Here is a 1,153,433-nt window from a genome sequence, read left to right as displayed (position 1 = left end):
TTCATTACAAGGGCTGTGTTGTCCTAGTCTCACAAATCGTTGCTTCCTGACCACTGTGCAAGGTACCAAGCTGCCCCACTCCAGAAACCTGCCTTTGCCTCCATGGCTCTCCTTTCCATGGCCCTCACTGGCTGCAGAAGTGCCTCATTTCTGTGTTCTACCCACTGAGCTTCAGAGCCAAATCGGGTATTCTTTTTGATCCATTGACTCTTTTTTCAGGGCAATGAAAAGGGGCCTTGCTCAAGGCCAAGTCAAAAGATAATTGGGAATTCTGTGACACCCTAATGAGCACAGGCTGAAGGTCCTGGCTGTGTTCTCACCTCGTACAGCTACCTCATGTCAACATGTCACACCAGCAACCCTTATTCCCTTATCCAGGGGCCCTCTAGCCCAGGCAGGATCTCCATTCCCCTTCTGCAATTGCCTCACACCCTGATCTAACTGTTAATTAGATGCCTCATTTCTTGGCCTGTGTATGAGCTGAAGCCATCTAATTATTGATCACATCCTTCAGAATATATTGGATTTTATGGAACCCAGCCACAAAAGCAGGTGATGTTGCAGGTAGCTTATTGAAAAGGTTTCTCCAGAGCAAACTTGAGATTACCCAATGTGTGGTGACCTGTAGCCACACACATGAATCAACAAACCTGATAGATTATCATCATTATAAAGCTATGTGATAATAAAATTCAGAATTTCCACCTGAAATCCTTTTACTGTAGTTGGTATTGTGGAAAAGAAGAAAGAATGAAGTGGGCCAACAAGCTACACCGTTACTGAGATCATTATCCAATTATTAAAGTGCTGATTGCCTGGTTTGGAGGTAAACCTGAAGCTTGCTTCTCCAGTCCAGGTTGTGCTTCTAAATTCTCCATAAGACCATAAAGCTTTAAGGGCAAGACTCACCTGTCCATCTCTGTATCTCCAGCATCTCTAAATAGCTTATAGGCACATGTGTGGCTCTCAGCACTGCTCTTTAAACTCAACAGAATCTAATTGCTTTGGATTATTTTTAATTCACTTCTAAATAAGAGTGTCTGATATCCCTGGCATTCATCCCACATACAACATCAGCCACTGGGAAGATTTGTTATTTTTACCACCTGACTCCCTGTTCCATTCCTCCCTTTAATTCAGTTATTTGTGGGACAGCGATGACATGTTCCCAGGCTAAGGTAAAATGCCAGAACAAAGAAAGCAGCATAAATCTTCCCTAGCGCACCAGACATTGTTTGGGACTGTTCTTCATTTCCTGTGATAGAGCTTTATTGCAGAGACTACAGCAGGGTGCAATGCTGCAAGAACAGAGTGAGCCATGGGAAACAAGCCTGAAATAAGAAGGGCCTGGGGTCAGGGACACTGGCAGGTGTGACAGTCAGACCACGTGGGTGACCGAGGACCTTTGCTCCTTAGTTTGTGACCCACCAGATAGAAAAACCAAACCCTGACTTAGGTAAGGAGGGACTTTGTTCCAAAAGACCATAGCATTAGGAAGAAAGCATTAACTGTAAGATCATCCCAAACTGGGTGGGTAGGTGGGGGTGGATGGCATGATCGGATAGTTGACTAGGAAATGTCTTTCCCTGGAAATAGCCAATTCTTCAGATGGGCCATAAGGAACAGTTGTTCTACATTTAGATGCTGGCTCAGGCTTAGGGAGGGTCAAAGTTCAGGAGCCTGGAGGAAGAAGAGAAGTGTGACCAACCTTTGACCACGTCAAGTTAGCAGGTATTTTGTGTCAATTGGTCAAAGAGTTCAGCTAATCACTTGTGTGGCAAAGAATGGGAATTGAGGGTCTGTGTCTGGCCTTGACACAGGGAAACAAGGAGGTCATCAGTGAGTCAAATCTAAATCACAGGGGAAGGGCACTTCTTTGCAGGAAGCCATTTCCCGTAACAAGAGAGTTGAGGGATTTCTTGACCACCGCTGTTTTCCAGGAGCACAGGGCAGGTCTCCCAGGAGCACAAGTCACTTCACCTGTCAGGGCTTCTCTTTTCTGTAAAGTGAGATTAGAATGATACCCGCTTTACCTGACTCTCACTGAGATTGTGAGAATCAAATAAGATGTGTTTGTGAGCTTATTTTACAGCCTGTAAAGCACAGGTGAATAATACCTGCTATTATTATCTCTGATAATGGCTATTCAGCTCTATGTTCACAAAGTGTTTCATTCACCCTCGCTGTCATTACATTCATAAAATCTCCATTATTCACAGCCAGAGGTAATGAGTTGGCTGTATGGGATGCAGTAATGGGACATCCTCAGGGCACCTCAGTATACCTCAAGATGGAGTGCGATTTCTCCTCTGAGCCTATTCCCAGTCTGCAGAGAATTATGAAGAGCTGTAGAATCTCACAAAAGGCACTGTCTAACACACAGTGATAGATAAAGCAAGCACCCATGAGAGCCTTTATATCCTCAGAGATCAGAGTTCTTAAATCACTTTTCTTCAAAGGTTTTCCATGGCTCCCTTCAGAAATTCAGACTACTGTGTAGAGGTCCTAGCAGCAGGTGTAACATCTGCATGGCCCACAGGAGAAGTGTGAATAATACTTCCTAGCCAGATGAAGGTGCCTGGGGAGCAAAGCTTTCTCAGAAACCCAAGGAAGAAAATCAATGCCCCTGGAAAGGAGAGAGGGGGGAAAATCTATAGGAAAGGGAAATGAGTGATATGTAATGTAATTTGAAGATTTTTCACTCCCTTCAAGCAATTGACTCAACAGAAAGTGAAACCTAAAAACCTCTGGTTGGAAATGTGAAGACTGAACAAGGAAGAACCAGCTGGTTCTTGTATTGACTGGTCGCTCATGGGCCACAGCTGGTATCAGGGCCTGATTATTGTTTGTTTCTGTTTTTTTCCCATTTATAAGAGTAGAGCTGACATCGATTTTCCAAAATGGGGCATCAAGGATAGATTTGGAATAAATGCCATGTCAATTTATTAATTCTTTTCCTTGGTATAAATAAATCCCACATGATTATGACCATTTTTGCATTTGAATTAAAGAATGAGTGTCAGAACCTGTTTTTCAATGGTTCTTAAGCACCAATTTGCAACCTACAGAAGCCATTTCATCAGAAACATTCTAGAGAGAATATCCACGTTATGCGTTTGTTTAAATGATTGTGATGGAGGTATATTATGGCCTTCCCTAAATGAGCAAATCTAGAGTGTTAATTCTAGAATATTAATCCATTGTTATTATATTACTGATGGAGGCAATGGTATCTTAATTATCTTTGCCTGCCCACAACTAAGCATGGATACATTCATTTTGAGATCATGACATCAACGGTGCCATTTGTCACATAGACTACTGACCACTCTGGCCCATCTTCTATTTCTTCATCACCATCCACATTGTTCTGATACCCAATTCTCCTTCAAATACATGGTTGGGAAAGACCATATGCTCTCAAACCAATATGAAAAGCACAGAACGATCCACTTAGCCCTCCAGCTTGTTTTTATATTCACCTTGTTTTTCTGCCTGTGAGACCACAGTCGTCTATGGAAATGATAGACAAATGGTGCTTTCTGTCAAATACACTAGAAATATTAATTTAAGAAAGATAGTGCTGTAAATTATAGAGTGGGTATTTACTGTTGTTACCAGCATATACTATTAAAACAACACACCTCATGAAAAATAGAGGGATATATTTCCCAGCTAAATGGATGTAATGATAGAATTCCATGTTTATAACCTGTTCATATTTATCCTTTCAGTTCTCTTCAAATCAACTGAATGTAGCAATGTCAGAAGTTGTCCAAGGAAGTAATGTGGTTTTCCTTTGACGTGTTTGTTCACCAACCAGGAACCCATGGGGCTAACCTTTCTCTTGCGTTCATTCATCCTCCAAGGTCTGAAGGTTCTTAACACAATAACCTGACTAAGGTCTAATTCTTTTCATAATTTGTTTAAATCATAGACTGTATCCCAGATTGAAATAGATCTTACATCTAAAAAAGATGACATGGAAACAGACCCAAGATACTATTGAATATCTAACCTTTATTTATTTGAACAAATGATTGACCATTCTTTAAATATAAAATAACTTCTGAACTGGCAGTGTAGGGATAGTTTCTCACTAGATACAACTTTTGCCCCATGAAGAGAGAAAAAATGATTCAATTATCTGGCGGCTCAGGTGAGAGATGCTCTGTATGCCGGCTTCCTAATTGGCCATGCCAGGAAAACCCTAACAAATGGAAATCATTCTGACCTCTAAAAGAATCTTAACTATTTGATTGTAGGTACAGCATTTCAGGCCAATTTGTTTTCTTTGCATTAGAAACGAGAGAATGAATGGGAAGAGAGTCCTTGGCAGTAGGATGTTTCTATGATCTCTTTTAAGCTTTTTTCTGTGGAGGGCTAACTCCCCAATCCCAAACTTCAGATGTTTCCCCACTGTTTGCAAAAATCCTGTCTGATCACTGCACTGTACACCTGAAGCTGAATAATAATGAATGTCAACTATAATTTTGTATATATAGTTGTTTTTCTGCCTGTTTTTATATGTATATATATGTATATATACATATACATATATATGTGTGTATATATATATATATATATATATATATAGTCAGTCACAAGAAGCGGAGTACAGCATAAGGAATAGAGACAGTGGAAATGTAATGGCTGTGTGATGTCAGAGGGGTATTAGACTGGGGGAGGGGGTTATCACTTTGCGAGGGCTATAAATGATAAATGTATAACTATTACAGTGTTTTGTACACATGAAACTAATTAAAAAAATTTTTAATGTAGCTTTTTATTAAAAATATGTTATGTCAAAAAATATATATATCCTGTCATTTCTCAAAACTAATTACTTGATTGACCTGCAATGTCAGTAAAAAGTTTTCACTTCATGAATTGGTTGTTTTCTAAATTATGTTTAAAAATTCATTGACTATTTTATTTAAGAACAATAATTTTTATGTCTTGCATGGAATATTTCTTTGCATTTGGGCAGAATCCATCTCACGATTAACGTAACAGGTGGGCCCCTTTTCCTGCACAGGGCCCACTGTGGCATGCAGACGTTTGCATCCAATCTGTAATTGCTGTGCTAGTTTCTTTATTCTATCCCAGTAAATTTGTTTCCCAATTAGATAATAACAATGTTATAAGCAAGACATTAGGGAATCGTGATGATGTAAAGGGAAAAGCATGGGATTTAGAATCAGGAAAGCTGTTCTTCACTCCTTAATTTGCTATTTTCTGCCTATAGCATCCTGAACAAGTAATTAAGCATTCTCAATCCCCAGTCTCATCATTCATATAAAGGGATAATCATACCTCATATGGAGTTTATTATGAGGCCAAACAATATAATAAATGGGAAAGCTTGTTGAGAACTATAACGTTCGCTATGACACGTACCTTTCTACCACTGAGAGACAAGTTAGGAAATAGTGTTACTATGAGCTTTGGGGTCAGACAAACCTGGTTCAAAATCTGGTTCTATGACTTACTTGTAAACTGTGTGGTCTAGGCATATGAATAGCAAATTTTTATTTTTTTTTACATTTTCTTTTTAAATTTATTTTTTTTCAGTTACAGTTGACATTCAATGTTATTTTATATTAGTCTCAGGTGTACAGTGTAGTGGTTAGACATTTATATAACTTATGCAGTGATCTGCCCAATTAGTCTACTACCCACCTGGCACTATACATAATTGTTGCAACATTATTGACTATATTCCCTATGCTGTACTTTAAATATCCCCATGACAGTTTTGTAACTACTGATTTGTATTTCTTAATCCTTTCAACTTTTTCATCCGGCTCCCTAACCTTCCTCCCCGACCAGCAACCATCAGTGTTACCTCCATATCTATGAGTCTGTTTCCATTTTGTTTGTTAATTTCTTTTCTCCTTTAGATTCCACATATAAGTGAGATCATATGGTATTTGTCTTAAATGACCCCTGATCTGCAGCCCTAATCCCTGGAACTGTAACCATGGCAAAAGGGATTCAGGAGATGTTGTTAAAGTTACTAATCAGTTGACTTAGAGTTGGTAAAGATAGAGATTATGTTGACAACCTTAATCTAATCATGTAAGCTCTTTAAAAGCAAGGAGTTTACAGTAGCCAATAATACAGGCAAAAGCCTCAGTGTAGCTATTGCTTACCAAGGGTTGTCACCATTCCTCTTCTCACCAGCAATGGGGCCCTAATTGCTCTCTGACTCGAATAATCCAGCTCATCCCAGATTGACTCTCTCTTTTTTTTTTTAATTTATTGGGGTGACAATTGTTAGTAAAATTACATGGATTTCAGGTGTACAATTCTGTATTACATCATCTATAAATCCCATTGTGTGTTCACCACCCAGAGTCAGTTCTCCTTTCACCATATATTTGATCCCCCTTACCCTCATCTCCCACCCCCCATCCCCCTTACCCTCTGGTAACCACTAAACTATTGTCTGTGTCTATGAGTTTCTGTTTCTCATTTGTTTGTCTTGTTCTTTTGTTGTTTTTGGTTTATATACCACATATCAGTGAAATCACATGGTTCTCTGCTTTTTCTGTCTGACTTATTTCTCTCAGCATTACACTCTCAAGATCCATCCATGTTGTCACAAATGTTCCTATATCATCTTTTCTTACCGCCGAATAGTATTCCATTGTGTATATATACCACAACTTCTTTATCCATTCATCTATCGAAGGACATTTTGGTTGTTTCCATGTCTTGGCCACCGTAAACAAAGCTGCAATGAACATTGGAGCACACGTGTCTTTATGGATAAATGTTTTCAGATTTTTTGGGTAGATACCCAGGAGAGGGATTGCTGGGTCATATGGTAATTCTATTCGTAATTCTTTGAGGAACCTCCACACTGCCTTCCATAACGGCTGCACCAGTCTGCATTCCCACCAACAGTGTATGAGGGCTCCTTTTTCTCCACAGCCTCTCCAACACTTGTTACTATTTGTCTTGTTGATGATAGCCATTCTGACTGGGGTGAGCTGATATCTCATTGTGGTTTTTATTTGCATTTCTCTGATGATTAGTGATGTTAAGCATTTTTTTATATGTCTATTTGCCATTTGCATGTCCTCTTTGGAGAAATGTCTCTTCAGGTCCTCTGCCCATTTTTCAATTGGGTTGTTTGTTTTTTTGTTGTTGAGTTTCATGAGTTCCTTGTATATTTTGGATATTAGCCCCTTATGGGAGGCACTGTTTGCAAAAATCTTCTCTCATTCAGTTGGTTGCCTCTTTATTTTGTCGATGGTTTCTTTTGCTGTGCAGAAGCTTTTAAGTTTCATATAGTCCCATTCGTTTATTTTAGCTTTTACTTCCATTGCCTTTGGAGTCAAATTCATAAAATGCTCTTTGAAACCAAGATCCATAAGTTTAGTACCTATGTTTTGTTCTAGGCAGTTTATTGTGTCAGGTCTTATGCTTAAGTCTTTGATCCATTTTGAATTAATTTTGGTACATGGTGACAGCAGTCCAGTTTCATTCTTTTGCACATGGCTATCCAATTCTCCCAGCACCATTTATTAAAGAGGCTGTCTTTCCTCCATTGTATGTTTTTAGTTTCTTTGTCAAAAACTATCTGTCCATATTTATGTGGTTTTATTTCTGGGTTCTCAATTCTATTCCATTGGTCTATGTGTCTGTTTTTCTGCCAATAACATGCTGTTTTGATTATTGTAGCCCTGTAGTACAAGCTAAAGTCAGGGAGTGTGATACCTCCAGTATTGTTCTTTTTTTCTTAAGATTGCTTTGACTATTCAGGGTCTTTTGTGGTTCCAAACAAATCTGATGATTTTTTTGTTGTATTTCTTTAAAAATTGCCATTGGGATTTTGATGGGGATTGCATTAAAGCTGTATATGGCTTTGGGTAATATGGCCATTTTAACTATGTTGATTCTTCCAATCCATGAGCACAGAATGTCTTTCCATTTCTTTGTGTCTTCTTCAATTTCTTTCAAAAATGTCTTATAATTCTTTGAAAAGATTAACAAAATTGACAAACCCTTGGCTAGACTCACTATGATAAAAAGAGAGAAGACACTAATTAACAAAATCAGAAATGAAAAAGGGGAAGTTATCACGGACACCACAGAAATACAAAGGATCATCCAAGAATACTATGAAGGACTATATGCCACCAAATTCAATAACCTAAAAGAAATGGACAAGTTCTTAGAAACATATAGCCTTCCAAGGCTGAACCATGAAGAACTGGAAAATCTAAACAGACTGATCACCAGTAATGAAATTGAATCAGTCATCCAAAACCTTCCCAAAAGCAAAAGTCCAGGACCAGATGGTTTCACTAGTGAATTCTACCAAACCTTCAAAGAGGATCTAATACAAATCCTGCTCAAACTCCCAAAAAATTGAAGAAGAGACAGTACTCCCTAATGCATTTTATGAGGCCAACATTACCCTGATACCAAAACCTGGTCAGGACAACACAAAAAAAGAAAACTACAGACCAATATCTCTGATGAATACAGATGCAAAAATCCTAAACAAAATTCTAGCAAATCGAATACAACAATGCATTAAAAAGATTATTCATTACGACGAAGTGGGGTTCATCCCCGGGGCACAAGGATGGTTCAACGTCCGCAAATCCATCAATGTGTTACATCACATAAACAAAATAAAGGACAAAAATCATATGATTATATCAATTGATGCAGAAAAACATTTGACAAGATACAACATCCATTTATGATTAAAACACTTAATAAAATAGGTATAGAAGGAAAATACCTTAACATAATAAAGGCCATATATGACAAGCCCTCAGCTAATCTCATAATTAATGGTAAAAAACTGAAGCCCTTTGCTCTATGTTCAGGAACACGACAGGGCTGTCCCCTATCACCTGTGCTTTTCAACATAATGTTGGAAGTCCTCATCAGAGCAATCAGGCAAGAGAAAGAAATAAAAGGCATCCAAATTGGGAATGAAGAAGTTAAATTATCACTCTTTGCAGATGACATGATGCTATAGAAAACCCTAAAGACGCCACCAAAAAGCTATTAGAATCAACGAATACAGTAAAGTTGCCGGCTACAAAATCAACATACAAAAGTCCATTGCATTCCTATATTCTAACAATGAAATCTCAGAAAAAGAAATACAGATTGACTCTCTTAACTTCAATTCCCCCCAGAGCTGAGTGCAAGAACTTTACTGGGGAGGAGATCCAAGGAGCAAGAAGAGAGGAAGCAAAGCAGAGAAAGGGCAAGTTGACATAAAGATGTGTTTATCAAGTTGGAGGTGGCCACCACTATAGACAACCTACTGCTTAATTCTGCAGGAACTTTGTCCCAGGAGGAGAAAAGAGGAAGCACCGAGCACTGGCTGCTGTGCCCCTCTGATCACAGGCTGCTCTAGGAGGAATCACTCCCGTGCACTGAGTTAACTCAACGAGTGCTGAGCAGGTCCTCGGGGCTCCTCGTGGGCTGGGACAACAACAGAGAAGTCCAAGGCACAAAGCGAGAGCCATGTGCAGGAGCCTGAGGTGAATGCTACCAGGCTGCACCTGCAGGAAGCTGGCTGGAACTGGTTCACAACAGGTCACCCCACAGTAGCCAAAATAAGAGATGGGGCCTGGGGCGTTGAAGTGGTGCTCAAGAGATGACCAATGCATCTCCCAACTCCATCATTCCCCATGAGCCAACTATTAAATAAAAGCAGCCAGGGAAAGCTTCTCCCCCCATCCTTACCCCCCCAGGTAGGACCCCTAGGAAAGTCCTTGAGAGTGAATGCAGAGAAAGGTAGAGGGAGCCTTCCAGAAATCCTCACCTAGTCCTACCTATTTAGGAATTACAGGCTGCTCAGCAGCCCCCGTTACTTTTGGCCATGCACTTCTTGAAATGCTTGTTCTACCCTGCACCTCCAAGATTCCACCCATTCCTGGCTTGTCTCTCCCTTTTCTGGCTTCTGCTTTCCTGTTTTGCAGGTTCCTTTTCTGAATCTGAAATGTTGGTGTTCCCCAGGTGTCTTTCATAGGTTCTTTTTACTTCTCATTCCAAATGTTCTCCCTGGGGAAATTGATATGCACATTCATGCTTTAACTACCACCTATGGACAGACAACTCTAAAATGTATGTCCTCATTTGTCAGAATGACCATTAGGCACCTGCCCATCACCTCCTCTCGCACATCAACAGAGTAGTGGAGTCATAATGGTATGTATCTGCAAGAGTAGGCCTGAAATGACACCCAAGAAACCAGATCAGCCAGTAAATGTTTTCCTCTAATTAATGCAGCCCCAGAGGAAGGAGAAACACATGTATCTTGTACTGAAGAGTCACTTGGCTCTTTCAGCAACCTGTGACCTGGCCATCTCTGCCACAGCCTCCTCTAGGGTTTCTCCTCTGTGAAATGTTCTGAGGTATCAAAAGAGATTTTTCATGGAACTTACTGGATTTTGCTTAATTCAGGCATGACCAAATAGAGTTTTGTTGGCCTCCTTTGAGAAATAGGTAGGAAGTTGTATATGAAAGAAGAATGCATTTTTGCTTTTAATAATGAGAAAATGGTTTGGAGGTAGGAAAGACTGCACGTGCGAGCGTGTATGAGAGAGAGAGAGAGAGAGAGAGAGAGAGAGAGAGAGCCGCCAATTTAAATTACTATCTCATCTGACACAGGAAATACAGAGATGGTGAAAAAGGAAAAAGGAGTAAGAGGGAAAGCGTCTGTAATTTATTGGAAAATAAAATACACGTCTCTTATGGGCTAAATCATGTCCCGCAAAATTCATATGTTGAAGGTTCAACCCCAATACCTCCAATACCTCAGAATGTGACTCTCTTTGGAGATAGGGTCTTTAAAGAGGTCATTAAAGTCAAATGAGGTCATGAAAGGGGACCTTAATTCAATATGACTGGTTTTGTTTTAAGATTAAGACAGACACACACACCAAGAAAAGACCACGGGAAGACACAGGGAAAAGACAGCAATCTACAAGCCCAGGAGAGAGACCTCGGAAGAAATGAACCTTGCAATACCTTGATCTTTGACTTCCAGCCTCCAGAACTGTGAGAAAATAAGTTTCTGTTATTTAAGCACCCAGTCTGTGGTACATTGTTATGGCAGCCCTCACAAAGTAATACAACACTTTACCTCAGGGTTCTTCAAATTCAGAGATGACCTTACTGGAGAGGACATTTCTTTTCTAGTTTGTTCATGTACAGAAAGGATTTAGTTCCCTGTTGAAATGTAGGCTGAATAGAGTCCCCAGAAAATCTAATACTGAAAAATTCCAATTAAAACTTCCTTCCCCAGTTCATGACTCCACAGCTTCAGGTGAGCTGGAGGGTACCCTTGTCTCCCACACAGCCCTGGGGGCCAGAGCGTCACCCCAGCAACAACCAGGCAGACTGGGAGGCTGCAACCTCCTGGGAACCTCTCTGGGTATAGCTGAGACTTATTACGTCTCTTTCTCTTAAATAACACTGTACTGCCAGGGTCTTCTATAATCTGAAAACCTAACTCTTTCAATGGGATGGATTAGGAAGTCAATGTGGAAAACGTGACAACCAATTACTGCAAAAAACTCCCCCCTCTTTTCCCCTTTTGACTTCCCTCATTAAATCAGACAGTTTATACACAGAATCTTCCAATGTTTGAAATTAATTGTAACTGCCTGAAGGAATTGAAGCCCTTAACATTTATAAGGCTGCACAACCAGAACAAAACAGAAGGACTGTTGACTTCCAAACCAAGGCAACTTAATTTCCCATTATCGTCCTTAGGCAAATTGTAGATCTAGATATAACATATTGTAATCTCTGCCATTTTTCCTCAGGGCTGATGCGTCAATGCCTTGATCTCTTGTTTTCTCTCTTCTGCTCAAAAAAGCAAGGGTGAGTAAGGTGATCTAGATGCTTGTCAAATAAGACATTGCTAAATTAGAAGGGAAACTTGTAAGACGTTACCCAGCCAGCAGCAATGAAGAGAAATGGTAGGGTTTGAGCTCAACACGCCCTGGATGCTGGGAAGGAATTAATTAATGGTTCTGAATTTAGATCCTTTGGGCAGCATCTCTGAGTGGAGTGACGATGGCTGACTCACAAGAAGCCCAGTGTATTATTTCAGGGTGACACTGATTGATAGACAATGGGCCCCAATAAGCATAATGTGGATGGTAGCTGAGGACAGTCCATGGAGCAAGCTGGGATCTGTGCACTTCCTGAGAAAGACCCCCACACTGTTGGGGGTGGGAGTGAGATCCAGTAATGACTGAGTGTGACTGACTACTAATTCTGTGCTCCAGGGAGGACACTCCCTCTCAGCTGAAACCTCTGACCTCCAACAGCTTCCTGCAAATCTCCCACTGAAGTCCTGAAGACATCTTTCTCTTAACATAATCCAGAACCATCTAACCTGACTCCCCAAATGTTCTATGTTCAAATAGCTCTTGACCCATTACTATCAAGGAAAACTTTTAGGGTCTGTCAAACCCCTCCACATAGCGCTCTAGCTGCTAAACTCCTCTGGTAACCTCCCTCTTTCCCACTAACCCACCTTCTCAGCTTTCCTGATACTGCATTTTGGTTTTAAACCGGTTTTGCCAATGTGGTTTGAATTTACATTCTAGGCTTTGGTCTCATGTTATGGCTGAATTGTGCCTCCTATGCCACATTCATATGTTGAAGTCTTAATCGCCAGTACTTCAGAGAGTGACTCTATTTGGAAATAGCATCTTTATAGAGTTAATTAAGACTAAATGATGTCATTGAGGTGGGCCCCTGTGGGGACAGAACCCCAGAAAGCAGTTTCCAGGCTCTTGGCCTCACATAGAAAGGTGCTGGCTCAGGTAGTAAATGGCCATCAACTGTGATTACATGGCCATCAGCTGTAGCTAGTTGGCCCTCAGCTGTAACCAGTGAGCCAATGGCCACTAATATAACTGCTGTGGATACGCTAGCAGAAAGTGGGGGCTAGCAAGAAGATGGTGGCTGGGCCTGCAAGCGGCGGCGCAGTGAGGGTTGCGAACAGTGTGGCTCCTGCTTCCTGTGTCTCCAACCCAGCCACCAGCGAGAATATAATAGTACGACTCCCCTACCTATGGCTCCGTGGGTGTTCCTTTTTGGCTTCACCATGTCCTGCGTTCTTATGTGGGGAGCAGGAACAGAGATCCCGCATGACACCCCGCAGGCCACCCTGCATGACAAATGGTGCAGCGAGCAGGGTACGGTGCCGGCCAAAGCTCCCCAAAGGGCGGTGGAGCAGTTTGTGCGAATGAACACCAAATCTCAGGAAGGCCAGGAGGAGCAGCTGCCGGAGAGCTGGACGCCCGTGGAGGGGTAGGAAGACGTGGACGGTTCCCCAATCAGCATAGGCCGGAGAAAGAAAAGGTAGTTGCGACCTTGTGGGCTGGGAATTGCTTGCTGAGGCCCTCACCCCCAGACTGGGGAGGACTTGGAGCCCTCGCCCTGCGGAGAGGGCACACATTGTGAGGCTAATGCACAGCCCTGGCGAATGACTGTGGACTATGGGGAATGGGTTCCATCCCTAATTTAATGGACCACTTGACTGTTTGGGAACATACTACCATGTAGTGGAACTGGCGGATGTTTGCTTTTGTGTCTTGACCGGCCACCATTGAGAATATGTAAGCCCCTTGACTGTGAGCCACTGTTGTTCCAGCACTGTACCCTGGAGGCCCAGAGAGAGTGGCCATGCCCTGAGAGCCCTGGCTGTGTCCAGGAAGTCTGGTTGAGACCAGAGAGTGTGGTAGTGCCCTGAGAGACCCTGGCTGTGCCCAGGGAGACTGGTAGTACCCTAAGAATCCCAGGAAGTCTGGCTGTGCCCAGAAGCACTGGGGGTGCCCTGAGAAACCCTGGCTGTGCCCAGAGACCCTGGCTATGTCCAGGATATTGCATTCACCTCCAGGCTCCTCGCACAGGGCCCCTCGCGGAAGATGCTTGTCGTGTAGATTGTGAGGCGAGAGCCTGTTGGGGTGGAATGTGGGGACAGAGTCCCAGAAAGCAGTTTCCAGGCTCTTGGCCTCACATAGAAAGGTGCTGGCTCAGGTAGTAAATGGCCATCAACTGTGATTACATGGCCGTCAGCTGTAACCAGTGAGCCATTAGCCACTAATATAACTGCTGTGGCTACGCTAGCAGAAAATGGGGGCTAACAAGAAGATGGTGGCTGGGCCTGCAAGCGGCGGCGCAGTGAGGGTTGTGAACAGTGTGGCTCCTGCTTCCTGTGTCTCCAACCCAGCCACCAGCGAGATTATAATGGTACGACTCCCCTACCTGTGACTCCGTGGGTGTTCCTTTTTGGCCTCACCATGTCCTGCATTCTTATGTGGGGAGCAGGAGCAGAGATCCCGCATGACACCCCACAGGCCGCCCTGCATGACAAATGGCGCAGCGAGCAGGGTTCGGTGCCGGCCAAAGCTCCCCAAAGGGCGGTGGAGCAGTTTGTGCGTATGAACACTTGTCTCAGGAAGACCAGGAGGAGCAGCTGCCAGAGAGCTGGACCCCTGTGGAGGGGTGGGAAGACGTGGACGGTTCCCCAACCAGCATAGGCTGGAGAAAGAGAAGGTCCTTGCAACGCTGTGGGCTGGGAATTGCTTGCTGAGGCCCTCACCCCCAGATTGGGGAGGACTTGGAGCCCTCGCCCTGAGGAGAGGGCACACATTGTGAGGCTAACACACAGCCTTGGTGAATGACTGTGGACTATGGGGAATGGGTTCCATCCCTAATTTAATGGACTGCTTGACTGTTTGGGAACATACCACCATGTAGTGGAACTGGCAGATGTTTGCTTTAGTGTCTTGACCAGCCACCATTGAAAATATGTAAGCCCCTTGACTGTGAGCCACTGTTGTTCCAGCACTGTACCCTGGAGGCCCAGAGAGAGTGGCCGTGCCCTGAGAGCCCTGGTTATGTCCAGGAAGTTGGGCTGTGCCCTGAGAGTGTGGCTATGCCCTGAGAGCCCTGGCTGAGCCCAGGAAATCTGGCTGAGCCCAAAGAGAGTGGCAGTGCCCTGATAGCCCTGGCTGAGCTCAGGAAGTCTGGTGGTGCCCAGAAGGACTGGTGGTGCCCTGAAAAACCCTGGCTGTGTCCGGGAAAACTGGTGGTACCCTAAGAAGCCCAGGAAGTCTGGCTGTGCCCAGAAGGACTGGTGGTGCCCTGAAAAACCCTGGCTGTGTCCGGGAAAACTGGTGGTACCCTAAGAAGCCCAGGAAGTCTGGCTGTGCCCAGAAGCGCTGGGGGTGTCCTGAGAAACCCTGGCTGTGTCAGGGGAGACTGGTGGTACCCTAAGAAGCCCAGGAAGTCTGGCTGAGCACAAAGGGAGTGGCAGTGCCCTGAGAGCCCTGGCTGTGTCCAGGAAATCTGGCTGTGCCCAGAGAGAGTGGCACTGCCCTGAGAGTCCTGGCTGAGTCCACTAAGTCTGGTTGAGCCCAGAGAGAGTGGTAGTGCCCTCAGAGACCCTGACTGTACCCAGGGAGACTGGTGGTACCCTAAGAGGCCAGGAAGTCTGGCTATGCCCAGAAGTACTGGTGGTGCCCTGAGGATCCCTGGCTGTGCCCAGGGAGACTGGTGGTACCCTAAGAAGCCCAGGAAGTCTGACTGTGCCCAGAAGTACTGGTGGTGCCCTGAGAAACCTGGCTGTGCCAGGGAAGACTGGTGGTACCCTAAGAAGCCCAGAAAGTCTGGCTGTGCCCAGAAGCACTGGGGGTGCCCTGAGAAACCCTGGCTGTGCCCAGAGAGCCTGGCTGTGTCCAGGATATTGCATTCATCTCCAGGCTCCTCGCACAGGGCCCCTCGCGGAGGACGCTTGTCGTGTAGATTGTGAGGCGAGAGCCTGTGGGGGTGGAGTGTGGGGATAGAGCCCCAGAAAGCAGTTTCCAGGCTCTTGGCCTCACATAGAAAGGTGCTGGCTCAGGTAGTAAATGGCCATCAACTGTGATTACATGGCCGTCAGCTGTAACCAGTGAGCCATTAGCCACTAATATAACTGCTGTGGCTACGCTAGCAGAAAATGGGGGCTAACAAGAAGATGGTGGCTGGGCCTGCAAGCGGCGGCGCAGTGAGGGTTGTGAACAGTGTGGCTCCTGCTTCCTGTGTCTCCAACCCAGCCACCAGCGAGATTATAATGGTACGACTCCCCTACCTATGGCTCCGTGGGTGTTCCTTTTTGGCCTCACCATGTCCTGCGTTCTTATGTGGGGAGCAGGAGCAGAGATCTCGCGTGACACCCCACAGGCTGCCCTGCATGACAAATGGTGCAGCGAGCAGGGTTCGGTGCCGGCCAAAGCTCCCCAAAGGGTGGTGGAGCAGTTTGTGCGTATGAACACTCAGTCTCAGGAAGACCAGGAAGAGCAGCTGCCGGAGAGCTGGACCCCTGTGGAGGGGTGGGAAGACGTGGACGGTTCCCCAACCAGCATAGGCTGGAGAAAGAGAAGGTCCTTGCAACGCTGTGGGCTGGGAATTGCTTGCTGAGGCCCTCACCCCCAGATTGGGGAGGTCTTGGAGCCCTCGGCCTGCAGAGAGGGCACACATTGTGAGGCTAACACACAGCCCTGGCGAATGACTGTGGACTATGGGGAATGGGTTCTATCCCTAATTTAATGGACTGCTTGACTGTTTGGGAACATACCACCATGTAGTGGAACTGGCAGATGTTTGCTTTTGTGTCTTGACCAGCCACCATTGAGAATATGTAAGCCCCTTGACTGTGAGCCACATTTGTTCCAGCACCTTACCCTGGAGGCACAGAGAGAGTGGCCGTGCCCCGAGAGTCCTGACTGTATCCAGGAAGTTGGGCTGTGCCCAGAGAGTGTGGCAGTGCCCTGAGAGCCCTGGCTGTGTCCAGGAAGTCTAGTGGTGCCCTAAGAAGCCCAGGAAGTCTGGCTGTGCCCAGAAGGAATGGTGGTGCCCTGAGAAACCCTGGCTGAGTCCTGGGAGGCTGGTGGTACTGTAAGAAGCCAGGAAGTCTGGCTATGCCCAGAAGTACTGGTGGTGTCCTGAGAAACCCTGGCTGTGTCCGGGGAGACTGGTGGTACCCTAAGAAGCCCAGGAAATCTGGCTATGCCTAGATGTACTGGTGGTGCCCTGAGAAACCCTGGCTGAGTCCAGGGAGGCTGGTGGTACCCTAAGAAGCCCAGGAAATCTGGCTGTGCCCAGATGTACTGGTGCTGTCCTGAGAAACCCTGGCTGAGTCCAGGGAGGTTGGTGGTACCGTAAGAAGCCAAGGAAGTGTGGCTGTGCCCAGAAGCACTGGGGGTGCCCTAAGAAACCCTGGCTGTGCCCAGAAAGCCTGGCTATGTCCAGGATATTGCATTCACTTCCAGGCTCCTCGCACAGGGCCCCTCGCGGAAGACACTTGTGGCATAGATTGTGAGGCGAGAGCCTGTAGGGGTGGAGTTTCTGGACTGAGTCCCAGAAAGCAGTTTCCAGGCTCTTGGCCTCACATAGAAAGGTGCTGGCTCAGGTAGTAAATGACCATCAACTGTGATTACATGGCCATCAGCTGTAACCAGTGAGCCAATGGCCACTAATATAACTGCTGTGGCTACGCTAGCAGAAAATTGGGGCTAGCAAGAAGATGGTGGCTGGGCCTGCAAGCGGTGGCGCAGTGAGGGTTGCGAACGGTGTGGCTCCTGCCTCCTGTGTCTCCAACCCAGCCACCAGCGAGAATATAATGGTACGACTTCCCTGCATATGGTTCCATGGGTGTTCCTTTTTGGCCTCACCATGTCCTGCGTTCTTATGTGGGGAGCAGGAGCAGAGGTCGCATGTGACATCCCGCAGGCCGCCCTGCATGACAAATGGTACAGTGAGCAGGGTGCCCCACATGACAGCCCCCATCCAAAAAGATTTCTCTCTTTATAACAAGAGGAGACAAGGACACAGACACAGACAAAGGGAAGACCATTTAAAGGCACAGAGACAAGGCAGCCATCTATAGGCCAAGGAGAGAGGCCTCAGAAGTAACCAACTCTGTTGGCACCTTGATCTTGGACTTCTAGCCATCAGAACTGTGAGAAAGTAAAATTCTGTTGCTTAATCCCCCTGTCTGTAGGACTTTGTTTTGGCAACCCCAGCAAACTTATACACTTCAATACCCTTCTGAATTAATTTCTCATCCCTGGAACTAGGGGTGATATTCAAAATATTTAAAAACTGTTTTGGCATGGGCACTGCCCAACCAGCACAGATTCCAGTTATAGCAATGGAGCCACCACTACCCACTTATTAATAAATTGTGAGTAGATCAAGTGATCCCAAAGGAGGCAATGGTGGCTGGTTGACTTATAATAGCATGGGACTTGTGATAGAAGCTATTTACCATGCAAGTATTTTAGTATTTACATAACCTGTCCTCAGAAGAGACAAAACATTGCCATACCTGCATTCTGAACCAATCTTCTGGCCTCAGTGGGACGTATGTACTGGAAGAGGATACGACTGGAGGGCATGTGGGAAAATATGATGAGTTCAGCGTTGGACATGTTGAGTGTGAGGTGGAAATGTCCAGTAGGCAGGCAGAGGTAGGGATCTGAAGCTGGAGAGAAAGATGTGAGCTGCATACATAATTTTAAGAGTCATCAGTGTACAGCCGTTCTCTTTAGCCTGTCGCCTACTACACCTTCCTAATACCCTGCACTCCAGCCACACCAGCCCACTCACATGTCCCCCAAACACACTGGGCACCTCCTTGCTGTTCTTCCTTTACCTGTAACAGTTCTTCTGCCAAGTATCACCCTCCCCATTTCCTCTCTCCTTCAGTCTTCATTTGTCAAAATTCTACTCATCCTTCAAGACTCATCTTCAATGTTGTCTTCTCTATGAAGCTTTATGAGATTCCACGAATCATCATCAATTGCTTCCAGATTTTTTCTTTACACCAAAAACTATACCATTTTTCCTCACTGAAATATTTGTTCCTTGAAGTTGCTGATTTATTTCTCTACCTCTTCCTATCACAATGTCCAAAAGAGAGTAGGGGAACAATAAATTTAGTGGAAGGCCAAGATCAGCCTGTGAAAAACAAGGACTGGCAATTGAGTCAGGGTTTAGTTAGAAAAACAAGAACCACCCTAGGTCATTGCAATACCGCAGGGAATTGGTTAAACAGGTAAAGGAAAATTTGAGACGCCAAAAGAGATGGGCAATGGCAAGGGAACCTAGAAATTATCTATAGCCGAAACCTCTTCTATTCCTCAGCCTCAGGAATAAAAGCAGTATTATCACATATCCCAGGAACTGGGCTCACCTGTTAGATGAGCCATAGCAGAAACTGCATCCTACCAGGAGCTAGAGCCACAGATAAGACACAGCTGCTATTGGAGAGGCCACCCAACATAAAAAGAGGCGGGGATGTTCCCTGGCTTCTCCCTCTCGCCCACCCTCCTAGCTCCCACTAATGTGTCCCATTGGCCAAACCAGACAGAAGCCAGTTGACATGGGAGCTTAGGAAACACACCCTGTGGGATCTGCCATCTGTGAGAGGATGAAGAACAGAGTAGAGGAAAAGTGAAGAATGGATCTGAGAGCAAACAGAAATATGGCAAGCCAGGCTAGTAACAAAATGGCAGTTCATTCCGCAAGTTGAAGAAGTTTAAGGAGCTTATTGTCTAATAAGGAGAAGAGACAAATGCACAAACAACAACCTCAAAAATGTTTGCTAGCTAAGGCAATGAGCTGGGGCCTGGAATACAAAAGGAGACACACCTCACTGCTTAGCAACTAAAGCTTTATCACAAGGCACATGGACATGGAATGGAAACATAAGAGAGTCAGTAAAGGCCTAATAGTGAGAGGATATTTGAGATGGGTTTTTAAGAATACCCAGGAGTCCTCAGATAGATAGACCATCATAAGAGCCATTAGAAAGATATAAACAAAATGTTATAGAAGTTGAGAAAAAAGAGGAAATATTTCTAGCTGAAGTGCTAAAAAAAAAATCTCCATAGAGAAGTTAGAATTTTGATCTAGCCTATTTAAGAGGTGGAAAGTGAGGTACAGAGGAAGAAAAAAAAAACTAAGAAATGAGCAAAAGAACATACCTTCAGAGAAATGCTCAATTGTTTATAGAGAACTGGGACCTTTGAATCAAGCAAGTGACTCTCCCTCTTTTCCCTTCCAGAAATAAATGCTATTTGCACTCACTGGCATGCTTTGCTGAGAAAGTGGTCCCAACTCCTGTGATTTGATCAAACCTCTAATATGAAATACCCAGTTAACCTTAACAGAGGTCTCCTTTTCCAGGGCTATGCATGAGCCAGTGAGTCTAGATTGCCCAGCAAGACAGATACCAAAGCACACCAACATCTTCACGGAGCTGTGGTGTGAGGCAAAAAACGCCCCCACACTGGGGCTTCCCAGCCACTGTCACTCCATGACAAAGCACCACACACCTACATGTCTTCCTGAAGGATACCTGTGCACTTATAGCATGGATACTTTTCTATACGGTGCTATGCTTTGATTAAAAATTAATTTTCAAAAAGAATGCACGCTGACTATGTTTTCATATTTAAAACAAAGAAGGTAGATTCCAGCAACTGCAGACTAAAGATACTTGCATTGATTTCAGGGATGAAAATAGTAAATAGAAGTGGAAATCACTTGTATATTATAAATGTCTTTAATCAAAACTACTTTCTGATGGACCCTGTTTCTATAGACAATTCCACTTTGAGCAGTATTACAAAACTGAAAACTAGTCAGCTTTAAGAAAAAGAATTAATTTAATTTATATAACATGGTGCAATTAACTCTAAACGCCTATATCTTATCGCCCCAGAAGTGAACACTAGGAGTGACCCAGACTTTCTGAGATGTGTTCAGAGCACAGAAAGTGAAGTTACAGCCTCCTTTCTGCCTGTCAAGTCTGTTTCATTGCAAACTAAAGTCAAACAGTTACTTTGAATATCTGTTGTATTTTCCTCTACATTTCTTTCTTTTTATTAGTTGCAGAATGAAGGTTGGTTGTCTTAGGTTGGTGATAAGGGGGTCCCACAATCTCACTCATCTGTTTCTTACAAACAAAAAGATAAATAACTAACAGAAAATTGGACAAAAGACTTAAATAGGCAGTTCACCAAAGACAGAGAGGATAATGATAATGGCTGGAGAGTTCAGATATTCCTAGGAGGTGGGCATGAAAAAACAGGTGTCCGCTCAGGAGGAGTGGGCCCCAGCAAAAGGTCAGGCCAAGAATACTGAAGGAAACTGCATGTAGGAATATGGTGTATGGACTTCAGATGCAGTGACATGATGTTGAGAGCTTCCTTTTCCATTTTTAATGTCCTTATACTACCCTCCAGTTTCCCTTGGGGAAGTGGTGGTGGAAAACTGCTGTGATCAGAGAGAACCGGGAGCAGCAGTTGACAGGAGCTGAACTACTTGGATGTTGGTAGCTAGCAGAATGCAAGCTAGTCCTGAGGACCCTTAGAGGAGCATAGTGAGGGAGGGGAACCCCAATCATGTGGGACAGGCGCTCACACTTGACTGCCACATAATAAATGGAAGGGGTCAGGAACACGAGACTTTTATATATAAAGAATCCTGCACATAGTAGCTACCAAAAGCAGGGAGCTATTCTTATCATCTAGTTCATGCTGCAAGAGTGTCATGAAAGCCTTTATAACGCTGTTCAAAATGGAACAGTCTATCGGAACTATAGGTATACATGCAAACCCTGTCACAAAATAGCTTCGATTAGTGATATCTTACAATGTAGAAGTTGCGATATAACTGAGGCAAGTCACTGTTTGAAAAATAAGACATTTAGTGCAAAAATAATGGCTTTCAAGAAAAGTGTGGAGGATTACGCCAACAAGGAAAATGCAAGTGGAACCTGGGAAGAATTTCAGAGGGAGCTATACCCACAAACTGTCAGTGTTGTGGAAAATTACACGTCACCATAGCGATGCAGCTCTGTGAGTGTTTCTTTCTTGCTAGTCCTCCTTTAATAGGGAGGATGCAAGAGTGACACATGACACATCTGACACCTTTTGCAATATGACACTGCCAGGAAGGAAAATTTAAGATGTTATCAAAGAGCATAAAATTCAAGTTTTCAGTAGACTAAATTACAAAATTTCCTTCATACAAACACAAATACCTTACTCCACACATGTTTATTGTTCAGTGTTACGGGGGTGAAACTGATTCCTTAAGTGAGACAAGGCCATGGGCACAAGATGAGTAGCAGGTACATACAATACACTGGTTGGTGCTTAAGAGATGAGCCCTACATAACGTACAACATGAGTAGAGTGTGCTTGTGGCTGGTGGACTGTACTCAGCTGTAGTTACATGAGCTCTACAAGACAGCAGAGACAATGAGAGGTTACTGGCCCACTGACACGGGGCAAAACTAGTAAGTGTGTCTATGATGGTGATACACTTAGAACTTGGAAGCATGTGCATGCAAGCGTAAAAGATCTGGGTTGGGGCCATCTTAATAAGTGTAGGGGAGCTGACTGGAGGTAACATCCAAATGAGAAACATAGCACTGGAGTTAAGCTCAGTTCCCATCTTCCATTACCAGATCCATGGTAGCAACGTGGAATTTCAAAACAAAACCAACCCAGAAAAACTATTTGCTTGGCCTTGAGCTTGTCTTTTCAAGTATTCTGTGTGATGTCTGGTGCCTCTGAAAGCATCATCTTGGGAGGGGGGTTATATTCTTCTATCATGGCATAGGGGATGGGCATGCCAGGGAGGTCGGCTCTAATGAGAAGGCCAGTGAGATGCTGAGCTGCATGAGATGCCCATGTCTGTACCACAGGGTCCAACATACAGCCTGGCACATGCATGAGCCTTCTATATGTGAAGGTGCTGCACGGCTTGCCTACTGAGATACCCCCTGTCAATCAACACTTCCTTTACTAAACAGCTTGGAAGCCCTGTTTCATAATTTAACTGTTTTATGAATTTAACACATTCATAATGTAACTCACCACATCCTTAATGGAAGGACTACTATAGCTCATAAAATCTCGGATCAGTTTTCTATGAAGAAATAACTTTGGATTAACAGACATCTTGAAAGTCTTCTTTAGCAGTGATTTGTCCAAGTGCCTTCTAAAATAATTCCAAAAGATTCCTTGGAACGTGTTTCCTTATTAATCAGCTAAGATAGGTCCCTTGCTAACTCTTATTATTAATGCAATAGTAATTATTATTGCAATTGCTATTTTTATGGCTTTAGATCATTTTAGTTGCTGTAGTTCTACAATATTGATTATTAATAACAACTAACCACAATCATTCATTATTGTGAACTTCATTGCACACACACAAGAAATAACACACAGACTTCTAAGTCCAGAGTTTAGAAAGGTGTTAAATTAATTAATCAAGAAATCAATTAGACTGAGGTGACTTGAATACCTTAGTAAGCTATATAAGCAAACCAAAACCAAAGTCTGAAATGCCTCATGGTTAAGAAATCAAAACCTAAGGATAACCAATCACAAAAAGCCAACTAGGCTTTCCCCAATAATGCAACTGCGTAAGCTATAGCTAATCAAATAACTTCCGCACTTTGCTTTCTCCTCTTCTCTCTAAAAGCCTTTTCCCCGGCTCATGTTGGTAGAGATCTCTTAATCATATTTAGTTTGGTGTTTCCTGATTAGAATTGATTTTTGCTCAAATAAACTCTTAAAATTTTTAATGTGCCTCAGTTAATATTTTAACAGAGGCAAACTATAGTGGCTTTCCAAATGATTTTTAAATTTTTATCACCTTTTTGTGGTTATGTGAGCTTTTTCTGCTGCCATCTTAATTTACACATCTACAATACCCAGTCTTAACCGTCTGATGCTATGGTATAATGCAAGAAGCTTGCTAAACTTAAATATGCAAATCACATGGTAGGGGAAAAAATGCAAGGGATCCCAGGCTCTGACACTTCAGAGCAATGTGTTTTATAATACCTCCCTAAATACCCCTGAATGGGCAGAAGATAAATGTCAGATCTGAGGATTGTTTTGTGTGTTCAATAAGCTAGTAGATGTGAAATACTTTGTAAAGTAAAAAGTGCTAAACATTTATGCTTGTATGGTTAATATGTCATATGCCACTGATCAATAGTGCATTGCACAAGGCTTCATAAATTCTATACATTTTACTCTTCCCTAACTCTTTACACTAACTGTTGGTGAAGGTGTGCTGTTCAAGTAAAATGCAATTACCTTGAACTTTGATTCAAGTATAACAGGTGGCTGGTTCAATCAGTCACTTTATGATGCTTCAAATACAATTTCATCCTATTTCAGGTTCAGGTAAGCATAGTTTCTATAATGAATTTTTCACTGTCAAAGGAAACAATTTAAAGGACTTGACCCTTATTCGATGTAAAATTATTCTTGTGAAAATGACTTTACTTTTATCATATAACTTGGATGTTGGCATTTATGACATGATATTTAGACATATTTGAAATTTAAAGGAAATTATATCAATCACCATGAAACTTCTCTATAAATATATTTTATGAGAGGCTCCCTACAGTCTGAATGCATGTGTGAAAAGAATAATTCATCCTTCTAACACCCTACCCATTCATGATATCAGCTCACTGATAAAAACAAGCTCTTACTAGCTTGCAATCATTTAATCTTTGGCTTAGCTGACAACAAGCCTTTTGACTACCTATGCTTACAAGAAAACAAGAAAGATGGTCTCATATTTTCCCTAAAACTTTATTATGGTGCTAACATTTCAGCAAAAAATGGTTATTTCAGAAATGCCACATGCATTTTAACTCTTGTTCTAGTTACTAACAGCAAAGATGACCTATCAAGAAAAGACAGGGAGAAAAGAGCGTCATAACCCAAGTAATAACCTCAGTCCTTCAGGATCATTACGGCCCCATTTTGCATTCAGACCAATGTCATTTTATTTGTCAATTCACTCCAAGAAATATTATTTTCTATCACTCTTAGATAATTAATGTATCTTGGAAGACTAAATTATAAAGTCCTATAAAAGTTCTCACTTTTGGAATCTTCCTGTATCTCTTTTCCTAAACTTTCTCTTGTCAGGTTGATCAACAAGAATTGCTTCCGATCATCAATTTCTGAGCCCAAATTCACATACCAGAGAATTAAGGATGAAGGGGTTTATTTCTCCTTATCCATGAATATTTCTTCAAAACATTTTCAGAGATTCTAAAAAGACAGCAAACTTTCTTGTCTGTTCTAGTCTAAAGAACTATCTATAGGCAAGATAATCCATCCTATTGCACCATTCAGATTTGGGAAGCACATAACTAGCGTAGTGAATAAAACAGCCTCTTGCTGAGTCATGCATATCAGCCAAATCAGCCCTGACCACTAACTGGATGATAGTTGAAGCTTTTGATGTGGTCAAAATTTGGAACTACCAAGGGTTCATATTCAAGGTCCTCATTTTAATAAATATTCAAACAAATGCATTCAGGTTTTTTTCATTCATCAGATACCAATTGAGACATAAGTATTTATGTCAACCACCAATATAGGTAGTAGGAATAAGAGTAACCAAAAAGCCAAGTCCTTGCCTTTACGGCCCTCCCATTCCTGATGGGGCTTAGAGAGAAAGAAAGTCGAGTGAGGGGGCTTTGGAGTACTTGGTGTTAGGGGATGCTGCCATTTTATATTTGGTGGTTAGAGAAGTCCTCTCTGATAAAAAATGACTGTCTCAGTCCTATTTGGGCTAGTATAACAAAAATATCATAGACTGGGTAGCTTAAACAACAAATTGTTCTTCCTCACAGTTCTGGAAGCTGAAAGTCCAAGATCAAGGCAGACTCAGTGTCTAGTGAAGAAGCTCTTCCTTGTGCATAGACAATTGTCTCCTCCTTGTGTCCTCCCATGAATGAAAGCGGGGTAAGAAAACTCTCTGGGGTCTCTTTTATAAGGGCACTAATCCCAATCCCACGGATTCTCCCCTCATGACCTAATCACCTCCCAAAAGCCCCACCTCCTAACACCATTACCTTGGGGATTAGGGTTTCAACATGTGAATTTTAGGGGGACACAAATATTCAGTCTTCTGCTGGAGTGGATAGCACGTTTATTAAATGCCTATGACATTTAATGCCAGGAACCCTGGTAGGTGCTTAACATACATTTCTCAATCAACACTCTCAATAGTATGTGATATAACTGTTTATGTCTTTATTTCATGAGGGAAATATGTCTCAGAGATGATGAGCAAGGTGGCACACTGTGGGGAGCCATGGTTGCAGTTAACTTTAAAGCCTTAATGGCTCAGTTTATACTTAACCTATTTCCTCCCACTGAAGCAATTGTCTCTGCCTGCATCTGGAGAGTGCTTGCATGCTGCTCAGGAATGTGGTGGGAGTGGCCAGTTCCCAGAACAGAAGGCTGATGCCTATCAGGGCTATTGATAAGATAATTACATTTGGGAGTTTCAGTAAATTTTGTGTCTCCTGTGTTAAAGTTAAAGATTCACTGTTAACTAGGTAATGCATTTTTGTACTTGTTAAACTGCACGTCCACAGAAGGTATAAATTCTGGGGACAGAATAAACTCAGGGTCTCCAGGAACACTGGGGTCCGCGATCGCCATCATCAAAGTGTGAGTGCCTTTTTTCATTCCCACTCCCCTTGTCAGGAACCGTTCGACTCGTGGCGGCTGGCCCGCTACAGCACACCTACTAAATGACAGCCCTAATTCGGACTTAAGATTGAGGGACTCCAAAATCTGTCTTCATCACAGTTTTTTTCTCTAATGACTGAAGAAGACGACTCTGCCATAGTAACCATAAGTGAACACACCCCTTACTGGTCATAGTGGTTCCACTACTGACCCCCCTGCCAGATATCCACAGAGCCGCCAAAGTGATCTTTTTAAAGCATTACACATTCATTCACATCAATTCCCTGCTCATCATCCTCCAACCCCCTTCTACAATATGGAAATAAAGTCTCAGCTCTTCTCCACAGCCTGCAGGCCCTGCGAGTCTGGTTCCTCTACTCACCTCCTCTCATTCTCCCCTTGCTAACTTCTCTCTTGTCACACTGGGCTTCCTGCTCTTCCTGGAGGGAAAAAAAAATAGGCTTTCCTGTCTCCAGACTGCATCACTTTCTGGAACACCTGCCCCTATGCTTTTGTGTGACTCATTCCCTCACTTTATTTGGATTTCTATTCAGAGCCACCTTCTTAGAAAGGTCTTCCCAAGGACCCTGCCTTCACACTCTGTAACACCTTCTTCTGCTATAGCTCTCTTCATGGCACTTGTCGTCATCTGATATCAAATTATATATGTATTTGTTCTTTTATTTATCTTCTGTCTCATTCAAAAGCATGAGCCCCATGAAGGCAAAACTTTCTTTCTCTCCTTCACAGCTGTCATCCAGATCCCAGCGTAATAAACAAATGGTTGAAGGGTGGAGGGAGGAACATACCTCCTAGCCAAGGAAATTCAAGGATTCACTTCTGGACTTACACTTTTACCTCAGAGGTGTATTTGGTATTCTTCCAGGTCTGTTGTGAATTCTTTCACATGTAACTAGTTCTTTGAGCATTGGGAGAAAGCTGGCAAGCATCTGATTCATGTCTACTCTTTTCCCTGGCACTGTCATCGTCCACAGAGGCCACCTCCATGTGTATTTTGAACTTTCACTAAAGCATCACTCTAGCATTCTTTTTCAAGTTCAGCAAGCACTCACAGAAACTTGCTATGTTTGAATCAAAGGGGGAGACATTTTTTTTTCTGGTACTATATTATATTTAGATTTTAAATAGTATTTATTTCACAATTAACCTCTTTGAAAAACCAAATAGTAATCATTCTCGGATTAGTTACTCCTAAAGTTTTTCAGAATGGCATATAAGATCTGAGGAAACCAAAAAAATGATCACCTTGTCGTTAAATTATCATTGTTCTAGTGGTAGAAAATATACGGAAACTGGATTAAAAAAAAATAGTTGGGAACATGAGCTCAGGAACCAGAGAGCCCAGGAAAGGCTTCTCAACTGTGGCACTATTGACATTTGTGCTGGATAATTCCTTGCTCTGGGGTCTGTCCTGTGCATTGTAGGATGTTTAGCAGCTCCACTGGCCTCTACCCACTAGATGCAGTAGCCCCTCCCTGAGTTGTGACAAGGAAATTGTGGCCACATGTCCCCTGGGGAGGGTGGAGGTAAAGAACACCTGAAGTTGAGAACCACTGGCCTGGAGTTTAAATTCCCATTCCATCACTTACCAGCTGACTGATTTCAGACAAGATGACCTCACTGTGCCTCAGTTCCTCATTTCTAACATTGGAAAAATAATATTCCTTTCTTACATAGTTCCTGTAAGGACTTAGTGAAATAATACATGCAAAGTACTTAAGACAATGCCTGGCTCATCCTAAGTGCTCAGCAAGTCAGCTATTCTTTGGGAAGAGAATTCCAAAATATAGTGCAAGGCTGACTGGGCTTGTCTAATGAAGAAGTGACTGTCAGAGTGGAGATTTAAATGCAGAGCTTTAGGTACAGAGGGTATTATACAAAAGAACTTAGCAAATATTAAGTACAAAAAGATTCTACAAAAAGAATCATAATAGGTGAACATACTTTCCGAGTGCTTACTAGTACGTAGTTGTCAAGTACTAGGCTAAGAGCATTACGTATTTTTCTCATTTTTGTCCTGAAAACAAAGTAGGAAACAGATCATCTTAGTCCCATTTTATAATAGGAGGATTTGGGGCTCATGCGGATCAAGCCGCTTATCCAAGCTCACCCAGATTGAAAGTGGCAGAGCCAAAACTTGAACCCAAGTCTGTCTGATGCCAAAGCCTGTGCTCTTATATGCTCTTTTATGTCATTTTAAAGTGAGATGGAACAAGTTTTGGGAAATGAAATCCGAGATGTAGAGAAATGAGTGACTTGTTTGAGTTTCATAGCTAGTCAGAGGGCCAGACGTCAATGGCTGTACTCCAATGATTTATCACCGTTGTCATGCTATTTTATTCATAGATTTTGTTCTTGTATGTCCATAGCCCAGTAAATGTGCCAGGGCCCTCTCTTAATTTGCCACCTAAGGTCTGTCCTTTCTAGAACGTGTCATAGTTGTAGGGCCACAGAATCTAGTGTCCTGTTCATATGCAGACAACGCCGATGGGCAGAGACCCTGACTTCTCTCTAGCCACTCACAGTGTAAGAGCAAGGCTAACTGCTCCCTCTCTTGTGGGTTAGTCAGTGTCTGCAAACATTTCCTAAATCGGCTACTTCTGTGGACTGTGCACAAACACTAACGACGAAACAGAATTACCTCAATTCCCAATTTTCAATCCATTTCAAGGGAACCTGTTAAAGTTAAGGATTCAAAGTAGGAAAGAACTACGAAGTACTGCCGTAAGCATTTGAGTTGCTACTTTTGTGAAATTAGCCATAACAAACTATCTAAGGCAAGACTCATTCTGCACATACTAGCTAGTGCTACATTTGTATTTTAAATGTGCTCACATCAACTTGATCCTGGTGACATATCTATGCATTGAAAACTTGTAGGGTAATAAAAATCACTGGTCACATTTCTGAAACCCTTGCTCATGAAATTTCTGGAGCTCACCAATGTGCCCTGATATAACATGAATTACCACTGGAACATGGAGCAGTAATATTTTGCATAATCAGGCCTCAGGAGATCTATGCTATTATAGGAAATAGGCATTTGGATCTTGCCTCTGGATCACATACAAGCAAGTAAAGCAAGAATTCAGCTCTGGCATATTCTGCTATTTGCCATTCTAACATCCATTCTTGTTCCTCTTTCTTACTAACAGAACCTCAGATTTGATCAGCTCTGCAGCGTGCCCAGGCAAAATTTAAGGATCTGATCTAGGTGTCACTCCTTCTTCCTTGCCCTCCCCCTTTATTTTTCCCTGGAATGCAGACACAATGACTGGCGCAGTAGCAGTCAACATGTGTCCATGAAAACCAAACTACGCACTAAGAATGTGAGTGTAGAAAGGTAGAAAGAGATAAATATGAAGGTCAGCAAATCCAACCTGCTGCCTGTTTCTATACAACCTGCAAGGAAAATGGTTTTTACATTTTTAAGTGGTTGGGAGGAAAGCAAAAGAATATTTTATGCCACATACAATTATATGAAAATTCAAATTTCATATAAATGTCCATAAATAGAGTTTTATTAATAGACAGCCAGCTCATTTGTTGCCCATGGTGGCAATTTATTTGCCTTTTATTATTTGCCTATTGTCTATGGCTGCTTTTGCATTACAAGGGCAGAGTCGAGTGTTTGTAACAGAGTCTGCATGACCTTCACAGCCTACAATACTCTCAGATTTTTCACAAGGTTTTCCAAACCCTGCTTGAATAACATCTTTGACCACCTAACTCCAGACTTTTTATTACGTGAGAAAAATAAATCCTGTGTTATATAATACACTGTTTTCTCAGCTATTATGTCACTTGCAGCCAAAGGCAATCTAACTGGTGCCCAGCTAAATGAGACATGATGCACTGGAAGAACCAAGGTTGGGTAATGCGGACAAGTGGCTGGAGGCCATTCTGCTCTTAACCTATTTTCCTATAATTTTCCAAGAACTTTCAATCTTTCCTCGCAATGGACTGTGGCTATAAAACTAGAGAGGCAGTAAGAGGTGAAAACTCTAAAGAAAGATAAATCGCTACAGGACTCAGCAGCCAGGTGGATGTACAGAGTCAAGGAGAAAGGAGATCGGTGCAGTGAAATACTAATACTTCAACATGTCAGTTATCTCTTGCTGCAGACACCACCGCATCTATTATCTCACATTCCCTGTAGTTCAGGAACCTGAGCATGGTTTCGCTTGGCCCTCTCCTTCAGAGCTTGAAGGAGAAATCAAGGGGACAGTGGGCCATCGTCCTCTCAAGGCTTGCCAGAAAAAGGATCCACCTCCAAGCTTACGCACACCCTTACTGTCAGGATTCGGTTCTTTGCAGGTTGTTGGACTCCTTACTGGCCTTTAGCAGGACGCTGCCTTGCTACGTGGGCCTCTCCACAGGGCAGCTCGCAACAGAACAGCTGGCCTCGTGAAGCAGGCAAGTCAGAGGACAAAAGAGAAGTGGGAACAGGAGTCATAGTCTTTTATAACCCTACCCAGAAGTGACATCCCAGCACTTCCGTTGTTTTCTGTTCATTAGAAGTGTCATTGAGTGCAGCCCACATTCACGGTGAGGGGACTAAGCAGAGGTGTGAATACCAGGCCGTGGGGATCCCTGGGAGCCTGCTGGGAGCTGCCAGCCACACTCAGCAGAGTTAGCATTCAGGGCATCCAGGGCTTATGTTCACTTGGATCACCTTTGCTGTGGGTGAAAAGCCAAGGAAGTGGACCCAGGACCATAATGGAATACATTCCGATGGCAGCTATGCCTCACAGAGGGCAGCCTGTGCCCAGCTCCTCCAACACATAGGTAACCCACCCCATTCCCGCCCCATTCCCACCATTAGAGTTCCTGGAGAAAAATCTAACCCTGTCACCTACACTGTAGATAATTTTTGAAAAGTTTCTCCCTGTGAGTAGCAGACTTTTTACCTTTTGTCTTAAAAATATTTGTTGGTTTTCCCATGATCTGCAGACTGTTATTCTTCTGAGTACCTACTGCCAATAAAAGCAAACCAAGAGTCCTTAGCTTATGTCTCTTCCCAGACTTGACTGCGGGCTTTCCCACTCTCCCTCACTTTCATCTTTAGCCCTCCTTGTCCAAAAGAGGGCTCCCTCACTTCACGTTCCCTCCTCCCAGTGAGAGGCACTTTCTGAAATAAAGAAGCCTTTGCCCAACCCTAAGATTGCTCAAGTGGCCACTTATGACCAAATAGTCTTCACGTTAGTGCTACAAATATCCAAGGGCCTACGAATTAGACTCTTTAAAATGTGCAACGCTTCTTTGATCTTGGCAGACAGCAGCCCTCATTTGAATGCCCCCTACCTCTTCTTGTAAGCAGACACTTCAGCTTCTCATTGCTGAGCTGAACCAAAGAGTTAATCAAACTCCTGAAATGAGCCCCAGGGAGAGAGAAACATGGCATAATGTCCTGCCTGCCTATTTTGCAAATTTAAAGACACTGGGCTTCCAAAGAGCTGAAATTTGAGGGTCTTTTAAACATCCAGAATACTAAATGAGTTAAGGGGTTTTCTGTCATTAGCCTTGACCAGCTAAAAGAGGAACATAAGAAAGAAATGTAAAATATTTTAGATTCTTCTTTTGGCCCAGTCCATTTCTGATTTAAAAACAGAATTAGCCAATAGGTTCAAAAAGAAAATTACACACAAAATTATATCCAATAGTCATATCCAATTTTTTGCAGAGCTTTTTCACCTTAATTCATCTTTTTCTTTTGCTTTTCTTTCTTTCTTTCTTTCTTTCTTTCTTTTTTTTTAATGTGTCATAATGGGAGACCTATTTTTCCTGGCCACCCAGGGGCAGTTCACAGGAGGCAGCCACCAGTAGACAAGCTTCCATGAGAACGTTATGGCCCTCAGGAAAAACAGAAATAGGAAAAAGGTTTTGAGGACTGATGAGATTAAGACTTTATGGGGAAACCTGTAGAGATAATTTTACCCCCAAGTCTCTACAGGAAAGGTGTCCCAAGAGAACAAGGGGACTTGCTCCCAGGTAGGAAGGACACCCATGAGTGAAGGTACCATCCTCAGGAACAGATTAATGATCAGTAGGGAGGGAGGTATTTCATGTGACTGTGGAGGGGGCTACTATTCTGTCTTCTTCCTTGAAGAAGGGGTCTGTTTAGGAAAAGTGCTCCTAAAAATAAATAAGCAAACAATAAAAGGAGAGACTGAATATGCAAATGGACAATGACCAGACCATATGTACAAATAGGACTCTGAGCCTTAACCTGCAGCAGCCTGGCCAGGAAACCAGCCCTCTGTCTACACTGAACAGCCCGGGAAGCCAGCCTGCTATCAGTCAGACTGGTAGGAAGCCAGACCACTCTCTCTTAGTGACAATCCAGGAAGCTAAACAATGACTTCCTTACAATTGGCCCTAAATGGCCAAGATTTAATTAATCACTGACAGCTTCCCAGATTTTTGATCTCATGTCCAAGTTGGGACCAAGCAGAGAAAGGTAAATATGCACCCCTAACCAAGCACATAGGACACCCTGATACTAGTTAGCTGCCCCTAGCTTCCGCAGGCCAACAGCCTCGGATCAAGGCACACCGGGAGCCTTCCTTTTTATCCTCTGCGCCCCACTCTTCTGCCTGCCTTTGAGTCTCTGCCAATTTGCAAGTAACAGTGGCTGACTCTCTTGCTATAACAAGCTCTGAATAAATTGCCTTTGTTTTTCTTATGTGGGTGGTTTTTATTTTCATGCAAATCTGTAAGGGCTAAGGTATATCTGGGGAGCCTAATAGAAAGAGCTCTAGTAAAAGTGCAAGAGAACCTCCTGGGCGGGACCTTGGGTGAAAAACACTGTCACTCTCACTATAACTGTAAATCATATCTCTGTCTCTGTCCCCAGGCCTAAGGCAGCCTCAGAAGGAAACCGAAATTAATTCAGCTCCATGAGTTCAATACTGGTTCCTCACCTTGGTTTAGCTCCTGGATCTTAGTGTATCTTTGGCAAGTCTCAAAACTCCCCAGCACCTCTTGTAACAATACTTTTTAGAATTCTGAACATTAACTTACACAGTGTGTGTACTTAAATTATTTATTTTTGTTTTTTATATGTTCCTTTAGTATTGTATTATTAAACATTTATTTTCCCTCCTCAATTAGAGACCCCATTAATCTTAGCCTACGACCACCATCCCTAACCAATATTTTCAAGAGTAATTTGCACACTGAGACATTCTGAACACTCATATTAACTGACTTTTAGAAAAAAACTTGTCTTAAGAAGGATTTGGACTACATGACTCTTGCAAATGTATAGAACTTTGTTTTAACAAAGGTGAATCAAAATTGCTTGCCATGGTGAGTAAAATGATGTCAATATGTATTAAATTCAGGCATGTGCTGGTTTAGAGTTTTTGTTAAGGAAGAACTAAGGATGCAACAAAAAAACCTAAATCTCAGTGGCTTCAGAGAATAGATGTTTATTTTGCTCACATAAAGCTTGTTTTCAGTCATGGGCAGATCACCTCTAAGCAGGGATTCAGGGACCCAGGCTCATTCAATCTATGGCTCCAATTATCTTCAATACCAGGTTCTCCAAGTTACCATGTTTGTCTGTGTCAAGCCAGAAAGGAAAGACCACGGAGGCAAACCTAGAAGTATGCGCCTGCCTTCTAGCACATTCAATCCATCAGATCTCAGTCATGTGGCCACACCCAGACAGGGGGGCTGGAAAATATGATCTAACTCTGGGCTCAGCAAGAAGAAGTATATCTGGCTAAGAGCTAACCAGTTTCTGCCATATTTATCAGGGTAAAAAAATCTTCTCTTCTATGAAGACTTTCTTGAAAATATCAGTTGCCAGTTCCAAATACCTGGCTTCGTCTCTCATATATCAAAGGATACAGTCAAGCTCCTGATACCTTGGGCTTTTCAAACATGAAGGACAGTTAATGGTGGCAAGAGCAACAACAGAAATTCCCACCAATTCTCCCTGCCTCTTAAAAGGAGACCACGCTTTAATTTTACTGCTTCTAGAAGCATTACAGCTTTCATGAACCAGTGAACTAGTTAATTGGCTGTAGTAATAACTAGGTCTTGGAAGGTGACACTTAACCAAACAAATAATAAGAAACCGACTCTGGAATATGAGCTTTCAAGGATGAAGAGTGTGTCATGGTTCAATATGATACCATAGGTGACAGTTAAAAATAAGGGAGGAAAGGACATTTTAAAAAGGGAAAAACTGGCAACACTTAGATTTGTCTCACATTCGAAGTCATTAAAACCATAAGGTCCTATATGGCTGACTTTTTGCTACAGTTAAAATATATAAAAAGAGGTGGTTTCTTGGCTTGACATTCTGTTTGCCCTTTTTGTCCCACTTGTATGTACAACCCAAGCAAATCCAATGAAAACAAGTAATCAAGAATTTGGTTCTAATGCAGATCTTGATTTATTTTGACTTATTCACAGAGTCTAGCAAAATAATCCATGCCTTTTTATACAAATAAGATGTCAGGATACAAAGAAAGCTGTGTCCTATCCATAGACACCCACAGCCTGTCTCCCAGCCATTTCCTTGAAGGACAGTCAGGATCGGTTCCCCTTTATCAGGATGACATGTGCCAAATAAGTTTCACATCCAGTTCTGCAGGAGTCAAAGTTGAGAGCCATACTGAATTTTACATTTCCCCTGGAGTTCACCGAAAAGTAAGGTCTATTTTTCAGGTAATTCAGAGAAAAATCAGTCACAGAAAAAAAGTAGTATGGCAATTTTTTAAATGAGAAAATGAACATGATACACAGACATGGATCAAATATACCACCAGCCTGTTTTCCACTGTAGTTGGCCATAAATCAGCTCTCAATTTTCTGCTTGTTTTATTCTCTAACACAGCTCTCCCTGCCTGTGCCAATGTCCAAAATGTATACTATCCCTGGATAATCTTGCTTCACCATCTTCCCCGTCCTAGGCCACAGACCACTCCAGTTGAATTGTAAAGTTATTAGGGCAGATATTCATAATATTTACAGTATCTAAAAGACATGTATGCATACGCTGTCTTTTTCCTACACTCATCTCTTATTATTCACTATCTTATGTTACCAGTGCCTCTTCTCCCCTCCATTAGCACTGGTAAATTGCATTTGATTACAGTTCACTTCCTTTTCTAGTGGGTTAAGTGCAGTAAAATGAACAGAAAAGTAGCAAAGACGGCCTCGGGATGACATCAACAGCCTATAATAGCTTATTTTTACCTCCTATATTTTCACAGACAATTCTGTCTGAAATTCTCTAATTTGGGGTAATGATGCTGAAAGTGTGTAATATGAGAAACTGGGATAGAAGCAACAGATGATGATGATGGTGACAGAAGGGTTATGTGTAGATTAAAAACCCAGTGTTGTGTGAAAGGCTTGTCAGGGGCTAATAACCCAAGTGTTAAAATGAGTCTTGATTCTATGGTTCCATTAGTAAGAAGAATGTTTTCAGGTTTACTTTAAAAATGTACAAAGCATATATCTGACAATATATGTAGAAATGAGGGACCTGGCTTCTGAGTTAAGAAAACCATTCTAGCTATAGCTTTCCAGTGGCACAGGATTCTTTCATTGGAATCACCACCTTTTTAGGACCCCTCTTGTTGTGCATTAGAATATTGGACTAAATGTCATGGGCCTCTTAGGGCTGATGGGATCACCAGATGTGAGTCCGTATTTATACAACCATAAGGACAACTGCTAAAGAACATGAAGGACTTGTCTTTTTATTAAAATATACATATATATATGTTTATCCCAAGTTTTCATTTCATAAGGAGTTTTATGTGGAGAAAGTGTGGTCACAATAAAATATTCACTCTGGGGTGAGGGGAGTGAGAGAGTTGAAATTTAGGAAGGACCTGAAATCTGCACCAGGGGCTACAGAAAGCGTGGCCTGGTATGTCTCCCATTCCCTGCATGGACCAAACATGCTCCCTGCCGACCCCAACCCCTAATCCCTTGGACCCTCTCTAGTCTCCAATTTTACATGTCCCACTCGACTTCAACTAATTCCTGCCAAATAACTGGAGAATGCGTAGGGCTATGTGTAAAAGTCCTCTACAACATCCTGGAATTGCTCACCTTTTAGATTTTTACTTATTTTACATTGTCTAGGCAAGCCTTCTCACCACTTTCTCTCCATTTCACCCTAGACTCCAAGCACTGTATCATAATACCACGGTAGCATGCCATTGGGGCCCCCCACAGATTCATGCAAAACTTTTATTCTCTTTTTTTTTTTTAGATTGTTTTTTATTGGGAAAGGGGAACAGGACTTCATTGGGGAACAGTGTGTACTTCCAGGACTTTTTCCCAAGTCAAGTTGTAGTCCTTTCAATCCCAGTTGTGGAGGGTGCCTTTCAGCTTCAAGTTGTTGTCCTTTCAGTCTTAGTTGTGGAGGGCACAGCTCAGCGCCAGGTCCAGTTGCCATTTTTTTCTAGTTGCAGGGGGCGTAGCCCACCATCCCTTGCTGGAGTCGAAACCAGCAACCTTGTCGTTGAGAGGATGCACTCCAACCAACTGAGCCATCCGGGAGCTCAGCGGCAGCTCAGCAGCAGCTCAGCTCAAGGTGCCGTGTTCAATCTTAGTTACAGGGGGTGGAGCCCACCATCCCTTGCGGGACTCGAGGAGTTGAACTGTCAACCTTGTGGTTGAGAGCCCACTGGCCCATGTGGGAATGAACCGGCAGCCTTCGGAGTTAGGAGCATGGAGCTCTAACCGCCTGAGCCACCGGGCCGGCCCCACATCAGTGATTTTTAATTTACTAAATCCAATAGCCTCATCTTCCTTCAATATTCAACATTGTTAATTCCCTTCCTTACTTACATCATAAACTCAGTATTTCAGATTCAGTATATACTGATCTTCATTATCATCTTTTCAGTGACCCATCTCTCTTTCATCCCTCCAAATTTGCAGCATTTTTCTTTTTTTCTCTACAGCCCCCCCCACATCACCTGCTTTACTACAGCTTCAACTATCAACCCTTTGAATATCTTTTATTTTCTTAAGTTCTAATTCCTTCAATCCTTGACAATCAGAGGAGTCTTCTTTCATTTTATTCATTTACTCATCCATTTGTTATTTGATCCTTTCATAAGTATTTGTTGATTACTTACTGAGTACCAAGCACTTGAATAGAAGACAGAGATATAAATTCTGATAAGAAATGGTCCTTGCCCTCTGTTATAGACTGAATTGTGTTCCCTTCCAAAATTGATATGTTAGCGCCATAACCCACAATGTGACTGTATTTGGAGATAGGACCTATAAAAAGTTAATTAAGATTCAATGTGGACATAGGGATGGGGTCCTAATCCAACATGACTGGTATCCTTATAAGAAAAGGAAGAGACACCAGGGACTCTTTTGTGAATAAAGACCATGTGAGGACAGGGCAAAAAGGCCGCCATCTACAAGCCAAACTAAAAGGACTCAAAGGAAGCCAACCCTGCCAACAGCTTGATATTGGACTTCCAGCCTCCAGAACTGTGAGAAAATAAATGTCTGTTGTTTAAGCCACCCACGTGGTATTTTGTTATGGCAGGCCTAGCAAACTAATACACCCTCAAACAGCTCACTATCTTGGGAAGACAATAAGAAGCAAGTCAATATTTATAATATAATGTGAAATATACTGCAATCAAGTTTTACAGGGATAACATGGAGGCACAGAGAAAGAACCAAGACAAAATGATAAGTATAAGAGGTGATATAAGACATCTTCCCCTGGGAGATGATGTCTACATAGAGTCTAGGGGAATTAGCAGAGGTAATCTGGGCAGAGTGCAAGGAAGAGTATTCCATAGAAAGGAACCTACACGTGCAAAAATAAGGGGAGCACGGCATATATTCATACGCCAAAACTAAGTAGTTTAAAATGGGTTGAGGATTGGCTGTGAGAGCATGTAGAATCAAAAGATGAGTCGAGAAACATGCAATGAAAAGATTCTACACCTTGATAGGAAGTAACTGAATCAATAAATCAAGGAATCCATGACTGTATTGAAGTAATGCTGTTTACTTTACTGAAAAGATCATAACTGAGTAAGAGATCCTGTTTTAGTACCAAAACTAAGGCAGCCATATGTCCTGGGTTTTTCGGGACTCTACTGATTTAAAATATTTTGCCTTATCAGACCATGTGTCAGAACACAGCCCGATTTAGGGTTAGGAAAATTTTGTTACCATAACTTCGTTCCATCCCACACACCATATTGTTTTCTCTAAATAAATTGTAACATTGTTTCTGGTTGGTAACATACAGAAAATAATCCTGATTTTTGAGTTTGCAATTCATACTTATGAATATTCAAATACACAACACTAGTTAAAGCCAGATCTAAAAGCCTGTACTACAGGCAACAAAAATAGTCTTCCCATAGCTACGTTTATTTTATTAAAAGTTTGTAACCTAGAGTCCTAAGAAAAAAGAATTAATGTTTTATTATAATCTTGGAATTTTGCATCTAATTGAGTGGTTTTTCTCATTCCTTTTTTCATTTACTAAAGTATTAGGGATTTGCTACTATAATAGCAGAAACTAGCTACGATGGCAAATTCAGGTGTATCTCTCATATATTTAGGGGCTTCGTGTGACTCAGTCTCCACAGAGAATCAAATGCCTTGAAATCAAATCCAACAATCAAAATAAATTTAGGTGGAATTCCAAACCTTAGGTTTATCCAAGGGCAAGTAACAGTTCCAATTCACAACGCACAGCGGCAACACTTCTAAGAAGCTTCCTTCCTCCACACCTTGCATCCCACAACTGCTCCAGGGCCTCTCCATTGCCAGGCCCTTGATATTCACCTCCTCTCTCCTACCTTAGCTTTTTATTATGGAGATCCTTAGTTCTTAGCTTTACTTGCACTTTGCCTGTTACCTGAATTCTCCAACACAAAAGGATACCTAGTGCTTAGCCATGCCAGCAGGAAACCTTTTCATTGTCTTCCCACCGTTTGGTTCTCTCTGTCCGTTCTCCTACTTCTACTTCATAATCAGCCTGGGAGTTGAGAAGGCCAAGGTCAAGCACTCCTTAGGAGATGAGGAAAAGGTGAGCAAAAATAAATCAATGAATTAATTAAATAAGAAGAATGGGATATGTTCTGGCAATTCCACTTCTAGGAATATACCCCACAGAATTGAAAGCAGGAGCTTGTACACATATTTGCACACCGAGATTCATAGCAGCATCAGTCCTAATAGCCAAAACTACTCAGGCAGGGTTAGTGTTAAGGTTAGAGTTAAGGTTAGGGTTAGCTATTTTGGTGGAAGCAACCCAAGTGTCTATTAACAGATGAATGGATAAACAAATGTAGTTTTACATACAATGGAATATTATTCAGCCATTAAAACAAATACAATTCTGATACAGGCTACACCATGGATAAAGCATAAAGCCATTATACTAAATAAAATAAGCCAGACACTAAAGGACAAATATGTATAATTCCACTTGAATGAGGTAGCTAAAATAGGCAAATTCATAAAGACAGAAAGTAGAATAGTGGTTACCAGGGGCTAGGGGAAGAGCAGAATGGGGAGTTCTTGATTAACGGGTACAGATTTCAGTTTTGAATGATGAAAATGCTGGGTTATTATTTATATTTATAATATGTGTTTCCCAAGTATAACATTTTTAAAGAAGTTAGAGAGGCAACATGAGCAGAATATTTTGTTTCCATCTCTGTCCACAATTACAGAAATTCCAGCCAGTCTAAAAACATACCTTGAAAAACAGTTCTAGGAATCCCCAACACTCACTTCAGCTGTGCTCACTAGTATCCAAGGCCACCATTTTCCTCCTTTTTTATTTTTACTATTGGGATGATGTCTCCTATTGCTATGGAAGCTATTGTCTCTGAGTCCACAAACTTTACGTGTTCAAGGTGTCCTTTCCTGCTTTCTTCTCTCACATGAAAATGGTCTAGCAAGTTACTCTTACACAGTATGTACTCAGCATAATAATTTTAAGATTTACCCACGTTTTTGCATGTATGGATTGTTTGATCCTTTTTATTTCTGACTCGTATCCCCTTGTACAGACATATCACATTTTGTTTACCCCTTAACCTGTCAATGGACATATATAGGTTGTTTCCAGTTTAGAGCTATTACAAATAAAACTGCTATGAACATTCATATAAAAGTCTTTGTGTTGATGTAATTTTCATTTCTTTTGGGTAAATATCAAGTAGTATGGGGTTGAGTTATATATTAGTGTATGTTTAACTTTTTAAGAAACTGCCATACTATTTCTAACTTGGCTGTATCATTTTACATTCCCATAAACAGTGTGGGAGCATTCCAGTTACCTCACATCCTCGCCAACACTGGGTATTGTCAACCTTTTTAATAATATCCCTTTTATTAAGTATACAGGGGTATCTCCTGTGGTTTTAATTTGGACTTCTCTGATGGTTAACAATGTTGAACATCTTTTTATGTGCTTATTGGTCACTCCTACATCTTCATTTGTAAAGTATCTGTTCAAACCTTTTGCCTACTTTGCTTGTTGGGCTGTTGTCTCATTTTGTAGTTATGAGATTTTTGTTTTTTGTATTCTAGATACAAGCCTTTTGTTTGATGTATGTATTGCAAATATTTTCTCCCAGACTGTAGCTTGACCATCACCACTGTGCTTACTAAAACTTTGCCCTTTGTCCTGAAGTCATTCAACCACAGGAACACTTAATCATTGAAAGAATGCAAAGAGAGCCTGGAACATGTTACCAAATTTGGAAGGAGCTCCTCCAGGTTTAAACAGCATTTCTTGTGGGGTTTTTTTGTTTTTGTTTTTTTTAATTAAAGCTTATTGGGGTGACAATTCTTAGTCAAGTTACATCGATTTCAGGTGTACAATTCTGTAATACATCATCTATTTATCACAGTGTGTGTTTTTATGGATCAACATATGAAGAACACTTTCTGAAGTTTCAGTAGAGGTGTTATTGGAAAGTACATTTTCCATGCAGCTATAATAATATCTCCTCTTTTATCAGATAATGGAGATAATATTATGCTATTGAATATGTGGGTAGACATGAAAACTCTAGCAGATGGTTTTGATTCAGGTGTTGTCACTGTGGGGGGACACTGAAAAGACGTGGTAGGTAGAAGGTCAAGGTGTGTTATGGGTTTATGAGGGAGAGAGTTTTCAAAGGCAAATATGCCAGAAATTTATCTCTTCCCAGAAAGAAAAGAAACAAAATAGCAACTATGATAGAAGTCACAATTGGGGGAGGGAGTCAATCTGCCAGTGACACACACACACACACATGCACACACACTCACACACAGAGAAAAGGAGTGAGAATACAAGGAAAAATGAACTGCAATCTGCTTTCCTTTTTTCTACTAAAATCATGCATGTCCTCCTACTGGGAGATTTCAGTATATTCTAGATATTAGAATACACGGCTGACTATTACACTACTTTTGAATCCTAAAAATGTTAGAGAAAATGTCCAAGATGAAGACCGTGGGGATGACAAAATAAACAAAGCCAGAGGTCAGAGAGAAACCCAGGAAATCTCACCACATGTGCAGCCAATGTCAACGAAGACGAAAACATTTTTTTTCCATCGGTGACTTAGGCATAACTAAACATTTTGTAGACTCCCTGATCCCTTATTCACTTAGTGCTCTGGGATAGGTGAGGTAGGTGAATGTTGGCATTGAAAGACCATGGGCTTTGGCATGAACAGACCTGGATTCAAATTCTAGACGTAAATGTTTAAATGACTGTGAATTTAGTTAAATTTCTTAAATTTAATTTATTCATCCATAAATGAAAGATGCTAGCACATTGGCACATTGACATAAATAACATCTATCTGATAGAATTATTGAGAGTACAATGAAATCAGATATGCTCATTTCCTAAAACAGGTGTCAGTGCAAAGTAGGCACTCATGAAATTTAATCAATACTCCCACCCTGGCTTCTACTGGCTCTTAATAAAAATGCTATTTAAGAATTCCATGCCTTTTTTAAACTTAAAGAATTATTGGGGTTGTACTGTGACAAGCAGGAGAGGCTTGGCCAGCAAAAGTCATATTCCATAGAACTACAGGGATTATCTCATTTAATGCATCCTTATTTTAACCTGGCTTTCCAAGAAACTATAATTAAACAGTAAAATCATAGGAACTAGTGAAGCCTGAGATTTTGGTACATTTATTTGTTTTTCTAGCCACATGATAATAATAACTTCTATTTTTAAATTTGTGCCAGTGTGCTAGCATCAAGCTAAGTACTTTGTTACAATAACCCAAGATGCAAGTATGATTGTTATTTCCAGTTTACATAAAAAGGACCAAGACTAAGAAAGGTTAGTTTTCCTAAGACATCTGGCTTCAAAGCCTGTTGTTTGTAATATTGCTGCTACTACATACCTTCTAATTTTGACTACTACTTTTAAAGTGTTATTATCACTTTATCTGATACTGTGTGCTGCTCAAATCTTTTTGGAAAGTGGGAGTGATGTCAATTATCAATAAATATTTCCAAGACAGACAAACTATCTGAAGCCCAAAACTCAAAGCTGGAAGAAAGCAAACTAAGCAAGCAGTGAACTGGACCTGGACACTAAAAGCACTAATCTGAAAATACAAACCATAGGTCCAATTCTCAACCAAATGCCTAATGTTCACAGCTACGAGCTGCATTATTAATGGAAAACAATTCAGGACCTATTTTTTCCTAGCCAAAATAGCATGTAAGGAATAAAATCATAAAAAAGATCAAACCTGAGATGTGAAATCAATACACAAAGTCTAGAAAGACTGGAAATATTTCTGATTCTGTCCCCTAGATGTCACAGTGTTTGGAAAGGCCATTTGCTTTATTTGTCTTTCTTGGCTGGTACCAAAAATGGCATTACCTCATTTCTTCAGCTTAAGACCCTGATTTCTGCAAAAATGCAAATAGTCGTGGGAGGGCTAACAATGTTCTATCATTGAGAACTTCATGATAATAACATTTCCTCCCTCAGAACAGAGGGTTTCAGAACAGAGGAGCATGAGACATTGCATGACTCTGGTACCTACATATAGGGAAGAACTATTTCTCAATTTTGTCTGGAGTAATCTCAGGTACACCTTTGCTTGTTTGAGCTGACATTGTCCAGCCCTCAAGCCTTCCAGGAAAATAAGCCATTTGATCGAGGGCTAAAGGATTCTTATTTACACAGCAAAATGCTGCCAATAACTTTATATGCAGGTAGGATGGAAAACACTGATTTAGGTTTTCTCGTTTTGTGATACTTTTGTTAGAATATTTGAAGATTGACTAGAAATAGCAATTCTGCAATAGTGGCCACAGACGTTATTCTGTCCAGTAATTCTGCTACATTTGGTTCAGAAACAAGGTCACAAAATGGCAACCTAAATATACTTCAGTACATTTATTTTAAATTAGTTTTAAATGAATTTTCTGCAAAATATGATTGCAGAAAAAAAGGACAAAAGGAACATTTGAAAAAGGGCACCTTAAAATATGTTAAAGGAATAAAATAATTGAAACATAGTTTGAGGAACTTCCACAACTAAACAGGGGATCCATGAGTGAGGGGGGAAAAAAAGTTTGTTTTATGTCACTGAGAAATAGTATGGTTATTTGTTACACAGCATTATTGAAGCAAGAATTGATTAATAGAACCCACAACATAAAATTATTATGGGAGGAGATTGGTCATTTGACAGGAAATTTCAATAAGTCCTGTCTGGATGTAGGCTGATGAACCAAGGTAAAGGAAACCATTGCCCAGAACACAGACGGAGGAGTGACAGACTCACCTGAAGATCTCTAGAGATTCTCTACAGGTAGAGATACTAGGGACAGCAATCACAGAGATGAGACATGGGCTAAGACGTGGGACTCCAAACAGGGACAATTCAATTGCAAGTTGTAGATAAACTCCTTCACTCACAAGTTGCAGAACTAGGTGTCTACTCTCCATGGAGAAAGAAAGAAGAGGAATAAGATAGAAAATGGAAGTGGGAACAGAAAAAGGAAAGAAAAAGAAGAAAAGATAAAATCACAGACTTCTTCTTTTTAAAAAATTGAATCTTGGAAAAGCCAGGGCAAACTATGGGTATAGATGGCTGAAAGCAAAGCCCTCCACTTTCTGTATTAATATATGAATGTTGCCCTTAATATATTGGCATGTCTACCACCATGAACTGAAGCCTAATAGCTGACATGACCCAAATATCTTAAGACAAACTTGAACATGGCAGATTTCCTTTTTTAAATTTTTATCAAAAGAAAATGTCACTGGTAAATATAAAAGCTAGTATTATCATATTTTTACTTTGTAACTCCTCTTCTGCTTTCATTGTGATTTAAAACACCATGTATAAAACAATAATTACAAATGTATGCTAAGGGACACACAGTGTATAAAGATGAAATTTGTGACAATAACAGCATAAAGGGAGATAGAGAGTTGGATAGGAGTAGAGTTAATGTTTGTTGTTGAAGCTAAGTTGGTATCATTCAAACTAGATTGGTATTAATTTAAGATATTAACTGTAATTTCATTCCCATGGTAACAATTAAGAAAATAGATTTTAAAAATATACAGTAAATGAAATGAAAAGAGAACCAAAATTGTTCACTAAGAAAAAAAAATCAAAAACAAAAGAAGGCAGTATTGGAGGAAATGAGCAAAAATATAGAACCTATAAAAACAAAGGCAAAATGGTAGAAGTAACTCCTGCAACATCAGTAGTCACTTTAAATGTAAATGAATGAAGCTCACCAATTAAAAGTCAGAGATGCCAAGATAGGTTTTAATAAAATGAGCTAACTATATGCTGTTTACAAGAGACTTTCTTTAGACTCAGAGACACAAATAGGCTGAACATAAGAGGATAGAAAAGATGTTCTATGCAAATAGTAACCAAAATAGAGCTGGGTTGGCTATATGAATAGCCAATATAATACATTTTAAGTTAAAGATGACAAAGAAAGACATTATATATTGATTAAAAGTGTCAATTCATCAAAAATATATAACAATTATACACATCTACACACCAAGCAAAAGAGTCCCAAAATATACAAAGCAAACATTAACCAAATCAAAGAAGAAATAGTTCCACAATAATAGATGGAGATTTTGATACCTTCCATTTTCAATAATAGATAGAATATATAGACAAAAGGTTAATAAGGAATTAGAGAACTTGAACAACACTATAAACCAACTAGACTTAGTCGCCATATGCAGAACACTGACCAACAGCAGCATAACACACATTCTTCTCACGTGCACATAGAGCATTCCCCAGGATATACATGTTATGTCCTAAACCAATGAATTAAAAAAGATTGAAATCATCAAAGTATCTTCTCTAACCACAATGAAATAAAGCTAGAAATAATAACAGAAGGAAAACTGAAAAATCACAAATACAGAGGGTGCCAAAAAAAATGTATATACATTTTAAGAAAGGAAAAAACTGTATTAAAATTGTGCTGATGGTAACCACTTTGAGCACCTTTTGTAATTGCAGAAGTCAAACATGACTTGTATTCATCTTTTGGTATTGATATAGATTGAGTATTACAATTTTAATAGCTTTTTCCTTTCTTAAAATTTGTATACATTTTTGACACCCTCTGTATATAAAAATTAAACAATACACTCTTAAACAACAAATGGGTCGAAAAGAAATCACTAAGGAAATTAGAAAATACCTTGAGACAAATTCAAATGAAGTACAACATACTAACACTTATAGGATGTAATAAAAGGACTCAGAGAAAATTTATGACTGTAAACACCTACATTAAAAAAGAATTAAGAGCTCTAATCAACAATCTAATTTTACATATTAAGGAACTAAGATAAGAGGAACAAAATGAACCTAAAGCCAGAAGGAAAAAAATAATAAAAATTAGAGTAGAGGTAAACAAAAAAGAACATAAAGAAAAATAGAATCAAGAAAATCAAAAGTTGGTTGGTTCTTTGCAAAGATCAACAAAATTGACAAACATTTAACTAGACTAAGTAAAAGGGAGAGAGAATGAAAGTAACTAAAATCATAAATGAAAGTGGGGACATTATTACTGACCTTACAGAAATTAAAAGGATTATAAGAGAAAAAAATGAACAATTATACACCAAGAAATTAAAATCATCTAGATAAAATTCTTAGAAACACACAAATTACCAAAACTGACTCAGGAAGGAATAGAAAATCTCAACAGATCTAAGGATCTGTTCTTAGGGAACAGAGGATAATGAGCCCTGTTCAGACACACATAGGAGAATAACCACTCTCCAGAAACCGCCACAGAAGTAAAATCTGAGGTGGGCAGGTGGAAGCAGGGGTACACAAAGGCCACATTGTGAACTGGACATCAAGGAGTTGAGGAAATCAGACTTCTGAGGCCTGTGTCACGTGGGACCACTGAGCTCTGGAGGCTGAATTCATCATTATCAGTCTGAGTCTGGACCCATTACTGATGTTGCCTCGGATGTCTTCATTTAGTTTCCTTTGACTCTGCTCCAAAAATCATCTCAACACTTTCTGGAGAAAGCATAAACTACACATCTGGTCCACCCACTGACAAGACTCTCCTGAAATCTGTGTCCAATGGGTTCTCTTTTCCCCATTTTCACAGCCCAAAACCACGCCCACCCCCACCAAAAACATTATTTCTGTCTAGACTAGTGCAGAAGGTCATAAGTGCTGCCACCCATCCCCACCCCACCTCCAGTTCGGTCTCCACTCACCATCCAGAGCAATCTTTTAAAAAGAATAAAATCCAATCAAGTCATTCTCCTCCTGCTGGACACCTTTCAAAGGATTCCTCTTACTTCTGAAATTATTCAGAAGTATAGACCTGCATGGTCTAGCCACTCTCCCTTCTCCCCCACACCCCCCAGGTTTATTGGCCTTCTCCTTTTTGCTATGAAGCTCCAGGTCTGTTGCTCTTCTTTTCATTCCTGTTCACCCCAGGATCTTCACACATGTCCTCCCATTCATCTAAACGTTTGTCCCTCACACAAGCCCCACCTCTGTCATTACCTGGCCTACTCCTTCAGGTCCTGAGTGAAAGGGCACCTGCCTTGGAAGGGTTATTGCAGCCTCTTTCCTCACCAGCCTGTCTCCTGCTGTCCAGTGTCCTGCTTTTCCTTTGCAACATTAGCAGAATTATAACTCAATTGTGTGTATTTGTTTGATTTCTCTCTCTCCTGCTAAACTGTCTACTCCAGGAAAAAGGGTAGGGACTAGAGGATTTGCAGGCTACTGTTTCTTCATCGTTTAATACAGGATTTTACACATAGTAAATGCCTTATCGATAGTTATTGAATGAATAAATAAATGAGTAAAAATCATTTCTCTCCTCTCTAGAAAAAGCCTTCTATTTATGGCTGAATACTACTTTGGCAAGTAAAACTTTTTACTATATATGTAAGCTGCTTAAAAATCTTAATTAGGGTTAATAAAGGCACACAGCACAATGCATAAAGGTAGAAAACTCATTTAAAATGAAGAAGAACCCTTTAAAATAGGATTCTTGAAATTGTAAAGCATCCGTGAATCTGCTCTAATTACAAATCATTCATTTGAGGAAATGGTGATTCTGCTGCAAATACTTTTACTAAAGAACTTATTTTAAAAATTTTAAACCACAGGTAACAATATTTTTGAACTTCAGAGCACAATCACATCAACACACGGTTGGATCACAAAGCCCATAAAAATATGACGTGTGGTTTTCAATATTGCAAGGATCTAGCTGTCTCGTTCTGGCAGCCACTCTCACAATGTGGAAAGTTTCAATAGCAATGACTTTTCACCAAGAGTATGTAAACATTGAAGCTACCTTGTCCTTCCATGGTCCAAACTTTTCCTGGTTCAGTCAGACTGCACCTACACATTAGCCCAAAGCTAGAATTTAATAAGACTTTGTAAGGATAATTTTTTCGAGGAGCAATACTGAAAGTGTGGTCTGATAGGCAGGGCAGCTCCAGGCCTGAGCAAAAGCCCACTGTGCCATCCACGACCTCTGCAGCATTTGCCCTTTTACCACATTATATCATAGTGAGGTCTAGTTTTTGGAATGTTTTCATGAAAATCTCAGAGTTACCCTGAGATCATGAAGTACGAATTTCAGAACCTAGTCTCTCCCTATGTGAAAAAGACAGACTTTAGGAGACAGAAATGTCTTGCCCAAAGTCCTACAATGTCAAATCCTATTCTGGAACCAGGATTTTCTAGCTTATTCACTCATTAAACTAATATGCAATGAGTAGCTACTATTGCCAGGCACTGTTCTAAGTTTCTGGAATACGTAGTTTCTTTAAAAAAACACAAAGACATCTATTTTCATGGAGGTCACATTCTAGTAGAAAACTATGCAGGGTATAATTTTAAATAGGGTGGTCAACACAGCACTTCTTGAGAAGGAGACATTTGAGTAAAGACTTGAAAGAGGTGAGGAACTAGCCATGTGAATATCTCTGGGAAGCACATCCAGGCAGAAAGACAAGACAATACAGAGCTTCAAGGCACTAGTCCACACGTAAACAATTTTTGATGGTGGTGATTGGCGGTGGGGGACGGGATTATTGGCAGTGAAGATGATGAAGAGAGGACCTATTAGACACATATTTTAGAAATAGAACTGATTTGTTTCATTGATTGACTGGATGGATGGGTTATGTTTTCTCCAGGTGTTGTGATGATTTTTCAAACATACTCAAAAGACACGATATGAAGACACTTGATGGAACACCAGTGACGAATCCAGACCCAGACCAATGCTGAGTAGTTTTGGTGGTGGAGATGAAAAACAAAGAAGCCACTGCAGCTAGAGTGGAGGAACGGAGGAGCATGGTTGTCACAAAGACCATAGAGGGAACAGAAGTAAGACAGTGGAGCCGGACAGGTCATTGGAAGGACTGTGGCTTTTACTCTGAGGGAGACGAGGAGCCAGTAGTTTTAAAAGAGGAGGAACATGATCTGCCCTTGGTTTTAACAAGGCTGCTAGATTGATAATAGTTTGTCCAAGACAAGGATGGAAGAGGAAAGACAGTCGGAGGCTATTGTAGCCATCCAGCCTTCAGATGATGGTGGCTTAGACCAAAGTGTTAGCAGTGGAGGTGCTGAGAAGTGACCAGCATCTGGACGTATTGTGGAGACAAAGCCAACAAAATATATTGAGGAATTGGGTATGAGGTTTGAGTGAAAGAGAGGAATTAGGGAAAGCCCTCAAGTTTTTGGCCTGAGCAACTGGAAGCATGGTATTACCAAGCACTGAAGACATAAAACTATGTGGACACATCTGGGAGGGAGAAACAGAGGGTCAGTTCCAGACAAGCAGAGTGTAAGAAGTCCACCAAGGAGGACATGTTGAGCAGGGTGTTGGGTGTACAAGTCTGGACTTCAGCAGACATTCACTGGCTGAGATATGACCTTCTGGCATGGTATTCATCCCAGCTTGACATACTTCCTACAGCCAAAGCTTGGATTTTTCTAGAACGTGAAACATGGTGGTCAAGTTAAATCCTCAGCACCCTCTTGCTGCCCACAAATCTGCACTGATCTTATTTCCAAGAAAAATAACCAGTCACCCTGCATTTTACCCAAAAGGACCCTCAATCAAGGAGCTCCTTGCCCAACTTCATATGGTAGAAACTCTATTACAGAACTTCAGACGCACTGTAAGATGAAACTTTATTACTGACATTGCAATTGATTGAATATGTTACCATTTCTCCAATCTCTATAGTATATTTAATCATTTTTTCCCACTTTACAGAAGGATGCAGTTTTGTTTTTTATATCCTTGTAGAAGAAATTGTTTTAAAGCCTGGAGAAAATCACAAGTAGCTGAGTGATCCAAACGAGCCACATTCGATGCATCTAAATAACCTTGTCTTTGGTTAACAACAAATGGATGCCAGTGGAATTATCATATTCTAAACTTTTCCTATAAATGTGACATCTCCATGTGTCAGCATAATCTGTGCTGAAAACATTTCAATGAATGACAAGTTGATTGGCCCCAATTTGAAAAGCATAGTGTATAAAAACATAATTCTGGGGTGGCCCACATTATGACAGATTCTATATTCTGCTCTCACACAGAACTGATTTGAACTGTTTGGGGAATTTTGATAGTCTGTGAGTGCTTTCTGCAAAGAAAATTGGCTGGATAGGAGAGGAAGGGGAAGGAAGAAATGAAATTAAAAACTGTTGGGTAACTATTATCAGCCAGACTTTATTTGAGAGAAAATGGTGGGGTAAGGGGCTGATTGATAATCATTGTCTTTACAACCCAATGAACAGCATGATACAGATGAAAAGAATGTCGCTTCGGAAGTAGAAAACCTTAGTGCACATCCCAGCTTTGTCACTTACTGTGAGATGTCAAAACAATATTCTCATTTCTCTGACTTTTGTGCTTTGCATTAATAAAAGAGGGATAACAATAGATACTTTCTAGGTAGTTGTAAAAATTAAAGTAGGTTTTATTTGTGTACACACACAGACACATTCCCTATTTGTGTACACACACAGACACATCCCCTGGCTTAGTTCTCATTTCACTCTACTAGAAATAGTGTATTAGGGAGAATCCAATATAGGCGAAAGGTTTCCAAACCACTCAGAAAGGTAGAAACCACAGTTTAGATGACCAAGAAGAAAGCACGGGTCATTTCCACTAAGATGCCAGCCATGGTCTTATTGAGTCAACAGCTTACAGACTTGAAAGAATAAACAGAACCCAGCATAGGTCCCTCTGTTCTGTCCATTATATAATATCAGTGACTTAGGACTTTCTCCTGTGGTCTCCTCATTCATTTTAATGAGTTTATGTCAAAAGCTGTGGTCTTGTTGGTTAAAAGCCACCAGAAGAAATTCTGATAGAAAATAAGATACAGCAGCGAAAACATATCTTAATTATTTGGGGAATAGAAAGCATAAAGAACCTTTCACATAATTTTTCAACAGTTTTCTATCAATATACATCTTGCTCCATACTAAAGAGAAGTAAGAGGTCTGCTCTGCAAATTGCTGACCTGTAGGAATTCAAACCCCTTTATTACTTTCATTTCCTTTAACCTGCTGTGAATAACAGTGAGGACGAGCGCCAATTCCAGATCCTAGATCCCAAAATAAAAAGTCCAGAAAAATGGATGGCATATGGAGACTGGGGATTAAGCAGGAAGATGAGATGGCAACAAGAATAAAAACCCTGGAGAGAGAGAAAGGAGATGGGCCAAAAAAGAAGGAATCTTGGCTTTCCAATTTAATCCCACAGAGACCTTAACTTTAAATGAGAATGGTGCCTCTAATTTGCTCTTGATTATTGATAGGGTTTTTCAGGCTGGCTCTAATATGAGAAATTCCATGGCTCTGCTAAAAGGGAAAGTGGATAGACCAGCTCCTTTTCTTTCGAATTTGCCATCAGAGCCAGATGAAGACATAAAAAGTAACATGTGAGGGGTTTGGGGGGAGTAAGTGCTTCAAATGTTTTGTTTTGTAGTACTCTTCTCTTACCTAGCAAAATCATCTCAAGAAATATTAGCATCTATATTTGGGGAACTGAAGAAAGAAAACGGAAGTACAAAGTTTTTTGTTTGTTGGTTTAAATTCTGAGCTACATAAGGTGAACCTCACTGGGGAAAATGAAACAACTCCCGCAGGACAAAGAGAACGTCGACATGACCTGTACAGTGGCACAGGCTAGGAGTAGCTAAGAGCTGAAGGCCACAAGCAGGCACATCTGAGGAGAGGTGTCATACAATAGGGTCAAGGTCAAGGACAAAGAGCTATGGTGCTGGTACCGTAGCTTATGTGTGATCAGAGATGTCCAAAATCTGGTCTCCATGTGGACAGGCCTCTACTTCTGGAGCATAGCCTCAAGCAGCCTCCTGCTTGGAAAATGAAAAGATGGGCCAGCTCTGCTGTGAGTCTTAGAGGGCAATTTTTGCCCTTGGTGCACTTTTCCTTGTGCCCTCTTCTCCCATCTCTTTTTGTCCTAAGAGGACTAAGTCAAAGGTAAGGTCACATATAAAGTGAGAGGGAAGGAGCCATATTTAGCAGAGATCCCATGCCAGAGAGACAAAAATCATCCTTATAACTTGCATGTACTCTAGACCAGCTCCCGGGGGCTGTCTCTACACCTGGAGCAACCCATGAGAGATGTGGAGAGGCAATCAGAATCACCTGGGGGGATATCTCTTAGCAAGGAAAGGGACGTGTTCTTTTCACCTACCAAACTGACCACACACACATTTCTGGGCTTTCCATATTGTCTACCACAATCATATTATTTTGACATCACAAAGCTACAGTAAGTGCCATAAAATGAAGAAGAGCTAAGACACTTAAAACCTAAAGTATAGGTTCTTACTCAGCTAATCTCACTCCACAATTTTTCAGATTAGCATCTCTCCCACTGCTTCTGAGGTTTGAATCAGTCAACAAATAAATGCCATTCATAGTTCATTGTGAAATATTCCTTTATTACCTTTGGATTCTGAAGCAGATACAACCTATCTTAATATTAGCACGTCTCAGACTATGAATCAGTTGGAACTCACTATATGGTTGCTTTTGTTGTTTCCTCTTTAACCAAATCTTGAAAACAATATTTTTCAGTTTAAATATGTACAAATAGATATATACCCCAAAGAATTGAAAGCAAGTTCTCAAAGAGATATTTGTTCACCCATGTTCATAGCAACACTATCTGCAATAGTCAAAGAGTAAAAGCAACTCAATTTCCAGCAGCAGATGATTGAATAAACGAAATGTGGTATATACATACAATGTAATATTATTCAATCTTAAAAAGGAGGAATATTTTGACACATGCTACAACAAGGATAAAATCTTGAGGACATTATGTTACGTCACGAATAAGCCAGTCACAAAAAGACAAATACAGTGTGATTCCAGTCTTATGAGGTATCTAGAGTAGTCAAATTTATAGAAACAGAAAGTAGAATAGTAGTTTCCAGGAGCTGGGGGGAGGTGAGGATGGAGAATTATTGTTTCATTTCCAAAATAAGTCACAGTATTTACCCAGTCCTACAATACAATGGCTCAGTGTTTTACAGTAAGAAGTCTCTAAGGAAACCCCAAATATTGAAGTCCCAGATGCAAAAGGAAAATATTAAAGAAAGAAAACCTTAAAAGAGAAAAAAAGGAGGGAAAATATGAAGACTAATGAGAAGACTATTTCAGTTTTGCAAGATGAAAAGACTTCTGGAGATTCATTGCACAGCAATGTGAATTTACTTAACACTAGTGAACTGTACACTTAAAAATGGTTAAGATTATAAATTTTATGTGTATTTCACCACAATTAAAAATAAAAAATAAATAAAATGTACAGAGTATAAACTATTGATCTATTAGATGAAAATGACTTTGAGGTAGAAGTGAAATTTCAGCAGGTAATCCTTGACAAAGAGTGGAATTAGGGGTTGGAAATCTTGGGAAGGGATTTAGAGGTAAAGGAAGCAGCATTCAGAAATCTGTTAGGAATCCATTGGCATGCTCACAATGGATTCCTGACATATTGAGGAATGACACTAAAAATAATGTGTACACATTTACAATAGAATGTTGGATAGGTCCAGAAGGTGGGAGACTATATATAGAGAGGGAGACTATATATATATATACAAACACACACACACACACACACACACACACACACACACACATATGAGGGTCTTGAAGCTAAGGGGATGGAGTTGAGCATGGATGGACACGAAGGGTAATAGCGAGCCACCATAGGGGTTTGATGAGCGAGGTGACACTGTCAGAGCAGCAGGTGAGAAAAATGAATTTGGCAGCTGCATGAAGGATTGACTGCAGGGGAGCCATGCTAGAAGCGGGGAAGCCAGTGAGGAATGGGTTGTGATTATTGGTCTTGGAACATAAACATTTCCTTGCCATTAAATTGATCTCACCACAATAATTTACCCTGCCCTACAATACAATGGCTCAATATTTTACAGTAAGAAGTCTCCAAGGAAACCCCAATATTGAAGTTACAGATGCAAAAGGAAAATATTAAAGAAAGAAAGCCTTAAAAGAGAATAAAAAATAACAGGAAAAATATGAAGACCAACAACATATCAGGGAAAGGACTCACTAAACAGTGATTTGTATGAGAGAACTAGCTTTCTTTTCTTCAAAAATAGCTGGACTATTTAACTCTAGCAAAAGGCAGTTTATCAACATTTCACACATTGATGGGCATTTCTTCCTAAGACTGTTAAATAACCAAAAACTCCAATAAGACAGAATAGTATGCACATACACGCAAACAAAGCACAAAAGAAAGGACCAAACATCTTATGGAACAGAAAGGATCCCATTCCCAGGAAAGCATAGAGCATGAGTGAGTTAGAAGACGAGGAAAATATGTGTGTGTGTACGCATGCATGTGTGTGCATGTCTGAGCACGCACAGGGCCTGTAAGTGTATAGGGGGGGAAACACCGGATAGTGCCAAACACACCCAAGGAGAATGTGGCAATATTGACTTACACAGAGACTTTATTGTCAAAAATATTTGCAGGCAAAAATAAGCTCATGAAAGGGCATGAATGTGGCTAAAAATAAACCTATATTTGAACCCCAGCTCAGAACATTCTTTGTGCCTTGGACAGTTAACTGAACCTCATGAAATTTCAATAAATACATGTCTGAAACAAGATGACCACACTTAATGAAAGTGTGGAGAGGCTTAGAAATAATAGTGCCTGGAATAATGCCTGACATGTAACAGGTACTGAAAATAATAACGTCATAATGAAAATAGGACTGCATTACTTATATATGTATACATAAAATATGATTGTTTCAAGCAAATTTACCTCCTCACATACCTTTAAAATGACATACATTTACTGAGCATCTATTATATGCCAAATGATAGGTACTAAATGGCTATGGCTGGGTCTGCCCATAAGAGCAAACGTAGCCCAATATATCTGTGTATTAACTCTCCTATATAGAGCCTCCTATATTGATATGAAGAAGGCCAAGTGCACAGGGGAAAATCTCAGTTGATGGAGGATGGGAGACGGCTGGTAACCGTCCACCACAGCGCCCAGGTCAACGTGCTGGCCAGCCTGTGGAAGTGCAGCATTGCCCTCTATTGGAAAGAGCACTGGATGACCAAGGGGTCTTACATTTCCCGTCAGAGATGGGCCCCCCAGCGTGCTCAGCCGTGGTACTTCAGAAAGTGAGAAAGGAGAGGAAGAGCAGAATGAATATGTGTGTCATTGATAAGGTCAGGAGTGGCCAGCTGACCCAGGGAGGAAGGACATCTGGTGGTTGTCCCTTTGTAAACACTAGCATCCCAAACCCATAGGTCATTCTAGCAAAAGGGTGCTATTGCCAGAACAAGAGGCCCAATGTGAAGAATGAGTGAGTCTCCTCACCCCCACAGGCCAGCCCACATCACTACTTGACTCAAACAGAGAGTCAGCAACCTCTAGTGCCTTCCGATACGGACCATTTCCATTCAGCCAGCCAGCTATGTTCATGTCCCCTACACTTGATCACCCCACCATGTCAGATGCCCCCACCTCCATCACGGAAGGTAGAAGACAGACATTGAATAACATAAAATGTCACATGGTACTGTCCAGGGGACATTAACATTAGGTGGTTCATTAAGAGAAGCCACAGAAGGGTGGTGAGGCTTTAACTAGGCCTCTAAAGAAAAGTACACATGAACGAGGGAGAGAAATGGAAGGCTAGTGAGTTTATGGGGAAGAGGGAACAGAAGAGTACGTAAGGAGCCAGTTCGCAAAGCTATATAATGCCATGCTCACTCTGTAGACAGTGGGGTTCTTTTTTTTTAATTAAAATTTATTGGGGTGACAGTGGTTAGTAAAGTTACATAGGTTTCAAGTGTACAATTCTGTGATACATCATGTATATCTCACATTGTGTGTTCACCACCCAGAGTTAGTTCTCCTTCCATCACCATATATTTGACCCCATTTACCCTCATCTACCAGTGGGGTTCTTTTCTGAGCTGAGTATTATCATGCAGAAAATGGAATTTGAGGAACATTTATTGGTCAATATCAACTCGAGTTACCCCAATTAAATTTTTCTTCTTGTCCATCCCATTTATTATCTTCTGCTGAATTCATATCTCCCTTAATAACCCCACCACTTCCTCGTACCAGTTACCCCACATAGACACTTGGAAGTCATCCTGAACTCTTCCTTGGTCCTGATATTAATATGTATGCAGACACTAAGTCCTGTCCGTACTGCCTTCTCTAAATATGTCTCCAAATCTTCTCTTCTCCATCTCTGCTAGCACCTCTATAATTCAGACCCTCATTATCTTTTGATCATCTTTGCCTCAAATTTAATGCCCTTCATTTTATCCTTTGCATTGCCACCAAGCTGATTGCTCTCAAATTAGACTATAACCATGCTACCACCTACTCACACTAATTTATCATCTCCCCGTTGCTTTCATAAGAAAGTCCTTGGCTTGTCACATACGATCCTTCATGAGCTAGTACTTACTTACATTCCCTATCTTACCTACAATTCCCCTTTCTAAACAACTTTTTCTCTAGCCTTATCAAACTACCTGCTGTCCCTTGTCCCTAGAATGGGCCAGGCTATTTCACACCTCAGGGTCTTTACATGTGCTGTTTTAGCCTCAATGGCCCGGACTGTTTTTTTTTTACCTCAGGACCTTTGCATGTGCTGCTACATCTTCTTGGCCACCGTTCTATTCTCTGCATGTCCCTCATCCACCTAGTACTTACTTTTTCCTGGAGACAGGAATCTAAGCGCAAGCATTACCTCTTATAGGAAGCTCCCCTGGCAGCTCAGGCTGATTTTAGAATTTTTCTCTTTTCTCTCCATGGTGCACTCTACTACCTTCATTATAACACACCCCATACTGGGTAAACTGTGGACTTTCTGGTTTTCCCCCACTGGGCCTTTTTATCCAGCGCTGTGTCCCCAGTGCCTATCAGAGTGCTGGCTTCATGGTAGATGTTTAATAATTGTGTTGCATTTAATATAAGAGGAACATTAATAAGTGATAAAAATCTGTTCCACACAGAAAGAAAGCTTGGAACTCTCAAGAGTTTATAACCTGAGCATCCCTCTAAATGGAAACTTCCAAAAGCAAAATGAAGCCACAAGCTGGAGAGAAGTTTCACTGAGGCCCAGGTGATTTGGACCATTGTATACAACCACTTGTAGGGTTAGATTGTAAAGGTAGAAATATTTATGTGCCCACATATATGTGAGTTCACTTTATTCTGATTTTACTCTGTCTTATTGGGATTAGCATGGCTCCCAAGTATTTTAGTTGCAGATATGAAGGAATTGAAGTTATCTTGAAGATACCCCAAGGTGTCTGCTCAGAATCTTTCATCTAGCCAAATTAGTGCCCCATTGAGCCCTCATTCCCACCTCTGCCACCAAATGTCCTTCCCATCCTTGGACATGGAAGTATACCAGAATGTCAGGATAGATCTCCTCCTACCAGGCAGGGCTCTGAACCATCCCGCTATTTTACAGAGCCAAAGGGCTCCCTGCGTTGCCTCAGGTAGTTCAAATGAACCCAGAAAGACAAGTGGAGGGCAAACATAACACAAATATGCACCTGTAAAAATAGCCCCGTGATAACAGCCGCCCATGAGCTAGGTGGGAGCAGTAACAGATGGCTATGTCTGTCTAATTTTCCAATCCCTGAGGATGTACCTCTCTGCTTCCCTTCCATCTCTTTTCCTGGAACACGGTTTTGGCAGGCAGTGGGTCCCTTGGAATCAACAGTATCCTTCAAAGTCATTCCAGAATGGTACAGCAATCAAGGCCAACCCACATGCTACCCAGAATCAGAAACCCAGAGTAATAAACATGAGTCATGCCCAAAATACATCAGTAACCTTGTCAGGGCATTCCTGCATTTTAACAAAGCACTTTTGTTGATCAATGTTCCTTTTTTAAAGTAAAGACAGAGAAAACTGTGCTCAGATGAAAGTCAAGAGATATTTAGGCAATGTGATTGCTGATTGCTAGCCAGGTTCCTGGGCGCAGACGGGACATGCTGTCCTGATCCCTGCTGTCTGCCCTCCTCTAGGGCACCACCTGTGGCCAGTTTCCTCAGTTAGAAAAGAGTCTGGAACTTTAGATAAATATTCACTAATACTGATCATCCTAATAGACATTCCCCAGAACAGACTACCAGTGTCCTGGAAGTTAATAAATGCTTGAAATATTTTACAGTGACTTAAAAAATGTAAAACACAATGTTTTCAAAATGACGAAAACTTATTTTTGAATTCTATTTTGATCGCATCCTCTGTAAACTTCCTGAGCCCAGTAATTGAAGGAGATTATAACTTAAAGTTTTATACAAGTAAAATATTTAATGTATTTCTCAATATTTAATCGTCCTTACCATATAAGGAAAGAAAATGCACTTCATTTTTTCACCAAACCCCATGTTGATGCCCCCCAAATGCCCTTCAGGTGACCCTAGTATTCCATACAAACATCACCACTTTCTGTAAGTACCAGGAGTGAACAAATTTGGGGGTAACATGCTGAGAAAAATGGGCTTAACCTATCAAACATTTTTTGAGCATGAGCGCTTTCTAAACATTGTACTAAGCCCCCTGGGGGACATTATATTGACAAGGGTGTCATCTTTGCCCTCACATTTCTTTTCTTCTAATGAGAGAGAAAAACAACTAACTCTGATGCCTATCAGGATGCAAGAAGTAAGGGTGTATTTACAGAGCACTGAGCGTATGCTGGTCGCATCCCAGCCTCCATTTCACTGAATCTGCATCCACAGCCCTCTGATTTGGATATTATCAACTTTCCAAAGTGGAAAAATTGAGGCTCAGAGAAGTTAAGTGACTTACCCAAGGTCATGCAGAGTAAATCACTGACTCTTCATCAGCCCAGGTCTGCCTGATTCCATGTAGCCCATGTTCTTTCTCTAAGCCAAACCATGTTTATTCTCAGTAAAAGTAGTAACATGCTGGACTGACTAAGCAAGAAGAAGTTCATTCCAATGGTGTTGCTGGAGCGGGCATAGGTATCACAGAGGGCTTTGTGGAGGAGGTGGCATTTGAGCTGAGACTTGAAGGAGTATGAATTCAATAGGAAATTCATGGGGAAGAAAATGTCAGACTAACGACACTGAAGGCTTGTGAGCTTCTTCATTCATTCACTCAATACAAATTATTTAGCACATATGATGTGCTGAACTCAGCTCCGGGTGCTGAGAAAACAGATGTGAGCAAGATGAGCAAATACCTTCCTTCAAGTCACTGAGGTTCTAATGGAGGAAAGAGGACTAAACAAACACTATAAAAATTATGGACACTATAATTGTGGCTATCAAGTTTGCACAGAGTCATGCTGAGAGTGATGTTGGAAGCAGGGAGAGGAAGGGACTATTCTAGATAAAGTGATAAGGGAGGGCTCTCTGGATCATTGACATTTGAACAGAATGCTGAATGGAATGAGGAACAATGGAATGTGTGGATATCTGCAAGGGGAGATCTCCAGGCAGAGGCCATGAGAAGGGAATGAGCTTAGTATAATACAAGGATTCCAGTATGGTGCAAACAGTCTGACCAAGGGCGACATGGTAGGAGATAAGGCAGGGATATGGGCAGGGGCTGACCCCAAAAGGCTTTGGATTTGTCTCAGAATAATGAAAAGCTCCAACAGGGTTTTGAGTAGGAGCACGACATACTGTGATACATTTTAGGGAGATTCCTTTCGTAGCTGAATGGAAAATTGACTATGGGGGCAAGAGGAGAACAGGAAGCTGATTTACAAGGCTATAGCAGCCCAGGTAAAAGATTATGGTAGCCTGGGAAAGGTGCAAGCAGAGAAGTGGGAAGCTTTGAAATATATTTGGATGGTAAGTCCTATCAAGTTCCTGGTCTGTTGAGGAAGAAAAGTTGCTAAGAACCTAGGACAAAAGATGGATTCTACATATCTGAGATGAAAAGATTGACAGTGAGCTCAGGGGCTCCCTGAAAGAGAGGAGTGATCAGATGGTACTGTGGAGGAGTAAAGATCTGCAAGTTACTTGGGGAGCAAGAAGGACCCCAACCCAAATTAGAGTGTCCACTTGAGAGGGAAGGTTTCATTGAGAGCCAGGAAATGAATGAAGCATCTGTGACTAGGTTAAGGGGGTATATGAAGTCATTTGCAATGAAGTAGAGGATCTGAAGTGTATAGTGGGAAACATTAGGAGGGGAACGATTACATCTGGTTTAGGTAAAAAGAAACACAGATCCACAAGGGGTTGGGACTTCGGAAAGGATGGTGACTGGAGGAGCGTTTTTCAGTTTGAACAAAAAACATGGATAAGTTATAGGGAAAATAACTGGCCTGGAAATTTCCACAGAACTAGACCTGGAAGTCTCTGATGGATTGAGGTTGCTGATGGATTGAAGGACGTGGATCTCTCTGGAACAAGCAAGCTGCTTCTGGAAATTCTAGACCAGGTGGGCTGGCAACAGGATTGTTTGGTTCCCAGGAGTCTCACCAAGTGCTAGAAATAGCATTAGCTCCAGATGGATGGGAGGCCTTTCTGGATGGAATCCTTCACAGCTTGTCTTAACTGTGACTCCAAGGGAATAAATGGGAAAGTGGCATCATTGATCTTTAAAGTAACTCTAGGTGAGATATTTGCCTGTACTTTCTGTTTCCCTTTACTCAGCTCTTACTCACTTCTCAATCCACAGAGATCTAATTTCTACCCATTTGAGTTCATCCAAAAAGCTCTGCTCAAGTTCACTAGTGGCCTCCATGTTGTCTGATCCCACAGGCATTTTTCAGCCCTCATCCCACCCCACATCTCAGTCCTCCTGACCGACCCTTCTTCATGAAACACTTTCTTCCTTTGGATTTCCACAGTAACACAGTTGATTGTGCTCCTACCCATCTGGCCACTCATTTGTTATGTTTCTAAAATCCTCTTTTACTTACTTAACCTTTAAAATGTGGAGGTTCCTTAACCCTTGACTATAAGCCCTCTGCCCTTCTCATCTGTTGGCCATCTCGTTCAGATCCAAGGTTCCAACTGCCTGATGTAATGGAGGCCGGTGAAAACTGCTATGGCAGGGTACAGACGTATGCATGACCAAGGTATGTGGGAGGTTGTTTGAATTGGGTCATTGCTACTCAGGTGGAAAATGTAGCCTTAGGGTGAATAATGAAGCCCAAGGAGAGTATTATGTAGAGGGAGAAAAGAGAATCCAAGCTAGAATGCTGGGGAAAAGATACTTTACTGGAATGGAAGATGAATAGGCACCAATAAATAAAAGTAATTGCTGTTGTCATTCATCATGATTACCTTATTCTACAAGTTAAGTGCTTGTCTGTACATTTCAAGACCCGCATTTATTACCTATGCATTAAATGTATTTCCTGCATTCCACCCATCTCCTTTATCCAAAATATTCATGGCTACCTTTCTCACTCAGCATACCACCAGCATTTGGTTCATCAATTAAATCCATCAACAGTAATTCTTATTGATTGCCTTTAGGGCGTATGGTGATGTTTAAAGCACTGTAATCCATCTTTATCCTCAGAGATTTTGATGGAGTATTGTAATAATCCTACTGTTGTCAGCTTTTCCATCAGCATCAATTAGAAAAGACACAAAGAAACTATATGTTTAATCAATTATTTTATCAAGGTAACAAGTATAGAAGCATCACTTGCAAGCAATCAACAATCATTATTGTATGCAACTAACAGGAGTATGTTCTACTTTTTAAAAATCCACAGTATAGCCAACTCACAAGGAAGTTATCTATAGCATACTCATGGCAACCCTGCTGTTAAGCTTATTGATCTACTCTAATAAATTACCTGCTTTGTGAACACCTGTACTCTTCAATTCCAAAGTTAACCACATATTTCCTTGATAGTCCACCTCTCCATTTCCATTTATTTGCAGACTCTTTGAAGAGACAATCCACTGTTAAGGGCGTAACACTCACCTTGGGGCCAGAAAGTCTTGGTCCAAGCTTTGATTTGTAATTCATTCAATCATGCAAAAATCTCATTTTCCTTATCTCTGTATCTATGTGAATAATTTTGTAAACCTTCCTCACCTCCCCAGAAAAGACAGGTGGTAAGAGTATTACCATTACAAAAAGTTTGGAAACCCAAACACAGCTTTTCCGTTGCTCAGTGGAAAGTTTGAGAGTCATCTGTTCTCAGTAGCTTTATGGCATGGACAGTAGGAAACTGCTTCATGGAAGCCACCAATAATTTATTACAAGTGTATTTGCAGAATGTTAGACACACCTAGCTTCAGGTCTAAACCTGTAGACATGTTCCATCCAATTGGATCCTCATAATTGCCCTGAGAGATAAGGAGGAAAGCAGCTACTGTTCTCACTTTGCAAATGAGTAAAGAGAGGCTCCAGGCTTAGCACACTGACCAAGATCACGCAGCTAGAAAAGGGTCCAACCAGAACCTAGTTTTTCAAATTTTCTAGTTCTGAGTTGCACACCTTTCAACACCTTTAACAAGAAGGAAGAAAGCAGTGCATAAATCCCTCCTCAGTGCAAGGAATGACGATTTAATAACCTGACAGAGTTAATGTACCTCCAAAAAGATTCATTCTCCCCTACCTACACTGAGTCAGGTTTATTCAAAATTCTCACAAATTGATTTAAAACAATGATGAGAAGGCTCGTGAAGCTTTACCTATACAACAAAAATAATAATACTTAGCATTCATGTGTAACGTCATATTTTGTTTATATTGACAATAGTAATTAAGAACTTATTTCATAGATGGCTATTATAATTATTTCACAACACAAAACACCTAGACAGGCTTCCTTTTTATTGGACAGAAATGTTTTAAAGATTAATTTAACAATACCATTTTAAATGTGCAGAGCTCTGAGCGTCTTTCTTGTGGGACACGTTCTCACAGTCTTGTGCATTTAATTTACAATGAGCTTTGATACAGTATTCTCTTTGGCTGTCTCATGTGATAGAAAGCACATGCTGAAACTTAGCTATAGACAAAACACTATACAGTGCATTCTAGTAATTTCCAGCTTGGGACATAGAAATTCCAAACCCATGATAATTAAATGTTGACAATCTCTTTGACCCAGTGAAATGAAATGCTATTGATCCAGTTCAAATTCAGGGACAGAGAGTGATTGCAAAGCAGCTCTTATAGGTATTTGTCTGCATGAGTAAGACATTACATAACTGTGATGCTTGCAAGGTGAAGGATAGGTTTGAGGCAAGAGGATTTGTACGTGCAAAGTGGTATGGACCAAGAAAGCCACATGCATAAGCTCTGTACATGTGACCTTGCCAAATCTTGGCTTGGCTGCACAAGCTGGTTTTTACAGGTGTTCAGATCATTGACAAATGAGATAGAAGACCCAAGCCCATCTTTTTAATTACAAAATGCTTCTCCCTCCTCCACAATCAGACTTCTACTTATTTCAGCACTGAAAAAAAAAAATTCATGACAATTCCTAGTAGCTTGCTTCTGTTTCCGCTTCAGTAGATATCCTGTAGATGGGAAGTCACAGAACAGCTTTGCATCCCATCAAGTTGCCGCCACCCAAAAACAGCTGCAATGCTTATCTAATTAAACCCCAGCGCCAAACTGTGAGCTTCTGCATCTATCATTAATATTGTATTTTGGATCACTTTAAATTCTGACTGAGGGTACGTGGCTCCCTGCACACTGGTCTCCAAAGGAGATTTTTCAAATAATCTTTAAGCGGCATTGAAAAAAATAAAACAAGCTGCCTGCTGTTTGACGAGAGTTCCACTACCCTGCTTCACCCTGATTAGCTGTTAATGCTAATTGAGAGATGAATATTGCTTATTCCAAAATGCTAAAGATTTGTTTTATTATTATGGAAAGGAAAATGCAGTTCTCCTTGCCTCAAAAATGTGGCTTCTTTCCCACATTTTAAATGGCACTAAAGAATGGTGGTTTCTGGGTCTCTCGTCTACAGTTTGCAGAGTCATTATACGGAATCACTTCTTTTCTCTGGGGGGCCATCCACAAGCTAGTGAACTGTGATCTCCACGTGGGATTTGCACATTCATACCCTACATCTGGAACGTGTAAATGCTGTTCACAGAGATCTGATGGCCCAGAAATATTTATGTAAATGTCTGTCCTGCTAAGGCACATGTTGATGCATTTGGGTTCAAGCTCATAAACCAAGAGGAACAGTTTCCTACATCGCTATTCTAACAGACTAAAGCCAGCAGTCCAAGCCAAATGGGACAATTTAGACAAAGAGAGACTGGCAGAAACCAAATGAATGTCTGCTTCCTCCTAGCATTCTAGGAAAACTACCAAGCAGCTGTGCCAAGGCACACTGCTCTTCTTTGTTTGGAAAAATACTGACCTACTGGAAATCAGGGGATGCAGTCAGCACCAGGTTCAGTAACTATGTATGCGAGAGAGACATTCTAACAAAGAACAGTCGACTGCAGAAACACAACATGCACCGAGCTCATCATAAATACTGCTCAAAAATCATAGGGACATAGGATACTGTGGGAACCCTCAGGTTCTCATTCCCTAAGCCGAGAATGACTGGGCCTTTGCCAGGTTATTGTTGGCACTCAGCCACATCAACTACAGAGTGATAGGGAGTCTCAGAGAACACAAGGAAGAGAAAGAGGATGATTCAAGAGTGGCAAACATATAAGGAAAAAGACATCTTAGGATGGCATACTGCAGAGAAGAGCAGGCTCAAAGATTTAGGAACCGTCTGAAAGCTCATATGAAAGAGCCTCATGAAGGGAGTAATCAGAGGTGTCTCCCAAGCCTAATGAACAAGTCAAAACAGATCAGGGGGTGGGGATCAGGACTGTGCCCATTTAGATAAGCTGAAACTACATTTCCCAGAATTCATGTGTGGTGTGTGTGTGTGTGTGTGTGTGTGTGTGTGTGTGTAATTCTAAAGGGAGGGCAAGAAACAGCTTGCAGGTGATTTGGAAGAAGGAAGTGAAATAGCAGTCATGTTGGTTTTTAATCTTTGAAGGTCAGAACAGGGCTGCAAGCTCTGTTGCAGCCCCTGACATTTCTAATCTGCTTGTTGGCCCACAGCAACTCTAGGTCCTGCTGAATCCCCACCTTCAACTTCTGTGACTCTGAGGCCAGGAGAGTAGTTAGCTCATTGACAAAGTGTGTCAGCTGCTCCCGGTCGAGGTTAAAGGCTATGAGAGACCAACACAGATTCCAGTCCATCCTCCTGGAATCCAGCTAGGATCCATAGCTCCTGGTTCATCCTTGCTTTTCCCAGTTCACATCCATCTTCCCTCCGAGCCACTAATTCCACACACACTCCTATCAGTGGGGCCTCCTTGATCACACTCAGAAGGAAAAGTAATTTTCTTTGACCTATAATGGTTTAACTACAACATTTTATTTTTTTATTTCTTTTTAGCTACAACATTTTAGATAACTCACCATGCAGCTCTGTAGGGATTGGAGCTCAGGTATAGGTACTACACTGCTTTGTAATAAACCGTCTCTGATCTATAGACCTCATGTATTTTTCCTGTCAGCATATATATGAATGTGCCAGATTCTCTGCTTTTACCAAAATGAACTGTTCAGGGATGTCTGGAAAATGGAAAACTCCCATCAGTGTTTGACCTTTCCTCTGTACCATTTCTATAATCCACATGAGGAAAGAACACTCTGTGTCCTTCTTCAAGAAAGTTCTTCTGCAGTACCCTACCAGAGTAACATTGCTCCTCACTAAGCATTCTGCATTAAGGCAGAGAGCGCCCAAAGTGAGAATCAATGGACTCCAAACCCAGCTTCATCACCTACCAGCCCAGTAATGTTGAGCAAGTCATGTCACATTTCTGAGCTCCAGCTTCCTCACGTGAAAATTTGAGATGATGCTGCTTGCTCTGCCTACCTTACAGGGTTTGGGCATCAAGTGAAGTGATGTATGTACTAACATTTCATAAATATGAAAGTCTACAGGACCCAACACATTCCAGCTACTGAAAAAAGTTTTGATTTAGTTGAGCAATAAGTAGGGAATCTCCACCAAGCTATCATTGGTACAGCTGGTGCCTGTACGCCAGCAATGAGCTTCTCAACTGTGACAGGCCCTGCCCTTTTGCCTCCTCATTTCAAGAGTCCACTTATTTCCCTGTATAGTACTTGTTTTCCCCTGCTATAGGACAGAACCTAACCTTAAACCTCAACTAGCATAATTAGGGCCTTCAGATTCTGCTAGTTCTCATCAGTCCTTTCTGTAGAAGACCAGATTCCACATTTAGTGTACCCTAGCTGCTTGATGAGTTATTTTCCATGCAAAGACAAATTGCCCTAGATCATACTATTTTACTTTCATTTGCTGTCTGACCTATCTCCATTATAATCATGGTTCCCTACTGCTGAGTTAGATTCCTACCTTCTCTTCTGATATCAAAAAGACTTTCTAATAAAGAACCATGGACTGCAGAAACACAACACGTACCTAGCTCAGCATAAATACTGCTTAAAAATCATAAGGAAATAGGACATATTGTGGGAACCATGAGGTTCTCATTCCCATAAGCCAAGACTGACTGGGCCTTTGCCAGGTTATGGCCTGGCACTCAGCCACATCAGCCACAAACTAGAATCTGTTTTGGTCTCTTGATTATCTCTTCTAATTTGGAAAGTTGTGCTTGATTCTTAGTTGAACACTGGATCTTGGATTACCCAACTGTCTGTCCTTCATGGGCCAGTGTTAGAGGTAATATCCTTTCCAACTTTCCATCTGCATATCAATGACACGAATGTCCCAAATCCTTTACCTATCCCTATATTCTCACTTGTTAGTGAGCAGGGTATTATTCCTCACCCCTGGACTTGACCGTGGAACTTACTGTGGCCAATGGAATGCTTGCCATTATGACACAGAGTCTTGAAAAGCACTTGCATGTTGGAACTTGCTTGCTCTTGAGCACTGCCATGACCGTGAGAGTTTAGCCAGGCTACCCTGCTGGTAGACAGGAGACCTGTGGGACAGGACTAAGTTGTTCAGTGATCCCAGCCATGGCTGTCCTAGAACAATGGACAGCCAACCAATCTCCAAATATACAGGCCCACCCAGGAAACTAAATGCATAAGTAATAAACACGTTATTTAAGCCACAGAGTTTGGGGCTGGTGGTTATGTAGCACCACTGTGGCAATAAATAACTGACTCAGAAATCAATACACAGAGTGAGGTGTTTCTATGACAAAATCCTAAAGTACATATGTGGCATTGACTTTATGACTAGGTGGTAGGTAGATCTAGAAAAATGGAAATGAAACTGTTGAAGAAACCTAGAAAATGTGGTAAGAAAACTGTCCTCTTATGGATGGAAAAATTGGTGATTCATGCTCTTGTAGTAGTAAACTGTACAATGGAAGAGAGAAGATATTGCTGATGAAATTCTGGACTTCAGCAAAGAAATTTCAAAGCAGAATATTGAAAGTATCAGCTGGCTCTAACTAATAGTGCATAATAGAATATTACAAGAAAAAAGATGAACTCAGAAAATAACTGCACAACTTGCGAGTTGAACTTAGAATATAGAGATGCTATACTCTGCTAATTTAGAAAATAAAACTGCTTTTAATCTCCAGCCTTTTAAGCCAGTAAAATATTCTCAGATTAAGACATCACCATGGGTAAAGACCAAATTCAGTTTGCCTGCAAGATCTTTCGTTAAGGCTTCTTGGCTCATTAAGGTGGTGTGTTGTAGACTAAGTTCAACAAAAGGACCTTCAAGATACTTAAGGACATTGTCCCATGGTAACACAAAAGGCACCAAACATTGGGATTAAATATGTAGAGAGAATTATGTCTGCAAAGAATTGTGGATTTGGTTTTTGACACTGAAGTACCCTGGAGGAAAAGGAACCAAATTCAAAATGAAAAAAGGTTACTGCTTCCTGAACTTTCTATGAGCAAGAAGCAGGCTGAGAAAGTTGTCCAAAGGGTACATTTTCCAACCCCTCTTCAGAAGCGGGCAAGGAGTAAAAATAAGGACATCTCAGGAAAGAAATAAGAGTTGTGGAGAACAATGGACTTGGGAGCCACTCATGGAAAATCGAATCTAGGTTTAATCAAGGCACATTTCCCATTCCCAAAGTGGGTTTGGCCTTGCGACTTGCTTTGACCAATGGTATTAACAGGTATGTTGCAAATAAAGTCCTAAAAGCACTTGTGCATTGGTGCTTGCTCATTCTTGCCCTCTGCCATCATCATGAGAATATGCCTGGTCTGTCTGATGGAAGGTGAGAGACATATGGAGCAGATCAGAGCCATCCCAGTCATCCGAGCTGAACCCATTCCAGATCTCCTGATAGTTAGTCATTCACCCCAGAAACAAAAGCAGTAAATTCTTACAATTTTAAGCCGTTGAGTTTTGGAGTGGTTTCTTGTTCAGCGTAATTCTGAAATAAATAACAAATGCACCGTTCCTCCTGGTTCTATTTGCTTTCCAAGCAGCCAAAGTCATAATGTGTCTCTTACCTGTAGTCACTTTCTTCATGACTATTATTCTTATCAGCTATTATTATCACTATTACTATTATCACTTCTAGTCTCAGAAATTTTGTTACAGATTTACACATGCTTAATATATAGGCCTACCTCTGCCACCTTTCTATGTTTAATCGAGGTACACCCCTCCCCATGGTTCCTACCTGTATAATCGAGGTACACCCCTCCCCATGGTTCCTACCTCTGCCACCACATCCCAAGCTTGTGTCAAGTCCTAGGTAGCTGTAGGACCTTGAGAATGTTGGTGAAACTCTCTAGGTCTCATTGTCCTCATCTGTAAAGTAAGAATAATGGAGTACACTTAGATACAATTTATATTTATTTAGCACTCCCTACGTAATCATGTTAAATGTGTTTTTATGTCATTTATTGTCTTAAAACAACATGTGGTAGATGTTGTTATTTCCATTTTACAGATGAGGAAATATGGGGCATAAAAACTTTTCCCAAACTTTCCCAATTTTCATTGCTAGTCATCTAGCAAACAAGTGGTAGAATTCAAATTTTCTTAGCCCTGCAAAAGAGAGAGAGAGAGAGAGAGAGAGAGAGAGAGAGAGAGAGAGAGAGAAGAAAGAAAAGAAAGAAACTAAAGTGGAACAATAACAACCAAAAAGAAGGAAGGAAGGAAAGAAGGAAGGGAGGGAGGGAAAGAGGGAGGGAGGGAGGGAGGGAGGGAGGGAGGGAGGGAGGGAGGGAGGGAAGAAAGAACTGGCAAGTGCTTCAATAGGAAGAAGCCTAAGCTTAATTTATTCATCTCATAATTAAAGACAATTTGTAATCTTTGGCAGTAAGAACTATAATATGCTTGAAATTTAATAGACTTGGAAGATGTAATAGCAACAGCCTTGCTTGCAAGTGAGCATTTTCTGTGAGTCAGGAATTTTTCCTCTGGGCACTTTTTCCCCACTACAAATAATAGAAAGTTAGAAGTTGGCAAACAAGTCCATTATACCAAGCATTGCTCTTTCACTCGATTGTTCATTAAACACAAATATTTATTGATTATTATCTATGTGCCAGGTATTGTGCACTCACTCTCCCAAGCATGCAGTTTAGAGCCAGACAGTCTGGTATCTGAGCTTTTAAGGCCAAGAATCAAACATTTGTGTCTGGCATTTTCTAATTAAGTCAGTCATTTTTGTGCAATAATTGAAGGGTCTCAAAATACAGGGCAATTGGTGACAAGCTGACTGAACTCAAAGAGAAGTTGCTGTGAGATTCCCCTAAGACCAGGCTCTATGAGGAGATGATTTCCAAGACTAATTTTTTCACTCCTGTGAGGCTGGGCACCAAGCACAATGCCTGACCTACAGCTGGCAGCTGTTTCTCCCCACTTACTGTGCATTTGAATCTCCTAGGGAACTCTTTCAAAACAGAAGTGCCCAAGAGATGTCATCCAGTGGACGAGAGGCTGGGGAGAGTTCTCTGTAGTGTTTGAAGTCCTGCAGGTGATGCTCACACACAACCAGGAATGAGAACCACTCAGTGTGCGCTCTATACAGACATATCTTCAATGTATAAAAAAATGAATAAAAATATTATTATAGCAAATGGACACTGTACATTTTAAAACCATTTGGTACACTACTGGGTATAAATTCTAAAGGCAAGAGAGGAACAGGAATAGCAGTATGTATAGGGACAACATATACTATAGTAGGGAAAAATCTTACAGTTAGAGGGAAGTAACATGGAGTCTCTTAGATTAAAAATGAGAGTCTCTTTAACATTTTAACCCTTAAAACATTTCTTAGGTCCTTGTAAAATAGTATTTATACTTTTATAACTTTTTTTTTTTTACCAAGAAAATACAATCAAAGCAAACCTCTATGGATTTAGTAATGCTTTCAAATAATTTGAATTTTATTCATTTTAAATGTCTACTTACATTTGAAAAATGCTAATCCATACATATGCGTGACATTTTTTATTCAGCTTGCAGACAATGATTAGTGGATATGTGGACTCAGGAACTAACTCAGTGATGCACTAAAATTCATGGCCTGCAAATCATGAACGTCAGACATAGACCACTTAACCAGCAATAAGAGTAGAAGGAAATATTTACTCAAAAGAGAAAGAGGCAAAATGAGACTACTTAGTGGTAAGGTAGAATTCTACCTAGTGGCAAAATAATTTACTAGGACCAAGTGAAAAATTGGGGGCTTTTTTGATGAGATAAGTTACCATTCCATAGAATAATTACAGTGTGCCAAAGGAAGAAACAAATTAGACCAGCCTCTGAGCAATAAAAAGTGACTCAGAGAATATCTGAGGTAGAACAAGCATAGGATCAAATTCAATATATGAATATCTGGAGGGACACGACTAGAGGGAGAAAAACCATGTGATTACTCAGTTTTGGAAAAGACACTATTATAAAATAATAGCATTGATTGAGGAAACAAATGCATGACTGAGAAAAGTAAAAAAACAAATATTCCATAAGAAGTCAAAGATATTTTTTTAAATGTGTCAAAGTACAGGCGAAAAATGTATGTGCAAGATGAAGATCAAAAAGTGGTTCTTAAATAGAAACCATCTGTGATTAAAATGCAAAGTAAAAGGGGCTGTCGTAGAGAAAGAACAAGGCATCTTACTATTGAATGAATAAGCTGCTGAGACATGGAAGTCACAGAAGGTCATGATGTAAAAACAGAGCTGCTGCTCTCACTTCTCTTGTCTTCATGCTTTGCTGCATGGCCCTGAGCTGTTCTCAGGAAACTAGGAAGCTAAAGAAATGAGCAAGGTGGTAAGATTAGGACTCAACAACACCCAAGGCTCATGAATCATAACCCCACCTTTCTGCCACACACACTTCACAATATTAGTGGCAATCATTTCAGGGACTATATCTAATCTCCTGTAATATATTTCTATTTATACGGAATCCAAACCACCAATAATCCCAAGCAACCAAAAGGTCTTCATTTTCTATTCAGCAATATTTCCCAATATTGCTCTGAATGTCAGTCAAGATACTCCACAAGGAAAAAAAAAAAAAAGAGGGTTCTGTGAGGAAATAATTAGCATTGTAAAGATTCTGAGAAATCTTACATTTACAACATCTGTTTAGCTGTGTTCATCCCATCATTTCTCAAATATTTTTGACCTCAGATTCCCTTTATCACGTAATAGTTATTAAAATTCCATAGAAATAATCTTCCATGACACACAGTTTGGAAAACCTTATTGCTCATGACCCTAAGATTTTGAAATTTGCCCCTTCGGTAAACAAATGCACTGAGGTTGACTACATGCCAGGAACTAGTCTAGCTGCTGGGGACACTGCAGAAAATAAGACAGACACAGTGCCCGGGTTCTCACAGAACTCTCTTTCTAGAGAGAAGAGGCAATAAGGATGTAATGCCATAATACTCCTGATCATGTCAGGTTGTGTTAAGTGCTATGGGGGGAAAAAAATCCAGACTGGGAGTAGAGAATGATTAGAAAGAGGGTGGGATGTGAAAGGAGATAGGATGGTCAGCAAAGGCTTTCCCCAGAGCTGATGTTTGAGATCAGATCGTAATGACGTTCACTCATTTTAATATGAAATACATTTTTAATTTTCTTTTAATAAAATAAAACTAGATTAAACAGAGTGCTCATTCCCCATCCATCCCAGTTAAACAAGCGTATATTGCATGTGGATTAAAAACTTGTATCTATCGGGCATTTCACATCCAGTTCTCAGAGCAGGTGCAGTGAGAACATCTCTGAGTTGAAGCTTTAGGTGGCAAACCAGGGTTTGTCACATGACCCAGAAGTCTGTCCCTTCTATGGGCACTGCAACAATTCTCCCTCTTACCCTTCTCGGAACCAGATGCATACACACAATCAGACTCTCGAAAACCTCCGTATGGCAAACTGACCCAGGATAATCATTTTAGTGGCTGATAATTAAGGAGAATGGTAATGTTGGGAAGGCAAGTTTGATGGTACTTAAACTACCAACCACTTTTCACTAGCCTCGATTCCTGCTGATTGCTCGTCATAACGACTCCAAACATTCTTGGGAAAGCAGCGCGGAAGGTTGCGCAAATGCCTCTGTATTGTTAAGGCACTGTTTAATGAAATACTTCTTTCCCATAGCAACAGATCTTTTCAATCCAGGAAAATGTTTTCAATAAATGTTATTGATAAATAATCTTCAGAATGATCAGTGTGTTCTTCGTTAAAATGGTGTTGAATAACAAAATTCCCTCCCCCAAAAGATGCTCTATACAATAAAAAGGCACTAATTCAAAAGGAGGCTGCTGTTGTTTTTAATTCCAATGTGTTTCTGAAATAATCCACTTAGACATTTGCAATAACAGTGGAAAATCTTTAAGCAGACAAATGAAAATTTTCATCTCATTGTGTTTTGAGTAGTCAAATTGCACTCAGTATTGTAAAATAAAAGTGCTTTGTTGCTAGGCAATTCCATGAATCATCCCAAATCGGGTTTTAGCCAGATTGATGAAAGTGTTCCCCCTTAATTTATTTTTTTCACTAGAACAGTTTTTGCTTGCACAACAAAATCTGTGAACTGATCATATGGGAATAGAATTTTGTGTAGCAATAAATAAAGCTTACCCCAACACTAATGTCTAATGATATGCATACTTTTTGTAATGCATGGATATCAGATATAAGGAATATAAAGCTCAGGCATTACGTTAACATTGCAGATAAAAGTAGCTCTAGGATCAGCCCAGAAGAAGAAAGAATAGGAAGAATTTGCTCTGAACTGCCTCCAGAAACACCTAGATTAGTGGTCCAAGCTGTTAAGTCTCCCTGATATGAGAAACATCATTATAATTGGCCTATCTCCGCAAGGAGAACTTAAAGGAGGCAACATGCCATTGGTTTGTAAGTTTTAATATATTTGTTAAAGGTTAATCATGTACTTGATAGCTATATCTGATAATAAGAAACTCACACCTTTCATGTTATTTAATAACAAAGTAAACAGATATTTAATCACAATTCAAAGAGAATAAAGGTGATTCTGAAGGAAATATTACTGGTATGAGTACTTATGGAGCCTTAGTATTCTTCACTATCTATCTGCAAAGTTTATGTATTTGAGGATGTAGACATGGGGATTCACACAAACAGAGATTTGCATCAAGGGCAGACTTCAATCTTTAAATTAAGTATGAAGCTCTTATAAATTTATAGTGGAATAGAGTTCCTACTATTTATAAATTAATGTAAATATCTTCAACAAGTAGTTAATGGGTCAGAGATCTGCTTTTGTGGAGATTTTGCTTGGTGACAATACAAATAAAACAGTGTGGATCATTTTGCCATTCTCCTAAAAACACAGTGAAGCTTTCAGGCAGGTTCTCTCACTGGCTTTTAGTTAGATTTGGGTTTAGCTCCTAGTGTCTCTGAGCAATAAAGGAAAACTAGAGCAGAACATTTCTGAGGATATTAGGGGACTTAATGAACAAGAATAGCATTTAAATGAAGAGGGGGGCAAAGAGGAGCAAAAATGAACTTTCCCATGCTTTTCCCTGTGAGAGGTACCCTTGTAATTATGCATGTATCTTAATTAAAATCGCATATTCATGCTTTGCATTTTCAGTTGGTCTTGTATAATTAAAACTGCATCACATCTGATGTATTTATAATTATAGCCAAATGGTTATGTTAATGTTCATCTATTCCATGCTTAAAACAACAAAAACATGAAGAACAGTTCTTTAGTTTTTACCAGAAATTCAATCTCCAGATAGAAAAACTCAATGACTATGTGTCCTGAAAAGAAAATATCTTTCAGATCAATAGTCACAGCTTTAAGTGCAAGATCCAATAATCCTGATGCTTGCAACAGCACAAATGCAAACTGCTTTTAAGAGATAATCTATAGAGGGGAAAAAATAAAATGAATCATAGAAGGTCTAATTAAGGTCATGTAGGATATTTCTCTCTAACCAAAAGGAATTATAGTAGCCCCCCCCATCCATGGTTTTGCTTTCTAAGATTATAGTTACCCAAGGTCATCTGCAGTCCAAAAATATTAATGGAAAATTCCAGAAATAAACAATTCATAAATTTAATATTGTGTGCAGTTCTGAATAGCATATGACATCTCGCCCTGCCCGGAATATGAATCATCCCCTTGTAAAATGTACCTACACTACCGTATATATGCTCCCCCCCAGTTAGTCACTTAGCAACCGTCTTGGTTATCAGATCAACTGTTGCAGTATCACCATACTTGTGTTCAAGTAACCCTTATTTCTCTTACTGTGCCTAATTTATTAGGTTGGTGCAAAAGTAATTGCGGTTATTTTGCAATTATTTTTAACCTTTTAACTGCAAATACTTTTTCACCAACCTAATATAAATTAAATTTTATCATAGGTATGTATATATAGGGGGGGAAAAACAGTCTGTGTAGAGTTTGGTACTATCTGTGGATTCAGGTATCTACTGGTCTCAACAAGCATCCCCTGCAGATAACCAGAGGACCACTGTAACAGGAGACAATCTTATCTCTTGTGTTACAAGATGTGCTTTCTTTCTGAATGTAGAAACCATGACCAAATTAAATGTCTCTTATTAAATCTTTACTGAGAAATCCTTTCCTAACTTTTCCCAATAAAAGAATCACAAAAATGAAAGCACTGTAGAATACAAAAGTTTAAGTTGAAAATAATAACACGTGACTTTAGACCTAAGTCTTGGTTGTTTGGGGATACTTCAGGTAGGAGATCTCCTGGACAAACACTCAGTGCTTAGATATTCTAGTGGGTTGAACTGTGTCCCCCAAAAATGATATGTGAAAGTCCTAACCTCTGGAATCTCAGAACGTGAACTTACTTGGAAATAGGGTCATCAAATGTAATTAGTTAAATTAAGGTGAAGTCATACTGGAGTAGGATGGGCCCCTAATCCAATATCACTGGGGTCTTTATAAGAACAGGGAAGTTTGGACACAGACAGAAGGCCATGTGAAGACAGAGGCAGAGATTTGAGTGAGGAGTCCACAAGCCAAGGATCTCGAACTGTTGCCAGCTGCCACCAGAAGCCAAGAGAGAAGCACAGACCAGATTCTCCCTCACAGCCCCCGTATAAGCCAAGCCTGTTGAGTCCTTGATTTTGGACTTCCACCCTCCAAAACTGTGGGAGAATAAATTTCTGTTGTGTTAAGCCACCCAGTTGTGGGGTACTTTGTTACAACAACCGCAGGAAACTAATACAGATGTCTGTGGAACTTAGAAGCTTATGGCCCCAGAATTTCAATTTGTTTCCATATTCTACAAGATGCATTAACCAATATTTTGATTTTTTTTATAAATTCAAGCAAAAGGCTTGGGTTCTGGAATCCTTAGAAGTCACCTTTCTTTCCTTCATTCTCAAATAAATGGGTGAGAGAAAAATGTTCTCCCTACAGAGTTTATCTTCTGGTGCTAAAATCGCCGGTGACAGCTGCCTGAAAGGTCTCTAGGTTTGAACCACAGGAGCCAGGACCTGGAGTTTGAGACCACAGTGGAGCTTGTGTTTACTCTTCCTCACACTGGAGGCCATAAGGTATAGCCACGCAACAGGTAATGAATCTAAGTGCTAGCTGTCTTTTCAGGCTCACACGTCAAGTCTGGGGGAAATTGTCTTGTGAAATGACAGAAAATAAAGAAACAAAAATTGTTCAAATGAGTACTGGTTCACAGACACTGATGCAGACACAAGCAGACTAAACATGATCTGGAAACAAAACCAAAAGAACCACACGCCTTGGACTTGATTACTATACACAGATCAACATGCCACTCACATAGCTGGCCATCAGCACCTCTTGTTAATAAATGTTGTGCTGGGGGTACACAGAGGGGCTGAATGCACAAGTCTATATTCCAACACAACCCTAAACAAGGATGTAGATAAACAAAGGTCTAAGGAGAAGATGGTAAGAATCATAAATTAATTTCTATAGTACGTTTTATTTTATGAAGCATTTTTGCATACATTCCTTAGTTTAGTTCTCATAACAGCTCTGTTACTTTCACTGTTTTAGAGATGTAGATAGTCAGAAAAGTTAAATGACTTGCCCAAAACCACACGGAAAGTGTAACTGACATCAGGTCTTTCAATTCCACATCTCCTGCTATAAATATGCAGGTCAGAGATTGTCATTGACCAAATGTGTACTCCAATCCAGTTGCCTGGAGCAGACTCTGTAGGCACAAGCATGGTTAGGGCAAACAAAGTGGCAGGCACCCTTGCCACCAGCTCAACCACTTTTCTTAAAATTGTTATGTGTTCCTGTTACTGTAACTCCACTTTTTTTTAACTTACTAAATCACAAGTTGGTTATAAAAGGATATAACTCAGGAACAGCCACTTGGAAGAGATGCATAGTACAAGGTATGTGGGAAGAGGTATGGAGCTTCCATGATCTCTCCAGGCAGGCCACTCTCCCCAGATCTCCAGGTGTGCACTAATCCAGTAGCTTTGTACCATCACTACTGATCGCGTTTTTATGCAGGGAAATTTTACATCATCACCATCATCAAAAGTGTTTTTTCTTGCTCAAATGAGGAAGTTTTATATTAAATCGTTTTCTTTTCAAATTAAGTTCTAGAAATCATCTCACAGAACAGTTTCTAAAGGAGAGGAATTGGGGTATGGATGACCCCTGTCCTGTCATGATGCCAGATGCCACCTGAGTCACCAGAAACATCAGAGGTCCACATGCTTGTATCTGATTGTCCTATAAACCAAGACCATCCTATAAACCAAGAGTCTCCAACTTGATTCCTCACATACCCTCTAAAATTATTTTTGAAAAATTTTGTACGTCCTTGCTCAATTTAAAGTTGACATTGACATTTAAACTTCTCTTCATAAACCTACATAGTTGTAAAGAATGTGACTTATAGTACATAGTAAATGCTGAGATTTAAAAATGAAAGCTATTGCATCCTTTTAAGCATATACAATGGAATCTAAGTTGCATAATGGTTTGAAAGCCACCTGTTAGGAGACAGTTGCTTTTTCTTGTTGCTTCTGATCCTGGTGACAAAGAGATCCTGCAGAAACTGGGCCCTTCATCACATAGGTGAACACATAAACCCGGTCCAGGAGTCAGAGAAGCTAGAAGAAGATCCCAGGGAAGGTGGAATACCTGCTGCCTCACACCAACAAGGTGAACTAGATCAGGAAAGTCGTGTGAGCCACAAAATGGTGGCTACTTCCCTTAGGCCCTGCAACTCTCCCACCCAGGATAGATAATTCTGGGAAACATAGTGCAGCCTAGGCAAATAGACACATCACAAAGCCATCACACCCTTGCCAGCTATGGGTGGGCCAGCCCAGACATGAAGTGCATACTTCCTGCCATACCCTGAATAATAAAGTCTTTGGTCTCTGACCCAGGAGTCTCATGTCTTCTACCAGCCTCCATGAAGCTGTGCCAGGCTAACTTGCTAGCTTGCCAGGAGACTAAAATCTCAGACTCTACAGCTTTGACACCACCATTTTCAATTTAATAGTAGATAAACAAGCTTTCTAAACTTTCAAAAATGTTTACATTTCCTTTCTTTTATTTGTATTTCCATTACTCTTCCTTTGGATTTGTACTTTATGTAATAAAGTTTAATGCTTGAAAGTCTTATATTAATCATGCCATCATTCTTTATTCAATAAGTATATGTTTATAGAAATTAAGTTTTTAAAATTTGTTTCATTTCCTGTGATTATAATGTTCTAAGTATTAAAAATTCTTCCATATAGTGTAATCATTACTTTTAGTAAACATCAGATCAAAAATGTCAATATATTTCAAATTTGAATAATTAATAATCATTAAAAGAAAACTTTTATTGGAAATTAATCATCTATTAATATAATACTGCTACAAATTAACCCATTTGGCAGCTATCAGATATAATTTTAGGCTAACAAGAAGTTGAAAATATTAAATATTTTATAACATGAACTAAGTTTAAGACTGACTATACCTACAATAAATAATTTATAATATATGATAAAATAACTTTTAATTATCTAATTAAACTGAATGTAAAAGAAATTACACAAAAGTTTTACCTAAGGGTTATATGTAATGTATTCTAAAAACTTTGGTAGTTCTAGAAGCTTTCCACTTACATTTAAAAGATTCTGTGACACTAACCTACTGTCAGGCTGTTCAAAGTTCTCTCCTTTCCAACTAATAAAACAGACTAAGGATGAGTTCTAAGAATAGCTGAAAAGAATTGCTTACAGTTAAATATGTGAAAAAAAGATCATTTTTGGCATTCAATGTTTCTTAAAGAGCACTTTGCCTTGCTCTCACAGAATCTTATGGTCTTTGGCAGAAAGAAAGGAATGGAAGAGATGAAGTCTCTTTTTCATTAAAGAGAAACTGTCATAACTCTCACTATTCCTATATCGGAACCAGAACATTCCAACCTAGGTCTAAAACACCTAATTTCACCCTCGATAAAATAGTGATTAAGAGAAATATAGGAATCCGCATGGGTTTGTTGAACTTTCATTAATATTTAGAAGAAGCCTCCTTTTGTTGAAAGCTCAAGAAGTTTTCACACTTCCAATCCATGGGGAAGACCTGGGATGGGTTAGTCTGCTCTTGGTTTAGCAATTGGGAAAAGGATTGTTATGAACTCAGGCAAGTTCTCCAGAAATGAGTTGTAGGAAAAAAGACCTGAGAATCTAAGGATGTAATCACAGATTCCTTGAAAACTTTCCACGTTCATATACCTTTTGAAAAGTATATTTCAGTTGAAACCACTGCTATAAACCACCTCAACTTTTCACCAAGAAGCTGCACTATTAGGTGACCCATCCACTATTAGGAGGAGAAGGAGAATAGTGATATAGAACAGAAGAATAGATCTAATCAAGAATGCAACCCTCTGAAGGGACTAGGGGGTGGCTCTCTGTTGACCTTGGGCAACTGTAAGCTATGAGCGCCAAAGCTCTCAGCAGCTGGTGGACTGGTGCACCAGCTTGGTAAAGGGGTCTTGTGGAGTCCCAGTGGTGGGGGCCCGCTGCACACCCATGAACTTGGGCTGAGGATACAGTAGACCCAGCCCATGCGTTCCAGATGTACTCACACAAAGGATATAGACATGTAGGTAAATAATTCCTCTTAGACTTTTTTTTTCCTTTTGTAAAATAGTGCTCTTTCTGCCATGTTCTCTGAGAACAGGGAGCATATCTTTTATTTTATTCAATATACATTTGTTAGCCAGGCTAACTCTACTCAGAGCTGGGAAAAGATCACGAGGGAAAAAAGGTATAAGAAAGAATTATGGCAGCATTCCTATCCCAAGGAATCTTTACCACTCCCCTTACAATACGTGGTATGGTGTTCATGCCTAATAACCTTTATTAACCCTTATTTACTTGCTTCCTCATTTTTTCTATGTATTTTTTATTGTGAAAAAATATACATAACATAACATTTACTATTGTCACCATTTTTAGGTGTACAATTCTGCTTACTCCTTCTAGAAGCAGTGCTCTCTTTTACCAAGAGTTGGACACATAGCAAGTAATGGCAATAGATGAACCTTCCTTTAATCTTTGGGGGGGAAAAATCCCTTTGGCTCTTGAGTCCTTACTACAGAACTCGTTTTCTGCAATGCTATCAGTTATGATATTTGGTACAAATATCTCAGGCATTTAGCATGTCCATGTTCAGAAGGGACAACATCCAATTGCCCTTCTCCGGGCTAACAAGCTCGTCACTGCATTTTGATCCTCCCCCCTCCACACCTACTATCCTCACAATGGATGGGGGTTCTGTTTGCTGGAAGAATATAACTAATCAAAGTCCTGCAGGGAGCAGATTTTTATTTACAGGGCTCCATTGTCATGCTTGTACCTGGTGGGAGGACGGCAGAATTACATGAGCTTATTAAAAAACCAAAATTGATGGTTCCAACTCCGTTCCTCTCCCCCATGGAATGAGATCAAATAGCAGCTGCATAGAAGCAAGATCTGTCAGTACATAAAGAGCTATCATTGGAATGAGGAGGGGAGCTAACTAACATTTGGTGGAATGAGTTCTCAGATGCACGAGCTCCCCATTGTGCCCAGGGTTTCCTGGACACCACACATCTCGGAGTTCAGATGTTCACACTATGAAATGTTGCCAAGCCCAACCTTAGCCCTTGCTGGATGTTCTGTTTCATCATTCCCTTTTTAGTTATGATCCCCCCACATTTCTTAAGATAAAAGCTTACATTGCAGAAACAGTCTAAAGCATACCCCCTACATACAAACTGATCTCCAGATTACCAGTGAAATTGCTGCCTTTGTATACTTATGGACTGACGTGATAACTGAAAATAACTTCCATTAGCACTATAAAAACTCCAGCTGATACCAAATGAATTTCATTTGATACCAGCAGAGAAAAATATTGGCTACTGAGATATTCTTTGTTCGTGGTTATTTACAGTTAGCTAGAATCCATGTACAATTCATCCAGCCATAAGGCGCCATATGATTTCCCTCACTCGAGGACCTTGTATGGAAAGTCTTCCACAAAAGACAGGCTCACCCTCATTTGTTGAAATACAGGAACCACTGTTGTCACACCTGGTCCAGCACAATACATGGAAATGTCTAGTAATTAAATTATTTGCAGTAAGAAAGATGTAAACCGACATTTCAGAGATGAGTGGTACCTGAACTCTGACAGTTTCCCTTCCCTCCCCACCTCCACCCCATCACTATCCTATTTTGTAAATTTTGGATATAATCAACTAGATGATCAGAACATCCCCCAAAATTCTGCATTTTAAAAGTGTAACTATTTCACATGTACAAGTATCACCACTAAGACTTAAGGGTCAACATTTTGTTGTTTCCTACAGAACTTTTTTAAAGAAATATCAGATACAATTAAAGCCCCCACTTTTTGCTCCCTTTCTGGTGAAATCATTATCTTGACGTTGGTGCATATTCTATCTATTCATGTTGTTATACTTTGAATACATACGTATGTGTCATAAACAATTTTACATGTCTTTAAATAAGTGCATGTAGCTATCCTTCTATAAATTGTTTCTTCATTCAACATTATGGATTTCTACATTTTTTTATTGTGAACATACATGCAGTTTACTATTTTAACCATGTTAAGTGTACAACTCAGTGGCATTAAGTGCATTTACAGGTTGTGTAACCATCACCACCATCTGGTTCCAGAACTCTTTCATCATCCCAAAGAGAAACTGTACCCATTAAACAATAACTCCCCATTTCCCACTCCATCCAGCCCTTCGTAACCACGGTCCTACTTCCTGTCTCTGTCAATTTGCCTGTTCTACGTAGGTAGCTTATACAAGTGGGATCATACAATATTTGTCCTTTAGTCTGGCTTATTTCACTTAGCACATCAACACTGTTTTTTATGTCAACACATATTGATCCATACTGATCTAGGTTATTCATCTTAAATATTTCACCATGTTCCAGGATATCCATCCCTCTATACATGAACATTTAAGTTTCTGATTTTTTGTTATAACAAACGCAGTGTTGCAGTGAACATGGAGGTAATTCACCTGGAAGTGGGAATGCTGGGTGTGTGCAGCTTCAGCAGTTTGTGTGCCAAATTGCTCTCTAAAGTCATTGAACCGATGTATGTTCCTACCAGCGGTGGATGGAGTTCCTGCTTCCCTACATCCTTACTTGCACTGACAGATTTTCATTTAATTTTTGACAATCTGATGGGTGTGAAATGGTATGTCAAATTTTTAATTGACATTCTCCTAATTAGTAGTGAGGCTGAGCATCTTTTCATGTTTGTTAACTATTTCATATGTTTCCTTTCATATGAAATGCCTGCTCATAACCTTTGTGTTCTTTTATATATTTTTTTTTGCTTTTTTATTGATTTCTGGAGAAGATACATACACACATGCATACATACATATATATTCTGTATAATATACCATTTGACTGCTCTATACATTTTAGATAACTTTGTTAGTCATTTCTGTTTTCCAGTTCATTAATTTCTGATTCTATCTTTATTATATATCCCCTACTACTTTTGATTACTCTGTTTTTCTTTGTCCATTTTCTTGATTTGCATACTTTTTTCCCCAAATTGTTTGTTTGTTTGTTTTCTAATTCATGCATATAACGCTATAAATTTCTCCCTAAGTAAATGCTTTAGCTCATCCCCAAGCATTGATAGGTAGGGCTTTCATTTAGTTTAAAAGACTGTGTAATGTACCTTCTGCTGACATCCTTCTTTGTTAGTTCCTGCAGCAGAGCCAAGAGACGGTACCTTTCCTTTCCTGTGTAGATCTAAACATGTCTAGATTTTGCCTTGACTCTTAAATGATCAGGATGATGCATGTTCTCTCTCAGTCTCCTGAAGACAGTTTCAGGCACTGTTTGTTGCTGAGGGAAAGCAGATGTCAATCTAGGCGCCATGGTTTCCAAATCATCAGTCTTCCCTCTCAGGGAGAGTGTAAGATGTTCTCTTTGTCTTTAATTCTTTTTTCTAACAGTTTAATTTTGATGTATCTAGGGTAACTTTTTGTGGGGACAGAGCCCCAAAGAACAGTTTCCAGGCTCTCGGCCTCACATAGAAGGGTGCTGGCTCAGGTAGTAAATGGCCATCAACTGTGATTGGATGGCCATCAACTGTGGCTAGTTGGCCGTCAGCTGTAACCAGTGAGCCATTGGCCACTAATATAACTGCTGTGGCTACGCTAGCAGGAAATGGGGGCTAGCAAGAAGATGGTGGCTGAGCCTGCAAGCGGAGCAGTGAGGGTTGCGAACAGTGTGGCTCCTGTTTCCTGTGTCTCCAACCCAGCCGCCAGCGAGAATATAGTGGTATGACTCCCCTACCTATGGCTCCGTGGGTGTTCCTTTTTGGCCTCACCATGTCCTGCGTTCTTATGTGGGGAGCGGGAGCAGAGACCCCGCATGACGCCCCGCACGACACTTTTCCAAAATTATTATTCTTTTAGGACTTGTATATTCCTTCGATTTGATAATTTGTATCTTTCCTCAATATAGAATGTTCCCCAATACCCTGTCTCTCCTCCATTCTTTCTATTCAGGAATGTCTATTAGGAATATGTTGGAGCTTGTTACATCCAAGTTCTCTTTCAAGTCTTATACATTCTCTTTCAAATTTTCAATTGCTTGGTCTTTCTCCATGTGCTTTCTAGAATTTTTATTTGTTTTTGTTTTTTTTCCAAATCTGCTTGTTCTTTGTTACAATATCAAGTTTCTACTCTGATTTCTATTTCTTCCTTTAAATCTTTGATCTTTAAAGTACATTTATTTTTAAATTCTCTTTTATATTGTTCTTTTTTCTTTTGTTTGGACATGAAAATATTCCCTTTACTTTATGTCTGCTGACCTGCCCTCCTTTCCTCATGTAATTTTAATTTTGGCTGTGAACTCATTCAGAGAGGATTCATTTCCATGGAAGGCCCAGCCCCTGGTTAGGGAAGCAGTTGAAGCCCAATCCAATTAAATCACAATCTCTGGGGGTGGGGTTTGGGAATCAGTATTTTATTAAGCTCTCCAGGTGATTTCAATGTGCAACTAAGGTTGAAACCACTGCTTAAGCATGTATCAGCTAATATCTGCTTTCACTACTTTTGTAAGGCATTTCCTTTCAGCATCTGCTCCCTGCTCCTAAATCTGCCCTTGATTTGGGCACATGCAGATTTCCCTTTCTTGCTTTCAGTTTGGATACATGGGCGGGAGTGGGGAGGCGGGTATTTTTATCACAATAAGATATACATAAAATGTTTCATTTTAATGATTTTAAGCACATAGTTCAATAATTGAGTACATTCTCATTTTGTATAAACATCATCACAATCCAACTCCAGAACTTTTTCATTATCCCAAACAGAAGCTCTGTATCAACTAAACCAAAAAAATCTCCCATCCCCTGATAATCTCTATTCCACTTTCCGTCTCTATAAATGTGAGTGTTCTAGTTACCTCATATTAAGTGGAATCATAGAATATTTGTCCTTTTATGTCTGGCTTATTTCAATCAGCACAATGTTTTCAAGATCCATCCATATTACAGTATTTATCAGAATTTCATTTCTTATTATGGCTGAATAACATTCCATTGTACGAACATACCACGTTTTATTTATCTGTTCATTTGTTGATAAATACTTGAGTTGTTTCCACCATTTGGCTATTGTGAATAATATTACTATGAACACAGGTACACATTTTCTTTGAGTCTCTGCTCTCAATTCTTTTGGTATATACCTAGAAATGGAATTGCTGTGTTACATGGCAATTCTTTGTTTAACCTCTTGAGGAACTGCCATACTGTTTTCCATAGCAATTGTATCATATTACATTTCCACCATTAATACACAAGGGTTCCCATCATCATCAACACTTGTTATATCCCATTTTCTGATGATTGCCATCATGATGGGTGTGAAATGGTTGGGCACATTTTTAATTATTGTGAGTTTATTTGCATCTTTTTTAAAAATGGTAAATAGAATGTAATTTTATACTGTGAAATATCAGCTCTGGTACTAACAAGATGGCACACTCATAACAAGATCATTTGAGGTTTATCGAAAGGGTCTGTTTACAAAGGCCAGGGCCAGAAGGAAGGGAACCACGGGAATAAGACGATAACCTGGTATTAATAGCCAGAACTATTACCACACCTAGGCCAAGGGGATGAGTGGAAAAAGCAGTTATCTGCACCTGGAAGATGAGAGATGTGTTAAGAAGCCACCTTGATATGAGGAATGACATTCAATTAAGAGACACAGCCAGACTGGAAGTGACCTCACAGGCAGGAAGCCAGGGGCTTTAAAAAATGACATCATATTCCTGTTCCCTCCAATGTCTTGTCAGCGTCTCCACTGGTCAACCCTAAGTGAAAGCCAGAGGACAAGGAAGCCCTTGATATTGTTCCAATAGGTCAGTTATCCAGGGCAGAGAGCATGTGCTAAGTGGAAAACAGATTTAGAGAACAGGTGAAAAATATGCATTAGTATAGTTATTTTATCTCCTGAAAGTAGATTAAGGTCCCAATGTATATTTGAAAAGTAACCTGTAATCAGGTCACTGATATCTATGGAAATTAAAAGCAAATTGCCACATTTATTTTTTGCATCCCTGAGCACATGCAAACCTACTTTTTCACTTTAAAAAGACATAGGAAATGTGGTGCTTGGTTGGACCAATTCTCCACTGTTCTCAGCAAGCTGTTTCTGAGAGGACATTGAGAGACATTTAGACATTTTGTCAGATAGCATAGTTGCTTTCTATTAAATTATCTCCAAATTTTAGGGCTATGCTCCCCAATCATCCAAAGCATGAATAGACTCTTCAGCTCTTATCTTTTCAAGAGCATGTAATCAATGTCTTTTCAGTGGTATGTAATCAAGCAATTTTTGTTAAATAAATTAACAGTAGATAGTTGAAAACTTCCTGACATGCTTTTCACTCTTTCTTCCAATGGATCATCTATGATACCCTAGAATTCCCAATGTGGCCATGTAGAAAGAGATACCCAAGGAACCACAGAAATATATTACTATGAAAATTTCCAAAGAAGGGGGTAGCATTTTGCAGTACTCTTAGATTTTTCCATTCTCCTAAAAAGCAGTAACATTATCCTCAAAATCTTATTGTCTGGTTAACTGATGTAGGTGTCAATATGACCTCTAAGAACCCGACTTAGCACCCTTAGACACCTTACGTTCATAACTAAAAGAGGAGTAAGAAGTTATTTTTTTTCTTCTCATTATTTACCCCAAATTTATTATAGTGATATTCTGGAAACTCTGATTTTGAGAGTATGCAATTTGTTCAATTCTCTCAATCCTGAATATAATGTATAATGTCTCATAAAAGGTCATCGGTATTTCAAAATCTGCACCTATTTCATGAACAATTTGGAACTATGTGATAAAAAGACATCATGAGTTGGTAGAGAAACTGCACAAATGTACAAAACTGACTCAATAGCTCATCTAAAATAAGGGAAGAAATTGCAAATAGTCAACTGTATTGGGCTAAGAAACTGAATGAGGATCTTCTCCAAAGCCTCCTGTTCGAAGGATCTACTCAGAACTACTTGCATGTATAGGGTTCCAAGTACATTTGCACAGCACTGCTTTGGATGTAGTAGGAAAAAATAAGAAGCATGCCCTGTCATCAAGGAGCTAGCATCCAGGGGGAGAGACAAAACACACTGATATAGAGCACTAACATAAACAAGCTGTCTGATGGTATGGAAAGATGAGTGCTATAAACAACAAATGCCACAGCCACTCAGGGAAGAGAGAACCCTGAGGTGGAAGGGATGGCAGCCAGGTGTCCAAACAGGGGCAGAGCTGAGGTGAAGCCATAGAGTTGAGAATGAGTATGGCACTTTTGGAAGCTGAGAAGTAAACCAATTTCATGGGCGCAAGAGATGTTAGAGAGTGGCAGAAAAATGTCTACAGACAGTGGAGCACGGCAGGAAGTTTTTGAACAGAAGAATAAGCAAACCACAGACTGAAAGGAAATATTTGCAACACATATATCAGACAAAGACTTATATCTCACATATGTAATGAACTCCGACTACTCAATAACAAAAAGACAAACAATTCAACTTATTTTGAAGGGAAAAAGACTTGAACAGGCTCACCCCACCTTTATGACCTCATTTAACCTTTATCATCTCCTCACAGGCCCTGTCTCCAAGTATAGTCACATTGGGAATTAGGACTTAAACATATGAATTTGGGCAGCGGACACAACCATTTGATCCATTACAAAGGGTAAACAGTGAACTATTTGGGGGATATGTCCCATCTCAAATGAACACATGGTCCTGGATATCAGGGAGCGACCCAAAACTGAACATCTAATTCTGTTGAGAGAAAAACCATGACAGCAGCACTTGAGTCGACAGGCTCAGTCTGAGAGATGGCTCTGTTTGTTTCAAAGGCTTGGAATGCTCATCTCTGCATTAACCAGCCTGCTATACGCTACCACAGCAGAGCTCGGCTGCCTGGAGCAGATGCATTGTTTACAAACAAAATACATCGGCTGACATATAGCAGCTGTGATTAAGTTAATGACTAAGTGCTGTTCTAAGATGGCAAATATCTGAAACCCACATATCTTGCATGCTATTATTTGGTTCCGTAAATGTTTAGACAGCTGGTAGAAGTTTGCCCTGACACAGGCATTAACATGCATACTCGTAAAGTGCATCATGCATTTCCAGCAACTAAGATTCTTTCTTCTCTTTCATGTAGGAGAGACTCAGATCTGCTGTTCTGAGGAAAAGCCATCATAGCTCAACCCTCTGTGCTTCATGAGCCATAGTTTACATTCCATATAATGAAAAGATTATAACAACTTCCACTTTATCATGGCCTCCTCAGAAAGAACATGGGCACATTTTAGCTTTAATAATCTTCTAGGCCAGTGGTATTCAAACTCCCTTAAGTAGCAGAACCCTGTTTTCAAGTGAAATATTCCACAAAGCCCCAGTAATTAAAAGACATAAAAGTAGTGCTGCTTGGCTAAGACATGGATGCAGGCAATTCTCTCAACCCCGCAGGAGGCCCGAAGTGCCATCGCAATGCCCTAGATCACAAAAGACCCTGGTTTGCAAAGTATGTTTCTAGTCTGTTTTTGAGATTTCTTGAGCCCCTTTCACTCCTTATGCATTTGGGGAAATAGAATCAGGTCTTTCCTGTCAATCTTCAGAATCAGGACCATCGTAGGGAAGACAAGGCAAAGAGAATTAAGATGGAAAATTTCCCGTTACATCTTTGCTGAAATAAGTTGTGAGCTCTGTGCACTAAAATAGTTGAAGGGAAAAGTAGAACCCATTTCTGCCAGGAAGAAGATGAACATTTAGAAAAATAGAATAAAATAGGTAAGGATGGATAACTGGCTTAGATGGGGTAAGTGTGAGGCCAGGTTTGAATCCAGGGGGTACCCTGGTTGAAAAGCGGTAGGAGTAAGAGGCCTGGGACCTAATTCACTGGCCATGTGCCCATCCCCACCCAGTAAGAGTGGGAGTCTCTAAGCACCTCTACAGAAAGCTAAGGTTCCACAGAACATATTTTGAAACCCATCCTGCAATGCTAATGCCCATAATAACAATGGGTGCAACAAATGACTAGTAAGAAATAATGCTGCTAAGCAGGGCTAGCCAATAGAGACCATGGCTTAAGTCACATGGCCTTCAGCATTCTTCACACCTTCCTTCTGTCCCCCTGCCGTTCCCCAAACATAAGATAATCTCTCTTGCTGGAGAGAAAAGCTGCCAGATGAACTTATTCACACTAAAGCATGGGGAAATCATGGCTCACCCCTTCATGACAATTCTAGAGAGACCAGAAGAAAGAGAACAAATCTGAAAACAACCAAATGAAGCACCTCAATAGATACTGAAAACACTATGAGGTGGGGAAAGTCACAACTCCCCTCAAATCACAACCTAGAGAAGAAACCTCCTTCACTTATCAGATAAAGTAGAGTTTGAGCAACTGGTATGAAACAACCTTGGAGAGACTCCTTTCAAATAGATCTCCATGCACTTATACTAGTTTAATCAATAACAGTTCAATAAACATTTATTGAGTACCTAGTATATGCAAAGCACTTCTACCAACATTGGGGAGAGAGAATTTAAGGACACTTGTCCTTCCTTAAATGAATTCATAAATCCAATAAAAGAAATAAACCAAAAATTGAAGGGAAAAGAATGTGAAGATACATTTTAAAAAGGAGACACTAACTCAGTTAGGGAGGGAGAAGGGTGAGACATGGCTTCAAAAGGGGTAATGTTTAAAGAAAGTTTTGAATGATAAATGAAAGTTTGCCCATTGACTATAAAAGAAATTTTATACTAGGACCAAAGACATGTGCAACTGGGAAACTTTTGAAAGCATAAGTGACATGCTATAATTTATTTAGACATATTATCCCAGTGGAATGTGACACATGTATTCGGGGCTGTAGAAGCAAACAAGTGCAAGGAGGCTGGTAGAAAGCTAATGTAATAGTACAGGTAACTTATGATAGAAGTTTGAACAAAGGCAGTAGCAGAAAAGTTAGCTTTCAGATATATTTAAGACATAAAATGGGAAGAAAAAAAAAGATGACCAAGAAGGTATGAGTGGAATAGAAATTGAAAATACCCCATGGGCATCTCCTCCATCTTTCAATCACACCCAATTGCTTTTTCCTCTTTGCCACTGTCTTCATTTGTACATGACCACTCATCCAGTCCCCAGCCAGAAACTTGGAAAACATTCTTAATTCTTCTCTTTTCTTTATCCTGACATCTAATCTATCAGCTAACCCTATGAAGTCAACCTCTGATTATTAAACATGTTTACTTCTTTCGACCCACTTGACTATGCTGAATTTTACTGGAGTCCTGTGCTCAAGTAAATCACTGATGAGTAAGAAATCCCATTATCATCTTATGTTCCTGAAAACAGCTTATTGCAAAGAACCCCCTTCCTCATATGACATAGATAAGACTCATGGATGTCCCCTTGTGTATCTATGACAAGGCCAGACACAGACCCTCCAAATTCCCACTTTGCCTCATAAATGATTAAATGAATTATTTGTCCCCACTGATCATTCAGAATAAAATGTCCATTAATCTGACTTGATCAACCTCAATTAAGCTTCTCTCCTTCCTCCAGGTCCCTGAACTTAGACTTGCCCTCAGCCTGAATCAGCATACAGCCCCTCCTAAAAGCCCCCTCCCCAAAATAGGCTGACCTGAGGGTAAAACATTCTCTGATATGCTGTCCTTTCATGCCATTCTCATTTATTCCACTTGTCCACACTCAGTTCTTTCCAGCCTTGTTCGCTCCTCTCTCTATTAAAAAAAAAAAAAAGCCTTTATCTGCCTGACCTTAGAAATGTTTACAGGTCTTATGGCCAGAAAGTTCACCCTATTTTAATAGTTCCTCTTTCCGCCAGTTGCAATAATCCTTTCCAATAAAATCTCTCCTTCCCTAGTTTGAATTTGTTTTATTTAGCACAGTGCATCATCCTTGCCCAAATCATTCTCTCTCTCCTGGCATACCACAATGGACTCCAGACTCTGAACTCTGGCCCCTTCTCTTCTGGCCAGATTCCAATTCATTTTCCACACTGTGCTCACAAGACTGCACCCAACATGACCCCTGCCTATCTCTCCGTCTCTCAGTGCTCTTCCTCTTGCTAAAGAAGCCATCAAGGGCTTCTTTCAACTATGTAAACACAACAAACTCTCTTGTCTTTTGACTTTAAAACATGCTGATTTCCATGCCTGGCTACTCAGTACATAGAGCTCAATCAATATTTGTTAAGATAGAGAGAGAAGAATGGGAGAATGGCTATAGAATAAGGAAAAGCCATTCAGAGGGGAAAGAATGATTTCCATAGGATGAAATGGCCGTGGAGATAGGAGGAAAACTCGGAAGCAAAGGTGTATGAGAGTTTCAAGGAGGAAGAGTCATTCAACATCATCCAATGATGAGAGGCCAAGTAGGATGAGAATTGGAAGGAGATAAATTTGAATGGACAAAGAAATTATTGATCAACTAGGTGAAAGCTGTTTCAGTGGAGTGGTATGTGATAGAAGATTGCATGTATCTCAAGTAGGCATTCAATACACTGTGACATATCAAAAACTTCGAATGATTTTGTACTTCGTTCTCAAGTCAGAGAATGTCTGACTCTCACGAAGAGTCTCGCCTCTTCCTCTGCGGACATAGTCTGACTGCAAGTGGCTGAATCAAATGATGCCGTTCAGCTGCCAGGATGCCAATATCCTCACACAGTGTGTTCTGTCCTTATAGAGCTGGTGATGAGGCTGTGAAGGATTGGCCCCCACCACCTTATTCCTGTCCCATCATGTCCTTGCCAGATTGAGAGGATGCCCATTTCTCTTTGTGTCTCACATTCTTTTGTAGTCATTATACCAACCTGTCTACCTTCTGAAGAAACAAAAACATCTCGACCATTAAGGGCCAGACATTGTGTGCTTATTAGATACAAAGATGTCTCAAAGATAAATTACACACATTAGATTTTTTTTTCTATGTCTAGTTTACTGAGTCTAGGTGAGCAATAGTGACAACACAATAGACCGGTTTTTTCAATGAATCACTGACTTGCTGAACATCTGCTTACTTTTAGTCGTAATTCATCATTTGATTCCGTAGTGTAGTCTATAATCCTTCTTCATGTTTTCATTGGAACTTGTTGACATGTTTCAACTAGAGAGTTCCAAGGGTTGTTTATTTTCCCCCATGAAATAAAAAGCTATTCTCCTTCCAGAAAGAATTAATGCATTTTACTAAGTGTTTTAACGTTTTGATTCTTTATGAAAACCTTCCATGGGTTCCTGGCTGGGGTTATTTAGGAATCCTATTTAGAAAGTGGTGCTAGGTATCTAAGTTCTTTTCAGCAGTAATTAGTTATTAGCATAGTAATAATAACAATAGTAATGTCTAACATTTGCTGTGTATTTACTACGTATCAGCTAATTTACATACCTCGTCTCATTTAATCCTTACAACAATCCTGAAAATGTAGGCTCCTTATCAACATCTGAGGGTAAAGAAATGTGGGCTAAAGAGACTGGGTGATCGGCTCAAGGAGACAAAGCTGAGTTGGGATTTGGACCCAAGTGTATCTGACCCAAAGTTTACTACCTTCCACTACATTCAGGCTGCTGTCATGATGTTCCAGCTAAAGAAACACAACTGCGTTTTCCTTTTTACCAGTCACTAGGACATTCTCAAGAATGAGGCATGCTAGGACTTCTGAAGTAAGAATTAGAGAGAATGGGGAGGAGACTGGGTCCATACTGGATGGAGGTGAGCAAGCTGCCCTGGTACGAGGAAGACTATCTCTTGTCCAGGGTCTGACGGATGAAGTGGTAAGACCAAACTCAAGCTGGAAGAGACAGGGATCAATAGGTGAAATCCCAAAGAGCCACTATGTGTTGTTAGCATCACAAGGCCAGCAGCACACAATGCTTTAAGTCAGATAGTGGCACTGGGGCTCAGGACTGTAGCCAGCCGCTGGGAGGCGTGAGAGACAGGAGCCAGCCCCGCACAGGTGCCAACAAGAAACTGGAGAACTAGCAGAGAAAGGGAAGGATGCTGGTGTCATGAATGGATCTGGCCAAGCAGAAGCTTTCAGTGGTACCGGGCTATAACTGGTGAGCTGAGGCTTATGATCACTTTTAGTGGCCAGACCTGGCTCGAGAAGTATGGAACTAACATCACAGATGAAAGATACCTGACAATTGAGCTTGGAGGATGAGGAAGACTACCAATCAGCCTTTGATGGGGGTGGACAGGGCAATTGTTCCAAGTTTTTGAAACAGTGCCTCAAAAAACATATTAGACGGCAATGGAGATGGCTTTAACTTCCTCCCTCCCAAGAACAGGAAGTAATGAAGACCTCTTCCAACTCCCGCCCAGGCCCCAGCAGCCTACAGATTGGGAGAACATTACCTCCATTCCAACGTAACTCTCTAAATTATTTTTAATCCACAGAAATGCTCATAACAATGTAAGTCTCTATTGACTTCCTTAATCTTTCCTATCTCCTCCTGCCACACCACCCCAAAATTTGCAAGAATTAATGAAAATAAGTTTCCACACTTTGATGTTATATAAGTTTTAATTCTGGAAAGATATAAATATTATTATGTTATAAATATTAATACATCGAAAGACCACCCCAAACACTATCTGGAGGATGCCCCTTGGATGCTTTGATAATAACAACTACTGAGAATTGCATCACACATAAAAGATTTAATTACCACATATTATGAACAAGCTTCCATTTACCAATCCATCTTCGGGGTAGGTTTAACTTTCGTTCCTTGTTTGCAGGTAAGGAAACCCATCTCCAGAGATATTAATTGACTTGCCCAAGGTCATACAACCAGGAAGATCGACACTGAGTCTAAATACAAGTTCTCTGCTTCTGTAGCTCATGCCTTGTTTCTCTCCACCACACCATGCTACCTCCTCCCTTCAAGAATCTCTCTTCCAAAGAAATAGAAGCCAGGCTTTGTGCCCACTGCAAGTCTACTCTCCAAGATGGACCTTTCTGAGATACATCAAGAAAACACTGGCAAAGCCCTATAATGTGATTAAGACAGTAATATCATTTGTAAGCCATAGGGATTTCTGTGGAGCCTCAGAAAGAAACAAGCATCCTTGATTTCAATTGTGGCACATTCGTTCTGTGCTCAGGCTTTTCTGGTCTAGTGTGTCATTCCTTTCTAATCTCCACATAAATCAGAATGTCACAAGCCACAGAAGCTGTGAAATTCTGAGCCTGCCATGGAAATACAACTCCTGACGCATGTCAAAAGAAACTGGCCTAATCCAGCAGAACTTCTTCCAAGGGAAGCTTTGCATTTTCAGCCAATTGTTTTCATCTCCATAACAACTCTGTTGACATAACATTATGGGTTAAATGGCTACTTTTACTTGTATTCATTAAAGAAGCACCATTTATCCATCTGTGCATAATTTGTGGTAAAAGAAATTATTCAAGACTTTCTATCCAAGAGTCTCTTTCCATTACATGAGATAAACTGTAAAATTTGTCATTTTGCCATGACCATACCATAAAAATCTTTCTCCATGGTTTCCATCTTTCCTTCCAACTTTATAAATAAGATAGACGTTTCCTAAAAATATCAACTGAGTAAAGTCAGGAGCACAATTTCTAGTTTCATACTTCTGGCTGAGGAGAAAGGCTAACATGGGCAGATGAGGGTATTTCCCCTCTTGTTAGACTAAGTTGTTGGCTCAAGGTGAGGGAAAGAGATCATTGACTTATAAGATATATACACAGATTCAACCTCAGAGGTCCCCAGGAAATGCTGGGAGCCACTGGCCAGTGAAAAGCAAATGGTTCAGAGCATCAGCCTCTATGTCATCTGAGAATAGTTTCTCTTCTGTTACATTCAAGATTACAATTATGCATATCTCAGTTCCTTATAGGGGTTTACTCACATGATGCTTTTGCCTCATCAGGAGCAGTTCTATCATGACAGACATGGCTTGAAAAGCAACCTCACAGCATCAAAAGGTATTGATTTTGAGATGAGAATTTAGGTCTCTGTAAATATTGTGATAAATGCTGAGGGTAAATAGCCATATCTGCCATGTCTTGTTTACAAAATAGTTAAAACCAATTAGAATCTTTATTTCCATCACCATAAGCATGAGATGTTTACTTTTATTTGCAGAGAAAGGAGACTTCCTTTAAATGTCACAGGAAAAGGAAAAGGAGGAGCCAATAGGATAAAGTGGTTTTCAGAGTCAGAATTTGAGTTTGGATCAGGAACAGTTGCTCATCTATACAATCATTTGTTGACTGATACTCCAGTTACTCACTGTACCCAGGAGACCCTCAAAATTACATAGATCTCCAGAGTGGTGGAAAATGTAATGGGTTCAATTCTCAGGTGAAAGAGAGACATTGTCTCACTCCCTACTGATTCCACAAACAAGGTAGCTATGGCCCAAACTGGAGGAGGAGGGTCCTCTCTGTGTCTTCTCTGGCCCAGGATTCCTAGGTCTTCCCCAAACCAGAGGATTCTGGAGTCATTGCAGGGCTGTCTCAGGTCCTTGGACACCTTGAGGGAGTTTAGGAAACTAGGATGACTATATATCCCAGTTTCCTAGAAGACCTTAGTATACACCTATTGGCCTTGCTTAGTCATTAATAGCACACTCTTTCACTCTCAAAAGTGAATATTGGCAAAATATTTGTACGACATATTTATAGCCACCCTACTAATGACAGAACACTGATTTTATCTGGGTTTACTCTGTAAAAGCTTCAAATTCTTTAAACCATTATAAGAAACAGAAAGATCAATCACTGTAACTAAGAAAAAATATGAAATGATCTGCTTCATGCATTCAACAAACATTTATAAGGCATAGCACTTACTGAATCGATGGTGAATATGAAGCTACATGAACTATGGCTTTTGTCCTTTTCATGAGTTGAACAAAATTTATCCGAGCTCATAAGATCTCATTGTCTCATGTCTGTCCTTCCTGGCTATCTGTTCTGAAACCCAAACACCTATGAGTTTGCTTTTCATTACTAGTCTTTCGATTCTCCATATTTCTGCTCATGTGACCTGATCTCTGCTATTCTTCGATTGTTCTGCCTTGATATGGTGGGAATCCTCTAAGATGGCCCCTGACAATCCTCTGACCTGGTAGACACAACTTTGGGCATTCCTCTGCCCTAATGAGTCTTGGCTAGACTTACCAACTCACTTATAAGAAAACAATGTGGCAGAAGTTATAGGATATCCTTTGTGAGATTAAGTGACAAAAACACTGGCTTCCATTTTGGACATCCTCTCTTGATCTCTCATTTGCTCATTCTGAGCCAGCCAACCACTCTATGGACAGGCCCATGTGGCAAGAAACTAAAAGAAATGTTTGGCCAGTGGCCAGCAAGAAACTTAGGCCATTGGTTTAACAGCCCATGAGATAGTGAGAATTCCTGACAACGATCCCATAACTGGGCTAGGAAGCAGATCCCCCTCAGCCAAGCCTTCACATGAGACCGCAGGCCCAGCTGACACCTGGATTGCAACGTATGGAGAGACCTGCAGGCAGAGATACCCAGCTAAGCTACACCCAGATTTCTGACCCACAGAAACTATAAGATAGTAAATGTTTGCTGTTTTAAGACACTAACTTTTGGGGTAACTTTTTACATACATAGCAATAGAGAACTAATACTCTTGATCCGTATCTCATCCTATACCAAAGATACAAGCTTCTCAAGCTCTCAGCTAGGCTAGTAAACAGGCAGCCCCAGTTCTACTCTGTCCTTCAAAAAGACCAGAGATAACCAAAGGAAACCTTCCACTGCACAGCAGACAAGTGACCATAGCCTTCCTTGTTTTCTGTAGACCCACGGTCCTCTAGGGCAGCTGAAACCATATAGTAAGTACCTAGACCATCTCTTAGGGTCCTTTTCTTTTCCTATTTTACTCTCATAAGAAGTTAGATATTAAACCCATCTTCTCTGTTCTTTTTAGCATTTCTAAGGTAGCTGGATGGCAAATTATCTTGCAAGATCTGTCCATGGAGTTTCAAATGCAATTCCCAGCATCTTTTTAATACGTTTTAATACCTTTTCATACAGGTGACTAGTTGAGATGCTTGTACAGTTCTATGGTATCCTGATAAATACAAAACCAGGTATGTTAGAAAGGTACCATTTTTCCACTCAGGAGTTAATGATCTTTTAAAAATAAATAAACAAATAAATAAACAAACACACAAACCCAAGGGCATACATAACAAGGAGAAAACAGTGAACTGTAAAGAGCACCTCAGGGAGGAGGCAAGCTAGAAAGGTGCAGGTATTTACACTGTGCAAAGCTTTAATGTTGGCAGGTTTCATCCTAAAGACTAGACTGACTCCTATGAGGATCATTACATCTGATCTTCCTACAAGAACAATTTGCCAACCACGTAAAAGTGTTTCTGCATCCATTAACACTTCTTTCTGAAAAGCCTGACTGTAACAGAGGAAAAAGCTGAAATCTCATCTCACCCTGAACTCAGCTGCGTTAGAGATTAGAAAACAGAGATTTCTGTTCATGAACGAGGGCACAAGGACTGTACCTTTTGTACTCCTGGGTAAGAGCAGAATTGCACGGAGGCAGAATAAGATTTCTTTTGGGGAAATGAATGTCTTTTACCTAATGATCATAAACAATTCTAAATACTCTTTCAGTTTCCTTATCCCATGTAAGGCTCAGACACGGAGCCATGGTGAGCCATCAACAAGAACAAGATTTATACTCTAAAACTAGGACAAAACAGAATTTTCCTCCCTTTGCACTGTGTCCCCATGGGATAATTAAGGCTGTTCTGTCCTCAACAAAGAACTGTGATTACTATGTGACCTTTACCAGACACAATGTGTTTGTGTTTTGAGAACGCACGAGGTGATTGAGTGAGCTGCATATCACTCAGCTTGACTTCTCTAGAGCTCCAGTCCTGGGGGCAGAGCAAAGCTGAGACAGCCACGATTGGGATGTGTGTCCCTTTCTAAAACAGATATAGATGAGCCCCTTGTCACACACAATGTTTTGCAAGATCTGACACCAGAAAGAAGCAGTGGCAAAACAGAACTGAGACTCAGAATGTTCCAAAGTTCTGTCTTTAGGAAAATGAGGAAAGAAGCCAACTTGAAACTTCCATCCTCTGAGAGCCTGTCACTGCTCTCAGAGATTTAGATTTAGGTCTCTGTGTCTGAAAAGGTCAGCAGGGCCAACAAAGATCATCTTTGATGTTCTTTTCATGGATTTTCTTCTCCCTCGTGGCAAACTAATGTTTGCTATTTCTGTTAGGTGATGCATTACTTCTGTGTTCTTAACTTGCCCATATCAAACATACCTCTCCACACACACACACACACACACACACACACACACACACACACTCACACACAAACCCCAAAGCCTGTTCCAGATCCTTTATTTTTTCCATTCAAATCTAATCAAAATAAAATATGCCCTCCACATAAAGACACAAGGCATCAACGTACCAACCTTTACTTAAAATTTATACCAGGTACTGGGAAGAATATGTGTTAATGCCTCCAATTCCCAACCACCCAATCATGTTGCAATTTTTAGTCAATTGATCTCTAAATAGTCCTTTGAGACAAGAAGGAATGATGGCTCAGACAGTGGATGAACTAAAATACCCTAAGTCTATCTTTTTCACGTATCCCTTTGCACAAGGTAGCCAGGGTTCCATGCCACGGTTACCACTATTAGGTGGCACTTCCAAGTTCAGCCTTAAAGAGGATAAATACAAATCAGACACAACTCAAACTCTGATTTGGCTACTGAAAATTCCAGTCAGAAGGATTCAAATAAAGGTCACATTCCTAAAGTAAACGGTGGTGCAATTTCTTAGAAAAATAAATTGACTACATATATTTATGGGCTGAATTGTGTCCCCTCTAGAATTCATGCATTGAACTCCTAACCTCCACACCTCAGAATGTGGTGTGTTTGGAGTTAAGATCTTTATAGGCGTCATCAGGGCCCTAAGCAATATGGTATCCTTATGATAAGAGAAATTTTGCATATAGACATTTTACAGAGGAAAGATGATGTGAAGACACAGAGAGAAGATGGCCACCTATAAGCCAAGGAGAGAGGCCTGGAACAGATCCTTCCTTTACAGTCAGAAGGAACCAACCCTGCCAAGACCTTGATTTTGGGCTTCTGGCTTCCAGAACTGTGAGACAATAAATTTCTATTATTTAAACCACCCAGTCCATGATCCTTGTACTGGCAGCCCTAGCAAACTAATACAATATCCATTTTCACATTAGGACCAGCATGGTTCCCTGGGTAGAAGCATGAGTTGGGGAGCAAATAAAGCTTGGTTTGAGTTGCAACGCTACCACTTCCTCCTGATATAAACTTGGGCAAGGTATATCCACTTTCTAAGACCAGTTTCTTCGTCTGTAAAATATGGATACTAATGCCTGTCTCAGAAAGCCATTACGAAGATTAAAGGAGATAATACACATGAAAGGCTGGGCACATGCTCAATAACAGTGCTCAACAACAGTGACTCAGCATTGCTGGCTTTACAAGTCTTTGAACTTGATAGAATATAAATATAAACAATGACATTTAGAAAACAATCTCTCTGGATGCTGGAAATGTCAATCTTTGTAGTTTGTAAGCGGTTCTACATCAAAGGGACACTAGTCATCATGACTTGAAGGTAACTTGGATGAATTATGAATGGTTCTGCTGACGGCCTCATAAGTTAAATATGATACTTCCAGAAATAAATGGATGCAATGGACTCAATACATTTTTATAACTTTTCCAAGAGATGTTGAAAATCAGGAGATAGTTAGCCTTTCATTGCAAAACCATTTACGTCCTAAACCCCTACCACCTAATCCAGCCATTATGATTTATTGGATTGTGGTTTACAGTTTATTAGATGAAATCAGATTTATCTTTAGCTTCCTCTACCAAAAATTGAGAATTCTGCTCACCAGAGGGAAAGTTCTTGGTCAAGACTTTTTTTTTTTACCTTACGTATTTTCTGATACTGCCCTCTTTTTACACTTCATCCAGTGCAGTCCAACAAACAAGATAACCAAAATACAGGAATAAATGTTGCCAGGAAAAGGAAAAGGAAATGTCAGGGCATAAATTTTCTTCAAGTGGGATTATCAGCGGTAAGTGCCAGTGTCATGGTGCTTTTACCCCGGATTGCTTGATTACGTCCGGCAGGGAACACAGCATCAGGCCTGGTACAGTCTGTAATCACACCAATATTTCTAGGTTTAGGTTGTCTTAGTTAGTTGTTCCCAACTCCCCCTGTTCTTTGGTCCTTATTCTTCTGGAGGAATACAGTTCTTCTTCTCTCTTTATGTCCCTTCACTTATCTACCCATTCACCAAAATCTGTGGTCACTCCATTAGTCAGACGAGGCTAGGCTCTGCTGTCCATGGAATGGACCCCAATTCCTAATGACTCCAAGACTAAAGATCTAAATCAGATCTGGGATGAATGTTTTCAGTGATGCCTCCTACTTCCCTTTCCCTGAGGTCATATCCAACTCTGGTTTTCACCTGCACGTGACTCTACAGTAATGATGATTTCTTACTATGGATAGGTTTGTTGTTGTTGTTGTTGTTGTTGTTTTTACTTTTTCAAAACATTCTTTATTATCATTTTCTCTTATTCAATGCGAGATGGGTGGGGCAGAGAAATCAGAGGAAACTAATCTGCAGAGAGGTTGCTTGTCTTACTCAGGGTCATATGAGCAGGACCTAGGCCTTCCAACAAGACTCTCTGGTTCTTCCCTGCAAACACACAGCACCTGTCCAAGGCAGGAACACAGGACACTGTTGTATTCCCATTGCCAGCTCGTATCTTGCTCATGGGTCCTCCTACCCCCAAGGAAAGATTCTCTGTTCTCATGACCTGATCACCTTGTTTCCCAGGGAGCCTGGAATAAGTTTTCCTCACAACCTCTTAATGATACAGTGGGATTGGGGAGGGACATTTGCAGCCAAAGGAAAGTGTCGTTTATAGCAATCTGCACAAAACCACTTTGGAGTTAACTGAAATGACTTCCTTCTGGCACAAGATAAGTACCAAGCTAATTGTCACCGGACCCTTTAAACAGCACAGTACGTATACTAGATAGGCTCCATGTTTGCCCATCTCTCTACCCGGGACATAATCTGTTCTTTAGCCTCTCTCAAATAGATTGCATTTCATACAACCTCAGAGGGTTCTCTTTCCAATATTGTTTAAACCAATATTGTATATCCTTAGCAAAGATGACTATGAGGAAAATGAAAGTTTTGCAGTATTTCCACCAGTGTATGCTCTCTATATGTTTGCTTTATCATTTGAACCTCCCCCTAGAGTTTCTATCTCCCTCCCTTTCACAGACTTCCAATGTGATGTGTTTGATATACATCTTTGGATAGTTTTATGAATAAATATGTCTTAGTCAGCTCAGGCTACCATAACAAAATGGCATAGACTGGATGGCTTAAACAACAGAAATGTATTTTCTCACAGTTCTGAAGGTTGGAAACCCAAGATCATGGTGCCAGCATGGTTGGTTTCTGATGAGAGCTCTCTTCCTGGCTTGCAGATGGTCATCTTCTTGCAATATGGCAAATCGCAGAGAGAGAGAGAGAGAGAGAGAGAGAGAGAGAGAGAGAGAGAGAGAGAAACTCTCTGGTGTTTCTTCCTATAAGGGTACTAATCCCATCATAAGGGACCCACCCTCGTGACTTCATCTAACCATAAAGACCTCCCAAAGGCTCCATCTCCAAATACCATTAAACATTCACCATATACTTTGATCACACCTCATATTTCTTCTTTTTAAAATTTCTGCACTTCTAATATTCACAGCATGAGAGCCACTTATTAGTTTGCCTCTTTTTACTTAAGTAAAATCCAATTATAAAAGGTCAGGTTATAATTACTCAGGAGACTGTGTCAGAGTGACCTAAAACCTGGATTCCTGGACCAGAGCTTTACTATGAAGCAGGCCGTCACTGAAATAATGGAACAGAAATGTAAACAATGTGTAAGGATTTATTTTTCTATTGCCTTAAAGAACTACAAACCAAGGAAGGCAGTCAAGTTTCTGAGGTTAGATCCGTGCCACAGGTTCTCACACTTGAGCTGGTATCAGAAGCCCCTGGCGGGTATGTTAAATTTGGGTTCATCTCCTGAGTTGCTGATTCAAACGTCTGGAGCTGGGGCCCAAGGATCTGCATTTCTAACTAATTCCAATATAATGCTGATGCTGCTGACCCTGGATTCTCACTTTGAGAACTGCCTTTCTATGCAATGTCAGGGTCCAGATGTGTTGAAAGATTAGAAAGTGGACTGGGGTTCTCAATTGACTCTTTATGTTTAGACAATACGTATACAACATATAATTATTTTTATCATCCGCACATATGTCTCCTTGTTTTTTCAAAACCTTATGCTCTTCTAGATAGATATTTGCAGTACAATTTTCACCCAGTGCCCCCCAAAATCTTATAAATACTTTGTGTCCTCATTTTTTGTCTACTTGATCTGCCAATTTGTGAGAAAGGAGTGTTAAAATCTTTCACTATGAATGTAGATTTTCAAGTTATTCTTTTACTTTATTTATATTTCAAAGCTATGATGAAAATTCTAAATTGCTTCGTGATTCTTCTATCTTCTTGGTAGGTGTTTTATTAATGTAATGCATCTTTCCTTTTTCCTTCTCAATGCTTTTACCTTTGAGTTATATTTTGTCATTTTTAGCATTGTTACTCCTGTTTTATTTTATTAACATTTGCCTGGCATATAATTTTCCTTCCCTTTATTTTCAAACTTTCTGCATCATTTGGTTTTATATTTGCCTCTTGTATAAACAGCTCATAAATGGAGGTTTAAATTCAATTCTGAGAGTCTGTGTCATTCACGTAGATTGTGATTTCTGACATGTTTTCCCTTTCCACTATCCTGTTTTAGTTTTCTGTTTAATGTGCATTATTGCTTGGCTATAAACTCCCACTTTTCCTCATTGTATTCAGAGTTGAGCCCAATCTCTCTCCCCTACTGCAAACTCCATTGTAGTAGTTACCCTGAGTAAAGTCTGCTTTACTATTTTTAACAAATGTCTGAATCTTTTTTCAAAACAAAAGCAACACCAAGATGTTTCATCTGAATGACTAGAGTTGCCATTAACAGCAGGAATAACTGGTTATTGCAGAGCAGGTTGGGAAATAACAAGTCAAGTTCAGAACATGTTAATTTTGAGATGCCTACTACACATCTAAGTGAGATGGCAAGTATGCAGCCATAGAGACGGGTCTTCAAGTTATGGGAGGCAGCAGTGCTAGATAAGCATTCAGGGATGCTCAGCAGAGGGATAGAATTTAATGACACAAATTTGGATTAACTCATCGAGGCAAGCAGTATAGAGAGAAAAGAGAAGGTCAGCTCTCCTACTGGAGTACAGTGGGTTGGAAGAGGCAGAACATGTCTACTCACGTGAGACCCTCTTCTGCCACACCAGAAGCAAGGGCTGCACCAGTTAACATGGGGCCTTGGGTCTGAACGACTCTGGGGTGAAGAATTAGTAGACAAGCATAGTCTTCTGTTCAAAGTGAGCTTTTGAACACCTCCACTTGTTTATAGCATTGAGTTGGAATGAGTTCCAAATATTATTTCTTGAAATAAATAGAAGGCATATTTTCCATATAAAGTTATTGTCATGACAAGAGATTAATTTCCATAGAGAGAAAACATAGTAGAGTCCAATTTTGCATTTTGAGAGTTTTTACAGACATAATATGATTAAATCCTAATGGCCAACTCCTGATAAGAAAGCTAAAGCTCTGAATGGTCAGGAAAGGTCATTATCACAGAGATAATAAGTGGGATTCTCTCCATATAATGTTCTCTTCTTTGGCTATTGAGATAATGGTACTGACCACAGATACCAATAGCGTCTAGAGTTTATTTGCCAGAAGTGCAGATGCATTCGTGCTCAGTCATTCATTTTCTCTCAAACATTCCATTTCCTTAATGATTAAGAGGATGTGTTCTCCAGATAACTGTGCAGAGCCAGAGACACAAGCTGTGGTTACTGAACTAAGCAAAATTAACTGGTCTGTGGGAGGGTCAGAACGCAGCCTCTGCAGGGTACTCTCCCTTACTGAGGTAACCAGCCTGGGGAAGCTTCTAATTCTAATTAAAATGAAAGAAAGGGTATTTTTCTTGCTTGTTGTCCACTCCACACAGAATGTAGAAAGCATTTTACCATATATCATATCTTCACTGATTGGAGATTGTATTGGTTCTGTTGAAACACAGCTTTGGGGTTTATTAGAACAGTAATGAAACAGAAGAGTCAAGCATGTCAAAAGGGAGAGACAACTGAACAGGAACATTTCTGTGCAGACACAGAGACCTTTTTTAGGACTGTGGGTTTCTTGTCTTCCTATAGTAATTGCTAATATACAATCAGAAGTTAAGTTATTTTTGCACTCTCATCTTAAGAAGCAGAAAATTCATAAATATTTACCAGATTGTTGCATGTGACATATAATTTCTTCTCTCCCCATAAATTATGAAGTGTGTTCATATTTTACATCACTATCAGGGAAAAGTGTAAGAAAACAATGAACAAAATAGATAAGTGAGATGGCTGGCCCCACTTTGGTGGCCTGCCAGATTCTTTTCCCCCATAAAACCCCACTTTGGGGAAAGAAAGAACCTCTCAAATCTCTCTAAAAGGCAGTAGCTTAAATGAAATAGCTACATTCCAAGATAAAGCTGATTGATCCAGGTGACTTTCTAACTTGGAAGTCACACACTTACAGAGGTTCAAATAATTAACCATTAAATACTAATCCCTAATATAAGCTTGTAAACTGAACATTAAAGTCATATTTTCCAGGTTTTCTTCTAATACTGAAGTTTTCACATTGATTTTCCTTTCCTCTTCGGTTCTATCTCCCACATCTCAACTCATTTTGATTTTCTCAAATAATCAAAATAATCTCAAATGATAAATAATAACTAAGATCGTAGGCTATTTAGATTGAATTGCCTAAATATTGTAAAGATTTTATAGGGTATCTGATGGACACTTGTCTTGTTAGGGAGACCACTTCATGGATGGTGTAGATGCCTGACCACTGCAGTGTATACCTGAAGCTGAAGCTGAATGTCAACTATAATTATATATATGTGTGTGTGTGTGTGTGTGTGTGTGTGTATGATCACAGAATGTGAAGTACAGCATAGAGAATAGAGTGAGTGGAATTGTAACAGCTATATACGATGTCAGAGGGGTAGTAGGTTGGGGGAGGAGGGTTAAAACCTTGTGAGGAGTATAAATATCTAACTATTACATTGTTTTGTATACCTGAAACTAATTTAAGAAAAAAAAAGAAGGCATTGCCTAGATTCCACACCATAAAAGAAAAGAAAAAAAGATTAAAAGTATGGCACCAAATGGGGATCACTTTGTAGCTCATACCAGGTAGCTCCAGGCCAGTTACAGGCAGCAGCTGATCTGGACCTGCATTGGAGACCCTACCAAGAGGCCCCAGAATCTACATACCTGGAGCCGGGCTTCAAACCGCAACAAAGCACCACTCAATTAGCCCCACAAAAGATACACACAAAGGGCAGTCTCAGCAGGCACCAGAGTCCACTGGGACAAATCCTGCTCCATGGGGGTATGTCTCCTGAATAACAGCCCATAAGCTGTGGACATGGCCAAATCCCACAGCCAGCCAGCCTGGGAGTCAATCCCACCCACTGGCATGCCAACAGCAATTAAGGCTCAGGCAGCCAAAATGAAGAAACAAAGAAATATGTACCAAATGAAAGAACAGAACAAAACTCCAGAAAAAGAATTAAATGAATGGAGGCAGGCAACCTACCAGATACAGAGTTCAAAACAATGGTTATAAGGATGCTTAAAGAATTTAGTGAGAACTTCAACAAAGAGTTAGCAAGCATAGAAAAGGACATAGAAACCATAAAAAATAACCATTCAGAAATGAAGAATACAATAATTGAAATGAAGAATGCACTAGAAAGAATTACCAACAGACTAGATGAAGCAGAGAATTGAATCAGTGATTTAGAAAACAAGGTAGTAGAAAGCACCCAATCAGAACGGAAAAAAGAAAAAATCCAAAGCAATGAGGATAGCTTAAGGGACCTCTGGGAACATGAAATGTACCAAAATTCACGTCATAAAGATACCAGAAGTAGAAGAGAGAAAGGAAGGAAATAAAACTTATTTGAGGAAATAATGACTGAAAACTTCCCTAACCCAGCAAAGGAAATAGACATACAAGTCCAAGAAGTGCAGAGAGTCCAAAACAAGAGAGCCCAAAGATGACCATACCAAGACACATCATAATTTAAATGGCAAAGGTTAAAGACAAAGAGATAGTCCTAAAAACATCCAGAGAAAGGCAACTAGCAACTTATAAGGTAGCTCCCATAAGATTGTTAGCTCTTTTCTCAACAGAAACTTTGCAGGCAAGAAAGGATTGGCATGAAATATCCAAAGTAATGAAAAGCAAGGACCTACAATCAAGACTACCTAGCAAGGCTATCATTTAGAATCAAAGGACAGATAAAGAGGTTCCCAGACAAGAAAAAGTGGAAGGAGTTCATCACCATCAAAGCAGTATTACAAGGAATGTTAGAAAGATTTCTTTAAGAAAATTTTTAAAAAAGATAAAAAAGATAAAAAATAAAAATGGTAATAACTATATACCTATCAACAATTACTTTAAATGTAAATGGATTAAATGCTCCAATGAAAAGATAGGGTGGCTGATGGGTGGCCAGTTAGCTCAGTTGGTTAGAGCATGGTGCTAATAACACCAAGGTTGTCCATTCAGTCTCTGCATGGGCCACTGTGAGCTGTGCCTTCCTTAAAAAAAAAAGAAAAAGAAAAAAATTTAAAACTATAAAAAATAGGGTGGCTGAATGGATAAGAAAACAAGACCCTTACTTATGCTGCCTACAAGAGACTCACTTCAGAGTGAAAGACACACACAGACTGAAAGTAAAGGGATTAGAAAAGATATTTCAAGAAAAAAAAGTGGGGTAGCAATACTTATACCAGACAAAATAGACTTTAAAACAAAGGCTATAATGAGAGACAAAGAGGGACATTACATAATGATAAAAAGATCAATCCAATGAGAGGATATAATCCTTGTAAACACTTAGGTACATAACATAGGAGCACCTCAATATGTAAAGCAAATACTGTCCAACATAAAGGGAGAGATTAGCAGTAACACAATCATAGTAGGGAAATTTAACACCCCATTGACACCAATGGACAGGTCTTCCAGACAGAAAATCAACGAGGAAATAGTTGCCTTAAATGACACACTACACTAGACGAATTTAATTGATAGTTTTAGAGCATTTCACCCCAAAGCAGCAGAATATACATTCGTTTCAAGTGCACATGGAACATTTTCCAAAATAGACCACTTGTTAGGCCATAAAGCAAGTCTCAGCTAACTTAAGAAGATGGAAATCACATCAAGCATCTTCTCTGACCACAATGATATGAAACTAGAAATCAACAAAAAGAAAAGAACTACAATCTACACAAATACATGGAGGCTAAATAACATGTTACTAAACAATGAATGGGTTAACAACAAGATCAAAGAAGAAATCAAGAGACACCCTGAGACAAATAAAAATGAAAACACAATGACCCAAAATCTATGGGACACAGTGAAAGAAGTCCTAAGAGAGAAACTCATAGAAATACAGGCCTACCTCAAGAAATAAGAAAATCTCAAATAAACAATCTAACCTTACACTTAAAGGAACTAAAAAAAGAACAGCAAACAAAGCCTATGGGTGCGTACAAGAAAGGAAATAATAAAGATCAGAGCGGAAGTAAATAAAATAGAGTTTTTAAAAAATACAAAACATCAATGAAACCAAGAGCTGGTTCTTTGAAATGATAAACAAAATTGATAAACTTTTAAACAGACTCATCAAGAAAGAAAGAGAGTGAACCCAAATAAATAAAATCAGAAATGAAAAAGGAGATGTGACCACTGACACCACAAAAATATGAAGGATTATGAGGAAATACAATGAACAATTATATGCTAACAAATTGGACAATTTCCTAGAAAAATATGGTCTTCCAGTCTTCCAAGACTGAATAAAGAAGGAACAGAAAATCTAAACTGACCAATTACTACTAATCCAATCAAATCGGTAATCAAAAAATCACAACAAAGTCCTAGACCAGATGGCTTCACAGGTGAATTTTACCATATATGCAAAGAAGAATTAACACCTATCCTTCTCAAAGTATTTCAAAAAAATTCAAGAGGAGAGAAATCTCCCAAACTCATTTTATGAGGCCACCATTACCCTGATTCCAAAACCAGACAAAGACATTCATTACAAAAAAAAGAAAATTATAGGCCAATATCCCTGATGAACATAAATGCAAAAATCCTCAGCGAAATATTAGCAAACCAAATTCAGCAATACATTAAAAAGATCATACACCACGATCAAGTGGGATTTATTCCTGGGATGCAGGTTTGGTTCAGTATCCACAAATCAATTAACATGATGCACCACATAAACAAAATAAAGGATAAAAATCATACAATCATATCAATTGATGCTGAAAAAGCATTTGGCAAAATCTAGCATTGATTAATGAAAAAAATTCTCAGTAAAGTCAGAATACAGGGAACATACCTCAACATAATAAAGGCCATATATGACAAATCGACAGCAAACATCATACTCAGTGGGGAAAGCTAAAAGTATTTTCCTCAAGTACAAGAGCAAGACAAAGATGCCTACTTTCACCATTTTTATGCAACATATATTGGAAGTCTTAGCCACAGCAGTTAAGACAACAAAAAGAAATAAAAGGCATTCAAAGTGGAAAGGAAGAAGTAAAATTGTCATTATTTGCAGATGACATAATACTATATAGAAAGAACACTAAAGATTCCACCAAAAAAAAAAAAAAGAAAAAACTATTAGAACTGCTTAATGAATTCAGGAAAGTAGCAGGATACAAAATTAATATTCAGAAATCAATTGCATTTTTCTATACCAATAATGAACTATCAGATATAGAAATTAAGAACCCAATCCCATTTACAAGCGCATCAAAAAAAAACAAAACAAAACAAAAAAAAAAAAAAACACCTAGGAATAAATTTAATCAAGGAGGTAGAAAACCTGTACTCAGAAAACTCTAAGACACTGAAGAAAGAAATTGAGGGCCGGCCCGCTGGCTCAGGCGGTTAGAGCTCCATGCTCCTAACTCCGAAGGCTGCCGGTTCGATTCCCACATGGGCCAGTGGGCTCCCAACCACAAGGTTGCCAGTTCAATTCCTCGAGTCCCACAAGGGATGGTGGGCTCTGCCCCCTGCAACTAAGATTGAACACGGCACCTTGAGCTGAGCTGCCTCCCGGATGGCTCAGTTGTTGGTTGGAGCGCGGGCTCTCAACCACAAGGTTGCCGGTTCGACTCCCGCAAGGGATGGTGGGCTGTGCCCCCTGCAACTAGCAACGGCAACTGGACCTGGAGCTGAGCTGCGCCTCCACATCTAAGACAGAACAACAACATGAAGCTGAACAGAACCCTCCACAACTAAGATTGAAAGGACAACAACTTGACTTGGAGAAAAGTCCTGAAAGTGCACACTGTTCCCCAATAAAGTCCTGTTCCCCCTCCCCAATAAAAAAAAAAAATCTTTAAAAAAAAAAAATTGAAGAAAATACAAATAAATGAAAGCATACATACTGTGCTCATGGATAGGAAGAATTAACATTGCTAAAATGTTAATTCTACCCAAAGCAATCTATAGATTCAATGCATTCCTTATCAAAATACTAATGGCATTTTTCACAGAACTAGAAAAATAATCTTAAATTTTACGTGGAATCACAAAAGACTGCAAATAGCCTCAGCAATCTTGAGAAAGAAGAACAAAGTTGGAGGTATCATGCTATTTGATATCAAACTATACTACAAGATTATAGTAATCAAAACAATATGGTATTGTGTAGTGCTGGGTGGGCAAGGGCACCAGACTAAGTGAGGGAATCACTGCACAAATTATGCAGATGTCTAACTACTATGCATATACACCTGAAACTAATATAATATTGACTGTCAAAAGGTTTATTTTTATTTTAAATGTTATTTAAAATAAAAATAAACCTTTGAGGATACTATTTTGTACATATAATACAACGGCTAACCTCGAAAAACTGACAACACCAAATGCTGACGAGGATATCCAGCAACGGAAACTCTCACTCATTCCTGGCAGAAATTCTAAATGGTATAGTCACTTTGGAAGACAGTTTGGCAGTTTCTTTGTGTCCCCTCAACATCTGTGCATTAAAACCCTGTCCTCCTCGGTGTGATAGTATTAGTAGGTGGGGAGTTAGGGAGGCAATTAAGATTAGGTGAAGTCGTGTGGATGGAATCCTCATGAATGGCATTAGTCCCTAATAAGAGTCACAGAAAGCCTGCTACCCACTCTTGCTTGCTGCCATGTGAGAATACATGAGAAGTCAGCAGTGCAGTTCAAAAAAGGATCCTCACCACAACCTGACCATGCTGGTTCCCTGATCTTAAACTTCTAGGCTCCAGATGGTGATACATAAATTTCTGTTGTTTACAGGCCACCCCATCAATGATACTTTGTTATAGCGGCCTGAACTAAGATATGTGCAATTGTTTGTAGCAGCTTTATTCATAATTACCATAATCTAGAAGTAGCCTAAATGTCCTTCAATGTGCAAGTGGAAAAACAAAATGTGTTACATGCATAAAATGGAATATTACTCTGACTAAAAAGGAACAAGCTATTAATTCACACAACATAAATGAATCTTAAATGCATTTTGCTTTACGGAAAAAAAAAAAACTACCCTAAGAGTTTATGTATGACATTCTAGAAAAGGAAAATCTCTAAAGACAGAAAACAGATCAATGGTTACCAGGGGCTTAAAAAGAGTGGAGTGTTTGACTAGTGGAAGCACAGGGCACTTTTTTAGGGTCATATAACTAATCTGCATGGTACACTAGTGGCAGATACATGATGCTATGCAATTGTAAAGCCCGTAAACTTTATAGGCCAAAGAATAAATCTTAGTGTAAGCAAATTTAAAAAATGATTTAGGAGGTCAGGATGTCCCAAGATGGAATGGACAAAAAAATATGTATCTCATTACAAATGTATGAAATAACCTCACTCAAAGGTACTAGGAAAAAAGGTACTGAACTAAACAACTTTGGAAATGAGTGGAGGTTGCAAGACTAAAGGTAAAAGGAAATGTACATAAATATGGTATTCTAATTGATCAAGTTTTTCCCACAGGGGAACAGGTTAACTATTCTGAAACCATGATACATGTATACTGGAATTGAACAATTAAATAAATGGACAACAGAGACTGGAAGCCAGGTTTGTCACTATTGGAGTGGGAGGTTATGGACAAGCAAAAAAAGGCTGGAATAGCCATGTAGTAATGGATTACAGTTAGAGACATCAGTAGGGACTCATATTTAGCTTAATATAGATACAGATGGCTACATGTAGAAATATTTATAGATGTATGTATATATATATACAGGTTAGCATACACACATATGTTTTCTTGCTCTCTCAGCTGAGAGGGCCCAAAAGTAGTGACACCTCAGTAGCAATGAGTACACCTAGTGCCACATATTAGTTTCTAATAGCATTCTCCAACAAAAGAAATCAGGACTCCTTGGAGAAATGGCTAGTTCTAGGGCATCTTATAGTGCCAGAAAGTCAGGAAATGTTAAAAAAAAAAAAAGATGGGAGCACGTGAAATGGACACAGGAGCCAACCTGAAGCAGTTCCCAATGACCAAAGCTGGAACAATTTGAGCAACAAAATAACATAGCATTGGCTGATAATCCAATGTATAAAATAAATATTAATGAATCTGTAGTGATATAAATGATCACCTAAATAAATGGAGAAGAGACACATCTCCCATACAAAAGAATTCCAAATAATTTATGTAGATACTCCCCATGCAAGGAGTTGAGCATAGGCTGCACTTAGTGACTTGCTTCCAACATGTAAAGAATAGAAAGCAGAGGTGATGGGGCGGGGGGCTGTGAGCACAGTGAAGAAGCCTGGCAAATACTGCTGGAGCCCGGTGATGAAAGCTGTGATCAGTCATGTAGATAGCATGTGCCGTGTCCCCTTGACATCATGTGATGAGAATGAAACTTCACCTCTGTTGTCTTTCTCCCCCAAAATCAATAACCCTAGTTTAACCACAAGTAAAACATGAGACAAAGACAAAATGAGGGACATTCTATAAAATACTTGACTGCCAAGGTCCTAAAACCACAAGGCAAGTCAAAAACTCACTAACCAGGAAAGGCTCAGGAGACATGATGACTAAATGCAATGTCGTGCCCTGGCCTGGAGCCGGGAACAGAACCCAAACATTAAGGGAAGACTGGTGCTCTCTGAAAAATGTCTGGAGTTTTAGTAATAACACGTGCCCATGTTGATTCCTTATTTGTGACAAATGTACCCTAGGAGGAAGATAATAAGATTATCTTATTGAAACTGAATGAGGGGTACACGAGAATTCTCCGTACTATCTTTGCAAATCTATCCTGTGCTATCCATAAATCTAAAACTATTCTAAAATGAAGTTTATTTGAAAGCAAACAAACACAAGACATCTTGAGGAGCTTCCCAGCCTTGAAGGGGACATATTCCCTCCACTTAAAACACTACACCCCTGGTGAACTGTAATTCTTCCTTCAGATCTCAGCTTAAATGTGACTTCTTCAAATCCCTAATATGGGTCTTTCCTTTGTTACTTCTCCTAGCAAACTTCCCTTATTATTCCCATCAATTACGTCACTATGTTTTTATTTGGTAAACACTTTTAAATCTGTTTTCCTGACCATACTCTAAGCTCCATGAGGAGAGATACCATGTCTGTATTGCTCTCCACTAAATTCCCAGTACCTAGCAGAGAACAAGGCACATTGTTGATGCACAATAAATAGTCTTGGGAAGAAAGGAGGAAGAGAGGGATGGAGGGAGAGAGAGGGAAGGAGGGAAAGAGGGAGGTTACAAGGGAAGGAGGAGGTGATGGAGGAAAATGGAGGGTGAAGAAGAGGAGAGAGAAGGAAGAAGGGATGGATAAGCATTATAATAGAGCATGGATCATGGGATGAGGACAGTCAGACTGTGCAAGTTGGGAGTGAGTAATGAGTAGATAGAACACAGAGGATATTTAGGGCACTAAAAATACTCCGTAGGATACTATAATGGTGGATACACATTATTATACATTTGTCAAAACACATAGAATATGCAACATCAAGAGTAGTCCTAGTATAAACTATGGTCTTTGGGTAATAACAGGGTGGCAAGTAGGCTCTTTGAGTATAACACACATACCACTCTGGTGGGGGTTGCTGATGAAGGCGGGGGGCTGTGTGTATGTGAAGACAGAGGGTATACAAGAACTCTCTGTATTTTTCTCTCAGTTTTGCTGTAAACCTAAAACTGCTCCAGAAAATAAAGTCTGTTAAAAAAATATATAGTCACCTTTCCAAAATATGAAGTATATGTTTCATCACGTTTATACAAATAAACATATGCATTTAACATTTGTACACATGTACATTTTCATATACACAAAATACACTTTATACACAAATGGAAAACGTGTATAAAATCTCCTTTCCAAAAGACCAGCACTGGACAAGACTGATTTTGCTTCTTGTTTTCATTTTCTTTTGTTTACTTTTTACCCTCTAAAAAGAACACTGCAAACTCCAGGTCCAATGCTCTGATGGAATCCATACTTTGCCTGAAATGCAATCTTTTATTTCAAAGCATGCTCATTTTCCAATATGTTGCCAATCACTTTACATTTTTCCTATGTCTCTCTAAATCCATATTTTATACACCTTGCTTGCAATTAAACCTTCAACAGATACAGTTCAACAACATCCGAGGGCGGGAAGGGATGCACTGACTCGTAGGTGATAAAAATTCACAGTAAAGCCACAGATGTAACAGAGTGAGAATTACCACACCAGCAGGAACTGGAGATAAAAGAGGATTACACATGATGAAATCTAGTAATTGACTAGAAGTCACCGAAAATACCAGATGGATGTCACTGTTCTATATAACTCTAAATGCGCCTGTAGACTTTATTGAGTATCACTCGAGGTTCACTTTTAATATTTTCTTGAGTGTGATTGAAGTTTATTGACACACTATTATTGCCCAGCTTAGATGTGACCATAAAAAATAGTTTCACATACTTGTGTCTCCATAGAAATCTTGGGCTTTGCCACTTAAAATAAAAGCTCATAGTAATAATTGTCATAATGTTTATTCCTCTCCCTCCATTAGACCTTTCCATAGAATATGGACAGTCACTGCTCCAGACAGCATTGAAATTGCAGGGACATTTTCAGGAGTGATTGGAGCGTAAAAGATCAGACATGCAATTTTGGATACTACCAAGGGAGACTTACAAAGGATTTTTATGTCGAAGGTAAAAGAAAACAAATTTATATGCTGAAATGAGTTGCCATAGGTGGTGCAGTTCCCTATTAGTTATCATAGATTTACTTCCCATTTACTTTTCAACATAGGAAGGGGACAAAAATAACTGTCTGTCCGAGCTGGAATATTCATTCTGTAAACACAGAAGTCTCAGATCACAACAAAAGACCTCCCAGTATAATAAGCAAAAGCCATTTCCCTCCACCGCAAATATTTTAAACTAAGCTGGAAATAATGGGTATGAAAACGATTGCTTCTCAGAGCAGCAAAGAAAACTCTGTGGGAATTCACAGCTCACATCTTATCACTGACGGAGAAGAAGCTGCTCTAAGGCCCAAGTCAAAGGGCCACGCAATTTAATTACATTTTCACTGAAAATCAAATTCCATTAGAACATTTTAACTCTAAACTCTGATGAGCTGCATGAAGTAAAGTAAAACCAAGAAAGGAATGTGTGGCCTGGCCATTGGAACTAGAGACTTTTCAGAGGAAACAGACAGGGAAGGTAAATCCAGGCTGAGGGAGGCCCCTTTCATTTTCCCTACCCCTCACCTCTCTCCAGCCTACAGACATATACTCCATCCCCATGGGCCCACCCTACAGGTCCCACCCAGACACACTTTTTCCCATGGGCTGCCAACTTCAAGGGAGCAAGATGCTAATGTGGCTAAAGTCAGGACAGCACCATCGTCGACTTGTAGTTCCAGCCCCAGAGCAGTGTTTCTCAAAGGGCATTCATCCATGGACCACCTCGTATGGGAATCTCTTGGAGTATTTGTTAAAACTTCAGAGTCCTAGGCCCCTCACCAGATCCATTGAATCACAATCTTAGGAATCTCTGCATTTTTAATATGCTCCCAGGGGCATATCATTCACAGAAAAGTATAAGAAGCATTGACTTAGAGTTTACAAAGACCTACTTCTATACAGAAAGGAAACCAACGTTATAAGGAAATAATTTCATAGACATATAGTGCCTAACTCTGTCTTTGGCAGGTAAGTAGACTCTTGCTATGTCAAATGCATACATGAATAAATGAATTAAAAAATTCAAATGAATAAAAGATTCACTTCTTTCCTGTAATTATGAAGGTATTTTCATAAATTATATTATACATATCTGCACCTACTTCTTCTCTATTTGGGGGAAAATGAATTCAAATTTGCAAGCAGTTTGCTATTCTAAGAATGGGATAACCACAGTTTGGCCGAGAAATTCTGCAGAGCTGGCTGGATTGGAACAACCAGCAAGAGGGTGGTCAGAAGAAAGCAAGAGACAAGTGCTGGAGCCTTGAGCGACTCAGCAGGCCTGGGGCTGTTTGGACACAGCGAGAATGACAACTCCTGGGAGGGCACATGTCTTCTCTCTGTTTTCTATCACCTGATGGAAACAAGACTTGATTATGAAGTAAGACTCACAATCCATCCATGGGCATATTTCCATTTTACAACTATCATACAGTTAAGAGCATTATACTGAGAACAATAAGCCATATGCTATTACTATTATTGCTATGCACCAGCATACCTTTCCCATCTGGTATGCCTCTCTCTTTTCCCTGTTTACCCTCCTCTTCCCAGAGGTACATTTTCAACATGTTATCCAGATTTCAGTTTGGGGCCAGGGGATATGTACAGCGAGCACAGAGGAAAACACCAGATTTGCTTTTGTTTTCCCTTTGAGAATCAAAGCTCATTCATTCAACAAAAGGGTTGAGCATTGACGTGGGACTTGTTCTGTGTTAGGCTCTGGAGGTATGAAATTGAGTGAAACACAGTCCATGCTCTCAAGGGGTCCTTCCTAGTCTAGGGAACTGTTAGAGGCTGAATTGTGTCCCCCTAAAATTCATTTCTTAAGGTCCTAACACCCAGTACCTTACACTACAATTGGAGATAGGGTATTTAAAGAGATTATCAAGTTAAAATGAGGCCATGGGGGTGGGCTCTAATCCAATCTGACCTTATAAGAAAAGGAAATATGCACATAGACCTGCGCAGAGGGATGACCATGTGAGACACTGGGAGAACGCAGCCTTCTGCAAGCCAAGGAGAGAGACCTCTGAAGAAACAACCCCGAGGACATCTTGATCTCAGACTTTCAGCCTCCAGAACTGTGAGAATATAAATTTCTGTTGTTTAAGCCACCTGGTCTATGGCACCTTGTTATAGCAGCCATCACAAACTGATACTCCAGGGAAAAGCACAAACACAAAAAACAGCCAGCTTTTCCTTCTATTCCCACCTCTGACTAGCTTTGCTCTGAATAAGAAATTGTGCCTTCTCCTTCCTGTGGCTCATGCTGAAAACGTTCTATTCAACACCACAGCATCCAAGGGGATGGCTCACTGTCTTAACCAAACCAAACCAAACCACACCTCTGTAAAGTGGGTATCAGAAGCACTGGAAAACTACCCGACTTGCTCCTTGGATCCTTCTGGAGACAGGCACTGCTCTTTTCAAAGAAGGTTCAGTTAGGGAACAAAAGACAAAATCTTAGCAGCCCTAGAGCCTGAGGCTTTTTCCTGCAACAGCTGGTGTCCCCACTGCAGATGGTGAAACATGGCATTCCTAGTCCTGACCAGTGTGAATACCTTGACATCACATAGCACAACGATTACAGAAGCAAACTTGAAGCTACGACTCACTAATGGGGTACTTTGGAGGAAGGACACCACATGTGTGAGCTTCAAACATCCACTAAAGACATGATGCTATAAAGACTCTAATTTTTCTCCTCAGAGGGTTTCCCAAGGGCTAAACAGGGGGAAAAGGAAGGTGCACACCCATCTGGGTTCAGACATTAACCTATGTCTTCCAGTCCTATACCCTAACCTCCATTAGTAGCAGGGTAATATTTCCATTCTTGACTCTTTTCATCATATTTCCAGTTGGAAATCCAAAATGTAGATGGAGAAGAGAGTGCAATGTAATAGGTTCACTCAAAGGTACCCACAGAATCTGAAGAGGAGACCAAAGAAAGAAAAAGTAAGCCAATACCTAATTATATACATTTCACCCTTAAACAACCTGGATTTGAACTGCAACAGGTCCATTTATATGCAGATTTTTTTTTCAATAAATACTGTCAGCCCTTTGTATCAAGGTTTTCACAGTTGCAAATTCAACCAGTCATGAATGGAAGAGTATTTTTCCCATCTCCAAAGCAGATGCCCAACTGCAAGTGGAAAATACTGTTTTCCATCTGCAGTTAGTTGAATCTGTGGATGCAAAGGACAGACTGTAGAGTTAAAAGTTATATGCAGATTTTTGACTACTGAGGGGAGTCACGATTCCTAACCCCACACTGTTCAAGGGTCGACTGTAGTTACAAATTATATACTTTAACACATACCCTGCCTTCAAGGATCTTACAATCTATTTAAAAAAGAAGATATGAGTGCACATGATTTTAATATGTAATAGATTGTGTCACTATGGAGATAGAAAGTGCTATGGGACTGACTGTGAGACAGAAAGAAAGCCAGACATGAACTTATACTTTAAACCAAATTACATGATTAGCCCCCGTTTGGTGTATTTCCTTGGTGATACCTCTGAACCTTCTGTGATATCACTCAGGATTTATAAAGATGAAGGTGACAGAATAATTCCAAGTTCCCTAATGAATCCTGGCAACATCGTGGTTTCTTATTTTATTTGGTTTATTGGGTTAGACAGAAATTTATGTTTTGATTATTCCCTGAAAATTCATGTCAAAATAGCAATAATTAAAACTTCACAGTTGCAGGTTTTCCCTCCTTTAGCTTTTAATTTCATGGCTTGAAAAAAAATGTTTGCAACTTTTGAGAATTGCAGGAAAATATGGTGCAAAAGCCATAAAATATCTGACTTCATTGAAACCAATTGGGGCACTGAAAAAGAGAGAGAAGGGAGCTTGAAGTTATAGGACAAAGCAGAAACTAAAATGTAGGAGATTACAGGGAGTCACAGATAAAATCTGTAACTCTACTTTCAAAATTTTGATCTTTACTATAATAAAGACTGTCTTTATATGGACCACTCAGTGCATGATGGGTCTAATTTCAGAGTGTTCTCTGACCAAATTCTTCTTTTGTGGAGGGGGAAATGCTGTGTTGGTGTTGCCCTAGCTCTCAGAAGCATCTTGGACTCTGCCTGAGAGATCACAACCCAGTTCAGCTCCCTCCTAGCTTGTAAATTCTGGGTGCCAGACTGGGGTTACGTTGATGCTCTCCAAAGTGACTCGTTTATAGAGCATGTAATATATTTAGAGCTCCCTTACCTTTTAAAAAAAATATGTTGCACCAAGACCAAACCATCATAGTCCTGCTTTTTATGATCTTCTGCCTTATTAGGAAAATCCCTAGATGGAGTCAATGAGAGTGTCACACTAAAAGGAAGTAGAGGCAGAGATAAAGGTACCTGGTATGGGTGCCATCAACTGTCCCGACAGTCCACAGCCATATTTCTCAGCCTGGCCTGCTCCCACAGGCAGATAGACCCTCCTACTTCATCACACTCCCCCTGCCCCAGGGCACAGCTGATTGGATTAGGGGCAGATAATTGAACCAAGTTGGGCCAGGGTCCCTCCTCTGGGAATTTGGAATTGAGGGAGCCAAAGAGTGACAGAGACAGAGACATGCTTTCAGGCTGGGTCAGCAACTGGAAGGTCACAGTGGTCTCTGGCTCTGTTTACCCTGTAGACAGAGGAGCAGAGAGAGCCAGTCTGCCAAGAGAAAAGAATAAAGAACAAACAACACAGAAACAGGGACCAAGAGATGAGCAGAACATTCCCTGGGTTTTGGCCAAATTCCTTGTTCCTGTAATGATTGTTTCTGAATGCCTGCCCCATCCCTGCCCTTACATTGTATGAAGCATACCTACTGTTGTTAAAAGAAAAACTGAGGCATATTAAAAATTTTAAGAGTTTATTTGATCAAAAATCTATTTAAATCAGATAGCACCAAACCAGACGTGGTTAGGAGCACTCCATCAACAGGAGCTGGGGAGAGACTTTTATAGAGATAAGGCGGGAGCAAAGCAAGAGATTACTGATTGGCTAGAGCTTAAAGCCTAATAGGCTGTTTGTGATTGGGTATCCTTAAGTTTCAATTTAGTAACCTTAAGGCATTTCAAGCTTAGATTTTTATTTTCTTTAGTAGCTACGAAGGCACTAGAGCCACCTCAGTCTAATGGCCTCCTTGTTTAATTAATTTAACACTGTGCTCTCTTAAAATAAACTCCCTCTTTAAAAGTTGTCTGTGTTACATGAAACCAAGAGACCAATATAGTGCAGAGCTGTTGTTAAAAGTCTCTGGGCGTGCAAGTTGCAGCACAAGTCATAGTGAACAATAAAACCTTGCACATATATATATGACGTCACTGTCCCTGTGGATTCCCTTGGACACTTGAACAGTGCCTGCGTGCTACTCATTTTATATCAACAGACATTCTCCAACCCCAACTCGAGTGCCCTTGAGCTCCTCCTGGAAAACATGCCTGGTTGTCATTGGCTTGGATGTGTCTTCTGTTGCCATTAACATAACGGATTGGGACAGCACAACTCGGGTAAAAAATAAGAAGCTCAGGAGTATCCAGCCCAGAACATCAAAACACAATGCCAGTCGTTTACATCAATCACAAGTGGCTCCACTTAACAGCCTTTTTGAAGAAAAAAGAGGAGAAAAGAGCATTCTTGTTGCTGCATGGAAATGTGTGAAAATAATCGTTTGTATAGCACAGCGTCTGCCTTAGACACTGATATGCCCATGTTGTAGATGCAGATCAAAATAGCTAGCACTGACAAACAAATAATGCAGAAGTGTCTCAAGAAGAACACCCAGGGTTTCATTTCTGCTTTATTTAAAAGCCTCACAGATTGCAAGCCTCCTTTCTTTCTCATTTCCAAAGCCGGGGCTTTGTCATGCGTGTCCCATGCCGCTGTGACTGAGCTGGGTCTCCAGTGCCCTCCTTTAAAGAGTGCATAAAGCAGAGGTGCCCAGAGCTTGCCCAGAGCACCAGAGCCAGCTGCCACAGTCCTGGAATGCGGGCCACGGTGGGCCTCAGAGCAATGAATGCCCGGGATCAAGCATCTCCAAAGCTTTGATTTGCAAGAACAGCTTGACACCAATAGCAACGTGGCTAACGTGAAAAACACAAGATAAAAACATTCTGTTTAATTAAAAGCCCACAGTTCAATAGTAGTATAATTATTACAAGTGCATTTTATGGCTGTCTGCATTCATTTTGGGTACATAAATTAATATGCAAATTACCAGCCCCTCTCCTGTTCTTAAGAAGTTCCCCTATCAATCTTTTCTCCAACGTGCCAATTGCATAAAGCTGGCTTTTTAAATGCAAAATAAAATTCACATTTATGGTTGTTCTGAAATCTGCCTGTGCTGGCAAGCTTTGTTTTAGATGAAGAGTGTTTAATTAACAGAGCTCACCTTTCTGTGAGGAACTTCAGACCACAGAGAGCAGGCCAAGACACTCCATGGCCTTCTAGCTAATCAGGCTTAGAGACTATTTTTCATCTTAAGGACCACCGATCAAGGTATTTGTTTCTCCATTCATCCCCTCAAGAACTTTATTATGAGAAAATATTGTTCTGAGTTACAAAAATGCAAATTCTCCAACCGTAGATAGACAAACTTAATATTATTCATTGCGAAATTCTATAATGAGTTACTTAACAGATGGTTTGTAGGTATTTAGAAAATACTTTGCACACAGGCAGCAGATCCTAAGAAGTGGTGTGGGTTCTCAAAAAACAAGATATGCCCAAATGACCTCTTCTTTCTTTGAGAGAGTTTTAAAACTGGCTTCACAGGAGAAGTTCATAAATATCATATATCTCACTGTCATTAAGGCTTTGGAGAAAATCTTTTGAGACTTCCTAGTAGATGAACCAGCTGTTTGAACAGTCACACCCAGAATTTATTAGAGTACCAGGGACTCGAAGATATAAACTTATAGGTAAGCGCTACCTCCATACTTGGGACCATTCCATCAATATCTGTAGTGTTGGCCTGGATAAAGTAAAGGAAACCTGAATATGTCTCCCCAAAACATGTCTCTTTCACATAAGAATTGTTTTGAGCTGAAGACAATTAAGTAGCAAATGCAGGGAAATCTTGCTACCTTCCTCCTATTTGCTGAAAACAGGACATAAATTTAGAAAGGCGTCCCTCTTCCCCTCTCTACCAAGGAAAAAAGTTAATCACTGGAGATGACATTAGGCCCTCATCAGCCTGGAGGTGGCACCAGAGGAATCTACATAAACTTTTCTAATAGCCTTAATCCACCTTTAATTTCCCATGTATTTTCTTTACACCATTTGCCACCCCTAGGGACACAAGTCTCTTTTAGTCTTATCATTTCTCTAAAAATGTATTGTTCCTCTGCTAAGATGCTATATAAATGCAAGTTCTAATCAAACCTTTCATTTGGGTGCTCCCACATGTTACATGCATGGTGCACATGTTAATAAGCCTATGTTCATTTGTCTCTTGTTCATCTGTCTTATGTCAGTCTAACTTAAAGGGCCGCCAGTAAGAGAACCGAAGGTAGGGGAAGAGATATTTCCTTCCCTATAAAAGTCAGAGAAAGTATGTTTGACTAATGTGTAAATGTCTTGACACTAGAAGGAACAACTAATATACTCTGTCAGAATTAAAACTCCTGAAATAAAAACATATCAAGATACCGAGCCTATCTGATGAAAAAAAAAAATCAACTTTCCAAGAACAAAAATGACCTAACAGTTTATTTAAAAAAAAACAAAACTACAGTTTTGGTGTCCTGTGAATCCAATAATGCCTATTAGCTTGATATGGATGCCTAAATAATGATAACAGATTTCATCAAAATAAGAATTATAGACTATAAGCTAAGTAAGGGAGAGGACTTGATCTTATACATTGCCAGTGCCAAGAACATAATAGGTGCTCAATAAATATTAATTGAGCGAGTAACAACATATTTTCAACCCATCTTTTTAAATTGTAAATAAAATTTACATTGATTGTAGAAAATTTGGAAAGCACAGAAAAGCACAAAGAAGAAATAAAAATTACCCTTAGTCCTGAGATAATCTCTATTAGTATATTTCCTTCAAATCTTTTTTCTAGACACTTTTTGCATAGTCTAAATAAACAATTTTGTGTCATAGTTTATTTACATTATAAGAATCATTTTCTATATCAATAAAGTCATTATAAATGCAATTTACATAACTATTGTTGAATTAATTAAACAAGGAAGCCATTAGATTGAGGTGGCTATAATGCCTTGGTGGCCTATGTAAGCAAACCTAAGCCTATAAATGCTTCAAGGTTATGAAATCAAAATGCTAAGGACAACTAATCACAAACAGCCAACTAGGTCTTAAGCTATAGTGAGTCAATAATTTCCTTTCTTTGCTTCTACTTTTTCTCTATGAAATTCTTTCCCCAAGCTACTCTTGGTGGAGCGCTCCTAACCACTTTTGGTTTATTGCTGCTCAATTCAAATCAATTTTTGCTCAAATAAACTTTTTTAAAAATTAATATGCCTTAATTTATCTTCTAACACTATAGCAGCCCATTTTGGGATGCACCACCACATACTGTTGGCTATTGAGACTGCTTCAAAACATTTTATATATTTAAACACTGCTGCAAGAAGTATCCCTGTGTATGAAATTTTTCTGTATTTCAGAACAAGTAAGAACTTTCTTGCAGTTGAAGATGTCCAAAAGTAAAGCAAATTCCCTTATGAAAACAGAGAAGAAAGCAGCTATCCCTCCTAAGCTACTATGCCTGCCAGGGAAGTGACAGGGAAGACAGTTAATATTGATAAAGCATAGCTTTGGAGTCACAAATTTCTGTCTGGTTTTGGCTCTGCTGTGTACCAGCTCTGAGACAGTATGGGCAAGTTTTCTTGCAGCCAAGACTCAGCTTCCTGTTCTATAAAATAGGAGCAATAACATGGACTTGGCTGGGTTGCTGCTCAGGAAAAAGGGCAATATTGCCTAACAGTGCCTGACGTAATAACTTAGGACATAGCGACTATTGTAATTGCTGTTTCTACTGTCCTTATGACATGATTTTCAGGACTATGCTTGCTTTTCTTTTTTTTAAATTAATTTGGATAGGCTTGATCACACAGAGATAACACAGATACTGGATGAGGTTGTACAGGCAGGAGCAGTTAAATAATTCACAGGACCAGGTACAAAATGAAAATGCAGGCTCCTTTGTTCTCAAATGATTAAGATTTTCAAGACGGCAAGAGCAGAGTATTAAAGGGAACACAGGACCCTTCTAAGAGTGGGGCCTTGTGTGATCACTCAGATTGCGTATATGTGAAGCTGGCTCTGAGCAAGCTGCACACAGCCTGCACTAGTGCAGCATTCCTGGCAGGAGCCTTACTCTGGGAGGTTGCTATGCACAGCGAAGGAGGGCATCAGCGACCCTACCCCACCGTGTTATTGTAAACATGGACGTGACTACCCAAGCCTCAACAGAATCTTAACAGAGTTTTGTAACTTTGCTCCCTGCAACACATAACCAGTCACTGTCAGCCAACAAGCTCATTTTTTTGAAGGGCGCTAAAAAATGGCCAGCTATGACTCACGGCCTTCAAAAACTTCTAAATCCATATCATACTGTGTCTCTCTAACTTGTCTCCCACTACCTTCCATGGTATACTGTTCCCACTTCATCTAACATTTTCCAGAACATTCTAAAACATTTGTTAGCAATCTATACCAGTAGCTAATAATTTCATTCAGTCAAAAAAACAGTGGAGCTTTCTTCCTTTCTCTGGAAACTGAACAAATATTGCTCTTGTTTATGTGAACAGTAGGGTAGGAAAAATAATTTCCTCTCTACTCTTCTGAGTTCTTGGCTAAAACCCCCAACAATAAAAGACAGATTAACAAGGCAAAAACAAACATAAGTTTATTAACATGCATACTTCATGTATACATGGCAGAGACCCAAGAACACTGAGTAACTACCTGAGATGGCCCAAGCCATCACCTTAAATACTATTTTCAGCAAAAGACAAAATAAAAAAAGGGGGAGAGGGATTGAGTTATGGGAGATTACCAGGAAAAGCACAGTAAACAATAGTAAGGTTGGTTACAAAGATTTAAGTCTAAACCGTCTCCATTGATAATATTCTCTGGTGATTTAGAGCCGTCCTTCCCTTCCTGGAACACAGAACTATTCTTCTTACAATTGAAGATTTCGTTTGTAAACATAAATTTCCCTTGTCAAAGGGTAACTTCTACCCTATCTTCAGATCTTCTCCTATATCTGTTGTTTCTCAAAAATAATCAGCTCAAAATAATCCTTATGCCAGAGAATCATATTTTTGGTTGACATATTCTGCTATCTTTAAAATAATAGGTGGTTACTAACATCCAGTATTTGTTGATAAGAAGAATGGCTGATTACTAACATTCATATCTCTTTCTACATTTCAAAAAAAACACAATTACAATACCCTTATATTTTCTTCTCCCAAAATTTTATTTTCCCAATATTTCTTTATGTTCAATACTTCTTTCTAAAGAGACAAGTATTGCTTCATCCATCCCGTCAAATGATTAAGTTAATATTGGATACATTATTCCATGAAGAATCTACCTCTCCTGCCCAACACTGTTGCACATTTCTTCTTCTAACCTGGGTATTAATATAACTATCCCTGAAAGCTGAATAATGGTCCCCAAAGATGTCCACATCGTAATCCCTGGAACCTTTGAGCATTACCTTTTGTCACAGAATGGACTGTGCAGATGTGATGAGGGTAAGGATCTTGAGATGGGAGATTATCTTGGATTATCCAGGTGGGTCCTAAATGTAATCACACAGGTCCTTTAAGAGGGAGGTAAGACTGTCACAAGAGGAAGTGGAGATGTGACAACAGAACATGAGGAGCAGTGGGAGGAAAGGGTCATGCACCAAGGAATGCAGCTGGCCTCCAGAAGCTGAAAATGGTGAGGAAACAGATTTTCCTCTAGGGCCTCCAGAAGGAACTAGCCATGCTCACACATAGACCTTAAATCCATGTGACTGATTTTGGACATCTGACCTCCAAAACTGTGAGAGAATACATTTGTGTTTCTTTCCAACACGAAGTTTATGGTGATTTTTATAGCAGCAATAGGAAACTAATATATCCTCTTTGACTATCCATTATCCTCCTTCTAGAAAAATCTTTACTTCCTTACCTATCTCCTATCATCTCCTTCTTTCATCAACCTTATGAACAAATTACTTTTCTATATAGAAAAGAAATTTTCAAATACTACTGGTATTTATTTAAATAATTTTATTGTAATGTTTTAAAAACATGAAACATTAAACACTTATTGTTGGCTTGGTTCTTTTGACTTTAAGCAAGATGGATCACCATTGAAGCTTTCACTGTTACTGCTATTGTTATTTTTCCTTTCTAGCACTGAACTAAAATGTAACCCTGATCCATTTTATCAATGGGTCTGATAATTTCATAGTGCATCCAAAAACACAATACTGGAATCCTTTACAATGTCTTTTTTTTTTTAATTATAATTTCACATTTAATTCTATAATTGCTGCTAATAAATTATTACAAAGAGGTATGTACACATTCAGGATCAGACAGACATCAATACTTTAATATGTTTGTTTTTTCCATGTTGAGAAGCTACATGTCACGTGTTACTTAATCCAACCTCCACATTTTTCATATTTGTACTGCTATGAATCACTTTTTCATCCAATGTCTTAACACATTTTGAGGGGCTTTTGTTTAGCACAAATATAATGGTAAATATAAAAGCAAATGCAGGCCTGAAATTTCCAGGCAGTATTCAGTTAAAAGATAGTCATGCGGGTCACCCAGCTTGCCATCAAATATAGAGAAGTGAAAATATAAAGATCGAAAAGTTTAATAAAACTCCTGGACCCTGGAGAATATAACCATAAGCCCCAAGGGCCAGAAAAGTCATTCTAAAAAAATTTTAATCTAGCCTTTTCTCATATCCCTGCCTTTGTTTTTCTTTTCTATTTCAGTTATTGTAATTATTTTGTTCCTTTCCTTCCCTAAGGTGGCCCAATCTGTTTTACTTCTGTCTCTTTTGTCGAATAGCAAATCCCACAGACATTAATCTCCCACCTAGCAATCCTTCCCTCTTTATCTCTGGGGGAGCCCATGCCCCCTGGATGAGCTGGGGTGTATACTGCAAGATATCTACCTACTAGGTAACTACAAGAGGCGCCGTTCCAATTTTCTCTCTCAGCAAATGCACGGATGATACTTCCGTTTTTCACAGTGTTCCTTCCACTTCAGTTGCTTACAGGGTATTTAAATGACTCACACCACGTTATTAACTAATCATGATGTTCTAAATAGACTGACCCCTTGTCGGGGGGCATCCATTTTGAAAGGTTTTCACAGTCATGACAATGAACATCTGTTGGTCCCCAAACATCAGATGGAGTGCCTTCTGAGATACTCCATGGCTGTAAGCAGCAGTTACGTGTGCATCAGAACCTGGGACATCAGCCTCATTGCTCTCTATCTAGATAGATGCTGTTCTATGTACTGAGTGAAACAACTGAATATGAGCTTTTGATCATTTTCACTCATCTAATACAACTGCGAATGTAATTGTTTCAGAAAAGAATTTTGAAACTACCCAAATAGTGCGCACATATTAGCACCCATTTTAGAACCTGAACAAAACTACTCAATGTTAAATACTCAGAAGCAAAATAAATATTCAGTTTTCTTCAGGTAGAGAAAACTTCAGACTGAATTAATGCATTCCACTTTTGGGATAGACTGCATTAGTTTCCAGGTCTTCACACCTCCCTGTGTCTTCACACTTTGTCTTGTGATTCTGCAGTTCCTTCTACTGGAGGTAAAGTTTATTCCCCATCCCATTAAAGTTAGATTTGCCTATAGAATTTATTTCAACCACTAGAATATGGGTGAGAGTAATAGTGTGCAAGTCCTGAGCCAAGGCCCTAAGAGGCATTGAATGTTTCTGCTCATCCTTCTGGAAGGTTCCAAGTTGTGCCTTGAGACAAATATGCCCCAGCTAACCCACTTCTCCAGGAGACTGAGAGACATGACATCTACCAAGCCAATCTGAGCCCAGTTTAGATTAACTAAACCCCATCTGCTATGGGCTGAATTGTGTTCCCCCGAAATTCATATGTGGAAGTCCTAACACCTCATACTTCAGAATGTGACTATGTTTGGAGATAGTGCCTTGAAAGAGGTATTAAAATTAAATGAGGTTATATGGGTGGACCCTAATACTATGACGGATATCCTTATAAAAAGAGGAAATTAGGACACATGCATGTGCACACACAGAGGAAAGATTACTTGAATACAGAGAAAGAAGGTGGCCACCTGTAAGCCAAGGAGAAACACCTCAGAAGAAACCAAACCTGCTAACACATTGATCTTGGACTTCTGGCCTCCAGAACTGTAAGAAAATAAATTTGTTGTTTAAGCCACCCTACCTGTGGTATTGTTATGGTAGCCCTAGAAAATGGACACATACCATCCAACCCGTAGATACATTAGTGAAAGTCAACAATTGTTTTTCAGAGCCATTGCATTTGGGAGTGGTGTGTTACCCAGCATCATTGTGGTAATTTCTAACCATTATATAGATTTCCATTTTTCACCTACATTATGATGTCTCATGATCACAATATAGATGTTGTGACTATATAACATAGTCAAAGTTCCTGAAGGGCAGAGATCATCTTCATTTGGCTTTGTGCCCTATGTCTAGGACGATGTCTAGCATAGAGCAGGCACTCAACAAATGATGGGGGAATAAATAAATGAGTGAAGAACAAGGCAGTGTACAAACAAGTGAAAGAAGGCTGCCCCAGGCTAAAAAACAACTATCAAGAAAATATGAGAGATGAACGATGCTCCCAGTTTTAAAAATTTAAAGGCAAAGATTAGAATGTATTTTAGAGTCTATGTGCAAAAAATAGAGTGGGGTTTTGTTTATTTGGTTGGTTGGTTGGTATTTCCCCCTTCTGTTCATGAAATTGCATGCTCAAATTTTGTTTCTGTATAGACCATTTAAACAGAATACTGCAAATGCTACATTTTTGGAACAAAAGATTACCTAAGAAGCAATTAATGATTTATCAGGCAGCAAAAGGGTTTGCTTCAGAGGCAGCAGTCTGTGAATGCAAGCATGTGACCTCCTGAGACCTGAGTCTGCAGCACACATCACAAAGGGTCTGAGGGCCAGAGATCGAGAGCGGCTATCCATCACCAAGGACTGCACCGTGCCGAGAACATATTTCTGTGAGAAAGGAAAAGTAACTGATGACAGTGAATGTTCACTGAGGCAATGCATATGGCTGCTGTCTTTTAATAATCAAAACTGAGTCCTGAGTTCAACAGTTTCATAATGGTTTCCTCAGATTCATAGTATTCCTCTCAGATATGGTTTTGTAGAAGTAATTGACTCATTGTTACACGCGATGGACTGAACATTCATGTCTCTCCAAATTCCTATGCTGAAACCCTAACCCCAAATATCACGATATTTGGAGGTGACGTCTTTGGGTGATAATTGGGTTTAGATGAGGTCATGAGGGTGGAGTCCCCCTCAATTAAATTAATGTCCTTATGAAAAGAGGATGTGGCAAGGAGAGCCCATGTGAGAACGTAACCAGGAAGAGGGTCCTCACCAAGAACATGACCTTGCTGTCACCCTGATCTCAGCCTTCTAGCCTCCCAACTATGAGACATCAATTGTTGTTTAACCTAGTTAATACCCAGTCTGTTAATATTATTAATACCCAATCTATGGTATTCTCTTAGAGTAACCCAAATTGAATAAGATACCAGCATTATGTGTGCTAATGATTGATGAGAACAAACTAATAGATAATACAATTGTAGTTTATATTTGTCCTTATAGTGGGCAGTTTGGCAGAGCAGAAGATACACAAAATTAAAACAGGTCTGTGCCATTCATTATTATTCAGCTTCAGCTTCAGGTGTATACTGCAGTGGTCAGGCATCTACAATGAATGTCAACTATAATTTCATATATATATATAGAGAGAGATATATATACACATACATATAGTCACGGGATGTGGAGTCAGCATAAGGAATAGAGTCAGTGGAATGGTAACAGCTATATACGATGTCAGAGGGGTAGTAGATTGGAGGAGGAGGTTATCACTCTGTGAGGGGTGTAAATGTCTAATCATTCAATTGTTTTGTACACCTAAAACATAAAAAAAAATAATAATAAAAATAAAAAAACAGGTCTGTTATCTGACCTCTGCTACCACTTACTGGCTATCTGACTTTAAAAGTTATTTTGCCTCTCTGAATTTTTTTTTTCATATTTCAAAATGAGTGCAGCAATACCTGTGTTATCTAGTATTGTGCATGACCTTGTAAGTACCTAATAAATCAAATGTTTTATTATTATTATTATTGTTATCATTGTTTGGCCTTGCTATAGAACAGAAATATGTAGCTCAAAACATTTAAATGTCTATTTCCCTACCAGACTAAAGACTCCTCAAAGTTAGGGACCACTACTCATTCAGTAAATTTTTACTGGACATACGAGTATGCTCACACGTACATTTCCCATAGAAAAGAAGCTGCTATCACTACAAATAATGGACAATTCAAAGAATCTATTCATAGAAAAAATGTCTTCAAATGGTGGGGACAAAAATTTAAAACGCTAATTTTAAAGACTGCATCCAAGAAGGATATTTTGCAACCATTGGGTAACTAATTCATTTGCGATGAAAAATGTGTTATGTATTAATTTTAGCTCAATAGCTTAGTGACACGTTTCTGAAATTTTTTTGCCTGGCCACATTCTTATTCTGGCTAGATGACTGTATTTTCACTGGCTTTGCCATGTTCTCAGATTAAAACTGAAAGCTGTGATTAAACTTAAATTTTTTCCATTTTCTTTATGGCAGAAAACATCAACAGATTTTCCATCCTTACCGAGGTTGTTTTGCAAGACTCTTAATATAGTGTGGATTCTAAAAACTGTATTTAACATAAGCAATAGCAATGATTAGATGTTTGGAAAGAGTATTGAGAATTTAATCAGACCATTCCCTGCCTCCAAATTTGCACTTAATAACTTTCTAAGACATGGAGGGGGAAAAATCCTGCTAACCCTTTCAATGTCAAGATGTTATCCTAAATCTACCATTTGAAAAATAAATTGAGTTCTTTTTATTTGCTACTCCCAAATTCAGGCATAATATAAATACTTAGCATTTAGCAATCTTTTGTATAATAACACTGTTTTTTCTTGTGTTTGTTTCTTGGGAATGTTTATGGAGTTTTTAATAGTTTTATGCTTTTTAGAACTATGTTCATTGCCTTCCCCAAATGAGAAAATATAGAAATTTTAAAGAAAAAAATAAGGATCACCACAATCTACAACCAAGAGTTAACCACAGTTGATATTTGTTTGTAGCCTTTTAGATTTTGTATGTACATATGTACATTACATACACAAAAATTGATATTTACAAAAATATCATACTGTACATGCTGCTTTGTAGGTACTCACATATACACATGCTATAGTAGATATTCATATTACACATGTCCTTTTCCTCTTAATAATTTATCATAGGCATCTTTCCATGTCATTATTTTCCATAATTTTATAGTATTCTACTGTATAGACCAGAAATTGGCAAACTAAGGCCTATAGGCCAAACCTGGCCCACTGCCTGTTTTTGTATGACCCACAAGCTAAAGATGATTTCTATATTTTTGAATAGTTACACTTTAAATTATTATATTAGTGCCTACATAATACTCTCAATTTTGTCTTTTGACTCTGAAGCCTAAAATATTTTTAGCTGTCCCTTTAACAATAATTACTGACCAGTGGTATAGGTGTATCATAATTCGCTTAGTTCATCCCAGATTGATGGATATGTTCAGCATTTCCAACATCCCTCTAAGGTGAGCACCACTGCAATGAACAACCTAAAGCTATACTTTGAACACTGGTCCGAGCTTTCCTTTAGGATAAATTCCTATTACTGGAATTACTGGAAAAAGTAGGCTCTGTGGGGACAGTGCCCCAGAAAGCAGTTTCCAGGCTCTCAGCCTCACATAGAAAGGTGTTGGCTCAGGTAGTAAATGGCCATCAACTGTGATTGGATGGCCATCAGCTGTGGCTAGTTGGCCGTCAGCTGTAACCAGTGAGCCATTGGCCACTAATATAACTGCTGGGGCTACGCTAGCAAGAAGATGGTGGCTGAGCTAACAAGAGCGGATTGCAGAGAGGCGGATGCCGCCAGAGAGAATATAGTGATATGACTCCCCTACTTATGGCTCCGTGGGTGTTCCTTTTTGGCCTCACCATATCCTGCGTTCTCTTGTGGGGAGTGGGAGCAGAGACCCTGCCTGGCACCCCACACAACAGCTCTTTGTTAAAGCTTTGCTATATATTGCCTAATTGTCCTCCAAAGTTGGCTAATTTAAGCTCTGTTATGAACTTCATGTTTGTTTCCCCCAAAATTCATATGCTGAAGCTCAACCCTCAAAGTAATGGTATTAAGAGATAGAACATTTGGGAGGTGATTAGGTCATAAAACTGGGTCCCTTGTCTGATGGGATTCATGCCCTTAGAAAAAGAGGGAGGGAATGAGAGAGACAGATTGAGAGAGAGAGAGAGAGAGAGAGAGAGAGAGAATCTTTGCCATGTGAGGACATAGCAAGAAGGTAGCTACCATATCTGCTAGCCAGAAAGAGAGCTCTCACACCCGGAACCCAATTGGCCAGCACCTTGATCTCGAACTTCCCAGCCTCCAGAGAAAAATAATTTCTGTTGCTTAAGACCCCCAGTCTATTGTATTTTGTTATGGCAGTTGGAGAAGACTAAGACAAACTCTCACCAACCTTTGCAAGACATGGGAGTGAGGGTGTGGGGACAGAGCCCCAGAAAGCAGTTTCCAGGCTCTTGGCCTCACATAGAAAGGTGCTGGCTCAGGTAGTAAATGGCCATCAACTGTGATTGGATGGCCATCAGCTGTGGCTAGTTGGCCATCAGCTGTAACCAGTGAGCCATTGGCCACTAATATAATTGCTGTGGCTACGCTAGCAAAAAAAAAAAGTGGGGGCTAGCAAGAAGATGGTGGCTGAGCCTGCAAGCGGCCCAATGAGGGTTGAGAATTGTGTGGCTCCTGTTTCCTGTTTCTCCAACCCAGCCGCCAGCGAGAATATAGTGGTATGACTCCCCTATCTATGGCTCCGTGGGTGTTCCTTTTTGGCCTCACCATGTCCTGCATTCTCTTGTGGGGAGCGGGAGCAGAGACCCCGCCGGACGCCCCCCCCCCCCCCCACGACAAAGGGAATCCCCTTCTCCCTCACCCTAGCCTGCTGGGTGAGAGCAGATATTTTCAATCTTTGCCAGTGTGACACATGAAAAACAATTCCACACTTTCTCTTTAATTTTCAACTTCTGTTACTGTCACGTTGACCATCTTTTAATAAGGTAGAGTAACCATTAGTTCTTTTGAGAAAAATCGCCTCCTGTCCTTTGCCATCTATCACGTGTGCAAAACCACTCTTCGTATACTTTAGGAGCATTATTTCATCTCCTTAGTCTTGTCTTGTGAATAATTAGTCTTGTATTGTGAATAATTAGAAATTCTTACTAATAAGCCCTCTTTTCCAAGATTCTCATCATTTTGTGATTTTTCTCTGAGCCCTTTCCATCTAATCTCTCTCCACTCATAAGTTTGTAGACAGATGTTTTTAAAATAGCTTTTATCACGCTAATTATTCCTAGCTGAGGGTAAACCCTGCCAGGCAGTTCTTGGCACTAGAGGCACAGAACCACATAGAGAGAACAGGATAAGTTTATTTCTCTATAATTCCCATCTGAAACCAAGTCCAACAACTTAAACAGCCCACTCCTCCTACTATGTAGATGAAGTAAAATTCCCTTCCTATATCAGACTTAGAAAACTTATCCAGAAGAAAAATCAAAGAAGTTTAGTTGGTATCAGCTATTTTTTATCCTTAGGAATGAGGGTGATTATTTTCAGTTTTCTGAATGCCCGAAGATATAAAGTGCTTATTCTCTCTAGCTAGTGAGGATCAGTATATTTTCCAAATCTCAGAGTTCATTTGAAAACAAATCTCCACATCAAACTACAGTATGTGACTATCTAGCCAGCTGGATGACGATGGTGTGTGTCGGATGGGGGATTCAGCAGCAATAATAATTCCCAGATTCTGTAGGGAACTGTCAGTTACACCCCTCAAGGGTCATGTAGTCACAGGAATATTTCCACACTAAATATCTAATCCTGTATAGATTATAAATAGTAGCAACAAAGCAAATTTCCAATTAAACATACCTATAATATAAAAATGTTGAATCCTAAAAGATCTTGAAAGAAAGCTTATGGAAATCAAAGTAAGCATCACTGAGAATTTCATTTACCCACACTGAGAAAGCAAACCCCCCAAAAATCAATAGCTAACTAATTAGTAGTCATTACCTGTCTGCTGTGCTTGAAAGACCAACCAGAATTTGGAAGAGATTTCACACTGGTACTTTATTTTCAAATGAGGCCATATTAAAGACTGAGCTATTTTCAGAGTATTTGAAAGGAAGCTGCGCCAGGTCATTTGTTTTTTTGTTTGTTTAGTTGATTGGTTTGTTTTGTTTTTATTCAAGATATATGTTATTCATTTATTAATCCATTCAACAGACATTTTTATTTTTTTTCGTAACAAGATAAGAATAAAAGCTTCTGTCTGCTTGCTTATAAGCCCCCTGGAACATTTGTAATTGGTCCCTCCTGCTTCAGCAGCCACCTGCCCACATTTGTCTCTAGAAACTCTGTAGCAAAAGTGTGACTTATCTGAAAGACAACTCAACAAATGATTGAAAATGTAGAAGCAGCAAGTAAAAGAAAAGGCTGAAAAACTGAGAGCTTTCAGTTTCCCTATCTGTAAAATGGGAATGTCAGTACCTATATCTCAGATGTACCAAGAAGACAAAATGAATTCATACGTGGAGTAATTAGAACAGTGTGACACTTGCTAAGTAATCAATAAATCTGGACCCAATGCCCACACATGCTCTCTTAACACCATACTCTGCTTCTCTGAGCAAGTACAGTGGGTGAGCAGAGTACTGAGGTCATGCAGCTGTGGGTCCAAATAAGAGAATGGGGAGAGGAGCCAATGGGCCGAGACACCATCATGGGGAGCCCAGGAAGTGGAATTGCTATCTTGCTCTGAGTTCAATTCACTAATTGGCACTGGACAGTTGAAAAATGTTCCTAAAGATTTCCTTGAAGTTTAAATAGATAACCCCTCCATCTGTAAAATGATTTTGTGAGCATGATGTGGTGCAGGGATTCTTGGCCAAAGAGTCAGGAGAACAGAATTCTCACCCTGGCTTATCCCCTACTTTGCTCTGTGAACTCTAGCACTTATGTCTCTTTGAGCCTGGATGTATCATCTGAGAAATGAAAAGCCTGGACTAGATGATTCCTAGAATTTCTTCCAGCTCCGACATTCTCTGGCCTCTATTTAATGGTCCTGTGTGGGCAGGATGTGTGTTCGATCAATTACCCTTCTGAGTCTAGACAATTCTCTTACCTAAGTTGTCTATTAAGATGCCGTGCATACTCACACTCCCAATTCTTTGAGTCATTTCATTGGCCATTTCTTTTCTTACTTTGGTCCTTGTATTAGTTTCCTACTGCTGCTGTAACTATCACAAACTCTGTGACCTTAAACAACACACATTTATTCTCTCTCAATTCTGCATTTCAGAAGTTGAAATGGGTCTCACTGGCTGAAGCCAAGGTGTCGCCCCTTTCTGGAGGCTCTAGGGGAGGAACCATTTCCTTGCCCTTTCCAGGTTCTAGCAGCCACCCACACACCTTAGTTTTTGGTCTTTTTCCTCCATCCTCAATGCCAGCAACGGCAGGTCAAGTTTTTCTCTCACTGCCATCTCTCTGATTCTCTTCTGCCTTCCTCTTCTCATTCTAAGGACCTTGTGATTACATTGAGCCCATCTGGCAAATCCAGAATATTCCTAGTTTAAGGTTAGCTGATTAACAAACTTAACTCCAAATGTAACATTAATTCTTTCCCCCATGGAACAGCTTCCAGGGATAGGGACGAAGCCATCTCTGAAACCAGCATTATGCCTGCCACGGCCCCCTTTATCCTTCAGACAGAATCTCTGTGGTACTTTCAGCCTGTAGTTTGGACAGCACAATAGTAGCTGTGCAAGCAGCCGCTGCCAGGGCCGTGCTGCCTGTACATCTGAGGTAAGCTGCCATGTCCCTCATCCCCTGTCCCTGAGGTATAATCCTGCCCTTTGATGAGGGAAAACGAAAGACTTGCCATATTATAAGAAGATTGGGTATGGAAACTAAGAGTCATCCAAGGAACAGGCCCAATCCCAGGTGCTAACACTCTTTGCACTTCTCTTTTTCTATCACACCCCAAATAGCTCCAGCACTTTGCTAGGGCCTCAGTTCCACAATGCCTTGCTCTCAACTAGGTGTCATGAAAGCCATTATTTGCCTATATCTGATTGAAGCTTAAACTGATAAGAAAGGCCCTAGAAAACCAAAAAACCTCTTTAAGAACCACAGGAATGAATCTAAAATAGATCTTTTAGATAAGGTGCCATACATACCTATAGGGTTACAAGACAAAATGCTCAGTTAAATTTGAACCTCGGATAAGCAACAAATAATATTTTAGTATGAGTATGTTCCACATATTGAATGAACTATACTTAAACTAAAAAAGATATTACTTGTTGCCTATCTGAAATTGATATTTAACTGGGTGTCCTGCACTTTTATTAGCTACATCTGGCAGCCCTATGTACCTGAATGTCTTCAAATGATGGCATCTTTACAGCTCCTTATTCCTCCTCTCCAAAGGCCAGACCTATTTCCAAGACCCATTGCTGACTCGTCTAATAGAGATTTAATAATAATTTTTACCAGTAATTTTAAAAGCTACTGTGTGACAATCAGTGATCACCCATTGTCACCACATAGATATATTATAATCCTCCAATCAGTCCCACAAGGAGGAAATTCAGGTCACCCAGCTACTAAAATACAGCTGAGAAGGTAAATCCAGGTCTGTCTGCCTCCAGGTACCAATGTCATCTCTCATGGGAGCCACAGCCTCTGCTAATTTATAAATTGCCTTGGTTTTGCCATCCACAATTCTCTTTACCAGGGCTTTCTTTCTCTGGCATTAATATATGACAGTTGTCAAACTTGAAATAAATGTACACATGGGCCCTAGACACAAAAAGATGAAAAGCACAACTGAACTATAGGACTAAAGCAAATATTTTCTGCTGTCATACAGCCTGGTAGCTTAGCTATTCCTGGGTTAGTAGAAATTCCCTAAGCTGTTTTCAGAGTCTGAAGCAGATCACTTACTAGGCCACCTTTGACTCGGTTGACAGGATCAACTTGTATTTAATTCCATTCAGTATTGGATCTGCTCCAAAGGCTACATCCGATTAACTGGGCTAAAGGAAGGGATTGCAAAATGCAAGATAAGGCAAAAATTACATTTCCCTTCAAAATCTATTTGTGCACTTACATTCGTCTAACACTGTGAAACAGTGAGTCAGAGGCTTCCCTTCCTGAATTTTGTCTGGCTCTGCCCCCGAGCCCCTTCTGCTCTCCTTTCTGTGAATCCAATCTCAGACTAAGGACAGCTACGGACCTGTCATGGTCTGCCATGGTCTCCCCCTCAAGACACAGGGATGGATTAAGCATTTGGTCTCCAGAAGGCTATCCTATTAAGACATAGCAGGAAATGACAGCTTTATCTTTCAGGACTGTAGATCCAGGTCAACTGGCAAGTTCACATGCCTCCAAATGATGAATGAGCTATAATTCCTTGCCTATCAGTTGAATTATCAATAGAAACCATTCATTCTTTCCTTCAACCCCACTAGGTGCTAGGAATACAAAGATATATTATGTATTATCTATGCCCTCCAGAGACTCACAGCCTAGAAGAGAATTAGAACAAAAATAGAATGAAATGTGAACGGATAAAAATAAATGTGGGATATGCATACAATGAAATATTTATTTTGCCTTAAAGAATGAAATTCTAACATATGCTACAACATAGATGAACCTTGAAAACATTATATTAAATGAAATAAGGCACACACAAAAGGACAAATGTTGTATGATTCCAGTTATATGAGGAATTAAAATAGTCAAAGTAATTAGAATAGTCACATTTATAAAGACAGAAATTAAAAGGAGGAGGGGGAAATGGGGAGTTATTGTTTAATGGGACTTTTTCGGGATAATGAAAAAGTCCTGGAAAAGAATAATGGTGATGATTGCACAACACTGGGAATGCACTTAATGCCACTGAGTTGTACACTTAAAATGATTAAATTAGTAAATTTTATGTAATGTATATTTTGCTGCCATAAAACAAAACTCTCATCAAAGTGAAAATTCCCTCAAGGTAACCAGGAGGGTTGTAAGAAAAATTGAAGGTTGATTTCCTTGCCAAAATAAAAGTAGTAAGTGCTGTAGCAGATTCATTCTTTAACTACAAAAAAAAATAATAATAATCACTTGAATATATAAAACCAAGATGGCTGCTTAATTCACTAAAAGGCCGGTATAATTTTGCTTTACAACATTCAAAGTATAGGAAAGAATATCTTTCTTTTATCTGGGAAATTAGATAGAATATGACTTGGCTGTAAGTGGGATGGAAATCAAGTCTCAATTATTTTGTGAGTGTTGGGAGGGAGGAGCTTTCTTAAGATATTAGAGGAGTCTCAGGGATTTAGTTATGTCTCCCAAAGAAATCTGTCTGTCGGAGGTCAGAGCTCAGCTGTTTTGCCCTAGGACATGCACTCCCTTCACACTTATCTTGGCCACTGGTGTTCAATCCCTAGTAATCCACATAGAGACCCCTCTCCCCAACACTTGCCATCACTGATCAGGGCTTTTCAAGAAAAAATTATACATAATATTGTGATATCGGTAATCTATATATTTCTAAAATGTTCCATCTTAGATTTCATTGTCATACATCACGTAAAACAATAAACATGAATGTGTAGCTTTCCTCGTGAAAACTAGATGTGAAATATAAGAAGAAAAACTCTATATTGTTACTTACTACCAGTTTGTATTCAAAATGTATTGAGCTCTAATAAAGGAATTGCCTGTATAAGAGTATTCCCCTTTTACTATATTCCTTCACATATCATATGCAAGATATGGGCTATGCTACACATCATCAAAACACAGGGCTCAGTTCTCAATATATATGAAAATGACATTTGCAAATGATAAGGCAGAATTAGGATTTATTCCTTTAAAATATTCTGAGCATGTTATTAAGAATAAGAAGTACAACTAAACTAAAATACTGTTTTAAATACCACACAAATAAATACAAATTCTACTCAATACTGAATTCTTGCAAAGCTTGGTCAATGTCCCTAGGACATTCGATAGTTGGACAAGACTAACCTTGGCCTCAGTAATTTGAAAACAAAGAAAAGATGATTGGAGATAAAAACAGGGCCTCATGGCAAATGCTGCCCACCTTTTCAGGAATCCACAATATTATGCATCTCCTTTGTCAATTTACCTAATATCATTTTCTTATTTGTAACGTGTTAAAAATATTGTGCTATTAGGGTTGATTTTATTAATATCAAAGAGAAGGACACAAAGTGATTAATAAAACTGATTATAAAATACTTTGCAAAGTGTCATAGATTTTTCCAAGTGATTAATTCAAAATATTGTACTAAATGCTCAATGGCATGGAAGAAGCAGCATTTTACTAATCAATAGATATATACCTTAATCTGAGTTTCGCTGAGAGCATTCAGTTTCCCACGTAAGACATGTATGTTCAGGTCCCTGGAATTACATCAATCTCAAAATGATTTGATCATTTTTCAGGAGCAGGCATCATAATCTGATTTCAATTCTGCAAGCATGCTTGACGTGTACTCTAAAAGGAGACTTCCACCCCAACAGTAAGTCATAATAATACTTTGCTGCTGATCATCCTCATATTATCAGTATCAAGTAATCAAGATTATTTATTGCAGACAAATATTTGTTGCAGAAATTACCCCTGATTTAAGTAACAACATTACTGAAAAAAATATTGAGAAAATCAAAGAACTACTGGAAGGCCATAGAATAGCATTATTCAACAGAATTATCTGCCGTGATGGGACATGTTCTATATCTGTATTGTCCAGTACACACCTAGCTATTGAGCACTTGAAATATGGCTAGTGCACATTAAACAAATATTAAATGTATGAATTTAAATAGTCATGTGGCTTGTGTCTATCATATTGGACCATGCAGCTGCAAAACCAGGAACCAAGGTGGGTAGGCAGTAACCACCACAGCTAAATCCCTCCCTAAAAACCAATGCAGTAAGGACCCACTTCTCCACAACATGATGCCGCACAAGACATGGAATGCAGCCACTGTGAGCTGCAGAAACTGACATTGCTTCCTCTAGGACAACCCATCACATTGGAACCTCTGTGATCCCAGTATCTTTGTACAGGATGGAGGCATCAGGTTGGTTAAGGGCACACTTCCTTGTTCCCATAGAAAAAAGAAAGCAAGTATCTGGCATTTTAAGCATCTATAATGGGAGGCAATTTGGCAATCCACCAAGATTCATAAGATGGGGGACTCCTCACACATAGAAATGGTAACATTTGTTGAGTGCTTATCAAATCTCAAGTTCTAAAAGCTTTACAAGAATGAACAAATATAGTTTTCATAACAATCTTACGAGGTAATGCAGTAGGTTGAATAATGGCCACCCAAAGATATCATTTCTAATCCCTGGAATATGTAAATGTTACCTTATAAGGAAAAACAATCTTTGTAGATGTGATTAAGCTAAGATCTTGGCATGGGAAGATTATCATGGATTATCCTAAAGCCAACCGTACGTATCTACATAAGATCAAGGCAGAGAGTGTTAGCATACACAGAAGAGGAGAGAGGGCAGGATTAAAGTGATGAGAACCCAAGCACAGGAACTCGAGCAGCCCCCAGAAACTGGTAGAGGCAGAAAGGATTCTCCCTGAGAGCCTCTAGGGGGAGCACAGCCCTGCTGATACTGTGATTTCAGACTTCAGGATCTGAATTACAACGCAAGGATCAGTCACGTGGAAGCAAGGAAAAGACAAGATTGACTCTACTAGCGATGCCTAGGTTTTGTATCACATGATCCCACCCCTTGCTCCAGCCATGTCAGCTCAGAGGCAGGCACCTGGCCTAAGGGGAGCCAACCCAGAGATTGGGGAAGGGCCAAGACAGAGTCTGAAGTCAAATAATGAGCTGAGACCCTCGAATTCCCCCTCTTTGATGCGTAGTTAAGAAACATGGAGAATTTGGGTCAGTTTAGAGAGAGCTCAAACTACAAGGTAATGAGAGTGGGGACAAAACAGCCATGATGAGCACCATTCAAGCTGGAGTTAAGAGAAAGCAGAAGTGATAACTAAGCAGAGACAGCCACGTAGTGGGAAAAAGGATGAAGCTGACAGATGGTAGAACAGAAATGCCTGGAGAAAGAGAGTTATATGGTCACGAAAGTCATAAGACAGCTGGTCCTTCAAGCTGCCTTTAGTTTCAAATGTGTCCTTTTAAGAAAAATCCCTTTTCATGAGTTAACTCAAGGGAATCTGTTTCTTGGAACCCAACTTCCCAACTGAAACAGTGGATCCTAAAGCCAGAAACTTTCTGACCAAAACCTCTTCCTGCCGCCCTGTTACTCTATTTAGGATATGTCTGGAGTGGGGATGGGGGGAATTTCCAGCTAAAGATTGAGCGGTCCTAATTTGAAGGTCAGAGTGTTCAAGAAGTTGAGAATGAAGCAGGTACAGTTGTATTTACAAATTCACCTACTCATTAAAATGTAGGTGTAAGCCCAAAATTAATTCTTGGGGCACTTTTATGACCATTTATGGACATACTCAGAGAAGCCAAATTTGAGTCACCCAACATGCACATTCCCAGCTAGGAGAGCACAAGGTGATGTTCTCCCTTCTAGTTTCAACTCTCAATCTGTAAACAGTTGTCTTTTTCACAATATACTCAGTACCACATTTTTCACATCTTGTGCTTTTCCTTGATGGTTTTGCCATTTAAAATGGCCCCCAAACATAGCACTAAAGTGCTGCCTAGTGAAAGTGCTGCCTATAGAGAAAATACATGTGTTCAGTAAGCTTTGTTCAGGCATGAGTTATAGTCTTTAAACTGAAACACACATAAAACAAGGTTGTGTATTAATCAGTTGACGAACAGAGGCCCACAGGAATCTAACCCTGTATTTTCCCCTAGGCACAATGGTTCAATATTCACTAATTCAGTGTGTACAGTGACTAGAGAGCAAAACTACTCTATATATCGAGAACTAACTGCACATTTACTTACTATCTGATTGGGAAATGACCACACTGGTCACATGCATGTGGGTGTCCTCAGTGCCAAGCACACCAACTGTACAGTAAGTATGCAGTAAAGATTTGTTGAACAAAGGAATTTATTCACTAAAGATCAAAGCAACCAGCAGCTTGTGTCAGAAGTTTTCTTTGCTCTAGAGAATTATTTTCAAAGCAATGGTAATTAGAGTCGCCTGCATAAGAGGGTGATAGCACGGGGGTTTTAAAGTGACTTCCTATTAATTGCTACTACTGCAGCAAAAATTCCTATTCTGTACTCAGTGCTTTCATTTCTAGAGTTGTCTGACAATGTTTCACAGTCAATGCAATGCATACGCTCATAGCATGGCTTGTTGGTGAATATTGTGGCCTCTAGAGGGAGAAACAGACATGGTGGGTCTAATTTGCATGTCTGAGGTCAGCAGTAGCACCAGGGAGAGGATTGGAAGCCCCTGATGTGTGTGTTATAACCCTTAGCCAGTATTCATTTCCTCAAAGTGAAATCATTTTCCAAAGGGTATTACTTCACATTCCAGTAATTGGAGGTGTCACTATAACCAGAATTGCAATTTTAGCACTTCCATGTCGGGGCAATTTGGGACTTAAATTTTACTTTGTTATGTTTCCTTATAAATATTTCCACTTTCAAAACAGTTCAGTTGGCAGTCTTTGCCCAGAAGCACCTCAGAACTAATTTAGCATGAGGAATTTAAAGCTGCTTTCCTCCAGCCTTGTTTTCTAGGTCGCCCCGGAAGCACAGGGAACAGGATGAAGAGGCACTGCATTCACAGCTCGCAGCCTGTACTTTAATCTTCTCCCCAATGCAATTTTCTTAGTAGGCATTGAAAAATCTATTACCCCAATTTATGGCAGCTCTGGAGTCATAAAAAAAAAGCACAAATTGTTCCCACTTTGATTGGAAAAGATAAACTGCAATCGCTTCATAAAGAAGCTCCACATTGCAAGCCCTTGTCAACCAGAGTGACTTCAGGAAAGAAAGAGCTGGTCCCAGAGGACAGCTGAGGAAGGCACACTGTTTCTAAGGTATTATGGTTCCTATCACAAGTGAGGCAGTGTGTATTCACTGTGCAGGCTGCCTCCAGGAACATTTAACCAAATGTAAATTGAGAGAGATTAATGAATGACTCACATATAGCATGTCATGTTCGTTTTAGTCATAATGAAATAGATTGGCAAACACTGAGTAAAGTGATCTGGCACAATATTTGCCATGCCCAGAAAAAGCCAGAAATAATATTATCATTCTCTCCTCAATTTTAAATTTCAGCATTAAGTCAGAGTGTATGCTAAAATATTAAGCACACATTAACCTCTTCCAGAGCCTATGGTTTGGGGGAAGGGGAAAAAATTACTAGAGAAGTGTTAAGTGCCTACAATCTTACAGGAAGACACATTTAGAGGCTGCATAGAACAATAGAAGGAAAAATAAATAAATAAAATGTAAAACAAAAAAAAAGAACAGTAGAAAGAGCACTGAATTAAGAGCATAAAGACCTACACGTGGGTACCGGTATTACTTGTCTGTCATAAATGACTATGCCATTTGAAACAAGCCACTTAGCTTTTCTGGATCTAAATTTTGTCATCAATGGAGTGAGAACAATTAAAAACTTCACTCTCTATAAAACAAAGTTGTTAGAAAATGTTACAAAACCACGTGCAAAGTTTTCAGAAATCTGTATATTAGCTGTATATGACATTTAAGGGTTGGGGGAAGTTATCTGATGTAAATTTAGATTTTTATAAGTGTAAATGTTCATAAAGAGCTTATTGACTCTGAGGCACTTGTGCGGGCAGAATACACAGCGGAAAGAACCAGATTCAGAGTCAAGACACTCCAATTACCTTCCCAGTCCTGCCACTAACTAGCAATGAAGTTTGAGTTGTCATAACCATTTTGGATATGGATTCATTCATCTATAAAACAGAAGAACTGGATCTAGTGGTTTCTAAGGCTCTTTCCAGTTCTAAGATTTTATGGAGCATTTTTTTCCATCTGCTGTTCTGAGTTGCTAATACTTCCAACCCCTTCCCATGTTCAGGATCCATTCCAACTTTATTGGAAATGGCACTGCCAGAGAGGATCACTGAAAGCAAAAGAATAAATATCTTTTTTAATTCTTTTCTGAGGCCTCATAATTCATAGGAACTGGAAATGGGGAAAATTAAGTGCAGGATTCCCAATTTCTTGATAAAAAAAGAGTATTTGGAAGCAAAGTTGACTTTGCCAAGGGTCACAAACTCCTGAAAGTGATCATATTTGAGCTCAGTATTTATATGAACCTTTGTTCAATAAAAGCATATCGATTGGGCAAAGCAGTCTTCTACAGCTGAGAAAAGAGGATGCAGCGATCAGAGAACGAAAGTGCCCCAGCCTTCAGTAATGTATTGTTAACTGGTGTAATCTTCTGAGAAAGTGCAAGACCTCAAATTAACAGCAATGAACTGAGCCTAATGACTACATTGCACAACATCATATCTACTCCCTCAATCAATACTTAATTTTCTCACACAGCCCTCAGCCTCCTGCAAGCTTTTATTGTGTTCTGCAAGGAACAGCATTGACCTTGAGAAATGTCAGTCACCTTCAACCTTAATATCTCCAAACAGCCAAATGTGTCTTCAAATACTCCCAAAACAAATAGAGGCCAAAATTCATACCCGGGGAAAAAAAAATCTATGATATTCACTTCATACTGTATCAGATTTGTCAGTTCTTCACTGTATGGTAAGCCTAGAGAAATTAATATTTGGAAATCAATCTATGCTTTCAGGAAAAGCAAATTTCAGAGATTTTGCTCGAGGCCACACAAGTCAAATCAGAAAATTCATCTTCTGAGACTGCATTTTGCTGCCTTAATTTCATATTCCACAGTCCTGGAGCTTTGGTCACTGAAACTTAGCAAGTGTAAAGGGAAAGTAAATTTTTTCCATTTCAATGAACAAAGATTACTCTGGAGTGTGATGATGGGGTTAATTTTGAATCTTTGGGGATTATTAATATTTTGTTCCAGCACTTCAATGCTGTATATTACATAGTAGAGCTAATTTTTAAGGTAGAAGGAGAATTTCCCCAAATAAACCATCTTTTCTCTATTCACTGATTTATTTCAGAAATGAAGTGCTGAGTTGACATTTCTTTTAAAGCCAAATAATCTTAAAGAGGTAGCTCAAGTCTCATCGAGTCTGCCAAAATGTTCTTTGATTAACTCTATTTTTAAAAAAACCTCAATTAAAAAAAGAAAGAAAGAAAGAAACCATAAAAGAGAACCAGTCAGAAAAAAAGGATACAATAACTGAAATGAAGAATAAACTAGAAGGAATCAATAGCAGATTACATGAAGCTGAGGTTACAAAAAAATAAAAAATAAAAGATAGTTTAAGGGACCTCTGGGACAACATCAAGCATAACAACATTCGCATCATAAAAGAACCAGAAGGAGAAGAGAGGTAGCAAGGATCAAGAACCTATTTGAAGAAATAATGACTGAAAACATTCCTAACCTGGTGAAGGAAATAGACATACAAGCCCAGGAAGTGCAGAGAGTCCCAAACAAGACAAACCCAAACAGGCCCACACCAAGACACATTATAATTAAAATGGCAAAAGTTAAAGACAAACAGAGAATCCTAAAAGCCGGAAGAGAAAGACAACTAGTTACTTACAGGGGAGCTCCCAAAAGATCATCAGCTGATTTCTCAACAGAAACTTTTCAGGCCAGAAGAGAGTGGCAAAGTGATGAAAAGCAAGGACCTAAAACTAAGACTACTCTATCCAGCAAGGCTATTGTTAAAAATTGAAGGAGAAATAAAAAGCTTCCCAGACAAGAAAAAGCTAAAGGAATTCATGATCACCAAGCCAGTATTACAACAAATGTTAAAGGGACTTCTTTAAGAAGAAGAAGGGGAAAACAAACAAACAGAATAAGATCAATAATATGAATAATAAAATGGCAAAAACTATGTACTTATCAATAATCACTTTAAATGTAAATGGATTAATGTTCCAATCAAGAGACATAGGGTTGAAAACAAGATCCATACACATGCTGTCTACAAGAGACCTACCTCAGACTGAAAGACACGTATAGACAAAAACTAAAGGGGTAGAAAAAGATATTTCGTGCAAATGGAAACAAACAAACAAAATACTGTTTCCATTTAGCAATACTATACCAGACAAAATAGACTTTAAAACAAAGACTACTTATATAATAAAAGACAAAGACAGACGTGACATAATGATAAAAGGATCAATCCAACAAAAGGACATAACAGTAGTAAACTTTATGCACCCAACATAGGAACACCTAAATATATAAAACAAATATTGACCAACATAAAGGGAGAGATCAGCAGTAACACAATCATAACAGGGGAATTTAACACCCCATTGACACCAATGAACAGATCTTCCAGACAGAAAATCAACAAGAAAAGAGCAGGCTTAAATGATACACTTAGACCAGATGGATTTAAGAGATATTTTTAGAGCATTTCACTGCAAAGCAGCATACATTCTTTTAAGTGCACATGGAACATTTTCCACGATAGACCACGTTAGGCCAATAAAGTCTTAATAAATTTAAGAAGATTGAAATCATATCAAGTGTCTTCTCTGACCACAATGGTATGAAACTAGAAATCAATTACAAAAAAAAGAAAAAGAAAAAAGAAAGAACTGAAAAACACACAGACACATGGAAGCTAAATAACATGCTACTAAACAATGAATAGGTTAACAATGAAATCAAGGGGAAAAAAATCTAAAGATATCCTGAGACAAATGAAAATGAAAACACATTGACCCAAAACCTATGGGACACAGAAAAAGCAGTCCTAAAAGGGAAATTCGTAGCATTGCAGGCCTACCTCAAGAAACAAGAAAAATTGGGGCACTGGTTAGCTCAGTTGGTTAGAGCACTTGCTATTAACAACAAGGTTGCCATTTCAATGCCTGCATGGGCCACTGTGAGCTGTGCCCTCCATAACTAGATTGAAACAACTATTTGACTTGGAGCTGATAGGTCCTGGGAGAAAACACTTAAAAAAAAAAAAAAAAAAGAAAGAAACAAGAAAAATCTAAAATAAACAATCTAATCTTATACATAAAGGAACTGGAAAAAGATCAGCAAACAAAACTCAAAGTGTGTAGAAGGAAGGAAATAATAAAGATCAAAGGGGAAATAAATGAAATGGAGTCTTAAAAAAATACAAACTATCAATGAAACCAAGAGCTGGTTCTATGAAAAGATAAAAAAATTGATAAACCATTAACCAGACTCATCAAGAAAAAAAGAGAGAGAACCCAAATAAACAAAATCAGAAATGAAAGAGATGTGAAAACAGACACCACAGAAATACAAAAAAAATTAAGAAAATACTACAAGCAATTATATGCCAAAAAATTGGACCTTCTAGAGAAAATGGATAAATTCCTAGAAGCATACAATCTTCCAAGGCTGAATCAAGAAGAAACAGAAAATCTGAAACCGATTACTACTAATAAAATAAAATCAATAATCAACAAGCTCCCAACAAACAAATCCTGGACCTGATGGCTTCACAGGTGAATTCTACCAAACATTTAAAAAAGAATTAACATCATTCTTCTCAAACTATTCCATAAAATTCAAGAGGAGGGGAAGCTCCCAAGCTTATTCTATTATTCCAAAACCAAAGATATTGCAAAGAAAATTATAGATCAATATCCCTGATGAACATAGATGCAAAAATCCTCAAAAAAAAATTAGCAAACCAAATTCAGCAGTACATGAAAAAGATCTGACCATGATCTTACTCCATGATCATAAATTCCACGATCAAGTGGAATTTATTTCTGGGATGCAAGTTTGGTTCAATATCTGCAAATCAATTAACATGATACAACCACATAAACAAAGTGAAAAATAAAAATCATATGATCATATCAATAGATGCAGAAAAAATGTTTGACAAAATCCAGCATCCATTTATGATTTAGAACTTATCAGGAAAGTGGAAATAGAGTGAACATATCTCAACATAATAAAGGTCATATATGACAAACCCACAGCTAACATAATACTCAATGGGGAAAAACTAAAAATATTCCCTTAAGATCAGGAACAAGTCAAGGATGTCCACTTTCACCACTTTTATTTAACACAATACTGGAAGTCCTAGCCACAGATACCAGGCAACAAAAACAAATAAAAGGCATTCAAAGTGAAAAGGAAGAAATAAAACTGTCATTATTTGCAGATGACATAATGCTATATAGAGAGAACCTGAAAGGTTTAAAAAACTATTAGAACTGATAAATTAATTTGGTAAAGTTGCAAGGTACAAAATTAATATTCAGAAATTGGTTGCATTTTTATACACCAATAACAAACTATCAGAAAGAGAAATTAAGAAAAGAATAAATAAAAAAATCCCATGTACAATTGCATCACAAAATATACATACCTAGGAATAAATTTAACCAAGGAAGTATTATAGAAGACCTGTACTCAGGAAATTATGACACTGAAGAGAGAAATTAAAGAAGATACAAATAAATGGAAGCATATACCATGCTCACGGATAGGAAGAATTAATATAGTTAAAATATTCATACTATTCAAAGCAACACACTGATTCACTGCAACCCCCATCAAAACAGCAATGGCATTTTTCACAGAAAGAAGAAATAATCCTAAAGTGTATACAGAACCGTTAAAGACCCCAATACCCATGCACTACCGAGAAAGAAGAACAAAGCTGGAGATATCATGCTACTTGATATCGAACTATATTACAAAGCTATAGTAATCAAAGCAGCACGGTATTGGCATAAAAACAGAAACATAGATTAATGGAACAGAATAGAGAGCCCAGAAATAAATCCATGCTTATGCGGTCACTTAATCTATGATGACAAAGGAAGCAAGAATATACATTGGGGTAAAGACAGTCTGTTCAATAAATGGTGCTGGGAAAACTGGAGAGCTACATGCAGAAAAAAAAAAATGAAACTGGTCCATCTTCTTACACGCATACAAGAGTAAACTCAAAATGGATTAAAGACTTAAATGTAAGACCTAAAACCATAAAACTCCTAGAAGAAAACATAGGCAGTAAACGATCAGATATTACCCTCAGTAATATTTTTACTGATATATCTCCTCAGGCAAGGGAAACAAAAGAAAAAATAAATAAATGGGACTACATCAAACAAAAAAGTTTTTGCACAGAAAACTATCGACAAAATGGAAAACAATCATACTGATTGGGAGAAGATATTTGCCAATGGTACATCTGATAAGGGGTTAATTTCCAAAATCTATAAAATAAACCAACAAACAAAAAACCTTATACAGCTCAACACCAAAAAAACAAACAATCCAATTAAAAATGGGCAGAGGACCTGAATAGATATTTCTCCAAAGAGGACGCACAGGTGGCCAATAGGTATATGAAAGAATGCTCAACGTCACTAATTATTAGAGAAATGCTAATTAAAATCACAATGGTATATCACCTCACACCTGTCAGAATGGCCATCATCAATAAATCAACAAACAACAAATGTTGGTGAAGATGTGGAGGAAAGGGAACCCTTATGCACTATTAGAGGGTTTGCAAATTGGAGCAGCCACTATGCAAAATAGTATGGAGGTTCCTCAAAAAATTAAAAATAGAGTTACCTTATAACCCAGCAATTCCGCTCCTCGGTATTCAACCAAAGAAATCCAAAACACAAATTCAAAAAGTGATATGCACCCCTATGTTACTACAGTGCTATTTACAATAGCCAAGATAAGGAAACAACCAAAATGCCCATCAACAGACAATTGGATAAAGAAATTGTGGTACATACATACAATAGAATATTGCTCTACCATAAAAAAGAATGAGATATTACAATTTGCAACAACATGGATGGACGTAGGGGGTTTTATGCTTAGTGAATTAAATCAGACTGAAAAAGACAAATACCATATGATCTCACTTATATGTGGAATCTAAAAACAAATAAATGAACAAACAAAACAGAAACAGAGAACATACTGATGGTTACTGGATGGGAGCAGTGTGGTGGGGGTGGCTAAGTGAGAAGGTGAAGGAATTAAGAAGTGCAAATTGATAATTACAGGAGAGTCATGGGGATGTAAAGTGCAGTATGGGGAATATAGTCAATGGCATTGTAAAAACTATGTATGTTTTTACATACGGGTGTCATACGGGTAGTAGACTTATTAGGGGGATCATTTCATAAATTATATAAATGTCTAACCCCTATGCTATATACCTGAAACTAATATAAAATATTATAATATTGAATGTTAGCTATAATTTTAAAAAATAGTCAAGATATGCACTACAGGGATGTGTAGTGTGGCATGGGGAAATATACCGTGTTTCCCTGAAAATAAGACCTAGCCGGACAATCAGCTCTAATGCGTCTTTTGGAGCAAAAATTAATATAAGACCCAGTCTTATTTTAATATAATATGAGACCTGGTCTTAATATAATATAATATAATATAATACTGGGTCTTATAATAATTTTTGCTCCAAAAGATGCATTAGAGCTGATTGTCAGGCTAGGTCTTATTTTGGGGGAAACACGGTAGTCTATAATGTTCTAATAATTACGTAGTGTCAGGTGGGTAGTAGACCTGTTGGGGTTATCACTTTGTGAGTTATGTAAATGTCTGATCACTATGTTGTTCTGTATACCTGAAACTAATAAAATTAATTAATTTGTTTAAAAATTAGGATGGTAAGCATTAATCTCATGTAATTCCTTTCTCTGCTTATCATTCTATTTACAGTTGAAGAATTCCCTTTTGGACATATCAGCTGATTATAGATAGCCTCAATCACAGAATTGCATCAATCCTTTACATGACCCTTTCCCATATAAAATATGGTTTTTTTTTTCTTTTTTAGAATAAGAACAGTATCTTGTACATCTTTGTATATCTAGCACAGTGTCTGGCACCAAAAAAAGATATAAAGTAAACAATTATTGAATCAATGACAGGTAGTAATGGACAGACAGAAGAGAGTGGCAAGAAAATCGATATTGTAAGGAGCAAATCTGAATTTAACCTCTCTGAGTGAGCATCATTTCATTATGTAACATGAAGTCAATGCTTGCCATCATATCTTATTCACAGTATTATTTTAAAGATTGTAGTGAGTGTACCAAAGTGTATATGACTATCAGATGGTATAATAAGTAATAAAATTAAAATATTCTTTAGGATTTTATGAAGCACTGACTCTGTCACCCTTAATTAGAAGCCTGTCCCAATGTCTTATCACCTTCATAGACCTCAATAATATGGGTGAGGGGAAAAAAAGGACAGATGGGAAAATAAAAAGTATATAGAAGCAAACTAATCAATCTATCTATGAGATTCATCCAAAATCCATTTATTAGGTGCTCATACTTACTACAGACAGACAGTGTTCTGGGGCTTCTAAGATGGACTCCAATTATCTGGTATAGAAAGCAAATGCAGAATTGCAATGGGCAGTGCTGCTGGAAGCCATCAGCCCAACATGCTGTTGGGGTTGAGATGGCCAAGAGAATGTTTACACTATCAGGAGCAGAATTGCACAGAAAATAGAACCCATAATAATCATCAATACAGCCAATACATTAATGGTGTCTCCCACCTCACAAAAGAGAAAATTGGAAGAGAAGCAGGAAACAGCAAGTAGGTGATAATATGCATAGGAACAGAGAAACGTCTGAGGCCAAAATAGATTTATTTAGGAAGATGAATTGGCTGAATGTCTCTATCACACACCCCTACCTATCTATAGGCTTAGTTGCCAACTGAGGCAGCAGAGCATTATGTGGAAGAATGAATTTGCAGATTATGCTTATTGTTGCTGACTGATGGCTTTTTGGCCCTTCAGCTGGCACTAAAGAGAGGCTGTATTCACAGCTTCTGGAAAAGAGAGGCTGGTTTTGACAGCCGCTGTCACTTTTCATAAGCCGCTCAAGGAGAGCTGCCTAAATGGGGCTGCCTGGTTCCCCCAGCAAGGAGGGCCTAGAGCTTGTAGATGTTACCGACGAGTGAGGAGGATTAATTAGACCATGTCTCCAAAGCACTTTGAGCTCCTTGGAAGGAGGCTTTTAATTACAGCGATATTGGCCAGGAGCAAGTGGGAAAAGAGACAGGGATATAATATCAATTTTGTCAGGGATAGAAAAGAATTGTATCCGTTTGGATTATTTTCTTGCCTCCAGTAATGCATCTGTGTTTTCCCACCTCCTTATTCTAGAACCTAGATATTGCTTGAATAAAACACAATAATCTTAGGTCCCCATTTGCTTATGGAGTATGCTTTGGCTATTTTTATAATTGATGTTATTATTCGTCAAAGTCACAAATATTCAACTCAATTCATTTTTGAAAATCACCTGTTAAGAGAAAGATACATATTTTCTCTGCCTATTTTGAACTGATTATGAAATGTATGTGTGAGGACAGAGCCCCAGAAAGCAGTTTCCAGGATCTCGGCCTCACATAGAAAGGTGCTGGCTCAGGTAGTAAATGACCATCAACTGTGATTGGATGGCCATCAGCTGTAGCTAGTTGGCCGTCAGCTGTAACCAGTGAGCCATTGGCCACTAATATAACTGCCGTGGCTACGCTAGCAGAGAAAGATGGGGGCTAGCAAGAAGATGGTGGCTGAACCTGCAAGCGGCGCAATGAGGGTTGAGAATTGTGTGGCTCCTGTTTCCTGTGTCTCCAACCCAACTGCCAGCGAGAATATAGTGATATGACTCCCCTACCTATGGCTCCATGGGTGTTCCTTTTTGGCCTCACCATGTCCTGCGTTCTTATGTGGGGAGCGGGAGCAGAGACCCCGCAGGCCGCCCCGCACAACAGTATGTCAAGAGCATTTTTACCCTAATTTGGTTAGAGATGTAATTTGTTTGTAAATTATTCCATATCGAGAGGTAAATACCAGCCACTAGCCACCTGAAAAAGGCACACAACAGAGTTTAGATTTCTAGGAAATTTAGCTGTACTTCAAAAGTCAGATAAGAAAGCCAGACAGGGCTTCCAAGTTGGGATACCTTAAGCAGGTCCAATTCCATCTGCACAAAAAGTTGGTTTAAGGAGGTCATGTTTATGCACCATCCACAAAAGATTGAAATAATCAGCATTTGGTCTCACGTAGCAGTTTGCCACATTTAAGCATTTTCATTTGGGAAGTGGGAGGTTTGGCTTTGTTTCTATTCTAATTTGGAAGTTAATCATTTTGGATGTATCAGTTCATTAATGATTTGAAGGAATTAGATTCAGTGAACTAGGAATAGATGAAAGATTCTATATCATCCACAGACTTGTGCTCTAAATTTAGTAAGTTGAAAAATAAGGTGGGTTGGTGAGTCCTATCCTGGCATTACGGGGCCTCAGATTGTTGGAAAGCAGCATAGAATTTCTCCAGGTCGCTGTACTAAGAAGCTTGGGGTTAAATGACAGGTGATCACTGGACTTACAGGTTTGCACAGTGCTTGGCATAGACATGCCCTCATTCCTTGCATATTGTTAAGGCAGGCAAACCAATGTGGGCGTCTCCTTCCCTGTCCTTCTGCAGGGTATGTAGGAGCTGAAAGTGGAGAAATAAAAGTGGGGTTTGGAAGAAGAGAGAAGCCCAGGCTACAGTCACTTCCTTTAGCTCACCAGTTCAAAGGGATTTCAGCTGTGAGCCTGAACACTTGAGTGGAAGATGACCTTCATGGTAATAAAATTGCAGCCAGCTGCCTCCAGGCATCAAATACCCTTTCCCGTGCTGCCCAGAAGGCCCTGTCTACATATAATATATAATAAACTACAGATGCCTACTTGGGGCTTACACTCCAGCAGGCATCCCCAAAACCAGGTAAGGATATCCTACCAACATGGTATTCCAACATAAGATCTGCTTCATGGGCAATTTTCCCAGCACTACACGATGTGACATAGAAATGATCTTATCCTTAATAGAGAAGAAGCAATCCGAGCTAGGAAATTTAAACTGTTTGACCAGTCAAAAACGAGAACTGATTTGCATTTCCCTTATAACTAATGATGTTGAGCATCTTTTCATATATCTGTTAGCCATCTGTATCTCTTACTTGGAAAAGTATCTATTCAGGTTCTCTACCCATTCTTTAATCAGATTGTTAGGTATTTTGTTGTTGACTTGCATGAGTTTTTTATATATTTTAGATATTAGCCCCTTATCAGAGGTATAGATAGGGAATATCTTCTCCCATTCAGTTGATTGCCTTTTTGTTTTGTTGATGGTTTCATTTGCTGTGCAGAAGCTTTTTAGTTTGATGTAGTCCCATTCATTTCTTTTGCTTTTACTTCCCTTTCCTTTGGGGACAAGTTCACAAAAACTCCTCTGAGAATAAGGTCCATAGGTTTAGTGCCTCTGTTTTCTTCTATGTATTTTATTGTTTCAGGTCTTACATTATATACCAGAGGGGAAGTGGGTGAAGGGAGGATGAAGAGGGCAAAGTGGGTGTGGGGACAGAGCCCCAGAAAGCAGTTTCCAGGCTCTCGGCCTCACATAGAAAGGTGTTGGCTCAGGTAGTAAATGGCCATCAACTGTGATTGGATGGCCATCAGCTGTGGCTAGTTGGCCGTCAGCTGTAACCAGTAAGCCATTGGCCACTAATATAACTGCTGTGGCTACGCTAGCAGAAAAATGGGGGCTAGCAAGAAGATGGTGGCTGAGCTAGCAAGAGCGGATTACAGAGAGGCGGTTGCCGCCAGCGAGAATATAGTGATATGACTCCCCTACTTATGGCTCCGTGGGTGTTCCTTTTTGGCCTCACCATGTCCTGTGTTCTTATGTGGGGAGCGGGAGCAGAGACCTCGCATGACACCCCATGTGACAAATGGCACAGCGAGCAGGGTCTCCCGCACGACAGGGGTCAAATATATGGAGACGGGAAATTAGACTTCAGGTGGTGGGCACACAGTAGAGTATACAGATGTAATATTATAATGTTGTACACCTGAAATGTATATAATGTTATTAACCAATGGTACCCCAGTAAATTTAATTTTAAATAAGGAAAAAAAAGAGATCTAAAATCTCCATAGGTCAAAGATTTGGTTGCTTCTGCCTTAATTGTTTCAGTATCAATGCTTCTCGGGAGCTTCCCAGAGCCATTGTCAGGCCTTCACAGTCATACCCGCTACCTGGTTCCCTGGGTCAAGGGCATATAAGATTGGACTGGATGATTCCCAACTATGGATCATCATTTTCATTTGCATTATGATTTCCTCTTTGATCCACTGGCATATTTATACATGTGGTTTAATTTCTAAATGTATGGGGATTTTTTTTTCAATTTAATCTTCTTACTATTGATTTCTAACTTAATTGCATTGTGGAAAGAGAATGTGATCTGAATATTACCAGTTCTTTGAAAGTACTTGATACTTGCCTTAGGCCTACTATACTGTCAATTTTTGTAAATGTCCCAAGTGTGCTGGCAAAGAATACACACTGAAGCAAAGTTCTACATATGTTCAATAAATTAAGCATGGTAATTTTTATGCAAATGTTCTTTACCATTTTTAAGTCTGCTTAGTATACCAATAATTGAGAGAGACTTACTGAAATTTCCCGCTATGATGGTGCATTTGTCAATTAGTTCTTCAATTTAGTTCTATTCATCTTTGTTGTATATATCTCAAAGATATTTTATTATGTGCATATACATTTATAATATTAAATCTTCCTGGTGAATTGAATCTTTCTCATTAAGAACTGACCCTCTCATTCCCTAATAATGCTTTTTTGTCTTAAAGTCTACTTTTCCTTCATAATAATCTGGCTGTCCTGGGATTCTTTTTAATTGTATTTTGACAGGTATACAGTTTTCCATCTTCTTTCAATCTTTCTGTTCTTATAAGTGTATTCTGTGGAAATATCATAGTACTAGATGTTTTGTTCACCCTCCTCCTCCTGCCAGCTGACATTTTCTGACAATTTCTTTTACGCTATAAATCTAATTGGCTTATTGTTTGGGGGATTAATTATATATTTGAATTTGCTTCTACCATCTTACTTTTTAATTTATATTTGGCTTTCTCTTTCCTTTATTCTCCTTTATTAACCTTCAATGCCTCTTTTTTCTTCTTCGTTGGTCTTTTTTTTTGAATTGACTGAGGGTTTCTGTTTTCATACTACTTTTTCATTTATTCCCTTTACTGGCTTGGAAATTAAAGCACCCTAAACCTGTACTTTTAGTATTCCTTTGAAGTTATACTATGCATATATTTAATTTATATTTATTTAACTTAACAAAGTCAAATAATAGATTATATCTTAACATCTTCACCATAGTATAAGGATTTCAGGGCATCTTGATATAACCACTATCCTTTCCCTAATATAGTTGACAAGCTTAAAGTTGACATGTCCTTTCATTCTTTTTTAAAACTTAAAATTAATTATTATTCTTTTATCTGGAAACTCTTTGTTTTTTTACATGTTTATCATTTTATTGGTTTGCCGTTCCTTTTTGTCTCTTAGACCTTCCTTCTGTGATCACTTTTCTTCTTCCTGAAATACTCTCTTCAGAGGGTGGTTTGATGATACTTTGGTAGTGGTAAATCCTACCCACTTTTTTATCTGAAAATATCTTTATTTCTCTCTCATTTTTTTTTCCTTTATTGAGGAACAGTGTGTACTTCCAGGACTTTTTTCCAAGTCAATTTGTTGTTCTTTCAATCTTAGTTGTGGAGGGTGCCATTCAGCTTCAAGTTGTTGTCCTTTCAGTCTTAGTTGTGGAGGGCGCAGCTCAGCTCCAGGTCCAGTTGTTGTTGCTAGTTGCAGGGGGCACAGCCCACCATCCCTTGCAGGAGTCGAAACCGGCAACCTTGTGGTTGAGAGGACTCGCTCCAACCAACTGAGACATCCGGGAGCTCAGCGGCAGCTCAGCTCAAGGTGCCATGTTCAATTTTAGTTGCAGGGGGCGCTGCCCACCATCTCTTGCGGGAGTCAAGGAATTGAACTGGCAACCTTGTGGTTGAGAGCCCACTGGCCCATGTGGGAATTGAACCGGCAGCCTTCAGAGTTAGGAGCATGCAGCTCTAACCACCTGAGCCACCGGGCTGGCCCTCTCTCTCATTTTTTAAAAATAATTTTCCTAGGTACAGAATTCTAAGATAACATTTATTTTCCTCTCATGAAGTAATTCTTCTGCTGTCTTCCATCCTACATTGTGGCTACTAATAAGTCTACTCTCTAATTGTCTTTCTTCATTGGTGATCTTTTTCTTTGACAACTTTAAAATGTTCTCTTTGGCTTTAGTATTCCAAAGTTTCACTATGCTCTATTTAGATACAGAATCTACGTATTTATCTGTTTCAACATTCTGGAAAATTCTTAGCAATTATCTCTTCAAATATTGCTTCACTTGACTTACTCTATCCTCTCTTTCTAGAATCACTTAGATTTTTCATATAACTTCTGATTCTACTTGTATGCTCCCCCTTAAATTTTCTACCATATTTCCTCCTTTATCTATTTGTTCTCTGGGTAATTTCTTCTAACGTATCTTCCAGTGATTCTCTCTTTAGGGGTATCTAATTCACTGTTTCTGTACCCCACTGAGGTTTTTTCCTCTTTTTATTTCAACAATTATAGTTTTCATTTTTTGAAGTTCTATCTTGTTCTTTTTTGAATCTTCTTGATTGTTCCTGACATCTCCTGTTGCTTGCTCAACCTCTGTGACTCTATCCTCCTTGAGTGGTGAGGGTTAACTTGTCCAAGACAGGTTCCCTAAAGATTGGCCTCCTAGAAAAGGACTTGGCTACCTGCAAAACGCCATGGAATCCAGCCACAATTCGGAGCTTGAGAAAATCAATCCTAGTCAAACTCAAAGCTTGGCCTGCAGCCCTCTGACCATGCCAGGGGATGAGCTGTACTTCCTCATCCAAGAACACTGAGTTGACAGACCAGTGCTGGAGCCAAAATTCTGTCACATCCTATTGCTATTGTATCGTTCCCAAACCATGAGGCTTACAGCCCCCCAGCTCAAGGTCAGGGTCTTCCTTGTGATGTCTAGCTCTGTGCTACCCTAAATCTGTGCATTTTAGCCAGTAAGCACTTCCCCAGTCAATCAATGCCAAGTCACCAGGCCTGCTGCCCTCCAGCTGGTGGCTTTCAGTTTAGTACTCAATCATAGAACAAGATGGAGTTGTTGGCATTTGCTCCCAGAATAACGCTTTTCTTGTGCTTGCTTACTACTCAGAGTCACTCACAGCTTGCTCTTTTGGGGAAGGCAGGGAGGGAAAATCCCCTCCATCCTTCAAAGTAAACAATTCATCAAAAAGTAGGTTTGATTTACACTCTAGTTGTTTTTCAGTGGAAGGGTTCCCCAGAGTATGTTTGCCCCATGCTTCCAGAACAGAAATCTAATCTAGGGAATATCTTAAAATGCATTCTAATTATGAGAGCTAAAATGCAATGGTGTCCCAATATGGCACTCATATGATTTTAGGTCTCTAGTTATCATACTGACCTTCTCTCCCACATGAACTGACTTTACAGCAAAACCAAAGCCAGAGGTTGGTTTCACATCCTTTCCTCCATCACTGACAGTCCTTGAGAGAAAGTTTCCCAAGAGCTTGGAAGAATGCTAGGAAAATACTGGGATCTAAAATATTGTTAATCTCTATAAAGTGATAAAGGGAGTAAGGTCAGGAACAGACTCACAGAGGAGGGAGGGGATGCCTGTACTGTTTCTTGAAGATAAAAGGAGTTTGGCTAGGTGGGAAGGATTCTAGGCAGGGGGAACAGCAAGTGCAAATCTCAGCAACATGAGAGAGTGTAATGCCTTCAGGGAGCATCAAGCATTTCAATATGGCTAGAAAATGTTGTATGTGTTGGAAAGCCTCATAGAAAGATATGATCAAAGAGCTTAGACTTTGTCCAGAAGGCAATGGAGACATATTGATGGGTCATAAACAGTAGTTGACTTGATTGCATTTGCATTTTAGGAAGATGTAAGAAAATAATGCCTCTGCTACTGTTCATGCTGCTCCTGTCCTGAGGTGAGACTAACATTTTTGGATGTGGTTTTTATGTTGAGACTGCAGGTCTAGGTCACACCCTTTTAGGTGATGGGTGCAGTTGCCCCAAAGGGAATGGAGTCCCAATATCAGCCTTCTTGGGAAGACTGAGATTCTAGGGCAGGAAATGAGGGATTTGTTGTGAGATCAAAGGGAAAGAAGATCCCTGACTGAAGGGAAAACATGGTCTCTGCCCTCGTTGAGAAGCACAGACACCAACAGGAAGCATCTCAGGTCTCATGAGGTTACTGAACATCTCCCGTTAACAAGTACATTACTGCTCCTTGTACTGTCATTTCTATTTTCCCATAGAGAGAAAGGCTTTTAAGGTGCTTCCATGTCAGTCCTGGTCTCATCTATAAGATCCAAAATTAAATGAATGGTCCATGTCCTGAAATGGCAATGGGAAAATAGAGCTAGGAAAGCCAGGAAAGGTAGCAGCTATGACTTATGGTATATCCAAGGAAAAGCTAAATCTCCAGGATGCAAGTGGGGGAACATGAGGTCCAGATATCCCTCTCCTTCCTACCAAGAACCACCCCACCATCTTCAAGGTGAATCAGATGTCTTTTTATTAAGCGAGCCTGGGGATTTTCAAAGTACAGGAGACAAGCCTGGACACAGGAAACACCATTAGGATGACTCACGCCCAGTTAAGAAATGATGACGACCTAAGACAGTGGATGTGGAGAGGAAGGCGGAGAGACATTTTGGACGTAGACTCTAGAGGGTATAATGAAGTGGGCCAGATGCTCAGAGAAGGGGGAGAGTAATGATCTTGCAAACTAGGATAAAGGAAGCATGCATGGAAAGCAGCAGGAAAAGTTCCTAAAGAGAGGGGAAGGAAATGATTGATGCTAGCTGGGATGCAGCCTTTCCTGGTCCATATACAAACCTTAAAAACTGTGAGGGTGCAGACTTGGCAGGAAATATAGGAGACTACTCCTCTGGACAATGAGGATGAAAGTCACACCCATCTTTATATCTGCCAGGGCCCAACTGCTGCTAAATATGTTTAATAAATTGAAGAAGAAAAGGAAACTTTATATTTGTTACCTAATGAAAACATAGTCCAGCAACAGTGAGCCTACTGCCGTGAAGAGCCAGGATTTGAACCCAAATCAGTCTTGCTCCAAATCCCATATGTGGTGATTAGAATACCCATCAATTAGAAAGACAATGTCAGCCCACAGGCCACAGGTTCTGTTTAGTTCAACCCATACACTGGGGTGACTTTTTGTTTTTAATTAGTTGCCAAAGTTAAAAATTGGATGATTTCATATAAAACTCCAGGCAAGCTGTCAGCACAGTCTCACATTCCCACACAGCAAAAGAAAGTTGGAGAGCAAAGGCTCCCCTTTGTAGGGACTTAACACTCAGTGCCCACCTGGCCCACCTGGACATCTACATTGCCCCGGAGGCTTGAGTGGTTAGCATCCATGTCGGGAAGCGATGGAACTGGTGAAGGGTGGCTGAAAGCCCAGTCGTGGGGTGTTTCAATCACCCACTGAGTGGTCAGGAGCCACCAGTATTGCCTCCTTCTCCCCATGACCTTTAATAATATGGAGTTGAAAATAAATAAACAGGAGTGGTGGGGAGTATAGGAGAGCTCTCCACTCTGTAAGTGGCTAAGAGGCAGTAAAGGCCTTTGGAAAAAGCAGGACCCAGTTGACTTGTAGGAGGCTGAGCTGACCCAGCTCCTCTCCTTCTGTTCCAGGCTAGAAGGGCCCTAAAAGAGGTTTCTGTTCAGTAAAAGAACCAACCCATCCTCCAGCACATACATACATAGCACAGGCTGTTATGAGTTGAAATATGTCCCCCAAAATTCTTATGTGGAAGTCCTAAGCCACAGTACCTCAGAATGTGACCTTATTGGAGTTAGGGTTTTCAACAAAAGTAATCAAGTTACCGTGAGGTCATTAGGGCAGGCTCTAGTCCAATATGACCAATGTCCTTTAAAAAGTGAGAAATTTGGAGACAGACAGACTCAAGGAGAATGCCATGTGAACATGAAGACGGTCATCTGCAAGCCAAGAAGAGAAGCCTGAACAGAGTCTCCCTCACAGCCCTCAAAAGGAACCAACCTTGCTGACTCCTTGATTTCCAAGTTCTAGCCTCCAGAGCCATTAGACAATAAATTTTTATGACTTAAGCCCCCAAGTTTGGGGCACTTTGTTATGGCAGCCCTAGCAGACTGCTACACACACACACACACACATACACACACACACACACACACACACACACACACACACGAGCACATACACAGAGGCTCCCATATCTGCTCTCTGACTGCAGAGAGCTTTGGGCTTCTGAGAATGGCAACAATTTAAGAACAAATTTGTGAAGAAAATATATGCCATTGGCTCAGGACACTGCTTTCTTTCTCTCTCCATAAATCAATCTGTGTGGTCAACCTGCCTGTGAGCAATGATTCCAAAGTGAAGAGCTGGTGACGCTAGCAGGTAAAGTGGACATGACTCAGCCTGCATAGGTCCCTCTGTATGTGAAGTGTGCCACTTCTCTTTCTTTAAGTGAAGTAAAGGTTGGCTCTAAGCCCTCTTCCATTGGGCTAATGGTAAATTTGCCCTAGTTGTCATTGGGTCTCTCTCTCTCTCATCCCCTGAGCCCTCAGGTCTTGGATAGAGCAAAGTATCTGGGGAGATCACAGAGGGACCACTACTCAATGTGAATGGTCTTAATGCCACTGACGGTAATACTTAAAAATGGTTAGGATAATAAATTTCATTTTATGTGTATTTTGCCACAATTTAAAAAAAAAATAAGGAAGGATCTCTGTCATTCTGTGTCCCTGTGTGACTACAATCAACAAAGCCCCCTGGACATGTACCACGAGCTAAAAATACACTTCTGTTGTGTTTAACCACTGAGATTTTGGGGTGCTTATAATCTTGTTGCATTTTATTGAACATGGGATAGATTCAGCTTTCATAATCCTTTGTGAAAACTCTATTTAACCACAGTTAAAACTCTTACTGTTTAACTCTACTATTTATTAGGTTATTAGAAATGACTTAATAAAGAATGAGCATAGCAGTCTTTGGCAGACTTTTAAAACACTCCAACAATAAAAAGTGAAACTAGAACACTACACTAACATCAAGGCCTAAACCTACATTGCAACTAATGTTCAAAAGAGTTTTTTACCTGCATTTTTCATGTGCCCCAGTAAACAACCCTGAGCTAGGAATCTTTCCTTATTATCCCCAACCAAGAGCTGAGAACACGGAGGTCCAGTGGGACTGAGAAGTGACAGAAGTAGGACTAGAACCCAAGTTCAAGGAGCCCAGAGTACCCTCCTCTGTGCCTCACTAATAATGAATACTGCAGAGACTATGTTTTCATCTCATTTATAAACACTAGTGTCCTATAGTTAAGATAATATCACCAGTGTAAAAACTAAAAGTGCTTTACACCAAGTTATAGCAATATATTGCAAAGCTTAGCATAGCATTACAAATAGCTCATTGAACCAAGGCAGTTTGTTTGCAGAGTAAGCAAGCAGATTTTCTGAATAATGTAGCAGTGCAGCTGGTAATAGCAGCCGCCAAAATAAAGGATGGGTGGGGGGGAGCCTCATTTATGGACAAGTAGTAGACCCTAATGAAATTGCATTTTGGCCCTATTATCATCCTCCTGAGAAAATGGCCCTCAAGGTTTTCCATTTGAATCCTGGGCATATTTATGAAGATCAAGGCAATGGCTTTTTTAAATTAATTACATGAATTTGAATTTGTAGCTCAACAACACTGAGTGAAAGGCAGGTGTTGTACCCCATGCCTTGTTACAGCTGTACATCACCCACATCAAAAGCCCAGGATGCTAGCTAGAGCATTTTCCCTGCTACACCAACCCCCATGCAGCCGGGACAGACGTGGAAAGAGTACAAAAGATCAGTCCCCAAAGTTGTTGTGACAGCTTAATTGTATTATAGTGCTCAGATAATTCCCATTTATTTGCCTTTTTCCTTAGAGCAAATGCTGGACCCCCAAGCATAGCTATTACCAAGAGAATTAAGATTCACAACTTTGATGGTTCCTCTCGCTCCCTGTAATACCAGCCCTGCTCAAAAGTCCTGGTAATTGTTCCACTGAGATCAGATTTTCCCCCAGCCTTCAGCATGCTGAGACCCAACAGCAGCTAACTAATTGCAATTAAAATCTGCCATGTGAGTGGAAGAGAATAACATAAATTAATCAGTACATTAGCAGAATTACATTTAAATGTTCAAATGTGCATTCAACATAGTGGGACATTTTAAATTATAAAGCAAAGTACTTCATTATGGATGCTGATATTTTAATGAGGAAATGTGATGTTTGGTTAAATAGGAGTACAATATAGAGACTTCCTTAAAATTAGCATTAATGATGCATTTTAATTCAAAAACCAAGTTGTGGTCTGTGTAATTCCTGCATATGAATGTGGAAAATTTGCCTGGAGCTGTGGAAACAGTTGAACACCTCATTCTCTGAAGAATTAATAATTTCATCTGTACTAACTAGCACTTTGTGTAAACTGTCAGATAAATCACAACAATAAATACAGGTTTTAGAAGAATAGAACAGTATGCTTAGCCTTAATTTATTCAATCATCAATTCATGTATACTGAAGCTAAAGGATATGAAAGATTAAACGTACCAGGCCAAAAAATAAAAATAAATAAAACAAAAAGGAGAAGAGGAGAAAATGTCTTTGATAGCAGCACAGAAATAGATTTCAAAATAAAGGTCCCACGCAATTTTACAAAAATTGTGCACAGAAAAATTTCTCTATGATGCATGTAAATACAAAAGATGGGCTACAATTTTATAAAGTTTGTTTTCAAGTACACACAGTCAAAGCTTAGTAATCAACAGAGTAATAACTATGTATACACTGGTGTTTTAAAATTCTTCCTTATAAAATGATTATCTTATTTAATTGTGTAAAACATAGAATCTGTGTAATACACGTATATTTAAAGGACTGTGTGTCAGGTTGTCTTTATAATTTGTATGTAACACTTGAAGCTTATGATGTTGGAAGCACAAATCTTGTTAAAACAGATGATAGAAGATGACATAAACTTGGTTTGCTATTCCTGTCACCGGTTAGAATGGGACAAGCCCAAAACAGGGATTTTATCTTCTTCTGGGCTATGCTCTGATTTTATTCGTTGTCAGATGAATTCTTGCTGGTTTCTACGATATATCAAAGCCAGGACATGGCAGGTTTTAACCACTAAGAATACATGCAGAACGGCCACATTTACTACACATATGAAATACTGAGTATTTATTTACAAGTGCTCAAGCAAATGCAACACAGAAATGAACATCATAAATAAGCATTAGCAAACATAGACCACACTAAAAGGAAAATAAAACCTATCTTCCACGATACCCATTCTCAACTTTGGAATAATCACCTACTCTCCATCTAAGCCCCTCTCGTAATTCCATTAAAATTGCCTTGTGAAGCACGTCTTTGCTCTTCTTTAGCAAAGAATCGAAGGTCTTGGTCTGTTCCTTCCTTAGGTTTCAGGAGAGTTTTTCTCTTTCCAAAGCAATATTTTCCCCTAAACAAAAGTCTTTCCTTGAGTGCAAGCATGCCTGTAGGTGATATTCCTTATGACCCACCTTTTCCCAGGTAAGTTAGTACATGACTTGGCATCTGGCATTTATAGAAATACCAGTTCACTTATAAGCATGACCACTGACAATGTTGGATTTTATCTGAGCCCAGTGAGCCCCTAAAACAGTGAAGGTTAAGGAATCCCTTCACTTTTTGTGGCTTACTACAAAGCTCTCCTGTCCTACTATGGCTTAGATAAGACTCAAGAATGACCTCTTGTTAGCCTACGACAAGGCCAGACACAGACTCTTCAATTCCCATTCTTGGCATCATAAAAGACTAGCTGAACTGCTTGCACCCAAGGATGAATCAGTACAAAATGCGTTTAAACCAAACTTTGGTTAAGCTTCTATCCTTCCTCCCGGCCCCTGAACTTTGGCCCATTCACAGCCTGAGCAGCAGCAGACTGAGAATAGCTGACCTCAGGATCAAATATACTCTGATCCCATATATCCCATTACTTCCCCACACCCAGTCTTTCTAGCCTTGTTTACCACTCCCGATAAAAGAAAAATCCTTTTTGCCTCTCACTCTTGAGACACTTACAGACTTTACATTACAGCATTCTCCCCCACACATACCACATTCTCCCCCTGCAATAATCCTTTGGAATCAAGTCCCTCTTTATTAAGTGCAGATTTGTGTTTTATTTGATACCACTTATCCTGTGGCAGCTAAGTGCTATAGCTCTAAGCATTATCAAAAATCTATGCAAAGACATTTCATTATATCCCATGTGAATTAAGAGTACTAAGTCCCAGAATGAACTGAGGCTGCTGGAACTTACTACAGACAACAGGATTGTTTTAGGAACTATCAGAGTTAAAAAGTTTATCATTTTTTTGGCCTGCAAGCACAGCAGCCAACTAATTACACCTAAGCCAGTTTCAACTCACAACAGACTGGGTCTAGTCTGAACAAAGAATTAGAGAGGAGTTAATGCATCTGTCCCTCCACAGCTCCTGTCAGGGTAATAATGAATCTTGAATGGTTGAAAGGAAAGTAGATACAATGGGCCTTTGTATATTAATATGGCAAAGCTCCAAAGCAGGTATAGGAATAGTAATAGTTACAAAAGCTATCATTTCTTTATGGTCTTAGGTTTACTAATGAAGTGCTAGTTATTAGGTTGGTGCAAAAGAAATAGCAGTTTAAAAGGTTAAAAATAATTGCATTCTACTAAACTTTCGTTCATGTCTGCATTCATGAATATGTCTATAAATTATATTTATGTTTATTATATTTTTATGTTCCACAAAGATACATAAAAATATTCTCAAGAAAAAAATATAACTGTATTAGTTACACAATTTTCTCAGTCTACTAATTAGAATGGAATATTCCATCTCCTCCAGAAATATCCAGAAGTGAAACCAAAAGGCAATGGAAACCAAAGCTAGAAATGTTTTTCGTGTAGTAACCTGGAAGTTGGCTGCATCTGCTGCTTTGGGCATAATAATGTTATATCATTTTCCCTTGAGACTATTTTTACTATGAGCTCTATTTCTCACCAAGAGCAAGAAATGATATTGAACAAAGATAAAATAAGTCACAGCAAAATTGAAAGCCGGTAAGTCCTGGTGTAGTTTATCTTTCTTCATATTTCCAGTGGAAATGTTCTACCGCATACACCATTTTAATAATTCAAAACAAAGCCCTGTGTGGTAAAATAGACAAAGACACAAAGGGGAAAAGACCACTGGATTCCATTTTCACAGCCCTTGGTAATGGCAAAAGAGATGTGACTGAAAGCTTCATAACAGTGATAAATTGGTTACTGAGAGTGAAAACTAGGCAAATCATAAATGAGAAACATATATATATATAAATAAAGAGCCTTTTGTTTTGTGGTGCTGAGAAAAGTGGAAAGACTCTGCTTTGTATTCAAATAGAAATTGGCAAAAGCAAGCACTTGAGTTAAGAGTGCTCTGGAAGTAAAACAGAAGAGCCACTGCCAATTACTTTCTATCAGCAAAAGTGAAATACATATACATTTCATTTGTTTGGATTCTGTTCAAAACTGAAATATTCTAATGTCCATCAGAGCATGAGATTTTGGTAAATTTAAAACCTAAAGAAAGAGATTCAGAGGAATTAGTTGATATAATACAAAATTCTTATAAATGGAGGCAGAAAATAAGACCCTGAGGAGTTGGGGCTCATAAAAGCTCATAGAAGCAGATGGACACAGCAGGGTAGCCTCCCACTCCAAGTTCAATGCTATTCTTAATACATGAAGAGAGGACTCAGGAAAGTGACATAAATAAGATGGGAGAATAAGGTATTCCAACCTTCATACCTCCACAGAAGTATTAATTTTGACAACCATCCATGGATATACCTTTGTGGGAAGATGGGAGTCCAGTGGAGAGTTCCCAGAGACCCATGCAAGCAAAAAAATTACAGAAATAAAACAAACAGTCCTAAAATTCATATGGAGCCACAAAAGATCCTGAATAGCCAAAACAACCTTGAAAAAGAACAAAGCTGGAGCCATCACACTTACTGATTTCAAAGTATATTACAAAACTATAGTAATCAAAACACTGTGGTACTGGCATAAAAACAGAATCATAGACCTATAGAACAGTAAGCCTATGTGTGTGTGTGTGTGTGTGTGTGTGTGTGTGTGTGTGTGTGTGTATACACACACACATACAGTCAACTAATCTTTCACAAGGGAACTAAGAATACACAATGGGGAAGAGGTAGTCTCTTCAGTACTTGCTGTTGGCAAGGCTTGACAGCCACATGTAAAAGAATGAAATTGAACCCTTATATTGCACCATACACAAAAATCAACACAAAATTTATTTTGGACTTAACATAAGACCTTAAACCATAAAACTCCTAGGAGAAAACTCCTTGACATTGGTCTTGGCAATGATATTTTGGATAGGACACCAAGAGCACAGGAAAAAAAAGCAAGAATAGGATCCAAGATGGTAGAGTAAATGAATGTTATGCCTGCTCCCTTCTGTGAACATATTAAAATTACAACTAAATTACAGAGCAATCAATGTGGAGAACCATCTAAGGTCTGGATGAACAGAGGTTTTACCACTATGGATATGGAGAAAAAGCCACACCAAGACTGGTAGCAGAGGCAAAGATGCAGAATGGGTCCCACACCTGCAGATGAGAGTAGGGAGGAAGGTCTTGGCTGAGGAGGTACCCCAGAGAAGCAAAGGACCCCAGTCCTAGACTGCCCTCTCCAGCCCAGAGTACTGGTGCTGGGAAGAGGAACCCCCACAACATCTGTCTGTGAAAAACAGTGGGGATTCCAACCATCTGGGTGGGATGGACGGCATCTTCTTAAAGGACTCATGCACAGACTCTCTCTCTCCCATGTACTCACCTTATATTCCAGCAGAGGAACAGTAACTCGGGGGTGTCAGACATATATAGGATACACACTGAATCATGTGGCTTCAGGACAAGGGCTGAAGGACAGTCGCCATTTTTCCCATGTGGAGTCCTTCTCCTGTGCAACCAGCAGGTGGGTGCTGTCTCTCCTGTGTTGAGCCTTCTTCCCACCCTTACAGCCAAATCTGAATCTGATTGGTCTGGTGAGCTCTACAGCTCTCTCCTGATGATTCACTGGGACCCTGACATACCCAACTCCCCCAATGCCAGAGGCACTTTATGCAAGAGCATCCATTCTGTCTTGGAAAACTATTAGAGCCTGACAGAACCCAAGTGGGCGGTGACTGGCCTTGGTGTGCTGAGGCTTTTGCTGAGTAGCTTCAGGATCAGCACTGGCACCAAACTGGAATCTACACTAACCTGGTGACCACAACTCTTCCCACTCTAGTGATTCCCTGAGACGCTGCTTCATGCAACTTATGTACCACATGATGCTTTATCAGTGGCTGAACGTTAAGCCAGCTGGCAGGTGGCAGTCGGCCTTGGGTTGTCTTGGCATTTTTTAGAGCTACCCCAGGCCTGGTACTGGTGGCAGATGTCCTTGGTTCACATCATAACCTCTCCCATGTGCCTACAGGTAAGGGTGGATGGCCTTCTAGCTCTTACCAGGTAGTCCCCAGCTAGCCACAGGGAGTGGGTGACCTGAGCCTGTACCAGAGCCCCCTTCCGAAGAGGCCCATAAACCAACATACTTGGAGATTGGCTTCAGGCCACAGCAGAGCACCACCCACTTAGCCACACAAGCAGCATACCCAAAGAATGGTCTCAACAGGAACCAGAGCCCACTGGGGCGAACCCCTCTTAGTGGAGTAAGCCTCCCACACAGCAGTCTTTAAGCTATGGACATAGCCAAACCCTACAGCCAATCAATGTGAGGATAAATCCCACCCACTGATGTGCCAATAGCATTCAAGGCTCAACTATAACAGAAGGACACACAAAACCCACACAGGGACACTTCTGGAGCAACTAAAGCAGCTGACCAGGGAGACTGTGCCAGGGCCCCACGGGGCACTTACTGCATAAAACAACCCAGCCAAGACTGGGAGACATAGCAGATCTACCTCATACATAGAAGCAAACACAGGGAAGCAGCCAAAATGTGGAGACAAAGAAGTATGTCCCAAATGAAAAAACAGGAAAAAGCTCCAGAAAAACAATTAAATGAAAAACAATGAGGATAATTTAAGAGACCTCTGGCACAATATCAAGAATGCCAACATTTTCATCATAGGAGTACCAGAAGGAGAAGAAAACAAGAGATTGAGAACTATTTAAAGAAACAATAATTGAAAACTTTCCTAACCTGGCGAAGACATACAGCCCCAGGAAGTGCAGAATCCCAAACAAGATGAACCCAAACAGGGCCATAGCAAGATACATTATAATTAAAGTGGGAAAGGTTAAAAACAAAAAGAGAATTCTAAAAGCAGCAAGAAAATGGTAACTAATAACTTATGAGGAAGCTCCCATGAGATTGTCAGTTGATTTCTCTACAGAAACTTTGCAGGCCAGAAGGATTGGCACAAAATATTCAATGTGATGGAAAGCAAGGACCTACAACCAAGATTACTCTACCCAGCAAGGCTATTATTTATAATCAAAAGACAGATAAAGCACTTCCCAGACAAGAAAAATCTAAAGGAGTCATCATCACCAAACCAGTATTACAGAAAGAAAAGACAAAAAAGGAATCAAAATTATGAATAATAAAATGGCTATAGTTACATATCTATCAACAATTGCTTTCAATGCAACTAGACTAAATGCTTCAATAAAAAGACATAGTGGGGGGAATGGATTAAAAAAACAAAACACTTACATATGCTTCTTACAAGATAATCATTTCAGATTGAAAGACACACAGAGATAGAAAGCAAAGGGATGGAAAAAGATATTTCATGAAAATGGAAATGAAAAAAAAAATCTGGGGTAACAATACTTATACCAGACAAAATAGACTTTAAAACAAAAGCTAACAAGAGACAAAGAGGACCCAAAAATCCCATTTCTGGGTATTTATCCAAAGAAATCCAAAATGCTACTTTGAGAGGACATGTGCATCCTATATTCATTACAGCGCTGTTTATAATAGCTAAGATGTAGAGGCAGCCTGGGTGTCCATCAAAGGAAGAATGTCAAAAGAGGAGGTGGTACATATATACAGTGGAGTATTGCTCGGCTTTGTAAGGGATGGGTTCTTGTCATTGATGGCGACATGGATGGACCTGGAGGGTATTGTGCTGAGTGGAGTGTCAGAGAAAGACAGATGCAATGAGGTTTCACTTATATGTGGAATCTAAGGAAAAAAATAAACAAATAAAACATAAACAAACTTATAAATATAGAAAATATTTTGATGGTTGCCAGATGGGAGGGGGATTGGGGATGTAAGTGAAAAAATAGGAAGGGATTAAGAAGTACAAACTGGTTGTTACAAAGTAGTTATGGGGATGTAGGGTATAGCATAAGAAATATAGTTAACAATATTGTAATAACTATATATGGTGTCATATGGGTACTAGATTTATCAGGGGGATAGATGGGAGGGGGTTCGGCGCAGGGTAAAAAAAGGTAAAGTGATTAAGAAGTACAAATTGGTAGTTACAAAATAGTCATGGGGATGTAAAGTAAAGCATAGAGAATATAGTGAATGATATGGCAATAACTATGGATAGTGCCAGGTGGGTACTAGATGAGTCAGGGGAATCATTTTTTAAATAATATAAATGTCTAACCACTATGTTGTATACCTGAAATTAGTATAAAATAATACTGATTGTCAAAATAAAAAAAAGAAATGAGACACTATATCAAACTAAAAAGCTTTTGCATAGCAAAGAGAACATTCAACAAAATGAAAAGACAACCTATAGAATTGAAGAAAATATTTACAAATCATATATCTGCTAAAGGGTTGATAGCTAACATATATAAAAAATTCATATATTCAATAGCAAAAACAAAAACTAATACTCTACTTTGAAAATGGGCAAAGAACCTGAATAGACATTTTTCCAAAGAAGACACAAATGGTCATCAGGTGCTCATATCATTAATCATCAGGGAAATCCAAATCAAAACCAAAATGAGATATCACCTATCACCTCACACTTGTTAGGATGACTCTTATTAAAAAAAAAAAAAAAAGAAAGAAAAAAGAAAAAAAAAGGTAGTATGAGTATTGGTGAGAATGTGGAAAAAAGGAACCCTGATACACTGTTGGTGAGAGTGTAAACTGGTACAGTCATTATGGAAAACAGTATGGAGTGTCCTCAAGAAACTGAAAATAAAAGTACCATATGACCCAGCAATCTATTTTCTGGGTGTTTTTCCAAAGAAATTGAAATCAGGATCTCGAAGAGATACCTGCACTTCTATGTTTACTACAGCGTTATTCGTAGTAGCCAAGATAAGGAAACAACTTAAATGTCCATCAGTGGATGAACAGATAAAGAAAATATAGTATGTATATACAGTGTAATATTATTCAGCCTTAAAATAAGTTCTGCTCTTTGTAACAACATGGATGGACCTAGAGGACATCATGCTAAGTGAAATAAGCCAGATACTTAAAGATAAATACCATATGATATCACTTATATGCTTATCTAAAAGTCAAATTCATAAAAGCAGAGAGTAGAATGTGGTTACCAGGAGCTGGGGGGAGGGGAAAATGGAGAGATGTTGATCAAGGTGTACAAAGTTTTAGTTATACAAAATGAATAAGTTCAGGAGATTTAATATACATCATAGTGACTATGAGTAACAATACTATACTTGTATTACTGTATTTGAAGTTTACTAAAAGGATAGATCCTAAGTGTTTGCACCACAAAATGAAAAAATTGATAACGAAGTGAGACGATGAATGTTCATTAGCTTGACTGAAGTGATTATTTCACAATTTATAGATGCATCAAATCATCAAGTCACACACCTTAAATATATACAATAAAAACAAGAAGAGGAAGAGAATTTAAAAATAGAAATGGGGGCTGGCCCAGTGGCTCAGGTGGTTGGAGCACTGTGCTCCTAACAAGAGGTCTTCCGTTGGATTCCCACATGGGCCAGTAAGCTGCACCCTCTACAGCTAAGATTGTGAACAACAGCTCTCCCTGGAGCTGGGCTGCCATGATGGGCCAGGGAGCTGTGTCCTACACAGTTAGACTGAGAAACAATGACTTGAACCGGAGTGGCGGGGGGAGGGGGGCAGAAGAAGGGGAAAAAAATAGAAATGCATCAAGGTAGACCACCAAATCTTATCTGGTAGAATGAAATTCCTACAACTTCCTTGCTCTAACAGAAAGTCCATCCTTACCGTCCTTGGGTGGACTAACTGAAGAAGAAAGAGTGAGAAGTATTTTTCTTCCTTTGAGATGGGTGGAGGAGGCTGATTGCCATCTATTTGCAGGGGAGGTAGTAACACCTTGTGTTTCTATCATTATTTTAAAATGGAGGTTTTATTATTATTCACATATGGTGAGGTCAACAGGTCATTGAAAAGATAGTTTGTTATACTCACAGAACTGGAGAGGAGGGGGCACATCCCATGATGCAGGGCCACACAGGGAGAGCTAGGGTTGGTGCAGAGGCAAAGGGAATGAGGGGGAAATATGGGTAAGAGCCTTTATTGTGGTTTCTGTGGGAAGGAATACATGAGGTAAAAAGGCTTAGGACTGGTTGGTTTGAATAGTTCCGGCAAGCTCTGGGGTGTAGAGGCTCTCCCTAATTTTCTCACACTGCACCCTGGGTGATTAGGGCAGGTAAATAGTGGCTCAAATATAAGAGCTCAGTAAAGGAGGTGGCTGGGGCTATGGACTCTGGATTGGTTGCTTTGCATGTGGAAGACATACTCACTGGTAAGTCATTTGTTATCTCTAGGAATTGGCCAACCCGGGAAAGGGCAGTCCCTCCAGTGCCAGCAAGGCCTCCAGATGTCAAAGCATCAAAAATACAGGAAATAAAAAGACAGGAATAATACAAATGTCTAAGCCCTTCCTGATGGGCCCTCAGGAAACAACTATTTGGTTGGCTTACCTGAAAATAAAAGGGCAGAACTCTAAGGCAAGGGGTGAGAAGTGAGTCGGGAAAAGAATAAGGGTCCTTGAATCTTTGGAAACTGTAGATATTTCAGCCATATCTTGAGAACACTCCAGGAACCAGTAAAATCCAGGAACCTTGGACAAGGAAAGGTGTTGCAGGGCAGGGCAGGAAATTTTGTAGGTGATCAGAATCCATCCCAGCATCATTGAGAATAAGGAAGGTATCAAAACAATCAGGGTTGGGGCCGGCCCGGTGGCTCAGGCGGTTAGAGCTCCATGCTCCTAACTCTGAAGGCTGCCAGTTTGATTCCCACATGGGCCACTGGGCTCTCAACCACAAGGTTGCCAGTTCAATTCCTCGAGTCCCGCAAGGGATGGTAGACTCTGCCCCCTGCAACTAAGATTGAACACGGCACTGGAGCTGAGCTGCCGCTGAGCTCCCGGATGGCTCAGTTGGTTGGAATGTGTCCTCTCAACCACAAGGTTGCTGGTTGGACTCCCGCAAGGGATGGTGGGCTGCACCCCTGCAACTAGCAACAACAACTGGACCTGGAGCTGAGCTGCGCCCTCCACAACTAAGACTGAAAGGACAACAATTTGACTTGGAAAAAAGTCCTGGAATTACACATTGTTCCCCAATAACAATAAAGTCCTGTTCCCCTTCCCCAATAAAATCTTTTTTAAAAAAAATCAGGGTTGGCTTCATCCAAATTTTCAAATAACACAGCACTATTGCGAGTGAGATAGAACCTGTTTACCAAGTCAATAGTATGAGGACTATGAAGTCAAAAACAGATTCAATTCCCTATATCACTAGGTACAGGTAAAATTATACCTAGGTTGTTAATATGAATTGTTTCATCATCATACACCAACAGAGCAATCACACATTGAAATGTAAAGATTGGCTTATTAAATATTAACAAATTCATTTTTTAACAAATTGATTTTTAGGATTTTTTCCCCTCAATTTAAAATAGGCTTGTTTTTAAAATATTCTTTGCTAGTTGGATTAAAGTCCTGAAGAATTGTCAGTGTCCTTAATGGCATAATGTTTTTACACTCAGGAGAATCAGTCCTTACAAAAGAGTTGTATACTATACTCCAATAGGGAATTCTGCTCACTTCTATTCTTGCTGGTTACTGGGAACTCCCACAAGACACACAGAACTGTCGGAACACTGTACTAAGGAAACTGACCAAATTTCATACCTGTACTACACCATGTCCCTAAAAGTGAACTCAGCCCTTCATGCTGAGTTTTTGCCCAAAAAAACACAATGTTGCCAAACCATAAAATGTACATTGTCCCAACCTACATTGCTAAACCATTTTCAGTAATTCTCCACTTACTCCCCTTCTGCAGCTTTCTATTTCCCTGTATCCCCCCTAGTATCTTTTTTGTTCCCCCTCTTTTCACTTCCCTATAGCCCCCTTTCATTCCCTCTCTGTTCTCCCTTTAAAAACCTCAGCTACCTTTGTCTTACTTGGAGTTGAGCTCAGGTGATACTGGAATCTCTCTCCCCTACTCCAGTCATCTGAATAAAAGCTTGCCATCATCAGCAAGGGTCCAATGCTGGTTTTTTGACATTACTGTAATAAATTAACTGGAATCATTCAGTCTTATCACCAAAATGTGGTTCCCCCTTTTTCCTTACGCCTTTTTCCTGCTACAAGCTACAGATCAGGAACTGAAACTTCTGAAAGAAATATCAAAAGAATGATAATCTAGAAATATTAAGAGTTATAGCCTCAGGAAAGCAGTCTTCAGATATTGATGATGCCACTGTGGGTGACATCCCTACCTGTCAGACTGTCCCAGGAACCAAGATCAGATTCCAGGACTTCTATAGCCCAGAAGCAGATGACCTTGTGATAACAAACTGCTGACCCAAGATCCAACAGAACAGGAATCAACTTTGCAGGACTAAATGGAACTGAAAAGGATAATTGTAGTTTGTTTGTGTTCTTTTTCTTAAAGCTGTGGATTGGGGGAGGAGGAGGGCAAAAAACCCTTTTATTTTTTCTTTCTTGTCAGGTTAATCTTATGTAAACTGCAAGAAAACACTCACTGAATGGTATATTTCTCCAAATCTCTCTTCAGAATTCAGGGAAAATACCCTATGAAAAATCTTAGTATGTTATATAAGCTAATGAACGGAGAAGGGAACTTAAGAATGATGAGTCTGGAGTAAACATTGTACTGTATATAAACTCAGTATGATCAAAACTATGGTGAATGTTTAGATAAAAAATAATTTATTACAGTAAAAAGACACATTGCCATTAATCCCCCTCAAAATACTCCCCCTTGCTTTGAACACAATTATCCCATCATTCTCGCCACTTTCTGAAGCAGTTCTGGAAGTCCTCTTTCGCAAATGTCTTTAGTTGAGCTGTCGTGGCTGCCTCAATGTCCTGAATCAACTCAAAACATTTATCTTTCATGGTCATTTTTATCTTAGAGAAGAGCCAGAAGTCACACAATGCCAGATTCAGTGAATAAGGTGGATGAGGACACACCGTAATATTTTTATTTGACAGAAATTGAAACAAAATTTCATGTTAATGCATTGTTCATGATCCATTATTACAGCACACTTTAAAACACGCCTTCTTTCAACCATAGCTCACACCTGACTGACAGCACCAAACAGGTTGAAACTTGTCACACCCTGTTACTGAGGTTCGATGCATCACTTCCCGTATTGAAGATCCCTGCCTTTCTGTTGGATGGCATTCAGCAGCGGCATTCACCATATTTTCTGATCACACTTCATACATTGGCTTTGTCTGCAAACCTAATCCAAGCAATTAAAGCGTCTTCACTAAGTCCCTTTACTTCTCATGAAAACATAGTTATTTGCATAAGTTCAATAAAAATCTGTCTTTGTAATGATATAATTGGATAAACCAAATTTATAACCATTCTAGAATTGCCTCATTTAAACCCCACTTAATTGAGTATGACCAGCCCATTATTAAGGAACAAGGACTATATACTTCATGTGTGGCAATGATGCCTACGAAAACCTCTGGGGAAACGACCCTAATGCCTGCTCCGTGTCTTACGGAGTCCTACCTTTACAAGAAGCCAAGACTTGCACTTACTGGCAGGCCAGGACAGGCAAACATGCTGTTATGGACTGAATGTTTGTGTCCTCCTCAAATTTATATGTTGAAATCCTAACTCCCATGGTGATAGTATTAACAGATGGGGTCTTGGGGAAGTGATTAAGTCACAAAGGTGGAGCCCCCATGAATAGGATTACAGGATTAGTGCCCTTATAAAAGGGACTCCAGAGAGCTCTCTCTCCCCTTCCACCATGTGAGGATGCCGAAAAGACAGCCATCTTTGAACCAGGAAGTAGGCTCTCACCAAGCACTCAGTTTGCAGGCTCATTGATCTTGGATTTCCCAGCCTCCAGAACTGTGAGAAATTTCTGTTGTTTATAAGCCATCCAGTCCACTATACTCTAAGACACACAGGGATCTTAGAGAATGAAGATAAACCTTACAGTTACAAGTACTGCAAGGGGAAACCTGGTAAGCATATTTGGTTCCTGGACTGAAAATAGATGAATAAAGGCCATGCAGAATATTTCTGGCATAATAGAAATAATCAAAAATATGACTCCATGGGCTTTGTAAAGGAGCTACAGACACAAGTTTATTCCTTAACTCTAACATCTTATGACTACGCTCCAGACAAGCAGATCTTTATGTAATTGAGCAAGCAGATTTTTATGTAATTGCAGATTTTTATGTAATTGTCATCACTATTTTTTATACCTATATCAATAAACTATCCAAATAGAACAGAATACCAAGTTAATTATACTAGATCAGAAAACCTAGAACAGATATATTTGGTCAAATCCATGTCCTCAGGGTAGAATTTGCTCATAAGAAAACCTGAAAAAATAAAACTGACATTCTTCTTAGCTTAGCCCTGTCTAATACAAAAAGATGTCAACCTACCACAGCTCAGAAAAGATTTACATGTTTTAAAGTCATATATTCCCAGAGATAAGCCTTGAATTACAGGGCCATTCGAAAGCCTTACAGCCAGAGATAAGCTGTGATCCTATTTCCTATTATTAGAGACAAGACTTTAAATCAAAACAGAACTGGCGACTGCTATATAATAATTTGAACTACAATACAGCCTTGTCGCTTTATTCTGGGAGGCCAGTTGCTCTGAAAGCTTGCTTTAGGCATGCAAAACTCAACTAGGTGATCAAAAATTGTCTGAGTGGGATTTTGTTATTGGGGAGAGAAAGGATAGCTATCATTAGAAAAGAAATACTAAAAAATTGAGTTGAGAGGAATAAAACCAATTCAAAGAAAGGTAACTGCCTAGCCATCATCATCAACAACTAAAGCATGGTTTGTAGAGCCTTTATTGTAGTTGCTAAAAAAAAAAAAAAAAGTTGGAAAGTAAAGCACTAAAAACAGATTTTATTCAGCAACAATTGCAAAAGGAAAAGAAACCAGTATAAAACCAGCTCAATTCTACTTACAGCATGGGCAAGCAGGGATGTATAGTCGAAGGGGGGGGGGGGAGGGTGTCAGTGGATGGGAAATTACTAAGAGGAAATATCAGGGACGGCAGGTAGATTCTGTAGACTCTGGTTAAACTGACCTAACAGGACTCTTGCTGAATGCAGGCCAGGGTGATCACACATGACCTGAGGGATGGTAGAGGATGAAAAAATTAGATCAGATATCCTGGGTGATCATATATGGAGGATGGGAGATTCTCACTAGACTGACTTAACCAGATTCTTGTTATAACTGGGCTCCTATAAGGAGAAGACCTAAGGATGGGGCCTAGTTGCAAAAGGGCTCAGAGGAACCTGTCTATGGAGTTTGGTCAAGAAAAGAGTTTGTCAGTCATGAAGGAACTTGCTGAACCTTAAGAATTTTATAGTCTAGACATGAGTTGCCCTGACAATAAAATCTCCCCCACTTGGAAATTTCTGCTCCCTTGCAAATGAAAAGTCATAAAGATGTTTGCAATTGTTCGTGGCTCCCTCTGTCTATGTAGTGTAGACAGGTAGGCTCCGTCAAAGGAAGGTGATATTTATGGGAAGGGTTGCCAAGCCAGGAGAAACTGGTGCAGGAGTTAAGCCATCAGGAGGGATAAAAGGAGCCTACTGGGGCTCTCCTACTCATTCGCCTTCTCTGCTCTTAGAACTGATCTCAGCGACCCTTAAACTTGAAAGACTGCCTTCTGCCAAATTTCTGAGCAGAATTCTCCTTCTTCTAATTCAGCAAAACAATTCCAGGAAGAAGGATAACCACAGGAGTCCAAACCACAGACTGGCTTTCTGCCTCCTGTCTGATCTAATTTTGACCTTGAGGGCCAGCTGACCAACACAGAAATGAATGGTGCTGCCTTGAGCCTAGCAAGAGGTAGACACGCTCGCTGGGTGGCTTGTCTGCCCAGCTCCTCAAAGGGCCGGCCTCTGACCTGCAGTGACTCACCATCAATACCCTGCAGACACCTCAGATGGTCCCAGCCTGGGCAGTGCATGCCCAGAGTGTCCCTAAAACAGAACTCAAGAGGAACTCATTTTCTTCCTTGAGCGAAGCAGGGACCTGACTGTTCAGACATAAAAGAGTGAAGGACTACATATCATCTCTTTTCAGTTGCTTGGAAAACGAAATGTAGCAACTGAAGTCCAGGTGTTTTGGAAAGGTACTCAGACCTGAAAACTCAGCCTTAAGCAATTTCTGAGTGTGGCCACACAGCAGCCTACCAGTCTGTCTCCTTGTGCCTGCCCCTAAAGAAAGGAGAGTCTGTGAGACGGATCCTTTCAAGGACTTTGCTTCACCTTTGTGTTTGCACCCCATGTCTCCCTATTTGGCCCCAAAAAGATGGCTGGTCAGCCAATGACGAGTAAGATTCCCCACGGTGTGGGTGGGTGGGACAACTCAAGCCAGGTGCAGTTGAGTGGGGACCAACAGGAGAACCCATGGGGTTCATAGAGGTGGGCACAGCCCCCCACCTTCCCCAGGCTAAGGAAAGCCTCTGCCTCAATGGCTGCATTCCTTCCCACAACCTGCAAGGGAAGAGACCCAATGAGGTGTTCTCCATCTATTCATATGCATATAGGTTTTGTCCCTTGGGGAAGTACAAACATCCTGAGACTTAGGGTTAAGGTGCCTCCATCAAGAGTAATTGGCTTGAATCAGTTTCCTGTTATGATGTATGGAATTCACAGATCTTGAGATTGACAAGCTTTATCTCCTTTACTTCCCCCACCTAACTAATAAAAGCTAATGCAAGGCCTAGGCGCCCAGTCCTTGAGGCTACACTCCCTTGGCCTTAAACTCTATTTATGGCTACTGTCTTTTCTTAACCCTGCGCTGCCCTCCTCTCTCCCCACAACCCTTGTTGTTGCTCAGGACAAGACATCTGAGTGCAGTGGATACTTTCAAATAGAAGCTGGTTGGCCCCAGGCTGCCTTGCTTTCTCTCATTGAATCTGGATGCTGGTTACAGCAGGCAAACTGATCGAAAATACCATTGATATTTACTGGCTAATGTTTCCTAAGTGCTGTCAAAGGCAAAACTGATCAGGACTTAGTAAGGAGAGATTTTTATTCAAAAAGATTATTGCAAGAGAGGGAAAGGAACTATTGCAATAGAGGGAAGGGGATTGTTGCTGTGACCAAAGGGTTTTCTTTTATAGGGTAAAGGAGACCGGCAGAGATAAGCAGTCTTTGGAGAACAACCTGAGCAAGCAAGGGGAAAGACCAGTGGGTCTGACCGGAAACCTTTGGCTGTAGCCAGCTGTTTCCCAGGAGAAACTGAGAAGATGGACAAAGCCTACGTCTCCGGCATGGGCGTAAAGAGTTCAGGGGACTGTAGGAAAGAGAAGGCTGACTAAAATTTGGTGATGACAAAGCAGAGGGTAACAAGCGGGCAATTGTGAGCAACTGGTCGATGCTCACTAAGTGGTGAGCACTAAACTAAAACCCCCATGAAGAAGGTGCTATTATTTTCCCCATTTGCAGATTCTGAAAGTTCAAGCAATTTTCCCAGAGTCACACAACTAGTAAAATCTATGTAATTCTTCTTACCTAAAGGGAAATAATCAGAAATATGATATTTGAACCTGAGTACACCTCTACTCATCTCAGTGGAATAATTACAAACCTTTCTGTAGGAGCTGGCTACAAAGAAATTTGATTGGAGGTCTATAGATACACAAAACCTCGCTCCAGTTCATGAAAGTTCAGCACCCAGAGAGGGACAACACCCTTCATTGACTAAATCAAAATTATCAAATCTTATCTTTTGGGTCCTTTCAAAAATAATCCTACATTCAAAGGGAATGTTTCCCAATGGTCTGCACACAGCTTCCAGTACTTTCTGAGTTCCTCCTTGCACAAATGCCCTGTGGAGGCAGCCTTGAGTTATGCTTCCTTCCCAACCATCTCACCTCCACAAGACCAGGCAGTTGTATTTAATGAGGTCTCAGAGACTCTGCCTTACCGATGGATGCAAATCTACCTGAACTCTGCTTTGGCTGAAAAACAGGAATGTTAGGAATACCTGCTCATACTTGACTGTAAATTCCATGAGGTTGGGACCAGATCCACCTCGTTCACCATTGTATCAATAGCAACTCACAATGTGCCAGCACTTCATAGCCATTAATGTGCATTTGTTGAATTGATAAAAGAATAAAGGAATAAAGGCATCCTGCCTCATTAAGTTTTTGTGAATATCAATTAAGATCACGTATAATTTGTAAATGAAATTTCTCTGCAAATAACAATTAAAAATAAATTAGCTGTTATTGTTACTTGCAGAGGTCTCTACTGTAGATGTTGCAAAAAAATGGCAAGGACCGAGAAACTCAAGCAGCACACAGAGATCAGGGAGAACACAGCTTTATTACACCGGTGGGCTCAGCGGGATCCTTCCCAAAAGACTGAGCCCCTAGCAAGGTTTTGAGCAGGTTTTTATGGGTTGCGGACTTCCTTGAGTCAGGGAAGGAGTAGGTGTTGTCTGGTGATTGGCTCAAGGTGTGGCTTGGAGAGGGTTATGCGGAAGTGGGCTGGGGCTTAGGCTGGGGACTTTTCTCTCTGCTGGGGCCACCATTTTAGCTCAGTTCCACATGGCAGGGAACCATTTTAAGGTCAGTTTCCCCAACATAGACACGTTTTATTTCACAAATTAAAATAAACCATATTTATTGCAGAAATCATTCCCCAAAAAGAGCACATTTTTCTCAAATGTTAAAAATGGAAGAAATTCCTTATTTTGAAAGGGTCAATATTGAAACCACTTGCATATAATAAATAAATACATTTTATATTAAAGACATAAATACCATATGCAAAGAATTAACATTGAAATTAAAAGTATTTTCAATCTTTAGAATCAGTACAGAGAAAGAAAAATAATAAATGTCTTACAAATAAGAATCTGGTCATGTTTCTTCTCTGAACAAATGTACATGAACATACCCCACATACAAGTAATTAAAGAGTCTGTAAGCCATTGTTAGATGCTACAAGCTGGGAAACTAAATTGCTATTCCAGAATGGAAGGAGAAATTACTAAAAGCAAGAAATGATGGCTAGAATTAGCCATCTCCCAGGACATTCCCAGAAACAAGCCATCCTACTGTGTGATGCGGAGAAAATTTACTGATGACTTGGGGTGTCCAGAAGCAGCCATCACAAAATGTAACTAAAGTAAATTCAGCTGTCATCCTAATTATGACACACAGGGAGGGAGAGAGCCTGAAACAGCAAGTTTCTCTAACTCAGAAGAAATGTTGCCGTTAAAAAGGAGTATTGGGGCTTAGAATTTGTCAGCATTTGTGCTGCACAGTCCCAGGAAGGAAAACACTGCACCCAATGAACATTAGGAAAGTGACTCTATAATTGAGAAAGAAAGCTTCATGCAGTCAACAGAATTCTCCCCTTCAACTTGTACTGATTCTGTGCTCAGCAAGCAGCTGTGGAGAATGGTTTTCTTCACCAGAGGCCTCAGCCCTGGGAGAGTTCTCTAGATTTTTCCTTATTCATGTTATCAAGGGTTTCTCTTACTTCATGTGTGGTAGGGGACATTATTGCATCCATGCTCTTTTCCCTAGAAAGACCACGTGGCTATCGCCTCTGAGCCAAGGAGGAGAGGTGACTTGCTGGCAGACAGCCATAGCCACTCAAAGAGTGGCTCATTCCTCTTTCTATACCTTCTGGAAAGAGACTGTCTCCTCTTCACAATCCTTCCTGCCCCAGCTGGTTTAGGAAGTCAGATTTGGAGTTGTTCACAGATCAAAGGGGTTGCTTGTGGCCTTAGGAGTGAGGGGAGTTTGTGTACGTTTTCCTCCATTCCTTGTCACTTGCCAGAGTGCTGACAAATGCGCCATTCAGCTGCCTTCTTGGCAGCTCAGCTTTGCTGAGATCACAGCCCAAGGACAGCCTCTATTCATCGCACAAGTAGATTTCTCTCTGCTAAGACATTTATATGAGAGATATTTTTCTTTAATTATAATAATTTCTTATTTCCAGCATATATTCCTCAAACCATAGCAGTAGGCATTTTCAACTTGTAGGAAGTCTCAATTAAACAGATTGGGTTCTCAAAATTGAGAGTCAGTTATTTTAAATTCCTCAGATGAATTTAATATAAACACATAAATGGAAGGTACATGAGGACAGAAGTATCTTCTAACTTTGGAGCTGTTTGACCAGGGAATGGGCTGCATTAATGTGGATTTTTTTGATGGATTCTTTTGGTCAACAGAAGAATGGGCCACCACTCGACAAGATAAGCTCCCAAATTCTTTTTAAAAGGTATTTAAATTACTATGTTTACAGCTACTTTATACATATATTTAGAAGAAAAACATTAAAACTCAGTGGCAATTTCATTCTTCAAGCAAACAAATACATAAAATGGTAATAGAAACCGTTCTTGACTTACCTGGACTACTAGTACTTGAAGGAAAACTGTTTATTTAAAGGCAGGTATGGGAGCACGGAAACCTTTGTGGACCTTCCAATGAGACTTAGAGAACTGTTATCGGACTTTAGTAGACAAAATCCTGGCCATTGGCCACACATTCCACTCCCCTTAGTGCTGATGTCTCAACATTCTTAGTTTAGCATCATGATTGGGGGTGTTTCACCTCATAAATGGAATGAAAAAGGAGACCACCATGAGGTTGTATTTACCAGAGGCATCTGAGCAAAAGTCCAGCAATGATCATTGAGAACAGAAGTAAGCACATGTAAGAACACTTATCTGAGGTGGCACTAGCAGAACTTGAAGCAAGGCAAGACAGAAGAGAGGGCACAAACCCACAAGGAAAAAAAGTTTTAAGTCCTTCTTTCTGTTCAAATTCCTAAAGCATCAGCATTTATTCCTCTCTAGTCTTCTAAGGAAATCACTTGTCTTATTAACACAAAAGCCAAACATTCACAGGGAGTATGCAGAAGAAAAATTTAAACTCTCCATGGGCGGGAGGGTAACTAACCTGTGGGACTGACCCTACCTGGTCTGTGCATTTTTCCTTTTGTTGAAAGTAGGACAACAAAGAGATCCAAGATTGCAGGGTACAAAAACACCCTGCCTGCTTCCTTTCATGAACACATTAAAATTACATCTAAATTATAGAACAATCAGCCAGGAGAACCATCTGAAGTCTGGCTGAACAGAAGTTTTGTAACTAAGAATATAAAGAAGCCACGTCCAGACTGGTAGGAGAGGTGGTGATGCAAAAAAAAAAAAGCGGCTGGCGGTTGAGAACCAGGAGGGATACCTCAGCCATGGAGGATCCCTCAGAGGAGCAAGAGACCCCAGCCCCACACCAGGCTCCCTAGTCCAGAGCACTGGTGCTGGGAAGAGGAGCCCCACAACATTTGGCTGTAAAAAAAACAGTAGGGATTGTGAGGAATGAAAAAGAAATTTATGCTAGTTTTGCTGTCACACCTCAAACCGCTAAAATTATGGCCAAAGTGCATGATAGTGCTTAACTAAGATGGAAAAGACATTAAATTTGTGTGTGGAAGACATGAAGAGAAAAAGTTTCAATTGAAAGCAATGTGTTGAGACAGAAAACATTGACCAAGCCTATACAAAGACTTCAGAAACAGATTTCCTAAAATGAGTGACACTAAGCCATTTACTACAAGTAAAAGGTGGTTGCACAGATTCAGGAATAGGTTTGGCATTTTATCATCTCGTCATCACAAGAAGGGTGAGTACAGTACAATAAGATATTTTGAGAGAGATAGAGACCACATTCACATAATTTTTAGTATGGTATATTGTTATAATTGTTCTATTTTATTATTGGTTATTGTTAATCTCTTACTGTGCCTAACTTATGACTTAAACTATATCTTAGGTATGTATGTATAGGAAAAAAACATAGTATACATATGTAGGGTTTTATGCAATCAACAGTTTCAGGTATCTACTGGGGGTCTTGGAAAGTATCCCCCACAGATGAGGAGGGACTACTGTATAGCTATTCTAGTAAGTGTGAAATGGTATCTCTGGTTTTAATTTACATTTCCTTATGACTAATGATGTTGAGCATCTTTTTGTTTGCTTATTGGCCATTTGTTTATCTTCTTTGGAAACATATCTAATCAAATCCTTTGTAACCCAAGGAGACAAAAGTTTACTTCTGTATTTTCTTCTAAGGGCCTTATAGTTTTAGCTTTTACAGCTAGTTCTATGTATGATCCATAAGACATTCTCTTATAATCATGGTACAATTGTCAACTTGAGGAAATTTAATAACTTGATAAATTGATACAACACTTTAATCTCCTAGTCATATTTCAGCTTTATCAAATCACCTAATAAAGGTACTTTATATAATTTTTTTCCTTCAGTACAAGCCAGTGCAACGTTACACATGGCATGTAGAGGTCATGTCTCTTTAAAATCCTTTAAAGCAGACAGTCTCTCAGCCTTACTTTCGCTTTCATTATATTGATAACTTTGAAGAATACAGGCTACCCTCACCCTGTTAAAATGTTCCTTATTTTGTGTTTGCTATTTTCTCATGATTAGATTATAGTGGCTGATGTACTCTCTCAGCTGAATCCTTTTACCTAGACCTGGTACAGAAGTCTCTTTTTTCCTCTTGTGCTATTCTCTGTGGACCAGCTGTGGTTTTTCTTTATAGTTAATAATACGATTTATTTCCATCAGATTTGAGGTTTGAGTCATTGGACAATATGAATTTAAGTCAGTCTATAGCATTACTTTGATAATTTCAATGTCTTTCAAGCTTTCTTTTTCTTGGGAACAGAATTTTTTTTCCCCAAATGAAACATTAGGCATATCTGAATAATTAAGACAGATAAAAACGTAACTATTTAGTTGAATCAGGCCTGACTCCAACCCTCTAAAGAGGTTCCTCTGTGGAATCCTTGTGTTTAAAAGAATGTAGTTTGGAAAGCATATCCCCAACCCGCCTTTGGGACTTCCCAAGTCTCTTTTGGCCTATCTATCTTTAGAAAAAGTTTTGTTCTGTCAGTCTTCAGACATAGGATTCTGGTAGGAATGAGGGGAACATGCAAAGAAAATTAAATTGGAAAATTTCTCATTGCATGTTGGCTGAAATACGTCATGAAATATGTTAACAATGTCAAAGGACAAAATTGAATCTACATCAAATTTTCAGTTTGCACTTTTCTTTCTGGAGAGGGGATGAGCCTTAAAACAATAACCTCTACAATAGCAATAACAAAACGGGACATCAAACAACAATTGTTTAGGATGGGGTATGAATGCAAGACATGGACTGGATGATGCCTGAGCTTTGTTTCATGGCCATGATTCTGTGATAAGTCTGTCTTGTCCATAACATGTCAATATTTTCCTCTCAAAAATTTCCATCTTAATAACTGGGGCTAGACAGTTATTAAGGTTATCAGTAGTAAGTTGAGTATTAAAGGTAATATTCCATTCACATTGCAGCTTTTGATTTCCACCATTAAAATGCATTCTCAGTTTATATTTTTAATTGGAAGGGGTTTGTGTTTATGTAGCTTATTTGGTTAGTCAGTCATTTTAGGGAAAAGAGGAACTCGTTTTCCTGCTGACTTCAATATATGATCCTTATCTTATGAAGTTATGGCCCTTAGAGGTTAAGGCCCTCTGCACAGGGCATAGCCATTTACTGGAAAAATGATTTGTGTCCTAGCCCAGTGACCAGATAGTAGACTTCAAAAGGAAAGGGCTCTCTCTTGGTCTCCGATGTGAATGTGTCAAGATGCCCAGGGTGGGGCTTCTGGATTCAGTATTGTTATGAGCTGAATTGCGTCTTCCCCCAAAATTAAATGTTGAAATCCTAACTCCCAGTACTTCAGAATGTGACTGTATTGGGAGATAAGGTCCTTAAAGAGGTGATTAAGTTAAAATGTGGTCATTAGGGTGGGCCCTAATCCAATATGGCTGAAGTTTTTACAAGAAAAGGAAACTTGGATACAGATACTCACAGAGGGAAGATGACATGAAACACAGACAGAAACTTTAATTTTAAAAGCCTTTAGACAAAAGCACTTCAGGAGGAGGGAACAAGAGAGGGTTTCAGATGTTCTTAGGAGGTAAGGAGTTCATGCAGCCACACTGGGATGTTAGCCATGTTTATACCTTAGACATTTATGCTTAACTCTTCATCAGGTGAGAGCCTCTCAAAAGTTGCTGACCAGCCACAAAACAAATACAGACCCAAGAATAAGTGCCTGGGAAAGTTAACCTTTTGGGAACTCTTATTTGCATGCTGATTAACAACTTTGCCTGGAACCTCTTCTCACTATGGCTGGATGATTATACAAAAAAGGAAATGTTTCAATGACATGTTTTTTGGATGATACGATTTCAATGCTTATTTTGTCATTCTTTCCTAACTTATAATGAATAATGTAATTCTCAGAAATCAGAAAGCAAATGTTCTATTCTTTTCTTGTTTCCAAAGTAATAGAATCTTTGTGAATATTTCTTTCCAAATCCTATCTGACTGATGTGACATATACACAGTTTAGCTTTGTATCAATCTATGTAGACAAGGTGACTTAATGATATCACTAGGACGATGATAAAGGTCAACTATCAACTACTATAGTGTGGCTATAGTCTTTTCTGATCTGAACACTGAAGAGTAAGAATAAAATGATGATTTCAACTTCCCCAAGTCAGGGGTTTGGAGCATGAGAAATGGAAATAGAGAAGGAAAGTGGAGCTACAGCAAGAATCAACAAAGTATTCCCTGGAAGGCCAAATCCTGAAATAGGCCTGTACAGCCTACAAACTAAGAATGTTTCTTTTTTTACCTTTTTAGACAGTTGTAAGATAAACAAAGAAAGATATGAGATAGAGACAATATGTGGACAGCAAAGCCTAAAATAATTACTATCTGGCCCTTTACAGAAAAAGTTTGCCAATGCCTGAACTAGAGCATCATAGAATAAAGATGCGACCAAAACTCCCTGTACTATAAATAAACTTGATACCATTCATATTTCCAAAGTGAAAAATTGAAACAACCCACTTAAACAGATTAAACAAAAGTAATAGGAGTACGTTTATACAATAATTATTAGCCATCTACTTGTTCTTGTCATATCAATGGTTGGCAAATTGCACATGAAAGATGCTTTTCTGTAACAGAGGGCGGGGGGAGTCTCCTGCATCCCACCCTACCAACAGTCAGCATATATTCCTCTGTTCATTCTAGTGGTAATGATTCTGTTGTCACTACTGTACTTACAGACGACAGCCCCATCACCTGGTTGATGCCTTTTCCACACGCAAGCATCCCAGATGGAAAGAACAATTCCAGTTCTAGGAAAGCGCCAGCTTTCGGGCACTTTCCATATACCATGACAGCCAGATCTGTAGCCACTTGTTCAGAAAAGTTAATTAAACTTTTTTTTATCTCCCCAAAGTTCAAACCATTGCACCCCAGAATAGACACAAAAATTATATCCAAAGGGGTTGGGGGAGACTGGAGGCTTATCTTTTGGGGCTGGACTAAGGAGCGAGCCACACAGGGCTGCCTAGCTCCTGGGGGATTTTATATACGCACCAAAAGGCTTGAGGTGAGGATTAAGGGCAGCTGTCTCTTTCTCCTTTAAAAGCAGAGATAAAACATTTTTCCTCCCCCCCAGCACATAGAGCATCCACTACTTATGTAGGAAAAAATCTCCATTGGCTCCTATTGTCGCCCAGGATAAGCAATGGTAAAAGCAGTTGACACATTTATTATTATTTACTGAGTGGTTATAAGAAATCTCTCTGATCCAGAACACCTCAAGTGTTTTACTCCGAGTTTTACTCCTTGGTGGGTAAGCTGAAAGCAAAGGTTGTGAAACATAATAGATTTATAAAGATTCTTAACTATATTGTTTCAAAAGAATAGTCATTTACATAGATGTTCTATTATAAAGCAGTGATCATTAGAGGAAAGCCCTCAGTACATATTCGCTGAATTCATTTGAATTAAAAAGTTTATGCTTAGGGAAAATAATTCTTTTAGGAATGATAAACTATTAAAAAGAAAAATCTCAATATCGAATTATTATGTTGTACACCTGAAACCAATATTATGTTATATGTCAAGTATACCTCAAAAAATAAAACAAAAGGGAAATATCTCCCTTTGTTTCTTTCACCTTAATCATTGTGATTTACCAAATAACATAATAAACATGCATTTAAAAAAATAAACTCCAAGCACTTATTTGTGTTGATATAGCTAAAAAGGCCAAACATGAGACTTTTCAATAAAATCTTATGGTATTTCAGTAGTTCTCTATTCAGATGCCTAACTACGTGAGAATTAGAGATATTTTGAAGAACAATAGCAATTCCAACTCGTTTGGTACATTTTATTTATTTACTTATTTTTATTATTAGTTTCAGGTGTACAAAACAATGTAATAGTTGGACATTACACCCCTCACAAAGTGATAACCCCTCTCCCCCAATCTATTGCCTCTCTGGCATTGTATATAGCTGCTACAATTCCATTGACTCTATACCCTATGCTATATCCCGTGACTATATATATATTAAATTATAGTTAGCATACAGTATTATTCAGCTTCAGTGTACACAGCAGTGGTCAAGCATCTACACTGCCCATGAAATGGTCTCCCTAATAAGACATGTGCCCATCTGACACCCTATAAAATCTTTACAACATTATTGATTATATTCCCCAAACTGTCTTTCATATCCCTGTGGCAATATTGTAGTTACCAATTTATGCTTTCTAATCCCCTCCCTTTCTCCCTCATCTCCACCTCCCTCCCATCTATCAACCATTAGGTTTTCCTCTATATCTCTAAGATGATTTCTGTTTACTTTGATCATTTATTCAGTTCTTTAGATTCCATATATAAGTGAGATCATACGTTATTGTTCTTTCTCAAGCTGACTTACTTCACTTAAAAAATAAAAGCTGAATTTAGAACATTAACAAAAGCAAACTTTTCCTAGGCAGTTTAAAGAAGAGAAGAAAAAGAACATTCAGGAAACAAATAAACTTGAAAAACATCCTGAGGAAAATACTTAGGAGCTTCAGTTTTGTTTATGTGTCAAGAACTGTGGTGGACCATGGTTATAAAGCTTTTTAAACTGAAAGTTAAAATTTTCAACACTTTCACCTTAAAAAAAAAAAAAGAACTTTGGTGGGTCTAAGATTTTACCCTGTTGGGAAGCTAACAAATTAGCCTGTCACAATTTTATGGATGCTGGTAGAAGACAAAAAAACATCTGGGTGGGAGACAAAGGATCGTTGATTACTCACCGCAATAGCAGCAGCCAATTTATTGGTATTTCCAAGCCACTTCCCCAAGCCCCAAATTCTACAGGATGATGTGAAAAGGGCCAGGTAACACCTACACATGCAATTGGTTATGATACTTGAGATGAAACTTAAGTTTAGGGAAACCAAATTTTTTAAATGGGCAATAAACCCACCTGCCTTTTGTTCTACAGGGAGACAGTATCTCTACTTTCTAAGGCTGTTTGTTCACTCTACAAATGTAGGTAAGATATGTTGAAAAGATAAAATGTTGAAAAGATAATCTGAAACAAAGAGCAATCATTGACTGAGCTCGCAAGGACAGAAACATGAGACTCATGGAGAATTATCTCCCAACACTATGCTGACTTAGAAATGTGACTTATAAGGTAGAAATATCTATCCTGTGCTCTTTAATATAGTAGTTTCTAGCTAATTAAATGTATATTCATTAAAGCCAAATAAAATTTAAAATTCAGTTTGTCAATTGCACTAGCCATATTTCAAGTGCTCAGTAGACTCGTGTGGTTATTGGTTACCCTGCTAGACAACGCAGATACAGATCTCTTCCACCATCACAAAAAGTTCTTCTGGACAGCCCTGACTGCAATTCAGTCAGTCATTTGACCACAACAGTAGGAAAAACATATGCAATTCAGTTAGTCAACCATATTTATTTAACAGCTCCAGGTATTAAAAAACATGTCAATTTTGTCCCCTATAGTCTTAAAGCCTGTAATGAAGCAAGGAAGATAAACATTATTAAATAAGTAAATTCAAATAGTTAAACAGATGATTGTGATTGAAGATATATAAGGTGGTGTGGGAACATATAATAGAAGAACTGATTTCATTGGGAGGGTCTGGCAAAGCTCCTGGGATAAGAGATGTTTAGGTTGAGACTAATTAGTTAAAGAGAAGGAAATACTTTTCTAGGCAACCAAAACATTTGTAGACCTCATGGTGGCAGAAACAATGGTATATTTCAGAAATTAAGAAAAGTAATTTAGCTGGAGAGATCAGGGGGGGAAATAGCATTAGATGAAGTAAGGAAAGGCCATGCTGAGAATGTTGGACTTAGTTCTCAGGCACCAGGAAAATTTCGAAATGCTTTAAGGAGAGTATAATCAACTTAACGTTCTATGAAGATCACTTGAGGATGATGAATGGATTAGGCAGAAGGGGACAGGAGTGGATTCTTGAAGACTACTTCAGAGGATTAAATCAAGAAAGATGAAAAAAAAAAAAAGAAGGATGTTTGAGCATCTACTATAAAAAGAAATTTTAAAATAAATTCCCGAAATGTAAATAGGATAAATTTTACAGGGAAAATCAGAGCCCAGAAGAGAGCAAGAGAAACTTTAAGCTCTGAGCCAAGGATCAGAAAAGTGGGAAGAGCCCTGAGCAACTTTCAGGATAATTGCTACAGAACTGCAGCTACTCCTGCCCCTTCCAAACTTGGGCAGCTACAGAAACTGTTTGCTTTGTTCACTGGCTGGGTCTCTCAAATCTAAGAATATCTGGCAAATAGTTGTTGCCCATTGAGTATTGATGAATTCATGAGCATGAGCATGAGACTGGAAAGGCTGGCTACCAACTCCAGTGGGACAGGAATCCCCCCAAAAGAAATGACAAGTTATCCAAATAATACCCGCCACCGCTATTACAATCACCTAAGGCAAGCTAAGCTAAACAGAGCAGGCAGCAGGATAGTCTCCAAAAGACTAACAGACACAGGAGGAAAACCAAGCCAGTGAGAAAGAGGGCCCTTGCTCATTAAAGGGAAAAAATATTCTAGAGTCAGAGTTCATAGATCAAATGAAAGCCTTTAAAATAAGTGTAATTGATAACCTCAAAGATTTTTGAGATGACATTAAGACCATTATCCAAAACAAGATGATAGAGGCCTGGTCTAACATGATGGCATTAGGGATAGAGGGAGAAGTTGGAAAGTTTTTAACTATCTCAGAGGCGGAATTGATAGAACTTGGTGGTTAATTGAAGTAGAAAATGACAAAAAAAAAAAGGAGGGCTTTACTAACTACCGTAGGTTTCTACTGGAGAAATTTGGTAGAATGTGGTATGTTTATTGAAACTAGAGGCACCAGTGCTATAAACGGAATGTTTGTGTCCCCCCTCAAATTCCTATGTTGAATCCTAACTCCCAATGTGATGGTATTAGGAGGTGGGGCCAATCGGAGGTGATTAGGTCACGAAGTTAGAGCCCTCATAAAGAAGATCAGCGTCCTTATAAAAGAGATCTTAGATAGCTCCTTTGCCCCTTCCACCATGTGAGGACACAATGAAAAGATTGCCATCTGTGAACGAGGAAGCAGGCTCTCACCAGACTGCTGGTGACTCGATCTTGGATTTCCAGCCTCCAGAAATGTAAGAAATAAATTTCTGTTGTTTATAAACCACCTTTTCTATGGTATTTGTTATAGAAGCCCAAACAAACTAAAACAACTAGAATAACAGACTCTGGAGACAATCTCAGAAATTCAGTTTGGAGAATGTTCAGTTGGTCGGCAGTGTCCATTAGACATCGAATGGAAAAGCTAATGAGCTGTTGGCTGTGTGAGTTTGGCACTCAGAAGAGAGAGATCAGCTAGCTATAAATTTGGGAATATAAATCTACCTAGAGCATAACTATATCCATGAGCATGAATGAGGTTTTTTGGGGAGGGAACGAGTGAGAATGGCAAAGGTCATAGAACAAAAATCCTGTTTCTAAGGAAACCATGATGAGGGAAAGTTGTACACAGAAAACAGAGGCTCTATGAAAACCCAAATTGTCTGTAAAACTTTCAGTTCTCCATTTTTCTTTTGTCTTTGATGGAGGCCATTGGTTCACATAAAACAAACTGTTAAGTGGGATCAGATAGCATCAGTCCCAAAGGGTTTGATATGGAGATTAAGAGAGATGATGCACAACAACCACGTAGCTCAGCAGCTGAGACATAGTAACTGTTCACTTAACGAGATGGAATAGAATCAAACACAATTGACATAGACAACAACAGTTTCTTTCCTCAGGTTCTCCCAGGCTGCATAATATGACTGAAAACTGCTTGTCTCGACACTAGGTTCATTAATACTAGGTTCATTAATATTAGGTTTATTAGGTTTTACAAAATAAAAACATAACAATGCAGAGGTTTTTGTTTATTTGTTTATGTAATGGAAATCTTGTACGCATATTATGTATTGTATAGCTTTCGCTTTAAGAACAAAACAACTTTAAATTAGTCTTGTATGAAATATGATAAACAGAATATCTGTTACAGTGAACATTCACTTGCTTGTCACAACAATAATTGGTGCAAACTGTGTTTTACATTACCTCTCTTTCACGCCGCTATGAGTGTCGATTTTATTCTAGACGCACTCAATAAATGCTTCTCTCACTAACTCAGTTACAAAGCCTGTGTCACAAAATCAAAAGCAGCTTAGGATTTTTTTGTTTTCCTGAGAACTGTTGAGCAGAATCATCTGATATACGCAGACTATATGTTTTTATTTGCCGTCAAGATAAACAGAAAACTGAATCTGGATTCAGGCTCTGAGAACAAAACAGGAAGATGTCTGCACTGCTGTGAACAATTACATGAGCAGCATGATGAAGCCATTTTTTTCCATGCCATTTCCATACCACAAATCCAACAGAAAACATTCAAAGGAAAATCAAGAATTCGTTTCAAAGAATGCACGAACTTACACTGTTTTGTCTACCAAGCCCTCATTCTCCCTAAGTCTGTGTCAGAATGAAAGTGAAGAGAAAAAGGAAATGCCGGGGGGAATTGAAACATTTCTCTGTGTCAGGGGTCATCTTAGCTGAACTCAGAAGGACACAGGAAGAAACAGCCAAAAGCAAATGGGGTTTTGTTGCTGACACTAGCACGCTGTGGTGCATCCTGGAGCATCCATGCCTTCTGGTTTCTCCTCCTTTATTCAGTTTGTGAACAGAACCACATTGCTCAAACACTGCTATCTTTCTCATAGACTAGAAGACGTCCCATTTGCCTTTTTAATCTAATTGAAATGTAAATCAAGTCAAACTTCCCATTAATACATATTATCGCATTAATGAAAGTAAAGCCTAGCCGTCCGGGTCTCCGGTAATTGCGCCTTTCTTCCAGCTCTGGCAGAACAAGCTCCCAGCCTATCAACAGGACCTCTTCCCTTCTCTTCTTTTGCTCTACATCCATGTGATCATATCTCTACCTTTCAAATGACTCATGTCGTCCCCATAGGACTTCAAAATACTACTTTTGTTTAGTGAATAGCAAGTTGCAGAACATTATGTGTGCTAGGATCCCATTTTCATAAAAAAAATTTGTTTGCAATAATGTATAATCAGATATGTATTAAAAAGTTTTAGGACTCTGCTCAATACTATTGTGTGAGGTGGTAATATTGAGGACTTTCACTTTTATCTGTAATATTTAAACATCATATCGATTTATACTCCTTGAAAATAATGACCAATTATTCTAAAACTGTCTCCTCTGTGAAATTTAATCAGATTACTTCTTTTTAACTCCATTTATTCTCATCACTTCTGTAATGTGTTTGACAGCTGGATATTTTGTCCACTGTTTATATGTATATATTTATACTTTTAAATATGTGTTCCTCCTTTCTTATTTTTTTCTATTTGTTATTGTCCTCTCTTCCCCCTTGTATGAAAATCTCTTTAAGATTAAGGTAACTTTTATATCAGATAATAGGTAAGACTGTCTACAATCAAAAGACACAGATGTCTAGTTTAACATTCCTTAGAACACAGCCCGTGGTAGACACTCTTGAATAAATAAGGAGTGGCCATGGTAATGAATGAATCCCATTAGCCCTTGGACCTACACTTCAATATTCATTTGTACTTCAGTAGTTGTATGTTTTCTCTGAAACATATAAAAATAAGTGATACTGGTCCCAGTCATTCCTGGAAAGCCTCCTTTCCTTTGTTTACAGCCACCAACAAAGTTACCAAAGCCAGATTTTCTTACCAACAATTTCAGTCATTCCTGATAACTAGTTGAAAACCCAGGAACTTTTTCAAAAGATCAAAGATGCAGTCTAGGAATTGCCATGCTAATGGAAGCTCCATAGTGACATATCCTGCTTAGCTTTCTCAGACTGGATGAAATAAGGTTTTATATAGATTTTTATTAATGTCTGCTTTTAGAGCCTTGTAAGTGTCTATCAACATGTAATTGCACTTCCAACGATTAGAAACCAACTATCTTTCTTCTTTCCAAATGAGGATTTGTAGGGGTTTTCTGGTCTCATTTGCCACCAAGAGCACATCAGAAGATGAATATCCTAGCGGGAGGTCAATGATAGCTAAGAAAGAGCGAGCCTACTACCTTCTGCTGGGCCCAGAGATGGAGCCAGCAGAAGGGCCTCACCCAACTCGAGTTGCCATGGCAAATCGTCTTATGAAAAATGCTTCCGTCTGAATTTCATCACTAGAGGGTGATTAGAATGTAAATAATGGTGAGTTATGCAGGTGATAACATTTTTCTCTTAAAAGAAATGTGGTGACAAGCTCATCCCAGTTGGACAGTCACTTGCAATAGGTGTGGTTACTGTTTATCACACACCAAAGCCCTGAAGCCTTTTACAAAACCTACTGTTTTCCATTGGATATTTCTGTAAAGTTCAATTATACTGCATAAAAAATATGCAACAATTAAGGCAATTTAAATTTTAAATGGATTTTGGGCAAGTAGAGCGAAGTCTGTCATTTTTCTCACTGTAGGGTATATGTAATGTACGGGTTAGCATCTGTTCTCAGAAATTCCTCCAATTCAATTACAGCACATTTGGAAACTGCAGAGATATGCACGGCATTATTTGAACCACAATTTATTTTTATTTTATTTAATTCATTTGTTTGTTTGTTTTAGCTGAAATCCAGGATATAAATTCCTAACTAAAAGTGGGAATTTTATGTTTTCCATTCCCATCTATAAAATGCCCCCAGCATTGAAAACCATATGGCCTATTGCTGTAGCATAGCCCTCTTGTTAAAGCTTTTGCCTTCTGAACTATTCAAACGCCTACCACAGGAACCTTTCTCACACATTGAAAAATGTGATACTATAATTTTACTTTGGCACTGAAATTCGGTGAGCAGAGTGGACAGAGGCATCAGCACACTTAATATTCCAAAGAGAAAGAGTTCAGGATTTTTCAACACTCATTTATGTCTCGGTGCATGTAGGCATTCAGTAAGTATTAACTGAGCACTTACTATTATTGTGATCTCTACATGGATAGAAATGTGCATGGCACAAACTTCGAGGTTACTTTCTTAAAGTCTATCACCATTCTCTTTGTCCAAGACCACATAACATGTAATACATCTCATTACATAACTACCTACGTACTGCATTTGATGCAGCAAAATAACTTTCAGTTCTATGATTTAATTCTATCCAAGATTCCAGCAGTCATCTTTAGCATTCTGTCACATTGGTGAGAATTAAGAAATGGTACCCTTTGAGTGAATAAATTACAAAACAACCCCTTTCTCAGAATTTTAGTGCCCGCCTGCCCCCTCTACCAGGCTCCTTTGAGCATGTGTCGTCTGTACACCACAGAGGGATGATGGCTCTCTCTCAATGTCACCCAGTAGTCCAGACCTGGTCCCAGGTCACCCAGCAGCAGCCATTTCCTGCATATCCTGTATCTCTGGGGACTGATGCTACTTAGACCGCTCTACCCCAACTGCCTTGGTCCAAAAATGTCCCTGGCTTCCTTGGTGTTTTATGAAAGGCATCTTGGTTGATTCTTTTAACTATTCTCAGTGAACGACTCCTTGTTCAGAGACACTCTATACCTAAAAATGCCTTAAGGTTTAATAATGCAAGTGACCTCAATTTTTTGCACAGCTTTCAGGACTTCTGCCTCACCCCAATCCTGTACTCATATTTCTCCTAACTCTATTGATAGAGAGTAGAGCATGCCATCTCCACACCTGACAGAAGTGTGATGCAAAACATACTAACACAGAAATTAACCTCTGACAACAGAATACTCATTATGCTACGAGCATGGGCTTGGGAAAGTGGTAGTTTGAGTGCATGTTTCAGATTCCCTCTCTACCTTAATACCCTGGAGCAAAAGATACCAGTCAAGCTGGAAGAGTCTAGAGGGTGCTTTGAGGCCATGGCCTTTCCCAGCATCTCTGAAAGGAAGAATAGTATGGACTCTTCTCCTCAGTGCCCAGGGAGACCAAAGAAGCCCACGGCTGAACAGAGAGGTGTGCAGCAACTTGAGGTGGGGGCAGTCCCTCAGCTGTCAGAGCCTGGGATTATTTTCAGGAAAGTTCTTTATCTGCCCACTTACAGCAGAGATTCTGGAGGATCTGCTCATTCTTCTTGACCCCAGGAAAGCTGAGTTCAATTGTATTATGTTCTTGACTGAAATATCCCTGGCATCACTGTCAAAGACACAGTTTTTTCACTGTGGGTTCACCAGCTTGATGCTGCTCAGGAGGCCTCAACATCCTGACCATTGCAAGGGTTAAAGAAAAAACCCAAGTGAGCAGGTAAAGACTATATAAAGTCGTAACTATTTAAGAAGACTCAGTAACCTGGGAAAGGGAGAGCGAGAAGCAAGGAGGAAGACCAGGTGTGGAACATCTGGCTATCAGGCCTCCCATTGAAGAAGCACTAGTAGAAGACCCAAAAGATAACTTTTAACAGATAGCTAATATGAACGCCTAAGAATATGTATGTAGAATACTGAAAATACATTCTGGAAGTTTAAAAGAGAAAAAACAAAAAATCCTTAATGATATCTACTGAGTTGTGTCCCCTGCAAAACTCATATGTTGAAGCCTTACCATGAATAGAGAAGACAGCCAACTACAAGCCAGGAGAAGAGCTCTCACCAGAAACAGTTATGCTAGCACTTTGCTCCTAGACTTCTGGCCTCCAGTACTGTGAGAAAATAAGTTCCTGTTGTTTAAACTACCTAGTCTATGGTATTTAGTTGTGGCAGCCCAAGCTGATTCAGACACTTGACATCTTTATTTAAAAATTCATTACATATATTGAAAGAAGATGCTTATGACTGAGAACCAATTTAATGGCCCAAAAGATCAAGACCTTGTAAGATGGCGGAGTAGGTAAACGCTGTACTCGCCTCCTCCCATGACAACATCAAAATTACAGCTAAACTACAGAAGAACCATAATTGAGAATTGCCTGAAGTCTAGGTGAACAGAAGTCCTATAACTAAGGACATACAGAAGAGGCCACATGGAGACTGGTGAGGGGTGGAGATGAGGAACAGGCTGTTCATTGTGGGTGATGCATTTTAGTCACTTCCAGGTATAGTGAGTAAAGGTACAAATGTCCATTGTCCTGTGTGTAGGGAATTTCCCACTCTTCCATGAATTCTCACGGCTAGTGGCTTTGACAATAAAACTCACCAATTTCTTTAGATGAATTCTTCCATTCTTGGAAGAAGGGACCCCTTGATCATGTCTGTCAAAGGTGCTATAAGTTATGACATGTATAATGACAGATTAGGAAAGCACTTGGAAAACACACTGTGCAAATTAAGTGTCCATGGTATGTATTTGTGTTCAATGCAATCCAACATATTTACTGAGTTTACAGTGTTCTTGGCATATTACCACAGAGAAAACTGTCCTTCTGCCGTAGCATTCCCAGAACTGCTTAATTCAAGCTAGCAAGAAAAAATTATTTCTGGTTCTAACAGTGAATATGAAATTCTGAAATACATGTACAAAAAAGGCAGGCGTGTTGAGGACCTGTGTGGTGGTATCAGGACCACCATCTAGCCTGCAGAGCTGCAGAATGGAAAAGAAAGAAAATCTGCGATTGTGGCTTCCATTCCCAGGGAAGGGGGAAGATGGAGACGCTGATTCTCTCACTCTTATATTTGACTGCAGTTTTGAAGCAGCTCAGTTTCCAACCAAATAACAGGATCATAAGCTCTATTTACATATAATTCCTCACCTGCAGTGGACTGAATTTTATGTCTCCCCCAAATTCAAGTGCTGAAATTCTAATTGTCAAGGTGATAGTATTCTAATGGTATTCTAATTTTTAGGGGTTGAGACCCTTGGAAAGTGATGAGGTCATAAGGGTGGAGCCCGCATGATGGAATTAGTGCTCTTATAATAGAGACTCCAGATAGCATTCTTGCCCCTTCCACTATCTGAACACAGCAAGAAGATGGTCGTCTAGGAAGTGGGCTTTCTCACCAGACACCAAATATGCCATAGCCTCGATTTTGGGCCTCTCAGCCTCCAGAACTGTGTGATATAAACAGTTTTGTTGTTGTTGTTGTTTATAAGCCAGCAGTCTATGGGATTCTGTTACAGAAGCCCAGATGGACTCAGATACGACTAAAGACAATGCTCACATTGCCAGCCACTCAAATGCCAAAGGCCAGCAGCAAGGCTTTACAAAGCACACATTCACAACTCTCAGGGAGAAAAATCAAATGTGAAGTGCAATTTAATTTTTGATAGAACACATATGCATGCATCCATATTTCTAGAATACAATATATTGAAGCCTAGATGTGTAGAAGAATTGGAGAGAGTAGTGGACAAGCTGAAGCCATATCTCTTAGGGGAAATGCCCCTGGAAACAGATTTGTTCTGAAAATATGGTCCGTATCTCCAAATGCCAAATAAACTGAGAACATGAGGCATATAATTGGGAACCATAAAATGCTCCCAATTACTTTCACTAGAAAGAAATATCCTGCTGATTGGGCAAAAGTGTTTTCTGTGAGTTGAATAATGTGGGTAATTTCCTCAATTCTCTCTTGGATTTTGACTATATCAATGCCATCCAGTCAGCAATGTGTGAACTAACTAAAGCTTTAAATACTCAAACAATGTAAAGGTTGTCTTCTTTCCATACCAATCAATTCTGAATTCTTCATGAGTATCTCATCCGCTGCTGCAGGGAATGCTGCATTACTGGAAAACAGCCAGCAGCTGTCATGGATGCTCCAATAGCTCGCAGTTCTCTCTGCAATGTGTGTCCTACAGGCTCCTAACTTTGGGGACGTGCCATTCACCTCAGCACTGGCTGGCACATGACAGTTCTGTCTGGAGGGGTCCTTGCTAGTGCTGTCCTCTTCGGCAGGGTTTTAAATGATGCGATTCTTTGGGTACTCATCTTTCACTTCAGGGCATGTCGTTCTGCTAAGTGGAGAAGCCGGACAGCCTTTGGGGTTCCCTAAGTCTCCAGTGCGGAGGAGCACATGCATTCTCACCTTACACAACTTTGCTGGCCATCTGAACAGCTGCTGTCCCTCAGCAGGAACAGCCTGAATGCCTGGCAAGCCCCAGTGGCAGGGGACGCAGATGTCGTTGCCCCCATGCACCCACTGAAAGGTTTTATGACCTCTGCAGCTTGAGACAACCAGCAGTGGCAGCAAAGATGAGCACCCAGCGAGGAGACAAAGGGCAGAGCGCTGACTTGGAAGACCGCAGAGGAAAATGAAAAACGATGTTTCACTGACCTTAGTCCTACCCTCTGTCCATTGTCTTGGAGAAGGTCCAAGCTTCCAGTGAAGCTCTGGCAGAACACAAATGTGCTCCGTGTGCTCAGAAGTTCATCAAAGTCTCTCTCTCTTTGCAGCCCCAGGACCCATGGAGGAGGGATGGGGCTGCAGGGAGGCTCAAGGGTGATGGATGGGATGCCAGGGAGAGACTGAGAGGAAAGAATGGAAAATGGAGTAACAGGCTGAGCCAAAGGAGCGTTGCACCATTCTACACCTTCAGCCAGCTAAAGGAAAATAAGAAAATGCGATTTGTGTCATTTATTTTACCCAAGTTCCAGTTGGGTAGCAGCCAAGAAGCTCGGGGAAGGCTGCAGACATACATCAGAACCCAGTAGGAGAGTTCGATTTACAATTGAAAAGGTAGCAAAAGAAAGGGTTTGTTTAAAAAAAAAAAAAAAAGGTTTTCTAAATCTCTGTTCAAAGCAACGAGCCTGAGGCAGGGAATGAGGGATACATTGATCTGAAATCAAGCCACCACGATTGCCATCTTTGTGGCAGGTGTGTGTGTGTGTAGCAGAAGACTGCAGGTAAGGGGCAGGATGTTATTTGTGTTAAGTAAGGTAATTTTCAATATACTTTCCAGAGGTAGGAGGGAACTTTCGTTCCATATTTGGGTGACTTTCTTGCTTTCATAATTGTGAAATGCCAGCAGCTTGCTACCCAAGTCCCATACAGTTGACCATGCCTCATTGACACAGCCCATGAGGACAGCTGCTCCCCTCGGCTCCCACCCCAACCTACCCAAGTCCTGACAATACTGTGTTCAAAGGAACAAGCATTAGGACAAAAACATAAAAAGAAACACAGGTCAATATTCATAACACTGTGAGAGGTGGGGGTGATTAGCCCAAAGTCCTGGTCCTTACATAGGTATATTCACTAAAGTTTAGAAGTGGGTCTAAAAATTGTACTCTGCACCTTTTAGTAAAAATAATAATGGAGTAGTCTGTCAGGCATTGTGCTGGATTCAAGACCTATAAGAGTAAACGAAAGTGACCAGTTGTCTCCCCTACTATAGTCTGCGGTCTCGTTGAAGAGAAAGACTTTGTACAAATGTTTTATCATTTAAAATGTGGAGAAAAGCTATGAAGGAAAAGTGCAAAAGAGTCTTATGAGGACCTAGATTAGGATGTGGGGCCCAGAAAGCCTGTGGCCTAAATGATGAGAAGGAGCCACCCAGGCAAAGGGGGTGGGAAAGGAGGTCCTGGAAGAGGGCTCAGCATGACCCAAGGCCATGAGGTGGGAAAGAAGTTGGTGCGTCTGAGGAGCTGAAAGAAAGAAGAGTGACAGTAGATAGAGATGTCTTTTGATCATGGTACCGGTTTTGTATTTTGAAAATAATAGTTTTACAGTAAAAAGAAAGGAAGAAAAAAATCCTAGCAGACACCAGCTTAACTAATCAAGGTTAACACAAACATATAATGACATATATATAGTCATTCTATGCCTCTGATAGGGAGAGAGCACTGAGAAAGATACAGTACCTAGTATTGTGGCCAAACATGTTTAATCTGAATTAATCATTAAAAAGCATCAGGCAAATGCAAAATGAGGGGCGTTCTACAAAACAAGTGGCTTGTAATTTTCAAACATGTCAAGATCTTGAGAAACAGAGAAAGATTGAGGAACTCTTCCAGATGGAAGGAGACTAAAGAGACAAGACAACTAAACATGTGATCTTAGATCCAAAAAATGTTAGCGGGACAACTGGTGACATTTGACGACAGTCTGCATATTTGAGAATACTATTGCACTGATGTTAATTTTCTGATTTTGATAGTTGGACTACAGTTTTCTAAGATGTTAACATTTGGGGAAGCTAGGTGAAGAGGACATAAGAATTATTTGTACTATCTTTACAACTATTTTTAAAATCCAAAATTATTTCAAAATGAGAAGTTAAAATAAATTTTTAATTAAAAATTTTTTTTAAGTTTTAGGTTTTATCCTACATACAATGGAAAGCCCTTGATGGGTTTTAAACAAGGGAATGTTTTGATCTAGTTCATGGTTTTAAACATCTCTCTGACCACTGTGTGGGAAATGGATTGGAGTAGCACCATGGGGAGGTGGCCAGGGTGACAGAAGATTTGAGCAAATGACATCATCTCTCTGATCCTATTTCCACAGCTGTCAAATGAGAGGGTTGAACTATCTGTATTTGCCAAGACAGGTTCATGATTTACCTGCTTTGGAGTCACCACAGGAACTTCAAACATTCAAATCTCTGAGCCCCACCCCCTCATGCCAATCTGCAAAAACAATAAATGGTGATGCCTCAGTCAGCTCCAGCTGCCTTAACAAATACCACAGACTGGGAGGTTTAAATAACAGTCATTTATGTATTTCTCAGAGCTCTGAGGCTGGGAATTAATAGCCTGCATGCTGAGGTGTCCCTTCCTCTTCTTATAAGGGCACCGGTCCTATCAGATGAGGGTCCCACCCTATGTCCTCATTTTATCTTAGTTACCTCCTTAAAGGCCTTATCTCCAAATATAGTCACCCTGAGAGTGAGGACTTTGACGTATAAATTGGGGTGGGGGGGGTCACAATTCAGTTGATAAGACGTGGAGTCCAGAAACCTGTTATTTCACATTAGAAACTCTCCCACATGATTCTGATGTCATCCAGGTTTGGCACCTGGTGGGCCTGGGGTGGGACTTGTGTAACACTCCACCTTCATCCCCTCTGTGAGTACCACAGGCCCCTGGTGGGCTGCTCTGCCTCGTAACCCATCTTTCTCACTAGCCCACAGTGTGACTCCAGGCTCTCACTGACCTACTTCTTACCAGCATGTGAACCTAAGCAGGTCACTTCCCTTCTCTTATCCTCAGCTTCCTCATGTGAGTAGTGAAGGGATTGCACAGAGGTTTTCTGAAAGATCCCTAAGCTCTATAAAACGGATTCTCGTCAGGCTAGGGGCTTCAGTTCAGAGATTTCAGTTCAGTCCAATTCAAGGTCTAGAATAGAATGTTAAAAAACACTCAGAATCCCTTAGCCCATGCCAACCAAGCATGGTCTATCTGCCATGCAAAATTCCCAACAAAAATTGCACCTGGCATATTACCATCTTGTGAAATCTAGGTATTAAAGAAACCCCAAAACAGAAGTTTCCTCTTGCTTTGAAGTTCTACATGTCAGCTGTCCTTACCATGAGTCAAAGATCCCTCTCTGTATTCAGGGCACGCCCCACGTTTCTCTCTGGCTTCCTAGGGTCATGAATTTGCTGCCCTGAGCAACGAATGGTGCCGCTCCACAACTAGCCATAGCCTACTGTGATGGAGATGAAATGTTGGGAAGGATATTTAACCATTTTAACAGAGGGAATAAGTGATACCTAAGACATACAGCACCCATGTCAGAATGCCAAGAGGAGTTGTGGAGGGAGAGGTTCATCTCTGCTTTGGCCACTCTAGTTAGCTTTGTCCAGCTCAAGCATTTCCTCTTCCAAGAAAGCCTTCTCTGAACTACTCCAGTCTGCATGCTCTTCCCCTTCTGTAAATTATTATAGCATTCAAGATCACTGACCATTGTCCATTCCCTGTTCTAAGCCCAGAGAGGCAAAGATCATATGGGTTTTGCACCATACTGAATCCCTAGTGTCTTAAAGATTTCCTGGCTCAGGGGCGGCTGGTTAGCTCAGTTGTTTAGAGTGTGGTGCTCTTAACAACAAGGTTGCCGGTTCTATCCCCACATGGGCCACTGTGAGCTGCACCCGCCACAACTAGATTGAAACCACTACTTGACTTGGGGCTGATGGGTTCTGGAAAAACATGCTTAAAATAAATAAAAGTTAAAATAAAATAAAAAAAGATTGTCTGGCTCAGAGGGAGTGCTCAGTAAATATTTGTGAGATAAGTGAGTGAGACATTTTTATCTCATGCACCCTGCCTCCCATTGTGGTCTGTTTCAGGGACATGTCTTGATGTCTTGATTCTAAGAAAGACATAGTCCTTTCTCTTTTTATCCCCAGCACCAGTAAAGAGCCTGGTCTGTTGTAAGCACTTAACAAATGAGTGAATGAATGAATGAATCAATCAATGAATCAATGAATCAATGATCATGAGTGAACTGGCATTTAGCAGTGAATGAGAAAACTTCAGGGGGAGGTTTAAGGTGACAATGAGAAGAGGTGACAGAATGAGGAGAGTGGGCACAAATCTATATGTAGCCACCCAGGTGTCCTGGGATGGTGAGGGATTGGTGCAATGGCTAAGATGGAACTTCTTCCCATTTATTAGAAGATAGAGGTAGCAGTTCCCTCACGTGCCCTCCTCAGCTCAGATTTCTGCTGCAGCTGTGGACAGCAGTTCCAAGTTACTTTCACTCAACTGACTGTTTGTCCAGGGTCTTTACTTTCACCCACCTCTCTGAGCCTGGGAAGGAGCCCACTCCGTCCACCTCCGTGCATAGATTGGGAGTCCTGGGAGAAGTTCCTACCCCTGAGGCAACCCAGGATGGGAGCCACAGGATAGCTGCTTCTGTGAGACCATCCTTATATGGACAGCTCTGCTGCCGCTCCTCAGAAGAACCAGTGGGACTGAGTCCAGCTGCCCAGAGCAGTGACCAGCCCAGCAACCCTCCTTCTACTGGCTTTTCCTCTCTTCCTTCTTTCATTCTCCTCAGTCCCTCATTTCCACTCTTTGACTTTGAAAAAGGAGTGCATTTCAGCAGACAGAGAGAAGAGAGTGCATTCTAAGCTGAAAGAAAAGCAGAGTGGAGGCAAAGAGGAAGGGAGACGCAGAAAGACAAAAGGAAGGAGATCATTGTTCGCTGCAGTTACACGTGCAATTCAGGGTGGAGCTTGTAACCCAAATGGGTCAACAGACCGTGGAACAAGTGAACACAGCTACCAAACCCACACTGGTTATCAGATGCTGTAAATATAGCAGGAGGGAAAAGGGAGATCACAAAATAGCCTGGGCACATGTGTGTATGCAGCAGCAACCCTGGCAGAGAAAGTCATCTATGTGGGTTATGTCCTGTTTACTAACGTGGAGCTGCGTTGCCAAAGCCATCCACAGCAAAGTCATAACTCGTAGCTTCCCAGTCAGTTCTAAATTGACTTGATCAGTCCTAAATAAGAGGGCCATTGTGCCACCTTCATGATGCACTTCCTGAGACATAAATATGTAAGCAGTTTTATATTCGCATTAATTAGCAGCAGTAGCCTGGAAATGCTTAGCATAATGCTGGGAAGCTCTAATGGAATTGTGTATCTTTTTCCTCCAGTAGAAGCAGCCGAGAATCATGCATAATGTAAAAGCGTAGAGTGCAGCTGGTAGCAGCAGGCTGGATCACAGGAGATGATTTCAACTTCTTTTTATGATCATGAAGGACTGCCTTTCAATCAGGCCCCAGAAGTAAATACTATCCTACAGCCCTGGTGAGGGAGGGGGGGAGGGGGAAACAGAGTCACAATACGTAACAGTAAATAACGATCCCACTTAGAGGCCCCAAAACTGGGCTCTTTATTGATGTGAAATCCAAATTTATAGAGTCTAAAGGGGTGCATGTAGCAGTGACATAAAGCAGGTGCCACCTGGTCATATGTGAGGCTGACTCAGTCACGTGAGATGAGCCTAAGCCATGAACAGGAAGTTGTGCTCCCGCTGGAGCAGCCCAGGAAAGCCATCGCTAGACATGCCACTTCCAATCTCAAAATTGTTCAGGCTCAGGAAAGAAAGGCCACAACAGAAGGAAATGTGTAATGGTCTCAGCTCATCTCCTGGTCATAGAGCTTCATCAGTGGATTAGAGCAAGTCAGAGAAAAGATAAGGAAAGTCTCAGTGGGCTCCTCAATTTAGCCTGCCGTTCTCTGCTGCCTTCCTTTTCTCAACCACTACAGGTTTGGAAGGGTTTTTACCAACAGTTTTATTGAGATATAATTCACATACCATACAATTCACCCATATAAAGCATATAATGGGTTTTGGTATGTTACATTATTAATTTTTAATTATATATATATATATATATATATATATATATATATATATATGGGCATATATATCATAAAATCTGCCATTTTAGCCATTTTGGGTAGAATAATTTTTTTACACAACAAAATTTACTATTTTAGCTATATTTTATTGTACACTTCTATGCCATTAAGTATATTCAAATTGTGCGACCATCAGCACTATCCATCTCCAGAAATTTTTGTCACCCCAAGCATAAGCTCTCTACTCATTAAGCAATAACTCTCCATTCTCTCCTGTCCTCCTCAGCTCCTGGTAACCTCTCATCTATTTTCTGTCTCTATGAATTTGCTTATTCTAGATATTTTGTGTAAGTGGAATCATACAATATTTGTCTTTCAGTGTGTGGTGTATTTGACTTAGCATAATATCTTCAAGGTTCATCCATGTAGTAGCATGTGTTAAAATTCTATTCCTTTTTGTGGCTGAATAATATTCCATAGTATGTATATACCATATTTTATTTATCCATTCATCTGTTAATGAATACTTTAGTGGTTCCCTCCTTTCAGCTATTGTGACTAATGCTGCTATGAACACTGTTTGAGTCCCTTTTCAGTTCTTTTGGGTATATATCTAAAAGTACAATTGCTGGAGCATATGTTAATTTAGCTTTTTGAGGAAATGCCAAACTCTTTTCCATAGGAGCTGCACCATTTTATATTCCCATCAGCAGTGTATGAGGGTTTCATATTTTCCTTTTTTTAATTTTAGCTATCCTATTAAGTGTGAAGGGGTATGTCATTATGGTTCTGACTTGCATTTCCCTGACAACTAGTGACATTGAGCATCTTTTCATGCACGTATTGGCCATTTGTATATCTTCTTTAGAGAAATGTTGTATTAGTTTGCTAGCACTGCCATAACAAGGTAACACAGACTGGGTATCTTCAACAGAGATTTATTTACTCATAGTTCTGGATGCTAGAAGTCTGAGTTCAAAGTGTCAGCAGAGGGGTGGCCAGTTAGCTCAGTTGGTTAGAGCATGGTGCTAACTATACCAAGGTTGCTGGTTTGATCCCCTCATGGGTCACTGTGAGCTGCGCCCTCCTTTAAAAAAAAAAAAAAATTGTCAGCAGATTTGGTTTCTTCTGAGGCCTCTCTCCTTGGCTTGCAGATGGCAATCTTATCCCTGTGTCTTCACATGGTGTTTCTTCTGTGCCTGTCTGTGTCCTAATCTCTTCTTACAAGGACACCAGTTCTATTGCATTAGGGCCCACAACCCACTGACCTCATTCAACATTAATAACCTTCTTAAAGACCTTATCTCCCAGTACTGCCACATTCTGAGGTACTGGGGGTTAGCATGTCAACATATTAATTTTGTGAGAACACAATTCAGCCCATTAACAAATGTCTTTTTAAATCCTTTGCCCGTTTTTTTCTAATTGGGTTGTAACTACTATGATTTTTAATGTTGAGTGTTTTGTTTTTTCTTTGAGGGGTGAAGGTAGGAGCAGAATAAGAGAGAGGAAGGTTATTACTAGGTTTTTAATCTCAAAATGTTTCATTTGATCAGGTCTAAGTGCACGTGCACCCCGTCCCAAAGGACATACGAGTATGTCTCCATTCTTCTCCCTGTAGAGCTCCAACCATACTATCTCTCACTAAAATAATGCAATAATATCAATTAGAGGTAAGCAAGACATCATATATTATGACTAAATCATAGTAAATCTGTTCTCAAATGCCTGCTAGATTGTAAATTAGTTGAAGACAAGGGTCATTTCTTACTCAACTTTGAGTCTGGCTTAATGTTTGTTGTGTAAGTCATAGTCCCAGGCCATAAAAATATTTTCTCATGTAATAAACACAATAAACACAAATAGTATTATTTTCCCCATTCCAGAGATGAGGAAATAGGAGCTCAGAGAAACAAAAGTGTCTTGCCAAATTTACACAGTAAGTGGCAAAAGGAAAATGTACACCTGGATCTAGCCAACTCTTTTTTCTACTTTACTACGTATGTATGATTCCTTTCTCCATAATGATGGAAATGAAATGTAAGTGCTCTGTAAGTGAGGAGCATTAAGTCCAGGGAGACTTCTGAGTGAGCCGGGTTCATCTCCATCAGGTAAATATTTATTATTTACCGGTCTTCATTGTCTGTCTCCATAAAAGTTGTGTTCTCCCTTTCTCTACTCCCTTTTAATCTACGATCAAGGGAGATTGGACCTCTGGGTTAGACTCTGCCCACCAAAAGCTTAACAAAGTAATGTGTCCTGAATGAAGTTGTGCGGTGTATTAGAAAACAATCTCCTATCTTCAATGGTAGGGAAAACAACGGTGTAATGAGGGCAGATTTCTCCATATTGCTTCAATTTTACACATTCACTAACAGGAATGCTCTTAGTAGTGATGGTATAAGCTAAAAATTATTGTCTGAATGAAGGTTTTTCTAATATCAATCAGCAAGGAATAAAGAGTATTGATTTATTAAGTACATATGCATTAAATAGATATTACATTAATATATAAGAATGCAAATCATTACACTCCATTCATGGTAATTCTAATAAAAACATGGGATTTTTGTTTTTAATGGGATGAGAGCAAAAGGTTATGAGATGAAAGTTTCAATAGACCAAGAAATTGAAAACAGTTAACAATTCTTTTTTTTTTTTCCTCAACCTTAGACAGTGATAACAACATTCACAAATTATCCACACTGGATAAAGCTCTTTGTTGGTGAGATGAATTTCTTCTTTTGCAATCATCCAAGTAGGCTTGGGCTCTTCTTGGTAATAGACAAAGAAGTTTATGCAGACAAGTGACAGCCCGGTTCCATGGGCACTGTTAGACAGCTGCTTCACAAACAGAAGGTGCTGACCCCTTTATTCTCCTATGGTGGTATGTGGGCTATGGTGAATCCATCATCTCTCTGTTACCTCATTTAATGAGGCTTAATGGGCAGTCTTTCTTCAATGGCTCCATTAAACATCAGTCACCAAAATAGTTAGACAAAGAAGAGATTTATCTAAGGAATTTTGCAAATATTAGATGTTCTTCTCTTGCTGAAACATTTCTCTTTTGAAGAAGGATATATAGAACTCTGTGGTAACTTATTTAATAGAGTTTGTTCAGTCCATCTTTACTTCCCCAAAAGGAAAAAAATATTCACATATAGCGAAAGTGTCAGTGAAGTTTTGGCTCATAAAAGAGAATCTGACCAAGGATGTTTCAGGACACCTTTTTATGTCTGTGTTTTTATTTTGTGCTTTATGTTCTCAACATGCTTGTTGCTCCGTGGGCACAGCCCACTACAGCACATGTGGGGTATATTAGAAAGACACATTACACCCTGAGCACCAGAATGCCTTCATGTTCCCAACTCTGAAAGATTGGGGTCATATACTCTGAACAGTTTCATAGTCCAAATCACATATGCTATATCAAAATCTGGTTCATAATTTCTATAGTTCTGGTAGGGGACTATTTAGGTGGGTTCAGTAACCAGTGGGGTGAATTAATTTCTCCGGTCAGGTTGAACAATTGCTCACACTGCTAGTTTCAAGCCTGGTTTCATGTATGGGCTTCTAAGAACAGGGATTCTAGAGCAATATTTCAGAATGGCTTGGGCTGCTCAGTCAGGCAATCCCCCTTGTTACTCATTTTCTTACTTTACTTCCCCTTTTGTCCCACCCAACTGGTATTCTGGTAAATGTTTAAGAGCTGGTTCTCCAAAAAAATTATTGCAAATACATATGTACATATGATGTCTGACAATTAAGTTCGTGAACTTGTTGCAACGATGTTGCTGAAATTTTTTGGCTATCAGAGGGATTATTCATCAGGAATTTTTACCAACTGGACAAACAGTTAACCAAGTTTACTATTTGGAAATGCTGAAAAGGCTGCGTGAAAAAGTTAGACAAAAACGATCTAAACTTTTTGCCAACAATTCACGACTCTTGCATCACGACAATGCATCAGCTCACACGGCACTGTCTGTGAGGGAGCTTTTAGCCAGTAAACAAATCCTTGTATTGGAACATCCTCCCTATTCACCAGATCTGGCCCCCAATTACTTCTTTCTTTACCAGAAGATAAAGGAAATATCGAAAGGAAGACATTTTGATGACATTCAGAACATCAAGGGTAATACGACGACAGCTCTGATGGCCATTCCAGAAAAAGAGTTCCAAAATTGCTTTGAAGGGAGGACTAGGCACTGGCATCGGTGCATAGCTTCCTAAGGGGTGTACTTCAGAGGTGACCATAGTGATATTCAGCAATGAGGTATGTAGCCCTTTTTCTAGGATGAGTTCGCGAACTTAATTGTCAGACATTCATGTCTCAAGGCTTCACTTGAGGTGACGTTATAGGAATAGTGGCAGCGAGGTGGTCTTCTTGAGTTCTCCTCCAGAGCTTACCACAAATTGAATATCTATAACCCATCAAAGGACTTTCTGCTCATTACACAGAACAGCTAAGAGACTCGTACCAGGATTACTTGAAGGAACCAGCCCAAGAGGCACAAGATTCAACATACCCAGAGGCCAACTCCAGACCAAACCAGAGTACTACCAGGTTTGACCTACAAGTGGCACACCCAGAGGGAATTCTCTACAGGCACCGGAGCCCATAGGGGCCAAGCCTCATCTGAGCAGTCAACCCTCATGCAGCAGCTCATCCACTGTGGGCAAAGCCAGTTCTCACAACTAGTCAGCCTAAGAGTCAATCCCATCTACTAACAAGCCAAAAGCCATGAAAGCTCAGCTTGAACAGGAGAATACACACAACACCAGCGTCACGTTTGGAGCACACACACAGGAGAATAGGGCAGTGGTGCAAGTCAAGGTTTCACTTGATCCTCGGTGACATGATCAACTCCTTGGCTGAGTCAGATAATACTTTTCTAATGCTGGGAGAATATTTTCTCAATTTCTGTGCTAGTCACACATGTATTGGCTACATATATGACAATCTTAAAGTTTAATCTGCTTTATTAATATTTTCTCCATCTCTGAAGCCTAGACTGTCACTAAACCAATAAATCAAGCCTTAATTTGTAGCAATTGTCAACTTCTATGGCACAAATTCTTCCAACATGGCAGATTTCAAGCTCCCAAAGTGACATTGAATGTGGACTTGGGAAGAGATGCACAGTAGCACACTATTCTATCCTGTTTGTATCATATAAATACATGATAAATGTAACTGACCTCTAAGGATAATAAAAGTAGGAAGTAATAATTTTGTTTAGTATAATTAATATAAGTATACATATATACAACTTTTAATGATGGCTGTGTTTAACAACTCATTCTCAAAATTTCTGAAAATTTAACAATCAGCCCTTACAAGCTGGTAAGAGCCAGCTCTAGCACATCACTGCGGCACCCAACCTGCATTTGGAGATGCTTCAGACTCCAGGTGACAGTATCTGACTAAGGGTAGCTAGAATCTAGCTCCACAAGGGCAAGGATCTTTGTTCTTTGATGTCTTTAAAGTACCCAGAACAGTGCTGAACACATTATAGCTGCTCAGTAAAGATTGCTGAATTGAATTTATAGAAATTTAGTTAGCACACATAGTGAGAAGTCTACATGTAGGTGGTTCCAGAGCTGATCCATCCAGGACACTGGGTCAAAAACTCTGTGAGATTTTGGCTTTTTCCTTATGACTGGAAAAGTAGCTGCCACAGCCCCAAACATCGTACTCTCACAGCTAAATGTGGAAGGAAGGAAGAAGCAGAAACCAGGCTATGAGAAATATCTCCTCAAGTATTTTCCTGTTTTCTCAAGTACGTAGAACATGATCAGCTGCAAGGAGACTGGGAAAGCCAGTGACCCTCTTTTTTAGACTCTGTAACGGGAGATGGATAAAGAAAAAAGAAGATGTCATTATGACAGCCAAATGACTTCCTGGTTGCTTACCAGGACAATTCAATGCTAGGAATCAAGTAATACAAATATTTATTTTGATTCAAGTGTCTTCTTCTGAATGAGGTATAATCATTGCTCTGGAATTTTGTTCCTATTGAGCTCCTTGAAGTAGTTTTAAAATCAAATCTATTACGATTTTTCCTAATTACCAAATAATTACCTTTAGAAGGAAATCTAGAAAGACTAAGTATTTATGTACAATTTGACTGAACTATATCAATTTATAACAAATCAGATACCTAGTGTACTAAACATAATTACAAAGAAAAACAAAAATTCCTTGTTAAAATCCCCCAGTCCATAAAACACTCAAATAAAATACAATAAAATTCCACAGGGAATGTGAATGGTTCTTAGGAGTATATTTTTGTGGGTTTTGATCTGCATTAATATTAACAAGGAAAATAATTGAAAACCATTCACATACAAAATGTACTCAAGCAAAGCTCAATTATTTTGAGGAGCCTTCTTCCACCCAATACTCAGAGAGCCCAAGGAAATAAACACAGCTTCCTTTGGGCTCCCAAGGCTGTCAGCACAGATTCTGGTCACTGAAGAAGATTGTTTCCAATCTGTCACTGTCCAGACACATCTATGGCAAAGAAAATCCCAGAGTGCATAAAAAGGCAGCAAATAAGTGTCAGGAACAATAATGTCTGGGGTTGACTCTTTTCAGACTCAGAAAAGAATCATAGGATTTAAAACCACAATGAACCCTAGAGATTATCTCCTTCACTTACATCCAAAACTATGTTCTCCATGGTCAGTTTATTCTAGGAAATGGTGTCATACAGAGTAAATTCAGGTTTTTGCAACGCGAGACTTCTCAGGGACCTTGTGTACTATGAAATCGCAAAACAAAAACAGCGCAACTATAATACTTAGCTTTTCTTAACACGATCTAACCATGGAACTCCCTGCCCCTTTTGTTTTTGAAATGGAACACTTATTTTTCAATTTTTTTATTTTTAATTATGGTTAGATATATATAACATAAAATTTATCATTTTAACCATTTTTCAGTATAAAGTTTAGTAGTGTTAAGTGTATTCACATTGTTAGGTAACCAATCTCCAGAACTTTTTTATCTTGCAAAACTGAAACCCTATGGCCGTTAAACAACAACTTTCTATTTCTGCCTCCCTTCAGTCCTGATTGCCTCCATTCTACTTTATTTCTATGATTTGACTATTCTAGGTACCTCATGTAAGTGGAATCACACAGTCTTTGTTTTTCTGTGACTGTCTTATTCCACTTAGCATATTCTCAAGATTTACCCATGTTGTAGCATGTGTCAGAACTTCCTTCCTTAACAAGGCCTAATAATATTATATGTATATGCCACATTTTGTTTATCTATTCACCTGCTAATGAACATTTGGTCAGCTTCCACCTCTTGGGCATTATGATTAATGCTACTATGAACATGAGTGTGCAAATATCTGAGACCCTGCTTTCAATTCTTTTGGACATATACCTAGAAATAGAAATTCTGAATCATATGGTAACTCTATTTTTAATTTTTTGAGGAGTTATCATAGTCTTTTCCATAGCAGCTGCACCATTTTCCATTCCCATTTTACATTCTTATCAGCAGTGCATAAAGATGGAACCTCTTTTTTTAAAGAACAATTAACATGGAACCAAATTTGAGAAACACAGTTTGGTCCAAATACATCATTTTGCAAATGAAGCAATGGAAGCCCAAGAAGTAAAGGATTTGTGCAATATGGCAGAGCTCTTCAATGGTGAGTCAGACAGCAGCTCAGCAGGAAATGTGGACCATGCAGCTGAAATAATAGAGAGAATTTAATGTATAATAGAGAGAATTATAATAATAGAGAGAATTACTTACAGAAGTGTGGGCAGCATTAAGGGAAACTAGAGGATAGGAAGACACCAGGAAGAACAGTGAGAAGTAATTACCACCCCTGGCCTGCAAAGGAAGAGAGGAAATGGTGTGATTCAGCCCAGTGAAACCGAGCATCAAGAGGAGCTGCACTCGTAGGGGATGCAGTCACGGTACAGACTGAACAGGGAAAGAACACTCCAACCACTCTTTGCTTTGGTCACTGATCCCCTGCCAGTTCCTCCCATTGGCCAGACCCAACCAGAAGCCAGATGGCAGGAGGACCAAGTATATAGGGGTCAGTCCCCCAAGCAAGGAGGGGAGCAGAAAAGGGAAGGAAGTAAAAGGGAAAAGACGAGAGGATGAGTATTGGGTAGAAATACAGGGGGTCAGACACAGAGGGTGTCCTAGGTGGTTTTATATACTCTTTATTGTAGAAAACTGAAAATTTCGAATGTTTAGGACATTTGAAAAAATTAATAATCTCACCACCCACAGATATCTAAGTCAACATTTTTGTTTCTGATGAATAATGTATGGCAAGACAATTTGATATATTAAGTTTTTGTTTTCACTGCTGTGTAGCAGCAGCTCCAGAATGTCTCCCCAGGAGGAACAACTTGGCTGCACTGGCAGGCTGGGCACAGACCTTGACATCATGCTTGCACACAAGCACGCTGGTTTTAATCAGATTGCATGCTTATTTGGGGGCCTTTCTGGGGCTACTGATAGAAGGTTTATCTTTTTTCTAGTGCCCTGAAGACATTTCTAGTATCTGCAGAGGTGCTCACTGTTTTTGCTTATGGCATGTTTATCTTGACTGGGTTTCTGGAGGAAGATGATGATTTACGTGGTAGGGAAAATCTCCCCTACTCAAGCCACCCTTTAACAATGCTATGGAAGAGCTAATATCATGGTTCCTGGGGAGGCAAAAAATACTTTACATGTGGAAGGAAGATGCATTATTGTTGCCAAAGGGTGGCCTCTGGCAGATTGTGTTTTCCAAACATTGCCACCTCAGTATGTCCCATCCCACATGTTTTTTGTTACCTAGAACACTTTTCCCAGGGTGGAAGAGTCTCTATCCCCTCCCCTTGAACTTGTGTAGATCTTTGACTGCCTTCACCAATATAGTAACTGGGGGTGACCCTTTGTGACTGCCAAGGCTAGATCTTAGCAATGCCACAAGCTCCTTCCTTGCTGTCTTAGGAAGCTAGTGCTTGGAACCCAGCCATCATCCTGTGAGGAAGCCCATGTGGAGAGATGTCATGAAAAGGACACATATAGGTGTTTGAGATAATAACCTAGCTGAGATCCTAGCTGATGGTCAGCACCAAAACACCAAACATGTAACTGAAGATGCTTCCAGATGATTCAAGCCCCTAGCCTTGGATTAGTGCCAGCCTTCCAGTATTCCCTGCTAAGGATCTGGATATCCGCAGCAAAAACAAGCCATCCCTGTTTTTCCTTATCCAAATTCCTGATCCACAGTGTCTGTGAACATGATAGAATGTTGTTGTTGTTTTAATTATCACTGAGTTGTGTGGTTAATTATGGTGTAATAGTAACTGGAACAAATAAGAATGAAAGCTATGTGTTTTATTTGGTGGATTTTTTCCTTGCCCGTTATAGGAAAGGTTCTGTGTTTCCTTTCCTTAGAAGTAGGCTTCTACCTCTCTTCTGCAGATTACATCCTGAGAATGGAAAGGAGGAAATGGGTGTCTAGGAAAGAGTGGGGGAGGATGAAGAAGAAATGGAAATAAATACAAAAAAAAAGGTTGAGTCCCCTAAACTAGAAAACTAGAACAGGGGCAGAGACAGGAACTCAGAAACCACCACCATGTCCCTCATAATGGCAAACAAAGGTGGCTAGACCTTGGGGTCTAGACCTTGCTGCTGTACATAGAGATACTGGACTCCAGGCATAGGGCACAGAACTGGCAAAGACTTCTGAAGCCGTGGTGGTACAGCAGTAACAGATAAGCAATGGGCCTTGGCAATGGTGACCGAGGCAGACTAAAGGTCAGCTCCCAGGATAACTAGCTCTACATATGATGCCTCCAGGACTTTGCTATAAAATGAGGCTACCCCAAAATAGCTGAATGAATTTTTTGCCAACCAGATAAAGTGGTGGCTTAGACTGTAATTTAATTTGATATAAAGAAATAAGTGTTCCACGACAGATTGCCAATCTCTCCTACGTGAAATGCATAGAAATTAGATAGACATAAAGTAAAGAAATACATAATTATGGTTGAAAAGAAGGAAACTCTGGATCACCCAGAAACTGTAAAGAATCTCCTAAAGTTAGAAACTAGGCAAGAATAAATTAAAGAGGAAAAACTGCAGCCCAAGATGAGGGTGGGAGAATTCAGCTATAAGCCTCAAGGATACACCAGACCAAGAGGAAAGGGGATTCAGGAGGAGGAGACCGCTCAGAGGCACCAAGGTGAGAGCAGCAGACAGGGCAGCCGTTGGGCCTCCACACCTCTTCCCTAGGCATGGCAGCAGAGAGCATCAGTGCACAGCCTTCCACAAAGCAGTAGGCACAGGAAGTCTGGGAGCGAGAGAGAGGGCAGTGTCCTGGTATGCCTCGGAGACCATCTGTGAGATATCCTGACGTCACAGAAGCCTCTGCCATGCTCATTAGAGACAGTGTTCTTACACCTCCTCAACTAGTCTGCATAGACTGTTACAGCAGATCTGGTAACAGGGAATCTTAACATTAAGGTACATAATCAAGAATCAAATATTTGAGGAGCGCCAACACCATAAGATAGAGGGGTAAAAATGAGTAAGGAAGAGAAAACTTAAAAAAAAGCAGATTGAATGGTGCCTTCATCAAATGGTTTTTTAAAAAGACATAGCTATATCAAAGATTTAAAAAAATAATACAGGCAGTCAAAAGAATAGAAAGAACCAATAAAAGCTATTGGGCATGAAAATTATAATTACTGAAATCAAAATCTTAATATGGTGGATAAAACAGAATGGGCACAGTTGAGGACCGAGTCAATTGGAAAATGGAGCCACGGAGTTTGCTCAAAAGACAAAATTAAGAGAATAATTTAGAGACTAAATCTAATTTCATCATCCATATAATAGGAATTATAAAAGAAGAACCTAGAGAAAATTAAAAGTAAATAAACGTTAAAGAAATAACTGATTAGAAATTTATAGAACTGAAGTAAGACATGAAGTCTCTAAACTCATTACCCAGTACGGTAAAAATTTTAAATTATTCAGACACAAAAATAGAGAACAATTGTGGCCACCTAGCTTACATATTGGGACCAAGAACTATGACCACTTGTTTCAATTTGACTTAATTGTTCCAGGAAATCCTTGCCCAGAAAGATAGAGCTGTAAATCAATAAATAATTGCTGTTTATCTCAGGAAATTCATGAAAACCAATTTGTCAGGGCAAATGATTTGCCCATCTAGGCAAACAATTGTCCTCTCTGGACAATAGTGTTTTCATCTGAGCAAACAGCTCATTTATCAAACAACAGTGTACATATCGATATTTTCTTTAAGCTTCACTGTGTCCACCAATTCTAAACTATTACTTAGGAACTGTGCCCAATCCCAATCTCTTCCCCACCTTGAAAGACCGGCCTTAAATCCTATGAGCCCTGACTTCCAAATCCTATAAATATCCTCCTTGTGATTTTCTCCTTCTGAGACATTGCCCACACCATCTCAAGGTGATGGTCTCCCTTACCAAAAACCCCCCAAAAAACAAACACACACACACACACACACACACACACTTTGCAGGGCCCGTCTCTCCTTCAATATACACATGTCTGTCAACTTATCTTGTAAGAAAATAAGAATTTTATACCCTGTTGGGATGTGCTGAATTTAGATTTAGAGTGGAGAAGCATGGTGGGAGTAAAATTTTTTTTATCTGTGTTGCCTATAACATCCCAGACCATTGTCAAAGGATGTCTCAGTCCTGAAGGAAATTTCTTAGAAGAACAAAGCAAAAAGCTTTTGTAAGAAATATTGAATGCAACAAAATGGCTTTTTTCATATTTTTTAACATAAGCAATGTTTTTCAGCTGCTCTCAATACTTGTGCCTAGGATATTTTAGTAACTAGAAAGAAAAACATTCAAATAGTGAAAGGTATAAGTGATGTGACTTTTTTTTATCATAACTGGAATTTTCTCAAATATTATAGTTTAAGATACTTCTGACAAAACCCACAGATAAAATTAACATGATTTCTTGCAGATCAAGGAAGTTACAGGATTATTTCATTACATCATACTATGAAATTTTTATTATAGTCACTCTTCATGCCAGTTTATCTTATAAAATATTTAAACTTTTCTACTTATGTTAAAAGAATTAAACATAAAATTGATGCTGCACCCAATCTCATTTTAGCAATAGATTGTATTCAACTAGTAGCTTCCTATTGCTGCTGTAACAAATTACCACAAATTTAGTGGCTTAAGACAAATTAAATTTATCATCTTACAGTTTTGGAGGTCAGAAGTCTGAACTGGGTCTCACGGGGATAAAATCTAGGTGTCTGCAGAGCTGAGTTCCTTCTGGGGGCTCTAGGGGAACATCCAGTCCCTTGTGTTTTCCAGCTTCTAAGCACTGTTCATATTCCAAGCACGCCCAGTTCCTTTATATCCAAAGCCAGTGGCATCAGGTAGAGTCCTTCTAGTGCTGCTATGTCTCCAGTCCTCTCTCTCTTCTGCCTCCTTCTTCCAATTATAAAGACTTTGGTGATTATGTTCGGCCTGGGTAATCAGGATAATCTCCCCATCCCAAAGTCAGCTGACTACAAATTTAATTCCTTCTGAAACCTTAATTCCCCTTTGCCGTGTAACCTCATGTATTCACAGGTTCTGGAGATTAAGATGTAGCCATTATTCTGCCTATCACAACCACAAGAAACAACTCCAATGAAATATAGTTTTATGTTTTACAAAATTTGTAATATATTGTTACTTTGATCAACTATGTTCTAATTTAAATTGTAACTATAGAATAAACTTATCTCTAACAGTCTGATTCTCACAGGAAATAAGATTTGCAATCAATAGACATAATTTTTCTGCAAAAAAGTATAACAAGGTGAGCAATAAAGATTTTCCAGCATAAAACTGTATCATAGTAGGATAAAATTCAGTGGGAGAAGTGGAATGGAAATTCAAGTCAAGGAGAAAGTGGAAATATAAATTTTTCCAATGTTTAGGGAAGGTGTGTTGTGTATGTATTTGTAAAAAATGATGGTATATGTCAAATCATTATGATACTTAAGTTCCATTGGATGAATTTAAAACTGTGACTAACAAACAGGTTTACTTTAAAATGTTGGTACAATTGAATCTCACAAACTAATGCCAAACAAAAGAAGCCAGGCTACATGATTCCATTCATATAAAGTTCAGAAACAAGCCAACTCGACAGTGGTGTGAGAAGTCAGGAGAGCCATTCCTGGGGCAGAGCAGACAGTGACTGGAAGGGGGTCCCGGGGGCTCTGGAGTCTGATGATGCTCTTTTCTTGATCTGGGCGCAGGTTACACAGGTGTGTTCACTTTGTAGAAACTCATGAACTGTACAATTATGCTTTGTTCCCTTTTCTGTGTTTCAGTTATAATTTAGTAACATCGTTATTAGCAATATCAATATAGGTACCCCCTAGCCAAACGCACACCATCTGAGCTCAGAACCAAAGGGATTCAGATTTTGGATTAATCCCTCATTCTCTGAATTCTCACTGCTCCGCAGCCAAATCTCGAGAATTATATAGATTTGGATAGTGAGAGGCACTTATGTTTACTTTTAGTCAGAAATGACATTCTTTGGAACTATTCAAACTTATCGTGAATATTTTTAAACGCCATCTTTAAAATGTGCAGCGGGAGAGGCAATTTTCTGAAAGTTCTTTTAGAGCAAAAAACTTTGAAGAGGTCTTAACGTACCTCTTTTGAAGTATATTCTTCAAGCAGACCACAAATTAAAAAAAGTAACCAAACAAGAATACATAGGGGTTTAATTACCCAATTAACAAGATTTTAAAAATTGTTTTTTAAACAATTTAACCTTAACCTTTAAACCTTCAAAGCAGAAAATGTACATTCTTTTAAACAGCCACTTCATAGTTTGAAAAATTAGCTCTACAACAAACCACACAAAGTTCAGTACATTTCTGAACAATTGGTATCATACAGTCCCCATTCAATGCCTACCATATAATTTTTACCCCAAAATATTTTTACCTGAAAATTTAAAAACATACACCTGATATAAAGTATATAAATGTTGAATCACTGTGTTGTAACCTGAAACTAAGATAATATTGTATGTCAACTATAATTAAAAACAAATTTTAAAAAATAAAACCAAAAACATACATGTGAGTAGCTCTTGAGTTAGAGGACATCAAAATAGGTAGAAAATAACGTGGCATTTCTTATACTTTCCAAGTGATTTGGGGGTTCCCTTAGGACTGCCCATGTCTATCCTAGCTGCCTTATCTACGGCATACTCTACCCTACACTGAGACTGCCTTCCCTCTGCCAGAAAGTTCACAGTTCATTGTGTTCGTGGTTTTCATATTTTCCTCATGAAAAATCCCTCAGTGCAAATTTCTGGTAAGAAATCACCTCCTCTTCTTCATTTTTCTGTTATAAGGCTTTTGGATTTTGGATTTTGGCTCTTGGAAGTACATAGCATATACAAACAAACAAGTAAATAAATAAATTAATGAATCATAGAATAGAATTTTCAGGATAGGTTGAAGATCATCAGAGGTGATATTTTTTAGGGAGATCAGATCTTGACACATGCTAGAATCTTATACTGACGTCTCCTTCCACCCTTTCTCTTAGATTCCAGCCGGAGAAAGTTTTCTGCTTTAAGGGCTCGTTCAACCACATTGGTTCTCCCACTTCTTACCCACCGTGATCCAGAATAATCTCCTTATCTTCATGTCAGCTGCTTATCAAGCACAAATCTTAACTACTTCAAAGTCCTTTTTGCCATGTAACGTAATATACTTACAGGCTCCAGGAATGAGGATGTGGACATCTATGGGGGGTCCTTCCATCTACCACTACCACCCAAGAGTCCTTTGCTGCCAAGCAAATGCAGAATCTATTGTGCTCAGGGCCAGCTCTCTGCACCCAAAAACTCCTTCCTCTACGAGACCAAGCAATGGAAATCACCTCCCGCACCCCTTTGATTCCTTAATCTGATCTTTGTCTTGCCAGGAGCTCAGATCTCCCACTTATGACATGAAGAGCTATCTGAGAATCTGGTCCTCGGACCTAGAGTCTGTTGGCTCCCTCTCCAGGTGCTTGCCCACAGGCTGGTGTGGTGCCATAATTATACAATGCTCCAGGAATTGACTACCTCTCTCCCGCAAAAAAATCCTCCATCCTGGTGAATTGGTCTCCACCATACCCTGCCCTGCCCCCAGCATATGGTACCAACAATTGCCAGAATCATACCTCAGCTTCCAGTCTGTCCCCTCTAGGGCCCCAAAGAGACTCTCCCTTGCTACAGCTGGTGGAAGAGCATGAACAATAACGGGCTGCAAAGTCGCGGTCACCTATGCATGGTGTAAGTAGGACCAGTTAGTCCCGCTGTTGGAAATACAGTAAATATTTTTAATAAAATCACATTTGGTAATTTGTAGATGTAGGCAAAATGTTTTCCTAAATCATGTTTGTTTTGAAACATTGCTTCTCCAAAAGAAGTATGTTCTAGCTCTCTTTTCTATAAACCCAGATAACACAAACAGCATCAACAGTTTATATAATAAAGATTTCATATTTCCCAACTAACTCACAATTTCTACTCTGCTTCCAAGTCCTTTTCAATGCATGTCCCTCAGGGAGTCTAACTTCCTACCCAATTCACTAAGAGAATCCTGACACAAAGAACAGCGGCAAAAGCAGTAAGAAGGAAAAGGAACAGGAAGGACAAAGAAATCTGTGCACATGTGTAAACAAACGTGCTCGTTGACACCACCTAGTGGGTGGCTAGATAACTGATCTATCCCCCTACTTCGTCTCATCCCTGCAAGTCATGAGTGTTTCCACACATACAGACACCTCGAACTTATACACACACACAAGCAACGCGAGATAATTTCTAAGTATTTATTCCATCGTCCCTTTATTTTTGTTAACTTCATATAAATATCCATGAATCACAGTACACAAACTCAGGTGCAAGAAACACCCCCTCTCTTTATAGAAATCAATCTGACTTCTGATTCCAATGCTGGCAATGCAAGGCTGGTAGAAAAGGTAACCTCAATCACTTTGAGAGTTTCCAGATGGTTCCCTGAAGGTTCCCAAGGTTACGGAGGTTTGTCATGATTCTGCGATCAGTCTCTGCTGTTGCCATCCACATGCAGAATCTCATCTGCTTCAATGAACTGTGTCGCCACTACCACCGCTCCCTTGAATCCTTCAGTGTCTCCAGGTATTTCTGAGAAGTCAGAACCAAGACCTCCTCCTCCAAGATCCCCAGACTTCTCTCTCCTCTTACCTCAATTCTTTCTAATCTGCGGTGGACAGTGGCTCGGATGGACAGGGAGAAACTCCATCACACCTCCCCCCTCTCTCCACTGCCTCAGCTCTTCAAGCAGAATGCTCTTTTTGGAGGTTCCCCTCAGAGATCTACAGCCGTCTCTTCTCAATGACGTTAGGTTTTGGAAACAAGTCAGTCAGCCACAAGCCTCCTCTGAACAAGGAACCTCAGCGTCTATTATCTGTGTGAAAAAAGGGAGAAAATCGAGCTGAAAAAATCATAAATACCTTAAAAAGCCATTTAGCAAATAGTAATTAAAATATAGCCCTTCTCACTCAAACATGAGTGTTTTGGTTTATGCTCATATCTAAAAGAGAATTCCTGAAATCTAGATAAGACGCTGCCAGTTTCAGTGATTCAAGTTTTATTAATACTTCCAGCCTCCAGCAAGGAGGAGGGTCAAGCAGTAGCCACCAGGACTGCTCTTCCTTTTGGGGGTCAAACAGCATCTCTCAGGTCATGGAAAGTCTACAGGTTGTTTTAACATTAGTGTACAAGAATTTAAAAGAGAAATTATTTAGGAGTGGGTGCTTTTCAGCTAGTCACTGCAAGGTTGCCTTCCCTACCACCTCCAACAGAATGATTTACTCTTTCCTTTATTACCACACAGTGTGAAATGTGTAGGTATTTTTAGCACTTACTTTATTTGGCCTTCTCTACCTGGAAATAAACTAAGATCTGCCAAGTAAGAATGGGCAAAAGTTATTCAGAGTTTGCTGCGGGAAGGGAGGCCATCACCATCACTTGCATTTGGCAGACACTCAAAGGCAGGCAGAGGAGTGGGAGCGCTTTATAGAGGAAAAAGGGAAGGCTCCTGGTGTGCCCTGATCAGAGGCTGTTGGCCTAAGGAAGCTGGAGGTGGGTTAATACCGTAGGAGCAGGGCCTTCTGTGTGATGGGTTAGGGGAGCATATTCAGCTTTCTCTGGTTGGTGCTAAGTGGAAGCAGAGAAAAAAAATTAGGAAAGCTGTCAGATGTGAATCAAGTCTTGGCCATTTGAGGCCAGCCATTCTAGGGGTTATAATGATGGTTCCTAGAGAGAGTGGGCTGACTTCCTGCAAGTCTGACTTACAGATAGTAGGCTGGCTTTCTGAGCTCATTACTGTGGATAATGATTTGGTTTCCTGAGCTGGTGGTCACAGATTTGGAGTTGGAATTTCATTTTTATAAATGAATGTTATCTCATAGGTCTGGCCATTGTCCATTTTATATTCACTCTCTCATCTATTATAGTTGGATGTTTATGGGTATGTTTATAAATTTCTTGAGGACGGAAACCAAATCTCTGTTATTTGTGCTTCCAATGCCCAAAGTCTAAGACAAACACATTTTGAATATGAAATTGAATCACTTCACATACATGTCTGTAGAAGTAAATTGAATATATTTCATTTTCATTCATTGGGTTTATTTTTCCTCTTTGCACAAAATTCTAAATGGACAGTATGTGTACTCTTCCATTTTAAGCAAAGTTTCCCTCCACATGCTAACAACTCTCCAAACTAAACTCATGATCAATTTGCCCTCAGTTATATCTCTATCCTTTCACCATCTTCTTATATCTTCACTTGCCTGAATTCTGTCTGAATGAAGGTGGCGGGCCATGAGGTGCTGAGTATAACCAGACTGTATTCATCAATCAGCATTTATTGTTGTTATAAAATGGAACTGTGTCTACCTTTCCCAAATCGGCTTAAAAACAAGATGCATTTGTATTGAAGCAACAGTTTCCTGGTATAATTTTGTTCTGTAGCATGTTTTTATGGAAATGCACATTTTTGTGGCTTGATTTTGATTGTCTATGTGGGACTACTATGCCTTCTCTAAGCAAAATAAGGTAGAATGGTTTCCAGAACAGAAGAGATCCTTCAACCTTTTACAATTATTTTTTCTTTGTTTTTCCACACAGATATCCATGTTAGAAACCTGGGCGTAATTCTAGTCTCTCTCCCTTCCCTCATTGCTTGCATCCAGGCATCAAATTCTAATTTTTACCTGAATATTTCAAACAATTCCCTTCTTTTTCTTCCCACTGATGCCACCTGAGCATGGCAGGCACCCCTCATCTCCATCCTGCATAGCTGTAAATGCATCCTCGCTGGTGTCCTGACTCCTACTTCCTACTTCCCACACTGGCAAAGAGGATTTTTCAACAGTGAAAATCTAGACACATCACTACTCTGCTTACTTCCTATAGTGGTTCCCCACCACCTGCCAAATAAGTCAAAATTGTGGCCATGATCTTGGTAATTGGCACCCGCCTGACCACTGTTTAATCTCTTCTCCACCTTCCCAGAAGCACCCAACTTCAGCCACGTGGGACTAAGTGCCATTCCCTAAAAGGACCCAGATTTTCTTGCACGTAACCTCTATTCTACTTCATGATTCAGATTAATGGCTACTCTTCCTGACGTTCTTTCCCCAAAACTGACTTCTATTGTTTTTGGTCCCTACTGCTTAGCAAAGTACCTGAGGCAGAAGAGGGAATCCCTACATATTTCTTTGATACATTAGTAAATGAGTCCACAATTTGCTACCATCTTATCTCCCAAACCAGGAACTCATTAGACATCTTTTCTCTCACTACCCTAACTTCCTGCTCCCCATCCAATCACACCTTGGGAACTACACCTTCCGGTGGCTTCCCTCCAGACAGTGGTGTGTGCTGACCAGTGTTTGACAACTGGTTCTTCTGGAGGGGAATGCCCTGAGGTGTAGCATTTGCCAATTTCTATAGTGTATACTTGCCCATCCAGGACCAGCTACATAATTTGTAGGGCCCAGTGCAAAATGAAAATGGAGGGTCAATTGTTAAAAAATGATTCAGAATTTCAAGACAGCAATAAGAAAGCACTAAGCCAAACCTGGGGCCCTGTTTAAATACAGTTTACATACCCATGGAGCCCTCACTTTGGACAATTTTGATCTACCAAGGTGACATCACTGGGCTCGGAGTTGAGAGATGTGCAGAATCAGCCGGAACACAGACAAGCCGTTTCAGAGCACCATTCCTTCTAGAGTACCTTTGCATCTCACAGAAGGCCTTCCCTTTTGACTTGTACAACCCCATCTTCTGACCTGTCTCACCTTCCCATACAGTAATAATGACCTCCTTGTAGTTCTTCCAAATATACCATACTTTTTCATGCAACATTATTTTGTGCACACTGTTTCCTCCAACTGCAATACCTTCTATGCTTCCTCCTTCCCAAATTCTTCATCTAAGTAGCTCCAGTTCATCCCTTAATGCTCTATTCAGACAGAAACTTTCTTCTCTGGAAAGCTTCCTCTGAAATCCTACTGACTAAGAGATTCGACTAGAGTTGAAGGAAAGGTAAGAAATGGAGAACAAGAGGTCACCTGTTACACATCGCTCCCCCTGGAAAAGGAGCGGTAAGAAACAAACTACTTTTGTTCATATTTCAAAGAGTGAGTATATTGTGGCATAAAACTTACCACAAACCAAGGTTAACTTTGAAAAGTTCTTTTCTCCCCTATTTAATGAATTTTCCCAAGTGAGAGAATTAAGAATGCCTAATTGCTGTCCCTTTAGCTTTGGTCTGGACACTCAAATAAATAGGTCTCTTTCTCTTCTCTCTTTTCACATACATAAAATGCACCATTACGAAGTGCACAATTCAGTGACATTTAGTACATATACAATGTTGTGCAACATCACCTCTGTCTAGTACCAAGACGTTTTCTTCACCCCCAAAGGAAACTCCAGGCCCTTTAAGAAGTCACTCCCTTTTCCCCTCCCCCCAGTCCCAGGCAGCACAAATCTGTTTTTTGTCTCTATGGATTTATCTGTTCTGGATACTTCAAATGAATTGAACCATACAGCACGTGATCTTTTGTGTCTGGCTTCTTTCACTTAACATAATATTTTCAAGATTCATCCATGTTGTAGCACGTGTCAGTACGCCTTTTGGCTCAGCAATATTCCCTTGTGTGGATAGACCACACTGGGCTTATCCGTTCTTCAGCTGATGGACATTTGAGTTGTTTCCACCTTTTGGCTACTGTGAGTAATGCTGCTACAGGTCTCTGTGTGGACGTGTGTTTTCATTTCTCTTGGGTGTGTACTTAAGAGTAGAATTACTGGGTTATAGAGTAATTCTATCTTTAAATTTTTGAGGAATATTCTCCCATCTTAAGCTGCCAGATGTAAGGCATACTCAACCCAGTTGAAACATGCAGGTTGGGAGGGAGAACTGGAATGGGTTTTCTGTAACCTCCAGCAGCATCCCCTCCTCTCTGCAGCCTGATGTGGCTGGCCCCCATGTACCACTCCCCACTGCGCTGGAATTATCCATTTCTGATGCCTTTAACCCCGACTGGCCTAAAAGTTTTTCCGCAGCAGGGAACACGCTTCATTATTCATCTGTGTATCTCCAGTGTTTAGTGTGTAGCATTATGCCTAGCACATAGTAGGTACTCAAAAATGTTCATGGGTCTAAATCAACTCACGAATGATTCAACTAATTCAGGCATCATCCTTCAGTGGTTTGGTCCTTGTTTTCTAAATACAAGGTTTTTCCTTAAGATCCCCACAGAGAGCTGCTGATATGGTACAGCACACTCCTCTAGCACAAAGAACATGTAAATTTGGAAAGCAATAAACCCCAGATGCGCTAACAACAATGGTGATGTCTCCACTCTGGGATGATACATTTAACTTGTGTTTAAATTAAAAGTAAGCGTCTTTGAGTATTTCCTAGTTCTTGGTACAAAGGCTTATTATCCTAAGCAAAATACAATCTCAGATAACACTGACAATAAAGCTAAGTAATGTGTCTGTAAGAAAAATGGTTTCAGTAATGCACTGGTCATATTGTGTCTTTATTGTTCAGAGTTTCTAGGCCTGAAAGCTCACCCATTCTGCTTCTGTAGAATGATTAGTATATCATAGGATCATGAAGAAGGACATCGTTAATTTTCAAAATGCGCAGTAAACTCAGCCCTACTGTTAAATGTAGCCATTTAACAGCTCAATTCTCACAGCTCACTGCTTGGTTGGCATTAGGTGTTATCTCAATGCAATGCATGCCATCCAAGAACCTGTAAAAGAAGAAGACACAGAGCTCCGTGAAAATTGCTGTCATCACAATGAAATTTTTTTCCCTGTGAACTCTCCCTTGATGTTAAAAAGCTGAGGCTAAAAATGATCAAACAACAATTAAGCCATAATGACCTAAGAATTATCAAAGATGATGACTTGGAAAACACTATCGGCTCCTGAAAGATAAATCATGAAACATGCAAGGCAAAGAAATATTAATTCTGGGTTAAAATATTTCAACGCGGCAGATCTTAAACAGAGACAAATTCACCGTTTCCTTCTAAACCAGCCCTTTTTTCTGTGTTTCTGATTTCTGTATACAGTTCCCCATCTCCCCGCACACCAAGACTCAGGACTTGGCATCAGCCTGTAGCCTTCTCTCTCACCCCCAGTATTAGTTCCCACATTGTTCTAATACAGCCTCCAAAATTCCTCTCTCATGTGCTCCCATCCTTCACCTCCTGCTGCCACATCCTACAAATCTATTTTAAGCCTTCAGTAACTCAAGATTATTAAAAGAGCATTCTAGCCAGCTTATTGCCTCCAGATTCCCTCCACTCTAATTCATTTATTAATCCTCTTCATACACAGGCCGATTCACAGTTGAAAAACTACTAGTGACATGCTATTCCCTGTAGAATAAATCACTGACGCCTTGCCTGATGTTCAAAGACCCCTATAACTCTGCTCTGACTTACTTTTTTTCACTGCAGTTAAAGTGAGTTATTTCTGTTCCTCACACACATTCTTACTATTTTAGGTGGGGTTCCCCAGAGGCTGTGTGCAGATGACTTAATGAGGAAACTAGACAGGGAAAGGAAAAGCCACGAAGGGGTATGATTTCCAACACAGACCCACAGAGGGGAGTCAAGGGACCATGGGCCTGATCTAGCAGGAAAGTCTTAAGTTTAAATTAAGCCTCAGAGGCAAAGTTTGTTGAGCCTTCCTACTCCCACACCAGCCAGTCATTGGCTAAGGGCTGGCTGTGTGCGGGCGGAAAAGATGAGATATAAACTCCAGGCATTTCTGGATCTTTGTGAGGAGGCAAAGCTTTCTCCAGTAATTCAAAGGCAGTCCTCCAAGAGTCAACGATGCAGAGCTGTTGGAAGCAAAATACACCAGAGTTTGTGTAGAGGTCAGGTGGGTGGGGGTAGAAGAAAATAAAAGGTAAAAGGATCTAGACGATTTGGGTGGAGGAGTGACAGTGCCTGCCATACCTGCTTTCCTACCTGGTGACTTACTCAGGTCAAGAGGAAAGACCTTCTCATCTTCACTTGCCCAAATCCTGACCATCGTTCATAGCCCAGCTCAGAAGCTTCAACAAGCCCTCCCTAACCAACGAGAGAGAGAGAGAGAGAGAGAGAGAGAGAGAGAGAGAGAGAGAGAGAAGTGGGCCCAGCCAATAGTGATACGTCAGCTGAATAGACAAGGCCCGATGCACAAGGCACAGATGTCTCCAATCCCAGGCTTAGACGATGGGGAGCATCTGAGGCATAAGGGGGAGCAGGCAGCTCAGCAGGGCGGGGAGCTCAGTGACCCTGGGTTCCTGTGTGGGTGACACTTGGAAGTCCAGGTGGTTAGACAATAAGACCCAGGCTTCTTCATAAGTAGCGCGATTCCACTAAGGTTAGGGCAGTCCCTACCAGTCTACCTGGAGGATAGCAAAGCTCTGGAAGGCAGGAATAAAGCTGGGAATGGAAATCAAACACAGAAGTAACATTCTATAACTGGGACCAGCAGTAGGGATAAAAAGACAAAAGAGGAAAAGGTGCAACTTGGAAAGAGACCACAGCCAAACAAGGTACCACACCCCAGATCAGGCTGGCCAAGAGGGGTGCCAGTTGCTGACTTCCACCCATGGTCAAGACTGCAGAAGAAGCTGCTTGAACTCAAAACCAGGCCTCTCGGGGGTCAAAGAGGTTGCTTTGGAAGTTCTGGAGATGAAATGTCAAAAGAAAGGACAGTATCTGCCTGCTAATTTTCAACATTAAGTCCCTCTACAGTGGAAGTGGGCAAACACAATACTTACATTCCCAGCCTCCTCTGCAACTAGAGTGGTTGCATGCCACAAACCTGGCCACCAAAGTATAGGTAAAAGTCTTTGGTTAGGCTCCTCTCTGCTCTTCCCTAGTCCCCTTTTATCTGCCTGGAATGCAGATATTGGTTGCTGGTGATGTAGCAGCCATCATATGACCATGAACATGAAAGCCACAAGCTCAAGGGTAAACAAGGAAGATAGAAAAATTCTGGTCTCTTGACACAATGTTCATCAGTGAAGTACCCAATCAAGGCTCAGCATGGTGGGGATAAAGACAGGAAAAAGGAAATAAAGCCACATTAGAAGGCATAGACGTCTTCCAAAACCAACCAGTCTTGGCAAACTCAGTTGTTATGGGCCGAATTGTGTTCCCTCAAAATTCATATGTTGAAGCCATAACTTCTAGCACCTCAGAATGTGACTACATAGGGCCTTTAAAGAGGTAATTAAGTTTAAATAAGGCTGTTACAGTGGGCCCTAATCTAATCATATTGGTTTCTGCATAAGAAAGGAAATTTGGACACAGAAATAGCCACCAGAGATGTACACAGAAAAAAGATCATGTGAGAATACTGTGAGAAGGCAGCCATCAGAAGCCAAGGAGAGAGGTCTGCGAAGAAAGCAAATTAGACGACACCTTGACACCTTGATCTTGGACTTAGCCTCCAGAACTGTGAGAAAACAAATGTCTGTTGTTTAAGTCCTCTTACCCCTTACCCTGCCACACACCCCAGCCTGTGGTATTTTGCTATGGCAGCCCTAGCAAACTAATAAACCAGCCCTTCTTACCTGCCTCAAAGTTGGCTCACAGCCTGCAGGAGTTGGTTTGAAATGTGTTACCACAAGACAGCTGTCTTCATTTTCCCACCTAAGATGCTAGAAATCAGGATGGTGAAATCCACTCCTGTCCCTTTATGTGGGAGAGAGAGACGCTGGAGAATAGATCATCAATAGTGGAGATAATACACTTGCGTCCATTAATATGTGACCATCTCTTGTGTGATTGAGGGAAGAGAGTAGACACAAGAGGCATTAACTCTTCGATATCAGAAGCTAGTTCTGCTTGATAAAGTACCGTATATTCATCAGCACGTATATGCATCAGCTCTCATGGTTGCTCTAATTGGAATCACTCAAGGATTAGGCACCAACAGCAAACCCCAGTCGATAAAGGCAGGACCCACTGGAGGAAATATAAAATAGGTGAGGTGGAGTTGAAGGCTTTATTAACAGTTTTATTACCAAAGTTAAGAGCCGTAATCTTTTTCCACTTACTTAGAAATATATTGCTGTACTTCATGGAAATCCAATAACATTTTGGCAGGTATTATGAAGTAGTTGAATAGTATCACTTAATTAGATTAATTGCCTGCTATAATTATGTAAAGAATTTCTTCATCTTTATCTCCTTTCTTTTTTCTCAGCTCTTTCCTTCCAGGGTGTTTACCAGTGGGTGGTATATTCGAGATGCAGGACACTGAGAGAATGGCAGAGAGAAAGCAATTGCTGAGACATTTGTCATGCTAAAGACATTGGGCAAAGCTCCTCTGCCTTCTTTGTATACCTCTGAGTCCCTATGACCCACCTCCAAGGGAGCCAGTGTCACCATGGGAGAGACATTGGGTTTGCTATGCACCTGCAAACCAAAGAAAGGCTGATCTGGGTTGGAAGTGCATGAGGATGGAGGGTACAGATGTGTGGGAAAAAGGGGCAAAAGTTATGGAATGGGGAGTAGAAAGAGAGGAGAAGCTTAATCAGAGTGGAAGAGCAAAAGAAAAGAGGAGTGTTGTGGGTTGAATTGTGTTTCCCCCCCAAAAAAAAAAAAAAAAACGTTGAAGTCCTAACCCCCAGTACTCATGAATATGACTTTTTTTAGAGATATGGTCTTTGATAATATAATCAAGTTAAGATGAGTTCTTACTGGAGTAGGATGGGCCCTAATCCAATATGACTGGTGTCCTTATAAAAAGAGGAACATTTATATACAGACAGACACAGAGGCAGTCATGTGAAAACAGGCAGAGATTGGAGTGATGCTGCCCCAAGTCAAGGAATGCCTGGGGCTGCCAGAAGTAGGACGAGGCAAGGAAGGATCCTCCACTAGAGGCTTTAGAAGGAAAAATGCTCTTGCCAACACGTTGATTTCAGGTTTCTGGCTTTCATAACTTCAAGAGAATAAGTGTCTATTATTTTAAGCCACCTAGTAGTACATTGTTCCAGCAACCCTAGGAAACTAATACAAGGAAAGAGTGTAAAGAGCAGAAGGAAGCATCCTAAAGGTGCGTAATGCTATGGTGCCAGGCACGTTGGAAGCACTCAGTAAATATGTTTGAATTAATAGACTAGAATGAGAGTTACTACAATGTACACACAGTGCTGAGAACAATGGGAAAGGAAATAAAGTAGGAAGTGATGTCATATATCTTTCATTTCTTCCCCATTGGGTAGCTCAGTGCCTTGCGGAAAACAAATGCTTAACAAATGTGTTGATTAACTCACTGATTAATTAATTTCCATCATCATCTAATGCTTATTTATCAACTCTGGGTTCACAGTTCTGCAGTGAGGTAATTTGTTTTTTGGAATTAGAGTGGTGAGTGGTCTGAAAGAGCAACAGGGCATCTCATCATTGACAGTTTTATCTCCTCGTAGCACACAAAGGAATGTGCGGGAGAAAAACAAGGAAGCAGAAAAAGAGGAAGAAGAAGAGGAGGAACGAGAAGAGGAGACAGAAAAGGAGGATAAGAAGTGGTTTCAGCTGTCAATACAGGAGAAGCAACGAGTGTAGCTTATGTGTGGTTCATTGGCAGAGAACGTTTCACTCACCACTATTCTCCTGCAAGAGAGAAATGACTTTGTTTGAAAGAATGCCTTGGTAAGTTCCTGCCCACTGAGAACCTGGTTCAGCATGCATAAAGTTTTCAGGTTGGGGAAAGGTATTTTAAATGAAACCAAAGGAAGAAGTTAGCCAGTTTGCCTCTTGAAAGAAAGAGAAATGATGGTGGTGGCACAAAGGAGAGCCAGAGATGGGGAGGGGGTGGCTGAGGGGCCAGCAAAAGAGAGCGCTGCTGGAAAGAGATGAAGGATAAATCCAGTGGTTGGGCAGCTGCTTCAGGTATGTATTGCTCTCTAACACTCCACCCAAGTCTGGACTCGACTCACCCGAGTGGTTTTTTTTGTTTGATTTTTTTTTTTTGCCCCACATAATGTGAGCTGAGTCTGAAGACATCTAGGAGCTCATTTGAAATCTCCTTAACCAGATCCATAAGTTTATTAGATATATTTTTCATTTCCACATTATCACAGGCAGCTAGAACTGCAAACATCTGGGTACGCAAGTAGACTGGGATATTCAAGATGCCTCATTCACATGGCTGGCAGAGGATGCTGACAGTTGGCTGGAAGTTTGGGTGGGCACATGTCGTCTGGAGCTTCTTACATCATGGTGGCCAAGTTAAAGAGGGGATATCCCAAGGGCAAGCATTCCAAGAGAGAGGAAGCAGAAGCTGTCAGTCATCAAAGAAACTGACACCGGTTAATTTCCACCGACTTCTATTGGTTAAACAGTCATCAGGCCAGCCCAGAGTCAAAGAGAGGGGAAATAAAGTCCGTCTTCTAACAGAGCGAATGACAAAGAATTGGTTGCCCTCTTTAGTTAAACACAGGAAGCTAAGGGAGGTTTTGAAAATGGGAATGTCTTATGTACCCATTAATATCATTCGCTTTGCTTCAGTATAAACTAATCAATCTCTTTTGGGAATGCATGTTGTTTATAAAAGCTTTGTATGAGTGGATTATTATTTTTTTTTTTAAATCCAAATAAATATTGACTTTTACCTCTAGATTCATGTGGAATAAAATAGATACAGCAGGAGTAGATGCAAAAAAGCAGAGGCAGAAAGGGCCATGAAAACACATATCCTTGATAATTCAATGGAAGTCAATATGATCTCTAACACTGATAAATAAATACATACATATAACAGTATTATCTTCAGTTACAGAAATAGTCATTATGAATAATAAAAATAGAAATATTTAAAATAGGGAATCTTAGGGAGTAGAACTGAATACTGGGGTGGTACAGAAAACATAAATTTAAATTTTTAAATATTTCATTTATAACATTTTTGAAACAAAATTAAACTTTTCCTGTCTATCACATTAGCAAAGATTAAATATAGTGACAAAACCTGTTTTGGCAGGTATTGAGTAATAGGCTCTTACGACTATTGCAGGAAACATAAATGGGTATAACTTTTCTAGAAATGTTTTTGCAAAATGTTTGCCTGTTGTTACTACTAATCCCACTTCAAAGAATTTACCTTAAGATAATAATTACCAAAATTTGAAAAAAGGAGGCACAAAGATACTCAGCATTGTTTATAATGATGAAAAAATCAAAAGCAAAACTAAATGGTCCTCAATAGGGAACTAATTAAGTAAATTATGGTGTAGACAATGTAATAATCTCCACTCATCAGAAGTGATTTCTAGATCTAGATTTATGGATTTGGAAAGGTGTCCATGACAAATCATTGAGGAATGACAATAGTGTCAGAACATGTGTAATATATATTTACATTATTAAAGAAAAAAATTCAACTGAGTAAATTTAAAGATCTAATTGGTTTTCTTAAATTGGGCAGCATCTCATCTAACACATAAAGGGATCTCTGAGGAGCTGTACAAAATGGAAGGTTTTTAGAGGCACAAGAACAAGGAAGTTACAGGAGTGGATTATTTCAAGGTCACCTTCCTTTAGGTGAAGGCAGAGGGTTTTATCAGGCAAACAACCTCATTAAAGTTGATCAAAAAATTCCAAAATGATTGGTTTAAAATTCTATTCCTGGGAGAGACTGAAACTACGGTTAGGTTAGGTATTCAGTCTTAGTGGGGCTTACCACAAGTGACTCCATCGTTGGTCTTTTTTTTTTTTTTTTTTTAACACTATGAAGCTATGTACATATACTTACATTTTGTCTATATGCTCCAATGTGGCTATCATAGTGAGGCAGAATTTCTAGTGTTTTCTCTCTTTGTTTTTCTGCTTTATAATAAGTAGCATTTTAAATATATGTAGCATTTTATAATATAAAGCTAATTTTGAAAAGAGCTACCAAAACAATAATAATAACAGCATTTGCAACAATTCAAGATTATACCTAAGCCTTTTGGATATCAACTACTTGGGAAAGAGGACAGCATCTCTGCATTTTGTAAAACAAACACTATAAAGCATAGCACAAAGTGCACTTTGGAAAATGCCAAAAGAAAATAAACCAAATGTGTGTCTTGAATAAGATTCATGTGTTTTGGATAAGATTATTCTATCTAATTTTCATGAATGTGTTTCCAGAAATAAGAATAACAGAATTCTAGGCCAAAAGCCAGAGTTTTCATATCAGGAAGAGAAAAAAGGAAAGATTCACTTACCTTGGGGTGACTTGTAGCAAGAAAATCAGGCAAAAATGTCACTGGATGCTTTGTAATCAGTTGAGCCATTTTATCAACTTGGGAGAAAACTGAGGTTATCACTTTTAGTTTTCTAATTTCTTGCTTGAGCCCTTACCTGCCTTATTTATCAGAAATTTCATTTGTGATAAAAATGAAATTTTGAAATCTTCCTTATACCCCCCATCTCAGTGCCAAGAATTCAAAGTTCAATTGCTCAGCCCCACAGAATCAGGCAGAGGAAATTTGAGTTTTCCAGATCAAGCCCAGTATCATCTTTCTCGAAGGATGCCCAGTGGTAGTTAGGGCTTCTTGGTTTCAGACACAGCTGTGCTCTTATACTTGGACCTTAAGATTATATCACCTTTAGTTCAACCACATGCTCAGCCATTTTTCTCAGCATTATGCTCTGCCAGACCAGTTAGATTTAGGAAAGCTGCAAATATTTAAAGGCTGTGCTGAGCCTAGTTCACCAGCCCAGATACTTCCCCACCTAAATACATAAGACAGATAGACAGACAGATGATAGATAGATAGATAGATAGATAGATAGATAGATAGATAGATAGATAGATAGATAGATAGACAGATAGATATTCTCATTTGAGTCCTCGGTGACCTTTCAACTGACTTCAGCTGGGTCCCGGCCATCTTGATTCAGAAAAAGCCTCAAGAACATGGAATCTCAGTAGTGAAAGAGTGAGAGGAGAGTCTCAGTCTCTTTCCTCTCAAATCTACCAGCATCCTAATTCAGTAACCATCGCTGCCAACCAGGGCTTTTGGAACAAAGTTTAGCCAAAAAGTTCTTGTTAAATTACCATGGAAACTTCCCCCAGAGTAATGGATCCCTACTCATCTAACATTTGTATCACTAAGAGAGCCCATTGAAGGGACATCTTTCTCCACCACGCCCCCAAAAGTATCTACTCTAAAGAGACTCACTGAAGAGGCTAAGCTAGATAAATGCTGGTAACTTCTCTATTATAAAATCCTAAATTCTTCCTAACTGGACATCTTATTAAAAAGCTTTCATTTAAATAAAAAAAGGAGGGCAGGAAGCTGCCTGTATAATTTACAATTCCCTTCTCTGTTCTTTGTGTCAAGACCTAGTCTCCTGAATCAGGCTTCATAATTTCATATACATGTTACATACCAAAACAGCTCATGAAAACGATTTCTCCCAAAACAGTACTTGAGTAACCTGAGACCTGCACTGGAAATTAAGCCTTTTGTATCATTACATTTAAGCATTCCTATGTGACTACACCTTACTTTTTTATTAGACACATACTTAGTATCTCCCTTTGTATTACAGCAATAAATACAAAGATAGCCTCAGCTAAATGACTAACACTGACATACATGCAACATCAGTGAGACTGGGAAAGTAAATGACTGCGACTATTAAAAAAAGTCTTTAAAAATTGGAAATAGGGCCTGTCTAGTGGCTCCAACGGTTGGAGCTCCATGCTCCTAACACCGAAGGCTGCCGGTCCCATTCCCACATGGGCCAGTGGGCTCTCAACCACAAGGTTGCCGGTTCGATTCCTCAACTCCCCACAAGGGATGGTGGGCTCTGCCCCCTGCAACTAAGATTGAACATGGCACCTTGAGCTGAGCTGCCGCTGAGCTCCCGAATGGCTCAGTTGGTTGGAGCACGTCCTCTCAACCACAAGGTTGCTGCTTCCACTCCCGCAAGGGATGGTGGGCTGTGCTCCCTGCAACTAGCAACGGCAACTGGACCTGAAGCTGAGCTGCGTCCTCTGCAGTTAAGACTGAAAGGATAACAACTTGAAGCTGAACAGCACCCTCCACAAATAAGATTGAAAGGACAACAACTTGACTTGGAAAAAGCCCTGGAAATACACACTGTCCCCCATAAAGTCCTGTTCCCCTTCCCCAATAAAATCTTTTTTTTTTTAAATTGTAAATAAAAAAGCATAAAAGTAGGTGGCATGTTCTTTTACTGTCTTACTGGTATACTAGGTTGAATAGTGCTCCTCCACAACCCCACTCCCAATTCCTGTCCTTCCCAGAATCTCAGATGTGACCTTATTTGGAAATAGGTCCTTTGCAAATGTAATTAGTTAAAGAGGAGGTTGTACTGGGGTAAGGTGAGCCCTAAATCCAATATGACTGGAAACCTTATAAGAGAGGAAAAACAGGGAAATGGGCAGACACACAGGGACTAAACGCCATGTAATGACAGAGGCAGAGATTGGAGTGTGGGTTTACAGGCCAAGGAACACCAAGGATTGCCAGCAACCACCAAAAGCTGGGAGAGAAGCCCGGGACAGATCCTATTTCACAGCCTCCAGAAGGAACCAACACTGGAGACACCTTGATTTCAGACTCTGGCCTCTTGAACTGTGAGAGAATACATGTCTGTTGTTTTAAGCCACCCAGTTTAGGGTAATTTATTATAGCCGCTCTCGGAAGTTAATACCCTGGGTCAGTGTTTCACTGACTCATCCAAGTATTATTAATTTTTTTAGAGGACTGACACTGTATTTGCTTTATCTACTTACTATCAGGTAAGAGCTTCATCTCTATGAAGTTATGGGTTAGCTTGTAGACCTTATTCAGTAGAGACACAAATAATTTCTATCTGGTAATGAGGATAACCCTAAAGGCTACAATTTTATTGCCCTGGAGGACATTAATATCCAACCTTGTGTTGGAGAAAACACAATGAACACCCTGGACCACCAGAAAGGTGAACGAGTGGGTCCAAAAGTAAATTAAGCCTGAAACATCACTGGAGGCAAAAATGACAAAACTGAAGCAGTTCTACTTTGGGCACATCATGAGAAGTCAGGGTTCTTTGGAAAAGACAAGACTGCTGGGAAAAACAGAAGACAGTAGGAAAAGAGGAAGACCAAATATGAGATGGATGGACACCACAAAAAAAAAACCACAGACATGAGTCTGCAGGAGCTGAGCAGGGCTGGTGAGGACAGGACATGGTGACGTCACTCATTCATAGGGTCACCAGGAGTGGGACTGACTCAATGACATGTAACACACACTGGGCATTAACCAGTTTTATCTCAAATTCAGCAATTATATCAGAATGTCTTTTCTAGTGGAGATAATTCCTATTCCTCTAATTCTTATTGATCTGGTTTTACCATCTCTCTAGGTCTCTTATTAGAAAGTTGAATAAAATCTTTAACACGTCTTTATTCTATACGTGTAGGAGTCATATTTTCAATTTTTTGAAAATTATTCTTTAACAACACCAGAATTGTCAAGGTCATGGTGTCCTTTTGAGGTCATCTGATTCAGTGTCCCTCTGAATGCCGAAAAGAATTGCTTCCTCAGTATACTTGTCATAGGCTTGTTCAGCCTGTGTTTGAAGACTTTCCTTGTTGGGGAACTCAAGACGGTTTACAAAGTAACCTGTCCATTTAAGATATTTACTATTAGAAAATTGTTTCTTAAACTGAGGCAAAATCTCCTTCCAACTCTTACCCATTAGTTTTCATTGTGCTTAATTGAGAATCTGACAAGACTTGGGATATTTAAGACCATACGCCCCTTGGTATTTATCCCCCAGGCTAAACATACTTAGGTCTCTATGCACACGAAAGTATTCCTCACGGGCAGTACGACTGAATTTGCAAGTTGAATTCACCAAACACTTTTTTTGAGTTTCTACTGTGTTAAGCTCTGAGGACATAGAAAGTGAATCAGATACTATCCAAATCATAGAGAAAATACTATATTTATAAACAAATCTCTGCAAGAGCAATTAACAAGCTGGAGAGAGTCTTACAGTTTTGTGGGATCCACTGAGGATCCAAGGAAGGGCACACTTAATTCTACCTGGAGGTTTGAGAAAGGCTGGCTTTACGAAGAAAGTGGTCCTTGAACTAGGTCCTGAAGGTAAGTGGGAAAGTCTTCAGGAGGTCAAGGTAGAAAAAAAGAAGGTATGAACAAAAAAGCCAGGCAAAGGTAGAAAAAAATATGAACAAAAAGACCAAAGGAAAATTCTGCAATAATCACAAGGTACTGGAGTGCCCTCCAAATTCCGTGAGAGTTTCCATATAAATGTAATTCGTAAATAATAAAGGATAATTACGGAAATGTAGTCAGTTACTAAAAATGTAGGCAGGAGGGTGGGGTTTGCACTAAGACCATAAAACTTGGGCTAGAGCAAAAATTTGTCAATTCAAGGAAAGGGAATATATTGGGAAGATTCTAGTATTTTGGAGGAGAAAAACAAAAATTTGAAGAAACAGTAATCAAAGAGGAGGCAATCTTGAGTAATTATTCAAAACACTGGGATCTGGTGTTATGCTGCCCAGTGAAAATTCCAGCTCTGTCCCCGGGTTTCTGCATGACCTTGAGCAAGCTACTTAACATCCCTAAGATGTAACTTCCTCATCTACGCGTAACAATAGCACACTCCAAGCAGTTAGTAGGTTCACATAAAATAATCCAGGAAAGTATGTATCATGTACTTGACACATACTAAGCTATCAATGAAGATGAACGAGTATTGTTGTTAATTACTACATTATAATATTTATTTTAAATAGAGACAGCTGGGATAAGGAGAAGAGAACAAGACACCGGGGGAAGGGCAATAGAAGACTTAGAAAGGTGAAAGGGGGACGAGAAAAAGATGCAGGTTTTGAGGAGTTTCTGTAACTCTTGATTTACACCCAGGCTATGCAGGGGCAGAAGAGTGAACTGGTTAAATCACGATCCTTTCCCAGCTAGGCTGCCTGGCCTTGAATCCCACCCAGCTCTACCACATACGCTGTTCTATAGTCTCTTTGTGTCTCAGTGTCCACATCTATAAAAGGGGGGACAATAACAGTAGATCTACCTTACAAGGTGTTGTATAAACCAAATGAATTAATATGCATAACGTATGCATACTTAGGGCAGCACTGATACAGAGTAAGTTCTGTGTGTTACTTTTTTAATTCCTCTTCTGACATCACACTGTTTTCTCCAGTTATTTCAGGACTTAAAGATTATATTCCAATATAACTACATAGGCTACACAAATTTGTTTGCTTAATTTATTATTGCATTCCTAGTGTTGAAAATGCATATGACAATGAAAATGTATGGAAATACTATGTAAAATATGATGCTTTAAGATTAAGCAAATAAAAAACTGCTTAGCATTTCACTTCAAAGCCTTTTTTATATTTATATCAAAAAATATTTACACTTGGCAAATATTGATTGACCTACAAACATTCTCACCAACTCTTGGGAAATCTGGGAATCCTAAAAGTAGAGATGAGCACGGGTCTCTTAAAAAAAGGAAAAGTTAGAAGAAATAAAAGAAAGTAGGTAACTCATTTAAGGATAGAGTAGATAGCTAACTTGTTGAGCTTGAGTGAACAGATGAAAATATAAGCTGTTTCCCAAAAAATTAAGCAATACGCAAATGGGAGGTTTATATTCTTTAGTACAATTCACTTTAGTTCAAGGAGGGAAAAGGGATCGATTCCAACCTGTACTCCGGAACTCTGGATTACACTTTCTTCTTAGCTATTCATTCTCTTCTGGTTCTTACTTCTCAGCGTACAAACACACTAAAATCTTTTGTATGTTCAAAATAAATGTATCCCTTGATATTTTATCTGATTCTAAGTGCCATCGGGCAAAACACACTGGTGGCTACCTATCCAACAAACACTCCTCCCAGTAGAACTTCCACATGGCCATCCACTCAGCACCCCCCACCCCATGTGATTTAGGGAAAGAAGACTGCATTACAGTTAAACCCTGGTTTTTGAACTCTGCTTATGCCACACTGACCACTTGTCCACATCCGCAGACTGCCTCCTCTTTCTGTGTTTGCTGCCCTAGTGTGTGGCCCCAGGAATCAGTTAAAAGTCTGTGTGGAAATCATTCTAGACTTCTCTTTCTACTTCACTTCCTACACAGAGTCAAACACTAAGAATTGCAAGTTGTAATTACTAAACATTTCCCAAATCTCCTTTTTATCTCCAAATATTTCATTTCACAAGCATCACTTCTCCCATGCACTACCATAATTATCTACTTAGATAGCTCCCTGCCTTAGTTTTACTCCATCCCGGTCCTTATTTTACATTGCTGCCAGAGTGGTCTTCCTAAAAACATAAATAAGATCACGTCATTTCCTGTTTATAAATCTTCCCATGTGTTTAATCTCCTTTAGGGTAAACTACAAACTCCTTAAAGGCACTGAGGCTTTTCTTGTTTGACTTCTAACTACTTAGATCAGTCGGAATAAACTAGATTCTGCTGTGGTAACAAACAATCCCAAAATTTCAGTGGCTTAACAGACAAAAGTATATGTATCTTTCTGTGCTACAAGTCCCCGTAGGTTGGAAGATAACTTTGCTCATTTTGGTTTCTCGGGGACCCAGGCTAATGGAGACTCTACATTGACATGTTTTCATGATTACCACAGCTGTCGGAATGTCATAACTCTCACTGGCCCTTTACATCCTCCATCCAAAAGTGACGTATGTCTCTTCTGTCTACATTTCATTGGCCAAAGCCAGTCACATGAGCTATACCTAATTGCAGAGAGGACAGACAATGCAATCCTACCATGTGTCTGGGAAGCAGAGAGCTGGAAAAATTTGTCAATCAGGGCTGATGACCATTGACATTATCCATTCAGACTCACCTATCTCCAATTCCTATAGACCAGGTCAACCAAACATCTGTAGTTGTACAAATGTATCACACATTCTCATGTCTCTATATTTTTGTTCAGTCCAATTCATTTGTTTAGGATGCCCTTAGAATTTCTGACTTGTTAATAACTATTAATCTTTCAAGAACCAACACAGGTATCTGCTCCTTTAGAAAACATCCCTTAACCTGGGATTTCTCAAACCATCTGTGGTAAAGGATCTAGGTTTTTATTTCCAGTCCATCATGGACTAATGTTTACTTAAAATACAGTAAAAATAAGGGAGAATAAAAATAAAGTTTAAACAAAGACACAGAAAATACTGGTCCAAATTTGGTATTAATAAATTCCCCAAGCATTATCAGGTTGCCACAAAGTTTCTAATGACTCACAATGTGTGTACTTATCTCACTGCAGATTGCAGATGAGTAACAAGCATATTATGGTTTGACATGGCCCAGGAACCAAACTTCTGAGTAGAACTGTTGTAACACCCTCTTATTTTCCTCCCTTCTCCAACCCTACACATTGGGCTTTCAGTACACCCACAAATCCCTAAAATTCCTCTGTCAGACCCTTGCTAAATTTGATTCTAACTTTTGGTTTATTTATCTATTTCCACCGTGCTTCTATGCCTAAGAGCGTGAACCGTTTAGCTCTGAAACATCAGTATTTAGGAGAGTAACTAGCAGATAACTGGTATTCAGCAAAATTTTTTTTGAATGAATAAAATGGTAAGTAAATAAATAATTAGCCTACCATTTAAGTAAGTTCCATTTCATGTAGACCAGAGTGTTACTATATTCAAAACTGCAAAGTAGACATTTTTATTCAAAGTTAAGATTTTAAAATAAAAGTGACTCATTAAAGAATATACTTGTTTTAAGTATTGAGGAAATACAATTTGTCACAGTGGCATTGAAAGAAATTGCAGTTTATTTGTAGGAAAAGATGGTTGTGTTTATTATGTTGTACTGAAGACCATGGAAAGTCAAGGCAAAAAAATGTGGGGTGTTTGCAAATGATGAGTTAGTAGGTAAATACATGTGAATATCTGGGATGCTCCAAGCTGTGGATACACCAGGATTAAAGTATATGATTGCCTATAACATATGGTACAATGTGGTACAAGGATTATATGTGTACCTGCCCACAAACACTTTCTGCATCCACTTGTCAGATGGCTCCACTCTCCGACTTGCCTTAAAATTCCCCCATGGTACTCTGCTTTAGCAGTGACAATCATTGTTAAGTGCATGTATGTTACCTGGGGGTGGGCAGGGACAGGCTTAGGTGGGTAAGAATAAATGCCTTTCTCCCTTCTCAACAGCAGATATCAAAAGTCATTGGAGAAAGATGAGCCATTTGAGCCTCTGAGGGGGTTACTACTTTCATCTGGTTTGGCTGCAGAATTGAGGGATGGTTGAAATATTTTGGCTTCTGGGAAGTCCTGGGTCTCTAAAATGTGCACAAATGGGGTACATTGCCATTTGTGTGAATAGAGCCCTCTGGAGTTATGCAGGGCACAGCCCTCAGAGGTGTCCACAGCATCCCCTGACTTGGCAGACCCTGTTGACGCGGTCCCCTTGGCCCTGGGAACAGTGCAAGTGTAAAGGGACTCTGCGGTTCCCTTCTTGCTTGCCACCCCAGTTAGAAGTCCCACCAAAGAACTGTGGGTACACTGGATAGCAGCAACAGCCTTCATGGTATACCAATCAGAGACTAAAGAGTGGCAGCTGGGCAAAGGACCCACAGCACCCATCCTCAAAAAGTTATGTATTTGCCACCACAAAAGGTTCAAATGGCTCATCTACCACCAACAACATTTGACACTTGCTGCTGACAGAAAGGGAGACTCTATGAGGGGAAAAGACAATATTACCATCTTCTCGGTTCCAGTTCTTTCCAGCCCCAGATATCAACCTTGTTAGGCATTTTGGGGTTCTTTAGATATCCAACTACATCCCTGAATTGTACACCCAGTCTTAGCTCCACTAAGAAACACACTGGATGCTTGACCCTAGACTTTTGAGCCTCTTTTTCCTCATCTGTAGGATGAGAATAATGGTATTCGCTTCATAGACATTTTGTGAGAAATTTTAAAATAACGTATACAAAGGGTCTAGCTCAGGGCCTGGCACACACTAAGTGCTCACCCAGCATGTTTTCTGTGTGAGACGGTGACCCCAGAGCTCCTGTCCAAGAGTGGGGACTAAGGGGTGGGGGACAGTGTACGGAACAGCAGCAGGGAGGTATTCTCTGCATCTTATACTTCTTATTAAACCATAAGATTGTGAAAGGCAGAATCAGCGCCAGGTTTACCTTTGTATTCTCCACAGAGCCTGCCCCTGTGCTTGCTTGGCACATGGTATGATATCATTTTGATTTTGCCTGGCTCTGCAGTTTATAGAGCAGCGTACCACTGTATTACATCAGGAGATTCCAATTCTAACTCCAGCATTGCCAATAACATGCAGTATGACTTTCAGAAATGTTCTCAGAGAGACACTGTTGAGTATCTGCTGTGTGGTGGGCATGGCAGCTGCAGGGGATGCCGGTGTTAAGACAGACATGGTCCTTGCCTCTAATGACGGAGACAGACTTTATGTAATGATCATGTGGTTAGTTAGTTACAATTGTGATAAGAACTATGAGGGTAGAGTATACACAAAGGGACTTGAGGGTGTTTGGAGAGAGAATTCAGGGAAGGCTTTTCTGAGAAATTGACATTTGAGCAGAGACCTGAAGGTTAAATTAGAGTTGCCAGGTATCACAGAGGAGGGCAGGAAGGAGGCTGCCAGCGTGTGCGAGCAGCCCGGGATGGAAAGGAGCACAGCACACAGTAGGAGTATAAAAAGCCAATGTGGCTGAGCTTAGCCAACAAAGGTGATGGGGCATGAGACAATTAAGGAGCAGCAGGCAAGGGACCAGATCATGTAGCAGCATTTCGGCCTTCAATCTAAGAGCAACAGGGAGCAGTGCCATGCAAGAGGGGCCACAGTGAGAGCAAACTGTCTTGGGGTTAGGAAATAAGGATTGCATTGTCTGTATAGAACTGAAAAACAATAGTGAAACTAAATAGAACTTTTTTATTTTCACTTTGCACTGGGAAATCTAACTATGTCAATCAGTAGTGTGCTAGTAAGTGTTTAAAAACTGGTTCTCTGGAGATATTTATATCAACATTTATATCTATATAGATACAGATATAATGTTACTGATATAATGGATGTGTAGCACACAGTTTACAAATAACGGTAAAATATGCAAATACTCTTTATTACAAATTCCTATAGTTGGTGGGTTCTTATGGAATACTTTTGTTGATTTTTGCTAAAGGCTTGTATCTGTATCCAACCGATGTTTGTAATTCAACCATGAGTTCACAAATGGAATTGCATCTTAATCTGCTTCTCTCAATAAATTTATTGTCAGTCACTCTGATACGTGATCTGTTAAACTATTTCTCACTCTTGTGCAAATTAAGCCCATTAAACTGAAATCTTTTCGTTTCAGCACTAAGCATAACACATTTTAAGTTTAATCAGCATTATTAAAATTTTCTCCATCATTTTCTTAAGTCTAGCGACAACCAGCAAAACAACTAATCAAGCCCTGATTCATAACATTTGTCAATTTCCATGGTGTAAATAATCCCACAGTGGCCCTTTGCAATCTACCAATGTGACATCACTGAATGTGAGTTAGGAAGACACAGTAGCACAGCATTATATATTGTAGTGAAGATGGAAAGAAGTGGACAGACTTGATAGACACTTAGCAAGTAGAGACTTGTTAATTTGTTAGGTGCTAAGGGCAAAGGCAGAGTTTGGGAAATACTGGACCAATCGCTATTACAGGGAGACCTGAGGAGTAGCAGACAGTGAAAGCGTGCATTCCTTTGGGGATGTGTTCCATTTGAGGTAGTTACATGACACAACCAAGTGGAGAAGCTGAACAGATAGACAAATGGGTTTGAAGGTCAGAGAAGGATGAGTGTTGTGAATTTGGGATATACTGATTGAAACGTAGGCAGTGAATTAAATCACGCAGGGGAAAATCGTGACATGAAAGGAAAGCACTGAGACCCTAAAAATGTCATTTGGAGGTTATCAAGAAGCAGGTAAGTAAGCTAAGGAGACAGAAAGCAGTAGAGCAGAGTATGCCATCACCAAAAGTATATGTGTTGGAGTGCACAGGTAGCTCAGTAGGTTAGAGCGCGAGCTCTGGGCAACAGGGCTGCCGGTTGGATTCCCACATGGGCCGGCAAGCTGCGCCCTCTGCAACTAGAATGAAGTCAATGAGTTGCTGCTGAGCTCTTGGGTGGCAGGGTGGCTCAGTTGGTTGGAGTGCGAGCTCTCAATCACAAGGTTGCCGGTTCGACTCCCACAAGGAATGGTGGACTGTGCCCCCTGCAAATAAGATTGAAAATGGCAACTGGACTTGGATGGAGCTGATGGAGTCCTGGGAAAAACACACTACTGTTCCCCAATAAAAAGTCCTGGAAATACACACTGTTCTCCAATAAAGTCCTGTTCCCCTTCCCCAATTAAAAAAAAAGTATATGTGTTAAGGAGGAGGCATGTAATACACATTTTGCTGAGATCAGGTAAAACGAGGGTGAGCGTCCTTTGGATTTAGTGATTGTGGGTGTTATTGGTGCCGACAGCAAAGTCAGTTTCAGTGGAGTGTGGAAACCAAGAAGTGAAGGGGAGTTGGGAGACTAGAAGAGAGGGTGCAGGCAGCTCTGTCAACAACTTAGCTAAGAGAGGCAAGGTGGCTGCTAGAAAGGTATGCGAGTACAGGAAGACCTGGGACTGATTAAATGATGATAATAATAGGGATCCAGACAAGAGGTAGAGGTTGACGATGTTAGATCAGATTCTGTGATACTGGGAAAAAAGTGTGTGTGAGGGGGGTGGAATCAGGAGTAGGTTTGTAGGTTTGTCAGTGGAAAGTGGCTAAATTTCTCTTTTTCTTAAAGCAGGAGACAAAGTAGTCTGCGAATGGGAGTCAGAGTGGCAATCAGGTTGGGAGTGGAGATCCGGCCAGGAGAAGCGCCACAGCAGGGTTCGTGGGTCAGCAGAATGAAGACCCTGGGCCGTGGAAGAGGATCTGTTAAAAACAAAAGCTGGGGCAGCCGGGCCTTGGATGGAAGAATGCAGTTTCAGTTCAGTTCTGAGAGGCAGAAAGTGGAGACACACATTTGAAGTAACTCCTCCTGGACAGGAAGAAGTCTAGAGTTCTGGTTGTTCCGATCCAGCTCCTGTTCCTGCAGGGCGGCTGCAGCCCGTCCACGGAACGCCATAGACAGCGCAAGAAGCGCTAGACAGGTAGGGAAAGGCCCTGCGCCGGCGGAAAACAAGAGAAAGGACGGGGCTGCGGTGGCCCGCAGAGACCCTCGAGGTCTGGATCCCGCAGCCCGCCTCACCCGGCCAGGCTGGGACCGCCCCTTCCCGTCCCGTCCCGGCCCCGCCCGGACTCCTCTATCGCGGAGTCTGTCTCTGCGGCTCCTTCGCCGCGGACTAGAACTCTGTCCTGACGTCACCGACGCATCCGCCAATGGGTTGAAGAGGGACCAGCTGCAGCTGAAAGTGACGGCAGAAACAGCCAATGGGCGCGAGGAGAGGGCGGGCCGAGGCGGGAGTGTGAGAGTGACCGCCCGCAAGCTTGGGGAGCTGCGGGCGGTGAGGGCCGTGCGCGGCGCTGGAGGGGGCGCGACGGGGGGCGGGGGGTGCGGCGCGGGCGGCCCCTCCCCCTGCCCAGCTCCGGGCGGGCGACCAGAGCCGCGGGAGTTTTCGCGCCTGGGAGGGAGATGCTGCTGCCGCTCGGGCTCCTTGCAGGTAACGCGCGGGGCGGCCCCTGCAGGGCCGAGCTGGGCGGAGCACGCTGCGGGGCGAGCAGAGTTGGGCGCTGAGTGGACGCTGGGTCCCCGCTGCTGCCGCACCCCCAGCTCCGCGGGCTGACCCGGGCCCGGCGGCGGCGAGGCTGGAGGAGTTGGCTCCGGGACTCGGGTTGCGGCTGGGGCCGAGGTCACGGGAGACGCGGGCCCCGGGCGCCCCGGTGTAAGCAGCACGCGGGACAAAGGGCGCGTTGCGGAGGGTGCGTGCTCCCCCTGTCCGCACACTGGGCTGCGGCTCCTGCGCTCCCTCAATCCCGGGCAGTGATCACCCTGCCTGCTCCGCACCGGGCGCCTACTACACCTGGCCTCGGGGCCCCGCGCCACCCTGCGCCTGGCCGCCAGCTGTCTGTGGCGCGGGCGGTGGCTGGGCGCAGCCGGGCCGCTTGGCCGTCTGCCCTGGGTTAAAGGCGGCTCCCCTGCAGAGCAGCGAGTGACAGCTATTCCACGCTGGCTGCCGAGCTGAGCGGCAGGAGAGCCGCGTGCACCCGACGGGGCACCGGGGAGTCACCCAGCCGCCACTTCCCCTTTCGCAGGCTTGGAGTTTGGGGAAGCCGAGCAACAGCCGCTCCACCTCCTGTGAACTCCGCGGGCTTCTGGTCTTGTTGATGTTGTGACTGTGGGCTGTGTCTGTTTCTTTCTTTTTTTTTTTTAACCACACACAAAAGAAGGGAGGAGTTAGAGGAAAGATCTAGCCAGCACGTTGTGGATCATCCTACTCTGCTCTTTCCCTGGGAGAGCAGATGAACGGGGAGAATTCCTTGAGAAACCATTGCAGTGACTACTTCCTGGGTACCCTCCCTTTCCCTCCTTTCTGCGGTCCCGACCGCGTCTGGCGTGCCCCAGGTGGAGATCGGGTAAAGTAAAGCAGACCGACTTCCACGGGAAAATGGCTACAAGCTACTGGCAAGCTGGAAACTTTCTGGGACAGTGGAACTGTGAATGTGTAACCACACGCAGTCATTCTTGCTATAGGCAGGCATGGGCCTCATGTGTCACTGAATTGAAAAACGGGAAGGCGATCACTGGAGAAAGATAGCACTTTAGCATTTTGTTCAGCGCTATGTGGTTGGGGGGAGGTTGAGGTGACCGTCTCTCTTGCCATGAGGGCTCCAAGGGAGGAGCAGTCAGGTCAGGTCTCCAGATACTGGGTCAGAAACGATCGAGTTCTTTAATCTGATATCCAGAGGCTCTGTTTCATTGCAGCCTGGCAAGAGGGCAGCTGGCGTGTGGAAGGATTGTTACTGATGAGGTAGAAAGGCCAGCCCGAGGCCAGCAGGCCTTTGAGTGCATGTGGAAGCATTTTCTGTCGTAGGTGGGTGCTGCTCATTTTTCCAGGCTTGCTCATTTTTTAGGTTTGATCTGCCATTCTGTTTCCTGCAGTCCAGGCTGCTGTCTCAGCAGTCACTGGGTCCCCAGCATTCACAGCTCAGTAATATTTGTTTTTGGGAGCAGAGTGGCTGCCCTGTTTCAGGTCTTTTTGACCTTTTCATTGATGATTGATTCATTTGTTTTAACCCCCTGAAAATAGAGGCCTGGTATGAGAAGTTGGAGAAGTTGAGAATAAAGAGACTTCTGCTTTGTTCCAAATTCAGCTGCTAGTAGGGCTGCTTAATTCTGAACACAGTGTGAAATGGGCACAGATGTCAGATAGGCATCAGAGCACCAACTTTATCCCTGGTAAAACTGGTTAGAGCACTGCTTGGACTGAACTGAGGCTGAGGCCACAGTGGGGCTTCCTTCTTCTCACTCCATGTAAAAAACTTACCAGCTACATCCAAGAGCCAGGGCTCCCAGGTAGGACATCACCTGGAGACAAGGAACAGGGCAATGCAGCCAAGGGCCCATCAGAAGAAAAATGGAACGTGTCCCTTCCTATTTCATGACCCGGGTGCAAAAATAAAAAGGAAAAAAAAGGGAGGGGAATGGTCCCCCTATCTGTACCACCTCATGTGGGCAGGATGTTTTTACCTGACTGCTGAGCCTGGCTCCGATCACTGAAGAACAAAGGCCATTTACCATAGGGGGAAGCAGAGTTGGGAACAGGATCAGTATATGTGGCTGTGAAGTTTCTGCAGGACACACAGACACCTGGCCAGGGAAGCAATGCCTTGGGTCTGCCCAAAAGAAGGGCACCTTTTTCTCACTGGCATCAGATCACCTGATGGGCTACTGCTGGCCTTGGTAAGCAATCTACAGGAGTAGACAATTGATGGGCAACAACGGGGATTCCAAGACAGAAAGTCAGGGACTACTAGGCATCAGGAACTAATTTCTCCAAATAGCAACAATAACCAGAACTAAATTATTTCCATATATTTTCTCCTTTAATCCTTACCACAACCCCCTGAAGTAAGTAGTGGTACCCTGTTGTGCCGATGTGGAATTGATCCTTAGAAAGACTGAGTAGCTCAAGATCATGCAAGTAGCAAGTCCAAATCTGTCTGCTTCAGAGCCCGTGCTCTTAATCACTGGTCTTTGAGAACTTTGTATGGGTTCCGAACATGCTGTAGTAGCTTTCGTTGCACTTGCTAATCCGCAGTATTTTTCTGAACTATTCACTATACACATTAACCATAATGCCTTAAACGAAAACGGTATCTGTGAGTATTTTCAGAGGCAGCAAAGACGTGGGAACCTTGGATACTAAGGGAGGGAAACTGCTACGAGAAGGGGAACCAACCAGAATGGAGAAATAATGTGGAGGGCAGGAACAGGGTAAGACTATGTTCTCTGAAGGCCCTGCAGAAGAGGAAGGGGATCGTCCTGAGATTGACTCAACCTTTCTATTGACGCCACAGGCATCCAGGCCTGGCCCAGCAGGGCACCCCAGATGCTGGGGTCCACAGTCAGCCTTCCATATATCTCAACTGTTGCCTGAGTATGAAAATGATTAGTCTGTGTTACAGACAATCTGAAATGACAGTGAGGCCTGACAACTAATTTCAGAAGCACAAATTATTTCCTGGTTCAATATTCTTCCTGTAAGGTCACTTGAACCTCATGACAACCATTTGTGAAATAATGCTCAAATATTTGGGCCTAAAGCAGATAACATCAAGACCATGTATCGCGTTCACTCTGCTGTGCATTTAAAACTGGTATACAATATTTGCTTTCCTCCACATTAACTTTTTAAACCAAAGAACACTTTTTTATTCCTTCCATGTTAAGTCATGGTGTCTTCCTAACTATTAAGTCTTATTTATTTTAAGTAGCAGGAGTAATTTAGCTGAAATGTAGACATAGTAGTTGGGGCCTGCATGGTGACCTATTTTGTGTTTGTAGCTGTAATTTGCATTTAACCAATGATTTGTCCTTACACTGGAAAAGAAAAAAAGGCAGCAGGTAGCTGGAATTCCCCTTCCCCCATTACTCGCCCCCCCCCCCCGCCCCCCCAAGCACTTGCTGAGAGCATGAGTTACATCTGGTGGAGAAGCTCAAAGGACCAGCAGTGAAAGTTGCAGAGCCTTTCCTCTCTCGATTGAAAATCTGGATCTCTTTCCAGCACCTGGAAAGGGACAGTGTGACTGTTGGATCTGTCTCCGCATTCACTCAGCTAGAGAAGCCTATTGCAAGGATGCTTGTGACCTCAGATGGCCTATTTGGCTGACTTATTGATTCCATAATCTGGGGTATTCCCTGAGCGACCTAGAAGCAAATATTTGTCTAAACTGCCTTGCCAATCAAGGGGCTTGGGATCGTCCTCCATCTCAGCATGAAAGGAATGGGGGCAGGTCCCTTACTCAGGAAGACAAGAGCCTCAGCACCAACAAACCAAATACTAAAGGGGATTTTCAAAAGAAAATAGCTCTGTGCCTGTGCTTTCACCCTCCTTGAAGAAAGTACTTGTACTAAAGCTAACGTCCCCTGGGCATTCATTAAAGCCAGGCAGTCTTTCTAAGCACTTTAGTCGGATATGTTGTTTAACCCTCCTGACAACCATGTGAGGTCAGCACAGTTATCGCCTCTTTCGAGGTGAGGAAACTGAGGCCTAGCGAGGTTAAGTAACTTGTCCAAAGGAACATAGGATTGGAACCTGAGGAGTTGACCCGAACATAATCCTGGTAAATCCAAAGAAAGCACCTATTGAGGATGTGGTGGGAATGGGGACAGATAAAAGGTGATTTGGGGAGGTAGTTTGTTATTTCTTTGGGCGAATTCCAAGCCAGGAAGCTCTTAGGCAGCTCTCATTGCTGAGAAGTTATGCTTTGCATAGTAGTACAGGAAGTGGACTCTGAGAGGATAGGTAACACACGCAAGGCCACAGAACTACATAAAACGCATGGCTGAGAGGCACACATTTCTGGCTTTAATATTTTGCCTGTTTGAAAGAAAAGTTAAAAAAAAAGTGTAAATTTTTAACTTGATTCTCTCACCAATATTGAAGGTCATAGCCTCACCTAGAATAGTCTCTATTCTTTCAGATACAGCTCAGCCCTTTCTGGAATAAGATATTTTCCCAAATCAATGAGTCTACAACATTCTCTCCATCCTCTGTTTACTGTCTGTGTGTGAACCACTGAACAGGCATCGATCACATGCCTTGCCTCATCATCTCTATGAAACTCTCTCCCAGATTTTCATCTAACCGGCATGAGTGTTTTGAGTTCTCAGAGTCAGATTCATGTTGCATACCCCGCCCCCACATACAAGGTGCTAAGACCCCGCAGTGAATATTTCTTGATTTTTCTTTGATTGGATTAAGATGGTAACTTTTTTTTTTTTAACTTTGTAAACTGGTTCCAGAACTATAAAAGTTGATTTCCTTTATGGGGTTGATGAATATAGGAATCCGTTAAATCAGTATTTCTCAAGGACAGTTCAGCATCAGAAAACCAAGGGTTTCCAACGTGGTAGGTTGCAGTTGGGCCCAGGAGAATCAGTTTGTGTTCCAGGTCACTTTTCTGCCCACTAGAGTTGGAAAACCACAGCTTCAAGTTTTTGAGAGCACATGCTCTCAGATTGCAGCAAAAATGACTGTCTAGGGCCGGCCCGGTGGCTCAGGCGGTTAGAGCTCCATGCTCCTAACTCCAAAGGCTGCCGGTTCGATTCCCACCTGGGCCAGTGGGCTCTCAACCACAAGATTGCTGGTTCAACTCCTCGAGTCCCGCAAGGGATGGTGGGCTCCGCCCCCTGCAACTAAGATTGAACACAGCACCTTGAGCTGAGCTGCCGCTGAGATCCCGGATGGCTCAGTTGGTTGGAGCATGTCCTCTCAACCACAAGGTTGCCGGTTCGACTCCCGCAAGGGATGGTGGGCTGTGCCCTCTGCAAGTAGCAATGGCAACTGGACCTGGAGCTGAGCTGCATCCTCCACAACTAAGACTGAAAGGACAACAACTTGAAGCTGAATGGCACCCTCCACAACTAAGATTGAAAGGACAACAACTTGACTTGGAAAAAAGTCCTGGAAATACAGACTGTTCCCTAATAAAGTCCTGTTTCCCTTCCCCAATAAAATCTTAAAAAAAAAAAAAAATGACTGTCTAACTCTTATTCATTTAAGGTAAATATGTACACTGGAGAAACATTCCTAACAATGCACTGATGAGTATTTCTGTCATGTTATTTTCTTACAGATTTCTAACCAGCATAATGCTGCAGCCAGAGGCTGACAGCCTGCAGTTTTCAAAATGGCCGAGTTGGAGGCCAGTTTGGATGACATCATTCCATCTTCTGTTCTTCCTCCTTTCTGGGCTAAGTTAGTAGTGGGATTTGTTTCCCTTGTATGTTTCGCACGTAGCTATGATGGAGATTTTGTCTTTGATGACTCTGAAGCTATTATTAACAATAAGGTTTGTATCTAAATTAATTCCTGATAAACTTATGTTCACCACTTGCCTATGTCTCAATAATAGTCTTAGTTTGTGTTGAATAATTATTTTCTGTTAAACTTAGGTTAAACATTTTCCTGGACCCCAATAATGCTCTAGATTTTCCATCTGTTTTACTTTTTTTTTCTTTTTAAAATTAAAGTTTATCTGGGTGACAATGGTTAGTAAAGTTACATAGGTTTCAGGTGTACAATTCTGTGATACATCATGTATATATCACATTGTGTGTTCACCACCCAGAGTCCTCCTTCCATCACTTCCGTCTCTCTTAGATAGAGATAGCATCTTGATGTAGGGCTCCTTTTCTTGCTGACAGCAGGGTCTCCAACCGCTACCTAACCTCTGGCTTTACCCTCCCTATGTGAGGCCCCAGTCCACACCTGTATCAGAGAGACTGTCATTCTAAGATTACATGACCAGGGCGTTGTAATCTTAGACTAAGTATTTCAGGTTTTGTGACAAATTTCCAGAACTATGGGCCAGAACTATTCCACCCCCCGCTCCAAAAAAAGAAAAAAAAATTATGCATTTGCTGCAATGATGGAAGAGTCTGATCACCCACCAAAAGTTACGTCCTCAGCAGCAGGCAGCAAGCTGGCTGCTTCTTTGTCCTTCGTTGATAGCGTCATGACAGTCTGATGACAGCTGCTAGAGGACAGGGAGCGTGCTGCCCATGGATAAGGCAGTTCCTGCCATTTCATGTTCGGAGACGCAAATGTGCTGAATTTGCAATTTCCCAGCCAGTTTTGCCCTATCAGTGGGAGCTTGCTATATTGGTGTAGGGAAAGTGATACTCTCTTTCACTCACTAACTAGAGATAGGAAGAAGAAATAGGTTTGTGGAAAGGGAAGAAAAAGATTTAAGGGAGCTAAAAGAAAATCAGAAACAGATTCATGGAGAGAGGGAAGGCCCAGAGGAGAAAGAACGTGGAAATAACACAGGTGACAATGTAGTTACTTGGTGACAATGTAGTTACTCAGCAGATATTTTATGTGTGTGCCTTAACCAGTAAAGAGAGTTTGAAGGTTTGAAGGAATATACTTTCTCTCTCTCTCTCTCTCTCTCTCTCTCTCTCTCTCTCTCTCTCCACCTCTCTCTCTCATTCTCCTTGTCATTCTCTCTAGCAATGCAACTGTAGGAACTCTTTGTAACACTGTTGAATGCTCTTAAATTTTTGAAGTCATGGATTCTACCAAATGAGGAAAAACGTCATTTTCATAATGAAAATGTTGGAAAAAATTCTGTATGTGACAAACATTTTTTCAGTGTGGGGAAGGGGGAGGGGGGAAATGACTTGCAGATATTTTATTTGTAATACATTGCGATTGATTTTCTCCATTTTGATGGCACAAACTACAGCATTATTGATGCTTGTTTTTCGTTCAAGTTCTTCCCTTGTAATTCAAGTTCACCCAGCAATTGTTGCAGCTGTTTCTGTTTCAGTTCTTTTTAAAACTGCCTAAGAGAAAAAGAAGTTTGTAGCTCAAAGCAACTATGTCACATCCGTGGCTTCATAGCTCCAGAATTGCTTTCCTAACAAGTATTGGAGGATATGACTTTATTTTTTAAATATCATGATTTTATTGAGCGTTTCTTGACTCTTCTGCTTTTATTAATGACGGTATATAAAGTGTGAACTCAGAACCTATGTGGAAGAACTTTGGTGAGCAAGGCAGGGCAAAGCATGAGCTCCACTGGATGTGCGGGTGCCCTAGTGTGGGGATCATTCTCTTTCCTTCGGTGTGGGGTGAGGCAGAGGAAGCCCTGTCGTGGCTCTGCTGTGCATTGTCTTGGCAGCGTTTTGCAGAGCCTCACACTGCCCCTGTGTTAACTCACTAGCCCTCCCTTTTTTCTTTCCTCTTTAATGAAAGGCGCTCCTTCCTTCGTTGGCACCATGCCTACAGTAATGTGAAACAGGCTGTTACTGGGTTTTATTGGTGTTCAGGACTGTTTTCCAGATGCTTCCTTGTAGTGTTGAGTTGCCTGCTTTCATTGAGATGATGATTTTCTTTGAGACAGTGGAGTTATCAGGAATTTCAGACAAAACACGTCTTTTCCATAAATCTTTATGAGGAAAGATTGACCTTTCTTCCTGTAGCATGCGCTGCTCTGTGTAGGCTACACCTAATCAAATATTTAGAACTTTGGTGTTCATTTTCTGCTCAAATGGAGGGAAAGATCGTCTACCCAACCCCTTCACAACTAAACAGAACTCCTGGGACAGTGCAAAAGAAGATGGACTTCCAATTTTGTAACTGAGTAAACTCAGTTGGTAGATGGATTACAGAACTTTCAGGAAATATCTAACCAACTCATAGAGGGGGTTGATATGCTCAAGGCCTCTGAGGCTGATACCCAATGGAAGTGAAATTCCCCCTCAAAGTGAGTATCAGGTGACCAACTTTGCATCTCTTGCCTCTTCGCAAGTCTTTCCCTTTGAGTCAGCAAGCATTTAAGTAGCTAGGACTCACTGAACTCTACTGTGTGTCATGAACCCTGGTTATTCTCTTGGGCCAGCCAGGATTTGACATCTTTTCTCTGTTTGGGGCATTCCCCACCTTCTCGTTGTTACAAGCTGCAACGACTGTCCAGTTTGGATGCAGACACAGATATAGGCTCGCCTGTCAGGTGTGCCCACCTGGTGGAGTCAGGAGCTAGTCATGCAAAGAAGAGGGGGCCTGGAGGCAGCCGGGCAGCCTCAGCAGTTTGTCCAGTAGTGTGATTTGGGGGCGTGCATCTGGCTGCACAGCCCTGGACCTGGTTTTCCAGCCCACGGTAGTCAGGGAGACTTGCAATCCCCTTAAGCATTCCTTTCTTTTGCTTAAGTTAATCAGAGTTGATTTAGGTTACTGTGGTGAAGAGTCTTGACTGATATACCATGCTGTGTTTACTTAGTACATCATAATTTCTAGTCCCTAAAATATTCCTATCTAATTATGCTTTAAACAGAAAATTAATATTTGGTTTTGTTACTTATCCTACAGGACCGTGTCTGCCTTCTTATTAGACACAATTTATACAATCTAGGTTCATACTTAAATGTAAAAAAAGTGCATTTTTAAGCATCTGCAGTACAATACCAAATTAAATTGCCTTAGTAGTAAGGAAGGTATAGTGTTTTTTTTAAATATTTTGTGATCTTTACCTTTAAAAAATTATGTGGAAGTTGTTTTTTCTTTAATTGTACTGTTTGCTTAGTTCATGATAAAAAAAATTGGAAACTTGTATATGTTTATCCACACTTATGTTTTAACTGGGATATTTTTGGTAAATTAACTTTTGTATTGGATATGAGAAAAGGTAATAGTGATCTCCTTTTGCTATATGATCTATTCATTCAGTATAGATTGAGGACCTTCTGTAAACTCCTAGCAAACACCGATGTGTCCCTGGCCTCTTGGAGCCCAAGTCCAGTGGGGCAGACAGAAAATAGTTATATGATTATAAATCAGCAGTGTGCCAGGCGCTATGAGGATAGATGCAAGATACCCCAAGACCCACAGAAGGGGAATTGCATCAGCTCAGGAAGGTCATAGCTAAATGGCCAGGATATGAACTGCGGGAGGAGCCGAGTTGTGAAGAGTTGAGGGATAACCACCTGCGTGGAGACCTGCACATGCAAAGCCTTTGGGATGGGGGACCGCAGGAGCTGTGTAGGGACTGGACAAAGGCCATTAGCAGGATCACCAAGTCTGAGAGGTGAGCCTGCAGAGTTTGGTGGGAGCCAGTGTACCCCAGACTATGGATTCTACATCAAGACATTGGCTTTGTCCTAGAAGAGGAGAGAGCTGTTGCAGTGTTTTAAGCAGGGGTGGGTGGAGTGGCCTGATTTGCATTTTGGAGAGATCAATGTGGAAAACATGTCAGAGGGTACAGGAGACGCTCTAGGAGGCCTGCATGTGTCCTAGGTAAGAAATAATGGTGGCTTGGCCCAGGACTGGTGGGAGAAATGGAGAACAAAGGTATGAAGAACTTTAAAGAAGAAGACTTGGTGAGGGCTTAGATATGGGGTGAGGAGTCATGACTCCTTTGTCTAGAATGTCCTCTGATTGTGTTCCTGCAGGATCTCCGAGCAGAAACGCCCCTCGGGGACCTGTGGCATCATGACTTCTGGGGCAGTCGGCTTACCAGCAACACCAGCCACAAGTCCTACCGACCTCTCACCGTCCTGACTTTCAGGTGAGGTATGACAGCGTGGGCTGTACGGGAGGGTCACCCAAGTCTTGTGCATGATAATGTACCAGGTTGTACGTGACAAGGTTTCCAGAGTCCGTGAGTCAAGTCAGGGGTTCCTAGGGAAGTATAAGCCACTCACCTCTGAGGGGCTCCAAGCAGTACATGATAGTTCCAGCTGTTAGGAGTTAGGTCACAGGACGAGAGAGCGTGCGAGAGGAGACTTCATTGCAGGCGCCACTTTGGCGCTGCAGATGCTAACCATGGAGAAGATTGACATGGCTGCTTGTGCAAGAGGCCATGCAAATTGGTGAAGTGTTCCATTTTGTACAGTTCTTGGAGGCTGGATCCTTTGCTGGTTACTGAGGAAACAATGAGTTAAGGCAAGATAGGACAGCTAATGAAATTATGATTTTTTTCATTACAAAAAAAGTTATGTCCTCCTACTGTTACTAAGTCAATAGGCAAAAACAAAATGAAGCTAAAAACAACCTCACCACCTCCTCATTAATTAGGGAGCTGTTTGCATTAAATAGATTTAGTCACCACACAAAGTTTCCATTCATAGCTGTTTCTTGGATGCATTCAATACTTGTGTATGGATCTCTCAAAGAAGCATGGAAATGATGAATTGGAACTGCTGGTAATTGAAAACTAGTCAGAAATAAGAATTCCTGACAATGAGGAAGTGTTCATTGTTCAGAAGGCTGGTGGACAAACTGTAAAGGAGTACTTTTTTGGGGAGGGCGTGGGGGGTAAGCAAGTTACATGACTATCTTAAATCCAGATCCCTATGGGGTAGCCATGAGCAATGTATTATGTCTTCTTGGAATGCAGTCTTGCCTTGTTTGCACTTAAAAAATTCTTTTGCTTTCCCTCTCCAAGTATTTTCTGTCCCACTCCACAGAGGTCCCCTTATCGTCCATTCTCCCCTCTGCAGTTAATTATATTCTTACCTTTCTTCAATCTTCTTAACTTGACAGGCGTTATTTATCTCAGTGCTATTTTACTAAAATTACACAAAGTCTTTCTCTTCTCCTTTTGATACTTTCACTCACCAGCCTTTTCCTTCGGACGGTTTGCGTTTTATTTCCCGTGCCTGTGTGCATCTGGTGTGAGCACCCTTCCTTTGCTACAGGATTAACTATTATTTGTCGGGAGGCTTCCATCCTGTGAGTTTCCACATGGTCAACATCCTCCTGCACGGTGGCATCTCGGTGCTCATGGTGGACGTCTTCTCAGTGCTGTTCGGTGGCCTGCACTACACCAGTAAAGGTCGGAGGTTAAACTTGGCCCCCAGATCGTCCCTGCTGGCGGCACTGCTGTTTGCCGTACATCCAGTACACACCGAGTGTGTAAGTATTGTCTGCTCACAGCGTCTGCACTTGTGAAAGGACGAGAAGCTGGGCATGTGTCAGTTCATTTCCTAAATCAGGATTCCTTTAAATACTCCTAGAGCTGTAGAAAGTATACGCAGCCATGCCCTGCCAGACATTTGAAATGACTGTAGATGCAGCAGGTTTCTCTCATGGAAAAAATGAGGCGTCCCATATTGGTGAAGACTTTATCATGGCAGTGTGCTATGATCCCTGGTGACACTTTCTGTTTTGCTTATATGGCTACGCTGTAAAGGTATAAATGTTGAATGTTGTCTGGCTTAGGGGTCTAAGCGCTGAGATTACCTTTCTTCGGCAAAGGATCTGATGCAATTTTCCTATGTTAACTGAGAGATTTATAATTTCCAAAATACTTTCTCATACTATCGTGATTGTCGTAAAAACTCTGTGGGATCAGACGGGGCAGCATTACAATTTTCACTTTACAGAAGAAAAAATGGACTTGGAGGACAAATAAGGACTTATCCCAGATTAGTCATGTAGCTGGTTAGATATAAGGATAGAACTTAAAATCCAGTTGTCCAAGGTTTATGCAGAGGAGATGCCGGCATAATTTGAATTGAACTGAAAAGTGGGTCGCTACATCCTGCTGTGGAATTTCTCATGAATTCTCCCCACCTTCCCCCTCCTCCTCTTCTTCACTCTCTGTATTATCCTCCTCCCCTTAATAGACTTGGCCCAGGTAGTTTGGCAGCTCCTCGCAGGGACCTAACCTGCTGTCCTGTGGGCCATGCCTTTATTTCATTGAGCTGCTGCTTAATATATTTGGCACAAACTGTATGGGGTTTTCAGGAACCACACTACCTCCCACTCCGTGAGAACCCTTTGAAAATGTAAATCACCATGTTTGCTGGGGGGAAAGATTTGATTTTAGTCATTCATTGTGTGAGCGTGAAGTACCTAGTATAAAATGCTGCATGTACTTTATTACTTCACAATAGATCTCTGCATCTCATATGTATTTAAATACCTACATATTAACCAATTGTATTGAGCATCTTGAAATTAAGTTTCAAAATGTTGAGCAAAATTCCTGCCTTTAGCGTCTGATTTTATTAAACTACCTGTTCTTTGGCACTAAGAAGGTTGTGGAATTATGCTCATAATGTTCTGTGAATATCTTATTACTGTAAAGCTTTAAAAAATTATCATAATTTTTTTATTTCAGCAAATTCAGAGTACTTAAGGGATTGGCAGGCTGAGAACTGTTGTAAGCTATATATATGTATATATGTATGTATATATATGATCAAATAGAATTTTTTTTCTGTGTGAGTTCTCTTTATGGTCTCAGTGTCTGTTGGGACCTAGAAATAGTATACACATGGATCAGAAATAAGGGAATCTCTGGCAAAAATACTGGTTTACTGTTTTGGTCCTTATCTAATTTTGTGTGATATTAAAAGCAAAATTAAATGGTTGAATTATTAACCAAAGAAATTTTTCTAAATTTCTGATTTTAAATGTTGAGAAGTTAGTTTATAGAAAAGTTTGAAATGTGTACAAAGCCCCAGATAAATGCAATCTGGGAACATGTTAACCCCAAAAGTCTACATTTGAGATATTTCAGATTGAGCCAAAGGAAGTCGAGCTATAGGAAAAAGGGAAACATCTGAAGAAATTTCTTCATTTCTTCCACACCTCCATTCCCTGAAAGCCATTCAAACTCCTATTGCAAGGAAAAGTTATGGGTCATTAAAAATTAGCATTCCTAAGACAGGTAATTTGTATATTCACCGTTCATTGTTTTGACAAATAGTATTCAGTTTCCTCCTAGCTACACCCTCGTGTATTTCCCACTTAACCCAGCTTTAAAAATGAGCAAAAAGCAGGACCACCCAAGGAACCAAATAGAAGGAGAGTTCCCAAAGGTTTCCAGGCCAGTACCAGAGAAGCAGGCCTGTGCTCTGGCTGTGGGCATGGCCAAGATTTGTAAGGACAGCCTTGGGCGGTGTCCCCACCGCCCACCCCAATTCAGCATTGACCTGGGATGAGGACTGGGGATTTGGGCAGTAATTGTGCTGCTTCTGTTTACATTTATGAAAGGAAAGCAGTGGCAGTGTAGGCCCTTCCAAGTTTTATTAATGTAAATTTTTTTGTGTTAACATTTATGTGATTTGTGTCCTGACATTAACATTGAGAATGTTTTTGCTCATTGCACATAAGAACCTACATTTTGCAGCCTTCTGGGTAACTAGCCATCGACTTTGCCCAAGACTGAAGGGGTTCTGGAACACAGGACTTTCTCCATTTTAAAATGGGAGCAGTCCCAGGCAAACTCAGATGAGTCAGTCACACCTGATAGTTTAGTTTTCCAACCTCCCAGTTCCCAAGTGGTAATTAAATAATTGTAATCAGGTTTTGTTTTTTGTTTGTTTTTGTTTTTGCTCCCCACATGGTATGAATGTCTCTCATTTTCAAATATGCTGCCCTAAATTGCTCTGGGGTATTTGCAGATGTATAAGGCCTCCAACAGACCAGTCACCAGAAGAGGGAGGTGAGCTAAGAGAAAGGGTTGCGTAGCCTCTTGTCTCTTTGGAAATCAGGATGGCAGCCCCAGGGGTTCCCTGAGGACACCAGTGCAACTGTAGGCTTTCCTTTTTCTCGGAGCATTGCTGAAGACTTCGAATTGCCTGAATGCGGGTATCAAAGAGGGCAGATCAAGCCTCTGTAATAATTTCACCCATCCAACAAACCCAGAGTTTAATACTGAAGTGATTAGGTGGGGAAATATGCACCCTCTCCCATTCTTCTAATTCCTTCTTATGCCCCCTGTGCACATTGTTCCCAGTGGGGAATCAGCAGTGACCCCTGCTTTATGGATTTGGAGGGATTGCAGTAATTTTTCCAGAAAACTGTGGGAGAGGCAGAAATTTTTCTCTACCCTTCAAGGTTCTTTAAGCTGGTCTAATAATTAAATTAACATAAGACATATTAACAAGAGAAAATAACCAAATTTAATTATGTATATACGTACAGGAACCCTACATACACGAGAGAGTCAGAGATCCCACAGACATGAGAGGTTCAGAGACAGAAAGGGCACATGCGGTATATATGGCCTCCTGAGCCAAGGAATGATGTGAGATGCCTAAAATGCTGTGGGGCTTTGCAGGGGAGGAGGGAAATTTGCAGGATGATAAGAGCAGATGTTCAGTAATTAGAAGTTTGCCCTGCCCTATAGAGAGATCATAAAAAGTTACTTCTGGTCATAATTCATTATGGGCACCATTTTCAATTTAGATTATTCTAGGTAGTTAAGGGAGGAGCAGAAGTTTCTCCTGAGCCCACAGAGTCTCGATTGTCTTCAGCTTAAAATAATCCACAGTCCAAAGTGGCACATCTTGGGGAGGTTTGTTCGAAACTCCTTCAAAATCCTGACATGAGTGTTTCAGGTTATTTGTAAGGAAAAAATAGCCTTTGTGAAAAAAAACTTTCCCTGAAAACACGTATTATGCAAATATCAGAGAAGAAAAATAGTTGAACAATTGTAATCAGATTTTTTTCCTCCCCATGAGTCTCTTCGTACTAGTGCCCATCCCCCAAGCAGGTAGACACAGTGCTTGCTGCTGAGACAGCCTTTTATCATTTTTTTCTATGGAATCGCTTTAATTACAATGCCAGAAATTCATTGTAAGGACTAACTACTCTTTTTACTTTAAAACATTTGCCATACTTTTTAAGATTTGTTTTTCTTTGTGTCAGACAATATAATGTACATTGCTTAAGACTTGGATGTATCTTCACCAATTACGCAAATGAAGACTGTTTTAAAAATAAATGTATGATGTTTAAAGTTCATTTTAGTGCAAGTACCCAGGTAAGATGTGGTTTAGGCTGGCTGTTTTCGCCCCTATCCTGGTATTTATCCAAGCCACTTCCCTCCCCTTCACTCATTGCAAGGAGCCTTGTTCTCTGACCCCCACATTCCTCACTCTCTCTTCCTCCTGACCTCCGTGATCTAAAGGCCCCTTTGGATAAGCTTCTCTGGGTTGGCTTCGCCTACTTTGCCTTTTGGAAGGGTTTGGGATTCCGGGCCATCCTCAGGCCCTGTCGCTAGCCACAGCTGGAAAATACCCCTCCTTTCCCTCTCATTGTCCTGGCGGGAGTCCCACAGAACCAGCTGCTCTCTCACTCACCAAGTTGCTGTGGAGCCCATCCCTGCCTCAGCCTGAGCTGCTATGTCCCTTTTCCATTCCTTTCTGCTCCTCATGTTTACGGAAGCACTCTTCAGAAGTCATGAGGGGAACTAACAGTGAGCCAGCACCTACTGTGTGTCAGGCTCTGTTGCGTTTCGCTGCATGGCTGACTTTACAGCATCCCTGATTGAGTGAGTTACAGGCCGAGTATTCAAGAACTTTCATCGCATATTCGCTTCATTCCTGCAGTAATAGTACTGTTTAACCCTCTGGCATACTGGCGTACTTATTCTAGGCCTGTTGAACCTTTGTTTGTCCTTAGCATCCTTCTCAGGAGGTTTTTTCATGGGGGTGGCTTTCACAGGTTGGGTTCATCAGCTTGTTCAATCTTCTCCACATTGCATGACACCTCGAGTGGCCACATGCATGCACCAGCAATTCATGATCAGAATGGATAATCACCCTCGATGTTTCATATCTAACCAGTGTAGCAGGAAACTACCCTGAAAAGACTGTCGTTTTAGTTATTGCTTGTGCACACACTTGGGAATGATAGAAGTTAACTGAAGGTCTAGACCAAAAGTGATAAGAGAGCTTATTGTAAGATAAGACCACAGGGATTTTGGGTAGTTACACATTATATTCTAAGGAATTGTTAGTATTTCCTGAGTTTAGGATTTGTTTTAAAAAATTTTTTTTAATGTAAATCTTTTTTCTTCCCTTCTTTTAAGGTTGCTGGTGTTGTCGGCCGTGCAGACCTCTTGGGGGCCCTGTTCTTTCTGTTATCTTTCCTGGGCTACTGTAAAGCATTTAGAGAAAGTAAGCATGATGTTTGCCTTCTTAATTTTGAGGTGGGAAAATATTCGTTTATATAAGTTTATCATTTGAGGGAATGTGGGTGAAAAGGGTAAGTTCTCTGTAGATATCTTGTTCACTCCATTGTTCTTTTAATAATATTAGGTTGGTGCAAAAGTAATAACGGTTTTTGTAATTTTTAACCTCTTAAACCTCAATTACTTTTGCACCAACCTAATACAAAGTTTATACATCAGTGTTCACATGGGGGCACCCTGTTGGGTGGTGAATCCAAGAATTTCTGCTCTTGGTATTAAAGCAGTTGTGATTGATTTTTGTAATTTTATTTCCAACAAAACTGGAGGAAAAAAAGAGTTTTTTGGTTCTTTTTTATTAAAACCTCGTGGAGAAAAACAGAAAAATGCTGAAATATCTAGCTGTGAATATGCACCTGGACTATGAGATTCTTGTGCTTTCAATAGAGTGGTATTAATACTTAAAAAAAAAGTCACTGTGGTTGGAGTTGAAATGACAGTTGTGTGGGAGGGCGCGTGTGTAGGGAGCGATTGCCGGATTGTTAGTAGCAGTACACTCACTGAGATACAGGAAAATCCCTGTATAACTCTAACTCTACTCATTGTATGGATTCTGATCATGTCCAAGTCATATCATACCTTCCCAATTGTTTTATCGTAGAAATGGGATATGATGCACTTAGCTTATATAGCAGTTATATATGCCCACTCCAGCAACAGTTATACATTCCGTTTCTGTACCTGAAGAAGTTAGAAGTTTATGGAGTGGAGAACTCTCTCCTTCTGTATCACAATCAATTATTTGTATTTTGAGGGGGGAGAAGGGAGAAGAAAGGAAAGCAAGGGGGGTTATTTCTTGTGGAATGCTTGAAGAGAGTGGTTGGAGCACAAGCAGCTGTACTTTGGCTTCCCTGAGCCTTTTCCACAGTGTTTCCCAAAGCGTAGGTGTAGTCCCAGGCTGCCAGCGCCTTAACATCATCGTCATATACTAATGCTTGCACTTTGAAGTCTTGATGTCTGCTGTGAATTAATCTCTTGTTAATAATGAAGGACAGACCACTCCTTCAGGATGTTGTGTGTGCTGGGGCTGGCGAAATGGGAGAGCTCAGGGTGGTTAAACAGGAACCTCTGGGCCGAATCCAGCTCACTCTGTCCTCTCATGTAGTCCACAAGCTAAGAATGATTTTTACAGTTTTAAATGGTTGGGGGTGGAGGGGGTAGGATAACTCTTTGTGACATATAAAAAGTTACATTAAATTCAGATTTCAGTGACCATATGTAAAGATTTTTTGGTACATAGGAACACCCACTTGTTTTCATTTTGTCTATGCTGTTTTTGCCCTACAACAGCAGAGTTTAAAAATTTTTGATAGAAGCCTGCAAAGCCTGGCCTGCAAAGCCTAAGACATTTACTGCCTGGTCCTTTACAAGGTTTGCTGACCTTTGGGACAGATGATTCACAGGGAAGCTGTCACCATATGAGTGGTTCCCAACATTTTTTATAGTAACAATAGGGGTTTCCAGCAGGAAAGGTTTTACTTGTGAACACAGATGACTGCTGTTAATAATAGCTGCCAGTTAGTGACCAACGGCTGACACGTGTGTAGATGCATATATATTTTTCTCATGTAATTAATGTAACAGTATTTAAGGTAGGTGGAGTTACTTGCCCATTTTTCAGATGCAGAACTCAGAATACTTCCCCAGGGTCATTTCGCTGCTTAGGGCAGAAGCACGTTCACAGTAAGGCTTGTCTGCCTTACTAACTTCAAAGCCACCACCAACTGCATTGTGCTCGTCTGCTTCCCTGTACTCGGGACCAGTGGTATCAGTCCCAAAATCGACGTTCGTAAGGCTGCTTACCTTACTGTTTGCTCTGAAGGATTCTGAAAGCATTTCTAAACAAGTGTACCTTTCAAGAAATGCTGTCCTACAGTGAAAATGGCATACAGACAAGATTCTTCTCTTGTGATTTTTTTTTTAATGTCTTATAAATTACTGGGAGTTTCCTAACAGACACAAAACAAAGAATTAGTTATGTTATTTAATTCCCAGTGCACTTTTCCCCCTTATTTTTGATGTGGTAAAATGTACATAACATAAAATTGACTGTTTAAACCATATTTAAATGTACCAGTTCAGTGGCGTTAAGTACATTCATATTGTTGTGTAACCATCACCACCATCCATCTCCAGAAGTTTTTCGTCTTCCCAAACGGAAACCCAGTTAAGTAGTAATTCCCCATTCTCCCCTGTATTCAGCCTCTGATGACTACCTTTCTACTTTCTGTCCATGAATATGATTATTCTCGGTACCTCATGAAAGTGGAATCATGCAGTATTTGTCTGGTTTATTTCACTTAGCATAATGTCTTCCAAGTTCATCCATGCAGTAGCATGTGCCAGAATTCCCTTCATTTTTAAGACCGAATAATATTCCCTTGAATGTATATACCACATTTTGCTTGTCTATTTATCTGTCAATGGGAATTTGGGTTATTTCCACTTTTTGGCTATCATGAATAGTGCTGCTATGAACATGGGTATACCCTATAGACTTGAAAAAGCAGTAGACAACTTCCCTTTAACCTTCCCCCCCACCCCCAAAAGGACTTAGACAGGATTCCAAACTCTTCTAGGACAGGCTGTGTTGTTCTGATGTTCTAGATATTTATCGTTATGTGCCTAGAACATCCATATAGAAATTATCAATAGTTTTCAAGGGTGGATTAGGAAGGGCCTGTGAGATATTTTAACCCACTGCCCCTCCCCCATCTTGTCATGTCCAGGCTGACCACAGGGCTCAGGTTGTGTGTCTTGGAGCACATATTGTCTCAAACCTGTGACTCCACTGACACACAGTAGATGGGTGACCCTAGTGGCCCCAGACTGTACCATACTCACTCAAGACTTGGTTACACTCAATGACTCCCCACCCTGTTTTCTTATTATTTTATTTTACCCAGATAAAGCCACCGCTTTTTCCTGTGACTCATCATTTTTCTGACACATCAGAGAGTTTGGGGACAGCTCAATAGAACAGCTTCAAGTACAGAGAATAGTGGTAGTGATTTTTCCCAAGACTGAAAGGTAACAGCAATAAGGCATGTCCAGCTCTTTCTGGGGTGGGCATCTCCTCACCTATGATCATCTTAAAACTGCCAAGAGACATTTGGCCCTCAGGGATCTGGTGCGGTAGGGAATTGCACCTGCCCCAGCCTCAGAGAACATTCAGCACCATGGTGTGCCTTTTTCATTAAGACCTGAATCACTTAGGGGAGGGGGGGGGGTCCATTTACTGCCTCACTGTTCTGTTCATTGCAAACAATGGTATCTCGTGTTCTTAAGTTGGCAGTTAAACAGTTAAATCCGAATTTGCAGTTAGGTAGGATAACAATGTATCAATAGTCTTATTTTTTCATGAAGAAAGTTGAAAATTAAGTCTGTTGGCTTTTCTCAAAGACAGCTCTAAAGTTTCACGAAGTATCATTTTATTAATTTTAACATATCTTCCTTTAAAGTAACTACTCCATATTCTGAATGAATTTCAAAGACATCAGACAGGCTCTTTGAAGAAAGTACTAAATGTTGATAGATTTAACATATGTGCGATACATTATTTAGGAGGTATATAAAACCTCTCATTGATTCTAAAAATTATTCTTATGAAATAATGGAAAAGCAATCAGGAGACTAAAAATCCTTCTAGCAAATGAACTGATACATTTGTTAGCCTCCTTTAATGGAGTATTCTCATAAAATGGTAAAAAACTAAAGACATGTTATATGTTTTCCTGGATCCTTTTACTAACCTTTTCTCTGTTCCACTTCCCATAGATACATATTCTGATATATGTATCTATTTTTCATTCATTTGTAAATTATAAAATTATTTCCAAGAGTCACCCATACAAAAGGTAGACTTTTTTTTTTTTTTAATAAAGCTTTTGGAAACAAAGGTAAAAGTGCTAATGTGTGATGGTTTTTCAATTAATACTTTGATATATGAGAAATCAGTGAAGTATGTTTCAGTATTAATGGAAACATATTACCTGCTAGTAGCATTATAACCTTTCTTTCTTGGCCTAGTAGCATTCTTTTAACATTTATAATGTGTTTACTTTAAAATCGTAAAGAGATTTTATAAAGAAATTGTTATAGGCCTTTCATGTTAGGGATGCAAATGTTTTCGAGAAAGCTCACTTGGAAATATTTAATGTTTGTACAACAATAGCAGTGGTAGATGTCACTTCTGTGAAAACCCTTTTAAGACTATGAATAGATTTTCATTTGATTGAAGTTACTTAGAAGAGTTAGAAGACAAATGGATGGGTAAGGAAGCCTTTGAAGAAGCCTTCCTGTTGACCTGTCTACAGGCCGCCCGACCTTCCCAGGTTGTGTTTTTCTGTTCACTTGAACCCTCTTTAGGAAAAGGAAAGAGTGGATTAAAATGGAGCCTGTGGACCCGCCTCCATACTGGTATGGTCCTTTGCAGTCACCGACAGCTTATTTAGTCTTTGGGAAATATAAAGCTCTAAGAGCAGCCCTTCTGCATGCATCCAGGCCTCAGGGTCTTGACCCTGAAAGTTATTTTTGGCCGTGGACTTTTGTGTCCTTTCTGTCCTCTGACTGCATCCACCTGCCCATGCAGGCTTTGAGTTATAGATCAGAATGTTTTTTTCTTGGGAGTTTAAAGTGGATGGCTGAAAACACCCATCCTTCAAGCTGCACTCTCGATCATTTTGAATTGGTTTTCACTGCTATTTTCAGTTCCCGCTCATTGTTTTCGCAGACAACCCATGGAATGATTGAACTCTGCCTCCCAAGCTTGTTGCAGGTCTGTAGGCACAGAACAATGTGGATTCTTAAGAGAGGGACTAACATTCAGTTATTAGCTTACTTGGGGGAAGTCCTGTGTCCCACACATAAGGCAGTTCTCTGACTCCTCCCTAACAGGGTTCAGAGAACCAACAGGCTTCTGTGCCTTGAGACCTACCTGCTGTAACCTCAGGACCCAGCAGAACAGGATGGGACTTTGTAACCGGATTCCCAGCCCTGTCCTCCTTGCCCCTCAGCTGGGCAACCTCACAACAGTCCCTTCCCTCTGCCAGCTGCTCTTCTCTCCTCTCCTCCCCTCCCCTCCTCCCCCCTCTTCCCTTCTCCTCCCCTTCACAACTCCCAAATCCCCCTTTGTCTCATTATCCCCCAAACCAGTGCTGATGGAAGTGAGTGGAGCCTTTTTTAGTCTCTGTTGACAGAGGCAGTATGTTTTCAGCAACTCTTCTGAGTTTCACATTCTCCGTACTCCTTTTCAAACGTGCTAAGAATAGAAACTACTTCTTTGTAGAGAATAACTCTGGCATAATTCTTAAATATCACATTAAGGTCCAACTTCATAAATATGGTGGCTGAGAGTCTTTTTTAAGAGGAGCAAAGTTTTCACCAACTAGTAATACCTTCACAGACAAGAAGCAGTTAAGAACTCTGTATGTAAAAATAATTCTGGTTAAGGTATTCACGATAAGACACTGTGTTTGATTCTGTTCTAAAATCACGGAGAGGCTTAGCAATTTCGGCCGTTCGTTCTGTTAGCAATAATTAATCAAACAGTAAGGGCATCCTTTGTACAGGCCCAGTTCCTGGTGTTATGGATACAGAAACTAGGAAGACACAGTTCATGCCCTTGAAGGGCTTACAGTCTAGTGTATTTTGATTAAAATGAGCTTCCATTATTCCGAACACCTGTCTGGTTCTCTGTACGTCCTTGTTAACTTTTCCCTCCTTGTACCCACCTCACAACAGGCATTCAGTACGCATACCCTTCTTTTCTGGTGCGTTTATGCAGAACTGATGACTACAACTCTGTACTGCGAATTTCTTTGTTGACCCTGGAATGTACAGTTTATTATTTTTTATTGAGGTATAATTGACATATAACATTGTATTAGTTTTAGGTGTACAATATAATAATTTGCTATATGTATGTATTGTGACATGATCACCACAATAAGTTTAGTTAACATCCACCACCACACACAGTTAGAATTTTTTTTCTTGTGATGAGAACTTTTAAGATCTACTCTCTCAGCATCTTTCAAATATACAGTACAGTATTATTAACTATAGTCACCATGCTGTACCTTAGATCCCTAGGACTTATTTATAATTGAAAGTCTACCTTTTGACTAACTTCATCCATCTTGCCCACATCCCCCCATCGCCTCTGGCAACCAACAATGTTCTCTGTATGAATTCAGTTTATTTTAGATTCCTCATAAAAGTGAGATCATACAGTATTTGTCTTTTTCTGTCTTACTTATCTCGGTTAGCATAATGCCCTCAAGGTCCATCACGTTGTCACAAATGGCAAGATTTCCTTTTTGTGGCTAAATAATATTCCATTGTATGAATATTGAATGTGCCACATTTTCTTTATGCGTTCATCTGTTAGTACACACTTAGAGTGTTTCCATGTCTTGGCTATTGTAAATAATGCTGCAGTGAACATACGGGTGCATATATCTTTTTGATAGTGATTTCATTTCCTTTGGATAAACACCAAGAAGCAGAATTGCTAGGTCATATGGTAGTTCTATTTTATACTGCTAATTTCTTCCATTTACTCTCTATTAAATTTCTTTGAGTCCAACAGAGGAAAGCTCTTGATACTCATGGACATTCAGGTGTATGTATTTTCATTTGGTCTTTGTGATATCTTAAGAAATAGTCAGACATTTTTTTACTTTGCCCTATCTAGTCAGTGTGGACTGCAAAAAAAAAAAACACCAAGTGGTAAACACATGTCATGGCAATGATGATTCCTTGTCCCCGTTTCTCATGTTGTCCACATGTTTGTAAGTGTTCAACTGAGAATCAAAGCTCTTTTATAGTGGAAGTTCAGTCCAGTATTTATTGGATACAATAATAGTGCTATTCATTGTTTCAACTTAGGTTTAAAGTGACCTGGTCTTTGTTCTTTTTGGATCTGAACATAAATTCAAACAAAAGGTCTAGCATTAGTTCCATATAAACTTGAAGTTCAAGAAAAGTTTTTACAGAGGAACAGATTTAATATTTTTTTATAAGGGCACAAAAAATGGCGTGCTCTGAAATTAATGATTTGACTAGTTAAAAAGCCCTTTCAGAGGATACATTTCTTTTTGATAACCTCATTAGCTTTCTTTATAGATGTGGTATCTGTATTATAAAGCTCTGGACAATTTTCAACTGCCTGAGTTTGTTAACAAGCAATTCTATGCTAACCTCTGGAATCCTGACATTTTTGAAAATAAGAAAAATCTACTAACAGAACATTTCTGTCTGCCTTTTGTGTGTGTGTGTGTGTGTGTGTGTGTGTGTGTGCGTGCACACGCATTTAAATAGAATATCTCCAAGCAAGATCTTTTACAACAGAATCCTTTTTAAGAAAGGGCATGTCCTTATAAAGGAAGCACACATTTTCTTATAAAAAAAGAAAAACACAAAGTCAGATGAAGTCGATGGTGCACTGGGTATTATTTCTGAATACCCAAAACAAAAAGTATTACTCTTATGATGTGACATCTTGTTGATATTTACATCTCTCTTAAAGTCTGTAGTTCGGATTGGAAATAGATAATCTCTCTGCATAATAAGTTTCTAGAATAGCTAAAACTAAACTTATACCTTAAAATACTTGTTTCATGGGAGTTAGGACCAGGAAGAGAAATTTAATTACTTATAGTGGGGAAGAGAGAATCTTTTTAGGGAAGGAATTTGCTACATACCTAGAACAACCATTTTAAATTCTAATCTATTATAAAAGACAAGATTTTAAATCTCAGTTGTTTTACATTCTTAAAACTTTATTTGCTGTATTGCTTTCCTTATAATTCAGGTAGCTAAAACAAGATAACTCTTACTCTTGAGAGTAAAAGTTATTTCTTCATGTCTTCATTCTGACTTAAGGCTTCTGTTTGACTTAGAATCACACTACCATAGCTTAAAAAAAAATAGGGCAATTGTGTAATTCACATAGTGTAGGACCTTTGCTTTGGGGCCCTTGCCGACTGAATTGTGACAGTGGTATTCGTGTGTGTTCTCTCTCTCTGCCTTCATGTTTCTTTGGTTTCTGCATTGCTTGATTTTCCCAAAACGGTCCTGTCATGTAGACCGGCAATGTCTGACTTCTTTCATTCTGCGGGTAGAAGCACTGCTTGGTTGGCTCCAACTTTTGGAACGAGAATCTGATGCTCATTGTGTCATTCTGGCAGAGAGAGTTGGGCCACCTGTCAGGGTGGCGTGGTTCCCACACACAACATGACATGCCAATTTCAAGACGGTGGAGATGCCAGGCATTGAGTGGTGAAGAGGGTAGCTCAGATAATGTGATGCTTTTTCTGAAAGATCTTCCCACTGGAAAGTAGTGCCAAATCCAAGGCACATGCTTCATTAAATTGATCACATCTGTTGGCACTTATGAGTGTTAGCACTGACAAGTGTCTTTCTATTAGTACATTTTGGGTTGGGGTTTTTTTTTCCTGTGCTCCCTCCACTCCATTAGCCTTTGCCTCCATTTACCTAAGTGATTGAATTATCTTTGATAATAGAGACATATACAGAAACAAGGAAAATATTTTCTAGGCCCATCTCTATTATTAAGTTCTGGATCATAAACTGTTGATGTTTGCTAATAATGAATAATTATCTTAGAGCAAGTTGTCTTCTTAAGTGATGAGAGATGTCGCATGGTGTCAAAATAGTTTTTTGTTGTTTTTTTCTCTTCTCCTGGGTCATTGGTACTTCAAGTTTAGCAGACTGAATGGAGGTAAAATGGAGAACTCTGGGTAAAGGTAACATCCTGAGATGCTTACATAGAGCTATGCACCAGTTAGAATTCCCTATTTGGGGAAGTTTTTTTTGAATAAAAATATTCATAAATGCAAGTGCACTGCAGGTGACATCTGCCTCTCAGGATTTATTTTTACTGTTTTTAACAGTTACTTCTACATTTAAAATTAAAATCAATTTTTCCTATGCCTTTTAATAGTCCTTATGTAATTTTTTTAATAACAATTTTTTTTAAAGAGTCTCTTGTGTGATGGATTTTATTCTATTGTGAAGAGGTTCAAAGACTAAATTAAAAGTGAAAAGACTTTTAGCTGTGTTTGTTCACATTAAACAAATTATTAACTTTTTGGTATTGAATCACATCTCATAACTGCATAAGAAATATGGGAGTTAAATAAGACTCCTGATAGACATGGGAATAAATGAAACTATTTACTGATTGAGTGGGTGTTTATTGAGTGCCATCTATATGCAAGGTGACCTGCCATTGTCTGTTTCAGTTGTCTTACTAAAATGCGCAAACTTGGAAATAAAAGAATGGTTTGCATTAGTTACTGAATAAGAGCAAAGTCACAAAAACACAGTCAAAATTCCCTAGATTGTGCTGTATATTGGCAATTATTAGCATAAGTCACCTTGACAAATCAAAACTCAAAGAAAATCGTAATTTGGGCAATTACATGGGTAAAACTATACTACAGCAGGTCGCATTACCAGAAGTCTGTTAGGCTGGACAAATCAAAACTCAAAGAAAATCGTAATTTGGGCAATTACATGGGTAAAACTATACTACAGCAGGTCGCGTTACCAGAAGTCTGTTAGGCTGGGCTGTCCCCAAACTCGGGACCAGCTTCCCAGTTGATTATTTAATTTTTATGAATCTTTTCTTGTTCACCCCGAGTACTCGAAACACTTTGTCAGCACCCTGTAGTTTGGCCTTGGTTTATCATGCACATACATACCACACATTTGTAAAGAGACCCTTTCATTTATACGATGTAGTTTATAAATATTGTTAAGTTTCCAGTTTAGACTCTGGATAAACTGAAGTGTGTGTGAAAGCTTAGTCTTATGACTCCTGATAAAGTATCACGTGGCTTCTCTGGTAGGGACTGGGGGGAGAAAGAGTTGGATTTCAATAGACAAACTCGTTTCGTATTTTCCAGGTTTTCAAAGGCAGACTTGGAATACAGCCATGTGCCGATCATTTCCTCTTTGAGCTGCATCTTTGAGCACATGCTATAGGCAGGACTGTGCAGTAGAAACACAACGTGAGCCACCCATACAATTTAAAATTTTCTAGTAGCCACATTATAAAAGGAAGTAGGGGAGATGAATTTTACCAGTACATTTTATTCAGCCCAATATATCAAAACTATAATTTCAACATGTACTCAGTATAGAAATTATGAAATACTTTGCATCCTTTATACCAAAATCTTCCAAATCAGGTGTGTGTTTTCTCTCATGACATGTCTCAACAGTATCTAGGTAAATTTCAGGTGCTCATTAGTTATAATGGCTACTCTTCTGGACATTAGTGGTCTAAAATGGTTTTCTGAATGTGGAGTCATTACTAGGTTTATAACTGACCCCCTGAAATTTTGCCTTTGATTGGAAATTGCCACTGCTGAGAAGTGACACTTTAATATTTAATAATCACTGAAACTGAAGAAACTTCTTCAGCCAAGTCACATTGTCTTCATCTTTCATAGGTTTTCATACTGGATGTGTTTGGAATAAATCAGAAGTATAAGAGAAAACTAAAGAGTAGGACTCTTCCGGAAGAATCGTAATAGAGGATTTGAGAGGTAGTGGGAATCTGGGTCCCCCACAGAAATTTGGGTTTTGAGAAGTGTGGTGAAATTTTGGAGTGAGTAAGAAGAAAGCTATCAATAAATCTGAAGGCTGTGTTTTCTATATAAGTTGTTTTTCTGTGTTCAGTGAATTTTCTAACTTAGCCATCTAAGGAGAAAGCCATTTTAAATTCCAGACAAGTGGAAAATGAGCCCATGACTTTTTCATCCCTGTAGTAATTTAACTTTGTGTTAATGGAATGCTTTCAAGAGCCATCTTTTGGGTATTTTCATGGAGGAGCTAGGAATTTTTTTTCTTACCCAAAGCCACTGGTCCATAGGAGAAATATTAATCCATGTTATGGTCAAGTAAAATACAAGCTAACTCAGTTTTTCTAGGAAGAAATGTAAAATGATCGAGGGACCTGCTTTTAATGTTAAGAACAGGGAACATTACATTGGGAAATAATATTATGTTTTGTTAAGAGGTATGAACACAAATTGTGGGAGTGGGGGAAGCTTAAAAAAATCAAATCTAGGTAATGGGGCAAGAGGTCCATTTGGTTTCTCATGAACTAACTGAGCCTAATGCTTAGTGGACATGGGCTGGGCCTGGTGTGGCATAGGAGCCGGAGTGGGGGTGTCTTTTACCACATTTATCTGTGGAGGAGACCCTGTGATAATTAATGGGTTCGTTTACAGTTAAAGGTGTCTATTTACATATAGACTGCTAACATGAGAAAATCCTGAAAGTAGATTGACACAGACTCAGGAAGGTGTGTTATGGGAGAAAGAGCTACCGAGCCAACAAGGCACAAGCCTTAAGCGTGTCATCTGCCATCCATTTCTGTCATATGTCAGAAGGCATGACCTTCTCCCTGGCATGGTGCATTGTGAGCTGTGATCACCTCCATTTTGCCAGCTGGACCCCTGTGCTCTGCTGCTAAAATGTGTGGAGCCTTTCTCAAAATCATATCCTAAAAGGAATTAGCCAACATGTTAGCTTTAAGGTTATTTTGGTCATAATTTTTTCAAAGGCTTTGGTGTCTACAAACACTTGTCTGCTAATGATTGCCAGCAAATGCCAAAAGAAAATAATAAGTTCCAATAAATATGTAAACACTCAAATGCAATCATGATGAATTGAACAGGGTTTTGTTATTTTTGTGGCTCAGAATTGTGATCTTTTGGTATTACATACATATGCTGTAATTAATTTCTGCAAGTAAAATTATCCTTAGTTTGCTTGATGGAGCTAAACATTCCAATACATAATGGTTTTCAGTAAAGAGAACTTGGCTTCCGGGCGCTGTGCTCCTAGAACAATTGGAGAGACAGTGCTCTAGGGCACAACCAAGACCTGAAATTTGGGGAGGCAGGTGTGGGCTCATTCCAGAAAAGAAGATTCTAGCAGTCCAAAGTTTACAAATGAAATAGGCTGTTGTGGAAAGTTAACACCCTTCTCAGAAGTTACTGAAGTCAAGGCCACGTGGCCCCCTGCTGGATGCATTATGGAAAAGACTTCAGCATTTCCGTCGCTGCATCCGTTGCTGCAAAGGAGATTATATGCACACCCTCTAAGACACTTACTCCAACGTTCACTACGATGTGGTTCCGTGAGTTGTGCGCTTATTGCCTGTTTCGGTGGACGGTGGACAGGCATTTCATTCTCTGACCACGCCTTCCCAGAGTCAGGCAGAGGCCGTAGATTCCGTCAGAAAAACTTCTGAGTTGCTCCTACAAGCCAGGCCTGAGGCAGAGATGAGATGTGAGTAAGCTTCCTGTCTAGAGTGATGCTTCTCCACCTTCAGCTGCATCAGAATCACCTGCCCCCTGGTTAAAAGGCACATTGCTGGGCTTCACCCTCCAGCTTCTGACTTTGCAGGTCTGGGCAGGGCCTGAGGGTTGATTTCCAACAGGGTTCAAGGGCAGGTCCATGGACCACATTTTAGGGCAGTGGTCTCAGCTTGAGGTCATTTCTTTCTCCCTGCCCCCAGGACATTTAGCAAAGCTTATGACATTTTTGATTGTCACAACTGAGGGCTAGGAATATTACTGTTGTCTAATGGGGAGAAGCAAGGGGTCCTGCTAAGCATTCTCCAATGCATGGAGCAGCCCTCACGAGGAATTAATCAGTCCAAATAGTAGTGTTGAGGTTGAGAGACCCCCACCTCTCCCAATCTAGGGGAAATTCAGGAAACCAAGTATTTGTAATAAACTGTGTGAAGAATGTAGCGATAGACTGTGATAAGTTCGGTTCAGGGTGCTGCAGCTGGGCCTCACTTAGTCTAGGGGGTTAACCAGGGAGGCCGAGGTACGTGACCCCATTCTCAGGGATGTCAGACATGCAGACCATTTGCTGGTCTAACTGTGGAGAAAGAAGTGAATTGAGAAAGGTGGCTGCCTGGGAGGGTGGGGGTGCCATTTCACAGCTTAAGTGACATCTGACATCTGTATAAGATGGATAAGATTTTGCCAGGGGCCTTGCAGCCAAAGAACAGAATACACAAAGCAAAGTGAGAGTGTGTTGGCAGGTGTGCCTGAAATATAGGCCCAGAAAAGCCAGAGAGATGTCATGTGGCCAGGTCAGCAGGTCTTAAATGCCATTCTCAGTAGGGTCACCTTTATCCTGTAGGCAGCAGAAAGGACTAGAAAGGCTTAAAACAAGAGTGTTCATTGTGTTTTTATGAGACAGTGGAATCCAAATTAATAAGGCTTTTACTGATCAGCTGGCCTCATTGAAAGCCTTAAAGTACCTCAACTATAATAAATAAAAATTTTTTTGTTATTATATCCTGCCTCTTTGTACATTAAACCTGGAAATTTGATATACAGAGATTCCCAAGAAAAGCCAAAAAAAGTCAGGAAAAATTAGCCCATGCATCCTTTCTGCTTGACTTCCAATGTCTCCTGCTGCTGGAGCCTGTTTGTGAATGAGGACATTTTCTCAGCAAGCTGAGTGGGCCCTTGAACAGCCTGGCCATATCGGCGCAGGTGTTTTGGCTTCCTGTTACAGGTGTTTGAGTCCCCATGCAGGTTGGCAGCCCAGCCTGCCCTATGCCTTTACCTGCCCAGTGCTAGGTGGATGCCAGCCCTGTCAGTGGTCCTGTGTTCTTCATAGGTCAGAGCTATTCCACACTGGGAGCAGAGCAGACCCATCTCACACCACTTGATGTTCAGAGAGACCAGGCTATCCGTGGAGTCGGAGAGACTCTCAGAGCTGCTCAGGCCTTCCCATGCTCCTGTCGTTGTGACAGCAGCAGCAAGTGTTGAGGTCATTATGCACCCAAATGCAGTGCTTACACTCTCAGTGGGAGTTCTCAACATAACTTGTCAGAATGGCCTATCAAATGATTGGCAGGTCGGAGAGAAGGAACTTGCCCCATGGGGACTCTACAATGAAATGTCTCTGTGGCCGTGGCTTCATTACAGTGTCCCCAATGGCTCTGGCACCTGATCCTGATAAGGTACACCTTGAGAGGGACGTGTGTACCATTTAGAGAGTGTTATCTAACCAGAAACGTAGGGGTCTAACATACTCGCCTACGGAGAAAGGCTGTCAGAAGTTGACTCTGTTTTTAAATTGTAGCTAGGTAAGGTGCTTGCTTGGAATTTTAGTTCCTCATGCTAACAAGACTGAGCTGTGTTGTATGACTTCTACCGTTGTCATTTTTTTTAATCAGCAGGTAACAAGGAGGGAACCCACTCTACATTCTGGGTGTTGCTGAGTATCCTTCTGGGAGCTATGGCCATGCTGTGCAAAGAGCAAGGGATCACCGTGCTGGTAAGACCGAGGCAGTCAGGGCCTACTCTGTACACACCTTTGCCTCCCTATAGAGACAAGATGGGCTGGCCCTGCCCATGTGACCTCCTCTACGGCGCTCCATTGCTGGCCTACGGTCATAGACCGTTCTAATGATGTGTGTGTGCTTTCACAATCCTGGTGTTTCATATGGGGATTGCCTGTTTCAGTTGGCTAGCATTAGCAACTGGTAGAAATGGAGAGTGGGGAGTTCTTATAGAGTGGTGATTAGGTCTCTTGGAGAGGTCCTGTAGAAAAAGATAAAAGAATGGTTTGAGTTTTCTTGGATGCTCTCGTATTTCAGCAGTCCTGAATGTAACAGTGGACTGACCACCCTTCAATGCTTCTGGTCCTGATTAAACAAATATTGCGTGTTTGTTATGTTATACTTGGCTTTGACTAGAAATGTGAAAGAGAAGAGGAGAGGACTTCTGAAGAGTGAAGGTGCACACCTCCTACATCTGATCTGAACCGAAGCCCAGGAAGGGAGAGGCATTGAAATCCACTTTCCCTTTCCTGCATTCTAGCCAATTTTCTGCCTTGCATTATTAGAGGGAAATCTAGAAATTAGGGATGTGAGCAGAGGGGGAGAAATGGAAAACAAAGATATGAGATGTGGGTGGTCCGTATAGGAATACCGTGAAAAAGAGCAATAAGAGCTATTCAGGGTTTGACACAAGTAAAGGCAAAGATCAGTGGTTTTATTGGACTCAATCTATAATGTCAAGGTTAGCGAGCTAGGAAATGGTATAGAAAGAATTGCTGTGCAGAGATACTTGAATTTCATGAGTTGCTTTTTAAATGTTTGCTCTAAACCAATGTTTCTCAATGTTTGCTATTATTGACATTTTGGGCTGGATCTTCTTTTGTATGGGGGGGCTGTCTCATGCATTGTTAGCACACTCCCTGGCCTCCACTCACTAGTTACCAGTAGAACCCCCTCAGCGGGGACAACGTAAAATGTCTCCATGTATTACCAAGCATCCACTGAGGGACAAAACCATCCTACTGAGATCCTGAACCCTGAACCCTTGCTTCTCAAAGTGTGGTTTAAAGACCAATAGCATCAGAATTATCCGGGACCTTATTAGAAATTTAGGGTTTCAGACCTGCTGAATCAGAATCTCCATTTCACAAGGTCTCAAGGTGACTCCCATTAATATTTGAAAAGCACTAAAGAATTAGGTTGAATTTATGTGACTATAACGATATGGGGAAAGTTAGCTGTTTTCAAAAATTTGATAAGAATGTGGACATATTGATGATGCATTTAAGTGGGAAAGGGGAGGGAGTGCCAAACCTGTGTTTTACTTAGTCCTTAGGACGACATGACCCTGTCACCCCTTGGTGACTGTCCTATAGCTCACAGGCAGAAAAACAAACAGCGTAAGAAAGCAGCGGCAGCTCAACAGGGAGCTTCTGCTGGTTTACACAGGCAGAAATGGTCTTCTGTGACCCACTAAAATCATATATCACACGGGTGAATAAAATCAGGATTCTTTGAAATGATTAACCCAGCGCTGGCCCGTGTATTGGATAATTAATGGCTCCCAGCATTTTGCGAGAGGGTTAAGTAGGCATGTCATCCTTGCTCTGAAAACCACAAATTACCACGGGTTTCTGATGATGTATGATCTCCTTTGTCACAAATCCCCGTATTAAAGAGACCCAAGTCATTCAGGGGCAGCGTTATCCCAATAACGCCATATGTATTCTGACCACTTTATTGGACAGAGAGCTCTGCTCTATGACATTGTCTGCAGCAGCAACATCTATGGAACATCTGTTGCAGGGTAGACAATAGAATAAATCCAAGGCTTGCGTAGCCTTCAGCCTGTAGCTATAGGTTTAATAGCTGCAAAAGCAGCTTTCACCTGCTAGAAAGAAACTTTCGTGGTGGTAATGGAAGCTGTTCACGTGGGTGGAGCCACAGTATCACATTCTCAAAATCCAGTTGCATCATCACATAATCGAAGTCATGTATCATCTACCTAACAGTCGTGGGCGGTGCTGCAGGTGACAGAGGTAGCTGCCCTCCACACAGTTACCCAGGCTGGCAGAGGCTCTGTCACTGTCAGTGTGTAGTTTCCAAAGTCACCCTGATCGCCTCCCTTGTCTCCCTCACAGCCAGCTGGGTGGGGAAACCGAGTAGTGGTGCATGCACAGGTTTATAACCAAATCTCCGAGATGGGGCATTATCACTTCTACCCACATCCCATAGGCTGGAACTCAGTCCCATGACCATGCTTAACTGCAAGAGAAGCTGGGAAATTCAGTATGGTGTGTGCCCAGCAAGCACAGAAAGCTGATGGGCAATTAGGAATCTGATCCTGAGAGATCTTCAAAGGGCCAGCAGAGACTGTTCTATATGCCCTGCTCCTGCTTCTGCTACGCTGGCCAGTCAGTCAGCACTGGAGGTTTTTAAGACGTAATTACTTCTGTGGCTGGGATGTCAAGGTTGATGGCTGCCTTTATGATTTTAGGCATAATAACTGCCCAGGTAACCACTCTATTGTATCAACTAAGGGACTGTTTTACAGTAAAGGAAGAAAGAGAAAAGGAAGGACCTCTGCAGAGGTCCAACTTTCTAGCTATCCCAAATCTTATCGTACTCTTACGTACAGACTATGAAATTAGGACTAACAGGAATTTACTTGCTAATACATTTGTTATACTATAGTACCATGAGCTGATTTCATAGAAACAATAGGGGTTTTTAAGAGCTGAAGAGGTCTTCCGTAATTACCGAATCGACTACATTCCTTGTCTAGATTTAATAGTAAAATTGTGAGGTATAATTGCTACCTAATCAGAGTTAGGCTCTGCCACCACTGATTGCCTTGTTTTGCTTCCTTAGGGCTTAAATGCAGTTTTTGACATCTTGGTGATAGGCAAATTAAATGTTCTGGAAATTGTCCAGAAGGTACTACATAAGGACAAGTCATTAGAGGTGAGTATATACTTTTGTCTGCAGCCCAGACATGGAAAATGTCAAGGACCGGCTGATTTAAAATGCCATTTCAAAGTATTTCTTGTGATTTTGAATGCTAAACTAGCCAACCTTTTAAAGCGCAGTGTCAGTGCAGTTCAGGCAGAATTGTTGCACATTTGTACCTGGCTTGGCCACATTTCTATTTGAAAATCGGTGACATCAGGGCTTTGCGTTGTCCTTTCAGAACATTGGTGTGCTCAGAAATGGGGGCCTCCTCTTCAGAATGACCCTGCTGGCCTTGGGGGCTGCAGGGGTGCTCTACATGCGCTGGAAAATCATGGGCACCGGCCCCCCAGCATTCACCGAGGTGGACAACCCCGCCTCCTTTGCCGACAGCATTTTGGTCAGGGTGAGTTCTGTGAGTCTGCCCGCCACACGCCCAGGTCCTTCATCCGTGCTCCTCATCTCGCCCCACAGCACACCCACGAGATCCCTAATAAATGGAACACCTACACGTTTGTGTGCTGTTATGAAGGATATTCTAGGATGAAAGCAGCTTTTTATAAGGTCATCGAGAGGAGAGCAGCCCCTTGTGTTTCCATTCTAATCAAAATTAAAGAGTGGTTCCTTTTAACCTCAAGTTTCTTGCCAGCCTCAATGAAGTGTCCCCCTAATCCCGTTACTTTTGTTATAGAGGAAATTGACGAGCAGGGTTTAAACAAAATATAACAATATTGGTGGTATCTTTAAAAATCTGATGGTGTCAAGACTCTCTTTATTGTAAAGGTTTGCTTTTTCTGAAGGCAAGGGTGTCAAGCCTCAACTTCTTAGCGGTGCATCTCACAGAGACAGAATCAAGAGAATTACCATGGAATCCTATTCTTATATTGTTAGGCACATACGTGACCCATGGGCCTCAAATTTCCTGGGTCACAGACTTTGGGGTATCACTCATCAGACATAGTGATGTCATATCAGAAGTGTGACAACTGTATAGCAGAGTCTGGTAGCTATGCAGTATTTTTCTCTAGTAAAATCTGAACACATTTAATACATTGCAAAGTATAGTTCCATGTCCAATGTAGAAAGTGGCAACATTTTGTTTTATACAACTGCTCTCCTCGAACAGAAACATATGGATGCCCCCAAAGTGAAGTTAGGAGATATATGTATTTTTTTTCAACCTCAGTATCAAATAAATGTTTGTTTTCATTTTGACTGACAGGCCATAAACTATAATTACTACTATTCATTGAATGCCTGGCTGCTGCTGTGCCCCTGGTGGCTGTGTTTTGATTGGTCAATGGGCTGCATCCCCCTCATTAAGTCAGTCGGTGACTGGAGGGTAATTGCGCTAGCAGCACTCTGGTTCTGCCTAATTGGCCTAATATGCCAAGCCCTCTGCTCTGAAGACAGTCACAAGAGAAGGTAAGAGGCAGCGCTGAATTTTAACTTCCACACTGGGTTGAGTCAGAAGCGTTTTGCTAAATCCAGCACTGATCATTTTAACGATTTTATGGAAGTAATGTCTAAAGACATTTATTTCCAATACATATTTTCACTAGGATGAGTTCATCCATTTGGAATCCATCGCTGGCTTCAACTAGTGGGGAGTGAACTTGGAGGAGAGGGTATGGATGACTGCTTTATCACCCCCGCCCCCTTTCCCCATGAAGTAGCATTTTGAGATCCTTTTCTCAGTAGGTGGTAAAGAGTAATTTAGGGTCAGAACAGAGAGTGTAATTGATGTGTGTTGTGCCCATTATTTCACAATTCTCCTTCAGAAAACCCTGGTGGATGCTATAGTGATTCCTTCTGTTGTTGCTTAGTACAAAATAAACTGCTGCCCCAAAGAGACTATTCTTTCTCACCAAAAAAAAAAAAAGAAAGAAAAGAAAAGGTTATTGAGGAAATAATTGGGGAAAAACAAATGTGTTTCATGAGAAAGAAAACTATTTAAGATGATTTCCTTTACACATAAGTGTTTATGGAATTAGATTTAGTAATTTCTCAAAATAAATTAAGTTTCAAGTTTACCTGTGCCTTAAATTGGTTCATAATTCTAAACAGCAACAAACTTTTGTCCCAGTGTCATTTAGACACATGTAATAAGATTTTATTTTTAAAATACTGTAGGCACAGGTTCCAGATAGAAGCCACCGAATTTGACCTAGCTTCCCAATTCATACTCTTATGTCATATGGTATATTAGAAATGATAGCCTCGTTTCTAGCTTTCTTTTTACTTGACTGAAATTTGTGGAGATGTAGCCCCCAAAATGATATTAGTTTATTTCAGATTACTTTAAGCTAGTTATTATTATTCCCATTAAGTTTGGGGGGAGGGTTCCCATGAAAACTATACTGAACTAATTGAGACCAATATCTACTGGGCTGTTCAATACGTACATGGTCTGAGGTGTAGTTAAGAGTAGGTGAATTAATAAGCCCTCACAAGTACAGTCATGCTAACCTTATTGATAGGAATTGTGTGACTTGTAAGTTTTATCCTTATACTTGATGCCTAGTGCCTTAGTAAGATTTTTATGTCTTATTCTAACACTTCCAGGCTAAACCCTCTCTGCTGATGACAACATTTTGCTGCTGCTGCTACCTTTTCTCAATTGATGGCATGAGGGGGAAAGGCCTTTAATATTATTTTTTAATGTTGAGTCAGACTTCTTAAGTCGGAAAATAGTCGTTTTAAGCACTTCTCATTTTCCAGGGTCCTTACGCTGGGCCTGGGATTTCTCATCATCCCATTTCTTCCGGCAAGTAACTTGTTCTTCCGAGTGGGCTTTGTGGTGGCCGAGCGAGTCCTCTACCTCCCCAGTGCTGGGTACTGCATGCTGCTGACGTTTGGATTTGGAGCTCTCAGTAAACACACTAAGAAAAAGGTACTGGTCAGGAGTGGCGCCACGCATCACCAAGATGTTTGGACGGATTTCCTAATGACACTGACCATGTCTCTCTGTTCTTCAGAAGCTAATTGCTGCTCTCGTCCTGGGAATTTTATTCCTAAACACGCTGAGATGCATGACTCGCAGTGGTGAGTGGCGAAGTGAAGAACAGCTTTTCAGAAGTGCCCTGTCTGTGTGTCCTCTCAACGCTAAGGTATGTTAGTGGCCATGTTCTTTAGAAAGGTGCTACTAGGAAATGTTTCAAGTTCAGCAGCTGAATAAGAAGAAAGTTGATCTCCCTACAAAATCTAGCATAAGACCATACTTGTGTTTTTCTTTGTGGCTATTTTTTTTTTTATGATTTTGATAAAATTTATTAAAATGCCACTTAGCCAAAATAATTCAAAAGAAATAATTAAAAGCAGACAATGTTCACGAAACGGCCTATTACTTAAATGAGGTTTTCCTCATCTTCCAGTTGGTCCAGTCACCTTTTGAAGTGACAGCAGAAGAGCTAATGCCACACCTCCAGTCTGGGGCTGGGGGAGGTGCGCTGTGGAGCCATTCAGAGCACACTTTTGAAAACACGAGCTCTGGTCCTAGCATTAACTCACGTCCTCCAACCTACAACTTGAAGATGAACGGACAGCAGTTTGGTTCAGGAAGTTTAACTTATACTGTGTGGTGTGCAGTAGTACACATTTCTATCGCCTGGGGTTTCTCTATTTGTGATGCCTTTTGTTAGATTAGGTACAAATAAATGTATAGACTTTAAAATCAGCTGTATTTTTGTTGAAACAGTCTGGTAGGAATTTGTCTCACTTGTTTTCTTCATGAATCTAAACTTCTAGCTTAACCTGCTGTGTCTCTTTGGGCAAAACCAAACTTTTTTGAAACTTCAGTGCCTTTATCTGTAGAAGGAGGCATAATGCCTACCTCCTGCATTTGTTGTGAGGCCTGAATGAAATACGATGTGTGAAGTGCCCTAGCGTGGCAGTTAGAACATAGGTATTCAAGGAACATCCGCTTTCTTAGGCTTGTGTTAGTTTCGGTTGTCACATTAAAGGACAAAAAGGGAATGTCACTTGCTCAAAACGGGATGCCAAGGAGTTGGGTTAGAAGAATTTCTGTTAGTATCGATCATTAGTATTATTAACTAATGATTCATTCTCTCTTGGGTCATCAGAATTACAGCTTCATAGGCTGCTGCATATGTGATCATGGGGGGTAAAAACAAGAGCGCTCTCAGGAGTTCTGTCTCCTTTTTACATGTATTTAGAAAAAGCAATGATTTCAGGTAAAATTATATAAATAAATCTAATGAATAGTTGACATCTTATTGTGACTTTGCAGGAAAGAATAGTATAAAAGGTGCTGACTCCATGTTTGTCTTTTTCCTGGATTAAAAAATCTTGTTCATGTTTTACAGTTAGGAGACTTGGGTAAAAGTGAATTATTTCAAACTTTTATCATTAATGTGATTTGCTGACCTATCCGTTTATTTTATTACTAAAAATAAATTGCCTGTGATTTAATTTCATAAATGTTAATAGATTGGCTTTATTTTTACTTTTATGTTTGAATAGTAGTAATTATCCCTTCTATTTATATAGTTCTTCCCCACAAGGAACTCAAATTTCTTTGTAGAGACTCTATAATTAATCTCCATTATCCTCCCTGTAAGGTTTTTAGAGACAGGCTATTATTTTCTTTATTTTTCCAAATGGGAGAAACTGAGGCCTACAAAAATGGAACAGAGGTTATCTAGGTTAGTAATCTATGTGACTAGATCGAGACCTGGTATGGTGTGGTGCCCAGGTTACCTAGTAAGTGGGGTAGGGTGGAGACGGGACATATGTGATGTTTGAGCCTGTCTGCCTGCCCCAGTACTAATATGACTTCATACATTGTAGGCTAGAAAACACAGGGTGTGCACACATGGGCATGCACACAATTACTGTATGTCTCACGCTGTCGTTTTCTCTCTTTAATTTAAAACATACGTACAAGTTCAATGTGGACCTGGTGGTAATTGGCCCTTCTAAGAACTGTTTTCAGTGATACCATTCAGCATGAGCAAAACAGAGATTTTGTTTTTAACTTTCCACTATAAATTGAAATGTAGTAAAATTATCTTTACTTCCGTTTTCTGGAAAAAAAGCTAGGTTGATTTCAGGGAAGAGATCTCATGAGGAAGACACTGGTTTCATTAAACTCCATTACAGGAGATACGTTTTCTGTACTGGTTTCCACTTCATATTCATTGAATATTAAGTAAGCAATTGACACCTGGCTTTAGATTAGGCCCAGACTTACAAACTCAGATTCCTCTTTCTCAAAAGATTGTAATATCCATGTATGTAGTACCAGTGTGTGGTCTACATTTGAATTACCCACAGTGCCTTGTATATGGTAGGCACTCAGTATTAGTGATTGAATTGAGCCAAATGGGAATTAAATTCCTTGAACCTACTACGGATGAGAGTCCAAGTATCTAGTTTCATTTAGTTATTTTTAGTTTTTAAGGGCTTTAAAGTATGTGGCACTTTGTATGAACTGGGTGATAAAATTCTGAATTCTTTTAACACTGAACAGAATCATATACCACAATGAGGTATTTCCTTAGGGAGTGACCCAGGATGGATTAGAGGATATTTATGTATTTAAAACATTGTAAGTTTAACATCAACCATTGGCAGAATATTTGAACCAAACTGGTTTTAACACTGGTGTTAAAAATGCCTTTCTTTACTGACGCTTTTACTTCCTTTATATTTACATGTGATTGGGTTGCAATTGTTGGTTTTATCTGTGGCTTTTGTGCTGGTTCATTGCCTCAGTATGAATCACAAAGGCTAAGCGGAAAGTTCAGGAATAAATAGTCGTCTTCAGTCTTTTATCTTCCATGGAGACAAAGATCACTCATTCTTTAAACACTATTTTAAGTAAACTGTCAGGGTTGTTTTGTTTTGTTTTTACACCGGGTTATCTAGGCAACTATTTTCTGTTCAAATACTTCCCTCCATAGAAGCCATAGGTTAAGTCCAGCCTCTAGGCAAACCTGTTTACAGTTCTCAATTATGGATATCTTGCCTTCTCAGACCAGATGAAATCTTTAACTAGTTCCATTGAAATAACTGCAGTCTGAATTTGCAGTGTCCCTTCTTCCCTGCTTTTCTGGTCTCTGGCGCTCAGGGTATATGACAGAACACGTCTGTGCTGCAGAGGGCACTTGAACTCCTTGTGTGAGCTTTTTTTTTGAGAAAACAGAATTTCCCCATAACAAAGGAAAGCAGCAGGAGCCCAGGGGCAGAAGAGGCGGGAGGCGTGTTGAAGTCTGCTCAGAGCTGTATTTGTATTCTGTGGACCACAAGCACTTCACTCAGGTTGGATTCTCAGATTCTGTTCTTTTGTGTGTGGGACAGGAGGTGAAGTAACACTTCCAGGCTGGGGCTGGGGGAGGCAGGAAATCAAACCATTTGGAGCATACTTTTCAAAACGTGCGGCCAACCATAGCATTAACTAGCCTCCAAGCTATAATTTGAAGATGACAATATCTACGAATGGACAAGACTTTGGTTCAAGAAGTTTAAATGACGCAGTGTGCTGTGCCATAGTACACGTTTCTATTTCCTGCAGTATCCTTGCTTGTGATTCTTTTTGTTAGATTAGGTAAAAATAAATGTATGGAACTGAAAATTGGCAGTTAAAAACAAATCTCTGTTACGTATACACTTAAAGAATGTTGCACTGCTCCATACCTTTCCAGACATACTAGTATTTTTGAAAATGTGCTCTAACTGTAGGTTAAGATGGATGAGGCAGGATGTGGTTATATTTTCAGAAGGAGTTTTGAAGTGTTCAGATGTATTGTTACTTGAATATGTTCAAACCATTATTCTATTTCACAATATATTATTTTGCCATAACAAAATACCACACACAGCGTGGCTTAAACAACAGCAATTTATTTTCTCACCGTTCTGGATGCCAGAAGTCCTAGATCAATGTGTTGGCAGAGCTGATAAATCCTGAGGCCTCTCTCCCTGGCATGTAGATGGCCACCTTCTCGCTGTGTCCTCACATGACCTGTCCTCTGTGTGCACACATCCCTGGTATCTCTCTGTGTGTCCAAATTTTCCCTTCTCGTAAGGACACCAGTCAAATTGGATTCGGGCCCACCCGAAAGACCTCACTTCAACTTAATGAGTTCTTTAAAGACCCTGGATCCAGTACAGTCACATTCTGAAGTGCTGGGGTTTAGGACTTCAACTTATAAATTTGTGGAGGATACAATTCAGCCCTTAACACACAAAAGGAAACATTTTACTTTTAAGAAAAAGTAATAGATGGTGTGATTGAGTGGGTGTAGAAATTGCCTTGGGTATTCAGTCCTATGTTTAATCAACACCAGGGTGATACAGTGAGAAGACATATAGGCTTTGGACCCTGGGTTGAAATTCAGCACCAGAACCTTGGGTAAGATGTTTAACAACACGGAAGCAGTCCCTCAGCTCAGAAGGGAGGGTGATAGCAGCTACCTGTCAGGGCTGCTGTGAAGAGAAGAGACCATACGTATTCAGTGCCAACTCCTGCACCTGCTTCAAGATGACCCCAGGCACGTGACCTATGCCGGTCTTTCTGTTATTGTTATTAGTCACGCTTAACACACCCAACTGAATGAATTTCTGTAGCATCATCTCTTCTAAGATTGCTATTGGCCTTTACATTGTAAGCCTCCAAAAGGAGCTTTTGATGATCAATAAACACTTTTGATAATAGTCCTCATGAGTTGGAAATAAGGTCCTGGCCTTAGTTTGGATCCCAGCTCCTTTCCTCGTAATTTATTCTGAGCCCATGGACACTTGAGAAAACACCATAAGTCGGCCACCCCAGTACCCTCACATTAAGATGACCTGAGAATTTCCGATAGGTTTGTGAGCCCTGTTTCTTTTAGTCTACTTTAACACCCTCTTCAATCATTAAAATCTCTTTTTTAAAAAATTGAGGTAAAATTCTCGTAACACAAAATTAACCGTTTTAGTTCTTCAAAAATGAAAACTAGAAATATCAGATGATTCAGCAATTCTAATGGAGATATACACACACATATCTCCAAAACAATTGAAAGTAGGATCTCAAAGATGTATTTGAACACCCATGTGTATAGCAGCATTAGTCACAGTAGCCAAAATGTGGAAGCAACCTAAGTGTCTGTCGACAGATGAATGGATACACAAAATGCAAAAACATACAATGGAATGTCATTCGGCCTTAAAAAGAAAGGACATTCTGACACATGTTACAACATGGATAAAGCTTGAGGACGTTATGCTAAGTGAAATCAGCTAGCCATAAGAACACAAATCCTATCTGAGTTCACTGATTTGCGAATCTAGTATAGTCAAATTCATAAAAACAGAAAGTAGAATGGTGGATCCCCTCAGCCCTATTGGGGGATGGGTGTGTGAGTCAGAGAGGGTTTAGCAGTAAAACCATCCCAACGTCCTGATTTTCCAGTTTTCTCTGTTGAGTTCTTTAGTTAAATATCCTTCTGTTATACTTCAGTGGTATCATCTGCTTGTTATGTCTCTGTCTTCAGATTTTTTCCTACAGGGTGGGGGATTAAGGACAAGAAGGCCTCTGGCTGAGCCTCAGAAGGGTTTTACCTAAAGTTCTGGTGGGTGGGTTTTTGTTTTGTTTTGTTTTTTTAATACCACTACCTTTTGTTTTCAGTTAGAAGATATAATAGATATTCCTGCTCTGAATAAAGAAATCTATGAGCTGATGGCCAAGTTTTTATCTATATTTTCAGGTTCACTACAATGTTGGCAAAAACCTTGCTGATAAAGGCAATCAAACAGCTGCTATCAGATATTACCGAGAAGCTGTGAGGTACTGCAAGCATCTTGTCTCATTTATATACGTGTCTTATTCTAACTTTCTAGGGTTAAAAAGCCTATCCTGTTTAAGGCCCCAACTTAAGATATCTTTGCCAATTCCTGAGAGTTTAGTGAAGACCACTGAGCATTGACAGATGGCTTGGTTTTTCTCTCCACTTCCAGATTAAATCCCAAGTACGTTCATGCCATGAATAATCTTGGAAATATTTTAAAAGAGAGGAATGAGCTACAGGAAGCGGAGGAGCTGCTGTCTTTGGCTGTACAAATACAGTAAGCATTGTTTTTATAATTATGCTAGTGGCAAAGAAATGAGTGCCTGCATTCTGGGGTCTGAGCCTTTCTTTTCCTTGTTTACCTTTTTAAAATGCTCTCCCAGGCCCGACTTTGCTGCTGCATGGATGAATTTAGGCATAGTGCAGAACAGCCTGAAACGATTCGAAGCTGCTGAGCAAAGTTACCGAACAGCAATCAAACACAGAAGGAAATACCCAGATTGTTACTACAACCTCGGGCGTTTGGTAAGTGTATGGCGGTCTGTGGCTGCAGAAGGAAAGGTCCATTTTGTTTTTATTTATAGTAAAATGACAGTAGTAACACCCCTTCTAGCACTCTCCATCTTATAAAGTTCTTTCACATAGGTTTATCTCATTTGAAGATAGCTATTGGGTTTCCTTATTATTTAACTTTTGAAGCACTAGTTAGAGAGCAATCCAACTTGAATTAGCCAAGTGTAAGAGATCACAAAGGCAAGAGGTCAAACCAAGGAATAAATTACAATTTTTAAAGTCCCCTGTGCCCTGTAAAACAGTACTCCAAGGGGTAACTTCCTGATAAACATCAGTTTCTCTGTTTTTAAAACACAATAAAAACTGAGATTAAAAAAACAAATCCATAATATGATTGCTGAGCTTCTGTCTTCTCCTTCTTCAGGGACAGCTCCCTGCATCCCAGGGTCTTCCTGTGGATAACTGTTCCCCCTACAAAAGAACGCTGAGTGGGGCACGGGATTTATTTGAAAAGGCTTTGAGATTATTCGATGGAAATAGGAAATAATGTGTTCCATAGTGACTTTCTTCCTTTAGTTATTGGCAGAATATAAAGATATAATATCTCTGATTTTCTTTTTTAAATAATTTATTGTTTCAAATAAATATTGTAGCCGTAGCTATACATTAAGTTCAGTAATCTTATAAATCTGAAAACATATTGATAAATGATGGTGAAATAGATTCTGCCATTGTTTCTGAAAAGCCCCTAGGAGGATGTACAGCTTAGTCATTATAGCTCTTGATTTTTTTAATAAAGAAAATAACCACACACTAGTGAGAGGTTGGGGGTGGTAACTAACCTTACTGTGGTCATCCTTTTGCAACATATATGTATCAAATCATCATGCTGTACACCTTATGCTTACATGTGTTATATGCCAATTATATTTCAATAGACATGGGAGGAAAAAAGACTTGCCCACAAACAGCAAAACTCTTTAAAAAAAAGAATGATTATAGTTTCCCTTCACTCCACCCTTTAATTTTGATTTCAAGAAACCAAGTACATATGTTCCTAATATATTTTGTTTTTATATTAAGTAAAATTGTTAAGGGAAAAACTGTTTGCTCATTTGTGCGAAACCAGAATACCTGTATAGTGATGTGATTTTTAAAAGAAACTTTTATATAATATTACAGATTTTACACAGCCTGACCTCACAGGTACAATTGCATTGATGTTGTTTTAAAGAGATGCCAGTTTATCCTCATTTTAAAGGCCCGAAGTCTCATGGTCTTGTGTTATCAAAACCGGTGGTTCCCAAAAGCAGTCGTACGTCCAAGTCATCCCACTGTCTCAGATTTAAGGAGTCAAAAGCTCCATAGGGGATCTGTATTTACAAAAACAAACCAACACAATTGGTTTTGGTAAATCCAATACCCTGTTGTTGATACTGCATTTGGGAAGCAGCTCTGCCTAACATTGAGCAGAGTGACCAGGTCAGAGCAGAACAGACAGTTCGCAGGGAGCAACCTAGAAAACATGAACTGCTTGGTGTTTATGGAAAAACCAGTCCTCAGTTTTACCATGATGGGAATGCATTTGGTCTTCGCTGCTTTGTTTCTGAACTGGATAGCCATGATTTCGTGAGTTGAGGAGGTAGAATTTTATGAATGGATGAAACAAGGTGGTAGGAACAGGTGGCTAATGATGGTGAAGTTTTACCTCTCCAATTCTGTGCTTTAAATGGGCAGATGCTGCTTGTATTACACATTTTAAAGTGAAGTGGCTTGTGTGTTTTTATTATTCAAAAAATAGCATGTTTCAGTTATGATATATCATAGGAAGATACCATCTCTATATACTTAACACTACTGGGGAAGAGAGGAATTACTTCTCCCTGAAAACAGAGGTAAGGTGGCAGGAACGTGATTGAATCCATGGAATAGCAAGGTGTTTGAACAAGGAAGATTGATAGCAAGATAATTCCTGTTGTCCCAGGAAGCGTTCTCCGGAGCCACCTGACCTTGTAGGCATTTCCTATATGTTTTACATTTTAAAATTCTGTGCTTTATGATCTAGTGACATGCTTTGAGGTTGAAACAACTTTCTCTATGAAACCTGAAGATTTGAGGAGTCCTAAAACTATTCTAGTGATAAATTTGTAGGGAAGGAAAGAAAACTTTTTCCTCCACCCTGTTATGTTCTCTGACTGGTGCCGTGCCAATTAGACTGACCACAGACAGAGTAACAAAACAGTGTATTAACATATGCAGCAAGCATGTGGGAGAAACTCAGTGATGAATAACTCAAAGGGATGGTTAGAACTTGGACTTATATAGCATCTTAACAGAGAACAGCACATCTGTAGAGAAGCGACAAGACAAACAGGTTTTAGGCTCCCAAGGGTGGCAGGAATACATGGGGGAAACGGATGAAGTGAAGTTTGTGCAGGAATGTCTTGGTCGTGGCGTAAAACTTCCCCAGAAATGGGAATTGATGGCAGTCTTCATTTCCCAGAAATGTCTGCTTGTAGTCACATAAGGGAAGCTCTAGCAAAGCTTCTTTCTGTATCTGTTGAATCTCAAATGCTTTCAGTGCAATAATTCTTATGCCAAAGTGACATATTTGGGGTAACATATTTTGATCCCCTACATTGTTCTCTCTGGAGAAGGGGGTGGAAAGACAGTAAATGATATAAGTAGAGACCAAAAAATTCAATCACATACAAGGTAGGGTGGACCCTTGCAAAGTTAATGAAGTGAGATTAGGGACTAGGTGGGGGATGGGAGCAAACTGGGTGTTATCTGAGTCCTTGCACTGATGGTTACTGTAGGGGTTACTGTCTCTATTTACTGTGTCTATTCTACTAGTACTTGTGTGACATAGCATACTTGATATCCATGTGAATTCTTCCGTCATTCCATTTCTTCTTCTTTGGAGGTAGCTCTTCTTTTAGATCACTGCTTGCAAAATGCGTGTATCTGCCTACAGCCTTCTAGGTTATGCTTTAAAGCTCTAATACATAACAGTCTTATTCCCTCTCCTAGTAGCTGCCTGTCACTGCAATTCCTTGGGATTTGGGAAATAAAGAATTTATGCTAAATGAGCCCTGAAAGAGTTATATCCCAAGAAAAGAAGATGGAATTCAAAATGTAGGATTTTATCATGTGTTCCAGTCCTTTGAATTCATTCCCACTTTCACATAGGAGACCATGTGTAGTATTAAATAGATGGAGACCTTGTACTGTTCTCTGTGTATATTGTTTATTAATTAAGCTACAGTGAAACGATCTTCCTGTGTTTCCTTCTGCCAACTGTTCTTGCTTATTTAAAGGCTTTGCTTTCTATTGTTTAATTATCCAGCTTTGGCCTGCTTGATAGCGTAAAAGCATTAGGAGCTTAATCTTGAACAGCTCAACCAACATATTTGTATCTTGGCGAATAAGAGGAACTTAATAACTTAAAAGTTTCGTTTTAAAAAACCTCCATAGTACTGTTTAGTAACAGAAGACAGAAATGTGTTTTGATTTTTGGACGCAGATAAGAAAGAAATATAATGCCACTCTTTGTGAAATAGGAACTGTCAAAAGCTGGATTATTTGGGACACGTTACTAATGTTAGAGAACCACAGTAATAGAGACTGAAGACATTACTACAGACAATTCGTTATGCAAGGACTAGTTGTATCAGTCAGGATCCATTCAGGAAAACAAAAACCATGCTAAGTATTTTAAATAGAGAAGCTTCAGTGCAGGGAATTGGTTAGACAGTTGTTGGAAGGCTGGAAGAACAAAAATAAAAAGGTGATATTAACTCAGAGCATAAAAGCAAACCCTACAGGGTTGGAGAAACAAACAGGAGAAAGCGGTGCCACCAGAATTTAAGGGGCCACCATCCCAGGACCTACCACCACTTCCAGAGCTAAGATCATGAAGGAAGGACCACTGCTTCCTGCCTTGGCACTGTTGAGAAGAGGCATTGCCAAGGAATAGAAAGGAGACAGTGAATGGAGAGAATGGGGAAGAGCTACTCCCTTCTTCCCACCACCTGATAACTCCTATTGGCAGAAACTTAACAAAGAGCCCAGTGGCAGAGGACCCTGGGAAGTGCAGTTTGCAGAGTACAGAAGGGCAGGCAGGGGACTAATATATAAATAACATGCACATTACCCGTCCACTTTCTGGATGGGTAGATCTTGCTAAATCATCATTTTTCTCCGCTTCCCTTAAAGGGCTTGTTCCCTTTGTATAGAAGCTGTAAGAAGGGTAAAGGGTGATGCAAAATAAAAGTAAATTTCAGTCTGTTGTTATTCTCCAATAAATATGATAATAATAGTAATAAAGAGCAAAATATGTGAAATATTTTTGTTGTTGCATCAATGAAGTTATGTTGGTTTTCCTGGGTTTGTTAGAAAAAAAAAATCACCGATTTTTGTCTATTCAAATGTATGTCACTTGCTGGAGAGAAATGAACAAGAAATCTTTGGGAACATCAAATATAGAGAGACAATTAAATGTTAGTATAAATAGTGGCCTAAATTATTTTAAGGTTTTGAGCTTTTCATATCATTTCCTTATTTAAAGAGTAAAATATAGTAACTTGAGTTCCTGAGTCGCATGGGAAATTCTGACATCTTTAGTGAATGGATATTTGTAAATGTTTCCATAATTCACTAAACCCTTTGCGTGTAATATGCCACCTGTTTGCTGTGTGGGTCATAGGGCAAGTCAAAATGTTTCTGTTTTCTAATGAAGACAGACTTGAAAATAATAAGGAAATAGCCTTAAACTTTGATAAATTGTTATCATTTGTACTTTTTGCAGTTAAAGGAACCAAGTTCATTGAGATGAGATGTAAATTTGAACTGAGTTAAAAAGGGTAAGAAGGTCACCTGCTAAAAAACCCATCACTTTCACCCTCTGTGCATTTTTAACTATGCAAATTGAGTGTCAGCCATTTTGTACTCTGTTATCAATGTTAAACAACATTCACTACAAAAAAAAGAAAGCAACAGATAACTCTTTCCTTCCTAAAGGAGGCAAACAGGCTCCAAATGCCCAGGGTTTTACATCAGCACATAAGACTTTTCCAGAGTGTTCACAGTATTTAATCTACTCATAGATTTTTATGAAGCTTAGATACAGGTGGGAAGAGGGTACTAGACAGTTCTTCACAAGGTGAATTTGACACATTTAGCTTGTAATCACATTAAATACTTCATTTACCGTCAAATAACAACTTACCATAGATGAACTAGGTTAAGTCTTTCTAGAAAAAGACTAATGATTAGGTTTTTAACTTAGTCTGAAATATGATTTGACACCTGGAATCACTAAATTATGGGGTGTAGTTAAGAGATTGTAGGCTCGGGAGCTAGACTACCTGGTTCTAATCCCTACTCTACCATTTCTAGATGTATAACTTTGGACACGTTAATATCTCTGTGCCTCAGTTGCTTCATCTGTAAAATGGGGATAGTTATCTACTATATTCAGATTATTTTAAGGATTAAATGAATTAATATGAAAAATTGGAAGCTGAATATATGCAGGTTAAGTTTTGTTTGATTTTGGGTTTGGTTTTCATTATGTCTTAGAGAGAATAAGCAAAAAAATATGTAGAATATTGATTTTCGGGGGGTCTATGCTTTATTTTCAGTATGCAGATCTAAATCGTCACGTGGACGCGTTAAATGCTTGGAGAAATGCTACTGTGCTGAAACCGGAGCACAGTCTGGCTTGGAACAACATGATCATACTCCTTGATAATACAGGTACAGAAAGGGGAATTAAATAAGTCAAAGGAAATTGTCCCATGGTACAGTACCATTGAATAATTAGGAAATGTAGATTCTTGTGGATTTTTTCCTAGTGTGTGGTAGAGGTTTTTTTAAAAAATAATATTATGGGATTCAATATTTTGTACTACAACAATGTTCTAGAAAATGGAATTTCCTTTGGCCTATTGGAATATGAATGTTTGGGAAAATGACACCTTACAATTGGTGTTAAGTAATGGGGAAGATGTGTGCTAATATCTCATTTCTTCTGAAGCCTGTTATGTAGCTAGCAATGCCCTCATCCAGGACACTGGAAGTACCCAGAATTGAGCAAGCATGGCTGCTGGGCTTATGAAATGGATGGTGCCAGGTCCATGCACTACAGTTCATGGACGGTACTCAAAGGCGATGCCTTCAAACCTACACGAGACTCTTATTTTAGATATAATGCTAATAGACTTGATGATCTGCTTTCTTAGCCCATAACAGGCTCCACCAACTAAGAGTTGCTCTGCTTCTCCAATTTGAAAAATCCAAGCATCCCATAAGAAATGATAGTTTTAATTTGGCAGACTCTAGAGCTAGTAAACCATTTAAGCCATGTGGAGAAGAGATAAGCACTTGTTTCTAAGGAAAGTATAGGATGTGTGCTTCAATATGATAAATACTCAGTTATTAGAGTGTTACTGTTATATTCTTATTCTGCAGACTTGTTTTCTCTAATTTGGGTATAATTGGTATCTGAGGGAAAATTAAAACTAGGTTTTATAGGCTCTTACAGAATGTAAGCAAAAGCTGTTTGTACATTATGTCAGAATTGTGCTGGGTTGCAGTGGCTTTGCAACTGATAGGATCACTTTGTGTGTGTGTGTGTGATATGTTTTATGTTGATTTTCTTAAGTACTTTATTCATGATCATTGTGTATAATGCACATAAGCCCTGTTAATTAGAGGGAGAGACCAAAATACTAGTAACTCGGTTTCTATTTTTCCATTTTCCACTCACAGGTAATTTAGCCCAAGCTGAAGCAGTTGGAAGAGAGGCACTGGAATTAATACCTAATGATCACTCTCTGATGTTCTCCTTGGCAAATGTGCTGGGAAAGTCCCAGAAATATAAGGTATGTAAACTGCAGGCTGCGATTTCTTGCAATCAATGCCAGCACCTGACAGAAGCCATAAATGTTACTTCTACCGAGTTAAATTTGGAATTAGGCCCAAATCATGGTAGCAGTACACCAATGTGGCTTGGTCAGTTTGCTTCCTGGAGAAGTTGCCCAAAAGATGGATTTGCAGGGTCCACTTCCATGTTCTTTCTCATCAGAATTCACTACCATTGCTCAAACATGGAGAGGGGAGGAAAGGCCCAAAAAGAAGTGCATCCTAGCAGATGCCCCATTCCCACCTTGGCACAAAACTCTTTGATTCAGCTTCTTGCAGTTGGGCTGGAGCTCTGGGTTTATCTGTAAGTACTGTCTTCTGCACAAAAATTATAACAGCCCGTGGTGAATACAGGACTGGTTCTTGCTGTTTCCCAGCTTTTCCTCATCCAGAGTTAAGTTATTGTTGGTCATCTGCAAGGTGCCAGAAGTTTTTGACCAATGAAAAGCAGAAAATATTTCATCTGGGCTCTATCTAACTGGGTCCTAAGGGTTAGCCAGGACTAGACTATGAGTCAGAGATGCATAGCTCCCTGTATATTGAAGGGGACTCAGTGTTCCTAATACTGGTGATCTCAAGCTTTAATATGGTACATCAGAATCACCAAGGGAGTGTGTTAGAATACAGATGCCCAGGGTGCTCCCCACAAGAGATACTGGCTTAGTCGGTTGTCTAAGGTCAGGGGATATATGTGTTTAACCAGCATCCCGGGTATCTAACACAGATGTTCCGAAAAACACTTTTAGAAGTAGTGCCCTAGTCTTTTCATGAGAGAAATATTTTCTTTCAGAATCAGGAGCTGTATCTCATTTTGATCACATGAGGCCTAAAAGGTAGTGATGAATTCATATTTGTCCTGTTATTTACTTTTCCTGTTCTGCTCATTAGATATCATTATCAGTATAATTTCGTATAACAATAGTCAGATATTAATATTTCATGCATTTCTCTCATTTTTGCATGTCAGGTTATTTCATAGCTGCAGTATACATTTTAGCATTTCTAGATTTTGCTCCAGAGATGACTTTGTGAGGGGTTAAGTTTTATTTTTTATGACTCTACTCATGGAGAGCAGGGAAGGAGGGAAGATATGTGGGTTTCCCTTCTAATGACCTTTCCAGCCATCTGCGTCATCCTGGGATGGGTTGGTCCAGGGACCAGCTACAGCGAGTCTTCAAAATTCAGCTTATGTAATCATTATATTGATTTTTCTACCATCCCACAGCTTATACACTAGAATTTCTATTAATATGACAGAACCTGGGATTCATTTGGCTTCTAGTTCACATTGTTCTCTTTTTTCCAGATAAAGTAGAAAATATTCTGTAAAGCAGAAGAGACAAATGGGTTTCCCATTTCTGTACACATTTTGCATCCTGATTGTCTAGGCCAGGGCACTGAGCCTCAGATAAGGAAACAGAAGATGAAATCTGAACTAAGGAACTTACTCTGAGCTCTTTAGGAGCTGCCAAAATGAGGGAAGTGGCGTTACACCCCAAGCCATGGCACCAGCCACCAAGCCCTCTCTTCATATATTTTAAAAATTCAACACTTGGAATTTTAAACCACTATTTTGGGTTTTTCTCTCTTAATGCAGAAATGATACCTGTTGCTGTTGGTCAGTTGCTTATGGCCTGTCCTTGCAGAGCCCTGGGTGGGGGTGCTCTGGAAGGAGGCAGCATGATGGTGGCCTGTAGGGGTAGAGTGAGCAGACCCTCCAGCTCTGTCGTCGTCCTCGTCAGGACAGGTGTCTTTCCACCTAAGCATTTGCTGTTCAGATTATCATCAACTTTTGGTGACTCTCTTTCGTGAACCTGGAGACTTCTTGCGGTCGTCGTCAAGTCCTATTTTTATATCTCCCTTTCTGTCATCATACTCATGGCTCTTGTTACGTGTCCCCTCAGTAGCTGTGAAACGGCTGAATGCGTCTCACATTTGGTTCTGAAATGTTCGAGCTTCCAGAATCTATTTTGAGACTTTGCTGTGCAAAAGTTAGTGTTCTCACTGTACCCGTGTTACTTAAGCAGCCCTTCCTCCCTAACAGCAATCACTTGAGTACTTCTCAGTTTATTCATCTGTAAAATGGAGATGGTGCTAAGAAAACATGCACAAGAACATAATTTATAACCATTAAATGGTTAACTATATATATGTATATATAACTATATATACATAATATTAATTTTAGTTTAGTGATCATTAAATGAAACTCTAAGAATCGTTAAGACCTATTAGAATTTATGTTACTTATTACTGTTTAATTTCCAATTTATGGTTAATGTGGTAGAGCAAAAATAAAAAGTAATGTTTTTAGTACTTAAAATGTTGCTTCTCATCCTAATTCCTCTTTCTATATTGCCTATTCCACTGGCCCTGGAGTTTCAAAGCAGACTACATTTATAGAGCAGTTTTCCCAACTCCAGACATTTATACCACACCTTCATGAAGTTTTTTTGGCCACATCTACCGACTGCTTATCCTATTATTTACTTGATATCTTCCTTTAGATTTTTAACACAGGTAAATATATTAAAGTGGAAATATACCATTACTATAAATATAAGGTAACTGAAAATAAAATAATTTTAGTAACTCTCAGGTAGCTACTATTGCTGGCCAAAGCTCTGAGTCTGAGGGTTGCCTTCTCTTAGTTTCAAAGGGAGATTGGCAGGCATTGAGGTTGTAGCCCCCCCATTACCACCAAATGGAGACTTTTTTCTGGAATGAACCAGAAGAAAGGAAGGCAAATTGAAGAGGAAACTACTCTCTTCCTGTGTGATGCATGGATTCAACTTCATGTTGGACCACGTTACCTTCCCTAGTTGAGGCAGGTGGCAGGGTGTCCCTTGTGAAACTTGGTCCTTGGTTTCAGGATGCTGGTGTGGTGATGGAGCCACCCTGCTGGCCAGTTTGCTGAAATGACCTCCGACTGCCCTACCCTCTCTGCCTAGACATAAAGACCCTCACTCATTCCCTTGCGAGGCCTTTCTCTGTCGCATGTGTTTCCTAAACCTTTGTCAAATATATTAGGTTGGTACAAAAGTAATTGTGGTTTTTGCAATTGTTTTTAACCTTTTAAACTGCAATTACTTTTGCACCAACCTAATATTTTGTCTAATGCACTTCAGAAAATAATATATTATTTTCCCTTTCTGCTGATGAGAAAAATATCCCCGATTCAAAATGTAAGTTTATTTATTTGTTTCTTGGCATAAATCAGCTGGTTACCTGGGTATCTAAGTATCCTCACACTTCCGCAGAAGATCAGTTTATAAACAGTCCATTGCTTTCCGGAACGGGGTCATTAAAACACCTGATTTAATAGATGAGCATTTCATGGGCTTCAAATACCTGCAGACATTCGTATTCTAAAGAGGCCTCCGACCCTGCCCTGTTTCCCAGGGCTGCCTCCCAGGGCACAGAAGCAGTTCCAGGGGTTACTGAAGCCTCTTCTCAGGGCTGCCCCGCTGTTACCTGAGAGGGAGCACTCACTGCCCGCCCCAAAGCGGCTTTTCCTCTGACACCCCTTCTTTTGTCAACATTTTTCTATCTTCCAGGCTCGGAAATTTTGACAAATATTTTTCCTCCCCCCATTACTTTGCTGGTCCTCCTGTTCTTCCGACTCCTTCCCACCCAGCCTCCTCATCACCGCCCCGCCTCCCCTCCCCCTCAGGGTTCAGGCTCTGCCTGGCCCAGAGCAGCAGCCCCCTAATGGGGGTATGAGCCCCGGGCCCCTCCCTATGCACACCGCCCTGAACACCACGGCATCCCCCAAACCTGCCTGCAACTGCACGTTCTCCTGAATGATGCCCGCACTCAGAAATTTGAGAAATTAGTTAAAGGCATCAAGAAATGAATCTAGCATCCTCTAGAGAATGCCTGAGTTTCTTTTTATCTTTAAATCAATTTCCTCTAGTTGACACATTTGCATGTAGAGGAACATTTTAAAGTAGAGTTAAATTCCCTGGCCTTCCTATTTCTCAAATTTTAGGTTTTAAATGGAAATATTTGAAAATTATCAAAAACAGCCCTGCTACTTAGAAGCCACTACAAATCTATATAATCCATTTTTGTGGGGGGTTTTTCTGCATACCTAAGATGGTAGGAAAATCTTAGGCTTCCTTGAAGGAGTTTCAGCTACTGAAACTTGGAATGTAAATTGCTAACTTTGAAATGATTTCTGAGTGATGTTTGCTGACATCCTGATGTTATTCTGATATCTTGATTTACTCATTTCTCAAGTATAAATCTTCCTCTGCCAGCTGTTGTCAGAACTGTGGTGGTTTCAGAGATGTTTGCCCAAATTCCCAGCTGGTTTCTTGTGAGTGCCACAGGCCATCATGGGGCAAGTAAACTGGTCTTCTTATATTTTATATAATGCACGATCCTGGAGTAGGAAAGCCACCTGGAAAAACTCACAGAAGGAGCAGGTAGAAGGAGCCATGTCCCCAAACCGCCAGCTCTGGTTGTTTAAGGCCAGCGTTTGATCCTGATTAGGGACACGGATGTAGATGGCGTGACTAGCTGCCCCGACAGGTGTTGGCAAAAACATTAGGCTTGTTTATTTCTCGCATTATGGTAGAAAGGGACCAGCCAGCCAGCCATGGCCAGTAATGATCAGGTAAGAAAACACCTTGCTGTGCCTCTTAGTGACCCCATGGGAAGTGAGTACTATGTGAAGGAAATGCAGAACTCAGCTCACCCACATCGGGGGCATTTGGTCATGATCATAAGCAGTGCTGCAAGGCATAGATGACAGGTGGCCGTCTCTGCTTAGTTTTCTCCAGCTGAGTGGGGTGCTTCTAGGGTGCCAAGGGTGTTGTGGGTTCTTGGGGTACTTTAAGTAGGCCCCATCTTCTACCTTGAGAGTCCTGGAAATGAGTCATTGATGCCGACTGAAAATGACACTTCCATGGGTGTCTTCAGCAGCCCTCTTCTCTCTTTTGACCTTTGTTCATTCTCCACTGCACCCTGAACTGAGTTACTTGCTTGAAGTTGCAGATTTCCTGCCACTGCAGAGAGACAGGTGGCAGTAGCATAGTGGCCCTCTCTGCAGCCACCATCACTTTCCACTGCCCCTCACACCCTGTATTTTACCCTGTCACACATACAGCCCTGCTCACCCTTTGGAGCCTCTTCTCAACAGGTGTGGTCCTGCTGGGCCTTCTGAGTGTTTCTGGAAGAAGGATGCAGTGATACAAAACAAGCACATTAAGAATCTGGAAACCATAGGCAATAAAACTGTTCATCGATTTTGTATCATTTATAATACCTTTTTATGTGTTTCATTTTTTAGGAATCTGAAACTTTATTCCTCAAAGCAATTAAAGCTCATCCAAATACTGCAAGTTACCATGGCAATTTGGGTAAGGAAATTTTTCGTTTTGAACCATATTGAAATTCTCCGTAATTTTAATGAAATAGGCGTATTTCTGTAAAATCAAATGTTGGTAGTTTTTTCAAACCTAGCCTTTATTGTCCTTTATAATCTGATTTCAAAATGTGAGTTTTTAAAAGAAATTATTACACTAAAAAAGGTAGCTAAGTAAGTCATATTTACAGATCTTAATTGTATGTCCAAAACAACCCCCCAACCCCCCCATCACCTTCTGATGATAAAATTCAGATTTTCTTTCTTTGTGTGAAGGATCCTAGAATATTAAACTGAGGTGTACTTTGGAAGTTTGCTGTCCAACCTACATACTTTTCCCTTTTTCCGTCGTGGACCTTCCATTCTAGCTTGGTCTCTGCTTTCTTACGTTCCCTTGTGCATTGGCTAAAAATGCATTTATGTTGATTTATTCCCTAGAATTCCTTTCTTCCATTTTTACATCTCAATAATTAAGATCTTTAGAGAATAGCGTGTTCACGTCTAGAATGCTTAATCCTGTGAATATTTTTTCACCAAATCTGTTCCCTACAGACGCTGTAGCTTCTCATCACAAAAATCATGAAGCATCGATGGTTGATCTTCTGCCAATGTAGAAAGTTAGTTTTACTTACAAAATCATAATCATTGGAGGCTTACCATTCTAATAGATTTATTTTAACTATCATTTTACGTATGATCAGATCTTGATGTTAGAGCCCTTATTTCCAGCTGGCAATAAACAAGCTATTATTTTGCCACAATGTATAAGAGAATCTTTATTTAAAGTAAACAGGTGGGCCTAGTCTACATAGTCAGTAAGCAGTGTGGGAGCCCAGCTCTTTCAGCCTGGCTTCCTGGAAACTTCATGGCAGCATTGAGAAACTTTTAATGTACTCTTCTTTTTCTTTCTTTATGTAATAATGTTGCTGTAGGGAAATGGATCATGCCTAGTGATACGAAGAACCCCAGGAGTAACTGGGGGTGGTTAAACAGACAATCACGAGGGAGTGTGATTACAATAAATAAAGTTTGTGGTACAAACAATATTATTTTAAACAATGATTTTTGAAAACTGTTTGCAGAGGTTCTTTAATATTTCTTTGTACAAGTGGTTGGGAATACCACAAGTTATTCAGAAGCTTTTCCAATGAAATTCATCTCTTGCTATTTCAGCTGTGCTTTATCATCGTTGGGGACATCTAGACTTGGCCAAAAAACACTATGAAATCTCTCTGCAGCTTGACCCCACTGCGTTGGGAACCAAGGAGAATTATGGGCTCCTAAGAAGAAAGCTAGAACAAATGCAAAAGAAAGACGTCTGATCTTTTTTCCTTTATTTTTTGTTTGTGTGTGTGTGTGTGTGTGTGTGCGCGTGTGCGTGTGTGCGCATGAGGCATATCATTAATATTATGTGGTTACGTTTAAACATTTAAAAGTCTTACATGTTTATTTTATTCTGTTTTTTTTTCCTGTGGAAACAAAGACATGCAAAAAGATTATAGCACCAGCAATATACTCTTGAATGCTTGATGTGGTTTTTGCATTGAAATTGTATTTTTTTCAGACCACGCAAATGTAAATTCTAAAATTCCAAGAATGAAGTCTTTTTTAATTAAAAAGAAAAAGAGAAAAAAAAGAATTTTGAGCAACTTACAGTAGAATTAAAGCTGCATATGGGATGTGAGCTGTGGTGTGCAGAGACTAGCACTATTGAACATCAACTGTGAACAAGAAATGACCAACTGACTCCTACAATGTATATAAATATCAAATGGGTCTGTATATTAGACTTCTTATTTAATGACAACAAAGGGTAAATTAAGGTTTTTCGTTTTTTAATCTTTTTTTAAACAATGTACTATGAACTTCATTTGTAAGGAAATATATTTATTTGTATTTTTATGTTTTGAATAGTGCAAATCATTGAATGAAGAATGGAAATGTTAACATCTAGTATATTTATATACTTTTCCCCCATAGGAAGAAGTTCACTCCTGCAATATTTTTTGAGATTCTCCAACTTGCGCAGTTTCATAACAGAGAAAATTATGTAGTATTCTATGTGAACTGTCACAATTAATAGAAAATTCAAGTCATGCTTTAGGCAAAAGCAGGCAGCCTGATGTCTTTATTTTGTTATATCCAATATGAAGAGGGCTAAACATCTATGTAAGTTGCTTCTTTATGTTTTTAACTATAAAGCAGTTTTCCATTTGACGTAATGGAATCACAGTCATTACTATATCCAGAAAATGCAAGAGGTAATTTTCTCTCAAAAGAAGCCACATTTGGGGAGTTTGTGGTATTTTTAAGACTTGGATTATTTTTCCTATTTTCTTTGATCAGAATAATCATGTTTGTTTTGTTTCATGCTTCTACATATACTGTTGATTTATACAATCTCTGTAATTTCTTATGCAGTAAAATTATTACACAAACTGGTACAAAACTGTCATACAGCCTTCTTAATAGGTGATTTTCAAGTTAAAACTTTGTGTCCTCCTTTCCTGTAAAATGAAATCAAGGAGACCAATTCATCCTTTCTAGTTTGTGGCTTCAACATGGCTTTAGGGACCATTTAATTAAATTGCACTAGAGTTATCCAAGTTCAGAGAATGGGGTGAACAGATCCCATATTGAAATGAATTTGATTCTCTAGACTCAAGATTTTTGGTGGCAGATCTACGTCGATATGTAACTCAGTAATTGTAACTTATAGTGGTTCAGGTACATCAGAAAAGAAAGTGCTGGTGATTGACATACATCAGAAAAGTGCTGTGTTTCAAACATTTCTTAAATGGTCCCCAAATAACAGTAACAATTTATGGTTCTCTTAGGGGCAGGAGGTGCCTTATTCTTATTTATGTTCTTACAGTTCTTAGGTTGGCAAATGATAGATGCACTATACACTTGCTGATTTTTTTTTAAGCAAATTTCTTCCTTTAAAATAGTACTTGAGAGTAAAGAAAAAATATTTCCTGTTAAAGCCCCTATAGGATTCATTTTTTCTTTTTCCCTCTGATACTAAAACTTTAGTGTCAAATCTAGACGTGCAAATCTGGGACCCCTGCCTACCAAATGAATCCCCTTAGCTTTCACCACTCCATCTCCCAGGATTTCCATTGTAGTTGTCTTCTTTCCAGAGAAAACAGTCATTAGTTTGATTGATAGTTCAGAAAGTCTTTTATCTTGCAGATTTTGGAAGTGCACCATGTTGGCTCTCTTTTTTTTTCCCCTTCTTTTTCCATTTTAAGGCGACCACTCTCTTTATTCCTTGGGTCCTTCCTAACAAGAATGAAGTTAGAAGGCTGTCTCCTAGTTCCTCTTTATTTGGCATGTTTTTTCATTTTAATATTTTTATTGTTAATCATAGTAGGGGGCTTGGTAGGGAGGTGTCAAAACAAACATGGGGTGGGGACATTGCCAGTTGGGGAAATCTCAGATTTCTAATCATCATCTTTCATCTCCGTGCTAGTGAGCAAGAAGGTATTTGGGGTTGTTTTCTTGTTAAATGTGTGTTACTGCTACAATTTCTTCCCTGTTTAGATGCAGTCTTACATTTATGTCTGAATATGTTTTGTATTTTGAGACCTGTTATTCATTTCCCCTACCTCACCAAGTAGATAGTTCTAACTGCTGCAGTAATATCACAGCTCTCCATGTCTCTTTGTATCCTCCTCAGGTGAGCTTCCACTCCTAAATTTCCACACAAGTGTCTGTCTTTTTGATTAGTGTACCTCCTCCCTTGATGGTCTCTCTCTTCTAGACAGAGTACAAGAGCTTTTCAAAGCCAAAGTCCATCTTGATTCCCATCCAACTGCACTTTGGATTGATGTCCCCAATCTGAGATGGTTTCTCCTTTCATATTACTTTTTATTTGGAGATAATTGTAGCTTCACATGCAGTTGTAAGAAATCATAGACAGATCTCATCTACCCTGCACCCAGTTTCCTCCAATAGCAACATCTTGCATAACTATGAGACGTTATCAACAGCCAGGAAACTGACATTGACACATCCACCATCTTTATTCAGAATCACCAGTCTTACATGTACTCATTTGAGTGTTTAGCTCTGTGCAGTGTTTATCACGTGTGTAGATCCGTGTGGTCCCCACAGTCAAGATACAGAACAGTTCCATCACAGGATCCCTCACGCTACTCTTATGTTATTACTTTTATCAAAATATTTTCTTGAGCACTGATTGTGTACTAGCAGTGTGTTAGCTGCTGTGGATACGATAGAAAATGAAAACAGATGGGATTCCTGCCGTTGGGAAGCTTACAGTTTAGGTTACCTTAGTCTTACTATGTACCCAGGTTGGGCATGCTGGTGTAGACATCTAGGACTAAGCATTGTTACCAGTCCCCTCTCCAGCGGACTTCTCAGGAAGTCACTAGGCCCTCTGGTCACTCATACACAACTTTCACATTTGCAGCTGTCCAAGAATCACAGGTTGTCAGAACATTTCTTTCCTTCTATGTTCAAAATTCTCCATCATTTGCTGAATCTGTTTTTTTTCTCCTGGAGGCAATGAAACAGAATAAAGTAGAATTTTCTGGCTACTTCATAGAAACAGATATTGATTCAGTTGCCTCTGCCTTCACCTTTGGGCCTCATTTATTGTAAAAGCTTTTCCAAGCATCCAGGGGAAATGAAGAGTTCTACTGAGACACAAACTCCATTGAAGGGTCAGCCATATTGTATATAGTTATGGGGAAACGGATGCAGTTACCCTGTTGACCTACATAAAAGATTCCAAGAGTTGAGAAACCCTGATTTTCAGTAAAGAAAGACATTTAATATTACTTGAAATATTCATTAATAAATATTAATTATGGTTATTGAATATTACAGCCTCATTTTAAAATCTCACACAGTCTTGTCTTAAATGGTCTCTCCTACTTCTAAATTCTACCAAGAAGATATTAATTTTCGTTGCGACCTCTTTTAGGATAACGTTTCTTAGAAAACACAGATCAGCCAGCTGATCTCTAGTTTCAAGTAGAAGGAACAAGGGCTTCATGTGGGACAGTTTGGTTGGAATGAAACAGACAAGGAAAGAGAATGGAGACAGGAGCCAAGAAAATGCTCTCATATATTAAGCCTCTTCACTTGTTTTTTCATATTCCAATCTTTTCTTTAAACATGTAGAAATTGGTTTATCTTAACATTGGCTTTTTTTGAGTAATAAGAGATGGGGAGGAAAGAAACTTTTCACCTTCTGCTTTACAAATCTCTGCATTATTTGAAATATTTTTTTCTAAAGGAATACATATGACATCATAGAAAAACCTTTAGTCAAGAGAGCCATGGATGTGTTTGTAATAAAGTTATGATAAGATGTGCTGGTATGAAAGAGACATCCTAAGGGAGACTCGGGTATCCAAAGGCACTTGCTAAATTGCTTTGCCCAACAGATGAGAAAGATGCTGGGGAGGCTGGGGACCCCAGAACAATGCTGAGTGAAAAGAACTTGAGAGGCAGCGTTTTTCAGATTATTGGCTGAACTGCTGTGCAATGCATGCCTTTAAATCTTCACTAAATCCTATATGCTGTGTCACTCTCTGGTGGCTGTCTGGAAATAGCTGGCATTTGGGTGCACAAAGCACCCAAATGAATATGAAAGGAAAATCTGTATTCCACCTGGATTTGAATCCCATTCTTCCATTTACCAGTTATGTCATCTTAGGCAAGTGTGGTGAGTTGAAATTTAAGTGTCCCCCCAAAATTTATATCTACCTGGAACTTCAGAATGTGACTGTATTTGGAAATAGGGTCTTTCCAGATACAATCAGTTAAGGATCGAGAGAGGAAATCATTCCAGATTTAGGATGGGCCCTAAATCCAATGACTGGCATCTTGTAAAAAGAGGAGACAACACAGAGAAAAGGAGGCCATGGGAAAATGGAGGCAAAGATTGAAGTGATGCTACCACAAGCCAAAGGACACCAGGAGCCACCAGAGGCCGAATCAGACAAGGAAGGATCCTCCCATCGAACTTTCAGTGGGAGCATGGCTCTGCCCTCACCTTGATTTCGGACTTCTGGCCTCCAGAAAAATGTTTATGTTGTTTAAAGCCACCCAGTTTGTGGTAATTTGTGGCAGCCCTAGGAAACCATTACAGCAAGTAACTTAGTCATCCAGCACCTCAGCTTCCTCATCTATAAAATCAGGGGTAATACTACCTTTTCCACAGAATTATTGGGAGGTTTAAATGAGAAAAGGGATATAAAGCCCTAGACCAGTGCTTGGCATATGATAACATTCAATAAATAATTGAAAGTAGGCTAACCCTTTCCTTGAAATTTTTATCCTGTAATTAAATGAGCCAGAAACAACCTGAGATTAGAAATTTCATCACTTATGTTCTAAGTCTGATTAGTTTAACAAGTACATTAAAACTGCTACACTGTTTATCGAAACTGGCTTGAACATCCTGCATATCTGATCATTTTAGTTTTAAATATGTGGCATTTTTCAAGGACCAATAAAGCTTTCTGCTTTCTGCTTGTAATAAGTGTTTGAGAAAATGTTTCCCCTGTAGATTTAAGTTGCACATTTATCCATTACTTAAAAGCAATTTTGCCTCAGCAGTTATATTTTGATAGCATTAATTATGATAAATAGACGAGATTTATCTTGAGGACTATCAAAATGGCTCATTTCTAGAACTTTCTGATAAAGTATATGGATGATAGCATTTACATTACTGGTCCAGGAATGGGCAGACATCAGCAAACAAGGTGATAAGGTAGAAAGAACAGAGATCAGGAGTGTGAGATCTATCCTAAAGCTAACTTCACAGGCCTAAAGCATTTTTTAATCCTCAATAATTCAATGAAACACAAACATTTATAATCCTGCCGTTAGTTCCCGTTCAACCTGGAATAACTCAATTACTATATGCCTCAGTTGCTTCTAATGAAAATAATGGTGGTGGTGGTGCTGGTTGCTTTGTTGTTAATTTCACCTCTGAAATGAGAGGGTTGGACTAAACCAGTGGTCTTTAAACATCTTTAGATGCTTAACATTTTTTTAAACTACATCTTATACTGTACACTGTATACTGTAAAATTTCATACTGTACAGAAGTGCACTGTAAAAATTTATAAAAATGAGCTGCGTTGGGATGCTTATATAAATCCTCATTAAAAAATCTGTTGTGAAATGTAAGAATGTTTGAAATTCCAGCACACTTGTGGAAATAAAATATTTTGAAGGTTTCTAGTCCTGATACGGCCTGGTAAAGAAAAAAGTAGCTCAGACTGCTTCATATTATTGTTCAAAGGATAAAATGAGAAAAGACTACTGTGCTCTGCCATTCATCAGGCTGAGCTAGCACAGATTAGGACAGCTGCAAAGTGAACAGGAAACCACATCTCTCCCATGACAACTGAAGTTGTAATGTGTCAAATAATGCCCTTCTGGGGGGTGGGGTGGTGACTGCTTTCTCTTACTCACTGAGAAGCATTGACTATCAGAAACATTGCTGTTTGAAATCATCGGAAAGGATGAAACATTGGGGCCAAGTCATAGACACACCGCCTTGGTTGCAAGCCCCTGTAGAGAGCTTCAGTTAAAGGGTTTCTAGATACACCTGTCCACATCAGGACTTTTAGTCTCCAACGACACAGGACTTTGAGTCCATTTTGCTGTCCAGACCTGATGTGGGACCTTTGCACACAGCCCTCTGTTGCCTCAAGCCTTTGAAACACTTATTTCCTTTAAATTCCACCTAACCTCCTTCGCTTCCCCAAATCTCTGAACTTCATCTTTGTTTGGTGAGGCATCTCAGGGTTTCTCTGATATGCTGTCTTCCCCATTGCAACAAGCCAATAAATCTGACTTTGTCCAATGACAGTCTTGTGCTAGAAGTCTCTGATTAGTTACCATTGGGCCATTAGTGGCATTGGGCCAAGACAGGCCACATGCTAATCATATGACCTTGGGCAAGTCATCTAACCTCGTCATCGCATCTGTAAAGTAGAGGAAATTCTCTACCTGGCCTTTACAATGCAGGAGTGAGGATCAAATGTGATCATGTATATAAAAGCTCTTAACGGATAGAACACGTAGAGGGTTATTCATTGGAAATAGCACTTTTTACAAAGAGGTTCAAATATGAAACTATGAGTCCAGATCACCTACATTTCACAGTATCCTACCCAGCTTCCCTGCTTCAGCCCTCATATTAAAGAGCACAAGTTTTAAGTTCAGCTGGATATGGATTCAAATCTTGGCACTCTCGTTTAACGGCAGTGTTCCTTTGAGTGGGTTATTGAGCCCCTTGGAGCTCAATATGAATATTTCATATTTCATCTGAGTGCTAATACCTGCTTCAGACTACTCTGTAAAGGATACAATGAGAAAAGGGTGCTGTGCCAGGCACATAAGAACCCTTAATATGTATTCATTTCCTACATTGACAGCTCATGGGAACCAAGCTACATTTCATTTTTAATGTCTACATTTCTAGGCACCAGGTAAGCATTATTTTCTTTACAAAGTTACTGTTTGGAGAGCAGGACCAAATAACTTGATCCTAGTTTTAAGAAGACGAGCAGCAATGTTACAGGGCTAGAGATGGGTTTGTGGCCTCTTTACAATGTAATTAGCTTTCTTTGTGGTGCATGGCATATTTGGTTGTCAGATTACTTTTTCTGGGAGTTCTTACAATTGTGCTCCTATTAATGAATAAGGATTTATTCCCCAAAACTAATAAAACAATCTCACATAGTGCTTCAGTCCAGTCTTTATTATTCCTAAAATTATAGAATAGGTGCAAGAATAGCATAGACTATCTCAACTTCAATTGCTTGGAAAATTCCATAGACTTTTTAGAAAAGATATTGCATCTTTTGTGGAGTAAAGGTCAATGCCTTATTTTAAAATAATCTGACAGCAGTGCACATTATCTTTAAAACATTAATTCCAGAAATACCAGATTGAGTTTAATGTGAATGAATTTAGCTTCATGAGGTTGGTTTTATCTGCTCATTAATTTCTTTGCCATGGAAATTGTTTAGCAGTGAGACCTGTTGTATTAAGTAAAATAACTTGACAGAATGAAAAGAGAAAAAGTAACCCTGCTGCTTTCAAATTAAACAACAATTTTTTAGAGCTAGGTTTAGAAATGAAAGCAGGGAATCCAATTATTTGCAATATATATATATATATATATATATTACTTTTTGCATAACATTTTCTAAATTAGCCTAGTTAATGAATCCTATGTTTAACTGTGAAGCCTTTTTGTTAAGTTAGTATTGATTTACATAGACTAAATGATCAAAAAGTAAACTTCAATTAAGTAAATATTATTGAATACCTATTCCATGTACTATAGTGGGAAGTGCTGGGAACTCATATGAAGAATGCAGGTCTGCCCTCATGAAATTCAGTCCAGTAAGTTGATGGTCATATAAATCAACTATTATGGAATGGGAGGTAGGGATTGTAATAGAGGTTGGAGCAAAAGAGTATAGGGCAGGGTAGACAAACCCTTTCTGTCAAAGGGCAGATGGTAAATATTTTAGGCTTTATGGGCCTCACGGTCTCGGTGGCAACTATAGACAATACATAAATGAATGATTGCAACTGTGTTTTCAGTAAAACTTTATTTACGGACACTGAAATTTGAATATCATATAATTTGCATGTGTCGTATTTTCATTTGATTATTTTTCAAGCATTTAAAAATGTAAATCTCATTCTTAGCTCATGAGCCTTACCAAAAAAAGTGGTAGGTTGGATTTAGGCTGCAGATTATTTATGGCCAAAGATGATTTTTAAAAATGATTTACTAGAATAATTTGAAAATATTTCAGCAGATTTTATCATGTTATTTAGTTAGACCTCAAGCTCCTTATATAGTCTCCTTGTTCTGTTCACTTGTAACTATAATTTCAAGAGATGCAGAAGATATGTTCCCATCTGTTGTGTGATATTTGCAGTGCTGAAGGCGTAGGGAAGGACATAAGACCGGCATCTTTTGCATAATACTAAGTAGCAGTGCATTTAGTCAACTATAAATTAGGGATCTACCTTATTAATACACCAAAGTCTGGAAAACAGAGCTTGGCAATTACCTGCTCGGATTTAGATAACAAAAACGGCCGAACTGGGTATTTCCAGGTAAAGACATTTTGCTAGCTTAAATTCTTTGAGTTGGTAAAGCAAATGCTTGCTGAGCTTTGAACCCTGGCATAGAGATTTGCTTGCTGTAGGATCCTGAGTCTGGAGGGTGTCAGAGATTACAGATGGCAGAGCAACAGACCACAACGAAGAAAAAAGCTGATGGCAGGCAGAACCTTTATCAGGGAGTGACTCACCTGTAACACTTGGATTCAAGGACAGCCTCCTTGAATCATCTCAGTTCCTAAACCCACCAGAGCAGTTGAGTTGCGAAAGGTTCCTGTGTAACCCACCAATCCTACATTGACAAGACAAGGACTCTTCTAAACTGACTAATGATCAGTTTCCTTAGGAAACTATATGCCTTTTGCCTTTCTGACAGTAGACCCTCCCCACCCCCTGCCTTTGCTGGGCAGCTCTGTTCACAGTGACGGTGCCCTCATGTGTGCAATACACAAGTAAATCCTGTGGAATCTCGATCCTACTCCGGAGTACCCAAACTACAATCTGCATTTTTCGACAAGATGTTCAGTTGATTCTCATACACAGTACACTATGAGAATAACTGGAGCAAATCTTCAATAATCCATGGTCTCAAACTTGACAAGGCATCGGAAGCACTTGTTAAAATGTACAGCGCTGGGCCCTCCCCTGGAATTGCTGTTTCATAGGTCTGGGTGGGACCTGAGAGTTTGCGTTTTAAAATTCCCATGTGCTGCTGCTGCTACTGGTCTGAGACCACATTTTGAAAACTACTGCTTTAAATTCTTTGTCTATGAGTTATTTTTTGACAGTTAAATGGAAGACATCCCGCAGAGCCTAATCTATGTTGGATCAGTCTCTCCCAGCCTTACCTGGCAGTAAATGCCCTTACCACTCATCATCTTGCCACCTTGTCACCATCTTTAATTTTCCTTTACCAGAGGAATTATTTATTCATGTATATGCCTCACTTTCCTTTGTTGACATGATCTCCCTCCCTCAAAAAAGAAAATAAATAAATAAAAACACAACCATTTTTCCCTTAGACAAAAAAGATGATTACTGCTACTCTTTAAAAATATACACTAGGGCCGGCCGGGTGGCTCAGGCGGTTGGAGCTCCGTGCTACTAACTCCGAAGGCTGCCAGTTCGATTCCCACGGGAGCCAATGGGCTTGCAACCTCAAGGTTGCTGGTTCAACTCCTCAGTCCTGGAAGGGATGGTGGGCTCCGCCCCCTGCAACTAAGATTGAACACAGCACCTTGAGCTGAGCTGCCTCCCGGATGGCTCAGTTGGTTGGAGCGTGTCCTCTCAACCACAAGGTTGCCGGTTGGAGTCCCGCAAGGGATGGTGGGCTGTGCCCCCTGCAACCAGCAACGGCAACTGGACCTGGAGCTGAGCTGCGCCCTCCACAACTAAGACTGAAAGGATAACAACTTGAAGCTGAATGGCACCCTCCACAACTAAGATTGAAAGGACAACAACTTGACTTGGAAAAAAGGCCTGGAAGTACACACTGTTCCCTAATAAAGTCCTGTTCACCTTCCCCAATAAAATAAAATAAAATAAATAACTAATGTAAAACCTAATATATAAAAAATATATATACACTAGACAGGATTTTTTGTGTATTTCAATTTAATCATGAACTTCCCAAGAAAGAATTCTGTGAAAATTATGACTTATGACTCTGAGCTTTTAGATTTCTTTTGGAATTGTATATCTGTTCAAAACATAGCCACATCAGGATTATTGGAAACGTCTGAATAAAAACCAGATTGTAATAAGATTTCAACTCGTCCACATACATGAGAAAGTGAAAGTGGCAGAAAATGATTAAGGGGAATTATTGCTAGTCTAATAACTACTTACACATTTGAAGGGACAGAAGTAGCCCTCAGTCCATCTGTGTCATTCACATCCCCTGAGTCCCCAAAGTAACATTGCTTAAGCCAAGAATCAACAAAGTCTTTAGGGAAAAAAATCTCCTTAAGCTTTTGGTCTTCACTCCTCTGATTTCTGGGCTCAATTTTAGTCTTAGGCGCCAGAAGACAGTAAATCATTTCTTCCATTGGCTCCTACAACCACAGTTTCATTTAAAAAGGGAGAATTGGTAATATGTGGCAGTATCAAGATTATATGATTTGGGGCCGGCCCGGTGGCTCAGGCGGTTAGAGCTCTGTGCTCCTAACTCCGAAGGCTGCCGGTTCGATTCCCACATGGGCCAGTGAGCTCTCAACCACAAGGTTGCCGGTTCAATTCCTCGAGTCCTGCAAGGGATGGTGGGCTCTGCCCCCTGCAACTAAAAAAAAAAAAAAAAAAATTGTATGATTAGCTGTATCCAGTATGGTATCTGCACTGACTATGGAGGCCTCAGTGATATGTTGTGGGTTCTACAGGATGCATGCCCAGCCCCCAGGTGTGGGATCATTTCAAAGAGTGTGTGTGTGTGTGTGTGTGTGTGTGTGTGTGTGTGTGTCTGATGTGGCGTGTCCCCAGATGTGTCTGGGTCCAACACAGAGTCGAGGCGGGCCATGAGCACGCAGGTGGGAAGTGTTAAAGCGTACCTGTTTGCAGCGGGGTGCCCCAGGTGTGCGCATGGCTCAGGAGCGGGCCAGACACCTGCATGGCCGGGGTGGGCTGCTACCGCGTCCCGCCTCCAGGGGGCGCCGCTGGGGGCGGCCTCATCGGGGCGGCTGCGCCAGTCTGTGCCCGTAATTTCCGTTCGGCCGCCCCCGCCCGATCTCTCTTTCGGCGCCGCGCTCTGTGAAAGGTGAGGGGGTGGGTGCGGGCCACACCAAGGACCGGGAGCCGTCCCCACCCCTGTACCCATCTTTTCCGCTCCTGGAATCGGGCTGTCTCTACCTGCGCGGCGCGTTGCGCGGAGGCTGAGTCCGGGGCCCGCAGGAGGAGGGAGCCTGGGCCGGGAAGGGGACGCCGGCGGCCTGCGGGACAGTCTGGGAGCGGACGGGACACTGGGCCGTTAGGCGCGTTCACCGATGGGCTCCACGCAGCGTGAAGCGGCCGCCACTGCCCGAATGGGCGAGAGCAAAGTTAGGAGCCGCTTTCGGGTGTAGACACCCTTCAGAAGGTAGTTCTAAAAGGATTGCTCAGTGACTGACGCTTAACACTTTTCAGAATTGTTTTTAATTTTAGAGCTTCCTGGTTGTGAGAAGACCAAAAGCTACAGAAACAAACAACAAACAGAAAACTCAAAACTTCTAGCATTTGCCAGTTTATGAGCTTAGTTTTCTTTGGAGCCGTTAGTGACACATCTGAAATTTTGGAACAATTGCTCTTACTGCCTTGATTACAAAATATGGTTGTTACTGTTTCACTTTGTTGGCCAAAGATTAACACCACAATTGCAGTGGAAACCCTAAATAAGTGCGTTTTTTTCTTTTTATACACACCTCCTTGCTGCCAGGCTTACTTTGTTAATATTGAACTGATAAGAAAATTCATGGGACTTGTAGCCATTTTTTTTAAAGCAGGTTATTCATTGTACTAAATATCCCCGGGAGAAATCTGTATTAAAAACTAAAGGGTATCTCCAGTTAGTTGGATTGACCTATGTAAAGTGTGGGTCTTAAACACACACGTCCTTCTGTACTTTTCCCTCTAACTGAAGACTGTCTCCCTCAGTCTCATTCAATTGATTGAAATGCTAATATGAAGAGCTCCTGCAGTTTGCCCTCCTTTTCCCAAATGCTTTGTTTTCCTGAACTGACTCCCAGGAGAAACTGGGAGCTCCTAAACAGATTACCTGGTAGAAAGCATTTGTATTTCAAAAGCTGAGTTTGCAAAGTTAAATTTTCTAATTGGTGGATTTTGGTTTGGAAATATTTTGGACCAGTTGACCTTGCTAATGAGGGTTCTGACTACTAACACTGGTCCAGAGGGTGGTTATTCATGCTGGCCTTAGATCATGGGCAGCAGGGAATAGACTAAAACAGGGATAGAAACTGATACTGTTTCAGTTTTAAGATTACCTGCTCATTTTCCTCTATTTTATCTAGTAGTAAGAGCTCTTGCAAGTTCCAACCCATGTCAGCTGTTCCAAGTGCAGTCATTGAAAGGCTTTGTACCCACAATTAACAGGGCTTTTATAAGGCTGTGGGGCACCCCTACAGGCTGGCAAGGAAATGCAGGCAGCAGTGTTTGCAGAGGGACAGGTCCCAAGGAAAGGTGTCCATAAGGGGACAAAATTAAGCGATCTTAGCAGTCTTCTCCAGAACATTCTTCTGTCATGAGTAAATCTTAGCTATTAGAGATTTTAGTAAGAGAGCATCAGTTAATAGGAACTCATTCATTAATTGCAAGTGTCTCTCTTGTCAGTGAAACTGCTCAGGGCAAGAAAGCCTTGTTTAGATTGGACCTGAGCCCTGTGTAGGCAGCGCTTACTCTGTTACACCCCTCCAATGAGTTTACAGAAAAGACCCGGTTACTAAAAGTCTTGGGATTTGTATGGCATTATGAGGTACCAGACGTGGTAAATAGCTAAAATGTTCAGAAGGATGGAATGAATGTCAAAGGGGCAGTTGGAGCAGAGATGAAATCTCACAGGAGGACTCGGGGAAGGTCACATTTGCACTGGACCTTGAGCAGATAGTAGTTTTAATAGGCGGAGGAGTGGAATGGGGCATTCTTGGTGGCAGGCACGGTGAGCAAAGATAAGTTTAAAATGTAACCTCGTTTAGAGATAGGAAAGCACGTGATACGCTGAGGCTGGACTCAGTATAAGGAGGGATGGGGTGGGAGGTGTGCCTGGAGAGAGGCTGTCTGGCAATAAACTCAACTTTTTGATCAATGTTCTGTTTGTTTTAAATTAAAGCAAACACAAAAACAGAAATAGTATTAGGTTGGTGCAAAAGTAATTGCGGTTTGCAATTGTTTTTAACCTTTTATACCGCAATTAACATTTGCACCAACCTAATAGTACAATGAACTTTCATATGTCCACTAAGTAGATTTAACAGTTTGTTAAAAGTTTCTGTTAAAAGTTTCTCTTATTGGCCATATGTGCTGCTGCATTTTGTTGTTGAAGCAATTTAAATTCCAGCAACATAATATTTCATCCCTAAATAATGTGCAGTAGGCATCTCTGAAAAAAGAGGCATTTTCTTTTGTAACCAAAATACTATTGTCACCTCTTAATCAAATTGACAATAACTGCTTAATGTTTTCTAAAACCCAATCCACAGTCAAATTTCCCTGATTGCTCCAGAAATTCACTTACTCTTTCTGTTGGTTTGTGTGAATTGGAATCCAAGCATGGAGCAAACGTCTTTTCATCTAGGATAGGGGTCTGGCAAACTTTTTCTGGAAAGGGCCCAACATTAACTCTCAGACTTTGCAGGCCATGTGGTCTCTCTTGCAACTACTCAGCTGCCTTGGCCTGCAAAGGTAGCCATAGACGATATGTAAATGAATTAGCGTGGCTGTGTTCCAATAAAATTTTGTTTTCAAAGTTTTTTGTCTTAAACTCCGCTGGTGGGCTGCACGTGAGGGCCATAGTTTGCGGAGACTGTTGTCTAAAGCAGTCCCCGTGGGTTTCTTTAATGTCAATGATTTATTGGTGTCGACTGGTTGCCTCACGTTCTGGATTTATTTAACTCCTTATATAGTATGGTTTAGCTTGCTCCTCTATGCCCTGTCCTATATTTTCTGTAAGCTGGAAGTTAGATCTAAAGGCTTAATTAGGTTCAGGTTCACCATTTTTGACCAGTATACGTCAGATGTGGTTTGAATTTTTTTCAGTATAAATTTATGACTTTAAGAGACTGGGAAACCTTAATCCAGGAAGATCATTTTTTCTCAAGTCGTCTTTGTCTGATGGCTGAGAATACACTTTTTTCTTTTCTTATCTTATTTTCCTTACTTGAAGGAGAGGATGTAGCTGCTATTTCTCAAGGAGGCTGAGAACTTTGAGCCGCCGCCCCCCCCCCCCCCAGGTCAATGGGAACTTTCTTCTCTTGAAGGTATCCTGTGGGGGGGCTGCCACACCTCATTTTCCCATTTTTCCTTCCCACCTTGGGCCCCCACCCAGGGCCTGAGATGCCTTCCAACAGGATTGGGTGATTTGGTTTTGTTTTTAATCCCCTTGTCACTTAAACATTTGTCTTTCTTCACTTATCTCGTCATCTCACCTGCCCAGCAGGACCGAGAACTGGATACCTGGTCCGTTGGCTTTTCTCCTGCTGTGTGATGAGAGCACTCGTCCAGGTGTCCTGTTAGGAAGGATTCTGAAGTCAAAAGCCTTTCAGACTCTTAGATTTACTACGGTGCTGGATTCCAGACCCACACAGTTTTGAAGAAACAAACTTACAGGTGAGAATTGTTTTTTCCTTTGTTCTATAATGTTTGCTACTCCTAAACTCTAGAGCACCAGAGAAAGTATGTTGATAAATATTGCCAGGTGGAAGCGCTTGTCTTTTGGTCACTTATAGTAGGTGAAACTGTTCATCCTTATACCTATTTTTCCAGACAACATGCCTTTGGAATGTGGTTATCTTCTTACTGATTTGTAAGAATTCTTGATACACTGAGAATGCTAATGTTTGGTCATGTAGTATGTTAGAACTATCCCCTCCACCCCCCTTTTTTTACTGTTTACAATACTTATGCTTTGCAAAAAATTTTAATTTTATATAGGGAAAATACTAGTCTCCCCTTTATAGTTTCCTTGCTTTGTGTTTTGCTTAGAAAGACCTGCCATTTCAAGATTATTTTTTTTAAAGTTTGTGTTAACATAGATAAATGAACAAGTGATGAGAGATAAGAACATGTGATTCTGAAAAAGAATAATATTGAAATGAAGGCAACTATTTTTACCAGATAACATAATATAAAATTGATTAAATACTGGCATTAAGATAGGCCCTATGTTGATAAGTCCTGAAGCTGGGAATGAGTATTTGGGGGATAATTGTATCATTATTCTCTTTTTAGATATATTTGACTTCTCATAATAGAAACTTTTATAAAAAGAATAGTAGGGAGAAACTATCTTTGTCCCTTTTGTTCATATTCAGCAACTATTGTCTCTCTGCTAAAGACTGGACGTATTGTGTTAACAAATGTACAAAATCTTGGAACCTAAATTTCTCACTTAAGAGATAAATACTGTCATGGTTAATGGGACCAACTCCCGAGTCCGACTGCCTGGCTTCAAATCCTGCCTCTGTCATTTACTAGCCGGGAGATTTTGAACTTTTTAATTTAAAAAATGGGCATAACAATCATGTCTAGCTGATAGGGTTGTTGGGGGATTGAGTGAGAAAACCTATAAACAATCCTGTACATGGTGCTTGGCATTTAGTATTTGCTCAGTAAATGTAAACTCTAAAGAAGAGAATAATCGCAAACTAGCAAGGGCTAAGGTGGGGAGGTGTAGGTGGTCAGAGAATGTATGGCTAGGCATCGTGACCTCTCCTGGGCTGCTTAAGTAGGGTCTGGAGATATGAGATGAGGAAGATCACATCTTTTAGTCCTTCTCATTGGTGAAGTGAGAGGGGAAGGGGGCAGTAGAGAAAGGACACGGGAACAAGGCCTCATGACTGGGAGAAGCCTGTCTGATTTCATATTCATTTCCTAGTGCTGCCAGATCTCACTGAGCTGAAATGAAGGCATCAGCTGGGCTGTGTCCCGCCTGTAGGCCGTAGAGGAGAACCTGCTTTCTGCCCGAATTCTTTGGCTTATTGACCCCTTGCCTCCACCTTGAAAGATAGGCACATGGCATCCCTTTGGAACCCTTCTGCTATGGTCACAGGTCTGCATACCTCTCTGCCCTGAGCCAGGAAAGCTCCTCCACTTTTAAGGACTCATGTGGTTAGACTGGGCCCAGTTGGATAATCCAGGATAATTTCTGGATCTCAAGGCCCTTAATCACATCTGTAAAGTCCCTTGTGCCAGGCAAGCTAAAGTGTTCACAGGTTCTGGGGATTAGGACATGGGCATCTTTGGGGAGCGAGGGGGCTTTATACAGTCACCTCACCTTGTAATGCATTTAGTACATGCCACTGCAGATTCAGGGCTGCTCTCCTGACGTTTGGGGACAGTCAGATGCGTTACCACAGGTGTAATCATTCTCGGAGCCTGTTTCCATTGCTCGTCCATGCTGAGGGGTGACTCCGCTCTAGACTGTGCTCTGGACTCTTGCCCCCTCCTTCCTCAGCATTGGTAAGCAAGGCTTCTGAGTGACGGGACATTGGCTTCGTGTGTGAAATGTCACCTGCTCTTCAGAGCTCGACTGAACCCTTCTTTGATTCACTCCTACCGTGTTTCCCCGAAAATAAGACCGGGTCTTATATTAAGTTTTGCTCCAAAAGACCCATTAGGGCTTATGTTCAGGGGATGTCCTCCTGAAAAATCATGCTAGTGCTTATTTTTCCGGTTAGGTCTTATTTTCGGGGAACACGGTATGTATACCCCCATCTTCCCCACAGCACACTCCTGTCTTTGCACCCTGATAGGTTTTTTTGCTGCTGCGGCTATTTTACCTGTTAGTTTTTTGCGTTATTTTTACCTGTGTAATTGTTTTTGCTCTCTAGCCTTAAACACTGTTGGAATATTTTAAACAAAATACATACTAAAATGTTTAGTATTTTCTCATCTATTAATGCTGATTAGGTGAGAACTGGGCCATCCTCATTCTGATTGCCCAATAGTTTCTTCTACATAATAAGCAGCCTTTAAAAAGAACTCATTTCCAATTAGTTGGGAGTGTTTTTATAGAATTCTGACATTTTGAGTTACGCCAGAGTAAGTTAAGAGTGAGGGAGACTAAATTAGAGAGATGCTTTTCATATTATGCTGTTCTCTTGTCCATTTGTTCAGGTTACTACATGTGCTTTTAAACTTTTTGAGTGTTAATTACCCCTTCCTGTTAGTATCATCTGTATTTTAGAGTATGCAGCAGATAAGCTAATGAAAATTATTAATATTTCTACATCTCATGATGGTTTTACTAATTTATGAGCACTAAATGAGGTTTGAAAAGCATTCTTTAAGCCATTATTTTTGATAAGAATCACAACTGCCTACTGTGAATTACTCTTTCTTCCTTGATTTGGTTTTCTGTAAGGTTATATGCAAATTATCAAAGCCTAATGAAAATCATAAGGGGAAATCAGTATATCTTATAAATGAATAAAGAACAGTTAGATGGCATTCTTGGGAGTATTTATGAAGACTAAGTCAGTGGTATTTTTCTCTCTCAGCATTTAATTTTAAACATTTGGAGCCATACTGAAAAATAGAGTGCAGTGAGCCCTCATATAGCAGCACAGTGTCAGACATCATGCACTATCCTGGCTTTGCCATACTTCTTCCATTTGCCCGTCTCCCTCCACCACACCCCCCTTTGTTTGAGTTTTTGTTTGTTTGCTTGCTTCTGGATAATTTTGAAGCAAGTACTATAAATCATACCATTCCACCTCTAAACATTTTAGTATGATTTTGTTTAAAAGTTTAGTTTTCACATAACTACAGTCCTACCTAAAAATGAACAAAATATCCTTAATAACCATCTAATACTGTATTCACATTTCCCCAATTGTCTAAAAAACATCTGTGGTTTATTCAAATCAGCATCAAAACAAAGCCCATTTGTTATATTTGGTTCGTAGCTCTCTTAAGTGTCTTTTAATAATAATTATTGATGTAGCTTCAGAGCTCTTATTCTTACCTTTTATTTTTAACTCGTTTTAGAGTAGTTGCATGCTCTCGTTCTTTCATTCCTTATTATTATTTGAATTTACATAAAGTAAAATTAACCTTTTTTGTTGTATAATTCTATGAGTTTTAAAATTGATTGATTCATGTAGCCATCATCATAGTCCCGCTACAGATCAGTTCCATCACCAAAAACCCCAGAAAACAAAACAAAACAAGCTCTCCCTCATTCTGTCTCCTGTAGTCAAACCCTAACCTCCCTCAATCCCATACAACCTTTGACCTAGTCTCCATCTTTATAAGTTTTGCCTTTTCCAGAATGTCACATAAATGAAATTATATATAGAACCTTTGAGACTGGCTTCTTTCACTCAGATGTCTTTGAGATTCATCCATGTGTGTATCCTGATTGCTGAATGGTATTCCATCTCGTGGGCGTATCACAGTTCATGTATCCAATCACTGTTGAAGGACATTTGGATTCTTTACGGTTTTTGGTGATGATGAATAGAGCTGCTGTAAACATTTGTATATAGATTTTTATTTGATCAAAAGTATTCATCTTTTTAGGGCAGATCCCCAGGAGTGGGATGGCTGGGTCATATGGTAAGTGTCTGTTTAACTTTATAAGGAACTGCCAAACTGTTTTCCTGAGTGGCTGTTCCCCATCATTTGTATGCCGACCACCAGTGTGTGAGAGTTCCAGTTGCTCCATGTCCTTCTCAGCACTTGATATTGTCAGGTTCTTTTTTTTGTCTTTTTTCTTTTCATTTGAGCCATCCTAATAGGTTTGTTGTTTTTAATTTTAATTATTTGATTTCAGTTTTTTGGGTACTATAACAAATTGTTTTTAATTCTTGAATAAATTACTGAATCAAATTTATTTTATAGACCTGTTATAAATAAATATTTCTGGTTTTCTGGTGATAGTCTACATTTCAATATGGTAAATATTCTATATTGGAAAAAAATTAAAACCAAAATATTATATAGATCGGAGTCTTTCTTAAATCTCATCAGTTGACACATCATATTTGGCAAAGGATTGCAGAATGGTATTTGAATGCATGATGCATTTTGTAGTAATTAATTTATTATCTGTACCTTGTGCAAGTCTCGCTCCTGTTTTACCATTAGTAACCAGTAGTGCCGTAATTGCTTTTGCCGTTAGTTTTATGCTGGAATTGAGTAATCGGTGACTAGTTAGTTACATGAGAGCAAATGGATATAAGCCGAGAATAATTTCTTTGATGTCTCTTAACTAGTCTTAAAATGGACTGCTCCCATGTGTCTGAGGCAGTAGTAAAAGCTTGTATTTGAATACCTTTTTCCTTATTAAAGCATGTTGAAGAAAAAAAAAATTTGAAATTTCTGTTTGTGAAATAAAGATCATGTGTGTCTCTTTGGATGATTTAGGGACCACGGTCACTATTGCTTAAAAGTATGGAGTTGACTCCTGGATGAATTACCAAAATGTCACTGCTAATGTTCTCATCCCTTAACCGTCACGTTAGATGAAACTGTGAAAGTGTCAGGTGCACAAAGTCATGCTGGGAGGGCCTGTCTTTAAATTCAAGTCTTACCCATTAGCTGCTGTGGTTTCAGCTTCGGGTTGGTAGTGTTTCATTTCAAAACAGAGTTGAAATTACTGTCATCTAATTGGAAGAATGGTGTCCATAGAGGTTTTACTCTGTGACTAGACTCTCTTTGGTTTTGCTTCTGAAAAGTTGCTGGAGGGCTAGACCTATTGACAGACCTTCCTTTGTACCATAGGGACATTTGAAAGAAAAACTAAGCCTGACCCTGAAAGGAGTATTGAGGACAAATTGCCAGAGGGGCTTGAGGTTGCTGTGGTCTGAAGCCTCACAGACCTGGTCAACTAGGAAAATTTGGTTCAAAATGGAAAGAAATGGGATAGATTTCTGTGGTTAAGGCATTTTTGGTTTAAAACTAACATATTAATTGACCCTTACATCAATTAGGATTGGAATGAAAAAAAAAATGTTGAAGGATTAGAAAGGATGAACCCAAGTTTTTGTTGTTTAAAAAGTTATGGATATTATTTAAAGTTTATGCTTATTGATATTAATAAAGTCTTATAAATATGCACATATATTTTGGGGGCATAGGCGGAAGAGATAGTATAATATATTGGGCCTTAAATCTGGGGCTTTAGAATACCAGACTAATACACATGCTGCCCCCTGCTGGCAGCATATTGAACAGTGCAGTTCAGAGGTGAGGAATTCTAGAGGGCTAAGTCCATTGTATACCAGCGTTGGAGAGGAAGCCAGGAGACCGTTTCTCTTTCCAGCCCTTCTCATAATTACTATCTGTATGATCTTAGGCGAATCATTTCATTTGATTAAAGTCTAAATTTCGCTTTCTTAAACTTCGAAGTGTAATTTGCAAGTTCCTTCCAGCTTTAACATTTTATAATTCTCCAATGCTAATAGCAAATATATGAAAGATGTCAAATTCTACTTTTTCCTTTAGCAGCTGACTCCTAAAAAATCCCAGATTTTTATTCAAGAAAGCAGGCTCTAGAGTTACTCCTGAAGCTTAATATGGATTCGGCTCTGTGCAGCAAACTGCATAGCTCTATCTGTAGCTCGGTTCATAATTACTCAGTATGATGACCCTGCATTATAATGACAGCTTACAAGTTACATCATTTAAAAGAAATAATGTTCTCACTTTTAATTGTGGTAAAATAAAAACAAAAAACCCACAACATAAAATTTACCATCTTAACTATTTTTAAGTGTACAGTTCAGTAGTGTTAAGTATATTCACATTGTTGTACAACAGATCTCCAGAACTATTAGATTGGTGCAAAAGTAATTGCGGTTTTTGCAATTTTTTTTTTTAACCTTTTAAAGTGCAATTACTTTTGCACCAACCTAATACTTCATCTTGCAAAACAGAAACTCTTTACCCATTACACAACAACTCCCCATTTCTCCTCCCCTCAGCCCCAGGCAACCACCATTCTACTTTCTGTGTCTATGAATTTGACTACGTACCTTATAGAAGTGGAATCATACTGTGGGGACAGTTTTTCCTGCAGGCCCCCTTAAGAGCTCAATCCCCCTCCTCCTCCCTCCTTATCAGAGCTGTCTCCTGCAGGCACCATAGTTAGAGGCCTCCCTGTCAAAACAAAGTTGAGGGATCAAAGCTGCTAGGGACGGATCTCCCTGGCACCCCGGCCAGATTTCCCTCCCAACCTGGAGGCCTAAACATATAAAACAAAGCACCTGACCCCAGTCAGTGCTCAGTTCTTTGGGAACAATCCCACTGGGCCCACTAGTGTAATAAAGCTGAGTTCTCCTTGCCCTCTGGGAGCCGCTTGAGTTTCTCGGTCCTCGCCGCTTTTCCGCAACATTTTGGTTCCCTGACCGGGAAATCCAACCGCGATGGCCCCTTGTGCCACCAGTGTGGGGTGAGAGGCGGGCCGTGGAGCAACGGGAGGCCCGAGAAGGGTGTAGGCGCGCCCCGCCGATTTTGGCGGACCCCAGACCGGGCTTCCCTGGGCAGCCACAGCCTGCGCCTCCCCAGCTGGACCCGCAGAGAGGGACCGGGGACACCCAGCTGGATCCCCCCTCGGACCAGGTAAGCCTTGAGGCCACTGTCCATAGCCAGTCCTGTCCCATGTGACAGAAGGGGAGCCTGATCACCTCCCTGTAGGTTCTTATAACCTATCCAGTCAGGGACACCCATGGGAGGGTGTCAATCTGGTGTGTGAGTGATTGTGTGTCTGATTCTCTGATTCCATTGCTTTGGCTATGGAAACCTGGATATGCTTCGCCCTGATTCTCAAAGAGCGTCATTTGTCATAACAGTGATTCACTCCATGGAGTGGCCTGGTCTGTGAAGTTATTCACAATACACTGTAGCCAGAAATGCTTCTAAGTTCCTGCGAGGGACGCCAGCAGGGCAGCACCTGAGTAAATCCCCTTCCCCCCCCGTCTGCGACATCGTACGCTATGGGAGGTAAGCAAAGTAAGCCTGCAGTCTTAGACTGTATGTTAAAGAATTTTAAGAAGGGTTATAGTGGAGATTATAGAGTCCACATGACCCCAGGAAAATTAAGAACCCTCTGTGAATTAGAATAGCCCACTTTTAATGTCGGCTGGCTGTCAGAGGGAACCCTAGACCTGGCCGTCATCCGGCGTGTTTATATTGTAGTGACCGGCAATCCTGGTCACCCGGTCAGTTTCCATACATTAACTCCTGGTTGGAAATTGCCAGGATCCTTCCACTTTGGGGTACAGTTCTGCTCTAGTAAAAAGGGACAGTGCAGGATTCTCGTAACCAAGACTCCGAAAGAAACTCCTAACGCCCCTCCGACAAAGCCCCTTCACCAAGAGGACACAAGAAAACACTGAATGTTTGAGGACAGACGTCTGAGTGCCAGAAAAACATTTCGCGGAGCCGCGATCCACTGTGTTTGGGGACAGTGCGAGTCACAGCACGAGCAGGAGCGCAGAGAGGCACCTCTGGAACGTAGAGTAACAATCACAACCCCACATTCTGGGCAAGTGCAAATGGGACGGGAAGCGACCCAGGCCCAGGCACCGCGTTAGCACCCTGCAGCCAACATAAAAGTCGTCAGCTGGTGCGGCCGGGGTGCCAGCCAGGCCTGGGGGCAGCAGGAGTTTGCATGCAGTGCGCTTTTCTCTGGTCTTGTGCGTCCTGGAAGCAATAGCCACAGTGGCTCCCTCTGGGCCTGCAAACCCAGCTGCCTCCAGCGGAACAGCGACGTATTGGAGGAGAGAGAGGCTCCTCTTGGTTCCCCCTCCCAACCCCAGTCCTGGGAAACAGCGATTTGAGCAAGATTGGACCCGGGCACCGAGTCGTGCTACACCCTCTGGCCTTCACCCCAGGGAGCCTGGCAGAAAGAGGACGCAGCTCGTAGGGGGGCCCCCAGGGGAGAAGAAAAGACAGCCCCTTTCGAGCTTCCATGCACCAGCCTCTCCGGGGAGGGGGCCAAGAGCCAACGGTGGTCAGCACCCGGCACCCCCGTTCCCACTCCCTGGTCCTGGAACTTCCAGCCCGGTCCGCAGCACCAGGAAGAAGGTGCCTAAGCTCCCCTCCCCGAAACACAAGTGCGGGTGGCGCAAGCTGAGAGCACAGAGCTCCCAGGGCCGCTCTTGGGTCCCTGCTCCCTGCTCCCTGCTCGGTCGCCACTGAAGAAGCCCGGGGACTTTCCCCCTGCCGACTCGACCCTCGCTACCGTGCTGCGAACCTAAACAAAACCGCGGCCCGACTGCAGCCACTGGCGGAGCCATCCCCAGCTTGGTTTGGTGACCCGGGAGCACCCCAGCGGCCACCCCAGCTGCCCCTGCACTCCGCGAGCGCAGCCTGGGTCTTGCCCAGCCCCCAAACTACAGTAAAACCAATTTTGCTTAGGTAATATGAGAGAGAAAAAGAAGGCTCTGCCCAGCTGCATGCCTCCAGATTTCTCCTTCTTTGACGGTGTTATACTTGGTGCTCCCTTAGTGGTGCAGTGATAGAATTTTCACCTGGCAATCGGGTGACCTAGGTTCAATTCCCAGCCAGGGAAACGGTTGCCTTTTCACTCCCACAAAGGGGAACTTAAAGACCACATTTAAACTTTGCGTACAAGTTAACTTTTAATTTTCATATGAGGTGTTTTCTGCTTACAAACTCCACGACAGTTTTGGTATTCCAGGTGCGGCATGATAAGCGATATGTAAAACGTCTCTGGGTTCTTAACTTGGGGACTATTTAAAGGCCATAGTATATACCAAAGGAAACTGCTGCCGCAAAACTGAGAAGCAGGCAAACGACGTACTCAGTGTCCCTGAATGCACACCTGAGAAAGTTACTGAGAGCTGCTTGGGAAAAGGCTGACTTTGTGAATCTCCTGTCTTTTAATGAGGTCTGGCGCCCCTGTGCTGATTGGCTTCTGCCTGACAGTGTTGGGACACGCTTCTTTGTTACTTGGTTCGTCTAAACAGCAGCTACAGATTTATTGCTTCTTATTTCCTTCTCATTTCTTATAAAAGTGCGATGCACGTATGACTTCTCCTCAAGCTCCCAAACAAAGATCATGTTGGCTCTAATGTTACCTTACTACCAGATGGAGAACCCACCTGTAAAAGGGAGGCTCACCTACTTCCATCAGCAGGGAGGAAAAGAAAAGTTGACCTGTAATTTTGTTGAGTTTGAAAAGGAAGAAGAGGAAGACACTAGGGAAAATCGAAGTGCCGATATCAGTGCTGGATGCCACCAGCCACAGTTCTGCTGTCTTATGAGACAATCCAGGGGTAATCTTGTTCTCAGAGTCTCAGGCTGACTGCAGCTGCACTGACAGCAATTTTCCACCCAAACTCTTCCTAGCTGCTTATATAACATATGGCCTTAGGCAACGAGAGCTAGAATTTCAAGGACTCAGCCATAATCATTTCATAACCCCTCATCATTCACAGGACAACGGACCAGCCTTATCTCAGATGTACTATGGACTCTGGCCTCAGCCCTCAATGTCTCCTGGAAGCTTCACACGGCCTACCGGCCTCAGAGTTCAGGGAAAGTAAAGTACATGAACCATACCCTCAAAGAAACATTGTCTAAGCTATGCCAAAAAAAAATAAACCTCCCTGGGATGGATGGATCTACTCCCCTTAGGCGCCCTCCGCTCCCGGTGTACTCCTCAAAAGGATGGTTTTTCCCCCGTTTAAAATTCTCTCTGGCCGGCCTCCCCCGTTGCTCTCATCCATCCCAGGCAACCTCAGAGTAGTAGGTGACTCCCAGGTCAGCTTATCACCCTAGGAAAGATCCTTACGAGCCTGCACTCACATCTACTAGAAAGAACTCCTGACTTGTTAGGGACCCCCGTCCATCCCCACCTTGTAGGTGACAGCGTCTAAGTCAAGATTAGAGACGTGAGCCCCTCCGCCCAATATAAACAGGCCCATGCACAGTAATCCTTGTCACCCTCACTGCACTGAAGGTCCCCAGAAACACGCTGTGGATTCACCACTCCTGAGTCACGCGAGCAGGGTCGGACCAGCCTGCCTGGACTTCTCGCCCAGTGCCCGCCGAGCCACTGAAGACCACGCTTGAGAAGACCGCCTGATTGGACCCCCACCCAGCGGGGTCTCCTCCTGTCCCGATTTCTGTTATGGGTTTCTCCTCTGCTCGTGCTCACCTGGCCTCAGGCCCTCTGGCTCTTAGGCCTCCTTTTGCCTTTTCCCCCTGAGGTCTCTCCTCGAAGTGTCCCTGCTTCCGGGGGTCCGGAACAAGAGCCTCAGACCTCCCAGTTCCCCTGCAATCTCTTCCCCCGAGGGTCTGTCTGCTGGACCTACTTAGCCCAAACCGGGTACTCCGATGATGGTGGAGTCCAGGGCACTGCCCTCCGCGACATTGCGGCGGCCCAGATTGCTGCAATGGCTCGGGCTGCACTGCCCCGGCCTCGCTGCCGCGGCCTCAGCCTGACTTCCCTCCGCAGGGCCAAACTCCCGGAGGCCCAGGACCCTGCCCCGCGGCTCAGAGCCCCCATCGTCTCCGGCCCGGTCGGCGCCCCCTGGCTCCTGCCTCAACTTAGCCTGTTACCTGCCCCCTGGCCTCGCCCAGGCTCCCGACACCCACTGCCAGAGCTTTTCTGCACCTTTGCCCTTCTGCACTCTCTTCTGTAATGGAAGCTACCCATGCAGGTGTTGGAGCGCATCATGGTGGAGGTGGCTACGTGCTCATTTTCATTCTCCTTCTGCCCCGTTTTGCTGACGCTGAATTCCAGTCTCGGGTCTTTCCTTCCCTTCGTACCCTCCAGGCGGCTTTCATCCTTTTCCTCATAGGTGCTGGCATCTTTACAGGTGCCTCCGGCCTTGGGACTTCCATCGACTTTGCTACAAACTTTCTCAAGAAATCAATGATGACATGGAGCAGGTCTCAGACTCACTCACGTCACTCCAGACCCATCTTCAGCCTGGCGGCAGTCGCCCTCATAAACTGGGGAGCCCTGGGTCTGCTCACGGCCAAAAAGTGCGGGACCTGCCTCTTCCTCCAAGACGAATGTTGCTGCTACATGGGCCAGTCTCGGATCCCTGCCACCAGGGTCCGTGAGCTCCGGGGATCGCATATAGAACTGCTGCGAGGAGCTCGCCTCCTGGGGTTTGGCTCTCAGTCCTGGACTTTCTGACTCCCCCTTGCTCTCCATTTTCCTTACTGCCATCGGCCCATACATCTTTGCTGTCCTTGTCCACTTCATCGAAGGTGCCGTCTCCCGTCTAACGACTGCCCACGCCCTTGCCTGCGGGGCTGTCGCTCTCTGTTTGGATGATGATCTTTCGGGTTCCCCTTCCGATCACCAACAGGGGGGAATATATTGGGACGGTTTTTCCTGCAGGCCCCCCTAAGAGCTCAATCCCCCTCCTCCTCCCTCCTTATCGGAGCTGTCTCCCGCAGGCACCATAGTTAGAGGCCTCCCTGTCAAAACAAAGTTGAGGGATCAAAGCTGCTAGGGACGGATCTCCCTGGCACCCCGGCCAGATTTTCCCCCCAACCCGGAGGCCTAAACATATAAAACAAAGCGCCTGACCCCAGTCAGTGCTCAGTTCTTTGGGAACAATCCCACTGGGCCCACTAGTGTAAAGCTGTGTTCTCCTTGCCCTCTGTGAGCCGCTTGAGTTTCTCGGTCCTCGCTGCTTTTCCGCAACAATACAGTACTTGTCCTTTTGTGACCAGCTTATTTCACTGAGCATAATGTCCCCAAGGCTCATCCATGTTGTAGCAGGTGTCAGAATTTCCTTCCTTTTTAAGGATGAGTGTTGTATATAGATGCCACACTTTATTCATCCACACCTCTGTCCATGGACACTTGGATTGCTTCCACCTCTTAGTTAAGTTATTGTGCATAACGCTGCAGTGAACGTGAACGTGAGTATGCTGTATCATCTTTGGTATACAGTGTTCACTAGTGCAGAGAAGGTTCATGCAATTTTTTTCTGTGTGTAAAATGTTAAACTTCCTTATAAAAGAACACCATTCAACTATGGTGGATAACTAGGCTATGGCTTTTTGTATGCATGAGTAAGTTTAAAAGGAGCTAGCATTTATGGGACACAAGCTATATGCCAGGCACTTATGTATCTGTGGTCCATTCTGTCGTTCAGTCCTTCTAATAATTCTGTCACTTACCCTTAGCTCAGAAGGGGGGCTGATACTTATTAAAATCATCATGTGCCAGAAGTTTTATATGCATTATCTCATATGATCCTCATACATCAGTCATTGATGTGGCATTATACCCTAATTTTTTTTCAGGTGGTAATTGAGGTTTGGAGAGTTGAAACACCTTGGCCAAGGTCACACAGCTAAAAGGTGGCAGGGTTTTACCCGACTATGTAGTGAAATACATCTAGTTCTAAAGTATGTTTTCTTCTACACCATGCTTTTTCCTGCTCCCAGGAATAACACCATACATCTATGATCTGAAGGATATTAGAACAACATCAAAAATTACACTGCTATAATAATTTATAAATGAAAACTTCTGTAGTGACTTGCCATTAAATAACAGTCCTTTGGGTTTTCCTTGCAGAGAAATAGCATCGATTCAGATGAATTCACCTGAAAGATATCAAGGCTTACATTCTGGGTGATTTTGCAAAACAAGTTTCTGGGACTTCCCAAAGAGTGGTTCCCACGTGCCAATCCCCCTCCCGTCCTGCACCAACACCCCATTTCTGAGGTTATCTTCCATTGTGTTATTATTTCCCCTTTTTCCGTCTCCCTTTTTCTTTGGCTTGGCAGAGAGGTTTGCCCATTTTCACTACTCTTTGCCCCCACTTCTCTTGAATGCTGTGGTGTTTGGGGCTGGAGTTTTGATCTGCTCCCAGCAAGCTCTTGGAGAGGCCCATTGCAACATTTTCTCCCACGTGAGATTTTTAGATGAACAAAACAGTAGTGATGTACCATCTGCACAGCCATATAAGGTTCTCTAAGAGTTCCTGTGCACTTAGGATGATTTACCTTGGGACTTTATAAACCTAGAGATAGGTAAAGGTCAAGAATACTTCAGGAGATTCATTTGAGGTCTTCAATAACCTCCGAAAACAGGATGTTGGTCAGTAAATATAAAAAGTGGGAGTGGCAGAAGTTGTAGTAACCACCAAATATCCATTCTCCCCTTCATCCTCAGTTACTGATGCCCAGTTTTAATCAAAGTGACTACGTGCTTCAAGTTATGGTAAAGGAGAGTAAGTAATGTGTGGGGCTTCTGGGAAGTTTTGCAAAGGAAGGGACCTGACTCAGCTGGAAGTGTAGGGCCCTTGTTCCTTTGCAGGCAGACATTATGGCTAGTGCTCTGCCAATTGTCTTCTCTAATGAGGGGACCTTAAGAATGGAAGCCACGTGCTAGCAGTGACACAGAGGAACCTGGTGTGCTCAATTACACAAATGGCCACAAATTCTCCCCCCCGCCCCCACACGCATGTTCCTCTGCAGTGCGACTTTGTAGCTTCTCCCATAAAGAGATCAAGTCACGATCTCCACCCCTTGTATCTGATGTGGGGAGTCCCAGCCTGAGGGGGATAAAAAGGCCATCCTCTGGGAGGGTCATCCTGATGTGGAGTGTCAGAGCCTGAGCAGGAAGAGGCCGGCTTACTTTGAGGGGAGATGGTGGGGACTGAGATCGGAAATTAGTTACATCCGGAAGAATTGATCAAATTCGTAACTACTAAAGAGCACGTGAATCAGGTTTCCCAATGTTGGAGCAGGGAATTACAAATACAGAAATGTAGAAAACTAGGATCAACCCTGTGCTGTGGATTGGGTTAGGTGTGTTGGTGTGAACTCATGGTTTTCAATAAATATAGATGTAAATGTGCATTTCTGTATGGGTACATGTGTGTATGTATATATGGATATACGTGGACAGTACATCCTCACATCATCGTTGGTAGTTTCTGCGACTTCAAGTGAAATGACGTATAATGAAACCAGTTTTGTTTAATTGATGTAAATAAGAGTTAAGTTCTCATAGCATTTCCTCAACATTATAACAAAATGATGTTATTCGAGGACCTGTTGTTTCTATTCCTCTGAGGGAGCCTGTGGGCAGATAACACCCCAAGAGCAATAAGCACACCTCACAGCAGACTGGCTTCTAAATAACATTTTCCCAAAATGGAAACCAGGGTTTCTTGGATAAATGGCTGGTTCCAGGCCAGGGACAAGGAAAGCCCAAGATGAGCCTGGAATAACTTGTGCTAGAAAGTAAAGAAGTGCCCAAAGAATGATGCGCACAGGTCAAGGGGACAGAGAAGCTCGCTGGGATTAGTCTGTCTATCCAAATTGAAGACAATTGGAACATCAAAATAAATGATCACATTGGATGATAGCTCACTGAATAAAACAGAAATTGTAAGTCTGTACAGACACAAATAGATAAATGAACAAGTAGCAAGTTTGGTGGTGACTGAGATATTTACATAGCTTCAGAGTAACTCCTTAGGAAATACCAACTATAAAGGGGAAAAGAATAACTTCACTGTGGAGCAGCCGGGCTGGTCACAATCTTTATCAAGTGATCAGGGTGAAACAGGGGACAGATTGAGATCCTGTGCTATTTGATAGGAGGCAATGAGAAGAACAGAACATTTCCAAGAGTCCTGCTAAAGATGCATGACCTGATCCTAATCACAAGGCAACATCAGAAAAAAAACAAATTGAGGGACATTCAGCAAAATAAACGGCCTGAAATCTTTAAAAGATCATGAAAGTCAAAGAAAGACTGAGGAATTTTTCCAAATTGAAGAAACTAAAGGACATAACAACCAAGTGCACTGGGTCCTTTTGCTATAAAGAGAATTATAAGGACCAGTGAAAAACCTTGAAAGGGGTTTGAGAGAAAATAGTAAAAAGAAACCTATGTTAATGGTAAGGGTTGTAATGATGTCTTGGCAGGAAATAGACATGACCATGTGGGAAAACTCCCAGAATGTTGACTCTCTGAGCAGACATCTACTGGACACCTGCCACATGCCGAGTCCTCGGGCTGAAAGTTGAGGAGCTCCGATGCTGGTGCCTGGGCCACCTCAGCAAACAGGAAGCAGAGACCTCAGCAGCTAGAGGCAAGAGCAGATGGCGTCCATGTTATGGGACATGGTGGCGGGACCAATTCTGCCCACAAGGGGATTATACTGGGAAGATGATGTTTGAAATGACCTGGAAACCTACAAGGATGAGGAGGACTTTGCCAGGCAGCATGTTGAGGAATAAAGAGGACAGGGCTTAAAGGCACTGGCAACCTTGTGAGAAAGAGGGCAACAGATCACACCACCCGCAGAACAGTGGTGGTGGGAGGAGGAGAGGGGGCTGGGCGGTGACTGGCTTGTGAGCAGCATGAAGAGGCTTAGACTTGACATTTATGAATTTGTTTCCCAAATTACCCCCAACATTGTGGCTGCAAACACACATTATCTCACAGTTTCGATGGGTGAGAATCTGAGCGCTGCTTAGATGAGTGGCTCTGGCTTGGGGTCTTTCACAAAGCTGCAGTCCGAGTGTTGGCTGGGACCATGGTCGTCTCCAGGATGACTTGAGGAGGCTCTGAGCTCACTCACAGGACAGCTAGCAGGCCTGGGTCCTTTCTGGCTGTCTGCTGAGACCTCATTTCCTCTCCACGTGGGTTTCTCCTTAAAGAGGCTCACAACATGGCAACTGGCTTTCCTGAGAATGAGGGATCTGAGGGAGGGAGAGCGCTGGAGAACCCCACGATGAAAGCCACAGACTTTTTGTAACCTAACAGGAAGTAACATCCTGTCAGTTCCTCTGTATTCTATTGGTTTGAAGCAAATCACTAAACCTAGCCTTGCACAAGGGGCAGGAATCACACAAGAACACAAATGCCAGGGGATAGGATCGTCAGACCATCTGAGAGGCTGCCCACCAGATCCCCAGGACGGGGAGGGCCACGGTCTGCAAGCATCTGTGGGGAGGGTGGGTGAGAGCAAGCCTAGAGGCAGTGAGACCATGGGGAGATGGTCATCCAAGATATAATTAAAAGAGACAGAAGGAAGAGGCCTCAGTATCGATGTGAAATGGCCCAGAAGTGGTCAGGGCAGGAAGAAGGGCAAAGGGCACCAGGTGGTTTAAATGCCTCCCAGGTTTCTACGTGTAGCCAGCCATAGTGGACCTCGTCATCAGAATCATCTTATGAGATGTCCACTGCATTCTTACTACTTATTGTTAAGCAAATCGGTTCCTGGACTTCACTGGCTAGAAACCAGCTTTTGCAGAAGGGTTTTACAGGGTCCATTTGCTGCTGGAAAACAAGTGAGAGCTACTAGGTAGTTACCTCATTTTTAAAACACCTTTTCAAGTTGTGAAATATCGGGGCAGTACATTTTTCAGTTTTATCTTAAAAGTACTACACTGGTTAGACTGTCAGTAAATGTGTGAGTGAAAGTTGTTCAGATCGTCAGCGTGGCTGAACTGGACCAGGCTTTACAATTCTGTCCAGTGCCTCTTGCAAGTCAGCACTAAGGTCTTTACTCACGATGTCTGAAGGATTTTGTTTTCCTTCCTGAAATCTCCCCTTTTCTTGAATTCCAACCTGAACTCAAATTAAAGAATGATGTTTTTACAGAGAGTTTGGATTTTTAATTTCAGGCGTGTCCTTAGCAAGCTAATCTAAATAGGATTAACTGAATTTTGAGAGTAGATGTGCACTAGCGGGGGGGTTGGGGTGGGGGGCAGTCACGTGACTGGGGAGGAGGAGGTGTCTAGGCCCACACTTGTGAAATAGTCTAGAGAGAGGAAAAGTATTTCAGGTTTATTTCACTCCAATCTTTTCCTTACATCATTTTGTTCAAAATTAAAAACACATAAAAACCATCCTTTAAACCCGTGTGATTCCTGGGAATAGCAAATGCCTAGGGATGTCATGAAGTCACGCTTCTGGAAGGTGTGACCTGGGCCTCTGGGTCTTTCTCCCCATAGGCCTGACTGCCACCAAGTCAGGGAACACTCAGCATGGAGCTGCTGTAGCCCTGTACTGCATTATACTGGTGACACCAGGTGTTGAAATGTAACAATGTAATTTATTTACACGTGTTTGAAATGGTTATTCTTGTTGCTTAATATTTATAATTAGGCTGACCTTGAATCATGAAAGAGTGAAAACATAATGCTCCTAGAAAATTTGCATTCAGCAGTATTGTTTTGAGAACAGTCTCATAGTTACATAAAATAATGGGGAAATTTAAAAGGCTAATATGCACTAAACTTGGAAAGGGCTACTTTTTAGTTCTCCTAAGATGTTTTTTTTTTCTTTAGGGGAACAGGACTTTTTTTTTTTTTTTTTTTTTTAATTGGGGAACAGTGTACTTTCAGACCTTTTTTCCAAGTCAAGTTGTTGTCCTTTCAATCTTAGTTGTGGAGGGTGCCATTCAGCTCCAGGTCCAGTTGCCGTTTTTTTCTAGTTGCAGGGGGCGCAGCCCATCATCCCTTGCGGGAGTCGAACCGGCAACCTTGTTGAGAGGACGCACTCCAACCAACTGAGCCATCCAGGAGCTCAGCGGCAGCTCAGCTCAAGGTGCCGTGTTCAATCTTAGTTGCAGGGGGCGCAGCCCACCATCCCTTGCGGGTGTCGAACCAGCAGCCTTGTGGTTGAGAGGACGTGCTCCACCCAACTGAACCATCCGGGAGCTCAGCAGCAACTCAGCTCAAGGTGCCGTGTTCAATCTTAGTTGCAGGGGGCGGAGTCCACCATCCCTTGCGGGACTCGAGGAGTTGAACCAGCAACCTTGTGGTTGAGAGCCCACTGGCCCATGTGGGAATCGAACCGGCAGCCTTCGGTGTTAGGAGCATGGAGCTCTAACCACCTGAGCCACCGGGCCGGCCCCCCTAAGATGTTTTTTGTATTATTTTTATTTTTATGTATTCCTTTTTGTATATCTTGGACACTGGAAGCTTATGCAGGTTTGTAACACATGTTAAATCTCTAATATTTGGAAAATTCACTTTTCTGGTTAAGTGAACTTTCAATATAGATGAAGGTTAAGCAAAAATGTTTTCCAGAAAATCTTGTGAAAATGAATTAGAGTACCTTCCCTGTTTTTACTGTCTACAAAGCATAATGAATCCTCTTTACATCAAAAGTTAATAATTCTTCAATGGCATCAGTATAAAACTGAAAGGCCTTATTCACAATAGGCATGATATGGAAATAACCTAAGTGTCTGTCAACAGATGAATGGATAAAGAAAATGTGTGTGTGTATACTATTCATTATATATATAATATATATACTTATATATAATACTTTTTCTCTATCTATGATATTTCACAAGTTCTGGTCATTATTATATATATATGTAAAACAGTGGAATTTTATATATAATATAAAGGATACACACACACACACACACACACACACATGCACACACAAACTCTATTTGACCATAAAAAACCAGAAGGAAATCCTGCCATTTGAAATGACATGGATGAACTGGAGGATGTTATGCTAAATGAAGTAAGCCAGACATAGCAGGTCCTCAAATAATGTCCTTTCATTCAATGTTATTTTGCTATAAGTTGATGAGGAAAAAAAAAAAAAGCAATTCCTGCCCAGGGCCACTGTCTGTCGGGACTTTGCATGTTCTTCCCATGTCTGCATGGGTTTTCTCTGAGGACTCTGATTCCTCCCACATCCCAAAAATGTACACAGATGAACCGGCATGTCTGAGTGGTCCCAGCCTGAGTGAGTGTGGGTGTGTGTGAGTGTGCCCTGTGATAGAAGGGCGTCCTGTCCAGGGTGGTGTCCCGCTTTGTGCCCCGAGCTGCTGGGAGGGGCTCTGGCCACTTGACTCTAAACTGGAATCAGTGGGTTGGAAAATAATTCTCTTACTGGTTTAGTCTTAAATGTGTGTACAGCTCACATTTCAGTGTTTAATATTAGAAGTGTTTGGGTCACTGTAAGTTTGGTAATGTTCTTATGACCATAGGAACTTAATTTAACTTGCGTGTAGATCAGTTAGCCTATGGTAAAATTGATTTCATTATACATTATTTCGCTTAATGTTGCAGGTTTGACCTATCAACAGTGCTGCGTGAGAACTTACTGTTCCATATAGTAAACTTACATGTGGAATCTAAAAAAGTCTAACTTATAAAAGCAGAGGTAGATGGTGATGGCCAGGAAGTGGGGGAAATGGGAGATGTTGGTCAAAGGGTACAAAGTGTCAGTTACAAAATAAGTAAGTTTTGGGGATCTAATGTACAGATGGTGACTATAGTTAAAAATATTGTATTGTATTCTTAAAATTTGCTAAGAGAGTACATCTTAAGTACACACACACGGTAACTGTGAGGTGATGGATGTGTTAACGTGATGTGGTAATTATTTAACAATATATAAATATATGAAATCATCACAGTTACCGTGTACACCTTAAACATACGCACATTAAGCAGCCACTCCCCCATCTTTACTCCTCATTTCTGTGGTTTTACCGACTCTGGGCAATTCGTATCAGTGGAATCAAACGTGACCTTTGTGTCTGGCTTCTTTTCACTGGGATGTTTCTGGGTTCATCGACATTGTATCACAGCTCATATTATTATATTAGTTATATCAGTTTGCTAGGGTTGCCATTGCAGTACCTCAGACTGGGTGCTTAAACAACAGAGCTTTTTCCCCCCCAGTTCGGGAGGCCAGAAGTCCTGATCGAGGTGTCAGCAGGTTTCTCCTGAGGCCTCTCCTGGGCTTGCAGACGGCTGCCTTCTCTGTGTTCTCACACGGCCTTTTCTCCGTGCTCGTGCACCCCTGGTGTCTCTCTTTGTCCAAATGTCCTCTTGTAAGGACACCAGTCAGATTGGATTCAGCTCCCCCTTAGGACCTCATTTTAACTTAAGACCTCTTTAAAGGTAGCCTATCTCCAAATACAGTCACATTCTGTCTGAGGTGCTGGGAGGTTAGGGCTTCAACATGTGAATTTGGGGGTAGGAGACACAGTTCAGCCCATAGCAATCAGGATACCTTGTTTACAACTCCATTTTCACATCATTTCCCACTGTTGAGGTCTCTGATCATGTGCCCCACCTTCCTTCTAGACTGAGCTTGACGGCACAGCTCGTGTCTCTGTCCTGCCGGCCCAGCATGCACTGGGTGGTCTGTGCTCAGGCCGCTGAGTGTCTGCTTCTTGGGGCAGGCATCCTCTCTGTGTTCTTTGCTTGCAGTAGGCGTACAGCATGTGTATGTCTACACTGTGCTAATACTCCCTGGTAGCTCCTATTATATATGTGAGAGGAGGCCGTTTTATATGTAAATACCTACTTGGAAGTTGTTTTGTTGTCATTTCTTTCTTTGTGATCAAAATAGAGAAAAGAAATTGGCTAATGGAGAATTCCCATGACCAAACAAGTGAATGAGTTCATTTTCTCCATCCATGTTGCATTACAGGGAGCAAGTTAAAATGTGTCACCTATCCTTCAGGAATTTAGTAGGAAAAAAACAGAACGTAGGACAGAATGTGACCAATGCACTAAGATGCAAACAATCAGAGAAGCCTTAGGGACAGAGGCAGGACCTGAGCTGGGATTTTAAGGATGGGCAGGAAAGTGTAAATGTAGTATTCCAGGTAGCAGAAGATTGGGGTTAGGGGGAAGTGGGGCGAGCTCGGGGAGCAGCCGCTGACCACGTAGGTAGGACTCAGCTGCAATTACCACAGGACAGGAGTGCAGCCAGGCTGCTGGAGTCCAAGCAGCTGGACAGGACATGGGCATCCTGGCTGTCGCTGGGAGGTGATGGATGTGCGGGGTTTGGAGCTCAGCCTCAGGAAGCTCAGTGTAGCTTAGGGGTGAAGGTGTGTGTGTGTGAGGGGAGGTGGTGTCCTGGAAGGGAGAGTCCTGATTGGGATTATAACTGTTTAGAGGTGGATATGGGCAGAGGCCGCAGAAAGGAGGGTGACACAGGGCCGCCTTGAGCAGGCAGCCTCAGGAGCGATGCCAGTTAAGGAGAGAGTTGGGGGACATACTGGCTTGGAGAAGAAAGCAGGGAGTATAGCTTGAGCAAGCCTGGATGTGAGGCCCCAGCACATCCGGGAAGGTGCTGGGAGGCTCCCAGGTCTCAGTGTACTTGGCGGAGGCAGGAAAGTCAGGTCCTTGCATAGAGAATGGAGGGCAGGGCGGCTGGTGCCTGGCAGGATTTTGTACTGACGTTGCCGAAGGCTGCTCGGGCTGCCGTAACAAAGCCCCACGGACAGCATAGCATGGGCAGCAGAAGCTTATTCCTCACAGTTCTGGAGGCCGAGAAGTCCAAGATCGAAGTATGTCAGAGTTAGTTTCTGTTGAGGCCCCTTTCCCCGGCTTAGAGACTGGTTGGTGATATGTCCCCTGCATGTCCTAAAACTTGCTATTGTATCATTTCCCAGTGGACTGGTCATGAAATGAAGAGATGATTATTTAAAGACAATTCCCTATTTTTTTGGCCAAAAAAATCCAGATAATACATTAATGTGAAATTAGTGTGAAATAAACCCTGTTTGCAAGTTGATTTGTTTGCTGAAAATGTGAAGTAGTAAAAAATAAAGGAACTGGGGTGGGGGGGAACCTCCCTGTGCCTTCGCATGGTTTCCTCTGCAGCCATGCATGTTGCTGTCCAAATCTCCTCCTCTTAGGAGGCCCACCCGATGCCATTGTTTTAATCACAGCTTTAAAAACCATGTCTCCAAATACAGTCACATCTTGAGGTGCTGGAGGCTAGGACTTCAACAGATGAATTTTGGGGTGGACACAATTCAGCTTATAATAGATGTGAATGTATGATTTATCTAAGTAGGATTATGTAAAGGTTTCACTGCAATTCAAGATGAAGAACCCTGTGACTTTGTTTTATTTTTTAGTGTGTGATGAAGCCGGGGCAGGGAATGGCAGCGCATTTTTCTGGGTAGTTAAGAGTAGTCAGAACGGCTCTGCTACTTAGTAGCTGTTTGATTTGGGGCAAGTTAACTTTTTACCTACTGTGTCTCAGTTTCCTCACAGGTAAAGTGGAAATAAAGGTTGCTGTGAGGATTAAATCAGCTGAGATACGTAAAGTGCTTAGACGTAAACCTGGTTCCTGTAGTAAGTGCTATGTGAGTGCTGCTCGTGATTATCAGTCAGAGTTAGAGATGATGGTGTTTATGCGAGGAAAATACTGCTTTTCTGTGCAAAACCAAACTGCATGTATGAGAACGGAAATCACGATGTTACACTCCACTGAGCATAGTTGTATAGAATATCTAGAGCTTCTGCTGTCAAATGTGTGATACTGGAGGACCACACCGGAAGTGGGCAGAGGCTTGTCATCTGGGAAAATAAAATTTCACAGTGCTTCCATGTACTTCCAGTACTTTGAGCCTTGCGGCAGAGCCTGTGAGGTAGGCAAGATGGGAGTTTCCTTTTGAATCCCACAGCTGCACACAGCCTGGAAGAAGCCCCCAGGCAATAAGGCTCAGTTTTCCGGTATCTTCTCAGAGCAGGGAGACTGGAGAGTGATCTTTTGAGCAAATTTAGTAATCTCTCTATTTATTATTTCGTTCAAAATAACTGCTGTGGTCTGAATATTTGTGTCCCAAGATTGATATGTTGAAATCCTAGCCATTGGGGGTGATTAGGTCCTGAGGGTGGAGCCCCCATGTATGGGGTTCGTGCCTTATAAAGAGACCCCAGGGAGCTCCCTCACCCCTTTTGTGTGAGGACGCAGCGAGGAGACGCTGTCTGGGAAGCATAAGGTGGGCCCTCACAAACACTGAATCTGCCAGTGCCTTTACCTTGGACTTCTCACCCTCCAGAAATAATAATTGTTGTTACAAGTCACAGCTTGTAACTTGTTGGTACAGCCTCCCAAACGGATTCGTATTATACAAACTGCCATTTGTTGGGTACCTCCACGTTCTGGGCTGCACTTGACCTGTGCTACCTCAGGAGATGGCCGCCCTACCTCTGTGAAGGGTTGTACGATTGGACAGAGAAGGACACTGCGGCTCAGGGGTTCGGTCATTCAGCAGCATCTGTCTGATCCTGAAGCCAGCTCCCCCCTGGGACAGCCGTTCTGCCCAGCGAGGGCCCTGGGTACAGGTGTGAAGGGCATCTCTGGGCAGCACCCCCACCGAGCTCTTCGAAGTCAGGGAATGTTTGCTGAACAAATTCGCTTTTCTTCGGAAGACAGCAAAAGAGGACCACTTGCACGTTTCAAAATCACATCGTTTGGGTGTTCATATCACCAGAGATAGGCCTGATGTCTCAGAAGATCCCTCAGTGGCAAGACAAGCTCTAAAATGGGTCAGACATGGGAGTAATGAGCCAAGAGGTGGGTCTCACTAACAGTCAAGAATAAGCAGCAATCTGGGGCAGTTAGTAACTAATATGGAAAATTCGTTTATACCAGAAAATAAGAACCAAAAGGTAGGTAATATAAAACAGAGTTCAAGGCAGTTTAGATAATTAATGGTGAGTTAATAAGAGAAATATAATTTGAAATACTGAAACTGAGAGGTTAAAATGTCCCAGGAATATTCACGTTTAATGAGACATAGGTGACTATAGCCAAGAGCTTACCTATGAGTTCAGTCAAAAGTCAGGCAGAAAAGGTGTTTCTAGGGAATAGGTCGGTCAGACAGTGCGTGATGGTGGGGTGGTCTGGGGTGGAGCGTGTGCTGATGAGATGACGCCCCGCCGTTCCGGGGAGATGGGGGAAGGGAGCAGCCTGGATTGGTGGAGACATTCCCGGTATGAAAGCTTCTCCCACACGTACAGCAGGCTTACTAGATCACATGTCCGGATTCCTTAGAGAATAATCCCACTGTGCCAGGAACACACACACAAGTGGGCAGGAGGCTAGGAAAACAAAGATAGATTATGAGAAAACAATGGAAATGTCTGTAACAGGCGCCCCCCCCCCCCCTCGCGCTCCCTAGGTGAGCTATAACCATCTAATGGGATCAAGTGATGATGGCAGGGATGTGAGTCCGTAACAGGGAGGATCGTTAGGTAGTGTGGACATTTAACATGACTAATTCTTCTGATACATGAACATGGGATATCCTTCCATTTGTGTCTTCAGTTTCGTTCATCAAAATCTTGTAGTTTTAAATGTACAGATCTTTCACCTCCTTCATTTTTATTCCTAAGTATTTTATTGTTTTTGGCTCTTTTGTGAATGGGATTATTTTCTTAATTTCTTTTTCAGATATTTTGTCATTATTGTATACAAATGCAGCTGATTTCTGTGTGTTGATTTTTATGTACTGCAACTTAACTGAATTCGTTGATTAGTTCTAACAGTTTTTTGGAGGAATCTTTAGGATTATCTGTATATAAGCCATATAGTCTGCAAACAAAGATAGTTTTACTTCTTCCTTTCCAATATGGATGCCTTTTATTTATCTTGCCTGATTGGTCTGGCCAGGACTTCCATGTTGGAGAAGAGTGGTGTAGCACACTTCTAGGTTTCTGTATATTGAACCATTCTTGCATCCCAGGGAAAAATCCCACTTGCTTATGGTGTATGATCCTTTTAATGTGCTGTTGAATTGGGTTTGCTAATATTTGTTGAGAATTTTTGCATCTGTATTCATCAGAGATACTGGTCTGTAGTTTGTTTGTTGTGTTGCTTTCTGGCTTTTGTATCAGGGTCATGCTGGCCTTGTAAAAAGAGTTTGGGAGGGTTCCTGCCTCTTTGATTTTTTGGATGAGTTTGCAAAGGATTGGCATTAATTCTTCTTTAAATGTTTGGTAAAAATCATCAGTGAAACCATATGGTCCTGGACTTTGTTGGGAGGTTTTTGATTACTGATTCAATCTCCTTATTCATTATTGATCTGTTCATATTTTCAATTTCCTGATTCTGTCTTGGTGAATTGTATGTTTCTAGAGACATATCTATTTCTTCTAGGTTATCCAATTTGTTGGCATATAATTATTCACAGTAGTTTCTTATGATCCTGTGTATTTCTGTGGTATCAGTTGTAATATCTCCTCTTTCATCTCTGATTTTATCTGCTTGAGCCTTCTCTCTTTTTTTCTTAGTCAAGCTAAAGGTTTGGTCAATTTTGCCTTCTCAAAAACCACCTCTTAGTTTTGTTGATCTTTCCTGTTTTTCTCTGGTTTCTATTTATGGCCAAATCTTTGTTGTATCCTTCCTTCTGCTGACTTTAGGCTTAAATTGTTCTTTTTCTAGTTGCTTGAGGTATAGAATTAGTTATTTATTTGAGGTCTTTATTTTATCTTAATATAGGCATTCATTGCTATAAACTTCTCCCTGAAAACTGCTTTTCCACTATCCCCTAAGTTTTGGTATGTTGCATTTCCATTTCACTCGTTTGGAGATTTTTTTTAAATTTCTATTTTGATTTCTTCTTTGGTTAATTGGTTATTCAGGAGTGTGTTGTTTAATTCCCACATATTTATAAATTTCCCAGCTTTCCTCGTCATTGATTTCTAGTTTCATACAATTGTGGTCAGAATAGTCACTTGGTATCATTTCAGTCTTCTTAAATTTGCTAAGACTTTTTTTGTGACCTAACATACAATCTGTCCTGAAGAAAGCTCCATGTACACTTGAGAGGAATATGTTTTCTCCTGCTATTGGTTGGAATGTTCTATATATGGCTGTTAGGTTCATTTGGTCTAAAGTATGGTTCAAGTCCAATGTTTCCTTATTGATTTTCTGTCTTCATGATGTATCCATTGATGAGAATGGGGTATTGAAGTCACCAGGAATTATCATATTGTTGTGTTTCCCCACTCAGATCTGTTAGCATTTGCTTAATACATTTATGTGCTCCGAGGTTGGATGCATATATATTTACAATTATTATATCTTCTTGATAAATTGAACCCTTTATTATTATTTAATGACCTTTGTCTCTTGTTACCATTTTTGGTAGGGGTGGCAGGATCTAACAAGTAGAGAGAATAGTTCAATGATTCCCATCTATCTATCACCCAGATTCAATAACTATCAAGGTTTTGTCACACATGCCTCATTAATCTTTTTGATTTATTGAAGTATTTAAAATTTTCTGACATATTTCATGAACCCTAGATACTCCCATAAGCATCTCTAAAAAATAAGAGTATTTTCTTATAGAATTATAATGCTATTATCCATGCCCCCCCAAAATTTAACCATGATTCTGTGATATCATCTTTTATCTAGATATACCTATAAGATTTTCCTGATTGTCTCGGAAATGTCATTTTACAGTTGATATGTTCAAATCAGAATCCAAACAAGGTCTTTATATTACCCGGGGCGGTTGGTCTTAGAGCTCTTAATCTAAGGGAAATAACCATCACTTTAAAAAGAATAATTTCTCCCACAGAATGCCCCACATTCTGAGTTTCTCTCTTTGCTTCCATTTGGCATCATTTAACTCTTTCTTCAATAGAAGGGTCTTCAGTCTGAGAATGACTGTGTTATGACTTGGAGCCTTCTGTAGCCCTGGGGAATGTGCCTTAGCGCTCGTGCCCTTGGCAGCGCTCGGTGAGGGCATCACAGAGGGTTGGCCACTTCCCATCTCAAAGCCAGGGGACTATCCTGCTTCTCTGTCCAGCTCAGGCCAGGCCACTTTTATGAAGCTTTGTTCTCCCTCACCTCTGAATTTCACTGAATTATATGTAGCACTTAATTTTGTGTTTTTCTCTTGTTCATGGTGGTTTCCATGTTTGTAAGCCTTGTTCTCCCAAAGGTGTTCTCTACTCTGTTATGATATATATTTTTAAAAATTTAATGTATATTTTATGAAAGTATAAGATATATCAGAAAAGTGTAGAAATCATACAGTGTGATGGATTTTCATAATAGGAACACATCCATGTAACCAGCACGTAGATTAGGTGCCATCACGTCCTTTCCAGCCGTTGCTTTCCTCCCAGGGGCACCCACATCCTGACATCCAGCAGCAGAGATTAGTTTGGCTGTTATTTACTTTCATACAAATACAATCATATAATATGTGCTGTTTTTGTCTGACTTCTTTCACTCAGCATTGCCTGTGAGATTCATCTGTGGTGTTACCTGTAGTGTGTCCATTCGTTCTCCTTGCTATAGAGTTTTCCACGGTGTAGATACCACAGTTTATTAGCCCATTTTACTGTTGATGGACATTTGGGTAGGATCTAGTTTGCGGCTATTGCATGTGGTGCTGATGGAAATATTCTTATACATGTCTTTTTGGTGAACCTGTGTTCACGCTTCTGTGGCGCATCTGCCTGGAGTATATATACGCGGGCTCAGCTTTCAGGGATGCTGTCGAAAGGTCTTCACTGAGGTTGCACTAGGTCATTTTTAGAAACACAGATCTTACCGTGTCACTTCTCAGCCTTACTTCATACCCACCCCTTAAGCCCCAGCACACAGAGCTGAAATCCAGAGTCCCTGGTGGCCTGAGCCCCGCCTCCCTCATTTGCCCTTCCCCCAGTCTCCCGCGCCGTGCTGGGGCTCCCAGGCATGCCCAGGCTGTCTCCTTTGCTCAGACCGCCCTCTTCTCCCCTCACCGTCCCCTGACTTGTGCCCGCCTATTTCCTGTTTCTTCTCAAAGACCCTGCTGCTCAGGTAGTGCTCTCCTTCAGGACATAGGGCGCCCTGCTTCCCCATGCATGGCTCATTGGCCCCCCCACAGTGTTACAAGCATCTCGTCATGTAGCTGTCTCCAGTTACACTGTAGCAGCTCCTTAAGAACAAGGACTGTTGTTTTGTGTCTCTTCATGTCCTTGGCACTTAGCATACCTGGTCCATCGGAGATGCTCAAAAAAATACTGAATGTGTGAATGAATGAATGACCTTTCAACTAGCCTGAAAGTACTGAACACTTGGCAGATGATAGTAACAGAAACTTGGTGACTGGTGGATTGCTTTTTGCTTTACAAAAACTTTAAATCTGGCTTTGCTTGTGAGAGTTGAAAAGAGAAGGCCATAAAACCCAGCCCCTCCCACAGGCGTGACAGGCAGGGAATAGCAACAGTAATTTCACATTGCACACTGGTAATTTGCTACGAAAACCAGTGAGAGCTTCAGTATTTTCTACACCAAGAACTTGCTGTGTTTTTCTCCTTGTTGACTGCAATGTGCGTTGGGGGAAGGTGCATGGGTTTCGGTTTAAGCTTTAACTTTAAATCCAGGCTATGTCATTTTTAATAGCTGTGCTGTTTTAGTTAAATTAACTCCTTTGAGCCTCCGTTTCCCATGTGTGAAATGGGACAATAACACCTGCTTTGCAGGGCTGCTGGAAGATTGGAAGAACATATCGTTTCCCAGATATCCTCTGCACTGAAAGCCTCCTACAATGAGTTGTCTTTCTCTTTCTTGGTGAAATAGGTCAAATGAATGAACTAGGCTCAAGCCAGTTTCCACGGGTCTCTATATGTGTCTTCTTGAAAGCTCTGGGTGGGGCTGGGTTGTATTCTCAGCTCCCCCGGTGCTGGAGAAGGGGTAAGCTCTGCAGTCCAGAGGGAGAGCAGGCAGGAGGAAAGAGCCCAGCAGGGCAGCCACAGAGCTGCTCTCACAGCCACAGAGCTGCTCTCACACCCACAGGGAGTCTGGGAAACCCCTCCTTTCCTTCTTGGGTGCTAATGTCTGGGGAGGAGGTGTAGTCCACCTGGGCTGTGTTGGTCTTGCCCCCCTCTGTGAGACGGACCAGCTCGCTGGAGAACTCTTTATTCCAAGATGGGGTCAGATAAATCCCTTAACTGAGAAATAATTGAAATCATTATATTAAAAGAATGCTGAGTTTGCATGAATTTTGAAGGGTCATCTCTGGGCGAGTGTGGCTTGGTGGGGTCCGCACCAGGTTTACACTGCACAGCAGAGCCCGGGGGCTCTGGTCCTTGGGGGGGGGGGGGGGGCGGGCATTCAAAGGACCAGTAAAGAGTTACAGAGCTTTAAAGGGGTTTCAGTTAGGACTTTATTAAACCTTAGGTACTGGGTGGTTTGTGAAGCATGACCTTCTGGGGTAGGGGGAGAATTGCTTTTTCCTCTTCTGGGGGAGTTCCTGTGATACTAACAGTTAATACCAGCTCTTGATCATGACTGAAAGAACACTGTAAACTTAAAAAATGTTCCATAATGAAAAACAAAGCTGCTCTGTTGTTTTTGAAATAAGTTTGAAAAAGTGTTTAAACTGAATATAACAGCATCTGTTCTCTGATAACCACAAAGCATTACAAGGGGATTTTTAACATTTTAACGGATTTTGTTCTGCCAGGAGTGGACCATGTGTTGGCTTTTGAGTGCTTTTAAAGAGCCAAGTATAGACCAAATTGTGCTTTTTGGTAATATTTAGGGCCTTGGGATGCACCCCAAAACACTAGAGAACCCTAAGAAAGAACCCCGGGCTTCTGTCAGCAGCTCCCAGCCACAATGTAGCTTTGAAAGTGGGATTGGGGTGGGGGGGCGGTAGTGTATACAAGGATTGGATTCAGTTAGTTCCGTGCATCCAGTTCCTTTCGAAGCCCCGTCACCCCAACACAACATATTTTTCTAGAGGTTTTGGACTCAAAGAATTCTGATTGCTGTCAGCAGTGTTCAGCTGTGAGTTCAGGACCCATAGGAATGTGAGTAAATGGAGCCACTTTATGTAAAGTACTTAAAGGCATGTTCAGAAACATGCCCTTAATTTCCTCCCCTACTCCCCTTCTTGTTATTCAGTTTTTACCTAACTCTCAGCTATTTTAATTGAATTTTACTTGGGGAGTAATTAGAAAAGCACTGAAAGGATTTGAATGCTGTGGGGACAGGTAGTCAAAACACTCATCAGGCTTAATTTTGAGTTCTGTGTTTTATTTTTTAAAAGTCTTCATTTAAAAAAAATTTAAAAATAGAGGTGTGTGTGTGTGTGTGTGTGTGTGTGTGTGTGCAGGGGTGATGCTTTTGTTGCACTAATGCAGGCGGTTAACTTTTCTAGATGTGCATTCCTCCAGCCTGACTACCTCCAGATAGCCAACCTCTTTTTGAAAATTTAAACGTGTTTTTTAATATTCTTGGCAAAAGGTAATTTTGAAGGTAAATCTGTTATTTTTACCAAAAGAATTGAGTCCTGAATGCGAGAGCCCCCTGGAAATGGAGTTTGGATTATCCCCGATTTTGTTTTACTGGGCCGTGGGCTGGCAAGGGAGCTGGGTTAAGAGCATCAGACAGACCATCAGGTGGGGCCACCTGGTAGTTTCGGAGCAGTGCTGGGGTTCCTTTTGTAGTGGAGGCGGTATTCCGGAGCTTTTGAGTTTGACGTCTAGCAGTGGTATTTGGTAGTTATCTTCCAGAGTCTTCTCACTGACTAATTAATTCATTCTGTCCGGAGTCACCTGGGGAGGCCCCTGGTTGGCTCTCCTGTGGATCCTGGGTGTCAGGGGAGCTGAGTCCAGCACACCTGCATCTCCCACCTGGGCTGTGGCCTTGCCTTGCCCTCTGAAGGTAGCCCCTTTGAAGGCAGCAGTGTTTGTCTGTCACCTCCGATCCCATGGCCTTGGTCCAGTGCTCCTTCTGGGAGGCTTGTTCCTCCACAGCTGAAATTGTTAGATGCAGAAGCCATGGGCCCAGGTCTAGCCAGAGGCTTACCTGCATTTGTAACTGTTTTATTTGTCACTTTGGGGTAAGGTCTGACTTAAAAAAAATAGTTATCTAAGAGTTGTTTAAACAGGTAATGCTTTCTCCTTTCTAGGACATGTATTTTGTTAGCAAACCACTAGAAGGGAATGGCTTTGTGTACTATTTTGTAATTCTTCTTCTGTGCTGCTTATAACTTAAATTTAAGTTGTGTTCCCAAACTCCCCATTTCTCATCTAAGAAAGCTAAATAGTCAATTAGAAACCATTTTAAGTTAATGTAGTCTTAAAATGTTTCTGTAAAACAAACCCTTTAAATAATACACTAATGGATCGTCATTCTCTTTCCCTCCATTACTTAGTGCCTGAGTTCTCACCAAAAAAAATAAAAAAATAAAAAATAATTACCTTTTGGGGGCATCCAAGTAGAGTGGGAGTTACCTGCCTTCAGCCAGACCAGAGGACCCTTCCCGTGCCCTGCAGAATGGACTGCAGGTTCAGACTTGATGCGGGGTCTTGGCTTGCTCCAGGCAGAATAAATGTATTTTGAGCAACTTCCAGCAAGCGAGTAAGAAGTTGCACACTCCTCCAGCAGGCTTGCAAAAATATTCCAGAAGGCAAATCATTTGCTGCATTTTTTAGTAGCCAACTATGGAAGTCTCTGCTCAGTCAGCAGCCAGTGCAGCCAGGCCCGGGGTGGGAGATGACAGCTGGAGAGGCCCGTCTTCCCCAGGCCTGGTTGGAGTGGAAAGGGTGGCCTCTCCCGGCTGACCCAGTCACAGATGTAACAATTACCTGTCCCCCTCCTTGTCTCGCTGAATCTCACCCTTCGGGCCTCCCAGGATCCCATGCTCCTGGGGCATGGAGACCGCTATGCCGGTACGGCTGTGCCGATCTCCTCTGCTCATGAGTATGCTCTTGTGCCCATCAGACTTCACTTACACAAGTTCAGAGAAAATTATTAAGAATTCCAGGACGGTGGCTGCTTTTGAGTGCTGATTCCCCAGGCCGACTGCACTGGTGTGTGCTCAGTAAATGCCAATGGGTGCTTCACAGATGAGGATGTAAATGCGACCTGGAGTGGGGCAGTGGACCAAGCCACCAACTGCCTGGGGCCCTCTGGTGGCCGGAAGTTGTTCCTGTTCCGTAGTTTTGGGGCAGGAGGCAGTGAGAGGAGCACCCACCTGCCAGAGTTGGGGGGAGCCTTTGTAGGGCAGGAAGGAGGTGTGCAGGCAGACACATCTGCTCTGCTGCCTTTAACTGGGTCATCTGTGGAAGTCACTTCATCTGTCTCAGTTTCCCCATCTGTAAAATGGGAAGAAGCTAGGGAATGAGCTCTCTTTGTGCTGAGTGTTAACTTGACAATGTAAGTGAAGCACTGGCGTGGGGCACACAGTAAATGCTCTGAATCGCGGTAGCCAGCCTTATTCACATTGCCCCGAGCCACAGGTGGGCCAGCAGGTGGAGCCTGTGCTCCTGAAGCCACACCCGCAAGCCAGGTGGGCTCTTTGTGATAACTCTTGGCACCTCTCTCTGGCTGTCAGACCTGCTGGTGAGCGCCGAGTACTGTCTCCACCGCCTTCTGCTCTGGCTGGCGGTTCCAGGCCTCTCCTGAGCTTTCTGTGCCTCCTGCTGGGAGCTGTGGGGGGCTGGCAGCACCTCCGCTCCCAGCTGTGCCTGGTATTTTTGGGGGCCATGGCCCAGGCAGGCCTGGCCAGTTCACCATTCTCTCGTTTCCAAAGAGCCCTTTCCCTGACTCAGTGTTTGGGGATTTTCCTGCTGTTCGTTTCCAGACTTGCAGAGAGGGCGTGGGGGGATGGTCATGTCTCTTTTGTTGGTCACTGTATTTTGAAAGATGGCAACACAATCATCATTAAAGTGGGGTGACGTTAGAAGTATTTTCTTTTCAAATATTTTTGGCAGGGCCAAAGAGTAAAAGCCCACGGAATGGTTGCTGAGCAGCATTCAGAAGACCCAGTGTGGCATCAGGGACCGTGCAGCCCCTGTGTGTTTGCAGGGTCCCGGGAAGGTTCCGAGTGTGAGGGAGTGACTTCCAGTGGGGACCTGACATGTGATTTCAAAGGCGCCGCCATCTCACCCGAGCTACTGGGTTAACGTAAGAAAGGTATTTTGGCATAAACGTTTCCGGGGTATGCAGTGGGGTTGGCTGGGCAGGAAGCCCTTGTCGTTGCTATAAAGAAACTAGCAAGCAAGAGAATGAAGGCATCAAAGCGGCCACAGGATGCGGCCGAGCCCTGCCTGGCCCGCCGCCCGCCAGCCGCTCTGAGGGGCGAGTGACATGACCTTAAAGCACTTCATACTCGCAGGCCAAGCTCCAGTTTAAAGTTCAAGGCACTTTGTTTTTTCACCTGTTTCCTACAGTTCTAAGAAACTTCTGAAGAATTAATGTGTAACTATATCGGACACTCAGGCATTTTCTCAAGGGAAAATAATGTTACAATAGAAAGGGAGAGAAGTGGCTACTTGACTGAGATGTGAGAAGGTTTCTATAAAATAAGAAAAATCCTCTTTAGAGCAGCCACGCACAGCATCACATGTGCTTTTCACTAAAATTTGAGTAACGGCTGCGAAAGGCTGCTGGTGGCCACGCAGGGACTAGGAGAGCACTTGGCTTCACTGAAACTGGTCCTCACTTGTGACAGGGGGCCCTTCATGACTTTGGTGGGGCCACGGTTCTGCTGGAGCCGACTTTGACAGAAGGTGTTGAACAATGAAAGCTAATTCATGCAGCAAATGGAAAGACACTAAGAGGACGCTTCCCCGGCAGCTCTTCAGGGCAGGTTATTTCTGGTTCTGAAACAGTCCATTGTCTAGCCAGTGGGGAGTGGCAGAGCTGGCCCCTGAGAGGCCTTAATTTCGTGTGACCCAAATCCAGTCATTTCACCTGTCTTTTCTAATGCAATCTTGACAACAGGCATTAAGCATTGTTAGTAGCTTGATGTTTTACCACTCAGAGAAAACAGTTTGAAATGATGGCATACAGATTTTGCTAACATTTCTTTGTATCATTAAATTTTAATAGATACGGAATGAATATTTTAGGGAGACACCTTTTTTTAAAGGTTGTTTTCATGTTAGAAGCTCGTGTCCATTTAAATCCTTTTGTAGATTAGTTTAAGAAGAGTTAAATTTTAGTGTTTTTCTTGTTTGGTTCACCTGGTGTGTGTATCTTCCTAAATGTGGTTTAGGCATGTGCGGTAGTTCTCATTTGTAGACTAGCATAATAAACTCTTAATTAAATCCTGCCTTTTACACTCTTACCACCAGGTGGCTAAGAAAAAAAATCAAGCAGGAAAAAAGTCTAATAATTATGCAAAGGACTCGTAATCACTTTCAATTTCTGCTTAAGTGATGAAATATGAAACTATAGATGGACTGTGTTTCAAGAAAGAAAACTGCTGAATAAGTGACAGAGGCATTTCCAGCAGTGCCAGGCCAGATGGACATTTCCATGAGTGTTTTTGTTTTCTTAAATATTGACAATGTTAAATAGCCAAATTTTGCTGAAGTAAAACTTTCTGAGACTATCCGAGCTTGTTCCACCTCCGTGCTGACCCCTGGCTGTCCACATTATTCCTGAGCAGTTGGGTTTGCGACAAGGGTCAGCTTTGTGATTCCCAAGTAGGGGAGGTGCTGCCCACAGCAGTGACCCTCCCACTCAGTTCTTTACAGGTTGTTTACAGATGTTGCTTGAGTTCATTTAGAATTGGCTCAAAAACCCCAAACTAAAATTCATCCGATTGAATTAACAACTCACATGTCTCATTCATTGAGTCTGTATATTAATGGTAAGATACTACCATGTTTCCCCGAAAATAAGACCTAACCAGAAAATCAGCCCTAGCATGATTTTTTAGGATGACATCCCCTGAACATAAGCCCTAATGTGTCTTTTGCAACAAAAATTAATATAAGACCGGTCTTGTTTTTGGGGAAACATGGTATAAGGAATTCATGCATGGGTGATGGTGACATAACAGGACCTCTTTCCATAGGCTGTGTCTATTAGAGGAAGAACAGCACCATATGGCAGAAGCCATCACCCCGCCCCCCGACACACCGTGCTTCTAAGGCATCTTGAGGAGGGTGAATCTTATCTCCTGAATACAAAACCCTACCACTTTTCTTGCCGGGGCTTCATGTGGCTGCTCAACTTCTGTACATTCCAGTTTGCCCTTCAGTTCTCTAATTTATTAACTTTGACAAGTAACCTCTTGGTTGTACATGATTTTATTCACAATTCGTTTTTCTGATTCAAAGTGAACATGAGTGCCTTAATCCTCTAATGGGAATTAATTGCTTGTTTCAGTGCTTAACTCTGATCCTTTCTCAAGCCCCACAGGGATGAGTTTCTTCCTGAAGGATCTGTGTTTGTTGTTCAAAATACAATCAGAAAAGTAATGATGTTTTTCTTGTGAAAGGAGCCAGAAATGCAGAATATTAATTTTCTTTTTATATTACATAAGTACTATTCTCAAGCAAATAGTATAAAGGATACAATTCAATAGATAAAACATAGAAGATTATAATTTGGTCATTGTGGCAGTCTACATTATTTCCTAGAAAAGAAATTTAATTTTTTGTTGGCTTGTCTTTTATGGAAACTATCTTCTTCTGCAGAAGAAAGTTACTGAATTGATTTTCCACAGACTTGGAATTAACATCTTATGGCCTAATCATGATCATTTCTATGTAATATCAGCTTCCCAGGTATTCTTGGCTCTGAAAAATCATTAAGGCCACAACCAATGGTTTGCTTCTCTCTCCCATTGATTATGCATTCTTTTTTAAGGAGCTTCATTGAGAAGAATGTAAACTAGCAGATATTTTCAGTTAGGGTAGAGAACTTAGGGAACAGGGTCAAGGTGAAGGAGGAATTAATCCTCATCAGGTGCTAAGGCCTGGCACACAGTCCGCAGTCAATAGAGAGTAGCTCTTAGGGAGACAGGATGAACCCAGTTTTACATAGCAGGAATAGAAGCTCAGAGAGTTTAAATACTTGCCCAAAGACCCACAGTGGCTAAGTAAGTGGTGGAGATGGGAATTTGGTTCAGGCCATTGGTGTGCACAGTGCATTTTACACTTACCATGCATTGTGTCCATCTCTAGAATGCTGAGGGCTGGCCGGAACATAAGGTCCTAGAACATGCCTACCTGGGAGCATCTGCTTCACATTAAGGCAGACCTGGAGGCACTCCTAAGTGTACTCTTCAGTTTGCACCAGAAAAGCTGAAGTTGGTCACCTACAGCTATTTGTATCCATTATTTATTAAACCAATCTCTTGCATTTTATCCAAGACTCTGGCCATAACCCAGTGCCATAGAAGAAACTACATGGCAGAAGAGGACAGGGTGGAGACATACTAATGTATGAGACTCAGAAGGTTAGCTACTCCTTCTGCAGTGGCAATGCCACCCGTCCTCCCAGGGCTGGGGTGCGTCAGGAGGCACTGATATGCTCTGGCCTGAATGAATCACAGGCATGTTCTGAGGTAGCGTTGGCTTCGGTTCTGAGAGGATCTGGCCACTGTAATAGACTTTACACATGTTCTGTTGGTTGTGACCCTCACGGCAGCCCTTGGAAATTGGCGGAACCAGAGTATATACAGAGATACGGGACTCAAAAATGAAAATAAAAGACTAAACCCAAAGTTAGCAGAGGAAGGAAATAATAGAAAGTAGAGCAGAGATGAGTAGAGAAAAATCAATGAAAGCAAGACTTGGTTCTTTGAAAAGGTCAACAAAATCAACAGATTTTAACTACATTAACTAAGAAAAGTACAGAAAAGATATAAATAACTAAAATCAGAAATGAAAGAAGGGGGATTATAACCCATTTTACAGAAATAAAAAGGATATGAGAATACTATGAACAATTGAATGCCAACAAATCGGATAACTTAGATGAAATGGATAAATTCATAGAAACACACAAACTACCAAGACTGAATCATGATGAAATAGAAAATCTGAACAGACTTATAACTAGTAAGGAGATTGACTCAGTAATCAAAAGCCTCTCAATGAAGGAAAACCCACCAGATGGCTTCACTGGTGAATTCTACCAAACATGTAAAGAGAATCAACACCATTCTTCCCAAATCATCACATACTTTCAAAAAATTGAAGAGAAGGAGACACTTCCAAACTCATTCACTGAGGCCAGCATTACCCTGACAAAGACAGTATAAGAAAACTACAGATTCATGTCCCTGATGAAGATTGATGCAAAAATCCTAAACAAATACTAGCAAACAGAATTTCACAACACATTACAAAGATTGTATCATGACTAAGAGGTATTTATTCCTGGAATGCAAGGATGGTTCAATGTAGGCAAATCAATGTTAAAACACTGCATTAACAGAATGAAGGGGATGAGGTAGGGATGGGGAACCACACAGTCATCGATCACAATTGAGTCAGAAAAAACATGACAAGATGCAACACCATTTCATGGTAAAAAGGATAGGATAGAAGGAAAACCTCAACATAAGGAAAGAGCCCACAGCTAGCATCATACCCAATGGTGAGAGACAAACCTTTTCTTCTATGATCAGGAACAAAACAGAATTTCTTTCTTTTAACCACTTTTCGTCAACATATTACTAGAAGTCATATCTGGAAAAATCAGGCAAGAAAAAATAATAAAAGACATCCAAATTGGAAAGGATGAAGTAAATTATCTCTGTTTACATGATCTTATATGTAGAAACCCTAACATTTCCATAAGAAAAGTGTTAGAACTAATAAATGAATTCAGCAAAATTGCAGGATACAAAATCAGTGCACAAAAATGAGTTGCATGTCTATACATTAACAATGAATAATCTGAAAAGCATAACATATTTAGGAAAATACTTAACCAAGTAGGTGAAAGATTCTTACACTCAGAACTACAAAATATTGTTAAAAGAAATTAAATAAATGTAAGCACATCTTATATTCATGGATTGGAAAACTTAAATATTGTTAAGATGTCAATACTACCCAAAGCAATCTACAGCTTTAATGCAATTCTTATCAAAAGTCCCAACTACATTTTTCTTTTGCAGAGATAGAAAAAAATCTACCCTGAAATTCATATGGAATTTCAAGGGACTGCAAATAAGCAAAGAAATCTTGAAAACTAACAATAAAGTTGGAGGTCTCTGTAGTTTTGCAGTAAGTTTTGAAGTCACAACAGTGTGGTATTGACATAAAGCCATATACAGAGGGCGCCAAGAACGTGTACACACATTGTAAGACAGGAAAAAACTATTAAAATTGTAATACTCAGTATATGCCAATAACAAAAGATGAGTACAAGTCACGTATACACATTTTTTTGGCACCGCTGGTATACAGACCAATGGAAGACAATAGCCCAGAAATAAGCTCTTGTATATGTGGCCAAATGATTTTTAACTAAGGTGCCAAGACCAATGGGAGAATGGGGAAAAAGACAGTCTTTTCAGCAATTGGAAAACTGGATATCCATTATGCTAAGTGAAATAATTCAGCCACAAAAAGACAAATGTTGGATAATTTGACGTATGTGATTTCACTACCTCACTAAGTAGTTCAACTCAGAAACAGAAAGTAGCATCGGTTGCCTGGTGGAGGGGGAAATGGGAAATTACTGTTTATTGGGAACATTTTCAGTTTTGCAAGATGAAAAGAGCCGTGGAGATGGATGGTGGTGACGGTTGCACCACAATGTGAATGTACTTAGCACTACTGAAGTGTTAAGTATGATTAAGGCGCGGACTTGCCCCCAAGGATCCCACGCCCAGCACTAGTGACAGTCGACCTCAGTTCACAGCATAAGCTCTCCCAAGTCCAGCACAGGTGGCAGCCAACTGCACGTCACTTAGTAGCTCCCACCAGGTGGCCCCACGCCAGGCAAAAATGGTGGCTAACCTTGGCCGGCACCAGAGCCCCTCCCAAGAAGTTACAGAATCAACACATCCGGTGGCCAGCTTCAGACCACACCAGAGCACTACCCAACCGCCTCCACAGACGACACACCTGGAGAGCAGACTGGGCAGGCACCAGAACTCCGCTAAAGTGAGTCCCGCTCTGTGGGGTCAGCCCCTGCACCACAGCTCCTCCACTGTCGTCACCCAGTCCTCACAGCCAGTCAGCATTGAGGGTCAGTCCCTCCTACTGATGTGCCAACAACAATCAGGCTCAACTACAACAGGAGGGCACATACAACCCACATAAAGGACACAGCTGGTGTACCTGGGTCAGGTGCCAGGGAGACTGGGCCACTGGGCCTCATGGGGCACCTACTACATAAGGCCACTTTACCAAGACTGGGAGACATAGCAGATCCACTTAATAACAAGCACAGGGAGTCAGCCAAAATGAAGAGACAAACATGTCCCACATGAAAGGACAGGACAAACTCCATAAAAATAACTAAACAAAATGGACACAAGCAATCTACCGGATACAGAGTTCAAAACCCTGGTAATAAGGATACTCGGTGATCTCAGAATCTCACCAAAGAGATAGAAACCATTAAAAGAAAAAGAACCAGTCAGAAGTAAAGAACACAATAACTGAAATAAAGACTACATTAGAGGGGATCAACAGTAGATCAGATGAAGCAGAGGGTCGACAAAGACCTGCCACCAACATTACCCAGCAAGGTTCTCATTTAGAATTAAAGGAGAAATAAAGAGTCTCCCAGGCAAGATAAAGCTAAAGGAATTCATCACCACTAAACCAATATTACAAGAAATGTTAAAGGGGAAAGGATTAAGATGTACAAATTGTCAGTTATACAAACAGTCATGGGATGTCAGGTACAGCATAAGGAATGGAGTCAGTCACACTGTGACACCTGTGCATGGCGTCAGGCGGGGGCTAGACTTGGTGCAATGGAAGTGCTGGTGGTGCAGTGGAGGGCTCCCCAGGGAGCAGCCAGGGAGGAACAGGCTTCTATCCCTGCTAATGCCTTAAATGACACTCCACTGACCCAGAAAGACAAAAGAGGGGAGAGGGCAACAAAATTTTGGAAGCTAGAAAACAGATATGAGTGGTAACTCACTTAGCAGCCTGGAGAAACCAGAAGCCCACATCCCTATGTGGTCAGAAGCCAGTGAGAAACGAGCTGACAGGTGCCCGGAATGCCAGAGAAGCTCCAGACTCGTGGGCCATGGGTGTGTGGAAACAGCAGGGGCAGGGAGGAGAGGCTGACAGTCTGTCCAGGGAGCAGAACCCCAGGGAGCACAGGCGGGTTCCTGTCCTGAGAGGCTTAGCAAGAGGCTTGGCAGTGGGAGCAGCAGGGCCAGCAGGGTGCGGGTGGGCGAGGTGGCACCCTGAAAACTAGGATGAAGAGAAAGCCCACACATCTACAAATTCTGTTGTCTGGGGCCCCTCAAAACCTGTCTTCAGAGCCCCCACACAAGGTCTGCCAACCATCAGGCTCCCCTGGCTCACACAGAGCTTGCATTTCCTATATGGTATTTCCCTTTTCAGTATGAAAGGCCAGGCAAGGATGACGGGCACCTCTAAAGAAAACCTTTTAAAGAAACACATCCCAAAACAAAGAGAAAGGAATTTGGGAGAAATAGAGTCAATGCAGGGAAAGAGGAACACTTAAACAAACAAACAAACATGATAATATCATCCCTACTTTAAGGAGATGGTATTATGCTGTGAAAGAACAGGATGGTAACAAAATGGAGAACAAGAAAAAGATCTTGGAACTATGACGGCAAAAATATTCAAAAATTGAAGAATTGGAAGATAAAGTAGAATATAAAGAGAAATTGGAAGGTTAATCCAGGATATGTGACATCTGAGTACTGGAGATCCCAGAAAGAGAACAAGAAGGAAGGAGAGTGAAGAAAATTCCCCACGATCCAAGATAATGAGTTTTCAGATGGAAATTTCTGACACAGTGAATGAAAAAAAACCCATCATTATAGAACCTCAGAATTCAAGGGAGAAAGGAAGACGTTAAGAGCCTTCAGAGAGAAAAGCTTGAGTCCTGTATGAAGGACTATGGACCCCAGTGGAACTGGACTTTTCAGCAAGAACTTGGGGAATTAGAAGACAAAGAATTGATGCCTTTTTAAAGTTCTGAAGGAAATCATTTATAGAATTCTCTACCCAGCCACAGTGTTAATCGAGGGTGGGAAACCAAGCCTCAGTAAAATAAGGGAGTCAACCAAGTAGGGGCCATGGGACCCAGGGACAGCCCAGGGCAGCCCAATGGCATGGAGGGACGTGCCGAATGGCAGCGGTACCGTGGCCCAGGCTGGAGCAGGATGGGCTCTGGGAGCCAAGGCTGTAGGGAAATGGGAACCAATGGGTGGTCGAGGCTGAAAGGATTCTTACAGTGCTTTCAGAGAATGTGAGGCTGGGTTACTGTCAGAGAAACTTGAGCAAAGAGCAGAAAAAAAAAGCTGAAGCCGTTTTTCCAAGAAAAACAAAAGTTGTCCAAGAAAGGAAATTAATCATAGTACACTATGTGCCTTATCTGAGAACAGTGTTTACATAGTTCTAATGCTGAATATGGATTTGACCAAAATTGGGATGTGAGTCTGTTGCAGGAATGTGGGGCAGAACGAGTACGCATGTGTTTGGGGCGTGGGTATAGAGCTTCTCTAGCATCAGTAACCCCGCGAACATGGAATGCAGGCTTACCGGATGTGCAGGCGTGTCCGTGTGTGTTAACTCATGCGGCTACCACAACAGTCCTCCCAGGCAGGGAGCCATTATTCCTTTTACAGTTGAGAAAGCCGAGGCACAGAGAGCTCAAGTGGTTTGCCTCAAGTCACAGTTAAAAACTGGTAGAGCCGGGATTTCAACGCAGGTGAGTTGGTTCTGAAGTCTGTGCTGTAAACCACTATGCTCACCTGCGTTGGGGTACAAAGGGGAGACATAATTTAAAACATCAAGAAGTAAGCAGTGAAGTAACCAACAGTATGGACATCAATACCAAATGCAACCGTTAAAAGGCTTAAAAGTGTTACCACAAGGGAGTGGGAAAGGGTAGGAAATTTCTTTTTTCTTGTAAAGTTATTTGCCTTTTACATTATGGAAAATGTTAAAACTTAACCAAAGAGGGGAAACGGTAGGACACCAGTGATGGGCGCGGGTCTCGTTTGACTGGCTTTGCCCCCCTGTGCAGCCTCTGTCCTCGCCAGCCGGAGACTTGGCCCCATAGGACGAGATGGTTTCCAGTTCTCTTCCAGCTCTTCACATTCTGGTAGCGAACAAAGCAAGCAGTGATCTGGGAACACCTACCGTCAAGAGAGTAAATCGGGGCGACGTAAAAGGACCGAGGGACTGGGAGGGTGCTGCTTCAGGCCAGCCGCTCTGTAAAGGGGCAGGAGCCGGGTGAGGGAGGAACAGTGACTGCAAAGGCCCTGGGGTGGGCAGGCGTCCGCAGGGTTCCTCCAAGGGTGCAGGAGGGAGATGAGGCGACGGGCCAGCTGGCACCAAAAGGGAGGCATGGAGTTTGCAGCCGAGATTGACCAGGACCCTCTGGGGGCTGCGATGGGAAGAGGCTCGAGGAAACAGAGCAGCCGCATTAGGGGACTGGGGGACAGCCCTTGGGTGAGGGTGATAGACAAGGGGGTGAGAAACTGCAGATCCTGGGTACAACCTGGAGTTGTTGATAGATCGTTCTAGAAGACAGGATGCAAGTGTGGGAGACAGAAGTTGGGGACAGCTCTTTCCAAATGTCTGGTCTCCAGGGCTGCCGCACAGTCTGATCCAAATCCACCATTGTCGTCTTGGCGCTCATTTTTCTGCATCTCTCCCCAGCCCACCTCTGTAAACAGTCGCACTGCCCTTGTTACTCTCTGTGGGCAGGCCCCAGGTTCTCTCCTGACCTGTCTGTCTTTTCGCTCAGGTCTCTGCATCCTCCCAGGCACGCAGCGCCCTCCTTCTGATCCCCCAGCAGCAGTTCTGCCACCGGCAGCTCCAAAGCTCCCGCTTCTTCCTCCTCTCTCCTCCAATTCTGGGCTCTTCTTGATTGACACCTTGACTTTCATACATGAGGCGTGCCTCCCCTTCAAGTCCCACAACTCTAATGAGTTCCCATCCCATCCCTGCCCAGCTCAAGGAGTCTCAGTGTTGTCAGATGCTCAGACTGCATGTGCCCGGCCAGCCTTGTGTTTTTCCCAGGGCCAAGCTCTTCAAGTGCAATTAGCCTGAAACCCATGGAATGCTCAAACATTCCACATGCTGGTGATGGAGACCAAGGCAGTGGAGAGGAAGAGATGGGCACAAGTGGTCAGATGTGTTGGTCTGTTGGGACCACTCACCCTCCCCAGATGCCCTGAGGAGGTGGGGCAAGGCTGAGACCCCCAGACCAGCCTTTGTTTGCTGAGAAGAAAGTGAAAGACCTGTGAATTAAGTGTGACTTCTTCAAGGGCCACTGGCCATGTGATTGGTGTCCAGGGGGTGTCATCCTCTAGGTGTTTCTTCTGGTTGCTGCTAGCAGATGGACACATCTTTTGTTTTCCTGCACAGGGTGTCTCGTTTCCAACGCCTATCTTGAAGAAGCCTGCCGTCATTACACAGCATCGGGCAAGTAGGGCAGTGAAATGCCAGGCTTTGAACAGGGCCCACCCCTGTTCGACTTTCATTTCCATTTCTGTTTGAGTCACTTTTACACAAATCACTTTTGTCGATTACATAACAATCTATGGCCCAGACCCAGGCAAGCAATAAATGTTTACCTTCATACTGGAGCCAAGGTCACTGTGATGAGTCACAGTGAGTCATAAGGAAGCATCATTACCCTCTAGGACCTTGAAAAAGGAACACCGAAAGGTGGAATTGTTAAAACTTGGCTGGGTCATACTGCCAAGACTAGAATGTAAATTTAGAACTGAAACCTGAATTAGGTTCTTGTAGCCCATTACAGGTGACTATTTGGGCTACACACACACAATACATTATTTATATTTGCTTATTATTTCTATTTTTTCTATAGTAAGTATTGTGTAATATTTAAAGTCCTTTTAAAAAGATTGAAAACTAACTGCTCTAAAAAAACAGCAGTTGTGCAGGATTTGATCCCAAGACAGGCTGTCTCAAATGGCAAGTACGTATGTTCTCAAAATGAATGCCTTTTCTCGGAAAAGTAACTATAAAGGGTAGGTGGTGTTTCCTGGAACCTCAGAGCCCACCACACAACGGTCAGGGTTGTGCTGGGGGCTGGGAGCAGCGGCTTGCAAGCAAACCTGAAACCTTTACTATCTGGCCCTTCCCAGACAAGGTTGCCCACCCCCCTGGAGAGCGAAAGCTCTCTCCGTTGCTCTGCGGCGTGTAATACCCACCAGTCGGCTTCCTTTCTCTTTTGCAGTGTCTCTGGCCCGCATGGCCCACGTGTTTGTGTACGGGACCCTGAAGCGAGGCCAGCCCAACCACAAGGTCCTGCTGGACAATACTAATGGCTGCGCGACCTTCCAGGGCCAGGGCCACACGGTGGAGCCTTACCCGCTGGTGATCGCCGGAGAACACAACATTCCACATCTGCTGAACCTCCCAGGGCAGGGCCACTGTGTGGTGGGCGAGATCTACACTGTGGACGAGCGGATGCTGCGCTTCCTCGATGAGTTCGAAGACTGCCCCACCATGTACCAGCGCACCTGGGTGAGGGTTGAGGTCCTTGAGTGGGAAGGCGCGCGCAGCGCCCCCCAGGGGCCTCCAGCTGCTGACAGGACGCTGCAGTGCTTCGTGTACAGCACGGCCACCTACCCGCCGGAGTGGGTCCACCTCCCGTACCACCACAATTACGACTCTTTGGGGCAGCACGGGCTTCGCTATAATCCACGGGAAAACAGATAAAGGGGAGGAATGCTCACCAGCCAGAGGACAGATAGCGCCCTGATGATTATGAGATTACCTCAGCTTGGTCTGCACTCACTGAATACAAAAACGTAGTAATGCCCTTTGAAACAATTGTTTGTAAAACTCAGTCTGTGGGGAAAAAAATCATCTCTTTTGTAGTGGCCGCCGATTTCCCAAATTATTTTGACATACTGATAAGAAGATTGTGCCCTGAAATCTGTCTATCCGATACTGCTTTATTGTTCGCTGCTTAAAGAGCATCGTGGGCGTGAATGTACTGGATAAGAAAAATTTAGGATTTTTAATTCCCCTAAATGACATTTCAGGAACTCTTATGTTATCATATTTTTCTTTCTGGTTTTCTTTTTGCTTTGCTTTAATCTGAAGGTAACCTTTAAAGTGAATGTAAAGACTTTGTGTTGCAGCTAGATTTGAGCAGCCCTTCTGTATTGATTCTGACCTGTAGCACCAAGGAAAAAATGTTTTAAGCTGATCTGGGATGGCTCAGTGTGATTTTCAAAACCTCAAGACAAATGCTGTATTTTAGAGTAGTGTTGGGATATAAATAACATCATTCTTCACACTTTTCATATCAAACTTATTAAAGAAGAGATTATTAAAGATGATCATTTAAAATTAAACTAGATGTTTTAGGAAATCAAATATAAAAGTGTTGGTGCTAGCTTTGCTCCTTTTTTTGGGCCTGCTTAATTTGGTAGAAGGTTCTTTTCATTCTAATCTAGCAAAATAACAAGCACCCACTTGCTGGTTTCAGATGGAAACTCACAAGCCCAGAGCCCAACAGGCACCGTGCCTGCGCCCCCCACAGGAGCGGCATTTGGGGGTGGGCCTTTCGGAGAAGAACCAACATATTAGTAATTTGTTCTTCAGGCCTGACAGAAAGCTCAGCTTCCAAATACACACAGCACTTACAATAATTTCAGCACGGCCGAGGTGCTCGTCACTGCCCACCTCCGTCCGATCCGCCAGCACAGGTTCCAGTCAGCGCACGAGTCTGCCCGCTTACTCACCAGCACGTAGGAAATGGATTCCAGGGTTTCAGAACCAGTGCAAACGCAGCTGCTGAGCCTCTGCAACCCCGTCCTCCGTTGGGAGAGCTCACTTACTCTTCACCTTAATGGTAGACTATGAGCGCTAGCTGCATCTGGCACAAACAACATGAGCATTATTTTTAGCCCTTTTTTCTTAATTCGGAATTTGCTTCCCAGAAACACGAAAAGGCCAGGATGGGTATCAGCTGATGAGCTCATGGCAACCCCACCCACTGCAGTTGGGCCGAAGGCGCCCGAGCAGAGCCTGTGGGATGGGGAAGCGGGGGCCGTGTGAGTCAGGAGTCCGTATGGTGATGCCCCAGGGACAGGCAGATCCAGCACTCACCCATCAGAGCCCCACGGGGGAGTTCCAGAATCATCACCAGTGCCCACCGGGCTTAAGAAGTTACAAATAACCACAAACAATAGTTAGGTCCTCAATCGGGATGAAGTAGGTAATCAGATTATAAGGTGGCAAATGCTAGTTTAATGAAACTGAAGGCAAAACCTGGGATTTAGATGAATTTTTAAAAGGATCACAATGAAATGCTAGTATTTAAAGTCTACTGGCACAGCCTGTAGCCTCTTGTGTACATTGTCTTCATTCAAAAAAAGGGCAAACTAATATTTAGACAAATACTCAGTTTTATTGATTTAATTTTGACACTAGGAAATCTCACAGCAGAAGTACAAATCATATGTACAATTATTTATATCAATAAAAATTTCCATTGGTTTTTTTGGCAGAATGTTGGTTTTGACTATATGTGGAATAAATATGACCATGTAAAATCTGCTGCACAGGGGTGTTCCTGCAAAATGCTTGAATCAATTGAGTGTGAAAGAATAATAATACGAATGGCTAATTAAATTGGGTGATGACTGAAAGGCTATAAATACTTCACTGCAGTTCCACGAGCAGGTCTCCTTCTCCAACTGTGTCCCCAGCTTTACAGTGCACCGATTTCACCTTGAATTTAAAAAAAAAAGGGGGGAAGGGGGAAGAATTATTAACTAGACCAGGAGGGAGCGATCTCGTCATCCGTTTCTGGAAGTGAAGAGACAGCCTGGCAGGCTTTGGAGCACAGGTAGAAAACCCAGCTCGCGCAGTCAGAGGGGCCCTCATGCGAGGGGACGTCCTCTGAGGGCTGTGACTCGCCACCTTCCCCTCTCTGGCTCTCCCGTCCTTGTCTGTCCTACAAGTCGCTGGTGCACGGGGGTTTCTGCTGCTGTTTGCTGGCTGGCCCTTGCACTGGGTGCACTCAGGGGTCTGGGCAGCACCGAGAAGCCAGAAGTGTTGATGCTGGATAAGCTCTTGAATGCCCAGCCCTCCCAGTCTCGCCACAGTTCCAGGCTGTACAAATATTATGAGAGTTCATGGTGTAGTTTAGTTTTAAAAACAAAACAATTACACAAGCGTCAACCCAGGTACTAATTAACAGAAAAACTCTCTAGCCTGATGTAAACGTCCTTCTGAAGGGAAATGAAATCCTCAGAAGACGGGCGGCTGCACGGACCGTACTTTGTGGCGGGATGTAGAACAGGCACTGAGCTCCTGCCACCTTGCTACTGTGCCGTCAGCCTACTCATTCCTCCCAGTTTTAGTCACGTTTTGCTTCCCAAATTGTGTTCAGATTTAAAATGAGCAGGCAGGGGTTTGGAGTAGGGAAGAGACAGCCATTGGACTTCTTTGACTGCGTGGGAGTCAAAATGAACAATGGGTTAAAACTAGTAGGTGGTGATTGGGAACAGTGCCGGCGACTTGGGTTCTGTGCCCTGGCCGCTATGAGCCAGAGGGCACGAGGGCCTTCTTCCCTTGGATTCCAGCCCAGGCTCTTTCAGGCTGTGCCATGGCTACTTCCCAGGCCTTGTTCATCAGGTGCTATGTGCACTGAAGTGGCTGCTTTTCATGGTCTGAAGCCCAATATTTGTGTAGGATATAGTTTTCATGGTACTGCAGTTACTAGAGCGGAGGATCTGCTTCCCTTGTGTGCCTTTTGTCTGGGAGGAAAATCCGGTCCTTCCAGGTAAGAACTGCCAGCCCCCTTGGCTCCCCAGGGCCCGCTCCTCTGGGCTAGGGCTCTGGCCACTCCCGGTGTGCCCTGCTGGGGGGTAGGAGGAAATGGTACAGGCAGGAAGGACTCCAGCTACTAGGTCAGGCCACAGTGCAAATTCTCCCGGAGCCCATCAACACCCTGAAAGCAGCTCTGGGCTCCTGATGACCAGGGAGCAGCTAAGCCTTCACCATGAGACAGACCCAGGCCACGAGGACATAAATCACACTGACAGACATGGGCCCTCTGCTCCTTTAGGGAGCTATGACCAAGTTCTTTTTTTTTTTTTATTCTTTGAAAGGAGGGTGCAGCTCACAGTGGCCCATGTGGGGATCAAATCGGCAACCTGGTGTTATCAGCACCACGCTCTAACCAACTGAGCTAACCGGTCACCCCCCAACTTCATTTTTGTGTTAGTACCTCAATCTAGCAACACGGGCCCCTGGCTCACATCTGATGTATATTCTGCAGCCCCAAAATGAGACCAAGTTCTCATCATGGATGGAAATTTCATGATGCTGATATAGCACCAATGTTAAATAATCCTAACAAATATAACAATTTTTACAAGGGTAGAAACCAATATTTTTTTGTTTACTTTTTAAAAAGTAATCAGACGTAGAAAGCATGATTCTTAAAAATCCGCAAATCGTATCATTCTCCTCCCCAAACCCCACGAAGACTGGTCACAGCCGTCTTCCAGCCTGGCCAGCCAGGCAGATCAAAGCCCACCGGCCATGCGCTGGGCCTCCCCACTCCCAGCTGGGACCAGACGGAGCGTCCCACTTGGCCTGTTTTCTGAACATCAATTTCATTTTGGTTTGGGGTGACAGACGGAGCCTGTGTCTCTCTGATGCAAACTACATTATGAGCTGACAATACCTCTCTGCCAGGGCACCCAATGTCCCCAAGGTATGATCTCACTTTCCAGGTGTTCACAGCGCATGACGTCAGCCTATGCCACTGTCCTCACCCCACTTCACTCCACACTTATCAAATCGTCCTTTAGAAAAGGATCATTCTATTGTGAATGGTGTCTTTAGTCACAGAATGAATAGTGAAGCTACTGTTTTAAATGACTTTGCTATTTTCTTCAAGGAGAAAATACATTGAAGAAATTTTAGTAAATTTTAGTACTAATACATCTTTTCCTCTTTTCTCCCTAAATCGTTAAGTCCCAGATGTGTACATGGGGCTTTCAGCTCCTCCTGATCTAAAATTGAATTGTTCTCTTTGTGGAGAAATTATCTTGAAGAGTTACATTAATTTTTGCAATCTCTAAAACCATTTCCTGCTGTGTCACCTAAGTCTCAGATAACTAAGTGCCTCTAAGACAGATGTAAACATTAAAAATGAAAGACCCTTTAATTTGAAAGACATTAGGGTGAAGAACAATTGTTCTCTGGCTACCTGAACATCATCCACTCCTGCAAGGCCTTCTCTCCAGGAGGCAGGGACGCAGCATTACAGGGTGAAATGAGCTCCCAATCTTGTGTCCTCGTCTGCAGGAGGGACAGGTGGGAAGGGATCACCTCTAGGGTCCCTTTCAGGCCTAACCACCCAAGATTCAAAAGTGGAAGTTCTGCTTCCTGTCACAGATTCGGCGTGGGCTGGCGAGAACTTGGGGACATACCTTGCCGGTTTTCCCCGCTGTCATACTGTTCTGCATTTTCATGGCTTCGATTACACAAATTTCCTGACCTTCTGATACCTGGAAAATAAAAATGGGCAGAAGTTTTACAAGCATTCTAATTTTGCGACAATGCTCAAGAGTGAAGCCATGAAGAGATTCTTTGTCAAACATGCAGAAATTTGATCCAAACAGCAGCAACAACCTTTAATAAATACTTCATATTCCAAGTTCATCTTTGAGGGACAGCAGAGAAAGGCCATCCCCTCTGCTGTCACTAAGTCTCATCAGAAAAAAATCCCTGATATTGGAGGATCGGGGGTTGCGGGTTGTGGGGCCTCCCCTGTGAATCTCTGAATCTGCCTTTGCCACAAGTTTCCATTTGTATGAAATGAATTGGCAAATCTCTACACTCACAAAGGTTTGTGGTTTCCAGGGGCTGAGGGAAGAAGGGGAGTGATTGCTGATGGGTACACAGTTTCCTTTAGGGTGAAGAAAATGTTCCAAGATTGACTGTGGTGGTGGCTGCATTACTCTGTGAATAGGCTGAAACCACTGAAGTGCAGACTTTTAATTGTATGTGAATTTTTATCTCGTAAAGCTGTTACCAAAACGTAGAGTTTCTATCTACAGCTCTGGGGAGCTGGAAACAACCAAACATCCGAGCCCCGGGGACCACTGTCCCAACCTTTTCAAGACATGCCAAATACCAACAGCGAGGGGGCTCCCAGAAAGCATCTTCCAGTGCAGGGGATGCTATCGGGAGCTGTGCCCGTTCCTTGCACGGATACCCGCGGGCATGGGCTCAAGCTTCATGTTCTGATGCGGAGCTGGGTAAAAACCCCTGGGGCTAAACCTGGGGCTTCCACCCAGGAGTCAGCTGTGACTAAAACCTGTTCTGTTTATTCTCTTTTCTCTGCCCTTGATGGGTAAGCACCAAGGAGCTGGGGTGATTTTTCCTCTTCTCTTTGTGAAAAAGTCTCCCAGTCTTTGATAAGGGAGAGTTGAATTTCCCAGAGTAACCAGCAGCTATCTGGGGTGCTGGTGGGCATCTAGTGTGGGGCTCCTGGACACTCACCCCACTGTGGCTGTGCTCGTCCAGTGTCGCACAAGCGCCTGGAGAATGTTCTTTCCTGAAATCCCCAGATGATCTCCAAGCCCCCCTCCCGACCCCCCGCGGGGCACAAGCTGTCTTGCTGGCAGTGGGACTGCCTGAGCCCTATGCATTCCTTTCCTCCGTGATCAGGTGGTGGGCTGCTTTCTCCTGGCACAGAAACATAGGAAGAGAGGAGATGCCAAAGCTTCGGAGCTGGCACGGAGGAGACTGCTGGAGAGCTGGGCTTGAAGCACTGTGCTTGCTGCCCTTTTTGATTCGTTTTCACCTGGCATCTGCATTCCATGGAGAGTGAAGAGTCAACTCACAAGGGCTGTTCTTCAAAACTTGCTGTTCTTCAACATGCAGAGGGAGAGAAGTGAGGGCAGCTCAAAAACAATGCGGGTGTCCGGTGTCAGAACAGTTACTCCCTCGAGTTGGTATTTCAGAGCCTTCTTGTTTCTCTTTCCAGTGGCAGGCAGGGACCAGACAAGATGGGAGAAGGGCAAGTTCCCCAGAGTAGCACCTGCCATTTAGCTCCACATGCAAAACCCTGGTGGACCTAGAGGCTGAGGGTCCAGAGCTGGCCTCAGGAAACTGCATCTCAGCCCACGGACTGGGCATTCTGGCAACAGGACCAGCATGACTTTCTGGGAAATGGATCTGAAATCCAACAATGGAAATTCCACCTAACAATTAGTAGTCAGCTCTCCACCTCAGGGCTCTGGTAGCTCTTTTCCTTCACAGATGGATGAGTGCCGACCATGGGGCCCGTGTGTGCCTGCTCCCACCCTCCACCCAGCCAGGCTTCCTCTGCGGGGTCTGAGAGCCCGGCTTGCTCAGAGCCCTCATCTCCCCGCACTCAGCCCCATGGGATTCTCATAGGTGGGCACCACCTTGCCCCTTTGCAGGGGCTCAGCCCACTTCACTGCTCGGCATCTGCTGACCAGAGCGCCCCTCACTGCTTCTTCATGGGAGCTTCAAGTAAGTGAATTCACAGTTAATGCAAATATGAAAAAGCAATGAACCAGAAGCTTTCCAATGGTCACGCTAGAGAACATGGGCCAACCTGACAGTGTAGGAAGCACGTGGAAGGATGGCTGGGCTCGGGCCAGCCACACTGGAGGTTAGACCAGGGTCTGCCGGAGCCTGTGGGGCCCGCTGTCGCTGCCCACTGACCATTTTCCGTGGCTGGCTCTGTGTGCTTGTAGCGTGTGATTTGTAAATGGGTAATATATAGGGACTGCAAGTGATAGGTCCCCAATCATTAAGCAGAAGAACAAAACCTCTGATTTAGCCAAAGATAATTTGGAGAGGTGGGAAAGTCCCAAAGTTACAATGCTCCCTTCTCTCTGATTGTGTGACTCTGGCAATTTGATTAAAAGGACTTCAAAGAAAGTGCCTCTGGATTTGAAGTGACCGCCCGTCTGCCAGACCCACAGCACGGCACTGAATGGCAGGATTCCATCCTCGCAGCTCCCTCTTCCTTTTCATTCCTGTTTTCTCTCCCTAGTTCCTTTCCATGTGTCTGCTGGTTCTATTATTTAGCTGTGAATGAAAATTTAATCAGTTCTTTCTCTCTGTTCACTTATAGCAATCTGTTTTGTATTGTTTACACTCATTCGTCCCTAAAAGAGAAAGAACTCTTGGAAGTTGTTCCTTCACCCCACAAAATAGAGAGAGATGTTTTGGTCAATAGAATCATTTTATACGTACCCAAGCACACATGTATACACACATGAACTTGATCTAAACTCAAGTTATTTCATCCCTCAAAAATCCAAGTCAAAGAAGTCAGTATGATACAAACCATCCAGCAACGAATGCAGACGGGGCTGTAACTGGGGCGGGGGGCCCACCGGCCGGCTGGGCCCCACGTGGGCTCCAGTTCCAACAATACTGAGATGGCACTACACAGGCCTCTCACCGCAACCGTTTGGAAGCCTCCGTGTCCCAGGGGTGCCGGCTCCCCTCTCCTCCTGGAGCTTGGGGAGCTAGTGGCAGCGCCTCCCGGATCTCCCTGTGTGCTCGGAAAGCATAAGCATTGAGTGAGCGAGCACACAGGGTGCCTAAGTTCAGTTTCCCTCAGCTCACAGGTGAGGGCACTGCCACTGAAGGGTTTGTGCACGTACACTTCTCTAACACTTGTGACTCCTCTGATAAAGACTTAATGATTGTGACAGGAGGTCTCCAACGTTCAGCTTACAAAATGGTCACAAGCCTCACAAGTCTTTCTGATAAACCTCGTCAGCCTGATGCAATTCTCAGCTCCGTGTCCAGTTGGTGTAGTTTGGAGGCCTGAATCCTCTATCTTTCATCCGGCTGATTGCATGCCCTCCTTCGACCAGGGTCAGGGTTCACATTCGCATCCGATTATCAGAGCGCACTCATTAAGCTGGTGCCTGCCTTGCCCTAAAATGAGGAAGCTGGAGGGAAGACTCGGCCCATTTACTCAGCAGATTTTAGCACGTTTAGGAGGCCTGAATGTCACCGGCACCGCTCCGTGCCGAAGACTTTCAGACATCTCCAGCTGATGATTAATTGTGAGTGATGGGAAATAAAATCCAGTAAAGCCAGCTGCTTGCCATGGTGGGCAAAATGACTCTAATGGATATAGGCTGCCAATTTTCCAGTTTTACTGGCAAGTCTTCCAAGTGTAATTAAGGGAAGTTATAAATGATATGGAAATCTATCAAGTTCCATTTATTTTCAGAGGACTCTTTCCCCAGAGACTTTTATCTTCAAGCTTATAGTATGCTTTGTTGTGCTAATGATTTAAAACACTTCTTATTTCTGATTAAAGCTCCCAATATCCTTCTACCAAGTTCACTCCACTCCTTCCCCAAAGATTAAAAGACACAGAACCTTCTCCTGCACATGTCGCTCTTGGAAAACATGCTAACACTGGGACACATTTGGCAACTTGTATCATTCAGATTGCGAACACAGGGAGAAAGCTCAAAGGAAGAGAAAGTACAGAAAGGAGGAGGGAAGAGCTCCACCAAACATAAAAGGAAGCCCCCAGAAGTACAGACCCGAAAGCTGTGCTCAGTACCAGATACTCATCAGAAGGTGGTGTAGCTCACTAATGTTATTTGATTTGGAATAAAAGCATGAAAATGATGGCAAAGGCCTAAAATTGGAGATGTAAAGGATGACTGCACAGTATTCCATTTCTCAATTTCATCCTTCAGAGCCACAAAATGGGGGTGATACAGTGACGGGATGAGATTTACAGTAACAGCTGTGGTCTTCCCACACAAGGGAGGCCCTTCTAATGGGCTAAGGTCTGTTTTGAACAGACGGGGAGTAACAAAACAAGGTTCCCTATTAAGAGTGTGCAGTCATATTTCTGATAAAGAAAATGATTTGGGGAGTCAGATTTCCTTTAAGGCGGCGCCTACCCGCTTTTGTCATCCGAAACCTGCGCTGTTTTAAAGGTGTTATCCTTTAAATATAGGCAAGAGGACAGAAATGGCAGGGAGGGTTTTTCCCCCTGTAAGCCTACTCTCCAGCAACGGTAAAGAATGCATAGGAAACTGTGCCAGTGGCATATGGCTTTCTACTGTGCTAAACATTCATACAAAAGACAGGTTCATCAGTCATTGGAGTATCTGGATAAAAAATTAGCTCCTGATGGATGGTATTTTCAGCTTACCTGCTGCTAGTACATTACCAGAGAAACACAGGTTTTGAAACCCACATGACATTAGAAACTGCAGACCATGAAATACGGCACGTGCAGGAGCACATAATGTACGCCAGATTATACAAAATAATAAATAAGCTATTTAAACCCTCTGCCTAAAATTGGGCCCGCTGCAAGGAACCCTGGGTCACTTCTACGCAGGCCAATTAATGCACAGCATCTGCTGTATAGGAGCAGGGCGTGAAGCACTTCCGAATGATTTCAGCAATTAAAAGAAAACTGTTTCCTGCCTGTTCAGACAGCAACTGTTTCAATGCAAGAGTGAGCACCAAATCACTGCGTGCAGCTGAAAAATTAAGTCCCCTTTTTGGGGAAGAGGGGTGTGTGGGAGGAAGAATTTTTATGGAAAAAGAAGCCTTCTTTTGTTGTCCTACATTCTGTATTTTTCTGCCAAATTAGACAGAAGGCTCGGAGGGCTTACCGGCCCGCTGCAGTCTCCCCTTCTGCTGCACCGGGCCACCCGAAAGCGTGGATCAATATCAATCCTGCTGACGACTCCACAAAAGTGAAAATCCTTCAATTACATTTTTAAAGGCTGTTCTACTTAGAACACAGGTGCCTGAATGCAATGCATTTTAAAGCCCTTAGATCTGAAGACAGACGCAGTTAACAGCCATAAGAAAAAGGCATCTCAGATTTGGTTAAAAGGCACTGCTAGAATCTGATTATAGCAACTTCCTCTTTCTGAGTTGGTAAGATAGGCTGGTTTATAAATATCCCCTGATATTTTCTAAAGAAGAAGTGTGCATTCACATCCCAACATCTTCATGTAATGAGGGAGGGAGAAGACACCCCGGGAGGTCGTGCCGTATTTAAGCAATGACGGAAGGAACCATCATCAAATTACAAAGAGAAAGCAGGTGACAGAAATGCCGCCAAACCCTTATCTCCAGTCTAAGGCGTCCTTTAATGGGGTTGTGAACCAGCTGCTTCACTCACGAGGTAACATACAAGACCAAGGAGCTGGCTCTGGGGGACGTGGGGTCCGCACGTCTGCCCACGCTCACCCCTGCCCCTCTCCTGGAGCTGCCCCCCTGGAGTTGTGCAGTGGGTCTTGAAGCAGGGCGCTGAGAGGCTGGGGAAAGAAGACAGAGCTGTGACCCATATAAAACGAGTCCAGTTTTTCTTAAAATTCCTTAAAATGAAGAAAAACATTACACCCTGCTGCCCTCTAAGTTAACTTATGCGTAAAACGGAGCCAAAGCCTTTAGTTACAAAGAGAACTAGTTAAAATTGATGTCATTTATAATATCTTTACAAAATCAGTCTAGATTCTCTACCTTTGTGAGATACCCTCTTTTGAAGGAGTCAGTGAATGGTTTTCTTTTTCTTTTGCAAAAGGGTGACAAAAAATGTTTTGAATCTTGGTAAGGTTGAGAACTGTTGTCTTCAAAACTATTTTAAACAAGGATAGCATCCCCTATACCCTATTATCCCAAGTAGATCATTCCTTGAACAATAAAATCAAATGCCAAATTTGTAGAAGACTCGCCTAGAAGAATATTTATTGATTGATCTATAAAAATATCTTCTCTTATATTGATAATTATCAAGTTAAATTGTAAAACTTCCCAAATTGTTACCACCAACAAAAATGACCCCTAATGTTTAAAAGTGAATGTTACCTGGAAAATATAAAAAGGCCAAATTTGGGACTGCCTTGACATCTGAAGAAGGCAGGACAAGAATTTGGGGAGAGGCCCCAGGGTGAGTTCACTGTACAAGCAGTGTTTTATTGTTAAATAAAATGGGAAGCAGCTGTGGGAAAGGTGAGCAGAGAGCATATGAGTACTTGTCCTTATCTCCATAACTTTCTGTATGTTGTAGTATTTCATAATTTAAAGTTTAAAACTACTAATAAATGCATGAATCTATTTATACATGCTGTGGAATACAATCTGAGGTTTGGATGAAAAACTGGCATCTTGTCAAGTAAACTGCTTGAATAACCACTGCTATAAAATATGTAAATTTAATTATTGCAATTATTTTATGATTGTAAATCAAGGTATCCAGAAACTGGAAAATCCATCAAACAGCCAGGCCAGGTCCTCTGCCAGGGAAAGATGCTGTTACTGATACGAGTCACTGCCAGATACGCACGTCAGGAGGCCCCATCCAACCACGCTCACCTGGAATACCGAAATGCAAAGCGGTTTCAAATCCTGCTTCTTCAAGAAATGAAAAATAAAGGCCTCTCACCAAATTTATTTGAGGTTTCTCCAAGATCATCTCTAAGCTCAATTACCAATGGTCTTGAGGGGAGGAGTGCTATCATGGGCTGAAACAGGGCACCTGTGTCTGGTGAGCAGTGGCCATCCATCTCCCTGGAGAGGCTCATACACGCAGGGAGCAGAAAAACATCAGGGCAAAAACTGGCTTGTACTCCTATTACTGATCCCAAATTTTATGTTTGCACTGGTGCATTTTATAGTATACTTCTTTTTTTTTTTTGGTCTGACAACAGTCCCAAACACCTAGTTACCTGCTGCTAAGGTCAGTTCTCCTCTTGGCCCCACAAAAATACTCCAGTCTGTCTTACTAATGCTTGACAGACTAAATGGCAAGAAAAACCACCAACAGGTACTTAATGTTAATCTATTATTTCACCTGCTTTCACAATATAATAAGTCACAAAGTAATAATTAAGAAAGAAAGAAATGTAAATGGTATACAGCCTGCTCCCGGTTCACGTCTCACTTAATTTTTGATATATTAAATAAGATGAATATTTCTGATGTAAATCTGCGATGACTGCAGAATCTCAACATAACTAGAAAGAATCTCAATTAAATGCAGTATCAAAATACCCCATTGGGTTGCCTCATCTTTATTTGTATTTTTTGTTTTGTTTCTGATATCAAAAGGCCAACAAAAAAATGCGCTCATAATGACTTTATTTTATACTTCAAAGTCAAATGAATATTGTGTAACAAATTCAGTAGCTGTAAGTGTAATGCACAGAAGTTTTAATAATTCAAACAAGTTATAAAAACGCTAACTTTGATTATGGAAGTGTGCCCAGTTTATGACAGTACTCAATGTACAGAAAAATGGGTGTTTTTCGAAATGAAATGAAAATCAGTCATTAAGAATATTTTCAGAAGGCATATAAAAGTTATTTTATCAATTGTTTTCTGAAGAAAATCTGTGACTCTAGATGTTCATAATGTAGTTCTACTTTGTTTCTTGTTTGCATTCTATTGTTTATGAACGAGAATCCCCCCCCACACATATTCAAAAGGCTATTATATAATCATTAGAAAACCGAGTTTATCACCACATTTAATGTTAAATAAGATGTAATAGACACTGAAAAGTATTAGGGATTTTTGCTGTGTGAACACGAACTAAGCACTTAGCGTAAAATCCAGTTTCTGTGATGAGAGAGGCGAAGACCTTTCCCCAGTAAGCTCTCTGAGTGCATTTATTACTTTTAAAACGCCACCCAGATTATTTTGTCCTGAGGTTTTAACTCAGTTAAAATTGTTTATGTCACAAAACAGATTTGTTATTATTTATGTGACACTTTTGTGACACATTATTGCCAGGCCCACCCTTCTAAGATCCGTCAAGTTTTACTCAGCTAAATATAAAAATTACAGATAACTGGAATTTAAACTATAAAAAATAACATTTCAAAGAAAAATAGAATACTTGTAGTTCCTTAGTTGTTTTTTAGGTGCTTGTTTTGCTTGAAAATACAGAATGATTGATTCCATTCTCTTCCTACTGATAAAAGTGGAACCTTGGCTCAGCTATTGTTATTGCTGAGAGCACCACAACATGCCCTGCAGTGTTAAAATAATTTTAAACCGCAAAACTTAAAAGTTACAAGCATTATTTTCTTATAACGGCCTCAACTAAGTGCCATGCCTTTGGTCCAAGGAAAGTTTCTCGTGTTTTAATTACACAAGGCAGATATAACAATACAAGTTGTTATAAGAGCCGACGATTCCGCGTCTCACCCTCCATTTGGTTTAGGTATTAGCGGTTTGGGACATTTTTCACAAATAATAAGAGAAAACAGTTTTATCAAAACACAATGACACAGACTATAAAAGGAAGTTCTGCAAGGACCAGAAGCGGTGCTGGAAGCTGGAAAGAGGAATCAAAGCAAGCCCGTGCCCTCCCGGGCCAGCCTAGGCACAGGCGTGCTGAGCAGAGCATTTGTAAGTGAGGTGAAGGCCGCAGGGATGAGGTGCTGTCCCTAGGGCACCCCACCCAATCATGTATTCTGACTTTAAAGGAATACATAAAATAGAGGCCCAGTCAGTTCTCAAATTAAACCATTCTTGAATACCCACATTTAATTACTGATGGCAGCTTTCAATATCTGAGCTACCCCAATGAACCAAGGACTGACACCACATTGTTCCATTTTACTAAGTGCCCTGCTTTCCCACATTAAATTAGTAACCAGGAAATGGAAAGCATGAAGGCTAAACCCTTCTACGCAGTATCTGGAGAAACTAGACGAGGGGAAAGCAGAAGGCTGCGAGCTCCCTGTTCTCTGCCCTGGGGGGCTGGTGTCAATGGAGCAGCAAGACTGCAGTCTGAAGCCTCTGCTCCTTCCTTCCCTCTCTCCCTCCCTTCCTCCCTCCACTCAGATTCTCACTCAGGTGCTGGAAAAGTAAGGATTGCAGTTAAACACGTTTTTTTTAAAGCACACATGTGATTTTATAATTAAACCCACATAACTAGGACTGACAAGCTCAGGATGGCAGTATACAACCTATGTGGCTTCCAGACAAACCTTAAGATGGAAAATGAAAAAACAAAAAAAATAAATCCCTCACACTGGTTACCAACCTACACTTCTAGTCACTAGAAGATTCCACTGACTGCTCTGATAATGTAGTATGTGAGTGGATGTGTGCTTACTGTCAAGGCCAAGGAGCTATATAGATACCGGGGGTGCCAATAAAACGTATACAAGTGGACACTTTGGTCAACGTTGCTCAAGCAGTAGTTCGCCGTAATCAGAAGTATCTGGACGCTGATGGTAACCACTTTGAGCACCTCTTGTAATTGCAGAAGTCAAACGTGACTTGTATTCATCTTTTGTTATTGGTGTATATTGAGTATTACAATTTTAATAGTTTTTTCCCTTTCTTAGAAAATGTGTACAGATTTTTTTGGCATGCTCTGTGTATCGTCTTATGACCCTAATCTTTAGAATTAAGAACTACAAGGCGAACCCCTCCCCTATATTCAACACATACATCATATGTCAATTTCAGGGCTAATCATTCAAACAACTGAAAAGGATCATTTTTCTTACTATTCATTTATTGTAAATACTTTTCTAGAAGCTAATGCCAACTTCATGAGTTTTTCCTCAACTTTATGTTAATAAAGAAATACAGAGGCAATGTTAATATAATTTTTACAGGAAAATATATAAACTCCTATGACCTAGGTGAGATAAAAATGGAATTACCATATCATTCACTAAGGATTATCATGTTTGGGTGTTGTTTTCTGGTACATAAATAAAAATGCAAGTACTTAAGTGCCCCTAGAAATCTTCTGTTTATATCTTTAATTATTTTCTTTTTACTTTTGTTGCTAATCAATAGAGATTTCTAACAGTGCTCTAAGAAAATGCACGTATCCTACCAATTTATCCACAGCATATTATCTTTAGACTGAACATGCATGGAAATACTAATATAACTTTGATTTGTACCTTAATGTCACAGGGTCAAGATAAAAACCTTTGAACTGTGATCCTAAATTTTATTTATCAAGCTACAGAAGTGCTCTGTACCACACAGATTACAGAATTAACTTTCCTTAGTTCCTTTCCCATTTCTTTCAAAAATCATGCAGAAAGTTCCACATCAGAAGGTTACTTTTTAGCTTGAGTTCTTCAAGCACAGAGAAGTAGAGAGTAAATCAAAATTTTAAATAAAATACTTCTTGAAACTCTAAATTTGCCAAATAACAGAGTGAATCCGGCCTTATTTCTGCTCCAGTTCCAGATCATTTGAGGGGAGAGGCACTCAGATATTGTTACTAACCGAAATCAAATGTGCAACAGACCAAGAATGCACAAAAGCTATTTCGCTGTTTGGTAGAGGTAGTATGACTCAAGAAAGAACTGCACAGGACATGACCACGCTTCGGTTTCCCCCCCACCCCCAACAGGCACTCTCCTTACCATGTCCCCAGGCTTGACAGATAAGGCCACCACCATGCCAGGCATCGGGGAGCGAAGGATACTGCTTGTGTCCTCAACCACTTTTTCCAGCATAAATTCGCTCAATTCTGCGGCAAGTTTGGTTAAGATATGCACCTTGTACTTAAAGAAAAAAAAAAACATAAAAGGGTTTCAGTGACGAACTTTTCCTCAAAAGTAGCATTCATTCAGACTCAGCTTTTAGCGTTTAAATTTATAACACCTTTGAAGTCACATGGTTTTTAATAGTACAAAAACCAAAATATGTTAGTCTGTGTCTGGCATATGTTATGAGCCAGTTATTCAAGAAATTTCTTGAAAGAACTCCTCCAGTAATTAATTAGTGATAAATAGTCATTATCCTGTATCATGAACAAAAACATCTGAAAACTTGGTAAAGAAAACAGTGAGAATTTTCCTTGTATTCCCTTCACCACTTACAAACTTATTCCAATTAACGCAAGTTCCATGAGCTGGGTCAGCCAAACGGAAAAAGGGGGTGACTGTGAAAACACACCAGTAGATGGCAGCAGACTGCTGTCTCTAATTTCCCACTCCCAAGAGAGCTGCTGTACTACGTATCAATAAGTTAAGACAAAGGATGTCAGTGTTCATTTTGTGCAAAATAATACTTAAAATACAAATTTTTTCCTGTGATATGAAATGTTATATTCACGATTGAAAATGTTAGCTTTTCTTTTTAGGTACAGAATTACATAGTCTTCTGTAACAAGATGGTTAGGGTAGATACAGATGAAATATAATGAGACTATCTTCTGTATCAATGAACAATAATATCCAGAGTTTAAAACCGCTGCAAGAAAACAATTGCACAGCTAAGCATTTTAACGGCCCCGTCTGTAGGTGGCTCTCAGACAATTAGGGGCACACTAAAGGCAGGTCAAACAGAACATTTCTAATAGAGAATTTCTGTCCAGCAGGAAAAAAATGCTAGATCTCTGTGAATAAACATATGAGCCTCAGTTTGGTCTATCCAAACAGAAACGAGATAAAATAGTTTGAGGAAGTGTTAGTTGGTGAAGTATGAACGACCACCTGAAGATTTTTGGATTCCTACCAGATCACATTTCCCTTGGGTAGACAGACGCAGCATCAAGGCACCTCCATTTTGTTCAAAAAAGCTGCTGTAACTCAAAGCCTCCTGTGGGCACCAGGATGGCAGAGACACAGGAGAAAAATAGCATTCATCCTTTAATTCAGTACAGGGACAGTAGAAATCTCTAAGTGTGCTCCTTACAGGGCCTATTTAAAAAGGGGTGGGGGGGCCCCAAGGAAGAGCTTTGATGGCCTAAGTTCAGAGCAGATTTACAATGCTGTGACAGGTTGAATAATAATGTCTTCTGCACGTTTCTTTACTCCTGAGTGTGTGTTTTGCAATCCAGACATACAAGTGTCTGCCAGTTTTTGAAGGATATGATCCTTAAGTGAAATTACAGTGCAAATAAAAGCTTTTTGCTCCTATTAAAATGCATCTGAGTCATAAGTGGCAAGGGGGAAAAGCAAGGAGAGTGCATTCTGCTGTCAGTCTAATAACATCCTGGGCAGAGGGACTATTTATCAACAAGGAATTGTACCTCAAAGTCCTTCATTAAATCTATTGGCGGGGGGGGGGGGGATAGAGAGAGGGAGAATATAATTGTATGAAATTGCACAGTTTTAGTATCTGTGATCTGCGTGTCTTAGAAAACCCAACCCCACTAGAAGCATCAGAGTCAATAGGAAAGTTACTTTTCTAGCTGGCGTCGCCCTGAGCGGCTTCTTTTCCGTGAGTGATCAGCATTGGGCCCAGCTGTCTAGTTTTCAGTGTAGCATACAGATCTTTTTTTATTTTATTTTTTTTGCACAATTTGACTTCAAAATGTGAACTCCAAATTCAGGGGAAGTAGCTTTCTACACTGAGGATAATATAATTTATCACGTTTCACCACAGCGGACAGATACCCTTAAAAACTAATTTTAACTATATCACAAACAAGCCTTAATATAAATAAAGCACGAAGATTGTCATAAGCTCCATTTCTCCCCAGAAATGACAAGATCCTGACTAAAACTGGATCCTTTTACTATTTTTTTAATGTTCATATCTTTTGGATTCCTTTCCCTGTAGGACTCCTGCTTTGCTTGGAAAGAGATGTAAAAGAGTCACAAAACTCAATGCCTTTAGATGCAGTCTTTGTTATTGATGAGATGTTCCTTTTCCTTTTGTATTTGTTTATTGTTCTTAAATCTGTTTGGGGGATAAGCGACTTATTGTAATCACAAGCGAAAAATAACAACGGGGTAAATGCCTCAGGAGACGCCTTGTTGCAAGTAGTTGGCTTAGAAATGACCTTTCTGAATATAAAAAGAGGAGGCAGCAAGAGGGTTCTCTTTTTAAGGTTACCTTTGATGTTGTCCTGACCCCTTCAGCGTGCCCACACAAACACGCCTTCTTAAAACAACCTCTTGGCTCGCCCGCCTGTGCAGCGTACACGGGGGCGCTTGCCAGGATGGGATCGAAACGGAGTGCAGCATATGGGCCCATCAGAATGAATTGCCTGGTGAGAACCGTAAAAGCTTTTTGATGCCCCAGAAAAGAAGTCATTTAAGAATGTACACCAGGGCTTTCAAAGCTTATGATCAAAACTGCTATTTATTGTTTTCTCTGAATTCTTAGGGGGCACGGGCAGAGCAGCCAACTAGTTGAGAGATTTCAGGAAAATGCCCTATGCCGCGTGCAGAGTTTGGTTTTATGCTAGGCATTTAAATATTCCTAATGGGTTCTGTAAAACTTCCCTGGAGAGTGTTGATTTTAAGCTGTTGTTATTGTTTTCAAGCAGACAAACCACGAACTTGATGTTTTGGTGGTGGGAGTTCCAGATTTCAAAGGCTAGTTGACAGGACAGGGAAGTACAGTCCTAGAAGGAGCCAGAAGGTCCTCACCCTGCAAGGTCATGCAAGACGTCTGCTTGAGGGATTAGAAGCTGCGTGTTGCTCCAGTAGCTGTGAGTCGTCAGTAAATGGAACCTCACTCTGTGGGTTTAGGGAAGTGCTCTCCAAACCACAGTCAAATTAATAAGTTCTTGAAAAACACACCTCACTGTGTAAGTAGAACAGGTGCTCTCTGTGGGCTGAGCCTGGCTATGCTCCTCAATCCATGTAGACAATAACGGGAGGGAAGGAGGTGTTATCTAACCATCTAATTATGGTAAAATGACCCCGCCCACATCTCTAAGCAAATTGATTTTATGGTGTCTGCAATGTAAAACCATGTCTAGCAAGAAAATCTCTCCCCAAAAAAATTCAAAAGAAAGAAAGAAAAGGGAATCATACAAGACACGAAAGGCTTAGGAAGAAAAGTTACAAGAGATGGACAATTAAAAAGAACACATGGAACTGTTTTAACAGTTAACATACAGCTCTTAACATGGAACCTGACGCAAGACATACAGGTGGGAGCAGAGCACCGTGGTTGCTCAGAGAGGAGGGAGCCAGTCATGGTTTCGGAGCAATAGATGCTTTTGAACCAGACTTAGTTAACAGAAACATCCCGCAAATGGACACATCACCTGTGCTGTAAACACACACAGCTCCCGCCTCCCCAGAGGGTGGAGCCACCCTCACTTCGGATGCACTCCTCTCAGAGGCTCACAAGAAACACCATCTTGCTGGTGTCTGTTTGAGTTCAGTGCATGGATCTCTTTATGGAATTTAAACCCACATGCTTCTTTCAAAGGCCTTCAGATTCACCAGCGATTTAACACACCCCACATGCTCATGGGTTTGTATGATTCAGGGGTCTCTGGGCTCCTTGCAAGCTGAGTACTTCTGGTTTGCTTTACATACATTTCTCAGTTGTGATTCCCAAGCCTCTAGCTTTGTTCCTCTGAAAGTAGGATAGCTCTGGTTTCCGTTTCTACATCATTCTTCCAGTAACAATGAGGACATGTACAGTTGATTAACTATAATATTTTTTCATGTCAACTGGAGCCATCTCAGTCAATATTGAGTCAGTGTAAATGATGAACCTTGGAAGATGAACCTTCACTGTGAATTATTTTACGTCAATTATCTTAACAGCCTGAAGCATTGGCCATATACTGTTCATTGGCCCTCACTCAGTGAGATGGCCAATCCATTTCTTCAAACACAAGGAGCTCTTCTTATTCTAAGTTTTACACCTTCTGGACCCAAGAATCTCTGACATTAAGCTGTCTTCATTTTCACCATGTAGCACTGAGACCTAATAGTCAAATACTCCCCTCAAAGTCTACTTTCCTAACGTGAGGGGGGGCTGGGGGGACTATCAGCGTTTTTAAAGGGACAGAAATGACTAGCTGCAACAATAACATCTTTACAAACATCAGCATGTCAAAAATATAGAGAAAAACACTAGATGTAAAGTAAAACACTTAGGTGGGATCACAAATGTAATCCAACCTTCTCTTCCTTGCCTAAATTCTTTGTGAGACACACAATTAACACTTGAGGAAAAACAAAACAAGGGTTCAAAGCCAGGCAAAATACATTCCCCTCTACTTCGACCTCAGGACTAACAAAACCAAACCGACAAGAACCTCCAAGAAACAATACTGGAAACATACAGAACTGAAGCCTGTGGCTGTCCTTCTTTTGGAGGTACAGCCCAGGCAAAGAAGGTGAACCGAGCAGACAGCAGTGAAAGCCTCGCGCAGCGGCAGTCACCAGAGCAGCCTGTTAGCGGAATGCTGTGACAACTCCATCTACACAGTCTCAAGGTAGCTGTCAATCAGGATGCATCATTTAATCCAACAGCACTCGGAGGACTTTCTCCGACAACCCACATGACAGCATATCTACAGCTCTATTTATATCAGCGCCCAGTCGTGTTTACAATGCTGTTGTAATTAGAAAAGATGCAACAGGCAGCAATATTATTGAGATTTCCATTTTGCAGTATTGCCCTGGAAAGTGTGATCTTGCTTCACAGAGTCATGCTAAATGACAAAAGGCTATTTTCTTCAATCTCCCAGCTCAGACAGCACTTCATTTGCAGCTATCTATAATTAGATTAATGGTGTAGCGCAGTACAAAGCAGGCCCACTTCACATCAGATAGCATATGAATTAGGACAAACACTTATTTCAATTCCAGGCAGAGAAAGCAATGACTGGGGTATTTAGCATACCCTTTATGGTGGAATGAGATGTTAATTGTGTACCATTACCTCTAAACTGCTTGCTTGTTGTATAAATCACTGTGCTAATTGATGCAGAGATAGAAATGTAGCCACAGGCAAGAAAGCAAAGGAATGAGAGCTGAAGACGGTGGATAAAGGATTATCAAGTAAAACCATATGGAGATGAGGTTCCTTTGAAACCTTTCCTTTCTGCCTATGAGCAGGATTTCTTAAAAGTACAGAAAAACTTCTTGTACTGGGAAAGAAAATTTAATTTTTCACATTCCCTTTAAAAAACACAAATTTAAAAAAAAATTCCTGGCTGCCAGAAATCCAAATAAGAGTTATGTGGAATTCATCTAAATATACACTTATAAAAACAGGGAATGTGCAGTTTTCAAATAGTCAGAACTCCCTGTTTGGGTTTTTGGCTCCTGGGTTAATAAGTAACACTTGTATACTACCTGAAGCAGATGTTTCTGACCCATCTACAGGGCAAAAATACATTCTTTCCCAAGACTTGAAGTTGCTGTTACAGACCAAAACACAACAGAACAAAGAACAAAACTGCTGGTGTAGGTCTGTTATAGACTCTAATTACGTAGAAGCAGTTATTCAGGCTGTGAATCCAACAGAACAGAACCATTTCCATCTGCCATTGAAGCAACGGTTTTAACACCATCACCAAAACACAGCAGACTACTCCAGTTCATGATTTCACATCGATAGGAAGGAACCAGAAAGGAGATCGTTTTTCTTCTCCAACCCCCAAAACTAGCAAAAAGTAATAAATAAAAGCATGCAGTAATTTAAAAGTTTCAGTCTTATTGCAAAACGCTACTCTTCCTGTTCAAAATGTCCTACTCAGCACTCAACAGCTCTTATCGGTGTAATATGAGCATCTCAGAAGCACAAATATAGAAACCAAATGCTATAAAATTCAACTGTTAAAAATCCATAGAGAAACATGATCTTCGGAAGTTCATAAATCAATTGCATGCACCTTGTGTATGTGTTCACGATTTTTTAAACAGCAAAGCACCAGTAAGGTGCAAATTACTGCTGTGCACTTTTCCATAAATTCAGCTGCTTAGTAATTAGCACTGTTATAACAAAATTTTACACATAGAACAAATACAGCAGGTTAGTTAATGGCTCAAATTTTCAACTTCAGAGTCAGTTAACATACCCGTCTATTGCCAGTGCACATTTGAGAAATACTGTGTATAGTTCAGCCTTGTGAAATACAAATACCATATTAACTTGCAAGACAATCAAACAATGTCCCAAGAAACTAAAATGTCTGGTTCAAGTTATCACCACTGAAACTTGGGGGGGAAAGTCTAGAGCTTCTTTGTTGGGGGCAACAGTCTACCTTTCACCATGCGGAATAACCCTTATACATCTGACTGCAGAAATGAGAACACCTGTATTGCTGCTGCAAATTCAACAGTTTGACGTTTAGATCATTATGCTAAATAATATTTTTTTAAAAACAAAATATCAAGAAACATCAAGGGCTCTTGCAATGGAAGAAAATGTCAGCAAAATAAATAGTGTGAACTACCCTGAAATAATGGCTCCAAAGCTTGCTGCTACGTGACACAATGGAAATGCACAGAAGAAAAGATGTGGAAGCAGTATATGGGCCTGCTCCCAATCATTAATCGCTGTTTAGACCATTTAAACTAGAGCAGTACAGCCCGCAGCAAAACACCAACACCACCCCCTCACTTTGCATGTCAGCGATGTTGGTGTTAACAGAAGAAAATATATGGGTTCTGATATTGCGTCCCAGTTCCTTCGCATTTGCTCCCTTTAATTGAGAAAGGCAGTTAAACAGAAAGTAAATCATTCAGCTAGTTTAGCTGTTTAATGACATATAATTGATAATGTCAATACGTTGCAGTGACATAATACATCACTTTCAACACTCGTCCACTTACATTTATGAATCAATTTATACTCAAGCTTTTATTTTTTTACTGCTAAGTTGGTTCGTGAACTTCAGTCCTTTGCTGGAAGCAGTCAATGTACCACGAAGAGCAACAATCGCATGGAGGAGAGTTTTCAAGGGAAGAGTCACAAAAATAGAGATGGAAAGAAAATTCCAACAAAACAAAACAACAAAAATACATGAAGCCCACTCCAGCAACTCATCTTTCAAAACACTTGCTAAAAAAGGGAAGGTTCCCTTAGAGAAGAGAAGAACTACCTTACGGCTAACATTGGAAGGAATGAGGGTTTGTGTGTATCTCCGGCTTGTTCCCAAAAGACAATTTCCCCTGGAGAGGAAAATATGGGGATGTCTGTCCATAATATGAAAATCAACCCAATTTTTTAAAATTTTCTTTTTAAATCAGAAACGCAAGGGCCTTTCCAGTTCTAATATCCTAAGAAGCTTTTCTTAACAATGGAGCTGAAAATTGAAAATTAAACATTAAACCCAATAAATACTTAAGAGGATTTATTTCCTCAGTTGTGCTCCACTGAGGTTATCTTCCTTGTAATTTAAATCGCTGTGTCTTAAGACAGACCCAAAAGTGATAGCAAAGAAAAGCAGCGACGGTGCAGGACGCCAGCCCCACTCCCAGTCCACAGGAAGAAGACGCCCTTCAGTGGGCGTCTGAAGGAGCGAGTCTATTAATGGGGCCACTTCCCCGGTGCTTGTCACTGTGGGGACGCCATGCGCAGGTGTGCCACGATAAAAGGGCCCAGCCTCTGTTTTGCCCAGGTGCCCACAAGCTGTCTAACAAGCAGGTACATACGCCACAAAGGTAATTTGCTGGAATAAGTGGCACTTTCGAATCCACAAAAGCAAGTCCGTTGACAATGCATTGTACAAGACTCACAAAACAGAACATGTGCGTTCTGTTTCATCAGGAGTCTCCGTGACACATTATGACTGTAATGAGTCATTTCTTTCTTTTTTACACACACACAAATAGTACAGATTTTGAAAGCCTTGTATTCAATTAGGTAACAATACCAACATCTGTTAACAATGCAGGCTGTTTCTATTCTGTATCCTGAATTGTCTTATGTAATTACGAGTTTATAAGGTATTTGGTAAACCAGTAAGAAGGTACCTTTTTAAAGCACTATATAATTTGGGGTACAATGAAGTGTTCTCTTGAAAATCTATAATTAGAGCAGCATCAGCTTACAGAAAAGTACAGGAAATGTTATAAAAACACAATTATGTAAATGAGCACACAGGTAGGGAAGTGTACCATTTTGCTATGGTCCTCAGCCCTTTGTTTCCTCCTCTTCTATATGAACCGTTCTTTCTCATCTCGAGTTCAAGGCATGCTGTCTGCAGGGCACAGAATGAGTGAACGCTGGGAAGACGGGAGCTTGGCCTTCCCTTGTGAGTCCGTTCGTCCCGACTTGGCACACCCGAAGCCTGGGAAGGGTGCCAATGCCAGGGACTCTTCAACAACACTTTTGACTTTATATGTTTCTTTTTTTAAATGATAAACTATTTTTGCTATTATGAATTCAATAAAGAAATTCAGAATCTAATATGCCGGGGTGTTGGCTTGTAGTGCTCAGAAATTCAGAAACTAAAATACATAAGACAAAGGGAACAAAAGCTGGGAGAGATGATAACAACACTGTGTAGGAAATTGTTGGCTAAGATCAAAGCGGAAAACAACTAAAGAGGATCATACTAGGCCACCTCAAAACGTGCCACTTCAGTATCAGGATTGTTTTGAGCTGGACTCAACAACACTCCGCCCTCCCTTTCCTGCCTAAAAGCAAGGCATAAATTTCCTTTGTAAAGGTGTCTCCTTCTCCCATACCAGGGGAACCACTCCAGTGCCAAGAGAACTACTCTAGAGACAACTCTTGGCTGCATAATAAACCTTAGTAAACAACACTTACCTATCACACACTTCCTAGCTACCCTCCCACACTCACCCCACCTGAGAAGTCCCAAACTCTTTTCCTTTATCTAAACCTCTTCTCCACATTTTACTGCCCTTTATTAAAAGTGTACAGCCCCACCTTCCAACTGCCTTCTTAAGTCACATTTCCTTGTGAATTCCAATGTGTAAGTATGAAACACAATCTGTTGTTTTCTCTTGTTAATCTGCCTCTGTCAGTTTAATTTGCAAGGCTCCAGACACTGAAGAGGACAGAGGAGAACGTTTTCCTTCCCTACACAACCCAACAACCACTGGTCCCAAGTACTGGGAATGATACACTATCGAGGGATTATGTAGCAAGCAATTTTATAGTTTGGAAACCTGAGCTACTAAATGGACTTCTGGGATGCTGCATATAGCACATTATACAGAACATACAGCACTGGAAGGTAAATGAGACCTGCAAAGCCATGTGGTCAATCTAGGGAAGAGAGGACCCGGTCATATTGGAAGCAGCGGAGGAGAGTGAAAGAGCCTTTGAAGCCAAACAACCTGAGGTTTGACATCCCAACAGATGTCACCTTTCGGCCAAAAGACCTAACTTCTCAGAACAAATATTTTCATTTCTAAAATCAAGATAATACATACATTAAATGATAGGGGTGATTAAATTGACAAAGATTTGCAAAGTAACTAGCAAGTGCCTGACAGTAACTATTCACCAACATCATTTCCCGTCTCCTTCCCAAACACCTGGTTGTCCAAGAACGGACACTGGTGGATTTCATTTTGTTTAATTGCATGTTATAAAACATCTGAGGTTAGCAACTTCTAATTCTTATCATTCTAGCTCTATGGTTCCACATATAGGAGCAAATATTAAATTTTGCAAACCCCACATCTCACTCTAAGATCAAAGGAAGGAAGTTGGTTCTGACAGTAGGAGAGCTTCTAGATCAGGCAGGGCAGGACTCTATGGTCAGCCTTTCCTTAGGCACTTGAAGAGATGCATAGTGAATTGGAGAAAGCTTGGTTCATTCAAAAACCATGTATCAAGCATACCTGGGCAATAGAAGAGTATAAAATCAATAGGAAAAAATAGCTCCTGATCTTAAACACCATCATTTGGCTAGAGAGAAAAAATATTCATGAATGACACAATATAAATAATATGAGTCCTACAAAGGAGGCGATCAATATGAGGTAGGCTTTTTGATTTTAGCCCCTCTCTTTAAAAATCCCTCCCAGGTTGGGAGGCAGGCAAGGAGAATGATTCAAAAGATAAACATCTAAGTATTACTTTGTCTTGTGTACCTGAAACTAATTAAAAAAAAAAATTTAAACACCTATGACTTCCAACTCCACTGAGGAACTTGGCAGTTATTTAAACTTTCTGTGTCTGGGATTCCTTATTTATAAGTTGTGGGTCATAATAGTGCCAATTTCAAAAGGTGGTTGTGAGGATTAAGTGCATCTTATATGAGGAATTCTCAGAACACAGTAGATATCGTGTTGGTATTTAATAGCCATTACTATGACTGTTTCTGTTATTATTAATACATGTCTACAGATGGAGCAGAAATTAAGTGAAAGGGAAAAAAACCCTTTTTCATACTCTGCTCTGCTCAGAGTACTCTGGCCACCAAACATGTGACCATTTTCCTCACACCAAGCAATTCTCCTATGTAGTTTCTTTGGATACCAACTGGGTGTTCTACGATTCAATTCAGTCCGGACAGTACCTGGAGACCGTGACAGGTCCCACAGGCTAAGGACTCAGTCCCACACTGACTGCCTCCCACGTCAGATGCCAATCGCCAAGTTCAGGCTGTCACCTGTGCTTCTGACCGGCTGTAAATTGGAGGCTCTCACAGCCCTGCCTCAGATTTGATACTTGGTTAGAATTGTTTATGCAACTCAGAAAACAGTTTACTGGTTTATTATAAAAGGATACAACTCAGGAACAGATGGATAGAAGAGCTGCAAAGGGAAAGCATGAAGGAAGGGGTGTGGCGCTTCCATGACCTCGCCAGGCCTGTCACCTCCCAGCACCTCCACGTGTTCACCAATCGGGAAGCTCTTCAAATCTCTTCAGTTCGAGTTCTTTATGGCACTTCATTATACAGGCATGATTGGTTAAGTCAACCTCCAGTCCCTCTCTCCTCCCAGGAACTTGGGGATGGGGCTGAAAGTTCCAACACTTTAATCACCGGGTTAGTTCCCAGTCAACTAGTCCAGAGAATTCATAGTTGAGGAACTTGAGATTTACTATAAAGGAGAATTGGGGACTGAGTTTCTGAGTGAACTGTGAGAGCTCTTGTAAAACTTAAAATGTATTTTATGGAGTGGACAACAGTTACAGGGTTTCTGTACAAGTCCTACAGTAAAGAGGTGTACGGAACAAGTTAACCTCTCCTCTCTACTTCAATTCCACTGAAAGCATGTTAATAATATGTATTGTAAATCTTCTACTCACACAAATCTATAAAAATAGACATATCTATTTTTACAAATGCTTTCACAATGGATAAAATACAATGATAAAGACAGCTTATTTATAAAGGGATAAATCCATGATATTTTGCCATTTAACATCCTTGACAGAGGGACAGAAAGAACCTTAGGCAACTTATTTCTCCTTTTACATGCTTAGCTCATCTGAAGCAGAGGGAAAATCCCCACATACCCTGGTGTGGTTCCAAATCTCTCTCAATAATGCACAGCCTCTGCCCATGACAACTCTAGAATATAGCCCAGCAGCCCCAACTGGCCCTGTCAGCCCCTCTTTCCCAGGGTTCAGCTCCTTTCTCCCAGACAGTAATGAGACAGATTACTTAGCATGTTGTTAGGTAGATAGGGGGTGGGGGGTGGGGTCCCTGGTGGAATAAACAAAAAGCAGCCATATCCTGAAACTCCAGGTTCTGGAATGTCTCTTTCACTCCAGGACAAAGATATGAGAACTGCGCCTTAAGGTTAATAAATTATCTCAAATCCCTTTTGGCTGGACAAAGGAGCAGATCTGATAGATAGGAATGGGTTACTTCGTTAATCTCTTCAGGATGGGCAAACAGGACAAACCTTATAGATGAATTCCATTAGAAGGCTCCAGCCCCTTTCCCCAAGCAGGCAAGAGAAGGTATAAAAGTAAGAACTTTTGCCGCAGTCATGGGGCACCCCCATTTGGGACCCCCTCCCGCTCGGGAGCTGCAACCTCTTCTCCTGCCTCTAATAAACTATCTTCCTTTACAACTCTTTGCTTCTCCCTGGTCCCTGTGTCCATTCTTCGGCTTCACGAGACATGATTCCAGCCTACACCCAGAAACTGCCGGCAGATTCTACGTCAGTAAGGCCCACTTGTAAACATAACTCCTAGTCCCTGGGTTTGCAACCCCTTCCACAGCTGCACTGACAAATCCTGTACTCTACTTCCCTCTTCCTTTCTCAATGTTGTTACCCCTTTTATAATTACCCCGACAGTGTGACTTGTTATCTGTATATAACAGATAACTCTGCCTGGTTGCAATGACTCCATAATAATTTCCCAGAAGCTCCTGTCCTTCAGTCTCATAAGAGTATGTATTTATCTCAAATACTAATATTCATAGCAGTGAACACAACACTTTCTAAACTGTCACTGCTCAGTGATTTTTCAGTCTGGAAGACCAGAAATGCCAAAAGCAATCATCACGAGCTTTAGTCATAGAAGTAGGATCATTTCCCTATAGACTCATTTGTGAGAGCTCTCTAATAAACTGAAAAACGCCTTTCATTATTACAATTAAATAATAATACACAGTAGTCCATGAAATAAAACTAGGAAACATTTCACTTGTATCTATAATCCAGAGACCAGGAGTACTGAATATCACCTATTTGGTGACCTGCAGTTCTTACCTTTGGGTTGTAAGTCCTGCACGGAAGCAGCCCAGGGACAGGCTCCCATGGATCAGGTCTCGGGCCTGTTTCATAGGCTTAGGAACTAGGCTCCCTCTATAAGCTTAGACTGGATCATTCTCACCTAGATGGATTTACTCGTCAAGCTCCTAAGAAATTGATGTGTAAACCATCTTCTGACTTTAATCAGAAATATATTTACAAAGGAAACTAGTACACCCCTTAACTGTAGTGTAGGTATATAAACTACAGTCAGTGGTTGTTTGATAAATATGGAACCAGCAGGAGAGGCATCATCTAATTGGAAGCAGTGCTCTCCACTGACAGCATGAGCGGTGAGTAGTTCTCAACCCAGAAGCACTGAAACTCACCTGCAGCGCTTGTAAAAACACAGTTTGCTGGGCATCGCCCAGAGTTTCTGATTCAGGGCTCGGTTTCTACTTGCATTTCTGACAATACCCAGGAAATGCTGAAGCTGCTGACCTGGGACCACACTTGGAGAAGTATGGACACCACGCACCCTTTTTCACTGTTGAAAGAAACAGCCTTTCCAAAAGGGCTGGTTTAGACCATTTAGGCTATTGGAATACCACAGACTGGGTGGCTTACAGTCAACGGAAACTTATTTCTCACAGTTCTGGAGGCTGGGAAGTCCAAGGTCAAGGGAAGACTTGAAGATTCCGTGTCTGGTGAGGATTCACTTTTTGGTTCATAAATGGCTATCTTTTTGCCGTGTCATCATATGGTGGAAGGGTCCAGGGCTCTCTCTGGGGTTCCTGTTATAAGGCACTAATCCCATCCATGACCCAATCACCCCTCAAAGGCCCACTTCCAAATACCATCACGCTGAGAGTAGGTTTTAACATAGAAATTTGAGGGGAGGACACAAACATCCAATCTATACAGCAAGGAGTTTAGCTGGGGTCCCTTGAGAAGCCTTTCTCTCCCTGTACTCAGCTGAACATATGCTGTTAAAGAACACTTCTTTAACTCTTGTTCTAGGTTGAAAGATCTTCTGAGTGACATACTCTTTCTTCATACATGATAATAACAGATTGACCTAAGAAGTTATGAGTATAGAGCTGGTACTACATAAAACTAGGATTCAGATCTTAACTTTGTATGGCCTACGGTATGTCACCTCACTTTCTAGCCTCAGTTCCTCCTCATCTGTTAAATGAGAGAATACAGCTTGTCTTGTAGAATTTTTTTCTTAAATTGTGGTTAAAAAATAAAAAAAACCCCAAAAACTTGTAGACCTACCGTGTTTCCCTGAAAATAAGACCTAGCCGGACAATCAGCTCTCATGTGCCTTTTGGAGCAACAATTAATATAAGACCCAGTCTTATTTTAATATACTGTAAGACCAGATATAATATAATATGATATGATGTGATGTAATATAATAAATATAATATGATATGATACAATATAATGTAATTTAATACCGGGTCTTATATTCATTTTTGTTCCAAAAGACACATTAGAGTTCATGGTACATCTAGGTCTTATTTTCTGGGCAACACGGTATAATAAGATTTGAATTAGATAAAAGATGTAAACTGTCTGGCACAATTGCCAGCACACAAAGTGCCCAGGTAATAATAGTAGCTATTATCATGACTCTTGTTATGAACGAATTGTATCTCCTCATAATTCACATGTGGGAACCCTAACCCCCAGTATGGCTGTATTTAGAGATAGGGCCTTTAAGGAGGTAATTAAGGTTAAATGAGATCATAAGAGTGGGGCTCTAATGCAATAGGACTGGTGCCCTTATAAGAAGAGGAAGAGATACCAGGAGTGAGATCACAGAGAGGAAGGGCCACATAGGGGCACAGAAAGAGGACGGGCATCCGCAAGTGAAGACGAGAGGCTCAGAAGACACCAAACCTGCCAACACCTTGATCTTGGACTTCCAGACTTCAGAACTGTGAGGAAATACATTTCTGTTGTTTAAGCCACCAAGTCTGTGGTATAACCCGGTTTACAGAACAAACATCTTTAATGTATCTTTTGTATATATTCAATCTTGCCCATTTCAAGTTACAAAGTTTTGGGAGTGTTTTGGTGTCTATAGTTACCCTCCCATTCATTTTTCTTGGATCCCAATGTTGCTGTCCCTGAGTTAGATCACATCCAGTATTAGAAGAATGAGATTAGGGAAAGAAACATGTAAATATAGATTGAAGGCCTCTGTAGTTCCATACGTAACCTTCTGAGGTTGGAGAATACAACTGGGCTCAAAGTATCTTCTGGGAGAAGGGCTCTCTTTAAATGTGTACAGATTTTAGGTGAGCTAAAACCAGCCACAAGTGTCCAATATCTGGGCAACTTGGGGAGTGTTCATTTGATCTCCTGGTTTATTAAAAACTATGGGGAAGCAAAAAAGTCCCAGAAAAGTTGTCAAGGTAACTTCAAATGGAATAATATGCTATTATGCAAATTTATTAAGTATAAGTCCCCTGTAATGAAACTTCAATACGAAAAAAAACTTATAAACATGTCCCAAGGTGAATTTTAGTCTCAACAAATGATAACAAATATAAGTGCTAGATCACTATTGCCTTCGGTCTGGCATCTGCAAGAGGAAATTATACACTAAACAAGGCTGAGTTTTATTTGACTTTCAACTTTTCTACATTCTTATTAGAATATGGAGGGTCTGGTTACTCCATTCATTTGAAAACAAATCACCTAAATCAGAAGAAGGTCCCAGAAGAAAAAGGTTTGAACTAAAAGTGTTTAGCTCCTCTCCTGGACAGTGGGACTCCATTCTTGCCAAATTTCTTACTTCAATTAAATTTAGAGGTAGAGTGATCTGAGGATGGGTTTCAAATATCATCTGTCTTATCCCAAAAAAGAAATGAGTCTATTATTCCTGCCTCCAAATGACAGACACATGATTTAATTGAATATTCCTTCAACACTGTATGTTAGAGACCCTTAAGTTGAAGAAAAAATCCTAGCGCCTCCAGAAAAGTCTCAAGCGACCTATGAAACAGAAACATACAAAGTACTTTTTTCCTTATTTCTACGTTGTTTTGAAAATTCTAATCTGTGAAAGAAAAAACTTTTTTGGTTAATGTCAAATATAGTTAAGATTTGTTTCCATCAGGGACTATGACTTTGGTATTATTTTTGTCACTTAACATGATGGAACAAACATGCTTCTTTGTGGCCAAGTTCTCAGCAGAGAAGTGTGGATGCAACGAATATCGGGCAATCCTGGAAACGTTGGCAACCCATGCTCTTTATCATGAGAAGGATGATATTAAAGATGGAATTTTATCAAAACATTACTTGTCCTAACCAAAAAAATTTGTCTTGAGGCATCCACAAGCTTGTCTATTACCCTGCCAAGCGACAGATGTCTCCACCCTAGCAAGGAGAGGAAAAAGCAGATAAGTATGAGAAGTTCCACTGCCGAAGAATGAGATTCCATGAGCTGGTATTAAGAGTCCTAAAACTTGGCAATTTCTCTTAGTGAAATATTTATGCAGTCTTGAAAACCTCGAAGAATTCTTTTGAAAATTTATTTCTGCCTAGACGTCACTGAAATTTAGACAGAGGTTCACAATCCTTTTCTTGCTGACAGTATCACTAATGTTTACCTTGCAAAAATGACCTGATAGAAGAACACAGGAGTTGACTTGGCATGAATTTAATTGGAAGACTCTTGGAGAATTACAGGGTTCTTGACAAGAGCCTGGAAAACTCTTGGCCACTCTGATCATATCTGCTATTTCATGCTTGGGTAAGTCAACACATGTTGCCACTAAAATAAAAATTTTTAATTGGCTAAGTGTCAAAGAGGATAGAAAGGCTACACTGCTTTACCATTCCAGAATTTTAACTTCTTATTCAAGCCAAAGAATAGCAGGCTTCTTGGATATGTACTTCGAAGCCAAATTCTGGTTAATTTTTTCATTTTCTTTGCACACTTTTTCATATTTTTACTTTTATTAATTTTTTCCCTCCCCCTTCCCCAACTTTCATTAATTTTTATACTCCAAAATGAGAGCAAGAGTGGCATAATGTTTTGCAAATATTATTTTTATCTTTCATGAGAAGGAAATCAATTTCCAGTGCAATAAAATAAAATGGACACCCTGATGATGCAACTTCTGTGACTATCAATTACTGTGGTTTTTCCCATGAATGCCCCACTTTTCTGCTGTTTTGGCTCTGGGCTAATTAGGGGAGAAAGGACTATGAAATTCAGAGACAAGCAACCCCACAAATCCTGAGGGACAGAGAGCACTCTGCTTCCAACATCCTGTGAGATCTCCTGCACTCAGGTGTCCATGCTGGGGTTCCATGATCTGAGGACTCAATCCTAGAGCTCAAGCTGCCAACCACTGCAGTTTCCTGAACACAGTATGTAGTTTCATGGTGATATCCTCCCCATTTTCCTTTCCCTGGCTGACACACAATCATTCCTTAAGTAACACTTGAGGTGTCATCAAGTCAGGGGCCTTCCTCTAACTCCCAGGGTGGGTGACATCCACTTACTGGCTTTCACAGCACTCTGGCTACCTGTCTGTTTTAACAGCTACTGTATGATGTTGAAATTACCAGCTTAAGTGTCTATTTCCTTTTCCAGACAAATAGAAAAAGGAGAAGTAGTAACTTTACAGTGGATAAACCTGACAAACATCACCTTAACCAAGTAATCAAAGTAATGTCACCAGGAATGGGACCAATGGAAATATGTGCCTCCTGATGTACTGAGAAGGACACAACAACACTTCTTTGGTGTTCCCATGAAAAATGTATAATGTAATCTGATTATGAGGAAACACCAGACAGTCCTGAAATTGAAGGACATTTGACAAAAATCAATGGCCTGTCTTAAAAATATAAAGGTTATGAACTACAAAGAAAGACTGAGAAACTGTTCTAGACTAAAGGAGACTGTAAAGACATGAAAACTGAATGTAATGTGTGATTCTAAATTAGATCTTGGACCAGAAAAACTTTTTTCTTTTGCTGTAAAAGATATTAGTAAGAAAACTAGCAAAATTGGAAAGGATTGTAGATTAAACAATAGCACTGTATCAATGTTAATTTGCTGCACTATGATTACATAAGGGAATGTTGTTCTCTGGTCTTTAGGAAATACTTGCTTAATTATTGTTAGCAACTTTCTCTAATGGTTCACAGAAAAACAATGAGAGAGAAAGAACAAACACCATAAAGCAACCACAATAAAATGTTAACATTTGGGGAATCAGTGAAATTAGATGGACATTCTTAGTACTATTTTTGCAACTTTTCTCTAAGTCTTACATTATATAATGATAAGTTAAAAAAAAATGTTAATTACAAAAAACCCAAAGAAAAATTTCCCTTTAAATGAGAATAATAAAGTATGGGATTAGAAACATGTACACTACGTTCAGGGTAGATGAGAAAATCTGCAGTAATTACACTTAAAGTGAAATCAGTGGTTACAGAGAGTGCTAATTGGAAGTTGGCACAATTCCAGGTTACTGACACTAGCTCCCAAATTAACCCAACAAACTGGACAGTAGAGCAGTAAAAGGTATTTTCTTCATTGTGTAGTGGTAAATGAGAAGCAAGAACAGTGCATATAATGCTGAGCTATCAATCTACTTTACAAATAAATATTTTTCTCACAGGTTTTACAAACTAAAAGACCCATCTCCGCCTTAATGGCAATCATACTACAAATACCATACACAAAATATAAGGGACAATACATAGTGAGTAGTACCAGGATTATAACTTGTAGTCTATTGATGGTCACTGCAGCAGTGGTTTCACCGCTGTCTGGCTGGTTGTTACAGAGAGATAGCATTCTCCATGACACGATTAAATCAACTGTAGTTGCTACAGGGCTATGACGCAAAGAAGAAGAAGACTTTGTGTCTATCTATAATCAGGAAGTTGACCTTGATATCTGGAGCACATGCACATGTAGAGGTAAATCATGGCACCAGGCCGCATGTGAAGACTAGTTAGAGATGTGAGAACTGCAAGGAATCACAAGGAACTTTCTATAAACGCCTCCACGTGGGGAAAGGAATTGATTTACTGGCCCAGCCACAGAAGATACTTACAGGAAGGCAGATTTCCACTCAACAGAGGCAGCAATTTCTAAACAGAGCTCTCCAACAAGAATAGATGGCCTTGTGAAGTAGTGAGCCTCTCACCACTGAATATATTTAATTATACCCAAAATATGCTCCTCAAGTACTACAAGGAAATAGGATTCTTATATTATCTAGGCTCGATCTAGAAACAATGAATGAAAGTCGTGTTTCTCAATGGCAGCATTCCTGGCCTCTACCCGCTAGGTATCATAGCATCCACCTCCCAGTCGTGACAGCCAAAAACGTCTCCAGACATTGCCAAATCTCCCTAGGGGAGCAAAATTGCCCCTCGCTGAGGCACTCCCAACAGCAAGCTTCTCTGAGTCTGTGTGTCGAGAAAACTGAATACCATAGAATTTCAGAGGGAGGGCCTAAGGTAATCAGAACAGGACTTAAGGAGGAGGTAAAATTTTCAGGTTAAGTCTTGTAGTAATATAATTCTGAAGAAGGGCAGAGGAAACAGGAAGTTTGTTTGGCTAGGGATGGTATGTATGAGTGAAAGTGTGGAGGAGGTGGGAAAGCCAGGTGGCCAAGCAGAATGCTTCAATACGTAGTAGATAAGGCTAGAAGTATTTGTAACGTTGCAATGTGTCGAAGGAATTTCCAATCTAAAGTCAAGGTTGCTTTGGTTGGCATCTTGACCAATCTGTGTCATGGGAAAGTTGATGCTCACTGCAGTCCTGGAAGAGACAGTGTTCTGGGAGAATGGTGGGGTGCGGGAGAGTTAGGCAACATCCCGTATTACCTACTTGCTACTGCACATTCAGAAATATGAAATGTCTGCTTTCTTATCTGCCATTGCTCTCTATATCTGAATGACACACATCAGACTCTCATTTTAAAGTCTAAAGAGACGCAGAAAGCAAGTGGGGGGTCTGGGGAGGAGGAGCACAGCACTCACCAGGCACTGAACTGAAATGTATCGTGTTTCCTGAATGGTGATAGAATAGTAACTTTCTGCAATAGTCAGGCAACACTCACATGCCCAGAAGGTTGCAATCTGCAAGCATGTGCGTGACCAATCCTTCAGTCTTCATTCATGTGGTTCGACATCCAAACCTGGACCCCAGAGGGTTTGCTCAAGTCACGCTGGGAATGGGAGGGAACTGGGGTTGTACAACTGGCTGGTGATGGGCAGTCTGATCAAGGCTCATGTTCGCCTTACCAAGCTAACTCCGAATGGGTTGGTTCTCCTCTTGAGGTGGGGCGCACTCAGAAAAGTTCTGGAAGGGCTCATGTTCAGAGGGTCTGTTGGCCTCTTGAAGGCTCTAAACAGGACACTTGTGGTACACTTCCTCTGGTCTGGTACTGGCAGGCGGTGCAGCAGGGAGGGCAACTCACCCTGTGTCCATCCAAGAAGTGCCTGGAGGTCTGAGAATGCCAGGAGTCTCCCCACCCATGGTCAGAAACGGAGGTGGGCCAGCCTAGGTTTCCTTCGCTTGTGCACTCAGCTGCGTGACTGCAACCACCTTTCTGCTGATTCCACTGGTTTTTTGGGGGGGATGTTTAGAAAAATGGCAGTCTATTTGAGCAGTTACTGAGGAGCAGGAAACTGCTGGATTTTTAAAAGAAACATACCGAACCACCTCCTCTCTGGGCAAATGAACCTTTTCCAAGTAATTCATCCCCTACATTCCAAAAAACTTCTGAAATGGGACCTCCAATTGACCTCTGCTGGTTCTTGATGGGGCACAATTCCACCTCACTCGCTAGTTTCCACAGTACCTTTCAGGGAGGATGAGAAGCCACTTGACTGGCCTTTAAAATTTAGGTTCACATTCACTAAAATATTTTTATTTTTAAAAATAGAGAAAAAGAGACCAAAATATTTACAGTTAGAGGAGATTTAAAATAAAAGCGTTACAAATGCAAATGAGTTTGTACAAATGGAGAGCTTTCAATCCGGGCCTCCTGCTGAGCCAGCCACTGACGGGCAGCACCTTCTGCCAAGCATCGCACATTAAATGGAGACGCTTTCTCGAGGGCTAAGAAAAAGTTATTAAGGGTGTGAGCTGTGACCATTATTTCACAATTGAGTTATCCTCTATCCCAAAGGCAACATTTTGCAGCTGTCTGCAGTGAGTCAGTACTTTCTTTTCATTCTTTCCTTTTTTTTAAATTCCTTTTTCCTTCTATTTGGGTAAATTACCCTTTACATTTTTGCCTGTGACTAGAGGCATAAGAACAAAGTTTGCGTCTGCTTCTTGTGTTGTAAATAGCCGTCTGCTTTTTAAAGGGTTGAAATGGAAATAGCAGTCATGTGATGTTAATTCGTTCGCAGTAAAGTTACAATGGGATCGACAGATAGGGGGCACACACAAAATCAGCAATGCCACTTCGAGGCGATTGAAAACATCACCTTTCCGACTGGACTGAGTGGTTATGTTTATAACTTAGTCTCATAGCATACATTTCTTTCCCCTAGAAGTAGCAATATTTGCTTGTCAAGAATACTTGGTACAATAAGCGCCACACATACAAATTAGACTCATTGCAAGAGTGAGTATTTCTCACAATGCTTGAGGCTGTACAGAACAGTGGTTCTCAAAGCTGGATCCCTTGACCAGCAGCATCAGCGGGAACTTGTTAGAAATGCAGATTTTCAGGCCCCAGCCCAGATTTAAGGAATCAGGGATTCTAAGGGTGGGGCCCAGCAGGCTGTACTCTAACAAGCCCTTCAGGTGACTGATGCAAGCTCAGGTTTGCAGTGGCTAAGAGGGCTCTGGACCTGACAGCCCAGGGCTCCGTGTTAGAATCCACTCCCTGAGTGCTCTTCATTGTCTCACTTCCTTCACCAGTAAAAGTGAGAAAATTATAGTAACAGACCTTATAGAACTGCTGTGAGGAAATTGGTTAATGAACACAAACGTCGTTGCCTGGGGCTGGTGGTGGCAGCCGGGATTGGCTGCAAACAGGCAGAAAGGAACTTTGGGGTGATGGTAATGTTCTAAAACTAAATTATGGAACAGTTGCATGACTCTATACATTTACTAAAAATCACTGAATTATAATTTACAAGGGGGGTGAACGTTACTGTCTGTAAAGTATACTTCAATAAAACATAAAAATGTTTAGAAGAGTGCCTCCTCGTTCATAGTAATCAGAGGTTGGCTCTTATGAGTTAAGCCATTCAGATATTTATCATATTGTGTACATGTTCTAAAAGGAACTAATCTCCCTTCAAAGTGTGAAGGTCATATTTTCCCTTGATGTCTTGAGTGGAATTTGTGCTGCTGCCTGTTACTGATTCAAAAAGTAAATTATACCTATGGCTATCATTCTTATTATGGAGATTTCACAGATGGAAAAATGATATCCCATAGAGGATAATAGTAAGACATCAGTGGAAAACAGGTATGTAACCAATCCTGTTATATTATTCCATAGATTTCACTTTCCTTTTAAAAAACGTTGGATGTATATTTGTTCTAATTCATAATAGCAGGCTTCATGATTGCCATCTCTACTTCAATAAACAATGACTCATTATAAACTTTATTGACGATGATACAGGCAAGAGAAGTGATGCAAGACCAAATACAAAACAAGATAGAGGTGGCCTTGGATAGAACCTTAGAAAACAACCACATTTTAGTGCCAGAACTGTATATAAGTAGGTATTTAATAAAGTTTATTGAGTTCATTGACAATTGACCATGTTGAACTTTCCCTGAGCCCTGTGCTTCTGGAAAATAGAAATGATTACCGAATCCTCCACTCTTTTGTGTCTGGTACATGGCTGAAGGCAAAGAGCTACTCCCTCCATCTGACTTAGACAAGACTCTCTGTCTACCCTTCTTCGCGAATCCCACAAGACTCATGATGGCTCCCTGCGTACCTGCCTCTGTACTACCCAAGTCCTTCCTTTTCTACGAGACAGTCCTCATTAATAACCATTCTCCCTCTTGCAATAGCTTGGATAGAATTATCTTCTCAGTTGTCCAGTGCGTTTTGTTTCTGACACAATAAATAGAATGAACCAGTTTGCCTGCCTTTCTATCCACTCTTGGTTAATGATGTTATCTGAAAAACTTGGTGCTGTATATGCACACACATACACATACCTGTATTAGCTTTTAAGTTGCACGTATTAGTGCTAAAGCACAAAGAGGAGAGGGTAAAATTGATTTGCATAAACAACTACGTGCAACTGATCATCTAGGGCAGGGTGGACACACTTTTTCTATAAAGGGCCAGATAAATAGTAAATAATTTAAGTTTTGCGTGTCATACTGTGTCTGTCACAGCTACTCAATTCCGCCACGGTAGTGTGAAAGCAGCCACAGAGAAAACACAAACGAATGGGTAGGTATGACTGTTCCAATAGAACTGTATGTACAAAGCAAGTGGTAGGCTGTAGTTTACACCTGACCCAGACCAGTGTCTCCCAAAGGTATTCCCAGGAACACTACTGTTAGGGCTTGTTAATAGGTAATGTGGACAAAATAAAAGATGGGCATAAGGAGGCGGCCCATGGTAAAACAGTCTTGGGGAAAACTGGGAAACAGGTTTCTTTACTACAGCACTTCTCAACGACTTTAAAATGCTAATGTGTACTGTGAACCTTCAAGGGATAACTCTTGCAAAAATTTTCAAAACCTCAAGTCGGAGAGCTATTGTTTCTTAAAAGTATTTTTAAAAAATCTATAGAATTATTGGTAAACCAGTATTTAAAAAAATATATTAACTATATTTTAAAAGTGCCTATGTATTTGAAACATTTGAGTGGGTCACCTTTCCAAAATGTATTATATAATTCCTACATAGAAGTAAGACAATTCCTACTTATAGAGGACATTATTTAGCTTATTCTAATTGAGAGGTCCTATAAGTCACCTGCAACTGTACTTCCTATAAGATTATAGTTTTCTGGGTTTTTCAGTAAAGACTGAGAAGTCCTGGAATAAAAAAATATTGCTTAATTTAACCTAGCATTTCCCAAATTTATCTGACATATCTTTTTTGAAGTACTACCATGTTTCCCTGAAAATAAGACCTAGCCGGACCATCAGCTCTAATGCATCTTTTGAAACAAAAATTAATATAAGACCAGGTCTTATATTATATTATACCCAGTTATATTATATTATATTATATTATATTATATTATATTATACCTGGTTATATTACATTACATTACATTACATTACATTACATTACATTACATTATATTATATTATATTATACCCGGTCTTATAGTAAAATAAGACCGGGTCTTATATTAATTTTTGCTCCAAAAGACACATTAGAGCTAATGGTCCGGCTAGGTCTTATTTTCTGGGAAACAGGATACTATCACATTGCTTGGCAAAATTGTCCTAAACATATGCACACCAGTTAATTGGAATTCTATGTAAATTAAGAGTCAACAAACTTAAAGTCATGAACTTAATCAGACCTTATTCAGTGATTCTCAAGTTTTTTCCAGTTATTCCAAGTTGAAAAAAAAAAAAATCCATGGTGAGTTACTTCCAGACACCATAAATCTGGAGTGTTACTCCATTAAATAAATGCGTTTTTTTTTCCAGCTCTTAATAATAACACTGCTTTATTATTAAGTTCACACCTTTATGCCCTTAATTTGTTTTCTCTATTATACAGGTAAAAGTAATTATTTGTCGTTTGTAGCCTCTATGTCTTACTTGCATTGTTCTCTTCCTCAATAATCAATATCTTTCATTTCAACTACTTTTAATTAGTACAAATTCTATACTTTGATATATTTTTCAAATATGCTGCTTAATATATAAGCAATATATATTCTCTATAAAAAAATTAGATGTTAACAGAAGAGCATGAAGAAGATTCTATTCAAATTAAATGACTATTAATATTCCTGGATTCAATCTTCCAAGTTTGTGTTTTTGAAATACATTAGTATCCTAGTGCATATCATTTTAACCTTACTCTTTCATGTCACAATATAGTTAATATTGCCTCATTCCATGTTAACAAACATTGACCTAAATAATTTTAATGGCTGCATATTAGTATTCTACCATATGGAATACCATAATTTCTTTAACCAAACCTGTTGATGGACAGTCTGGCAGTTTCTAATTATTTTGCTAATATAAACGACACTGTGGTGAGTATCACTGACACATATCTTTGGGAGCTCATCCAATTAGTTCCCATGGTGGACTTCCATCTCAGTCCTTTTCCCATTTAAGTCACCATTGGTGGCAGTATAAGTAAGCCCCACCTCCTATCCCTGGTGTTGGCTGATGGGACTAAAAGCCACCAAACCTCAGATTATCTAGTGACCCTCTAAATATCTAAATGAGAAAAGATGAGATGGGCCAGTCAGATTCTCTCTCAGGAATGAGGCAGCTTTCAGGGAGAGCATGACTTAGAGAATGGCTGATGAGGGTCTGATAGGTTTCCAGCGGCCACATAGAGCCCACAGTTATCCGGCAGAAACTGTAGCCGGTACAGGAAGTGAAAGCCTTCCAGACACTTCTGATTACGGCGAAATACTGCTTGAGCAACGTTGACCAAAGTGTCCACTTGTATAGATTTTTTGGCACCCCCGGTATGTTAGCTCTCACAATTACAATATTATTATTACTATGATCTGGGCCTCCTTGGGTCCAGAACTCCACCAGTTAATGGGGCTTGGATGATTGATCTTTTCCAAAGGCTTCTGTACCCATATCCTGGTAATAAATTTAGGAAATTAAATTTATTTGCAGGAATGCCCTCCTACAAACAAAAGACCCTAACTAAAAACAAGTCCTTAAGATAAATTCCTAGAGTTGGGACTGCCAGGTCAAAGAGGGTATAATTCTCTTGAAGAAATTCCTATTACAAGTTACCCTGGATGTTGGTATGCACCGCTTCCGCTGAAGGAACTGACCCATGAATACTTAAACTCTAGAAATGTTTGATACACACGAATGGATGATTTGTAAATGGCTGTTATAACGTGGTTGAGTATCTGTGTTCAAGTTCAATTTGGGTCTCAGAAGTCACAACTAGAAACTGACAGAGCACCTCACTCCCCTACCAGAGCCACAGTGAGTTGGCTCTGGGTAAATATTCAAAGCTACAAAGGATGGGGGAGAAGGAGACAGCATACCAGCCAGTGCTTTAAAGCACAATGTGTCTAATGCAGGAACAGACCCTATCCATCAACCCTTTTCACTATCATGAAAGCAATGGGGTGGACAGTTTCTCCCTGCTATACACCCACTCACTCCCTTTCCTCCCCTTCACCCCTCAGCAGCTCTTGCTAGACTGCTAGAAATTAGAACAATGCTTTCTCTTCCATTTTAGAGACATAGAGAGGAGAGAGAAAGCAGGAGGAAAAGGAGAGGGAGAATGAGAGGGAGAGGGAGAAGAAGAGGGAGATGAATGAGAAGGAGAAAGAGGGAGAGGGAGAGGGAGAATGAGAGGGAGAGAGGGAGAGGGGGAGGGGGAGAGGGGGAGGGGGAGGGGGAGAATAGGAATGGGAGGAGTAAGCCAGTGTGAAATTGTTCCAAGTCTGTATTTCTTAGAATGGCCTTAGGCTTTATCGCTACACCAAATAGTGAGCAATAAAAAATAACAAAATCATACCTAACAAGACTTTATCGTAGTGGTTTTACAGAGGTATTCCCCAGAATCACTGGGGAGCCGCTTCAAAATGGATATGGCCAGGCTCCACCCAGAACCAAATAGCACTGGGTTAAAATTTATAGTGAAAAAAACAATGTTGCTTTTGGAGTTCCACTAGAGTTTTGCGTTCCAACTATTTATTGATATCTGGTAATATCTAGAAGAAATTGATATTAATAGTGGGCTCTAATTCTACATATAGCAAGTATATCTACAGGAAGAAAATAAATTCAAACATCGCCAATGATCTTTGTAACCTCAGGCTTTTATCTCAAGGATATTGAACACAATGTTTAGAAGTTTGGAATGGCAGTACAGGAGCGATCACAATACATCAAAAACTTTAGATGCATGTTGATGAGTTTTGCTATTCCTTCCTTAGTAGTTTTCTATTTTTAGAGGACATGCTCCCAGGCATACTGCTTATAGCTTCTGAGTACTTTCCTTAGGATGGGTCAAAGTGTCACGGGTTTCAGGAGGGTCCCCAGCAGTTCCTGCAGACCACTTCGTATTTGCTAATGACTTAAAATAGGGCCATAGTTCTTACAGTTTTAGCATTAGGATCATAAACACAAACGACCACCTGAGACCACAGAGGACCGGATATGAGCTACTTATAGTAAACCTGAACCAGGAACAAGAATAGCAGGAAAGCTGCCTATGTTCTTGTAGTGAGGTCCTTTGAAGTAAACTATTTATTAAACATTATATTACAGAGCTCAAAACAAACATCTTTGAAGGCAGGTTATCCTACTCTGCACAGCAGCGCACTGCTAACGAATTGCTTCCTTTTCCTCTTGGTTTTGTTTTTTCATTTCTGAAACTGAAACCTGGATTGTTTTCCTCCGTCTATGAAACGAGCTGGCCCAAAGCACTGCTTGGGCAATCATGTCGATCAATAGAAACAGCATTAAAAACATACAGCAACCCATCACTTTCTCACCATCACAACTCAAGGAAATGTGCTTATCAAGAAGCTGCTATATCTTATAAATAAAGTTCAGCGACTTCTCTAAAATTAAATGCCAGGTCACAGGAAGTGATGAAATGAAAGGACTAAAAATGGCAAGAATTCAAACAGGATTTCATGCCTTGTTTCAGCAAGCATTCTTCCACTTCTCAATAAAGTCCTCTAGATACATCAATAACAGTCACATTTTGAAGAAATGATCAAAAGAGCAAAAGGGCGACATAGTTTATTTTTCCAAACCAATTGTTAACTTAAGAGTCTTCAACCTGGAGAAGGAGTCGGGAGAAGGGAAACTCCCAAGGAGCCCACGCGTGCAGTCACACAGGCTGGCACGATGGCCCACCCTGGCCCACTCACAACGGTGCCCCTAGCTCCGTGTGCGATGAGAGGGAAAGGGCAGTGGCATCACTGGACAGACGACTCCGTGTGTCTTGATGTGGATGGGACGGTGGGAAGCTTTGTAAAATCTAGAAATACATCAAAGGGCTAATGCAGATTAAGCTCTGCTCCTTTTTTTCTGAAAGGCTCACTTTTGTTCCTCATATAAAGACTTAGATGGTATTTCTTTAGATCATAAAGCAAGTTGTACTTTTAATGATGGATTAAAAATTATAAAAGTAAAAGATGGCTTGTTCTCACCATTCTTTTTTTAAGTGATGAATGTAGGAAAAGACCAGTCTAGGCCATATTCATCTCTTGCTGACCTTCAGGGAGGTTGAGTAAGCCAAGCATGATGTTAGTACAAAGTCAAATTTGGATAATTCAGCCAATTTTTTGTTAATTCCATCATTAAAAACATTATAACAGCACCTAAGGTATGTAGCTTTAAAAATAGTAGGAATCTTTACTCTAAAGAATGTAAGGTAAAATAAATTTGTGCAAAAACTGGTGTTTTGAAATAGAAAAGCTTGTTGTGTCAACAGAATAACTATTACTAACTGGATGAACACGTCCACCAAGGCAGAAAGGGTCCACTGGGCTCCTTAAACAGCCCACCGCCCTACAAACCTTCTTAGATCTGCACTCGTTCTCACCTTGTCCCTCCAGCCTAGAGAAGTAACTTTCTTCCTGTTCTCCATGAGGCAATCCACTTGAACCAGGGCCTGCTGTCTCCCCTGGGATCCTGCTTCCTCAGCTACACTCTTTTCCCCTCTCTATCAGCTCCTTCTCTTCAGCCTAAAGACAAGCTTAAGTCACCCGCAGTGAGAAAACCAATTCTCCCTGTCTCTGCATCCCTTTTGGTCTCTGCCTTCCCCTTCACTGCCCATCCTCCTCTGGTCCCCAGGACCACACTTCCATTCCCCACTACGCCTGCCACAGGACAGCTGTCATCCCCAGCACTCTACACAGCTAACAAACTACCAGAGGCTTCCATGTGTTAGACATTTCAGAGAAAAAGACTGAGTGTTACAGAAACGTTCATATGAAAATGAAGAAACACAGAACAAGTCACACTGTGTGAGTTAGAGACTCTAGATCTAAATTAGCTGCCCTTAGGAAACAGCTCTGTCAACTAGAAAGCTCCCAGGATCGCATATCATAAAGATGAATAAAACTTTACTCCTGGGTGTAAAATATATTTCCACAATGCTAGTTAAATTTGAGTGATTATTCTGTGTCAGGAAACATACTACATGTCATGCATGCATTCTCTCATTTAATTCTCCCAATAGCTAACGAGGTAGATGGTATTTTACTCTCATTTTACAGACCCGGAAACTGAGCTTAGAGAGAGTTAATAAGTCTAAGATCAAATAGCCAACAAATAAGTGCCTGCCTGACTTGAAAGTCATATGCCCTCAGTCATTACCCGGTAAGTTAGATTTTTTTAAAAAGAGACCTTATTTTTTAGAATAGTTTTTTAGGCTTAAACAAAAGTAAGTGGAAGATACAGAGATTTCCCATATACCCCCTACCCCCGCACATACATAACCTCCCCCATTATCAACATGTAAATTACTTTTTGTTTACAAACAGATGGGAAATACATAATTGAAGTCACACTATAAAATCCACAAGGAAATTCAAAAAAGGAAGCAAGATCTTTCCATGTGTGGGAAGACACTTAAGACCACAAAACAAAACAAACAAACAAAAAATGGTTCTTATTTTGAAAAGCGAGAATAAGGTGAAAAACTTCAGAAACCGAAATCTTCGTCCTCCTTCCTGCCCCTCCAACAGGGTATTCTGAGGACAGACCTCAGGGTCTTTGGTTTTGCTATGAGGAGCTAAGAAAGGTGATTTTGTGCATACATGAATTTATACTTACTACACTGTGTACATTGAATATTACTTGTGATTTACACTTCTGTCCTATTGAACCTGGTCCATTTCCCAGCACCTAGAACATTATTTGGCACATTATATATATATATATATATATATATATATATGCGTCCAACATACACTTGTTGAATGAATGAATGAACGAACGAATGAACGAACGAATGAGTAATGGATCACAAACTTCCATATCTGCAAAATAACAATGGTGCACAGACAAGGGCTTTTCTTTCCCAGGTTCTGCTAATTTTAAACTAGTGACTCGGAAAGGTACTTAATATGCTTTTCCTTCTACACAATATTAGTGCTGATTAAATACAGTATCAGTTATGATATCCCTTACAAACATGTGCAGGTGGTCTACAGAACAGGATTAATACTTAAATGACTAAGGAGTTAAAAGCACTGGTATTTGAAGCTTTGACAAATATTTTCACTACCTGAGTTTCCAAAGCAAAATATCTGTTCACAGGCAATAAGAGGAAACTGCCTAGTAACATGCAGAAAATATTAGTAGTTGGTTTAAGATGCCTATTAAAAAATTACACAAACAGCATTAACTTTGTCTTCGATGCTGATTATTCCTTTTTCCTCTCTTTATGAAATGACCTTCTTGCGCAGTATGTGCTACCATTAAAAAAAAAGTCTAGGGGAATGAAAGGAACTGCTTGCTTAATATGAAAAACATTTGATTCAAGGAAGAGACAACAATGTAATAGAAAACATACAATAATTTAAATGTACTGCTTTGTTGTTTCATTAAAGTTAAGTTTATTTTAAACAAAATAAAACACAACACAACTAACATACAGTTTTGGCTACTTTTGCCTTAATTGTGAGTTCTAGGGGAAATGAAGAATCCTACATAGAGAGTATTTAAAAACAAGTCTGTTCTTTATACCCACTAGTTGGCTAGAATTAAAGAGATAGACATTGGATATTAACTAGACTTACATTTCGCAATGTATACAAATACTGAATCATTATGTCGTACACCTGAAATTAGTTGATTATACCCTGATTAAAAAAAGATAATAACATGAGTTGACAAAGATGTGGAGAAATTAAATCACTCATACATTGCTGATGGGAATATAAAGTGGAAAACAGTCCAGAAGTTCCTCAGAAAATTAAACATAGAGTTGCTATATGAAATCCCACTTGTAGATATACACTCAGGAAAAAAGAAAACTATGTCCACACAAAAACATATACAGGAATATTCGTGGCAGCATTATTTATAACAAACTAAAAAGACGGAAACAACTCAAACGTCCATACTAAAGAACAGATAAACAAACTGTGGTCTATCCACACCATCGGATATTACTTGGCAAAAAAATGAAGTACTGATGCTACAAGATGGATGAACTTTGAAAATATTATGCTAAGTGGAAGAAGCCAGTCACAAAAGATCACATGTTGTATGTTTTTGTTTATATGAAATTTCCAGAATAAGCAAATACATACGAGTAAAGATAGGAAGCAGACTGGCTTCTGTCAGGAGCTGGCAGGGCTGAAGGAAAATGGAAAGCGATGCCAGTGGATGTGGGGCTGCTCCGAGGGGTGACGGAGATGCTCCAAAACTGTCTGTGGTGATAAGTGCGCGGCTCTGGGAACAGACTGAAAACCACTGAACTGTACACTTTAAATGGGTGACTTGTACGGAATGTGAATTATATCTCAATAAAACTGCTTCTTAAAAAGGCCTTAGAGGCAGCCAGTTGAAAATTCTCTATAAATCAAGCAGCTGAAGTATTCTGGCCACAGGCAAAAGGTAAAAATGGACATACAAGAGAGAAAAGTGGTAAACATGCAAAATATCTACAAGAACAAAAACAACAGTGTTGCAATAAATTTAAGGAAATTGCTTCCAAGGGCTAATCCTCAGAATTATATAGTAAGCAGGACGCTGACTATTCCAGTCAAAGATAACTATTTTTTATACACATAAAAGAAAAAGGTGAGTCTTTAAGTTAGAAATTCCACTTCAAAATCAAATGAACTTATTTGCATTTGAAATTGAGGAACAAAAGAGGTTTAGTTTCTAACAGTTTTGACCTATTTTAGACAGATATTTATTAAATATTTATTAAAATGCTTTAGCTTGAAATAATACTATAGGCACCAGAAAGAAAACAGATATGAGCAATTCAATTCTATACCTTCTGTTCAATAAAACTCGCTTCTCCATGGCAGGTGGTAGAGAGAACTCTACCCAGGGGGTTAATCAAAATTCCCTTAGAATAATTGAAAAGCATCTGCATTTTTCCCTGGAAACCACAAAAAAGTCACAGTAAGCAGAATATATAATCTTGATTATTAGCACTGAGCCTGTAGCAGAACAATGTACTGTCCCCAGAAATGAAGGGGCAGGACACAATATCATTGTGTGATAAGCCAGTGATGTCTCCCCAAATGAGACTGAAAAACTCAAGGAAATCAAAAGATAGACAATGATAATAAGCTGCATGTGTGATGTTTTGCTACTGTTGCGAAGCAAACTGTATATTGTGACAAACGTAATCATTCTCAGAGCAGGATGATGCTGGGAAAGACTTTAGAGGTCACTGACCCCAACCTTTCATTTTACAACAAAGAAAACAGAGGTTTAGGAAGGTCAGACAACCAGTTTTAAAGCATTACTGGGACTAGAAATGAGATCTTGCAGGGCTCTTGTTATGGAATATTTTTTCTGTCTGGAAATGTATTACAGAGGGTTACCTAAGAAATGGAAAATTTGTAGGAACTTCTGAGAGCTGTGCATGTAAAACTCCACAAAGAAGTGCCGTCACCATCTGTGAAAGTGCATGATCAAAGAGTTTGGGGGACACTGAGAATTCCACACAAAGTGATCAGTGTGTTAGCCTATGGGAAGCAGGACGACAGTCTGTCCAGTGTAACTCTGTACCCACAGCTCAGGTGGCTGCGGCCTGATCGGCTGCGCTGAGTCCTTTCTGCGGGAGGATGAACAGCACTGAGGCACAGAAAAGGGGCAGCCAGGAGGTGGACGCTGGAGGGTGTTCTGTTGAAGGTCAGAAGTGATTCAGCAGGTTTCAGTAGGGCACCATGTCTCTCTGAGCTCTGATTACCGCGTAAACCAGACTAGTTCTGAAATTATTCGGACTAGTTTCCGAATTATTCTGATACCACAAATCAGCCAATGTTCTGGAGGGAAGATGTAAAGATTTGGTTACTGGAAGAAATATTCCTCCCCTCAAATCCATAAACACACAGTCTGGTTTAGACGACAATCTTGGTGAGTTTCGGTATTGCCCGTCAGTTCCCTTCGATCTGATTATTTCCAGGTTCTCTGTGTAACAATCACGTCCTTTTAAAAAAGGCTTTCTGTGTCTCATAATGCTTTGACATCTTGGGGGCCTTACAGACCTCGGCAAAGACTGTCTCAGAGCCAGTTAACTCCTACAGATGGGGAAGAACTCACCTGGGGGGGGTGGGCATGCCTTTCATATGCAAGCTAACCATCCCTTTATCTAACTCCCACACCAAGCCTTTATTGGCCTTGCCTAAAGCATCCCGGGGCCAGTACCAGTCACCTAGAGACCTCCTCTATTGCCCAAAGCCCACAGATTGGACAATCCTACATTGTTTACCCTGCCTTACCTCGCCTTTCCTTCAGAAACCCCAAATACAGTTCCTGCCTAGGCTTTCCCCTTTTTGCCTCCTGACCAACCCTGGTGCTTTCCCAAAGGCCCTGCATAGTGTGGGGTACCCCCTTTCCTTGGGAAATATAAGTAGCTTTCAATGGCTTTAACCTCTCCGTATTGGCACTCAGTCACCTCCATAAACTAAAATCCGGTAGGTAGATTCCAGAACACCCTAAGTCAGGACCAGATCTGCAGAACCACCCAAGGCCAGAATATAGACAGGACAGTGTGTGTGGGGGTGTCACTGAGTGAGTGAGGCCACTTCGCTGCTGCCTGGGCACCACTCCTACGTCCTTATAACCCCACCTTCAAACCCAGAGCTATGGGAAGGTACAGGATTTGCCAAAAGCTCAGACATGCTGTGTGCACACATCATGTATTTATGTAGGTTTATTTGCAACAAATTATAAATTGATACAACAATATCTAATTGAGCTTTTACTCTGAGTAGCTATAGCATTAACAGAATTGATCCAAAAACAAAACTCTACTGATGGGCAAGCTTGAACTGTAAAAAAATTTATTCTTTTTGAAAGGAAATTTAAATATAATAAAAAACAACATTCAAGTCCTTTTCATAACTACACAGACTGATTAAGGAAAAACTTCATGTATAGGAATGATATGCTGGTAAAAATTTTATGAAGACACAAATGCACACAGAGAGTCATCAATATTAGGATAAAATGTAAAACAATATATATGACATTTATTTTCTTGTACGTGGGGCCCAGTCCTTTCTCTAATATAAAGATGCCTATTCTTTCAATGTACACATTGAGGCGGGTGTGATTCTCTGGAATGAATAGGGCGGGGTAGCTGTGTACTGTGTATCCAGGACATACAAGAGTAAGTTTGCAGAGTATTAGACAGCTTTGTAAAGGTTGGGGAGATGCTCACAGATATTTACGTGCCCCTCCATAATTACCACCAAGACCAGAACTCAACTTCAGCACTACTGACAGTTTAGATTGGGTAATTCTTTTGTATGAGGCTGTCTTATTTATTGTAGGATGTTGAGAAGCATCCCTACTGATGCTTACGATAAATTTAAGAAAATCTATCCACTAGATTCCAGTACCAGCCCCCCATTTGTAACAACCATAACGTCTCCAGACATTGTCAATTGTCCCCTGGGAAGCAAAGTCACCCAGGTTGAGAACCACTGGTCTAGATTTGCAACACTAGAAAACACAGCCTGGCATCTATATTTCAAAAACTACCTGTGTTATTCCTAAAATCCTTCAAGGGGGCTCAAACTTGGTTGAACAGACAGGTGGAGGGTAGAGAGAGAGGGCTTCCGTACTTAAATAAGAACAACACTCTTAAACATGTGTTCCACACCCTAATCAGCTTAAATACTACGTAGCTTACATTCTAATTGAGAGGAAAGGCTTTAAATCAAGTACATCAAATTGCAATTTTATGTGTTTTTAATATCTAGATGATTACTTGGATAAATATTATATCACCTTGTGCACTAAAGAACACCGCCCCCCAATACAAAAGTAATTCACATGGCGAAGCAGAGGAAGCCCCTTTAGCACTGTACCCATTAAGTGGCTGGGCTCTAAGTTCCAACACGGAAGAGGGAGGTTAGTCCCCAGCCCCCACCCAGCTGCTCCCACGGCAGTGAGGACTCATTAAGGACACGCAAAGGGAGTAACAGGAAGTGCAAAGGGCCATTGGGAGACCTAACTCCCGGCCCCCCAGACGCTGGTGTGAAGGAAGCCAAGCTTCTCCCTTATGTCTGGGTGTGAATCCTGTGGCTGCGCGTACTATGTGAGCCCCACAGCTTACAGTGGAGGCGTTCCCTCGCACAGAAAGTGGGGGTTCTGCTGATGATCTCAACGGTTGTGAGAATTAAAGGAGGTGACAAGCATGAGGTGATGTACAGTGTTGGGCACACTGTAGCCACTCAGGGAGGCTTGTCTCGTTGGCCACCACTTTAAAGACTGGTTGACTGAGCAGCTGAGACAGGGCGGGAACAGGAGGGCTCAAAGGGTGATTGTCAGAGCTTACGCACTAATTATGTCCGTACCCTTAAATTAGGCAGTGGTTCTATTTCAAACAAGGGCACTTCACAGTTTCACATGTCCCTGATGCTTGGTAATTACCTAGGGTAATTAACACTGGTACCTCAGTAATTACTTTAGCTGTCCCCCACAATCTTGAGAATTTACACCACATAAAACATGCTGGCATACCTGAGATACTGACTACTATTTGACACTCGCATACCTTGCCAGGCATCCTGCCATATAATTTCTATGCACAGGGAGAAAGTGCCACAAAATATTAAGGAGCTATACAATTAAATGCTAGCTGGAAAAGAACAGAAAAATACTTCTTTGCAGATACCACTGTGAGGTGAGGCTTGTAACATACTCTATTTGATACATCTCACCAGGAAGATTATAGTAGGCCTTTTACAAAATTGAGGACCAAATGAAGTGGAGCAGCTTCTGAGACCAGGTATTAACTGTACACTGCTGTTGTTGACTTGGGACGTGAGGGTCTTTGGTAAACAGTAAGAGTACAGATACTCCAATGGCAAATGGAGTCAAATAAACAGAATGCAATTACAGAAACTATGTGACCCTGCTCCTAACTTTCTGGAATGGCTGTCCATGGCAGATCTGGCTTATGCTCCACTATGGGAAGACTAAGAAAGAGTGACCCTTACACACATTCCTACACTGCCAATGGTTAAATATGCTCCTAAAGCAAATCAACTGCGAGGCTGCCTCTTGTTTGTTATTGCTTTCTCCGCATAAGGCATTTGGGTAGGTCAGGATATAGATAAGACTTTGTAAGCTTCAGACCACTGAGAAGCATCATATCTGATGTAGAGAGTTCATCCCTACAACATGATACTGATTAATGAGATGGGAAAGAAGACTCTGAAATCCCAACTATTACACTTGTCTGGGCCAGTGGTTCTCAACTAGGGGCGATTTGCCCCTTCCCACCCCTCACAGCCATTGGCGACATTAGACAATTTTGGTTGTTACATTTGGGAGGTACTCTGGCATCTACGTAGTGGGTGGAGGCCAGGGATGCTGCTAAACATCCCATGATGCTCAGAACCGTCTCCTACAGCAAAGAATTATCTGGTTCAAGATGTCATTATTGCCAAGGTTAAGAAATCCGACTCTAGGACAAAAAAAAAAAAAAAAAAAAAAAAATTATGTCTGTCCTGTGGGTGTAAGATGAAATAATTCTGACTAAATCTGAAACACAGTTGATAAGTAAACTTAAAAGACCCCGTTGATGATACTATGAATTTAATTATTATACTTCAGGTCCTATCTTGTCCTTCCCTGGTTAAAAAACACACAATACATACCATGGACATTTACACTAATCAATTAACATTTCAAATAATCAAATGCTTGGACTACCCTCTCAGTATAACAAGAAACATCCCGCACACTGCTGCTATGCTGCACTCACAGCGCCAGTCATATAATCTGGTTTTTGGTACCCATTTTTTAAACTACACACTAATTCTACAGCCAGTGTCAAAATACATTCCAAATTCTAGTCCTGGTGTGTTTTAAATTGATTTCTTACAAATGCAGATCCAAAGGACTCACCTCAGACCTAGGGAGTCAGCTTAGCTGGGAACGGAGCCTGGGACTCTGCATTTTCGCAAGCTTTCCAGGTGATTCTTAAACATGCTCAAGTTTGAGAACCACTGACAGACTTTGCTTCTATGAGAAAAGAGCTGCCATGTCAACGTTGTTCTCACCGTAAGTTAAATAGCAACAATGAAATAATTGGTAAGTAGGAAAGCTCAGCAATATGCAGTCCCTACTACTCCACAGTGGCCTTAAGTGGCCGACCTGAAATAACATCACTTCAAAGTGAGGCTGATATAAAAAAGAAGGCCCATCAGAACCGTCTGTCATGCGGGAGACCCTGCTCGCTGCGCCATTTGTCGTGCAGGGCGTCCGGCGGGGTCTCTGCTCCCGCTCCCCATACAAGAACGCAGGATATGGTGAGGCCAAAAAGGAACACCCATGGAGTCATAGGTAGGGGAGTCATACCACTATATTCTCTCTGGCGGCACTATACTCTCACTGGAGGCTGGATCCACACTGTCCGCAAACCGCCATCCACGCTTGCCAGCCCAGCCGCCATCTTCTTGCTAGCCCCATTCTTTCTCTCTTCTCTTCTTCCTCTCTAGCGTAGCCACAGCAGTTATATTAGTGGCCAATGGCTCACTGGTTACAGCTGACGGCCAACTAGCCACAGCTGATGGCCATGCAATCACAATTGGCCATTTACTACCTGAGCCAGCACCTGTCTATGTGAGGCCAAGAGCCTGGAAACTACTTACTGGGGCTCTGCCCCCACACCGTCATACAACTCCTGCATCAGAAGCATTTTGCCTTTCAAACAGGAGGCACCTAAGTCTTCCCTGGTCAAGACTGTGCTTGGTGAACTTCCTTATTCTTCAAGGAAGCCATGCTTTTAGGCATCTTGCTGCCACAAGGCTTAAACATGTGCTTTATATTTAGCATTCAATTACAAATACGTTTAGATTGTGAGAAGGCTATAACCATAGGATGAACAAAAATTAGACTTCCCAAATAAAAGAGAAATAGTTTCCTTCTCAATTCTTCTGTAGACTGAAGATGAACTGTGATCTCAGTGGAGATTAACATTTCAGATGACAGCATGTCTCCAAGCAAGCAAGAAAAAGGAGGGGGAAAGCAAGGCAAAAATGAAGCAAAGCGAGACTGCACTGATATTTTGGGGGTGCTGTAATAATAGTTGAGCAACTATATGCCAACCGCCTACTATTTTCAGGCATTTTACAAACAGTTTCTTATTCAACCTTCACTACTTCCATAAAAGTAAATCGTCTGCTGATAAGACAATCAGGACCAGAGAGGTTAAGTAACTTGCTCAAGTTCAAAGCTAGTGAGTGGGAGATCTGAGATTCAAATGCGAGGAATGAAGCTTTAGTTAGGCTTCCCTTCCCTACCTTCACCTACTCAACAGTCACAAACATCCTACTGGAGGTTTATGGAAATTTCTTGTGAACCTACAACTCAGTAATTGCAACTATTTTAAATTGACAACGCTTCAAAGAGTGTGGCATGTCTAATTTTTACAACTAATTCTACAGTGCTGTATGGCTTATTTATCTTAGAAAGTGAATGGAATCAAAGAAGCATTCTACAACCCTAAAGCAACATACAAATGTAAGGCATTATGTTATTCATTAAAATTAATTTCAGTTTGAGGATCTTAGGCAGATGGCAGCAGGATTTTGAGATACATTGAAATAATTAGTGACACCCTAGGACACTGTGAAATCATTACTGAGGTTACACTAAGTTGGCTTCCAATAGCCATATATAATACAAATGATTTGGACAATAGACAATGTCATTTTTAATTGATTATATTAGAGGGGCTAGGGCCTCCCCTGAGATATGGCCATGTGCCAGGGGTCCACTGTGGGCCTGTCCTTCCCTTCTTCACTGTCCCCTTGGGCAATCTCGTCTGCTGCAGGGCTTCACACCTCATCTCTACACGGTGACAAAGCACCAACTTACATGCTTACGCTTAATCTTTTTCCTGATCTCCAGACAAGACATCATGGATGTCTCTCTGGCATTTCAAACTTAAAATAGTCAAAACTGCAACTCACTATCTATTCCACCATTTTCCTAGTATAATTTTCTCTTTTTCCTGTTTTCTCCTTCCAGTCACTGCATCAGTGATCACATCTAGAAACTGCAGAATCATCTTCATTTCTGCCCAATACATACAACTGGACTCCGGAACCTCAGGAGGAGGCTCTCAAACGTACCCTCTTTTTTATTTGCCTGCTCCCACATTCTCTTTAAAATCAAAACAAAACGAAACACACTTCAGGTGATTTGTGACTCTCTTTCAAATCCTTCAGAGTCTAGAGAAGAAAGGCCCATCTCCCTAGTGTGGTCCTACAACACCTCGCTCCTGCCACTCTAGTTTCATCTTCCACATGGATCTTGGCCACCTACCTGACACCCTCACCAGCCAACCTGCTCTTCCTTAAACACCTGGGCACCCTCATTTAGTTTATTCCTTTTGCTTTCTCTACCATCATCACAAAGTATTTTCTGAATACGCTATCTCAGAGCCTTTGCACATGTTACTCCCTCCTATCTGAAAGGCCTTTCCCTGTTTGCAAACTCTATTCATCTTAAAGTCATATATATAATATATATAATATATACATTTCATTTATATATATTTATTTATTTATATTTATTTATTTCATTTATATATGTACATATATATGTATATATTTCATTCATTCGTTCACTGGGAAGCTTTTCACAATTCCACCATTTCCTTTTCCTAAGCCCCAGATTACCTCTACTTCACACAAATCTCTATTGTCACTTTTATCACATTAACATTTTTATACCCTTTGTTGATAGTAGGCTCACTGCCAGCAGGGATATATTTTGCTTTTGCATTATCAGAACTCTAACCAGCACATAAAAGATGATCGATCAATGTAAGATGACTGACTACCAATAAATGCTATGCTTTATGCTCCTTAAAAAAACGTAATGTTTAATTAGATATGAAATGCAGATTATTAATCAGAGAGCTATGTATGCCCTTTGATCTATACTTTACCTACTGATAACAGTTTTGGTACCAGAAAAAGAAAAAAATGTAAAGCTAATAGATTTACAATTTACTCTGCTACCACATCAGCCTGTGTATAACCCATCTTGGCACCTACAATATACTCAGGAGACCGATTTGTCTGTTTACCAGGATGTTCTTTAAGGGCAGAGACCAAGTCACATTTATCTAGTATACTTCCTAGCACGTGATGGAGCAGTCATTTCTTTTACATTTTTGTTCAAAATGCATCACACAATAGGATATTGACAATTGTACTTTCATATTGAACACAGCATGCTAAATTACTAAAAAGTACTTAGTTACATTCCAAAAGTCCATTCTTAGGTTGGTTACATGGTACACAAAACACATATTACCACAAAACTGATATTCAAGATGAAGACTTCATTTAGAGTCCGTTTTATAAAATCTTATTTTACCCTCATTTTGCCTGAAATTTTGCATATTTGGGGAAAATGAAGGGTGGGATGCTATAGATTTACTTTTTGCTTAGTGTTCTAAAATGTATCTAAAGAACAGATAGCATCGACCCTCCACAAAATGGCTTGCCTGTGGCCACCACCTACTTTCTATGGCTGGATATAGGCAAGTGTCAGGAACAAGGTGAGCTTGACCCAGTGGCGAGGGAATCCTGTGTGCTATGGCCGTCTGATGAAGGCTCTGGGGTTCTATGCAAGACACTTCCCATACTCCTGTCTTTTTCCCATCCAAGAAAATTGGGACCAGTGCAGGCTGGGTCAGGTAGGCAAGTCCCAAGGGGCAATTCAGCCAGATGCCCTGATAGGGGTGGGCACACGTGGGAAGCCTAAGCTAGCAGGACCCGGGGTACCTGCAAAAGCTGAGACATGGACGAGCATGCACATCCCAGGGGAATGAGGCTTCCTCCTGAAACCTCACTGATACAGACAAGGGATGGGGCAGAAAAGGGAGAAAAAGGCAAATGAAGATTAGCGATGAGTCAGACATGTAAATAGGGGGACTGTTTATGGATTTATAAGGTATAGAAGATCACAGAAGTTCTCCGGAAGTTTATTTTTGGAAGACAATAATAACAAAAAGTCCATGACATCATTTACTTTTCAAGAGTACCGATGAAGAAAAACAATAACAAACCTAGTTCTTTTCATTTTCCAATTATTTGGATTTCAAACAAGTGGAGTTTACTCTATTAAAATTCAACATCCAAAAGTAAATTTTCAGAAGAAGTAGCACTTTTTGATGTTTATATACCTATAAATACGAATGATGCAGATTTCGAGTCCTATGATATCAGATGACAAGATACAGCCCAAGCTTGAGCTCTTGCTAATTAAACGAATCAATTAAGAGACTACAGTTGCAACTGTGTAGCTGCTGTTCTATAGTAGCAATAACAACTCCACGGGGAGGTCTTTTACTACATTAAAATGCTGTCCTCCACAACTCCATCTGATATTATTAGAAACAGTTATTTGTGTCTTGCTGTCATATTAGTAGCAAAGGCAAATTATGGAAATATGCCGACCAGAATGGTCCCAGTATGAGATCAGGTTGGGTTTTCAGCCTCCAAGGGAACAATTGCTGAAATTCCAAAGTTCCCCAAAGTTCTTTAATGGAACTGATAAATCTATCAGCACAGCATCCATTTAGAAACTAGGTAAGGGTCACATATTTACATACTTTCCTGCTAAGCTGATACAATTCAACGAGATGAATTATCATATTAAGTTTACCCTCCTGAGTTAAACTGATGGAGTTCAAAATTGTTTTCGATGGTTGTCATTAATCGCTGTTACTTCGTAAATGCTTACTTTGAAATCTAATTGTGCTAGTGTATCAAGGGTCATATTAATAGCATATCTTAATGGTAAATCTTTGTAAAACATGTTTATTCTACTGATATTACCACTCAAGCTTTCTAGGCTAATAAGAAATAAAGTATATTTATTATCAATAAAAACCTAATTTAAAATGTACAATTTGAGATTTAAATTAGCTTGAAGAACTTCAGCATGATCTGGTCTCATTAAGATCTCTGGCTAAGCTTCAAAGACATATAATTTGATAGTTCCTCAAGAGTCCTTGGGTAAATGCCAAAAGCACAGCTATGAAGAAGCTGTTCAACGTAGTCTAAGCTTATTTTCTCTTTCGGGCAATATCCATTGTTTTGATAAGAAAAAAGTCTTACTGAGCTATGTTTGACTTAATAGTATTGTGCTTTAAAAATAATGGTACTTTAAAAATTAAATATAAACAATGATGACAATATAAAAATTTGGAATAAAATGGTAACTTTTGCATTCTTGACGTAATAAAATATTCATCCTTTTTGTGAAAAATAGTTCAAGTAAGGAATTCTGGTTAAGTAAAACATTGGATTCACAGCAAAGGAAACCACTAATAAAACAAAAAGGCAGCCTACTGAATGTGAGAAGATATTTGTCAACAATACATCTCATAAGGGGTTAATACCCCAAATTTATAAAACACTCATTCAACTCAACACCATAAAAACAAATAACCCAATTGAAAAACGGGCAGAAGACATGAAGAGACATTTTTCTAAAAAGGACATACAGATGGCCAACAGACATATGAAAAAATGCTCAACCTCACTAATTATTGAGAAATGCAAATAAAAACTACAATGAGATACTACTTCACTCAGGTCAGAATGGCTATCAATAAATCAACAAATAACAAGTGCTGGTGAGGTTGAGAATAAAAGGGAACCCTTGTGCACTGTTGGTGGGATTGCAAATTGGTGCAGCCAGTATGGAAATCAGTATCTCAAAAAAACTGGAAATGGAACTACCTTATGACCCAGCAATTCCACTCTTAGGTATCTATCCAGAGAAATCCAAGACACTAATTTGAAAAAATATATGCACCCCTATGTTTATTGCAGCACTATACACAATAGCCAAGACATGGAAACAACCGAAATGCCCATCGGTAGATGACTGGATTGAGAAACTGTGGTACATTTATACAATGGAGTATTATGCAGCCATAAAAAAGAAAGAAATCTTACCATTTGCAGCAACATGAATGGACCTAGAGAACATTATGCTAAGTGAAATAAGTCAGACAGAGAAAGACAAATACCATATGATCTCACTTATATGTAGAATCTCAAGAACTGAATAAATGAGCAAAGTAAACAGAAATAGTCTCAGAGATATAGAGAAAAAACTGATGGTTGCTAGATGGGAAGGGGGTGGGGATGAGGGAGAAGAGGAGGGGATTAGAAAATACAAATTGGCAACTACAATATTACCAAGGGGATATGAAAGACAGTTTGGGGAATATAATCAATAATGTTGTAAAGATTTTGTAGAGTGTCAGATGGGCACATGTCTTATTAGGGAGACCACTTTATGGATGGTGTAGATACCTGACCACTGCAGTGTACAGCTGAAGCTGAATAATAATGAATGTTAACTATAATTTAACATATTAATATATATAGTCACGGGATATGGAATATAGCATAGGGAATAGAGTCAATAGAATTGTAATAGATATGTATGATGTCAGGGGAGCTGTAGATTGGGGGAAGGGGGTTATCACTTTGTGGGGGGTGAAATGTCTGTCTGGCTATTGCATTGTTTTGTGTACCTGAAACTAATTTAAAAAATGTTAGCTGCTGATGCTATTATTACAAAATAATTATCATAGATTTTTTTTTCATTTTACTAATATATATTAAAATGTTCCCACTTTTGGGGAAAAAAGTTGGCCTCTTCCATTTCTTTGTGAGCTTCTTTATGCTACCTGACATACACAAACTTACAGCTTCAATAAAAAACATGCAAAGAAAACAAAACAAACAAAACCCAGACAACTTACATTTCAAATAAGCATAGATATCCTGAAAGATTCTAAAATATTTAGCTTACCAACTAGGGTATATTATGGACTAAATGTGTGTTTCCCGAAAATTCACGTGGAAGCCCTAAGCCCCAGTATGATGGCACTTGGAGGTGGGGCCTTTGGAATGTAATCGGGGTTAGATGAGTTCATGAGAGCAGGGCCCTCATGAGTGATTAGTGCCCTTATAAGGAGAGCAAGAGAGACCAGAATGCTAGAATTCCCTCTGCCTGTGCAGACAACAGCTACAAGGTGGCCACTTGCAAGCCAGGAAGAGTGCCCTCACCAGGATTGTGCTGGTACCTGATCTTGAACTTCTCAGCCTCCACAACTGGGAGAAATAAATGCCTGTTATTTAAACCACCCAGTCTGTGACATTTTGTCATAGCAGCCCAAGCTGACTGAGATGTGGTACTCAGCAGTTACTGCAAAGAGCTCCCTGGATTACACAGTAAAACAATTTGTTTATAAGGCACTCTGATGGTTAACAGCTTGACTTGAAAGTCAGATAGGCCTGGGTTTGCACCTTGGTTCTACCAGCTCTTAGCACAGAACAGTCATTTAGCCTCTGCATGCTCACTTTTGTCTTCAAAAAATTAGGCATGTCCTTCATCCGTGTTTCAGCATGTTCACAAAGTATAGAATACATAATACCAGTCATATACCTGGTGATAACGGTATGAAAATACTTGGACAAATAAGTGGCAGTACTCAAGTCTGATAGTATATTAATTAGGCATAGACTTAAGAATGCTCTGTTTATAAAATATATTTTTAGGTAAGTTGCCTGAGCGATTTTTTTAACTTTTCATATATATCAAATATGCTTTCATGCCCATATAGTACACACTGGGTTGAACAGTGTCATCCAAAAATTCATGTCTGCCTAGAATTTCAGAATGTGATCTTATTTGGAAAGAAGGTATTTGCAGATGTAATTAGTTAAGATGAAGTGTTACTGTATAAGGGTGGACTTTATCGTCAATGACTGATGTCCTTGGATTTATGTAAATGAATATACACTGATACGGGGAAGAAAGCCATGTGAGGATGGAAGCAGAGACTGGAAGGACACAGCTACAAGCCAAGGAATGCCAAGTACTGTGGGCAACCAACCACGGGAAGCCAGGAGACAGGCGTGAAACATTCTCCCTGAGAGCCTCCAGACGGAACCAACCCATTCTCACCTTGAGTTCAGATTTCTGGTCTCCTGAACGCTACAGAATACATTTCTGTCATTTTGAGCTACCCAGTTTGTTGTGGTAGCTCTAGGAAATGAACATAAAGTCCTATATACTATATTTTGGGAATAACAATGAAATTGATAGATACTGAAGGGAAAAATGGGGATGTTTCAAATTTGTTACGTATACCCAAGTCGAGTACACTCCTCTGGGTCAAATTTCATCTCTCAATGCTCCATTCTACTAATTCTGAAGATTTTGCCTTTCATTATACAAAAATTACCTGATAATTTTTAAATAAAGCTCTAACAGCATACGGAAAAGAAAGACCTCATGTTTGGATTGAATGTTGATGAGCCAAAAGCTTTAAAATGGAATGAATAAATCTACCAAATCTTAAATCTATGCCTGATAGATGAATCTGAAGTAAATACGGGGTTCTATGAATAGAAGTTAGTCCTTTATGTTTCAAGGTTGTGTATTAGGATAAGCTAGGTTATGTTCAGAAATAAATTAACACTGAAATCTCAGTCCACTGAAAGTTGGGGGTGGCAGTACTCAGCCCCACTATTCACCCAAGGACCCACGCTGATAAAGTCTCAGCAAGCAAACACACAGCTTTCGAGGCGGACACAGTAAGTAGGGCGCTAGAGAGTTCACACCTGGTCTTGAAGTGACACAAATCACTATATGGTTGTTACTTCTCAGTGGGCCTCTCACGTCTCCACTTCTTGTGAGCAAGGCATTGACTGTTCTTTGTTCTGGACCAGTTTGTCAAGGATGTTCATAAGCAAACGGAGATAGTGTGTCCCTCCAGAAAAGAGGGGAGGCGTGCTCACTGCCCGTTATAAAAGACAAGGGTTCCCTACGCTCAGGTTGCTCTCCTATAACACAACTCATGGTATGTGTGGGCAGATCCCATCCTGCTATCTTCACATTGCCCTATGGGAAAGAGGGCTCATGGAAATGGTGCAAAATAATGATATTCTGGCTACTGCTATTGCTGTAACTCCTTCATGTCTGACCCTCGAGTCTCATGTCTTCCACCAGCATTCATGGAACTGCAGTGTGCTTAGCTGTCGGTTTCCAGTAGGGCAAAAGCTCAGGCCTCTACAGGTCCTGAGAGTCACTTCCACTCATAGCCCATAATCGGAACGAGATGATGGTCCCACCCTAACCTTTCTTGCCTTATTATGAAAAATCCAAATGACATAAATGGACCAAATTCATATACCCATGTGGTCTCACTTCATACAAAGATGGACGGGCCAAAGGTGTTAAGAGGTACTCCACAGAGGAGGAGAAACAGAAATGCTTAATACACACAGGAAAAGAAGTTACACCTCCTTAACAATCAGGATAAGCTAATCAAAACCACATGAGGGCATTATTCACACTGGCAAAAATTAAGAGGCATGATACTAGCAGGTACTAGTGAAGATGCGGACTAAAGTGAACTCATTCACTGCATACTTAATACACATAAACCCTAGGGAAACTCTTTCATATCTGCAATATGGATACATGTACCCATGTACACAGATGTCTGTGGCAGCATTGAGAGTTACAGGAAAACAACAACAACAACTACCTGGAAACCACCCAAATGTCCATCAACAGTAGAGATGGGTCTCACAAACAACACAGAGCAAAATAACCAAGTCATAGACAATGACAGAACGTAATTCTAGGTGTGTCAAGTTTGAAAGCATGCAAAACTAAACTGTATAATATTTAGGAATCAAATATGCAGAAAAGCTTAAAAGAAAAGCAAGGAGTGATAAAAATCAGGAAGAAATTCTCAGTGAAGAGGGAGAAAGAAAGTGTGTCGGGATTGGGGAGGAGCACACAGCAGCCTTCAAAGGTAATTTTACATATATATGTAAAATATATTCCATGATGGTGGTATACAGGTCTTTGTTCTACCATTATTCTTTATAACATACTTTATATTCTTTATGTATATTTTATAAATATGTAAAGTATACAACATTTTATATAGTATTTAATATTTACATAATATCTAACAAAACCAAACTTTTAAAATGTAATGTGATTTGTATTACTGAAAATGAAAATAACAAATGCATTTTTTTAAAGGTCAGAGTGAGTAAAACAATGAATGAAGTCATTTTTAAGTCTGTACCTTCTCTAAGTTGAAACAGTAACATTTGTAACTTTATTGATACAACTAAAGTACTTCTTTTAGTCTAAAATTAAACTCTTCTTTGCACATTGAAGGGCACATTTTCAATATGCAAAAAACAAAAAACAACTTGTATAGAAAATTCACAAAGACAGATGTGTATCTGGGAGGTCTCACCTTTACCAGGTGATGTGCTACTGCTGTTGCTGAGCTGCAAGTCTTGGAAGCTGTATCTGCTTTAGCTCATTTGGATTGAAGCAGCACATGCTAGCTAGAAATCATTCTATATTTGTTGTAAAAGTCCCATTATACCTCAAAACCTGTTCTTTCCCTCTTCCATACTGACCTATTGCTGCTAATAATATACATAGAAAAAAATGCATTGTAACAAACTACATTGGCTGTCCAAACTGCTGCTTTGTAGGATTTTAGAGTAATTACTCTAGAAACTGGCATTTCTGCTCTGTATAAAGTGTATAAACAAAATGGACGCAGAGCCTCTTTGGGATTTGTTAGCAAGGAATCTACTAGAGGAAGAGAGGAGTATCAATTACATAAAATTCTCCTTTCCTCTTCTTTTTTTCAGGTGACTTTTTGTGGGCTATTTAGGTGGTGTGTATATATGTGTGTGTATTTTTCTTGTAGTGTGTTTTGAGTGCCTGAAATGGATGACAGGGAATAAAGGTAAGGGGCATCTGCTGATGGGATGAGCTCTGAGCTGAGAGCTGAGAAATCTAAGCACCCTTCTTGGCTCTACCCACAAACCACATGTGAAATCTTGGGTAAAGCAAGTTATCTTTTCTTTTTTTCCCCATCATCTAAACCCTACAAGTTATGTGTTCTGATGCATAATTTCCTTATGTGAGGACCAAGGATTAATCTCTAAGGTCCCAAATATCCCCCAACACTTTTCTTTTTCTTCATTTGTTTCTGAATTTGATTTTTTCACATTTCCTTTTCACACCCAATACTTTGGCCCCATGCTTGTCAGTTTAATTCATTCATTTGACAAATAATTACTGAATGCTGACCATACACCAAAGCGCTGGGTATAGCGTGATGAACAAAACAGACAAAGAGCCCTCCGCTCATGGAGTTTATTTCATTCATGTGGGAAAGGCAGACAATGCGTTTTTAAAAGTAAAATATGTCAAACAGCAAAGTGTGTCAAGTAGTGGTAACTGCTACAAAATAAATAAAGTGGAACCATCAGTTTTGTACACCTGAAACTAATAAAAAAAATTAAAAATTGAAAAAAAAATAAAGTGGAGGAAGGAGGAAATAAAATGTGGGAAAGGGTGGTCGTAATTTTAAACAGTGTGACTAGGAGGAAGTGGCTTATTGTGGAAAGGCTTGAAGAAAGGGAGGGACCCACTATGCAGGTTTCGGGGGCAGGTGGTCCCGGCAGAGGAAAGGTAAATGAGGAGACCCTGAGGTATGCCACATGTTTGAAGAAGAGCAGCAAGTCCACCAGATTTGATTTGTATGCTAAAAGGATCATGTTAAGTGCTATTAATATATTAGTAATAGCCTAGGGAGCAGGGCAGAGGTCTGAAGACTTTGGCTGCTGCAATAATTCAGATCAGGGATGATGAAGGCTTGGGTCAGGATGGGGGCAGTGGAAGGGGTGAAACAAGGAGGAATCAAAAAAATACAAGGTTTTAGCTCAGATTGCCATTTTCTGAGATAGGAAACATTGCACGAGAAATGTTTGTTTTGCTTTTTTGTGGGTTGTGGCTAGCACAGACTCAGTTTTCAATATATAAACACTGAGAAATCTATTAGAATCCAAGGAGAGAAATCAAGTGGCAGAGACAACCTGAGTACCCTTTCCAGCATGAGCACTAAGGTATGAAAAACCTTTTATGTAACCATTAAAAAGAATGACATAGATCTTTATACAATGACTTGGAAAGACATACAAGATTTATTGTTGTATGAAAAAATGCGTAATTCTATTTCTGGAAGAACATATCTATTGTTCATAACTTAAATACCTCTGGGGGTAGGACGTATACTTCTGTGATGTTTAATTTTATGGTCAACTTGGCTAGGTCACAGTATTCAGATATCTGGCTAAACATTATTCTAAATTTTTCTATGAAGATATTTTTTTAGATGAGACTAACATTTATGAGAATAAACATTAGATGAGAATAAAGCAGATTACCCTCCATAATGTGGGTGGGCCTCATTCAATCAGTTGAAGAAAAAGACCTGACCTCCCAAGGAAGGAGGAATCCTGCAAGCACACTGTCTCTGGACTTGAACTGCAACTCTCTTTCCCTGCCCTGAAGACTTGAACTTGACTCCACAATCACATAAATTAATCATGTAAATTAACCACTTTCCCTCCTCCATCCCTTCACACACACACACACACACACCCTATTAGTCCTGTTTCTTTGGAGAATCCTAATACAATTTCTTATGACATGCATGTAAATATCTAAATTTTTAAATTAAAAGAGTATGCAATACTTTCTTAAGTGGGAAAACAAGAATAACCACATGTCTCAGGTGCAACACTTAAAATTCACGATACATAGGGCAAGTGTATATACATACACTACTATACATATACTTTAATCCGTAAACTTTACTACACCTCTATACATATACGTATAAACTATACATGCATGTTATTATTAACATCCTTCCTATCTCAATGGATACAAAACCACTCCGTCTTTGACCCAAGCCCCAGGCCTCTCCTCTGATATTCTCAATAAACACAGGGAACTAACAGAAATACCCATGGTGAGTTTACAACCTGAACAAGGTACCCAAGGTACATATACAGACATTTTAAAGGCTAAAAATGATACCTAGTAAATGAATTCACAAAGAAATATTCAAATACAATAGCAACAAACAGAGATGTGCTAATTAACATAAGGTACCTTTTTTAACAGAAAAATTATTTTGAAAATTATAATATAATTATAAAAGTAATAACTATAAATTTCTTTTCAGCAGATAGTTAAATAATTTTGAAAATTAACTAATAGTAGGGAAAGTGCAAAATAATATTCAAGTGTATGATGAGTGGCTTTCTGAAGAGTTATGAAATTATTGGCAACACGTATACTAACCCATAAAATTATTCATGGTATTGACTCAATTTGAGAGGAAATGTGTTCTACAATTTTGAAAATATACACGTTTGAAAATAATTCAAAACTTAAGAAAAGCAAAACACATGAAGTTGTTCATTAGAAAACCATTCGTCATGGCAAAAATGAGGGGTAACTGAACTCCAATATCTAATAGTTGGGATTCATGGAGAAGTAAAACACATCACATCTACTCATCAGAATGTTAAATACAGCTTCATTATAACAATGCTGATTCTTTACAGCAATATGGAAAATAATTAACAGGATCTTAAGTGAAAAAATATTCAACATACAAAGTTATAATTCAATTTCATTAGAAATGTGGACTTGAAAGGACCTAACAGAGAAAGGTACAAAGAAAACAGAGCAAACAAACTCACCAAGGTCACTATTTTCAAAAGCATCTGTATATAATACATGAGTCCTTATTTTTATTACAAAAACTGAGAGAAAATCTCCAATAGAAAAAAAGCACTTAAAATACTCAACAAAGTGCAAATATTTTTAAAAACTATTTCCTCTCTAATAAGAAACTGCTAAAAGAATTTTACCATGGAAACTTTTCTAACACATTCAAGAACCCACTTCTTATACAAAGATATCTCATTTAATAGCAAAATAAAACCACGATGAAGCCAAGATCAAACACATGGGCGAAAACTAGTTGAATACATTTTTTTTACTCTGTAAATTAGAAGAATATACAAAGTAATAATTCTTTCACACTTACCACTGTACCAAGAAACTGAATGCTCATGCTTCCACCTGCTTCGCGTGAAAGACACTGGGGGGAAATAAAGAGGTATAAAATTAATTCTCATCCACACAAAAATGTGTACATGAATATTCCTATCAGAATTATTCCTATTAGCAGAATAACTCAAGTGAAAAATGGATAAACAAAATATGACATATTCATTTAATATTATTTAGCCATAAAAAGGAGTGAAGTACTGATACATGCTACCACAGAACCACATGTTATATGATTCCATTTAACATGAAATATCTAGAATTGGCAAATTCAGAGACAGGAAGTAAAATGGTACTTTCTGGCTATTCTTTACAGAAGAATCTCGGCTGCCCTAGACTTTCAGGTTGTCAGTAACTCCTCAGGCCCCAGCTAGCAGAAGTTGCAGGTTTTCTGTTAGTTTGTTGCCTAAGACTACACCAACTATCACATCTTTTCATGAGTGCAGATAATTTTATAAAACTTTGCTGAGGAAAGTACTAGGAGAATTTTTTGATGATCCGAGGACTTGGTAGGGGGAGGGGTGAAAACCGGAGCTTCATGGATCTGTTAGCAGCTAAGAACAAAAGTAATGAAGACATACATAAGCTTTGGTATGTCCTACTAAAAAAGAAACATGCTCCAAACTCTAGAGCAGGAGGCCAAGTGACCGAGATTGCTAATGCCAGGTCTGGAATGGTTAGAAAAAGTAGTAGATTCCATGGATACATTTGATAAAGTTGTCCAGGAAAGAAAAGATGCACTACGGCTTCTTCAGATTGCTCAAGAAAAAGCTAGACTAGTGCTTGGATAAGAGACATCTTTGGAAGAATCATCTGACACAGTTCAAGAAGTGGCCTATACCTTAATAGCAGATACTGTAGGAAATGATCCCTTGCAATGTCTTATGTGAAACATGTTGTCAGACTGAGATTTGAGAAATAAGTCCACATTGAAGCAAGGAGGAAAAGTTTAGAGAAAAAGAAAGAAAAATTTCTTCAGGAAAGGTTTCCACATCTTTCTCATGTCCAGAAGTCAAGACGTGTCTAATATGTCTGAACTCTTAAATTACCATTGTTTTTCTTGGATAATAGTCTACATACAAAAGTAAATATATGTGAAGTTCCTTATAAAGAAATTGTATTTTCAGTCAAATAACTATTTACTTATCAATTGGTCTACGTCTTAACATGCCATACTAATTCTGGAAGTGGTTATGCTTCACCAAACATTTTTAAAAAATCAAGTATAAAATACAGATTAAATTCCCATTTAATTAAAAAGGAAGAAAGATCAATTGGTGGTTGCCAAGGAGAGGAGGGTTGGGAGGAAATGGGGAGTTACTGTTATGAGGTTTCTTTTGGGGTGTGTGAAAATGTTCCAAAATTGATTGTGGTGATGACTGCACAAATCTATGCAGAAACCAAAAAATGCTGAATTATATACTTTGGGTGAACTGTATGGTATATGAATTATATCTCAATGAAGTCATTATAAAAAAATGACTTAGCATTTGTTTAAAATACTAATGAGAACAATGCAATTCTTCTATGTCCAGAAAGTAGTAAAAAGAGAAATGACCTCTGTTATGATTTATTTGTTAATAAGTTCAAACTAAATATAATATTGTCTATGCATTTCTTAATTATTTGAATTTTAGTTTAGTAATAAAATTAGATTACTAAATAGTACACTGGAAGTAAATTATACTTCTTCCAGACAATTCTCACCAGTAAAATTGGATTATTTATTCCTAATTTGTTCTTCAAAATTCTTCCTTTCTTGTGCTAATCAGAGGATCCAGTGGCTTCAAAGACTGTGCAAACAAATAAAACAGTTCTAAGTAGCTGCGAGTTTTTTTAGAGTTCCCAGATGTAGCCCTGGAGAAAGTATTAGTGGCCTTCACTTAACTACATGCATAAACTATTACTTTATTCCTTTTAAAGAAGTATAGGTTTACTAACTCCAGTCTTTATGATCACGTAAGCAAAAGAACCCAGAGTGAACCTCTGAGTCGCAGGTTTCTTGATTGAGGGAGGTTAGATCAATGAAAAGGAAAGCAGTTTAATGCACAATTATACCAAAATGTTTAAATGTTTACCCCTACCCATAAATATTATCAAGTGACTTGACTCAATACTCTGACTAGAATACTCAATGTCGTGTGGTATAGTGTAGAAAACTCAAAATCAGTATTTTTATCCATTAATTTCACTTGTAAGAATTTATCCTAAGGAAAAAAGTCATGAATAGGAAAAAAACATAGCTACAAAAATGTCATCAACAGTGTAGTTTATAGAATCTAAAAATTTCAAGCAATCTAAACGAAAGAAACTGGTCAAATAAATTATGGTGTATTCATGCAGACATTTAAAATTTTTGGAAACATGAAATATGTTTATAGTATATTCCTAAGTGCAAAAAGAAAGAACAAAACAGTATGTTCAGAATAAATCTTGTTAAAAATTCTACAGGTTTACATAAAATTCTAGCACAAATAATGCACTTAAACAGTTAACTGCTATTTCTGGGTGAAAGCTATTAGTTGACCTTGCTTTTGGCTTATCTGTTGTTCCTATTCTTCTATATGGACATGTATAACTTAATAAACACAAAAAGAAATAATACAGAATGGAATAAAGTAGACTCTTTTCTTCAGTGTCCGAAGGGATTAAGAATTGAGTCTTGAATCCTAGGTTCTAATACTGGCACTTCTACTTTAGTCATCCATCTAACCATCCATCCATCCATCCATCCATCCATCCATCCATCCATCCATCCATCCATCCATCCATGTGTTGAGCACTACTAGCTGAATTAAGATCCACCCTCCAGGAGACTAAAGGAAGGAACAGAATTCTAAGAGAAATATAATTCAATCTGATAAATCCATAAGACAAAATGTACAATGTGTTACAGGATAAGAGGCCAGACCAGTAAAATGCCCAGAAAGATTAAGGTAGACTTGCAGATAAACATTAGAGCTGGGTATTAAAAAATGAGCAGGAATTCTCCAAAAGGGAACTAAAAGAGAAACTTTTGGTCTGATGAGACAGTTTATGAAAATTTCAGATTAAGAAAAAGCATGGTGAGTTTAAAGAATGGTGAGTAGTTCAGTATAGCCAGAAATAGGTTTGGTTGATGAAGGGAAGTAGCAAGAAAGGAAACTGAGAAGGATTACAGTACCGGTCACATCTTGTACAGAGAGAGTTCATACTTTACAAAGTTCTTATGCTTAAGAACTGGGAGTAACATGTTTATGTTTCAGAAAGATTGATGGTCTGAGGTACGATTGAGGATGTATAGGAAGGATGGGGAAGGACTGGGCTGGGAGGCCAAGGAAAATGCTACTACACTCACGCAGGTCAGAGACCTCAAGGGCTAAGTGAACACAATAGTAGAAGTAAACATGATTCATTCATAGAAACACAGAATTTGAAAAGCATACAAATATGAAAATCTACCTTTTGTTTTACTTATGAGGAAATTAAAGGTACAGGAACATAAAAAGTAATTTGTCTATATTGCAACAGGAGAATAAGAATCCCAACCCAACCATTTTGACTGTGCAGGATGCAATGTCTCTACAATGTCTTAGACTAGATCATCAACTAGCTGTGGTGGGTTCTTTAGGGACAAGACCCATTTTCTTGCATTTCCTCCTAACCCCAACAGCACTGCAGAAACAGAAACATAAGATCAATCTTCACCAAGAATTCTGAAGTTTTTCCATGCGGTGAAAGAGTGAATTAAACATCTCTCAATGTTTAATTGTCTAGCAGAAGTTTTAACTGGAGAGGATTAGAGGTGAAGCTGTCAAGAAATTGGAAAAAGAAGTGATGTAGAATGATTTCGATTGTGTATGAACAGTCCAATAACCTGATTACTTCTACACTGCCGAGGTTTTAACAGCAGTGAGGAAAACACTCAGAGCATTCCCATTACTTCCAGACCAGGACACATCCCAGCCTGTGGCAGAAAAGAAGAGCCACGGGATCCAGTCCATATTGCCAGTATAGAATCAGCACAATTAATCACCTCTGTAATTCAGTAACAGACTCAATCATAACAGTTCGTCAGAATTAGAAATTTTCTGATTGAAAAGTGTGGCTACTGGATTCTGAGAAGATGGCAGCAGTGGCAGTTTCTGAATCTTCCCCAGAAACACTGAAAAGGCCTAGTAGCAACCAACTTCCCTAGCACCCCATTTGTTGTCTACAAATATCATTTCCCGCTCAAAGAAATCAAGGCTTCTTGAACAAATGGCTGATTCAAGGCTTGGGGCAGAAATGGGGCTTCTATGTCTTGTCATATCAGAAAAAAAGGGAGCGGTCAAAGACTGGGGTCACATCAAAAGGACTCGGCATTACAGTATTACAAAACAAGTGCTTAATTATTACTATATTTTGAATGTTGTCCCCCCCCCCCCGCCAAAGCCAGTGTCTTTCCATAGACAGGTACTGCCAAGTACCGACATCAATCCACATGCATATGATTTCACTCGAGCATAGTCATCACTTGGAAGCCATTTGTAGAATTTTGTTCGATTCTTCTCTTGATATTTGCCTTTAGCATAACATTATACTACCGTTTAAAAATTTTTAATTGGAAGTTAGGGGGAAGATTCTCAATTGTACAGTTAAATGGATTTTAAAATATGGAGATTTCCTTTGCTCTTACATTGCTGTTTAAAAATTGCTACTGGAACTGTAGTTTGCTTCTTGTTTTAATCTTTTGACAGCCCTGGAAGTGTGAAAAGCATCTTGACATTAGTTGTGATCCAAATGTTAGTTGTCAAAATGACTTTACTACAGTATGCATTTTGCATGTAAGCGCTGTTTTGTCTTGCAATTTGAGGTTGAATTCCTTAAGAAACTATAAGTAGTCTGCTACATAAGCTAATTTTCAGAGTCATTTAATGTTTAATAATAGTGGCTGAGGGTGGTTCTTCTTGTTCAGAAAAATTTTAGTCTTGGTCCTAAGCACACAAAATATCACAATAAACTTTACCACTGCTAAGCCACTGAACTGCTGTGTGAGGGGAAATCAGGGCATTAAGTTTCTACTTAAACAAAAAGACATATACACACAAATGAATGTGGCTGTGTTCTGGTACAAATGTACTTATGGACACTGAAATCTGAATCTCATATGCTTTTCATGTGTGATGAAACATTATTTTTCCTTTAACTTTTTCCAACCATTTATAAAGGTAATTAACCACTCAACTTGTGAGCCATCCAAAAACAGGCAGTGAGCTGGACTTCCAGTCTAAACCAGGGGCAGTGCCCCTATCCTGGATAACTGCAGTGGTCACATCCTCCTCAGAGCAGTGATTTTAAATCACGTCATATCCTTCTTCTATCTAAAAACCCTTCAAAAGCTTCACAACAAGAATTGAATAAAACCCAAACTCTTTGGCCTATAAGGACTACATGATCTGGTCTCTGCCTATCTCGTTCCGCTCTCAAAATTACACAAGACATTGGCCTTCCGTCTGGCCTCCACACAAACCAAGCTTTTTCCTGTCTCAGCACCTTTCCACTTGCCATGCCTTCTACTTGGGAATTTCTTCCCTCAGATTTCTGCTTGGCTGCCTTCCTCTCTTCATAGATCTCAACTCAATGTTAGCTATTCAGAGAGAACTTCCTAACCACCACCCTAGCTAAAGCTACCTTCTCTAGTCACTTTCTACAAATTAACCTGTTTTATAGTCTTCATCGACCTTAGGACTCAAAGCATCTTTTTTATGTGTTTGCATGTTTGGTATCTACAGCCCCCTGTCGCAACGTAAGTCTTGGTCACTGCTGTATCACCAAAATCTAGAACTCAGCTTAGGTCATATCTGACATTACCTTCCATGTAAGAGCCATTAAAAAACATACAATAGGGGCCAGCCTGGTGGCTCAGGCAGTTAGAGCTCCAAGCTCCTAACACCGAAGGCTGCCGGTTGGATTCCCACATGGGCCAGTGGGCTCTCAACCACAAGGTTGCCGGTTCAACTCCTCGAGTCCCACAAGGGATGGTGGGCAGCACCCCCTGCAACTAAGATGGAACACGGCACCTTGAGCTGAGCTGCCTCCCGGATGGCTCAGTTGGGTGGAGCGCATCCTCTCAACCACAAGGTTGCCAGTTCGATTCCTCGAGTCCCGCAAGGGATGGTGGGCTGTGCCCCCTGCAACTAGAAAACGGCAACTGGACCTGGAGCTGAGCTCTGCACCCTCCACAACTAAGACTGAAAGGACAACAACTTGACTTGGAAAAAAGGCCTGGAAGTACACACTGTTCCCCAATAAAGTCCTGTTCCCCTTCCCCAATAAAATCTTTAAAAAAAACAACATACAATAGTTCCTTTTCCTTACCCTGCAAGGGTTAGACTGATTCTCAGGCAAATAGAAGTAATTCTGCAATATGTAAAAGGGCAATAGTTATATTTTCACATTAAAAACACAAATTGTATCAATGAATATGTAAACCATAGATACAAGTACCAATAATTTGCCCCTAACTTTGCATTCAGTTTAAAGCAGGTTATAATTACATACATAATGACTATCAGCCTTTTTCCCCCCACCACACTACCACAATCTGTATGCTTGCATAGAAACAGAGGGAGGGACAGAGGGAAGAAGGGAGGGAAGAAAAGAAAAGAGAGGAGGGAGGGAGGGAGGAGGGAGGGAGGGAGGGAGGGAGGAGGAGGGAGGGAGGAGGAGAGAAGAGAAGAGACAGAGAAAGATCCCAAACCTAACCTATCTCAGCAATAAGGATCAATGTAACGAAAAATAGGAAAATAAAACTTCATTCAAAACTGTAATTTACTTCTATACAGGAAACAGGAATATACACTTTTCCCACAGTCTAGGATTAAGACAATTAGGTTTTAGAATCCACAAAGAACAAAGTATTCAATGCCTACAATGAGGCATGCCAAAACAAATATGAACTGACCGCTTGATAAGCTAACAGCAAAAAGTAAAAAAAAAAAAAAAAAGAATTAAGACTTTGATTTTCATGAAATATATTCCATCCTTATTAAAATATTTTCTCCAAATGTTTTACCCCTTTTTCATTTTAAGTGGCACTTCATAGCTAGAGATTTCCTTCTTATTTTGATAGTCTGCTCCAACATTTACAAAATATACTCCTTTGCTTCTTTAAACAAAAGACTATTTAAGAAGACTTTGTTAACAAAGTGATTTTAACATGTTAGAATCAAATTCATATAAAATTAGCAAAGTCGCTCACTCAAACAAAAGCAAAAATATTCACAAAATAATAAACCAAATGTTCTAAAAATATCTTCCTAGGATAATAAAATCAGAGGCAATTTCACCTTTAAAAGTAATCTCACTGAACAGTAAGAGGAAGAAATAGTAATAGTTTTCTTTTTCCCCTCACTGATTTCCAACTTGATAATATGTTTTAAAGGCCATTACTGTGGGATTTGTCTTATCGGTCTCCAGCGCAGCTGCGTGCATTATTTTCCATGTTTACTACAATCAGTGTTTATACTATTTAAAATGCTCTTCTTCTGGCAGCTACTAAAATATCATTTTCTAGTTAATACAGAGTGGAGGAGAAAAAAGTATGTGTGGGGGTGGGGAGGGATTCAGAAAGACATTTTTCTATTACATTAAAATTTTAAAAGCAACACCAAATCATAAAACATATGCCACTAGAGACGAGAAACTGCTAGGACTATGTTATAAAAACAGGTAGACTTGCACCAAAATTAATATTTTAAATTATAGTTGCAAAAACATCACAGCTGTTAAATTGTGATTAAATTTTTTTAAGCATAGTGAAAGGAGTTATTTCTGTTCTACTGGTGGACTTGTTTTTAAGATGTGTAACTTTAATAGATGTTTTCAGGAATGTAAAAAGATGATTAATAATTACTGTTTCGTTTCTTACTTCTTTAGAAAAAAATACCTCTACTTATTCTAAGTTATATATTTATGTATCCTATACATCCTAAATAGGTGGTTTCATATTACATCTGATGACTCTAGAGCAATCACATGCATATAGTACAAAATAACAGTTAATTACTTCTAAGGGGTAAGGATGGGGAGAAACATCTGAAAAACATGGAAAACATTTATTTTGGAACTAAAAACATAAGATGATTAATTCCAACTACAAGCAAAGTATAAGCAAAAACATAAGTCACTTCATTTCATTTTCTAATTAAAATATTATTAAATACTTATTTAGCATGTGCGCATATTTATTAGGATTAAAACTAGTTCTCAGAGATTGTGGAGTTATTTTCATCTAAAAAGCTGAGAAAATAACTTATTTTTAACTTCTTCTCAAGTGGTGTGAAGATCAATTCATTTTCTTCAAAACCAGAAAATAAAGGCTCACTTAAAAAAATCTATTTAAATTCTGTGTGGGCAAGCATTTGCGAATATATCAGTAGTTATACTGATAACTGATAACTACGTCAGTAGTTATACTACTATCTGCAAACACAATAACATCTCTTCTATCATATTCATGTGCTTGTATAATATCCTGTATTACACAGTCCCATTGAACATTTTAAGTTATCATGTTATATAATCTATTTAACCCTGCAATCAATTCACAAGTAATCCATTTAATCTGGTATTCTGTAGTAAATAACATGAGATTCCTGTGACACTACTCCAAATTTGTCTGCTTTAACATAGAAAATTAGTTCCACTTAGTTGACTATCAATGACCTATTCAATGTAGAATACACTAGTGCTGCGATCAGCTTTGTACTATTATTTATAATAAATTTATTTTCTCCAGAAAATATTTAAACAAGAATATGAGAAATAAAAAGAAAACAGCCTTTAAAGGTACACCATGAATAGCTTCACAGTGCACAAATGCAGAAATTGTTAGACCTTAGCAGGATCTGAAGATATTTTCAAAAGTATTTAGCTACTCTTCAGGCCTGTAGACAACCTGCTGTGAGCAGGTGGATGGAAGAAATCATGCCACACAAAGAAACAGGCCAATAGCAGTTAGTCGGCTCTGCTTGCAAATGTTCAAACAACATGACTACGCAAAATGAAAATCTAGTATGTAAAATGCTAACAAGAAGCAATATATTAAATCCCACTGGACAAATTACATTGTAAGAAATAGAAAACTATTTGAGTTATTCAAAGTAAAATTGAAGAGCCTCTTTCAAGCGTAGAAAAAATTGCTTCACAGTAATAGAGTATAGTCATAGTAATAAAAAAAAAAAGTTCTATTCATCCCGCACGTTCCACACTACGAAGATGCTGGGTGTGTGGAGAAAACAGAGTGAGCTCAACACGTATAGAACACAGCAAATCTTTTGTTTTGTTTCAACACTTTAATTGTATGCGACAGGCAGGAAATCTTTCCATTTTTAAAAAATAGTTCTAATTTTTGTTAAGCTTCGAAATTAAGCTGTCAACTCGATGAGAAATTCATCTTCCATTTAAAAATGAATTTAACGCATCTATTTCTAATTTTAAATAAGAAAAACCAAAATTGTGGTTGACACACGGGGGAGCACTAAAAAAAGAATATTTGTATTTTTCGTCTATAAACTCTCCCTGATTTATAAAAGGTTTTGTTTCTAACTGTGTAACCACTAGTCACATGTGGCTATTGAGAAATTGAAATGTTATTAATGCAATTGAAAAACGCATTTTTCGGTTTAATTTAATTAGCTTAAATTTAAATTCAGAAGCAGTGTAATGTATTTTTCTATCAAACACAACTTCATTGTTTTGTTAGGGCCTAGATTTCACTTTAATTGTTCCATTACTTAAGTTATTGTTGTACACATGCCAGGCGTTATGTGTCATTTCTGGTATCACATTAATATTTTTTTTATATTGTTTCATGTAGAAATGCCAACCTTTTGGATAAATTGGGTTCAAATAAACTGGATTAGTAAAATTAATTTCACTTGTTCTTTCCTAATGTGCCTACTAAGAAACTTAAAACTGCATATATATGGCTCATAGTAGATTTCTGTTAGAAACGTTGCTTTATTCCCCAACTTTTTAAATGAGTAATTTGGAAATCAGAATATATCTTCCCACAAAAAAATGAGAAATGGTTTTTAGTTTCTTAAACTTACCACTAAGACCTATTTAATGAGCATTGTTACCGACGGACTCAACATTTGCAATGAAAATAGCAGGAAAGTGCTAGTATATAACCAACATAAAAAAAGAAAATAAATGTGAAATTCTATTATTTTTCTTGAATGATGATATTTGAGAAAAACCTGGTTCAGTTGTTATATGGAAGAACTACATTAAAAACTTATAAAAATGCTAAGCAGGACCTTTAAGAGTTTTCAGTGTTTAGATCCCAGTTATTTATTATAAATGATTTCATTTTAAAATATATGACTTCCTCCTCCTTTCAGATAGATGCATCACTAGCTCTATACTTAAAAAGTTATTAACAATGATTAGAATTTTTGTCCAGAAATATATATGACTTTCCTGAAGTCAGAAGAGAAGACTTAAAGCCGCTAACTGGATAAATTGGAATGCAGGGTAGACTTGACTGAGCACTGAATAATTAGTGACACAGGGCGAAGGAGGGCACAAACAGTGCATGCACAAACCTCTGAGAAGGAGGAAATCAGCCTGAGATGGACCTTTTTCTATACCTGTCAGTACATAGCGCTGTTAGTCTTTCTTTTTTTCCACTGTTAGTCTTAAGCAGCTCAGGAGCTACCCAGAGCAAATGAAGGAAGGTAAGAAAGACATTTATTCAACTGGAAAGAAACGTGCTTGATATACAAGATACGTCAGTAGGCAGGTCCTTGGGAGCCCTCGTTTCTCTATGCTCTCACAGAAACTACAGTGATTCTGCATCTGCAGAATTCAACCAGCCATGTTATCTAACAGAGTATGGATTTTGCAAATGTTGGAAGATCAGGAATTAAAGAAAACTGATAAAATGGCTAAGAAGGCCATTTGATGAAGGCTTAGAAAAAAATCTAAATCTTAAAATGAAGGTTATTTGTGAAATTAAAAAATGCAAGGTGAGTGTCCATTCATTCATTCATCCATTCATCCACAGTTACTGAGCCTTTCCATGTGCCAGGAACTCAGCAAGTTAGTAGGAATTCAAGGGCAAGTCAATTTAGATTAATTAAAGGAAGCTAGTAACCTATCAAATTTGGTGTTCAAATGGTGGTACATGCCAAAATACAATTTATTTTTAAAGAAACTAATGGATAAAATTAAGCTCATGAAGTTTACGAGTGAAAACCAGGAAGGTGAATAGACAGTGTAATCTGATTGGATGAATAGGGAGAAAATTCCTAAGGCAAAAGTATGTTTCCTCCCCAAGTATCCCATCACCTAATCAGATAAAGGTGTTAAATGCTACTGTTTATGTAGTCACAGGGATTCAACAATAAAACTAAGTAGCTGCTAAATACTCACTTATCCTTAAGGAAGATGACAACTAGGCTAGCTGGTAGGACATAATAAGAAACGGAAACCAGGATTTGCCCATCTCCCACTTCAAGAGACTATGAAAGAAGTTAAAAATTAATGAGAGGAGTCTTATGCTAAGAATTTGAAGTTGAACACTTTAAGCTAAGCCAGAGGGATTTCATGAGAGTCACTTGGTTTTCTATGTATCTCCTGGATTTGGAGGGACACGTAGAGAAGACAAGCAATCCTTTCGGTGACAGGGCAAGAAGAGAAAAGACTGGCGAGGCAAGGATTTACAACTGTTTCTTTTGGTTCAGATGTGGATCATGCAAAAGAGATGGGGGCTGGGTCATTATGAGAGACCCTGCCCAACAGGAACACCTGGAAGGATGAGAATAGGATGCTGAAGGCAACTGGAAAAGACAGAGCAGGCATTAGGGTTCTGCAGATGAGGAATTCCCCCAGATCTACATAAGACACCAGCCATCGATGGGCATTTGCCATGACCCAAAAGAATGAATACCAGATAACATCTGCTGGCTCTTCCTGCTGTGTACTTCCTATCTTTACCCTCCACTGCAAATTTGGAGAGACCCAGATAGCAGGTAAGAAGTGGAAGAGATTATAAAGCAACAAAGAAGAAAGTAACTCTCTCATCTTCCCTATAAAAATTTCTCAATCTAGAAGTTTTACTAGTTTTCGCCTGTTTTTGACATTACAATAAACTAGACTTTTAAATATACCCTCTTCCAAATAGAATATTGCTTGCTTATTACCTGGTAGCAACTGTACAGATTGTGAGAATTATACACGATTTTATGTAGAGAAGGAAAGAATCAGTTGAGAGAATGGGTTTAAAAGAACAGTTGTAAGAAAGTTGCTTCTATTTGCACTAAAAAAGTTCCATTTATGTAGTGAATTGGCTATACTATAAAACAGGTGAAGGCAGAGCAAGTATTGGAAAATATTCTGAATGCTTTTTCAATAACTATCTAAATGAGATACCACTACCCACTAGGATAGCTATTATAAAAATAAAAACAACAACCAGAAAGTAACAAGCATTGGTAAAAATTTGGAGAAAGGGAATCCTTGTACATCATTGATGGGAATGTGAAATGGTGCAGCTGATGTGAAAAACAGTTCTTCAAAAAATTAAACTAGAATTACAACATGATATAGCAATTTCCACTTCTGGGTACATACCCAAAAGAACTAAAAACCAGGACTCAAAGAGATATTTGTACAACCATGCTATTAACAGCATTATTTACAACAGCCAAAAGGTAGAAAAAAGTAAATGTCCATTGACAGAAGAAAGGATAAACAAATTGTGGTATATACATGCAATGGAATATTATTCAGCCTTAAAAAGGAAGGAAATTACGATATATGTTATAACATGGATAAACCTTAAACACATTATGCTAAGTGAAATAAGCAAGTCACAAAATAAGAAATACGATATGATTCCACTTACGTGAGGTACCTAGAATAGCCAAATTCATAGAGACAGGAAGTAGAATGGGAGTTGCCAGGGGCTTGGGGGAAGCAGAATCACAGGTTATTGTTTAATGGGAACAGAGTTTCAGTTTGGGATGATGAAAAACTTCTATGGATGGATAGAGGGGATGGTTGAACAATTCAAATGTACTTAATGCCACTGAACTATAGATCTAAAAATGGTTAAAAATGGTAAATTTTATATTTTATAATTTATGTATATTTTATACAACTTTTAAAATCCTGTTAAGGTTACAAAATAGTGTTGAAGAAAAATCTAACAAAAGAACAGCAGATTTAATCTCAGATTGGCATAGAACTCCAAATTTCTATCGTTTTTTTCCTGCTTTTAGAAATTGGTATATGATTGGTGGCTTGGTTTGTAAAAGCCTGGAATGCAGCGTTCCCTTTCAAAACCTTTCTTTTAAAAGGATAACCACCTAACAATGCCTGCCAAGGCCAACAAAATATTTAAAAAAAAGAAAGAAAGGAAAACAGTCAAAGCAGTGGACCAATATTTGTTGGATTTAGGATTTAGTGGTCCTTATGTCATCCATTGTATGTATAGAGCAGCATTCAACAAATTGTTTCAAGTTCTCATCATCAACTTCTTCAAACTCAACTGCCCCTTCTCTGTATAGTTTTAGCGCCCTACTTTAGGATCTGTTACCTCATGAGTGAAGAAATATGATTATTTTCTAAATGAACTCCTTCCCCACTACCCCTTCAAATTCTTAGCCCCTCTTTTATTATGAAGACACATTAACCTTCCACAACAGCTTTTTGATGAACATTACTTTCCGCTGCAAAAAATCATTTCAATGATATCTCCACCGGTAACTGAAAAGCACAGACTCTTTAACCTTCCATTCATATCTTGGCTCCTCCAATCTATTTTCCCATGCTAAGTTAGCATTATTTCCCTACCTGAAGGCTTCCCAATCTACCTCCCATTTCATGAGTATGCTTTCGTAAGGTGTATCTTAAATGCCATCTGATACCCTTGGTCTGCACAACACATACACAACACACACACCCTTTTTAAGTAGCTAAGGATTCCCTAGAGATGAAAAATGAAAGGGAGTGATTGGCATAGAGCTCATGAAAGCAAATATAGTGACCAGAGTTTCATATGAAAAGGGAATAAAATCATACTTTTGTTTACATTTAATTGAGAAATACTTCACAGAAACAATAAGCCTCTTAAAGAATTTCGGGGTTGGAAAGGTGAGAGGGAGGCAAGCTAGTAAGGGGAGAAAACCATGACTATAAACAGTTCTGGCACAACTGGCTATCCGTATTTTAAAAAGTAAAACCAGATCTTATACCATACACAAAATCGATCCCAGGAAGATTAAGGATTTAAATGTGAAAAGGCACAATTTAAAAGGTTTAGAAGAAAAATATAGGTGAGTATCTTTATGAGTGTGGGAGTAGAAGAGGATTGTTTAATCCAATACAAAATACATAAACCATAAACGAAAAGATTGAAAATTCTAATATTTACTCTCAGATTAAAAACATATAATTTAAAATACAAGCTACAAACTGGGAGAAGTTATTTTTAACACATATAACAAAGGATCACAATCCACAAAATATAAAGAACCTTTATGAGTCAATAAGAAAAAGACAACCGCATTTTTAAAACTGGGCAAAAGCCATGAACAGGCATTTGTAGAAGAGAAAAGAGAACTGTCAATAAATAAATATGTTTTGAAATGCTCACTGCAATCATTAATCAGGGAATTACACATTAAAACCTCAAAGAGATACCACTTAAATCTACTAGCCGGGAAAAGCCTAAGTAGTCCGATAGTAATTCACTAGGATATGAAGCGAAATTGTTAAGGGCAGACACCTGGGTTCAAATTCTGACTCCTCCAATAACTAGCAGAATGCCTTGGGCAAGCCATTTATCCCCTAGAAGCCTAAATTTCCCCAACTGCAAAATTAGGGAAAACACGAGCACATACTTTATTGAATTGCTGTGAAGATTAAATAAATTAATACAATAAAGTGCTTAGAAGAGTCAGTGCCTGATATAGAAAGCATACAGTAAGATTAGCTTGTTATTCATATTAATATCATCTTCATATTGGTGGGCATATAAACTGGTATAATCACATAGGGAAAACCAGTTGGCATTACCATGCAGGATCACGGGTGCATAGTCCCTACAACCCAGACATTCTACTGGCACGTTCCTTGGAGGAACTCTTACTTCAAGAGGGAACATGCAGTAGAAGAATGTTCATATAAGCATTGTTTATGATAATAAAATAAATAACACAGATGTCTACTTAGGGGAGAAAGAATAAACTGAGGTATATTAATATGACTTAAAAATATGGAAATAAAGTAAAGCTGCATGCATTAGCATGGACCAAACTCACGAACATAATACTGGAGGAAAAAGGAACTCACAGAGCATGGAGGGTATGGTGCCATTTACATCAAGTTCAAAAACACAAATAGCTAACTAATATATTCTTTACAGTTTTACCATATATGTAAATACCCCTAAAGAAAAGGAAGGGATAAATTTAAATACCGGGTGGTGGTTGCTTCTGGGGGCAGGAGGAAGGAGGGTTTAATCTGAGGCTGCACTGAGAAAAGTCAATTGTACTGGTAAGGTTTCCTTTTTTAATCTAAATGGTCGGTAAACAGGCTCACCGCGTTAGTCTACAGTTTTTATAAGATTATCACATATTACTTTGTGTATATAAAACATTTAATAATAAAGAGTTAAAATGTATGTCCGAAAATCCAGGAAAAAAAAGAACAGCTATTATGGTAAAAGCACTTAAAAAAAATACCCGTAGTAATAGTTCTCCGAATTTACCATAAAACAAGTGCAAGAGAACTCCAAATACACAACAGTAGTTTCGTTGCTATTTGCTCGGAGGTATTGATCTGAATGGAACTCTTGGGCAATAATGCAGCCCAGGAAGTCAGCATAGAGAGAACTGGGGTTAGGAATGAACCTTGCAGATCTGCCCATGCTTAAGGACAGGAGGAAGAGAAATCAGCAAAGAACACTGTGAAGCCACCAGTTCGTTCTCCTGTCGTTCTTTCAAGTATCTTTATCACACAGTGCTCTTTATTCTGACTGCTGCTAATATTTTCCAGGCAAAATGATTTCCCATCTGTTTCTCTAATACCTTCTAAGCTCTCTCTTTGCCTCCAGTCTCATTCTTCTTCAATCCACTCTCTACAATGCAAACAAAAAAAGAGCGCTTTCTAAACTCCGGATCTGTGCACATCATCACTTCCTTAGTTAAAACTCTCCCATGGGTCCCACTGGCCTAAAGATACAGCAGAGGCCACACTATGCACTTAACAAGCCATCAAATGACCTGGCTCCTACTTACCTCACTTTTGCTCATCATTCCATAGCTTACTCTCTGATTTCAAAGGTTTAAAGCAGTGGTTCTCAAACTGTGGACCATGAACTAGCAGCAGCAGCATTACCTAGGAACTTATTAGAAATGCACGCCTAGGCCAGACCAACTCAATCGGAGTAAACTGAGGGCTGGTCCAACAATCTTTTTAGTTAATTCTGAGGCACAGTAAGTTTGAGTATCATTGGCTTAAAGCATGAATGAGAGGTAAATTATTATTTGAAGAACTCTCTGGGAAAGTTGAAAAGTACTATTATAGCAGAATGGTTAGAAGCATCCAGTCTGGGGTCACACTGCCAGGGTTCCAATTTCTGCTCAGCTTCTTCCTAGCTTTGTGATCATAGGGCAGTGACTTCGCTTGCCTCGGCACAGTGGAATACTTAACAGCATAGATCCTCTGCAAGACTGTTTGGATTTCAACTCTGGCTCTACCCCTCAGTAGCTGTCATCTTGAGCAAGTCACTGTACTTTCTCTGAGCCTCAGTTGCCTCCTTTACAAAAGTATAAATAACAGTACCTACTTTAAACAGCTTTTGTGAAGATAAAATGAGTTACTATATGTACCGTGCTTAGAACTGTACCTGATACACAGTAAGCACTATGTGTTATTTATTCTGATGATAATTGTTATCAAGTTCATGGGACCACATTATTTTTGGAGATAAAAAGTCAACACTGCATGTTAATGCCCATAGAAAGTAAATAAAATTAATTTATCTGGTCTGATAAGGAACAATTGTCCTCACCTTTCTTTAGGTAAATGACTTTTTTTTTTTTTTCAGTATACCATTTACCTCTCCGGGTTTATTTCCTTCCAACAGAGAACATGCAACTGAAAGCAATAACCTCCTCCAAAGAGTCAAGGAGTCTGCCTTGAGGGGGTCATTTATTTCACGTTAACTTTCTTTTGGTTTTTTTAAGCAAAGAACTTATAAAACTGAAAAAGGATTTATGGAACTTTACCCCTATGCATTGGAAAATATTTCTGGGAGTATTCTAAACACATACCCAGTGTTAATTTAGCTAGCAACTCTACACGTAAAAGTGCCAATAAGACACCTATCTGCATAGTCATCGAGAAGGATGCTGAAAATATTTTGACACAAAGATTAGGACTTTGTATCCTCTCTATTCAATACTGAGAGGTCATAGTATGTACCCCTGACCAAACACATGAATGCCTGAGCCACAGCACATTCAGTGCAGAGTATATACTATTGAACATAACCAAGTATAACAAAACCATGTTTTTTGAAGACATAATTACAATCGAAGTTATGTAAAATGATGCAGTGATATTTTTTTCAAGGGTCTCAAGTGTTTAACCTCCTACTTAGAATAGGAAAGAAAATATTAGGGAAAAAAAATATACTGGGACAAGTCACAAAACCAAAGTTAAAATACAGGCTCATTACTGAGAGTTTAACGTTTCTGAGAACTATGTAGGTAATATACCAATTGAACTTGCTTGGAAATTAGTTTAATCATCAAATATTTACTGGGGAATACTGGAATCCTCTGCTGCACAGTCTCTAACAGAAGTACTTATGAATCTGGTATAGAGCAGTCTCCATCTGTGATTCTCCTGATTTCTTTAGGTTTTAAAAATCAGTTTCTTATGTAAAATTGAGTTAAGGAAATGTGAGAACATTTTCATTAAAAACAAGAAAAAATAATGAGATTAAATGCTTTGGAAGGTTTATGATTTTTATTTGCATGTGACAGTTACATGTTCTATCGTGTCTTGTTTTGTTTTTCCTGGAAGCCTAAACCTCAACTATGAGGTTAGATGAAGAAATTTTAGCAGAATCTCTTGTCATAGCTTCCTACTTTAAAATGGAGGTCACTGTTACAAAGAATATTCAAATCAACTCTGGATTTCAAGGCATCTCCTCAATGCAAGAAATTTTATATTGGGAGAGGTTAACAAATTAAGATTACTCAGTTTTTAAAAGGCATCAATGTGCTAGACAAGTCAACCTGAATAGCTTGCTTATGTTTCTGCTGATATAATACTACACAATTTCAATTACACAGAAAAGGAAGGTAACAAAGTCAGTCATATTTTACAATTAAAATTCCACAATGGCAAAGAAAACTACTAATCTTTTAATACTTTTAGAAAAGCATACAGGATGCTTTATTTATAACAAAGTATAATATACTAACCTCTCTGGATTGCCTGAAAAAAAGAAAACATTGATTCCTTAGAATAAGACTTAAGATTCTCTAAAGTAAGAAAAACTGTTTTCAACTATAAAATGTATGAGATGGATAAAATGCAGCTTTTCCCTATCATATCTGTAAATATTAACCACGCAGGTACTGGGAAGGATTCTGGACTTAATGGAGTCCTCTAAGTAAAGCATCAGAATATTTACCTGTATCGTCCTCTGAGTGCCATCAATGTTGACAGACAATAAGGGTGAAGCCAGGTTCCACGTGCTGGTAACATTTAGTTTCGACCCATCAACTTCCACCTGTTGTGACACCAAATAAGACTGTTACCATAAAGGAAGACAGAAAACTGATCTCAAGTTCATTGCTGCATACAAAGCAGCAGCCATTTTAAACAGATGGCTCCCAAACAACCTGTCATGTTTACTGCTCCCGCCATGAAAGACAGGGTCCAACAAGAGTCTTCTTAGCCATCTCTGGGGAGAGATGAAGGACCTGGGCACAGCTGCCTCTTGGTACTGAGGTTTCAAGTAATTTCCAGTAAGTAACAAACAGCCTTCTAACTCCAAACCTATCTGGACATGCTACATTTACTGCAATTAGACAAGTAATGCATATAAATTCCAGTGACATTTTGCAACCCACACAACAGGGCCTGCATATAATATCCTCTCCAAGGACCAAGAAAGAACTTTTCTGTGTTAATTTTAATGAAGGACTATGCATTGTTATCGTAATTAAACAGAAGCTTTAATTAGGCAAAATTCTTTGGTGTTAAATATTAAAAGTCCATTTTGAACTTTGTAAAGTTCTATTACATTTTTGTTGATAATAAATGACTAATTTCATCAAGTTATCATTCATGAAGATACCAAAAAAAACCTCCATAATCTTTTAAAACAGATATTCTGAATAGAAAAATTTTAACTTCCAAAGAAATAATATGAAAGCAATTGAAAGAAAAATAAATCAAAGCTAATTTAAAATAAAAGGTACTATTAGTAATTTCTTCCTTTTCACTCACTCATTCCCTAACTCTTTAATATGAGAGGTTAAAAAAATAACCCTATTATTTTAAGTCTACAGTAAACAACATAACAGATTATTTAACTTTGTTAAAACTTCAAAATAAACCTGTAGCAGAGCCAACATATATATTATCCCTAACAATTCCTTAACTATCACTTACTTCTCTTAAAAAAAACACTCATTAAAATAAGACACACACGAACTTATACTGTTTAGAAGAATATGTGTGTACATATACATATTGACGTACATGTTTGAATAGATGTGTGTGTGTGTGTGTGTGTGTGTGAGAGAGACATACAAGGTATGATAAAAAAATGGTGAATGTTTAAATAAAAAAAAATTATTACAGTAAAAGACACACTGCCATTAATCCCCCTCAAAATACCCGTCTCACTGCAAACACACTTATCCCATCATTCTTGCCACTTTCTGAAGCATTTCTGGAAGTCCTCTTTCGTGAGTGTCTTTAGTTATGCTGTCGTGGCTGCCTCGATGTCCTGAACTTATTCAAAACGTTTAAATTTCATGGTCATTTTGACTTTGAGGAAGAGCCAGAAGTTACACGGTGCCAGATCCAGTGAATAAGGTGGATGAGGACACACTGTAATGTTTTTATTTAACAGAAATTGCCATATACTAGAAGCAATGTGTGACATGAAGTGTTGTCATGATAGAAGATGAAACAGTTTGCCCATTTCATATTAATGCATTATTCGTCATCCATGATTTATGGCACACTTTAAAACAAACCTTCTCTCAACGGTAGCTCACACCCGACTGACTACACTGAACAAGTTGAAACTTGTCACACACTGTTACTAAGGCACAATGCACTGCTTCCCGTATTGAAGATCCCTTGGATGGTACTCGGTAGCAATATTCACCGTAGGTTTTTATCACACCTCGTGTGGTGTGTGTGTGTGTGTGTGTGTGTATTCCCCCTATAGTATAACCACAAAGTCTGGAAACAAAGATATGCTATTGGCTATGTAACGGAATCTCAGCAGCACACATATTATGCACTTGCTGGTGTTTCCAGGTTTAGTGCCCTCCCTACAGTATAACTCAGATAATGAGGGGAAAAAAGCAATGGTTTTGGAATCATACAGGCTTGAGTCTCACTTAATATTGATGTCTTATTAAGCTAGTTTACTAAGTTTAGAGTTGTTTACTAAACTGGAGTATTTACTCTGTGAGCGTCAGTTTCAAAACTATACTATAGTAAAAATATCTACAAAAGGGTGCTATAAAAATTAAATACATTAACATATGAAAATCTCTACCAATATACCTGTCATGACAGTTCCTAAATATTTTCTCCCCCTGTCTCGAATGGTTTTATTATCCAACCCTTAAATGAATTTTAAAAATAAAGTCAGATAATCATGGTATCTCATATATTACTTACTATTAAAACACTATATAATACAGAACTGAGTAAAAAAGCCATAGGTTTGATTACATCAGTTATAATACATTTTTAAATGATCCTATTTAACCCCTCCCCCCAAATTAAATATCTTATGTAATGAAAGATTTTCAAAGAAACTCTAGTTTTACAAATACTAAGTGCTAAAAATATCTTTTAAAACTAAAAATATTTGCTTTGAAATGACTTCTAAATTTAAAAGTTTAAAAAAGCTCAAAATCAATTATACAAATTTTGTTATGTTTGTTTAAAAAAGAAAGCTAGAAGCTATAAATAAAGATTTTGAATGATAATCATTGAAAATTTGTATTTGATATTAATTTCGAAACAACAGGGCAGACAAAATGAAACTGCTATTGCCATTTTTTGGGGGTATATGAAGGGTAATTAAGAAAAGAACTTTATATACTCAAATTATGTTAAAATCTGAAATAAAATATATTTTATGAATGTTTAAGCAAAATGTGATTTATTCATCCAATAGAATATTATTTGGCAAGAAAAAAGAATGAAATGCAGATACAGCTATAACATGGGTGAACCTTGAAAACATACTAACTGAAAGAAGCCTGTCATAGAGAACCACATATTATATAGTTCCATTTACATTAAATGTCCAGAAGATAAAAACCTATAATATAGGGATAGAAAGTAAATTAGTGATTGCCTTGAGCCGGGATGGGGGAGGGAGGTGGGATGGGAATGGATGAGGGGGGATTGAGGGGAAACAGCTATGGATAATGGGATTTTTTAATTTGGCATGATGAAAATGTTCTAAAATTGACTTTGATGATGGTTGCACAACTTTGTAAATATTTGTATAGTGTAGAATGTTTACTTCAGCCTCAAACAGGATAAAAACCAAAAGTCCAATCAACTGATTAATGGATAAACAAATACGGTACATACATACAATGAAAAAGTAATTGCAATAATCAGCTCAAAAATATTACAGTAAGGGAAAGAAGGCTGACACAAAAGACTATATGCTGTATGATTCCCTTTTATGACATTACATGACAAATCAGTGGTTGCTAGTGACTAAGGGTAGGAAGAAAACTTTGACTACCATGTTTCCCCGAAAATAAGATCTAGCCGGACAATCAGCTCTAATGCGTCTTTTGGAGCAAAAATTAATATAAGACCTGGTATTATATATTATATTACATTACATTATATTATATTATATATTATATTATATTATACCCGGTCTTATATTATAGTAAAATAAGACCAGGTTTTATATTAATTTTTGCTCCAAAAGACGCATTAGAGCTGATTGTCCGACTAGGTTTTATTTTCGGGGAAACACGGTATACAATATAAGACCGGGTCTAATATTTTATAACATAACATAACATAACATAACATAACATAACATAACATAACATAACATAATATAATACCGGGTATAATATAATATAATATAATATAATATAATATAATATAATATAATATAATATAATATAATATAATATAATACCGGGTCTTATATTAATTTTTCTCCAAAAGACGCATTAGAGCTGATTGTCTGGCTAGGTCTTATTTTCAGGGAAATACGGTAGGAAGGGGTAGGAAGGAACCTTTTAGCATGATAGAAATGTTCTAAATCTTGATTTTGGTTGTGATTACACAACTATATTTATATCTGTGTATCAAAACAACAAAATTATCAATTAAAAAAGGGTAAATTTTATATAATTATACCTCAATAAATCCGACTTTAAAAAAATAAAAACATACAGAGAAAAATCTCTCTTAAAAACGTATTTTTGAACTAACTGATTTATCTTTTCTTCCTGAAAAATTGATTTCTCTCCCTGCATCTTATGCTATTAGATGAGTGGATATAATGTTAACTTGGCAAAAACAACAGAAGGAAAGATCCTTCCAGACAGAATGTGAAAATTATAAAACAGGTCCTATTGGGTCCCTGTGGATTACGTGAAGGAAAAATAACAGGAAGAGGAAGACATCAGAGATCAGAGTTCTCCCTATTTTCTTTTCTGTGTGGACCCTTGGGAACAGATGGGGGTGAAGGCGGTGCCGAGAGTGGGTGAAAACACTCTGACAGGTATCAAGTACCCTAAAAATATCTGGGCTAGAGGTCTACATAGTTGAGGAAAGGCTGCAGGCTGCTAGTAAAGATCAGTACTTGGTTTCATGGCATTCTAACAAGATATAGGAGCAACAGTACAGCACTGATGGAGGAAGAGGCTAGATACAAGTACATCATGGTAGGAATCCAGAAGTTTCTACCTGTCCTAGTAAGACGCCTAGAGAAGGTCTGGATCAGGACAAAGAGCACATAGTACAGGGGACTCCATGACTGCAGGGAAACAGTAAACAGGACTACGGGTAGCAGAAGCCTCTTTAATGAGAAACAGGATGACTCATTACTGGACAGTCACCAGTCCAGGTCCTTGCAACAAAGCCTTGTAGGGACAGTGTGGGTCTGAGTTCTCCTACCCTCCTCTCTAGTTATAAGAGAAGTCTAACCACCTCCCAGAGGCCCCTTTAAGTAATACATGCAACCAGAGCTCACACCTCAGTGGAAGCTGGAGTAACGGGAAGAAACCTGAGGCACTAGGGTACCTGAAAGACACTGTTTATCAAAAGCCCAAGATCCTGTTTATCACCAAGCTTTGTGTCCCCTTTGCCCTTTATTAAAGGTAGAGGGCTTATGAGGAAGATTACACATGATAACCAACTAAGAAACTACATTTCCTTGTACATCTTGTAAGCAATGAGTATCATTTTGCAACTTCACTCTGTAACTGAAGCAAGGAAGCTATCATAACTCCAAATCATAAACATGAAACATATCTGCAAATTCTACTTGAAGGAAGACAACATGATGAAAGCCATCATATGCCGTCACTGTCTCAAGCAGTAAACAATTGTTTTCTCCAAAAAACAATTTTGAACAGCAGATGCAATGATTCTATTCATGCTATCATTAGAGGAGTGAAATCTCAATGTAAGTATAAGCCATACGAGAGGTAGAGAATGTTTCTTTGAACCACATTTTAATACCATAGAAAGTTAGGGGCAGACTGAACTGAAGAATTCTTGTTATTATGCCACATATATTGTTTACACCTAATTCTTGAACCAAGGATGACTAGAGCAGCAGATGTAGAGTGGAAGTGGCATTTCACTATTATGACACTGATAACTTGACATAAAGAACCATCCTATCTTTTCAAAACCAAAAACTGATGGGAAATGAAATCCAGGGTAATGAAAATAACAGATCTGGTGAGAGGGCATTCAGGTAACAATTCTGACAAGAAAAAGCTACAGGCTGCCCATGCTTATACCCAACCACCTACTCTATTGCAACATAAATAACAATCAGAAAATAACCAATACCAGATCTTTGCATGAAAATTGCAAAAAACATTTTTATAAAGAGAAAAAGGTAAATTAACTACTCAAAGAAACACAGGAAGAGTGCAGATAAATAATTCTACAAAGTCTCAAAGACAACCATAGGAAACGTGACCCCTCTCTAAAAAAAATGAGCTCAAAGAAGAAAAACAAAGGTTCAAAGAAGAAATTATACAACAACAGAAGGAAATGAAAATCAAGCTGGTAGAACTCAGGAAAAAAAATGAAGAAAAAAATAACATTATAGAGATAAAAGCCACATTAAGAAGCAACCCAAAATAGAATAAGTGTGACTAAGAAGAAAGAGAAGAACATGGAGAAATCATACAAAACAAAACAGAAAAGACCAACAATATAAAAGCAATTTACATAAAAAACAATAGATATGGAGGAGGGAGAAAGGGGATCCAAAGAAAATAGAAAAGTCTTCTCACAAAGGCTTAAAAAGAAAAAAAATAAATGTAAATTCAAAGATATGATAGGGTGATAAGGTATAACCTTTCAAAATAAATAAAACCTTTCATTTGCACAATAATGATATTTATGGAACTTTTAAAATAAAGAATTATATGGGTATTTAGGCAAAAATAAGAAATCATGCACAAACAAGGAAAACGTCAGGTCAGCCTCATTTCTCAAGAGCAAAACCGATAACAGAAGACCACAAAGTGATATGATCTAAATACTTAAAAAAGAAAAACGAATGTTGCCCCCAATTTTATACCCAGCCAAGATGTCCTTAAAATACATATCATATAAATGTATCTTGTAGCATGTAAGTACTTAGCGCCCCTTTTTAAAAATAAGGCATCTCTATAGGTACTGATAAGAAACCATCACCGAGAAAATACAAAATAATGTATATAGTATGCTATCATTTGTTAAGAAGAAAAACCCTGTAAGGGTGTTTTTAAATGCATTGACTACCTCTGAACTAATGTATAAGAGGAGCAGAGAGGCTGAGGGATAGGGATGTAAAGGAGACTTGCTTTTCAATGCAAACCCATTCATGCTTTTAAATTTTGTCCTGTATGCGTATATTATATATTTAAAAAATATATAGCATGCATTATAGCATGCAGTCAATATCTACTTTAGACGTTTCACCAACAGGCACACAATAAACAGTAGTTGTTTTAAAAATTCATTTTGGTTAATGAAGCAATACTCATTTCAATTTCTCTGGTCATAGATTTATTGATTTCATCTGTACCCATTTTTACAATGTATTTCAGACCATCTCTCTCTTTCTCAATTCTTTCTCATCTGAAAATGGGTGACTTGAACCAGCAATGCTGAAGATCTCTTGTAGGTCTAATTCTACGGTTTTATGATTGCAAAGCCCTTTTATTTAAGCTATATAGAGACAGTTAATTTCTGATATGGCCAATTCTAATACTAGAAAGAGATTTTTTGTTTTGCTCAAGCATCTGTCTGGGGTTAGAGTTTTTAAGATCTTTCCTTTAACAACAAAAGCTAACAAATTAAGTAAAATTCAGTGTGAGGACAAAAAGAAAAATAGACCAAGAGTAAAGTGACAAATGACATAATACTTTGGGGCTCAAATAAAATTTCACACCTTTCAAGGCAGAAAACATTGTGGAAATGTTCTAGCACTATGAAATACTTGAATAGTTTAGATTATTTTAAAACTCTGTATTTCAAAAGCAATCCAAAGACATAGCACTGTTTAGAAATGCTAACCCAAACATAAAGAATTTATGTCTTTAGTTTAAACAGATCTAGAACTCAAGCTCACCAAATTTATATTAATTACCATATACTACTGATCCACACTCTTGGCAGATGACCTCTTTTCTTTACCAAAATTGAAGCCATGAGACACAAGTCCTCTTATTTTCTTACGTCATCAACCATCTCCTTTCCTTTATTAGAATTGGCCATATCATATCATTTTCTTACGTCATCAACCATCTCTTTTCCTTTACTGGTATCTCACACACTGGCTGCTTCCCCCTCTGCTTTCTAGCACATACAGGACTCCCATATTTTCAGTACATGTGCAATTCAGCCACTACGCAATCCAACTACCAAAGCATTTCTCTCCTTTTCTGACAGATTCTAGAAAAAGTGCTCTGTACCTATTTTCTTACCACATATATTTCCCCAAAACCTTCTACAACTTGGCTGCTAAAAGTGTATTCTGAAAGTTCATAAATCTTCAGCAATTTTTGTATTTGCTACTTAATCCCTATTATTTACTTCTCAACAGGAAGGAAGACCTCTCTGAGGCAGTGATCTAAAGCTAAGTGTGAAGAGTAGGAATTAATGTGGTAGTGGTAGTTGGGTGAGTGGGACTATACAGAAGGAATATTCCAGAGGGAATATCATGTAAATAAAATCCCTCAGGCAGGAAAGAGCTTAGCTTATTTGAAGCCAGTGTGCAGAACTCAAAAAAAAAAAAAAAAAAAAAAAGAACATGGCACCCTGAGAGAGTGGGGAGCACTGGGAAACACTAAAGGATTCCAACTGGAGAGTGACATCATCATCTTTCTGGCTACAGTTTGGAGAATGAATTAGCTGAAACAAAAATAAAAATTATGGTGATTAGGTCTACACTATTAGTAGTGGAGAGATGCAGGATACTCAGGAATAACAAACTGAGGCAGTAAAAAATGGGAAGTGTGAACAGAGTAGTCAAGGTATAAAAGAGTCACTGAGGAAAAGGGAGAAGAGTGAGCTTATCAGAAATGCAGCAAAAGTGTGATTTTCTCCAGCAATAACTCAGCTACTTTGTGTGGTGTAGCCATAAAGAAAGTGGGAGGCTGAGTTTATCTGAGTTTGGATTGATGGAAGAATGAAGGGGTTAGGGAAATTAAGGGTATTTGTTAAGTGAATGACTATAATTACAGGCCAGGGACTCTAAGGTGACTAAAGTATGGAGAACCAGGAGTGGGGTCCACGGATGGATAGAAAATATAAGGACTAACGTACTGAGGTAGAAGGACAGACCATGAAAGCCTTTACAAGCAGAGGAAGAAACCTGAAAGTTGCCAAGAAGAAGGGGAGGTAGTGATGTAGACTGATGATGTGAGCTTCAAAGAAGAAGGTTTTCACAAGCGGAAGGGGAACAGAGGTCTAGAATGATACTAGGGAAAAACAATCCCACCTCTCTTCTCTGAGGTGCATATGGTGTGACAGAAAAATTACTGCTGGGTTTTGGTGAAGGCAAGTAAGTGATGGAACATCCAGAGAAAAGGCTGAGAATACAGGGGAGTTTGTTGATGACAAAGAAAGAGATACAAAGGGCACGGTGGAAAGGGTAGAGAGGAAATGGAGAGATTATATCGAAGAGCATAGGAAACCGATTTAGGAGTAACAGATGATTGGAGAGGCTTTCAAATAGCCCAAATTCTCTCTATCTTCACCACTACCACCTTAGCCCAAAACTGCCATCAGCTCACCTGAACTACTGCAGTAGACTGCCTGCCTATATTCTGTATCTCCAACTGGTCCTCCTCACTACAGGCAGAATAATCTTTTGTAACCATAAAACCCATCATTTACAAAATCATGGATAAAGGGGAAATAAATACAATGTGACAACAACCAAATGGAGGTCCTGCCTGCTTCTAAAAAGTGTAAAATGCAAAGAGATGTGTAATATTGCAACCTTTAATATAAGGACATCATATGTCTCTCCATCCTGTAATCATTTAAAGATTATATTCTACTTAAAGTATCGACATTATAAGTTTGAATTAATCCGAGCAAGGCTATGTTGGGTGGAATTCATGAAATTCATCTTAACATGCTCTATTGTCTGATAACTTTCCCCCAGCTTAAGAGATCAGTTTAGTTGAAAATTATTCAAAATAATAGAATTTATAATATTTAAAATAACAGTTCAAAGATAAAATAATATAATTTATGATATTTAAAATAACAGTTCAATAACAGTTTCTTTCCTATTTCAAGAAAGCATTTTCTCATATTAAATAATCTACCTGTAACTTTGTATTCCATTAAAAGCATTTAACTGCATTTCTGGTACAAATGTTGATGTGGAACATTTTCCATGAGTTGTTTGGAACATTCAATTTTCCTATCTACGTAATCATAAGGGAAAAAGAAAGTACACACCCTAAATTAATTTGACATTTGAGAGAGATTACTTACATCCTTTACCATTAAAAAACAAAAAAAGCACTTCCTCAGAGATACCTCATGACACAGTCAAAATATTATAGCTTCTATTGCAGTAGGCACCTGCTAAACAATTTTTTCAACATTAGGAATGTAAAACTTACAAAACAAAATATTTGCCAAAAAGCAATTCCAAAAAAAATATAAATTTGGGAAGATACAGGCTGTGTTTCTGATTCACCATACAAGTCTTCTTTTTTGTCATACACAAAGTCTAAATTCCTTTTTGTCATCAAATGTTAAGAAGATTAACATTATGTAGAATTAAATCTAAGATAAAAATCAAGGTATTCCACTATTTAAAATTTAAAAAAAAAAAAAGACTTTGATCATATGTATATCTTGCTTCTATTTCTGAAAACAGTATGAAGGATAAAGAAGATTTCTTGATCCAGCTATATCTAATTCTCAGAAAGGAATAACTAGTTCCAGGCCCTTTCATAGGCTCTCTTTGTATATCTTAAAAATAATCACTCTGCACAAAAAGTGGAAAAAGTCTGCAGTTTTCTGATTTGACTATTAGGCTAGAAAAAAACCTAGAAATAATATACTCCAACCCACAATTCTCCTCCTATTTCACATATAAGGAAATTAAAGAGCCATATAAATTACGTAAATTATAGAAACAATTATCTTGTAATTCTCCTCAGAGTATTTCCCTTAAATCCACTTGTTAAAAGCAAAAGTAACAAATGTAATCTAAATACAAAGATACAGTATTTGTATAATCACTCACTGCATACTACTATTTATACCTTGAAAGAAAAGAAGACTGTTCTAGAGATAAAGATGTGTGTTGGTTCTTTTCGGATCTTATCTCTTAACGACTGCTAACAAAAAATAAGATTATTAAATTACATATCAAATAGATAAGGTACGACTCCCCAAAAGTAAAATGTAGTTAATTAAATTGGGATATTACCATCTTTTAACTTTTTTGCTTGTTTAACATTATTATAGTTCACTGACTTCTACATCAACTGCTGGATACGTGAAACACAAATATACTTTTTTTAAAATTCTACAAGTTAACAGGTTGACAATAAGCAGCACATAATTTTCTTATTGTTTAGATGTAATAACTTTGCTAAATTACTTGCTTCAACATTTATTTCTCAGCTAAAACATGACAGAAATATCTCAAACATTTTTATTCTATTATAATTAATGATTCTTAACATTTTAATATGAACTGTCTTGTATCTTAATATAACAGAAAAAGTGTAGGTATTCTTATCCTGCTTTAGTTACTAAAATACTTTATTATTCCAAAATACAGTTATGATAGCTCCAGTGCTCTTTCAGAGGGAAATAAGATGCTTGTTTTCTGAAAACAAAAGGAGATAACCATTTTTCATAAGTTTCTCCTTTATCACTAACAGCTTGGAAACAATTTTTATTTCTCTCTCAAATATATAAGCAATAATGACAAAAACATCAAGAGGAATTAGACATAATAATAGTGAAGATATGTTAATCTATCACAAAAGATTATATTAAATGTGCATGTGTTATAAATGTAATTAAATATATCTCAAAGGATGTGAATTGCAAAAAGAAATTTTAGGTACTGATCTACTATCAGCCATGCTGACTAGTTTCTGTTTATCACCTCATTAACTGATCAGTAATAACTTTAATTTCAATTGTATGGTTTTCTTTAAAACATCCTACATTATTTTGCCCACAGTTTAATTATAGTAAGTAGTAGTTTCTTTTGGATTGGTGTGATAAGGTCATTCTCTGCAGATAATACTAAATTATATCAGCTTAATGAAGAACTCCAGGTAGATGAGTTTAGCATAAGCAGCAATTGAAGCTGCTTTTACTTCTAACAAATCTACCAAATCATGATGGAATCCTGTGTTTTCTATGTAGTATAGTCATCAATAGTCAGAATGTTTGTATTTGAACAAGCATTCTGACTATCAGCTCCACAAGTTACCTAATCATTCGTGTCTTCAGTCTCTCATATATAAAATCTATGCTCATAGAGTACTTGTGAGGAGTAAAGCGAAGTATTTAGACTAGTACCTGGCACATAATAAGCCTTCAATAAATGCTAGCTGCTCTTGGTAATTCAACTTAGTGATACTATGCACTCCTGCCACAATAATTATTCTCCATCTAGTTTTCTTTTTCAAACATACCTACTTTTGTTTGTTCTTCCATTTTTCTTGTGTTTCCATTAATAGTTCCTCTACTGTTCATTCATAACATCATTTGATTCCTATTAGCACCTTTTTTGCTTTTCATATGTATTTCACTGCCACAGATGTCCTCCAGTAAAATCTCATTTTACCTAAGCTGGTTGTTCACCACCACAGAACCCACACATGATCCAAGCAGGCTATAGGACTTTCACGATAATTTCTAAGTCCTCCCTCTTCCTAAATTCCCATACACTGCAACTATTAATATGCTATTTCCTAATCCTACCTCCTTCATACTATCTGTGACTATTTAGCACTCTAGTACTACCTTTAGACACACACAGTTTGCCCTCCTAGCCCATTTCTCCTGGCCAATGACGAATATATCTGATACTCTGTGATCTATGTTCCTACCTTCCAAGCATTATCTAGCAGTTCTGAACTCTTTTCTCAGGCTCTGTGGTCATCAGTGACATTATTCCTAACACATATACTGAGATATTTATTATCTCTTTTCTATATTGCAATACTAATAACATATTTGATAGTTTTATGTTTGTATTAGGTTGGTGTAAAAGTAATTGCGGTTTAAAAGGTTAAAAATTGCAAAAACCGCAATTACATTTGCACCAACCTAATATTTTTTTAATTCTGGTAGCAAAATTTATTCCCAAAAGAAGTAGTATATATGTTATGTCCTTAAAACTTCTCATGAATTACAAATCCAAATACAGAATGGTTTATAAGCATGAACAAAATAACCTTTTTTTTTTTTTTGCTATCATGGTTTAGCCCAGTTTCTTTGATAACAGTAAGATGTAAGAATTGATGCCCCAAAACTACTCATGAAATCCACCCAGTGGATAGTCAGCCTTTTACTATGTAAGTATCAATTATAACTCAAGGAAGACCCTGGTAAAAAAATCTAATTAGCCATTAAGTTGATCATAATAAGTAATGCACTTGTAAACAGTCAACAGAAAAGCTTATTAGCTCTATAAACCACTGGCATAACCATTACAAGTAAGTAAGGTTAACCAAGTTACCAGTGTTTTTTCATTGCTCCTAACATGAAATAGGAAAAATAGTTCAGTCAGTTTCTATCATCCTAAGGAATGGTCGGGGAAAGTATTTTTTATTTTGTTCCTTTTCTGTGAAATAATTTTAAACATACATAAAAATTGTAGCAATAGTAGATTAAGCTTAGATTCCCAAGTTATTAGTATTTTTGGCCAGTAAAGAACAAGTGTTATGATGTCTCATTGCCCCCCACTACTCAGCATGCATTCCCAAGTACAAGGGTGCTCTCCGTAAGGTTCAATCAGCAAATCAGGAAGTTAATACGGATCCAATATTACCAATGGATCCACAAGCCCCCTAGTCAAACATCATCCATTGCCCAGTAATGCCCTTGATGGTACATCCAGCATCTCAGTTATGCTCTAGCACTTAGGTGTCATGTCTCTTTGGTCTCTGTCCCTCAGGAACAGTTCCTTCATTTTGCCTTGTCTTTTGTGACCTTGATATTTTTGAAGAGTATAGACCAGTTACTTTGTAGAGTGTCCCTCAATTTGGAGACTATTTCCTCCTGATTACACATTTTTACCAGGAACACTAAGGCAGTGATATTGTGCTTTTTTCAGCATTGTACTAGGAGGCACATGATGTCAATTTGCCATTACCAGTGCAATGACTTTCTCATGGTTAAGATGGTTTCTGCCAAGTTTGCCCACTGTCACTTTAGGCACTAAGTAAATACACGTAAATCTGCTTTTATATCTACATATAAGAAATTGAGTTCACACTGATCTTTCTAATTCCAATCCAATACCACAAGGTACATTTTAGCCTTTCCCCATTCTACATTTGTATCTCTCTTCTCTGACAGTGAGAAACCTGTCTTCTATTATCTACTAATAAGTTTGCTAGATTTTTTCTTTTTCATTTTGTACAATATACATATCATCTTCCCTAAATATGTTTCATAATACTTCAAAGAGTATGTATTAGAAAAAGAACATGATAGTGCTTTACCTAGAAAAGGTCAACTGACATGACAGTATGTGAAATTTAAAAAGAAAAAGGTTTCTCTTTGGAGAAAAAAGGAACAGTGTACTAGATGACCACTGGACACAGGTTTGGTAATTTAGGACACTGAAAGATCTGCAACTCAACAAACTTAAAAAAAAAAAAAAAAAGCACCAATTTATAGGATGTGTAGTATGTGCCTTAAAATACTCTAGAAATTTTTTAAAAGACAAGGATAAACCACGAGCAGCTCACAGTAGTCATAGTACTATTCTCTCAATTTTGAATATACTTTAAATTTTCCATGGTAAAAAGTTAAAGAAAACAGATAATCTATTGGTCAACTATTTGGACAGTCATGATTGTCAGTTAATGAGTTAATTGGACTTTATTACTGGTCAAGTCCATTTCCAAATGAACACTGAGTTCTGTGAAATCGTCTGTTCCACTAAAAGCCACAGTGTGGAGAGAGCCATGGGGGCTGCACATCACAATCTATTCCCATCAAAGCCCATTCTTTCTGCATCTGCGTGGCTCTGACTCCCAAACCCTGCTGTTGTCATTAATTACCAAGCCCATGTGGCCACAGGGAGGGATGGGCTGCAGGCTGAGTCATATCACAAGTGGGGCTGACAAACGCTGATGCATTCTAAAAGACACTACGTTCACTAAATTTTGCTTGGTTGGCCCTTTCTCCTCCCACTAATGCTGACATCGATCTCCCCAAATTCTGTAATCAACTAGTCGAATACAAACTCCTTCTTTTCCTACTTAGCAACCCATTCAAATAGAAAATTCTCCCAAAGCCCTATTGCCAGTCAGCTACAATTCTATTTACTTCCATTGACCATTAAAAATGTGGTTATATAGTGTCCCATGAGTTTTCTCAACTAAAAATCTTTCTTGGCTTTTGGCTGCTTAATAAATAAAATGTTAACTTCTCAACATGGCCCTCAAGGTCTTCAGTACTTAACAACATATTATTCCACTTTTCTTTCTCTCTCTCTTATATTCAACAACATGCTCAGGCCCTAGTCCCTGAACTTTTATTCCTACTATTTCCCAAACTTGCAACAGTCAACTCACTGTAGTAGACGACTACCATCTATTCTTCATTACCTACTACACATGCTATTTACTTTGTCAAGTTTGCTCTTAACTTTCTGCCTCATCCCCCCTGAACCCACCTAGACCATCCCCACTCCTCTGCTAAATTGGGTAGTGCTTTTCTTTTCTTTGAGTTTCTATAACATTTTGTACCTCTAGGCACTCATCACATTATGCGTTACGTCAAGATCCTAAGTGTATTGACCATACACCTCTCAACGAAATCAGCAGCTCATGAGGGTGGGTTAGTGTCCTATTCCTTCATGTCCCTCACAAAAAGCTTCACGCGGTTTTGATGTTGAAGACTGGGGGATCTTCGATAAATATCTATTATATTAAAAATAAAAGCTAATTCGGTGAGAGAGAAAAATCTAAATTTTATTTATTTGGTAGCTAAAAAGCTACCAAAGCTATGTTTTTAACTTAAAAATATCATAACATAAAGCAGACAAAAGCATAATGACTCACTTTCATACTCTTATTGCATGTTATTCAGATAAGTGGCTTTTATTTTAGATTGCTGACCACTGACATTGTTCTAATTCAAAATTTCCCAAGACAGATTTTTGGCAAGACTAATAAAGTAACTTTTAAGTAAAAATACTTTTCGTCATAATGTCCTGTAAAGTATTAATAATTATATTTAAAAATCGGTATGTGCTTATAATGGGAGATTAAGGTTATTCCAACTATATAAAGAACTGCATTAAGCTGTTTTATGATACAAAATCTGCACAGGATCTAGTATATCAGAGATGGACACCCCATCCCCCACCCACACATCATACCCAAGCATATTTAACCATAGCTCTTTTTAAAAAAGAGACACAAAGAAAGAATTTCAAAAACAAATTTAAAACGCCACTTAAAATTCTATCCCATTTCTAGGGTTTCACTTTCATGTCTACACACAAAAAAATTTATCTATTCAAATTGTTAGATAAATCCTTTTAATTCTGATGACTGTGAACAAAGCAAGACCATTCTATTATTTGTAAAACTATGCTCCCAAACTGAAAGGAGAATAAGACTGGCACTTTTCCAGGAGCCTTGAAAAAGGGTATGGCTAATATATCAGTTTTGGTAGCAGCTACTAGAAATAATACACCTATCATGACCAAACTGAAAACTAACAAGGAAAGGGATGGCTGGAGAACGGCTGGCAATAGTACAAAAAAATTAATGAGCAAACTACATTAATTCTTCTGGCCCTCCAGAGATACAAACTGAAAAAGAAATAGGGACATTCTTTTTGTATTTTAATTTCTTAGAAAGCTATTTTAAAAACCTAAAATATTTCAAGCAATGCTACTTTGAAATAAGAATCAACTGAAATCAATTCTCAGGTCAGACCAAAAGCAGGTAAAAGAAGCAATTTCAACAGTGATGAACAGCAGAGTACCAAATTTACATAAACTACTCATCGATATAATAATTTTTATATAGAAAGAACGATTACAGTAACTGTTGTCAGCCCCTAACTTTGAAACTGAAGCATCTCTGCCTAGATACCGCTTTGCAAAAGGGACCTTTGATTGAAGGTAATGACTCAACTCTAATTTTTAACACACGTAATTTTAAATTATTTGGAGGTGGGGAGGGACCAAAATCACAGAAAAACCTACATGAGCACACATAAGCTACACAATACAGTCATGCCCTCTCCTAACTCACCTAAAGAAAAACTCTTTATGGAAGGTATTTCTACTGAAAAAAATACATCATTACTTCTAGCACAAAGAAGCTAAGATCAATCATTACATACCTAAAATTGTTAACACTTTTGTGAGGGGTGGTCTCCAAATATAGTGAGAACAGGCACAAGGACCCACCCCAGTGACTAAAAATCCCACCCCGAGAGTCATTCTTTTCCATTAAGGAAGAGTCTTTTGAAAGCACCTATTAAAATCCACACTGTCTAAAATTAACTCATTTGTACATAAGCACACAGGTTAGTTTATTGGGTTATGTAGCTCTCTCACTTTAGATGAAATATTTTTGCTAAAAGGGACTAGGAAAAAATTTTAAAGCAGGTATTGGGAAGGATCTGGCAAGTACAGAGGGTAAGAGGTCAGAGCATTTTAAACACAAACAAACAAACCAACAACCCTTTTCATGGGAAATTTCAAACATATACAAAAACAGCAAGAACAGCTTAATAAACCCTTTAATGTCCATGCCCCAAGTTCAAAACTTATCCACTTCAAGCCATTCTATATTTCCAATGATTCGCCCACCTGCTCCAAGACTATTTTAGAAGCAAATCCTAGACTTCTTATTGTTTCATCCATAAATTCAATGAATACCTTTTCTTAAGTTTAACCTAAGTCCTACAACACACATCAAGCTTTTGGCACGATATTAATAAAAAAAATAATAATTTAACAATCAGTAATAGTTATCTTCTTTTTGTTCCACACATATACTTTGATTTCTTTGAGCCCTGGGAGGGGCTGGGAGGAAGTGGAAAGTGAGCAATGCAGCAGAAAGCTGTGAAAGGTTACCCGAAAAACAATCAGTAATCACATATATACACTGCATATCATGCTTTCTATCATTTCTATTCATTTTAGGATGAGGTCAGAATGAAGTGTTTCTGTTAGTCTGGGTCACAAAAGTAATTCAAGATGCATACAAAAATGCTTATTATCATTAAGTTCTCTAAACCCATTCAACCATTCAGCCCTTTGCTTTCTGATAAGACTGCCAACAGCTATGCCAATTAGTGTCAATTGCGATGTTAGATTTCGTAACATCTGCACCTGCCTACCAGTTAGTTTCCTGGGCAAAGAGAAGTGGCTGATAGTTGTAAGTTTCAGCCACACAGAAAACCCTGTTTTTGTGTGAAGACTTGCAAGTGAACAAATTCACCAATTTGCTTTCTTTTAAAATGTATTTTGCAAATTGATTTCTATAAAGGACTTCTTTGTTGGGAGGTGGGCAAGTTTAGCTATTATATTATAAACTATAACAGTACATTTTTTTTTTTAAATCTGAAGTTTTATAACTAGGGAAAAATCTAATTATAAGAAATTTAGTGAATTATATATTTACTTCAAAGTTTCACAAATGTTAAATTTATTCACTTCATTTAAGCATATGATTTATTTTTAAAAGCCAACTATTCATATTTTGAATGAGATGCTTCTCATTTTAGAACAATATTTTTGATTAAAATTTCTCTTTTAGAATTTGCAAACCAAAAATTAAAGCATATGTAAAAGAGCAAAGTACATTTAACATGTAAGAAATCATGAACATCTGGGATTTGATATTAAGCATATATCTTCATATTAAAGTATATATATATATTTATTATACTTTAAAATTTTTAAACAATTGATCATAATTAAAAAGCATGCAATACTTTTGAAATAACCTGAACAAAATACAATCGTTAATTTATCCTTATATCAAAATGTATCCTTAAATTAATAGCAACATAGTATTTTAAACATTTCACAATTGAAGAAAATTGCAGGTAGCTAATAAAGCTACTGGAAGTAATATACTAGTTAAAGACAAAGTACTTTACTAAAGAGAAACAGAAATTGCATGTCAGTATCTAAAAGTATGGGAGATGTATATAATGTAGCACATTCCATCTAGTGCCATTACTTAAATTGCTACTTTTCCTCAACAATCTATTTTCCAGCGCTAGCAAGTAAAATAAATGGTAATTTTACCTGCCAAATTTGGCACAAAAAAGAATAAGCAACTTCATTAACAGAACAATGCTTTCAATATGATTTTTTTTCCTTTTCCACCCAGTGCCAAATAGTAGAACAATTCAAATCAAGAAATCTAAGCAAAATTACCTCCTCTTGTTGAAGTTTTACATGCTTGAATAAGCAAATGATATATACAGAATGCTAACAAGACTATCCTCCATGTAAATTAGTATATTTCTTATATTGCAGCTTAATTCTAAGCTCAACAAAAAGGAAACACCTCCCCATTGAGGTAAAGTTCTCAATGTGTGGTGTGGTGTGGCATGAATATATGATCATTTAAAACCCAATGGAATAGATTAAACCTAAAAGACTGGAATTGGATGAAACTTTTGGTTAAAACATCCTTTAATGCACCTACACCACTAGTGTGGAATGGATCTGAACAAATCTTTCTTCAATCTTGGATATGCTAAACTAATGGAAAACAATACCCACTCCTAGCAACCTTGCCAATCACACTGGCTCTCACATTTCCTTGGTGTTTTTAGTAGCTGGCTATAAACAAAATCAAATTCTTCCAAACCTCATTTCAAATCTGATCATGAAAACATTAATCCACAACTCTCCTGTTAATCTCACTGAACCTCATGATTAAAGAGATACATTAAGCCAGTTCTAAGGAATCCACTAGATTTTAACAGCTAAATATAAGCACCTTTTGTCCAACTGGGTGAATTTGGTAGCTACTAATGAACTTGTCTATGCTTATTAACAACAGAGGATTGTGCTATGTTTAATCTTCAGCTAGTTTCCTTACTCTTGTTCCATAGGATAACTATACATCGCACATGTAAACAGCGGTTTTAATATTAATAAAAAGACAAGTAACTAACTGGGGCAATAGCAGGATAAACTCATCATCACGCTGGCGTGATAAACATGGCTAAGAGCAAATACATCCATGCAGAGCCATGCCCAAAGTCATTCGCGCTAAATTTCAAAATGGCATGGTTTATTTTATCATGTCCCCCTTAGAAATAGAATACATTAAAAAAAGAAAACAACACTGAATCAGAACAGAAATTCCAGTAGTGGTAATATCCATATAATGAATGCCCCTTGGTTTTCTGTGGAGCCATCTAACTTTTTGTCACTTGTTCAGAAAAATGAGTCCACATCAAAGAAGGGGAACATGCACTGAAGGCCTAACATCGGTCAGGTATTTTAATAAACATTAAACTCACCAAATCCTCAGAGGAATCCGACAATGGGATGCTATGAACTATCTTTTATAGATGACAAATCTGAGGCTCAGAGAAGTTAAAATAACTGCTCAAGGTTCCACAGGTAGCAAAGGATTACAGCATATTCAAACCCAGGTTGATCTAATTAACTTCAACTGCGCCAATTTAGGTATTTGTTGATAAGTTCATTTGGACGGAAAATCCAACAGCAAGAGTCAATATTTTATTGCAAAGAATGGTCACTATAATCACCATTGTTGTGGCGACTCCATGACGCCTGGAGTTGTTAACAGAAGAGTGTCCACGGATAAGAGAAAGGCTCTCAATTGAGAAGGGACAGATGTCCCAAAGAGCCTGATCCCTTCAGCCCTGTGCCTTAACAGTGTAGGCGCGCCCCACAGTGGGGGAAGGAGGAACTACAGGCTTCGTGGGCGAGCGAACCACAGCAGGGTTCTGAGGGCGGGGAGGGGGAGGGGCAGAGGCCAGCGGTGATTAGTCTACCAGTCTCACTTGACAAAATGTCCCAAAGTGAATCACCAAGAGGTAAAAATTACCTCTTGTTGTAGCCTCAACAAAGGCTTCATAAAATAAATGAATAATACGTTACTAACTAAAGAATATTAGAACCTTACAATATTACTCGATACTAACAGGTCTTGCCAGTCTACATGTGTATGTTTTTAGTCTTATTTTTAGAACTTTCCACGAATTTTTCATACAACGGAAAAAGACTGCTTGCAAAGTAAAAGCTACTTTACATTCTTTTAAAAAACAAAATGTCTATATATTGAAAAGGGAAGAGACATCGTTTCTTGAGTGCCTACTACATGCCAGCCACTGCACTACAGCTCGTTTGATTTTTACAGAAACCGTGGAGAATATTAACCCTACTTTACAAATGAGGAAAACAAAGGCTCAGAAAAGATAAGTAACTTCTACTGCTTTCATAGTCAGCAGTTTCATGACTGGTATTTAAACTCAAGTCCATCTAACTTATAGCCTTTTCCTATATACCAGTGTTTACATAAAATACTACTACTTCAGTGGCTGAGAGATTAAGTAACTTTTCCAGTTACATAATTGGTTAGTGACTGGTAAATTTCATCTCCTGTTCAAAATCTGTTGTTTTAAACACAATGTTACATTATTGTTTCTCCACCACCCCTTACCTGGCCCCAAACTAAACATGTCAATAAATGCTGACAGGTAATTTTTACAACTGAACATAATGGAGGAAGAATAGGACTACCTACCGTATGTCCCTATATCCAATGTGATTAATGTTTCTTTTTTTATAAGATGGCCCAGTTTGCAGAGTAGAAGATGTGATAACTATGCTACTTATTACTTCGAGTAGGGTTCCCTAACAAGTTGTCTTGCAAATTGATACACAGTGTTTCTCCGAAAATAAGACCTCACCGGAAAATAAGCCCTAGAATGATTTTTCACGATGCTCGTAATATAAAATAAGTCTTACTGTATTTCCCCGAAAATAAGACCGGGTCTTATATTAATTTTTGCTCCAAAAGATGCATTAGGGCTTATTGTATATTACGAGCATCCTGAAAAATCATGCTAGGGCTTATTTTTCGGTGAGGTCTTATTTTCAGGGAAACACGGTAAATAAAAATTCACATGTTCTGTCCTTTGTACTTGAGACTTTCTATTTCTACCAACATTTTTTTGAGCATTTGTAAAAAATAAAGTGCTATGAAACCAAGTAACCATTCTAAAGGCAGGTCCATTAAAAGAACACCTTAAATAAATCACATCCATAAAAAAAATTTTTAAGTATTAAATTTACCTAAATTTAATAAAATATTCCTGAGCCACATGTCTACAATTCTAACACCAGGATTTCCACAAAATAGTCACAAGTCACAAAACACGTAATCAAGAACACAGAGATCAATTCCCAACAATATGTTGACCCTTTCAATGAAATCCTTTTCTGATTTATTGCTAACCTTGCTCAAAATATTTTTTAAAAACAATTTGAATTAAGCCTTTGTTGATCTTTTTTTTTCATAGCTTCAATGATGATACATCTCTGACCTTTGAGTTTTAGAAACTGGCACAGTTATGTAGAACTGGGTCTGGTGAATAAGATTGGAAAGATCACTTATGGCTAAGCAACAAGGCAGAAATGCTATAAGCCTGAGAGTCTACAGATTCTTGGATGGAATAATGAAACAAGACACCAAAAGAATTTGTGGGATATATTACTATGTATTTTTCAGTGTGATCTGAAGCTTTGGGACAATTTTATGCTTGAATAGTCTAAATTAACTTTGTCTTTCCACAAAAAGGAAAGAGCAGTAAGAAGTTTGAGTAGTTAGGATTTTTATACAAATCAGGATGTTAGAGTAAGAGAAACAGAGACACAAATCTGTGCCCAGGAGTGAGCAGCCCAACCCCCCCTCCCCACCCCTGAAGCATTTCATCCTTAAAGACAATCAATGACCAGGATTCTGGAAGAGATCACAACCCCCTGAAATGTAATTAGAATTGTGGTAATAGAAGATAAAAGCTGCTGTGATGATAAAGCATGCCAGACCCTAGACATACTAACTGGAAAAGAGAAGAAAGAGCATTATTTTCAGGATAAATTCAAGTGGCTAGTCTAATGAAATCTGAAGGTTTAAGAATAATTTTTTTAAACCCCTAATATTAGTAGTAGGATACATTTTTAAAAATATATAATTTTACTAGAATGTATGTTTTCATTCTTTCAACGTGTTTATTGCATACCATGAGCCACACACTGTAGACAGAGTAAATCAAAACCCAATTATTATTTGAATAATGTCAACCCTTGTTTGTTGACTTGCTCTGGTTTAGTGGTTAACATCATAAGCTTCTGAAACCACTGCCCTATTAACATATTCAGTTACTGGATTCCACAGTATACTGGCATTGAAATTTCAGGTTTAGAGAATTATTTCACAAGTTTATGCCATATTTTTGGTTCACGCCTCTCGTAAGCAAAATATGCAAACACACAGCTGCTCTCATGTCCCACAGAGCAAGATCTATTCCACAGATCTCTGACTTCCACCAATAACCAGCACAGATACAAAAGGAACCTCAGTGAAGAAAGCTATGTTTTCTTAATAATAACAGTTGTGTAAACATAAGGTCTTCTCAGTTAAAGGGAAACCAACATCAAAAAGCAGTAAAACATAGAACCCTAAACCTCTCTTTCTTTGAAGAAACCCGTTTGAAGCGAGGTGTTTCTAGTTATGGGTGAATGAAATGAGAATTCAGCCGCAACAAACGGACATCCAGTCATATGAAGGACTAATTAAATCCATCTGAGAAGCTGCATCTAAAACTGCCTCACACATTTCAAAGGAAAGCACTAGTCTGCCTTTTGCGAAGACATCAAAACCTTCAGTCACAAACGCCGCACATCGAGGCCCTACAACAGTGTTATTTTTATGGACTACAAAGCTCCATAAAAGTAATGTTAAGAGTTTACACTATTGCATTACTGAAAACTCAGAGTTAAGGCAGAACATTTTTTCCTTCTCACTAGCTGAGATTTCTTTCTTGCAGATCTTCTACAAGACCTCAAAAAAACAACAACAGGAGATGCATCAATATTTAAAATGTTTCATATATTTGTTGAGTGGAAATGGTTAGAAATTAATAAAATAATTAGCCATGGTTGCACAGTTAACTCTATTGCTGATGCAGAAAACCAGGATTTTGATATTCAATTAAGATTCTTGAGTAGTTAAGAAAAGACAGCAAGAGCTCAAAACTTTAAAAACTTACTGGTTTGAAAAAAATATTCCTATAGTCATTATTTGGACCATGGAGTGGTAAAAGAAAGTTATATTCAGAATTTGGAATATTATCCCAACAGAAAAAAGTAGTCTTAGTGTTTGTCCTACCAAGCCTTTCTAACTTCCTGTAATTAGTTATGGTGAGCTCATGTAATCATATGGATCAATCACATTTTTTTCTTAAGGAACACTATTAGGCCATAAGCTCCCTATATAGGGGAAATTCAATACTTCAACTTTTTTGCAATATGGTATATAGAGATAAAACTAATACCATCCACATAGTTGTGAAACTCAGACTTTCTTCCCATTGCAGAGAGCTCAATAAAAAGGCAAGGACCCCAGAGTCTCTGGCTTTGCTCTTTTTATTTACCAAGGAACCATGAGTGAGTCACTCAATCTTTCAGGCCTACTGTGTTCTCTACTATTCAACGAGTTGGCCAAATTCTTATAACTTCTGTAAAACAGGATAGAAGTTCCTCAAAAAAATTAAAAATAGAACTACCATATGATCCAGCAATTCCACTTCTGGGTATTTATCTGAAGGAAATGAAAACACTAACTTGAAAAGATATATGTACTCTTATGTTCATTGTAGCTTATTTACAATAGCCAACATATGGAAACAACCTAAGTGTCCATCAATGGATGAATGGATAAAGAAAATGTCACACACACACACACACACACACACACACACACGCACGCACGCACGAATATTATTCAGCCATAAAAATAAAAAATAAAAGAAGGAAATCTTGCTATTTGCAACAACAAGGATGGATCCTGTAGGCATTATGCTAAGTGAAATAAGTCAGTCACAGAAAGACAAATACCGTATGCTCTCACATGTTGTAAACAAACAAACAAACGAAGCTCATAGATACAGAGAATAGACTGGTAGTTGTCAGAGGCGGGGGTGAGGAATGGGTAAAATGAGAGAAAAGGGGGGGGTCAAAAGGTACAAACTTCTAGTTATAAAATAAATAAGGAGATCTAATGTACAGCATGGTGACTATAGTTGATAATACTGTACTGCATATTTGAAATTTGCTAATAGAGTAAATCTTAAAACTTCTCATCACAAGAAAAAAATCTGTAACTGTGTGGTGGTGATGGTTAATCAGACTTATGATCATTTTGAAATATATACAAATATTGAATCACTATGTTGTACACCTGAAACTGTTACATGTCCACTGTATCACGATTAAAATATTAAAACAAAACTAAAAAGACTGTATACTCAGTCCAGAATTATTTAAAGGTAAGGAGCAAAGGTACTAGGGAAGAGGAGGTCTGTCAGCGAGAACAAGGGGGAAGGCGGGTCCTGAGAGGACCCCTTCAGAGGCTCCACGGCCTGCAGAGCAACGGGGCCTCCATGCCAGCCTGAGACATAAGCCAAACCATGTCCTGATTGCTCCTGCATCTCAGTCTACACACACTGACAACAGTCATGCTAGTTTATTACCAGTCTCTGAACTTTAAGAACAGTCACTATGAATAGGACATAAGATGATTTCCTGAAGAACAGTGAGAAATTTTATGAAATATTACGCAGTGACTTCTTTATTTTTCATCTCTGAAATCTGACCTGCCTTCTTTCGGTCTCGGCTTGGTCATTATTTCTGTCCTCAAGCGTTTCACAATCACCCCACAACCAGGTTAGGGCTCCCCACGTTTTCTCCAGTGCCCATCTCTCCGTGTTGTCACTCACTTGTTCTCCATGAATGACACAGCTTTTGCCCTTGTCACCCTCAACAGATGACAAATTCTATAAGGAGGTGCAGACATCATCTTTCTTGACTACTATTGGTTCTCCAGGACCCATGTCATAGGACGTACTCAATAAACAGCTATTAAACTATAATACAACTGAAATTGTAATTGTATAATGGCTATATATATATATATATCAGAATTCATCTAATGGCTGAGTCACTCAGAAAAGGCACTTCAACAGTTTGCTTTGCTGTTCATTTTATTTATAAATAAGTTTGAGGGGGCAATAAATATATCAAAATGAATAAAATGTTTTTTAAATAAATTTTGTGGTAGAAATTTTACCCATGTCTATAACAGGATACTACATTACTATAGATAATTTATAAGGGCTTATAAAATTGAACTGATTCAGCCTGACTACCTGATGTCAATACTGCATGTTTTATTCTAAATAAAATTCTTCAGAAAGTAGCTGAAACCAGGGGATAATATTAAAACCCTTGAAGTCTTAATTACAGTATTTGCCAACTCTAATATGGTAACAACCAATACCATTTAATGTCTTTGATTTCCAAAGTAACTGGATTTTATAACTTACTTTTTTTCATTTAGTCACAAAACAAGTTACTTGACTCTTGACATGACTGAGCACAACATGACTGAGTCATTCAAGAGGATACAGGTGCAACTGTGAACCCAATTAGACAAGCAATTTTCCAGATTACATGGGCAGGAGCCTCAACTTTTTATGAAAATTCAGTCCTATGGTTCAAAAGTGCAGTACCATCCCCACTAAACAAGGCTGCATTTAACAAGTAAATAGATCAAGCTGTGCAAGGTTACTCTTCAGACTTGATTTTTCTACAACCTCGTTTATCTGACCCCCTCCTATCAGACATCAAGCTGATCTGGATGAGTTTGCTTTGAAAAGATACTCTTTAGCTTGAGGTAATGTCGTCACATTGGAAAGTGCTGTTACTTTTGGACCTTCTTCCTTAAACCAAGTGTAGGGGAGAATAATTCCATTCCACAGTGATGTTTCAGCAACAATGAAATTACTATGAATTCTGGGACCCTGAGAAAACTTAGAGAAAGCTCTCACTACCTTTTGCTACTAGCAAGACATACATGTCTCTAGCTCTTCTATATAGTAATCTCTCTGGTAGTTTACTCACCTAAAAAAAGGGAAAATGACAGGCTGCTGAAGGAGCTCTCCGAAGCTGCTCTGACTCAATTTCCTTTCTCTCACTCATGGTACTGTTCTTTCTTTGCTTTTGCCAGTTTCTTCATTTAGATTAACCTCTAAACGTGGACAATCAATTAAGTGATCACCAGCAACTACCTCCAAGCTCAGAGTGCTGGCTGAAGGGGTTTCCATAATGGTACTATGTGTACTTATATGTTAATGCTACGGCTCTTAATTCAATGAGCCAGCTGGTCCTCCGACTACTTCCCTGGATGGCCTAAGCACTGCAGGAGTTTCTTGGCAGGTAATTAAAATTCCATTATTTCTAGAGTTCCACATTTTTCCAGACCCTCACACTGCACAGTTTTGAAACCTCTAAAAATCAGTATTTGTGTGTGTGTGGGGGGGGGGGGGGGCGGGGGGGCGGGGGTTGTTGTTGTTTGCTTGGAATACATAGTATATAAAAAGAGTTCAAAATTTAAAAAGTACTAAACAGACATCTAATATAAGGTATGTATTCTCACTTTTGTCATAGGGTCAGCCATCCAGCTCCCGAATTCAAAGGCAACCATAGTATTAGTTTCTTGTGGCTCCTTCCAAAGATATTCTAAACACATAACAAGCATAAGTACATATATTCTTTTACACAAATGAATGTGCATTGCTTTTGTCACTTAATAAATCAGCACAAAGAATGCTCAGATCCTTTTTCACAACTACACAGTAGTTCAATGCTATGGATGCACCAAATTTATTTAATTATCCCATTTTGATGGACCTTTTAGTTGTGTCCAATCTTCTGCTATTACAAACAAAACTGCCATGAACATTCTTATGCATCTTCTACACGTGAACATACCTGATAGTATAAATTAATTTTGTCAAATTGCTTTTCCTGGAGGCTGTATAATTTGTACTCCCACCAACAATGTAGGAGGGCCTATTTTCCTACAATCATGGAAGAGTCATGGAAAGCATCCGGAGAACATGAATAAATCACAAAAGTGTATACAATATTATGTAAACAATGTATCTACTTTTAAAAAGTACACAATTAGAGTTAAGAGTAGCTGTTACTTCTTTAGAGGACTCGCACATTTTCACCTTTGCAAAAACATAGGTGGAAATGGTATATCATAATTTTATAATACCTGAATTTCTGTGTGTGGTGTAGCACAATTTCTCATGAGCAGGAGCCATTTATATGTCCTTTGCTGTAAACCATCTTTGACCATTTTTCACTTGGGTGAAAGATCTTTTTCATATTGATTTGTAAGAGTTCTTAATATACCAAGAACAGTGCCTTTTCATCACTAAAATGAGCTGCAAATTTTCCCTCTGGCCTGTTGTCTTTCCTTACAATGCTTTCATATTTCTTGAAGAAAAATTTAACTTTTTTTTAGCAATTACCTTCGCTTATTTTCCTAGTAATTTTCTTCTCAAATGGAAAAATTACTTTATCAAGAAAACAAATGTTTTTGCCAAAGTGATTTCACGTGTATACAATATTATGTTTTTCTGTTAAAAAAATCCATTAACAGAAAATATTTTCCTTAAATAGGATAGTGTTTTTTCTATTTTCTTTAGTATACTTTTTTAAACTGGGGGCAGCGGATGGGGGGAGGGGTCTAAGTAAAAAAATAATTACCTAACAAGAGAAGTAGTTTACATGATCATAACCACTGAATTGCTGTCGGAAGGAAAAAAATGTAAAGTTTTAAATATAAAATTTTGCATAACTTCAAAAACTTACTTCAAATTTCTATCATTTATCACATATAAGACAATTTCCTAAATAGGTTTACACTCCTTTATTAAAAAGCCCCTAATGGTATTATGATATTCATTTTAAAATGCTACTACAAAAATGTTCTTTTCTTTATCTGGCTGCCTACTGTTCACTTAAGCCATAGACAATTTTTTAACAAAAAGCCTACATTAGGTAGAAATGTAATAATGAACTGGCCTTGTTTGCTAATGTTCTTTTCATGTTCAAGAATAACAGTCTATTCTAAAAATTCACCATTCAGGCAAAAGGACAGATATAATAATATTGTATTTTTTCTACGTATTTGAAAACTATTTCTTTAAGAGAGCCACCATAATTATTATCATGTCTCTATAAAAATTCCAGTAACTATATGATTTAGCATTGCTCTCTCCTCTACAAATAGGATAAAAGAACAGAGATTTGAAAACAAAGAAAATAGTACTTGGTGCACAAAATTATTTATTGGTATATGCTAAGTTCATTTCATTCTTAACCTGTATCAAATGTTAGGTAAAAATACTTAAATAGCTCTACTTAAATTTCAAAGTGCTCTTTAAATATCAAAACTAACTGGTGGAATGTTTTCTTAATCAAGAAATCTAGAACAAAATACATGGGGTAGAACAAATGGGAAAGGATTGGCTATATTTGAGAAAGAAAACATCAAACAATGCGTATATAATTATTTATTATACACCCATATGTAATTATTATTTTTTATTCTTATGTCATCACCATAGTCTTTCTTTAAGAAGAAAAATATGGGGTGGTAATTTCAATGATATGAGTATTACAAAATATTTCCCTCCCTTCCACCACAGGCATCCTAAGATGGGACAATTTTACGTCAACTGAAAAGAACATTGTCAAGATAACAAAATGAAAGCACAAACTCTTTTAGATGCAAAATCTTATCTATTTCAAACCTTATACTGCTCTCAAAAATTGTTACTTGAATAAAACTGTAAAATCACTGCTACAAATCAGTATTTTGAATTTCAACACTAATTTGAAAAATACATTAACATCTACAACTGGTAATGAGATACTAAAAATACTTAATAACAGCTACTCTTAACTCTGTATTTTTTAAAAGTAGGTACATTGTTTACACTTATGTGATTTATTGATGTTTTTTCGATGCCTTCCATGATTCTTAAATAGTATGACTGGAACTTTAACATTCAACATATCGCAAAGAAAATTCCTTTTATTGTGTAACAAAACTATTCTGGTTAGAAATAAATGTATTATTCCTCTTACTAACAATGATTTATCCACAGTCTAACAGAGCTAATTTTCCAGAATAGTGCTACTATTTATCAGAATTTTGTCTAGCAAAAAACTACTTTGTAAAGTTAAATACAGAGAGGTACTAGTACACAGGCCTTGGAATCACATTGACCTGGGTTTAATCTTAAATTCTATACACACAAGCTGTGTGACTTCGGCTTTCTTCGTCTTTCTCAACCTCACTTTTCAAACTCATCTGTAAACTAGGGCTAGTAACATCTACCTTCCAGGTAACTACTCTCTCACTTAAGGTTGTTTGTAAAGTACTTACCACCGTGCCTGGAGCAAGGCACACATTCAGTAAAACAGACCAAAATAATCTGTTGCTTCATGAAAATAGCTTTGAACAGGCTAAAATAAATATCAAAAATAACAATGCAACTAGAACGAGACTGGGAAATCGTTTCCTCACTCTACTGTTTATGGAAAACAAATACTGAAATAAAGGAAGCATACACTTCCCTAAGAAGACGTTAAAGTTACTTACTTAGAGAAGATACCTGATTTTTCAACCAACTTTGCTCTCCTATGCTACCACTTCCCAGTGTTTTTCCTATACTATGATTTCGAGGCAAATCCTGGTTCATACATAAATTACGGTCTAAGTGGTTAGTCATTTAGTCATCTCTCCCAAGTCCAACTTCACGTTCCCCTAGATCTTCCTTCCCCCAGGCAGTTGAGTGTATTCTTCTTTCTTTCCTGAACTGAGTTAGTTGAAGGCACCTCTATTAAGGCATTTATCACTATATTTTAATTACTTTCAAGTCTGCCTTCCCATTACCACCCTAACTAGAGATTGTTTATGTGGATACCGCCAATGTAAACTGCCTTTAACTCATCTCTTTTTTTTCCCCAACACAATATCATATTCATATTAGCAATTTTTCATTGCTTCCTTGGGGCAGATTTCTAGAAATGAAATTAGTGGACCAAAGAATATAAATATTTGCAAAGTCTTTGATGAATGTCATCAAATTATTTTGCAGAAGGGTAAATGAGTGAGTGTGTGTGTGTGTTCCTATTTAATTCATCTTTGAGTTGCTGACATCCAGCCCAGGCAATAATTATTTGGAAAAATAATTTGAAATATTTAGAAGGTAAAATACATCTACCATAGTAACAAGGATATAAGTAAGTCTAAAAATACTTACTTAATATTCATGATTAAATACTCATGCTAGATCTGAGTCAAGGTTCTGGATAACCCAGATACACAGCCACTTGAAGAAATGCCAGTGTTTTCCAAAGCAGCTGCACCATTTTACATTCCCACCAAAATCTATGAGCATTCCAATTTCTCTACATCTTCAACAACATTTGCTGTTCTCTGACTTTTGATTGTAGCCATCCTAGTGGGTGTGTGTTGCTATCTCACTGTGGTTTTGATTTGCATTTCCCTGGTGACTAATGAGGTTGAACATCTTTGCATGTGCTTGTTGGCAATTGTATATGTTCTTTCAAGACATGTCTAGTCAGATCCTTTGCCCATTTTTAATTGGGTTGTCTTTTTATTATTACACTGTAAGTTCTCTTTATGTATTTCAAGTATAGTGCTTTCCTAAATATATGATTTGCAAATACTTTTAATTTTGAGAAAGACCAATTTATCTATATATTTTTTTCTTTTGTTGCTTGTGCTTTTAGTGTCATATCTAAGAAACCACTGCCATAGGTAAGGTCACAAAGATGTATCATTATGTTTTCTTCAAAGGGTTTTATGATTTTATCTCTTACGTTTAAATCTTTTATCCATTTGACATTAATTTTGATACACAAACTCAATATGAATATGAGGTAGGAATTCAACTTCATTTTTTTAACATGTGGATACCCAGTTGTTCAGCACCATTTGTTGAAAAGACTTCTTTTCCCATTGAATTATTTTGCCACCTTTGTCAAAAATCACTTGATCATACATTTATGGGTTTATTTCTGACTCTCAATTCTATTGATCCATATGTTTATCTTTATGCAAATACTACACTCTCTTTATTACAAGACAGTTTTCTAGTTAGTTTTGAAAGGGGGAAGTGTGGGCCGGCCTGGTGGCTCAGGCGGTTGGAGCTCCATGCTCCTAACTCCAAAGGCTGCCAGTTCGATTCCCACATGGGCCAGTGGGCTCTCAACCATAAGGTTGCCAGTTCAACTCCTCAAGTCCTGCAAGGGATGGTGGGCAGTGCCCCCTGCAACTGGAGTTCAACACGGCACCTTGAGCTGAGCTGCCACTGAGTTCCCAGATGGCTCAGTTGGTTGGAGTGTGTCCTCTCAACCACAAGGTTGCCGCTTCAACTCCCACAAGCGATGTTGGGCTGTGCCCCCTGCAACTAAGATTGAAAGGACAACAACTTGACTTGGAAAAAAGTCCTGGAAGTACACACTGTTCCCCAATAAAGTCCTGCGCCCCTTCCCCAATAAAAAAAATCGTATATAAAAAAAAAAGATATATATATTTAAAAAAAAAAAAAAAAGAAAGGGGGAAGTGTGAGTTCTCTACCTTTGTTCTTTTTCTCAAGATTGTTTTGGCTACTCTGGGTCCCTTAGGTTTCCATATGAATTTTAATATCAGTTTGTCAATTTTTGACAAAAATAAAGTTTGGATTCTGATAAGAATTACACTGCATCCCAATTTGGGAAGTACTGCCATCTTACCAGTATTTCAACTTACGAATATGAAATGTTTTCTCTTTATTTGGATTTTCTTTCATTTCTTTTTCAACAGTTTGTAGTTTTCACAGGATAAATTTTGCACTCCTGTTAAATTTATTCATACGTATTTCATTCTTTTGATGCTCTTATTAATTTTCATAATTTTATTTTTGGATTGTTTATGGCAAGTGAATAGAAATACAATTGATTTTTATATTTTTATTTTGCTAAATTTATTAATTGTAATAGTATCTTAATGAATTTCTTAGGATTTTCTATATACAACCACATGTCATCTGCAAACAGAGATTTTTACAATTTTCACCAATTATACTTGGTCTGCTCCACAGAACTGCAGTTTCTAAAAGTGGATCTCTGACATTTAACTTTTAATGTAAATTTTATCAATACATAACTTACTTGAAATTGGAAGAAGGAAAAGATTCTGATTGTAATCGAAAACTGCAGCAAAGTTTTATGTCTATCAAAAAGTTAAGTTTTGACCTTTCTATAAAAAAAAAAAACAGACAAAAAATAATTCCTTTAGTAAAATGAACTGAAAAGTTTTAAAAAAAACTGAAAAAATTATTTTCCTTGACCATACTAAATGTTGCTTTTGATCATTTAGATTTTTTCTTTTTAGCCATTAGCACAAAACTTATATTGGTATGCCAAAATTCAATTGTCTAAGAATTCTGGTAATTTTTAGGAAGTAGTTTACAAGGTCTTTAGAAAAATGTCAATCAGTGTTCACTGTAACAAATGATATCTAGGATCATATATAAATGTTTTCTAGTTTATTACTAATTAACATGAATTATCAGGCAAAAAAAAAAAAATGGAGTTCATATATAGTACTCATTTTTCCATCTTTGGAAAGGCTGAATTCCTAAGCTAATTTTCTTCACATCAAGAGCACTCTGACATTTTTCTCTAAAGTGAATTGTCTTCAATACGAATTTAGTCTTCATCATCTTTGAGATAACAAATGCATTAATCTTTTCCTTAATATTATGAACTATTTTGTCCAGTTTCACATTACACAGAATAAAAGAGAAATGGAAACCATCTTAGGAATCCAGAAGGGAATTGTGAAAATAATATAAATAAAAATAAGTTTGTTTTTGATACTTTTGAGTTTATCATCTTAATAAGCTAAATAATATTTCAACTTTGTGTTTACCATGTTTCATACTTAATTCTTATTCTATTCATTCTCACACTTGTATTCAGATCAGAATAGACCTAAAACATGTAAAATGCTTCACCTCTTCTACTTCTTCACTTAACCTTATGTCTACAGTGCTTTCTTCATTTCCCCAAATTTTCATCCTCCCCACTTTTTAATTTTTCATTAAAAATACTAATTTACACTGGTTTGTGTATTTTTAAAATTTTAGGTAATATAAAATGTACCATCTTAATCATTTTTAAGTGTACAGTTCAGTGGTATTGAATATACACGCATTTTTGTGCTACCATCACCACCATCCATCTCAAGAATTATTTTCATCCTGCAAAACTAAAACTCTATATTCTGTAAACAACAATTCCTCATTCTCCTCCCAGCCCCTGGCAACCATCATTTTATTTTCCGTATCTGTGCATTTGACTACTCTGGGTATTGTATGATTTGGAATCATAGAGTATCCTTTGGTAACTGGCTTATTTCACTGAGCATAATGTCCTCAAGGTTCATCCATGCTGTAGCATGTGTCAGAATTTTCTTCTTTTTTAAGGCTGAATAATATTCCATTGTATGGATATACCACATTTTGTTTATCCGTTCATTAGTCCGTGAACACTTAGGTTGCTTCCACCTCTTGGCTATTGTGAATAATGTTCTGAATATGGGTGTGCAGATATCTGTCAGAACGCTGCTTTCATTTTTTTTTTTTTTTTGATAAATAATCAGCAGAATTGCTGGATCATATGGTAGTTCTACTTTAAAATTTTTGAAAAACCACTGCTTTCCACAGAAGCTGTACCATTTCACACTCCCCCAACAGTACACAAGGTTTCCCATTTCTCCACATCATTGCCAATACTTATTATTTTTTGGATTTTTTGTTTTTTATAGCAGCCATCCTCAAAGCTGTGAAATGGTGTCCAATTGTGGTTTTGACGTGTATTTCCCTAGTGATTAGTAATATTGAGCATCTTTTCATGTGTTTATTGGCCATTTGTATATCTTATTTGGAAAAATGTCTATTCAAGTCCATTTTTAAGTTGGTTAGTGTGTTTGTTTTGCTATTGACTTGATGGAGTTCTTTATACATTCTGAATAATAGCTCCTAGTCAGATATACACAAATGTTTTCTCCAATTCTGTGGATTGCCTTTTCATTCGTTGATTGTGTTCCTTGATGCACAAAAGTTTTACATTTTTGATGTAGTCTAATTTATCTTTTTTTTTTCTTTTGTTGACTGTACTTTTGATGTCATTATCCAAGAAATCACCATCAAATCCGGTGTTATAAGGCTTTTCCCTTGTGTTTCCTTCTAAGAGTTTTACAGTTTTAGCACTTACAATTAGTTATTTGACACATTTTTAGTTAACTTTGCATATAGTGTAAGGTAAAAGTCCAGCTTCATTGTTTTGCATGTGGATATCCTCTTTTCCCAGTACTTTTTGTTGAGAAGTTTGTCTTTTCCCTTTGACTGGTTTCAGTACTCCTGTCAAAAATCATTTGACCATATAACTAAGGGTTTATTTCTGGGCCCTCAATTCTATTCCATTAGTCTATGTGTCTGTCTTATGCCAGTACCACACTGTTTCAATTACTATGGTTCTGTAACAAGTTTTGAAATCAGGAAATGTGAGCTCTCCAACTTTGTACTTTTTCAAAATTGCTCTGGCTATTCCACTTGAGATTCCATATGAATCATAGGATGGATTTTTCTATTTCTGCAAAAACTTGGTTGGGATTTTGATAGGGATTGTATTGAATCTGTAGATCGCTTTGGGTAGTATTAACATCCTAACAACATTAAGTCTTTCAATCCATGAACATGAAATGGTTTTCCATTTATTGCATCATCTTTAATTTCTTGCAGCAACATTTTGTAGCTTCAAGTGTATTGTAGTGTGCAGTGTACAAGTCTTTCTCCTCCATCGCTGAGTTTATTCCGAAGTATCTTATTCTTTTTTATGCTAGTGTAAATGGAATTGGTTTTGTTTTGTGTATTTTTAAATCTTACATAAATAATATCATTAAGTATTTATATTTTCACTTTATGTTTCACTATTATGGTACATACGAGTATATACATAGTGAATGTGTGTAACAACATGTACAAGAAGGACACAGCGCACCTTCAGGATAGCTCTCACCCGTGGGGAGGAAAAAGGCAGAGCAGGATGGTGTAAGGAAGTGATGTAGCTGTATCGATAATTTTTTTCTTTAATAGGATATCTGTATGGAAGATCTGTACATCTGCTGTACTTTCCTAACTTGAAATATCTTATAAGTTAAATTTTTTCACTAAATAAAAGAACTCTAAACCTTGGGATATCTGAAGCATACTTTGGGCTAAACAACTATGACTTTGCCTGTACTAGCTCTGTGCTCATTAACTGTCAGCTCTAGGCTAATTAATTTTTTGTGATGTGGCAGTAGGTGATCTAGAAAACAAAGTAAATATGCATAGTCACACCCCACCCCTCTGAGACCCCAAAAGCAGGGTTCCACACTATTAAAACCTTCATACCAGTGAGTCTTTACTTACTCCTCACTATTCAACTTGACTACCTTCGTAATACCAATGCTGAATGAAGCTCAATACAAATATGCTTAGGAAAAAGGAATATATATCAAAAGTAGTCTCTTTTTATTAGGTTTGACGCTTCTGATAGCTAAGCCAATAAATATGGGAAGTAGTTTTTGATACTATATATCAAGTGGATATCTTTCAAGGAATTTTTTAATGCATTAATTTTGATATTGTTTTAAAACAGCACTACTCTCCTCAGGAACTGAAAAGTGCAACAGGAGATAATTCTACAGTAAAAATTCAAAGACACCACTTGAGCTGTCAGGCCAATGGTCTCTAGTGTTTCAACATGGAATCTAAACAAGCACAGAGAAATAGCAGCTCTAAGAAGTAACCCGAGCAGTTTTCTTATTAACGCAAGGCACCGCTTAGAAAAACATAGTATTGGGGTATCAGATTACCACTACAGTGGTGACTCAGGACAGAACTGAAAATTATGCTAAAGTCTACATTTTTGTAAAGTTAACCTTCCCCCAGGAAAATGCTACATTATATTAATACTCTCTACTATTCAATACATATAATTTGCTACTCAACCTGATGTACAGTTAACTGTGCACTTATAAAACTATTTTTTAAATGATCATATAGAAAGGAGGAACGTAAAGAATCACATAAATTCATCACAAAATATATCATAGAACAACCGTTTAAACTCTATCATAGCTTTCATTTTAAGGGACTTGAGTGAAATATCTTTTAGTAATAAGTTCTTTGGCAATTTTGGCATATAGAAGGAACTACAAAATGTAAAGACAACCAAGGAGACTATCCTTAATTCATGAATTAACCTCACTTCCTTGTTACTGACTACTACATAGAACATCAGCCTCTCCAGTGTAACCGCTTAGCACTTATCTAGCACACAGTCAGCATATTGTAAGTATGTGTTGAATAAATGAATTCTCATTAATTCTTGACTTGTGGTGTTTTCTAGCTGGGATCAAGAAACTGCCATGCACCTCAAAACCTCAGCAGGTCTTATTTCAGTGAAATTATATTATTTTGATTTTCATATCCTGTTTAAATCTTTTGATAAAAAGTCATTTTTCCCCAAAACAAAATGACATTGCAGTGCCACTTAGCCATGAGAAAAGAAATGTAGATGAATATAATATTTATTATGCTAATTATATAGCAGTTTCTGTGGGTTCATGCTGAAAGTGAAAAATGACACTAGTTAAAATAGTAACTCTTCATGGTATTTTTCTGGCAATGGCAAACAATAGAATTTAAACATATTACTCATACCTCAGTACAAACACTAAGTCTTACTGAAACATTGTTCAGTACAGACATGAATTAGAGCAGTTCTGTCATGGATACTATCCAAAGGGTTTAAGTTCTTCAAAACAAAAGGAATGTGACCATAAGATAACTTTAGCCTCAAGAATGTCTCACAACATGAAATCTCAAGAAAATGTTACATGAGGTTTCAGATTACTTGTTTTAAAAGAATGGTTACCTACCACAGCTATCATACGTTTGGAATTATAATTAAAGATGCTCTTCTTTATAACAAAGCCAAAAGTATCTCAGTAACAAAAGAAAAATGAATCAGGTATCCGGGAGTGGGTTTAGAATGTGGCTACATCTAGAAATGTATTTCCTAATTGCCATCAGAGAACAAAAATTTCCATTTACATTCAGCTTCCTAAAGATGAAACAAATACATAACTATGTTATAGATTCAAAAGATGAGAATGACTGAAGATGTTAGAAATTGTTTTAAATATTCATAATGTCAAGATTACCAAAAAAGAAAGAAAACTTACGGAGAACGCTGGCCCACTGTTTGATGCCACAACAGCGTGGACTTCATCATTCAATTTTATTGAAAGCTCCCAGTTAGCCACTTGTGGTTTAACAATAGGAACTCTGAAATAGAAAGAAAAGAAAAAGTTAATAATTTTATATTATTCTTTCTCAGTTAACTGATTTTTTTTAATAGTAAGTGTGCAAAGTAAAACTACCAAAGACTATATTTTTGAACATTTTATTTAAAAGGTTCTACCCTTGGAAAAAAAGATTTCAGATTTAAACTAAAGAGACTTTTAAAAAGGAAAAATGAAACAGACACTCCAAGGACAACAGCAATCATTCTGGTACCATCATCTACTTTTTGAGTTGCTTAATTGTGACAGTCCTTCAAAAATTAACCTCCTTTACGTAATATTAATTTCTTCTCAATATGTGGTTACTGTCCAAGACTGTTTTTAAAAAATTACAGTGCTAGCTAGTCTTTTCTGTTTACCAAGTTTAATGAGCAATAATTGGTAGGCAAAAAACTGCCCATATTTAACATCCACAACTTGGTAAATTTGGACATATTTATTCACCCATGTTATCATCACTACAATCAAGGTAATAAACTTTCCACCACCTCCAAAAGTTTCATTTTTTGTCTCTTTTTTTGATAAGATACAACATCACTGATGCCGGTCTTCACACACAGGTCTTTTCTTATGTACTATCAATATTAATAGTCCAGACAAATTGGGTCAAGCAGCCAGAGACAAAAACATTTTTAGAATACAAATGTTTCACACAATTTTTAAATTTACAAAATTTTAATCATTTCTGAATTAACCTAAGTATTGTATGTTTACATTATTTATAGTTGTGAAGTAATATTTACTAAGCAATAAACATGTAGTATCCAGACTCTGGCTTAAGCCATAGTTCTGAAAAAATGTTGCAGGTTATGTTTTAATTTAATCGCCCCCCCACACACACACACACACACTGATTTCATAAGGATTCTCCACATAGTCAATTATAAAAAAGTCATCATCACTAAAACTTTGACTACCCTGTTTCCCCAAAAATAAGATCTAGCCAGACAATCAGCTTGAATGCATCTTTCAGAGCAAAAATTAATATAAGACCCGGTATTATATATTATATATTATATTGTATCGCATCGCATCGCATCATATCATATTATATTATATTATATTTTACCCGGTTTTATAGTAAAATAAGACCCGGTCTTATAGTAAAACAAAACCGGGTCTTATATTAGTTTTTGCTCCAAAAGATGCATTAGAGCTGATTGTCCTGCTAGGTCTTATTTTCGGGGAAATACAGTATATTCACATCACTTCTGGACACAATGTCTAATACAGGATGATTAATAATGTAGGTGACTACTTGTATTCAGTCCACTACTCATTATTTTCTGAAGATAAAGAAATGCTTTAAATACTATGGAAGTGAAAATCAAAGTAAAAAGAATGCATCGACAAATCAGTAATAGTGCACACTGTAGGCTTGGAAAAATTTTTTTTGGCAATTTGAAGCGGATTGTTCCAGAGGACAGAGCTTCACACTTGAGAGCAAGAAAGAACAACAGGGGAGCACACAAGAGGGAGAGGGGAGAGAACTCAAGTGGAGGTACAGGAAGACGAGGGCGGAGCACTTCTGTGCCCGACTCCACCTGTTTGGGCACCTTTTCCACAGGCATGTTTCTGTTTGTCTCTCCCATTGGCCCGTGGGCTCCTAAAAGACTACCACGATCATGCCTTAGTTTTATATCCTCAGCCTCCAGCACAGGTGGGGAAGTGTGAAAGCACTTGAGGAGCATCTACTGTGTGTGAACACTGCACAGGGAGGCCAAGTCACCCCAGGGACAGAGCATGAGTTACTGAGTGAGACTTGAGCTCCTAGATTGCTACTGGGCCGCTCTTGGATGATGTAGGTACATGGCCTCACTAGACTTCACTTTGTTTGCTTTCAAATGGGGTTGCCTCCCTGACCTCTCCGGGGTATTGTGATGACAGAAAACACCCTCTCAGCTAGATTACTGTGCAACATGGCTTTCTTAAATCTTGGCTCTCCTGGATGATTACGTTATTCTCCTGCTCAGGATTGTTCCATGGTTTTCTACTTCACATCAGGTTAAATTTTAATTAGCTACCTACCATTCAAGTTCCTTAAAAATAAGGCCCCAATCTTTGTATCCAATTTCATTTCTGATGATTATTCTCTGACTTGTATATCTGGTTGGTCCAAGCTCTTAAATTGCTCCACAAACCAAGCCAGTGGTTTACAAACTTTACAAAGTTTGCTTCATAAACTTTAGCCAAGCCAAGCTAAGAGGAGCAGGAGAACTAAGCACCGTGGTTATAAACTCAGGTGACCTGCAAAAGTTGGTAGACAACCCAGATCCGCCATTAATTACTTCTGACCTTGAGCAAACTGTTTAAGTCTCAGTTTCCTTAGGTACAAAATTAAGCTAATCATAGTATCTACCTCATTGTAATGTATTAAGGATTAAATTAACTAATGCACATAAACGTTAACTTTTATTATTATCACTAGTCCTAACTCTAGGACTATACTCATATTTCCCCCCTAATTCAAATCCCTTTAAAGAAACTTGGATGCCTGCTCTCTGTTTCTCAAACTCACAGATTCTTCAATAATATTCTCTCTCTCATAAACTGTTTCCTAACTATACTACAAACTTCAGTGATCTCCCTTCCATTTAACCTGTATTATGTGCTTAATATTTTCACAACTTAGTGGCCCAATGGAGGTAACTCTTTCAAGAAAGCGTGGAGACCCCTTTAAGTTAGGCAACAAGCCCTGTTTCCAGAGGAGTTGGGAAGTTATTGATCCTGACATCCTGTTGGAACCCGGAACACATTTTCCCACAGAAATCAATCTTACAGATGGTGGTGAGATGGTGGTCAGATAGTACTGAACCTAACTACTATTTATTTTCCCATTGTTTTATTTTGATCCACATCTGTTTCATATATGTTATAACCTGCCCCAAGAGGGATCTTGTGGAAAGAGCACAGGCTCTTTTGAGTTAAAATGCTGAGGAGGTCTAATCTCAGCCCATTCTCTTACTAGCCATGTACCAGGGAATTCTTCTCCTTTTGAGCCAAAAATTGTGCACTTGTAAAATAATGGATCAGAGAAGAGTTGGGGAAGTAACAGGGTAAAGCTGTTGCTTCTTCTGAGCACACAACTCCTGAAATGGCACTTTTCTAACAATTTCTGTTAATGTAATATGTTAGTAGGTTATAGGAAAGAGGCTTTACTGTGAAAGCAAGACCTTGAGATATCAAGAAAAAATGGTCAAACTGTGGAATCTCTTTAAGAGTTCACTCTTCTACCAACAAAACGTGTTAAGATTCCTTCTGGCTTTATATAAGTTTGAAAGTAGTTTTGTTTTGTTCTGTTTTTAAATAGATGGGTTTGAGCATATATGCCCATATAAATATAAAAAGATCTGCAGTAGAAATACAACTATAATAAACTATAAAGATAATACATACCAACCTAAAAGTACATATGCTCTATTTCTGCAAAATCATTGAAACAACACTAACAATGATTGATAGCAATTCCCCCAGCACAAACATGTTTTTAATGGTAATAATTATCTAAAGTTATATTTTAAATTTAAAAAAAGAATTACATTCAGCCAGCATATCTAAAATAGTCTCAGACAAGATTTTTATAAATGACTCTCTGAAAAGAGGGGGGGAACTCTTGGAGCTGCTTCACTCAACTCACCATAGTAATGACACACAGAAAACAGCTTCCTTTATTGAAGTAGGTATCTGGTGAACGAGGCTGCCATCTGATAAAAAATTTCATCTATACAACTTACTAAGTTATCTGCAAAGCTGGTATCATTGAAGCTACTGCTTCAAACCACAAGCAACCCCCTCCCACACAAAAAAATGGCAAAAGTAATTCCCATGAACAGCTACTCACAAAACAAATCAAATAATAGCTCTTACCCAGACCTGTCTACTTTGATTATCATCAGCCAGCCACAATGAATATGGTCAACATAACTAAATTTTTCTATATTTTATGACAAAAACTATCAGCTAATTGTCACAAATGTTAATGCTAATACATTTAACTTATTAGAATATTTTAATCAAAAAAGTACAAGGAATACTAACTCAAATACATTGCTACTACATGCCATTTTTTAAAGCAGATTTTATGTAAAAATAACTAACAGCATCTTTAGTTAGCAGGGATTATAAGCATCTCAAAACCATATTATCAGACACTCAGAAAAGCCGGTTTTCAATTGTGCCATTACCTATTTAGGAGTGAAATACTGAGTTAAAACAATGTTAGTGGTCAAAGAATCATTAAGCAATCCTTCATCATAACTTTCACAGTGGGTGGTCTGTAAAATGATCAAGAATAATATGCTGCATTCCATAGCCGCAGAGGTCAGCTTCTGCATACAAATCTTCGCAGGAAGAAAAAGGCCTTCAGAAAAGTGGGCCATTCATCTGAACCAAGTTCAGAGAATTTCCAGCACGGTGAAAAGATATGTTATGCAAGCACATAGATGTATTCAGTGGGGGTAGACAGAACCAGCTACGTGGAGACTACAAAGGAGCCCTCCCATGGCTCATGAATAAGTCGAGGAAATGATCAGAAAAAAAAGAGAGAGATGTTTAGACAGATGGCCCACTTTAAATGCCTGAGACAGGGCATAAGCAATTTTAATGAAACTTTAGATCTAGCATATGAATTGTTTCTTATTTCCTCCAGGAAAAAAAAAAGAAATCTAAAGACGACAAAAATTCAGCAGTTCACTGAAAAATCCACTTTTAGGAAGTAGGGATGGAGGAAGAGTCACAAATACAAGTTTTATTAGTGCAATAAATTCTTGTAAAATTCTGCAGAGAAGCCATCAGCGATCAAGATGAATGTAAAAAGCATGGAATGAACAGATTAAAGGAATTTTAAACAGAAGTCTACTGCCAAACCAAACAAAAATCTAAGTCTTATTATGTGAGAACTTACAACACTCCAACATTAAAGTTCATCACTGTAGAAGAAAGATAAAAGCAGCACTTTCAGAGAATCCCTTCAAAGCTAGAAAATGTCATAGTGGAGGAATAGAATTCTGCCTATATGCAATTTAAAATGTGTACATTTGCTTATATGAGTCCTTGTAGAAGAGCATGTACCACAAAATAGTGCCTAGAAATAGGGAACACACCCAAGTTTAGTGTCATTAGCATTACAAATGATAACAAGTGAACCTAGAAACAAATAATAATGTTGCTATAATCTTATATATTTTAAAATTATACACACCCTATTTCCTTCTTCCACCAAAAATGATTTAAGGTTCTCAATTTAAATCTTGGGGACAAGTAGCCCGGGAAGGCAATCTAGAGTAGCCATCACCCCCACAGGCTCAAGACAAAGACAGTCAGAATACCTAACTGACGTGTTGATTAAATGAGATAAAAGCAAAATAGAATGCTTAGACTAGTGCTTGGCACATAAATGCCAAAGAAGAATTATCATCATCACCATTGGGTGTAATATCTAAAATCCTCGTCTATTATTTCAACAACCCTGTTATTTGTTTAAATATTAACATACAATTTACATACAGTGAAATCCACAAATTTTATGTTCCACCTTTTACTTTTCTAGTACAAATGCCCCTTCCACCCAACAGTTGAACCATCGTTTAGACTAAAGTTTCACATAAACAGACTCCAAAAATACGTACTTTTATGTGTGGCTTTATTTTTTTTTGCCCAATATGTCTCTGAGGTTCAATCATGCTGAATAATTCATTCTGCTTTTATTGCGGAGTGGTACTTATTGTACAAGCATACTAAAATTAGTTTACCCTTCTATTGAAGGATATTTGGGTTGTTTCCAGTTAGGGGCTCTTATGAATAAAGCTGCAATAAATATTCCTTGTACAGGTCTTTTTTGAGGACCTATGTTTTCTTTTCTTGTGGATAAAAAATCCAGGAGTGAAAATACTGTAGTAAACATATGTTTAGTTTCATAAAAACTTCCACAGTTTTCCAAAGTATTAAAACATATCTCTACTCCCACCGCAATGGAATTTGCTCCATATCCTTGCCACCACTTGGTGGTGTTAGTTTTTCTACTTTCTAGCCAGGCCAGTGGCTGAGAAACCACATCTTATTATAGTTTAATGTGCATTTCTCTTATGACTAATAATGTTGAGTACTTCAACCTTACTGCTTATTGGCCACTTGTACTCAAGTTTTTGCCCATTTTTCATTAGGATATAGGCCTTATTATTATTGATTTGGGGGAGTCCTTTATTTTGGATAGAAAGCCTTTGTCACATTTATGAATTGTGAATATTTCCTCCCCCTCTGTGGCTTGCTGGTTAATATTCTTTAAAATCTCTTACCTTCAGTTTTTTGCTTTTTTTAAAATTAATACTTAATTTTCAGAGCAGTTTTAGGTTTTCAGAAAACTTGAGCAGGAAGTATAGGGAGTTCATATATATCCTCACTCACCTTACCTCTGACACAAGTGTCCTGAATTATCAACATCTTGCATTAGTGTAGCACATTTGTTACAATGGATGAGCCAATGTTGACACAATATTGTTAACCAAAATCCATAGTTTACATTAGAGTTCACTCTTTGTGCTGTACATTCTAGAGGTTTGAACAAACGTATGAGGACATGTATCTACCATTAGGATATCATATAGAATAGGTTCACTGCCCTAAAAACCCAGTGCTCTATCTATTCAACCTGCCTTCCTGCCCCCAAAATCACTGGCCACCACTGATCTTTACTGTCTCCATAGTTTTACCTTTTTCAGAATGCCATATAGCTAGAATCACACAAAAGGTAGGCTTTTCAGATTGGCTTCACTTATAATTCTGCATATTTATTTCCAAATGCTATAACAGAAGTTCAAATTTTAGGAATTAAAATAAGACATCATTGTATCTTTCTTCAAGGCATGATGGAGTCTTCTTTAAGAATATTTCTTCTCATAATTATAAAATATGTTTATATGATTGCTCTCAGTTTAGTGACATGAATAACCTTTGCAAGTAGGGATGTCAAGAGTTCCTGGGCTACTACCTGGAAAGTAGAAGTGGTACATATGTGTGAACCAGTAGTCTCTCCTTTCTTTCCTCCTCTGCCTTTGAATGTGAGTGATTCAAAGTTAAAACAACATCGAAAAGTTCCAGTTCCTGTAAAAGTGGCAGTGTAATTTATTTCCAACTAAGCCACTTCCATATAACAATTATAAATTCCAGAGAAAATATACAACACGTAACAATTTCTTAAAATTTTAAACAGCCACTAACATAAAATTCACACATCATAAATTTAACCCATCTCAAAGTATACAATTCAATGTATTTTAGTATATACACAGAATTTTGTATTCACCACAGCAAACACTTCTAAAACATTTTCATAATCCCAAAAAGGAAACTCTGGACCCATTAATAATCACTCTATATTGCCCCAACAACCTCTGCAGTTCTATGCAAATACTCATATACTTTCTCTTCTATAGCGATGGCTATTTCTAGATATTTCATACAAATGGAATCAATTGGTCTATTGTGACTGCCTTATTTCATTTAACATAATGTTTTCAAACTTTATCAGTGTTGTAGGAAGTATCAATGCTTCATTTATTTTTGATGAGTAATATTTCATTCTATAAATATACCATATTTTAATATTATATATCCATTTATCTTTTCATGGACATTAGGATTGTTGCCACTATTTGTTTATTATGAAAAAAATGCCACTATGAACCTCTGTAAACAACATTTATGTGGGCATATGACTTCACTTCCCTTGGGTATATACCTACGAGTGGAATGGCTAAGTTGGGTCATATGGTAATGTCTTACATTTTAAGAAACTGCCAAATTATTTCCAGGTTTGCAATATTTTACTCATAAATTCCCACCAGGAATGTGTGAGGGTTCCAATTTCTGTATCTCCTCACCAATATTTTGTTATTATCTTTTGATTATAGCCATCCTCGACGAGGGTGTACAAGGGTGATCAAAAAATGCAGTGAATGTTTAAATAAATATTATTACAGTAAAAGACACATTGCCATTAATCTCCCTCAAAATACTCCCCTTCACTTCAAACACACTTACCCCATCATTCTTGCCACTTTCTGAAACAGTTCTTGAAGTCCTCTCCTGTGAGTGGCTTTAGTTGCGTTGTTGTGGCTGCCTTGATGTCCTGAATCAATTCAAAACGTTTACCTTTCATGCTCATTTTGACTTTAGCGGAGAACTAGAAGTCGCATGGTGCAAGATCCAGTGAATAAGGTGGATGAGGACACACCATAATGTTTTTATTTGACAGAAATGGCCATACCAGAAGTGATGTGTGACATGGAGTCTTTCTGTTGTGATCAAAGAATACAGTGAATGCTGCTGCCGAGTGCCATCCAATGGAAAGGCAGGGATTTTTAACATGGGAAGCAGTGCGTCGGAGCTTAGTAACAGTGTGTGGTAAATTTCAACTTGTTCAGTGCAGTCAGTGGGTGTGAGCTACGGTTGAGAGAAGGTGTGTTTTAGAGTGTGCCGTAAATCATCCTCTGTTATGACAACGCTCCGTGTCACACATCACTTCTGGTATACGGCAATTTCTGTCAGATAAAAACATTATGGTGTGTCCTCATCTACCTTATTCACTGGATCTGGCATTGTGTGACTTCTGGCTCTTCCCCAAAGTCAAAATGATTCAGGACATCGAGGCAGCCACGATAGCACAACTAAAGCCACTCACGAAAGTAGACTTCCAGAACTTCTTCAGAAAGTGGCAAGAACGATAAGTATGTTCAAAGCAAGAAGTGGTGTTTTGAGGGGGATTAATGGCAATGTGTCTTTTCCTGTAACAAATTTTTTTCTTTAAACATTCATAGTATTGTTTGGTCACACCTCGTATACGAGTCTTGCACTTTGTTTTTAAAAAATTATACTTAAGTATTGTGTCCTTTTTGATGCTATTATAAATAAAATTTTTGTTAATTTCATTTTCGGCTTGTATACTGCTACTGTATGAAAATAAGACTGGCATTTACATATCATTCTTATAACCATGCAACCTTTTTAGAACTCATTTATTAGTTCTAATAGATTTCTTTGTGTGAATTCCTTTTTTCCACACAAAAAAAATCACATCATCTACAGAGTTTTACTGTCTTCCCCATCTTGATAACTTTGATATTTTTCTTGCCAAACTGCGCTAGGTGGGAACTTCAGTTCAGTGTGGGGGGAAAAGTAACAACAAATATGCTTTTCTTATTCCTGACCTTAGGGGAAAAACATTCAGTCAGACACCATTGAATAAGTTAGCTGTAGGTTTCATAGATGGTGTTCATCCGGTTGAGGAAGTTCCCTTCTATTCCTACTCAGTTGAGTGTTGTTGTTTTTGTCGTGAAAGGGCTGCTAGATTTTGTCAAATGTGTTTTTTTTGTATTTATTGAAATAATCTTATGATTTTTGTCCTTTATTCCATTAGCATGGTATATTACATTGACTGATGTTTGGAAGTTAAATCAATTTTGTATTTGTAGGATAAATCTTACTTGAATATGGTGTATAATCATTTTTTTCACTCTTGTATTCAGTTTGCTATTTTTCGAGGATTTTCACATTAATATTTATGAGGGATATTGGGCTTCAGTTTTCTTGTGACATCTTTATCACCTTTGGTATCATGGTAATATTAGATTCATAAAATGAGATGCAAATTTTTTACTTTTTCTATTTTTGGAAGAGTTTGTAAAGGATTAGTATTAATTAATTTCCTTCTAAATATGTCATTGAATTCACCAGTGAAGCTATCTGGTCCTGGGTCTTCTTTCTGTGAAGTTTTGTGATGACTAATTTCAGCTCTTTAAATCTATTCAGATTTTCCATTTCCTCTTTAGGCAGTGTCAGTAGCTTGCATCTTTCTAAATTATCTAATTTGCATATAACTGATCTCATTATACATGTATAATCTTTTTTATTTCTGGAAGGGCAGCATGCATTCCCCCTTTTCATTACTGATTTTAGCAATTTGAGTATTATCCCTTTTTCTCTTGGCCAGTCTATCTAAAGGATGGTCATTTGTGTTATTTTCCCAAGAACCAAATTCTGGTTTCACAATTTCCTCTATTGTTTTTCTTTTCTCCATTTCATTTATTTACACTTGAATCTTTAGTATTTCCTTCTCTCTGTTTGCTTGGAGTTTGTTTGCTCTTCTTCACTTATTTTCCTAAAGTAAAAGATGAGGTGATTGATTTGAGACCTTTCTTCTTTTTTAACGTGTTTACAGCTCTAAGTTTGTCACCAACCAGTGCTTTAGATGCATCCCATATGTTTTGAATATGATATTATATTTTTTGTTTTCATTCGTATCAAAATATTTCCTAATTTCTCTTGTGATTTCTTTAACCCATTGGTTATTTAGAAGTGAGTTGTTTAATTTTCACATACTTGTGAATTTCCCAAATTTCTTTTGTTGTTGATTTCTCATTTCATTTAGTTGAGGTTAGAGAACACACTTTGTATGATTTCAATCTTGTTAAATTTAATGAGCCTCGTTTTAAGTTTAATGAGCCTTATTTTATGGCTGAAATAACTACTGTAAAATATGCTAGTTATGATCTATCCTGGAAAATGTTACCCATGCCCTTAAGAAGTTGCACAGTCTGCTGGTGGATTAATTGTTCTATGTATATCCATTAGATCTATTTGGTTTATACTGCTGTTCAAGTCTTCTACTTCCTTGTTGATCTGTCTCATTGTCCTATCCATTATGGAAAGTGATATATTAAATTATCCAACTATTATTGTTGAATTGTTGATTTCTCCTTTTAATTGTCTCAGTTTTGCTTCATATATTTGGGAACTGTGTTATTGGACATATACATCAGGTCTTTGAATATGTCATTTCATTTAACATTGTTTTGTTATACTGTTGATGAGAAAAGAAACTGATTCAAGGTTGGGGCCACTGTCTATTTGGAGATTGCATGTTTTCCCCATGTCTTCATGGTTTTTCTCTGGGTGCTCTGGTTTCCTCCCAGGTGCCAAAGATGTGCACATGAGTTGAATTGGCATGTCTAAATTGTCCCAGTCTGAATGAGGGTCAGTGTTGTATGAGTGCACACTGCAAAAGAAGGGATTCTGCCCAGGGTTGGTTCCCAACTTGCGCCCAGAGCTGCTGAGATAGGCTCCAGCCACCCACAACTCTGAACAGGAATAAGCAGGTTGGAAAATTTGTATTAGTCCTTCCAAAATGTATGTATAGCTCACATTTATTTCAATGTTTAATATTAAAAGTGTTTTTGTATCTTTATTTAAAAGTTCGGTGATGTTTTTGTGACCAGAAATATGCCATAGGAACTTAACTCTTATTTATGTCAATTAGTCTATGGTGAAACTGGATTCATTATATGTCATTTTGCTTAAAGTCAGTTTCTAAGAACTTATCAGTGAGGTAAGTGAAGACCTATGTTCATAATTGTTATAGATATCTCATGGATTGACCCTTTTATCATTATAAAATATACCTCTTTGTCTCCAGTAACAATTTTTGTCATAAAAATGTTTTCTCTCATATTAGTATTAGTAATAATATCAGCATTACAAATATAATACTTGTCTGATAAGTCTTTTTATCCTTTCACTTTCAACATTGTGTCTTTAAATCAAAAATGTGTCTATTATAGAAAGCATGTACTTTATCTTGTTTTTTACCCATTCTGCCAATATCTGTTCTTGATTAGTGTGTTTAATCCATTTACATTGAATACTTATTGATCAGGTAGGATTTACATTTGCCATTTTGCTTTTTGCTTTCTATATGTCATTATCTTTTTTTGTTCCACTAATCCAGGCGTGTCCAAACTTTTTTCAATGTTTTTTACCAAGGGCCATATACGGTAAAATACACAAACAGCCGGGCCACTCACTCGAGGTGAAGTACATATTGCCTCACCTGGTTTATTTAAGTAAACTAAATATATTTTTGGAATTTGCTGCGGGCCAATTAACAAAGGATTGCGGACTGCAGTTGGCCCGCGGGCCGCAGTTTTGGAACCCCTGCACTAATCCCACCATTAATGCCTTCTTTTGTTTAAACAGATATTTTCTAGTGTGCCATTTTAATTCTCTTGATGTTTCATTGACTACTTTGTAAAGCAATTTTCTTAGTGGTTACCTGGGGATTACAATTAGGACCTTATCTTTAAACAGTATAGTTTCAGTTAATGCTAACTTAATTGCAATAGCATACAAAAAATTTGCTTCAATATAGCTTCATTTCCTCTGACCTCATTTGTCTTCCTGTCACACAAAAACACTTTTAATATTAAACATCTGTATATATTGTGTGCCTTATATTTATAATTATTGACTTACGGAGTTGTCTTTTAAATCATAAAAAAAAAAAAAAAAAGATGTTACAAAATAAAAAATACATTTATACTGCCTTTTATTTTTACTGATGTAGTAATATTTACCAGTGCTCTTTATTACTTTGTGTGTATTTAAGTTTCTGTTTAGTGTCCTTTCATTTCACCCTGAAGTACTCCCTTTCATATTTCTTGAGAGATAGGTCAGCTAGCAACAGATTCTCTCAGGTTTTATTTACCTGGAAATTTCTTAACGTCTCCTTAGTTTTGAAAGGATAGTTTTGCTGGATGTAGTATTCTTTGTTGACATTCTTTTTTTCCAGCACTTTATATATGCATCCCATTCTCTTTTGGACTCAGTGGTATCTGATAAGTTATGAACTCCTAGTCTTATTAAGGAATATTTTTACATGATAAGTCATTTTTCTCTTGCTACTTTTAGGATTTTTTGGTTTTGGACAGTTTAACTCTGATGTGTGTAGGTGTGGATCTCTGAGCTAACCCTAGTTAGAGTTTTACAAGTTTATTGACTGTGCAGATTAATGTTTTTCATAAAATTGGGGACTTTCCAGCCATGATTTCTTTAAATATTCTTTCTGCTGCTTTATATTTCTTCTCTCCTTCTGGGACTCTTCAGCATGTATACGTTAGTACATTTTATGGTGTCCCATGGGTCTCTGAGGCTCTGTGTTCCCCCACACACACACCTTCTGTTCCTCACACAGGATAAATCAACTGACAGATCTTCAAATTTGTTGTTTCTCCTGCCAGCTCAAATCTACTGTTGAGTCCCTCTAGTGTACTTTTCCATTGTAGGCATTGTACTTTCATCTGTGGAATTTTTATTTGCTTTTTAAAAATCATTTCTATCTTTTTATTGACATTTTCTCTTTAATGACACATGTTTGCCATACTATCCTTTAATTCTTCATATCTGGTTTCCTTTAGTCCTTTGAACATATTTTTAAGAGGTAATTTAAGGTCGTGTATAATAAGCAAAACATTTCGGCCCCCTCCTGAACAGTTTCTATTGACATCATGTGAATGGGTCATATTTTCATGTTTCTCTGCATGCCTTGTAACTTTTTATTGAAAATCTAACATTTTGATAATGTTTCAAACCTGCAAATGAGATCCCTTCCCTTCACCAGGACAACTTGGTCTTTTCTGCTAACAGTCTTCAGAGTGGATAATTATCTGTTTAATATCTTTCCATCCTATATTCTATTTTAAGTTTCCTAAAGGGCAGAAACTGCTTTGTTATTATTCTAGTATTTTCTTACAGCATGGAGTGAGTACTATTTGTTATGTTTGTAATGGTCTCATAACTTTTTACCTTCAGAATTAGTTATCATCACTAAACTATATATTCAGGAATTTACTGAAAGAAAGTGACCTTTTTAAAGTTGATGATCAAAATACTGGTCTTCCAGAAGACCAGTGTTATCTAGATCCAGGGCTATTTGTTACATATGAGCATGCAATATATGAAACTAGTCTGACACACTGTTACAAACCAGAAATTCCAAAGAGCACTACATTGAGGATCACGTATATATGTACACACACTTTTTAAAAGATTTTTTAAAGGTAAAATAAACAGATAGTTTAAAAGAAAAAAAAAGTGGGCAGCTTAATTCAGAGTTTATCATATACATTAAGGTGAAAACTTTAGAGACCGTATAATGGTATATGAAGACATTGCCAGGCTAATATCTTTTCAAATAACAGTGCTTTCAAACAACATAGTTTACTAGTCTCTGCTCTTCCTTTCCTTGCCTATTTCTTTATATTTATTAGAATATTCCAAATTTCAAAACATTTACTCACAGAAAAATATTTCATTGTAACTATTATTTGGGATAAAAATTAAAACGTAGCACTATAAAGAAAATTTAAGTCCATTTAATTTAATATAAAGACTAAGATCTAAATATATGCATTTTCACCTTTACTAATCTATCATTATTAAATTGTTTATTTTAAGAAAATGGTAGTACTAAAGTAAACTGATGAACAGATGTTAATAAACATAATGCCCAAATCAATCTCCTAGAAGAGATTTTAATCTTATTGTAGTACACTACTTCACCCATCAACAAATACATAAGTCATTATGGTACACACACACACACACACACAGAAAAAACCATTATACAGAAAAATCAAGGCATGACTTCAAAAGATATATTTTTCCATTTGCACCAATTTTATTACTTTTAAATTTTTACTGATCTCACTGACAAATCTCTCTAAACCATCCTTAACTACTTTTCTTGGAACAAGGTTATATATACAAATATATAAATATTCCTCCTTTGCCTACAGAAAATTCCCTTACACAGATCAGCTAACTTGGATTTTTTAATAGCAATCTTTGAATTATGTAAATTAAGCATTTGACATTTTATTATGAATGCAGTATTGATTTAGATTTGACTCAAAAATCAAGGATTTCATTATTCTATAAAACATATCCAGAGTTCAAAGTATTGGGGCAGGGGGACTTAAACAATGCAAACATTTAATGCAACATTAAGCATGTGAAATAAAAACTTGATTGCCTAAAGAAAGCATGCTATGCTGTTACCCTGGTGACAGGTTAAAAAAGGGATTGTGAGCTGAATAGCTGTATGATATGAAATTAAAATGTTTCACATTGAACAATCCAAAATGAATTGGGAAAGGTTAGAGTAGAGGAGAGAGAAATCAATTCTCCAATGGCAATGGTGAATGGGAAAGAAGTATGAATAGGATTTGTCAGTGGGGTGCAACAGCTGCCAAATATCCTGCAGCCAAAGAATTACAATAATACTGATGAAGTGTGCAAGAGCTTTTGGAGTCATTGCAGGGAACACAGAAATTCTCCTACAATAATGAGGCTATTTTGTCTTCCATTCAGCTCTTATAGTAGAATTAAAGAAAAGAAAAATATTTTAAAATGTAATATTTAGTAAAAAATGTATAAATATTACATCTTCTCCACTTAATCAATATTTTATGCTTAATCTCACACAGATTTCTAAATCAATCCAAGACAGCCTCATTAAATAAATGAAAATATCACAACAGAAATTGCAAAAAAGGAAAGCTTAAAAGAAAATGATTGAATTAGAGTTTTTTCCCCTCTTGCTACTTTTAAGGGATTTCTTTGCTCAAATGAAAGTAGATATTTCCAAAGGCATAGTAGGGCTCTGTATGCTCACAAATACACGCCCAAAGTATTATTTTTTATTATACAGTCAATTATCAGAACATCAACTTCATTGTTACAATAAAGTAGCTTATCTGAGAACCAATATGAAACAAGTATAATATAAAAGTTGTGTTTTATTGTTATAGATGGTATAAATGTGTTAGTAATTTGATATGTCCTTTTAAATTCAGAGACATGTAAGTAAAAGAGCCAATATACAACTGTATAAAAATACTTGCTTTCACTTGGAAATTATTTTCACGTGGCTACTTTTTTTATGTTTCTTTTTATGTTATTATCTTTCAAGATTAAGATCATATTCCAAACCTTTAAACTTTTATCTTCTAATTGAAAACTTAACAGATGAATGAATTATAAATCTAAAGCTAGGAAAGAACACTTTTTTAATAGCAAGGAAAAAAAACCCATATAATTGCATCTGTCAGGTAAAAATCACTAAAAAATTGATTGTCCATTTTATCAGGAAGCCAGATAAGGAATGAAAATACAATACAAATGTAGACACAATGACTGCAATTCAAGTGAATATAATTTCCCATTATGCTACTGAAACTAAAAGAGTTAAACTGATGACAGGCTCTGGAGCCAGTCAAGATACTTGATATGTTCTATGAAGTCTGAGCTCAAAGTAGTGGTTATACACTGACTCCATACACCCAAAGTAATCCTCCACAAAAGTGAATGCTTCATTTCTAAAAACCTTTCAGGCTGAGGTATGTTCATCAGCATAATCATAGCCCATAGTGAAGGTGTTCCTTTTCCTGAGTCTTTAACCTCTCCTCAAATACCAAAAGAGAAACTAGAAGGTCAAAGTAGAAACCAGAAAGTAAACTCGTCTGCCTCATGCAAGTCAAATAGGATCAGAATTAAACACGATTTCAGGAATTATCCACTCCAACATCGCCATTTCTCAGAGGAGGAAACTAGAATTAAAAGTTGAAACATTTGCACAAAGGCTTGTAAAACCTTGATACTTGGTAGTGGCACTGGGACCCAAATCCTGACTCCTGACACCTCACTCAGTGCTGGTTCCAATGCACCACCCCAACCATTCTGAAATTTCAGTGCCAGGTGAAGGAGCCAAAAGACCCAAAGATGATCTAATTTTCCTAGCCCAAATGACTGAATAGAGGGAATGCAATAAAATAGCCTAACAGAATTCTGGGTACCCGTGTACAGTGTTTAAGAGATGTGGGATGCACAATCACATTTCTGAAAACTGCTCTTGTCAAGGTCTACTATGACCTCCACATTGCTAAAAATCAATGGTTAATAGTCATTCTTCACATTTGACATATTTCAGTTGAACGCTCCTACCTCATTGATAGCCTTTCTTCACTTAGCTCTCTGAGCTCCACCCCGACCTACTTTGCCACCTGTCTCCTCTGCTGTTCCTTCTCAGTCTCCTTTGCTGGATCTGCCGCATCTTCTTGACGTGTTAATGTGGAGAGCTCCTATCTGGTCTCCTGGCTTCCACTTTTACCCTCATATAGTCGCTTACAACATGGCAGCCACAATGGTCTTGTTAATACGTGTGTCATCATCATGCTCTTCTTTGCTCAAGACCCTGCAGTGGCTCCCATTTCACTCACAGTAAAAACTAAGTCCTTCCAACAACCTACCTAACACACTTCCATCTCTACTACTCTATAGCATGCTTACTCCTCTCAAGTTGCACTGGTCTCCTTGGTATTTCTCAGAAAGACCAGGCATACTTTGACCTCAGGTGCTTTGCATTTGCTGTCTGATCTGACTGGAAAGTTCTTCCAGCAGATATTCATATGGCTCACTTCCTTCCTCCTTCAGGTCTTTGCTCTCATGTGAATCTTCTTATCTTGCTAATCCTTCCTGCCATCTTTTCCCTGTTAATGCAAATTAAAAGTGCCAATCACCCTACCATCCACCCCCAGTATGTTCTATATCCCTTTCCTGTTTTGTTTTTCACCAAAATATTTATCATCATTTGAGGTACTACGTATGTTACTGATCTGTTTTGCTTCCATGTGAAGGTAAGCTCAATGAGGATAAGATTTTTCAAGTCATTTCTTCCTTGCAAAATTCTCTAAGTTTCCTAACTCAACTCTTATAATGATCAATAGCTGATTTTAAAAGACATGTAATAATACTTAATATTCATATCTAATTCTCTGATTCAATAAGGAATAAAAGAATACATCCTTAACCTAATGAAAACTATTTCAAACAGCTAACATACCCGTAGATACTGAAACACTAAAGGCATTCTAGTTAATCAGGATTAAACAAATATATATCATTGCCACTACTCTTGAACTAGAATCTTTGTCATTAGAGATTAAACAAACAAACAAACAAACAAAAAATCAGAAAATTGGGAGGGATAGCTAAAATTTGATGGACATTATGTTAAGTATTATATATCTCATTTGACATTGACAAAAACTCCTTAAGAACTACTATTATCTCCACATTACAAATGAGGAAACTGAGTCCAAGAGAGGTGAAATAATTTATCCTAAGATAATAGCTAAGAATTGGCAAAACCAGGGAGAAATCCAAGTATCTGACACAAAAGCCTGTGCTCTTAGACATGAAACTATACTGGAAGTTCTAGCCAGTAGAATAAGAGATAAACAATAAATACTATAACTCATAAAAACGAAGGCATGGGTTACTATTAAAAGATGTACTGCTCACTTTAGTTGATTATTCAACATGTATTTCAGAGCAGAAAAATAGTCCAAGATAATCATGATAATCCAATTCCCTTTTCAGTGATTGGTTTAGGAATGCACAGGAGGTTTACTTCTGGTTAATGAGAACTGAGAAATAGCTAGCAGGGTAACATTTGGGAAAGGTTTCCTCTCTTCTTAGAGACAGAAACAATCCTTTGAACCTTATCTAGATTTGACTTCTGAAACTTCTGCAGCTGTCCTGTTATCACAGCCTTATGATAAAGGCCATACACAGAAGGAAGCAAGGCAAAGCGAACGGCAGAGAAGTGGCATCAACAGATGAAAGTATCGAACATCATCCCATCTGTCCTCTGAACCTCTTGTTCAACGTGAGGCAAGAACAGTGTTAGTTTGAATCAGGGTTTCAGTTACTTGTACCCAAAAGCATTCCAAGTGATTCAGTAGGTTATATGATTGTCCCTCTTGAAATCAAATAAAAAGTTATTATAATGACTTCTTAAAGTTTAGAAGGAAGAATGAAATATCACCATTTGCAACAACATGGATGGACCTTGAGAATATTATGCTAAGTGAAAATAAGTCAAACTGAGGAAGACAAATACCAAATGATCTCACTTATATGTGGAATCTAAAGAACAGAATAAATGAGCAAACAAAATAGAAATAGACTCAGATATAGAAAAAAAAACTGTTGGTTGCTAGATGGGAGGGGGGAGGAGATGGGGAGAAGGTGAAGGGATTAAGAAAGTGCAAATTAGTAGACACAATATAGTCATGAGGATGTGAAATACAGTGTGGGGACTATAATCAACAATGCTGTAAAGATTATGCAGGGTGACAGAGGGGCACTGGACTTATCAAGGGGATCACGTCATAGACTGTGCAGATGCATGACCACTGAGCCACACACCTGAAGCTGGAGTTGAATAATACTGTATGTCAACTATAAGTAAATATATATATATATATATATATAGTCACAGGAGGTGGAGTATGGCGTAAGGAAGACAGTCAGTTATTGTAACAGGTATATAAGATATCAGAAGGGTAGTAGCTTGCGGGGAGGGAGTTATCACTTTGTGAGGAATGTAAATGTCTAACCAGTATGTTGCTTTGTACACCTGAAACTAATTTTTTAAAAGTTTAGAAAGAAGAATTGTTATAAAAGAAATACTAAGTAGTCCAACTCATAGAAACAGAAACTAAAACGTTGGGTATCAAGACTGGGGGGAGAGATAACGGGAAGTCAGGCCGTGGCTATAGAGTTTCAGTTCTGCAAGACAAAAAAGTTCTAAAGCTCTGTTGCACAACATTGTGTAGACAGCTAACACTAATGTAATGTACATTTGAAAATGGTTAAGATGGTAAATTATATGTGTTTTTTACCACAATAAAAAAAGAAATACAAATACCATTAGTGTCTCTTTACCAAATCATTTACAAAATGAGAAAAATATCCCATTCATAAACAACCTAGGAATAACAAAACAAAAATATAAACTACCTAAGAATAAACAAGAAATATACACTTACAGTAAGAAAAATTATAAAGTTTTAATGACAGAAACAAAGAGACTTCAATAAATATAGTCATCTATTTTTTAAAAAGCTTCAACATTTGATGTCAGTTCTGTCCAAATTTACTATAACTTTAAGGGCAATTCCAATATCAAAGTGCTTTCAAAGCTCAGCCAGAGAATGATCAATAAATTTTTGGAAAAGAAAATCAATTATTAACATAAGGATAGAATGACAAACAGTGGAAATGGAAAGAAAAGCCCAGAAAGAGATCATAATATATTTGGAATTTTTCATGGGATGAATGTGAGATTTAATAATCAATAAGGAAAGAATAGACAAGTCAATAAATGGGACTGATTCTACTGGTTAACTATATAAAAAAAAGTAAAATTAGATCTCAACCTCATATCACCCTGTAAAATAAATTTAAAATACAAAATGGCAATGTAATAAAGTAAACTATGTAAGAGTAGAAATAGAATAAAGTAAATATTTGATATAATCTTAGGTATTTTTAAAAACAAAATAAGAAATCAAAAAGAAAACAAATGATCTGACTAAGTAACATTAAAAACAATTCTAATGATGTCTCGTTTGCTGGATTATAATACAAGACATCTTATTATTTACTTCACTGAAGATAACTAGATCCCAATTTCTACATTCTTATCATATTTATAGCTATTTGATATAAACAAATAAAAAATGCTGTTTCTTTTCTTGATAGCTTTCTTTTTTCTTATCTAGAAAGCATTTACTTGGTTGTATACAACAACATAGAATTCATTTCTTATTTCTTTATAAAAATTAGGTGAAAGAATTTGGATATTAAAACATAATTATACAGGATCAATTAAACTCACAAAAGTATATGAAACAGGACAAAATACATATTACTCCCATTACAGGTAAGCTTAAGATAAAATAATATAACTAAGGTCACATTACTAAAAAATGGTATCGTTGTGAGTACAATCTAGACTTCTAATTCTAAATTTTAGTATTTTCTACTAACCACAGAATGCATTTATATAACATATGCACACCTACTTATATGTGTGTGTTGTGTGTTTGTGAATGTGCATGCAAGTCACACAAGTGACAGAGCGTGGGGAAAGAAGAGAGAGTGAAGAAAGGGAGGGCAGCAGGAAGAGAGAGGAGAGAGAGTGGGGTGAGAGAGAGGGGAAGGGATGGAGGGATGGAAGGACAGAGGGACAAGGAGAGGGAGAGGAGAAGGGAGAGAGAGAGAGAGACAGAGAGAGCACTTGACAGCAAGCATACACTCACTGTTATTGACTGAATGTTTGTATCCCCCCAAATTCATATGTTGAAATATAATACCCAATGTGATGGTATTTGGAAAAGGGGGCTTTGGAGGTAGTTGGGTCATGAGTGTGGAGTACTCATGAAGGGATTAGTGTCCTTATAAGTAGAGGCCAGAGAGCCAGCTTGCCCTCTTTCACCATGTGAGGATATGGGAAATAAGCTTTCTGCTACTTAGAAGAACTCCCTCACCAGAACCCCGCCATGCTGGCACACTGAACTCAGACTTCCGGCCCCCAGAACTGTAAGAAATAAATGTTTGTTATTTTAGTCACTCAGTCTATGGTTTGTTATATGGCCCAAAGTGACTAAGACACTCATATATTTCTGTCTTGCCATCCTTGAGGCAAGAGATATTATTTTGGGGGGAGTAGGTTGAAATATTTTATAAGTAAACTACCAAATCACAAAAAAAGAAGAAACTCATTTCACAACATACATATAAATGAATTCCAAATGGATCAGAGTTACATGTTGCTGATTTAAGTGTTTAGGATTTTGAACATATCCTCTGGGGAACAGTGAAAAGGCAAAGGAAGAAAGAAAAGGAAGCAAAACGCAAGCAAAAAGAGGCCATCAAAATCTAATAATTTACTATGTACCTGCAGTAAAAAATAATACTTTTATAAAACCCAGGGAATCAACATTTACTTTCAAATACCTTAAAATAAGTACATTTAATATATAACAACAGATAACAATGCCCACATCAGCCTCAGCATGGCTTAGCCCTGAGGACTGACACCTAAAAGGGAGTCAAGGGCTTACTGAGCCACATGCCCTGCCAAATTCTCACAACATGAAAAGTAATCTGGGGACAAAAAACAGCCCTCAGTGAGGGGAGAGAACTGGTCACCAGCTATTACCCTCCCCAGAAAACTTGCCCTGGCTCTCTCTAGAAGTGATCACCGTTACAATGATACATTAGTCAGATAGTTTAACAGAAGGATCAAATCATGGATTAGGAAGTTTGAGTGATAAAGCATAAGAAAGGCTGGAGGCCAATTTGCACCATTTCCAAGCCTACCAAAAGAAAGCAACAGATGCAGAAATACCAATGAGGAAAGGAAGAAATACAGAAATTTACAGGAGACAGAGTGGCATTCTCACTAGCATCCAAGAAGCTTAGGATGGCAGAGGTGGACATAAATCAAAGTAAAGCAAGGGGAGGGCCTAGCTCAGAAAGGCAAATCTTGACTTGTGAACAACAACATTTGGACCTAAGGAAAACAGGCTTTTTCAGCAAAACTAAATAAAAGATTACTGAATGGGACTAAATTGTTTTCTTTACTATTTTTTCCTCCAATCAATATCAGTTAGGAAAACAAATTACACCAAACCACAATGCCAACAAAATAACTGTAGCTTCAAATAACATGAAGCAATTGTTTAACACAACTTTTAATGATTCATTTCTGTCCATAAAAGTATTTAAGAACAATTATAAAGAAAAATAACACCACGGTAAGTCAACATGTATTTATGTAAAAACTTAATTATGTTCACCAAATTTAGTCATCCTAAGAAAAATTGCTATTGTTTCAGACATTAACTTCTCTTTTTTTCTAAAATGCACTGCTATCTTTTTACTATCCAAATACTATGGGTACATATTATTAATGTCTTTTTCCAAGTTATAAATGATGAAAGAGTAAAACCCACAGAGAAATTGGGAAAATAAAATCAGCAGCCAAAACAAGCAACACAAAGGAAGGGCTGCAGGCTACTGGGCTTGGAAGCATAAACATTACATGAGTACACCCATGACAGAGTAATATGTAGCCACACCTGGAGGCTGACTCTTAGACTCCATCCCCAAGCCAATAATGAAAACAGGACTCTGAAGCCAAAATGTGAACACTCAACCATCAGCTGTGGTGTCTGGACCTCTTTAGCGAACAAGCAAAACTCACTGAGAGTCCCTTTGCCTAAACAAGATTATGCTTTGTACTTTGCTAGATGGTATAGGTCTCTGTTGTTATAGGTGGTAGCAATTTCACAATAAATTGGCCTACTAAATAAGTGATAAGTTCAACAGAAAATGAAACTCACCAAAAATAAATAATGATTTGCTAACAGGTAAGATGTGCACAATATCTACATAACTGGACTTTTGGCCTACATATTTCATTAATATAATGTTTTGTAACTTCTCAAGGGTAATGAGTTCAACAGTAATATCAGAGAAGGAGGATTCTAGGATGATGGCAGAGTAGGAAGCACCAGGAGTCTGTCTTCCTACCTAGACAACAATTGCACTGGCAGAATCCGTCTGATGTAACTATTTTGGAACTCTGGAATCCAATTGCAACTTTCAGGGAATTTGAATGGTAAATTGCAGTCAATTTCAGCTCTTAGCACTGTAGCAGCTACCCGTTACCTCACCCCCAGGTACATAGCATATAGCTGTGCACTTATTCCTGAATCAGCTTGCACATAGCTGTGAAAGCTAGCGTGGGCAACAAAGACTCTGTCCTCCAAATACTGGGGATCTGTGCTCTGACTGCTGCTTCTGATTACAGAGGTGAAGACAAAGAGAAGAGTAGCCATTGTTATTGCACCTCACTTCACTGTTGCAAGCCCTTCCTCCTGTGGCTGAAGAGCCAGTGCCCCTTTCCCCTGACTTCAGTTTTTGCTTTTTCCCCTTTCAGGAGCCAGACATTAAACACGAAGACATTCAAAAACAGCTACGTGTATGAGGAAAATTAGAAAGTGACCACATGCCCAAGGAAAGGTTCAAAAAAGACCTGAAAAGACCTTATGTTTACATCTCAGACTGATACTTGGCACAGAGATAGTCTACAACAATCAAATAAACAAACAAAAATAACCAAAAACAGTAACCCCCGAGGAAGGAGAAAAATCTGATTTCCAGAGCTGCCACATTATTAGATTCAAATGTCAGTGTTCAACAAAAAGAATCACACATCATACAAAGAAATGGGAACGTATGCCCTACTTAAAATCAACAGAATACTTCTCTGGAAAATACCAAATGGCAGATATACAAGACGAAGACTACAAAGCAACTCTCTTAAAGATGCTCAGAGAACTAAAGGGAGATATGGAGAAAGTCAAGAAAACAAGGTGTAAACAAAATGAAAATATAAATAAAGCAATAGAGAGAGATGAAAAAGAAATTCTGGAGCTGAAACATACAATAATTGAAATGAAAACTCACTAGAGAGATTCAAAGGCAGAACTGAGCAGGCAGAAGAAACGATCAGCCAACTTGAAGATAGGACAATAGAAATTATGAAGTCTGAAAAAAAGAAAGAAAATGATTGAAGAAAAGTGAACAGAGCCTAAGGGACCTGTGGAATAGCATCAAGCAGACCTCTAGAGGCATTGTGGGAGTCTCAAAAGAAGAGAGAGAAAGAGCCAGAGAGACCATTTGAATAAATGATGGTTGAAAACTTCCCAAATTTGATGACAGAAATGAAAATAAACATCCAATAAGCTCAATGAACTCCAAGTACAATAAACTCAGAGACCCACACCAAGACACATTATAATTAAACTTTTAAAGACAAAGAGAGAATCTTGAAAGTATTGTAGCAAGAGAGAAGTAAGTCATCACATACAAGGAATTTTCAATAAGATTATCAGCAGATTTCTCATCAGAAACTTTGGAGGCCAGAGGCAGTGGGTTGATATAGTCAAAGTGCTTAAAGAAAAAAGAAACTGTCAACCAAGAATCCTAAATCCAGTAAAATTGTCCTTCAAAAGTGAAGGAGAAAGTAAAACATTCCCAGATGAACAGAGGCTGAGGGAGTTCATGACCAATAGACCTGCCTTGTAAGACCTGCTAAAGGCAGTTATGCAGGTTGAAATGAAAGCACACAATACCAAGAAGCCACATGAAAAAATAAATACCTCAATAAAGACAAATACATGGACACTTATAAACGCTAGTAACAACAGCGTCTAATTCCACTTCTTGTTCTCCACATGACTTAAGAGATTAATACATTAGAAAAAACCAACTATGAGACTAAAAGCTAGTATTGTAACTTTGGTTGGAACTCTACATTTTGTTTTCTACCTTACTTAACAGACTAATGCACTTAAAATAATTATTGGTTTATGGTTTTGGACACAGACTATAGAAAGAAGTAATTCTGTGGCATCAACACTTGCACCCAAGCAACCACTGATCTGTCTTTACACTTTTGCCTTTCCTAGGAATTTCAAATAAATGAAATCATACATTATAGTTTTCTTTAACTGGTTTCTTTCTCTTCACATGATTTTCTTTTTAGATTCATGCATGTTGATGCATGCATCAGTACTTCACTGATGTTTATTGCTAAGTAGTATTTTATTGTATGGATATACCACCTTTATTTAAAAACTCACCACTTGATCTACATTATTATAATGAGTGTGTAGTGTGGTAGCACTGTGATTTTTCTTTTTATTTCCCTAATGATTGAAGATGTTGAACATCTTTTCATCAAGTTGTTTGCCATTCATATAACTTCTTTGATAAAGAGTTTATGACAATATTTTTATTGGGTTGTTTGGCTTATTTTTGAGTTGTAAGAATTATTTATACATTATAGATACAAGTTCTTTATCAGATATATCTCACTGAATACATTCTGCCATTTGCTACATTGTTTTGTAATTTTCTTGATGCTATCTTTTGAAGGACAAAGGTTTACTTATGTTTTAAATTCTCTGTAAAATAAAAAATATATATATTTCCAAAGATTAGTGAATAAAGAAAAGATATAGTCACAACATAATACTACATTAAAAAAAACAGAAGTCAAATTATATTCCCAGTATACACATAACTCTAATTATGTGTCTATATGTACATGTATGCATATATATAAATATATATGGACATATATATGAGATTGGACAATTAAGTTCACGTACTCATCCTAGAAAAAGTACTACATATCTCATTGCTGAATATCACTATGGTCACCTTCAAATCTTCAAAGTACTCCCCTTGGGAAGCTATGCACCGATGCCGGCACCTAGTCCATCCTTCAAAGCAATTTTCGGAACTCTTTCTGGAATGGCCATCAGAGCTAGCTTCATATTACCTTGATGTCCTGAATGTCATCAAAATGTCTTCCTTACAATATTTCCTCTATCTTCAGGCAAAGAAAGAAGTCAGAATGTCATCAAAATGTCTTCCTTTCAATATTTCTTTTATCTTTGGGCAAAGAAAGAAGTCATTGGGGGCCAAATCAGATGAGTAGGCAGGGTGTTTCAACACAGTTATTTGTTTACTGGCTAAAAACTCCCTCACAGACAGTACCGTGTGAGCTGGTACATTGTCATGATGCAACGGCCATGAATTGTTGGCGAAAAGTTCAGGTCGTCTAACTTTTTCACACAGTCTTTTCAGCACTTCTAAATAGTAAAGTTGGTTAACTGTTTGTCTAGTTGGTATAAATTCATAATGAGTAATCCCTCTGATATCAAAAAAAAAGACTAGCAACTCATTCGTGAACTTAATTGCCAGACCTCGTATATATACACACAAATACATACTTGGAAAGGAACATATCAAAATGTTAAAAGTGGTTATTAAAGAGTTTGTGGGATTATAGGTAATTTTTATTCTTGTCTTTTTTACCTTCAGAGTCTTACCAATGAAATCAGCACTCTGAAAAGAACTTGAACACATTTCTTAAAGGTCAAACTAGTTCACCATTAGCTATACCCGGGACTTGTGAAATAATCAGGGCCAAATAACATATGAAGGTAAAGGAATCAGGATATAAATACTGTATTTACCAATAGAATAATAAAAAATAATACAAGGTATCATTCTGGTTTTAAAACAAAATCTAGGATCTCTCCTATACATACATCCCTCCAAAACAACACTGTCCCAACAGGGCTTGATGAAAGTAGAACTGTGATGATGGAAAGGTTCTATCTGATGCCCAATACAACAGCCACTAACTACAATACAGCAGTGGCTATGGAGCACTGGAAATAGAAAGGTGACTAATAACTACATTGATATTGACATTGAAATGTGACTAAGAAACTAAATTTTTAATTTAAATTCAAATAGGCACACATGGCTAGTGGTTACCACCCTGGACAACACAAATAGGAAAAAAGGAACCAGATTCATGTCTCTATTGCCCATTTTCCTCTTCCTTCCAGTCAGTTAGTAATTTACTGATAATTCTATTTTCTCTAATCTCTCCCTAGATATCTACTGAATCATAACTTTAAAAAAGATTGTTAAGTCTCCTATACTTTGTCTTGAGAATGAGAACAAAAAAAGAGGACTAGTTACTCCAAGATTTTCTGAGTAAAACTACATTAGCCATTAATATATAGACTGAACTCAAATTAATTTTTCTTCTACCTAATTCTTTAGGGGTAGTGTAAGCTTTTGAATTGTGCTCTTCAGAGCTGCTTGGTCACCTGCCATCTTTTTACCTTTTTAATCTTTGTTCTTCCTCTTGTAGAAAAGCAAAAGGAAAGAAAAAGAAGTTGAAGTAACATAATTTTATCAACAGCATCACTCTAGCAAGAAGTGGATTATACTTGCTAAAGTAGGATTACTCTATCAAGTAACCAGACATTTATAATAAATAATCCTGTCATTTAGGAGCATTAATGTCTCAACAATTTTGTTTTATTTGCCCTTGGATAAAGCATGTTTTCCCTTTTGCTTAGTTCACTAGGAAGCTAAAACATACACTTAGGGCTCACAAATAACTAACTTAACTGATGTTATTAATAATTGCTTCCTGTATCCTAGAAATGAATTTCTCAAATATATACATATTTTAACTGCTAAGAGCACTCCTAAATTTTTGAGAAGTACTATAATACTTCTCAAAACTTTTTTCAAGATTAACAAAGTCATAAAACAGAATTAAAAAATACAAATTACTAGAAGAAATTTCCATAAGGTTTCAGAATATCTTCTTACCTCTAATAATGTCCAAATTAAAGGCCAACATCCTTTTTTATTTTCTGAATTTAAAAAATTCACTTGAACAAAATAAAAGCAATACCATTTTTAAGCACTGCCACTTTCTTATACTTCTCCAATCACTCATAATAAGTTCTGGAACTGAGATCAATCAGATCTGTTACTAGCTATTTACTATGCAGATTCGATAATCACTATTTTTCTGCTCATTTATTCTGGTTTAAAAGATATAACATACCTTGAATTTTCATGTTCTTGAAAATGTTGTGCTCTTAACTGGGATGCCACGAACAATGACGCCGCGATGGCCAATAACTGGCTTCTCTCATTCTCTGTTAACTTGTGTCCTGAGGGAAATTAACCAGTCGATTACATACATATATAATGTTAACATCTATGTTTCTATCTTGTACAATTATTAGTCATTAAATAGGTATTTTATCAAGTGTCTATTATGGAGCTAGTATTGTACTAGGCACTGGGGCGTGCGGGGGGGACAGAGGGTACAGGATTATTCAAATAAAACAAAAAAAAACCTTGCTCACTGGAAGTCTATAGTCTAATTGGGAAAAAAAAGATATCAATCATACACAGAACAAAACGATTACAAATAAGAAAGAGATCTCTAGGTAAAGCTTCAGGCTCCTCACATCTGCTTCTCTTGTCACTCCCTACCTCCAACTTTACTTTTAAAGAGAATGAGGATAACAGGCAAGTAGAAAGGTAGTGTTACTGGTCTAGGACATTGGCGAGGCCACGTTTTGTAGTGTGGAGGGTTAAAAGAAAATACTCTTCCCTGCAGTCAGGGTTTGAATCCCCATCAACCAGCCAACCAATTGATCCCTCTTCACTTCCTACCATAATACAGCAGGACCTGGGGGCGGTGGTCTAGCCCAGCAAATCCTAGTTAGAACCCCTGGTCTGGCTGGGTGTTGTGCAGCACGAAGATCTGCTCTACCTGTGTAACGCATCAAGAAGTATGAGTCAAGACAGAGTTCAGTACTCCAGGGTCTGCAGGTTATTCCCGTTGGGAACTGTGGAGTCTCACCACAATTTCTAACACGATTTATTTACCACAGTGCTATACACAAATAATAGAGTATTAAATAGTACAGTCTGGCCAATTTGAATGCTGGGTCATCAGCAGCAATAAGATGCTACTTGTACAATTCACAAAAGAAAAAATGATTGAGTAGGTATTTAAATTTATTTGAAAAAAATGAATTTGAACATTGTGTCTAAAAAAATTACTCAAAATAGAAATGACTAAAAATATTCATAATTAGAATATAAACACTTTCCAGATCTGCAGCACATTTTTCTATGGGCTGGTACTTCCTGAAAGTGAAAGGTGCAGTGTGTCATGAAACTGAAGGGGAGAGAAAGCCCCAGTAATCCAACCCTCTTTGAGACAAACCTAGAAGCTACATAAACTATAACACCAATGTGGGATCTATCAACTGGTTCTGGGATTTCAGTCATAGGCCCCTCCATGGCCTAATAAACCACACTTACAGGCTTTGAAAAGTTCCTGATTTCCCCCCAACACTTAAGCAGTGATGAAAACATCCCATGATTCCATAATTAATTACCCTATATGAGGATTACAGAAATTTGGTCTCATTCTTCTCACAACATACAGTCTCCAAGAGCAGTTCTCAAAGTGTGGCCTGGGGACTACTGGGAATCTCCCAAGAGCCCTTCAGGAGCCTGAAAGGTCAAAACTATTTTCATAATGCTAAGATTTATTTGCTTTTTTTCTCTCATTTTTTTCAGGACTCTACCACGGAGGTTCCCTGATCCAAGAGATATATGACACGTGATGACATCATTGCTCTGGTGTCAACATATAATGGATTTATTATTGTTACTTTAAAAATGAATAAGTAAATATTTTTAAAGTTCCTAAGTTTTAATGTATAATATAGCAAATAGCAATAGATATACCCACAAAAGCTCTTTGGAGAATAAAGAGGACCAGTGGTTTTTAAACTTCGCTGCGCATCAGAATCAGATTCTGTGCTCCACCCGCAGAGACTGGCTGGTGGTAAGTCTGGGGTGCGGCCCAAGAATGCATGTCGAGCAAGCTCCAGAGTGATGCTGATGCTGCAGGTCTACGATCTCACTTTGATTAAAACTGTTTTAGACTCATGTTTATCAAACTATGCAACAAAAAAACCACTTAGTATTTTTCCTGTGTGTGCACATTAAGTCATGATGTAGAATATATTTCTCATAGTGGTCCACAGTCAAATAGAAAAAATAGACACATTTGCTCATCATATTATCATCAGGAGAAAAAGGCAATACATTATGGGAATCCTTAGAACCGCAAAATGTTGAATCAGTGTTTCATTTGGTCTAATAAATTGTTAGCTGCACTGACTCAGACAACTGAGAAAGGAGGTTTCCAAATAAAATCCATCATCATTCATCACATCTCACAGTCAAAATGATACATATCAACTTTAACCCTTTCACCAATACTCGAACTGATTCTCAAATTTTACCAAAGACTGAGTGCCAATAAATTTTTCTGATGTATAAGAGTGCTGAAGACTTGTTTACTTCTACAATGTAACTAAACTTGTTTCTACAATTTGTTTAAGAATTGCTCCGGTAATTTTAACAGAGAAAGGCTGCAAAGATCATCTCCTTCATTTCCCCTGCAGTGCGGATGTTTCCTCTATAGCAGAGTGAAGATGTTATCTAGGATCTACAGAACTCTTCCAATCATGGGACACTGACAAATTTTTTCAAGGATTCACAAATCATTAGACAGTTCCTTCTCATACTGAGTCAGACTATTTCTTTGTGATTTCCATCCAAGTAGGAAGCAAGGGCTGAGCACGTCCATCTTCACTCGATCCTCGTCCAACTGTGTCTGGTGTCCTGTGGTACAGGGAGTATTTTACTCTCTATGGAGAAGAATCTCAAAGCTTTTGCCAGGGTGGAGGACAGACACTCACCCTGAAGAGTGAGGGAGGAGATATGGAGAAAATCTTCCCGAGATTTTAGACCAATAGTCCTATCCTTAGTGATTTCCCAAGGTCCCTGAAACTAATAATTACTGAGCCTTCTGAGGGGTGCTGCAGTGCAAATAAGCTACTTCTCAGTTTTCCACATTGGTAGTTTAAGAGTCAACTTTCTTAGGTTGCTAAGTCAATCAAGAATCACCTTTCACTGTAAGTGCTGATATGAAAAAAGGATACACATACATACTGTTATATGCATAAAATTATGTTCTGGAAACTGTACTGTGGTTACTGTTGGGGAGAGTGACAAGACCAGGAAGGAGAAGAATACTGATGTACAAACATTTAAAAAACACAAGTAACAGAGATAATCTAGAGATGGGATTTTTCTTTTCATTACACTTCTCTGGATGTAAACTCTAAGTCTAATAAATGTTAATTTTTGTGTAAGTCATCTTTCAGCTTTTCATTTTCCAAAATGCTATTTCCTCTCTTTATGGACTTGTGTCTTTAAAAAACTCAATGTAGTAGAGGGGGAAAATGTGTATATTTAAGCTATAATCTTTACTTCATATTGGTTAAAGTACTTTTTTTGGTAATTTCCTCAGAAAGGGTATATATAGTGATATGTTTCTTAATCTTTATTTAAAATGATCTTTTTTCATATTGACAAATGAAGATATCTTAGTTGGGTATGGCATTCTTGGGTCAAGTTCTTTCCTATGAAGGAGGTATTTAAGATTTTCTAAGAGATATAGAGAAAACACTGATGGTTGCTAGATGTGGGGGGAGGGCATGAGGGAGAAGGTGAAGGGATTAGAAAGTACAAATTAGTAGTCACAATATAGTCATGGGGATTTGAAATACAGTGTAGGGAATATAATCAATAATGTTCTAAAGATTATCTAGGGTGTCAGATGGGCACTGGACTTAATCAGGGCAATCACTTCATAGACTGTGTAGATACATGACCACTGCGCTATACACCTGAAGCTAAAGTAGAATAATATTGAATGTCAACTATAATTAAATACATACACACAAAATGGTCATGAGATGTAAAGTACAGCATAGGGAACATATTTAATGGTATTGTAATAGCTACATACGATGTCAGAGAGGTAAATTGGGGAGTTATCACTTTGTGAGGAGTATAAATTTCTATTACACTGCGTTGTACACCTGAAACTAATAAAAGAAAGATTTTTCTAATTTCCAGTTTATAGAGTCTGAAGATGATCTCATCCTACATTCTTTTCATATGACTTGGTTTTTTTCTTTCTAGAAGCTTTAATGAGTTTTGTGTTCTTGATGTGCCTAGCAGTGTTACTTTTCTTATTAATCCTGTCTGAAACTCATGAGTCTTCCCAACATTTCAAGGCTTTCTTAAGAACAGTGAAAACAATCCCCCCTATTATTTATTTTAAAATTTAGCTTTGTCTCTTTTCTTTTCATGAAACTTCTATTATGTGCACATAAAATCTCTTGGATCTTCTTCACTCCACATCTTCTTATTTCACATGACTTCATTCTCTTTACTTTTTTGCTATATATTTTGAGATACTTCTTCCATTAATTCCTTTGGGTCATAATTTGATTCTTAGCAGTGACCATCCTAACTTTCACTTTGACTGCTGAAATATTTTTAAAAATCACTGTTTTTAGTTCATTGAAGTTTTTGTCCTCTAAGTAATATTCTTAAGCTTTCTTACTATTTTTCAATAACCTCTGTCATTTGGCTCCTGTATCAGCAATTCTAATATAAAACTAAGCACTACCTGTCCTCAGGGATTCTTCTAGGTCTTCCTCCCTAGATCAGTAATCCTTTTCCTTTGTACACTAATGGCTCTATTTGCTTTCAACAGTCATGTCAAAGGGTTAGATGGAAGTTCACTGGTAATTGTTTAACAACCGACTGGGGTATGGAGAAAAGAGAATTGCCCCAGTGTGCAGCATTTGTCAATTTCCTTATTGTAAATACTCTCTCCATGGCTAATTTCAAACTACCAACTTTATATCAAAGGAGATAGATTAGGAGGAGGTGTACATAGTGGCTCTGCAGAGGAAGTTTGATGGCTCCAGGACCTATGAAATAGAGTCCTTGGACAAATATATCAATAGCCTAAAGCCATCTTGTTTTTGAAACCATCCTTGATTCCCTAAATCAGAACTGTTTCTTTATTCTCTGCTCCTAAGATATTTTGCTTGTACCTTCACTTAGCACTTATGTTATTCTGTCCTGTAATTAGTTTTTACAAGTTTATTTCTCTGGTGATGTAAGCTCCTTATAAGCAGGGAAAATATACTATTCATCCTTGATTTTCTTCTAAAGTCTATGTCAATTATTTGTTGAATGACATTAATGACTGGATTTTCTTAAAGCCAACACTTCAGTCCATAGATTATAGTACCACTTTTAAAGGTAAAGAAATACTTGACTAAATTCAGTGGGGAAAAGAGGAGTATAATTAATGGTATATTTCTTACGTTGAACTGAATTTTTATAAAAATTTTGCAACTTGTCAGAAGAGAAAGATAACTCTGATCATTTCTTTTGACGGGGCTGGTGGTTGAAGTGTAATAAAGAAACAGAGAAATAAGTCCAAAATGTTCATTACAGGCCAACTGAAATTACAGTTCTTAAAATATCTTCATTTTTCCTTTATTTCAGAATCAAAATATCTTCTTCCCCATTTTTCATTTATTTTTCTAATTAAAGGAAAATAGCTTTCCAACTTTAGAAAACTAATAAGTTGACAATAAGAATAAATTCTTGTGTGTCCTATTTTTAAATTTTAGATACCATCATTTCAAAGTTCAGTCTAAGAACCTGTAGTAACTGTCCAGATCTACAAATAAACTTTGTACAATAAACATACATAATAGAAAGTTTTAATGCAATCATAAAAATAAGCACTTGCCTATGCATAGTGCCTAGGATAGCTGGACAGATGGGAAGCAGATGGGTAATCCCAAAGGGGCAAAATGACCCAGCCTCAAACATATGGAGAAGATCCTGGATTAATTCAGTTGCCACTTCCTGCTGCTCTTTCAGGCACATATATCAAACAATCAAAATGATACAGTTTAATATATCTAAGACCTGATCTGGGGAAAAATAAGGAAAAGGAAACAGAGTAATCCGAAGATGAAGAACAAGAGATAGCAGCCAGTCAGAGAAGAACTGACATGAAAATAATATGAGAGAATTCAATAAGAGGTAGACATGAAGAACGGTAAATAGAGGTGTGCACTTTTAAAGTCCTTATAGACAATGAGACAGCATAGAGCGTACTCTAAAAACGTTTGTGAGTTATGACTTTGAATTCTAGCACAATTGAACAAATACTAAAAGAGAAGTCAAAAACTCCTAAGCTCAATTTCTGGCTTTACTATATTACTGGTTATTTAGCCTAGATCTCTCTGTGCTTTGGCTTCCTCACACATAAACTGAAGTTCAAGTTTAAAAATTACTAAAGGCCCCTCTAATAAGTTGTAAGAATTTAAAAATTGTGTTACTATCTTGCATAAGCATAAGAAACAGAATTATTGTGTTGGTGTTGATAATTCCCTACCAAAAAAAAAAAAAGGAAATGTAATATATTAAGTTTATCGTAGAAAATTGCAATATTAGGTTTTAGGTGAATTTCTGAGTCCCTTTAAGAATTTGGAATATTTTCTATTACTGCTAAATGTACAGCACATAGTAATCAACTCCAATTAGAAATTTTAAATTCCCCATTATCTTCTCTATGGTAATGGGATATAATATTATATACACATATATAGACACATATATAAATACTCATGCACACACACAACATGTTTGTTCTAAATGTTCCTTGAAGTTTTGACCTATTGTCTCCTCCTGTCTACTGTTTCATGTTGTATCGTCTTCACAGACACATTAGCCAAGCAGACATGAAAGCATATGGAAATCATGATTGAACTTTGAAATGACTGTGTCCAAAATATAAAAATATGGTAAACAAGAATTTTGTAGTAGCTAGGAATACAATAAAAAATAGTAACATAAGTATTTGCTGGCTTCATGTAAACAACAGATATTAATGAAATAATCACACAAATATAAAACTGCAATAATGTTAAGATTGCGTTTTATATTTTTAAAAATTTAAAAGTTCAGGAAAAATAATCTGATAATTCATTAGTCTTTGTTTAAGTTCCCAAATAGAAACAGTCTTCATTTCCCTTGGTACTAAAGATAAATCCTCGTAACACTGAAGTTTGGAAAGAAGAATGAAATCAGTAATTTCCATTTAATCTTATGAAAACTGCATTGCAAATTCTGAAGTAAGAAACAACTTTGTAAATGTATTCAACAGTGCAACTACATGAAGTTGACTTGAATCTATACACAGGTCCTAAAATTATTAAGTAATTTTATATGCTAAAACCCGTTAAATGGATGTAAAGAACACTTGAAATTTGTGAGAGAATATCTAATCATCATATATCCCCAAGTTCATTGGAAATATATGTGGAGGCTTCTGGCTTTCACCTATATAACATTTCTATTAAGATTCATGTAAACACGTCCTGTAGATTTCTCAATATCCCTTTAAACGGTTTTCTCTGTCTGTCACCTGATGAGCAATTTTTCTACTACCTGGAATCCCTCACTGATAACTTCACAGTACTATACCTCATATTTCATTCATTATTTTATTCAAACTTCATTTTTCAGCATAAAAACCACCATCTTCTTAGACATATTGATTTTCATTAATAGGACTATCATCTGGCATTCTGAAATTGCCATAATTATACAGTTTTAATCATTAAAAACGAGTTCCTGCATATACCCATATCAGCAGAATTGACCTTCAGAAACTAGAAAATCAGGTAGGCTAATGCTCTGTCTATGTGTTTGCTTCAAAACTGAACCAGCACAACATTCATAGTTTAATTTTTCATTCAACAAAATGACAGATTATTACACATTCATGAATCACCCATGAATATTCATAATCATGAATGTCAGTAGTCTAGGATACTGTATGTTGATAAATCACGTTTAATATAGACCAAAGGCCTTAACTTTAAAACAGAAAAAAGTATACATTACAATAAAGTATAAAAAATAATAACTTTAATACACTGAAATACTTCAATACATACAAACCTTTAAAGCCATCAGGATATACATCAGAAAGAAATTTAGTGTTGATGTCTCCTTTTATAAAGCGTGAGTTGATTATCACCTCTCGAAGTAATGCAATATTATGTGTAACACCTAGAAATAAAATGGTATCAGATTGAGTTGGAGAACATTGCAAGTTAAATGTCTAATTCTTATTATCATGAGAAATTTATCATCAGTGTCCTATGACCTAGCAAAAACAAATGCAAGATTACTCATCTCCTTCACTTCAAGTAACACAAAATACATCTGAACTTGAGGTAGCAATAAAACTCTAAATTCAAACGTAAGAAGCTGGTGTTTGCTGAGTCAATTCAATGAGGAAATAAATGTCTTTTCAATAAATGCTTGGACAACACGATATCCATTTGGGGAATAAAGAAACTCACCCCTGACTCACACCATACACCGACACAGACTCTGTTTCCATGGTACCTTACAGCTAGACATGACAAACTAATTCCTAGACCGGGACTGTAAAGTGATGTATTCAACTCCAGCCTCACTTACTTGAAAAAAATAATTGCTTGCTTGCACTTCCTTTCCTTCCCTCTTCCTATGAGCTTTCTGATATGGCAGGACCTCAGATGTGGCAATGCAGATGAAGTGAGCAAGCAAGATGGATGTGCACACAGGGCTGGACAGTGTGTGTATCTCCTGGAAGGACCACAGGACACTAAGCTGCCCAATCAGCATGAACTAGCCAGAATTAAATAAATTTCTTATTTATACCACTGTATTTAAGAATCTTGATGATAGCAGGTTACCCTGTATGCTAATGCATACGTATAGGAAAGAAGGGTATATCTCTACAATATGACTTCTTATTTCTAAGTCAACCAATGTTGACAACCTAATATATCCTTCTAGGCATTTTTCTATGCATTTCTTTACAACAGACCATACGAGCAACCACATGAAAAATTCTGAGCATCTCTGTTCTGACTCAGAAGATATTATGTGCCTAAAATTTTATAAAATTCAACTTTCAATCTACATTTCTCTAAGAAACTTTCTCTAAGAAAGTTCCAAATTTCAAATATTAATATTATTCCTTTAGCTACACAAATATGCCATGGAAGAAGTTATCACATATAGATAATGATCTAATAAATCCCTTTTATAGCATATGCCCAGGGAAAATGCAGTTATCCCGACCTTGCTCTGTGGGTAATGACTTAGCTCATATTCAATAATGAATGTTTCTAGGGGCTTTTTAATTATGTATATTTCCATGGGGAAAGTATCGGAAGGTATAAGAAACTTCCGATGAAACCAATATCCCTAACGAATCATTGCAAAACTGTGACATTTGCCTGTATTATAGGTGACACTTGGACAGACAAAAATGAAAAGCAATTGGAGGCGATGTGCTAGAATGCATAGAAAGATAAAATGGGGAGTCAAGAATTTAACGTAAAGATTCCTTGAAAGAGGTCAGGCTATAAAAGGGAAATGAATCCCTTTGTCATAGATTTTACAAACAGACAAAACTACAGCACTTTTGAAGAAGAAAGGGTGATGGCTTGGAGAGAGATTGATATGGACAGGAAAGGACAGATGTGGTGTTCCAGGAAAAGGAAAAAGATTTGTGACTTACACACATTCTCCTGGCTGGGAAAGAAAACAAAGAATGATGAAGAAGGATACAAAGATGGGTAACATTAGGGAGAAACTCAAAGCACGTAAGACTTTTCAGTGTTGTACAAAGCAAATGGGTGCTACCAGGCATTTCTGTGAGGAGGCTGGAAGGGCACCGTGGGCACAGTGTATGAGCAAAGAGGAAAGCAGGGCACCTGAAAACTCAAACGGAGCATTCGGGGTCTGAGAGCCGCGGAAGGACTGTGCTTTACCTTGGGAGTAGCCAGAATGGCTGAAACAGGGTAGGTATGACTAGATTATGTGCATTCCAGGAATCATTCAAGCTGCTCCCGGAAAAAGGATTGGGGAGGGGTAAGAGTGGAGATGGGAAAAACCATTAGCTGACGACTGCAGGAGACATGTGGAAAAATGGCAAGGCCTCAGACCACAGGTAGGGTGCGGACAATGCAGAAGGAGAAGCAGCTGGACTTGAAAGAGATTTAGGAAGCAGACAGGGCTTGGTGGTTTGGTGGGTGCCAAGAATGTGGGAGTGGAGTCGAGCACAACACCCAAACTTCTGGCTCTGCAACAAGACAGGGGATGCCATTTACAGAAAAGGGACAGGTTAAGAGGCAAAGTTTTGGGCAAATTAAATTTGAGATGCCTATGAAATAAGACTGATGATATCTAAATGATCAGAGTTCAGAAGAGCAGGCATATTAGAATGCATGTCCATCAGAACACAGAAGTCACGGCGGGAGACAACAATGGGAATGTATCCAAAACAGAGTGGGGAACAGAAATGCAAAACAAAACCAGTGGTACGTAAATCATATGTGCATAATTTACAGGAAAGGATGAAAGTTAAGAGATCAAGGTGTCGCTGTAATTTTATTTCCAAAAAAGGATTTCTTATGTACAAATTAATAATTCAGAATGTTTTGATTTATATGCCTTTTTACATGAATAGTAAATAACTTAGAAAGGTAATCTAACTCACAGGATTTTTATCCTTCCCTCCTCCAGTTAAATAAACATAATATTATTCCTTTACATACTTCATATTTCATATTTAACCTTATTGGCTTTCTTGTTACAGCCTAGTGCTGGTATAAATTTTCTTGCTCTCTGTGTGGCCAATAGCAAAAGAGTTGGCATCAGCACTGTCTTCCATAAAATACAACATAGCTTTCAGATCTAGTTAATGATAACTTGAACAAAACTAAGATTATTTTATGATTCCCAGTGATCAATTTGTGACTGGTGACATCCAAATAACTAAAATGTAAATGCTATGTTTCAGGATAAATGATATGCTGTATTTTTATTCCATATTGAAAGCTGAAAAAGAGGTACTGATTTTAGAAAACGTAATGCAAAAAAATTGAATGCAAATATTAGTTTACATTTTGGATTTCAAAGAACACAGCTACGCAAGCACACAAATGAAGCATGGACTTTCAAAAATCTTTCTACTTGAATAGTAAATAGAAAGTGAAAATGTACACTTTTATCAAGATAAATGATGTTTCAGGAATAAAATTAACACACAAAGTCATTTTCTTTTTAATGCTCTCTGAATAAAATATTACATATTAGTCTATAAAACCAAGTCATTGTTTTTCTTTCCTAAGGACTGTAAGGTAAAACAATGGCTAATGGCAGACAATCAAAACCTAGGTGCCTCAACTGCTCCAAAATCTACTGCATATTAATTAATTCTAAAGCCAAACGGGAATAATTGAAAAAATATTTCATACCTAAAAGCTCAAAAGATCAGATAAATGGGAAAATTCACTGAACTGTTCAAAGATATCCTACATATTTGAAAGTCACCATTTTATACTTAGTTAACTTTCTTTCCATGTCCCAGGAAAGACAATGCTGTTTAAACTGATCCTTGCTCAAACAATAAGTGGATAGCAGAGGTACTCTCTGAGACTTAATTTATAACTTTAATGATATTATTAATCACATACTCATAAAAATTATGACTCTGAGTTTTAGACTGGGACTTGAGTCTGACCCCTGCCAAAGTTCACAAGGTCCCATCTGCATGGGAAATCATGACCAGCCCACAGAAGACAGGGCCCCTAGGAGCAGCTTTCTCCTGACTACCTGCTGCTTCCAAAACACTGGCCAGACATTAGCTCTACACACCGCCAGGATCAAACAGAGGCCAGAAGCCACTGCTTATTTCATGGGGACACAGAAATTAACTTGAACCAAATTACATTTTTCCTCTAAAGATTCTTTATCGTAACAAAAGCTCACTATCGGCTTAGGAAGAAAATATCATATTTGAACAACTAAAGCAGTTATCAAACTAGACAGTAAATTGTCCTTCCTCTTCTGTCCTTCATAAAATGTTTTTAAACTCCTGTATCCTTTTGAATTAGCCAGATGGATGATATATAAATACAAACTGCAAATGCAACTGTTTTTACTCCTTAAATGTTAGCTTTGGGGAGGGAGGGTTGTATGTGCCTCTTTACCTACTTATAAAACTTTTTATTTTGGAATAATTACAGAAAATTCACCAAAAATACTACTTACAAAGAATTACTGTGTATCTTTCACCCAGATTCTCCAAATGTTAACATCTTACCACATTTATTTATCATTCCTTCTCATTCTCTCTCTCTGCCCCCCGCCTTCCCTCCACACTCACTCACACACACACACACACACACGCACACACACACAGATATTTTTTTCTTGAACATTTGAAGGTAAGTTACAGACAAGATGGACTTAACCTCTCAATACTTAACCTTTAAATACTTCTAAATACTTGGTTTCACTTCCTAAAACCAAGGCAAGTCTCTTATATAATTACAGTACAATGACCAAATGTGAAAATTATCATTGATAGCTGTATCATTGTCTAATCTATGGCCCTTATTCAAATTTCACCAATTGTTCCATTTATGACTTTTACTACAAAAGAAAAACAACTTTTTTCTGGTCCAGGAACTAATCCAGGATGACACACTGCATTTAGTTGTCATGTGTCCTTAGTTTCCTTTGATCCAGATAAAGGATCCACTTTTCTTTGTGTTTCTTGACCTTGACACTTTTGAAGAGTACAAGCCATTTATTTTGTACACTGTCTTTCATTTGGTTTGTCTGATGTTTTCTTGTGATTATATTCAGGTTATACATTTTTGGCAAGAATGTCACAGAAATGACGTGCTCTTTTCAGTGCATCAGCTCAAGAGGCACATGATGTTCACCTGTCCCATTACCAGTGATGTTAATTTGGGTCATTTGGGTAAGTTGCTAGGTTTCTCAATTTTAAAGGTACTATTTTCCCATTATAATTAATTATCTCCTAGGGCTATCTAATGAAACTTTGCAAATACAAGTTTCCCATCATATTTTCACCCATCAATTTTAGCATCCATCCATCACTGATGATTCTTACCTAAACAATTTTTGGTGGTTGGTGGTGGTGTTGGTAAGTGCCGATTTTTGTACACTTACAAAGTGTGATAAAAAACTACGATGAATGTTTAAACTTTAGAAATGTATTGCAATAAAAGACATATTGCCCTTAATCCCCCTCAAAGTACTCCCCCTCACTTCAGAAACACTCATCCCATCGTTCTTGCCACTTTCTGAAGCAGTTCTGGAAGTCCTCTTTCATGAGTGTCTTTACTTCATCCTCCATAATAACAATACTCTGTGTCACACATCACTTCTGGTACAGCAACTTCTGTCAAATAAAAACATTATGCTGTGTCCTCATTCACCTTATTCACTAGATCTGACACTATGAGACTTCTGGCTCTTTGGAAGGAAAACATTTTGAGTAGATTCAGGACATCGAGGCAGCCACGAAAGCACAACTAAAGATACTCATGAAAGAGGACTTCCAGAACTGCTTCAGAAAGTGGCAAGAATAATGGGATAAGTGTGTTCAAAGCAAGGGGGAGTATTTTGAGGGGAATTAACGGCAATGTGTCTTTTACCATAATAAAGTTTTTTTTCTTTTTAATTTAAACATTCACCGTATTTTTAGATCACACCTCATATTAGTTTAAAATGTACTGTAAGGAAGAGCTTTGCCTGCTCCCTCAATTATCTTTCTTATCTATTTATACCTGTATGAACTCATGGACCCTTATCTTATTCCAAAGATTTTAATCCATTGCTAGCATTACTTTTTCTTGCTGAAGTTTTCCCAGATCGGCCAGTCGGAGCCCCTTAAAAATGGCTCCTGGGTCTTTTTGACATGCTGTCATCTTTTGAGCCCTCGATCACTCTCTTGTACAAGATATTTCAGGCTCATCTTACAGTCTTCCTGAAATTGGCCATGTTATCAAAGAATACCTATTCCATATATGGGAGAATGGTATTTAGAAAACAACATCTGTGTGCTTGGTGTGCTCATTGCTATGTGTGTCAATGCTTCTGTGGCAGGGCTGGTGGTTCTCAATCCAGGGTGACATATGGCAATGTCTGGAAATATGTGATTGCCACAACTGAGAAGATGCTACTGTCATTTAGTGGGTAGAGGCCAAAGATATTGATAAACATTCTACAATGCACAGGACAGCCTCCCCATAACAAAGAATTGCCTATCTCAAGATGTTAATAGTGCTAAGGTTGAGAAACCCTGAGCTAGACGATGTGTATATATGTTCAAACACACATGCGCACAATAAAATATGTTTACATGTTTATTTTTCCTTTCTTTTCTCTCTTTTTTTTTTTTTTTGCACTTAACACATCTGATTGACAGTGGCAGGAGGCTTTTGATGCCTACACCCAGGTGCCCAAGACTTTTTTTTTTAAATTAAATTTATTGGGGTGACAATGGTTAGTAAAGTTACATAGGTTTCAAGTGTACAATTGACCTCAAAGGCAAGGGAAGTAAAAGCTGAAATAAATTAATGGGACTATATCAAACTAAAAAGCTTCTGCACAGCAAAAGAAACCATCAAGAAAACAAAGGCAAACAACCGAATGGGAGAAGATATTTGCAAACAACTCCAATATGGGGGTAATATCCAAAATACATAAAGAACTCATATAACTCAACAACAAAATTATATTTATTTTTCAATATATGTTAAAAACCATGAGTTCACACCAGTACCTCCAATTTCAATTAAACACCACAGGGTTTGTTCTACCTTTATCCATTCCCATATCTGTAACTCCTTTCTCTGACAGTGAGAAACTTGACTCTTGTTATCCACAATACGTGTATTTATTTCTCAATCCTAGAATGTACATAAACTGGTTTCAGAACTACTAACACATGAACTAGGAAAAACAAACCTACTAACCAGAATTTAATATTGGTTTACATATATTTTATCTTTAGACTGAGGGTATCTTGTCAAAATACTGTTAAAAGTTATTTAGGTTAGCTTTTTTCCTTTCATTTTCATAATATAATAATGATTCTATTATTCTCACCTCTAAATACTGTCCATTTCTTTCTGTTTGTATTCCATTTTGAGTTTTTTCCCCAGAACATTAATGATTTTATTTACTTATTTTGAAATATTCATATGGATCTAAAAGTCAGAATTATACAATGTATAATCAAAGAAGTCTCTCCCCTTCATGCCACGTCCTTTGCTTCCCATCCCACAATCATTACCACCAGATCCCCCTTCCACCTCCTGTTGGTATGCCATCTTTTCAGTTCTGGCCTTGTGCATGCATGTGTTTTCCCACAAACGAGCACATACATGTATATACTCATATTCTTATTTCCCCTAGTTGTCCACCAATATCTACTCTCCCTTTCCTTAATAAGAGAAATGCTGCTTTTTAGCTTAGTATGGCCACCTTGATATCATCTTCCTAGCAGCTAGTTATGGCCATATGACTGACTAAACACCAATAGGATAGAAGCAGAAATAAAGGGTGTTTTCTAGGTTGTGCCCTGGAAAAAAAAACAAAAAAACAAAAAAAAACACGTAAACTCCCCTGCGCCTGCCACCTTCCTGCTGACGCCTGATGATGGACATGAAAGCCGCCACTTTGGACCCCAAAATCTAAGCCTAACCATCAGCTTAGCGTCACCCTATAGCCCGACAACCTTCTTTTTGGACTATGACATGGGAGAGATATTAAACTGTATCTTTTTTAGGTCACTGTATTTTTTATTCTCTTTGTTCTAGCTGCTTATACTATAGATTAACTATGAAGGTCCTCAGGTGGGGAGAGAACGGCAAGTCCCAGGAAATGCAAACAACAGTCAAGTAGGAAAACAGAGGGCATGAGAGAAAGTGGTGTGCATGAGACTAGAGTCCACAGGAAGGCCACAGGAAGACACTAAAGGGTTTTAAGCAGAGAAGAGGTAACTAGGTTTATACTTTTAGAAGTTTATTCTGTCCATACTAAAGAATGGATTGGTGCCAGTAAAGGGTATTTCTAGAGAACCCATTCGGGCAGATATGCACTAGTCCACAATATAGACAGTGGTAGCAGACGACAGCAGGGCTACAGAAAAGTAAATAGAATTAGAAGTTATGTTGATGAAATGTACAGACCCAGCCCCCTCATAATACCTTTGAGACTATGTTTCTGAACCTAAGTGCTCACCTTCCTACAGGGTATTTCAGGGACTCTGCATTCATCACCAGAAGTATAAGCTTTCTAGCCATCCCTCATCCTCAGAACCTCAGCTGACCCAAAACCAAACCTCCACAAAACACCTCTTCCCTCTTTTCCAAGTCATGCCACATCTTCTGAGATTGTCGCTCTGTCATCAGCAGTCAAGTCTACTGTTGGTTCATTATCTCCTTAGAACATTCCATCCACCTCCTTGCCTCACCTGAAAACCTCAATGCTCGCAAGGACCTCACTTCTCCAGCAAACCTCACATACCTCACCGTGATCCACTGCCACTTCCAGAACATTACCTCTTCTAATCCTTGGAGAAACTTATTTTCTTAAGGTTTATTTTATCTGGTCATAAAATCATCTCCAATTCCCTGTCATCTATCAACATTCTTGCCACAATCCAATATTCACTACAGAATTTGTTCCCTGGCTCGTGACCTTCCTTCTGATCCTAACACAAGTCACCCTGTATGGATGACCCATGTAACATCCTCACCGCTCAATTCTTAGGATCTCATTTCAAATAATTTAATCTTCCCCTTTAGCTATCTAGAGCCACAGTCACACCCCAAAATTATCTAATGTTCAGTAACTGCACAACATTCAAAATCACCAGTTCAAACTAAACTGCATTCCAACTGTAACTCCCGTATTTCTAGCTCATTTCCCAAGTGCCTTCATCAGACCAATACTAAAACTCCAATCTAGAATGTGATACATTCTATAAGAAAACTGCCCTGGACTCTTCTAAAACATTAATAATACGAAATACAAAGAGGGCAAGATGATTAAGAGACATAACCAAAAATAATGTGTAAACTCTGTCTGGACCATGGATGGGGTAAAAAAAGAATTTAAAAAGACACTTTGGGGGACAGATAGGGAAACCTGAATATGGACAGTACATTAGATGATATTATGAGATTCCTGTTTATTCTTTGTGTGTGAAAATGGCATTGTGGTTTTGTGAAAAGATGATCTTACTCTTAAGATGCATACTGAAGTATTTAGAAGTGATGTGTCATAATATCCACAACTTTCTTTCAAACAGTTCAGAAAAAAACAGAGGAGGGAAGGGAGAGAGGAAGGAAAGGAGGAAGAGAAGAGTGAGGAGGAAGAAGGAGATGGCAGAGAATGGGAGAGAAACAGGGAAAAAAGCTAACGTAGAAAACCTTAACAATCTAGGTGAAGAGTGTATAGATGTGCAATGTACAAAGTCATTCAACTTTTCTCTAGGTTTGAAAATGCTTAAAATAAAAAGTCTGAGGGCAATGTATCAAGAAAAAACCCCTCTCTGATAAATTTTTTGAGCCAAAATAATATATTCCTATACATATATAATATGTGTATATATGTCTATATGTTTCAATCTGATGTGTATACAACCACATCTTTCTCTGTGCTCATCCAAATACAACTACAAACATTGTAGGATGGGAAGGTAGTTTAATATGAGATTGTGCAACACATTACTCTTAAATTGCTTTTCTACTTGAACAACTCATATCAACATGCCTTCAAGTCATAGCTGTATAGTTTTTATAGTGAAGACGCACAGTCATTTCTTCAATCATTCACCCATGTGGTGGACACTAGTTGGTCAAAATTTTGGCTACTACAAACAATGCTGTTGTAAATGTCCTTGTCAACATCTCACAATTCAGTCCTTTAAGTCTGCAAAATAGATTTCCTGAAAACTGAACAGCTGGGTCAAAGGGTATATACTTTTATTTCAACATCTAATGTCAGGCCGTTTTCCCAAAAGACAACACTAGAGCAAGTCACACTCCAAAGATGCCTGAGTGTGCTCATCCCTTTTATTTCACCTACATAGTAGTTACCAGTCTTTTAGAAAATGTTGCCACTCTGGGGTGTTGTTTGAAGGAAGCACAAAGTGAGGTACTCTCAACAGCGTTACCTATGAGTCCTAAATCAGTACTCACATTACTTTCAAAGGGCCAAAAGGGAGAGATAATAAAAGAAAGATACCTTCTCCACGTTTGAATTCCCACTACACTTTTTCACTCCACTATAAAGGCACCTACCAATGTACATTATGCTTTTTTTATATATTTTCCATACCAAGCTTATTAGAAACTCCTTGAAATAGGAATTGTTATCACTCAATCATTAATTCATTCAACAAATATTAACCACTTGCCATGTGTCAGGCACTGCTAATACATAAATAAACAAGATAAACACCATCACTGCCGTGATGTACCTAAAATTCTTATGAGATAATCCAACATTTAGCAATTAATTACACAGCTAATTCTTTAATTACAGTTATGGTAAATGCTTTGGAGAAGCAGCAGAACAGGGCGTAATGAAAACATATAATTCAGCACACAGTTTGGGAATGATCTAAAATGGGCTTTCAATATTGTTTATATAAGGTCTGGTCTTTCCCATATCATTCATTCATAATTCAAAGTGAACTTATATTTTACACTTTTAATTTGCTATTAAAGTCCATTATTCTGAAGCTGATGATAATTTATGTTGGGCTAAAGTAAAATGATCTTTTCATTATAAATGGAAAGTTTCTAAAAACATTTAGAATTTACTTCTTAAAAGAAATATAACTTTGTTTTAATTATTTAAATATAATGGCTGCTGCTATCACCACATACCCTAAAGTCTTGTAGAATCACATTGTGTTAGGTATTAGAACTATCCTGTATGTACATGAGGTAACAAAATTGCATTTGCTAGGAAATCTTCCACAATTTGCTCTAATTCACACAAGCAAAGAGCTATTCCTCTACCCTCAAGTCAGTCAAATGAAGGCCACTATATTTAATATCTCCATACATTTTCAAGTTTCATACTTCAAAAATACAAAGACAATAATATAGCAAATTTGCTCTCAAACTGCACTGGCCAATGGTTCTTTATTCTGAAGACTTTTCCTACTATTATTCTGAAGTCTTCAGAATAAAGAACCATGTTGCATATAATACACAGCTATAAAATACTAAATGCTCATCTAGGAAATGTCATATATCATAAGTTTAATTAAAAACTTAATGTAAGATATAGGTGTAAAGTACAGGACTGCAAAAGAAAATGAAATGCATATTCTTTATTTGTATGTCGTTTAATTAATTCAAGTTTTTCTTATTCCTTTTAAACACACAGGAAGCAAATGTTATCCAATTCGCTAACTAGTAAATCTTCAAGCTGTTTCCTAGCACTGGATGCCATGTATGATAACAGGACCTCAAATATTTGTTTTTACCTCGAATAACATAATTATCCAGTGCATCTTCCATTCTTTTCAGTGCTTCAGTTCTATCAGAACCATATGTGATGAGCTAAAAGCAAACAAACAAAAAAAGATTTATATAGATAGTTTACAGATCAATCTTTCTACCAAACAATTCATACTAGTAAAAATTAAAATATTTCATAACGGATTTCCCAGAAAATCTCTTGAAATTTCACAGTGGTTTGATTTTTTAATATAAAGTATGTAAATTAAGATTTTTCTAAGAAAATGAATACTAGAATCAAGCTATTTCAGACTTTTCTCCTGTATTTCACTCTCATAGTAAAGAGCTATTTAAGATTTTTTAAAATGTAACAAAAACAAGCATAAAAACATTTAAAAAGAAAGATCAAAATGTGAACCATCTGGGCTAGTGGAAGATTAGGCAAGATTTTTCTCACTCCCTATTTTTCTGTAGTTTCCAAGTTTGACACCCTAAATAGCTAAGGTTTACAAATAACACAGCACAGAAGCAAAGAGTTCTTATATTAGAAAAGAGAAAGGTCCTACTGTTCTATATGATTTTGTGCCTATTTATATGTATCCTATATAAATTAAGCCGTAAAATAAGACCCCAACTATTCATGAAAGATTCTTTTGGTAATTCTTCTGGTCAGTTTGTAGTTTGCAATTATTTTAGTACATTTTATTAGTTCTTCAATATCAAGCCAGTTTGGAAATTAATTTGCAGGCCATTTTTCTGTAGAGAAATGCATTTATCTAAAAATAAAATCGTGTCTATTAAAATCAATCTATAATATTTCTATGTATTTTTTAAACTAGTGCTTCTTTAACAAGCAAAATACTTGAAGTTCATTTTAAAAATATAAGTGTAAAAACAAGTAAAAAAAAAAAAGAAGAAAAAGAAAAAAATTTTTTTAATACTGAAACATCCTAAAAAAGTATACTTTGGGAAAACCCATCTTGAGAAAAGGATTTTTAGTCAAGAAGTCATTGTTCAATACAGGTCTAAACCTTCAAAAAAAAAAGGGGGGTATTTTCTAAATAAAACCTAGTTTTAACTACTGCAGTCAGAATTATACATTTTATAAGATCTTAAAACTCTAAAGATTTTAAAAGATCTAAAGATTTACGAAGAGTTGTTAATTTATTCTGGAAAGTCAAATTTCAAAAAGACAGGTGGGTAGAAAGACATAAAACTTAACTATGTCAATTCTACATATGTAATTAGTTATTTGTAAAATTTGAAAAGGTAAAAACTACTCTAATAAACACAGCCTATCACCAAAACTCTTTAATATCACCTGCCATTCATTACTTTTATCCCAGGCCATTTTCAGGAATAGCCAAAAGAACAACTTAACTCTTTCTCACAGCAATGAGCTGGGTTGGTGTCATTGTTTAGATAAGGTTGTTATTGGGTAGGGAGGTGTGGTAGTTTGATTTGACTATTTGGGGAGGAGTTGCAAACTAACATGATGTTGAAATTTCTCTCTTAAAAGAAAGAAAATCTGCTCTTTTACTTTTCCATCAGTACATAATAATTAGAACACATGATACAGATAAAGGACCAATTTCAGACTTTTTAATTAAATACGTCCATTGCCTTTTCAGAAAAAAAAAAAAAAAAACCTGAAAGAAATCATTAAGAAATCAAACTAACTTTTGAAATCATTGGATCATAATAAATGCTAATATCACTTCCTGGCTGGATGCCGCTGTCAACCCGGACCTAGAAGAAAAAACAAAAAAATGAAATTAACTTCATATTGTGCAGATATTTTGCTAACAACAAATTTAATTTCTATGGAACAGATGGATAATTTCAATCTCAAATAACATTTCAGCTTCTGGGAAACAGAAAAACAATCTAAAAATATATAGAGACCAAATTATCTTGACCTGTTAATATGCAGTCCAACATATATATAGATAGATCTTTTTGTTTTCCCACTAAGTCAAGGAACTATGAAACAGGAAAAAACAAAAAGCCTTTATACATCACTATCCTGGCATGCGTTTGGAGCTATTTGATGGTGTCTCCAACTGAAGCATAGCATGAATGATGCCCCTTCTAATCACGCTCCCCACTGTACCCTTCTGAGAGCTCCAATGAGGACCCCAGTCAAGCCAGGCAGCAGGACTCGGAGCTCTGCTCATCAGCTCCATAGGAACGCTGGTCCTGTGGCTTTCATGTCTGTAACACTTTCCTTTTTTCCCTCACCCTCTCAACTGTAAAACATTTTTTTTCTGTTACTGTTAGTCCCCTGAGACTTTAATGTTTACACAGCTTTTCTCGTGGCTTTGCTTTGTAAGGACACAGCCCCAATTAGAGTTCTGATTTTGCGATTTTCATGGGGGGAAAAAAAATAGCACAAGTTCAAAATACTCTTTTGAAGAGCTTGATTGCTGTTAACCAGCCAACAAGTTAGTTAGTACATCGCTGATTCTTGTTTTCATCTCCCAGTTTGATACCAGCAATAAGGCACAGAGGTTAGCCATGTAAAACTTTTAAAATGAGCAGTTGCTGCGGATAAAGTATTTATTAAATTATTGTGCCTAAGTTTTGGAATCTGAAGTATTTAAAAGCTAATCAAAATACTTAAGACTGTCAAGCATGTCCTAGGGGTCTTGAGGATGGAAGAATTTAATGGAAGCTGCGAGAACAGCAGGACTTTGATGCCCAACATCGCAAAGGGGTGGGAAGAGAAGAGCGGAAGCTCACGTAGCTCTTCACCTGTGGGATGAAGCCTTCCTAATAAACAGCAGCTCATCTGTCTGCAGCAAGGCAGAAAAAGGTCAACTCAGCGGCTGTTAGGCCTTTACTATTTTAATTTAGGCAATTATCAAGGGACCACATGTAGAACCTCTTGTCTAGGATATCCACATGAGGGTATGATGATGGCTTTATTATACAGTGACATCAAAAGATAAAGCATAGTTTCAGTCTCTTAAAAAAGTCACATTATTATTAATTCTTTTTGTAAGGTTTTAGAAGATAACATTTTAACTAACCCACAACGCTTTTATTTCGGTATTTGCAAACACAAGCAAAATTATGGATATCTGTATTTGCATTCACATTCACATGTGAAAATCTTAATTTTAAATGAAAGTCATTCAGCACACTTAAAATATACTTGCCTTTCTGTTTTCTAAAAACATACTTCAGTACATAAACTGAAATTCTATGAAATTCAGTGTTTATAAAAAACTTGGAAAGAATTAATGGGGCAGCTGTGAAAGCAATAAAATAATAATCTACTTTCTCCCCACATTCAAATAGTCTCAATATGGCAACTGGAAATCAAGTTACAAAACAGAAAAGACATCTCTGAACTTGCATTTTCTTAATTTTAGTGCAAAAAAGTTAAAGAGTTAATTTTACAAGCATATATTATTTAAAACCATAGCATGCTTGCTACAGCTGAGATTAAAATTGAGATTGGTACAAATTCTCAAATTTTGACTTCAAACATATCCTACTACTCGCTATAAAAACTGCTATAAAACTAGTGTGGAACGTAGATGTTCAACCTACTGATAAAATAACATAGTTAATGAATATTTATCACATTCTCCTTTAGGTCATAACATAAAATTTTAGTTACCCTGAATAACACCATCCTAAGAGTTAAGCTACCTAGGGCTCTTCGTTATTTAACAAAATTATGATCACATTAAATATATCACTTTAATTTAAAAATATGAAGGGTAAAATCAAGACATATATATATATAATCAACACATATCTTTTTATAAGCAAATCAACATTTTCAATTTAAAAGTGTAACAAAATATGAAAACTCCCATTTATAATTTACTGTGTATGCATCTTTTGCCCAATAATAATCAGCTTTCAAAAATTTCTAACAATGAATTAAAAGTCAAATGAAGTCTCCATTCCTCTATGTGAAACAAATGCATTACAAAAATATATATATATTTAGCTTTTGTACTAAAAGCTTTAAGAATAAAGTGAAATGGAATTATACCCAAATTTCTGAGCAGGACACAACTGCCATCTGAAAATAACAAATTCACAAAATATGGTGACTAAAGATAAAAAAAGAAAATCTTCATCTTTGCCATATAAATAAATTTTAAGCTTAAAGAAGGATGTGAAAAGTACAAACAGGAACTTAACTATAAAGGATGTATTCTTGTGACCAAAATGGTAAAGAGCCGCAAAGGGTGTCCTACGTTAAAAATGACTAATCTAGTTTAAGAAGGCAAGGAGGAAAAAGCACCTCCACCAACACCCAAGCACCGGTGTATGAGAGTCTCAAACCATTGCTCAGAAACCTCTGGCATAATTTAAATGTCTTTCTTCTGTACCAACAGTGGACCCTGTGAAACTATCAGCCATCTCCCACCCTTCATTCTGGATTCACCTCTCCCTCCCCTCAGCACAACTCCCAGCCCGCCATGTCTACCTGACAAGTGACAGCCCAATCTGATTAAATGCTTCCAAGGGAAGGGACTCATGGGCCTCCATGACAGGCCAAAAGTGATCACCATGGAGATACATAATTACAGCTGTCAACGCATCTACTGTCCTGCTGACATCAATTTGATTGCTCCCAGCAATAATGATAGACAAAGCTTAGTGTGCACTCTCCCGCACCCAATCACTTTATCTATTCCTTGGTCCATTTAGCTGACATGCAACATTCACAAGCAAATAACAGCAGTAAGCAGAACATTTAAGGCATTTTAATTGTTTTTTCTTTCTATGGATGGCTCACAACTGCAAATGTTATTACATAAAACTCCTGCTGCAGCATTAATTGAAGAAAGATTTGGAGGGACAAAGACTGTAGGGGGTATAGTTTGTCCATTATCACTTGTACTTTCAACAGGTCTCACGTTTGAAAATTGCAAATTGCAAAACTTGCGAGGGCAAAATGTTTGACATCCTGTTAGCTATTACAACATGGTGAAAACTTCTAACAACTAGTGTAATCATTATGAATTCTTATTTAATACTTTTTTGTTTGATTAAAAAAATGTTTAGATGCGTGCCTATGATACTTGTTTTCTCATCTGCTATTTAACGTCACATAATGCCTGTTAAATCTTTACAATTTTTTTTTCTGCCTTCAGGCTTTGAACACAGCGTGGAGTCTCCGAGCCTAGAAAGGGTCAAGTCCCTTTAGAAAGCACATGGGCAAAAACAATTTAAAAAGTGAAATAAATCATATATCCAATAACATCTTCAAATTTAGAATTCTTCCTGTAATCTTTCACCATCTTCATGCTGGTAATCAAACTGAATAATCATATTCACAGATGGTACAGCCCTGTCATCCACCAGCTAACATCATGTCATATATATATACACTTATTACTTTGATTAAAGGAAAGGGTACGTCCTTGTTCTTTTTATGCACCAAAAACTATTTAATGAATAACTAATAAATGTAGAACTATGGAATAAAGTAGAGAGTGATCACTTTTCGTTAACTGGTGGAAATATGTACTTCTTAAAGTCAGTGACACTTAACAGAATGAAGTAGTTTGTTTTCCTTAATCCATTTCAATTAACAAGCTGATTCTGTGCTTGAATTTCTTGACATCTGATTATACAGGAAAGCTGGATTAGATTTATTGAAAAGGTTAAATTGTAACATAGAAAAGTCAGTTCCCACTCTTAGGATTCCATGTTCTTTTTAATTACAATTTTCCAAAGAATTGGGAACATTGCAAGCTATCATTTACTTAGAAGTCAGAAGTCCCCAGGTTTCCCGCCAAGTGATTTCTGACTTTCCTGCACATCAAAAGGCATAAAATAGTAAAAAACAAAAAAACTGTGTGATTCCCCATGAATTTCACTTGTCCTTCAATTTACTTGGTTTTCACACGCTTTAACATAAAATGTGACATAAATCAAGATTTTAACTTTTCACTTGCTACTATAGCTTAATGACTTACCCCAGGTAGATGTATTGGTTCTTGGTACTGAGACAATCTCCCAATAGACGGTAAACCGAAAGACTTGTAGGGGTCCTGAAAGTTCAAAGGAGAGGAAGCACAGTCTTTGAAATATAAATCAGCACAAGTAAGGTTAAATACTTATACAATAAAGAAGCATTTATAAGTCGATTTTCAGTATACAGCATTTACCAAGTCACAGATTTAAGAATATTGTCTTATGCTCACTCTAGACAACTTAGAAGTGTATTTAAAAATTAAAGAGAAGTATAAGCAAATTTAGCCTTATCTTCTTTGTATTTTATTCAAATTGGTAAAAATTCCAACTTTTTATTAATCTTTTCAGAATGCCTCAGGCAAAAATAAAATAACCTAGGTACTACATCAAAACATAGTCAAGTTCAGAGCAACAAATGTAGCACACTAAAGATATTTGTTTTTTCTTACTCTCATAACAGCTCACATATGGCAAAATTTGAGAATTCTGTTCTTCAAATAAAGACCTCAAAAGAAACTTTGCACATGCTACTAGATATGTGCTCCATTTGTAAATATCTTAGCTCATCAGAATAAATATTACATTAAGTTCAGTGTCATAACAATAAGGAAGAATATAACTTAAAATAAAAAGCAAGAACAATAAAAAAGCCAAAACATATTTTTTAAGATCCTTAAAAAATACTTCAAAACAACTTCCGGTATTCTTAAACACAGATACTGCTCATTTATTTCTTATTCCAACAGACAGAGCTCTGAAAGTAAGAGATAGTATTAATGTTTCATTGCATTCTAATTTTAATCATTTGAAGAAAGCAGTTTTAGAGTTGACTGGCTTATTATCTGGTTTATATAGTTATAACATAATGTAAAAGTATTGACGAGTTTAAAATTATGAATGAAAAGTTTTATCAAAAGCTTTGCAATTTAAATTTAAATTATTACTTTTACATAAACATAAGGTATGAACTTTTTAGAGGAAAAAAACTGTTGGAAAAAATTTAAGTAAATATTGAATTAAAACTAATGTATACCCAGGGTAGCCTTTTAAACACACATGCACACACAGAAATAAATGCTTCTGTTTATTTCAAATGTGGTTTGAAACAAGCAAACAAAACAAAAACAATGGTCCATTGTAGCACAAAAATATTTAATGCTTTGTTGCCCCTTAAACTGATCTGTAACCATTTCTCCATCCAGGAAAATTAATTAAACTCAATCCTTTAGAACTATTTTGGATTATGTCAAAATTATCTAACCTTTTCTCTGGTTCGATTCTGAGTTATATAATCAAATACTTGAAAGAGTTCTAAAACCCTAACTCTATTTTGTTGTCTAGTTATACCTGAGATCTCATGACTTGGGATACAACCACCATCCTTCCTCCCAACATCATTCATTTTACCTCAGCATAAACCCGACATTCAACTGCCCAGCCGTTGATGGGAATATCAGCTTGTTTGTGCCTGAGAGGGTAACCCTTGGCAACACGGATCATTTCTTGGACTAGGTCCAGGCCAGTAATGCATTCTGTGACAGGATGTTCAACCTGCAAGGCCAAGATCTGCCAGTCAATAGGTGTAGGAAAAGGCAAATAAACAGAAATAAGCAAGAACAATTTCTGGGTAAAATAAAGTTAATTACATTTAACATTTATTCATATTTGACTAAAAATCCAAGAGAGAAAATTAAAGAACAAACACCATATAGTACAAAGCATGATAAGAAAAACTAACACCAAAGAAGTATCTGTAAACCATCTGTATTACTTTTCCCCATTTTTAATTAGCTGTGGTCCAGCAATGTTTAACACTTTAAATTTTGAAACTGCTTTGTAACTGAGAATTACATATTTAACTGCAATTCTCAATGTGGCTGATAATCATCCTATTCTGCTACACTTAGCATGGCATCTACAGAGGCAGCTTATGATTTTCCAAAGCACTAGTCTAGCCTAAGTCTCAGCCGCTTGCATGCTTTCACTAACCTGTCCTGACAAGCAACCAGATTAGCGTACTCTTACATCAATGCAGTGTAGCAGAAAGGAGCAGATGGATCCTGCAGGTTGTTTTCCCTCCAGACTTACATGGGGAGTGCTTAGCATGCACAATAGCAAAACCGAGCCAGTGAAATCACTGTGCTCTCTCAGCAAATTGCTGATAACTACTTTGGATGATGCTGTCATGGGGATCCCTGGCCTTCCACACTAACACATAGGATACACATGTACAAAAACATGCACTGACACATAGGGATACTCACAGGGATACACATCATTGTAAATGGGATCGATGGCTTACAGGTTCCTAAGCTTAACTGAGCTAAAATCAAGCCACTTACAGCATTGGTAAAGAGCAGATAATCTTTCACCTAAAGACCTGAGTAAGTTTGAAAAATTTAAATAAAACTTTGGCCACATCTGCTGCTTTGATACCCATCTCTTTTCTCATAAAAATTAAGCATGTTCTAAATGCACTTCACAATAGTTTCTTTATCATGGCATGTCATATTTCATACACTCTGACACAGGAAAAGGTCAGTGAACAAACGAATTGTCTTCTCATCCTCAACCACACTAATTGAAGGACAGGACTTAGTCATTATAATAATCTTGAAGCTTATCATAAGCAGACAATGCCATGGTCTTTAAAAAAAAAAAAAGCTTTGTAAAAATAAACAGATGGCATCCATAATTAGCTCTGTGTGTGTTATGAGTTTGTTTACAGTTTCAACAACATTTTAAGACATTTTGACATAATTTTAATGACAAATCATCACTAAAATAAGCATCTACACTTTGTAAAATAAATGTGACACTAAATAACGATCTTACGAGATAGTTTAAAAACACATTTTTGAAAGCAAATTGTGGTTTTGCGAAAAACAAGATTCTATATGATGAGTATAATAAGAAAGGAACAATTGTAAAGCCCCCTCTATTATTGCTAGAAACAAATTTCATGGGAAAAGGCATCTTGCCACTCTAAGTATTCAAAAGGTGAACCTACTATGTGCCAAGGGCTTTGTATCAATTCTATTCACACATCTCTGTTAGGTGAGAAAACAATTTTAAAAGCTAAGTGAATGCTTTAATTTCATCTTTCTATGTCTAGTGCTCAGAAAAGTACATAATACATACTAGACAAATAAATATATAGTGAATGGATGCATGAGGCAGCAAATCCAGTCACATCTATAGTAAGTGGTGGAGGTAACATTGGAATTTATGTTACTCCAGAGACTATTTGACCTTCCTGTTCTTCTTCATGGAAAGACGCATAAGAAAGCATGGAGTAAATATAATTAGCTATAAAATTATGTGCTGTTGTCTTTTATAAAATATATTATTATGGAAGTTTAAAGAACCAAATTCATTATAAGGCTCTGTGCTACCTTAGATACCTCTCTATAACTACATTAGAAAAAAGTATATTAGACCCATGAATGGAATCCAAAAATGGACCCACTTTAATCGAACATAGTATATAACAGAAACGTAACAACATTTTACAATCTAAATTAGTGAGCTACAAGTATTTCAAAATAAAATAATTTTAAGTAGATAATTAAAATAACTGACTGCTCAAGGCAAAATCACTACTTACAGAATTTTACAAAATATCCACTTAGGTTCAAGTATTGTTAAAGTCTATAAAACAGTCTAATATGCCTGAATTTTTTCAGGTAAGAGAAACATCTTTTTAAAAGTAAAACTTATTAATATATCTTTAAATATTTTTTAAAGAAATCTTTCTAAATATATTTTAATAGAATTCTGAAGTTATTCAACAAGATATGTGAAATATTTCCCTTAGGCCCTTTGTTATTATTATCAGGAATCTTTTAAGTGTAACATGTATATCCCCAATCCCCGAGAATTTAGAAATAGTCTCCTGTGCAAGTTAAACTCAATACTTTAAGACATCAGAACACAGATATATGAAGAGACAATATGGCTCCCAGGCCAAAATATAATTCAGTAGAAGTTTTAAAAATATCTTTAAAAAGAAAAAGAAGGGAAGGGAGGAAGGAACAGAAGAGAGGGAGGGGAGATCAACAGAAAGTGAAAGTGGCTAACTGGAACAACATGTTATACAAAAAAAAGTCAAACATTGGTGTCTAGTAAGCCAACATGTTCATCTTATCCCACCTAGAAGGAAAATCTTACTATAAAAGTCTGATGCTAATAAACATTTTTTCTGAGGTACATATAACTATGTATATGTGTGGCGGGGTGGAGAGGTCAGTGTTCTGTGTCACTTCTACTTGGGAAACACTGAGTTAACCTAAATTAAATGGGTTACTTTTAAAGAAAGACTCCTCGGGCTCATTAATCTGTCAATATGCCTTGAGATTCTCCAAGAGGAGGATACTGTATAGCACTTCTGTAACCACACGCCTCCTTCTTTTGTCCAGTACTTTATGTGTTGCCAATTCTATGGAACACATTTTCAGAAACAATGCCTTAAACATTCCAAATATGAAACTAAATGCCCATAGTATGAAACTATCCTCACCAGAACCTGGTTCATACACCGTTTTCCTACCCATCTGTGCTAGTTGAAAGAAACATATGATTAAAGGGACCCACGAGATAGTCAGATTATGCAATGGAGATTAATATATTGACATTCTGGCATATAAAAATCTTGTGATTTAGTCAGCAAAAGTTAAGCTCTAACCAGAAGAGGAAGAGGAAGAGGGGGAGGAAGTGGAAAAGGAAGAGGAAGAAGAGGGAAAAGGAGAAGAAGGAGGAGAAAGAGTAAGAATTGCTAAGTTAGAATTTCTGAATCCTCAAAGGCAAATTATTGATTGGGATATATTCATCAAGGTAATGCTACTCTGCAGGATCTATTAATAGCTGATAAAGCAATCCGCTCTGGCAATGCCCCATCTCACCATGAATTCTTTTGTTCAAAAAGGTACATATAACTATAATCATCAAATACTGTATTACAGGACATAATCACATTCCAGGACTAGAAGGAGTAGGTATAGTTCTATACGCCTACGTTAGGTGGTCACAGTCAGCTAGCTTTTTATACATTTGCTATATTAATTTAGTTTTATCTTCTTGATCACAATCAAGTTGTCACTACTGTCAGTGTTTGTGTCTATACCTCTGCCACTCTCTCTTACTAATCTGTTGGTTCAAATATATTTCCCAAAAAATAAATAACTAAGATTTTCAAATGCAATGGTGAGGTAAATTAGGTTTCACGTCACCTCTTAGTTCTTAATGTATCAAATTTCAATAGTAATGAACAATCTTTCTGGGACTGTGTTGTCATTTACCTACCTTCATAAGTCTAAAAATTATAATCATAAATTCTGCCACTGTAATCTTTAGCCTTATTCCTCATTAAATGCAAAGTAGGAAGTATCTAAAACTAAGGAGTAAAAGATATTTCCAGAGTTTCAAAAAGGCTCCCTATAAGATACTTATTAATGACAAAGGGAAAAACAGTGACTCTTTGGTGGAGAAATGTGAGCGACACCACTTTGACCAAGCCAACGTCACCAGTGATAGAACTGGTAATAGACATCGTGTGTCTCCTATGTGCTGCTCAGAACAGGACAGTATCATTTCTGTAGTATTCCTGCCAAAAATGGCAAACCTGAATATAATCATGAGAAAGCAAACAAACACAAAATGAAAGGCATTCTGTAAAATAAATGCCCTGTGGTCATTAAAATCATATAAAGATTATAGTTGACCAAAAAAAAAAAAAGACTAAGGAAATGTTCCAAATGGAGACAGAGTAGTAAAGAAACATGACAAGTAAATGTAATGCAGGATCCTGAATGAGAATTTTTCTTTTACTATAATAGACATTAGTGGGACACCTGATGAAATTTGAATAGTATGCACAGATTAGATGATAGTATGTCAAGGTTAATATCCTAATTTTGATAATGGTACTATGGTAATAAAAAGAATTTTCTTGTTTTTAGGAAAGGAGTAAAAGGGCACAAGGCTTGCAATTTACTCTTAAATGTTTCAGGTAAAGAAGACAGATATAAATATATAGATACAGATCTAGATGTAAGGATAAAGCAAATGCAAATGTTAGTGAAGGATGGTCAAAACTTCTTTGTAATATTTTGCAATTGTGCAATTTTCAGATGGACAATTCTGTACATCTGAAATAATTTCAAAATAAGTTAATAAAAATTAAAGCAGGAATTAGAGGTTTGCCTTTGTATTATAAAATATTATTAAAATAAAGACAACTGACTTAACTTTATTTTCAAGCAGAATCCTCCCATTGTGTATAAATAAAAATGATCAACAGCAGACAATTTGTTAAATATATTTTCTCTGACTTAAACTTTTAAATGTTTTATTGTGTTATTTACCTAGCAAGTCCTAAAATTTTAAGAATAGGTAACTTGATAACAGGCAAGTATTCCTCAAAAGAAGCAAGAGTCAGGCAAATTTTAATTACCCACTTAACTGCAAATGAAAATTAACATTGACAGAAGTTTAAAAGAAAAAAAGTCACAAAAAAGTGTGAAGTCATATGGATGAAATATGTGTTAAGTTGGCCAGTAGAGAGGAGGGTGATGAAAAGTATTCAAAGTCCCTTGAATGGATGGATGTTTGGTAGTAATTGTTGGTAGTAATGGGGAGAGCAGTGGCCCAATTGCTTAGTCAAAGCAGAAACTGTTCCCAAAATTGGGAGACCCAGCGTACATACCATAACTAACATCTGTATGGCACCGAAATTTAAATTTCCCTCCATGTGCACAAATGCTCAATACTCCACTGTCATTTTACAGAGATGCATATGAAACACAAGAGGTAGAAGGTGAGTGAATATTAGGAAGTTCTAATATTTTAATAATGTGATTTTAAGTTAATACAATTTTAAGTAACATCTTTATTAAATACATCAAATTCTAAACTGACAGATATTACAAAGACTTGGTTTGTGAAAGCTGTCTTTTGTAGGCAGAACTTATTTGCTTCAACTCAGCAAAGCAGTATATGTGTGATTACCTGCTGAAATATGAGGAAATTGTCCTGTTATATAAATTGAGTTTCATATGGTAAGTGGCATAATAGGTCTCTACCTTTTTAGTTTGTTGTTATTTCCACCTAATAGGAAACTGATGCCTTTATTTTCAGTTCTGCTCTTTCAGTTTACAGACATTATTTGTCCAGAACAGAATCTAACACATACCTATTAATTCTGAAGTTTCACCTCCTGAGAATACAGGATTACAAAATAAAGATCTAAAGTTATTAGATTTTGATCCTCAGGACTCAAAAATAAAAAGCATGTTGGGAAATAGGCCCCAACTCACCATTCCTATAAACTCACCTTGAAAATAAAGGCTATATTCAAGAGTGGCAGTGAAAACTGAACCAATTCTATTACAGAGTTTTCCTGTTCATCCCAAAACAAATAATCAGATAACAAAGGATAAGGGAGCTGTTATAGGCTGAATTGTGTTCCCCCTACACCCCCCTCCCGAAATTCATGTGTTGAAGTCCTAAGCTCTAGTACCTTAGAATATGACAGTATTTGGAGACAGGGTCTTTAAAGAAGCAATTAAAGTAAAATGAGGTTAATTAGGGTGGGCCCTAATCCAACATGACTGATGTCCTTAGAAGAGATCAGGACAAAGACAACAGAAGAAACACCATATGAAACACAGAAAGAAGACTCCATCTGCAACCCAAAGACAGAGGCCTCCAGTAGACACCAACCCTGCCAACATCTGAATTTTAGACTTTTAGCCTCCAGAACTGTGAGGAAATAAGTATCTGCTGCAAAATCCAACCAGTCTGTGGTACATTGTTACTGCAGCCCTAGGAAACTAATATAGGAACAAATCTGAAAAATTAGAAACTAGGTAAGAGCCCAGAACTCAAACACACCAAAACAGTTTATAATATGCTTTAAAACAAAAACCTAACTGAAAGTGCCTGACAAGTGTACCTATTCATATCTCTATAATAAACACTTCTTTCCTTCATCTTTCTAATAAGATTGAATACATATTAAGGGAAAGTATAACATACCCTACTTTGTATTCTCAGTCTCCTAGGAGATTGACATCAAATATTCCAAAACATCCCAGTTCTGGCTTATTCTAGCCAGTCTGAGAACCCTGGCCTCTATGACTTTAAATATAATCAAAAAGGTCAACTTCTGCCCAGATCTAAAACATCCCTTTTGGCAAGAATGGAATTTTACAAATTAGTTATAAATTCATTTCCCTATAATTTCTATTTTCACCAATTATTCTCTCAGTCTGACACTCCAACTCCACAAACGATCAAACTTTTTTAGTGTGGAAAGTCTTGAATATTTTTTAAATCTAAAACTGCTCTGAAATTAGAATATGATATTGGTTCAGTTGTAGTCAATTCTTACAAACCTAAATTTGAGTTACAATAATTCTCAATTTTTAAATAAATGAATAGCAAAGGACTTACCCTTTTCGCCATCAAGTTGCTAAGAAAGTGTTTATAAAATCCTTCTGAACTGTGAAGGTCCTGTATTATATAGAATTATCTCTGATGGGATGTGGAGGTGTTTGGCCTCCAAAAATTTTAACAATTCTATTGCACTTTTTCTTCCAGGGCAAAAGTAGATTTCTCCTTCACTGTAGCAATCAATAGAAGCAACTGACTAAGGTTTAACAAAAGTGGGACAATTAGTTCTCTGTTCTCACAGATATGGAATAGCCAGCTGACTACATCTGGGCATTTAATTACCATAAGACCTTATTTCATTCTATTTGGGAGTTTTCTAACTCTTATACAATTTGTAGACTATATAAAGGCCACTCTTCCAAAAAACTAAAATTTAAAAATGACCGAATTTGGAAATTAACAATCACAAACACAAACACAAATTTGAAAAAGTATATTCAGGCCCCAATACACCATTCCTGGACACTCACCTTGAAAATAATGACTATATTCAAGAGTATCAGTGAAAATCGCCTCGTTATTAATTAATTTATGGTTCAGTTTATCATCCGGAAAATAAGTAATAACTGGGCTACACTCAGAGAAGGAGAAGTAAAAACTGGTGGAAGAAATATCAAAAACTTAAGATATGTAGATGAGACAATGTTACTGACAGAAAGTAGTAATGATTTGAAATAACTTCAAACGATCAAAGTAAAACAAGAAAAGCGCCAAAGCAGAACTGCATTTGAACACCAAGAAGACAAACATGATGACTACAGAATACACAACTTTAAATGAAGACGTTGAAATTGTTAAAGATTTTGCCTACCTTGGTTCAGTCATCAATACAAATGGAGAAGGCTGAACGAAATCCAGAGAAGGTTGACACTCAGAAGGTCAGTAATGGAAGAATTAGGAAGGATCACCAAGAACAAAGATGTTTCATTACAGACCAAGGTTAGGCTCATCCACACCCTCGTATCCCAATTACAACGTATGGATACGAAAGTTTGTACAGTGAAGAAGGATAATAGGAAGGAAATCAATTCATTTGAAATGTGGTGTTAGAAGATAACTCTCCGGATACCCTGAACTGCCAGAAAGAAGAATAAGTAGGTCCAAGAGCAAATTTAGCCTGAAACATTGCTGGAGGCCAAAATGACAAAACCAAAGTTGTCCTACATTGGACACATCATAAGAAGGTAGGATTCTTTGGAAAAGACAATAATGCTGGGAAAAACAGAAGGTAGCAGGAAAAAAGGAAAACCAAATATGAGATGGATTAAATAGTAGCAACACATGCACACACAAGTAGACTTTCTGGGGGAAAATGACATGATTTCTCAATTATGCAATTCAGCCAAGTACTCAAAGGAGATGATCACTGAGATGGAATTAATTGAAACTCAGATTAGTAGCCTGGAAGAGCAGTATAAAGAAATAATATCAAGAAAACAGAATACAAATGCAAAATAGGAGTAATCATGACAGAAAAGATACAAGCGATTGAGGGCTTATCTGGTACACCTAACCTGCAAATAACAGGAGTTCCAGAAGGAGAAAACTAATAGATGAGGAAAGAAAACAGTTAACAAAAGAAGTATTCCCTGACATGAAGAAACACTTGAATCTGTACACTGAAAAGTCACATGAAGTAAAAGGCAGAATTGATGGATATAAACACACACCTAGGTGTATCCTGGTTGAGAAAAAAAAACCTTGAATTCCAGTGATTAAATAAAATCGGGCCACCTTTCAGACAGCCAGATTACATTATCTACAATGGAAGAGAAATCAGACTGATGTCAGACTTAACACTGAAAACCTAGAACACAGTAGAAAGCACAATCTATTAAAAAACAAAAACAAAAACCGAAGAATCCTATAATCTATTAAGTACCATTCCCCTTTCAGGACTAAAGAAATACGAGTATATTTGAGGATATGACATGTCAGGATATATCATCCATACAGTCCAGTTAAGGAAATTTCATGTACTTTTTAAACAAATGAACTAGGGCAGAAATCTCAAAAAAGGGGAAAGATAGGGAAGCTATAGTAAATGAGAGATATGTCTGGGGCCTGTGTATATAGAAGCTAAAAAGGGGCTTTGAAAACAGAGGAAAACTACAAAGAAAGTAAAAAATTAGCATAGAAGTATGAATTTGCCTCAGAGGATCTTTAGCGTTAGAGAGTCAGAGTACACAGTTACATGCAACATAACAGAATCAAGCCGGAATTTAAGATTAAAACTTTTAAATAAGATAAAGATATTATATAATGATGAAAGGCACACAATTCATGTAAAATAGTCATAAATCTACACGTATCAAATTACTATAAATAAATATGTAAAGTAAACATTATTAGAAATCAATGAAAACTTAGAGATGTATACTTAAGTAATCAATGGAATCATGTAATGTCTGAGACTTGTGTTAAAATACTCTAGTTAAAAGGGGATAGATAACAGGGAAAAGAAGGCACACATGAAATAATATGGTAAAGTAAACATGAAGCGAGGTTACAGATTCATGGGACTTTACTCTTGCTATTCTTCAGCAGCTTCATATGTTTGAAAATTACCATGAGGAAAAAAAAGAGAGAGGCAGAGAGACACAAGGAGGGAGCAGAGGAAAGAAGAAAGCAAAGGGGAAAAGAAAGAAAGGAAAGAAAGACGCAAGAGTGAAAAGAGCCAAGGAAAGAAATGCAAAGATGTCTTGGATGCAAGCATTTTTAGGACGGTGAAACTATTCTTCATGATACTGTAATGGTGGATACATGTCATCACACATTTATCAAAACCCATAGAATGTACAATACAAAGAGTGAACCCTAATGTAAACTATGGACCTTAGTTAATAACAATGTATCAATATTGGCTCAATTGTAACAAATATACCATTCTAATATAAGATGTTAATAATGGGAAATGGAAGGGGAAGTTAAGCGGGTATAGGGGAACTCTTTGTACTTAATTGTAAACTTAAAACTGCTCTAAAAAATTTATTTTTTTAAGTTATGATGATCTTCTTATATCTCTTTCTGAATCAAAAAGATCCAGTAAATAAAGAAAAAAGACATAGAAGAATAAACAATAACCTTTAATAACCTTGATTTTTAAAAGATGGTTATTACCTCATAAAATACTGGAAATCTACCATAGAAGGGATCAGAAAGATGTCTAAAGACCTACCACTGAGAAAGATACCATTATCAAGTGGATTCACATCTGAGTTCTAATTTTTAAAAAACAGATGATGCCTATTACAGTCACATGCCGCATAATGATGTTTCTGTCAAAGACAGAGCACATACATGACAGTGGTCTCATAAGATTACAACGGAGCTGAAAATTCACTATCATATAGTGAGGCTATAGTGCAACGCATTACTCACGTGCTTGTGGCGATGCTGTTGTAAACAAACGTACAGCACATACCATTATGGACAGCACGTACTACTTGATAATGATAATAAATAACTACGTTGCTGGTTTATATATTTACTATGCTATACTTTTTTATGTTATTTATTTGGAGTGTACTCTTTCTACTTATTTTCTTTTTAAAGTTTGCTGGTAAACAGTATGCTGTGTCCCGCCAGCAGCAGCCTCATACATCACATGCTGGCTGCATCTCTTGATTGCATCATTCTCTCTTGTGCTGATTTAATCTCACGTTGTTTTGTACAGTGACATGCTTACAGGCATGCAGCCTAGAAGCAATGGCTACACCATACAGGTTGGGTGTGTAGGGGACTAAGTCACCTAGGTTTCTGTGAGTGCGCTCTGATGTTCCCACAGAATAACAAAATCACCTCACAATGCATTTCTCAGAACTTATCCCGATCATTAAGCAGTGGATGACTGTATTAACTAGACCCTAGAAAAAGAAACTATTCCTACAGTTAGTTTCCAAATATACATATAACTTTATTTTACTCAAATCAGGTCAAGGCAGTTATTTAAAAAATAAAAATTCAAATTAATTATATTAGCACAAAAAATCCAGCAACATACCAAAGAAAAATCACTATGTGAAATTAAAATTTATTCCAGGAATGTAAAGAAAATGTATCAAAAGTCTATAATGTTAATAAAAAGATAAAAGCCATTTTTCCTTATCAGTAGATTTGACCAACTAGCAGTTTTGACCACAACTAGGGACAAAGAAAAGATCTCACAAGCTTCTAGAGTTAAAAAAAATTTTTTTACCAAGTGATCAAGAATCAGGATACATTTCAATATCCGCAGTAGAAATTAAAATAAAGCAAAACAAGGCCTTCAAATGCTAAAGGAAAATTATTTGCAATCCAGAATTCTATACTCAACTTCTAGGAGGGAAAAAAAAAAAAACAGGAGAAAATCTTTTAGGCAAAGATTTCTTAGGTATGACACCAAGAGCACAATCTATTAAAAAAAAAAAAAAGCTTGGTAATTGGGCTTCATCAAAATTTAAAAATTTTGTGCTTCAAATGACACCATTAAGAAAATAAAAGCACAAGCCACAGGGAGAAAGTATTTGCAAATCATACATCTGTATCAAGACTATATAAAGAATTCTTACAGCTCTATAATAAGGCAAATAAACCAATTTTAAAGTGGGCAAAGGGTATGATTAAACATTTCAACTAAAGGAGATATAAAACGGGCCAATAAGTACATGAAGAAAGATTTGATATCATCAAGCATTAGGGAAATGCAAATTAAAACCACAATGAAATAGTATCCACTAGAACGGCTATCATTAAAAACAAAAACACACAACTACTGTTCAAGAGGATGTGGAAATGTGGAGAAACTAGAACTCTTAAATGTGCAGTCACTTTGGAAAATAGTTGGACAGTTTCATAATTTACCACATAGCCCAGCAATTCCTAAGTACCCACCCCAAAGAAATGAAACAATTTGTCCACACAAGACTTCTATGTTCATAGCAGCATTATTCATAATACCCCAAAATTAGAAACAATTCAAATATTCACCAACTTGTGAGTGGATAAGTAAGATATATGATACCACACAAAGAAATACTATTCAGTGATAGAAAGGAATGAATTACTGGAATACACTACAGTATAAATAAACCTCAAAAACATTTATGCTAAGGAAAACAAGTCAGTCATAAAAGACCACATATTGTATGATTTCATTTATAGAAAATGTCCAGAAAAGGCAAATCTTTAGAAACAGAAAGTAAATTGATGGTTGCCTGGGCTGGGGATGGAAAAAGAGTGACTGCAAATGTGTACAGGGATCTTTCTGGAATGACGGAACTGTTGTACAATTGGATTCTGCTGTTAGGAGCATGACTGTAAATTTACTAAAACTCATTGACTGGTTGCCTTAGTCCATTCAGGCTGCTGTAACACAGTAAGAGATTGGATAGCTTAGAAACAGCAGAAATTTATTTCTTACAGTTATAGGGACTGGGAAGTCCAAGATCAAGGTGACAGCCAATTCAGCATCTGGTAGGAGCCACTTCTTCGTTCAGATGGCAGGCTTCTTGCTGTCCTCACAATGTGGCGGGGGAAGAATGCTCTCCAGGGCCTCTTTTATAAGGGCACGGACCCCATTCATGAGATCTCCACCTTCACAACCTAATCACCTCCAAAAGGCCCCAACTCTAAATACCATCACATTGAGGTCTGTATCTCAACATATTGATTCCAAAGGGATACATTCAGTCTACTACATTTGTATACTCAGAATGGGTGAATGTTATGAAATGCAAATTATACCACAATAAAAACTACTGTTTTTTTAAACAATAAGTTAATAGAGTCGTTTTCACTCATGCAAATTCTCATATAATTTTGCTACTATTCACTGATTCTCAGGAAGCTACTTAAAGATATGCTTTAGGAAAAAAGGGAATAAACCAACAGTGTTTAAGTCAAAAGTACAGGAGAAAAGAAATCTAAAAAAGAGAAGTGTAAGAATTCCTCAGAACAAGACGGGTAAATCTCAGCTAGAAGACAAGATTCAAATGTAGAGGACAGACTATAGCAAGTCAAAGGAAACCAGAAATTTCTACAACAAGGCAAAAGTGACAGAAAACTCAACATGTTTGAATTTAATGAAACATGGGACAAATTTGTGGTTAAACCCTTGATAAGCATATGGAAAACTGAGCAAAAAAAACAAACACATTTTTTAGTTGCAGAGAAAACAAAATGGTACACAAAAGTGACAGTAATCTTAGGTAACCACATGGCTGCTGTGAAGAGCCTTCACACTCTGGTCTTAATAAAATCCCAAACACTGAACTAGCCCAAATCATGACATGGTGATAGTAAGAGTGTGCATTTTGTGCATTGGGTGTAGCAAGGAGGGCAATGACAGATGTCATCTTTCACAAAGGGAAGCTGATAGGAAAAAGAACAGAAAATCAAGAAGGATCAATATTGGTTTTTCTATTAAAAAGATATAAAAATATTAAAAGAATCAGTTAAAATCATTAAAATTGGTCAGAGCCATCAATACCAGGCTCTCCTGTGAAAGGGAGGGAATAATTGTCCCTAAATAAAGGCAGACAAGCAAAAGCTTTCTCCTGCCTCTTCTTCCCGTAGCAGCCCTGCCTGTTCCCTGCCCAAAGCTGTAGTTCCCCACACACATCAATTCAAAGTCTTCCTTCTTCCAAGTGATTTCTCATTTCTCCTGTATTTCTCTTTCCTTTCTTTCTATTTCTTTTTTGTGGGTTTTGATAGTTACTGAAGAATTGATATTGGGTCAAAAAGCCAGTAACGTGTTCATTCAGCTGTTTCAAACCCCATGTTTTATATCCAAGTGAAAGGCCTTCAAATATAAGCATAACCTTATCACCCATCTGAGAATTCAATGAATGCAGTACCCAAGGAGACCTCTCAAAAATAAGAGCTCGGCTTAAAAAAGAAAGAACAAGAAAGAACCTAACCATAAGGTGAATCAAAATGAAGATTGATTAATCGTGAAGCTATGGTAAGACGCTGGTGGTGACCATGAGGAGAAGTTAAAATATAAAAATAAGATGAAAACACTGGGAGACTCATGCCTACAGAAAAGAAATAATTACATTATTATGTTACAATAATGTAAAACTAATAATAAAAACAGCAAAAATGAAGAGTTAGGGAAGACAGCCAGATTAAATATGACAATTTCCATTCATTTTTGTAAAAAGGAAACAATATAGTCTTTCAACTTGGGATATGAAGAAATATCATGATAAAAATATAAATGTTTCTCATAATGATTTTTTTTATTAAGAACATTCTTTAGGAATTAATATCTCTGTGTAAAATTAGAAACATTTTTCTAATAGCTTAGCAATTTCATCATTTTAATTTCTTTTTCTTCTCTTAAATATAAATTAATTCAAAATCATCATATGGAAAAATAAGTAATGAGAAAGGCACAGTCCTTCTAAATACTGTATTATAATGTATAGACAAGACATCTAAAACGGTGTGGTACTAGCACATGAATAAATGGTAAGGTTAAGGTTAAAAAAAAAAGAAAACAGTCAAGTAAATAAATCTGCATACATTTGAAAATTCGGTATACTCGTATAATGAAGGTGACTTGTAATTACTGCATAAAATAATGATTACTCTATAATGGTTGTGACATTAGGAAGCCGTTTAAAAAATAAAATGAAATAAAATCCAGATGAAGTGAAAATTTTCCAAGGAAAGAGGAAATAAGTACTAGAAGAAATCATGGAAAAAATGTTTAATTTATCATGGACCAGGAAAAGCTTACATATATGACAACACCAGAAATGATCAAAAAGATTGAAAAATTCAACGGCAAGATTTAAAAACAAAAATTTTCTGCATAAGAAGTAAAAAACAACAGCCAATGTCAAAAAGACAGGCAACAGGTAAAGGAAAAATAGCTACAAATCATATCTGTGATGCTTTCATATCTACATTTATTTGTTAATCCTGCCAGGAAACAAAGTTTTCTAGCTCAGATACGAAACCAAATACGTACTTGTGATATGGAGTTTACTTTTCCAATGGATACTTTTTTCAACTATTTGGGATTTCTCTTTTACCAAGTATTACCAATAGTTAGTATTACCATTCAATAAAGTAAGAAACTAAAATTATTCATGCAAAATTACATATAATTTAGTTCATGAAAATAACATTTTAACAAAATTGTATTTTTTGATAGAGTATTTCTCCTACGTGTCTATCCATCTTTCATATGCAGAAACAGGTGAGATGTGACAGGGTGGATTTATATGTGAGTTTCTATTAAAGAAGTGACTAAAGACCAGTCCAAGCAAAGAAAGTCACATGGTAAAGGCACCCAGAGGTCAAACTGAAAGGCACATTGGGGTAAAGAAAGGAGTCTCTCCTAACTAGTAAGGCATTGGCAGGAAAAGGGGCTCCCAAAGGAGATTAAGGGCACAGGGAAAAGGGATTTGTGATGCTAAAGTACTTGAATTTTGTCTTTAAGCAAAGAAAACCAGTGACTTAACAAACAAACAAACATATAGGTTATTCTGATACATAAATTCTGACCAGCCTGAAAACAAAACCAGTCAATTGAACCAAGTATTTATGTACCAAACCTGGTGACTTTCTCAGTGTTATATCTCTTTAAGGAAAAACTCTATTTGTTATTTCAAATTTCACTCTTAAGGAAATCTAGCAAAGTGAAGATGCTTCTCACATTTCTGTTACCAGGGGAATAAAAGTATACATTCTGAAGCTTTTAGAAAAAGTGACAGTTCAATCAAGAAATTTCGAGGGGGAAAAAAGGAACAAAGAAAATTATAGCCCTCCAGGCTCAAACTGAAACACTAATTAGAGATAACATATATCTTAGAAGATAAAGAATTTGTGAATGTTCCTTAAGTATTATAATTTAAGGTTAGTAAAGAAATTTCAAAGAGGTAATCTGTTAAAAGAACATTTGAATTGTTTAAACAATATCAAAAAGAAGTCTTTGAAATATGTAAGAAAGGCTTTCTAAATACTATGAGATACAAGATTCTATTTTCATGCCCCCATTCAGTTACAACCTCCCACCACCAAATAGCCCATCTTACAGATGCATTCAGAAAAAAATCAGAATCAATTTGTCTAATAATTGACAGAATTACTGTCACTGGCAGTAAGTGCAAAAGAGAAAAGAAGTACTAAACATTAAATGGGAGACACAAATGTATCAAAGTTTGATATTAAATAACACAGAGTTTGGTACTGGCAGGTCTCATATCATGAAATTCTTTATGAAATTTTTTTCTGAAATTCATTTTTAATCTTTTTTGAGACTATATTAATACAACATAATTTCCTGGCAAGCCACCCAAGATAAAGATAAATATCTAACTGTTATTGACTGCATAGAATTATTTGATATAAATATTAAATTTTGGAGGTCCTGTATCAGAAACAACCATGAGACAAACTTACAAAAAACTTAAGGGCTGAGATAAATTAGCCAGAAATGAAAGGAAAAAAAAAACCCCACAAAAACACAGTAACAAAGTGTCCTTACAAAGGACACTGGTTATTAATTCCATAATTTATGATAAAGTATCGAAATTAAATAATTTAGTATCTCTTGTACCTGGAATAAACTACAAATGTTTTACAGGCATTTCAAATTGCCTTCAGAATCATATTACAAGCTTACTCTCATAGCTTCATAAAGTCTGACATAAATAAAGTCATGATATAATAAATCTCCATTTTGATCAAAAACGTGACTTCTCAGCTAATTACCTACTTAGATAATTTAGTTAGAGAGGCATTTTTAATTAAAATCAAATTAATATCCAAAAGGCAAAAATTCTGTCATTTCTAATGATATTCACAACAACAGAGTACAAGCTAAAAAACTGATTTCAAAAGGAAGTATCATAAGTTTTGAGCAACAACTACTTAGTTAATACCTATACAAACTATAAATATTTATGACATTAGTCTCAAAATGCATCTAAATACATAATTTCTACCATAGTATATAAAAATCATTTGGTAGTTATACTTTATTATTACAATAGGGTAATGTTTTTCATTTTTTCACACATAACTTATAGGTTAAGTGATTATATTGGTGATTATATTCATATGAAAATGGTGGACTGGTACTCGACCTTCACTCCAAACTCCTTGCAGCTTACTCTGCTATACTACAGATTACAGAAGGTTAAACACCCTATTCCCTGACTCCCTTCCAGCTGCAGTTCTCAGTGCAACTGGATGAGGACCTGGATGTGTCAATCAAACTCAGATGCATGTGATTTGGAAGGGAAAAGTAAGGCAGCAGTGAGGCACAGGCCATCATTCTGTGGGTTTCCCACTGTCAAGAATGGGTGTGAGTTCAAGAGTTTTCTGAAACAGTATCCCAACATCCAATTGCTGATCTTTGTTTTGGGGGGTGTTGAGACTCAGGGCACATATTTATCTAATCTACAGGCATCATGTACCTCTAAATACATCTTCTTGGAACCTGTGCTCACAATTACTTGGACTGGAAGGCGTGCGGGGTTGTGGGGAGCATAAAAAAAATCAGAATTAAGAATATAAAAAGGAATTATTAGCTAAAACCCAAAAATGAAAACAAAGAGACCCAAATCCAATGGTCAACACCATTTTGGCCTAAAGGCATTTGACATTCCAGGAAAAAACAACTATGATTCTAAGCTATCCTTCTGGCGGCATCAAGAAATTAAAAATACCACCACAAAGACCAGGGGTTATCAAAAGAGAGGACATTGCTGACCACCCCCACTTTAAGGTGAGACCATGAAAGAATGCAACGTCAAGGTAAGAGTAAACTGGCATAAAACCACCATCCTCTTGAACTGCAGCTGGACTTTGTATGCCCTCAGGAATACAAGGAACCTCACACTCTGAACTTGCATCACTGTAGTCACAATCCACAACTGTGCACAGGCCTGTGGCAGAAAAATGGAAAAATCTCTATATGAAAGAATCTATCATTCTAGGTTTCAATTTATTAATGAGAACAATTTTTAACGTAATCAGTATAGAGTTAAGAAGGCACACAAGGAACTAGACATCACAACCAAGAAGCAGCATAGACAACAGAGGCCACAAAACTCCTAAGGCTTCAGATACTGAAATGATCAGACACATACTACAAAACAAACAAGCTAATTATGTTCAAAGAAATAAATGCCAAATTTAAAACTTTAATTAGGAGATGAGAAGTTTTAAGTCATATTTTTTTAGAGAACCAAACAGAAATTCTAGAAATATAAACAAATGAAATTAGAAAAGAAATGAATAAGTAATTTTAAATACAGCTCAAGAATAGTAAGAAAGATAGCTCAGAAGAAAATGTCCAAAAAGGATGAAAAAATATCAAAGACAGGGTAAAAAACACAAAAGGTATACTAAGAAGTTCTAACATATATAGAAATCCAGAAGAATGAGAAAGAGATTATGTCAGAAGTGACAACAGTGGACCATTTTCAAAAAGTGTCAGAAGATATTAATCCGCAGACTGAAGAAATTCAACGAATTCCAAGTATATTTATGTACATTTATCAGAGAAAAACTGAAGAAAATCTGAGGGAAAAAAAAGAAATTCATAAATGCTACTAAAACTTAAAAGTAATTATCTTCAAATAAGCAGAAAGTAGAATGAGAGCTAAAGTCTCACCAGAAATAACAAAAGACAGAGGAATAATACCTTTAACAAGGTGAAAAAAATACTGGCCAAACTAAGAATTTTCAGACTAAAAACACCTTTCATTAGTAAAGACAAAATAAAGTCACTGGCTGTCAACAAAGAGTTTACCACAAGCAAATCTGTGAAATAAGAAATACATTGGTCTCTGCCTCTGGTTCCTGCTAATATTTGGTCTTTGACCCTGGTTCTTGAAACAACACAATCCCTTGTAATTTCTTGAGTGATAAGAGCACCTTTTGTCCTAATGAGGTGACTCTTGGTGGGCTCCTGAATGGAGGCTGGTCTTCAAAAAGACCGAGCCAAGACTGAAAGCTTAGAACTTTCAGCCCCCACCCCCAGACTCTGGAAAAAGGAAGAGGGTTGGAAAATGAGTTAATTGATTATGCCTACATGATGAAGCCTCCATAAAAATCCCTCAAGTTCAGAGAGCTTCTGAGTTGGCAAACTCACCCACGTGCCGAAAGGGTGGCATACTCCAAATCAATGGGGACAGAAGCTCCTGTGCTTGGGACCCTTCCAGATCTTGCCCCATGTGTCTCTTCATCTGGCCGTTTATCTTTATTTTTTATCCTACCTTTTATTATATAGTAAGCCAATAAATGTAAATAAGTATTTCACTGAGTTATGTGAGTTGTCCTAGCAAATTACCAAGCCTGAGGAGGGGGTCGTGGGAACCCCGATTTATAGCTAGTCCGTCAGAAGTAGAAGTAAGAAGCTGGAACTCATGACTGGCATCTTCAGTCCTGTGTGACTGAGCCCTTAACTTGTGGGATCTGATGCTACCTCCAGCAGACTCAACTCAACTAAATTGAATTGTAGGACACTCACCTAGTGTCAGAATTGGTCACTACAGGAAAACATTCATACATTTGGTGACCATTAGTGAGTGTGGTAGTAGTTGAAAGCAAAGGGAAAAAAAGTATTTTGCTTACAAAACATCTAAATTTCTTATAGAAATGCCCAGAAATAAATTTAGAGAAAAGGAAAGGGTAAATATGTGGGTAGAACTGAATGAATGACAGCTATTTAAAATAATAAGAGAATAAGAGAAATGTCCTGTGAAATCAGGAGAGGATAAAAAGAATTAAAATGTTCCAAGGTCCTTAACACAGTCTGGTGGGACAGGTGGAAAGGTACTGATTGATAACAGACTTGAATGAGTTAAGGACGTATGCTGTAATGTATGGATAAATTCTACCAATAGATTAGAAGTGTATATAACTCTCAAACTAATACAGGCACAAAATTAAATGATAGGATTGCAAAAGCAAACGGAAAAAAAAAGAAAAAGAATAATTACAGAGTTAGAACAAAAATAGCATTTTAAAAGAGTGTAAATTTAAACCCAAATGTATCACAGTTTACATTAACTTTCTATAGAGCAAATATCCAGATACAAGGCAAAGGTTATCAAACTTGGCTAAAAACAATATACATTGCTTAGAGACACATGTAAAATGTATGAATTCAGGTAGGTCGAGAGTAAAAGGATGAAAAAAGATATATCATGTAGAAGATAGCCATTGGGGAAGAGGCTGAAAAGTACTTTGGACCCAGACCATTAGGTTCCCCACCACTAGCTGAAGAGCGGGATCATTGAAGAAAACCTGCCTTAAAGATCCAAGGACACAGGACTGAGTAAAACCAAGGCTGAAAGAGAACAGCAGAAAACATCCTACCTGCAACCACCAGCGGCTAACTAAGGTCTGGTAACAAGTAAGAGGAGTCCATCTCTGGCAAAGAGGCCAGAGCATGAGACGCACCTTGTGAAACACAAGATGGGAGGAAAATCCTAAAGCTAAGGGTGGAATAGGAACTGGGAAAAACCCTCCGCAACCCAGGGATTCATGAAAGATAAGCACAGTGATAAAAAAACTTAACTCCCACTCAGCTCCGGCCTGGAGTCTCAACTCCACCTCCACCCACAGTGAAGGCCAAAGGGAAGAAGAGCTGATCCTATTTTCAAGTATAAATGTCACTACTGCTCTCTCTACTGTCCTACACCCCTTGGCCCCCAACCCTCAGTCCTAGGGAATCACTAATCGATTTTATGTCACCACAGATCATTTGTTTATCTTTAAAACCATTTCATTGTTAAATATAATATACAAAGAGAAAAGTGTATGCAACATGTACGTAAAGCTTAATGAATTCCTCACACATGTGTTTTTTGAATTGTATACTAGATGGAAGTTTCTCCGGAAAATGCATGTCTGCTCAGAACCTGTGACTGTAACCTTGAGACAGGTCAGTTAGCACGTTGTTAGGCAGACAAGGGAGGTCCCTGGTGGAATAAACAAAAGGCAGCCATAACCTGAAACTCCGGGCTCTAGAAAGGCTCCTTCACTCCAGGAAAAAAATATAAGAATGCACCGTGAGGTTAATAAATTATCTCATAAATCCCTTTTAGCCAGACAAACGGAATAGATCTGACAGATAGCAATGGGTTCCTTAATCCATTTAGGATGGGCAAACAGGACAAACCTGATAGATGAATTCCATTAAAAGGCACCAGCCCCCTTCTCCAAGCAGGCAAGGGAAGATATAAAAACCAGAGCCTTTGTCCCACCTTGGGAAACCACTCTCTCGCTGAGCTGCGACTGTTTGTTTTTAACAAAGTATCCTCTTTTACACTCCTCGCCTCTCCTTGGTCTGTGCTTCCATTCTTCGGTTTCGCGAGACACGATCCCGGCACTCACAGAATTATTCCTACATCAACCTTATTTGGAAATAGAATCTTGGCAGATGCAATCAGGTTAAGATGAGGTCAGACTGGAGTAAGGTGAGCACTAAATCCAGTGACTGAGGTCCTTATAAAAGAAGGAATTTTGGACAGAGAAACACAGGAAAAAGGCCATGTGACAAGTGAGGCAGAATTTGGAGTTACTAGTACGCTGCCAATAAGGTATGTCAGCAGGTACCAAAGGTTAAGAGAGGAGCATGGAACAGATATGCTCCCTCAGAGCCCCCAAGTAGAAACCGAGACTGTCAACACCTTGATTTCAGACTCCTGGCCCCCTGAAACTAAGAGAATAAATTTCTGTCTGTTCTTTAAGGGTAAGTTGTTACAGCAGCCCTAGCAAACTAATACAAATCGCATACAACAGGAAACAAATTAAATATCCACAAAAATAAAATAGATAAATAGTGCAATTTTCTTCAAAGGAGTATCATACAGGAGAGAAATAAAACAACAGGGTTGAATCTCCTAAGCAAAATGTTGAGAAAAGAAGCCAGGTACAAAAAATTATACATGATCTCACTGATTCAAAGTTGAAAGAAAAAGGAAAGAAGAAAGAAAATAGGCAAAATTATTTATACTGCTTAGGTATGTACATTTCAAAGGAAGAACTATACAAAGATGCAAAGAGATGTTCAGAATTCAATCAGAGCAGTAAACGGCGCTAGGAAAGGAGGAGGAGGGATAACTGATGGGGGGAGGGGCCCAGGTGCTGGTGGTTTTGTATTTCAAGGCTCAGCAGATGCTTACATGGATTTTCGCTTTATAATATTTCGTTTACTATATGTTGTGTTCTATGTATTTTATGTGTATTTACAGTTTACAATTTCAATAAAAGAAAAGAAAGCCACCAGTTAGTTGTAGCACCAGTGCCTTCCTGAGACATTGACTGGAACTGAGGAAGTATGTCCCTGAAGTCAACAGTTGCAGGGGAGCCACTTGGCTTCTCAACCTTGTACCTGGCAGAGGTGGCTGCTCCCCTGGAAGCCAGGTTGGTGGTATAGTTCTGAGAGTCATCCCTGGAAGCTCACTCCAGGTACCTTTCCCTCCTTGACCCCTTCCCTAAGATTTATAAGCACTTAATCCTTTTCTGTCTATCATATCTAGAGTAATATCTCTTAACAACCCATGAACCCTGACTAATGGGGTTCATCGAGAGAGGTTCAAGAAAGAAACCAGTGGAATTTCCCTTATGAAGTATTAATAGTAACGAAGCAGAGGCTACATACTGACCATTAAATTAACCCTGCACTTACCTGTCATTCCTAACAGACGTCTTAGCACAGGCATAAAAACTTAAGTCTTTATTTAACACTTTACGAAGTTGATTTTTTACTTTTATAAAACAAAGAGGGGTGGGTGAGGAAGGGTAAATTAGAGAGGCACAGAGAGGAATAAAAAAACAGTTTTTGCTACCTGGAGTCTCGTATTCATTTCCAAGAAATAAAAATTCTTCTTTGAGTCCACAAGAAATTCTACAGTTCCAGCAGAAGAATACTTTACTGCTTTAGCAAGAGCTACAGCTTGTTCTCCCATTGCTCTTCGAGTCTCAGAATCCAGAAAAATGCTACAAATACAGAAAGAGTAATCTACATTTTGAACAAAAATCTAGTTATCTTTTGTGTGCACTATATAAAAATTTTCTTAAAGTTTACTCAGATATGATCATCTGTATCAATTTAAGATTTCATATTACATGATTTACATATGCTTATAATACATACTTATTGTTAAGCACATGTTTACATAAATCAACTTCAATTGACTTTTCCACATTATATTGCAACTTCAATCGGTTTATAAAACATACAACTCCTTCACCTCAGTAGTTTTTAATTAGTAAAATTTAATATACGAGGTCAGACAATTAAGTTCATGAACTCATCCTAGAAAAAGTGCTACATACCTCATTGCTGAATATCACTACAGTCACCTTTGAAGTACTCCCCTTGGGAAGCTATGTACTGATGCCAGCACCTAGTCCACTCTTCAAAGCAATTTTAGAACTCTTTTTCTGGAATGGCCATCAGAGTGGCCATCCTGAATGTCAACAAAATGTCTTCCTTCAATATTTCCTTTCTCTTTGGGTAAAGAAAGGAGTCATTGGGGGCCACATCAGGTGACTAGGAAGGGTGTTCCAATACTTATTTGTTTACTGGCTAAAAACTCCCTCACAGACAGTGCCGGGTGAGCTGGTGCATTGTCGTGATGCAAGAGCCATGAATTGTTGGCGAAAATTCAGGTCGTCTAATTTTTTCATGCAGCCTTTTCAGCACTTCTAAATAGTAAATTTGATTAACTGTTTGTCCAGTTGGTGCAAATTCATAATGAATATCCGTCTGACACCAAAACAAGTTACAAGTTTCACAAACTTAATTGTCTGATCTCGTATATATTCAGAATTACTTCAAGCTAAAATTGGGAGAAAAATAAATTCTTGGAAACTAACATATACAATTAATCCTTATTATTAATGGATTCCATATTTGCAAATTATCTAAAATTTATTTTAACCCCAAAAATTAATACTCGCAGCACTTCATGGATGGTCAATCATGAACAAGCTCAGAGCAGCAAAAAATTTGAGAATCCCAACATGTGTGCTCTCAGCTGTGGTCAAACAAGGCTACTCTTTTCCTTCTTGTTTCAGCTCTCATACTGTAAAACAACTGCCTTTTTCACAGTGTAGCCACGTTTTTCTCAGTTTTGGGGGGGAGAGTTTAGGGTGAGCTCACTGTTTAAAATGGCCCCTGAGTGTTGGGCTGGTGTTCCTCAGCGCAGCAAGGCTGTGATGTGCCTTCTGGAGAAAACATGGATGATAAATGAGCTTCCTTCAGGCATGAGTCATGGTGCTGCTCGCCAGGACTGAGTTCAATGTTAATGAATCAGGAATATATATTAAATAAGGTGTCTTTCAACAGAAACGCATATAAAACAAAGTATGTAATGATCAGTTGGTGAAAATGCTCTAACCAGAGGCTTGCAGGAACCTAACCCTGTATTTCCCCTGGGCGCAACGCTTCAGTATTCACTAATTCAGTGTTTACAGTGACTTTACAGAGCCCAACTACCACAAATAACAAGAACGGACTGTACAGCTAATAAACCCTCAAAACTTTTGTTTTGCAATATGAAAATCACTTTCCAGCAGGCAATTAAAGCTGAAATGCTTCCAGTGAACCCTGAGAAGAATAATTCCTGCATTTTCACAGATTTTGCTTCTATACAAAATAGGCTCTGAGAAACAAAACATTGACTATGTTTCTATTTGTGGATTGAAATTATTCTCAAATGAATGAAATTAACATTACATTTTATAAAATTTTCATTATGGAATAGTATAATAAACTTGCATGTACCTGTTTCCCATATGTAATAATTATTGCTATATTGCCACTCTTGTCCTATCTATGCTGCATATCCACTCTTCTACCAGGTCAACCCATTTTTCTTTTTAGCAAATCCCAAATTAGGTATTATTTTATCCATTAAAAACTTCCGCATCTGTTTCTATAAGGACGCTTGTATAACATAATCACACTGTAAAAATAATCAGAACTCCTTAATAGCATTTAATATCCAGGTAATATTTAAATTTCCCTGATACTCTCCTAAAGATCTTTTTATAGCTAATTTCTTTGAGTCAGGATCCAAGTAAGTCCAGCCACTGCGTTTGATTGATTTTTACATCTTCAAGATTCTTTTAACTTGTAATATCCTCTTTCTGCCTTCCCTTTTTTATGCCAAGATCTGGTCATTTTCCTGCCTCTTTCCTCACATTCTGGGGTTCAGCTGCATGCACCCCCCACAAGGTCTTTTAACATTCATGTTATATTTCCATTTCTTATAAACTGCTGGTTAGATCTAGAGCCTTGAATAGATTTAGGTTGGATTGGTTGTGGAAAGGCAAGAATATTTCACAGGAGGGAAGTATACTTCCTACTGTCTCCATTTGGTCATGTTCGGATTAATCGTTGGATTCAGGTGTTATGAGTCATATTTGCCTATTATAAATAATAGTTCTGCATTAACCTAACAGATACAGGGTAGATGACATTTCAACAATAACTGGCTAACAAAATTCATGCAACCAAAAGAAGGAAAATCAAGTAAAGATTACATCATAACATCTGAAGAATCTCAAGTGCAGTTGAGTAAAACTATTTTCACTCTGTCTGGTCTTGTCTTTTCCCTTATCATAAACTGCTAGTGATACACAGCGCTATAAGCAACCTCATCTCCGAACTCAAAGCACACTGGTAAATTCTTACTCTAGGAACTGGAAACCACATATTCCATTTTTTTCCTCTTTCACAGTACACAAATACCCATCAAGTCACTATTAATAATCAGTTTTAGTTTTTTTAATTTGATTCCTGCTTCTTTAAATTTTCCTCTTTTTTCTCTGTAAATAGACAAGATGTTCATATGAAATCTAATTCTAGAAAGAGAAAAAAGGGAAACAAAAATCATGACTCAAGGTTTCCAGTTTGAAACATTTTTATCCCAGGTAAGACTTGAGTGAGTTTTCAATAAAAAGAGAATTAATTATATTGGAAGTAATACAACAGAAATCACAAAATTGCAAAAAGAAGTTTCAGAGACTATTGTTGTTCCACCAGCATCCACTGTCCCCTTCTTCCGCATGACTAGAATGTTAGCTAAGCACATGGTTACTTAAGGCAAAAAGACACTCCCCAGTCTCTCTAGCAAAGAGACTAACTCCAGATCACCGCAAAGTAATTAACACAGGGAGGTTCCAGGAACCTTCCTAAACACAGAGAAGTATTTCTTTTGCCTTTTCTTCTTCCTTCCTTCCTTCCTTCTTACATTCTGGTCCTGGGCCATGAGCTGGGGGCCACACCCCATGTAGGCTGCAGTGAACTGTTCTTCAAAGCATGGTGGCTGGTTTTTAAGTATTGTGTCCCAAGAGACAGGAAGTAGAAGCTGGCAGTCTCCTAAGGCCTGGGCACAGCATCATTTCTATGTAGTCTATTGGTCAAGCAGTCACAGGGCACAGAATCAAGGGGAGGGAACATAGATCTCTCCCCCAACTCCTCAAGGAGAGAAGCGCCAAAGAATTTGGGGACCTTATTTTACAACCAAAGCACAATACCATATTTTTAAAAACTAATTCAAGTAAGATTTTATTTTTACCATTACCCTATAATTAAAAAGTCATTCATATTCACACCTACTCTTTTCAGAAACTACACACACATTATATCAAGGCACACTGACTATGCATGCTGATTAAAGCTACAATTGGCTATATGCCTTAGAGCCTGGTTACTAAAAATAACAATGTACACTCAGCTGGGGATTTTTAAGAACTAAGAGAAAACCAGAATATCTACAAATACCAACCTAGCATCAAATTAGAAATAAATCTCCATGAAACTGCTATACCAAACACATGAAAGGTAGCTTGGAGAAGTGCCCAAAGCAGTTCTGATAAATCATGGAATTTCTAAGAATCATGCCCCAGAAGCTTTTTCATGGTAGGATAAATTCAGGATTAACTTTATAAAACCATCACCAATAGGAGAGCCTAGAAGGCATGAATCCCAGAAATTCCACTTGCCCAGAAACACCCATGGGGTCTATATTACCTAGAAGCCTGTGGGAGTCATAGCTAGTTATCTACCCTGCTTTCTCCTCTAATAAAACCCAACTTCTTTAGCAAGTATTCTCTCACTTTCATGCATAAAGTACTGAGGAAGATCTGTGGCAAATTTTAATTATAAAAATATACATTAATAGATTCTACCATGAATATTAAAGCAATTTCAGCCAATAAAGTGGAAAAGAAATATAATATATACAAGCAGACTATTATAAATGTTCATTAGGAGAAACTCTTACCTTGGTGCTTCCTCTACCACTTTCTGATTTCTTCGCTGAATTGAACACTCTCTTTCATTGAGCCACAAAGCATTTCCGTGTTTATCCCCTAAAACCTGAAAAAGCAATACCATTTGAAAAAATATAGAGCCATACCCATACAGCATGTGCCCAATTAACATTTTCTCTATGCGACACCCTTTGGCTTTTTATATTCAAACCTCATAGAACATATACGTTCCTCTTTTGGTTGATGTTAATAGAGGAAAACTTTATATTAGAAACCCTAAACTCAAAACATTTTTATCAAAAGACAAAAAAATTCTCATGTTTCACATTGAATACACTGGGTAAAATATCAGCATCAATTATACAAATCTTGTGAAGTACACTGAGCATCAGTAAAAAGGATGTACGTTCTACATGTCCCCGGTGCGCAGGGGAGCTGCGCGTGTTGTTCCAAACATCTGTTTGTTGTTAACATTATTAAACGCCTGTTGATCGGGAAATGCTATTTTATTTACATCCAGTACGTAGTCTGTTACTTATATAAGGATGTTTTTATTGTGCTTTATTTTTGGTATAGGAAACTAGTAAAAGGTCTGGGGTTAATATATAACATATTATGATCTTTCCCATTTCTAATAATGGGAAATAAGCTGGGGTTGCCAGATAAAATAACAGGGCACCCACTTAAATTTGAATTTTCAATAAACAATGAAAATATGTCCCAAATACTGCATGGGATATACTTTTACTTTTTAATAAATCATTGTTTATCTGAAATTCAAATTTAACATGTATCTTATCTGCTAAATCTAGCAACCCTAAAACAGGCTCTCTGTTAATGTTTTGCATAGAATGTTTGACTTTCAGGAATGGATTCATCTCTTTTCAAGATTCAAGAGTAGATGCTTATTACTGAGTTCATATATTAAGTTCACAGAGGAAAAAGCTGTCCTAAAAACCAAAAAACTAGGCACTAATTTTAGCTCCAAACAGCTATGCAAACTTCCTGGGTAAGTCATTCTGTGTCTTCATGCATTATAAATGGCAGATAATATAATCTTAATGTTTTATATGACTACTGAGAAAAATCAAATAAAAAAAGATCATTGTTATAACAGACACAGTAGATTAAAAATGAATAGTTAATATATGACTGCAAATTTAATTTTTAGGAATAAAAATTAATCTATCTAACCCTCAAGAATGATTCCAAAGGAGAACATTACAGTAATGAAATGTCAATAAGGTGGGATTTTATTTCTATGACTCTTAAAGATGGTGCATGAAGTACATCTAAAAATATTTTAAATCATCATAACTCTCAACCTCTTTTTTAATTCTAGTTGACAAGGAAATGAAAGTAGACTTAGTCTCCAAGAAATAAAGCCACGATAACCAAGAATTCTCAGAAATATTTCCAACTGTAAAATATTAGATTCATATACAGATAGAATCAAGAGTTTTTCTCTAAACTCTGCATAGTCTCCCAGTTCTCTTTTATAAGTTCTGTCATTTACTAGGCAGTCAACAAAAATAATGTGACAATTATTTATTCCATTAAATAAATGAAGAAACTAGTAAACAGACAACATTAGAATAAAAAGTGCTGGTAAGGGAAGTTAATCCTTAAATGTATCATGAGCTTTTAAAAACCTTTAACGCAGCCCCTTACGGATACACATGTACTCAATATGGAAAAATCTCCCAGAAATACTGCTTACTAAAAGAACCTTCATCCTAATAGTCTGTTCCACATAATGCAAAGCATCCCCGGATCCAACCCACAAAACGTCAGTAGTGTCCTGGTTGAGAAACTATGTGGTTTAAGCTACACAGAGTGGTGCCATTCAAACTCCCTGTGCCCAGTTCCAGCATGAGAAAGCACACAGTATGTTACAGCTTGTGTGAAAAATAGCAGGTGATATACACATATATACTTCATAGACTACAGCAGGATATTCAAGGTCTAGTGACAGCAATCGAAACCAGGAGACTTGGAGACAAGGGTGAAAGGGATACTTACTTTTCATTGAATACTCTTTATCCTGTGAACAAATTACTTAATATAAGTAAATAAATGAAATTTGAAGAAAATAAGTAAATAAAAAACAGATCCAAGTGTAGATCAGAGATGGGCAACACGGGTGTTGTCGATTTAAGCTACTGGAAAGAAACTTTCACCTATATTTAAAAATATTACCTAGACTATATGCCATGGCTAATTAAAATAAACTAAAAGGCAGATGTAAATATATAATTACTTAACATAATTTGACAAACATTTATTGAGCATTAGTAATGGGAAAGGCACTGGCCTGGTTTGGGGGAGAGCAAATGAATAAGACCTAGTCTCTGCCCTCAGGAACGTCTTGGTCTCTTATTCCCCTTCATAAGGTATACAAATGTCGAATCACTATGTTGTACACCTGAAAGTAATACAATATTGCATGTCAACTATATTTTAATTATTTTTAAAAAATTTTAAATAACTTCTTGGTCTATTAGAAAAGTCAGACAGCTTAAGATAAAGTAACATAAGTAGTTTTCAGTAGCATGAATAAATGTTAGATGGGGTAGATAGAGAGGAGAAAATTAATTCTGCTCCTAGGAATTACAGAAGTTACAAGAAATACAGAAAAATCACCCCAAATATGTCCCTTAAGTTACAGACTTAAATATCAAACAGCCTAATCAACACCTACACTTTGATACTGAATGGGCATCTCAACCTTGATTTGTCCAACATCATAAATTGATTTCCTCCATAATACATGCACCTCCCACAGTTTCTCCCATCTCAGTAAAAAACAGTCCCATTCTCCTAAATTCCCCAAACCAAAAAGTTTTGATGCCTTATTCTTTTTTTCTCACATATCACATCTAATCTTTTAGGATATCTGATCTACTTTCACAAAATATCCAGAATTCAATCATATCTACCCACCTCCACTACCAACACCTTGACCCAAGCTGCCATCCTCTCTCACTAGAATTACCACAAGAACCTCTTAAGAAATCTCTCCGCTTCAATTGCTGGTTTTCAATTGTTAACAACCAATGAATACTGTGTGCCTTCCTTTTACTACCTTGTTGAATAGCAGTATTTATTGCAGTGCCATACCCTTTCCTCATCATTGTATGAGTGAGTGTCACAGACTGTCTTTAAATTCAGAGGTCTTCCCACCAGAAGAACTGTTGCTGAGGGACCATATACAAGAAGTTTCAAGCAGACCTAGACCAAGTCTGTAGATGAGATCCTCGTCTTGAAAGGAAGGTGGGTATATTCTGCTACGAAAAGACATGATGATCACTGGGGGGCGGGGGGGTGTCAGAAATTGGTTATGGTAGCTAATATCCAAAGATGGCTCCCAATACAACACAAAACACAGTACTCACACCCTTGCATAATTCCATATGGCAATGATTCTAGGCTGGCCAAGTAAGTTGCAAAATGTCACAAAAATGATTGTGTGCCTGTCTGAGCCTAAACCTTGAAAAGGTAGAACAACTCTTTCAAGAAGTTCTGAAAAGTAGTGTAAGAAGTCTGAATATCCATATAGAAAGGTCACATGGAAAAGCCATATGGAAGTGCTCCCAAGACTGCATAGAGGGAAAGAGAGAGAGCCAGCTGCTCTAGAATCTCAGCTGAGCTCATCTTCAAGTCAACTCTCCAATGCACTTGATGTTAGATGTTCCAAAGCAGTAAAAGCCCCAACATGACTACTGACCCAATGGAGAGAAACCATGTGAGACACCATGTGAGAACCCAATCAACCCATGAAATGATGAGAAATAGTTAAATGTGTTGTTTCTTACTGTGGCAAAATATGCATAACAATTTACAATTATAACCATTTTTAAGTGTACAGTTCAGTGACATCGAGTACATTCATGTTGTGCAACCTTAAAAGTTGTTTCAAATCATTGCATTTTGGGGTGGCTTGTAACTCAGCAATAGATAACCAAAACACAGAAAATAAACAAGTGGATTTAGAAAGGATACTACATACAAGATCAATATGTAAAAACCAATTGTATTTCTATACACAAGTAACAATCAATGGGTAAATAAAATTTAGAAAATATTTATAATAGTGTCAAATACTGTTAAATACCTAGGAATAAATCTCATGAAAGATAAACAAAACCTCTATACTCAAAGCTACAAAACAGTGCTGAAATTAAAGAAGACCTAAATAAATGAAGATATTCTAATCCAAGGATTAGAAACCTCAATTTGTTAAGATGTCAATTCACCCCAAAATAATCTCTAAATCCAAATCCCATCAGGTGTGTGTTGGATGGTGGGGGGATATAGACAGGGCTGTGAAGGGTGGATAGAATGGATAGGTTGACAAATAAAGGCTAAAATTTACTTGTAAACTCAAAGTACTTAAAAAGAGCCAAAATTATCTGAAGAAAAACAATAAATTTAGAGTACTTATAGTACCAGATTTCTTTATTTAGTATAAAACCAAAATAATTAAGAAAGTGACCAGTCACTTAATTTACAACAAATGATCACCACAATAAATGATGGTGGAGAAACTGGATTATCAGAATGGAAAAAAATTTACTTAGACTCCACCTCACATGAACCCCCGCCCCCAAATAATAATTATTCAAGGAGAGTAGGAGACATAAATATCAAAACTAAAACAATAAAGCTTTTAACTTGTGTATGCAAAGTGGACTTAAAATGGACTTAAATAAAGTTAAGAACTTCTATTTCTCAAAAGATATAATAAAGTGAATAGGCAAGCCAAGGATGGGGGAAGATATGCACAACACATGTATCTGGCAAAGGTCTCATGAACAAAATAGATACATAAATCTGACCACTCAATAATTTTTGAAAATTAATTTGAAAAAGGAGGGCAGGGCAAGGATGAGGCTTAAGCTGTCACTTTACAAAATTAGATATCCATCTGGTCAATAAACTTATAAAAAGGTGCTCAACATCAATAGTCATCAGGGAGATGCAAACTAAAACAAAGAGACACTGTTACATGTTTGCCAAAGCGGCTAAACATTGAAAACATTGATAATACAAATGGTGGAAAGCATGGCAGCACTGCAAACTTTCCCATATTGCTGGTGGGAGTATACATTAGGGTAACCACAGTATCTACTAGAACTAAACATAGCCTTACCATGTAATCCCACAATATCTCTCCTCAGTATATCTGAAAGAATGCGTATGTCCATAAAAAGACAGCAGTTTATTTATAATATCCAAAAACAAACAACCCGAGATCTACCAACAGGAAAATGTATAAGTTTTGGGTTATTCAAACAATGGAACACCATAGAGCAATTTTTAAAAGTTAATGATAACACACAGCCTCATGGAAAAATCTCAAATATATGATGGTGTGTGAAAGAAGACAGGCACAACCAAGTATGTACAGCTTGATTCCATTTATATGAAGTTTAAGAGCAAACAAAAATAATCTGTGATACTGGATGTCACAATAGCAGTTACTTTTCATAGCCAAGGAGAGGGATTGACTGGGAAATGGTAGGAAGGAATCTTTTTATATAAAGAAATGTTCCTTATATAGATCTGGATGGTTGTTACACAGACATATGTAAATATAAAAATTTTTATTGAACTGTACACATAGATCTGTAGCTTTACTGTATATGTGTGATATATCAATTTAGAATATCTAAAAACAAAACATGCTCGTCACAGAAAGAAATACGTCATGTCTAATGTTTTAAAAATGCAAACTGATTATATATATGTAAGTTTGCAAATTTTTTCCCACTCTGGAAAATTTGAGGATCTACCTATAAATGTCTACATAAAATAATACTCAAACACAATGACAGAATCTAATTGTTATATTATGTCCTATCAGAAGGGACAAGGGCAGCAAATAGCCTTCCATTTAGTTTTCTGGTTCTCTGTCCACATCAAATTAAGAAAAAAGATATATTTAAATTTCAGTATGACTTCTAATATGATATTTAATCAATTTAATTGTCACATATCAATTCATAGCCATAACGTCAAACATTAGCACGAAGGCATTTCTGACAGAAAAACGAAAACTTCAGCAGACTTGTTTTCTTTTTCTTCTACGTTTTATTTCAGAAACCCATTTCATTTTGCTGAAATCCACACTCCCACAACCATTTTAACAGTTGGATTAAAATCTTAATCTGAGTAGAAGAAATGATTTCCTCATCTTTATACAACCAGCTAATAGCAGAATACCTATCACAGTGAGCCACACAGACATATGGTGAACTGAAATAATACAAGAGTCCAAGTCTGGCACTTTTCTTTTAAAAATGACCTCAAATGGCCCAATCCAAGGAGAATGAATGAGTTTCAGCCTGGTCAGACATGTTGGGATAGCTTCTTTCTAGAACTGGACTTTTTTATCATTCTCCATTAGAACCAACATTCTGGTACTTCGACAAAAAGTGTATCAGATTCCAAAGGTAGGTGATCCATTCTATGTATGTTCTCTATTTCGTACTTAGTCAAGCATATCAGAATAACTCATAATCACTCTAAATGGAAGAAAGGATATGTTTATAATAGGAATAAATTATATTATTTTAATGTTATAATAATTAGAAAGCATCTTAAAATGAACCAACCTGAATTTCTATATGACGAGGGTTATCAATAAATTTTTCTATTAATAGTCTATCATCACCAAAACTAGAAGCAGCTTCTTGAGATGAAAATCTAAAACCATCTCTGGAAAGAAAAAGAGAAGAACAGTCAAACAAACAGAACAAATGCAACACTTAATATAAAAGAAAAATAATTAAATGTTTATTTTGGCTTACTTCTGAACAAAGCAGAGAAAAACTCAATGTACAAATAACTAAGTTAACTTTGGTTGAACTACAACTCTTACACTCACTAGCTCTGTGAGCTTGGATGAGTGATTTAACTTCCTTGATTCTAGATTTTATATTTAAACAGGAACAGTGATACTTATTTCACCATCTGTTAAAAACGAGATATTTTTAATAAAGCATACAAGAAATCATATAAAATTTTACTTCTTCACCCCTAATATACTTTAATTCCACTAATAAAATAAATACAAATGTATTTATCCATTTGACTCAAAAGTCGGAAGACACACTCAAAAATGTAAAGAATCTGGCCAACTGCACAACTGGGGCAGAACTACAGCAAACAAAACTCGGTGCAAATGAATGTACAATAGATCGTTAAGAACATTTCCTGATAGTTTAAATAAACATCTTTAAATGCAGTTGCCTTCATACAACAATACCAATCATTATATTGTCTTCTTTAAAATTTTTCAAAATTAATAATTAAAAGAGAAAAGTACAATTTTCAAAATAAAAATATGGACTTAATTATTGCTTTATATATGTTATTCCCAAACTATAATAACTTAAATTGTTATTATTAAATATGCTTACTAAATTCACACACTATAAAATGGGCTCATTCAATCTATTGAATACTCAAACTTGCTTACCGAAAACTGAGTATATTATTACATTATTTCCTATTCATTGATACATTCAGAATATAAAATTTAATTCCCTTATAATTCCCATATAATTAATAGTTTCTTAACCTTCAGATTAAATACCTGTATTTGATGTACAACATTAAAATTCTTCTAATCCTTTAATATGTAAACACTCCATCTGGCAATATTTGAAATAACTATCTCATTTCGTTTTGTGCTTGAAAAATACAACGTTACAAGTAAACTCTGACTAGAAGATAAATTTCAGAACATGCTGCAAGAAATCCTATTTCTAGGAGTTCTCAGGGAAAAGATATCAAGTTTTCTCAGTCCTTCATTACTTCCTTGATTTAGGGGAATGGAGTTTAGATCTCAGGAGCCTGTAAACCTCAAAGAAACTAAAGCACAATGAATCACTGTTTTCAATATCACATAACCATCTTTTTTTATTTGACGGTATACGATGATTCACAAAGAAAAACATAGCACTTTATAGTTTATCTCTGCTGCAATGACTGAGAGCTTTCATTTTTGCATTTAAACGAAGAACACCACAAGCAAAAAAATCAAAGTCACCCAAATATATTAAGTATCAAGTTTGAAAGCATCACCAACATATTTTGGAGCTCATGGAAAATTGCATTGAGAACATAAATTTGTTACACTCATTCATTCAAGAAATATTTACTAATCACGAAACTATGTGCCTTGTACATATTTAGGTGATGGGAATACAAAAATAAAACAAATTGCCTCCACCTAAAGTCTAGTAGGGTAGTCCAAAATACAGACATGACAAATTACCCATTTTAGCCATAGCACTGTGTTTAAATTTGTATTGGGAAAAGAAAGCCAGAGGTTATTATGATAACATGAGTCTACTTTCAACAACCTTCTCACCTAATTATAATAAAATAACAAGAAACACTATTTTTTTAAAAAATTTGTCAGATATTATAAAGATTCTAAGAGAGGTTAGATGCTATTTCCCTGAAAAAAACTTAGGAAAGATGTTACAAGAGGAAGACAAGGAAAGATGTTACAAGAGGGACACACTCCTTAGGATAAAATAATAAAGCAATTAATTGCTACTAAGTTTTCCTTCCAAAGAATGCTAAAATTTTTGTGGAAAATGCGAAAACAATTTCTTCCTCAAGGAGGGAAGGAGAGAGGGATGAGTAGATGCAGTGTGGCATGATATTAACAGTTGGTGACTCTAGAAGACAAATATTTAGGTGTTTTCTGGACTGTTCTCTCAATTTTTAAGTAGTTTTGATTTTTCCAAACAAACAGGATATAGAACAACTTTTTAAAATGAGAAGCATGTATCATTAAATTGAAATAGTGTGATACTTTTTTTAATCTCTACAAAGTTTCAGAGATGATTTATTTATCAAGTTGAAGACAGCAACATTTGCGGGTAGAAAATTATTTAGGTATGTATTTTGATTAATCATTTGAACACATTTTGAATCAATGTGCCATTTATTGGCCAAGAAACAGTTAAATTATTTACCAAAAGTTGCCGGATATATGAATGAATATAGTGCTTTCTGAATTCTAAATTAAAATCCATAGGTTAACAACAGCACAGCAAATTTCATTGACAAGAAACTGAAGAATAATCCCCACCATAAAAGAACATGTTACTAACAGTAGCCCTGGCGAAATGACTGACTGATAAGAAATCTGATATCCTATGAAGAATAATGAAAAATAAGTGCTATGGTTTTTAGTGAAATTGCCATTTAAGTGCTGTACATACAAAAAGGGAAAACAACAAGAAAAAATTAAAGTTCATAAAAGCCATATCTCTTATAAAACCATTAAGTTGTGTTTAATGTCTTTATTCATCATTCTTTTCTACAAAGAGACTGTAGCAGATTGTCTTTTCCAAAGATGGTCACAGTGCTATCACCCATTCCACGTGCTCTTCTAAGAATCTTGCTGCTCCGAGTCTAATTCCCCTCCTCTTGAATTTGGGAAGAATTTGTGTTAACTGGTATTCCACAGAATATGGTGTGAATAAGGGAACCTGTGTGACTTCTGAGACTGGATCATAAAAAATGATACTGCGTCCACTTGGATTTGAAATAACTGCCCTTGGACCCCTGGGTCATTATGTAAGAAGCGTTACAGCCACAATATAGTGAGGAAGCCCAAGCCACCCATGGAGTTATATAAATAAAGCACAAGCAATAGTTTCAACACCTGAACCTTGAAAGACAAAAGCCAAATAAAATGGATTATATGGTAAAAATGGGACTAAGCTTGCCTCCTCCCCTTATGCTTGTTTCACAGCAGCCAGCCAGTCTGACTTCAAACATTTCACATAGTTAACCAATGCGCTGTAATATAAAAGTAAATCTCCACTATCAAAAGGAATCAAGCCAGAGTTCCAGAGAGAAGCTAAGAACCAGACCATTCTTCAATTAAGCATTCTTCAATTTTGAAGATAAAAACCGTCACTCTGACTTTAACCTCACAGCTTTTCCTAAGAAATTTTCAAGTAAAGAAGTGTTGCAGCATACGTAGTATTTAATGCATATAAATCAATCCTAAGACCAAAGAGAGAGTAAGTGCAAAAAAATAAGATAAACAAGTAACTGCAAATCATCCTTGAGTACTCTCACACTCTATATTCAGTCACTCGGTAAATCCTGTTGCCTCTACTTTCAGAATGAAACTATTTTCTTATCACCTCCACCATAACACCAATGAAAGCCACCATCACTGTTTTTCTTGCATGGATTATTGCAACAGCCTCTGGACTGGTTTCCCTGATTCCAGAGTTCATGAATCTACTCCTGTCTGTTAAGTCTATTTCAAGATAGCAAACAGTGATCCTTTTAAAACCTAAGTCACAAAATCTTGATAACTAGTTAATATGGAAGTTCATTATACTCTTCTACTATTTTGTATGTTTGAAATCTTCTATAATTAAAAAACTGTATATAATGTTAGTAATTTGTTGAATTGTGACTAATTGTGACATGATTGTGACTTCTCTACTCAAAAGCTTCCAATGCTCCCCATCTCACTTAACAATGGCCTACAAGGTCCTAACATAATCTGCCCCCACTCCACCCAAAACAATCGTTTCAACACCTGAACTCTTGCCTCACCTCCTTCTACTCCTCTCTCCCTTCACCATCTAGCCACCTTATTGCTCCTAGATCTCTCAACAGGCTCCAACGCCAAGTCCTCCACACTTACTCTTCCCTCGCGCGGATCCTTTCCTCTGCCTTCTCAGTGAGGACAACTCCGTCATCCTGTTTAGAATGGGAATTCCCTCCAATCTTCCCCACGGCTCTTCCCTTCCGCCTTTATTTTTTCTTATGCTACTTATCACCTTCCACAATAGTATATGATTTCCTTTGATTTTATTCATTGTTTGTCTATTCCTACCAGAACAGGATTTCTGAATCTTATTTATGTCATGGATCTTTTGCAGAATCAAGGCAACATACGAACTTCGTCAAAATAAGGCTTAAAGTGATTTAAAATGCCTAAAATAAAATGCAATAAGATTGCACAGGAAACAAATCATATTGAAATATAGGTATCAAAATATTTTTTAAAACAATTTTGGGATATAATGTATGTAGTTATTCATTAATAAGTTCCAACAAGTCTAATAATCATTGTAACTTAGAGGTATCTACAACAACTGTAATGTAATAATACTGTCTGTATGTGATTTCCTAAGTGGTAAAAAGTTCCATCCAAAGATACTACTGCTATTCTAGTTTGTTGCCTATATTAGGTGAAACACAAAATTCCTATTAGATGCCAGAGAAAGAAACATGTACTTTTCTTCCTCATCCAGATGCATGAACCGCACCTGAATTTTATGGATCTGTGAATTCAAAGGTTAAGAACTCCTGATCTAGTATATACACTGCATGGAGGAACAAATTATTTTGTTTTTATTCATTGCTCTATTCCTGAAGTCTTATTTAAAAAGTTCCTGTCATACAGTAGGCTCTCAACAAATACTGCCATCTATGCAATGAGTTTATACTTGCTGGGTAAGCTTGAGATTGCAGAGAAGAATCTGATGTTATGTCAGCCAATATCTGGTATCAGTGCCACTCAGTGAGACTGAGGTTTAAAGACCCATATGTGTCATATATCATTACCGCACAACATAAGCCAATTACTTTCTCTGACATTCAAACAAAGAAACAATAGTGTTCTGAGACAATTTTCTTTTAGTGTTAAAACTAGATGCGTAGTCTGCAACATGGTGTCTTCCCATTAGATTTTAAAGGGTAATATATTGCATCTAGGAAATTTTTACCTTACTTGTTCACTTTAGAACCTAATTTCTGAATTAGGGTTGTACTTGACAACTTTCACATCAACTACTCCAGATTTCTGTCTTTAAGAGATTTTGAGGAGAGGGGAAGAAAGGAAAAGGAAAGAGGAAGGAGACGGAAGGAAAAGGGAAGAAAGGGAGAAAGCAGAATTAACCATTTGGAAGATCAAATTACTTCTAGGTAGAGAAAATGCAGAAAAGGCAACATTAACAAGTATTCAGCAATTTTTTTTTATCTCATCTCCTCCCTCCAAAAAAAATGACATAAATCCCTTTTACTGCTAAACCTGAAAATAAATAAGAATAGGGTCCCCTAAAAAGAAGAGAGTCCTCTAAAATCTGCTCATACAAGGCAGTTTTTCAAAAAATTATTTTCTAATCACTATGATATGTCAATGCACTGGGTTTTTAAATTTTTGTTTTAAAAGTTACTTTTAATTTCTGAAATTACTAATAAATTTAGTGTTCTAAATTTACAACAGAGTGCACTGCATAACAGACATAGAACAATTTCAAATACAAAAGGAAATATATTTCACACTATATAATTATCAAAGTAGTTTACTACTTTTATAGAAAAGCAAAGAAAAGCAAGTGCATACTGAGTAATACATAAACAAATGAAATTATGCATGTTTTTAAAAATATTTGGTTCAGGGCCAACCCGGTGGCTCAGGTGGTTGGAGCGCTGTGCTCCTAATGCCGAGGTCACCAGTTCAATTTCCACATGGGCCAGTGAACTGCGCCCTCTACAGCTAAGATTGTGAACAACAGCTCTCCCTGGAGCTGGGCTGCCGTGGGCTACCGTGTGCCACCAGGAGTGGCCAGTGGCCAGTGGCCAGTGGCCAGCATGAGTGGCCAGTGGCCAGCGGCCAGCATGAGTGGATGGCGGCCATCGTGAGTGGCCAGCAGCCGGTGAGAGCTGCCATGTGCTGCTGTGAGCGGATGACCGGAGACCAATTGCCTCAGCCAGGGGAAGCACAAGGCTCATAATACCAGCATGGACCAGGGAGCTGTGTCCTACACAACTAGACTGAGAAACAAAGGCTTGAACTGGAGTGGGGCAGGGAGGAGGCAAAAGAAGGGAAGGGAGAAGGGAGGGGAATATTTGGTTCAAATCTTTTACTACATTCAGAATTGTACAACCAAATCTTAGTAAATTTTTACCTAGAAAACAGCATGACGAATTTTTTAAATACATAGTAAAAACAAAAAGACAATCCTTTGTTAATGTTCAAAAAATTTAAAAACCTTTTAATAATATGATAATCATCATCAAAAATATAAATAAGTTAGTTTCTGCATAATTTCATATTTTTCCCATCTAAAAGGGTAAAAATCAGATAGTTATTGTAATTATTCCATTATGCTTTTGGTATCTGTTTACTTGTCAGTTTAATAAAACTCTAGTAACTGCAATTTTCATCAAAAGTATATTTTGGACAGCATCTCACCTGGTCTCTTCATCATCCCAAGCGATTCGCATGCCTTTCCCACCACCACCTGCTGAGGCCTTGATCATGACAGGGTAGCCTAACAGCAGGGAAGAATTAGACAGAAGTTCAGACTTTGATCATTTGGATGCATGAACATGACAACTGACCACATGTTCAATAACGCAGAAGACAATAACTAATTTATTTAAAAGTTCCTTTCTTGAGAGTCAGGAAAATAACACCAGTGTAATGATCCTGTATGTATTTTATAAATGAGTATATGATCACTTCAAAAAAGAAACACTGTATCAATAAACATAACATTCTCCCCGTAATGAAATAGGAAGCTAAGAAAACATAAATAATTTGACAATCAATTCCAAAAACAGAAGTAGATACAGTATTAACCAAAGATATATGAAGCAACTTACACAGTATTAACACACACACACACACACACACACACACACACACACTTTATGATTCCCCAGAACTGCTGTTTGCATGCATAACAAATTAAACTCCCTTGTTTCAAAAGTAATGATTTATAGGTACGTAAGGTATTTTTATCTGAAAAGTCACAGGAAACCCCTGCAGCTTTTACCAGCAAGAAGTGACATGAAGGTTTTGGGGAAAATCAAGCCATGACTATTATATTATGGTGTGGAGCAGAAGTTCCAGGGTTTGCTGATATCAGTGGAGAAGCTATTGTACTATTCCATTCACTCAACAGAAAATGCGTATACTAGCGGATACTATGAAAATACAAAAAATACAAAGGCCCAAAACAAATGGCATTTCCGTTGTAAGTTTTGAAGTTTTGTAAGAGAAAATAAAACCATAAAATTGTTGTTAGTTAACAGGATTGAATATTTAGATTAATACACTGAAAATTTTGATAGCATGAGTCACCTATAGCAATTTATCAAAAAAAGCTATAAAGTCTAGTTGTTTAGAGGTTTTCTGAAAAAACAAGATAGAAATACTCATGTCTGAGACCACTTGTTTATAACCTTTTCTGTAGAAAGAAGAGGTCAGTAGTGAACCCTTAAAGGACTCTTCCTGGCCTGTGATGCTCTAATAGAACTAAACTCTAGCTATAGGATCTTAGAGAAAAAGGGAAGACAGGACCAAAGGTCATAGATCTTTGACCCCTAAACCACAAAACATCACTCTTAACTTCAACTTAGTTAAAATGGCACTTGCTTCCTAAGTGTTTCATAATTAATTCAATTTTTTAAATTCCGATGTTAGTTATATTTTTATGGGATAGATTGATGTGGGATAGCATTTTACAAGCATTGCTAAGTGCAGTGAGAAGAAGAAAGATTAACATACTTTTTTCGTATTGAGAGCCTTATAATATGGGAAGAGGGAAAGTGCCCAAATAATTCAATCACTGGGAATTCAGAAGAGAAAAGGATCATAGGAAGGTAAGATAAAAGGAAATAAGAAAGAAAAGCATATTCTAAAAAGGGACATTTATATGAGGCTATAAAGGAATAGCAGAATTTGAACATGTAGGCAGGAATAGCAGAAATAAAACAGGCAGGAAGCAAGGGACAAGTTTAAGAAATGAATGAAACAATTCAGTTGAAGTAGAGAAGATCTGTAGGATGACAGAGGAAACGAGAACTGAAAACATACGTTGGGGGCAAGTTATGCTTCATACTTTTGAATGACATAGTTCCTGCATGAGACTGACAAAAACAGTATTTTTTTCACTCAATGCTGCAGCCTCACATGAATGTCACATAAAGGAATTAAATTGAAATCGGTAAAGAAAAATTAGCCTATTTTTAAGCAGTGAAGAAATAATATCTAAAAATTAGAAATGGGCATGCCTAGGAAATCCTTTTTACAACTTAAGGTCTTTCTTTAAACAAACGGGTCCATATTCCCCAAAAAACACGTTATCAATTCACCATCAAAAACTCTTCATCCGTGTAAACAGGAAACCACAAGAGGTATGATATCCACACCCCATATCTCTACTATTTTCAGCTCTCTCTGAGGATGAGGAAATTTGCAGTTATTTTGATACAGTATTAATCTCATTTTAGTTGTTCACTATGGACCCTGGACTATCTAGTAATTCGTGAGGTTCAAAATAAGATTGGGAAATTGTCCTTGGTCACAGGAAACTAGACGGGGAAACAAAACACATAAAATAATTTGTCAACCAGAAATTATTATATGTTCAGAAAAAGTGAGAAATTGTTAGGCAATATATAATAAGGGAAATACAACATGGTCCCCCAAAAGGAGGTAGTGCTGCATTAGACCTGTGAATACACATAACCCAGGAAGATAAGATTCTCTCACAAAAATCTAACAAGCCAAATACAAAACAATTGGGAAAGAGGGAGAAAAATGACAGACGTTAATGACATTATAGTCACAAACTTAATCTAATTTTGAGCTACAATTGAAAATAATATAAAAATGAGGTTTTCTACTCAATTTCTTATGCCAAAGTAGTCATTAAACTTTAGATAATACATATTTTATGCTGTCACCATGCTGTGGAGAAACAAGACCTAGCCATTTGAAGAGGAGGGAAATGAATATTCCCCATTAATTCCATATTAATATTTGATGTTAAATAATATCAAAAAAGCCCAGTCCCTCATCCCTACTTTTTCTTTTTTATTACTAGTTTCAGGTGTACAAAACAACATAATAATCAGACATTTGCACACCTCACAAAGTGATATCACCAAAAAGTCTACTACCCATCTGATACTGTATATAGTAGCTATTACAATACCATTGACTATATTCCCTATGCTGTACTTTACATCCCGTGAATTTTTTAATTATAGTTGACATTCAATACTATTTTATATTCATTTCAGGTGCACAGTGCACTGGTTAGGCATTTATATAATTTATGAAGTGATCCCCCTGGTAAGTCTAGTACTCACCTGAAAATATACACAGTTTTTATATTATTGACTATATTCCCCATACTGTATTCACATCCCTGTGAGATTTTGTGACTACCAATTTGTACTTCGTAATCCCTTCACCTTTCTCACCCATCCCCTAACCCCCTTTCTTTCTTATTGTCTCTGCACAATAAGGTGGGTACAAGTCATGGGTACCAGAAATTAGAAGAAAAAGGAAAAGAAAGATTCAGTCAAAAGTTGACATTTCGGGGCCAGCCCGGTGGCTCAGGTGGTTGGAGCACCGTGCTCCTAACACAGAGATCACCAGTTCGATTCCCACATAGGCCAGTGAGCTGCACCCTCCACAACTAGACTGAAACAACGACTTGACCTGAAGCTTAGCTACACTCTCCACAACTAGATTGAAAACAACGACTTGACATGGAGCTGATGGGTCCTGGAAAAACACACTGTTCCCAATATTCCTCAATAAAAATTAAAAAAAAAAATACTATTACAAATTACAGATATTACAAATATTATAAGTATGGAAAAGGATAATTATCAAATCCTTATCTATAAATATTGTGGGGGGGGACTTTAAAATGTGTATGATTTGTAGATATATGTATAAATTTCTATTTGAATTCATTCACCAAATAACCACTTGCTGATACATACTATGTAATGAGCATTGTCTTAAATACTAGAAATATACAGGAAACTAACCCATGGTCAATTTTATTATAAAATAGTAACCAAATGAATATAAAACAATTACTTGCAAGGATAAAAGACATTACTTAATGCAGGGACCCTCACATTATTTTAAGAGAAGAGCAGTACATGAAGATATTTAAATAAAAGGGGCAGAGGGATATTTCTACATCACTCTAAGTACTGGGAACATTGCAAGACAAGGAATGCACTTTATGAGATACTTCTCCATTTGATATTATTTCCTTTTTCCTTTAAAAATTCTGAATCGTTCTCTCTTTTACCCTTGCTTTTAATGGTTACTTGAGGAAAATGTGTATTTTTCTGTTGCTGAGTAAAGTGTTTTTCATATGTATGTATACATTTATATACATATATATGGTCTAATTAGTTTATAGTGTTTTTCAAGATCTCTATTTACTTACTAATCCTCTCCGTAGATGTTCTATCCATTATTTAAAGTGTGGTATTGAAGTCTCCGACTATTATCATATAACTGTCAATTCCTCCTTTCCATTCTGTCAATGTTTACTTCATATATTTTGGATGTTTGCTGTTTGGTGCATATATGTGTATAATAATCAGTATATAATGTCTTCTTTGTCTCCTGTAACAGTTTTAGGCTTGAAGTCTGATTTAAGTATTTTCTCTGGTATTAGTATGGCCGCCACAACTCTCTTTTGGTTACATTTACATGGGATATCTCTTTCCATCCTTTCACTTTCAATCTATTTCTGTCTCTAAAGTGAATTTCTTATTGACAGCATATAGTTGGATGTTTTTTATCCACTCTGCCAATATCTGCCACAGTGAGATAGCATTTCACACACATAGTATGGCTATAATATAAAAAAATATACCAAGTGGTGTCAATGATGTGAAGAATCTGGAATCCTCATACATTGCTGATAGGAATGTAAAGTGGTTCAGCTGCCATGGAAAACAGTTTGGCAGTTCCTCAAAAAGTTAAACATAGAATTACCAGCAATCCCACAACTAGGTATATACCCAAAAGAATTGAAAACACATACTCAAACAAATATATATTCACACATGTTCATAGCAGCACTATTTACAATAGTCAAAAGGTGGAAAGAACCCAATGTCCATCAATAGGTGACTGGATAAACAAAACGTGGTATATACATACAATGGAATATTATTTAGTCATAAAAAGGAATGGTGTACTGACACGTGGTAAAATACAGATAAACTTTGAAAACATAACTCTAAGTAAAAGAACCAGACAAAAAAGGTCACATGTTATATGATCCCATTTATATGAAATATCCAGAGTAGGTAAATCCATAGAGACAGAAAGAAAATTAGTGGTTGCCAGTGACTGGGGAGATAAACAATGAATACTAATGGCTACAGAGTTTCTTTTGGGGGTAAACAAAATATTCTGGAATTAGTGGTGATGGTTGCACAATCTTGTAAACACACTAAAAACCACTGAATTATACATTTTGAAAAGCTAAATATTATAGTACTTAAATTTTATCTCATTTTTAAAAAATCTAATCTTTAGTATAAAAATTGAGAACACGTTGCCTCTGAACATGGTGGAGTGAGGATTGGCTTATAAGGAACATGATGGAATTCTCTGGGGTAACAGTAATGCTCATTATCTTGGTAGGTTTTGCGGTTATACAGATGTATGTATACATCAAAATAAGCTAATAAAGCCTTAAGATTTGTTCATGTTACTGTATATAAATTTCTCCTCAAGTAAGATTGTATTACTGAATTCAATTAATACTGAATTCAATTAATGACAGTATGTTGAAGTATTTAGGGGGATGCACACTGGTATCTGCAATTTACTTTGAAATGCAGTTATAATGAGATGGATTAACAAATGCATAGATAAAAGTAATAAAGCAAATCTAGCAAAAGATTAATAGTGGAATCTTGGTGTTGCGTATACAGGTACACACTGTAAAATTCTTTCAAAATGTCATATGGTTGAAATTTTTCAAAATAATATATTGAGGAAAAAGTTAATAAACAAGAGAAATAACCAAAAGTCATGAATACTATGCAGAGATTTAGAATATGGGTGGCAGAACGACCAAGTGGTAATATTAGTGTCTTCTCTTGAAGACATGACCTGTAAGCCAAGATATGAAAGGTAACAAGGAGCCATCCATGTAAAGAGTATTCCCGGCTCCTCTCCCTCTCCAAAAACATCTTATTCTATGGCCCTGAAATTTGGTGTGTTCAAGAAAGCCAGTGTGACTGAAGTATATAGTAGGCAAGGAAGTGCGTAGTATACGATGAGATTAGAGAGAAAGGCAGGTGCCAATCATTCGGGTTTTGTAGTCAGGGTAAGGAATTTTGATTTTTATCTAAGTGCAGTGGAAATCCATGAGAGGCTGAAAGCAGGGATGGGGTGGGATGAGATGGATGTGTCCTTATTATTTAGAGTTTTAAAATATCACACTGACTGCTATGTGAAGAATGGCTTTGAAGTATTAAAGAAGTAGAGAAACCATTGTCATAGTCCCTGCAAGGACAATGGTCGTTTGGAGGAGAGTGTTGGTAGTAAAGATAGAGAGTAGTCAGTATGGGAGATATTTTGAATGAAGAATTGACAGTATCTATTGATAGATTGACAATAGGATGACAAGAAAAAAGGCCCCAGGATAGATCTTGGGTTTTAGCTTTAGTCACTGAATGAATGGAGTGACATTTACTGAGCTGTAGAAATGGTGGAAAAAGCAGGTCTGAAGTATGGTGGACCTGAGGATCAAAAATTTTTATTTAAATTGGGCATAAATTGATTTGCGACTGTAAGAAAGACAGCCAAAAGAATCCGAATAATCTGGAAGTTCTTAAAGAACAGGTTTTAGATTTAGTTTCTTTTCCTTTTAAGAAATCAGTTTTGGCTTGACTGTATTAGGGACCTTTGATCCAGTAAAATGATCAAACTTTAATGCAAATCAAGGTCACTGATTACTGTTATCTGTCTCTGGGGTTAAAGATAAACTGGGGATCAGGAGCCCTGTATCTTTAAACTTAGAGAGGTCAAAGGAAAAACATCAGGATTGAGAATGAGGGAGACAAGGAAAACCAAAAAACAAGTACTTGGAAGTAACATATTAAGTCTTTACTGTCTCTCACCTGTCATTGATAAGAGGCTATCTATTTAATTCCACATATAACATGCTTAAGTGCCTTACAGTACTTTAAACAAAGTGGTGACTCAAATTTTAGCTCTCATCCTTTAATCCCATTAGTTTTCCCAAAGTACAATGAAAAATCCACAGTTTTTGGAGTTAAATGAACCTAAATTTAAAGCAGGCCCACCACTCAGTAGTTCTGTGACCTTGAGCAAACTCTAATCCTTAGTTTCTTAAATTTAAATGAAAATAATTAACCCAAGAATTAGCATTAGAAATAACATTCACAAAGTGCCCACTACATGGAAAGAATGCTCCATAAACAAGAGCTACTATCATGTAAAAGACCTCTAATTCATCAATGCTCAAAGCAGTTAGTTTCCTCCTTGGGCAGCATAGGTTCCTGTTTCCAGAAGAGAAGTAAAGATGTGAGAGAGGAGGGAACCACATAAAAGATGATCGATTTCATTTTCACCATGTAACACAGAGGTAAAACAGAGAAATCTATGAGTAGGTATGACACGTAGACAATCACAACTTACAATGGATAGGTTCGAAGGTTTGATCATAATTCAGTTATTTAGAACCAGGAACATACTTTCCCGTGGAATCAATGGTCAATTCAACGCTTAGATAAACTCAGAAAGGCCCATCGAAATCATAATGTAGTTAAAATGTGATGTATCTCAACAAAATTAATAAAACAATACTGATGAATCACCAAACAATACAGAAAACCAAGAGACTTTAATAATATGTAATTCCATTTATTTTAGAAGCTGGCACTTGAGGGAAAAAGGTTTTATGGGAGGTTTCCATGGTGATTCAGAAGGGATTTTCAGGGAAATTCCAAAAGCTTTATAAAGCTGATGACCCTGGTTCTTTATTATGTTTTATTTCACCTCAAGTTTATGGCTTCCCTTTCTTTCAACATAAGTAAACCACTAGCACTCGTATACTAAATAGCCATTATCACAATCATTTATTTCACAAATGCAAAAAAGTAACTGGGAAAGAATTAGAAGATAGGAAAGGATGTGCCCAATATAAAGATAGCCTTAGACTGAATTAGGTAATCTCAGTAGTAAAAAAACTGAAAGGGGGATAAAGCACAGCATTAAAATATTAAGGGGAAAAAACAAGTGATGAGAACTGGTCAGAGTCCCATCATGACTCACTGGTTATTTTAAAGGTCACAGATTATTTTTAAAAGATAGAAGACAAGACATGAAAGCAAGCAAAGTAATCTACAGCTGCCCTTCATAGGAAGGAAATGCTTGAGTTGAAGATTCATAACTCAAAATGTGGCACTCCAATGTAATTCAAGATTTTCTCCTAATCCCTTTTCATTTCTCTAAATTTCTCCAAATATTGTCCTTTTTATGTAGGTATTATTGTGATAATAGTATTATTATATCCTATTTCGTAGATAACAATAGTATCTAAACTGGAAGTAGAAAGACTACTGTTGAAATCTAAAAGTATACAATAGAATAAAATGAACTAATTTTAGGAAAGTCTCCTCAAGAGCCAGTGGTACCGCTACATGCCTCTTAGGCTCTGAGGAACGCCAGTGATTTCAAACCACAGAGTGAAGTTTTTAATTTTCTCAAAGAAATAAACCACAGATCAGTTCCATGTACTAACTTCTTCAGCAATCTAGCAAATCTTCCTGTGACGTACTGAAATTCTTTTGAAAATGTTGATGAATCTGAAGAAATGATTAGTTAGGAGATGACGGATGTATTCGGAGAAATTACAATTTCTAGGGTCTAGTCTTAAGTCTAGGACCTGTGTTAGTAAGAGAAATTATTTGCAAAACAAACAACAAAACACACTTAACAATGAGCCAAACCCAAATAATTTGGCCAGACCCAACGAAAAACAGGGATGCAACAAGATCAACATCTTTTTAGAAGACTGAAGAACTGCTAAGTTTGACTGTCCCTATTGCAAAGAATATATCTACTAATGAAGTGGTCACTTTCAGGCTCAAAAGATATTCCCACATATCACAACTATGTGAAGTTTGCCAAACCAAATGCTCCCCAAGTGAATGATATGATTCTAAATGACCAATCTGAATGAGAAAACAAAACTAAGGAAATGTTAACACAGAAGGCTGAAAAGCTTGCCCTATCAGTGTAGGAATGCTAAGAAGATGCAGTGAATTCCTGACTACCAAGCATTATCTAATTTCGCTCATATAGCTACAAATTTCTGTCAAATACATACAAATACTAATTTGATTAATAAAACTGTGAAGTTATTTCATAGCATTGCTAAACCATGATAACAATATGCCCTCGTACATTATCTTAATAGCAGATACTGAAAATACAATAGTTGTCATGAGCTCCAGGAATATTTTTGAAAACAAAAGGTTGAGAAACACTGGCCGGGTATAATTATACCTAAAACAGTCAAGTAAAAGTCATTAAAATGTCCTTCAGTTTACCTTTTAATCCAATTTAGAATATTCAGTTCTAATTTCTCACATGCTATTTTCTCTTTCCTAGCAAGATTATTAAATTGATATTTAACATCTTAGGAAAAGTAAAAACCTGAACAGCTTTGTCAAATATGACATCTTTATTTTAATTATATATGTCCTTAACTTTAATAAGTTGCATTCAATTATATACATATAAATTTACATTAATTCAATCTCAAGAACTCTTAAGACAATTCCTTCTTTTAATTACCCAGTGATTTCGTCTTACAAAAGAGCTATAATTAAGGTCAAATTACTCTTTAACGTTCACTTTAATAACAGAAAATGGTAATTCAGCTGATAAATTCTTTCAGAGCGACAACTAATCAGAAACCTAAAACTATTAAAATATTATTTGCTCTATGGGAATTCCTTATTACATGTTTACTCAACCATATCTGCTGAAAGACACAGAAACTCTACCAAAGTTAATTTAAGGACTTACCAATTTCCCTTGCAATTCTGACAGCTTCATCTGCATCCTGTAAAAGCAGGAAATGAGACCCAACATTAATCCCATCAGCCATTGCACAATGTCTTTAGGGCAGTCATATATTGCACTACTGTCTCCTCTGATTCATTTAATGTTCAATTTTACAACCTTCTAACTCTTTTCATTCAGAGAAATGTAAAATTAATACCATAAGTGGAATGTAAATTCTACCTCATCATTATTATATTAAGAAACTCAAAGCAGTTTGAAATGAGCTGGCAGGAAGCACTACCAGAATTGCCAAATGATTTGGTGCAGTTGCTGGAATTTAACAGCAGAATTTAGATGTTTACAATCAATACTGAATCGTAAATCAGATCATTAAAGCTTGTCCACAGCCAGCTTGTTTCTGTCTCCCTGATATTTACATGTCATGTTTTCCTAGATTCTGACAGCAGGGGGAGTTGATTCTCTATTGTTTGGGAGAAGCTCAAAGATTTTCCAGAAATGAAAAATTTCCAGTATCTATAGGAATTGCCAATTGTCCTCTCAAAAAAATTCCTTTAGAAATCTTCATTGCTTTTTTCTTTTTTTATTTCATCTTTGTTTCAGTATTTTATCTCTACTAGTTATATTTTGTTATATAAATTGAAACTTTAAATTCTACGAACCAACTAATGGGGGGGAAACTTCCAAAAGCCAAGGAAAGAAAATGCATTCTGAAACAGTACAAGGTAAGAGTTTATGAATGTGAGGATTAATTATTGGTAAATATCAACCAATGCCACTGAAAAGACAAAAACTTCCCTTGAATCTAAACCATATCATTATCATTAACTGTCACCTAACATGCCCAAAAAAGGCCACTCCTGATACATTTCCCCATATAACAAACAGCGAAGGGAAAGCTGAAAAAAAGGTGTTAAATCCAAGATTCTTAGTAAATTTAATTTTTTCTAAAATTTAGTGACATAAAGTAACTATCACAAGGAATGACAACAATGTTTTGAAACCACTAGTGGGAGCATGCCTGAATTTTTTAGAAAATAACTTTAAAATACTAAAGTGAAGGCTAGTATTTTTTAAGCTTTTAAGGCTAATACTTTAAAAATGTAGAATAACCATGTCAGAATCGTCCCCCAAAAGGGAGAGCAGGGGATGTTTATAACTGGTTCATTTATGTCTAATAAAAAAAAAATCTTCCTTAAAAGTCTTCAGTACCTAATAACATCCCCTGGATAAGGAGGTTGGCAGGGGAAGTTGTCAGAAAAATTTAATTTCCTTTCATTAGCCAGTCTGCTCCACAAATAGGTGCTTGTTAAGTTCAAAGCGGTCCTGAAAGCGACATCAGTTTTAAGTCTTTTTTTTTTTTTTACTCCAACCAGTCACATCTGCTAATGAGATTTTCCAAATAACAATTGTTTTCAAGTCAGAGATAAATCTATACCTCCCACTCTACCCCCCAAAAAATCAAGGTTTACTGCTTTATTACACCTTGCTGTTTTCGCTGACCCTACATTCCCCAAATTTTAGCTTAAAGGGATAAAAATCCATGAAAAGGGTCATTTAAGAATGTTAGTGGTTTCCACACATTGAGTTTGAAGGTTCTTTGTTCAAGCCAGTGACAGTTATTGGAGAATACTTCCCCTTAATAGCCTCTCTGTCAGGAAGTGTTAAACCTGCCAAATGCGGACAATTAGTGCCTCACGAACAAAATACAGGAAGACTGCTGGCTGATGGAGACTGGATTATAAGAAGCCTAGAAGGAAACTTTTAACATGTCTTTTATTTCAAAAGTGTATTAGTATATTTGCAAAAGATATTCTGAGAGGAAATAAACTGCTTTCTAAAAAGTTCGTCACCCTGAGAGAACTAACAGGCAGAAGTTAAAAGATAATTCATAGAATTCATTAGTTGCATTTTGTCGTTTATTTGTATATACACGTTATAAATGTGTATATATGTGTGAGTGTGTATATGTGTGTGTGTGTATATATATACACACACATATATATACATACATATATATACATACATATACACACAGAGGGTGCCAACAAAAATTTATATGCATTTTAAGAAAGCAAAAAAACTGTATTAATTGTAATCCTCCATGTATACCAATAACAAAATATGAATACAAGTCATGTTTGACTACTGCAATTCAAAGAGGTGCTCAAAGTGGTTACCATCAGTGTCCAGACACTTCTGATTACGGCAAACTACTGCTTGAGTATAGATAACATCTCTTAAAATGTGTATACATCTTTTTTGGCACCCGCAGTACATATTTTTACACAAAGCAAAACTTCTAAAAGTTCTTTAATTGCCACAAATCCAACACTTCAATAAACTGCCACAAAACAATCTTGACATTTAACTAATCAGTATGCTTAAGTTTTCTTACTATGAAGAGCAAATTCTACTAAACGAACTTCCAAATAAAATCCAACTTCCTTAAAAATTGATTTTTTGCTTGTCATTCATTCATGCCAAAATATTTGATTGCGGACATATCATATACTGGACATTAAAACACTATTATGTTTCAACAATTAACTATTAAATACCCTCATTTCCAATATGTTCTTAAGCACATTTAGTTTTCTTATCAGGCTATATAAAACTACTTTTAAAAAGATAAAAACCCCCATATAGTTCTAAATTCAGGGGTACTGACACATCACACAGCATAACTTCTCCATAAAGCTACAGGTAGAAAGAAATTAATAAAAAACTTGAATCAACAAGAAAAAGACCAACAATCATCAGGAAATATGAGCAAAAGATTAAATAAGAAGTTCACATAAAATAAAATCCAAAAGAAGAATAAATATGTTCAACTTTAGCCATAATTATAGACATACAAATTTAAAAAAACGAGACAGCACTTTTCATCTGCCAAAGTTTGATGATCTGAATGTAAACAAGCCCTCCTCTCACTACTGGTGCTCTATAAAATGGTGCAATCTTTGTTAAAAGAAATTTTCAGTATCTTTCCAAAGTTTGAGGACATGTTTTCCAACCCAGCAGTTTCAATTTTAGGAAGCTACCTGATATACTCACATGCATGCACACGGAAAGATTTATAGACATTTATTATTTTCAATTTGTGGGTGGTGTTCTGATAAATGAAAATCAGAAAAATAATTTAAAAGACTTTCAATAAGGAACTGGTACCATACTTGGTACATATATAAAGTGGAATATAGGGAGCATTTGAGATCTTGCTCCCAGCATATGCCATCAGTTGGATTCCAAGAAATGCTTATTTTTTAAAAAAAGGAATATTACACAGCCTTTAAAAAAATGAGGTTGATCCATATGTCCTTATTCATCCATTCACACATTCAGTCCATAAATATTTACTGGGCAATACTACATGAAACAGTTTTTGCCCTCATGAAACTTACAGCCTAACAAAACAGAAAAGAGTAAGCAAATCAATTGAGAATTGAAATAAATGTTACATGGAAAAAAACAGTACTGAGGGAGAGTGTGAGAGGGAGAACCTGTTTTAGATAGACTGCACAGAAAAGAGCCTTCTCAAGTAAAATTCACACGAAAACCTGAAAATAATAAATTCTGTTCCCCTACGAAAACAACAGCTAAATGCCATGGGAAGGATCCTAGGCAGAAGGAACAACTTGCACAAGAAACCTAAATTAGGAAGGTACTTAGCATGTTCTAGAAATTTAAAAACAGTCCATGAGGCAAACACTGAAGCACAGTGTGGAAGTGGAAGGATGAAGGAGAGGTAGAGGCATAGCCTGTTGTCGCAGGGCCTTATGGGATTTGGTGGAGTGCCAATGGCTTGGCTCTAAGAAGCGGAATGATGACTCAGATTTAAGTTATAAAACTACTCTTAAACTTTAAAGATGTGTAAAATAACAGTATGTAGTGGGGGGGGCACGTTGTAGGATAATATGTATAACAGGACCTTATCTACATTAAGACAGAAAAACACATTTGGATGCTCATTAAAGCTTATGGATGATATACACAAAAAACTCAGCTTGAGTGACTGCTCAAAAGTAGGACTGAGAGTTGGGGGAGGGGGGAACTTTGTATCACTGCATACCCTTAGATACATGTTGAACTTTCTCAGCATAAAGAGCAAAATTTCATACTTCATACTACTTTCATAATTTAACAATTAAATAAACCACACTTGAAAGTATTATTCAAATTATCTAATTAAGTATTTCCAGGGCAATTAATGGTATCAAAACAAACTAGTATTCCTATTGCCATAGAACCAAATTTACACTGTTTAGCTTGGTTTCAATTCTTGATCCTGCCTGCCTGAGCCCCCAGTCTCATCCCCAGTCCCTCTCCACCCCGCACTTCACTCCCCGCCCCAAAGCCCAAGCATCCTCCCCAGCCTACACACATCCTACTTGGCTCAACCAAAAACTCCCTCCTCTTCTACCTCCTTTCACCAAACCAACTCTTATTACTATATGCCACTAGGCCCTGAAGGCCCAAGAGTGGAGAGAAAAAGTCACCATTCCAGCCCTCATGTAATTTATAGTCTAGCAGAAAAGACAGGCCGTGGGGTAGCCGGGTGGCTCAGTTGGTTAGAGCGCAAGCTCTCAACAATAAGGTTGCTGGTTAGATTCCTGCATGGGATGGTGGGCTGAGCCCTCTGCAACTAAGATTGAAAACGGTGCCTGGACTTGGAGCTGAGCTGCGCCCTCCACAACTAGATTGAAGGACGACTTGGAGCTGATGGGCCCTGGAGAAACACACTGGTCCCCAATATTCCCCAATAAAATTTAAAAAAAAAAGATAGGCCTTAAATATGATTGCATAGCAGCTAAGAAATCATTATCAAGATGCATGTTACACAGAAGAGGTGAAGAAGGCATGTGACAACAGGGGATCTCTAATTCAAAAACAGAGTTGCAGGAAACTCCTCCGACACAGTGACTTTGAAAGGAAACCTAACGAATGGAAGTATGGTGGAACACAGTCAGGGTGCTTGGGGCCTGAAGAATGAGCCTACAGTATATATAGTGAAGCAGGCCTCACAGGCCGCATTAAAGACACTGAACTTTAGCCGAAGAGCAAGGAAATGAGGGGCCTCGCTCTGTCTGCATTTTGAAAAATTTTAGCATATAATTTACTTATTATTATTATTATTATTATTATTATTATTATGTGTATTGTCTACCCTCTGTATCTCCCTATCCAATTAAAATGTAAGCTCCATAAAGAGAGAAATCTCTGTCTACCTGGTTCAGTGATATATTTCAAATGCCTAGAACAGTGCCTGGCACTGAATACACAGTAGTTATTCAATAAACAGTTGCTAAATGAAAAGAATTAATAAAGGAATGAACAAATGAATAGCTTAGAGAGAGACAGAGAATGAAAGTACCAACTGGGAAGAAGTAGTCTAGGTGAGAGAAGAATTACCATTTTCGCTTGAACTCAGGGGTGCATGCTTCAGGCTTCACCTAAATGTCACTTTGTTTAGAAAGCCTTTCCAGTCCTCCGACAGCAGGTTATGTACCATTGCTGTGTAATCACTTTACACTCTGTCCTTCAATTGTGACAGCCCTGTGGCACTTAATTTCCATGACAGCAATAACTAGCTCTGTCTTGCTCTCTACTGAACCCCCAGAGCTTAGTAAATCAACGCAATCAACACGTTATTTGTTGAATGAATAAACAACTATCCATCAGCTTCCACAGAAATAAGTCTATTATGATAGGACAATCTCCTAAATGATCGAATCTAATGTCAACAGAACAGCTCATCTCCAGAGCATCAATGTTATAAGTGACTGAACTTACACCAAGGAGATGTAGTAGCTTCTTCAGATTCACATATCAAAGTGATATATAGCAAGGAAGTACCACACAATAGTTCAGAGCAGGGGCTCAAGAAACAGACAAGCTTGGGTTTTGCCTCAGTTTAAGACAAAGTACATTCAATGAAATACTGTTAACACTGGACAAAACCAACCCCATATCTACCCTTGCCTCTTAATTCTCCAACACTTCCGTCACTGCATCATGCAACTTCAAAAGTTTGAAACAGGTTTCACAAAACCTATTCTTAAAAATATGTACAGATAGTAATATCTAAACTGTCATTTTTCATTACATATTTCATCAAACTATCAAACTTTACGTGGTAATAAGTTTTCAATTTGAAGGGCCACAAGTTTAAGTTATACTACAAAGTAATAGAAAGCAGGTTGATTTCAATTTACAAATATTAAACTTTATTTAATAAAAGTGTGAGATAAGTTATTAAACTTTATGGTACCAAACACATTTGCCCTTTATTTATATAAAACCCATCTCTTTGAAGCAAAACATCATTCCTTTTTCATAAATCCAACTTGGCAATATTTGAAGACAAAGCAGAACTGATTCTGCTAAACACTCTCTTAGCTTTCGAACATTCTTAAGATAGTTCTCACATCTAATAATTATATAACATACAATACAATATGAGAAAATACTAGAGGGATTAAAACAGCAAGCACTGTTCAAGTATTGTTCAATAATATTCTGTATTTTATTAAAATAATTTTTCTAACAGGTGGGACGATAATCCCCTTAAAGAAAGAAGAAAAGTCAAATACAAAAATTTCAAAAACAGGAATAAAGCAAATTTGATGGTCCTGACTCCCTTATGCAATTTTCAACTGAAGTATTTAGAATATTTTTGTAGTCATATCAAAAGTAATAAAACTGAGAAAACACAGAAAAGTGCAAAAATAAATGAAAAACATATTAGTGATAATACATTCCTGACAGCTTCAAATCAGAAGGTAAGAAAAAGGAACAGTGCAACAGTATCATTTGATTCTCTTCTTCTAAGCGATAAAAATCCCTATGGTTCATCCTGTAACCCCAGCCAGTCTTACAGAACGCTGCATTCAGATTCTGAACTTACTGAACGATTGGCAACACTGATGAGGGAAGGGTTGCAGCAAAGTATTAAGCTATATAATTCCAAAACAGCAGTTTAAAAAATGGAAAAAGGGGGGGAAAGTCAACAGAACCTGTAACCATTTCTTTTATTACTCTATTTTAGCACAATTTACATTAAGTGAGCTCTAATCATCCAACCCAAGAACAAAACAGTAAAAATTCTGTTTTACAGAGAATACGATGGGAGGGGTGGGTGAAGATGCTATAACCAAATACGTGTAAGTAGATCATAAAAATATAAAAAGGAGCCAACAAAAATTGCGTGCCTTTTCTGCAAGCCTATTTGTTACTCTACCAAACCCACCTGAGAAGCAACAAAGCCCCATAGCACAGAGCACAGGTGCTGGAGCCAGAAGGCTGAGTCCCACCCAGCACGGGCTCTGTGACACTGAACGAGTTACCTACTAGTGTGCCTCTCTGGGATTTGGCTTCTTTATCTCTAAAAAGGGAATAATAACAATATCTATCTCATATGGTTATTGAGAAAGACGAAATTATTCAAGGCGGAAACACACTACAACAGTGTCTGTCAAAGAGTAAGCACTCCATTAAGGTTGGCAACCTGTGATAAATGGGCAGTCTACCACCCCCAACTACCAAGTTGATTCCTTTCCTGACTGGTTTTGATTGCATATGCTGTGGTTAGCAGTCATGCGCTGAGCCTGTGTAATACAGAACACTAGCACTACCATACTGCAAAAAATGTGCACATGCATCGCCACTGCACTTCACCGGATCAGAAAATCTGTGTACTCATTATTGCTGGTGAGCAAGGAAGGAAGGCAGGGAAGGAAAGCAAAAACTACAACAAAGACAGGCAAATTAAAATAGTTCTCCTTGATGCTAAACACCCAATTTATTTCTACAGTGATTTTATTGTCACATACTGACTCTACCATCCATGACTTAGACCACACCTCTCCTTTCTTACCCTGTTTCCCCAAGAACAAGACCCAGCCGGACGATCAGCTCTAATGCGTTTTTTGGAGCAAAAATTAATGTGAGACCCCATCTTATTTTACTGTAATATAAGACTGGGTCTGATATTAATTTTTGCTCCAAAAGATGCATTAGAGCTGATTGTCCAGCTAGGTCTTATTTTTGGGGAAACACGGTACTTGCTACATACAGCTGACTTACCAAGCCTGAATTCTGAACTCACTAGATGAGCGTCTTACTATTCATTCATATGGGAAGCTACTTAGGAGTTTGCTTTCTTCTCCTGGTTCTAGAACAAATCAATGACTGTTTTTGCAACAACCACCACCAGAAAAATTATTGCTTCAAGACACAATGGGCAAAAGCTCTATCTGTATGCAAAAAGTCATTGCATTCATATATAAAGTAAAGCAAAATTTTCAACAATCCTGGGTTCAGGAAATAGATACTAGCTGATTGTATTTTCCAGATAACCCCAACTCATGCAGAAGACTTTGTTTCAATATACTTTCAAATCCTTCTAAAATTTAGTAGACATTAAAAGATATTTCATGCAAATGGAAACGAAAAAAAGACTGGGGTAGCAATACTTATATCAGACAAACTAGACTTTAAAACAAAGGCTATAAAAGAGACAAAGAAGGACGTTTCACAATGATAAAGGGATCAAATCCAACAAGAGGATGTAACCATTGTAAATATTTATGCACCTAACATAGGAGAACCTAAATCTATAAAGCAAATATTAACTGACAAAGGGAGAGATTGACAGTAATACGGTCATACTAGGGGACTTTAACATCCCATTGACATCAAGGGACTGATCTTCCAGACAGAAAATCAACAAGAAAACATTGCCCGTTAATGACAAATTAGATCAGATTGATTTAAGTGATATTTTTAGAGCATTTCACCCCAAAGCAACAGAATATACATTCTTTTCAGGTGCACATGGAACATTTTCCAAGGTAAACCACATGTATTTAGGGCCACAAAATAATTCTCAATAAATTTAAAAAGATTAAAATCATATCAAGCATCTTCTCCAACCACAATGGTATGAAACTAGAAATCAATTACAAGAAAAAAACTGAAAAACACAGGAACACATAGGGGCTAAATACTAAACAATGAATTAATTAACAATGAGATCTAGGAAGAAATCAAAAGATACCTTGAGACAAATGAAAACAAAAGCACAACAAGCAAAAATCTATGGGACACAGCAAAAGCAGTCCTAAGAAGGAAATTCATAACAATACAGACCTACCTCAAGAAACAAGAAAAAAAAAATCTCAAATAAACAATTTAACCAAACACCTAAAGGAACTAGAAAAAGAATGGCAAACAAACTCCAAAGTGAGTAGAAGGAAGAAAATAATAAAGATCACAGTGGAAATAAACAAAATAGTCTAAAAATATATACAAAAAACAACAACAAACAAACACACAAAAAACAATGAAACCAAGAGCTGGTTCTTTGAAAAAATAAGCAAAATTGATAAGCCATTATCCAGACTCATCAAGAAAAAAAAGAGAGAAAAACTAAATAAATAAAATCAGAAATAAGAGAAGTGACAATTAACACCACATCAATGCAAGGGATTGTAAAAAAAATACTACAAACAATTACATGGCAACAAATTCGACAAGCTAAAAGAAATCGATAAATTCCTAGAAACATAATTTTCCAAGACTGAATCAAGAAGAAATAGAAAATCTGAACACACTGATTACTACTAACAAAACAGAATCAGTAATCAAAAAACTTCCCACAAAAGTCCTGAACCAGATGGCTTCACAGGTGAATTTTATCAAATATTCAAAAAACAATTAACACCTATCCTTCTCAAGCTATTCTAAAAAAAACTCAAGAGGATGGAAGGCTCTCAACCTCATTTTACAAGGCCACCATTACCCTGATTACAAAGTCAGACAAAGATAATGCGAAAAAGAAAATTAAAGTATGATATCCCTGATGAACATAGATGCAAAAATCCTCAACAAAATACTAGCAAACTGAACTCAGCAACATATTAAAAAGATCATACACCATGATCAAGTGGGATTTATTCCTGGGATGCAAGGTTGGTTCAATACCCACAAATCAATTAAGGTGATACACTACACACTCGTCAACAAAATTCAAGATAAAAATCATATGACCACATCAATAGATGCATAAAAAGCATTTGACAAAATCCAGCATCCATTTATGATAAAAACTCTCAGCAAAGTGGGAATAGAGGGAAGACATTTCAACATAATAAAGACTATATATGACAAACCCATAGCTAACATCATATTCAACAAGGAAAAGCTAAAAGCGTCTCCTTAAGATCAGGAACAAGATAAAGGCATCCAAATTGGAAAAGAAGAAGTAAAACTCTTGTTATTTGCAGATGACATGATATCATATATAGAGAACCCTAAAAATTCCACAAAAAAACTATTAGAACTGACAAATGAATTCAGTAAAGTAGCATGATAATAAAATTAATATTCAGTAATCAGTTGTATTTCTATACACCAATAACGAACTATCAGAAAGAAAAATTAAGAAAACAATCCCATTTACAATTGCATCAACAACAAAAATTAAAATACCTAGAAATAAACTTAACCTAAGAGGTGAAAGATTTGTACTTGGAAAATTATAAGACACTGAAGAAATAAATTGAAGAAGATATAAACAAATGGAGCATATACTGTGTTCATGGATAGGAAGAACTAACATCATTAAAATGTCCATACTACCCAAAGCAATTTATAGATTCAATGCAATCTCTATAAAAATACCAATGATATTTTTCACAGAACTAGAACAAATAATCTTAAAATTTATATGTAACTACAAAAGACCCCAAATAGCACAGCAATCTTGAGAATAAAGAATAAAGTTGGAGGTATCACAATACCTGATATCAAACTATACTACAAGGCTATAGTAATCAAAACAGCATGGTACTAGCATAAAAACAGACATAGATCAATGGAAGAGAATAGAGAGCCAAGAAATGAAATAAATCCAGGCCTATATGGTCAATTAATCTGTAACAAAGGAGGCAAGAATATACAATGGGTAAAGACAATCTATTCAATAAATGATGTTGGGAAAACTGAACAGATACATGCAAAATAAAGAAACTGGACCACATTCTTATACCATATACAAGAATAAACTCAAAATGGATTAAAGACTTAAATGCAAGACCTGAAACTATAAAACTCCTAGAAGAAAACATAGGCAGCAAACTCTCTGGCATTGGTCTTAGTGATATTTTTTCTAATATGTTGCCTCAGGCAAGGGAAACCAAAGAAAAAATAAACAAATGGGACTATTATCAAATGAAAAGTTTATGAATAGCAAAGGAAACCATCAATAAAATGAAAAGACAACCTACTGAATAGGAGAAGATATTCACCACTGATATATCCGATAAGGGGTTAATATCCAAAATTTATAAAGAACTCATACAACTTAACATCAGAAAAACTAACAATCCAATTTAAAAATGGGCAAAGGACTTAAATGGACATTCCTCCAAAGAGGACATACAGATGGCCAATAGACATATGAAAAGATGTTCAACATCACTAATCATCAGAGAAATGCAAATTAAAACCACAATGAGGTATCACCTCACACCTGTCAGAATGACCATCATCAATACATCAACAAACAACCTGTTGGTGAGGATGTGGAGAAAGGGGAACTCTTGTGCAATGTTGGTGGGACTGCAAATTGGTGCAGCCACTATGGAAAACAGTATGGAGGTTCCTCAAAAAATTAAAAGTAGAACTATCCTATGACCCAGCAATTCCACTTCTGAGTATTTATCCAAAGAAGGCCAAACACTAATTTGAAAAGATATATGCATCCCTATGTTCACTGCAGCATTATTTACAAAAGCCAGGATTTGGAAGCAACCCAAGTTGCTAGACTTGGATAAGAAGATGATAGACAACTAGATAAAGAAGATGGGCTACATGTATACAATGGAATATTACTCAGCCATAAAAAGGAATGAAATCTTACCATTTGAGACAACAGAGATGGGCCTGGAAGGTATTATGCTAAGTGAAATAACAGACAGAGAAAGACAAATACCATTTGATACCACTTATATGTGGAATCTAAAGAACAAAATAAATGAACAAAACAGAAACAGACTCAAAGATGCAGGGAACAAGATGATGGTGGCCAGATGGAAGGGGTGTGGGAGGGTGAAAAAGGTGAAGGGATTAAAAAGTACAAATTGGTAGCTGTGAAACAGTCATGGGGATTAAAGTAAAGTATAGGGCATATAGTTAGTAATATAGTAAGAACTAGTCTAGGTGGGCACTAGACTAGTCAGGGGGATCGCTTCATAAATTATATAAATGTCTAATCACTATGCTGTACATTTGAAACTAATATAAAATAATACTGAATGTCAACTACAATTGAAAAATTTTTGAATCTTTTTTCAAAAATAAAAGATCTTTGAAGCATCATCAGGAAAGTTATTCTTGGTTTAGCAGGGAAAAGGGATACTGATGTCTGATACTGTATTTTTAAGTACTAGGGTATAACTTTTCGATTTTTTGGTTTTTTTGTTTTATTAATTCCTTTCACACTAGTTTTGTTGCTGTTGTTGTTGTTGTCTGGCTCTTTCTGCCAAAGCAAGAGCACAATTTTTAAAGTCTGCTAATTAGGTGATAAAAACAATTACTAACTTTACACCTACACTGCATAACTTACAAACCTCATTCAAATACATTAGCATACTGTGCTCTAAGATATAAATGGGTATTATTTTCTCTCTTAAGACAACAGGAACTCAGAGAAGTTTAATAAACTCCCCCCAAAGTCTGTTCGCTGATAAGTATTACAAACAAATGTGGCAATTTAATTACTGCTCATTCTCCCTCTGCTTCACACCCGCCATCTAACAGATCACATGATCTTACATATTCAGCTTCCACCATCTCTCTCCATACCAGCTACTTTGCTCCATCCTACTACTCTGTTTTGCACCACTACTATTTCTAGCCTGGATTAAAGGATGATCACTCTAACTCATCTAACAACCTTGAGTTTTGCCTTGTTCCAATACATTTTCCGTATCACAAACTAAAATAAGTTTTTGAATTCTGCAATTTTATCAGGTTAACTCTCCTACATAAATCCATTCAGAGGCTACCAAAGCCATAAAAATTACCACCAAACCTAGCTGCACAGCATTCAACGCCATACATACCTGGATTCTAAGTCTCTCTCCAGCTGTCTTACTACAGCCCCTCACATTGCATACCTGCAGCTTTCCAAAACCCCTGTGGTCTCTCACGACCAAGCTTTTACAATGAGGTCATTTTACTGACCATAGAGCTGTGTCTCCATCAGCAGCCTCACTTTTTATCTAACTCACTAATACTCAGACTTCAAGTATCACTTAGCTATCATTTCCATTGGAAGATCTGCCATGATACCCCCAATGCCCCTCCATCATGGGCCCCGTGCACCCTGAGCTTAGCATTATTAAATGTAGTAAGTTGTCTGTCTATTTGTAGGTCTCCATAAGGGGACTTGGAGTTCTTTGAAACCAGGGTGTGCAGGGATTCCAAAGCCTATCTTCCAACAGCGTCAGATCCATACTCTTCACTCTGCTTTCATGTTCCAGAGGTGGAATTAATTAGATGTTCAATAAAGCAAAACTTAAAGGCAAATACCTAATACCAGGTGATTACTAGAGAAATACATTTTAAAAGAACATTAGTTTCTCTCTAATGGAAAGGATGACTCAAGAACAAGACATAAGGAAAACCATTCCAGAAGACTCCGTAAGTACTACACACAATGTGTTTTTTTTAATTTTTTCCAATTACAGTTGACATTCAACATTATATTAGTTTCAGGTGTGCAGCATAGTGGTTAGACCTTTATATAACTTACAAAATGATTCCCCCCATAAGTTTAGTACCCACCTGGCACCATATGTAGTTATTACAACATTACTATACATAATGTTTTACAAGAGTGTGGTAAATCATCTCCATATAACATTCTAAATATTCAAATGGGAAAAAAGCAAAAGTTTTAAAGAGAAATTAACAAACTGAAACCATATTAATTTACTCAAGTTAGAGATGAAAATTACTTGGGGGGTAAAAGTAGACTATAATATAATTGCCAAGAAAAAGAATTTAGTCTTAAAAATACCACAGGCTAAGATTCTTAAAAACAAACAAACAAAAACACAGGCTAATTTTTCTTAAACCCTATCGATTTGAAGAAAGATGGACTTATCTATAATTAGCACATACATTCTTCCAATGCAAAAGTATTGCTAATGCAGTTGCTAAAACCACAAGGTATTCCAAAAATTTACACTATTTATTTGCATCAGCGAACCTCTGTCTGCACAGATATCCTCAAAAGTAATTTTTTACCTAACAAATGTGAAAGTAGTATTGTTCCAAATGAATGTGGAGTTAGTATACAAGAAATCTAAATTAATAACCAAATGTAAAAGAAAAAATTTGCACAGCCTCTTATATCAGAAATAATTAAAAGCAAACTAGAAATAAAACTGGTATTAAAGCTTAAGAGGAACAAAAAGGCATTCATTCCTTAAAAACATTTTTAAATGCTTATCTAAAAACTATAACCTGCAGGTTTAATTGGGGCTAAATAAATTAATCCAGACAACAGGTGTTAAGAACTTACCATAGTTAAAGTCAACATAGGTAATGAGAACCTATCATTATCTGAGATTGTAACAGGATCTTAAAAATCACCTAACACATACAAGGAGACTACATTGAAACGATAAGTGGATTTGTTTTCTTCTACTTTCTATTTTTCCCTATTTTCCAAATTAACAGAGGCTGCAAATTCAAAAACAGATTGCCAAATGCAGCCTCCCAGAAAAGACAACCAAAATAACCTGCTGAACAAGCCAAATCAAGCTTATCACTCACGACAGGAAAGGACACCATGACTTTGAGGCAGTCTTGGAGCTTCCACTGAAACCTGTTCAAGACCTGCCAATACTCACAGTTCAAAATCCTATATTCAAAAACTGCAGTGCTCCTCGGATGCCCACCTGAGCCCCCTATTCAGGGGCCTCCCCAGCCACAAGGGTCCGAAAGAATCACACTGGGGAGAGCTCCAATTTCCTTTTCAGGAACTTTAGGAATGGGGAAACTTTTGATTTTCTGATCAGATTTGAAAACGTTTATTATTAGAAGAAACCTTACTGATTACTAATCAAACCTTCCCTATTATCAACAAACTCAACATTTTTTTGCTCTAGGTCCATACGACAAAGTTCACGTGGAAGAAGACAGGCCCAGGACCTGTCATTTTATTTTTAAGCTGGCTCCAGGAGCCAGTGAGGTCAGAAGGTTTCATCAGACTGGTATCCAAATAGGACAAAATTTGCCTTGAAACCCGTATCAAAATCTTGAGAACTTTCCTCTGTCCTGACATGTTTTGTCCACAGAGTCTGGGTCTGGGAGAGATCTCCCCTCCAAATCTTAACCCCCGGAAGGCATTGCACATTGTCATGTCTGCAATTCGCGACGGCCAACCATTAGGCTGGGAGTCCAAGACGTGAAGCACACAAACACATTTCATGTGCCATTACAAGACTCTCATGAGTTTTTCTCAGGCTAAGTCTGTGCTCTCTCTGAGTCAGACTTCTCCTCCTTAAAAGTATTAAATCTAACTCAAATTCATGTTCTTATCTTTCTAGGTGGCATAATTTCACCAAGGATCATTTAGAATTAACAGTAGACCCTTATTGTAAGCTTTTGATATGAATGGTTCATTTGAGAAGAACCCTAGTGGGGGAAAAAGGAAGCAAAACCTTCAGCACCTAGTGTTCTGCATTTTTTTATTACCATGAGGAAGCTTCCAAAAGAAATTCAGATTCTAAAATTGTTCCCTTATAAACTTCACAAGGAAGACAAAGTTCGTCAGGAAGAAGAAGGTATAGGAAAAAGCCAAATGAAAAATGTGAAAAACTTCAAACTCCCTCAAACTTTTATCCTGCTCTTCCTTTCCCTCCATCCTGTTCCTCCATTTCCCCCTGTCCTGATCTTCCTTTCTCTGACCTGCTCCCCTTCTCTTCTAGCCGGGCAGAAACCCTCAAAGCAACATCACCTTTTAAGAGTTAGCCCCTGTTAGAATAGGACAAACATCTAGGATTTAATTAAAGCCTTGGTCTCCTTCTGAACTGAGAGGCATTACCAAAGACTTTCCAAAGCCTACACAAGATAGACAGAAATTTACAGAGAAATTGAGAATATTATAATCTCGGTTCCCCAGATTTACACCAGTTGATTCATATTGCTAGTAAGAACCGCAGATAGAAAATACTGGATGAAAGGGGAGAAGACGAAGACCCTCAAGAGTGACTTGAGACCCCCAATTACACAGGAAACCAGGGAGGCTCAGAAAAAAGGTAAATGATGGACCAAGTTCTTGGGAGGCTACCACCAAAACCTTTCCTGTGAAAACAGGTTGTACTCTAATCCCATTGTGCTAGCAAAGGAAGGGTAAGTCCACTGGAGACTTCAGAGATGGGCTCTTTATGACCCTTGGACAGCACTTAGGAGGACACCCTGAAGTAGCTGTGACCCCAGCTGTCTCCTCACTTTCTGTGAGCGGCTTTAGGCTTAGTTTTATTCTGAACTCTGAGCAGAACATTTAGGGAACAAAGATAAGAAGAAAACTAAGAAGGAATATTAAAAACAAGCCAAAAAATACAAAAACAAAACTAGAACTCAGTAATGTACCAAAAGTGACAATTTCTAGAATGAAGGGGTGACCAAGAGACTCAAAATGTTTCCAAGAGATTGAGGTAAAACTAGGATTAAAAATTATACTCTGGATTTAGTGAGAGGAATAGGCTGTGGATAGCCTTTGTAAGAGAACTTTCAGTGGGAATGAGAAAGAAGCCAAATTTCAGTAGATTAAAGATGAAGTGAAAAGTATGGAAATGAGAGAAAGTGAGAACAATTCTTTTAAGACCTGTGGCTGTGAAAGGAAAGACAAAACTAAGATGGTAGTTGGGGAGTGACAAGGGGTCACTGTCCTCTCTGAAGAGGAGGAACACACATTTCTTTCCAATAAACTGGCAACACCATGAAGTGAGGGGTCATGGGTATCTCATTTATCACTTAGCCCAGGGATCAGTATATCTGTTGAGTGACTGCTCATTTTTAATAGCAAAGGCAATGGAAAAGATCTTAAAAACAAGGAGAGTTTTTAAATACAGAAAAGATAAGCAATGAAGACTATAAGCCCTAAAGGCTATAAAGGGTATATCTGGAAGATCAAAGGAAGAATTGGCTTTTCAAAGGATGGTGAACACCTCTGTCTTATAAAAAGAAAAATGAATGAGTACAGATTAAGGTAAATATGGGCAAGAAGCTGAAAATGTTAACCAGGGGCCAAACATTCTAACTGTCCTGTTAATGCATTAAATGATCCTGCAGGAAGACTTGCCCAGCTCAGAAAGTAACAATAAGAAACACTGAGGTGAAGAGTTCTTGCAGACTAACTCAAATCACAAGGTTAAAGTCCACACAGGGACTCTAATGAAATAATAATAATAATAATAATAATAATAATAATAATAATAACCTTTCCAAGGGGAGCAGGGGAGATGAGACACACACTCCAATTTCTGCATTTCTTCCTCAGAAGCCTTCAGCTGCAAAAGCTGCTTGCTGGTTAGGGAGTTGTGTTTGGGATATACAGCCGTCCACAGTTACACCACTTTTCACCAGAACCATGTTTACATTTTACATGCTATGCATATGGACAGAAGCTCAATATAAAGATACACAGAGAACATCATAATGTTTCAAACATTAAACATATGCCAGCATTAAATAAAATCCTCACCAATTTTTTTCCTGTGAAAGTATGAGCCAATACCAATCACTAAATACAACAGTTAAGAGGCTTCTTGCTCTTTTTAACTTATGCCATTTAAAATAATACAGGTGTAAACAACATTGATTTTTTTAAACCAACACACGCATGTTTTAAAAAGCAATAATTGCATTTTATCTTACGCTTTTGACAAAATGTTTGACCTGAGGACATGTACTATTAGAGTAAAATAGTTTCTCACCTTGACTACTCCATCAAAACCAGGAATTGTGTTAACCTTTGCTTTCTTAGCTAATAATTTGCTTTCAATCTTGTCACCCATAGCTTGAATAGCATGTGTGTCAGGTCCAATGAAAATGACATCTTCTGCTGCCTGTGGAGAAATACAAGTAGAAATTTATAACAAAAACATTACAGTGCTTGATGTGGAGTCACAATTTTATAAAAGAAAACCCCACATACACTTACTAATTATTTACATGCCAAAAACAATTTATAAGTAAGCATTTGAACCAATACACTAAAATATATAATACTGTATTGCATACAGGAAGTGTGCACAAAGATATATGAAACAAAGTCGGGTCAAAGAAAAATAAAAACAATGAACACTCCTGCTTGATATTAACAATACTCTTTGGAAAAGCAACTTCTGTGGTGTTACGTTTATACACAGTATCCTGCCATCCCATCTAATTAGTAAGTTCACTTTTTAAATGCCTTGTAAATCGTGGGTATTCTCAATACTCTACAGCACAGTGCCTTGTTCGACACAAATAACCGTTTTTATTGAATACCGACTCTGCGCCAGGCTTTGAGCTAAATGTCGGTGGTAACTTGGATGAAAACCACAAGATATCAACTAATTCAAGGGACTATGAACAGATCACTGATACCTCAGAGAAACAGACAAAATAAAGCACAGTATCCTTGTGACTATAAGAAATGAGTCGAGAATACTGTGGGAATTTACCATGTATGGCAATGATTTCAAAAAAATTACTCTGTATAAAGAACATTTAGTTCCCCAGTAATGGATCCACCTCCATATTATATATTATAATCAACAAAACACTAATGAAGAAAACACTAATTAGAGACAACAAAGTACTATGTAGTTAGGGCCAGCGAAGGGCATGATCTAGAGAGGAAGGGGCTGGCTGAGATAAAAGATGAGGTCATTAGGTAAAGAACTGAGGTTAAACATGAAGGAAAAACGCAGGTTGTATGCTGGGCATCATCAGAGTAAGGGGCCGAAATGTAGATTTTCCCGTGACCTTCGGTCGGTATAAAGAATAAATCGTGTATTTGATGTCTCACATGGTATCTACGGACATCGCTGCCTGAAAGGTCTCTTGGCTTGGAAACGGCGCTTCCTTCTCCCAAGGAGAGCATTATCCAGAGAAGCCACTGCGGTATGTTGCTCAGATTGCTCTCTCAGCCACTATAGCCCAAGAGAATTAAACCCACCCAGGGAAGGAGGTGGAAGTAGAATGTGGAACCAACAAAAGGAATACATGAGGAGATAAATATTTGGAGATGAGATGACAACCTCAACTTTGCACATGCTGAGTTGAGATGCCTGTGAGAAAGTCAAGTGTCCATGTTCGGGAGGCAGAAAGAGCCGCCTAGAGGTTTTAAGTCCAGGCTGAGACATGGATTTTCAAAGGCATCAAATCTAGGAGAGAATTAAAAGTTCTAGACGAAATCATTCAGATAAAATGTACAGAAAAGCCAATGCGTTTAAACTCAGGATGTATTCTTTCCCTCCTGTCCAAAAGCAAGACAGAAGATTGGGACGTTTTAAAATTCTGAGCTTAAAACATCCGTTTCTTTGTGGGGACAATGGGGATAATAACCACTTGTAAGTCTGACTAAAGGACTGAATAAAATAATAATGTAAAACACCAAGCTAAATGCCACAACTGTTAGTTTTGTCCCCTATCCAAAGTCTGATAAAAAGAGAACACTAGAATAATAAAACAGCTAGGTCCACAGGACCCCAAAATACATTATAGGAACCCAAATAACTAAAATTACCAGTATTACAAATGCCAGAATGCTAGATAAGAAACCTCTACAGCCATAACAGATGCTCATAAAGAACTTCTCCATCAAATGTTTGTATGTATAATAGTTTTAACACAACCTTATTTTCTTAAAAAAAAAAAAAAAATCTTTTTAAGACCCCAAAAATGTAAAACACCTGAAAAGTGAACTTGTTCTGTAACAGGAAAAGTGGCAAGCCTGCATGTGCACATACTCTGTCTCCAGCTGGATAAGCCAGTCATTTGTGACCATAGCAATAATCATATTCATTGCTCTTTATCCCAAATCTCCAACCCACCAAACACTAAGTAAAGTCAAGAGAAAACAATCATGTTTTAATTATCAATTGTCTTTCTATGTTCTCATTTTACTTGCTAAGATGGAGGAATTTTTATTATAAATGCTGTTTTAAATACCCTATGCTAGGCAGATGTAATTAAGCAATCAGAATACCTACACTGACAGAGAGTTAAAGAAATAACAAATGAGAACATCCAAAAGAAATAACAAATGAGAACATCCAAAATACATTACAATTATACAGTAAAACTTCTGATTAACAGGAGCCCAACGACCAGAAACCACTGATTAACCAGATTTTTCTCATGCACTCTAATTGGAGGAAAATTACTCACCTTAAAATGCAAAATTACCAGAAAAAAAAAAGCTCACATCAAGTATTTAGTGACTATTCTTTGTCTCATTTAACACAAAAGAAAAAGAGCCAAAGTGAGCCAGGTAACTATTTGAACAGATGTTTCAATGAACTAACTTCCTTTATATTTATGTTTTGGTAGTACTCCTTGGGTTAGTCTTTAAATATAATTAAAGCTAAATATTAAAGGGTACCCCTAGCTCCTGACTCCCATAATTCTTTGACCAAAAAAGCAAGGGTGAGATCAGGGTAAGACAGTATGGTAACTGCAAAATGAGGGAGCATGTTTCAAAAGTCCTGAATTCTTGACCAAATTCACTTGTGTGATTTAGAACTTAAGGATAGAATTGATCTACCAGTAATCTTTCAATACTCTCCTGAAACCCTGGATCTTCTGTCATCCATCTAATTATCCATAGTATATCAAAATTTACTTCTAAAAATATGCCTTTTAAAAGTCCTCATAAATTTACCATGAAAGATAAATACCTGAAAGCAGGTAAATGTCTTAGGGTCAAGAAAAAAGGGAGCATTTTTCATCATCATTGGAAAACGAATTAATTATACATAGGAAAGAAATTATGCAAAGCTTAAATCACTGCTCTAAGATTTTTTTCATTTTCTAAATCCTGTGATTTTTATGGTTCTGGTCAAACTTTGATAGAATGGGGGAAAGGGTTGGGTTTGAACAATTTGTTAGGGAAATGAGAATTAATTTACAATAGGCTTTATGTTACAAATGAAGGACAGAAATAATTGTCATCTGTAAAAATTAGTAAATTGCTGTACTGTGAATTCAGATTTTCTTTAAAGTATATCCTTTACGCTCACCAAGAATTACTACTTGGTTAACAGTAAAACCAGGGTCAAACAGGAGACACAGCCACGGAAAACCTGCTCAACTGCTCAAAGGACCCGGATTCTGGACTTCAACATATTCCCTACTAAAAGAAGAAAGGATTTCTGGTAGAAAAGGCCACTTCCAGGATTCTTGCAGCACGTGAGATAAAACACTGAGTCAGTGAGAAAGCTTTCAAAATAGTTATCTCAAAAGTACACAGTAGCAGACAGAAAGGGCTACCCACTGAATATGGTTATAACAATATGAGCATCAAAAAGAATAATAGATTACAAGGTTAATTCATCTTTTCAAGACCTCAGAATAAATCTTTTCCTGCTTTCTCTATTCAAGTATTTGAAATTCTTAGACATGTATCACTGATTTTAAAAAATACATAAAGGAAAACTAAAATATATAAAGGAAATATATAATAAATATATATTAAAAATATATACAGGAAAACTAACTTCACACATAAAACTAAACAAAAGTATCAAGGTAAATCCCATACAATGTTTTCATAAGATACATACATACATACATACATACATATATACATACATATTAGAATTACATCCATGGAGGGGGTGGAAAAAGCACCAACAGAAAAACATGCCAACACAACATATCAAAACTGTTACCTGTTTCAAAACAAGCTGAAAGACATTTTAAAATGATAGAAAACATGAAATAACATAAATCAGAATTAAAGATGCTTAGAAATGAGATGATAGATCTCAGGACAGAACTAGAAATGAAAAATAAAATCATTTCAGAAATGAAGACTAAATGACAGAGGAATATACGAGTGAACAGAGAAAACAGATAATGCCTTAAAGAAATAGGAGAAACGAAAGGGGGAAAAAGTTTTTTAATTTAAATATCAAAAAGTGAAGAAATTTTTAAAAGATCCAAGAGAAAATGACAAATACTAAAGATAAACAAAGACCATCCAACATATGGATAAGAGGAATCTTTGAAGAAAACTAAAGCAGAGAAAAAGAACAAAAACCATAGTTCAAGAAAACGTCCGGGTCGCATGCAAGGCATGGGATGTGGCCGAGGGGCCTAGGCGAGCAGGACACCGGGCTGGTCCAGGGAGGCGCCAGGCGGCGGGAACCCGCACAAGAGCAGCCCTGGAGCAGAAGCAGAGCTGTTACCCCTGCTCCCCGCGGAGCCCAGCCGAGCAGGCCATGGCATTGTCGATGCCACCGAACAGGATGATGGAGGAGGACAGAGTCCAGCCAGCGCCTATCATCCAGCTCTTTGTCAAGGCTGGCAGTGATGGTGAAAGCACAGGAAACTGCCCCTTTTCCCAGAAGCTCTTCATGATTCTTTGGCTGAAAGGAGTTGTGTTTGGTGTCACAACTGTTGACCTGAAAAGGAAGCCTACAGGCCTGCAGGACTTTGCTCCCGAGACCCACCCACCATTTATAATTTTCAACAGTGAAGTCAAAACAGATGTAAATAAGATTGAAGAATTTCTTGAGGAAGTCTTATGCCCTCCCAAGTACTTACAGCTTCCACCAAAGCACCCAGAATCAAATACTGCTGGAATGGACATCTTTGCCAAATTCTCTGCATATATTAAGAATCCAAGGCCAGAGGCTAATGAAGCATTGGAGAGAGGGCTCTTGAAAACACTGCGGAAACTGAATGACTATCTGGAAATCTCCCTTCTCTGATGAAATTGATGAGAATAGTATAGAGAACATTAAGTTTTCCGCATGTAAATTTCTGAATGGCAATGAAATGTCATTGGCTGCCTGCTGCCCAAACTGCACATAGTCAAGATGGTGGCCAAAAATTATCACAACTTTGATATTCCAAAAGGAATGACTGGCATCTGGAGACACTTAACTAACACTTATAGTAGGTATGAGTTCACTAATACCTGTTCCAGTGATAAGCAGGTTGAAATAGCATATAGTGATATAGCCAAAAGATTTACCAAGTAAAATAGCACTTACGAGAAAGATGTCTTCACAGCTTTCCCTAAAAATGTGCTTTTCCTAATAGACTGCTCCTCTTCCTATAAAGTAGAAATTTTATTTTGCATGAACATGGCAGTTATGCAAGATGAGGATAAAGGACAGACAAGGTATACCTTATAATAGCTTTCTTTAAATATGTACTTCTAAGCAGTAGTATTTTAAAATTATTTTACCCTGCCTATATCTCCAAACCCATTATCCTCCTCTCCTCTAATTTGCAGACACTTCATCACAAACTTTTCACTTTAGAGGTAGTTTGCCATCTCTCTAAAGTTTTCACCATTGTGTGCATTCACTGTGTATCAATGGCAAGATTTTTGAGGTGCAATGTTTAACTGTTAAAGCAGTAACCATGACTTCATCAGTCAGCCCCAAACTGTTTCATAATGCATGACACAAGGAATATTTATGCATTTTTGGAATTTTATATTTAGTAAGAGTATATAAAAGGATTACTACTGTATCAAAATACTCTGGTTCAATTTAGTCTATCCTGGATATGTATTAAAGGGTGTTAACACCAGAGAAGAGAGCCTTCTACAGAAAGTCACTAAAGATTTTGCTACTTACTTTTGTACATGGATTTTCACTGTTCCCAAAAGCATTTATCCTTTATACCAATTATAATATCTGACACTATGTAGAAGCTAAAAGTTTAGAGGGAGGGATGATAGTCTCAAGATCTTCCTCAAGCATTTTACCCATATAAGAGAAACCAATGGGCACCTGATACTGTCTAAATGTGGTGTTTGCTTTATGTATTTTGCCCAGTGTCATTCATTTGGAGCATTATTGCTCTCTTCCTTTATTTTAAAAAAGCTCTTTTTCAGATGAGCATAGACCTTGCTGTTTGTGGATCTTTCAGCAAAACTACATAAACTGATATTTAGTTGATTTAGCTATAGCAGTACAATGATTAGTAATGTAAAAATTAACACAGAAATTAACTTAAGTAATGTTGGGTGGGTTTGTCAAAATGTCAAGTATAATTTTGTTTCTAAAGAATATTTAATGTGGGTAATCTATTATCCATCCTATATTAAAAACGAGATAAAACCCACAGGTTACCATCCTTCCCATTCCACCACCATTTACTCTTAGACTTTGAGTAGAGGCTGTGTCACTCCTGTTGAACTAAATTATAGTTGTTATGGGGAGTACGTATTTACTGCAGTTTTGCCTAATCTCAATCATTGCGTTTCCGTCAATTAAATTTTTCTACAGCCACAGTGAGGAATAGCACTTTGCAAGTTTGTTTGTTTTTCAAATTAAACTCCTACACAGAAATTATTCATGTTCTAACAAATGAGGATGAACTTGGTGAAAATAAAACAAAGGTTTGCTTTGTATTTATTCTTTTGTTTTTAATGGACTTTCTAGTACTACTCCAAAGATGGGGTTGTGACTCTCACACGTTTTTGGTAAATTTTTACACCTAACTTGTTTAAGAAGTGCTATTTTTCATAGGCTATTTCTGAAATTTAAAGTATATTGCTTTAAAATGGCAATGTTTCCCCCCTTCGGATATGCTAACATTTAGTAATCCCTAGCTTTATGGAAGTAGCCTGATTTTTATAAGCACACTTTGTTTTTCAACTAATCAGTAATTAGCTTAGTAAAGAAAGATAAGGAAAGCTCCATATTATATCCATTTGGCTCAGGGAGATTTTTTTTTTTTTTTTTCCTGTACCTTTCTTAGAACTCCTTACTGCTGATCAAAAGTTTAGGCACCAACTTTTTTGTAATTAAATAGTGAATGATGATTTGTCTGGTTCCAGGAAAAAGCACTATCAGGTTATCTACTGAGAAATCCTACAGCAGTAGCTTCAGTGGCTGAAAATGTTACATCTGCACCAGTACACAGACAACTATGATCACTTTTCACATATTTTTACAATAGTGGTACCTTGGCATTCAGGTGATAGCGAACCTTGACTCGAAGCTTAAAGTATGAAAAAGATTAAAAAGAAGGGCTATCTGTTCTTTCAAGTGAATGGCAGACTAAGTGGAGGGCTAATGAGGAAAGAGCAGCATTTATTCTTTGTTGCTGTTGTTGCTGCTGCTGCGGCTGCTGCTGTTGGTTTAATTTACCTCACAATTACACTTGGCTGTCTCAATGTCCAAGGAAGGCAGGTCTATCTGTTATGATTTTGATGAAGGCAGAATTATTTTTCTATGTAGAAAGTCAGATCTTATTTATCAGTGAAGTTAGTCAAATGTCATTGAGATTGGCAAATGGACAAAAGCTAGGTAAAAGGATGATCCTACAACACGCTTTTTACCCCATCTTACATCTATGGAAAGATCATACCTTAAAATCTTAGGAGATTTGGGACATAAAAGTTTTCATGGTAATTCATGCAGTGTATGCTTTGACATAATGGAAATCGTTTGCTATTATTTCTGCAACTACTGAATCATTACCTCCTCATTTAAACCAACAAGGAAACGCTGAACGGAAGCTCTCACTATTTCCCAAGGGATTCTGAGAAATCTTGGGGTTCCACAATTGGAAAGCTCTGTACTATTTCAGTTGATATGACTTCCTTTAAAAAAAAAACAAAAATAAGTAAATGCAGATTTTCTATACAGTTCTCTAATCTTTTACTAGGATTGTTGACTTGTGATAAAATTCATGTGAGATTTTATTTCTTGGTAACTTTGGCATACACAATTTATCATTAAACCCTTGAGCAATCTGTATACAATTAAAAGATTTCTGACTTTTATTCTTATCCTAAGTTAATTAACTCTAGAATTTAGGTATTTATACTTCTTGAGTTTTGAATCTCTCCGGCATTACATGTAGATAGCTTTTATTTCTGTGCATCTAAAATATCCATTTAGAAAATATCTACAAAGTAAAAATTGTAAGAAATTCAAATGTATTTTTTTCATGAACATTTTGATACACATTTCATCAAGTTTATCGATTAACCAATTTCTTCCACTGATTATGGTATTTGATTCAAAGAAAAGAAAGCATTCATTATTGATATGCTATGTGGACTTTTTTTATTCCATTCTTTACAAATTATTAAGATTGGGCCTGTAAAATTATATTTTTATCATGGACAAAATTTCAACTCCCTAAGTAGTAATATTAAACAGAATTGGAATATTTTATTTAGAATTACTTGAAAAGGCAAATGAAAGCGTATAGAATGCTTGTATTTCCTTTCATCTCTCTGGAACCAGTATATTGCTGGCAGCTATGGTATTAAAATCAAGTATATTTCCACTATCAAAGAAAAAAACTTCAGGGCCAGCCTGGTGGCTCAGGTGGTTGTAGCGCGATGCTCCTAACGCCCAGGTCGCCGGTTCGATTCTCACATGGGCCAGTCAGCTGTGCCCTCTACAGTTAAGATTATGAACAACGGCTCTCCCTGGAGCTGGGCTGTGTGAGCAGCCAGAGGTCAGCATGAACTTCCATGTGCTGCCGCGGCCTGCTGTGTGCTGCCGAGGACTACCGTGTGCCGCCAGGAGCAGCTGGCGGCCATCGTGAGCAGCCATGGGCTTCTGTGAGCAGCCGACCGATGACCGGTGACCAACTGCCTCAGCTGGGGGAGCGCAAGGCTCATAATACCAGCATGGGCCAGGGAGCTGTGTCCTATACAACTAGACTGAGAAACAATGGCTTGAACCAGAAGGGGGAGGGAGGATGGAGAAGGGGGGAAAAAAGAAAAAAATCTCCTTAAAATTTCCTTAAAATACATATTGAAAGCATATTACAGCATACCAGAGAAGTTCAACAAAGAACAACCAACACCATGATATACGCTAGCAATATTACTTAAGAAAGGGCAGGAGGAGAACGTGTGACTTATCCAAGAGAAGTTTAAGTGTCACCAGACTTTGACAGCAATAATTTATGCCAAAAGAAAATGGACTCCATTGAATAAGATATTCAAGGAAAGAAAACATGAGCCAAGGATTTTAAATCCAAGAAAACTGACTTCCAAGTATAAAGGGCAGAGAAAATGTAACAACAAGCAAGAACTCATGATCTCTTTCTGAGAAATCTAATAGAATGGGTTTGCAAACAACAGTCTGTGGACCAAATCTGGCCTGCTACCTATTTATGTATAGTCCACAGTCTAAGGATGAATTTCACATTTTTAACTGTTTGGGGGGGAAAAAATGTTAAGAATACTGAATCATGACTAAATCATATAACACAAAGACAGTTTTATTGGAAGACAGCATGCTCACTAGTTTACATGTTATATGGCTGTTTTCTCGCTACCAGGATAAGACTGAGTACTTGCAAGAGATGGTATGGCCTACAAAACCAAAAATATTTTCTATGTGGCCCTTTACAGAAAAGGTTTCTCCACTCCTGTACTAGAGAATGAGCTTCGGGAAACCAAAATGATTAAAGACAGATCAACATAAAGGGCCCATGGTTATTTGTAGAACTAAAGTTAAATGAAGGCTAAGGAGAGAGTACAGTATATAACAGCTATATTCTCTGACAATACATAGTACAACTATTTAAAAAATGGGGAAAGAATAGGGAAATAATGTGTAAAACTTTTTTAAAGTTTTCAGTAATAATGTTTGTATTAATATTGTTATTGTAAGATTACTGTGTGTGTACCACTGGCTAGACAAACAGTTACCTACAAGGTATTCTGATTTCTAGCATTTTCGCTGTCCCTGAGAGTCAAAATTCTAAATATGGAAAAATGAAGATAAAGAGGTAACAAAGAAGAGGTTAAGTAAAAGTTCTGCTATCCTGAATTTCAGTTGAAAGTATTACTATGAACATAGGAGTTATTTTTACCTCACATAAAATATAGACTATGTTTAATCATACTTTTATATTGTTATCTATACTACATATTAGAAAATGTTACATATTTTATTAATATAGTATATTTATTATATAATATCTATATTATATATAAAATTTGTATTATATATGTCTTATTTGGTGTTACCATTATATCTACATACACATGTATTGAATATATCAATGTCACATATTATATTAATATACCATTGTTAATATAACATATGTTATATGTAATAAACATAAAACCTGTTAATACACATATTTTATTTCCTAGTCCCATAAACTAAAAGGACCGAGAAACAATGACTGTCAGTATCAATGACCCTGACTACCACTGACTCTAGTTTTAACTACCATTAAAAGAAACCAGTGTATCTTGAAAAGATGGCTGATTAAAGACCTGGAGCAGGAAATGTAAAACATGAGCCTAGGGTATCTTGTCAGACCACAGAGCAAGGAAGATATAAAAGATCATGAAGGTCAAGTCAAAAAGACCATGAGCGAACTTAGACCCCACTGGCCTAAGAGGGACAACTTGAGCTTCACTAATAATTCCAACAGATTTAAATCGACAATATAGGTTTGACTCTATGACTTCATAATTGATACTTTTAAAAAGAACTGGTTAACTTTGAAGGATAAGGAACTAATTATTACCTCAAAAACAAAGGTAAAGAATTATACATTTATCTTGCTCTTTCTATATGAATTATACCACTAGGTAACCAAACGATAAATGTGGTTAAGGGTCTCTTTATACATATATTCAAATTAATGAATGAAAAAGACTTCAGAATTAAAATATCACCATTTTGCAATCCAGTGAAGTACTAGATATAAGCAGTAAGCATGGAAGTCTGCTTAGATCTTACAAAACGCTAACAAGACACGTGCCTCACATGCAGCCTTCGCCAAAGGGATCAAAACCTGAGTCTGATCCTGTCTCTGAATCCAGGTGCCAATTTGTAAGAAATGCCAAGGATGGAGGAAAACACTGAACTGCACCACAATTATGCAATCAGCCAAGTCAAGACTGTGAGAAACTCTTTATGTCAAATGACCCAAGGTTCTTCAACAGACAGATTGTAAGGAAAAGGAAGGTATTCAAGGAGAACCTGTGGATTAAGAGAAATTTAGAAGACATACTCGCATCAAAGTTGAAAATAAACGGGCAAGACAAATCATAGTGTCTAGGGATACACATTGGACAATAAAATTATTTTAAAATGCAAGGAAATGATTACTACAAAAGTCAAAGTAGTCAGTAAGTATAGGGAGAGATCGGAGATTAGGATTGAGATGGGTCACATGGACAGGCAAATGTCTAATGTCTGGATCTATGTAAGGATTACAAGATTATTCACATTAAGTAAGCCACACATTTGTTTTGTGTAGTTTCTCTGTATCTGTCTTTTACCTTACAATAAAAATTTTGAAAACAACTTCAGAGTAGCCACCAGTTTGTAGGAGTGAAACCAACACCTGCCGCAGCAGTACCCATAGCCAGTAAGATGTTTCTCAGACCAGTTTGCTAACCTCTTCAAGGGCTTTTTTGGCTTAAGGAAAAAAGTACATTCTCATGTTTGGCTGGGATGCTTCAGTAAACCATTATTTTGTACAAAGTGAAGCATGGTGAAATGGTAACAACTACTAGCATTATAGGCTAAAGTGCAAACTGGAAAGTACTAAAACATCGGTTCACTGGCTAGAACATGGACAGACAGGATAGGACCCAGCCTCTGCAATGCCGCTACTCCCAAAACACCCAAATTTTGTTCTCTGTATGAGGCACAAGAAGAGCTCATGAGGATGGTGGCAGAGGGTTGATCAGGAATTCCCTTCTTATTAATATTTGCAAATAAAAAGATCTTCCCAACGCCATGAACACTGCTGAAATGAGCTGAGACTGTGCTCTCAGAGCAATAGAAACCAGTCCATCAGGCCACCTGTACCAGCGGCGGAGGGCGTATAAAGAACTGGATTGCTGTCCAATCCACAATGAAACCAGAAATCAATGTAGAAAACTCATCCTCCTCCCACTTAACTCCTCTCCTGCTCACTACCTCCACTTATCTCACCTTTGACAAACTGTGCTCACTGTGTATTGAGTGCCAGAAGCTGTATTTTGTTACTCTTTAGGTCACATTGTAAATGTGGCAGACCCAACCGGAAAACAGGTTTGTTTTTTCTTTTTCTTTTTTTATTAGTTTCAGGTGTACAAAACAACATAATGATTAGACATTTACACCCCTCACAAAGTGATAACCCCCCAATCTACTACCACTCTGACGTCATATACATGTTACAACACCATTGACTATATTCCTTATGCTGTACTTTACATCCCATGACCATATATACATATGAAAACAGATTTCTTATTTAATAAGGTTTTGTTTCCAGTGAGACCACGTCTGGTAGTCTATGCAATATTCACAGTTTTTGGGTTTGTGTGGGTTTTTTTGGGGGGGGTATATTTTGTTTTTCTTTTTTTGTAAGTTAAAAACAAAGAAACAGCTCAGGAAGGAATTTTAGGCAAGTTGGCACTTGGGCTCCAAAGATTTATTGTGTAAAAGAGGGAAGGCTCCTCCTCCAAGCCTTTTGAAATATATGTTGAAACCTATTCTGGTGGTTAGTTTTAACCTGCACTCAGTATACTTCTTAAATAATCATTTAAAATAAAAGGAAAACATTTGAACATACATATGGGAGAAACACTCCTACTGTAGTTTCCGAATAAAACTCAAAATACCAGTTGAGTAAATACCAGTCGACTGGGTCTTTACTCCCAGCTTAAGTACAAAGTATGGGTGAGTACTTCCTTCCACCACTACTATTCACACTGTACTGGAAGCCCCAGGCCTCGAGCTACGACCGGGCAATGATTATAGAATACTGGAATATGAATCCTAACTTATTTCCCCCAACACCAACAGTGGGGCATCCGTAAAGGGAAGTGAAGAACAACCGGAGAAAAGGGGATACCATCAGCCTCCAAACCCTACATTTACAGGAGTCATTTAAGTGCTAGTCAGCTTATTGTAAATTAAGAACCCAATTTATATGACTCATTAGGATAAGAACATTAAGGAACTTGACTGTTATGGGGGATGAGTAGTGGGGGGGGACAAAGTTTCTATTTTAAAATTATAAATATAAACTTATACACCAACACAGTTTTTTAATTTGTTTGGTATGCTAATTGCAAGATCAACTAAAGTGTAATGACATAATTACCAATTATATTTAACTTTTGGTACACTGTGAATACTGTGACTTAGTTTAACCAAAGGAATCTTTCTCTTTCAATATTACCAGTATCTGGATTTCATTCCGTCTAATGTATATTTTGTATTCAGTGCCTACTTGACACAATACACTCAAGTAATATTATTACTTCCAGATGATAGCCATGTACAATATTTAGTTAGGGAAATAGAGTTGTGGTAACTTTCCCTGCTGTAACAATTGGCAGAAGTAAGGTTTTCTAGTTAAGGAATATAGTTAAATATAAAACTTTGTTTTTCATGCATAGGAAATGAATATTAGAACACTTTCTATTTCTAATATTTAGCAATGGAATAACCTCCATTTTTCAGCTATTATTAAGTCAGAAAATTATTAAATTTCTTTTATTAAATATTTTGGGTTTCTGAGATATTTAAAGCAAAGAAGAGATCAGGGTACATATTACATTTAATAAAATGTTTAAATAAACAAATTATAAATCTCTGAATATCTTTGCACTTTGGGTAAACTTTTCAAGCTTACGGGGAACATATTTTATTTTTCAAAATTCTAGTTACTATATTCTATACTAATTTTGGAAATTGCTCTATTTTAGAAAACTAAAGTTTGTTAGTGTTTGCCATGTCTCTTGTGCATGCCTGATTTCTTTTTATTTCCCTGTAATCAACACTGACACCTATTTTCAGATCTAGTTCAATTTCTAATTGATTGTAAAGAAGAAAGTGGCTGGGCTGTTAAGCTTCAACGTACTACGGTCTGTGCAGATTAGGATACTAAAAAGAGATAAGTTAACATAAACCTGAGTGGGCTGTTAACCTTTTTTTTTCCCTCCAGGAAATTAGATGCAATAACAATTCCAGCTGAAAGACTCATTCTAAGTTCCTAATGTTTAAGAATGCAAATGAAGTATTCTGTCTTTTCTGTGCCTCGAGGTGTTATGTGAAAAAACAGAAAGAGGTTTCTATGATTAGTTCCACAGATTTCCTTTATCATGTAAATCTTAAACTGGTTGCACTGGCAAGAATCAAAGAAAAGCAATATAGAAGACACCTAGAGAAAATGAATTAAATAACTTCTTTAGCAGTAGCACTGAAAAAATTTGAGTTAACTAAAAAGTCAGGCTTTGGGATGAATTTTAGCCTCTCTTTTGAAAAGAAATTCTAATCTTAATATTAGAACATTTTTTAAAATACTTTAGCAAATTATTGATAATCAGTTCAACATCACTAAAATTCCTTGAATGAAATTGTTAAATTTATCACTCAGCTAGCTACCTGGTGGTTTCAAGAAGTTTATTTTTGTTTTATATTATAATAGTAGTAATGCTTTAATTAAAGATACAGGAACACATTTTAAAGTTTTTTGGGTTTTTTAGATGTATCTTCAAAGAGGATGAGGTAAGAAGCTTCATATTTATAATTTTGTATGTATTGCTAAAATTCTCCTTATGTAAACTAGTCACAGGAATTATTTAGTGATGAGGTTGTAATTTCCTTCTTTTGTTTCACATAAAATACTTTTATTTTATATCCCAACAATTTTGGATATTAAACATAAGTTGCTTTCATTTCTCCATGATCTAATTATTTTTATTGCTTCATGAATACCAAAATTAATTGGTACTTTTGGATTGAAGGTTAATATTTTTCCAGTTCAATTTTGGAATATACCTTAAAACGACTATGAAATTAGATGAGCAATTTTACAGTGTAAGTAAAAAAACTTAAGATTTAATAATACTTCAATTAGCATGTGGGGATATTAATGTAGATGCTTCATGACTCACCTTCCTGTTCATTCTTCACAGTTCATTAATATTTACTACTAGTGGCAAATGAGAATAATAAGCTGGTAAACTGATGAAAGGCTGGTGATCTTTTGTTTAGTCCAAATATTAGACATTAAATTTAATTTTAAAACTTTTTAAATTGGTCTGGGATATTATCTGAATTATGTAATTTTTTTCTATTTCCTTTGAAAATATTTATGATTTTCTTTTAAAATTTACTACAAGTAGAAGCCCTTCCACACTCCTTGCTTAATTTACTACTTTCTGGAACACATCAAGTTTTCGATCCCACCATTGGATGGAAATAAGAGTCATATGGTTTGAATAAAGCATGCTCTACCTATGGTTGGGATATTCTTTTTTGTTAGCACATTTAATTGCTGCACTCTAGTATAGCTTACATTATAAAGGTTATTTCAAATATTGAGTGGAATGCTAGAAAAGCAGAGATCATGGTTTCCAATTAATTGCCTTGAGCAACTGAGTAATTCCTCACACTACTCAGCATGAATTTAACCTGCCAACCTGCCACTTTCACCTTATTTTGGTTATTAACAAGGATGCAGTGAAGTGAGTAACAATAAGATGTAGTAGAATGACCCAAGTAGAGATCAATTTATCTCTAAGTGGGAAACATATTTTTAAAGTTTGAAGGGAGTAAAATAATAAGGAATGCAATCATACTAATAGTAACAACAATATTTATTTACTTACTTATTAGCACTGTTTACAAGGGATTGTATTAAAGCTTACTTTATCCTAAAAATCATTTATGATAAACATTTCAGTCATCAGATTCTAATTTTCTTACAAAGTTAGAAAGTCTTCAATTTACTCTAAAATTACGCAGTAATTATCTTACATGGTACAACATGGCACAGTTTTAAAAGGTTTTTTAATATCATTTTCTCCTTTAAAAAAAGAACTAAAACATAGCAGGACATAAGTAATTGTCTCTACTTACATGTCAGTAAAATTAGGATCTGAGAGATGAAATCATTTGCCCACAGCCACTAAGCGGTAGAGTGACAGAAACAAAACTAAGGCCCAAACCAGTGTTTTTATTTGTGACTCTGCTGCATTTCCATGTCCATCGGACGTGCTTGTGAACAGGTTCGGGTGGCCAATGTTTATTCAACAAGTCAAAGAATGTGTGAGACTATTGGGAAGTAATCATACAGCAGGTTTGCTGGGCACAGTCCAAGGACACACCTACCGTGTTTCCCCAAAAAGAAGACCTCGCCGGACCGTCAGCTCTAATGCGTCTTTGGGAGCAAAAATTAATATAAGACCCGGTCTTATTTTACTATAATATAGGACGGGGTCTTATATTAATTTTTGCTCCAGAAGATGCATTAGAGCTGATGGTCTGGCTAGGTCTTATTTTCGGGGAAACAGGGTAGTACCCCAGCACCCCATCTGACAAGTGCCCCTGTCTACTCTCAGAAGCATGCTGGTTTGAGAAGACCTGGTTTCTGCACATGAGGAGATTACAGTCTAGTAGAACAAACAATACACACCAAACAATAAAAACAATAAATGGTAGAGAGTAGTAAATGAACTGAAAGAGGTGAAAAATCATGCACTTACTGTGAACAGAGTCCAATAGGGGAATCAAGGAAGGCTTCATAAAAGGACAGCAGTTGAGGGGGAAAAAAGACAACGAGGATTTGGAAAAGTAGCACCGGGAAACAAACACTTAAGTACACGGGAAAACACCTCTCACTGGTCTGCAAAAGGGTCTGTAATCACCAGAGAAGGATGACGCTACACATGGCCAGTGATCATTCAAAAGGGTCTCCTCTCTTTCTCTTAAACCCTAAAACAACCAGATTTCAATTAGACTTCCTCAGTATCCTACTTAACACTAAATGTCATGCATTCACTCTACAAATGCTGCCAAGTACCCCCTCAGTGTCAGGCACTGCCTACATCTAGGGATACGATGGACAAGGCAGAGGTACACTGCCCCCTCTTAGTGGACAAACCAACTAGGAAGACAACACAACAAGCAATTGAAACCACAGTAATGCATGGGTACTGTGATAGAGCAAGTATAGAGCACTTTAGGAAACTGATAATGGTAATTGGAATAAAGCATGTATGAATGGAAACTTTGTTAGCCAACTCAGCATAAGCTTCTTAGAATGATACCTCTATACGTGAAGTGTCAATGCTTCAATCATCACCTCCACGGATAAGACAAAGGGATTCTCCAGAAAAATATCCCCCCCTTTGCATCAGATAGTTTTTCTCTTCAGTTCATATAAAATACTGCTATGATTTTCACATGCTCAGATCACTTGATATTTCTGTCTCTCTCAGAAAGCCCAACCACGGTCTTCCTAACCTTCTAGGTAAATGAGACTTGAGAATGCAATCTTATCCCTTCGTTGAAGTCAAGCCTGGTAACTGATGAGGGGAAAAATTGACATGGTATATAGAAGACTAAGTTTCATTTTCATCAACTACCCAATAAGCGTAAAACATTAATCTCAGCAGAATAATATTCTTAAAATGTTGCATTAGGCCGGCCCGGTGGCTCAGGCGGTTAGAGCTCCGTGCTCCTAACTCCGAAGGCTGCCGGTTCGATTCCCACATGGGCCAGTGGGCTCTCAACCACAAGGTTGCCAGTTCAATTCCTCGAGTCCCGCAAGGGATGGTGGGCTCCGCCCCCTGCAACTAAGATTGAACAAGGCACCTTGAGCTGAGCTGCTGCTGAGCTCCTGGATGGCTCAGTTGGTTGGAGCCTGTCCTCTCAACCACAAGGTTGCCGGTTCGACTCCCGCAAGGGATGGTGGGCTGCGCCCCCTGCAACTAGCAACGGTGACTGGACCTGGAGCTGAGCTGTGCCCTCCACAACTAAGACTGCAAGAACAACAACTTGAAGCTGAACAGAACCCTCCACAGCTAGGATTGAAAGGACAACAATTTGACCATTGTTCCCCAGTAAAATCCTGTTCCCCTTCCCCAATAAAATCTTTAAAAAAAAAAAAAAAAGTTGCATTAGCCAGTATGACTCCCTTCAAATGTATGCTATCACCACCCCTACACATACCTTTTAAAGTTTTGAAGTTGTGACAGATAGCATCTATACGCCCATTATCTCCCAGGCCACTTGAATCATACAAAACAATGATCAGGCAGGGTTTTTAATTATATTTGTGAATAAAAGAAAGGCAGTAGTTAGAAGTAGAGTGTAATGGTTAACAGCAGGCGCCTGCTTGAACAACTCCAGTTCTACCATAAACTCCATGGTTGGCCTTGGACAAGTTACTTAACAACTGTGCCTCAGTTTCTGTATCTGTGAGGATTAAACGAATTAATATATGTAAAGCACCTAGGACAGAGGGGACCCATAGTAAACCGCTACATAAGTGTGAAGGAATTTAGAAGTCACAGTTACACTCCCCTCCCGCCTTCCCGCATGTAGCTGTTTAATGCGTCCTGAGATGCTGATGCACTGTTGGCCCCGTAGCCACAACTAAATCAGACTCTTCCTGAAGAGTCTCAACTGACCTCTTCCTCACACCTTTCCTCTCTTCCTCTCAACGGCTCCTTCCTCTCAGCCTAAAACCCTGTTTGCTTGCATACGTGCTTGCCCTTCCATCACATGGCTAAAGTAGAAGGAAGAACACTTCCAAAAAGCGGCAGGACACTGTTCGCAAAGAAGGAAAGATGTTGCACAGACAAAATTTTAAATGCCCACCACAATATAGTTGGCCCTCCATATCCGCAGGTTTTACATCTGCCGATTCAACCAACCTTCGATCAAAAATATTTTTTTAAAAAGCCCAGAAAGTTCCAAAAAGCAAAACTTGAATTTATCTCATCCTGAGCACTATATGAATCCACACAAATTAAGTGTCATGCAGGCATACCCTGCTGCAGCATATATGCAAATACTACGCCATTTTACATAAGGGACCTTAGCTTCCTCGGATTTGGGAACTGGAGCGGGTCATCCTGGAACCAACCCACCATGGATACTGAGAGATAACTGTACAGCAACCCAGTGTCCTCTGACAACAGAAATTAGAGTGGTAAGCACAGATAGTGTTGGAAGACAGACAGAATGAAGTTATTGCGAATGCCAGCTTGAGGAATACAGGCTCTAGTGAGTCACTGAGGAATTCTGAACCACTTCAGGAAGATCAAGCTAGCAGCAGTAGTGAGATGGCTCCAAGGAGGAAAGACAGAGGGAGGTCAGTGGTCCGGATGGAAAAGAGTAAGTGAGGAACTAACACAACAGCAGTGGGAATTTAGTAGAGAGAAAAGTGGTGATAAAAGCTGCAGTAATACTAATAATAGACATACTGATGGATTTAGGGAGAATGGCTAAATTAGGAAGTGCAAGGGAAGGCTGAAGTCAAAGATAACTATAAGGTTTGCAGACCAGAAAACTTCATTGAAACAGGGAACCAAAAAGCAGATTTGATTACAAGGATAAGTTTCATTTTGCACATAAGTGACTTGTCAGCAGGATGACCAGAATGCGACTTGTATGGGAGACATTCTTACATGGACCTGAAAATGTTTCCAGCAAAGCAGATACCAAACCAATATTAAATACAATTTCTAAGTGATAAACTATTCTGCACTTGAAACCTTAAAAAGCCTATATCACATTCACCTGTATTATCACTACTGCCACGTGCTGCAAAGTACTTCTGACAGATTTTAAATAGTATACTCATGTTATTAGGTGTTTTGGAGTACTATTGCTCATGCTACAAATCACTGTGGTTTAGAATATGTTTCCTTTTTAAAAGTTCAATTTTGATACCTGGGAATAAATTTAACAAAAGAAGTAAAAGATCTGTACTCAGAAAATTATAAGACACTGAAGAAAGAAATGGAAGAAGACACAAATAGATGGAAACACATATCATGTTCATCGATAGGAAGAATTAATATAGTTAAAATGTCCATACTGTCTAAGGCAATATACATATTCAACGCAATTCCTATCAAACTACCAACAACGTTTTTCACAGAAATAGAACATATAATCCTAAAATTTATATGGGACCATAAAAGACCCCAGATAGCCTCAGCAATCTTGAGAAATAAGACAAAGTGGGAGGTATCACGATACCTGACATCAAATTATATTACAAGGCTACAGTAATCAAAACAGCATGGTACTGGCATAAAAACTAACACGTAGATCAATGGAACAGAACAGAGAGCCCAGAAATAAATCCATGCCTATATGGCCATTTAATCTACAACAATGGAAGCAAGAATGTACGGTGAGGTAAAGACAGTCTATTCAATAAATGGTGCTGGGAAACCTGGACAGACACATGCAAAAAAATGAAGCTGGACAACCTCCTTACACCATATACAAAAATAAATTCAAAATGGCTTCAAGACTTAAATGTAAGATCTGAAACCATAGAATTCCTAGAAGAAAATATAGGAAGAAACTTCACAGACACTACCCAGAGTAAGATCTTTACTGATATATCCCCTCGTGCAAGGGAAGTGAGAGAAAAAATAAACATGTGGGATTACATCAAACTAAAAAGATTTTCACAGCAAAGGAAACCATCAATAAAACAAAAAGGGATCCTACTGAATGGGAAAAAATATTTGCCAATGATATATCTGATAAGGGGTTAATATCACAAATTTATTTAAAAAACTCACTCAACTCAACTCCAAAAAAACAAACAACCCAATTAAAAAATGGGCAGAGGACATGAAGAGACATTTTTCTAAAAAGGACATACAGATGGCAAACAGACATATGAAGAAATGCTCAACCTCACTAACCATCAGAGAAATGCAAATAAAACCACAATGAGATACCACCTCACCCCAGTCAAAATGGCTATCATCAATAAATCAACAAACAAGTGCTGGCGCAGATGTGAAGAAAAGGGAACACTTGTGCACTGTTGGTGGGATTGCAGATTGGTGCAGACACTATGGAAAACAGTATGGTATCTCAAAAATCTGAAAATGGAACTACTTTATGACCCAGCAATTCCACTTCTAGGTATCTATCCGGAGAAATCCAAACCTCTAATTCAAAAAACTTTATGCACTCCTATGTTTAATGCAGCACTATACACAATAGCCAAGACCTGGAAACAATCGAAATGCCCATCGGTAGATGACTGGATTAAGAAACTGTGGTACATTTATACAATGGAGTATTACACAGCCATAAAGAAGAAAGAAATCTTACCATTTGCAACAACATGGATGGACCTAGAGAACATTATGTTAAGTGAAATAAGTCAGACAGAGAAAGACAAATACCATATGATCTCACTTATATGTGGAATCTAAAGAAAAGAATAAGTGAATGAACTAATCAGAAACAGTTTTGGAGACATACAGGAAAAACTGAGGGTTGCTAGATGGGAGGGGGGTGGGGATAAGGGGGAAGGTGAGGGGATTAGAAAACAGTCAGTAACCAAAAGATGGCCACGGGGTTCTGAAAATTAATCTGGGGAATGTAATCAATAATGTTGTAAAGATTTTGTAGGGTATCCGATGGACACTTGTCCCATTTGGGAGACCACCTCAGGGATGATGTAGATGCCTGATCACTGCTGGTACACCTGATGCTGAAGCTGAACAATAATGAATTCCAACTATAATTTTATATATATATGTATATGTATATATGTATGTATGTATATACTTACAAGAAGCGGAGTACAGCATTAGGAATAGAGACAGAGGAAATGTAATGGCTGTGTGTGATGTCAGAGGGATAGTGGATGGGGGGACGGGGGTTCACACAGTGTGAGGGATGTAAATGATAAAAGTCTAAGTAAAAAAAAAAATTTTTTTTAAGTTCAATTTTGACACTGTAGTTACTCTACTTGACCAAAAACTTCAATTCTAACTTAACAATGCTATTTAATTACAAATAAACTTCAAGACATTTAAAATTTTTGGCTTCAATATCCATACTCAAAGTTGAATAGAGAGAATATTAGATGTCATCAGAACATATCAACAGCCATCAGAGATGAAATCCATGATCTAGGATGACGTGCCAAGGCATTTTCACAGTACACTGAGGCCCACCCATCATATAACCAGAAAACAGTGATCTAATGATATAATATTAATCAGCCATGAGCAATATTCAATTATCATAAGACTCTAGCTAAGCCCAACTTAGAAATAAAGGCCAACACCTCATGAAATGAAACCAATTAGAAATATATTCTTCTACCTTTTTTAGGTTACCTGTAACAACGCCCTAAAGAAATTCAGTCCTTTTCCAATATGGTTGTCCAATCTAGCAGAGAATTTTCAAATTAATAACAAGTAAATTGATTTCAAGGTTTTTTTTGATGAGAGACAAGCACAGGAATGATCTTAGGCTGAAAAGGTGTAATTTTATGGATTTAAAATTAGAATCTTACAATATTGTGAAACAAGAAAAAAATCATAATCATTGTCGGTACTGTTAAAGGGTCAAGATAGATTTGCAAAATAACTGTTTTAAACTGACTCATCTATAAATTTCCAAATAAAATAGAAAAAAGTTCTTTAAAATAATTTAAGTTTCTATTGCAAGAACTTGGGAAGATGCCGTAGGTCAACCAGAGAGTACATACATTATGCCCACCTTATGAAAGCTTTATGAAAATGAGCAGACTGAAAAAAGCACTAATTTCTGTATCTGCCTAAAAACTTCTTCTCGCATTTATTTCGCATGTCCCATTACTTTTATTTCCAAGAATTCCTTCTTCCTATGCCAATCTCATTACGATAAGACATAATTCTGATTCCTTCTTACATGTTTACCTGTCTATTTTTTCATCACAAAAGATAATACCTAAATCCATAAATTTAAACATGAACAATAGACAAGTATTAGTTTGCTAAACACCCAGAGAACGGAGTATTTTTAAACCTCGTTGTTTTAAACCTTCAACTCTGTATCCATTAGGCTGCCAAATTCTGAACCACTATATTTGGGGTTGGACAAATGAATTCCTTGCCTCTTCCAGAGCATAACTCAAATCTTTTGGGAAAACCAGAAATTTTACAAATCTAACATTGTTTACATTAGTTAATATACTTTACATATATTTTTTCAATGTAATTAACTCTCAATTACCCATAGAAAATTTTAAATTTTAAAAATAATTCCTGAATTCAGAAATGTGGACATTTCTGAATTCATTGTCCACATTCTCGATTGACATGCACCAAACAGAATGTAAATCTAATGTTGGTAAATATAATTAGTAGGCCCTATACATTTAAATTATACAACACATTCTCATATTACTTGTATATTATCCCTGTATTTTATTTTCCACATTACTATACACTCCCCATCCGTTAGCAGAAATAACTGTACCATGTGCTTTTTTATTCACGTCACCCAAAGTCTCTTTTAGTAGCCCTAACTACATCTGTCCTTATGAACAAGATAGTAAATGTGTATTAGACTAAATATATTTGTACAGATATGCAGCTGTTTCAAACACTATACTCAGGCCATAAAATAGTCCATTTCTCTCCAACGTTTTTAATAGTTGAAAAAAATAGTATTTCATGACATGTTAAAAATTATATAAAATTCTAATTTTAGTGCCCACAAATAAAGTTTTATTAGAACACAGCCATGCTCCTTCATTTATAGTCTAGGGCTATTTTCACACTACAACTGCACTGTTATGTAGTTACAACTGAGTTGAATAATGTGGCCCGCAAAGTTTGAAATGTTTATTACCTGGCCCTTAACAAAAAAAGCTTGCCAAACGCTGCCCTTGTGGGGAGCGGGCTGTGAGCTGACAAGGGCCTTGCTGCCTGCAAGGTCATTCCCATGGGAAGCCTCGCCTCAGCAATCTTCCCAGGAAGAACAAGATAACACTAATGTAGCCACAGACATACAAACTGGCTAATACACAAAACAAAATGTTCTAATAATACCTGCTTGTTCTGCTAATACTTGTTTGTATAGACAATTATTCTAAGGCTGTATAAAAACTGTGTGTGAAATAAAGACTGCACCACTGCTCCACCATCCGTGGACAGTGGACCTCCCGATCCCAGCTTTCCTGTCTCTTCTCAATCTCCTCGCCCTTCCCCCTCAGGCTGAGCCCTCCTGGCTGCGCGGGCTGCAGCAGGCCTAAAAAAGGTTTGAAATTCTAGTCATAAGTATGAGGAACAGCTAAACAGCCATCTTGCAGAGATGACTAAGAAGCGATTTATATTTAATCGCTTAGAAGCGATTTTATATTTAATCGCTTAGAAGCGATTTTATATTTATAAATGCCTACTTAAGAGAGAATTGAGGGTATCAAATCCTCAAAGCCTAAGAGTTTTCTAGACACTCCTTCATCAAAAGTAATCATTTCACCATCTGACTTCCCCACGAGGCCATTTATAACTCTCTTATGAGTACAAAATGTTACTAACCCATTACACATCCCTACTTTCCCCTCCACCAACATATACCCAATCAACACTTTTAGACAGAAATTCTTCAGTCTCTCCCAATTTTGGATTTCTCTGCCATTCTCTCAGGTCTGCCCCATCCTGTAACTCAGCTCTGTCGTTAGGATAGTTATCCACATGCTCACAACATAACTGCCAGCAGCACCAAGCCTTCTCATTCACCAAAGGCATGAGGGGAGGGAGGGAAAGAAAAAGCTTGAGCACTAATGCCTGTCTCTCTTAAGAATGAGAAAGTTTCTTTCCCAGGAATCCCAAAGAAAGCCTCTCATCATGTTTCAATGGCCCAAACTGGCTTAAGCCTTCATTGATTTACCCCCAAATCAATAAATGGCAACGAAGATAAAATGATCATAATGGGATAAACAAATCATTCGTGGTGGAAATGATGTTGGAGAGGCAAACTGTGCACTGGAATATAATACGAGCACGCCTACCACACACAAGCATTCATTTAAGCATACTTGTCTGGTGTAACCATCGCCTGCTAGCCAGACAGAAAGGTAAAGAAGTGTATCAGTAATTACCACTGGTGGGAAGATACCGTAGGAGACAAAATTTATAATAGGCACCTTAAACTGGAACAGCATTTATTCCCTTTGTATCCACACCTATCCCTTAGATGTTCTTAGGACTTGAAGGGTCAAAGGTTCCCGTGGGCTGTCTTAGTCAAGTGTGTTTCAAGAATGAATAATCCAGATTTAGGGACATAAACCATTGTGAGAAGGGGAATGATTCTTGGTATTACCTCTAAAGGTAAGGGTGGGGTAGACTGCAAAGTAGATGAGTTGCTAAGTATAAATTGGAAGATAGCTTTGCTTTCACAGAGAGAGGCATCCTAAGAACAGGAGGACAAAATTAAGGAGTGAGGACTTCATAGGTGGACCAGCATGAGACTTCAACTTCTCTTCTGCTAGGGCACAGTTTCTTGTCATATTTAGTATATAGTTTAAATTTTTCTACTTCTATTATCATTCACTACTTTTAATCACATAATTCTTCAGTCTGATATGTATTCTTGTTATAGTAATAAAGTACATCACATTATGTCACTACATGCTTCAAATTCCCAACAGTTCTCCAAAGCTGCTTAGATTACAATCCCATCTTCTTTCAGTAACCCTGAGCCTACTTTTCCAACGCCATCCTCTACCATATGCCTCCTCATTCATTACTTTCCTGCCACACCAGCTTCTTTCTCTCAGTCCAATATGCTAATCTCATTCCTGCCTCAGAACATTTACACCTGCTAGTCCCTCTGCCTGGAGAGGGTTTACCCCAGAGTTGCACATGCTCACTGCTCCTTCTCATCTTTCAGTTATTTCAGTTCAAATGTCACAACCTTCTCTGCACACCACCACTACCCAAAACCCCCATCACACACATCCACACCTACCCCACCCACATACCGTGGGCCATGACCCTTCTATAGATGATTGCCTTTGGGTCAGACACTAATCCCTGATCCAATCAATTGTCAATAGAGTGACAGGATCACATGATAAAGAACGCTGGGTAATTTAAACAACAGTGAACTACATGCAAAGAGGCAAAGAGAAACAATATAACAAGTATTAGTGACCAAACTGAGCTGAAAATACAGAAATGATTAACAAGTCAGGTCTACCACAATCTGTTTCCTAAAAGATCATGAGAGTACTTAGGGCCAAAAAAGTAAATCATTATCCCAATTCAAATGTTAGCTGTAAGCATCAGTCTTCTTTCCAGTAAAATACAGGTCTCAACTGTTTTCCCTACTCCTTAAAAACTCAACAAGTATAAATAAATGACATGAAAGTCACTTTGAGCACCCCTAAGAGAACACAGGTTTAAGGTATTCTTCATCAGTATATAAATTATACTTACTAATAATATCAAACTTATTTATGAAAGCAATAATTACGCTTTAGGATTCTTCAAGGTACAAATATTTAACTTTATTATTATGTAAAATTCAAACTAAAAGAAGACCATACAAACAAACAAAAACAGTGAAAAAATGTGGTTAAATCTTTGTCTAAATTATTATTTTTTTAATAAACAGGCATTAAAACAGGATTTAAGGAAAGAAAAATATTATAGAACAGTAAATCTGTATCTTGGGGGGGAAAAAACACTTTAGCATTTGCCCAAAATATGCTGCTTGAACCTCCCATCCTTCTAAATTTGGGGTGTCTTAGGAAATTCTGTCAGCAATCAAAGCCAGCACTGAAGCACAACTACTATAGCAGTCCACTTTCAAAATTCTTAAAAACCCATTTGGGGTTTGTCAGTAGGAGGTAAATTAAAGCCTTATGTATTGAGAAGCAAATAATTTGAAAAATGTACAGGGGCAATGAACCCTGAAGTTATCAGGCATCAAAATGACTATGTTTTGTATAGTTTATTTAGCTAGAGGATCTAAGGTTTCTATTTTTGAACTATTTTCTAAAAATGTATGAGAACTGCTAAAGTGGGCCTTTGGGTTTAAGATGCTACTTATCAACAATATGTAAAACTATTAAGTTAATTTACATAAGCATCTTCTCTAGTTTTTAAGTTGAAATAAATCTACACAACATCCATGTAACTGAACAGGACAGACTTTCTGAATCAAATTAAATAACCCAATGATTTTCTGGTAGCAAAAATAAACTAGTACATAAAACATTTATCAGATATTCATAAGTGGGCAACAAAAAAGAAAACCTGAATTAAACTAAAGTCTAGTCCTATTAAGAAACTAATCTGAGAAATGTTGCCACAAGTCCTAACCACTTTTAAAACAGAATTCTACCTCCAATATACAGATCTATTCAAACAGGAAAAGGAGAAACTCCACTTTCAGATTAACAATTAGCAAAAAAAAAAAAGGAATATCTTCACAATTGAATTTTGAAAGGCACACTTTCTATAAAGAGACTACTTGGTACCATGCAGAAATTTTCAGTAACTAGAAAAGTAAACTGTACTTAGCATGATGGGAATATTTTCTTTGGTCTTTTTTAGTTCTGAGAAACTTTTGAAGCCTTGAGTTATTTTTACATGTTCTTCTTGAAGAAACCGATTTCTTTATCTTTATGTTTTATACGTTAAAATGGTTTGGAAATGGTGAAAACAAAAAACAAAACATCAATTTTCTTTTTCAACAGGGAACCCATGCAAGGCTTCCTTTGCCAAGATTCAAACAGATACTCTCTTCTCAACACATCATGAGTACATATAAGAAAATACCATTTAAAACTCACTTTTAGATTTTTTTCAATCTTTCTATTAAAAAGAATTTAAGATGTTTACTAAAAAATAGACTTGACAAACAGAAGAATTCTCCATTGCCTTATCTGATCCTCAGTCTACCAGACCAAGTATCACTAATACTAGTTAAATTCTCATTATACAAGAGGTAATTTGCCAGTAATTGAAAAGAGCCTACAAAATTAACAAATGGATACTATCTGACACTAGAAAGCTGGCAATGGTTACAGAAGCTTTAGCCTTCTAAAACCATAATCAGAACTCTGGACAATTAATCAACATTTTAACACTTCCCATCTGTACAAGGGCTCAAGGTAGTGCTTACTGTCACTTGACAAGTTGCTTAGCATTGCAAAATTTGATAATTCATGTCTTACTGAATTTTTACTGACTTGGAAGAAAATAAAACACCAATTAAAAGCAGATGTCACCTTTAATTCTAACTGGATGACAAACTTCTCATTTTTTTACCCAATGCAGAGACAGAATGTATGTAGATGACAGTTTGGACAGTTAAATATTCAAAGTCACTGATATCCCCCCACAAATTTGCAAGTGATTTTCCAGAACTTAATCCCATGAGGCTTTTATCTGGCAAGCATCCAAAAGGAATAGTTTCAAGTAGTCATCTAGAAGGTAAGTTTATTATTACATTTTTGCAAAGGCTACAAATACTGATCAGAACATTACTAAACTATTATTCTCAAGATTCATATCTTTATCTTCATGCACATAAAATAATTTCCAAAGATGACGCTGCTCCACGTTTCTTCTCTATTAAAACTCCAGCTAACAAAAAATTAATATAACGACTTAAAATGTGCTTAACATGCCTTCCTGTTTAAATGACCCATGAGCTAAATCATATCCAACTGAATTTATCATAAAATAATCTGATTTGAGTACTGATATTTTACAATGTCTTTTAATACCATATTGTTAGGCATAAATTCACTCTTGATTCTAAACATGAATTCCGAACAAAACTTCTTAAATTCAATGTTTTAAAACCAAAAATAGACAACAGAAGATCATCCAAACACAACTTGCAGTATTAATACTTTCTTGCAATAAACCCAATTTTCCATCTATATGGAAATAAATTTTAAATGTATAAAGAATTACATTTTTAATCTTCCAAAGATAGCTAGGCTAGTGTTTCCTAATGCTACTCCATCTATGCATGACGTAACTTAGAATAAAATCCCGAGTTCTAAAAATGCTTCATTATAATATATCTAGTTTTTCTAAAAAAAAAAAAAAAAAAACTTGGGAATTTTCCCAAACACCTCAATTTCAAAGACAATGTGAGCGCTGTCCCTATGTCCAGCAACACTGACCACAGCCTCCACAGATTACCCTTTAATGATCTACACAAGCTTTCAAAAGCCAGAACAAGCTGGTACCAATCAGGCAAAGAGGGCAAACGGAATCCCAGAAGGAATCACCACAGAGATCCCAATCGCAATAATGAGGTCCCTAGGAGCCGTAAGGCCTATCAAGCCCTTTGCTTCAGTCGACTCAGTGCATAACAATCAGACTTGGCTTAATAGTTAGAAGGGTGTGAAGGAACCAGGTTGATCCTCTATTGTTCACTTCCTAGTAGGTCTAACAGAGTATTTGCACTTTAACAGAAAGGCTGCCGTGAAAGGAGAATTTGATAAGGATGAAATGTAAAGGTGGTCACAAAAAGGGGATTAAAGGGGATAGCCTACCTGTGACAACTTTTGTAGGCCTCATCTTTGCATGTTCATTCTGCTTCATGCATTGCTAATCAGAGATCCACTGGAAGCTTCAGATCCAACTGAAAGGCCTGGCAGGGTATTTGGCTTTCAATTCATCTACTCTGTTTATTCCCAATATATATTCATCAGGCTTAGAAACAACTCTTGAACAAGGGCAGCCACTCAGCAATGAAATGTAAATTACTGACATGTGCTGAAACCTGGACTTGCCACCACTAATGAGCACATTAAAGGAAAAATGCTTGCTAGATGACTGCAACCTTTTTACTTAACCCTGTGTGCACGGGAAGCCACAATTCAACATCAATCAAAAGAGCTCGCTGCAAAACAGTAACAGAGCAGGCCTGTCACCACATTAATACTTCATAGACTGAAAAGCTAAGACAAACATGAAATTTTTACACTTCGTTGACGAAAAATATTGTGCAAAACATTATTGTAAAAGTGGTAGGCTTTGGTTGTAAAAAAAAAAAAATAATCAACAAGGGACTAATCTACTGGTTTATTCATTCAGTCAAAATATTCTAGACTCAGTGATCTAAAGCTCACCAGGGACCTGGCAAGAATCTGAAAACTTTAGAACCTTGTCAAGAAAAAATTATAAATCATATAAACTGATGATTTACATCTCAAAATAAACAAAATATTTGGTTTATATGAGGAGGGGCTCATTTACTGAAGCACAAAATACAGTTTATTCTATAATAGACTATATAATAGACCATAATCCAATGTACAATATCCAGTGGAAAAATCAAAACTGAAATGTGAACAGACATCAAATACCTATTAACTGTTAAACTTATTTTCATAATTAAAATAAATAAATGTTAAATGAAAATTTCTAAATAAATGTGTCACTAGAATGAATGACGGTATTAATATGTTAATTTATTATACTATACCAGTAAGCACTCATAATATTAACATTTGATTATAATTTTATCTTTCTCTGATGACCTAAAAAGCACTGCAGATTCTTAAAGCCCATAAAAAATTAATCATAATATTAAAATCTTAAAAATATTTAAAGAATGATTATTTTTTTCTCTTTGTGGTTTCTGGTTAAACTTAAATTTTCCATATAATAGTGCACAACTAAACTCGAGCTTTTTAGAACCCTCAGGGCCTGAAAAAATAGACTTCAGTCAAAAGAACTGATTACCTATTAGTATGTGATTAGGAAAATCATTATATTTCTGATTCAGTTTCTTAATCTGTAAGTTAGAGATGACACGTAAGATATATACAGATTGAAAGAAAAAAGCACATGTGAAAATATAATTTTACAGGTGATTCTTTATAATATAGTCCCTTTGGGACTGGAAATGTTATACAAGCTAGAAATACCAAGAGGCTTAACAAATTATAATATTTGAAAATCCCCAAACAAGAGAATCATCAGTTCACCAGGAATCCAAGTCCTCATCCTTCCCCTATCAAAGACCCATTTAACAAAGTCTTCTTTCATTCAAAAGTATACCTGCTATACAAAGCCGGAGATTTGACTTTCTTTTACGTTGAAGAAAATGTACTTATCCAGGTAATTTCCTCAGATGATAGAAACCTTTCTCTGCCTTCTAGAGGATATATGTTTCTGTGTTATTGGTTGCTTTTTGGCACCTCAGAGAGAACTGTTTTATCTTCTCTCTTCTTATTCCTTATTTATTATCTTTCAATATCTATAGTTCATCCCCATTGCTGGTTTTAATCTCTTTATAATATAGTCCCTTTGGGTCTGGAAAAGTTCTACAAGCTAGAGACACTAATAGGCTTAACAAATTATAATTATAAAATTGTAACAAATTATAAAATTATAGTCTTACAGGGAAAAAATAACGATGGGTGAGGAAAAAAAAGAGTTGAAAACATTTTAAGGTTTTATTTTGTTTTGCTCTACAACAAATTGTACAATCTCTTCTTCAAAGGTAACATTGCCCCAGAAGTTAAGAGTGTAGGCAATGCCTGGGTTCAAATCCTTGCGCTGTCACTAATAGCTGTGTGACCTTGAACAACTTGCTTAAACCCAACTTCCTTTTGCTTCTTACACCTATAAAGTGAAGATAGTACTAGCCACTTGTAGGTCTACTATGAAAAGTAAATGAGTTAATATACATAGAGTGCTTAGAATAGTGCCTGGCACACAGTACAAACTCAAAAAAAAGTAATGATTTGCTAAGGGTAAAAATCTCATCCATTCATATCATGGTCATTATCGACCTTGTTGCTTGTACCCTTATTTTATCTACACTCATTATTTCCTTTTTTCTCTACTATTCACTTTTAAAACTGCTTTTGCTTCTAAATGGTGTGATAAAGGTGATAATAGCAGGAATGATAATAAAAACCGGAGCCTTTATACACTACACTAATATAGGCCAAAATTAAAACTCCAAAGCATAAAAACTGCAAAACAAATTCACCATTAATAGGTATGGAAGACAAAACCATTTTATACTAAAATCCATATATATAGAAATCTGATATATGATTTTTCATGCAAAAAGAATAGGAAATAATAGATCCTAACAAATATTTGTTAATTTTTTTAAGTAATAAAAATATATTTCAAATTAGCTTGGTATGAATAGCAAAGAGATTAAGCTTCCTTCCAGAAGTTTGTCTCATGTTTGGAAATGTATATAAGCAATTGCATTAAAATTGGCAAAGAATTATTAATGACTAGTAAGATGGTAAACAACAGGAATTCAGAGATGAATAAGTAACAGTCTTGACTTGACATGAAAGTAATGAAGTCCAGACAATGTGTAAGCTGGCTGGGGAAGTGTAGTCAGAAATCTTGCTCTTTCTGCCTAGAACGCACTTCTCTTAGGAAATCTCAGCTTAACGGTCACCCTCTCAGAAAGAATTTTTTGTACCACTGTATCTAAAGAGGCCATCCATTCACCTTCTGGCAGTGTTTCTCAAACGTTTTAGGCTCAGAACTGCTTGAGAGTTTTAAAAATTTGATCATCTCAAAGAGCTTTTGCTTGTTATATCTATCAATATTTACAGCATTAAAATGAAGACATTTAAAACCATTTAATTATAAAAGAATAAACCTATTTAAAGTTAATTAGAATTAACAGTTTTATAACAAATTAGTACAAGTGGAAATGTTTTACATTTTTGCAAATCTCTAAAATCCGGCTTAATAGAAGACAGCTGGATTCTCCTATCTGGTCTGCATTAATCTGTTATGATAACATACACCATGTAGCCGCTGGAAAACTCGACTGCATAATCATGGGAGAATGACAGGGGAAAAAACTATTATGAAAACAGTTTTTACTTGGCAGAGTCTCTGAAAGATATCCAGGTGTCCCAGAACACACTGGGAACCAACGCTCTCCGGCATCTCTCACTGTATTTCCTTTATAGCACTCATCAGGATCTGACTTTGTTAATTCATTTGTTATCTCCCTGCCTGTACTAGAAAATAACTCCATGAAAACTCAGATTTTAGTCTGAGTTTAAGTCTGTTCACCACTGACTATATCTAGTACCTAGAACAATGTCTGGCACCTTCCCACACTTGCTAGAAGGTACAAGATAAACCTCTCATGTAAATGAAATAATGGTTTCTTTTCCATTTTTGTAATCCATTCAAAATTAATCCACATCAATTTCTACCCTTTGCTAGGTGAACTCAAGTGAGTTCTCCTGTTTAATTCCTTGCAATTAAAAAATATATTTACCAGCAGTGGTAGCTGCTCTTCCTACTATACGACATCATTTTTCCAAACTGGGCCAAGTGTTAACGGATATTCTGTGAAGGCTGGGAATTAATGATAGAACACAGTAATATCACAAATGACGAACTTAATTTCTCAAATTCTTATTCTATTATAAGCAAAACATAAATGAATCAAAACGTTATCATTTCTTGTGGCAATAAATGTGCCCTGCAGATTTTAATGAAAGCACACATCATAACATAGCATGGTAAAAGCTCTTTGAGAAATGCAGTCCTATGTAACAGATAGTCCTAGCAGAAGTAGCTTGCCATCAAGGAACATAAAACAAAAACTTTAATGTGATCTCTGAAATAATGAAAGTTACTCCTTACTGTTCTAGATCCACCCTTTGATCAGTGGATTATTTTTTTTTTTTTTTTGGTAACTGACATCACCCAGGAAGGAGCTTCCTTTTATATCTTCCCTCTAATCTAACAACCAGTTCATAGGCACAAGAAGGGTACTTCTTTGCTAACTCTTTTATGGCGGCCATAGTTGAGTCAAGATGTGATAAACCAAGATGACCTGGAAAAAACGTATACTATGTTTTTACATAGTATACCTTGATTTTAATTTGGTGCCTGTTCTGTTAATATTAAAGGATAAGGACAAAATGTTGTTCTCTTTCTCCTTGTCATAAAAATAACAAGTATAAGTAATGAAGAAGAATGAAACCAGACATTTTGATAACAGGAAAACATTTCAAAGACAATGACTAAAATCTCCTTATGCATATGTATTCTTCAAGACAACCAAATTAACCCTGAATTCATTATATGCTCTCCAATAATCTGGCCTCCCAAAACAATATAGGATAGAGAAAAACATTCTTCGGGGCTTAATGAATTTCCTTTAATAGATTTTTTTAATGAAAAGTTTCAAACATAATCAAAAGTAGACAGAGAGGTATAATGAATTCCATTATTCATCACCCAGATTCAACAATTATTTTTAAACTGATTTTAAATATGTATTCCAGTAGTAGTGCAACAAAGTTAGCCTCCTAAATATTATGCCAGTATACAATAATATCAAACACCAAGCTAATGTGTGCTACCTTAGTGAAATATACTGATTTTATAACTAATATATAAATGTATAACCAATTCTGTCTATACAGCCAACATATTTTATGTAAATTGTGCATTCTAATCAGCAACAGCATCTCTAAAGCTATCATTATTAATCAAAACATTTTCTTATAAATAAAATATAATGGTTAAGAAGTGCAAAACACAATTTTTATTAATTGATATGTTCTTATTTCTCATAACACCTGTATTCAACAACTAGCATGTGAAGGACTGAATAAAAAGTTAAGAAAATACACACATGTACAAACACAGGGGTGCACATAAATATGCCATAAGTATGTTGGGAAGTGCGCACAGACAAGAAAAGAATATTCTACTTAGCAAATGAGCATATCACATACTGTGCCTCAGGAATCTTGTAACAGTATCTTTAGATAAGGTCCAGCAATCACCTCATTATTTCTGCCTCTTTGCCCACTTTAGATAGCATGCACTTAAAAGTTTAATTTTAGAACATATTTGGGGCAACAAGAATCATTAACTATATGTAACGATGATAATTAACATAACTTCATTTAATCCAACAATATCCTCAATCTATTACCTTACTAGAACAAAAAGAAAATCTTTCCTACTGAATTCTAAATTTAGGGATTACATAAAAATAAATGGATGAAAATAAAATTTAAGAGACCACAAAGTTACTATAAATTAAAAATAGCTTTACAACATAAAACCAGAGAGAGGCTTCTCAAAGTGCCCTTTCTACATTTATTTCCAGAATTCCAAATTTTAATTCAGCAACTTTTCTCACCTAACAAAGAGAAAACAAGTATGTACTGAAAGCCTCTTGAGTGATGCAAAAGAATAGCATGATTTCAGCCATCTACGTACTTGTTTACAAGCTGGGTGACAATCAACAGATGATGGATAAACAAAATGTGGTACATCCATACACTAGACTATAATTCAGACTTAAAAAGCAATGAAATTCTGACACGTGATTTAACATGGATGAAGCTTGAGGACAGTATGCTAAGTGAAATAAGCCAGACACAAAAGGATAAATATTGTATGACTCTACTTATATTAGTTACCTAGAATATACAAAGTCATAAAGACAAAAAGAAGAACAGAGGTTACCAGGGGTAGTGGTGGGGGAACTAGAGAATTACTGTTTAATGAAAATAGTTTCAGTTTTGGATGATGAAAAAGTTCTGGAGATTAATAGTAGTGATTGTTGCACAAGGTAAATGTACTTAATATCATTGAATTGTACACTTAAAAATGGTGATATGAGTAAATTTTGTTATATAGGATTTACAGTTAAAAACATACATAATAAAAAATTAAAAAACACAATAATTCTTCTGTGTACCCTAAAAATGTACCAAAATAAAAGTCATTCTTAATTTCAACTGAATATCTGGATCTTTAATGAAGGAAATGTCCTCTCTTCAAACATTTTAAAGCAAAAATTATGACATTTTCCCATGGAATTTATAAGATGTGCATGTGAAATATATGTGATAACCATATTATAGGAAATGATGATAAGATAATTTCAAAATTTCTACATTTTCGCTTGAACTGGTATAATATTAACTCTAAGTAGAACACAGAAAGTTAAGGATGCATATTGTAATCCTAGAAATCGCACATTTTTACATTAAAAAATGTAAAAAATAGATACAACAGATAAATTTTAATGGAATTTCAAACATTAAAGTGATCCAAAGAAGACAGGAAAGAAAAACAGAAGAGAAAAATAGGAAACAACCAAAAAACAAACAATAAAAATGGTAGACATAAACCCAGGCACATCAGTAACACTTTATTAAATGTTAACAGATTTTACTGAAATTTCAGTGGTGATGGTTACACAACTCCATAACTATACTAAAATCAGTGAATTATACACTTTAAACAGAGTGTTATGGTATGTGAATTTTATCTTAATAAAGCTATTATTAAAGAAAATAAACAGAGGCAAATGAAAACACAATAGACTAAACACTATAATTAAAAGATACAGATTATCAGAATGATCAAAAAAGCATGACCCAACTACAGGTTAGCTACAAGAGGCATATTTCCAATATAAAGAGTCAGGTGGAGAAGTACATATCATCCAATCAGAAGTACATATCAAGTTCAAGACACTTGAGTCTTTAGAGTCAAACATTAAGCAATTTGTCCAAGATCACTTAGCTACGAAGTGCCAGAGTAAGAATTTTAACTCTGATTCCAGACTGTTAATAACTGCAAGTAGACAGTAAGAAGAGACAGAACGAAAACTAGAGTATAAAATCCAAATTGGGGCAGCCGGATGGCTCAGTTGGTTAGAGCGCGAGGTCTCAACAACAAGGTTGCTGGTTCAATTCCTGCATGGGATGGTGGGCTGCACCCCCTGCAACTAAAGATTGAAAACGGCGACTGGACTTGGAGCTGAGCTGCACCCTCTACAACTAAACTGAAGCTAATGGGAGCTGATGCGCCCTGGAGAAACACACTGTTCCCCAATATTCCCCAATAAAATTTTAAAAAAGAAAAGGAAAGAAATTCTCTGTTAAAAAAATTTTAAATCCAAATTGTTTTAACCTCAATTAAAGGGAAGAAATCCCAGATTCTTAACTTCCCTATTGAAACCACTCCCCAAAACCACACAACTCTAAATGTATTTGCCTTATCTACATCCTTACAAGACTCCCTAAAAAAAATAAAGGAAGATTTTTTTATTTTCAGGTCTCCACTTTAGAGCATGTCTACTCATTGTCATCTTTAAATTCTTCAACAAATATTCTATAAATTGAACTGTAATCCAAAATGCAGGAAAAGAAACATGTCCCCAAACATTTCAAAGGACATTCTGTTAGAAGGGTTTTACGAATTTTCTTTCATAGGTTTTCATAAATTCTTTTGAACATGACATATTTAAGAGTCACAATTAGAAATACATTACAAAAGTATTGTCAAAAGGAAGGGAGTCACCGAACTTTCTCCTCTATATCCAGGGAGACTTCATTAGTTCAACAGAAGAATATTACGAGAGGTAAAAGGTATCAATCAATGACTGAATTCTACAGCTCTACCAGCTCACTCAAGTATTTTATTTATAAAGTCAGCAAATCTAAGTGAAGACAGTTACATTACTGGCATCCAAGATCATGAGATCATAAAAACAAAAGAAATAATTGTTTTAGACTTTAACAATGGTACACCGATAGGGGATAAAAAAAGCAATAGCAAAAATAGGTGCCAGCTAAAGGAATCAATTTTTTTGAAAAACCACTAACAATCCAGTCTAGTTCCAATTCATCTTAGAAGCAGTTTGGAACATTTACTGAACATGGGATTTATAATCATATAGTCATTTTGTTGGACTCTATACTCTCATCTACTAGCTATATGACATCGGGCATGGCATTTATTGTTCTGTTCTATAAAATCAGGAATAAAAATAATGTATCACAGATTCTCATGAAGATTAAATGAGAAAGGGACAAGTGTATCTGTGGGTAGATACTTCGTATCTATTTTTAAGAGCCTGGGGGAAGGGAAAAAAGTTATTTTCTTATAAACAAATAAAACCCAAGTTCAGCAAATAAGAGTACCCTATATAACAAATCTGTAACAAAACTGTAAGCACACGTGTGCTCCAGAGAATGGTAGCAATGGTAGCCTCTAGGGGTTTAAACTGGGGGCTGGGGTCAGAGGTTCACAAATGGAGGAAACCTTATTTTTCAATATACACACATGACTTAAATTTCTTAAAATTTTAGGGTTCTCAAAAATTAAAATTTTTAATTATAAAATCAAAGATCTCTGTCCAAAATGGAAATTCTAATAATTTATGTACTTAAGAAAATTTATGTACTTCAAACTAGTTGTCTACAAAATACATTGTAGTAACACTTCTCAACCTTTATTAAGCTATGACACACATAAAAAAGTCATGCACAAAGCATACTTCCATGAGCTACCCATATTACAGCCTACATTTATAAAATATACAACTCTGGGCTTGCAAGTTCTAAGCCTCTCCTTTTCTCCTACTCAAAAAAATTTTTTTTTTCAAATGAGTAAATACAGTATCACATAAATCATTTTAAATCCACTCTAAACTATTCTAAAAACAAAAACATTGTTAAATAAAATCACTGGTAAACTTGCTAACTTCAGAATTTTAGCATTAGTTACAAAGTACTTAAAACCCACTTCACAACTATAATGACACACCATGGATTACAACCTCATAACTATAGACCAATGACCTAGCAAAAGGCTTTCTTCTGTTAGGTTGGTGCAAAAGTAATTGCGGTTTAAAAAGTGAAAAGCAATTGCAAAAACCGCAGTTACTTTTGCACCAACCTAATAGTTTCTATCCACACAACAGTCACTTTCGTACAAACTGATCATGTGTTGCCTATGTTGCTTATATTACTATTAAAGTGGGAGGAAAGATTTCTATGGGCTTTGGCTATCTTCCCTACAGTTATCTGGTCTTCACTATTCAGCTGCTATTTGAGTGCTGTTTTTCCAATATAGCATTTTTTAAAAGTGCTCTGTACTTACAGTCAGCCATCCTCGGTTAAGTCCTGATTCTGCTACTTTACTAGCATAGTGTGATTGTGGGCAAGTCACTGCACCTGAGTCTCAGTTTTCTTTTTGTTAAACAGAGTTAATATCCAGCTTCAATGGTTGCACGAAATAAATTCATATATGTCAAAGTGTTCTGTAAACTACAGTATCATGCTTATGTACATACCATGTTTCCCCAAAAATAAGACCTAGCCATACAATCAGCTCTAATGCTTAATATAAGACCCGATCTTATTTTACTATAAGACCCGGTATTATATAATATGATATGATATGATATGATATGATATGATATGATATGATATATGATACAGGGTCTTATATTAATTTTTGCTCCAACAGACACACTAGAGCTGATTGTCCAGCTAGGTCTTATTTTCAGGGAAACACAGTAGTAGTATAATTACATCAAATTATTAATTTCCTTAACAGGGAAAAAAATCTATACTCCCAAAATATACATGAAAACTATCAGATAAATTTCCCCAAAACACTAATTTTAACTACCTTATACTCCTAAAATCTCTTCAATAGCTCTAATCATCCAATCAATTAATAATTATTAACACCTATAATGATTAAGGTGATTTGCCAGGCAGTGCCAGACTTTGTGCTAAGTTCCTTATATATGTTGTTTCTAATCTTTATAACAACTCTGCAGGGTAGGTGTCATTCTCTTCATTTGAAAAAATTGAGCTATTTCCAAATTTTGCTATTATAAACAACCTTACAATGAATATTTTCAAAGTATATCTTTACCGGTGAAATTCTTAAGAGTGGAATTGTCAAGTCAAAGAATATATACATTTTGAATTTTGATAGATACTAACAAATTTCTGGCCAAAAAAAGCTGAAATAATTTACACTCCCAAGAAGACACTTTACCTGTACACTTGCCTACACTGGATGTTATAGCTATTTTTTAAATTTTTGTTTAATCCAATGGATAAAAAAATTACATTTTATTGTTTTCACAATAGTTGTATTCCTTATCTTGCAAAAAGTCTCCAACAAAAGGAGATAAAAGAATACATTCATCAAACCTCAGCTTTCTGCTGCAGAGTTCCCTTTTTATACCCTCAACGCTGAGCATTCTGGATAGAACCCACAATCTACATGCATATATACACACACCTTTTAAATACATGGATAAGACACAAACACGAAACGCAAATTATTAAGTCTAACAAAAAATTTCACATAAACTAATTACTGTAACTTATAATGTTGTGCTGCACTAAAATATGATATAATATGGAAAATATATATATAAACCAGAAAGATAACTAGGAATATTATGAAATCCCTTTAAACCAATATCCCCTTTTTCCAGGAGTAGTTTCAACTTTCAAAGCTCTTTCATAAATTCTAAGAATTTCTTTTCTTAATTCTAACAGTCTTCGCAGCCTCTCATCAGGGTTCCTTTACTGCTCAGAATACAAGGAGTCCAGAGAGGAAATACAGAATGAAAAAACTTGGAAATAAAATCTGCTTGCTTGGTACATTAAAATCACTGAAAATTGCTATTCTTTATGAGGATTATTTGTAACTTTGTTAACAGTTCATTTTTGAATTATTTAAGCAAAAACAAACAAGATATGAGTTTATCTTAATAATATACAATAGAGATTGTATGTAATCTGATCTCAGTGTAAATTAAGCATAAAGAATAAAGTCTTGTGAAGGAACTTTACAAAGTTTAGCATTCTTTTACATTTGGTTTATTGTGTACTTTCTAAAGCAAATATATATTATAAATTCAGAAAAAAATTCAACAAATCATTTTTATTCACCATTGTTCACTGAAGACAGTAATATATCACATAAAGCACAAATAGATTTCCTATAAACAAAATAAATATTATGCTGGTCTTTGAACAGCAATAAAAACAACACAATCAGAAATTAATGGGGGGGGAAGCTCCATATTTGATTAAATTTCAAACATAAAGATATATTATTACAATAAAGGCAACTGCATCATATGAAACTTAAAAAAAAAAAAAAAAACTCCATCTTCTACTAATGTTCCTTGTCAAAAGTTTCCACTAACATGGTTATCTATCACCACTATGTTGGAAATCAGGTTTCTAAGAATATATCCAGTTTGGAATAATAACTATCAAACTTCAATGGTTAGTTACCAATCACACAAACAATGTTTATATGACATAAAATCTGTAAACAATTTATTTTCACTGTGTTATTTTCATGAACTTACCATCTATAACCAGATATTCCAACAGGAGCATTTTAAATGGAACACTCCAAGGGTTAAAGACTTTAATGGTGGGAAAATTATATCCCAGATAAGAATCTTGCCATGACGCACCCCCCAAAAAAGCACTAGCTGAATATATTCATAGTAAACAAAAACACACAATTTTTGTGTTTTCTAGTTACAAACAGTCCTTTTTGATAGGCAGAAAGTATTCTTGCAGGTTATTATTTCATAATTCTTCATCTAAAAACATTCATTTAATCCTTCCATAACATTCATTAAACTTACTAGGTAGAAATCGTTAGGATAGCTAACAAAAGGGAAACAAACACTAATAAGACCAAGTCTCTTGTCTCAAGAGGACATTAAAATACAGAAACAATTTTAACATAATATGGAAAGTGGTATACCAAATAAGAAATCTGGGGGGAAAAATTAAATGCTCTCGAAGACAGAGGAAAGGGATTACTTCTCACCCGAAGGATATGGAAAACTGTGCTGGTAGAGGTAACATGAGAATAGTGCCTTTAAGGACACACAGTAATTGGAAATGTGGGAGGAGAGAACAGGTTTGCCCACTGGGGAAAGAGTGATGAAAGGCATGGATAGGAAAGAACCAGCCATGTTTGGGAATAGCATCTAGTCTGGCTTGGCTGAGTCACAGCGCTGATAAAAGGAAATGGAAGAAATAAGATTAGAAAGAAAATCAGTGACAAAGGAAGGTAGTCATACATGCTACACTCTTTTCTCTAACATGAAACCCCTAATGGAAATCATCTTTCTTATCTTCATTTACAGAGAATTTGAACTCCTTCGTAATATTTTCTTTCCTGAATTGAAGTCATTTGTGTACTTGTCTTATTTTCCACAACATGACTACAAGCTTCTCATGAGCAGGACCCACATCTGATTCATTTTTATATACTTCTCAAATGCCCTGAACATAGATACTAAATAAGCATTTTTTAAATGAATGAAAAAATGCATGAATGAATATTTTGACCGTGTCATTTAACGTCTCTGGGACTCAGATACTCATTTATACCAGAAGTTTGCAAACTTTAAGAGCCATACAGTAAGTATTTTCGGCTTCACAAGCCTTTCAGTCTCTGCTACAGCTACACAGCATTGCGGCTGTAGAGCAAAAGCGGCCCCAGACCACACGTATATGAATGAGCATGGCTGTCTGCCAATAAAACTTCATTTACAAACAGGCCCACGGATCATAGTTCAGAGACTCCTCACCTATAAAAACTTAAATTTAACGCAGTATATTGTACAAATACATTTAAATGTAAGTATTATATGCAAATCTGTTTCTTACATAATGACAAAACCTCAGCCAAAAATTTCAGACAAGAAGATAAAAAATAAAAAAGGGTGTAAATAGGAAAATGTGAATATAAGGCATAAAACCTGGTAAATTTGGACCATTGGATAGTTCCATCAAATCCACCTTCTCCCGACACTTGTTACTATCACCATCTGTGTGATCTTAAATCACACCCTCTTTAGGCCTTAATTTTTAATCTATAAAATAAATTGGTTAGAATAGATAATTCTAAGCTAGAACTCTATGATCTTAAGAATTGTTCCAAAATTAAATTTACAGATTTTGACTGGAAATTTTACCTAGAAAATTATATTCATAAATAATTTTGAATCCATACCAGAACAAAATACACCACCAGAAACAAAGTATAACATACTAGAATAATAAATTAAGATAACTTAATACCTAGGACAATTGATCTAATGAGCTTTTGGACACATTATTCATAATCATATTTTAGTACCTGAAAACTAAGGTTTCAGTACTAAACACGCCTGGAAAATCAGTTTAATAGCAAATAAGGTTAATTCACCTAACTAGAATTGTGCTATCAGAAGAATACTCAGATTGTTTTAAAAAAATAAATAAATACTTTTCCCAAAATAGAGAAGGTAGAAAGATTTGATATTAAATGTCACCATATGCCATTAAAAAGAAAAAGTAAAATCTTACTTCTGGCTTCACATGCCTTGCCCATGGTATAATAATTAATAAATCACTGGACTCACTGATATATTTAGTTAAAAATCTGAAGTTTACAAATTTAAAAGTCAAAGTCCATGCAATATTTAACAAACTAGCTGTCACTCATTAGGTGTAATGGCAATTTTATAACTTTTCCATTTTTACTTTTCAAATCAAGATAGGTAACAGAATAAAAACTCTGCTCTTTTCACAAACTATTTTCAAAGAATTGTTGGGTCAATTAAAATTCTACAATTCATCACTACTCACATTTACAAAAGCAACACAATTATACGGCTTTCTGAACTATAAGTTAACAGTTCATTACAAACTTACCAAACATTTGGCAAATTCTTTGTTTTCTGAAAGAAATCCATAACCTGGATGTACCTTAGAAATGAAAACAAAAAACACTTTTAATTTTACCATATTGCAAAATTTTGATAAGCAAAATATAAAGTGTATTAATGTGTTTATTGTTCAAGGCCCTGAGTAAGGTTACTTCTCTTACATACTGGTCAGCTCCAACTCACATTCGTAAGTACAAAGTCAAATTCCAAGAAACTGCCTATTTTACCCTCACTTCAGATACACTATCTATGTCCTAACTGTAGTCAGGGCCATCTACCTACACATCTTCCCATCCACCTGCATATGACTACACTATTTGAAATAACTCAAACTCTGTTTATGGGGACTAACTATGGCCACAAGTTTGGAGAATTTTCTAATGGCTGGTGGGTCAAAGAATTATGTTAATGGAAACGCTTTGAGAGACAGATTAAAAAACAAAAAACTCAATTCCCCTTCTTTACAGTACCAGGTACTGCTACTTTCCAAAACCCTGGCCACTAAGCCAACTAACATCTTATTCCTGATGACATGAATGTACTCAGCCACTACCCAATGAGCAGTTGCTGTCAAATCTAACTAAAATGAAAGTTTAGTTTTACTTTTTTTTTGTACTCTGAATTTTTTTCCTTCTAATGTTTACTCTTCTTTCCCTCCTCACCCTACTTAGCCATTCACAGCCTCTTTATGCTATGCTGTGCAAGCCACACCACTACAATCTAAATTCTACCACCCTGCTCTAATCAAGTAATTTTTGATTCTACCACAGGTGGCCAAACATAAATTTAGCCACTCTATGATCAGTCAGTATTAAATATATTTCCAGTAGAAATTCTGCTTTAAGGAAAGTCAAATTTCTGGAGAGGCCAGTGTAGTAATCTAGAAGTAGCTACATCCAAGATTTTTTAAAACTAAACCAAACTTTACAAACATGGTACAGAATAATGTAAACTACCACAGCACAGGATGAATTTCACTCCATCAATCTTATTTTATATAAATGTTCAACTAAAGATTGCATTCTGACAAGCTATAGTTAAAAGGTTAAGAGCTTTACCTTCATTAACTCTGCTAATAAACTGTAAACATCTATAATGCGGATTCATGAATTCAGTTTTTTATTTAAACATGCATCTTACTAAAACATTTCTTTCAAAAGAAAGTAAACACTAACTGAAGCACTCCAGGCTAATTGCTGGTGTTGGCTGCTTCCATCCAATTTTAGAGATAACTTTGCATAGTTTTTAACATTATATGTAATTGGTTCTCTGATACTAACACACACACACACACACACACACACACACACACACACACACTTCATTCAAACAGAATTGGGGGTGGGGAGAATTATTGATTTCTCCATGTAAGTTATCTATTGATATGATTAAACTAATTACCAATTACATTGTTTATATTTCTGGAAGTACAACTGGGTGTACATAATTTTTAAGTGATTAAAACAGAATTTTAACTAGGTTCTTTTAAGTCTTGTTTATAATACAGAATTTTTTTTAATGCTATTATTACACTGAAAGGGTTAATACTCAAAACTAATTGGGATTTCTTCTTATTTTTTTTCCTAGCAAATTTGGAAATGAACTGAAACCGCTCCCTGGTGTGAAAGCTGAATCCAGCAGCCACCTGCAGGATCAGCCACCAACACTGCCAGATGCTACAAAGCCTTTGATTTCCAGTAACGAATTCGGCCACATTTAACTCATGTGACATGAACTAACGGCAACAGCATTTTCAATCGTTCTTTTTTTTTTTCCTTTTAATACAAACTCTAGCTTTCTGCTCATTACATATGAAACAGCTGCAGCAGATAGATTCATTCAGACTCACAGCTTGGGACCTGGTTTTCTTAATGGCTTCCATGATGGCATCCATGTTGAGGTAGCTTTTACTGGTGGGAGCTGGGCCAACACAGACAGCCTCATCCGCCATTTTCACATGAACCTAAAGAGACAAATCTCTGTATTAATAGATGCTCCCAGCAAAAAGAACTGCCATCATCTACAAATATACACAAAATTGCAAATCTGATAGTTTCACATATCATTGATGCAGTCAGATCTCTTTTTGAATATACACTAAAAAATAACAATGGAACAAATAAGCTGAGGAACTATATTAACCATGATTTCATTTATTACAAGCCTAATCCATTGTCTGACCAAACAATTTCCATAATATTCTCTACCAATTTGATTAAGTTAAATCACAGCAAATGACTTTAGCCTCTTATTGGGTTCCACTATACATAAATTTTATATCAAAACTACCCTGTTACATGTAGCCAGGGGAGCCCAATATTTCAATAGCAAGCACTCATCCCAGTTCTAGCAAGCTCTCCAGAAAGTGGGGATAATTAGAGGGATTGAATGAAGGGATTCAGTGAATGTCCCTGCACAGCATCAGGTTAGCACCAGGCACAAATTAAAGCCCAGGACTAAAGAGTCCAATATCACTACGAATGAACCAGAAAATCTTGAGAACCATTTAAATACTCTCACATTTGATCCTCATCCATTTTATCTTTATTGCTAAAAGAACTGATATATGCATTAAGTCATAAACCTACTCAAAACTCAGGTACACATGGTCCATTTGAAGACTATGCACTGTAAAACGTTTGAAATCTATTTCTGTTTAACAGAGGCTGCTCATTCAATACCGAAAAGAATGTTTACTTCTAAAAGAAATCTATTCTTTTAAAATGATGAAGGGATTCATATACAAGATGTGACCAAACAATATGATGAATGTTTAAATTTTAAAAATGTATTACAGTAAAGGACACATTGCCATTAATCCCCCTCAAAATACTGCCCCTTGCTTCAAACACACTTATCCCATTGTGTTTGCCACTTTCTGATGCAGTTCTGGAAGTAATCTTTCGTGAGTGTCTTTAGTTGTACTGTCATGACTGCCTCCATGTCCTGAATCTTTTTGCCTTTGGGGAAGAGCCAGAAGTCGCACGGTGCCAGATCCAGTAAATAAGGTGGATGAGGACATATCGTAATGTTTTTATCTGACAGAAATTGCCATATACCAGAAGCGATGTATAACACAGAGTGTTGTCATGATGGAGGATGATTACGACACACTTTAAAACACACCTTCGCTCAACCGTAGCTCACACCCAACTGACTGCTCCGAACAAGGTGAAACTTGTCACACACTCTTACTAAGGTTCAACACCATCGCTTCCCATATTGAAGATCCCTCCCTGCCTTTCTGTTGGATGGCACTCAGCTGCAGGATTCACCATATTTTGTGATCACAATAGAAAGGCTCCGTGTAACACACTCATTGCTTCTGGTACGGAAATTTCTGTCAATATTAATAAAAATATTATGGTGTGTTCTCATCCACCTTATTCACTGGATCTGGCACCGTGTGACTTTTGGCTCTTCCTCAAAGTCAAAATGACCATGGAAGGTAAACGTTTTGAATCGATTCAGGACATCGAAGCAGTGACGACAGTGCAACTAAAGCCAAACACAAAAGAGGACTTCCAGAACTTCTCCAGAAAGTGGCAAGAATGATGGGATAAATCTGCTCAAAGCAAAGGGGAGTATTTTGAGGGGGATTAACGGCAATGTGTCTTTTACTGCAGATTTTTTTTATTTAAACATTCACTGTATTGTTGGATCACACCTCGTATTTTTGAAATGGCTTTTCTTAACAGTTTTCCTATTTAAGGAACTCCCAATCAGTATAAATTTGTTTTACAAGACAAATATAAAAACTGGAGCACATACATATACCTGGACATTTTTGACCCACCCCACTTCCTCACCAAAAGTCAAAGGTGGCAAAAGCTTTTGTGTTATTGCTAAGTGACATTTTATGCTGTGAAGTAATGTTTTAAGAAATACTTCGTTTTAAAAGTGATCTACAAAAAAGTAAACCAAGAGAGTCATCTTTTAGAAAGCCAAGTTCTCTTTATCAATTCAATATATATTTTCAATTCAGTAAAAATTTTATTGTGTATTAAAAGGTAAAAGATACTTGTCAGACGGATTTGACGATCAATATCTTACTATATAATAAAATACTCAAATACATACACTCTATAATTTCTTTTAAAAAACCCACTTCAAGGAAAGGCAGCCGTGCTCACAGTGGGATCCTAAACATTCCTATGTTCAAAGCAAGGCTCTCCTCATGGTTGTCTGTGCACTGCTAGTCCCAACCTCACGTTGCTCTTCTTCCCTCCGACCAGAATGCCCCCTCCTCTATTACCCTCTGCCTAGTTCACATCCTATTATTAGCAGTTTTGTTGCTATAATTGTGGTTGTGGGATTTTGTGTGTGTTTTTTTTTCTTTTTTGGGGGGGGGTCCTGTAAGAAAGAAACTGACTACTGAACAATCCTTTAAAAAGAATACATTAACATTAAAGTATTTAAAGTTAAATTCACACTTATTCTGTATGTATTTTATTTCCCTCCAGATATTACCCATTATTAAAGATGTACTTAAAGTTTCACTTCTGTTACTAGTTCATTCCCAAGTACTTCAGCTTCATCTCCTTTAATCTGAAATCCAACAGTACTTAGTGCAAAATTTGGAATTTAATCACATCCTGCCCAGCAATGTCATTTAGACTGCTTTACAAATTGTCTGTTACAATTTATACATGCTCCTCCACCATATCATGGTGTCCTACGAGGCAGAGGTCGTATCTTAAATTCCTTTTTTTCAATCTCCCCCAGAAGAGTGTGTCATGCGGGGCGACCTTGGGGGTCTCTGGTCCCGCTCCCCACAAGAGAACGCAGGACATGGTGAGGCCAAAAAGGAACACCCACGGAGCCATAGATGGGGGAGTCATACCACTATATTCTCGCTGGCAGCATCCGCCTCTCTGCAATCTGCTCTTGCTAGCCCAGCCACCATCTTCTTGCTAGCCCCCATTCTTTTCTCTTCTCTCTGCTAGCACAGCCACAGCAGTTATATTAGTGGCCAATGGCTCACTGGTTACAGCTGACGGCCAACTAGCCACAGCTGATGGCCATCCAATCACATTGATGGCCATTTACTAACTGAGCCAGCACCTGTCTATGTGAGGCCGAGAGCCTGGAAACTGCTTTCTGGGGCTCTGTCCCCACAAGTGTTATGGTCTAAAAGCTTGTTAATGCATATGTATACTTGGATACCAATTTACTTAACAACTTTCATTGTTAAGCCATTGTCTTTGTGGTAAAAGTCTAACTACACGAAATAAAATCTTCTCCAATATTAGCAATACATATGAGAACTAAAAGTTGTATGGGGGGAAGAAACTAAAAGATGTACACGTGCATACATATGTATATATTTATACATCAAAAATTTCTATAATAAACATGCATCAAAAAGCAAAAAGGAGGGCCGGCCCGGTGGCTCAGGCGGTTAGAGCTCCGTGTTCCTAACTCCGAAGGCTGCCGGTTCGATTACCACATGGGCCAGTGGGCTCTCAACCACAAGGTTGCCAGTTCAATTCCTCGACTCCCGCAAGGGATGGTGGGCAGCGCCCCCTGCAACTAAAATTGAACACGGCACCTTGAGCTGAGCTGCCGCTGAGCTCCTGGATGGCTCAGTTGGATGGAGCATGTCCCATCAACCACAAGGTTGCCGGTTCAACTCCCGCAAGGGATGGTGGGCTGTGCCCCTGCAACTAGAAAACGGCAACTGGACCTGGAGCTGAGCTGTGCCCTCCACAACTAAGACTGAAAGGACCACAACTTGAAGCTGAACGGCACCCTCCACAACTAAGATTGAAAGGACAACAACTTGACTTGGAAAAAAGTCCTGAAGTACACACTGTTCCCCAATAAAGTCCTGTTCCCCTTCCCCAATAAAATAAAATAAAAAAAAGTAAAAAGGAGGGGAATCTTAATAGTATTTTGATTTATTTACTTTCAATCTTTTCTCTAAATATACTTTTGTAACCATACTGCATACATAATTTTGTATCCTTTTGTTTTTTGTTTGTTTTTTTTAAATATTTTTGTATTTAGTATATTTCACACAGTTAACATGTTGGTTTTTTGTGTGTGTGGTTTTTTTTGGTTTTGTTTGTTTGTTTGTTTGTTTTAAAGATTTTATTGGGGAAGGGGAACAGGACTTTATTGGGGAACAGTGTGCACTTCCAGGCCTTTTTTCCAAGTCAAGTTGTTGTCCTTTCAATCTCAGTTGTGGAGGGTGCTGTTCAGCTTCAAGTTGTTGTTCTTTCAGTCTTAGTTGTGGAGGGCACAGCTCAGCTCCAGGTCCAGTTGCCGTTGCTAGTTGCAGGGGGCGCTGCCCACCATCCCTTGCGGGAGTCGAACCGGCAACCTTGTGGTTGAGAGAATGCGCTCCAACCAACTGAGCCATCTGGGAGCTCAGCGGCAGCTCAGCTCAAGGTGCCCTGTTCAATTTTAGTTGCAGGGGGCGCTGCCCACCATCCCTTGTGGGAGTCGAGGAATTGAACTGGCAACCTTGTGGTTGAGAGCCCATGCTCCAACCAACAACTGAGCCATCCGGGAGGCAGCTCAGCTCAAGGTGCCGTGTTCAATCTTAGTTGCAGGGGGCAGGGCCCACCATCCCTTGCGGGACTCAAGGAGTTGAACTGGCAACCTTGTGGTTGAGAGCCCAGTGGCCCATGTGGGAATCGAACCGGCAGCCTTCGGAGTTAGGAGCACGGAGCTCTAACCGCCTGAGCCACAGGGCCGGCCCCTCCTTTTGTTTTTTAACTAACATAATAGTTTTCCTATATTATCACAAACTGTTCGTAATCATACTGAAAATTTAGCTGAAAGCCTAACATATTTTAGCAGATGATTAATATTAGTTGAATAAATATTCAAATAAATTATACATATACAGCAGGTCAAGACTGCTTATGGACTTCACAAAGAAAAGTAAAATACATGGTGTTTCTAAAGAATCAGTTGGTTTCTTTTCTTCTATTTCTCAGAAACAAACCTTACTTTAGGGTAGAAGGGCTAGCGCAGGGTCAGCACCAGCAAAAGTGCTGGGCAAAGCCATGTGAAAGAGAAAACTAGCATCCTCTGTTTCCTCAGTTCCCAAGGAGATATGTATGAGTCAACTAGGAAAGGACAGTTTAAAAACTTTTGAAACTCAATTTCAATTTTGTTGTTATTGTTGTACTAAATGTGTGAGGTGCTTTCTTTGATTTAATAATATAGAACAACCTATTCAAGCAGTACAGATGCACTTCTGAAGAATGTCTTACTTGACTAAGCTGACTAGATATATTTACGTTTCTAACCTTGCAACATCTTGAAAAATATAAATTCCTTTCTATACAATTCAATAGTATATACACACCATGGAAAGTTTAAATTGAGGTAAACTCATCAACTGACTAGCATATTGCTAACTACAGTTTCAAAAAGAAAAAAAGATTTTAAGTACTAAGATTCTCAGTAGAGCAGTCAAATCTTCATAAACTTTTACACTAGAAAAGTTCCTAATAAAAGTTTCTAAAAATTATCAGTTTCCTCCACAATCGTTTAGTTTTATATTTTGAATTTTTGTATTCTTTATAGAGAAGAAAATTCCTTGTATCAGCCTATCATCTTACAAATAATGATCAGAACAAATGGTGTAATTTTCAACTTACAAGACTGAAAAAAATTATCTTCTTTATTGACTTCTTTAAAATGAATGCACACACTTGGCTATAGATAGGTTAAAAATTGTGCCAGAATTCAAAACTATGAATTTGTGCAAAATTCCTATTAGTCCATCAGATGCCGTTAGAAATATTCTGCTTAGTCCCTATCCTTATGAAATATATTGCATCTTAGTGTTAAACAGTAGACTAACCTAGATCTGAGTGAAAGCTTTTAAATACCTTCTAAACTAGTACAAATTATAAAAGACAAGGAAGAAAAGCAGCTTTAAAGATATTTTTTCATACTGGAACGTTTTTTTGGAAACCTAACATTTCAACAAGACCTGCACTGACATGGGCATTATTTACCATGACCATGAATACTTGGGTTTTCCTTCTGATAATCCTTCAATGCAAGCACTAGGTAGAACACTAAGGATGACATAATTAGATGTGCTCCTTGCCGGAACACAGCAATGCCTCACAAAGTCTGGCCAGACTTCAGTACCCACTGAATCTAACCAAATTCTCTAACATTACCAACAAACAAAAATCACCCTTAAAGACTGAAAAGTTAAAGAAAGGAATGTCAACTGTATCAATCTTAATTTGAAGAATTGGAGAGAAAAAAAATCCGTTTCAAACAACCATATAAAATTCTGTTTCTAAGAGGAAAAAAGAAAACCCATCTCTCTATTTTATACAAAATGTCTAAAGTCCAAAGAGACTAATACAAATGTCAACAGGCTAGCATTCTGGCACATGCATTCTAGAAAGACAATTTGATCCCTAGAAAATGATTTTTTAAAGTCAGTAAATATTACATTCACTTTTATTTCATTTTGTAAAATTGCATGTGTAGCACGACATGTTTATTCACAATTTTTAGATGGCAGAATTAATGACTTTACTATTTTTCTTCTATTACAATTTACATAATTTTCAAAGCAGTAAGACCAAAAACTAAAAATTACAGGGGAAAAAAAAATGGTTTTTGTTTCAAAACTCCCAATCCATTTTCTACAATCTGTTTTTTTGGTTTTTTTGTTGTTGTTTTTAACGGTACAGTTGAGGATCTGGGAATAGAATTTTTGTGTGTTTTTTTTTTACTTTTTATTGCGGAATATTAGGGAACAGTGTTTCTCCAGGGCCCATCAGCTCCAAGTAGTTGTCCTTCAATCTAGTTGTGGAGGGCGCAGCTCAGCTCCAAGTCCAGGCACCGTTTTCAATCTTAGTTGCAAGGGGCACAGCACACCATCCCATGCAGGAATTGAACTGGCAACCTTGTTGTTGAGAGCTCACACTCTAACCAACTGAGCCATCTGGCCATCCCTCCGGAAGCTCATTGTCTTCAATCTAGATGTGGAGGGCACAGCTCACTGGCCCATGTGGGAATCGAACCGGCAACCCTGTTGTTCAGAGCTTGCGCTCTAACCAACTGAGCCATCCGGCCGCCCTATAATCTGGATTTTATATCACAAAATGGAACTGACCCTGACTCAATCCTGGAACTGAAACAAAGTTTTGTCTAGTCTTCGTTTGGCAGCAATGCATGAGGATGTCCTAAACAACAAAAGAATGAAAAGCAGGATGACTAGAACCATAATTTCATTCCACTGACCCCTGGTACAAGCATCAAGGGAAAGATGACAGGGATGGAGGGGGAGGAGATATCAAGTATGAAAGCCAAAACAGTGCCACCATGCCGAGACACAATGGCAGGGGAAGAAATAGCAATCAGTGGCAGTGGGGGGAGGAGTGGGGGGTGTTGATATGGTTGGTTGTAAAGGTTGGGAGAGGCAGTGATAGCTGAGAAAGAATTTAAGTGCTTTTTTAGCCTAGGAAACTCTTGAACAAATGCCTTTGGGAAGTAATCTATAGAATATAAAAAGCTAAAAACACCTGAGAGATTAAACAATTCACAGTATAAGGTTTCGGACTGGGTGGCAGAGCTAAGCGGTAGGGGGAGTCAGGAGATGGGGGAGGAACACAACTCATCTTCTCCTACACAAATGCAATAAATACAAGCAAGCTGGGATTTTAAAAGGAGAGGGAGGGGAGGGAAAAGGAGAGGAGGGGCAGGGAGGGAGCGGAAGGGGGGAGGGGGAGAGAGAGAGAGAGAGAGAGAGAGACAGAGACAGAGAGAGAGAGAGAGAAAAGCAAGCAAGCAGGAAAAACAGAAGATAAAGACAGAAAACTGACAAAACAGTGTGTTTGCTACACACTCCAAGACAAGCCTCCAAAGCCCGACTCCCCAGTCACTGTTGCCTGGAAGCTCTTCTCTATAGAAATTCTTGAGCCACGACTGCAGAAGGATGCCAAGAATGGGTATAAATGAAGGCAGGTTTATAGATTTGGTAGCAGAAATTAGGACAGAGCCTTTAATTTCCATTTGATCTGTGAAACAAGAGACAAGATCACATTCTGACAGAAGGGAGTCATTGGCAGTGCAGGACTAGAAAGGCTAGAAACGGTCATTGGGAACATGGAAAAGCAAACATACAGGAGAAATCTAGTAAGACTGCCAGGTAGTGTTGATGTTCATAAATGGTTGTCTTTGTTGTGAAGGAACTTAGGGCAACAACATGGGGCAGCCTCTGTGGAAAATGGTATGGAGGTTCCTCAAAAAATTAAAACTAGAACTACCATATGATGCAGCAATTCCACTTCTATTTACCCAAAGGAAAGGAAATCAGGATCTCAAAGAGAAGTTAGCATCTCCGGGTTCACTGCAGCACTATTCACACCAGCTTCGATGTGGAAACAACCTACATGTCCAAGAACAGACAAATAGATAAAAAAAAGTGTGGTATATCCATACAATGGAATACTATTCAGCCTTTAGAAAGAAAGAAATGCTGCAGTATATTACAATATGATGGACCTTGAGGACATTACACTAAGTGAAATAAACCAGACACAAAGACAAATACTGCATAATTCCACTGATCTGAGGTATCTATGTCGACTGGCAAAAAATAACTCTCCAGATAAATCCACAAGAAAAACAGTTTATTTGGGAAAAAGAAACAAAAACCACCGCTGCAAAGGAGGAAAACACATTCCTCCAACCTGGGGCTCCAACTGGCTCCCACGTGAAGAAGGAAAATAATGGCCAGGTTCCAAGATAGCTATTCTATTTATTAGCATCCCTCCCCCTGAAGTTACCACAAAGTTCAGGGCTAGAGAGTCAACAGGGGGCCCAGCTCCAACTACAGTTCTCCCAGCAACATGGTTAAGCAGGCCAAGGTGTCGGTTCACTTTTATCACCTAAAATAGTCAAATTCATACTATCAAGACTAGAATTGTGATTACTAAGGGTTGGGGGGGAGAGTTATTAATCAACAGGCATAAAGTCTCAGTTAAGTAAGAAGATGACATATAAGTGCTTAGACATCTGCTGTACAACATTGTACCCATAGTCAACAATAATGTATAATACACGTAAAATTTGTTAAAAGGATAAATCTCATGTTGAGTGTTCTTACCACACTGAAAAACAAAATTTTTACAGAAAGAATGAATGAAGTTTTTGGAGATGATGGTAAATATCAAAGAAGTTTAAAGTGGGTGAGGGGTTAGCTACTCTCTTACTCCATATCTTGCTAAAAACTTATAATAAAAGCAATTCTTTGTCCAAATACCTTGAATAGCACTAATTTCACTAATAAGCAACCATATCTAATATTCGTACTGCTAAATATTAAGCCACTAATTTCACCAATGAAAACCCATTTACTTAAGAATTTGATTTTCACTGAGATATAGAAAGTTGTATATACTTTTAAAATCCATCTCTGGAGTACCAATTCCTGATAAGAGGAACTGACTGGACCTAGAGTATAGGTTAAAAGGTTAAGCTACCACGGGTTTATGTCACTCTGTTTAATCCTTCAGACATCTTAACACTGTGGCAGACCACTATGCATATTATGCCCAAAAACCTTTGTTCTCCTGCTCCCATGGCATATGACTGCCCAGCCAGAGACCAGATTTATCAGACTCTTTTACATCAATGAGTAAGTTTGAGTCATTGGAATAAAAAGTGAAACGTACCACTTCCAAAACTTTTACAACATAAACATAAGCATACCGTGTTTCCCTGAAAATAAGACCTGTCCAGACAATCAGCTCCAATGTGTCTTTTGGAGCAAAACTTAATATAAGACTCAGTCTTATTTTAATACAAGACCGGGTAATATAATATAATATAATATAATATAATATAATATAATACTGGGTATAATATAATATAATACCAGATCTTATTTAAGACCAGATATAATATAATATAATATAATATAATATAATATAATATAATATAATATAATATAATATAATACAATACAATATAAGTACAGTATAGTATAATACTGGGTCTTATATTAATTTTTGCTCCAAAAGACACATTAGAGCTGACTGTCCAGCTAGGTCTTATTTTCGGGGAAACACGGTATTTCTCTGAATGTCAGCTATATTCTTTCCCTGGATCTGGAACACAGATGTTGCTGCAACCAAATGCAGACTAAAGCAACTCTCTCAGGCAGGGAACGGCAAACTACAGTGAGGGCTAAATCCAGCTCAGTGACTTTTTATAAATAAAGTTTTATTGGAACAAAGCCATACCTATTCATTTTCTTATTGCCTATGGCTTCTTTTGTGCTACAATGGCAGAGTTGGGAGAGAGACTGCATGTACACAAAACCTAAAATATTTATTATCTGGGTCTTTACAGAAAAAGTTTGCCCATCATGCCCTACGGGATGGCAGAGCAACAAAACAGCAAGAACCAGAGCCCCTTGGAAATTGATTGGCCTCCCTACCTAACATGGCCAGATGTTATGTGAGAGAACATTTGAAAGTCATCCTATTTATACCACTGTATTTTGTAATACTGACATCTATCACTTGTAATAACATCTCTAATATAATCAGTACCACAAACCACACTCAGTTCTTATTAATGAGAAGAACTAAATTAGTGAAATGGAATTACAACAGGTCCTCCAATAATGTCATTTCATTCAATATTGTTTTGCTATAACACTGATGAGGTGCCACAGGAATTTTACTCTTGTTTATATCAATTAGCCTATGGTAAAATTAGCCTATGGTTTCATTACACATCATTTTGCTTAAGGTAACAGAACCTATAGACCACATTAAGAGGGGACTTACTGTAGTGATTTCCTTAGGACATGGCCAAGTCAATCTTAAAGTTTATGAGAGTCAGAGAGGGAAATAATTGGTAGTTACACACTTTTGGGAGCCTGAGCACCCCACACATCCTTGATAAGTGCCCCAAATGGCAAAGTCTAAACCATCCCTTGAGCCTGAGTAGTTTCTGTAGGCACAAAGGCAATTAAGTAAGACAGGTAACCACAGTGTGACTATTACAGAACTGCTGGCTTCCTGAGGGAGTGGCACTGGTTTGTTTGCTGCCACCTACAAAAGGTGCTGAATCCTTGGCCCTAGTTGGCAAAAATTTTCCATGAGTCTTTTGCATTTCTGCATGTCATGTGAGCAAGGCACTGACTACTTTTTGTTTTAACCTATAGTTGACCCTGAACAACACAGGGGTTAGGGGCACTGACCCTCACCCCCTGCCAGTCGAAAATCCACATATAATTTTTGACTCTACGGTCCTCCCTTCATATCCACAAATTCAACCATGGAAATCCACAGTTGAGAAACTAAGGTTGGGAACGCAAATATACTGTTTTTGACCTGCAGTTTGTTGAATTCACAGATGTGAAACCCACAGATATGAAGGGCTGACTGTATTGATTGAAAAAAACCTGTGTATAAGTAGACCCCCACAGTTCAAACCTGTATTGTTCAGGGGTCAACTGCATATTTGCAGAAGTATTTTACAGCCAACAACCCTGAAAGAGAAGGACAGTGTCTCACTCTGGAGCAAAGGGCATGGGTGCTAACAGCCCGTTATAAAAGATTCCTCATACAAGAAGAACCCTAAGTTCAGGGTTCCTCTGCTATTCTACAAACCACTGCATATGACCCTCTTCATAACACCTTGTGGGAACTGAGGCTTGGGGAACCAGGACAAAAATGCTGATACTCTGATCACTGCTAAACTTGTTAATTAATAAACCATCCTTCATCTCTGACCCAACAGTCTTCTATCTTCTATTAGCATCCATTAAACTGTGATAGGCTGTTACAGTGCAAGTAGAATAAAATCTCACACGTTTTGCAGTTCTTGACAGCCCTGTGTTCTTAGCTGTGACACAATCCGCCATATTTGTTTACTCTAAATAGACCGATCACATCCCTCTGTGGGATTTGTGAGCAGGTGACCAATGCCACCATGCTGACACTCCTACCATTTGCTGTGTTGAAGGCAGTCAACAGTCTTGCTCTCATTGATGAAGTCTTGCTGTCTATTTCTGGCACAGGTGGAGTTCAATCCTTGCCTCTATGACATGGGGTACTTCCCTGGCATATAACTATTTTAGTTATTTTGGTCATTTGTGCTTGGTTTATGGGTAGGGGAGAGAAGAAAAAAACAAATTTCATAACTTAGAATGTTAAAAATAATTGATAGTGGTTAGTAACTTCTCACAGCAAATGCTGCAGGTAGACTCACTAAATGACCATTCCAACACTCCTTCCTAGCTTGCCTCCCTCAACTACTGAGGGAAGAGAGCATAAAAGAACATTTCCCAGGCTCCCTTGTGACCTCGTTTCCACCCAACAGGCATACTCACAATGTGAGTAATGTGAGACAGTATCCCTGCAGGCAGGTCACATCTCACGCCAAGCACTGAAGTCAATGTGTCAGTTCTTCTAGGACAGCTCCAGAAGACCTTCTGGGTCAACCCCAGCACATCACAATTATCAAGATGGTCAGTAGTGGAAGCAGGGTTTATTCCAGAACAGACCAATTTAGTAGAATAACAGAAATAGAAGCCAAACTTCCCTGGGTCAAAAGGTAAATGTGATGCAAGAAAAGAAAGAAAAACTAAGGCTTCACTGTAATGCTAGGAAATGCAAGGATATTTGACTTTATTTTCTCTATAGCTGTTGGGAAGCTCAGTACACACCCAAAGTATTCAATAAAACTTTCTGACCACAGACTGATAAAACTTTCCAGAGATCACCGTTCCTCAGAGAAATACCTAACAGATACGAGTATGTGTGCCTAGGTTCACAAAGCTGACTAGAAGTCCCTAAAATGGAAATAAGACCACTATCGGCAGCCAAACATACGGCGATGAAGATAAAAGACAATCTATTAATAGAAAGACATGCTACAAAATCTATTGAGATTCAATGAAAAAGTTCTGGAAATGCATGGTGGCGACGGTTGCACAACACTGTAAATGTACTAATGCCACTGAATTGTACAATTAAAAACTAATAAAGTGGTAAATTTTATGCATGACAATAAAAAAACATTTAAAAACTATATAGATTCATCACAATGTCCAGCCTATCACTGACAAGCAATTGTCAAAGAATGTATTTGTAGAACTTAGTTATAAAGTAAAAACACATACAAATAGCACCATCTAAGAAAAACTGCAACAAGGAGGAAAAAAAGGAAAACAAAAAGAAACAAAAAATACCTTTAATAAGGGCTCAGCTCTAGCATGTAATCATTTTCTACTTACTAAAGAAAGCTATTACACATGCATTTAGGATTCTAATAATGCAGATTTAACAAATGCAGAGATCTATCATATTTCCAAATACAGATTTTGGAAACAATGGCAGTGTGAAATTCTACGAATAGGATTAAGAGATAATCTCCATTGTGATCAGTATATTTAAAAAAAGTGTTTCCAAACCGTATGAATAGCTAAATGTTAGTTCTAATAAAATACAAATAGCCATCAAAAACCATGAGATCTCAAAGCACTACTGGAGATCCACCAGATCAATGTATGCCACTAAATGATGACACTATGCATAAAAGTAAGTGATGTTCTTATATTTTTTTAATTTTATTTTATTTGCCCGAGTAATGTATGAGTACTCCATTTTGGTTTTTTAAAAAAGTTTAAGCAGTAAAGATAACCATGACCCTGTTGAAGTCTCCTAGTCTCACTTTCTACGTTAAAAGCAATTATCAATTTTACATGTGTCATTCCAGACTTACTTAAGCATTTTCATATGTATATGTACACATAAAAGTGCATGGTTTTGTGCATAAGATCTAATTTGCATAAATTGTATCACACCACATTCTGCAACTTGCTTAATTGCTATGCAATATCTCTAGTTATATGGGTAAACCATAACTTACTCAACCATTCCCCTATCAACGGACACTGTTTCCAATTTGTAGGTATTACAAGTTGCCATCATCTAGTCTGAATAGGCCAATCTGTATGCACATTTATATTTTTGTAAGAGAAATAATTGAAAGTGTAAATGCATACACACATACACACTTAAGTTTATTTCTATGTATGTAAACTATCTTTATTTCTTCTTTCAACCATCAAAAAGTTTTAAATTTAATACAAGAGATATAAAGAAGCAAAGGTATCGTTTAATTTGTGTGTTTTTTTAATACTCATAATACCTTAACATTGTTCTTGTTCAAAATAAAGCTAACAATTCCACCCACCAGAACTCCATCCCCACTACACTGCCTTTCTTTCTCCAGGAATCATTTCTCAGGTGCGTATGCACGCTTGGACTTTTGTCTATGCCAGGGGATCTCAACAGAGCAATTCTGTTCCACAGGACACAGCTGGCAATGTCTGGAGACAATTTTGGTTGTCACAGTTGTGACTTGGAGGGACACTACAGGTGTCTGGTTGGTAGAGGCCAGGGATGTTTGAAATATCCTACAATGCACAGGACAGCCACCTATACACATCAAAGAATTATCCAATACAAAATGTCAATTAGGCCCTGTTAAGAATCCTTGGTCTATGCTCTTATATAATGTATGTAACTATAAAAATATAAAATATTTTAGTGTGGGATTTTTAAATCATTAAAAATGTTACAATACTGTATGTGTCATTCTACAAGTTCTTTTTCAATCTTGACTATGTCTTAGAGATGTTCTTTGTCAATATGCAGAGATCTACCTCATTCTTTTTAATTACTAAAGAATTCCAAAATACATCTCTACCAGATTACCTACAATTCCTCCTGCTGATAGATACTTTTCATGGAAGAATCTCCCTGATAATAATGAGGTTTCCTAACCAGGCATCCTGTCAATTGCCCCAGATCCCCCTTCCTGCTCTTCTGGAGCAGCTCCAACATTTTACAGCAATCTTCTCCTGTGTTTTAGGCTGGGATTTTCTATTGAATAATCCCATCTGCTGTCTATCTTTCAGAAATTCCTCATAGCTTCCAGGACCACAGTCCCCCTCCATTTTCCATCAGAATTCTGTTTTTCTATTCTTCTTTTGTTTGTTTTTTTTAAGTCTTTCTCTACCTTGGGAATCGGGGGCAGAATGATGACATCTAACTCATCCCACCAGTCTGAATTAGAAGTAAGGACTTTTTAAAAGTTTGTATGTCTTACCACAGAAATACAGCATGTGAATTTTTATTTTAACTTACAAGTCAAAAATTGTGAACATTAATATATTTTCTAAAATGAACGCGTTAAAACTTATTTTTAAGACTGTCATGAAAGATATCAACAAATCCTAATTAAGAATCTATTCTGGTATAAAAATGGCTACACAAAAGTGATCATGCAATTCCTAACTTATTACAACCACGAATGCAATCTGGCTGTAGGTAACACACGTTACCGCCATTCCTCTAGTCGTGCATTGTAATGGTGGGGATCTTCTCATAGTATCTATTCTACCAGTTATCAAGGAATTCCTAGGAACTCCAAAAGCTGGCTTTCTAAACTCAGGTATCATTCCCCAGATTATCCAGTACTGCTGCCAGGTGTTCACAAAGTCATGAATACTTGATTTACAGTCAACAATTGGTTGGTTTCTCACCAAGAGCTTCAGATGAATATTAAAAATAGCAAAATCAGCTACCTAAACGCTCCTCTCTCCTGAAAATTTCTGGTACTCTACAGGAAAATAACAATGGTTTAGTATGGCTACAACTACTTTTATTTCAAAAATCTACTTTTCTCCAAATCCAATGGCTGGCTGGTTAAGGGAAGAATGTTTGGTGAAGCTATTAGCGTGTCTCTGTTGTGTGAAAGAGTAGATAAATGTATTCAAATTACAAGAAACATCTGGACAACATAACCTAGAAAAACACTACCTTAACAGAGGTGGCAGCTGGCTCTCTGGACAGAAAGAACTAGAGAAAAAGCTACCCCACCAAAAGAAAAACTCAAAGTAATCAAAACATTTTCCCTAAAAACATTATTTCCTAATTCCATTTATACCATACAGGTCTCTGCTTTGCACTCTTTTTTCTAATTTAACCATTCTCTGTCCTATCTACCATATCACTTTACAATTAAATAAAGCCTGAACACTTCCCTCTATCTTTCCTGACTCAATCCAACATTTATCACAGGTACTGTGCTACAGCAGGATATAAAGAGATAGTAAATCACAGTCCCTCCCCTCCCCTCCAGTTCAATCTAATACAAATGACAGATTTCTATGCGAATTGCAAATAAAAGTAATAAATAAGAGCATGTACAAGTTGTAATACAAAAAAATGGTTTCATGAAGACTCAGTTACTGAAATATAAAACTGGATTCCTAATAAATGGGAAAAAAGTGAGAAGGAATTACCAACAGAGAAAAGGCACATTTAACATTGTGGAAATTGATTGGCCCCAGTCTATTTAGAAATCTGTGAAATGGCTTAAAATCAAGGTGTATAAGGGGGCAGCCGGATGGCTCAGTTGGTTAGAGCACAAACTCTCAACAACAAGGTTGCGGTTCAATTCCCACACGGGATGTTGGGCTGCGCCCTCTGCAACTAATCATTGAAAACAGCAATTGGACTTGGAGCTGAGCTGTGCCCTCCACCACTAGATTGAAGGACAATGACTTGGAGCTGATGGGCCCTGGAGAAACACACTGTTCCCCAATATTCCCTATGTAACCATAAAAATATAAAATACATTTTTATAAAAAACTTTTTTTAATCTTTGAAAAAAAGAAAAAAATCAACGTGTATAAGGAAGCATTGATGGGAGAGGATGGTGAAAGAGAATGATAGAGTAGAAGGAATGAGATTGAAAGGAATCTTGAATGCCATAGGAAAGAGTTGGAACTTTAACTGGGAAGTCAGTGGTTCTCAATGTTTGCTTTCTACAAAAAGAAAACAATGTTCATGTGAGGAATGTGACACTCCATCTTTAACAGCAGCTTACTATGTATGGGTTGCTGCAGTTGGGCCATTTCAAGCAATTAGCTATAAACACTCTCCTTTCTCTCCCACTAATCTCAGATGAAGCTTAACAAGTAGTGCTATCAACAATAAAAACTTCTTTTCCTCGAATGCTAGCTAACCAAACTTTTCCCATAATACAGGATATGTAGCATAATATATAATATACAACCAACCATTCAGCTGCAGCAAATTCCTTCCCACAGTTGTTTTTCAGTGACTTTTAAGAAATACCCCTGGCCATTCTAATCCTAGGTAAAATGGAATAAGCATATTCCACCCTATCTGTCCCACTGAATGCAGCTATGAAACCTGAACAAAATACATGAATCACTATTTGCAAACTCTGAAAAGTGAATAATAGTAGCAGACAGATCAAGGAAGAACAGAATTCAAATTACTATAAACCAGAAGTGAGCTTTAGCATTTTCCTTTCCTCTGTGATCCCCCTGCCTAATCGACAAAGCCTCATACCGAGAGCAGGCACTGGGGTGCTGGCAGAGAGAACTCCAGGAGAAGCCCTATACCTCTGACTCAAGAAGAAAAGGAGGCTCCTAACACTTAGAACACTACAGAAATCTCCCAGGTTGTTTTTTTGTTTTATTTTTAACTCCATTATTTTGTGCCCCAGCCCCTAAGTAATTCTACAGCTATATCAGCAGTATTCTATGGCAGAAACGGGAGCCTGCAGGAGCCAAAACATTCAGAAAAGGAACATTCTTCTGCAAATGAAACTATAGTTCCAAGAGGGTGGATAAATTCCCATTGTGTTTTTCTTTGTGACATAAGAAGAAATATACATATGGTCTCTGCCCTCAGTTCCTGACACAGAGCTCCTAAAATCCTTGTAATTTCCTGATAGATAGGGGTGCTAGGAGCACCTTTTGTTCTAATATTTGGTCTTTGACCCCAGTTCCTGACACAAGGGCTACTAAGATCCTTGGAATCTGGGAGTGATAAGAGTTTCTTTTTGTATGCTAATAAGATACTGGTGGCTGGGGGCCCTTAGACAGCTTCAGGATGGGGGCTAAGGAACCAGAAAAAGGCTTTATTAGAGAGTTGGAACTTTTAGCCCCATCCCCCATCTCAACGGAGAGGAAAGGGGACATCACCAATGGCCAATGATTTAATCAGTCATGCCACATAATGGTACCTCCATAAAAGCCCTAACCAAAAGGGTTTGGAGAGCTTCTGGGTTGGGGGACACATCCACATGCTAGGTACACCTGAACTCTACAGGGACCTTTCTAGACTTTGGCCTATGGGCCTCTTCATGTGGCTATTCATTTATATTGTGTGTAATATCATTTATGATAAACCAATAAGTGAAAGTAAAGTGTTTCCCTGAGTTCTATGAGCCATTATAGCAAATTAACAAACCTGAGGAGGGGGTTGTGGGAATCCCTGAGTTAAAGCCACTTAGTCAAAAGTACAGGTGACAACCTCAGACTTAAGACCAGCATCTGAAGTGGGGGTAGCCTTGTGGGACTGACCTGTCAACCTGTGGGATCTGTGCTAACTCCAGGCAGTTAGTGTCAGAATCAAAAGATATGGGACCTTCACAGAGCATGTGCTCAATCAATACTTGTGAAATGTTGAATATGTTATTCCCTATAAATCCATATAATGTAAGCTAAATAAAATACTGTAAGGATAGATAAATCTGTTAGAAAACCTTAAAACACTGCCAAAAAATTAAAAAATCATATCACTTTAAAATTGATGTGTGACCATCACTACTATTCATCTCCAGAACATTTTTCATCTTGAAAAACTATGCGAATATACTGAATGCCACTGAACTGTACACTTAGAAATGGTTAAAATTGTAAAGTTTTATTATACAGATTATACAATTGAAAATAAATTAATTTTTAACACCCCCCCCAAAAAAAATTATGTGTGAAACTTTTAATTTCCAGTTCCACATGTAAAGAAGCTTAGAAGTCACCACTCTGTCCTAACAAATAAAAAGCTGACAAGACTGACAAAGCAACTGTCCTTGGGTCTGTGAGAGAGGTCTGGACACAGGGCATGGGCACCCAAGGCTGGAGACAGATAAATGCAAGGAACCACACTTACCAGAGCAGAGACTCATGAGCAGAGACTGCCTAGGAAACAGTGCCAGGGTAGGAAAACCTGAAAGGTAATTTACAAATTGCTGGTGGCTCAGTGTCTACAAGTCTGAGAGTTAAAAACTCCACAGAGACCCAGTCATAGGAGGACTCCACACTTTTGTAAGTTTCACCTCCAGAAGCTCAATCAGGTTCTCACAATAAATATTAGCAAAATATTCCCTTTTGCTCTGGTAATAATAAGGGAAAAGGAACCACTGTGGAATAATCTAGAGTATTCTGTTCTGTTTTGTTTTCTTAACAAAATCTGCCCTCACATAACATGCACATAATGTGAATATCAGAAGGAAAAAAGAAAGGAACAGAAGAAATATTTGAAACAACAGTGACTGAGAATTTACCCCTAATTGTCAGACACCAAACCATAGATCCAGGAAGCTCAGAGAAGACCAACAAGGACAAATGCCAAAAAACTACAGCTAGGCAAATCATTTTCAAATAAATCAAACACAAAGTCAAGCAAAAACCCAGAGGGAAAAAAACCTAATCTATAGAGGAACAAAGAATTACACCCAACTTCTCCTCAGAAGCCGTGCAAGCAAGAAGAGAATGAAGTGAAATATTCAAAGTATTGGGAGGGGGGGGAGGGAGACCACGATCCTAGAATTTTATACACTGTAAAATTACCCTTCAAAAGTAAAGGAGAAATAAAGATTTTCTCAGACAAACAAAAACTGAGATCATCTGTTGTCAATAGAACTGCCTTTCAAGAAATGTGAAAATAAGTTCTCTAAAGAGAAGGAAAACATAGGTCAGAAACTTGGATCTACATATAGAAGGAGCATCAAAGAAGGAATAAGTGAAGGCAAAATTAAAAATTTATTTTTCCTTATTCTTAATTGATCTAACAAATAGCAGTTTGTTCAAAATACTAATAGCAACAATGCATTTGATTATATATGTTTATGCACATATTATATACATGCTTACATATAAATGAAATGAATAATAGCAATGATACAAGGGATAAGAGGGAATAATTAGGATTATTTTGTTATTATAAGATACATTACCAATGAAGTGGTATAGCATTATCTGAAACTAGACTCATTCATTGTAAATGTATATTGCAAACTTTAGGGAAACCACTAAAAAAAGAAATATAACTGATATGCTACGAAAAGAGAGAAATAGAACCTTACAAAATGTTTAATCAAAACCTCAAAAAGCAGAAAGTGGAAGACAAAGATAGGAACAAAGAACAAGGGCAACAAACAGAAAACAGTAACAAATATGGTTAGTATGAATTCAATTGTATCAATAATTACATGAATGTCAACAGTCTAAATGTACCAATTAAAAAATAGAGATTGTCATAGTGGATCAAAAACCAAGACCCAACTACATGTCAAGAAACCCACTTTAAATATAAAGACACAAATAGATTAAAAGTAAATAGATGGAGAAAAGTATACCATGCTAACACTAATCACAAGAAATCAGGAATAGCTATATTAATTTCTGACAAAGCAGACTGCAATGCAAGAAAAGTTATAAAGGATAAAGAAAGGCATTACATAATGATAAAGAAGTCAATTCGTCCACAAGACATATAATAATCCATAATGTGTATGTGTCTAACAACAGAGCATCAAATTATATGACGCAAAAACTGATAGAACTGCAAGAGAAAATACATGAACCTATGATCATAGCTGGAAACCTCGACACCCCTCTATCAGAAATGGACAGATGCAGCAATAAGAAAACCAAGTAGGATACAATTAAACTCAACAACACCATCAGGTATCTATGGACTACACCATCTAACAGCAAAGCACTTTCTTCCCAAGCTTTCATGGAACATTCTCCAAGAAGGACCACCACATTTTAGGCCATAAAACATACCTTAATGAATTTAAAAGAGTACAAATCATACAATGTCTGCTCTCAGACCACAGTGGAATTAAACTCGAAATCAACAGAAAAATAACTGGAAAACCAAAATACATCAAGATTAAAAAACACACACTTCTAAATTGCACATGGGTCAAAAAAGAAACCTCAAGAGAAATTGTAAAATATTTTTAACTAAATGCAAATGAAAACACAACTTAATAAAATTTGTGAGATACAGTGGAAACAGTGCTTAAAGAGAAATTTATAGTACTGAAATAATATATTAGAAAAGAAGATCTAAAAATTTAAGTTTCCACCTTAGGAAACTAGAAAAAGAAGAGCACCTTATATGCAAAATAAGAAGGAGAAATAGTAAGGATTAAAGCAGAAATCAATGACATTTTAAAAAGAAAATCAATAGAGAAAGTCAATGAAATCAACAGCTGGTTCTTTGATGGGGCGGCCAGATGGCTCAGCTAGTTAGAGCGCGAACTCTTAACAACAAGGTTGCCGGTTCAATTCCCACATGTGATGGTGGGTTGCACCCCCTGCAACTAAGATTGAAAACAGTGACTGGACTTGGAGCTGAACTGCGCCCTCCACAACTAGACTGAAGGACAATGACTTGGAGCTGATGGGCCCTGGAGAAATACACTGTTCCCCAATATTCCCCAAAAAAGAAACAAAATAAAAGTGGTTCTTTGAAAAGATCAATAAAATTGACAAGCCTTCAGCAAGGCTAAGAAAAAGAGAGAGAAGACACAAATTACTAATATCAGAAATGAAAGAGGAGATATCACTACAGATCTCCTAGCATTAAAAGGATAATAATGAAATACTAGAAACAACTCTATGTCCACAAATTTAATAATCTAGTTGTGATAAATCAAACCCTTGAATGACACAAGTTGCCAAAACTCACACCAGAAGAAATAAACAATCTGGATAGGGCTGTATCTATTTGAGAAATTGAATCAATAATTAATAACCTTCCAAAACAGAAAGCTCCAGGTCCACATGGTTTCACTGGTGAATTCTACTAAACATTTAAGAAAAAAACTATACCAATTCTCTACAATCTCTTTCAGAAGATATAAGCAGAGGGAATACTTCCTAACTCATTCTATGAAGCCAGAGTTACCCCAATACCAAAAGCAGACAAGAAAACTTATCAACCGCTCATTGAACATGGGGGCAGCTGTTGGGATCTTCCTTCTTTGCAAGTCACGCATACACTCAAACAACCACGCCTAAAGGACCAGCAGTTGCCATTGATCTTGGCACCATCTACACTTGTGTGGGTGTCTTTCAGGATGGAAACGTGGAAATAATTGCCAATGATCAGGGAAACCGAACCACCCCAACTTATGTCGCCTTTACTGATACTGAACGATTGATTGGTGATGCCACAAAGAATCAAGTTGCAATGAACCCCACCAACACAGTTTGTGATGCCAAACACCTGACTGGATGTAGATCTGATGATGCTGTTGTTCAACCCCTATGAAGCACTGGCCCTTCATAGTGGTGAATGATGCTGGCAGGCCCAAAGTCCAAGTAGAATACAAGGCAGAGACAAAAAGTTTCTATGCAGAAATGTCATCTATGGTTGTGACAAAAATGAAGGAAATTACAGAAGCCTACTTTGGAAAGACTGTTACCAGTGCTTTCATCATAGTACCTGCTTACTTCAATGACTCTCAACGTCAGGCTACCAAAGATGCAGGAACTTTGCTGGTCTCAGTGTACTTAGAATCATCAATGAGCCACCTGCTGCTGCTAGTGCTTATGGCTTAGACAAAAAGGTTAGAGCTAAAACAAATACGCTGATCTTTGCCTTGGGAGGCAGCACTTTTGATGTGTCAATTCTCACAATTGAAGACGGAATCTTTGAGGTCAAATCTATAGCTGGGGACACCCAGTTATGTAGAGAAGACTTGGAAACCAGAATGGTCAACCATTTTATTGCAGAGTTCAAGCACAAGCAGAAGGACACAGTGAGAAGAGGGCTTGCCGCGCCTCTGTACTGCTTGTGAATGTGCTCAGCATACGAGGTGTGATCAAACAATACGGTGAATATTTAAATTAAGAAAAAATTATTACAGTAAAAGTCACATTGCCATTGATTCCCCTCAAAATATTCCCCCTCACTTGAACACACTTATCCCATTGTTCTTGCCACTTTCTGAAGAAGCTCTGGAAGTCCTCTTTCGTGAGAGTTTTTAGTTGTTCGGTTGTGGCTGCCTCCATGTCCTAAATCATTTTGACTTTGGGGAAGAGCCAGAAGTCCCACAGTGCCAGATCCGGTGAATAAGGTCGATAAGGACACACCATATTTGACAGAAATTGCCGTATACCAGAAGGGATGTGTGACACAAAGCGTTGTTGTGATGGAGGATGATTTACAGTACACTTTAAAACACACCTCTCAACCATAGCTCACACCCGACTGTCTGCACCAAACAAGTTGAAACTTGTCATACACTTACTACAGTTCGATGCGCCACTTCCTGCATTGAAGATCCCAGCCTTTCTGTTGGATCGCACTCAGCAGCAGCATTCACCTTATTTTGTGATCACGACAGAAAGGCTCAGTGTCACACATCACTTCTGGCATGGCAATTTCTGTCAAATAAAAAGATTACGGTGTGTCCTCATCCACCTTATTCACCTGGTCTGGCACCATTCGACTTCTGGCTCTTCCCCAAAGTCAAAATAACTATGAAAGGTAAACATTTTGAATCAGGACATCGAGGCAACCACGAAAGAGGACTTCCAGAACTGCTTCAGATAGTGGCAAGAACAATAGGATAAGTGCATTCAAAGCAAAGGGGAGTATTTTGAGGGGGATTAATGGCAATGTGTCTTTTACTGTAATAATTTTTCAAATTTAAATATTCACCGTATGTTTTGATCACACCTCATACTTTCTTTTCCAGCACCCTGGCCAGTACTGAGATTGATTCACTCTATGAAGGAATCAACTTCTATACCTCTGTCACCTGTGCCAAATTTGAAGAACTGAACGCAGACCTTTTCCGTGGCTCCCTGAACCCTGGAGAGAAAGCCCTTTGGGATACCAAGCTCCATTAGCCCCAGATCCATATTATTGTCCTGATGGGTGGTTCTACCCGTGTCCCCAAGACTCAGAAAATTCTACAGGACTCATCAATGGAAATGAGTTAAATAAGAGCATCAACCCTGACGAGGCTGCTGTTTAGGGACAGCCATTCTATCTAGAGACAAACCTGAAAATGTTCAAGATTTGCTGCTGTTGGATGTCACTCCTCTTTCCCTTGGCATTGAAACTGCTGGTGGAGTCATGACTGTCCTCAGAAGGCACAATACTACCATTCCTACCCAGCAGACACAGACCTTCACTACCTATTCTGACCACCAGCCTCATTCAGGTTTATGAAGGTGAGCGGGCCATGACCAAGGATCACAACCTGCTTGGCAAGTTTGAAGTCACAGGAACCTCAGATTGAAGTCACTTTTCATATTGACGCCAAATGGCATCTTCAATGTCTCTGCTGTGGATAAAGTACAGGAAAAGAGAATACAATCACCATCACTAATGACAAGGATCGTCTGAGCAAGGAAGACATCGAGTGCATGGTCCAGAAAGCTGAGAAGTACACAGCTGAAGATGAGAAGCAGAGGGACAAGGTGTCTTCTAAAAATTCCCTTGAATCCTATGCATTCAAAATGAAAGCAACTGTTGAAGATGAAAAAATTCAAGGCAAGATCAATGATGAGGACAAACAGAAGATTCTTGACAAGTACAATGAAGTCATAACTAGCTTGATAAGAGTCGGACTGCAGAAAAGGAAGAATTTGAACATCATCAGAAAGAGCTGGAAAAAGTCTACAATTCCATCATTACCAAGCTGAACCAGGGTGCAGAAGGCATGCCAGAAGGGATGCCTAGAGGTTTCCCTGGTGGTGGAGCCCCTCCTTCTGGCGGTGCCTCTTCTGGACCCACCATTAAAGAGGTAGATTAAGCCAACCTTGAGCATACATTTAGCATTGTCCCACACAAAATATGGCAGGACTCAAATTTGTAGCAAATTCCATGGCAGTTTTAAAGTCGAGCTGCTATATAGTAAATAACTGGGCATTCTTGCTACTTGAATATGGATTGTGTGCACAGGGAAAGGAAATAATGATGCACCTTATAAGCACTGTATTGTAAAGTGGAAATGCAACTTAAATAAAACTATTTAAAATTGGAACCATAAAAAGAAAACTATCAACCAATATCTCTCATAAACATACAAGCAAAAACCATCAACAAAGTATTGGCATATTAAATAAAACAATGTATTAAAAGAATTATACACCACAATCAAGTGGAATTTATTCCAGGCATGCAAGGCTGTTTGAACATTTGAAAATCAATTACTAATGTAATGTACTACATCAACAGAGAAAAATCACATGATCATATCAATAGATGCAGAAAAAGAATCTGACAAAATCCAATACACATTGATGATAAAAACTCTCAGTAAACTAGAAATAGAGGAGCTTTTCTCAACTTGGTAAAGACTATCTACAAAATACCTGCAGCTAACATATTTACTGGTACAAAAAAAAAACAACTCAAAACTCTCCCATTAAGATCAGGAACAAGGCAAAGATGTGCCCTTTCATCACCAATTTTCAACATCATACTGGAAGCCCCAACCAATGCAATAAGAAAAGAAAAAGAACTAAAAATTAACTAAAAGTTATACACATATAAGGAAGGAAGATATAAGACATCTTTGTTTGCAGATGACATGATCATCTATGTAGACAATGTGAAAGAATAGACTAAACTAAATAAATAAATAAATAAATAAATAGATAGATAAATAAAACAACTCCTGGATCTAATAGCAATGTTGCAGGATACAAGATTAATATAAGAAAAGTCAATTGTTTTCCTACATACCAAAAATGAACAAGTGGAATTTGAAATTTAAAACATAATATCATTTGCATTAGCACATCCAAAAGTAAAATAGGTATAAATCTAACAGATCATATACAAGATCTATATGAGGACACCTACAAAACTCTGATGAATGAAATCAAAGAACTAAATAAATGGAATGATAGTCTGTGTTCGAGATAGGAAGAAGTCAGTTCTTCCCCACTTTATCTATAAATTCAATACAGTCAAAATCCCAGCAAGATAGTTTGTGAATATTGACAAACTTATTCTACAGTTTATATGAACAGGCAAAAGACCCACAATAGCCAACACCATATTAAAGGAGACCACAAAAGACCCCGAATAGCCAAAGCAATCCTAAGAAAAAAGAACAATGTTGGAGTTATCACACTCCCTAACTTTAGCTGGTACTACAAGGCAACAATAATCAAAACAGTGTAGTATTTGCAGAAAAACAGACACACAGACCAATGGAATAGAATTGAGAACCCAGAAATAAACCCACATAAATATGGACAGATAATTTTTGACAAAGAAGCAAAAAACATACAATGGAGAAAACACAGCTTCTTCAGTAAATGGTGCTGGGAGAATTGGAAAGCTTCGTGCAAAAGAATGAAACTGGACTGCTATCTGTCACCATGTACCAAAATTAATTCAAAACGGATCAAAGACTTAAGCATAAGATCTGAAACAATAAACTGCATAAAATAAAACATAGGTACTAAACTTATGGACCTTAGGTTCAAAGAGCATTTTATGAATTTGACTCCAAAGGCAAGGGAAGTAAAAGCTGAAATAAATGAATGGAACTATATCAAACTTAAAAGCTTCTGCCCAGCAAAAGAAAACAACGACAAAATAAAGAGGCAACCAACTGAATGGGAGAAGATTTTTGCAAACAGTGCCTCCAATAAGGGGCTAATATTCAAAATATACAAGGAACTCAACAACTCAACAACAACAACAAAAAAAAAAACCCAATTGAAAAATGGGCAGAGGACCTGAAGAGACATTTCTCCAAAGAGGACATACAAATGGCAAATAAACATATGAAAAAATGCTCAACATCACTAATCATCAGAGAAATATATATATATATATATTAAAGGAGAAGAACAAAGTGCCCTTTCATCACTTTCAGTGGTACTGGTGAAAGAACAAAGAGATCGGTGGAACAGAATTGAGGGCCCAGAAATAGACCCCTCTATAAATATAATCAACTGATCTTTCGCAAAGGAGTAAAGGCAATATAATGAATCAAAGACAACCTCTTCTACACACAATGCTGGAAAAACTGGACATCCACATGCAAAATAAAATCAATCTGGACAAACTTTACTCCCTTTACAAAAATTAGCTTACAGTGGATTGCAGAACTAAATATAAAACACAAAACTATCAACCTTGTCGAAAATAACATAGGAGAAAACCTAGATGACCTTGGCTAAGGCAAGGACTTTTCAGACACAACACCAAAGTCACAATCCATGGAAGAAATCACTGATAAACTGAACTTTATTAAAATTAAAAATGTCTGCTCTGCAAAAGACAATGTCAAGAGAATTACACAAGCCACAGCCTGGGAGAAAATATATGCAAAAGACACAATTAATAAAGGACTATTATCCAAAATATACAAAGAACTCTTAAAATTCACCAAATAGAAAACAACTAGATAAAGAAAATAGGCCAAAAGCCTTTACAGACATCTCATCAAAAACAATATACGGGGGCCGGCCCGGTGGCTCAGGCGGTTAGAGCTCCGTGCTCCTAACTCCGAAGGCTGCTGGTTCGATTCCCACATGGGCCAGTGGGCTCTCAACCACAAGGTTGCCAGTTCAATTCCTCGAGTCCCGCAAGGGATGGTGGGCTCTGCCCCCTGCAACTAAGATTGAACACGGCACCTTGAGCTGAGCTGCCGCTGAGCTCCCGGATGGCTCAGTTGGTTGGAGCCTGTCCTCTCAACCACAAGGTTGCCGGTTTGACTCCCGCAAGGGATGGTGGGCTGCACCCCCTGCAACTAGCAACGGCAACTGGACCTGGAGCTGAGCTGCGCCCTCCACAACTAAGACTGAAAGAACAACAACTTGAAGCTGAACAGAACCCCCCACAACTAAGACTGAAAGGACAACAATTTGACCATTGTTCCCCAATAAAGTCCTGTTCCCCTTCCCCCAATAAAATCTTTAAAAAAAAAAAAAAAAAAAAAACAATATATGAATGGCAAAGAAACATATGAAAAGATACTCCACATCATATGTAATCAGGGAAATGCAAATTTAAATGAGACACCACTACACACCTATTAGAAGAGACAAAATCCAGAACACTGATAACACTGGCAAGGATGGGATGCAGCAAGAGCTTTCATTCAGTACTAGTAGGAATGCAAAATAGTACAACCTCTTTGGAATCCAGTTTGGCAGTTTCTTACAAAACTAAACATATTCTTACCATACGATCCAGTAATCACACTCCTTGGTATTTACCCAAAGGAGGTGAAAACGTATGTCCACATAAAAACCTGCACATAGATGCTTATAGCAGCCTTATTTCTAATTGCCGAAACTTGGAAGCAACCAAAATGTCCTTCAGTGGGTGAATGGATAAAGTGTGGTACATCCAGACAATAGAGTACTATTCAGTGCTAAAAAGAAATGAGCTACCAAGCCATGAAAAGACATAGAGAAACCTTAAATGCATATTACTAAGTAAAAGAAGACAATCTGAAAAGGAAATATAGTGTGTGATCCCAATTACATGACATTCTGGAAAAGGCAAAACTATGGAGACTGTAAAAAGATCAGTGGTTCTAGGGGTTAGAGGATGGGGAAGGATGAGCAGGCAGAGCACAGAGGACTTTAAGGGCAGTGAAAACATTCTGCATGATACTATAATAATGGATTTGTGTCACTATATATGTGTCCAATCCTATAGAACGTACAACAGCAAGAGTGAGCCCTAATGTAAACTACGGACTTCGGGTGATTATGATGTGTCACTGTAGGCTCATCAGTTACAACAAATGTCCCACTCTGATGCGGGATGTTGATAATGGGGAGTTTATGCATATGTGGAGAGACAAGAGGTATATGGGAAATCTCTTTAACTTCCTCTCTTTAACCCTCTCAATTTTTCTATGAACCTAAAACTGCCACCCCCCAAAAAAAAAGTGCATTTAGAAAAATAAACTAAAAAACCATGTGGAGGCATTTCTTATTGAAAGGAAAAATTACATGAATCCCTTCACAGATAGGTTTTTGTCGTTTTAAAACTGCTTCCCCCATGCACAGCACCCCAGCTGAGTTTCATCAGTGTAGCCTAGGGATCTATAACACTTAATTGGAATAGTTCACTGAAGTTACTTTGCTATATTTAATTATAAATTCCCTTGTACTAAAATATCTAACATCCATTTGGGGAATACATTATAGACTTGGAAACTAAATTAATATATGATTAATTCACAGGAAGACTTGGAACAACTAAACAGTTTACAAAATTAGACATTTAAAAATACTACTCATTTACAGTTTTACCTGGACTTAACAGTCTCCCACAGGAACCTCCCAAACAAGGTTCCTGCCCTTTGTTCCAAGCCTACAAATTCTCCATTGGACAGACCATCCCTACTCCAGGCATCTGGACAGTGCTTTGCAATAAACATATTGAATACATGCATAATTGAAAATGGCAATAATAGATTTATATCTGATGTAGTTCACTATTTCGTTGTTAAATTAAACTTTTAGTATAAGTAAAAGAACAAACTTCTTATTAAAGAAGAAAATTGAGACAGTCTTGGGATTTTGTAAAGGAAAATTCCAACAGGCTCCAACTAAAATGATACATCAAATATAAATCCACTATTGGCCATCTCCCTTCTTCAGACAGCGTTTTATCTTCCTCAAGATGCCTATTACACTCCTCCTCTTTCTCCTTCAACTTAGTAGTTGACATGGTGACCACTGAGCAGTAGCAGCAGCAAGTAGTGGCATAAGTAGTGGTCCCTAGTAGTACTGATGCACTGGCTAGAGCTAGAGATCAAGAGCTAGCAAATGAGTGCCTACACAAGCTAAGCGGTGCTGATTCAGGATTAGGTCCCAATCTACTGGACTGGCTCAGGGCCGTTGCACATTGCTGTCCCACCTGCCTAGCTCACTGCCTAGCTAAGAGCTGACTCTCATCTACTCAGCTTACAGTTTACCCCCTCAAGAGAGAATTTCCCTGAGCACCTTATTAATGAAGAGTCCTCCATTATTCTCTCTCAGCAATTAGTTTGTTTCCTTCATAACACCACAATTTGTAATTACTAATTTGTATGTTTTCTTATTTTATTTCCATCTCTACCACTCAGTGCCATGAGAGCAGAAATCATGTTGCACCAGGTCACTATTCTAATTCTATCAACAAGCATAGCATCTGGCCCACAACAAGCACTAATAAACACCCAGCCTTCAAAGTGATAAAATTCACTTTCTTTGGGGGAGAAAGGGTACTTTTGCATATGCTTAGCATGGGAAGCAATATGCTACAATGGAAAGAGTACAACTTGGGAGTCACACATAATTTGAATCTCAGCTCCATTGCTTACCTAGCTAAATGGTCTTTGGCAACCTACTTTACGTCTTGAAGTCCCAATTATCTCAATTTAAAATCATGGCAATAATACCTCCCTTACATAATTATTCTGATTCCTTAGTATACAGTAGCTACTCAATAAGTGATAGTTATTACTTAGAATGATATCTTTCTCTCCACTAAGAGGTCTTAAATGAGTGAGGCTGTAACAGATATAAGTTGTGGCCTTATAAACACTGCAATATCAAAAATACTATTTATAAGACAAGCTATATTTTCAAATCTTTTATTTAATGTATGCTTTTTCAGTAAGACTACAAAACTTCTAAATCTTAAATAGACGCTTAGAGAAAAATTAATCCATGCAGGTACTTTTTCATGCCATCAGGTACTACTTACTATGAAATACAATGTTCCTTTTCAAATTATGCTATTTAAATTCACCAGGAATTTTAAAATATACAAAAACAAAATGATGTACTAACAATATTTCACTATTTTGTTAAATTAAACTTTTAGCATAAGAACAAAGTTCTTATTAAAGAAAATTGAGAAGGTCTTGGGATTTTGGAAAGGAAAATGTCCACAAGACACTTCCCATAGATTAAAAGAAGTTGAAATGTTTTAATTAAAGTTAAATAACAAGGTACACAAACACATAGGAACAAATAATTCATACATGAAGACACTGTTATGGATCCCTTTTCCTGTCCAAATGTAATTTTTGCCTTGCTGCTCTATAAAGTTGGAGTCCTTCCTGACTGGAATGACTGGTTTACCTTAAACTCCAGGGGGCTTAAACTATCGGTTTTTTAAGAAGCTTTAACGAATTTTGACAATTTAACCTGCTGAGCTCACAGCACCCAAGGGAGGGTCTTGGTTGCAAGTTTTATTTCTGATGCAGCTGACCACTAATACTGACTCCACAGATAATGGATTTCAATAGCAACCACCCACAGGTTAACACTTTGAGTAGTACCCATAATATTGCTTTAATTAAGTTAATAGATGAAGGTCACAGTTTGGTAGAAAGTTTTATTAAATTTGGCAGTGCTTACAATAAAAAAAAAAGTATGTGTTCATCTGTACAGTGACTCTATAAATTTGCCTGCAGATATAATCCAGTTTGCTCATGGATTTATGCTGCATTTCAATTTATTTTCTAAAAGGAATTCAATTTATTAGTTCCATTTCCGAAAAATATGTACATTTCTAGCATTTCTAACTGATAGTTTCATGACAGATGGCTCTAACCATGCTGGGCACAGAATGGGTCTACCTGGCACAAAGAGACCACCCACTAGAGCAAAGGACATTTCTACTACACCACACTCACCTCCTGATTTTGGAGCATTTTGATGGTGGAAAAGATTAATGCTTTGATTTGGCTGTAGCTTCCTGTGTCAAAAATATTACCGTCTTTCTGAAATATTGGATTTTTTTTGTTGTGAAAAATATATAGTTTTGGAACCCAAACCCTGTATGTAGTAGAAGCCAAAATGTATTTACAACAAATATATAAAAGGGCAAAGTGAACAGATTTTCAAATGAATTGAAAATTAAAGGATCACTTTAAAGTGTTAAAAAAAAAAGATACTATAACATGCAAATCATACAGTCAGCAGGGTTTACACATTTTTCTATTTTTATATGTATTAGGTAATTTGAGGTTATTTTCTTGAAAAGCAAAGAATGGTGGCTGAATTTATACATACTGAATTCAGCAATTATTGTATTTTTTAAATACACAACTTGACAGGCACTATGGTAGATAATAATGAATCAGCATGGGAGCCATTTAATATACTTCTTGATTAACTCATTGCCTGTCCAGTTCGCATACAGACATGCTTACATGTCATAATCGTCATAATTCCCATCATCCCCACTGCTAACACTCAAGCTCCTTGATTAGTGCACAACTCCCAGACGAGACATTGCTAATGCTAAATAATTCTCTTCAGCCTCCTGCTACTATTCTGCAGGATCTCCAATTAAATATAATGTCCCTGATGAGCCATATTAATGTGAACAAATTCCTACCAGGAAGCCTATCCTATTCCATTTTACCCAAAAATGTAGAGAAAGTAATTTAGGCAAGCCAAAGATAATGGAAACATTTTAAATTGATATAGTATAATGTTTCTGAAAAATATATTTATCCAAAGACAATAAAAATATAAAAAATAGAAGAAAAATAAATGTCTAAACATCTTACATGTTTTCTTCTCCTGATTATTAGTTCTTTACTGAAAACTTGAGTTTTAAATTTGCATAGGTAAGTATATTGTATTCTTAATCCAAAAAAGGTTACAAGAAGCTAAGTTTTATGAAAAAAGTGAGCCACAGCAAGTTTTAAAGCAAGTATGCCATTTAAAACTCTTTTAGGGTGGCCAGTTAGCTCAGTTGGTTAGAGCGTGATGCTCGTAACACCAGGGTTGCTGGTTCGATCCCCACATGGGCCACTGTGAGCTGTGTCCTCCACAACTAGATTAAAACAACTACTTGACTTGGAGCTGATGGGTCCTGGAAAAACACACTTAAAATAACTTTTTTAAAAAGCGTAAAAGAAAAAGAAAACAAAAAAACCTCTTTCAATCACCTAATTACCAGAACTCCAAGGTCCAAAATCACATTAATGAAACCAAGTCCTTCCTTCCCATTAAATTCAGTATTACAGTCACTATCAGAAGCTTTGCCTTTGGAACTTGATGTTGCTGGTAAGGAAATTTCATGTTGAACAAAGACAACTATTAGTATTTTTCTTTTTTGTAAGAATGAATTAAGAATCCTATAAATGTTCTATTGCAATTTAAATGACTGGAAATGTTTCTGACATAATTAAGACCAAGTGGGAAACATGGACCATGCTGGCCATCATCTTAAAATATTCTGTACTAGTAAAAGCAAAAGAAAATGTAAAAGCACTTTAAGAAAATGTTATTTAAATACACTGTCTCAACTACACATATATGCATATATGCAATAAAAGGTCACCTGATTTTTCAGTTATCCCCCAAAAAACCTTTTACAAAGCTGGTCACTTATTCCTGGTCACTTATTCCTATTTGAGAATCAATGATGGCATTAGCTGCAAATGAGTCCATTAACGGATCTTGTGAAATGATTCTGTAAAAACTAAGAACTTTAACTCCTTTCCAAATAGAAAGTTTGAAAAGTACCTTCAAAAGTAAATCATGTAAATGAGAAAAAGTAAATGCATAAAGTTTTTACTTTTAAATTGCTTTCATCTCCATGCACATCTAGAATTGAGGATATCCTAACAAAGACATAAATAAATATATATATACAGATGTATATATAAATATGAAAAGATATAAAGATACTCTAACAACCCCATAAAATTTTGATAAGTTTTTCCCTAAGGTCTTTTATACCTTAGCCTACATTAATGTATTCCATCTCCATTTACCTGATCATTACCCTCCAGTTTGTTCAGCTGGAACCAACATACACTAATTACACAGTCATCACGAAGTCCTATTTGTCCTCGGTACCTCCCGAGACAGCAGGGAAATATTATCAAGGGTAGGCATGCTAAGTGATGATTCCCCTCACCTTTCTGTCAATCATCCCCCAGTGCTCGCAGGAAACCCCACTCAATCTCATTACGGAATCCTAAGGCTAAGACTGCAGTACTCACCAGAAATCATACTTCAAACAGCAGGCTGCCTGGCTAAGATGTGAGTCACAATGCCTACTTCCCTGACTTTAGGTTTGGGTTTTAACATAGTAAATACCAGCTATTTCTCATCTAAATCCAATGTGATTGTACACAGACAAAGCAACAACATATTGAGAAGCTCAATTTAGGAATCTAGCTAGGGTACATAGTCAAAGGTTAAAGTACAGAATCAATCCGATTTTTTTTTAAATAAAAACACTATACAGATATAACTAACTAGAGAGATATAACAATATTTTGCTATCTCTTATGGAAAGGCATACTAGTCTTTTTACTTAAAAACATAAATAGATAAATAAAGGTATCAATAAATAAAGTTAGCTAACAGGCATTCTGAGGAGTACAGCAATCTCTAAGTTCTCAAATTCTTTGCTCTCACTATTCAAACTAATGAAGTAGGATCCACCTTCCCATTTAGAAAGTCCCAGTCACTAAAACCATCAAACATTTCTCATTCCTTATATATCTTAACTTTTCTGAGACTACCTAAATTCACAATAAATTAGTGGCATATACCCTAGAATCCACCTGTCCTGCCAGCTAATTCAGTATTAATAAGGCCCTCCTCAACAAATTAAGAAATTCTCCACATCAACTCTCTGTCTAAAATCTAATGAATTTATGCCACAGACATGACTCTTCTTGCTCCAACATTTTATGGAGTGGTCCTAATTATTTCTACTTTATAAGGTATTATATTTTAATATCTGTTACGATAGTCCTCTCTTCAATTTTCCTCAGAATTTTTTAGGCTATTCTTGCATATTTACTCCTTTGTCAATTCCCCTGTCTAAAAGTACATTATATTTATTAGGATATAATAAAAACATGTAGATTAACTTAGAAATAACTAGCATTTACAATATTCAATTTTCCTATACAAATCAAGAAGTCCTCGTATAAAGCCCTACAAATTTCATTTCAAATTCATAGCATAAAGTGTTTTATCGGTGCCGGTCCAGTGGCTCAGGCGGTTAGAGCTCCGTGCTCCTAACTGCGAAGGCTGCCGGTTCGATTCCCACATGGGCCAGCGGGCTCTCAACCACAACATTGCCAGTTCAATTCCTTGAGTCCCACAAGGGATGGTGGGCAGCGCCCCTTACAACTAAAATTGAACACGGCACCTTGAGCTGAGCTGCCGCTGAGCTCCCAGATGGCTCAGTTGGTTGGAGCGTGTCCTCTCAACCACAAGGTTGCCGGTTCGACTCCCACAAGGGATGGTGGGCTGTGCCCCCTGCAACTAGCAACGGGAACTGGACCTGGAGCTGAGCTGCGCCCTCCACAACTAAGACTGAAAGGACAACAACTTGACTTGGAAAAAAGTTCTGGAAGTACACACTCTTCCCCAATAAAGTCCTGTTCCCCTTCCCCAATAAAATCTTTAAAAAACAAAAAAAAAGTTAAAATGGCAAATTTAAAAAAAAGTGTTTTATCTTCTCCGTTGATTCTATGAAGTTATATTTTTACGTTATATTTTTCTACCTTGTTGATAAACACACACACGGTACCAAAAACAGTATACACATTTTAAGGAAAAAACACTGTATTAAAATTGTAATACTCAATATATACCAATAACAAAAGATGAATACAAATCGTGTTTGATTTCTGCAATTACAAGAGTACACGAGGTGCTCAAAGCGGTTACCATCAGCGTAATTTTAATGGATTTTGCTTTCTTAAAATGTGTATACACTTTTTTGCACCGTGTGTGTATACTATATGTTTATATTTATTTTTTAACTACCAGAGAGATTTTTATTGTTTTTAAAGAGTTATTCAGTTGATTGTGTAACTAGAAATTCAATACGATTACATTTTTATTTCTGCCTTTCTTGTCCACCATTTTATAACTCATTGCCTACCTACATTACCTAGCACTTCTAGAGTGCTGTTAAGTAGTAGTAGAGATAGTAAATTTATCATTCTTCATCCTGACTTTCATGAGAATGCTTCCTATGAGGTATAACTTTTTTATTATTGGAAGGCAATATTCATCTAATCCTGTTTCACTAAGGATTTTACAAGGAGAAGACAGTGAATTTTAAATAACATTTAGGCTTCTAGCAAGATGATCACAGTTTTTCTCCACCAACCTATTAGCATATTCAATTAAATTAATAGTCAAATATTGAACCATATTGAAATGTCATAAATATACTCTGCATGGCTGCAGCATATGATTTAAATAAATTAATTTATCCAATTTCCTATTACTTAGGATTCTTCTATCAATATATATAAAAAAAATTTTTTTCTTTCTTTATTCTTTTTTTTTGTTTGCTTACTATCTTTGCCAGATTTTGATTCCTGAGTTATGATGCTGGCTTCATTTTTTTTTTAATGGAAATCTATTTTTCTTTCTCTAAGTCTAGATCAATTTAAATAGTGTCAAAAGTTGTTGCTCCTAGAAAATTGCAAAAAAAAAATTTGTGAGAATCTCTAAGTCTGAATACTCTATTCCATTTCTTATATAATAACGGAGTCCCTCAGTTAATAATATCTTACCTTATTCAGGCTCTCTTATGCACAGAGTTATGGTCCTGTACACAAGTACTTGTCACCAATTTTGTAAATTGAGCAAAACAAAATTTTTTAAACGATTAAAAGCATGTTAAACCCCACTTTCAATAATGAATAAGACAGCCAAAAGATCAACAAGGAAATAGAAGACTTGACTATCCCTGAGTCAAACAATCCTAGAAGACATCTATAGAACACTCCAACAAGAGCAGAATATATTTTCTTCTTAAGTTCAAATGGAACATTCTCCACAATAAATGATAAAACATAAAAACAGGCCACAAAACAAACATCAAGAAATTTAAAAGGATAGAAACAATAAAAAGCATGTTCTTCAACCAAAACAAGAAAATTAGAAATAAGCAACAGAATGGAGTATTATGCAGCCATAAAGAAGAAAGAAATCTTACCATTTGCAACAACATGGATGGACCTAGAGAACATTATGTTAAGTGAAACAAGTCGGAAAGAGAAAGACAAATACCATATGATCTCACTTACATGCGGAATCTAAAGAAAAGAATAAGTGAATGAACTAATCAGAGACAGTTTTGGAAACATGGAGGAAAAACAGAGGGTTGCTAGAGGGGGGGGGGGGTGGGAATAAGGGGAAGGTGAGAGGTTTTGGGAACGTACGGGGGGATGGTGGATGGGGGGAGGGGGGGTTCACACAGTGTGAGGGATGTAAATGATAAACGTCTAAGTTTTGCTCTGTCTTGTGCACCTGAAACTAAATAAAAAACAAAAAATAAAAAAAAGAAAAAAGAAAAAGAAATAAGCAACAGAAACTCATAAATATGTGGAGTTAAACAACACACTCCTAAATAATAAATGGGTCAAAGAAGAAATCACAAGGGAGGCCAGAAAATACTTTTAGAAATGAACATGAAGTTACAACATCCCATAACATATAGATTGCAGCTAAAACAATACTTAGAAGAAAATGTATAGCTAAACACCTATATTAAAAAAGACTTCAAATCAACAACATAATCTTCTACCTTAGGAAACTATTTTTTAAAAGAGCAAACTAAACCCAGAGCAAACAGAATGAAGGAAATAATAAAGACTAGAGTAAATGTAAATGAAGTAGAGAATTAAAAAGAGAGAAAACAAATGAGACCAAAAGTTGGTCCTTTGAAAAGATCAATAAAATTGAAAACCTTTAGCTAAAGTAACCGAGAAAAAAAGAGAAGACTCAAATGTCTAAAATCAGGAATGAAAGAGACATTACTACCGACCTCATAGAAATAAAAATATGGAAATACTATGAATATTCATGTACCAAAATAAACTAGAAAACTTAGATGAAATGGACAAATTCCTGGAAAGACACAAACTATAGAAACTGATTCAAAAGAAAATAGAAAGTCTGAATAAACTTATTAATAATTAAAGAAACTGAATTAGTAATTCTAAAAAAAAAATACCCACAGAGAAAAGCCCAAACCAAGATGGTTTCACTGGTGAATTCTACTACACAATTAAGGAATAATTAATAGTTCATAAACTCTTCAAAAACAATAAAAGAGAACACTTTCCAACTTTTCATGAAACCTGCATCACGCTGATACCACAAAGACATAACAAGAAAACTATATATCAACATCTCTTATAAACATGTATGAAAAATTCTCAACAAAACACTAGCAAACTGAATCCAGCAACATAAACAAAGGACAATCACCATGATCAAGTGTGATTTATCCCAGGAATGCAAGGCTGGTTTAACATCCAAAAATAAATTAATGTAATATACCATATCAATAAAGGACAAAAACCACATTATCATCTCAGTAGACACAGAAAAAACATTTGAAAAATGCCAAGATTCATTCATGACCAAAAAAAAAGAAAAAAAAATTTCAACAAAGTAGGAATAGCAGAGTACTTTCTCAACCTGATAATGAGAATTTATGAAAATCCCAGAGCCTAAATCAAACTTAATTGTGAAATACTGAGTGATTTCCCCCTAAGATGAGGAGAAGACAGGATGTCTGCTCTCACCACTTCCATTCAATATCATTCTGGAAGTTAAAACCAGGGAAATTAGGCAAGAATATGAAATAAAAAGCATCCCAATAGAAAAGAAAAACTATCTCTATTGGTACATGACATGAACTTCTAGAGGGAATTCTAAAGAATCTATTTTTAAAAACTATTAGAACTAATAACAAATTCATCAAGGTTGCAGGACACAAAATTACTATACTAAAACCAACTGTATTTCTATATACTTGCAATTAACAATAAAAGTTGAAATTAAGAAAATAATTACAATTCTAGTAGCATCAGAAAGAATACTAATATACTTAGGAACAAATATAACAATACAAGTATAAAGCTTATACTCTGAAAACTATAAAACATTATTAAAAGAAAACATGGCCTAAACAAGTGGAATGACATCAAATGAAATATGTATGTTCATGCATAGGAAGGCTTAAAAATGGTGAGATAATTCTTCCCAAATTGATCTACAGATACAATACAATTTCCTTTTAAAATCCCAGTAGGATACAGTCTTCCACTAGGATCAGCTTACTTTCATAAGCCATTCTCTACAAACCTTTCTAAAGAATAACAGGTCTAGAGAATGACTCATAAAAGACAATTCATGGCTTGATAAGAGGCTTAACTCCCATTTTGCTTTCTCCTGACCTGACCATTTCCCACTGGAGTACTTTACAAGGCTTGTTGACTCTGGTCTCCCGCCCGGATGCAGCTGCATTATTCTCATCAGTATATGTGAGCTGTTTTCCTGGGTAAAGTCTGACTTTCAGACTGCTCTAGATCAGTCTTTACTTCTCAAAGAAAGAAAGAGAACTTCCTCAACAGAGAATAGAGTGTCATACTATTTTAAGACAATCCACAATAAGACAACTAGCTAACCTGCAAACCATCCCTAGAAGCACCTAAAATCCTAGATTAAATATAACGAACATCCTTTCAATGAACAGCTTGGCTTACAAAAAGCCTACAAGCAATCCTTGGAGATCAAAAACAAAGAGAAAGCAAAAAGCCAGATAGTATCCACTAGCGCCAATACTACTGCTCATCTTGGTGAGTGGACATGACGAGCTCAATAATCTAGAGAAGTGAGTTTCAACCCTCAGAAAAACAAGGCATCCGTGAGTTGGATATTAGAATGAAAACTCCGTACATAAGGCCAGGTTACTCAAAGACTACATCCTCAGTGAAATAGGAAGGAGGGAATTAATCAACTAAGTAGAGGGCAAATACTTATCATTACCAGTATCAACTGTGGTTCAAAGTAAAGGAAAAAAATTTCCTCTGGAAATTAGAAACCATGAGCTTATTCAACAGAAGGAAGAATGCATGCATGTGTGCCTCCGTGAATGCGTGAGTATTTGTAGTTCCATTTTGCTTTTTCCAATATCTCATAATTCAGCAACCTTCATGCCAAGAAATTAATATTAAAATTAGTCCCAGATTAATGGACTAATTTTAATCCTGGTAGAAACAAACATAACACCCACCTATAGGGCCATATCTACAACTCAAACCATGCTGGAATTCAACAATAAAGACACCAAAAATGAGGTGACAAGCCAAAATTTATACACACCAGCAAACAATCCATTGTGAGGGAGAGTCAGAAATAAAACAAACACCTAGAAACTTGAAATATCATTGAACTTTTAAAATAAGTCTACGAAAAATGAGTAAAAGACATGAAAGGACTCAAATACATAAGAAAAAGTACAAAAAAACCCAGGCAGATTTAAAAAGGAGCAGTAGACTGACAGATTTCTCAACAGACAACAAAGAGAACAAATGCAGTAAAGTAATCATATGTCAGGCAATGTTCATGACTGGATGCAAAAGTATTAGATGCAAGGTTGTTGGGGGACAAAATATTCACATGGATTCAAAGAGTCACTCCAAAAAACTAATTTAAAAAGAAAGGAAAATGGATCATTATGATGGAGACCTGCTATGTGAACGAAGCGCTCAAACTTATAACCAACAGAACGATCCAACATTGTGAACCTCTTGATATGATATAATATCACTTAATATTTATTTAACCTGAATTTACTTATGAGGAAACAATCACACAAATCCAAAATATCTACAAGCCACATGGCTTGACATCAAAACATCATCATGAAAAATCAAAAAAAGGAGGGAAGGTAGAAGGACTATTTTTTTTCTCAACTTTTATTTAAGTGTGTTTTTCCAGGACCCATCAGCTCCAAGTCAAGCAGTCATCCCAATCTAGTTGTGGAGAGCGCAGCTTACAGTGACCCATGTGGAGATTGAACGGCAAACTTGTCAAGAGCACCACGCTCCAACCAACTTAGCCAACCAGCTGCCTCTAGAAGGACTATTTTAGATTAAGAGACTAAAGAGGCATAATAACCACATGTAATTCATGAACCTTGATTGAACTGCAGACGAAAGAAAAATACTACAAAAGACATTTGGAGACAACTGGGGAAAGTTGAATATGGTTTGCATGTTAGATTATATTATAGAATAACTGGTAATTTTCTTAAGTATGATAAGGTATTATAGATATGTAAGAAAATTTCCTTACTCCTGGGAAATGAATACTGAAGTATTTGGGGGTGAAAAGCCACAATGTCTATAATTTACTTATCACATAAGTTACAAACAATAAGTTATTTAGCAAATTCTTTAGTAAAAAAAAAAATAACATACACATTATATTTATACACACACATAAATGAATAGAAATATATGATAATGTGTCAAAATGTTAATAATTGGTGAACACAGGTGAAGGGTATATAGGTATTCACTGTACTTCTCCTCAAGTTTTCATTATGTTTGAACAAACACTTGATTGGTCAATAATACGAAAAGGTACTCAAAATCAATATTCATCAGGGAATCTAAATTTAACATAAATTTAACATAAAATCAGGGAATCTAAATTAAAACCACAATGAGATAACATATAAAGCCACTAGAACAGCAAAAATCAAAAGTAGTGATATCAGCAAGTGTGGGCAAGGAAGTGGAGGAACCTGAACTCTCATACATTACTGGTGGGAGTATAATATGACACAACCATGTTAGACAACTATTTGACAGTTTCTTATAAAGTTGAACATGCATTTATGCCAGGGGTCAAAAAAAGTACCACCCATGCATCAGCCAAATCCAATGTAAGGACTGTTTTGTACAGCCCTAAAACTAACAATAGTTTTTACATTTTTAAAGGGTTATAAAAAAAACATCACACACAAAGAATATGCAAAGGAGACAGTATGTGGCCTGCAAAGTCTAAAATATATTTACTATCTGGACAGATAATATATTTATTATCCAAATATAAAAAGGTTGCTCACCCCTTACTTACCCAACAATTACACCCAGGTATTTATACTCAGGAGAAATGAGAGCATACATATGTTCACAAAAAGAATCTCACAAGAGTGTTTATAGAAGCCATGTTCATAGTAGCTAAAAATTGGTGGGGAGGGGTGTCTGTAATCTGACAAGCTCATCCTAAAATTCACATGGAAAAGCAAAGACACAAGAATAATGAAGACAATTTTGAAGAACATGATGGGAGAAGGGAAACAATGGAAGTAAACCACAATCATCAGCCAACTACTACTGCCAACGTGGTTTCCTAAAAGTTGTTTTATATGTTGGGGTTCTCTATAAAACAACTTCTTTTCCATTAAACATTAATTATTTGTAAGTTACTTAGCTTTCCTTCTTTGTGACTTATCACTTAATAGTTGTAGTAACTGTTAGTCTTTTCCCCTACTTAATGGTTTAAAAATTAGCTGTTTTTAACATAAAACATAAATAGCATTTAAAATCAAGTGTTGCCGTTGTTTTTTACTGCAACAATATTTACATTTCAATTTGTGAAATTAACATATAAAGCATACAAGTTTTTTGACTCCAAGTTGCTCACCTCCTGAAAATAAACATTGAAACATTAGCAATACATCTGAATAGCATGACTTGTTCCTATAATCAATATTGTAAAGCTGATTAGATATGATGGTAACCTTTGTGATCACATGTTAAGGAAGCAAAATATGCTGTTAGAGGAAATCACCTTTTTAGCTTTCTTGAGACTGAACCAGAAACCAAACAGCAGATTTGGCGCTATGCCTGAGGCTTAAATTAAACTTGGAACATTCTAACCATCATCATCCTGCCTTTACTTATAGTATCTTTCCAGAAACTAACTTAAAGTAGGTTGTATTAAAAGGAAGTTTTGACAGGGCATTCATTGCTTCCATTGTGGGGCCTGACAAATCTTATTCTAAAATATGTATTATAATCTCTGGTATACTCACTATATAAAGTAGCTAAAAGTCTTTAAAATATTAAACCACCACCTGTGCTTTAAGAAGCTATGAATGACCAAGACTTAAAACTTACACAAACTCTTTTGAAACTAGTTTTTTCAAAACCTGGAAATTGACAGTCTATCTCTAGATCAGAGTACAAAGCTAGAAACGTAAGAATGGGAAAAGTTAGTTGTGCTATTTGGAGCAAAAACTTAACAGAAGTAGATTATTCTATAACACTGACACTGAAATATAAATATATAGAAAAAAAATAAAATAAATAATTGTGGACTATCCATGCCAACAGTCACCTCCATGAGAACACAGAGTAAAAAATTAACTATATTTTGATGTAGCAAAAAAAATAAGTGAAAGGTTACTGTGAGACTTAAAAATAAAAACAGTCAGTGTCCATAATTCATTTTTCTCTTAACTTATCGACGAATGAAAATGTCTCCTGAGCTAATACACTAAAAATAAACACAAAATGAGAAAAAATAATTTTAAATCTATTAACTAGCTTGATGTTGACAAACTATTTTCTACAGGAGTTTGCTGTTAATAAATGCCTTAGTTTGCCAATCAAGAAAGAGATGAAAGTAATAGTTCTCATTCTTTCATGAATATCTTGTGAGGAATAGAAACTATTGAAACTATCACAGTTAAAGCAAATTATTAGTAAAGAAGCCAGAAACCAATATTCAAAAATATCAAAGAGAATATATAGAAAACAAGTTTATCTAATTGCTTTTAAGTAAAAACTGAGTATTTTTTAAAACTCCTATCAAATAGACTAGATAAATACTTAACGTTTATTTTGGGGAATTAGAGTAGCTTGTAATTGTTTCCATTTTTTAAAAAACGAAGAGTCACAAAGAGGCAAAATGAACAACATACTTCTAGATAAAATAAGAAATCACAAAAATTGAAAATTCTTTATATTAAATTACTATGATAAAAGCTGACATTACCAATAGGTTCCATAGGCAAAAGTAGAATGAAAAACAGTAACGTACATGAAAATTCATCTACTTATATTTCATTTCATAAAGTTCCAATGATTTACATTCTTTTCCCATAGGATTTTTTTCTACTCATTCATAGCTCATTACTGCTAAAAAAAAATGCCTGTTGTGTTAAAAATCCCAAATAAAATTATTTATCATTCACTGCTTTATGCTATACCTTTTTTTGTTTCTGTCTAATTAGCATTAGCCTATATTTCATTTATCAAACTTTCAGCTGAACACAGTAAAGCTTTTAGGCCAGTTAAACAATTACAGCAGTACCTTAGTGATACTGGAGTTATGCTATCGGGAAATGTGCTCTCATAAAGCAGCATTACATAAAAACATTTCATTAATCTTTGAATCTAACTTTCTCATGCTCTGCTTACATCTACTTGGTGACCAGCAATCAGTCCAGCAATTTTTTTTATTCTATCCTAGGCTTTTAAAGACTTAAAACAAAAAAAAGTTAAGACATCCATTGAAGACATTATAATGCTCCCATTTTGCTTAATACAAAATACAAGATTGAGTAATTAAGTCGTTTTTGTTTTTCTTGTTTTGTTTTGTTTTGTTTTTTAATTGTGTATGCCCTTTTCAGGCCAAAGGAAAAAAAGGGGGGGAAAAACAACCTACACATTTCACTTTTTTTCTATTTGACCCAAAATAAGGCCCTGATTTAAATAAAGTAAAAACATACTTACTGAACTAGCATCAACATCACTGTGGATAGCAACCGTCTTAATACCCATCTTCTTGCAAGTTTTAATAACCTATTTTAAAATACATTAATGTTATCTATTAATAATGATTTATATTTAAAGGGATTTAATAATAAAATTCAGAGTAAAATGGAAAATAAGATTAAAATTCTACTCACCCTACAGGCAATTTCTCCTCTATTAGCAACAAGAATTTTATCAAAAGTCTGAAAAGAAAAACACAATAATTACTCTACCTTTGGGACCAGAAAATACCAACTCTTTCCACAGTTAACATTGGACATAATCCTAATAAACATTACTTCCCAGAGTAGTACTAAAAACTACACATATGTTCATTTATAACCAGCCTGCTACTAAACTCATCTAGTAGGATCTGGCCCTATAATTATTCTGCGAAAGTATCAATTGACTAGGTTCAATCATTTATAAGTGAACTAAGAACGTCCACTTGATTTATTTTCTAAATTCAGGGAAATTGTGTCATGAATTCTTTATCAAAGGAAACTCTGATATAATATATATGCTATCTCTGTTGGACTGGGGCATAGCATTAAATGATAATTTCAATAATTCAAACAGTTACAAATTCTGCTTATATCCAAAGATTCCCAGATCAAGCAGGTTATGCTATTTAAATACAATGTTAAGTTTGAATAGCCATCAAATTTTGAAGCAGCTGATCCATTCTGTAGTTCTCTTATGCTGGAGACCTAAATTCTAAGCCCAGCTTTGTCACTTAACGACCTATTTGACTTTGAGCAAGTCAATCTCTATAGGTCTTGATTTCCACATATATACACTGATAGCATTCTTTTTCTTATCCTCATTAAACTTTGTTTTAATGGGTCTCAAAATTCTGTGACAGACTTTTGGTCAAGTTGTTTCCATTAAAAAGTACTGATTTTAAAAAAGGAATAACTTAAAAACTGCCACAGACACAAAAGAAAAAGAAAAAACCTAAACGGTCCAGGAAACATTCTCCTTTCCTTCTGAAGGTTTTAGAAAGCATTGTAATCATTAACCAGTCTTTTTTTTTACTATCAAACTTAAATGGCCAATTGAGACAAACAGTTCTAAGGCTATTCTTCCACCACTGAATGACTGGGGTGGTCAGGTATAGGGATAATATTCATTTAGCCTTCTGAGCTTTCTGGGCAGGCTTGGTGACTTTGTCACCTCCAGCTGTCTTCTTGTCCGCTGCTTTAATGACACCCACAGCTACTGTCTGTCTCACGTGACAAACAGCAAAACGGCCCAGAGGAGGGTAATCAGAGAAGCTCTCTCAACACTCATGGGCTTGCCATGAACCATATCAATGATGGCAGCATCACCAGATTTCAAAATCTTCGGCCATCTTCCAGGTTTTCCCAGAACAACAATCAATCTCCTTCAGCTCAGCAAATCTGCAAGCAATGTGAGCTGTGTGACAAGTCAGCACAGGTGCATATCCAGCACTGATTTGGATCTGGATGGTTCAGGAGAATCACCTGAGCCGTGAAGCCAGCTGCTTCCAATGGTGGGTCATTTTTGCTGCCACCAGCCACATTGCCATGACGAACATCTTTGACAGACACATTCCTGACAATGAAGCCCCAGGAAGAGCTTCACTCAAAGCCTCATGGTGCATTTCAACAGACTTTACTTATGTTGTAACGTTGACTGGAGCCAAGGTGACCACCATGCCGGGCGGGAGAACCCCAGTCTCCACTTGGCCCACAGGGCAGGACCAACACCACCAACTGTGTAGACATCCTGGAGGGCTAGACACAAGGGACTGTCAGTTGGATGATTTGCTGGCAGGAAGCAATCCAGAGCTTCAAGTGGCCTGGTTCCCCTGGCATTGCCATCTTGACGGGTAATTTGCCATCCTTTGAACCAAGGCATGTTAGCACTTGGCTCCAATATGCTGTCACCATTCCAACCAGAAATTGGCACAAATGCTACCGTGTCAGGGTTGTAGCCAATTTTCTTAAAGTAGGGTGACTTACTTAACAATGTCCTCGTATCTCTTCTGGCTTTAAGGTGATTCAGTGGAATCCATTTCATTAACACCAACAATGAGTTGTTTCACACCCAGCGTATAAGCCAGAAGGGCATGCTCACGGGTCTGCCCATTCTTGGAGACACCTGCTTCAAATTCACCAACACCAGCAACAACAATCAGGACAGCACAGTCATGTTTTTTATAAAGTCTCTGTGTCCTGGGGCATCAATCGTGGTTACATAATGCTTGCTGGTCTCCAATATCCACAGGGAGATATCAGTGGTGACACCACACTCACGTTCAGCTTTCCGTTTATCCAAGACCCAGGCAGACTTAAAGGAGCCCTTTCCCATCTCAGCAGCCTCCTTCTCCAGTGTTTCAATGGTTCTTTAGTTGATCCCACTACATTTGTAGATCAGATGACCAGCAGTGGTAGACTTGCCAGAATCTACGTGTCCTCTGTCAATGGTGTTGATATGAGTTTTCCTTTACCATTTTGGCTTAGATTTAGATGTGGTTTTCATGACACCTCTGTTCTGGAGGCAAACCCAATGCAAAACAGCTACACTGATAGCATTCTAATGGGACACTATTTAATAAGGTTCTCTTCCTTCTCTAAAACTATATAGGCTAATCCTTTTTAAAGAAACACACACACAACAATAAGTAATTTGAATGCAATACATTTTAGTATACAATCATTTCTGAGTTAGTGAATTAATACAAGTTAAATGAAACTATAAAAAAGTTTTACTTATATTTTTAAAAGAAAAGAAAAAGTTATATATATATTCTTAAAAGTATTCTTGTATAACTTAAAGCAATATTTTAACCCAACGGTGAGTCACAGCTCTCAGAATTGGAAAAGGCCTTCAAAGTTTTGGATTAACCTTTATGTGACACATGGCTTATTCCACCCAACAGAGGCAAAGCCTCTGCCTTAAAAACAGGTAAACTCCTAACTTGATAGAACTCTTAATTTGATATAATCCTGAGTCATTCAGAGCCTTGAACAGATGGGCCATTAAAATACCTTAATCTCCCCTCAGGCTTGAGATTGCAAAATCATCTACCTTTCTACACCCAAATGGTCATGAGTAAGTCCCTGCAAACAGTAAGTGCATACTAAGAAAAAAAGTCTATACTTCCTTGCACTGCATTTTAAAGTGTGAATTCTTATTAAGTATTAAACACTACATCTGCTAAAAGCAGCACAAACACTTTAAGTTACACATTAAACAACTGTTGTAGTGAATATAACAAATCATGATAACATTATAGGGATTAAGTAAGAATTCCATCTTAATTTCTACCCGACAGGCAGAATGGTGGTTAAGAGCCAGTCTAAAGCCAAACTGCCCAGGTTGGAATCCCAACGCTACCACATGTTGTTCCTGTGTGTTCTTCTGTGGGCAAGTCATTCTTCTTAACCCTCAGTTCCTGGTATATAAAATTAGAGTAATAATGGCACCTGCCACAAAAGATTATGAGAATATGAACTACGTTTAGAATAGTGCCTAACACATAATATATACTTGATAGGTGTTAGCTACAGCTATTGTTATTCACCCCTTTGGGCCACAAGCCAGAGTCCTACGAATCAAGAAGTGTGACCCCCATCTATCAGGGAAAAATATCATAACAAATATTTGCACCTGACACATCTCTATTCAGGACTTGTGATGGTTAATTTTATGTCAACTTGATTGGGCCACAGGGTGCCCAGATTAAACATTATTTCTGGGTATGCATATGAGGGTATTTCCAGTAAGACTAACCTGTGAATCAGTGGACTCAATAGACTTCCCTCCCCAATGTGGGGGAAGTATTAGCCAATCTGTTGAGATTCTGACAGAATAAAAAGTGGAAGAAGGGAGGTTTGTTCTGCCTGGCTGGTAGAGCTAGAACATCCGTCTTCTCCTGCTCTTGGACTGGGATGTACCCCATCGGCTCCCCTCATTCTCAGAGGCCTTTGGATCTGGACTAGAATTATACCACCAGCTTTCCTAGGTCTCTAGCTTGCATGTGGCAGACTGTGGGACTTCTCGGCCTCCCTAATTGTGAGCCAATAAGTCTCCATATATATCTCCTACTGGTGCTATTTCTCTAAAGAACCCTAACTAATCCAGGACTATTAATGTAGTACCAAGTAATACATGAACTCAATAAAGCTAATCATAGGACTTAATCTTCCATACATAGGATTTTCTTTTAAATAAATAACAGATATACATGATTCAGAAATTAAAAGGTCAAAAGGGGATATGCTGTAGAGACAGCCAGGCCCTTGCCCCAAAGGCAGCCTCTATTCCCAGTTCCCTGGATATTCTTCCAGATAGGCTATGCATATAAAAGGGTATACAAATAAAGTTAAACCAACTTTAAAACTCCCCCTCTGCATTAACAATTATAGGTAAACATCAAGTGCATTCAATGTACAATAAGGCACAATCCCAACAAAATATGTGCAGCGCTATAATACCGCCGCGTCTAAGAGTCTGTTACATGCAGAGAAGGCAGACTGATGAGCACGGGTAAAGGCAGTAACGCTGAAAGCAGAGGGTAGCACTAAAAACTACATAAAGATCAAGCGCAAAATATATATGGGGAGTGGTTAACAAATAAAGCTAGAGTAAAAGGGCCAGATAATAAAAGGACTTGTATGCCATTTAAGGAACTGGAACTTTGTCCTGTATGTGGAGAGCCACATATAAGGCACTCTGAAGATACTCTAATGGTTGGGGAGGCAGGGGGGAGAGAGACCACCTTTAAATCAGAAACCTGAGTCACTGAAGACAGAAGGGCTTTTAGGTACCATGAGAAATAAAGAACTTTGCAGCAGCTGTACTAATGATGTCATCAGGATAAGAAACACATTGGAAGTTTCCTGAGGATTTTCTTAAAGTTATTTTCTTTTAATCCATTCTCTATCCTTTCTTTCTTCTTTCCTTTCGCTGTTTAGATCTTCATTGCTGGGTTCTAAAACCACCAAGGACAGACACTTCACTCCATTCAGAGATCAAGAAGGGCTGAGCTGACCCATTCCACTGGGTACTTGGAGGAATAACAGCAGAACTCCAGACACTGAGTCTCACCAAACCCTTGAGAAGGGGTATAGCACAGAAGGTAAATCTGTCAGCTTGGGAGAAAGCCAGGCCTGAGCTTACACCTAGCTTACACTTACTATCTATGGATATTGAGCCTCAGTTTCCAAATGTACGAAATAGTTTTGTTAAGGGTAATATTGAGCAGCTGACCTTTAGGGCACATGATTGCCATATACCAGGTACTGTGAAAAATCCCTTCTGGGTACTATTTAATTCTCATAATAGTCCTATGAGGTCAGTTCTGATAATATCCCCATTTTACAAATGAGAAAACTGAGGCTTGATATGGCCAAATCACTTGCCTAAGTCACTTACAAAGTTAACTAGTGGTAAAGCTGGAGTTCACACCCAGGTATTCATGCCAAAACATACCACGACATGACGTGATGAGAGTATAACGGTGCAAGTTTTAAACACTGTATTATTAATACCACCTAAGATCACATTTGTTATGGCAAGGCCACCATAGTACCATGTTTCCCTGAAAATAAGACCAGGTCTTATATTAAGTATTGCTCCAAAAGACATATTAGGGCTTATGTTCAGGGGATGTCATTCTGAAAAATCATGCTAGAGCTTATTTTCTGGTTAGGTCTAATTTTGGGGGAAACGCAGTACTATACTGGCTCACATCAACTTAAGGCCTACCGAAACTTCCTGGTCTTTCTCTAAGCAAATTACTATTAAATCTTCCCTATTCCCATGAACATACATGAGACAAGTTGACTTGCTAAAACTCAAGTCAAAAAATAATATTTTTAGTAATGATTAAGTTTCACCTGATTTAATTTTGACTTGATGTGAGTTACTGATAAAATGTGAAGAAAATAGTCAATGGCAACTTCAGAGAATCAACATAACAAATATGTATTAGCAAAGATTAGGTCCCCCCAGAGTTAAGACAGTAACAATATACAAACCAGTGCAGTATTTAATGAGTGACTACAAAGACAGCAAGAATCCCTGGAAATAGAGAGGTCCGATTAAATGTACCCTAAATGAAGGGCAAGTCTACCAATTGGTCTGAATATGCACCTGCACTACCAGTCAGTGTGTATCACAGAAATGACTGAGGACATTATATTTTCTCCACAAATACCTTGGGCAAAGGAGACGCAAAGATAGCAGGCAGCAGATTTGATTTCAGATATCTACGAAAAAATATGTACCTGCTTAGTGGATTCTAAGGGAAGGAGACGCTCTTTAAAATGTCCTAAACCAAGACAGTTATACACATTTATTTATTTTTAGTAATTATCAATGGCCACCAATGCGATAAGCCAGTTGGCTATTCCTGTAACCTATGGGGTTGTAGCGAAAATAAGTCTCAAACCAAACTCTGCCACACATACACATTTACTAATAGACAGACATAACAATCTTAAAATCTGCTGAATAAGCTCAAGGAAGTCTCAATTTCCTGCACTCTGTAATGCCCCAACAGCCTGCATGAAAGCTTCACCTGAAGCAAATGCATCACTATTCTGATTTGACTAACCATGTTGTCAGAATCAGGTTAACAAGAATCCCTAACCCAGTGGCAGAACACATGACTATTTCACATAGGGATCAAGCTTAGGTTCTATCCTTAAAAGTAAAGAATGATAGGCCAGCTAGGTGTTATAGACCTCTAATTCAGGGGCTGAGAATTTCTATAATAGCCAAAACACGTATCGTGAATACCACGAATGTCATCAATAAGAGCCCATTTCTAACACCTACTATGCTAATGAGAAAGGCTATTGATGTTTACAGGAGAAAGATGTCTGAACTGCTTGTAGTATTTCCCCCTTGAACGTGGCCTCTTAAATAAATGCTAGCTAACCACTTCTACAGTGTTCCCAATTAGGAAAGCTGATTAGCTCTAAATGGGAACTGGACACATGTGTGCAGAAATGTACATACACACATGTACCCCAAGGCATACTGTCTATGCTGAAGCTTTTATATTAAACTATAGATTTCATAACAGGGAGTTTATCATAGCTAATTCCTCTGGACCTGTGCCGTCCAATAAACTAACCACTAGCCACACGAGACCACTGAACACTCCAAACGTGGCTAATCAAATTGAGATGTGCCAGAAGTGTAAATTATACACTGGATTTAAAAGACTTGGTACCAAAAAAAAAAAAAAATTTAAAGTATCTCATTCTCATTGATAGCTTTTATGTCGATTATATGTTGAAATAACATTTTAGATACTGAGTTAAAATATATTATTAATTTCATTTGTTTCTTTTTATTTATGTGGCCATTAGAAAATTTTTAATTATACATATGCCCTGTAACTGTGTCCACATTATATTTCTATTAACTGTAATGACGTAGACCTTTTCTTTCTTCATATACTTCAACAGATGAGTTAGAAGGCATCTCGGCTATTTCACTGTCAATCATTCATATCAGTTCTACTTTCATAAAATTCAACTGGAAGCATCTCAACCAAAATTCTTCTTCTGCCCTCTTTGATGCCTTTGTCACACCAAATCATGTTTTATCTCTAATCACCACTTCTAGTTCCTTTATCTCCATTACAAGCCTCGAACATTATCATATATTAGGATTTTAATTGGAATTCCCTTGTCCCAAAATTTACAATACACATAACTGCCTTCAATCAAGCAAATATTGTAAATATTAAGTAAATGGAAAAAACAATAGTTTAATCAAAAATCTCTCAACTCCCCAGTCTTTAAGAACACTGTATTAGTTATTCTGCTGAAAACAAGGGAATCATTGTAAAAGTATTCAATTTTTGGTATAGATACAAATACAAAATTAAAGACTCAGGTTGTGGCCCACAATGTAAAAAGGAACAAAGATTGAGCACCTATAATACAAAACCTATGTTAAAGCAAGAAATCATTACACAGCATTAATGAAATTTAACCTGTCCACGGAACACAATGTGGGGACAAGAAAGCAAAACCACTATAACTTGGCTGTGGAAAGATTTTTAAAATACTTACTTTTTCATTAGAATCATATCCCGCTGAACAGAGATTACGGGACACCATCAACTGCTGTCTTGAACAGTGTGAAACATGCTACAGAGAGAAAAAAATGAAATAAATTACAGGTATTTGAATGGGTTTTCGAAAACATTTTTTCACAGTAATGCTTCCAGTATGCTTCTAGCTAAGATGTTTTATTAATCAACATATATAGTTCTAAGCAACATGCCACAACTATGGAAGGTAAATCATAACCACAGACATCCCCTTAGCATGCAAGAGAAACCAAAGGCATCATAACAATCGCCAGAAAAATATAATAAAAGTCAATGAATCAAATAAAATGTGAAGACAGATCTTTCTTTCTGATCATGGCAGAATATGAATGCCACAAACCACACAGGACTTTATATAACATAAAACAAGTCTTAGCTGTGAAGGAGCTTCCATTTTAAGTGGCCAGAAAATAAATCAATTTTTATTTGCTGATGTCTTGAACATGGCTTCTTATTTTTTTCTGGTACAAAAGCGGTTTAGCAGATAAAAGGGAAAAGGTAATACTAATAGAAATCAGGTAATCAAGTTCACTTCTAATTCATTGTTTATAAATGTTTGTGGGGAAAGCATATCTTAAGAACTTAAAACATTAAGAATAATCACTAATAAAAATTATAGGCAAGGTTTAGGAAAACAATTTACCCAATAGTCACTGATAAAGCTAGACCCAAAAAGGAGGGAGGAGGCAAAACTACTACCTCCCAGAACTTTCTAAGAGGATAACAACTCAAAAAAGTACAATGTTTTTGTAGCAACATTTTTAAATGAACTCAAGGATTTATACAATTATTTTTTAAAATATCAATCCCCAAATTACAAAATGTAACCTTTATATAAAAGTGAAGATAATAGATACAAAAGACACACTTTACAGAATCAAGCCTACACTACCAAGTAAATGACTAGTGAACAATGAACTGAGAATGGGAAGAAAACTATTACTCTGTCCCTTTAAAGAGCAAAACTTACTCTCCTATCCCTCCACGCATCCCTATGAGTTCAAGAGTATTAACCGTTATTTTTAAAATGAGAAAACTGAGTCTCAAGAATTTTAATTTTTCACAAGTCACAGGGCTAGGCTGTAATGGTTATAAGATTTAAACATAAGCCTGTTAAAATCATTCTGAAGTTTTTTATTTTAAGATAAAAATAGTGGCACCTTCCACATTAACACTAATGTCTATGCAAAGATATGGTTTGGGGTGAAAAAAACAACAGTTTACTAAGAGGATCACGCCATTCCCTATGTGTTCAAATAAAAATTCAGTCTTCCACTGCCTTCAGCAGAATAGCTATAATTTAGCAACTTTACTCTTACATCCAATTTACTAGGATAAAGAATATTCCTGCCCCTAAAAAGCATGTCTTATGTTGATGGCCTCAGCCAATACAGAAAAACTAGGAATGAGAGGCAAAAGCTACCTCGAAATTTCTCACATTTATTCTGCTGCAAGGTAGCACCACGATATTTACACAAGAAAGCATATAGCATACCAGCTTCCTATCAATTTAATAAAATGGAACACAAAATAGTTTCCACTTTTTCTCTAATACTGTAAGGTATATAATGGTCTGTTGCGGGAATGTCAACACATCCTTTCACAAAAGGCAAAATCATACATATGTCTTTAATCACTAACAAATAAAGAGTATAACTGATTCCTGGTGGAAAAAAATCAACTGTGAGTCTTCCATAGACAAAACACAATCTGGGACAGACATTTTAGGTATTCTAATCAGCTTTGGAGAAAGAATAAACAGTGGCATTTAGGTCTGGGGAAGGGAACACTTCCAAAAGCAGCATACCACCTGGGAAAGAACTCTGGGAGAGGAAGTCAAGAAACCTCAATTCTAATCCTAGCTCAGCCTGACACTATTTCTACAACTGGAGCAAACCACTTTTAACCCCCCTCTGCTCTCTAAGAAATTTAAGCTTAGATGACTTTTCTCTAGGGTCCCTTATTAACTTAAACCACTATTATTCAAAAAAACAAAGCTTAGTAAAAGGGTATCTAACATATGCAAGCATTTGATGATTGTTGAAGGATATGCAGTTAATCCCAACCCAACGTGTGGGCCAAGAAGATAGAGGCACGGATCTCACTTACTGCTGAACTACTCTGAGAATAAAAAACCAAAAAAAACGGGGGAAAAATAACAAACACGCAGCGCTACGTGGTGGAAATAGAGCTAATGATAGCTGATATTTGAACAGCGCAGGGGTTAGGGATGTCCAACCCTGCACTGTTAAAAATCCGCGTTTAAGTTTTGACTCCACTCTGGGCCCTCGCATCCGTGTATTCAGCCAACCTAAGAGGTTTTCCATCTGCGGTGCGAATGCCAAAAGACTGTTTTCAATGCACGGTTGGTTGGATCCTCAGCTTTGAAACCACCATACAAAGGGCCAACTATATTTCTTGCAAAAAGCTCCACGTATAAGAGGACCTGTGCGGTTCAAACCTGTGTTGTTCAAGGGTCAGCTGTACATAGATTCTAATAAATATGAATTACACATTAGGTTTCTAGGATACCTTTGGAATAAAAACCTCAGGATTCTACTAGATGGGCTCATGAAGAATAGACTGAGTTACACTTGGCCCAACAGGAGATTTCTGAATCCCAGAACAATTCAGAAATGTGTAAGCCACCAAGTTCTAAGAAATGTTGGGTTGGCTGACTCAATGTATACTATGTTTCCTTTCAGGAAACTATACAAATAACATAAAACATCTATGCCACACAATTCTTAAAACTAAACCAACTGTATTATAAGTTACACCTGGCCAAAATGTAGGAAACCACGTAGCACTATACCTAACTGATCAAAACCTTTTTGGAATCTTATTAGTATTTAAAAATACTTGGTTCTGAAGATCTTAGGGACTATATTTTACCACCATTATCAAAAAAGAAAGCATACAGCTTGTACACATGTGAATTGGTGATAACCTGGTCCAAACTTTTAAAAACCATGGATGCCCCTGGGCAGCCAGGTAACTAGAAGTGAAAATGGTACAGCAGACAAAACTGTAAGAGCAGAACAAGTACTAAGGAGAAACAAGGGCTTGGGCCTTTCCCACAGTGAGTATGGATTAGTTTGTAGTCAGCCCCATAAACATTCTCTTTGTTCCTGTTTACTCCTAGTGGACTTTCATGGAAATTCAAAGTTATAAAGAATATAGATCAAGGCCGGCCCGGTGGCTCAGGCAGTTAGAGCTCCATGCTCCTAACTCCGAAGGCTGCCAGTTCGATTCCCACATGGGCCAGTGGGCTCTCAACCACAAGGTTGCCAGTTCAATTCCTCGAGTCCCGCAAGGGATGGTGGGCTCTGCCCCCTGCAACTAAGATTGAACACGGCACCTTGAGCTGAGCTGCCGCTGAGCTCCCAGATGCCTCAGTTGGTTGGAGTGCATCCTCTCAACCACAAGATTGCCGGTTCGACTCCTGCAAGGGATGGTGGACTGTGCCCCCGCAACTAGAAAAACGGCAATTGGACCTGGAGCTGAGCTGTACCCTCCACAACTAAGACTGAAAGGACAACAATTTGAAGCTGAACAGAACCCTCCACAACTAAGATTGAAAGGACAACAACTTGACTTGAAAAAAAAAAAAAGTCCTGAAGTACACACTGTTCCCCAATAAAGTCCTGTTCGCCTTCCCCAATAAAATCTTTAAAAAAACAAAAAAGAATATAGGTCAAAAATCAGACAGTTTTGTAGAACTACAACATAATTTTTTTTTCCCCTGCAGGGAATAAGTTGGCAGAAATCTTCTAATTTGGACTTATACACAGAATTATGTTTATTGTTCTTCATTAAGCATATAACTGGCTACAAGCCCAGTCCAAAATTCTTTTAAGACACTTCCTAGCAACGGGAGTTCTAGGGAAAACTTTAATCAACTCCATTTATAAAAACTATTTAGCCTATCATAGTCAAAAGGAGAAAGGTCAGCATGTGCAAAATGACTTCCCAATAACATACTGCATTAGTTATCTTCTGCAAGAATAAAGATTTCCTATATTTTCCACACTTAGAAAGGAAATGCCTGCTAACACATGGGAAGTAGCATGACCTTCAGAGTCACAAAACCTGGGTGAACTCTTTGCTCTACTGCTCCATAGCTATGCAACATTGAGCAAATCATTTCTCTGGACTCCCGTTTCCACCTATAAAATGTAGGTGATGACACCTCCCCTGCTTTCCTACAGAGTTGTTAAAAGGATTAAAGGAGTCTTTATAAACTGTAAAGCACCAAGGAAATGTAAGGTATTATACACAAAAACTAAATCTAAGTATGCAGGAAAAATCCCCTTCTTTCTTAAAATCATACCAGATCATTGGGAGTTACCTTTAGATTAATAATGTATTAATTAAGAGCTCTGTTCTAGACTCAGACAGATTTTGACCTGGGTTCCAATGTTGGCTCAGACATTTCTTAAATATACAGGACATTTCCTCATAAATAACCTGGGTGTAATAACAGTACTTATCTAGGACGTAGGAAGCTATGAGAATGTATAAAATGCTAGCATGGTTTTGCTATCTTAGAATAAGCATACAAAGTCATCTAAGCTTTTTTAACAAAAAAAGGGTGAAATGTACAGCTTTTAGACAAAATGGATACCTGCTTCCAGCCATTGGAAACAGGGAAACGAATATCCTTCTCTAAACTAAGATAGAGCCTACTTTCACATTCTAAACATGACCTCATGTGCACAGCCAAAACTGGTAAAATCCAGTAGCAATTATCTTAAAGAACAATTTCAACACTAGATCTGCAAAAAACTACAGTTGCTCTCAACATATCCACAAGTGGATTCAAGTGAATAACAGTAAAACCATTCTGTTAACAGGTTAATTCCTTATCAAGATGCACTCTGCTTTGAATAAGAAACTATCTTCAAAACTGAGTCAAGAGGGCTGGCCCAGTGCCTCAGGCGGTTAGAGCTCCAAGCTCCTAACTCCGAAGGCTGCCGGTTCGATTCCCACATGGGCCAGTGGGCTCTCAACCACGAGGTTGGCGGTTCAACTCCTCGAGTCCCACAAGGGATGGTGGGCAGCACCCCCTGCAACTAAGATGGAACACGGCACCTTGAGTTGAGCTGCCTCCCAGATGGCTCAGTTGGTTGGAGGGCGTCCTCTCAACCACAAGGTTGCCGGTTCGACTCCCGCAAGGGATAGTGGGCTGTGCCCCCTGCAACTAGAAAACGAGACCTGGAGCTGAGCTGCGCCCTCCACAGCTAAGATTGAAAGGACAACAACTTGACTTGGAAAAAAAGTCCTGGAAGTAAACACTATTGTCCTGTTCCCCTTCCCCAATAGAATCTTTAAAAAAAAAAAAAAAAAAAAAAACACCACATGGCAGGCCTCCACCTCCCAGTTTCTAACTTGCAGTCCTGGGGTGCTGCTGGAAAACTTGCATTTCTAACAAGTTCCCAAGTAATGCTGCTGCCGAGAACCACTGCTCCCGAGTTCCTCAGGGGATGAGACTGAAGTTAGTCTCCAACTGGGGCCCCTTCCTTGCTTAGCTTTTACTCCGCGCTGTGTCCCGCTTGCTTCACTCTTCTCTTGACCACCGTCTGCACAAAATCCCTTTTCAGGCTCTGCTTCGAAGAAACCGACCTATCCCACCTCCACAAAACTGTTTTTACACAACTATAACTTTCATAAAGTGCCAGATTAACAGCAACCAGTGAGATGGGAAATATCACTGCATTTTTTTTTGGTAAAATGAGTAACAAAGAAGGTATTTATTGAATTGTTAGGACAAGGTTTGTTTATCCTGATGAACAAATGCTCTTTACTATAAGAGACGAACAGCTTTACTGCTTAGCACATTCCTCTTTTCCATTACTATTATGAAGCTCAAACTAGTTTTTGTGCCCAAAACATATAAATTTCCCTTTTCTCTTTTTTACTAAGTTGGTTAACATGGTATAATAAAGGTGCTGAAGTCACATCAAAGTTTGAATCATGGATCTACCACTTAATTGTTGTGTGACCTGGGGTAAGTTACTTAACCTCAGCTGTAAAAAGGAGAATCATTTGAAGGTGATTTGATGATCAAATATGAACACAGCTCCTTTCTCCTCTGCCATTTTCAGTTAATCCCAGAATCATCTATCAACCTGAGAAAGTAGTTTCGGACGACTTCCCCTGTCCCACACCCATTACATGACCCCACAAATGACAAACAAGATGAACCATCCTCTGTATGTTATAAACTCAACCCAAGTTTTTTAATGTAACTAGTGTCTTGATCTTCATGCTTCAGCCTTCCTAATCTCTAAAACACCACACTATTCAGGGGCTTAGGTCAGTGCCTTCAGAGTCATTTTTTTATAACTGAGATATAACTCACATCCCATAAAACTCATCCTTTTAAAATATACAACTCAGTGGTTTCAGTATACGCGTATTCACAAAGTTGTGGAACTATCACCACCATCTGATTCCAGAACATTTTTTCATCACCCCAAAACCCCTCAGCTGTTAGCAGTCCCATCCCCACTCCCAACCACTAATCCACTTTTTGTCTCTATATCTGCCTATGCTGGACATTTCGCGTCAACCGAGTCCTACAACATGTGGCCTTTTGTGTCTTCCTTTTAAGGGTCCTTGGTTCCTCTCTTTCCTTACATGTCCCTTCTAACCCAACAGCAAGTACTATTGGCTATAGTTCCAAAGTACATCCCACGTCGGACCAGTTCTCACCAACTTCGGTGCTACCACGCTGGTGTGAGCCACCACCATCTCTAGCTTGAACTTCCACAATGGTCTCCTGGCTGGTCTCCCTGAATCCACTCTTTCCAATTTTGTAAATCCATTTTGTTTAGAACTTTTAATGGACTCTATTAGGATAAATTTCTAACATAAGCTCCAAAGTGACTGTTTTACCTTCCTCATCTCCTAACATTCCACCCTCATTCACTCCACTCCAACCACACTGGCCACACCACCTCTTCATGCAATTACACCAAACTCAATCTCACCTCAGAGCTTTTGCCTGGGTCTTCCCTTAGAAAGCTAGTCTCCCAGATTGTCACATGGCAAATGGATCAGTTTTCTGTTCAAATGCCACATGCTCAGAAATGTCACTCCTATTTCCTTAGGTAGCCCCCACCGAACCCCACGCCCCCACTTTATCCCATTATCTTTTTTTTCCCTTTCAGAGCAATTACCACTCTTTGACCTTATCTATGTATATGAATACTGTCTGTCTCCGCTATTCAAATATAACCACATGGAAGCAGACGTGTTTAATATTATGGCCCCAGCACTAAAGAGTATCTGACACATAGTAAGGATAGTGGATTGAATGGGGGCCCCAAAATGATGTGTCCATGTCCTGGAACTTGTCAGTTTGACCTTTTTTGAAAAAAGAGTCTTTGTAGATATATTAAAGGATCTCGAAATGAGATCATCCTGGATCCTGTCATGGCCCTAAATTCAATGACAAGTATCTTTTTAAAAGAAGAGGAGAGAGCACAGAGGGAGAAGGACGAGAGAAGGCTATGTGAGGGCAGAGGCAGAGATTTGAGTGGTATAGCCACAAGCCAAAGAATGCCTGGAGCCACCCCAAGCTCCAAGAGGCAAGGAAGGAGTCTTCACTAGAGCCTTCCAAGGGAGTGTGGTCTTGCTGCAACTTGATTTCAGATTTCTGGTCTCCACAAATGTGAGAGAATAAATTTGTGTTGTTGTAAGCCACCAGGTATGTCCCATGAATGCTGTATTAGTTTTCCTGACTGAAATTGTAAGTCTATATCTTCTAACATTTTTTAAATTCACTTTTATTTTTATCTTATTATACTGATCCCATCACAGTTTATGGTCCTTTTCATTAATGAAAAGGTCAACAGGAATTCAAAATAAATATAAACTATTTTTTTTTAATCCTACAATATGCTCATTTTTTTTTAAGTATATATTTGCTTCAACTATTGGAGAGTATATTCAATACAAAACAATACTACTGAAATTATTTTCATTAAAGACCAAAACTTTATTAAATTCTTCCTTCAATCTTTATTTTTATTCCTTCACATCTCTATGCCAGGGGCCAGGGACATGGTGAAGCAGTATGTTTTAGTTTGTTCTGATCTGTTCAGTGCATATCTTAAGCATTTAGCAGATGCTCCACAAACACTTTTTTTTTTTAAGTGGAGAAGTATATTTTTTTTTTTTTTTTTTAAGATTATATTGGGGAAGGGGAACAGGGCTTTATTGGGGAACAATGTGTACTTCCAGGACTTTTTCCAAGTTAAGTTGTTGTCCTTCCAATTTTGGTTGTGGAGGGCACAGCTCAGCTCCAGGTCCAGTTGCTATTGTTAGTTGCAGGGGGCAGAGCACACCATCCCTTGCAGGAGTCAAGGAGTAGAACTGGCAACCTTGTGGTTGAGAGACCACTGGCCCATGTGGGAATTGAACCAGCAGCCTTTGGTGTTAGGAGCATGGAGCTCCAACCGCCTGAGCCATCGGGCCAGACTACAAACACTTTTTGAATGGATAGATAACCACATCTCTAGCTAAATGGATGGATGGATGGATGGATGGATGCTATGTTGCCTCCTCTCAAACTGTTCCTTTATATCCTATTGTCTCTTCTTTCTCCTTTCAAATCCTAATTTATGGTAATAAGATTGAGTTTATTCCATTAAATCCCTTGGTATCCATGGGTGATTGGTTCCAGGATTCCCCACAGATAACAAAAACCTTGGATGCTCAAGTTCCTTATATAAAATGGTATAGTATTTGCATATAACCTATATTTGCATATAGGCTGCAGCAGAGTATGACTACCTATCACTTCGTTCAAGTGGATTCAGTGTAATAGTGCTCAGAATGTGGCAAATTCAAGTTTCGGAATGTTATGGTATTTTTTTCTGAACATTTTTAATCCATAGTTGGTTGAATCCATGGCAAAACTCTTAAATACAGAGGGCCAACTGTATTAATTCACCCACTATTTCCCTCAGAGTTCACTTATTCCAACTCTTTTACCTCAGATCACTGACCCAAAAACCAGCCAATGGTTTCCCTCTTTCTTCCCAGCAACTCAATATGACTTTTGTAGTCATCTAACTCCAGATACCTAAAATGAAACACTATGTATCTACAAAAAAAAAAACCCTTCTCAAATTTCCTTTTTCAACCCTGTTCTCTCATCTACCCCCATTTTTTTTTTTTTAAAGATTTTATTGGGGAAGGGGAACAGGACTTTATTGGGGAACAGTGTGTACTTCCAGGCCTTTTTTCCAAGTCAAGTTGTTGTCCTTTCAATCTCAGTTGTGGAGGGTGCTGTTCAGCTTCAAGTTGTTGTTCTTTCAGTCTTAGTTGTCGAGGGCGCAGCTCAGCTCCAGGTACAGTTGCCGTTGCTAGTTGCAGGGGGCACAGCCCATCATCCCTTGCGGGAGTCGAACCGGCAACCTTCTGGTTGAGAGGACGCGCCCCAACCAACTGAGCCATCCGGGAGCTCAGCGGCAGCTCAGCTCAAGGTGCCGTGTTCAATTTTAGTTGCAGGGGGCGGAGCCCACCATCCCTTGCAGGAGTCGAGGAGTTGAACTGGCAACCTTGTGGTTGAGAGCCCACTGGCCCATGTGGGGATCGAACCGGCAGCCTTCGGAGTTAGGAGCACGGAGCTCTAACCACCTGAGCCACCGGGCCGGCCCTACCCCCATTTTTTTATATAGGAATCATTTAGACAACTAATTTCCTTCACTGTCTTGATCAAAAATATCACCATGTTTTCCCTTATTTAGAAAAGGGTTTTACCAATCACTCCTCTATTCTGAACCTCTTAAGAACAAAATAAAATCCAAAAAGCATATGTATAAATACATAAATGTCCATAAGCATTTTATTATACCAGAAACTGGTTTCTGTAATAATCTTAGAAGATTTTTTTCCCAAATGATTATCAGAAATCTATCAACATGTTGGAAAGATTTACTTCCAGGCAATTCTAAAGTATACAGAAATACTTAAACATCTCTTCCCCTGACTAGATAAGAAAATCACAGACTTTAGGGAACATAAGGCTTACCCATTCAAGCATTGTAGATGCATCATATAATGAGACCACCACTCAAATGAGAGACAAAAGCCATGCTTTGGAGTTATACCATCCAAGATACAAATCCTACCTCAGCCAACTGTATCCTTAACAAGTTACTTAATTGCTCTGAGCTTTGTTTCCTCTTATATAAAATTGGGATTTTTTTACCTAGTTGTTATGTGGATAAGACATAATATATGAAACCCATATAAGGCATAAAAAGTTCAATAAACTGTAGCAATTACCATAAACCCAACATCCTGGAGCCACTGAGAAATGTAGACAAAAGAAAAAACTGGGTATTTAAATAGAATGTGTTTAAAAAGCTGACACAGTGTATAAATGTGTAACTATTACATTGTTTTTTACACCTGAAACTAACAAAAAATTTAAAATAAAAAGCTGATACACAAAACAAATAAGTAAAGGCTAAAAGGGGAACTCTACATACACCCTAAAAGCAAACAAATTCTGTTAACTGGCTAAAAGAATGGTTAGAATTCTCTAGACCAGAGTCTAGAATTAGCAGTCTGCTTTCCAACCAAATGGTTTGCAGAGGTGGAGGAAGAAACCGGAGGAATAAAATCTTCAAAAGGTTCTGCTTCAAACACAGACTCAGTGGAGCATATTTCAAGTTCAGAGAAGAGAAGCACGGAGAGAAGCTAAGCAGCATCTCAAGTTCCCCTAAAGCGTTAGTGAACCACAGAGACTCTTCCCACCTCCAGGAGAAATTCTTTACTGGCAAAACATAACTCTCTACTCCAACCAGTATTGTCACACATTCAGCACCCATTTTGTCAAACACTGTGCTAAGAACACAGAAATAGACAAGATGCAATCGCTGCCAACACGTTGAAAGGAAAAAACCAGGTAAGAAAAATCAAAGCTTATATATCATACAGTAACTGTATGATAAAGTGCATTTACAGTAAATACAGTAACAACTTTGCTCTCTCAGCCTCTCCAATCTAAAATATGGCAGTGTAATCCCTCCTACCTCCAACATGAATGGCTTCCCATTGCTATAAGATAAAGACCAAACCTAATAGCATGAGCTAAAAGGCCCAACGTGGTCTGACTCATCTATCTCCCCAGCACCATCTGGCCTCAGAAGGCTTTTCTCAGTTCTTCTATCTTGTCATGCCCTCTAGCCACAGGACCTTTGCATGTGTTATTCTCTCACATATAACACTCATCTCCTCTCTCTTTGCCTAGAAAAGTCACTTTGTCCTTCAAAAGTTGTTTCACTTATCACTTCTAAAGGAAAACACTCCCTTACTTTACACAAGCAGTATGAATAAGAGCATAGGTCCCAGAGTTCCAAACCCTCGCTCTGCCACTTACAAATTCTGTAGTTTTGAGCAAGTCACATAACACCATGCACCTCAATTTCTTCATCTGTATATGGGGATTATATTGCTCTTGTGAGAATTGAATAAATTAATTCAAGTAAAGTATCTTAACGGTATGTAGGACACAGAGCTCAATATCTTGACTTGGTCAAATCCCTCCATTCCATTTTCTTACAGCACCAGGACTTCTCCTCTAACAGCATTTTACACTTATTTGCCTCTCCCTAATAGACTAAAATTTCTAAGAGAGTAGAAATGATATTGTTCCCTAGAGATGGTACCCAGGAAGTATTCAATAAAGACTTCTTGGAAAAATTGCTGAAAGGAAGAAGCTGAGGCCCAACTAAGTGACTTGTTGAATATAATACAACACTTCATCTGTGTGACTCCAAAGACCATGCCTTTCCCGTACACCATGCTGCCTCCTATGTAAATACATCAGTCTGACAACTGAAATTGATGTGGCCAACAAAGATTAAAAGATTAAAGAACTGTAAAAATTACAAGACACAAAGAACATCATGCTCTTTGATTGTCAGCATTCTGAGGTTGACACAAAGGAAATACAAGTGCAGACTTACTTCCATTGCCTCGGTCAGCTCCAGCTCTCACATTGCTCACCTGAGTTCCCTCCTCTTTACAAGAGTAGGACGGGCCAGAGCATCTCTAAAGTATCGTCCAATTCTAAATTTCAGTGACAATAAACCAAGTTATGTGCCAATTTTTAAAATGTTTTTCAAAGGAAGTTTAACAATCAGACTGAACCAAATGACAGGTGGTTTTCAGGGAGACCTTCATTTTAAAGAATTTGTTCAAGTGACTTAATAAACCCTATTCACAAAGTAAGCTAGGTAGTCTTTGCTTAGAAATTACAAGTGACTCCATGTTGAGAAAAAGTGTTAACAGCCACATACATACACTCCAACATGAGTTCAGGCTGCCACCGTGAAACCCTAGGACATACAGAACAGTGGTGAAAATGTGTTTAAAATGTGTTTTAGAACAGTACAAAATTCAGGCTGAACAGAACAGAAAAAAAATAAATTCACAGGACGCATATACAGTATACTAGGATGTAATGCAATTAAAATAGGCTTTCAACTCAAATGTAAAAGATAGTAGCAATCCTGACATCGTATACTTTAAAAGTTGAGAGAAACTCACTTCTGCTGCAATCCACAGCTCCCTTCAAAGTAGGAAAGAGGCAAGAGAAAACAGAAACTGTAAGGACCCTTAAAAATACACCCTGGAAAGCTTAAGCCAGAGCCCTAAGACACAAGATCGTCTGCACGAGAAATGCAGGTACATTGCTGCCAGATGGCTGTCAGCCACTCCCAGAGAGAGAGCAGAAAACATGCCTGCTGACGCTCCGGGCCCCTCTGCCACCCAGGATCCTCGGAGGACTACCAGCTGCAGCAAGGGACGCCTACTCTGCCCTTAGTCCAGCGCGGACTCCAGAAGGAAGGGAGCGAGCGGCCCGGACCTCCGCGGAATTGGGGCCGCGGATGTCGCCCGGGAGCCACCCGGGCGCTCTCTCCCGCACTGGGCACCGCCAGGCGGAGCGGGCCCGGGAGACCAGTGAAGTCCAGGCCCGCGGGGAGTCTCGTCGCTCCTCACCTTCAGGGTCCACAGCGCTGCGCTCCGCATCAGCTGATGCGGCGATCGCTGCCCACGCCGTCCCGCCGAGATCAGCGATGCTGCGCTCACCCAGAGCCCCGCCATTGTCGCCCAGGCCTACCGGCGTTCTGCTGACCTCTCACCCCTCCGAAGGGGGCGGAGAAGGGGAGAGGCAGCGCTTCGGCCAATCATGAGCCAGCGATCGGCGGCCCCGCCCCCTGCCGCGCAGGAAGGGTTGGAGCTGGACGGGCGCAACCTCAGGAGCTGCGAGCCCCGCAGCTGTAAAGGCGCGCGCTGGGACCCGGAGGGAGGCGGGAGGGCAGGCGGGGCTGCCGGCGGGACCCGACCCCGGGAGTGAGCGAGGCGGGGAAGACGCTCGAGTTCTGGCAGCCCTTAGTCCCCGCCTGTTTGAGGTAAGCCCTGTGCCAGCGTCCACTCTGCAGCCGACATGCAGCCAGGCCACTCAACGTCAGGGAGTCACCTCTACCCCGTGATCACCCTGCAGTCCTGAGTGTTCTAAGTTACCGACATGTGCCCAAACTATGGTCTTGTGTGTTTGAAGGCATACATCGCAAAATACCAAACTAAGGTAAGGTTTTGGACAAGTGCAGTAACATACAGAAATTACATTCTAGGTCTAGCAATCAGAGATGCGAGCTCAAGTCCTACCTCTGCCTCTGTAATACCTGTGTGTGAGGGGCATTAGCCATAACCAGTCAGTTTCTATCCAGTCAGTTTCTGACCAGAGTCAGTTTCTGTTGCTTGCAAGCAGGTAGCCTTACTAGTACAATTACTAAGGGCCAGACCTTGTGCTACATGTCTCAAATTCTGTCTCATTTAATCTTTTTTTTTATTTAAGTTTTTTTTCTCTTTTCCCCTTCCGCCTCCCCTCGCCCCTGCCTGCCCTTGGTTCAAGCCATTGTTTCTCAGTCTATCCCTGGCCCATGCTGGAATTATGAGCCCTGCGGTTCCCCGGGGGCTGACGGTCAGGCTGCTCACAGCAGCTCATGGCAGCTTACCGCAGCTGTCGCCGGCCGCTCACGATCAGGATGGCTGCCGGCCACTCACGGTAGCCCACAGCAGCTCATGATGGTTGCCAGCCACTCAGGGCAGCTCCAGAGAGAGCTGTTATTCAGTCTTGGCTGGAGAGGGGCGCAGCTCACTGGCCCATGTGGGAATCGAACTGGCCACCGCTGGGGCATTAGGAGCACAGCGCTCCAACCACCTGAGCCGCCCGGCCAGCCCCCTAAATTCTGTCTCATTTAATCTGTAGGAGAACCCTAATGGTTTATATATTATGCTGATTTTGAGAAACTCAATTTATGGAAAGTCACTCAGCTGGTAAATGGTAAAACTAGGTTTCGAACCCAGGTTGTGTTTAGGGACTAGTCTTTTGCTTTATTTTGGAAATTTTTTAACATACACCAAAAAGAAAAAAAAGCAATATTATAATCCCCCAAGCACCCATCACATAGCTTCAATAAATCAACATTTTATCAATCTTGTTTCATCTATTCTCCCTTTTTATTCTTTGTTGGAGTATTTTAAAGCAAATCTCAAACACCAGGTCATTTCACCTATAAATAGGCCAGTAAAAGGGGCTCTGCTCTTAACTATTTTGCTACTCCTACAGAGTCACCTTGCGGGAGTTACAAAGCTAAGAATGACCTAGCATGTGTTACAGCATGGCAAATGCCAATAGAGATACAAACAAAATATTTGGAGGTATCAGAAAAGTGACATTTAATGGGATTTTAAAATGTAAGCAGGAACTCCCATGACAAACAAAATGAAAACGAGTATCAGTTTCACAGGATTTCTCATTTTGTATCCAAGACTGGAATCATTTCCTACTGAGGAAACCTGCTTTTCTTTTCTCTTGCTTTTTCTTCCTCCAATTTTTAACCCTTTCGATTGTTCTCTTTAGATCCTGTCTGTTTTGTCTTACAGAAGTTCTTTTCATGAAAGGCATTTGTAGCAGAAATTACTTGTTCCAATCATATCTATATCTATTCTCCACTCATTCCTTTAGTAAGAGAGTTCCTGAATTTTAGATAAACACATGGCCACGTAGCTAAAGGCTGCAATATCCAGCCTCCCTTATTAGAAGTGTGGCCATGTGACTAAGGGCTGGGTTATGGAATGTAAGGATTGTGCCCTTAAAGAGTAGGGGCAAACCGTCTATTTGCCCTTCTCTCCTTCCTGAAAGAAGATATGCTGGTTGGTGCTGGAGTAGCCATCCTAACCCACAAGACAGGAGCCCTGAGTTGAAGATATCAGAGCAATAAGATAGGAGGAGCCCAGGTTCCTAACACCATGGAACCATCTTATCAGCCTTCTTTCGCTAATTCAAACCATATTACAACGCTATAGTAATCAAAGGAGTACCTATGGTATTGGCATAAAAATAGACACAAAGATCAGTGGAACAGAATAGAGAGCCCCAAAATACATGTATATATGGTCAATTCATGTATAACAAAGGAGCCAAGAATATACAAAGGGGAAAGGACAGTCTCTTCAATAAGTGATGTTGGGAAACTGGACAGCCACATGCAAAAGAATGAAACTGAGCCACTGTCTTACACCATACACAAAAAGTCAACTCAAAATGGATAAAAATTTGAACATAAGACCTGACACCATAAAACTCCTAGAAAGAAATATAGGTGGTAAACTCCTTGACGTTTGTTTTGTCAATGATTTTTTGGATTTGACACCAAAAACAAAGTCAACAAAAGCAAAAATAAGTTTTGGGTTTTGTTTTGTTTGTTTGTTTTTAGCTTTACTACATCAAACTAAAAACTTCTGCACAGCAAAGAAAACCATCAACAAAATGAAAAAGCAACCTACAAAATGGGAAAAAATATTTGCAAATCAAAAATCTGAGAAGAGGCTAATAGTTAAAATATATAAAGAACTCACATAACTCAATAGAAAAAAGAAACAAACAATCTGATTAAAGCATCAGCAGAGGCACTAAACAGACATTTTTCCAAACAAGACATACAAATGGCTAACATGTACATGAAAAGGTGCTCAAAATCACTAATCATCAGCAAAATGTATACCAGAGCTACAACGAGGTATCACCTTTAGAATGGCTGTCATGAAAACGACAAGAGATAACAAGTGTTGATGAGAATGTGGAGAAAACGGAACCCTTGTGCATTGGATGGGAATGTAAACTGATGCAGCCACTATGGAAAACAATATAGCAGTCCCTCAAAAAAATCAATAAAAGAATGATCCAGCTATCCCACTTCTGGGTATATATTCCAAGGAAATGAAAACAGGATATTGAAGAAATATTTGTACGCCCCTGTTCATTGCAGCATTATTCACAATAGCCCAGATATGGAAACAACTTAAGTGTTGAAGGATACCATTTCCCCGAAAATAAGACCTAGCCGGACAATCAGCTCTAATGCATCTTTGGAGAAAAAATTAATATAAGACCCAGTCTTATAATGTACAAGACCGGGTCTTATGTAAGACCCGGTATTATATTAATTATATTATATTATACTATATTACATTACATTACATTATATTATATAGACCCGGTCTTATATTATAGTAAAATAAGACCGGGTCTTATATTAATTTTTGCTCCAAAAGACGCATTAGAGTTGATTGTCCAGCTAGGTCTTATTTTGGGGGAAATACGGTAGCAGAGTTCCCCACCCCAAAATATGGACTTTGGGATATTGATTATTTTAGGATGGTAAATTTTAAGAAACAGCACATCTAGGAGAAGCTCTAAAAACCCAGTAGAAGTTACCTTTTGTAAAAGGACATTTACATTTGTAAGGGAAATTGCTACCTGTAAGGCTTTCCCTCCTTGTACCAGGCCTGCCTTCACAATTAGTGGAGAAGGTGTGGACTTAATCTGCCTGACAGTCTTACCCTTGTGTACTGTGCTTCCTGATACCTCCCAAAACTGACTCTCCACCCCCAACATCTTTGTCTTTAGTTGAAGGTGGTATTTAAGGTAATGGCTTCCACCATTGTGGTGAGTTACTCAGTGTTCCTGGCTGTCTCCCAAGTATACAGGAGGTATACATGTTATTAAACTTTGTTTTTCTCCTGCTAATCTGTTTTGTGTTAATTAATTTGATTATCAGTCCAGCCAGAAGAACTTGAAGGGTAGAGGTCATTTTTCTTCCCAGATAGTGTCCATCAACAGATGAATGAATATATACAAGGTATGATCAAACAATATGGTGAATGTTTAAATTTTTTAAAAAATTATTACAGTAAAAGACACATTGCCATTAATCCCCCTCAAAATACTCCCTCTCGCTTCAAACACACTTATCCCATCTTTCTTGCCACTTTCTGAAGCAGTTCTGGAAGTCCTCTTTCATAAGTGTCTTTAGTTCTGCTGTTGTGGCTGCTTCAATGTCCTGAATTGATTCAAAACGTTTACCTTTCATGGTCATTGTGACTTTGGGGAGAGCCAGAAGTTGCATGGTGCCAGATTATGGTCACTGCAGATCACCATAAACTAATTTTAACATTTTGTGTTTCTTTAGCACTTTTTTGCAGTTTGAAACAAAATTTCATGCACTGTTCATGATCCATGATTTAAGACACACTTTAAAATACACCTTCTCTCAACCGTAGCTCACACCCAACTGACTGCACCAAACAAGTTGAAACTTGTCACACAGTTACTAAGATTCAACGATCCCTGCCTTTCCATTGGATGGCACTCCGCAGCAGCATTCACTGTATTTTGTGGTCACACCTTGTATAAATGTGGCCAAATGGCACATGTTGCTGGACTACACTTGGTGTGACACTCCTCTCTCTAGGTAGATAGACAGGCAGATAGATAGATGACAGATAGATAGATAGATAGATAGATAGATAGATAGATAGATAGATAGATAGATAGATAGATAGATAGATAGACAGACAGACAGACAGACAGAAGACAGACAGACAGAATGGAATATTATTCAGCCATGAGAAAGAAGGAAACCCAGCCATTGGCAACAACATGGGTGGACCCTGAGGGCATTATGCCAAGTGAAATGAGCCAGACAGAGCAAAACAAATACCACATGGTATCACTTAAATGTGAAATCCAAACAATAAGAAAGGAAGTCAGATTCACAAAAACAGAGAGTTAAAAAGTGGTTTCCAAAGGCTGAGTGACAGGTGAAATAAGGAGAGTTTAGTAACAGGGTACAAACTTTCAACAGTAAGGTGAATAAGGTCTGAGGATCTAATGTAAAACATGGTGAGAATAATTGTATTATAGAATTGAAATTTGCTAAGAGAGCAGAATTTAATTGCTCCTCACCAAGAAAAATGAATATAAAAATAAAAATATGTATGAGTGTGTTAATTAACCAGATGGCGTGAATCCTTTCACAATGTATACTTATATCAAATCACCATGACATGCACTTTAAGTATCTTACAATTTTGTATGTCAGTTATACCTCATTAAAGCTGAAAATTTTAAATAAGTATGTTTAAAAGACTCCTCAAAATTGTCAAGGTCATGAAAAATAAGGGAAGACAGAATCTATCACAGACCAGATGTGGCTAAGGAGACATGATGACTAAATGCAATGCAGTATCCTAGGTTGGATCCTGGAACGAAAACCTGTAAAAACCACTGAAATCCAAATACAGTCTAAAGTTTAGTTAATAATAAGGCACCGGTGTTGTTTTCTTCGTTTTAAGAAATGTACCATGTTAATAGAGGATGTTAACATTAGGGGAACTCGGTGACAAGTGCATGGGAACTCTCTGTATTTTGTCTTTACAACTTTTCTATAAATCTAAAATTATTCCAAAATAAAAAAGTTGATCACCACTAAAAAAAATAAAAAAAGTAATTGAAAAGTAGGGAAATGATATTCTGGGTAAAGGACTTCCAACACAAATCACAAATAGTAGGACTTGAGCAAAGAAAGTATTTAGAGACAAAGCTGAAGAGAAAGGAAGGGCCAGGTCCTGAAGAAAGTAAATATTATACTATGAGGTTTGTGGTTTTTATCTTTGAGGCCAGAAATCACAATGTGGCAAAAAGTGAGCCATATATGGCACAAGGCTACATTGGTCTTCAGTGTGTGTGTGTGTGTGTGTGTGTGTGTGTGTGTGTGTGTTAAATTGAATTAGTTAACTATATTCAAAATATGGCAGCTTTTACATAAAATTCCAAATTTTCTACTTCTCGAGATATCAAAAGGTTCAACAACACAGGGATTCCCATCCAAAAACATTCAAAGACAACTCCATTTGCCATACCTGGTCCTTTTCTCTACAGGTGCTTGTGTTTTTTATTTTTATCCCTATTCTTTAGGTGGGAAACCTGAAGCATCTTAACCCAGGAAGTGATATTATATTTGCATTTTAGAAAGTATTTTGCATCATTCTAGAACTAGAGCAAAAATGTCCATGTGGATAAATACCACAAAGATGGAGGGGGAAAAAAACATAAATAAACTAAACACAAGTTGCAGAAAAATATACACAGTTGGATACCATTTTTATCAAAGCTTTAAAATATGTGTAACAATCTCATGAAAGAACACATACATAAGTAATAAAGGGATGCAATAATGTATTGGAATGCTAGTCTATAAATTTGAAAAACAGGTTACTCTTCCCAAGGGAAGCTGTATTAGTTTCCTAGGGCTGCTATAATAAAATACCACAGACCGGGTAGCTTAAACAACAGATTTATTTTCTTACAGTTCTGGAGGTTAGAAGTCCAAGACCAAGGTGCTAGCCAGTTCAGTTTTTGTTGAGAGCTCTCTTCCTGGCTTATAAATGGCTTTCTTTTTGTGTCTTCACATGGCCTTTTCTCCACGCACATGTATGCAAGCAGAGAGAGAGAGAGAGATCTGTTATCTCTTATAAAGTCACTAATCCTACTGGTTCAGTGTCCCACCTTTATGACCTCTTAACCTTTAATTACTCCCATAAAGGCCCTATCTCCAAATATAGTCATAACCAGGGTTGGGTCTCCAACAAACGAATTTGAAGGGAATACATTCAGCCCATAACACTTCCTAAGAGGGGTCACACAGAGCACACTTTTCCCCCAACAATGAAAATGTGTATGCAATATTTCTGCCCAGGGAAGGCTATTAGAGACTCAGTGACCAACGTTTTTATTGGGGGCTGGTCATGTAGACGCCCTCTGCCTAGCATGGAAGATTCCCAGAAGGAAAGCAGGTGTTCAGCATAAACCACATTGTTTGCACCATCTAAGTACAATGGCCCACACTGATCAGTGGGGTATAGTGGGAACACCCTATTATCCAACCAAGAGCCAACCGCCAACCTTGCAAGCAGGCCCTTCTTTTTTTGTTTTTCCCCCTTCTTCCGCCTCCCACCCCCCACTCCAATTTGAGCCATTCTCAGTCTAGTTGTGTAGGACACAGCTAGGAGCACGGCGCTCCAACCATCTGAGCCACCTGACCAGCCCACAGGGCCTTCTATAGATAGTCACTTCTGCACGTTTACCAATGACCTCCTCAGCTCTGCTTTATTACCCCCACCTCCTGGATTAAGATTACTGAGATACCCAATTGCTAAACATTAAAATTGGTAATTGTGTACAAATTATTTAGAGTCTACTTTTCAATACCATTGTCAATCAAGGACAATCATAGTACATTTATGACTTCAAAGGACCTGGAGGTTCATCAATGTCCTTACTGGCCATAACATGTTCTCTCTCTTCCAAGGTAATCATTGATTATATCCTTCTAAATTAATTGTGTGTCGTACTTCAAGCGAGAATCCCAGAGTGCTAATTAACATAGTAGGCAAGATCTTCAGTCTTTTTACCATAGCAGATACAACTTGGTGACCATCTTAATCCAACAAGGGGAGTGGAGACACTTTAAAACATAGTCAAAGATGCTTCTATGGCATACCCACCTACCTGCAACCAAATCCTGCCAAAACTGTAAAGAGAGAAAAGACAATAGAAGCAAAGCTTCTCTGAGCACCTCCAAATGGATTGTATAAAATTGTCCCAACAATGGGATGGGAATTCAGGGAGCTGGAGCTATACATTGTCATATTTCACTGTATGCATGTTTTCTAATTTTCCTATGTTCCTTCACCTTTTTCAGTGTAAGGCTCTGGATTGTTGACAAACAGCTTGTTACCTCTTAACTATGGTACCTATAAGCAATGGTTTGCTGAGGCCAAATAGAAACGGTTTATGAGAATCAATTGCTAAATTGTCAGGAATCTTGCCAGCTGTTTGTTAAATCCTGGGTAGCTTGAAATCAGCCTGTGGAAATACTTACACAATGGAAAGCAGCAAACACTACAATCGGGGCCTCCTCGATTCCCACTCTCCCAGAGAATCTATTGTTAAATGCTTATCAGCACACCACTGCCTAGAAACTACCCATCCCCATCCCTAATATTGCCCTTTGCATCCTTAGTCACTTCTAGGCTTATGTCCAATACTGGCTACAATTTGCTTATGACGTGGCTAAAACATGCAATTAAACCAACTGTTGAGTTTGTATTCACTTTCCTTTGGCGACCACCCTGGTTCACTTGGTACCAGTTTCTAGTTATCAGTTGGTTCCCTTGATAATTAGACTCAACCATTAAGTGACTTTTTAGATGGCAAACACCTCAATAGGCCAGAAAACCAGAAATCTGAAATTCCTTATCATATTGTACTAGAAAGGGAGAGTCCTATCTCCACTTGTGGACCTTTCATGGGTACTAGTGTTTGTAACTAAATTTTCACAGTAACAGAGCTTTACAAAGAAGTAGGAAACAGATGGCACATATTCAGAGGTTATCTCACCTTTACACACCCTGCAAGACTGGCATCTACTTAAGCTCAACCTTGAGTTCTTTTGCTTTAGATCTGGCTCATAATTTCTCTACTGGCAACTACTAACAGCTAGCAAATGGCTTAGATGTAGCATCTCTACATTAAATGCTTTTAAAAATAAATTCAGTCACTGGCACTAACCAGACCAATCTTGATGAGTGACACTATTTTATTACTCAAGGTCCTGCTGGACATTTATTTCCTTTGAAAATTTACTTCGCTTGAAATTATGCTTTTCTTTCACAACCTTGTTTCGCTCCAAAGCAGGATGTTTCTTGTTAGAAGGAGATGGGAAGATACAAACATTTCTCACGTCTGGGAAAGGCAGGCACCACTGCTTGTCAGTACAAACCTGGGCATCTTGACACAGGCCTGTGCATTTAACTCCTCTCATTAGAAAACTGATACTCCCACACAGGTGGAGGGATCCCAGTTGTTTCTTTTCAGGCACAAGTTCACCTCACTCTGAGTACCTATTCTTTCTTAAAGTGGGCACTAAGCATTTTGGCTTAACCATAAGGCTGCAATTTCAGGCTGGGCTGCTTTTCAGGCTGGAGAACTTCATATGTTGAATGGTAATGGTGTAACTCTTGGCGAAATGCTAGGCTTAATTCCACTGTAATTATTTGTGCAATTATGAAATTGATATATATCTCCTATAAATATCATCATAGGGACTGTTCCTTTATTACTCATTGTTATATCTCCTATGTCTGACATGTACAGTAGGTACACAATAAATGTTTTTTGAATTAAAAATACATATATTTCAGTTTATATTGATAGGTGCAATTCAAAGTTAATATTATAGTTCTTTTTTACTTGGCTTAACTTGGAAATTCTGATCCATAATAACATTAATTTTTACTTTTTTACTTGTTTTATAGTATACAAAAGTATATTATTATTTTATAATATACAAAAGTACAAAAACAAGATTACCAACAATAAACTTATCGAATGCAGTTCAAAATACTTTTGCAGTTTTTTCCTTGAGAGTTTATATAGAAAATGTTACAGTAGTCTATGTTCCAAAGTTACTTCAATTGTTTTCTCAGTGTGATTACATTTTATATTTAGTTCCGTTCATTTGTTTGTGTCTGTGTTCAATGTTAGGGTTTGTTTTTTCTTATTTGATTTTATTTTTTTTTGAATATGTAATTGTGATTCAGAAATCAAAACTATAAAAAAAGATACTCAGAGCTTTTTTTTTTTTTTTTTTTTTCTTATTGGGGAAGGGGAACAGGACTTTATTGGGGAACAGTGTGTACTTCCAGGCCTTTTTTCCAAGTCAGGTTGTTGTCCTTTCAATCTTAGTTGTGGAGGGCGCAGCTCAGCTCCAGGTCCAGTTGCCGTTTTCTAGTTGCAGGGGTGCAGCCCACCATCCCTTGCGGGAGTTGAACCAGCAACCTTGTGGTTGAGAGGACTCGCTCCAACCAACTGAGCCATCTGGGAGCTCAGCGGCAGCTCAGCTCAAGGTGCCGTGTTCAATCTTAGTTGCAGGGGCAGAGCCCACCATCCCTTGGGGGACTCGAGGAATTGAACTGACAACCTTGTGGGTGAGAGCCCACTGGCCCATGTGGGAATCGAACCGGCAGCCTTCGGAGTTAGGAGCACGGAGCTCTAACCGCCTGAGCCACCGGGCCGGCCCCACTCAGAGAATTCTTGCTCCTACCCTTATTCCCTATACCCATTCTACCCATCCTCTATAAGTAACTATTTCCGTTTTCAAAAGTTTGTTTTTGTTTTTTCACAAAATAAGCATATAAAGTGTGTGTGTGTATATATATATACACACATACATACTTATACTGTACATACTGTATATACATGTATAAGTATTTGCATATGTGTATATGTGTGGATATGCCCTCATTTATTCAACCAGTCATCTATGGATAGATAGTTAGACTTGTCCACAAGCTTTTCCTATTACAAATAATTTCACAATGCAGAGCACAGTGCATATCACTTTGTATTTGCATATCTTCAGTTAGGTTTCCAGAAGGATCACAGTGTCAAAGGGTAAATCACACATAATTTTGTTAAATATTGCCAAATTTTCCCTGCAGAGGGGTTTTGCCCTTCTGTAATCCCACCAGCAATGTGTGAGAATACCCGTTTCTCCCCAGGCTTATCAACAGAGTGTGCTGCCAAGTTTGTAGATTTCTGCTGGTCAAGAATTGGGAAGGGTCTGAGATTTTACCCTCCTTGTACACTAACAAGTCAGACAAACATGGTTTTGTGGGTGCTGCCAGAAGACGTTAGATTTCGAGGTCAGAGACAAGAGAACCCATTATTTACGGCGCAAGAGCCTGAGCTTCACGTTGGCATCAGTTCGACTTGCCCCCAAAGTCCCATGGGGATGAGGAGGAGTGGCCCAGGTGGATGCTGAGCCCAGGTGGGTTTGTGTCAGAGCAGAGGAACACCAAACTTAGGAAACCCCCAATTCTTATAAGGGGCAGCTAAAAAACCTGTCCAATCTTTACCGCAAAGGAAAATATTATCTTTACTATCTTGGTCAGGAAATAAATCTGCTCTCTGTCCCAAAGGGAGACACTATTTTTGTCCTCCCAGGATGTGTGCTATACAAACATCCTTGAAAAGATAGTTGAGAACAAAAGCTGTCACTAGATATATAGAAACACCCTGGGGACCGTCTCCCAACACTGCCAATCTGGTAAGTGAAGAAGAGTATTTCAGTATATTTTAATTTGCATTTCTTTTATAAGGAATGATGCTGAGTATTTTTTCAAACACTTTTTTCAAACACTTGAAAGGCATTTGCCTTTCATCTTCTTCTATGAACCATCTCTTAACATTTCTGGTCATTTTCCTACTGGGTTTTTGTCTTTATCTTAAAAAAAAAAACAGTTTTATTAAGATATTTACATATCATAAAGTTTACTTATTTGAAGTATATAATTCGATGATATTTAGTATATTTATATTAGTTGTGCAACCATCACCATAATATAATTTTGGAACATTTTTTAATAACCCCAAAGAAACCTCATACCCATTAGCAGTCATACCTCATTCCCAACCCCCACCCATACCCAACCCAGCCCTAGGTGATCACTAATCTATTCTCTGTAGCTATAGATTTGCCTATTCTGGATGTTTCATATCAATGTTGTATAATAAGTGACCTTTTGTGACTTTATCCACTTAGCATAATGTTTTAGAGGTTCATCCATGTTGTAGCATCTATCGATACTATATTTTTGAGTTATTTATCTAGGATAGAAATTAGCTATTTCATGTATTTTAAACTGCAAATTTTTTTTTTTTTAAAGATTTTATTGGGGAAGGGGAACAGGACTTTATTGGGGGAACAGTGTGTACTTCCAGGCCTTTTTTCCAAGTCAAGTTGTTGTCCTTTCAATCTTAGTTGTGGAGGGTGCCGTTCAGCTTCAAGTTGTCCTTTCAGTCTTAGTTGTGGAGGGCACAGCTCAGCTCCAGGTCCATTTGCTATTGTAGTTGCAGGGGGCACAGCCCACCATCCCTTGGGGGAATCGAACCCGCAACCTTGTGGTTGAGAGGACGCGCTCCAACCAACTGAGCCATCCGGGAGCTCAGCAGCAGCTCAGCTCAAAGTGCCGTGTTCAATCTTAGTTGCAGGGGGCGGAGCCCACCATCTCTTGAGGGACTCGAGGAATTGAACCAGCAACCTTGTGGTTGAGAGCCCACTGGCCCATTGGGAACTGAACCGGCAGCCTTCGGAGTTAGGAGCACGGAGCTCTAACCACCTGAGCCACCAGGCTGGCCCTAAACTGCAAATATTTTCTCCCAGTTTTCCATTTGTCATCTTTTGACTTTACTTATGATGTTTTTGCTAAGGTAAAGTATATATATATATATACACATATATATGTATATGTATATACAGAGGGTGCCAAAAAAATGTATACGTATTTTAAGAAAGGAAAAATCTGTGTTAAAATTGTAATACTCAATATATACCGATAACAAAAGATGAATACAAGTCATGTGTATACATTTTTTTGGCCCCCTCAGGGTGTGTGTGTGTGTGTGTGTGTGTGTGTGTGTGTGTGTGTTAGATATGTATTTGAATGTATTAATCTTTCTCTATGGCTTCTGGAATTTGAATTAGAAAGGCTTTCCTCATGTCCAGGTTACAGAGAAATGGACATAAGTCTTCCTCTTGAATTTATGTTTTCCGTTTTTTACATTGAAATAACTGATCTATTTGGAGTATATTTTAATGTAAAGTAAGGGACATAAATCCAAATATATATTTTTTCAAATGACTCTCCAGTTGGGCTAACACTATTTTTTAAAAGTTAATCTTTTCCTTCAATGATTTAAGATGCGACTTTTGTCATATACTAACTCTCCATATGTACTTAAAACCGTTTCCATTAGTTTGTCTGTCTAGCCAGGCATCAGCACCACACTGTTGTAATTACAGGGTCTTCATAGCAACTTTTAATATGCGGTAAGGCCAGTTCCTTCTTATTGCTCTTCCTTTTGAAGACGTTCATTGGTATTCTTTGCTTATTTATTTTTCTATATGAAGTTTAGGATCCAGTGCCAGGAAAAATTTCACTGAAATTTCTTTTGGAATTGCATTAAATTTATATGTTAACTTGGGGAGAATTGACATTTATGATAGTGATTGGTCCCATCAAAAAACAAGGAATGTGTTTCTATTTTTGTTTAATCCTACTTTTGTTATTTTTCAAGACTCTTTCAAAATCTTCTTCATACAGGATTTGTGAATAACCTTTTAAAGCCCGGTGATTCCATCCTCTATTTGACCAGGCCAACTGAGTATGACCAATCAATTAACAACCCTTCTCTTTGAGGAGAGGTGAGGAAGTGGACTGACAGAGAGGTAAACAGAAGAGCAAACATTTCCCTGATTTTTTCTTCTATTAACTCCACTGAGGGTTTTGCATATATTTATGTTGCCAGCTATGCTGTTATATAGTACTCATTGAGACACTGTCTTTAGTAAGCTTTATTGGATAATACGACTGAGCATAATGAGAGATCGGAAATAGACTACATAGTAAATTTTGGGATCTAGTGTATAACAGGGCTTTGGAGTTAAGTTATTTTTACTCAATTCAGAGACTTCTGAAGGGCCACCTCATCTGCCCAATGAGTTGATTCCAGAAGTAGTCAGAGGAGAAATAACAACCATCAGGAAAGTGGTTTCACAAAGAGAAAAGCAGGATTTCCCTGATACTCTGTTAGATTCCTCTCCTTTTAAAGATAGCTGTTCTCTAGGTTAATTCTAGGCTTGCTTCAAAACTTAATGGAATAATAGAGGGTGTGTAAAATAAGGAAGTCCAGGGGGAAAGGGAAAACCTATTTCTTACTTCAAATCCTTATGCTCCTCTTCAGCTCAGAGAACAAAAAGGTTTATTATGTAAGACCACCAGCAATCTTGTGTTAATAATGTTTGATCATCTCTCTGTTGGCACCATCATGCCTCTTCTGGGACCCTCAAGTGCCCCCACAGGTTAGCAAAATAAAAGACCTCCTCTTCCAAAAGGTTTCCCATGCTTCCAGGCTTTCCTGGTACCCTTGTTCCCCCTTACAATGTACCAGAACATCCATACAATGAGGTACTACTAAGTACCTATAAAAAGGAATGAGGAAAATTTCTATATGCAATAGTCGAGTAATTGCTAGGGCATATTGTTGAAAGAAAATAAAGCAAGGTAGAGAAAAGTACGTACAGTTTGCTAGCATTTATCTAAGAAAAGACTATCAATATCTAGATATGTTTCTATTAAAAACAAACAATGGAGACAGCCCACAGCCCTTGCCTCCACTCTTCCCTCTAGCCTACCTGCTTCTGCCCAGAGAGCCTGTAGCTCCACTTCAGCATGTGTGCCATTTGGGCCCTTTTGGGCAGTGACAACTGTCTCTCCGATTAGTGTCTGAGTGCTATAAAGATTGCGCACAGATGTCTAGATGCATTTCGTCCTCAGAATGTCAATGGATACACCAACTGCCACTTCGGATTTCACCGGTTGGTGGTGGTTGATGACGTGTTTGGAATGCAGCCAATATGAACAAAGAAATATGCTTATTTCTCAGTGGCTCTGTTACAGTGGTGAAATCTACAACCATAAGGAGATGCGACACCATTTTGAATTTGATTACTAGACCAGAGTGAATGGTGAGATAATGCTTCATTTTTATGACAAAGGAGGAACTGAGCAAATAATTTGTATGTTGGATGCGGTGTCTGCATTTATTTTATTGGATACTGCCAATAAGAATGTATTCCTGGGGAGAGACCACTATGGAGTCACACCTTTGTTTAAAGACATGATAGAAGGTAGATCTGGGACTGCGCGTTTAGAAGCTAAAGGTCTTGTTAACTGAAGGATGCCCCAACTCCTTTTTTCAAATGCAGATTTTTCTTTTGGAGACACTATGAAGTTTTAGATTTAAAACGAAATGGCAAAGTTGCATCAGTGGAAATAGTACAAATCATCACTGTAGAGATGAACCTCTGCATGCCCTCTAAAACAGCACTGAGGAACTATTCCCAGGTTTTGAAATAGAAATTGTGAAGAGAAGATGAGGAGAATTGGAGATAGCAAGTGTGGACAACTCCTTCAAGGACTTTGGCTATAAAGGAGAGTGAGGAATAGAACATGAGAGATATTGCAGCATATACGGATATGTACATGCTTTAAATGATCCAGTATAGAGGAGAAAAACTGATGGTGCAAAAGACGGGGAACAATCCCTAAAACTAAAACCCAATCAAACAAGGAATACCTGCTAGGAGTCTGTCGGGGTAAAATAATTAGTGTTTGTCTGGGGTAGCGTTTCCAGGTGGACACTCCCACCCGTTCTCAGGAATTCTTTTCACTTTCCTGTTCCCGAATCCCAAGAAAAGTTGGTCGGGAAATAGGGAAAATCGGCTCCTTGAACCCAACTGGTTGGTAGTATCGGCCGTCACTTTGTGGAAATGATTCATCGTGGAGAACAGAAAATAGTTTATATCTTGGGATTCGGGAACAGGAAAGTAAAAAAATCCTGAGAACGGGCAGGAATTCCCACCTGGAAATCCTAATCTGGGGAAGTAGATTTATTTGTGTTATTTTTACTTCTTTATATACATGCATAATTCTGGATCCTTTTTTAAAATGCTATTAAGAAACATTTGATGGCAAGCAGAAATACTGGATGCCTTTGGTCAGGAGGCCTGAATTCCAGCTTAGTTGCTGCCACCCTGCTGAGGCAGCTAAAAGAGGTTCAAGTACAGTACAGTTTCCAGACATTTGTAAGTGACATGGAAGACAGTCCCAACTTACTGGCTTCAAGAAAGACGGCAAATCATATTGGGAGTGAACACTATAAAGTCTTTTCATTCTGAAGAAGGAGTTCGGGTCATGGACGAAGTCATATTTTCCTTGAAAACTTATTACAACAGTTCACGCTTCAGTAGGTATGTATTGCATTTTTAAGTACATTTGGAAGAACACAGAAAGCACAGTGATTTCTGAAGTTTCAGATGAACTTACACTGGGTGATATTTTCACAAGACTTCTTCTTAAAAAGCCAAGGAAGAGAGTGAGAGACCTCTGGAGAAACTCTGTTTGCTTGATGTTCTCCACACAGATGGAAATACCACTGCCCACGGCTTTGAACTGAGTCCCATTCCTGGAACACCAGTTTTCTTCCTATTACTTGTCTGTGCCAAAAGAAATGAGAATTCCAAAGAATGAGATAGAAAAAGAGATATTTGAAGACTCTGATACTTGAAAAGAATCTCTGGTGACCAAAAGAAACCTTCAGTGATGGCATAACCTCAGTTAAGAATTTCTGGTTCAGACAAAAGATGCTGAAAAGCCAAAGCAATATTGAGAAAGAAGAACAAAGTTCAAGGTATCACACTACCTGATATCAAACTATACTACAAGGCAGTGATAATCAAAACAGCATGGTACTGACATAAAAACAGATATATAGATCAATGGAGCAAAATAAAGGGCCCAGAAATAAATCCATGCCTATATGGTCAATTAATCTATGACAAAGGAGGCAAGATTATACAGTGAGGTAAAGACAGTCTCGTCAATAAATGGTGTTGGGAAAACTGGACAGGTAAATGTAAAAAACACCAGACCAATTTCTTATACCATATGCAAAAATAAACTCAAAATGGATTAAAGGCTTAAATATAAGACCTGAAACCATAAAACACCTAGAAGAAACCATAGGCAATAAACTCTTTGAGAGTGGTCTTAGCAATATTGTTTTAGATATGTCTCCTTGGGCAAAGACAACAAAAGCAAAAATAAACAAATGGGACTACATCAAACTAAAAAGCTTTTGCACTATAAAGGAAACCATTCACAAAATAAAAAGGCAACCTACTGAATGGGAGGAGATATTTGCAAATGATATATCCAATAAGGGGTTAATATCCAAAATATATAAAGAACTCATACAGCTCAACATAAAAAAAAAATAATCTGATTTAAAAATGGGCAGAGAACATGAATAGACATTTCTTCAGAGAGGACAGACATATGAAAAGATGCTCTATATCACAAACCATCAGAGAAATGCAAATTAAAACCCCATTGAGATATCACCTCACACCTGTCAGAATGGCTATCATCAATAAATCAACAAACAACAAATGTTGGCGAGGATATGGAGAAAAGGGAACCCTCGTGCACTGTTGGTGGGATTGAAAATTGGTGCAGCCACTATGGGAAACAGTTTGGCGGTTCCTCAAAAAATTACAAATAGATGTACTTGATGATCCAGCATTTCCACTCCTGGGCATGTATCTGAAGAAATCCAAAACACTAATTTGAAAAGATTTATGTACCCGTATGTTCACCTCAGCACTATTCACAATAGTCAAGATACGGAAGCAACCTAAGTGCCCAGCAATAGATGACTGGATAAAGAAGCTGTGGCACATTTATACAATGGAGTATTACTCTGCCGTAAAAAAGAGGAAAAAAAAGAAGAAACAACAAAGTCTTACCATTTGCAACAACATGGATGGACCTAGAGGTTATTAAACTAAGTGAAATAAGTCAGACTGAGAAAGACAAATACCATATGATCTCACATGTGGAATCTAAAGAACAGAATAAATGAACAAACAAAACAGACTTATAGATACAGAGAACAAACTGATGGTTGCTAGAAGGAAGGAGGCTTGGGAGGGGGGTGACAAACGTGGTGGGATTAGGAAGTACTAATTGGTAGTTACAAAATAGTCACAAGGATGTGAAATACAGTGTGGGGAACAAAGTCTTACAATTATGTTCCTGAACTTGTTGCAACGATGTTGCTAAACTTCTTTGATATCAGAGGAATTATTCATTACGAATTTGTACCAACTGGACGAACAGTTAAGCAAGTTTACTATTTGGAAGTGCTGAAAATGCTGCATGAGAAAGTTAGACGACCTGAATTTTTTGCCAACAATTCATGGCTCTCGCATCACGACAAAGCACCAGCTCACACGGCACTGTCTGAGGGAGTTTTTAGCCAGTAAACAAATTACTGTATTGCAACATCCTCCCTACTCACCTGATCTGCCCCCCAATGAGTTCTTTCTTTACCCAAAGAGAAAGGAAATATTGAAAGGAAAACATTTGGATGACATTCAGGACATCAAGGGAAATACGACAGTTCTGATGGCCATTCCAGAAAAAGAGTTCCAAAATTGCTTTGAAGGGTGGACTAGGTGCTGGCATTGGTGCATAGCTTCCCAAGGGGAGTACTTCGAAGGTGATTGTAGTGATATTCAGCAATGAGATATGTAGCACTTTTTCTTAGGATGAGTTTGTGAACTTAAATGTCACACCTTGTATGCTATAACATGCATGAACCTTGAGTATATTATACTAAGTGAAATCAGCCAGTCACAAAAAGACGATATTGTATGATTCCACCTATACGTGGTACCTAGAGTAAATTCAGAGAGACAGAAAGTAGAAAGGTGGTTAGAATGAGGAAAGGGGCTAGAATGAGGAGTTATTGATTAATGGGTACAGAGTTTCAGTTTTGCAAGAGGAAAAAAGTGTACACTATTCATATTTTTATTTTAAATCATGTAATGTATTATCTATTAAAATGAATAGATTTTTCAGACAGGTAAATAAATAAAATTTATTCAGCTATGTTCTCCCCTGCTTCTCAATGAAAACTAAAGCATGTCACAAGACTTTTGTCTTACATATTTAATGGTCCTATAGTTACTTTAAATCACAGTCTCAATTCCATTTTAAATAAAAATGTTAGAGCCCATAAAACAATGACAGCTTCGAAGTTAACTTAATGGTAGGTCTTGTCCTATCCCACAGATGGGCTTGGGAGCGGGTTAACCCCTTCCAGTAGCAGAGGGGAGCACGGCCCTCTTTCCCCTCTTCAAGCTTCCTTATTGGAATTTTACTAACCTTCCTTCCTGACCCACCCATCAGAGAAGGGCAATGTTCTTATTTTACAGGTAAGGTCATAAAATGGGTTCATGCTTTCTATGCTTGCAGATATTTAAAGCTGACTCTCTTTGAGGGCTCCTCATGGGTTCTCCGAAAACAGCCCCCACAAACCATTGTTGGAATTCATCTGTGGTTCCCTTGACTTGAAAGGATGCACTCCATCCCTTCATTCATTCCCAACCACTAGGAGTTCGACAGGACTGCCAGCTTCTCCTCTCTGAGCCTGTTCGCCCATTATGTGGCCTTTGAGTCAGATCATGCAATGACCCCTGACAGGCTCTCTTTCACTTCTGGTTCATGGGAAACATTCGTGCACTGGTTGCCTAACAAACTGGAAGAACAGGCCGATTCCAATCTACTAGGAACTCTCCTTTGCTCCACCTACAAGCAGCAAGCCAGCCTTTCTCTTGATGTCTAGATTTCCTAAAAAGAAGTCAGACACCAGTGAACTGTGACCTGGTAAAATCAGAGGACACATATTAAGCTTTCCACGTGGTCTCACTGAAACCTCTCTCTTTTGACTTGAGGTGAGGAGGAAATCACATGTCTACCTCTATTGAGACAGGAGCAGGGTTCAAAGCCCACCAACAGCTCTCTCCAAAGAAAGCCTTTTAAAAATGTCTCTCCTTTATAGTGGAGAAATTGTAACGCCTTGGCAAAATTATCAAAATTAATATAACCAATGAGAGGCAGATAGATACTATGCACTCAAGTTGTGATACTCTGAGAAAAAGATCATTTATGTTGGATTGGGATCATAAACTGAATATAATCATGAGAAAACAGCAAACAAATTCAAAATAAGAATTGTTCTCTTAAAAACAAATTTTTTTTCAGCATTCTTTAAAACTATCATTGTTATAAAAGACAAAGAAAGGCTTGGGAACTGTTCCAGATGAAAGAGACTAAAGAAACAACTAAATACGATAAGTACACTGCAACCTCTAGTGGAGGAAAAAAACAAATGCTATAAAGGACATTATGTAGTTGACAAATTGAAATGTGGATGGTAAAGTGTTGTTTCGAAATTTCCTGAAGTTAATAAATGTACTGTGGTTCTATAACAGATAATGTCCTTTTTCTTAGAAAATATACAATGAAGTCTCTGGAAAGAAAAGGAGTGTGATGTATGCAGCTTATTCTCAAATAAGATGTCAAATAAATATGTCTATAGAGAAAAAAAAATATATATATATATATATATATATATATACACACACAGAGAGAGAGGGATGATAAATCTCTCTTTAACAAAAAGGCAAGATAAAATGTTAACAATAAGTGAATCTGTATAAAACATAAACAGGTGTTTTTGTACCAATCTTGCAATTTTTCTGTAAATTTGAAATTATTTCCAAATAAAGAACTTTTTATTTAAAAAAAAAAAAATCTCTCTTCAAAATCAAGAACACTACCCATTTGAATCCTTGTTAAAGGTAAAAGGACCAAGAGTCATGCATCTGATTTTTTAACAAATCCTTCATCTTTGTAGCCATTTCAATGTGAAAATAGCACACAAATAGAAAAGTGTATATTATGAACACACGGTTTGAAAAATAATAACAGGAACACCTGTGTACCTAGTAGGATATAGCCTAGGATGACAAAACACTGTCGATATTTTAGGAACTCCCTTACCCATGCTGTGCCTTTTCCAATTACTCTGCCATTATTCCACCCCAGGTAAACACTATCCTGAATTTTGTGATAATTGTTCAATCCCTTTCTTCACATTTTTATCACATATGTATATAGAGCTTAACAAGGTATAATTTAACAAGGTATAATTTAATTTATAATTTACACTCTAAACAAATAGAATATACTATGGTCTGAATGTTTTTATTCCCCCCAAAATTCATATGTGGAAACCTAACCCCCAAGGAGATGGTATTAGTAGGTGGGCCTTTGGGAGGTGATTAGGTCCATTTGTGTGGAGCCCTCATGAATGAGAATAGTGTTCTTATAAAAGAGGCCCCTGAGAGCTCTCAAGCCCCTTCCGCCAAGTGAGGACATAAGGAGAAGTCTACCACCGGACAGGCTCTCACCCAACCAGCAGGCCCCTGATCTCGGACTTCCAGCCTCCAGAACTGTGAGCAACAAATTTCTGTTGTTTATAAGCCACCCAGTCTGCGGTATTTTGTTACAGCAGCCTGAACCGACTAAGACAGAATAATATAATATTTACTTTTCTGTGACTTGCTTTTTACACTCAATACTACATTTCTGAGATTCACTTCATTCATACTCATGAGTACAGCTAGGGTTCCTTAATTTTCATTGCTATAAAACAGATCAATGTATGCCTATGCCATAATTTGTTTATCCAGCTCACTACTGATGAACAATTTGTATTGCTTCTATGTTTTTATCATTATTAAATAACGTTGCCGTTAATATTCTTGCACTTGTCTCTCAATAAACACGTGCATGAGCTTTCTCTAAGGATACATTCCTAGGAGTGGAATTGCTGGTAGGCACCAGCATTCCACTTTCCTATTGACTACTATTGTCAATTGTCATTATATAAGGCCAAAATGTTTTTCAAAGTGATTGTAGCCATTTAAATTCCCACTAGCTGTGTAGGACAGATCATTCTGCTCCATAACCCCTATCATTCAACATTTGGTGCTATCCAACTTTAAAATGTTTCCATTCTGGTAAATATGAATGCTATCTTATTATGGCTTAATTGGCATTTCCCTCACTACTAATGAATTTGACTTCTTCATATATATGTATGGGTTGTGTGTGTTTCTCTTTTATGAAGTACCTGTTCTTTTTTCTGTTGAGATTTCTTTTTCTTATTGATCTAAAAGATTTTTTTATACATTTTGGATATTAATCCTTTTTCAATTATATATGTTAAATTATATTCTCCCAGTGTGTAGTTTATATTTTCATTTTTTGACATCTTTTTAAAATAGAACTTTTTCATTTTGATATAATCAAATTGATTAATCTTTCATTTTTAGTTTGAATTTTTTTGTGTTTTGTTAATAGATATTATCTTTTAAGTTTTATCACTTTGCCTGTCATATTTAAATCTTTAATTTACTGGGAATTAATTTTTCATATATTTTTACTTTGTTTTTCTTCCAATTGGATTGTACTTGCACCATTTTTTGAATAACCATCTTTTCTGCCCACTGATTTGCAGTGCCCTGGATGTCCACATGTGTGGGGCAGGGGGTTGACTCTGGATTCTCTGTTCTGTTCAACTGGTCTTGTTCTCTATTCCTGTGTCAGTTCAACACTATCTCAATTACTGTAACTGTAGAGTAAACTTTAATGTCTTGTAGCAACCTCAATTTCTTCAGGAGTGTCGTGGATATTCTTGGACCTTGGCTGTTTCATATCAATCACAGATTCAGCTTCTTAAATTCAAAGAAAAACTCTGTTGGGGACACTGAAATTTCAATGACTCTTCGGGCAGAATTACCATTCTTACAATACTAAGTCTTGCCAGTCAACATAAAAAAGCTCTACATTTATTTAGACCTCTTGAATAAACTATTTTTGTTACATTTACTTCATAACTTTTGGTGTTATATGCAATGTTTTAAAAATCTTATTTCTAACAGAGTTTTTCTGGTGTATAAATGTAATTGAGTTTTTAATTGTCCTTTTGTATCCAGAAACCGTGCTAAACATTCTTATTTATCCTAATAATTCATCTGTTGAATATTAGCTTTCCTACATTGACTATCATATCATTTTTTTAAATGTTGGTTTCTTCTTTGCAAATGTTATACCTTCTTTTTCTTCTCTCATTACTTTAGAGTAACCCTAATAAAAAATCTGAATCGACATGATGGTTTGGGGCATCTTTGTCTTGTTCCTAACATAAAAGAAACGTTATTAACATTTCATAAGTAAGTATATTTGCTGTGGTTTTTGGGTGGGGGAAGATGGGCTTTATCCGGTTATGGGAGTTCCTTTATATTCCTAGCTTGTTTAAAGTGTCCTTTTTATTTTTCTGCATTTATTGAGATGATCATATGGCTTTTATCCTTTATTGTCTTACTCTAGTAAATTGCATATATTAATTGTAATAAAATTGATTTTCAAATGTTAAACTTGCATTGCTGGGTGATTCCAATTTGGTCATGATGTAGCTGTCATTTGTATTCATCACTGGATTCAGTTTGCTTAGATTTCACTTAGGATTTATGAATAAAACGGGCCTATAATTTTATTTTCTTGTACTACCCTTGCCAATTTTTGGTATTTCTCTAAGTCAATCTCTTTCATAAAGAATAATGAAAATTTCAAAGATAAAGAAAAGTTACTGACCACGACAATAGATAAGACCCCAGATATTAGAATAATTGCCCTTACCTTCTTCCTATTCCCTTTTACTTATCCCTTTCTCACTTATACAGAATAATGTAAAAGAATAATGATACATACTATGTCATATCTTTTTCTTCAATTTTTCATATTTTATAGAAACCGAGCAAATACAAGGAAAAAGTAAATAATGACCAACAGAATTAAATTCTTAAATTCTAATCCTCAATTTCTAATCAAACTATTCACCTAAAACTATTGCCTACTAATGTGAAGTAAAATTTATACTTTGGAAATAAATCATTATTCTATAATTTCCCACTGAATTCTTTAGGATTATTTCTTAATACCATGTCGTGCCAATAGTTGCTGGGATTCTAGTTAGAAAGATATGTTGGTGAAAAAGCATGAAAAATAATTTTAAGAAATATTGATAGGAAAAAAATTAAAATAAAGTCACAGACCTACATATTTTGCTGCTTTCCCCAAAAGCATAACTTTGGCTGCTGAATGCATTCATGTACTAGCTCTAAACATGAAAAATAATTTTAAGAACTATTGATAGGAAAAAAATTAAAGCCACAGACCTCCACATTTTGCTGCTTCCTCCAAAAGTGTAACTTTGGCCACTGAATGCATTCATGTACTAGCTCTATACTACAGGAGAGAAAAGGTAGACTTGAAGTGATTCCATGCTTGTCAAGTGCAAACAAAATTGTTGACTCAGTTCTCAATAGGGAAAGGCAATGTCCTTGTCCCAGGAGTGCAAAAACCAAAAACAAGCAAATGCTGTACAAGCTAGCTACTGATAATCTGGATGAAAATAAGGTAATTATGTTCCAACCCATAAGACTAGGAACCCAAAACAAATGCATAAAAACTCTACCTTATCTTGAAACTGTGGGACATTATTTTCTCAGATTGCTACTTTAAAAGTTAGGGAAGCGATGCTAAATCTCTGAGTTAAAAGTATACCGTAGAGTTATTGAGGCATCAGTTCTCATACTCTGGACCTGTCCACATGTCATATGGCTACATGATATTCCCAAGTCATGGGTTTTGCTGTTTGATCTCTGATGCAGCTTGAAGATATTTCAGGGCTCCAGAAGCCAGGCAGTTCTCTGAATACACTAAGTATACATATGAAGCAGCTCAAATGTACAAGTGCTTCCATCAACAATCACTTCAAAGGTCATTAATAACTTACAGGTGTTAGAGTGGAAATGCCCTCTGCACTCTTCTGCCCCTTCTTGAACTCTGGTTACTCTCTCTGGGCCATTTTTCCAACAGTGAATTCTTAACTTGATATTTCTTTCTCCATTTTTTTTCCCCTGGCTCTGGGGCTTTAAAGATGACATTCCAAAATATTCTAGGAAACACAAAAGCAGAAAAAAAAAAATGCTTCAGTATGTTAATTGTAGGGGTGTTTTTTTTAATCCTTATGTTATAAGTGTATTGAGAGTAGAGGGAAGCAATTTAAATCATTCTTGAGAAGATACCTATAAAGAAATGGAAAGACAGAACAGATGGATAGTAAAAATCTACCTGGTTTGAAACATGGAAAAATTCTGATGGACTCTAGTATCTGCTTGATTTCTACCATTGCTGAAGATAGGCTCCAAAACTTTACTAGCATCTCCAAAAAGGTCAACAAACTGTGTGAGAGAGAAGCTTAATTACAAATCTCGACCAAAGTTTCTCAACAGTGAAACTATTCACATTCTGGGCCGGATAATTTTTGCTGTGAGGGGCTTTCCTAAGCATTGCAGGATGCATAGCAGCATCATTGGCTTCTATCCACTAGATGCCAATAGTATGCGCACACACACGTGCATGTGCGCACACACACACACACACACACACACACACACACAGTCTTGCACACACCAGTTGTGACAACCCAAAATGTCTCCAGATATTGCCAAATGTCCCCTGAGGGACAATATCACCCCCAGTTGAGAACCAATGATCTAGATGGAGGTGTCTTCTGAGTCTGAACCTATGAATATGCATCAGCTCTACATCAAGGCACACCTAGTAAGACAGGTAAATGTGTGCTTACTCACTGGTAAAGGGATATTTGCACAGTGCTGAAGTATCACTCCATAGATCTTAAAGAAGAAAATGGTAGAATTGGCAGTCACCACCTTAACCAAGTGACCTAGTAATGTAGCATCACTAATAATGGGAAAACTGACATATATATTTAGTCTGAGTCTAATCAAGCCTCTAGACTTACAGCACATTTACAGAAAAGGTATAGACCAGGTTAAGTGACATCATGAGGAAACAATCAAACACAAAATTGAGACACACTATAAGAAAAGTAGCCTAGACCTTTCAAAAAGTTAATGTAATAAAAAAATAAAAAGGGACTATTCTAGATTTTTTTTAATGAAGAAGACATAACAATGTGGAGACTTTGACTATATCTTTTTTTTTTTTTTTTTTTTGTAAGGAGGGCGCAGCTCTAAGTGGCCCATGCAGGAATTGAACCAGCAACCTTGGAGTTATTAGCACCATACTCTAACCAACTGAGCTAACCAGCCACGCCGTGACTATATCTTTTTTTTCTTTAATTTTATTGGGGAACAGTGTGTTTCTCCAGGGCCCATCAGCTCCAAGCAGATGTCCTTCAATCTAGTTGTGGAGGGTGCAGCTCAGCTCCAAGTCCAGTCACCATTTTTCAGTCTTTAGTTGCAGAGGGCACAGCCCACCATCCCATGGAGGGAATTGAACCAGCAACCTTGTTGTGGAGAGCTCGCATCCTAACCAACTGAGCCATCCAGCTGCCCCTGACTTTATCTTTTTTTAAAAAAAGCTATAAAAGACACTTGTTGAAACAACTGAAGAAATCTGAATATGAACTGAATATCAGACGGTATCTATGTTGTGCTAATGGTAGTATATTTATATTGGAGAATGTCCTAATTCTTATTAGCTGCATACTGAAGGTTTTGGGGTGAAGTTTCACGATGTCAAATAGTTCATCCAAATATATTTGAAAAGCTTCAAAATAAAAAATTAGGAGAAAACAAAAGATAAAAGTGTTAAATCTACAAAATAATTGAAAGGATTACTAGTATTTATATTATCACCAATAATTAATATTTATTGAGTGTAATGTACTATAAGCAACTAAAAATTATGGCAATACACAATCCTTGACCATGGAGGGATAAATATCAATTCCTTTATGAAAATTAAAAAAAGAAAGAGGGCAGTGAAAAGTATGTAATAATTACATTGGAATTTAATCTAGTTTGTTTGGAATCTGATCTGTATAAATACCAATGTTTGAGAAAACTACTGACAACTTTTTATTGTCCGTCAGGTATATGTGTTGTCTGGCCTAACAGTTGCCCGCTAGACTGCACCACGAGTTCTCAAGTTTCCTCCTGAATAGTCCTATTCTATAACTATGCCTCTCCCTAGTCGCCAGTTTGGTTCTCATCTCTGCTCTGTTTTGGCTTCAGCTTCTCTCTAGGCTCTCCATCTTGATTTACCTACTCCTGTGCTCTCCAATCTTCCATTTCACCTCCAGGTGCTTGACTTGTCTCTCCTCTACAACATTGTTTAGAATGACTCACGCCTTCTTTGTGAAATTTCCCTGTGAACTGACTAGGAAATCAGGCAGATAGGTCCAAGGTTTCCAGGACCTACCCGCTTCCTGACTCCAGCTTCAAAATTTCAAAGATGACTTGATTGCACATCTCTTCAAAAGGACTGTAACAACTTTCATTGTCCAAGGCTTAGCCATATTGTCACATATTTTATTTTAACTTGGATACTCACAATTACCTTTTAATTTTTGCTCCATTTCATAGATGAGAACACTGAGAATCAGGGGGGGTTTAATAACTTGTCTGATTTCACCTGACTAGTAAACATCAGGGCTAAGACACAAACCCAAGTTTTCTTTAGTTCTGTTGAAATGCACCTAAGAAGGAGAAATGAAAATATGTGGCATAGGGCAGAAAGCATGGTTTTCCAGACAGGGCTAAATGAAAACCTAAATTAAAGGAAAAACTATCTTTTAGATGAAGTTTGATATCCTTCCCCCCAATACAAAACCTCATGCACTCAAGTACCTTCATATTGCCCCTTAGTTGCCCAAGGGCGCACCCCTAGAACACACTGTGGCCCATTATTGTGACATTTCCCAATCCCGACTTCCATCAGAACTTTTCTGAGTATTCCATAAAACTAATTAACTAAACTTTAGATTCTAAAGCATATTAAAGTATAAATGGATGATTATCTGGATTAGCATGTTACACATTTGCATGTTAACTGGGACTCACTGAACACAGCCCCTTAATTCAAGTCAAGGACCCAAATTAGAAACTTCAGGCACTTTGGTGGCAGGCCAATGGCTCATAGCATCCTTGAAGTTAGGCCTTATAAAAACGTGTTCAGGGTAGAGGGGGTAAGCTGTGTGCTTCACGAGGCCTTAATTTTACTATGTAATATATTTTTATGATTCAAAAATCAAAATAATGTAAAAACGTATTCACTAAGGGGTTTCAGCTACCTCTCTAATCCCTCTTACAGTGTGCAGTTAATCATTTTTATTCATTTTTTGTCAATCCAGTATTCTTTTATGCAACACCAGCAAAACATATTTCCTCCATTATACTAAAGGTAGCATAATATATAAAATTTTCAGCTCTTTGCTTTTTTTCACTTTTTAATATATCCTAGAGATCTCGCTACATATCAGTACATCAAAATCTTCCTCATTCCCTTTTACAGCTACAATATATTGTATTTTGTGGACATACCATTGTTTATTTAACCAGTCCCCTCTTACTGGACACTTACATTGTTTCTAATCTTTGGCTATCATAAGCAATGCTATCCTTATATATGTAGATGTATCTGTAGGATAGATTCCTCAGAGTGGAAATGCTATATCAAAGGTTGTGGTAGACAGAGTAAGGGCTCCCCAAAGATGTGGACATCCTAACCCGAGGAACCTGTGACTATGTTACTTTGCATTCTAAAGAAACACTACAATGTAATTAAGTTAAGGACCTCCTTACTTCCATCCCAGATTATCTGGATGGGCTATATGTAATCACAGGTGCCCTTATAAGAGGGAGGCTGGTCAGACAGGGCAGAAGATGCTATTCTACTGCCTATGAAGATGGAAGAAGAGGCCACAAGCCAGTTTCTAGATGGCCTCTAGAAACTGGAAAAGGACAAGGAAACAGGTGCTCACCTAGAGTCTCCAGATGGAATGCAGCCCTACAGATCCATTTTAGATTTCTGACCTCCAGAACTGTAAGATAAATTTGTGTTTTTAAACCACTAAATTTGTGGTAATTTGTTACAGCAGCAATAGAAAACTAATATAAAGGGAAAATACAAATGTAAATTTTGCATACCGGGGGTGCCAAACAAATGTATACAAGTGGACACTTTGGTCAACGTTGCTCAAGCAGTAGTTTGCCGTAATCAGAAGTGTCTGGATGCTGATGGCAACCACTTTGAGCACCTCTTGTAATTGCAGAAGTCAAACGTGATTTGTATTCATCTTTTGTTATCGGTATACATTGAATATTACAATTTTAATAGTTTTTTTCCTTTCTTAAAACGTGTATACATTTTTTGCACCCACTGTATATTGCCAAACTTCCCTCCATAAAGTTTGTATCTTTTTGTACTTTTACCAGCAATTTCCTACCATTTCTCTAACAAACTGTGTTATCAAACTTTTGAGTTTTTGCCCATATGATAGGTAAGAAATGATTCATTTCAGTAGGGTTTTAATTTATGAGTGAGGTTGAACATCTTTTCACATATTTAAAACACTTCTTTTACTGAAACTATCTGTTAAAATGTCTCTACAGTTTTCTCCTGGGTTGTTACTCTGTTCTTTATTTCTAAAAATTCTTTGTATGTTAGGGATCTTACCTCTCTGTGACATGAATTACAAATATTTTTCCCACTTATTTGTCTTTTCACATTGTTTGTGGTATTTATTGTCATGCATGAGTTTTATTATTTCTATTTATTTTTACTTAATGTTTAAAGTTTTCCTCATATAGGTTTTGTATATTCAAAAGATTTTAGCATGGCCTGTGTTAGTTTATCAATAATTCATTACAATTGCTCCCTAATCTCAAGGGCCAAGTATAGTAGTTGACTTGTTTCCTTTCTTCCTTCTACAGATACTTCCAATGGAGGAAAATTCCAGTGTGAGAAATATACAAAAGATGGCAAAAGAAAATTCCAAGAAATCTAACACAATTTTTAGCAATGTCATTACTGCTTACATTCATTAAAATAATCCATAAATTTGCTGAGAGAATTATAAAGTATTGCTACAAAAGCACATTTTTTACTCGTGTATGAGGTCTGACAATTAAGTTCTCAAACTCATCCTAAGAAAAAGTGCTACATACGTCATTGCTGAATATCACTATGGACACCTCTGAAGTATTACCCTTGGGAAGCTATGCACCGATGCCAGCACCTAGTCCACCCTTCAAAGCAATTTTGGAACTCTTTTTCTGGAATGACCATCAGAGCTGTCGTATTTCCCTTGATGTCCTGAATGTCATCCAAATGTCTACCTTTCAATATTTCCTTTCTCTTTGGGTAAAGAAGTCACTGGAGGCTAGATGAGGTGAGTAGGGAGGGGGTCCAATATAGTTACTTGTTTACTGGCTAAAAACTGCCCCACACAGTGCCATGTGAGCTGGTGCATACATTGTCATGATGCAAGAGCCATGAATTGTTGGCGAAAAGTTCAGATTATCTAACTTTTTCACACAGCCTTTTCAGCACTTCCAAATAGTAAACTTGGTTAACTGTTCATCCAATTGATACAAATTCATAATGAATGATCCCTCTGATATCAAAAAAGGTTAGCAGCATCATTGCAACAAGTTCTCGAACTTAATTATGAGACCTAGTATTCTTTTGAATTTTACTTTTGAGAAATCCATCCCTGTATCTATAGCAAGATATCCTTTCTCTTAATTACAATGAGGCAACAACATTTAACTGAGTTACTACTGATTAGGATAGAAATGTAAGCAACTCAAAAAATGGAAGCTGCATTAGATAATTTTGCACAAAAACTAGGTTTGTTCATAATTTAAAAATTGTTGGAGGTGGAAAAATATTATATTTACTTTTTATACTATGTTGCTTTCAAGTTTTAGTTTTCAAAAAAATGTTTGTAGTTGTAGGGATTTTTTACTTAAAAAAAAATAGTATTTGATGATAAAGTTATGGGAGGGAAAAAACGCTCTTCTTATTGTTCTTGGGAGTAAGCCTCCATTAGCCTTTGCATGGAGGCTTATGTTTACTGCTGAGATTCTACTGTGGGGTAGCCACCAGGCACGGAGACCAGCAAATGGGGGGCAGGAGCCAGAACACAGCAAGCTGTAGTGAGCATTTCCTCCACTCCTGTGAGGCCCATGGCCATAAAGGTAACTTTGAAGTCTGTGCACTTCCATTCGCCTTCTTGATATCTCCATTAGGATATCCCAAAAGAACTAAAATATGAATTTTAATAACCTTAAGCCAAATGCATCATCATCTTCTCCCCTAAAATCCGCACCTCCTTCTGAGCCCTCTAGTTCAGTGTGATCATTCCTTCGTCTTTTGTCTCATCAATTTTATCTTGCCTGTCCTACTTTTTCACCCTACATAGCTAAATTAGCTTTAAGCACTTATGTTTAATCTTTCTATGAAATACATTTCAAGAGCTTAACAGTTTAATGATTGTATTTCTTTATTTTTAAATCTTTTAACTGTGAATTATTTCTAACGTATAGAAAATATCAAAATTAAATGATATCCAAACATATTAAGATTTTGCCATATTTGATTCCTATCACCTTTAAAAAAAAAAAGGAAATTATGCTACAGATACAACTAGTCTTACCTGTATGCTCTTTATCTCCACAGAGATAACCACTATCCTAAAGTTACTATGCATTCTTCTCATGACTGGTTTTGTATGTTTACATGTTCACTATTGTTTTATGTTTTTAAAATTTACACAAATAATATACTGCATGTATCATTCTGAAACCTACTTTTTTCATAGATTATGTTTGAGATCCATGCTGATCATATAGATCCAGTTCATTAACTTTAAGTGCTGTATGGTGTTTACTGTATAAATAAACCACAATTTTATGTACTCATTTCCCTGTCAAGTGATACATATTTCCACTATTTTGCTATGACAAACAGTGATGCAACGAATCCTTGAACATGTCTCCTGGGGTAAATGTCTTAAGAATTTCTCTAGAGCAGACATTTTTGTACCAGAACTGGGCTAGAACTTAATCACATGGCCACACCTGCGTGTAAGGGGGGATGGGAAATGCATGGCCATGTAACCAATTAAAAATCAGGGTTTAGAACAGATACTGATATTTTGATAAGTAACTACCAACCAGCAGTTGCTGCCATTTTAAGTATTTCCAAATGTCTTTGGAAAAGAAGTTATTCTAATTTATATTCCCATCAACAATGAATAAGAGTCTCAATTTCCCCCATGTTCTCCAATAACGTGAGCTACCAAATATGTTTAGTATCTCCCTGTTGTTTTAATTTTCATTTCCCTGATTACTACCAAATATAAGCATCACTAACCATTGTAGTTTCCTCTTCTTTGAAATGGCTATTTAATCATTTTTCTATTTGGTTGTTCATATTTTATTGTAGAAGTCTATATACAGAAGGTGCCCAAAAAAAAAATGTACACAAATTTTAAGAAAGGAAAAAACTGTATTAAAATTGTAATACTCAATATATACCGATAACAAAAGATGAATACAAGTCATGCATACCGGTATATTAGGTTGGTGTAAAAGTAATAGCACTTTAAAAGGTTAAAAATAATTGCAAAAACTGCAATTACTTTTGCACCAGCCTAATACATTTTTTGGCACCTTTGGTATATTCGTGATACCAATTTGCCTTGAAAATAACTTCTAGCAGTCTTTGGTTTGAGTATTCAATTTTTTGATGATTTTTTTTATTATGAAGAAATTTTAAAATGTAATGTAGCTATTAGAGACTGCTAGTTGTCCAACCTCCATTCTCTCCTTCCACAGTAATAGTTGAAGCTAGACATACTCGTATGTCTACTCAGTTAAGCTACATTCCTCACCCTCCCTTGCAGTTTGGTGACTTAGTTGCCAACAAAGGAATGTACCTGGAAGTAGTGTGTGCTGCCTCCTCTTATAGGCATTAAAATTTGGGGCGTGTATGATCACAGTCTCTTCACCTTCCTTCACACTGTCATGTTAAATGCTAGAAACTAGAGAAAACCTCGTGAAGCTACATGTTGAGGATACCAAAGCCACCCCACTAGTCTGGTTCTCCAGGATGGCTCCATGAAGCAACGTCCATCTACCTACCCTGAACTGTTACAGAAAAGACATAACGTCTATCTTATCAGCCACTGCATTTGGGTTATCATTTTTATAGATACTTGGCCAAATACACAAAATATGTTTAACACGTTGCGTACGGATCACGAGAATCTTCACGAGGGATTTAAACCCCGCCATGCGCAATGTGTTAAGAAAGATTTTCTTTGTAGATAACATACAAAGAATAATTATTTTACAGTGACTGCTCTTTGTGTCTAGTATAAGAAATCGTCCTTGAAATCGTAAAGATATTCTTTTTTTTTTTCTAAAAATGTTTAGGTTTTGCTTTTCAAATGCAGATTTTCATATTGGAATATGGTTTGTGCATAGTTGAGGTAAGGACTTAGAGTTTTTATGTGCACTTAGCCAATTGTTGCAGCACTATGTATTAAATATTCCATCCCACTGATTTATAATGCCACCTCTGTCATATAACAAATTATCATTGTCTTCTCTTCTACTGGTCTCTGCTTATAACCTTGTGCCAATGTCACACTATTAAAATTAGTAAAACTTTATACTAATTCTTGATATTTGGCAAGACAAATCCTTCATTATATTTCAAAATTATCTTGGCAACTCTTGACATTTAACTCTTCCATTTAAATATTAACATTCACCTACAAAATTACACACACACAAACACATACACAACTGTTAGAATTTATAGTGGAACTGCACTGAATGCATGAATTAATGCAGGTAGAAATTACATCTTCACAAAATTGAATCTTCCCATTTATGAGCATGTTATGTCCCTATATTATGTACTTAAATAACTTTTTAAAAATAATTTTCCCCATAAAGATCTTCAACATCTTTTGTTAGATACATTTCAAAGTCCCTTAGGTTTTCACTATTTCTATGATACTTTTTAAAAATTGCATTTTAAACTTGTTCGTTGTTATAATAGTATATAGAAATGTTGAGTCTTTTGTATAGTGATTCTGTAATATATAATGTATTAATTTTAATAGTTTGGTTTTCTTGAGTTTTCTATATAGGCAATCATGGTGAAAAATTAACAACTTTGACTTTCCTTTTTAGCCTTTGTGGTTTTATTTATTATTTTTTTTGGGGGGAGGTAGGTGAGAGCTTATTTTCTTTTTCTTCTTTTCTTTTGTTCATAGCTTTTTAGTCTTTATGTTTTTCATTTCTTTTTCTTTTTTATTGCCTTGCATAGAATATTGCCCTGCATAGTAAAATGTGAAACACCAGTCATGAGATTGGCATCTTTGTCGTTTCTGACTTAAAAGGGAACATTTTCTTAAGCTTACTCTGAGTTTTACAGGATACTCTTTATCCTGTTAACAGAATTCCTTTAACATTCCTATTAAATTTGTGTTATGAATATGTTTTGAATTTTACCAAAACATTTTTCTGAATCCTTTGAGGTGATCATATCATTTTCTTCCTTTAATTTGTAGATGTGGTAGATTATATCAGTAAATTTTCTACTGTTAGACCTTCCTTGAATCCCTGGGATAAATCCTCCTCAACTAAGATTGTATTTTTTATACATGCCACATTTAATCTGCTCATGTTTTATTTAGGATTTTTGCATTAAAAACAAAGTTTATAAGTGAAACTAGGCTGTAATATTTCTTTTTCTTACTATCCTTGCTAAATTTTATCACCCTTGTCAAATGAGTTGGAAAATTCTCCTTCTTTTTCTAAAAATTTTATTAAACTGTTAGTATAAACAGGAGTTATCTGTTCCTTGAGCCCTAAAGGTTTAAAAGTATTATGGACCTGGTGTGTTTTATTATGGAAAATTTTTAAACAAATAATTCCATCTGTTTAATAATTATATGTTCATAATAGGTTTTCTATTTCTTCTTAAAGCAATGTATCAGATAAATACGTTAGGTTCTAGTATAATATTATACAATGTTGAATAGAAACAGGTGAGAGCTGACATCCTTATATTGTTCCAAATCTTAAGGGGAAAGTATTCAGTCTTTTCCTTTGAGTATTATATCAGCTGGTTGTTTTGTTTTGGTTTGGTTTGGTTTTGTTGTTGTTGTTCTTTTGTAGATACTCTTTATCTACTTGAGGAAGATGCCTTCTTTTGCTGAAATTTTTTATCATGAACTATTCATATTTATTTTCTACATCATATTCTCTCTGTTTTGGTAAGTTATGTTCCCATCATGTTTTTAAACATCCTAAATTAGTCAGCACCATTATTATTTTATATATGCAATAATTGTTTCAATATTCCCACTGTCAATGGTCAGCTTCTTTATGCATCATTTCTTCTCACAGTCTACTCTGTTCTTCTGGATTTAACAGACTTCTTCCTCCTGTACTTCCTATAACTTTCTATAATAATTATCAAAGTGGTAAATTCCTATTTTTTTGTCTGAAAATGTTTTTATTTAACCCTCACTTTTAAATAATAGCTTAGCTGGGTATGTCATTCTGGGTCACAAGTATTTTCTCTCAACCCTTTTAAAATATTATTTGTCTTTAGATATCCCTTGTTAATGTTGAGAAGTATGCTGCTAGCCTGAATGTTGTTTCCTTGTATTAGGTTGGTGAGAAAGTAATTGTGGTTTTTGCAATTATTTTTAACCTTTTAAACTGTAATTACTTTTGCATCAACCTAATATATAACCTTTAACAGTTTGTGATGTTACCTTGTCCATCTTTGAACATCCTAAAACAATTCATGGGCATTTCTATTGTCACTTATTATACTTTATATTATCTAGTCATTCTCCATACTTTAGTATTACTTTCCCTGTATTATTTAGTCATTGTATATAATTGCCTTAACTCTACCATTAGAGAGCAAGCTACCTGACCGTGGACTAAATGTTGTACATCTTTTCCTATAAAGAGGCACCATGTTCTCGTAAAGAATTGGGAGTGACACATAAAATTTTTTAAAAATCAAAATAAAAATGCCCTATCTGAGTTTAGCAACAGAGGCTTATCTAAAAGAGTGACTAGATATCAACTTGTTGACAACTGGTTAATGTCTAAGTACAAATAACAAATGAATGAATTATCTATGCATTGATTATTCACAACTTGTTGTTGGGCTTTCAACAGATGGTTGATATTCTTACTATGGACTGTTTAAACATCAAAAAGGCATTTGTTAAACTCAGCAAAGTTTTCATCTGCCAATATGTGAATTTATTAGTACGTATGTAGATTTAACTTTGAGTGAATTTATTAGGAAGGGGAATATTCCCAATTATTTCCCAGCTATATAGTCTAAGCTGTTTCCATTATCTGGGTTCATGCATATCTGAGCAACTCTGAAAGAACAGGAAAACCACCACCTGCAGTCTATTTACATGAAAGACTGAGAAGCCTCCTGGGAGTAAACTTATTATCTTAAGCAAAAAGAGATTAGATTGCTTGATCTTGAAACAAAGTCTTGGTGCTTCCAGGAGATGAGTAATTTTGAACGTACCATAGTTCCTGAGACTGGGCATTATCCCTAGCTCAAACCACCATGGATTTAAATCTAGGTTCTAAGGAGAGAGTGCAGTAAATAAAAATGAAAATACCTGTCTATATTAAAACCACTGACAGAGTACATTGCAGACCATTTTGGAACCTCTGACAGAATATATCACAGATAATTGACAATGAACACTGCAAAGCTTTAGCATCTCCATATTACACATACATTCATCACCAGCTACATCTAGAAGCAGCAGCAACAATGCACACAAAAGAGATGCTTGATAAGAGGGGGAACACCCACCAAAACTAGCAACAGTGCGTGCAGATGAGGCAAAGGGCATGAAAAAAAAAACCTACAGAAGAAGGTAAATTATTGAAGAATGGATTTAAAATGCCGTATACTACTATTAAATCTAGTAGCTCACCAAACTTGATACTGAAAATACGTAAGACATCTCTTGAGCACCCTAGAAATATCTGGAGGGAGTTTTACCAAGGACACAGCGCGAGGATCAGGACTAATTTAACAATATGGTCAAGGTATGAGGGAAAGACACAAAGCCTCAAATTGAGAATGTTGAGGGAATATTATTTGGGAGGGTGAATTGGTAACCTATTCCTCAAATCTGCAATGTAGTCAATTTTTGTTAGCCAACCACATTGAAGATAATTACACTCACTAGGAGTATGATGTTTTAAAATTAAGATACTTCTGACTTTATGAAAACATTCGACTAGTTTAATAACTGAAAATGTCTACATTTTCTTCTAGTTTAGACATTTTAACAGCTATAAATAGAACGTGCACCGAAATCTTTCACAAAATGACAACCAAGATGAGTAATGTCATCCAAGGAACTAAAGTACGGGGATACCTCTAAAGTTTAATCTAATTTCAAAATATGTCATTTTACTGTAAAATAATATGTTGTACTTACCTTCCTCTGAGGTTTCAAATTGTGTTAGGGCAACATCTTTCCTCAGCTTTTCTAGGCAAGAGAATGAACACAAAAGTTTTAAATGATTTGCTAGCCCAGATCCCACATGTAATGCCCATACCTCATCTCTCCTAGTGTCATTTTTGCCAGAAGCAACACTAACCCTATCCTAACATGGGGGGTGTGGGATGTCAGCAATGTCACAGCAGCAGACACTCTGAGAGAGAGGGGCCTGAGTGGAAAAAACAGAGGTGACTCCAAAATACTGAGTTGAGTAGTAAGCCTATATTATACAGACTCTGCAGACCTCTTGAATTGCTTTCCTGGAATGCGCAAAGGCATTTCTAGATAGGGATGAGTACAGACTCAAAGAGAGTAAACTGAGAAAAGGAAAGGGCTTCATGACATGCCACATAATCTCCGAGTAGTTTTCTCACTACAATTCCACAGCCAAAAACAACCCAATAGTGAAATGTAGCTATGCCAAGGACTTCAGGTATCAGTTAAATGTCTTCCTCTTCTTTATGAATTTGTATTATTTATAAGACACTTGACACATGTTTAAACACTTACATAGCTCCTCAGTTTCAGGAAATATGGCTTGTTCAGCTGAGGGGAAAAAGGCATATAATGAGGGAGTTAACAAGGGCTGATATTTTTTTACAACATTCTTTTAAAACTGAAAAACCTCTTTAAACACCAGGAACAGCTTAAATAGTTCACTAAGGCCTGCGGGCCCCATGTGGACATTTCCCTCTCGGTTCCTTTTCTGGCCGTGTTCTCCCCGGGTTTCATCGGAGACGGTGGGCCTGACAGGCGGCACGGACGGCCACGTGTGGCCTCGAGGTCTCATGGCCACCGTCCTCGGGCCTTGGGGCGCACGGCGCCCCGCACGGCCAAATCCCGGAAGGTGGCCGTGCACCCTGTGTCCTTGGGCGCGCAGGACGCCGGGCGCAGGGGAAACTGCGGCACCCGGGTCTGGCGCGGCCTGCAGGACGCGGCTCCAAGGCCGCGGGGCTGGCCTGGGCGGCAGCTGCGAAGACGAACGACGCCCGAGGCGCTCGGCCGCTGGCCCTACCCCCCGGCCTAGGACGACCGCCGGAAAGGACCCAGGGGGCCAGGAGGCCAGCGCCCCGGCCCCCCGCCCCACCCCTTCGGGGGCGCGCGGAGCAGGGAAGGGTTCCTTACGGAGGAAGGGCCCGCGCGGAGGCCCTGGGGGTGGCCTGCAGGCCGGCTTCGCGAACTCGGGCTTTCGTGGCCGTTGTTTTGCGGGAGGGAGGTCGACGGGAGCTGCCTCCCAAGGGTCTCGAATTGTGAAGCCGGGCCTCAGGGCCCGGCTGGGAGGAAGGAGTGAGAAATGCAGCCGCTGAGCGCCGCTCGGACGGCGCCGCTGCCGGTCAGAGGGACGCACCTGCCTCCGCCCACCTTGACCTCCAGACGGCCGCCCTCCCACCGGGCGCAGGGCTCTTGGCGCCCCTCGCGGGCTTTCCTCGCGGATATCGCAGGAGAACGAAACCCGGAACCTCGCAGCCCTCGAGTGCTCCCCTGCCAGGGGTCCCCTTGACCGAGCCTCGCTCCCCAGGGCAGACGCTCCCAAGCAGGGAGTATCAATGGAGGAATTCTTCTTGCTTCGCTTCCAGAGTTGAAAGCCCGGAGGCCGTCGGTTCTGCAAAGAGGAGCAGTCGGGCGCGGGCAGGCAAACAGCTGATGAAAATAATGGTCCTCGTCGTACACACAGCCTTGCGCGTGTGTGTACACACACACACACACACACACACACACACACACACACACACACACACACAACTTGCCTCATCTAGCTGCCCAACCTTAGTATTCCGAGCATGCGGTTTTCAACAACTTGCTTGACACAATAACAAAGACATTTAAATGCCAGGACGCAGACTTCACTTTTTAACCTGCTGAGAGGAGCTACTTTCAAAGCTTCCCCACCGCGAATAAACTGACAAAAAAATATGGGGTGCACTTATAAATTAAACACCTTATCCTCAAAGCAACGTGTGTTAATCAGGTTTCTAAGGCAATAACCATCGCTGTCTTTTCCTATTCACCCAAATAATGCCCCAAGAAGGAACCCCTTTACACAAGAGGGAGCTGGGGGGAAAATGAATTATACCCATTGCTAGTAAAAATCATCTTAAATCAATAGAGCACCACTTGAACTTGAGTTTCCATTGTTTCACTGAATCATCAATGTTTTTAATTAAACAGAGCTACCCTTTCTGTTAAAACATTACATAAAAGGGTTAGGTTTCTACTTTTGTTGAGGCAGCTGGCGTTTGTTGGCTGTTGTGTTTGAGCAACAGACTGTTCAATAGAAGCGAGAAATAGCTCAACGCGCTCTTAATAGACCTGTTTCAACAATGTACCTTGAAAAGGAATACATTGTGTTATTGTGTTAGTTTGCTACAAACCTATTAAAAGAAAAATAGCATCCATCAGGTCTAACAAAACGCATTTGTATTATAAGTACTTATCTGCTTCAAATACACTTCTTGGCACAATGTCTAGAATTCAACTAGATCATCAAGAGCTGGACAGAAGAACCCATACCAGTTAGGTAATGATACACCGGCTAAAAATAATAATGAAGGAAGGTCCAAGCAGACGGTAATCGCTACTTTTTGTTTATCATGAGAACTACAGGCAACTGAACTACAATTGAAAAATACATTGCAAAAGTGTGGACTCTTATGCTAAAAACAATTTTAAAAATATTTCCAGCAAGGGAATATTGATTCAAATGCCACATTTGGAACGAATCTGATACACTTTTGATAGCAATTTGCTTCAGAGAGGATTCAGGGCACAGCGATGCATTTTTAAAGCAGAATTAAACAGCGCAAAGAGCCCGGTTCTTCAGGGAAATGCGTGAAACAAACAAATCGAAAGCAAGGGTTCCAGCCAAGAGGTTGGGGAGCAGCGCTGTCTGGCTGTAAGAAAGGAAGTGCTTCTTGAAAGTGCTCTCTTAAAAATGATTTTAAAACTTATTTTATTGTATTTTAAACACAAAACGAAACCTGAAGCAAAGAAGTAGGCGGCTTTGCCACTATGAAACAGAACCTATGGTATGTTTCAGGGTGGGCTGGCACTTGGACCACAAACCTTAGAAAAACAGAGTGGCAAATGATGAAGCTAATTTACCTCTGAGAAACGCTTAGCAGAAAAGACCCTCAAAGTAGCATCTGTCAAAGAGAGACATCTTTTGCTTCCAGGAAAGGCAATCAGTTTGATTATCAACCTCAGAGTGCCCAACATTCAACTTTCCAGTGCAAAAATATTGGGGGCACAAGAGAATAGTAGACTGCCTACAAGTGCCCAAAAAAAAATTGTCCAAAAGAAAGAGAACTTACATAAATTACAATAGTACCCTATGCAAAATATCTGTTAACAAATAGATGAAGCAATATTTTGCCCAATAAAGCCAATTGTTTTTTACATTCTGAATTAGTAAATTATCACATGAAGATTTAGAAAGATGTCACCCTGAAACTTTAGATGATATTGTAAAATACCTATGTTAGACTTTCCTAGAAGGTATTTGAAGTCAGATGGCTGATTTCAGTTTAGACATTTTTCTTTTTTCAAGAAAGTTGTATGTATGTATGTATGTACTTGGAGGTAGTTGAGATGTGTTTGATTTATACTTTAAGATTTTTACCTGCTGATGTCTCTTCTCTAGTCCAAATCAATTTTTGAATTAATTCCCTTGGATTTAAAAAATGTAAATGAAATCATAAACCCCAATTGCATATCATGAAATTAGTTTCTCATAAGATTGACAGAACAGTTGACATTTTCAAGGTGAGGTTTTTTTTTTGTTTTTTTTTGTTTTGTTTGATGTATCAGGTAATCTACCAAAAATGAAAGGAAGTTCAGATAAATTGGTTTGGCTGTGACATGAAATGGTGTTACTAAGGCTTTATAAAAAGTCTTTGATTTTCATTTAGAACTTTTAGAAACGTTTGATTGTCAGAAGTTAGCTATCTAGGGGGAAATATTTAATGCATTTTAATTTGAAGAGATTGTTCAAATAAATAAAAATATCTCCCAAAAGATCATTTGAAAACCCAACAGAGAAAAAAAATGTTATTTTAGAAGAAGATACTAATCTGATTCCTTATTTTGTTCTTCATCTTGAAAATCCCTGATTCCTCACTCTTGCAAAGAATTTTCAATGATATATGAAGGCTAAATATGTTTTTATTTCTGTAAAGTAAAAAAAAAAAAATCTAAATAGTATGTACTATAATTTACCTCCCCTTAAAGAACAGGAAGAAGAGGATGACGTATAGATTATTTTCTATATGCCTCCCAAATTCTTCCTTGAAAGAGACTACTAGCTGTTAATTCATTGTCACGAATATCTAAAAAAGTATTACCCAATCGAATCATAGAAAAAAAAATCTTTACTGAAATTGATCCTAAGCAGCTTCTAATTTGAAAGATTCTGTAGAGTACATTTTCAAAGCATTAAGTCTCTTTCTAGTTTGTTGGTCTGCCTGCCTTAGGTAGGTAAATTAATATCGTTTTGAATTTCCTTTCGGCTTCTTTTGCCTTTTAGCTCAGAAGTAGGAGAAATAAGGGAGGGGGGTAATATTTTTAAACATTTCTGTAACACGCGATTCTTTCAATACCATTCTTTGGTGTTGTGTCTGAAAAACGGGTTGCTGAGCCTGCTGCCCGCAGCGCCAGACATTTAGCCGGATCCACCCCGGGCACAGTCGTCAGAGGGAAAAGATTCAGCTTCCAAACTTGATTAGAAACAGCCTAACAGTTTCTGCCCTTGTTAAAGGATTGTGTGGCTTGAGAAGCTGAGTAAACTGCCTCAGAGAGGAGCGGCTGAAGTCTATATCCCTTTCACATGAGAGTCGAGAGGAGCTCAAAAAGAGCAATAGATAGTGGGCTGCAGAACAGCTTGTCCACCAAAATCCACAGCTAAAATCACTTTACACGACAGAGGTGCTAAGAAAGAACCATTCTACCTTGTTATTTTTCACCTTAGTTTGAAGAGAAAAAGGAAACACATGTACACACCAAAGACCTACTGAGATGCTTGGGAAATGTTAACTTGTTTCTGAGTTCCTTTTATCCCCTTCCTTTTGGCAAAATATTCTTCTCCCCTTGAAGTTATATTCTGGAATACAATTAAAAGAAAAATGCTAAGATGGGGAAAATACGTAGAAATGAGGAGTGTGTAGATAGGCGAAAAAAGTAAATGCCTGTCAGCATCTTCTTAAAGATATGTTGTTTTGCTTGTGGTATTTTTATGGTTAAAAACTAAAGACATCCACACAGTAATTCAAATATGAAGAGAAGTGGAGGGTTTCCCCAATGTGTTTCAATAATAAAATGAAAATTGTGTCTGTATGTGCCTGTGTGTTCCCCTTCGATTTGAAATTTTATTCTAGAAAGTGGTGCAATTTGTTACTTTTTTTGTGGGCACAGGAGGAGGAAAATATGATACATTTGGGGATTTTTCAGTAGAGCTGTGTTTAGTTTTAATTTTCCTGTATTTTAAAATAAACACTTTGACCAAAGCATGTTTGATCTTTGCAAGAAGGAAATATACATTGTGAAGGAATGTGCAGCGGTTGGGTATGAAAATGGGGTTGTGACTCACAGCTGCAGGCAGAAAAAAAAAGGCGTCGTGGTGTCAGCCAGAGGTGTTCAGTCTAATAATTCAAGCTGTAAACTGTATCCCCTAAAATTACCTACATAATAAATCATTGTGTGAAGAAAAAAAGTTTGGGCTGAAAAGTGTAAGTGAAATAGAATCCTCAGGAGACTTCAATGCTGGGACCTATTGGCAATGATGTAAAATATGGGCTTATTTCGTCCAAAACTTTAAGGATCAGAATAATACTGGAAATTATTCTGGTACAGCTGATTTTTTTTTTTTTTTTTTTTTTTGCCTTGGGTTTCAACACATTTCTACATAGCCTGTTGCAGAAACAGGCTTGCTTTTTTTTTCTCCTGATCACACAGCCGAAAACTGCTTTATGGGATTTACAGTCAATTTATACAGCTTCAAGAGAAAACTTAATTCAAGAATGGCTTTAAGAAAAATAGTATCACTAAGTTATCAGATGCATAGCAAGAATGGAGGTAGAAATCTTTCTAGAAATTCTCTTAGGTCTCTGTCTCAGATTCCACTGTTGTTTATAGGTATCAAAGAAAACACTACATTTATGTAAACTGGTGAATTAGCTTGTCTAAGAAATCACTGCTAGATTGAAACACTTAGACCCCGCGGTTGGCAAAGCCATTGCCAAATCCTGGAGACTTGAGAAACGAGCATGTTTGGGGACGGAATGCACCGGTTTGGAGTAGAAAGGAGTTCAGTGCCTGGGGAAAAAGATGCAATTGTCGAGAGGAAGTTTAATGGCCAAGGACACACGAAGTCTTTGAAACAATAAGGGTGAGGAAGTCAAGAAGCAGACTCCCCAAAGCCACATTGAAACAATTTATTTTATAGGATCCCCTACATTTCCAGAATTAGTGAGCAGAAGAAGCGCCACGCTGGGAACGCGGGCTGCGGGCTCTCGCGTTCACACGGGCACTGAGAGAGGCAGCAAGTCAAGCTGACACGGGTCTCTTTCGCCTGGGCATTTTCAAATGAAAATATAAGGAGGAGGGCGGGGAGAGAAGGAGACAAAACCGAGCTCGAAAGACTGACTCCAGCGAAGTCTGCAACAAAGATTAACTGGAAAAAGGAAGTCCATAGCAATTAAAACTCCTACCCTGGCTCATTAGTATTCAAGACCGAATGTCCAGCTTTTCTGTTTATCTTTCTCGCAGGATCAATATCCGAGCAGCGTGGGTCTGGGAGGAGCCCAAGCCGGGCCCTGCGTGAGCCTGACCTTTCGCGCCCTCCCTACAGGTCAGAGCATCTTCAGAACCGCCTGGCCAACGCCGCGCCCATGCTCATTAAAGCCACCATTCATCTGCCAGCGGGGAGAGGGAGAGGGAACAGGCGGGGGGGGGGGGGGGAAGGGAGGAGGGCAGCGGGCAAACAGACCCAACCGACTCCAAGAGTTTCGAGAAACCACACTCCGCCACACCAACCACTGTGGGCCCAGTGGGCCAGGAGAAAGAAAAGCAAAAGAACAAGCCGCGTCTGCAGCAAGAGGCCCAGCGCGCCTCCTGGCCAGGCCCTCGCCGGCTCTGCCAGGTTCCAGACCAAAATTTTGTTTGTGGGAAACAACATAAAAGACTCCTCCACCACCACCCCCAAGAAAACCCCACGCCTCCCCCACGTCGGTGCTGTCAGGAGCTTCCCCAGGCCTCCGCCCGCCTCTAAGGAGCAGCCCAGGCGCAGAGCGTTAACTACGATGGTTATCTTTGACATTAACATTACTATTATTTCTACCCCCCACCTTCTCTAGTGGCGCGGCGCTTCGTCCTGCTCCCTACGACCACCGCCTTGGCCTCAGGGACAAAAAAAAAATGGCTTCAGGTGGTTAGGAAAGGAAGAGGCTGAGGCAGGGGTTGGGGAGGTGAGTGAGAGAGGTGTGTGTGTGTGCGTGTGTGTGTGTGTGTGCGTGCGTGTGTGTGTGTGTGTGTGTGTGTGTGTGTTTGGGGTGGGGGTAGGCGTAGTAGTCAGCTCCTCCTTCACTCTCTCCTGGTTTAACTGAGAGGTGAGGGGGCTTCCCCCAGCCCAGTGGACACCCAAGGTCAGAGGGCCCAAGGGCAAGCCGGACAGTCTGGCCCGTCACATTCCCCGGGAAGTGGGCTTGAGGGACCCCAACTGCTGTAGCCCCACTCAACTTAGTCTCAGACTGGTGGCTCGAGGCGTGGGCTTGGGAAGTGTGACCTAGGCTGTGGACACCGAAAACCGAGTTGATTCCACAGCGCTGGGCACCTGGCCATCTCGGAGGGAGGCGGGAGGAAGATGGGAGAGCTGGGAAAGAGTGGAAGGGTCAGTGGAGCATCTCTCGATGGGTCCTCCCGCCACCAACCCCCAATCTCTGTGACTCAGGGCCATCCCACCCACGCGAGTCCGTGGAGGGGGGACACCGAAGGAGGTAAGTATGTAAGCATGTGTGTGTGTGTATGTTGGGGCATGGCGAGAGATTGAAGGAGGGAGAGAGAGAGAGAGAGAGAGAGAGAGAGAGACTGCCCGCCTGTATGCACGCACGCAAGTCAAAGGACGCACGCAAATCAAGGGGCGCCCCCAGCTTTGGCCTGCGAGTTTCGTGGAAGCTTATTCCTAATGGCCCGACAGGCGGGATGCTGGATGCGGGACAAGGGCAGGACGCAGGTCTGGAGACCAAGCGAGGTGTCACCTCTTCAAAAGCTCGTCCGCCCCTGGGAACAAAAGGGGAACGTGGGAGGGCGACAAGGTGGCCCCAGCACGGACAGTTCCGGGACTGGGCCCTGTGGAGGCGGGGAGGGAGCGGGAAGACCCCGGCCGGTGGTTCCCCGCCCGAGATCTGGGCCGCGGCGGCGCAGGGGCGGGGCATGGACACTGTGGCCTCTGTCGCCCCACAGCCTTGACCATGAACTCGAACCCTCGGGCTGCCCTGCTTTTGGTTTACATAAGTGGTCATTCGTAACACCTTGTTCAACCTGCTACAGCTGCCTTTTCGTTCTTAGGCGCTCAGCGGGACCCGCCTGAGGGTTTAGGCGGGATCACTCGATCCATTCTGAAAGGATCTAGATTCTTCCCTAAAATAAAAACTGGGCAACAATCTGTTGGGGGTGGGGAGTGGGGAGGGAATTTAGAGAGGAGGGCAACGTTTCTCAGCCACTTTCTGGGCTGCAAGTTAAAAATAGAAACCTTTCATGGAGGTCTGCTGGGGGTAGCAGTGGGCGACGAAGCTCCACATTTCTGTGTAACCGGAGCGATATTACCAAACGACAATCAATCAACTCACCAGTATTTGTTGAAATAAATAAATAAATATCTACTCTGGATCCTAACGGTCGCATTCCGGGGCACGTGTCCATTTAAGTAAAAACGCATGCAAGGGTTCAACCAAGTCTTGGTGGGGTTATTTTGAGGCCTTTATTTCTTAGCTCTTGGACACAGGCCTAGCGTGCCCTTTGGATTGTTTCGATGGCGTGATGAAGGGGAGGGGAGGACCTGGGTCCCTAGTGAGTACTTGGGTATCCGTGTGTCCTGGTATGCTACTGTAGTGCGCTCATCAGGGACCCACCATAACACATTTCCCCAGTCCTGCCGACCTGGGCGGGCGACAAGTCGCCTGGAAAGCCCAGGCCTTCCTAGCCACTCCATGATGCGGGAGAACAACGAGGAACACAGGGAAACCCGAACCTCCAGTCCAGCTTGTGATCTGCCCTTGATCTCCGAGTTTTGTGAGGAACATACACCACTTGAGACTGAAACCATTCGCCTGAAAAGAGACAAAGGGGCCAGGGGTGGGGAGTAGGAGGAAGAGGAAAGGTGCCAGCAGAAAGGAAAGGGGCCGGGACAGCGTACGACAGGGTGTGCGGGACCTAGGACCTGTTTCCTTTACTCGCGTCCCGCGGGACCTCGGCCCCAGCAGCCTTCCCTTGCTCGCGCCCGGAGCAGAACCCACCCGGCCTCTGCTCTAGGAGTGACCTCCTGCCAGCCTGGGACTTCAGGGGACATCAGTGAACCGGGAGATGCTGATAGCGATGCCAGTTATCATTGTAGTCATTAATAATGCAGTGAGGATCACGATAATTAATAATAATAATGACGGGTCTCCCGAGGGGCGTTCCAGCTGCCTCCGGATAAAGCGACTCTCAAGTTGAGGGCAGTTATTCGGTGGTGGATGGAGCGGAGCACGAAGATAGCGAGCGAGCTTGGGCGCTCTGAAGTTCAAGTTGATGGCGGTGACAAGCAGAAACAGTCTTTAGGTTGCGGCAGTCGGGTGTCCCGGCGGGCAACGAACCACAAAGCAGCTCTGGTTCCCTAAGGGAGGCGAAGACGGGCTTCATTTTGTGGTTCTGGAGTCAAGGCAAGGGCAGCTTAGAATTCAGGTCTGTTTAGGCGGTGAGATTAGGGGCTGGGGGAAGGGAGATGCTGACCTCTCCCCCACCCCCCCACGCCCACCCCATCCCCAGACCCAGGCGCCTCATTGCAGCGCAGGAGCGCAGGACCTTGGGCCTCCAGCCCCCGCGCGCGTTCTAAGTTGAGCAATTATGACATCTTTGATACTCTCACACTTTTGCCATATCCCCTTCACCCCATCATGTCTCTGGGATTCGAAGGGCGGAAGAGAAAGACTAAGGTTGGGCCTCGCCGTCGGGTCGGTGACTTGTTTGCACAAAGCGATGGGACGCAGGGGCCGGGAGAACTGGGAGCCATTTTGCGGAAAAGCTGCTCCCATCCGCTCCTCACATCCTGGGGTGATCTAGGAGACCGCTCCCAGGCTGTGATCTTCGTCCTCAAGCCATCCCCCTTCCCATTTGTACATCCTGCAGATAACTAGGATAGCAAGCCGAGACCAAAGGGGTCCTTCGTAGAGCTCGGACATTCAGATCTGGAAAGCGATCAAGCCAAGGCTATGAGATCGTCCTCTTCTTGCTGTTTTTCTTCTTCCCCCAAATGAGAAGAAAAGCCCTAAGGCCTTGAGCTGATGATACTAATGCCCCCCCCCATCATTCCATCCTTCTTAGATTTGGGAGGTGTCTCAAAGCTAATAATTTACACACACACACGACACCCACACAGTTGAAGACATTTAAAATAGACCATCCCATTCTTGCACAAGTTATGATGAATTTTTAATCTGATTCCTTCACCCCCTCCCCAAGGGTGGGGGGCGTTGGAACACCCTAAAGGATTTTCCTGTTAATAATGTGTTCAATGAAATCTCCCAAGGATCAGTAACATATGCCAATTATTTTAGTAATTTTCCTTAATATTATTAGGGGTTATAAATTTGATTTTAATAGGGGGTTGATTGCTTCAGGAGTTGGCGCTTGGGCAGTTCGCAGGGCCCACTGGGGAGGACTAGCCCGGCGTCTGTCACCCTCTGGGACACACACACACACACACACACACACACACACACACACACACAGAGCCCCTAGGCTGGAGTCTTTCCCTCCCCCACTGAATTGGTATATTGGCCTCGGAGAGGTCAGGGTTGCCTTTCTTTTTCTCCCCAAGCTGCCCTCCGACCTAGCTTGCCTGGCCCTGTGGCTCAGTGGAGGGCCGGAGGGGAAGGAGAAGCAGTGGTCTCAGCCGCAGCCACCCGTATTCTGTCTCCTCCCGCAGAGCTCTGTGCGTGCTGGGCCATCTTATGGAGGTGTCCCTGCTGCAGCCCAAATCTTTTCACCACTGGGGGTGACAGCCAGGGCCTCTGGGAGCTACAAGGATACTCAGGGATTTAAAAAGAATTTTCCCCATTCCTACCTTATTAAAATTATTTTTGCCTTCTTCCTTAAAACACCTTGTTTGAAAGTTCTCTGATACTCTTGCAGGGGAAGGGGGTGAGACTGCAAACCTTCGAGAAAGCTGGTGGTTGATGCTCTGTCTCACTTCCACCTGGCTACTTTAGTCTTTTTATTTTATTCTATTTCACTGAATCCTTGAAGAGGTTCTCTTTCATTTTGGGCCAATGGTTTCTTGCTTCCCTAAATTAAAATGTAGTCTATCACCTTCCCTTGAACATTCTGCTTACTGGTGTGCAGCAGCTGTGCAGATAAGCAGGGTTTCTTGAGTAACCTCTGTTAAAAATTTCCAGAAAAAACTTTTGGTAGAAATGGTCCCTTAAACTGTAATCATTGGGCCAAGTTCAAAAACAAAGTACTCAGCTCAGTTTTAAACATGCAATTAAAAATAACTGTACCTCAGCTTTTCAGAGGAAAGGAAAGGAAAGGGGGCAGGGACGAAGGAAAACAAAGAATAAGGAAATATTTAGTGCTCTTAAATCCAGTCCAAATAGCTGAAAGAAAAGCATTCCCTCAGATAATGGAGCCATTAGAAACTCTGAAGGTTCCTGCCGCCATTCCTCACAGGGGCTTTCCAAAAATTTAATTCACTCTCAGCTACAAAACAAAGGACATAGAAAAGAATTTTGAGACTTTCTGCCAAAGGGGCAATTTGCCCTGGTTTCTATGCGTAGATACACCTTTCTCCCCAGAATTTGAGGTGGTGCCTCCCATTCATTCAGGCAGCTGATCCATAACCATGTTGACCCTCAGCTGCCTCTTCCCATTTTCTAATAACTTTGCTAGAAAAAAATAGTATGTTCATGCAGTTTCAACACATTTTATTATATTTCTGTATGCATTACTTTCAAAACATATCACAAGAAATGATCAAACCACTTAAAACCTTCAAATAAAAAATCTGAAACAGTTTATGCCCACAATTGTACATATTTATAGTTAAGAAACATTCTTTATAAATATTGTTTCCTCTGTAGCAAGTTAATACCATAATTTAATTACAAATGGATAAATATGGTAACGGGTATTTACAGAAGGAAGGGTGTTATTATGGAAAAAGCTAATGGCACGACGTTTATTCGCCCCCCCCACCCCCACAATCTTTCATACAGGAACTAACAAATTGAACTTGCAAAAGCACTAAAACATCACATGTAAACCCAGCTAACAGAAAAATACATTCACAAGCGTTGGTGGTGGAGTGTATGTGTGTGCTGTGGATCAGTGTGTTGAAGAAACAGAAGGGAGACTTTGGCACGGCTCGTTTTTTCCAGTCTATAGTTGCATGAAGTTTACAATCAAGTTGCCTCATAGAAAGGAACACAATATTCAATACCACAATACAAAATAAACCATTTTCTTCCACATTACTTAAAAAGAAACTGGGTAAACTAAAATGAGAAAAGAAAAAGCCCATCACTTGGGGAAGGGAAGGGAAGGCAGGGAGGAACGCAATCCCGAGTTACAAATGGACAGACTTCTATACACCAAGTAGCCATTAAAACCAACTTCGAGAAGGAAGGAGTCCGCTATGTACACAGTTTATCAGAAGACTGGGAATGGAGTGGGAAAGAAAGCGGGCATGGGTAAAGGGGGGGGGGGGGTTGTTCAATATTTTTATGGGTTTTCATTTTATTTTCTTTTTTTTTCTTTTTTACTTCTTATTTTATATTTTCTGCTTCAGAGAGCCGGAAGGGATATTTTTGCTTTTCATGCCGAGATCATTAAAAAAGAAAAAAAAATACTTTTAAAAACCCTTCTGCTGGTAAAATCATTTTCATCATCATAAAAATCAGATTCATAATTTTAGCAACACAATCACAGGGTGCCCTCAGCGCCGGAGGGCGGCTGCGCCAGGGTGGGGACTGGGAAAGGGAGAGAGGCCCTGGCCCCTCACACGTACCATTCATTGAAGTTGGAGGAGAGGCCGCTGTGCCCCCCGGCTGTCCCGCTGCCCCCGCCAGAGCTGCCGCCTCCCCCGCCGCCTGCCCCGCCGCCCCCACCACTGCCTCCGCCGGAGCCGCCGCCACCTGCACCGCCGCTGCTGGAGCCTCCGCTCCGGTGCACGGCGGACACCGCCGCCGCTGCAGCCGCCGCTGCCGCTGCAGCCGCCGCCGCCGGGGAGAGGTTGGAGCTGCTCTGGGGCTCGGCGCTGGGGGATACAAGCCCGGGGGGCGTGGACGACTCGTAGCCGGAGCTGGCGGCTGGGGAGGACTCAGAGCCCTGCGGGGAGGACTCATGGACCTGCAACACAAAAGCCGGGAGGGGAGACCAAAGGGGACTGGGTGTGAGTGCAGCTGCTGTGGGGCCAGGCCCCCGGAGGAGCATCCCCAGAAATGCACCCCGGCCACCCTGTCCTCGGGGAACCCTCGCCTTCCCAGGCCGCCTGAGGTTGCCCAGGCTGGTAGTGAGGCGGCGCCGCGGCCCGCCGCTTTGCCCTTCTCCTGGCCACCCCGGTGGTACCTTCATGTGTTTCCGCAGTGAGCTGGGATGCGTGTAGGACTTGTCACACATCTTGCACAGATAGGGCTTATCGGAGGTGTGGACGTGCATATGCTTCTTCCTGTCGCTGCTGTTCGCGAAGCGCCGGTCGCAGCCCTCAAACTCACACTGGAACGGCTTCTCCCCTGTGGACCGCAAACATGGGCGCTTGCTGTGAACATTCAGAGCCACCCCCACCCCCCCAAACTCCCACCCACCCTGGAGGGGACAAGGCCTCTGTGACGAGGTAAAAGGGGCAAGAAGGGCCTGGGTCCCTTAAGCAGGTCAGGTCCCCTCTGTGGCAAAATTAAGATGAAATTAACCGCCTTCCCATCTGACAGTCCTGCTCATTTATTTCATATTTTACTTTGCTTCCAGACTGAAGCCCATTTCCTCAAATTTATAACGAATTTGGGGTAGCACCCGGCCCTGTCCGCCTTTCTATAGGGCTCCTTGGATTTGTAGCTTCCAACAAGTTAGTCTCGCCATGAAGTTGTTATTATGACAAAATATTTGGGGCATTATCAAAATCACACAGGATGCTGGGCTGCTGTCGGTTCGTCTCTGGGGCCAGTAGGCAATTCGATTTGGAGTTGCTGTATGTTGTTTGGGGACCAGGCTGTGGATAGTGACTGAGCCAGTATTTTTCATCCAAAATTCTGCAAATTGAATTAACTATAATTCTAGTCTCACTTCCAGTTTTTAAGACATAAGTTGGAGAAAAGGTAAATATTAGACATACGGCAGCATCTATGGATTGCAGTGGCACAGGCTGGGCAGTGGGGGTGAGGGGCAACAGTAAAGGCTTTCAAAATTTCCCTGTTTAATTTTCTGGCGGCCCCTGCATCCTGTTGCCAGAATTCCAAATGCTTGGAGTCATTTAGAGGTGTGAGAACTCAAACATTGTTCCACTTGGGAAGGGGACCATTTAACGTTAAATTCCATTAGCACCTAAATTGTTTTTTAAAGACATCCGCTCAGACACAGGACTCGAAAGCAAGCATTTCATGCAAATAAATTTCTCAAATTTTAAACCTTGTTAAAAGCTTGTCTCGCACCTCGCCTCCCTCCCTTCCCGGAAGAGAACAATAGGCCGCTGGCGCATCCCTACTTCGGAGTAAATATTGACGGGGGAAGTTGCTAAAACATTTGGCTTTCTTTTAGGAAATCGTCTGGCACGATTTGGCTGGGACCTGGTCATAGATGAATAATCTATGAGGCAAGAGGCGCGTTCTTTTGCGGCTCTCTCTTGTCACGCGATTATGCCTCGGGGCCGCGCTGCCCCGGGCACTCGCTGACCGAGTTGTTGCTCCAAGTTTAGAATCGCAACCCCTCTGGTGCCCATTAGAAAATTTCGCAAACTACTGTGAACCCACCATAAAGCCTCGCCGCGACCCACCCCTCGATGGGCTTTAAAAACGAGAAATGCTTTACAGCTTCGGCTTACCCCAGACTCATTTAATGGGAAACAGTTCCGGGAAGGGCGTTTGGACCCCGAGTAAAAGAAGTGGGAAAACACACAAGCCACTCAAACAGACACACACCCGGAACAGAAAAGAACATTCAGACAAGCTGGCAAATCCTCTCTAGGCTCCATTCCCGGGCACCGAGTTGGAGAGTCGTTTTATTTTGTGCGCTCTATTTAGAACGGAAATTATTAACCGGGCTGAGCAAACGAAGCAATTGCATCACCCAAAGCATACATTTGATGTTACACTGGTTATTTAAAACTCAATTTCCGCACATGGAAAAACCCAGCCCAGTAATATTCTTTCATTCTCCAACAAAAACAAGTCGCTGGCTCTCTCGCACACACAAAAACACCTCCCATCCCAGGGCAGGGGCTGGCGGTCGGTGCGTTTCTCTCAGGAAACCAACCATAGCCTATCCTCGCTCCGTACCCCGTCCCTGTCCGGGCCCCGCGGTTACCTGTGTGGGTCCTTTTGTGGATCTTGAGGTTCTCGGAGCGCGCGAAGACTTTCCCGCAGCCCGGGAAGGGGCAGGGAAAGGGCTTCTCTCCCGTGTGCACGCGGATGTGGTTGACCAGTTTGTATTTGGCCTTGAAAGGCTTGCCCTCGCGTGGACACTCCTCCCAGAAGCAGACGTGGTTGCTTTGCTCGGGGCCGCCGACGTGCTCTACGGAGACGTGGGTCACCAGCTCGTGCATGGTGCTGAAAGTTTTGTTGCAGCTCTTCTTGGGGTTGCTCAGCTGCTCCGGGTCGATCCACTTGCAGATGAGCTCCTGCTTGATGCACTGCTGCCGCATGTAGCGAAAAAAGGCACCAGGGTGGTGGTGGTGGTGGTGATGGTGGGCCGCGGCCGCTGCCATGTTCATACCCATGTTCATATTCATGGGGCCGTACTGGTTGTGGAGCTGTGCCGCCGAGTAGGGGTCGGTCCGCGGGCTGGCCACCTGGCGATACTGCTCCGATCGCCCGAACACTTCTCCGGGCAGCCCGAGGCGCATCTGCCCGTTGAGCACATTCTGTGAGCCGTGCGGCCCGTGCTGCTCAGGGAGGCCCGGGAAGAGTAGGTGGCCCTGCGCGTCCGAGTGCGCGTGGTGCAGGCCGCCAGCTCCCGGCCCGAACAGCCCGTGCTGCCCGCCGCCGGGCGCCGAGTCCCCGAAGCCGCGGCTGCGGAACAGGAAGTCCCGGGTGGAGTTGAAGGGCGGCCCAGAGTAGGAGCCGACGTGCGCGGCGTGGGGCCCGAGTGCGGCGGCAGCGGCAGCAGCCGCAGCGGAGCCGGGGTAGGCGCCGGGGCCTTGCGACGTGAACGCCGAGCTCTGGCCGGGGGACAGCTCGTGCGCGCCCGGGTTGAGCTTGAAGGCGCCCATGTGTGCGGCAGCGGAGTCCACGAAGCCGTTCTGCGCCGCCGCCAGGCTCAGTTCGCGGTCCTGCATTTCGGCGGCAGCGGCCGCCGCCGCCGCCGCGGAGTGATGATGGTGGCGCGCGAAGCTGCCCACCCCGATGGCCGGGAACTGCGGCCCCGCGTCCAGGAGCATGGCCAGCGCTCCTGCCCGCCCCGGCGAGCCCCTCGCCTTCTAGACTCCCACTCCCGATCCGCGCGCGGTGCGGCCAGCGGCCGCCTGGCTCCGAGCGCAGGCGGCGGTGGTAGTGGCGGCTTCAACCTCGGGAGCCGCTCTCCTTGCTCCCGTCGCCTCCGCCGCCGCCGCCGCCTGGATCTACTTCGGGCGGCCGGGAGAGAAGCGAAGGCGCTGAGAGGACGAGGAGAAGGCGGCGGCGGCGGCAGAGGCGCGGGAGGAGGAGGAGGTGGAGGAGGAGGAGAAGAGTCCAAAGCCAGGCGGAGAACCAAAGTGTATTAAAGGAGCTGCGGCGGGGGCGGGCAGGCAGGGCAGGGGAGGGCGGGCGGGAGGAGGGAGCAGCAGGGAGGTGTGGGGAGCTGAGCGGAGAGGGGGGCCGACGGGGGGCGAGCGCAGCGCCACAGCCCCCACCCCTGCACGCACTCGCGCGCTCACGCACACACTCACTCTCTCCTCCGCCTTACGGACCTCAGGCCAGCAGCGACAAGAGGCTCCCGCAAAATGAAATCAGTGCAGTGGCGGGGCCACGGTGCCGGAGCGCCGAGGCCGTGCGCGACAGGCGAGGAAAGGACACAGGCGAGCTCCGCGCTTGTCGCCGAGGTCCCGCGCGCCCGCAGGTCCACCTGACCGCCGCGGGGGCGTTGGGGCGGCGGGTGGAGGCCGGGCGCCTTCTTCGCTGCGCTCTGGGTTGGCCGTTTCCTCCCCCGCCGCCCTGCTCTCGCCGCCTTGCGCGCGGCGGGTATTGTTCCGCGCCGGAGCCGCGGTGTTTAGCCCTCCTCGTCCTCCGCGCTAGGCATTGGCTGCGCCTGGCGTAGTAAACTTGCAGCGGCCACGAATTCCCCCAGATGAAGGAAGCTGCCGCGTCGCTCCCTCTTTCTTTAAGTTGTGCGGGAGGAGGAGGAGGAGGGGGAGGAGACAGGCAGAGGGAGGGGAGGAGGGGGAGGCTGGGCCGTAAAACAATAACAACAATAAAAAAAGTGATCGCTAGCTCTCTCGCTCCCTCCGGCCAGTCGGCCCGGGGCTCTGGACCCGGAGCCGGCGGTCGCACCCGCGAGGACCGAGCGGATTCCGCGGTCCAAGCAAAAGCGAAGAGGCCAAAGCAGGTTTCCCCCTTTCGGCTAAGGAGGGCTGTGTTCGCTACCGCCTCCGCCTCTGTTTATTTCAGTGGACGCCGCCGACGCCGCAGCCTTTTATTTTTTATTTTTTGTCTCCTCCTTTTCCTTTCCCCTCCTCCCTAGCCCCCGCGTCTCCCACCCCGGCCTTCCTTTCCTCTCTCTAGCTCCCAGCCGGGCCTCCCGGTCACACCGCCCCTCGAACGGTGGCTCCCGCCCTCCGGGCGCCGCCATTGGCTGCTGTGGCCCCGTCAATCGGGCGCCCCCGCCCCGTGGCCCGTCCACCCCTCCTCTCCCGCGCCCCCGAAGCTCCCAGCCTCTCCTGCGGCGGCGGATTGTGTCTGCTGGCGCAGCTTGCAAGCTTCCCGCTCTTCGCCCGCGCGCCCGGCCCTGCGGCTCCTCGTCCCGGCCCGCCGCGGAGCTCCCCTGAGCCGGGCGACAGGCCGGGCCGCGGGGTTACAGCGCCCTTAGCCGGGCGGGGAGGGGACGGCACCCTACACTCGCTCCCTTCAGTAGAGGCCACCGACACCTAGCGGATCCGAGCCGCTCCCGGCGGGCACCGAAAGCGGGTACCCCTAGCCGCTCGAGAACATGGCTAGTATCCAGCCGCGGAGCGGGAGGACCTGCGCCCCGGTGCACTACAGGCCCCGGGCCCTGTGGGGAGCGCGCCGCCTCTCGGGATCGGTTTGCACGCTCCCTATCGCTCTCCTACCCACGTAGTAAACTTGCTCTGTGGTCTTGAAAACACAGGTGCAGGATGGTGGGCCTAGATAAAACCAGACGTTTCCTTTCCTCCAACTCTCTGGACACTCACCCAGACACCGCCCCACTCCCCGGCGGTGGCCCCCACCCGCCGCTCCGCGCGCTCTACTTCCCCCGCCGCTCGCGTCCTGCTCCGATTACAACAGTAAACACTGGACAGCGGCCCCGTGAGGGAGGGGTTGTTTGGAAGTCGTTTAAAGACAGTGTCACCCTCGGGGTAGATGCCCAGAAGCCCGGGCCGCTGCCATGGTGGGGTGGGAAGTGTGGGGATGCCCGAGGCGCGCGGCCAAGTAAGGCTCAGGCTGGAGTTTGGCGGCAGGTCAGGCTCAGGGCCTTCGGGGAAGAACTGTCCAGATTGGTAGGGTTTCTAGAAGATATTTGTCACTCCTCCAGAAGTGGAGAACGCCCCCCATACCCTGGGGGTAGTGGTGGGGCCGCGAGGCTGTTCCTTGTGCGGCACCGGGTCTGGCTTTCGGCCCTGGGGCTCCGGCCGCCCCTTGAGCCCCTGGTTGGCTGCTGCGGACGTTTCCTGCCCTGTAGCGAAAAGCTTGCGTTCCCGAGGTAACCAGAGAGCGAACCACGGGCCCGGAGGCTGAGAAGGTGTGAATGGAAGGCCTGAAGCCAGGCCCTTGATTCACCTAGCTGGCGTAGAGAACTTTTATTTACACATTGCTGGGAATTGAAATAAAATTCAAGCAAGAGAAAATAATCAACATGCACTTCAAATTTTCATGTTGAAATGAAATCGACAAAACGCGGGAAGACGACTCGAGCTCGCTATTGCTGGCAGAACCTGGGCTCTCTGGCGCCAATACAAGCAGCCTCTGCCGACTTAAGCGGGTCTCTGAAGGTCGAAGCTGGCCGCAGCCCCTTGCATAAGGAGCCCTTTGCCCTCCCGCTGTCCCCACCCCCACCTCCGCTATGTGATAGAGGTGTAAGAAGAAGGGAGGAGACCCGGTCATTTTGTCTGAAAGCCCATGAGTTTGCCTGGAAGCTGGAGATTCTCGTTCCCTGAAAGGCGGAAATGTTCCTCTTTTTCACTTTCCTCTCTCTGTATAAAGGGGGGTGGAAAGGCAGATGCCAAACTGCCCCCTAAGCAGAGAGGGACCTGAGAAAGACAGAGAAAACAGAAAATCTATCAGAAAGGCTGCCTTGCTACATTGAATAAAAACATCGCCCAATGCACAGCCTTTCACACTTGCTTGCTTTATTCATCAATTTATACGGGGGTAGAATAATTTGAAAAGTTTATTCCAAAAATATTTCCAAAAGAAAATATTTGAGGTTGATCGTGAGAATAACAGTCCTGCACGTCCAAAACCTCACTTCCCCTTCTTTCAAGCCATCAGACTTACTCAAGTGTTTTTCCTTTCCCACTTTCTCGCCTCCTCCCCACTCCTCTGTCCCTCTCCTTCTTGCCCCATTCTCTCCTTTCGCTTTGATTCCTCTTTTGCAGTGCCCGCGTTTCGGGCTGGCGCGGCTGGGCGCTCGCTGGCGCTGGATTCCGGGGGCCGCACGCGGCAGGGCGGTGGGGTATACGCCGTAATTCCCGCCGGAGACCCCGCATGCTGGGCCCTCCCAGCTTTTCTTTCCCTGCTCCAGTTCTCCTCTCTCTGCAGGACACAGAGGAGCTGAGCCAAGTTCAAAGTCACGTCGCCGTCCCTTCTTAGAAGTGCTTTATTTCTCTACAAACCGCAAAGCCCCTTTTCCTCATGACACAGTTTATTTATTTATTTATTTATTTATTTATTTATTTATTTTAAGGAAGGAAAGGGGGGAGAGAGCAAGAAAGCAAGGGGGGAAAATCCTGCAAAGGTTTTCAGAGTCATTGCCTCAAAAGTAGGTTTGGGTTCCTTGGCCGAAGGGAAAAAAGAAGCCAAGCGCCGTTCTGCACCGTGAGTGAATTCAGTTTTTCAACAGGTTTCTGGAAGGGCCCGCTGTGGCAGTGTCAGACCCGCGGGACCCACAACCATCCAGCAAACATGTTCCCCTCTTCGTAAGTTTTCCAAAATTGTTCTTTGGAGATCTCACGGGACCCGCGCCAAGGCTGGCCAGAGTGGGTTCTTGGGCTGTATGTGGATATCCTTGTAAGGTGGGCCCCTAGGCGCCCGGGCTGGCGTCCATTTCCCGGCAAGTGGAGAGAATGGCAGTGCGACAGAGAATTCGGGTCGGCTTCAAACCACAGAAAATCCCATCAAATACCTGGGCACTTATTCACTGAGCACTTCATTTAGTTTGTGGGCTTCTGTGAACGGTTGACTGAGTTCTTTTGTAGTATGATGAGTATTTTGTGTGTACAAATACATAAAAAAACAACGTATATGTACACGCAATACACTCACATAGGTATATCTTGCTGGCCAGGGGAAGCCAAAAACAAACAAGCAAACAAAACCAGCCTTTAAACTGGAAAACAGAAACACAGGGTAGCTATACCACTCAAACTTTTAATTTTCCTCTTAAGGAAAGAGATGGAAATGGGGGAAGAGATGGGAGAAACAAAAGTGGAATCAGTTGTCTATATACTATATACACCAGACCAAAAAAAAAAAAAAAGGATTTCTCAGGATTTCAGCACCATCCTCTGTATCACAGACTCATAAATTCAAGGAGATCATCAACAGGATATTAAGTTGCAGGTCACCTTTGATTCAGCCCTCTCAGCCACTCCTGGGCTGGGCGACCCTGACCCATGAAAGACCACATGTGTGGTGGAGGAGCCCCCTCCATAAAATCCACCTAGAACAAAAGTTCTTTGTCAGAGCTTTAGAGACGTGTAATGTAAAAGAAGGGGAAATCTGTAATATAAAAGAAAGGGAAATCGTGAAAATCTCAGCCAATGTTGTAACCTTTAAATGCCATTTTTAAGAAGGGGGAGGTTGACTGGAGGTGGGAAGGTATCATAGGATAAGGCCCTCTCCTGTCGGCTAAAAGAACTTCTTCCTACAGTTAAAATTTACTATTCTGTAACTGGGCTTATAAAATGTCTCTATATAAAATATATGCTCACCAGCAGTTTAGTGATAGGGATGCAGATGTTTGTGTATTTGTCATGAGGGATTCAAAAAAATAGATACTAACATTTATAGGTGACAGTGGTTGTGGTTTTGCAAAAGGAAGAAACTCATCCTTACTTTGTCTCCTCTTTCCTGATGGGAGTGTGTCTACTACTGCAAAACAAACGGAAAAACAGGAAGCATTAGCTTACGTGAATATGTTTAATTATTTTGAGGACCATTATCCTTTGGGCTCCCAGGCGAACTACATCCAAAGAAGTTGAATACCAGTGACAGGCAAGCAGCTTTCCAATAAACTGCAGTATTATTGCAATAGACTTTGTAATACAATTTATGCTGTCATTCATAAATAACAATGCCATATGTCAACCATATTGCTTACACAAGTAAATCCATCAACGTGTCATTATTTGATTTATCTCAACAGATTTTTCAAATATTGAAGTATATATATGGAAGGGGTGTGAAGGGGGGGACTACCCACAAAATTTGAGATTTAAGAAAACCTACCACACCACCTCTGTTCCTCCTTTATCCCCCATCCAAAAACATCCTAAAGGAGAAAGAATGAAGGGGAGAAGACATCCTGGAGCCAATGTAAATAATATCGGGTGGTTATATGAACCGTGAACACATAAGGGAGCTTTGTGGTTCCTGTTTTGACCTTATAAACACATTTAAAAACATAACAATTAGGCATTGCCTAAGAAATTACCAATCCTAATGTTCAAATGTGGATCACAGGCTATTCTGCAACTACCCACATCTCTGAAGGTAAAAATGATTGATAACCAAATGAGATTATTTGATGACAGGCCAATTTTACTCTGCTTATTTTTTAGTAGTGGGGAAGTAAAGAGAGCCATAATTTTTCAAGGGCTTTTAACCACTCAAGTTAGGTGCACATGGGATACATCCAGTTCTTGGCTATCTACTACAAACAAACAAACAAACCAACAAACCCCAAACCCAAGAAATCCAAAGTTTCAGTCAAGGCCACACAGTACCAATCTTCTGCTTAAACAACAACAGCAACAGCAACAACAAAATCCTCATTAATTCAATGTACATGGGACAGAGATCACAAACTTTAGCAAAAATAGCAAAAAGCACATTTTTGGTTACTCTTAGCCCCATTGGTATCCGTGGGGCCTGAGGGTTCAGCGCGAGCTCAGCGAGGAGAAGAGACGCAACACTTCTACGGGCGCTCAGAGGGCCGCGGCGCTTCAGAGCACTCAAGGCCTTTGGGCCGGGTCGTAGCTCCCACAGGGTCAGAACGCTAGTGGTGAGGGCGGGAGGGTGGGGATTTGGTCCCTGCCGAGTGCAGGCGGCCGGGAATTTCACAGCCTAGACGCCTGGCGAGCCTGATTTGGGAGAATCCCTTGCACCCAAACTCCTCATCACTTCCGGCTGTGACAAAGCTCAAATAAAATGCAGCTGTGGGCCTTTTGCCCACTTCACCTTGGCTTTAGATAGTTCTCGAATGTATCCCCTCTTTTTTTTCAATGTCTGCTAGTAAGCCTCCTCCCAGTTGAGCACCCACTGGTGCCCTTGGGCTGGGCTTCAAAGTCCTTGGATCCCTCGGGTAAATTGGGGCACCGTGTTCGCCGTTGAACCCGCCTCTGGCGCGGCCCAAATGGCACTTGGCGCTCCAAATCCGCCGGGCACACAGCCCTTCTGCAAGGAGGCCGCCCTCGCAGAAACCACTCGGGACGACCGAGCCGTAAAGCAATTCCAAGGGCAATAAAAGGCAGCTGGGTGGGTCCTCAGCTCCTTTCTTATCCACCTCACCGTCCTCAGCTTACCCCCTCCCCCCGCCTGCAGACACAATCAGACGAAGGCTCAAAAGCCAGGAAATGTCCAATTCACTTCCCTTAGAGTTTATTAATTGCCCACACCCATAGCAAGGAAACTTGGCTGTGTTCAGTGACGAACGGAGGGCACCGAGGAGCCGCAGTCCCCCTCCACGCAGCGGGAAGTCGTTAGCACCAGCCTGGGCATCTCCAGAGAGCGCGGCGTGGCCCCGGGGTTCAGGCCAGCTCGGCGTTTACTGTACCTCCCAACCTCGTCGCGCCTTTGTTTGGTAGCTGGGAGGAGGTTAGAGTTCGGGGTGCAAAGGTGAAGTCTGGAAATCGATGCTTCCCCCAAGAGCACCTGTTAACTCCAGAAAGGCAATTTCCATGAATTGCCAGGTTGCTGCCCCCACACAAGCACCTCTGCTGCAAAAGCGCAGACTAGGGCAAGAGTTTTGAGGGTCCGCCCTGACGACCTGCGCTACCACGAAAATATGGAGCTAAATCCACAGAAGGGGAACTACCATAACGACTTCCATAGCCCCGTTTTACTTTTTTTAAACTAGTATCATTTTCTTCAAAGCCCTGGAAATCGTTGGTGTTTAGTTAGAAAGTGTGACACAGTTATTGGGTCCTTAGAAACTCGGGATGTTAAGGAGATTTGATTTGGCTTCCAAATGGCCTGAAAAAGAAACAGCGCACCTGGGGTCAGGCGGGTCATCACAATAACAAAAAGCGTGTCTACAAAATAAAAAGCTCTTTTATAAAGAATGGCAATGCCGGAAATCCACTGCGAGCCTTCCTGATGACCATCTAGCTAGGCCTTTTCTCAGGTTTAATTGGCAGGAGGTTTATCGGCGGCTTATTGGTGTTGATTGAAATTTTGCTCCCAGTTCTTGCTTTCAAGAATTAGCATCTCAAGTCGATTTACCTGAGTCAATTATCTTTTTAGGGTCTGGGTTTGGTCACAAATTTGCAAATATTCATTAAAAGCACTTTGCAAAAATCCCTCTTTCTAATCGCCACCCAAATCTCTGTTATTTCCTAAGAAAGTCTTTTCTTTTTTAAGGCTTCTATAAAAAGAAATTGATCAAGGAGCTATATTTGAATTAAGACATATTAAATCGATGACAGATACATATCACGCTGTGTTTAACAAGAGTTGTACAAGGAGGCGGGTTCCAGATTCCGCATGGCTCTGCTGCACCATTATTCACATTTTTACAGCCTTTCCTTCATGCCTTCACTCATTAAACCATTAAATTTCAGCAATTCAATAAAACAAAGCAGTTATAATTTTGAGGAAAAGCTATTTTGAAGGGGGTGGAGGTACCCATTTTATTGCACAATAAAAATGCTCAACAGTCCATATTAAAGGCTAGATTGTGTTTATTTTCTTCCTTCTTTATTTATTTTTTTGGTTTGTTTTCTTTTTACTTATAACCTGCAGGATTGAACGCAAAGCTGCCATGATGGAAGTACTGATACTCATTGTCAAGAAATTCAAATAAAGATAACTCATTTGACATATTCTGAGAGGAAATGGAGATGGAGGTGAAAATTGCAAATATGATGGTTTCTTCATAAAACATCCGTAGAGATGGCACCAGCTTCACCCCACTTTTGCCTGGTTGGCTTGAGATATTTTAAGTCTTTGAAAAGAAGATTGTGAAAGGACATGTCCTCTTCAAATACAGATGTGGATTTTGTCACTGTTATTTATTAAAATTTTTTCGTTGTGTTTACATTAGTGCCTTTATTTCCCCGTATTTGAATTTCATTGAAACTTAAAGAAAAACCCCATTTGAAATTTGATTGTATTGTTTTCTTTGTTTGGTTGTCAGTTTTATAAGAGAAATGACATTTCCCTGGCTCACAGGGAAGTTCCCTGTTAAACATTGTTCACACCAAGTAAATGGGGCTATCGAATCAGTTTTTTTGAAAAATATATCTTACCTCTTTCCAGACGATGGCTTTATGCAGTCTGTTTTTACTGGGACTGAAAACGAATTAAGCTGGCAACATGTTTTAGACCCCAAAAGAAAAAAAAAAAATCACACTTCACTCATTATAACTTTTTTACAAATAATTTTATGCAGAACAGCAAAATTAAAATTAAAAGCCCTGGCTTTAAATTTTGAGCATCTGTGGAACATCACAAACATTTAAGATGCTTCATTTTGAAAAGCAGACGTGACACTGTAGGGCATTAAGAACTGTAAACTTTTGGGGGATGCCACAGTACTCCCCAAAAAGTGACGCAGGAACCTATTTCACCTTTTAAACTGATTTGATGGCAAAACAAGATATGGGATTCGAGCGCTTTTGTTAAAGCCAGTTTTCATAGTCTTAAAATAAGACATCTCTCCTGCAAGATCAGTTTATTAGAAAATGATAACATGGTAAAAGATTATTTATTCTGTTCTTAAATAGTGAAGATGTTGCTTGATTTAAAAATATTTTCTTGAATCAATTCTAATTTGTGGTCCTTTCGAAGGAACTGAGGTACATATGTGAGTGCGCTCTGGACCGGAAGGAGAAATTCTGCTTAAAGGATACGTTTATTTAGCCGCTTTCCTCTAGAGAGATGATGTTTGGCCTGCCCTGCCACTGTTATCTGCCAGAGGCAAAAGTTAGAATCCTTGCCCGAGGATTTCCCCCCGGTAGATCTAATTGGAAGTGGCAGATCTAGAACCGATGAGCAGTGAGATTACACTTCGAGCCAACTCTTTTGAAGCATGTTGAAAAGGACTTCATGAGCTAAAATGTCGAGGTAAAACGGGTCCTTTTGGGAAAGATTTATTTTGACTTCACTTGTTTTGCGGAGCCAAATCACTCAAATTGTTTTGCAACCAATAGGTCTTTTAATATCCTTCCTCATTCGGTCTCCAGTCTCTGAGCCCTACGTGAGCGTTTGGCAGATTGGGAATCCTTCCCAAATAAGAAATTTCTAACATCACCTCTACAAGTACGATGACGGGCGAACATCTGCTCACCCTCCTCCTTCTGAGAACTACCTAAGGCTCTTCCAAGGGAGGAGGTAGAAAGTATTTGGATGTTGGAAGGGACGCTGCGTGAGGTGAAGCGGAGGTATTTGAAGTTGGGGCTCCTCCCCCCGCCTTTTGTCCCCGGGGGGGTCACCAGCCCTAAGCCACCCGGCGCCCTCCGGCCGCGTGCCGGCGCACGCTCTCTGCAAGAAGCGTCAGGGAAACTCAGAGATCTGCGCGCGCGCGCCCAGCGCAAACTTTCTGCAAGTGCAACTTGGGCATCCCCGGGGAGGCGGGGACGCAGGGTTCCAGGGAAAGAGGGGGCGCGAAGCGAAAGCAAAGGCGGCCTCGAACACCGGGGCGGATCCCCGCTGGGCCAAGGGCCTGAAAGAGAGCCAATCGGGCAGCCGCGGCTGCTGCCAATCACGCAGCTCTCTCCAATCCCACCCGTGCCATTTCCAAAATCTCGGTCCCACTGTGCAGCTCAAATGTGATGTTCGTTCTGCCAATCGCTGGAGGACAGAGTGGGAACGGGAATAAGCAGAGTTAGGAGGCCAGGACAAAGAAGTTAAAGAGTGCTTAATATATACGTGTTTTTGGAGGCGGGCAGAGGGGGGGAAAGTACCCCCAGTGAGGGTCTATGGGTCTGATTGTGTAGTTCTGATGGAGCCCCCTTTGAGCAAGAGGAACCTGCCAGCGCTGAGATTAGTGGATTTGGCAACGGCTCAAGCCAGGCCTCTTCAGAATATGACAGGCTTCCCAGCGCTGGCCAGCCCGCCAGCCCACTCCCAACTCCGGGCCACAGCCACGCACCTCCGACCCCGGGACCTGGGTGCTGACCCCGGCGTGGCCATCACTACGCTCGGACCCGAGCACATGGCCCAGGCCAGCACGCTCGGCCTCAGCCCTCCTTCCCAGGCACTCACGGGAAAGCCTGAGGCTCCCGCGGCCGCCGCCCGCTCTGCAGCCTCGGTCGCGCACCCCGGAGCCCACACCTATCCTGGCGGCGCGGACGGCGGCAGCACGCTGCCCTCCGCGCCCCCGCCCCCAGCCCCTCCTCTTCCTCCCTCCCTTTCACCCCTTACCCCTCCCCCTCCTTCTCCTCCTCCTGCCCTCTCGGGCTACACCACCACCAACAGTGGCGGCGGCGGCAGCAGCGGCAAAGGCCACAGCAGGGACTTCGTCCTCCGGAGGGACCTTTCCGCCACGGCCCCCGCGGCGGCCATGCACGGGGCCCCGCTCGGAGGGGAGCAGCGGTCGGGCACCGTCTCCCCCCAGCACCTGGCCCCGCCTTCCCACTCCTCCGGCATGTTCATCTCGGCCAGCGGCACCTACGCGGGCCCGGACGGAAGCGGCGGCGGGGGCCCAGCGCTCTTCCCCGCGCTGCACGACACGCCGGGAGCTCCCGGCGGCCACCCGCACCCGCTCAACGGCCAGATGCGCCTGGGGTTGGCGGCGGCGGCAGCAGCCGCGGCGGCTGAGCTGTACGGCCGCGCTGAGCCGCCCTTCGCGCCGCGCTCCGGGGATGCGCACTACGGGGCGGTAGCGGCCGCTGCAGCCGCTGCCCTGCACGGCTACGGAGCAGTGAACTTAAACCTGAATCTGGCAGCGGCAGCTGCCGCCGCGGCGGCCGGGCCGGGACCCCACCTGCAGCACCACGCGCCGCCCCCGGCGCCGCCGCCGCCGCCGGCGCCCGCGCAGCACCCGCACCAGCACCACCCCCACCTCCCAGGAGCGGCTGGGGCCTTCCTGCGCTATATGCGGCAGCCAATCAAGCAGGAGCTCATCTGCAAATGGATCGACCCTGAGGAGCTGGCCGGGCCGCCGCCGCCGCCGCCCCCGCCCCCGGCCGGCGGCGCCAAGCCCTGCTCCAAAACTTTCGGCACCATGCACGAGCTGGTGAATCACGTCACGGTGGAGCACGTGGGCGGCCCCGAGCAAAGCAGCCACATCTGCTTCTGGGAGGACTGTCCACGCGAGGGCAAGCCCTTTAAGGCCAAATACAAGCTCATCAACCACATCCGCGTGCACACGGGCGAGAAGCCCTTCCCCTGCCCCTTCCCGGGCTGCGGCAAGGTCTTCGCGCGCTCCGAGAACCTCAAGATCCATAAGCGCACTCATACAGGTGGGTGTCTGTCCCCGGCCGCGCCGCCGCCGCCGCCTCCCGCGCCGCCGCCGCTTCCGCCGCTGCTTCTCTTCCTCCTTCTCCTGCTCGCCTTAATTTTTCCCTCCTTCTGCTGCTTCTCTTCGCATACGTATAACCCGGACATGTGACTTCTTTTTTTTCTCTCCCCCCCCTTTTTTTCTATGAATAAGTAATTCGATAGCACACACAGGCCCCGCGCTGGGTTCCCACGCGTTGGAGTCTCCAGCGCTCCCGCAGCCCCTCCGCCGGGACCGGCAACGCGCTCCAACCGCCGCCGCCGCAGCCCCGGAGCAGAAGCAGCAGCAACCGGAGCAGGAAGGCGCCCAGGACGGTCGGCAGCCCCCATCCGTCCGGCCCCGGGAACTTAGGGAGGGCGATGGGAAAAAGGGAGCTGCAGCCGAAGCCGCCCTGAAGCCTTTTTCCTACTCACCCGGTGGCAGGCCCCATGCGGACGCTCGCTCGCAAAAGCGTGCGTGCGAGGGGCGTGTGGGATTTGCTGCCGTATTGAGTCCACCAGGCCCAGCTCCGTGTGGCCTCCTCAGGAGGGGAGGGGGACCTTTCCTTTCGGGGTGGGGTGCAAAATACTAAAGGAACGGGGCCCACAGACACCTCCCCCAACTCACACTGACCCACTGTTTCACACCCACACGTACACCTTCACGTGCACACACATCACAGACTTCACACACCCATATTCCCTTATACAACCTCCCTTCCTCACTGCTGGGACAGCCATATGCCCCGACACACTCACCTTACACATTACACTCTCACTCGCACTTACTCATTTACACACCTTCATGCATGCCCATATTCGCACGCGCGCCGACACACATTGCCATCACACACTTAATCACACGTGCCTAAAAGGTGTTGGAGAAGTTGGCTTCTGCCCTTTTAAAGAAGGTTCTACTTGAAGGAGCTGGAGACCCTCCCACGGTCTTTGGGGTCTTCCTCCCGCCCCTGTAGAATTTAGGAGAAGCCCCGGGCGCCGTGGGGACCCCTCCCACCCACACCAAGCCCTGCCTTTGGGGGTGCAAAGGCCCCAGGTGAAGGCAGCTGCGTCGCGGGGCGGTGGGATGGCCTCTATGGGTCGTGTGTTCTCTTTGAACGGACAAGAGCATTGGGCGGAAGCGCTGATGAGCGCTACCGCAGTCGGGATTTATAAGGACAGACAATATTACTCCTCGGAGGATACTTAAGTAACTGGAGTTTACATTCAGTAATTACTTGGCTGATTTATCGGCTGCGGCGGCGAGGAGGCAGCCGCAGGGCGTGGGCCCCAACGCCTGGCCAGCGGCGGGGACCGAGGGCATTCCGGGGATCTGCGAGAGGAACCGGTGGCCCGAAGGCGGGAGCCCCGGGCCTCGCTCCAGTCTAGGACACCTGACAGGCCTCGTGTGAGCTAGCGGATGATGGGCCGGGAGCACGTTTTCCCCGGAGCTCCGTTTGCCTGCCTAGTTCTTTTCTAATCGGATCCGTCAGCTTAATGATTTTTCCTAAAGGAAACTTCCCGCAGGGCTCTCGTAAAACTCCCCTGACCCACTAAACCTGCTGCTTACCCCTGTGCCCAGTACTTCCCTATCTAGCAGGGACCTGGGGCCGTGAAGGGGCGCGCCGGGCGCGGGAGGTGAAAACCTCCCCAAAGGGAGCCCCTAAAAGCGGATCCTGCGGCCTCGGCCCTTCCACCTTTCTAGGCCTCGGAGGTGGAGTGGACCTTCTCTTCGCAGGACGGGAAGCTGCCCGGAGCCGAGGGCACTTTCCTCCGGGTAAAGCAAGGAACTGAAAACTGATGGCGCGGAAGCTGACCTGGGTCCCCGCCCTCGGGCCCCTATGGGACCCCGAGCCTCCGGCCGCCCTGGACCGCTGCCCCCCAGGAGGGGGCGTGCGCGCGTGCTTGGGAGTGGGGTGAGGTGCAGAGACCTGGGGCGCCTAGGGGACCCAGGGCCGTTTTGTTTTCTGGTTTCACGTTGTGCGCTTGGTTGCATTAACGCCGGGCTGTGGTGGCCGGTTGGGCCTATCACTCTTGGGGTCCCTCGGGGAGGGATGCAAGCATCTCTTGTTCATACTCAAACCCGCGCCTGGTGTTTTTGGCGGTCCCTGGACCCATTAGCCATTGAATATTGTGGGCAGAGAGGAACCATCCTGGAATCACCTCCCTACCACACCGCTCTCTCTTTTGGGGGTTATCCGGGATCCCCCCGGAACAGAATGATCAAAGGGAATAATCCCCCGCCACTCCCCAAGGCCCATTTCCTGACCCACGTGCCCTTGATTCCTTTTATAACCTTCTCTGGGCCAGACTGGAGTTCTCTCTGGAGGGGGAACTGGTAGGAACTGATTGTTGCCCACACCTAGCTTCCATTACTCTTTAAAACTCTGTAAGTTGTTAAATTGACGTGACCCCTATGTCAGAATCTGAAATGTAAACACCGGGGTCTCACCCTTTCTAGTTAGGTAGAATTTGCTTACTGTCTCCTCAGTCCCCCTGAATACTCAATTCTGTCACCTCCCCCTTTTTTTGCTATTTTTTAATTACACTTTTTTATTCCTAATTTTCTACCTTTCTTTGCACTGCATATCTCCCCTTTACTGGGTTTAATTGCTTCTCTTTATCATGTGCAGTGGTGGAGCCAGCAATGTTCAAGCTGTTTATTTCTTCACAGCCCAGGATATGTAGCTTGTACTGAAACAGGAAAATTATAAAAAAACAATATTGCACATTTGCATAGGATGAATAAAACTACTTAAATATTCATATTGAAGAAACATTATAATTTTTTTTGAATAACGGTAAATTAGTGTTATCTCTAACTTCAAGTAAAATATAGAAACCAGGACAAATAACCAACGTTGCGATAAAAATCAGTTAACTTTGTTGCAGCTCATCTACAGAATTTTTGAAGGTTGTGATTATCATTGTGTTTATGTTGTGTTTCCGCCCCTATAGATCAGTGTAGGAGGTATATGTGAATAGTATCAAATTTTATTTTTAAACAAAATTTTCAGGTTGGGTAAGTTATATTCCAAGCATCTGAATGCTTTGAGCTGTGCTAACATACTCTGGCATTGAAGCAGTTATTAAGCAGAAATTTACAATAACAAAATTACACTGAAATATTTGTATGAAGATATTAAGAAAATTTACTACAATAAGTTACACACACTAAACTAGATCTTTTTAAAAACAAATTACCCAAAACTAAGGAAAGGTCATTTGTGTGTCATCAGTAACTTCTGTAATGTGGAGAAATCCAGCTTTATTTTTTAAAACATTTAAATATGAGGAAAATACCCATACAGTAATGTATGAGGTGACTTGTTCGATTATGGACTCAGATACATCAAGTTCATAGATACTAAGATCAGAAGGAAAATTCATACTGTCAACCTGCTGTCTTCTTTTTTTGCTCTTTAATACCAAGGTGTAGGTAGTATGGCTGAATTTCTAATTGTCTTGTTGAGCATTTCCACTTCCGGGACTAAGGCCCTTGTGTTTAAAGGTATTGTGTTCCTGGGGTGGTTAGAGTAGCTTAAAGGAGCTCATCTACAGAATTTTTAAAGACTCTGGTAAATAGTCCTTTTTTTTTTTTTAACTATTAAGCAATGTAGAAAGCTGTTAGAATAAGTTTACTTATGGCATCAGGTAAATGCCAGGTTCTGGCTGAGGCTTGTGTTATTAATGTTTGTTAAGGCTCTGTTCCGCTAGGCTCTTAATTGCCCTGCAAGTTGTGAGGAAAGCTGGTAGAAGGAAGAGACCAATGGCCTATTCTCTGCCCAGTTAGGCTTGTAAAAAAATCTAGTGGTTGGAGTGTGTGTTTCACAGGTGCCTTTATTTCTGACGAGAGCGGGATTTTGTTTTATTTCCCTTCCTTTTCCATCAGTGGAATGTGGAGGAACACTGAAACAAAATGCCCTTGTAATAACTTTACTATACCACTCCCAGTTTACTTTCAATTTAGTGTATGTGTTCAGTTTTCTTTTTCTTATATTCTTCTCCCAAGCTGTGGTATTAGAAGTATTTTATCATCATTTGTTTTGTATTTTTGTATGTACAGAGCCTGAGGGGAGTGATGAAACGGGTATTGGGGTCTTGGTTAGGTTTCAGTGTTACATCCTGGACCATGCTTTAGGCATTCTCCCCCGACCCCTATAACACTGCAGGGGCTGACATCTAGCCTCTCACAACCCCAGGTCCAAGGAGGGCCTCCAGGCCAGTGGTCACCAGGCCCATCCCTGAAGTATTCCTTCCCTGTTGCATCCTGGAACATAGGAATTAGTAATAGGAATTAGGCTGGGAGTTGGTCTTCTAGAGAGTGGGAAAATGTATCCTGATTTCTTCTCCAAGATTCCTCTCTCAAATGAGAGGTCTCTGAAAAGCAATTGTTAACCTTTCCTATGTTTTGTTGCAGGAGAAAAGCCTTTCAAATGTGAATTTGATGGCTGTGACAGGAAGTTTGCCAACAGCAGTGATCGAAAGAAACATTCCCATGTCCACACCAGTGACAAGCCCTACTATTGCAAGATTCGAGGCTGTGACAAATCCTACACTCATCCGAGCTCTCTGAGGAAGCACATGAAGATTCACTGCAAGTCCCCACCACCTTCTCCAGGAGCCCTTGGTTACTCATCAGTGGGGACTCCAGTGGGTGCCCCCTTGTCCCCTGTGCTGGACCCAAGCAGGAGTCGCTCTAGCACTCTGTCCCCTCAGGTGACCAACCTCAATGAGTGGTACGTTTGCCAGGCCAGTGGGGCCCCCAGCCACCTCCACACACCTTCTAGCAATGGAACCACTTCCGAGTCTGAAGACGAGGAGATGTATGGGAACTCTGAAGTTGTGCGGACGATACATTAGAATTTATTAATAATAAGTGGGAATCCTTGGACCATATCCTAACCTGAGACAATGGCGAGCCTGAGACAAATCTGTGACTCAGACTTGCCACCACGTCTAATTAGCCCTATTTATTTAGTATGAAACCCTATGGTGTTTGTACATTTAATTAATTTAATTAAGATATTTGGGCTTTTCAAAAATAGAAAACAACAACAACAAAAAGCTGGACTTATATGTTGCAGGGGGACAGGGCTGGTAACAAATTGTACCAAGAAAAAGGAGAGATTAGTTAATTGAGATACACATTGCAATGCAATAAATATATTTTTTTAAAGGGGAGAGAAAGAGCATTAAGTCAGAACTCAACACAGTAACAGGCCCTCTGCATTTCCTAGAGTGCCTCGTGAATGCCTTTGACACCATAACACGGGCTCCTTTGAAGCCTCTTCACCTCCTCTTTGGGCCCTAATTCTGCAAAGGCCTCTTGATTGTAAACCACACACTTGCTGCATTGCCACCAGATCTTGGACTGTACCTGTGTCCAAAAATATTTATGAAAACCTCTTAAGTTCTGATGCTTGTAATTTTTCATTTCCACTCTTTTATTACTGATCTCATCTAAACAGTATTTTTATACAGGATTATTTCTTCAATATCCTGCTTGTATGATTAACAAAAAGATGCAGCAACATTAGTGCATCTCCATATATTGTGCTACTGTGATTGTTCAAACAAAAGTGGAGAGAAGAAAAAGCTGCTGCAATAGACAACTGTGAAACTGTGATATTTTATAAAATAGAAGAAATTCAAGTGCTTTCTTTTTCCTGTTTTATTTTAAATCTGAAATCGCAGATGCTGCCTCTTTACTGTGTCCAAACTTCTTGTGTAATAAAGAGATTATGTTTTAGATCATAAGTTCTTTGGGATGCCAGAATTACCAGGCAGGTCTAAGGTGTGATGTTGGCAACATGCCTTTTTTTTTTTTTTTTTTTGAAAGCTGTTGTTTTTAAAATAGGCTAACCACTTTTATACTCTTGTATCAACCTTTTAAAAAGCCTTTATTTTTTGATGCCTGAAAGTGCATTTTAATGCATTTTCTTCCACCTGAGCACTGAGCACACTGAACTCTGTACCATTTGGAAATGACAGTGTGTGATGTATATGATTTACATTAAAAGAGGGGAGGGAGTTGCTATACATATTAAAATTTTTAAAAGGTTTATAGTTACTAGCAAACACTGATGAATGCGTGACCTTTGCCAGAGCTGTCAAACTAGGATAAAAAAGGTCAAGGACCTAGGACAATAACTCTTAGTCAATTTATTTTTGGTTGGTACAACACATCGTGTGCAAAATGTAGTCCATCATAAACATCATACAAATATACTAAAGAGCACTAATTTATCCTCAGAGACCCTGAAGACACCCCCTCCCCAGGGTTTGTAGAAATTTGTTTCGTGTGCTGTGAGTGGTTGATGTAGTCTTGTCATTGTTAATAACTTGTATGTGAACACTATTATTTGTACAGTTGAATTAATTTATTTTCAGACATCTTTTTTTTCCTGGAAGAGTTCAAAACACACCAAAGAATTATATTATACATTTTGGTGAAAGATTGTTGTTTATGATCCATGGTTTATTTAAAAAAAAAAAAAAGAGAAAAATGGGAAAATATATTTTTAAGCTTACTTGAATGAACAACGTAATGTGAAAACCAGGACTCTTCCTGCATGTCTTTTTTGCATTGTGTTGATGAGATTATATATAGTTTCTAGATATATTACTAGTACAGTGCATGGTGCTGTCACTTTGAAAGCCTTTCAATGTTGTCTTCACATTATTACGGTGAATATGAAACATGCAGACCCTCCTTTATAAAGAAAGACCATAAAACTTGAATATAAAATAATTCTACATTTAAAAGTTTATTTGATTTTCTTATTCACTTTCAAAGCTCTTTCAAATAGGCAAGATAAGGTATTAACTTTGGGGGGATAATTTATGTATTGTAAACTTATTAGAACAAAATATTCCTGATTTGTAATGAGTTGTTTTATTTATACAACTTTTTCAATGGTAGTTTGCACTATTCTTTATTATGCTACAGGTTTATTTATTATGAGACAAAGGAATATGTATTTTATGTATTTTGCCATGCATAGGTCAACTGCCACAAATTTATTGGGTTCCTGATACACCTAAAATAAAAAACTTAAAACGTGTACCTTCGATAGCAAGCAAGAATGATTATGGAGTAAAAAATTTAATAAAAGTATTCTTCCTATGAATTGCTTACGTTTGACATAATGACACATTTCTGCCGTTCTCTTCCAAACAGAACAGGTTGGTGACACAGTGAACAGTAGTTCTCTTCCCTTGACCTCTTTATTTCTTAGCAATATTTATTCCCCAAGCAATAAAATATTATTTTTACAGCTTAGTTTAATTTATAATCTAATCTAGAAAACACAATATATTTATGAAGACTAAGCCCTGCAGGTTGCATGTGAGACTAGCATAAATCTTAGGAGATAATGCATTCATTTGTTAAAATTAATATCCTTAGTGATCCTAGTCAGTGAAAAGTGAATTTTAGCGTTTCTTTTAGTGCCTAGCCACTTCAGAAAGTATGAAGGAATGAGGAAAAGATGGAGAGACAGGCTTTCAGACACAGGCAAAATCAGGAGCTGAGATGGGTATTGAGTTAAAACATCCTGAATGAAGTTATGTAGTGGGCATCAAGTACTTCTTACATCAGGTAAGATGTAAGGGGGGGGTGTGTCCAAATCCAATTTTACTGTGGTTTATTTGGAAGTTGAGTGGATATAAGTAACTTAGCATTTGGGGGCAAGTGTTAAGGAGAAATTAGATTCTTTGATGGCAACAAAATACCCAAGTGGCTTAAACTAATATAATCAGCTATCTACATTAACATGGCTGAATGTTTGCCTATTTTTATGTTAGCTGATACAAAACTGATAAAAGGCAAATAGTTAAAAAAAAAAAAATTGGTAGTAATGTCAATAACCAGTTCTCCAAAAGGTTATAATGCTTTTTAAAAGTCAGGTTTGTTAAATATAGTAAAGGTGAAACAGGTTGCAAAGAGTTCTCTTAAGCCAGATAACAATAACCAGCACACGAAGAAGAAAAAACACTCATAAATGAGAGCCCCAATCAATGGGAAAACTTATAGCTCTCTAATGAAGTTTCCTGTGAAAAGAAGGGTGACACAAAGCCACCAAGACATGAATCATTCATGGGAAATATAAAAGATAAAAGATAACTGACAATGAGCAGAACCTTGTATAGAATGTATAAAACAAGTTTCCCCTTCTTATTTTCTGCTTTAAAACGCACAATATCCTACTCCCAGCGTTCTCTGTCCAGTCTATAGAGTTAAAATTGACCACTGCTCGTCCTGCGCCACTTCAAAGTAATTTAGTCCAGAACGGAAGGCTTGGCGCTTGGACAATCTTCATGGTGTGTTAAGATTTCTATGGCAATTGGCAAGCAAGACGTTCCCATCTGACTATGTCTCAAAGAAAGCCACTTATTGACACTAAGTTGGCTATCATCAAAGACTTCATCTTTCCTAGGCAAAACGTGGCCCTCATGGCCTTCGCAGACACTGTTTAAATCATCTACCTTTGTTTTCCAGGCTAAGAGAATCTTCAAACACATAGTCATGTAGTTTGTGCATATTTTCCCCCATGTAAGATATTGTTTGGTAAAGCTCCTAAAATCTAAAGTACCGAGAAAGAGCTTGGGGATGGGAATTATATTCTTTGAGGAGTTGGAGATGGCCACACAAGAGGGATAGCATTGGGGACAGGAAAGGAGGAGGCCCAAACTTGAAACCGAGGCCCAACTATTGCAAACGTCATATTTGTATCATATTTGTATTGCTTGCAGTCTTGTCATTTATATCTTGCATTTTGTGGCAGCTTTTTGAGACAGTGGTTCATTCTATCGATCTTTCTATCATCTATCATATCTACCTACCTTCCTACACACATACATACCTAACATCTCTTTCTCTATGAGATAGGACAAGAGATGTTCACCTGAAGTATTTTTCATCCCAGTTTGGTTAGGAAATACAACTTGGTGCAGAGGGACGGAGAGCCGGTGTGGCGTCTCAAACGATCACCTTAAGTCAGAGGAAAGGAAAGCTGAACACAAGAGAAACAAAACAATCCTGACACTTATTAGTACTTTCAGCCTGTCACCCCACACTACCCGCTTGCCCGTCCACCCGTAGTCTACCAAAATAGACACATGGCCAGGGAAAACTGCCCTTTCAGGGCTGGAGAGATGGTTAAGGAGACCCATAGTGAAACCAACTGCCCTGGGTTGCCCGCACATTTCCCCTTGAACAGAAATTTATATGCCCACACCCACGTACAAACACTCCAGAGCACACACATTCGCACACACGGTGAGTGTCTAATCAGGCAGGGAGAAGTTCAAAGGCATGTTCTTTGAAATTCAAACTACTGCTTTTACAGCACATCCACATAGAGTATCAGTATTGCTATGGCAATGGGCAGGGCCAGGAGAGTCACTGGCAGAGGGACCACAGCGATTCGAGACACTCTATTAAGATACAGTTCCAGTGACCTTTACTTTCATGCCAAGTTATTTCAGTCAGTGTTCACCTCACCGGAAATATATATTTTACATATAATATTACACATATACTATATGTGTGACATAATAATATACATGTGTTTCCATCTACTTTTGTTAAGATTCCTCCATAGAATCTCCTAGCTAGAGAGAAAGGAAAGAGAAAGAATGAGGAAAGGAGAGAAAGCTGAGTGGGGGTGGGGTGGGTAATGTTAGAAGAAGGGGAGAGGGGCAGGAGCGCCAGATCCTATTCCTTCTCTCCCCACCTAAGTACTTTTATTTGCAGAGCGATTGTTCTTTGTTTATTTAATACAAGTACTGTGTGAATGGTGAAAAATAAACACGATGAAAAATAACCAAACAGATGATTCCTCCGAGTGAAAAAGCCCGGACTTAATAAAAGTGCGAAGCAGTCACCGCTGAATGAGAAACCCTTTGAAGTGGAACTTATTATAGGAGGAATACTTTGGGGTTGCCTTAACGACGCCGCTGAATCGAAAGCGCTCGCCTTTGTCAGCGATTTGTTCTCCTTTGCTGGGGTGCCTGCAGAAATTACTTACATGGGCTGCCTTAACATGCAGCCTGCAAATCAGTAACTTTGCAGCTCAGACTTGCAGACGCCACTCGGCAACGGACAAAAAGAAGTCAGGGGGAAACGAACCAACCTTTCACGCCGAGTCTCTGGGGATGGGGGCGCACGGACGTGTTGGGGGCGGCAGATAAAAAGTTGTACTACATCTGGCCCCCCTCACCCGGGCTCCCTACCCTCAGCCACCAACCCCCACCCCAACCCTTGAGCCTGAGCAGGGTCCTGGGCTGCCCCGGGCTCGTCCAATTGCAGGGGAGGTTCCCGGCTTTTCTCGGGCCCTCCAGCCAGGGGCGCTCTTCTGTGTGCTGGCCGGGCGCCGGACTTTCCCAGCAGTCCCGGCCATATTTAATAAGAGTCGTTTATCACCCAGGCGCTTTGAAGGGTCGCCTCCAGCCCTGTGCCCATTAGAAAGGCGGAGGTGACATTTAAACTCCGTTTTCAAGGATCGCGGGGGGATTTCAATGAAAAGGCAACTCGTTTGTCTTATGAGCCTGGAAACAACCCCCTTCTCTCTCCTTTTGACCACATGGCATAACTCAAAAACAATAGTTCAAAAGTGAAATGGCATCGTGGTCTTCACTCGGAGACAGGCCCCCATCTAGCACCAGAGAAAAGGGGTAGTCCACAAGACAATGTGCTTTTTGTGTCCGACTCTGTCACAAGGATTGTGTTGTTTGCTTTGGAGGCTGCGCCTGTTATACTTTCCTGAAAGTGCTTGTGTTAAACAAGAGTTATAAGTCATCCAAAACAACAAACATTTTGATTTTCTTTGCCTAAAGGGCTTTCCCTGGCTATGGGCACCGTGAAAAAATAATGTCCTTGCTGAGAAAGGAACACCAGTAGTAGCATTAGAAGCGGGAGCATTAAATATTGAATGACACCGGGTAAAAGAGCTTGTCGAGGGGCACTCAGCCTTAAAGGCTTTCTTCAACTTTGTCTTCGGTGGCTGCTGGACTATTTAAGATGGTATTAATTAAGGCAGCTTCGGATGCCGCGGAGCCCGCCGGCCCCTCGGCTTGTCTCAGTCAATGGGCCTGTGTCCCCGCGCTCTGCTCCCGCGTTGGCTGAGCCGAGTGCAAATGTCACTTCTCATTTGGAGGCTGAAGAGATGGGCCCATCCTACGTTAAGGGCAGCAGGGACGCAGTCATAGCAGGCGTTAAAGGAATAAGAGAGGCTAGGGTGAGGGGAGGGGAGGCGGGAACAAAATGGGAACATCTGCCCTGGGCAGGGAGGGGAGTGGAACTGGGTGCACTGCTTTTGGCACATTTTGGAGAGTGTTGTTTAGCACACAAGAGCCACGCAGGACTCGGTGGGTTGAAACATCCACTCTCGAATCTGCTCTTGCTTGGAGAAAATTAAACCCCCTAGCCCTGCAAAAATACACTGGGCAGTCAGGCAGGGCGTTATTTTACAAAGGGACTAGCTCCTATCAAGACAAAGGCTTGGTGCACACAGCCTTATTTACTGGTTTCCTCCTCCTCCCTAAGGAGCTAGAGATCACAAATAAAGAAAGCCCAAAGGGCCTCAGCCAAGGACCTGAGATCCAATTTTACAGATCGTGAAACTGAGACCTCAAGCAAGACTCAGAGAAGATTTTTGTCAATATTTCCCTCAAGGAGTTGGAAGCTGAGACCCTCACTGAGTCCAAAGATCCAGACAAGAGTGGAGTTCCATTTAAGGGCACCAACAGCCAGGCCAAAATACACCTTGCGCTCCAATTCCAAGTGTTTCATTTGATTCAAAATTAAATGGAAGTGGGGCAGTCGGATGGCTCAGTTGGTTAAAGCGCCAGCCCTGAACAAAGGGTGCTGGTTCAATTCCCACATGGGCCAGTGAGCTGTGCCTTCCACAACTAGATTGAAGAACAACAACTTGGAGCTGATGGGTCCTTGGAGAAACACGCTGTTCCCCAATATTCCTCAATAAAATTTTTTTAAAAATCAAATGGAAGTTAGTTTCAGCAGCTGGAAATTTCCAACCTTAAAGAAAGGGAGATATGAAGCTTATTGCCACTAACTGTGGCATAAATGAAACACATGTCTTAAGAAACTCATAACTATCAGTTCTTTATCAGTTCTTGATGAGAAGAGACAAGACTTGTCTGGGTGGAGAGGTGCAGGGTACCCAGGCAGGTTGATTTTTGCCTTCAGAACCTCCATGAGAGCTTCTGTCTCCTGCTGTGGAGTTCCAGATGGAGATGGGCCTTATCTTTTATCACAAGATCCCTTGGAGGTGGGAGAAGATGCAGTCAAATGCTCTTTCCTGTGAGTGTGATTTAGCTCCTTGCTGCTGGGTATAGGGGTTTAGCACCCTTAAGTCTAGATCCATTTACAATGTCTGAGTCTCAGGGTGTGTCCCCTCAGGGGTCCCTCCAGCCTCCTGGATTGGGAGCAGTCATGTATTCCACCAAGAGCCATCCTGCAGGAGAAGCAGTTCCTACCTTCCTGCTTGACTGGGTTTTGTGCCTGGCAGGGGGAGGAGAGGTAGTTGGGATCTGTCAGTCCACAGACTTGGTTGGGCCTGCGGCCTACACCCTCTGCCAAGATTGAGAGCTGGAAGCTCCCTCTAGGGCGCAGAACTGCCTGGCCTGGTCACGAAGCTGGCAGAGGTGGGCATTGGGGTGGAGGAGAGAGATGTGCCACCCCCCCCCATCCCCAACAGGTCTGTAAAACCTAAGACTGGGGTTCCCAGGCCCAACCACCGACCAGGGTGATCTTTTTTGCACCTTTCTGTTCAGTCCCCATCTCCCTGCCTCTACTTTTTTGCACGAACAGGCCCCAGGCCAGGGTGGGAGATGCAAAAACATGGGCTTTTGGTCTGGAATGCACGGTCGTGAGCTCATGTACACACACACACACAACTAAATCCCCCGCCCTAGCCGGTGCACTGGGCACACACTCGGGCTCCAGGCACCTTGCCAAGAGCGCGCGAGCACCCTGCGTGGCACACTGGCTGAAGTTCCTGAACGAAGCGGCTGGGTGGGGTGAGGCGGGAGGGGTGGGCGGCGGTGGACGCCGCCGACTGCTGGCGGTGAGCACAAGTTCAGTGCTCAACTTCCCGCTCTTAACAAGACCCGGGATCCCTTTGGAGAGGCCCTCGGGAGCTGGCGGCTGGGCTGGGAGTGGCGTGGGTAAGCTGGCCAGCGCGGGGCGCGGGCGGCGGGGCACGAGGGCGCGACATGAAGAGGGCGCGAGGGTGCCCGCGGCCGGCCGGGCGCTCGGAGAAGTCAGTGCAAACAGCTGTGACTTCACCTATTAGCCCCGATGTCTTTCCGAGGAGCCTGGTGGAGTTAAACAGCCCACAATGGACGCTCTGGGGCGCCTCCAGCCTGACCTCCACCCGGGTTTAATAGTTTCATAGGAACTTCATTAAATCAATTACTTAGTGAGCACATCATCATTTATTTGTAATTAGCAGCGAGGAGCGCGTTCTCTACCCCAGCCTGCGGCCGGGGTCCCAGCGGGGTTGACGGAGTTGCGCAAGCACTTTTGTTTGCTGGAGTGTTGACTCCCGGCATTATTCGGCCTGGGTAATCTTTACGTCTTAATCTAGCATTCAGGGGGTGAAGGGAAAACAAACAGGGCGCAGGCCGGAGGCCAGCCCTGCGGTCCCAGCGGCCGCAGAACACCTCCCTCACTCCGCGCGCAGGGCGCGTCTCCGCGGCCCCGTTTCCTCCCCGGCGGAGAGAGAGGGAAGCCACCGGGGCAGAGGATATGGAGGGGAATGAGACAGGCCTGGGGGACTTAGAAGGAAAGCAGCGAAGGAAGAAAAGATGAAGGAGCGAAAAGAGGAAACCAGGAACAGGAAAGCACGTCCTTCAAAGCGAGCACAAAAGGCAAACGTCTAGGCTCGTGCGTGTATGCGGGCGGCGTTGGAGGGGAAATGCGTGTGTGTGCACGTGTGTGTGCACGCAGGGTCTGCGTGAAATCACATCCATTTCAGCTGCCGGGGAGCTGGGCGGAGAGAGGGGATCGGGAGCAGGAGTACCGGCCTGGCGCGCGTGGGGAGCCGGCGCGCTGGGTGTCTGGGATGGAAAAGTGCTTTAATTTGGGGACTGCAGCCTCGGGCGCAGGCCCACCGCGACCCACAGATTACGAGCTAGTGGTTAGTGAGGAGGAGGAGTTGCTGAAAGCCGGGCCAGATCCTGCGCGTGCAGAAAGACACGAATAATGGCTCCGCGAGGAGTCCTGTTTCCTTTCGAGAGTAATCACCTTTCCCCACATGCTGCAGTGCGGGCCAAATACCGTGCGGATCTTAAGAATCTCGGCTCCCCGGGCCAGAAACGTAGGCGATGAGTCCCCGCGCCCTTGCCTGGGACCCGATTTCCAATGGAGAAGTCCCGACTTCTGCGAGCGATCCCAGTTCAGGAAATGCAGGGTGCCCCTGGAGGGCCGGGAGAGGCGATGGGTCCCCGATGATCAGGCTCTGCTACTCTCGGGAGACAACTGTGAGGTTAGGAAAAGGCCCATGGGACACACACTCCATGAGTGATTTTCCAGAAGAAACAGTGTTCCCAGGGAATCCATGAAGTTGGTCTCTTAGGTGGACCTGTGTGTTTTTGAGAAGATGGTCCTAAATTTCTCCACTGGTTTTTGTGGTCAGGACTGTTTGATTCAGGATAATATTTGGAGGCAGTGAATGTGTGAAGGTGGTTGTTGCCTTGTTGGTGAGTCCATACAAATTGAATCAGTTTGGAGTGTTTGTATTCTAGTGGGCCCAAAGAGAACTTGGTGCATCAGTGGGTGGTCGCATGGCTGCAGGGTCTGTCCTTGGTGGGAATAGGGAGAGGGTTGACGTGTGGCCTCAAGGCCTCTGGATTCAGCTGAGTGTGGTTGTGCCCCTGGGAGTGGAAATTTACCTTACCAGGGACCCTGACCTGGGTTCTCTTGAGGCCTGTCTGGTGAGCCAATACCCATGACAATGCATTGGGCTCCAAGGAGGGGGTCTTAAATCTCCAGCGTCCTCAGTCCCCCATTCTTGTTCCCCTATTCCTCAGGTCTCACCATCCTGCACTCATTCTTTTCCTTTTTCTGTCCTCCTTTTTGCGAAGTTGACTCACAAGTTCACTTGGCCCTTTACCCCAGAGTCTTACACATCCTTCTGCCTGCTGGACACAAGGATGAGAAAGAGGCAGGTGGCAGCTCAGACCCTGTTTCCAAATAGTCCGCCTTGTATTGCAGAGAGCCTCCTGAGATCCCCAGCTGCTGCCTATCCACCCTGGATGGCCTGAGAGCTTGGGTCAGCCTGAAACACAGGAAATGGATCTAGAGAAGGCCCATCAACCAGCAAGTCAGCAATCAGGTAGAAAGAAGCCCCTTTTAAAATATAAAAGCACTTTGCAACTTGGCATACTGCCCCCCTCCCCGCCCCCAATCCGCTGCTGGAATAGTTAAAACAGTCAGGCATCCAGAAAAATTACAAGGAGCAAAATCAAATGTGTATACATAAAGTAAAATATTATTTTCTTGAATATATCTCCAAATAGTGTAAACATGAACACTGCTTAGAGTCTGCTGCACATGTTCTGCTCTGGTATAATGAATACCTAGGCATATTAAATGTATATTTGATCAGACAAGTCTGCACACACACACACACACACACACACACACACACACTTACAGCATATTTAAATCCAACCTGCAAATTATCAGGGCCTACACATCCAGGACCCAACCAAATTTATGACAGCCTTGAAGGAAACAAAACTGAGAGAGATTACATTTAAAATAAGTTTTAAATGTAATTCACCCCTGACTTCTCTCTCCTCTTCTCCCTCCCTCCCACTTCCAACAGCACTTAATAGAATAGCATCATTTGCAGAAAGGAAGGCAAATCAGGCAAGCATTTTATGAGCTGGCAGGGAATTTGGTGAAGCAGTTGATTTTGAAAATCTGGCTGTGGGCTGCAAAGTTTTCTTAGTGATATTCAGATTATGCATCTCTCCCCCTGCTCCAAGTCCAAGGGTTTATCCCATTGGCTCACTTCTCAGACCGTTCTGAATCTGACTTTACTGGGTGTGCACATCGCTGGTGCCCTACCTGAGGCGGCCCCTCCATAGTGGGAGTTCTGTGCTCTGCTCCCCACCTCCTTCCAATGGGGCTTCCCTTCCTTACTAGCCCACTCTTATTTGTCTGGAGTCCATGCCATTGGGCCTGTCAGCCTGGAGCTAATGGGCACATTCTGTCATCCCTACATAGGGTTCTGAACAGGCTTCTCCATCACCAGCTGCAGGTTTCATCTTTCTGACCTGGCAGGGAGAAGACGACCTGGCACTGACATACGATAGCTGGAAAGCTAGGCCAAAGCCTGTGTGATAAAACCCAGGAGCTCTTGGCAGCCTCGGTTTGGGTAATGATGTGTAAGGGAAATTTAAGGGAGCGCTTAGGGGAGACTTGGAGACTTGGGTTAGGCCAATGTTTGTCTCCCTTTAGGGTACAGGGTAAAGGGTTGACTTTTCTGGCCAGTTCTTAAATAAACTGGCCCCAAAGAGCAAGCATTAAAAACCCTGTGGCCTAGGTCTAGTGTCTGTTGTGTTACTGAGGAAACTTCTGGGTAGCACCGACCTCAGTTTGGGCCACCCTTTCTGCCTTCAGACTCAACAGCTTTAGTAGTTCCAGGTTCTTCTGCTCATATCTCTGAGGGGCAAAATCATCAAGTGATTCTAGGCAAGTGCTTTCCAGGAAGAACCCCAACACACAGAAAAGGCAAGTCCAGGAAAAACGCTGCAATCTAACCTGTGCCACCCCTACCCACCCACTCCCCCTGTTATTTCTAAAGTTGACTCTCTCGAACCTTTCTATCCACCCCATAAATCAGAGGGCTGGCATGGTCCAAACACAGAAATGAGCCTGGAAAGAGCTTTGGCCACAGGCAAGGAGATTAGAGTGTTCATTTTCTGAGACTCCTCCACTCTGAATGTCTGTTAGGAAGGCAGCAGAGAAATTACATCATGAAAAGTATCATTTTTGGTTCCTTAATTTCTCTTTTGAGGTGAGAACGGAGTTTTAATGGGGAGGTTTCCCTGGACCAGATGGGTGTCTGGGGAATTGTAGACATGAAACTTCTCATTTCCTTAAGGGCAAAGGAAGGCCTGCATGGGTGCAGGGGGAGCCTCCCTTGGAGCTGGCTGCTCTGAGGCCCTGGGGACAGAACTGTGGGCCCTGTGCAGGGAACTCAGATAGGAGAGGACATGGGAAGGTGTAGAGAAGACTAATGTCTATTACTCACCTGCCTTTCTACCTCATTAACAAAATCTGGTAAAATATATATAACAAAACTTACCATTTGAACCATTTTTAAGTGTACAGCTTTGTGGCATTAAGTACATTCACATTGTTGTGCAACCCCCACCACCATCCATCTCCAGAAGTTTCTCATCTTCCCAAACTAAAACTCTGTCCCCATTAAACACTAGTTCCCTATTCCCCCTCCTGTGGCCACTGACTTTTACGCTACTTTCTGTGCCTGTGAATTTGACCACACGAGGCACCTCACGTAAGCGTAACTGTACGACATGTGTCCTTCTGTGTATAGCGTATTTCACTGAGCATAACGTCCTCCAGGTTTATCCACGTTGTAGCATGCATCAGACCGCCATCCTTTTTAATGGCTGCATAATATTCCAATGCGTGGCTATCTATCTGCCTATCATCTATATAGATAATAGATATATCTCTACATATGATTTTGTTTATCTGTTCATCTGCCAATGGACATTTGGGTTTCCACTTTTTAGCTACTGTGAATAATGCTTCTGGGAACACGGATGTGCTCACATGTTTTTATATGCACAGATGTACCTATATACTTTTTTATGAACTGATGTAAAACACTTCAAACTAAAGGGGAGCTCCAGCCAAGAATTTAAAATATCAGATATCTCACTTGGATCTGGTGTTCTAGGGTCAACAAAGTGCAGCTGGAATTCAAGGGAGAGCCAAAGCATTGTTTTCCAGTTCCATGGTATTCCTCTGTGTGTGTGTGTGTGTGTGTGTGTGTGTGTGTGTGTGTGTCCAGCCCTACCCAGTGCTCCTGCTTCACAGGAACTATTAACACATTAATATTATCAATAGCAGGCAGTGCCTGAGCCATTAGGGATTTATGAAAACATCTGAAGCAAGTCGTTTCAAAGCGCTGATTTGTTTTATAGTCAGTATTACATTTTATGACAGGCTCTTTTGCCAGCAAAATGAGCGTATAAGCATCATACACAGCTCAGTAGACGGAAACTGGTGCCCTGTGGTGCCCCGCAAATTTGTGTTCCAGATCCCTTGGGGAGCTTCTGCAATTTTCAGACAACTGCTGACCCTTTGCTGAAGGGACGGCCCAGAACTCCATTGGGAGTATGCCCCCCTTACATTTTTAGCTGTAGAAAAACTATAGCCCCTTCCCTTTCTGTCATTTTCCTGAAACTTAGAACACCATAAGAAAGCCAGTCTCCAGTTGATCAAGGCCAAACATTTTCCTGGCCATTTCTGCTTTTCTGTTGTGATTTTTCTCTTCTCCTGAATTTCACGGGGCAAATTCTCTAGTTCTGGATAAGTAGCCTCAGCCCTCCTTAGGACGGTGGTGCCAAAGAAAAGAGACGTGCAGGTCGCTTGGAGGAGATGGATGGATATTTCTCAGCTTCCAGGAAACTCTCTCTCCATTCAAACATCCACCACCCCTGCACTCCTGCTCCCAACAGCAACCCAAAAAGAAGGTTGATGGGGTGGGAGCGGGACCGCAGTGGTCCGGAAGGAAAGATCACGTCCCCTCCCCCACCAGCCTCTACCCCAAAGCTGGGATTTCTGGGTCCCCTCCCACAAGCTCCTCTCTAGGATGGGAGATAGCACTAGAAAGTTCCTTCTCAATCGTTCCCAGGGAGAGGGGTTTGTAATATTTTACAGCAGCTGTTTAACATTTCCCTACCTAGTTATTAAACACGAAAGGGAGTAAATTAAAATGGCAAAGTAAAATGAAATAAAAGGCGTCTTTTCTTTCGGTAAAGAGACAACACCTAATTAAGGAATATTTGAATCCCACAAAAATGCAGACTCTCATGGGTGATATAAAACTTCTCCTTTTAAACCAGAACAAAACCAGAAAATTGGGGACAGGCCCAAGAGGTAGTTCTTTAAAACAAAAAGCTCCTTCCTCTCGAGACTTCTGACTTGTTTCCCCTTTCCTTTTTTCCTCTTCCACAGTCCTGGGGGAGGATTAAACTCAAACGACTCCTTTGAGTTAAGGTTTCTTGGGCTGCGGCCAGCCAAGCACACAGCCAGCCCTCCTCTCCTGCCAGCAGCAGCCTCCTTGCTCCATCTCAGAGCCGTTTCCTCCCCGCCCTCCCCCCACAGAGCTTTTCAGTCCTAACTCACGGGTGCCATCCCAGTTTCTCTTTTGTCTCCTCCAGACTCTTTCTTTTTTCTTTTCTTTTTTTCTTTTCTTTTTGGAGTGTTGGGGTGAGGGAATGGGGGCAGGCAACACTCTCTCTAACTCACCCATCTCTTTTTGGGGAGATTTCTGAAATAACATGCTCACGCCCATCTTCCACGTCCCTCAACCTCCCAGAGCTTTGGAGAGTGGGACATTGGCTCTCATCTGGTTCTTGATTAAAGACCAGGAGCGTTGGATGCCTTCAGCATTTCTACCCTGGGTCCCCGGATCAGTCCTTCCCAGCCTGAGCCCTCCCTTCCTCCACTGGGTGTGGTCTCCTTATCCCATTGGAAGCCCCACTGTGGCCTTTACTTTCAGCCATTGGTGTTGTCTTTGCCTGAAAGCCTGTTGTGGGGCCGGCCCGGTGGCTCAGGTGGTTAGAGCTCCATGCTCCTAACACCGAAGGCTGCCGGTTCGATTCCCACATGGGCCAGTGGGCTCTCAACCACAAGGTTGCCAGTTCAATTCCTCGAGTCCCGCAAGGGATGGTGGGCTCTGCCCCCTGCAACTAAGATTGAACACGGCACCTTGAGCTGAGCTGCCGCTGAAAAAAAAAAAAAAAAAAAAAAAAGAAAGCCTGTTGTGGGGGCACCTGCTGGGAATAAAACTCAGCAAGTCCGAGTGGTGTTCAACCTCTAGGAGGTGGGAGAGTGGTGTTCAACCTCTAGGAGGTGGGAGAAGCTGGCTTAGCTCCTGCTGGAAACTGGCTTCCTGCCTCTGGTCTGCTCTGGCAGGCTTCCTGGGAGGACAGCAAAGGCCGGGCCACTCCACCGCGAGGCCAGAGTTCTTCCCATGGGAGTTGCTGAGTTCCTTCGCTATCCCTGGAGTTATGTTTTAGGGGGGTATCCTTGTTGTTCAGTCCTATCACTGGGGGAAAAGAAAAGAAAGCTACGGGAAGGCTAAAAAATATAGACTGATGTGTTTTGAGACATTTACAAACTAAAGAAATTCTTAGTGACTCCTGCAGCAAGCTTGCCTTTCAGAGATTATATTAGGATTTTGATGGCTTGATAGTCCCGCAGAATTTTCACCAACATCACAATGCGTGGGACGGAGCCAGAGGTTCCCAGATTCCTGTTTATTAAACAGTAAAAGGAAATCTTTTTTCTTTTCTTTTCAAGAAATAAGGAGAGGCTATTTTGTTGCCATTTCCGTTTGAGGATGGATCCTATGTCTGGCTTTGCCTTTTAACAGGATAGCCGCAGAGGACACCCAAGAAGCATGTAATGGAGGGAATAGCTGGTCTTCCCTGATCTGTGGCAGAAACACTTATGTAGTTGGCTCTGCCCAGGTCTGGGAACCCCAGCCTCTTAGCTGCAGTCCTACTTTCTCTTTTCTTCTCGGAAACATGAAGGAAAAAAAGGTTTTCAAAGTTATTTAATTACTTTTAGCTACATTAAAAAGCATTGCATATCATATTTCAATGATAGTAAAACCCTAGGTGGTGTTTTTGGAAAATATATCTACATTGCATCTACCTAACACTTTAAGCCTTGCATATATGTATGAACGAATTGGATTCATGTACTACTTCTCCAAAGTAGAGTGGGTAGAATTTATTATTCTTTTTTCAGGGGGCAGAAACTGACCCAGAAGGTTAAGCTCACGCAGTGGTAAGTGTAGAACCAAATGAGATCATTTAAGCATACTGCACAGAAGTTAAAAAAATAAAATAGAAAGAAAGTGATATTGCAATTTGGTCACCAGATATCTCACGTTTTCTGATGGGGTCAGCAGATGACCATGATTCCATCCGTTATTCTCTTTCCAAAAAGAATCCTTTACACAGATGGGGGAACAGAAAAAAAAGGATGTTTGCCTGGCCCTATTCCTAAGCAACACTCCAGGGCATGGTACATATTTTTTGATGTATAATATAATCTTTACACTGAGAAGGCCACCATCATCCTTTTCATTCAAATTCACCTTATCTCAAAAGTCAGCCCTTCCACCATCCCAGTCTTTAAGTCCTGTGTCATCACTCCTTTCTTTGAATACTAGTAGTCAGACATACAGTGTCCTCTGTAGCCATGTGCTTTACATAATATTGTATAACTCATTTAATTCTACAACAAGGCTATGAGGCAGAGGCTTTTATTATCTCCATGTAACAGATGAGCAAACTAAAGCACAGAGAGATTAAAAAGCTAGTTCAAGGTCATACAGCTAGAATTGGCTGAGCTGGGATTTGAACCTCTCTAGTCTGGGCTCCAGAGTCCATGTTCCTGACCCTTATATGATGCTGCCTGTCAACCCTATGGCAGTCTTAAGACTGTTAGTCATCTCGCATGAATTATCTTACAACTCAGTGAGTGCCCTTCGCCATATGATGCTGTACCATTTCCCTAGAGCCTGTATCCTACTTTACCTCAGGTGTGTAACAGCACATTTTATCCTTCTTATATAATTGTAAGCTGCTTGAGAGTGGTAACTGTGTTAATCAGCTTTAAATGCCCTGCAGTACCTATCACTTCTACAATGCACACATTTGAAACACACATGTATTTTCGAATTCAAGCTAAATCAACTGGAAAATCATTTGTTCCCCAAGGATTCATTGACTACCAACTACGTATGCAGCGAGCACTCTTAGGCCCTGGTAAGCAAATCAGATAAGATTCTTGCTGTTAAGAAACTTAATTTTAGTGGAAACAGATGATAAACAGATAAAATAAGAAAACTATCAGTTAGTGTATTCTGGAAAATCAGAATGGGTGATCAGAAATGGCTTCTCTGGGAAAATAAGATCTGAGGTGGGCTATGAATGACTAGAAGGAGTGAACCATGCAGAAAGTAGAGGAAGGGCATTCCAGGCCAAGGGAATAGTTTATGCAAAGGCCCTGAGGTAGGAATGAGATTGGCATCCAGTTACTTTAACAGTTAGGATTTCTCAACTTTAGCACTTGCCTTAGCTCAGACTGCTGTAACAAAATACCATAGATGAGGTAGCTTAAACAACATTTATTTTTTACAGCTCTGGAGGCTGGTAAGTCTCAGATCAAGATACTGGCAGATTTGGTGTCTGATGAGGACCTCTTCTTCATTTGTAGATGGCTACCTCATAGTTGTATCTTCACATGGCAAAGTCTCATCATTTTCTTATATGGGCGCGAAATCCATCATCGGGGCCTCACCTTCATGACCTCATTTAAACTTAATTACTCCCCTCCCTCCCCCATTCCCTGGCCTCTACACATTAGATATCAGTAGTAACCCCTTTCCCTCTAAACTGTGACAATAAAAAATGTCTCCACGCATTGTCAAATGTTGCTTGAGGGCAAAATCACCCACCTCTGGTTGAGAACCACGAGTTAGTAGACCAGAAAGATGGCTAGCATGGGTGGAGCATAGTGAATGGGATGGAGTATGGTGCAAGATAAGGTTGGAGAGACACAGGCTGGACTTAGATCATGTTAGGAGTTTATGTGTCATTGGAGATGCAGTGAAAGCCATTGGAGGGGTTTAAACCAGGGCATGGAATGATGTCATTTACTTCTTTGGGGGCTGGGGGGGAACTGGCTGTTATTTTGGGGGCAAGAGGGGAGCAGGAGGTCCTGGGAACAAGCTATTGCAATGGTCCACGTGATGGGGAAATGGAGATGGAAAAAAGGAGACAGATTTGGGGTAAGTTTTAGTTGATTAGTTGACAGCATTTGCTGAATCAATAGTGAGAGGTGAGAGAGAGAAGGATGAAAGAAATGACTAATGATTTGAGTCTAGCCGTGCCATTTGTGCAGCCTTAGCTGGTTTGGGACAGACGGTCATTGATGTGGAGTTGCCAGGTAGACAGAGGATGTACAATTCTAGAGATTCAGGGAGATGTTGGAGATTTGGGGCATACTGATTTTTATTGGTATTTAAAACCACGATGACTGAGATCACCCAGGGGTATTGTATGAGTGCACAAGAGAAGGGAGCCCAGAAAATAGTCCTGGACATATGTTAGCAGGTAGAAGAGCAACCAGGGCAAGATCCAGATGGAGCTCTCTGTGAGGTAGGAAAGGATGGTGCCATGGGAGTCAAAAGTCTATCAAGAGGGCTGAGGGTTCAGCTGATTGGGTGACCTAGAACTTGTCGATGACTTTTATATGACTTTTAATGGGGACAGTCTCTATGGATGGGTAATAGTAGAAGGGTGGCTGAGCCCAGGAAAGAGAGTGACTTAAAAATCTTTCAAGAGAATGTCTGTGAAGGGAGCAGAGTACGGTGGGGAACGAGGGTCACAGGAGTTTTCTCAAGATAGGAAGCTGTGGAAGATGGTTGCATGGTGGTGCAGTTGGCCTCGTAGGGGGCAGGGGAGACAGAGAGAGAGATTGTGAAAAGTCAGTGGTGTGGGAGCAAGAGGGAGTTCTGGAGCCCCATGAGATGCAGAGCCCAAGTCAAGGGACTAGGTTTTCTTCAATATATATTTTTTATTATGGTAAAATATATATGCCATTTTAGCGATTTTTAAGAATATAATTCCTAGCCTTAATTACATTTGCAACATCGTACAACTGGATTATATTATTTCCAATACTTTTCCATCACCTCAAACCAAAACTCTAACCATTAAGCAATAGTTCTCTATTTCTCCTCCCCCCGCCCCCCAGAGAAGAGTTTATAAGAGCAGAGCACTTGATCCACAATAACAGGAGGGAAGGCATAAAATATGGCTAGAGGTAGGGGTGGGCTAGCAGTCTTGCCAGTGGGAACATAAGGGGCTTCTAGCAGATGGCTCGAAATTTTTCATTGAAGCTCAAGAGTGAGGAAAGGGATAGAGTGTAGGAGGCAACAGGAGAAAACATGAAATAGTCACTTCGAGAGAGGGAAAGTGAAAAAACTAGGGAGGTATACCAGGCTCGATGTCCAGTGCCAAATGTCCACCTGTTATCTGTGCACTTGAAATTCAAGTGACACCACCCAATAACACTGAGTGTTTTTCTTAACTCTTTTTTTTATTGTGGTAAAATGTACATGACATAAAATTTGCCATTTAAACCATTTTTTTAAGTGCATTAAGTCCATTCACATTGTTGTTCAGCCATCACCACCACCCATCTCCAGAACTTTTCATCATCCCAAACTGAAACTCCGTACTCATTAGATAGTAACTCCCCATTTCCCCGGTCCCAGCCCTTGGGAACCACAGGTGGAGTGTTCCTGGCAATGTCCGGCAATGTCTGGGTGCAGACACAGAGTGGCTGGGCAGTTGAGTTACACAGGTTTTGTGAGGGAGAAGCAGGGGAGAAAGGAAGGTAAACATATTTCCGATTTAGGTACTACAGTGGTGGACATGAATGTCAGGCTGTGTAAGTGGCAGTGGCATGGTAGGGGGGAGGTCCAAAAGATAGCACATCTTTCCTTTTCTTTCTTATGATGCTGTAGATGGCAGGAGTCAAACCTCATTTCAGATTTATTACTTAATATGGTTCCCTATTGCTCGTGACATCCCTGAAGAATGTTCTACAGAACAGCCCAAAATGGTCACTTGAGTCACCTGGCTTTGCCTCCTCCCCTTGCATGCCACAGGTCCCTAGGATACACGCACCCAATTAGGTAAGAGAAGAGGCATATGGTGTTTATTTGGGGAAAGAGGTACATTTTCTATGAATAGCATAACTATGTGAACAGACAGGCTGACAGATGATTCCACTTTATCTGATCACACAATATGCGCATCCACACTGTGTGAAAACCCCCAAAGCTTCAGGAATTTGCAAACGTCGTCCTTGCTTTCTGTATCTCAGCCCTTACGTTTCCCTTCAAAACTGAAATGGAGATGGAAGGGCCTTTTCTCAATCACTGTCGGCTCTCTACTCTGAAATTTCTTCTGAGCTCGCCTCTTTGGTCCTTTTCACATCGCTGGGCTATTTTCTGCATTATTGATGAAATCATCTCTTCTTCACGATACACGGATTATCTTTTCTGGAGATTGTGTTTTCTGATTTTATCTATAGAGTTTTTTTTGGGGGGGCAGCTATACATTCTATTCTGGAAGGACGCACTTGCGCTGTGTATAAGGCTACACCTTAGAAGGGAACATTGGCAGAGCCATCTCCCATAGCACAGTTGTCCTTGATGAGGAGGCAGAAAGCCACAGGGAGTGGGTTTTTCCATAATGGAAGAAGCTGAGGCAGGTCATCATAACATTGGATTAACTGATTGATAGATAAGCCTAGTCTCACATAGAGTTATGTTTTTAGTAATACTTTAGAAGAAGAGGAGTTCATCAGAATGGCAGCTTTTTAAATGGTTATCATAGAGCGATGCCTCAGTACTACTGCAAAGTGTATCAGCAATGCAGAACTTACTGCATGATAGCGATATTCTATACTGCACCATCCAATATGGTAGCCACTAGGCTTCTGAGCCTATTGAACTCTTGAAATGTGGCCTGTGCAACTGAGGCACAGATGTTTTCATTTTATTTATCTTGAATTTAAATGGCCACATGTGGCTGTATTGGACAGTGGAGCTTGTAGTAGGTACCAAGTAACTAATGAGTTGCAAGTGTTTCAATTAATGTAACATAATTTTAACTAGATTTATTCAGTATCTAAATGATTGTGATTGTTCTTGGCTGTGAGTAATGGGAACCTGAATAACTACCCAGGCGAGGGGGTTGTATTTCTCACATAACAGGCATTGGAGGACTGGACTAATGGGTCACAGTCTTGGGGGGCTCTTTTGGCTTCCAGCTGTGCCATACTTAGGGTGTGGCTTTCATCCTGAAGGGTGTGAGAAGGCTGCTGTACTTTCCAGAATCAGCTTTTGTGTCCTAGGTGGAAGAAAGGCGACAGAAAAAGAGCAAAGGACAGACAAAAAGCTGTGCAAGGCAAAATGGTGCAACTCCCACAGCAGAGAAATTGGCAAGCTAGAGCACAATGATGTATAATATTTACCCTTCACCCCAACAATCCCACTTCTAGGAATCATCCCAAAGGGTATCAGACATAAATACAAAATGACGCATACATAGTCACTGTGGCATTGATGATGATTAAGAAAACTAGAAACCCAAATGTTCATCAGTAAGTCTGTTTGGATAATCCGTAATAGCTAAACGATCAAATACTATATAATGAAGAAGAAATGAGGAAGCACTACACATGTAGTTACGGAATGACCTCTAAGATTCAAGAATATGAAATAAAAAACAGAGAACAAGGAGCACATTGATATGACTATAGATATATTGATATATAGCCTTTTCTGTAAAAAAGGAAGGAAAGAAATACACACATACCTACACTAGCTTATATTTGCGAGGAAAACAGAAAGCAAACATCTATGTCTAAAGGAGGAGGAGGGAACAAGGGTGGGGGACAGGCACGGAAGTGAGACAAGTGTGAATGGACCTTATTTCACACTTTTGATTTTCAAATCATGTGAAAGTTTTCATATCCAAAAACTAAAACAAAGAGACTCTTTAAGAAAAGAAGCCTCACCTAGACATTTTCTCTTTCAGTTCCTTGGCTAGAATTGGGTCACATGGCCACACTCAGCGGCCCAGGTGTGTGGGAGATGAGTATTCTACTGGTCAGGGGACCCCTCCAAACGCATTCACGATTCGGTAAAAGGGGAAGGAGACTCGGAGACGAGACTTTGGGCAGCACCACGCAGGGTCTGCCCTAGCCACTCCACATGCCGGGGAATATGGTCCTGACTGGCAATGTCTGTGGCTGTGCCAGGTCTCAGGATGGCCAGTGCTGCCTGAACACCCACCACAGGCAGCCAGCTGTGCTGGAGGTCGCGCATAAACTTCCTGCCTCATTTCTGACTTTCAAGCCAGGTAGCAAGGGACCATTTTCATCATCTTCTTTCTGTATAGCGGAAAACGGACTGTAAAGCAGTTAAGTAACTTGCCCAAGGCAATGAATGGCAGAGGACAGAGCTGAACCCTCAAAGTCACAACCCACACAGTATTGTTCTCCAGTCACTACCAGCCAAATAGTCGTGAATTCTCTTCCAAAAAGTGATCTGAAAACTGGCACATCTAAACGTATTTAGCAGTCCCACTGCTTGATAGATACCCACAAGAATTGAAAGCAGGGACTTGAGCAGGTATTTGCACACCCATGTTCCTAGCAGCATTTGACACAGTAGCCCAAAGGTGGAAACAACCCAAATGACCATCAAGAGATGAATGGACAAACACAATGTGGAATATCCTTACAATTGACTATTATTCAGCCATAAAAAGGAAGGAAATCCTGACATGCTACAATATAGAGGAACCATTATGCTGAACAAGATAAGCCATAAAGACAAATACTGTAAAATTACATTTACATAAGGTACATAGAGTAGTCAAATTCACAGAGTACTCAAATCCGGGCTTAGAGGAGAGGGGGAATGAGGAGTTAGTGTTTAAGGGGTACAGAGTTTGTTTGAGGTGATAAGAATGTTCTGGAAATGGATGATGGTAATAGCTGCACATTATAAATGTACTTAATACCACTGAATTATACACTTAAAAATGGTTAAGTGGTAAATTTTATGTTATGTATATCTACCACAAGTTTTTAAAAAATGTTTTGCTGTGAGCAGAACAATGCCTATATAACAGGATAAAAAATAATTTGGGCCCCCAGGGACATTTGACAATGTCTGGAAACCTTTTTTCTTTTCCACTTAAAAATTTAAAAAAAATTTTTATTTTAAATTCACTGTGTTTTTTAGAGAAGCTTTAGGTTCACAGCAAGTTGAGAGGAAAGTACACAGTGTTCTCATATTACTGCCTGCCCCCCCTCAGGCTCCCCCATTATCAACATCCTGTACCAGAGTGGTACATTTTTTATAATTGATGGACCTACATCGACACATTGTTATCACCCAAAGTCCTTAGTTTACATTAGGGTTCAGACTGGTGTGTACATTCTATGGATTTTGACAATTGCATAATGACACATATCCACCATTATGGTTTCATTCAGAGTAGCTTCACTGCTCTAGAAATTCTCTGTGCTCTGCCTTTTCATCCCTCCCTCCCCCCTAACTCCAGTGACCACTCTCTTTTCACTGTCTTCTGGTGACATTTTTGGTTGTCACCACTGTGGAAGGGGGTGTTATTGTCATTTCATGAGCGGAAGGCAAGGATGCTGTGAAACATCCTACAAGGCACAAAACAGCCCCCCACTCCCCCAATAAAGAAGTATCTGGTTCAAAACATTAACAGAGCTGAGCTTGAGAAATTCTGAGGTAGAGGATAAGCAGGAATTTCTTTAATCAATGACTATATGGGGTCCATAGTAGATAATATTAAGTAAATGAGTGAATGTTTACAAGAGAAACATTTGAATAACAGACAGACCTACTCCTGAATTTGCATAAGACACAGCAGAGCAAAGGGAAACACTATTAAATTCAGTCCTGTGGTTACCCAATTTAGTGGGGCGGGCAGATATGGAGAGAGCATTTTGACAATTTAATTACTGTGCATGGAGGTTACATGTAGTGGGTGTGATCGAGTTTGTGCCGATATATTTGGTGGTCCATTGGCATTAGGTATGAATTACATGACTACTGAGAAACCTCTGGGTGCCTATTGCTTTTCTCTGTAATATCTCTGTCCTATCTAAGTATTTAGCACACAAATAGTACATTTTGGTACTTTTCTTCTTTGTTATTTGAAGCATTCCAGGATATTCAGAAATGAAGACAGGCTAGGGGTAACAGGCCCCTAAACATTATGTGAAAGTGTATTTTTTGTCCTCGGAGAGTTTTTAATGCAGTATGTAGAACTGTCAGGTAAATACTAACAGAAAAGAGAGGCTTTAGATTTTTAGTTTGAAACAAAGCATAGAGACATGAGATTCAAATATAATGAAGGCAGGGATTCCAAAGAGAAACTGGGCCATATTTCCTGGTGCTTACTCTCACACGTCCAACAAAGCCCAACTTAGATACGCACTGCCAGTCTGCTGGCTCCGCTCTATCATGGGACAGTGGATGTTAATGCCAGGGGTCCTTCGCGGGACACACCTTATCTTTTGGTGTGTTTAGTACCGTGTCAGGGGAATTGAGCCCCACTCAGCCATGGTCAGGGGTATTCTCTGGATCCTGAACTTAGTGTGCGTGCCTGGTATGCCCAACTTTTCTTTGACAATATTGAGTCCTACTCAGACTTATCTCCTGCACACGTGAGGTCGATGGAAATGCAGGCACAAGAGCAGGGTGTCCATGCCAAGTCCATGCCAAGAAGGCTAAGATTCTGACCACAAGGAACTCAGTGCAGCAAGTGAGGCCTGTGTGTGGATGAACTGTGTGAGCCACACGAGAGCGTGCTGTGTTTTCTAATAGAGTAGTATTTGCAAAGGGCTCTGGGGACACTGCAGGTGAGGCAACTCTGCTGGGACATCAGACTTTGAGACTGGACTGAAAGGGTGAATAAGAATGGAAACAGACAAGAGCAGGGGGAACATTCCAGGCAAAAGGAGTACATGCAAATTCAAGGGGTAGTAGATGGGCCTGGTGTGTTGGAGTGTAGAATAAAATGGCCAATGGGAATGGGCGTTAGGAGTTAGTGGCAGGTAATGAGGCAGGGGAAGTAAGTTGGAGTTTAACTGTGAAGGACACTCTCATAGATTAAAATGCAAAGCTAATGGTCAGGGGTGCAGAGCTGCACAATTCCAGGGGTGCTATTCATAGCATAGCTCTAACCACTGAACAAACCGGCCACCCTATTTTATCTTACTTAATTCTCACAAATCCCCCATGAGGTGAATTCTATTTCCACTCCCATTTTACAGATGAGGAAACTGAGGTACAGAGAGGTAAGCTTGTGCAGATACAAAGTGGTAGAATTGGAGCCTAAGGCAGAGTGCTACCCAGCTTTTGTCACATATGGCACTCGCATGAAGTGATGTTTTCTAACACAATAGGGTAAACAATAAAGCTGCTCACAATCTGAAAGGCCCTGGCTCAGGGACTCCAGTGTCACAGGCTGCACCCTGGCCTCCCTGACAGCTGAGGGGGTGCCCAGGGTCTTGGCACACTTGTGACCCATTTCTGCAGCACCCTGGGTGGCAGGTGGATCTCAGCTCTAGGGAATACTCTTGAGGTTGCTTTTCCAAACAAATTTTGGTTATATTATGATTAGGCTCTTATATGGGGTGCAGGAAAAAATCTTATTTACTTTAGGGCTCTAGATAGTCAGCTCTTGGTTTTGTAGTTTTGTAGGTCAAGGGCAAAATGATTGTGGAGAAAACATGGGCTCTGGAGATAGACAAATTAGGTCTTTGTCACGTGACCGTGGGCAAGGTATTTGCTGTCTCTGAGCCTCTATTTCTTTATCGATAAAAAGGATAGAATAAATAAGCACTGAATTGATTTGTTGTATTACATGCAGGAGTGTACGTAAAGCAGCTGGCAGTGCCCCTCAGTAAATGCAAGCCTCTTTCTTTCTTTCCTCTCCTCCCTTCATTCTGGACGTTTCTGATGGGGAACCACAGTGATGCCAAGCTGGGGGGCACAGGTGTGGGGAGAGCCAGGTAATAATCATCTCTCAACACCCTTATCTTTATTTATGGGGACATTGCTAGTTGTCATGCAGGGATTCAGCTCCTACTCCCCGCACAAGAACGCAGGATACGGTGAGGCCAAAAAGGAACACCAACGGAACCATGGATACGGGAGTCATACCACCATATTCTCGCTGGCGGCTGGGTTGGAGACACAGGAAGCAGGAGCCACACGATCTGCAGCCTGCCGTCCAGTTCTCTGGCAACCAACCCCACTTGCTAACTGCAATCCGCGCTTGCTACCTCAGCCACGGCAGTTATATCAGTGGCCAGTGGCTAACTGGTAACAGCCGATGGCCAACTAGTCACAGTTAATGACCATCTACCACCTGAGCCAGCACCTTTCCACGTGAGGCTGAGAGCCTGGAAACTGCTCTCTGGGACTCTGTCCCCACACTCTACCTCTACAGGTTCTCACCTCACAATCTACGTGACAAGTGTCTTCCGTGAAGGGCCCTGTGTCAGGAACCCAGCTCAGGTGAAAAAGTGCCAATCCAGTTCAAATAATGTCCCAGGGGGTGTCCCTCGATGTCTACCTACTTTCTGGGTGCAACCATGGTTTCTCAGGGTACTGCCAGTCTTTCTGGGCACAGCCAGACTTCCTGGGCACAGCCAGGATTCTCACATATTCTCGACAGTGGCCGGTCGAGACACAGAAAGTAAAATTCCGCCTGCACCCCAACAAGGGGTTTTCCTGTACCACAGTCTCACTGGCAGCCAGGCGAGACACAGGAAATAGCATCCACCAGTACCCCAACATGGTGGTACATTCCCAAGCAAACAGTCAAGCAGTCCATCAAATCAGGGATGGAAGGCAATTCCCCACAATCCACAGTCATTCGCCAGGGCTATGTGCTGGCCTCACAATGTGTGCCTACTCCCTCGAGCGAGGGCTCCAAGTCCTCCCCAACATGGGGGTGAGGGACGACCTTGACCTCACCCACATCCTCCATGGACAACTCAGCAAGCATTCCTCCTGAGACTACAAGTTCCACATCTGGGCTGCATCAGCAAGCACATCCCAGCCCACATGGCCACAAAGACCTTCGCTTTCTCCAGCCTATGCTGGTTGGAGAGCCATACATGTCTTTCCTCCCCTCCACGGGGGTCCTGAGACTGAGTGTTCACGTGCACAAACTGCTCCACCTCCCTTCAGAGAGCTTTGGCCGGCACCATACCCTGCTCGCTGCACCATGTGTCATGCAGGGATTCTAGTCCTGCTGCCCACACAAGAACGCAGGACATGGTCAGGCCAAAAAGGAACACCCACGGAGCCATGGATAGGGGAGTCATACCTCTATATTCTCGCTGACGGCTGGGTTGGAGACACAGGAAGCAGGAGCGACATGATCCGTAGCCTGCCGTCCGCTTCTCTGCCAACCAACTAACCCCGTGCTAACTGCAATCCACTGCTTGCTAGCTCAGCCACAGCAATTATATCAGTAGGTAACGGCTAACCGGTAACAGCTGATGGCCAACTAGTCACAGCTGATGGCCACCTATTGCCTGAGCCAGCACCTTTCTACATGAGGCCGAGAGCCTGGAAACTGCTCTCTGGGACTCTGTCCCCACACTAGTGACACCACCATTTCTTTAGAACTCCTTTCTTACAAAAGCACTGAGTTTTGTTGGCAGAAGTTCACAGGTGTTGAAACTGTCCATGGAAAGAAACAAGCAAAACTGTCCTATAACAGTTTCCATGATTCCCACACTTGTTTTCATGTGGTCCTCTTCGTTTAATTATTTCAACATTTGCATTTATTTTATTGTGGTAAAAAAAAAAGTTTAGAACATAAAATTTACCATCTTAATCATTTTTAAGTGTACGTTTACTTCACTAGTGTTAAGTATGTCCATATTGTTGGGAAATGGATCTTCAGAACTTTTAATCCTGCAGATCTGAAACTGTACCCATTGAAGAGCAACTCCCCCTTGCCCCCTCCCCCAGCCCTAACCACCACTTTCATTGTTTAATTTTTCAGAAGACAATTCAGTTTCCTAATAAGAAGAACATTCTGCCCTGCTAGTCTAGCAAGTTGCTTTTGGAATCATGTCTAGGTTAAATACCCCTGTGTTAGAGGCCAATCAGAATTACTGTGTCTTTAAAAAACCAAAAAAAAGTATTCAGAGGAGATGAAGATTGGTGATACTACTTGAAGACACATATAGCTCACATAACATCCAAATCCTTTTTATTTCCTGTTAGTTGATTTATCTCATGTTCACCCAGTGGTCTGAAACTTAGGGTCTGAAAACCCTAAGTTTTACATGTTCTCTAAAAGGCATATTACTGACTTTGGTATACAGATCAGACAAAGTACCAGGAAATTACTAATTCATGGTCAAAGAGTGAGAATTAGTAGAAAAACTCACGCATCTGGACTTCTGCCATTGAGAAAACAATTACATTCCCCTCCCTGGTACACCATGGAGAGATTGACACTTCCCAAAGCCACCTGTGAAATCCTTAGGAAAGGAAAACAACCGTTGCATCTCTTGTTGAATTTAGTCCCTTGCACTAAGAAGAGGCTCATGCATGCTAATCAAGAAAAGATAGAATGACTCTGGGAGCAGAAAGGAAAATACTAAGGAGTGACAGCCAAGGGGTGTTTTACTGATCTGTAAAATCAGGTTTGTATTATTCATTATTGTCTGCATGGTTCTGGCCAATTCATAAACTATTAACAATACAAGGCCCATTTTCCCAAATAAATTGCACTAGGAAATAGAAATCAGCCCACAACAATTGAGTAGGGAAGAAACCTTTTACAACTGGTTGGGGCAGTCATTATCTCTGCCTTACTTGGGTGTTGTCAGGCAGCAAGTTACCATTTTTGTTTTCTCTTGGGGCGTGTGTGTGTGTGTGTGTGTGTGTGTGTGTTGAGATGTATGCTGATTTCCCATCCCCCAAATGTCTTCTTTTCTTCCATGGAGAGTGGGTTCTAAGATGTGTTGCTGTAGCAACAATGTTCTGGCTGCCCCAATGTCCCTTTCTTTTTTAAAAAAAATTTTTAGGGGGAATGTTGGGGAACAGTGTGTTTCTCCAGGGCCCATCAGCTCCAAGTTGTCCTTCAATCTAGTTGTGGAGGGTGCAGCTCAGCTCCAAGTTCAGTTGCCGTTTTCAATCTTCAGTTGCAGGGGGCGCAGCCCACCATCCCATGCAGGAATTGAACCGGCAACTTTGTTGTCGAGAGCTCGCGCTCTAACCAACTGAGCCATCCAGCTGCCCCCCAATGTCCCTTTCTTGGTAGCATGTTTCAGAATTGGTGTTACTGGACCCTTACCAAGATGTTAAGAATCTGCTTTCCTTGGCCACCCATGCCTCTGTTTCTTGAGACAGAAGCAGTGTTTGTCTTTCTACTGGTGGGCCCTTACTCATGTTGACTGATGAGATTTTTCTGGATGCCACAGCTTGGCAGCAGACTTTGGCTTCATTCTCAAAAAAGCTCCTCCTCTTCCCCTCTCCCAGCTCCCTCAGTTCCCATTCCTCATTAAGCTGTTGTCCCCACATCTCTTTCCTCCCCTTCCCCTTGTCTCTCTAATCTCTAGATCTTTTGTGTCCTCATTTTGGTTCCCCTATTCATGACATAAATTGAGGACTTGGGCAGACACTTGAAAGCTTTTCAGTGACCACAAGTCATGTATCCCTTCCTTTGCTTGGTACTTTCTGTGCCCGCCCATGGGACAATTAATAATAAATCCGTAAAATGTGTTTCAGTAATTCTCTTGCTTTACATTCTCAGGGACAGCTCTCAGGGAGGTATAAGGAAGTGGCAGCCCTCAGAACTTCTTCTGTCCTGTATCTTCAAACAGTTTGGCATTGATCGGTGTCAATAGTGAATGGGATTAGAACTAATGGAAGGGGGACGGCTTAAAGGAAATCTGGAGACACTAGGTTCAGTATAGGCTAAGTTACCCTGGTTCAGTGCAAGACTCGAATGCTGCCTGGATTTACAGCGGCCACAACAAATAAGGAATGTCAGTGGTGGAGGATAAGAAGGTGGAGAAAAGGGCCCAGTAAAGAGAGCAGTCATTGAGTGTTTGTTGGGATGTTATGGCATAGAGAGGATCCTGAAGCACATCAATTTCCATAGTTTTTGGACTTAAGAAAAAAATATGGGCTGCAAATGGCACAGAAAGTGAGAAGCCTCTTTAGTGATACACTTCACAGGAAGAACCAAAGCAATGCACATGTACTGGCCAGAGGCCCACGGGAGGGCCAGGAGAGGACAAGAAGAGTCAGCTAGAACTGTGGGGGGGAGGAGAACCAGTGGACAGCTTGGCACAGCCCTGCCCTGGTGTGGCCAGCAGGAGATGGCCACAGGAGAAACCCACATGAAACAAGTCAAATTCTTCCCAAGATTTCCACTTTCTCCTTTGTGCGTTATCAGATTCACGTTTCTCTCCTTGTCATATTCTCTTCAGTTTTTTACTAATTATTAGTCTTGGGTAATTCCTGTTTTCATTTGATCAGCATTGGTTGTAACGTACCAAATCCATGACCTTCCTGGCTGACTTCCTGGGTTAGAGAGCAGGTGTGAACAAGCCACGCTCCCCTCCTCTCACTGGCTTGTGGAGGGGCTCTGGTGGGTTCTGAGTGGTGGCCTTTCAGTGTCCAAAAGGGAAGGAACCTCATCAGTTGGTACACGTCAGAAGTGGAGATTATCATAATTGCTGTTGAAGAGAATAAAATTGTGTGCCTTTGATGCAGCATATAACACTTTGTATAATACTCATTAATATCCAGTCCAGTAGGTTCTGTGGGATGAAACGTCCCAGACACCATGGCTGAAGATCCATGCATATCGCTGCCCTGTGATTTATGGGAATGGTGTGGGGACATGTCCTTACTGGTGTTCCATGTTAGGCAGGAGCGTGTTTGTGGAGGTCTGATGCAGAACACGTGGCCTAGTGGGGCCCTGACATCTTGAAGCCTCGGCAATTCTCCAACTCTCCTCGTGGCGGAGGTTCCGAGGCAGGTGGGGGTGGGGGTCTTGGTGAGAAAGTGTGTTTTGAAGCAGTGAAGGGTCGAGTTTCATTTTGATTTCTATGTTACCTATCTGCATGTGTGAACAAATACAAAGTTCATTGTCTTCTATTTAAAATGTACTGTTGGGATTAATAGCTGTTGTTAAGTGCTTATTGTACTATCTCAGGCTTTCTACACACATGTACGTAAGTGGTTTACGAGTATACAATCGTCTTAATCATTCCTGAAACAGCCCCATTAGGTAGGCATCCTATTATTATCCCCATTTTACAAAGGAGGGAACAGAGGCTTGGAAGTGACATGGCTTGGTCATAGAATAAGTGGCAGAGGCAGGATTTGAACTCGGTTCTGTCTGGTTTCAATACCCACACTCCAAACTGCAAATGACACTGCGTCTACTTCAAGTATTTGAGTTGGAGTGATTTATTTTCTTTATGTCCAGGATGGTCTCCAAACCACCACCTCCTCATACCTCTTACTTCTGCTTTCCAAACACAGGCCCGGCTCCTCTTCTGCTCAGAATGAATGATGGTGGATGCCGGGATGACATCCCAGGCGGCCTCCCACGGTGAGCTCCCCAGTCCAAACCAAATGGTGAGATAAAGCCCATTGGGGGTGTCATTTCCTCACCCCTCCTAAAGTAATTCAGTTGTTTCTGCTTGTCAAATGCTTCTGTTTCCTCGCTAAGCCCGTATTAGTCATTGGGATATGTCAGTATGTGAATGGATTTACTGTGTTCCAACAGCTGCTGAGCTCCAAGCACATGCCCCACACATGGCAGAAACAGGAGCTGAGCGGGGGCGGGGGGGGGCAGCAAACAACCAGGATCCCTGCAATTACGTCTAGGCCCTGAGATGGGAGAGAGAATGTGAGGAGGAGAAACTGTCAATCCTCTATTCAGAAGTGATCTGTCCCCATGTAGCCCCCACCTTGGCAAAGTGATGAGGACATTTTCTGTATGGGGAGAAGACAACCCTATAAAAATTTCCTCTCTGAGGCATGGATCGTCCCCACTCGGAACAGAGCCCATCTGTCCAACAGTGTCTGAAATAGCACCGGACTGCCAGCAAAGGAGTGTCCATTGTCACACGCACATTTGGACCGCAGGTAGTCCACATGGGCCCCTGTAATTCAAGTCAAAACAGCCTCTTCTGTGACAGGGAGGCGGGGAGTGAAAGTGGTAGTTGTGATTGCAACAACCTGGAGGATTGTTTTTCTAAGCATTTCTGCCAGTGGCCACTGAGGATTCTTTGTGTGCGGCACCTGCAGGAGATCTCGAAATTTAGGCAGCGATCAAATTCCAAATTAAACACCTAAGCACTGCTTGTGAGCTGGAGAGGTAGCCCGGTCGTACAGACCTGCGTTTGGGAAAGACCAGTATTTGACTGTCCTTGCTGCCTTTATGGAAACCCTCCTAAAAGGCTTTCCCAACATTATGAATTAGATGCTGGGGTTTAAAACTAGCCGGCCAACAGAGCTCAGGAAATAGTCTGCTTTGAGACTCTGGCCTCAGCATTTTCTAGAGTGGGCTATTATCCAGTTACGTGGAGATTTGTTTTTACTGTTTTTACACAGTGGGACCTTTAGCTTCCATCTGGCCTTTTGTGACTCCTTTTTCAGAGATGAGCAGTGGTCAGATTGTAGCAAACATTTTCTCCTTTTCCAAATACTAACTTTAACATCAGTGAGGGAAAGAATCAAGATGGTGTCCTCTGGGATTGAGGTTTATAAAAGATTTCTTATGGCGTGTCATCGTAGCTTAACACGGGCTGTCAGACTACTCGCTTAGTATCCTGAACCTGTGCCTCTCTGGCTTTGGGACCTTAGGCAAATGACTTATCATCTTCAAGTCTCAGCTTCTTCATCTATAAAATGGGGATAATGGTCATGAGAACTAACTTGTTAGATTGTTTTGTGAATTTAAATGAGTTGATTAACAAAATGCTTAATACAGTACTTGGCACATAAAGCACTTAATACATTACTAGAGTATTGTCTAAAGATGAAGATGAAAATAGTTTTTTTATGTTTCTTTTTGTCCACTTCTCCCTCCTGAGGGAGTGTAAGGTTTACTCTTCGGTTTGGGGAGCTGGAATTTGAGCACAAACACAGGCCCCAGAAAGGCAGAAGGCCCAGCCATTGTGAGGTCAGTGTGGAAAAGCCGAGGTACAGACAATGGGGAGATGAGGCACCAACCTTGGGCTTGGTGGCCAGAGGTGCAGAGAGGGACAATGTCCGAACGAACAGGCCAGGGACAAGTTAGGGGTATGGGTAGCGGTCCCAGATGATTGCTCTTTGGGGTGCTTGAGTAGATAACATTAGGTTTTAGGGATGGCAGAAGTGAGGTGGATTTTTTTTTTAAAGATGGTAGTAAAATATATACATAATATAAACTTTACCATTTTAACCATGTTTAAGAGTGCAGTTCAGGTCATTAGGTCATAAGAACACTGACATTGTTGTGTAACCATCACCACCATCCATCTCCAGAAAGTTTTTATGTTCCCAAGCTGAGACTCTCTACCTACTAAACAGTAACTCCCTATGGCTCCCTCCCCGGCTCCTGGCAACCACTGTGCTACTTTCTGACTCTATGAATTTGATGATTCTAGGAACCTCATGTAAGTAGAATCATACAATATTTGTCCTTTTGTGACTGACTTCTTTCACTTAGCATAAGTTTGTCAATATTGTAGCACGTGTCAGAATTTTCTTCAATTTAAGGCTAAGTAATATTCTAGTGTAAGGATAGACCACATTTTATTTGTCAATTCATCTGTTGATGGACATCTGGGTTGTTTCCGTCTTTTGGCTACTGTGAATACTGCTGCTGGGAATACTGACACACAAGTTTGAACCCCTGCTTTCAATTGTTTTGGGTCTATACCCAGAAGTGGAATTGCTGGATCATATGGTAATTCTATACTTAATTTTCAGAAAAACCGTTATACTGTTTTCCATAGCAGTTGCACCATTTTACGCCCCCACCAGCAGTGCACAAGGGTTCCAATTTCTCACTGATACTTATTTTCTGTTTTTAAAAAATTTGCATCGAGAATTGCCATCTTAATGGGTGAGAAATGGTATCTCATTGAGGACTGATGTTTAGAGGAGTCATTAAAGAATCAGTCTCTAAACAAAAGTCATGACCAGCACAATGCCTGGCACATGTTGAATTTTTAATAACTGACCCTCCTTTAAGGAGCTGGCAATTGGAGTGTATAGGACCAAATCATTTGTACTCCCTGGATTCTTAGCTCTTCCTGGGTGTAGACCCTATTTGGAGACAGGTGGCAACCTTGACAGTGAGATTTTACGGCACCAAAATGTCCATCTGGCCCCAAAGGTGGCCTTTGTCGGGCGGGCTGACATCCCCAGCAGGAAGGTTACCTGTTAACGTGGAACCGAGTCACTGGGAGGAGCAGCACAACACGCCAGTGTGAGTGCCTGGCTGGCTGTCACCTGGCAGAGTCCTGGGACAGTGGTCTGGGCATGCGTGTTGGGAAAGGCAGGGAGAAGGTCTGAAGCTGGAGACCTTGTTCAGGCAGCAGAAGCCAGGCAGCCTGGGATGGAAAGGAAGGCCTCCGACAGTCCAGGGGTAGTGGATTGTTTAGGGCCAGCACTTGTGTTGCTGGGGCAGTGGCTGCAAGAGGGGAAATGTCCCCACTCGTGTCACAATTCCTGTGTGGCTTCTCCATACCTTTGTGTGATTCCCACTCACTCCATGACCTCGTCGGTGTCTCCATCTCCCATTTACTTTGTTTCTCTCCTGTCCTGAATGTACCCTGAGCACATGTCTCTACTTCCTAGCTTCCTCCCACTTCTTTGGGCATTAGTACTGGTATTTCTCACCACCTGGGTCTTTACTAGAAAATCTAAAAGGCTTGATTTATCCTTGTTCTAGATGGAAAGTAGCTTCAGGCTAAATGTGCCAAGTGGGATTTAGAGCAAAACAAGGATTCTGGAGAACCCAGGTATTTGTTCTTTCTATACTTGTGAACACATTGTTGTCAGAAGGGCTATGGCAGTTGATGGGGATACAAGTGACAGAGGTACTCACTCCCACTCTTGAGGAGTCTGTTGTGTGGCCAGAAACACAAATGTGGAAGCCAGTGGTGTGGACAGTTTAAGTGTGACGGGTACTATAATGAAGGTCATATAGGGACCAACAGGGACACAAAGGAGCAGTTGGGGGTGGGTGGGTCAGGAAAGAGAAGGTGACACACAATACACTCAACTCTGGTACAGCATGACATAATTGGGGTTTGGAACCTTGCAGAATCCAGGAACCCACGGTGCTATTCTATATATGGAATTATTTCTCTACTTAATTTTCTTATTGTGCATTTATGTTTTAAGAGAGACCATATATTGGAAAATGAAAGGTCATCATCTGGGGTTCCAGGCAGACTTTCATATCCTGGACCTGGTAACACAGCAGTTACTTTACACGTGTTTCCCTATGGCTTATTCCTTACAGGACTCTGTTGGGGGATTTGCAAACTGATGCTTATGCTTTGAAAACCCCGTGTCGAAAAACATATTAGCTTAGTATCAAATAGAAAGCATTTCTTATTTACTTAGAGATGGTCAAAAAAATCGAAGTGTATATCAAAGAAACTTTAGCTATTGGGTTGATCAAAAGGAAAATGAAATGATGTTAAAACATTATACTTTGAAACTCACGCGTAAATGAAAAATACAAGGAGAGGGAAGCTTTCATTGCAGTTCAAACTTTAGCCATTAAAATGAATTGAAAATGGAAACAAACATCACCATGAACTAAATTCAAGTGGCTCCCTTTGACAAAATAAAGAATATTGTTAATCATTAGTATTACAGAATTTTTCAGGCCCTTGAGAACTGGGATCCAGAAATCCAAATCAAGTTTAAAACAGCATGACCTCCATTGTATACGATTTGAATAAGAGACTGGTTAGGGGTGTGCTTAATGTTTCATTTATTTATAATCATCCTGCAAATCTCTACTGTGTATATTCCACCAGCCCCCCACCAAATGTATTCATCTCCCCTTTCGAAAGCTGGTATATACACTTAAGGTTAGTGATAATAACTAGTAAATCTATTGTTACAATGACTGCAGCTGCGAGTGCAGCGTTTCATTGTCAGTTCAACAAATACTTTAAAAACAAGATTTAAATTTTTTTTTTGCAAGTTGTAAATCTACGTGTTGTTTTATTGTAAAAAGAAAATGTAATCTTTTCTTTATTTTTTATTTTGGAGATACCATCACATAGCTTTTTGTAAGTCCAGATATTGGCAAAAAAAAAAAAAAGTTTTCAAGTGACTGCTAGTGATTTTTAGGCAGCAATTTATTCAACTATTTCCTCCTATTTCTAAAATACATAGAAAAGCGATATGCCTGCTTTCTTGAAGGATTTTCCAGGGCTTTACCCTCCAAGTGAAGTGATCCTGAATTCAGTCTGGTTGTCAGTTTCATTAAGAAGGAAGTAGCTCATCTAAGTACAAATGCGCTTCAGCAACGGTCTGTCTTGCTGACAGTGGCGCTTGCAAGGAGCACCCAGATGGCGGAAGAAGCTTTCTAACTACAGTTGGAAATATTGTAAGAATAATTCATTTATTTTAGAGTTGGTGATGGTAGATTTTTGTTTTTTTGTTTTTTCGTTTTTAAAGACTTCTTTGTGGGCTTGGACTTTTCTTGGGTAGCAAAGTGAAACCTGCAAGCCTTGGGCCTCTGCGACAGTCACAGGTTTAGCAGACTCTCCCAGGAGGACGGTTACACCCAATTTCCACCTCACACTCCTTATTTTTATCCCATATAACCTCCTGATTGGAACACTATGCTCACATATTTAACAAACATATACTTGTAGTTCCTTACGGTTTAGCAGCAATGTCTTTTCTCTCAAAAGTAAGATATTTTTGAAATGATGTGTTGACTAGGAAATTATGGGTCAGGGATGTGTCTAGGATCAGGTGGTTCAGGTAAGAAGGAAGGAAGTTTTGAAGCTGTTAGAAACCCTTGTTGACGTTTTGGGCTGTGAGCTTGGCCAACTGCTAAAATGAAGAAAGATAGTTTCATTTCCTAATAGAAATCTGGTGTGGGCTAGAGGAATATTTAATAATTTGGTGATCAAGACTTTCAACTGGATAGTTGAAGTGCAGGAGATAGTTGTCAACATTTTGTTGGAGTCCCTCACATAAAAATCCCGATCATAAGTTAATTCCAAGTGAATGGCATACTTCTTAGTTTGCCAAAATTATAAAATGGTCGATAGTAAAATAGTGTGAGCTGAGCAATAGGTAATGAGACTGACCCTGGATGTCCTGTCTGGTCATGGAACATGAGAATTTTTGTGTGTTTTGGGGGTTAGGCAGGGGAGGGCTTGGGAGGACAGACTATTTTGGGGTGCTCCATGTTAGCCAGGAGTCATGGGAATTTGCCTACCCTGTTCATGTCTGAGTTTGAATGGTTACACGTAGGTTCTGTACATGATTTTAATGTCTTTCTTGGTTTGAAAGAGTCTTTGCATAAAAGTGCTTTTGAGGAATATCTGCATGAAGCTGGGAGCCATTTAGGGAACTGTCATAGAGATTCTTCCAGACGCATGGGCAAGGGAGAGCTACTGCAGGAAAAAGGGCAAACACATTGGATTAGCAAAAGTAATAGCCCAGGAAAGCGGGAACGAGTTGGTCTCACCACCATGTAGCCAACAAGGCATGCTCCAAGCTTGCGCTACCAAGGAGCGTTTTTAGCAAAGGGAGATACCACATGACTTTCTTTCCTGGTAAAGCATATAAAGCGTAGATTTGACCAGAGGTGGCCAAATCAATGCCAAGCTTCTCTTTGGAGAATTAAGGCCATGGAAATGAGGGAAGAGATGCAGAGAGCAAAGACAGTGGATGGGATAAAAGTGAAAAGACTACTGCAGTGCTTTCCAACCTTTTATCCACCGTGGCACACAGAGAAAACAATATTTTTATAGCAACTGGGCAGCTCTTGGCAGGAAATGACTAGCTTGGAAGCTCCAGCCATTCCTGGCCCTGTTTAGCCACCCAAGAGTTGAGGAGATGAGAGACTCAGGCTCACATCTGTAACCCATTCTTTCATTGTGATTGGGGAAACTCTGGTCTGGTGAGCATCATGAATACACAGTGACAAGATGGAGGTCATGGAGCCCTTTTAGAATATGATGAAAGTTATGGGCCTCTCTCCCCAGAAATACCATGATGTGTATACACATAGAATTTTGCTCACAATTTCAAAGGATTTGTGGAAATGTTCAAGTCTACTTCTGGACCTCTGGACAAGAACTCTTGCATTAGATAATTAATCAAGGAAAGAGTGTTGATGAAGAAATGAAGGCAAAGTCATATGGATAAATTCAGCAAATCAGATTAAAAAATCCACCTAAAGAAGGACAGAATCACAGACCCATAGGGTTTTAAAAGACCTTTCTATAAAGCTCTGGCTTTGGAAATGGTTCAAAGCCTGGGACACCAAGCAGAAAATATCCAGGCCATGTAATTAGATGCAAACCATTGAGCCATTGCAGTGGTTGAGCAGGTTGCTTCTCTCTACATTGTCTGCTTTTGAAAGGTATTCCTGTTAACTTGGTGCAGGTGATTGTTTGGTAAATGGTCAGTTCAGTGGCACAATTTTAATTTCTAAATCCCTTTCTTCCAAACGTTTTTCAAATGGAAGCTTCTTTAATTTCCTCACTATGCATGGCAGAATGGGCAGGGTGTGGTGAAGGATGCCCGGGCATGGACTTCCCAGTTTGACAGGGGCTGCTTGGGTGCTTTTTGCCCCCAGGGCTCTGCTCCTTGGTTCATAGTCATTTTCACTTGCCCAAATAAGCCCATCTGTACTCTCAAAGCACCTAGAATGCTACGATGACAGGTACTCAAAACAAGACATTCAGGGCTAAACGCCTTACCAATTATTTCTGAAACAAAACAAAAACCAGATCGAAAAGACTAAATAGTGAGTAAGGGATGGTGCATCAGTGTTACCTTGAAATATGCATGACTTCTGTTAGTTTAATCTCAGGTCTCACATCACATGAAAGTTGTGTCTTTGCAAAATACAGCCTGGAGGGATATTTTGCCAGTGTCGTGCTCTGGTGAGTTAATACGCATTTAAACAGTTTTTATAACAGATTATTTACCAACGGGAACAGAATGTCTTGGCAAGGCATGCCTTTGAGAGAGCTGTTCTATCACACTAGCTAATTCCATTATTTCCAAATAATTTGCACATACCTCCTAGTTCTTGTAGGTTCTCTCAAACTCTTCCCTCTACTGGTGAAAGGAAACAACTGACATGTAGGTGAGATTATGTTGCCCTCTGGTGTCAGCCAATCCAAAAGAAAGAGCTAGAACTCTGGAAGGGGATAAGAAGTAGAAGGAAGTAGAAACAAGATACTCGATACCAGGAGAACGATGGAGAGATGAAGTGGGAAGAAGGTGGATAAGCCTGGCATGCTATACCCATTGGATCTCCTTCTTGCTGGTGAACAACAGGATTTCAACTCCTCATCTGGCTGCGGAGTAGAGTGATACCATCAGAGCTATTTACCTGATGACCTTGGAGTCTCTGTGGTCTGTGATGGGGAAGAATAGGTTCATGGAGAGATGGGGCTTGGCCCTTCTCTTTGGGGAACCGATTTGGAAGAGAACTGTGTTATGGCTAACTATCAGAATTGCAGGTTCCTGTCTGAGGACTCACCTCTTCCTTGAGAGGGAGACCGAGACTGCCATCCCTTTTAGGACTGTCCAACAATCCCCCCAAATGGGGGCTGGGCCCCACTGTCTAGCTCTTCAGTGTAAACCTGGACGTGAGGGCCTTGGTGGTGGTGGCGTGATGGTGACAGTACCACTGGTCCCTGGAGGTCCTCCTTGCCCCAGCTCTTCCCCTCTTGCCCTGCTGTCAGGCTTGGCCCTGTCTGGCTGTGCTTGTTGGGCACATAAGCAGCCTATTAAAATCGTGAGTCATTTTTAGATGGATCTGTCCTGTCATTGACTTTTTATGCTCTATATAGGACAGACGTGTCTTCTTGCTACAAAGTGTGGAAAGTCAGTGAAATATTGATGGTTTTTCTTTAAAAACAATCTATTTAAAGAAATCAAGCCGATTCTCAGAACTAGAGCAAAAATGTGGGCAAAGTCTGGACAGAGGCATGGAGAGGTCAAGCATTCCATCTTTGGTCAAGACTAGAGGAGCTAATGGAGCCATGGAAAGGAATCCCTTGGGGAGCAGAGCCCAGAGCAGAACAGGGATGCTGGGTTACTGGAAAGGGGCAGGAAGTGAGACAAAGGAGGAAAGTTGAGAGAAGGATGCCTCATCAGGTGCGAGTTCCTTTTGTAGATTCTTCTGGGATCTTTAAATCCTAGTTCAAAAGACAGTCAAGCTAAGAGTTCTGATGTATTTCCTGGGCTGGCAGAACTCTTGAGTGAAAGAGGATTAATAGCCTAGCACTTAGCACCCAGTAAATTCAAGACAAATTATTGAATGAATGAGTGAAATATTGCAACTGATACTGTTATTGGTTTTCAAACAGAGGGATTGTAGATGGATGTTAAATAAGAAAAAAAAAGGGAAAACAGATTCTTTTTCAACACTCCCCCCTCCCCCCCAATGACCATGTAAAATGCTCAGGTTAGAACTATTTAGATGTGTGGAAACTATGAAAGACTGGAAAATATAAGAGAAGTTTAGCGGGAGAAAAGAAAACCAGTAGAATAATTTTCAAAGATAGCTAATTCACAGATTTGTAAATTAATTTATTTAATAATTATGAAATTGAAACAGAAGTAAGCATAATAACAGTTGTTTCCTCAAACTCTGTTCTATAGGCAAGGCTTTACATTTGGGGGTTGAGTCAGGAACCCAACCGGGGCACTTCCTGTTTTTGTCCCAGCAATTCTCCCCACAGGGGAGACCAGCTCAGGTTAATGCATATGAATATCTAGGACTGGATTTTCGAGCAAAGAAGGGTGGTGTGTGAGAGATCAGACCCATTTACCTAGGTGCCTTCCGGGTGGTCTATGCCTTTGAACTTCTTGTCTTTGAGGACCCATCTACCTCAACCCACTTCCCTTGCATTTGCTCCCTCAGAGGAAGTGGCTGAGTTTATTCTACTCTAGCACTGGCGTTGCCTGTAACCTCAGTGCTCTTTTCTAGAAAAAGATTTGGTGAGATTCCTTGTATTCAGACTAGGTTGTTCCTTAAGAAATCGATTCATTTTGGCTTCATTTTTATTTGTCAAAATATGAGCTATACTACTATGGATCAATCATTTTGCTAAATCTTTCTCCTCCCTGCCCCGCCCCCATCTTTCTTTGTAAGTCAAATCTATTTTGTATTACCCAAGCAACAAAATGATTTACAAAATGTAAGAGAGGGACAATCTATTCTGTGGTTAGAAGGCAATAAAAAATATTTATGTGTGCCTGGCTGATGCTGACTTTTGGAGAGCGTTCACTTGTAAACTGAAAGCTGGGGAAAATGAGAAATGAAAAGCCAGCCCTCAGGGTTCTAATTCTGAGTACACGTCTTCTTAGGAAAAAAATAAATCCTCATTTTTCTTGGTTTCAGAATCTGTATTTGTCAACTGAAGCTGTTAACTTGGAACCCTCTGTTAGTAATGCTGTGCAGAGTTGTAGCTGATTTTCATAAAGCCGATTCTCAGAACTGGGGTTTGGAGATTGCAGTCGGGGGAGAGGCACTGGGGGTGGTGGTGTCAATCCTTAAAAGGCAACACGGCTGGTTTCCTGGGGCACAGGTGGGGCCAGAGGGCTCTGAGATTCGAACTCTTCCTAGGCCTCATCTTTCCCTTTATCTTCCTCCCTCTCTCAAATAATAATGCCCTTGTGAAGAAAAAATATTTTTTAAATTAAAAAAAAGCAGACGATGATAAAGGCTTGTTTCATTCTCCTACCGGTGGCATCATCCACCTTGCTGAGGCCTAACTGCAGCCCAGTGTTGGGTGTGCAGGAGATTTAGGGCAGTTGGGCTCACATTGTAAACCTGCTTACACCCTGGCTGATGAATCAGTAGTAAAGCTTTGCTCTGTAATATTTGTACGGAAAATGCAATGTTTGCACAATAAAGCTCTCCAGATTTTTAAGCCGTAGGAGTGAAGCCAGTTTACAATCAGTGATAACAGGTTTCCCTCACTGCCATTACCACAAATAGTATCTTATTTCAGCAAAATGGTGGCAACCAGCAGGAGGGCCAACAATACAGATTTTAATCAGAAAATTTAATTTTATATACAATTCACAGTTGTGCACGGTGAGAAATGTTTCTCACTGCATGAACTTTCAGGACTCAGCTCTGAGCAAAAGGAGTTTCAATTTATGTAACGCCTTTCTCAGCAAACAATACCCCTAAGCACTTCCTTGGTAATATATGGCTTAAAATTACCCAGGATATTTATTTGGAGCAATTAAAGGAAGCGGCTGCATTCCACACAAATCCGTTTTTAATGTAGACATTAAATTGGCCAAGATTTCAATGCTGAGTTTCTCTCCCGCTGCACTGTGTTTTCTGCCCGGATTTGCTCCCTTGTAAAGCAACTTTCCGCCTGGGCTCATTTTGTTTCCCAGCTGACTTGTAAACTCTCGGAAGAGAAGCCTACCATGGAACTATTGACAGTCTTTACATGAAGAGCCCTGGGTTTGGTGGAGTTGACTTGCGGGATGGGCACAGGGAAGAGAGGAGGGTCACAGGCTGTTCCGTGGATAACTGAGAAATGCCAGCCCTTGACTAATTTGCTGTCCTTGAGCATGGGCTGTGTCCAAAGGATGCAAGGCTACTTTCTCTGGGTGGGGAAAGCAGGATCTGCTCCTCTGTGTGATGGTAGGGGGACGTCACATACATACTTGGTAAGAGCAGGCTGTGACACAATCAGAGGGGTGAGGTGGGGGCAGGGGTCAGACAGAGAGGGGAGGCAGAGTCAGAAAGGGTTAGGCTGAGTCAGAGAGGATTAGAGAGTCAGAGTAGGGCGGATGAAGCAGAGATACAAGGCCAAGGCTAAGCTTCTCAGGGACCAGCCCTCCTGATTGAAGAGGGGACAGGAACTCATGTTTGAGGCCTTCATACAGAGGTCCAGTTGGGAGGAGGTAATGAAAGTGGCTCCAGAAATAGAGGTAAGTCAGCCCTGAATTAGGAGAAGCTAGAGAAGGCATGGGTGGCCAGATGGCTCAGCTGGTTAGAGCGCAAGCTCTCAACAACAAGGTTGCCAGTTCTATTCCCACATGGGATGGTGGGCTGTGCCCCCTACAACGAAAGATTGAAAACGGCAACTAGACTTGGAGCTGAGCTGCACCCTCCACAACTAGATTGGAGGACAACTACTTGCAGCTGATGGGCCCTGGAGAAACACACTGTTCCCCAATATTCCCCAATACAAATTAAATATATATATTTATACATATACAATACAAATATATATATATATATATATATATATATATATATATATATATATATATATATACACATATTTCCTTCCAGTCTTAAAGCAAAAAGAGAGAGAGGAGCTGGAGACGGTCCTGTCCACCTGGCCCATCCCCAAAGGCACCTCTCTGAGAGTCAAATGTCCCCTCCCATAGGGACTGGGTGGACTCCCTGCGTGTGTGGGGATCCTTTCATTCCCCACCCCTCACCCCTCCTACCACTGCTCCACTGCTGGCCTTCACTCTTCCCAAGTGACCTTGAGTTCATCAACAGTTAATGTTGAGTGGGGGGCAACAGTGGCTTAAACAGGAGCATCAGGAGCATCCCAGCCCTGTTTTATGTTATGCCAGGACCCTGGCAGTGGAGTCATGAAGGCACTGTGCCTGGCTGGGGGGAAGACAGAGCTGGGCTTAACACTGATGGCATCCACCATTGACTGAGAGCCCACTCCAGCTGCGTACCATTACATATGACATTTAATCCTTGCAGCGATCTGGGAGGCAGGTCCTATTTACCCAAGAGGAATTGGAGGCTCAGAGAGGGATAAGTAACTTGCATAGCTGAGGTCACAGAGGTAGCTAGTGGCCATGGACACACAAGGGGAGGCAAAGTAGGACCTGCTCCATTGTATTCTCTCAGGAGTCAAGGTTCACTGGGCATTTTGGGAGCTGGGCTTCAGACATGTGAGAAGGGCAGTCGTATGGGTGGCTCCTGTGGCAGGGCACTGGGAAAAACCACCCTGAGGCCCAGAGGGTAAGATTTAGTCCAGAGACACCAACAGGCCCTGGTCAGCAGTCACTGCCTGGGGCCCTGTTTAGAAAGTATTTCTGAGCCTGAATTTAGACACAATTAGAAAGAACACTGAGGTTGATTAGTAATGTCTGTCCTGGACCAGGGAGGGGAAGTAGTTGTTGTTTAGAATGAATTTACAATACAATCCTGGTTTAGGTGTTTCTTTGCTTTAAGAATTGTTTTCATCCGGTCAGGTGCTCATTATTTTCCACAAACAGGAATCTAACCTTTCCTTCCCTTAGTAACCTGAGTCCTCAGCTTTGAAGTTGCTTTTGGTCACAAGTCCTATTAGGGAAGAAGAATCAGACATGCACAAAGAGAAACCCAAACAGAGAGTTCTTAATGAGAGTTTAAAATGCAGAGAACAGAGGAAAGATTTATTTCATGTATATTTATATTTGGTACTTAGTACAAGTCTGGCACTACCCTGAATGTTTTACAAGATATTAACTCATTTACTCTTCATAACAACCCTGTGCTACAGCTCCCAGTGTTATACTAATTTTTACAAATGGGACAATGAAACCCAGAGAGGCTAAGCAATGTGTCCAAGGTCATACAGCTTTGTGAACTCGGGCAGTCTGATACCAGAGTCTACATGAGTAAATGACAGTGAACTGCCTCTCTATCATGTACATATTTTTGTTTTGCTGTCCGTGTGGTATTGTGCTTTTTGTGCTTCATGTTTGTTTTCCAGACTAGACTGTGAAATTTGAAGGAAGGGATTATGTTTTACTATGACACATAAGAGGAGCTTAAACATGAGTACGGACTATTAGTGGTAGACTTTAGGAATCAATCACGTTTGTACTTGAATCATTTTTCTATTTGTGTGTCTGGCTCCTCCAGGACAGCAAGCTTTTAGGGATGGGACTCAGTTACATATTTCTGTATCCCCAGCATCTAACACAATACAGAGGAGAATATCTCTTATTTGTACATTAATTCATTAACTGATTAATTCTTTATTAAGGGCAACTACCACACTAGATCTACGAAATGAACAAATTAGATAAACTTTCTGTCTCTGTAGTTTAATTTTAACCTCACAAGAATAGATGTAGAAAAATGATGTTGACAGTCTTTAAATTTGACACATATGTCCATTTTACAAAGAATAATACTAGCTTATTTGTTATTGCTAATTATCAATTCCCTCCTTACTATACCGTGTGAGAAATAAAGTTGCAAACAGTCATTTTATTCCTACTTTCCTTACCAAGGGGCATTGGTTGCCCATTTTAGTCAGATCTAATATTTAAAGTTAAGAGAGAGCCCTTTTGGTAGGGTCAGTGGAAGAATTATTGGGCTTCCACAACGCGAGGGCAGGCTGTTCCATCTCCTTTTGTTATGTGAAAACTTCAAGCATTATTAAGTGAAGACAGATAGTACACTTGCCTTTTGGTATTTCTGTGAAGGCTTGCTTGCAGCATGCCGCTTGGAAGCAGGAATGATTCCACAAACGGTCAGACATGCACCCTCCTCCAAACCGCCCTTGGCACCAGGTCCAGGTGTCTAAACAGAGCAGACTGGCCCTCTGCCCTGGAAGAAGGAATGCCGAGATTGGAGAGTGGAGCATTATATTTTTCAGGATCTCTTTTTCTACCACCGAGGCAGGATCTTAAAAATGTCCTTGACTGCTTTTCTGATCCTCTGAGGCTGCTAATTGCATCAGAGATTCCTCCTTACAGAGAAGGAAAATGCTGTTTCCAAGGACTCACAAGGAATGAGTGGCAGAGCTGAGACTGGAACTCAGGTCACTTCCTGTGAGTCCTGAGTGCTTTCCTCTCCCCGGCACAGCCAAGGCTGTCCTCCTAGTGAGGGAACATGACCATGGTGCCCAAGTCAGAAGGAGCCCCTTGGCAGCTCATGCCCAGAGTCCTGGCAGCAGGATGTTTCAGCCCATAGGACAATTATGTGGTGGGGCTTCTCTATTCAGGGTCATAGGGTGTAATCATATAATGATCAAAAGCAGGGCTTCAACAGATTTTTATTCGTAACTAGCTGCAACCTGAGTTTTAAAAATTTGATGTAGGTACGTATATATTTAATGAAAAATTTGGAAATATAAAAATGTAAAAGGAAGTAAAAATAAAAAATCACTCATAGTCTTGTCATCCAAACATAGTAATTGCTAACTTTTTGGGCGTGTTTTCTTCTGATGTTATGATTTCTTTTTAACACGGTTGTACTCACATTGTAATTATAATAGGCACTAACATTTGTCAAGGACCTACTATGTGTCAAGTATGGTTATTTATATGTGTTAACTCATATAAGTCTCATAAAAATCCTATGAGGTAGTTAGTTACTATTACCTCCATTTCACAGAAAATAAAAACAAAGCTCAGGGAGGTTAGTACCTTGCCCGAGGTTCCTCAGCTAAGTGGGGGAGCCAGGCGGTCCAGTTTTTCTGAACTTGTCTTTATATTAAACAAGTTTTTTTGAACTTGTCTTTATATTAAACACATTTTCTTTTCTTCAGAAACACCAGCTTTAGTGGCTGCCTAATATTCCAGCAAGTAAATGTCCCACAGTTTACTTAACCAGTCCTCTGTAATTTAAATAATGCAACTGAGAACTAAGTAGGGAATGAGGCTTTTTCTGTATTTAGGATCACAGCATTTCCTTAGCATAAATTCCTAGATCTAGATTTAAAAGGCACAACAAGATGACAATAAGTCTGTTGATTCACATTGCCAAATATTTTTTAAGAGGAATGTACCTGGTCATACTGACACCAGCCCTGTGTGTGCTGGTCCTTGGAGGTTTATCACTCAAAAAATGATTAATGAATTTGATAGGCAATAAAAACCAAAAAACAAAAAAACAAACATTGTTTTCAGTGGTTTTCCTTGCCATTAAAACTTTTAAATCTTTTTATAAACATTCTTTTTTTTATGGCTGCGTGAGCATCTACCTCTAAGATACTTTTAGATTTCTTCCTTTTTTTGGTCTCAGACCTGGAAACAGTTCTTGGTTGATTTGTGTGTTTTTTGTAAAGGATAATGAAGAATAATTAGAACAGAATTGGGGGTGAGGGCAGGGAGGGAGGGGAGAGAACACGAATAAGAAAAGCCTCCTCTGTCCACCCTGCTTTCACTTCTGATGGAACTACTGGACCACAGGGGCCTTAGGGCCACCTCCAGGATTACTCTCTTAGCCCTCACTAACACAGTGATGTTACTTACACAGTCACATAATAGAAGCTCAATAAATAGCTGCTGGAGGAGTGAACGAATGAATATATGCTACGTAGGTCTGCCATATGTTAACCTACTGTCTGGTAGTAACTGTAGCTTTAATCATTGCATCTCAGTCCCTTGGTTTAAAAAAAAAAAAAAAAAAGGTTTGCATCTGTGATCCCAGGTCCTGGCCTTATTAGGATTCTAGAAGAGTGGCCAACCAGAGGTCTTTTAGCCCAAGGCAGATAATTGAGATCAAAGCTTCCTGCATCTCTCTGGGGAGGTCCTGGCCTGAGAGAATCAGGCCCTCAAGTCAAAAGGACTGGAGCTCTCCTTTTCCCTTCGTGACCTGCAAGCACACCATCTCTGTACAGGGAAAGGGGAGAAGGAGGGAGATTAGGGGAATGGGGGGAAGGTGAGGAAGGTGTTGTCCTTGGGGGAGGCAGTGTGAGGGAAAGTGTTTACAAAGATGGCTCAAAGGCCCCCTGATCCCCTAGCTGAGGCTTCCTACTAGAAGGAGCCCTGGCTCAGCATATCCTCTCTTGCTGTCCCGAAGCCGTCAGAGATGGTGGCTAAGCTCAATCCTATCTTCATGGGACTGGGAGTCACTCGAATGAGTTATTTGATATCCCTTTGCCTCCATTTGAATAAAAACTGTACAGTGTAAAGTTCCACTGTTCAGGTATTTTGAGATCTTCAGATGACACTCAGACAAAAATTGCGTTTCGCCTATAGGTTTTACATATATGTAAGAAAAATAAATTTTCAGAATATGATCCTGCCACCGAACAGGTCAAAATTTAAGTGAAATATATAGGCAGGCAGCCATCCATGCAAATGTACCTTATTTTAAAAATTAAATGTGAAACATTTCGAGGCTATGTCTATTCCCACATCTTCAGTGATCAGTCGAGGATGTGAATGTGTATAAAATTAGAAAGCATGTCATGTGGGGGGAATCAAGCAACTATTACAGAATTAGTGTGGCCCAAAACATAATTATGGAAACTTATTTGTTTTAAGTAAGTTTGCTTTTTAAAGTTTAGCACGGCCAGGAGTTCCCAAATCATATTATAGTTACGTATTTTAGACTTCTAATATAAAAGGCACATTTAATCTTTCCGGGTTTTGTTTGTTTGTTTTTCACTTTCTTAATCTGCAAAATGACAGGTCATATTTGAGTCTCATTTAATGAGTCTCGGTGGGGCCCAGACACTGGTATTAACGTACAGGTAATTCTAATATGCAGCCAGGGTCCAGAACCATCAGCCTAGATAACCTCTAAAGTCTTTCTTTCACACCAAAATGCTAGATTTCTATAATTTTAAAATTAAAATCAAAGTAAATTAAAAAATCAGATTCAACTCGCAGATAATTCTGCTGAAAAACATCTTCCTAAATTCAGCGGTCTAAGAATCCTAAAATGAAACTTCATAAGTGACCCAACCCCCGTGAAATATTTTGGGCAGATCTTATGAATTTGGAAAATTTATGTTTGTCCACATTTCAATATTCCTAAATGAGTTTTTAGTCAATTACAAAAAAAAAAGTATTTTTTACTTTTGAGAGTCAAGATGTGGTGAAATTTTTGATTTCCAGGTGGAAATCAAAAGGACCAAATGAAAATGTTTATGTATCAAGATAGATGAGAAATGAAGATACTGAATCTTTGCTAGCATGTTTCCCTGAAAATAAGACGTAGCTGGACAATCAGCTGTAATGTGTCTTTTGGAGCAAAAATTAATATAAGACCTGGTATTATATTATATTATACTATGTTATGTAAGACCCGGTCTTATATTATAGTAAAATAAGACCAGGTCTTGTATTAATTTTTGCTCCAAAAGACACATTAGAGCTGATTGTCCGGCTAGGTCTTATTTTTGGGTAAACACGGTACTAGCTTGGGATGACAACTCGTGTGTGTGAGTGTGAGTGTGTGTGTGTGTGTGTGTGTGTCTGTGTGTGTTCACACATGAGCCTCTGCTGGGGTCCAGGAGGAGCAGTTGATGTGGGAGTAGTAACTCACAGAAACTACAGAGATGGATGGTGGCAGACTGCAGCCATGGGCTACTGATTTCAGGGCAATGTGCACCTAACACCTTCTTCTTGAAGACTATGTCCCCAGAACCATCAAGTTTTTAAAATGTAGTTCAACTGGAGATGGATTTTATTTTCTTGTTATGAAAGCTAGGTGTCCACACTAAGGACTCAGATGACTACATCCCATGTCTACTGAGGAAGAACATCTGTGGCAAAGAGATGCTGAGACTGTAATCTCTCCATGAATAAGTCAGGAAATAGATCTATGTTTGGTATTTAGATTAGAATTACAAGTGAAAGAAGAAACATTACCATCAGAAATGTGCATTTCTAAAGATATTCATTTGAAAGTTTTGAAAAAAAGTCAAGCTCATGCCCTGGGGCTTCTGGGAGTATGTACAAAATACAATAATTAAATTAAGTCCAGCAGTTAAAATTCCTCATAAAAAGAAAAAGCTGGAGCACTTCCCAATGGGGAATGCTTGACTTAAAAGAAAGGTTTTACTCTGTGGCCTGAAGGTCAACAAACTGGGACTCTGTGGGAATGTATAAAATTTCTTAAAGGGGTTCTTTGGTCTTTGTTTGGTTGAAAGAAAATAAAAGAGTAAAAAGGGACAAGTTTTGAAAATTCAAAAAATGAAGGTGCAGTCCGAAAATCATCATGATTTTTATAAACGCAGTACTGGAGGCTATGAAAACATGCTCTCAGATTTTCTGAGTACTAATCTAACACATATGCTCTTTGACAAGGAGGAAAACGGCCAATGGCGCCATTTGAACAAGCCATTTTAAATATGCTCATTTTCAGAGGCAGTGAATGCAAATTTGTGACCATTCATCTGGTACTTATTTTGAAAATATTTACCTTAAATATTCTCATAAATATATTTCACAATTTAAAATTCCTTAGATGACACAAAAACTGATTGGTTTTTAAAAAGGTTTTTACAAAGCAAAGTTGTAAAAAATGATTTTTTGTGGTCCTCTCCTCAATAATCTAAAATAGAATATTCTAATTTGAAAATATCTGTTTTTATAAATAATCATTTATAGTTACCTTTCTGGTAACGTCCCCCCCAAAAGGAATAAGGTAAAGAACAGGCTAGAAATCAAATTTTATAACCTTAAACTTTGTTACTTATAAGCATCATTCTGGACTCCCTTGTGAATTTCAGGCTGCACTCAAATAGTTTCTACTGAAACAAAAAGAACCAATACTGACCTGCCAGATCCTCATCTTCTTTATCACTTAAACAGAATCTGAATGTTGGCTCTGCATTAAGACAGCGTGATCAAATGGAGGACATTAGGAATAGCAGCTTTGGCAGCAATCTGTAATTTACTGAATAATTAGCAGCCTCATTGACATTTCTACTTTGATTCCCAAAGTACAGTATGAGCGGTCGGGCCTCTGCACTCAGGCTCTCTGCAGTAAAATGGGCTAATAAACTTCCTGTGCCAAGTTCATAGTAAATGAAGGACTGTGAAGCATCCTGCAAGCCACTGACAACTTAAGACACTAGATTTACTTCCAAAACATGGACACAGAATTAGGAAAACATTTTTTTTACAGGGGCAGCCAGGTGGCTCAGTTGGTTAGAACACGAGCTCTGAACAACAGGATTGCCAATTCGATTCCCACACGGGCCAGTGAGCTGTGCCCTCTACAACTAGATTGAAGACAACGAGCTGCCGCTGAGCTTATTGAGTGGCGGCTGGATGGCTCAATTGGTTAGAGCCGGAGCTCTCAACAAGGTTGCCCTCAACAACAAGGTTGTGGGTTCAATTCCCTCCATGGGATGGTGGGCTGAGCCTCCTGTAACTAAAGATTGAAAACAACGACTGGACTTGGAGCTGAGCTGCACCCTCCACAACTAGATTGAAGGACAACATGGAGCCTACAGAATTTAAGAAAAAAATTTTTTTTTCTTATATTTTTGTTAATTTTGCTTTTGGAATTGTGAGGAGATAAACGAAGGTAAAATAAGAAACAGGAAAAGGGAAGTGGAAGCGGACAACAGTAGACAGAGGAAAGAGAGAATGAGCTATGTGTAATACATAGACTGATGAAAGCCATGGGGATGGGGCCGCAGGAGTGAGGGCGGAGCCAAGAGGAGGCCCAGGGAGCAAACACAGCTCAGTTACTACAACCTCTGCCCTTGAGGTCTACATCCTGCTCCCTCGTCCTTCCATTACGACTCCTTTCCTTAGACCACCCAAGGCATTCTCCTGCCAGTTAGACCAGTCTCCAGTAGACCATCCGGGCCTACAGGGGCCAGACGGCTGTGAAGGCCTACAGCGAGGTAGTATTTACCTGGTGGCAGAGCTTCCATGCTGGGTTTGATGACTAGTTGTTTGCATTGTTGTGAGCCCAAATATCTTTGCCGGGGTCAGGCACTGTCTCTGAGGGAGGCAGTTATGGAAAAGACGCTTTAGCTATTTTCTCTTTTTTTTTCATAAAACTCATTTGGAGCGTCCTCAGAAGGGTACTTAATGTAAAACCGTAAATCTGAGGCGTTCTCGGGTATGGAGCAGTGTGGTTTAGTGGTTTAATTTCGAGACTTTAGTTGTAGTCTTGGTTTTGCCAGTTGTGTGACCTTGAGCAAGTCCCCTCAAAGGGCCAATATTGACAACTCCAGGAGGTACACTCACATTGTATTTTTTTCTGTGTGAATGGAGCCCCCTTCAGTCAGCAGTCGGTACTGCATAATCCTCCAGAGCTTCAGCGTCTTTCTCTACCAAGTCAGGTGGTTAGATAAAACGATAACATGTTTCTCGTCAGAATGCTCCAGAGTAGGAGAAATTTCCATAGTCCAGGAGTGGCAGTAGGAGATTCTCAACAACAACAACAACAACCACAACAACAAGCCCCAAACTACCCTGGAATACACATGGCTGCCTGGGATTGGCACCACCAATGTTTTCCTGTGAGAGCATTCCTTTACCTACCAATAAAGTAAATGAGAAAATGGGGTTCATGTAGTAGAAATTCACTTTCCAGCCAGCTTTGCTGCAGTAGGATTCCTATCTTGGACTGCAGCACGGGTTTATCCCTGGATAGAAATATTTGAGCTTTACGGAATGCTATGCACCAAGCATGATGCTAGGTGCTTTTCAAAAAGTACTGTATTTATTATAGTTTTTAAAAAAATCTTTATTTGGCATTCATTTATTTTTAAAGATTATTTTCTTTTAATTGTGGTAAAATATACATAACATAAAATTTACCAGATGCAGTGTCATGCAGGGTGTCATTTGGGTCTCTGGTCCCACTCCCCGCACAAGAACGCAGAACATGGCGAGGCCAAAAAGGAACACCAACAGAGCCATAGATAGGGGGTTCATACCAGTATAATCTCGCTGGTGGCTGGGTTGGAGATACAGGAAGCAGGAGCCACACGATTTGCAACCTGTCCGCTTCTCTGCCAACCAACCAACCCCACTTGCTAGCTGCAATCTGTGCTTGCTAGCTCAGCCACAGCAGTTATATCAGTAGGTAATGGCTAATCGGTAACAGCTGATAGCCAACTAGTCACAGCTGATGACCATCTACTACCCAAGCCAGCACCTTTCCACATAAGGCCGAGAGCCTGGAAACTGCTCTCTGGGACTCTGTCCCCACATGCAGGCTGCCCTGGGAAGGGGGAGACTTTGGGCCAGGCCCCTGTCTCCAGCTGAGGAGGATGCACTCACTGCCCCAGCCAGGCAAGTGAGGACTCCGGAAGGGGGATTTGGGTGATTGCGCAGCCTCCTCATAGTGACTCTTCGTTAGGTAATATTCTTATAGTTGACAAAACTGATACTCAGAGAGAATAAATGACTTGTCTGAATATAACAATCGTAAAGCCAGGATCGAAAACAAAGAGGAAAGACTCAGTTCTTAATTTTAATGAACACACTTTTAGCTAGTTCTTGCTGGGGGTGAGAGATAAGCAGGAGAGGGATTGAGAGATGATTGACAATGGCCTAATATTCAAGGATCCACATTATTTTGGGGATACACAGACAAAAAATACTACAACAGTACAATCCAATACAATGGAAGGACTAGGGGAGGGCCAGCAAATTGTGTCTGGGGAGTTGGGCAGAACTCACAGAAGTGGCCTTCAGGTGTGTCTTGAAGAATGCTTAGGAGTTTGTTGGGTACGATGGAGAGAGCTTGTACAAAGGCTTTGCGAAAGAGTGTCCGGCGCTGCAACCAGGCATGTCCGGCTGCATGGTGGCCAGGGCCCTTTGATGGAGGCAAAGCGTCACTGGTACGGAAATGCTGGTGGGGCTCACAGTGGCTGGAGCTCCCTCATTCCAGACTGTAAGAAGCATCACAGAGCTCTCATGCAAGCTGCTGCAGGAATTCCACTCCCTGGAAACCCAATGGAAGAAACTGACGTGCTCCTTTCCTCATTTGGGAGTTTGGGTTATTAACACAGTTTTCCCAGAAGAAGTTCATGTTGGTTTTTATGTTCTTCCTTCCATGGAACTCAAAGGAGCCCATTAAAAATAATAATAATAAATTAAGCCAGATGCCTAGAGTGTGCAGTCTTCTGAAGGAATTCTCCACCGTAAAGCTATCTGAAATGGAATGTTCATTTTTCTCTTAATTCTTTTGCTGTGTCTGAATAACTAAGGCAATTTGATTCATTATTTAAAAACAAAACAAAGCCCAGCCAAAACAGCTATTTGGCATTATGTGGACCATAAAATCAAGTTCCTTTGCATCGAATTTCTCCCCTTTAGCTAGACATTTTAACATCATGAGATAGTTGTTTGGTCTCTCTTGTTTTTCATAAGATGGAGTTTTTAGTATATCAGCTCTCTCATTTCTGTAATGAAGGGAATCACTAAAGTTCCTTCCAGGGCTCAGACTAATCTCTGGGACCATGTCCAGTTTTCTATGTGTACGTGTTACACACACAGTATTAGAAAGATTAACTTTGACCAATGGAGAAGTCTAACAGGATTCCCCCTCTGTCTATAGGTAGGCACAGGTGACTTGAGAGTGAGTTTTCTGCTTCTCCTGGTAACAGAAAGCTTTGTCTTTGACTTAGGGTTCAGCAATTATACCCTGGAAGTGTGGTCCCCTCTGACCTTCCTGAATGGGTTGATTCCTGAACAAGAACTCATTGGAGAAAAGCACCTCAATTTGGCCAAATTCTGCCCTAAGCCTGAGCACAGATTTGCAGTTCTCTTTGTAAGTCTAAGAGGAGGCAGAGTGTTTGTTCCCTTCGCAAGGCTGACAGGCTGTTTACAAACACACAGAAGGGCTGAGTTTACTCCTCAGACCTCAGCCAGGACTCTGGCTGCAGGACTGCAGCCTGGCTGAGCTCCTATGGACCAAAAGAAGGAGAGAGAAGATAAAATAGGTGGAAACGTGGATGGTTTTCAAAGCATATGGTGTGTAGTTTTTCAAACCTGTTAAATTCTTAATTCGCACCTCTTGTTATTATCACTATTGTAGCCGATGAATGGCATTTCTTTTGGTTATGGCATCTAACCTTATTTTACGCCTTTGCTCCTTTGACTTCACACAAGAGCATCTTAATTTTAAAAGTGCATCCAGAACCAGTACTAGACTTCCAGACTAGCTCCCTGACACCTAGTTGGGCTCAACAGATGTTTGTTGAATGAATAAACGAATGAATGAAGTGATTTTCACGAAAAAGTTCAGAGAAATCTTTCAGCCAGGTTCTTGTTTTTTAAACTCGGGATCATCACTTAAAGTATCCTCTATGGATTTGAAAGGAAAATCGGCAAAGTTGATTTTAGAGGTTTTTGAAGAAACTCTCCAACCAAAAGCTGTCCGGAACAGAATGTTCATTTTCCTCTTGATTGCCAATACCATGTTTGAATAACCTGGGCAATTCAACTCCACGATTGGAAAGCAAGGGGACCCGGCTCCTCCGTAAGTCCCTCGGGCCGTGAATCCCATGGACCTGGCTCTGAGCCGGAGCAGACTGAGGGCGCGGGGCTCGGGCCGAGGAGAACAGGACCCCGGAGATGTGCCTGTCGCTTGCACGGGCCCTAGGTCCTCGTTCTTGCGCCTGACCCAGGCGCCAACTTTGGGGCTGGAAAGACACGAGGGCCGGTGGGTCCCCAGGGAGGGCGCGAGGGCCCCGCGCAGGTGTCGGGCCTGTGTGCGGGGTGCGCCGGGGGTTCTGCGGGCCTGGGAGACCCGAGAGAGACGTTATTGTTACACTGTAACGAGTCTGATTAACATGCTCCTGACACTTTCTCTTAGTTTCCCCGGCGCCTAGCAACAGCGCACAAAGGCGCAGGATTGTCCCGGACTCCGCGGGGACACGGGGCAACCTTTGATCTGCCACCATTACAGTGGGGCTGCGCGACAGGCTCGCGGGCTCCGGGCGGCCGCGGCGGGCGGGAGAGCCGGGCCGCAGTCCGGGCCCACCGGGCTCCTGCCTCTGCCCCACCAGCCGCCCCGACCGCCGCTGCGCTGGGAGCGGCCCCCGCGGGTGCGGTCGGTGCCCGCCGGGCCCGCGTTCTCCGCACGGTGCTCCGCGACCTCGGGCCTCGGGGGGCGCGGGCGGCGGGGGCCTCGGGCTCGGCGTGTCCCGGCCCCGCGGGCGCACGTCCTTCCGACCTGCCTCGCCGGAAGCAGCGAACAGAACCGAACCGGTCACTTACAACGTGGGGGGAACAAACTGAAATTGAAAAAGGAAGGGTGCGAGCGACAAACAAATCCCAAAAGATTCTGTTAAAAAACAGAAACAAAAAAAAATCTGCAGGCTTCGGCTCGCTAAGCTGACCCTGGGTTCCATCGGCCGCAAACAACGACCACAAAAGGGGCTAAGGAGGATTTCGGTTCCTTCCTACACGTCCCTTTCTTTATGTCCTTGGCAATTCTTATTGATTCGGAAGGAAATCTGCTGCCAAATAATTGCTGGAATACAAACAAACTTCCAATCACAACAAAATCACCCGTCACAGAACAGCAAAAAGCTGCCCGGTCCCACCTTGCAAGTTTTCAGGTACGAAGCTAGGTATTTGAAAGTCATTTATTTTCCATTTCGTTCGCTCTTTTAGTCCTCCACGCCCACCCCGATTTAAAATAAAGCGCAGAAAGACAGACAGGCTAAGGTTTTCACGTTTAAATGTTGCGGTCAGCTAATTACTTTCCCCCTAAGTTGCATCTGAAACCCTCTTGGGGGAGGGCGCCTGGGCTGGGAGGACAGTGACCCCGAGCCAGTGGCCGAACCCCTGAGGTTACAGACCCGCTCGGGGACTCCCGCCAGCATTCACATACACAAGATCCTGCTGGTAACCCCATAACCTGTATCGTACCACCGATTGCCTTCCAAGTACTAGAGGTAATAATAATAATAATAATAATAATAATAATAAAACCCACGGAAGACATTTAGCTTTCCAAGATAAACGGAAGTCGTAAAAGCAGAATGTACTTCAAATAAAAAAGCGTGTATTCTTTTTCCACTTCTAAAGACATCATTGGAAAATCAGTGTTTCCAAGGTGAGTCAGTTTCCCGAACTCCCGCAAAACTATTTTGGAGCAAAGGTGTTAATGATAATAACACGCATAGTCTAGAAAAGGGGAAATAAAAGGGGGGAAAAGAGACAGAAAAAAGGTCTGCTCCATTTACCCAGCAAAATGTGCCAGGCAACGAGTTACTTTCAAATTCAAATTGGAAGCCGTGAAGCCTTCGTTTTTGAGGACACTTTTCCCAGCCCATTCCTGGAGGAGAGGACGGAAGGACAGCCTGTGATAAAACACTTGGAAATCTGAAGGGACCAGTTCCCAGATAGATGCCCAGGAACTTCCCAACCTGTGCTCCCAGGACAGTGCCTGACTCCACCGGAGTTTGCCTCACCATTTCAATAAAACATGGTTGTATTGATATAATCCTCTATACATTAAAATGAGGTTGTCACAGATTGTCATTAAGACCTCAGTAAAAACAATGAAGACATTATTGGACACCCCCCCTCAGGCAAGGTATTAGGGGAATAAAACAATCTACACCACACGGGTCCTATTGAGATTAATGAAAAAATTATGCAAAAAAAAGGTCTCAATTTCATTTTCCCGTGACAGGGCTTTGCATACATACAGTCAGTCTTGCTTTGCACCTGATGATTTATTCAACTAATCTGCAGTGATCACCACTGATGTTCTCAACTCAATCTTGTCCTGGCTCATTTTCTAAGTAATTGTTTCTCATTAGTTCTGATAATGTTTTAATAGTGTTGCCCATAATTTAGCCCCCAAGAGTTAATAAAAGGGGGGTGATGTGGTGCAGTGGCTTGTGATGAGCTACACAAAATATAAACAGGTATGGTTTTTAATTAATCAGATTACTGCAAAGTCCTCTTCTTGTGGTCCATTCCTAGCTCAGAGGAATCCCCCAGGTTGGGCATTGCCATCATGTCAAGTGGGAGCAGCTCACCCTGCCCGCCTTCCAGCCCTCCCACCTTCGCTGTGATACCAGCCCCCTCCCATGGCTCCACAGAGATGCAGGTGGGAAAACAGCGGTGATACCTCTGGTCTCCCAGCACCTCCTGTCCTGGAATTTTGTTCTTTAAGAAATGAGGCACAACGGGTTTCTGACCCTGACTAAACGCTCTTCTGGGGCTCTGATTAGGGTCTCTACCCCGAGTGGGAACTTGGTGTAGATTTTCGGCTCTACTGGGTCCCACTGTCATGATGCTACCATAATCAGGACCAGGGGTTATGAGGAAGACGATAAATCTGACGCTTGGAGAGTCTTAAACAACAAGGTGGTTTTATTTGAACAACGAGGTTTTGTGATAAAGGGCATGGTGACTGGTCCAACATGGTCAGGGACCTAGGACCCCACAGGCCTGTTGGTGATGGGGGAGGGGAGGCCTAGCCACACCCAGGCTCTTGCACCTCCCAGAGACGGGGCTGAAGGGATGGCTTTTCCCGAGGTCCAAATGCCTTCACCCTGGCACCAGAGGTGCCCTTAGAGGGAGGCTTTGGTTGTCGGTGAGCTCAGGGGCTTGAGGCCCACCTGTAGAGCTTGGGGGTTGCCTGTGTAACTGGGGTGGAGACTAGAACATCTGCCCTTTCGTCCTGCCAAAGCCTGGAGGGGTTATCTGGACCAACACAGAGAGCGGCAAGGACACTTGGGTTGAAGTGCGGTTGCCTATGGGGAAAGATGAAGGAAGGTTTTTATTTTTTCTTTAAGACAGGTCCTGCCTATACATTTAGCACCCTGAGGGAGTGTCTGTGTGTGAGACAGGTCAGAAGGAGAGGAGGTCTTTGTCTTCTGAGCAGTCCTCCTGTGTTTCTGCATTTTAAATACACAGGTCTGACTGTGGGACACCTATGGTCCTGGATGACCCTTGTGAACACCTGACGACTGGCATAGGTGGGCACAACCCCTACAGCGGGATGGGGTGGGGGCTGCTTCTCCTGTAACTGCAACACACTGCCCCTGTCCGCAGTCCTGAAGCCCAGTTTGGCTGGAGGACAATCATCTCGGAAGTTGGTTGAGATGCCATCTTTCTCCCTCTAGCCCCTCCCCATGAGGATGGGGCTACCTTCCTTTCCAGCTACCTCTGAGGCAGCACAGGGTGACTAAGGTGAAGGGTGACAGTGCTCTTGAGTGGGTGAAGGGGGTGCCCCAAGGAGGGGAGATGTTGCCCAAGGCAGGCCAGTACCCCAGCCTGGCACATCTTCTCAGTTTGAGAGCTGTCTCCTCACATCCCATGTTTGGGAATATTAGTTGGTGTCTCAAGAATGTGTTTCCCCAGAACCATCCTGCCTGGGTCAGGTTCATCTGCTGGCCTGTCAGAACTGGATTGTGCACTTCCTGCCCAGCTGTGGGTGGGTGGGTGTTGCATGATGGCGTATGGGACCCTCCCTCTTTGGTTTGATTCCACAGTGCCTTTCCTTGTATATAACTTCAATTCTACTCCCCTCTTGGGCTTCCTGTAGGAATGGAAGAGGTAGGGGAAAAGTAGACCCCTTGTTGGGATACATAGTAGGGGCCGCGTAGGAAATAAACAAAAAGGGCATAGAAGGAGGCGAAAACTGAAGATAAAAAACAACTGTTTTCTATTTACAAATTTAAATAAACAGAACAGCCTTCCCTGCGGTGTTTGTCTAAGAGTAGCAGCCTTGCTGCTGTGTAGGTCATGAAAAGGTTGGTGTAGAGTTTAAAACTTCCCATTCTGTTAATTTCTTAAAGAACAGTCGTCCAGAGTCTCAACACAAAAGCTCATGATTTAATGAGGAGCAGAAACAAAATCTCTGATTGTTGGTGTTTCAAATTTCATTGGCGTCCTCTGGCAAACACAAGTTGATCCTTCGCAGCTTCAATACCCTTTAGCCTTCAATATAAGAGCACATGCTGAATAGGGAAGAATGGCTGGTTGTTATGTTTATTTACCCTTCCTACAAGCTGGGTTAACCTCTTCAAAACAGCTTTACTAAGCCCGTTAACCACACCACCCATACGACCTGTAGCAGCATCTCTAATGTGATGCAAATCTCGGAGGGGACCATATGCACCAGCTCGGCTGCATTGTGTCTTCGCAGAGGCTACAAGTTTATTGCCGAGGGGGCCCTGTCCCGGCCATACATTTACAGGGGAAATGGCCTCAATGGCAAACAGTTAAACGGGGAAATATAGGGGGAGAATGGACAGTCTTGTGCTTCTGAACATTTATTTTTTAATGCTGGTAACTGTTTACCCAAAGCATTCACCCAGGATGAGGGCTTTCATCGTCATCATCTAGCAGTGCAAGGATTATGGATGTTTTGTTTTCTGGGGGGTGGGGGTTAACAGTGATCAGCTTTGAAGAATTCTTTTTAGAGATATCTGTATAAACCAGTATGATACTTAATCAACTTTTCAATGCCCTCTCTGGTGTTTTATCAGTTTTCCAGTGAAATAAACACAACCCCTTCATTTCGTCATTATTTTTTAAAAGGCTGGCCTTTCTTAAAATTATGGGGTTGAGTGAACAAATGAACAATGTGGGAAATATCTAATGTGGGAACTTCTAACGTGAGAAGGGTGAAGGGAGTACTGTGTGTGCGAAAGACCTGTTTCATTAAGACCTAACTTTCCCTCACAGCCAATCTTCCCCCACTATTTTATCTCCCTGTAACGTTGTAAGTCCACATCTATAACACATTCATGAACAATAAAATCATAAACTTGGAACCAAAACGAAGAAAGTTCATTTTTAGAGGACTCACTGGCCAGTGCATTAACAACAACAAAAATAATTATGATCAACATGAACTGTAAATGGAGAAAGGTTGCAATCTGGCATGCTCACAAGTTGCCCTGAGTATTATGGTTTGTCTTTAAGAAACCCACTGTATATGTTCAGCCCACCTGATGAGAGCCTCATTTACCAGATCATTTTTGCTTGATGGATGTGGCAAGCGTAACAATGTTCTGGGCTTGCTTCAGTAATGGCATGTCGATCATGCTCCCTTGGAAAGTAAAGGCTCCCTGGAAAACAGAGAATACAAACTTCCTGAAAAAACACTCAGAAATTATAGGCTTCCTTTCGACACACTCGTACAAGAACATTTTAGATTCCACCTGAATTATACTGACTTTCCTACCCAACTTTTGAGAAAGCCAATGTAAATTACAGGGGAAAGATTTTTTTTTTCCCCTTCTGAAAAGGGGAAAAAAAACCCTTTAGCATTTTAATGGAGTGGAAAAACTTCAGACACACATATTGGAAACTGTTCATTTAACTCTTGAAATCAAGCAGAAAATAATTGTGGCAGGAAAATGTAAATAATTCCTTATATAGGTTTTGAAATATTGCATAGAACTTTGAAAACAGTAATATGCTCTGGCAACTGATTATTGTTTGAAAAAACTAAGTGTATGATCAAGTTACCGGCCAAATGCTTCCTCCTTGCTGTAACATAATTGAAGGGTAACACTAACATGTGATGAGAAAATGTAAGGTAGGATTGTACTGAGTAAAAAGAGATTCCTCTGTTGGTACAAACTTGCAGAAGTGGATTAGAATGACAAGGGACATGAGCCTGTAACAACAACAAGAAACAAATGGTGAGACTGGAAGGAATCTCTGAGATCTCCTGGTTTAATCTCCATTACAGATTCACTTTTTTAAAACTTTCTGCAAATACTTATTGAATGTGTCATGTGATCTGGGTCCTGTTCTAGATGAAATGGAGGCCCAGAGCAGTTAAGTGATTTTCCAAGGTCACGTGGCTAGGAAAAGTTAGAGCCGGGGCTAGCTAGTGCTTGGGTCTCAGAACTTCAAGTCTTCATCACAGACCCCACAGTAAGATAACAAGGTAGTTCCCTCAGCGCATCAGAAAAAATTTAACGGACAGAGGCAGCATGCCCAGAATCTGAAGTTAATGGCTAGTTATTTTTGTTCTTTTAATCACTTCTTTTTGCTTTCTGTAATCACAGCTCTTCATCCCAATTCTCCTTCCTTCTACCTGTTGGCAAAGATGCTGGTGTGAGTGGACAGCAGGTGGTCTTTTGAGACCTGGAGGTGGATCGGAGCACTCATAATCCTAGCTGGTCTGTTTGCACATATAGCCATCTATTTCTGGATTTCACAAGTACTACCTGTCAACAGTCAATGCCATTATTCAGGACTTCTGGGATGGATCTCCTGGGCTCTTTGAAAATCCTTACTTCCCACAAAAACACAGAGTTATACATAAGATGGAGGTTAAAAGAAATTGGCAGGGAATCCTTAGCAATGATTTCAGAATTTATTTTTCAATCAAGAGAGATTTAAAAGTCACTAGGATTAGCATTTGCACCAGTGCAGTCATACGCTACAAACTATGTTTCTGGCAATGACAGACCATATATACGATGGTGGTCCCATAAGATTATAATGGAGGGGCGGCCGGTTAGCTCAGTTGGTTAGAGCGCGGTGCTCTTAACAACAGGTTGCCGGTTCGATCCCCACAAGGGCCACTGTGAGCTGCACTCTCCACAACTAGATTGAAACAACTACTTGACTTGGAGCTGATGGGTCCCGGAAAAACACACTTGAAATAAATAAAAGTTTAAACAAACCAACAAACAAAACACAAAAATTGTCTTAAAAAAAAGATTATAATGGAGCTGAAAAATTCCTGTCCCCTAGTAACGCCATAGCCATTGTAAGGCCATAATGCAGCACATTACAATCGCCTATACAGTCACATGCTATACAGGTGTGCAGCCCAGGAACAGTAGGCTGCCACACCATACAGCCTCGGTGTGTAGTGGGCTATACCATCTAGGTGTGTGTGAGTGCACTCGTGGTATTTGCACAACGATGAAATTGCCTAACGATGCATTTCTTAGAAAATATCCCTGTTGTTAAGCGACGCGTGACTATATTGCTTAACCTTCTCAGCCTCAGAACGATAAATCTGATTCATAGGAACACCTGTGTGGCCTAAAATCCTACACTGTAAGTCATTTCCAACCCTCCTATTTTCACTACTTAGACTTCCAGATTGGCCTTTGCCTAATTTCATTTAGCCTAGAACTAATTTTGGTCATCTCTGTGACCCTGATGAATTTTATGAATTTGGTTAGAAGTTCCAAGGATGTTCCGTGGGTTAGCATGACACGTGAAATCAGGGCATGGGACTCATGCTGTTTTACAAGGCAATAGTCTAGTTTCCTTATTGGAGTAAATGATGAAGACCAAAGACCTCCTGGTTATCCGCCCACCAAGTGGATTACGGGCCTGTAAAACCGCACATCTGTCCTGCGAAGGCTTAAATCATAGGCTGGCAGGACGACATTAGCATAGATGCACACGAAATCAAAACGATGCACAAAGAATTAAAATGACGGCTTTGGGTCTATGCCATGTTCCCCGAATCTGCTTTGAGTTCCACATGCACATCAAAGATGCAAAACATTTCATGTAGTGTTTCAAGCCAGAGAGATCATTTCTTTCTTCGACGGTGGCAGATTTTCTTGACTTCCCTTATGAAGCTTAGGCTGGGAAACAAAATCCAACACTATTGTTCTTTGTTTCCTTCATCTCTGCAAACTAGTGTTAGGAGTCACACGGCTTAGTAGCAATATCCTCCTGCTTTCACGTATCGACCTAGAATATGGTTGGTTTTTTAGCACACGGATCTACCTCTGAAATGTGAATGCTCTGTTGGTCCGGGTTTAGAAAAATACAGTTTGTGAAAAGCTATTTGGATTTGCGGGGAGGGTTTGAAACATTCCTTGATAAATAGTGATAGGTAAGTTTCACTTTCACAGCCTAGTGCATTCCTGAGAAATTGGCGCACGTACCATTTCCAAACGCAAAGGACACTTTCATCAGCTTGAAGATTCAGACTATAATTTGGATTAAAATGCCTTTAAAAAGTAACTCATTCATGGTTAAAAACCTTAACAACCATGACTACAACAATCATAATAGCTGTAATTTTTTGAGCAGTTGCTGTCTGGGGACTGTTCCTGGAACGGGACATGCTTTATTTCATGCAATGCTCATAACACCACTGTGACACCGTTACTCATTTGCATAAGCAATATTTTTTCTATTTCTTTTTGATTGTGGTAAAAACAACGTAACATAAAATCCACCATTCTAACCATTTTTAAGTGTACAGTTCAGTAGGGCTAAATATATTCCCAGTGTTGTGCAACACATCTCCAGAACTTTTTCATTTTGCAAAAGTGAAACTCGTTAACATAATATTGTATGTTAGTTATATTTTACTACAACTCTTTAAAAAGACAAATAAAACAAACAAACGAAAAGTGAAACTCAGTACCTGTTAAACAACTACTCCCCATGTCCCCTCCTCTAGCCCCGGCAGCTACCATTCTGCGTTGTTTCTATGAGTTTGTATTTATCCTCATTTTATAACTGAGGAAACGGAGGCACGAAGAGCTTAAGAAACCTGGGCAAGTCTGCCCTGTAGCTACGGGTAGGAGGCATAGAATTGGGGTTAAAGCCTGGCTCTATCTGATCCACAGCATGTGCTCCAGGCTTCTCCCCTGAAACGTGTGCTCTGAGTGGGTTCCCCGACCACCTGAATCAGAATCATCTGAGGGCAGGGGGCGGGGGGCGAGGGGATTGTCAAACTGCAGATTCTTGGGCTGGACCCTATGTTGTTTGACACAGAAGGCCTGTGGTTTGGCCAGGAATTTTCTGATAATTCTGATGCATACCGAAGTTTGAGGAGCTCCATTTTATCCCCCCTGAGTAGAAATGGTTAGGCCGGCTATGATATGGGTACGACTCCATCCCTGCCCTCAAGGCGCTTCCAGTTTGCTGGAGGAGATGGGGAGAAAGAAGCAGGTGCCACAGAACACAAGAAGAATGAGAGGAACAGCCTGCGTGATGGGCACAGAGCGCTGAGGGTCTGAAATGGCTGCCCGTTCCAATCAGCATCAGTTTCTGCTAGTTTGGACCACTCACTTAGGTATGACGTTGTGTCCCTGCTAGAGCTGCCAGGGAGCTCCTTGTGCAATGGGCTCTTATTCAGCGATTACCTATTGAGTTAGTTGTTGTAAAAAATGACTGGTCGATCACTTTGGCACATCTTCCTATACATGACCTTGGTTTCAGGCTCCTGGAAGTGAAGGGCAGTATCACCTTAGCATGGGTGTTAGCTGCACAGGACGGAAAACGATTACTATCGGGCTGTAGTTTTGTTTGTTTTTTTAAGGAGGGCGCAGCTCACAGTGGCCCATGTGGGGATTGAACTGGCAACCTTGGTGTTATTAGCACCACGCTCTGACCAACTGAGCTAACCGACAACCCAGGGCTGTAGTTTTTCTAACACCTCAGTCATGGCCTGGTGGTAAGATAGGCATTGAAATAACAAGAACTTTATCAGATCCTGAAGTTCTCCATGGGGGGTATCTGACTTACAATCTGATGGCAAAAGTATTGATGATGATGGTGGTGGTGATGACAACAGTAATCACACCTGTGAGTAATCACACCTGTGAGAAATACATATTTTGCATGTCTGGCACTTAGTACTTGAGAATTGCTTTCTCTAGAGTAAAAGAGTAATTTTCTGGAAACCATAAATTGATCGAATGCTTTCCCTACCCACTTTATTTTCAAATAACTTCTTTGGGCATTCAGGGAGTTCTCTCTGGCAGCTTCCAATGATGGTGTTACTGCGATTCCCTACGAGAGGGATTTTTCTGTCGGCATTAATGATAGTATTTGAGTATAGCTGTTACAGTCCTTTTTCAGGGTAACACTCTTCTCTGTGATGCTAAGTCTTACACCTAACTGATTAATTATTTCCCTTACAACAATTCCCAGTGAATTCTTAAAACTTTCAGTCAGTGTTGGCCATTATCAAATTTCTCTTCAAGATCTTGGCTCTATCTCTACTGGCTACCATCTCTCAGGCCCAGCCATGACCACGCGTGATGTAGCCCTTCCTTCCCCATAGAGTTAACTGCTCCTTGAAACTCCTCCAGATGGGGGAAGATGATGCTCTGACAATCTTCTTTCTTTCCCATTTTTCAATTTATCACACCTGGAGAGTCCTTGGACAGGCCCTCGTATGGCCTTGGTGCTCTCACCTTTTGGTTATGATGCTCCTTTTAAGGATGTAAGGTTGGTGGCCTGTCACCCAAAGCTCAGTGGGGAAGCTGCCCGGCTCCCAGGCTGGCTAGCAGAGGTATCACTGAGAGAGTGCTGGGACATTTACTTATGGGGCAGTTGCATCTTCCTAATTTGGATTGTTATTTTTCTAAAATATAGGATAGGATCATCCATTTGCTTAAACCCTGCTTTGGCTCTGTTTGGATTTACAGAATCAAGTGCAATCTTCTCGGCAGGAACCCTTAGGCTCCCCTGATGGGACTCGGCCCTGCCTCTACTCTCAGCCTTGTCTCCTGCCAGTCCACCAGCAAGCACACACACACACACACACACACACACACACACACACACACACACACCCTTTCCCACATGCTGTTCTCTGCTCTGAGGGCTCTTTCCTAGTCTCTCTGGCAAAGTCCTCCTGGTGCTGCAATGCACAAAAGATGCCATCTCTGTGAAGCATTTCTGGATATTCCTGTAGGGCTAATCTCCTTCCATCCTGTACACAGCCTCCCTTTATAGCCCTTGTCACACTCTGTTGTAATTACTTGTTTACACTGCTGTCTTTCTCACTATGCTGTGAGGCCCTTGAGGGTAGGAACCATGTCTCACATATCTTTGAATCCCTAGAACCCAGTACCCAAAAATCATGGTTTGGGGTGGAGCTAGGCTCTCTTGTGGGTCCTGAGCTGGGTGACCAAAGAAAGAATGATATAGGAAGATAGAATCTGTCTTACATTTCTCCTTTCCTTTATCTGCAAGCGTCTTTCTGCACCATTTGATCTTTCCCTGGTCTGGTAATATACGCGTACACTGGTCAGTTGGTAACACTTGCTGAGTCTCCAGTAGGATACAGTAACTGACCCCAACAAATGTGATGCTGGGGTGGGGTCAGGTTAGCTCAGGCAAATGACCTAATAGTTAAAATGCAAGTAAGTAGAAGGTACATGGTACAAGGATGGAGGAGCCACAGAGAGAAGGAACCATCAAAATGGGGGTGGTTTGGCCAGGGAAGGGCGTCAAGGAATAGGTACTTTTAAAGTGAGGTTTATAAGGTCAGAAATGTCAAATGAAGGTCAATAGAGAGAGGGGAACTGGGAGTAGCACAGTGAGACCGAGAGTGGGGCAGGCTTTCTCTCTGTACCTCAAGAGCCACCCGTGCCTCTGACCATCAATGACTCTAGATCAAGCAAAATGAAGGACCACAGTACGAGATACTGCATCTTTCTTTGGATTTGTCTGTGGACGAAGGGGTTTCTCTAGGGCCCGAGGAAAGGGAGGCTAATCTAGCCTAAAGTAGAGCAATCTGGAAGACAGACAACATTTTAAAACATTGGTTCTGCTACTCATTAGCTGCTTGACTTCCCTTATGACAAAGTACTTAAGACTTGTCTTTGCTTATGAAGCAGGACTGGAACCCACTGGGGTCCCTCTGTCCTTGCTGCCCTGGTGGGCCCCAGACTTACACTTTCCTGTCCCTCAACGGGAGGAAGTTGAACCACCTGTTTCCTTTCCTTTATTCTGGGCACTTTCCCTCTGTCCAGGGGTGGTCCGGGACCCAACAATGGGAAAGCTAAGAGCTGGATGGGTCCGGCTCAGCTTTGCTTCTGAGTGGGACCATGATGGAGGGAATGACCCTCTATCCACAGATCTGAGAGCCAGGAAAGGAGGCTGGCGGTGGGAGAAGGGTGTTCACTCTCCCTTGAGGAGGAAATAGGAAGATTCTCTCAGCAACTGTGGTCTATACTCTAACTATAGCCTTCAGCCCTGGAATGTGCGTTTCCAAATTACAAACGGGAAGACTGTACTCTTACTAGGAAGACCCATTATCAGAAAAAGAGGTTTCATCTGATAGTACTTTACACTTTTATAAAATATTTTCAAAGACATTTTCTCACTTGTAGGAAGGGAGGAATGGCCGGCTGTCTCTGATTTACAGATGCAAGAACTGAACCAGTATTTTTTTTAAAGGAACTTATGAGAAGGACCGGATGAGAATCTAAGGCTTTTCTTCCCAAATCTCATATTCTTCGTACTAACTGATATATCCCAAAGTATGGCTGTTAACTGTGATACTGGTGATGATTCTAGAAAGAAAATTTAAATATAAAAAATAATCTATATTTGTTTTATATATACTTTAACATTTTATTTTGATATCACTTATAAAAATATAACTAGCATATCTAAACTGTTATTTCAGAGATATTATTACTTAGGATGAGACTGAAAAAAATAATATATAGGTAAGCAAATATGTGAAAATACAATTTTAATAACTGAATTTGGGGACTACTGAAATATAACATGCTTCCATCCTGAGTTTCCACTTCAGAGTTCTTACTATAATTGTCTTAATATCAGAAATACCAAAGGATATTTTCAGTGAGAAAAAAATTCAATAATAAATGTGTGAATGACATTTTAAATCCTCAAAATTCCAAAGCATTTATAAGAAGGATTAAAAAAGGTGACACCTGATCCTTGTATATGCTTCTGGATATCAGTAACCCTTTGTTTTATGGATAAACATCTTTTAAGAGAGTAAAAGAATATCTGAAGACTTGGGAAATAGACTTGTTTTTCCTTTTAAAAACACTTTAAAATGTACGGATAATTTGATAGGTATTTTCATAATATTTTCAATTAAAATTCAACTGCCATTTACTCCTATGGCCAGAGAATTTACAGATGCTTAATGTATCTCTGTGAAATTTCTAAAAGTTCTACTGAAGTAACTCAACACGGACAAGAACTCACATTGGGCTAATCTGTCGTTACCACGAGCACTGAAATTCTGACAGATGACATTCCGTGGCCTTTGATGGGGAAGCCTTTTAAATGATTCCTAAGAATGAAACAGTTGGAATATCTGAAGGGGGTTAATTTCATACCTGACTGGAGAATGCAGTGACAATTTGGGCCTGTTGAACTGCTTCAGAAGGTCCTTTCAGCCCTGCCTCAGAGCAGGGCCTCAGAGGGGGCGGGACCCTGTGTCCTGGGCAGCCTGTTGGATTTATTTTCCAAATTCTGAAAGGTGGAAAATCCTGGAGAAGCTCCCTCCTTATGCCTCCTGTCCTTTCCCCTGTAGCTCTCTGGCTTTAAAAAAGAACACAGAACCATCACTGGAGAATGGAATGAAGGGCCCTGTATGCTCCCCAGCACAGGTCCACCTGCCAGGTCAGTGTTGGCCTGAGAGGACACCAGGGACCACCTGTCCAAGCAGCCCCTCTGTGACTTTCCACCAAACCAAAATAGGCAACTCTGCAAGATGGGCACATTCTCAGGTGGTATTCAGTAGCTGAAACTGAAACAAAAAGTACACAAAGATACATGGAGCTAAAGGGACTTGCTTTTTTGGGCTGTCCCATTTTGAGGCACCTTAACGCAGAGGTTAGGAATATGGGCTTTTGGGTCAACTACAACTGGATTTGAATCCAGGCTCTTCCTTTTCCTAGCTGTGTGTGATCCACTGCTAGGAAATAATGGTACTTTTCTGAGCCTCAGTTTCTTCATCTGTAAAGTGGGGATGATACCTCCCTTGTAGAGTTATCATGAGGATTAAATAAGACACGCAATGGCCTGTCACATACCAGGCTCTCAGTACATGGAAGCTGCAACTGCTACCACCACTGCCATTCTGTCACCACGCAGGGCCATGTCAGTGTTGAAACTGCTGCCACTACCATCACCACCTCTATCTGATGGCCATTACCAGCAGCACGATCACTGCTACCTCCACTGCTGCTATTACCACTGCTGCTGCTGTTCGCGAGAGATGATTCCATTCCACGTATCACAGAAAGGCCCAATGAGAAGCAGAGCAGTTGAATTATAACAGGATTTTATGATTTCAGAGTAGCTTTAAAGGTTCGGAGAGACCAACGTTATTGAAGATGCAATGAGTAGAGGCCGACTCTTGCCTAAAGCTTCCTGTTCCCTCTAACCTCTTATAAATCATAGATTGGATCGCCCCTTTAAGAAACTAGAATCAGGGCTGCTATATATTTGACACAGCATCAGTATGTGAAAACAAATATATTTAAAAGAATTAAAAAACTTAAGAACATCAGCTGGAGGAGCTAATAATCAAATGCAAGTGACCTGAAATTAGGAGCATCGCTTATGCTGGGGGAGGCAGTGAAAGGAAGGACCGAGGTTTCAGCAGAGGGTGAGCAGGACAAGGAAGCCGAAGGATAAGCAAAGACAAAAGACCTGATGGGTTTGAAAAGGAGGAAATGCCTTGGAATGTGGATATTGTAGGTGTAAAATGAATAGACATCATTACCATTTTGCTCTTTGAAAAGGAACGATTCAGCTTTAGCTCTAGGTAGAAAATAGAAACAGTATTGTAAGATTAATTTGGGACTTTACCAACAGTTTTAGGAAGCTGGAAGAGGGAAAAAAGAAGCAGTAGAAGGTTTGGAAAATGAATTTGGCAGGGAAGGTGGAGGCGGCTGAACAGTAGGGAGGAGAGCTGAGGTGACTGTTTGGGTCAATTATCTTAATCTGTGACCAGTCCAGAGCTGTCTACTGCCCAGATGGAGGGTCGCAGTGGACTGGGGGCCATCCTTACTTCACAAATGGAAAGGGGAGACCAAAGGTGACTTGTGTTCTTAAAATTCTTCTCAGAGCTCACCAAATGTAGGCAGCAAGATTTATCTTTAAATATTTTCAGGCAGAATGATCAGACAGAAATAGACAAGTCTTTGTTTTAAATAGCTTTTGATAAGGAAATCTGGGAAAATCAAGCCAAGTATGCCACATGGAAAGCTACCTACGGAGGTGAAAAAATTGGATTTACAAGCACATTGCAAAATCTAAGGGAGTTTCCACATCTGCTAGTAAATAAGATGTTGTGCTAATTTTCTCAGTTTTATAGCTTTGTTGAGGTATAATTTGCATACCATAAAATCCACCCATTGGTAAGTGTATAATTTACTGATTTTTAGTAATTATCTAGAGTTCTGCAACTATCACCTCACTCACAGGTGTTTGGTTTTTTTTTGAACCTAGAAATCTTGTTTGAAAATGTTTTTATTTTTAGCACTGAGATAAACGTGTAAATATTTTTATTTAATTTAGAATATTTTATGTCACATTCAAGCTGGTATTGCCTATGAGACAAGCAGAGAATGAAGGAAATTATAGCAGCTTGCAGCTAAGACCAATAATGTTAAACTTTTATTTTATACACTACAGACTTACTCTTTCTTTGGAAAATACATCTAAATGAACAAATATTAACTGGCAGGCACTTTGAACTTTGTAGGATTTACTGATATACAGCTAACTGATAATAACAGATGAAATAATTGGTGAAAAATTTTTCTTTCACTTTTTCTAGAAGGAAACAAAAGGTCAGTATCATATATACTGTTAAAAGTAGAACGACACTTGAAACCTATGTAATTTTACTAACCATTGTCGCCCCAATAAATTTTAATTAAAAGAAAGTTGAACAATAATTTCTTTTTAGCACTGTCAGAAACTAGAAACCAGTTAGCTAAATAGTATTTACTAAATGTATATTGTGTACCTATTTCTGTCCAAAATGCTGCAGGGAGGTAAGTGATACAAAAGAGAGAATTCTTTAATCTCTAGGGTAGTGGTGAGAAAAGCTCCCTCCCTTTTTGCATTGAGGTCCACTAACCAATAATGAAAAAAAATAAGAGAATTATAGTAGAAAATCTTGACTTACATATTTTATAAAATAAAATTTCAGTTACTTGCTTTTAATATAAAAAATACAAAATTCTTTAATATATACAACAAAAAATAAAAGAATGCTCCGAACTTCTCTCTTATAATCAGTTAAAGGAGAGAAGGCAAGGGATGGTGGTGGGGTGTAGAGATGAAGTGGTGAGAAAGAAAGAAAGATATAATTATAGAAAAAGAGGACGCAAAAAAGAATTCATGGAAAGGAAAACAAGGGAAGAACAGGAAAGACGTACACAGAAACACACATACAGAGCTATACATACTAAGAGGGAGAAATACTATACGGGGAAAAGAGAAAGATATCCAAGGAGTAAAACCATCCTTTCCTGACCCTTATTTGGATCTTGCTATTAAAGGCATTGAAAGCCATGGTGTGTTTGTGCAACCACAGGTGTAACTGAGGACATCACTTTGGGAACCTGTCCTTTGAGGGAGATGAAACTGAGGCCGGGGCTAGATATGGCCTCTTTGCCAAAGGCTCCCAGTCTAGTTCTGAGTTTCCTGTCTACCTTGGGAAATCGAACGAATGATGACTAATAAAACAGGATGGGTTTCGCAGTGATCTGAGCCAAGAAGTCTTTCTGGAGCAAGGCGGGTAGATAGTATAAGACAGAATTGTGAATGAGGGAGCGCTGTGGGGAATAATGGCTGGAAAGGCACACAGATACTCTGTGCTCGAATCTAGTTTCGGTCATTAACGTGGGGCTTCGCTGGGACCCAACTGAAACCACATTTATGCTCAGATCTTTATTTACAAAGTGAGCCCAGAATTCTGGTCGGGGCTCTATCTGGTTGGGGCTGTGCCCTGACCTTGGGCAACTTCCAAACTCTTGTTTGGTCTTGGTGTATTAAGCTGTAAACGGAAGGGATTTGACTAGAAAATTTCTGAGATTTCATCTAATTAAAAGAATTACCCTTTTACATTGACACTGAGCAAAAAAAAAAAAAAAAAATCCTGAAAAATATAAACCAGAATAAAAATATTTTGATTAAAATATCCTTAATAATGTGTTATAAATTAAGGATGTAAGGATGAAGCAAACAACTTTAAAAGTTATCAGATTTAACCTACGTATAAAATCTCTTGTCCTCTAATTCTAAACCAGCCATTTGACACTAAAACTGTGTGAAATAGGATATGATCAACACTAGAATTGTCTTGCCTTGCTTTAAATGTTTAAAAATCTGCAATTTGTTCTTAATCATTATTGGCAACTCTCAGCTTTTCTAAGAATTGGACTTTTTAAAGTCAAAATTATGGCATATAGTTCTAAAAGTATTAAATAAACAAGGAAATAAAGGGAGAAAAGCAATGTGTAAGAATCTCAAAAGTAAAGTTATATCTCTTCATCTTTCATTTTCCCTAGAATCACTTGGTTCTGATTTTAGTATTCCTGCTTACAAATAAAGGGGGAACCGGCCACGGTGGTGGGAAGTCTGGGTGTGGGAGGGTGCACTGTTGTCTATTCGTAGAATCAACCCTTTCAGTTGACTAAGACAACAACCAAATCTGTAGATGGTTTATTTGATCTGCGTGAAAGAGTGGCAGTGGGAATTTTGGCACTTGAATAAGCGGAAACAATATTTTTGGCTAGAGAGACTTCTGTGTTCTCTCAGGGAGCCTTCTAGAAGGCCATCTGGACCAAACAGTATTTCTTTTGTAAAGCCCTGCATTTGGAAACACAAATGAAAGGTGTGTGAGCCCTAATCTATGAAAATAGATACCTATGAAAATAATTTGCTTCCAATATCGGTGTGTGGGGTTTCATTCTTTGTAATTTTCGAGATGAAAAGACTTACATGAGGAAAACAGAACTCTTAATTTCTTTTTTCATTCTTTATTAAGATATAAGTTCCTAATTTATATTCCAGTAGAGGATTTGTTTATGAATATAAACTTATTAATTTGCATTATTGCTTGTTCCAGTGAAATTAGAATATTTCAGTTATGTGGGTTGTTTACAGTTGCTATGTCAGGTAGTGACCTTGTTTTTGACCTTCATAATTGTTACTTGAACCTAGATTTTAAAGATGAACACTTCCTCTTCCTTGATTTTTAGCCAGTTTGTGAAGATGTAACAAACAAAAAATTGTGAAAAAAGTTAAGGAAATCCTTGCAAAACCAAATAAAGCATTTATATCAATGATATGAGTAAAAGAGTTCTTGGAAAACTGAATATGAAGCAAAGCCATATTTGTAGCTAGATACTATAGAGATATCAATATTCTAGCAAAGTACCTTTAAAAATTGATCATGTAATGTATTTTGCTGTTCTTACTACATTTTGCTATTCTTTCACATTTTTCTGTTAGAGCTTTCATTTGGAAAGAAATGGTAAATTATTATATTAAGATTTCTTGGGATTATCAATCATTTTAAAAAAGCAAGTATTTCCTTTAGCTATCATTTTTGCTCAAGAAGTGATGAACAGGGAAAGAGAAAAAATTTAGCATTGAGTTTATAATATAGACATGAAAAAATATGCCTAACATGAATATACATATAATATAAATATGTATATTACATGTATTTATTTATAAACAAATTATAGTTTCCACTGACATCAACTAATATAAAGTAATTATCTGCTCAAGATATTTCCATTTCAATGATCCAATTTCATACTACATACAATTCTTAGTCGATAAAAAAGAAATCTGTTAAAATCATACTTTTTAATAAGCAATACTAAATTCAGTGCTGATGGAAAATTTTCAAATACTATTGGAATGAGCATTTTTATGAAAAAATGACAAAGATGAAATTAACTTTTAAGAAAATCCTTTATAAATTTAAAACAAATCACATGGAAGTGATTTATCCTGGCTAAAGTATCTTAGTAAACAATTTGAAGCTAAAGTGATTAATGACATGCAGCTTGCATCTCAAAATATATTTTTTTCTAGAAGGATGGAAGAAAAAATCAAGTTTGATTAATATTGCAGGTATATACCTCACAACTGATGTCAGCTAAGTCAGAACTATTTTAGCTTATGAGAATTAAAATAGGAGCATAGAGTATGGGGAATGTTTAAACATTTTTCCAACAGATTTTAATAGAAGATAACCTCAGTCCCTAATGTCAGTCTATAGTCTAAATCTTATTAGTGGGAACTGTTGTACCAGGCAAAATTCTTTGGCCTGTAAATATCTTCAGTTTCCTGAATCAAAGCAGTCACAAATATCATTACCAGCCAAACAGTGACAGGTTATATGAGCTGATTATTATTTTTAATGTAAAGTATTTTCACCCTACATTAGACTAAGGGCATCAAAGTTTATTTCCTTAGAACTTCCAGTTAAAATAAAACAAAAAAATTCATGTGATACCAAAGACTGAATGAACCCCAATCATTTATCTCCTCGTGATCTAAGTATTCCCATGAATTTTGTTATTTGGAGAGGACAGGAAGAAAAGGTAGAACTTTTATTTTTGAGTAATAATAACTATATAACAATAATAAATATTATTACTATAGAAAACACAGATGAGGTGTTTATCCAGCATTAACTGTGAACTTCAGCTATACCTTTGGTCTTAGGGCAGAATATAATTTAAGATGAGAGCAGGAAATAGAGAAAAGCAAAGCTATATCATTTTTGCCTTCTTGGGTCATTTCTACTTAAAAACATTACGTGAATGAAATTTTCATCAGGGGGGAAAAGGTCCTTTAGAAATTTATAAGTGTCTCACTAGGACATAAACCATCAGTTTCCTACCATTGACAGAGATACCTGTGCTTTGGACAAAATATCCGAGGGTGTATATTTTCATCAGTGATTCACATTTGAAATAAAACAGATTAGGTGTTTGTTGGAAGCAATACTTTACACAACTGAGCAACCTATTTAGACTAAATCGGTACAAACAGAACCTACATTATTTAAACCCCAAGACCCCTCAAGACCCAAAGTCACCTTCCTGCAGACCCAATTTTTGTGACCAATTTATGGGCAAAGTGAAAGAAACATGCGAACTGGATAAAATAACCATATGTCCCCACTGGAAGCCCCATTACTTGAATCATTTAAACCTTGCTGGACAAAGCACCAGGAGAATTTGCTGTAGGAAACAAACCTACAGGAATGGGGCAGGGAAGAAATGACCTAATAGTTAGTCTCCCTTCTGCTCTAATTTCTACGGTTCTCTGTTAAGAAAAGCTGTCACATCATTGTGAAAGCTTATGCCCCAACAAGAGGGAATTTCTTATTTAAAAAAAACAAAAAAAGTTCAGAATTTAACATTTAAGTTGCCATCACCAAACAGTAAGGACACTTTGAGATGATTTTCCCTGGGAACAACACTTGCAAGATACAATGGAAACGGTTTTTTTTTTCTTCATTCAAAAACTTAAATGCCAGTAAAAGAGTGTGTTTCTAGATTGAATTTTGTTTGCTGGCTACTGAAATTTAGGGTAAGCCTTCCCATACCCCTAGCTGCTGACAATGCCAAGTGGCATCCTTTGATGTTATCTAATGTGAAACCAATGTGGACGGTTAATGGGGGCAGTGTTGGCCCAGACTGGAACTCTGCTTGGCCTGCCGTTTTGATGGTCCATATCCTGCCTCAGTTTATTATTTCAGTAGGATTTATCACATGATGTCCTCAGCTGGCATAAGGAACACACAGAGGTGTCGGACATTTAGTGAGTGTGTACACAGGCAAGCACGCAAGAGAATAGAGTGGATCGAGTTATTTGCATGAATGAATGAAAAGGTACATGGCTCTTCTCTCTAGGTAAATACTGGTGTTTGAGGAGCTGGGTTTTTGGGTCAAGATATAGAAGTGGACATAAAACACAATGTCAAGTTAAAAATATTTTTCTATGAACTGCGCTGTTTTGCTGATGGCCACTATTGATTTGAAACGGAAGGATGCGATTGATCCTGGAAGTGGTATGAGTCCAAATGGGATGGTTCCATATCACATATTCTGCCTTTTGATTTTAAGCGCAAGTGTGCACTTAAGTGTGCAAAGGTGTGCTGGTGTGAGTGTGTGGGCGAGCGAGTGTGCATGGTCGGGATTGAAGGCAGGTATCCATAGTGAGAGGAAGGGAGTGACCTATTTAATACTGCTACTCACTTTCCCAAGTCCTGGGGTTTTCAGGTGTTTAAACTGTCAGTGAAAAGTGCAAGTGACATTTCTCACATCATGTCACACTGAAAACAAGTTGTGTCTTTTTTTTTTTTTTTGTACAGGGAACTGTTTAACCCTTAGAACCTTAATAATGTTTCAACATTCTTTTTCCCCTTAAGTACTTCGGCACGGTAGGTATCAAAACCTAACTCCTTATGTAACAAGGCGGAGTTTAGATACACAATTTTTACCTCTAGGATAGATTTATAAATGCAACTTTCCCCCCATCCTCTTAAAAAGAGGCACCCGGTATTATTGCAAATAACCTTTAAGATAATTAACTGACAATGCTGCAACTAGCATAAAATCTTCCTTCAGGCGACACCTAATTTAAGTGTTACTGGCACAAAGTGGAGACAGATTGCGCATCACCACTGCAATATTTACATAGCAGAAACCCACAGAGCAGGAAACGCGGGGCTCAATGATGCACTAAATTAGGAACAACCGTACTCCAGTGTTAATTTGCTTTCCATTCTATCCAAATCTCAGGTCCAGAAATTGGTACAAACACATATACAACCTCCCACTCTTAAATGACTAAACCGGAGGAGATTTTTGTACTTTTCCCCCGCAAAATTAAAATAACTTGAAATTTATTTATTCTCTCCACAAGAACCGTTTGATCAAACTGTGTTTATTTCATTACAACTTGCTCTCACTTTGATCTAAAATTATTTTCATATGAATGCTGCATCAGAGTCTATAGAGAAAAACTAAACAGAGTTCTATTTTCTCGAAGGTTGCCAATATAGTTTATGAAAAGAATAAAATGAGAAACTTGAGAGCCGATGGGTGAAATGCTTAGGAACACGGAAGGGCAAATTGATTTGGGTGAAATGTATCACTGATGAATATTGTACCCCCAATACAACACCCCCCACCAAAATATGAGTTATTTTTTTTAAATCATTGACTTTTTTTTCCCCATTCTCCTCTGTAGTATTTTAAACATCACTTTCATCCAAGGCATGAATAACACATTTACCTTTCCTAATTGTTGATGTTCTTTAAAGGCAGCAATCAGTTCTTCAGCCCACTTAATTTTTTCAGGGGATGGAGAAAACTGCTCCTGGACGACTGCAATTTGGTTAGGGTGTATCACCTGCTTACCTACAAGAAGATTAATAACAGTGGAAACACAGAACAACAGACAGATGTTCAAACAAAATGTCTCAACCACGCGAGGCTCCTGAATGCCTCACAGACTGTCTGTAAAATAACTCATTATTTTAGAACATTTTAAAAAGAAAATAACCACAATCGGGCAGCCTTTTCCAGAATACCACGTAAGAACAAATACAACAATGGGAGTAATTGTGTTTCCGATCCTATAGAAATGCCACCTTGGTGCAGATAATCTCTCAGTTTTAGTTACAGGTGGATTGACTAGGCAGCTCGTTGAATAACTGCTTTGGCTGGAAATTTAAAGGATAATGTCTGCAAATTAGAGTGATTATTTTGAGTTTCATGAAGAAAAAAATTATGTTAATTCTTTCTAATTTTATAAGTTGTCTTTGGCTTATTTTGTACCATTATCCCTCCTTCCATGATTTCTTTCAGGAGTAGTCTGTTTTCATAAAGCTTACAGAAGCAGACATTACAACTATACTAATATCAAATAGTGTCTGATAATACCATATTTAATTTTCTTTCTTTTAGGTAAATATAGTATGCCATTTCTAATCACTAATAGAAAATTGGATTTCAATTAAAAATTGTATTCAGTAACGTAAAATAGAAGGCAGATTTGAACACTGTGGTCTCTAAATTACTCCATTTAAAAATGTCTAAATAAAAATTACGGAAAGTTTCTCTATCCTAAAATATAACCAGATTTTCCCTTTTTTTCTTATAGAATGAAGAATGGATATTTCCCTTTTATATAGATAATTAGATACCCCAGATGAAATCTTATCTGTGTAGTAATAGCTTTAAAAATGCTTTGTACTTTTTGAAATGAAAGAATCTTAAATAAAAACATTATACAGAAGTAAGAGGCACAGGATTCTATGAAATCCTGCTGTCATTAAAAAACAGTTTAACAATCAGGGAAGAATGGAATCTAACCAGTCATTAATAAAATGAGACATAATGTTATAATATGATGAGGTTATATTTTATTACATGATAAAATCATGGACATATTTGGTTCTTTAAAAATGAATGTACACTTAATGATAATTTACTCTGCTAAATGTATTTGTTGGTATATCAATTAGCTTTGCTTTTGAAATACTTGTTTTAACATTTAGTCAGTCTAAATTATATCCTTGATGTTTTAGAAAAGGTCAATTCCTGTTGCTGTCATTATTCTATCAAATAGAAAAAAGAACAATGCTTGTAAAAAAACTTGTTTTTAGTCTTTCATGAAAAAGAGTTTAAGTGAATAAATATAGTGATATATTTTCTTACAGTGGCATAATTAAACCATCCTCACATTGCTATTTCATTCTTATTTGTCAGCATACTAATATTAGGTTGGTGCAAAAGTAATTGCGGTTTAAAAGGTTTAAAATAGCAAAAACTGCATTACTTTTGCACCAACCTAATAAAACATTCAAACCCTAATAAACAAAGATGCTTTAAATTATTTGAGGAATAATTTCTGGGAACAAATAACATCAGTGATGACAAATGGGAGCTTTTTTCAATAGTAGGTATTGAAATTATATTTAAGTAATCTAATAGTTGTTACAATATTATTAATAAAGAATGTCAGTTCTGGTAGTCATTTTGTACTAATTGTTAGTGCTGAATTTTATAATTTATGTACATAATTTACACTGATGTGTAAAAAGCCAGATTTCATGGGAACTTCTTGGTACAGACACTATAATTTTAGAAGCAAAACCTAAACTATTTAAAATACCGTTAAACTATTGATGGCTTGCAAGTACCCATATTTTGATAATAAGGCTAATTTTAAGATATGTCAGTGTTTAGAAATTGATGAAAATTCATGTGTGAAGTTATCTTTTGTTGAGTCTTATATTCCCCCAACAACTGAGCATCAGACTTTAATGCCATGTGGAAGTGAAACAAATATTTTATACAGAAGAGTTGTTATTGACAAGTTACTGAGAGGGTACAAAATTGGAAGACATTAAAATTTATGACCATGAAATCCTTTTTACAGTACCACTTGATATATCGTGCTTTAAATCAATACCTGTCAAGTCTTTTAGGTAACTGTATGATGGTGTCATTTTTGTCTTCTACAAAAGACTGCAAAAAAAGAAGAAAACCTATAGTGCTTCATATTTATAATCTTTCTTCTCAGCATGAAGTACTAGAGTAACTGTGATGACCAAGTCAGCTGTTAAAGCTTTATTCCAAGATTAATTTTTGGTTTCTTTTTATAAAAATAATTCCTGAAATTAATAGCCACTTATACAGCCAACGCATTGATTTAAAATCTATCTACATGGATTGTGGCTCTGTGAAACAATGACTGCAGAAAAGAAACTATAACCTGCTGGTTGATGCATGGTTAACTTAAAAAACTACACCTCATTAGAAATATATATAAATTTTCAAAGTACAGAAAATCCATGTGGATTTATAACATAGACTGAGTGTTTCTTATCAGTGCTATGGATAACATGTTGTTTTCATTGACATTTAAACCTTTCAACCACCTGCTTTGAATAGGATATGTATCGCCCCTCCGTCCCTCCCTCCCTCCGTCCCTCCCCCTTCCCTCCCTCTCTTCCTCCCTTCTTTTCTTCCTTCCTTCCTTCCTTCCTTCCTTCCTTCCTTCCTTCCTTCCTTCCTTCCTCCTTCCCTCCCTCCCTTTCTTTCTTCCTTCCTCCCTTCCTTCCTGTCCTTTCTCCCTTCCCTTCTTGTGCAAAGCCCAAGGTATGGCAATTAAATGACAAATAATTAGGACAAACAGATCATGAGCAGCCTAAAATACTCCTTAAATCATTTATTATTTAAAAATATTACAAATAATCTCATATCTTATCAGACTAATTACCTTCTATTGGTATGGGGAAATATAATTGGGACAACAAAGACCTTCGTTCTAAAAATTGCAAACTAGCTATAAAATGTAGCTCCCTCTTTACTGACTTGTTCACTTGAATAGATAACGGGCACTGCACCCTCTGTGCCTCCCCATTCCCCACTTCCTTTTTTTTTTTTTTTTTTTTTTTTTTGTGATTTAATACTCCCTGTTGTTGAGAAACAATAGTGCCAAGCCCATAAGCTCCTCATGCTGGGTTGGGCACAGTCTAGAAATTTAAATCTGATTTGAAATAACTTGTCTTCTGCGATTGAATTAGGGACCAATTTAATTCAGTCCTGTATCTTGGAGAAACTCTCAAACTCTTTTATAAAAAGTTCTGGAGCAAACATTTACCCCAGAGGAAGCAGAGGACACCCAGGTTATACTGAATGAGGGTGACAGAGGCCCACGTCAATTCAGTGTTTTCTGTTTTTTATTGCATTAGTGCCCATTTCCGAGCAACATCTGGCTGCTTGGCAGCCAATGCCACACATTTTAGACCAACAACATCGGGCTCTATTAGATAGATTTCATGGAGTTTTTCTCCAACTTTTCCATTTGGGCTGCATCCTAACTGGTTGTTGGGAAAAGGCAGGTGTAACAGGCCACAGGGACCAGGGCAACCCCAGGGCCAGGGTGGAGGGATTCTCTTTCTCAGCCACTATTAAATGTAGGGAGGATCCATTTATGAATAGTTCAATGATGCAAAAATATTTCCCTATGAAAGATCATATTCATTTACTTATTTATGTATTAAACAAATTTGTGGGGATCACATTTTAACTCTTCATGTTAAAAACACAAAATCAAATGTCAGAGCTTTATTTGATGCAAATATAACATTTAAAATGATTTCTGAAGCCTTTCAATTTTATTTTGGGTTAAATCATCATCTAGTATTAAGATATGTCTTATATTTAAGTTCATCTTATGAAATGTTTCTTTCCATAACCCCTAACTGGACACGTATCAAATATACAGAGGATGCCAAAAAAATGTATACACATATTAAGAAAGGAAAAAAACTATTAAAATTGTAATACTCAATATATACCGATAACAAAAGATATTCACAAGTCACGCGTATACATTTTTTTGGCACCCCTGGTATATATACAAAAGGGATATAGCATGGATGCTTGTCTCTTTTCCGTATTATCTGGGCACATTTTTTATCATAAGATTCTTAGAACTTGCAGCAGAAGAACAAATAAGAAGCAAATTATAGTGTTTTTTTTTAATCCACGGTTGCACGTGTGTGAATGAGTGTGTGTGCAACTGCAGACGTGCCTGGGTATAGAATCCTATCTTGGTTTCTCAAAAAATAGATTTCTGTTGCAAAAACACAATTTTCAGTTGCTCCCTGGGCTCCTGGGGACCTGGGTGATCAGGCACACCAATCAACAGATATCCGCTTGCACTCCAGGCCTGGATTGCGAGGGACCCGCTGTCTTAGTGCCAGCCAATGCCCGTAGGTGTCGCCAGGTGCAGAGACACTTACTAGGCAGTGGGAGAAAAAGGAGGGGCTTGAAGTGGCAGAAGAATAAAAACCTAGTTACGAGTGGAAAAAAAATCAGAACAGATATCACCAACATTTTTTCAGAAATGAATTACTATTTGGACTATTTGAGGAAATTTGTCTTCTACCCATCAACCCAAATTCTTTTGGCAGTTCATCCAAAAACTCTTCAATAATAGCCTCATCCCTCTCCTCATGTCAGCAAAAACTGCAGCAAAATCCTTAAGAGGACAGACAAAAAAATGGTCCCTAATATAAAGAGCAAATAAAATGAGTGATTTGTTTGTTGATTTGCAGAGCCAAAGAAAAACCTGACAATTTGTTTAGCAGGTTCTTGCCCTGGATGTCTTTTTTCATGTGTCAAGTAATGGGATAAGTATATGAGCTACCTGGCTACATTAGAAACAGTCATTTCTGGTTAAATTTCTATTGTCCTGGAATGTTGGTGAATCTAGGCACTGCTTTCTAAGATGTCATCAAGAATCATACCAGTAAATCCCATTGCAGCTCCTTCTCGCGACTGCCTGAGAAGGCCCTCTCCGTCTCGAAAGTCGATGTACACCAGATCTATGGCCTGGAGACCAAAGGCCTTCGCTACAACAATAATCTTTTGTCGGGCGTAGAGAATATCTTGGGTTTCTTTACTACTTGTTGCACCTGAAAATGGGATGTTGATAGAAAAAGGAGCCGTTAACTTTGGAAACTGAACCCATACATACATCTATTATAAAAACTCAGTTTGCAGAGACCTGTGTCTTCCTGGGAATTGCCCCCCCAGAGAAACGATGATTCAAATGTAAACAAAGAGAGGGATGCGTGGAGGGAGAGTTAAATCTCCTGTGTGTCACTTGCAAGGCATCTTTCAGTGTAATTATTTGCGTGTGCTTTAAGAAAAGGCCCCTCCCCCCCTTGAGAGATAGAATCACCAATAGCTCGATAGGTCACAAATGACTCCTGATATGGCTCCTTCTTGCCAGCGCTTGGAAAGTGTCAGCCCAAAGACAGCACCATAAAAGGTGGCCCAGCAGCTGTGCAAGGAAACGGTTAACTTCTCTCACTGAGCACAGAATTTCTTGCGCTGTGGTTGCAATGCCCTGTTATAACTGAGATTCTGAGCCAAATCCTGCAGCTTCAGGGTTTGGATGGAGAACTTGGGGAAATGGAAGGGCACTCATTCTGAGAGAAGCAGCAAGTGTCCACTAAACTGTCAGAGACACAAAAGTCTCCAGGAAAGACTGGTATTAAAATAAGTTCCTTTTTTTCACTCCAGGGGTGGGGGTGCTGGGGAGAGGGTCTGTTTATATTTGCTCAGGAAAAGTTCCTGTCTTCGGGTCACTGGTAGTGTGGTTCTGAAACACTTGTGAACTTGGCCTCTTTTCGAGATGCACCCATAGTCTCCAGTTATACACGCACGCAGACCAGAGACGTCACACCCAAGGGACAGGGAAGATCAGTGAAAGCAAGCATACTATCTCAATGAATATTTAATAATAATAAGAGTTCTGAAACATATTTTAGAAGGGATTTAAGATTTATTTTAAATAATATTTACATACTACATTTAATATAGAACATTATTCTAAGCAAATGTGAAATTGCTTTAAGTTTGTGTTAGAAGCTTAGTTAGTCCTCAGACTGATGTGAAAAAATATTTAAGCAACATAATATACTTATTATGAACAAAGTAGATGCCACATATTTCTGAACACATCTGAGGCTGCAACAGGCTTTTTATTAGTTATTTTATAAATGAACAGACATAATAATGTCATGTTCTAGAAGCAGGACAACTATGAGGTGTCCTAAATTACCAGGAAGTGTTGCCTATTCAGCTGAAAAACCATTGTCATGGTTGGCAAATATACGTTGTCATGCAAATGTAGGCTTGTGAAGGGGCAAAGAAAAAACATATACACATATACAGAGAGAATGAGAGAGAGAGAAGAGAGAGAGGAACGAATCTTTGACACCTATACTGGCTCGAAAGTCTTCTCCTCCAAAAACGACTGCATCTAGAAAAAGACCCACTTGAGGCCCGGTCTTTACCGCTTCTTCACACACTGCCTGTAAAAGAGCATAACAGAACCAAATCTCACAGAAACGCACGAATTAGAAAGAAGCAGCATGATATATTTCAGTAACAGAAAGCTCTAACTCTTAACACAGTTTGGCTGAAAGCAGTCCTAAAAAATGCAGCCCTTTTGAAAACTATTTAATATTGTCCAAGATAAGTATGTTGTATATATTTGCTTTGCTTAATGAATTTTATTAATATAGTTATTAACATATGTTAATATAGCTATAATGTTCAAATTGTAAGTCATCCAATTTCTAGAGAAATTTTGAATTAACTCATTTTGATTGCACTGTAAGTTATTTGTATTTTTCCAAAATTTGTTTTTGCTTTAAGAGACTCTGAAACAATACACATAAAGCCACAGGAGAGAAGGAAAGAATTTTTAAATCAAAGTAATTGGATTATTTGCATTAGGATCAAGATTTCTTAGTAAATGCTTTTAGGATTAAAGATATACAATACAAAAATCTACAATGCCAGAGGGGAAAATAAAAATGCAACAAGTTATCCAAGATGTATTAATTAGCAACTTCGACATTTCTGTGTGAAATAAAGGTGAATAACATTCACTGCAGACATAATTGAATTTACAAAGGTGGAGATGCGGCATGCTAATGTAGGTGGGTGGGGAAGACCTGAAAAACGGAGGACACTGCTGATTAATTCAGGGGTTGTAAGTGCTTCTAAGTATAATGTGGAATAAAACGGTGAAATAGCACTAAATATTAAATCATTATTCTGAATCTAGCTGCATTTAAGGGATATGCTTCGATTATATTCCCAGAATTCTAGTGTGGGCTGGAGGAATTTGTGGTTAGTGGTGTAAACACGCTTGATCACGAGGGTTGAAGCAGCTCCCCAAACATTTGCACTCCACCCCTCCTGCCTGCTCCACTGGGTCTCAGTTTCCTCTCGGAGCATTTGCTCACGTGTTACCTCTCCAGTACAATTCAACTATCTTTTTGTTTTGTTTTGGAGATTTCTTTCTTAGGGATTTCTTTTTTTTCCTGTCCTCTGAGATGGGGTGCTACACTAACATTCACAAGTCAGGTGGAATGTAAGGCGTACTTTGGAAAATAGTTTAAGGGACTGATAAAGGGATTTTTTACAAGCCAGCTATGAATTTGTTAAGGCAAATAGTTCCATGCAACCATACAATGCTGGAAGACACTTGACTCAGCTAATCTTCCTGAATGTATATTAGGAAATATTTTATGTTCTAATGTAGTAAATTAAAATAATATGCTACAGAGTATTGGTATATACTAATTAACAAATAGTAATCCTATCAACTAGACATTATGGATAATGTTGCTACCAAGAGGCCAGAAAATTTTCCAATAAAAGGCAATTGTTACAAAAGAATAATTGAAAGTTAATTCATAAGGGCAACAAAATAAATTTTCATTTTCATGCACATTTAATCTATAAATGTAATAATTCAAAGTATATATTTACAAAGTGGTTATTTAATTAAAGTCATTGCTAGGAATCTATAAATATTTCATTTAAAAATTTAGGACTGGGAAGTTTCTCCTTGCTATTTAACCAATTTCTTTGTTTTCTAAGATGCTGACAACCTGGTTTTGGATAATTACAGATAACAAATTATGCTCAAGGTTTACTTTGCTTAGAAATCTTTCTAGAAAAATATTTTAAGTAGATGTTCAAATTGAAAACAAAAGTTCTCTTTAGGTAATAAATAAAATACTAACTTCTTAGCCACATGATGGTTTTCTTACCTTAAAATTGAGCAAACCCATTGCAGTTTCCACAAAAGGGATTAAATTCATAGGCTGTTCAAGTTTTCGGCCTTTTAAGTAGAATGAAAATTTGTCTGAAAACTAAAATAAAAAATGTCATAGATGATTAGTGGGGCAAAAATGTACAACCACTGAAATGTAGATGTCGAAGTAGTAGTTAAGTCTTTGACCTGAGGAAGTAATATCCCAGCCTCTTTCATCCACACAAAAGAAAAAAAAAGAGAGAGAGAAAAGCCCAAAGAAAAAAGGTAAGAAAGTTCTCACAAAACTAAATAGTAAAACCCCAAGCATTGTAAATTGTTGGGGTTTTTTTTCTTCCTTTTTTCTAAAAGAGCAATTTGAGGCCTAGAAGTTAGAAGTGGACGGAGAGATGCTTGAGTTTAAATGCTTTCCTTGAAACCGTATTTACTTCAGACCTCTCGCCCTCACTTCTTAAAATGCAAGTGGAAGGCCTCTGAAACAATACAGTCTTGCCCTACCTGCCATTCTGTGTTTGTTTCATACCCAGCTCTGACATCAGTGTAAGTGTGCAGCAGCCTTCTTCATGGAATCCATATTATTCATTATAGCACCATGATTACCCTTTGTTCAGAAGGGTTTTCTTCGTAATTTTTTAGCTTACCTAGGAAGACCTTAAAAAGGAAGTTTAATTCTTTGAAGACCAAAGCTCGCCAATTTTTTCCATGAGACCAGTTCACAGCTAGCTCGGTGCTGCCAGTGGGGTAGCCCAAATTCCAAAATCTATCATCTGGAAACACACAAAAGCTCTTGCACAGATTCCCCCCCCCCCTTTTCAAAAGGAAAAAAACCCCACCACACTCTACATTGTAAATCTATCATGTCTATCTAGATCTAATAAGATGTGGGGAGATAAAAAAAAAATTAACACAGGTATGACAAAGATATTTTTGTAAATAAAGATGAAAACATATATATCCATTTTAAATTTAAGGAATATTCAGCCATTAATGGATATCAAAGGAAAAGGGAATTTTAATCATCTCTCCATTCAGTCTCAGTTGGGTAAATCATATCTAAGAGATTTGCATAAATATAAACCATCAAAGACTTTTCATCTTCAAAGGGGGTTTCAAGACCCTATAAGCTTTGTACTGTAATCATCGCAGGTCACCACCCTGCAGGAATAGGGCTGCTATGGCAACATAAAAAAACTAATGCTTAAGGCTTAGCATAATATTCTGACTAATAGAAAGGAAACTCATTTTAAAAGCTGGCAGCCTATTTACCAGAAGCAGGATTAGAGGTGTTATTTCCCCTTTTAGCCGCCCCCTCCTTGCTTGTGCAGCACCCCCCCAAAAAAAAAAATCTAATCACTGGGATCTTTAAAAAGCTTTTGAGCAATTTGCAGTAACTTTACAATTAGGCTAAAATAAATCACAGCTTTCAGTAAATGAAGAATTATTCCCAGTTGTTCTCACTGCCCCCTCCCTTCCTCCGGCACCATCATCATCACCTCCTTAGTAAGTTTGCAAGGGAAGGCATAACTCAACCAAAATAGCAAGAAAGACGAGAAGGCTACGATTGAAGGGGACAAATGTAGAGTATCCCATGTAAATGAAAATAAAACCTAATTTATGTCACATTGAAGCTAGAAAGTAGGTAGTGAAATATTAGTGGTTTTGGTGTTACATACGCAGTGGAAGAATTTCTTTTTCTCATTAAAAACAAAACAAAAAACTTATAATGTTACATGCCCCATTCTTTGGGCTAATAGTTATGACTACAAAAATGATAAAGTTTAAAACTAGATAAACACTTTATAATCTATTCCCTGTTCTTAGTGAGAAAATTTCTAACGCCTTTTGTTTTTAAGCCCATAGGAGCATTTAAAAATTAAATATTCTAGCCCATCCTCCTTCTCCTCCTCCCCTTCTTTCTTAAAAAATTGCATTAAGTACTAACACAAAAGGTAACTAGTGGAGAAGTTTCAATTAATTTTTTCAAAAGGAGACGATTAAATGTTTCCGGCCTGGTAAAGTGTTCATTTCAGCGAGGTGGAGGGGGCTGGGGGGGTAGGGGGAGGAAAAGAAGGGGAGAAAAATCACAAAGAGATTGGGGAGGAGATGAAGTAGCAGGGCTCAGCAATTCTTTCAATTCCAGTGCACACCCAATAGTGTGTTGGAAGAATGCACACTGTTCGGGATTTGTGGGAGAATTGTCCCACGACAAAGGAGGCAGAGTCACGCTTGTTATAGTCCAATAAGCCGTGCCAGTCAAACAAGAACCCACACTAGCGACAAAAGGCCAGCAAGAGATTCTCACACAAAAGAAAACAAGGAAGCCCATCTTTCAGTTGTGCATCAGGCTCTGGGTTTTATGCTTCACATAAATACAAACGGAGAGGAAAAAATAAACAGCCCAAAAGACTTCTGTTAACTAGAAATCCTATTTAGATTTTGGTATGTTCCTCACATCCAGGGATTTAAAACCAAGAACAGAAGCCATAGCTCAAGGCGGGGGTGGGACCTCCCCTCTCAAACGAGGGTAATAATGGTGATAAATAGGCATTAACTATGAAACCAAAAGGAATCAGTGACTTCGGATTCCATTTCAATCAACTTAAGACACATGCGAAAGGGGTAGGAGCCCTCGAAGATATTAACCGACTATATAACCAATATCTCCCAGCCTCTGAGGGGTGACCTTGGAGAGGAAAACTCCAGTTTAGAGAGTAAATATGGGACCTTGAGCACAGGGCTTCAAAAAGGTGCCAACAGGGAGCTGTCCAACAGAAAAATAATGTCAGCTACATACATAATTCTGAGTTTTCTAGTCGCTACATTAAAAGAGTAAGGTGAAACAGGGGAATTTAATGTTTATTCAACCCAATATATCCGAAATATTATCATTTCAACATGTAATCAGTACAAAAAATTACTGAGCTAACTTACATTCTTTTTTTGGGGGGGTGCATGCTACAAAGTCTTCAAAATCCCATGTGTATTTTACACTTCCAGCACATCTCAATTTCGACTTGCCACATTTCCAGGGCTCAGTAGCCACATGTGGCAGGCGGCCACGACATAGGAAAGCACAGGTCCAACCTATCTACACGCGTTAAGGTGAACAGTTTCATCAGGTGTTACAACTACTCAACATATTGCTACAGTAGCAGCCATGGCCTCAGAGATAATCCCAGATGTGGCATCAAAATCACCACTGTCCACATGCCCTTCCAGCACTTATGTGTCACAGGCCCTCTGCCCTGGAGTGGCACAATGGAGTGTTATTTTATTCAGCAGAGATCTGCAGAATCATAGCAACCCCTAAATACAATCTCGCCTCCCCCCCACTTTAACAATTAAAACAATCAGAGCATAATTAGGCCCATTTCAAAGTTTTCTTAAGTAATTTGACATGCCAGGTTTTTATTGGCTGAAAAGTCTGTCATGAAACACAAACACACCTGTCAGCAATTTAAAAAGGACGAACTAGAGAACTGTTCAGGAAATAATATCTGTGCTAATTAAAACCACTAGTTAAAAGCTTCCTGTTTATTCCTCTGTTGGCCCTAAGGAGTGACCTTTTACCTCTCCCCCTCTAGGTTCATTTTTTCATTTGTGGCTAATGTGCTTTCGTAATCTATGATGTCTTCCAACGAATCTGGGTAAGAGCCATTTACATCACCACCCTCCCAGGTGAGGGTTAGGGCCTGGCAGGATGTAAGAAGTGATGCAATTCTCAGGCAAGCTACTTTCCAAGGACTGCTCTGGAAAGGCGAGTGAGATGGCTGTTGTGTGCAAACCACAAATCTGATTAGGGAGCAGAAGCATCATTTCAGGAGTAGAGTTGTTCTGTAGAACACTTTGGGCAAAGCCAGGTTCTCCTTAAGTAAAGAATATGGTCTCTTGGGTTTACTCCTTTTTCTGAACTCCCTTTCTGTTCTGTACATGCATTTTCAAAACCGGCAGCACCCAAATCCTTCCTTTCTGGTACTCCTTCTTAGCTGGTCCTGAGTCTTTAATTAAAGCAAAGCATTAGCTACTCACCCACTGGATTTCTTCAGGACCTTCCACCTTCGGTAGCATTAGGCTGGAAGGAAGGACCCGGGATTGCAGGAGGGCCTCCAAGTCTTCTTCAGCCAGACCACTGGACACTGAGTTGACTCGCACACACTTTTCAGTTGGGCCCAGATCAAAGTCTTCAAGAGTTTTTACTATTCTTAATCGAGCTTCAATCTGTAAGTATAGAAAACAAATGTACCTCCTAAGTTTATTTATCATTGAGAGGAAACACAATCCAACCATCTGTGAAACTGTCATGTGGATTCAGAGTCTGAGCACCAGTACAGCATCTGCAAATTGCCTGTCCAACAAATAAATGGCATTTGAACCAAGTCATCCAAGCTGATAGGGAAGCAGTTGGTTTCTACTCTTCATTCAAGATATACTATACCATAGATGACAGCCATTATCATACATACTGAGGTTTTTCTAAGTAGAGTCACCTTGCTCATTGGTATTGCTTTCCAATTGCAAAGGTAAAATAATTAATAGGTAACATTTATTGAGCATTTACTAAGTACTAGGCAGGGTTCCAAGGTCTTCCACCTGCTATTTCTCATTTAATAAATATAAGAAGCTAGATAATATATGGATAACGGTAGTCTCATCTGTCAGCATAGTCACATCAGGGAAAAAAATTTTTGTTTTTCTTTTTCCACATGCTTCATGCTTTTTTACTTGCTTTTAAAAATTTTTTATATTTTTGCCACTGAGTTGAATCTTGACATTCAATTAAGAAGGCGCTCACAGGAAAATGACACTCCACACTACAAAAAAGCACCAACTTATTCAGATGGAAAGCCATAATATCACCAAAAAAAACCCCTTCATGAAGTGGTAGACAAATACAATTTTTTTTTCTTTGATTTGACAGTCTTTGCTCCAGTTAAGAAAAGCTGAAAGGTTGCAAGTCTGCTTCAGTATGTGAATTGTTCCCAGAAAAACTGTCTGAAACCAAACATGTTATTTATTGGCTTTGAGTTGGAGGTGATGAAGGTGAGGGAGTGGGGAGAGAAAGGAGGGCATTGAGGGGTTCGGGGTTGGAGTTGAGGAAATAAAGCACTTTGCGGTCATTACTTCCTGCCAATTTCAGTTTCAAAAACAAATTCCTCCAAGTTGCCAAGAGCCCTCAACAAATTCTCATTGTCAGAATGAACATGTATCAAAAGTAGTTTCATTTGGGAAGGGTTTTTATGATACTAATAAAACTTTAAGGCTTCTCACTGCTGATGAATGTGGTTTAAAAAAAAATGTCTTAACAATATACAGCCATTTGAACAGCAATACTTATCTAGGGAAATAGCAAACCAAAACAGAGACAAAGAAGAATTATTTGAGCCAATATTGAGTCTAAGTCTAATCAACAAGACAAGCCAGGACAGTAGATTTAAACCAGACGGATGTAGGTCTACGACCCAGTGGAAGCAGGGAAGGCTTCCAAATGTGGTCTGAGTTAAACAGTGTGAGGAAACAGTAGCTTAGAGTTGTCAGGTCAGATGGAAACAGAGTACATAGGATCAGTTTAAGACAGTTCTGTGGAGTCCTGATTTAAAGAGCTCCGACTGCCAATAATTAGACCAAGCTCAGACAAAAGAGAGAGAGCTCGCGCTAGTTAAAGTGAGGGACGATGCAGCCAACAGTGCCTTGGTTCCACACGATGCTGTTGGCCAGTCCACAGCTGTAACACTCATCCACTGCTCTACCATGCCATCTTGTTACATCCACTAACTATGAAAATCCTGAAGGTGAAAAGCGGAAGCTGGCTCAATATCATGGTTCTAAGGCTGTCTAGCGCTGGTGAGAGAAAATGTTTCCAGCCCTTTGGCAGTGCGTGTATTTAGATCCGTGGCCTCAGAGAACCTAAAACGCATTACGTTGCATGTAGCCTGCACAGCTACAAACTTGGGATTGCTGAAGTTTGTAAATATTTCAACTTCCAGGATTTCTTTCAAAAGCAGGTCGGGCTTGTGAAGAGATGGTTGGGACAGAGTGAATGCAAAATGGAAGGGAACTAACTAGATCGTTTAGGCTGAAATGCAATTTTAAACTAGAGTTATTTGAATCATGGTCTCCATTCTTTAATCTGCATGTGTGCTCAAGGAAGCAAGATCACGGGCAACGTCAGCTTCCTGAATTGTTTAATATCAGTGTCAAACAAAATGTGACCTCTAAGCTGTTTTGTCGTTTCACTTGGCTTTGAACAGGACTGTGTGTTTAAAGCTCATGTTTTAAACCTATTTGTGATTTTTATCTAAAGTCAGATTGCCATGGTGTCGGCACATTCTGGTTTACTCAGTAAAATTCAGCCCTTATGAAATCGGCTGCAAATGAAGTACCTAATTCCAACTTTAGGCATAATCTGATTAGTACTTTTCATGTTGTAATAATGAGCAGTGCATACTCAGCATTTTATTACACTTTTTTTCTCCTTCTGGCTCACAATGAAAACCAAGCTCTTTTCACTTCATCATTCTGTACTTTTCCAAAAAAACAAACAAAAAATAGGATGGTTTTGGAGGTATATTGCCACACAACACCCCTCTTAACAGGCTGTTGCTTGTTTCAATTTACATAAACTAAGTGTGCATCTCTCCGCTATGTATCCCAAAATATCCAACAACTTCACTGGATTTACACCAACCAACAAGCATGTTGATTTCTTTTTTTTCTTTTTGGTATTTTAATGGTGAAATATGTTACTGTGCTAGCAAACACACCCATGCCATCTGTTGGGTGAGAGGAAGGCAGTTTCTAAGAACAATTAAGTTTAGTTCTGGGTGTTCAGCTAGAGAAAGCCAGTCTATCCAGTTGTGAAAAGAAAAGAAATTCTTTTCAGTCTGTTGTCTCCCTCTCTCTTTCTCTCTTTCCCTCCCCTGTCTCTAGCACCTTGCTTCTTGCTACTATCTTTCACATCTTGTACCTCTCTCTCATCTCCATCACCTCACTCCCTTTCACATTTTCATTCTTTTTTCTCTGGCTCCTGTTTAGCCCTGACCATCCTTTAATTTCCATCTTGTTATGGGGATTAGTAAAACACAGCCTGGCAGACAACCCTTCTCAGAAGGGCTATCTGGGTGATCTGCTGAGATTATAGGGAAGTGCTCCCTGGAGAAAGAAGGAAAAGAAAATGAAAGCGAAAAGAGGCCACTCAAAAAAGACCGTGTGAGTGTGTGTGTGTGTGTGTGTGTGTGTGTATCTTACATTCTAGTAGCAAAACAGGTTGCTCAAAGTGAGGTTTACAAGGAACCCCATTCTAAATGTGCTCACACTACAGGACAGCCATGGTAAGTGTTCCACATGCAGGATGAACTTGTCCCCCTAAAATCTGACAACCTGGAAAAGACGGAATAATGGAATTAAGGCCTCTATCAACAGTTACATTAGATCTTTGCAGAGACTAATTGCCATAGTGTTCTGTAGCATGTTTGATTCCAGAGGTGGGCTCTGCAGAGGTCACAGAGAAAGTTGGCACAGATCGGACCTTCACAGGCTTCTATTCTAAAAAAAGGGGCTGTTACCAAATTTCCTGCACTCAATCAATATTTCGTGCCATGGGCTGCTCAGTGCAGTGGACCAGTGGCTAATAAACTTGTCCTGATACATAAGCCACTGTATTATGTGCCTCTGTCTGGGCTAGGAACCAAGGCGTGCTATGATTTCAGAGAGTGGTTCTTATCACCTGGGGAAGAGACACGCTCCGGTGACGTCAGAAAGCAGATAAATCAACCATTACCAAGACCTGCAGACTCTGAAATTAAAGGAGAAAATATGCGTGCAGTTGGTCCAATTGGCACCCATTAAAGCTAATAACTAATCATCTTTGCAAGTTTCTAGCTCAGAATGATCAAATCTGCAAAGAAAACAACATCCGTCCACTTTTACACGCCAGTGGAAGAGGTGGTCCCTCGCGGCAGGGCGGCACAGTCTCGCCATCTGGAGAATAAATCGAGTGTGAAGTACGGTATAGTTTGGGACCAAGCTCCGTGGCGGCAGCTCAGCAGTCAGTTCATTAGTTCCAAACTTCCAGGGATTAGAGCGGCATCAATTCTACTGTCGGATAGGAAGAGACAGACAGGATACCACATTCAAGGAGGATTGTGACAACCAGGAAGAGCCCCTTGGGCTTATTTATAAAACTACAAAGTATAAACAGACCCAAATAAATGCTTTCAATAATAGCATTATCACAGTTTCATAACATCTGAATTAACACCTTTCCCTTCTTTCACCCCCCCACCCCCAAACCTTGTATGTTAATGTATAGTCGTTTTCAGAGGAAATCGCGAAGATGACCCCTGGATGCAACAGAAGCAATAAGAAAGCTGTGTGGCTGAACCGAGATTTGGTAATTAAGAAATACGAGAGGCTTTCTAGACTCCAGAGAAATGCGTAACATTTGTGATTTTTTAAAAAGGTGTAATTAATATTTTCGTCCTGCAAAAGGCAAATTGCCATGCCGCATATTAAAAAACACTAGTGAATTCTGTCCTTTCTAAATTTGTCCATCTCATTTCATTTCCAGTGTATCTAATTTGTAAAATGATGTCACAGGCATGGAGTGGAACAAATTTGGGGCAGAGGCCTTGATATCAGCATCTATATGAAATTTTTTTTGGAAAAATTTCAGAATGTTTTGTTTAAAATAAACTCTGAGTGAACTGCTCTATTTAAGTTCTCCTTTTGTATATAACTTCTTTTTACACATTTATATTGAAAAATAGAAGTGTTTGTGACATAAAATAGGTCACCACTAGGAAATTACATTTTTGTATTTTTCTTATAAATGTATAAAAATTTACTATAATCACAGAGTGTTGTAGTGACCGCATTGGGAAAAAAGGCAAGTAAATTCTCATTGATTATTACAACCTGGTAGTGTTTCTTTTGGAAAAGTGACAATGTTGAGTTTTGTTTTTTTATCCCGTTGTTTTTTCCACATGAAAAACAAATCTTGGTTTGCCTGTTTCTGAAAACAGAAAATCTGCAACAATATTGAACATACCATGAATTAACTGGTTTAAAAATTTCATTCATTGGTAACTCCAAAGGCACAGGTAACAAAAGAAAAAGTAGACAAACTGGACTTCACGAAAATTTAAAAATTAAAAAAAAATTTTAAAGGCAACCCACAGAAAGGGAGAAAATATTTGTAAATCATATATCTGATAAAGGATTAACATCCAGTATATATACATGACTCCTAAACCTCAACAACAAAAGAAAACAAACAACATAATTCAAAAAGGGGCAAAGGACTTGAACAGACATTTCTCCAAAGAAGACATACACGTGGCCAATAAGCACAGGAAAAGATGTTCAATGTCACTGATCACTAGAGAAATGCACATCAAAACTATGAGATACCACTTCAGATGCATTAGGATGGCTACTATTAAAAAAAAATACAGAAAATAACAAGTGTTGGTTAGGATGCGGAGAAATTGGAACTCTTGTGCACTGTTGGTGGGAATGTAAAATGGTACAGCTGCAATAGAAAATAGTATGGTGGTTCCTCAAAAAAAAATTTAAACATAGAATTACTATATGATCCAGCAATTTTACTTCTGGGTGTATACCCAAAGGAATTGAAAGCAGAATCTCAAAGAAATTATTTGTACACCCATGTTTATTGCAGCGTGATTCACAATAGCTAAAACATGAAAGCAACCCAAGTGTCCATTGATAAAAGAATGGATAAGCAAAATGTGAATATTATTCAACTTTAAAAAGGAGGGAAATTCTGACACATGCTACAACATGAATGAACCTTGAAAACATTATGCTAAGTGAAATAAGCCAGTCACAAAAGGGCAAATACTGTATGATTCCACTTATATGAGGTAGTTGTTAAAATCGTAAAGACAGAAATAGAATGGTCGTTGCCAGGGGCTCAGGGGAGGGGAGGATGGGAAGTTATTTTTTAGTGGGTATAGAGTTTCAGTATAGAAGATGAAAAAAGTTATGGGGATGGATGTTGGTAATGGTTGCATAACAATGTGAATGTACACTGAATCAGTACACTTAATAACCACTGAATAATATACTTAAAAATGGTTAAGATGGTAAATTTTGTGTTATATATATTTTACCCCAATGAAAAAGGTAAAAAAAATTTCATTTATTGATTCATCCCACAACTTATTACATTCCATGTAATATTCCATGTTTACAATGAAAATGTGGATTTTGGTAGAGAAAAGTTTCTGATGTGTTAGTTATGAGAGATACATACTACACAGGTTTATAGTTAAAATGCCAAATCAGTTTTCATTTAAAAAAAAAACAAACTGAGAAGAATTAGGATGTGTGTGGATGGGTAGCGCATAATACGTAATTGGCATTTCTGCCCCCATCAGAGATTTAATGGAAAGAGAAAACCCTACAAAAACAACACTAATATATAATAAATTTATGAAAATAATTTATTTTGAAGGTCTCTGAGCAATTAAAAATATTTTTAAAATATAGTAAATCAATGGCTTTAACTTGAGTCAGACAGGCCTATACTTTTGTCAAAATTCACAGAATGTATACTTAAAATTTGTGCATTTCATTGTATATAAATTTTACCTCAAAAGAACAAAGAGAAATGGAAACAAATACTGAACTCTAATCAGTGGTATGCAGCATGCAGAGTATTTAAGGGGAGGTATACTGCTACTCTCTGCAACTTACTTTGAAATGAATTTAAAAAGTAAATGCATTGAGGGATGGATAGAGGGACAGAGAGTGGATAAATATGCATTGAAGCAGGCAGAGTGAAACATTAATGGGAGGTATATATGGGTATTCACTGAACAGTCTTTCAACTTTTCTAATGTTTGAAATTTTTGTAACAAAATTTTGAAAAAATTTTAAAAATACCTCTAAAATGTTGATAATTTTTAGAGCTGATTGATAAGTACATGAGGGCTCTTTACACTATTCTCTTTATATTTGCATATATTTGAATATTTCCACAATAAAGTGTTAGAAACTGGTTAGTGATTTAAGCTGCATTTTACTTGTTACTTGTGACAATAATTTTGGGGAGATTATTTTTATACTTGTGATTTTTTTTCTACAGCTTTATTGAGGTAAAATTCAAATAACATAATTCATCTGGTTAAAGTGTACAACTCAATGTTTGTTAGTGTATTCACAGAGTTACGCAATCATTGCCACAATCTTTAGGATATTTTCATCACCCCCAAAAGGAACCCTACCCTCTGTAGCAGTAACTCCATTTCCCCCTTGCTCTAGACAACCACTAGGTCTCTATAGATATAGGACCTTGTGTCTCTATAGATTTGCTTACTTTAGACATTTCATAGAAATAGAATCATGCAATATGTGGTCTTTTGTTACTGTTTTCTTTTATTTAGTACAATGTTTCAAGGTTTATCATGTTGTAGCACGTATCAGTACTTCCTTTTTCATTGACAAATAATATTTCATTGTATGGATATATCACATTTTGCTTATCTATTATCAGTTAATGGACATTTAGGTTGTTCCCATTTTTGGCTATCAGGAAAAATGCTGCTATGAACATTCATGTACACATTTTTGTGTGGACATGTTTTCATTTCTCTTGAGTATATACCTAGAAGAAACTGGAATTGCTGGGTCATGGGATAACTCTGTTTAATCTTTTGAGGAACTGCTAACTGTTTCCAAAGTGGCTGTGTCAATTTACATTCCCACAAGCAGTGTATGAAGGTTCCCACTGCTCTACATCCTCACCAACACTTGTTATGATATTAAAAAAATATATACATATATATAGCCATCCTAGTGTGTATGTGGAGTGTCTCCCTGTGCTCACTGTAGTTTTGATTTGCATTTCCCTGATGACTAATGATGTTGAGTATCTTTTCATGTACTTATTGGCCATATTTATATCTTCTTTGGGGAACTGTCTATGTAGATCCTTTGGCAATTTGTAAAAGTCGTGGTAAAATACATATAAAATTTTCCACTGTAACCATTTTTAAGTATACCTTTCAGTGGTCTTAATTACATTCATAGTGTTGTGCAAACATCACCACTATGTTTCCAAAACACTCCAAACAGAAACTCTGTAACCATGAAGCAATAATTCTTCATTCCCTTCTACATCTTGGTCCTGGGAACAGCTAATCTACTTTCTGTATCTATAAATTTATGTATTCTAGGTATTTCATATAAGTGAAATCATACAATATTTGTCCTTACGTGTCTGGCTTATTTCACTTAGCATAATATTTTAAGGTTCATTCATGTTGTAGCATGTATCAGAATTTTATTCCTTTTTACAGCTGGTAATATTCCATTGTATGCAAATACTACATATGTTTTTATCCATTCATCTGTGGATGAACATTTGAGTACCTTTTGGTTATTGTGAATAATGCTGCTATGAACACTGGTGCACAAGTAGTTCTTGGAATCTCTGTTTTCAATTCTTCTGGGTATATGCCCAGGAGTAGAATTGCTGGGCTATATAGTAATTCCATGGTTAGCTTTCTAAGGAACTGCCAAATTGTTTTCTACAGCGGGTGCATCATTTTACATCCCATCAGCAATGGACCAGAATTCCAATTTCTCTACATCCTTGACAACACTTGTTATTTCCCATTTTATTTATTTACTTGTTTTTGTTAATAGCCATTATAGTGGATGTGACATGGTGTCTCATTGTGTATTTGATTTGCACTTCTCTAATGACCAATGCTGTTGAGCATCTTTTTGTGTGCTTATTGGCCATCAGCATTCTTTCTTTAGATAAATGTCTATTCTAATCTTTTGTCCATTTTTAGAAATTGAGCTTTTTGTTGTTGAGTTATGAGTGTCCTTTATTTATATATTCTGGATATCAGATATATGACTCACAAATATTTTCTCCCATTTTGTAGGTTGTCATTTCACTTTCTTGATGGTGTTCTATGAGGCATAAAAGTTATAATTTTGTTGAAGTCCAGTTTATTTATTTATTTTTGCTGTTGTTGCTTGTGCTTTTGTTATCATTTTGAGACCATTGCCTAATCTGAGGTCACAAAGGTTTACACCTATGTTTTCTTCTAAGAGTTTTATAGTTCTAGCTCTAATGTTTAGGCCCTTGATTATATGTATTTTAGGTCTGATTATATCTATTTTAATATGGTGTGAGGTAGGGAGGCTTATGATATTTTTATTTTGTGTTTTCTGTCTTTGTCTTTCAACAAAATACAATGGAAATTCTCTGGGAAAAGAAAACTTAAGTGGAAAGAAGGGGCTTACTTTCCTCAGCCTCTTCATTCAGCTTTGCCCTAGCCCCTGACTGGCAAGTGGCTGGTGTTTGGCTTTCTTGCTGACATAGCCCAGATACTTGAAAACATTTAGATAACTGATAGGATGTTTCCTTTTCTTTGTGATTCTTTGTGATTCTGAAAAGAAAATTTCCTGAGTACTATCCCCAGATTCTGCCTGATGCCCTGGTCTGGTGCATTTAACATATTTAACCAGTAGGAGAGGAATCAATCAAACGCTATCCACTATGCTGGGTGTGTGTGTCTGTGTGTGTGTGTGTGGGGGGGGGTAGAGAAAGATATCGAGATCACCTTTACATCGATACATAAATCAATAGAGGAATGTATCATCTATTAATAGTTGTGGCAATGAAAGACCCACAGAATAGGAAGTGAAATAACAGTTCAATTCCGTGGAACAAAGAATAGGACCATGGGACTTACAGACAGCAGGGACCACGTCAGGCTGAGATGGGGGCAGGGGAGTTGAAGATTTCAATAGGTGCAGAGGAGAGGGTGGCACCCAGCAGAGAGCCGAAATGGGCAAAGATCAGAGGCAGGAAGTGTAAGTGAATAAAAAGGCAGATGGCCGCAACATATGAAGTCAGGTAGGGAAGGTGCTGGTGCCAGGAGATGGACAAAAAGACAGGAGATTCCAAAGCAGGCAGGGCTGAGCCCACGATTCAGGAACAAAGGGCTGAGGCCTGTTACACTGGGGGACGAGAGGGAGAGGGGGTGGCGGGACACGACTCGCGGGTCAGTTGAGAAAGGACCTTCCTTATTGGAAGCTGCCGGCTGCCCTGGCCTGGACAAGAGGAAGGTCGGTGCCCCGAAGTCCCTCGAATGGAGAACATCCCTAAGTGGCGAAAGTCCCTGCTTGAGCCTGCCCTGTTCATTGGTAACTCCTTCCTCCCTGGAGCGTGAAGCATGCGCTTTTGTCGCGAGGGCTTCTCGCCCCAAAGCGATTTAATTTTATCTTTGGGTTGGGTGCTTGTACATGGATCTCTGATCTGGGGATTTACAGTACAATACATTGAAAAAGAAATGTAAAGTACCATGGAGAGGGGACACTGGCCACCTCCCTCCCGTGGGCCTTCTAATTGGTCTCCCTCCGCCATCCCTTCTCACCTGGTGCATAACACAGCCCTAAGCAAAGCTGCCCTCTTCCTCTCAACCCGCTATATTTGTGTTTTGCAACTTCTCTGGGTTAGAGGAGGTAATTAACTGTTTTGGTTTAAAAGCCCCCTGCTGGGTTGCAGTCTGCGTGGGAGAATAAAAATAAACAAGCAAAAGGGAACAGTGTCATCAAAGGGCTCTGCACCTACCTTTCTTCATTATAAGGATGAAAACACTCGTTTGCCACAGGTGCCACGGATTACCCACACAGGGCAGGGTCCGTGGGCCTTTCATTCTTTTTTTAATGATAAATCGAGAGTGATCGATTCATAATTAAACGATGCAGCCTTGCCATGGTTGCACGTGTCACCTGTCCTGGACTGACCAGTTTTACTGCGACGCTCACAACCTATTCTGGCTGCTGACTTCCTTTAGCCCTCAAGCCGGCTTCAGATACATTGCTAGAAATGATCCAAATTAACCTCTTTAATGTAAATGTGAAGAACCAGTGTTTTTTTTAAACAGCCAGAGCTTCTACACTTCCGTGCCCATCACTAAATTTTGGAGGCAGGTCGGGCTGCTTCTCTCCGGGGCCGCACTAAGGGGGGTTCTGCGCCCAGCGCGCAGCCCGTCAGGGATTTCTGTCTGTGCGCCAATTGCTTCAGCAACGCTTCTCTAAGGTGCTGACACAAAGAATCTTGTCTCCATAAGCAGAAGGTTCTAAGAGCTTACAGACAGAAGTGCAAATGTCTAATGATAAGGTACAGCCTCGCAATGAAACAAACACAGCGAACGCAGGCTCCAGGCCTTGACTTCTCATTCTGGGGAGGAAGCTTTACCCGGTGGCCCAGCAGCGTCCCAAACAGGATTCTTTAGATTCCTTCGTGTTAATTAGTCTCCCTGGCAGCCCCGAATGAAGAAACCAGGTAACTGCATACGCTCTGTGACAGCAGAAATAGTACCTAAAGAAAGGTTTCTCGCAGCGCACTAAACGGCATCATTATCCTCACAAACTACTTTGAAGGTAGGAGAGGCTTTAAAGCTAAGAAGGAATTTTAAAACTCCCTGCATGATATCACCGGTTGGTTCTACCTTTGCATATGTTGATTTCTGTTGCTCAAATATACACGCGCGCCCTCATTTGATAGGAGCTAATCATTTGTTTTCCATGGTTTGCTGTTGCTGTTTGTCTTGCTTCCTAATTATTTCCTAAAGAAAGTGGTAATTAAAAAAGATCTGGTTTCTTTTTAGGTGCCAAATTTACAACTATTTTTACAAGTAGAACTTTTCCATCCCGTTCTTTATCTATTTTATCCTATTGCAAAATCAATAAAAGGAAAAGAAAAATCTAATGTGGAAAACTAAAGAATGGAGGATGATTACGGCCATTGGAACATTTTATTTAAAAAAACAGAAAGGCAGAGTCTTCCCTGTGAGAACTGTGGTTACAGCAATGGGCCCTCCCTTCTCAAGGACCAAGCCACGTGGGAGGAGGTTCCCCTTTGCACTCCACTGGAGCGTGCCACAATTCCTCTGAAAATGGGTACCGTGGGGAGAGTGGCAGAGCCCCGTGTCATCTTACCTGCTCATGTACCCCAGATCTTCTACAACTGTCTTCCTCGAGAAAATGCTAGTAAAACGATGCGATGCTGGCGCCGGCATTTGATTTTTCATTGCGTTTTACACCTTTTTCTCGTGCCAGCTTTTCACGTTGACTTTCTCGGCGGCTTCATTCCTTCACTGATGCCAGGCAGGCTCACTGTGGAACCACTTGGGTTTTCTTCCCTCTTTTTGCGCCCAGTAAATTTTCATAAAGCATTTAACGTGAGAACAAGCAGTTTAATTTACCGTGCCGGAGAGCCAGGCTCTCAGAAGGCTCCCTGCAACACGGCCGTGTTTTGGCATCGGACGGAGTCCGCGGCCTCTGTCCCAGTGGTGAGGATGCTTGCCAGGGCCTTCTCTTTGCAGACACCAGGTGTGATTTAGCATAACAGATTGTGTGGATGCTCAGCGGCTTGATAACCCATGCATCAGAACCCAATTGTATCCTTCGTGCAAGATGAAGATGAAAGTCTCCTGGGCTAGAAGTTCTGCCAGGAAAGGCCTCCGGACATGTAGGAAATGGGAAAATCACCCCACCTGGCAACACACGCCTGGGTTCACGAACACTAAAATTCTTCTTCATGATATCAGTACCATGTTAAAATCCCCTGTCCATACCACAATGCTGTTTTCCTCTAATGATAGGTAGGCAATGAGAACCAAAGATTTAAAAACCATATACATAGATATGCAAAAAAATGGAATTATAGTTGACCCTTGAACAACGCAGGGGCTCAGGGGGCCAACCCCACAGTGCAGTAGAAAATCCAAGTATAACTTTTGACTCCTCAAAAACTTAACTATTAATAACCTACTGTTGACTAGAAGCCTTAGTTATAACATAAATAGTCGATTAACACATATTTTATATGTTGTATGTGTTATATTCTGACAATACAATAAGTTACAGAAAAGAAAATGTTTTTAAGAAAATCATTTGCCCTGATACATAAAAGATTATACAGAAAGCTGTAACAAATATCCCAGAATATTCATCTTAGAGCACTGGTCTGAATATATCTTAGGATAAACCCTAGAATTGCAAATGCTAGGTCAAATTACATGCTCATTTAGGCTCCAAAGGATTGGCCATGAAATCCCAACTCTCACAGACTCTCTCAAAACTAGCTCTGGATCCAGCAAGTCTAGTTTACTTTCCCAATTGTGCCCACTGACTGGCTCTGTAAGAGACTGGACAGTCTCTTAACTCCACTATGCCTCAGTTTATTCATCTGAAAAATGGGGACAGTAAAAGTCCCTGACTCAGGGATTGGTGAGGATTGACAATGGTGTTAACATAAGTGGTAAATCAATGTTAGATTTTAAAAAAAACCACATATGCTCATTTTAACACGTACACTTGTATACTAAAATTGTTTTTTAAAAAAGGGCTGTACAAATTTAAACTCCCATTTCCTGGTGCCCACTCACTTGGGGTTGGTTCTGAGCTCATACTAGCTTGATCTATTTTCAATCCCCAGTGTCCTCATACCAGGACTCTAACCACATGAGGACAGGGAGTGTATCTTGTAGTTCATGCCCCCAGTGCATAATTGAAAGGAAAACACAGGGGCTGGTCCCTTGACACTAAGGAGAGCCCCCCAAGGGGACAATCTACTCACAGATAATGGGAGCTAGCTTGTCCACCAAGTCTTAGACCTTTTGTTTTATATGAAATCGGATCTTAAATATCTAAAGAGTCTACTCTCCTATGGTTGCTGTGGCCTTCAGACAGCTGATTTCTTCAGGAAGGCAGGTCAGCTAGTGTACTCACACCTTCATGTATTAAAAAAACAAAAACAAACCCAAAACCCACAAATAGCAACCTGCTGAATGTTTTTGTTCCAACTTAGAAATCCCAACCCTGGAATCTTGAATCAGTGCCTCAGCAGAACTAGAAGGCCACAGGTTGCAGACAGCAAATGACTTACTGCAATCTGAAATGGTCTAGTCTGTCAGTACAAAACAGGACCACGTTCCATTTTGTTCCTTTGCCATCTGCTAAGGTTATGGTCTAGAAGTGAGGATGATTTTAAAGATTCAAATGTGGATTGCATTTAAGCTGACTTCTCAAGCCATATTTAATATATTTTGGCAACAAACACTATTTTGGTAGCATTTCTAAACTTGAATCTGGGGCTCCCACTGTCCTTTATCTGGATGTTATGTCCAGACTGAAGGCATTACGTCTGGCTGGCTGGCCATACAGGTGACTCCTAAGAAAGCTGGTAAACATTTTGCTTGATTCCCATGTTAGACTAACTTTTCATCCATTCAGTGTGTTAAACAACATGATTTTTATGGCAGTCTTCTTAAATCCAGCCATCCTTAATACCAATTTTTCAGTTTTTCAAAAGGGTTTTAAGAATGTTATATGTGTAATAACTTATAGTAATAAGGGAAGATTACTATATTCCATAAAAGTCAGTTTTAGCCTTCTCCAAAGCTAAACAACAATATGTGTATTCAGAATTACATGAGTTTTGGCAACTCATGTTTATCTGCCATGGAATATATGGCACAAATGGTAGAATTCTTGAGTTAAAAATTTGAGGTGCTTTGGACCTCAGTTTATAAACCTGCAAGATGAGCTCTGAGTATCTTTCTGGCTTTAACATTCAACTTTCTCTGTATAAACTTACTCTGGTCAATTGTCTCACGAAAACCTCCTCTTTCAAATAATAGAAATGTGCACCTTTATTACTTCGTTTTGCATAGAAATAATAACATAGTGCTGGCCTAATATTTCAACTTAGTATGTATTTTATGGTAGAAAAGTGCAAAATGTCTAATGTTTTGAGTATTCTTTAGTTTTGAATATGAAAGCTTTCAATCTTTGTCATTTTAGATGGAATAATTTTTTTATTAGCTGAAATGTGTTATTTACCTTTATGCATACATCTACTATTGAATTATGCATAATCAAAGAATAGATAATGCCTACCATCTTTAAACTGTATTAATAAAACATTTAATGGACATAAAAGCACTGGGAGTTTGAGAACTTAAAACCAGCTGATATAGAGAAGGGCAAATCAGAAATAGTAAAAAATATTTGTTAATTGTTGAGATCCATTTCTCATTTACAGTTAAGAAGCTATATGATGAACCATTTTTAGTATTTAGCAATTCATTTCTTTGCTATTCTTGATATTTGGCTTCTTTGACTTGATTGGTTTGGGTGGGGCTTACCTTTTTTGCAATAAACAGAAATGAAAAATTGCAGTGCAGGGTGGTGCATGTATGCTCATAATAGGGAAGACATCACACAGTGGTTGCACAGGGGTGTGGCAGAGACAGCTAACAGCCCCAGCATCCGTTCTCACCTCTTCCTTTGAGTTTTGGCAGGGCACGTGGTCTACACTTAAAGCCTACATGTGCCGGCCCCACTCACAGCTAGGATGTAAATGGAACAGAAATGGTGAGTGTAATGTTTAGTCCCGTAAGAAAGCCACTTGTCTCTACTCTCTCTTCTCCCATCTCACAGGCTAGAATTCAAACATGGTACAGAGCCAGCTTCAGCCATGCAGGTTAGGGTGTCACTGCAACACGGCAGAAGCAACATGGGTTTCTGGAAGACCTTGAGAAGGGACACTGCCTACCAGCCTGGCCCACCCACCTGCCTCTGCACTTAGTTGAGAAATATACTTCATTTGGTTTGAGCCACTATAGCTTTGGACCTTATTATTATAGCAGCTGAGCCTATACATTAACATAAAAGAAGACAATAATCCCTTGTACATGGAGGGTGGGGGTGATGGTGAGAAGAGAGCATGCAGCTGGGGCAAGAAGATCATCTGGGAGAATGTAACAACAGAAGGACAGACTCTGCTACCCGGCCTCTGAGCCCTGGGCTTTGACTGGCAATACTTTTGCTGGTCCTGGATAATTCCCTTTCTCATTCCTCTGTGTGTGTTTTGGGAGTTGGAATGTATGTTCCAACAACAGAGGGAGAAGACCTAGGAGGAACAACAGGTGGAATTCTGGAGCACATGTTTGTAAATGATTAGTTTGGTTTTAGATGTACTTGTTTAGGGCCTCAATAAATTATAACTCTTGAGCATCAAATTTCTCAAACAATTGAACAATAAGACAAAAGAGTCAACAGGGAGAGATACAAACATCTCCTACATTTTTTATAAAAACTGAGTTGAGTATAGAGTTTAGTAAAAGCAATGAACTGGCTTTCTAATGCTGAACCCTGGAGTTGGACTGACCATTATGTAGTTATGGCAGCATCTGAAAGATTCTAATATATACACCTGAAACTAAAAAAAAAAGTTTAAAAAAGATTCTAATATAATGTAACATTTAGGGTTTATTTAATCCTTCTTTCCCTTTAAATGATAAGAACCGGTGGAGTAAAGAAATATAAAGTAATGAAATAATAGATGATAGTATTTCAAGATCTGCTAAATATTTCCATTAACATATAATGGTTATATGATGCATTCTTTCTTTTTCTTTTTTTCTTAATTACCCTCCTTCTTCCCCTCCCTCCTTTTTTTTTTTCTGTAACAGTTTTGATTTGAGATCTCCCACATTTAATTGGCCTTCATTTGTGTTCAGATGGAGCCATTATTGATGTTTTGTTCCCTTTTTATAACTACCAGAAATCAAAAGTTATTATAAAAACCCACGTTCCTAATTCTGATTGTGACAAGCAGTTAATAGCCAACTTGCCCTGTCCATTAAGGGATGAGTTCTTGAGCTCTCTGGTCCACTTCAGGACTAGAGAAGTGTGTCTGATAATAAACTTACTTTCCAGGGAATTTCTCACTTTTTACACAAATCTGAACACATTGGCTCACACCTAGTCCAAGTCACTCCTTACCACCATTTATTGAATGACCCATCTGTATGTTGGTTTCTTCTACCTGGCTCGCATGTTGTAGGTATTTAATAAATGTTTGTTGAATTGAATAGAATAATAAGAAAAAGCTTATATAAAATAATTGGAATAAGGTAACAGTGGAGTCTAAAGTGGGTTCTTTCAAGAGATCATCTTAAGACAGGAAAGGAGAAACAAGTGGCACAATCCAGTGGTGGGCACCGTGGAAATGTGGAAATGTCAGGAAGACCCAAGACCAGGACAAGTTAAATGCTTTCATAGTTTCCCCAGTGGAAGTTAACCACCAGAGCAAAGTTGCTCAGATACTGAAATTGGATTGGGAAAAGCCAGCAAGCACACAACGTGCTGTTATTTAAAAATCACTCATTTGCAAATAAATAATATTTATTTATTATTTGTCACAAACATTGTAAGCGAGTCACCATCAATTGTGAACTAGTAAATTGATTAACATCATTTCTAAATTTGAAATGAAAACTATGTTGGAAAACAGTGATTGAAAGATGTATTGAGACAGAGCTCTGAGAACAGGCCAACAAATTCTGGCCAAAAGAACAGAGTCAACTGTTTGGTAAACGTATAATAAAACAACAGAATGTTATTGATGCTACTGTCCTATGGAGCTGAAATATCCTAGAATGGAGAGGTTAATGAAGAGTGTGGATCTGGTACAGAAATGAAGTTACAAAAACAAGGCCGGGCATAGAGGAATATAAAAATGAAGCCCGTTTCTCTAATAGTGGGGTGTTTTCCTTATACAAAAAAAAAAAAAAGTAAGAAAATATTGGCTCATTCAGGAGGTGGTATTTATAGACCGCTATCATGTGAGCAAAAGAATGATTATCTCAAGAGGGATCTAATATCCCTATTTAATATAATATTATTTTATGTGTTAAGTCAGGGTTGTCTGATTTTTATTATTAGTACAACTGACCATGATGTTAACAGGAAAAAGAGATATTGCAGTTCCCGATTAATTACATCCATCTTTTAAACTGCACTCATCGGCAGTATATTCGTTTTCAAAGGCTGCCATAACCAATTCCAAAACTTGGCTGCTTAAAACAACAGAGATTTATTATCTCATAGCTCTAAAGACCAGAAATTTGAAATCAAAGTGTCTGGTAGGCTGTGCCCCCTCCCTTGCTTCTCCAAGCTATGCTGGCTGTTAGCGTTCTTGTGGCTTCACACTCTAATCTCTGCCTCTGTCTCCAAGTGCCCTTCTCCTCTGTGTGTCTGTTATAAGGACGCTTGTCATTGATTGGACTTAGGGCCCACCCAGATGACCCAGGATCATCTCACCTTGACATTGTATCTACATTTCTGTAAAGACCCTTTTCCCAAATAAGACTGCGTTTGCAGGTTCCAGGGATTAGGACGTGGACGTATCTTTTGAGAAGCCATCATTCCATCTACTACCGGAAGCCTATTCAATGAACAGTGGACTGAAAGATTCCTTAAAAGAAATACTAGAAAATAGTATGTTAATAAAGGTGAGTTCTCCCTTTTCCATTCTTCTCTCTCTGAATACGATAGACCGAAGTGCTCTCTGGAGCCGCATTCAGCCTCCCCATTCTTTCTGTGCATCAGTGCCTATTCTTTCCCCTTTTGCCTCTCAGCTCCACTGAAAGAGTACCTGTTAAGCGGAAGAAGAAGGTGGCACTTGTGAATCACTGTGTTTAGAGTAATTCTTCCCACCAAGATGGCTGGGTTTTCCGTTTAGGCCTCGTAGACATCTTTCATCATCCAGAGAATGCATTTTCAGATGGTTGGCAAAGGTTTGGAATCATAAAATCATACAATTTTATGGCTCAAGAAAGGTCAGCAATTATCTAGTCATTTTAGAAACAAGGAGAGAACAACACATTGCTGAAGTTCCCTCAGCATAATGGGGGTAGAACCAGGACTAGAACTCAAGTCTCCCAACACGTATTTAAGTACTTTTTTACTCTGTTACACACAATACAGAATGTAATGCAAAGCTTGCTCCTACCTGAATGAATCTTTAAACGTTGGCCTCATTGGTATCATCCGATGAGATAACCTACCTTCTATGGACAGAATGGTTGTGTCTCCCTAAAATCTTGATGTTGAAGCCCTAACCCCCAATGTGATGGTATTTGGGGGTGAGGATTTTGGGAGGTAATTAGGTCATGAGGGTGGAGCCCTTGAATGGGATTAGTGACCTTATAAGAACAGATGCAAGAGAGATGATCTTTCTCTCCACCAAATGAGGGCACAGGAAGAAGGTGACCATCTATGATCCAAGAAGCAGGCCCTCACCAGGAACCACACCATCCTGCACCTTGATCATGGACTTCCCAGCCTCCAAAACTGTGAGAAATTAATGTTTGCTGTTTAAGCCACTCAGTCTATGGTATTTGTTATAGCAACTAAAACTGACTAAGGAGACACAACCCAATGAAAATATTCAATGATATTTAGTGAATGTTTGCTATGGGCAGAAAGGTCTCCATGCCACAGAGCTTGCACACTCAGGTGAGTGAATGATTGACAGTAGCTGAAGATACAAGGCTGTGATCCAGCTTTCACATTAAGGCGAACTAGGTACTAAGGTCACCTAGTTCAACTCTTGATTCTTCACTATACCTTTTAGAGGAAAGGTAAAGTAACCGAAGTTACTGTCCCCACTTACAAGTGTTCCTTAACTTTCAGATGTCATCATTTCAGTCAAAAACACCTCGTGGCCTAGAAAATAAGTCTCATCACTTCCTTTCTAGTGCTTAACTAGATTAAGCTGGAACCCAAGGTCAACCACAACGAAAAAAAAAAGATTTTTTTCTTTTAAATTATTAAAACTCATCGGGGCGGCCAGTAGCTCAGTTGGTTAGAGCGCGGTGCTCTTAACAACAAGGTTGCCGGTTTGATCCCCACATGGGCCACAGTGAGCTGCGCCCTCCACAACTAGATTGAAACAACTATTTGAGTTGGAGCTGATGGGTCCTGGAAAAACACACTTAAAAAATAAATGTTTTTAATAAAAAAACAAAAAACAACAACAAAAAACACTCATCATTGTCCATAGAATAAGGTATATCTCTTGGGAATAATAAATCCGTCAACTAGCTACTTGTCAATGAGAGAGGCATTTTCTAGTTGATACTGAGCAAAAAAGTCCCAGATGGTGGATCCTTTTGGCAAACACTTATCTGCTCTGGCTGCCTAATATGTTTCTTCATTGCGCTAATTCTTCTTGCATCAGAACCATCATGCAGTTTTGTTTATTTCCAAGGAATATAAAAACAAAAAGGTTTTTTTATGTATAATTCTTACTTTCCTCCTTCAATGCTAAGGCAGCCTATTCAATGCAGGATGCACTGAAATGATTTGGGTCCTTTCGTGAAATGACCTGGCTCCTTTGGTGAAAAATCTCCAAGCTCTGGCCCATGCAAGATTCAGCGCAATCCCTTCCTCATGCAACAGGAAAGGGGACTAGACTTTTGGGGAATATTTTACCCGGGCTGGACCTGATGCCTGATGAAGATTCAGAATTTATTTTAAAATGGGTTTTGGCTTGTGGGATGGAGCATGTTGCATTGTTGCTGGCTGGTGTGAATCCTGTGGGCTTGTGGCCCTGTCTTCTCTGCTGAGAAATCCCTGCCAATCCAGGATCTGTGAACTGATTCTGCCAGCCAATCTCTAATTTAGCATATGCACAAAGCCAATTTTTGGACACCATGATGGAGCCTGGCACCTCTGCAGCCCTCCATGTTTGCAATGCTCACAGTGAAATACCAAGTAACTAGCAAGATAGAAAAAAAATAAAACAAAACACAACATGAAAAGGCTTTCTAAATTCAGATAAATCGTCTATGTATTATATATGTGTATGTGTCTCCCTCCTGCTTTTCCAACATAAACTTCCCCCAGGCCTTTCCTTGTAGTTATTTCATTTAGATTTTCAATCTGGGATGCATGTAGCAATAGCCAACACTGACAAAGACAAAATCCTGCTTCCCACTGAGAACATCTGATTTTTAAAATGTAGAAATGCTGCTGTTTACAAAATAGGACATTTCCCTTTTAATTAGCTTCAAAATACACCCAAATAATTTGCCGCTAGGAAATGATACCAGTTTAGAGTACTTAAAAATAATTCACATCCATGCAAAACCAATTTGATGAGAGGTACAAGCTAGTGAAACCTTCAGTTTTGAGATAAATTGAGCTATTTCTGTGGGGACGGCTGTCACTACTGTGGGAAAATTCACCTAACCCTCAGACTTTTATTGTTGTCTTCTCTCAGAAAACCCATGTCTAAGGTGTGTTTACGGAAATATTTGGGAACACTTGCTAATTGAGGCTGGAGTACACCCATCCATCTTAGCTGAAAATGTGGCTCTTCCCGCCTCCCTTCCCTTCTATAGATTTTCTTGCTAATTCTCTAGTTTTCTAACAGTTCAAAACAAAATAGGTAGCCACAAAAGCTCTATGGTGTCATGTTATGCTATCTTTAAAAATAAATATATGCATTGTGCTCACCCACCCCGCAATGTGCTGTCACTGAATCCTGAGTTGGGCATCTATGGGGGTGGGGGTGGGGGGGCCTTGTGACTTTCCTGTGTGCATGAATGAAATCAAATCTCTGAATAAAAGGGAGGGGGAAACTATGTGATTTTCTGATGTGTATTTCTTCCAATGCACAGATCGTGACAATGACCAACGTTTTGGCTGAGCCCTGCCTGTGTAAACATAAATATTTCAGGAGCTTGGCTGATGGCAAGCTTTGCATGACCCAGCTTGATTGCCCTGGCCTGGTGTGGGGCTCCCCGGGTGGCGGGGGCTAAGAGCGGGCAGTGTAGTTGGTGGGGGTGGAAGTGAGTGCCTCCAATCATGCTGAGTAGACCCTGGGCTGATTACTGACAAGGGCTGACAGGCTCTTGAAGGGAGGTCCTGTCCAATTTCTCTCTGCAGCAGGATAATGGGCCATGCATGAAGTCCTAAGGCGGAGACAGGGGACTTTTGTGTGTGACCATGACTACATTACTCATCAACAAGGCCACATGCGTGGTGTCTTTGGAGGCCACTGACTCGCTGGAGGTTTACCATTAAGGGAAGTCTGCTCAGTGGCGCCAGATTCTTCCCCAGCCCTTAGGGGCCAACGTGGTGCCTCCACGCTGCTTTACCCAAGCCAGACAGAAGGGCAGGCCACCAGGTCTGGGAATTAGGGCGATCCATAGGTGTATCTACAACGCAGTCACGGGCAACTGCAAAGGCTCACACGTAACCCCACGGGGAAATGGGTAACGCTGAAGTCTGTGATAAATGACTCACAGAAGCCAGACCTTAACTGGTCTGCTGGGAGTGGTCAGAGCGGAGGTTCATAATGTTTGTGATTCACAGAGTTCAAGCGACTAGCATGTATGAAAGGATTCCAGGACTGGCCCGACAAATAAAAGTAACTTAAACAGGGATGAGTTTTGCACTGCTGAATGATCCTGAAACCTTGAATTATGAGATCACCATCTTTCAAGTTTAGTTTCAAAGGAAAGACGACTTCATTGAAACATGAAGCTTACAACTTGGGTTCTGTTGCCTCAGCACCTTGGGACAACTGCTGCCTTGTTGGTATATTGAGATTCCCTACTGACTGGCATGTGTTCAAGGGGGGAGACCATCTCCCCACTTGAATAATTAGAGACCGAATAGTTATAAGAACCGAGGCAGATATGGGATTAGAATGTAGATGCTTTGAACTTTTGACTTTTGATGAGATAAAATTGCTAAGTATTAAAAAAAATGTACTTCAGTTATGTCAAAGTTTAATAGATTTTAAGAAGATCAGAGTTGAACTATAACTTGGAATTAATTTACATGGCTTGAAATTCTAGTAATGCCATTGAGTTTCCTAGTTAAAACAAACAAACAAACAAACAAACAAAACATTTTGTACCCCAGACCCCTGAGAGTTGGGTTACAACAACCTTAAAGAAAAAGGTAAATTCTGGATAGAGAGAAGCTGTATCAGTCAGCGCTCTCTAGAGAAACAGAACCAACGGAGATGGATGATAGATAGGTAAGACAGACAGATAGATATTTAAGGAATTCGAAATCTATAAGGCAAGCCTGTGGGCTGGAAACTTAAAACCAAGTAGATGTTGTAGTCCTGAGGCAGAATTTCTTCTCCAGGAAACTTCAAATTTTGCTCTTACGGCCTCCAACTGATTGGCTAAGGACCACCGACATTATCCAGGGTGATCTAATTTACATAAAGTCAGCTGACTAGATGTTAAGCACATCTACCAAATACCTCCTCAGCAACACCTGGGTTAGTGTGTGATTAAATAACTGGATACTATAGCTTAGCCATGTGGACACATAAAGCAGATCAACTCAGCAGCTTTCTTCCCCCCAAATAAGACGTGTCTTCAGTCCATGAATATTTAGACCTCAACCTGTTGGAAGGGTCCTGCAAACCACACTCCATCAAATGAGACATGATACATAGTCTTCCTCACCAGATACTCGATGGAAGAGGGCTGCAGACCCTGAGCCTTGTACAGATGGTGAGCAGAATGGGGCCTGGCAAACAAGATGAAATAGAGGGGAAGAAAGTCCACCTACTTCATGGTTTTCATTCTGGTTCAGAGACCAGTGTCTCTGAAGCAATTACTCCAACTATAGCCAATATATGAATGGTTGTGGCACCCACCTGACCAGTTAGTTCCTGGCACATGCTCGTCATCATAATTCTCAAATATTCACCAACTGTGTCCTTTGAGCAGTATGTGCTCTCAACACGTGGGCAAACCTCATGAAACGAGATTCTGAATGTGTTGCATTGGGCCAACAAGTCACAGGTGTTCTCATCCCAGAGAAATATAAGCTTCCTTCCCTGCTAATTATATTCTAAATCTTCCCTTTCCTCATTTCTACAGTCATAAAATATTTTAAACAACAAAACATCCTTCATTTAAAGACAAAATCAAAAGGAAAAAAAAAAACACCCCTGGAATAAAAACGTACCATTTTGGTTCTTCTCTCTAAGGTCAGTTGATAATAAGTAACATTTACATGGTACTTCATCATTTGTAAAGTGTTTTTGCATATACTTGTTTTATTTTTCTCCTCGAAGCAACTTTGAGAAGATGATGGTTTTCTCCCAGTTTTACAGATGACAGCATGCAGGCTGAGAGAGGCTAACAGACTTTCCTGGTATCACACAGCCATCAGAGGGCTAGGCAGGCCCTGGCACTGCAGTTCTCTGCCCCTCGCTGCACCTGGAGCGGCCTACACTACTCTGGGGCTTGTTACTGTAACCAGCTCCACTTTCAAACCCTAGTTTATGGAGTTACATAAACGTGGCCAGAATCGGACTGTCCGATAAATCATGAAATGACTCTCTGCTTAGGAAAACCATCACTGAAGGCAGTGATCCCACATATGGCCAGGTACCTTTCCCCCTCCACGTGTCTTTCTTGGAGCAGAGACCGCTATTGGAAATCAGTGGGAGGTCTCTGCACAATAAAGAGCAGGGAATGAGAAGCAGGATGTGAATCTATTCCATAAAGTGAAAACTTACGTCCTCACAAATAATTAAAAAATTCGAGGTCGTTTCCTCAGCTGATCACCACTGGCAGAGCCAACTTTGGATTAAACACTTCTGCTCAGTGGTTTTGACATTCTCAGTCAGGCATAGCTTGATGAAATTAGAGACGCAGAAAATATTTTTTGATGAAGTACAGAGACAAAACAGCTAGAAGGGAAGCCAATTCTGTGTGCAAACTCATGCAGACGGAGATAAAGAGGAAAAGGGAAAGCAAGAGAGTAAGGAGTGTGTGCTCATGTGAGTGTGTATAGATGGAGGAAGATGAAAGCAAGTTACAGAAGAGGAAAGGGGAGGCTGGGGTTATACTAATTAATTAGACTTTAAGATCTTGGCAGCAAGAGGTGTGTTTATAAAACAATCTTCACTAAAACATACCTTTTCAACTATTAACTGTTTTATTTGCCAGAAATAGTCTCTAATTATTTTGTACTTGTTTTAATCCAGAAGTGGAGAAGAAAGTGTTAATAAGTGAATACAACCATTCTTGTGCTATAATATAGATTTCGGCACAGGTATTGATGTTTCTAATGTTCAATTAATGAAATGTGTCAATTCAAACTATTTTACAAGAAGATTAGGTGGGGGGGGCTATTAGTCAGAAGGCTTCCAAGCTAGTAGAAAAGAAAAATTAGACAAAGATATAAGAAATAATAGAATGCTAACCATTCAGGAATCTCTTAATAGCATGCTTATATTAAGCCACTAGCAAGCGAACTAGTTTTCCTCTTGGGATTTAATTCTAGAAAAGTCTGATCTGTGAGGATAGAACAAAGATGTGCAGACATGCCAAATCTTTTTTAAAAATTATCTCCCATGTGTCCTTTCTGAGGAAGTTATTCGAGGATGTACTGCATTAAAAGGAGGGAATAAACCAAGAAATAAAAATACATGAGCTCCAATAAAATGAAGATCCAAGTCAGAAATTAGGCCAAAGTACTTCTTAAGTACTCCCCAGGATAACAGAAAGGGAAACTACCAGGAAACAATTTAGTGGGCAGCCAGCACAGACTGGAGCAGTGGATGGAGATGTCAGGGAAAAAACAAATGAACAAATAAAAACCTAACAGATTACTTGGCATATTTAAAGACACTTTACAACTCTATTGGAGAGTTTGGGATTAGTTGGGATTGAATTAGTGAGTGATATATAGAAAATAAAACAAATGCAATAGTGAAAGGATAAAGAAACTGTGGTACTTCCATCCGATGGAATATTATTCAGCAATAAAAAGAAGAGCTATCAAGCCACAAAAAGACATGCAGGAACCTGAAATGCATATTGCTAGGTGAAAGAAGTCAGTCTGAGAAAGCTACATACTACATGATTGAAACTATATTACATTCTGGAAGAGGCAAAATTACAGTGAAGTAACAGTATCAGTGGTTCCCAGGGAGTTCACTGGGACAGGGTGAATAGGTGAAGCAAAGGGAATTTTTAGGGTAATAAAACTATTCTGTATGATACTGAAATGGTGGATACATGACATTACGCAGTAGTTCAAACACACAGACTGTGCAACACAAAGCCTGAATCCTATCTTTCTCTCCAGGAACATGCACCCAGGAAAGGCCACACAGCAAGAAGGCAGCTGTCTACATGCCGGGAAGACAGCCCTCAGGAGACACTGAATCTGGCAGCGCCTTGATCTTGGACTTCCAACATATATAACTGTGAGAAATAGATTTCTGTTGTTTAAGCCAAACAACAACAACAACAACAACAACAACAACAACAACTGAATCCTAATGTAAACTATAGACTTTAGTTAATAAACATTTTCTAAATAAATAAATAAATAAAACCAAGGCAAGTATTAACTTCAGCAAAAACAAAAAAGTAAACAGAATCACAGTAAACCATAGGGCTCAGCTGCGATAGTAGGAAGAAGGAGGGCTTTTCATATACATACATGTAGTATGTTGGACCTGCCTTGCAACATACACCAAATTCTTGGCTATGCCCTTCACAAGAGCAACAAGCCTAATATTCCATAGAAAATGAAAATTAGAAATATGCTTATTCAGTAACAGGAGCAATTTTGCATAAATTACGATATCTGTTCATTCACTTACAAACTAATGTGAACTCAACCAATTAAGTCCCAGGCACTGTGTTAGATGTTGGGCAAAGACAAAAACATTATAGTTCCTGTTTTTAAGATGCTCAGAGCACACTAAGGGGTCAGACATAGATATCCTTCAATATCCAATATCTAATCCATTCCTTGAAAATGGCTGAATATTACGTTTTTGGGTAGCAAGAGGCTATATTCCATCATTATAACTGGAACCAACAATACTGTGTTCCCAGCTCACCCCAAATCCCCAATCGATTCCCTCAAAAAACATTTTTTAAAGTTTAACTGCCTGTGTAACAACCCACCAAGTATTTTCTACATAATGTAAAGGACTTAAGACATGAATTATCTAATTATTTAACAACGAATGAGCACTCATAGGTGTGTTTTTTATAGTACATGATACTGTACACTAGTCGATACAACATGTGTTCATTCTATGCCATATTAAACATGTACATAAATAATGAAACAACAATAAATAATGCTAAGGAAACTTTCTTAGAAGACTTAATAACACTAGATGGACATGAGGAGTAAAGCACACATTTAAATGACATGCAGCGAGGTCCCGGCAGGAGAACAGCTGAACACCCTCCAATCCTCTCATCCGAATCCATGTGAAACCTAAATGTTTTTGTCAGCACACACATGCAAACCCATGTTGGACTTTTGACCCAAATGGTAAATTCTGGGTTAAAAGTTTCTACAAGTGGTTATAGTGACTACTCCAATGGTGAGAGTTTAAATAGTGGGGAGTTTTGTACTAAGATTGAGACTGTGATGCAAGCTGACAATGATCCCTGCAGAGGCTTACATGACCAAAGGAGGAAATAAAACTGTATTTAGACAAATACAACTAGGTATACATTCTGTGTGCATACAGCAAGGAGAAACAGTGTTTAAGCAGCATATCTACTGTTACTGTGATACGTTTCTGAGTGTTTTTTTCCCCCAATTTCTATTATTCTATTATCATCGTTATACTTTTAAAATATGGGCATATGTGAAAACAATGGATGCAAATATAAGTGTGAGCACACATGAATGTAACGTCCATCCCTGCCCCTGGCACGATCTTCAGGGCCTGGTGAGACCATTGCAAGTGGAGAACGTCAGACACTCAGGAAGGTCACCTGCATTGGCTCTGCTTTAGGGAGGCTGGGATTCTCTGCACCCAGCAGCCACTGTATGCAAACGTCAAAATGTATAGATATAAAACACAAGTACTTTCTTCAGATAGTAGGTAGCTGAAGCTGTATTACATTTTTGTAATTTAAATTATACCAAAGAATCAGAAGAGGAGTTCAGTATTTAAAACTCCCATGTAGAGAACTCTTTAGACGGGAAAAATTCCTTGAACTTTAGAAGTAGTCATCTCCTGGATTTAACTGTTTTAATAAGTTGGATTTTCTCAAGCAGAGTATAACAGCAGCATCTCCATATTTATTTTAGAAGTTATGGTACATCAGCTTAAAGGACTATTAAGCAGTCATTAACATTTATAATTATGGAGACTGTTGCTATGTGGAAAAATGCTTGTGGTATCTTAAGTGAAAAGAGCGAAATATAAAATTATATTTAAACTATTACTTCAACTAAGTAAAAAGTGCATGGGGAAGGGCTGGAATAGAATATGGAGTAAGGAAAGTATTTTTACACACATCACATTTCAATCTCAAGTGGATTAAATGGAGCTTTGCAAAAAGCAAATCCTGTAATATGGACGGACCTAGAAAATATTATGCTAAGTGAAATAAGTCAGGCTGACAAAAACAAATACCATATGATCTCACTTACATGTGGAATCTAAAGAACAGAATAAACGAGCAAACAAAACAGAAATAGACTCAGAGATAGAAAGAAAAAATTGATGGTTGCTATAGATGGGAGGTGGGTGGGGATGGGGGAGAAGGTGAAGGGATTAGAAAGTACAAATTGGTAGTCACAGTATAGTCAGGGGGGTATGAAATACAGTGTGGGGACTATAATCAATAATGTAAAAATCATGTAGGTGCCAGAGGGGCACTGGACTTATCAGGAGGATGACGTCATAGACTGTGTAGATGCCCAACCACTTCAGTGTGCACCTTAAGCTAAAGTAGAATAATACTGAATGTCAACTATAATAAAATACATATATAATTAAATATATAAATAAATATGTATATGTGTATATAGTCATAGGATGTGAAGTACAGCATAGGGAATATAGTCAATGTTACTGTAACAACTTTATATGGTGTCAAAGGGGTAGTAGATGGGGGGTTACCACTTTGTGAGGGGTGTAAATGTCTAACTAGTACATTGTGTTGTACACCTGAAACTAATAAGAAAAAATAATGACAATAAAAAGAAAAAGGAATCCTACCTCACAGCAATAGAAACTGAAGAGGGTAAATGGCTTCACATTTTAGCTATAGTGAAGTGAGCGGCTATAACAGAGACACCCACAATCATAGAGGTTTAACACAATAGCAGCTCCTTTCTTGTTCATGTTGAATCTAATCTGTGGTGGGTAGAACAGGGTCTGTGCCTTCTGTGCCACGCAATCTTCAGGGACCCAGCCTGTCAGTGGCTCTATTATCATTAACTCACAACTTCCAAGATCTCTCTCTCTGGCTATTAACAATCAACAAGGAGAATAAACATGGAGGACAGTGAAGTTTTTATGAGTCAGAACTGGAAGTGGTACATATCACTTCCACCCACATTCTGTGGGTCAAAACTTAATCAACAGCAATATATAACTGCAAGAGAGGCGGGGGAAGTATCAGCTGTGTGCCAGGAAGAAGTGTAAGTGGGTTTTGGTGAACAGTTGGCTGATCTCCGCCACATAAATTCTCACATGTAACCAGAGGTAGGGCAAGAACTAGATTCCAAGTTTTCCCGTATTAGATCAGTGCTTACTTATATTTTCATGTCTCATTCTCTCTCTCACACACACATGCACACACACATACACATTAAAGATAAAGACTTACATGTTGAAATCTGAACAAAACGGTTGTTCTTCATCTAAGGACTCCCAATATACACAGTCTGATTCCTTTTTAAAAACACATTGTATTCTCAATGAAAATCATCTCTGGGAAGGAAATAGTTACCAGGGATAAATCCAAAGTTCTGGAACAAGAGAATTTGGCTAAGAGCTGACTTGGCTGAGAAAGAATGAGCAAATACTGACATAATTACATGACCCTTATATTTCCAGTGTCATGCACATCTTTGCTTAGGCATTATCCCATTACTGATGGGTAAGAGAAAAATCAAATCCTACCTGTAGCACACAGTAAGACCCCCTACCACTTCCCAAGAAATCCCAGCCAGAAGGCACTAGAAAAGATTTGGCATATTTATCTTCTTTGGGGCCTGTTTTACTAGGCTCTTGCCCAACTTTTCAGGTCCATTCCATTGTGGTTGTGACCAGTGAAAGTAATGAGCCAATGTCGTTGGGAGCCATTTTCAAGCAAAAATACCTTAAACATTACAATATTACTTTGGGGTAGGTTCCAGAATCCTGGAAAACAGATCCAAGTTTGGCATTTTTGATGTCAAACGTTCTCATTTGGTGAACAAATCAGTTCAAATCAGAACTGATCACCAAATCTTATTGGTCCTTGGTGGGGCCTGGTGACTGTTGTTTATGCTAAATATCTAAGTTATAGCTAGGGCTTAGATGAACAATGAGAAAAATTAGTTTGCTATTTTATATCTTACTCTCCTCTGCCAAAACTAACCAGTACAATACCTTGAACATTTAGGTACTTGGTGAATACTGAGATCGTCATTATGAACATAATTATGTTATGTTGTTTGACGACAATTCAGAAACTACTAAATATAGATAACTGTAACTATACTAAATTCTGCCAGGCTGCTCTGCTTATCAGCCTGCTCTGAACCATCTATAGGTCTACCCATTCCCTCATCCACACATACCATCATCTCTCTCTCTCTCTCTCTCTCTCTCTCTCTCTCTCTCTCTCTCTCTCTCTCGCACACACACACACACACACGAATGAGTTTTATCTTGCTGCAGGCTGGGTTTCAACTCTCTTCTGGGACTGTGACTTCTAACCTTATTCTTGGGAGTGAGGCTCCTCACAACTGTTCCATGGGTGACCCCAAGTGTCCTAGTGAGCAATCGGGTCTAAAGCGCCTCCCCCCAGAGGCAGAGTGGGACAACCCAGGCAGGTGCACTGCCCATCCGAGCATCAGAAACCTGTGCTTCAGGAGGCGTACAATGGCTCACTTTCCCCTATTTTTTATTTCTACACTGGAAAGGGGAAACCTTGCCTTTGGGATAAAAAATCTAGGAAGCTTGATTGTTATTCTCTGAGCTAGGCGTCTGCTTCCATCCACATGACCTTGGGTAAGTTCCTTACTTTTCCAATGGGTTTGCCAGCCTGTGAACCAGGACTTGCCATAACCCATAATATCTGTGTGCTATGGAGGGAAGAAATGGAAACTGAAAGGCTGGTGTCAGATTTCTTCAGGAAGAAAACAGTCTTTTTAAAAATATAAATTTAATCACCTTCAATGTAGTTAAGCTACATTGGGTAGAAACGATAGAAAGAACTGTTCAGATAAAAACAAACAAACAAACTGGTTGAGCCCTTTGCTAGTGGAAAGATAGCCCTCAGGGTAAAACTGGGATGGACTAGGAGCGAGACCGAGAAAACAAAATTTCTCTACAAAATAAAATATGAAACATGGAGAGGTGCTAGCAGTTTGAGAACGAAGCGGAGAGGGAGTCCGGGAAGGTGGTGGGATCCTGGTTTGTGGCAATGTGTCTATTTTAAGTAGCTGATTGTGCTGTGATGTGATCTCCAGACGCTGGAGGACTCAGGGGAAGGCAAAGTGGCTGTCACCGGGTCTGCGGCTAAGATATGAGAACTTACAGGTGACGCAGTTTCTATGCACATTCTGATTTAATCCTCATGTCCACTCTCTGTGGTAATCTGTCACTATCCCCATTTTCCAGATGAGGACACAGGCTTGCCAAGGGCTGGACACCCAGCAAATCAGAGCCCAAATCTGAGTGGGACTGATTCCAAAGTCCATCCTATTTATTAGTCACGAGAGCATATTGTCCTCACGAATACTGAGGACTCCAGTAGCTATGGAGCAGAAATTATCTGTGGCTGACTAATTAATGGTGACAAAAGCATTAAAGTACTGAATAAATACTAGTGTTACTGCTCTTGCACTTGACCGTTGACATTTGAAGGAAACACTATCATCTATAATGAAAACATGACAAGCTAGCAAGGGTTTATTAATGTCACATGAAAATGATACAGTTAAATACTCCTGTTTGCATTCCACTGGATATTTGTATTCTGAAGACCATCTTCACAGGCACTGGACTCCCATTGAGGTCAGGATCGTTTGCAAATCGAAACGAAAATGGGGCCTTATCACTTCTTTTTTTTTTTTCTTCCCTGAGACAATAAAAAGAAAAGTGGTTCATCCTTTTGGTGCAGAACTGTAAAGCAGAAATCATGGTGCCTCTACCACTTCTGCTTCGAAAAGAAGAAATTATAGCCTTTCATTCTCCTAGCAGCATGTAACTAAGGTTTAGATGAGTGAACAGATGCATGCAAAAATCAGCCACGCGCATAGAAAACATTCATTTTCACAATCTGGTAAATCTGCTAGGTACGCATGAAACGGAGCCAAATTGATTTCAGCAGAATGCAATGTCACAGCCTCGGCGCAACAGGGATCCTGCTCAGCCTCACTCATTGCCAGGGAGGTTTCTATCCAGCGTCCTGGGTGTATTGATCGCCCAGCCGCCAAGGGTCTGTGAATAGCCCCATACATGGTGGCGTGATTTGCAGAAGCTCAGTTGACCAGCTTGTGTTATTTCCATCCCTATTAACGGACCGGAACATGCAACTATGTTCTTGTTTTTCCCACTTCAAGGACGGTTCTGAGCTTCTGGTTACTCGGTCCCATAGCCGTCCTGTAGAGTTCATTGAATTATGGAATCTGAAAACTGAGGGTCCTTAGGGATCCTCTTGTCCAAGTCTTTCATGTTATGGATAAGACCCAGGGAGGAAGAAGTCTTGCCCAAGGTCACAGGGGTCATTAACAATGATCCAGGCACCTTCTGACTCCCACACCCATGCTTTATTCACCACATGCTGTCTCCATTAAAATTCGGACTTAGGCTATATGAGATGAGACTTCTGCAACACCATCAACTCCAAACATCTATGTGTCTATGAAATATTTATAGTGCAAAGGGCTCTGTTTAGTCTGTCCTAGGCTTTCCTGATTGTCTACTGGACCTCAAGTCCTCAAACCCATGACAATACAAGTTTGCAACCCCTTATTAGGAAACCTGGGAGGAAAAGGTGTTTTGGAATGAAGAGTTTTTTGGGCTTTTGAAAGGTAAAACAGCACCTATACAGTCTATCTTAGATCAACCCTCCTGGAAACCTGGAGCAAAACGTATGACTAGTTATGCTGAGGCGACAGAGCCTACAAACTGTCTCACATCCACTTAGGTCAGGCTTTGCTGCTGAGTAAACTTTTGGTTTTCAGAGCTGTTTGGATTTGGGAAACGTGGATAAAGGACTGTGGATTTCTACTACTCTCTTCACACAAGTGGCCTTAAATAAACATCACGAGCCAGTCAGAGAGTATCACTTTATCAGTCCAAGGGTGGTTTTGCACTAGAATTTTCTTGGCCAGACTTTTGTATCTCTGTAGATTTCAGTTCTTGCAGTTGCCTCTCTGTTATATCCCAGATAACAAAACGGAATGGCCCCAAACTGCAGACGTCAGGGAGCGTGGGTTCAGAAGCTGACTACCCTGTTTGTTTCTCGGATTTTTTCTTTCTAAAACAGATCCAGCTGGGATCACCGGAGGGGCAGGCACGTAATGAAGCAGCTGGGGATGTCTTGGTGAGGGCTGGCAGCAGCACCTGTCCTCGTGGGCTTTGGTAAAAGCAGAGCAGAGTGGGCTTGCCACCAGGTCCCCAATGGGCAACTGATCGTGCCTGCATCTCTGGGCTTTCTCGGGCTCCAGCCGCTTCTCGGCTTCCTCCTTCTCATCAGATGGGCAGGTTTCCAGAGCTGTCAGATTTTCTTCTGCCCAAGTTAACAGGGACATTGATTTTGGAGGAAGGGAGGCCCTTCCTCCCCTAGCCCATCTTTCCCTTGCTCCTGGCTTAGGCACGCCAGCTCTGTGGCATTGTCCGGTTTTATTAGTACTGCCTGGCTGAGGCCTCCTTTCCCAGGTGGCCCCTGTGATTTCCAGTCCCTCTCTGCTTGGCATGTCAATGTGCACTTCTGGTCTCCCAGGGAGAGCCTGCTTACCTGGATAATGGGCACTTGACCCCCTGGTTTCCAAAGTGGGCTTCTGTGCCACAGCGGGGCTTGCATCTGTTTTTATTGTTTTCTGGCCTATTGCCGGAGGGAGTCCTATAAACGTGACCTTGCTTGGATGGCTTTGGGATTAATGGGAATTGGATCACTTTGGGGGTTCTAATGAGCATGGATGAAGGGGTTTTGGAGTGGCACAGGAGGGTCTACTGCATTTATGAGGAGGCCCTTTGCTCCTTCAGAACTGGAACACGGCTTTCCTAAAATTTTTCGTCTGGCTTAGAATTGTAGGCACCTGTTTCTTTGAGAGATTTCCCCATAGAGACAGGAGGATGTAATTTTACTTAGAAAACTAGAAATGTCTTCTATGAAAAAGAACCCATTTCTGTTTCTTTTGGAGCGTACAGGGTAGGTTAGCTTTGGAGGAGAAGGAAGGAAGGATGGAAATCCTGTCTCCTACATCCGCCATATTCCTCCTCACCCTCGTTTCTTCTCACTGACCATGTGACAGTGTGTGGATGGCTTTCCCATCCACCCTTGCCCAGATCCACTCCATTCTACTGCACCCAGAATGATATTTTGTAAGACACCCATCTCTGCTGCTTAAAACACTTAGTGGCCTTCCGTGACCCTTAGGATACATGGACAGCCCACACTATGGCCCCCCGTCCTGCAGCACCTAGCCCCTGCCCACTTCTCTAGCATCATCCTGCATGACCCCCCTGCTCTGGGCACTCTGGCCTCAGTGTCCTTCTCATAGGCTTCTTGTTTCTCCTGGTCCTTTGTACACACCTCTCCTCCTGCCCAAAGATTCTGTTCCATCTCCCCCGCTGTACCACACCCTTAGTCTAGTTATCTCTCCTTCATCCTTTCAGATCCCAGTTCAAAACCCATTTCCACAGGAACTCTTCTCCAGTCTGAAGTCCTGCTTTATACTCTCATACACTCTGTACTTTGCTTTCCTATCACCTATCACAACTCACAACTACACACTTACGTTAGTGACCGTTGGGCTGTTGAGTGTCTCTCTCATCAGCCCACAAGCTCAGTGAGAGGAGGGACTCCATTTTATTTGCTCACCACCATCATCTCTAGGGTCGGCCTTGTGTTACCAGAGAGTGGTTCCTCAAAATTATTTTGATGAGTTATGAAGTGAATCATTTATCTAGCTGGTATGACAACCTCACAAACAATGCTACTCCTATGTAAGAAAAACAACTCATATGCTACTTCAGTGTGGAATGGAAATTTCCACTTGCTGGCAAAACTCAGACGTGGGTTACTCTTGACAGTACAGATGAGTGAGCCAGTATCTCCACTTTCTGAGGGCAGGTCAGCGGTGGCTACAGAGCTTCACATTTCTCTCCTGAAGCTCCAAGGGCTCTGTCTGATGGCAGACTGGCAAGTCTTCGCTGAGTTTTCATGTTGGCCAAGAGGAACATGGCACCTTGGTAATAATGTCAGTAAACTCTGAAGCTGCCAAGGAGAACAGCAAGCGAAGGCCAAGAGGAAGCCAGCCGAGCCTTAAATATGCAAGCCCTGGAAATCATCTCATTACCAGAGGTGCCAGACGTCAGTCACACCCTGGATGGAAGGGCATAATTGCTGCAAACAGCTAATCACTAACAGCATGACAGCCAAGGGCCTATAGCCATTCCTTTCCTCACTTCAGGATCTGTCCCACCATGAGGGGAAAGGTGCCAAAAGTGGAAGCCATGCATGAAGATTAAGCTCCCATCTCAGGGAAAGGGCATTTCTCCTCCCAACTTTCACGAGATGCTTTAGGAGCTCTCTATTTGCTACCAAGCTTGAAATCTTGATGCTTTTATCCAAATGCAGTGCCTCTTGACTTCAGAGATGTGAATGGAGGCCCAGCATGGTAGCGGATGGTCTTCTGTGTGACACTGGCCATTCACAGAAGGATGTCTCACAAAAGTAACATTTTGCTTTTCGGAGAGTACGTGGACCAGTCACTCATTGTGTAGACACTACTGCATAAAGTTCCTAGGAGAACAATGAAATAAATCATGGGCTTATCATTTCTTAGGTCAGTTATAGTTATCATAAATGTGTGTATGATAATCCATTAAAATAAGTGGATCGCTTTATCTAGCAAATGTTCACATAGATATCAAAACAGAAGTTGTCACAGGTAGTATCTGGAAGGTATGTGTGTACAACACTGACAAGCAAGCATCTGGATAAAGTCCAGCATATCTCTTCCCCCCAAGCCACTTCTCCCAACCATCTGGTGAGTGCCTTTGGTGTGTCTAGCGCTGTAGGAGGTGCTTAGGATACAAACGTGGTTGTGGCCTCAAGGAGTTATGTACTGGTGGGAGAAACCAACAAGTAAATCCACGACTATCCTGTGGAGTAGAAAGGACGAGGATTGGAGCTGTCGACATGAATTATTTTTCAATGTCTGAGGGCAGTTTTTGTGCACAGAAAAGACCAAGTAGGCTACTTTGGTTTTAAAAATAACCAACTCAAAAATCTATCTTCCTTGAGCCTTTGTGTTTAGCCTACACTCATTATTTACAAATAAAATGGATTAAATTCAAGTTGAATAGATTGAAGTAAGTTCACATCTCAGTTGGTGCCATTTACAACTTTATTAAATTCCCTTAAATTTTTAAAGCTTCATTTATGAATTTAATACATTCGTTTTATTTTTAAGCAGTTCAAATGCTTGACCTAACCAGCAAAACCTTCTCAAATACTTGCCAGTCTATACCTTATTAGGGACTGAGATTTCTGCCCGATGCACAGCCAGGCCTAAGTGACCCATCCTCTGCCGAAAGAACCCTGAGCCCTCCTGCAGTTGCCACAGCAACAGGGAACTTCAAGTTTATGCCCTTCAGATAGAGTTGGTTTTAAATTACACTCTAACCAAATTCCTTCCTCTGCTTTGAGTTGTAACTTTCTCAACCAAATTGCTGCTAACATTTTTCAACTAACCTCTTTTTATATTATTCATATTCTTGCTTGGGTCCCAATTGTTTTCCTCTTTAATAATATTTTATTGTGGTAAATGTTACCTAACATAATATTTACCATTTTAACCATTTTTTAGTGTACAATTTAGTGGCACCAAGTACGTTTACACTGTGGTGCAACCATCATTACCATCCATCTCCAGAACTTTTTTCATCTTCCCCAACTGAAATTCTGTACCCATTAAATAATAACTCTCCATTCCACCCTTCCACCCAGCACTTGGCAACCAGCATTCTACTTTCCGTCTCTATGAATCTGACTATTCTAGGTATCTCATATATGTGGAATCATATATGCCCTTTTTTGGCTGGCCATTTCACTTAGCATGTCTTAAGATTCATGCTAAGAATGTCTTAAGATTCATCCATATTGTAGCATGTGTCAGAATTTCCTTTCTTTTTAAGGCTGAATAATACTCCATGGTATGGATACACCACGTGTTGTTTATCCATTCATCCATCATTGACACTTGGGCTGCTTCTACCTTTTGGTTATTGTGAATAATGCTGCTATATGAACATGGGCGTGTTGAGTTCCAATTCTTATAGATATTTTAATGCTATCCCACTGGATTCTGTACCAAATCAGATCTTTGCTGCTGAGTCACGCTCTAGTTGCCAGAGACAAGGGAGTGGGGGTGGGCCAAATGGGTGAAGGGGGTTAAAAGGTACAAACTTGCAGTTCTACAATTAGTAAGTCATGGGGCTGTAACATACAATACAGCATGGTGACTATAGTTAATAACACTGCACTGGATATTTGAAAGTTGCTAAGAGAGTAAATCTTAAAAGTTTTCATTAAAAAAAATTCTGGGAGCTCCAGCCGAAGGAGAAGTGGGGTAAGTAAGGAGGTCTCTATACCATGGCTTGTACAAAGCAGACTGCCCGCAAACCTACCGGTGGTAAAGCACCCAGGAAGCAACTGGCTACAAAAGCCGCTCGCAAGAGTGCGCCCTCTACTGGAAGGGTGAAGAAACCTCATCGTTACAGGCCTGGTACTGTGGCACTCGTGAAATTAGACGTTATCAGAAGTCCACTGAACTTCTGATTCGCAAACTTCCCTTCCAGCGTCTGGTGCGAGAAATTGCTCAGGACTTCAAAACAGATCTGCGCTTTCAGAGTGCAGCTATTGGTGCTTTGCAGGAGGCAAGTGAGGCCTTGCTGGTTGGCCTTTTTGAAGATACCAACTGTGGGCTAGCCATGCCAAACGTGTAACAATTGTGCCAAAAGACATCCAGCTAGCACGCCGCATACGTGGAGAACGTGCTTAAGAATCCACTATGATGGGAAACATTTCATTCTTTAAAAAAAAAGAAAGTTTTCTGGTCTTCCTGTTATGTTAGTTATTCCTGAATGTTAGTTTTATTATTTTTTCCATGGGGTCAAAAGGTACCTAAGTATATGATTGCAAGTGGAAAAATAGGGGACAGAAATCAGGTATTGGCAGTTTTTCCATTTTCATTTGTGTGTGAATTTTTAATATAAATGTGGGGACAAAGCATTAATGCAAGTCAAAAGTTTCAGTGAACAAGTTTCAGCAGTTCAACTTTATAACAATTATAAATAAACCTGTTAAATTTTTCTGGACAATGCCAGCATTTGGATTTTTTTTTTTTTTAAGATTTTATTGGGGAAGGGGAACAGGACTTTATTGGGGAACAGTGTGTACTTCCAGGACTTTTTTCCAAGTCAAGTTGTTGTCCTTTCAATCTTAGTTGTGGAGGGTGCCATTCAGCTTCAAGTTGTTGTCCTTTCAGTCTTAGTTGTGGAGGGTGCAGCTCAGCTCCCGGTCCAGTTGCCATTGCTAGTTGCAGGGGGCGCAGCCACACCATCCCTTGCGGGACTTGAGGAATTGAACTGGCAACCTTGTGGTTGAGAGCCCACTGGCCCATGTGGGAATCGAACCGGCAGCCTTCGGAGTTAGGAGCATGGAGCTCTAACCGCCTGAGCCACTGGGCCGGCCCCCTGGATTTTTTTAAAACAAGTAAATTTCTTATTGATGGCAACTAAATGGTGTTTGTAGCATTTTTATCATACAGTAGATTCCATCCATTCGCTATACTTTTCTAACTGAGTTGTCCTACATGCAAGTACATGTTTTTAATGTTGTCTGTCTTCTGTGCTGTTCCTGTAAGTTTGCTATTAAAATACATTAAACTTAAAAAAAAAAAAATTCTGGAACTATGTAGGGTGGTGATCTTTTTGTAATATATACAAATATCAAATCATTCTGTTGTGCACCTGAAACTAATATAATGTTGTATGTCAATTATACCTCAATTAAAAAAAAGAAATAAGTCCAAGAAGGAAAAAGTGATATACACAAAACTCTTTATCGATAGAATTATAAAATTTTAAGTTAAATAATTTTATAATAAAATTATATAATAACTATTACAAAATTATAGTGAATACCTGGAGGCAATTTAAATATTCAGCAGTAAGAGAATGGTTAACTAAATTGAAATGAAATCACTTGATGCATATTACATATCTGTTAAAATAATAGACTTTTGTAGTAATAAAAAGCAGAATATAAAATTATAACAATGCAACCATGTTAAAATTATGGTTGCAAAGGGACAAAGACTGAAAAAGAACAGGGAGAACGGATGCAAACTTCGTATGAAATTGGTGCATTAAGAAGGACTGCTTCCCCTTTAAAAATATTCTTTATTGCCATTAAAAGCAATAAAAGTTAAAAATTTTGAAATAACTGATAAGACTTGGCCATAAAAATAAAGGCACCTGCTAGGTTGTTTTGACGATTAAGTAAGTTAATGGATGCAAAAGCACCGAGGAATAGTCCCTGCCGGTACTCAACAGGGTCTCCCTCTGCACCTCACAGTTCCATCCTCCCAGCTTTAGGATCCGAGTCTCTTCCTCAGTAACGGTGCTTCTTTCACTTTTTATTGTTTTTAATCAATAGGATCTGGACACCTACTCTTTCTGACTCTCACCAAAATGAACTTGTTCTTTTCTCCTTGGGTAATATATGGTTTTTAAAAAGCGTATAGTATTAAAAACATGGCAGTTCCCCCCCAAATTAAACACAGAGCTACCATATGATCCAGCAAATACACTTCTGGATATGACACATATATTCAAAACAAGTGAAAGCAGGGACGCAAAACGATACTTGCACACCAATATTCAGAGCAGCGTTATTCACAACAGCCAAAAGGTGGAAGCAACTCAAGGGTCCATCAACAGATGAATGAGTAAACAAAATGTGGTATATACATATGATAGAATATTGATTCATCTTTAAAAAGGAAGGAAATCCTGACAGCTACAACATGAATGAACCCTGAGGACATTATGCTAAGTGAAACAGCCAATCACAAAAGGACAAATACTTCATGATTCCACTTATATGACATGCCTAGAATTGCCAACTTCGCAGAGACAGAAAGTAGAATAGCGGATAGCAAGGGCTGGGGGAAGGGGAGAATAAGAAGTTCATGTTTAATGGATACAGAGTCAGTTTGGGATGACGACAGAATTCTTGAGATGGATGGTGGTGATGGTTGCACAACAATGTGAATGTACTTAATGCCACTGATTGTACACTTAAAAATGGTTAAAATGGTAATTGTATGTTATGCATATTTTATCATAATTCTAGAAAAGCATATGGTATTAGTGTCCTTCCCAGGTAACAACTTACCTGGGTATGAACAGCGTACGAAGCACTATATTGACATCTTATCAAGTATTTTCTGGAGGCAATGCCTTAGGTGAAAGATGAGGAAAATGGGAAAATTTCAGGTATGATGGCAGGTGAGACAGAAGGACGAGAGGGCAGGTAGGCCTTCCCGTTCCCTAAGAACTGCACTGCAGCTACACAAATCCCGTTACTCTGCATGCCTGTACAAGATCACTCTGGACATCCAGGGAGTGTGGGGAAAACAAAACAAATAGGAGCTCTCTGAACCCACCTGCCATTGTCCAAACAAGAGTCTAGTTGACAGTTCAGTGTCAAATTCTGATCTTTGCAAGAGCCCTTGGGGGACAGATGGCCTAGGCTCGTGCGGGGCACTTCCTGATGAGTGGGTGCTCAGGCAGGCCTCTGCTTTGCTGATGCCCTCTCTCCCATGTGCGCACTGCTAATTCTCTGACAATTCTTTCTCCTGTGGAGTGAAAATCTATAACCTAGTCGTGTGCTGATGGGGTCTGTCCTTCTGAAGCTGCATGTACTAGTTCTACTCCCTCTTCTCCTTGAAGTCTTTTCTGGTTTCAAGTCTCCTTCAGAATTAATGGCCTCAGCATCTCCACCTGGTCCTGTCCTCTAGTCTATGGCTTCAAGACTTGAACTCCAGCCTTCAGATGGGGTCCGACCGGGACTCTGAACTTCCTTTAGCAGGACTTGTTCTCCAATTACAGCTACTGTGGAACCCCACTGGAATTATGACTGTTTATGTCTGAATCCCATGCTAGATTGCAAACTACTTGCCAGTTCATATGCAAACGACCTGGGGTTTTAATCATTTCATTGTTCATTAATTCAACCCATTGGACTCCCACGATCAACACCTGAAACATCTCCTAAATGAAAAGAAACAACATTTATTGAATACTTAATCTGTCTCAGGCATTCTGGAAGATGTTTTAATACCTAGTATCATTTAATCCACGTATCAAACGCATGTGAGAAGTACTGCTCTCTCCACTCTATCTATTAAGAAAGTCAGGCCTAAGTCCGCACCAATGAGAATCAAAACCAATACATCTGACACCAAGGCCCATATGTTTTCCACAAAAATTCCATTTCAGTTTGGATACGTTAGGCTGCAGAGACTGGAAAACCCAATTCAGACTGGCTTAATTAAACACTAGGGACATTTATGTGACAACATCCAGTGGTGGGGGAGCTTCTGGGCTGGCGAAGCCAGCCCCTCAACAATGTCAAGGATGCCCATTCTTTCTATACCCACTTTGCCACCCACAATGTTGCCTTTGTTCTAAGGCAGGCTGTCCTTAGCAGTAACCATGGCGACATGCCCCTTTGTCATTGTTAGCAGGAAAGAAAGACTCATTTGCCACGTTCTCTTTTAAGAGGAAAAAACACGTTAGGAGAAACGTTCAGCAAGCCATTCCACATACCCCGTAGGCTATACAAAGTGATTGCTGGCAAGGACTGAATTACCCTTCCTTGGCCTAGTCAGACTTAGCCCTCGAATTGGGATGTTCCCCAAACTCATGACCTGATGCTCAATAGCAGAGCGGGGGGGGGGGGGGGGGCTCCAGCACAGCTGTGCCACCCCCACCTCTGCCGAGAGCAGCGAAGTGGCACAGGCAGGACAGTGCCGAGCGCTGGGACCCAGACCCAGTCCCTGCCCTCATGAGCTTTCCAGGTCGTAGGCAGACAACCACTGCACAAGCGTTACAGGTGCGATGCATGCTCCAGAAGGGAAAGCCCAGTGAGCACACAGAGCCGGGAAACCGCTCTCAGGTGCCCTGGAAGGCCTCCGGAGGAAGGAGCCTCCTGGTGAGTCTCAGAGGACGCAGGGCAGAGGTGAGGGCACATGTGAAGACTGGAGTGGAGAGGCAATTGTATAACTCTCACACCCGACTGTAAGTCCCTGGGACACCTCTCCGCCAGAGAGCAGTCATTTGTTCAGCCACTCATTCATGCATGCACTTGTTTCACAAATACCTCCTGCAGCAGGTGAGAACGTGTGCGCATCACTGGCGAAAGGGACTTCACAGATGATTCGTCTGTGAATACGTCTGTCTTTCTTACTGGTCATCCTATTGCTTATTTGAACTTCCACTGGAGTCTGGACCCCCCAAAAAGTGCTGAATGCCAAACTACAAGTGGTACATTTTGCTAGCTCTAACGTTTGAGTTAAGCTTGAAAGAAAGAGAATTATTAAGTTAAAATGAAGTTTTAAGATTATAAGTAAATTGCAATGACCTGTGTTCTCTTCTTAGGAGTTTCTATGATACGCCCATTAACCTCTGACTTCTCACGTCAGCATACGCAGCAAGTGATAGTATCAATAAAAATACAAACTGAAGGAGAAAAGGCACAAGCTGCTTGACACACAGAATTTGGTAAACAAAGCATATAAATTCCACTTAGCTTTTCTAAGAAACATTCTATTCAAGAGCAGCTCCGAAGGAGGAAGTGAGGGCAGATGGGAGGCTGGCCTTGGTTAAAGAAATCTCCTTGACCTAAGTTCTACTGTTATGAACTTAGGTCAAGGAGATTTCTTTCTGTTATTTCTTTTCTAAAACTTTTGGCTCTTTCCGAACCAATCAATAATCATCAGATGTAGCGTTCAGTCTTATAAAACAAAAAAATCTGTCCACTGAAATGTCAATAAAAGAATACCTTAGAAAGGTATGGTTCTTGCCATGAAGACACTTATATATTTTTTCATTTATTTTGGTAATTGAAACTGCACTTTGACGATGATGCATAACTCACACATTGTATTTAATATCAAAGTAATAAGAATAGGCAGGGGGAAAAGAGAAAACATTCAGACTGCATTTAAAGGTCTTTAGTAAACGTTCCTCACAGCTTGAGCTCAGCTGTTTAGAGGCAGGAGACTGGGGCACTGCAACAGGGCCACGTGCAGCTCCAGGCCCAGGCAGGGGTCGATGGTGATTATTCTTTAACCAAGGCCAGCCTCCCCTCTGCCCTCACTGCCTCCTTCGGAGCTGCTCCTTCTCTCACAGACCTGCTCTGATGAAACCTTGTTGTCAGGAAAGGATCGGATACATGTATCCTATCAGTTAGGACTCTCTTTAAAGCAAGGGGCAGAAACCCACCTCCAAATGGCTTACGCCAAAAGGGATTTCAATGGCACAGGGGACTGTTTTCAGGTCAGGGATTTCGCTTCAGGGCCTGCTGGAATAGGGTCCAGACAACGCTCTCTGGGGTGGGTTCCTCTCTATCCCTCAGTCCCAACTTCTCTGTGGAGGTTTCCTTTTTGGCTCCATGTGGTAGACCCTGGTCACACGGGACTCCCCAGGTACCCATGGTTGCAGCAATGGGGTACCATGAGAAAACAAAACAAAACAAACCTCACCACTGTCTCCCACAACAGTACTGAGAGTCACTCTGATTGGACCAGCTACTGTCATGTGTCCTGGCCTGAGTCAGTCACTGTGGCCAGCTAAGAGTGCCGCAGCCTGACCACTAGACCACCGGGGACGCTACAATGTGGCCCGCTGAATGCCAGTCACTGATTGGTTAGCCCTGAACCCGGACTCTATCAGGGTTGAAGCCACACCCAGGCCACATGGACTGGGAATGGAAATCAGCAGCTGACTCCTGAAGGCAAGAGGATGCTCCGTGGCAAACCACAGATGTCTTCTATACCTAGTCACACTGTTCCCGGGAGTATTTTCACTCTTGTAGGCGACAAAGCCTTAAAATAATAGAGGCTCAAATGGCAGGAAGGACTTGTGGGCAGCACGGCTTCTTCAGCCCTTCAGGGCATCAGGTGGCCCCTGACCTGGTGTGTGCACAGGGACACCCCGACTCTTCTCTGACATAAGCAAACACATGATGTGATCACTTCACATGTAAACCTCTGCCACAAAACCAAGGTGTTGATATGACTGCTCTCCACTTAATTATCCCCACTAGTACATGTGATGGCTACACACAGGATTATCTACCATACCTAACCTGATTGATACCCACGTGACTATCTGCCACGAAGACACACTCGTCCTTGCTTCTAATGCAATTACCATCCTCTGTATAGATGGAGGTGAGGCTCAGGTGATGACTTGCTCCCGATACACATGTGATTGATGCCCGTGCAATTAGCTTACACAATGATATGCCAGTGATTGATACCCATGTGATTAACTGCTAAGATGATACCCGTGCAAATGAAAACTGGCAAGTCCTGCAAGCTCTAATAACAACCCTCACCAGCAAGCCAAAGCCAATGGCTAAGACTTAAGTCTCTAAAGATAAAAAGGCCACCCAGACATGCTAAGTGTATATGTATATTTGTACATGTGTGCATGAGTGTATATGTGAGAGAGACTGAGAGATCCATCTTTCTATAGCGTTTAGAGTAAAATTTGGAATAGGACTATAAAAATGAAATAAGATTAATGTCAACACTCTTTCCAGTTCTAAAGTTCTCAGATCTAGGGTCTAACAATAACTGGAAAATTATTACTGATTTCATAGAAAGTGGCAGAAGTTTGTTCCGCCATCAACTTGTGTTTTAGCTCATAGACTTTGGTTCCTAGTGACTTTTTTCCCCCCTGCTTTGGTGACCATATGAAAAACCAGAAGTAGGGAATTACTGATGCAAATAACTATGTACGACTGAAGGTGGGGCGCCCGCATGTAAATCAGCACGGCCACATTGCCAACTCCAGAGCCTGTGCCAGGATTTAGACAAGGCCACACTCAGCTTCATTTCCCAGCCTCCATGCTTTCTTAAAAAGAAACAGTCTAAGTAATAACACGTTTGGTCATTTATCTTACTCCCTTTTCCCAATTTGCTCTTCTGACTTTTGAGAAAAGCATGTAATATCCCCATAGAATTTGATTATTTTCTTTGTTATTGTCAAAAAATGCTAATCCATGAAGAGAACCTTTTCTGGGTAATGTTAATTCAGCTGTCTGTTTTATAATAGGATTATGTTTTCCAGGATTTAAAAATCCCACTTGTTAGCTATCAAATAGACTTCTACAACAGCTATAAAATCTAATTTAATCCCTATTGGCATTAACAAAATAGCTGTGGTACAATTTACATCTAACTACACTTAACACCCTACAACCTCCAATAAATACATAACATTTCTTTTGAAGTTATAAAGGGAAACTGTTCAGTGGGATAACTGGAGTCTCATGGGTCCAATCATACAATATCTCTAAGGCAGAACAAATGTTGTTTACATACGGTAAAGATTATGGGGAAAGTTTATTTAAACAGATTAATTCATGTTTACATGTATTAATGCTCCCTTTCCATCATGCAAATTCAACTTAAAATGATCTTCATTTCTTTCATTTGAAAATAATTATAGGGGGAGTTAACTATTTGGTCTGTTTTTAGTTTAAGAACCTAATTAGGTTAGAGTAAATTTCAGAATAGAACACACACTACACCAAACTCAAGGTAGAAGGCTAATAACATATTTCACTTTACAAAGGAGGAGGGCATGTTTTGGAGGGTGGGTGAAGGTTAAGGGAAGAACGTGCTCGGAAATGATCCCACGGGCCAAAGAGAGTGGTAAGCAGATTCCCTTTTGTCTTTGGCTCTTCATTCCTGTATCACCTTCTCTTCACAAATCGAGTTGAGTCAGTATTGAAGGGCTTTTTTGGATGTAAAATTCAAGCGCGGTGAAACAGACATATTTCTTCTCCTGCCCCTCCCACCCCTCCTGCTTCAGACAGGGGACTATTGGGAAGCTCACGGTAGGCTAGATGGGAAAAGAGATAGGCTGGCAAATACTGTTTCAAGATGGAGAGGAAAACAAGGAAGCTGACATGTAACACATATCAAAGAATACCCAAGCACTAGGAAGTTGAACATGAATATCAGGGCAGTCCAACCTCTTTAAAGATGCAAATTGCAGTCAAACATAGAAAACAGTAGGGTTCTGTTTATCCTTTCACAAAGGGTGCAAACTGCTAATCAGTCTCCATTGCTGGGCTGGCCACTTTGTTTATCAATAAACAGGAAGACAGTTAGACTATAATTTTCCTGCCTAGTACTGGTAGCCAAAAGGAAATGCTGGCAGTTTGGTAGTACTGAGTTCCAGTCGCATCAAAACCCAATTATTATTGTAATAATGTATGGGTGTTTGCAAGTGGCACAGGCGCGCGACACATGTCCACAGAATCATGTGAAACAGATTGGCAGAGAACAAGCTTGGTGATACATGGACTAAGGGGACCTGTCAAAATAGGCCGGTGCTCCAAGAGCTCAGCTGTGGAGTGTTGTTTTAAAACACACACACACACACACACACTGGAAAAGAGTTAATATGGCAGATATGGAAATCTTCTACATGTTAATACAACATGACAAAAACATGGTTTGATTAAAATAAAAAACACATACGCAATCATCTCAGCTCCAAAATGGAACATTTGATTGGAATGTGCTATGATTGCCATTTATACTCTATTACCACAGAATGCTTGTACACCTTCTAACAGAGATGTTCAGAGTTATTTTCATGTCAGTGAAGCTACCTTCCTGAGATACTACAAGACTCAAATCTAAAATACAGGGCAAGATTTAAAACCTAACATATTAACAAAAATTCAATCATACATGTGTTCAGGCATTCAAGTTGTCTAAATCATGACCTTAGTGCTTTGTTTCATTTTGTCTGTATAGATGCATCTATAAAAGATTAAGATGCACTCCAAACATCATCTAATTCCTAGGATTGTCCTAACAAATATGAAATTATAAAGGAAATATAATTTCTATAACATGGTGCTTTTTTTTTTACATTTTAACAGATTGATGGTGCTTCTATTAATATTTAAATAATACATGCATTATAACAGTTATTATATTGATCACATGTGACTCACTTATTCATTAAATGTTTACTGAGTACCTACTATGTACTAGGCACTATGGTAAGCGGTGGTGGATACAATGGCACCCTCGTCACAAAGCTGGCAGTCCACTAGGGAAACAGACATGCAACAAGTCATTACATTAAGATGTGATGGCTGTTATGATGGAGTAGTTGGGCCACTAACTTTTATGTGCCTCCAACCAGTCTTCACTGTGGTGTCTGGCTCTCCAAGATGCCAACCCACAGCAACCTGCCCTGGCAATTTGAGATGGGGAAATGTGGCTCACTTTTGCTAGCATGATACCTGGACAAGTGAAAATTTGACACGTTCTGGTATGGCTCCATTAATAATTCTCATTAGCAAGTGTAGTGACCAAAAGTGCAGCTCTAGGGTGTGGACTGCCTGTCTTCCTACTTGTTAGCTATGTGACCTTGGGCAAGTTTGTTAACCTTTGTACATTCCTCTTTCTTTACCTGTCAATGGGAATAATAATAGCACCTCTTTCATAGAGTTGTTGTGAGCATGAAATGAATTAATGCGTGCAAAGAACTTAGAAATACAGTAGCCCCCCCTTTTCTGTGGGGGATATGTTCCAAGTCCCCCAGTAGATGCCTGAAATGGGGATAGTACTAAGCCCTACATATACTATGTTCTTGCTATACATACATACGTATGATAAAGTTTAATTTATAAATTAGGCACAGTAAGAGATTTACAACTAATAATAAAATAGAACAATTATAATAATATACTGTAATAAAAGTTATGTGAATGTGGTCTCGCTTTCTCTCTCTGATAATCAATCTGATAATCTAGATGGCTACTAAGTGACTAATGGGCAGGTAGCATATACAGCATGAATACACTGGGTAAATGGAATGATTTACTGTAGTGTTGAGACACAAGAAGTACTCACTAAACGGTCTCTAGTATTGTATTAGTCTTAGAATACCTTCAGCACCATGGTCAGCTCCCAGGCCCATCCTCTTGAAAAGCGCAGACATTGGAAAGAACGATTGTGGGAACTGCCTTTGGCCCAGGAATGGGCCAAAATTCAAGGAGGCTGTCATCTTTCAGACAACCCAGGAGGATATGTGTGATAATGCCTGTCCCCTATCGGACCCTGAGAGTTGAAGGCCTGTATGCAGTATGTCTCCAGAGAAAATATGGAAAAGCCCAGTCACAGCTCCCAGCCCAGAGAGCCATGACTGCCCTAACCAATGGCAGCTCTTGGTCTGGCTCTCCCCAACCCTCTCATGTCTTGACTCCAGACTTGGGCTCTTCGTACACATTTCAGGCTCCCTTTGCTCTGACAGCCTCTTTGAAACTATTTTTCCATTTATTGGTTCTGTCTGCTTTGCCTTCTTCCATGCATCCATCCATCACAGCTCCAGGAAAGAGGTCTTGGCACCCCCTGTGCCCTGCAAACCTACACCAGTTGGGCCAGACCATCAGCCTTCCCCTGCTACTAGGGAAGGGCAATTAGACAGTATGGATGCTAGGCTTAGAGAAATAGGCCTAACAGAGCTCAACCCTAGCTTTGTTCTTCTACCCTGAGAGGCTCCAAGAATTCACCCTCTATTGGAAAAACTTGAGAAGTCTTTGGGAACTTACTTTTATCTCAGGCCAAACCCCTGGTTCATCTTCTCTCTAGGCTTTTGCTCTTTGGATGTCTTATTGGTCTAGTTAGCTGGAGCTAAACAATACTTTACCCAACAACACACTGCTTCTTAGACTAGATTTGGCTGGGAATTCAGGGCCCAACTGCTATCTTTTGGAGGTTAATTTCTGATCAATGAATGGCTAGCACAATTGCATCACATTTGAAAAATTACAAAAATACATTTGAAACAGATAGCATATCTCTAGTAGAAAGACAGGCTATGCCTTGGGTTAACACTTGCCCCTGACAAACCACAATTTTCTTTCCCTATTAAAACATCATCTTCCCCAACCTACACAGCAGGTACCGAATAAGAATTAAACTACCACCACCACCACCATCACCAACTTGAGAAGCTCTGATGCATTTAAAAATACATGGCGGGGGCCGGCCCGGTGGCTCAGGTGGTTAGAGCTCCATGCTCCTAACTCCGAAGGCTGCTGGTTCGATTCCTACATGGGCCAGTGGGCTCTCAACCACAAGGTTGCCAGTTTGGTTCCTTGAATCCCACAAGGGATGGTGAGCTCCGCCCCCTGCAACTAAGATTGAACACGGCACCTTGAGCTGAGCTGCCGCTGAGCTCCCGGACGGCTCAGTTGGTTGGAGCGCATCCTCTCAACCACAAGGTTGCCGGTTCGACTCCCACTAGGGATGGTGGGCTGCGCCCCATGCAACTAGAAAACAGCAACTGGACCTGGAGCTGAGCTGCGCCTTCCACAACTAAGACTGAAAGGACAACAACTTGACTCGGAAAAAAGTCCTGGAAGTGTACACTGTTCCCCAATGAAGTCCTGTTCCCCTTCCCCAATAAAATCTTTAAAAAAAAAAAAAAATAAATAAATAAATAAATAAATAAATAAATAAAAAAAATAAAAAAAATAAAAATACATGGCAAAAGTATGATATTATTTCTTAATTATCTCTCTAAATTGTAATGTTGAATTATGCCTTAAAATAGTCCCACCCATTTATTATTGAAAACACTTTGCTATGAATTGTGGCCACCAAAATAAGAAAAGTTGAAAAACAATATTATCCTTTGATATCAAGCGTGATGGTCTGCAAGATTTCCTGCTGTCTCCTCCTCATTTTGGTGGTGGCTACGTATGCTTGATTCTTTAGTCACAGAGATTTAGCACACTGAAACCGCATGGGCTCATTTTGTGAAAATCACCTGTGGTCTCCAGATAAAAAAAAGAAGAGGTTTTAATTGGTAGCTAAACCCGGAATAAGTAAGCTTAATGATTTTCACTACAATCTCCAAGCTATTTCTTACTTCATTTCAGGGGAAATGGCTACAGTTTCCAGTTCTATAAAGTTTTTGTTCATTTAAGCTGGGTTCCTTTCTTTCGATCTTAATTTTGAGCTGGAGCTCAAAGATCTGTTTTATTGCTTCGGCCGGCGTTCCGTAGTCAGGTATATCGTATCAGAGATCATACTCAGTCTTGCTTAATTGGATTCTTAGGAATTGCAGGAAAAGAAATAAGTGGCAATTTGAAGCCTGCATCTCTTTGTAAAGAAATTTTGTTAAGCTCATTAAATGGAAATTGCGGACTATTATGACCCTGATAGAAATATTCGAATTCTTCGAGATGCCTGTTGCGAAGAATAAAACAATGGGGGGGGGAGGGGTTTTGTTTTGTTTTGTTTTCTGGGTTTTTAAAACAATTACTACACAAAAGGGGAAAGGTAATTTAAAGGTATGAAAAGACTGATAAAAGACTGAAAACATTTTACTACTTTTATGAAAACCTAGATAGGTTTTTATATCAGAACCTTGAAGGATCAAAAAGACCTTGCAGAGTTTCTAAGCACAGTTCAGCTTTCCATACTATTCCCAAAAGACTTATAGATACCCTAGCTCCTATTGAAGAAATCTCCCAGCCTCTCAAGTCTTTTAATAAAGGCAAAGCCCCTGGGAGAGGGACCCTCCCATCCTAATTTCACACCCCTATTGAAGAGGAGTTAGCGCCCCACGCCCCTGCACACATTTGATCAGCCATTGCTCATCAGTTAGCTTTCTCCCTGTGGGGAGAGTACACCTCGCTAGTCTACTAATTTATTTCAACCACAGTGACAGCACTGAGGTGTTTAAATTTTAGCCAAATGGATTTGTGTATGCATATGGTAAGTACAAATGGGGATTTAGTGTCTATGTATGTGCAAGTGTGTGCACAAAAGGAAGCCAAATGAGAGAGCACAAATTAGAGAGACTACATAGGCTCGGGGTAGAAAAGGACCTTCTATCTGTACGGCATTAAAGGCATTACAGAGGAACTCAAGAGTTAACTGGTTTAAAATGATGAGTGTCAGGAAATCATATTCATATTACTTGAAGATTAATAATTAGCCAACAACTTTGATCGATACTTGGTGTTTCTTAATGAGCAGGTCACAGTCGCCAATGCAGTGACTGAAGGTTCTGCAGAGTCTGACAGGTAGGTCTAGGAATCCTTGTACGAATTATTGTTTGTGAAGCGGTACTTTGGAACTCCTTACTGGGGAGGGCCACAGTCTCACTCCCCTTGCCTCTACAGTGTTGTCTCCTCCACAACCACTAACTTCCTTAAGGCCCGACATGTGTCCTGATATCCAAGATGGATGGAGGGAGCAGAAGCACTCAGAGAACACAGCCCGGTGAGTGATCCTGTGGAACTCCTGAAGAACGGACTGCTGCTTAGAGGGCGAAAGCTTCCTCTTGCGTTTCATAGTGAAGGGCAGTTTTGACAAGATAGCCCTCCTGGCAGCCCTAGGTCCTCTGCCAGGCAGAGCAGGTGGTGGAGAAGGGAGCCACTGCTGCAACCCCCACCTGTCAGGGGCTTCCCTCACACTGGTGAGGGCCACTCTCTTCAGATACTCCAGCCCTAACCCCTGTGGGGGCCCTCCCACCCGCTCCAGTTTCCCATAACGGAAAAAGCCATGATACATGGTCTTGCCCAGAAGCCAGACCCCAGCCCAGCTCTCTCTTGCTCTGAACTGTTCTCAGGTGGTCCAGGCGCTCAAAGGCAGATTTGGCCACCTTCCTTCCTCTACCTTCTTTTTACTCCCTTCCTGCTGAGAATAGCTCAAGTACCTGGCAGAGAAATGCAAAGTAAACAGCTATTGCCTAACTGCTTAAGAAAGAGAATTTTCTCTCTGGTTTCCTGAGGGGGAGAAAATAAGTAAGAGCTTTCTAAGATAGCTGCTTCTAGCCCCATAGTGTTAAGAAATCTGTGAGGAAGCTTGAGAGGAAAAGTGACACTTTGCTGTCTCTAGAGTCTTTTCTTTGTCTACAGTAGTTGAGGGAAAAAGTTAAAAAAATATAGCAAAATTGGCAAACTCTATGACATTTGGAGCAAAAAGCTACCTGTGCCAATATGTGACCCTGTGACAGTCAGGAATGTAAGGTATGAATCAATACTAGTAAACCTTGGCATTCTAAGCAATCATCAGAGACTTGAATTGATACATCAGGCCTTTGGCAATAGTTATTTAGGTATCCATCAAACACTTATTATGTGCCAAGCCCTGTTCTAAGTACTTAAAAAATATCAGCACATTTAATATAATTCTGTGGAATAAATACTATTATGACCATTATTACCCTTATTTTACAGAAGAGGAAACTAAGGCCCAGAGAGGGAGTGATTTACCCAACGTCACACCGTTAGGACGAGATGTTAACAGAATCGAGGCACTGACGGTTTGGCTCTAAAGTCTGTGTTCTTGACCATCAAATATGTTCCTTTATGTGAAAGAGACATCTTAAAGAAACATGCTACCTCCCCATTCTCCTAAATTTCCTAAGCTTTATTCCTTTAAAAATGACAAACTGCTTTAAAAAAAAAAAAAAAAAAAGCAATATTTATATAGTACTCGAGAGTTTACGAAGTGCTTTTCCATTGGAGTCTCACAGCTGGTCCTAGGGTGGGCAGCGCAGGTTTCATTATCACCAATCTCATGGGACAGATAAAGAAACAGAGGCTCATTAGATTATAGGACTCAAGTTCCCTGGTTAGATACTGTTAAAATGGGAAATTTAAATGGGTCTTTTGTTGCCAAGTGCTCTACCCTTTTCACTGAATTGGGTTGCTGGTATCAAATTGAGTTGCCCATGAACGACAGCCCAGATTTTATTAGTTTAGGTTCCCACAAAAAAGCTTTTCTGGAATCACAATTTAGAGTTCCTCCTTTGACTTTTTAAAGGGTCAGTGTAAGACCCCTCATGACCATATACTCCTAATCTATCCCCACTCTTTATAAATCAAATTAGAAAAAAAGGAGATTATGTTTATAGGAGTTACTTCTGTGCTTCCGAGGGAAACCTTCTCTCCGGAACTACTAGGATATGCTCACCCAAACAAGGAAACATACCCAGATATACAAAGCCAAAGGATACAAAAAACAGGAGAGCCAACACAAGAGAGAAGTGAAGGGAATTCAGTCGAGACTTGAAGGGATCGGAAGAGTCAAAGAGAAATTTCTCCAAGAAGATGAAACTGATAAAACACTGGATGCTTCTGAACATACTTAGATTTAGACAATTAGTGAAGAGGTGGGTGTTAAATTAGTGACAAATGATTAGAAAATAAGTCAGAAAAAAGAAAGAGAAAAAGAAGGTAATTATGAATTCCAGGAAAAATAGTAGGTTGGCATAAAAGGAAAGGTAATCAGTTTATTACTACATAGTTCATCTCTAAATAGCTTTTACACTCACTACAAATCTCATCAAAGTTATGTATAATTATACTGGGACAACTGAGAGATGGCTTACACATAGTGGGGATAGGGTGATACTAGTGGGAAAAGAAAGAAATCCGATAGCAAAGAGTCAATATTATGTCTAAAATTGGAAAGACCATTCAAGATATGTATTATTTAGAGAGATGGGTGTGTAAATTCCACAAGAATAAGCTAAAAGAGGTAAAAGGGATTGTCTCTGGAGAGGGGAATGGTTCGGGGGCTGCTTTATTTCATACCTATTTGACTCTTTGTGTAAGAAGGAACTAATTTTACTTATGTTTATAAAAAAATTTTTAAATAATGGGTACTTTACTTTTGACAATATGGCAGATGACATTCTCTCCAGGGCCATCTTACTATAAAATGGATACATTTCAACAAAAGTACTTCTTAATGCATTGCTAAGGGAATTCTCCAGAGGCCAACGTAAAACAATAACAAAAAAATGAGTTGAATTCTGATTTATGAGAGGTCAGAAAAATGAGGACGCTAGGAACCAAATGCCTATATCAGACCTGATACCAGGGTACTAAGCCTTAGATGACGACAAAGGTGGGGAGAATAAACTGAGAGACTCTAGATTAGTAATATCCCTGACTCAAAGCAGAAGCAAACACAAATTCTCTTTGGAGGAAAAACTTCCCACTCCAAAGAGAATTTCCAAGAATTAATTCCAATTAATATGGGTTCATACCATGAGTATGAGTCAGTGAACAACAAAAGCAATTTAGACGCAAAAATCTTGGAATTATCAGATTCAGAATATACCAGGCAGATATGAAGAGAATCAAATAGAACTTCCATATATGAAAAAATATAATCACTAAAATTAAAAACTCAGAGGATGAGTTAAACAGATTAGACACAACTGAAAAGAGAATTAGAAAAGTGTTAGAGAATTAAATATGAATTACATATATAATTAGAGAATTAGGTATGAAGAACTAACCCAGAATGCAGCACAGAGAGACAAGGAGACAGAAAATATAATTGTCAGTCTAGATTTATCTACTCAGCCAATGAAGACATTTTCAAATAAACAAAAACTAAGAGTTCACTATCAATAAGCCTTTGCTACACGGAAATTCTGAAGGATATACATCAGGGGAAAGAAAAATGACCTCAGAGAGAAGATCTGAGATGCAAAAAGGAATAATGAGCAGAGAAAGTGGTAAAATACATAGGTTAATCTAAATAAATACTGTATAGAGAGGGTGCCAAAAAAATGTATACACATTTTAAGAAAGGAAAAAACTATTAAAATTATGCTGATGGTAACCACTTTGAGCACCTTTTGTAATTGCAAAAGTCAAACGTGACTTCCATTCATCTTTCATTATTGGTATATATTGAGCATTACAATTTTAATACAGTTTTTTCCTTTCTTAAAATGTATATACATTTTTTTGGCACCCTCCGTGTGTGTGTGTGTGTGTGTGTGTGTGTGTGTATACGGTATATTATATATAATATATATACATATATTATACATACATATATTTACATGTAAATTTCATTGGTTTAAAAGAGTTGACTAAAATATTGGACAAAAATAACATAAATTGCAAGGGAGATGATTGGACTTAAAGTTTTCTAAAATTCTTGTGTGTCTAGGAAGAAGATACAGGTTAATTTTAGCCTTTGTTAAGTATACTTGGTAAAATTTCAAGAGTAACCAATAAAAGCTAGAAATACAATCATAACTTCTAAACTAAGAGAGGAAAAAATAAACTAAGAAAATAAACAAAAAAGTCAAATAATCTTTAAAAAGCAAGAAAGATGAGAAAAATAAACATAGAATAGGTAAGGAAAATAGGCCAAATATAATGGCATATTTAAGTCTAATTTTTCAATAATTACATTAAAAATAAGTGGATTAATGTTCCAGTTAGAAGACAGAGATTGTCTACATTGATATAAAAAAATTTAAAAACAATAGCAGACATGTATAAAACATAAAGATATGGAAAAGTTGAAAGCCAAGGCTGAAAACAATATACTGGGAAAACACTAACCAAAAGAAAGTTGGTGTATTCATGTCATACCACATAGACAAACTTGAAAGCAGAAGGCATTATATGGGATAAAGAGGGCCAGTGCATAATAATAAATGATTCAATATACCAGAAGGAGGTGATAATTCTAAATTTGTATACATCTATGTATAGGCTCAAACTATGAGCAGCAGAAATTGATAGTATTACAGGGACAAATTGGCAAATTTTCCATTGGACGATAGATTTCAACTAGCCTCAATAACTGACATATAAAACTGATGAAAATCAGTCAAGATTTGGATATTTGAACAACATAATTGACAAGCTTGGTCTAATGGAAAATATATAGAACTGTACATCTAGCAAACAGAATATACATTCTTCTTAAGCATACATGGAACATTTACAAAAATAGCTCATGTAGTAGGCCATAAAGCAAGACTCAACAACTTTCTAAAAATTAGCATCATTCAGATCACATTTTCTAACAATCATGCAACTAAGCTAGAGGTCAGTAACAAAAGAATAAATTAAAAATCTGCTATACACTTGGACATTTAAAAATTCAAAGTCCCTGCTACTTTTGAACTGTGGTCTGCGGACCATTGTTGGTCCACAAACTCTGACCATGAGCACGCCACTAGGAGGTAAGTCTGAAATGGGGAGTGTGAATTTAGAAACTTTTACAGCATTTGATATTGCCTTGACACCCAAACAGCATTTAATTTTCTAGCAATTCTTTTTTGCTTGCTTTTGTTTATGTGTTTTACAAAAGTATCAGTCCACAACAGATTGGGAATGTTTTAAACTGAAATAAAGTAACAACAACAACAACTGAAAATAACCAAACTAGTTCTTCATCGTAGCGTTTGGGAAGCACTCTTATGGATCTCATGGCTCAAGCAAGAGCTCAAAATGGAAATTAAAAAATACTTAGAACCAAACGATAATAAAAAGTACGCATTCTTATAGACCTGTGTTGTTAGATTATAATTATTTACTTTGTTTCCTGTCTCAACACCAGCCTTTGACTCCTCCAGGTTGGGGACTATGCAACCATCTCTGCTCCTGTCCTGCTTGCCATGGTGCCTGGTTGAGCAGGTATTCAATACTTATTTAAATATTGAGTGTTTAAATTTACATATTTGAACTTAAATATTAAATAAATCTAAATATCTATTTAAATATTCACCTAACTAAAATAGTAGCCCTAGAATCCTGACTCTATTTACTTCATTCCCACCTTCTTGGCCTCACCCAAGTGTCATGGAGATTCACCAGAAATCTGATTATTTGGCTTATTTTCACTGTGTCCCAGCAAGCAGGGGCTTAGACAGTCCTGCATCTCCTCATGTATTTAACAACGGAAAAGGAGAAGATAAGAGGGGAGTGGAGATGGTCTTTTCATCATCCCCTCTTGGGGAGGTGAGCTGGTATTGCATTCCTTGACATGAAGGAGCTACTTAAACACAAATTGGATTAGCAGAACAGGATTAGAACCTGCTGGAAGGTATTATATACTTATAAACTGCTGTGTGAAAACTATTGTTTTCATTATAAGCCTATACTCCACAGAGTACTGGGTAGTCTACTAATAAAAATGAAATAAAATGGGATACAAAATAAAGTGACGAAGTTTTAATAATGCCAACAAAGTTGAATTAGGCAATAATAGTTCAGTTAATAAACTAGATATATAACTAGATCATTGGAAATGAGAATTTTAACATGGATTTCTTCTTCGTAAGAAATAAACTCACTAAAAATAGCCTCTATTTTATCTCCTCCATCAAGAATAATATTCAAACAAGAAACATGACAAGGAGCTGACTTTAAGAAAGAAAAAAGAATAAGAATACGAGATACGGTGAGAAGTTTCAGATTTATCTGGACTTTTCAAATGAATTGAAGTCCCTAGGTCTAAATGGATTACAATCCCAGGACACTGAAAGAATTTGCAAATGTGAACACGGAGCTCCTGTCAGTAATTTTTGAGAAACCATAGAGGACACAAATGTACCAAAAGATAAAGAGAAGCCCAGGAACTAACTTTGCAACAAAGGGGGAAAGGTTAATTATGGAATATGCTGACAGATGAATTTGAGGTTGATTTCTGGTGGTAATTCTAGAAGATACAAATCTTGGTTCTGCCATTTAATGGCACTGAGATCTTGGACGTATTTCAGAGGTTAAATGAAGTAAGATATATAAAGCATTTAATATAGCACTTCTTACATTGAAAACTCTCAGTAATGGTAGCTCTTCCCATTTTTGTGTCTCCAGCACTTCTAAAAGGAGGTGATAATAACTGGGTACTGACATGAGTTCTTCAAGATCAAGCCTCATCTACCTAACCTCATTTTCCTGGTCAGGTGGAGGTGTGATGGGAGAAGGTATTTCTAGACAGGTAGAGAAGGTATCTTCATTTTGAAATGGGATTAGATAAAAATCTCTTACAGCATCCTTGTGAAAAGATTGGGTTTTAGGGAGTTAGGTGATTGAATAACCATATTCACAGTATTGATTCATGAACTTGACCTCTCCATGCCTCAATTTCCTTATCTGTAGAGCATAATAGCACCTCACTAGGTTGTTATGCAAATTAAAGCCCTTACAGCAGTGCCCAGCATTTAGTGAGCACTATATAAATGCTTGTTAAATAAAGTGGAATAGAAGTTGCTAGTGGCATGCTGGTGCAGCACTTGGCTCCAGCCTCTTCAATATTTCCATCAGAAACTTGTTACATTTTCATAAAGTATGCGGTCAAATGCTCAAATAACATAAATGTTGGATGATGAAATAAAAGTCCCAAAAGACCTTGACAGGCTAGGACTATGAAATGAAATATATGAGATAAAATAAATCCTAGATAGAGATTTTAAGAATAAATTTTTGTTTACAAGGACTAGCCTGGCTTGCCAGAACTTTCTGTGGATAAGAAAGGGGGGAATTTAGTTGAATGAAAATTCAGCATGCGTAAAACAGTGTGTCTAGCAATTAATGCAAAGTTTAATTGCATGAAAAGAACTGGAGTATCCCGATGAAAACATATAAGTAGACACCAAGAAGGCAGGCCCATCATAAACTCTCCTCTCCCCTTCCCTCCTTAGGTTCCTCCTAAGTAGTGGCTCTGGGTTCAAAGATAAACTTCAGGACACAGATGAACAGGAAGGAAATGTGAGGCAAGAACAGACCATATTTCTAACTCATCTGGGTGGCAGGAAACACCCTCAGGTGGGTATGGGAAGATAGCCTCAAGATTTGTGAAGAAATGTAATTAAAAGTTTATCAGGTCACCTGATGGCTCACTGTGCTACAATGCTAAAATAAATTCCCCTCTATCATGATTACTACAGGATTTATCTAATCTATTTCCTATAGTAAATGAAGCTACTCCCAAGCGTTTGATCATTTTTTCCTTGTAATAATCCCTATGCCTGACAAAAGATTTTGTCATCTCACAGAATAGATAAGAAATTGAGGCAAAGAAGTAAAGTGAATTGCCCTGGGTCACGAACAACTGAAATTACAATTTACTATCTAATCTTAGAGTGCACTACACGAGTTTTGGAAGAGAGCATACTGGAATCACATTATATCCTGCAAGAAAAGGCTGATTTACCTTAATCTCTGGGAGAAAGAAGATTAATTGTATTTTCCTTAGGGCGTGCCAAAGACGTTGAGTACACCAACTCTTTAGATTCCACATGCTTATTCTAGTCCTTTTCCAAACACTTAGAAAACTTTGGTTTGGCCATTAGGAAGATGGCAGAAATTAATTTTTTTTTTTAAATTGAGGCAAATATCTGTTTGCTAGAATCTCCAAGAAAAGCAATTAATCAAGAAAACTGTATAGTACAGTCATGCTATATCAGGTCACTTAGGGCAAGGAGTTATCCAAATAGGCCTAAATTCAGGCGGTCAGCTCGCTTGGGCCCCCAGCCCCTCAATCCATTCCCAGCCCAACTTCACTGTCTAGGGACTGGATAGATAAAGGTCCGATGAAATCTTGTTTTTAACTTAAAAAGTCCCGTGCAAACATTAATTATTGTTACATTAGGTTGGTGCAAAAATAATTATGGTTTAAAAGGTTAAAAATGATTGCAAAGGGGTGGCTGGTTAGCTCAGTTGGTTAAAGTGTGGTGCTAATAACACCAAGGTTGGCAGTTCTATCCCCGCATGGGCCACTGTGATCTGTGCCCTCCTAAAAAGTAATAATAATAAATAATAATAATTGCAAAAACCACAATTACTTTTGCACCAACCTAATAATTATTTACATATTTCACCTAATTATGGAAAGAAAACATCCATGTTCATTATGAAAACCTGGAAAATAAAGTTAAGCAAACCAAAATGAAACAAAAGCATCCATGAGGCCACCACCAAGAATTTTTGTATCTTTTGACAAGTGGATGTTTTCTAAGGCTCGTTTCTCTGGTCAGGCCATGAGGAAATCAGCCAAACCTGCAACCCTAAGGTTCTGTGTATAGTTTCCCTTTAATTAAGTAGGGAAAATGGTGACTTATCCATAGAAGACTATCCCGTATTTTCTTGCCACTTGCCCAAGAAAAGATAAGGCCACTACTCAATATACCTGGTAGTAAAAAAAGAAGAAATAAATTTCTAATTGCATCTTACTGGTCTGAAAAATTTATACCACAATTCTAGGATTAAGTCACTCTCCCAAACTAGCAAATATCACAGCCAAAATGGATTGTTTCTATGTCTCTTTTCTATGTACACACAGTCATATATTGAAGGTCATGATTTTAAATACATTTTGGTTGGATTCTTCTTTTCTCTGAGAGAAAAGAGACACACACATCAGGAACCCATACCACGGCTGGGTCAAGCAAAAGGGAGAACAGTGGAGTCTTCAGCAAAAAGGGAGAACAGTGCAGTCTTCCCAAATAGTGAGCAATACTACTAAGAAAGCACCAAATTTCAATCCATTTTTTCTCCCATCCTAAGAAAAAAAATCATGCCATTACCTTTTTGTTCACAGCCACACCATCCTCACAATCGAGCACCGCACAATCTACATGCAGGGACGGAATCTTCTTTATTTTCTTTTCATCATTTCCAGGTACATAGAGCACTGCCCTCCGGGGAATGTACTTGTGACTGGATGAGGAACTATATCCATGCCCAGACACAGCTGCCAGAGATGCGTTCCTGAAAGAGACATAATTGGGGTTAGTCCAGCATAGAATTTACTGAAAGTTTTTGTCAAATCCACTGATTTTAATGCAAACTTAAAATAGAAAACAGATCATATTTTTTAATTGAGGCAGAACATAATCACATAAAACTAGGAAAACAGTACTAATAGAAATAACCAAGAAACAAACTGTCATTTCAGCTGAGATTTTGAAAACATATAACACTGTTTATTGACACAATCTTCTAAGAAAAGAAGGAGTGTGTCCCTGTTTCTTTTTGGAAAAACACTTCCAGTCTTAGAATACTGTCCAGATATCATCCGTGGAGAAAAAGGGAAGACATTTGTATCCAAAAGATCCTAAATAACAAGACAATCTACAATTACACAGAAGTAAAATAAAAAGTAGAGAATAAACAAGCTATTTAAGCACGAGTCTGTGGCCCTCTCCCTGACAAATAAGTGATTCAAGTTCCGTGTTAACAAGCCCAGGATGGTTGGCCACTTCTTGAGTAGAACGGACAGTGCGTGGGGCCATTACTAGCTCTGTAATGGTGGGGAACTTAATTACTGGAAACTTCAGAGTCTACATACATTTATAAAAACAATACACATTGTTCACATTGTTGAGAGGATGAAGTTAAAGGAAACAACGCACATGAAGCACTTAGCGACGGCTGCAGATATTAGCTCCTTGATGTGGGGGTGGGGCCAGCAGCGGGAGCAGGTACGGTTCCCCTAATTGAGAAACTCGAGCTGTCAGGAGCTGCTCCCTGCTCCTCACCTCTGCGCTCTCCTTCTCTTTCCTATTGTACTCAGTCTACCCTCCTGAGGAAACAAGACGGGTTGGCCAGAAGCTCCTTTGGCTCACCCTAGACCCCACCCCTCACCTGGTCCATAGCTTGATCCTGGGAAAACCATAATATATGGTAAAGGAAGGTGAAATCAGTTTTCATAATCAGGATCAGTTACATACGTTGTGGTGCCCGGTGTAAAATTCAAAATGCAGAGTCCCATGCTCAAATTTATTACAAATTTCAAGATGGTGATAGAAGAACATCTAAGCACTAGACACTTCTAAGCCCAGTTGCACATCCATGAAGCCGGCCTTGTCCATAAAAGACAAAGCTAAATATTAGACTCCAGTGAAGGAAAGGTTAAGGCACCAGCAAACTGGTAATGCACTGCTTCACTCTCCCCTGGTTAAACTACAACACTCTTTTCAAAAACATGTCCGCTGTACTCTTAGTGAAAGCTCTATTTGGTAGTTATACCAAGTTAATGCCATCAAATCTTTTGAATGGTTGTAGCATTTTGCCATGACGAGTGTGCCTTGTGACAATGAATCGCAAGAAAAATCACTTTCTTTGCAGCCTACCAATTTTGGGTGGGCCCCCACATTCTTTCTTGCAGCCGATCTTCATAAACCCTAAAATTTGAGTCTGAGTCTTACTTTTCCACAAATAAGCATTGTGCTATGTGAGGTATGGTGAGTTATGATGGATTTTAAAAGTATACATGTCTTACAGAACATTTTATTTGATATAAAGCATACTATGGCCTGCTAATTGAAGAATGCCTGAACTATCTGTCATCATTTTGCATTGACAGAAAATACCTGATTTATTTAGAAAAAGGGAGAAAATATAATGATGTAACTGCATTAATCACATTTCACCTATCATTCATACTGTAAACCAGAATTTGCAATGTATACATTTCCTTAAAAATGGCAAAAATGCAATTAAAAGAGATGAAATTTGTATTTGCTAGGAAATGCGTAGGACAGAATCACTTCTCATGAGGATTTGTTGTAACCACACGTGTAATAACCAAAGAGAGGATGAGAACCGCTGTCGTGGAAAGAGGGTCCTTCCTACAGCTCTCGTCTCACCTTTTCTTTCCACATTTTCTGCCAACTTGAATGTCTGGTCATCTCTGTTGCAGTGGTAACTGACTTTCATGAAAACTGAGATTTCCTCCATGTGAAATAGCTTCTGACCACCATTTTGGATCCAGCCACTGTAGCCGCCAAGCCATTCATTCATTCATTCATTCATTCATTCATTCATTCACTGAGCACGTAGTAAGCATCCACGGGGTGACCTGCACCAGGCCTCCAGTCCTACACAGGGCAGGTACCTTTGTGCAAATCAGAAAACGGTGGCCCTCGTGCCTTCCAGCAGGGAGCAGGACACAAGGTGCCTCCTGCTCCTCAGTTAGCATGCTTTGGTGAGTGGAGATGAGCTGACACTCAGCCCCCCTCATGTCCCTCAGGAGGCACCCAATAGGGGTACACCCTACAACAATGTACGCAGTGGCCCTGCCCCACACCATGCTGAGCACTATGGGCAGTCAGCACAAAAGAAACAGGACATGTCGAGACAGTTCAAGGAGGAACACCAAAGGATGGCCTCCACGCCGGGTCAGGAAGGCTAAAGGCCTGTGCATGACGACCGTTGAACAGTGACAAACATCGAAAATGGCCAAACTGTTTGGACTAATAAAGAGAAGAAGGGTGTGGAGAGGATCAGGCTTCAGGTTCTGTTCTTCTCTTTGAGGTCCAGAAGGGGGCTGTTGTCACTGGGCAGGGGGCAGGGGCTTGCCGTGGCTTCCCCAAACCCCCCTCCTCCCTGGTATGTTCTCTTTCCCCCCATCTCCGGCTGTTTCAAAATCTGTTCCCTACTTGAGTTGTGTTAAGCACCGACTGCTGTGTATGAATACCATTGCAGTAGGTGACAAGATCCGGACTTATTTTATCTTACATACTTGGAGTTAGGGCCTCTTAATAGTCAACATGTAAATGTATTCAAACAATATGCAAAACAAGAGCTTAAGATGAGTTGAAAAAAACCTGGTAGGCTTAGGGCGGCGAGTTCTCAGTTCTCGCTACAGAGGGGAACTTTTTGTTCAATTACACATCCCTCAGCAGGTTCAGCGGTTCTTCTGGCTGGAAGGGGGCCCCCTCTTGGCCTTGGTTTGGTCATCACCCTTTCCTCCTCCCTCTGATGCCATTTATTAATCATTTCTATAACTAGAGTCAAGGCTGATCCCCAGTGCTGCAGGGGTTCTCCATCTGGGAGTCAATAAAACCATCACCAGGGGAGCTTTTAAAAACTGTCAACTTCTGGACCCCACCCAGTGAAATCAAATTAAATTCACCGGGAAAGGACCCAGGCTCACGTTGTTTGTTTGTTATTTTTACGCTCTCTAGGTCCTTCCGACCTAAGCCAGCACCACTGGCCTCTTATCTGTTCTCCTGTGAGTATCGCCCATCTCTAACGGGAGCATTTCCTGTCACGTGGGAGTTTGTTAGAAATGCAGAATCTGAGCCCCCAGCCCTGTCCCACTGAATCAGAAGCTGCATATTAACAAATCCCCAGGGGATGCTTCGCACATGAAATGTTGAGAAACTGCTCTAGGCTGACAAACTTGGGGGCATATGGCAATCACTTGGGGAGCTTTCAAGATGCTGACACTAAGGCCCCAGCCATGGTCCATGGTCCGGGGTGAGGCATAGGCCCTGGGCCTTCTAACAACCTCCCTAGATGAACCCTATGTGGAGCCACTGCCCTAATGCAGGAAATTTTGCTCCAACAAAAACTTCTCTTAAGTGAGTCATGTGCTACCAATATATACACATAGATGCCGTGACAGTAGTAAGATCACAACTGAAAATCCAGCAAACTTGAAAAAACAACAACCCATGTTTAAAGAAAAGTCTTTCTGATAAAAAAAAAAAAAAATTTAACCCTCAAACTGCTCACCGTATTAGAAATAGCAATACTAATCAAGCTAATGTCCATTTGCGGATCTGCAATTTGGTAGGTGACTTGGAACCGCAAGTTAGTGGTTCCTTAGCTGAGAGCAAGTACAGGGGGCTTTACTTCGGCTGCACATTACAATCACCAGGGGAACTTAGGAAAAGAAACCCCCCAGGCCACGCCCCAAACCAATTAAACCTGAGCCTTGCGGTTATTCCAGGCATCAGTGTTTCTTTAAAGCTCCAGGGAGACTCCAAAGTGCAGCCAAGGATGAGAACCTCTGCACCAGGGTTTGCAAGTACAACCAAAGTGTTTTATTGATCCTAGAAAGGACTCGGGTTGTGGGTCATTAACAGTTGCCAATAATCCTACCAGATTTAGGCAGGGGAGTTGGGTGCCAATTATGCAACTTTCTACTAATCAAGTGACTGGGGAATGGTAATTTTGAGAGGAGTGGTAGTTCTCCTCACTTGGAAATCATGATACTTTACATTTCCCACCCACTAAATCACTGCAAAAGTTTGGGGTTGGGGGATGGGAGGTGAACACCAAGAAATCCTTGCTGGGCTTAGAGCTTCAAACTACATTCTTATATGAAGCCCATAGTAAGATAACAAACTTGCCATTTTTAACAGAGAAGGAAGTCAGTCTAATTTTCAAGTTTGTGGGCCTGAACCAAGAGCTCCTAGGAGGCAAAGTGAGAAAGGATGGACGACTTGAAGTAAAGTCCCTTTGGATGCTGACAGAAGCTGGGTGGGGGGGAGGGGATGTGTGAGCGATGAGACCCAGGAGTCTGCCTGGCCCCCTCTCCATTCCAGGAACATGCATGTCGCAAAGGTGGCTAGAGGGGGGATGAAACACCCAAGATCAGCGAGGGTGGACGCTGAGAGCAGAAAAGGAGTTTGCCAACTCCCCATTTCAAATCCTGGAAGGAGACTTCATGGAGGCTCTGTTCTAATATGGGGCAGTGGAGGAGATAAAGCAGTAGGATTGTTTAGGCGGAAGAGGTGTGAGAGCAGGAGGCTCCCCATCCCCCAGGATATGCAAGGAATCCAGAAATTTCTACCTGACCTGTCTGCAGTGTCCCTGAAAGGGAGGCATCACGGTGCAGGTGTGAGGTGCCCATATCAGAGGAGGCAGGGCCCACAGCCAGGGCTGGGCCCGGATGATGGACACTGCTGTGTCACCCTAAGCGGCACCGGTGAGAGAGGTGCCTTGGCCAAAGCCTGGGGACAAACCCCGGGCATCACCTATACCCCGGGGACAGACCATGAGTCCACCAACCATTAGTACCATACCAGAGACCAGTGGCCAAGGGCCATGAGGATGTGCCTGAAGAGGAGGCTGCATGATGTCCTTCTATAGGCTGCCCCTGGACCCCTGGCCCCCGGAAAGAAGAGGGGAGGCAGAAGTCCTGAACTGAGTATTGACTGTGCTCATGAGAAAGAAACCGTCATTGGAATAGTCAACTTTGTAGTTACTTTTTTTTCTTACCAATGAGTAGGAATGGAAATTTCAGGTCAAAATGAGATTGACTATAGAAAATGAAGCTATATTTTTGGCACCTCTGACTTCGGCTGCCTACATTCCACCCAGCGTATGAAGGAGATCTATGGAGCTAGACCTCGATGTTTAATTAGAGCGGTCTAATGTGGGCTCCCTGTCCCCAGGGCCCTGCCCTGCCCCTGAGAGCCCACTCCTGCCATTTCTCTCTCACTTCTACCTTCTCTGTCTTTCTTTCATGTCCCAGACTCTACTGCAGGAACTTTCTATCTGTCTTCAGTGCAATGCAGTGAGGGATACAGCTACAAGGCATGAAAGACATACCCTTACTACAATTTAGTAGCTTCTGATGACCCGTAAACTCTAAGGTAACAAAATAGTTGCGTCAAGTGAGTTTTAGTGTGGCCGAGTCTAATATCTCCCATGAAGGTGAACTGCTGAGTCTTATTGACTCTACGTATTTTCCAATAACACGTTTCCCCTTAGTTGGAGCCAATTTTACTCAAATTTACAGTTTTCACAAAACTATACAATTGTCTCAATAGATGCGGAAAAGGTACTTGACAAACTCTTTTACCATTAAAAACATTCAATGAACTAGATCTGAAGGGAAACTCCCAAATCTTGAGAAAGAAGGACTACATTGCAGGCAGTCCAGACAGAATCCCAGGTTAACAAATATCAGTCAATCCAGCCTCTATTTTGCCTGTCAGTGCTCATGTTATCTTGCTTTGGAAGTTGTAATGCACTCATATTCCAGGAAGATCCCTGTTTACATATAACATTTACAAGTGCTAGGCTAACGCACTGTTGGCCTATTTAACAAAGGTATTTTTATCCAGGTGAAATGTGTTTTTGTAGCAACTGGAGGTTTTAAAATAGCAATTAGTTTGTAATAGTATATAATGTTTTTGTCAGAAAATTTAACAGACTTTTCAAAATACATTGGTGACTTGGGAAGAAAGGAGGGCTTTACGTCGGTACACACAGGCCAGGAAGTGGGCCTGGTGGCAAGATGCTGCTTTCAATCCCAGATCCGGTCTGATTCTAGTCATCGCCAGACAACCAGTGATGGCAAGGGGGTCAGATCTCTAAGAAAAGCGCGAAGGTAAAGGGAAGTCCCTGCAATTCTCAGGAAGTGACCTTCTAAGGAAAAGAGGGGTGAGGGAGTCAGTGAAGGTGGCCATGGAAGGAGCTAGAGATCTGAAGCCCTGGGGAAGTTTTATGACGGCCTTATGTGAGCAATAATGAAACAATCCACGAGTCATGTCAATCTTTCAAGATCAGCATTCCTCACCTTGAGCTGACCTATATATTCTATCATTTTATCCCCCTGCCATGTCCAATATTTTTTTGTTGTGGTAAATATACATAACATAAATTCCACCATTTTAACCATTTTGAAGCATGAAATTCAATGACATTAAGTACTTTTGCATCGTTGTATAACCATCACCACCACTCACCTCCAGAACTTCTCATCTTTCCAAACTGAAACTCTGTACTCATTAAACAATCACTCACCATTCTCCCCTCCCATCCCCCAGCCCCTGGCAAACACCATTCTACTTTTTGCCTCTATGAATCTGACTACTCTAGGTACCTCAGAGAAGTAGAATCATACAGTAGTTGTCTTTTTGTGACTGGCATATTTCACTTAGAATAATGTCATCCACGTTGTAGCATATTTCGGAATTGCCTTCCTTTTTAAGGCTGAATAATACTCCATCATATGTATATGCTTCATCTTGTTCATTCATCTATCAATGGACACTTCAGTTACTTCCACCTTTGGACTATTGTGAATAACGTTGCTATGAACACTCTGCTTTCAATGCCTTTGGGTAGATATACCCAGAAATGGATTGCTGATCATATGGTAATTCTATATTTAATTTTTTGAGAAACTGTCGTACTGCTTTCCACAGTAGCCACATCACTTTACATTTCCACTTAAATATTATTTTGAAATATTTTATGCTGCATTCAAGTCCAGTTATGACTAACGGGCTATTTTGGAACCAGGAAAAAAAATCATCTTTTATGTGTCCTTGGCCTTTAAATAAATTCTGGTAAATTCCCATTTGTTCATAAAAATAAGAAATAATAATAAGAAAACAAAGCATCATTTTAAAATAATACATCAATAAATTTCCATTTAGGATACCACACAGAAATGATATGTCCCTTTCAGTTCTTGTAAAGAAATTGATTCTAAGAGCTGAAAATTACAGGTTGAAAATAAAAAGTTTTACAGAAAGGTTTGCAAAGATCCACAGCTATATGACAGATTCCTGGCAGATTCCTCAATTTGGGGCTGTATTTTCAATACTTTGACGGAGTTGAAGGAGCATAACTGCCTTGTCATAGCCTCTTCTAAGATTATAAGCTGGGAAAACTGAGTTCTATGTGGTATGGCCCACGGGTCTGAGCTCACATGACAATTCTGATGCTTACAGAAGAATCTATGCAACTAGAGTGAAGGTAAGAGCCCATTCACTGATCCTTTCCTGATCCCCCTACCCCAAGAGACAGTAAAATTCACCTACAAATTTCAACCATGCTATGACTATTAATAACTAGGTATTTATGCCAGCATCTGTAATAATTGAGGCTTACTTATATTCTCACTTTACCCAAGTACCCAGAGAAATTCCTTCCTTATTTTGAAAAACTGTTTCGGTTCCTATGACAACAGTGCACAGAGAAGTGGGGAGCTTTCCTGGGCACGAGAGCAAAAGAACAGCTATTTGTCCTCTCATTGGCAGAACAGGGCCATTTGTGAGATTAGCATGTGGTGCAAACACAAATAAGCGTGCAGCCCGCTTCAGAAAAGCCCAGAAGACATTTTCAGGGCAAACTCGCTCATGAAGCAATTACATCACACCTTCATCCAGTGCTCTATTTTGTACTGAAATGAAAAAATAGTCTTTACTGTCCAAAGTAGACACCCATAGGATAGCAGTTTGTGGTCCACTGTGGGTTTGCTTCTAAGGAAGGATCCAGAACATACATAGGATGAGACAACCCCACAAGCTGTGGACCAGCCTTTCAGCCATTGTGGGGTTCCATGTACAAGGAGGGGCACTGGTGAGGGAATTTCCTCCTGGCCCATCCTTGCCATAGAACTCCTGGAAAAGGTAGGGCATCTATTACTTAGCAGGAGTAGAGAAAAAAACAGAAGCCTTATTTATGCCCAATTTGGTAAAGTGTCATGCTATTTCCATGCAGACCTCTGCCTCCTCAGACCATCAGAATACCAAGGGGCAAAGCGAGTGACCCCCATGATGGAGGTCCTTTCGCACAAAGAATGAGAAAGCAAACAAACATCCGTGTCAGAAATTAAAGTTGCTCATTACGCTCCGTGAAATAAGCCAGACACAAAGGACAAATACTGTAGGATTCCACCTGTCTGAGGTACCGAGAGCAGTCACATCCATAGACAGGAAGTAGAATGGGATGGGGGAAATGGGGAGTTATTATTTCATGGGAACAGAGTTTCAGTTTGAGAAGATAAAAAGTTCTGGAGAGGGCTGGCCCGGTGGCTCAGGGGGTTAGAGCTCCATGCTCCTAACTCCGAAGGCTGCCGGTTCGATTCCCACATGGGCCAGTGGGCTCTCAACCACAACGTTGCCAGTTCAACTCCTCGAGTCCCGCAAGGGATGGTGGGCTCTGCCCCCTGCAACTAAGGTTGAACATGGCACCTTGAGCTGAGCTGCCTCCCAGATGGCTCAGTTGGTTGGAGCTCCATGCTCCTAACTCCGAAGGCTGCCGGTTCGATTCCCACATGGGCCAGTGGGCTCTCAACCACAAGGTTGCCAGTTCAACTCCTCGAGTCCCGCAAGGGATGGTGGGCTGCGCCCCCTGCAACTAGCAACGGCAACTGGACCTGGAGCTGAGCTGTGCCCTCCACAACTAAGACTGAAAGGACAACAACTTGACTTGGAAAAAAAAGGCCTGGAAGTACACAGTGTTCCCCAATAAAGTCCTGTTCCCCTTCCCCAATAAAATCTTTAAAAAAAAAAAAAAAAGTTCTGGAGATGGTGGTGATGGTTGCACAACAATGAGAACGCGCTTAATGCCACTGAACGGTACACTTTAAAATAGTTAAAATGGCAAATTGTATATTATGTACATTTTTCCACAATGAAAAAAAATTAAAGTTACCAAATCTGTTTTCCTTGTCACATCCATGCTGTCATTCCATAAACACACATGTATTGACCAGATTCAGTACTGATCACGCATCTAATAAATACTGAGTCTACCATGAGCTGGCCTTTGCTCAGTAAGGGCTGTGGGGTGTACAAACGTGGACAGGAAGCTGTGTGCCAGCAGGCCCTCACTGCCACTCAGGAGTCCGCCTGGTATGACCACAGAAGTCCAGTTCTCCAGGTAGGCACACAGTTTGTGAGTCGGGTACGTTCCAGGAACAGGGAAAGTCCCGACAACTCTGTGACCATTAATGGATCTCATAAGAGGGCAAATTTTCCATGAAGACAAAGACCCAGCTTTACATCCCATATGGCTTAGTCTTTATTAATAAATGTGACAGTGGCACCATTCAGAGTTACTCTACCCCTAGTAGCATCTTTGATGGCAAACATTGCCATTTTTCTGCAAGGAAGACGAAGGGGAGAGTTCTATACAAGCTAAGCCTAAATCAGCCCAATGGACCCTAAGGAGGGAGACGGCAGAGGAGAGGATATTTGAGAGGAGGTGAGGGAGAGGAAGATAATGAGGAAAAGGAAAGGATGGAGGGGAGAGATGGGTCCTGGAGGTGAGGTTGTGGGGGATAAGAAAGTGGGATGGAAGAAAGGAAGGTGAGGGCAAAGAAGGGAGAACAGGGAAGGGAAGCGGAGCGAGAGGAACTTTGTTTTTCAACAAAGCTCCTTGTTTTGTGTTGAAGAGAGGGTGACAATAGAGCATGTGCCTGTTGGTGGGTATTCACCGTAATCCCACTTTCTTGCTCTTCTTTCAATGAGAGAAGGAGGAGCAGGGGTTTTATCTAAACGGAAAACTGGAGGGATTTTTTTTTCCTTGACGTGACACCGAGGTCAAGAGGGAAACCTGCCCTCCTCCACTGAACACGTTGAAGAGCACAATGCGATTAGCTTCTCCTCTGTTTCTGGGCGGCTTCAACCCAGGGCTCCTGGAAACACAAAGAAGCCCAAAGATGTTGATCATTAATAGTGAACTGTTGACGCTGCTGAGAACCTGATCCAGGAAGGACACTCAGGACCCTCTCTCCTCAGAGATGTGATCAATGTATTTCCTAGTATAATCCCAGCGTCAGGAACTGTGAGAGATAATACCTGTCAAGCACAGAACATGGAGCCTTCGGTGGATTGTAACTAAAACCTAAAGGACGTGCCATCCAACCTCCCTTGGCCTCTATGCAGATGATTTGGGATTTCTGATGGTGAAATCCTGCGTGACAGGAATAAAGAGCATACTTGTTCCATTCCTGGCCAAAGGTGAACATTCGGAGCACAGCCTTCTGTTTAGATTGTTCATTGTTGGCATTCCTGCCTAAGATTGATTCTAAAATCAGAAAAGACAATCTTAGTAGTTAATGTATTGAAACAGCCAGTGGAGAGTATAGGAAATATTATTACCATAGCACCACCAGAAAGTTTCACAAAGGAGAAATTCACAACATTTCCCCATTTAGAGATTCCATTAGTACTGGGTTATTCTATCTCAAAAAATAATAAATTTAAAGCTGAGATGATGATTTCCTGGCTTGTACAGCGCTTTAGAGGTAACTAAGCAAATGTGAGCTGGAAAGATCAATTTCTCCTTAACTTTTTTTAAAGGTCATGAAAGAAGACTGTCAACCTGACAGATGTAACCATGGATTTTTTTACAGAGTTCTTCAAAAGCTCAAAGGCTGCTAAATTTGTCAAATTAATGCATCTCCCCCATGACGGGGTTCTTTGATATGAAAGTAATCATGGGAACATTTTTTTTTCCTCCAGAAAACGGTACTGTAATTTTGAGAAAATAGTTCTCTTAATTTGTTTTTTTGTGGGCTTTTTTTTTATTTTTAGTAACTGTCATGAAAATAATCTAGTTAATGGAATCTCCATTTTCTTCTTCCTAGAGTCTCTCAAAAATTCCTTTCAAGTGTCAATCTCAATCAAATAAGGCCAAATGTTACATAGCTTAGAATTCTGATATTTTGTTAGCCATAGTCCCTTGATTATCCTGATTTGTAGATTTTGGGTGAATTTAATATTGATCTCTCTCTAACGCTGAACAATTTTTAGAAGAAACACACTCTGAGTCTAATTGCCAGACCCATACCACACACACGAAAGCTGTGAATACAAGCTGTGATCACAAATCACGTGTATGTGGCTTTGATTGTGTGGGACCCACAATAAGATTAGATTGTTTTTTTACTCTTTAATTATTCAGAGCTAAGTGTGATGAAAATTAAAACTAAACATATGGATATGATCATGAAGGCTTATTCTAATAGTTTTTTTAAAGTATGTTTAATGTGTTACTGCCACTAATTCCTTTAAATATCTATTTAAGGCAAGACTTCTTAGAACTTGCTCTAATTTTAGGGCCCCTTAAGGTTTTTTCTTAATTCGGTGCCACACTTAGCAATACACCAGCTCAAAAGGAAAAGCCGCTTCTTTTTCCTTTTTTAGTCCCCTCCCCCAATCCACTTTTATTGAATATGTATTATTATTTAGTTTTCAGTGGAATGAACTAGTCAGACTCACAGAGTAGCATTTTTAATGTAAATACAAAGAGAATAAAATTTAAAATTAAGAGGAGAATCCTTCCCACAAGCTGTATGTCCATAATAATCTATGTCATGGTTTATTTGTGACTTGACTCACAGTTTTTTGTGATAATTGCAAGAGAAATGAAATGGGTTATCCAGAGAGCAAGATAACCAGACAATTTTTTGCATTTGTCTTTGGAATGCATTAATTAGTTTTACAAGCTAATTTAATCTTATATTCTATCTAGACTAACACTGATACTTGTCTTCCTTTGGAAAGTGCTAATGATATGCTAAGAGGTAGGTGGCTCAGAAATCTGTTGGGTGACAAGAACAGGCCACTTGAGATTGAAAAGTTGTTGCAGGTTTTCATGGCACCAAATGGACAATCTCCAAATGGTTCTTCCTCTGATTCTGGTTTCAGAAATGTAAGCAGGGGACAGAGGAACACTGAGCTACAAGTTAGGAGACCTAAACCATCCATTCTTAGACAGAGCCAACCTTGGATTTCAGCTTCCACCTCCCTGGCACATTTCCCAAGTCCTCTTTGGCCCCCGAGTTCCATTCATCCATCTCATATCTTCTTTCTTTCCATTCCCACTTGTGCCTCTGAAACCTCTCACTGACTCCCATTTAGCTGAGCTCCCATTTCTTTGCTAATCCCAGACTCCTAGATGGTTCCCAAGGGGAGTTCAATTGCCATCCAACTCTGTGAATTGCTTCTTACTCCACTGGTCCCTTCTGCCTTCACCCTGGTTCCGGTCACTTAACTTGAGGGAGGCTGGAAGACTTAGCAAAATGCTGACTGTCCATATGGGTCAACCAGTTCCCATGTAATTTATGTTTGACTAGGTTACCTTGGCCAGATCTCGGTGACCGTGATACAAATTCCAAATACTAGAGCATCTAGCAGAACTATTCATCTAGATTGATGAATGACTATTCAAAAACAAGTAAGAGAGCAAACTTTGCAGTAGGTCTCCATGGCATCCGGCATTTTAAAGAAAGCAAAGCAAAGAAGCAAAAACCTAAGAACTCATTTTATTTCATTCCCAGCAAGACCAGTAGACTACAATAACAACCCAAAAGCCGGGAAAAAACGATAGGATATTAAATTACAAAATGCCAACATTTGCATAGTAATTCCCACTAATTAAGAAAGAGAGATAGAAGTTGTTTGTTATAAACACCACCAGGTCTTAAGCAAACACCAAGAGCTCACCACAGAGCCAAACCAAGCATTTGTCTAATCAGAGCCACTTTCCAAAGCGTTTTATTGGTACAGCTGCAGAGCGCACATTTTATCACACATGCTAATAATCCCAGTTATGTCGCCTACATTTTAATCATTTGTTCTGGGCTTGTTTCTCAAACAATTAGCACTAATGAATGGCCAGAATACCTCGGATCATATATGTCTAATTGCAGTCAAGAGTGGTTCTTGTCTGCATGTACATTTCAATTTACCTCTGGGGATAATGTTTGTTAATTGTATTTCTTTATACGCAAGCGAAGAAAAAGGCAGCTCAGGCAAAAAAGGACTAAGTGTTCTTCTCTTTCCCTTTGTTCTCACAAGAAGCTAAAGTCACTTCAAGAGGCACTTAATCCCATCATCCGCGGTTACAATTGCCTTGCAGCATCAATAAAAAAGAATCTGAAGTAAAATGATGCAGCGATATTGTGTAATTAAAAGCAATTCAGGTAGTTACTGCTTGGGGCCCTTTACAGGTCCAAATACTTAAAATGGCCCTGCAGGGTTCCTAAACACTGTACTGTTTTAAATTTGGTCAGCAACAATATCTGGAGGAAAAGGAGGAAAATGCAAATAAAACAAAAAAACAACAAACCAACCCAAAACAAAACAAAAAGAACTCACCACGCTCTCCTAGTGCAAACTGTAAGGCAAAAGAAAGAAAGGGCGAGTAAAAGTCAGAAATAAAAACAACAACCCCCCCCACCCCCAATTCCCAGCTACAAAATGAAATAAACAGAAGGAAAGGAATGAGGGGAAAAAAAGAAAACTGAGCTTTCCAAATTCATCAGTCCCTGTCCCAATCCAATTTTTGCACATAAGGGAAAAAAAAGTGTAATAATTACTGGCTGGGTCTCTTTAACATGAAATGAAACAGCCTTGTGGGATCTATAACATAAAAGTAGAGGCTATATGAAAATTCAAACTTATTACAAAAATACAAAGTAAATTTATGGTGTGTCTAATTCCACAGTTACTTAAAAAGGCAAGATGTGAGAAGTACTTTTTTAAAGTTTGGCCCAGATTTCTAAAGCAATTTACTTAAATCATTAAAAAAAAACTAAGTCCTGAGCCGTTTAGGGTTAATATTTGGCTTTTTAAGCCAACAGGAGTTTAACACAGTGTTTTCTGCTGTGTGCTTTTAACAAAGAGCCACCATAGACACAAGGTTGGGAACAGGCACAGTTCTCTGGTTTTGATTTTTGGCTAAAGTATTTTAAAGTAAAAACACAACTCCTCAACAGATGTAAAACTAGATGTAAAAATAACAATGTGTGTTTAAGTTTTACCATCATTTCCCCTCTTTATAAAAAAAACGAGAGAAAAAAAACGGGAAAGAAGTCTTCCTGTTGATTTACGAAAGAATTTCAGGAAAAATGCTAAGCGAGTGCCTGAATGGGCTACTGGATATACTAAGGAACTTTTCAGGAAAGACACCAGGTTACTCCCAGGATAACGTGCGTTCTGGAAGCAGATGACGTGTGGAAATGCTCCACTCCACATCACTAAAATACAGCATTTCACAGCAGCATCTATAAATACTTCCTAAGGTACAAATTAGTGGCAATGTCATTGTGGCCTGAAAACTACTATGTGTGAGTATGTGAGGAGCATATGATTTAACACTCAAATCATAAAATGCTTGTCAAGTGAGATATCCAACAACAGTTCATTTAAACACAGAATCGTCCTTTTTCCACACAAATATTCTAGCACTATAAGTGTGTGCAAAAGCCTACAACTGAAAATGCCAACGTACTCCCTCAAAAGTTTAACCTTACCCAAACTACTGATGCAAAACGGTAAAATGGAACCAACTGTGTTTCTGTATTTAGTAGAATCAAACTTTTTAAAAATCTGTCATTTTTAAAGAAAATCTGCCGTCCATGCTTTTTCAATTATATTGATCATAGTATGAGAGCTACTGTATATGCTCAAATGGTTTTGTGTTGTAAACTGAAGTATTTCCTGTAAGTTTAATTATCATTCATCGCTCAGTCCACCTTCAAGTAGCCATCCAATATCATTAACCCTCAGTGGGTGGGGGTCATGGGGCTGACATCCCCCCACTGCTACATTATATATTTTTATCACCCTTACCTTCTAGCTGCCCTGATGAGGTGACACAGTCTGTGGGACTGAGAAGAGAAGTGGGTGCCAGAAGTAGCCCTGAGCTTGTGGCTGGGCACCACCATCACCATACAACTTCCCAGATAATCTACTTCATAATTGGGCATCGGGGCTTCTTTGCCACAAGGTGCTGCTCCAGGTAAGCTACCTGAAGGTCAGGCGCTAAGTTCAAAACAATGACAACAACACTTCATTTTTGATCCATCAAAACGTTTGTTTCGTGTCCTACAATTTCTTTCATTACCTTGGATTAAAATAGGCAGGTACTTTCTCTTAACAGGACATTTTAGGAATACCCAAAACTGAACTAAGCAAGAGAGAGAAAAACGAGTTCATTGATGATGAATTTCAGGCAAAAGTCTATCCTACAATCTGTCTCCTGTAACAAGTCCCACGAACAGGTGCTTTATCAATATCATATTTCTCTCCTCTCCCACCCCGGTCTCCGCACTGCTCCCTTGTCCCTGACACTTCCCTGGACCTCCCCCCCCCCCATGGGGCGCCCCACAGGCTGCCCCACAACCGGCCCTCCCATTCCTGCCATTGATCCAGCTGTGTGTACGCTGGCTAAATGCTGCCAGGTCAAGCTGGAGAGCAGGACTTGAAAATTCAGTGCTAATTACTGTGATTACAATCTGTGTCTCAAGCAGCCAAAGCCTCCGGGAAGTGTCTACAGGCAACCCATCGCCGAATCAAAAATCTCAGTCTGAGAGATGCAGAATCTATACACATGGACTTTCCAGCTCGTTAAGTCATGATATGGACGTCAGGTCATTCACGATACCTTCTCTCCACGCAGGAACTAGCGCAAGCCCAGAACATAGAATGTACAAGACAGACAGAGAGTGAAAAGGATCAAACAGAACCCATGTAGCCGCAAAAATTGCAAACACCCGAGTCCTGCAACATGAAGCTCAGAGGGCGAGTTTCCTGGGATGTGTTCTGACCACTGCGCTCCCAAAGGCAGATGTACGGGAGTCTGAGAAAGTGATTTCATAAATATGTCTTATATGACAATAAAGAATCAAAAAAAATGTTGATGAGAGAACACTTAATATCATTTCAGTTTCCTGGACTCACAAATATTTCTTTAAATAATAAGTTTGAATCATTTGGAAATAGGTTGAGGAGCAAGGCAGCTAGTTTTGCTCTGGAGTGCATGGCACATTTTCCTTTTTTTCACAGACTATGTGAAGATATGCTTGTCCCTGTCCAAGTTTGTACAAAGACAGTTCTTCCTCGGGCATGAAAATTAGGACAGAATTCATCGCTCTGAATCATCATGTAGAATTCTAAAAGAATTTCTATCCTCATAGTGACACCACAATGCTAGGTTTCCAGACACTGCAGAAGAACTGAGTGTGATTTCACATGTAACCCATCACAGGTAGTGGGCACCACACAGGTTTTCTATGTGCCCGTAACAAGGGTTCTGGAAAAAGAGAGGCTTTTCACAGGACACACTGGCTGGGTGTTCCAAGACAGCAGGCAAAAGCCTGACCTGTCATTCCGAGCCTGGCCTGAATCGGCCAACACGTGTTGAAGACCACAGAGCCTTTATGAAAATATGACTTCAAATATTTTTCTTTCCTTCTCTCATTTCCTTTTTTCAAGTACTCAGTTCACAAGGTATGTCTGTAAGTGTGTTTATTTGAATATGAAACCGCTTTTAAAGGGTTTGGTTGTTTTCAATTCAAGAACCCTGAAAATGGAAGGTAAAAGTTTCAATATGAACTCATTCTATAAAACATCATTATTTGATGACTTATTTATTTGCTGATTACTCAATCTAAATAAAAATTTTTAAATGTGTGACTGTATGTTTCAGGATTTGGTAATTTCAGATGGCAATTTTTCTCTTTTTAAGAATTAAATGAAGTCCCAGCATTAGCTTGGAAAAACAAGCCATTCCTGCGCTCAAAAAATGCACTGAGCTCCGTGTCAGCCTCTTTTGCCACTAAAAATGAGCATCTATTAAGTCAAAACTTTTGAATACCTGTTTTCATTTTTTGTTTTTGTTTTTCTCCAAGCACAGTGAGAGAGCCAACAAAGCTCTTTAGTCTGTTTCTGAATCAGAGTCTCTGGGTCTGAGTCTTGGGTCTGTTTAGCTGGCAATAAGAACTTGGCCCTCTGGCTCATGGACACTGAAACAAGTTAATCAGCATCTAGCACAGGTCTGGCACATGGTCACACTCACGTTTGTTGAACGACTTACCAACTTCCTTCCTGGTTAATTGTAGGGACCACCCAAATCATCACCAGTGGGTTTCTTGATGGCCAAGAAAGCCTTACTTTTGTTCCATTTCTAAGACAAATTCTTTTAAGAACTTTCTGCCCTGTGCTATCCCATAGCCACAATCTGTCCCCTGCAGGCTGATAAATAGCTTACTCTACAAAACCACTAAATAGAAAATGCACCAAAATATGCTCTGATCAATACAAATAAGTACCATGAAGACTGTCCCAGAAATAATTTCAATCAATTTTATACAATGGATTTTGTTCTTTCAAGGAGTCCTTCATTTACTCAATCCCTGATTGAGTTGTTACATGAATCATGAAGGTTTAACTATGAAGATAAAGGCAGATATTTCAATCAGGGAATACCCACGATGGTTTAATTAAAGAGTTTTGCATCTCACTTGCAGAACATCACTCCTCAAGTACGGCATGACATTTATTTAAAATGTCCCAGAGGCAATTAAGTCTTTGATTAACAATAAAATTTTCTTCCTTAGCTTCATTCTCAATTACCACGAAGCTCATTTCTCATTGCCTGGAACTTCTAGCACGCGGCACTCAATGGATTTTACTGGCATGTGATTCCATATGATCCCCCCCAAAAAATGTTAGAAGAAATTGAAGTATACAGAAGCTACCCTTTTCTAAAAGTTGGAGGGCTTACTTGAGTTGCACTTTGCCTCACCTGTCACCTTCAGCCTAGCCATGTCCACAGGTGTGTGACGATTCCACTCTGAACTGTGAGAGGAATGAGGCACCTGGCGACCAGGACAATTCCTAATTCTGAGAGAGTTCAGCTGTTCTTGAGCTCAGAGAAGCAACAAAGGCAGCAATTAATTATAAGCTTGCCCACATGATGGCTCCAGTCTGTGTTTGAGGAGAAACCAATGGTCATGACTCCCAAACTAGCCAGCTCCAGAGACCTTTTCCACTTCCCTGGAAAAGAGGTGAATGGTAAGGAAAGGGGAGCCCTGAAGGGCATGGGCTCTGGAATCCAGCAGCCCTGGATCTGGTGACACCGTAAGTGTGTTACTGAACTTCTCTATATCTTAGATTCCTATTATGAGTTGGATGTAACAGGATTGTTGTGAGAAGTCAATGAAATGATGCGTGTAACACACCTGATAAAGTGCCTCACACACAGGAAGCCCAATCAATGATAGTGACCATTAAGGAGAAGACACTCCCCACCCTTCCCGGACTTCTGTGAGCTAAACATGTAGGTCTGGAAGTGTGTCGCCTAGGACTCTACTCAGGCATGAGAGAGAGAGAGAGAGAGAGAGAGAGAGAGAGAGAGAGAGAGAGAAATGGTGGCAGGCACTCTGCCACATCTGGGGAACACACCCACCAAGGGGACTGGGGAGCTGCTTCCATGTTTCATTTGAAGGGTTGGCACAGCAGAAAATAAAGAAGTCAGATTTATATCTCCTCTCTGATGTCCCCAGGTCTTGAGAATTTAATAGCTTGACAAGCTATATATAAATTTTGCCTTATCTGTGAATTTGTAATCAGCTCTACAATAATGTTTCATGATTACCTATGCACATTAATCTCCATCTAAAAAGAGAGGAAAATCAAAAGGATTTTGCCATTCACTTTATTTCAATGTTAGAGAAATTTTTATTTGGTATTTCACTGATTCAACAAATAGATATTGGACACCTAAGCCAGGCCTGAGGCTATGCAGATGAGGAAAGACTCAGCCCTGGGGGAAGCAGGGCTCTAGCTGCAGTGACAGGGGTCTCTAAGGCAAGAGAGCAAATGCAGCACTGGTTGTAAAACAACGGCACAGAACTCAGGGGCTGAAGCAGGCATTCCCAGAAGGCTTCTCAGAGGTGGTGACAATGCGTAGGGCCTTGGAGGGGGGAGGACAAACTCCAGAGGTAAAAAGGACACTGTGAGCACAGCAGAATGAAGAAGAGCACAGGCGGCCTAAGCCCACTGATTTCCTCTCAATTGTCATCAGCGATGTTCCTTTCTTTGCAAATGTCATGCCTACCTCTAATTCTTATCTGTTGCTTCGTGCTTGGTGGTGGCAGCGGTGGTGGGGTGGGGGTGGGGCAGATTCCCAGGTATCTAGCTACTTGAAATACCAAGATCCTTTTTCTGCTCCCATAGTCTGATGGTGACCAAAATAGTGACAGCCAACATCCTAACATTTTCCGAACCAAAAAAACACACCTCCCTTTCTACTCTCTGATAAGATTGATTTATGTTTTAAAAATCATCTTAGAAATGTATAGGACTTAAGTAGTAATTTTAATTTAAACAAATAGGGTCTTCCTTTAAAATCAAAATTATGCTGAAAAGAGACACAACCAGATTATATTTTGTATTTCCTGAAGCTTATGAGAGCATTATTTAGGTACCTCCAGTGTACAAGGGATAGTATGTCTGTACACAGATACAAAATGTTAAAATAAAGGTACCAGGACTCATACTAAGGCAAACAAACTCAAGTTCTCAGTGGCAGACTTTGTTTTATTTCTTTTTGACATTTGTTAAATTGTATTATCTCAATAAATCCTTTCAACCATCCTACGAACTAGGTACTATTATTGCCTCCCATTTTATACAGGGAAACACAGGTTTATTTTATTCTACAATTTTAAATTTTCGAACAGGCAGCTGCTGATTACATTATGCCCCATTTCACAACTGACACCGGTTTCCTCAGGGCATTGCACAAGCCAACGCACACCAACTCCTTGGCCAGAAAAACTCTTAAAAAGAAAATCGACAGATTTAGGCAAAGAATGATAACAAAAATGCCTTTTTCCCCCTTTCAAAACTGTCTCTACATGTAACAGTTTAGAACATGGCTCAGCAAACTTTTCTGAACAGGCCAGATAAGTAAATACTTCAGATTTTTTGTGAGCTGAGAGACAAACGTGGGGATATTAAATAGGGATTGTACAACAAGAGAGCACGCAAATTTCCATACATTTTGTACTGACAGAACTCAAAATTAAATTGAGTACAATTTTTTGGTAATACTGTACTACTCGTGAGAAAAATGGCATTCCTTTTTGGAGGGGGATAGCATTTTGCTTAAATGGAGTTCAAAATTAATGAACTATCCTTATCATCAAATCATTCATCTGAAAATAGAAAAAAATTCTTAGTTTGAGGGCTATACAAAAATAGATGGCGGGCAGGATTTGGCCCATGGCCCGGTTTAAAACTCTTCTCTGAGGGTTTACTCATGGATAAATCTGTATACCCCGGAGAGCCAGTTTTGCAGACACAGGACCCAAGTCACAGAGAAGTGCCCTGAACACAATCACGGCAACAGGGTGAAATGGTTAGGCCTCAGGTCTGCGTGCGGCCTTAAATCACAGATGAGTGTACCAGCCCTGGTTATTATTCAGAGACAGCAACAAGTAGGAAGCCTCCAGCCTCCGCTCCCCTCCTGTGGGATTCTCTTTATTTCACATCACTTGTTAACTTGGGAGGTTTGAAGTCACTGCCACACCTACCAGTTTGTGCTGCACTAAAGAAAAGTCGGTTTGGTGTGAATCACAAAAAGCAATGTTATGGTTTCTTTTATCTGTCGTATTTTTTTTTAAATCTCAATTTCTCTTACTTTACTGATTCTCCCTATCCTGACACCAATAAATTTCTTTTTTGTTAAAGTTTTAACAGATCAGTTTTGTGTTCCTAAGTATATCCAGTATTTCAGCCTCCTTTTAAACACAAAACCCAGAAACGCCATCTTTTGTGGGCTCCTTGCTTTGTGTGACCACAGGGAAGGGGGTGGGGAAGGAGGAGGGGAGAGGTGAGGTGGGAGGTTATTGGCTCACAAAAGTCCAGACAGTATTTGACTAAAAAAATGCAGACCAGGGGAGCAGGGTGGAAGAAATGAATCAGAAATCCCACAAACAGAGGAGGGTTATTTTTCTTTTAAAAGATTAAGGATTGTAGGTTTTCATGCTTACTCAGATGGAACAAGAAAAGAGTTTAGCCTCTCTGCCTCATTCACTTTGGGTCTGAACAAAATAAAAGTCGAGCACATTCAAAACAGCCATTATAACTTTCTTCTTCCCTTTAAGATGGCGAGACAACATCTGGTGAAAGACTCAAGTTTACATTCCACTCAGTAATAATCATAGAGAAGAAAAGTCGAAAGCATGCCTGAAACAGAAAGGAAGACGGAACTTACTCAGTTTTCCCCCACCTTTCATGGACAGACATTCTAGGTAAAGCTGCTTTGCCCTCGTGAAGTATATTCCAGTTCTAGCTAATCAAGCAGGACCCCCAGATTCTAGTTGTTCAGAATGAATAGGGAAATGCACACAGCTATGTTGTAGAAGTGTCTGAAGGAGCATGAGCTGTTTCTTTTGAGGAGAGGAGCCAGGTTTTCCAAATTAGTCCAACTTGCAGCTGATGGGGCGAACCCCCCTATTTATCTGCATCTATAACGAACCAGTGCTCCTGAGGACTAATAATGCCTTCAGGAAGTAGTTAAACACCACTGTGTCGTACACTGGAGGTGCACGAGATAAAAAGCAAGGGAAATAGGCAAATGAGGAGAAGGAGGAAGTTAAGGCAGTAATTTTGACAATAAAATGGAAAGTGTTTCAAGCATTCAAATTACAACAGGGGTTCAGGTCAGTCTGAGCTGCCCTCCATGTCTACATGGACAAGTCTGTTCATTTCCCTGATAGAGCCAACTCCCTAGCAATTAAAATTTCTTACAGATTTTCTTTTCTCTAACCATCCCTACTGCATATCATATCATTGGGATTACAAGATTTTAAATTTAATCTAAATCTCTGATCACAATGATAGCACAGAACAGGAGATAATAGTTGGAGGGTGGGGTGGCAACAGAGACAAAGGATTGATTTTTTTTTTTAATTAAATTTATTGGGGTGACAATTGTTAGTAAAATTACATAGATTTCAGGTGTACAATTCTGTATTACATCATCTATAAATCCCATTGTGTGTTCACCACCCAGAGTCAGTTCTCCTTCCATCACCATATATTCGATCAGGATTGATTTTAAGAGCCATGATTTTAGGGAGTCATGGTTTTTGAAAGCATTCTTTTCGCCGACTCTGGTGCTATACCTGGCATATAATAGCTGCTAATTAAATATAGAAATGCATAAACAAATGAATGCAAAAGCCAAATATCTTAAGTTAGCTTGAAATAAAGTTCCCTTCCTTCATTGCATGATATTGATAATAATCATTGTAAAGCATTTTTTTTAATTAGAAGAGCAAATGAAGGGGCCTTTATCACCTATCACAGCCTAACCAATTGTAAATGTTTCTGTTCGTTCAGTGGAATCATCAGTACGTTTCATTTCAATACTTTGAGGCATTCTACCTTTTGTTTTTAAAGCAAGTGAGAGTCATTTATTCTTCTGCTAGGCTTTTTATTTAAGTAAAGAAATTGCAGTCATCTTCAGCTTTGAAGCAAGACTCTGCTAGCCCTGTTTTGACTGTACCATCCATATAACTTTTCCATCCACATTTATTTTTCTTCATATAGTATAACCTGCCAATATCTCGTCTGTGTTAACAAAGTACAACAAACCCACGACACTCCTTCCCTCCTAGGGAAGCTCGCTCAGTGGCTCCTGGGTTCTCTCACGGGCTGGCTCTGTGCCACCATCCTCCCAACCACGGTTTCCAGGCTGTGGCATCTGCCCCTTGGCGTCCCTGCAGCAGCATCTCGGGCTGTTTTCCTGCTCCTGGGCCTTGGGGCATGTGTGTGGCACCCTGGCCCCGTCTTGCCCATCACCGCACAGGGGTGGAATCATCTTATCCCTCCTCTTGGGTTTCATACGGCCTGTCCTGAGAAGGATGGAGGGAAAGTACTTCCCGTGGCATCCCAGGCCCTCCCTAAGACAGAGGTCAGCAAGGTAGCCAACTGCTTTCTTCCTAGACACGGCCAGGGCCGTGGCTGCCCCCAATAAGCCCATGCACTGTGCCTCCCCCGCCATGGTGCCTGCCATGCTGTCCACGCACGGGCAGACTGTGGTGGCATTTGGCTATACCACTTCTGCTGGTCAGTTTCTGAAAGGCAAATCCAGATATGGAATGGCTACATTACCCCAGGCCCTGAGGCCTTAGCTGCCCACCCAAGAGGCCAATTCCTGAGTGCCCACAGGTGCACCTGGAGAGCTAGGTGACAAGATCTTGGAAAGATGGGACCCAACAGCACTACCTCCCCCACAACCCTCTGGCTGACGGCTGGTCTGGCAATGACACTAACAATATTCACACATCACTGATTGGGGGGTGTCAGGAGCAGTGGCACTTGGTAGACAGGACTGTCACACATGCAAAACACTTAAGTACAGGCTGAAAGTGGTCCAGGATGCAGTGGCCCTCTTTCTGCCTTCTTCCTAAAATGTATCAACAGATGAAAATCACACTTGTTAATTGACTGAGAAAGAAAAAGAATCTATTCAATGGCTCTTGGGCAACTCACCCATGGGCCATTGCCACTTCTTTGGTCTCCTCTGGAGGAGAGGAGTGAGGATGTATCTCCTGGCCTCTCTTTCCCCTCCTTCCATTTAGGTACATTTCCAAAGCCCATCAAACTCTGAAGACAGTCAGCCCCAAACAGACCCACGTGTCCAAAGGCACACATCTGACTGACCAGATGGAACCACGCCTCAGAGAAACAGTTATGGCAAGCAACTCCAACCACCACTTCCTGTGTCATCTCCTTAAGCACAACTGATACTCAGGCAGAGGGCTGACAAAGGAGTCCCATCGAAAAGGCCATGGAAGAAAGGCTTAGTAAATGACCTGTAAGTGGAGGTGAGGTCACATATATATTATCTCCACAGAAATGCCTGAGTACCTTTGTTGGTCACCAGCAACGTGTGAGGCATATCATAGCACACTGACACTCTCTTCCTCCTTTAGTGGTCACGTTTCTTAAAAGACACGAGGAATCCATCCAGATCATTCTTTTCAGTGCTAGTTGTTTCCAGCTTAAGATGAGAAAGACCTTTCAACGCAGTGCTTCAACCTGAGCTATAGGAAGACAGTTGGATGATCAGCTCTCATAGCGAGGCCCTATAGAACTTCTAGAACATAATTATGCAGAAAGAAGTATTCAGCATTCCAAAACAGAACAGCTGTCTTGGATATTTCCAAAAACTGCTCTAGTTAAATTAAGTATTGAGAAGGACCCAGTTTATACTGAATGGGTTTTGGGGAATACTCATTACAAAACATTAAAAGCAGTATAATGGTATCTGTCATATTAACATTTTTTGTAAATAAAGACCAGAATGTATGTCCCAGGAGCTCTAGTGTGAGGTATAAAGGACAATTTCCTCCAGCTAGCATTTATTACGTTTGCTATGGAAGAGCGATCTAGGTAAGTTTTAAAGCCCAGATCTCTTACTTGCCTGTTTCAAAAGAAAACTTTGACTTTCTGGATCCTAGACCTGACCTGAAGGAGGTTTGGAGGAGAGTGAAATGTGCTCGTGGTCATTCCTGTCTCCACTTGGCTTCAGAAGATGAGGTGCCGGGAAGAATGCTCTCCTCTGATTTCATGGGAGGACCTCCTACCCGGCCTGCCCTGAAACCTTTATCTGAAACAGAACCCGCAGCCCTGGAAGAAACGCGATGGCAGTCTTGACTTTGTTGAGGAAGTTAGGCTTGTAGCCTCTTTCTTCTCAGCAATCACCACGCTGATTTTGTGAGAAAAGCAACATTGGGAAGATTTCCACTGGAGCAAAGAGTTAAAATATCTGCCGTTATGCTTCAAGTAAGCAAGTGAGGCGCATACTCTTTGGACCTAAAAGTCTGAATATACAACCTTGCTCCCTTTTTGGTGGCACAGAGAAGTACTGACCAGATAATTCCCTTGGCCTTCAGGGTGCATGATGGGAATCAGAATGTAAACTCTTGATGTCCTGTAGACACCTATTACTTAGGAATAAGGGTGTGGGGGAAGGGACGTCGTGTGGGCCAAGCTCTTGCTTTAGCACATTCAGAGAACTTAATTCTCACACGAAACCCTGAGCAGCGGCTCTTCCCTTTTAGCCGAGGAAAAGTAAGTGACAGCCTGTGTTCTTTCCATGACCCCATTCTGCCTCCATGGCTCTCTCCAGTTTCAAATCTGGAAAAATATATCAATCACGCTACTTCAGTTAACATTTCAAGAACTATGGTCAGGTCTGAGTAATCTATTCACAGACATGCTTCAGAGAAAATACGATCACCCCCACCGAGAGGTAAAGCTGATTACCAAAAACGAGGATATTTAGGGTGTCCACTATGTATAATAATAGTTGCACATATAAGTTAAAAACCAATTACACTGACAGTTATAACAATATTGTTATAATACTATGAGCCTGGCAGAAAGTCGGAGTTTAATAAATAACATTCAATGAATAAACAGGTTCATCTTTGGGTCCTTAATCTGGGAACAGTACCAGAAAAGAATCAAGAGAAGTCTAACATCTTACTCATTTTAAAATAATAATTTAAAACACTCTTATGATCGGCTATTACGCCTTTAGCAAGATAGTAGTTAATTACCATGAAACATACTCTAAAATTAATTCTGACATCTTGCCTGGTTTACATAAACATACCTGATGAATAATTTCATGATAATAAACTCAACTATGCCTCTTTCAACTGAAAAACAAGTGCTTCAACTAGAAAAGCTGGGATTTTATCTATCCATACCCAAAACTATCTTCTTAAGTCAGGACTATTAACCTGTTGCCTCCATGCATATGTGTAGTGGCTGAATTCACGGCGCAGAAAACAGCAGCCCTAAAAATCGATCAAGTGTATATAGCGACTAAACCACAAACAAAAGGGGACTTACACACCATCACAATGCCCCCCGGGAGCCGTTCTGGTCCATCAGAACCTAAGTTCCACTTTTCAATGACACCTAAATGTATGGATACCTAATAGACCTGGCATTTGCAAAAAAGGAAACATATCTCTCCGAAATCCAATTGGTATGTGACTGAATTTTTTTTTTTTTTTTTTAACTAAGTGCTTTAACCAAGAAAGTTAACTTTCACCACTGGGTTTCTATAGCATAGAACTAAAATAAACCTTCATATCTCTGATGGCCTCTCAACAAAGATGGTAAATAAACAAACAAAAAAAAGACAATAGAATCCAGTGTTCTACCTGAACCTGACCAGCCCGGGGCCAATCTCCAACTCTCCTACAGAAGCCTCAGTGACAGCACACACTGGTAGCCCTCATTTGTCCCTTACTTGCTTTTGTTGCCTTTGAGAGCCATTCCTGAAACTTCCCCAAACTGTGAGTTTCTGAGTAGGAGGCAGATCCAGTACCTTTAAAAAAAGTTAACCACGGTAAATCACAGTCTTACTTACTGTTACGTCTTTCCTTCTTTTACACCAAGATTTCTTTCTGCCACCAACCTGAGAGTGGGCTCTTCCCTAAGCCAAGATCTCAGATAACGGTCAGGTTTAAAGACCGGCCCTGCTTGTCAAAGATTACAGAGCTGTCTGTGCATCCACTCCTCTTCGCCATAGCCAAGTAGGCCAGATAAATGCTAACACTCAGCATGACGCACCAAGAACGTTAAGCCTCAGCAAAGGCTAAGCAGAAAGTATCACAAATTTACTGAAATTATCTGTGGCACAAAAGAAAAGAGAAGGAATTAATCAAAGTCTCCCTCTTAATGCAATGCTTGATTGAACTACCCCAATCCCTTTTTAAATAGGATACTGGTGGCAAGTGACCCTGATGGCATGCCCCAGTGAGATACACAAGGAACACTTGTTCCATTTTTTTCTTTTATGACCTCATTAAGGAGGATTTTGAAGATTGTTCCTGAATCTGAGAACAAAGTGTCTTAAGGCATCTCTAGCTTTTTATGTCTTTAGCCTTTTACTGCTGGGACGGCCTTTAGGGTCGGTGTTTATAACTAGGTACCTTCATACTCACACCTTCCCCAAAAACAAGAATGGGGCAAGGTGATCTGGACGAAAACAGTCAGAGTTGCACACTTCTACACGAAGAGATGCACTAGCTTCTTACACCGGAAAGTTTTGCCAAGACTAACTTGGGAGCCATTCTTTTCCTCATCGTCTCCAAGCTGTAGCTGCCATTAATGAGCTCTGGCGGCTGTTTCGCAGCTCTTATCAAGGGAGGGTACAGCCTGCCAAATCTGCTAGTGTGAAAAATACTCCACCGCCAGGAACATTTTTCTCTAAGTGTTTGTTGATTCCACGCTTTGATTTAATATGGAAGATTATATTTTCTGATCAGAAACAAACAGATTTATAACAGAAGACTTGAAAGGGAAACGGAAAAAGCGAGCCAAGGACTCAGCCTAAATGTAGTATTTTTATTGACTTCTTAGAAACCAAATAACCTGGCATATTAGTGTGTGCATTCTGCAACAGACATTCAGCCCCATTGTACGACTTAGAAGAGAATAAAAAGAAACCCTACTGTTTGAAACCCAGCGGAACATCCCCACAACAGGGCGCAACTGTTCCCTCATGCATGAATGGGAAGGAGATGAAAGAAAAGATGGACTTCTGAGGTACAGCAAAAAACAAAGACAACAAAAGTGCTGATCATGAGGGAATGACACAACTCATTGCAGCAAAAAGGATGAGAGAAAGGAGCTCAGACAATGGTGAGGACAGCTAAATGACATGTAGGAGAATTGAAAAATCTACAGAAGTGTCTTTTCTCTCCACCCTTGAGGGAAAACAATTAAATGTTGGTACATCTGTCATAAAAAAGATCACTGAAACCTGTTGCCACCATTATGTATGGTAAACTTAACTACCCAGACGGCAACTCTCCGATTCAACGTTATTCCCTCCGTTTCTTACCCTTGCTAAAATGAAAAGTTTTCATTTCTATGACACTTTACGACATCTGAATCTGTTGTAACAAATTATAAAGGTTGGAGGGGGTCCTAAAAAAATGTGTGGATGCATGCATGGGGACATGGACACAAAGGTTTAAAACATTCTATGTAAAAGATGGGCTTTGGGAAATTTGTATGTAAACTCAGCTTTTGTTTATAAAATATTTCCTGCTTGATTCACGTTATAATTATAGAGATATTTGCTCTAGACTTTGGATTGGTTTTCATCTAGCTGTAGCTCCAACCATTTTGACTTGAAGTTTCTTTGCTCTCAAACCCCACGGCCAAGAAGACATTGTTTGTAAACACTTAATCTGAATGAAGGAAGCTCATGATTTAATGCTTTTAGGTAAATGCAGTCATTTGTATGTGATGGGAATAATTACCTTTTGATGTTTCTGTTTTTCTTAAACAGAGGTACACCTGTCCACACTTCACTAATGTTGAGCCCTGCTAATGAAGTGTTCAGTGAGAAAATCCCATCAACCAAATATATTAAAAAACCACCATATGAAATCCCCACTAGATGTTTATTGCTCCGGAAGTCCACCAGCCTGGGAAAGTCACACTGTTTTAAAGTCAGCTCCTGGGCATTATTCCTTGCTTGATAACGTGCAGCCCCTCACAAAACCCAAAAAGCAGTTATTGACCCTGTCAGAACGCCTGATTAATGGATAAACGCTGTAATTGATTAGCCGAGAAGTGTGAATTAAAACAGGGCACGGCATCAATAACCAGCTTCTAACAAAGGTGGTTGACGTAAAATGTAAAACAAGAGCCCATGGCTATATCTCATCAAAGGCACACTTTTCTCAAAATAGGGGAGAGAGAGGGAAATAAACAGGCCTAGCGTCCTGTTCACGGCGATGCTTTAATCTTTCCCCTTGGTAAGGATGTTGTGTTGGAGCCACCAGCAAACGGTCGAGGAACTCACTTCTCGGTCCATTTTGCCCACCTTTGGAGAGCAAGCATTGTGAGGCAGCAAACGTTCCCATTGTTCCAGGACTTGAAGAAAAAGCATGTAAAAAGTCCTATTCTCTCTTCATTTTGTTTACTGAGAACGCTCTTCACTTATGTCCTCATGGAAAACTAAATTCTGCTTGCTCCAGTGCCCCTGGAGAGATAAGAGGCATTACTCACTGGGACACTGTTTCCATCTGCTTCTGGATTAAAAAAAAAAAAATCATTCATTCATTCAGCCAGTCATCCAGCATTGGGTATGTACCAGTTACTCTTCTGGGCCGAGAAGTACAAAGATGAATAAGATTTAGGCTGAATCCATACAGACCTTACTCCTGCTTAACATACACAGAAATATTGGATTATCTAAAGCAAAAAATATGTTTGAAAAGATTTAATGTATAGCTGAACTTGAAAGAAAAAGTAAATGGAAATCTTCAAGTGCTGAAACAAAGCAGGAAGGGCTGGTGCTGCTGGAGCTGGTGCTGTGTTCACAGAGGGGTGTGAGCCCTGGAACGAGGACTAGGGGCCTGAGTGTCAGCACCTGCCTGGGACAGGAGGCACAGCTTGGGTTTGTGCAAGGTGAAGGAACTGGACAAAACTGGACCCCTTACAAAGCTGTCTAATACATGAGTAGGAACTAGAATTATGCTCACCAAAGAAATAGTAAGGCAGCCTGAGGTCTGGCGTGGCCTCTGTGAAAATAAATAAAGCCTTCTGTAGGAGTCATGAAAACCATGAGTGTGTGTTAAGAGCAAGTGCAGGCATTACACCACCTGGAAGCGTTGTAAGTCAAAAAGAGAGAAATTATAATTGCAAAACTTGAGTTCAAGAGTCTAAAACAACTGAGTCTTGGTTTGCAGAAGAAACATGCAAAGCAGTGCTGCAAAAATGTCTCCACAAGCCAGGGCACATGGACTCCTAGAGGTAAAAACAACCCTTGGTGAAGAGGGCTTACAATATGAGTCCCAAACAGGTGAGGACATAAACCACCAGGCAGGAAGGTCAGCAAGTACAACGTAAGGATGATTAGGTACCTGGGAACTAGAAATAAGTGAAAACCTAAGAAGGAATCTGATATATGTTGGAAGAAAGAATCTGACATATGTTGGAAGTTATTAAAGTGATACAAGAAAGAATAGTAACCACTGAAAAAATAGGACAGCACTGAAAATAAAAATTAATTTGAAAAAGAATCAAATAGCATTTTTAAAAGGAAAAATATACCGTCATGAAATTAATAAGTAAAACAGTAGCTTAGACATGGCTGACAAAAGAATTCGTGAACTACAGGATGAATGAAAGGAAACCTCCAGAACATGATACAGAGAGGTAGGTGATGGAAGTCATGAAGATAGGAAATGAAACGGGTGGAATGATACATTGCAATAAATGTCTAAGAGGGAATAGAAATAATGAGGATTTGTAACAGGGATGTTTTCAGGACTGAAAGAAATATTTAAGTTCACAGATTGAAGAAGTATTTATCCAGTCATGAGCTGGATAAATAAAGACAAATCGACACCTAAACACACAGTAATGAATATATAGAATACCTAATTTAAAAAAAGAAGAGAAAGAAAAGACTGATTACTCATGAAGAAAGAACAATTGTGCTGTGTAATATAATGTTCCTAGGTAGCAAAATAAACCCCAAAATAATGAAACAATATTTTCAAAATATTGAAAAAAATAACCATTAGCCTTGAATTCAACTAATTTATCATTCAAAATAGGGGCACAATGAATGCATTTTCTACACAAACAAAGGCTGAAAGAAGTTACTACTCTCAGAACTTTACTGAGAGATGTGACCAAAGAATTATTATTTCAGAATAAAGGAGAATGAATCAAGAACGGAATGGGATCCAAGAAACAATTATTAGCAAAGAGGGTATAAATAGGTAAGTAAATATAAAGGAGTCTTTACTAGAAAAAGAATACCAGCAGCAGCAATAATAATGTCTCATTTAAAACAAACTACAAAAAATAAAAGTCACTTGGAGGCAAGCAACCTTCCAGATACAGAGTTCAAAACAATGGTTATCAGGATGCTTAAGGAAGTTAGTCAGAACTTCAATAACGAGATAGCAAGCACAAAAAGGACACAGAAACCATAAGAAAGAACTAATCCGAAGTGAAGAATATAATAATTGAAATGAAGAATGCACTAGAAGGAATCACCAGCAGACTAGATGAAGCAGAGAATCAAATCAGCAATTTGGAAGACAAGGTAGCAGAAAACATCCAATCGAAACAGCAAAAAAAAAAAAAAAAAAAAAGAATTTTAAAAATGAAGATAGCTTAAGAGACTTCTGGGACAACATCAAGCCTAACCATCTTTGCATCATAGGGGTACCAGAAGGAAAAGAGAGAAAGCAAGGGATTGAGGACCTATTTGAAGAAATGACTGAAAATTTTCCTAACTTGGTGAAGGAAATAGACATACAAGCCCAGGAAGCGCAGCGAGGCCTAAACAGGATGAACCCGAACAGGCCCACACCAATATACAAAATAATTACAATGGCAAAGGTTAAAGACAAAGAGAGAATCCTAAAAGCATCAAGAGAAAGGCAACTAGTTATTAATACTTATAAGGGAGCTCCCATAAGATTGTCAGCTGATTTCTCAACAGAAACTTTGCAGGGCAGAATGGACTGGCACAAAATACTCAAAGTGATGAAAACCAAAAACCTACAACCAGACTACTCTACCCAGCAAGGCTATCATTTAAAATTTAAGGACAAAGAGCTTCCCAGACAAGAAAATGCTAAAGGAGTTAAACCACCAAACCAATATTATAAGGAATGTTAGAGGGACTGCTGTAAGATGAAAAAATATATATATATATGAATAATAAAATGGCAATAATTACATATCTATCAACAATTACTTTCAATGTAAATGGATTAAATACTCCATCAAAAGACATAGGGTGGCTGAAAAAAGATATTTCATGAAAATGGAAACAAACAAACAAAAGCCTGGGGTAGGAATACTTATGCCAGAGAAAATAGACTTTAAAATGAAGGACATAACAAGAGACAAAGAAGGACCCAGTAATCCCACTTCTAGGTATTTATCCAAAGAAACCCAAAATGCTACTTCGAGAGGACACGTGCATCCATATGTTCATTGTAGCATTATTTACAATGGCCAAGATATACAGACAGCCTGGGTGTCTGTCGATGCAAGAATGGATAAAGATGAGGTGGTACATACATACAATGGAATATTGCTCGGCCATGGAAGAGAATGGGTTCTTGCCATCTGCAGCGGCATGGATGGACCTGGAGGGTACTGTGCTGAGAGGATTATATCAGACAAAGACAGATGCGACATGATTTTGCTTATATGTGGAATCTAAAGAACAAGCAAACAAATGAACAAACAGAATCAAATGTATAGATACAGAGAACATTTTAATGGTTGCCAGATAAAAGAGGGGTTTGGGGATGTGAAAAAGGGGAAGGGATTAAGAAAAACAAATTGACTGTTACAAAATAGTCATAGGGATGCAGGGTACAGCATAAGGAATAATAATATTCAATAATACTGTAATAACTATGTGTGGTGTCAGATGGGTACCAGGTCTACTGCAATGACAGGTAGGAGGGGGTTGGGTGGCAGGGTGAAAAAATGAAGGCATTAAGAAGTACAAACTGGTAATTATAAAATAATCATGGGGATGTAAAGTAAAGCATAAGGAATATAGTCAATGATATGGTAATAACTATGTATAGTGCCAGGTGGGTACTAGACTAGTCAGGGGGATCACATCTTAAATTATATAAATGTCTAACCACTATGCTGTACCCCTAAAATTAACATAAAATAATGTTAACTATAATTGAAAAATTACAAAGGGAGGAAAAGGTGAAGGGGAATAAGAGGTCCAAATTTCCATGTATAAAACAATAAATCATGGGGATGTAATGTACAGCATAGGGAATATAGTCAATAATATTGTAATAGTGTGATTGGTGTCCGATTGTTGCTGGACTTATTGTGGTGATCGCTTCTTTAGGTACCATGTTTCCCTGAAAATAAGACCTACCCAGATAATCAGCTCTAATACATCTTTTGGAGCAACAATTAATATAAGACCTGGTCTTATACTATTTATATAATTATATTAATTTTTGCTCCAAAAGATACATTGGAGCTGATTGTCTGGCTAGGTCTTATTTTCGGGGAAACACAGTATATAAATGTTGAATAACTATGGTACGCACCTGAAACTAATATAACATTGTATGTTAGCTATATTTTTAATAAAAATCTTTATAAAGTAATAATCACAAAAAAAGAATGTGTAATTTCCAAATAAATATAAGGAAATAAATTAATTAAATAGAAGGAAGAAATAAAGCTAAGTAAATCCAATAAAAAGCAGAAAAAGAGGAAATATAACAAATAAACAGCATAGTACATAAAAATAGTAAATCACGGTGGAAAACACAAATTTGATTACATTAGTTATCAAAACAAATATAAATATTAAATATCTGTTAAAATACAGGATAAATGTAAAGAAAAAATGATTCAATTACATACTGTTTATAAGCGACACAGCTAAAACATAAGGACACAGAAAGGTTAAAAATAAAAAAATAATATGGTGATAAACATCATCAAGGGATGCTGCCTGTTTTAGTCACAATGTGCCAGACATAAACCAGGTTCCCAGTAGACACTGCAGAATGAATGACTGAATTAATTAATGTTAATATCAAATAAGATAAAATTAATGTAAAAAACATCCTTAGGTATAAAGAAGATCATTATCTAATGATAAAAAGAACATTTTATCAGAAAGAAATAATATTCCTCAAATTGTAGACAAACTCTATAGGAGGAAGTCAAGGGATAATGTCTAAAATTAAAATTAAAATCAAGAAATATATGCCAAAATTATCACAATTACAGAAGTAATTGACAAATGCACAGTCAAATGCAGAAACTGATAGGTCTAAAAGACAAAAAGTTGGTAAGATTTGAACAGCATGTTAATAAGCACTAGCTAATCGACATACAAAGATTAGTCCACTCAATAATTAGAGAATACACTTTCTTTTCAAGTACAAATGGAATATTTACAAAATGTGACCATTTACAGGGTCAGAAAGGAAGCCTCAAGAAATACTAATGGATTTTGTACAAACCAAATTCTCTCAACACAGTGCAGTGAGGTCAGAAGTCAGTTATTTTGAAAATTTAAACACATACTTTTAAATAATTCATGGATCAAAAAAATTATAATTGAAAGGAAATATTTAAAATATAGTGAAAACGAAACATTACATAACTAAATTTGTAAACTACCTAAGGTAGTTCTTAGGGGCAATCAGTAAGTTTAAATGCATATATTATAAAAGAAGGTGAAATATTAATAAGATAGGTTTTCTACTCTGGACATTGTTTTCAAAGAAGAGCAAAAGACTACTTCCAAAAAGTAGAAAGAATAAGAAAAATAGAGTGAAAATTAATGAAATAGTTAACAAAGGATAAGGAAGAACATCAAAATAAAAAAACTGATACTTTGGGAAGACAAAATTGGCAAACCTCTGGCAAAGTCAAGAAAAAGATAGCACAAATAAATAACATTAAGAATGAAAAAGAAACTAAAACTACGGATGCAGTAGAAATTAAAAGTAATGGGAGAATGCTAGAAATAATTTATGACAATAAATTTGAAAAAAACCCAATATGAATAATTTCCTAATTAAATATAACAAACAAAAAAAATGATTCAATAAAAACTAGGAAACCTGAAGAGATTACATGCTATTAAACATATTGAATTGGTAGTCAAAATACACACACACACACAAATTGTACAGTTAATTTCTAACAAGTTTTGACAAACTTCTAAGGAAGAGGTAATTTATAACATATACAAACTGTTCCAGAGAATAGAACTAAGAGGGAAAGTTCCTCGAATAATTCTTCCCAATTTATTTTGAAGAGACTTTAAAAACCAAAGAGGACGATACAAGAAAAATAAATTATAGGCCAGTCTCATTTATAAGTACAAATGCAAAATTCCTGAATTTTAACAGACCAAATTCAGACACAGGAAAAAACTTATGTTTTATACTAGTAATGCAAGAATAATTTAACCTTAATCTGGCAACCATTAAAACGTTCTCTGTATCTGCGCATTATCAGGTTGGCGCAAAAGCAATTACAGTTTTTGCAATTATTTTTAACCTTTTAAACTGCAATATCTTTCGTACCAACATAATAGCATAGTTCATTTGATTAACAGATTAGAGAAGGAAAGCATTTTGAACATCTCAAAATATGTAGGAAAAACATTTGGCAAAATTCAATAATTAAAAATGTTACGCATCAAAAGACAGTATCAACAGAGCAAAAAGGCAACTCACAGATTGGGAAAAAATATTTGCAAATCGTATATACGATAAGGGATTAACATCCAGAATATATAGACAACTCTTAAAACTCAACACAACAAAAAAACAAATAACACAATTCAAAAATGGGCATAGACATTTCTCCAAATATGATATACAAATAGCCAATAGCATATTAAAAGATGCTTCACCTCACCAATCATTAGGAAAAAGCAAATCAACACTACAGTGAGATACCACCTCACACCACTGGATGGCTACTATCAAAAAATCAGAAAATAACAAGCACTGGCGAGGATGTGGAGAAACTGGAACCCTTGTGTACTGTTGGTGGGAATGTAAAATGGTAGAGGTACTACAGAAAAGAGTATGGTAGTTCCTCAAAATATTAAAAATAGAATTACCATATGATGCAGCAATTCCATTTCTGGGGATACTGAAAAGAATTGAAAGCAGGGTCTTGAAGAGAGATTTGTACAGCCAATTAAAGCAGCATTGTTCACAACAGCTAAAATGTGAAAGCAACCCAAGTGTCCATCATAGATAAATGGATAAGCAAAATGTGGTATATGCATACAATGGAATATTATTCAGATTTTAAAAGGAAGGAAATTCTGACACCTGCTATACCATGGATGAACCTTGAGGACATTATGCTCAGTGAAATAAGCCAGTCACAAAAGGGCAAATTGTTCCTCTTATGTAAAGTACTTAGAGTACTCAAAATCATAGAAACAGAAAGCAGAACAGTAGTTGCCAAAAGCTGGGAGAGGGTGGAATGGAGAGTTATTATTTAATGAGTACAGAGTTTCAGTTTGGGAAGACGAAAAAAGTTCTGGAGATGGATGATGGTTGCACAACAATGTAAATGGACTTAAATGCCAACAAAGTGTACATTTAAAAATTGTTTAAATGGTAAAGTTTATGTTATGCATATTTTACCACAATAAATGAAACTAAAAATAAAGTCAACAATCATTCATAATTTTGAAAAACTAATAAAAGTTCATAAAGTTGGCTGAATACTAGATTAAAACACTAAAATTAAAACATGGCCGATCAATAAATGTTTATCTCCACTTCCTTTCAAAAACCCACATTAAAGGGGGGAGGAGTATAAATCCACAGAAACAGACATAATGGAAGAAAACCTCTTAAAACAGATGTCAACCAATTTGGAAAATGGAAAGTGAATCAACAGGCGAAACACCTAACTACTAATTGCCCATAGTACTGGGGCCAAAGAGGTGTGGGCCAGCCAAAAAGAATTATTTCCACAACAAAACTCTGGGAAAGCTTAGGAACTGGGGTCCTGGTACCTCTCTGCAGGCAGGGCTGTGAGTTTAAACAATAGTTTGAAAATCCGTATAAAGAGCACTTTGACCCTCCCCCTACCAACTTCTCCATTCCAATAGGGCAAAGGAAATAATTAAAGAAACTGAACCAAAACAGCTTCCAATTTGTGGATGCAAAAGCAATGAGGAGGAGGGAGTCAAGGAGGTGAAAATTGGGATTAAGTGAAAGTTTGCATATGAAATGGTGAGGATTCCTCAGGACCCTTCCCCCTTGGCTTCCAGAACGCTGGCAGCCAGGTTTTATCCCCGGAAGCTGGAAGCCGGAGGTTGGCGCATTCCTTTCCCAAGAGAATGGCCTGACAGACACTGATGCTTGGTGATCCCCTAGTGAAGGTGTCAAGTCGCCATCTGATAGTCCTACAATGAGGTTCATCAATTAGCACCCACAAAGAACTCTATCTATTCGTAAGTTCCTTGTTCTTAAATATAGACTGATAACTACAAATCCAACATTTGATGAAAAGCACTAACATGAAAGATAAACAAAACAACCATGCATAGCATCAAGAGAAACAGACCATGCAGAAAGCAGACAGAAACTAACAAAACACCTACTATTAATATTCTAAGAGAAATAAGATATTACATCTAAAAAAAGATAAATTATTTATAAAAGAAACAGAATGTGGAAAAGCTGTCAGAAATAAAAATACAAAAGCAAAATAAATTTTTGACAGTAATGGAAGATAAAAAAGTTGAATAAAAAGGTAGAAAATAGAAAAGATAAAAAATGAGAGAATAAAAATGGTCCAACATTCAAACAGTGAGGGTTTGAGAAAGAGGAGTCAGAAACAAATGGAGAAAATAAATTTATCAGAGAAACACAAGGAAAGCTCCCAGAACTGAAAGACAAGAGTTTCCAGGCTGAAAGGCCTATCGAACACCAGCATAATTAAAAAAAAAATGTCCCCCACCAAAGTACCACTGCAAAGTTTGAGAGGACCAGAGATACAGAGATCTTAGAATGTCCAAGTGGGGAGAAAAAAAATCATATTGAGAAAAGGATCAGGAAGATAAGGAATCAATGCCTTTAACATTCTAAAGGAACATATTTTCCAAGGGAAACGTTCTCCACGAAGTCTGAAGAACACCAAAGACATTTTCACATACATAAAGTTACAAATTTTTTTTAACCTTTTGTGCACCCCTTTTCACATAAGTACTTAGAAGATATGCAACAAATGAAGAATAAGGCAAGAAAGGAGGCATAGTTTGGAGACACAGTGACAAAATGGGCAAAAAATAGGATTAGAAATAAGAGAAGTCCTAGAAACATAAAAATGCAACTGGTCTAGAAAGCAAAAAGTTCAGGATAGAAGGCTCCAGAAGGGATTCCTAAAAAAATTTCTCTTCAAAGTGGAATAGATAGATTGCTTAATATGGATGATTTTGTCAGGCTTGGATAAAAAATTAGTTTTATTTTAAATTAATTAGTAAAATTCAGGGGCGGCCGGACAGCTCAGTTGGTTAGAGCGCGAGTTCTCAACAACAAGGTTGCCGGTTCAATTCCCGCATGGGATGGTGGGCTGCACCCCCTGCAACTAATGATTCAAAAGGGTGACTGGACATGGAGTTGATCTGCACCCACCACAACTGTATTAAAGAACGATTTGGAGCTGATGGGCCTTGGAAAAATACACTGTCTCCCAACATTCCCCCTCCCACAGAAAATTGAAAATCTCTAAATAAATAAATAAATAAATAAATAAATAAATAAATAAATAAATAAATAGAAAATTCAGTTAATATAAAATGGAGTCAATGACAAACTCTAAGGGAACAAAAGTTGTATGAAACAGGAAAAATGTTGTACAAGAAGGGAAACAATGATATGTACTCTGTGGCTCCATTGTGGACAGTATTTTCATTGGCACAGTATAAACACAGAAGTGTGAAGAGTGTTTACACAGCGATAAAGTATTACAAAAGAGAACTATGTCTTCATCTTCTATAGGAAGAAGTCAAGGGATAATATCTAAAATTAAAATAAAAATCAAGAATAACAGTATATTATTTATAAGAATAGAAGTGCATGCAGATAAAACAGCCAAAAGAGGTCCCAGCAGTTCCCTTGGGGAGGGAGGAGCCAGACGTGGAGTTTGGGAGGCCTTAGAGAATTACTTGACTTTTCAAACTCCGTATCTCCTGTTATATACCATAAAAGTTTTAATTTACATTTTAAAAAATCAAGCAGCATTTCCGTACATCAGCAACAATCAAGCACAGATTTTGTGGGGGGTAAAAAAGACACAAGTCCTATCTTCATGGCATTCAAATTTTAGTTAGGTTGACAGACATACAAAGGGATAAATCACAACACAACACGGTAAGTGCTGACCCCAAGCCATTATTTACGAACAAGATATTTTTGAGAAATCTAATGAAGTCAGTTTGGTACACACTAAATTAAGTAGCCATATAAACATCCAGGTTGAAATAAGATTCTGAGACCATCATAAATGAAAAATTTGTTATTATCGAGGGAAAAGACTGCTCTGGGCAGTCTCAGGATTTTAAGGTCCACGGAAGGATGAAAACCCCTTTTAGGAAACCAAGAAGGAATGTCCAGACAGCAGGATGGAAATCCAGGGAGATTAGCATCCGTAATACCACGAGGGGAGAGGGAAGAGAGAGTTTTGGGAAGTAGGGCATGATCTATAGCACCAAAGAGCTGGAAAGACTCAACTAGTATGGGGATTAAAAACAGCGGCTTGGATTTGGCAGTTCTGGAAGCATTTGAGGCCAGTTTCAGAGTTAGAGGGGATGAACACGTTCCCAACGGGCAGAGAATTCAATGGGACGTTAACGGAATATACAGTAGGTGAATGCAGACCACTCTTCAAGAAGTTAGGCATCAAGAGAACTTGGGAGGCATGCCAGCAACTTACGAAAGTTTATGTTTTACTTCATTTCCATTTTTTACAGAGATGTGTGCAGTATATCTTTGTAGGCTGGGGGCAGGGGGGAGATCTCCACAAAGGGGCACAGAGTGAAAACAAGAGAGAGAGGGGCTAAACTGGTGTGCCAAGATTCCCCAAGAAGGAAGAAATGAAGAGGGGCACACTGGAGAGGGAGAATGCTTCCTCATCTGAGAACATTAGGGTGGAAGGAAGAGGGTTCCTTTCCCAGTGGACGGGTATCCAATTGAGAGGCGTGATGCTTGAGTCAAGGCCTGCCCTATTGGACCAACGATGACTCTTTTTGCTCAGAGAAAAGGATATTTAAATGAGAGAGACGTTAGAGACAAACTGTGGAGAAATCTGACCATTAAGCAGATCTCCCAGTGGCCCGGACACTGTTTGGCATCTATGGTGACAGCATGGCTGAGAAGAGGCAGAACAGAAGGGTGGTGGAGGCAGCAGGGAGGCAAGGGCAAGTTCAGCAGTCACTGTAGAGCTCGAGAAAGGACAGGCTAGGAAGAGCGCAAAGGAAAGGACTGGGAAAACTGAAGGGGTCTGGAAAAGCAACATTCCTGGAAAAATAACCCCCTGTTGCCTCTCTCCCCTGGCTGGATAAAAACTCACAAATGTCCTTGTATCTGACGTTGACTTCATACATCTCAATGACAAAGACCACTGACTAAAATGCTGTGCAGTATAAATAATAACAGCTTTATTATTCTCCCAGCTCCACTGGGGCAGAGAAAAGGAGCAGACGGTCCCCGGGAAGAACAAATGTTAGCGCTGCCCAGTCCAGAATGCAACCTGGCCACATTGCTCTGGGCCTCTGGAGGGGAAGGAGAAACACCGTCCAACCTCAAGTTTCTTTAAAAACAAACAAAGGAAAACCCAAGCCACCCAGTTAAAGATAGGTAAGAGTGAAGTCTGCTCCTGACATGCAGTAAGAGGGCTCCCTTCTCATCATAGCTTTCATATGGCTTCATTACATAGAGCTGTGCAGTGCATTTCCTTTTTATTGAAAGAATTCACACATCAAAGCCTACAAAATAAACTCTCGTCAGGACTTTGGGAGTGGGCAATCTCTATGAGTTAAAAATGTATAATGGGTTATGATCTTTCAAAGAAAGAGACATCAAGCTGAGACAGAAGAAATCTGGTAAGAAAGAAAACAAACTTTTCAACTGCAACTTTTTAGGAAAAGACATGGGAACGAAAGGGCACGGGGATTTTCTTGAACACCTGCTTTTGCTAGGAATTTTTTTGCCTGCTATTTCATATGAAAGAAAAGAAAATATACAAGCTGGAAAGGAGCAAATATATTTCCTGTTGGCCAGGAAATAGGCAGAGTAAGGTTCTCAGGTCAATGAGAAACACTGAGAATACAGGTGAGGCTGATAATGTGAGCTGTATTCATTTATGAGGGCCGCCATAACAAACTACTACAAACTGAGTGGCTTAAACAACAGAAACGTATTACCTCACAGTTCTGGAAGCTACAAGTCTGAAATCAAGACAGAGTTGGTTCTTTCTGAGGGCTCAGCTCAAGGGGAGGACCTTTTCCGGGCCCCTCTTTCCTTGGCTTGCAGCTGGCCATCTTTTCCCCATGTCTCTTCCCATAGTCTCCCCTCTACGCATGTCTGTCTCTGTGGCCCAATTTCCCCTTTATTTAAGGACACCAGTCCTACTGGATGACGGAACACTCTGATGGCATCATCTTAACTAATTACATCAGCAACAACCCTACTTCCAAATAAGGTCCATTCTGAGTACTAAGAGTTAGGACTTCAACATATGAATTTTGAGGAGGGACATAATTCAACCTGCAACAGTTAGTATTTGTTGGGCTCTTAGTGGGTGCCAGACACTGTGCTGTGCACGTTTCATGCGACACTCTTAACCTATTATCGGCATTTTATAAATGAGGATGAGGCACAGAGAAGTTATTTGCCCAAGATCAAACAGTGGTAATTAAAGGGGCTGGGATTTCAGAATCTGGTCCCTATGGGTCCAACGTGCTAACCGCTATCCTTTACTCTGTATATAATAAAAGAGGTTCTACCCTTTCAGGTATCTTTGTAATAGAATCAATAAAGAAATGCCCAAGTGAATGAATGAAGTACACGATTGGGGAATGAACAAACTGAGGGGGGGGTGGGTTGAAGATTCCTGTACAGTGAGGTGGGGCCCTTGTCCGAAGCACACAGCAGATTTCCAGTAGCATGTTTAGGTCCAGGGTGAGTGTCCAATGGCATCTATCAGAGAGCATGCAGGCGTTGGGGTCCGACAGAATGGGGTTGGTGGCAGGAGACACATGCATGAATGATTTGTGTGTGCCCCAACTATAATGAAACAATTCTGAAATGATTTTCAAAGGTGAGGGAAATGATGAGATTTGAGAAGCTAGCCTGAGAAAAACACAATTTGGGCAATTACACAAATCACCAGGTTTTATCAACTCCCTAATAATCCAAGGTCAACTGTCATCTCAGCAGCAACAAGATTAGCTGCCATTACAGAACTTTTTTTAGTAACTAGTGCTTCAAGCTTTCAAATGTGTTTTATTATAACACATCATTGTAAATGATCATTCAAAATCATTAATCCAAAAATTAAGGCCAAACCTCTCCTGAAAAAAGGGCATTTCGCATTTGCACTTAAAGTACTCAATTCAGCTAACTGCACTTGGGGAAAAAAAAAAAGTCAAAAGAGAAAGACACACATAAATATGTTAAAGAGTTTGCGTGGCTCTGCCTGCCCCTTAATTCACTAAGCAGAAAAAAAAGACATCAATGAGTCTGTGAAAGTCTCCCACATCCTCCGTGCCTCTTATCCTGTCTTGGGGGCTAAGTGTGACTTAATGCCTTTGTTTAAAATCAAATTTCAAAATACACATTTTTCCAGGAGTCTCTGACTCTGAACGTAGCCACCTTCTCCTTCTGGCACAAAGCGGAAGGAATGGAAATGTGCTCCAGTGCTGGAGAGAAAATAAATCTGTGATCAAGTTAGTGACATGTCGGTCTAACAGAACATTGTCAGAGATTTGAACTTGAGAATATGTGACTTTCCCTTTATCAACTGTCTTAGTGCTGAATGCCCGAGAAAGATGCAGTTACTCCATATCACCTTCCACATGATACTCTATTGATAAGTTTTTGTCTCAGAAATACATGGCATTGATAATCCAAATTTACTAAGAATCTAAAAGCCATCTCTGTCATAGTGCAGCCCTTGTGCCTCACTGAAAATGAGCTCCTCATAACTGGGCCCATTCAACAGAGGTCGCTCAGGATGCAGACCAGGCAAGAAACTGAGAGGACGGTCGACTAAATAGACACAAAGTTTTGAAACAGGTTTTGTATTTTTTGCTCTTCTGGGTATGTTTGGCTCAGGGGCACATTATATCTTTTCCAGTGGCTTTGCCTTGTTTACATTTTTGTTCTTAAAATAGATACAACATACAATTTACCATTTTAACCCCTGTTAAGTGTACAGTTCTGTGGCATTAAGTACATTCACATTGTTGTGCATCCATCGCCACCATCCATCTCCAAAAGTTTTTCATCCTCCCACACTGAAACTCCCTACCTGTTAAACACTAACTTTGCATTCGCCACGTCCTCCAGCCCCTGGTCACCATTATTATATGTTCTGTTTCTATGAGTTTGGCTACTCTTGCTACCTCACGCAAGTAAAATCACATAACATTTGTCCTCTTCCTCCTGCCTTATTTCATTTAGCATATCGTTTTCAAGGTTCACCAATGTTGTAGCATGTGTCGGAATTTCCTTCTTTTTAAGGCTGAATAATATTCCATTTATAGATATACCATATTTTGTTTACCTATTCATTCATCAATGGACACGTGGGTTGCTTCCACCTTTTGGCTACTGCGACTAATGCTGCTACGAACATGGGTGTGCAAATATCTGTTTGAGTCCCTACTTCCAATTCCTTTGGGTATATACCCAGAAGTGGATTTGGAATTGCTGATCATATGGTAATTCTATGTTTAATGTCTTCATTGTATTTTGTTGACATGTAATGTTGTAAACATTGTAAATGTTGTAAACATAATGCTGCGAGCACATGCATTCTTGCAGGTGCTGAATATTGCGAAGGCAGCTGTGCCTTAGGTACCTGAGTCACCTCGCTGTTTTCTGAGTTTGGCTGTGTGGACAATGCAAGGGAGATAAGACTAAGCTTAGGGTGACCTGAAAGAAGTAGGTCTGTTGACAACAAAGCATTTAATAATCTAGAACAATGAAATGTCCTATGGTAGTGTGCTACTTCCTTTTACATTAACTTCATAAATTTAAACAACAGAAATTTGAGTGCTGACTGTCAAACAGGCCCCAATCCTGGGCTGTGGACCTGTTCCTCCAGGGATTGTCTATACATTGCTGAGCACCTGGTGCATAGAAAGTGCTCAACACATTGGTTGGTTTCCCTGTTCACAGGTCAATATGAATACATAACCTAGCAAAGAAGGAAATGCATTGCATTAGACAAACAAGTCAGTAAGTGGATTGTTGTTGTTTTTTTTAATTTTTCAATTACAGTTGACATTCAATATTATTTTATATTAGTTTCAGACGTATAGCATAGTAGTTAGATGTTTATATAATTTACAAAGCGATCCCCCTGATAAGTCTAGTATCACTACCCACAGTATTGCAACATTATTGACTATATTCTCTATGCTGTACTTTACATCCCCATGACTGTTTTGTAACTACTACTTTGTATTGCTTAATGCCTTCACCTTTTTCACCCAGTCCCTAATCCCCTTCCCATCTGGCAACCATCAGTTTGTTCTCTGTATCTATGAGTCTGTTTCTGTTTTGTTTGTGTTTTCATTTATTTTGTTCTCTAGATTCCACATATAAGTGAGATCATATGGTATTTGTCCTTCTCTGTCTGACTTCTTTCACTTAGCATAATACCCTCTAGGTCCATCCATGTTGTCACAAATGATAAGATTTCACTTTTATGGCCAAGTACTATTCCATTATATATATGTACCACAGTTGCCTTGTCCAATTGTCTATTGATGGACAATTAGGTTGTTTCCATAGCTTGGCTATAGTAAATAGCACTGCACTGAACATAGGGGTGCATATGTCTTTTTGAATTAGTGTTTTGGATTTCTTTGAATAAATACCCAGAAGTGGAATTGCTGGGTCATAAGGTAGTTGCATTTTTAATTTTTTGAGGAACCTATATGATTATGTAAGTCCTAATTAGCATCCAAATTAGTTTACAATCATGATTTAGATTTATAGGAAACCAACCTATGCCAATTAGCCTATTTTAAAATTCAGAACTGGATTTTAAGTGTTCCAAGAACATGCCTATAACTGAGTCATTGAACTTCCAAAAAGAGTAGGAAAACATCAAAGTAATTGGAATAAATCTTTCCTTTACCCTTTTCTGGAATGTGTCAGATAAAGGAAAAGACATCTGAAGGCTTGGAGGAAATGAATGACACAGAGAAGGAAAGAGCTGAACGTCATCAATGCTAAAGGTTTACTCACTTATTGTATTGACATAAAAACATCAACAAGTGCTTTTCTCCTTTATGATAACCACATTCTCTATATGTCATTGACAATTGTAAACACGGAGTATATTTATATACATAAGCTTTGGTTTTGTTTTATAAAGATAGAATTTAAGGAACATACAGGCATTCTACATATCTTTATGAATGCTAGACATTCTCATACGTGCACAAGTTTTTATGCCTGTTGACATAAAAGTAGAAAAGTTCCCAACCAGTGGATAGGAGAAGAATAAGCCAGATTCTCCTTTCTACTCTAAATCTAGAAGATACATTTTTGAGGGAAGAGATGTTATCTTAAAATGTGTATACATTTTTTTGGCAACCTCTATATATATGGAGAGAGAGAGAGATTTTTCTGACTAAATCTTCTATGTGGAAAAAAAACATATTTATGAAACAAATGCTATCCACAGAAATCCACATATGAATAAACAAGAGTTGAGGAGCATCCTGGTGGCTCAGGTGGTTGGAGCGCTGTGCTCCTAATGCCCAGGTAGCCGGTTTGATTCCCACATGGGCCAATGAGCTGCACCCTCTACAGCTAAGATTGTGAACAAGGGCTCCACCTGGAGCTGGGCTGCCGTGGGCTGCCGTGGGCTGCCGTGGGCTGCCGTGGGCTGCCGTGGGCTGCCGTGGGCTGCCGTGGGCTGCCGTGGGCTGCCGTGGGCTGCCGTGGGCAGCTGACTACCTTAGCCGGGTGGAGCACGAGGCTCATAATACCAGCATGGACCAGAGAGCTACTTCCTACACAACTAGACTGAGAACAACGGCTTGAATTGTAGTGCAGGGGAGGGGGAAAACAACCAAGTGTTGAGAAGTAGGCAGAAAAAAAATCACTGAGTTCATTCTAAGAGGCTGTGGTTAATTAAATCGAGAAAGCACTGTGGAGATGGTGGCCCAGGAAATAAAGGATAAAGGTACAAATGGAGACACAAGCTAGGTGGTACAGCAACCCACAAAATAAAAGAGGAAATTTAGAACTACTGATATTTGCATGATAGTCTGGATACAGTGAAATTTTCCTTTCAACTGGATTACCGGAAGTGGCTTTTTAAAAGAAAGGGTCCTTTGCTTTTAAAAAGAACCACTATGTTCACATGGTTCCAGAAAGGTACCAGAGAGTTCATGGGGACGGTATTCCTCTCATCCACCCCATCCCTCTGTCCCCAGTTCACCTCCGTGGGGTCAACCAGTGTTATCAGCTCCTCGTGTAACCGAGCCAAGTGTTCAGCTATAAATTCAGACGCTCTAGAGGCATCTCCAGATGCCTCCAGTAAATGAGACGGACCCATACAGAGATATTTTCCAGGGAGCATCTTAATCTTTTGCCCCTCACACCTGCTTTCATCCTCAGGGTTCTCAGACAGTCTTTTATCCTGAACTTGCAGGGAATTCTCCATGAAGCTTTGTTATTCAATGATGAGCCAATTTTTTTAAGCCCCAAATAAGTCAACCAAGTTAAAAACAGATTAAAAAGATAAATGTGATGGAAAAACAATAATCAATAAGTAGTTGTTGAATGACTGTGAAGGCGGTGCTAAAATCGGACACACCTGGGCTCAAATGCTGGCTCCCACTACCTGGGGGGGCCTGAGTCTTGCTTCACTGCCTTGTGAGAATGGGGATAAACATACATCCTCGCATAGCTGTTATGCTGTTGGAATTAAATGAGACATGCAGTGAATAGAGTTCCTGATAGGCTTTAAGTGCTCTGTAAACGATTGCTATCATTATTGCTGCCATGAGCTATAAGTCACCTCCTACGTACTTTTGGTCACAGAGATCATTTAGAAATTTGGTCCCCCCAGGCTGTCACTGAACCATCTCTAAGCTTGCAGCATGCAGGGGTGAAGTGACACTAGACATGGGCTTATGGCTATTTTACATCATCCTCTGCGACATCACTGAAGCAATGTCAACTTCCTCTGCACCGAGGGGAAAATTCACGCTCCAAAACTGGCATCGACAAGGGAAACTTGACCATCGGGGGGAGGGGGGAATCTGACTTTTCCATAATGAACGGTACATCATTTGCTTTAAAATTCATTCGTGCTGGGCTCCAAGTTACAAGACATATTGAAAGTATCCCACAAATACCTTAACACCAAAAAGTGTTAAAATGTTGATTATTGAGGCATTACATTTATCACTGTAGCAAATAGTCATCTGGATTCACTGAAACCTTGGTCTAAAGACCAGCCCATCTCATCCACAAAATGCGAAGAGCCATGAGCAGTGACGTCTTCAAGCATTACAGAGTGAAAAGGAATACAGAGGCTTCTGCCGTGTAAAAGTTGTCTGTTGTTATACTTTGTGGCACCAGGGCTGTCGCAGCATTGAACCACGAAGGAGCCACACAGCAGACTTTACAACCTCAGAACCATCCTCACTTTCCTATGTATGCGTCCTGTGCCCAGCCAGGGGGGTTACAAGTAGCCATTTAGCACCTTCCTAGTGATATTTTTACACCCGTGTTGTTGCCCTTCCTGTGACAGAGAGGAGAAGAAACAAGAATGCTGCAATTTACAATAGGAAAATGTAACCACATTAGGTGTTTTTGGGTTTTTTTTTGGAAAAAAAATGGCAATTTAAAAAAATCTCTTCTGTGTCAACGGCGAAGAAAAATATCTTACTCCTAAAAATGACTCTTTCATAGAACATCAGGGTTAGTTTCTGAGTGGCACGTTTTAAAAACATTTAATCAGTGATCTGAATATATGTCAACACCTTCTGGCGGTGTGCTATAAAATGTGAACCTTGTCAACAGCAACAGAAAAAGGTGACACACTTGGGACACAGAGCTTTTATGCTGACACACACTAATAATATAATTTTAAAATTTATCATCTGTTTAGCTGCAAGCACAACAATTAATCTTTTTGACAATTCATACAATGCTTTAAATAACACCTGGGAAGGAAAACAATGCATTCTAATTTTTACTTTCATCGTCTTCCAGGGCTTTGTAACTACAAAAGCATATAAAGGCACACAATCAATTTTGTGATTAGGATTAAAACGTTAGCAAAAAATATTTCCCTTGTCACCTCATGCCCCTCCTTGCCTAGGCTCATAAAATTACTTAACATGAGAGCTGTAAGTGAGAGCAAGTCCCAGAGGAAGTGTGGGTCTCTGAGGGTTCATTTCTGTCACGTCAAATGACATTTTATTCCCAAATCATTTAACCTATGACTTTGCATGACTACTTATAGCTTGAATGGAATTCTGGGGAGGGGGAGCAGAGCTGACACTAATCCCTCTCCTAGAAACTCCATCAAGGCATGACCATCCTGAGTCCATCTGATACCAACAATTTAAAAAATACAGCCAGACAAATTATCTTCAAAACGTTCAGAAGCATATGACTGTACAAGTGCTGTATGGATTGGTGTTTCATGAGTCCTGTGAGGCTTCATGAGATTTCTCGTTAAACCACATTAACATTCTTAATTAATCACTTTCCTATTAACATGAAACCAAATGCATGTCGCCAAATACACCTTCTGACCCAGTGGCCTGCTGACCCTGAGATACAAAAGCCGATGGGCGTAAAGCAGAAGCACCATAAGCACAAAACAGGATCCAAGTGAGAGTAAATCACAAGCTTGTGACCTCTGAGGTGAAATGCAATGGGAGGGTTGCTGCAAACAACCCCACTGTCCGTACAGTTTTCTATAACCTCCAAAACTGATTGTACTCATTTTATTGATAAGGAAACCAGAGTGCTGCAATTACAACTCAGGGCTTCTCCAAATCCACATCCGAATCCCTTCTGTTTTCTAGGTCACACACCTTCAATATCGACTGAGATTCAAAAGTAAGAAAGCAGCTCAAAGAGCTCGACCAAATGGTTCAGGGCATTGGGGTGCAATGGCCACGTTTTGGGAAAGTACCAACAGTAGAAATACATTGAAAAGTATGAGCTCTGCTACAAATCACAGAGGAGATAGTGTCAGAAGAAGATGTAGGTCATAAAACATAGTTGTGTATTTTTGAAAAAAGTAAAGGTTGAATATGTGTGGCTCTTTTGCCTACAGGTATTTCCTTCTTCTCATCTTGCTTTTCATTCTTATCTTTTTCTTTCTTTCCCGAGTCTAGGCTTCCTAGGAAGTGATCAAATTGATTTTTACCGTGTGACATGTGTCTTCTATATTAGGACCTGAATAGTGGATTTTAATTCCAATCATTTTTCCTAACGAATTATCTTTATTACATGGTTTTGGTATCTATATGCCCCATAACTTTGTCCACGTGTTTGTTTATTAGAAACAATTGCAGAGGGGAGATTGCCATTCTACATAGCACGGCAGACTTTCTCTAATGGCCATTTCTCTAAGTTTAAATTTTCAACCTCTAAGCCAAAACTTCATAAAGGCTTCCTTCATCTTTTGTTAATTACTTTGAACTGATCCCCTACAAAGAAGGGGCCCCAACAATGTGTCCTTCGCTGCCAGCTCTATGGGGCTGCTTGTGTAGCGTTTGAAGTAGTAGCAGGAACTTTTAAATATAGACGATTTATTTTGAAAGTTATAATTCTAGAAGGAATTCTAGCTCTGTGAGGGGATTCCATTCTCCTCACTGTGGGGACCAGGAACCTGAGACTAAGGACTTTTTGAATTTGCTCCCCATCTTGTGACTTCCTGTCCAGATTCTTCTCTGTGCCTAACAATGCTTGACCATTTTCCTAGCCCTAAAAGGCATAAAAATTGCTTTCTCCCAACTACCAAAGGGGGGAAAAAATCCCCATACTTAATTGATTGATATTAAGTCTCAGGCCCGAAACAGAACTCTCCAGCCAGTGGGAAAGGCAGTGACATCCACAGCACATAGGCAAGAGAACAACTCAAAACGTGTTTAATTACAGGGAGCCCCTCACAGCATGGAACCAGAGCACTGGGATCTCAGAAAGCAATTTTCCATTTAGATTGTGCTCCTCGGCTAATTAAAAAACCAAACAGGCCAGCAGTCTGGACAAGGAGACAACGAAAACCTACACGTTACAACACAGGTAAAGGTATGTGTGAGTCTAAATGGAAATGAAAGCTGCAGGAACCCAAATGTGAAAAACAGCCATTTATAGCAGTGGCCCTGACAGATGAGTAAGTGCCTGACTGGAGAATGACATACTGCCCTCTCACTTCGTGGTTGAAACACGGAAGCACTCAGGCCATCTGTTGTATCTGCAGAAATCCCCAACTCAGAGGAGAAGAAGAGTGCGTGCTTTGGTTGCAGCTGTAATGCATATGCTCACAGCTGATGTGTGCTCTTGGCATGGCCAGGGTTTCAGGTTGGAGCCATAAATGACTGATCTTTTCTCTCCCCAAATGTTCTGTCAGATTTCCCAGGTTTTTGCAGGAATCTGTTTCAGGGGTGCAAGACATACGCATATAATGGGGGAAAGATGCAGAGCGGTCACTGACTTTCAAATGAGCTGATTCTACTGCGACTATTGAAATGCCTCATGGAGAGAGGAAGGAGGACCCAGCGAGTTGATGCAGGTTTGCACCAGCCATAAATCCTGCTTAGCTTCCTTCCATTTGCAGTTTATTGCATTAACATTTCTTTTGTGCCGGCTGCTACTGGGAAGCTATTGTAAATTTGGGCAATTACGACTTTTGTCCCATCTGTCCCTTCCCTCCTCAGTACTGTAACATCAAAGGTGGCCAATTCAGTCGAGGTCAGCTCCGTCTCTTAAATCCAACCTGAAATAGATGTTATTAGAAATCACAGACTCGAAGTGAAAGGTAGCAGGATAAATCATGAAGATGCTTCCCTTGCCGTCTGAGAAGGTCTTAAAACCAGTTTTCTTCAACTTCCCACACAATGTCCAAGTCAAAGCCTGGTGAGGCATTTTAGGGCCTCCTTGTCCAAACCCCCCTCACACAGATATGTGAACCATGCCAAACAGAGAGCGGATACCCAAATGCCTGAGTTTCCACCAGCCCTGCCTCTCCTTGGGCTTCACTGGTGCTTAAAATAATCTCTCCTGGAGCATCTGCATAAACGAGCGGAGTCGTAACTGCTGCAGCCTGGAGAAATCCCAAGATCCAGATGAAGCCCCACAGCAGATAAGGAGGCAGCGACCAGCTGGAATGCTCCAAGGACAATAGGGAGCTTCTTCTATTGCTGAGAAGCTGTTGCTTGTTACAGGGAAGAGAGAGAGGGAGAAAGTCAGAATCTGAGTCTCAGGAGTGTTGGTGATGCCATAGGCAACAGGACAATGCACTACTCAGCTCCATTCTCCACAAACTCCTGGGAACCTACTATGTGACTTGGTGGGTGCTGGACAGGGGAGAGAGGTTCAAAGATGAACAAGAACAACCTGTCTCAAGAAACTCAAAACCTAGTGGAAGAGACAGGCCTAATGATAACTGACTGTAAGTTGCTTCATAATTAGTTTTGTAACATAAGCACAAGATGTTATGCATCCTAGTTCCTCAAAATGTTACATACACACAGACTTACCACATGACCCAGTACTTCTACTCCCAGGTATACCCAAGAGAACTGAAAAATGTGTGCCCACAAGGTACGCTAACGCTCATAGCAGCATTATTCATGATAGCTAGAAAGTGGAAACAACCCAAGTATCCGTGACGAATGAATGGATAAGTAAAATGTATATTCCTACAACAGGACATTATTTGGTCATAAAAACGAATGAAATGCTGATCGGTGCTATAACAGGAATGAGCCTTGGAAACATTATGGTAAATAAAAGAAGCCAGGCACAAAAGCGCACAATTATACAATTACATTTATATGACATGTCCAGAATCAGCAAATCTGTACGTTCAGAAAGTAGATCAGGGGCTGCCAGGGGAACATGGAGAATGATTGCTAATGAGTGGGGTGTCTTTCTGGGGTGAGGAAAGTGTTCTCGAATTAGATAGTAGTGATTGTTGCACAACTTTGTGAATAGACTAAAAAACTTTAAATTGCACAGTTCAAGAGGGTGAATTTTATGGTATTTGAATAATATCTCAATAAAACTATTATTTAAAAATGCTACAGGAGCTTAAGGTTGGGAGTAATGTGACTAAATGAATATGTTATATTCACCTGCTTGTATTAAGAACAGTAAGGATTCTAAGCACTTTCTTAAAACGAAGAACTAATGAATGAAAAAAATAAATAAGTCCCTGGATTCACTGTTCACTTTGGTACCTCCTGGCCAGGAAGAACAGACTCTAAGTTTCCACTTTCTGAAACGATTATACTTTGATACAGTCCATAGAAACAGTTTTATAAAAACTAGGGACCTGGAGCTCTGTGCAGTGTGGATTTCAGGTTTTGAGGATTCTAGAAACTCCTGTTCTGTGTTCCCATTACCTCTTGGGGTCTGTCTCACCATCACATGGAGCAGCTTCTATTTAGTTGTCCTTAGGCCATTTATCTTTATATCCCTAGAACCAGCAGCACATAGAATGAACTCAACAGGTGATTGAGAAAGGAGGGTGGGAGGGAGGGAGGGAGGGAGGGAGGAAGGAAAGAACGAAGGAGGTCTTATTTGCTTATAATGAACTTATAGTTCAATTATTCAAGCTTTCTTATGTCTCTATTTTCTTGTCAGGAAGTGTTATTACACTAAAAAATCTTCAGTACTCTGGTGCCGTTTTTGTAGGTCAAAATTGGTCCAACAGTGGCAATTTCATTGGTTCACTCTAAAAGATCATTTTGGTCCTATTTCATTACACAAAAATGCATTTTAAACTTGGGGCTCTGAAAGCTCCTTCAGGGAACATCAACTGAGAAGCAAGAGGGAGGGTCTCTGATCCCTGACTACCTCCTCCACAAACAATAAATCAGAGTTCCTTATATAAGAGTTGGTTTGAACTACAATCCTAAAGATGTGTGTCTAAAAATTAGTTCACACAGCTTACTTACACCTCGAGATCAACTTAGATATTCGTTAAGAAAATGGCCTTAGGTCAAGGAAACAAGCAGTAATGCCTAAGCTTTCTGCTTTCAGCCCATTGGAAAGCCAGAGTGCTTCCAAATGTTGGTGCCGGCTATGTCAAGGCACCAAGGGAGAGACATCTGCAGAAGAGGCTACCATGTTGGAAATTCTGTGTGGGGCAGTCACAGTGCTGAGAAACTCAAAGCAGCAATCTAAGAGTTAATCAGGAGAGACGGTAAATCCAGAAAGTACTTATTCACCCAAACCTTCCTGCAGTGTCCACACCACCCTGCTGCCTCTAACCAAACAGGACACTGGAGGACTCAGTATGACAGAAAGCTTTTGTTAAAAGTGGGCGGTTGACAGCTATTTGGGATGAGGGGGGTTTATTTGTTTGTTATTCAAATAACTCCCCCCCTCCAAATTCAAAGGAAAAATGTCAGAAGTATGTGATTAATTATATTTTTTTAAATAGATGGGGTCCCCTCTGTTGAATTGAAAAGTGTGTCCTGAAAAGGAATCCATTAAATGGTAGATTCTCATAAGTAAGTTTGATATTCATTCTCTCAAGAGTTGTGCTCATGAGTTAGAGAAATGACAGGAGGGTTTGTGGAAGTACCAACAGCCTATGAAAGGCAGCTGCTCAGGGACACTCTCAAATTGTGATCAGTAGAGCTGGAACACTGATGATTTGATCAATTGGTGATGAGGGAATAACCCAGTTCTCTTATCCTCCGAGCTGTGCGGTATTCATGTGCTTCCTAAAATACTTTTAATGTTAAAAAAAAAAAATTACCTGCTGCTGGGGATAGGGGAAAGGTGGTGATGAAGGGGGGCAGGCAGGAAGACAAGGGAAGATTCCAGAAAGAAAAAGCTTACACCAAAAACTATTTTCTTTTAATTTGTTTTAAGATTCCTTTTAATCAGCTCTTAAAGCAAAGACAGAAGCTGACAACATTCCACGTAAATAAACCGCAAAGAACTGAGAATGCTCAGCAGACCAGAACACCGGAAAGAGCTTGCCTGGTACCAGGCATGATCGGCTTTAGTGGATTTAACAATAAAAAAGAAGATGGCGCCAAACTACATGCAACCTTCCCTTCCAACAAGAGAAGTGAATAAAACTTTCCACTGGGGTGGGCAGAGGGTCCAGAGAGAGAAAATGCTACTTAACACAACAATGTGGATAGCATTTAGGCCACATGCAAATCTCATCCACAAAGCTTGCAAATGCAATGCAATTTACTGCTCAGAGGATATAACCTATTTAAGTGTAGAGAGCTAATTAATAAAACAGTCTGAAAAAGAATGCAGAGTTAATTGCCTTCCATCTTCTGTGCTATTTCAACCCGGTTCTTTATATTTGCTGTTAAATGAAATTCCAAATATTGTTATAGCAATCATGTTTTAGCTATGTTAAAAAAAAAAAAAAAAGGCAAATTAGGTTTTGGTCCAATTTAAATTCCTTTAAGAAACACTTGAAAAAAATCGAAGCTGCTTTTCTCCTCAGAGCTTGTTCTGGGATGGATAAAAATTTCAAGTTAGGTCACATCTAGAAAGTAATAGTAAATAAATGTAACTGTTCAGTAAACAGTGCTAGATCTTTTTTTCCCCTCAAATACTAAAGTTGAAATAATTAAGTACAATCTTCAAAAAGCATACTCTTATTTACAGATGTAGTTGGGCACATGAGATGTAAACTCCTTCCTTGCTGTGAATCATGGCATTAAAGACAGCAGTGATTTTTATCTCCAATTTTCCTCTTGACTTTTTCTTCCCTTCAGCATGCCTGCACTAAAAAATTTTTTTTTCCATTGATAACAAGACGTTTGGGCCAGATTACTTCCTCTGAGACCACCTGTCAATGATTTGCAAGAACGCAATTCAAAACATCCTGCAAACGGTGTGCTCAGGGTTCATTTTGATCCTATTTCCCCCTGAAGCGTGCTGAAGGAAAGCACGATGCTTCTCCATTCTGTCTTGGGATATGTGCTTCTGGAATCCTGAAACTGAGAATGAACAATATCTATTTTTCAGTAACTAGGCTTAAAGCATCAAAAACTCTGTCAGAGGCGTTTGAGTGGAAGACGCTACTTGGTGAATTTGTATTGAGCCCCAAGGCCTAGCTTCTCAAACCCCTGCATCTCAGCCAGTGTGCTTGCTATGGAAGGGAGGGACAATACTTGGACTGTGAGGCCTTATTTTATGGACAGTCTTTCAAAATCTGCGTGGGCAGAGCTGGAAAATGTCGGTCTTCACTTGGCCACAGTCCCGAAGGTGCGTCTGTACCACTGGCTTTTGTCAGGATGAAAAATGGTGTTGGGTAATTTCAGGAAAGCAACTCATCTGCCAAAATACGACTGCCAAAATAGTTGGAATAATGTAATTTAGCACTTCAGTGTGATTTTACTTCCTGATTTTACAAACGAGGAAAAAGTTGCCCTCCGGACATTACAGCTTTTGAGCTTTGCTTTCATTCCCAGGAACAGCTAACTTCACCATCCTCCATTCCACGTAGAAGCTGGAAGGGATATTGAGCATATTTCTCCTCTCTCTTTATGTCACCACTTTCTCACTCTCAGTTCACTTGTTATTCTCCTAGTAATGCCAAGTTTGTACACTAAGAAAAAAATCTGACTAAAGAAAAGCCAAAGGAATGACATCATTAGCAAATGCAAATATGCTAATTAAGATAAAAATATAATGCTGAAAAAGTCCAACTTGTCATATGTAAAATTATTTTAATGACATATTCAGGAGGAATCTGGAGCTTACGATGCCAAGAAGGCAGTACATTTAAGGCAATCTTACAAAGTATATGAAATCACAGACTGTAATATCCTGCAACTATTTTAATTTTAAAAGCTCAGTTTACAAATATATACCAATATTTTTCTCACTTTTAATCTCTCCCCTACTGTTTTAGCATAAGAGCTAAACTAACCTAAAACGGCCCCTAAAACACACACAGCAAGTCTGTTACACAGATCTAGAAAGCAAAAGATGCATGAGGAAAGGAATTTTCAAAATAATCTCAAACAAAGCAACGAGAAAAATAAAAAATAGGTATAGTTTGAGGTTTTAGCTACGAATAAACAATTTTCCTGGGAAATGTTTACTTTAAAGCAACTCTACATAAAAATGCATATAATTAAGGGAAAGACCATTGCTTCAAACAGATTGACTGTCTTTAACAAGTTTCTCTCTTTCTAGCTACTCAGATATGCTATATTTCCTAATTATCACCTTTTAAGGGCCATCTGGGCCCATTCCTCCCCATCAGGGGGCAATTCCATTTGCATTGTTCCTGGGTTTAGTCATGATCAAGTAGTCTGGTGGTAAAGTTCATTAGAAATTAGAACAGAAGCATTCAACCCAACACAGTAAACCAAGTATGTGATACTCAGGCACCCACAGGAGACGATAAGCACTTCATTCATATTCTCACATAACTAATAAGTCTTCCATGTGCATTTTATCAAATTGGTTAAAGAAATATTCAGCTCAGTCCCTGACCAGGTATGTAATGAAAATTTGATTACGTCTCCTCATATTGCAAAATATTTCTCAATTAAGGCAACATAACTATAGTCCCTTACGTCTTTTGGTTCAAAAGTCTATTAAAAACCCTTTAATGATTCCCTCATTTAGCCTACCATTCACGAGCAGTATACTACTTCCTTCCTGTAGAGAACACACAAGAATTATCCTAATTGTATTTTCTGTGAAACGAATGCACATTACAGAGAAAGCGTATCCAATCCACAGACCGATGCTAACGGGTATAGGTTCCAAAGAGCATTCCCTTTTGTCCTCATCAATAGACCATCCTATACATTCACACGCTCTTTACAAACATGTTTGTGAGCTAAAGGCAAGCCTGGCCCCTGGATATGCTAGATAGTTTAGGCAGGGCTGATTGGGAAAGGCATGGCTAATTGAAGGCAGCCGTATATAAGGGTTCCCACTTCATACCTCATAAGGTCTAATACATAAAACTCAGGAAATAGTTACCTGCCTCATCTTGCAATTTCTGAGGCTGGCTTGCAATGGCCATCTTAATCTGAAATGCCAGCCTATTCAGATCGCAAAGGAGCGCTCCCTGCTGAGACACACGGCCTCATCGGGCTACACCTTAGTCTTGCAAATGCAGACAGCTGCAGCAGGCCCTAATCTATGCAAGGCAGGTGTAGCCCCGGGGCTCTCTAGTAGTGACCCTAGGAGCTCTGAGGGCTGTGAAGTTAAGAAGTTACTGTTACAAAAAGAACTATTTCATAGCCTCTCATTATCGAGGTTACTATGCTTTTTAAAGGAACAATAGCTTATTTCCTCCCATTTGTACCTTGATATTCTCCCCTGCCTTTCTGAAATTCCCTTATTTAGACAGTCCCTAATTCTGACTCCAGCTGGGACACTTCAAATTGGAGGCACAGTTCACGCCTAACTGATGCTATTCATTCAGTGCTATGTTGGAAAATTGGTTTTACGTAAGTTCTCTACGTTTAAAATCTATTCTAAAATCTACTATCCAGACATTTGTAGAGATTTCAGGAGAAAACAATGGCCTATAGATTGGATCTTTTGTTCGTTTAATAATGAACAAAAATGATAATTCAATACTGCTTAGTAAAAAATCTACAGCAAAACAGCACCACTGACACTGAGCCAACAGTAATTAACTCAAGAAGTAGTCACTGAGTTCCTTCACTTCCTCTCTCACCAACCCCCTTCTCTTTCTCTCTCTCTGAATGTTGAAACAACTGCATCTATGTCTGAGGCAGTTCCTGGTCTCGAGTGTCCCCCAAAGGGCTAAGGAAACAACTCCTGGGATGTTTCTGCCTTAAGAGGAAATGGGGTGCACCCTGAGAACCTTGGGCTCAGTCACGAGCAAGGCCAGCAGCTGAGGCTGTGCCAGGCCACCGAACTGAGCATGTGCGTAAGGTTCCTGGCAGAGAGGGGACTCACCAGACGTAGAAGGCTTAGCCCCTGGGAAGACCACCCGATCTGAAGGAATAAAGTTTTGCTCAGATGCTTCAGTTGTGTAGGTTTCAATAGAAGAGGCAGCTGAAAACCCAAAACCTTATATGTGATTATACTAAAAGTATGTCATTAAAAGTCATTTTAAAAAAACAGAATTACTTTAAGGCATGCTTTAAAAATCTGGAAGTTGATATATTAATTTTGAAATAAAGAAGATACATATTTTTAAACGTTTAGATTTTCTTGAGTTATTTTAGAACTTATTTTTTTTCATCAATTCTATATTTTTCTACCCTTCATTTTTGGACTACATATCATAGGCTTTTTTTTTCTTCTCAATTCCTATAGAACTGTTGCGTTTTTATAAAATTATAAAATTTGAAACAAGTGCAGAAAGCCTGTAAGTGTACCAGGAAGACCGGCTGCACTTCCACACCCATTACTTCTAACAATTTCACAAGAAGGAGCTCATTTTCATGAGTTGTGTGATGTTTTAGCAACAAGACTCCTATGGGCTTTAATGGAAGTCACACAGCTAAAACTCCATGTACCACTTTGAAAATTTAAGAGTAATTGCTAAGTCCCCCTTAGAGGGTCATAGAAATATTAAAAACCAAAGTATTTTGCTAAGCACTCCAATTATGCCCGAAGGCTTACATCAGATTTTATAAAATGATTGGTCACATATATAGTGTACTCTAATACTGTTTTATTGGCTGGTTGTTTTCTTTATAAAAGAGGGTCTTTGTGAAGTCCTGTCTGAAAGGGAACATACAATACAGCGAAATTCAGTTCTCATATTCACTTAAACCCATAGCTCAACCTTACAGGGGAGGTGTGCGTGAGAAATAAATGGACTTGGGGACATTTTATCTCATTATTTGTAGACTCGGAGGGGAACATTTAGTTTGCTGTCCCATCAGGCTGGTAGGTTTTGAAGAAACACATTACACTGTTGAACATAACAAACCTGCCCTGGCCGATGGACATCGGGAGAATCTGTTCTGACTGGCGGCGTCAGGACGACTGACCTTCTGCTTTTGACACAGTGACAGCGTCTGTCTGAGAATCCCTGTCGTACTAGAATCTCTGACTTCTTTCCAGAATCACGCACAAGAAGGTTTATTAATTTGGGGGAAGAACCCAGCATTTCTACTTTAATTTTTTAAAAATTTCAAGTAATTTCAAACAGAAAATCTGCAAGGGTAGCACAAAAAACTCCTGAATACCTCTCACCCAGATTCATCAACTGTTAACATTTTGCCACATTTGCTCAGTCATTGCTGCCTTCTCGCTACTGACTTACTGGTTGATGTTCATATATTATACAGATGTTTACTTTTGTCTCTGGAACCATTTGTAAGTTGTATTCATTCTACCCTTTTACTCCTACTTTCCCAGACAAAGGACACTCTGCAACTATATTATAGTGATCAAAACCAGAAAATATAACACTGATACAATGCTATTATCTGTTCCACAGAACTTCTTCAAATTTCATCAATTGTCTCCATAATGTGACTTATGTACATTTTTTTTCTGGTCCATGATCCAACCCTGAATCACTCATTGCATTTAGTTTTAATGCCCCTTTAGATCCTGTAAATTGCAAAACTAGAGCTTTCTTAACGACGCTGTTCACAGACAAATGACTCCCCTCATAATCTTCTGATGGTATGGTTCTGGTCTAAAATAATCACAAGGGAAAATTAAAATTTATAGAAAAAAATGTAATTATTTTTTCCTTCCTTTAATGGGATAAGAGAGAGCATGTAGGACATGCCACAGTAAACCACCATGAGAACTGTGATGCATTTTCATAACTAAGCTGTTTATTTGGTTCCAGCCTGACACCAATATGACTAAGGTCTCAGGCTAGTGAGGGAAACACAAGTGACCACAGACTGGACCCTTAATCTCAGCGGCCACCCATGTCCGTGCTGCTGGCCAAAGGGAGGGCTGGGTATGGAGCACAGGTATTCTGTAAGCACGCAGTAGTATCAGCAGAGAACACACTCCAAATTCCAAACCTACTCTGGCAGAATCATCAATAAACGATGGAAACACAATGAAGAACTCAAGATCTTACTTAGGCAGAAAACAAACAAAAAAAGCTTTGCTACTAACAGTGACAAATTCTAGGTTTGGGATCAGGGGTGAGAGGTTTGGTCTGTTAGCTGACCAGCCCTTGTCAATTATTTTTGGACGCCTTATAAAAAATTGCCTTCTGTAAGATGTGGTCAACTTAGGTATCACCCCTTTATCTTAATGCAACAAGAATATTGGTCAGGTAACTGTTATCCTAATCCTTCTAATGCCATTTCATCAGGCACGTTACTCACCTTCTAACCTGATTCACAAAATAGTTTACATGGAATCTACGCAATGGGAATATGTTTTTACAGAAGAGCACACGGCATCCTTAAGACCTGCTGGTGTGAGCGTAGGGAAGTACAACAGGTGTTCTGGAAGTCAAAGATGGCATCAGATATTCTCTTGTGAATGTGTGGAGGAAGATATTATTTTTAAAGAATGCCTTCCATTTGTTGTACTCACTGCCATTTTGAAATTCTCCCATTAGTAGGCCAACTTCCAATTGCCATTACCCATGAAAACACCAGCCAGTAAAAGCTATTTTATCACAATTTGCTTTCAGCCAAAGCTGTGAATGCAAAAGTTTTCAGCACAACTACTGAAAAATGTAAACCGAGCCTCCTAAGTTTTTTTTTTATTAACTATTGCCTCAAGAATAAAAATGGTCATTTAGACATTGTTATTTAAATTCTAAGTACACAGACCAGCGAGTAATTTAGTATGTGGCTCTTTAGAATGCTGCTTCTGACACCAGGATCTGGTTGGCCAAACATTTTCTTTGAATGACATTTAACTATAGGTACCTATAAATCTGAGGGAAGCTGTTGAATTCTGTATGTAATTAATGGCTAGAGGAATCTATAGATACGCTTTTCTTCCAGTTTCTAGCAGACATTCTTCTCTCCGTCTCCCATTTTAGAAACAGAAGAAATATGGTTTCTATAAAGTGGGTTGTGATTACTCATTACATGACACTTGGACAGATGTGTCATTTGCAGATATAACAGGTCTGCGCTTCACCATCCCCTACACAATTACTCAGACTACCATCTGAGGAGCTATAAGAGCGATTCAAAAGGTAAAAAGACAGTCCCCGCACAGTGGACATCTGAGTAACACTCTGGTAAACAGAAACACAGATCTGCCAAGTGAGGAAGACGCAAGCAGAATACCCCAAAAGTCCACTATTAAAGAGGAGTTCTGGGACATTAAACAGCATGTTTTGCGGCCTAAAAAAAAGTTCAATTCTCCGTTTGTACCATGTCTCCAAAGCAGAGTTTACTTAGCTGGACGATTTAGATCACAAGCTTTTTTCTAAGGAGCAGTAATATCAGCAACACAAACCGTTAAAAAATTCTGAGTGAGAAAAACCAGTTGCTGCATCCATGTTTGCTTTTTCACTGTATGGAGTAAGGATCCAGTACATAGTAGGCCCTCATTAAATGTCTGATAAGTGAATGAATGCTAGCAGAATTATCCTGTACTTTCCATTTAAAGAGTTAACCTACATGAAAGTCCCCGGAGAGTGAAATATTTCACACTAACTCTTACCACCTACCTTTTCTTTAATTATATAAAAGATGATTGTAACAAACCCACTCGAAAGTCTCCAAAAAACAGAAAAGATAATAATATTTTCCTAATTTCGGTTTGGTCATAGAAAAGGCAAATTGGTGCATAATTAACAATTTGTTGGTGCAAATTCATCTGCATCTTTTAATTGGTGTTAATTAGATTAGGACTAAAATTTCTTTAATCCTCGATCTTGCCTTTTTTGATGCAAACTAATTTTCTCAGCTGGATGTCAAAGTTTCCCATTAATTACACTTTTCTAACAGGAGCTTCTTCCACCAGGAAGACTCAGCTATAGAGACCAACAGCAGTTTTCAGAGGGGCTTGGGACCCACCGTTTGGGGAAAATAAGGAATGGTGAGAATTGACACCTGGAAGATAACTAGTGAATTTATCCAAATTCACTGGTGAAGCAAGGCTTCCACAATTAGTGAATCAGGGACTGTCTGCTACGTGAGAGTCTCCAGCATTTGGTAGCTGTAAATAACATCCTGAAATGTAACTCTGCCCCACAGCACAGCTGTTAGAGCAGACTTGCTGAAACAACAATGACAAAATGTTTAGCCTTACAGTTAAGCAGATAACCTGCTTTTAAATCCCCCAAACAATATGTTGCCTTTTCCTCTATTACCTAGAAGCCATTCAAAATACTGGTATACCCATTTCCAATGGAAAATGAATGCACATGTAAACCATCTTAGGTGAATTAAGTCCCACATTTCATATGGTTTCCTCCAAATATTGTAACCCTTCTACAATGGTTAACATGCCGGGTGGTGGCGGAGCCACAAAATACATTCAATATCGTTTATGGCAAGGTGACCTGAAATAAAATTTTATGTAGTTAAGGATTTTTGATAGTTCTTTATCCATCGCTTTCCCCTCACTATGCAGCAGTGATGATTGAAACCCGATGTGTACTGCAAAAAAAGGCTATAAAACATTTTATGTACAAATAAAACAGTAGCCATTAAGTTTTGCTATGATGTCTGAGTAGATATTCAGCATGAAAACATGATAAAACAACTGTAAACTGATTGTGATCAAATGTAATTACAAAGACTTGTCTCCAATGAATGACATGAACTAAACACAGTCACAGACTTCTCCAAAATTACTTTGGGCAAAGAACCAAGAGAACACTATATCCTTTCTTCACTAAAGGCATTTTGCCAAATAAATCGCAAACACACAAGCTTTAATAGCCATGGCCAAAAAAGCACTTGGGAACTCATTATGGAAATGTTTAAAACCACACACACACACACACACACACACACACACAAGTGCACACACACGATCATATTTGATAAAAACTCTTTCATATTAATATAATTCCACTGAAAATTCCACATTTGAGATTTGAAATTGGTGCTTCCCAGCAGGAAATCCAAGGGCTGATAGGGAACTACAAGTCTTTCCTCCGCTGCCCCTCCCTCCCAAAGTCATTGTATTTATTTGGCTGCCTTTCCTGGCATCTTTATTTTGGAGATGCTGTAAGAAAATCTACTTGAAGGTTTTTATGCAGCTCGAAGTAAACGATGACCTGGATTCTGAAATAACCTTCTTTTTTCACAAGCCAAGGCAGGTGGAGTCTCCCTCCTTCTCTGCTCTTTCTGATACGGCTTACTACGGTATTGTGCTCCCAAACAGAACAAAGAAAAATATCCATTCATTTAGCAATGCAGTAACGCAACAGTAGCTATGGCTGAAATAGCTCTAGGAACCTAGGGACCTGGGAGAGAAAGGAAGACAACGTGTGTGCTAGGTCCTACTTTTCAACTTTGTCTCATTTTTAAAACGCTAGCCCTGAAATTTTGGCAATAACGATATAGGCTATTTGGCAATACTAGCGAGAATGTCCAAGTCTAATTCTACTCCGAAGTATATACCCCAGAAAACATATGTCCACACAGAAACTTGTGTACTAATGTTCATAGCAGTATTACTCATAATAGCTAAAAAGCAAAACCAACTCAAAAGCCCATGAATTAACAGATACATAAAAAGTGGTCTATCCCTACAGTGGAATAGTATTCAGCCATAAAAAGGAATAAAGTACTGACAGAGGCTAGAACATGGATGAACCTTGCAAACATTATGCAAAGGGAAAGAAGCCAGTTGCAAAAGACCGTGTTATATGATTCCATTTATATCAAATATCCAGAATGGGCAAATATATAGAAACAGAACGCTAGTGGCTGCCTAGGGCTGGGGAGTTTGGGGGGACAATGACTGCTAATGGGCATGAGGTTTCTTTTTGGGGTGATGAAAATGTTTTAAAATTGATTGTGGTGATGGTTGCACAACTTTGTGAATAGACTGAAAACCACTGCATTGCATGTGGGCAGTGGGCAAATTGTATGATATGTAAATTATATTTCGCTAAAGCTGTTATACATATATTTTTAAAAGTATAGATCACTAACATGTTTGGTCCCTTTAATGTGTGTTCTAGTGTAAGCTGCGGTGTTAACCATAAAGATTGATGGGTACCTCAAATACAGTTTTATTTAAACTCTGTCCTCCCTAAAATGATCCCTAACATCTCTCCTTTGCTCAAAACTGCAATGGTTCTCTGCTTCACTTGGAGTAAAAGTCGAAATCCTTAGAGTGCTTTGCATCCTCCCCTGTCCCCCCCATTACCTCTCCCATCTCATCTCCCACTGCCTTGCAGCCCTCTCACCCCACTGGCCTCCTTGCTATCTTTGGACACACTGAGTTGGTCCCTCTGCCGAGAGCACTCTTCTACCAGATAGAGGCATATATAAAATACACGCATACAGATGATACGTAAGTCCCTCCCTCCTTTCAGCCTTTGTTCAAATTTCGTCTTCTCAATAGGGCATATCCTTACCACTCTACTTAAAATTGCAACCTGACTCCCGGCCCCACCCATTTCCTTTGCCCTGCTGCACCTTTTCTTTCACCAGCTCCTAAAATTATGCATGCCCTATGTGTTTATTATCTCTGCGGTTTATTGTCAGGCTGCTAAAATGTAAGGTCCAGCGGGGTGGATCTTGGTTCTGTTCAACTGATGGCTCTCAAGTGCCTAGAACAGGGCAGTTCCCCGATATATGTTTGTTGGGTGACTGAATGACTGCCGAGATCCCACTGGACCCATCCATCACCTGCCAACAATTGTGTAATGGCTACCTTCTGAACTAGGGGCATAAACTTTTGCTATACAGATTTTTGAATAAAATGAATAGTGGAGAAACTTGAGGTAAAGAATGACTGCTGCTATTGAATATTGATGACAGCCCTGAAACATGCTAGGTGACACAGGAGAAATTCTCTCAGCTCCACAAGTCTTACCATACAACTGTGGATGTTGAGATATTTACGCTCTTCCAGCAAACGAAAATTTGCAGGTAAAGGAGGAGCATATGCTCTAGATTGCCCAAGAGCTGAAGCACCAGCACATGGAGCAGACAGGAAATAGGAGATCAGAGAGACAGGTCCATCATGACTCTGCAGTGACATGTGGAGATGGTCTTTAAACAGGGAGAGGAACTGGAAACAGCCGTGCTACAAAAGGGGGGAGTTACAGTGACCGGCCTAACACAGTCTTCTTAGAAGCGAAATGCTTTGCTGGGTTTAAACAAGGAGAAGGCACTAATCCCACTGACAAGGTCATTTTAGAAACGTCATATGAAATTTGCCAGTGAGACTGTGAAAGCACCGCCATATTCTAAGTCAAAACTTTATGTATTTGAAAATGTATTGCTATAGCATTTTCTGATTAAGACTAAGTAAATTCCCAAAGAAAAGGATCTAAAATAGTAACCTACACTGTATTTGCTTTCTCTTGAGAAGGGGCTAATAACAGCTAATAACATAGTTACCGTTGACAATAATGCCATTAATAATAGCTAACATCTAATACTCGTATAGCTCTGTATTAAAGCTATGTTGTCTTCTAAAGGACACGAGACAGATCTGACACTCAAGCAGCGCCGGCTTCAGAGGTGACAGAGCCAACAAGAAGCATCTCACCATCCCTGTTTACAACTGTAGCTACCACAGGTGGTGCTTGGAGATAAAATTAAAAATAAAAACATTGGTGATCGATGATAATTTCTACCTCTGGACCTTCAGCATGGTTTGCATCTAAGCACTGTTTTTATTCTGTGTTTCTTTTTCAATTACAAAAAGTCCCCGTCATGTCCCAATACTAGATTAAGAGGAGAGCTGGAACTGGCCCAGGCTACACAGGAACCACTCCAGTTTATGCTGGGTAAAACTAGCCCACCCACGAACATTTCTGAGTTTTGTGCTACCTCATTATAAAGCTCTTAATATATTCAATATTATCTTTATAATACACTATCGGGCAAATTGTAATGGTTGTCCAGATGTTTCATTTTATACACCAATATTTTAAAAGATGAGCTACCCCATAGTCTGTGAGGGACTGAATAAAACAATATTGCTTATCATCTCAAGATCTAATGTATCTCTTATTATTAGTAAACTTTGTATCCAAAGCTCTAACATTGTACCAATCAATGACCTTAGAAGTTTAGATACTTGGTCTCATTCGATTGTTATAACAGTATCTTCATTTTTCAAATGAGAGAACTGAGACTCAGAAAAACCAAATAACTTGCTTGGGTCACAGAACAACAAATATGGTGACAGGATTCTAACCTCTGGGGACTATACTCTTTAACCACTATGCTCTCCTGCCACCAAATTTAGACCAGAAAGTGAAGGAGTGTGCCTTAACTGCTCCAAGGTTATAGCATAAATTACTGAAAGTTTGCATAGCAAGTTGCTTTCAGGTTTGATTCATTTATTCAGAAGTATTTGTTGAGCACCTACTATGTGCCAGCTAATCTATCAGACACTGAAAATAAGAATACAGTAAGGCACAGTCCTTGGCCTTGATGCCGCAGCCCTTTGGGGGAGTCTGAGGGGATAAGCTAAGAACTGAAGGTGGAGAGAAGGTAAGGTCAGTAGTGTGTGCCTCGCAGGGTGGGGGGTGAGTTAGTGGGATGCACGAGTCAAGGAAATGAATCCAGACAGGAGGGGGGGTTCTCTCACACATTGCTTCCACCTACAAGTTTGGGTCCCCTGTCACCACCCAATAGGACTTTTCCAATAATTTCCTAATTTTAACTTTTCTGCTTCTAGTCTCTTCCTAGCCCCAACCGATCCCTTAAATTTATCTTGCCCACCGATACGGATTAATCTTCCTAAAATGCAATTGTGTCTCTCCCCAATTAAAACTTTCAGAGGTTGTCACCCCCAAAATTTAAAAAACAAACTTTCAGAGGTTCCCCAGTGCTCAGTAGGGGCTGGTAGTCCAAAGTCTTTTAGAGCCTGGCTCCTACCTATGTCTTCCACTGTATCTCCTATTAATCCACACTTGCCACACTTTGCAATATCTACCATAACCATATGCTGCCTGTGCTATTAATTTTCTTTCCTTTCAATCAATTCACTTTTTAGAATACTAAAATTAGGATGTTAGGGAGGGCTTTTAAGACCTCAGGATAACAAGGAGCCAGAAACAGGCAGAGGGACGGCTAGTGCAAAGATCCTGAGGTAGGAAATAGCTCACCACATATTAGAGGTGCTGAAAGGAGACCAGTGTGGCTTATGGAGAGTGAGCAAGGGGAGAGTAGAATAAGATAAAGTTGGAGAGGTCAGCAGGAGCCAGAAATGCAGGGCCTCACAGGTCATGGTGAAGACTGCATTTCATTCTAACTTCAACAGGAAAGATTATAAGCAGAAAAGTGACATGATCTGACTGTGGCTATTTAAAGAATGGATCCCTTGATCCATTCTTCCAAGAATGGTGAAGCAAGAACAAAATGAAAAGCACTGCAAGTACTGAGATTTTTCATGGCTCAGCATCCTCAGTGAGTGGAGATGCACTACATTCCCATGGGAGGATTGGGGGTTGAATGTTAGAAAGGGACCATGGCCTAGAAGAGACCAGTTGGTTACTTTTTGCAATGAATCAGGGTTTGTTTTTATTGTTCCTGTTGTTTTGGCCAAAAACAAATTGTAGAAAGTCAGTAATAGAGGACAGTTTAATATATGTGAAATAGTCAAACACCTTTGTGTTTTATTTGAATAGTTGAAAGAAGATGCAGGTATCATCCCATTAAGGATGAGTTGATGTGTGCCTATTTTTAGAGCATGTGTCTAGAAATTGCAAACAAGTTATATTTCAGGAAATGCTAGACTGCCATGGAAAATTCCACATGAAATCCTTTGGAGAGTGGGTTATTTTTAAGCATTATTTACACACGAGAATTTCTAACAGACCTTTCACTAAAATTAAATAATAGAATGAGAAAATATGCCTATAAGGAAACTTAACAGATTGACTAACACCAAACTTGTCTTGCAGTTCCAGAAACTCTGTCTCTAATCCTGAGATGTGTAACTGTGTGGGGTGCAGAATACAATTTCTATCGCTGTTGTAACAGCTCTTAAAAACTAAAAATAGGGATCTTTATGGGGAATGAAAAGAAACTTTATAATATCCATGCAGTTGAAGGCAGGCTGTCAGTAAACTAGGAAATCTTTCAGAGGTGAAGAAAATGAAACAATAATTTGAAACCCCCACCCAATGTTACATTTCCTACTTGGAAAACTAGGGTTCCTGGAGATACCCAACTTTTTTAAGGCTTATGACTTTCCCCTCCCTGACTCTAAAGGGTGCTGTGAAAAGAGGCTGTGGAATTTTCTGCAAATGGTTGGAGAAGGCTCTGAAAGGAAAACAAGACAAACCACATGTTCTTATCAGTATCTTGGGGCCCGTCACCCCTCACTCCCTGTTCAAAGCTGAGGCCCTCTGAAAGCAGCCCTAACACCCAAGAACACCCTTAAAGTTGGCAAGGCATTTTAAATGGTTCATGAGTGTCGGTTTGCCCATCCCTGGTAGCTTTTTGGGTCAGTGGAAATTTTCACATTAATGGTGTAAATTCTGCACCGTACTTTGACACCTGCTACACCTGATTCAAATGGAAAAAAAAACGAGTCTGCATAATGCAAACCCATTCATTTTTTTTTTTTCCCTTTCCTGTCCCAGCAGGAATAGAAAGCAATTCCAAGACAGACACTCTGCAAATATATCCAAGGTTAGAGATGTTGGAGGGAAGAGTCAGCCAGTATCTCGTGCCCCAAATCACTGAAGCATTTCAGTAGACTGACTCAGAATAATAATTTAAGAAAGAAGAAGGAAAACAACAACAACAACAACAAAACCGTCAGGGAAAAACCCTGTGGGATGTGTGATGGCTCTTTCTAGAACCATCTCAGAAAGTCTTATCATGTTGGACCCAATCTCTGGGGTCATGCCGAGGCAGTAAGTGTCCGACTGCTCAGAACCACCCTGGTGTGGTTGTCAGCGCTCAGCCAGGACGGGTCTAGGCTTGGCAAGTAGCAGTTTCTCTGGGAGAGTTCTATTCATCTCTCCCTGCCCCCAGACCTTCCCCAAATGTCTGCTCCCTCTTCCCTTAGGCCCAGTCCTACTACTCTCCATGTGGCCTTCTCAGCTTTGCAGCCTAGAAAAATGTTCCCAAACCCAACACCCCTCGTGCCTCCTGCCCCACGTTTCTTCCAGCAGGTAGACCTGTGTGTGGGAGGTGTCTTCATTCTTCTCATCCTCCCTCCACTCCTCCAAATGAAACCCGCAGTAAGTCCCTTCCCAGACATATCTTGGAAATGATTAATCTCTCAGATTAACCAAATGGGCTCAAATATAAAAATATTTTTTAAAAACAGTAGGGTCGTTAAAGAGTGACAGATTTAAGCGCCATCTGGGCTCGCTGGTCAGGGTGGCGCGAATTCCATCAAACGGCTGAATGGTGCACGATCTGGGAATCCCATCTGTTTTATGTAACATGAATCAGTCCAACAGTTTGGCCATTTTGATGTTAGAGTTGTTTAGCGAAAACCCCGGACATATAATACTAATAGTTTTTTCTCCTTCTCTAAACTTCTAGAACGCAAAATGTATGTTAGATTATCACAATTAAAGACGGAAATGAAGCTTGATTCGATTCTAAGAGTGGCCCTAGTGAGATGTGAGATCCTAAATAGACTTTTTTTCATAAAATGATTATCTCCCCAGAGGTTTTTGTTTTGTTTTGTTTTTAATCTTTGGGAGCATATGTGGAGACTTTTCTTAGAGTCATCATATGAAAGTTTACTTTAATGGGTTTGTTTTTCACTGAAAATTATATTGATAAGATTTTGGATCTTGTAAAATAGAAAAATTTTTTTGTCTTCTTTCTCATTTCAGTTATTCCTCCTCTGGTCCCCTCACAAAAACCAAATATTTTTTGTGAAAATAATATGGAAGTATTATAATGAAAAGTAATCAAGACTATCACTTGACAATTTTAATTATTCTTAAGAAACATCTCTCTTTTTGAACAAGTAAAGTCCTTTCTAGTTTTTATAAATTGTTTCTAACCTTTAGCACTTGGAGTGCTTCCCTGTCTTGCTGTGCTACAATAATTCTTAGAAACACTAATCAGATTTTCCTGTACTCGATAATATAGTTCTGTTTCTGAATGGCAGCAGTAAATGGCCCCAAAACAAATACTCTGTCTACCTAGCCTTTAATGAGTGGGAGAAAAAAATTATTGTTAAGGGTAAATATATTTTGCCCATTTTGAGTTTCATAAGAAAAACATCGTATTTTAAACTATAAATCAGAATACTCTTTAACTAAAAAACATTCTTCTGCTATGATATTGTTTTTATAATCTCTATCTTTAAAAATATGGGGAGACATTTTTCTATTATTATTATTATGTTATTATTATGTAGCATATTATGGCATTTTATACACAAAACATGAAAACATAGCAATCACAAACCCAAAATTCATGTAATTATGCATTAAAAGGGAAACTGCGCATTCTCACATGATTTTACTTTTTTTTTGGTCATCTTTTATAACTATTATGTGGAACCAAAATAATGTCAGTCCTAGATTTGTGTTTTCCAACCATTTTACACACCAAATATATTTCCTAAAATATAGAATTCTCTGGAAATACAAGATGGTACTATGTGTCATGTTATGAGTATAGGCATTTATTGTTTCTTCATCTATAAAACCAGGATAATATCTTCCTGTAGAACTCTTTCAAGGATTATAGTTAATAATGTTTCTAAAAGTACATTAAAAATTTTAAAGTGCTGTGCGAATGTAAGGTATCATTAGTAATCATAATAACAATAATTTCATATTTTTATGGAACAAAAACTACTGAAAAATGAAACATCCTCCAAATCTCCCTTATGATTAATTAAAGGAGCACATTTATATGGATTCTCTCTAAAGCAGCATTTCACAATTGGCTTCAAAGTATCCACTTAAAGGAATTAAAATGTTTCAGAGAAAAAAATATTTCTACATTTGAGAAGTATTAAAATGCAGAAGTAAACAATCAAATTGTCAGAGACTTTATCTGAATACTTTACTTTCCTAATAGTTTCTGTGGCCAATTCAGAATTCTAAGAGCACAGGAAAACTTTTCACCTAGGGGACTGGTCTCAGAGCCAAATCAGCTCCATGTCAATAACCGTGATTATCTCGGTAAATGTCAGTAGGCAAGAGTTATAATCCACTTAGGTCACCAACTAAGGCAAATGCTAGGACCACTGACTTTTTCTCTTGTTCCTCCAAGTTTATAAAAATCCATCAGAAAAAAGAGAAAGAGAGAACTTTTGGAGAATAAATGCTATTCATGAGTCTTTAAGGAGAAAAATTGTACTGATTATTAAAATGTCATTAAATTTGCAGTCTTAGCCCTCGCTGCATCACTTGAAAAAAAGAAATGGGACACAGCAGTGGGCTCCCATTTTATTCTCCCCCCTGCCCTATTGTAACCAAGCCTGCAGATGCTCCTGGAAGAAGAGTAGCCAAAGGAATCCACTGGAACCAGCGTTAGTGACAGGGAAGCAGCTCGGTTGTCCCTGTGAGATGCCAGCTGGGTTCTGCACAAAGGTGACAAGTTTTTTTGTTTGTTGTTAATCCCTTTGGCTTTCTTAGCATCTCCAAGTCACGCAGACATACACGGGACACTTGTATCAGGTGACCACATTACTGACGTTTGGTCTCCATGGCAGCGTGGTGCCCTCATCCCTAGGCATAGCCCCAACTCTAGGGCCGGGAGTGCTCATTCTGCAGGCACACAAAACAGAGGTCAGTTACACTTGGTTGCGAGATGGTTCTGCTGTCCAGCAGTGGAAGATGAGGACTCACGAGGCCATGGGATGGGGGTGGGCAGCGACAAGTGTTTAGGGTAAAGATAACAAGCAGTTACAGCTGTGGGAGAACTACCGCAGAGACATTCTTCCTTGGCCAGGTAAAATGACCCAAATGAAGCCGCACACATTCAAAAGATGCCACCTGGAACACGTTATTATTTACACCAGGGCATGTGGCTAGCATCAAATGAGGCCCAGCTTGCTCCAGTTTCATACATTGCTCAATCAATGGATGCAAATCTCCAGGGTTTAGAAAGTATAAGAAAATAGTCCCCTTGGCGCTCACCTAAGCAGACAACATTAGCTAAGACAAGTGACGAGCTTACACTGCCCTGTTTCCTAGCAGACTCCTTGACAAAATAATCATATTTTGAAACCACAGTTCATTTGACCCTATCTCATTCCCCGTGGCCGGATATACTTGAGTAATTTTATGTAACTTTGATTTAAAGAAAATGTTCCATGTCCTGCATCCAAGGTGATGTTTTCTCTTTGTCTTAACAGTGGGCATCTTGTATCTCAGGACTGTATTTTGAGCCACTAAACAGTGGCCCATTTAAAAGTAAACATAAGCAAACAAAAAATATTACAAGAGAGAATGATGCCAATAAATGACAAGGAAAGTGCTTGTGCAATCTAAAAAACACTTAATTTTTCATGATGTCTCATTATCCCTTACCAAAGCTGCTGTGACGCTCAGGGAGAATTGGGAGATAGTTTATAAATGTGCTATACTTTGTAAGCTATTAAATCACATAGTGGCAAAGGATAAGATGCTATCACCCATGTGTCAGGTTAGCCCATAAATCTGTACTTTAAAATGTGACAATTTGTTAAATTAGCAATACTAATGAAAAAAATAAACCTTTTCCTAATAATCTTTATTTTCGACTCATTATGACCATTGCCTGACAAAGAAAACATTTTACAGACTTAGGAGGTATACATCTATTTTTTCAAAGCATAAATTCAACAAAATAAGACCAACATCAGTAGCTAATCAGATTCTCTCTCCATGAAAGCAGCTATGGGGACGAGACACTAGAAAAGATTTAGAATCAATCTTGGCTCAAGATAATTGATGAAATTCTATTCCCCCTTCCAAAAAAACCTATTACTGTGTCAGACTTATAAAAATGATTTTGAGTGCTAACATTGTAGTCAAATGACTAAAGATCGCACAGAAGAATTAAATCTTTGCTAAGAGGGATCTTTAAAAATCCCCAACTTTTAACATTTCTGTAGCTTTAATAAAAGCACCATAAAGTACCCGACAACCAGAGTAAACCTCTTTATAGCGACAGAATAGCAAGGAAAAGGTCAGGGAGCCAAGCAGGTCAACAAAGTCCTTCTTCCCAATTTGGGGTCATTCTTCCCTCCAGCACTGATTGGTCTCCCAGTAAATTCCACATTAGCTCCTCCCTTCAGCTGCCGCAGAAACACTTGAACTGCCTTCTCTCTCCACAAAAGTTTAGTTTGCTGATTGGGCATGAAACAAAGGGAAGACAGCGGGGGTACAATTTATAAGGGGGCAGGAGAGGTTGACAGGCTATTGTGCTCTGGAGGCATCCACAAGCTGTTAATTCTATTTTAACATCGTTAATAAGACTGTTAACACATAGACTTTGTTTAGAGACCTCGAAAACATCAACAAACTATTAAACGACCCACCTGAAATAAAATAGTATCCATTTTGGAAGCATCAAAATCATACTTTTTTTTTTTTTAATCCTTAAAATGGAAAGAATAAAGAAAGGAACAGGGGAATTTATTACCGCAAAATGTGTGCAAAGATTCCAAATTCTTATGTTTAATACTCTTGAAACATTCTTTTTCATTTTGATACCATTTTAGATTTATGGATTTTCAAACAAGGGAGTTATAATCAAAATAGAATCACTTCTATGTGCATATGCAGAAAGGGATTTAAAAACACATAATCTCACAGGTTTAATCAAATATTTTAAATGAATAATTAGCCAGACAGATGAACAGCAGTTAATTTTGCAACAGAATAGAAAAATGTTTTCATCTCAGGCTTTAAAGATTAGGAAAACATTCCATTTATATAACGGCAATTTTTATATTATACCCTCATGTCCAACCAAAAATTGTTCAGTAATTTCAGTAAGAGCAAAAAGTACTAATTCATGACTTACGGAAAATAAAATTCTCTAAAAATTATTTTACTTTTGTTTCTCCTTTGCTGCACCTAGCTTAATTTTAGGAATTAAGACTATTCAAAGTAAAAAGTATTATGCTTAAAATCAAGGAGGTGAAATAACCAGTAACCAACACTCAATAATCGATGTTTGTAAAGAAGAAATTTCATTTGACTTTTTCAGTGTAAATGTATTTTTCAGTGTCAACCTTTTTTCCAATTAAAATAGTATATTTCTTGTGGGATAGTCTACTAAAATTATTATAATTGACATTTAATTATATTTTTCTTTAAAGCATAAAAAACAAAAACAAAACCCAAACATACTGCAAGGAATTGTAATAATATTTTAAAAACAATTTCCTGGATACTGTATCCATCCAAAATCTAATGACCGGAAAACATTTGAAGCATTCTGGATGTGGCTTAAAGTATTGATTATCTAGCACACTGTAATACAGATTTGTAGGCGTTGATTTTTAAAATCCTTCCCTGTGATTTAAGAGAAAAGCTATTTCATACTCTAGCCAGCACTGGCAAGGAAAATAAAAAAGCACAAGAAATTAAGGTAAAAACAAGTTACGTGGAAGGGATATACAGCTTTTAGAAGACAGGACAGAATTCTAGGGCATATTTAAATATTTTCACTCCTTTGATGGCTGCTGTTTGTTGGTGGGCTTGGGTTGAGGGAGATAGTGAATGAAAAGACCATAGCAACTATTCACAAACAAGGCTATTAATATGGACACAGAAGCGTAAACTTATGGGCAAATGCTGAGGCAACTCTGAATGCAATCTCCACATTAAGCACAACGCGAGGAGTGTGTTCTCAACAGGTCAAACCACCAATGAGCCAACGCTGTTCCAAGGCATGGTGACTTCGTGACACAGTCTGGGAAAGCATCAATCAGCACACACTTTAAAAAGTGGAAATCAAGGCAGTAACCCTGAATGATGACCGACAGAGGAATAGTATTTGGCTACCACCGTTCAATCGCCTTTCCCAAATACAATGCCGCGCTTATTTCTGGGCTTCCTACAATCTTTCATGTTTCAGATACACACATTTCAATCCAAGTGTTTCAGTTGCCATAACAACTTCATAAATTTGTTCTCAGATGTCCTTTTTAATCACATCATTTTAAAAAAGCTGGATGGGTCGGGACAGTGCCTCAATTTATTCTGTTCACACCTAGCTCACAAGGAGCCTGGGTATTGTTCCTTTTCTCTAAGAAGCTCAAACACCTGAAAACAATGTCAACTATTCCTCTCTATCGCTAGGCAGAGGAGATGTTTTTCTAAAAATCTATTTGTGTGTGGCCTTATTATCAAGTTTTTAAAACCCAGGCGACATAATGCCCAGGAATCGTCCCTAGATTCACAGAGCTACAGGGACGGCTGACATTGCCAGTCTGATACAGCAGGGCCCTGTGCACAGAGCGGCTGCTTTATTTCCAGATATCAATTATTTATACTGCCAAACAAGTTTCTGATAAAATCGTAGCAGTTTTAATTGGCTTCTGGTGACTATTACTACCTAGTACCTTTAAAATATAATCCACCTTATGAAGAGGAAATAAAACTATGCAAATATGTCACAGTTTCAACAGCATTCATTAATATTTAAAATACTCCGGGATATTTTCGGATTTCATTCCAATAAAGAATGAGGCATAGTATCTATCCCGGGCATCGTTAAACAAATGACTTCTGCCAACATCAACAACCAGACAATAGAAAACAGGACTCCACCAACAAATGGAGAGGGTGGGTGTCAAAATATTCAAGCCGGGCTTTTTGCATATGTAGTGAAACCCAAGGCACTTCCCCAGAAGGTATTGAAATGCACAGATAAGGGCACAAAAGGCCCCGAAGTGGTTGTGAGGGTCACAATTTGCTATAAACTCAGCAGATGGAAACAAGTGAAAGTCCATGTAAGTGAACTTCGGAATACTCGAGTGTAAAATAAAATTGAGAGTAATAAACAAGTTAGGGCAGTTGACGATTCTAGAGTTTTGTTTTTAATTGCACTATCAGTTTGTTGGAACAGACATTATATCTATATTTAAATTTAGGGGAATGAGCTAGAGGGGAAACACTGTTTCTAACCCCATCTGTCGGAAACTGAAATGCAGGGTGACTGGTATACAACTAAGCACCAGCAAAAAGTAAATATTGGTTATATTAATATTTAGGAAAGAGCATAAGAACAGATGTTATAGTTAAAAAGTTAGACCTTTTACTTCAAAAAAATATACTATACAGGACTAGCTCTTTGCCACTGGGGTAAAAAACAACCTTCTTTAATTATGTAAAGCGTGAGGAGAAGGTAGGATTCTTTACCTTTGAATACTAAATCAGGAAACAGCCGCATCAAAGCCAGGTTTGATCTGTTCTGCCTGAAAAATTAATAGGCTTGACAAGTCCTTGACAATATCTTCTAGAATTGCAAAAGAAGAGGCTCTAGTGACACCAACCGTCCCAGGTACAAAGTGCAGCTGCGAAGGAGGGTTTGGGGTTGGGAGAGGGCTTTTTTTGGTTGCTTTTGGGGTTTGTGTTTGTTTGTTTTTCTCTCCTCACAATGGAGAACGCTTTCAGCCGAGCCCCACCGAGGGTCTCACCGCCTTCCTCCGGCCTCGTGTGCCTCTCCTTCCTTCTCCGCACGGCCTGCCACCTCCCAACGGCCTGTCGCAGGGAGACGGGCCTGCAGCCACAGCAGGCCCGGGGGAGGCCGCGCCACCCCAGCCCCCCGGTTTCAAAGGGCAGGGAATTGAAAGGAGGGGAGGACCGTGAGAGGGGCAGGGAGGCCGAGGACAGACACCAGCTAAGCATTCTTCAGCGGCTTCAGATCTTCACACTTGTTTTCTTTCCCCCTCTTCCCTCCTGGAAGGGTGAGGCGGGACCCAGCACTTCAAAGGGAAACTTTCTCTGTGGCGTGGACGGACGTGTGATCTAGCTCCGGCTCGTCCCAGCAGCGTGATGCACACTAACGGCTGCTATTATTATTATTATTCATGAAAATAAAAGTATCCCTCTTACAGAAAACCACGTTGCGTTTCCCCGACTGGCGCGCTGACGAAGCTGTCGGTGTGAGAGGGTGGGGAGGGTGACAGCACAATCGTTTCCCTTCGCTGGGCCCCTTGCAGAAAACTGTAAGGAACAACTCTGCAGAGGGGGGGCTCACAGGCGGCCTCCTGCGCACACATCAAACCCATCTTCGTCTCTTGTCCAGCACCTCTCGGAACCCCACTCGTTTGCCAGGGAGTGGGGAGGGCTGAGAGGGGCCAGCACCTCAACGGAAAGGGGAGGGACGGAAAGGGCTGCCAATTCAATAGTAGGAAACCAACCATACCGGGCAGGATGAGGCAGGCACACAGCTTAGGCTCTGTGTTTGGGACTGAAAGGAAACATGGAGGTTCAAGGCAAATGCCTCCTAATGAAACAAACTTGGCTTACGTTACTGGGAAACGCTGATAAAGAAACTAGCTGAAGACCACTATTTAAAGATGAAGGAGAGTGGGGCTGCTAATTCACTCAATAACTAATCTTAATTGCTCAAAACAAAGCAGCTAAGTTTCAAGAGTGCTTAAGAGGCCTTTCAGAATGTAACTTGCAGCACAAAGCCCGTGCAATATTATCTTCAAAACGAAAAGATTTTTCAGGATCAAGGATCAAGTTAGAACTTTACCTTTTCCTTAAGGGTTTGATTTTTTCCCCCCCATCACCTCCAATTAGGTCAGAATTTAGATAACATCATTATGATCTAACTACAAGCCATTTCTTTTACTGCCTTTTTTAAAGAAAAGAGACCCATGTGCTTTAATCCTAAAAAGCTCAAAATCTGAATTGAAAAGAATAAAACATTGCTAAACAATTATATAGAAAGCCAAGAAAGATTTTTGGAAGTGCTATCAAAAGATAATATTTGTATAGAATTTGAGCATTAGCAGCTAGCCTGACACAGCAAAACCATTGTATTTTCCACTAGTTTTGTTTTGCTATATACAGCTGTGTTTTCACAGATGCAAAGCCATGTGTCTCCACCAAAAGGTCTAGCCTTCCCTTCAGATGTGAATGCAGATCAAAGGTTCAAACGCAGAAATACAAGATCCTTTTCCCTTTGGACCATGTTTTTATTTTTCTGCAGTGGCTGCAAACCAGAATTTCCATCTGTTGTCCTTCTGCAGCGCACAGGTTAACCTTAGCGGTGGGGCTCAGAGCACTGTTATCTCAGCTAAGAAGTGCACAGATGAAGAAGTGCACGTCTGCATGACGCGCCAAACAGCTCGCCAAGATGTCCACGCAGCTGAGAGAATTGAACCAGGCAGCCGCAGAATCCATTTTAGATACATAGAAATTAATTTTTTATTTCTCTGAAATATCAGAACAGATTATTAAAATTTAAGATGGGGTTTTGCTTTTACACAAGCCTGCACCCTGATAAAGACAATCATGTCAGCTGTGATTTCCTGCCCATTACTTCTCCCTCCTGTGTCCAGCAGCGTGCCACAGACATGCTGCATTTGAATCTTGGCTTACAGAAAATTCCCTAACAATAGAAAACGATTTGATACAATAACTCATTAATCTTACGTGATTTTTTTTATTTTGTTACAAGTTACTAACCCATAATTTCTAATGGAAACATTTTTAAACATTTGTTACCTATTATCTTTTTAAATAACTCCTTTCCCCTCAATTTCCATTGCTTTTATTGAACATACCCTCAGAATGACTGGTGAGAAACAAGTTTCCCTCTGTTACTGACTCTAAAAATGGATTTACTGCCATGTAAACATTTGCTTAGGAGGACAGTAAAAATACAGCAGGGCAGCTAAAGGTGGGAGGCTTTGAAGGTATTTTTAGCAGGTTTTTCAGGGGGAGGAAAAAAGAGGGAGAGAGAGAGAAAGGCAGGCGCGTCTACCTATCTGTAGAAGATTAAGAGAGGTTAGAGGGATGAGGGGTGGATGGATGGAGATGGCAGATACAAAGCTTTGGCTAGTCCCTAGAGAGATTTTACAAAAGCCCAAAGTGGAAACTGCCAGGGAAGGGTCCTAACGCTGTGTGTGAGTGCCATCTAGTGGTCTTCCTAGAACTGCACCCTATTCTAGCACCTAGACACACTCCATCCTCTTGTGTGCAGCTCCCTACCCCCATTGCCCCACCTCAGTTTGCTCATTCCAGTCTCCCTACCCTCCTGCCCATAATGGTAACTTTTCTGCCATAATCATAAGATAAACCAAGAAAACAAAAATCCTCATAAAACAAAACAATATGCAGCTTTATTTATGGTGGCTAAGACATGGAAACAACCAAAGTGTCCTTCCATAGATGAATGGATAAAGAAGGTGTGGTATATACACACACTGGAATACTATTCTGCCATAAGAAAAGATGAAATAGTACCATTTGTGACAACATGGATGGATCTTGAGATTATTATGCTAAGCGAAATAGAAAAAGTTGAGAACATATGATTTCACTGACATGTGGGATATAAAACTGAAAACAACAAAAGAACAAGACAAACAAATGAAGAAACAAAACTCATAGACACAGACAATAGTTTAGTGGTTACCAGAGGGTGAGGGTGGTGATGGAAAGAGAACTGACTCTGGGTGGTGAACACACCATGTGAGATATAGATGATGTATTACAGAATTGTACACCTGAAATCTATGTAAGTTTAGTAACAATTGTCACCCCAATAAATTTAAAAAATATATATGATGTATTATATAAATGTACACTTGAAACCTATATAATTTTACTAACCAATGTCACCTCAATAAATTTAATAATTTTTTTAAAAATAAAAAATAAGAGGGGTGATCCCAAAGGTTGGGGTGGGCCTGCCAGGACACCACCAGTGTGTTGTCACAGGTGTGCCCCCTGAAGACTACCTCTGAGCCAAGTGGGGAAGCTTAAAGGGGATGTTTCTACATTGTGACCACACTGAAAGACCAGACTAAATAAACAGGGAGCCTGGCTGTCTACACACGCCCACTCTGTGGTGTCAGTCTTTCTGGGGGAAAATAATTAGCTCTGTGACTGAGCGTCAGTATTCCTCCATAGGTACTGAGAGGAAGGAAAGAGGTAGTTTGTGAGCTCACAAGTACCTATTCCAACTTTCGCTTTCCAGCTCAAGTGATTCACTCACTCAGAAAGGTGAGGGCCTCTCCCCAGGTGACCCATGGAGACAAGAACTCATTTCATCATCTCCTCCTGCTCCGAGAAGGGGTCACCGAGCAGAGGATGGATGGCTCCCAGAAGAATGAGTGGGGGCACCTTTACAGACAGTACTGGATGAGTCCCCTGCCAGGGTACATGGGGCCTCAGAGGGCTTCATCAGAGGCAGCCCCAGCACACCGGGTCTTTCATGTGTGGTGGTAAACTGAGAGACTCATTTTCCTTCGATTACCACTTTACCCTTCTCCCTCCCTTTTCACTTTAATAATAATAGTAAATGGTTACAGCACACATCTAAGCTCTTCCAAACTTATCTCACTGAATCCTCACAAAAATTCTCTGAGGGAGGTACTATTACTATCCCCCCCATTTCACAGACGAGGATGTGATGAGAGAGGTGATGTGTTGCCAGTTCACAACAGGTGGCAGAGCTGGGCGTAAGCGCTGGAGTCTGACTTGAGACCGTGCTGTCTTCACAGAAGCATCTTTCCCCTCTGTATGAAAATGTGGACACTTAAAGCATTTAACACTTAAAGCATTTAAAAGCTGTTTGGGGACTAGTAGGGTTGGCCCTTGGATACGTAGAGCAAGGGCTGCCATGCAGTAAGTGCTCCCCAGCTATGTGACCTTGGGTAAGCCATGTAATGTCAAAGCATCGGTTTGCCCATCTATAAAATGGGAATATGATATCTGCCTGAACATCTCAGAGTGGGTTGCCAAAAACGAAATGAGATTGTGTAAATGTGCTCTGTAAAGAGTCAAGTCCAGTGGGATGGAAATGGTATTTGTTTTTATCATGTGAGGCCATCCTGGAAGCTGACAGTCAGGGAGGGCTATATAATGAGCAGCCAACAGGCTCCAGAAGCAAAGGCCAACAGTTTCCGTGCTTCATATACTTTGATTGTAAGTTCCACGGAGGATCAACTCACAATGTGTTGTTTACTGGGATGAGAGAGGATGCCACCCCCAGTTTTGCTAGGATGCAACAGGCAAAACGGAGTTAGGAAGCTTGTCTTATGAATAATAATGAGAACTAATACTGCTGATATTAATCCCTACTGCGACCAATACAGAGGTGAATGTCTCAAGCGTACCTCCTCATAGCACCTCTGGGCCACCTGAGGTGTCATCCTGCAGTGCCCAGGCACTTATGTGTGCACTGAGGCCTGGGACGGAGGGGAGACACCCAGAGCTGACTGGCTCACCCACCTGTCCCAGCTATGAGAGGCCACTGTCCTGGCTTCACTCTGTGAATCACGCTTTGTGTACGAGATGTGATCAAACAATATGGTGAATGTTTAAATTTTAAAAAAATTATTACAATAAAAGACACATTGCCATTTATACCCCCTCAAAATACTCCCTTTCGCTTCAGACACACTTATCCCATCGTTCTTGCCACTTTCTGAAGCAGTTCTGGAAGTCCTCTTTCACGAATGTCTTTAGTTGTGCTGTCGTGGCTGCCTCAATGTCCTGAATCAATTCAAAATGTTTTCCTTTCATGGTCATTTTGACTTTCGGGAAGAGCCAGAATTCGCACGGTGCCAGATCTGTTGAATAAGATGGATGAGGACACACCCTAATATTTTTATTTGACAGAAATTGCCATACCAGGAGTGATGTACGATACAGAGTGTTGTCATGATGGAGGATGATTTATGGCACACTTTAATTATTTATTTTAAAATTTTTATTGGGGAACAGTGTGTTTTTCTAGGACCAAGTCAAGTCATTGTTTTCAATCTAGTTGTGGAGGGCGCAGCTCACTGGCCCATGTGGGAATCGAACCAGTGACCTTGGTGTTATGAGCACTGAGCTCTAACCAGCTAAGCCAACCAGCAGCCCCCTACGGCACACTTCAAAACACACCTTCTCTCAACCGTAGCTCACACCCAACTGACTGCATCGAACAAGCTGAAACTTGTCACACACTGTTACTAAGGTTTGACACACCACTTCCTGTATTGAAGATCCCTGCCTTTCCATAGGATGGCATTTGGCAGGAACATTCACCACATTGTTTGATCATAACAGAAAGGCTCCATGTCACACATCAATTCTGGTACAGCAATTTCTGTCAAATAAAAACATTATGGTGTGTCCTCATCCACCTTATTCACTGGATCTGGCACCGTGCGACTTCTGGTTCTTCCCCAAAGTCAAAATGACCATGAAAAAGTAAATGTTTTGAATTGATTCAGGACATCGAGGCAGCCATGCCAGCGCACTAAAGACGCTCACGAAAGAGAACTTCCAGAACTGCTTCAGAAAGTGACAAGAACAACGGTATAAGTGTGTTCAAAGTGACGGGGAGTATTTTGAGGGGGATTAATGCCAATGTGTCTTTTACTGTAATACATTTTTTAAATTTAAACATTCACCATATTTTTTTTTATCACGCCTCATATATGCACCTGAAAGAACTTAGCTATACTGACAGCAACAAAAGGTAATATTATAGCACTCACCATACTCCTGTGGATTCTTTTTCCCCCTGCTTTATTGAGATATAGTTGACATATAATATTGTGTACATTTACGGTATACAGTGTCGTGATTTGATATACAGGCATGCCACATTTTATTATGCTTTACTTTACTGCACCTCACAGATATTGTGGAGTGTTTTACATATCGAAAGTGAGACCCTCCACCAGCAAAAAGATTACAACTTGCTGGAGACTCAGATGATGGTTAGCATTTTTCAGCAATAACATATTTTAAAATTAAGGTATGTGCATTGTATTTTTAGATATAATGCTATCACACACTTAATATGCTACAGTATAGTGTAAACATAACTTTTATATGCACTGGGAAACCAAAGAGATTGTCTGACTTGCTTTACTGCGCTACTTGCTTTATTGGGGTGATCTGGAACCAAAGCCACAATATCTCCGAGGTATTCCTGTACATACATATATTGCAAAATGGTTACCACAATAAGGTTACTTGACATATTCATCACCTTACGTAATTACCATCTTTGTGTGTGTAGTGAGAACGTTTACAATCTACTTGGGCCTGGCAGGGAGGAGGGTTCTTGAGACAGACCTGCCAGTGCATGGAAAGAACGGGCTTTTGGAGTGGGTCTGAACCAGGATCCTGATTCTGCCAAGCATCAGCGTGTTATCCTAGCAAGACACTTAACTCTCTGGGTCTCATGCTCGTCAACATGAAACAAGCACCACACACCTGTCCTGCAGAGCTCGTGTCAGCGTTAAAGGATGACGTACTCAGGAAGCTCAGAACCAACCTTGGGGTGGGGCTCGTGCATAATCGTTGACTGACAGCAGGAGGGAGGGGCCTGCCAAGGGGTGATGGCACGGCATCCCCCTGACAACACGCCGTGAGGCCTCTGTGGCAGGGCACACATTCCCCTGCCCGTGCTAGTCGGGCCCGCTGAGCATAGCTTAATGCTTAAGAACGCAGGTTGCCGTCGGGCAGACCTAGGTACACAGGTCTGGTTTCTCTACCTGCTCTCCAGTAACCCTGGCCAAGTTTTTAAACCTCAGTGCACACGTTTCCTAAGCTATAAAAGGGGACTGATACCAGGACCATACCTATGGAACTGTTCTGAGGCGTAAAAGTAGGTAATGAGCTGAGTACAGGGTCTGGAACACACGTGGCAGCGTGAGGTTTAAAATATTAACCACTGGGTTTGACCCTGTAAGATTAATAGCAGCACTGTTATTACTCATTATGAATTGGACAAGCTTCCTGCCTCCCAGGTTTGCCTGTTGGGCACTGGCAGTGAGGACCCTCAGACCTTCACATTTTGTTGAAATACTACTTAATTTTAACATTGTGACCTGTCTCGATGTGGCTCACTGCTGGCTTGGAGGCTAGAGGCTCCGTGCCCTGCCCACTTTTACTTTCACCCATTGCTCTGATGTGATTGCTTTGGAAACTGGCAGTGAGCAAGACCATGGTGAAATGAAAGCAACATAATACAGTGAGAAAGAGCAGACTGGCGATCAGAACATGTGGGGTGGACAGGCCCACGCTGCCACACAGCGGGCTCAGGGCTTAGGCACAGTGGAGGTCCCACGTCCCAGCCAGGCCCGCCCCTGCCCAGTCCTGCACATCAAGCTCTGTGCCTCACTCCCCAGCCCCGCCCACTCTTTAGCTACCTCTCAGGTCTGGGGTGCAAACACTGACATTGGCAGTGTAGGTCCTCTAGGATGGACCCGGGGAGAGATTCATGGATGCCCAGCTAACAGTGACATTTCCCAGCCTCTCCTGTGTCTGGGAGCATCTGGGACAAAGCTCTGGTTGATGGGACGTGGTCACAGTGAGAAGTATGGAGTGCCCATAAAAGGAGGGAGCGTGTTCTCCCATTCTTTGTGTGATGGGCCAGATCTAAGCAGCCTTCTTAGGTAAGATGCTGAGGATGGAAGAGCCACACGATCAAAGGAACCCGGGTTCTCATTGAGCCACCACATGAGCCCTCCACCACCTATTCATAGTGAAAGTGAGAGAGAAATTATTTTTGATAAAGGCACTTTATCTACTAGTTACTGGATGTGTTTGAATGAAATGTACCCTCGCCCATTGTGCCAACCATATCATCACCTGAATCCATCTAATTTCGAGGAGAAAGAACAGTAAACCAAAGCTATATGGTTGGTCCCCCACAACACATCTGGACCATTATGGGGTTCCACAGTATAAGGGAAGGTTAATAAAAACTAGCCAGGAGGAAAGAAAATGGAGAACAAAGGGAAAACCAAGAAAAAGAAGAACATAATCTTAGGTTCTTGTGTGCTATTTTTAAATTTTCAAATAGATGTAGGTGATTAAATAGACATCTTTAAATGAAACATCGTTAGTTCATTTGATAATACCGGTGAATAAGCCACTACCTTTCAGGTGAGTAAACTGAGGCACCGACACTTGCCCAGGAGTTGGTGGTAGCTTGAAGCCCAGAATCCAAGTCTCCTGGGTGCTCCCTCCCAGAAAGGATTTAATTTTTTTCAGCCATCTTTGTTCCCAGGTTCTCAGCCCCAGGACAGAGGATGCTTAGTGGCCCCTTACCTAATCCTGCTCTTTTAAAAACAGCACATCCATCGCGATACTCCCATTCTGAAATCTACAGGCGCTCCTACAAAGCAACGTTTAAAATCCTTCCCCTAGAGGTCCAGGCTGCCCACAACCTGGTCCAAACGTGACTTTCCACCTCGTTTCCCACCACTCTCTCCCTGCACAGACCTTGGCCTTCCACCGGCTCGTCTGCCTTTTCCCAGCACACTACACACCGTCCTGGTTCCCGAGATTTTGCTCATGTAATTCTAACCCCCAGTGTCACCGGCCTCCTACCACGCATGATCAAAGCTTACTCATCGTGGAAGTGTTATGTTATCGCCACCTGCTCGTCATTATTTAGATGGTGTCCCCCCAGCTCGTGACTGCAACTCCCCCCACCTCTGTCACTCCAGGTGCCAGCACAGCCCTTTCCACATGCTCGAGCGCTAGCCTTTATTGCAATTTGATGATGTATAAGGAAAACTAAGCTTCAGGGCATCCTCACCTCCAGGGCCCAGCCACGAACCTGACTGTTCTCAAATGGTGGCCTCTGCGTGGCTTCGCCCATGAGTTTTGAAGTGAAAGGACGTGGCATCACCGAGCGCTGTGGTGGTGTTAGCTGTGCCCACTGCCCTTTGTCACCTCACCGGCCTGTGCCTGCTCTGCCCCCTGCACCCAGGTTCCACTTTGGGCAAACTGATGTTGATTAGCAGGGGCTATGATCACCCCTGCTAGAGATAACTGCATTGTGACAGAGAACTTCCTTCTCTTTGGGGTAGAAAGGGGTGCTCAGAGTCCCGAGCAAGACACGCCAGCTGGCCCCCCAGGGTGCCTGAGGACTAGAAACGGAAGGTTCCGTCTCTCGCGCACAGGTACTGGTACCTCACGGTCACTGGGCCCACTCTACCTCTTGAGGTCTCATCCTGCCACAGCTAACAGTCTGCTGGAATGGGCACCAAAGCACTCAGCTCTCCCACAGCCACTGGGCGGACCCATTTAGACCTGGAGCTTGCATTTGAGCAGAGTCCGAGACTGCACACGCTGGCCGCATGCCCAGTGAGCAGCTGAGCTGAAACAAGAGGGAGAAGTGGTGCTGACACCAAGATGCCCAGAGCTGCCTTCGTATCGATTCTGTGACATGCGCATATCTTTCCAATACATCTCCTTTTCCCTAAAAGTGCCAGGTCCGGTGTCTGTTGCTTACAACCGAGAAGCCTAACTGGTAGAAAGCCCCAACTCAGAATTCCATTTCACTCAAACACAATGTATTCAAGGCTCACCATGCGTTCCGCACGGAGACAAGTGCTGGGCTTTCAAACAGGCAGAAAGACTGGCCCTACCCTCCCGGAGGTTTAATCTGATATGGGGGACAGAAGAGGATGCAAAGAACAGTACTCACACATGAACAGAGTTAGAGGGACGCAGAGGAAGGGTGCCTGTTGGCCAGGGTGAGTGGCTGATTGGAAGATGTCATAAGAGGAAGGTGGTATTTGATCAGCAGGTGGAACACGGGGAGGAGGGCATTACAGGCAGAGGAGCAGCATGAGAAACAGCAAGGAGATGGGAAGGGTCAGGGGTGGGAGAGGGCAGCATTCATCACAGGCAGAATTTGAATGTGACTGGAGGTCAGGTACAAGGAGTAGGAAGGAAGTGATTCTGGAAAGGTGATTGGGATCAGGGTATGAAGGACATGGTATGGCCATGTCAGGTCTTCATTTTCCAGTGTTGGGAGCTAGTGAAGCATTTAGAGAGTAGAGTTATGGGCTTTGTGCTCTGAAAAACTCCTTCTGAAAGACAGACAATAGGGGGGAGGGACAAGCAAGAGGACAACAGGGAGGGAAGACGGTGGGAGCCGTGGTAGAGATGGGCAGAATCACAACAAGGATAATTCCAAAGGTTTCAGTCACAAGACATGGAGCTTCAGAGCCCGTGGCCTTGCACGCTGCGACGACCGAAACAACACCCTTAACGCAGAGGTGTCCTCGCCTACCGGACTCATCAGAGGAGCACACTTAACCTTTGGTCCAGTCAAGATTCAGCTGCACCCCTACCTGAGCATCTAGAGATGTCGTTTCTGCCTCTGGGGCAGTGAGGGCGAAAGTGGACAAAGAAGTGAGCTTTCTAACACGGTTCTTTATGACTTACCCTCTTGAAAAAGATTTTTTTTCATGAAGAATCGCAAAACATTTAACACATTAGGTCCTTCATCATTATTTCAAATTGTCCTCACCCTTTATCAACTTTTAACAGCAAATAAGTTAAGATTTGCCAAAGGAAACATGACATTGCAAAGGTACATCGCACTGAAGTCTACTTAACTGTTACACTCGTTTAGCTTTTTTTACCTTGATGACATAATTTTGAAGGGTGTTTAGATTCTTCACAGAACTGCACCTGGACTAGCATATGAAAAATGGGTGCCAATTAGAAGTATTTTAGTTAAAACTGGTTCCCGCATATCACTGTCTTATGCTAAGAAGTGAGCTGGCACGAGCAACAAAGGGTTGCTATTAATAGTACAACACAGAACGCAAGCAGGAAACTTGAGTGAAATTATGTTTTTTAAAACCCACTGTTTAGTGCCCAGAAAAGGGACAGACTGTGAAGCATCTGTGCTGGGGGGATATGGAACTAATAAATCATTGCCATTTTTACTACGCATAGGCAGAATATCATAGTACATCCACAGCCAAACATTTGCTGTCCGAGAAAAATGATTTACGTTCCAGGGTTTGTTTTTTTTTTTTTTCCACTCAGTTTGAAAGTTTATGCATTTAGGCATCTGAAATGATTTTATTAATTTAACTCCCCTGTAATCATTAACAGTCTTTTTATTTGGGGGATTAAATTTATGAATGAAATATTAATATAAACATATATACATCCTTATGTTCAAACATAAAACACATTCATTTCAAAGTCCAATCGGCAAATGTAAAGACATCTAACACATAAGACTGGGCTGAAAAAAAAATGATACTTTGATGCATGTAAAAAACTACTGGTTTTTTAAAAAGTACTAGTGAAGCTGGATGGTAACTTTTTATTCCTAGTCAAAGAAAGCAGTAAGAAAAGCCTACCTTTTAACTGAGCTTATTTTATGAGCGTATCAAAGCAAGTTTATAAAAGACCTTAAACATCGATGACAGTACAATATCCTTCTTTAAAAAATAATCTTATGATGATTTCTTATGCCTTGGTCACATTTGGCCATCCTATTTGCCCTGGAATATATTACTGTAATAAAAAAGGGCTTCTAAATAGTAACATAGGCAGTTCCACTAACCAGATTATCAGCATAATGTATTGACGGTGAGAGAAGTCACAGAGAACAAGGACTGACAGGAATACTGTTTCAGAATTCAAAGAACAATGGACTACTTATTTTGGCATTCCATAATCATTTCACCTACACACTCTTAGAAAACTGGCAAAATTCAGGCAGCAGAACTAGAAGAGCTAAAACATATTCAGAGCCTTCTGAACAGTCAATGGCGTTCAGATTTCTGTCCTAGGACGTGAAAAGCTAAAGACATGGTCCTGCCAATTGTGAGATGCCCTCTTCAACACAGACCACCCACAACTACAGATTTTCCATCTGGTGAACAAAACAGACAGCTCCCTAATTATTTTTAAAAAGGATTTTTTTCCCCCTAACATACTTTCTTTATTTGTCTGTGACCTGGAACTTAATGGAAAACCTGGTGTATGCCAACTTCATTTCTTGTAATGAAACATCCCATTTTATTGTTTTAACTGGGGTTTTTCAAAGGCTCTGAGATAGAAATTATTACCCCAGAGCTAACACACCAAACCACCAAGACAATTCCAAATAACAACTGTTTTCTCTGAACAGAGACTGACTTGTTTAAGTACTAACCACTGAAGTTTTCTCTCACAAGCAACATGATGAAAATAGGAAGGAAATTATTTTCAATCATTTTCAACTGGGCACCCATACTGCTAGTGTCAAAATCTATGGCTTTTCCAAGAAGATGGCCACCTCTGCCAAAAGCATGCTCAGAAATGCCAACTGTAATTAAAATTTGGCACCTGTCTTGGGCACCAAATTTGCCTCTAATATCTCCATGCTGAAATGTGTCTCAGCTTTGAGAGGACGTAAGATGCTTCTTGCCCTCTGCCCTTTGGAAAAACGCTCAAGTGGAAAAATTGACGGCTGTTATCCCTCAAATTATGTTTTTTACATCTTAACTATCCTAAATTTTCTTCCTTTTTCCGAATCTGTTTAATTAGTCCCAAGAGAATCGGCATACATTCCCGTCACACACTGTTTTAACCTCAGAAAAATGAGGCAGTGAAATAAGTTCTTCCTAGTATGGAGTTGTGCTTGGCGGTAGCAGTGTGACATGGATAGATTTCACCAGGGTTTAGATACTATAGAATTGGGAGGCTGTGGGTGGGGGTGGGGTATTTCCCTAAGAAGACTTTTCAGAGATCGGAGCAATAAGTCTTGATTTGATGCACGTTGTCCTCTCTGACTGCTGTCTATGAACAAGTGTGTGCCCCAACTAATATGTTATTGAGCTGGGGCTCTCAAAGTCTTACTGTTTCTGTTCTTTAAAGAATCTGTAGCATTTCCCAAGAAGAAAGTCCCTTCTCTCTTACAAGCCGTTCACACGCTCAACACCTGGCTCCACTTAAGACAGAGTGGTCCTTGGGCCCAGCTGTCCTTTGAAAGTGTAAATCTATTGCACAGATCAGCCCCAACAAGCCCAATGGACCAAAAGGCCAGGATGTGAGACGGCTCAAGAGCAGCCTCGCTGGAGAAGCTCCTGGGTAGGGCCTCTCCCCGTTTGCTTACCACGTATCCCTGGGCCTAGAAGAGTGCCGTGAACAGAAAGGGGGTTCAATAAATGCCTCCTGAGAGAATAGCTGGGCAGATCCTGTGTGCACATGCCTTGCTATAGAACATTTTATCGTATGAGGCCACGTGGCTTCAGTGGTACGAGGAACCTGATTAGGTAAGTTACAAATCATTGCAAGGGCAAGAAGACACCCTTGTGAGGTCTGCTGGGGGCGCAGACACACAGATGCGTTGACCTTGGCACTCGGCAGCCTCCGTGTTTAGAAGTGCTGTCTGCCAGCAACACCACTTACCCGGCCACGCTGAACTTCTAGAACGCGTCACTCTCCATTGGAAATGAAAAAAGGGTAAAGAAGCGCAACAGACAACTTAAGGCACAAATAGATTTTACTATTCAATAATATAGGAAATGCCTACACGCAGCGCTTACTTGATGAAAGGGGTCTGCTCAAAAAACATTCACCAAGACGTTGCTTCTTTGGAACAGAAAATGAATTTTTCCCAAAGGGAAAAGATGTTTCAAATGACACCTCACACAGGCCATTTAACTCCACAGTGTCCCAGACTGATGTTTTAACGACAGCCAACTACCCTGTAACATCGTGTTCATGGGAAGAGAATCCTGAACTTGAACTGAGGGAGCTCCACAGCGACAAGACAAAAGCTACCCAGACACTGCTAGTGCTTTGGGAAGGTCCCACATCTTAAGGAAAGCCATCTCCCTGGATCAGAAATTCCTTTAAGGCAGCATTTTCCCAATTTTCTTTTTACTGCAACCCACAGGAAGAAACATATTTTATATTGAGAGCCTATAAACACACGCATACCCCCCCATATATTAAAAGAAACAAACATTTTATAAAACAAAACAATATGTGATGTACTCTGAAGTTTCCTGAATAGAATAGTTTCTATCCTATTATAGCTCATTTTTTAAAGTATTCATCATGACCCAATAAATTAATTTCCAGCTCATTAATGTGTTGGGACCTCTGTTCTAAAACACCATTGTCCCGAATGATCCAGATTGAGGAGCAAACGGTCTCTGCTGATGCATATTCACTCAACTTCTATATTGCATGCCTCAATTTTAATGTAATTATGAATAAAAAGATTAAAATGACACAATTTCTTGCAAATGTTGTCAGAAATGCATGTGTCCCTTGGTGCAGCCTCCCACCTGTTTAAGCAATTCCTTTCTCCTCCTTTTCTATCTTGGTGAGGATGTAGGTGTTGGCAGAAAACCCGAGGATACAGATAATTATAGATACTAGATAACAAAGGCAGAGGCTGCAAATCATGCGGATGAAAAGGCTGACGATCTGTAAGCTTAAAAACAAAATGTTTCTGGTTATTTGGAATACGTGGGTATAATGCAGTCAGTGCTTGGGCGTCTACCCCAGAGCAATGTGCAAACTGGCTGAAAGTGGGCGGCAGTAATTCCTCTCTACTGGGAGTTGCCTTGGGAGGCAGACAGAAGCACAGTATCCCAAACCTAGCCCTTTCATACAGACCTGCTGCATTTTCTCTCCAAAGTCAAAGATTCTGGGTAAAAGAATGACTCTGGTGAATCCAGGGACAAACAACTCCCTGAGAGTAACCCATGGCCCAGGGGCAAACTCCTCATTAAGGCCATGCCCAGTGAGCACGTGAGTTCAGTAGAGTAGCAATGAGCAATCCTCCAGTTTTCACCCCGGGGGTGGGTTTTAGCAACCTGCGCATGACCGTGGCCAGCCCTCCCACACCTGGCTTTGGCTGCCAATAACTGAATATTCCCAGGGACCAGTGCCATCCTCACAAGAAGTATACATCAGCCAAAGGAGCAGTCCTGAACAGTCAAAGAGAGAGTGTGGGCTTACCAACCAAACCCACCCACAGTCAGAGGTCCTAGAATTCTTCCTAGCAATCCCTCAGAATCACCTCGCACTGTGTCTGAAACTTGGGACCCTTACAGGCTTTCTTCCTGGGGTGGGAGGTGGGGGGTGCTGCTCCTTGAGATGTGTCCTATGGGTTTTCAATACCATAGGTATGCATTTTTTTTGCATTCTGTCACATTTATTTTAAAATTCCATTCAAAAGATTGAGGAGGGTTATTTTTCAAATCTAATTTTAAAAGGTTTAATATGACTTGACATTTCAAAAAAAAAAAAAAAAATGCACCAATCTCAGAAACATCTCACTGCACTGAGTTCATCTTGGACTTATTATTTCTGTACCTTCTTTCCTTCTGTTACAAGTCTATTTTTAAGAAATATTTTTTTCGTGTAATAAATAATGGGAAGATGCATATAATATCAATACCACACTATAATTGGATTTGGTTCATTTGGGTTCCTACCTTTATCCATTTACAGTTCATTTTAACATACACATTATAAATGATTCATGACTTATATATTAAAATAAGCAAAAAGCATCCTATGTCAATTAGGGTTGTATCAACTGCAAAAACAATGCATGATTGTAGGCTTGCAACGGTGATCTGAGAAAAGACTCCCAGTCTGGAACTGAGGGCAAGAATTTTGAGAAAACTCCACAGTCAAAAATTACATATTTTTCACAGTTGTCATCTAGCAATTTGGTTCATAAAACCAACAAATGAAAATTCTATGTTAGAAAAACAATAAATGTGAAACAAAGTAAAACCAGGTACTGATTGTTTTTGCTAAGTCCTCCCACGAAGGGCACATTTTTAGGAAATGTATCAGCATGAGTGTTTGGATTTGAACCTCCCACATACATGTGTGTATTTATGTACCCATGTCTATATCGGGGTATATGCGTACACGTTTCCTAAGCAGTAAAAATCCTACCATCCTTCAGACAACACAGCAGGGGCACTGCCCATTAAGTTACCAGTTCCAGGCCTTCACTTTCTAATTGACAACTCAGGTCTACTTTCATCACTTGTCAACTTCAAACCCACACTCACTTTTTCCTTTTAGATGATGTTGCATTTGTAACATAGCAGTGTTTCTGACATATTGCAGTATGTTCTGCTAGGAATATTTCTTCAAAAGCACAGCTTAATAGAGGGGAGAAAGGGAGGGAACCTGCTAAATGTTTCTCACATCTATCAACTACTTAAAAGAACACTGTGGAAAAACCACATTTTTACACTTAAACTATTTTTCCACTAGCCTCAGCAATAATTTAAACTATTTAAAGAAAGTATTAGGTTGGTGCAAAAGTAACTGCAGTTGAAAAGGTTAAAAATAATTGCAAAAACCGCAATTACTTTTGCACCAACCTAATAGATAGGGGTTTAAATAAAACACAAAAGGGTATTTGATGCAGCAAAAAAATTCCGTAAGCCTAATATGGTGAAGCTAGTGAAACATTAAAAAAGACATTTTATGTCAATTAACACAGAAAAACCATAGTGAAATGTATTTGGCTCCAAGCTAAATGGTTCTTAAAACCTTTAATGAGATGAGCAAAAATATTAAATAGTTAAGTATGTAATTATCCAGTCTCTAAATTGCCTTGTGTGAAAAAATAATTGTCTTAACTTAGTAGTTACTTTGAGCATTAGTTTTCGTGATTTAAAAAACAAACACCAAAACTTTTTTAAAAATTCAAAACTTGCTTTTATAGTATCAAAATCAGATTACAATCATTTTGTTTAATCAAACTCTACTCTACATGAAGAATATAAATTTTCTACTAACTATATAGCAATCACATGCCTGGGATTTTCCTAGATAATTTCATTTTCCATTTTTTTGTCCCATTACCTACTTCCATAAATGTACTCAAATCATGTGCTCAGACTGTGTACACCAATTTGTGGCTCTAAAAATATACTCACCTTGTATAGGCAAAAAAGATGAGTTTATATTTCGTTTTGGTTTTTGTTTCTGGCTTTCATTTGTTACATACGTAAGTGCATTTAAGTGATTGCTAAAGCTTTGGAGACCTCCTTTAAGGACTCTAAACGCTGATGCTCTAGAACTGGAGTTGGCCAAGTATTTATTTTTATGGCTACCAACATTCATGAAACAATCTATGACTAACGCATGGTAGAGTTATTTCTGTGCATTGGGAAGCTTACATTCCAAAGGGTAACCAATTTACCAATAACAATACACACACACTGGGTGTATACAGCGACCATAGCCCTGGTTTTCCTGGATGGTCCTGGCTGACGCCTCCTGTCCCACCCTTTTCACTCTCAAAAATGTCCATATTTGGATGATAAATTCTAAGGCCACGCTGTTCATCAACGTGAAGATTCACAGACTGCCGGTTTTCTAACAGCATTTATCACCACTAGCATCAGGGTCTTCGTGTGAGTTATTTTTCAAAATTCAATTGATTGGAATGTAAAATTTAGCCTCAGGTGAAAGAGTAAACACAAGATTCCAGGCTGGCATAGCCTTGCCAAAAGAGCCCCGGCTTTGTTGGGATCCCAGCTCTTCCCCTTTGAAATTGGGGATGTGTCTTCCTCTGCTCCTTGGTTCCCTGATCTAGCAATGGGGAGGGTTACCTGGTGCGATGACAACCAGCTATGGACGCCACAGTCACTAAGGGGGCCTCTGAGTCATACCACCTGGATCAAATCCTGGCTCCTCCACTTAGTAGCTGAGTAACCGTGAACAGGTAACTAAAAACCTTTGTGCTTCAGAGTCCTCCTTGGAAAAATGGATAAAATAATAAAATAATAAATAAAACTTATCTCATAGGCTGTTGAGAGGACTAATGAAAAAATGTTCAAAGTGTTAGCACGGTGCCCAGAACACAGTCAGCTCTCAATAAATGCACACACATGCATGGCTACAGACTTTCTCCTTTCTTAACATTCCTTTGCTTTGCCTTGATCACAGATAAGTCCCTTCTATCTAGCCAGAATCTGCAACAGAGTAAGTGGTAAATAAATATTTGTTCAGATGGTTTTATGGAATGCGTAAGGCACACATATATTGTGTAGGTGTGTATATATACGTGTGATTATGTATTAATAAAAATCTCAATAATATGAAGTAAGAAAAAGAAGCCCCTTTGAATTAGTAAAAAGCTTTAAAGAAATGCAATGACGATGACTTCTGTAGGACAAAAAGCAAGTAGAAGGAGGTTAACAGGTGCAGGTTAGTAGCCCTGTCGAACTGACTTTAATGCTCGATGAGAATGATGAACTTTCCTTGTGTTCCTTGTGTTAATGTATCTACTATGCGTGGAAATTGTTCTCTAAAGTTGTTCAGAAATATGAATGAAGGTGCATGTATATGGATACACAGACAACACACACACTCATTCACAGATACCTGTATACACTGTGTGGGAATTTTATAGTTTTCACATGGTAACATCCTGTGGCGATGTCATTTCTTCTTTTCCGTATCTCACTGACAAGACAGGACATGCACAGTGCATTGGAGAAGCCGGGTTTGGGAGAAATGGCTGAGGGCTGTGATAACACTGCTTGACCCACCTCCCAAGATGGGTTTGCGTGGAGTATTTTCAAAGCAGAGAGAGGAACAGCTTACTACTTGGGAATTCTTCCACTCAGCCTTAGTACATGGCGTTCAGATGAACACAATGCCAACCTGGGCAGCTTCTACCACCCAGGTACTTCAAAGATACAAGGTTTCAATGAGACTCAGGACCTGTCCTACTACTCATGATCCATATTGCCACTGTGACCATAACGCAGTGGGTTAGGGCATTCAGAGAATCCAGAACCGCGATTTCCCCCATTCGCCAGGAGAACCATCATTTTGTCTGTACACTAGCCAAGAAAATAAGATTCAAGGTGTGTCATGCACAGCAAAGCTAACCATACCTGCTGCTGCCCAGAAAATGTCTTCTTTTAAACTTTGCCCCGAGAATCAGACATCTCTCTCCAAAAGGGGGTAGATAGTCATGTCCAAACAACCCTGGCAAGAGGCACGGGATTCTGGGCTGGGGAGCAGGCAGGGGAGGAGCTCACACCGCCCAGGGAGAATCAGGGGACTCACGCACCCTGTTCAGAAGGCCACTGCTGCCCGGCAGGCCCGGCACAGGCTTTTGCTGACGTTACATCAGCTGAAGCGTCGCCAGACCCAGCAGGGCCTGCCCCTGTTTTCAAGCATCAGGAACTAACAGGTGATCTTTTCTGTAGAACACTCAACCGATATTTTCTTAACAGGACTTTAAGACCTTGATAAAATTTAATAATCCTACTTATCCATACATTTAATTAACGATCTGCAGCCAGGGTGAGCAACAGGTTAAGAGCTCTACAGTAATGTGTTCATCAAAGGTGGGGCTAGTGTTTTGCTGGCGGAAATTAAATTGCTTCTTTGAAGATATAATTTGAGGAGTTTATACCGTGTTTCCCCGAAAATAAGATCGGGTCTTATATTAAGTTTTGCTTCAAAAGACTTACTAGGGTTTATAGTCAGGGCATGTCATCCTGAAAAATCATGGTAGGGCTTATTTTCCGGTTAGGTCTTATTTTTGGGTAAACATGGTAGTAAAAACATTCATAAAGCTCTGAATTTTATATTACATGAAGTCCCACAATTAGAGTTTATGGCAATCACTTCTTTATCTTAGCAAGTCTACTCTCTTAAAATTCATACTTATCATCAAGATTTCAATTCCATAAACATTTATTAAGCACTGCTGGCCTCAGCGAATATATAGTCTAGTAAGAGAGAAAGACATTTAACCAGGTAGGTTCAATACAATATCAAAAATGTTGTCAGAATAACAGCTACAATCGGAACGAAGCTAAGCACTTTATATATATTTTTAGTCCTTCTGTTTTGGCAAACTAAATAGTAGTATCACCACCAGATAGATGAGGAAACTGAGGCTGGGGGAGATGAAATAACTTGCCTGAGTTCATACTGACAGTGGATTGAAGGACAAGAATTGAAACCAAATCTGTCCAACTCTAGAGCTTGTCATCTTCCCACCAACCTGCACAACCTCTCCAAGGGCAGGATAAAAGCATTAGCAAGATTTATGAGAGTAGAGGACCACTTGGTCCAGCACGGTAAGGAATAGAAAAGGCTTCTAGGACAAAGTATTGCTGAGGTGAGGATAATCTGCTGGGTGAAGATAAGAAGGGAATACAAGACTAAGATACAACAGGAAAAGCCTGGAGTGAATGTGTGGTAAGCGGAACTGAAACGGTGTGGCTAGAACCTAAAGTGTGAAAGATAAGGCTGGACCTGAGGCAGGGGCTGGGCTAGGAAGGCCTCGTTCTGAGGAACGTGGACCTCATCCTGTAAACCACAGGAAAGTGCCAATTTGGTCCTCGGGGAGGCAGGGGAGATTACAAAAATGATGGCAGAAAGAAGAGACCGATTTGAGATGTAGGTCAACTGGAAGGGCCTGGTGACTACTTGTGTCTAGGTTGTTAAAAAGATGATGAAGGAAAACTCCCAGGCTTCTGGACTGGGTGACAGCACAAGTGATGGCACCATCATTACCTGAGATGCAGAACCCAGGAGCAGATCCAGCGCGGGGGCCCTGGTATCAGCTGCTCACATCTGAGTAAGCACTAAGCCAGATGAGGGTTGCAGGGAAGATGGCAGTGTTGAGGAGAGAATTTTAGAGCAAGAAGTGCTTCCCTGGAGTTGTCCTGTGAATGCAAGGGGAAGTCTGGGGATGGAGAAGAAGAATCAGGAAAGGGAGAAAAGTATCAGAGGCCAGACACCTCCATCACAGCTGTTGTCGAAGGATAGTGCCATCTTGATGGAATAGGAAAGAAACCCAGAATCTTGACTCCCAGTCCACATTTTTGTCAAATTCTTTGTAAGGCAAAGACAGAATATTATTTTCTTACCTCATACCACATATCTCTATTTTTCCCGGCTATTTCATGACATTAAAAAAAAATTTTTTTTTAAATGTGATATGTGCACATTAAAAAACATTCAAAACAAAACTTTAGTCTCCCTTTCCATACTGCAAGCCCTCACTCTCTTTTTCTGTTCATTCATTGCTTGTATTTTTCCATTAAATTCTTGAACATACGTATGATAGATGCTTTTAAGTCTTAATCTACTAACCTCAACATCTGAATCATCTTAAGTTTGGTTTTAATTACTGCTTTTTTCCCTGTTTCTTCATCTATATAGTGATTTCTGTTTTACTGACATATACCATTGTGGTACTTTAAGGTATACAACATAATGATTTGATATATGTTATATAGTGATTTTTGATAGGACATTGGACATCATGATTACTATGTTACAGAGACTCTGGATTCTGTATAGTGATTTTTGTTCTATCAGACAGTTAACCTGGCTAAACACAAACACTAAACTCTGTCTCCTCTGTGGTAGGCAGCAGCTAAGATCTCTGCTTAGTTCTTTCAGCTTCCAGCTGCTGCTTTTTCACCAGTTCCCTTGGGATATTCCCTACACACATTAGTTTAGTGGCTAGCCAAGGATTTTAGGCATTCTGTACACAGACTGTGGGGTTTCTCCCCTGTAGCTTCCTCCCCTCTGGCAGAACTGGCTGTTCTGCCAGTCTCCACCTCTGCCTTCTAACACTCAATACTGTAAGGCTGTGACTTTTTGCCACTTAAGTTAGGAGGATTTAGGAGTAAGTAAAAACCCACAAACTTGCAGGCTTTACCCATTTTGTCTTTCAAGGGTAGAGTCTGCTCCAGATTCTGCCTGATTTTGCTTGCTCTCCAGTGCCTTAAAGCAGTTCATTTTAAAAAATATTTGGTGCAGATTTTATAAATGTCTCCTACAGGGGGATTAGTGTAATCAACTTACTTCAGCATTCATAGAAACTGCCTTTTTTTTTTTTTTTAACAGCTACATCATTACTACGGTATGACTATACCATAATTTATTTAATAAATCCCCCACTAATGGACATGTTATATTATCTCTTTTGGTAACAGTAAAAGAATCTTCATTTCCAAAGGTGTCCAGACTAGATGGCTGAAATGTAGTGGTCAGCAAACAGGCTTCAGAAATGGGGGTTACCCTCCTGCGCCATCCCTTAGTAGGGGTGTAAATTTGGGTAAGTCACCGAACGTCCCTGAATCTCACTTTCTTCATCTATAAAACAGGCAAAAGAATACCTTCCTCATGTTAATATCATGCACAGAAAGCACAGTGCTTGGCGCATAGAAAGAGCTCAACAGAGTGTCCTGCTCCCCAAGAATGAGAACAGGATCCAGGAGAGGGCAGTGCTGAGGCTCAGATGAACAGTCCAGGGCAACTGGGGACAAGAGAGCTCAGCTGGAATGGGATGTCACAAAGGAAAGGTGAAGAAAAGAGAGGCCAAAAATAATAAGTCTTCGTGCGAAGTCAGACTCCATCAAACACTTGTTCAGGACTACTCGGGTCAGCACTTGTGAAACAGGCAACATCGCTGCCCGCAATCCCTTCACGTTCAGCACCTCTCGGAACCTGGAGCCTGGGACCTACCAGCCTGGGGCCTGCGTCATAAGCAGGGATTTTTCCAGGGACTGTACTCAGCAGCAGCCCCCCTAAAGCCTCCCTCAACCCCCGGAAGGCCATCCTCACAAACACATTCATACTTGCGTTACAAGAAGCTCCAGAGTCGGGCCGGCCCGGTGGCTCAGGCGGTTAGAGCTCCGTGCTCCTAACTCCAAAGGCTGCCGGTTCGATTCCCACATGGGCCAGTGGGCTCTCAACCACAAGGTTGCCAGTTCAATTCCTCGAGTCCCACAAGGGATGGTGGGCAGCGCCCCCTGCAACTAAGATTGAACACGGCACCTTGAGCTGAGCTGCCGCTGAGCTCCCGGATGGCTCAGTTGGTTGGAGCGCGTCCTCTCAACCACAAGGTTGCCGGTTCGACTCCCACAAGGGATGGTGGGCTGTGCCCCCTGCAACTAGCAACGGCAACTGGACCTGGAGCTGAGCTGCGCCCTCCACAACTAAGACTGAAAGAACAACAACTTGAAGCTGAACAGCACCCTCCACAACTAAGATTGAAAGGACAACAATTTGACCATTGTTCCCCAATAAAGTCCTGTTCCCCTTCCCCAATAAAATCTTTAAAAAAAAAAAAAAAAAAAAGAAGCTCCAGAGTCAAGAAAGGGGAAGAAGCATACAAGGACAGGAGGTCTCTGAAAGAGACATTTCAATTTATCAGGACAATACCCATGTCCCCTCTCAGAAAAGCATTGCCTAAGTGGTCCACATGACTATTAAACAAGGAATGCCCCAAGTTGCTTCTGCAGAAGAGGATGGGGATTTGAGGCCAGTATCCGAGCACACGTCTGCTTGATGGGAACCATCAACTTCCAGTGTGGGTCCCATTCTCACAGGGGTACAGAGCACAGAGGCAGCAAGCAAGACTACCTAAGTGGAGAAGCCACCACCAACCATCTCTGGGCACCTCGCAGAGCCAGCGGGGGTGAGTGGAGCCTTTCTGCCACACCACTGGAGACCACCACCTTGCAACTCTCAACAAGTGATCGCCTTCAAATGAATAAACACCAGCTCCAAGCAGACAGGCATGTACTGGAACAGTCTGAAAGCCTCAAGAGAGGGTCAGCATAAAATCTCCTTGGGAAAGGAAGAAATCTTAAAACAGGAACCTGAGCACGAGGACGCAGGGCCCAGCGGGCATAGTGATTTCCCTCAGCTAATACTGGTCTATCGGTGTGGGGCCTCCTCTGCCCAGACCAATCCCATGTGTCCTCTGGACAGAACTGGACCTTGACATGAAGGTTGGAAATATTACTGAATGCCTACGATGGTTGGCAACCCCTCTGGGTCACCTGTGAAATCAGAAAGCATGTTTCCTACTGGCCAGAGAAAGAGACAAGCAAGAGGGCGGCAGACAAACCCGTGTCCCTCACTGCAACAGAGCCCTGCAGCAGGAGGGCCACCACTGAGCAGGAGGGACAGTTCTGACAAGGGGCAATTCGCATAACACAGGAATTCCCAAAAGAGGGGAAGCAACAGAGACTGGGAGTACTGGGATTTAAAGTCACATCTGGTGTGCAGGCAAAGCCCAGAGCAGCCTGGTACACACATCATTACACCTAGATCGATTCTATGGACTGTTCATGATCTACAGAATGGGTTCGCGAATTCTCACCCAATCTTCTGGTGTTCTTCATGGTTTTAGGCATGGAACCACTTTTGGAATCATCAGCAGAGATACTGAAGCTGGGCTACCCCATCGTCAGGACCCTCTGTCATTCCCACAGGTGGCTAAGAACCCGACTCCTGTTCCCACGTCAGGGAACCCTCCACCTTATGAGCCAAACAGAAGTTGGAAATGCTTCCCCAACTCCCCTACCCAAAGGGTTCTGTCTGTCACACAGTCACAGCCTGTCACCTGCTCTAGCCTGGGAATTCAGAGTCAGCTACACACTTCCTGTTTGTTTAACCTGTACATAGAACATGTACGAAAAACTGGGCTAGACTCAGAGGAAGGAGGAGTGAAAATGGGTAGAAGAAATACCAATGACTTAACATATGCAGGTGACACCATCTTACTGGCAGAAAGTAGCAGTGATTGGGAATGACTTTAAATGATGCAAGTGAAAGGAGAAAGTGCCAAAGCAGGACTGCATTTGAATACCAAGAAGACAAAAATCATGACTACAGAAGAAACACACAACTTTAATATAGACAGTGAAGACATTGAAAATGTCCAAGGTCATGCTCACCTTGGATCAGCCATCAATTCAAATGGAGACGGCAGCCAAGAAATCAAGAGAAGGCTGCGACGTGGAAGGACAACAGTGGAAGAATGAGGAACGATCACCTAGGTTAAGATCGCCCACAGCCTCGTGTTCTCAACGACTATGTCCTGAGGTGAAAATCGGACAGTGAAGAAGGCGAACAAGAGAAAAAAAAAAAGATTCGCTTGAAACTTGAAATACGGTTTGGAGGAGAGCTCTATGGATACCCCAGAGCACCAGAAAGATGTACCAGTGGGTCCTAGAGCAAATGAAGGCTGAAACATCGCTGGAGGCCAAAATGACAACACTGAAGCTGCAGTCCTACTTCAGGCACATTGTAAGGAGTTTCTTTGGAAAAGATAATGATGCTGGGAAAAACAGAAGGCAGCAGGAAAAGAGGAAGACTAAATAGGAGATGGATGGACGCCACAAAGGACCACAGGCACGAGTCTGCAGGAGCTGAGCAGCTCTGGTGAGGACAGGACATGGTGACATCACTCACTCACAGGGTCGCCAGGAGTCAGAGCCAACTCAACCACACACAACACACACAGACACACACACAGAGAAGTAGGGACTGTGCAGGAATAGCTGTTTCAAAGAAAAACTTCCATATTAGTTGTGACACAATGCTCATCATGGCCACCTTTTTTTTTTTTTTTAACTAACAAAAATATTCACAGTTCTACTTGTCCCACTTGCAGCATGGCCCCCTTCCTCTCCACCCTCATCTGCAGAGGCAGAAAAAGAAAATAATATCACAATAATGAGGAGGAAATAACTGGCCATTGTTTCCCCCTTTTACAGTCAGATGTTTCATGGGATTTGCCCGCAACACATAACGGCACATTTGTGATGCTGATAACCTAAGACTTTAAACTATATTACAAACTGATTACCGTCCAGAGCCTAAAGCTAAGGTTTACAAGCCTGTTCTGCCTTCCTTCAGGCCCTCCATGCTTATAAATGACACCTTCCAGTGTCTTAAAGTATGAGAGGCAGCTAGCCCCAAATTCTCAGGCTGCTAATGGTTTCACATAAAATGAGCTCCTACGATTTTATTACCACCCTGGTGCGAATTTGCAGGTGAGGGGCCACCAGGGAAAGGATGAGGATATGTCTCTCACTCCTGGCCTCCTGACTTTTCAAAGTGCAAGGAACTTTTCCACTTAATATGTCAAATCATTGCTTCAACTCTCAAGGCTGCTGATTAAGCCAAACGGGCTCTACTATGTTCCTTAGAGAAAGAAGGAGAAAAGCGCCAAGGCACCTCTCTGGAGAGGGGGCGTGAATTCGCATCCCAACGTTACACCTATAAAGCTGATTAAGCAACTGATCCTTTCTATCTGACTTACATATAAATTTAGTGGGTATCAGTCGGTTTGCATGTTGAGAGGTAACTACCGGAAAATGTTCGATTTCACATTCCAATCCAGCGAGACGTGATTTTTGCATATGTGAGATAGGACACATGTATCTCACAACACAAAGACTTGAAAAAGTATTTGAAAAAGTGACCGTCAGCATACAAGTAGAAATGTCCTGATGGGTTCTGTAAACTGCACGATTCACTATCTCTGCATTTCTATGAAGCTTTTTTAGTACCACATAACTTGCCAAATACAGTACCAACGAGCTGCTTTTGAAAGAACTCCTAGAAACCTTTAAAGTAGGGCTGGTTACTAGAAAATACATGAAATTCAATGTTCAGATAGACCTAACTTTGTATGACTATTTTCTTATCCTTGAAAGTGACATAGGGCAGGCCAAATATATAGAGAGTAGGTCTAAGAATGTTTAGTAACATTATTTCTCCTGGGGGGAAAAAACAACCTAAAATCATACAAACTAAAAATAATTTCTCAATTTTCAAAAGCAGTTGACTAATAAATAATGAATGCTTAGAGAGGGGGTGTTTCTCAGTATCTTTTAAAAATGGAAGAGGCAAATTAACTTTTAAATGTCAAATATGTGAAAAACAGTTCAATATGGCAGACTCTACTTTAAAAACTTTTTTAAATTTTCAAATTCAAATAAAACAAAATTCCACATAAATGGCTTACATAAAAAAAAGCCTTCAAAAACAACCAAACTGAACTTAAAACTCACACATAAAAAGTTTTCCTTTTAAGACCAAAGATCTCCTAAGATCATTTGTCATAGGCTTAGAAGTGGTGAAAACTAAACCAGCTGCCAAAAATTATTTACTTTGTAGCACAAACGACCAAGGATGTAGCACCCACTAAGTGACCTGCAGAGAAAATGCAAGGTTAATTTATTGTGCATGTTTTTGGTTTCGCTTTCTGTTAAAATAATACTCATCACCATATTTGACTCCTTCTCTTCATGCATTTTATCTTAATCAAAAATAGAGACAAAGGAAGGAACACGGGGTGGGGGTGGGGGAGTGGGAGTGGCAAGAAACAAACAAATCAGGATTGCTCTGTCAGAAATGTAAGATTAACCCATTTGTTAAGAATAAATATGTGATAAAGTACATCATGAATACGTTTATCCTCTCAAAAGTGTAGGGTTCAAAACTGGAATTACTACAACATTTGCTATAGTCTCAACACATTTTTATGCACATAGTATCTTCTGGATCTTTTCAGGTTCAAAAGCACCAAGCAAAACACAGGGTCAGAGTGAATGCAGTGAACTGAAGATGGGAGCACCCAGCCCCTGTCAGATAAACCAGCCCTGGAGACAGTCCTACAAGTGTAGTAACAATAGGCCCGGCTTGTTAGTCCTGAAAAATACAGTATAAGTTTTTGTAACTGAAGTTCTGGAATGTCATCTGTCTTAAATTACATCCACCTGGGATTATGTTCCAATGACCAATATGGGCAGATTACTGGAACTTGAAAACCTCACTTTTTTGGTAATTGACATTTAAACTGTTTGAAGTTTCTCATTAAGGTCTCTTAAGAAATTAACTGCAGATGTAGGAAACTACGTGCATAGCACTCAGAGAAATGAAGTCACCTGAAGGCTCCAAATAACTAGAAGTATTTAAATGTAGTAAGTGCATTAGCAGGAAAGGATGAACTAGCCTGCCCAGAGGCTGCAGTTTCCTCACTTTTTCTCTATTCCAATTAGGTTTCCCAGCACATTTTGAATGTAATTGAAAGAAAAGAGAAAGACAAGAGGTTGAAATGACAGGGGACTACGACCCTAGACCAGAGCACAGAGTGAAGAACTCACTCGATGGAGGTCGAGACAGAGTACACGTCTCCACCACCTCCCTGTTGCCAACAGTGTGTAAATTTGAAATCCTGGGCTGACCTTGGAGGCCATTCACTGCCTGGTGCCAACCTCCCCACTCAGTTTCATGTCCAGCTTCCAGCTCCCCTGCCAGTAGGCACCCTGCACTCCATCCACAATGGCCAGCTCACAGCTGCCCTGCCCTGCCTTCGCACATGCGGAGCTCCCTTGGCCAGGTATGCCAGGCCCTCTCCCATTAGCCCTTCAAATCTGCTCACAGGTCAATCCCCTATGTGTCACGCAGGGTCTCTGGTCCCGCTCCCTGCACAAGAACGCAGGAAATGGTGAAGCCAAAAAGGAATACCCACGGAGCCACAGATAGGGGAGTCATACCACTATAGTCTCGCTGGCAGCTGGGTTGGAGACACAGGAAGCAGGAGCCACACGATCTGCAATCCACCTCCGCTTCTCTGACAACCAACCAACTAATCCCCTAGCGTAGCCACCGCAGTTATATCAGTGGCCAATGGCTAACATGTAACAGCTGACGGCCGCCCAGCCACAGCGGATGGCCATCGGATCACAGCTGATGGCCATCTAATAACTGAGCCAGCACCTTTCCATGTTAGGCCGAGAGCCTGGAAACTGCTCTCCGGGACTCTGTCCCCACACTGTGCATACTCCCCACCGCCCTCCAATATTCACTCCCACCTCCGCTTTACGACTTCCCCTGGTATATTCAGTTTAGTCAACATTTACTGAGAACGCACCACTGGCCAAGGCACTATGCTCACTACTTGAAGAATTAGATACCACAGTGGTAGAATTACTCTTTTCGGGCTCTCTTCCCTGACCCAGTCACCTTAGGCTGCACACATCTCAAAGGAAATGGACCAAGTAAAGAACCTCCAGGGGCCCAGCACAGAAAAGACCCTCAGTGTACGGTGCCAGGTGGGTACTAGACTTAATGGGGTGATCACTTCATAAGTTATATAAATGTCACTACACTATACACCTGAAACTAATAGAACGTTGCATGTCAACTGTAATTAAAACATTTATTAAAAAAGGCCCTCGGGAAATTTTCTTCCCTTCTCACTTTTAGGAGCTGCCTATAAGGGCGCATTCTCATTCTTTTCAGGAGAATGGATAAATGAATGACTGAATAATAAAAAGAAATATGTTACAGGTACCTCTTACTTTAAAAGAATACCATTGATATGTTCTAGAATTTCTTGTTGTAAAAATATTCTACGAAGTAAATTCTTTTCCCATTTACCACCATTAAAATCAATAATGAGTCCTGCAAGAAAATGGTTTTCTCCTTGCTAAAATAAAAACCAAATTTAAAAACATTAAAAGAGAAAGAAAACCACATCAAGCAATAAACCATATGGCTGTAAAGATAAGTATTTTATCCCTCATTAACAATAATCCTGGAAATATTAACCTTTTTACTAATTCCTCAAAAGCAGTACACTAATTAGCAAAATGCACCTGTGTCAACAATCCTGTTTCTATCTTTAAAAGTCGTTTCTCCAGCTGATGCCTGGGGTCCTCATTTAGTACATTAAATGTCTGTGAAGCCTAAAAACTGCTCGCCGCTGCCGGTCACTGGCTAGTTGCTAATGCTTAGCGGTTCCCACACACAACAGAACGTGTGAAGTCATCCAGCTGGTTTCAGAAGCTCGCTAGTTAGCAGTTCCACCCAGGCACAGCCCAGAGACACAAATGAGGCAACATGGTACCTTGTTCTCAAGGCGAGTACAGCTCAGCGGGCATCAGAGCAACAGCAGATCTCTGCCCCAAATCAGCCTTTGGGTTCAGGAACTCATGCCCTCCATGACACCTCACCCTAGCAATAACCAGGGTGTCTGGGGTGGGGGGAGGGGGTGAGAGAGGTGGGGGAAAAACAAAAACAGAACAGAAAATTTCAGAAGGAAAGTGAATATTGTTTCAGATCCTGCTAAGATGCCTCCATCCAACTGAAAGACCATGACTTTTTATTAACACACCTTCCAGATGCTGAGTTGATCCTGCCTCTAGGGAAGGAAGCTGTGGGGGCAGAGTCCCAGAAAGAAGTTTCCAGGCTCTCAGCCTCACATAGACAGGTGCCTGGCTCAGGTAGTAAATGGCCATCAACTGTGATTGCATGGCCATCTGCTGTGGCTGGTTGGCCGTCAGCTGTAACCAGTGAGCCATTAGCCACTAATATAACTGCTGTGGCTACGCTGGAGAGGAAAGAGAGGAAGAACAGGGGCTAGCAAGAAGATGGCGGCTGGGCTGGCAAGCGTGGATGGCGGTTTGCGGACAGTGTGGATCCAGCCTCCAGTGAGAGTATAGTGCCGCCAGAGAGAATACAGTGGTATGACTCCCCTGCCTATGGCTCCGTGGGTGTTCCTTTTTGGCCTCACCATGTCCTGCGTTCTTGTGTGGGGAGTGGGAGCAGAGACCCTGCCGGGTCTCCCGCACAACAGAAGCGTGTTCCACAGATGAGAAACTCCGAAATAAACAGAATGTGCCTGGGACAGAAACACTGGCTGGGGAGGAGCTTTCAACCGCATGGATTCAGACTGGCAGTGACCCCTCAGTGCTGGGGGGTAAAGCCAGGTTCTGCCATTAAGTATCCCCTCTACCCACAACTCGTTTAGGCGAACAATGTAGACAAGCATATATAGGAGACACCCCTTTATGTTTTCGAAAACTCTTCCGCAAAAAGGAGAATATTGAGGAATCTGAAAATAGCCCTGGACTGTGTTCAAAAACTCAAGCCAAGAAAGAACCTTCAGACTTGACATCTTAAATTAGCAGGAATGTTTAGACAAATCTATAATCTAGGAAAACATACATACACCCACACTCACACATAGAAAGTTTGCCTTTCCACCCTCTCGTGTCAAGTTAATAATTAGTAATGAATTCTGTTCATTGTGACCATATGATGATTTTTTTCATTCAAAAATTTAAAAAAATAAGTGCCTATTATGTGCCAGGCACTGGGCGGGGCATGGGCATAAACGGGTGAATGTGAGCTTCTAGTCTGGTGGGGGAGACCAAACACAAGGGGGAAATGCACCCCTCTGTGTCGTGTGGTTCCGCTGTATTTGTCAGTGTAACCGACAGAGGGAGGAAAATGGGGGTGGAAGGGAGGACACGCTTTAGATGATCTTCCCCTTTTCCGAGGAGGTGGCTTGTATGTGTTTATCTTACAGTAGTCCCCCTTTATCCTTATTTTGTTTCCATACTTTCAGTTACCCGTGGTCAACCGTGGTCTGAAAATATTAAATGGGAAATTCCATAGACAAACAATTCACAAGCTTTGCATTGTGTGCTGGTCTGAGTAGCATGGTGACATTCGCCAGCATCCTGCCCAGCCCACCCAGGACGTGAATCATCCCTGTGCTGCGTGTGCAGGCTGTGCAGGCTCCCCGCCCGTTAGTCCCTTAGGGATCCTCTCGGTGATCGGATCCACTGTGACACCGAGGTGCTTGTTCAAGGGAGGCGGATGCTACATCACCATCCCAGGCCATTCGCCTCACCTCACTCATCACATCGGCACTGCACTCTCGCAGCGTCACAAGGTGAACGGTGAGTACAGCACAATAAGATATTTTGAGAGAGAGAGAAACAGACACCATTCATATTATTTTATTACAGTATGTTGTTATCATTATTCTGTTTGATTAGTTGTCGTTAGTCTCTTACTGTACCTAATTTATAAATTGTATCACGGGCACGTATTTTTATGTATTGGAAACAAACGTAATATAGATATAGATATAGATATAGATATAGATATAGATATAGATATAGATATAGATATAGATATAGATAGGGTTCGGTATTATCTATAGTTTCAGACATCTACAGGGGATCTTGGGACGTACCCCCCATGGATAAGGGGAGGCTACTATATTTCTTTTGTTACATCCACTGCTTATTGGTGTTCCTATGAGCCAGGCACTATCCCAGCATTCAGTGCATCATCGCCTTTATTTCTAACCACTCTCTGTGGGAAGGATCCTGAACCCCTTGTACAGGTGAGGAAACTAAAGGGGGCCGGCTAGTAAGTGGCAGGGCCAGGGCTCTGGCTCACATCTGGGTGACGGCAGGGAAGTGTCTGAACCCTGCTGAGCCTCAAAGCCCATGGTGGAAACAACCCAAATGTTCATCAACCGATGAATAGATAAACAGAATATACTATGTACCTACAATGGAATACTAGTCAGCCATTCAAGGGAATGAAATACTAATAGATTCTACAAAGTGGATGAACCTTGAAAACATTATGCTAGGTGAAAAAAGCCAGTGACAAAAGGCCACATATTGTATGATTCCATTCATATGGATATCCAGAATATGTAAATGCATAGTGACATTTTGAAAACAGACTAGTGGTTTCCAGGGGCTGGAGGGAGAAGAGGACAGGGAGAGACTGCTAACAAGTACGGGGTTTTGCTTGGGGGTGATGAAAACGTTTCGGAACTAGATAGAGGTTATAGTTGCACCACAGAGTAAATGTACTAAATTGTACCCTTTAACATGGTTAATTTTGTTATGTGAATTTTACCTAACTTTTTAAAAAATCGCTTGGAGGGCTACATGGGGATGTAAAAGACCCTTTTCCCCAATGGTCCAGATGAGAGAGAAGACCACTAGGGTGGTGGCAGTGGAGACAAAGTGAAAGGGACAGATGCAAGAGGTATTTTTGGAGGCAGACACAACAAGTCTTGATAACAGAATCTACATGACAATATCTATGCAGGTGGCAGGTAAATGGGAGGTGATAAGGGAGGTGAGGCGGGCAGAAATTAGACAGCTACTCCAAGAGCTCAAACCTGAATCTAGAAGACAGGGTGTGGTAAGCAGAATAATGGCTCCCCAAAGATGTCCACGTCCTAACCCCACAACTGATGAATACCTTAGGTTACATGGCAAAGTGGAATTAAAGTTGCAGATGGAATTAAGGTAGCTAATCAGCTGCCCTTGGGATTGGGAGATTAACCTGGATTATTTGGGTGCGCTCAATATAATCACAAGTGTTCTTATAAGTGGAAGAGGGCGGTAGAAGAAAGAGAACCAAAGAGATGGCAGGGGAGAGAAATCCGACCCACTTTGCTGGCTTTGGAGACAGAGAAAAGGGGCCATGAGCCTCTAGAAGCTGGAAAAGGCAAGAAAACAGACTCTCCCCTAGAGCCTCCAGAAAGGAATGCAGCCCCGCCCACACCTTGGTCCCAGCCCATTGAGACCCATTTCAGATTCCTGACTTCCAGAAGTGTCAAATAATAAATTTGTGTTATTTTAAGACTAAGTTTGTGTCAATCTGTCACAGCAGAAATAGAAAACCAATACAGCAGGGAAGAGTTAATAACTGAAGGGGAAACTCAACCAACCTGGCAACAGATGGGATGCAGGTGGGAGAGGAGAGGCCGGCATCACAGAAGACTCACAGTTCTGATCCTAGATAACCTTCATGAGGAAAAAAGGGGCGTGAGTCATGAGAGGGGGTCAGGGCTTCAGAGGGAAAGGGACAGAGGGCTGCTGTTTGAGAGGGCCGGGGAAGGATGAGGGGTGGGAGGAAGAGTGTGAACGAAGCAGAGGGGGAGAGGGTGGAGTGGGTGTGAGGAACTGAGTACTCTGGTGCCAGGCGAGCTGGGGGACATGTTGGAAACATAGGCAATGGACGAGGAGGCCCGTGCTGCTACCCTAAGGGGTCTGGACTTTGTGCCGCAAACAGTCGGAGAACATCAGGGGATTTATGCTGTGGAAGGGGCTGGGTAACACGATTGGAGTCCACTTAGGGAGTGTAAGGTCAGTAAGAAGTGGACGTATGAGTGTGTGGGTGATGGGGGTAGGGGTCCTCAGGGTAAGGCTTCTCGCCAGGTCCACTGGTCACCCGACTGTTCTGCAGCGCAGGGAGGCAATGCTGACCTGAATTCACAGCCTGGACCTTTGGCCAGAGGTTGGGGGTGGGGGGTGGGGTGGGAGAAGCACCACCAGCCTCTCCTATGTCCACATTTGCTTCCCTGGTAAAGGAGAAATTCTCTTTACTGGCCCAACTCCTTTATAGGTAAGGCACGTGCAGAAGGCATTTGGTAGAATGTGCAATACCTCAGAGAGCCTATACACAGGGCATTTGCACGTGCTGGTGTCTCAGACTCACTGGGCTCACTAGGTGGCCTGCCGACTACGGGACCCAGGACAGGTAGAGCCTAAGAGCACTGCCGCAAGTATTGGGGCATTTGTGAGTCAGCATGAGGTCACCAGGAGGGCAGGAGAAGACGCAGGGTCTAGGCAGACATCACATCTCCACTTTTCGAAGTCCATCTTACAGAGTAGACCCTCCTCTTCTTACTCCTGAGTCCCTCTAGTTTCTGTATTTCCAGCACATCCGAATTATTTCAAAATCACAGCCCCTCCGTGCTGTGGCAGTCGGCAGCCACTGGAACTGAGGGCTTAAACAGAGCACATGGCCACAGTCCCTTGCTGCAGAGAGAAACAATGGAGACACCTCCGGACGCGAGGATCTAAAGGATGAGGATGAACAACACATGGACAGAAACACCTCCCAAGGTGGCGGGGGGAATTCACATCAACTGAGTGCAGACGACACCCATAATTTTCAGGGAGGAAGAGATTTTATGATCTTCAGTCTCTGGTCAGATTGGGCTACAATGGACCAAAGTAACTCAAAGCTCAAGGAGTCATGTTTTGTTGGGGGTGGGTGTGGGGTGGGTATCACTTTGTGAGCAGTGTAAATGTCTAGTATATTGCTTTGTACATCTGAAACTAATAAGGAGAAACAAAAGGAAGGAAGGAAGGAAGGAAGGAAGGAAGGAAGGAAGGAAGGAAGGAAGGAAGGAAGGAAGGGAAGCTGTATTTTGTATTTCTGAATTCTCCAAAGTCCTCTTACTTTAGGTCAATAATTCCTTTCTAGATTACAAAATATCAACTGGCAGGAGGCATCTAGTCCACCCTCCTTGTTTTAATTGTGAGAAAAATAAGTTCAGTTTAGACAAGGGCTTTGAACAAGGTCAAGGGCCAAATGCAGGGTCAGCACTGGATTAGAACCCAGAGTATCCATCTAGATCTATCCAGGATCTTCCTGCTTATACCAGAGAGGTAGTAATTTGATCTTGTGAACTGAGTGAGTTTTTTCGTTTTTGTTTTTGTTTTTTTGACATTTGTAAGAAACACCAAATCTGATATTTAGGAGCTTGACTAAGTTTCTACTTTAATCTGTACTTAAAGTATTTACCTGAAGGCAGAAATCACCCAAAGGGGAACTGTGACTCACTGGTATAATTTAAAGATGTTATCACCATTTCAAATAAACCTACTTTAAACTCAAAATCTTAACGTTCTAAGATCTATATAAAACCATGCACTAACGATAACCATAGGGTAGAAACAATCCAAATTTGCATCGATGGATCAGTGGATAAACAAAATTAAGTATATACAGAAAATTAAATAATATCCAGCCTTAAAAAGGAAGGAAATTCTGACACACGCCAACAGCCTGGATGAACCCTGAGGACATTATGCTAGGTAACATAAGCCAGTCACAAAAGACAAATATTGCATGATTCCACTGATACGAGAATATAGAAGAGTCAAATTCATAGTGATAGAAAGAACAGTGGTTCCTGGGGCTTGGGCGCGGAGACAATGGGGAGTTACTGTTTAGTGGGTGCAGTTTCTGTACGGGATGATGAAAATGTCCTGGAGATGGATGCCGGTGATGGTGCCACAACACTGTGAATGTACGTAATACCACTGAACCGTACACTTAAAAATGGTTAAATTGGCAAATCTATGTTATGTATATTTTCCCACAATAAAAAAGACACTCATCTCCAAAAAACTCTATCTTAAAAACTTAATTTCCTAAATCTGGTCTTTTTTCATTCAGCAAATTTATACTGGGCACTTACTATGGGCCACACACTGTTGTCCTTGCTCTCATGAATATTTGGGGCTGGGCGGGGTGCAGACAGACAACAACAGATAAATGTCAGTTGGAAGTAAGTGCAATGAAAAATCATTAGGCAGAGTGAGGCAGAAGAGAGTACAGGGTGCGGGGGTGCGGGAGGTGCTATGTTGTCCTGGGTGGTCGGGAAAGACCTCTCTGATGGGTGACATTTGAGCAGAGACTAGAAGGAGCTGAGGGCTCCGGGCAGGGGACAGGCCTGCAAAGGAGGCAGCGTGGGAGGAAGGGGCGAGAGGAAAGAGGAGGTAGTCAGGAGGCCCAGCGCACAGAGCCACTTCTTAAGTATTTTATAAACTTTTCAAGGAACCATTTATAGATCATTGCAGAAATATTTCCTCTACTATCACGTGTCTTTCATTTGTCTTAAAAATGAACAGAAAATATCTCATTGGAACAGGCATGCTTGTAAGCAGACAGTTTATGCGTCTCCCATTGCTAGAGCGCCCTCCAGTGTCTTCATACGAAAACAGCATTTGGCTCGGATTTTTTTTTCTCCCCTTAATATTTGTATTTGGTCAACAAATAAAGTGGGCGTATCATCCTTCTCATAAAAAATACTGTGAGATTAATTAAGAAGACAAGTCAAGTATAAATGCTTTAGAATAAGCCTGCACTACTAGTAAAGTGTTATAACGTATACATATGCAATGATGTTTTTAAATGACCGTATAAATTTTAAAAAGGTTCAGAGAGGCCCGTATTTTAAAAGCATACAGTTTTTTAGCAACGTAGTACTTTCAGTTAAAAAGCGAACACAGTCTACCACTAAATTGTGACCCCAGCTTTACCGGGGGTGGCAAGTAGGACAATAAAGTAGAAAGTGTCATCTTTTAAATGTTTCAATATCCTGCAAATATTTACAGGGCACTATAGTCACTCTGTCTTCTCGGTCAGAACATAGTACAGAGAAACAGGACAGCCTTGCAGCCTATTAAAATAGAATCCTTGCTTCTCATGGAAGTTGGCTTTGATTCCTTTATTATGAAACCAGGCACCTTTGTCAGTTGCAAAAGCCTGACTAAGAGGACGATGTCACATGTGATCCAGTCCTGAAGGGAACTTGCAGGAGAGGGAACATTTATGGCCATCTGCAGAAACACCTGTAGGCTGGGTCAGTGTGACAGCCCAAACCACATAGGGTAAAGCCACCAGTGAGGTTCTTTCTAGGACTGGTGCTAACAGCTGTGTGATCAACAAGAGAGTCTGCTTACTTTACTGTGCATGGGCCTATTGAAGCCAAGGAAAATGGGCAGCTAAGCCTCCAAAAAGCATACTGCAATCCCGGTAGCTATCACCCTTTCTGGAGGGTGATTTGACAACAAGCCTCAAAAGACTTAAAATGTCCATCCTCTTTGCCCTAGCAAGTTCGCATATAGAAGCTACCTCCAAGTACATAAGTAAGGTAGCCAGATTTGGGTATGGGGCATTTATCCCCACATTTCCCAAGAAAGAAAATGTGGACATAGGCTAAATGAGCACTGTGGTTATATACATACAAATATATGTGATAGAGTCATGCAACAGTAGCGAACATCAATGAGCCAAGATTAGGTTAATATCCTAAAATTTAACCAAAACATAAAATCAAAGCAACTAAATAAAAAGCCACCTTAAACCTGGCTTATAGAGGGGGGAAAAAGGAAGGAAGGGAGGGAGGGAGGGAAGAAGGGAGGAATGGAGGGAGGAAGGGAGGAAGGAAGGAAAAGAATGAGAAGGAATAAATAATTCTGGGGCCCATTTATTATCTACATCATTCAAGTGAGTTATTTAATTGATAAGCTATAAAACATTCAAGCAATAAGAAATAAATTAAACCTGTTTGAATTACAATGAATTTAAATTTATACCCAAGTGACCTATATGAAAACACAAATACCATTTCCTTGATATTTTCTTTATTGACTAATAAAATTCTAAACTTATCCTGTCGAGATCATGACCAACGTGAAGAGGGATAAAGAAGCACCGTGGAACAACAGAATACAGTTCTACTTGCATTCAGGGGCAGGAAAGCATATTGTTTTTACCATCACTAACTCTTCCAATCTTAAGAATATTCACCAAACCTACCAAGAATCACTCCCCAAGGAGCTCTGCTTTCTTCTCCCTGCCTTCCTAAAATTTTAGCCACATGCACCTGGGGACTACCCCACAAGGAGTCATGATAACATGGCAGCTCCTACAGAGCAGCCTCTGCGATATTTGGTTAAGAAAACTATGGCCAAAGGCTGTTTTCAGAAATTATGTCAATCAGATCTTGGCTGTTGCAAAGCCATCACTGGAGAAAACAGCCACTTCCGGAAAGAGCCGATGCTGAGCGGCACCAGCCACTCCGTGGACGCACCTCCCTGACCACGTGTGATGTCATCCATCAGTCTCGCCCACAACCAAGCACATGCGCGCCCCTTCTAAGCCTCAGGGAACACTCCGTCCTCCATACACCACCACGGAGCATGTCCAGAAGAACGAAGTGCATATGCCACTCAAACATTCTGCAACGCAGGGGCACTCAGGAAAGTTCCTTGAAAGGATAGAGACGTTGGTGGCCCCAGTTATTCAAACTAGAGTAGAGAAAAGCATGTGTGATAAGATTGTCCTCAACTCCCCCTCCGGAGCCAAGGAGGTAGCAGGGTGAGGACTTTCCAGTCGAGCTCATCTGCAGGTTCTGGCCTTTCCTCCCGACCCCTTGGCCTCTCCCAGGGAAATTACTTGGGCTACCCAACGTCCTTCCTGCCGGCTTATCCTCACACATGCGCTTCTAGTCCGCAGCAAAACTCTGTAACGGGGTAACGGTATCGTGGGAGCAGAAGGCCTAGGCGTCGGGAATAGATCCCAAGCAAAGGTTATGCTGTTCAGTAGGGTAGGCACAGCCTGGCATCAGCAAACAGTCCCTCGCTGGGGACTTGCCCCTGCAGCTCTCTTCTCCAGGAGGCACCATCCACACACATTTGCATCTTCCAATTCAGGCCCAGCTGTCATTTTCGGTTCTTGCTCACCAGCGTGGCTGCCGCCCACTAGCCTTTGCTCTGGGACACCTCATTCCCACCAGCTCGTCTGTGCAGCCCAAGGGTGTGGCCCCTGCCCCCACGCATCTCCTGGTCTATATACCTCTTTGTAGTGTTTCCTGATTCTTCAGTCTCCTCCCTCTTGCTCTTCTCTTCAGCCCTACTCCTAGCAGAGGCCCTTCTTTCTCCATGAAATACTCTCCCATCCCATTCTTGTAGGAAGCCATTCTAGGAGGCTCTAGCTCTAATTCTTGAACCTCTGTTCTACCGCCTTAGATCACCTTTACCTCATCCTTCAGCCCTTCACTTCTCTGTCACTAGGGTGAATAACCATCCTGTTTGCCTGGAACAGACGGGCCTCCTGGAATGTGGGACTTCCGGTGCTAAAACCAGGACAGTCCCGGGCAAGTTGAGATGACTGGTCCCCCTACCTCCCTGGACCCTTAAAGTTACTTTCTGCCTCACAACCCAAAATATTATTTTTGTTTACAGCATCCCTTTTAGCTTCTCATATGTTTGGGCAACCGAAGTCAATTTTTAATGATAGCAATAAACATTTTTAAACACATTGGTCTTTTAATACCAGTTCAAGTGACAAAGTACACGTGTTCATTCTTATTCTATGTCATTTTCAAAATGATCATTTAAAAATTTCTCAGTCCTTTTTAACCCCTGCCTCCTTTTTACTGTTCTTTCTATAAAGGTTTCTCCCCTTTCTTTCTCACTGTTTCCATTCTTCTCTACTCTATAATCTCTCCCCTCTGCACCCCTCTCCTCCCATTTCCATCCTCCCTTTGAGTCCCTTCCCTTCCTTCTTCTCCTAATGACCTCACAGTAGTACAGAGGGACAGCAGTGGTTGTCATCACAACCTTAGGAGGCTTCAAAAACGAGGCCAACCCTACAAAAGGGCCCATTGGGACCTCTGAAAGGTCACCCCACAGCCCCTCCAGTACTCTTACACAGCCCTGCTGGCTCCTCACATACTGCTCCTTGTTGCTCACCCAGAGTTTCAGGTGCCTTAGCTTGTATTTGTCATCTCTTTAAACTGTCGTCTTTACCTGTTTTTCCTGTACCAAGTTCTTCTTTAACTTGACACTATCAAGCAAGAAGTAACTATTCAGCACACTCCTTCCTGCTATGTCTAAACACAGTCACTGCGCCCTTTTTCTTTTAGAGTTTTACTACTAATTATTTTTAAAAATGGAGTATCATGATAAGAAGGAAAAAGAGATTACAAGTATCAGAAATCTCGCACCATTTGCTACAAGCAGCTAAAACAACACTGAGAGGGAAATGTATTATGAAATGCTTATATTAAAAACGTAGAAAGGTCTAAAATCAATTGTCTAGAGACTAGAACAAAAGGGCAAATTAAACTCAAAGTAAGCTGAAAATAGGAAATCATAAAAATAGGAACAGAAGAAATCAATGAAATATAAAACAGAAAAACAATGGGGGGAAAAAATCAACCAAACCAAAAGATGATTCAGTAAGAAGATCAATAAAAAACTGATAAAACCAGCCAGACTGATCAAATGAAAAAGAAAGAAAGAATTCCCAGCATCAGGGAGAGAGGGCACAGCACTATGGGCAATATGAACAGTAAGAGGATAAGCCTGGAGGTGGGACTAAGGCTTAACTGCAAATGGGCTCAAGAGAATTTGGGGAGAGTGGAACTTTGGGGGGTAATCTAAAACTGGACTGTGGTAATGGCTGCACAGCTCTATAAATTTACTAAAGATTATTTAATTCACACTTACAAAGGATGAATTTTATGGTGGGAAATTATACCTCCATAAAGCTGTAAGAAAAAGGATAAGAGATTATCATAAACGCTATGCTCATAAATTTTACAACTTATATGAAATTGACAAATTCCTTGAAAGACACAAACTACCAATGCTCACTCAAGAAGAACCAGATAGCATGAATTTATAGTTTAAATTTTTTTCCACAAAGAAAACTCCAGGCACAAACATTTAAGGAAAAATATTACCAATTCTACACAAACCATTCCAGAAAATAAAAGAGAAGGGAACACTCTCCATTGCATTCCATGTGGCCATCATTACCCCATACCAAACCCAGACCAAGACAGTACAAGAAAACTACAGGCTAATTCTTTATAAGCATTGATGCAAGTATTTTTAAGTAAATGTTAGCACATTCAATCCAACAGTATATAAAAATAATATATCACGATCAAGTGGAGGTTATTCCTGAGCTGCAAGTTCAGCTTAACTTGAAGTTGATCAATCTATGGAATCTAAAGTACAGAATAAATGAGCAAACTAATCAGAAACAAGCTTAGAGATACAGAGAAAAACATTGAGGGTTGCTAGATGGGAGGGGGGTGGGGATGAGGGAGAAAGTGAGGGGATAAGAAAGCACAAATTGGTAACCACAAAATTGCCATGGGGATATGAAAGACAGTTTGGGGACTATAATCAATACTGTTGTAAAGATTTTGTAGGGTGTCAGATGGGCACATGTCTTATTAGGGAGACCACTTCATGGACGGTGTAGATGCCTGACCACTGCAGTGTATACCTAAAGCTGAAGCTGAATAATAATGAATGTCAACTACAATTTCATATATATATATATATACACATATATACGTATATATGTATATATATGTATATATATACATATATACATATATATATATTCACAGGATGTGGCATACAGCATAGGGAATAGAGTCAACGGAATTGAAACAGCTATATACAATGTCAGAGGGGTAGCAGATTGGGGGAAGAGGGTTATCACTTTGTGAGGGGTGTAAATGTCTAACTAGTACATTGTTTTGTACACCTGAAACTAATAAAATAAATAAATAAATATTAAGTGATTCAAATTTCTAAAAAAGTAGATCAATCTAATTCAACATATTAACACACTGAAGAAGAAAAGTCATATAACCATCACAATAGATATTGAAAAAATATTTTATAAATTCAAATCCATTCTTGATCAAAACTCTAGGCCAGGGAGACTTCAGCAAAATTGCAGAGAAAGGACTTTCAAAAATCCTATCCTCCATAAAAGCAATGAGAATATTGACAAAATTGTCAGATCAACTTTTTCAGAACTCTAAAAATGAACCAAATTCTTGCAGCAATCTGAGAGCATTTATTCAAGAAACCTGGATGAATCTTGGTAAGAATAGCAAATTATGTGGGTTTTTAAAACTTACCCTCTACCCTCGCCCCAGCTGGTGGGAGCCTTGAAAGTCAGCAGCCACAGTCATGTGAAAACCAGCAGGCTGGCAACCACTGGAGGAAGCAGGGCAGGATTAGAGCTCTTTAAAGCCCCATTCCCAGAGAATTGTCACTACCTGACCTTTCTGATGGTTCCCTGGAAGACCCCACTTGCAAAGCTGACATGACTGAGAGCTCAAAAAGTGGAAACAGCATTTTCCCTGAGGGCTTTTGTTGAGAACAATCAGAAGCAATTATCTAAAATCATGCTACCTGAGATGGTGGATAACAGATGGGGCAAACAATGGGTTAACCAAAAAGCTTAACAGGAAAAGCTGGAGAATGGATGTCCATGGGGGGTTTTGAAAAGCTCTGACATATTCCTGGGAATCTAAAAGGCCATGTACAAGTACAGGGCTGCTACTACCGTGTTTCCCCGAAAATAAGACCTAGTCGGACAATCCGCTCTAATGCGTCTTTTGGAGCCAAAATTAATATAAGACTATCGGTCTTATTTTCGGACTTATATTAATTTTGGCTCCAAAAGATGCATTAGAGCGGATTGTTCGGCTAGGTCTTATTTTCGGGGAAACATGGTAGCAGACCCACCTTTCAAGAAATACTAAAGGAAGTTCAGGTTGAAAGTAAGTGATCCCAGGCAATAATTCATATTCATACACAAAGAGCAATGAATGGTAAAGGTAATTATGCAATTATTAAACAATGCAAATGCACATTTCTGTTCCTTTCTTCTCTTACCTAATTTAAAAAGCAACTGTATGAAAGAATAGTAGATGACTGTATTGTTAGGCCTACAACATGTAGAAGTGTTATACTTGTCAATAACAGCACTGAGGAAGGGGTGTGAGCAAAGACATACTGGGCAAAGAAATGTCACCAGATGGTCACTCAAATCCACAGGAACAAATGCAGAGAACCAGAAATAGTAAATAAGAAGGTTACTATAACAATTTATATATGTGGTGTGTGTGTATGTGTGCTTACATCTCCTCTAACTTTCTTTAAAAGACATAAAGTTATATAAGTAATAACTACAACAATGTATTACTGGGTTTACAAATCTATATAAATATAGTATGTATAACAATAACACCACCAAAAAAATAAGAGAATAAAACTATGTAGAAGTAACATTTCTCTATCTTTGGAGTTAAATTAGTATAAATCAAACGTAATAACTTAAGATGTATATGGTAATATGCACACAATGGAATATTATCCAGTCATAAATGGACTGAAGTTCCGACATGTGCGACAACATGGATGAATCTTGAAAACATTATGCTAAGTGAAATAAGCCAGCAACAAAAGGATATTGTATGATTCCACTTACGTATCTAGAAAAGGCAAATTCAGAGACATAGCAAGTTGATTAGATTACCAGGCGCTGGGGAAGGAGGTGTAATTGCTTAATGGGTACAGAGTTTCTGTTTGGAGTGAGGAAAAAACTTTGGAAATAGATAGTGGTGATGATTGCACAACAGTATGAATGTGATAATGTCACTAAATTGTACACTGAAAATGGTTAAAATGTCAAGGTTTATGTTATATATATTTTACCACAATATAAAAAATATATATGGTAAGTCCTAGAGAAAACCTTTAAAAATAGTGAAAATATCATTAAAGACATTAAAAATATTACATTGGAAAATATTGACTTAATGCAAAAGAAAGCAGTAAAAAAGGGACTACAGGAGCAGAAAAGACATGAGACCTACATATGTGAGAAATCAGTACCAAACACATTATAATAAAGGAAAACTAAAGACCAATATCTCTCATGAACATAGATGTAAAACCTTCGACAAAATATTAGCAGATTAAATCCAACATTTATTCCCGGTATACAAGCCTGGTTCAATATTCAAAAATCAATTAATGTAATCCACCATGTTAGCAGGCTAAAGATCATATCAATTGATGCAGAAAAAGAATTTGACAAAATCCAACACCATTATGACAAAACAAAACAAACAACAACAACAACAAAAACTGTCAGCAAATGGGGAATAAAAAACATCTACAACATCACAGCTAATATCAGACTTAATGGTGGGAAACTGGATGCTTTCCCTAAGATTGGGAATGAGGCAAGAATGTCCCCTCTCATCACTCCTATGTAACATCCTCCTGGAACCACTACCTAATACAATAAGAGAAGAAAAGAAATAAAAGGTATACATATTGGGAAAAAAGAAATAAAACTGCCTTTGTTTGCAAATGACATGATTGTCTATGTAGAAAACCCCAAAGAATTAACAAAAAATAATTCATGGAATAAGTGATCATGGCAAACTTTCAGGATATTAACAAAATTAATATTAAGAAGTCAATTGCTTTCCTATATATAATATAATTTTCTTAATTAATATTAAGAAGTCAATTGCTTTCCTATATACCAGCAAAGAATAATTGGAATTTGAAATTTAAAACACAGTATCATTTACAATAGCACCCCAAAAATGAAATACTAAAGTATACCTCTAACAAAACATGTTCAAGATCTATATGCAGAGAACTGTTATGCTCTGATGAAAGAAACCAAGATTTTAATAAATCCTGGAATCGTGGAGAGATAGTCCATGTTCATGGATTAGAAGACTCAATATGTTAAGATGTCAATTCTTCCCAACTTAATCTGTAGATTCAATGCAATCCCAAACACATGTCAGCAAGCTATTCTGTGGATATCAAAAGACTCAGAATAGCCAACATAATACAAAAAAATCCCTACATTGGAGGACTGACACCCTCCAGACTTCTAGACTTAATATAAAGCTACAATAATCGGGCTGTCGGATGGCTCAGTTGCTTAGAGCACGAGCTCTGAACAACAGGGTTGTTGGTTCGATTCCCACATGGGCCAGTGAGCTGCGCCCTCCACAACTAGAATGAAGACAACAAGCTGTTGCTGAGCTGCCAGAGGGGCGTCCAGATGGCTCAGTTGGTTAGAGCGTGAGCTTTTAACAACAAGGTTGCCGGTTCAATTCCCCCATGGGATGGTGGGCTGCGCCCCCTGCAACTAAAGACTGAAAACGGCAACTGGACTTGGAGCTGAGCTGCGCCCTCTACAACTAGAATGAAGGAAAATGACTTGGAGCTGATGGGCCCTGGAGAAACACACTGTTCCCCAATATTTCCCAATAAAATTAAAAAGAAATAAGAAGCTATAATAATAAAGACAGCAAAGTATTGGGGAAAGAATAGATACACAGATCAATAAAACAGAATGGAGAGCCCAGAAATAGATCCACATAAATATAGTCAACTGATTTTGACAAAAGAGCAAAGGCAATGTAATGGAGACAGGACAGCTTTTTCAACAAATGGGCTGGAACTGGATCAATAAGCAAAAAAATGAATTAGACACATACCTTATACCTATCATTAAAATTAACTCAAAATGGATCTAGACCTAAGAATAAAACACAATACTGTAAAACTTCTAGAAGATAATATAGGAGAAAATCTATGTAGCCTTGGATTTGGCAATGAGTTTTTAAATACAACACTAAAAGCATGATCCATGAAAGAAAAAATTGATAAACCTGACTTCATGAAAATGAAAAACATCTGCTCTATAAAAGATACTGTTAAGAGAATGAAAAGATACGCCACAGACTGGGAGAAAATATTTGTAAAATATGTATCTAATAAAGGACTTATATCTAAAATATACAAATAATACTTAAAACTCTACAATAAGAAAACAACCCAATTAAGAAATAGGCAAAAGATCTAAATAAACATTTCACCAAAGAAGATACAGAGATGGCAAATAAACATATAACAAGATGCTTGATGTCATTTGACATCAGGGAATTTTAAGTTAAAACAAATTAACATATTAAAACAACAACAGATACTACTACACACCTATTAGAACGTCTAACAAAATATTTTTAACCGACAATACTAAATGCTGACAAAGATGTGGAGCAATGGGAACTCTCATTCATTGACGGCTGGAATCAAAAATGGTACAGCCACTTTGGAAGACAGTTTGGTAGTTTCCTACAAAGCTAAATATAATCTAATCATACAATTATACTTCTAGGTATTTATCCAATTTATTTGAAAACTAATGTCCATACAAAACCTGCACATGAATGTTTATAGTAGCTTTATTTAGAATCAACAAAAACTAGAAGTCACCAAAGTGTCCTTCAGTAAGTGAAGGATAAGCAAACTATGGTACATCTACACAATGGAATATTATTCAGCAATAAAAGGAAACGAGTTACCAACCATAAAAAGACATGGAAAATCCTTAACGCATATTGCTAAGTGAAGGAACGCAGTCTAAAAAGACTATGTACTGTATAACTCCAATTATATGACCTTCTGGAAAAGTCAAAACTATAGAAACAGTAAAATGATCAGTGCTTGCCAGCAGTTTGGATGGAGGGGAAATGGACGAATAGATTGAAGCACAAAGGGGATTTTTCGGAAAGTAAAACTATTCTCTATGATACTGTTATGGTAGATACATGAAATTATGCATTTGTCAAAACCCAGAGAACTTTATAGCAAAAAGAGTGAACCTTAAATATGCAATCAAAAAAATAATCATTTGGAAGGTACATGGATCCCGGGAAAGAATGCAGACTGTCACAGGAGAATCTAACTGTATTACAAATGTATGAAACAACCTCACTGAAGGGGATCGGAGAAAAACGTGTTAACCCATGTAACTCTGGAAATGAGGGAGCTTGCAAGACTAAAGGGAAAGAAACTCTACATAAGCACTGCACTCTCGTTGATAAAGGTTTTTTCCCAAGAGTATGGTCTAACAATTTGGATACTGCTATACGAGATCTGACAATTAAGTTCCCGAACTTGTTGCTAACCTTTTTTGATATCAGAGGCATTACTCATTATGAATTTGTATCAACTGGACAAATGTTAACCAAGTTTACTATTTGGAAGTACTGAAAAGGCTGTGTGAAAAAGTTAGATGAAAATGACCTGAACTTTTCGCCAACAATTCATGGCTCTTGCATCACGACAATGCACCAGCTCACACAGCACTCTCTGTGAGGGAGTTTTTAGCCAGTAAACAAATAACCGTATTGGAACACCCTCCCTATTCACCTGATCTGGCCCCTAATGACTTCTCTCTTTACCCAAAGATAAAGGAAATATTAAAGGAAGACATTTTGATGACATTCAGGACACCAAGGGTAAAACAACGACAGCTGTGATGGCCATTCCAGAAAAAGAGTTCCAAAATGCTTTGAAGGGTGGAGTAGGCGCTGGCATTGGTACATAGCTTCCCAAGGGGAGTACTTCGAAGGTGACCATAGTGATATTCAGCAATGAGGTACATAACACTTTTCTAGGATGAGTTCGCGAACTTAATTGTCACACTATATGCGTATGTTGAAACTGAACAATTAAGTAACTGGACGGGAATGGTGAAAGCCAGGTTTCTCACTGTTGAAGTGAAAATTTACAAATAAGGAAGAGGAAGAGGCTAGAATAATCCTTTTCATAATGGACTAGAATTGGAGACAGTATGAATTCATGTCTAGCTTAATGCAGACATAGATACTTAGACAGAAATATTTGTAAGTGTGTATATGCGTGGGTTACTATTCATACATATATTTCTTTGCTCTGTCAGCTGAGAGGGCTTAAAAGAAAAGACACCCTTGGCAATAGCACACGAAAGAGTAGAAAGTTATGCTCCCCCAACTTGAGGGCAGAGTATTTACATAAGCAGTGGCCACAAAGAGCAGCAGGACTGGAGACAGGATGGCCATGGAAGCATCTGGGACAGCACTGCATCCGGGGAAATGTTGGAGGGTCAGGAAGAGGGGCAAGAATGGTCCCTGCTATCAGCAGTGGTGCTGATACGCTCTAAAAACAGAAGAAAAAAGCCAGCAGAAGCAGGTCCGCTGGCCTGACCCTGAAGTGCAACCCAGCGAGGGTACAAATGAAGGCATCTCTAAAGTGACATTCAGCACCTTTACTTCTCTCATCCCCCCGTGTTCTGAAGGTGCCAGGACCAGAGGATTTAACACAGGATACACACTACGGAAAGCGCGCTGCATAAAAGCCTACTGCCATGGCCTTGGTGGGGTGTGCAGGTGTGTTGAGAATGAGACAGTGTCCTAATGGAGGTGAAGAGCCTTGTTTGCTGAGCCCCAAATGCCTTAGAAGCAGGTGATGGAGTGTGGGCACTGGACCCATTGTTGAACAGGCCACAAAAGCTGACCCTTCACAGGCCAGAAGAAACCTTCTGGAAGGGTCTGCATGCACACCTCAATGGCTCCCCTGGTGCCAGGGGTGATCCTGAGCCCAGAGCCATGTACTGGCCTGGGAATAGGAAATGAGAAGGTGCCATACAAAAAACCAGGTGGGTCCTGACAAAGGATATTGGTGATTCAGGAAGCAGGGATATAAAAGAGTTCCTCAGCCATAGACTTGGTTTCTGAAGGGAACCCTGCAGTTCTCTGCTTTGAAAGAGTCACTTGGCCTTTCTGAGCTTCAGTTTCCTCATCTTTATAAACAAGTCACCAGACTTCACATGGTGGTCAGGGAATCAAATTAGGTAACTTACCGTGTTTCCCCGAAAATAACCGGACAATCAGCTCTAACGCGTCTTTTGGAGCAAAAATTAATATAAGACCCAGTATTATATTATTATATTATATTATGTTATGTTATGTTATGTTATGTTATATTATATTATATTAATTATATTATTATATTATAAAGACCCGGTCTTATTTTACTATAAGACCGGGTCTTATATGAATTTTTACTCCAAAAGAAGCATTAGAGCTGATTATCTGGCTAGGTCTTATTTTGGGGGAAACATGGTATGTATATGTAGTTAGCAAACAGACAAATGCTAGACCAGTGGTTCTCAAAGTGTGGTCTGACACCCTTTCAGAGGAGAGGGTCTCCGAGGTCCTCCCTTTTCCAACTAGTATCTGGGTCTGTATGAGCCGTGAATTTCCTTGTAAATTTCCTCCAGAACAACTGACATGAAACTCCAATTGTCCTTTATTAAACCAAAGAGATTTTCAAAAATATAAAACCATGCAACTCTTCTCACTTTTTCTGAAAAGTTATTTTTCATTAAAGATGTCATTTGTGTTCAAATGTAATGGGTTTGTTACTTTTAAATAAATACTTTTAAAATTTGTTTTAATTCCTCATACTGTAAAAACCAACAGATACAAGCAAACGCTGTTCGGAGTCCTCCATAATTTCACGCTTGTGAAGGGGTCCGAAGAACAAAAGTTTGGGAACCTCTGTGCTGAACCAATGAATGGAGGGTGTTCTTATTCATCAGGCAAGCAGCCTCTGCGGCTGGCTCCAGGACCCCTGTTATAAAACATCTATCTGCAGGTTCACAGTTACCATTTGTGGAGGCCAGCTTTGTTTTCTGGGGCTGACAGATCTAAGGTTTGTACCCATTTTCCGGGCCCAAGCAAGGGCCCTCTCACAAGGAAGCATAGGCAATGGAAGCGACCCTCCCAGGGCGTTTGCGACCTTGGAAGACAGAGGTCGAGCAGGCGCAGAAGGCGCACGGTGCTCCCGGCCGGTAAAGGTTCCCGCCGGGAGTCAGGGAGGATGCACCCGGCTTGCGGGGCTGAGCCGCGCTGAGCGGCAGGGCACTGGGGATTTGCACTCACAGCCTCGGCAGCGTCGCCGCCGCTCCACGCACCGCCCTCCGCAACAGACGTAGCGCCATCTTCCCAACGCGTGCGCCCCGCCCCCGCCATGTCAATCTCCACTTCGCCCCGCCCTGGGCCACGCCCCCACGACACCACCCCGCAACGCAATGCTCTTACTTCATTCCACAACGCCTTAGCTTCATCCCGCCCCTCTCACGACCGGCTTCCGCTATGCGTGTTTTGCAGTTTTCTCCACGTCCCGCTCTGTCCCTGAAGCCACGTCCTCCCTGCTCTGCATACCTGCTCCCTTGGGAACTTCCCGGCTGCCATGGGGCCTTAGAGCAAAGGGTTCGAATGAATGGCTCCTTCTTGAGCGATTTTTCTGGTGACTGAATCCAACTCTCCCCGTGCTTGTGGGTTTTTGAAGGTGGCTATTGACAGACCTTGCCTGTTCCCAGCCAGAACAGACCATATTTTCTAGGAATTTGTTGTTTTTGTTGTTAAATTACTGTCTGCCAAAAGTTTGTGAACCTCACCATGTGTACGGCTTGGTTAACAGTTAATCCATTATGGGACATATACCTATGCCCGTAATAGGATCAAAACAGCTGCTGGCAGTTTTCTGAGCCAGAGAAATGCTTGCTGATGTCACCTGCAGCGAACACAACGTTCACTGCAACTCCTGCCAGTCTTTCAGCAAATAAAATTCCTCCTACTTCACAGTTGGAAGACTGCTAAGGTATTAAAACAGAGTTTACCAGCTGTGTGACCTTGGGCAAGTTACTTAAGCTCTCAGTGCTACAGTTTCCTTGTCTATGAGACTATAAACAGTACTCACCTCATAGGGTTGTTATAAGGATATATTGAGTTTAGATAGATAGATAGATAGATAGATAGATAGATAGATAGATAGATAGATAGATAGCTTAAAACTTTACTTGGCCCAGAGGAAGTGTTCAGGAGTGATAGTTACTTATTATTATGACCACATCAATTCCCTTCTTAAAACCTTTTGGTGGCTTCTAAAGGGAAGCATTCAGAGTAAAACCCAAATTCTGTACTGCAGCCCTGAAGGCTTTATATGATCTGGCCCCTGCCTGTCTTTCCAATCTTATTTCAGCCCCCTGTCTTCTTTCCACGTTTTTATATGTTCACTAAGTCCCTGCCACTTCAGAGCCTTTGCACAGTCTGTTCGCAGTCCCCAGAAAGCTCACCGCTGCACCTTCTCATCTTCCAGGACACTTACCCTACCTGCCACCTGTGCAAAGGGGCCTATGCAGATGACCCAAACTAGAGTATCACACACACACACACACACACACACACACACACACACCCCACATCCTGATCAATTTCACTGTCACAGCAACCTTATCATTTCAATCACAGCCCTCATCACAATGTTTACTCGTGTATTTGTGAATTTACTTTCTTATTGTTCCCTTCCCCACAATGGGAGAAATAGTAGCTCACAACATGGAAGGAACCTATCAATCAGGTGAGCTTTTGGGATGAGTCCTTATCACTTAGGGGGCAGGGCTTGGGATGTGCGGGCAGTCCCACCTTCGCTATTAGTGCTCTGGTTTAGAAACACCATCCAGTATAGGAGTAGAGTGAACTCTGAGAGCAAGAACGTGATATATCGGTCACGGCTGTATGCCCCTAGCACCTGGCTCAGCGACTCGTAAACAGCAGATATTTAATAAATACAAGATGAAAATGTTCCACCAGCCTCATTATAACTCTGAGAACTGCCATATGAGTGGTTATCCTTATTAAGAATGCCCCGACCCTAAGGCTTATTACGGAAAGTAAGACTTCCAAAGACTTACTTGCTAATGGATTCAATTTATTTCAGATTCTGCTTGAAATAATTGTAGCTGTACCCATTCTCACCAGGACTGTTGTGGTTTTGCTGAGCTTCTTCATGAGATTACAAACTTGTAGGTTCTAAGAACTGTTTTCAAATTTTGATATATTTTAAATAAAGTTTTATAAAACCTTATCTACATAGAATGTGGATTTCTGGAGGATGTATTTCTAGCTCTAATAGAGAAAAGGATCCAGAGTTTTTCTTTTGAGGCTAGTCAAATCTGTCTTTACTCACAGTCCCTAAAACTGAAAGGAAATAAAGTATGTTTGCCCCAAGAGCATTAAAAAAAACATATGAAATTTATCAGGGTGAATAATTCTATGAGACCCATGACCTTGTTGAGTTGAGCAATCTGGTGGGGTAAGAACCTGGCAGAGATCTGAGAAAGAAGGCTAAGAACCAGAAATATCACACCTCGAGAGAATAATGAATTTGGGGTGGTAGTGATGGGTACTAGAAAAATCAACCAACACTGGTAATTAATTGTTGAAGCTGGGTGGTAGGCACATGGGGCAGGAGTGGGTTTTTTCCCTCCTTTTTTCTTTCTTTCTTTGTGTGTATGTGTTTAAGCAGCAAAAAAAGAAAGCCAGAGTGATTGGAGCGTAGCGAGGGGAAAGTGGAGGGATTATACTGGAGTGGGACCACATCATGTGAAACCTTCTGGACTTTGGTAAGCAGTTTGGATTTCCTTCTAAGTGTGATGAGAAGCAGTATTAGTTAGAATTAGGTCTCACTATGATGAAAACCCAAAATAAATGGGGCTTAAACAAGATGAAGTTTATTTCTCTCATGTAAAAGTCTATGTAGGAGTTCTAGGGCTGGTAGGTTGATCCGTTATGTCAGGGACCCAGGCCCCTTCTATCTTATTGCTCCATAATGCATTTCCTTCATTCCCAAGTTTACCTCATGACCTATTCTATTATAGCTTCAGCCATGTGTCTGTCACAGTAGCAGGAAGAACCTGCTCTTTTTAAGGACAAGCCAGGAAACTGCACACAACCTCATTAGTCAGAACTCAGTCACATGACCACACTTAAGTGTAAGGAGGAACTCTGGAGAATGTACTCTTTATTTGGGGCCTCCATGTGCTCACCTAAACTTCAGAGGTTCTATTACGGAGGTAGAAGGAGAGAAAGGATGTTAGGATAAAACCAGTCTCAGCCACAGAAGCCTTGGAAGGATTGTAGCAGGGGCAAGACATGATCTGATTTGAGGTTTTGAAAAAAATCATTCTATCCATTATAGGAGAAATGGTTATAGGTGGGTGAGATTGGAATTAGGGCAATTAGTGAGTTTAGCAGTCCAGGTGAAATGGAATGGTGGCATAGATCAGGGTGGTAGGAGTGAAATGGAATCAGGAGTGGGGTTTATTATGTGTTCTTCAATTTTGTGTATGTTGGAAAATATTCTTAATAAACTAAAAACAAAAATAAATTCAACTAATGCTTTGTATAGAAAGAGCTGGAGGCGAATTTGCCCTGAGCCAGTGGAAGTTAATTTTTAGGGCCTTGCACGGGCTTCTTCCAAGTGCTCACCAATGTGTTCACAAGGTCATTTGTTTTTGTAAACTGTACAAAGTACGATGTCCTAACTACCAATGGTTAAGACCCTTTCTCTGCCTACTCCAACTTTCCCCCTCTCAGACTTCCTTTGTGTTAAGTGGCACTGGAGTGGCTGCAGCATTTTGGGGGGCTCCAGATAAGGAGAAGTTGAGCTGGGACATATTTCTTTTAGGTTTAGTTGAATATGTTCATGTAATTTGCCGTCACTTCTGTTTTTAGTTATTATTAGCAGTCCTGGGTTAGAAATGGCTGCCAGAAATAACTACTACCCACTGTACTGACTCACCTGCATAAAGGTACAAGGGCAGAGGCCATATCCCAATAACAATGTGCCCCCTAGGGCACCTGACCCCAGAAGTATGTGGCTAATAGAAGAGAAACAAAGTTTGAAATATATGGAGCCAGAGACCATCTGTGGACAATTCTTCTAGTTATCCACTATGTAAAATTACAAGCTGAGAGTTTGGTTCTTATCTGTCTGGTCAACATGGAAGCTTTCTCCTGTTGGGAATACACTCTAATAGCATTGTGGTTGCTTTGACATTGTTGACCCAGCTCAGATGGAACCCCTTTTCCCAGAATCCCTTTGCCTGTGTGGGTCCAAATTGGAATTGTTCACCAGAGACATTTGCATAAGATCTGGAAGGTGGAAGTGAAGTGGCAGGTTGGCATAGGGAGTTAGATACTGTGGCCTCTTGATCTGTGGTACAGGACACTTACCTTCCTTTTGAGACTGTTTACAGATCTCATTACTTTACATTCATATCCACCCATTTTTTTCAACTCAGACTTAAACATTTATTGACGTGATTCCTGACCTCAAGAAGCTAATTGAATGATTCTGACATAGGCTACAGCATGGATGAACAACCTCCAGGACATCATGCTAAGTGAAAGCGGCCAGGCGCACACACACACAATACGATATGATTCCACTTATTTGAGTTTCCTACAGTAGTCAAGTTCAGAGACAGAAGGATAATAGAGGTTGCCAGGGGCTGGTTGGAGGGGGAGATGGGGAGTTATTATTTAATGGGTACAGTGTTTCAATTCTAAGATGAAAAAGTTCTGGAGATGGATGGTGTGATGGTTGCACAACAACGTGAATGTACGTAATACAACTAATGCATTTCACACGGTTAAAAGAGTAAATTTGATGTTATGTGTATTTTACCACAACAAGAAAAAAGATTTTAAAAAGAAGCTATCAGTCTAGTGAAAGAGGCAGACAGGTAAACAGGAAAAAATGGGTGGGTTCTGAGGCTGTCTGGTGATATGGGGAAAAGGGATATGGAAACCGAAAGGATGCTACAACTCCCTCTGGGTAAGAGGGGCAGGGAAACCCTGGGGTTTTGCTGAGAAAGGGACAGCCACCCAGGACATGGAGAGTGAGTCTGAAAGTGTTAGGGAAGAGTAAAACAAGCAGAGAAAACACAGCAGTTGGAAGGGACTGTCTGGGGCCAGAATGTAAACCACTGGAATGCTCAAGTGTCAACCAATTGGTGCCTTAAAAAATACAGGTCTGAATAGAAATGTTACACGTGGTCTTATAATTGTCATGAAACGCGAATAACTCTCACTGTTAATTTTAGAAATACAGTATTGGCTCAACTACACTTTTGGGAAATAGTCACACCCAAGGAGATATTGGATAAAAATGTGGTTTACTTTTCTTTTTAAAGCTTAAATAGCTTAAATAACCATTTAAAGCAGTAACGATTAGGAAAATGAAGCTGCATTGTTCTTTTGTTATAAACACCAAAGGCTCTTTATCATAATCTATTTTTCCCTGCCTTTTGGTGTCTCACCGATATAGGTTATTTTCACCAAAGTTGAGTCTCAAAGGCTGATGGGAAGAGTCACTGATTTAAGACTTCAGAATACTGCACTTAGAAAGAGGCACATTAGAAGTTCTGTGGAATGATTTTTCAACAGTGGCATACACAGAACTACACTCTGAAATCATCCTTCCCTCCTGCTGTTCTGATATAAAACCCTCCCAGCCTCTCCTCCTGGCAGGAGCTGCCTTTGATAACATGACGTCTATGTCTGGCCTTCTTGGGGAGAGAGGAGACTGTCTTTCAAATTTAGGCCAAAGGCAGAATAACTAGTGGCCACATTGTGGACGTGAGCCTTAGCTTTTCTCTAAACTGAGGAAGTTTGACTAGCTAACCTCTAAAACTCTTTCAGGCTTCCCAATACTGATTGTATAAAAAAAACTAAGGCCCCTTTCTAATCTCAGCCGCCCAAACTGTGCTACAGCGCCCCCTAGTGTCTGCAGGCAGAGAGTTCTCTGACGCCGCCCTCCTGGTTCTTCCAACCTTTCCCCTGAGCCACTCTTCCTTTTCCCCCTAGCACTTATCCACTTCTCCATTACTCGATAACGGGTTTATTTGTGATGTCTTTGTTGAATGTAAGCCGCATGAGGGTAGGGCTTTTTATCTGTTTTGTTCACTGACGTATCCCATGCACCTAGAACAGTGCCTGGCACACTTTAGATGCTCAAAACATACATTGAACTCCAAGTGCTGAATCTTTGAGGCCAAGATTATTCTTTACATAATTTCCCATTATTTTAATTCACTTTGTATGCTAATAATTATCTTGCTCCCCATCTGCTGCTTCTTAATCACCCGTGTGATGGGCTGAATGACAAACTCCTCCCCCCAAAGATGTCTACCTGCTAATCCCCAGAACCTGTGAATATGGTACTTCAGGGGTGACTAAATCTTGAGATAGGAAATTATCCTGGATTACCTGGGAGGGCCCAGTGTAATCCTGGGGTCCTTAAGACAGGGAAACTAGGGGGTGAGAGTCAGAAGAACCAGATGTGACATGGAATAAAGCTTAGAGGGATGAGGGGCCACCAGTCAAGGAAAGCAGGTGGCCTCTAGAGGGTGGAAAAGGAGAGGAAATGGCTTCTTCCCTCCACAATGAATGCGTCCCTGCAGACACTTTGTTTTTATCCCCATGAAAGCTATTTCGCATGTCTGACTTCCAGAGCTGTAAGATAATAAAGCTGTGTTGTTCTAAGCCACCAAGGTTGTAGTAATTTATTACAGCGGCAATAAGAAACTAATACCCCTCGTAAAAGAAACCTTCCCATGAGCACCTCCACATACAAACCACTTCTTAAAGAGTGCCTTTAAAGCCATCTGTAAGTCCAAAGTGACAGTATATGGCTCAGATGACCACAGGCCTCTCTGTCAGTGTCAGACAGAATCAACAAGCTTTTTCTCTAACCAGAACTTCCTTGAGCATGAAAGTTTCGAAAGGAAGCAGCTTCCGAGAAATTTCACAAGAGAATTGGAACGCTTTCTCTGTGTGTCATTTGAAAAGGACTTACACCCTTGAACCAATTAATGACACAGAGAACTTACCACTACCTGATATTATATTATGCATTGATTTGTTTATTGCCTGCCATTACTGTCATTTTATTTGTTTATGATGTGTTACTTTCCATTAGAATGTAAGCCCCATGAGGGTGGGAACTAAGTTTACTTTGTCTGCTACGATTTTATCAACGCTTAAAATGATGCTGGAGACACAGTAGATGCTAATAAATATATGTCAAGTGAATGACTGAGAAGCTGACTTGTTAAGAAGAGACGAGAAATCATTTAGCAACATTTGCCCTACTTCTCAGAAGAAATAAATAATAGCAATCCAAATGCAGTTTAAAATGATGAGACTGAAAAAAAACAAACACACACACAAGGCAACCAGTGTCAGGTTGTTAGTTGTGACAGGAGGAAACAAAGAAGGAGACATTTAACGATAAGGGGGAGGCTGAAAGAGACAGAGGAGTATAACCAGGCTTCAGAAATGATTCCTTGGCTATTTGTGTATTGGGGAAATAAAAGAGGATGTTTGCTTACTGTCAGAATCTATTAGGAATTTTGGTTATTACCTTACAGTCAGGGGGAGAGGCCCTGTCTTGGCCACTACCAGGTAGCCCTATAAAAATGCAATAGTAATAACATGTGAAAGAACTCATGGGTAAGGTTATTCACTGCATCAGTGTTTGTTATCACAAAATATTGGAAAATAAATCTAAATGTCCATCAACAGGACAGCAATTTTTTAAAGTATGGTACATGAAACAGAAAAGTATGCAACTGTAAGAATAAAGATGATTTCCATGTACAAATATAGAAGCTATTTTGTTATGTATAATAGAAGATATATTGTTAAGGGAAAAAACAATGCATGGAACAATTGTATTATATGCTATATTTTGTGTAAAAAAAGAGTAAAATAAAAATATGTGTTTATTTTCTTATAGTCAATCATTTAAAAACTCTGAAAGGATAAAATAATACTGTGGATGACAAGGGGGAGGTAGGAACAGAGCAAGTGAAGAAAGGAATGGGAAAAAATGTTTACTATATCCCTTTTGGAATTCAAAGAATTTTTGAACCACGTATATGTATTACGTATTCAAAACATTAAAACTAAATCACATGCACAATAAGGTAAAGAAAAAAGAAACCACAGTTTCATCATCATCGACCTGCCCCCTGAACACCATCTTTGTACATGGGGAGTGGAACACCATTTGCATTTTTGCAACTTTGTGGCTGCTGAGTTCTGTACCTGTTCTATATCTCACATTGGATTAAAAACTTCTGAAGTCCCAGCCAGTGTTACGCAGAGTGAGGTCTCAGCAACTTGCATAGTTGACAGAGTCTTCACAGCCTCTATGGACATGAGACTTGATAAGATGTGTAATGTTGAACCATATAATGAAGGCTGCTTGGTTAAGACCCTCTGGGTTTTGTGGAATAATCTTTAATGCACCAGACAAGAAAATTGTTAACCAGCCTTATTACTGACAATTTCCTATTACCATGGTATGGCAGATAGATGATTTGAGGATTATTCCGGCACTGACAAATCCCCCAGGCCCTGACAATCTCGTTTACGAAAGAATCAAATCTGTTTATTGCTGATAATAGATGGCATGCCTTCAGGTTTGCTTGTGACTAACATGTGCATAGCTTTTTAATTTTTTTTTTTCTTTTAGCAACAGGAGCCAAACTTGGATTCATCCTGACAAACTAGGCATTTGGGGCGTCATGCAATCTAATTGCTCTGAGCTATTCCTTAACCTCCGTTTGCTAAACCTTTGCACCCCTGCCCACAATGGTGTAAACAGCCTCGATCCTGGGTGGCAACTAGGTTCATCTACAAAATAGCCTCATAATTGTTCATGTGGCTGAGATTCGCTAGTTAGTCTTCTTCATTTTTATTTGTTGTTCTAAGAATTACTTAAAATAAAAGGACACAGCAACTCTTAAACCTGTTGTTGTGAGAAGCCCAACTCCCTGCATGCAAAGTCCATTTCTTCATTTGTGTTTGTGTTCCCAGCAACAGGTACAACAGCTAATACAAAGTAGGTTCTTAAAACCAGTTATGGGATTGCCTTGTTTATAAACTATCATAATTTCTCTGGTGAAATGTTCTCAGATATCTAAATTTTAGTAGACTCCATTTAGAAACACAAATAGAGATTAATTAATGACCTGTAGTTCCTTTTGATTTATAAGACATAAAATGCCATCTGCCAAATTCTAAACCTATGCAAACAGTAGGAGAGAGCCAAGATAGTGGAGTAGATAAACACCATGTCTGACTTGTGTCCTTCTGTGAACACATTAAAATTGCAACTAAATTATAGAACAATCAACCTGGAGAACCATCTGAAGTCTAGCCGAACAGAAGTCCTAACTAAAAATATAAAGAAGAAGCCACCTCAAGACTGGAAGGAGGGGCGGAGATGTGGAAAAGGCCCCACACCTGAATGTGGTGATTGAGAATTAGGAATTGCCTTAGTTCCCCTGGAAGAGTGAAAGACCCCAGTGCCCCACACCAGACTCCCCAGCCCAGAGTTACTGGTGCCGAGTAGAGGAGACACCACAACATCTGGCTGTGAAAAATAGTGGGGATTCTGGCCGTTCGGGTGGGACAGAAGGCTGCAAATAAACCCAGACCTCCTCTTAAACAGCCTGCACACAGACTCACTCACTCGCAGGCATTCACCTTGGGTTCCAGCAGAGGGACAGTGACTCCAGAGGCCTCGGAGACGTACGGGTGGGTGGCAGACTGAAGTGTGTGGCTTCAAAGAGAGGACTGGAGGACAGTCAGCATTTTTCCAGTGAGGAGTCCACCTTCCATGCAGCTGGCAGGCAGGCGCCATCTTTCTTGTGTTGAGCCTGCCCTATCCGGCCAAATCTGAATCTGATTAGCCTGGTGAGCTCTGCTGCTCTGCTCTGCTAACTCAGCTGGGGCCCTGCCCCACCCAACTCATGCACCACTGCAGGCACTTTCTCTGTGAGCAGCCAACCCCACCCTAATTGCACATTCTTGGAAAACTGTTGGAGTCTGGCAGGCCCCAGGTGGGTGGCAACTGGCCTCAGTGTGCTTTAAGACTTTTGCTGAGTCACTCAAGGCTCAGCGCTGGAACCAAACCAGAGTCTACATTAACCTTGTGACCACAATTCTTCCCATTCTAGTGACTGCCTGAGTCCCTGCCTCACTCAACTCACATACCACATAAGACATTATCAGTGGATGAACCTTAAGGGAGCTGGCAGGTGTCAGCAGGCCTTGGGGTGTTCTGGCTTTTTGCGGAGCTACCCCAGATCTGGTACTGAAGGCAGCCATTCTCAGTTTGCAGCGTGTCCTCTCTATACGCCTCCAGTTCCAGCACAGGCAACAAACAACTACAGATTGCTTTGTACCTTTTACCAGGTAGCTTCTGGCCAGTCACAGGCAGGGGATGACTTGGACCTGCACAGGAGGCTCTTCCAAGAGGCCCCAGAATCAACATATTGGGAGGTTGGCTTCAGACCACAGCAGAGCACTGCCGAATTAGCCCCACAAAGTGGCACACTCAAAGGGTGGTCTCAACAGGCACCAGATGCTGCTGGACAAATCCCACTCAGTGGGATCAGCCTCCCACACAGCAGCCCATAAGCTGTGGACATGGCCAAACCTCACAGCCAGTCAGCCTAAGGGTCAATCCCACCACTGACATGCTAAGAGCAATCAAAGCTCAAGTATAATAGGAGGGCACGTACAACCCACACAAGGGACACTTATGGAGCACCCGGCTCAGGTGACCAGGGAGACTATGCCACTGGGCCCCACAAGACACATACTATATAATGCCACCTGACCAAGACTAGGAGACATAGCATATCTACATAAAACATAGAAATAAATGCAGAGAGGCAGCCAAAATGAGGAAACAAGGAAATGAGTCCCAAATGAAAGAACAGGAGAAAACTCCAGAAAAAGAACTAAACAAAATGGAGGCAAGCAACCTACCAGACAGAGTTCAAAACAATGGTTATAAAAATGCTCAAGGAACTTGGTGAGAACTTCAACAAAGAGATAGCAAGCATTAAAAAGGACATAGAAACCATAAAAAAGAACCAGTCAGAAGTGAAGAATACAATAACTGAAATGAAGAATGCACTAGAAGGAATCACCAGCAGACTAGATGAAGCACAGGACTGGGTCAGTGATTTGGAAGACAAGGTAGGAGAAAACACCCAATTAGAACAACAAAAAGAAAAAATAACCCAAAAAATGAAGATAGTTTAAATGACCTCTGGGACAACATCAAGTGTAACAACATTCATATCATAGGGGTACCAAAAGGAGAAGAGTGAAAGCAAGGGATTGAGAACCTATTTGAAGAAATAATGACTGCAAACTTTCCTAATCAGGTGAAGAAAATAGACATACAAGTCCAGGAAGCACAGAGAGTCCCAAACAGGATGAACCAAAACAGGCCCACACCTAGACACATTATAATTAAAATAGCAAAGGTTAAAGACAGAGAGAACCCTAAAAGCAGCAAAAGAAAGGCAACTAGTAACTTGTAAGGGAGCTCCCATAAGACTGTCAGATGATTTTTCAACAAAAACTCTTCAGGCCAGAAGGGATTGGCACAAAATGTTCAAAGTGATGAAAAGCAAGGACCTACAACCAAGACTACTCTACCCAGCAAGGCTATCATTTAAAATCTAAGGAGTTTAAGATAAAGAGCTTCCCCAACAAGAAAAAGCTAAAGGAGTTCATCACCACCAAACCAGTATTATAAGAAACGTTAAAGAGACTTTTTTAAGATGGAAAAAAAAATCAAAATTATGAATAATAAAATGGCAAAAGCTACACATCTATCAAAAATTACTTTCAATATGAGTGGATTAAACACTCAATCAAAAGACATAGGAGGGCTGAATGGATAAGAAAACAAGACCCTTACATATACTGCCTTCAAGAGACTCACTTCAGATTGAAAGACACACATAGACAGAAAGTAAAAGGATGGGAAAAGATATTTCATGAAAATGGAAATGAAAAAGAAACACCAAAAAACTGGAGTAGCAATACTTATACTAAACAAAATAGACTTTAAAATAAAGGTATGAGAAGAGACAATGAAGGGCTCAGTATTCCCACTTCAGAGTGTTTATCCGAAGAAACCCAAAATATTACTTCAAGGAGACGTATGAATCCATATATCAATTGTAGCATTGTTTACAATGGCCAAGATGTGGAGGCAGCTTGGGTGTCCATCGATGGATGAATGGGTAAAGAGGAGGTGGTACATATATACAATGGAATATTATTTGGTCAGGGAAGGGAATGGGTTCTTGCCATCTGAGGCAGCATGGATGGACTTGGAGGGTGTTGTGCTGAGTGTAGTATGTCAGACAGAGAAAGACAGATGCAATGTGATTTCGCTTATATGTGGAATTTAAGAACAAATTTAACAAACAAAACAGAAGTAAACTAATAGATACAGAAAACATTTTGATGGTTGCCAGATGGAAGGGGGGTTGGGGTGTGGATGAAAAAAGAGGAAGGGATTAAGAAGTACAAATTGATTGTTAAAAAGGAATTATGGGGATATAGGGTATAGCATAAGGAATAAAGTCAATAATATTGTAATAACTACGTATGGTGTCATACAGATACTTGATTTATTGGGGTGATAGATGGGAGGGGGTTGGGGAACAGGGTGAGAAAAATGACAGGATTTGAAAGTACAAATTGGTATTACAAAGTAGTCACAGGGATGTAAAGTAAAGCTTAGGGAATATAGTAAATGATATGTTAATAACTGTGTATAGTGCCAGGTGGGTATTAGGCTAGTCAGGGGGATCACTTCTTCAATTACATAAATGTCTAACCACTATGCTGTACACCTGAAATTAATATAAAATAATATTGAACATCAGCTGTAATTGATACATTTACAAAAGGGGGGAAAGGAGAAGGGGAAAAGAGGTCCAAATTTCCAGGTAAAAAATAAATAAGTCATGGGGATGTAATATACAGTGTGGGAAATATAGTCAATAATATAGTGATAGCATAGTACAATGTCAGATGGTTGCTGGAGTTATCGTGGTGATCACTTCTTCAGGTATATAAACGTTGAATAACTATGGTGTACCCATGAAACTAATATAATATTGTATATTACCTATATTTTTAATGAAAATCTTTTTGGAAAATTCTAAACCTATGCATATTGTTAGTATTATGGGTAAGACCATATCACAACAAATGTGATTGTTTTTTGAAATGTCACTGCACAAGCAAAATCTTCTCAGCATAAGTTAATATCTCACTTAGCAAGATCTGCTTGACCCCTGGTCATACAAATACTTCTCTCTGTAGGTTGCAGATGGAATTCCGATACAGCAGCCCAGACTCAGAGGGTATTCTGGGCCCCTTTACTTCTGCACTTTGTGCGCTGCTCAAAGAATCCCCTAGGACCAGCCAGGTGAGGAAGGCAATCATTGGGATTCATCCCTTCTCATCTCTAATTTTCTTAATTCAAATTTTTTGCCTAATGAAACAGTACAACTAGCCATATAATTTCCAGTGTTCAAACAAGGCCCCTACTAAAGATTTTGCCGTTAGTTTCCTTAAAATTAGAGGAGTTTTAGCATTACTCAGACTAAAAGGCCAAACTGTTAAACATCTCTCTCTCTGCTTTTACAATCCCTTTTAATATTATATTGGTAATAATATATGTTCATTGTAAACAAATTGAAACATATGAGCATAAATCACATAGGAGCATGGGGAGCAAGTTAACTCAAAGGTGATTGTTAACATTCTGATATCTTCCTTATAGACATGTCCCTGTGCATTTTTCTGTGTTTGCGTATATGTGTGTATGTGTGTATGCATCTCTTTTCCTCTCTCCTTAGGTAGATAGGTAGATGATCAATATACATGTAAATAAATACACACACTCACATATTCATCAACAAAATAACACCATATATATATATACAGGTTTGCAACTTGCTTTTTCCTCTTAAATTACTGAAACAAATATTTTAGGTAATACTGTATTGTAAAACTACAACACACATGGAGATATTCAGACATTGGTGGACAAAAGCAAAACAAAACACATATGTAAAATACTAAAGACAAATACAAGGAGAGGCCCTATGTAAGCTGTGAAAATGAGTTCAGAGTATCAGGAAATTAGTTTCTTCTACTTCAAACTTTTTCACTCTGGTAAACTTTGAAGAATATTACACCATAACGTTTTTATAGGACTACAGCTGGGAAATTCTATTGTCATGCAGTCCTAAGCTTAAAGTTTGCAAAATCTAGTTTTTGCTGCTTCTTTTTCTTCTTCTTCTTTTATTTTAAGCCTTTTATTTTAACTTATTGACCCAAGTTTTTTTCTACATCCATTGCTAGGATCAAATCATTATGCTTTTCAAAAGCATTCCTTTAACCTGAGGTCAAACAAATGTGAAATATGAGAAAGTTATAAATAGACTGAAATCTAGAACAACCATAACCCTGATGTACTTTATCTAAATTTTTATAACTTTGAAGTGCACTGAATACAGAAAGAATGCAGAGCTTTTATTTTCCAGCCAGAGAAACCACACACACAAAAAAAGAATTTGAAAAACTACCTCTTTCTCATTTCTGTATTCAAGCTCTCAATCTACAAAAAGAAAGTGGGGGAGGATTTAAGTCAATCCAACAAAAATAAACTGTTGCCATTGTTTACTGACAAAATAATTACTTGAGAGTTTTTCCTCCCAAAAAAATATTTTCAAAAAATCATAAGACGATCTCTGGCTTAGTTTGTTTCCTAGAGGACAATTTGTTTAACATTTGTTTATTTTGTAAAAATTACCAATAACAAGTGGGCCCATAAAATTTCTTTCTCTTTTTTTGTGTGATGGGAAAACAGGGGCAGGCTAAGTGTGGCCTGCAGTTAGAACGCAGTTTGCTGTCTGAAATTGCCCAATCCTGTCTGGCTTCTGTAAGATCCCCAAGGTCTATGAACTATATCCCAGAGGAATAGCCTAAAGTGAGAGCCCTGGGTTGGATGAATGGAGTGAGATCAGACCATGGAAGACTTTGAAATCCAGGCAGTGGTGACTAGACTTGACTCTGTGATAGATTTAGTTGATGACTCCAGTTCTTCCCTCATCTCTTTATCCACATCCTTCCATAGGCTCGGTATGCTGGAGTATGTTTCCTTGACCCTTGCTTGGAGGTTGGCCAGTGACTGTGCGTCACTTCCAGCTCTAGGTCTAGAGAGGTCTCCCATGTTTCTGCCATCACCTGAGAAAAGCAGAGCCCTTAGTGAGGAGGAGAGCTGCCCATGGAGCAGAGCTGCCCACAGAAACAGTGAGAAACAAAGTTGCCCCCGCTGGAAGCAGAGCCTCCAGGCAGCCAAACCTCAGCAGCCACAGAAACACTTACCAATAATAAGTAGCTATGATTCAAGCCCCTGGGTTTTGGAGCGCTCTGCTCTGTTGCATTATTGTGGTAACACATTTCGATACACAGTTTTTAGCAGAAAGAATCATACCTTAGAAAAAAGAAATCCTGTATATCTCTGAGACTATGTCTGCGTAGTTTGCTTATTTATTCTGTTCTTTAGATTCCAATAATATTGACTGTCTACTATAATTTTATATATATATATATATATGTATATATATATATATATAGTCACAGGATGTGGAGTACAGCATAGGGACTAGAGTCAGTGGAACTATAACAGCTACATTCGATGTCAGAGGGGTAGTAGATTGGGGGAGGAGGGTTATCACTTTGTGAGGGGTGTAAATGTCTAACTATTACATTATTTTGTATACCCGAAACTAATAAAAAGAACTAAAACAACAGAAATTTGTTCTCTCACAGTTTTGTAAGCTTTAAGTCTCAAATCGAGGTGTCAGCAGGGCCATGCTTCCTCTGAAACCTGTAGGGGAGACTCCTTTCTTGCCTCTCCAGGCTTCTCGTGGTTTGCTGGCTGTCCTCGGTGTTCCTTGGCTTGCAGCTGTAGCACTCCAATCTCTGTGTCACATGTGTGTGTTGCATGTGTGTCTCTGCCTTCATATGGTGTTCTCCAGTTCTTATAATACACCAGTCGTACTGGATTTAGGCCCATCCTACTCTAGTATGGACTCATCTTAACTAATTACATCTGCAGCGACCCTATTTTTAAATAAAGTCACATTCTGAGGTGCTGGGGGTTAGGACTTCAACATACCTTTTGGGGGAGCACACAATTAATCCATAACATCTACCCAGGACCCTTTACCCCTTTCTCTTTTGAAACCAAACCCAGATTTGTCCCAAAGCATATTAACTAATGTATCAGTGAATAAAAATATCCGAGCTAAGATGGAGAAGATCCTGCCTACGTGGCAATGGCTTATCCCTTATCCCAACAAGTCATTCCTTCTGCACAAGAGGTGCTTGGGGGTAACTCCCAGGATCCTTTCTTGAAGAGCTTCTAGCACTGGGGAATCCAGGCAAAACAATGTATTTCAAAGATGGGGACATCGGAAGGCCATGTACAGTCATGCCACTTTTTAGGTCATTCATTTTCTAATTATCTGCTTTTCCTTATAAACTGACAGTCATGCAAACGTTTCCTGTTTCTAGTAATGTCATTGAGTCCTCTTCATAGCAATGCAAAAGAATTCCGTCTGGTAGAGAATATAAATCTCTGTAAGTCTAAATCTCATTGGACCTGGTTTGAACATCTTACTGGTTCTCTGTTAATGAATTAAATGAAATCTTTCACCTGCAAGCAGTTTATATTTTATGAGAGTCCTGATTTTACTTTTTGGAATATTCTACTTTAACAGGTAAAGAGGTAAAGAGGAGTAAGGTGAGACAGACGTGGATGCTTGAGGTCTCAGAGGTTAAAAGAGACATAGGTAACTATGGAGAAAATCAAGCCGGTGTTGGCAATGGATGAGAAAGTAGCCTGCTGGGGGAAAAACCAGGAGATATGAAGTCTATCATTGGACCTTTCCAATTCTCTTACAAATCTCCTCTTTTAGAGACCCCATCAGGGTCTGAACTCATTCCCTCCCCCAAGATCCAAAATTCCTCCTTCCTTTCCCAGAAAGACGCTGTGCCCAACTAAGAAGCTGAAACTGAGTATAACTCCTCGAGGGCATTATTTTTTCTTCTTTTGAAAAGAAATCTTTAAAAATTTTAGATTTATGCCAAATTTGTAAAATTGTGGTGGAATATACAATGTAATTTTCATTTTAAGTGTGCAATTTAGTGGCATTACATACATTCATAATGTTGTGTAACCACCACCACCGTCTCCAAAACTTCTTCTTCATCCCAAATGTGAACTCTGTGCCCATTAAACAGTAACTCCCACCCCCTGGTAAGATTTATTCTACTTTTTGTCTCTATGAATTTGAGTACACCAGGTACCTCATATTAGTGGAATCATACAATATTTGTCCTGTGATGGGTTTATTCCACTTAGCATGTTTCCAAGGTGGATCTGTGTTGTAGTATGTGTCAGAATATCATTCCTTTTTAAGGCTGAGTAATATCCCATTGTATGGACACATCACATTTTATTTATCCACTCATTTTGTTGATGGTCATTTGGGTTGCTTCCACCATTTGGCTGCTATGAATAATGCTAGGAATTTTTTCTCTTCTTTTTGAATGAGCTTGGTGAGGAGAAGCATAAAAAGATCTCTCATTGGGGCAGTGAGTGCAATTTGGAGAACAGGAATTCTATTTTGCCTTGCCCTCGTCTTCACAGAAACTGGGATCTACAACCTGGCACCCTGCTGCAGAAAGAGGGCCACCCTCTAGTACACACTACTGCAGAATATGCCAAGGAGTTTTGCTACTTCCCCTTAGTCCCCATCCTAACAGCTAGCTGCTGGATTAGTTTGCTGGGGCTGCCTTAACAAAGTATCACAGACTGGGTGGATTAAACAACAGAAATGTATTTTCTCATAGTTCTGGTGGCTGGAAGTCCAAGATCAAGGTGTTGGCAGGTTTGGTTTCTCCTGAGGCTTCTCTCCTTGGCTTGTAGACGGCTGTCTTATTCCCATGTCTCCACATCATCTTCCCTCGGTGTGTCTGCGCCTGATCTCATCTTCTTATAAGGAGGCCAGTCATATTGGATTAGGGCTCACCCTAACAATCTTATTTTAACTTTATTATTTCTTTAAAGGTCCTATCTCCAAATATAGTCATATTCTGAGGTGCAAGGGTTAGGACTTCAACATGAATTTTGGGAAGACACAATTCGGCCCCTAACAGCCGGTACCAGTTTGGTAACATATCACTCACACACCCTGAAAGTTTTCAGTTTGCTGGTTTGATGAAATTGGGTTTATGGACTAGGTGCTCACTTATATCGATGTAGCCTGGAGTCTGCTAATTGGACACAAAACCATTTAAGACAAGCCCGAATCCCTGGGAGAAAATTAGATTAACTCATTGACTTAAATACATCTTAGGACAAGATTTTCTGGCTGTTTTTTGAGAGGAATTTTATTTTCCCTAAGCAGGTGGTGGGGTTTGTGAGCTGCTGCCAGTGAAGGTGGGAAGGGGGCGGGAGGGGAGCTGGGTGTGTGCACCGTGGGTGACTGTGGCCCAACTGCTTTACTCACCTGGGTTTCAGTATCCCCCGCTGTGAGCAGAAGGGGCTCGATGATTTCAGGGGTCTGTAGGCCTTGGCTCTCAGCCAGGACCATGGGCCAGGGCCAGGGAGCAGGAAGCACTGCATCCCCAGAGCTGGTGAGACTGCAGAATCTCTGGGCTCCTCCCAGACCCAGTGAATCCGAATCTGCCTCTTACGCTCTCCAAGTGACTCACGTGCACGTGGACGTGTGAGAAGCACAGATTTAACTCATTCGGTCTGGTGGTCAGAAACCAAGGCGGTTGGAAACAGCAAGACCAAGGAGCCAGTCACTATGAAATTTAATTTCTCCCACCCCTTCTTTCCTCCCCTCAGATACCAAGTGGAAGAAAGATGTCTGTCCCTGCTTCTTAGCTGCTGTAAATACACAGGAAAGCCTCCCTTCCTGCAGGCACCCACCCTCACCCCACTCGGAGCAGAAAACAAGGATTCAAATGCAAGTATCCCCACCCCTTGATAGTCCTTGGCTAAGAGATGTAGGGAATGAGCAAAACCCCAAAGGATTAATGGCTTAATTTCAGAAATGACCATGGCCTCCACAGTGAAAGCTGTACTCCATGGTAAAAAACAGTCCATTTAGAAAATGGGCAACAGACATGAACAGACATTTCACCAAAGAGAGTATACAGATGGCAAATAAGCACCAGAAAATATGTCCAATCTCATTAACCATAGGGAAATACAAATTAAAACCACAAAAAGAGGTCATTGCATACCTATCAGATCAGCTAACAAAAATACTGACACTGCCAAATGCTGACGAGAAAGCAAAGAAACTGGGTCACTCAAGTGTTTGCAGTTTCTCATAAAACTAAACATGTCACGACTGTACCGTAACTCTGTAATATCACTTGTAGGCATTTATCCCAGAGAAATGAAGACACGTTCACAGGACAATCTGTATAAGAATGTTCACAGATTCGGCGGTAAGAAAAGATGATATAGGAACATTTGTGACAACATGGATGGATCTTGAGAGAGTAATGCTGAGCGAAACAAGTCAGACAGAAAAAGCAGAGAACCATGTGATTTCACTGATATGTGGTATATAAAACAAAAACAACAAAAGAACAAGACAAACAAATGAGAAACAGAAACTCATAGACACAGACAATAGTATAGTGGTTGCCAGAGGGTAAGGGGGGTGGGGGGTGGGAGATGAGGGTAAGGGGGATCGAATATATGGTGATGGAAGGAGAACTGACTCTGGGTGATGAACACACAATGGGATTTATAGATGATGTAATACAGAATTGTACACCTGAAATCTATGTAATTTTACTAACAATTGTCACCCCAATAAATTTAATTAAAAAAAAAAAAAAAAAAAAAGAATGTTCACAGAGGCTTCATTCACAATAGCCCCAAACTGGAAACAACCCTTTCAGTGTGGGAAACAAACTCTGGTCCACCCATACTGTGGAATACTACTCAGCAGGAGAACAGTGGACCACCACTGCACAAAACAGCCTCCAGAGACTTATGCTGAGTGAAGAAAGCCAATCCCCAAGGTCACATACTGCCAGGGTCCATTTATAAAACATTCTTGAAATGACGAAACTACAGACATGGAGAACAGATGAATGGTGGGAGGGGTGTAAGAGAGGTGGGGGTAGCTATGCAAGTACAACCTGAGGGATCCTTGTGGTGATGGAGATGTCTGTATCTTAACTGTATCAGTGTCCACGTCCTGATTTTGATGTTGGGCTATGGTTTTGCAGGATGATAACATCAGGAGAAATTGGGCAAAGTGTACACAGGAGCTTTCTCTCATTTCTTACAACTGCATACAAATTTACAGTCTCTCAAAAAAAAAGAGAGAAAAAAATGATTATCAGAAAAGAGAGGCAGAGTGGGGGTGTGGGGAGAGAGCGAGCTGTCCTGGTCCCCATAGAGAAATGTGCTTTGATTCTGTAACAGTTGGAGTTCTGATTGCTGCCACTGGGTGTGGAATGGGAAGGGAGATAGAAGAATTTTTATTTATTCTCTAGAAAGTCCTACATTTCTGTGCGAACTATATACAATCCCTTAGAGCATCCTTTCTCAGGAAATAACTAGTCACCAAAGCCCAAGCAGCACATACCTCAGAATCTGCCGGAAAGACTAAGAAATTACAGGTACATCTCATTCCCAATGGGCGCCACATGTCAGAAACTTGTTTGACAGCAGGATGTCCTTTACATGGGCCATGGGGCACTGAGTTGGTTTCCCGATGTGGGAGAAGTCAGTCTCGGGTGTTGCTTCAGCCACATTCCACCAGGAGGCTCAGGCTTTCCTTGCACGTAGGCCCCAAGCAGTTTCTAAAACCTGTCTTTGACTGAGAAGCTCCAAATTCCATTTGAAGACAGGAAGAGGTTTTGATAGCTCATTTCCCTGAGGACTGCTGCTTGCCCACAGGCTGAGAGAGTTCTGGAACTTCCCTCCCACTACATCCCGCGGTACCCCAGACATTTGGATCTACCCCATCAGTGTTTATGGGGAGCTCACAGGTTCTGGCAGCTTTGGCTTCCTGCCCTGCCCAGTGCAGACATGGAAATGAAAGGCATGAACCAAGGGTGACACTTGGAACTCCACTTCAGTCAAGAGGTCATTTACCTTATTCTCAGAGAAGCAGCATGGGGATCGGGGGGTCAGGCTCCCCAGAGACCAATCCCTTGTCCTCCCTTTACCTCTCTGTATTTTGTCTCCATGGCAGTTACCACGCAGTTGCTGCATCTTGTGTATTTGATGCATGTTTTCTGTTCACCGGAACACCAGTAGATTGCGGCTGGTCAGCCAGCAGGTCTGTCAGTGAGCACTGGTCAGCCTCCCGCTGGTGCTGGACTGGAAGGGACATGGCTTACCTCCCACAGTGCAGTCGCAACTCAAACCCTCAGAATGGAGCACAGGCCAGTTCCCTCTTGCTTAGGAGCAAGACTAGGAAACGGCACTCTCCATGCCCCTCATAACGTTCACACACAGTCCCACAGCGGTCACATCGTGATTTTAAGAAAATAAAGAGTAAGATGTTATTCTTTATATAGAAAATCTGGTAAAATAAGAATAAACATTGCAAAGGCCAAACCATTGTATCTGTGCAACTAGAACATTGGGAGGATCTGAGGTAATTGTGGCTTAGTATAAAATGACATCTTTACCCAACCCCCTTTCAGCTTTTTGTCACTTGCCAAGAGGATTTCACATGTACTCATTCACACGTAACTGTCGCATCCTATAGATTACAGATTTCCATGTAGATGTAAGTCAGAAAGGATAAAAGATCGCGGTTTTTTCACAGCTGTGAACACAGGCTACATCTGCCAGTGGAAGAGGCCAACTCGGCGTTGTGTGAGGCCCCGTTTCTCCTTCCTCAGGGGAGCCTTGAACCACCACCACTTTGGGCTAGGTTTCCTCAGCCCCAGGGACATGCTGGGGTGCCAGGGCATGTGCTTGGGGAATTGCTGGCACCTAGAGCCTAGGCTGGGAGTGTGCTCTGAGGCACCCATACCCCTGGGCTTCTGGCCATGGTCCTGAGGGCAGGTGAGGAGAACAGGGGCTGCCTTCAAACCAGCCCGGTGGGGTTGCTCTAGAACAGGGGTGCCAAAACTGCAGCCTGCGGGCCAACTGCGGTCCGCAATCCATTGTTAATTGGCCCACAGCAAATTCCAAAAATATATTTAGTTTACTTAAATAAACCAGGTGAGGCAATACGTATTTCACCTCGAGTGAGTGGCCCGGCTGTTTGTGTATTTTACCGCATATGGGCCTTGGTAAAAAACGTTGAAAAAAATGTGGGCACCCCTGCTCTAGAAGCACTGTCCGCTTCATAGTGGGGCAGTATCAAGGGTCCTGAGAAGAAACTGTACCCCCACAACCTGTTCACACTCATCCTTGGGTTTTTCCCTCCCAGGACACAAAGCTCATTCCATTGTTACTCGTACGGTTAAAAATGCAACCGCCCTGACACAGATTTTAAAAAAACAACACAAAATTCTGTAAGGTAGAAGTAAACCATTTTGTGAATTTCCCTGACATGAAGCTTTGATGAGACTGGTGGGTGGGTGGAGAAGGTGGAGAGAAAAGTCGAGGGAGCTGTGGGCTCCTGAGGCAAACTGGGGGGTGCAAGCATCAAGACAACCTGCCAACTGCACATTTCAGCCAGGCCTCAGGTTGTTTTTGTTGTGTTTCAAAGATCAGTAATACGGGGCCGCATTTGTGTGTAAGGAATGACATGACACACACATTAGATGGGCTCTGGCAAGGCGACTACAGGTGGTTGAGCTTTGGAGCAGAGTTTTCCCTTCAAATTTTGTTCCCCAAACAGGTCCTAAGAGGTGGCTCATACCACTTTACACATTTACTCTCGCTGAGGTATCATTTAATAAAGTGTGGCTTTGTACTAACACGCAGAACACACTGTGCAATAAAGACATAACCTCCACAGTTGCTTTCTTAAAACCATCACGCCAATTTTGAATCCAAATACTATTAATACTGTCAATTACATAGGTATCCAAACAAGAGGTTTCTGTAGATAAATTTAAAATGAAGGTTACATTTCTGGGAAGATAACACAGAAAACCGTTAACAGTGGATGTCTGGAGGGGAGGGAACGCAAGTGACTGAAGGGTGAAAGGAGACTTACTTTTCTCTATAGTCTTTTGTACATTTTGAATTGTTTACCGTATGTGTGGATTACCTACTCCAAAGGTAAAAAATGAATTAAAATAAGTGAAAATTAAAACAAATATTCCAAATGTAAGTTCAAACTGTCAATATCGAATATCCCTGTTAGTGTTTTTCTTAAACCTTCAAAATAAAGGGAAAGGAGTTCTATTTCAAAAAATCCCAGCCCCTGCATTTCAGTAGCTGTGTGTAATTCCTTTAAGGAACAAGTGAGAATGTGTGGGAGTTAAAAATGCATTTAATCATCCCCCCCAAGTTTGGCAGAAGTGTGGCAAGGAGAGCCATCTGTTTTGTTTGAATGAGAAATGACCCAGCATTCTGATTTCAATTAGCCTCTTTGTAGCTTTATGTTTGAGCTGGTTCCATGGGTAACAGTTCAAACGAGGTGTAGAGAGGAGCTGGCCAAGTTGTGCCAGTGCTGATTTGTTTGAACAACTGTCAATGAACATAGGACAAGTGTACAAGACAATGTTGCTGGATGCACATTAAAATGTGTGATTTTTACGGAATCAAAGTAGCACATTCTCGAATCTGAGAGCTAAACAAAATATTGAAAAGGTTATCTTAAGTCATTTTATCAAACAACTTAAACATCTAAAATCAGTACCACTTGTCCTCTAAATTCCTAGTTTCAATCAACAAATATATGTCTACTACATGCAAAGTACTGTTTGCATGTCGCACATACATGCAAAGTACTGTTATGCCCTGAGCGTGAACCAAAAATGATACGAGGTCTGACAATTAAGTTCATGAACTTGTTGCAACAATGTTGCTAAACTTTTTTGATATCAGAGGGATTATTCATTACGAATTTGTACCAACTGGACAAACAGTTAACCAAGTTTACTATTTGGAAGTGCTGAAAAGGCTGCGTGAAAAAGTTAGACGACCTGAACTTTTTGCCAACAATTCATGGCTCTTGCATCACAACAACGCACCAGATCACACAACACTGTCTGTGAGGGAGTTTTTAGCCAGTAAACACATAACTGTATCGGAACACCCTCCCTACTCACCTGATCTGGCCCCCAGTGACTTCTTTCTTTACCCAAAGATAAATTTTGAAAGGAAGACATTTTGATAACATTCAGGACATCAAGGGTAATACGATGACAGCTCTGATGGCCATTCCAAAAAAAAAAGTTCCAACATTGCTTTGAATGGTGGACTAGGCTCTGGCGTCAGTGAATAGCTTCCCAAGGGGAGCACTTCGAAGGTGACTGTAGTGATATTCAGCAATGAGGTTTGTAGCCCTTTTTCTAGGATGAGCTCGTGAACTTAATTGTCTGACTTCGTACACACTATGCAGGTTTACAAAGGTGGGTGTCCTGTCTCTAGAATGATTAAGGATAACCCAAAGATGCATCCCTGCATTGGCAAAGGTCCAAAGTCACCCGTGTGTGCAGCTCTGGGGAAGCCGGCCTGAACCTTGGCTCTAGTTGCCACTGCTTCCCAGGGTGTTTGTCAGACACCAGATTCCTGGCCCTCTTGCTGCAGGGGTTGATTGTGCAATTCTTTGATAGAGTCATGCAATGGGTCTCAAGGAAGTCATGTGAGTATGGGTCATTTTTGATGGCTGCAATTTTGTGGAGTTCCAGTTAACAACTGATTCACATTTCCTGCATTAAAGCAAATGCTACTGCACACAGGTGTTCCCAGTCTTTACCACCTGGTGTCTTGATGTCCTGAAAGATTCTACCATGTCGGTTCTGCAGCTTCATTGATTTCTCATCAGGTCCCCTCTCCTTTGCCAAGGGGTTGGCAAAGTTCTTCAAAGCCACATCATCCAGGGCAGAGAAGTCCAGAAGGTGTCCTGTCTTCTGCGTCCCGAGCTGCTTCCTAGCACTGCCAAAGCAGAAAACCAGTGTGCCTAACTCTGGCCCTACCACCTTCATTTACTGCTGTACGTGCGACAAGACTTCTTCACTCTGACCCACCCGCCTATGATTTTCTTTGCTAACAACCAAAAAAAAAAAAAAAAAGTAGCTTATATTTAAGAAGAAAATCAGATTTGAATTTTATGCATACAATGTCATTGTAAGGTATAAATAAAAACTAGCTTTTAAAAAGTGAATGCAATCTATCATTTCTGACTTGTATCTATCATAGTTTTAACTCTTTTCAGAGAAATTAATGACCTATGATCTATTACAGTGTTATTATCATGGTCAACACCATTCATGTGGCCTAGACTTTTTTTTTTTTGCTAAAAATATCCAAAGGAAATTGATAAGACCTTTTGGAGCTCATGTTTTCTTCTTTAGAAAATAATTCACTATTAATGAGAATGTCAAATATGTCAGTGGGTCAAAGAATGAAAGGGAAAAAAGATAATTAAAAGAGAAAATGAAAATATGAAGTTCAAATGAGCAGAAGTCCAATAGAATTTCAAAAACTTCAGAGGAAATGGCCAGAACAATGACTTTTAGTGTTTAGACTTCAAATCACATTAAAGGAGAGAACAAATCAGTATAAGGAAACAGGTTCTTTGGTTCTATGAAAGCAAAAATATCTGAGAAAGCAAAGCATTATTTTCAACATACAGATCTCATTGTAGGTATGATGTTTTGGCCAACATCTATTCTGGGTGTAGGAGAAAAATACAAATATGGAAATATATTTAATGACATAAATTTACATTTTAATGACCTACCAGAATGTCTTGCTATCCATAGGCAGAAGGTGAGAAATTCATCCTGTCAACAGCTTATTTATTCTGTTCATTAAAAAACAAAAGCAGGCCTTTATAAAGTTCTAAAGTTAATGATTAAAAAAGATCTTTAACTACGACCTGTAATGCTTTATACTTTTTAAACTGCTGTGTGAATCATGGTACCACATTATTTCAGCCAGTATATGTAAAAGTACGAGGTATTGATAGCACAGATTTAAGGTATTGGTAATTTTCAAGTCAAATAGCAAATAGAACAAAGGAATCACATGCCCATTTCTGACCATAGCAACTTCTGGGCTGACTACTCGTATGTACAAGCTTTGTACCTCATATGCTATGATAGACACACAAAGGTCTATATTCAACTACTTCCTCAAAATGTCTGATTACCTAAATGACACTCTTTCCAGTCACTCCTTCCTATAAAGCACTGATTGTATAAAAAACTTACATTTCGAGTGTTAAATAGCATTAAGACTATATGTTGACAATGCCAGATTGTCAAATTAGCCAAGAGTTGGGACACTGAGGAAAATGTCGTAACTAGATAAATTCTGAAGTGACAAGAAAAAAGGTTCAGAAAACACAGGGTTGCCTTCTGTGTTCACAGCATCATGGCAACAAAGTTAAGTCAGATAGAGCCCATTCCCAAAGAGCTTACCTGTTATCTTAGTAGAGGGCAGACAGACACCTGGTAAATAACTGCGCTATAAAGTCTCAAGGAAGAGATCTTTATTAATGAGGATTTTAAAAACCCTTTCCAAACAGCTGAGGTTCATTGGTTTTCTGAACAATTCTGGTTTATCAGAAGCAGAACTTCTCCACATCCAGCCCAGAAGCCCTTTATCCTCTGGGGTGTGATTTTCCACAATGGCTCAGAGAAACCCAGTCATGGCGCTCAGATTACAGTGTAACCCAACTGTTCTTTTCCTGGGGTACACTCAAACTAAGGAAAAGGCTCCTGAGATTCTACCAACCACCTCCACATGCCATACATAACCACAGTGCTTTTACCCTGGAGAACTTCCGAAACAAATCATGGCAGCTGAGTCAGGGAGTCACGATAAAAGTCATGAAGAAAAGGCCTTTTCAAGATGATATAGGAACATTTGTGACAACATGGATGGATCTTGAGAGAGTAATGCTGAGCGAAACAAGTCAGACAGAAAAAGCAGAGAACCATGTGATTTCACTGATATGTGGTATATAAACCAAAAACAAAAGAACAAGACAAACAAATGAGAAACAGAAACTCATAGACACAGACAATAGTTTAGTGGTTGCCAGAGGGTAAGGGGGGTGGGGGGTGGGAGATGAAGGTAAGGGGGATCGACTATATGGTGATGGAAGGAGAACTGACTCTGGGTGATGAACACACAATGGGATTTATAGATGATGTAATACAGAATTGTACACCTGAAATCTATGTAATTTTACTAACAATTGTCACCCCAATAAATTTAATAAAATAAAATTTAAAAAAAAAGAAAAAAAAGAAAAGGCCTTTTCTTCCACTACCCTTCTCACCACTGGTCTTGCCTTCCTTTTCAGTCTCCATCTTTCCTCCCTTAAAGTCTTTTCCCTTAATAATTTTATTTTTCAAATTGCCTCTTCATTGCTTAAGTATGAAATATAGTTACTTCCAAGAGTAAAGAAAACTTACATCAAAACAATATTATGACTCTTTTAATCACTAAGCCAACTGTTCACTGAAGGAAAAATAAAATTGAAGAAACTTAATTTGGACCAACAAAACTAGCTTAGTGTCTGAATCTGGAGTTTTTTAATAAAACTTTTTCTTTGTGTAGTCAACCAGCTTATCTCAAAGGTACCTTTCCAGTATTATACTATATAAAACATTAAATATATTGTAAGAGATATATAAAATAAATTTGCAAGAAACTTTTCTATCTTAAATCTTCTATGTGAGAAATTAAAAATAACCAGAGTTCCGTCTCTCTTTAAAACCAAGTTTTGCTTTTTTTAAAAAGTTTATCAACATAAAATGTTAAGAACTCACCAACATCATGAGCACCAGCTAGTAATTTTAGTTCTAAGTTTAATGACAGTATCAGTATCTGATTTGCTTTTGTAAGCAGCAAGCACTGAGCCCCTAAAATACAAGATGAATATTCTCCGAGATGTAAGCAGACTGTTTCTGAAATCATCTCAAACTTCTACATTTCACATAAGTGAACTGCAGTTAGTCAGACGAGTGTGAAAGAGCAAGTTATTTCTTAACTTTAAGAAATAAAATTGTTTATAAAATTCAAATTAAGACAATGTAATTATAAAGAGGAAGACTTGCTAGTCATTGCTAATCACAAAAACCAACTTTTTAAAAAATAAAAAATGTTGTATTTTGAAAAATAGGTCAAAAATGTAAAATACTTAATGATAATGCAGGAAGGCCTGTATTAACAAGACTTACATCATTCATCTGGCTAGATATGCACAACTAAAATTTCTAGTACTGCCTAATGGTGACAATTTTAGATCTGTCACAAAGCCCAGGGTACTGGAATTTCATTTAGATCAAAACTCAGAAAGTGTTACGTTAACAAAAGTTAGTAAAATCTGATAAAATAGTGTAATTAATTGTAAAACACCATTATTTATAGATTCTCGTTAAATATACAACAGGTAATGATGCAATGAAGATGTTTTTACAATATTTATTAAGATAACAAATTTATAAATTGAAAGACTCAGAGGCACATAATTTAAAAGGCCAATACCATGGGAATAATGAAGTCAACATAGGAAAGAAGGTATGAACAATTACAACCAATACAAGATTTTTTTTTAAAAGCCACATCCCTCCCCAATAAACACATCATACGAATCATCCTTCAAAATTACCATGATAAAAAGTTATTTCCTTCAAAGAAAAATAATTCTTTCCACCTATCGAGCCTAGAAAATCCTATTTACAATGAACTGTCCTGCATATCATCAGTATTGTTTAATATGGCCTCCTCTATTACTGCCATTAGAAGTATTGAAAATTTTATAGCTATCATATTTACAAATGCACATATTTAAATTTGCTCTTCACTGAGAACAACTGAATATATACTTAATCAAATCACAATACAAATGTTTAGTCTGGATAACACATTTTGTGGGGACAAGTGTTTGGGAAGAGGTGTATTTAGCATTATGTTGTTTTTGAAGGATTACTAGGCCAATAAGTCTAATAAAACTCAAGGTAGTCACAAAAACAGGTCTTTGTTGATGAAGAATTTAATTTATTTCTGTTTTAACTGGATACACTGGGCTTCTTCAGTCAACCTTCACCACACTGTATATTTTGGTAACAAACCAGAAGCATGCAAAGAAGCCAATTGTTCCTATAAAAGAAAAAACAAAAATCCTTTTTCAAAGGAAGCTTTATAACTTACACATAAATACAGATTTAAAATGACTGATTCTTAAAAAAAAAAGCCACAAAACTATAAACTCTTACTTACCAGGAATAAACCATAGATCCATGAGCTTTTTCGAAAAATATGCAATCACCTCAAATCAAACTTCTTACATAAATTGATAGAAAGAACTTTTTATACTATACCTAAGCTTTTTGTTACATGCAAAAGACTGAAATTAAAAGATGAGAAGGATGACGATTTTCCTTTCCTTTTTAAGAATATTTTATCATAAAATGGAAAGCTGCTATTCAAGTTAATTCAAGGTATGATATGAATAGCTTAAACAGAATATCAGATTCACAGAATAATTAAATGGGGATATTTTCTAAGTATAGTTGTTGGGAATTATCAGTTTTCAAAGAATCATAACAAAATAACTCAAAGTTTTTATAAAGTGTTAAATTAAAAGTAATATAATTAGGATATTAACAAAAATGAACCCCCCCACCCCAACTGAAAATGAAAAGTGTCGTGTAACCAAGAGGACAGAGCAGCTCTGTCAAGAGCTGTGTGTATCATCTTTGGACTAGTGCACTGAAATCTACAAGCCCATTTCTTTATCATACTAAACAGAGATAATTTTATATCTCCTAGCTGCCTCCACAGACTGTGATGTAGAGTAAATGAGATGATTCATGATGAAATATATGCTTTGATTTTCAGGTATCTTCATCTATCTAGATTCCAAGAAATCTGAATGCTATACAGGTGACAAAAATGAGCCTCCAAGGGGTTAAGTAACTATGTAATACCTCATGGCTGGTAAGTAGGGCCAGAACTCAAATTCCCTTTTTCTGGGTTCAAGTGTAGTATTCTTTTAAACTATACCATGCTTAGATTTACTAAATATAAATTCAGAGACTCTGTTTTACAAAAGGATAGATACTAAATCTGTGTGAAACTGTTTTGTTTTTTTTTAACCTCCAAACAATTTCAAACATGCCTTTCTTTTCCATAAGTACACTGATTTTAATCCAGAAATGTAAACATCCCTGGACCTGAAGATTCAGTATCTATATGGAGTTCAACAAATGATTTCCTTGACAGTAGATTCCGCACAGCACTGAAATGATCAGTGGTCAGCGTGTTTGTAAATGGAAGTTCTGAATTCAGACCAGGAGTTACATGAGTGTTACTGCCCTCAGTTTAGAGTTAAATAGCACTGGGCAGAGCCCTGAATTAAAGATATATTGCTTCTTCATTGGGCAAAACTGCCTTTTTTTTTTAAAGTTTTTTTCTTTTTGGCTCCTATATTTGTTCACATAGCATGCAAAACAATCTTAGATAACATTTTTTAGATGTACATTTTATGTGACAAAGAAAGGTCCCACAATTTTCTTTTTTCAGTTCAGTCATTCCACAAATGTTTACCAAGCATCCACAGGACTAAGATACAGAAAACTTTTGTCCAGATGGACAGAAAAGATACACACATATAAAGAGCAATACAAAATACTATATATCCCATTAGGTACTTGGATTTTAAAGTGGAGAAAACTGCTAAAATAAGGGATATCCTATGATTATCTTTTCTTGATATCATTAATTCTGAATCTCATCTTGACTTCACCTCCCCAATTTCTACTTCACTCCTAAACTTAGGTAGCTAGAGCTTTTTTATCCTATTTTTGAAATGGACAAAGGAAAGACTTTACCATTAAGAGATTAATACGAGAGAAAAGAAAACCTTGAGATGTACTACTTGGTCCAGGTGACCCTGTACTTTTAGCACAATAATGGACCCTGTTTAGTCTTCTTCCCTTAGGTTCTGCTTTCTCATCTTTATTTACTGATATTCACCTCACAGGGGGGCAGACCAAACTATGCTCCATTGTGCTGCAGACTAAATAAAGGTGTGCCGAGTAGTAGAAGCCTTCACGGGTTTTATAAAAGAAAAATATTTATAAATAATTTGACTAAATATTTATTCATTAAAATAATCATTTTAATTCTTACCTGTAAAAAGAAAGAAGATCAAAACCATTATCATTGTATAACCAAAGTACAGAATTGTACTTGCTGTTCCTGTGATTTGCAGTTTTGAAAAGAAGTAGTGTATTGCATATATTAAGAAATAAACTGCAGTAAAGCCACTGGTAAGGAATGAACGCCACTGCCAATGATAATCCTAGGCAGAAAAGAGAAAATGAAAGAACAAAAATCACTTTCCAATTAATATATAATATGTAGCAGAATAAAGTTACAAAGCAAACATAGCTAAGTGAAATAGGCCCCAAAACCTAAGTTTTGCTATCAGTTCCAGTCTCTTTCTCCTACTGAACTTTGTCTATTTCCCTCCTCACTAAAGGTGTTAAGAAGCACCCCTTATCTTTGATGTAGATACTTAAAGATTAGCTAAAAATGTGTGGAAAAATCTGGAACAGTTTATGAATAATGAAGCATTATGTTTTTAAATGTATGTTTCCCAAAGAAAAGGAATATACTTTTTACTTACAAAACTTACTTACATAGTTCAAAATTAGTATTACCTATCTTATAGCCTAGTCAACTTAACATTAGGGAGGTTATAAGCTCTGGTTGAAACCCATTTTCAGTTATTACTAACATAATTTAGACAAGGTAATTTTTTAAAACATCTCTTCTTACTTTTATGTAAAGTGGCTTATAGTTTAGCAGGAGATCTTGTAAAATAAATACTTCACTATCTCTCCTATTATTTGGAATACGTGAAAAATAAATATATTCAAAAAGAATACCAAGATTAGGAAATCCAAAAGAATCCACACGCAAAAACTACTATAGCTAATAAACAAATTCAGCAATGTTGCAGGGTACAAAATCAACATGAAAATCAAGCTGTAGCTTTATACACCAACAATGAACAACCCAAAAAATGAAATAAAAAAAATTCCATTTATAACAGCATCCAAAAGAATAAAACACCTAAAATGAAATAAAATATATTTCCATTTATTTAAGTCCTCTCGAACCAAGGAGGTGAAAGACTTGTACACTGAAAACACAAAGCATTGCTAAAAGAAATTAGAGAGGACTTAAACAAATGGAAAGATATTCCATGTTCACAGATTAGAAAACTTAATATTGTTAAGATGACAATACTCTCCAAGTGATCTACAGACTCAATGCAATCCCTATCATAATTCCAATGACCTTTTATTTTGCACGAACGGAAAAGCTGATCCTCAAATTCATATGAAATTGCAAGGGGCCACGAATAGCCAAAATAATCTTCAAAAAGAACAAAGTTGGAGTACTTCACTTTTCTGATTCAAAACTTACTACACAGCTATAGTAATCAAAACAGTGTGGTACTGGTGTAAGAATAGCATATACACCACCGGAACAGAACTGAGAATCCAGGAATAAACCCATACATCGCTGGCCAATGGATTTTAAATAAGGTTGCTAAGGCATTCAATGAGGAAAGGATAGTCTCTTCAACAAATGGTGCTGGGGAAACCGGATATCCACATGCAAAAGAATAAGTCGGACTCCAAACTAACACCATATACAAAAATTAACTCCAAATGGATCAATGACCTAAATATATAAGCTAAAATTATACACTTAGAAGAAAACATAAGGATACATTTTCATAACCCTAAATTTAGCAATGAATTCTTAGATATATAGCAACAAAAGAAAACAGATAAATCAGACTTCATCAACATGAAAAACTTTCATGCAAAGGACATTACCAAGAAAGTAAAAAGACAATCTAGAAAATGGGAGACTATATTTGCAAATCATTATTTGATAAAGGTCTAGTATTCAGAATACATAATGATTTCTCACAACTCAACACCACCACCACCCCACTTTATAAATGGGCAGAAGAATTGAACAGACATTTCTCCGAACAAGATACACAGATGGTCAACACAAGAAAAGATGCTCAACAACATTAATCACTGGAGAAATGAAAATCAAAACCACAATGAGTACTACCTCACACAGACTAAGATAGCTATAATTAAACAAAATAAAAATAAAAATAATAGTGTTGGCAAGAATGTGGAGAAATTGGAACACTGTGCACTGCTGGTAGGAATATAAGATGGTGCAGTCACTGTGGAAACAGTTTGGTGGTTCCTCCAGAAGTTAAATGAAGAATTACCACATGAGTCAGCAATTCCACTTCTACATATATAACCCCCAAAATTGAAAACAGGTACTCAAATAAATATTTGTACATGAATGTACATAGCAGCACTATTCATAATAACCAAAGGTGGAAACAAACATAATGTCCATCAATGGATGAATGGATAAACAAATTGGGAAATTGGGATGGATACACACACACACACACAAAATGGAATACTCAGCTATAAAAAGAAATGAAGTACTGATACATGTTACAATGAGCTGAACCTATTCTGTTAAGTAAAAGAAGTCAAACACGACAGGGTACAAATATTGTATGATTCCATTTATGTGAAATGTCTAGAATAGGTCAATCTGTAGAGACAGAATTCAGATTGGTGGTTGCAGGTAAGAAAGGGGAATGGGAAGTAACTGCTTAATGGATATGGGATTTTGTTTGGGGGGTAATGAAAATCTTTTGAAACTAGGCAGGAGTTTATAAAACACTGCAAATATACTATGTGCCACTAAAATGTTCACTTTAAAATGGCTGATCTTATGTGAATTTAAACTCAATTTTTAAAAAAAGGATCTCAAGTTTAATGAATACAGATTTTATTTTCTGTATAGAAAATAAATATAAAAAAATGATCTAACACAACTTAAATCTTTAAATATCAACTCTACCTACTACATAAGGATGCCATTCTTTTGCCATGGTGCCATGAATATCTCATTACAATGTAATGTTTTAATGAAAATTTCCACTTAAAATCTGTTTATTGTTATTAAAATTTCAGTTTAGAAATATCTGTGTTACAAAAAGAATATTAAGTCAGACACTTAAAAACTAAAAAATGAAAATTTAGCATGATGTGCTATTCTCAGGAAATTAACATTTTAAAGTTAAGCTCTAAGTAAATACTATACTCAACTGGGATACTATCTTAAAGTCATTCCTAAAAAAGGCTACATTTGATTTAGGAATACAGGTCAATTTCTAGCTTAACAACACATAGCTACAAAAATTGTTTCAATTAATAGTATTCAAAGTGGCCTTATGCCAAAATTATAAATACTGTCTACAAATTAACATAAGTGAATATTGCTAATACATACCTCGGCACATAGGTGGAAATAGCAAAGAAGTATAGTTGCTTCAGAACATGTAATAACCAAAATGATAAACACCAGAAATAGGAAGCCAAACATGTAATACATCTGGTGTGACCTATAATCAAACATGTCAAAATGAAACTATGAATATTTGCTCTTTGACACAGTAAATGACACAATCTTTTTATTTTTCTTGAATTGCAAATGCTTGCTTTTCCTCCCAACTAATCACAGAAAACAAATTCCCATAGGTTTAGACAGTAGAGACGCAGGGGAGGAAGGATATGGCAATGTCACAGGCTTTGCCTTCTTGCTTAGGTACAACCGGCAACTCTTATTTATTCAAATATGCTTAGTCTACTTATCTACTGGTGAGTCAGATAAATTTGATAAAAAATTAACGGAAAGATAGAGCCAAACTAAGAAAAGGTTACAATTAGTACATACTGTTTCTTATCATATATGATAAAATCAGTTGAATTTGGAAAACATTATAACAATCGGGAAGGAGAGAGGTTCTAATCACTGAAAAGCTCAAATTTAGTTCTGACTTTATGCTACCTTGAACTTTGGCGCTTTCTGTAACATGTCAATGTGATCAAATAATGGTCATAATATAACGTAACGTATACACCCTAACAGAGTGGCTCAAATGACCACTGAGTTTGTCCATGCAAATAAGAAATCAGAGAATGAAGGAATCTTGGGGTTAGAAAGGACTCTGAAGCTGATCTAGTTCAACCCTGCCTCCAATGCTTGCTCGAAAACCCTCTATCAAGAGCCCAGAGTATCTTCTCCGAAGCACTACAGATTATTTATTTAAGAACATAGGTTTCGAGAGACTTTGATTAATTTTCTGTCACATGATAGCTGTGTGACACAGACAAATTACTTAACTTCTAAAGCCTCATTTTCAGCTCTGTAAAATGGGGACAATTCCCACCTCATAGACAACTGAGAATTAAGTAAGAGTAAGAATTAATAAGCCCTCAATTAATAAGAGCTGTTACCACGATTATTTTTCCCACATGAAAAAGATAAAATAAACTTTTGGCTCTTAAAATTTCTTATTCCTGGAGAACGGTTTACATTTATAAGATATAGAAAGTAATTCACATAAACAAAAACAGAAAGCTAGTTCTACATATAATGGCGATGGGAATAAGAGGACTTAGTCCTTAGCTTACCAAATACTATTGAGAATGAAGAAAAGCTGTATAAAGATGCACCCAAAGGGTAAAATCCCTCCCATGATAATACCAGGCAACGGCTTTGTGTAGAATGACTGTTCAGGAATCTGACGTGGAATCTGATTGGTTCGAACTGGGTGTTCAATGGCCTTCAGTAAAGAAAGAAAGGATTCATGATTATATATATATCTATTTTTAAAATTCTTCTCTGTACTAGATTATTTGCCTGTTTTCTCTCCGCTTCCATTCTGACACTAATGGCAATACAAGTCTACTTAAGTCATCAAACAGGAATTTGTATTTAGAAACAATAAACCAAACACCTTCAGGTACAATATTCAGTCTGTCTACTGGAACCAGCCACCACTGCTTCCAGCAGTTATTCACAAACTAATCGCTTTACGCCAAGTAAGAAACACACAAAAGGAGATTACACAGTACTTGGGAAATAATAGTTCACAAAAATGTAGTTAGGTTTTCCCTTTTAATTATATACTTACTGTAAGAAATCAGCTGGTTCTGAGGTTACTGTCAATGTATTTTTATTTGGAGATGAGCAATGTCATCTTCATTAAAATTGCTCAATTTTACTAAGTCTTACGAAACTGAAGAAGACAATGAATGGCTATAAGAAGCTTTATGACCATAAGGTATTGGTGATGTTCTCTATTATTCTCCCTTTCATACACTATATGGTAGTATAAAAACAACTAGAATCTAAAGTACCTAAACATAGTTACATGAGGGGAAAAAAGGGCATATATGTAGAAATTCATTTTCTTGCAAAAAAGTTCAAAACATACTTCGTGATGATACATCCAAGTTTTCATGATGATACATCAAAATTTAAAACTCAGATGTCTCAGGGATTACAACTCCATGGACTGGATTGTTTTACATGTAGATACATGTGTTTACATGCATGGAATCATTATATATCTTTCTTTAATTTTTATACTTTCAGAATTTTAAGTACTTATTTAATCTATGTAATTAAATAAAATTCAAACTGTGTCAGTTTACTATTTATGCCCTATAGATTTTAAATAATAAATTAAACAAAATGCCAAAGAATTGGAAAATCTTTTAGTAGACTGGCATGGTAGGTATAGTAGAGACTATGAAGCAATGATAGTTTCTTCCAGGGCATTCCAGGTGGCCTCACAAAGTAGACTATAATAGTTACTCTTTTAACCTTGTGGACTGAGTATTTTCAGAGACGAGCAAGCACAGTGAAGTGGAGTTAGAAAAAGACACTGAAGAATAAATTCTCATTTTCTTAGCCTGATGGTAGAAGGGGGCAGCAGAGGTGGAGAAAAACAGGCTGGAGGGAGGGACTAAACCCTGATTATAATCTTCCTTAAAATCAAACATTAGTAGGTAAGCATATAAAATTTATTCCAAAGCTACATATTTTAAAAATTGCTATTCTTACTTTATAGTCACTGTTTTTACACAACTTCATTTCCTAACCCATACTCTTGGTTTACTTAGTTAAGTAATGTAAACTAGAAACACTTGTTGCTAAGGAAAAAATGCACATACTTTTTGGGTTATAATAAAAATAATTTATTTTTAATGTCAAAAATTCAGTTTTAATTAGTTTAAATTAACTTTTAATTTAATCTATTATTAGTCTGTATTATTAATAGTTTCTAGTATTAATACTAGTCTTAATCCATATTAGTTTTCACTTACTTAAAAACTTTGAAATCTAAGTTTATATCTGTAATATCTCTATCACACTCCCAAGTATGTACTTCCATTTTAAGAATGATTGCAATCAAACTACGAAGTCATCAATTTTCTATGAAATCCATATCCCACAAGACAAGTTAGTATCTTTTAGACACATATCTTTTTTAAGTTGGCATATGCTAGTTTCCACAGTTGAAATTCACTTGAATAAGTTAACACCTATACACTTACATTCTTCTTAAAACCAAAGTATGCACCAATAAATGTCAGAGGCACAGATATGCAGAACCAAAGGGCCAATATGGCAACCAGCGTTCCAAAAGGAATAGCTGCTGAAGATCCTTCTCCCCAGAGAATCAGATTCATTATAAAGAAGTCAGCAAATACAATCCTGAAAGACACAATAGGCTTTTAGATAAAATTTGAGTTAGAAGCAAAATGATATAGTAGCAACTATATGTAATTAATATTACAATTTCTGTGTTATATACAAAGAAAGTAGAATTACTGAGTCATGGAGTATGTGAATTTAAAACTTTAGTAGAAATTGCCAAATTGCTCTTCAGATTGGTTTTATCTGACTTAAACTCCTACCAGCAGCTTATGAGTTACCTCTTTACATATTTTCCCAATCACACTTGGGATTGTCAAATTTGTTGTTTTAATTTGCATTTCCTACTGACAACTGCAGCTGAACATCCTGTGTTTTGTGGCTTTTTAGGTTTTACCTTTGGTAACTTGCTGGTTATAACCACTGTTCATTTTGCATTTGAGTTGCATGGCTTTTGCAGTCACAGATGTGAGTTAATTATATACTCCAGAAACTAACTACTTGTTATATATCTTGTTCTCCCAGTTTATTCCCAGAGAAATGCAGTTCTCCCAGAAAGCATTTCTCGGGGCGGCCGGGTGGCGCAGGTGGTTGGAGCGCTGTGCTCCTAACACCGAGCTCGCGGATTCAATTCCCACATGGGCCAGTGAGATGTGTCCTTTACAGCTAGATTGAGAACAATGGCTCGACCTGGAGCTCTATTGCTGTGAGCTGCCGTGAGTGGCCGGTGGCTGGTAACCGACTGGCTCAGCTGGGTAGAGTGCAAGGCTCATAATACCAACATGGGCCAGTGAGCTGCGTCCTCCACAACTAGACTGAGAACAACGGCTTGACTCGGAGTTGGGGATGGGAGGGGGAGCAGGGGGAGGAGGAAGTACACACCTACACATCTACTGGTACACACCTTTTAAAGGTGAGATGCAGACAAATCAGAGAAGGGTTGTTCAGAGACATAAAAGAACAGGCATAGGATAATTTCTATGAAGCCAAAAAGGGAAGGAGTTTCAAGGAGAAAGTATCCCAATGTTACGATGTAGAGAGGTAGAATAAAGACAGAGAAAAGGTTTCTAGATTTGAAAATGGTAACATCGTTAGTAACCTTAGAGAGTTCACTAAAGTGACAGGACAAAAAAGACAGATGATGTGTGATTACTCTGCAAATGTACATTGAGAAAATGAGAGTAAGGGAGCATAGATTACTTTTTCAAGGTATTTTGTTGGGAATGGAAAAGAAATAATATGATAGTAGACAGAAGATGCTTATGAGAAGCTCTTTTTAGGATTTGGGAGACCTAAGCATATTTGTAAGAATAAGACATAAAACACATGAACAGAACACAGAGAAAGGGAGAAATGGACGACGTCAGAGATATGGGAAGTGTTTGAAAGGCAAGATTCTGAAGGAAATCGTGGCTGACAGTCTTGGTAAGGAGGGATACTTCCTGAGTTGACACCAGAAGGAAAGAGGACAAAAGACACAGCTTAATTAAAAGCACAAAAATTTAAATAAAACATAAATTGTTGAGAAGCATGTGACTCTTCAATGGAGGTGAAAATCTGAGAATATTTATCCCAAATGTGTATGAAAATTCTGGCTATTGTAATGCTTTTATTTCTGGCCTGCAAATGGAACAGTCCTGGCTTCTACATTTAACCTTTGGCTTGCTTTATAGCTGCTGACTGTTCAGGGGCCAGTTCTTGCCCATCATGTGTGGAGAGTCGGGGAGTTGGGGAGAAAGTGGGTTCTACTTCTAGGCCTAGATGTACATCAGATACTTGATACCAGAAGCTATCCTCCAAAGGGGCACAGTTGTTTTGTTTTTTAATGTGGTGGGCTTTAAAACTTTTTTAGTATGTTTTACTCTACTTAATGGAATAAACTCTAAAAAGTAGCAATGCTTTTGATAAAAATCTGAAATGTATTCTCACCTGAATTATCTCAGGGGAGGATTCCTTTCCATGATCATGTCCAAAGCTTTAAAACGCACCACACATGACAATATGCCAGACTAACTTCTACAGACTAAGATTTATACTTTTAAAAAAAGAATATAAAAATGTATCATATCTAGAGGTTCTTTTTCCAGATAAGGCATGTAGTAGTCATTCTACAAATGTTTATTAAATATTCATTTTAGCCCTTTTAAAAAATTCAGTTCATTTTCTTGAGTACATGGTTTAGACAGAGAAAATTAAAGACATAAGGGATTAAAAATTTGAGAACTAAAAACTGACTATGTTAAGAAAGTTATTATTGAAAAAGTCACTTACCCAGGACAAAGAAATGATGTCAACAAAACGTTTGTTTTCCACTTCTCACCTCCAAAAGCTGTAGAAGAAAACAGAAATGCTATAACATAGACTTTTCTTCAAAGCAATATTCCAAGTCTGGTACTGGAGAAACTGCCAGATAGCACTGGGTGCCTATTCATAGAAAATGACACCAGCAAATAATCTGATATTCCCTAACCAAGTGATACAAATCAGAGATACACATCACAGGACTGCCGTGGGTAAGTCCAACTCTAAAGATTTTTGCTTCAGCATGAAATCAATCTAGCATCAAAGGAAAGTCATCCAGACCAGTTTTTCTTTTCTATTAATTTTTGTCCCTTTTTACCTCAAAACAAAACAAACCCTTAAATTCTAAGCCAGTTGCAATCAATGGGGCTGGACTGGATAGAGAAGGGTGCACTGGAGATTCTCCTTTATCTTGAGGTCTCAGAATTTGTTATAAAGCCAGGAATCCTAAAGCCTGACATGCAGCACATTTAAATTTCCATATTAAGTCTGAATCTTAAGGATTCCTCTAGCATTACAGTTTCTGGTAGGGCATGGGTTGGGGTGGGAAGATGAGCGTGTCAGATCAGGTATCCCAGAAGCGTAGAAGGGTTGTGGTCATTTGACAGAGCAAATTTGCTTATGAACATTTTCTTCTCCTTTGCTCCTCCCCTAATTTTCTCCCCTTTTAAAAAAAAAGTCAAAAACTTAAGTGCATAAAGTGAAAAATCAAAGTACTCCTCTGCTCCCAGTTTAAAAGTTGAAGATGAAACTGGCTGAGGTCTGAGAAGAACTTTGTTTTAAAAAAGTTTTAACACAGTTTATAAGCAAGTTTAAGTACCACTTGCCCTAAAAGAAAATGACAATTATATATATGAAATGAAGTCATGGCATTATTGATAAAGAGACTATTGTGAAATTATAAATTTCACAAATTGGAATTATGCAATTCCAATCAAAATTCAAATAATATTTTTTGGAAACATTAGAAATGATTCTATATAATGAAATATTTTGTGACTGGGGCCATGTAACAGCACCTCTCAGAATGTTCTGCCTGATTAATATGCTACTTAATTCACAGAAGGGAGATCTGAACAATGGAGAGGCGTTAAAGAGGGGGATTTGTCTGGGGTGAGGGAGTAGGGAATGGAATTTCAAGCAGAGGGAACAGCATGTGGAAAGATCCTGAGGCAGGTGTGACGGTCCACAACCTGACTGAAGAACTGAAAGAACGCTGGCATAGCTGAAACAGTCAGACTGGGGGAGCTTATGTGACAGACAGGGGCCCAACTATAACTCACACGTGTTAAAATACATAGTACCACCCTAATCCTGGGGAAAAAAAAAAGAACTCAATGCAATTCACAGAAATTATACACACAGACATAAAAGATTTCACATATTCAGGAGAAAACTGTATCTTGGAAAGTCTAACTATTTTTTCTACTTGGGGCTGTCTAGTCAACCACGTTTTAGCTCAAGCCTTATTCATATTAACCCTAGCTCTTCCCGTGTCCTTGGCACTTTATTTCACACAGATTACCTGTGGGACCATCTCAGTGGATTTCAGGACTCCTAAAGGAGGTAAATCCTGGCATTTACTGACCCCAGCAAAGCTTCCCTGTAAGTCCTCTAGTCATATCCCATCCTTACTCTGGCCTCCAAACCGTTTTTTCACTGAACTTTATTTTTGGAAAACTAATTACATTACAAAAGCAATTTACTTCAGGCTCTTTAAAATAGTGAGGTATTAGTTTACTTTAAGCACAGTTCATTTTAATAAATATTAAATTGGTACAATTCTAAGTACTACCTCTCATGTAAGAAAGGTATTCCTGTATGCATTACTTATTTTAGTGAATAAATTGGTGATACTCATTTGTATACTTTCTTCCTTTATGAGTCTATACATGGTTCGACGAATGGAGCAAATCTAAGCTGTTCAGCCGAACTTCAGTCAAAATTAAAAATAAATGGAGAAAGGGGATGGTGGATACGTAGCACCTAAATTTGCTTATCTTACTGTACGAGCATTTTTGAACAAATAAATCTAGGGACAGTCATCCACTTCACAAGCTTCTTTATCTAAGGATATACACTTATAATACGTATTATTTCAGGAGCACCAACAACCAGACACAAAGTCTCAGACGCAGAGGTAGCAGATTAGATGCCTGATCTGACACCAGCCAGGCTGGCTTTTACTTACACTTATAGAACCTGGCAGCGACATAGCCTGCAGGAGTACCCAACAGCACCCACAGGACCACAGCGCAAGTCATCAGCGCTCCTCGGTTGGCAGGTGACAAAAATCCCAGGCAAGCAAAAACTAGAAAATAAGTAATTTAAGGTTACAAATTTCATTCCTGTTTCCTTTGTTGTGAAGTGATACAAGACCCCTCTCATTTTTAAAATACTAAACTAAATGTACAACTTCATGAAAAGACGCTCCTCCCATGCAGCCACACTGAATCTTAGTTAACATTTCAGGTGCTGCATCAACAGGACTGTACAGACAGGCAAGCTCCACCTTGGAAGCTTCTTGTCAGGGTCCACAATACCCCACCTTTCCTGTTATCAGAAGAGGCTGACTGGATGCTCATGAGTGCTTTCAGCTCTTCTAAGATTGAAATATAGCTTTTAAAATTCACATCAATAAAAATATGCCCACTGAAATATTCTCTTTGTTCCTTTTAAAAACAATCCTGGTCCTCTGGGTAAAAAAACAACAACCTTAAAACACTCAACATAAGAGGTAAGACAATCTAATCAAAGAATAAAAGAGGGGGAAAAAGATTTCCTAGTACCATTAGCTTTTTGAACACAAGTTACTGAAAGACTTGGTCAAGGACTCAGGTAAATTCTGGCTCCTACCCTTGTTCAGTTGATTTTATTTGTTCTTCCCCATACAACTGTTCCTATTAATAAGGATTAAAATGCTACCTTATATTTCTAGAGACTTGTAGCTTTAAGTTGGGACTCAGAAGTTATGATTTGCTCAGAAAGAAATTCAAATGGCTTTCTAATCCTGGGAATAAGTAAGTTCCTGGTGTTTCCCGAGGTGTCCACGACCCAGCACGTGTCCGTGCACCCCTTCCCTTCAGCACCCGCTGAAGGGCAAGAAGAGAAACTCACGATTCGCGAGAAAGCAGGAAAATGATCAGGGTAACTTTAAAAGATCTACCAGAATTTCAGCTAAGATACACCCTCTCCAATTCCCCTGCAGGACTGAGAGACGGACTTGCTGAAGCAGAAAGTTCATATTCAAGCGTTTAAGGAAAACGACCCCTATCATTTCCTAACCTAGGCTCTCCAAAACTTTCCTTCCTCCTAAGTTCACTTCCTAGCTGACCCCAACAAAGGCCAGATGGTGGCAGAAGGCAGCTCTGGGTAAAACTATAAAGCAGAATTTCATCTTCAAGCATCGATTCTGCTCTAACTCCACCCTGGCTCTCTATTGCCTTCAAAATATCTACCTTGTGTCCAGATCTTTTTCACGATGACTTCTCCCAACCTACCCTCGAGTATAATATACTTATAAACTGTAGCCCTACCCATCACAGCTGCATCTCCTTAGCTAAGTAGATAACGATATATATTCTAGTAATCTTCAAGTTAGTCTTCAAACTGAGCCTGGAGGAGTAAATCTTAATAACTTTCCTAAACTTATTCAGGTGTCAGACATTTGGAAATAATAATCCTCTCTTTGTAAAGCATTTATGTAGTTAATTCCATCATAAAAATTTGGAACAATTTTACTAACAGAAAATGACTTTAGTATTATATATTTAACATGCATAGAACATTAAGAACAAATGTTCACTAAAAAGTTTTAAGGTCAGTGGTTTCTGAATTCTTCTAATAATATTCATTTGCTACTGTTCATCAGTAAAGGAAACATAAGAAAAATGCAAAATTTAGAAAATCCTATTCATAAACACTTTTTAAATTGTAATTCTTACAATTAGGAAGGCTGGAGGACCATGGAAATAATGTAATCCCAGGCAGTAGTCTCAGAACCACTAAAAAAAAGAAAAGACTGTCCCAATTGAAAAATTTTAGGTGAAACTCCTGAAGGTTTCAGGAGGCACAAGGAGATCTTTTTTGCATAAGAAGATCTTTCCCAAACACTGCTAGGAAAGAAAGAGCTCTGGCTTCCTAACTCCTTCCAAGATGAGGAAGGTGTACCACAAGCTTCCTCCCCCACCCCTTCTTTTCCTTTTCATCCTCTCAGTGGAAGCCAACGTCTTGGATCCCATCATACTGCTTCCGGCGGGCTGGGATGGTCACCCTCTGTGACCCTGGCTCCAGGCCATGCAGACCCAGATGGTCTTTCAGGACCTAGTCATCTCCAGCTCCAGTGCTGGGTCTCTACACAGCTGAAGAGAGATATGAAGAGTCAGCTACTTCCGCCCAAGTCACACACAGCCAGAGCACGCAGATACGAACGCCAAAAGGACGCTTGAGACAACCTAGCCTGGCTACCTTCACTTAGGAAAACTGGTTTTCAAATAATTATTTAGAAAAAAGTATTTTCTACTTAATTTTCACTTGACACTTACACAGAGTCACAAAAGTCATAATTAAAATCTGTGCTCCCGATCCTAGAAAGACAGATAGCAGCATCCCTTTTCGCGGAGGACGGAATATATCACCATGAACTAATTTCCAGCCAAATTCTTCCTGGGCGTCCTCCTAAAAAAGGGAATGAAATCGTTTAATTGTCACATGATAGCACCAAGACAACTAGACAGTTTATTCATTGTTGAATATGCTGATATAGAAATATTTTTAAAAACTTACAATTCTTAATATTTATTTCAATTTTGAAGTGTAAAGCTTGACTCATAGAGCTTTATGTAGTCTTCCTGAATTGTTTTTAAAGGAATGTTGTGTGTTAAGGTCTATAAATACAGTCATTGAGAAACTTTAAAAGAAATACACATTATGTGATGCCTACCTAGTTCTAAGCTTTACGATGCAACTTGATGTCTTAATTTTTAATCACACTCTATCCTTTTCAACCGACATTTATTAATCTCCAAATAAGCAAATGGTATTAGGTCTCATAGCTACTTTGCTGGCACAGTAGGCTTGGCTGTGAAAATATCAGTAAGTTTGTGTTACCGGCCCGAATTGTCCCCTTGATCTTCAGACACATGTAACAACTGCTTCAATTCCACTTCACTGTTTAATGGACATCTCGAATAGAATTACGCACAACTGAACTGATTCTCTCTCCTCACCTACACCTGCTCTTCCTGCAGTCTCCCCCAGTAGATAAAAACTCCATCCTGCCAGTTGCTCAGTCCCCAAAATCTTGGGATAATCCTTGATTCCTCCTTTTTTTCCCCCCACACTTCAAATACAATCATCTAACAAATCCTATAGCGTGACCTCCAAAATGTAACCACAGGACCCACCCCTGGCTCCTGGTTCAAGGGGTCACCTCTCACCTGGCTATTGCAACATACTCTAAACCGGTCTCGGTTTTTGCCCTCGTCTCTCCGTTCAGCCGATTCTCAATACAGCAACCAGAAGGGCCTTGTACCAATAAGGTGGCTGGGACCAGAAACATGGGGTCATTCCCTGACCTTTCTCCCTCTTCCAACCTTTCCACTCAACTGGTCAATTAGGATTCCATCCCATCTCCTAAACACCCTCTGTCGCGATCTATCTACTTCTTCCTTCTTCCCTGCCACCATCCCATCTCTGTCAGTTCTCACCAGCCTCTGGCTGGTTTCTATACCTCCTATCTTGCCCTGCTCTGAACGATTCTCCACATAACATTTAAAGTGATTTTTACTAAGACACAAACTTGGCCATGTCACAGCTGCTTAAAATTCTTCAACAGCTTCTCAATGACCTTCAAACTGTACGCGTGGCTTACAAGTCCTTCAGAATCTGGCCCCTACTACTTTTTCAGCCTTCTCTCTTAACATTTCCTCCAGTGTATCTCTGCCCAATTCCCATGCAAACTTCTATCTTTGCAAACAGTAGATAACGCTATTGCTAATACATTACATTTACACATATTTTTAGCAAATATAAATCAAATGAAACTTGAAACATGGAAAATATCATGTAGGTACAAAACCTGCTTATACAATGGCTAATTTATAAGACAATAGTAAAAATCAAAGTATGTCCTTCCACTGGTACAAAATATTTAAACATACACTGGGAATTAGACTTTACTTGCTCATTTACAATGAATGTACAAAGTGAAGTTTTATTAAAATTACATGGGCTCTAAGTGGATTAAATTAACATTGTACTTGGGACTGACTTCAAAATAATTGAGGGGGGGAAGTAGGTAAGATTCTACAGATAAAACAAACAGGGTAATAGGTATACTAAACTCCTTGCTTTTGTGAATGTCTGTTAAAAGTGTGGGGTCACCCCAACAAATTTAATAATACACATAAAGTATGAGGTGAAAAGTATATGAACCCTTTTTTTAGGTGAGGCAGTATTGGATAGACAAGGGACCGTTTCTTACTTTTTTATTGAATTAGTACTAAAAAATTTAAAGGATGCAAGTGAAAACTAAGTTTCCCATAGAAAGCCAGGTCCCTTTTCTTTGGACAAACATGACTAGTTTCTTATTATCCTTGCAGAGATACACTACCTATACACAAGTGAATGCATATATACGTACATTTTCTTTTTTTGCACAAATGGTAGCATACTACGTAATTTCATGTTTTTTAGTATAATAATATCATGGAGGTGCTTCTACATTTGTATATACAGAGTTGCCTCATCATTCTTTTTAATGATTACACAGTATTCCATTCTATGGATATTCCATAATTATTAAATTCAGTCCCCTGATGAGTATCTGGGTTTCTTAAAATCTTCTGCTATTATAAACAACACATATTTATTGTTTTAAGGCAAAAAATAAGAACAATAAATTCCATCCAATCCAGATTAGTTTCTAGGAATGGAATTGTTGGGTTAAACAAAATTATAAACTCTTGCCAAATTGCCTTCCTTAAGTACACCAATTTACATTCTCATAGTATGTACCAAAGTGCTCATGTCCTCAATCCCCCACCACAGTATTATATCAAACATTTTAATTTCTGCCAATGTACCAGATGAACAAGCTTGCATGGCAGTTTTAATTTGCATTTCTCTTATTATGAATAATGTTGCATCTTTTTACATGTTTCAGAACCATTTGTTTTTCTTTTTTATGCACTGTTTTTTCATGTACCGTGCCCAGTTTCTTATTGGGCTGTTGACTGTTTCCTTAATAATTCTAGGATTTCTTTATTTATTGAGGAATTTAATAATTTGTGACAGGTGATAAAGTATTTTCCAATTTGACTTTTATCTTTTTACTCAGTGGTATTTTTGGTAAATCTATTCAGATTTTTTTTTTAATGTAGTAATCATAGAGCAATCATTTCTTTTATGGCTTCTGGCTCTCTGTCGCACTTATAAACTTCTACCCTCCTCCAAGATTTAAAAATAACTTACCATGTTATTTTTCTAGGGTTTTATAATTCCACATTTTAATTTAAAGCTTTAATCATTTAATCGAAAGGAATAAAGTTGGACTCTACCTTTTTTCCCCCCCAGACAACCACTCATCTGATAGTATGCATTCAATCTGTTTTTTCTTTGTTGATACTTTCGTTAACATCCAATTTCAGACTCATTATTATATTCACAAAATGTTTACTTGGAATTTTTGATTCACCAATTCTTCTAAATCTCTCTTTAGGATTGGTTTTTATGTATTTATCTTCTGCTAAATTATTTCTATAGAAATTCCTTCAGTGAAGGTCTGTTTGTGGTCAACTGTTTTGTTAATCTGAAAAAGGTATTTCACCTTTATTCTTGAAAGATAGTAGATACATGATTCTATGTAAAGTGTTAATTTATCCCACCAATTTAAAAATATTATTTTGCCTTTGAGCTTTTCTTCAGAGAATTTCTACTTGAGCCTGCCAAGAATCGGAAGATACTTACAAACCTAGAATCAGTTGCCTTCCTTCAAGAATCCAGGCGCGATGTAGGAGGAGACTGAAGTTCAGCTCCCTCACTAATGACCCACAAAGTTTAGTTTCCCAACTGGTTAAAGACTCTATCTAAACATTGACCCAAAGGATAACTTCAAACTCTCATGCCTTCATTGCTTCCTGCTCTGGCCTTAGCTAACTGTTTTTGGGGGTGGGGGGTGTAGTGGAGTGGGAATTCATGTATCTACATTTTTTTACGGCACAAATCTGGTACGTAAAAGCCTAATTCATTCGTTCAACAAATATTTATTGAGCACCAAGTACATGCTCAGCACTGTTCAAAACACCAGAGACACTACAGTGGGTGTAACAGAAAAATCCCTCTTCTCCTGAGTATGTGTTCTCATTGGGAAGGCAGACAATAAGCAAAGTAAGTAAATAAAATATATAGTACATTAGATGGTGAAAGTGCTACAGAGAAACATTAGGAAGTATGAGTGTGTTATGTGGGGGGAGAGGATATCACTTTCATGGAACGGTAAGGAAGGTCTTGCTGGGAAGAAGGTAAGGGAGCTCGCCATATAAACGTCTGAGGGAGGAACATTTGAGGAGAAGGGAAAGCCTGTGTGCAGGCCCTGAGGTGGGAACACTTGACACGTCTGAGGAGCGGCAGGTGGCCAAGGCGGCTGGAGCAGAGCTCCATGCGGCAGGTACTGCAGGGCCTTCTGGGCCATTGTCAAGACTCCAGCTTTCACACTGAGAAAAACGGGAAGCCACTGGGGGGCTGTGATCGGGACTGAAACGATCTGACATATTTGAACAGATTTGCTCTGAAGGTTCCAGTTAGAAACTGAAGGGAGGAAAAGAATGAGACAAGAGTGGAAGCAGGTTGCCCTGGCCCATAGCCCATGACACACCTGTGCACAAATTAAGAAAAAAAACTTCGTTACGTCAGCAATTATTTGTAATTGCCAATTATAAACAGAGTATCTTGAAATTATCTTGATATTTAATAAAACAATCAATAAAAAATATTGAATGTCAACTACAATTAAAAAAATTTAAAAAGGGGGTGAAAAGGTGAGGGGAATAAGAGGTCCAACTTTCCAGGAATAAGACAAATAGTCATGGGGATGTATGCACAGCATAGGGAATATAGTCAAGAATACTGTGATAGCGTGCTATGGTGTCACAGGGTTGCTGGAGTTATCATGGTGTATAAATGCTGAAAAACTATAGTGTGTACCTGAAACTAATATAATATTGTATGCTAGCTGTATCTTAATAAAAATCTTTTTTAAAAAATAGGTAAAAACCATGGAAAAGAATCGTAGAGAAGTGCTAAAAAGCTTATAAACATTAATATGTTCTTTTCAAAATTAGAATAGGATAAAAAGGTTGAGGGGAAAAGGCTAAGAAGCTGTACTTTGTATTTTGTATTTATTACAAGTCACTGTGATTCTTGTGGAAATTTTGTAAAAGAGCTGCTAGTATGAACTGAAAAAGTATAAAATGTGTAACATTATGCGACTTAAAATGTTTGAGAATAAATGAAATTGGGACATTAAATTACTTTTGAGTATACCAAAGGGTTGAAATGATACAAATTCAGTTAAAATTCATTTTAGAAAATTAAATACACACACAAACATAAATTGTTTGAGAGTTATTCTGCTCAAGTTTGCTGTTTCACAACCTGGGTGTATGCTGGAGACCCTGATAGAGCTGACGGCAGGTAAATGAACAAAGAGGAAGAGTGGGAGCTGTGCACCTACAGCCACTCTGCACAGTCCACTGACAGACGAGGCTGTGAACAGCTCAGCGCTGAGTGCTGTGGTGACTCGGTTTCTGCAGCATACCAGTTCTTAAGGAACATTTTCTTACTTGAAAATGTAAGTTCAGGGTAACTTTTTCCCCCCAATGTAATACTGTTTATTTAACTTCAAAGACATTTCGGCATTCTAAATACAAAAAATAACAAAATGTTGCAAACTGCGTTTAGTACAGAAGGTTCCTGAACTTTCATTGATGCAGTAGCTCTTCGTTTTGCTGACAAGGAAGAGTTCTGCAGTTTGTTTAAAAAACAGTTTAAAACTACCACACTTAACTAAAAAAGATCTAAACACTTCTCAGGCCAGCTGCCCCCCCTTCCCACAGCTAACAATGGCAACAGAACTCTATGTCACTATATACAAAAACAAGACAACCTGAAGCTAAATGGATGCCCATGGCAGTGTCCACAGGTCCAGCCTCAGTGCACGCCGAGCTACGGCCCCTCCAAAAGGCATCTCCCCCACAGCCTCAACGCCAAGCGATGAGCATCAAGAGCTTGTCTCGGTTGTTCTGTTCTTTTTACAAACTATACATATGTACAGTTGATAACTCAGGATTTCTAACCAGTAACCTTATAGTTAGCACCACCTTATGGATTAAAAAAAGGAAATGCCAGAAACATCTTTAAATGCCTTGTCACACCAACAGCAAAGGGCATAGAGTGAGGAGAACAGGAGAGCCTTTTCCTTTAAAATATTTGGAAATATGTACAACTTTGATACCATTTCAGGGTGCTCCAAACAGCCATGGCACTTCACGTAGACCACTGACAATTTCTGGAGCGCACGGAGACTTCTGCTGTATGACCATGATCCAAGTGTAATTAACCCCAATGAGGGTAAGAGCTGTGTCAGTGACGGCGCTCCCCTCCTCTAAGGTCTTCACAAGGAGACACGAACCGTTTTTCAGTCCTCCTCCTCGTCCCCCCCCCGCCCCCCGTCCTTGTCTTCTTCCTCCTTCTTCCAGGCAACTTCAGTGGGACCCTCTGTGCCATCAAACTTGCCTTTAGCCTTAGAGTCCGCAACAGCTTCTCATACTTCTCCCTCCGCTCTGCCGCTTACTGAGGGAAGACTGCTATTCACTGTCACAAGTTTCTCCACATCTCGCCCAGCTTCTTTGCCAAATCTCCAATAGAGAAGCTGGGGTTTGAGGATTTGATCTTAAGGCAGAGTTCTGAACAGAACAGGAAGATTCCAGACGGTGCTCTTTTGGGGGCATTAGGGTCCTTCTTCTTTTCTCCCTTAGCTGATTCATAATTCCTCATTTTCCGATCATAGTGTACTTTTTATCTGCCTTTGCCATTTGATCAAATTTAGACTTCTCTTTCCCAGACATTGTCTTCCACCGCTCACAGCACTTCTTGGAAAATTCTCAAAAATTGGCAGAGACCTCTGGGTTTTTCTTCCTATGTTCCTGTCTGAACGTCTGCACAAAGGCATAAGCAGACATCTTGCCCTTTGGTTTCTTTGGATCACCTTTAGCCACCCTGACTGTATTGTTTGCTAGTCTCAAATTCAGGATAACCTCTGAGAAGAATGTTTTAAAAGCAGAGTCTACCTAAAGTTATTATTTAAACCTTTTCCAAAGAAAAAATAAAGACTATTTTTGGAAGACCAAAGAACAATTCAAATGTTTCACTCACCGTGGAATCCATCTGATTATATCTGGCAATATCTTTATGCAGTGTCCGTAGCATAATCATAGCGACCATTCCAGACAAGAAGAGGACAATGACCAGGGAATTCATGATGCTATAGGAATGAGCATGTCAGGATTAATCTGTAGCTTAATCTTTTTAAAAACGATTTACTGAGTAACATTAAAATAGCATTTTTCAAAATCAAAACTTGACCTAAAATCCAACAAATTCAATGAACTGTGTTCTGCCATGTGTCCTTCTAGTGGAAACATAACTCTATATACTTATAATATAGTTTTGTGGTCTGTTGAGAACTAGAATTTTTTTTGGTCCATGGTCAATACTATTAAATAACTGCTATGCCCAAATCAGTGCAACACAAGCTGCAAGAATCAACAAAGGACTGATGTGTCCGTCAAGAAATTTACTGAAGAACAAATTTACTCAGTAAATTAAAGAGTGTCAAAAGGATAGTTCAGCAAAGTAGGAAAAGGAGAGTAATGGCACCATGAACAGCTTTCTAGATAAAAGTTTTGAGTAACGCGTTTAAGAGAAAATGAAAACTAGTCAACAGCAGTAGCAGCTTGTTTACTGAGCCTTCTTCCATGGCAGGTAAGGTGCTTACATGCTCTGCTTCATCATCTCCTTTCATTCTCAGAACAGTCCTATGAGGCAGGTATTTCTAGATAAAGAAATGGACTCTGAAAAATTGAGTGCCCTGGCCTGATTCACAACCAGTGACTTAAGGCCAGGATTGAACCCAAGTCTGAATCGAAAGGTCAGATTTTCAAGTAACTGGAGAGGATTAGAGAGTGAATGAGATGTTCAAAGGCACAGAGTAGAACAGTACAGAGCATAAAGCAGATTAATCTTAGTCTTACCTAAACCACTGAATATGGGTATGAGGCATAGATTCCAGAATATAGTCCCATCTAGATGCCCATCTGACCTCTTTATTTTCCTAGAATTTAAAAACAAAACAAATAAAACTCTTTAATTAAGCATTTGCTGACAGGGTATATTAAGAATCTAAAAATTTCCGTTCACAGCTTGACCTTCCATTCAGTCAACAAATGCAATTTCTCATTATCATAACTTGGGTTAGTCATGAGATTCTGGGAGTTTCAATTTACTCAAGTCTCAGGAAAATCAGGATGAGATTAAGCAGTAAATAAAACATAGTAAGAGTTCCTAAAGGTACCTACTTGTTTTTTAAGTATTTCTTTAAATTTTAAATAGTAAGGGTTTATTTTAGATGTCAAATTTTAGAGCTATATGTTTAATTTTTTCAGAAGATTGAGTAGAATAACTTAATTGCTTTGACGCCATCTATCTATACCTATGAGACACCTAACCAGACCAGAGTCATAACCTAGGTACACTCAACATCTGGCAGATGTTACTTACACTGAGTTCTTAACACCTAGAAAGAAACATATTATTACTTATTGCACTAGGCTTGCAAAATTATACACTATATGGGGATAGTAAATGTCACAACTATATTAGATTGCCACAGTAGTTTATTAAAAATAGAGGTGGAATACTGCCTAAGATTCTCATAAAATGAACTTTTACTTTCCTCCTAAGAAACTTCTCCTTTAATGAAAACCTTCCCTTGAATTCCCTAAGAACATATATAAATCATCTACCACCAAGAAACTCTCCATTTAAGTTTATACTCAAATCCAGATTTTTAAAAATGGTGTTGTTTTCCCAAATGCTTGTTGCATATATCTTTGACATACCATCCTCTAAGTCTATTTTCTACCTTTTGTCTTACATGTATCGCTTATGGCTTAACACTTAATCAGTCTCAGTTCTCCAACTTCCTGTATTTCTTATTTAAATGAAGACTTAATTTCACATGTGACTATGTTGCCTGATGCACTGACAAACTATTCTAAAAATAAGCTCATTAAAAACGTATCTATTTATGTATTACAGAATCGTACACCTGAAATCTATGTAACTTTACTAACAACTGTCACCCCAATAAACTTTAATTAAAAAAAAAAATTTACTAAACAAAAAAAACTTATCTGACAAGCTTAATCATTAATATTTTTGATTAGTTTAAGTAGTATGCATTTAAAATCAATTTCTAGGTTATACTAAAGATAAAAACAAACTCACCTCGAAGCTAACAGAATAAGTATAGGCAATTTTGATCTCCCCAGAAGCTTTGTTACTTATATCCATCGGGGGTCCAGAGCAGTCTGGTTTATCTATATGGGTATGTCTGAAGCTGTGGGAAGAAACATTTTGACAAGATGCTGATAAAATATCGTTTAAAAAAATGGGGTAAAGGTTTGAGATTCTGTACATATTTCACAATGTTACTGATAGCCAAAGGTGAAATTATTCATGTCACACTTAATATTAATACAAATATTTACTTTGTATAATTGGCTTAGTTGTAAGAATGAGTACAAATTATTACTCGAAATTAGAAACAAACTTTTGAAAACAGTGTACTTAAAAAGCATTAACTAATATTAAAAAAATAAAAAAAACACTGAGGGAATTTAAATTAACTGCCATCTTATTACGGAATGCATTTCTTTACACCAGTGGCATGAGAAATTGGCTAATTCAATGGGGGAGAGGAGTCACAGAAAAAATGGAATACTCAATCAAAAAAGGATCTCACAAATAACTGATAGGTACTTTCACACTAAAAATTGATAGCCTGAAGAGATACCCGTTCAATGACTCGTCACATACTAACATCTAAATCTGCATGAAGATTTTCAAAATGACAGCACTAATTAGCTCATTTGGGCCTCTGTTAGGCGGTCAAGTTGCAAGTATCTGAGGCAATGCTTTTCCACTGTGAAAGGGAACACTGTTCCAACCACCTTTCCAAGCTGACATGGAAAAGCTGTCCAAACTTCCTGACTGAAACACCAAACAAAAAGGTACACCACTTTGCCATGACAGGAAAAAAAATATTTGTGTGGTTTTTCTGGACAACCCATAACTTAGTAACAAATCATGCTAAAGGGAGTTTTAGTAAAATCAATCCTGAAATACCACATTATATGCTAGAGTACTGATTAAGGAAAAAGTTAATTAGGCCCCAAATATTTATTCTTACAGCCTAAATTTCACTTATATTTATTTACTTCTTATCTGTTTGTATAGTTACCTTTTTGGTTCAAGTTTAGCAGCCACTAATCTTGCTCCCATGGATCCAGTTTCAACAACATGATAGTGTATTGTGATGTCAACATGGTTGAAGATATAAAATGTATCTCTTTCATGGAATTCTGACTATGGAGCAGAACTTAAAGTTAAAGGCAGAAAACTGGCTATACAAGAGTCAAAACATAAAACTTTTAAAATGAGGCACAACAAGTAGAAAAATTTAAGCTTGGACAAGATTTTAATCCTTCCCCATAAAAATGTTTTAAGTTTTTAAAAAAAATATTTTTATTGGGGAATATTAGGGAACAGTGTGTTTCTCCAGGGACCATCAGCTCCAAGTCGTTGTCCTTTAATCTAGTCGTGGAGGGCGCAGCTCACTGGCCCATGTGGGACTCGAACCGGCAACACTGTCGCTCAGAGCTCGTGCTCTAACCAACTGAGCCATCCGGCCGCCCCAAAAATGTTTAAGTTTTAAGACTGTAATCCAAAACTAATTGGCAGAAATACAAATTATGCTTCTTCAATCCTTTAATTCTTACATAAAGCTTAAGTGCCTATTTAAAAAAACACATCTAATATTTTCTAGCTTTTCTCTTACAAACAATAAATTTTAAAATATTACATGCTATGAGCATGCTGAATCTTATACATTTTAACACTTTTCCTCTATGGAAGTTTATAACTTTAGACTAAACTAATAACACAAATTATTCAAGTGTCTCTGGTCAACTCTCATAAAAGTATTAACGGTTATAACCAGTTTCATGAGCAAGTGCATGCTAACTTCTACTACCAGGTCACATTAATTAAGACATTAAATCAGGGTGACCTGACTACATAAAATTTAATATATATTCCCCCAAATTTTAATCACCGTCTAGTTAATGTCTTCACTTTATTATTCTGTGTTTAAATATAAAAGTATGGTCCCAAAGACAGATACCTTTTTAAAAAAACATATAATACTGAACTTTGGCAATACAATAAAATACCGTGTTTCCCCGAAAATAAGACCTAGCTGGACCTAGCTTATTTTCCTAGCTGGAAAATAAGACCTAATACATCTCTTGGAGCAAAAATTAATATAAGAGCCACTCTTATTTTACTATTAAGAGATGGTATGATGTGATGATGTGATGTGATGTGATATATATGATATAATACAATATGATATAATACTGGGTCTTATATTAATTTTTGCTCCAAAAGACGCATTTAGAGCTTGATTGTCTGGCATGGTCTTATTTTCAGGGAAACGGTATTTTATGGACTTAAATGTGCAATGCGAATTTCATGGATTTACAGTGAGATCCTTTTGGCACTCCACTGTTTACATATTTTTATATGTAAGATTTATGAATCTAATTTTAACAGAGCCAGAACGTACAACGTCCCAGCCCTTACTACAGTGCTTAGCATATAATAGACACTCTCAGTAAATGTTGAACTGAATCTGAATTATTTTAATTCTAGAGTTAAATTTGTACACTCTTAATCTGGCTTAGGCATAAGATCTTAGTAGCTGTACTTCAGAACATCTGAATTGTACTCATTTGATGAATAAAACAATTTTCGTCTGGGTGAAAACTGAATACGTCTACCAAAAAACAGTATTTCAAAAAGCATAGTTTGTCACAAACTTACATTAATAACACAGGCATCTTTGGCACGACCTTTATCTGTAATGTAACAGCCAATAGGAAACCCAGGATTACAGAACCTCTGACCATCTTCAACATCATAACACCATGTTACAGGCATATTGTCCACAATCCTATTCACAGAAATAAAAGTCAAGTTAAAAATCACCAAACATTACTAAGAATTACTGCCCAAATATGTGTCATCATTTTTTAAATGTAAATGTCTACAAATGCCTTACAATGTCAAAACTACAACCAAAGAATTTTAATGAAATGTGGTATTTCATAAGTAACGGCATTATGCTAATATCTGATACACTGCACTGAAGGAAAAAACTTTATAGCTGAAACTATAAATGTATGTAGGAAAGGGAGTTTATTAATTAATTTATTGCAATTGCTAATTTAACAATATCATTATCTAGACACCTAAGTATAATTTTTTAGCAGTACACTCAAAAGCTCTATATAGGTGCAAATCAATACATCTATCTAGTTCTTTGGGAACACTTTATGTAACAGTATATATGCAAATGTCTTTTATTACTCAGCAATTCAATAAAAAGGAGAATATAATTCCAAGATATGGGAAAACATTCGATTTAAGGACAGGTAAAAAAGTAAAAACTATAGTATTATTTATCAAAACTCTAAACACAATTTATGTGTAAAAGAAATACTGCAATAAAGCTACAGAAATAAGTATTTCAAGTTGTATAGTGAAAAAGATTTTTTTTAAACAAAACAGGATAAAAGTAAAAAATAAAGTTCTGTAGCTCCATATAATTACATTAAAGTCCGAGCATGTGGTCCCCTATGCCCAGAGCACTCTGCGGGATACAAATAAAAAAAAATTACTAAAAATATACTAGCTGTATTACAGTTACAAGACTACTCTCCAGGGCATGTTTTATTTGTTAATTAATATATGCCTTAGGAAGTAAAATTATGATTTTATAGTCACCCAAGATGTACATTAATGACCTAATAAAACATGTCTCGTCACGTTTAAATGCTATTTAATAGTACCCAATGTACCAAATTTTAGAATCACCTTAACTATTAAGTTGCTTATTATAATAACCAGCAGGCTAGTGGTTTCCATGAAAAACACTATAAAATATTAGAAACATGAAAGCAATGCTATATAAATAATTCAGATTTTCTGGAGGCCTAAAATATTAGTTAATTGTTTTAATATTTTAGAGAATAAAGTTCAATCAATGAATATATACTAGTAATATGTGAAGTATAATACCTTTATGCTATCATAACAAAGAAAGTACTACATAAGAATTATAGTGCTGGTTACCTAATGAGAAATTAGGGGGCAATTAAGTTTTTTTAAAAGCAAACATCTTAAATTTATCATTTATATAATGCCTTGCCTCAATAACCTTTTCCTGGTAATAGGAAGCATTAAAAATACAAAACAAACTCCTGGAAATAAATGTAAGAAAATTTAAAGAGTGTAATTTTCAATTACTGCCTTGCTAAGTTAGGGAATAGAAGCTACTCCAATTTATAACACAAAAATATTAAATATTTTCAATGTGATATAGTGAGAGAGGATAAGAAGAGGACTCAAAGAATAAAGGTTGAATAACTGGCCACAATTTTCTACCATTAAGAACTCCTTTCCATTATTTTCCTCTACCCTCTATGGACTCCATTTGAAACACTTCTATTAATTAAGCCTCATTTATTAATAACTCATTTTCCTAATAAATCAATTAAGCTCCCAGAATTTCAGATCAGAAGGGAATAACCCATGTTGCCACAATACACTCAGAAAATTGCAGCCAAAAGCAAAGAAACTTGGCATTTAGGTAATTCCATGTAGTTTTAACATGAATAAATTTACACTATCTGTTAGGATTTTGAATTGTTGAAAATAGCACATCATTCCCCTTTGCTAGCTTGGTGGGATCCAGGATTGGAATTCACTGGGCTAAAGTATCTTCAAAGACCCTTTTCTGTCCAAGCTACAGTTCAGTGGTTCTATGATACTAAGAAAATTTAAGTATTCTGGTATCTAGTTAAAGACTTATACTTTTATAAATAAAATGTCACAATGATTTAGAAACACAGGCAAGAAGTATAATCACAAACCATGTATAGTTGAAAGGAATTCAAGCGTTTGGTGATGGCATCAAAACACTAGTCAGTCTCAAATCAAAGAAGTAACGTAGGTTACTGACAGAATAAGCAAAGAAGATTCTCAAATTATGTTCTAAATTCCCAAATGAGAACTAAAAGTATTCATCAATTTAGGTAAGTAAATTATTGTTAATTAACTGAGTATTCTCTATAATGAGAATAAGTTGGTGCATTAACTAATATTCAGTCATTTTAATAATTCAAAAGGTAGTAAGGTTAAAATGTAATGGGGAAAAATGATGGTTCATTCATACAATGGAATGCTTGCTATATGACTATGAAGAGATATAGACAGATCTACAGCTGTGCTTTACATGGAAAAATGCCCGTTATTTTCTTAAATGACATAAGCAAGTTGCAGAATGTGTACAATTATTTTGGCTGTGTTATTTTTAAAAGGCACACATCCTTTCATATACCTGCATATGTATAGAAAACCTGGAAACATACATAAGAAATAATAGTGCTACCTCCGGGGAACATGATTAAAGAAGCTGAGGGTGGTAGGAGATTCTTACTTTTTATTTGATATTTTCCTGCACTGCTTATGTTTTTTTCACAGGCATGTATGTATTGCTTTATAATTTAGAAAATGATTATGTTCTCCCCAAAATATCTCAGTGCAAAGGTTAATAAGACGTGCTACATTCAAAATTTCATAAAAGAACACATTTTTAAAGATCTTTCAGATTTCTCAAGGTCCATGCTATTTTATTATATCTCTGTTAACTCTGCCATCTATGCTCAAAATCAAGTCATACAGTAAAAACTTTCTGAAATAAGTCAAGGACAGAAATATATTCAACTAATAGTTCAAATAAATTCATCAGTGTGAATCAACATTTGCCAAATGTGTTAATGAACTGATTTAAGGACTAAAGCCCACCGTCTAGAATTACCAGACTATATATTTGTGATATGGCTTAAGACTTTTTGTTAATGGATTCAGACTTGAAATCATGAACTTTTCAGATTCAACTACAAAATCATTATTTACCAGCACTCTTTCAGTTTATTTTTTTTAAGGCAGAATAGTCTAAGTTTCAATTGATACATCTATCATAAACTGTTTAGTAAATTTTACTACCCAATACTTTCTAACTTTGTAAACCATTTAAAATTATTTATCCCTGTTATCTTGGCATCAAAATAGTACCTGTGTTAACTGCATCATAAATTAGTTAAAAATATTTCTAAGTACTTTACTGTAAGAAAGTTACTGAAGAAGAGCTACTTCTATTACCTTTACGAGCAAGACTTTAAACAGTATTCTAAGAGCTGAAGATAGAAGGGATAGCTAAAAATCACGAGTAGGCCTTCAAGGTCATTCTTTCATTTGATCAACAAATGAGCAGTTAGAGAAAATGGAGGTGAATGGGGTTAATATGTACATGTAAGAACTGAGCTATAAATGTGATTTTGAAGGCTGTAAAGAACAATTTAAAGCAAAGAGAATACAACAAGGGAAATTTCAATTACTTATGAATAAACAAATGTATCCCAAGTTACATCAATTCAGCAGTTAAGTAATATTCTCACAGGAGCTTAGAGGAAAAAAGCTGTGGGCTTAGAAACCAAAGAAATGAGATGGAGGAGACTTTCAAGTTCCTCTTTGCACTGAGGGTCAGATGAGAAAGAAACTGACACAAGCGCAGTGTCCAAGTTTCCTTCCTTCTCACAGAGCCCTGCTAAGGGAAACTCGTTTCTATATGGCTCAAGTGTATACTACCCAGGTCTGACTAATCAGAGCGAATTCCCCTAACCACAGACTAGCTCATGAAAGGGAATGTGACCCAAACTTGCCCCTCACTACGACTTTTTTGTTCTATGTGTATGGAAGGGAGGAGGGAGAGGAATCGAGAGAGAAAGAAGGAATGAGGCTCCAACCACAGTATTTGAGCCACAGGATCTGGTCAGGTCCAAACTGACGTCAATGGTTCCTAGCTCCCTGGGTGCGGGTCAATCTGAGACACTGATAGGACAAAAATTCAAGAGAAAGTACACGAAGATAGTCTTCCTGTTCACCTCCAGAACTTTGTATTTTTTAGAAGAGGCACACACGTGTAAGCCATGACCCCCAAAGAGAATACAGACATATGGTGGCAAACATCTAGAAGAATAATAATGGTTATACTTGAAAAGGTGGGTTTTTGATACCCTTTTTAAATCTTCTGTTTGAATATTGTATATTTGGAATATTTGGAAGCAGAAATAGAAGCGTTTTAAATGCTTTTTTGACTATATCACAACACTGGTAAAACCTTGTTAATGTTACATGTTTATAAAATAAAAAAACAGGTTATGCAAAAAAAAAAAAAAGTATTTATTTGAAGTAGATTCTATTTATCAAATATCAAACAAAAGCTAAATTTTGTTTTCCAATAGTATTTCTCATGGCCTACAAGTATAAAATAAACAAGTATTTGTCTAGATTGACTCAGGTACTTTCCCCAAAGCGTAAATATGCTCCTGTTAACTATATGTGAATAAAAGAAGTGCTCTATGTACCAAAACAAGTACCAGATATTACAGTGACCTAAGTACAGTTAAAAGATGATACTTTAAGCTATCAACCTTAGTAATCCTCTGGCAAGAAAGTCACTACTTCATGTTAATACTAGTAACAAAAAAGAGAAATCAATTAATTTGCTATATTTTATAGTTCATGAAGTTATTTATACATTCAGTGAAACAGGTTTCATCTTGAAAAGGAAAAAGCCAAAAAGTCAAAATCTCATGTCTTACCAGTGATGTTGATAATTCAGTAGCATGCTTTTTTTCAAGAATTCTAACTTTTGTTTGTCTTCAGCTTTCTCTGTCTGGTATGTTTTTGTACAAACAAGCTTACAGGTCTCCTTTTTATTAAATGTAAACTGTATTAAAATAAAGTGGAAAGCAAGTTAAGAGAAAATATCCAGTTCCTTCAGATCTATACCAGAAATAGAGTAAAAGTACTGGTCTCGTTAATTACTTAAGTACATTACATTGATAGCAAACATTTTTAAATTGCTCATAGCTCAATCAGATTTAAATTTCAATCTTACTCTGTTTCTTAAAAATATTGTCATCAATTTTTCTTTTGATAAGTTTTTTATTTTTATTTTTGATCATTTCAATCCGCCTACCTTCTAAATGTAAATGAGTTCTTGAAGGAAAAAAATCCCACATGTAGAACATAATGGAATAGCAGTCTCTCCATAATAATGTCTCCTGACAATATTTTGGAAATTATGGATTTAAAGGCTTTCTAGTAACAAGCAGACAAGTTTTTATGTCCATATTCATTTGGTGAACATTTGTTAAGTGCCCCTTACATGCCAAATGATGGAGATTCAGCAGTGAATAACACATACTGTGATGATACAAGTAATCAAATTTAGATGCCTAAAATCAGAGTAAATGCGACTTCTTTTTATTCACATTTGAAGTAATTGTCAATTTTCAGGATTTAATAATAAAGTAGAAACAAACAGTAAAGTTGAAACAAAAATTGATTTATTTTTTTAAACCAAATTTTAAAAACTAAGGATTCTTGCAATTTTGGAGTCTAGGACTTATTTCATGTGTATAATAATAATGATATTCACAACATATTATATAATGTACGTTTACTTTATCAAAACCCATTTATATCTTAATATAAAAAATATTTCCTAGTGTTCTGAAGGCTGTAATTTACTAAACTATCTGTAGTCTGTAATTATACACTTCTTAATAAATTTGAAATTCATTACCCAGGGTAAAATAAAAAGCCAATGGGCATATGTTTCACTTCTACTAGTCCATTCTTTTGTACATTATTAAAATCCCTAAGCCAGTTTCTGTGCATCAGCTGCGGAACGTTTCAAGTGCAGCCCACTGCTGCCACCTGTCAGCCAAGAGTTTGGTTCTGGCTGCACTGCTACTTCTGTTCACTACAGCAATATTTGTGCAATTATTTAATATTTTTAACCTCATATAAACCTTGTAGGTCCCCTTTTAAAGAGTGGAAATTAAAGAACAAAAGTACACATACGAAGGAATCAGAGAGATAGTGTCAAATTAAGCAGAAATAGACATTGTTACACCAAAAGCGGCAAATCTTCCACCTCAATCCAGTGCTCACTGGGTTTACGCAAGTCCATTGTGTGTTCAATTGTAAGGACAACAGCAAGCCTAAAGATAACGTTTAATCACAACACACACTTCCTTGTCACCACATGCAATCCTCCCAATAACCCTAAGAGGCAGTTTCCTTACGGAGGCTTCCTCGTCATCCCGACCTATTAAACAAGTGTCCCAAGGCTCAGTCCTTGGAGTTTTCTCTTCACTATCTATACCCACTCTCTTAAGGGTCTCATCAATTCCTGGCTTTACATATCATCTACACACTGATGATTCTCAAATATATCCATCTAGGGCTGAACCTCTCCTCCAAACTCCAGACACATATATTCAACTGTTAACTCAACATCCCTTACTTGACGCCTAACAGACACCTCACACTTACCATGTCCCAAACTAACTCTTCCCACAGATTTTCCCATCTTAAAAAACAGATATTCCATACTCCACATCCCATCCCTCAGCAAGTTTTGGTGACCCCACCTTCAAAGTATAGCCAGTTTCTGAGGTTCTGACCACTTCACACCCCCTACTCCCCACCCCCATGGTCTGAGTCACTATCAGGCCATACTTATCTCAAATGATTCCAAGAGCCTCCCTAATGGGTCAGATCTCCCAGCTTCTCCCCTACTCTTTCACGGTCCATCCTCAGCACAGCAACCCTGGTGATTCTGTTAAAATCTAAGCCTACTCATAATTCTCCACTAACCATCTCACTCAGATGTACAGGCCAAAGTCTTTACAGTGGCTTATGAATCACTATATGATGTGGTCCCGTTACTTCTTTGCCATCATTTCCTACTGTTCTCTATCCTGCTCACCTGTTCGAGTTGAGCCAACTTTTTTCTGTGCCTTGAATATGCCAGGCAAGCTCACATCTTGGCACTCTGACATTTGCTGCTCTCTTTACGCAGAACATGTTCTTCTCACTCACATGGCACACTCCCCTTCCTTGCTTCGGGGCTTTTGCTCAAATGTCACTTTCTCAGTGAGACTTTCTCCATCTATTTAAACCTACAATGTCTCCAACCACCTTCCCTGATTTGTTTTCAATAGTTTTTACATGAGCAATTGATACACTATATATTTTAGTAATTATTTTTTCTTTCTCTTCATCAGAAAATAAGGTCCACCAGGGCAGAGACGTCTGTCTTGTTCACTGCTGTATCCCACACCTAGCATCGTGCCTGGCACATGAAAGGCATTCAACAGGTGTGAGTCAGTGAGTGAATATGAGAGATTAGACTTGAGATGAGATTTTTATGATCCTATGAAATGTGGCTCCAGCTTCACATAACACACACAATGTCTCGTGCTGTTGTTTTTCTGACATCAACTGAAGTCATAGATAAAAGATGGCAAAACAGATTTGGGGTTCTGTTTTGTTGTTATCATTGTTTTTTACTGCAGATCTAAAATAAGGCAAAATTCTTTAAAAATATAGGACAAGAAATCAATACTGAAATCAATACTGAATAATAGCAAAAAATGTAAGTCAAAATATTGGCTTGGAAATATTTTGGCTTGAAAAAAATCTGATATCTGAGCATCATGAGCATTCCTATGCCTTGGTCTGAAGAAATGCCTGCTCTGTCTCTTTAAGCATAGGGATTAAATAATTTGTTTTAGCACAGCTCTTGATCCCAAAAAATTCTAGGAAACTCATGGAAAACATTAGGTGCACACCTTCCTCCATTTTAAAATACTCCTCTGTTGTTAATACAAAATTATATCTGAAAAGCCACAGGCCTAAAAGAAGGGTCTTTTACATAAGCAAGGCATAATCTTCACATGTAAATAAATGTACCCTGAGTAGGATCTTACGAAGGAAGTAATTTGCCTTTAAAGTCTGCCCCAAAGGAACAAAACTTCTCCGGGGTCTGAATATTTTGCTAGCCTTCCCTCTGTTTACTGCTGTTAAGGGCTGTTTACTACTAGAGACTCATGCTGTCTCTCAAGGTCACTGCAGGTGTTATTAATGCGCTTCCCTCTTCCATTATTTCTCAAGGCCAAGGAATAAACAGAAAGATGAGGCTGAGAGACCTCATGAACATTTTAAGTTAATTGTATAGTTTAATAAATACGTCTGAAAATCACCCTCTGCTATAAAAAGAATGCAATAACTTCCAAAGTAGTCTTTCAAAATATTACATCAGGGAGATGTCACACAAATATGCTTGCCCTACTCACCACTACCAATGTCCATAAATTTTCAATGACAATAGATTTGAATTCCTCCTTTCCCAGTGACTTTATCCCATTAGACTTCAAATCTATTGTCACTGAAAAATTTTTTACATTACTGGTCTCTTTAGGGTGGAAAATCTCAAGTTAGAATATTTTAAGAGGACACACTTATGGTTGAAAACTATAAACTTGTAGTGGATTGTACTTGCACAATTATGTGTCTTTTCTCCCACTGCTTCACAGTGTAATTCTGTGCTGGAGGAAGAAGGCTAGTGGGCCTAATCTCGGCTTGGACATTTGCTGGACAGATGCTTAATGTAATCAAGTGCCAAGGGAGATAAATAAGGATGATTAGTGAGAAATTAGGGAAGGCAGGTAACCATGCGGTCAGGCCATAGAAGAGAAGGATGTGAAATCAAGAGAGGGAGCTATTAGGCTGGGGAATAAAACTTGGGGTCAAGCCATTAAAAGGAGTGCTCATGTGGACAGATGCCAAAGTAGAGAGTTGAAGGAAAAATGTAGTTTAGAATATGTTAAAACAATAAATCTAATTTTATTTACATATGCTTTTAAGTGCATGGAAAATGTCAGGAAAGATGAACGACAAACTGTGATGTGCTACTGAGTGGGAGGTGGAGAGAGACTTAGTTTTCATTTTATATTCTTCTGCGCTCTTTAATTTTTTTATGCGGGGATATATTATTATTATAAACTAGTTAAATTTTCCTGAAAGGGAGAGACCATTATTCTTCGTGCAGGAGAGCAGATATAAAATGAACAGGGGACTGTGCAATGCAGAAGGATAACGGGCTTAAAAGATACTAGATTTAAAAGGTAGAATCATTTTGGGTGATGATGAAGAACACATATTGAAGAGAATATTTTATATTGTGCTTCGACTGGTTTAACTGATGTCATAAAAATATATCAAAGATGTTCCAAATACACTTTTAATGGTTGAAACAGAGAGGTTAGCTTCCCAGAAACCCAATGAGGGAGTCCAAGGAGCGCGGTATTTGCTAACAGTAGAAAGTCTATGGACACTGCTCCGAAAGAGGGGGGGAAAGAGGGGGAGTAGCTGGGGCGACTTCTCAGGACCCAGGGCTTCCAGGTCCCTGCGTAAGGTGAGGCCGGGGGTCTGAGCACTGTCCGTAGGCTACTACTTTATCGTTTATAACACTGGTTGTATGAATGCTCGTTAAGACAAACTTATCCATGACATATCATGAGAAGGGGAGGGATCCTTCCAAACTGAAACTTTAAGAAACTATTCCTGGATGCAAAAGAGAAATGAATTCCTCCTTAGCTAGGAGGACCAAGTTATCTCAGGATTTTCTGTAAGGAAAAAAAAAAAGCAACTACATAACATATAATACTGAATACAAACCTTATATGGTGAAGGTTCAATTCTTTCCCCGAACAATACCTGACCAAGATTTTCAGATGGGCGTTTTCCTTCAGATGCTTGGCAAAAATCAAACCTGGGGGAAAGAATATTTAAATTTTTAAACACAAAAGGAAGCAATGAAATAGCACACCCCTAGGAAATCTTGAGGGCAGATTAGGTACTGATCATTCCAGAAGCTCCATTAGATGAGTAAGAAATACATTCATACTCCCAGTTCCATGTACCCCAAAACAAAAAAACATGAAACATCTAAAAATTATGTCTTAGAATACTTTGATTTCGAAATAATACTCTTAATTTTATATACTTATTTCCTTTTGTTATAGCTTTCCAATCCAAATCTTTACTTAATATTGATCACATGATATTTTAAGAAGATGTGTCAATATTCCCCGGGTTTCTGCCTCATCCTGACACACTGGCCAACACATCCCAAAATGAGAAGCATGGCTAGACAGATCCTCTGAGAATAGAACTGTGGAAAAGTCATCACTAGCCAGCTGTAAGCTTAGCTCTGTGTTGTTACTTCCTTGTGTTACTAACCTGATTTTAACAAAGTTTTGTTTTAACAATTACAGCCTACTTTTCAGCTCCATGGCAGAAAATTAAAGGACAGTTCTGTGTTCACCTTGGAATGATATGGGAGTACTTGAGACCAGCACAGTGATGGCTGCAGATCAGTTAGATTCCTAGAGGAAGATGAATCTTGGGTGATTAAAAAAACGTAGGGCTGGGAAGGCCCAAATGAAAACTATCTACTGCTTGTAAAAGAGCCATTGAATTTTCCCAGGAATAGCCACAAAGACTTAAGAAGAAATGTTTGTTTATATAATAAAACAAAACCCAGAAAAGCAGTCTCCAACAGTTATATATAAATTATGTTTCATCCATTTATGAATTTTGTATTCTCTCCTCATACATATTTAGGCATATAGATTCTTAAAGGATAGTGTGACTTTTTTGTGTGTGCCTTTTTCCTACAGTAAACACGTATTTTCTTTCAAAACTCTTAGCTACCAGAGAAATTTAGAAGCCAACTAAAATTTAACAACTATGTTTTACACCCAATATGGTACACAATGGTCAAATGAATAAAGGATATTCAGATAGCATTTTTATAAAATCAAAAGATGGATGTAATCAGATGCTCATAAATAGTGAAACAAATTACACATGGACTCTAACCAATCTCTACAAAGGAATAATAAACTACTACTAAAAAGACTGAGGTAGTTGTGTATTAACATGGAAGGATGCCCATAACAGACAAAGTGAGAAAAACAAAGTGCAAATCAAATACAATAATCTGAACCTACTTTTGTTTAAAACAAAAACATACAAATGTGATTATATACATTAGCATATGCAGAGAAAAAATGTGGAGCAGACATTAAAGTAATTATTTTTGGGGAGTGATTATGTGGGACTTAAAGATTTTGTTTAAAAATTTGTGGGGTTTTTTATTATTAAAAAATTTAAAGAAAACAAAATGACTCTTTGTCCAGTCAGATGAAAAAGGAAATCCATTCTTTCAGTTGGTGCTTCTGTTGTACTGCAAAGTGACATAAAAAGATCACATTTCACATTTTAATAATAAAAAATACCCATTTAAAAATGTTTTCAAGCCCTGTACATTTTTTAATGCATGTGAATTTATCCACAACTGTGGAAAAAATAAAGTTCTAAATGTATAAAATCCTGATGAGTCACAAAATTTTATATAAAAACCGATCTGAAAACTTACGCTGTATATTCATAAGGAAGAACAGATTCCACTGAGTCAAGCCTGTTCACGAACAGTTCTATTTCAGACTGAAAATAAGGAAACAGAATTAGAAGATAAACAACTGAAGATCAAACCTTAAGTCATACTTAGAATTGAAAAAGAATTTGACATGTTTGAAACGTGAAATTTCATGATATCTAACCTACTTTAAACAAATGTTTTACAAATCCATTCACTGAGTATGATTTATATGCACTTAAATTACACCAAAATAACTGTCAGAGATGCAAATGTCTCCAGTATTTTCTAAACATCTTTTAAGTTCTAAATTTTCTAAAAAATTAAACAAGATATTTTAAATAATAATTCATCACATCAATGTAGATGCTGTTTTTAAAAACCTGGTTTTTAAACTCAGTATTTCATTCTGCAGCACAAAATAATTTTTATTTTTTCAATAATATTTTAAAGCATTCTCACAGCAATCAAGAAATGCTCCCAAGTAGGTAAGAAATTTCTAGATCAACTGTACTAGAAATACAGTCCCATGCGCTGTGTACCACTCCTAAGCAGACAGGACATGGACAATGACAGGATGCTCTAACTTTGGAGGACTGATTTGAACAGTTTGAGACTGCCGAACTACACGGTAGTAACAGCGAAGAAATTCACAAGACCAGATCAAGTTCAATAACGGGGGGGGGGGGAGCTGTTATCAACTTCCTAGGATATATGGGCTAATTTAAAGAAGCACCTTCCTGCTGAAGCTCCTAAAATTTCTCCAAGGTGTAAATGAAATTCCATAGGACCTAAAACATAACCCACTCTCTCCGTAGGGCTCACTGCTATTCATGACAGAATTCTTTAGGTGCAGAAGCCAGTAAGTAATTGGTGTGCCCTGAACTACTTTTTGGTGCTAATGAAAAACAACTAAATAGGAGCTGTTTACATGGGCACAAGTTATTTGTATACAGTTAGCTTGCTATGGCTGCCTCTGGAGTCTGTGATCGTAAGACTCCATGGAATGGCATAAAGCCACATTTGTCATTTTGATCTCATTCACTAGTGCTGTCAGCAGTCCTGTATACTTGTTAGTATCCCAAAAGCAAGACAACATGCTTGATGTACAACAAACTACTAATACACTGCCATTGGAAAAGCAGCAAAACATAGCAGGCAAAAGTGCAGACTCTGGGGACAGTTCGCCTGGGTTCAAATCCCAGTTCTACTACTTACTACTTGTGTGACTTTGGCCAAGTTATTTAATATCTCAGTTTCCTCATGGGTGCTTGTTTCCTTATCAGTAAAATGGGGATAACAGTATTTTCCTCATGGGGCACTGACGAGTTGATACTTATAAAATACTTCTTAAATGAATAAAACCAAATAAATTTGATGATATTCAGAACTGGAAATGGCCTAGGCTACCCTGCTTATCTTCTAAAATGATCATCCAATATTCATGTTATAAGATGGAAGAAAAGACACTAGCTTTTGTATGTAGTACTGAAAACAGTATCATATGCAAACCCTAAAATTCTACTCAAATGAAATGACAACTCAATGGCAACACTATCTCAAACACAAAAAAACTGTGTCTCCTTGCACAAAATACTCAAGACTACGTTACTGATCACTTTAACTAAAAAGATAATGGGATTTGACATTTAAGCATTACAGCCTGCTTAAATACACATGTATGTATAACAGCTGTGAAGGCAAAATTCAACTTAATGGCCTACTCTGCCAAAATAATGTTCACTACTTATAATTTTCACTGCTATGAAGACACATCAGACTCCAAACACTCTTTTTAATATATTTTAATGAAGACTGTAGGCTCCTCTAAGCTAATCCACGTCACATCTCTAGATTTCTTTTTAAAAGGAATGTCGCTATTATATTCAACACAGCTTTCTAGGTTTTGAGTTTCAAAATCTGTACAGCCCATTTTCAGCACATAAGCTAAATTCAGCACATAAGCTAAATCCCATGTGCTACCATTAAGCATATTCCTGACTCTCAACTTTGTTCAGTACAAAGTGATTAAGACCAGGGACTCTGAGCTAGGCTGTCTGGGTTTAAATCCTGACTCAGACATTTACTAGCTGTAAATCCTGGGCAAGTTTCTTCACTTTGCTGTGTCTTGGTTTTTTCATTAGGTTGGTGCAAAACTAATTGCGGTTTTTGCAATTATTTTTAACCTTTTAAACCGCAATTACTTTTGCACCAACTTAACAGAATGGAGGTAATACTAATCCCTGCTTCATGTGGTTTTTGAGAAGATTCAAGAACAATACCTAGCACAAAGTACTACGTAAGTATTTACTATTATGCAGCGATGTCCAACAGAACGTTAAGCAATGATGGAAATATGCATTATCTGCGCTGTCAAACAGAGTAGCCACTAGCCACACACGGCAAACGGGGAGTCAGTGTGGTTGAAGAACTGCATTTAAATTTTTATTTAATTTTAATTATATTTTAATAGTCACAGGAGGCTAATGGCTTCAGTATTAGCACCATTAACAGAAAATAATAAAATGCTGCTTAGTACCATTTATATACCCTCTTCATACACTTAACATTTTTACTCTAGTCACTACAATCTTTTCTTTACCTGGAAAAATAACTCTAATGTTGTTTGTTAGTCTATTCCAGGGGTCGGCAAACTTGTTCTTAAAGGGCCAGGGAGTAAATATTTTAGGCTTTGCTACTGCAGTGCAAAAGCAGCCATACGGTACATAAGAACAAGCACAAGAGCAGCCCAATAAAACTTTACTTATGGGCACTGAAATTTGATTTTCACTCACCACTAAATATTATTCTTCTTTGAACTTTTTTTCCAATCACTTAAAAATGTAAACAAGTCTTAGCTCAAGGACCCTACAAAAACAGGCAGCAAGCTGGACTTGATTCCTAGTTCATCCCTGAGCTCGGTTTTCTAGGTATTTTTCAATGCTCTCTAAAGTCAATGTTTTTTAAAGTTTCTAAAAGTTCTTTAGGTTCTTAGAGAACCTAAAACAGGGCACAGGATTCAAAGAGCTGATGCTAGCAAAAAATTTTAGGACACTGTTCAAGGGCATATAAATTCAAGGTAAAAGTTTCTTCCATTTCAACCCAATGGATGAGGCAAGAATTTCTGCTCAGCCTGTGATGTTCTCTCTGAAGTTTCATGGTACATTTTTTGGCCACAGGATTATAAGACCAAGAGAGAAAACCCTATTCTCATTTTTTTTGACTTCTCTCATATCTCCTCTGAGTTTTAATATTTCAAAACGGAAAAGTCTTAATCTTTCGAATCACCTGTCTCCTTGATCACGCCGGCTGCTTTTCTCAGGACCTTGCCCTACACTCGTATCTTTCTTAAAAAGTATGTCATGGAGAATTACAGGCAAAATTCAAGGTTTAGACATCAAGTTTCATACAACATGACATTGTTACTTTTCATTAGCTCTTCTGGCCATAAACATCATTCTTCAATGATACGCTTCACCTCTTTCCTATGTTCTGTAACTGATGATGGATGAGCTTCGAGCTCAGCATCTCAAAAATGTAATTTTTTTCTTTTTCAAATATATTTTCTAAACTTGTCTATGACCAAATTACCTTATTACTTTTTGCTCTCTCATATAACTTTAAGAGAGCTTCTGGAAATATATTCCCTTGGCTTTACTTTGTGTTACACATGGGAGCTTAATACTATTATGTATACGTTGGTGCAAAAGTAACCGTGGTTTTTGCAATTATTTTTAACCTTTTAAACTGCAATTACTTTTGCACCAACCTAATATATGAAACATTTCACATTCATTCTCTGCTAAATTTAAGATCCAAATGAGCCTCAAGCACCTCTCCTGGAAGTCTGTCTTCACTTTTACTATCCCCCATGGATCTATTCTTTAACCCACTCTGACCTTAAGCTAACCAACACCACTTTAAATTCCAATTTAACCTTTTTAAAAAACAATATTGTCAAAATGTTAGAAGTCAAACTCACCGGTTCCCTCTAGGTCTACTGTAAGCCTTTGAATAACTCTATGTGCCAGGAAAACTTCTCTTCCAGAAACCAGTCTTTTGTTTATATAATTTAGTATCATTGTAACTGATCATACCACACTTTACTCCATGTCAGTCAATAGCCCGAAGATTCGTAACACCCTTTCCCTCCGTTTTCTTACTTGCATATTATTAGTTTTTAGCCATCTTCTTGGCATTTTATCCACTATCAAGTCCCCCTTAAATTTACCTTATATAACAACTTTTCCTGACCTGGTGAAGCAACTTCAAACTCTACTTTTAGTAGCAAAGGTGTTAACAACGCCACAAAACAAACATATATTTTGGCCTTACTTTGTGCTTTATAAGGATGTCCACAAATATCAAGGGCTGTCCATAGAATTATCCAACATTGAACCCCCCCCAAAAAAGAAAACCCCAAGAAACAATTGTTACAAACCTTTCACCTAAGACAAAATGAATTTTCACACACAGCACGGAACTAGGGAACGCGACTTCAGGGTGGAGACAGCACTGAGCAGACTGCGGGGCTCACAGCGAATACCAGGTCTACTCTTGATACAGCTGAGCTCTTACACAAGTAATAATTTTAATGTGAGAAATGAATAAGATAATAATAAAACAGAAAACACAGAAGCTGGTCCACAGGTGGTAGGCAATGGCTGTTAAGTTAAATGACTAAATAAACGTAGCCATTATTGTCTATTATTTTAGAGAAACTGGACATTCCTGAATCTGAATATGTATCAGTACAAGAATAACCTTGAGGGTTCTGTGAGCAGCGCTCCCTCCTCCCCTTCCATGAAAGGGCACTAAGACAGCAAGCCTTCTGATCTACTGTCTATGCCTATTCATTACTCCCTTCTTAGCTATTCGTCTAGGGAAGGGGAAGAGAATAATTATCAAGTACAATTCTCATAACAACCTATGAGCTAGGGATTACTTGCTGTACTTTAAGACAAAGAAACAAGTTAAAAAACTGGACTGCTGCTTCACAAAAAGTAAATTCAACTTTTGCTACCATCACTTTTAATTTCTGCTGTTCTCAGTCTTCCACTTTTCTCCCTTCTTATCTCTTCTGACACTTTTCCACAGTTACTTTTAGAGGAAGGTTAGTTTATCATTGATATCACCACTAAATTACGGACCTTTTCCTGATGTTCAGTGAACTAATCAAAACACACTGTGGAGTCAGTTCATCTTGGCTATTTCTGTAGCACTTCATTCATTCTTCGTTTTTTAAATTTGTGAAAATCTAAAAATTTAAGAATCGTATCACTTAAAACATGCTAAGAAGTGTAAATTAAAATTAACGATACCTTTAACATAGAATAGAGCAATTTACATTTGTAAGTATGCTACATTTACAATACTCAATTTAAAATATTGATCCTCTAGTGAAATAAGGAAATTTTCATAAGTATCGTAAGAATGAGATACTCGTAGTAATATGGCAGTAGAACAAATGTTAAAAATTGAGAGAAAGGAGAAAGGAAATGCTACTGCTAATGAGTTTATGTGGTTTTGAGGAAAGGCAAAAGTACACTAGACATCATGGCACTCACCCCTAAAAAACAGAAATACGAGTACATACACAGATAAAACAAATAGGGAAAAATATAAACAACTGTTGGCTCTAGGGGGTCTCGGTGGATATATGGGTGATAATTATACTATTCTTTCAAATGTTATGAATTTTGAAAATTGTCACAGTAAGAGTTGGAAAAAGAAAAGGCTTTAAAATTAAGAGCACACTTTAGTCTTAGGAAGTGACAGAAGCCAAATCAAAGCAGTAAGAAATAAAGATAAAAGAGTAAAATTTAGAGTGGCAAACATGTTCAAGAAGCAGGGAAGATGACTTCAAAAGAAGTATTAAGTAGGGGAAAACTGTAGAATTTGCAATGTGTGTGAAAACTGAGGAACAGTAACAATAACAAATGCTGAAAAACCAGGAGAAATTAATTCAATTATCATATTTATTTAATACCCACACTAGACATTGTAATATAATACAAAACACATCAACACTCGTCTTCGAAGAATTTATAATTCAGATGAGGGAAAAAAGTGACAAAGCTGTTTATATGTTCTTGGGGCACCTACTAAATCTCTGCGGGATTTAATTTTCTTATCATTAAAATAGCAATGTGCTAAAAGAGGACTGACAGTACTTGATTAATTTTAAGGTCACTTCCCACTCTAAACATCTTTATTCCCCACCCAAAAGTTAATTAAGTGCATCTTCATCTGGAAATCTACCTTAAATACAGACAGCCAACCCCAAAATATCACTGACATAACTTGCAAGTGCCTTGAAGATTACTTAGTTTCTTCACATCCCCACTTTCAAAATGTCCCAAAGTTATTACAAGCATGAAAAGTTGTTGCAACATTGAACGTTTTATGGAAGTTACACATAAATCTTAAAGCAAGACTATAAATTCTAAAGAAAGGTTTATACAAAAAGACTGATTACAATCCACCATAAGAAATTTTTAATGGAAATGGTTTAGAGTTCTATGGTCTCCATTCTAAATCCTTCTCCTCCCAAGTGCACAATTTTATTTCTAGTCCTAATCCACCCATTTTACATCTGATCCTCAGCTTTGGTCACAACTACACTCTGTTTTATTGCTTTAAGGTACACAGGCCATGTCACAGGGCTACCTTTTTTCCTATTTCCTCATTCCTTTGTTTCCGCTTTTATTATACTACCCTGGCTGCCCTGCCATCGGTCTCCCCCCACACCTACTTTTGGTTTTCAAGGCGGAAAGAAATCTCTGTGAAGAAATGTGACTCTGTACAAGGATCAAGGCAAATGACAAGTGACAAAAGGGTCTGAGATACCAAGGCAGAGCCACAAAAAAGAAAAACTATGAAAGCTTTAACTGTTAAATACTGGAGAAGTCCACAGAGGCAAAAATTCTGAAGAACGGAAATCTTAACGCAGACATAGTAAAAATGCTGGTACACACAAATGGACGTTCATGAGCTTCGAGTTATTTGACGAGCAATGCCCAGAAACTAATCTCCTAGATGCTAAGGTTCTTCCTCTCCCCACCCCACTGAAAAATAAAATTTTAATTTTAGACTCTATCAAAGAAAAGAATATATAATCTGACTACTTAAAAATCGATTCCACAGGCAAAGAGCTTTTTGTTGAGAACTGTATTGCTTGTGGAAGGCCCGGACTAGGAGCAGCAGGGATTTCCAGAGTAAGGCAGGAGGAGGAGAGGGCTCCGCGTGGAGCTTACAGCAGTGCTCCCATGGGAAGAGCCCAGACTTGGGATTCACACGCTGGGTTTGCACCTTGGATTCACTACTTACAGGCGATGTACTCTTCAGAGAGTTACTATGTCTTACCCAACTTCAGTTTTCCCAACTAAAAATCACAGGTTTGTTCTCAGGATTAATGATACAATTACCATTAATAATAATAAAGACTACAGTTGTGTTACTTTGTGTGTGCCAGGTATATAATAATAGCAAAAGGCAATAAATAGGTTTGAAAGTTGAGACTAAGAAGAGCAAAGAAAATTATTTACAAATTTCCTCCAAAGGCTTTCATGGATACTTAATTTTAATGGCAACAGAGAATCACCTTGTAGAACACATTTAAAGTAGCTACAATTAACTGTAACACTTACTGAGAAGACACTGACAGAAAACTGCCAAGACCAGGAACTGGGTTCTTAAGGCTAACAGTACAGGCCAGTCTCTGGAACTCACTTGTGTCTGCGCGAGTGCGGGGAGGGTGTGGGGTCTGTGGCTTTGTTTCCGATGTTCAAGTCTACACCTTTGGAAGGGCTTCCTTCTGTGCAGAGCCAAAGGCAGCAAGACACTATTTTATCCGTATCAACCTTGCTTGCTTTCCCAATCCTAGTGCTCAGATCACCAGTATGAAGAATAAGTTTTAAAATAATTTTGTTCAAAATTTTTATTTCTGAAAGCAAACTTTCTAACTCAGCTCCATGTACTTTTTCACCAGAAGGAAGAACAACAGTCGGAATATGAATTTATCACAGTCAAAGTCATTCTTTCTAACGCCAGATTTCATACTTGAAATAATACCAGTAACCCACACACCATTGACTAGTTTCCAGAAGCTAAGAATCAATGCTCTATTATTCTAGAGAAAACTATGAGAATGTGACACTAAGTATCAATCAATAAATATATATGTCAATTCTATTGATAAGTACACATGTAAATTATATTTTTTCTTTAGATATTTCAAAATCTTCAAACTATTTCTATGGTAAAATGAAAACAGGTAGATATACATTCATACTTGTGTCTGTTCAGAGCAACTTTTAGAACTGTTTTCTTAAATTTGACTTATTCCATATTTATAGGAAACTGCTCCCCAAATAATAGACACGCCACTTATTGAAAGCTGCTAAAAATAAATGCCAAGAAAGTTAAGTTTAAAAGTATGATTCTGATTAAGTTTCCCTTTTGTCAAAAAGTTGTTAAACTAATTTATTTAAATATTTTTTTCTTTTTTTAAACCACTCGTGGATCTGTTTGGTCATTTTTCCTTACTGCACAGGAAAACCTTAATCTTTCATCTAAGAACATGATCTATACACATCAAACAATTAAAGAGTGGCAGATATTTTATAGAGTTTAGTTGTTAAGTTTGAATTCATGTTGACAAACCAGTAATTACTTGAAATTTAAAAGCAGCAAGGGTAAACTGCTCTATAGTTTTCAGCTATTAGCTATCAGAATGCCACTGAGCACTCTTAACACTCAATCTAAAGCTAAACAGCATGTGGTAACTAACTGAAATTGACAAAACTTTTACAAAGTAAATGAGAACTGCACATTTTACCCTGTGAAGATCTATTCCTAACTAATCAGAGCTTTATCCTACTTATTGCAGTCAACTTATTGTTCCTCGATTTTAAGAAAGTAAAATGGATTCTAGAGGAAAGGGATACTATGGTTCAATCCTTTATCATTATGGTTTCAAAAACTAATAAGGCAAATAAAAGAAAAAAAATTAAAAGACAGAGAAACCTCAATATCAATGAAAGTAATGCAGCATTAAAAAATGTCTTATGTACCATCACATAACTATTAAATCGATAAATAAAAGTTATAAAATATTGTGGAGACACGGAATCATTTAGCTAACGGTGTTGTAAATAAAACCTAATTCTTGAAAGAACCCTGGCAATATTATCTAAAGCTTCCTGCCTTTGACCTAGTAATTCTATATTTGGGAATATGTGAGTAATTCCTGCTAAATACATTCTAGCAAAGCTATTTATAATAGAGAAAAATTGGGATCAATCCAAATGCTCTATAAGCAAGAAATGGTTAAACAAACCATACATAGCACAGTAACAGAATGAAATACTATACAGTCAATAAAAACCAATGAGAATGTTCACAATGTTGATATTCAAATGTACATGTAATGATAGCAAGTTAAAAGAACAAAAGTTAACTCACAGAACATAGTCAGAGCACTTATGACGGCTAACAAAGATCATAAATGGAAGTCAGGGCAATATTAATATAATTTTATGTTCACTGAACTTTGTCCCTCTGCCAGTGAACTGAACGTAAAATATTTTCAGCTAAATGCAGGACATGCACGTTACAGTACATAAATTACACGTATGCTGAAGATATCCATACTCATTTCATCTCTACACTTATATGTTACAATATCACAATGATGTTAAATACTGTACTTTTCCGCTAAGAAATGCAAAATATCTTTAAAGGGGACTATATAATAAGCAAATACGATTATCCCTATTTACAGATGGAAAAACCGATGGAAATGATCAATGATCTACCCAATTCATCCAACTCCTGATTCCCTACTCCAACAGCATCTTCCAGAAATAATTATTCCCATTTCACAACTCCCATTCTTAACTTTTAAAATAAGTCCCTTCAGCTTTTCTGAATAGCGTACACAAGACTGTCCTTCTTAACAGATATGGAATGGATGAGGAAAAAAACTGTTAAAACCCTGATTGAAGCATGAAATTTTAAACTGTTTTTAAACTGTTTACTGTTTTCCTCCTTTGAGAGGCAAAGAGAATACATATTAACATTTACTTCAAACTCCCTACACCAGTTAGTCATATTGTAGGAAAAAACAAAACTGTAGGAAAAAACAAAAACTCCTAAAAGTACATCTTACTTCTCATCAGAGTTGTTTCCATTGACCAAGATGTGAAAGCAACTGGCAACAAAGATGAAATCCAAACATTTGGGAGAAACGATGTACCTTTGAAAATTAAAAATCCAAAAGGACCCTCTGAAATTAACCAAAAGGTAACTGAAAAGTACTACTTAAAGAAAAACCTGAGGAGAAAACAAAAATCATCTAACTGGCAGACCATCTGTAAATTTCTCTCATAATATTTTAAGTTCTTCTCAAATGTCACTTCCTTGCTGTAGCTTTCCCTGAAGACTCGATTCCACAGATGTTTCCTCATTTGTGTTTTAGAGCACTTTGGACATGCATCTTTTATAACATATCAGATTTCAATAATCTGTTCATAAACTCATGTCCTTTACTTTGAGGTTCTTAGAAGACAGGGATGCATTTTTATTTTTATTTTTTGTCTCTAAAGGCACTAGGAATACAATACACGATTGCTGTTATATTTAAAGACCAAAATCTAGGTTTTAAAGGCCGGTTACTAAAATATTTAATGGAAAAACCAGTGTGCTTGTGACACTAGCTGCCCCTTCCACCTGGAAGCACTATATTCTTTCAGTCAGAACTGAAAGCTGCTTGCACTGCAGGGTATGAGAGTTACAGTTTCAAGCGCTACTGACCTGAGTAAACCTTAAAGATCCTTAGACATTTTTAGAGATCCAAGTTTTTAAACAGAAACTGTAAAATGCTATGAAAAGTTTAATAGCTTCTTTAATGCCCTAAAATAAGCTCAAAATTAACAGCTACATAAAGCTGGCAGACATAAAATAAACACCAGCTTTAAAACAAAAATCAAACTTAGTAAATAAACCTATTTATAGATTGTAAAAGTTTGCTGAACGATTACTTGAATTGTTAAAATTATTAATGGTTTCAAAGAGATCCTCAAGCCCCAAATGTTAAGTTTCACCAACTTAGAATAACTGTGTATGTATTATAGCATATCATCATGTCCTATGCCGAATAACCTAAAACCAGGTTACTTATGTCTCTTTTACTAGCAGTTAAACTGAAAACCTTGAGTATGAAGGTCTTAAGAGATCAACGTTTTCAAGACTTGCTCTAGGAAGAAAATGCCATTTTCTCCAAGTGTTTAAAACAATCTCAGAGAAACAAAATAGTGGGATCTTATATATTTTTTGTATATTAAAAAAATTTTTTTTACACTTGAAAGCTAGAAATTACACAACTTAGAGATCCAAGTCGTTACACAACTATTAATGCGGTTCTGGGTGTTATATTTCACAAATGACTAAGTAACAGCTAAACGTGAAGTTAAAATACCGAAGTCCTGGAAACAAGCTCTCATAACCAACCAGGAGTTCCGGGAAAGTAGAATAAAACAAGGAAGCAATAAAATAAAGTTATTGGAAGACCTCCTGGTCCACATACTTGGAGTGCGTGACACGGGGCTGTGAGTGAGCACTCGCAGTAGTGGAACGCTCGCTGCTGACACGCACGCTTCCAACTCCAAGGAAGCGCCATGCACACAGACACAGTCCCTGTTCCAGGAAAACTCAACACAGTTGCTCGTGCAACCTGGCCCGCCAGACGGGAGGCGAGCCTCACCGAGGCCCACTGGGTGCGACAGAATCTACATCTCCACAAGGGCCGTTCCAGAGCCTCCGACCCACAGCCCGGCCGAGCCGAGCCGCTTCTGCAGACACTCGACCCCACTCACTGCTACGCCCCCTTCCCCTCGGACCCCAGCTTCCCGGCAGAGGGAGGTTTCCCCTTCCGACAGTGCACCCAGAGGTCCACCAGGCCTCACCCACCTTGCACTCATCGCTCTTTTTCCCTTCTTCGCAGAAGTTAACCGGCGCCAGGCCAGGCAAATAGAAAGCGGCGCCCCGACGCGGGCCCGGGGCCGCCCCCAGCAGGAGCAGCGACAGCAGCAACAACCGCGGCCACCGAGGTGGAAACAACGCCGGCTGCCTCGCGCTCATGACGGCTGGTTCCGGGAAACGGCAAACAAGCCGAGGGGGTGAAGAGGGGATGAGGGACGGGGAGGATCGGAGACTGCAAGGCCGCCCAAGCTGAGGGAGGCCAGCCCCGCGCCGGACAGTTCCGGTTGCGTTAGGAGACACCGCTGGTCCCGCAACAGAAACCGAACCGGACCTCGACGGAGCATGCGCAACGCCGCCTGCACATGCTCAGTGAGAGCGGCCGCAAGCACCCCCCCCCCAGGAGTTTCCGGGAGGGAGTGTAGGGAAATCCACTTTCCAGGTTTTCAGCCGGCTGGCTGGGTGGTTGCTGGGAGAGAGATTCCGATGCTCGCGTTCCTTTTCCAAATTCCGATCTCGAGCTCCTTTGGGGCGCCACGGAACGTCCCGCTTGCCTGGCCCCGCTGGCTTGTTGCTTTGTCTCAATTTCTCTGAAACATGTTGAAGTTTCCTCACCACGCTGCCCGCAGCCCGCCAACCCCTATTACAGAATTGGTGCTCCAAAGAGTACTTGCTGATGGAGGCGGACTTGGTGGTGATAAGAAGTTTGGTAAACTCCTGATTGAGAGCAGGATAAGGAAACAAATGGGGAGGAACTGGCCTAAATTCTCAAAGAGACAGTTACCCAGAGGTGCCTGCACAGACAGGTTCCAAGCATTGGATGCGGTGGCGCATTCTTGCGTGGGACAATGAATGCACAGAACAAACAAGACCTCTTTAAGAGTGAGTGGAAAAGCGGTGGGAGAGAAAAACGGGAGTAGGTGAATAAAAGATAGTGTTTACATTTTTTTGCAAAAGGAGACGTGGACACACCCTAGAGCTCATTGAGGAAAGTAGTCCTAGTGAAATAGAAATTTGCTATGATTATCCTTCAGCAAGTTTCTGTCACTTTTCCTGTTGAAGTGACGTCATGTCCATG

At 39.5% G+C, this 1,153,433-nt stretch overlaps 7 protein-coding genes, 3 long non-coding RNA genes and 6 pseudogenes across 36 annotated transcripts; 10 read left to right on the top strand and 6 right to left on the bottom strand.

Annotated features, from left to right (window-relative positions):
• Positions 1 to 248,164: 248,164 nt before the first annotated feature.
• TMTC4 (transmembrane O-mannosyltransferase targeting cadherins 4) lies at positions 248,165 to 306,156 on the top strand. 2 transcript variants are annotated; one of them, XM_019754228.2, is made up of 18 exons: positions 248,165 to 248,304; positions 253,943 to 254,158; positions 258,261 to 258,376; positions 259,509 to 259,725; positions 264,638 to 264,725; positions 279,048 to 279,145; positions 282,021 to 282,113; positions 282,340 to 282,504; positions 283,321 to 283,523; positions 284,820 to 284,991; positions 285,077 to 285,208; positions 290,810 to 290,889; positions 291,060 to 291,167; positions 291,274 to 291,415; positions 297,049 to 297,163; positions 298,178 to 298,290; positions 303,627 to 303,696; positions 304,875 to 306,156. In XM_019754228.2, the coding sequence occupies exons 2-18, from the start codon at positions 253,997 to 253,999 to the stop codon at positions 305,021 to 305,023; spliced, it is 2,223 nt and encodes a 740-aa protein (XP_019609787.1). In that variant the 5' UTR covers positions 248,165 to 248,304; positions 253,943 to 253,996; the 3' UTR covers positions 305,024 to 306,156. The 2 variants fall into 2 exon arrangements, with proteins under 2 accessions (XP_019609787.1, XP_019609786.1); XM_019754227.2 differs by having other exon boundaries at positions 279,045 to 279,145.
• A 10,325-nt stretch (positions 306,157 to 316,481) lies between these two features.
• Positions 316,482 to 377,164, top strand: GGACT (gamma-glutamylamine cyclotransferase). Of its 10 annotated transcripts, none has more exons than XR_012495479.1 (4): positions 316,482 to 316,593; positions 319,981 to 320,150; positions 324,066 to 324,101; positions 327,338 to 328,663. XR_012495479.1 is itself a non-coding variant. In XM_019754208.2 (4 exons), the coding sequence occupies exons 3-4, from the start codon at positions 324,086 to 324,088 to the stop codon at positions 364,872 to 364,874; spliced, it is 501 nt and encodes a 166-aa protein (XP_019609767.1). In that variant the 5' UTR covers positions 316,482 to 316,593; positions 319,981 to 320,150; positions 324,066 to 324,085; the 3' UTR covers positions 364,875 to 366,678. The 10 variants fall into 10 exon arrangements, 3 of the variants coding, with proteins under 3 accessions (XP_019609767.1, XP_019609769.1, XP_019609768.1); XM_019754208.2 differs by lacking the exon at positions 327,338 to 328,663 and adding an exon at positions 364,390 to 366,678; XM_019754209.2 differs by lacking the exon at positions 327,338 to 328,663 and adding an exon at positions 364,390 to 366,678 and having other exon boundaries at positions 316,511 to 316,593; positions 319,978 to 320,150.
• On the bottom strand, positions 337,287 to 364,390 carry LOC109459607 (uncharacterized). Of its 2 annotated transcripts, XR_012495485.1 has the most exons (5): positions 363,761 to 364,390; positions 361,716 to 361,927; positions 351,459 to 352,891; positions 344,067 to 344,345; positions 337,287 to 343,781 (listed from the first exon to the last, which is right to left on the bottom strand). It is a non-coding gene; the product is annotated as an uncharacterized LOC109459607 (long non-coding RNA). The 2 variants fall into 2 exon arrangements; XR_012495484.1 differs by having other exon boundaries at positions 361,716 to 364,390.
• On the bottom strand, positions 366,557 to 723,201 carry PCCA (propionyl-CoA carboxylase subunit alpha). The gene is made up of 24 exons (XM_019754213.2): positions 723,062 to 723,201; positions 709,995 to 710,072; positions 702,087 to 702,134; positions 701,911 to 701,979; positions 657,086 to 657,199; positions 655,223 to 655,276; positions 611,719 to 611,850; positions 593,708 to 593,744; positions 584,054 to 584,132; positions 577,416 to 577,518; positions 570,810 to 570,904; positions 566,361 to 566,511; positions 543,514 to 543,657; positions 542,109 to 542,183; positions 537,838 to 537,906; positions 536,184 to 536,259; positions 524,753 to 524,863; positions 516,870 to 516,978; positions 488,552 to 488,654; positions 450,568 to 450,666; positions 431,860 to 431,913; positions 380,582 to 380,722; positions 369,617 to 369,694; positions 366,557 to 366,899 (listed from the first exon to the last, which is right to left on the bottom strand). The coding sequence occupies exons 1-24, from the start codon at positions 723,164 to 723,166 to the stop codon at positions 366,831 to 366,833; spliced, it is 2,193 nt and encodes a 730-aa protein (XP_019609772.1). The 5' UTR covers positions 723,167 to 723,201; the 3' UTR covers positions 366,557 to 366,830.
• Positions 432,497 to 432,993, top strand: LOC109459599 (large ribosomal subunit protein uL29m; annotated as a pseudogene).
• On the top strand, positions 616,216 to 616,980 carry LOC109459603 (chloride intracellular channel protein 4; annotated as a pseudogene).
• A 14,453-nt stretch (positions 723,202 to 737,654) lies between the features above and the next one.
• LOC141566967 (asparagine synthetase [glutamine-hydrolyzing] pseudogene) lies at positions 737,655 to 738,471 on the top strand (annotated as a pseudogene).
• Positions 738,472 to 739,041: 570 nt separating this feature from the next.
• On the top strand, positions 739,042 to 739,800 carry LOC109459602 (asparagine synthetase [glutamine-hydrolyzing]; annotated as a pseudogene).
• A 32,846-nt stretch (positions 739,801 to 772,646) lies between these two features.
• ZIC2 (Zic family member 2) lies at positions 772,647 to 777,614 on the bottom strand. Its single transcript, XM_019754216.2, has 3 exons — positions 776,253 to 777,614; positions 774,306 to 774,469; positions 772,647 to 774,086 (listed from the first exon to the last, which is right to left on the bottom strand). The coding sequence occupies exons 1-3, from the start codon at positions 777,322 to 777,324 to the stop codon at positions 773,736 to 773,738; spliced, it is 1,587 nt and encodes a 528-aa protein (XP_019609775.1). The 5' UTR covers positions 777,325 to 777,614; the 3' UTR covers positions 772,647 to 773,735.
• Positions 777,615 to 787,346: 9,732 nt separating this feature from the next.
• Positions 787,347 to 796,305, top strand: ZIC5 (Zic family member 5). The gene is made up of 2 exons (XM_019754215.2): positions 787,347 to 789,159; positions 793,593 to 796,305. Exons 1-2 carry the CDS (start codon positions 787,698 to 787,700, stop codon positions 794,033 to 794,035), a joined length of 1,905 nt encoding a protein of 634 aa, XP_019609774.2. The 5' UTR covers positions 787,347 to 787,697; the 3' UTR covers positions 794,036 to 796,305.
• A 5,935-nt stretch (positions 796,306 to 802,240) lies between these two features.
• LOC141571018 (uncharacterized) lies at positions 802,241 to 914,829 on the top strand. 4 transcript variants are annotated; one of them, XR_012495474.1, is made up of 5 exons: positions 802,241 to 802,366; positions 825,646 to 825,741; positions 902,608 to 902,738; positions 908,342 to 908,657; positions 910,366 to 914,829. It is a non-coding gene; the product is annotated as an uncharacterized LOC141571018 (long non-coding RNA). The 4 variants fall into 4 exon arrangements; XR_012495473.1 differs by lacking the exon at positions 908,342 to 908,657 and adding an exon at positions 903,481 to 903,581; XR_012495475.1 differs by lacking the exon at positions 908,342 to 908,657.
• On the bottom strand, positions 838,744 to 1,072,748 carry CLYBL (citramalyl-CoA lyase). 13 transcript variants are annotated; one of them, XM_074329491.1, is made up of 11 exons: positions 1,022,261 to 1,022,306; positions 959,195 to 959,213; positions 945,137 to 945,320; positions 884,413 to 884,601; positions 880,382 to 880,483; positions 878,533 to 878,626; positions 877,052 to 877,219; positions 872,020 to 872,144; positions 863,067 to 863,267; positions 854,958 to 855,077; positions 853,815 to 853,941 (listed from the first exon to the last, which is right to left on the bottom strand). In XM_074329491.1, the coding sequence occupies exons 1-10, from the start codon at positions 1,022,289 to 1,022,291 to the stop codon at positions 854,982 to 854,984; spliced, it is 1,209 nt and encodes a 402-aa protein (XP_074185592.1). In that variant the 5' UTR covers positions 1,022,292 to 1,022,306; the 3' UTR covers positions 853,815 to 853,941; positions 854,958 to 854,981. The 13 variants fall into 13 exon arrangements, 12 of the variants coding, with proteins under 12 accessions (XP_074185588.1, XP_074185591.1, XP_074185587.1 ...); XM_074329487.1 differs by lacking the exons at positions 853,815 to 853,941; positions 959,195 to 959,213; positions 1,022,261 to 1,022,306 and adding exons at positions 838,744 to 839,929; positions 1,072,659 to 1,072,748; XM_074329490.1 differs by lacking the exons at positions 853,815 to 853,941; positions 959,195 to 959,213; positions 1,022,261 to 1,022,306 and adding exons at positions 838,744 to 839,929; positions 1,072,659 to 1,072,748 and having other exon boundaries at positions 854,978 to 855,077.
• On the top strand, positions 921,941 to 923,399 carry LOC109459608 (histone H3.3A; annotated as a pseudogene).
• On the top strand, positions 941,020 to 962,381 carry LOC141571019 (uncharacterized). The gene is made up of 4 exons (XR_012495476.1): positions 941,020 to 941,243; positions 943,253 to 943,376; positions 960,678 to 960,839; positions 961,500 to 962,381. It is a non-coding gene; the product is annotated as an uncharacterized LOC141571019 (long non-coding RNA).
• Positions 1,072,749 to 1,101,076: 28,328 nt separating the features above from the next.
• Positions 1,101,077 to 1,152,710, bottom strand: TM9SF2 (transmembrane 9 superfamily member 2). The gene is made up of 17 exons (XM_019756917.2): positions 1,152,347 to 1,152,710; positions 1,140,377 to 1,140,444; positions 1,138,612 to 1,138,705; positions 1,133,679 to 1,133,806; positions 1,128,775 to 1,128,904; positions 1,127,132 to 1,127,256; positions 1,126,117 to 1,126,228; positions 1,124,862 to 1,124,941; positions 1,123,984 to 1,124,092; positions 1,117,095 to 1,117,227; positions 1,114,742 to 1,114,861; positions 1,112,521 to 1,112,578; positions 1,110,150 to 1,110,309; positions 1,108,218 to 1,108,369; positions 1,107,034 to 1,107,145; positions 1,103,803 to 1,103,974; positions 1,101,077 to 1,101,768 (listed from the first exon to the last, which is right to left on the bottom strand). Exons 1-17 carry the CDS (start codon positions 1,152,515 to 1,152,517, stop codon positions 1,101,701 to 1,101,703), a joined length of 1,992 nt encoding a protein of 663 aa, XP_019612476.1. The 5' UTR covers positions 1,152,518 to 1,152,710; the 3' UTR covers positions 1,101,077 to 1,101,700.
• Positions 1,123,104 to 1,123,898, bottom strand: LOC109460978 (high mobility group protein B3; annotated as a pseudogene).
• Positions 1,152,711 to 1,153,433: the final 723 nt, after the last annotated feature.

Source organism: Rhinolophus sinicus, linkage group LG04 (assembly GCF_036562045.2).
Source record: "Rhinolophus sinicus isolate RSC01 linkage group LG04, ASM3656204v1, whole genome shotgun sequence".
Classification (NCBI taxonomy): domain Eukaryota; kingdom Metazoa; phylum Chordata; class Mammalia; order Chiroptera; family Rhinolophidae; genus Rhinolophus; species Rhinolophus sinicus.
The sequence above is the reverse complement of the archived record's forward strand: the minus strand, read 5'-3'. Positions and strand labels throughout refer to the sequence as shown.

Coding starts and splice junctions, on each gene's coding strand:
- TMTC4 (XM_019754227.2), top strand. CDS start 253,997: ATGGCCGAGTTGGAGGCCAGTTTGGATGACATCATTCCATCTTCTGTT. Junction 291,416..297,048: donor ACTACAACCTCGGGCGTTTG/GTAAGTGTATGG, acceptor CTTTATTTTCAG/TATGCAGATCTAAATCGTCA. Junction 303,697..304,874: donor AAGTTACCATGGCAATTTGG/GTAAGGAAATTT, acceptor TTGCTATTTCAG/CTGTGCTTTATCATCGTTGG.
- CLYBL (XM_074329487.1), bottom strand. CDS start 1,072,717: ATGGCGCTACGTCTGTTGCGGAGGGCGGTGCGTGGAGCGGCGGCGACG. Junction 884,602..945,136: donor GTGTGGCTGTGAACAAAAAG/GTAATGGCATGA, acceptor CTATACTTACAG/ATTGAAGCTCGATTAAGAAT. Junction 880,484..884,412: donor GTCCTGAAGAAATCCAGTGG/GTGAGTAGCTAA, acceptor TTTTTATTTTAG/TTTTCAGACAAATTTTCATT.
- ZIC5 (XM_019754215.2), top strand. CDS start 787,698: ATGGAGCCCCCTTTGAGCAAGAGGAACCTGCCAGCGCTGAGATTAGTG. Junction 789,160..793,592: donor CCATAAGCGCACTCATACAG/GTGGGTGTCTGT, acceptor GTTTTGTTGCAG/GAGAAAAGCCTTTCAAATGT.
- ZIC2 (XM_019754216.2), bottom strand. CDS start 777,324: ATGCTCCTGGACGCGGGGCCGCAGTTCCCGGCCATCGGGGTGGGCAGC. Junction 774,470..776,252: donor CCACAAAAGGACCCACACAG/GTAACCGCGGGG, acceptor TGCGGTCCACAG/GGGAGAAGCCGTTCCAGTGT. Junction 774,087..774,305: donor CACTGCGGAAACACATGAAG/GTACCACCGGGG, acceptor TTTGTGTTGCAG/GTCCATGAGTCCTCCCCGCA.
- TM9SF2 (XM_019756917.2), bottom strand. CDS start 1,152,517: ATGAGCGCGAGGCAGCCGGCGTTGTTTCCACCTCGGTGGCCGCGGTTG. Junction 1,124,093..1,124,861: donor ACCCATATTCAGTGGTTTAG/GTAAGACTAAGA, acceptor TCATTCCTATAG/CATCATGAATTCCCTGGTCA. Junction 1,103,975..1,107,033: donor ATTTCCACCTATGTGCCGAG/GTATGTATTAGC, acceptor TTTTCTGCCTAG/GATTATCATTGGCAGTGGCG.
- PCCA (XM_019754213.2), bottom strand. CDS start 723,166: ATGGCGGGGCTCTGGGTGAGCGCAGCATCGCTGATCTCGGCGGGACGG. Junction 577,519..584,053: donor TGGGATGATGAAGAGACCAG/GTGAGATGCTGT, acceptor TTTTCTTTCCAG/AGATGGTTTTAGATTTTCAT. Junction 536,260..537,837: donor ATGATCCAATGATTTCAAAA/GTTAGTTTGATT, acceptor GTTTGCTTTTAG/CTCATCACATATGGTTCTGA.